Below are 993,381 nucleotides of genomic sequence, written 5' to 3'. Positions count from 1 at the left end.
GGTTATCCTCCAGGTAGTTTTTTTGGTAAATTAAGACATGCCATAGAACAGAAACAGGGGTGAAATGTGCTAAACTCACAGTAATAAAATTGGTCCATTTTCTTCTTCTTAAAAACCTTTACATGCAAGGTCTGGTAGATACCATAAGTACTTTAACAGTGATACAGACCTCTCCCTGTGGGAAATTTTGATCTTCAGGTACAGCCAGACAAAAGTGTTACTGCAGGAGTCATTAAGGAGTTAAGTTGTAACACAGTAAAAATATACATTACCTATATTAAGACCTACTCCATGGGAATTTATCACAAAATTTTCTCCTTCACTACCAGACAGGCGCTCTTCATTGTGTAAACTGGCAATTACTGACATACTGGTCTCATGACGTGTGTCTAAATCAGCTTAGTCTGCAGAGACTCTTCTCTCTGTGCTGGTGCCAGGCACATACCGGATGCTGTTTAAGTGCTAAAGAGAGTCGCACAGATGATATTTGGGACAGTGATCTGCCTGCTATTTATATCTCAAACTGAGTCAAACTAAATGGATTTCTGAAAGCCTCTTAAGGAAGATTTAAAGAAAGAAACAAAATGAATAGAAGAAACAAACCAGAAAGAATGGGAAAAAAACAGTGCAGAAAGATGGGAGGTGTTTCACTTGAATAATAGTTATGTGTCACAGTTTACTGATTTGGTACTACATTGGACAAAAGAAAAAAACTTAAAAAAGGAAACTATCTTCACTTGGGAGATTCTCACTTTCCTGATTCCAGCAAGGATTGCATGTTATTTTGCCTTAGGCCTGTGCCTCAGGGTTTCCAGCAGTACAGACATGAAAGAAAGATGCTAACTAACAGAAACTAGAAGTGAATTTCTAACAAAGCGCTAGCAGCTGAACACTGTAGGAATAGTCTTATGGCCCCACATCACATAGAGGGCCTGAATTGTGCTAAACTTATCAAAACAAGCAAGGAAAGGAGATCTGTGAATTCACATGGCCAAGGACAGCAATAACTTCTGTAGCCACTGCAATTCTTTTGACTGTCACATTTTCCTTCTGACAAAGCTGAACGGTATACTTTTTCTGGCCACCAGGTAAATTGCTTCTGTTTATCTGAAAATAAAGTAATGGGCAGCAGGGCTGAAACCTTAGCACAGCACTAGCTCCATTTGTCAGGAGAAAGGATGCACAGAGAGTCTGCAGGAGAGCAAGATGTAGCAAATTATCTTCCCTTGAGAAGGGCAAACATTAACTGAGAGTTTAAATCTTTAACACAGCCAGCTAATGATAAACTATCTGAGACTTGTTGAAAAGATGCACTGGCTGTCAATTTGAAGAAAAAGCCACTGACATGCATATGTTTTCACAACCTGAGGCTTTGTTTTTAAAATGCTGAAATAAATATCAAAACAGCATCTCTTGAAAAGTGCTTCTTGTAAAGAATACTGAGATGAAAAGTATCTTGATTTACAAGTATGATTGCTTGATATTGTCAAGAATCCTGAATGCTGTACCTGCAGATCTGCTTACACTTCATAGTAAATGAGGTTCATATGCTGCTAAATGCATTCCTATTAAAACTGGGTAATATTTAAAGTATCTGGAATATCATTCTGTTTTAACCTACTTTTTTCTTTGAGTAAATGTATTTAATTATCATTGTGAGTCAATTCCTGTGAGACATAAAAGAGAAAATGATATTGAGGTAATTTACAATAATGTACCTGAGTCATCATGGAAATTCCCTAAAAATAAAGATATCATAGAGCCACAATGCCTTATCAATGAGATATTGCAATGAGGTCCCTTGTTGGTTTAAGACTTATTGATTCCTTGGTGTCAATTGCATTTTTTAAGGAGATTCAAGGTTCCTCAGAAAACTTTGCTTATTTATATGATGCTTAAATCCCATCCACCCACAAGTCACCTTTTTTCCTAAATCCTTAAGCAAGTGTGATTTTGAGGTTTTTTTTTCACTGCTCTTTTTACAGAAGTGGGCAATGTGCATTTAGCATTAGTGCCACTTAGTATAGGTTTTGCTGAAGCACAGCTTTCACCTGCTGATGCGTACACAACCTTTAAAGTTCATCTACCAGCTTCTGGAGACTGTTAAAGACTCACCCTGCTTAGCTAGACTTTTGCTTAACATCTCCCAATGCTGAATTTCATGGGAATAGCTCTGTAGGTCAGTATTTGAAATAGAATTATAACCACAGAACCAGTGTTACAGCTTCAGACAGAAAAGAAATACGTGGAAACTCACTTTACTCTGTCAGGAAAGAACAGAAGTGTTGTGCATGTTGTTCAACTAGTCACTTATAAATACATTGTTGACTTAAAAAATAGTATAAAAATAGTATAAACTAGTATAAAATAGTATAAAATAAAATAAAATAAAATAAACACCTAGCCATTTCAGAACATACTGCAAAAATGCAATATTTCTACAGACAGTTTAGGATTAAATTTTTGAGCAACATCCCCTGTGAACTAAAAAACTAGTTCAGCAACCTCCGAACCAAATGGTCTGTCTTCCTACACATCAGTGCCCTGTGAGTGATTGTTGTGTTAAAAGGTACAAGAAATACCAAAGCATATAGAGGCTGTTTATTAGACGAAGTATTGCTTGGTGAGCTAGCATCCGCCTTTTCTTACTGAATCTACTGCAACAGTGTCACAGCTCCATAAGATTTGAAAAAGTTAAATAATTGTGAGAGTTTCAGTTTTCTGCCAAATTTAGTTGAAATTGGTGGCTGCTACTACAACTACTACTGCTAATACTATTAATATGACTAATAATTGTAGTAAAAAGGTTGAGATTACTTTTTAGTGTGAGAGAAGGCATGAAAGACAAAGCAAAGGACTATATGCAGTCTTCCAAAGAAAATGTAATTTAATTCCCCTTTCCTCCATCTGCCCACCAATCTCTTAAACTCCACCCTGAATAATATTACAGTTAATGTCAGTGATTTTACAACTGTTAACAGGCATGAAGATTACAGCTACTTTCAACTCATACTGTTTGATTTCCATTAGCACATTATCATCACACTGTACCAAACAGAAGGTGCTGAAATCTCTTTCAGTAATTCCTCATAATTTTGGCCCTTATGGAAATAAGAATACATCTCACAGGTGAATCAGTGTATCCATTTTCCCATGCATCCTGCTAAACATGGTATTAATTCTCAGCTGGTCTAAATACTGCTCTACTTCAATGCAATTATTTGCATGTATGTTTGGCAAGTAAGTGTAGCAGACTTTTCTATTCATCCAACTACATGGTATGTACTTTATCTTCACTCACTCATATTAAAGTATTATCTAAAAATATATTTCCAGCTGTCAAACTGACATTTCATTAATTTCCATAGGCACCTGAGCATATATTAAAATCCAACTATGTGCATAGCGAATAGGAATTTTCAGTTTCTCAGAATTTTTTTTTTTTTTTATGGAGCTTTCCTCTATTAGAGCATGTGATACCATGGGGGTCTGCAATGTCTTTAATTGTGAAGCACTTTTCATATGTGGTGACCTCTGCCGGTAGTACACGACATTCAAAAGATGTTCACCCCTTGTCTCAGATCAAAACTTTTATTTCTCCCAACAAGTACAGATCATATGTTTAAATAAGTCAGGAATGAAATTACATGGGTGTAATTATTATTTTTATTTTTATATATATATAAGTAAGGAGGAGGAAAGACTCCTGCAAATATACTTACCCAGACCTCGAGGAAAAGAGCCATAACATTTTTGCGATGTCCTTTGCAGGCATCAGAGTGGAAAACTGATATGTGGACAGAGGGAGATGCAGTGAGCAGCACCAGGGCAGAGGCCAAACAGCCCCACGGAGACAACAGGTCTGAAACCCCTGTGCAGGAGCTCTTTTATTGTGCATGGAGAGCTGCTCTGGCCTGCCACATGCAGGATGGTGTCACACCTTGTCCAAAAGAAGGGTCTGCAGAGGTTACCAGTTGTGGCTGCTGAGCTGGCCCCAGCTGTGGGTCAGGTGACACCTGAACAGCTCAGCTTAGCAGTGTCGCCTTCCCTTGGCCATGTGAAAAGCTTCAGAAGTGCCTTGCTAAGTGGAAACAGTTTTTTGTTAGAAAGAAAAAAATCCCTGACAGGAATAGATATTAGAAAGGATTAGGTGCATCCTTTTACCACTTCTCACTTTACCACCAAACATGTTCCCAGACTGGAGGTGAAGGTTTGTGCAGACATTAAGTGCATTTTGTGTGGAGTTATACTGGCCACACTCTGATGGTGTCCTCCTGGTGGACATGAACAACTGAAGCCGCCCAATAAACATCATGTCCAGTTTGTTGGGTGTTATAGGTGTGAATTGGTGTTAGGAATCTACAGTGGAGCCAGCAAGACTGAAGCCTTTTGTAGAAAATGTGCTTGTGTAAAGGCTTGAAAGTAAGTCAGGTATACTCTGTGTGAGGCCCTAAATGGACGGTCAGATGCAGAAGCTGGGACAGAGTTGAACAGGGACTTTTTTCCTTCTCTGTCTCATTATTCCTCCTATGGGAGTTGCATAATCTAGCCAACACTGTGGGGTTTAGTTTAAAAGCTGGCTCCGCAACAAAAGTGATATTTGAGGATTTTAAGCTATAACAGATACTATATAAATGATTCATCAACAAGCCTTCCTCTGATATATTCCTGACATTCTGTATTTAAAACTCTAAATTAGTGTTTCTAAAATTCAATAGCAATATTTTGGCAAAGAAACAATGTAAGAATGACAATTTTCCAAAGCTGATCTTATGCCATCTGCCCATTAAATCGAGGTGCTGTGCTCTATGAAGGATCACTTTAGTACTTACTATACCCATTAAGCTGAGGGAAGAAAAAACTAAAATGAATTTCACAATTTGATTTCAATATTTCATTGGAATAGAGCGCATTTTTGTGCATATTTATTTTCAGCCTTTAAAAAGAAATTCAAACTCATTTCTGTAACAAACCAAGAATGAAAATACTTCCTGTTGTTATCATCCTTCTATGAAGAACATCAGCATGGATTTCCTAGAAGTAGACAGCCTCAGATAATAGAGGAAAAAGAGATATTTCATCCTGAGACTTTTCAAACTAAGATAGCATGCAGAATAAATAATCAGAATATTCTGACAAATTCACAAAATTCTACTTAATTTTTAAAAAGCAGTCATAACTTGATACATAGTCTATCTTCCCCTATTTTTTCAAAGTAATCTCAAAAGAAAAAAAGAAGTTAGAGATAACTGCAAATCAAATTTCTTTTTTAAAAGGTAAAATAAATATTGCTAAGAGCTTCAGCACCTGTGTGCCACTTGTGTTTGACCACTGTCTTTCATGACACATTCTGTTGTGTTGCACTAAATAGTTATTTAGTTGTTTTGCACTGGGTGATTGGAAATTTGCACAGAGTAGTCTTTATATTGCACTGAATAGCTTATGTTACATTACGTGGTTTGTTATCCCTTTCTCCCACCACATGGTCTGTCCCTCACCTGCCCCTCTGCCCAATACCCCCTGGTGGACTATTCCCTGGTCAGTCCCTCCCCTCGCTCCTCCTCACTGGTATCCCATTGGCTGTGGGCCTCTTCCTCTGCCCCCATTCCCCAGGGTATAAAAGTCCCCTGCTGTCCGGCACCATGCTTTTTTCCATACGGCTTTTCCGTGTGGTGGTTGTCAAGTTGGTAAACAAAAGACGTTCGTCCCAGCGTGGAGAAGAGCGATTCTCAGTCTTTTACTTTCGTCCATGTAAGACCGTGTGGGCTAGGGTCCATAGCTAGCTGGAGTGGACCCTCAACAGCCCAAGAGACTCAGTTTTACAATATTCTACAAAGAACTTTTTAACATCTATATTTTCAAGGACAGGAAAAGTATTTAAGTGATGTAAAGGTCCATAAATAGATAGCCAACATAGTCTGCCACTAAACGCACACATTTCTACTTTGTTCCCCTAAAAAGTAACCTTTCCTCATTCAGCCAAGAAAGTTTGCAGCACTGTTTTTTCCTCTCTTGAGATCAATAAGATATATGAATTAAAACTAGCTTATGCATGGTGAGAGGTTCCCTGTGAAATATGCTGAAATGGGCATGTTTTTCTGTTCCTGTAATTTTGATTTTATTATAAAAATTGTTATAAACCTATCTAACCTTAAACAAACCCTAAATAAAGAATTAACGTTTTCTTCTTGTGTACTCCTTCACTGGATTTACCTAGAGCTCTCCATAAGTGAGTTAAATGATTGGAAATGTTTCCTTCTCACATCACAGAATGATAAAATAATTTACAATGGAAAAGACCTCCAAGATGATCATGTGCAAACTTTGAGGAAAAACCACCATATCAACTAAGCCATAGCACTAAGTGCCATGTCCAGTTATTTTTCAAACACATCTAGGGATGGTGACTCCACTTTTCTGGACAACATAAAGGCATGAGGAGTGCCACCAGCTCAAAGCCACAACTTTTCACAGTCACCCTTTGTGGACAGGCACACTTCCCAAAATGGAAGATCCAAAACTGTGCCCTGACATCCTTACGCTGCAGGTTTCTAAGAGTCAGTTTGGCTCTTGGGTTAGCAAAATGCACATATTTAAAATCCTTCCACAAGTTTAAGGAACTTCTGGATATATGCATGCAATCCTGCCACTGCTTTCCTGGCCTCCTGTTGCACAAAACCAAAATGGGTCAGCACAAAGCTGACAGGAAACAGCTGTGACAAGAGGTGTGCGTGTGTGTCCATCAAACAGACACAGTCCTCCTGGAAAGGAGCATGAACATCTATCTACTAGGATGGATATCTCTCCAGAAGAAGTTCTCTTCTCATTCTGTGCTACATAAATATGATTTTAAAAATTAAAATTCAGTAGGAGCATTAATGTAAGTTGCTGCTCTCATTTCTGTTGGCAGGAAGAGAAAGAGTTACTAAATTATTTTTTTTCCTTTAGAAATCCTGATAGATCACAGATTTGGAGAAGAAGTGGAAACAGGTTTACTATGAAAGTAAAATATCATTGCAGTACTGCTCTGCCATCTACACAATGACAAGATCAGGACAAAGCTGCAAATCTATTCCCAAGGCAGTGTGAATTATAAGCAAGGGCAAGTAGGAATCAACAAAAAAAACTAAAAACCAGTCTTAAAAGGAAGGTGTAGGATATATATGGCTTAAACTACAGCTCTTGATGAAGACACAAAAGCTTTTAATGACGCTGTATTATCTGAAATCCTTGCAATACCTGGCTTTGAATTTAAATCTCAGCAAATAAATTAAGGATGATTGTGTACTAGCCAGAAAAATCAAACTGTTCCTTCTTGGCTCTTGATGAATCATGTGAGTGATGCAGTAGGACAGATAGTGCACTAATGGTCAATACTTTATGGAAGGCTGCCTTGGGATGACAGCAGGACTCCAAAATGTGTATGTTACTGTTCAGATGATTTTTGGGAAATACAAGGGGTCTCCAAAAATAAAAACAGTCCTCAAGCTTTACAGTGGGCCCAAGCAGATATTTTTAACCTCACTCCCAAACAGCTGTGATTCTCAATCAGTGTCTCACAAATGCAGAAATCAAAACAGGAAAAGAAGGAAATAATTGCATACATGGGGGGAAATTCAGGTTAAAATATGAGGAGATGAGGGTGCAAATAATCTCACATAATGAAATCACAAGGGTGTTTTGCTAGTGAATGTCATGAATGATAAAAATGTTAGGGCAGTTATGCCTAAATATAGCTGGTTTATCAAAGTAATGTTTCCACTACAAAAGACAATGTTATAATAGCAATTCTATGTAGTGTAATAGAGAACATAACACTTAATGTTAGGTTATAACAGCTATATGACTGTTAACTTACTGCTGACATTTATTCCTGTCTGCCTGGGGCTATTTGTATATCTGAGCAATCACTTTTTTTAAACACGTATTCTGAAATTTTACATTATCAAATTCTAGCATATTTTATGGAGATTTCTGCTCACCAACTAGGATTAGCCTACCAGGGTGAGAATATTTCAAATCGCATTCATTCCTTCTGTAATTATTTTAAGTGACTTCTAATCAAGATTTGAGGACCCTGCCTATACTCTCATTTCTAATTATCAACTGAGGTTTGAAGGACTTTAAGTTGACTTAAGTAGCCCTGATATATGCAGCTCACGACTCATTCATGCCAGCCCACCAGTTATTCCGTTGTGGTGAGGGAAGAGAAAACAACCTCTCTTTTGCAAAAGAAATCACAAAATACAACACTTTCAAAATGTCAGTATCTTGAAATCTGTGTTATATAATGGGATGTTTTTAGAACAAGCCAAAACAAAAAATAATTTCCACTAGGTCTGTAAGTCAATGCATCCAATAAAGACAAGTTTTCATTAATGAGAGAAATGTTACTAATTAAAGAAAGAGCTCTTTAATCTAACTTCCAAATTAGGCTACCTGGCAGAATTAGTCCTAAATTAAAGCTCTCCAGGAGGATGCATGCTATCAGTACTGAATTTGGAAGCCACGAGACTGGGGAAGTTACATATTTTCCAAGAAAAATCTTAGGCCCTGGTAAATGTAGACAGAAGAGACTGCTTTTAAAGTCAACATATTTCCCTCTAATCTGGGCACAGGGTGCTGGAGCCTCTCAGATGTGCCAGGAGGTTTGGTGCAGGGAGAGCTGGTCTGAGGGAAGGCAGGAGAGCCCAGCCTTGCCTCCAGAGCCCCTCCCTGGCCTCTGCCAGCCCAGAGATCCCAGGCCCTTTGCCCAGACACTGCAGGGCCACTCTCAGTGCTGGCAGGAGTATCTTGCCTTTCTAGGCAGAGCATGAACGCAGCACTTTTCCCACCAATCTGAAAGTCAGAGTAGTCAAGATATTTAAAAGTAGCCCAAATTTCTTTTAAAGCAACCATTTGTAAACAAGTCAGATAATAAATTTCCAAGGTGTTTTTTCTTTTTCCATGCTCCAAATATACTTTTAAATTATGCATTTTCTCAGACAATGATTAATCTAACTAGAAATTCTTGAGTTTGGGGGTAAACCTGATAAAATCTGTGGAACTGATTCAAAGTCATTACAAAAATTGAGTGATCTTGACTTTCCTTTCCCCTCATTATATAAGTAGCTGAATTAGAAAGTCCATATAAAGAAGACAGAATTGTTCCAGGACTTGTCTCCTTGTCTGTGAGTGATTAATATGTAGAGTTAGATTAAAAACATTTTTTCTGGCAGGTGAAAACAGAGATACTGGGACCAAATTCATCTCCAGTGACAATTCATTAGGCTCATTACCATCATACTAGGACAGCTTCTAACACTGTTTCAAAAACAAGACAAAGCAGAAATCTCTCTGCTTTTCAGTGAATAAATATTGAACAGGTACTTCTGTCTTCATTTACCTAGATTCTTTTAAAGTAAGTTTTTTGAAAAGCTAGGAGACATTTTCTGCTTATTCAAACAAAGAAAGCTTTTATCCTCACACACCTGTGTCTTCTAAGCTAGGAAATTAGTCACCTATGTTCTGCTAAAATAGTATATTTTAAACTAATTATACTGAACGATCCAGCAAAGTGTCTCTGAATAGGAGAATAAAGCACTATTCTCATTTAATATGGTAATGAACAGAAAAATAATTTACTGTCACTTGCTGCAGAAAGCCACTAGGATACCTCTACTCTGCAGCACATGACATTGGGGATCAGGACACTGGGCTTATTTTTCGAGTTCTTTGAAGAAACTCCTCTCATATCCTGATAGATAAAAGTGTCTGCTTGAGCTGTTACAAAGCTTAATTAATAAGAACCTTATTTTGATAACCCAGATGCCTTTGAGCAAGCACAAACCATTTAAAAGTGTAGCTTGGGTGCTTGTCACTGCTCTAAAATTAAAAATTCTTGCCTATCAATGTGATTATGAGTTACACATTTCCCCCCTTTTTTGGCTCAGTTTTTGTTTGAGATGTTGGGAAGACGGGAGCTGTAGTAATAGTCTCAGTGAAATTCCCATCCCAGTGTCTCAAATGGACACACCATGCTGAGCCAACAAAACTCCATTATTACCAGCAGCACCCAGAGCAGGGGTTCTTTTCAACCATAACAGAGAAACATCCTCACTTATTCTGTGCTATCATGTAGGGTGAACATGGGGTTTTATCTTTTTCTTTTAAGCAAACAATTCAATAGTGCAAAGAAATTGATAGCACCTGCAATTCTCTCTTGGTATAAGCACCTTTCACCATCTAGACACTCTAATAATGCACTAAGAATTATGCAGTTTAAGTTCATCTACAGTTGGGAATTAGTAATGAAGATCTATAGCATGAAACTGTAAAACTAGACAATTATAGTGAAACTATACCCCCATGGCAGGGCATTTGGAATTAGATGATATTTAAGGTCCCTTCCAAACCAAATAATTCCATAATTCTATAGCATGTTACGATTATACTCTCAGCTGTTCACTTCCACTTTCTGAGGAATTCTCTTAATTGACAGATGGACATTTAGGGGGATTATTTTCACAAAAACCAGTTAACATTCCCATCCATTCTTATCTGTTATGAAGCATAGAGTATTACCTATAAATTCCTCCTACTCCTACCTATGGATGCAATTATTAGGAAAAGTCTCAATAAATTATTAGAGCCTCTTAAATTTAAATTTGGTCTTCTTTGATGTTATGAGTAGTCAGGGAAAGCACAGACCTGAGGACTGGCTGAGTTGGCTGAGAAGGGACTTCTGCTAGTCTCAGGGTCGACACTGGTGTTCCTTTAATTCTTCTTCTCATTTCAAGAGTCATCACTCAGATGACTACACGTACAAGTTACAAAACAAAACAAAAATCTATTGTGCCAAAGGAGAGATAGTAAAGAGAAACTTTTTGCTGCCTTGTCCTTTTAAAGAATATTTTGCACGTTTAGAATATGCCAGAAAAGTTGAAATTTCAGAATTTCCCTAGTGAAAATGATGTGTTCAAGTGTTCATGCCAATATTAGCTCTATGAAGTACAGCAAGAATAGGAAAAAGAACCAGCACATTTCTGCAGTGGTTTTCACAACATGATTAAGAACATATTTATGTTCTCTCAGAATGGTTACCTTGATAAAACTTACCTTGCCTGAAAATTAAAGGGTGTCTAAAACCAAAAGAATTGTTATGTTCATTTTTGTGGTGCTGTCAAGATCCAGTAGGCCAGTTCAAGAGTCCTAAGGGTAAAATAGGGGATCAAAATTCAATAGACAATGTGGTTGTGTTTGTACCAGTCTTTTTGCCATACTAGTTTTTCTTATTGCCTTCACACTAGATTTTAATTTTAAAACCTATTGCTTTGCTAAGTAATGGGTATTCCCCCCTCTTCCTGACAACTGGTCAAAGCTGTGTTTTTATTTATATGCAGGTGCTCCATTGTCCTCCTGGGAAAGAGAGGAAGGCAGCAAGCAAACTTATTTTCCTACTTAACTTCTAAAAATATTGAACATTTTGATGTTCATGTCATTATAAAGCAATAAAAAAGTGCCTCTTAGAACTAAAACCCAGAAATGAAATTTCAAACTGCTCCAAATTATGTTAGTGTAGAATATACCATTTTATAAGCAACTGCATCAGGTGCAGAGAGTAAATTTTGATCCTTTTTGGTTCAGTCTGTAATTAGAAGGAGCAGTTTTCATTGTTGTTCTTGCTGGTGGTGGTTTGTTTGCTCTCTTTCCTATATCTGCTCTCATTCAGCTGAACAATTCCCCTTAGCAGTGAGATGAACCTCTCTGAGGTCATACCATCCACCAACTTACTGAAGCTGAGATACAGCAAGGTGAATTTAACTGCATGATGCTCTGTTTTGTTTCTCCTGTCTTTCAGGGGCACATCCCAGCTCAGAGACACACTTGAATTCAATTAGTATTCTATAGAAGGAAGCTTGTTTAGACCTCTTCCAGCAGTGTTCCCATATGAAAGAAAGCTGCATCCCAAAGATAACTGGTTGCCATGCAGAAATCAAGTTCTTAAGAAAATTTCATATATTTTCAAAATCTTCTGTGTGTGTGTGTGTATGTCTAAGTTACTTATACTGTGGCCAGGAAGTGGAAGAGAAAGACACAAGTTATTCCATTTCTTATTCTGAATATTAATTCCCCTTTCCAGTTATTTGAAAGACAAAAAATGCCCCATGATTTTTATAATAATTTTTTTCCAAAGTTCTGCAAAATTCCAATCTGAATAACATACTCTTTCCTCCAGCACACCAGATTCCATAAATTGTTTTTGAGCACCGCTTTCTTTGATGTAGGAATTTTAATATCTTTGTGTCCACTTACTAATCCTCAGTATTTGTATTTCACCACAGTTCTCCTTATTGTCACAGTCAGATCCCCTTCAAGCACTGCCCACTACTTTCTTATGCTCTTAAAAGATACATCTACAGCATTAGTTAAACCTAAACCTCTCTTAAGAGCTGCCTAATTGGAGTCCTACAACTCCTGTATCATCAACCACTTTGTCTTCATAAGTTATAAACAGGGTCTCTGGGAAAATTCAGATAGTTAACTAGTCCAGAGAAACTTCCCCAGTCACAAGGATGGTCTTATCACATGCAGCTAGAAGGAGTTGCCACCCACTGAAGAATTGACCTAGGGAAAAGGCAGTGCCCATATTTATAGTAACTGTCCTGTAGTGCTGTACATTTCAAAATCCATTCATGAACTTTGCCTTGATCATGTAATTAAACACAAGAATTCATGTGTGTTCTCTATTATGAGTCAATAATATAAACATCAGAAACCCAAAACATGTAAAAACTATGTGAAGATTACAGCTGAAAAATAGGAGAGAAAGGTAAAGTAGATATATTATGGAAAAATAATACAGCTCCAGCTTATTATTACAAGTCTTAGCACAGTTTTCCTTCCAGTGCCAAATCCTCCTGGGTGATCAGCGGCAGAAATGTAGTGAAACTCTTCCCATCTAAGCATTTTCTCTTTTTTACCCTGTTTTATTTTCCCCCACTCCAAATCTTACAGGTCTGCATTAATATTCATCTGTATTTATTGATACAGGCTCTGTTAAATGCTTCCATTTATTTAATTGGTTTGGTGTGTTTCAACACTGATTGACTCAAGTCCCAGCTGCCATTAATCTTCCCTGCTGACCATGACTAAGCTCTCATAGATTTTTCCGACAAACACAAGTGGCAGATCATTTTTCAAATTAATTTCATGTTACCTTGTACAGGAGAAACTTCTTGTTCCCTTGACCAAAGGTGGCACTTGTTAAACAACAAGACAGCATTTAAGGAGTGACTGCTTCAGGTTTTGTTGGATCAGGTAGCCTCCAAAATAACTTGATATAGAGCAGTATGAGCTAGACTGTTAAATAGAACACCGTTTTGGAGCAATTGCAGAAGCGTGTGTCTCTCTTGCACAGATTTCTTTGTTATCAGCTGCAATATTAAAGTAAGTTTGCAGAGGCTTTATAGATGTTTTTCTTCTAGATTGAAAAGAACATGTGAGCTGTTCAAAGCCACACAACAGACAATTTCAAAAGGAATTCTCAGCCAGTCAGTTGAATTCCCTGATAAACATGATGTCGCAATTACAATACTAAAGGGTGTTTTGAGTCCTGCAGAACTGAATGGTATCATCCATGGTAATCTTTGGATGGTCCAGTCAGGACTGTTTCGTGTCCTCCCTTCCAGCTTCAGGAAGCTGAAGAAAAGACAGAGCAGATATACATATTCATCTACATAGCAGAGAGAAGTTTGGAGACAAAGGCTGGACAACTGTGTGCCATGGGATGAAGGAATAATGAAACCCACAAGGCAGCTTTTTTTGAAGACTGTGGAGACTTTCTAGAATAGAAAGTGATATTATTGCTTCATTAGGTTCATCTTTGTGACACTGCTTTTGTATAGACAAGTTTTATGCTGTTGTAAGAAGACAGAGCACAACAATGGAGATGTGGACAATAAGGCTCGTGATCTGTCATTAGCCAAGTAGTAGATACCTAGTCCTAATATACAGGGTATTTCTTCTTTAGTAAAGGAGAAGAATAAATAGTCTGAGTCTATTAAATTAAAGTGATCAAAACTCCTACTTTTCTTCTCAAGTTGTAGAACACTCTTTTCTCCACAATACCACATCCCTCTACATGATTACCAGCAGAAAGTATTGTGTCTTTAGCTGTCATTAGCTAAGCAGGGTTGAAAAATGAAATTTGAATGCTTCCATAAAGCTACGAGCACCTGAAAACAGCATCAGAATGATAAATATTATCCAAAACTTAACTGGAGTAGGCATTACAGACATTTCTGCAGTTAAGAAATACATTATTTCTAGAACAGGTAATCAAAGAAATCATGTCAAATTTCACAATGCTAATAGAAATAATTTTTGCCAAGTGTATCCCTTGCTAGTTATCCTGTTCATACGGTAACACTTTTTTTTTTCCTTCAGGCAGCTCCAGGCACATGAGGAGGACTGAAAACAGTTCATGTATCACCAGTCCTGCCAACTGGACCAAAACCTGAATGTTCTGAGTTTACAGAGGAAAAAAGTGTCCAGACATATGATACGGAGAGACTGCAACTGAAAGGGTATTGCAACTGAAGATGGAGAGAGAGGGAAAGGGAAGGGAAGGGAAGGGAAGGGAAGGGAAGGGAAGGGAAGGGAAGGGAAGGGAAGGGAAGGGAAGGGAAGGGAAGGGAAGGGAAGGGAAGGGAAGGGAAGGGAAGGGAAGGGAAGGGAAGGGAAGGGAAGGGAAGGGAAGGGAAGGGAAGGGAAGGGAAGGGAAGGGGAAAAAATCCCAATCATACAAATTGAGATGCTCTCAATTTCATTGCTTACCTCCAAAGACAATAAGTAGGCAGGGTCTAACTTTGACCCTGATTCTCTCTGACTAACTTGGCACTATTCTGGAGTTAGGCAATGCGTGTTAGCCAAAGGAAGATTTTTCTGTGTGGGATGTTTGGTGCCCTGAGAAGAAAATGCATTTAATTTCAGAAGGTAAACATTTTCCTTTTTTCTTTCTCCACATCACCTAGAGTTTAGAAGTTAATCCTTAAGATTTTTGCTAAGTGTTACCTTGCCTACACTGATCAAATGTTTTTCCACTCCCATTGATACAACCATTTTATTAAAGACTGGGTACTTTTCTTCTCTTTACTTGTGAGATAGTATCTCCATAATCCCTAGTACCATCTGTATTGTACACAATTGTGCTGATGGTAGCAGGGCTGACTGCCTTTCTGCATCACATGCCTTTTGATCACACAACACAGCAGCTTCAAATGCGATGCTGGGAGAAAGGGAGAGAGACACAGTCCAAATGAAAATTAATTTATCTTGTCCAAGTCCAGTCTTTCCCTGAGGCTGAGCAGCAGGATAACACAGAGAAAAGCTAACTCCCTTTTCCAGAACCACACAAAGCACAAATAGAAAAAGCCCTATGAAGTCATACGGTCCTCTGACTTACCACTATAGAATTGTCCTTTGCAGTATATTGTATGCTACATATTTAACTTACACAACCATTGAAATAACCAACATTTCCCTTAGGCATGTATTCCAAAAACTACTAGGTCACATCCCAATGAAATAAAGGGATAATAATTGCAAAAGCTTACCATCTGTCAGATTTTATGTCATATAAAAAAATAAAGGCAGAACTATATTAACAAATCATGACGTCTAACACTCAAAAATTTGGAAATGAGGAATTAATGCTAGAGTACTCAATATCATGCAGATCTCAAGATGATATATGATCCAATTTAACAGTTACTTACTCTTTTTTTCCCCCCACCTCACTTAATGAGCTGACTGTGACTGTTTTCCTTCTCCTCATTTTTAGGTTTTGAATTCAGGCACTACACATAAAACAAACCCTTCTGAAGTTTAATCTCCTTAAAGGTTTTTCTCTGGTACTCTTCAAAATGCAATTTGGATGTTTCACACATGCTATGTGCAGGGCAGCCTTGGGCATTGTCAGGAGTGGTGTTAATTCCCTCTGACAGCCAAAGAGCCCAGGCATGGAGCCCTCACAATGTTTGGGTGCTCAGTCCGAACCCCAGAGCCTAAATGTTCAAAATAGTCAGACTTATGCACCATATCCACCCCAAGTGTAGCTGGTACTGCATCAGTTATAGTGAAGTTCATATGGTTCTCCTGGAAATGAAAGCACATATCCCAGGTCAGGCTCTGGAAGACAAGAGATGAAAGCACTGAGTATCAGTGCAAAGCAAAGTACTGGTTTAAAGCTGGATGCACCAAAACTCCAGACTCCATATACTGGACCCAGTCCATTTTTAGGTTTCCATAACCTCATGTTCCCTGCACAGTATCTAAGAGCAGAATTACAGACTTGCTTATTCACAAACCCGCAGTGGAACCTATTTCCCATTGTGTCAAATAGGCAGGTATTTGTTGAACTAGAGAAGCAGAAAAAGCTTCAGACTTAACAGATGGGCATTCATGGACATACACTTTTGGGTAGTAGGTGCAAAACATAGGGAACAAGTTCTGATGCTACTTCAACTGAACGTTTTAGCTCTTTTAGTCAGAATGGAGAAAAGTCAGCAGGAATCACTCGTTTTTTTATGCCAAAGAGTGCCATTTAAAACACTCATTACAGTACAGCTTCTGGTTTAATAATTTCAGCTGTTTCCCACATATAAGGGGATATTCTAGACACTGGTTAGAACACATCGTAGTGTATTTATATACTGTAGTATGTTGTAACCCATGAGCTTTTATTTAACTGTAATGTAAATCTGGTGTCAGAGGTATTGGTATGAAGTAAGCCCTTCCTGGGTCTCTGAGCAGGTGCAATCACACTTAAAGGAGGTCAAACTGCCATATCCTCACTATTATCGTGTATAAATTGAGAAAACTGACATGGGTGACATCTGCTGCAAATTCATGGGCACCTGGAAACAATATTATTGGTTATTATTGGAAACAATAGCATACTATTGTATGCAAGAGGCCCTGGATCTCAGGTCCAGTGCCAGGCTCTGTAGAAAAGTGTGCTTTACCAGGAACAGACTTCAATGTTTTGTTCCCCACCTTCTCCAAACTCAGTGTGCCCATGCTCCTCAAATGCCTCTGCTCTATTCCTGATTGTTCCTAAGACACATCCTCTCCCTTCATTAGTCCCAGAAAAGTAGTTAATTTCTCATGCTACTCCTGGTTCTTTTGCATAACCAGCCCTCCTCTACTTTTCTGCACTGCTGCCCACTCACTGCTGCATTGCCTTCTCTCTCACCCAGTAGTCTTGTTAACTAGTCTCATATTTTTCTCGTCTCACTAGGTATTCAGTTGTGTTCTAAACTCTGTATCTTTTCCAAGTAACTCCTTTGGCTTTGCTCCCCACTTCTACTGCCTAAGACGTTGCTGCTGTCCTGCTGACACTGAAGCTTTTTTTCAGACTCATTTATCCTTTTTTTTCCCCAAATTTCACCAGTTTCTACATCACTGTGCAAGCTGCTTAAGAGATCAAGACCATTGGCTGCTCATAGAGGTTCCTAGTCTTGCCTGAAAACATTTAAAAGTCTCTGACAGGAGCTCTATGCCAAATTCCCAATTTTGTCCCCCAGTCCAACTCACAGTCTAAGTTTCTCACTTTGTTTGCCATGCATCTTTCCAGAGTCTTTGCCTCAGCTCTGCCTTGTTCCCTGTGCATAATATCTAGTTAGCTTTTTGCAAACTGCTGGATCAAGGGACAGGAGGAGAACTGGAAAAGCACACAACTCATCCAGTGTGGGGGTGTAGACCATGTACAGTCACAGCAGCACAGAGCTGCAATGGCAGGAAGATATCTCCTTCCACTCCACATTCAGAGAAAATGACATTTTCAGGGCATTTATATTCTGGAATTTCAAAATGTGTGATCTGTCTACACTGACTTATCAAGTATGTGTGGGTTTTCATGTATAAAGAAGTTGCTTCTCACTAAATGTAAAATTTGCCTCCAAGCCAAGAACTACTGGAGTTTCTAGGCAAAAAGGTAGTTCTGACAATGTATATTCCCTCCAAACTTTCTCTACCCCGATCTCCCTCCTTAAAAAGGAAGTTAGTGGCTTATAAGAGCCTTAAACATTCTTCTTAGCATGCTTCCAAATTCTTCTACAGTACAAAAAACAAGTTACAGGGGAAAAAAAATCCAGCAATCTGCTGATGCTTTCTACAGAGAATAATCATCTGAGGACTGGATTTGAGGATCAAACTAGAGAACCAGATATAAGAAAAAACTCCCCAGCATGCTTCAGGAGTAACCCATCATCTGTTCAATGGACCAGCTGGTAGCTTGGCAGTACGATGAATGCTCAAAACAATGGAAACCAATCCAAAGCGCAAATGCTGGAAAAGTAAAAAAATCAAGTAGTTAGTGTCTTTGATTTGTTCTACCCCATTCATATAAATTTAGCACTCAATGGAAAATACAAAAGTTCTACTTCAACAGAATGGCCTGTGTGCTGAAGGTGTGTGTGTATCTTCCATTCACAGACAGGTTTATCTAGCATTGCTCCTACCTCTGTAAGGTATATACCAGGCTATTTTAAAACAATAATTTTATTTCCCTTGTAATTGTTTTATTCATAAGTTTTAATTAAATATAACAAGAAAAATGGCAGTTGGAATAAATAACGTGCTGTGAGAGTAAAAATACCCAGTAGTCAAAGATAAATAACAACATAAAACCAAAAATGCTAATGGCATACTATGAGTGCAATGATCAGCTGATTAGCCACTTAATTTCTCATTTGAAATCAAATTTGCATACCTAACTTATCAATTCAGATGTGACAGTGACATTAAAATTAAATATGTGTTTCAGTATTTCAGTAAATGACAGCCATTGGTTAAATAGCAATAATACTAGCCTTTGTGACAAACGTAGGGCAAATTGCCTTATTCATTTCATTTTCAAATAAACAAAGAGTGACTCTGAATGCCTCGTTTCCCTACAAATATGCCTGGAAGGGTTTGTTGCTAACTCTGGAGACTGAAAGATGGCGGCTGCAAAAAATAAGCACCATTTATAATGTCAAAACCCAACTTCTGAAGCAAAAGGGGGCTCTTCAGACATCAGCTCCCCAGACAAGATAAGTGTTTCGGGTGTGGTTTGGACATAGCTGCTCAACAGACACATTAGGTGTCCATGCAACAGTCTTTCTAGCAATTAATTTCAACTCTCAAGAAGGAAATCTGAGATTTCTAAAGCTTTTTTACTGAGAAAAAAACCAAAAATCAACAAACACGCAAGCATCCCTGATAATTAATGGCTTATGTAATGTTTAATTATTCATGTTCAGAAAAATGACCACCATAGATAACACATCCGTGAAATTTTGGTCAATCTCTGCTTTACTGATGTAGGTATTGAGCCACTTCAGGGACATTGAGAACAAAATTTTGCAAAAAACAAAGATATCTCTTCTGATGCATTTTTGAGAACTGCTAATTAATGTGTTGTTGTTTAGGACCATGTATCTGAGATAACTATACCTTATAACAACTTTTGCATTATAAATTCCAATTTATGAATCTGGGAACAGAGAAACATTGAAATCCATTGTGGTTGATTATAATTGCTTTTTAAATATGATTGAAAACAATAAAGAAAGGGAAAGGGGTTTTTTTTATATTTTTGTGGAAAGAATTGAATTGCACCACATTCAGGTTACCTTTTCTTATATTTTCTGTTTGTGACAAAGCTACTTGCCTGGAATGCTAATTGACAGAGGATAGAGAAAAGAAAAAGAAGAACCTGGCAAATTGGAACTCTATCTGCTGCTGCACATTTGGAATGGTGGAAACACAGCCTAAAGAGATGAAAAAACAAACCATAGTGCAAGATGTGTGGCAAAACCTGCATGCAGAAATCACAAAACTATAAAGACTGTAATATAAGACTGTGGATTACCACACAATTATCTTTGTTTACAATATATACACATATATGTAGTACCCAGACACATGCAAGGGCGGACAAAATATTCTTTGCCCTGTAATGTTTTAAGTTTTTAGTCACTTCTGTTGCTACTTATCATGGTTATTTGTTCCATCTGCATAGCAATGTTCTGTGTGTCAGTTTGTGAAAACTATAGGAGATCACCACCTACATAAATAAGTATATAAATGGAAACATTTATGGATTGTAAAAAAGAGGCTGAAATGCTGCATTAGTCTTGTCTTTATTCCTTACTGATTTTCATATACCAGTTTTCCCAGAATTTAGTGTCTTTCAGCACAGAGCACTCTCTGTGTTTTCAGTCTCACAAGCAGCCTGCAGTTTCAGAGACAGTTTGTTATAAGCTTATTTCCTTTCATTTCTTAAGTTCTTAGGAAAACCCAACAGCTTTTCTATCTGTCAAACATTGCCATGCCATAAAAATTAGTCCGGTGGGTGTGGGCATTAAAGCGCTTCAATTTTCTAGCACGTATTTTTCTCAAAATAGTCCATTTTCAGTAAAAAATAAAACCTGGCTTTGCAGAGGTTTGGAGGATTAAAGAAAACATTTAAGAAAAGAAAGTGAGCCTGCCCAAAGCATGCTGAGTACCCTGCCTTTCTGGGCTCTGCACCAGCCTACTCTTAATAGCAGACCTCTGCTTTTGGCATCCATTAGGAGGATAATTTAATGAATAAAAGTGCTGTCAGAAAACTGTAAAACCAATGTTTTTTGAACAGGTGTTGCTCTTGGAGAGCATTACACAGGACACACGTTGATCTTCTTGACTAGCTGTCTGAACAAAATGTCGTGGAAGGAACTCATACTCTGACCATCAGTTCCTCACCTAACAGCCCTGAAGGGCACTAATTAGTAAATCTAAAGATTATAGTGACAGAAATGAGTTGGTGGCACATATTTCATCACAAAAGAGAGTTCAATCTGGCAGCTAGTCTGTAATTTCTTTTAAGGGTAAAGGAAAAAAAAAGTACTTTGTTTTTCAGGAATATTCAAATGGGAAAGTCTGTGGACACTGGAACTTGTGTTAAAACAAAATCCTGTGAGTGCATTCAAACTCTCAGCCAGATGAAAAGCCTCAGTTTCCAGTTTTTACTGGCTTAATATGCAATCAGCTTGTCACCATGTCATAAAAGAGCTATGGTTACTTCTGTGCCATGCCACCTATCCAAAGATAAGCCACCAGAAATTGCTGAAGAGTCACTCCATTCATCTTCTCTCCAGCAGCCCTAATGGCACTTCTGGAGCCGGCAGACAGCATGAGTGACAGCAGCCCTGAAGCTACTTTTATGTGTTTCACAGACACAGGCTGGCATCTGTTACCTGAGGTTCAGGGATATGCTTCAGTGTCTTAATGCCTCTTCCTTCTAGTTCACGTTTGCTTTAAGCATTATTCTGCTATCCCAGAAAAACAAGGCCAAACTGCAAGCTATTAGTTACTGCCTGGAGTAGGAGCTAGCCACAGGCAGTGCAGAACAAAAACCTTGGTCTTTGGATTATTTGTGACAACACTCTACTCAATTGATTTTTGCACCAAAGAGGATTTTTCTCCCCCTCCATTTGTTAACTAAACTTTTGCTGTATATATCTGCCAATGTTAGTTTTTTAATAAATAAAAAAACCCTGATGGATTTGAATAGAAAACCTGAGATAATTCTATCCATGAAAACTTGTATTTCTTGCAATGACAAAATAATTACACCTAAATATTTTTTTAGTAATATCACGTAGCATCACCATTTCCAATCAATGCTATCAGATGATGGTGCAGAGAGATAAACATAGGTGTTGCTTGAATCCTCACAACAAACAGAGATAGAAACCAGCATCTAGAAGGTGATTGATTTCTTTAAGGTACTGTAATGAATCAATATCATTGCTTCTGTTAGGTTTCTGGATCCCTGGTACACAGGCCTAGAACTCAGAAACAGAGCCACACTGTAATCTGTGTAACAATCACACCTTTTGTTCCACAGCAAGATCAGAAGTTTTGAAGGAAACTTGTGTTGAAGCATGATTTCTTTGTGTATTAACTGAGAAACAGAGGACAGCTACATCCTTTTACAATGCTGAGGATCTTCACATGTCCTAGGACAGCCATATTTGTAACATTTAAGCTCATCATCAAAGTCATAGCACTGTCAAACCTCTTGTTCATTTGTTTATTCATTTTATATCTTCATTAAACAACTGGGAGAGTAATATTTTCGGCCACTTATTTTTTACTTATAAATCTCTATGACCACAAGATTCATGTGTTGCTATTTCCTCTTCTAACCCTATTGCCTTTTATTTTGACAGCACACACCTGGCTGCTCATTTTTAAATTTTTCCTGGGGTTTTGGCAATTCTTCTCTGTCTTGTGTTGACACCTCCTGTTGCTGGCACCTCACTGATCATGAGTCAGAAGGGAGGGAGAGGCTCAGAGGAGGGTCTCAGGTGGAGGGTCTTGCACTCAGTGCAAGTGGTCAGCGTAGCATTGCTTAAGTAATCTCATGGTACTGACTGAAATGACTTGGAAAGTGATTTCCATGGGGTTTTTTTTGCAATGTAACTACATCTGCTGCAGGCTCACAGGAGAAGGAAGCAGCTCAGGAGATAACGCTGATGGATTAGTGGAATGAGAAACTTGTTCCAAAGGCAGCTTTGCTGCTGATCCTGTTTGTTTCAGTTGAATGAAAAGGAGGTGGGAAAACATAATCCTTCATCATAGGTGAGCAAATCATGCTTTAGGTTTGGGGGTTATAATAAACTTGTCCCTAATCAAATTTCACTATAATTCTTTTATCATTACTGGTATACCTCTCAATTTCTGTTTCTTCCTTTTGCCTAATCCATATTATTTTTGTATTTTTGCCCAATTTAGTCCCAGCTCCTCTTTCTGTTTTGTAGCCATTCTCTTCACCATTTAAATGACCTGTCAAATGCAACACTGCAGGAAAAAGGAGGAGCCAAAATGGGAGACAACTGCAGCTCTCCCCATGCCTGCAGCACTCTGCCACTTCCAGGGTTGGTGGCAGTGCCTACAGCAACTGCTTTCTTCCACTTGCTTGTGACTCATGATTTCTTTTGCATAACCACAATAAGCAGCACCCACACAGAGCCATCAGTCAGTTCAGCAATGGCAGCAGAAAAGTTTCTTATTTCAGAGGAAATATTACATTTTTGGAAAAAAAAGGAAACTAAAACAACACAAAAACCCCAAACCACTACCTGGCAAAGGCTTAATCATTCTGTTTTCAAGGACTATTTAAATTAATTTTTCAGAGAAATTCTCTTGCATAGCCTATTGAGGAGTTCGCAAAACAATTTGATTATAAGGAATTAATGACATTTTATAGATTCTAGGGGGTCAAGTTCATTGTAATCTGCTAATGGCAGATTTAGAAGGAATAAAGAAGATTGAATGTCACAACAGCTAAATAACTGACATCTCCTCTATGCCAAACCTTCTACTGTCTTCCCTAGCATTCATTACTCTAACTACTTCAAATGAAATCTGAACAAATTAATAAAAATACAATTACTTGAGGAACTCTGAGAAATATAGATATAAATTTCCAAGACAACAGCACATGCCTTGCAGTCCACTTTTAAAAGAGACCAACCATGACTGCTGGTTTGAAGACCTAAGTCTTTTCGTTTTCTGACTTTAGGACATATTTAAAAATGCAACTCTACTGCATAAAGACCATGAACTCTCAGTGATCAAACTATTGTCTTTTGAAATTGGAGGCACATTTTTTTTTTCACTCTTTAATGAAGTCTCATACATGGAAGCTAAGTTTGGATCACAGTTTTGTGAACAATTTGCTGAATGCTTTTGAAATAAGCACAGTGAGTAAAGCAAAACTTTATCTTCAGGAGCAGCTCAGAGACATGGGGCAAAGTTAGCATATTTCATCCTTCAGCCATCACTTCACTTCATTTAAAGAGACAGTTAATGTACAGTCAAAGTGACAAGCTTTTAACACATTGAAATTTCTAATTATTTTTTGCTATTTTTCTTTAGCTTCTAAGCAACTTCATGTAGAGATGGGAAATTGCATGATAAAACACCTAAAATACAGCACAGACAGCATGCATCACTCCACCTGACTATTTTTTGAAAATAAAATCAATTTTCTTTTCTATTTTTTTAAAATAATAATGGAATGCATTTATTATCTGGACTGACTGAGATACCAAAGGTTCCAGTTTAATTTACTTGATAATAAACTTCAGCAGGGCCACAGTATGTATGCTCAAAGAGGAAATTAGCATGTCACTTACTGAACAAGATAATATTCACTAGATGTGTGGGTATCTTTTGTATTCTTCTCATTTCTTGGCTTTTTCACCTCTATTCTCAGCCCTTTATACTGAGAGAGAAACATGAACACTTATCCACAAACACACCTTTGTAGCTCTCTTTTCCCATATAAATCAACAACTTGTTACAAGTGACAAAAGCTGGCAATATTTTCATGATCCATGCCCTCAATTAACACCATTCCAGTGGTATCCATGCTGGGATGGATTTTTTTCCCTGTGTTTCTGTTAATTGGGTCCAGAGTCACAAACCTGGAAAGTAAAAAGCCTCACAATACTTCTCCCAAAGCTTTCATTTTTTGAAAGACCTTTCAGAGGCCTTTCAGTAACCCTCTCCAAAAATCTCTATTAGAATTTCACATTTGATACTACTTGCTGCAATATCATCTACAGGGCAGAAGGAAGCTCTTAAGGCTGAGGTTTAGAAACAACTAAATCCAGGGGGAGAGGATTCCTGAGTTTGTTCTTTCAGTGTTCTCAGTCTTGAAATGTAGCTTTTCCAAAATGCAGACGGCTGCTGCTGCTTGTGCTCTCTGTGTAGACATTCCCCATCCTGCCACTTAAGCCAAAGCATGAGCAGTTCAGTGCCTGCCTGCATTGCAGGAAGCCTCTAGTGGGCTGAAAGTTTTCCACAATATACTAGATGTAAAATTAAAGACCACAACTACTAAGGCAATTCCAAGTGCAACTACCTCTAAAACAATCAATCTTCAAATATTTTCCTAAAGAAGTCTTTTAAAAAGCTATATTAGTTTCAAAACTTTATGATCCTGTGACTGTTTTCAGGTAGAGAGTCGATTACTTTGGATAAAATTTGAATTGTTTTCTTTGCATTAATGCCCAGAAATAATTAGCAAAAGCACCCTTAGGACGTGACCTCACTTAGAGAATGGTTTTCCTGGCTTGGTGATTGCTATTCTGAATAGAAAGAAACCATTTTCCTTAAGACAGTCTTAGCTGCAGAGGTCATGTGCTGATCCATGCAGATGAGGGAACACAATTGTGTTCTTTCTTATTCCCAAGGACCTTTAAAACATTTTCAGGCTAAACTGGCAATTAATTTGTTGAACTGAAATTCATTAAATGCTCAAATTGCAAACATGCAGCTGAGTATTAACAGTATATGAATCATATTTTTCTATTTTATACAACAAAATAAATTTCCAGTTGAACTCAGTAGGACGAGTCACACTGCCTAAGGGAGCAATTTCTTAACTCAGGGGACTGAGTCAGATTCCTTTATTATCATTATACCCCCAAGAGGGAAAAACACAGAATGAATTTGAGCTAAAATGTTGATTAAAATGAGAGTTCTGGATTATTCAGTAGAGAAATTATTGTGTATGTGGTAAGTTGTGCACCTAATTCAGGTGTCTAAGTGAGAAACCAAAAACTGGTATGACCGTGCACAAATTACACAGTCAGGTGAGATAAATACCTCTGCATATATGGGCACGGCCTGGCATGAGATTTACACAGTCTCCTCCAAATTTTCAAGGAGCTGCAAGAGCTCACTGTATGCTGCCATGATCATGGTGTTTTCCCAGGCCCAGCCCCTTCTGTCATGGCAAAACAGTTCCAGGATACCCTGTCCTTCACAGAGAAAACACGCATTTCCCTGGGTGGTTTTCACAGTGGAACTGGGTGCCATTTCTAAAAATGACAAGAGGAGGGGTCTGGGGACTTACAGGTCAGCCAGGCTCACCTCAGACCTTGGAAAAATCACACACCCTGTCTTTTTGGGATGCATTAATAAGCGTCATTGTGAAGAGCAAAAACTTTACAGTTTTCATCAGCAATCCCCATATTTACCAGGGACAAATGATGTTCAGCAAACCCAGGCGCCTCCTACAACAAAGTGAGGGTTGTGGATGTCATGTATCAGCATTAGGAAAGCTTTTGACTCCATACTCTGCCAGCTGGCAGATAGGGAATTGTGGACTGGAAGAAATTATGTTTAGATGGATTAAAAATTAACAGTACCCTGGGCTTAAAATTTATCAATGAGAAGCTCAGCATCTGCTTGGTGGCCAGCAGTGAGCAGAGCAGTCCAGTGGTTGCTCTTTCTCACTGTTGGGTGTCTTAATCAATGACCTCATTGATGACCTAGGATGTAACATCTGCAAATTTATGAATTATGCTAAATTAAAGGGAGTTACTTGAACCCACAGGGATTTTTATAAACTAGAGAACTGGGAAAACAGAAACTTCATGATGTCCAACAAGGAGACAAGCAACCTTCTGCTCTTGGAATAGTATAAGCTTATATGTGATTAAAGAATTTGTAGTAATCCTGCTGAAAAGAACATTATTGTTGGACTCTAGCTTGAATACTCCCTCTCCCTGTGAATAAGGTAAAATGAAGATCACCCTGTTGTTGAAAGAAGTTCCATAAAAGAGATGAGGAAGTTGCTTTTCTCATTTGCCTGGAGCTTGGCAGGCTTCATGTGAAAAAGTGAATCAAGTTTTGGATAATCTACTAGACCACAAGGAAATACTGAGAGATCCTGAAATACTGAGACTGCTGAATAGTCTTAGGCTTGGCCTAAAAGCAGGCAACAACTACTTGAAGAGGAGTTTTAAAAAAAAGGATTTAAGGAAAGACTTTTCACTAGGAGGAAAACCTTTGCAATGTAGCCCTGTCAAGCTGTGCAGGTAAACTCTGAAATTTCCATCCATTTTTTTTTTTAGGTTTTCAAGATGCAGCTACACACAGTCATGGCTGATCTGACTTAGTATTGGCAACAGTCTTGTCTTTTTGGGTGACCGGCCTCAAAGTATTTTTGAAATCCTTCTGTGATGAGCAGCTTTATGTTTACCCTCCACTATTCTATACTGCCTAGGGATTTCTGCATCTACATCAGGAATCCTGGCAGGTCCACAGGATTTGAAGATTAATAGGTTGGAAAATACCTTTTCCATGGTTGCCTGGAAATCCTCAGCTCTGCCTCCTCTGCATGCAGAATGTATTTTTACTAAGACCTGGCTCCTGTAGTGAAAGCTTTATCATGAACTGTAGCTGTCCATACAAATTTGTATGTAAATTAAGATTACACAGACAGGCTAATTACAGAAACATCCTATATTTCAGAAGTTTGCCCTTTCAATTTAAGTATGGTGTAACTTTTCATAGCAAACCCAGGATTTATTATGAGGAGTGTTTGTACTGCAGACCTCCAGAACAGACATCTTACAGCATGTCTGCTCGTAAGCAGCTGATAAAGGAGAAGTCTGTTGTTCCAAGGGACAGTGCAGAAGAATTGAGTCCAACAAATAGTAATTTGTGACTTCTCCTGCACTTAACACCCATACATAGAGAAGTGGGGAATCTGGAAACTCCCCATGATGACTTTCCTCATCATCTCACCACAGGGGTGGGGCTGGAACCAATCCCAGAGAGCTCTGTGTATTTTTCTCCACCCAGCAGATATGAGGGAGTGGGAGGCGTGACCCACACAAAATGAGACAGTGGCAATGGTGATGTATTTTGAGTCCAGAGGTATTTTAGTACACAGTAGGTGATGCAACTGGTGCAAGAGATGCTGATCAAACTAGTGAGCAATCCTCTATGGAACATTTTTAGACATTAGCTTTAACACGCTGAAGAACCTTCCCAATCAAGACACATTACTGAAGGCAATTAATTATTATAAATAACCTTCATGTCAGTCAAAACTGAATGCAATTTCACTGTTCAAGAATAAAATATATCCCTACATAAGGATTTTCTACCTTCAAGTTCCAAAACCCCCTGGGAAGGAAAACATCCTCAAACAAACAAATGCCAAAATTCCTTTCCTTATCCAGGTCGTAAATTAATAGAGGAAAACAATGTGTGATAGAGAAATGCCTTGATGTCTGAAGGCTTTATTTTTAAGACAAGAATGTTCAGATTTTTGAAGCAGATGCAGGTGCTCCCTTTTTGTGTCAATGCCAGAAAAATTGCACAATTTGGCACAAAACTAACAGAAATACAGTCTAAGTGAAAATACGGTGTAATTATTGTCCTACCTTAAAAGCTGTATTTCTAAGCCACCCCAAGAAGCTCTACTTACAGATTTGCTTGCTTTTCTTTCATTTGCTTTCACCCTATTGTGCTTCATTATTCTTGCCCCTTAGACCCACGTCTAAGAAGTAGGAAATTAATTGCCTCCATGTTGGTGGGTGCTCATGAAACTTGTTTCATATAGTGCTTCTCAGTATTGCAGAGACCATCTTAAAAGTACATATTCAGGCTAAAAAATAAGCACAAATAAAACTAGTGGAAAGTAGTGCTGATAATTTAGCTAGAACATCAAGCTATGTGTGCAAGCAGTAAAGGCAAAAGGGAGAGGTGAGGGGTTTGAAAGGCCACAGGTATTTGCCCAGAGCGTATATTTTTAACTCTTTCTTGTCCTAGGCTCCTTCTTCCCATGCCTATCTCTAGATTACTGTTCACATTCCCTGTTCTCTTGCCCAGACCACATTCTCTGTTAATCTCTTTACCTGTGTCATGTAGCAGACAATATTTGACTGATCTATTGATACCTGTAGGTGAAGTTATTTGCAAGTGGCTGTTATCAGCTGTGAGTTTTGGGTTATGGGTCATCTAAAGGCACTTTTTCAGCGTCACTGGGTTGGGCTTACCCTGTGGGTGCAGGGCTGTGGATGGTGGTAGCTGCACTCCAAATCATTCACCAAGGCATGGGTAGAGGAACAGACACCTGTCCATCTCTTCCTCTGTCTGTTTTACCATCTGCCCTTGACACTCAGATCTCAGTGTGTAGCCCCATTTCTCACTTCCCCTATTCCCTCATTTATCTGATGAACAGGTGAAGAGGGGAATTCCCAGTACTCAGTTGAACCTCAGTGCTTCTCTTTACCTACCCTGCTGATCTTGAATGCTCCAGATCATCCTTAGAATCTTCTTGAGCTGGGGAAGGTACAGGACTTGTCTCATACTCTCCATCACCATAACAAAATCCTCAAGGATACATTCCCAACCAAACCCTCAAGGATACATCCTGGAAGATGACAAGCAGAGACATCTCTGCGATAACAGCCTTATGAGGGTAAATATCATGGTGCAACAGTTGCCAATTATTTATACATATTCAATCTATACTATTTGAGAACTAGTCTGAACTTTAAAAAATTACATGCCACAAAGTATTTGCCTTAAATAGATATTTCATTTCCCCAAGTAATGGGCAAGCTGAGGCTTGCTTGTTATATCCTGCTCTCTTCAGTGAATCCTACAGCACAAATTACAAATCTTCACTTTCTTTTCTCCTGAGCAAAGCAGTTGCAATGTCATTTATAGAGTGAGGCTCTGAATAGAACTATGGCTTATAGCTAATATGTTCTCAACACCCCACAAAATTGTGTCAGACTCCTCAGAGAAGAAATTTCCACTTTCTGATGCTTTGTGGAAGATCTGGGGTTTTTCTGCTATAAAAAATCACAAGCCTAATTTCACTATTAGTCACTCTAACCACAAAATTTCTATATACAATCATAGTGTTCTGGAAATTTCAGGTGTATCCTCTCCTAGCTCATTGTCCAAATTGTCATAATACCAGTCAGAATGGTTGAAATCCTAATTTGGTGCTTTCTGAGGAAAATATATACAGTGACATAATACACATATAGTCCTCCCCAAGCATGCATTTTTAAAACTTGTTTACAGCTCACTGGCCGGTGTAGAGCCCAAAAAGTTCTGCTGGGCAAAGTTCTAGCTCTCCTCTATAATTTCCATTAACCGCTGGAGTCTCTGCCCTTTCCTACCTTATGAGTGAAAGAGCTTAGGAAAATCTGGCAGTCTCCTTGACATGCAGAGAGGTTTTTTAATTCTTCATTACAGTCTAAAAATCCCTACCGGGGAATGAATTTTCCGATCATCCAAACTCATGCAAGTCAGGGAGTCTATTATATTAATGGCATATTTCATTGCTTTAAAATTCAAAAGTGACAATGTATGACACCAGTTAGGAATAACAGAGAGGGAATAAGCCCAGCAGCCAGGGCAGTGAATGACACACAGTTCTGCACAGAACCCATTTCAATCCTAAAGGACTGCACCTTCCCATGTCTGAAAGCACTGCCACAATGGAAAATTCATTGTATTGGAAGGAAAGGACTTTTTTTGTCCATAACTGTCATTATCTGCCCAATAAAAGAAATTGCACATTCTAGGGGTATCTACTTATGATTATTTTGTCACTGTTGTGCCACTGCAGACTTTGGGCAAATACTTCAGGAACCAGAAAGAAATGATTTGGAGGAATTCATAAGGAGAACAAAGATGGATGACAGGAGACCTCTTCTCCCTGTAAACAAATGCTCTCAATAGCATGATGTCTTTTGGTAAGGTAAGCAACATCTGAAAGAGTTGAAACTAAGGTAATAATGACTGTAATAAATCCGTGAATAACATCTGAAATGATTCATGGAAACTGCAATAATTTATGCTTTATCTAAATTGTGTAAACATACAGCAGGACAAAAAGCCCCTCAAACCTAAATTCAAAAATATATACAGAAAAATCCATGCACTCTCATGATTTTCACTGCACTAGGAACTATGAGGAATCTGACAATACAATCTTAATTAATTTTGTTTGATTTTATGAACTCTATTTATTACTATGACCTCTGCTTTGCTTCAAAACTTTCTTTTTATGGTAGAAAAAGGCAGTATCTTTGAATGTTAAACAGGAACATCAAAGACTGTCATCAAAGAGACAGGCTCTTCAAGAAGAACAAAAAGAGACGAATCACCAACCACATCAGAGGGCTGAGCTGGGCAAGTGAAGGACTGGAAAGACATGTTCTCCCTAAGGATGCTGAAAGGTATCCCAGCAATGATGATGATACAAGAGGGAGGAATTTGCTGTCAGATATTGTTTTTTTTGTATGCATCTGTAAATATCCTCAGTTGCTACAAGCAAACCTACTGCAAATTTAAGAAGGGCTTTAGCAAAGCAGACTGGTTTATACCTTTAATTTGGTCAAAGAAATTAACCAAGGATCCTACTTCAGCAGCTTCTGAGTACTGCATGCAAGGGGTTTGCAGTTATCCTGCAGTAGTGCCAGATAGTGGTATCAAGAGTCTGGGAAGTCGCCTGTAGCCTTCCAGTAAGGGTCATTGGAAAACAACATCATTTTTCCCTGGAAGGTGTTTCCAGGGTGCCAAAACTTTTTGTGGTGTCTATACTTCTGCTTTCACCATATGGCATTCACAGTGCCCTAGCTGTCAACAACAAAACTCATATTCCACACCCATAGAATTTGTTTTCAGAACTCTTTTTTTTTTTCTGTCAAAACAAGAAAATTATACTTTGCTTTCTATCAAAACTTGAATTAATTCATATGCCAGCAGATGACTATCACTTTCAATCTTTATTGGGCTGGGCTAAATTGTGACCAACAATAAAGCTCAGAAAAGGCTCCAAAACTTTGCACCCATTCCAACTGATCTCCCCCTCCTTTGATCTTTCTATTTCATCTTCTCCCTTTCTTTTTAATAGATATGGATTTACTTCTCTCCCCCTAGATAACTGCCCAGATTTAATATAAGCCATTCATTGCAACATAAGAAAAAAAATGCCCAAATCAGATAAAATCTGACAGAAACAGTCACTCTTGGCTCTGTCATTTCCTAGAATCTGAGTTTATATCTTAGCTGTCTTACCAAGCTTTGAGTAAAGCCTTACTTATGCAAGTTTGAGGGGGAGAAAAAACCCTTAAAATCTAAGGGATGAATTTCTACTGAGCTGTATCAAGAGCTGACATTTCAGGATGTTTTATTAGACTAAAGTTCATCTCCCCAGTTCTTGAATCTTGCCTACCACTTTTCATCCTTTCTCTCCATGCCTACCTCTGTCATCATGCCTAAGATGCTCCCCATTCTTTATTGCCATTGAACACAACCTGGCTTATTTTTCATTCCTTAATCCCTCCTTTTCAAAGTAACTCCCCACTTTCTTGTTTTCTTTCTCTTACGGATTTAGTGTTTCAAATTAATTGTTTCCAGTTCTAGCTCTCACCAGTGTCCTCTGCTCTGTCATCTCTTCTGTACATCTCCTATCTCCAGTTCCTCGCTCATCTGTGTTTTGGTCCAACCTCTTCCCATTGAAGAGGAAAAAAGCCAGCAAAAAAAGCCAGTTTCTAGCAAAACTTAGAAGGGCCAGCAGATTAAAGTTTTTCCTTGGACAAGGAGAAAGGCTGTCCAGGCCATTTGCTAGAACATGTCAGAATTTTTGCTATCAGATTTATGAGTTACCACTTTAAAAATGTGTACTTTTGGCTCTTTACAAAAATAGCAAGATACTCTATCTTTGAAAACAATAGCCCATGATGTGGCAGCAGCAGTGACTGAGATAACCCAGGAGTGTTAGATCCAGCTGTACAGGGGTCTCCCGAGCTCAGGGCCACCTAGGCATCACTCCTGAACCTTGTTCCAGGAGCTGGGACCTGGAAACCCGTCAGATAACCGAGAGTGGTGGGAGTATCCACAGGAGGTTTAAACAGATTTAGGCAGCACAGGTTTATATGTGCAGTAAAAGCCCTGCTAGAGGAGAAGGATACTAAAAAGAATAAAAATATGGACTAATTATTATTAGAAGTGAGAAAACAATAACAAGTAGATAATAGGATACAACAGAGAGTTTCTCAGTCAAACACCTTACCTTTTAATGTGGAAAAAATATCCTTTTGTTAGTGACATCAATCCTGGAAACACTTTAAACTTTCAAAAATAAATAAATTATGCACCTAATCAGAAAAAGCCCACTGTTCTTGACCATTCAAGTTGTGTAATGTTATAAGCAGTTAATAAGAGCATCTCACAATAATGTGTGCAGGGTCTTCTTAGTCCTATAGGTGCACCACTTACCATGGTAATGATTGCCCAGTATAGCACTGAGTTGAATATAGTCCTTGTAAATTTAGTACAATATTTTAAATGTGTTTCCTGAAAGCACAAGTCCTTGGTGGTTGTAGGCTGTACATCTCACCACTGTGTTCTCATCATGTCAAATCCTTCAAGTGAAGTGACATTACACTCAGTCTGCACTAAACAGTGCTGGTGATTCACTAGACTGCAGTCTTCCTTTTAAGTCTGTACTGAGTCAATACTCTGATAGGGATTTATTAAAGAGCACTCTGGTGTTGCAGGTCTAATCCTTTGATGGGGTCTACTGTTGGGATGTGCCCTCTTTTTGATCATGTAACACTCACAGTAATTTTTCTGGAAGTCACAGTTTGCCTCTTAACCTGGATGTCTTGGATAAATTCCAGCTCAGGAACAACATGCTGAAAACTCAAATCCCTTGACAGTTTCAGTGATAGAAATGAAGTTACTGCTTGAACTGTTTGTTATTGATGAAGACTTTAACTAGTGGTGGTTCTCTGCACCAGAGGTACTCACCTCTGGTGATTCCATCCTTAACTGAGCACTCATTGTGCAGCTGTTCTCTGCATCTTAGAGATGTTATGAAAAATAATCATTTCAGTCATTGTGAAGGCACTGCAGACTTTTATGCAAGAGCTGCCGTGTAAGGGTTAAGTACTATTAGGTTGCTTGCAATAATATCATTACATTGAATTTTTTTCAGTAGTGTCCAGCTATCTCCACACACGTTTAGAAATACAGTTCACAGGCACCTAGGAAGCAATTCTTTCCACAGGCTTGGAAGGCAGGGTATTAAAATATTTTAATTTAAAAACCTGGCATATAAATTCCTAATCACTTGACTATCTAGGAAATAGAATTAAAAGAAGCTTGTTACGTTTCTTATTTTTATGAAATAAACACTATCTATAGATCCTATTTAGAAAATGAAGATGTAAAATGTCTTTTGGGGAAAAAAATAAAGAAAGAAAACAGAGCTTTCTGGAATCTTTAAAGGGGACCAGTCTTCCAGAATGGGAATGAGTCATCTATAATCACACATCACATCTAAGCAGTTCTTTGTCAGGTGTATAGGTTTAATTTCCTGCTGGATTATTAATTCTGTCAGATAACATGGGGGGAAGGGGGAGGAAAGGAAAGTTGTTTGAACCCATGAGAATTTTTTTGCTGTCCTTTCTTCCCGCCCCTTTTTCTAAAACTGTCATTTGGATGGCTCATCTTTTGGTCTGTTATAGTGCCAAACATGAGAAGCAGCAATAGTATTTTTTACAGTATTTTTCTTTTCCTCTGCTGAAATTCCAACACAATTAATTTTTTTTTTGAACATTGTCCTAAAAAGCAAAAGAACAAGTAATTTGTCAGGGATCCAAAGCTATATGTCTGCTGGGATCTCTGGCTATTTTGAATCTCTGAACCAGACTGCAGGGAGCAACTGTAAACAACTGTGTGACTGCACAAAGTGTGACACTTTCCCAGCTGTTAGGAAGGCATGGTGGAGACAAAAGTTTGGAGGTACTCTGGTTAAAGTCTCTCCAAATACCAATCAGGGAAAAGTGAGGAAAGATGAGATCTGTCCCATCCTCATGCTGATGTAAAATTTATATGTTAATAAGTGTTATGTGCCTCTTAGAATATTAACATATTTTACTTTAGAATACCAACCTTTCTAAAAAAAGGAATAAAATCAGGTATTGGTGCTGCAAATATAGCTTCCTTTGATCCTGAAAAGATTTAGAATTTTCTAAACAGTCAGAAATAATTGACTGAATGAAGAGTTGATCTTTCAATCATTCAGGCCTGGATCATGACTGGAGTTTTCCATATTCTCTGTCTAAACATCAAGGAGTCAGATTCTAGCTGCTGGGCAGCCCTGAAGAGAGAATATTTTCTGTGTAACAACCTTTTCAATAACTTCAATTATGACCTACAAATAGAGGTATTTCTGAATTGCTCCATGTTTTTTGCCCTTAATTTAAATTTTGTAGCTCCAAAAGTGATGGCTAGAATCTGGATCTGTCTCTCACAATGCACAAATGAGAAAACCCTCAGCAACCTGCACGGATTTAAATAATTTCTAAATGCTCTCAAGGCATCCATCTTCCCTCTAGGTACCTGAAAAGGCACTTCTCAGAACATTAGTGTGTCTAATCCTCTGGTAAGTGCAAAGTAGGCTGTATTTTTCAAGCAAATAGAGCTATTCTTTTCCCTCCCCCACGTTGCCCTCCCAGAAACGTGGTTTTCCTAAGAGCAAAATAGAGACTCTATTTGAAGTCTCTATAAAAGAACACACAGAGAATGAAAAAAAAAAATCAATATGAGGCCCTTTGGTAGCTGAAATTAGATGCTTCATAATGCTGTGCCAATCTCCCTGAGCATCATGTACTTTACCTTCAGTGCCTTTTCACTTCTTTTTGTCCATTACCTGTGGGAATAAAAATACAGTCTTGGGATGTTTTTTTGGTTTTGGCTGTTATTTGTGTCAAGTTTTTCAAATGCTTTAGGATTCGTTTATTAATTATTAGAAAAAAAGTCAAATCCCAGATCAATGATTGGAATCCCTTTGTAATGTAATGCCTCCTACATTAGGTGTTCCAAGTTCAGTTAGGTAGTCAGGGAGCATGTTTTGGTTATATCCTAAACAAATGAAATCAGTAGCTTTTATGAAAGCTCATCGCTAAGGAAGACACATAGAGCAGGCAGAAATAGTATGAGTGATATTCTGCTCTGAGACTGGCTGAGAGAAAGGGATTTTGAAATATTCCTAATTATATCAGCAATGTACTGATGAAATCCTTCCAAAAAGAGTACTGAATTTGAAGTGGGTGCTTCACAGTCCTTTTGGATGGTTAGCTGGAAAGAACAATATCAAGCCCAACTTACATTTCTTTATTGAAAGGGTAGTGACACATTGTAACAGAGATGGTTGATTCCCTGAACCTATCAATATTTAGGAGGCATTTGGACAATGCCTCCTTAAAATCATGCTTTAACTGTTGGTAAGTCTAAGGTGGTCAGGCAGCTGGACTAGCCATACGTCCCTTCCAGCTGAAATAATAGTTCTGTTTGATTCAATTCAATTGGGTTTGATTCAATGTATTTTTAGAATATTCTGTTCAAAACATTCTGTCTAGCAGTTCTTCACTGGTGCAAGTTCTTCACAGGTGCAAGCAAATGACAGCTTTTTTTTCTCTAGTGATACCCATCAAGAGGCAATGTTGTTGAACACTCCTATGGCAGAAGTGTGTTTTGGTGGTTATCCATGCCCTTTATTGACCTTCACAATCTTGATTAAGTCAAGAGGCCGAGTACTCCATATTGTTCAAAATGCTGCCTGACTCAAGCAGCATGAAGCAGCAGGAGAAACACACTGAGGAACACCCCAAGGTTTTTCTGCTGGCAGGGAAATCCAGTTCAACTCTTCATTAACAGAGCATCTTCTGCAGGACAAGGCAGGGGGAAATGGATAAAACTCGGCATTCTCTCCACTCCACTATTAATATGCAAAAAAATATTTTTCGGAGTGAAGAAAAATTTAACAGTTTTATGTACAGAAACACCTGGTCATTGTCTTAACTTCCTTTCTATATTCTCTTTTCTTAAAGATGAGAATATTACCAGGTTGAGTAAAGAAGGATGTAGAGGTTCTGCTTATTCCCTAATAAGGGAATATAATAACAAAGAAAACTTATAAAAAAGTTGATGCTAGTATGTTAGCATTCTTATTAAACTTGGCACATTAAACTGTTTAATAATATCTACATTTATTAACTGGTGGTATCTACAGCAATGCAAGCTAAATTTAAATCCCTGTATTTTAATCAATTAATGGGTGACGGTGTTCTGAACTGCAGGCAGGACAACAGGTGTACTCCCTGCATAGCCTGTACCCCTGCCAAGGGTTACAAAATGTTGAATTCTGCATCTGTGACCTTTATGTAATGAAGAAGGTCATTTTAATGCTAGGACAGCTGCACTAAGCCATATGGTGAGCTAGAAATGGTGTGATCTCCACTCAAAATATGTTGCAAAGATATTATTCTGGTGCTGCATGCCCTCTGGTATCCTCAGGCAGAGTCTTATTTATCACAGAGTAAAAGCATAATCATTCGAAGAAAAATGATCTGGAGTACTTAAAAAAATATTAAGTACTTAAACAGAAATATTCACTGCTGGATCTGAAGATCATCTCATGGACATTGCCGTTACATGCCCTCGCCTTTGGCTCGGGATGCGCACTGCATTTGCTGCAATCCATCATAGGACCAGTGAAGCCGGGAGCTCTCACAAGTAATGAATTAATGAGGCTAATTAGAGAACTCTGGGTTATTTCTGCTTCTGTTTATATGACATCATGATTTAAGCCCACAATGCAGCCCAGATGCCAGTCAACTGGATGAGAAGACCCAAGTGGTGAGCACCCAGAATAGGAATGTTCCTTCAAATGGTTGCTGTCCAGCACACTGATCATTGCTCAGATTTGAAGGAACTGGCCCAAATTTTAGATTTCTCCATTAACGTCCCTCTTTGTACAACTTAGTGATGCAAGAAGACCCCCCCCCTCCCCCATGTGGATGGAGCTAATTTTTAGGTGGATCGAATGTTGGAAAAGGCTTTTGAATCCCAAATGCTTGTGTGAGAATGCAGTACATAATAACTAGGAGAGCCAGTCTGCTTGTTCTCAAAAGCTGCCCTAGTATTGTTAAGAGTATTAAGATTAGAATCAGGATGTGCTGAACACAAGTGAAACACCTGTGATAAATGCTCTGAAAATAACTCAGCAGTACAGAGCTCTCACTCTCACAAATTACTTGATTAAAGCTGTAAAAGCTAAGGTTATTTTTGTTTTCTTTATCAAAGTCGAGACAATTTTTCTTCCAGCAAACAATGCTTTAATGTTGGGTTTTAATTGGATTCGTATAATTCAGATGCAGATTATAACATTTTTGGGATTTTCATTTTATTTTCTAATGTTATTTATTTTTCTAATGTTATTATATGTTACATTTGAAAAGCTTGATGAATGGATAAAAGGAAAAAAATTAGAGTGTTTCACATAAACAAAGAAAGAACATGTCCAAGAGTATTCCTTGATTTTAGGAAAATTGTCCTTTCTTGTTATATAAAAAAAAGAAAGCTTTGGATTGATCTGCAGTTTCTTCAGATTAAGAGATTGATAGCTTTGTCTCAGCAAGGTAATTTAAAATCAACTCTGAAATAGGCCAGCAAAACTACCACATCTTTTTTTTTTTTTTGTAAGAATCAGATGTAATGAAGGAGATTATAAAACAAGGATGTGTGGCTATGATGGGTGTCCTTCCTTCTCCCAAAAACTAATTGCCTGGAAAATAATTAATAATTAAAATAAATTTGTGTGTGATGCACAAAAATACTACTTGCAACATCATAATAAAAGATCACAAATGGAATGTTTTTGAAGGAAAAATTTATAGATGAGGTTAACTGACTACCAAAACTTCTACTCTACTACTAAGATTCCTGCTGAGCTCTCCAAAGCTCTACCTCTCAACTAAGGACAGGGTTTTGTCCTAAGAGATTGCACATAACTGCTTTTGCAATCTTTCTGCTTGTGTTGTCAGCTCTTACAGTGGCAGTACGAGGAAGTCAACCTGTGCACTCCCCGGACAGGCAGGGCTCAAAAATGGGGTTATAACAACTCTGCCTGAGCCTACCAAAAAAAAAAAAAAAAAAAAAAAAAAAAACACAACAAAAAAAAACCCAAAAAACCCCAAAAACCAAACAAACAAAAAACCCCCCAGCCAACTGACTCCCTGTGGTTATTTTTTTCAGATGAAAATTCAATCTAAAATGTCCTGCAGCTTCAGTGTGAGCCCAGCAGCCCTAGAAGGAAACGGGGAAGGTTGTTTCTTCCACCAGCTCCTTCCTTTACAGAGTGCTTTTTCTCAGGAAACACTAATAATCTCCTGGCAACACCTGTAGACTTTTGGACAATAGAAGTGTACTGTGGGGAATTCACACTTTGATATTCTCCCAAACTCTAAGAGAAGCCTCCCCACACACTGGTTTAACTACAGGATTGTATTTTCAGCATCTGTGCAGTTAGTCTCTAGTGAAATACTGTGTTCGAGACACTCACTAATTTATTTCTGCTCTTGCCAACTGATTTACCCTGCATATTAATATTAACAATCATGTTTGTACAAATGGGTCCATTAATTCTAACTTCATTTCCTTTTCAATTGGTAATATATGTAAAGAACAATAACCAATGCAGCATAATTTTACCCATGGCTATTATAAGGGAGTACACAATATCACATTTATTTCCTTCTAAAAGCATTGCTTTTAAATGAGCAAAGGATATTGCAACAGTGTTAGCTTTTTTCCTTCCCTCAACGCATTGCAAAGATGTGGGAAGGTTGGGGAAGGAGAAGCTGTTTAAAACCAAAATGGAGTTTGAGAGCTTGATCCGAAGTCAGATTTCTCCAAAGGGAATGTTTCCTTTTACTTTTTGAGGGCTTGGTACAGGCCCGTAATTAACATGATGCCCCAGCAGACACAGGAAGAAAAAATTTTCTGCAAACTTTGGCATAATAAACAGTATTTAACTGAGTCATTACAGAAAAAGGAAGGAACATATTACAAAGCATGGCTGAAAAACATACTATGAATTTCAACACCAGAAAAACCTGACTTCACAATCCAAATCATGCAAGCCAAGAAAAATGAGTAAACATTCTTTCATAAATTAAATTAGCATTATTTTTCAGATTAGGAGCACAGAAATAGATCAAGTGATGGCTGCTGTCATACTTCAGTGCTAGATTGTACAGCAGGGATGGCAATCAAGAAAGTTAAAACTACCTTTAGAAAATTCAAGCAGTAACAATGAAAAGAACAGAGTTGTACTAGTTTTTGAGTTTGTATCAGGCAAGATCCTGAATAATCAGGAAAGAGAAAATTAGAGCCTTCATTATGGAAAAATACTAAGAAGATCAGGTGATCTTGTTTCTGTGAGAAAAAGGAGTGGTTTACTGAAGAATTCTTGGCGGTATGACTGGAGCTTCAAAGCTCATATAGATTCTCACAAAGAATATTCCAAGAAAAGGAACTTCAGTTCAACATCAATATTATCATCTTGATGGTCAAGACCTGTACACCAAACTCAGCACTTACATCCCACTGCAGCTGCTTCCATGAATCTGATAGAGAAATATACTTTTTCAATTGATTTTTTTAAGACTGTCTATATTTTTAAAACTTTTGTAAGAGGGGCAAAACTCATGAGTTTCTAAAAGGAAGTTTTGCCACTTTCTCTGGGAAGTATTTTTACTATCTCCTACCAACTCTATCCTAAGATCTTACCAGAATGGGCTAAAGCATGACAGAGTGTGCATCAACATAAATTTCCCAGCAGAATAAGCATATTCAAACAACTGAGCTGGCCTTAGTGAGTGGAAATATCCATTGGCACCAAGACATCTCTCCAACATCTTCTCCAGAAGAAAGCATTACAAAGATAACAGAAATGAGCTGACTGATCGCTTTCCACAGCAATCTGTGTATTTTACTTTTCCATGTTGTTTAGTGGTGATTTATTACATAATTTCTGAGACACACCTGTCATGGAGGTCATAGGCCACCACAATATTTGGTAGTCAATATCAAATTGGGATCATCTTTGGAGTTATCCTGGATTTTTTTTCCTTGGAACTTGGAGAAATTGTGATTGAACATTAACTCCTAATGAAGCGTACTGGATGGCAGCTGATTTAGTGTATTTACTTTCATAAAACTTAGGAGTGGATACAAATACCTGACAGGATTGCATGGTACAAAGACCTGGGGGTAGGAGTTTTGCCCTAAGGCACATCCTAAGTCCTAAGTGCTTCATAGGGAGCAGGCTACAAGCTGGCATGTGATTTCATGGCAAAGTTTTCTCCATGTGACGTTTTCAGATGCCCTTAGGTGGTTTGTTCCTCCAACAGGTTCATCTCCCACACTGACATAGGCAAACACAATAAAAATTATTTCAGAAAGGTCTATGGGACTACATTAACCCTGAATTCCCTAAGTGTACTGTTAAACAGTAAAAGCACATTATTACAATGTGTCACAAGTACAGAGCAAAAGAGATCGAAGATCTCTGCAACAGGAAGAAATTTGTGCAGTTAAATTTGAGACTGTCAGTGGTAATGCCCCATGAAATTAGGCAAAAAAATAGAAATAAAACCATCTTTGAATGTCCATTCCTTGGAAACATTCGTTCATTCCCACAAAGGCATCAGTCTCTTTAAACCTGAGCAAGTCAGAGTAATCAAGACCATGAGAAATTTTAGAAGCAGTAGGAGTGCTCCTGTGCTACTTCCAGCAACCTGTCTCCAGCTCCTAGTGGAGCATAAAAAGACAACTTCTCTTTTCATTTTCCCATTTCTGTTTCCCTCAAACCAAATTATGCATCCAGAGAAAAATTTCCCAGGCATATTTTTCTTTCTCATTCTCTTGGCTTCATCTTCCTTTTTTGCATCCCTTTATAATAATTCTTTTTGGAAATACCCTCTGCATTTTGATTTAATTTCCCGAATCAAAAACCCACTCTGCGTAAAAACTCTCTTTAGCATAAAGTTGGCAGGCTTTCTCCCTTGCTGATAACAGGCATTTAGGTTTGTTGCCAACAGTTACTTCAATAATAGTCTCACTGTCTTACTGACAATTAATGTAGGCTTCCTTGTTAGACTGGTAATTAGGGCTTCAAAATGTCAGAATCTGGTCCAGGTTGAATATCCTGGATAGTGATAGTGAGTAAATAAATAAAAATATAAAAGTGAATAGCAATTGACAATATCTGGCTGAAAAGCAATCTGGATTGCAGTGTGATCCTGCTTCCTGGTATGGGGGGCCAGGCTGGCTCAGTCTTGGGAATTCTGAGGGATGGCTCCCTCCGGCTCACTCAGCCAAATTAGTGTGGTTGCTCACCAGCTGAATCGGGTACTTTCATGTGAGTAAAGAAAACAAAATCTGTCAGTTTGCAAGACAGAGAAAGATCTCTTTGAAACACCAAGCGCCACTGCAGTGGGTCATAGTCATCTTAACAAACACTGCAGTTAAAATGTCTGGAATGAAATTCATGCTCCAGCTGCATAGTAGTGATGGCAGAAAGACTAAACCAGAAGCGAGAGGACTCCCATTTATGCCAAGTTATGAAAGAGGATCTGCAACAAATTCCTTACTACTCAAACCAGGAAGATTGGGTAAGGGGCTTTCTATTGCCTTCTACTGCTCTTTGTCCCAATAGTATGCATATTTACAAGACAAGACACAGAATCAAAACAAATATTCCTTATAAGTTCACCTTCCCTGTGAGGATTTGGAGGGTTAAGCTGCTGGCAGTTGAGGTGCACAGCCTTCCTGTTCCATGTCTCTGAGTCACTTCTGTTTTTAAAAACATTGATTTGTCAGAAGACAGACATTTAACCAAGTTCTGCCAGCTAAGCTCTCTAACACAGCTGCCCTTTTTGACCCTTGCAGCTAGACAGAGGATTTTGGTTCAAAGGAAAATCTAAGATTAGACTGACAACTCTCCCATGCAACCTGTGTATTTCTAGCTAGGGTTCCATTGTCAAAATAAGAAAACAATTTGTGTATGAGCAAATTCGCAGCCTGTATTTACTGAGCCCTTTCTCCTAAAACTCATAATATTTCATTTTCTTCTAATCAATTCTAATTGCATTATTTTATAGACTCTTAAATACCTTTTTTTCCTTACATATTTCCCTGCAGAAGCAGGAGAAACCTTTAACCATATCCATTTATTCACATGTGCCCTGCAAGTATGCCAGGAATGTCTGTATCCCAGAAAGTGTTGTACCATCTTGGTCTTAAGGAGAAGATACAAAATGTTCTTACTTTTTTACATTGTTAATAGTGAAAGATATATAATATTAATGTAAGGGTGATTTAATCCAACCATAGCAACAAATTTTGCTACTGTCTTCCAGTTTATTACAATGGAAAAAAAAAAAAGGCAGATTCTATTTCCAGGTTGTGTCAAATGTAATTTTTCAGTGCATATATAAAGGAAATTATAAAAAGCAGTTACAAATTTTCTCTTCTATTTAGAGGGAAGAAGACTGCTCTGGGTTTTTAAATTTCAGATAAAATATCTGTTTTCAGTAAACTTTACATATTTAACATTTAAATGAAAAATATGTTCTAGCCATGGAAAAGTCATCGATTTGGCAGCAACCTTATTCCAGAAAATGGAAATATCTTTATTCTGAAGCAGCAGTAATACTGTTTATATTTTGTGTTGGTTTTCTTTTGAACTGAGAAATCTGGTTATTTAAAAAATAAACCAATATTATATTTCAGTCTGCCATATTCTGCAGGAAAAAGCCATCAGACTTGCAAAGTGCTGTAATCACTGGAAATAAGAAACTGGAGTTGATAAGCTTGGCTTCCCATATAATCATTTCAGGTGAATTGGTGACAGCTGACATAAAATTCTGGGGATGAGCAGATGTGTCTTTAAATGGCTGAGATTACGGAGTTCCTTTTCCCTCTTTTCTGTGTATGCAGACTTAAGGAGAAAAAAATATATTTTAGGAATTTGATAATACGGCTTTTAAAACAAACTGTCTTTTTAATCTTTGCTCATGTTTTTGAGAAGGAGAGGGCTTTTGATTGAGAAAATAGTATGAAATTCAGCCTACATTTTGAAAGATAGCTTCTTCCCCTCTGTTTCAAATGTTATGTCTATTCCATTTTATTTACAGATATGTTTATTTGTTGGACTATGTGTGTGGCATAGTGATAAGGAGGTCCTGCTCTTCTCAATAGGCTAGAAGGCTGAGTGCTTCCCCTAGAAAAAAAAATTTGCTTATGGATTTGAAGTTTTTTGGTTTTAACTTCTAAAATTTTTCTCTATGCTCTCTACAACTGGCAGAGAAGAATTGAGAAATTCCAGTTGTGGTAGAGCTGAGAATACACAATTTAAGTTTAATATATCTTCATTTTAGGTAGGGTGGGTTATTAATTTCTGAGGTCAGTGAAAGAGGTATGCATGGAGGTGATGAGTTGGAAAACATGGCTCTGGACATAACAGGAGTTTGGGGTGAGAAGGGATGCATTAGAGAAACCTAGAAAAGGACAGTAAATATTTCCTTCCTAAAAAAAAAAAAAAGGATTTTTTTTTTCCTATGCAGAAAATCAAAGGGAGCAAAAGAGGATAAAGGAAGGCTTGAGGATGGAAGCTGTGACCCAAGCACCGTTAAAAACACAGTATCTGCTCTGAACTAAATCTGCATTTCTCTTATCCTATTAGCTGGGAAGGCCAGGTTATATTTACTGCTTGCTCCAATTAAAGAGCAGCACAGAGCAGCACCACCTCCAGATGAAGCCTCTGTGGCATGTTGTTCGTGCAGTTACTGCTGTCCTCCCCTTCTTCCTCCCTGCTCAACTATGTCCTGGGGAGCCCCCTTGTCCTCCTCTGCCCTGGGCTTGCCAGGGGAAGGGCAATGCACATCCCAGCTCTGATTGTATTTAATCTTTCCTTACTGGCTCTGTGAGCATGTCATCAGGAAAGGTGGAAAAAAAGCCTCTCCTCACTGAATTGTAAACTGCAAACAGCATAGCTGGGGCAGGGGGTCAGAGGATTACCTCGAAGTGTATTTTAGTGCCATCTGGGATTTTGGATATTCAAGAAGTAGCAGAAATTTTTAGAGTGGGCTTGACACACACAAATGTCTCCAGTGAAGGAAAAGAACAAGTTCTTTTTCAGCTTCCTGCCTGCTACCCACAAAACAGCTGTGGTGGGAGTGAAGATCTTTGAAAAAGATCATACCCTCCCAACCTGGAAGGACCTTGCTCATCAATTCGAAATAGAAGAGAACATGCTGGAGCATTCAGTTGGATTTTCAATTGCTGAAAAGCTTCACTTTCCAAGACAGCAGGTCTGGCTCTCCTGGGTTCTCTAGAGGGGCTAAGAGCTCCTTATCATCTTTTCAATACACCACTGGAGCTGGCAGCCATCCCTATGCACCAGGTTTCTTTATTCTGATACACATTTATTTTATGTTTAGGATAGCGTTACGAGCATTACAGATTGCCTGGCAAAGGTGTGTTGTTGTTACACCTCGTGAGGGTAATCCAGGGTGGAATAACAGCTTGGTTCTTGCTCCAGGTAACTGAAGGAACCATGCAATGGTGCAGAGAAAGGCACGGTGGGACCAAGCCAGTGTCTCAGCCTGCAAGCCAGTGTGAGATTTAACAGCCTGGTGTAGTGCCTACAATGCTGCTCAGTGCCTGCCCCATTGAGGATGCAAGGATTGTGCTGGTAAGGAAAGTGGAAGCAGGATTAGGCCAGATGCCAAAGGCTTGTGAACCAGGATTAGTATGTGCAGTCTTCTTCTACAGCACCTTTAAGACCCAAAATGGCCATCATGCTTATTTCTTCTCTAGTCCATCTAGAAGATATTTGAAACTGCACAGTTAAAGTTCAGCAGAATTTCGGAGTGGCAGTCATAGACGTCATTTCTCATGAATAGACTGTGATCTGGTGAGTGCCTCTAACAGAAGATGGCTGCTGTGTCAAACTTGGATGAGAAAGCCCATCCTGATTACCCCAGTCTTGTTATGTGAGAATTTGTAGCATATTTCCCTTGAAACAAAGAAACATGGCACATAAGACAGCCAGAGACCGGCAGCATTTCTCTCCCAGAGCTAGGGAGTGTTATTATCTTGGAAGGCAGCACTGCCATCTGGGGATGGAAAAACAATATTTCAGTCACAGTTACTGTCTCAGGAGGGGGGTGGTGGTGGAAACATGGAAAAATAAATAGAAGCTTGCAGTAGCTCACAATGATTTTCTTACAGTATACATGAATCAACAATCCCCTCTTGGATTATTGCTCTCAAATAGGTTTACATTATTTTTCCCTTTGATACAAAGGTTCTACCCTTCCACAAGCATAAGTGGGGTCTTGCCTTTTTAATGTTTGCATCATTTAACAACTGTCTACATGGTGCAAATGCTCTGCAATGAATTCCCTGTAATTCCTTGAATTACGGTATTATTCCCTTTTTGCTCACTTATACCAGTAAACAAAGGAAGAAGTGATTTGCTGAGCCCAGTTAATAAACTGTTCTGGAGGTCAGTCTGCAGTCTTTGAAATTCACAGCAAATACTAATGCAGACATTACCGTACCCATATCTTTTGACATCCTACTGAGTCTACTGTCATTTTCTTTACACGCACACATGTGCCTTATTCCTGGGAAAATTGCTGTCCTTTCTTCCGTCTCATCTAGGTCTGTCAGGATTTCCTTGTATTTCACTAAGAGAGAAATTTCTGCTCATACTTACATAGCTAATTATTTCTCTGATCTTGCCTAAAATCCATGTAGAATATAGAGCTGCCAGTCTTAAAGAAAACCTACAACCTCAAAAACACACAACCCCCTCTAGATTCAACAGTCAGCAATGTGATTTATCAAGAATTATTATATGCTGGCATGTAGCCAGCTGCTTCTGAGATCTTGAATTGCCTGTATGTTTTCTGTATATGTGTGTTCATATTGAGTGTGATGATGTTAGAAACATAAGCTGACCTGAGAGTACACAGGGGCCAGAAGGGTGATTCCTGTTCCCTCTCTGCCCTTAACCTTGTGCTTCCATCGTTTCATTGAGTTGGCTCAGCCAAACAAATTGACTTTGCTAAAAAATTTGTGCTTGTTTTTTATTTTTAATTTTCTGAGTTGAAGGTTAATCTTCAGCCAGATAGGATCCCTGTGAACACTGGCACAAGGGAAAATTGAGATTCTGCAGTTAAAATTGCTATTTTGAGAGGTAGTACAAGATACATATCTGCTTACACTGAGCACAGAACCACATCCTCCCACATGCAGCTTACAAATCTAATAACTGAGTCATATCTGAGGTATCATGTTTAAGTCCAAAAAACTATTACATGAAAATTCTGACAGTTCATGAGTTTTATCAAAAATCCATTTTTTTGCTGTAAAACATGCAGAAGCTTTGTTATAAGCCCAAAACAACATAAAACTGAACAAGACTCTTAAGGCTGAGTACAGAGATTTTTATGTAGATTCTAATCTTATAAATAGATTATATAAGCACACCCAAATAGATGACCCCAAACATCATTTGAACTGACTCACTACTTACTTTTTATTTGCCATTTAACAGCAAATAACTGCCCTCTGCTTGAAGCCACTTTCTTTTTATATCATTTGCTATTTTAGTGAGCCCATCTATCTTACCTCTGCTGAAAGGATTCTCCTGAAGTAGATACAGAATACAGATTTAATTCCTTAAAAATTTTTATTTTTACACAGTTTTCATGGAGAAATATTTAATAATAAATGCTGAGGACCTACTTATGTTTATGAAGTACGTCTGCCATCAGACAGGCTTTACTTACTCACAGAATAGAAATAATTTGGTGTCAACCATTTATGCTGTCAGTCTATTTAGCAATTTGTTTAAGAATGAAGTGACCAATTCAATTCAAATGTGACTCCCCAGAACAACTGGGTCCAGATGTTCCAGCTGTGGGAGCCTCCAAGCCCTCAGCTGCCAGAAATGATGAAGCAGGGACAGTTAAGGTCTGCCCTCACAGCTGAAATCCAGTCTTCAAGATGACTAGGAGCAACTGCCTGCCCTCTTTTCTCATTTCTTCTGTAAATATGGAAGGGGTTTTGTTGGCTGGGATCACATGAAGATTTTGGAACCTGTCATTAAAGCTGGCCACCCTTGGTGCATAGCATTTTGAAGCAAATTTTTGCACATTTATCATACCAAAGATAGCGGCTGCTACTCAGGCTTGCCAGGATTTTATGTACTTTTCTAAGTACCTAATTTTGCTCTAATGTAAGACATTAAAAATTTTGCTTTTATATGGACAAAAAAAAAAAAAAAATCTTTCTGGGCTTCAGGTCAATATTTCCAGAAAAAAAAAATTAAATGTACAATGTACTTGATAAGGCCCTCAAGAGATTTGTTAATTCTTAACCAAGCCAACAACACTGCCTCTCAGATACAACGGAGCAAGCTTTGGTCGCTTTACACAGAAAGTAGTATTGGGCATTAATACTGGACAGCATCCTATCATCCTATCATCTCAGATCAGCTTAATGGCTTTTCTGTCTGAAAGTCCCAAAGCACTTTTGAACCTCAAAAGATGCAGGTGATGTATTCAAAACTGCCCAGGGGTTTTGGACACCCAAATCTCATGAATTATAATAGAAAAAATGGTCTTTCAGCCCCTAGAGGCAAGTCTGAAAAGTTCTGCCAGATGGTATTGTTATTAAACCACAGAGCTGGGAGTTAAAAGCTGCTGTGAAGAGCTTCAAAAAAGAAAACAGTGATGTGCACTAGAAAAATTAGCATTACTGGATTTACAAAAAAAAAAACAAAACCAAACAAAACAGGTGTATGGGTACATAATTCAGTATAGTCTGTTCTACACTTGGCAAAACTTAAAAGTGTGGACTTAGAAGTCCTTAGAGCTTTTAGGTTTTTTTGTGGCCTGTAAAATCCCTCTAAGATAATTCCTTCCAGTCGGTTGAACTTATTTTGCTTCTGCAGTAGCACCTATGGAAGTGGTTGATAGATGGCTGAGTTTTATATTTGTACTTTAAAACAATTCTAACCATCATTATTTACTGAGGGCAATCCACATGGAAAGAAATTATACATTTTTCTCCCCACTGGTACTTTAAAGTTATTGTTTCAACTCAGTGAGTGCAACTTATTATGAAAGCTCCTTGCTAGAGTCTCTTTAGAATGGACTACAAACCAATGTGTGGATTACATGGCATGAAGGTTTTTAACATCTGAGAAGGATTAAGAAAAAAACAACAGAAAAACCCCAAATCAAAACAAAAATTCCCAACCACCAACCTACTTGATAACATAAAACAAGCTGGTGTCCTCTGTTTTATGGGAATCTAGGTATCAAAAGGAAAAAAAAAATGAATATTGAAAAAGAAAAATCTGGAGAAGGAGGAAATTAGAACATGCTTTCAAATCTGTATTTTCCTTTAAATTACACAGGCCTTCCACAAAATATGGTGGAGTGACCAGCCAGACACAGATCTAATCAGGACTGAAGAACTGCTTGATTTAAACACAGATATTAAATTTGTTTATCACAGAATCAGCTAAGTTGGAAAAGACCTTTGAAATCATCAAATCCAACCCATGACCTTCACCACCTTGTCAACTCAAGAAGGTCTGTTCCTTGCTGGGCACCAAGGTCAGGCTGACAGGCCTGTAATTTCCTCTTTCCTCCTTCCAGCCCTTCCTATGGATGTGCATCACATTGGGCAGCTTCCAGTCATCTGGGACCTCCCTGGTGAGCCAGGACTGAGGAGAAATGATGGCAAGCACCTTGGTGAGCCCTTCTACCAGCTGTCTTGTCACCCTAGGATGGATCCCCTCTGGTCCCATAGACTTGTGAGCATCTAAGTGGCACAGCAGGTCATGAACTGCTTCCTCCTGGATTGCAGAGGCATTATTCTGCTGCCTGTCCCCATCGAGCAGATCAGGAGGCCAGTTGTCCTGTCTTATTGTTGAAAATTGAGGCAAAGAAGGCGTTAAGCACCTCAGCCTGGCAGAATCACAACATTCATTTTCATTTGACAACATTTTGACCCTTTAACTGGAATGAAACTTGCTGACAGTCAATGGTAGCACAACTCCTGAGCTGCTGGAGTTTTGCAGAGTGGAAGGGCATTTCCTCCTGGAGACCAGAAGCAAACTGTGAGAGCATCAGGGCATGTGTTATTCATGATCCATACAACTGCTGCTCCCCTATAACCCCTATGAAAGAATAATCCACGTTATGTCTCAGGGATTGTATCTCAAGGATTTGTTACATGTCTGCTTTCTTATTGTTTTATAGCAGAGAACTTGTTCTCTTATCGCCTTCGCTCCATAGTACGAGATATTGCTAGACTCTCAAAAATCACAGCAAAAGGAAGATACCTTTTTTTAAAAAAAAGGTATTACATTTTAGAAAATTTCCATTTTGGATTGGAGTCAAAGCATTCATTATCTGTTAGTTCTATTCATCTTCCACACACCTATGCTTTTGCATCTCAGTCCCAGTCTTGGCAACATAGCATCTTGTAAGTCTTGCAAGTGACTTCCAGGGTCTTTGAAGAGACACTTTGTTGCTGGAGTCATGTTTGTTTTGAAAATGAGGGACCAGTAAAGGTGGCAAATCACGGGTGGGGTGCGATGTTTCATCTGAATTACATGAACATTGAACTCTTTATTAGGAAAATATGAAAGGGGTATGTGCAGGGTATTTCTTCAGAGCTAAATGGAGTATCCAGCTCACTGTGTAGCTTTCCTGAGGAAGCTGGCTGGTTGTGGAGTAGGTTCAAAACTCTCTGTGGAATAGTGAAACCAAGTCACAGCTATAAACAGCTGCACCTATAAAGTACACTCATAGGACCTAGGTTTAAAGCACTGTCAATTTTACACAGCTGCAGTAAAGGAGCTGTTAAAGGACTTTGGGAAATGGAAGCAGAAAGTATCACAGAGAAGCAAAAGAGTCTCCAGAGAAGCAGCCATCTGAAGGGAAGGTGAGAGGATGGAAGCTGGACTTTTGTCCCTGTCCCAGGAGTGATGAGGAAATAGGTGGAGAGTGGAAATCAGAAGAGGACAAGTGGACATCATTGAAGACAAGCATCAGCATCTCACAAATGTCAGGGACAGCATTGGGTAGGCCAGACACTCTGCATCTGCTTTTTTGTCATTTGCTGCTGTGTCAAGATCTGCATATTTGTAGTACTGAGGGCAAAGAGGATGATGCATTTCTCTACCAGCATATTGGTGGGTCTTTAAAGAATTCAGAGAAGCCAGTGCTCTGAATAATATGGAACCCATTAAAAATATGAAATGAAGGGTTAGTTCCTAAGAAACAAGGAAACTCAAGTTTTTCTTAGGAAGAAATTATTGAGGGTAACCTTCAGGCCTGTCCCAGTAAGTATGACTGTTTGGTCATGAAAGGAGCCAGCCCTGCAGGCTGTTCAGACCAAGCAAGACTCAGGAGCTGATGAGACCAGGGGTATGGTGACCCAGTAACTGGATCAACAGGGGATGTGCAACAGATATCACTGGGACACCACGCCGAAGGATATGTTAGAGCTTCTCTGTTTTCTTATTTTTTGTGTAGGATACTATTTTTTCTCAACCCAAAAGTTTCTCCCATTTATAAATTATATGTGATTTTCTTTTAAGAAACCATATAACATAGATGGGATGTTTCACACAAACAGGTTTGTGATAGACACAGTAATGCTGGCTGAACGGTAACAGGGGGTATCTATATAGAGGAAAAAAATCCAACTCTCAGAGGAAAAAGTGCCCTTCCACCTTTGCCTTTTCATGAAAGGTAGCAAGAGAGTTTTCCCCCATTCTGGTAAGCAGCCTTGCCTGAGGCCATTGTTCCAGCCACACTGCAGGAGAAAAGCCTGGAGGAGCCATCACATGTCCCAGACTGCCCTTTCTAATACGTACTCTTTTTGTTAAGAAGGCAGCTTTAATTGAAAATATGTCTGCTTGAAAAAGAACAAGGGTCATGATCTTGCTCCACAGTGGGAGCCTGCAGGAAAGAACTGGCTTAGCTTTGTTAAAATGCCTTCCTCCACGAGCTGGATGCTGTCTCTGCAGTGTCCAGTCCTGCTCATAAGCACAACACCCCACCACCTCCTGCTCCCAGTGGCTCAGTTGTTGGTGGCTGTCCCAGCAGAAATAAGTTCAGCCAAGATACCTCTTAAAGACAGCTTTCTGATGAAGGTGAAACAAGGCATGAGGAAAGGCGCAAACCTGCATGCAGGGATGCACATTATCCTCAGTGTGCACACCAGTCCACTGGGTTCAACCACTCTGAATAGCAAAGGAATTTGCAGGTGCTCCTGCTACATCTACTATTTGTAAGACTGTCCGAGCTTATGCTATCCCAGCAATTTTCAGTTGCATGATGGCATTTTGCCCAAACAACAGCAATAAACCGGCAAATCAAGCTAAGGATTAAGCCTTCCTTCAACTGTGAAGTTTACAAAAGCTGTGGAAAAAAAGAATAGAATTCATAGTCTCACTATCAAATCTAGTGTTAATTATATTTTAAGCTGTAACCCAACTAAACAAGGCATTTAGAGACTTTTATCCTGAAACTGAAAGGATGTTTTCTTTTGAAAACCTAACATTTAAAGACCTTGAAGTTGACCACTGCCCTGTTACATGGGTACAATATGGAGCCCCACTGACACTGCAGACAGACTCACCTGCCAGAGAGCTGCCTGCAGGAGGCCTTTTTAAAAGAGATCTGTACTCCTCAAACAGCCAGGGAGAGCAGCAAGAGGATTAGTGACACCTCATTTCTCCTGTCCGCTACAATCAGTATGGACTTGGAAAGGACAGCTTTATTCTTTTGAAGCCTAAGTTGTGTGGGGTAAATTGATTCTTTTACCCTAAACCTTTCTCTGGTGGTAGGAGCTGATTTCCTCCAGGTACCCAGGAGTGTCATAACAGGTTGTCTGTCGTTCCATTACACTGCTCCTGACACCTCTTGCTGATGGCAGAGGCAGCACCATTTTCCTGTTGTTTTTTGCCTGACAGAGAAATCACAACAAATACGAGTCAATCACTTTCCTTTGGAGGGTAGCAGTAGGAAGACAGGAACATTGCCTCTAAATTAAAGCTATTCTGAAGAATTTTATTGTCCCCTTGGGTTAATACTGGAGGGCCAGCCTGTTAAATGGCATAAATCAGCATAGTCACAATATCACCTAAGCTTCTAAACAAAAGGTTTTGTTGCCACTCTGAAGAGACACCTGACCTCTACCATGAGAATACTTCCACATATCACACTAGTAAACCATTGACAATTGAGATCACAGTATAAATTTTGATGATGAAAAGATTCACGTAAACAAACTGACTGACAATATGGCATTGACTTTGCTCTTTCAAAACCAAGTGTGATCTATCCAGCATAACCCAAAGTTACTGTGAAAAGCAAGCACATTTGTAATTCACTTGTTAAAACAGCAGCAGAAGCAAATTAACTGATGCTACCATCTGAGAAATAGGATAGAAGCATTTTAGTTGGAAGCAAAGTTCGTGAGATTTGTCTTATATTCTGCTTATTTAGTTTTATTGTCTGGATCTGAGAGGTGCTACTTCACCAATGAATTTGAGTGCATTTTTAGACTTTGCTAAAGCAAACAGAACTCTTGTAAAGCCTTTGGGCTGTCAATCCATAACCCAGTACTGCAGCCTTTCCATTAAAATTCAGTGGTTATATCTACCCTGACCTTTGAGGGCCTTCCTGCTTGCCTCTAAAATTTTGGCATAGTCTGTCCTGACTGTGAATTTGCCCCATTTGAAGAATCTGACACCACAAGTGCCTGAGAGTGTCTCAGAATTAGGTGTCTTAGGATGCCTAGAATGAATTCAGATGTTGCCAGAGACCCCCCTCCCCCCCCCCCACTCCCGGCTTATGCAGAGATAACTGCATTCACTGAAAGCTGAGAGAAGAAGAGGTGGCAGGCAAAACTGCCCTTAGTGGTACCTATGGAGGACTGTGAAGACAAAACCAGCTTCAGAACAGACCCCTCTCAAAAAGGGCTGGACCATAGTAATTTAAGTGCAAATTAGAGGCGTAGCTATCAAATTAAATAAAGCCATAATTCTAGTAAACCAGATCTTCGGCTGGTTAAAAATTCAAGGCAGCATTTTGGCCCTGTAGTTTTGCAATCTAATTTGAAAGACATTTATTCCCTCCCTGCTCCACTTCACCCAACCGTGACGATCATCAAACAGAAGTTGTTCAGCCTCATTGCGTGAGATGAGCTGTCTGGCTCACAAGCAGTCAAACCTTCTCCTCCCCTCCAAACTATTTTGTAACCCAACTATTGATCAGCATTTTGTTACAATAGTATAAGTGTATAGAAAAGTAAAACATCGGTGTGTAACCTGCAACCTTTTGGTGACTTTGTCACAGGAGTAGGGGGCAGAGGGAGGGAAATGACAGGGGATGGGGGGACGCAGATTTGAAATGCAGATTAATCACAATGGTTATTCTTACAGCAAATTTCCATCTGTGCTTGTGCCTAGTTCTCATTTTATGTCACTGTTATTACCGCTCCCTTCAGCTAGGGAAGGAGGAGCCCTGGGTTTTGATTCAGACTTCTAATGAGAGAAGAAGAGAAAAGAGCTGAAAAGAGCAGAAGGTACCCGTATGGGTGAGATCAGTGCCCAGAGAGACAGTGGTGTAAATTAAATGGCTATAGCTAGTCCTTCAAGCTAACTGGGTCTGGGAGGGCTCCCAGGATACTATTGCAAGGAGCAGCTCTAGCCACTGATTTAGAATATAAAAAGTGGTGCGGCAGAGGTAAATAAAACCTAGTGGAAGAGAAGGAGGTGAGCCAAAGGACACAATCTCTTTTGGAAACAAAGAAATGTAGGTAAAAGTGCATCATGTATCCTGCATTAATGATAATGATGAGGTAAAATGAATAACGGAGATGAAGCAGCTTTTTGTTTGAGTCACAACCATTTCATTAAGAAGCCTCTGTCAAAGCATTTTTTTTCTCCTAGGAGAAAATGTCATAGACTCTAGAGGGAGTGAAATGAAAGCATCAGAAGCAAGGCATCTGAATTAAACAATTTGTCATGATAAGTTGCAAACAAGGCAAGAAAAGACAAACAGGACACAACATATCAACAAAATGGTGTGCTGGTCCTCAAAGAGTCCTCCAGTCTCTTTAAAACTACAGAGATATAAGAAAAATTATGCAAGAAAATTTTAACCTGTAATTTACACCGACACAAAAACCAAGATGTCCTGGTTAAAAAATCAGCAGGAGATAGATACACTATAGTCTTCAGTTTTTCTCTATGCTTCACATACATTTTCCTACCAGGACCTCATCTGCAAGACAGATGTTTCCATTTCCATATGTTCAAAATGCCTGACTCACAGTAGAAATGCTGCAGATCAAGCAGAAGCAGTATGTTTTTCCTGGACTGGCAGAGAATTAAAGACTTGAGTAACAGCTCAAGTTGGAAGAGACTAGCAGAACTTGGCCTGCTAAGCTAGACTACAAGAACGATGAGGGTGGGTAACACTTCTATGTAATAATAGGTAGGGTGGGGGAAGAAAGAGTAAATGCAGAGACATTGGAACTTCATTAACTCAGAGGCAGTACTGGAACAAGAATAAATGATTATAAAGCAGTCATGAATACATTTAGACTTGAAATAAGAAAAGATTTCAGACCATTACAGGAGCGAAGCAGTTTTACAATGGGAAAAAGGAGTGTTAAAGATAGAGCTTAAGAGCTATTGTTTAATAAATGGAACTGAACATGATAATGATAAGAAGAGAATTAAATATGAATGATGCCTTCTAGTTCACTTTTTGCTGTAAAAATCCCTTTGATTTTTGTATAGCGTGCTAGATAAAAACAGAATAAACACATTTTCTTTAAATGTGTTTCTTTAATTATCACCTGTAAGTTATTTTCTAAGTTGCATTAATACGAACACTAAAGAACACTAATTATCTACTAATTAAAATGCAAATGTAATGCTAATAGTCACCTTTCATTTGCCACATCTCACAATTGGAATATCTGAAACCAATCTAATATAATAGGAGTCTACAAAAGAGCCAACAGTTATACTTGCTTAATATTTGCTGGATAGTAACACAGGGTTCCAGGAGGAAATAAATTAATAAATAAACTGCTTGATGAAGAAGGTATAGAACCTAATTTCAAGACATGTGCCTCATTGTAGAGATCACAGTCCATGGATAAGTGATAAATAAGAATTAATGTGCTCCTTTGTTTTCTCCCTCCCCATCTTTCCTTTAATGAATCGCAGCATGGGATCACACAATGACCCTTATTGTAACAAAATTGCTCGGGTGCACTGATGTCCTGCATTACCAGGATAAAACCAGACAGGGATTTGCATTAGGTAATTTGTGCATAACTCTACTAACACATCTACAGCATCTACACACACAAAATCATGTTAACCCATTTCCAGATGCCCTTCTTCATCCCTTGCTCTGTCACTGAGTTCCAAGTATGAAACACCTGTAGTAGGAAAGCACTTATAGACCAAATCTCTTCTTGATAGGCCAGGCTGTTTTCATGCAATCTTCCCTTCACACAAGAGGGATCATAGGGCAATACAGAGGCTTCCCTTAGAGAGGAAACTCTCACACCTGGGCATAACATGCAAACCTCTGAGTCACTGCAAATCAATATATCCTCTGCCCTCTAAAAGAAATGTTTTTTTAACTCTTCTACAACAGTAGAGTCCACTAAGAACTAATGGAACATTGTTGTTTTCAGACAGAAATCAAATACTTAAATAACACTGAAATCAAGTCAGCATCTTTGTCTTTAGAAACCCAATTGTCTTATCTTGTTCTGCACAGTTAAGTAATTGTTTGTTATATAGCACATTACACAGTTGTATGGTTATAATTGCGATAGTCAAACTATTTTAAATTATACTGAGAGTACATTTATGCTGCTTTATGCAAAAAGCTGGTAACTGTATAAAATGAGATTTTGAATAAGCCCTCTGAAATCCTAGGAGGCATATGAAAGTGTTAGGGGTAGAGCTTAAAAAAATAACATAACAAGAAAAACAATCACTTCATCCATAATGTCTATATGACTTTCATAGTGCTTAAGTGCTCAAACAATTTGTGTTATTACCTTCTTAGTGTAATATAACCTCAATGTTTACTAGACTATTTTTGTAACATTTCAGTGAAATCATTAATACAACAGTTGTGTCTGTCACTAATAAATAAAACTGTGAGTCTCAAGCAAATGGAAAATTTTGGAATTAAGAAAATCAGAAAAAATTAATGCAGACTTTCAGTCTTTAGAAAGAAGTATGACAAAGTCATGATCTCCAGGAAAGTAAAGGACTCCTACACAAAGTGTTATGTAAGAACAGAGAAATTCAGAACCTGGTGTTACCAAAGGTGAAAGGTATGAAGAAAAGAGAAAGACTTCAGAAGAGAAGCATTGTAAGACCCAGAGCAATTGATTTAAACAAATCAATGGCTAGCCTTCTTCTTTTCAGTGCTTCCTTCCTGCAGCAGAAAGTGACTGAAGGAAAACCTGAAAGCAAGAATTCCTGAAAGATCAATAAGTAGATGTTGGAGAAAAGTGTTGGTGAACCCAGTAGAGTGGACAACATTACATAATTGATGAATGAAAAAGGGTTTTAAGAAATTGTTGACGCTAATGGCATCTGGAGTAGTCCCTCAGACTCCAAATCATTAGTAAATTTTCCCTTGAGGGTATGGGGGAACTGAGAAGTCAGGGGCCACTTCAGGCAAATGGTTAGAACAAAGAGTGAGTGCTGCTGCACCCACTCCAGGTAGTGCTTTGGGGCAGAGGTTCCACAGAGATGGTTGCTGCAGCTGTGACAAGGATTTAGGATAGGTTATTCTGGGACTAAGAGGTTAACAAGATTGCATCAAGCCGTGCTAAGCTCCCTCTTCTGGAGAGCAGGAAGTTCAGTGCTACAGCTTTATGGAAATACTAACCTTTATTCTCACTGCCAGAGCCTTCACTGCTGCTAAGACAAAGAAGTTGGGCTAATGATATGAGCTTATCTGGTCTGTGGGGAGCACCAATCGATTTTGTCTGTATGTTACACCTTTGATGCCTGTTTCCTCCTCTTTGGTCAATGTCTTCTCAAACAGTACCATTGACTAGCTGCTTGAAGTGCTCAGCTTTTTTCTTCCCCTAGATATTGCCACTTGGGTTTTACCCTCCTGTTCTGCTCCTGATTATTAAAAAACAAGTCATTGTATTCGGCTTAATTTTTAATTTACCTCTTGCATCCACTCCTGCAGAGAAATGTTTTGAACGAGCTGCCCACTATCTGATTCCCGCACTGTACAAAGGGTCACACACAGAGGTGGGTCATCTGGCCCAACCTACCTGCTCAAGCAGCTTCATTCTAGAGCCCATGGCACAGGACTGATTCTCGAACATGATTCTCGAACATCTCCAGTGAGGGAGACTCTACAATCTCTCTGGGCAGTCTGTGCCAGGGCTCAGTTGCCTGCACAGGAAGGGAGTTCTTCATCATATTCAGGAGGATCTCCCTGTGTTTCAGTGTCTGCCAGAGCAGGATCTCCACTTTGATTTGTATACAACAGATTTTGTGTATTTCTCTGATAGAGTGGGCAAAAATCAAGCAACTACTTTGAAGCTGATATGGTAAACAGCCAAAAGAGTTTTCCAGGACATCCACATAAGCACTTTAGTATGATTATAGTTGAAATGACTTTCTTTCTCTGGCTAAACACCTTTTATAATGTGCAAGACCAATAAGAGAGGTTCCTTTTGTACTGAAGAGACAATGTAATTCCAGTTAAACCTGAACAGCAACCATGACAGAAACCTATTGCAGTAGGTTTCTGCAATAAACACTTTCAGAAATACAACTGGAAACTGCACACTGCAAAGGGATAAAGAAACAAAATTAGATAGCAATTTACTGGATTTTACTAAGCCACTTTACTGAAGGGAAAAAAAGAACAATTCACACAACTGAAACCTCAGCAGTTCTTCTTGGGCCAATAAACTTCTCAATGAGAGAAAATACAAATGAAGAAATGCATCAGAATTTTCTGAAAGAAGTAGAAATGATATTTTCATTTGGCCTTCCTTCTAAATGAAATCTATTAGTAATATCACAGTGATGTTTTAAAAATAAGCTTTGCCTTGAGGGAGGAACTACAACCTAAAAATTACTTCACAACTCTTCAAGCATTAAAACCATACAGGCTTTCTAATGAGCAGCTTCTTAGGAAATTAATCCCATTTCTGTGCTAACTCTAAAGTTTTCTTTTGCTACCAGTGCATTCTTCTATACTTTGCTTCTATGTCTGTATTCCAATTCTCTAAAATGTTGCCCTCAAATGCCCCATCCTCACAGCACATTTATCATCACACAAGAGTACTAGCTTGATAAACAGAAAATGTTTCACAAGGCAAGAATTGTTTTTTAACAAGGGTTAAAACCAATGGACTACAATTAAATAAAAAAATCACTAATAAGTAAAATAAGACCCAGAGTCAACAAAACTCCTGGAAAGATGAATGAATAGGCTTTGAAATAAAATTTGTTGTAAGTCAATAATTATTTAGTTGCCTTTATGCTTAATCCATGCACTTTTATGGGGATCCCTCTTCTAAAATCCCTTTTGCATCTGCAGGTAAAAATATTTTACAATGCTTGTTGAATGTTTAGAAAATATTTTCTTTCTAGATAGGAAAACAGATTCTCAATCTAAATAATAATAAAGCAGAATAAAGATATGGCCACTCTTGTGACTCTCTCAGCAAAGCATCCAGTTGAAATTCCATCTCCCAGACTGATGAGTAGGTAACTGTATGTAAAATTTTGGGCATAACACTCTCAGTCTACCCTGATGCAAGGCTTATTTATACCTCTTATCAAAAGAGGCAGAGACCATGAGCTAGTCAGGATTTCTGTCTTCTGTGTAACAAACACAGCCTTTTACTATTAGATAAAGACCAAACTGGAAAGAGCAGAAGCCTAGCCTGTTCCCAGTCTGAATATTCTAATTGTTAGATTGCAGATTAGGCTGGTTTTTAATTGTTTGTATCTTGACTCTTAAAAATTTCAGTTTTGGTTGAAGACCAACATAATCTCAATATGGGGAAGATAATTCCCCTAGCTCAGTGCTCTGCAGCCTCTGCCCACAGGAGAACTCACGCAGCAGTAGCAACAAATTCTCTACATGTGTGCTGCTTGCAGCTTAGGACAAACTGCTGGCTATAATCAGGATTTGAAGAGGGTACAGGTCTTTCAGGTTCCTAGGGAAAAAGGGATACCTTCTAGATCCATGCAGTATAACAGTATTTATTCTTTACTCTAGCTTTGACATTTTAGGACTTATTCTGATGTAGTGGAAATATCTACTTGAAAAAAGCCACAATATTCCTTTTATATTTTGAATGGTGGCTAAATGCTCCGAGAGAAACAGTGTGGGCATACAGGGTGGGTCCAATCCAGTCTGCTCTGAAAGTCTAGGCATGATGCATGAGAAATGGAGAAATAAGCAAATGGGCGGGGAAGGGAAGAAGGAGGAAAGAAAGATAGTAGGCTACAACTGGAATGATCATCTTGAGAGATTTTAATACAAGTATCTCCCACATGCAAAAAGGAGTCATATTAATGTCAAGGAAACCAGCACAGAGCAAAGAGAACCATCTCTGCAGAGCATCTCTGCTTCAATGAGAAATCAGGCCAGCAGAAAGCCTTGTTAATGAAAGGTAGCAGAATGGAGTGCTCCTGAAAAAAGGTTCACCTTCTCCTCCCCCAGGTCTAAATGCTACTTACTAATAATTTTAATGAAGAGGAATGCTTTCAAACAAAAAATATTGTAGGTGAAGCTTTATTTAAGTGGGAAAAATTTTGATGTTCACAACATGACCTTTATGGAGAAGTCACAGCACAGCACTAATATTCAAAGTGCTCTCCCACCTTGGTGAAGTGACAGGATGTCCTTGTGCATGTCAGTTGTTTTTCCACACCTGATAGCTTAGAATTATAGATCTGCAGGAAGATAGTGACTTTTGTCATCCAGTGAAGGCTTTATATTGAGCTTCTTGCTAAAAATAATGTAATGAAACGGTGACAACTGAGGATTCAAACTCAGCACCTCATCACAAGAATTTCAATCAAATCTCTTTTGTCACAGCAACGTGATTTATGTCTTTCAGTTTTCCTTATTTACCTTCCTTTCATTCCTGTATCTTGCTTTTAATTGTGATTATATGTGTCTTGGAAGATTAAATCTGAGAAAAGAGTAGAGTGGTTATATTGTTTGTCCCCGCATCCCTGTTTCTTTTCATGTTTGCAAGTGCCTGGAGCTTTGTCTTTCAAAAGTGCTACACAACACAGAGCTCAGCAAACATTTCCTGATTTATGCTATAAGATGTTAATTATATTATTTATTTAAATTAAACCATTTGTATGCACAAAGGGTACTTTCAACCAATTTTGTTCACAAAATTGCTCCTACTATTTATTAATACATGAATATTAATTGTTTTAATTAAATTGCAGTAATTTCAATGTTACAAGCTATAAGGAATAACACACAATGCATTCATCAGAAAATTTGGGAGGGAGTGGGTGGGGAGCATCAAAACTTTTTTATAGCCAGTGGGAAAGACATTTATTCAATCTGCTAAAGTCTGTGTGTACCCATCAGATACGTGAACATCTCATCTATTCAAGTGACCACGTAAGTTTACGCTCAACTTGACAAATATACACTCAGGATTGTATACTACTGTATTAATATTTTAATAATTTAAAATAAATAAATCAGGATTTCCAAACAAGCAGTGTTATGGAGCATTCAAACCCAGAAAAATGGAAAAAAATGTCCCCATTCTAAGCAGGCCATAGCTCTCTGATGACAAAATGCCTGAAGCAGGACAAGCAGGCAGCTCCTGACTGGGCTCAAAGCTCCCTGAAATTCCTTGGGAGCAGTATTTTAAGCCTTGACATTTCAAACAGATGAATGTTTCCCTCCTCAGCCCATCCTTTTCTCCTTTTCCCCAGTGCTGATATCTTCTTTTTAAATACTCATTAGTTGGATGCCGTGGTCACACAGAATCTATTTCAAAGCTTTGCTTCCACACACAGAACTGAGCAGCCACAGGAGCAGGGCTTTGAAGGAGCAGAAGAGACAAGCAGCTGAGTTCACACAGCTTGAAACACTGAGCTGCAAAAAAGGACAAGCAAAGGGGAAACTGGAGTCTGACATCAGAACCAGTGTTACTGACACTCGTTATACTTTATATGACACTCCTACTTTTCTTCAGGGAGTAAGATACAGAATCCAGGGTCTTGGTCCAGCCCTTGGTCCAGTTGCACTTGAGGTTTGCACAAAGCTTCTCTTCAGAGAGGGGCAAATAACCAGGCACCTCCTGTGAACAGTAGGATACTTAGCCAGAAGCAGATATCTTAAGCTTTGCTGCAATGTACCCACGTGGGATTTTTTCAACAGGTTTCAGTAGTGAGTCACTGATAGACCACTTGTGTCTTAACCAATGTGACAGTGTTGTTCAGTTCACTGAAATCAGTCTATGAAATGAAATCACCCCAGTCCCCTTCATTCGAGCATCAATTTGGTATTCATGCATTTCAGTATTTTTAAATACTATTCAGTAACCAGTTACTCAGCAATCACGATCACATAGACACTCTGTAGTTCTTACAATAAGTCCTTATGCCGAAGTAAAGCCATTTTAATCAATATTTTCATCTGCTTATCAGGCTATGGGGATGGCTGGGGACTGGAGCACTTGCCCTGTCAGGAAGGGGGCATATTCAGCCTGGAGAAAAGACAGCTTCAGGGGGACCTGATAGCTTCCCCTGGTACCTGCGAGGTGGCTACCAGCAAGACAGAAACAAATCCTTTACTGCGGTGTATGATGAAAGAATAACAACAGTGGTCACAAAATGGGAGTTTCTGACTAGAAATATAGAAAAATAAAAACTTCAATAAGGAAAACTAGGCATGGGAATAAGGGGCCCAGGGCTGTGAAAAAAGCCAACACTGAGTTCAGTGTTGACCCCACTTCACCCAGGAAGTTTGTCTAGGGGGCATCCAGCATAATTTTCAGCCCAAATGAATTTGTGGCTCTGTGTGGATCTTATGACTAGAGCGACGCCAAGGGAGCAAAGCCTCAGGAAATGTGCACTAATGCAAACCTCAGTCTAGCTCTGCAAAAGCCCTGGAGTCTCAAGAGTGAATTTATAACTTTTCACAGCACTGTGAAATGAGTAAGATAAACTCAAGCCGTGTCTGTTCTGTATTCTCTATGTGCTGTTCTAGATAAAAACTTAGAAAGATAAAGCCCTATCTGTCCTCTAGTCAGTAACCATCTTATAGCAATATTTATTATTTCAGTTTTACTGTGAGTCCTTGCTAAGACTTTTAGTTTTGCAAACATGGTGTAGTCTTCTAGCTCAGTCTTACCTCTATGAAATACAAAATCATTATTTCCTAACATACACAGATATTTGAGGTGTATATGTGATCCAGTTTGAAGAGAGCTACAAATGAATTTTATTCATGTTTAGAAACACCTGCGTTCCATAAATATTTAGAGGTTTTTCTTCAGACAACCATGTAGAATAGTCCTCCAGTGAACCAAACTTTCATCTTAAGGTCTATACTATGCCATATTGGGATTTCAAGGAAACTGAACATTTCATATTATTAACATCTCATGTGATGCACTGAATAGACTATATAATGTTATTCTCATTAGTACCCATTGATTAAAATGTGGTCACAACTTCTGTTCACATTCATTAGGAGTTTTGTTATTGGTAAGATTTATTTGTTTTCATTTCTACACATAATGACACTTAAATGTAAGAAACAAAATCCTAATATATGATAAAGATATAACCACGTAAGAAGTTAATTCCACTTTGTGATGCATAGAATAAAAAAAATATTTGGGAACAAAGTGGATCTGGGGATTTTATGTAAGTTCTGCCAGTGGACCCAGTGTGGCACTGGTTATCCTGTGAAATGCAGTGGTCTGTCTTCCTTGTTGATCAGGACAGCTGAATTCAAAAGGGAAGAAATGCAGGAAGGAACCACTGGGGCAAAAAAGGAGCTCAGCTCTTAACTTGAAGGTTGAGAGAAGACATGATTTTTCTCTCTAAATGCTTTAGAGGCTGACAGCAGAAGGAGAGAAGGCCTATTAAATCTAAGGAACAACACTAACACAAGAACAAATGGATATGTGGTATGACTCAGTTTAGGCTGGAAGCTAGGAATATTTACAGGAATGGCCTTTCAGTATGAGTAATCAAGAGGCAAACAACTCGCGTAGCATTAGGATAAAGCTTCATTAACTGTGTGACACAATTTTTTATGATGGCACGTATCCAGGAGTTCCCTTCAGTCTTATGAAATGTGCTAACAAGGTACATCTACCCAGATAGGGTTCCTCCTCCATGATTGCTATCTAAGGACAAATTTAGGATGTGGAGACATTCTCTTCCATGTGACTAAGCAGAGCAATCTTGCATCTTAGATCAGGAGAGACATTACATAACTTGTTCATGCCTCCTTTCCTCAGAACAGAATATCCTTTTACTTTAAAATCCTGGCTCCCCAGAAGATTATAGGAATTTTGTAACTGATCACAGTAAAAGACAACAATTTGCAGTCCACATATTATATGACTAATGCTATGGCTACTCAACATTAAAATAAAAGCAAACAGTGGGAGACTCAAGCTGCTGAAATCACAGGGTAACTGTTGCAGAAAAAACCCCCCTAAATCCTTGTTGCTCCTTGTTATTCCTTGCTTACTTCTTACCAATCTTTGGAGGATAAAAAACCCCAAATCAACAGCAACGGCTATGTAGTAATCAGCAGTGCTTGGAGTAAAGGGTATTTCACTAAAGGAAACATTGCCAAGGTACTTATAATTCTGAGATAATACACATTAAATTAAAAAAATACTCCTGACACAAAATAACATGCTACTTAACAGAAGAACTGAATTTGCTATTACAAAATAAATATGTGGCCAAACCCCCAGACTTCTCATAAAAGCAGATTATAAACTAGCATGAAATCAGGTTAATGAAAACTTCACAGTGAAATGAAAGAAAAATAAATCCTTTAAGAAAAGAAAATCACACACACAAATGAGGCTTAAAGAACATGAAAAACAGCACAAATTTAAAAAATAGGTATATACCGCTTGTGAAGTAGCCAGTATATTGTGTCTACTAGGGCTGCAGCTGCAGTATAAAACTCCTTTGCTCTCTCAAAATAATCTTTTCAAATTATGGATTTGCAACCCTAAGATTTCCTGTTGCCATGACAGCATGAAACTGTTGTTGCCCATCATTATGGATCATGTGTTTTAGAAATTTGATAATATTGCTGTAGTATTTAGGTTGCTCGGAAAACACCCTGCTGCTTTTCAGTGTGATTCCTTTTTAGGAAGATGGGGCTTATTAATTCTTTCAAAAGGCATTCTTATAAAGGGTGACATATCAGAAATATAGTGTGTTCTGCTCCAAACAAATAAGTCTTTCTATGAGTACAAATATTTTACTGGATATTTAAGTAACATAAACCATGGTGCTATGCAATTCTGTAAATCTACACCAGAAATAGGACTCTAAATCTGGAAGGATGGTTCTGTGAATAATGGAAATGGACATTTTCAGCTCAAATAACCCTTTCTAGTCCTGCATTCTACAGGGCTATTTACTAAGTGTGCCACATTTGTTATACAGCACTTATTTAAGGTGGCAGTTATGCTTGTAAAAGGATGGGCTGATAGTTGTATCCGGATATCTCCCACTGTGAAAGTTTTGGTTTCACTTTGGTGGGGATTTTCATTCTTCCTAACTTTTATGTATGGCAAAGGGCAAGGATATATGAGCCTTATTGAATACCTTGATGGCTGCATAGATTCAGTCCTCTAGTCCCCAGGTACAGTAAATCAGAAGGGACAACTCTGGCAAATGGATAGACAGACCGAACCTCTTCTGCTCACCTTCTTGGAGCAACCTTACACTTCTGATTAATCTCTTCAAATATATTTGTATATAATTAAAGCAAAGGGGCTTTATTCTTCGATCATACTAGCAGGTACATCCTCTGCTTTGTTGAGAATTACCAGTAGCAGTGCTTCCACAAAGGCTGAAGCACAAGAAAGGTCCCTGCAAGGTTTCTAAGATCAGGAAGCCACTGGGGCACTGCTGGGAGCCAAGGAGCCACATAGCTCTGATATGGACAAGTCTGCTCTCCTGTCTCCTACAAAAAAAAACCCAAAAAAACAAACAAAAAAAAAACCAACAACCTTTTCTTTGTTTTTCCTCTATCCTGTACAGCACATCAAATGACACCACCATTTTGAAAGGTACCATAGTAATATAATATATATCTTATAAAACAAATTTTTGTGATTTGCCATTTGCCAAACAGGGAAATGAATATTAAATTATCCATTAGGGTATCATCAGTGGGATAATTAACTTGGGCAAATACATCATGATCTAGAGAGCATCAGCTAACTGGATTAACTGGCTGATTTTATCCCCTTTGGTCTTTCTTCAAATTTCTACATGTGATGATTGTAAACAGCTCTGTGGTGTTTTAAACAGAGAGAAAAGAAAATATCTGTGTACACATAAGACTCAATCTCTCTATCATAAAAGGGACATACAAGCTCTTTTTCAAGCAACAAAGATGTTTTGGTACTTAAGAGGAGTAGCGAGGAAGAAAAGACAGGAAACATTTATTTTACAATTTTTTTCCTATCATAAAACATGGCATAATTAAAAAGCTACTAAACCAAATAATGGGTTTGGAAAAACCAAGAAATTATCTCTCAATTCAAGGTGAATTGCTGAATTAAAATTAAGAAGTGAAGAGTATATTCACATACTGTATAGCACCCAATAGCCTCTATAAAAGATTATAAAATATGTTTATGATGTGTGAAGAGTAAATTTAGGCCTACCAGTAAAAGCAGCTGAAGGTATACCAGTAAATCAAAGTATTCAGGAAAATGCAGAAAATCTGTTGCTAACACATTAGTAAACCTGTTATAATATTTCCTTGGACTATTTTGGACTGAAAAATTATTACTATTCCCAGCAATTACCAAGCCTGGCTTGGATGGTTCCATGTATCCTCCATGGAACACTCCCACAGGCAGCAGGCTCAGAGAAAATTTCCCAAGTCTGCACCTCCCAGCCCACAGATGTTCCTGGGCACATTTAATTGGCCAGTATATGGAGTCTACAGCATCTGAAACATACTGGGTAAGACAGGGATGATAAATAATGATGCTGTTGTGAGAGCAAACTAGAAGCTAGCCTCAAAAGCATGTTCCAGCTTGCATCAAGTGTTAGGTCCTACTAGTGACTGATATAATTTGGATGATTTAAAGGTTATTATTTTCCTAAATATCTTTGCATATATTTTGTATATGTTACAAAAATATGTATATGTTGATAAATATCTTTTGCATTTTTATTGTAGTTTATTTTATTTACATTTGACAATTCATTATACATTCTCCACTTAGAGGGTCCTTTATTCTGCCTGCTGCATGATTTCATCCTACATTTCTGTGAGCGCGCTCAGTGATGCAATCACAATCAAGTGATTAAAAAAAAACCCCCAAGCAGTCGTAAAAGCTGATTCTTTCAATGGTTTTAAGCAGTATTAGCAACATTAGACTGTTCCACTGGCTCAGTTTCACCTTACAACTGCTGCCAGGAGCTGTATCGACACTGGCATGCAGGCAAAAACACTTCTGCAGATCTGGTATGTTCAGCCACCACAATTCAAATGTCAGCAACTGTCCTGTCAGTTAGTAGACACCACGCCTCAAAGCCAGATGTAATGCCAACTTCATGTGTCTGGGTATTCTGACCTTCCTACTCACTTTCTTGAGAATTTGTGTGTATCTGCAAGTTTACAAGCATGCAAATATGCTTTAAAGCAAGAAGGGTCTTTTGGGGAGAATGGGTATTGGTAAGTGATTTTTATGTGTTGTTTAACTGAACTCTATTATTTTAGCATGTTACTTCCCTTTTCTTAACACAGAGATGCTTTGTGAATTATCCTGTGAAGCTTGTCTGCAGCAGAGTTGCAAGAAGTTATGGAAGGAGGTAAGAAGCCTCTGCAGGTATGGGAAGAACACAAGGCTTGGTCACAAATGATTAGGACAAACTATGAATGCTGTTAACCATAGAATGGGTCAACCTGCTCGTTTAGACTGAGGGAAAATGAGTCAAATCTACTGATGATGGTTTTGCCTGACTTCCCTGAAAACTGGCATCAGACGTTAATCTTTTCTAGAAAACTTGTTTATTTCCTGGTGGTCCACCAAAAGGCATACCAGAAAACTTCTTGTATAGTGCTTGATATTCTAAATATTGCTATATAGTGCTTAATATTCAAACCAGAAAATCACTGTTTTGCCTGATCTGAGCCTGAACAGAACATCTAAGGTTGGATAGCAAGGTACTGACATAGATGAGTATGTAATTGCCTGAGGAATGCAGCCCCCTTCCTAAGAAGCTGACTCTAAGCACTACCTGTGCCTCCTACCTTTCATTAAATGTGCCAATTTGCTAATGTTCATAAGGCGACATTTCCTCTTCCTTAGTCCCCTATTTCTCTAACACAACTGCAATATTGTGGTCCAGTTTTGCATATTGTAGTAGCATTCGATTTTCTTTGCCTTAACAAGTCTCTCTGTATTATACTTATAGAAAATACATTTCTTAGCTTTCCCAGAACACTTAATAGAGTTTACAATAAGCATGATGGGACTTGCTGACAGAAAAAGCTATTCAGAGGGCACGCTCAGAGCAAATGCATGCAGCACAACATCTAGTTCATCCAAAAGAAATTATATCACAGGGGGCACCTCAGCATGCTTATCCTTTCGTGGAGTATTTGTAATTTGTTTTTCCTTACTTCAGTACTCTAACAGCTCTTTGCAAGTGTGCAGGGAGAAGCCAGATTTTTATCATGTGGTATATATAATTAATGAGAAATGTAAAAATAAAAGAAAGTGTGACAGCACAAGCCTGTCTCACCCAAGAGATGGAACTGTCAGGAAAAGGTGTCTATAAGCCACTTTGGGATTATGAAGACCAAGAAGGTCTGTGAACAAGAACGCTTCCCCCCCACCTCCCAAAAACCAAGGTATCATCCCAGAGTGCTTGTCAATCAGAACATCTGAACCGAGGCACAAGGAAAGGTCACAATTTGGCCTACAATCTGGTAGTTATTCTCATAACTCTTACTCTCATAACATCAAAGATGCCTCTAAATTTAACAGTCTTTGTGACACAAAACCAAATAAAAAAAGTCCCATTCACTCAATCAGGAGGTACATTATCCAATGAAATTCAAACTACTGAAGTTTTGTCTCTTCAAATTCATCAATCTCTCTATACAATGTAGGAATTAAGGTTTTTCATTCTTTCAATGTAGTCATATGATTCAGCTTTTTTTTTGCTGTCTAGAGTCTTATAAATTTATCCATGTAATGAACCTACAAAATTATTCCTATTTAGTACAACAGATACATGGATCAGAAAACCACCATAACAACAATTTCTTCTCCTAGGTACCAACCATGTCACTAGTGTCTGCCTGCTAGCAAACAAAGATGCAAAACTTGCAGTGTGCGGTGGAGTCTGGGTGTTGCATGCAGATTTTTAAGGGAATGTTTTCTCACCCCAGAACTGATGCCAGTCTTACACCTAAGGAAATAGGTCAGCAAGAACTGCATTGCCTATAGTACTTTTTATCTGTCCCCTGCAGTGAAACAGAAGCTATCTTTGAAAGACAACAAAGGAAGAAAATTGCCATCAAATAGATCTATGTTTAAAAGTGAACATTTCAGACCTTGGTACAGCACAGACAAGAAGCTGATTCTCAGCCAACCTCTCTCAGTCCCAGGCTTCCCCTTACTCTGAGAATTTTGGTATTGGTTTAAGTACAAACTAACCTGGAAAATCAAAGGCATATGCAAAGAGATTTGAGGAAGCTGTCAAGAAGTTCAAACAATTGGCCTGTTTCCTAGGGAATAACAGCAGTCTGGTGCATACTGATACTATTTTGCATTACTGTACTCTGGGTTTTTTCCACCCTCCATCTGTAACTTTTGAGTCCTGATAGGATTCCACGTATATATATATTTTTTTTTGGCTTGAATAGAACTGGTGTAAATTCAGGAGTGAGCTGCCAGGCAGAAAAGTTGCTAGTTTCAGAAATATGCGACAGTAAGACATGAGGTAAAGTTTCCTTAAAAAGGTTCCAGGCATGACAGAGGTGGATAAGGGGTAATTCTGCAGGAGCACTGTCCTAAGCAGAAGATGGAAGAAGTTTTGTGACCAGTGGGAGTAGAGAGAGAAAGCCAACAACAAACAGTTTGCTGCTTCTCGACTGGTCAAGCAACACACCTGTAAGGTTTTAAACAAAGAGCATGAAATTATGGCATTGAGAGGAACACACTCCAAGGGTTTATAAAGTTGATAAAGCTCCTGGAGCACAAATCTAGACGGGTGCTGTCTGTTCAAATTCTATACTACTGCATAAATTGCAGGGGTATAAAGTCAAGGTTGAGAAAGTAAATGTAAAATCCAAATGGTCCTAGTCTCAAGGTAAAAAAATAAATATATTTTATACTTGGGCATACTTTTGCCCGCTTTGGGCATTAAAGTAATGAATTCTTGTGTTGAACTAGGTGACAGGCCCCTTCTCTCATTTGTATTACTGGCAGGGCTAGAGATTGATGGAGTTTATGAAGACAGATATCTCTTTGCTTGGCTATAAAATTTACAGGCTCTTACTCCTAACTATACCCCAGAAAAGCATGACAGAAAATGACCTATAAAACAAACAAGCAAATGAACAAGCAAACAAGATATAGAACAAGTTATAGACATTCTTGTAAGGCTAGGGAGAAAAAAGAACCAAAACCCAAACCACCACAACAACAAAAAATCCCTGAAAAGGCAAAAAGGTGTTCCCATAGAGATAGCCTTCAGCTGCCTGTGGTGTGGTCCTGCAGTTTCTTGTTTCACCTGGTTGTAAAAAAGGAGCAAGTTTATTTCTCAGCTCTTATGTGAGCTAAACTCTCTACTGGACTTCAAAACTCATGGTACAGACTACAAACAAAAAGAATTCTATGTGTGAATAATTCAGGTAGTTCTCCACTCAGATTCAGTGGTATCCTGTGAGCATTTCCACACTTTTTACTATGCTGTTGAAGAGTCTATCTGGATAGAGAATGCTGAGGCTCTGAGCAATACTCCCCAAACCCCATTTCTACACGGGGTATGGAAACAATGATTTCTTGGAAAGACAGCACTTCTGTCTCTCATATGTCACATCCAGTAGAACAATGCTTCTGTTGATTTATAGCAACCAAGTCATTGCTTTTCCAGAGCATGACATTTACTATTATCTCTTTGCAAAGCATGACAATCTCAGGGCAATGGAAAGAAGACTTGGCTATTGATTAAAGCAAACTTGATTCATTAAAAGTACTGCTGACATTTCCACTGATCTGTGGTATTCTTTTCCTTCACATTAAACAATGTAGTTATTTAAAGCTCTTAAGGTCACTTTTCTATAAATGTGCTGTGTTTAAGGTACATGCCATTTAACCACTCCTTGGCCTAAAGAAAAGAAAAAAAGAAAAAAAAAAAGGATAAAGAGGAAGCAAATAGGGGCTGGTTGCTCACATTGCTTGCCCTGCTCCAGAACAGAGCTTTTCTCAGAGGAAGAGAAAAACATTTACAAATCAAACACATGCAGGTACTTCACATGCACACTCTCTCATTAAGCACAAAAACAGCAAGAATTCTTATTGTAGGACTACTAGTTTATTCATCCCTGATGTCACTTTAAAATTGTCATTACTGAAGAGGGTCCAGCAAAGCTTGGCCAGCACCCACACACTGCAAACAAAATATTAAGGCAGAGCTCCAATGAGTCCATCTCCTTAACCCCATCAGCAGCTTCATCTGCCAGCAGTTCAGCTTCCTAGCAGTCCCTGACTGTACCCTGTTCCCTACTGAAAGTAAGATTGTTATGATTTAACAGTACAGTTCCTACAATTTTGCTACACAGCATGAAACTGTTTAATTCACTGTTTGTTTTACAATTAAAGGGGGAGAACATATTTCTAGAGAATTTCCCATATCCAGTAGGGTTACTGCCTCAGGAAAAGCTAGTAAAAGCCGACATGTGACAACTTGATCCATTAAGATTATTCACAGTCTAAAATGCCAAGCCTGTATCAATTATTTGACTTCACTCCTAATGGAGTGATGGTATTCTCTCCCCAGAGGAAGACAAGTACCTCCATTAGGTAAAGATCCTGGAGAGTGGGAAAAGCCAGTCTCCCACTGAGGAAGTTGCCTTAAAGCGCACCAGCTTTCTCTCACAAAGGGCTAAAAGGCAGGTATATGCTTGTAACTACCTAATGAAAACCTGTAGAAGAATCGTGTCATTTTATCAGCCCAAAATTTTTCTCAACACTTTTTTTTTGCAGGGTTTTCTTTCATACAGGCTTTAATGTTTGTAACCCTGAGACAACAGTGGTTTAATCTCAACACATATCCCTGCTTTTGTGCTGGAATTTGTCCCTGAGCCTTCATTTGACTTTTTGGGGACAACTGGATATTGTAAATCCTTCTTGAAGGTCAGGGAGAAGTTATTAAAATCCTTGGCTTTTTCATTTGTCTGTATATTGACTAAATCTCCTGAACACTGAGACAAAATGCTCTTAAAATGGCTGTAACTAGGTGAGAATGAAGTAAGTCCTGTCTTGATCATTCTCCAAACAAGAGGCCGGGTTCTAATTTCCTCTTAAGCCTTTGCTAAATAATAAAGCTTGAAAGACCAGGATCATTACTTTTATACTGGCTGATAAAAGGCTAAAATGATGAAGAAAAGAGAAAATCTAACCAAGGTGGAATTTGTTCTGACAACACCAAATTATGTTTGTCTTCTGATAAGTGTACATGATCCTAATTTACTTGTTGGTCAAACCCACATGTGCCTAAAGTGTTTTTTGAAAGCAGAACCAGTCACTAGATTTTAACATCCAGCCCAGGATATTTCTGAGTATTTTTTTGGCCTATCTCATAAACATGTGATGAATTGGTACCGTGACAACTCCTGTGAGCTACTCCAGAATTTACAAAACCTAAGTGGAAGGGGGACTGCTGTACAAACAGTTTAGCAGACAAATGGGTGTACCTTTCCACACAGCAAGTGCCCTTTGAAACAGTTGTCCAGGGGTTGATACCTGAGAAGCACAATGACACTGAAGTAGCTCAGCACTTATGAGGGGATGATTTTTTATTGTCATTATAACCGGAACTTTTGAGGGGATAATTTTTTGTTATTATCATTATTAAAATCATCCACTAACTATTCTACTCGTGGATCTTCTGATAATGAATTCTGCCCTAACACCACTTATCAGTGATTTTCTGCTATAATCTCACTGTTGCAGCCAAATAATATGGCATGTTAATGACCATGGTTACCATTCAAGCATGAATTCAAAGCATTTATGTCCACACGGAGTTGATAATACTGATGCTGCATGTTTGAATGATCTGAAAAATAAATAAATGGGATAGTATCTATCTGTGTGAATTAATTCTGAGATAGAGAATTGATTCTCCTAGGGGCATTTTAGACTGTTTGCAAGAACACGAGAAATACAAATGGAGTCCAACTGCATTGTATATTGAAATTGGGAGTGAAATTAGAATGACTTTGGAAATCTGAGAGTATTCAGAGCAATTCTTAATCCAGGGGAACTGCAAGACTTTTCTTAGCATACTTCACAAAATCTGTTCCCAACCAGACTTCTTTCCTCTTCCTGTTTTTGCACATGGATTAGAACCTGCTGCTGTAAGGCACTAGAGCTAGATTAAAAGTGAGGTTAAGGTGTACCACAATTCCAAGAAGTAAGGCAAGGTTTTTTTTCCTTCCTTTAAGATGAAAAATGTATCCAGTCTAGGAAAACTCAAGATTTGGTAATTTGATTTTAGGACTGTAGGGTTTTTTATCTTATATTTATCTCTTTCCTATGGTATGATATTCCGATACACATTCATTTTGTAAGCATTTGCTGATATTTCTAGAAATATTCTCAGAGATTGAAGACTAAAGATACCAGAGAAAAAAGCTGCTGAATGGAAATATAAATATAAATATTGGCCTATTGCTGGAAGAAAAAATGTTACATTTTAAAATGCTCAAACATATACCTGTATTTCTAGAAGTGAAGAATTTGCAGATCTGAAACTACAACAATTAATTTCAGTTCAAAATATGCATGATCAAAAATCACTAAAAATATCTAAGAATGAAACAAATCTTCTTTTGCAGAGGTCAGGAAATAAATCAGTTTAGTTTCTGAAGCTTTTTCAAGCTGGAAAAATGTGACTTCTGGATTCTGCAGCATCAGATAAAAAAAATATTGATCTATAGACAAAGTGAAAACCCAATAAAAATTCAGTTTTGCAGCAAATCCAGTTATAAAGATATCTGTCTGGGTGATTCAGTTAATTATGTACAAAGAGCATCCTTCCTTCACTTTCTTGCTGCCATACATCTCCTGCTGTGTCAAAACCTAAAATGAAGATGCTTGCTTTTCAGCCAAGAAATCTGCCTGTCCTTTGAAGCACTAACACCAGTAGATGTTATACCCCAGTAAATACAAACTCCATAAAGAATTCCCTGCTACTAAAAATCCTGTTGAGAGGCACAGGCATTTATACACAATCCTTCTAAAAACCTCTAATGATAGAAAGGACAAAAAGATTCACCAGAGCCATATTTTACATATACAAGAGCTAATTTTTGTCTAGTATGTTGTCCCCTGAGAAGGGTAATCTTTGTAAGGAAGGCCAGTTGGAAAATGCCACAGACTACAGCAAACTTTGGACAGATCATGTTGATTATGATTGATAGCTGAGATGCAAAATCATGGAGCTGCAGCTCAGTTACTTCACTCATGCTTCTTTGCCACCCTAAAACTATTTTGACCTTAGTGTTCTTGTACCACATTTCCTTTGTGACCTTCTGGTTCATCAAATAGGTAATAGCAAATGTGTTTTGCAATGCTAATTCTTATACTTGCTTGTTATTTTTTTCAGAACACTGCCGGACTAGATACTGACCTCTTAAGCTCTGGACCTCAATAATTTTGCTCTCAGAAACATGCAGAATATAAGTCTGTGAGGTTAATGATGGGGAAAATGGGTAGCAGGAAAGTTGACTATGTGAATTATGTCGGTTATTGAAATAAATAATGGAAATAGCAGGCGGCATCAGTGAAAATGAATCGAGATTCTGGATAAATCTTCTTGATTGTTAAACCAGGGTTAATTATGTACAGTCCAATTTCACCATGTCTTCAAGTAAGATTTAAGGAATTAAACAATCCAGCAAAGGTAGAGTCCTACCCATCTCTCCATTATTATACTGTTTTTAAAGGTGTACTTTTTGCATGGAGCACTGCAGAAGGAGCAACTATATTGCAGTGGCATACCAGTCATGGAAGGTGCCTTTGAGGTATGATGCCTTTACGGCTGCTTTCAATCCATTGGTCTCTGTCAGAAGGGAAAAGGATCAACTTGTGCACCATAATGGTGGGAGGGCCTTGCTCTGCAGGTCATTATCCAAGCAATTGGCCATGGCTTCCTTGATGCTGTGAAAGAGGCTGATATTTTAAGTCACGTTTGTAGAGGCCAAACAATCCTATCTATTGCAAAGCTTTAATTAATACAAGGTCTGTGATAAAGCATTAAAAAAAAAAAAAAGGAAAAAAGGCAAGTGGGTAATACAAACACAATTAGTATGCAGTGCTCTGAAATTTAAATTCTGTTCAGCCTAGCTGTACTGGAAAAGCAAATAACAGAGGTGCTATCATTGCTACTGATTGGCTTAATACACCCAGGACTTGTGCAGATAGAAATTAGAGTCTGTTTTTCATGCCTATCTAGACCTTTTCATGTCCTCCCTGTTCTTTCGTTTCTCTCAGCTGCTGTTTCTTATCTCTACAGTTTAGGTCTTCTGCTTCAGGGACTCTCTTTTATGGCATCCCCATCTAGTACAGTGGGGCCCTGACCTAATTAAGGTTGTAAGAGCTAATGCAGTGGAAATAAGCAATAAGAAATTGTTTTCATCAGTATCAAATAATACAATTATGTTATGCATAAGAAAATTCCCCTTATTTCAATGTCTTCTAGCATAACTTTTACTAATAAGCAAAGTTAATGCCACTGCTCAAAGAGAGAAGAAAAAAACCCTAAACCACAAACTAAGAGACAGGAATAACAGAGAAAGCAAAAGCTGAAAACGATAAAGAGGTTGCTCTCACTACATCAAATTATTTATAGCTCCTTAAAGCCAGTCTCAGGTACATTGGGATCCATTTACAACAAACTCTGAAGATTCAGGGAGACCTCACAGACCTAATTCTCAGATTGTTTGAGTTTGTGAAGCTCAGTGGTTGTCAATGGAATGACAGCAATTTACACTCAGAAGGATCTGTCTCTCTCATGACTATTACCTGTTAGGAGGCAGACCCAATTAAGACTTAATACAACTATCATCCATTTAATCTCTCCAAGGACTTATACAGAATGCTTCTACAAATGTGTAACAAGGAGCATAAGACCTTTTCGCTCTCTCTTTTTTTTTTTTTTTTTTTTTCTGCTGCTCTAAAGGGAAAATCCTGCATTCCAGTTTGTTCTAAGTATGAGGTTCTGGTACGGGTGCAAAAACCTTAGGGTATTAGAAGAGATTGCTTTAAAGAGAGAGGTGACCTTGTGGAAGATGTTCCCAGAATCAGTGCCATGAATGTTCAAAACCCATGATTCACGTGGAATGGGCATGCCAGTAAGTACTGCGACCTTGCAAGTGAAATTCCAAAAAGGTTTCACTACCTAAAGATCTTTCAGAGAAGCTGTTATAGTAAAAGAGAAACATCTATCCCTGAGTGACTTGCTTAAATAGTCTCTGGTCTGAAAACCTCCTGCCTGCAGCAGTCTCTTTGGCCTCCCTGCTGAACAGACTTGGCTTCTCCATGGCTCAGAGTGGGCTCTGCCAATTTCCCAGACAGCTGCTTCCATCTGCAGAAGCAGGAAGCTAGCATAGCTCCCTTTGACAGAAAAATAGGATACAAAAACCAGAGTCAGAAAAGGAATTAAAAAAGCTGGTGTCTCATACAGGAGCACTACCAGTAATGCAAAGGACATTGCCAAGGACAGTCCTCAACCCCCAGATTCTCCTCTGTGCAATTAAAACTCCTAAAAGCCCTTCATCATGGGACGAGCTGTGAGCTCATGCAGTTATCATTAGACACCTAGAGGGTACTTGTCTGCAAGTGGTTGAGAGAAAAAGATTATCAGGAGAAACCTAATGAAGAAAGAGTGAGGGAGAGGGGACAATCAAGAACAGACAGAAAAGGAAGGGATTATCAGAGAATGTAGAGAGAAAAGAGACAGGTACCATAAAGCCAGAGACATAAGAATTTAATATTAAGGAGTCACTAGCAAGTCAAACAATAGCATAAAATAAATGTTAATAGTATACACACTGAGCATTTACACTGGCGAGTTCTGTCTCCTGATGAGGTCCAGCACACTTTCCCCCATGGAGCTTCTTTGTCTGCCTGTTCCAAGTGGGATTCACCTACCCTGGCTTAAATGTCTCACTTTCAGACACCAGTGTTACTCATCTCAAGATCTCTTTGTAGTCAAGGAAGAAAAATAGATGCCTCAAGAGAGCAATTCATTTGACCTACATTAGATGTCTTTCTTTGGATGAGATGAATCGCTCTCTAGAAAAACTATTTCTATAAAAGGAGGCAGTGGTAGCTAGATTAATGTTGGATATCAGAACTTTAATGACCTCTCCTTGGAAGAAAGTTTCTTTGGTTGATTTTCTGCATTAGGATGAAGAAAATGACTTTCATTTTCAGAAAAAAAAAAAAAATATACACCAAAATGAAGGTGAGACCTTTTGCCCTACCAAATCCCTAACTCTCTAGTTTAGAAACCATGTTGAGAAGCCACTGACCATGTTCTACCACACACGTTTTATAAAAAATATTCTCAGAGGACCTTACGTGACCTGATAAGGGAAGATTACAATGACATGCATTATATGAGGACTCAGGATTTGACCTTGAATAAAGAGGGAAAAAATCTCAGCTATACCCTGACCAGCTGAATCCATACTGTGGTGCCAGTGCTTTGCTGCAGTGAAGGAAATGCTGCCCTAATGCACTTTCAGGGATGGATCAGGAGCCTAATCAGATCTGGCAACCTCAGCATCTTGTCAGGGTGCCACACTACTCTACCAAACTTTGTCATAACTGCAAGAAAGTGACAGATCTGCCTCACCCTGGGGTCTTCTAAATTGTTCTGCCGAGCAAACTAAGCACTGCTTGCATTTAAATGAGATTGTTGGGAAATTGGTAGAGATTTACTTTCGTATTTGGGACAGCTGATTAAAATAGTGTTACAAGAGATACCGGACTGCCTCCCTCCACTGCGCTGTGGAGTTATTAGGAGGCTGTTTCAAAAAGCTGCAACTTGTTTTGTGTTTTCATTTTAACTTGGCAAGCACACCGTACGGATTGTCCTCCTCCATACTACATGCTTCCTATAAAACCCCTTGGAGAGCCTGGGGAAAAAGGTAGACTGTGCTCCTCCATCACAATTATAGCAGCAAACCAGTGAGAAGGAGAAGAAACACTTTAGTTCCTTACTTGCCACAGACCCCTAGTCTAGAAGAAAACTATTTCACTGCATCTTCCATTCTTTGCATTCTTAATAGAGAAATTCCATCTTAATAGCAAAGTTAAATTAATGAGCTCTTTGCTTCCAGAGGAAAATAAATACATCTGTAGTGCAACTGCTGGTACTAGATACACTTCTTATCCTCAAAACTGATTTCTAAGTCCCAAAAGTATGCACAGCAGAAGAGACAGAATGTTAGAAGTTTCTTATTATTTTGCCTGCAACTCCTATAAAAAGGACAATATCTCTGCCCTAATAAGCAACAGACAATCTCCAGAAGCTGTTTAGGAGTATCATTTGGTTGGAACAGAGCAATTATCTAACAAAGTGGCTGCCAACACAGGAGAAAAGAAAACCTTCTTGAAAACTTGTTATTTGCTCTGGGAGTAGAGAGCTTCTATCTTAATGTTATCTATCATCTTTCTTTAAAGACTTCCAGCTTATTTTTTTTTCTTACCTTTATGCATATTAAGATTTCCTTTACTACTTTCTGCGCATACATTTATATCTACTGGAGACGGATGGTAGCTGCAACCTTGCAGTGCTGACAATGGCAATTACACACAGCACAAGATCTCATTTAGCCCACAATACACTTCAGAGTCTGGCACTGAAGCTCCAAGGCTCCAGGACTGTAATGACTGCTGAGCTCCAACATCTAAAGATTACACAGGCCATGTGGGACTTGGATATGAGCAGTAGTTTTACACACTGGGAAGAGCAGGGGTGGCACAAACAGTGGCCTCAGCATTCTGCTCTGGCTGACACACACCAGCCTTGCCTCCTACCACAGAAGTATTGAGAACACTTTGACTTCAGCATATAAATACCAATAAGAAACACCAAAGCAAGCTCTGATTCCACAGATGTCCACTGTTTTTTTCCTTTATTCTAGTATATAGAGCCTCTTTTGATCAGCTGCACTTTCTTTAGGCTAAGACTGAAATGCAGAGATATTTGGGCTTAGGAAATAATAACACATTTGGCTGCACCATGTATTCCAGTAGCTCCTCACATGAAGTTAGTTTTAGGCAGTCTGCCTTAGTCAATATCTTTTTGCTTCCCTAACAATAATTTTATAAAAATAAAAATTCTCCCGTCACCTGAGAAACACTATTATTTCAAATTGCAGAAGTATATACTCCTTTAACAAAGGACCAGAAGACTGCTTTTTTAGGCAAAGTGTGGGTTAGAATCTGTCAGAAATATTGCAGTTTGCCAGCAGAAAACAGGTCTTTTGTAAAAACTTTTAATATGGACCTTCATCATGCACAGACTACAGTTGCCAATATTCAACATCCTGCAAGCTGTCTTTTGTCCTACAGCACTGTGAAGCATTGCAGAGTGGGACTTGTAGTCTATAAATGGCACAAAATGAGAGTAATTGTTATTGGATTGATCTTTCAAGATGAATATTGGCACCATTTGTTCCAGAGGCAGTACACAGCCTTCTTGCGCTCCAAATTTTACAGTATACAATATTCTCTCAGCTAGAAACATGTCTGAATCTTTTCCTGCTCATGAAGCTGCTCAGCAGTTTCTAATATTTATTTTTCTAATTGGAGACAAGCCTAGTGGAAGAGAATAATTCTTTGAAGTGTACGCTGTCTGCTGATAAGTCTGTTCTTTAATGCAGCAAGATACCCTCTGTGCAGAAAAGATTGTCAACAGTTTGATTTGAAACTAATGTTTAAAAATATCCCAAATCCAAGTTACTTAGTTTTCATTGGAATCTGACTCTGCATTCTGTAATTCAAGCTAAAATTCATTCCTGTGTTGTGTATGATTCTTTTTCTTCAGATAAGAGCTGAAGTCTTAGTTGGAAGAGACTCCTTCATAAACCTTGATTTCAATGAAATAAGGCATTACTCACTACATGAAAAACAGCCAGGGTGCTGAGCTGTCTTAGATTTATAAGAAGTCAAGAGGAGATGACGTTCAGTGCCAGCCTACTCTGGCAAACAAGAAGTATCTTTTTCTCTGTTAAATGATGAACAGCTGTCATTAGTAGCTGTTCCCTGTCTAAGACTAGAACATTATAAAGGTTCCATATGAGACAGACATTGCTTGAACTTGGCTATTTTATAGGAAGGCAAACACAGCTTTGAAATACATGATTTCTAGAGGCTGTTTTTCAGCTGTGTCTGTTATCATACATGCAATTTTTCATGCCCACCCGCCTTCATCTGTGCAAAAGCCAAGGTAGTCTCAACAGCAGTGCTCCCTCCTGTAACAGAGAGAATCTTCAGTCTATCTTTTCTTTCGCCTTCCTGAAAACTCATGAATAAAATGCTTTAATTACCAGAAGAGCAAAACTTAAGGGCTATAAAACGTAATGAGCCACTCCCCATGCACAGCCAGACCTAATCCCTAGTAGAGTTTTCTATTTGAGGTGTTGGAAAAATTATTCCTCAGCCACTTGCAAAGCCAGCAGTAAGGCCTGAGGTTTGGAATCTAGATGATTTAATGGTGATCCTGATAACTGTGTCTAAAAGCAAGCAAATTCCTTTCTGCTCAAGGAGTGCTGCTGACTCTTTGCCAGTTAAATATGCCTCTCTGAGCCATTGCAAAACATCAAGTAGCCTACCTAATTATTCCAAGAAGCTTCCTAATGGCCTTCTTATTTTGTTGCTTTAGAAAATCTCTTTCTTCTTTTCTGACCCAAAAGTCTTTCTTCTTGCTCGGTCTACAGAAGGACCATGGCCTCATTAAGAGAGGATCCTTGCCGTCACCTGACTTTTCTAAGGATGCTTTTCTACAACACCCTCAAGGTGTGGTCCGCTCATAAGAGAAGTGGCCTCTGATTACAGAAACCAGACATCAGCCTGGGGCAGCACCAAGCCCTGCCACTCACAGCTGAGGATTGCCTTTACAGGCACCTGGGATTCTGGGAAGGGTCCCCCATGTCAGCAGCTCTAGTTACCCACTTTGAACCTTACCTTGGTCTTGTTTCACAAATCAGACCAGCCTGCCATCCTCAAAGTAGCTGTGAGCCAAGGCCTGGTCCCAAGTTCCAAAATTTTATTGGTGACTAAAACCAGGTCCGCAGAGGACAAGAACTAACCAGTGACTGATGGTGCCATCATCTGGAGCTTGGCTGTGAAGTGCTCCCCAGGGCTGGTGGCTTCCCAGTATTTGTGGGAATATTCCTGACAACCTGTGAACTCATGTTGGAGCTTTGTGGCTCACTCTACAGGCAAAGGATCCCAGAAACATCAGCCAGCAGTTTTGTTCCATCAAACACTTCAATATCAGCCATGAATCCTTAGATGGGGACTGAGTGGCACCAGAGTTGATAGCTGGCTTTTTTCTAAATCCTTGAAAAAATATGCTGCTTTCACAAATTTCTCAAAAAAGACCATAACCTTCAACAAATAAAAATGTTCCTAATTTCCAGGTTTTATCTCTTTTAATTGGGAAAAGCCTAGTAGTAATTTCATGGAGATCTCACAGTACTCATTCTTCTGAGGCATTTTTCACCCATTTAAATAGCAGGAATGTTTTCAGTTTTTGTAAGAGAGATTGAACAGATGGGTGGGCAGACGGTGAGTATAAAATAGTGCTGCAGGAAACAGCCAGGGAAGCAGCTTGCTCCCATCCATCCCTGCTTGTTTGTTAGAGGGAAGATGCTATTTGAGGTGTGGACTATAACGGGACAGTGCCTCAAAAGCATAAGGCCTAAACTCGTTGTGGTAGCTTTGCTCAATAGCACCCACTGACTTCAGTGGGAACAGGGCCACACTCTATGAACAGCACTATTTAAATGCTGTCTGATGTAAAAAGGGTATTTTGCGCAACTGTTCTGCCTTCCATGCCACCTGGCATGCTGTAGGAGTCTGAACAGGAAAAAAAAAAACGCTTTTTACATAATGGAGAGCAGCATACATTTTTTCAGGATGCTGAAAGCTGCAGGACAGAAAGGGAAGGGCAGGCCCTCTTAGAAAGGCAGTGAATTGGTACCAAACGCAAGTGATTACATTTGGCTAATCTTTTCTAGTGCTGGTGCAGACTTGATGTCTGCCAACAGACATTCCGTCATGAGCCTCCAGCGAACACTGTCCTCTCAGGCACCAGCTTCATTTCTCCTTTCCCCTACAGTCTCTCTGCTGTCAAACATATTCTTGGCGTAACTAGGCTCTCTCTTAGAATTTGATTGCATCTTCAGTGAAGGTCTGTCCTTTACCATCTTCTTTGTGCATCCCAGTTTCATCACTGGTGTCCCTGCTTCTTTCTGACTTCCATTCTTCTGGTTCTTCTCTGTTTTCTCTTTACTTTTTTTTGCCTCCTGTATGACCTCTACATGGCCAAGGGCCTTCCCTCTTGCGCCAAAATCAGATTTGTCTGATCACTGTCCTCACTGCTGCAACTGTTTTCCTAAATTCTTACTTCTGAAGATATGAAGATGCATGTACCACAAAGAATTGGGCTAAAATATTACTCTGAAGATCTATGAATATATATATATATATATGTATATATATTTTTATATATGTGTGTATATATATATAATGAAGGAAATGGGTTAGAAATTATCCTGAAGAGTGTCTGTTTTCAAGAGCAGAAGTCCTTCCTTCAAGTACAATTCATATGAAATACATATGAATAATTGAAGTAGAAGCTGGTTTAGAGTACTAACATAGGACATTGGCTTTAATGGCAACACCTCTGTACTTTCAAAGGGAGTCGTGGCAGGAATCAGGTTTGTGGAGTGCCATGAACCAAAACCCAACAACCTTCCCTCCCTCAATTAATTTATATTGAAAGTCAAAATTTTTACAGTGTTGCCTGATTAATTCTGATGCAAGCATGTGTATTTTCTTCAAGCTCATCTTAGTCCAGATGCTGTTCTGCAATTTTAGCCTTTACTCCACAAAGACTGTTTGTAATTTTACAGCCAGGCTCTTTATCTCTGAAAAGCTGCATGTAATAAAGGTTATTAAAATTTTATGAGTGGTGGATCTTCAGAGCTTGTAAGCCTGGGCACCCCGTTCCACAGCAGTGCTATAATGCTTTTGCAATACAAAGTACAACAGGGAGTTTGAATCCTGGCTGCTATTTACTTATCTCACCTTACTCTTCCTGTAGTTCTACTGATTTGAATATTTAACTATATTGTGTTATTTTGTGAGTATTTTTACGGTGCTTTTTTTTTCTCATCCTCAAGGATTTATTCTTGTCCCATCAGCAATATACTTATTAAGAAGACTTTTCTCTTTCATCTGATCATTAATTTCAAGTTGTAGTATAATAATAAAATTATGCAAATTGGAAATAACATAAGAGCATTTATGAGGACACAGAAATAGCTGATGATTTCTGTCTAGCTCTCTATATCAAGAAAATGTTTTCCATATTTACCATTACTTGTTACTGCTGTAGACAGGGAGACTGAAAAGGTAGCAGTTATGTTTGCTCTTCATCTCATTTGGAACCCCTTCAAAATATTTTGGCATATAATGACTTGTCAAGGTTAAGGTATTTCACATAGAGCTCAAAAATTTCCTTGCATTACAATTCAGTGATATTATCTAATCCAGTATTTTTTTCCCTCTACAAACAGCCTCTGGCTAATTTTAAATATTACATCAGATGAATTATAAAAACAGAACAAGCAAAAGTGTAGATTCTTCATCACACCCAGCAATGAGGTCTTCAGTTTATAAGTAAACCCATGCTGATGTTATATATCTTTTCAAATATTTACTTTGGAAATATGTTTAGCAGTTAGATTCTCCAAGGAGTTCAGAAGTCATAAACAGCAGTGATTATTTCTGATAATGGATGAGCTGGGGTTTTCCCTACAACAAGCTAGGAGAAACATCCTGTGTATGAAATACAAAATGATGGCTGTTCCAGAAGAGTGATAAATTAGACCAAGAAGTAGAGATGAGTAATTTAAGATAAGACAAAATTTCAAATGAGAAAGAGGAATGGGAAAGAGAGATTTATGACTCATAGCCAATGGAAATTAAAAGCTGAGGACCAGGACAGGGAGGTAGAAAAGAATGGCTGCATTCTTGCCAACATAGAGCAAAATAGGAGAATTTGATGTTAGATCACTAGGTTGTAGACTTGACAACTGCAGCTGCTACTGTAGGTGACAGTTGGCCAAGAAGGAAGAAAAGCTACTGTGAAGAAAGAGGAAAGGAAGACACAGGTGCACAATCCTCAGCTGTAGGAAAACTAAGTAAATCTATAAAAAAGATGCCATATATCAAAAAAAGTTACACAGACTGGTCCAAAACAGTCCAGCCTGTTTTGAATTCAGCTGTGATAGAAGGTTTGTGGTTTGAGTTTGGATGATTTTTTTGTTCACCTTTTTTTTTTCCCCCATAAATTTCAGGTGAAAAAAAATCAATCAAGGTTCAAGAAACAACAGTCAGTTGTCAGTGTTGGGTTAAAAGAAAGATTTCAAATAACAGTTTAGGAAAATCTGGTGTTCAAGGATATAATGTTTGAAAGAAGTTTGCAGATCAGAATGGAGCTTGGTGTGATGCCTTTTCCCCCAAATGGAATTGAGAGAACATCCTGTAAAGGACGAGACAGCAGATGGTGTGCTATCTCCCTGAAGCAGAGACACAAGGTGTCACTCTCTAAGTACAGCTACTGGCAGGTCTGCAGTGAGGTATTTCAGTATGAGAACTGATTTTCAGAATATTAAAAAATGAAAGGTAGAAGAAGAAGAAAGAAAAGGTCAGGCTTGCTTGACTCTTGGCAGCAGGGAAGCAAGCAGTAAAGAAGTCAAAGTCAGTTAATTGTCCCTGCTTCTTCAGTAAATTACAATTTTAGGACTATGGCCATTGCAAACTGTAATGCCAAGTGAGTTCATTTAAGGTTGGCTGGGTACTTCTACATTATTGTAGCCTCTAGTGTACTTGGAGATTCAACAGACTTGTGAAATATGTAATGAGGATACACTGAAGGTGGTGGCCGAAGGATGCTGCCCCATAGCAGCTTCATGGCCCATAGACTGCTCTAGACAAACTCAGAAGTGAGCTGAAGGTAGGACCCAGCCAGGAGGTTTTCCTGGTTTTTTCATCTTTCACTAGTACCCAAAGAATGAGACTAAATTTTTGTGGCTGCTTTGTTCTTGCAAGTTAGTTGTTATAAGACTGATGTTCTCTCTTCTGCTAGAGCATTTTGTCAGCCTTTCACAAGATAAAGGGGTTATATGATTTGGGTGGAATCTATGTCAGTGTAATGAAAGCTTTGAGGGGACAGCCCAGATAAACAAATCAGAAGGCACTGAGAAGAAAGAGAAAAGATAAAAAGAGGAACTGAGTGCCAGAATAAGGTTTGCAATCAAAATTAATCTAGATATGAAAGCACATAGGAAACAAAAAACCTCTAATTGCATATAAAGCAATATAAAGAACCTGATTAATGAACACAAGTAATAAGAATTGCTCATTAAATGGCATACACTTCACCTTAAAACTATTACTGAGATGTCGTGGGAACTTTGACATGAACAGCTATTGGGTAGATTCAACTTCAGGTCAATTAAGTGGGCTGAAGGGCAAGAATTTGACACGCTCAGAAATTACTGGTCTCGTATCTGGGTAACAGAGTATCTTGGATTGTGCAGTATCACCTATTCCAAGAGACTTCAAACATGAATTGGTACAAATTCTGAGCATAAAAAACCCCAGAGCAGATAAGAGAATATTGCAGCATCTTACATATCTACTACTAGCTGAGAGAAATGAGGGAGTACTGCATCATCATGAGCGCTTTTGTTCTGCATGACACTGCCAATACTAACTTACATTTGCATGCTTATGTCTAAAGTCAGATATGCTCACTTAACAGAAAGGAACTTTCTGTTGGGCCGCATCTTGACAGATAAGTAGGGTTCGGATCACAGGGCCAGAATCCAGGATTAACCTATGGCATGCTGACAGCACAGAAGGGCCCTAGCTGTGATCTTTGTGATTGTGAAGATGTTATCGCAGAGCACAGATAAAATCATGACTTTTTACTTTGGCTTTTTGCAAACAGAATGAGGAATAAAAACTTTCTTGATGATGAGATGTTCTTGAAACTGAAAAAAAAAATTGTGGAAACAAACCATTTGTAGAAGTAATTTGACGGAACTATGTGAACACGACTGGAAACTTAAGAACATCAAAAACTGTAATTCCTCTACTCAGATGAAAATAATAATGGGTGGAAAACAAAGATCATTAAAAGTGAAGGTGAAAAAATATGAAAAATAAAGTCCTTATTTATGTGTTTAGGTGCGTGTACACTTATGTCTACATTTATATTTACATTGGAAATATTTGTCTTCTGGTATGTATATTACAGACATACTCACAAGATAAGACCTTTCTGATATTTTGAATTATATGAATCAGAAACAAGGAATTGAGAAACACTGAGAAGTAAGGCAAAAGAAGAAGTAACCTGTTGCAGAAAAATATGACTTGATTTTAAGTCCATAAAGCAGAGTCTGAACAAAGAAAATTCCAAGAATTAACAGATAAGACAGAATTGCCAATAATCATAGATACAAGGCAAAACATAGAATTACATTTATCCACAGTAAAGAAAGACAGCAAATAGTAAAATTATGTCATACACTGATAAAATATTTTCTCTCTCAGAGTGCTTTAGAATTTTGTTAAACAGCAAGGATTCAATAGAAGCGATGTACAAAATGCAGAATACTTATAATGCAAGAACTTCTCAAAAGTGAAAAGTGATCACAGAAATTTTTTTAGCAACCTTAGACTACTTGAGCAATTCTGTTAACTTAAAAAGGAGTAAAGAGGACAAACTGAATAATTCCAGACTCTTCCAGAGTATGATACCAGACATGGTTAAAAACTTTTGAGCAGGAGTAGCACCCACAAGGTCATAATTTACAACAGGGTAAATTCGAAGGATTTAGAAGGTGGTATGAATGACATTGCCTGGAACAGATTGTTCCAGTGCCTAAGCTCAGACTTCAAAATGGAGGCTTGTAAATAAGAACTGGGTCAGGAAGGAACCATGAGATGGTGTAACAGAGGAAAAAGCCCCATTTTTGAAGAAGATTCTCGGAATTTATTTGATGAGCAAGGTTAAAAGATGGCCTAGCCACAGCTTATGAGTACTTGCTTGAGAAAGAGATTTTTGAGAAGTGAAACAGTTCTGCAGAGCAGGAAAAATGCTTAAATAGGTCAAATAAATGAAAAATGTTCCTTAAAATTATTACTTTGTGTCAAGCATATGTAAAGGCTCATCACAATTTTGTTGTTGTTTCTTATTTGTGATTTTTTAACAATCCCGTCAGCACTCTGTCAGTTCTACTTGCAGCACATCTTCATGTCCTCACTAGACAAACTGGTAGACCAAAATCTCAAATACTTAACATAGGCACAAGACTTTTGGCTGCTCTTTCTATCCAGAAGGACAACAGGGATTTCAAAGTTAGTTTCTGTGTCTAATGAAGGTGAACTGCTGTAATATTACAGGCACAAAGTCACAGCAAATCTGATTTTCTATGATAACAGTTAAACAAAGCTGAAGGCTGTGGCTAAAACCACCTGTCATGTCAATGAATGTGCAATTCTGTTGCCAAAGCTAACCAGTCAAACACTACACAAAAGCACCAGGGGAAAACAAGTGGTGTGAGTCCTGGCTGCCTTTGTGTTTTCAATGTTTCTCTTTTCTTCCCCCTTTAAATAAACCATGCCAAAAAAGCAAAAGAACAACATCAGAGCAAGAGGAGACTGGAAGCATGCAGGATTTGCCTTCCTTGTTGTGCCAGACATCATCCCAGGGTTGTGTAAGAGATGTGCTTTGGTATACTCACAGAGCTTTCCAGAGAAACAGCACAACCAATAAAAGGACACAGAGCCCAGTACTCAGCTAAACGTGTACTCTTGGTAGGGATTCTGATCATTATGTTTCAGCAGTTCACAAGAAATGTTTGTAGATCTAATGGGAACCTCCTTTTTTAAGGCACATTGTTGTTTCTTTATCCTGACCCTTGGACTCTGGTGGCAGATCTCCTTTTGCCCAGCTGTGTTTGTCTAATACATCCTGCCTGCCAACAGTGCCAGGTTGTTAACCCATAATTTGGTTCACTGGTTGTCCTTCTCCTTCCTCACTTGTAGCACAGAAACAGGAAATGAAAAGCATTCATTTTTTATTCTGTATTATTGTTCATGGCTTATAATACTTGTACTGATCTTTTATTTTCCAAGAATTCCCTGGCTATTCATCTTCACTCACATACTGATAGTAATTTTTTTCTTCTGTTATCATTTTGAATGGGGATCATCAGCATACCAGCTGAACGTAAAGTATTTTTTCATATAATAACCTCAGTGTTATTTTAAATTCCATTTTTCAGAATTCCCAGCAATCCAAATGCCTTCACCACTGTGAAGTATCCAGAGGTTTTTCATAGATGGTCAAAGTTTACCATTAATTGAGAACCTAGCAAGTATATGAATAATTCCACGTGCTTATTAAAGACTGAAATACTTCTCTTTCCAAAGGCGTGTTTCATTTGCCATTATGTGCCTTATCTTTTTCCCGAAGCCTCTGAAAATCTTATCACCTCCATATTCTGGAGATGACCACCTCCAGACATTACAAACCAAGTAATGCTATTACCTATGACTGCTTTCATCGTTTCCATATCAGGAATAATCACAATAAACAGTGATATAGTTCTAAATGCTGCCTCTCCTAGGTGCAGAGTTACCAGAGCACAAGTCTGTAAGGCTCTCAAGCTCTTGTCTATCACACTCAGTAAATTTAACAGTGAACTCAGTGTTGAACATTTCCTTTAGAATTCACTGTTCCACCTCCCACACCTTAAAATAATCAAGGAGTATCTATAGGTCTCCCAATGCGAAGCAATCAGCAGATCTTATAACAAAGCTGAAAATTTGGTAAAGAAGAAGAGGGTGCCTGAGGCACAGATGATTGATTAAAGAGGATGCAAAACTTTTGTTCAAAAGATAATATAATCTGAGTTCTTCCGTGCTGGAAGGCAGTGAAGAGATATTGAAAAGAAATGTACAAAGGAATTGTTACTTGTCCTACTTGTTGTCTTTAGAGCAGAATTGCAGTTGGCTGCAGCTAGATGCAGTGTTTCATTTTAGTAAGTAAAGTCACTTTTTATGGACATTGTTATTTCCTGATCCTTCTTTATGAGAATCACAGAATAACTAAAACTGGAGTTGACTTCTGTAGGTTACACTGCCTGACTCCTTGCTCAAATCATGTTTAACTTGGAACAGACTGCTTGTGATCATATTCTTTAAGGTTTAGAACACCTGAGCAAGCTCTTCCAGCATTTCACCATCTTTATTTTGATCCCTGGTCAACTTTTTTGTCCTACAATCTACCATTTTAGCTGGGAAGAGGATACATCTTGTCCTCTTGCTCAGTTTTTACTTTCAAAGACAAAAGAGAATGTAAAATATTCTGACAATTGAGAGTAGTTCTTTAGCAGCAAGTATTTAATATTTCTGTAAACTATTCTCTCAAAACCCTACCTCTACCACTGTTTCTCACTGTTAATAACCTCTTTTTTTCAGCTTCAGAGAAACTAGATCCAGACTTCAGAACTAGATCCAGACAAGATCAGCTGGTGCCACCTAGAAACAACAAAACAGAAACCACTCGCCTCATCACACCATTAACCATTTGAAATCAGAGGGGTATGATACATAAACACTCCTAAGTTTTTTGATAAAGACTGCTGCTCCCAAAAAATACCTCTTCTTCTGTGGTCTCTCCTGTTTCTTCTGGTCTACAGATAATTGCTATCACCGTCTTGGCTATGGCCTTCTTAAATGATAATTCTTCAGCTGTCGCACAAACTTCATGTATCAACTCCAGCTCTTGTCATGCCTGCTCTGGACAAGGGTAAGATAAATAATTTTAGAAAACACATTAACTTCATTTTCTCAAAAGTCACCTGCCTTGTCCTTCTTAGGAGCTGTCTCTTTTAAGAGGTTTGGGAAGAAAGGGAGAAACCCTCCCCTGAAGAAACTCAGTTTTTCATTCTTATTCAGTTAGTTGGCACCCAAGGACATGAATAAATAACTGTGATACTTCATTTCTCCACCTTAAAGCAAATGTGACTTATCTGCAACTCCTTTCTCCTTCCCCTGTCTTTTAGTTTTGTTTTGTTGTTTTTTTTTGTTTGTTTGTTTTTGTTTTTTTTTTTTTTTTCTTTTAAGATCACAGGTATACCTTAAATCCACAGGTTTCCTGTTGGAGTCTACACAAAACCTACCCTTTCCACCCTCTATGTGCCACATTTATTGGATGGGTTAGTAAAAATAATGACAACAACTCCTGTTAAATATCTGGCCACAGATGATGCACTCAAGCAGCTTCAAGGGTCACTCAGTATTTAGGCGCTGATCAGACACTCAGGCACTGCTGAGGTTAAGAGCACCCTACAGCCTATTCAAGATGGCAAAAATGGAGGAAGGTTCGACTATGGATGTGAGACAAGTTATCATCTTTGTGAAGAAAAATTTGTTTCCCTACGTGGTATTCCTAGATGAACTAAGTAGAAAAATGCACAGCATTGTGGTCTTGTCTATTATTTTTTTCTTTGTTTATTTTTGGGGGTTTTTTTTGTTTGCTGGTTTTTTCTTTTTCTTTTTCTTTTTTTTTTTTTTTTTTGAGCAGCCATTACATTAATAATTAGAGAACATTTTGATTTTGCTTTCCTAACCAAGAATAATAAGCCTGGACTTATGTGCAACCATGTGAAAAATACATATTACTCATCTTTTGTCACACTATATCATTGCCATCAATACCATCTCATATTTGGATGTGATCAAGGCACTGATGGAAAGTGGCAGGCTGAAATAGAACACAGATTACAACTGGCAAACAGTGGAAAGTAACGGCAGGGCAATGGTTATTCTTGCTTTTGTCACCTGTCAGCTGGACTGAGGCTCTGTGATATATCTGAGTGTGAAGTCCACAGTTCTAGAAAATTCCAGGTAACAAGGAGCGAAACAGCTATGTTTGTCTGCAAGTCAGGATGCTGCATATGTAGCAAACCTCTCTCTGAGCTGCATACAAGCTTTTCACAGTATTTAAAAGAAAACTAAACACATTGATATCATAAAATACTAGTGAAGTTGTGCCCAAGACATATTAATATAATCTCACTCTGCACATCTGAGTGGAAGAGAATCCTCCACCTCTCTGTGAATTAGGTGCAAAGGATCTCTGTGAGCAGGGTGGATCCTGCTCATGCATGCCCCACAGGGAGCATTGCACTGAAAGCAAGTTCCTCACCTACTACTGCTAGAGACCCACCTCTGACCACTCCAGTCTCACAGCAGCATGTGGATTTAAAGAAAAGCAAATGAAAATGTCTTCAGAAAACAAAATGTTCTGCCCCTGCTTCTCCCCCTGGGGGAAGGATTATAGTACAAACCAGACAAGAAAGTTGTTTGTCATGGTATTTAAGTGCCCAGGTGCTCTCAATACAGCATCAGAAAAAAACCCATTTGGATTAAAATATAAAATAGCCTTCTCTGCTTCTTCCCTGTTTTTGTCATGTCATGCCTATCTTCTCTTTTCTCCGTTGCCTCATCTTCATTTCCCATGGTGAAGTCAAATCCTGCTCACCAGCAAGCACAAGCACTGTCAGTCACCCTCCTGCCCTCTGCTGCGTTGACAAAGGGGACCTTTGTAGGCAAGCTGGGAGAAGTGCAATGGTGCTGCCCTGCCACAGCATTGCTTAAAGTGCCTTGTTTGGATGGCTCAAAATATGAAAGACTTGTTTTGGGTTACATATGAAATATTCAGATAAGGCCCAGCTAACTCATATTTCTTTGTCTGTACCCCTTCAGCCATCACTCTCATTGCACAAAACACCCACGGGTCTGTATTTCTAAGCATAATGCTCCACATGGCTGCAGGGAGGATTTTTCAGGGGCAAGATGTTTTTTCCCACCTAACTATTGCTTTACACCTCATGCCACTCAAAGTAAATGGTTGCAGCCAATTCAGGAATGCTACTGCTGCCATCTCCTGAGAAAAGCTAGGTTGAGCATGTTTAATGGAGTTACAGAAGCTGCTGCCAGAATGTCTGCCTAACCATGTCCTAATGAAATGGGGTCTTTTGGCTGGACTAGACTAGTCTGTAAATGAGTTACAGCTAAGATTACAGTTATCAAACTAGAAATATGGGATCCAAACCCACACGTCTAGCAGTTGCTTGGAAATCTCGTTTGCAGATGTAACTTTAGATCACAGTATGGGGTGTGATTAATCTTCTCTGCTTCCCACAGGCACACAGGAAATCCCTGCTCTACTGGGCCATGGAGGCCTCCAAGTCTAGCTAACTGGGAGACCTGAAATTTTGAATTTAGAGACATAAATGCTGCTGTGACTCTAAGCAGAAATGCTTACCTTCTCTTTAACCCTGAGCATAGAAATTTTGAGGAAAACTGTCACAAACTACCATAAATTGAAAAAGCACCAAGGGATAATATGAAATCTTCTCAGGTAATCCTGAGCCACCACTGAAAAGAGAATTCAGTCTCCTTCACCAATTAAGTAACATCAACAACCCTGTGAAATTCCCATTTATAAAATCCCCAAATCCAATGATTAATTTTCCCCTTCTCCTTCTCCTTATGTGCACATGTGATTGAATATGTTCACACAGACAACAAAATGTTTGATGCTAAACATTATTTTAGTTGCTCATAGGAACAACTACGTGGGTCTTAAAGGCTTTCCCAGGATCTTCTTTTTCATATATTGAAAGCACTATCTTACACTACAAAATCCAAAAAATGTTCTAAAGCTGCATCTTATATACAATACCCTCTGAAATAAGGGGTGATAGACAGTAGGAGTGCCAATCAGTTCCAGAGCTTTCTTCATTAGCAGCACCTTGACACACAGTCCTTGCATGAAGCTGTGCTGTGTTGTCATCTGCACCCTGCTGCTGTTGATGAGATTTCTTTCCCATTCAGTCCTTAACAGTAATATTCATCCCAATCTTTGTAAAGTACTTCAACATGAGGCTTCAAAATCACTAAGAAAGTATTAAATAATATTACCCGATCATTATAACTCCTGTGACAACCATGGAAAAATATTTTCTGTTTGCCCGGAGCTAATGACTACTTAACAAATATCACTATAATAACATGACTATTTCTAATTTTCTTTCAAATTACCAACGAGACTTTGCTTCACTTTCAAGATGAGATATTTCTGCTTGTAATTTCTGAAACTGAAAAATTCTACCTTTTTTTACAATAAAAATTCACCTTTCTTGATCACAGAAGTGGTAGTGCTGATATCCTTCTTTTCCTTTAGCCAACCATAAAGAAAGAGAATAAAACTCCTTTGAAAAGACTCAGTTTGAGAGGAGAATAGCAACTTTAGAGCCTCTGCTCCCACTGTCCTGCATCCTAGATAACTGTGTGTCTCCCATCTTACATCCCACAGTGTTCCTCTAGGCTACAAAATATGAGCTATTTAGTTTTGGCAGAGTACTAAAAGCAGTGAAAGGTTGCTTTTTAACTTCATATTCCTCAGTCAGCAGAGACGGGGGTATAGAGAAATGGACGGGAATACTGAGGGGCCACGACCTTGCAAGTCACTCAGCTTTTTCACTGCAAACTTATTACCATGGTAAGGTACAGGGCTTCCCAGAGGCTGCTGACCTCTCCTGCTGCTGCAGTGGGTCTTGCCATGGCACTGGCAGAAGAGTCAGCACTCAGGCAGAGTCCAGGAGGGGATGTTGCTGGCTGGATTGTGATTGCCACACTCTGCTCAGCTGTGACAGCATATGCTCAGCATCCAGAGCCAGAAAAGGACATGATGCTGTCCTTGCACACTCTGAGCAGCCAGCAGCCTTCTGGGGAGTGAGGAGATGGACAAGTGAAATGTGTCAGGCAGAGAAGGGGAGCCAAACTGAGTGTCAACAGGAACAGCAGAGAGAAGAGGAACATGTACAAGAAAGGCAAAAGAAGAAGAAAGGATGTGCTAAATGTCATAAGGGCAGAGAGGGGAATGAACAAAACGCTTAGGGAGGGAAAGAACCTGTGACAGTGACAGGAAATATTTTTTTATCTATGAAAGGATCCAAGGAGAAAAAAAAAAAAAAGCTAAAACCTCAATGCTTGGAGTTCTCTGACAAAATGCCTTCCTTTCTTTGGAAATGGCAGTCCTCAGAACAAGTTGCAAAGTCTGCCTCAACAAAGCTACCACTGCCACTGCAGTCTAAACAGACTGTTAAGTACTCTGTATTAACAAAAAGCTGGATTCATATAGAAATTACCTTTGCGGTAACATCCTCAGTGTATGTGTTGGAAATAATTTCAGTAAAAGCTTATCTAAAAAGTACCACTGGGAAGAAGTTCTCCATTCTTTCATTCTAGAAGGAATAGGTGGTTTTGCTCATACTGTCTGGAACAGATCAGAGCAATGTCTGCTTTGTCCCCTCCTCCTCCTCCCACACATCTTAGCAATTTTTACCCCGTCATCAATTTTAGGACATGTTCCTTCATGGGAGGTGAGGGTAGTGTGGGTATTCATAGTGAGGGATGCCAGGATACCCTATCCACTTGGGCTGTTGGAGCTTCCAGAGGTGTGAGAACCTGAATTCCTGCCACAGGCATCTTCGTCTCTGTAGCAAGAGCCTTCATGCTCTGGATCCAGAACAAAATTTCACCAGAGCTGCAGATCTCTGCATTTCAGTTCTGAAGCATCTGCTTGGGGAGCTGGCAGGAAACAAGGACAAAAATATTCTCTGCTTGTGGTACATCCAGAGTCTATTTACTATGACATTCTTAGGTGCACCACTTTGGCTTCAAAGGACAGCCTTTTTAGTTGGAAACTTCCTGACCAGCTGTGGTCTGAAGTTCATCAGGTCTGCTAATAAAACTGAGGGGAGAGAATTCATAGACATAAATTGGCAAATGAACCACACTTCTTTTTTTCTCTTTATCCTTCTCCCTCAGAGGAAGGACAAGAACAGGATTCAGCATAACTGAGCAAATAGGGAGGATTATATGGATATAGGTGAAATTTCTGTGCATCATAATATGTCCCCAAGAATTAGGCAGAAATTTTCAATATAACAGCCCTCAAAGCCTGGATATTTGTTCTGAAGTTCACACTGAATTACAGTCTTATATTTTACATTTTGAGTACTGCTTAGTTCAGACCCTACTCTTCAATATCTTTGACACCTGGTAAGAAAATACTATGATTAGTTAAAGAAGTTACCTGACTTATCAAGGACTGGTAACAGCTGAATGATAATAATATTTTTTCCATTTGAACCACTTCTTCCACCATACCCTGTAACATTTTGCTATAGCTTGTCTGTCTTTCTCTAGGTGGAGTAACCTCTCTGTTGTCTTGTAGCTAAAAATAGACAGTTAGGCTTTATTGCCAGCAGCTGCTCCACTCCAGAAAAAAGAGGAGGCCTCCCTCCATTCTGATTACCATCATGGTTTGTAGGTTTTATGCAAAACTACAATTGGCAAAATGGCAAACCACTGAATACTGTGCCTAAGCATGCAATTATATTATAATTCTTGATTGTAATACTCTGCACAGTTGCTACAATGTTCAGCTGAATCTTGAAGCAGTTAGCTGACCATCTTATTCTCTGAAGATGATGGTTTATGGAGGAATAAATTGCAGGCACTGAAGTTGAAATTAGGGAAGCACTTCACATGCTTAACCCTATATTCAGGACAGAAATTAAAGAACATGACTTACTCAGAATACATAGCAAGACTAAACATGGTATTTAACCCTAGAGACCCTTAAGCCAGAGGTGAAATTTACTGTGTGTGGATGTAGTTTGTTAAACAGGCTGGTAGATTCGTACAAGGTGATAACCAGCTCTCAAACAAGCAGTCTAATTTTTTACTTGGAAACATAATTTGTTTTTACAAGAAAGCTATTTATAAAGTATTGGAGACACACTGACTCTACAAAACCAGTGATACAAAGACATTAAGTAGTAATGAGTAACTACTAATGAGACAACAAGGTTTTCTTATATAGCTTTTATGTTTCTTATTTCCTCTAGGTGAAAAATACATTTACATTGTTAAGATTGTTAGTAAAGATGAATTTGTTAGTTAAGATGAAAATTCTGCCTCCAGTGTGACTTTGCACAGCCACCATCAAGAGTCAGTACCAGTAGTTCGAAACAGTGCCACTAGCTCGACTCGGAAAAGCGGGGACAGAGTATGCTAAAGATCATGGCAGTTACATGAAGAGTGTGGTAATGATGGAGCTAAATTATTCATTCTGCCAACAAACTATGTCTGGTAGCTCAGGAACTGCTGTACAGAAGCCATATGTCTTTCTGGCATGTGGCCTGCATGAGTGGAACAGCTTACCTGCACTGAAGACTCTGTTTTCAGACTGTGTATGTCTTTTCACTGCACTTGCAGAGTGCAGCACAACGTATCTAAGGTGCATTGAATTATCAGTGCTAAAATACCGTTCACTAATTTAAATTAATTTTTCATTCACTAAGTCCTTGGTCTTTCATCGTACAGGTGACATGTATTTTGTCTGCTTCTTTGTTCTGTCAGAGCCATCCATATAAGGCATGGTAAAATTATTAGTGCTGGTCATGTGTCACCACATACATGCTTTATTTTGATACCAGGTGTCTTTTCTTCCAGGTTTGGCATTTAATTGTCAAGATGCATTTAAGTTTCCTAAATGGTATAATCTAATTTAACAAAAACTGCTGGAAAAGCAAGTAAATGCACTGACAAAGGTGAAGCATTATTTCATTTATGACATTTTTTACTAAAGACATGATTATTCAGTGTGCTCTGTCATTGCTATTTATCAGCATTTGTTTAAGGTTGCAAGTGAACAAGGAATAGTAAATGCAGTTTAGTGTATAAAGGCAAGGTCACATGGCCTTGGCATTAGTTAATTTATCTTTCATGACAGATTCTATTTTCTGCTGCTAGTATTATTACAAGAATTACATTTCTCCCATGACAGTGCATCTGGAGCTCTTGCATTGCCAAACTTAGTGTTAGCATTTAATTTGTGTGACATTATTCAGTTATCAAGAAAAAGCGTGTGCTGAGAAACACTGTAGTTAGTTAATGATAGCATAAAAAATGAGTTCTTGTAAGCAAGAGCAATGTCTCAAGTACTTTGCTAAAAACACTTCTTTCTGAGGCTGCATTATCCCATTCCTGTCATGGGAACCTGGGCATTCACCAAGCAGGTCTCCAGATGAAGGTTAATAGGTAGATATGCTGAGACAGGAGACACAAAATGAGTTTAACAATTAAATTTCACATCTTTTCCCTTAAGTAATGGCAGCTGGACAACGTGCAAAGACTGCAGCACTGAATTATAGGAAAGGCACACAGAGATCACCCTAGTCTAGTCCTTTTTCTGTGGAAGATAATCTCTACATATGTAATTTTCAGCAGAAAGGAATCTAATCCATCCTTGGAGACCTACGCTAATGGAGAAGCCATGTAATTCATCCTGAATTTCCTGTAATATTATATACACGTGACTTTGTAACCTTATATCCATATTAACTGAAATACAAACACACTCATGGCAGGAGTAGCTGTAAACTATGTCGCTGTAAACAGGAAAACTTCATGGAAGGTTCTACCAGGATTGTGCAGGGCTCTGCTCTTGACATAACATAACTTATTACCTTTATGTACAATCTGAAAGACATGGTAAAATGACAATGCAGGTTTTGGAAATTGTGGAAGCTGGTGATGTTGTAAATTAGAAAGATGATAACTGTAGAGAATTGATCATTTAGTGGGGTGGGCTGATTTTAATATCCTGTTTTAATACAGATAAATTTGCACTCATATATCTAAGGAAGATATCTAAGGAAGAAAGAGCATAGTTTATATAGACAGGATTGGACTAAGTATTTCAAAATGATAGAACATGAAAAGAAGTCAGGGTCTTGGTAGATAATTAACTGAACATGAGTTTGCAGTGGGATGATGCAATTAGAGACTGAATGTCAGCCCTGAAGCCTAAGCAGGGAAAATATGAAGTGGGAGTAGGAAGGTGATATTAGCTCTGTTTATAGCAAATGTAAAACCATGACAGGATTGCTGTGTGTGACTCTCACACCCACATTTCAGAATGGACTGTCTGATAAATCACATAGTCATAGAGTCCTGCAATAAACATGGTGAGGCCTGAAAGGCATGGCTTATTGTGAAAAGCTAGGAATAAGCAAGCTGCCTGTCTTATCAAAAAGACAAGCAAAGAAGACTATTGTAAAAGATGTTTTTGATTGTAACTTGCTTTTTAGTGTAAGAAGAAAGGGCGTAACAAAGGACAGTATGGGATATTCTTCTCTTGAAAAAGTGGTATGTAAGATTTAACTGCAAATAAAGCCATTAAAAAACCCAAACCACCCAGTGAATAATTACCCACATCTTTAGAAGGTGATGAATCTTCTACTCTGTACGGATATGTCTAAAGGTCTCTCCTGGGATATTGCACTTCCAGGAGAAATTACAGACCAGCAGCTGAGACATACAGCTGAGGTGCTCCAACTTGCAGGAGCATAATGATCTCTTCCAACCTCAAAGTCTATGATTAGGTGACTAAGACAATTATACTTACTTTGTTTGAATTCTATCAAGTAACATTGATGTATACCTGCTGAGAAAGTAGTTCTAAGTTCGTTGAGTTTCAAAATAAGGCATTATACTTCACCGGCTTTGGACAGATTTTTTGTCACTAAAATAAATAGGCTTGTATTTTAAAATAATCCTGAGAATGGGGAGATTGTGAAGTTGTTTCTGAATGGCATAACCTGTTCCCACCGAGGAAGCAGCCATTCAAAAATCCTTTTGAATCACTGAAAATGGAAACAGTACTTAATTTTGTTTCTGCAGAGATCAGTTGTGCTGAATACAGAAAAATCACATCCTTCAGTATGTCATTTTGTTTTCATATTCATATATTTGAAATAATATCTGTTAAGTAGTCCTGACTGCAAAAACATCAGACTGTGTTTTCAATAAATAATTTCACTTTAATGGCAAAGTAATAATTTAGACAGATACAGTGTGCACACCTGCAAAAAAAATATACGCAAGCTGGTTTACAAGCTAGAGGAACAATAAACCAATAGAAAATACATCATCCAGTTAAGTCCGATGACACCAAATACTTATTATTAGGGTTTTACAAAGACTACAAAAATTTTCAGATGATTTATTTCACTGTTTCTGTCTATTTACAAGATATGTTACATCAAAAATGTACAAAATATAAAATGTATACAGACAAATGTTTCACAAACAATTTCTGAGTTGTAAACTAGGTGGACTCACTGAGATGTATTGCAGGAAGTTTTGTATATGTAATATTGTGTGTTTGTGAGCTAAATATGGCAGGAAAAGATTTGCAGGTTTGCTCAGAGCACAGGTACAAGAAAGAGCAGCTTTGTTTTAGTTCTTTGAGTCAGTCAAGGTGTATGAACTGACATTTTGCATCAGAAATGGATCGAGGTTTGGGGGGCACAATGTTGGTCAGACTGAATCCTACGTGCATAAATTCAGAGTTTTATTAGGGCAATAGCACCGTGTAGGAACCTCTAGATTCAGCGATGCAGCTCAGTGCCATTTGGAAACTGCATTGATTTCTTTAAGTTACAGCAGGTGGCCACGGGGTGGCCACGAGGAGTGAATAGCACCAGATACACATCCCGAAGGTAACATCCATGGAGGTGTACAGTACATGACTACACAATGCCAGAGCCCTTAGGTACCTTCTTGTTCACCTGCACCTATTTTAACCATGGCTCTGGTGGCAAAAGAGTTACTCTGAGCAGTCCGGATGCAGTCTGGTTGTAGCCTGCCATGACATATGAACTTCAAACATTTTCAAACTTTTCCCCCCAAAATGTATTGGTTTCATACAGATATTGAAACGTGCTAACTGTGGCATTGATAGCTCCTGCATAGTCGTAACAACTGTAAGTACAGGACAAACACACCAGGTAATAACAGCTTTTAGGTTTTGCATTCTGTATTTGTTTGCAACATACAGGAAATCTCAGCAAGTGAAACATCTCTTAACACCAACAGAATAAAATACAATATTTTTGTTTGTTTGCTTTTGATTTGATTTGTGCAAGGCTTTTTTTTCTTTTTTTTTTTTTCTTTTTCTCTATATTTACAATACCCACCCAGTAGACTGTGCAAAACCAACCCACTTTTACAGTATAAACTCTTCCTCTTCCACAGTGGACATCACTGCTTCAGTGTTCTTTTATGCTGAATTCTTCATGTACAACTATAGCAATCAAAACAACATGCTGAAACTAGAAAAAGGAAAAAAAAAAACAAACCCATATATTTGTGCTCATGCTGCATCAAGTGCATCCAGCTCTGCTGGATAAGTATTCAAAACATCTATCCTCCCAAAAATTCCATTCCATGGGACCAAATGGATTTGAGCCGATTTTGTCAGCATTTAAGTGGCAGTGAAAGTGGGTTTGGGTTCCTTGTGTACTTCTGAGGGTAGGCAGAGAAATCTATTCACAAGATAAAAATATTATATAGCAACTGTTCTTTCTCGTATCCATTACTTTAAAAAATCATGATATACAGATATGAGGCTACTATGTTAACTGATGTTTTCTTGTTAGTAAATGAAGAAAAAAACAGTGTAAATTACCAATGGTTTAGGAATTAAACCAACTGTAAAACTGTTCTAGAAATCTGTTTTAAGGCAGTGAGACAGCACCATAAGAAATGTTCCTTCTTTCACTGAAAAGGCTCAAACAAATGAAGCCCTAAAAAGCCTTTAATCAGTGTTGGTTAGTAATTGGTAGAAAACTGTTGTTAAGGAGTGGGCAGGCGGTTAAAAAAGACCCTTGTGGTAAAAATAACTTTATAAAATCTGTGACTTGTGTACTAAAAACTTTATGGAGCGCATCACCGTGACCATGGCAGTTAGAATTAAATTGGCACTTATCCAGCATATCACAGTCATGTTTTCTGGTGATTGCACAATACTGTTTGTGCTTTCTGAGTTACTATCATCTTTTACTCATTTTGGAATGGGCAGTAGTGTATAACACAAACACCACTGCCGTCCTGTGACCAGCACCATGTGGCACAACAGAGGTTAGAAGATAACTAGAGGACTGCATTGTTCATGCAGCACCTCAGGATAAACTAAAGGAAAAAAAATCCGAAGAAGTTTCACTGTAAACTTGTACAGAGAAACACAGAGAGACAGAGAGAGAGAGAAAGAGGATAAGGGAAAAAAAATATTCCAGTTTGGCTAACACGTGTGCAATCTGCTCAGATGCCCTTGGTCTAGGGCACTTTCCAGTTGACAAATGGAGTCTCACTTGGCTCCATAGGTATTGAAATGCCTTGAAATTAAACTAATTCAAGCTTTCCACTTCAATTTTTCTTCCTGACTTTGCAGAGTTAGGTCTCCTGCCTCCCTACAACACACCATTCTTACTGAGAGACCTCGGTGTGCTGCTTTAATACTGGCAGTGGTCTAGTGGAAACAGATTTTACCATCATCCTACAGCAAGATTTGTCCCTTTCAGAGAGTTGATTCAAGGGATGAATCCAAAATGTCGTCATGGTGGCTGGTGCTATCACTGTCACAGCTCTGTGCACTCGAATAGTTGGCTGCCTCTTGAAGCCTCATTAGCATATTCATCTGAAAGAAGAAAGCAATATTTACATAATCTCAACTCATTTAAAACTGCAGTGACCATGTTAAAATTTAATTAAGCTCCCCTGCTGTATGAGGTGTGCTGGTACCTAGAGGAGGGACCGTACAAAAGGATTTCACAAAGGGCAGGGTGTTAGCAGCTCCTACTGGCACTCTTTCATTGCCTTCTGGTTTTCAAATAGAAGTTTAAAGGTCCAAAGAGGGATACAGTGGAGCTGCCTGATAACTCTCTTCAATTCAGGGGTGAGACCAGCTGCAGCTGCAACACCAGCAGGGGAAGGAAGCCATATCTCAGCTGGACATCTGGGCCCATATTTGGAGACAGTCAAGCTTCCAGATAATTTTTGGATGGTGTAGATGCATTACACTGGAAAAGCAACTGAAAACATAATCACAGTAACATACCCCCTCCACATGAGAAAGATGGGGAGGGAATGAGAGAGGGGGGGACTGATGCCAGCTGCTTCATAAATGAGTCCCATCTGCTGTTGAGGGGCTGCCCTCAGGAGCGAAACAGCAACAGATCCTCCTACCCAGGAGAGTAGAGCCCACCATAGTTTAGGGATTACTGGTACCTGAAAGCCATCTGAAAATAATCAAATAGCAGCATTAAGATCCAGAAAATTACTTTGATGCTTGATGCCTGACTATACGGTCAGGATGCCTAACGGTCAGGATGCCTAACGGTCAGGATTTTATTTACAAAGCATCCACTTCTGCCAGCATGCTAAGGACTGCAAGCAATGTTCACAGTACTTCAGTGTTTTTCAAGGAACAAATATACTGTCGTTACAAAAAGCAGGCAAAGAAAAACCAAAGCCAAAGATGTATTCCTAGCAGTTTGTGTTTTAAGCCCCTATTTCCAGTTTGTTCAGACATCCTTACACCTCTATGCTTTCAACTTGCATGGTGAAGTTTCTCCAGGCACTGAACACTGCTCAACACTTTTGTAGTTTTGCTGAAGCTTTAACACATATTCATGCTTGTGAACACAGGATACTTGCAGTGGGTGTTTAATACATCCTGCATGAGATGTGTTCTGTTTCCACAAGTGCAGGGTGTGTCCACCCATGAGCTCCACTGGAGGTGGGGACAAACCCTCCAGTCACAACTTTCAAGCTTCTCATATTTACTCAGGTACAGATGCTGACCACAGTGTGCAGGGAGCAGGGGTGAGTGGAAACTGAACTCAGGCTACCCACAGCCTGAGTTTTCACCATAATGGAGATTATGCTGTGCTGGAAGCCTGTCCAACACACTCACTGGAAACTCAAATCACAGGGCCAAAATATCATCTGGAAGCTTATGGAATGGAAGAGAAGTTCAAATAAGATGATTTTCTACACTTATTCAGGATGCAGTCTGTTTTGAACATGAAACACTGAGGCTGAGGAACCATTTTCTTAACACAGTTAAGAGTTAAGCACATTTTTCTCTAAGAAAATCCCTTTTCCAATTGCCTATTCTAGAAATATAGTTCTCAAAAATGGTATTTTGAATTGTGATAAAGGCAGTCCACAGAGAAAGCACTACACAAGAAGAGCAGTTCAACATATGCATTTTAATAGTCCATTATCAGAGGAGGCAATGGTAAACCTGAATGTCTGGGATCATATTTAAATAAAACAATACGTGGCATTGAGGGAAATCAACTTCTTATCATTTAATGCCACCACACTTGCATTCTTTCTACATTAGGGCTATTACACAGTCATCAGTTATCTCAAAATATTATGAGAAATGAGAGGATGGCTAATTTATAATTTCACTAAATTCTCTATGATAGGTAAGTTAGATAATGTGAATATTGCAGTCCTTCATTTGTATAATGTAGATGAAAAAACTGCCTGATGAAGGAAGATGTTTTCATGATAAAATTGATTAATAAGCTGCTGAAGAGTGGTTCCCAAACAATATAATGATGAAAACCTGATACATGGTACCAGATACCAGACACACCTGAGTAGATGGGAAATACAAACAATGTAAGAACATATTAATGTGTTGGCGATACACACCCTCCTGTTTCCTTTAATTTTTAACATTTTCATAAATTATAGGAGGATTCATTTTAAAAGCCTATTCTGGAACAGGTGCACAGTACTTTTTTACTGCACAGTGTACAGTTTAACTTGTGAGAGTAAAGTGCATACTGAAAAGCCTTTTCCCAAAAGTTTGAATCTTACCAAGGGATCCCCCTCTGTATCAGTCTGTGGAACATGCTTAGAGGTTGTTCCTTCTTTTGCTGATGCATAACCTTCATAACCAACGTCTTCGGGCCTTAACTGAAGTAGTGATGGCCACTCATGCTGTAGAGTTGCAGAGCTCCATGGATAGGTATCAGCTACCCACTTGGAGGGATCCTCCCAGGGTGCCCTCTTACCGTACATCTAAATTATGGATATAACACAGGTGAGTATTTTACAGACTTTTTAGTACCAGTTGTAACAGCAGAAAAAAATGTCATCACAAACACCAAAACCATTTTAGAAAGAGATTAGCTTTCAGATGTTCTCAGTACTCAGGTAAAATATGACCTTAAGGAGATTGGATCATCTCCACTAATGATCCTTCAATACACAGAGTGGCTGCAAGCTGGAAAATGCTCCATAACTAGTGACACTTGTAGACAACAGCAAGTGCTTGATACAATGTGAAATATGACCTCCAGGTATTTTGCTTAAGGCATATAAGGGAAATTAACATAGACCTATCAAAAGCAATCAAGTTAATTGGATTTTGTTTGAAGTGAATTAGAAGTACAGATTGTTCACTTCTAGAAAAATGAGATGCTGAAGCAGACATCTGTCCACATCCTAAATGTGATAACTTTCAGAAGGTTAAGAGAAGAACTTCACTAGGGATATATTATTCCTCACTATGAAGCATAAAATGCTTATGAATCTGGGGGGAGGACAGAGGAAAAATGAGAATATTGTAATTTTAGGAGATCTGGTAGCATCCTCACTAAAATGTACCCCACTCTGTATTGCTGTTCACAAGCAGCAGGTTAACTGAGAGCCCCTTGGTAGCTGTTTTAAAGATTTCCTTTAGCTGTGACAATGATACACTGGGATGGGGAACCATCCACCAGGGTTTTTTGTAATTTCTCCCGCCTCAAATAGTTTCACACAATCCAAGGAACACCTTGCTATTGGCAGGGCACACGCTCAGGGAGGATATAGGTGGGCTGCGCTCCTAAAGGGAATATAACAGGGGAGGACTTTAGTGATAAAGGCAGAAGGATGGGTCGTGCTTATCGCTGCAACACCTTCTGCCAGGCACTTGCTGAATGCAGAGCTTCAGGTTAGGAAGCCAAATTCCCTGTATTAGGCAGACAGATACTCAGACTTTTCTTGCCCTGCACTGAGGCTAGGCTGCTACAAAAGGGATTTGCCTAAATAAGCCAAGAGAAATGTTTCTCAGAGGTAGCAGGCTAACTCCAGACTTCCCTTCATCTGAGATTAACAGTGATTAAATCTTTTCTGGAATCTAGAGCAAGCCTTGTAAATCCTATTTTTGACAAGTGAGTTTGCAAAGTACCTGACCAGGAAGGCAGTTTTTGTCCATCTTTGGTTCCAGAAACACTTAATTATATGATATAAAAATTTCTGTTTATTATTATTAACTTTATTCCATGGAAGTGATCCAAAGCAGCTAAAAATTGGTACAGCTCATGAAACAAACATATTCTCTTCTATATGCTGCCATCTTCTGCTGCACAGCTGAAGTTTTCATTTAAGCAGTTACCCTCTATGCTTGGGAAAATATGAGCATGAAGAATATCACTGAATTTTTATAACAGGTCTAAACAAGTGCTGTTAATCTCACTGTGGCTGTTCTATCAAATGTTTGGCAGTATTCTGCACAAGGCATGAACACTGTAATTCCCAGAGAGATAAGCAGTTTTAGGAAAGCATCAGATATTCAACAGGCAAGATTCTAAACCTCTGTTGCATCAGTATGTCACTGTGTCAATACAGGTGATAAAGAGACTGCAGCTGCTTACACAGTTTTTATTGCCTAGTCCATAAAATCCCCCCTGCACTATGCAGTAATATCTTTTGGTGTCATGGAAAAAAATGCCTTTCCACAAAGCCTATTTTTAGAGGACATAGAATTGCAGTCCATAAAAAAAAAAGTAAGAAAAAAAAAAAAGAAAAAAAAAAAAGGGAGAAAGCCAATTAAAGATTGGGGAGAAAAAAAAAACACCCCAAAAATAAGAGAATGGATTAATGTAAAAATTCAGGTTTCCTCCAAAGATGCGGAATTATCCAAAATCCTAACCTACTCTGGTATAACCCACAGACTTTTCCTCCTGGTGAAGACCTCATTGCAACATTCCAGGGGGCTCATGAAAATGAGGGGGAGCAACATTTTAATGTGGGCAGATAGCGTTAGGACAAGGGAGAATGGTTTTAAACTAAGACAGGAGAGATTTAGATTAGACGTTAGGAAGAAATTCTTTACAGTAAGGGTGGTGAGGCACTGCTGCCCAGAAAAGTTGTGGATGCCCCATCACTGGAAGTGTACAAGGCCAGGAATTATGTATTTTTAGGTCCCTTCCAATCCAAGCCTTTCTATGATTCTATGAAAACATCTTTGTTCACAAACTTTTTCCCACAAATTTGTGTGCCTACATGTGTATGTAGGTGGTAGGAGCTATTTTCTGGCACCAGTGCAAAGCTCATTAACTGTTCCATTCAGGGGTAGGCTGAGACTGCCTTGACTCAGGGAGAGAATCTGAGCTGTATTCTACCATGCTGAGAACTCTTTAAACAATGGAAAAACCCACCTTCCTCCAGTCATAGAGAAGAAACCCTCTTCATAAAATACAAGACATGTTAGTGCTGGAGCAGACAAAGCCAAATTATACACCAGAAAAAGAGCAGACCAAAAGGAATTTGAATCTGCCGTATATAATCCTCCAAAGATTTTCCTCTTGCAAATGCAATAGCATTCATACCAGGATGCACGGTTTAGAAACAGCTTGGAGAAAGTCTGTGAAAGCAATTTAAAAATTTCTAGGAAACATTACATACCTGGAGTCCTTCTCTCACAGCTTCCAGAAGATATGGAACCAGGGAATAGTTCCAAAGGTCTGTGAACCACACTCTGGAGCCATCAACATCCATAGGGCAAGGGAGGAAGAGGCGGGGACCTGAGAAGTCGTGTATTAAAAAAGGTATAACTAGGAAACACACTTAAAATAATCTTCTCAAAATTAAAAGAGCAGTACCGGAACAAGCTCAAGTTCAGAGAATACTAAAACAGGACTACATTAAAGGAGCTAACAGTCTCCTGTTATTAAAAATGAACTGGTGCCACTTAGTCCAATTTTAGGGCCTGATGAAGACTTACAAGTTTTATGGCAAAGCTATGTAAAAGCTGACATCTTTGCTAACGTAGTTATTCCATTAAAAGACCTCAGGTCCAAGGGTTTTTATTGCCATAATTATACTGCAGTGTGAAAGCAGGAGAAAATAATTAGGCTTAGGAAAGTTACTGTCAGGGTATTTTTTTTTTAATTTAGGTTTAAAAATAGTGATATTTTACTTGAAAGTATTTAGCAACAAAGAACTACCAGAAAATATATATACTCTCTCATTAAACTTTCAATTTTCTTTTAAATCTTGCTGAAAACTAGACAAATTCCTGACACCTATGTTGTACTTCGCATTGAGACACGGAAACTTAAAAAAATAATAATATATTCTTCACAAATATCTAAAATGCTCAGCCTGCATCCTTATTTCAAACTATTCCAGCAGTGGACTCACCAATGGTTACATCTGAAGAGCTGTGTGTTTCTAGGAAGCTGTTGAGATGATGCCATGTTTTGGGGATCCAGTCAATGATTTTCATAAGCTCATTATTGCGTATGCTCTTTTCTATTTCAGTTTCAATCAGTTTCCTTCTCAGGTATCTTCCTAAGAAACCTTTAACAGGCTCTGTGTGATTAGCACAGAGCACCCACCTGGGCAGAAGAGATAAATGTCAAGCAGCAATTAATAGCAATACATTATTTCCTCTTCAACATACAGATGAAAGTAATGTCATAGAGTCTCATTAGTCAGCAAATATAGCACTGCTCCAATAAAACTCATTTCTGTTCACTGTTTCAATACAGCCACTTCAAGTTCCAGCAGGGATTCAAGACACTGCTGAAGACAAAAGAAATGCAGGAATGCAATCATCTTCAGCAACTTGCTAGAGGTGCCAGACAGTGTCTTATTTCTTTTACCATTCCCCAACATGATTCAGAGACCCATCAATAGAGGAGAGACACTGAAACTGAAATGCTTTACTGTGATGAGACACAAGATCAATATTTGTCAAAGAACTGGGCTCAGAAGCAGGGAGCTGTGCAAACATGGCCACAGTAAATACAGAGTGAATGTACCTGAAATTATGATGCATCTCCAGATTTGGTGAAGAAGAAACTCCTTGGTTCATGGTTCCAATAATATAGGGACTGGAAATATAAAAACAGTAGGATTTTTTTTTGAGGGAGAATTCATTCAAATATTCAGAGTATATTCCTTCTTACTATCCGTAGTAGGCCAATTTCAAAAGAGTCTGGGTGTACTGTAGTCATACATTAAAAATATTTCTGAGGTATCCTTTTTAAAATGTTTATTCCTGTATGATTTCCCTCTTGCATAGTTTTGTTTACTAATGCCCATATGTAATGAAGAAATAAATAAAGCAACCCTGCCTTAATGTAATTCATAATTTGGCAGTACGCTTAGCTTTTTAATTTCAAAAGCCAGTGAATCTCATGAGTAAGACATTGCATGCAATGATTTTAGGAAGGGAATTCCCTATGATATCACTTTTACAGCAGAAATAACCAATGTTATAGGCAAGTAAAAGTTCTAGAAAACAATATTTTTACTCTTGCTTGACAATAAAGGACAGTCAGCCAACTTTATACTTCTGTACTACAGCAGGAAAACTGTGGGAAGGGCAAATCTGCTAGATTCACAGCTGTTTCTGTATGGCATGGTTTATCCCAAATTCCCCTATTAAAAACTGTAAGCTGTTCTTACGGTACTAATGAGCTTGTGTGATCTGACAGGGTGCAAAGGATAACACTATAATTCAGTCAAGTGTTTAAGCACATTCTTAAATTTTGCGGTTCATTTACATCTTGTTCAGAAGCATGGAAGTCATGTAAATGAAGCAAAGGACACAGCCACCTTCTTGGCTGAAAGAGGGTAAAATTATTGAAGCACATAACAGCCTTGCAGATGGCCTATAGGAGCCTAAGTTTTCACTGGGACATTTTATTTTGCAAAATAACAAGCATCTTTTACTGTTTAATTGTAAAATCTGTGTGCAAGGAGAGACAAAAGGTACTACCTACCATTTATTATATTTACAGTTGAGGAAACCATTGAAGATGTCACTTAGTGAACTGACGTGGTGGAGGTTATCAAGAATTATGACGACAGGGAGGTCAGCACCATTGTTGTCAGCACTGCACTGCTCAGCTAAGTTTGCTAGATATTGTCGCAGATCCTTCAGGAAAATTAATAAAATAAAAGCAAAAACAAAATCACAAAAAGCCTCAAGCCCAGAAAAGATGAATCCTATTAGATCATAAATGTAATTTCACTGGAAAAAAAATTCAGAGAGATAAAATGACTGCTAAAGAGTTTTCCTCTTGTGGATCACTCAGCTGGATCTTCACATGCAGGAAAACATGGTGCTTGCCCAGGGCAAATTTAAAGCCTCATGCTAGGAAAAAACAAAGGTGTTAAACACAAGGCAAATGACTGAAGCATTCGGATTTGGGGGATACATTCCTTAGAAATTTTTTGATAAAATACCTTATATCCAGAGGAAAATACATTGCAATAATATATGCCATTTCCAATGGGCTAAAATGCTCATATTAATTTTTGGACCTTTGTTCTTATGAGTGCCACATTTATATATCAAAACCCCACCACCCTGTCACACAATTTTGGTGTATTGAACTACTCCTTTAGATATCTCCTTTCAGCACTCTCACTGAAAATCTGCCTGCCTTCTTGGAGATGCTTTATCACACCTCATAATAAAATTTGGTGTGTAAATTCTTCTTTCCTGTCATCTGTCTGGCTGCTGCTTACTGCAGCAGTAAAAGACAGCTTTCTACAATCCAAACATTTCATATTTTTGTCAACAGTTGCTCTTAAGAATTTGGGCTAGTCAAGTTCTATGGCTGTTTCTCTAGAGATATCTAATTTTGTCAGGGTTGGAAATGCTTAGTATTATGGACAAAGTTCCTACTGCCATTTTCTGGATCAAGGATAGTTGAATCTTTTCTTCTTTAATGGGAACATGCATCTTTTTTATTTCAAGAAAGATTTTTCTTTGCCTTTTTATGATCAGGTGTCTCTCAGGGAACATTATAGGTTTCTTCCATGGACTAGTACCATCTTTTTTATTCAAACACCCTTGGTATTTGACAATGTTGCTTTTTATTTTTTTTTTTTTTTTATTACAAACTCAAAAATTTCTACGTGCATTTTGATAGAAATTCATGTAAAGAAAAAGGAAAAAAAAATGTCCCAACCAATCCAATCCCAAAAACAATAGTGAAACACCAAAACACACAGAGCAAGCAATTTACTAGAAATCCAAAAGGCTCTTTTGTGGGACAATTTTCTTTACAGATGTGTATAGTGTAACAATAGAACACAAACACATTCTCTGCCAAAGCAAATGGCATCACAAATCCTCTGTATAAAGAGTGAAAAGCAGTTGTTTTTGCCAGAATGGTCCTTTTGCTCCTTTGGGATCTGTATGTTCTCCCTTCTTACGTTAGCATTCATTATGTTCGGTGCAAATCAGAAAGCTCTGGGCAAACCCTCTCATTTTTTCCCCCCAGGAACCAAGTTAGGAGTACACTCAATTCAAGACAGCCAGGTGGATAGTATTATCTGTGGCTAGCACAGTAGCCCTGCTAGAAACCTGATAATCTGAGCTATGTAAATCATTGCGAATGTGACATGATATGTGAAGCAATTTCAGTATGGTCAGCTTTCTGACGGATGCAGACCAGAAATCGTGGCAGTTGTGTCTCTCCAGGGCTGATTAGAAACTGAGCCCAAATCAGTAATTTCAAATCACCCCTTTGAAATCTTTACTGACAAAGGCTGAGTTACCATCATAAAAAAGCAAGTTACACTAGTATTACTAAATAGCAAACCTTCTGACAGAGGAATTACAGACACTTCAAAAATTTAATTTACTTAGGGGTTGGACTCTGCATCTATACTAAAAGTGGGCTTCCTCAAGAGGGAAAAAATTGAGACTTCCTTGACAGTGCTTCAATGGTTTGTTTAGAACTGAAAGATCTGGTCTCTGTACATCACTAGGATTGGAGACTGAATTCTTGTAGGAAGAAATGCTAACTGAACAGCAAAAGAGTACACCCATTAATGGAATCTGTTCTACAAACTGGGCAATAGATTATGTTTTCAACTGTAACTTACCTTGCTTGACTTGTGATCTATGTTAAAAGTAGCAATTGCATCTTCAGGTTTTTTTCTGCCTGATTTAGTTATAATATATTCAGCCAGCCTGTTAGCTAAATAGGTCTTTCCTGTGCCACTGGGTCCCGACAGAATAATTCTGCGATGCTCCATCAGTAAATTAAAGTACCGTTGGGTAATTGGCTTAGGAATTAATGTGTCAAACACAAAACTGTCCAAACTGTTTTCTTCTACTCCTGGGGATAAAAGAAAAGAAAAATGGTCTGTCTTATCCTTGCTAAGGTAGTTATTTGGCCCAGCACCTGATGGCATCATGCTATGTCCAAGGCAAGGTAAGATACATCTTAAACTAAATCTTCTAAATCAAATCCCTGTTAAGGACTTCTTTGCTGTAGAAATAGTGGTATCCTTCCACAAAAAATTAAACAGCAGTGGTGAGTTGAGTGGGAGAGATGCAAACAAAGTAAATGTGAAGAGAAGGCTCAGTGAGGCAAAGATATATGTTTCAGACAGTACTAGCAATGATGACAAAAAAAAGGTCAAAGTGACAGCCACAGGGGTTACCAGTTGTCACATCAATGTATGTAAAGTTCTCCTGAAGGCCCCCTCTACCCTCCAATAGCAAATCCCTAGAGCTTTGAATGTACAGAATTTTTCCTGTGGAACTGAATAAAGCATAAGTATTTCTCATTGTAATCTCTGTTTTGGTGTTGGATTTTTGCCATTGTTTAGAAATCTGTACATTGTTGTGACTTGGCAATCAGGCAGAGGAGGACAGATATTCTTCGATTTCTCTCAAAAGGCTGCGATAGATATTATGCAATGTCTTACAGATAGTTTGTGATTAATGTGCCCTCAAACTGGAGATAATACACAAAGGTCAGGTGTAAGAAAATTAAACATAAAAGGATAGGGAACTGCAGTGTAGCACTCTACAGTATCTACAGTATTCTTTGGGTTTTACCTTTCAGGTTCACAGTGATGACGTTATTATCTCCAACCAGATATCCACAAGGCAGCAGTTCAGGCACTTCTAGGCTATGGGCTCTAGTTACATCCCCTATACAATAGCTAGCAATGCAGTCAGAGCTTAAACCCAGGCTAGTAGTTGGATCCACTCGAAAAATATACTCCTGAAATTATATGAAAACATAAGGCATAAAAATATTTATTGAATGAAAGCTATTTGGAAAACTGCCTACAGTCATAAAGAAAAAAAGAACTGTGGCATTAAGAATAAAGCTTAATAGTGGTGTTAGCTATGTATCAGAAAAACCTTAAACCAAAATAAAAACTTGGCAAGACAACTCAAAGAATACAGAAATTTTCTAAAGTGAAAAAGAAAATGGCAATAGTACTTCAGCCAATTTTTCAGTGTCTTACCTTAAAGAGACGTCTGATTACACCATCTAAAACATCCCATTTTGTTTTTCCACTGACTCCAATTGATCCTATCAGGTATGCATGTGGCTTTTGATCCTGCAAAGAGAGATTTTTGGAAACTGGACTAAAACTGGTGCTAATTAGTCTTCTATGAAGATTTTTTTCCTAATGAAGAATAGTTTTCCTGTGAAGATAGTTTTCTTAATGAAGAATAAGAACATTATTTAGAATGAGAGCTTACTACTTTGGTAATAATCTCTGTGCCAGAAGTAGGTATAGATTGTATTACTTTGATACATCTATATAAAGAAGGGAATACAGAATCTTTTTCTGCTCTTTGATTGCATCTGTGTTTTTAAAGAGATGACTAAAAATAAAGGTTGCACTGTATTTGTAATTTTTTATAACACAGAACATGAAAACATGACAATACAATTTTTCAGCAGCAAATTCACAATTGCACCCTAAGGAGACCAATGCATAGATCTAATTTATAATAACTTAAAAACAGAGACAGCAAGTCCCAGGACACCCTACTAATAATTAAACTAAGGATTAGTAATGTCTAAGCCACCACAAAGGCAGAAAGAGGCCATATGGCATTAGTCTAGGGAGTGTGCCTAACTGTATTGAGCATAGATGACAGAAGAGAGCTGCAATCTATGAGATATTTCCCTTCAATTCCTGGCTTAAAATATTGAAAAAAAAGTTTGGATTACTATATTCCAGCATTTGTTTGAGCTATAATTCTGCTATGGGTAATGCACTTACCTTGGCTCGACTATAACCTTTGTTTATAGTGACTAAAATTTTGACACTATGACCTTCTTTGTGGAGTGCTCCATCAGTGACATCATCCAACAAAGTATCTACATTAAAAGAAGGGGAGTGATCAGTCTGAAAAATCACATCAATTATGTTCACATCATCAGTTCAATATTTGTTAAAAGGATTTAAAAGTTAAAAATTTGTTTAAAAAGAAAGGCTGCAATGACAACAACTTGCAATTGTTGCAATCTGTACTTATTCCTGATTCACCATTTCTGTTGGAGGTGAAAAAACAGTTACAAGTTGTCAATTTTTGCAGGAATATTAGGAGTTTTAATCCCGTAGAAATGGATAGAGAATCCACAAATAAATAAAATTTTGCAGTATCGTCTTGCCTTTGCTTTCCCTCTTGGAACTGTCTCAAAATTACAATATGTTCGCACAGTAATGTTTAAAAACCAAATTAAATTTATGTCTTTGGGCACTCATTTGTGCCCTTTAGAATCTTGTACGAAGCGAAAACAAGAAATCCTTGCATTAATATTTTTGCTATTAATTTAAATAGCATTTAATTTCACTTTCCAGATGATTTCTTTGCCTTCTGTACATCTGGCATGGATAGGGTCCTTTTCACCCCCACTAGAAAACCCCTTTGGACTCCTCCAGAATATGGGACTCTATTTTTAGCCATTCCTCTAAGGAAAGGCTTCATTTTTCTTGGAGGTGAAAAGTGATTTTGATCTGCTCTACACCTCTGTTTCTACCACTTCATTAACTCCTAAAATGAGAAAGCAGATGTATTTCTGTTAAAGGCTGGGCCTACAGCTTTATTGCAAGTGATAAAACTGCTGCTTTCTTCTAGAAGTTTTCTCTGAGATTTTATTGTTAGACATTTAAACTAACTATAAAATTAGATGAGAATATGGATTTGCATTTTCTTCAAAGGCCACCACAGTAATCCACTAACCTAAGCCCTGCTTGTTCTTAGTGTGAAAAACATCGACTTCATGACATAGTCTGCACAAGGTCAGATTTCATCCAAATTAAATAAGGTCCCAGTAAGATTCAGTCACTTGTTCAAAGGAAAACCAAAGACAGCTTATGAATATAATTTCAATTAATGTATTAAAAATAAGTTTTCATGTCAAAAGTTTGATAACTTACACCCAGATCTAGAATGCCAATTCTGCTGTTGTTTTGGTTTTTTTTTTTAATTTCTTAATTTTTTTTTAATTAATAGAACAAAGCAGCTTTTATTTTTTGTGAGTTTTAATAAATCTATGCTTGCTTTGTTCCAGGCAGACAGATTTTCTGTGTCACCACTGAATGTTTCACTTCACTTGTCTTGTGTTTTGGCGTGTTTGACAAACCTTTGAGCAAACCTAAGAGCTTTGATAATGTCATCGTTTGTCTGAGGGCAAATTATAATATGATCCCCCTGTAAAATTTTTCAATCTCAAAATGACCGTTATGAAGCCCTTTAAATTCATTCTTCTTTAAGTCTTTAGGAATGAGGAACCACTCTGTAGCAAAAGAACAAATTCCACTTTCTAAGAGCTCTCTGTCACTGATACAAGGGGCTGAGAAGATGCCCAAGAGCCTCTACTTTCATGGTGGTACTAATTTTTTAATCACCCCCTGCCAGGTGTGCTTTTTTAGGCATGCTACAATTACTTCAGTTCAATTCTTGTCAGAGCTCTGGCACTCTGGGCCAGTCTTGTACTGGTCCTTGTTTGCTCCTTTCCCTCCAGTGACTGACAAATAGGAGTGTCTGTGACCACCACACACCTTCCCAGGCTGCCACTCACCCTGATCTGGAGGATATCATCATAGCCTTAGGAAGTGACAGTGGACAGCTTGGTCATTTCCAGATGACCATGGTTGATTGGAGACATTGCTCCCAGAAAGTGCAATGGTATTTTTATAATATGAAGAGCCAATTCTCAATTCTCTCAGCTTAATCCTCATCATGATTAACCTCTCCGTATCTCAGGGACTTTTGTTCAGTAGTACTCCAGCTGTCTCAGAAATCCCACAAGACTTGGTGGGAACTTCCAAGTTCTCTGGCGTGGCAACAAAATGATCATCACAATGATCAAAAAATTCTAGATTCATAATCAAATGAAATTCTCCACTCCTCATTAGGCACTATTATATCTTTAATTTCTCATAATGAAAAGTAATTACTTTGCATGTGAGGAAAACATTTAGAACAGTAATACAGAAAATTATATAAAGTTTATGAAATAATGAAATCATTTAGGCTGGAAACACCCTTACATTCATCAAATCCAAACACTTCTCCCAGTCATCCTGTTCTCCTTCTTTCTTTCCCCTGTTTTCTTCCTCCTCTTCCTCTTTTTTTTCTTCCAGCTTTTATTATTTCTATTCTTTTGCTAAACACTTCCTCCTAATTTTCTTTATTTTCATTCTTTTATCTTATCTTTTACCCTCCCTTTTCTTTCCCCCATTCCTCTTCACCCATTGTATTCTCATCTAGTTCCCATTCCTTTTCTTCAGACCTTTCTTCCCACACGATTATTCCTGTATCTAGACAGAGTTAGTGCCAAGCAACAAAGTGCTAATGGCTGCTACTCATGAGAGACATTCTATAACCACCATATTGCAAAAAAAAAAAAAAAAAGTTACTTTTTTTTGGTTTGTTTTTGTTAATTTTTAATATGTGTGGATCTGTGAGCAGTTAAATTTTTTCTCCCTGCTATTGCAACAGCTCATTGCATGCTGAGGCCTACTTCAGGGTCCTCCATGCTAAAAGTTAAACCCTTCAAAGAGTTATAAGGTAAATAAAAAATATACCAATTTTCATACAAAATCTGATATTAACCAGAAAAAATGTTCAAATATCCATGTAATCAATGACTGGCAAGATAACATGACTAACTGCCAATCCAAATTACAGTCAGTTTGGCATATTCCCTGCTGTACTCTTGCCTAGACTCTTTCCACAATTATTAGCCACATTTTTATTGCTTCCAGAGACTGCATTATAATTTCTGTGGCGTCTATGCTAATGAGTGCTGCTTTGCTGCTGCTTTACTCCTGGTTCTAATGTTAAAGACAGCCCTTCTGTTTCTTGGCTACATTATCAAAAGAAATGTAGAAGGCTTATTTTCATAAACTCCGTGGCATGGAAAATAATCAAATGTTAATGTTCAGGATGTGGACCAAACTTCTGTTTGCTTTCTTTCATTCACAATGAAGACAATGAAAATGCCTAATAGATCAGGAGGGGTTTGGCTCCTGTGATAAATGGTGATTTGGTCCAACATAAGCTAGCTAGCTGTACCAAATTAAAAAAAACATAAGGGATAAAGCTAACTGAGACCACCTTCTGCCTTAGCTGCAAATATGAAGTCAAGTTAAGGGAGCTAACTGAATGATCAAAGACCTGTAAACAAATAGAAGAAAGTGTCACATACTATACTCATATTTATTCCATATAAGGGATAGAGAATCCCATATAAGAGCAAGAGAATATATCGATACAGTTGTCATGTATACAGATATTTCTTTTCAAAGAAATTGTAAACTGGATGACCAGAGCATTGTAAACTACATAGGCAGAGAGTGTCATAGCCAGGAACAAAGGAAACATAATGAACAGTCTGTTCAGGGGCTTCTAAAAGCTACACTTAGACATGACCACCAGCATTCTTCCTCTTCTCTGTTACTGAATGTGTATCTTATGTTAACCTGAATGACAGGAGGTGTTTTAATTTCCAGTCATGCTTCTCCTATGAGGCCCATTAGGGACTGAAAAATTCTTAGTAACTGCTGAGGCATGCATGTGCCCAAAATATGTTTACCTGATGTAACAGATTCTGTGATGTTTAAATTGTTCAGAGAAAGTCCTAGTGACTGCCGTGATGAAGAAGATGATGTGCTGCTTGACGACTCTGATGATGGCCGGGCAGGCTTTCCAGTATTTCCAGTCTCTGCCTTTAAGCGATCATTCTCAGCTTTCAGTATCTCAATTTCATTCTATACACAAAAGAAATCAACATCAAAGCACAGGAAATTATTCTTTTGGAAAATCAACTTCAGTGGCTAGTCTGGTGATGCTGTTCCCCTGGCTCAGTTAACTGGTTTACCACTTTCACAACAGAGATATAACATGTGAAAACTGGATTGCCTTTACTTCTTAAATGAAGGGAAAGCCCCCAGTAACCTTGTTTTAGATTTTGCCTCAAGATAGATCTTAAATAATATCAGCTTCAAGCTTTTGTGCTTATTATACAGTTGACCATAACGTGAGTGTGGTTGGAATCTTCCAGCTATCCCCATTTTTTTTCAGCTACTTTCTTTTGTCAAATAACCGTTAGTTAAAAAAGTTACTGGATATGTCAATGTTTCTTAAGTCACAGAAAATTATTACTGCCATTGAATATAAAATTTAAGCAGTAACTTCACAGAGAAATTAAATTAAAAATGAAAAATTAGAAATTGATAGTTTAACAGTTTCATAACCCTTGCTGTCAAATAAGACTTCTTGATCATGGGATTGTTAACACAGCAGTGAACAAACTCTCTCTGATGAAAACAGACAGTGATAGATGAATCAGAACAACTGGAATTTTTCTAGCTAAATCCTCTGTACTGCCAAGTGATTATTGAATGTACAATAATAAAATGAAAACTTAGCCAGAGAACAGCCTGATACCATCTAAATCTAGCTTCCAGTTGCTTCACAAAGTGCATTACAAAGCAACTGCTTATTCTTGCAGATGGTTCTGCACATCAAATTTATTTCTACATTCACATCACCCTGCTAAAATTCTCACTTCTTTAATGGAGGCTGCACAGCTATATTATACAAGTAAAAGCAGGGATAAGGGTCAGATAGCATCATAAAAACCCCTGACTACAGCTACAAAAAGATTAGATCAGATACACACAGGTGAGAAGACAGTGAAAGGGAAGGGACAAACCAGCATAATAGTAACAGAAGGTAATAGATGGGTGTATCAGTTTAGTCTAGGGTTCAAATCAGGAGCCACTCTGCAATTTATGCTGAGTAATTACATAGCTCTTAACAGTCTTCCATTCACCTGAGCTTTAAGTTTTTTACGTGCTTTGGATCTAAAAATATTCATGTATCACTTTCACCAGTCCTATTTTTCCCCCTTATCAATCCTCATCAATTCTCTAAAATATCACAGTTTGGCAACTGCAAGGCAGCTGCCCGTTCTTTTGGGCGAACTTCAGAAATGGTGATTACCAGTAACAGCATCTCAACTAGCTGCCTCTGCCCAGATTTGAGGATGTTCAGACTTTAGAGAACTGTGCTGACAGCAGACTCTTCCCTCTGGGGAGTTCACTTGACTCAGACACTCATCTCCCAGTATGAGACTGTCATCAGATAATAAACCTTCACATCCTTTTCTCTACCGCTGCAATTAACTGCATTCTATTCCTTACAGTTCCTTAAAACCTTTCAGTGCCTCAAGATCAATGCCTTACTTATGTCTGGACAAATGAAATCATTTTTTATGGACCACTTCTTGGTAAGTCTTCTCTCTAATTGAAGTTCAGCCAAATATCCCACATTAATGTTGGTACCTTGTGGTGTGAGCACCTGGGAGGATGGCAGGTACCATAGATGTCTAAAGATCTGTCTGAGAGTGATACAGGCACTGTGTAAACAAAGAGGTCTAGAAAAGACATCAAACACACCATTTCTGTAGTTATGAAATCAGGTGCCATAGGCATCTACACACAAGAGCCTAAAGGTGCACCTGACCTAAGCACTCAACACAGAGCAATTCAGCCAGCTAGGCACTGGGCTGGATTCAGCTGTGCAAATGTGGGTTTCCAGCGGCATGACAAATATGCTCTTCCATAGAAGAATGCTGAACCTTCACGCCCTGTGCAGATACAAATACTTGGGGCTGGTTCAAATAGTCAGAAGTGCCTATGCTCAAGGAACTCCATTTCACCTTCTGTACCTATCTTGGGGTAATTTTAGGATAGCTCTTTAGCCCTCACTACTACAGGACTAAAACTCGATTGACTACAACAGAAGTTTATCATACAGCTCATTCCTAGACTTTTAAATGTAGCCATCTCTGTCTCAACCTGAATCCCCAGCCCACGGCCTTGACTCTATTCCCCAAATACAGGTTTACAGTGCCTTCAGGGATTACATAGGTATCTTAGCTGCCATTCCAGAAGGGCCCAGTTCCACTGAAAGGTTTATGTCACAATGTGTGGATATTATAGGTACTTTTGGGCACTCACCATGGTATTGGGCATTTGCAGGTAAACAACAGAATTGAGTCCCATAAAGCTCTGTGCTCCACTGAAGAACACTGCCATTCTTTTTGCATCCTTTCAGCCCCATGAAAGGGAAAATCTTACAATGAAAAAATGTGTTCACAAAGGAATTGGGGCAGTGTAACACAACACTGTAGCAAAATTTTATGATGCTACATACAGTAATTAGTTCAATTTTACATTCTTTGCCTTGGCAAGACATAACTGAGTTAGGAATCAGAAACGATGAAAGAGAATGCACATAACATCCTGGCCCTCTCCATGGCTCAAGGATTTAAAACACTGCAGAAATCACTTTTTGATCTGCTTCTCTGTCATGTTGCTAACCCCAGTTATAGGCTTGAGATAATAAATATCCTTTGGGCAGGGATTATGTCTTCTTCTATATCTCTTAAACACATTTTAGCTATTAATATACATGCTAAGAATGTCTTTATAATAAGGTGGACATTATCATACTCATCCTTCAGAAGTACTGTCAATCCAGCAATTTACTTTGTATTGACAGTTTTTTGGTGCCTGAAACAAAGTCCTGGGAAATGAAACATACCAGTCACACCTTTGGTGTGCATCTCTGTCATCACTTAAGCTACTGCACTGACCTGCATGCGGTTCATGGCTTCCCGGATCTGGTCCAGATGGTGTGCAGAGCTGAGGGCTTCCAGACGTATATCTGTTAATTTGAGCTCCTTCTCCCTCAGCTCGCTTTTTAGCTGAAGAATAATTTCAGCCTCTGCCTCTGTGCACTCACAGATCCTAAAGAGGAGCAAGAAACAGGCAGGAGATTAAAGGAATGTTCTCTCCCCAAAGCAGTGTCATTATTAAATATCAAAGAACAGAAAATGCTTGCTGCTGGTGAAACCTATGAGTGAAGAAAGAAACTTATCAAAGAAACATGAAAATGATCAAACTGCAAATTAAAAAAGGGAAAAAAAAAAGCCCTCTCCAAAAGAAGTGATCAGATTGCTTTATAGCTTTTTAGTTTAGCTCACTATGGTGAAAAACAAATTCTTAACTACTTTTCAGGTATCTCTGAGTGTCTATCATCCATTGGTTTTAATTGGATTTTATACTCACATAACTTCTTTGGTGCAAAGTTTATGATTTCTCTATGTAATAGGAGTCAGAACTGATGTGTGCTGATTAAACTGTACTGCTGATACTTATTATTTGTTAGGCATCAATATTTTTCTCTGATATGAATATTACACATAGGGACAGTTCTTGAATTCACAGTCTAGAAGATTTTGATCTGTAATGGTTTTGATTTGTGATGGCCTATGTTTTGCCTATAGCCTGTCATTTTGTAACATATGATATATGAAATCATGTGGGTTGGTTTTTGTTCTTTTCCCTTGAAGACTGGATTACCATGTGGTTACTTTTCATAAGCATTTATTTTAAGGGAAGAAACCATTATAGTGTAAGAAAAGATTGAAACATGACTGGCTCAGGGTCCCACAACTGTCCAGATCTCCTATCAGGCTATTTTGCCTCTTTGTATCATCATCAGAACCACCAGTAAAAAATAAAAACACTGAACACTTTGGCTTCATTGTTACGCTAAGCAGTATTTCCAGTCAATTCAGCAAATGTTATTTGTTCTTTATTACTGTGACTATAAATAGTTAATATTTTCAGAAAAATTTCAATATGAAAAATACTTTATGAAAATAAGTATTATTATTGTGATTATTACTGCTATTATTTAAAAAAAAAACAAACAAAAAAGAAACAAAGGTCAGCATTTAATTGCCAGAATGCATGCAAATGCATTTTGGGAAAGAAGATGCAGCACTCTTCAGGTCAGCAGTTGGATATACAACTCCATGCCCCACACTCAGTTTTACCGGGATCTATGCTTGTAGACCACGCGACCGTTTTGCCTTTTCGTTGATGCCCAGACTAGAGATGACCTGCACACACATGTATTAGACAGATGCAAGTGGAAGAAAGTAAAGGGAATGGTTTAGAACGCGAGACTCCATCACGAAAATACACGAAGAAATCGTAAGCAAAGGGGAGATGAAATTCATGGCAAATAAAATACATGTCAAGTAGAGGAAGAAAAATAATGAATATCATTCAAAACATGAACAAATATTTCAAATGTGATTAAAGATTAAGAAAGACATACACTAGGATTTTTTTCCTGAATATTATGGTACAGCTCTTTCTGTGATGTGTCCATACCTTCCTATGCTAAGCAAATAAGAAATGAAATTTTATTTCCATGCATATTCCATTTATTATCTAATAAAACAGTCATGAGACTAGAATTCCTTGAGTGCCTTAAGAAAAAGTAATAATGACCTGATTATTCTCAATTAAGAGAAGGAAAGTAAAGCTAGCATCAGTAGTAAGACATTTTTTGGTTCCAAGAGGTTGATTTCCCCATATTAGAAAGAGTTATGAGTTTAGCAGAATGAAAAAAAAAAGCAGAGGAATATGAACAAGAAAGAGGAAAGTCCATAAGAACATATCAGATATTCAAAAAATACTGAAGAAATCAGACAGCTGTTGACTGATGACTTGTTCTCAGATCTGAAACCTTCAGGGTGGTGATTTGAATAAAATAAAAAAGTAAAATCCCACAAAAAATTCAAGCTGATAAAAGATGAGAAATAGGTTAAAATTTATATACACCAGTAGCTACAAAGTAGATAAAGTAATAACAGGAGGAATGAGTATACTGTAAATTTAAATTAATTAAATTTAAAAAAAATTAAAAAAATTAGAATATTTTTTATTTTTAGAATGTCACGAAAAAAGATAACAAGGAAATATTAGCATTTGGCCTTTGCAAAGTGAATATGATAAAGTTGCTAATGGTGCAGGGAGAGCACAAAATAAGCTTTTGAAAGTTTGTATAGCTAGGTGATTTTGAGTAAAATCTGTGAGAGGATGAAAGATTATGACTGAATAAAGACCTGCTGCAGAACCAGTGTGTAAACGGTGAAGCTCATGAGAAATCCAGCAAATGGATGGAGCTCGGGATTAGAAGATCACAGCTGTTGACAATGGTTTCTGAACTGCAAACAGCTATGCTGGAGGAGGTCTGCTTCCCAGCCCATCCCATTTGCCAAGAGAGACACTTACGCAGATGCTGATTGCGATGGTTTCATCGATGTTGTTGCACACTCTCCTGAGCTGTGGGGCAGTTTAGGTGAGGAAGGAAGGGAGGAATCTGTCAGCTCTTCTATGTCTGAATGTGAGGAAGGAGGTTTGGTGGACTTTTTCTTTCCAAAGGCCTGTTTGAAAGAGCTTCTTAGCTGGAAAAAAATACAGAGCAAGATTATTTTCCTCATGACAGCATTTTGTGTGCAGCTCATGTTTTGAAGAGTTAGTTTGCAGATGCCATCCTAGCCGCTGCCTGAGGTCAGTATGCAGAAGCAAGGTATTAACATATGCAACACAGTATCTCTAAAAACATGACACAGTGCTTTGTTTTGACTTTATTAATCCAGCGCAGTGCAGAAGTAATGCTATGGAAAAAGTGCAGGACCGAGTGGTATAGCTGTTGGGGAGAGGTGCTCATTTAAAGCCATTAAGCCCCAGTGGAATCCCATTCCCACGGCATTCCCTTCAAGGGGTGGCTTTAAATAACCACTTTACATCTAGGTACAGGCAGAACTAAATGCTGAAATCAAAAGACAAGTCCAATTTACCAGGTTTGCCAATTTATTTTCTCCATCAAAACTTTGAATGGTCAAACTATGCAAACGCTATTATTTGGATCACAATCAAGAGGATCCAAGCGGGAACATGAGGTTTGCTTTGTTGTACTATTGAGAAGAATGTTAGCTGAAAGGTATATACTGTTTGTTGCAGATTCCTTTAGAGTGGTAGGATCTCTGAATGTACAAGCATTGCCTTTTCCCTCTAGAAGCTTGTATCCAGTATTGAAAAGGGACAGAATAGCCAAAGAGCCATTTATTTCAGAAGCCAAGATGACAACAGTTTTGTCTGCAGTTATAATTAACTATCTCATTTGTTCATACCTTTGTCTAAATACAGAACTTACTCATCTTAGGAAAAATACAGGTTTTATTTTTATTTTCAGAGAGTTGTTCTGATCAAAACTGTACAGAACACAATGACCAGCTGGTTTCTCTATGAAAAAATGAGGATTTCAGACACATTATTCTCATGGTAAAATTGCAGAGTGGGGAGTGTGACCACTGATCTTAATGAGAAACAATATTTAAGTCCTTTCCAGCTCATGTCTGAAGAGAAAGAAATGGATTTTGGCTACACTCCCCCTTTCTACAGCCTAAACTTTGAGATTAAAATGAATAAAGACAAACTGAGAAGACATACAGGATAATCTGGTTTTAGAAGGTATAAAAGCCTACTGCCAAAATAAATAGCAATCATGCCAAGATAGGGTTTTTTTTACAGATGCATGCCAACTTTTCCATGGTTTATATTCACCTCACTTCCTCTAGAGTTCACCTTGCAGAAACATGAAAGAGTGTGGAATTACAAATCAAGGGAATGAAGGCTCATCAGTATTTTAAAACAAATGTTTATGCAGATAGTATTTTTAAAACAATAAAAACATATTTTCCTATTCTTTACTGAAAGTATTTAATTAAATCTTTAGCAGTATGTGGTATTTGTATGTTCCAGTTGAGCAACATCTTAATTTCTTTAAACACGGTAGTATTTTTAAGTGAGAATTCTTAACTGATTTCAACTCCCTCCATAGTTGGTAATATGCTTGAGTCAAGTTTTTGAACCAAACTCCAACTGAAGAAAAATCAAACAGGGTTTCAATGTGGCCCAGAGGTGGTTTTTGGTCACAACAGCTATTTTAAATTTATGTTGTTGTTTTCTTCTTGTTGTAATTGTTGCTTCTACTTTGTTTTAATTACTCTGACTTATGCAAAAAACCCTGCTGATATTCAATAATATTTACTTTGCTGGTAGTGTCATAGTATGGATACACATGAATTTCTTGATATCCATCTGGCCCCACAAGAACATTGTAGATGAAATGGACCATTATGTTATTCAGACAGTAGGAAATTACATAATAGCTAAAAGAGAGGCTTAAACCTGCTGAGTACTCACCCAGTTTTTCTTTTTCTTTTTTTTGGAATCAGCATCATTACCACTGCCAATACTGGAATGACTTGTAGCACTGTTGATACTGGAAACACTTTCTGAAGAATGTTGCCGCCTTATACGTAAATCTAAAGAAAAGAAAAAAAAAAACTTGTGAAATCTGTTTCAATCTAATAATAATAATTCTTATATTTATGCAGCCTCTGCCTCCTCAAAGGCAGTCTATATGAACATAAAAAGCATTGATGCTTGCAGTGGCTCAGATTCAAGCTGTTGAAGCCTGTGAGAAACCACATAGGGACCGAGGGGGATGCAATTAGTCCAATACTTAGGGGCTTCTCCAAACTAGGCTGTTCTTGCCCTGAAGGCAATGACCTTTCACAGCAATCTATGCCCATGTATCCTCATAATTGAGCACATGGATTACTCGACATTTCAGTGCCACATGTACTATAGTTCTGAGGAATGTAGGCACTACTCAACTTGTAGCAGCCCTAATCAGGGTTCAGATGCTACCTTCTAATATACCCTGATGGAAAGAAACAGTCAGGAGTTCATTAAAAATTAATGAAAAAAAATAACCAGGAAGTGGAGAATATTAAAAATGGTTGGTGCGGCTTCTGAGTTTCAATTTTTTAAAAGTCTCTGATAACTATATCTTAATCACTGGAAATTATTCTTGCAGAACATGCCCACGAATACCAAGGGAAATTACTTTATAGATTATTTTCTACTTTCTGGAAATTTGCTTTGCTACACTCAAGTCATGCAGTGAAATGACCTTAAGGCAAGCACCTAAATAATGACCTCTCTAATGGAAGATCAATAACACTCTCAAAAACGAATACAGTGATTATTTTTTTCAAGTAATTCCTTTGCTGTTGCCTATCAACAGGCACTTCTGAAGTGCATTTTTATCATGCAATATCGGCCTAACTGCAGTGACAAATTAATTTGACATCTGGAATTTAAAACCTGCTTTCCCACACTGATTTAGCACTTCATGAAGGAGCTGAGCTGTGGTCAGTCTCTCTTACCAACAAGAACACCAATTTACAAAGCTACAACTTTGCCTGGATTCCCAACTATAACCATGTTCTACCATAAGACCTCACTTGTGTCTCAGGCATACTTCATTAATCAATGGCAGGGACACGGTTAACTCTTGATCAATTCTTGGCCACCCAGCTCTAAGAAGATAAAGCTCCAGGAACGTTGGCAGACAGGAAACTTGGGCAAGGTTTCCAGCTCTGGAAATACCACAAATATGCCTATCATTCACTTCAGAATGTGCTTCGCCTTACAAGAGAGTTCCCAAACAACAGAAAAGTAGTGACTTAGCTTTTTTTTCCTGGGGAGAACTTCTGCATTTATTTTGATAATGACAAACCCATACCTTTGTGGGTATGATCGGGGCCATTCAAGGCTCCTTGAATAGCAGCTTGTGCAGCAGAATTCTGGGCTTTCAGCATTTCAATGGTTTCCCTTAGCTCTATAAGCTCAGATTCCTGTGGGAAGAGCAAAGAGAGATCAAAACAATGGCAAAAGAACAATATTTGTCTAAGCTAAAAGAAAAAATTGCAAGAGAAGAGTGTTCAAATTAAAGATCATAGGACTGCTTGGGTGAACATAAGGGCAACAATAAAAAGAATGCATACTTTCTCTCCAAAGATATTGAAGTTAACTAACATATTCTTTTTAATTTACTCTATATAAAGCACTCATGCTATTTCTAAGAAGAAAACATTTTTAATAAGGAGTAATCTAAAAAGGGTCTCAATTGACTGTTCAATAGAAAATTAAGAAAAGCTCAATGACTTTATTGCAACAGACAATGAAACCATTTGAAGTACATTTTTTTTATGTGAGGCTACTGTTTAATGGATGAATTAAAAAGATTTAACTTGTTAAATGCTAATTTAATTTAAAAGCCCCTGTTTAATACAAATTGTCCTGCAAGTTGAAGTAAAATTACTCCACTTGAGTGCAGGAAGTTCTGTATTAGAATGCACAGCTGATTTTTATTAAAAATATATTTTTAATCACTTTTATAAGCAATATTTTATTTATTGCTTCCTGTCCTTCAAGTCTCCTTCCTATATAATTAGGGTTAAAGGAATTTCAACTCAACAATAGAGAAAAGAAGGAAAAGAATAAGTTCTAAATCTTTTGGGAAAGAAACTTGGAGATGATCTGTTTCAATGTCACTGCTTAATTCCTTCTGGAAAGAAAACCTTCAGATGGATTTATACTTTGTAAAATAGTAAAAAGTTTTGGTTTTAAGAAAATTCCATTGTGATTGTGTTCTTTTTCTTCCCCCCCATAAGTTGAAACAAAAGCAAATAATACAAATATTTTCTATCCAGTTCACAATGAGTCTTGACACATTTCATCTGTTGGTGCTCAACCAGACTCTGAAATGTTATTTTTGTAGACAGTTACAGACTCCAGTGGTGACTAGCAGCTTACTGATAAACAGATTCTTTCACAGTTTGGGTCAAAGAGGCCTTTAACAGGACATTGTTCAAAATTCCTAAGGGTAGAAAGTTGCAGAAGTTCAGTCCTGGAAGGTGCTAAGCAGCCTCTTAATCCTGAGCTTGGTAAAAGGACTCACATTAAATTTCTTCGTATCAGGTTTATTTTTCCCCCCATTAGACAAAACAGCATAGTGAAAAATAGAAAGCCCAAACTGTTTACTTACGGATAAGATGCCTAACCTTCATTAACTTTCTCAATGAAGCTATTTTTCTCTACTTAAACTTCTTTGTTTCTTGAAATTCTATTGTTCCGGTGGTGCTGCGAGACTGGAATGAAGCACTGCAGCAGCTTATGATAAGTTTTTGTTACAGGATCTTTCAGTATGGAGTAAACCTAAAGTCATGCATGTTTTCATTGAATTCTGGAAATGAAAGATTTTATTGTCAAACTGTTTTATGACACTATCTGTGTAAACCTGATACTGCATAGATTTTCCCACATGCTGCTGGACATTAATGAAAAATTGATCGCAGCAACCATTAAAGAAAAATCTGTCTCGTTGCCACAGATGTCCCTTTTTCCTTTCAGTGTTTTTTAAACAAAACTCTAACATAATTTTCTGACTATTTTCTACAGTAAAGCATTCGCTTTGATAAACCTACCTTTTGTTCAGCTGTCATTGTTAGACTTTGCAATCGGCCCGTCATATTTCCCAAGCTTTTTTCGAAAGCTGCTACTAGATGAGCCTGTGAAAGAAAGACAACATTGGGCAATTTTCCCAGATCTATTTGATTTTTAAAAGTATGTTTTTCCTTCAAGCACATTTTCTCCAGCTCTTTAATATTAGTTCAAACTCAGACTGAGCTAAGTTGGATAGATGAATCAGCCAAATGAACCCAGTGTTCCTCAGGCTTCTTTAGCTCCCAGTGAGATAAGCTCAGGTATCTCTGCCTGGAAATGAATTATGGATTTAATGCCTGGCTTTCAGTTTACTGATGTATTAGCCAAAAGTAGTCTGCTCCCAAAGAGAAGTCCAGGAGCAATTATTTTCAATTACTGGACACTTCAAAACAGGAATTCAAGCATTTTATCCTGAAAAGTGAATTTTAACTCCAGAAATAAATAAAACACTTCAGAAAAATCCCGACCCTTAAACAAAAATATCACAGTTAGTCTTATAAAATGTAATTGCTTAGTCTATTAATATATTGCCCACATATGTCTGTGTGTGTATAAAATGTATTTTGTAAAATATAAATATAACATTTATAATGTGTGCAAATATATTTATAAAAAAATCCTGAAAAATGGAAGTCTTACTTCTCAATATAAAAAGCAAAAAAGTTGAAACAGACCAAAATATTAAAAAAAAGTTCTTTTTATTTATTTATTTTTTTAACAACAAGCATCCTACACTGTATGCAAGCTAAATTTATACAAATTATACTTCATCAGATCTAACTGGCATTGAGCCTTGTAGAACAAAGAAGAGCAAGTGATCATAAAAATCCCAATAAGCTAAGCCAGCTTGTACAGCCAAGGGAAAGTAAACATTTAATTTTTAAGGAAGTCCATATAATCCCATCCATTTCTCTCCCAACATCAAATACTAAAAGCATAAAGAAATGCTTATTTTCTCATTACCATCTCAAAAGTGGTAATAGACAAAGTCCCCAAATATTGGCATATGGAAATATAACTCAAACCTACCATATTTATATGCACAAATGGATTAACTGAGCTTCTTAAGGGAGGAAATTTAGTTTTTATTATAGCAGTTCAGGCACACACAGTGCCTGGCAAATTTTTCATTTGCAGATCTGCATGCTTTTACAAGCATAGCTGAAATTGTTTGAATGTATGAGGTTGTACTAAATCCGAGGTATAATCAAGAAAAGATATGGTCCAAAAAGGATTTTGTTCTGCATTTTAGGAGAGGCAAAAGAGCTTCTTGCCACCTTGCTCTGTATATTATCCCTCAAATAGAAGAAGATTACCATATTTATAATAGTGGCTACTTCGACATCTCCGCTTCAGAGCTGTTATACTGATGAGTGACTTTTGTGTCTTGTAAATAATTTTGGATTGCTATAAATATTTAGGTATCTTGAAAGCCTCTTATTTTATTTTTATTAAACTTACTAAAAGTTTACTCCTTGTAATCTACACTATTAGTACACTTAGATAGACTTCATTTCTTCCGGGTGCAGTGGTCAATCGACCTGCTTTCTGCATCTGCAGGGATATCTTAGGGATAACTCTTGTGGTAAAGGACACATACCACAATGGCTAACTCCAGATAAACACGAGACTAGACAAATATACAATCTCTTAAAGATTAAGTAGTAATTGTATATATTCCTATTTTAACATTTGTAACTGAGGCTACATTCTTGAAGGTATAATCTTTGATAAAATGAACCTGGAAATTGGTCAATCAATGCTACAGCCTTTGGTTGTTTTTACTACTCTTCTCCTCTGAGAAAAAAAAAAAAGAAAAAACTAGTTTTAAACTTACCTTTAACTTTATTAATTAGCTACATGTTAAAAATATCCAGATTAATCTATGGTGTTTTATTTCCAAATATGATGACCACAGAGACAAAATAGATGCACTACTACAGAATTTTAGCCAAATGTCTCTTCATTACTTTTCTTTAACAGGAAACTAATGGAGCCCACTGTTGTCTGCCTCATAAAAAATCTATGGCTTGGCTGACAGCCCACGGTTCTGTTTTACTCTGAGAATTACAGTGGGGACTGAGGGCTTGAGAGAGGAATAATTTGTTTAATTATGCATTGCTTCTGTCCTTTTCTAGCAATTAGACTGTAATAACCACAGTACTTTGGTACCAAACTATGCATACTTGTGTAAAGTATTTTCCTGTTCCATAGCTACAAATTCATCCTGTATTGTACATGGACAGACAACAAAGAACTTATAGGAAAAATTAAGTACTAAAAAGCAGCATTAAAAATGTCATCAAAGGTCACTGAAACTGTTATTTTCTGACAGCCTTTAGAGAAAGACAGCCATGTCACAAGGGTTCTTACTAAAATTCAGCCAGTGATGGAGAACATTACCTTCTTGGAATATTATACCAAACTTTTTGCATTATAAATGTAATTGGATCAAGATGATACATTTTTCCTAACTCATTTCAAATAAAGACTATTAGATCTTGATTTGCTAATAATAAAGAAATGTAATTCAAAGTCCCACTGACCAAAAACTATTCAAGAAGAAAACATTTTAATTGCATTGTTCATTACTTCAAATGTTTATTACAAGACAGCACTCTTCTACTGAAGTATTGATTTTATATTCAGAGTAATAAACTGTTCTGTCTTTCTCCATGGTAGCTAATATTCATTTATTCAGCTATCTAGGAACTCAGACTTGAAAACTTAAGCAGATTTTCCCTACAGAAATACTATACGACTAAATAAGAAAATTTAGTTTGAAAAAGGCTAAATTATCGGTATACTTATATGTGTGTTGAAGTATACATAAAACATATATATATGTATGTATTTCCATTTGAGATCAGGTTTTGCATTTAAACAGTTAAATGCAGAATAATTCATAAAACAACTAAAGCAAAGAGAAAGAAGTATCTGTGTCTTTAAAAATGTTAATCAGAAATTAAAAAAAATCTAATTAGAAACTTTCACACTTAAAAATTTGGTAATTTATTTTGATTGGATTGCTAATCCTCAGTTTCTGAGGATGATTTAATTTATCTAAAAGTTTCCATTCTTTCATTCTTGTAAAAATATTTAGGAATTGTTTTGTTTGTTTTTTTAAGATACAGCCAGTCTCTCACACCTTAGAAATCTCTGTGTTAGATTCAGAAGTTTCATTCATGGTGTACACACATCACTGCAGTACTTCAAAGAGTAGCCTGAATATTACATGTGCTTTAAATAACATTCATTCTAAAGTAAAAATATGTCTTCAAAACTGAATGCAGTATTTGTACTTGAAAAAAGACATCCTGGAAATAGGGTTAAGTAACTGGGCATTACTTAAACTGCATTACTTTGCCTGCAGCAAAATATATCCATCATTAACATGACATACATATTAGATACTTAGATATACAGCTCTTCATCTGTAGATATCCTTCACATATGAGTTAATTTTGACTTCTGTTAACATGTGAAATGCCCTTTGGAAATAGTCAAAGAAATGTATAATAAGGGAATGACTTCAGTGCTAAGATGACAGATTTGATTTTAAACATTTCCTTTGCAAACTATCCCAGCCAGGCAAACCCCAAATACCTCAGCTCTCAGGTTTACAGCCTATCCTGAACACAACATTCGCATATGAAACATCTGTCTTCCAACACACTCTGGGATTTGACCTGTGGCATTCAGATTTATAAAACAAAGGTAAATAAATAAACTTCCTCCCACCTGACAGGGCTGAATGAAAGGAGGTGTGAAAGGCCAGAAGAGATCGGGCTGACTGCAAGCAGCAACTGTAGATCTGGTGACCTTTTCTGTTTGCTGCCTGCTAGCATCTTGTTGCTTGGCTGTAGGATAGCGGTTCAGAGCTGGCCAAACAAGAGCATTAGCCAGCAAACCCCCTCTGCTTTCTACTGGCATCCTGGCTCTACTACAGTTTGCAAGCATGCACCCTTCAGCTTTATACAGTACAAAGCTCTGATCAAAGTCCCTCTGAACAGGCTTGGTCAGGCTGCTCACAGGAATTTGAGCCCTTGTCAGTCACATACAGAGCCTGCTGGCTGGACATTTTCTGCACTGAAAACCGGCCCTTTCTGAATTAGTGTTGAGATTTACCCTTCAGCCACACTGAGACAGATGCCAGGGGTGAAGCAAGAATCTCAAAGAAAATCTGTAAATTAAGCATCCAAACAACAGCTGGACCCAGCTTGAATTTAATCATATGCAGGCAAAACACTCTGGCCCTTTGGGTTTAATCAAATGAAATAAACTGCTGAAGTCAATCATAGTACTTGAGTCCAGCCAACAGAAACTGAACAACAAATCAAACCAAGTAAGAAAAATTTTAGCAGAGTTTTCAATAATGCCTGAGAAATGCTGCAACTTCCAATTGACAGATTTTGGTATAAAATAATGTATCAAGCAAAGGCTTGATTAAATAGGTCAAATTTCAACCTGCCAGTCTTTTAATGACTTATATACTAATGTCACCAACAGTCTTCTGTGGAGAAGCAAAGAAAGGCACAAATAGTGTTCAAATGAGCTGAATAAGGTGCTCTGTTTTTTCACTCGTGTAGAATACTTTTGCTGAGTTCTACAAAAGGAAATGCTAACAACAAATTCACATTGCGATGGAACTTTGAAGGAACAAGATTTCTGGCTATTAACACTTCCTTCTCCAGACCACAGCAAGACAAAAAGTGCTGTCTATTTTCAGACAGTGAAGGTATGGAAATTAGAAGGGGCTCAGGACGAACTCTGAGGACTAATGCTAAGAGGAATGCATTTGTAGCAAAAGCATCAGAAAGGACTGAGCATTTTTCTGGTTAGCAAAAGCACCACAAAAGACAGCCTGTTCATACAGTTCCCTGTCTGCCAGAGATGAATGTCTTGACAGAGAAGACAGGCAGTGATCAAACTTTCCTGAATTAAACTTAATGTTTGTTCAAGTTTTAGCCTTACTGATGAGCAAACATGACTCAAAATGAGGGTCACAGGAGTATTCATGTAGAGATTTGATTTCTTTTTGGAGAATAAATTCCAGATTTTGTGATTAGGAATACTTCTCTTTTAAAAGGCAGTGACTGGTGAAATATGTGTCTTAGACTACAAAATAAATGATAAATGAATACACAAAAGGAATGCATTGCTAAGGCAGTACAAGTCCATGAAATCTAGAACGTCATCTAGGTTTTCCATAAGTTTGCCAAGTTAAATCAATTGTTTGTTAATAACTCTCAGAATTTTTATGAAAAGTACTTAATATCTGGCTTTTAAACATCAATTATGTAAGTAACTAAATTTCAGTGGTTCTATCACAATTAAATAGTTGAATATACTTTCCACTTTCAACCTGGATTTTATTTCTGATGTTTAAGATATACTTTGTGGAATTTCTTCTCATAAAGTGCCTGAAGGACTGACAGAAGGAGTGCAAAAACATTTAAGCAGTCTCTTTTGATTGTTTGGATTCATGTGGAAGTGTTGTTTTAATACTTTACAAGTTCTGTACCAGAAACAGAAGAAAATGAAATCAGGACCAGGTTTATTGTGAAATACTTCTCAATTTTTTGGTTTATAAAGTATGTATCTCATGAGAACATCCTGCCAAAAATATTTACTCCCAATATCTAGTAATATCTACTTTTCTTTAAAGATGGTATTCATCATGAATATAATTTTGTTCATGTCTAGGGATTTTGAAGCCTCTACATCTCATGCTCCTGAAAAATTTAATTTTGATGGAATTTCCACATGTTGGGTATTTGGCAAGAGGAAATACTTCTCTTGTATCATTTAAAAAATGCATGTGCAAAATGGATCAGCATTAGTGTTGCTTATAGGTTTTGAATTTAAAGAATATCTCCATGGAGATGGATTAGAAGGTGTGTAATAGTCAAAAGAACATGATTAAATTAACTAAATGTGGTACTTCTGGATAGGAAAAAACAGATGTCTATGCATATATTTTTAGCCATCCTATTGAAAATGTTGTCCTTACAGTTAGATCAGTAGAAAAGCATTCTTGCTAGCTGTTCAGAAGCCCAGAGGCAGTATATAGGAATAGATTCCCAATCCAGCCTGATTTATACAGATCAACCCAAATTTATTTCTTACCCATGCAGCTGATTTAGTTTGAGTAAAAAACAAGCCAAAATACACATTTTTAACTTGACTCAGTTTCTTTGAAAAATGGATCAAATCTAATTATAGTGTGGAGCTGGTTTTGACAATTTGTCTAGAATAAGAAATGTTATTAGAAACAATCCTGTATGGAGTTTATTTAATAGAAAGCCATATTGGCCAGAGGTATAATGAAAGACTTCTAAATAAGTCTGAGGAAAGATAGGACATAGTTTGTCCAAACAAACAAAATGGCTTCTTTTCCTCAGCTGCAGAAAATGCTCTGACATTATTGCACTTGTTGCCGTATCATAGACTGCAGCATTTCTGGGTTGACTGAAAAGTGACAGAGACTGAGTAATCTTTCAACTCTCCCTTTCAACACAGCAGTTAGAAAGAATATGCTGGTGTTTTCTGTTCTGAGCCGGTGGAAGGAGGGAAGGGAACTGTTTTTCTACCTGCAGAGTAAAGAGAGGAGTGATACCAGGGGCCTGAATTATCACCTGGAACAGGCACTGAGCACAAGCCCACCAAAGGCAAACTAGTTTGACTGATATGACACCTCTGTTTAGAATCATGAAAAGGTTTGGTTTGGGAGGGACCTTTAATGATCATCTAGTCCAACTTCTGACTGTGGGCAGACACATCTTTCACTAAATCAGGGGCTTGCTGGAATCAAGATAACTCCTCTGGATAAAACCAGGGCGCTCAGAGTACATGTGGGCATGTCTGTGATTGTGCTGTGTCACAAGCCCAGCCAGGGCTTCTTCCTGTGTTCCCCACTTCCAAGCAGAGCTGCTGCACCTCTGCATTTTTTTGTGGAAAGAAAAAGGCCTACATAGAACAACAGACTCACTAGCCAACACACATACCCAAAGCATGCTACTTTAGCTCTTCCCTCCTCTCAGTGTGGGTTTTAGTTTGTTGCTCTCAGGATAGGTGAATGAAGAACTCCCCAAACTGGTAAAGATGAAGGTCAGTGTCTAAAACATGTGAATGAAGGAACCCAATACCCAATATAGATATGCTGGCTATTCTAGCTCTACATTCTCAAATGAAAAACCCAACCCAGAACCCAGATTTTGAATTTACAAACATTGCATTGTCCCACATCATCTGATTCACCAGTTCATTCCCAGTACTCAGAAGAGTCTGGCAACCTACACTGCTACAGATGTACAAATATCCACAGGTGCTCTGCAGCCATTTGAACAGAGAAGAAAGTGCTAAGAACAGCTTTTCCACATTTTCATGTGTGGAAGTCACACATGAACAAGCAGCTTTCACAGAGCTAGAGATTATTTCCTCACAATATGAAATAATTTCTTTAAAATGAGCAGTTATTTATAAATCCAAATATTCAGGACATCTACACTTCAATGAAAGGCACTCCATGTGCTGCCCAAGATATCAGGAAGGTGCTTTTTTGAACCTCAAAATGATACATTCTTCTAACTGCATCTCAGATTTCCCTCACAGCAGTAATGATAATTATAGTCTGAACTGCATTTAAAAATCACAATACTAGATTGTTCAGTAACTTCACCTGAAACCACATCAACCAGGCAGGATTGTAGCTCGCATTCTGTATCTGGCATTATTTTCAGATAACGCATTCCGTAACTCATACAACCAATGTATGTCAATTGGATGGAACACCAGGAAACTCTCTGTGAAATAGCCCAGTTTTAATTAGTTATACGTCAGCACTGCTTTTGTAGCATATAAATCCTATATACACTTGTAGACTGTGCTTCCCTTCACACCTGACTGCATTTTGCAGGGTTTGTCTTTGTGAAATTAAACTCAAATGAATTCTATTACAATATGCAAATCATGCCTTTCTTTGGTTGTGTCTCCTTACTTTTGGCCACTTTTTATAATTGATTCTGAGAAAAGAGTGAAACAGAACAGGATAGGACTGTCACATTCAAACTGTGGAAACTCTCCATTTCCACTGTCTACTTCCCATTTTCACAAGATTACTTTTTCTTGAAGCTGGGACAATATAGAAATTCAATGAAGTCATTAGCTTGGAAAAAAAAAAACCCAAACAATAAATAAATAAATTGTAAATGTCTCCAAGACTATGTGTTAAGAGAAATTATTAATGTATTCGTTGATACTACTTATCATCACAAGCTAAAATACTTACATTTGCTGAAAGCTGGGAAGTAAGGGTAGCAACTTTCTCCTGCGATGCAACCAACTCCCTCCGTAGTTTCTGAATTTGCTAGAGAAACAACAGACTGCTGTCATTATTTCAGCAATGTTTTTGTTGTTATTTTGTATGTTTTCTTGAGACATAACAAATAGGTTTACAATGTCTTAGCTTCAGATTTAAATCAGAACTATCCAGAAATATAAATTATTAAGAGTTGTATCTCAGTGTTGCTCCAACTGTTTTCTAGCACTCAACCAGTGCATGAACCAGGATTCAAGTTAAGGATTCAAGTTAAGGGAGCACATATGGGCAAATACATAATTACTTTCTATGTATTATCCTTTTCTGCAAGGGAAATGTCACGGGTTTTTACCAAATCCCACAAGTCCCAAACATATGCTTAGTGCAATCAAGAAGAGCCACCCTGGATGTGGCCTGAGGTTTTGAAACACGAGTGCATTTGGGTGAGGTTCACTGTGCCTGACTGTAGACATGATGCAACCAGCATACGTTGAATGTCTACATTAGACTAAGATAATGTGAAAAATGTACTCTCATGCTGCCTGGCATGAAGAAGGCTTTGATGGCTACCTCAGACACAAAATTTTTCTTTATGGATGTCTAAAATTAGGTGAAGTAGTATTTTTTTTTTCTCTAACACATGCTTCCTACAGTCCCTGAAATTCAAACATACAACCTCTTTAATTCTTATATAGTATTCAAAAACTTGCTTGCTAATTAAAAAAAAAAATGTAGCTTTTGGACATGAAATAAATGTGCTTGTTGACATGAAAATAAACTCAAGACTCTTTTATCCTTTAATGTAAAACAGAATCCTTAAGAAAAATATCTGTTTCCATTTCAGCTGGGGTATATACCTAACATGAAGCTTGCACATAATTTTAAGCTCATTTAACCCTATTGAGATCTTAAAGGGACTTCCAGGCACTGTATTGAAATCAAGCACAGCATGGAGTTTCACTTTGAAGAGCCTTTCATATTCAGACATAAATTATTCCAGACTGGAGACGTAAAATGGGTAAAACCAGCCTAGGAAAAGGAACATTTACAGTCACTAGTAAAGACCATTGCAGTACTTTAGCTTTATGACTCCCATGAAAACCAACAAGAAATATTGCACAAGCAGCATGAACATGTTCCTGTACTTCTGTAACAGAAAAATAGCTCAGTCATTTACACTAGCTCAGTGCAACAGGGGCAGATTATCGAGCTGTTCCCCATCCTGGACTGACCCTTTTATTTTTCCAAGTAAATGCAATTATTTGACATTTCAGCTTAAGCTACAGTTTCATCATGTTCTTGCAAATTCACAAAGGTAGGTCTCGTGAAGAGGCATCAACATCTCCTGTAAGAACGTCTCAAGCAGACCCAGATACTGAGAAAACATCATGTAGGAACACACAGGAAAGAAATGTTGTTTAATTTCTATATTCAGACATATAAAAGGCAATAAAATGAGAAATTGGAATTTACACTACTGAGCTATAGCATGCCTCTTTAGCTCCTTTGTTTTAACTTAAAGAGATGTGAGCTTAGACAAAATTATATTGAAATATACTGCAGCAAGGAGGGAAGAATATGTTTATTTGTTCAATTTCCTCAAAATATATTTTTGTTCACTTTTTCTTTGTACAGTAAAAATAGGAACAGCCTAAATGCAGGAGTTGGAAGGAACATAGCTCTGTGAAGTGGAAATGCACCCCTTGGTGCTGTATTTTATTGCAGTTACTCTTTGGTGCCCTTTTAATACAACCAGGACTTCATTTTGAGAAAGGCTGTAATTGTATCCAGCTGCTGACCCAGGCTTGTCACCCATTCTTATACATTATGATGAGAAAGAAGCTATTTTCCATGTCAAATTTGATTTATATATGAAATCAATCTGCATTGCTCTGAAATCCATCAAAGTGGTCAGTTTCAGAAATTTAATATAATTCAAAATGTGAGGGAGAGAAGTTCAAAGCGATCATTTGAAGTGTTTTTCCTCCTGAAAGGCAGCACCTTACCTTGAATTGCACAATTCCTTAGATCCTGCACAGAGTGGTATTAAGTCTGAAATCAGACCTATCTCAACTCCTGCACTCAATGCCCAGGTCTCACTGACTCTTTTCAGAATGACAGCCAGGAGGCTTTCTTCAGCACAATGCTAAGAAAAGACCTTCTAGTTAACTAAAAGCTGCACCAGGTTTCCATCAATACTTCTTAAAAGGTGATGCAAAGACACAGGGTGTATTTTCCCCACCAACTACACAGTTTAGGTCAAGGCAGGTAAACAATAAACCATAAAATAATGTAAGGCAATACAGAAGTATAAAAATGAAGAAAATCTCTTACCTCTGAATGTGCCTTTTCTTCTGCCTGGAAGAAAACAAAGAAGAAATGGCTTAGAATCTGTGTGCAACATAATTGCGGTAATAGAACATAAAAGCCAGCCACACTGAAGTGAAATGAATAGCTTCACGCATCCATTACATTTAAGGAAGGTATCCAGTAAAAACAGTAAATGGAACTCTTTTCAACTTGCTTGGCAAAGCTCCAGCTGAAACCCCAAAGAGCTTGCCAGGGTACTGACAAAATGAAATGGTGGAGAAAGGGAGAGCAGGACCAGAATTGCAGAAACTGCAGCTACATTTCTAAGATACAAACAAAAATTTACTGTACTCTCACTGCATGGGCCTTAGTCTGACACAAAAAAAAGTTTATGCTGCAATGATTATTACGGCCCCTGGATTTGTATTTCTTTTACTGCATACCAAGACATGTTTCTAATATGATAATATGTAATTTCTGATAAGAGAAGTTGACAGCATACCTGTAAAACATACATTGGGAAAGGGAAGGGGAACTTGCCTTTTAATGTAATTTTGTCCGTGCAGAGTACTGACAAAAATAGTAAAGGCTATGAAGGCATGTTAAAGTTTTCAATTAAACTCGCTAATATTTAATACTTTAAGTACTTTCCTTCTTGTAATGCATTGTGTCATATATTGAAACTTTTTACTCAGCAGCCTTTTTCAACAAGCTAAGAAACTAAACCACTGTAAGGCAAACCTTTGAAAGTCATTCAGTTTCTAAGCATTGGATCAGTCCTATTCAGGAGATATTTGGTGGACAGATAAACCTTGCTTCAGTGGGATTCTAATGGAAAAGAATGGCATGCCACAAGAAAGGAACCCTTTCATAACATAAGAATCAGTTAATGTACTGGAAATTAATCCACCCCATGGTCTGAAGTGGCCCATGTTCAGAGAAGCAGTCTACATTACCTGGAAGAGAATAGTAAGCAGTAGAAGGAAAATGTAGGTAAGCAATTATCTGTAAATAACATTAGAAACACTAAGAAAATCCAAGGTAAGGGCACTTCAAAATTTTTTGGCACAGGACTGTCTGTCTTTTACTGTGGTATTACAAATCAGTATAGCTGACTTTAAGCCTGTATTAGGCATTAATTTTGTTGTCAGGATTTTAATGATTTATAACAGAAATGTTTTTTTCACTTTCCCTTGCATAAGGGAAGAATACTTCTGGAAAATGCCATGCTTATCTGTTAGTCACTAAACAGACACTGATGCTATGTCATTTACCTTGGCAACACTTAGAAATGCTTTTGGCTGAAACTACTCTAATACCTAACACATCACTATGTGAGGATGATTTAGTATAATGATTCTTTTTAACCCCATCACTGATGTGACACATTAACTTTCTATGTTTACAAAAAGGAGATCTGCCTACAGAAAGAAAATTATATTCTATTCCCATTATTGTTACATCAAATACGTAGTGCATGGAAGGTCACAAAGGGACTGAGGTGTCAATGCCCCCTTATGATTTTTTCTGTGACAACAAGTCAAAAAATTAGGGTTGGTGACTTTTTCCTAAAACTGCCATGTGGGGACATGGTCCTTGTCCTTGGAGCAACAAACCTGCTGATGAAGGCACTACTACACGTCCTTAGCAGACAACTCCCTCAATGTACTCAAGGAAGTGTTGCCTCTCCCCCAGTTCAGAGATGGGGCTCTCACAAGTCAGATTTTGTGGGCAGTGAAGGAAGTAAATGAATTAAAAAGACCAGAGTTTTGGACCAGCTTAAAACAATAGAATCTGACAACCAAATGCATCTCAGTAGTTTTTCCTTAAGTTTATGCTCACACCATTGTAACCCAGGCCTCAGTCATTGTTCCAAAAGGCTGTAAAAGGAAAAAATTCTCTTTCTCACTCTACTTCTGCATTATATGCACTCATCCCATCCTTGCAACGATTATTATTTTTTTTAAGTCTTAGAACATTAAGGTACAAATGACATGTCCTAATAGAACTGCTCTGAGCATGGCTTTGCACAATCAATGAGGCCTAGGGAGTCAAAGTGTAGCTAATGCTGAGAGCCAGTGCGGGAAATTGGCAATTAACTAAAAATGGGAAGATTTAAGTGTTTCACCTACTGAGCAGGAGGAGATTGAAACAGGGGAGACAACCTATCATAACTTTTTCAATTACTCACAGGGCTAAATGAATTCACTGCCAAAACTGAATCAGTTTACTACATGTGCTCACATGGTATATTTTTCTGTGAAACAAAATAGATGTCTCTGTACATGCATATCTCTACAAGCTAGATTTCCAGTCCATGCAAGTTAAGTACTGAAAACCCAAATGCAAGTCAAGAAGAAAGTCAATCTATACAGAAAAGAGTAGTGAATGCAGAACTTCTGTGTCATTGGACTTAATCAGTGGCAGAAAATAATGAAACATCTCTTCTGAATCTCATATTCTAATTCTGAAAGAAACAATCTTCAGAGAAAAACTTGAAGATTTTCAACTATCCTCAGATAATTACACATGAAGGTCTTCATCTTCATTTAGTACTCTGATTGAATTTCTCCAGGGATTAGGTCACAGAAAACACTAGCACAAAGGCTTAAGAAAATGCTTGAGAAATCTAATAAATACATTTAATTGAGATATAACTTTGTGAAGCTATCCCATTGCTCTCTTCACTCAACTCATGTAATACTGAGTGTTAAACCTTTCAGGTTTCTACTTCACTTGCATCATCTTTTGATAAATTACTGAAAAGTTTAAACCATTTTCAAAGAGGGCTCAAGTAGAAGAAACCCAGATCAAAATTCTTCACTAAAAGTCAATCCTAGTAATTATTTTATACCAATTTATTTCTGGCCCTTTGCAGATTTTTTCTGCAGCTTCCATTATCTTGCCAATCCATTACTTAAGGAGTGGGGCTCAGCTGCAATGTGTATTCACAGTTGGAAGATATTTATAGTATGAACCTGGGTAAACAGTTTAAAATTTATTTTGCAGGGAAAATACCACTCTTTAATATTGTGGGGTTTAGTTAATATTTCCAAGATACCCTGTTGAAATATAAAAGGTTATATAAATACTAAGTATTAGTAAATTCTTGCTACATTACACAACATCAAAACACAGATATTTCAGTTACTTACTGGGTGCTGAAAGCATCCAGGGTCACTTTACAGCTTGTTTTTTTTCATCTATCAGTTTCATAACATTCTTCTAAAATTTGACATCAAAGCTTGAATTATAATGTTTGACACACCTTCCCATGCAAACTGATAGTAGTGTCTCATGGACAAGAAAAAAGTTCTAAAGATTTTTTCAACCACCAAAACATAAATGAGAAGCTTAACTCTGACTGTAAGTCATGCCTCACATGTAGCCAGCCTGTATATACATTCTACACCTCCCACCTTCACCTCCCCTCTCCTGCTTCCAAATAATTCAGGACTATTCTGCACTGGAATGACTTGCAACTTGCAGTTTAAGGCCTGTAAAGGTACATGTACTTAATGTTTTAGATATGCCCTTGAAAGAACTTTTTTATGATTAAACAGAGCTGGAGAGGCACTATTGCGCACAGATGCAACACACTTCCCAAGCTGACGTGAGTTTAGCATCGAGACAGAGCTACTGCGTGCTACAAACGCATCGAACTGCAGGAAATTGGTGCTCCTAGGCAAGAACTGCTGCTGGTAGAGGAGTCCATCTCTGGAATGTCAGCTGACACAATTCAACAGCTGGACATATGGAGAGGACACACACTATTGATGAATGCATGGGATGAAAGCAGGTAAGTGGGCTGCTCTCCTGTGAAAAGGAGTTACTGCAGCATGTGGTTGTAGTTAGTGAGGAGGCTGCAAAGCAACTGCTGTGTATCAGCAAGGGAATGTCCAAACACGTTCAGCTGCTCCCTATGAATGATTTCTTGTTAATAGAACAACCAAAGGAATAAATGATACAAAATACATAAAAAATCCCCCGTAAGATTAAACAAAAACCAAAACAAACCCAACCAAACAAACAATAAAATAGAGGAGAAAAATAAATCCCAGAACAAGTTCTGGAGATAGAAACAGATATTACTCAATCTAATTAATCTAACTAATGAAGATTAAGGTTTTAGAAAGTTACTTTCTTCTTTTTGTAAGTAACACCTAAATGCTGCCACTTGCAAGAAAAATCAGTAGACACTTAAACTCCAAATTACATCTCCCTTGCTCTAAGGCAATCTTGTGGTTTTCAAGAAGTTTACCTCAAACAAGGCCAGGATAGAAACAATTTTCTAATTTATGCACTAGCTGAAGGTAAACAAAATGACTCAAAATGGTCAACTACAATAGCATAAGGACCTCCATAAGAGAGACACTCTTAGACTTTCACCTTCTTTTTAGCTTTCAAAATGTACACTGGGTGATTTTAAATATTAATAACAATTCATATAAAAAGGTGAAAACAATGCTTTCTAAAATAGTATGCAGTAGTACAAAGCTGAAAAAAATTCCTACTTTATTGCAGTAAAATTCTAATTCTGCTAGATCTCAAAGTATTGAAATTTTCACAAACAATGAACAAGAACAGAGGCAGGTAGAACTTTTTTCTAAAATATCAATACTCACCGTAGAGTAGAGAGAGGATGTGCTGGAGACAAGTGACAATGAAGATCCATGTACTTTAAGAAAATGAAAATAACATGAAATATTGCTGAAAGCATAAAAATTCCCCTATGTAGCTCAATAAGTAAACAAATTTTTAAAATGAGAACCAATTTTCTACAAAGAGCAATTATGAGCTATCAGTACAGAATAGCTATTGATAGATTTCCCTGCATTTAGAAAGATTGTCCTACACAGAAAAAACATTTTCCTGTATATGGGGCAGGTGAGTGAGCCAATGACATTTTGTGTTATTATCAGCAAACCAAGCATCACTTTTGTTGTTTTGACAAGAAATCACTTGATAAAGACACTCTTCAGAAAAAACAGAAATTGAGCTGTTTATACACCTGTCCTAAGCTGAGCAAATTATTTTGGTAAGAGACTATGCTTTGGAAAACAGTTCACATTCCATGATTCCGTGGGGTGAGCTCCCAAGCTTTCCTCAGAAAGGCTGACCTGTGTAGTTGTAGTCCATGGGAAGGGGTAACTGTGAGGGGTAGTGACATATTTCCCTTAATCCTCAGTGGAGTCAGCCTCAAGTGAATTGAGTGAATGTTGCAGGGCTGCACTTTAAGAAATGGGTTCCTGGCCTACCTGGAAATGGCAAATGAAAACTAAAACTGTAAAAAAATTTCTCCTTCTGCTTCTGGTGACTCTCCTGAGGAAGGCCACATCCACAGATAACTTCAAAGAAGATAATTTATTTCATTATCTTTTTTTATTTTTGTTTTACAACATTTTTTAAATATTTGTCATTTGCCATGGTTTGATAGAAAAAAGTCTTTTGCTTTAAGAGCTACCTAGCTGCAAAAAACAGACACTACAAGAATACTTGGATTAGCCAAGTGGACTTGAAATCTAGTTTTGTATTTCTAGAAATGTGGTACACTGACCATTGAAATGGAGTGGCTTCCAAAGTATGCTTGATTTTCATTCTCGGGTTTAAATGCCTGAGCTAAACTGCTATTCTGCACTCATACACCGTAGCTCTATGCATTACCTCACTTGTTTCACTTTAACCTTCCTCTGAACTCCTATCTTAAAATACATCTGACCTTCTAACAGCATCATTTCATGTTAATCTCTAATGATGGTAAACTGCTGAAAACTGTTTATTACTGCTGCATTGACTTTCATTTACTCAGGTTGATCACAGTTATCCACTCCAGCTGGATATGAAACAGAACTAATGAAAAAGCTTTCATCAAACCCACTGGTGGCCCATTACTGAAATTCTACATTTAACACCTCTTTTTCTATGCATTAATTGCTTTGTTTTCTCTATTATTCTTCCAATGTTTCCTTTGATAATTCTGTTCCTCAGCAAAGGGTCTGTAGTCAGCTCTGTCCTTGAATTATGTGATATTCTTCTGTGCAGTCAGCCATCCTCTCTGTGCTGACAACTCACAGCTTGAGTTGTCCTGCACCCTGCTGCTAGTATTACATACCCAGATGTCTGCCTGATACATCATCTAAAATACAGTAAAAGGAATCAAAAAGTAGAAGCATTATTTGTCTTTTGTTTTATCTAGGACTTTTTTTCTCCCTTTTATCTTGTAACTGTGACCTTTGGAGCTAAGGCAAGACTTTTTTAATTTGCCTATTATAATTTACATTGTCATCACTTAGCAGTAAACAAGATAAGTGTTATAGAATGAATTGCATGGGATTTCAGTTGTATTTTTTGTTTAATTAAAAGGTTTAAGGACTTTGCACTCATGGGAATTCTGCAAATAATCAGATTTACCAGAAATGTTAGTCAGAAGAAAATGTTACAGCGCATTTAATTAGGATTTGTCAGGTTCTCTGTGAATGAAGAAAGAGCAAAACCCAAAACCAAACAAAATATATTCACCAAGTTCCAGATGTTGCAGATAGCATTAAAGAAAGCAGACCGTAATAATCTGCATAAAGTAGTGAGGTCAGTTTAAATTACAGAATTTCAATAAAGAAATTCACATGCCGTTTGCTGCAGGAGGCTGTAGAAAAGTGGGGAGTTTAAATGACTACAAAAGATAGAGATGTTAAGCAACACTGGTGTTTGGGGGAAAAAAGGAAGCACAGAAGTAGGACTAAGAAAGCAGAGAAACACAGTAGTCAAAGTACATTCAGACATTTTTGATTTAGAGGAAAAAAGAATAATTTTCTAAGAATGGCTTCCTTTCCTCCAAAATTTCTGACAGAGGATTTGTACATATATGAGATACATACAGCATTGCATATTACTGGGTAAAAGTAATACCTTCCATGTTTCAGGATAAGAAAGGCTTGTGAGTCCAACTCAACAGGATAAATAAAAGCTTCACAAAATCATTTAAGTTTCTGTGATGCAGGGTGCAGAAGAAACATTTTAAAATTTTACTATGCTTTCGACATCTATATTGCGATGTGTTTGCCAATCTAAGTAGTTACTCAGTCTTACCTTCTTCCATGCTGTCCCTGAATGAACCTGAATGACTGATTGCTCGCGGTCTCTCTTCTAAGGACGTAGCACTGCCACACAGCTGGGAGTCATCGTAGAGATCAAAAGAAGTGTCTTGTGCAGGGATGCTGTTTGAACGCATCATGCTGGGTCCAGGAAGGTTAAACTGTGATAGGTTGGTTGGACTCACTGGAAGAAAAAGCTTTATTAATGAAGCACATTTCCATTAAGTGAATTTTGCTTCTGCACAAAATTGTAATGTAGGACTAGCACTGTTAGGTGGACTTCATGCTGTTGAGATAATGAAAGGCTTTCATTCCTACATTTAAAGCTTCAACAAAAGGTGGAGCAGATGGCCTCAAAGGAGCTGGATGACATTAATCCCATAAAACACATGGTAACACTAACACTGGTTTCTCAACACTCTTTGGCAGTCCACAGAAAATCAATGTGGGAGATTCAAAAGTTAAAAAGGAATAAGAGGTCATAAGTATTTTTATAAGCAGCTCTTGTAATAAATCAGTACCTGTATTTCATAGTTATGTACCTGTATTATTGAATGCTGTTAAGGTGAAAATTTATTTGCATATATAAGAGATTTATCCTTTATTTTCAGGAGCACCTACCACTATATTAGGTTAAATACTCATGCAAAGGCCTCAGCTGAATCTCATCCTAATAAACAGGTGTAGTCAGACATGGTTGAAATCAAGAACAGTGTTGATGAATCTACTTTAAGCTTTAACAAAGCTCTTTTGCCAGTAGGAAGGAAAGCCTGGCTGTGGTTCCCCTGGTCCACACAACCTCAATGCCTAGAAGAAAAAGCTAACTGTCTAGCCAAATTCAGCCTCAGTATTTGGACTTTTATTTTAGATCATCCAAGACATGTCCTAAGTTACAAACTACCAGAAAGCTGTGTTGTGAGAGCAAATAATTCCATAGGGCTATGAAAACTGAAATAAAGCAAAGGACAATGAAAAAATAAATTTTAAACCCCATGATCTTATTTCCCTCTATTGTGAGTTCACAAGAACTATGAAAAAAAGAAAATGAGATAATTGTAAACAGAAAATAACACAGTGAAAAAATACTGCTTAGAACTGTGAGACAGAAAAAACTGTTTCTAAAACTACAGGAGTAAAATTCAAAGCAGTGGCTTGTTTAGCGAGGATACAATTTCATTTTTAAAAGTAGCTTAGCCCAACTTCCTGTATGTAGTAAAGACTAACATGTGTATGTCTGATCAAATTTCTTTTGAGTGATTGTAACCTATAGATGCCATAAGATTTGACAGAGAGATAGAAGTCTTAATTCTTCAAAGAAGGTTAGTAATTCCTTACTAGGGGTCGAAATCATTAAAAGCTCATTGTGAACCTAAGTATGTGACAAGTACAGTGGAGATAAGTGGATTTTATTCAGAATTAAAGAAAGAAGTAATACTAGAAAAAAAATAAGCTTGTGTTGGATTCATTTGAAACAATATTCAGAAGAACCAAATCTAAATCTTGGTTTGTAATCAAATAAAACCGCAATGTCACTCACATCCCAAAATACTATATTGCATTCAAGGTTAGGTTTGGATTGGGCCCAGTGTAGTCACAGCCAGGTTCAGCTACTGAAACACATTGAAAAGGTCTATTTCAAAGCAAACCTCTATGTAGGAAAAATGCAATGTTTAATTTCTGACATTCAGTAAAATCACTGGAGAGAATCATACTGACTGTGAAACCTATAAGATGAATAGCTTTGAAGCTACTTTCCAGCTCTCCCTCAAAATTTATCTCCTTGGTCAAGTCATAAAGAATCCATGCTTCTTTTTTTCCTCTGTGCAAAATAGGTAGCACCTCTACCCACTTCATTAACCACACTGTGAGTTTCCCCTCATTAGTGAGGTACAGCAATATGGTGACGACAATGTTAAAAATAAACTACCTAGTCTGGCAGAGTAAGAAATATGTACAGCTAAATTTTATGGTTCCATTAAAGAGGGGGAGAAACAGTGAAGGGAAACAGCATTTACCCAGGTTGGAAAAGTGGTATTTTCCAGTTGCAGATGAAGACATAGCTGAAGGAGAAACAAGCGGGGACTGACTGCCAGTGTCCTGCAGGCCTCCAGTTGAATGGGAGCGCAGCCATTCCTTGCCTTCCTCCTGACTTGTCTGCCGGGATGATGGTGTATATCTGAAAAACCACAGCTGGCATGCTCAAGACAATGACAAGGTGATGTCTTAGAAAGAAACAGCTGTCACATAAATACCCTTCACCAGTTAGACAGAACAAATCCCTAGGAAAACATCAAGTCCAGTCAAGTGATTATCACCAGAGATTTTAACTAGGTACAATTTACCATTGGGTTACACCAAAAACATACAGGACTTGAACCCCTCCTTATTCTTCATCCCCCTCCCAAAACAGCATTCCCTTCTTTTGAAGAGACAGGATGATAAACCATAGCAGACAGACAACTGAGCTGACAGAAAAGGACTTCAAAGCCATAGGAAGTGTACAGATTGATGCAAAAGCTTGGAAGCTGTATGGTTAGGATGGGGAACGGGCAGAATAGAAGCCAAGGAACGTTAGTAGCCACTTACAAAATGACATCTGTCACACATCATGTGGGCAATTGATTAGACGACAGAGGTGAAACAGATCAACAGCTCTTGAAAAAGGAGTTTGCATTGGTAATGACAGCTACTCATGGTCATATGCACTAGGTCTGCCACTCTGAATGCTACCTGACATTGTGTCCTGCCCCAAACTGAGGGGAGGGAAAGGGACAGGAAAAATAAACAATTAGCAGAAACAAGTTCTCTGGAAGGAAGAAGTTTGGCAATCAAATAATTAATCAACTGCTTCCTATGGTAAACCAATAAAACAAGTGCAATGTGGCATGTGGGCCAAGAGGGAGAACTGGTAACTCACTGGTCCAGCCTTGGCTGAGCTGGAAGAAGGGCAATTCTGTCAGTGATTAAACATTAAAATGTGCAGGCAGTGTGGGTCTTAATCAAGAGATTTATTTTCAGCAATGTCTGAAAATCTGAATGAAATGCTTCATTCAGACAATATCCTGCTGAGAAATGAACACCTTCTTCACTACTGTCATGAGCCATCAGTGTTCCCCAAAACAGCAGAGCAGAAAGGGCTTTTGATATTCTGGCTTCAGGCTTGTGAGGCACAAGTGTTTCTGCTTAGAGAGAAGATTAAATGAACATGAAAGTGCTTGTGTTGTGCTTGGGGTTTTGCACAATATTTTACAGCAGTAAACCATCTTGTCCTTATTAAATATTTATTTAATTTCTCCTTTCAAAAATACAGCTATGATCTTTGCCTATAATTGTGGTAAAGCAAAGAGTTACTGAGTGGTTATCAGATTGGAAAAATGGCAAAACAAGAACTCAGGATCTGAGTTTTGGACTGGGATGTCTGCATATTAAATCAAACTGATTTTTTTTCCTGGGCTAACTGATCATTCTTATATGCCTATAAACACTGTTCCCACTCCAATTCACTTTCAGCTTTCAGCCACCATTACAGCTGTACAGCCACAAACTTTGATTATCCCATAGTATCCTCGCAGAGTCTCCATTATGCCTTTAATGTCTTCCACCTTTTCCATTCTCTCCAAATCCAAAGTGATTGTTCAGTGATGAAAAAAAATTTGACTAAATTCTTATTAAGGAACACCTAGTGCAGAAGGTCAGAAGGTGCATTATAGTGACAATAGTTTAGCACTATCTTAAAATTTCATAAATATTTATTCATAACTCATGAGATTTAATGGTGCAATATCAGGTATTGGGAAGCTGCAGTGTCTGTCTGTGTGCATGCACATATATCCTTGCTTGCCAAATCTTCCTGGATTGGGGAGATGGGCTTCCATGCCTCATGAGACTAGCCAAGTTACCTAATAATCTGCTCTTTTCACCATAGAGGAGAGAAGAGGGTAGATAAATTCTGTTTTCTGTGATGAAGACAGAATTTAGTGAAGAGTTAGTAGCAAAGGTGGACTCTGTATTGCTGTATAAGGACCAAGAAAACCGTATGGAGCAGCGTACATTTTATACTTACAAACCTTGGATAGTAAAATTAGTATTTTCTAGCCCTACCCTTTAACAGCTCTCCAGTTCAAATTGCATGAGTGTTTGCATGAGTCCAAAGTTAGATCCACCTCTAAAACCTGTTTTTTCTCCATAATGTTTTTGATAATTAGTCCTATTGTACTGCATAAATATGTTGTTCTGTCTCTTTTAGCTCTCCAGGATTCAATGCCTTTTAAGATTCATTCCATAAGGAAAGGATCCCTAATAGTGTTTACTTTCCATAGTATATCTTGAAAGATTTATTCCCTAGGCAGACATGGAAAGAAAAAGTCCAATGTTAAAATTTACATTTTCTGGTTTGAATTGAAATTCCAAGAACTCTGTTGTAAACAGGATCAACAAAAGGAGAAAGAAAAATAAAGGCAGCATAGAAAAGATTACAGGAAAATAGAGAAGCAGCAGTCATGCTCAAAAAAATATATATATACCTTAATCCCTTTTTGGGTAGTGTATTTCTGTCAAGCTGCATGCTGTTAAAACAAAAAAAATCCCTAAGGACATACAGTAAACAGGACTGTTCAGAATTACAAATTTTAAAGCTCTAAGTTTGTGTGAATAACAGAAGGTCATTTAATGCCTTTTAATATAACTTTCATGATAAATCTTTCTTGATACTCATTGGAAGTAGGAATAGGACATGGACTGCTGCACATTCATTTTTCATCTAGACATGCTCTGGGCTGGGTCAATAGTAATTTGGAGACTGTCCAAGTCAGAAAGAAGTGCTTCTTTACATTTTCTAACCTTTCTACAGCTTTGCACTGCAATCTGGGTGAAAATCATATGGTCACAGTATGAATCTTTATTTTTCACAGTTGCTTATCATAAGGCAATAGATTTCCAAAAGAAATGAAGCCTGTGGCACCTGCTAAGAGGCAGCATGGCCTTGCCAGAAGCCAAATGACAGCTCTGCATGTAGAAATATGTCCTAAAGATTCAGACACTTGGCTTTCTGTCATTGAGGGGCTCACACAGTAAAGTGATGGTGGGGACAATGAAAAGTGGCACCAGAGCGATGTTGTTCCATTTTCCTGCACACAAAGTGTCAGAGTGACTGATTACCCAAAATACATGGATGGAGTTTTCCTCATTTAAACCTCATCACTAGAAGAGAACCACTAGCCCCCCTTCCAAGTGTCATTTCAGCATTTCATCATAAAGTCTTGGTAAGTTGGTCTCTGGTCAGTGTGGTTTGAACTAGTTATCATCAAGTAAGTATGGCCAAGTTCTCTCCCTTTAGAACATAGCTTGGTGTCACCATATGGATTAAATGGCAAAATGGCTTTTGAAAGCTTCTGTATTACATATCATAATCACACCTCTGAGAGCAGCAGTAACTTAGGACCCTTGCTACCCAAGAAATACCCTTATTAAAGGCGTTTCCTGTTGTGCTGTGGATGGTGGGAGTCCTACTGTTATGTATCCTTGATCCTAGTAGACAAAGGCAGTGAAAACACTGTTGGCATGGTCAATGCATTACTATCAGGGGTTGGGAAAATGGAAGCAAACTACTCTTACCAACAGGAAATTTTACAGAAAATTTTACTAGTTAAATAAAGGGCCTTGTTCTGCATTTGGAGAAAGCAAATGGAAGGAGAAAATCAGCAGTATTTCAGCACAGGCCCAGTTATCATGGTCCATATGAGAGCAGTCCCATGTGAGACAGAGGATGTATTTTCAGCATTTTGCTCACAACATAACTAACAGGACCTAGAATGGCTGGCAAAACGAAAACATAAATTTGAATTATTGATTCACTTTTTTTTTTTTTTCTTCACAGAGAAAAACGGGGCCTTGATGTTCCTTTATTTACCTTTATGCACCTCTATATTTCAAGATGAATAAACATGATCATAACACCAGTTTCTTATGCAAACACTTAGAAGTCCAAATGAACAATGTATTTTCCAATATTACTTTAACTTGGAGATATATGTATTTGAAAGTAATCTATAGCACATTATCTAAAAACAAGGGAGTTAGTTCTCCTTTAAACCAATCCACAAGCCAAAAAGTATGCCAGTCATATAAGCAGGTTAAGAGTGACCATAGGATTTTCCAAAAATCTTTTGAATTCAAATGATCAAATGAAATAGGGATGAATATTCCTCAACATAAACATGGAGTTATTGCAACTACATTAAAGTGAGTGTAGCAAATGCTCATTTTGTGTTTTTAAAATAATAAAGCTTACAAAGATGCTCCTAGATTTTAGATAATTATATGAATCCATTAAGCATAGTTTCAATGTAACTATTACTTCAGACCAACAACTGCCCTTATCTTTTTAATATCTGAAATCATTCATCCACCAAAAGCTGGGTTCATTGCTTCCACAGAAACTGGACTTTTGGTAAAGAGAACTTAATTTACCTCTCATCTCTAGAGTTGATAATGATAATAAAGACAGTCCTTTCCTGGAAGAAGCAATGCATACATGGACAAAGTGCAATATAAAGTGAGGATGAGAATATAATAATATTCCTGAAATTTTCCTTTGTCATGTAAACTGGAAAAAGCAATCTTGCAAAAAGATGAAGGCATAGGCTGAAGTTACCAAGCCCACAGTATCTCTGCTCTTTTGTTTATTTTACACTGCTGAAACTGACTGCATCTTCTATGAGGGAAATAACAGGAAGCCTTACATTCCTCATTTTCCTACCTGCCCTTGGTGATGAGGTTATCTTGGGAAAGGGCCATAATAGAATACCCTTGAGCTACATCTAACTCTTTCAGAGCTGCTAGGAAATAAGACAAATTATTGCAAGCTAAGAAACAACTAGAGAGCTCCATGGCAGGCTGTGCCAAGCTGTTATGGGTCTTACAAATTGGTTTCTACAAAGGCTAGGCATATAAGAAAATCTGATTCATGATGCATTGTTTCATACCTTAAAACCACAACTATCAATTATGATAATTTAAAATAAATGAAAGTCTTGAAGGGCTTAAGTGGATTTTAATGCACTTTCATAGCACTCAAAACTAAACATTCTTTTAAAGCAAACTAGAGAAAGCCAGTCATGTAACTAAAAACCACTTCCACTCTCCTAATCTTAAAATGCAGATATTGCTGCTGATCAGACAGTGTTTATTTCTATATTTCTGCACTTTTATGTCTTCCTTCCTTCTTTTATGTCCTTCAGATTAAGCGGAAGAAAGTTACAAATTTGCAATGCCCAACAGCTATTAAGGGCTTGAAAAAACTACTGGCAATGTGTCCACCTGGAAAATTTTACAACTAAAGCAGTAACATTTTCAATTAATCCCAGAAGATGGTTTTATTTTAGAGTATAAGTATTTACATGATCATTTTAATCCCTCTAAATTGTTGTAAGGTAAAATACAAGTGTCCTCCCATATAAGGAGCTACACTGCTATGACAACAGAATTAGAATTTTCTGAATATTGCTGGCGCAAAACCAGCAAAAGGCCTAAGAGATGCAAGATCAACCTTCCTTCTGAAAAAAAAAATATTTTGCTTGCTTTTACTGAGTCTATTTTCTGGTTGTTACAATGCAACAGAATCTCACTGAATGATGCAGAATTTGGCTAGAGTAAACTTTGACACTGCACTGCAGGAGCTGTCAGGCAGCTCTGCGTTGACGCCGTACCCTCACTCAGTGGGCAGCCTGAAAACTGTGGGCAACATCTGAGCATCCCTGGAGGGACAGGGGGGTAAATATAGCAGAGACCTTCCAGATTTACTGTCTCCATGAAAGGTGACTCTTTTTTTGGAGGCAGTCAAGGACTACTTTCCTTCAAAGAAAAGAGAGCTATACCCTAAGATTTTGTTCTCATTTTCTGTGTTCTTTCCAGCTGTTCCTTCCTAAAACTTGATGTCCCAAAGTCTCAAGTATTATGGGATATCTACTTTCTAAAACTTATATGCAACATTTTCATTTTCAAAATGCTTTGTCCCAGCACAGCACTACAACTCTGTACACACGTTCTGCAAGATAGCCTCACTATTTTCCACTTTGTATCTATGCAAATATATCCTGCCCTGTTATATCCCTTCTGACTAATAAGTCTTCAGTCACTCATCTTCAGTAACTCTTTACCAACTAGCACTTTTATTTTCCCCATTTGCTCATGAGAGTGTTATTAGGAATAGCACTTAAAGCTCTAGTAAACTCAGGATTTTTATTGCATTTACTATTTTTCGGCCATTCAGAGAGCATATTTTCCAGCAAATGAATTAAATTAGCCTTTATTATTTAAAAGGCCGTTAATGACTAATCTCATGTTATTTGCTAATTAACCTATTTTGTTTGATGTCTTCTGTATTTTTCCAGGCAAACTGGCCTTCCCATAATCCCCTGACTCTCCATCCCAGCTCTCCTCCTCACTCTTTCCTCAGCAGAGAGCCTTTGAAAACTTTTCTCCAATTCTAATGACTGCAGGGTTTCAGGCTCTATCTGAAGCAGGGAAATGAAAAGTTCATCAGGACCAGTAAACCAAAGATATCTTCAACCTTTTCATTTCCTTTTAGTATGCATGCCATTACTGATACTTATCCACCAAATTACAGCTAATGCTTCAATGAAAGAAATCCATATTTTTTTATATCATCTACCACTAGTTCTCTCCTCTCTTTCAGTTTTTCCTGCATTTTCTCTGCATAGACTGCATTATGTTGCTTGCTAGTTGTACCTCATTATGCACTTTGGTCTTTCTGATTTTGTCCCTACATTATGTTAGTACATCTGATTATAACGACTGCTGATTCAGTCTTTTGCAAGCTCTAGGGTGACTGAAGAAAAAGAAAAAATTTGCTTGCAGATAATTTTTTATGCCATGCCATGCTATAATTAGTATAATCAAAGGCATTTCAAATATGAGATTACAAAGAAAAATGGACATAATGTGCTGCCAAGCATATCAGTCTCCAATGTTGCAAATCAATGCTTTTGTTGTTAAAAAATACTTTGCTACAAGTAAGTTTTCATGTATAAAAGAGTTTAGAAACTCAGCACTTGTATCAGACCTTTCAGAAAAATTGAACTGCAAAAACCCTGTTGGGGCTATAATTCAAGAAAAGACACCATTTACTCTAGGCACATATATTTGTTTTGAGACCAGATCAACATGAACAATGGCTCTCTCTGGACTCAATCACAATATCCCCATATGGACTAATCTGAAACTTAAAAATATTGCCAACGGCAAAGTATTTGGAACCACTGAAATTAACTCACTGAACAAATCCATAAAGCATTAGCAGTGGGGGTTGCTCAGAAACTTCTGCCAATCCATTAATTTTTGTAATGTGATTTTTAAGATCCTGTGTATCAATATAATTTTTGGCATGAATTCGTACTCGTCCACATCATTCTATTGACCTCACCATCCATATATGTGGCATTGAAGGATTCTGTAAGCTTAACTGACCTTTTAAGAAATATTGTCACATTCAGTTCATAGTATATAAATTCAAATACTTATTTAAAAATTAAAGGTACAGTGCAAACTACAAATTGCTCAGGTATCAGTGTATTTATAACTACTGTATTGTACTGTTAAGTACTGTATTGTTAACAATACTACATATTGTTAGTGTACGTTATATTGGTACATATAAATGTTTTATAATTATTAAAATAATAGAATATATTAATATATAATCATAATATAATTTGTAATTATATTAGTAAGAGGTGTGATTTTTAGCTGATATAGTAATACTTATGAATGCAACATAAGAAAATGAAATCTTTGAAAAGTTTCCATCTACATTTCTCAAGGTTTTGATTATGAGGTTTTTTTAAATGCTGGCTTACTGAAAGTGAATTAGCAGCTTAGTCCTTGCAAAGGACTTCTATGCAAAGGATGGGTATTGAACAATCTCTGAGTTTATATAAAGGGCGAAAAAACTTGATGTTGTATATTATAGGTCTTTTCTCCTTAAAATGTTTGTGATGTTAAAAAACTAATTAAGTTTAAAATATTTTTGATTGATTCAGTAAAATTTTATTTTTGAATTAAAGGCTAATGAAATATTTAATACTAATTTTACAGTCCCCATGTGAGATAAGAGTTTCACTGTCAAATCCTGAAAATTTTCATGGGAAGCGGAAGTTACTTCATTCCTAGCAAAGATTATTTTTTTCTGTCTGGCTAAAGCCAAATAAATGTTTAAAAAAATTAAAGAAAAATTAAAAAAAAATTAAAAAAAAATCTTGGTTCAACTCTGCCGGGCTGGTCGCACCTTTTATAATGTAACTTAAAGGGTAAAATGTCTGCATATCAAAACATTCTTTAATAGAGCAAACAGAAAAACATTCTCTTGCATTTCTTTGTCTGTTCTGGGCACTTGCCAGGACTGACCATAGGGCAAGGATTTAATCTTGTAAACTGTCTCCCTGCCAGTAAGGATCTGTGTAATGATTACCATGTAAGAAGAAACTTGTCAAGACTGAGTATTTTAAGGCAAGACTGGTCAGCTGAAGACCAGAACACACCAGCTCTGCCTGTGCTTTCAGCTAATGAGAAGAGAAAAGTGGGGGTCCCACAGCTGGAGGTTTGCTTGCTTTGGAACTGCCAAATGCTGGGACAGCAGGTGGATCCTGCTGCAGGAATCATTATGTGCCTCTTGGCTGTTTACACTTGCCTTTAGTTAGACAATTTTCCCCCTTTTCTCTCATTGTCTCCAGAACAAGGGAACCCAAAAAAATTCTCAAGATAGAAAAAGTGCTTTTAAAACCTTAAAAGGCAGTTGATTCCATATTACAATGCCTTTCAGCTCTCTTTTCTTCCTTCCTTTTATTACATAAAGGACTAAGCTGCTAATTAAACAGCGTCCCTTTAGCAAAAAAGGTGGAGGGTTTATTTTTTTGGCTCCTGTCCTTTTGCCTCTCACTTATTTCGTGGTCACTGTATCTATAGGCAAGCTCACCTTTCCGAAAGAGTAGATCTGACGCTTCCAGTCCTCATGAGCAGGCTCTGAACCTCCTGAGTGCTTGTTGTCAGTCCAGAGAGAGAGCCATGATGGCTAAGAGGGAGGTCAATAGACTCGGAACTGGTGTGAAGGCTAGTCATGGACTGGTAACTTGGTGTGTCCTTACTGCCCGCTGAAGAGCTGCTCAGGTTTGCAGCCCACACAAGACCACCTGATGTGAAAGAGTGCACTGAGGCAGGACTGGAAGCCAGGGAGTGACTTAAGCTTACAACATCTGCATTTAAGTCCGAAGGTTTACTGAAGAGGGGGCTGCTGCTACCACTTTGCCCACCTGCACTGCCCATGCTGCCTGTGCCCGAGGATGGCGATTCCAGGCTGCCTTGCCGTGCCAATGTGGTACTAGGGCTGGGCATTGCCGATGTGGGTTTCACACCTTCAGTACTGGGTGCAGAGGCAGCTTTACCACTTGCCTTGGCACCAAACAACCTAAATGTAAAACAAATAGCTTTAGAGAAACTGATAGCCACATTAAACATTCATGGCGCAACATCCTAAGAGCCAAACTACACATTTTTAATTACTGCTATGAAAATCACGCCTACCTAGTTGATCAATCGCAGCACCAATTTAAATTCACTTAACCGTATCACAACAATCATGGTTTGTTTCTTTAGCAACCGCTCTTATTCACTCCTGTTTAGATGTGCTCTCTGCACAGACCCTCCCAGAGAGAGGTAAAATAATCACATTTTTGTCTTCTTAGTTCATAAACAGATTACACTTTCACCCAAATTCAGTAATTAAGCATTCCCAAGTCATTAGCTTTCAAACTCCTCAAATCTGCTTAAATGATTGCAACAAACACCTGCAAAATCCTTCATAGTTTAATAAGTATCTAAGTATTTGTGCAAAATTCCCCTCTCGTAGTTTTTTTTTGCACAGATGGTCATGTGGTCATCAGTCATGTAGTAACCACTCAGAGTAAACTGCACGATGGTTAAATGGGCTCAGTTTGTCTCCAAGGGCAGGAATGATAAAAATGTATTTCACATAACATCTTCCAGCAATTCTAGATATGAAAATTCTATAGTGATGATGAAAAAATAAACTGCCAGTCCTCTAAAATTTGAACTAAAAAGTCATGTGATGTTTTAATGTATTTCTGGAAATATTTTAAGCTGCATTTAACGGATAGTCTATAAATTAAGGCAAATAAATGCAAAACTTATCATGATGTAAAGTAAGCATGTCTAATAACGTAAGAATCCGGTTTACATTTCACCAAGCCCACAAAACGAAGCTGCAGCTCCCCAGCTGTCTGGAGATGCTGTTTTGGTAAGTAGGCACAAGAGGGCACTATTGGCCTTTTCTCCAGCAGCGAAAGCGCTCCATCCCAATTCATGGAGCACTCATCCGGATTTATACTTCCAGAAATGTTACAATAGAGCATTTACAATTGAAATTTAGCCTTGCCAATGCTTGTATCGAAAAATGTAACGAAGCAGCTAAGATAATGAAGTGTTTGTAGCTGGAGCTGCCAACAATGTGAAAGCAAATCTAACTCTTTATAATTTAAAGAGCTCTTCAATTCTCCATCCAGAATATGGCAATGCCTGTTCCATTAAGAGAATGGGCCTGAACACAGGGTCCTTCTTCCCTTTGGGGGTTTACCACAGTATTGAGAAGAAACTGCACATGTGGCTGAACTTGGAAACATAGAATATCTTGAGTAGGAAGGGACCCAAAAGGATCAGTGAGTCCACCTTCTAAGCTTCAAACTATGGTTATGGGGATGTACCTAAAATGCTTAAACCGCAGGGAGCAGCCATTTCAGGTCTGGGAAGGTCTGCAAATCTCGAAGAAATCATTGTGTTGTATGAAAAAAATACTGCCCTTTTATTTTCCTGTACTTGATTTGTTGGCGGCAAAATATTCCCTGAAAAGGCTTTTTTGCACAGTACTTCAACATACTGAAAACCCCTGCTTTATATATTGCAACTTCAGGGAATCATAGAAATGCACTAACCTTCGAAATGTGGGGGAGGCAATATCTGGGTATTTGGATCCTGGCTGTCTAAGTCCTGGTGTGCCAGAGGCGCTTGCTGAAGTTGGGCTGGATTTAGGGGAGCTGGACAGAGATACGCTTTCAGAATCTGACACAGCCACTTTCTCTTTTTCCTTGTCCGTCTGGTTGATGGTGACAGGGCTGGACCTCCCGGACCCGATCTTGCTCGGCTCGCGCAGTTTGGTGGCAGCAGCACCCGCAGACTTGCTGCTCACATTGGAGTCGATGCTGCTGGTGCTGGAGCGGTGGCCGCCCCGGCCAGGGATCCCGCTGCCGCTGGATTTTGATGGGCGAGGCAGACTCCGGTACTGCAGAGTTGTCTTTGAGCTCACATGCAGGACGCCGTCGTCCTGGTTTTGGGAACCGTCTAAGCTTGTCTTCCTCCCTGCACTGGATTTCCCACTGATAGCTGAAGATTTTGGCATTTTTCCTAGCGTTGCTGACCCACTTGTGATGGTTGCTCCACTTGTGGTGATTATGGTAGAAGATCCCAACCCAGACTTCTTGAATCCAAATGACCCAGTAGCAGTTGATCTCCCAATGCCAGAGGGAGGCTTTTTCCCTTCATCACCGCTGCTTTTCCCTGCATCTGATGGAGATCGCTGTATGGAGGCTCCTTTCAGCGGAGTTTTCACTTTTTCCGAAGCTTTTGCATCATCTGTTTTTCCTAAGTAGAAGCGTATTTGAAAAGGTCACTTGTGTTTAAGCAGCAATGTCTAAATATCTAATTTCAACACCGTATGATTACACTTTCAAACTGAAAAAATACACAAATAGAAGTCCCCTAAGGGAACAGACCAGTTTGGTCTTTAGTCTCCCATCAGCTATCTGTAGCCAGTATGACACATTACAGGTAAGCTCAAAGTATTAAAAGCTTGACATTCTTGTGAGAACTTCCAGATTCATAGATAGGAGGAAAATATAGTTGTAGAAAATTATCTTTAATGAACTATAAGGAATTTTGACTAATCTTTTTTTCTGTTAACAATATTTCTGTATGAAAGAAATAATACTTGAAAATAAAACATTACATGTAATAAACATATCCTGAAGAATGACATCAATTATGTGTGTAGAAATTAGTGGTACTTATAGAGTTCTTTGGTTTTCACTGATTATATCTTTTTAGCGTATGACTAAGTTTGTCTTGGTTTTAGTTGCACAAAATTATCGGGGAGAGTATGTTATGGAATGAATCGTCTGGATCTGTAACTATATCAATTACACAAGTTAATCAGTCTTTGTTGTATCCTTGATGATTTCTCAAGATTTTTGATTTTTTGAGAGGTTTTCTTCAGTCCTGTCTAGGCGTGTGACTATATAACATATATTTCTGCATTTCTTTCATATTTTCTAAAACTTTATTGCAACACGCAGGAAGGTTGAAGTAAGATGTTCTGTTCTGCTATACCAGAAAGTACCCCCTTCCTGTTTTACAAATAGATAAAAACTGCCATTTCAATTCTAATTTCTCTCTAAGCATCTGTTGTATACCACTAATAACTCCTAGAACATACCAAAGTTTTTAATTTACTCTTGAAGCAATTATGGAAGCTTTGGAGGTGGATGACCTAATTTCTTTTAAGAAGCTAAAATGCAATAAAGAGTGACACCTGCAAAGCAGAACTAACTCCACTCATGTTTTTATCTAGCTCACATTTTATGCTACACAAACAGATGCACATGCCATGATACAGATCAGACTCTGACCCAGCAAACATACAGGCCAGTAAACGCCTCAATTTTGTGTTGCACAGTGGCTGCCTGATTACCTTGAGCAAAACAGATCTGGAAAGCTTAGCTTGGTGTGCAGCAAAGCTTTTAGTATCTCCATTTTTAATTGCTATTAGAAGGGTATAGTCTCTGCATCCATATGATCACCATGGCAGTGCTCCTCAGGGATTTCACAGACCAGAGACTGATCAATCTTTAGCAGTTCCAAATTGAAAAGAAACAAAAGGGGTTCACAAAGGGCAGGAACTTATTCTGAGGAGATCTTTGTTAGCTGCCTTTACCACTAGGGGTTGAAGCATGCACTGTTTTGTCAGGGCATGAAAAAGCACCAGAAAATGTTCTACTGAGGATACACATTTCCTTAGTAAAATGATGGATTAGGGTTAGATGGCTTTAATAATTATCTCTTTCATCAGCTTTGTATTTTTTTGCTTCAAAACTAGATTGCAGAAGCGGTTACTACTTCTGAGAGGCCTTCCAAAATTAGGTAGGAGGGCATTTAGCACTGAAAGCGTGTAAAAAGACTTTTTGTTTTATAATTTTTATCACTTAATAGTGGTCTGTAGAACACTCATAGTATATGGAATGTGATATTCAGCTTTAGCTCAGAAATAACTAAAAATATCATTTGGAGTCCCCTCCCTTGAATATTCAATCTGTTTGACTCAACTTCTAATAATTGGCCATTTCTATCCATATGTTGAATTATCAGAGGTAGGTTTTTCTAGGGAATAAGGATAAGGCACAGATGAGTCCAAAAATACTTCTAAGAATTAATAGATGTTGACATACACAGATGACAGCACAACAAAATGCAATCACAGTTTTTGTTATGGATGCACCCATGTGTACTTAAATTAATATTATGCATTTAGCAAACTAACAGTTATAGAAATGAAAAAGTTATTTTAATATTAAAATCTGAGCTTGCAGCCATTTATGGGAGGAGCAAACAATATGCATATAGTACGCATATATCTATAACATCCATCAATTATTTTAAGACCACTGTAGTCTGAACTACAGAAGTTTCCTACCTGGGGTCTTGAGTGCACTTGTTCCTGCTTTGTGCCTGGACTGAGTTGTTCCGACTTGTGCAGTCATGCCTCTCCTCCAAGATCCGGTCTGTGATACAGAGAGAGATGTTTTCTGCCCCCCCTTCTCTGACTCTTCAGACACCCCCGAGGGAAGGCCTTTCCACTTGCCACTGCTGTCTACGCTGCTGTCAAAGTCTTCCTCTGGCTTCTTCAGCTCTTCAGTGCTGCCCCAAGTTTCACTGTCTGTGACTGAGCGCTTCTCTGAGTCTGTCTTCAGCTACAAGAGATTTGCGTGAGAAATAGTCAGTCCCAGCATCTCTGTTTTTTGCTGATTTCTTAAATCATAGTAGGGGAGGAGAATTTGGTCTATTTGCAGCAAGGGCCACAGAAACTTTCCTTCTAAAACATTAGTATCCTGATTCCAAAAGTTTAAAAGCATACAAAATACAGCCATTTGGGGGATGAAATTTCTCTTTCTTTTATTTTTAAAAGATTTAATCCCTTTTCTTTATAGATAAACTATAGTAAAGTGAAAGGTAATTCACTCCAATCATCAGTGGTGATACCCTATTGTTCTTCAATTCAGTCTGAATTTCAGAAGTGAATCACTGTGCTGAGAGGTTTTACTAAAAGCTTGAGCAAATTCCTGAATATACTACAAAAATCACCTCAGTCTGGCTTCTTGCCTTTTCCTACCCAAGACTTCCAGTGACTGGATTAGGAATATTTCTCCAGCAGAACAGAGTATGTTGTGCCATCAGTGAGCAAGGATAGCATCTTCCCCAAAAATATTTGTGCTACAGCTGATGGCTTTCCTACTGGTCTGTTTCCACAGAAATGAATTCTGTCCAACAAGAAACTCTCTCTAGCTCTATCAGCTAACAGACCAGAAGAGAGGCTTATGCCAGCACTATTCATCCGTGGTGTGAAGGCAACCAGCTGGGCTCATGCTCCCTCTGAAACTCAGACCCATGTGGAGGATACACAAGTGAGGACCTAACCTCCCTGCAGCATCTGCTTTCCCTGAGGCATGCTGATAAGGGAGTGCTGAAGGAGCAGCCCAACAAGAAAATGTAGAAGCTGTGAAAGTGGCTGAAATAGAAACAGAGACTGACCCTACCCTCTGTGTTTGACAAGACTGGTGTTCTTTGTGCTGACAGGCTGTTAGGTGTAACCCTTCCTTCTGTGTTTTTCTGCAGCCTCCTGACCTCAGTCTGAAGCCTTATTTGCACAACACTCTCGCACCACTCCTGCTTGCCTCTCCCCTCTTTAACAGCAAAAATATGGTGCTGCTCTCAGGTATCACGAGCCTAAGAGGGGCTGCAAAATGGATCTCATTGAGGGACATGCTATTTATTATCCTGTGCTGTCTCAGCTCCTTCACCACAGATACCCCTCTGTGGCTGTCTCCTAGGCACTGCTGCCATAAGGAGGATTAATACCGATTAAATGACCAACAGAATAATCAGTTGCTGTTTACATATTGGTCAGCTAAGGTGTACAAAAGGTGAAAGCTCTCTACATTTCCATAATTACGTATGTGCTTTGGACATGCTAGCACAGATTATGGGTAAGGATTAATGAGAAAAAAGTCCAAGCAAATATCTACAAAAATATTGCAGGGTCCTTCAAAAGCAAGTTTGCATTGAAGTTATTGTTATAATATGTGTAACGTGTAACAACATGCTTACAGACATTTTACCATAAATGAATGACTGTAAATGTATAGTCATACACTTTTAAAGCAAACTGCTTAATTTAAAATAAAAAAGAGTAGTACAATAATTTCTAAAAGCCTCTCTTCACCATTATAGTTCTTTTAATACCAAAACAACAGCAAAATATGCAATTTCTGTCTCAGTCTACAGCCAGCCCTTACTGCTCCAATCACTTAAAAAGACTGAGAACAGGATCTCTGTGTTGCAGTATATCTAAGGCCTGAAAAAAAGCTGTCAAAATGAGTATTCTGTTCATCTCAGCTTCTGACTGAGATTGTCAGCTAGCATGGAATATGGCGAGTTCTGCTTAATGTGCCTGGTAAAGGCATACCTGATAAAGGTATTTTCCTACTTTTCATAATATAAACAAACTCTGGAATGAAACTAAAATTTGAACATGCACTGCAGCTCTGTCTATAGCTGAACTATTTGCAAATAAAACAGAGGCTTATTATAGAGCCGCTAGAACATGAGATAATCCAAATGAAAAAAAAAACCAAAACAACAAACCACAGAGTTAAAAAGTCAGCCTAAGATTTCCCGATCCTGATGACTATGCAGTGGAACAAGCAAGCCAGAACTAGCTGACCATCATTGTTGATGTGAAAAGGAAGAGGCTGATCTCCAGTTAAAAACCACGGAAGTCCCTGATGGAGTGGGAAAGGCAATGGTAAGAGCTGAAGGATGTTGGCATTTGAGTGACTACCTTTGCATGAATACAGCATTGGTCTGGAATTTGTCCTGTTGGAGATTTAAGTAATTTTCATTCCAAAAGTAACTATATTTCCCTATTGTCTGGGGGAAATAACAAATATGTGTTTTTCTCCTGTTCACGGAGTCTGCTGAAATCTATACTGACAAAACAGACCTCTGAATTGCAGACACTGGCTGCCTGCAGGAGTCTAAATGGAATCAGAAGTGTCAGTCTTGCGTCCTGCATACTTGACATCAAATCACTGGAGGCAGCCACTCTTCCCCTGTGCTGAGTGTTCAGTCTCAAAGTTCCCTACTAGTGAACAGGAGATGACATGGCAGAGAATACTTTCCTATTGACACAAACTTTTCTGGTTTTATTTCTTTGTTGGAGGGAACCAAGTCCTGCAAGGATTCTGTATTGACTTCTCTATCACTTGCAATTTTGAGGGGAGCTGGGAAGAAATGCTTGGACACCTGCCACAAGAGCTTTACATACACAGACTCACACACACATATGTATGATGTATATAGCTTGCGTCTGTATGGTATTAAGAACTCTATTTTGACACTACCCATTGTCACCTTGCATTGAAACTTTCATCCCTGGATCTAAGCAGGGAGAAGACAATCTCTGCCATTTGAAAGGACAGTACAGTCTGTATATTTCTTCCCTAATGTGTTTCAGCTCATAAAAAGGAAAAAAAATATTATTTAAAAATTGTTTATCTGTTGAAAGAGATACTCCAAATGAGCTGAAGTGAGTAGAAATCCATGATCAATCATATTGTGTTTGCTTTGTGTTAGGGTGGGCAGAGCTGGGTCTCACCAGCCAGCACCTCCAGCAGTGACACATACCCTGGGAGCGGGGAATTTGGAATGTCAGCTCACAGCCCAAGGCTGGGTCAATGGTGTCTATAGCTTCTTGCATTCAGGTGTAATAGAGGATTTTGCAAGATATGAATACTTCATTTGTTTAGAGGCATTGATACTAAACTTTTTCTTTTGTTATCCTGCATGCTTGGGGGGTGTTGCAACAAATGGCAATAAAACTCTCACCTGGGCATGAGTGTTCTTCCTTGAAGAGGCTGTTATGTTGGAATAAGAGCTGACAGATGAGGTGGTATTCAAATCATCTGTGCTGAGGTTGTCAAGAGTGTCACTGAGGCCACTGCTAACCGAGCTGCTGTCATCCCAGCTGCAGAGAAAGGAGCACATCTACTTTACATACTGTGTCTCAAAAGGCAAAAGGCATCTCAAAATCAATAGATGTGATTACTTATTTTCCAAGTGATTTACCAGAAACTTTTCAGTAATATTTCCTAAGCTACAATGAACAGTGTTCTTCAGACTTTTAAATTAATTATTCACTTGCAGTCAAGTGGTTGCTTGTTCAACTAATGAAAGATGCAGGTGTCCTTAAAAAAATTACCATCAGATATAAGTGTAAGCCATTAAAACAGTTTGTTTCATGCTTCATTGCAATCACATTCATTACACTGCCAGGGAAATCCATTAAGCTTACCTGATATTGCTAGCCACAGAAATTATTATTATCTTAGAGAATTGAATGATGAATTGCCAGGCTACATAAAAAAAAAAAAAAAAAAAAAAAAAAAAAAAAAAAAAAAAAAAAAAAAAAGAAGGAGTATTTTTTCTGCAGACTAATCCACTGTCAGCAAGAAGCCAGTATTTTCGAAAGTTTTATTTTCTTGTCTTCAGTATCTGTCTAACTGGTGCAATGTCATCAAAATAGGAATCCCTGAGAATACAGTCACTGAAGCTGACAGAGAATACATTATACATCTCTGAAGAAACACAAGTCTGTCAATTGTTTTGCTTTGGGAGATTGAGGCAAAGGATGCAAATGAGGAGAGGTTGCTCTTACAGAAATGTCATTACCAACCCTCAAAAAGCCTTACAAAAGCCTTGCTTTTGCACGAAAGGGAGGTAGAGCTGTATTTCTCAGACTTTTCTCCACAGAATTGCTTCTTTATGGCATTACATTTTGACTTTTATTTTATTGCCATATACTTCCAGTATTATACTTCTAGTATTTATTTTATTGCCATATACTTCCAGCATTATACTTCCAGTATTTTTGCTACATTTCCATCTGTTAATCTTGTTTTGGATTATTCACAGGCCAAAAGTTTGAAAAAAAAAAAATCACCTTATCACTTCCAATGGGATTCATCTCCCATAATTTTAGGGATATAAAACTTAAGTATTTCATTTAATTTAAGTTATTTAGGTGTCCTTGCCAACCAGTATTAAAAGCAGCCTCCTCCAAGAGGTAATTCGTCCTGGCTTAAAATGTCACAGGCTTGTGGGATAAACTGTCCACTGAAGATGCCTCTTTTTTTTCTTTTCCTCTCTTAGAGAGTAGAGGGTTGATCAAGCCTCTATTAGATATATAACTTCTATCAAGACAAAGCTAGGTGTTTACACCTCTTGATAAAGTCCCAAACACAAGAGCGTGCATTTTATCCTTGTTTTGCTGTAGCCTGTTAAGATGATTTTTAGAAAAAAAAATGTAATTCAATCAACTAGTAAAATTAAAGCTCAATACTATTGACACTAGTCATTCAGAGCAAACAAGAAAAATATCAGTAAATCCTTATTTTACATTAGGAGTTTTGGGAGACTGCAGCAGTGACAGGAAACTGCATGGAACAAAATGTGTGCTGATGCACCAGAAAGTTCAGTGCACTAGTCTTGTATCATAGCAACTGCAGCAAGCATTACCTTTCTTTTGCGAAAGGTAGAAAATCACATTAGTAAGCCAGCTCACTGACAAGATAAACATATTTCAGAGGGCAAGAGTTTATTACAGTGCTGCATTTTCCACCACTGAGTACAATAACTACAAAAAATATGTCTTCTGCTACATTTCCAGGTGATAAACACATGAAGGATTTATTAATGAAATTATAATGTCATACATAATAGGCTGTCCACATTCATCTAGGAACCATCTTTGAAGCACTAGTCATTTAGACCTTCTGTGTTTTTCACTGTCTAATGTGATACATAATTTCACTGATGATAAAAAGCCATTAATAAAACACTGTGTACCACATGGGAATATACCTTTAGAACAGTGTTAAGACTCAGAACCTTAAGGATGAATAAAACATAAATAATATAAATGTGATTGTGTTTCAGAAAAGGTAGTATTACCTCATGAAAAGCTGCTCTTTAAAAAAGAGGAAGAAAGATCATAAACCAAATTCAAAAGGATATATGTAAGGTACTTCCAGAAGGAACATGAGCTTTTAATGGACGACATTCATGTCAAATAATATTTGTCCATCCATTTTCTGAGTCTACCTAAGACCCTGGGGATAAAATTTCATCCTCTTTCCCCATGTGCCTTTGTTATTATACTCTATGTTAATTTTTCACACTTCATTTTGTGCTTCTTTTTCTCTGTAAGAGAATTTACATTTTCTAAATTCTGGAATAGTTCAGCTGATTCACAAAATATAATTACATTCTCTACAGCCGAAGTTTTCAGGCAAATATTACTGTGATCATGTTTTGTTTTATGGCTTCTCTGTAGTGTTTCACACTCATCACACCTCACTCACCAGTGGATTATTACTGGGCTCGGGGAAAACTCATGGCCATCTTGTAAGTTGTATAGAAGATTGTTCTCAAACCTCTACTACTGACCCTTCAGAGTCATCCCTGTATTTGCCTGGATTTTTTTTCCTCTTACGATAGGTGCTTGAGATGTTTCATAAATTTGGGGGCTTTCATACACCAAAATTTCTGACAAAATTCAGCATGCCTACAAAAAGCAGGAATACTGGAATCTGCTTTCTTTCTGGCATATTCTAAGCATTGTTACAGAAACTGCTGCCTACTTGACAAAATGTTTTATACCAGCCTTTTGAAAAGACACGGTAAAACCCAAAAATTCCAGGAGAACAGACCATATCAGCCACCCCTTTGTCAATGAAGACTGTTGCTTTTATATATTTTAATGTATTATCCAGAGTTGTTTTAACTTGCTCATGAGGCTAAATTTTTGTATTTCAGTATTTACTGCTTCTTCTTTAATAGACCTCTTTCCCCAAATCTAGACAGTAGAGCTGCTATCAGACAGAATTGTATGTTTTTGATAATGAAAATGCCTTGTTTATAATTTGGAAATAAAATTCTTGATGATTCATATTAATGTATCCTTTAAACTAGTAAACTCATGAAAAATATATCTGATAAAATTATTGTGCACTTTGAGACTGAAAACCCATTTGTGGGAGTCTGCAACAAACTCTAATTTTAGTTCTTGTATCTTCTACCCTTCATCAAAACAATATTCACTTATATTTTAATATACTGGCTGAGATTCATCTTTCATTTTTTATTGTATTTTTCATAAACTTTTCTCTTTTTCACACATTCTACAGAGTCTATAACAGGTCAGGTTAGCACTGCTGCTCATTAATGCATTACACAACTTTACTCTTAAAAACCACATTTTAACTACTTTTAATGTTGATAGAATTTGCTTCGTTTTTCTTGGTGTCAGACTCAGGCTGATTTCTTTAAAAGAAAATGTCAGCAAATAGTGTTCACCTATCTGGGAGATTGAAGCTAAGAGAACAGCGCATTGTTTTGACAAGTTCTGAAAATTTTTCTTTGATAAACCCCTGGATCCCAAGAGGATCCTGACAAGAACCTTGATATCCAGCAAGACATAGTTTTCTCATTAAGAATATGAATTTTGCTATTTCTAAGAGAAATTAAATCTGGATAATTCTTAAGTGTCTTCAAAATCACTAGTTGCAGGTACCTGACAGATTTTTATTTTCAGCAGATTAGCTCATTCTGCTTTGTCTGGGTTCAAATCAGCAGAGAACAAGCAAATGGCCCAGCAGTCACTGCTCTCATTGTGAATGCATATAACACCACAGTGTTTGATAACACAACCACATATTTTTTTTCTATAGAAATGCTTAATTAATTTAATACTTGTAAGAGGTCTGCTTTAGGGATGAATCTAAATTTTGCATTAAGAAAAGATGCCTTCTGTCTTCATTCAAAGAAGTTGAAAGTTCTTTAACAGAAGGGACTATATGAAGCATGAACAAAAGCCCCTGGTGCACCAGACTCCCTGAAATCTGCAAGGTGACTGCTTTAACCAATATTTTTAAATAAATCAGACACCAATAAAGAGCTTCTAATTTACTTTAGTGGTTCAAAGTCAACTTGCAAAGATGTAATGCATGGAAATATGTGCTTTGGACCTACATTTTGCTGCAGAGATACCTTAAAATTTAGGTTACTATCAATTCAAATTGCATGTCAAAACCCAGCACCTCTTTTTTGGCCTTACAATTGCTGTACCTCAGCTTTACATCTGTAAAATGGAGACAAACACAGGTACAAATGGTTAAAATGATGGCCACTGTGTCACAGCTTTCATCCAAAAACATACCTCATACCCTCTGACTTTGCCCAGACTCTTTGCAGTAACTTTGCCGGTATGCTTTCTGCTTAGATCTGTTTTCCTTTGATGTACTAGTAATGCCAATGAGATAATTTTGCACTAGCTAAAGCTCATCCCCTAATTCTAGCTTGCACCTTTCAAATCTGAACAATTCTTGCCTGTTTTGATGCAAGACAATGTCACTAATTGGCAAAGGTGGCTATAAATATTGCACACATTCCAGTTCTTCACAAATTGCTCCAAATGCTTCAAGCAACATTTCAACTCCTTGACCATATCAAATACTCCACAAAGTTGAGAAATCCACAACTTGTTATCTACACAGTTGGTTAGTCTCCACTATCACTCTTTGTCTCACTTTCATTAATGTGTGCTAGTACTGATAAGATCTCCTCATAATAATCCCCTCATTGACCTCCCTACCACACAATGTTCTGGAAATAGCAAGGCGTCTGAAGGCAAAACAGGGTGCTTAACACCAGTATGTAGAGCTGAACAAAGATTACAAACACATCCCAACAAGTATCTTCAAATGGAAAGATAAATTGCACTCAGTTGTGCACATGAAACTTTTTCATTTGCTTTCCACAAGTATCTGGGATTGTTTTTGAGTTCGCACACTGAAGTATATGAACCAAATGAGGAATATTTTATACAAAATAAGACATTATTTCATACATCAGGCAGGCAAGCAATAGAGTTTTAGGGCAAAGATGCAATTTCACTGTAGCCTACATAATGAGGACCTGCAGGTAATATGCAACACATTTTTCTAGATTTTTGCATAATGCCTGAAAGTAAAAATGCAGAGAGAAAATCAGAAAAAATCTTACTCTTAGAAGAGTAAGATTTATGAAGGTATGTGATGAGAGGAAGTGGTATCAACAACCTGTATTAGTTCCATGGATACCAAAAGTATTCTCCTTTCAAAGTACTTGTTTCAGAAAAGCAAAGCAGTCTAGTTGAAGACAAGACATGACAGAGCATTTAGACATGATCATTGTTTCACCCACCCTTCCTGTTTCTACTTTCAGCATTTTTCTACAAGCCCTTAAACTTGCCAGCTTATTGAATTTCATCATACTGTTAAGCTGGGTAGGTGCCTGAAATTTGTTTGAATATTGGCATACTTCATTACTTTCTGAGACCACTTCCAGCCAAAGTGCCTTGGTATGCTATTTAAAGAAGCATTTCACAAGAAGATCATCAGACACAGCAAGACTCCAATCAATGTGCTATCATGAACGCCAGAAAATTATGGTTCCTTCAATGTATCCAGTCCTTGCACAATTTGACGAGTTGCTTGCATTGTTTTCTTTGGTTCACTACCCATTTCTGTAAGCAGAAGCAGGAGCGACAGCTTTCAAACATACAGCTCTCGAAAACAAAACCAAAATTTTTCCTCTTAAAGAGTTAAATAAATCAGAATAACTGTTCTCTCTGGGGAGGTTTGTAGCTGAATGAAAAGTATCACTGTATTGTCACATGTTTTGTACTGCACATGAAGAGCTTTAGACCACAGTGGTAGACACACATATTTGATTAGGAATGAGAAACCCTTAGTCACATTCTTGCTAATGCCAATGGAACTCACATACCCTCGAGGACTTTTGTATGGGTTTGTGATTCAAGGAATCGGAACACATTTAGCTAAACAACCTTTACTTCCTTTCTACAGTAACTTTGGGCTTTCAAAATGTGAAGCCCTTTTAAATACTTCTAAATGCCTCATTGCCATGGCAGGTACAGGCAGGGTGGTGCCCAGGTGCATTTCTCCTGCTGGGGAAAATGGTCTTAGAGGACAAATAAGACAAATGAGATCATGACACAAGAGGAACATTCAGAGCTAAACAAGAACTTCTGAATGTTTGAGGATTTACAAATCCATCCTATGTCGCTCTCGCGAAATGAAAAACACAGAAACAGACAGAGGCAATCTTGTACAAAAGAACAAGAAGCCTTTATTCAAAGGAACCGCGTGGTTTTTATAGAGTGTTAAGATAGATTCTATTTGATTGGCTAACTAACAAAAATATCTTCCTCACACACTGTCCTTGAGAAGGAGAAAAATAAGAAGTAGAAAAACACCACCTGCTAATCATTTATTTTAACAAATTATCATGTCCTTGCAGCTCCCTCAAAATTCTCACAAGCCACTGTGAGAAACGCTTGCCGTTTCTCTCTCTCTGTCCCATGGCATCCACAATCCTACAAGCAGATCAATGGTGAGCAGTAAGGTGTTACTCCTTTCTTTGCCTGCACACAGCTCATTGTTTTATGTCTATGAGTCCACAGAGGATGCAGGTCTCCCTGTCCCTTTCTTAGAGCCACTGGATGTCACTGCACAATTTTTCAAAGAAATAGTAGATGTATGAGAAACACCAGGAATTTCTTTGATTAATATAGCACACTTCCATGTTTGCCAAATAAGATACTAGTACAGTAGTCTACTGCAGTGGATAGGACTTGGACATCCTCAGTTACACTGGATACTTAATTAAATTATAGTGTTCTAAAAATACAAAATCCCTAGATTTAGGTGCCTGTGAAGTGAACAGCTACCTGGGTTGTAAGACATTTGGTGTCATTCATGTGCAAGGTATCTACATTAAATGTGAGTTAGGAAATAAAAGGTTGGTATTAAACCCCTAGGTAGCCAACAGACAAAGGCAGGTACATCCAAGGGGTAAGCAGGAAAGACTGGAGAGGAAACAGCAAAGTAAAGGACTTAAACTATAGGCCCACAGCAGAAAGTTTGAACTTAGTACACCTTTACTCACACAAGTTAAGCCCTGCAAGTGGAAGACAGTGTTTAAGCTACTTCTACACATATAAAATCTATAAAACAGGGGAAAAAATGCAAAAATCAGCCTCCACAACTCACTCCATGCAGGTGGTCATTACTTCTCTACAGCACACCAAGTGAAGCAAATATTAGCATGCATTCTGGGCTGCTGCCATGAACTCTTCTCTGACACCCATATTTCAGGTCATATTTCAGGAGAGTAAGGCAGGATTCAGCTGAACATAAAGATTTTATAGCTACTTCCATAATTGACTTTTGAGAACAGAAATGTCATCTTAGCTCATTAAGAGGAAGAGATAAGAAAATAATTGGACAGTTTTACTTAAATCAACTCCTCACTAACATGCCAATATATCAGCTGGCAAAATTTCTCCTTCAAAGTTCAATTCAACATAAATTAATCCTTTTTAAATCTTCTACTGTGATCTCAGCTGCTCATTATTCATGAAACAGCTATGCTGACCCTTCAGAGACAGATCCAAGAGGGCACAGAGTTTGTACAATCAATACTTTCCTTCATTCCACAGACTGCAAGAGCCAAAGCCAAAGCCCTGAATCAAACTAGAAACTTGCAGGAGACATAAATTTCCATATAGCTATTCTGTGCTCATAGCTCAATGAAAACATAGCCAGATGGACTCATACTTCACTGCTTTTTCCTCAGCAAGTGTAATGCATCACCTGTCATACCGAAACAAGGTGACTATTGAAGCCTTAATCCTAAATTACTTTGAGGTCTTTAAGGTAGAAAATCATCCCATGTACATTTCAAAATGGATGCACTCAGCCTATTCGAAGGAAAATTTTTAGAGTTAAAAAGAATAGGAATGCATTTATGCATCTGCTTTAATGCAGTATCACTTTGCAAGGAATTTTTTTTCACGTTAGAAATTTATTTTATAGGAGGATCCAATTAGAAAATTATATCCTGCTTCAGGAAATACAGCTACCCCATGAGAACAATTACAGAAAAAATTGCATTTTTTGCAAGGTCAGTTAATTTCCATATTCTTCCAAGCATTTCTTAAGTACCTTAAGAAATAATTTGGTTTAGACCCAGCAGGGAAAAAAAAATGAACTAGTGGAAGATTTATTTTCCTTAAGATAATTATACATACCTTGCAAAACCTGCATATCCACACCACAGGATCTGAATAAGTCTTTATAAGTCTTTGCCAGAATCCCTTCTGGTTTCCACTTATTTCTGAATACAACACTTAATCTGACATGATAGGGACAGCAGAAAGTCATTACCTAGCTCTAAATTCCTAACAGAATGTATAAACAACCAGAAGAAGAAATTTTGTAAAATGAAATTTAGGCAAGTGAATGAAACAATAAATATCCATCTAGGAAGATATTTTACTTCTGGAATGTACAGGGTTGTTTTATTTTTTTGACATGAGGCACATAAACAGCATCCATTTTTAATTATATTTTGAACAATCTTTGGAAAATAATAATATATAGGCTGAAACAAGATGTAAGAAAGTAATTCTATCAAGAGCTGTTGACAATATCATAACAAAGGGAGAAAATCTTTTGATGGAATTATCTTCCTGCTGCTGTTTGTTATGTTTTCTACACACTGGATGCAAGGGATGTTTACATTTTTCAAATGTAGATTCAGACAAGTCAATTAACATTAGTTGAATGAGCATAAACAAAATACAAACTGCCCATGCAGTTCTTCAGAAGCTGAAAAGCAATATAAAGCCCTATTACTTCTTGTTACCTCATCACTTTATGAAGTAAAAATCTCATTCTTCACTTTGTACATGGCCAATTCCCATCCCCAGAATTGAAAAGATAAATGAAATGACCTAACACAAAGTATCTCATGGTATCCGAGATACTTTATAGTATTAGATAGATACTTTATAGGCATGTATAGTCAAAGAAAAATCATACCAAAACCAGCCCCTTAAACACCATGAGATAAGCAGAATTTGCCATTCACCTTTGCAAACTGTCAGTCAACTGCTTGGGATGGGAGAGATGGGAGGAAGGCATTGAAAAATCAAACTTCTTTACTCAACCTTGTCTCTACAGCATATTAAGAAACCAAACAGATCCTCCTGATAATTCAGTTCAGAGGAGAACTATTCCCAGTAATTATCTGCCCAATGTCAAAGTCCTGATTTACTGCTAACCTCCTCTGCTGTGTAGTCTCTCACGCTTAAGCATCTTTGTTCCTAGAACTACCTGTCTTGTTTTTGCTTATGAGCAAAAGCAGGGATTTATTATTCCTGTCTGCACCTGATTAAACTCAATCTGAAATAAACAGTGTACATAACTATGTTAGCAGAATGATAAGTAAATCTGTCTTCATTCTGGTCATGATACTCATCCTATAAATCTCCATGACATAGCAAGTCTTAAATCCAGCAGTTTTATACAGCTTTGCTGCTGCAGTAAAGGAAAATTTGGAGTGGTTTTGGCTTGTGACTAATATTTGTTATCCCACACTGTCTTTTCCTTAGAATAGGAAGATGTGGCAGACAGAGACTAAACCAGAATTCTTATATTCAATTTTTAATTTCACTAGGATTTTAAAAATCATCCTTTACAAGTGCAGGCAGCAACAACACAGAGTTGGACCCCTCCTCTCACAGTTACCTCATTGCAGCACTCCCTAATAACCTTCTTACCATAACATGGTCCCAGAGTTGGCAGCCTTGCACTGCCATCCAAGTAGAGCATTCCAGCTGCTGTATGCATCCCTGAACACACCAGAACTGCTGGAAAAATAGTGCTTCTGAAAGTGTAAAGTGAGCTCAGTCTGGGGGGGGGGCAGTGGGCTTCCTCACACATAGTCTTGTGCAAAGTACTTTCTCCCTGCCGGTCTCAAGAGGAGGTGCTGGTTTGTTGAGCTTATCGGTAAGTTGTGACTATGGGAAAAGGTGCTAGTTCAAGGCCTGAAGAACTTCTTAATGAAAATCTTCCCCCTTGAACCTCTTTGAGAGCTTGATCCACCCAAATATTTTCAGATAACAAGGTAAGCCTGTTTCCTGAAGCCTAATAGGATTACTTGCTTGTAGTCAGCATCATGACAACAACCTGTCTGGCAAAGGGCAAGTTAAGCGGAACAGAAGGGTCCTTCTTTTCTGGGTTTTGTTTGCCAGGATTGTATCTCATATCTCTTGCTTCTTTCCCAAATTTTGCTGAGTAATGACCCAGGTTACAGCTTTAGCAGAAACCTGCATCTGCATGACCTGATTTTCAGCATCAGTAAGGACTAAAGGCTTCAGTGGTCATGCTCCCTGTGCATCTGGCCTTCAGGGTCTTGCTCATCACTGCTGCCTGGACAAAACTACTGGCTGATTTTGACAAAAATTTGCAAAAAACATAAAGGTCAAAAAATTATATTTCTTAACTCTGAAGTGAATACACAGCCACATGAAGACACAGGCAAAGCAGATATAGTTCTGAAAAGAAATGCACGTATGTAGTCATTTAATATGAATTAAATGTATCAGACATTCTTGATTCTATACATAAAATCAGACTGCTAATAATTAGCAAAACCAAAAGCTTAATACAGTTCACATGTATCTTTAGTCTTATCTTAACAAATAGGTTTATGGAACTTTTTTTTTTTTATTCCGGTTTGAGATTTGGAGATTTTCAAGACCCTCTAGCCTTTATGCCCACAAAGGCCAGGGATGCTGAGTTTAGAAAACACAGATTTCAGAACCTGACTTATTTACAGAGGTTTAGCCATCCAAGCACTGATTTGATATTTGATATTTTTTCAGTATCTCAAATGTTAAATTTTTTTTTGCTCTGCATTAAAGGGCTATCTAGGAATTTATATTATTGACACTGCTTCGTGTAAGATAAATTGTGGTTAAAGGGTTTAATGTAATCTTTAATCCTGACTTGTGCAAGGTTTTTACAGCAAATCTAAATGCTATTAATTTGCACCTTATGTTACATGACTGCTTTTCACATGGTCGTTAACAGCAGTCATTGACAGTGATAGTATTTTAATTGCGCTCAGGGATCACAGCTGTCATTTATTCTATCATCAGACATTTTCAAACATCTTTCTTTATTCCATATGCCAGTGGTACCCAATCCTTGGTCTCATAATCTCTCAAAAAAGTCCCTCTGCCACGTGTTTATCATCTTGCCAATGAGGGTAGAAGCTCACTTATGGAACTGTTTCTTGAGGTTTCAACTTAATTCTTATCCATTTTTTAAGAGTCTGGAGAAGGCAGGGATTTGGGAGTATGTTACAGGCCAGATAAACTGTTTAGGTTTCTGGACTATGAAAGAGTAAACCATCATGGAGCTGTGGGGATATAAAAATAGGTGGAAATTTTCAAATAAAATATAGTTGACAGTACACAATTTTTTAAAATGGAAAATTAAAATCTTGCAAAATTAAAAAAATATTTTCTCAAAAACCAGAATACCTTAGGAATTAATTTTTAAATTTCAGTAAATCTATACTTAGTCATACTGCAGTCAGAAATAATTTTCTTGTACTGAGAAAACAGGTGTAATAGGACACTACAAATGTTCTTTTTTATCTTAGCTTTCAGATGGTTCAATTTACTTCATTTGATATTTCAAATCATTGTGGAAAGGATTTAACATTGAATAAAACTACCTTTTAGTAAATTTAAGCATCTTCAATGAAATATTATAACATATACAAGTCATATGAAAAAATGTGTATATAATAAAATAATAAAGGATAACTTAAAATGGAACCCAAAATTTTCAAATATAATTTCTTTTTTCCTAAATTAAACATATTTGAATTTCTCTTGTAACAAACTAAAAAAAAAAAACAAAACAAAACAAAACCAAAAAACCTAAAAATTGAATGCAAAACCAGAGACAAAACATGAAAAAATATTTCAGAAAGAAATTAAAAATTTTGATCAAACCTCTAAAGACACACAACCAGAAAACAATAACCAATTTTTATGTACCCTAAACATTTTGGTAGTCTTCCTAGTACAGTGACAGATACTTCTTGAAGACATTGCTACCTTCTGTTTTGTAAATAATTTTCTTCAAAAAATGAAGAACCCAATCCCTTCAGAAAGTTGCAGTCCTTCTTCTGGATAAGAGAATAATTCCCTTGGCTATTTTTAGTTCGAATTTCAGAGAAACAGCACATTACAAGAACCCCTATCAGCTGAAAAGGTGGCTGCACTAATGTATCTCACCATGAGTTCTCCCTTTCCTGGGGATGAAAGTACTGAAATTGCTATTATTGCCAGATTGACTGAAAGAGAATAATGGCACTCATGGATTCAAGACGCTTTTGACACAGCTTGTAGGTGTGGTGTGAATTGCAGGTTTTAAAAAGGGGCCACATTTCTGCCTGTAAACATTTTCAGCATCAGAAAAATAATGCCTGATCTCCCTGTAGGCATGTAAATAACTGCCCGAGTGGATTTACTCCCCTAACATATCAAAATCTATTAAAAATTTAAGGAATTCAGTTCTGACTATTTTTAATGGAATCTGGAAGATTGGGAAGTGCACTGAAGTCAACACCAAGGGGCGGAAAAAGAATTTTGTGATAGAACCAAAGAAGTGAATAACAGAGACAAAAGTCCTCTGGTTGGTCTTCCCCAGCACTCCACGGCCACACTCATGTGCTTGAGGAATGGTAGCAGCAGACAGAGACCATAGGGGAGGAGATTTTGGCACTTGATAGATCTTTACTGTTTGTCAAGGTATATGTGCTCTGTCAGTCCTACTGCATCCTGCTGGGCACCAGGGGCAGAATCTTTCCAGGCAACTCACTTTGCTGCATTGGACATCTCATCTCAGAGCCAGTCTAAATGTCCTGGAAAATGATGATGACGCCATTGGGCTTGTAAGCAAGACAAACTTTAAGTACAGGCTATCCTTGCAGCTGTGTGAATTTTTAATTAACTTTAGTAATATAAAGAATAAGTTCAGTATTTATTACTACCACCCAAAAGACCCCAGCCCCAGGCAAGCTGTGAAAGTGGGGAAGTGAATCTAAAATCACTGAGAAAAGAAAAAGAAAAAATGCATGTTCACTGTTCCTTCAGTTCAGTTTCTCTATATGAAAAAAAACCCAAACAAACCAAAAACCAAACCATAAAGGATAGGCATGAAGCCTGTAGTCCTGCTGGGAAGAGAACAGAAAGGACTAGAATTCTCTTTACCACCGGCTAGGAGAACTGAGAATTAAAATTCTCATCTGCAATGTTACAGAAAGAATTAGGATGCAAGAAAGGCAACAAAAGACCAGACAGCATGAGATTGTGGAAATATGATGGATTACAGTAGAGAGGGACACCAAGCTCAAATCCTGCATGAAAAAAGGGTGAATGTCACCTACAAAGGTCAGAGCTCTAGACATTAGCAGGGAGTTGAGTTTAGAGAATTGAATTGCTGCATCGTCTCTACCCTAGGCACATACAGCCAGACAAAGGGCACTACAGACAGCAGCACTGTCTGACAGGGCCTGCAGCAAACCCCTCCCATGCAATTCCAGCAGAGAAAGTAAGCTGTCTTTACCTTACTCAAGTACTTTGTTTACTTACTTTTCACCTGAAATTGCCCTGTTCTCTCTCATTTAACCTAAAATTCAGATAATTTTTGCTCTCTGACAGACCACATAAAATTATCAGAAGCAGCGGAAAATAAAGGGCAGAGGGTGTTGCAGTAGTGAGAACAGGTTATGGCAGGCCAAAAACTCTTCTGTAAATTTACCTTTTAAAATCACCAGCACACACAATATGTATGACTACTGATATAACAGCTCTTCTACAAATAATCCGTGCTTACAATATAAGCTTTCTTCCTTATAAGAAGTCCTCATTTCCATATGTAATCCCCCAAAAAGTTCATTTTCAAGAAAAGATACAGAATTACTGGCATAAATACAAAACACAAAACATCCTAAAAGCATTTTGAAGAACGAAAATTTGAGTAATGGGGTACCTATCTTATACTGGGTAATGGTTAAGACTGTTGTGCTAAAATGTGACGGGACCAACTATGACAAAAGCTACATTTATTTAAGTATTAAATTTCTAGAAAAATTAATGATGAGTACCAGTTTCTTTTGCAGTAGAGCAGAAGAAAATCCTGCAAAAAACACAACTCTTCTTTTGACTCTATTGCTTCAGTTGATGCAAAGGCAAAGGGGTTGCAGTATCACAGAGGCCATTCTTCACCTGCCTTGCTATTTTTTGTGGCTTTTTCCAAAGGAGGTGAACACCAGAGAGAACAGAGGACCTCTGACCTTCACTTTTTGCTAAATCACTGCCTTAATAAAGATGGTTGCTCTCTTATCCTTCATTCAAACCTCTGATTTTCAACTGGCACCTCTAACACTGCCACTGCATCTAAGGGAAACCCATGTGAAATTCATGTCTTACTCAAGTAATACCATTCTAATGTTCTGATTGCGAGACGCTTAAATGCAGATGATTGTTTTAAGTTTGATAGTTAAATTGGTTAAAGATTCTCAAAGATTTTTAATAACAATATGAAAACTGGATGTTGAAGACAATATACACACTGTGTTCAAAAGCCCAGTGGCCATAGGGTACTCCGTGTTTGGCAGCGAAGCTCTGCGAGTGGCCTTCCCCTCCCTTGGTATTACTTCTCTTTCCCTGCTGAGGCACCTGATACATGCACTGGCTTAAGCACACACTTGCTTTTGGCCTCAGATTCATTCTACAGGAATCCAGGCACAAAGCCAAAATGTCACTGTAATTAATGCTGGTGATGAGTAAAAACGAGAGTGCCAAATCAAAGTTCAAGCTGGAAGCCAGTTCCACTCATCTGCAGACAGACTTGTCCATGGATGCAGACAACTTGTCCAGCTCTTGGCAGGTGCTCCCACACAAAGCAAAGAGAATCTGGTTGTTACAGATAATAACAGAAAACATCACAGGATTAATTCTTGTGACAAACAAGAAGACTCCACTGGATTTCAATTCACTTATTCAAGTTTTTCTCTGAAAAATTGTGAATTTACTTCTTCCTCCTCTTATTAAAATATGGCTATGTGTCAGGCATTGCCTGTCTGCAACACAGCAAAGCCTAGGAACCTCCCAAGATTAACAAGGCACTCAGCCCCCACTTTTTTTTTTTTACAGTTATTCTGCTATTAAAAGCATTTGGCAGAGCTGAACATGGCGAGCTGCTGGTTCAGGCCTCTGGTCATTCTCAAATCTGTCAAATGTGATGGCTTACACTTGGGAATGCTGGAGTGTGCATTCTTGGAAAATAAACAAGCTATTAAGGGCTTTCCTGTTGATTGTGCAGCATGTGAGTCCATCTCATTATATCTTTATTCTTTTCCACTATCAAAATAGTCTGTCAGTAGAAGTCAAGATATTTATTTGTTAGCAAAAACAATTCTGACATCTACTGTTACTTCATTCTCTGTTTATTTGCCTTTTGTCTTATAAAATTCTTCAGTTTAGGTTTTTCTAACAATTTTTTGGCTTTTTGTTTGCTTGTTTTTTATGTTATAAAAACTTCTACCAGAGTTTTTCTGAAGGAAATTTTCACTATTTTATTTATAGTTCAATTGCTGAAAGTAATTTTTTTAAAATCCCTCACTTGAGACATTCACAAAAGCAGAAGTCTCTTGGGGCAGAAATGAAACAAATTGAGATATAAAGCAATTTGACAAATTTTAAAAACACCTATTGAAAACAATGAAATATATTTAATAAAGCAGAGCACAAATAAAATTTGATCCTATCGAGCTTTTTTGAAAGAATTAGAAATTCATAAGGATAATGCAAATATACATTTTAAATAGTAGAGTAAAAATAAATGCCCTTTATGTTCTAAGGTATAAATGATCCTTAAATATCCTTCCCCTAGAATTGGCATTTTCCTAAGACTTTCCTTACAGAACAGAGATTACCTTTGTTATTATAACTGAAATGTAGAGGATTTTCAGCACTTACTTCTAAATGATTCAAAATACAGGCTTCTTGATATTATGTAACATCATTTTTCTTTATGACACATAGGATTTAGTTAGAGAGCAAAATTCTCAACCACAGATGTCTAAAACTGTGGTACTTAAGCATTTAAGGACACTACCAAATGGCTGATTCCCCAGCTATTGCACACCCTTCAGTCTGTTGGCAGACCATCTGCCTAAAATTATGGTAAATAATGCATCTGAGCAAGGAAAGCAGAAAGATCTCCTATTACTTCTTTGTTTTTATCTATTGCTCCTAAATATGAGACAGATTATTTTACCACTTTAAATTATCTGAATTATTTTCTTAGCCTCTTTTTACTTCTAAAGTTTGAAGGGGGAGGAATTGGTTTACTCCTGAGTACTGAGTCTTCATCTTTTATACACTGATGCTTTTTATTTCTCTGAAATCAATGAACTTCACAAATACTCAAGAAAATTTAATGAAAAATGCTAAAATGCCCTGTTTAATGCTGCTTGAAAAGATCCTTCCATTTGAAAGTTAATAATTTTTGAGTCAGGTTGTGAATGCATGGTACGTCAAACTTGACAGCTTTCCAAAGAAAGGCTGTGTTTGATGATTATTTTAGGGAATAAGGTCTGATGAATATTCATGTTCCAAAACTAAATTTAGTGGCTTAAAGCTCTTCAAACTAGCCATTTGGTTTCCTCTGCCTTTTTAATGCGTCTTAGGTACTTCTTACTGGGTGACAACTGAAAAGTAGAAACACTAAATTGCATTTTCAAGACCATGTCTTTTCTCTGTAATCTCATTAAAACCAGTGGAAATTTGTGACCCATCTTTTAAGAGGTTACTCTCCACACTGAAGTTTACATTTTGAGACTGGGAAGGAACATCTACTGTGACTTGAAATTGCTCTCCTAAAAATAAGAAAGTTAACCTTTACAGTACAACATACTGGAGTATGTATAACTGGAGTATGTATGCATAACATGGGTCAGTAAAAACCCCCAAAATCTGAAAATTCTGAATTACTGATGAGAGAGAATGTCATGGAGCTGGTGTAAGAAAAAAATTCTCCACCTCTCAGATGGAGAAATCCAGTATTGAAAAAAATTAGTCCTCTTAAGTGAGACCAGACCATCAGTTCACCAAATTCAGATAGCAGTCTTCATCTCACTGCAGCTTGGTACCATTAAAGGCAAATCAAAAGCTGGCAATCAGTTCTTATTTCTTATAATTCAGGCATCATTTTGCAAACTGCCACTTTCTCATGCACTCTCGTATATTATAAATGATACATATAATATTCTTACTGGGTATGCAGCTTCAATGTACAGCCTAGTAAGTTCACAACATGCAGCACTGTAAAAGATAAGCATTTGAAATGGTGTGACATTTCAGGGTGAACAGCTGAGCCATCGTTTTCCTAGCAAGCCATATTTCACAGCCAAGATTACCTTGTGCAACTGAGAAATTGTCTCCTAAGGCCACGACATGCTACACAGTCCTATGAATCTGTCCAGAACCTACATCCCGACAACTAATCATGTAAAGTCCTAAGTAATGAGATCTTCAGTTACTCCCCTACTGAAAGTGGGACACAGACATTATTAGGATTGAGCATGAATTCTCAGTGAGACATAGATGAGAGCTGAATACTGTATGCAACTTCAAAAATAAATTATAACCCAGGAGGAACTTTCCATAATCTTAAAAACCCATACCAGTAGAAAAAGGGCTTTTATTTCCCCTTGCTCACCCAGCAGGGCTGTGCTGGCTCAATACGTTCTATTCGGAAACGACACAAACAAATCATATTGAGAGGAGAGACAAGGAAGAACAGCTAACAGTGCCATTGACATGATGGCTGCCTGGCAGTGAAGATTAGAAGCAGTGTTGATAGGCAAAAGCAAAGATAAGCGGGAGAGAACAACCAAATCCTACTTATTCCTGCCAATGACTAATTTACCCAACCCCAAAGCTCTCTTTGTAGTCTAGTTGTGACTTCACCTCCCCCAATGACAACCCTTCTTTGTGAACTGCAGTGGTGACCTTTTCCTGCAGGGCTCAGCAGCACTAATCCACCCTGTCAGCCATCCCAGGAGCCTCTTCTATCTTTAACCTTTGCACAAAAACCTTACGTATGGTGGTAAGCAGAATTAGTAGCTGCTGCCAGAGTCAAATCATTAAAGCCAAATGAGTTCATCGACATTGTTGTCACTACAATGAACAACCTAATCTCAACTGCTGTAAAAAATATTGATTAAAGAAAAGATTTTAAAGAAGTAGCTGCAGTTATGTTCAAGAAATTGCCTGCAGAAAAATGGAATCTGAAAACAGCATTCTGGAAAATTTATCTTCTTTTGATCTAGGTTGCATTATTTTACCTAACTTCATTCTCACTGTTTTCTAATCAGTTTACTGTGAATTGCTCTAATTTAATTTGATATTCAGATATTTGATGGATGAGAACTTCTTTACCATTTTTTCTGCTACTATAGAGATTTTTTTCATTATTCTATTAATATTTCCATTAACTTAGTAATATATTAACAGAGCAATGAATATTAAAAACGTCTCCAGTGAGAACAATCACAGTGAAATACCATAATTCTCCTGTCTCTTTGTGGTTTATGTGCCAAAAAGAGTTTTGAAATTGCTAAATCTCATTTTGGTTTACCATTTTGCCTAACGAACTGTGTATTACAACCTGCTCTGGGGGTTAGCATTTAATAGGCAGACCACCTACAGTGTGCACACACCTACATAACACCACCAAGTGAGTCAGGAGACTCCTCTCCTTGATTAGATAATGAGCTTATTCTGAGTTCTCGTGTACCAAGTCTGGGAGGCCTCCATTATTTCATAGCACAAATCAACCATCAGTGAGAGGTGGTATTGAGAGCTTCATAAAATAGCTTTTTCCCAAAATCTAAAGCAAATACAAGGGAGTAGCACTACAGAAAAGAGAAATATGCTTGGCATTTTCTCTTTCATCACATCGTGACTGTTTGTCAAATACAGCAGGCTTTCTTCTCGTGTGAGGATTATGTAAATAACATACACTCGAATTTATTGCATAGGGCATCAGGATTACTAAACAATGACTTCTTGATTCCCTGTGGATAGTATTCCCATTGTGTGGTTCTGCATTTATTTTCTCAAATAAACTAATACCAACTTCCTGTCTTCCAGAATTCACTGAGTATCATTTTAAAGTGTTTCCCTGCTTTTACTTTCAAAATTATAGGATTCTTTTTGTCCAGATACTTTTTGTCCAGATACATTGGTTTATGAAGTTATCAAGGAGCATTTCTCTCTGTCATGGTTATCAAATGCTAATTGTACCTATACAATCAACCTCTGCCTTGCAGAAAAATCAATAAATACTTTACCAAAATGAAAATAAACATTACTATCTGATAAAAGCCTCTTTTCTAATGCACTATTAGTAAGATTATGAAATCTATTACTTTTTTTATTCCATCGTGATCATTATATTATTGACTCCTGGCTGTAATATTATTTTACTTTGCTTTTTTGCCTTTTATGCAAAACTTCTTTTCTGATAGCACTCTCACAGATATTCCTTACAATTTCTTGCCTTCTAGTATTTATTGCTAATTTTTATTTTAGTATCTTATGCTACTGCATTTGACAAAACCTATACAAATACCAAGCCCAAAGAGAAGAGTCAATTTAACAAGATGCTCTGGGCATGACATAAAATCTTTACTATGGGAAATAGAATATTCAAGTGAGAACAGCCAAATATAATTATTTAGCAACAGTGCTGAATTAGACTACACGGTGAGACAAAGGGGCTTTCCAATCCAAATCTCTAATTTCATAGCCCTACTATCTCCGTGCAAAATACCCTCAATTTATCTTTTCATGAATTTTTCCATCTATTTTAGGCATGCCATTTTAAGGAAGGATTCTACTGAAAAGGAGCAACACCCAGCATGACTGAGTCATTGAGGAATAACATTAGGTGAAGTTTTGTGACTGAATTTGAATTATGGCTGTAATGCTAACTTTGTAGGGGTGGTTTCAGATGACCATTACTAATGGTTACCATAAGATGTATTATTATATCCTCTAGAAATAAAACTAAAATATTTTAGTTGAATATGTTCCCTGCACACTGGAGCAACATGCAACTAAAATCTTTGCCCCAGAATATTTATTACTAATTTCCATAGTGTTTAGGACACGAGAGGATGAGAAAACAGCCAGCCTAAGCATAGAAGCATCAGTGGTGGCCACATGCAAAAACTGAGCAAAGAAGTGGATGAAGGAGCCAGACAGAATTTGTTTGCCTAACCAATAAAATAAAAAGTAAGGGTGTAAAGAGCAGACCTATCACAGTTAATGAAAAGAATACATTCTTACAGTGCAGAAAAAAACCCACAGGTAATGTAGGGATAGTTTTGAAGACAAATGGGTATATGACTTTTTAAAGCTTAACTCTGGAGGATTAAAAGGGTTGATAGCCAGTCTGCAAAACCAGCAGACCTGGAACTTCAATATTAAATACCATATGCTTCCTAAAACTGGTGATGGCAGAGTGATAATAGAATATTTCCTTCCTTTGTAATTGTAACAAAAGGAAAATATCAGCATATGCTGCTTGCTCATTTCTACTTCTGAAATATACAGCAAGAGATAAAGTAAATTAGGTCTAATATACAGCACTATGCTGTCAAGCAGAAATTGGTAAATAATTAGCAGACCTGAATGACACTGTCAGAGTAAATTTTTAATTATCTAGTTCATCAGACTGGAAGAGCCAAAATAGCTTCTGGAACCTAATGGATCTTTGCAAAATTCTTTGATGAATAATTTTCCTGTATCTGTAATCACTTGGAGAACATATCTATAATCACTACAAGAACACTTTTACTGCCTTTTTCTCTCCTTGGCTCATTGTGACATTATTTATCTGTTACCTTCCTCAGACAAGCCTTATAGTTATACTTAGCTCTTTATCAATCAAGAGCTAAAAACTTATCATGCTGAGTCATTGCTAACCACTTAAGGTCACAACCTCTTAGTTATTAACACCTATCCATTTTCAGGGTGACATTCAAAGTCAACCAGCTTTAAGCAAAGAGCCAGCACAGATGATGACAGCATGAAGAGGCAGCCCACCTTGGGAACACCACTTCTTCCTCCATGGAGAACCTGATCCCTCACCGTACACATGCAGAGAGACACTGACTCATGAGTGTGTACCACGGGCACATGCTCACACCACTTGGACAAGCACCTGCAGGCAGGACACACACAGGCATAGGTATGCTGATACAAGTATAATGAGCTGATTGGTGGTTTGCAGTGATGGGTTTTCTGCAGAACAGAAAAGCAGCATTTTGAGTTTGTTCAAATCTTGTGTGACTTAGCGGTGGCCATGGTAAAGAAAAAAGTCACGATTTTGCCTTCTGAAAAGTTGCTTACAACAAAAAGCATACCCATTTCTTCAGTCAGTCTAGGGAAAAAGAAACAGTCAATGTAGATTTATTGTACCATGACAATATAAAAACAGTAAGTGACATAGTATTAACCCAGGAATTTCAGATCTTTGCCCTGCTTGCCTGTTCAATTATAGCTTACTATTTTGTTTGTGATTTTGGTGTTTATTTTCAAGGTAAAACAAATAAATCCAGACAGCTTGAAATAGAGGCCATTTAATAATGATTTAATGATTTCATAAATTCTGTAATGTGTTTACTTTAATTTGGGCTGAAACACACCTATAAGTCTCCAATTTTGTATTAGGTGAAACAGGAAAGATTGATTTTTGTAATGGCAAAGAGAACTCATGATATAGTAATTTTCCTGGCTTATCCTCTGATTCTTTTATTAGATCCTCTAATTATTAAAGTCCCAAAGCACCTGCACATAATACAAAGAGTCTGGCTGAAACCCAGAACACACTCATCCTTTTCCAAAAATTCTATAAAACATATGCTATTTTGTCTGAGAAAGCAAAGCAGACTTTGCATTTAAATTATACAAAAGGCAATATGCATACAAAATGGCTGATGGCTTCCAAAGCTTAGTTGGAACTTATCAATGTTTTATATTTAAAATTAAATAACTCTTAGGCTTAGAACCTGAATGACTAAGTCTATGACACAACAAAAATTTGCTGAGAAGGTAATGGGACCTCTGGCTATCTGCGTTTATAGCAGTAAATGTACCAGGATCACAGTCAGGGAGATAAGTCAAGCTGCTTTAGTAAATCACTGCCAAACAGCAGCCAATCACTCATGATCTCACCCCAGCATCCTGAATCACTCTCATCTCCCATGCATGTCATCTTGAGTTAAAGCCAGAAAAGACCAAAAAAGCAGGACTACTGCTTGGCTGTGCACACACACAAAAATAACAACCCCAAGCCCAAACCAAAACAAATTTTAAAACCCCTTTATCAGCTAGAAATATTGAGGAAGACATACCAGCAATATAGCACATCCCTTTTAGCCTATTAACTACTTCAGTTAGACTACTAAACTTCAGAGGTGAGTCACTAACAAGGATGGAAGGTGGCCATAAATGGCTTCACTATGTTAGGGTGAAAAAGATCCCAACTTATAAGCTCCCCATTACATTGAAATACTTTCCCCACTTCCTACATTAATAGATGTAATATTCAAGGCTAGCAGGTGACAGATGAAATAAAAATATAGCTGCAGACAGCAAAAACATTAAAAGTCTGCTGCAATTAATTAAGTCTCTGCCATTTTTGGAAACTTCATCCTCGTCTCATGCTCCAGACTTCTTGGCTGTCATGTTTGTTACCACCCACTTTGCAAAAGCTGAAATAATTCTTCGAGTGTTCCACATCAGCAGCAGTACGTCAAAGATTTTTTTCCAAACTGAATACTGACGACAGCCTTTTGCAGTTCTTTCTTATTCTCAACTACTGTTCCTCTCTCCCAAAGTCCAGCCAGTGTTTATCACTTAAGTTTACTCTGATATTAGAAGAGATTGAAAGATAAGCTGGAAGAGGACAGAGATAATGAAAATTGGTACACTGGAAAAAAAATGTGAGACAACAAAACCAATCTGGAAAACAAACAGTAATCATCTTCATAAATGTAACTGAACAGCAAAAGCAGGTTCTCATATTTACTGCAGAGACAGAAAAGGACAGAAAAAATAGTGATATTTCAAAATGGAACCATCAGTGACTTAAAATCTCACCATCAAAAACACTGTGGCAATACATTTAAAAGAGAGGATCACTATGGAAAGGCCTATAGCTAATTGCTGAGTAACTAATAGAATCAAATACCTATTAAAATGGATAATCAGAGTCTATTTTAAATTATAGTCTATCCTAGAAAGGTGCAACTAGAGGAAAGAGCTTGGTATATTTTTCTTTGGTCAAACAAACAAGCAAACCAAGAGATGCTGAGTATAAGCATGAAACTAGCTGGAAATGTGAAAAAACCTAAAGAACACAACTACTGGAATACAGGAAAGCTGGTCAAACTTAAAAGACACCCCAGGAGGTGTAATGGAATTCAATACTGCTTCAAAAGGAAAAATGCAAGGAAAAAGAAATGACGAAAGTGAGTTAAAAGTCTGAAGATTAAAAAAGTCCTTTCGTGTAAAAGAAAAATGGGGACGAAACCAATTAGTAATATGGCTTCAGAAAAGTCTTGCAGGCAAGAGATAACACCAGAGAAGAAGCATTGTGAAGTAATGCTACCCAAATGGGAATACAGAAGACTTTTATAAAATATCAGAAGAAAAAAACTAGCGCTAGGAAGAGAAACCCATTAAGGAAGGGGGTCTAACTTTAAATTAGCAGTGATTCAGAAATAACTGAGGTAGCTGTTTATTTTAAAAAATCCATCTCCAACAAGAAAAAATTAAAACTCTGTCAAAAGTTTGTTCTCAAGAAATCCTTGCTTTACCAGTGACATTTTTTAATTTTTTTTTTTTTTTTTAAGATTTCTCTTGGAATTTAAAGAAAAATAGCAGATGGAAAAGCTTCATAGAGAAACATCAACATAATACTAGCTTTCAGGAAATGCATGAATGATTCTATATGTTCTTGTCCAAAAAAAATTTTTTTCTTGCCAAAAAAAAGTCCTTTAACAACACAAAAATGAAAATATACTGGGAACCAGAAAAGTCTTTGCTTTGTTTAACCAATGGAAAATTAAAGCAATCTAAGCATTAAAGGGAATTGATGTATAAAGACTGCAACTTATTACACACTGCACCTACAATTATGTATTTTTTTCTTAAAAACCGTTGCTGCCATACATTTTTATAGAGCATCTGATATTAGCTTCATGAGATCTTACTCTGATTAGAATACGAAGCCGGCCGATTCCTCGGGCTTAGTCCTGATGGAACTGACACACAGCCCTTATTACAAACTGGCAGCTACAAATGTATCAAAGAACTTTGAAACTGTAGCACAAAGAAAAACTATCAGTAAATTTTTTGCCACTATAGGATATTACTCTGAAGTACTATTGTGATAAATGTCTTTCCATTCCTGACACAATAAGCAGTGATTTATCTAGACTTAATACAGTTTTCCTCATGTACTTATATTTGAATTTTACATACTCAACTTACTGCAGGTTAAATCCCCTGTTCCATCCCAACTGCACATAGAATACACTGATGCCTCCAGGCCACGTCTGCATTTCCATAATCTGGGGATAACTGGCAATTAATGAAATGGTTTTTGTAATTAAGAGTATCACAAAGGGTTCTTCCGCAATCATTTGGCTACACGTAGCAACTGGCAAGTGCTGAGGCATGAAGCTCAGGGAGCCACACCACCTCTGCTGGGCTCTTAGGCCCCTCTGAACAGCCAGCAGCACTGCAGGGATGCTTAGGGCTCTCTCTGCACCTGGCCAATATCCTCTGCAACAAAAGACCAATCGTGCTTCTCTAAAAGAAGTCAAAGCATCCATGCTGAAGCCAAACATAAAACCCATACTTACATTTTTCTGTGTTTTTTTAAGTCAACAGCCTATAAAATAATTTAAGAATATCCCAGTTGAGTTGAATTATGATATTGCAGGGTCTAATATTGCTGGCACACTAACTGGAGCAGAAGGGCAGCCACACAGGCACAGACACTGCGCTTGTCATGCTATGAGCACTGCTGAGAACAGCAGTCTCCTCACTACCCTTCTGATATCTTTTATGCATAATTTCATCAGTCTCTTTAGAGGACCTGGAGGTGTTAGGAGATGTACGATAATTCTGCTTTGATACATAATTAGTGACACAGTTTGCATCCTCTTCATCATGATGGCCCTTCTCTGCTGTCTCTCTGGAACCTTCCTGCTCCTTGTTTAGCCCAGCCAGCAGGTCACTTTCTGACTACCCTTGTAACAGACTCATCCTGAAGAGCTGCTAAGGAAAGCACTAAATCATTTTGGTGATATATAAAGAGTATTTAGAGTGTGCTAATAAAATCCTTTTTGGAAATCTCTGAATGACAAATGCAGTATTGCATGTAGACTATGCACTGGAGAGGAAGTGTAGGAGCTGCTTCATCTTTTTCACTCGGACTGAGTAGCAAAATACGTATAGCAAAAGTTAGGCTGTTCAAATACTTTAGAGACCCACAATATTCTCATCAGACTGTTCAACATCTTCTAAAGTCATAGCTGTTCAACATAATGGGGTTTATTTTCCTATCAGAAATAGAAAAAGACAGGGAAGGCGAAAAACATCCATGTCTAACTGAGTTTCCTTAAATAGATATGGCTTTCTATGACATGTACATAAATCCACAAATTTCTCTTGAGGAAATTCTCGAGGGTCAAATGAAAAGAGAATGTAATTTGCTAAATCTACAGCTTAACCATTCAGCTCTTGAATCTAATCATGTGCCATTCAGAAAGACGTGACAACACGTTTGGCATAATTTCTACATTATGGCACACTTCTGCAAACAGTATTTTGGAAAAACATTCAAAGGTGAAATAGAAAACAATTAACTGGGAAAGATTCAGTTGTTTAAAGTGCACTCAGGAGCATTTCTGTTTGCCTAAAAGATGAATAGTAAACATGTAAAGATTTAGCACTGTCCTCTGAAGATTTATTTTTATTTATACCTTTTCAACCTCCATAGTGCAAGCCATCCTGAAATTATTACGTTACTTACAATTCTCCTTTTTTTTTAAATCAAAGGATTCTTATTTATTTTACCTAAATTTTCCTAATTTTCTTTTTAGATGGCACCTATTTCTTGATAACTTGGCTCAGGTTTTCAAATAAAAATCCTATAAAACTAGATGTGAGACACTTAACTTGGGTTAGTCTTTTTAGTATTTATCTCAAGCTTTTATCCCAGCTTCTCCTTGCAAATACCAGGAACAAAACCCATAAAGCTGCTACTCAAATACAAGAAGGTAGTTTTTCAGAAACTGATATCAGAAATAGGAGAATTTCACTGCAGCTTTAAGACAGCAAATATCACATTATTCAGTTCTCCCTTGTAGCAGAGTTGAGGCTAGTTAAAGAAAAGGAGCACTTGTTAAGGAAATAGTTATGGTTACCTCAATAAGCATTAGTCAAACCCACTACAGACAGAGGACCAAAATTACATGTGGCATTGCTGACCAGCTACATTCAGTATTTATTGCCTTTGTGCTGACTTGGACCAAACAGCTGCACTAAGTCCAAGAATCTGACAAAACATCACCAAGGCAGCAATCCAAAATTAATAAACTATCTATCATCAATTTTCTGTGATGCAGGCTGTTCTTACTGCCCCCCACTGGAAAGGTGCAGGTTCATGCTTTGTTTGCATGAATACCAGTGCTCCTTTCTAGGCACTGTTGCCAGCAATTTTATGTATGCCAATATAAACACCAACTTGAGCTTGCATTCTTCTCCAAGCATCTGGAAAAGTGCACTGAGCTGAGACAGCACCAACCTGTCCCATCCCTCATGTAGATGCGGAACTGTATTCTTTTCCTGGTTGTTTTTTAAAGTTTAGATCTGCATCTTGAATTCTTCTGCTCCAAAAGCCTCCAACCTGCAGTGTGCTCTGCAGCATACATCTGGTTAGTAGGTGCTGTCCAGTCATTAGAGGGTGACTTGGAAACCAAGGATTCCAAAATGGGACTTGTGGTGAGGCAAGGGGTGGCACCCCTCACTGCACGTTAGGTGGTCTTTGATACCCCAGGGATGACTATACCAGCTCCTACACTGTTGCTCCTTCTTTGACAGAGGTGTGTAGTATTTGTTGGAGTGCATCTGGACAGACCTGTGCTGGAAAATGGCTGCTTAATTTGCTGAGTTTGCACTAATGGAGTCTTGGAGATGGGTAGGTGGCCAACACCAGCCCATCTGCATGGCCCGAGCACCTGTGTTTGCAACACTTTGTGTTGCAGAGTTATTGGGGCTCACTTACCACTACTCTAAAATTCAATGGCTTGCTGGAATGACACACACAAAAGCCTGGTTGTCTTCAAGTTTCCAACATTTCCAATTCAACAGATACATTTCAAAAGAAAGTAAGTGGATAATTCTATTGAAAATAAGCTGTTTAGGGAAAGATCTTGAAAATCTTGTTAGAATATAAAGTTTCAAAATTTATCTGGAAGGCTCTAAATTATTGCTGTCAACACCTATTATTTTTACTACACAAAATTATTTTTCCGATATGATGTTGCATTGAGTTTATCTACTTGATATCAATCCATTTCTCAAGAGTATGGCTGGTATCATTAATTTTAATGATTAGAAAGAAAGATGTACTAAAGAAGGGATCATAAATTTCTTTTTGTCCTGAACAAAGGAAAAAGATTGGTAAAATAGAGCAATTCAGTTATTTACTATGCATCAGAACGGTTGGGTTATAAGTCGCACACTGAGTCAACTCTTTTCATGAAGGGGAATGATTTTAACTCAAAGAGGGAAAAAGAATAATTCTTCAGCCTTAAAAAAACATGCTGATTTCTCTTTCAATAACTTTGATGTACAGAGAAAGACTCCATTTTAGGAAAATCATATTAAAAACCCTTGAAAGATAACTCCTTCCACTAAGGAACTATCCCTGGGTGACAGGCTGTCACTTCATTGCAATGCTCTACTAGAACTTATTTTATTTAAAATTAGAAGAGGAAATTTAGAGGTTTTTTTTTCTTTTTAATTTTTTCAAAACAGTTACATTTTATCCTAATGAAACCAAAAGCTAGATGTCTAGCAATGTTCCTAGTACAGTCAACAAAGACAAGGGCTTCCACATGGTGGTTCATGAATCATGAAGATTATACACCTTTTCTGATCTCTGGCTTCTCAGAAAGCATTACATGTCCTCCAGTCACCCCAGATGCAGACCGCTTATTAAATTTTGTCTACTTTAGTATTTAAATCAGTAAATAAATATCTTAGAGAAAGATCTAGGCTTGATTTTAAAAAATGAAGTACCTTTATTCTTCATATCTTGTACCTGAAGTTCACAATGCTATTAAAATTGTGTGTGCATTTCCAGTTTGAATCAAAAAAATTTCAGCTTTTATGTCCTGGCTACCAGTATGAATCTATTCACTGATAAACTCTCAGAAGATATGCAATACATAACTTAGTGTTTTCTGACTCTGTAGTTTGTTTTCCAGAAACTGGTTGAAATCCTGTAAATTTGGAATATTCTAATTTCACTTTTAAATCAGTGTACCTAGTGTCTGATCAAAAACTGTTGGGTATTTAAACATAAAAGACACTAACTTATATCAATAAGATTTGCTTCTAGATATAGCACTTTGAGGAACGACAAACACCTGTTTTCACAATTATTGTACTTCCCAGACCAATGCAATTATTTCCAACACTACACATGTATTTAAACTTCAGTAAAGCAATTTTTGATTTTATGAATTTACATTGACAGCAGTTGATATGGTTAGCAATCATTCTATTCTGAAAACACACTAGAGTGCAATGCATTCAAAAGGAATAAAAGGGAAAATTCAGCACATCAGAAATTAAAGCTAATGCACATAGGTAAGAGATTAAAAGTTTATTGTTTATTAAGGTAAATTTAATTAGGTAAATCTGGTTTTAAAATTGTCTTCAAATAATGTATTTTAGATTATCTTAGATTATTCAGTCCACTAAGCAGGTTTGAATTATAAGTATATTGTATCCTTTTGCAAAAAAACTTCTGTAGAATTCATTGAGGGTTCCACTCTAAATTTACACATCTGATCCTGCTTAAATTGTTATGACAATCTTTTGTTTACAAAGGAAATCTTTGAAGACTTAATACTTTAACAATTAGATACAGATGAGATTAGTGCTGTAACATCAAAAGAACACAAACTCCTAGCATATTGCTGCACCAAACGTTTCCCTGCATGGAGCTGAGGTTGTCCCAATGGGCTCAGGAGGGGCAGGAAGCCTCCACAGCAGTACATGGAGAACAGATTGATGAGGGAGGTTTGTCTTTTTCTCTCTCCATCAAAAGAAGACTCAGAGGTGACATCATTAAGATTTATAAGTAAAATGTTGATATAGCAAATGGAGGGATTTTTTTTTTTTCCAAAAGGGAAGGTTAACACATGCTGTGCTCTGCAGCAGGCAGCCTGCAGCACAGGGTATTCTATGCACTGGCTGGCAGGTTGTCAGCCACGTGGTATTCTTCCCAGCTTTCCCTTCATGCTCTCTGCCTTTGAACTCTTTAGCCTACAGTGTTCAAAGTCTATTTCTCTGTCAAGGAAAATAAAAGGCTCCCATGTTTTTTAACCTGCACAGCTTTAGAGACATCCTTCTTTTCATTTTATTTAATCATAGATAACCCATAACCAGTTTCCATCTGGATTCCAGCTAGCTTTAACCACTAATGATAAAGTTATCTTGTGATGCAATTTCAGCTCCAAAATGTATTGAACATCACTGCTTTCCTGGAGGCCCAGGACACAGTAGCCCTGTTTTGCTCCAAGAGCAGCACATTGCAAAGGAAAGAGTCAAAACCTTTCAATTTTCCTCTTGTGCACTGTAAGCAGCCCTACAGCCTGAGCAAAAAAGTGCACTTGCACTTTAGATGTTTAGTTCAACCTAAATTTATTCTTCCTTTCACTTAATTATTTTTTCCACCTGTCAGCTAGGAGAAAGTGCAGATGTACAAAACAACAGTACATTTAACCCCTTTCTCAGGACATCTCATGAGTGTAAAAAGCCCATCCTGATGGGCTCTCCATTTTTACCCATTTCTCATTGTTCTAGAGGTCTGCTGAAGTTGTCGAATTCATATTTTATTTGAAGTAAACTTAATACCTAATAAATCCAAGGGAAAAGGAATTTTACAGTGTTACAAATTAATTGTTTTCCATGAAAGGGTTAATTGGAATGTTATAATTCATATGCTTAGTTTGACAAGCAGGCAATACCTCAGTCTGGAATGCAATATTATAAAAGCACTTCTTTAAAAAATGACTTAACCAAGAAAGAAGTATCTCTTAGGCAATTTGGAACAAAAGACAGCTTAGCAATCATGAGCTGTTTTATCTCCAATAATAAATCATCAAAATCTGTATTTTTTATATCCAGTTTTATGAGGCTTCTGTCTAAAATACCATGTGCTTGTTAATGTTAGAACTGTAATATCAATTGCAGCTATTTTATTACAAATTTCAATATGATTTTTTTTTTAAATAGCCATGCTGGAGAATAAAACGACAATATTTGTTCCCTCCAGCCATCAAATTAATCAAGACATTTTAAAGAAATAATTTTATTTTTGACTCCGGGACTCAAGCAGGTATCACATGGGAGATTCAAGTTCTTGAATTTTATGTTTGAGCCTGGGGTATTTTGGTTAATGATTTAAATCATACTACCCATGCTTTATTTTAACACAAAGAGGCAGTACAGTAGTCTTTGCTGGTAACAATGAAGTACAGTGGTGGACCAAAATGTTGTTGTTTCTGAAACTCTAAGCTGAGTCTTGGAAAGCTTTTACTAAATACATTGATACTCTCTTCAGAAATAGATTGCAATCAAAATAAACCATCTACATTTTGCCTGAAATCAAGTATTAGAAATCTGTTAATAAAAGATAAAGTCCTGCCTCACTTCAAATACCTTTAAAGTATTAAATCAATTTTTGAATAAGCAGAAATGCCAACAGACTGCATGTCATTAATACCCAGCTCCACACCATCCACTTTTCAAAAGTACATTTATGAGAATATTGTATGTGTCATCTGTAAAGAGCCAGCCTTTGGTTCAATAAACCTGCAGCAAACCATATGCTCAGCTCAACTTTCATGGCATGAGAATGTACTTGTCTTGTATTCCTGCAAAAATTTAAATACTTATTTCTAATAATGCCTTTTAATCTAAACTGAAACTATTTGTCACTTTCTTCCACTTACTAAAAATTTCAAAAAGAGAAAACTTAATTTGTCATTTGCAGCCTGGTCTTGTTTTAAGGTAAACATCTGCCATTCACATTTGCCTTTTCTGAGTGTGATTTTCTTATGTAAACTGGGTGCCAAAAAATGTGTCTGCAGACATGATGCTGCAGGATCATGACAGTTTAATATACTAATGACAGCATGCTAACAATGCAGTCTGTTTATGTCACTGATATTAATATAGTATCTGAACCTAAAACCACACATCTGGTAAATGTTTCCATGTTTTGGTTTGTGGTTCTTTGGCCAATTATAATAGATTTTTAAAGCAAGTAAGGAAGGGTGAACTTCACAAAATTAGATCAAAGTCCAGTTGCTTTGCCTATTTTATGTTGCTCAAATCCTGACTTTTGAAAGCATGACCAGAAACAAATCATACTAATTCAAATAACATTCTTTCTAAATTAATAATGCTGCACAAAATTGTATTACTGAAAAAAATATTTCTCAATATGCTTTTGAAAATAAGGAATTCATCCTCAAAGAATTCTGAATACTTAACAACATAATGAGCCAAAACTCCAGGAGTGCTCCTTTTGACACAATTACTCTGCCCTTCATGCATGGATACGCACATATTTATGCTTCAGGTACTTAAATTTAGCACCCATACTTTGCAGAAACAATAAAAGCCAAGATACACACTGAAATAGATACTTCTAACTAGTAACTTTCTTGATAGCCCAGCAGATGCCAAGATAAGGAAAGATTTACACCAGAGACTATGAAAATGCAGGATCATTTGAGAATAATAAAAAAGTAAATGGTGGGAAATGTTAACAGCAGCAGCTGTGAAAAGAAATTAGAGAAGATTAAAAGTATAGAAGAGAACAATAATAGTAAAAACTCTTTAAAATTTAAATTGCTTCACAAGAGAGATTCTATAATTAAGGCTTCTATAGATATTGGAATAGTAACTGCAAAAACAGTGAGGTATAGATACTTTAAGTTTTTCCAACATCCTCAGAACTTACTAATACTATAAAATCACAACCAAGAAAATTATAACAGATCACACAACTATATGAACCATGCTGACTTTAAGACCTACAATGACTTTTTTACATTGTGAACAGAGTAAGTCACAGACATACTGAGTGGTGAAGGCAGATGCAAAGATATTGGAAGCCTCCCTACACAGTGAAGTTTTACAGCAAAACTCAAGTTTTGCCCGAGAAAGCATTAGACAGCAAGAAGAAGGCATATCTGTTTCTGTGTTTTATTATTTATTATTTTATATCAGTGGGATAGATATTTGTGTTTATTGCCATAGACACAGGTACCCAGTGTTAGAGAGACCTGAAATGTTGGCAAAGTAAAGGGTAGACAGCTGAATGTGTGCACACAGTGCATAGCTCAATGCTGTGGCATATACACCTCCTTTATCCATAGTAAATCCAGCTCTGCAACCAGAAGCAGCAAACTGAACAGGTAACAGTTGCAACTCGGCAGAAAAATGGTCACATCAATACCAAACTGCAGAGACACACAGCAGAAAACACAGTACAGTGATGAAACAAACATCACACAGATTCACCTGGATAAAAAGGAAAAAAGTCAAGTATGGCACTCCATTTAGCAATATCCCAATGGTGTAAATTCCAAATGACAGCAGAAATTTCAATGTGCTTCTAGAACTGTATAGTATGAGAACAGGCATTGTATTCTGTTTGGATTTCAAGTTACCGTTCATGATGTCTCAGCCTTTTCTGATACGACCAACCCTGTGAAACAGAGCTCCTAGTTCAATGTGTATTAAACTCTAGAAAAGTTCCTTTTTCAAATGCACAAAATTCCAACTCAAGGCTCATCTACTCAGACAAACACCAGAAGAAGACTTACAGTCATTCATGCAGGAAGTTAGCTAATAAACTACAGGCAAAATCTGGAATTATTTAATCATAATTAATAATGTATTATGGTGATTATGGTTTGGCTGAGAACAACTAGGCCAGTCTGAGCTAGTCTGAGATAAGTGCCAAATCTTCTGCACATGTGGCAGATGGTGGAAGCATTTGGGAGCCTCCTTTTGCATAAGAACTCTATTACGGGGGCTCAGATTCAACGCAACAGCAACGTAGCTGAAGTAGATCATGATAGAAGCACACTAAGCAGTATAAACTTTAAAGCTTTGGGTTTCATCCAAAAAAAAAGGTGAAAGAGAAAGAATACTGCATTCAAGGGATGTGAGGGCAAAGTGGTTGTACAACCTATATTGACTCATGAAGGTGAAGAAAGCTGTGGCTTATGACACACTGCACTAAGTTCTGCATGCATAGGGAGTGGAAGGACAATGTTGGAACCCAGTGGAGCTATATTTCCTTTTAATAGGGCTTACTTTAAACTTCCTTAACAGTTTTCATGAACATCACAGGGTGGTTTGGAAACATTACAACCTACATTGCAACAAACCTTATTCTTCCAAAGAACATAATTCATTCTCTGTGCTTATATGTAATCTCTTTTGGCTCACCTTACTTTGAAAAAGGCTTTGAAATCCAAGAATGTTCCTCAAATACTCCCTCTGCAAGTCCCAAAAGGCATATACTAGAGCGTAGAGGAAGTAGACAGGACAATAAATGAAATGTAATATAATACCACTGTGAACTCTCTTAGCCATATCCCATGTTATACCCGATAAAGAAAATCCATCTTCCTCTCTGATTAATTTCTTATGGTAACTGAAACAAGGTAAATTGGAAGGAATAGGCATTTATTTAAAAAACAAAAAAAGTGTCCAATTTAAAAAGTGACAAATTAAAAAAAAAAGAAAACAAAACCAAAATCAACCAAATGAAAGACCCACAAACAAACAAACAAACAAAAAACCACTTAATGAAACAACTGTTGACATCTGATGCTACCAGTGTCCTTTCAGCCTTTACAATTCCTTCAACAGAACAAGCAAGTCTGCTGTACTACTTTCTGCACCAATGTGCTTTATGAAAGCAACACTTCAGCCTCGGCTTATGTTGACTTTGTGAATTTAAATTTTATGAAGTTCAAATAGCAATTCGATGTCATTATGGGGATGAGGTCTCTCAGGCAAGGTTTCCAACATGGAGAGCCTTCAATCCTTGGCTTTTTGGAAAGATGCGGAGATACAGGCGCACTCTGAAACATTTTAGTGTCATCACACTGGGGACCTTCCTGTCTTTTTACACGATCCAGGAAATGAGAATCAGTCTGAAGGTATAAATTTACCAGAAACAGCACTACCCTTAGAGATATCAGTCCACATCTCAAAAGAATATTGTACTGCCAGCTCACAAGGAGAAAAAGTTTTAAAATATAAGCAGAAGATACAACTTAAGTTGTCAGAAAAAGCCCAGGTTGAGTTTTCATGAACATGGGATTGCTGTCAGCAAAAGTTGCTGTGTCTAGTAATGGGCAAAATACCAAAACTTCTCTCCCGCTTGTTAATGTAAATCAGATACTTGCAGCATATAATTTATTTTCTGCCCAAAAAAAGATGCCATCAGAGTCCTTTACAACAGAAAGGCAAGGGCAGATCATGCCAATTATGAAAAAGGCTTATAGTAATAAAACCACAGAGAAAATGCATGTGTCCTTCACATATCTACAGGGATGACAGTGAGGAAAATAATCCTCTCTCACAGAAGTTCATCATCCCAGTGGCAAGGCATCCCTTGAAGCTGTGACACAAACCCTATTATTTTTTGTTCAGAGTAGACAAAAAAATTTGGCAAAATGCTATGTGAGATCAGATGAAATCTTAGGTACACACACTGTTGTGATAGACTGAAGCTTACCCTGCTGAAGTCTCAGCAATCTCTATTGCTTTTTTTCCCCTGATTTCACATCATAAATGTGGCACACATTCTTGAAGATCATCATGAACAATTTTTTTCTACCCACCACAGTCTTTTTTTTTTTTGCAATCAGTTTTGGTAAGCACGTGTTTTATTACCATCAGAACTCACAAAATTATTTACATTTTACACTTCCTGAACAACTTTTTCAAGGAATAACATGCACCTATATGTAAAGAACCTGCCCCCTGTGTCCACGAAGAATGATTAAGTTTGTAAAAGTAATGTATTGAAAGGTCAGGGGATACCAGAATTTGTCTGAATAGCCATAACTTAAACACCTTATGCCTGTGCATTAGGACAAACCTTTCAATTAAATATTAACATAGTACGTTCCATGAAGCCTCATTTAGAAGGTCTAGAAGAACATAGGAATCCAGCTTGCTTTCTTTGTGTAAGGGAAAGCAGTCATTACTTGCAGTTTTCCTTCACATTTGTAGATTATAGACTCTGTAAAATATGTAAGAACCTGCACACTGTACAGAACAAACCAATACCTACAAGCATCCAGTGTTTGAGTGGCATCTACAACTTGAGGAATTCTAAGCAAAAGTAAAAAATCCCTTATTTTGGCCTTTTTTTTTCCCCCCCAGGGGAAATCTGTGTGGTTTGAAACCTGGGTGTGAATATTGCATGATGGGAAGAGCTCTAATAATTTCACTCCCAAGGGAAAAAAGAAAGACATACAAAAACGTGGGCACTAGTGGCATTCTCTAATTACATGACTGTCAGCCTCTAAATTTTCCACCCTCTCTCACACTTTGAGCATAAGGTTCCTGTTTTCACATACAGAGCTCCACAAAAGTCCCTCCTGCCCACATCTCATTTCTTCCTTCTGTTACTGCCTGAGTTCTATCCAAATTATTTTCTTAAACGCCTACTGTACACTTTCTGGGGTCTTTGCATCATGTCAATGCCTGCATTCCAAAGAACCTATCTGTGTTTGCTTGAATTGCTGTCTAAAACAGGTTTTTCTGCAAGGTCAACAAATGCTTGATGTCAGCTAAAGCAACCTTCTTTTTTAAGTAACTGGTTTCCTAGACGAAAATTCTGTCCTTTATCCTGATGCATTTCTCACACTGTTAGACCAAGGCAGACTATTCCTGACTTACATCACAGGCATATTTTCATCAGAAAAAGTGAAAAGTAAAAATTATATCATACCTAGGTAAATATCCTAGAACTTCGTCAACTAATTTGCCAGGTTTATAATACCAGAACCACTCCATGAACCTTTTCCCCCTTTGTGATTGAATACTTTTTTTTTCCCCTAAAAGAAACTTTATTTTAAAACAAGGGCATTAAAATCGACCCCATAACATTTTAGACTGCCAAATTTCACAGCTGTTCCTTCTCTCTATGATGGTCTGACCAAAACCTCAGAGCTGGCAGCTCCAAGTTCTGCAAAAACTGGGTTATGAATTTTTATTTCTCAGATGTGGATACAAGCCACCAATATGAATCTAAGCTTAAGGAAAAGGAACAGACATACTAGTGGGAGAATTTTTTTTATGCTGAAACCCATATATAAGGGCATGATGGAGTTTGTTTTTTCACGCTGTACAAACAATGGGACAGAACCCCAGTTCTCACTTATCACTACTTGCTGGTACTGCCTTCTTCTGATACTTGCAAAGGGCAAAACAGGTGGACAAGACCATTGTTCTAGCTCCAGCCAAATCCAAATGTATGTTTTGAACCATGTCACACAAGCTGTCTGCTGCCTAGAGACCATATAAATTTTCCCTGTGCTCATCAACTGATAAGGCAACCTGTAAAAATCATGTTCCATTTCAGAAGATCACAAATAAGATATGGGCTTCTTAATATTTTCTCTTACATCTACGACAAAAAATTCTTCCTGAGTCTTGTTCCCATGTGAGAAATTTGCTTTTTTCCCCCAGTCATTGTGGTATTTGCTATTTTGGGTGCTCAGAAAACTTGCAGCCTCAGAAGCTTGCTTCCTATTTCTTATATGATATTTTAGCAAGTATGAAGGATGCAAAATATTTATAGAGCCCAGACAGGTTTTTACTTAGCAAAGCACTATTACCTGTCAGCATCCACAGTCACGTCATGAACCCCTCTCTGGATGATGTCTCGGGAGGCAGTAAGGTCTGGTATTCGGTTCAGACTTCTTGTATATAGGTTGAGTCCTCCATCTGTCATGTACCTGAAAATAAATTTGTGGTCAATCAGTGGGAAATGCAGCCATCTGGCAATGTGTTTTACTTTAAAGTAAATGGTCTGTGAAATTCAAATGTTTAAGGTATAGGTTGTCGTATTCGATGGTCGACTTATACCAAATATTCCCACTGTATGTGCCTGGCACAGGGAGATTTGGTATCTCCCTGTTTTCTGGGATCATTTGCCTTTTTCTGTGATGGCTTACAGGCCAACCACTTTTACTAAAATATTTTTAGACTGAAGCCCCCAAGTATGTCCAAAAGCACATTTTAAATACAGTGGTTTTGCCAAAAAATAGCACCAGGTGCAAGAAAAATCACACCAGCTTAAAAAAAAAAAAAATTATTTGCATTTATCCAAATGGGGACAGAGATTAGGAACCCAAATTCATAGTCCCTGTTGGGATGCAATTACTCGGATATGAAAGAGATATTCACTGAAGACCTTACAATCATATTTAAGAACATTTTTAATGTGTGTTCCTTTTATTTTATTCTCACCACTTCACATTATAAGGCATGTCTAATGAATGAAACAGTGAACATAGCGCTGTTTACTCACTAGAGAACCGTTAAAAGTCTCTGAATTAAAAGCACCAGCAATAATTTCTGAAATTTCTACCTACAGTTTGGTTGTCTCTCTGAGATATCTTGGCCCTTATAATGGAGCAGCATCACCAGCCTGTCTTATCCACAGGACCTCTCCATTATGTTCCTAAAGGACCTTTTGTTAAACTGTCCTCCATCTTAGGCTCTCGTTCTTTCTTTTTCCCTTTTGTATTTTCTAATAACTTTAATTTACTAACAAAGATAGCATATATTTATTTTTAAAGGACATGCACATGTATGGCAATGAACATAGAAGCACACATATTCAGAAAAAAAATTCTGTGCCTCACTGAACCTACTCAAAATAAAGTACAGACTTACTGAAATAGGTGGAGTCCCACTGTTAGGCTGACGGCTAAAATGATCTCCCAGAGTTTACTCACGATTCAGTCTCTAACACAAGCTCTCCTTGAGCCATGAATTGGTGCCACACAAATGCACCTATCAGTCCAAGCATGTGTGCAAGCACACAAACATTTAACTTTAGTAATTACACAGAATCCCAGGCACAAACTAAGGCACACGCGCGCACACACACACACTGCTGCTACTCCAGCTGTTCTGTCAGCCCTCTCCCTGTGGTTCCTTCTGGGAGCAGATTTAATTGAAATCATCTGAGACAGAGACCTGAGGGCCAGTTCATCAGTCTGGGAGCACCTGCCTCTGCCTTCATCCCTGTGGCTGGGGGTGGCAGAACAGGTGCAGGCCTGGAGAGCAGAGCTGCAGTAGGGGAGCCCTGTGTGGTAGTTCCAGTCTGAGAAGGCATCGTGTCCTGGATGGCAGTATGGGTGAAGGCAACCTCAAGTGCATTAAAACACAAAGGGTTCCTTTGATTATTTTCAACAAACCTCTGAGGCATGGTTGGCTGGCAGTTTGGCAAAGTGTTTCTGAAGCCTTGGTATCTGGAGCTTGGAGAAAGTAACTTCACATTTGTTTTCAAAGGTAAATTAACAGTCACATTTACATATTATATTCATTTTTTTATTAAAGACAAAATTCAGATTTTTTGGACAGATCATTTAGCTAGCAGTGAATTATCCAGTAGATTCCACAGCTCTAGAACTGCATATTAAATTTAGCTTTGGCTTGAATACAATTCAGATTATATGCATTTTTTTCCTGCATAAGTAAGGATAGACTTGACAAGTGCAAGAGGCCTTCTTCGCACTAATTTCTAATTACTGCTGCATTCTTTTCCCCAAGTGTTTAAAGTAATTAAACTGATAATGGAAGAGGCATAGAGGAGATAAGACTTTACATGCCTCAGTGAATCCTGAAATTTCAGAGCTTATCAACTTGTTCTTAACATTTACTGCACCTAAAAATGTTAACTGAGCACAGAGCAACTTACTATCTATTGAGTTATCCTTATTACAGATGCAAAGAAAAGTCACATAAGATGACTTTATTCACCCTTTAATGTGATAAGCTAATTAATACAACTCATGAGGCACTGCAAAGGATTCCCTCTTTTAAAATTTTGAATAAAACCATACATCTGTTGAAGACAGCATTAATATTTCCTCTATGATAAGAGGCCCTCAGACATTAAAGTATCATATTTTCCATATGTATTTTCTCTTTTTTAGCACATATAAATATGGCATCCTACTTGACAGTCATTAATGATGTGTTGTGGACAATGTTGTCAGCAGCGCTCTATACACAGATCACCGAAAAAGTAGACCAGGGAGATATAGAAATATGCTTTCTTTAAAATTATGCTTTTTCTAGAGATCTATCTTTGGGTAGTGCTTGAGATGAGACACTACTCTAGATAGAGCTTTGATCACAGACTTAGGTTTCCCTTTAGGAATGTATCATACTCAATTTCATCCCCCACTATTCTCTAATCATAGCTATGCTTCAAACTAAGAGATTAGATTGACAGCAAGAATTCTAAAATTATAGAGTGAAGCAGTGTGGTGTGACATGACCAGGTACTCCATGGAACTTCTGTTTAACATAGTTTTGCACCAGTCAGCAAGCAGCCTTGAGATGCCAACAGCAGCACTGAACAGTAATTTCAGTATGAGTAAATCTGTAATATTACTGTTCTTTTTTAATGATGTTCTAGAAGCGTTAACATACACAGGACTGAAGTGACTTGTGTTCCTAGATTGATGTAAGAATTGTTGAATTTAAAACACAAGGAATGCAGCACCTCAAATTGCAGTACCCCAACTGATTGAGCAAACAAAAATAAAAATTGTGATTCTTCCTCCTGGATACACTAAAAGAGTAACTTATCTAGTCTTTAATGAAAAGATATTGCTGCTGCTCAAATGATATGCACAGCTGAAAAGCTACAATAAAGGCCCAATAGAATGACTATGCTAGACAGTATCTGAAGTGGAAACAGAAAGTCAGTGCTGTCAACAACTGCTTTTTATCAGCTGTATCCAATGCCATACATACCACCTCAAACAAAACATAAAAATACCAAAAGAATACTTATCCCAGGGAAAGCAATGCAAAATGATAGCTCACAGGACAACTAGAATTTTCTAGTAAATAATATTGGAACTCAAAGTTCACAGCAAAGTAATTTTTGATGTTAAAGGAGAACAGAATTTGAAGGCAGCTGAGAGCATCACTGGCAGATTAGAGGTTTATTTTTTATATGCATATTTAAATTTTCCAACTATAATGCAACTTCTGCTTGTGTGCCAAAATTTTTAGAAAAATCCTTCTAATCCTACCAAACGTGCATTAGTTCAAATGGGGAAAAAGTGCTGCTTACCCACTGTTGATGTCATCAGTCCTCAGGCTTTTCCCAAGAATGTCTCCATCACTCATGTAGCCACCAACATCAGCTTCAGAGGATATGTCCAATTCACCAGTTCCCTTCTCACTCATGTCAATCTGTGAGATATTTCCAAGGCGAGAAACAGCTGCTCGGCGGAGCGGGGTGGTGTACATGAACCGAGAAGGGTCTGTGTGTATGAAGCGACTTGCACTGCTGCGAGGATAACCAGCACCCAGGGATGGAGCATCTCCCGCCTGCAGCCGAGGACTGGCCTGCCCCAGCCTCCAAGTCACAGGGGTCGATCGGCTGGATAAGCTTGGTATGCTTCTCCCATTCACCTCAGTTGTCACAGTGCTGTCAAAAGTTGTCTCCAATGTGCTGTCAAACAGAATGGAGAAGTCAGTGAACTGTGCTTTTTATGTTCTTGAGAAATCAAGAAAAGTGAAGGCTGGAGGAAAAGTATATTTGTTTTTAAAAATTCTCTGTGTGTGGATGTGCCTTCACCATATGCTTGTATATGCCCTCAGTAATGAGGCCAGTACTGTTTAGTATCTTTACAAATGACCTGGATGGGGGGATTGACTGCCCCTCAGTCACTTTACTGATGACAGAAAGTTGGGCAAGAGTGTTCATCTGCTGGAGGGCAGGAAGGCTCTGCAGAGGGGTCTGGACAGGCTGGATTAATAGGCTGAGGCCAACTGTGTGAGGTTCAACAAGGTCAAGAACCAGGTCCTACACTTGGGTCCCAAAAACCCCATGCAGTGCTACTGGCTGGGGACAGAGTGGCTGGAAAGCAGCCCAGCCAAAAAAGAGCTTGGGGTGCTGGTGACAGTGGCTGAACATGAGCCAGTGTGTGTGTCCAGGTGGCCAAGAAGGCCAATGGCATCCTGGCCTGGATCAGCAATAGTGTGGCCAGCAGGAGCAGGGAAATTGTTATCCTCCTCTACTCGGCACTGGTGAGGCCACACCTCAAATCCTGTGTCCAGTTCTGGGCTCCTCAGTACACGAAGGACATTGAGTTGATGGAATGTGCCCAGAGAAGGGCAATGAAGGCAGTGAAGAGTCTGGAGCACAAGTCTGAAGAGGAGTGGCTGAGGGAGTGGCCTGGCAGGCTCAGGGGAGACCGTATCACTCTCTACAACTGCCTGAAAGGAGGTTGCAGTCAGATGGGGACTGGCATCTTCCCCTAGATAACAAGTGATAGGACAAGAGGAATGGCCTCAGGTTGTAACAGGGGAGGTTTACAGCAGATATGAGGGAAAGTTTCCTCATGCATAGGGTTGCCAAGCAGTGGAACAGGCTGCCCAGGGAAGAGGTGGAGTCACTATTACTGGAAGTATCTACAAGACTTGTAGATGGTGGCACTTTGGGACAGGCTTTATTGGTGGACTTGGCAGAGCTGGACTAATGGTTGGACTTGGTGATCTTACAGGTCTTTTCCAAACTAAACAATTTTATGGTTCCATGATTCTATAACCTCTACTTGTGGGAATGGTGCCAAACACCCAGTATCTTAACCAAGATTAAAACAAGAGAATATTGACCCTAGAGGTTTTACTAATCTGTACACGTAATTAAAGGTACTGTGGGAAAATTATTTTGGTGGAAAATCCACCATACGACTGTGTGACCGAACATAATCACATGTATGGAATGCTTGAGACGCGTTTCGTGTGTTACAAAATTAGCAGAGACCCCAGGGACTAATCGGAAGGTGGTGGTTTATCTGTAACAAAATTAAAAGGGAAGGAGAGGAGAAAAACACCTGGAGAGCTCAAAACTGTAACACTACACCAGTGTGTCTTTTTCTCATTGCTGACATGGTTTTTTTTTTACATTTAGATTTTTCCTTGCATTTGATCTCATCCCCCGACATCTACTTATAAAATTACCTAAAATAAATTTTATCAGCTTCTAAATAAATGTGTATGAAACAATAACTGTCTTTATAAACGATTGTATAAAACATTTTGACAATATAGTATATTAAAGTCACATGTAAGCTGCTAAGGCAGTTTAGTATCATAGCTAATTTCCCCTTGCAAGTCTCTCATTCATTCAGCAACTAGTAATGCTCTCCCATGGACCATATTTTTAGTAGTCTACACAAAACCAATATACCTGTGGCTTATCTGGGTCCCTCTAAGGCTGGACATGGTTTCTTCCAGATTCTGTCTCAGGTCTGCAATGTTTTTGACGGTTCTCATTCTTCTTGTTTCAGGGTCTTCCCCTGGAAGAAAACAGTGAAACCCGCATACACTTTATCATGTGAGTTTATAAGGCTGAATAAAGTGCACACGTGTATCCAGCTGAGAATGCACACATATGATTGTAAATATCTTTAAATATTTTAAAAAATAAAACCTCATCCTTTCATTAATGAAACACATTTATGCTCATAAATAACATGTGGTGTGTAAAAAAACCCACCAAAGTATTCCTGTTAAGGCAGGCCCAAATCTATTATTGAAACTCTGATTTACAGTGTTGGGATTTTTATCCTCTGTAATCAAGGCATGATGCAGCCCCAGACCACTTGATACATTAAAAAGTCCCTTTTTAGTCCTTGACATTTTACATAACTCAGTAGGAAAAAAAGCCACAGCAAATCTGTGATCTGTCATCCCAGAAAAAACTGGGACGACTCTTAGAACAACTCTTCAGCATTCACTTAACATTAACACAGGCTATTTCAAAGTACTTCTTAAGTAAGGCACTTAATAAAAAATCTTTCCTAGACTGTAATGCTTTTCTGAAGAGGGGCATTATTCTTCATATGGGATAAAATAAAATATGCTTCTTGGGATACAAATCTGAACACTCTAAGCACACACATCACTTTTGCAATTAGAGGTTTCAACAGCCTTCAGGATCCATTGTGAAAAGCTAGTCTCATATCTCAGATAATGAACTTCAGAACTCCACCTGGAACATCCAGAACAATGTTTACTTCATACAATTAAAAATACATTTAAAAAAGGAGAGAAGTTATATATCATATGTTACAAAAGAGAATCATCATAAACCTCAAAGAAGCCTCCAGTGATCATACACCAAAAACCAGAAATGCAGGTTTTCTAGGAAATTCACAGATCAAGGAAGTTTAATTCATTTTACTTTTCAACAACAAGAGAATTTCAAAAGAAATTCTATGACAAAAATCTCTGATTTCTTCAAGGCCAGTGTTCTAATTCTGATCATGTCCTGTATCTGTTGCTTGTAAAAAGGCTGGCAAGAAGCCATTAGAGTTATGTATTAGAGTTAGATGTATTTTACATGTATTAGAGTTACATGTAAAATGCTGAACTTGAAGTGCAAATAATTCCTTTTTGACTCTATCAATGACAAATTTCAAATCATACCTCACAGGCCTTCTGCAGTCAGGTCCTATTACCCAAACACTCTGTAGGCTGCTAAGAAAAATCTCAACTCTGGACATTAAATGGAAATCAATTATTTCATATAAATTCCATATAAACTTTAATTCCTCCTCAACAGGCAAACGATGCATTGAACTAGCCAACATAATCTGCAGTTGTGGCTTAATGTCAAACCAACTTTCACAGCAATGCCATTTTGAGGTTTTCCCGTCTACCCTGCCCTGGCTGTGTCTTCTGTCCTCTTTGCCGCAGCCAAACAGTCCTTTGGGAAATTATGTTTGCCTATTTCATCACTCACAAAAAATTCTTCAGTGCTTTAATGATGCTAATGTCTATAAATGTCTGGTTTGGCACCATGGAACTGACAGTGGGATCAACACTTGGGCAGGATGGAAAAAAATAAGTGGGGATACAGGTCCTGCACTGCTGCCAAACTCTTCTCAAGCCACACCCCAAGGCCATGTCTGTTCACAATATTTAGTTTCATATCATAAACTACCTGTGTACATTTTTACATGTATTGTCTTGCAGGAGACAAATGTTCCCAGTCTCTGAAATTATTTACAGCTGCTCCTGTGTTTCAAGCTAGATGTGTTCGCTAAAGCACTGGCAATCATTGTACTCATGGATCCCAGCAGCTCTTTGCAGAAGTTTCTGTAGCACCCTGGAGATTCCTGTGAGGCAAAAGGACTCATGGCCAGGCTACGCTGAAGACATTTACATCCTATTAGACTGAGACTGCTTTTTAAAGCCCAGACAATTTCCAGGCACACTGTCCATGCCTGCCTCCAGCCAGTTGTCTGTGGTGCACTCAGTTCCTCAGTCCCTGCCCTTTGCCTTCCCTGCTCTGCCAAATGCATTCAAATTGACTTCCAGGAGCATGTTATATTCCTGCCATAATACCTATATAGGGAAGATCCAGGAAATGTTAGCTGCCCTGCCTTGAACCAGAGGTGAAAGAGTAGCTTGTTGGTATAAGAAAATCTTCTATTGACAGAGAAGGACAAATTCTGGGGTCTATGCAGGCAGAATTAAAGGCAAAGCAATAGTTTACCTTTATATTTATTTGAGGAACTGAATACAATTCATATTTTAGAGTGACGTTGCCCTTTTCTTTCCTTGTTTATCCTTGTCAGTTGTCCTTTGCTGTACGTTAACATTGCAAATTCTTGCAGCAAAAATGACAGCAACTGTCTTTTTTAATATGTATTGCACAGTAAATGACATAACAAAGCCTTGAGGTATAATTGCAATACATTAAATAAAAAAGGTACATATATGGCAAGCTGCCAAAATATATTTTGACAGTGAAGAATACTTCCTTTTTAGACAAATTATACCATAAAATTTCTGTTATTCTATCCTGCAGAGGTGAAAAGCTTCAGATCTAATCTCTTTTGATCTCTCAGTGACACAGCAGATAATTTCCACCAGTTTTAACTAAAAAAAAGTTAAGATTGAAGTTTTATTATATTAAAATATTTCATAGTACTATTTAAAAAAAAAAACCTCACACTAACTGCTAGAGTGATTTGAAAGGAATAGTTCTTTTTTCTTTCCATCATTTTCTAAATGTCACTGGAATCCTGTTGTACCATGGATGAACAAGTCAGAAAGTATAAACAGTTGACAGTGAAGAAATTTTCTATACTGAGTACAAGATTCTATGTTTTCAAAACAGCACCAACTCCCCATCCACATCAAGCCTTCCTCTGTAAAGAGGACCACAGGGATGATGAATATGTTAATTTTTCTGAAATCTAGCTACACTGTGCTGCTAGTGGAGACACTGTGGTGCTTACTGCATCAGGATTGGGTGCAAAGGGATCCCAGACTCCTCTGGGCACATTGTTTCTTATAATATGGCACACCATCATCATAGAGTCTGGCCATACTTGCAGGACCTAACATATGAGAAAGGCTCCTGGTCTTGTTATCTCAAATGATTCTGGTTTGTACACTTTTAGAAAAAACCATTCTGTTTCACACATGGGGAGACTGTGATGACACTAAAACTAGGGTAACCTGAAACTTTCTGTCAAAATTCTGTTCCTCACATAAGAAATGCCATTTTCTCCAATCATTTGTAGCTTCATAATTTATATTAAACATGAATATTCCCAAAGATTGTCCCCAAATTTTTGCCTATTAAAAATGAATCATTATTCCCTCAGTAAATTTCTGGAAAATACATTGATTTCTTACACTGTGTGAGATACATTCACAGGAAATCAAAATAGACATTTTACAGAAACAACTAGGTACCCAGGTCAGACTTTTACATTCACATTTCTGAAGCTCCTTCATAATTTCACATTCAATAATACAATTCATAATAATTTCTGTTCTTCTGCACATGTAATCACAGCCCAAAGCAAATGGGAGAGTAACAATTCCATCAATTGTCTGATTTGCATGAAAGGACTTACAAATAATAAATGTTTCCCCAGAGAATTGTCCACTATGAGATTTTAATTCAATTCAAAAAGGAAAGTACCGGTTTTACCCTGCCAGCAGGGAAACTGAGGCTTACAAGAGAGCAGGGATTTGTCAGTGACAAATAGCTGAAGAGGAGCAGAGGCAGGTTAGAGCTCAGTCTTCTGTGCTAGCAAGCTTTTGATCTCTAGCAGAAGCCCTTTCAAACTCCTGATACAGTCTAATAATAAAAGGTATGCATACAAAGGGAATTCTTATTTCTTTCTTGCTTAAGGTAACATCTCTTTACACTACATACACAGCAAAAATTTTGTCCTTAATGTTTAAACACAGGGCTAATATATCTACCAGCAAGAAGCTTCAGGCTAGACACATGGCATATGACCTTCAAAAAGCAAGCAGCTACTTCAACCATTTAACTGACTGAAGAACAAAGCTTTGGAAATGAACACTTTGAGCACTCTTAAAGGGCTGAGAGATGAAAAGTAACACAGCAGCCTTTGAAGCACCTATGGCTGTGGACTTCAAATACTCACTGGTGTGCACAGATATAACAAAAGTGGCTATTTAAGCTACACTGAAACCCTGGCACTCACAATTCCACATGCAGGGGTGCAGTTATCTGCAGGGGGGCTAGAGAAGGAGGAAGAAATACTAGAGGGTCAGTTTGTAGGAAGGCCAAGATGTGTTTTGTCCCAGCCAAAACTTGGATTCAAGATATCAATTTCAAATTAATGAGAAAAAAGGTCAATAAAATAGATTTATTTTACAATAAAATATAGCAGTTGAATATTTCACCTTATTTTTCAAAAAGCTAAGCAAACTATGTTCAGTTATTCACAGACTGCTGCTGCCCCTGCACCCATCACAAGCAATTCAGACATTTGTCTCCATTTCACAGTCTTAAGAGGTCATAGTAAGCAAACAAAGAAGAAATGGCTAGACCCTATTTTTGCATACTACTGCAAATAAACCCAGTTCTGTCTTGGGAAATCACTGTCAAGATCAAAAATCTGCTCCGTGCAGATATGTGCTAACACTTGGGTCTCCTTCTGCCCTTCCTGATGTCAAGCCAAAATTAACTTACCTAAAATATCAGTATAAAGGACCTGTTCTAGGTCACCCAGCATTGTTATTATGACATCTTCATCCAGATGTGCAGTCCCTTCACGCAAGCACCCTTCCTCCTCCTCCTCTGCCCAGGTCCTGCCGGGGAAATGGCCTGTGCAGGATGCATTTTCATCATCGGATTTTTTGCTCTCCTCATTGTCAGGCTGAAAGCCTTCACCTGTACACCGGTCTCCTGACCTCCTGGATGTCGTGCTTCCAGTAGGTGGTATCCCCTGAAATGCTTGGGTTGTGGTGAAGCCGGAGTGGCAGAGAGAGTGCACTGACTGCGAGAATGCCTTGGACAGGGAGCCTCTGCACCCAGCTTCTGCATGCCGCTGTTGGTAACTCTGGCTGGACTTGGAGGCGTTTCCAAACCAGTTCTCCCTGTATGAGTATCGCCTCTTCTCCCCTTCACTGATGAGTGTAAGATTGGTTAGAGACTTCTGCTTCTGAAGACGAACACACCCTCTTCTAACCTCCGTGCCTTTAAACACTGACAATTCAGCAGATCGCTGCATCTTTCTGCCTGGGCTTCACCTCAGTTAGATTTCATATTTCCGAGATGGACAGCAGCTCAATTCCCCTGGAAGGTGCGGGCGGTGCTCCCTGCATCGCCGCACGCTGCACACCCCAGGTAGCACACACTTGCACTCGCAGTGACAGCACAGCTCCCACATGCACTCTACGTACTGTAAGGGACTAGACAGGCACAGTCATCTTCTTTAAAATTACGCTGCTGTCTCTGCTAAGCCACTTCTTGTCCGTCACATTAATCTGCAGTACTTACAGTCATTTTCACTTCGATTTCTCTCAAGCAGAAGAGAGTTGATGAAACACTCTGCTCCAGCACAGAAGTAATCCCAAAAGCCAACTGTGTTTTCCCCTCTCCATCCAATCACCAGTCTCATCAGAGCGGTGGGCCTGCATCTCTTTCTACAGCTGCTGCCTTCTGAAATCCAAAGTAGGCACAAGTACTGTCTCGGGCTTTTCCCTCCCTCTCACCACCTCATGACTGGTCCTAGTGCACAGCTCTTCATTTCAGATGGGCTGACACAGAACTGCAAGTACAGCCTCCACGTCAGAGCTCAATAAAGAGCCAAAATTAACCACTGAAGCACAAGCCTCCTTACATTTTAGTATTCAACCTGCATTCCCAGATATATGACTCTTCTCTGCTACTGCAGTGAATGCTGCTGGCTGCCATGGCAGCAAACATCCTGGTGAATTAAACCGGAGACACAGAAGCCTCTGCCCAGTTTACAGTGCCACAGGTTTCAAGACACAGCTTCATCTGAATGGGATGCTACAGTAACAGATCTAGCTCATGATCAAATCCTATTTTTCTCCCCAAAAGGTAAGGATGAAAAACTATTTCTTCCATATCACTGTTACTCCCTATGCAGAAAGCTAAAAGCAGACTTGCAAAAGGACCTTCAGTCTTGCTTTTCTGCTCTAAAGAAATGTAATTTAATATCATAAGATAAAACATGGAGCACGACAGTATTTGTCTGGTAAAATGATTAATAAAAGGAAATATTTAATTTCTTTCTCCTTAGAAAGCTACCCTGTAATTTCTTTCTCCTTAGAAAGCTACCCTGTTTGCACTCTGTGAGATTCAGAGGCTAGTACAGAATTTTAAAATCTGTAAAAAATCATTGTTTCACAATATTCTGAAGAAAACCTATTAGTGGAGGAGTAATTTTTTTAATAAAGCAAATCAGTATTGTGTCTGAACTGAGTTCAGCAATTTTGAATGCTATTTTAAAATTCATTATCCAGAGAGAAAAAAGACTTATGCTAAAACGTATGTCTTTTCTCACAAAAAAAAAAAAAAAAAAAAAAAAAAAATTAGTCCCAGAAATAATGGACAGATGAACAAAGAAATACCTGAATTTAATTATAATTTTTAAAGATACAAACTTTTTATCTAGGGGAAATTAATTTCACAAAACATTATACAGAAATCTACAAATAATAAAATTGCTGTATAAAAATAAACTGCTTTTGTCAGTGTGAAAATGTGCTCATCTCAAGTCTCTACCTGAGAAACCTTGACAGAAAAATAACCTTTAAAAATGCCACCCTAAGAATTACAAGCTGTTCACAGATTTCCTGTATGAATAAACAGATGTTAGCAGAAGCCTCAGTGTCTATTTCTTGCCTTTCACTGGTTCAGTTTACAGTTTTTGAAGATACACAGGGGAAAATTCTCAGAAATTTCAAAGGAAAGCTACATTTCTTCCTAGATAACGCTAAGAAACATGAATTAACTCAGAAAAAAAAAATCAGTAGTCTAAAGTAGTGGTGGTTTTCCATATTAAAGCACTGGAATTCTGAGAAAGACATGTTCCACATCAAGAGGAGGTACCACTCCCATTCCCACCTAGAACACACAGTTAAAGAGGAGACAAGAGGAATGGTCTGTCTGCTTGAGTACAAAACTGTCCCAAATATTAAACACCTATCACTTTTTCGGCATGGAAACCAAAGATAAGACTGCTGTGTTTACTCCAGGGTCTGCCAGCTGTAGTGACACATGGGCTTTTGGAAGGGTTTTGTGAATGTGCTGGTGCCTGCCTGCAGCAGAGCAGGTGTGGTGTGGATGCCAGTGGTGTCTCAGAGCTGCTGTGGTGCTGGTGTTGTCACAGAGTACCAGCACTGCCTGCACACTCCTGTGTTGGTGCGCACTGACAGGGCCATGTGGCTGTCCCAGCCTGTCCAACATGCCTGATTAAGCTGTGGTTGCTAGAAAGTCCTCACAGGGAGGTACTGACACTAGAGAATTTCAAAAAGGAAGGGCAGTCTCACTCTTCTTGCATTAATTAGTTTTATAGCCTAAAATTATACTCAAATTGGTACAGTATTCTCCATTGCTATATTTTGAATTAACAGGAAGGATAATGATTTTTAGCTCAGTTGGTTAAAACACAGTGTTAATAAGGGCAAGGTCATGGATTCAATGCCTGTGTGGGCCATTCACTTAAAGCTGGACTTGATGATTCTTCTGGGTCATCAAACAAAATCAGATTTTGATTTGGCTCTGTGATACCAAAGTTCTCTTGGTGATTGTCTTGGAATCAAGAGATCAGACTCTTTTCCTACCATGAAGGATCTGATTCTGTCCCTGATATTTCAAATCCATTAATAACTTCCCCACCTGCCCTTTCATGCCCCAACACCTGCAGGCAGTGACTTGTCTCCATGGTAAGCTGTAGGCTGATATGAACTGATATAGCAGATATGATATGCTCTGCCTCTTTCCAGGCTTCCAGTGTGCATGGTCACATGCAGCAGTCTGCACTGCAGAGCTGCAGCTGGCCTCAGGAACCCTTGTGGGCATGGCACACCCCTCGTGCTCAGCACTGCTCTGCCAGGGAAGTAGTGCATGGCACAGCTGCTCAGGTCCAACATGAGAGACCAGAACTGGACAGGTACAGTCAGTGCTCTTTCTAGCTGGGAGCAGAAAAAGTTATGGCAGGGGATGAAAAATGTTCACCCAAAGAGCCACACCAAACCTCACATCCAGTGCTGTCAATAGGTGTCACACCCCTCCAGGCTGGATGGGTCTCTGGTAGTGGCACAGCTGTGTCCTGGGCAAGCCAGGGGGCCTCTGTCTGACTTTTTACTTCTCCCAGCTGAGCTGTTCATTGCAGCCCAGCTCCGGCAGCATACAGGTTACAGACTATCATAGTGAAAAGGGAATGACACCTGGACTGTGTAAGAGCCATGTGAGGGTAGCTGGCAGAGAGTACACAGAGGTACTGAGGCTAATCACACAACCTTCATTCAGCCTTCCTGTGTACAGACATTTTACTACATCTCTTAATTATAAAGTTATATGAACTTTTCTCCTATTAATCCCATTGCCTCACTTGGTTGACAGGCCATTGTGAACATCCCCAGATACAGTGGATACTTATTTATCTTAGACCAAGTACTCAGTAGAAACAACACTGAATTTATCCTTGGACTTCACCACATCTCTCTGCAGGGTGTCATTTGCCAAAACATAAAATTGCAATGTGGAAAATTCTTAGATTTATTTCTTGAAAAAGAACTTTCTAAAGCTCATCTCTCCATTTAAAAATTTTTAGATAAAGCAACCAAAAAAATACATCTTTTTATGGTAAGAAGAAAGTATAGGAGACTATGGGAGAGCAAATGTCATGACAGCATTATTCCTCAACTACCTGGCAATTCAGTGTGTTCTCCACCCACCAAGCAGGAATATGTTTACATCAAGAACATCTTAGGGAACTTCCTCAATCCTTCACAGTCAGTGTAACATACTACTTTATTTCTACAGTCTCTTTCATAAAAGGAATTATAAAAATTATTTTAAGAACTAATAATCTTTGGGCAAATTTTGCTGTCAGATAAGACTTTCTTTGAAGTCTCAGTGGATGGTTTAGAATCCTACAAATGAATTATGCAATAGATCTGTAAATGCATAAGATTATGAATCTCTTCAGCTAAGCTTACTTGAAAAAAATGTAAACTATTCCTGCATGTATTAATTATTTCTTTCAGAGAACAAAAAATTAAGCACAATAAACATAAAATATTTAAATTTGAATATTTTTATGCTAATCCTGCCATAATGATAGGCCTATAACTTTTAATAGTACTGTTTCATTTCCGCTTTATCCCTCAGATTTTAAATAATTAGTCAATATTTATAAATTCATTAATAATTACTTAATCACTTTGCATTAAGCTCTTACAACATGCCAGCACTTGTGAAAGCCAAATGCTATCATTGATTTCATAAAATAATACTTTGCGGTTTACTGACATGAACAGTTTACAATGGATTATTAACTAATTAACTTGCTGAAATTCTTCTCCAATAAAACTGCTGCAGAAGGTGATAAATGTCACAGCTACTTTAAGAAGAAATAGTTTTCTATTTCTGAACAACCTGTTCCCAGCCATACCATGAATAGCAACAACCAGCCTGGGTTACCTTATTAGTCTTTATTGTCATTATCATTTTATAATCCTGTTTATAAAGATATATTCCAGTTTTGTAGAAACTGAGTAGTCTTGTTGAGGCAAATGGTATATAAAGCACATGCAAGAAACTGTGCTCATACTTGAATGCAGAATTGTTCCTTATTTAGGGGACTCAGATTCTGTCCGGGATCTCCCGGACAGAGGTCTGCACACCTGTGCCACATAAGCAACAAACCTACCACACATAGAACACACCAGAACTACTCCTCAGGTGTCTCACACCTACAAACAGGGCTCATTCAGTGGGAGTACATGTATCACTGGAGCTGTGCACACAGAGGGGATACCAGGCATGCAGGAGGACAAAAAAACTGCTCTAGGTGTACTCTAGTGCTGATCTGCATATGCACTGTGAAAACACTTGAGGCTGCTCTGGCTGAGCTGTGGAATATTCAAAGGGGAAAAAAAAAAAAGTAGGCAAAAGTCTGAAGTACTTCAGATCACATCTAGAAGAAATTCCCACCACAGACATGGAAACAGATTTACAATACCTCTACCAAGCTGCAGAACTGGCTTTAGGCCTAAGCCATGTATATCTTCAGCAAGAGCAGTAGATTATTGGTGATAATATAAAAATAAAGAGGGTGTCCAGTTTATCAGGACAACCACAAGCCACACTTCTGAGTCTATGCCTACACCAGCCTCCTCACCTCCCTTGCCTTCCAGCACTATTCTCTTCTCATGATTGTGCCGGCAAAACCAAGTAATCACTTGCAAAGCAGTGGGCAGGAAACATGTGGCTTGAGCCCTGACTTTACCTTTCACCAGCTCTAAGCTGGAAGACAGGAGAGGCTCTAAAGGTAATCAGCTCCCTTGGAGGAGGAAGACAGGGAAGAAGAGAGCTGAAAACTTCCTCTACAGATTCTTGCTTTACTTTCTACTTTCCCATCACCACTGTTTAGACAGTAGCAAAGGGATGTGAACTGCCTTGCTGGACACAGAAAGCAGAGCCATGACTTTTTACCACTACAGCAAGGAAATTAACTTGAGTTTGGTTCTTGAATTACACCAGGAGAATGGTGCCTGGCCAACCACTCCTAAATAATTTAAAGATTATTTTTTCTGCATTCAACTTTTGTCTTTATTGTGGAGTAGTCTTGAACTAGACAGGCTTAAAGCATTACTTTAGGTTCAGTTGGTTGATATTGCTCTGAAGTGAAATAGGTGCTCCGGTATGAACAGCTTGGCTGGTAATGGGAGCAGTAATCTTCAGCCAAGAAGCAATAATAAACAGGAATATAAATATTCTGTAAATATTCAGAAAATAGAGAAACACTTTATACAACAATATTGGCTAAAATATTCTAGTCCTGAGGATGTCAGCCTTAGTTCTAAATATTTGGCACTTTAAAAATAATAATGATCAAAGAAGCAGAAACACAATACAGGTGGGACAGCACTTTATGAACACACTCCTCCAAGCTGTTTAGTGATTTCCACAGATTTCACTCTTCTGCATTATCCTTACTGATCCTTACTGTTTACAAGCATATTCTGCTAGAGTGGTGGCTACTGAGTTTCAAAAGAAGATCAAGATAATATAAAGATGATGCCCACCCACAGCAACAGTTGACAATTTCAGGAAAAAGGTAATATCTAAATGAAAGAAACTAGATTCACTGCTTAATACTACAAAAATAAGTCACCAGACCACGTAAATTAACCCTGCTATCTCTTTGCTACTACTAGTGTAATCCCTTGATCACATCAGTATAAAGATGCTCTTAAGTAAAAGAATTTAACTATCCTTTCTCATACCTAATCCATCATGGAATACTCCTCTGAGCAACTATAACATGAGCTTTTATCCATGCAGATCTAACAACAGAATCACCAATGACTTGGTGATAGTTCATCCACGCAGGAAATTAATTAGTCAGCAAATTTAGTACTTTTATTCCATTTGCTGGAATAAAAGTATTATTACATTTATTCCTTTTGCTGCTAACAGTTAAATAGAGGTGACACACCTCTGTTTCCCTTTGCACACAGCAAATCACTGACCACATTTTCCCAATGGTTCTGCTTTACAGCCTGTTATGCCAATCAACACCTAATGCCAGAGCCTAAATAATCAGACTAGGAACATCTCTGGTGTCTAGTTTTCTTTATGTCATATTCTTCTTTTTAATGGTGTTTAGTTTCTGTTCAGAACAGTAAAAAGGTCATCAGACATTATATTCTGTTTGATCATTTCAGCAGGTTGTTTTGGGTTTTTCTACCTTCTCACTGGATGATTCCTTGAAGCATCTCTTGATTTGTGGTAAGTGTTTAAATTAAACTCTTTATAGATTAGACCAAAGAGTCCAATTTCTGGAGGAATTGAAAATGTTTTTATATTTTAGCAGGTATGCATCAGCATCACCTCCAAAGAGATGATATATTTATCACAGAACCTGGCTGTGCAAATAAGGATGTCAGAAAACTTCCAAAGGGACTGAGACAAACCAGGACAAAACCTATTTCAGTAGGAGTCAGGTAAATGTCAAGACAGTCCCCATAAATCTTGGGCATCTGATTTTCCTTCTGGTGGAGAGATAATTTTAGACTGATGTGTCAAATTAGTTCTTTAAGTAAGTTATATTCTGTGTGAGGAGAACCAAGACTCATTACAAATCCATTTAAATGTTGACAATTTGTGGTAAAAGGGCAAAACTGTAGGTAAAACCAGTGGGATAGGATATTCCCTTTAATTTTTGTAAAATTATAAGATTAAGGATGTTAATGAAAAACAAAACAAAGCAACAACAAAATTAAGCCCTTAAACTCCCAAGTAAAAGCTCTTGCAAAGAGTCCCTTTGGAACAACTTGTACACAACCCTGCAGCACTATTCAGCCCTGATGAGAAAGTCAGATGTGGCACACTTTGCTTTTTGCATGGATAGGCAGAGTCATGGCCAGATCCAGTGCTGATGTAACTCAGCATGGTTCTGTTGACTTCAAAGGAATTACTCCAATATGACTAAAATACCCCATCCATTCAGCTTTGTAACCTAGTAAGGACTTTAATCCATATTTACAAGGAATTCATTGTAAAACAACCTTAAGCAGCTTAGCTCATGCAGTAGCTTACAGGTCAGGTACAATAATAAGGACTTGCTTGTTTTCTGAATACAGATTCATTAATAAAAGGAACATGTATATTATGTAATTTATGTCTCAGTTCTGATGTTATGATTTAATTTGATGTTATTAAATGAGAGTGTTAAACTTTCTGAAGTCAACTTTCCTTTGCTCCTCTTGGAACATTCAGTAGGATTAAATGAAGTAACAATTACCTGAAACCCTAGATTGTCAAAGCCCAGATTTTGCAAAATGATGAGGAGGGTATTTGAACAGAAGGAAAAAGTTCAACTACATAAGAGTGGATTTGAAGCACTAAATATGCATAACCTAAATTTTCTGTGTATTTAATACCCCTCCTGATTGGAGGTCAGAAGTATTACTTCAACCCATCACAAAGCTCCCAGTAAGAAACAGATGTAAATAAAGAAATTCACAGTCTTCTCATTGTTACTCACCAGAAATCTCCTCTAGGCACTGTTTGGCAGTCTTACTAAACGACAAATCCATTTTAGTAGGACTGGTACAGGAGTCAGCAGGTGGTAAAGAGGTACTGTCATTTTCTGAGAGAGTTCTGAAATGAAGCAAGAAGATTGATTATTATTATGTATCATTCATGTATTCATGGAGAAAAGTGCTACTTGCAGCTCCATCTAGAATCATATCACTATAGGGTGAAAATATAATTTTTGTCACATTCTCATTCTGCTAGTTTAAAGTCCAGCTACACAAATATACAAGCAACTAGGCTTTCTCTCTCTCTCTCTCTCTCTCACTCTGCAGAAACAGCTTGTAGTTAATTCTGCAAAATTTGAAGCCTTTTTTTTTTACTCACTTTTTTTCTGCAAGATTTGTCAACCAGATCTAGTCAGAATCCATTTACATTGGTTGAGTCACATCTCTGCACATACATAAAGGAAATAAAAACTTGTAATTGATGAAATATTAAATGAGAAAGGCCATGTGGGAAAAAGCTTATGCAAGGCTGGATGAAAATTTGGCCCAGATATTTAAATCTATGTGCAGCTTCTTTTGATAATGCCCCTTATAAAACTCTGGGGAATGGGATAATACAAGTTTTTCAATTAACTTTCTAACAAATAGTTCATATTTGCTTTGAGGGTATATTTCTGTGAATACCAATGATAAATTATAATGGGAACCCCTCACTGGATACAGTTACTTTCTGTTATATGAAGGTAAATAGCAAGAAATACATGAGCACACTGATTATAATAAAAATATCTCACACACCTATTGCCTCTTCTTACAGAACAGCTGTGGAATCTACCCTGGAATTGCTGAACTATGATGTCATTAAACAGCAACATGTACCACCATGTGTATACAGTAAAAGAACACATCTAAAGATATAATAGCTACTTTTTGAAATAAAATTTTAAATGATCTTCTATTAGAGCTTAAGCTTTTCTGGCTTTCCTAACATGAATAGCAGCCACTCTTCTGATTTATTAAAAGACTAGTGAAATATTTATATTCTAATATTAAGTGCGACATTTATAGTTCAATTTTCAAAATTCACCATAAAGTGTTTCCAATGACCAACTAAACTTAAAAGGGAAACATTTAACTGTGTCATGTATCTGTATTTTATAAATAAAACTCATAAAAACAGTGACTTATCTCTCCAAATAATTTTATAGCAACACATTTTATGAAGTAAATTTCAAGTTAATATTTTCTTAACATTTACTGAATGAATTGTTCATTAATTCATAACAATAGATGAGGAAACAGATACCTGCACAAAGAGCAGCACAAGTACTGACATGGTGGAATCCACTGATTAGAATCATCCAACTCAGAAACAGAAATGTAAATTATGCCTGATCAGATGCAATGTTTTCTTACCAATTTCTGTACTTTTGAGATGCTGGAAACAGACAACTGCTCTGTAAAAAACTAAATTTTGGTTCTTGTCTGTCACAAACTACCGGAAACACAAGCTCAGCACGTGTTGCAAGGTTAGCTATGTCCTGCCAACCTTGAATGCAGTTTTACATTTGATGCTTGAGAGGAGAGTCTATTAAGTAAAAAAAAGAGCTCACTCTATCCCTCTTTAGTGAACACAGTCTGAAACCCCACAGTCCTACTTCCTTTGCCAAAGGGCTTTAAATCATTAAAATTTTAATTGTCTGATGAAACAACAGAAATCTCATGGAGGACTATGGGTTTACGCAGCAACCTAAGTTCTGCTTACTTGAGACAACAGGTTATTTGTTGTGATACAGATGGACTAGAAAGCACCAGCCCTTGGGCAGCTGTGATGGAGATACTTCAGGGAGGGAACAGGGAACTGGTCTCTCACAAACAGCTCTTTTTCTATGAGGTCTCCAGAGGGCTGCTGGCTGCCAGCACTTACACACCAGTCCTGTCTTTTCATGCAGGATGGCCAAGGCCCTGATTTTCTCTGAAGTCAAACTTAGCCCAGATACTGAGAATGGTGAAAGACTAGACTAAGGGTGAAAGATTTCCAAGTAAAATGATGTAGGATTTTGGGGTTCTTGGGGAACAAGGAGGCCCAGGTACACACTGGGTACCTAAAACTTCAAGTTGCATTGCTTTGGACCCATTTTGGGTTGTTATACACTGAAACAAGAATATAAATGCCTCTTCTAATTTTTAAAAAAATGGGAAATGAAATTCTGAGGGTTGTCTTCTATACTTCTGGCTTTAATGTCTTTCAGTGGGAGGTATTAATCCTCTGAACAACTCAAGTGATTGCTGCAGGACTGTGGCACAGATTAAGCTCAAAGCAAGCAAACAGCAAATTAAGTGGTCTTCTCATTAGCCTTGCACATTGGCCTAAATGAATTATCGTCTATCCTCTACCCACTCACAGCCCACTGCCTTAAAAAGAATTAAATTCTTGCATCTCTCTTGATATCAAAAAAAGGGAAAAGAATTTCAGTTCAGTCAAAGCCAGCCCAGTGATATTCCTTCCAGTGCTGTGCATCTACAGTGGAGGTTAATTTACGTAACCTTCATGAAAACAGAACAATCTGTTTCTATTTCAATAATGGCAATTAAAGAATATATTTATCCCCAACCCACTGAGTTACATGCTACCTATTTGTAAGAGTATCAAACTCACTTAACAGTGTTTGGTATAACCAGATATATCCTCCTTTCCATTAACCAAATCCTTCTTTCAGTCAGACCTGCACAAGCTTATTCATTCTGATAAAAATGAGCCTGTACAGGGTAATTAGGAACAGAATTTGAAACACTACTTAATAAGCGGTCTCTAACACAGTCAGTCATTTCCTGTCTCTAACAAAATAGCCAACCTTAGATAAACACAGATAACATCAAAGATTTGTTTGCTTTTTAGTTGAAATTCCAAAAGATATCAGATTAATATGATGGTGTTTTATCACAGCTCCCTGAGATGCAGCTGTCTTGAATGTGTAGCACTGTCAGTGACTGTGCTGGACTGGCAGGACTATGTCTGCAATATGGGCAGTTCCATCACCCATGCTCAAGAACTGTGAGTTAAATTTGGAACAGATGCAACGAAGAGCTACTAGGATGCTCATGGGGAAGAATAAACCCTTCTGGAAAAAAAAAAACCAAAACAATAAAAAACCCAAAAAATCAACCAACCAAACAAAAAAACCAAAAAAAACCCCAGCAAACACAAAATCAGAAAGAGTTGATTTGGTTTAGCCTCACAAAAGAGAAGGGAATGGGATTATTCCCTCACATATTTAAAAAGAGCAATCAGAGAGAAGGAAAACATCTTTTTCACTCAAAGGACTGAATTAATCAAATACGTGTTTATAACGATTTCTTCACTTGTTATGCTTCTTCCCATCTCTTAAACTAACACCTCTACAATGGAAACTTTTTTTGCACAATTACTTGAAAATCTATCATGGAAAAAATGGGAGGATGTGTCTAAAGACCATGTGTTTGTTACAAATAAAACTGGTGAGAGGCAATCTTTGGCACTCCCTATGACTGCAGATCTTTGGTAGTGACTGTTGCTTTATTTTCACAGGAGCAATGCAAATAACAGGAATCAATAAAGTACTGCAGTATGACTTCGAGTCCTCACTTTATTGAAGAAAGTACGTTTAGCAGTATAATCTGTTATTAACAAATACAATTAACTGAAAGAATGTTTTTTTTTTCTATAAACTTAGTTTCAACTCCACAATCAGTGACACAGAAGTAGCTTCTGGTCATTAAAACAGGATATCAATATGGCTTCAAGAAGCCCTGCACATGTTATAGTTGCAGGATCCTTAAAAAGTAGTATGATTTATTCCCTAAGCCTGTACAAAAACATCCTGAATAGGCATCTGGAATTGAACGTCACTGTACTTCCAGAGATACAATCAGCTATATCCTCCCTTCCATCTGTCACTGCTCTGAACCTCCTGCTCACCTTTGAGACTAGGGCCTAGTAAAACAGTTGCGTTAATCACCACGATCACCACGTAGTAAAGGAGTTGGGAAGAAAGTTTCAGTAACCACTAACATGTTAATTTATTACACTAATATGTCCTTTTTCTGCCCTATCTGTTGAATACTTTAGTCCTTACATAATCATAAAGTAATTGAGATCAGAAAGATGTTCTAGGTGCCATCTGGTCCAACGACTTTCTTAAACAGGGCCTGGTCACAATAAGTTGCTCAGAGCCTTGATTTGTTGGAATCCTGGACATAATAAAGGACAGAGATTCCATAACTTTGCTCCACAGCCTGCACCAAGTGTTTCACCGCACTGAAAATAAACCATATTTTTTTAACTTTCAATTAACACCTCTGCTGCTGCAACTTGCAACTCTTACCTCTTTTCCTTTCACCCTGCATTTCAGAGAAGAGTCTGGCAATCTTCTCTACACCAGCAGGGACAAAAGAAGTGCCAAACTGGTATTTGTAGTCCAGCACTGAAAGAACGTCTCTGCAAGACTGCAATTCAGACACTGCTGAAACATCTTCCAGATGTTGCTATCATTAAACTAAAATTTACCTGAAAAATGGAAATTTAAGCAGTGCACAACATAGAAGTGTAGCTCAGGATGATGAGTGGTCAGCTAATTCTCTGCAGCAATTTCTATACTTTCAGCATTTTGGGCAGTAAGCAATTCCTGAGCAACACAGGCCCTGCAATTTGAGAGCTTTAGATTGTGTATCTCAGCCACGGGAAAGAGACTTACTAAGCCCCAGTAACAGTGGTTACTGGAGGAGGTAATAAAATAAAGCTGAAGTGCAGTACATGCATCCAGTTACAACCCAATGTTCCCCTACTGAAATTCAGCAGGATTTGTTTTTTGTCATTAATGTACCTTTTTCCTCCTGTTTGCACTGTAGCCTAAGTACTAAACTTCTGTGTTACTCTTCTCCATTTGAAATTTAAGCACTACTAGGAAGACAGCTAAATTCTAAGGTCAATTTCAATACAAGTTTAAGGGACTTGGAAAATGGTACAATTTCCAGTCTCCTACAACTATGTCTAAGTAGAAGAATGTGTAATTTTAAGTAGCAGCTGGTGTACTTCAAACAATTATACAGTCTCTTAAACCTTCCTACTGTATCTGTCTTATCAAGCTTTCTGGTAAATAAATTACATCTTCTTCAGTCTAACATTAGTGGGACATTGCAGTCAGCTTCAGAGAGGACACACAGGGGACTGTAAATAGTACATTCACAGCCACATGTAAAAATAAAGAATCACTTTCTGGCAGGATGGAAGAACTTAAGTGATACCTGTTTAGATAATCTCAAACACAACTCTGACTGTTACCACTAATCTTTGAAGAGAAGTTTTAATCCCATATGAATTTCGATATCAGGTGTTTAAGAGAAATAAAAATACTTTGTGATATCAGATATCAAAGCACCAATACTGCAAAGCTGAATAGTGCAATATCCCACTTGAAAACCACCCACTAAAACAATCCATTAATAAAAAATATAGACTTCTTGAAAACATGACTATTAATAACTATTATAGGTTTGCATTACTTACTTAGGGAAAATACATGGCAGTGTCAAAAAAACTCCTTGGAATACCTCATTTTCCTCACAGTAATCTCCAGTAATATCCTCGTCGTTAACAAAAAATATTTCAAAATACATGCTATCTGCACGTATCAGCAACGAATCAAGAAAGCACTAGCTTACTTATGTTTCTGCTAATGGTCTAAAAAGATGACACAGGTATATTACAAGATTCTGCAGAACTCTGGATAACTCTGTACTTTTACTAAATTTTATTGCAATTTTTTACAAGGACTGAAGTACAAACTCACAGAGCCTAAATATTCCTTGTAGCTGGGAAAAAAAACCCCGTTAGTCTAAATGGTAATCATAGTTTACTAACTTATATAAAGCTGGTAGAAAGCACACCTGAAAATTCTATGTATTAATGGTGGTGACTGCTTTGAAAACAATTATGTTGAATGACAAAAAATATCAGTATAGTACCCCAGCTCTTGCTCATTTCCACTTACGATATATCCACAGAAATAAATTTGCCGACTTTGAAAATTTGGGTATTTTATCGTTGGTTATATTTATATTTTTTCTATTAAATCATTGTGCAGTATTACAAACCCCTTGAGTTTTTAAAGAAATTTAGTTACTGTGTATTTCTTAGATTCTGCAGTCAGTTTGAGAGATACATATTGAAGCAACCTCATCAAAGTCAGTCTTTGAGTTTATGGCATTTTGAGATCAGACACTGGCTCTGAGATTTTATTTTCATGTGAGATTCAACTTCAAATACTCCCTTGCTGTTTGTTTGAAGCAAAGAGACAATTATAAATAAGAAATATTACTGGAAGATTCATGCTTCTATCATCCTTTAATATTCAAAATATGTACTGCTTCAAGGCAAAGCTTAAAACAAAACTAAGACATCTCCATCATGCAATGAAATGGCATCAATATGTAGTGAAATAGCCATTGAGCAGTACACACATCTGAAGACAAAGCACAGCTCCTTTTTCTCTCTCCTTGTACACATATGTAGGCTGTCCCATGTACCACTCTAGAAATCCTCTGTATCTCTGAGGTTATTCCAGATTGTCACATGCATATTAAGTGCATCCCATGATACATATAATTGAAACTCCAGAGGCTCCATGGCTCCACTGCATATAATAATAATAATAATAATAATAATAATAATAATAATAATAATAACAAATATAACCCATACTGAGCCTTTTCTTCCTCCCATATGATTTTCTGAATTTATCAGTCATCCTGATTGGTTTTGAAGCTATGTTTATATGTGTGTAATGATATATATACTTCCTCAGAGCCTACTTCATCACCTCTTTAGTCTTTAGCCAAGATTATCCAGAGTACTAGACACTAACAAAAACTGTCAATATATTTTGTTTAATAATGCATTTGTCATTTTATCAGATGTTAAATTTACCCACAACTGTAGCTAAAACCCGCCAACAGCTGACAACCGAATATATTATTCAAATCAGCCTGTCAATCTTTCTACACTTTTTCTGTCTTCTGAGTTGTACAACAATGAATCTCCCAGCTTCTCTTCTACTGCTCTTTCATATAGCAAAATAAATTCAGAGAAATGTTGATACATACAACTGTTCGTTCTTCTCTTCCAGAGCCTTGGCCCTCTGAAGAACTACTATTGCCTCTAAAAATTAACTGTCTGCAGCGAGTTAATCTGCACCTATTTCATGTAGAAAACTAAACATGAAAAGAACTGCAAACAGAAGCCTTTTCTGTCTACACAAAATGTTGAAATAGTTTTGAATACTTGTAGAAGTTTGTAGATTTTTTTTTAAATATCCACCAGTACTGTTACATGTTCTGAAAACATCAGGAGTTTATTTTATGATATTTTAAAAGGATGGTGAATTCTTTGCAAATATTATCGAATATCAGCAAATAGATGATGAGGTTCTCAGAATGCAAACAAGAATATTCACACTAGAAACCTGACTCAGCCGTGACCTTTCAAAAGCAGCACAGAGAATGTACCACATGATCTGTATTTCTAATCAAAACACCCTGAATGTTAAATAGCAAATATTTGCAGTGGATTGCTTTTGTGCAAGGTAAAGATTCAGAGTTCTTGTAAGAAATTGTTCATACAGTAACATTAATTAAAAAATAGTATTAGAAAAACATGGGCACGATGGTGTGACAGAAACTGGGGGACAACAGCATGATCCACCATTACTTTATCCATTTTAGCTCTCTTGCCTAACTGGAAGCACAAACCCAAATTTTCTCTATGATCTTACCTATAAATGAAAGGAGCTACCGTGGCAGTGTTGGGGTGGCTGTATTGCTGTTGCTGAGGAAGCTGGACTACACCATTTCCTGTGCCTTGGCCACTGCCCGCAGCCATCGAGGCTGACAGACCGATGGAGGATCCTGGGGTGAGAGCAGCACTTGGTTCTTTCCCTTCAGAAGAAGCAAGACCAGAGGACGGAGAAGCCTTCTCACTAAGCTGAGATTTTGGTGTTGACTGGGACTGGTTTCCTTTTGTAGTCCTCAGTTTTTCAACCTCCTTACTCCCTGTGCATGCGGAGGAAGTGCTCTGCTTTGCTGTTGGCACCTTTGATCCAGGTTTTGGGATCCCACTAGAAGATGATATTAAACTTTCTTTCTTGGCTGCTGTTGTCTTGCTTCCCTTTGGGATTAAGCTTGCAATTTTTGAGCTCTTCTTTGTAGATGATTCAATGACCTGATCCTTCTCTTCCTTGATCGCTTTCTCAGTGCAAACTTTGTTTTTGTCCCTGTTCTTTTCCTCTTTGTCCTTTGGCTGTAGCAAAGACTTTTTATTGCTGAGATTTTTGCTGCCAGCTTTCGGAGGGGTTAACTTGGGTGATACTTTGGGACTGCTACTTGTGGAGCCGCCGCTGTTCACCCCACCACTTAAGACATCCATTTCACCACACTCTGAAAAGTTGTCATCCTCTCTCCCACTGTCACTGGGTCCTGAGCTCAGTGACATAGGAGGTCTCAGAGCAGTCCTAGCATTAACCAGCTTGAATTTTTCCAGCATAGATTTTTGTCCAGATGAAGGGGGCTTCACACCTTCAGAAGGGGGTGGCTTGAGCCTGTCTGAAGTTGGAGTAGGGGAGGTTGCAGGACTGGGCTGCTTCACAGACAGCATGGTAGAGGTCGCACTGTGTTTGACATTCATGGATTTGCTGCGCCAAGGCTTGCTGGCACTTGGAGAGGGTATGGCAGAGACCTGCTGCTGCCCGGTGCTGGTGGGATGCTGCACATTTCCATTCATGCCTGAAGAGGGGTGAGGGCCTTTTGGTGAATCTGCTTAAAAAACAGAAAAAAAGCCATAGTGGTATATTTACTCTCCCATCTCATGCTTGAGGGTGATGTCATATTCTCTGGCATTTAAAACATATTTACATGTGATCTAAAAGAAACATAATTTATATGTGCATGGAACATGAAGGATGCTGATAGAATATGCTTTTCTTCCCTCCATTATCACAGTGTTGAATACTTCCACAAGTCCAAGAAAGCCTCAGAAACCCCTTCGTTATAACAATTTCATTATGCCAATCAAGCCTTCCAAGTTAAGATTTTATTTATTTAATCTTTTAATCTTTTATTTTTCCAATCATTTGTTCATAACAAAACACTGAAGAAGAAAAAAAACCAAATGCTACAATTATGGCAGAAAACCAAAACAGGACAAAGAGGGGTCTGATGTTTGGTGAAAGAAAAACATGTGCTAGAAAACTAGGGTTTTGGGCAAGAGGAGAAAGACTTAGTAATACTGAAATTAAATGCATAAAATCAATAGTCATAAAAGCGAAAAAGGCTGGTGGCAATACTTTTTTTAGTTTTAAGTACTGTTAACAATATTTAGCAGCTCATTTCAGAAACTTATCCCAGTACACTTTCAAAGGTAGGAAAAATTTAAACAACAATTTCACGAGTGTCAGTACTTGGAAGTTACAGCGATACATCATCTGCATGGGTAAAGCAATGATAGTTGGTTTGGCTCTGAGCTCAGTCAAAGGCTCTGCCACATTCACTACATTTGCATCATCCAGGAATTTCAGTGGATCTTCAGAATGAATGAGACCAAGGCTCCTTCTGCAATAATCAAACTATGCCAAATAATAGCTGCAATTTTCATCATCTAGCCTTATTAAGCAAAACAGACCAATGCATGAAAGGGTTAAGCTCCTCTGTACGAAGTTCAGATTCCCAAGACATATCTGAGTACATAAACACCATCACTCTGAAACACCAGAGAAATGAAGTGGTAATAGCAATCAAATCATGTGGTTCACAGCTATTTCAGCAGCTGACATATGCTCTTTTAGTGGATTCATCTTGCCTGCCATTCAGTATTGGGACTGTTGGGGAATTAGACGTAAGCTGGTCTATAGTATATTGAATTCTGTAACACGAAAAGCCCATGAAACATACAATTCATATATAGTTTGTGTAATGACAAAAAGAGTGCTTGATGCTTTGCATATACACATAGTATGTTATATCTTGGGGCCCCCCTGTCTGAATAATATTGTAGATGAGAATGCTGAGGACAGTTACCCCTTCAGCACAGAGTATGAAATTATGCATCACTTTCATTTTTGCAGTCTCAGGCCTAAACCTCAAGTGAAGATTCAAATACCCATCTGGAAGTCTGAAGTCTGCTAATACATTCAGGAAAGGCAGAATTTTGAGAATTCTGAAAGTTAAGCTGTTTTTCCTTTAACAAAGAAAATGAAAACATAGCAAAATTTACTGATCTGAATAGCATTAAAAAGTTCTATTAAAGTTGAAGTTCTATGAAAAAGTTGAAGAATATTAAAAAATAGTCTGAACAAAAGTAATATGACAACAAGTAAAATTTTTATTTGCTTAACTCTATTCGCAACTAGTTCCACTAAGCAAACCACCATCACCTTAAAAGATGATATAATTCCATCTGCCCAGCTATTTTTCTGTGTGCATCTCAGCCTGGTATGCAAATGCCACAGTGCAACATGGGCCCCTGTTCTCATCTAGTGAGCCTCAGATGCTGTAAGGGAGCCTGGGGCCTGCCACAGCTGTTAGAAATTACTGCAGCCCTCAGGCTTTCTTTTTTTTAAAATATAATTTATACCAGGAATCAGCCACAGGACTGATAGCTCAAAAGTGGGTGTGCACTTGCACACATCTTGCCTTGCACTAAGCTAGCCCTAAATACCCAGGAGGACTGGGGTCTTAAGCTATACTAATAGTTTTGCAGAAGAACAATTCACCATAAGAATATGTAAAGCTAATGCAGAATACATGTAACAATCTGTGAACAGTGCAATGGCACTACATTCTGTTGTATTAGTTATGTTACATATTTATGGCTTCAGACTATTAGTTTTACTACCAAAAAAAAAAAAACCAAAAAAAAAGTGTTCTGATTAAAAAGAAGAATGCCTGCCTTGCCATATTTCTAGCTGCATAATACTGAACTCATTGAGGGAAAAATGTAAAAGGAAGACTATTTACTGTTTCAACAGCAGCTTGTTCTGCTATATATATAGCAAAAAAATACAGGCTCCTGAACTCACTGGTATTTATTTGACCCGTTATGTCACAAATTATAAACAGCAACAAAAAATTACAGAGAATTTCAGCTTGTCATTAATCTTTAATTTAAAGGGCATCTTTAATATTTCTGCAAGGAATGTGAACTGCATGCTCTCAAAAAATATTGACAACCTGTCCGTATGTTTAAAGATGTGGAATTAAAAGATCTATTCCCCCCCCCACCCCCAGCACAAATGCATTACTTGAAGCTGCACACAATTAACCGCTTTCTGTGTGCTCAACTGGGCTTGGCTTTAGCTGCTCATTACATGAAACCTGTCCCCACCTTGTGGTGATTTTGAGACAGAGTGAACCCAACGTTTGAAAAGGATTTCTTATTTCTGTAAACTAAATTTTACAGGAAGTCAGTCTTCTGTTTTGGGCTTAAACCCCTTATTCCTGAGATGCACAGTCAGATTCTGGTGTGAACAGTTTTGCATTCTGCTTGAGAACTTGTGCTTCAGAGCTCAACCTGCACTGTAAAAGCGCAGCAGAAATACAACACCTTCAGATGTTTAATGCAAAAAGAGAAACTTCTACCATAACACAGCAAGACCACAATGACCGACTGGACATTTTCAAATCCACTTTTCATAGGCTGTTGAACGAATAAAGGACATGTGAAGAGTTGCACTTGGGCCCTCCTTTGTCTTCTCATCTGTGACCTTAACTGTGTGCTGTTGTGGAGAAGACAACCTCTTAACAACAGCTCCTCCACTGCAGCAAAATTACTCACGATAATCTAAATATTCTGTAGCAGAGAGGTGTCCAGATAATTCACTTTTAGCCAGTCACAATAAAAAAGATTAGTAGAAAATGTAAGAGTTGCAAAGGGTTGCTAGAATAATGTTTGATGGAATGGGAGGTCTACCTAGTGAGATTAAAAGAATTCAGCTTGTTCAATTCTCCCTTTGTAGCTGTCCATGAGAAAGTAGCTACCCCTTATAAGCACGAGAGAACACCACCAGGGATAACTGGAAAAATAGTGGCACCAGAAGAAAGATACACAAACTAGCTACAAATGTACATCCTGGCCAGAGATGAGAAGTTTGCATCAGCATCATCACCCAATAGAGCTCCAGGGCAGAGCTTCTCAGAGTTCATATGGGCAAAAAAACCAAATATTGCTAAAACTGAGTTTGGAGTAAACAGAAACACCTTCTTATATACTGAAAAGCTTGAAATACAACTCCATGACATAGAGACCTTCATCAATATTCCAATACACTGTTTCTAAGATCTAAGGGATAAAGATTTGTTTTAAAATGTGTGAATTAGAACATTATTTCTTTGCTGTACTCAAAATTCACTGTTTTTCTACCTTATTAGCAATATGAATAATTACTTCATTTAAATAATTTAATTTTCCTAATTTTATTTTATTTTTATGTTATTAAATCAGAGGCAGATAAATCTGACACGAGTAAAAAAAAAAAAAAAGCAAAAAAAAAAGCATTGCACTTTGCACTAAAGCTGCACAAAAAAGTTTCAGCTAATGAGCTAATGGGCTTGTTTAATGTTCTGCTGCTTTCTGTGTTTCAGACTTAACCAGATCTACACACAGTTACCTGTGCCCCACAATGGATCAGGTCTGTCAGTGAAAACTGCTCTGCTTAATAAAGAGCAAACCTGCATTTGCTCAGGGGACTCAGGTTTCTTATTGAGTTGAACTACTCCCTAAGAAACATTCAAAGGAGATCATATCAATGAGAGACTAAATAATGGAATACTAAATAGGAGGCTGATATCACTTCTCTTGGATCACCTTTAGGTCTCCTTTAACTCTGTGACTACATATCCACTCTCCACTGTGACTGAGTGAACGTGTTATGCAGGAATGGATTACAAGTACTACCTATAACTGGATTAAAAAAAGAATCTTACGCTGTGTATATTTTCTGAGGTCTCCTTCTTGCACATACAGGAAGGTGTATAGCAGGGAACAGAACAACAGCGGTCTGTCCTTGAAGAGCTTGGATGGTCCCAATATCTATCAGCTATTTAATTAGCACAAGTCATCTCTGTTTTAGAAATTAGGGTACATGGGCTGTGCATCTATTCAAAAAAAGCTGGTTAAGTTATCTTGCTCCAAGCATCTGCATCAGAAGGAAAAATTAAATATAAGGTCTGTTATTCGTGCTGCACTGTAGGGAAACAATCAGTTTCTTACTGTACGGTGGCACTATTTTTAAAAGGATGGGTTTTATATTATTGTATATTATTTATTATTATTTATTATTATTTTATATTATTATATTGTAAAGGTTGAAGTTTGTTTTTAAAGAAATTCTTCAAAAATCTCAGGTTACAGAACATCCCAAAATACTTTCAAAAATACCAAAAAAGTACCTGGAAATCTCACTGTAATATTAAAAAAATTAGTCACTATAATAACTAAGTTTAAAATAAAGCAGGGTATGGTTGTTTTTCTGTTTAGGAAATGTAGAGCACAGTACACTCAAATACAGGTTCTTTTGTTCTGTCAGGATATTATGAAAGAGTCTTACTTTGCTACCCTTGCATTCACAGCAGTCATTTTCTCTAATGAACTTCTGCTTTATACTGAAAACCAACTTGTATTTATCTTTGATTATCATGTAAAAGTAATGTTTTTTCATCCATTCTGCTGTTTTGATAGAAAAAAAAAGCCACATGGAAACATATCAAATACAGTAGTCTGCACATATGCAGCATTACTTCTTTTATTTTCTGTAAAATGAATTGATTTACTTTACAAAAAATGCCACCCCTTATCTTCTTCCAAGTGATAACTTCAAGAAAAACCTCATAAAGGTTCTCATTCTCTGCTGTAAAAAATGGGGAAGTAAAGAAATACATCGTGCTAAAAGTCACATAAATGTACAATGCAATGCAAGCCTTAGCAGTCAAAAGACAGTCTCCAAGTAATGAGCTAAGAATATTATTATCTACATTCATGTCTCACCTTGAATCATTTCATTCTCACATATTTCAGTAGCAAACATATCAAAATTATGAAGCAATTTGAAAGCCTAAACTGCTGTACATACCTTCACTTAAGTAGCCACATCTCCTGCTTCATAACTTCACTATTGTATTTGTGAATTATACAGTGTGTGCTCAGTTTTCACACTGATCTTTTTCTAGTTTTAGACTGGATGTCTTGACACAAACTACTCCTTGATAAAATAAAACCCACTATAGAACTACATGAAACATTCAATCCTGATAGTAAAAATAAAGGAATAACTATTGAAAGGATGGTTTTATATCTTCAGATACAGCTAGGGGCAAAGCATGGTCATCAGAATTTTGTAAAAAAAAATCTGGATTGCTGCCTGCTGCTTGGATGAAGAACATTCATTGCATACTTGTTCCTCCCACAGACCCCAAGGATGCAAACGGCTACTATGTATATTGTATCATTTTCAACTCGGTTCTAACCCAGAGATATGAATAAAATGCTGTTCATTACACAAAGGGAAAAAGAATGGGAGGAAGGGGATGTATTAGTTACACAACTCAGAAAGCTGCATTTCTGCATTATTCTTTTTGAGATAAAGCCTGAAAAGGCACATTTTCCAGGAAAACAGAGTCAGGGTGAGAGAAATGGAAGGAGCCAGGGTACTCAGCTCATTGTTGCAATGGTTGCTCCAAATCCCTGCAAAATTTCATTTTGCTTGCAATGCTTTATTCAGTACTATACACACACTAGGTTAGGTTCTGAAAGAATAGATACATGTAACATTCTGATGCAAATATAATATTCTGATTCTTCTCCATTAGAGGCTAAGATGCCAAGTCCCCTGAAAATGATGGCAGTATTTCTTCGGGTAAGAGAAGACTTTTATATGGAATAAAATTACAGGCATCCAATATGGATTAACTTTTACTTTGTAAAAGTCTTCCTGTGATATTTTCATCAAAGATGGATAAAATATGATTTTCAAAAATTTTGATTTTCAAAAGTTTTCACATCTGAACTTAAATTCCAACCGAAACACAAGTCCTAATTCGGGCCCCAATTCCCATAGGTATTTCTTACATGTCTAATAACTACATTCTCTTCTTTGGCCCTTGTGGAAAGTTTGGGGTTTTTTTCCTTCTTGTGTGTTACGGAGAGTTAACTTAGTAACTTTAATCCCTTACCTTTTTCATTTCCATTTGCATATTGTGGAGGCTTGTTTTTGTCAATGCTGTTAAAGCTCTGACTTCTCCGATTTAAATTGGAAGCTCCCTGGACTTTGGTACTGCTGCCTGCAGCTGGCACCCTTGAAGGTCCTGGAAGCCTGGAATGGTGAGAAAATCAGTGAGAAACCAGTGAGAAATCTGTTAATTTTATGTAATACAACATATAGCAGAGACAGTGTGCAAATATCAGATCACAATTTTAAACCAACTAAACCCAATGAATTCAGGAAGCAACAACAAACAGGAGGATTCAAATTAGTTAGACTGCACAAATGAAAATTTAAACTTATCCTTATGCACACAAAAGGGAAAAAAGATACTTTCTAGAGTCACAAGACATGTAAGAAGATGCTTTGCATTTGCCATTAACATTGCTAAAACAGATTCACCCTAACAAATATTAAAGTGAAATATCAACCTTTACTAATTTGTCACTTTTGAAGAGGAAATATTAAAGAAATATATTAAAAAGCACAGCAATACATAGTTAAGAAATATTTTGTATCTCTTTATTAATTTTTTCACAGTTGTGTTTAGCATAAAAGCTGACTTTTCAGTTATCTTCAGTTATTTTTCAGAAGACTATTGACTAAAATACTTCCTCCTTACTATTTCAAATGAAAAATATTGTAAATACCTATTTAATCTAGATGACATAGATGCATTTATACCTTTTAGAAATATATAATGAAGACTATACAGTTCATTTCTTAGTATTTGCTGCCACCATCTGAACCTTACTGTGTGGCGGTACTAAGGAAAAAAATGTAGATTCTTCTTGTTTCTGGCATGTGTAAGCCTGCATCTTTTAAAATTTGTTTTGTGCTGTAAGATTGCTTCATATGTGCCTACTTCAAACTTTCTGAAGCACCTTTGTGGGCACCCCCACTCCTTTCTAGTTTTGTTATTTCTTAAATAAAATTAATTGCTCAAATCAGTCATAGGCTTTTGCCATAGAAGAGCATCTCTCTTCTGTTTCTTGCTTATTGGAATGATTTTAATAATGGCAGTGCAAATTCTACCAGAGCTATCAAATTCTGTTATTTTCACTTTATTATGAAAGAGCAGCATTAGAAGGAAAGAAAAAAAAAAATCACATTGCAAAAAAGTACAAAACATTTGATTTTTTCCAAACTTTTTTGTTTGTTTAATACAGAAATGCAGAAATGTTCAAATAATTTCATTTTCATTTTCAAACATATATAAACAACTCCATAATCTCTTTCTTTACCAGTTTAAACCTCAGAGAACTAATCCACTGGTTATTTTCATGGCTCGTTCTGGCCACCAGCCTACCCTGCTAGTCTCTGCGCCGAGCCCAGGGCAGACTGTCTCTGCTCTGCAGTGGTACGTGTGCTAACCTCTACAGTGACCCGTGAATTCGAGTGATCTTCTGTTCCCTGAAGAATGCACTAAAACAAACTTAAAAATCCATTTGCTCCTTCTCATTACCCTAATTTGACAGGCAGTAAGAGCCCTGAGACCATTTGTCAAAGGTAATGACAAAAGCAATGAAAAGGCATGTGCAACACTAGAAACTCATCTGTTCTGTTAAAATACAAAATAGTTCTGCATTTATTCTGTATGCCAGAATTCAAGAACTTGCCACAATAAGCACATTATGCATGAGGTCATTTTCTCTACACATTTTCCAGTTTACCTCATCTGCTGATTTTCTTAATTGAATTCAGGTTTTAAATTGCTCTTGCGGAATCATGTTAAGCAGCTAAGGAAATGCAAAGAAGAGTATAACAAATAAGGGACAAGTCACATACCTCTGAACAGGCTTCGGAAACACTGCCACAGATTTAAAGTATTAGACAATAGGACTGTTAACTTTGACAAGTTGAATGTGGACAAGACAGGAGCATCAGCAATAAGGAAAACGCAGATCTATAAATGCAGGTGCAAAGCAACTGGACCGTGGTATAGCTCATTTCAACTTATCACCAGCAACACATATTGTGTTAGTGTTCTATACTGCAAAACCCAATCTTTATTGGAGATTATGCAATTTAGAGTTCATTGGTCTCACCAATGAACTGTAAAGCAAAGGTATAATTAATGAACACATTAATTATTCCCCCTCAAAAAAAACCAAACCAAAAAACAACAACTAGAAAACAGAGTAAGCTTTAGACCTCAGCTTCTTTCTGCTATAATCTGGTATGTAGATTTTAGTGCTCATGGAAATGACAGACTAAAAGTACTGACAAAATCTGAAATAAGTCAGTTCCTACACACAGCTCTGTCAAATTCACTTCACCAAAACAAAGTCTCTCATTCATGGGGACTGTGTGCAGGCTACTCTTGATGGAGCAGAAATCTTGGAAGTCATTCTTTTTTTCTGCTCTATTTTGCTTCTCTGTAAACTTGACGCTGTGAACTCAGACTTTCAAGTGGGTTTGCTATATATGCAAAACATCTAGTGGGAACTGGGGTGGACTCCCAAACTTCTTTTCACTCATGACTAAAGTCAGGAATTGAGCCAGAAAGTACAGAGCACTAAAATCACCAACTAATCCTTCACATCCAATATTTTACATGCAGAATACAAAGATGCAGGATACATAACAACCAGAAATATTGCTAATATATAGTAGAAATCAGCAAATTGGCCAAAAGCCAATGAATACAAGGCTTTTCTGTGGCAAAGCTCATCATTCCAAAGCTTGCTCACATAACAAAAATTGCACATTGTTTAGTGTCTGCTTAAGTCCAAAGGATAAAATATCAATGGGCATATACTTGCTTGAGTATCACTAACAAGCAATAAATTAGAGATATTTAACTGACCTAGAAGCCTTTTTTTGACTGGTTGCAATTCCACTGTGATTAGACTGAGTTGCATATCTGGCTGTGAGACTGTATGAGAAGAAACAGAGAAATTGAATTAAAGAATTTCTTTGAATATGTATAGAAAGAACACACTTACCAGCAAATGATGAGTTAATGAATGCAAATTGAACATGGATAAAAAATGCAAATTAACTGGCAACAATATGAAACAATGTAAACATGCAGATTTTTATGAGATGCAATGAACAGGTTATGAAATAATGGATACTACAAAATGTCTCATTTGCTAGAAATTATCAATAGAAAAAGTGAGCAAATTTCCACAGCGACTGAATTCCTGAAGTATAGCTCATATTAAGAAAGTCCTGGCATGTTCTTAGACTCATTGTGGAATTCATAGGAAAATGCACCTTTGTCTATTAAGGCATCCAAGTAGCATTTCTGCCACAGAAAATTCTATGCTCTAGGGCTAAAAACTGTATGCTCCTTTTGATACCCAACAACCTGGCATGAGTAGATAGCAAGTTCTTTCCTCTACTCTTTTAGACATTTGCATAGGGGATATGTCAAATGTATGGCCAAGGTACAGCTTTCTGTCAGGTAATTCCAGTTTTCATAGACAGGTGCATCCTTTGGCATCCACACAGTCTAAGGCTGTAGAGAGGTGCCTAAGCCAGGTGCAATCACAACATCAAATTCCTTGAATTGTTAGTGAGGAAGCAACTAAAGAAGCAGAAACTCTGATGGTCACAGATTTCTTCTGTTTCTCAGAGTTCTGCATCTTCCAGCAATTCTTCTGAGTAGCAGCAAAAACCACAGTGCTCTAGTCACAGCTTTTTAAAAGACTAGCAGCACTTTTATGAAGCACCTGGTGGTGTTGTCTACCAGAACAGTGTTAAGCAATTTCTGCCAGTCCACTGAAGCAGCCAGACCTGAGTGTAAACCAGATGGGAGAAGCTGTCAGGTAAGAAAGGTGTTCCCTTCCTTAGCACTGCAGCGCTGAAAAGGGGTGAGAAGAAGGCACAAACCAAGGGACAATGGGAGACTGGAATGACATGTGAGATTATTGCTACTTTACTAAGTTAAACCCCAACAAAGGGTTAAGAGCTGCCTCTGTTCCTGCCAATTAAAAATGGCACATTTGCATATGATGAATATAAAAGTAAGAAGAGTACTTCAGTCTTAAAAGGACAAAAAGGAATCATTCAATATGTAAAAGCAGCATTCAATTCTCTCGTGTATATCTTCAGAGTAATGCTGACAAATTGCTTTTTTACATGACCAGAGTTTCTGTGGATATTATGATATAGAATATCACTTATAATAATAAAATATATTGCTTATAATAATACCAAAATAATTTCAGAATAATCACATTTATGTATTTTTATCTATCTAGTTTTTAGTACATTGAATTATATTTCACTTACGGCTATATTTCTTAATAATGTCTGGACTTAGGATGCAAATGTGACATAGGTTGTTTTACTGAATTTGCTACATTTGTGCCTGGCATAATAGTCTATCTTTTGATGAGATCTTTCACTCATGTGGTTTTTTTTTCAATATATTTAAAATGAAGGAATCTAGAAATGAATAGCTGGTTATCTGCGTTGACTAAAATAAGAGATTTGTGAGAAAAATTGTTGTCAAATAAAACCTTTGTGCATTATGCTGTAAAAGGTGGAATGATACACAGTACAATCAACACAGGAAGTAAGATGGGAAAAAAGAGTGAGTAGGTTGCAGAGTCTTAGTGTATCATAGCATTTCTACCTCAAACAATACACTCAAGAGTAAACTGAAAGATCAAACCCCTTAATCTCAGTGTTGATAAACTAGCCCACATACTTTTAATAGCAATAAATACATAAAATGCCTATCTGATAATGCTTGCTAGAATGCCTCCCTTCTGTGACTGTTAGCTGGGACTTTATCCATTAGTAAATTCATGAAACATCAGCCTATAGATTACTTTCAAACGTTCCAGACAGGCTTGACAGGCACTGATGAAAGTGTCAATGTCAGTAAAACATGATTTGTAAAGCATGATTTCCACTGTGACTGATAAAATTTATTTTCCAAAGTAATGTGACAAGAGAAAGGCAAAAAGAGAATTTAACTCAAGAAGCAGGTGCATCAAGTTCTAATGACTTTAGGTTTTCCTTGTCAATTAGCTCTGGATGTGCTGAGCCCATGAAAGTTTTCCATGGATGCATGTCCCAGTTGCTGGCCCACTTTCATGGATGTGAACTGCAATGCTGTTTCAGACTAGACTTTAGCCTAGCCACTCTTCTAAATGTATGAACAAATACTTAGATACTACCCTCTATCCTACCAGGTAATTGTCTGTGGGTAGTATCTGTCAGTCAGGAAAAGAAACCTGTTTTGCTTAAAACAGTTATTTTTAATGCTTAAAAATCCACACCAGATATAGTAAGTGTGTGTCTGCAACAAAGCAGATCATAATGGATCTTAACATATCAGACAGTACCAGTTTAATGCTGCAGCATTAAGGACAAGGAAGGATTTACTTGTCAGAGGGCTGGAAAGGAGGATTTTTAAGGCCTCTTGTTCTCAGCTATCTACTACCCTTTCTCAGGGTCTACAAGACCCTTTCCACTGTTAAATTACTCATATCTGCAGTCAGCTACCCCCTGTACACAGGAGCAGACATCATGCCTAACTCTTGTCTTCCAAATAACACATAAGGGAAGTGAAGTAAATGCTGTCCAAAACAGGTAAAATGGCATATAGGCATCTGAAATCTTACAAATAATCTGGACTCTGCAGAAATAATATGGACTCTGTCTTCCAGGTCAGAGTCATCAATATTTTGTTTTATAAACCAGGGAAACACTAGTCAACGCAGCAGATATGAAATGGCGACAGTTCATGGGAAATGTCTTTTGCTGTGAGAAAATGGCATAAACATCCTGAGACTGCCCAGAAAGGCAGTTCAGCACAGAGGTAGCTGAGAAGAAAGGACAGTGATGTTGCTGAGCCCGAGTTGCTGACAGAGAACCCCACATCTGTATTGTGCTGAGTGTTGCAGGAACCAGGGCTCTGCACGGTGCCACGCGGCTGTGCAGCACTGTCAGCTGCACTGGGGACCTGTGCACCATGTTCCATCAGGATGGGGAGCTGATAGAGGTCATTCATTTGCAGGCATGGCACGGTTACAAAATGGTCCCAGAAGGTGTAGAGGAGACCAGGAAATCAATGTAGGCTACAATATTAAATGACTTTATGTGCCACTTAAGGATCGGTTTCAGTGGTGGACTTGGCAGTGCTGGGTTATCAGTAGGACCTGATGAACTCAGAGGTCTTTTCAAACCTAAATCATTCTATGATTCTATGCAGAAGGAAGGCAACAGATTGTTTGACACTGGAAACTACCAGAAACTCTATCTTGTTGTGATACCATATGTCAGAAAACAAGCAGGCCCTTGAAAGTGGGTTAACACATAAAGTTAAAGGATGAACCTTCTATAAACTTGAAAAGAGCATGAATCAAGCTAAAATATTTTAACCTCCATCTTCAAAAAGTAACTCATGCAGTGACACCCTGAATATCATATACTTTTTATTAAGTCCTCCAAAGGATCAATAGGATCATGTTACATCATGCTGTCATTTTCCTACAATGATAAGAGTCACATGGTGGTTCTAATATGCCAGCTATGCACAATGTTAAAATTAGAAAAAGGGAAAGGGTCTTGTAGAATATAATCAAACTCTTTCTTCCTTACTGACATACTTGAATTTTAATATGCTGTTGGTCTTACAAAGTGCATTTAGTCTCTAGTCTGGATGCACTCCAGAGCTGTTCAAGACTTTTTTTTTTTTTTTGTATTAGAACAATTCTCTGGAAAAGACTAGTTTAAAAAGAATGCTTTTTCAATATAAAAATTTGCCCAGAAGGTCTCAGTTGCCCTGCACCATTTTTGCTTTTAAAGTTTTTGTTTTTTTTTTTTTTTAAATAAGCTATTTGACTGCTCATCATCCTACTGGTTAAAGAGATAACATTCTAAGGTATATATACAAGAGATAACATTCTAAGGTACACCTGACTCCAAATTCAAAGTGTGCCTGGAAAGATGCCACAGAAAACAAAAGTTTCCAAGCTCTCACCCTACCAAAGAGTTTGGGCATGTAGAAGATCCCTGGTTCCCCAAATGTACTTTCAAGGAACACTGAGGAAGAAACCAAAAAAGCCTTGATTTTCTGTACAAACCATATTTTTCAGACATTTATTTTCCCATTTTAGTCCAGCCTTGGTGAATTAATATATGGCCATATCCACATATATGTACCTATATAACTACTTATATCTAAACCTATACCTATTTGTTTATTTCTAAATAAATAAACATTTAACATTTAAATAAATGTTATTTATGAATGTCTACTTTATAGATAGAGGTATTATTATCTACAGATCATGTTAAATATAGATATATAAATATAGATATAAATATAAATATTAGACATAGATAAAGATAGAATAGATATAAATATAGAGATAAATATTATATATTTAACCCATAAATACACTTTTTTTTTTCATTCACAAGAGGAAATGTCTATGGCTCAGGCAGTTCTTGCTCATACCCTGTCATCTGTTCTAAATTATTTGGACATTTCTCCTTTCCGCTCTTTGAACTTCTGGCATCTTATTCAAGCAGTCTGTCTCCAAATGATTCATGCTTGAAGGTACAAGTAAAATTATGTTTTCAATATTTTCCTATTGTTCACAACTCATAAACCAAAATGCAGATAACCCAGTTTTGCATCAATATTTATGTTCCTGCAGAACACAGAGCCTTTTAATAAGAATGAGTAAACAGTGAACATAGCTTTTCTGCTTTGCTCCCAGTATTGTAGTATTGGTATTTTGTGGAATTTAATGAAAGAGTACATGAACCACAACATTGAAGAAACAAAATTGATATCTATCAGTAACTGTGTGCCGTGGTTTAGGACACTTTGCTGTTGTGCTTAACCTAACCTGTAGCACACCTAAAACGCCATCTTTTAAACCTCACTATTTTTCTCTGAACAAATTAGACAAGTGGATTACAGTGTGCTGCCAGAACTAGGATTAGGCCCTTAGGGGGACCAATTGTACCATTTTATGACCTTATCTCCATATCATTTATGATCTTATACTAGAACAGAATTATATCAGAATATTTGCACAGAATCATATGCCACCATTCTACTTCACAGTTTGATAGAATAAAACTGTAATAAAGTTTTTTCCCAGAGGAAATGGAAATGGAGGTGACAGAAATGCTGATGCTTTTGCTTCTTCAAATCTATGCTAATTATCTCTTGAATCTTTGCATAGATTTCCAGAAAGTCCACATTTGTTAACACATCCTAATGTATGGTTGGGATTGCTATAAACGTGCATCAGTCAAAAAATTATCCCACAATTAACTGCTTCTATTGACAGTAGTAAAATACATTTGTAAGTATTTTGTTCAGTTTCCCCACTGACTTTAAAGTGGTAAAGAGCTTTCCAATATAAAGAAAATACAAAAGATTCTGTCAGCAGTTCAGCTATTTTTCCTTAAGTATTTTCAAAACACAAATAAATTCTTGTCTGGTGAATTATAAATATAAAAAATTTTTTTTTTTTTTCACTTCTATTTAATCTATTTTCCACAGGCAATTACTGCCAAACAGTGATGCCTAGGCTTCTCTGGAATTTATATGGATTTTTATTTTGGACCTTTTTTGGCAAATTAAGAGAGAAAGTCATCTCCTTTACAGCAGCTTCCAACAGTAATATTATTTCATTAACTGACACCTGGAAAACCACAATATGTAGAATATCAAATTTGTTGCACAGTCTGTGAAAATAGTAAGATATAACAGATGATAAAAGGACTGGCAGAAGCAAAGAAAGTAAGTACAAATATAAAACTATGACTTAAATGAATGCAAAAATGCAAGGAAAAGACTGGGTCACACATTGGTATGAAGGAATTTATTAAGGAATAAATAGGAACAAAGAAAGAACATTTTGCTTCATAATAGGTTTGCTACGTATCATTTAACAAAAAAAAAAAAAAGAAGACTGTGCTAATTTAATATGGCTACCCTACCCTTGCATTTTACAGTTATTGAAATTTCATTTGCCATATACAAATAAATATAGGCAACCTCCAATTTTCACAAGATGTCAGAATTAAACTGGTGGCAGGTCCTGGAAAGTAATAAATGTATGGACATTTGCATCAGATTTCATCATCAGAGAATGAGAAGATCTAATGAATCTCAGTAGAAAGTGAGGGTAGAGCAACAAATGTCTGAAGGGAAAATAACTTAATTATAAAGCTTCTATTCCTTCAGAAAGAAATATATAAAAGTTTGGATTCAATGCTACAAGGATGAATGGAACACTTCCCATTAAATTCTACATGATCTGGATTAGCAACAGTGAAAATTATGGCCAAAGTGCATCAAAACTGACATATAAAAAGTAACGAGTGGCAAGGGTGACACAGGCCAGACAATGAGAATATCTGAAATGCACAGAATGAATATTTCCACAGAACTGATTTAAAACATTCTTTTGAAAACTGCAAGAACAGATAATGAGAAAAGATGACAGTTGCATTTTGAACTGCAAACAGCCGAAGAGGCAGGGAAAAATTACTGTTCTTGAACAGAGGTAATTTATAAACAGAAGAACCCAGGGTAACTGCATGCCACAGGTTCCTAAAGAAAGTGTTCAGACATCCATCAGGTACCTCGTAAGGAGAAAAAACTGTGTGCAACAAACAAGGGGAGACACCAATCAGTAAAGGACAAGTCTGAAGGATCCAGGCCACAGAAATAGCTAAGAAGGTAGAAGATACAAGCAGTCTATGAAGGACTTAGGGTGAAATGGAGGATGAACAGTTAAAAAAAATCTGAAATGCTCTTTAGAGACTAAAAATGTTTTTTAATTTACTTTTTTATTTTCTCTCTAGCCATGCTAGAGTGGTGTATTATAACTATAGAAAAGACCATTTATTTTAGAACCTGAATGTCACTTTCAAACACCCTTTCCCCCATTATTTTAAGCTGAAGAAATGTTATTAGATATCTTCTCAGAGAGGATGGGTTACATGGAAGAAGTATATGAAAAATACATTCTTACTAATGCTTTGTTCTATATCTTTTGTGTGAAGGTTATTAGACAGATTAGTCATTTGCCACTGAGACACACTAAATGCTTTATTTACTTGGACTACAGGACAAATATGATGAAAGAACTTCCTTTCTGAAGTTGCTGTGATTTGGAACCTTGAGGACTGTAATGATTTTGTCTTTGGGGAGTAGAACAAAATGGAGCCACAGCTGATTTGCAAGGTAAAATAAAAGGTTAAAATAAAATTAAATACCTAAGGGCCATTTAAAGGTCAGCTTCCTGCAGATCCTGGAACAATTACATAAAGCAATTCATTCTGCATTATCTCCCAGACACATAAAAATACATCCAATTAGATTAATAGCACTTAGACCAGTACTAGCAAAAAGAGAACAGAAAGAAGAAATAAATATTTTCCTAATTTTTCTTCTCTTCAGAATCAGTGATTTGGTAATGATTCCACAGTGGGAAAAGCAGGAACTACCTGCCTCTTTCCTTTCAACAAAACCAAGTGACTAGCAATGGCAGGAGCTAAGGACAGCAAAGGCCCTTGTTTCATCCCTTTCCTATGCTTTAACCAAGAAACACACACAACTATGCACAACTTCCATTCTCCAGCCTATGTCAGTGCAATGCACTTGGTGTAGACTGCTGTAACCATATTTTAAACCTCCAGAATATTTAAATTAAGGCTTTTTTCCAAACAGAGTGATGTAATCAAGATTACTATGCAGATTCCCAGTGTTCTGACATGGATCTGTTTCAGCTAATAATCATATAAGCACTAAATTTCATTACTGTTTTTCACACAGCACAAGCTCTGCATCCAACATGCTCAATTTCTTCCCTAGTACTTCTGAGCAGCAGGCAACATGAAACCCTGATCCTTGCAGTAGTTATATATATGCAACTGTCTGCAGAAATCAGCTACCTAACTTTGTTTATATGCACAGGAAAACCAGGGTGCACTTCTAATATAACAAATTTAACAAAATCCATCTGGACCTCAAGCTGTGCTCATCATTTCTGTACATGATAAAATAGTTTGCCCGTCTAGGGGAATTTTTCTGACAGCTTACTGAAACCAGTTACTGTCTAATCTGTAAATGAGACAGAAATTCTTTCATCCACATGTGTTTTCTCTTAGTATCTGGGTGGTTGAAAGATCATCACCACAGATGTATTGCTCTGATAATGGAATCCACTACCAAAGCAAAGCATAAAAATACAATGTAGCCATTGTTGTCATCTATCTGTACTGACAGATTTAAATAAGGCCACCAGCACTGTATTTTTAAAAATAAATCTCAGAGCTGCAATAAAGTCACAAGGAAAGAGTGAAGTGCCAACTTCAGATTTTGAAATATTCAACCCCCACAGTTAGCCATGGAAGGATACAGGAAATTTTAGGGTAAAAAGAAATCAGAAATCACATCTAAAACTATTCTTTGCCTTTGCTTACTATTTATTTACTGCAGATTTTTTCACTAATAACCTAATAATTTCAGAGTTTTTATAATTAATTCTACAAAACTATGATCTTCCATAAAGAATGTATGCTTTTGCAAGGCAATTTCACTTATCATGAATCAACTCCCTTCCCTCCTTTTACATTTAATTTGAAATGTTGCTGTTGGCCGTAGGACTAGATATGCAAATAATACTCTTTCACAAAAAGAATCTTGCTTGCCTTCTGTGTGCGCAGCTTTCACAATTCTGATGTTGGTCACAGACAGTTTACATGGGAATAGGAATGTTAAAGTATTGCCACACTGACCAATTGTGGATAGCTTTGTAAGGAGCCTGTGAAAGGAGATTCATTATCCTCCCATGCAAACTTTGCACTTAGGAAAGAGAGATTCGTCCAGAAATTGGCTTAATTACATTCCTGTCTGTGTTGTCTCCTAGTCACACGAGGACAAGGAGCCTCCTGGATCAGTCTCCTGGATTCCCCATTTCTGCACAAATGTAACCTGTCCAGTGTTGTGATATTCTGATTATACCCTTCCCCCAGGGCTTCTGTTTATTTACCTTAGCAAAACAACCTGTGTATGAAACCTGTAGAGACCTAATATAATTTGGTGCCTGTTTCAGTTTTTGTTGACAAAGGGCTCAAACACTGTACAAAGCAGCTTGTCTTCAGTGGCACATGGGAACGCTCAGACCCAGTAATGATCACAGACATTGATCATTACTGAGGACATCATAACCTGGAAATGGGGATGAGCACCATCACCATCATCACCACCACCATCACCAGCAGGACCAGTCTTTTAAATTAGGAGGGTGAGATGCTAGCCCTGCATGTACAAAGACAAAACTCTCTTGTTCTTCAGCAACCTCTGTAATCTGACCATTTTCAGTGTGACTTCTCAGAGGTATTTCCTTCTCCCATGTATAACCTGTATTTTTCTTGGAAAAAGTGAAGGGCATCACCTTCTCATATTTGTTTAATAAAGAAAATACAATAGCTTTTTGCCTCCTAGGAAATAAAGTTGAAATTACAAAATATGCTTAGTATACATTAGCTGGAAGCAATGAAGAAGATAACTTTTCTCATAGAATACTGTAACCTAAAATAACCTCAGTTATTATTACAAACTAAGACATAGTTTCAAATACTTAAAGTACAACATGAAATGTGACTGACTACTGAAGATTTAAGAAAATGTATAAAGTCTCTAAAAAGCACACACCTTTTTCAGTGCATATATTTTGTTTTTGCTTACATGTAGGCACACATACAAGCACATGGATATCAAATGCACTTAAATGTACAGAGTGTGTCAAAAAGACATCTTTATTTCTCAGGTAAATAAGCAAAGTAAATATGTGTGAGTCTCCCAGTAAAATGAAACATCTGTAGTGTAAGAAGATGATTTTCACATACCCTTGAAAATTTACTCAAATTAGGTTTGAAGCATTTTGCTATTATTGAAAAAAGACAAATGTCCCATTCACGTGTTAGCAGCTACATTCATTATCTGGCTTCTGCCATAATACTAAGATAATTCTTGTTCCTTTCAAAAACCTGAAAGAACTATTTCTAGGTAATAAAAGACCACAGGTCAATTTAATGGAAGCTACTCTCTGTTATGTGCATTTGCCAAATATTTTTTCCAAAATACACACAGTAAGGGATTTTCTGCCTTAGGGCTTCTGCATACCAAACCGTTCCACAGTTTTATTACAAATGTTAGAAAACAGAAAGAATTAAGAATTTTAAAAAACATATTCAGAACTGCAACACGGTAATAGAAAAGGTATACCTGCACAATAATTGTGTAATAATAAATAGCCATAAAGATAAACATTTACTATCAAAGGATAAAACAGCTTGTTTTAGCAACAGCACTTCAGAAAAACATAAAATTACTCCATTTTTGATTGATAGCAGTAGGATTATCTATTCGGTTAATTTCATAAGGACAGTGTGGAGAATGTACATTAATATACACTTCAGAATTTATCACTTTCCAAAATTCTCTATATAGGGAAATGCATAGGTTTCAGTATCTGTATGAAACTACTTTTTGCCAAAAATATCTAAAGATCTCAAGTGTCCGATAGAGCAGTCATGTGAGTTCCTCAGGACCCTCTAAATCATGAGCTTCCCCCACCTCAGTTATGTTGGTTGCATTTCTAAATATTGCTGAGACATACTTGACATGAAAGCAATCATAGAAATCAATTTGAGGAATCATGTAAGCTACATGTCCATATTCCAGACAGCAAAAAGTGAGCAAGAGGCAAGATGGATCTTACCAAAGTAATGTTTTATTCTCTTTTTTTATTCATATTTTGGCTTCTTTCTAAAATGAAGCTTTTATTTACTCATTATCACATTTAAACTAGAAAGGTGCTTGGTAAATATTTAAAATAATATTTCAATTTTTTTAATAGGGAAAAGAATAAATGAAATAAATGGCTGTCATGAAAAGAAGTGTTGGTAAGTCCACCAGAGAGAATCCACATCCATGTATGCCCATCTATTAGTGGAAAACTTGTTTTCACATGTAGTCATTTTTCTTAGGAAGGGAAATATTATTTTATGCTAATTTATTTATATTACTTCAAAAATTGACCAAAAAAAAGAAAATTAGTATTGAAAAAAATTGTATTTTTGTTTGTTTCTGAGTTCCTTGTTTTGCTAGCAGCTCATAATACTAGATGTATTTAAATTTATAGTAGAAGATAGAAAATTTTCATATATGAGAATGTTTTTGGTAGGCACCTTTCTTTATCCTTAAAGACTTAAATGAAAAATATATGGATAGAAGAAACCATAGTCCCTCAGGCAATACAGACTTTATAGTAACAAGTACCAAACTTCTCTGTAGTGAAAGCAAATAGAAAAAAATCTTGCTTTCAGTTTACAGATAAGAAATAAGAAAGATGTCATCAATCTTGGTCCAGTAATTTTTTACATAGAAATATTTTACATCTGAAACCTAGCTATGAACAGAAATTTAATCAAAGTATTCAATTATTTTAAACTCCTAGATTAAAGTGGAAGGTTTAAAGCACCCTGATGAAGTTGAAATTTTTTTCCATCAGCCTTAGATGTCACTCTACAAAATCATAAATTTGGAGAATCTGGGACATGGAATAATTTATTTTCTTCTTAGTGAAGCATATTTTAATATAGCAAAATAGAAGAGGATAAAAAAGTGCAGAAGGACCATGAGATCTCAGGGAATTATAATGGAAAGCTTAATAAAAGATTCAACACCTCTTTGCATAGCATGTGGAATCACTATCATCCAAATAGTAAAAAACCTTCTTTATCCAAGCTTTTTTGGACAAACTCTTGCAATAGTCATGATGTACAGAGAACACTGTATTTTTTTTTTGTTGTTGTTGTTGTTATTAAAACTTCACCACGGATAAATTATTAAATTAGGAAATTTTTCAGTTCTTTCAGTAAATTAAGAACAAAAATCAGTAACCAAAGGTATTTATAGGAAGCTGGCTAAGCTCTTAATTCCCCTGATTAAAGCTGTGAACACCTAATTCCTGAATAACAAGATGTTATTGTCTCTCATTTAGTATTAAATATCCTCCATAAAGCAGAAATTCAGCTTTGGAAAATGCTGAGAATGGTCAGACACTTCTAGGACCCCACCATAATTGCCTAGATTACATGTTAATAGTGTACTTCACAGCGAAAACCTTCAAAGATGTTAATTTTCAGTAGCAGAGAAAATAAAAGCACTTCATAATGCCCCAGCCATGCATACGTATCTTAATTTTTGCATCAAATGAGGTAATTAACATGCTATTAGCAACACTTCCCTCCAAAACATATTTTTAAAACATTTCTAGCTTCAAGATAAAGATTTCTATCAGGCTAAAGTGTTAAAGCTTCGTCCACTGAAGACTAAATATGTTTATTATATACATGAAAGTGTAATTTATATAGCAATGGACTTAAGAACCAGAATGTCAATATATTAGTCTGATACTTTTAATCCAATCTAGATCATTAACTTACCACACTCTCGACATACAGTTGTTCAGTAATCCCACAAAAATGTTTTGAACAAGGATATAAAAAATGGAACAAGTACTGAACCCAACAAAGCAACAGACAAAACTCTTCATGAAGATCTACAGTTGACTTTTTTCAAACTTCCCCAATAAAATATACATTGTTAATATTCTTTCCATTTAAACAGATTCAAACTCATTCTTCTATAGTGGCCTTCAAGCAACTACCTTCTGAAAATATGTTTTCAGATACAGTCTGAAAGCAATGTAATTCAGCAATTACTGGGTTCAAATGAGTGCTTTTTTTTTCATAAAACTAAATAAAAACTGCCCTCTTAAAAGAAACAACCAGATTAAGGCTATTTTTTCTCCCTTTGCAAAACATTCAAATAGAATTAGGCCCTCAAAACCCAGAATGTGTGGGGATAAAAAGAGTTTATAATAAATGAAAGTATTAATTGTGCCTTTTCCCCATCTGTTTTGTTGATTACTGGAAATTTTTCATTTACATGTAGAACTGGGAATGTGAAGAAAACATGAAAATAACCAATATACTAACCACATGGTGTGCTGGCAGCCTCTTATTGTGCAATGTGCAGAAAAATCAATAATAAAGTAAAAGAAAGGCTTACAATTAACTAAAATTGGAACTAAAACTAATTGGTATTGTTCTCTGCTCTTATTCTAACTTTGCTCCCAAGAAATGTGGGCTTTTTATCAAAAAACACATTGAAACCACTGTGTAAACAGCTAAAAAAATTAAATAGACCATTTTTTAAACAAAATTTTGTCTTTTTCAAACAGAAAAATAAAAAGCTTTTACACCTGAGAAAAATAACTTTTTAACCTACCTTGACTGCATATCTTGGTGTGTTTTGGACTGGCTGACTTCAGCTGGAGTTGAAGGGACTTGCTGTTGTAGCTCCACCAAAGACTGGTAGTACTGTTGCTGATGATGTTGCTGCTGTTTGTACCGAGACAAACTGAAAAACAGCCCTAAAATGGCTTTCAAATTTCCATTCCTTATTTCTATTAAAAAAAAAAAAGAGAAAAGGAAGTGAAAACACTTTGGTTTTAGACTTAAGTTTTTTAAAAGTCATACTAAAGTACGTCTGTACATACCTATCTATACATGTTTTTGTCTTATATTTCTTAATTTACCTGTAATATCAGAGACATTTTAGGTGTCACCGAGAGTGTATTTTTCATTATAATTTTTGGGGTTTTATGTGTCAGTGTTGCAATAAACACCTACCTCTACAATGCCTTCATGAGGAGTCATTTGCATGGTCATAAACAAGAATATATCCAACCTTAAATAAGATACATATCTGAAATGTCCTGTCCCAACAAAGTACAAATATTCTAATAAATAAAAAGCTCATTCAGAAAAATCTGAATTCTTTCTAGTCTTAAATATACACCCCCTCAAACCCCATGACTTCAAATTACTCGTTTTGCTTTCGGAGCAAATTCTGTGCACATTGGTAATAAACAGTGAGTTCTGGAAAAATCAAAAAGACTGTATGGTAATGGTTCTTGTCAATGAGCACCTGTCCATTCATACAGATGTGTGCAGGAAACATGAGAGAAGAAAATAAATGGAAGGTTGTTTTTAAAAAAGGTGACTGTAATGCTCATGATTACATCTTTGAACTTTCATATGACAAGATTTTAGAGCTTTCTATTTTATACTGCTATTACTGATAATGAAGACAAAAACTACAGCTTTGGCAAGGCTAAACAGCTACCTGAATACAATTCTTGTGAACCCTTGTAGCATCCGTATAACTCCCATTACTTTTTTAGCTTTTTCCCAGCCTGAGATGAAGATTTTACAAGGATGTTGTCATTCTTTGCTGATAAAGGATCTCAGTGTCAAAAAGAAACCTCAGAAGACTTTAATGAAATTATCTGCAGCATGTAGGTCTGTTCATAGCCTCATTATTAATTTTCTTTGGCAGTGACCACCTTGTGAAAGGTTTTTATTAGACCTGTAGACTTGCAACCTGACATGCGATGCCACAACCTTTCTGCCTTCCCTGCAAATCAAAATACTGAGCTGTGTGCACTGCACAGCTTTCCTAGGCAAATTTTCAAGTTGAATTTATACAAATGTCTCTTAAACCATAATAATTTTCTGTAAGCTTTTATGCTCACAACCTGTTCTTCAAAAGCAAACCTAATCCTGGACACTGGAATATACTTTTCAAAATGTGAATTTGTTCTAAGCAGCCATACTTATTCATTTTCCCTGTGAAGATGCTGCAGGATCTTTGATTAGCAATGAGACCATGAGAGATATGTAGAACTTTCCCAGAACAAGTAAACTTTTTAGGCAATATGACTTTTGCAGTCACGTTGGTTTCAAGGAAGATCATTGTCAAGGAGTACAGAAAATTTGTATTTAAAATGATCCTTAAAAAAACCCCAAAAAACCATGTAACTATTTTAAGTGGCTCTGGTTTGAGAAGACTGTCAGTACATGACACCAACTTATTTATTCTTATCTTTTGCATCACTTCATGCTCAGAAGAAGAATCCTTTGTTAAATCTCACTCAACATTTTTCAATCTTAAAATTTTGCTCTTTTTGTGTTAATATATTTTTTACTATTTTTAGGTACGGATGCTATCAATAATTTTTTCTTTCCTAATTTTAATAGAGTTAAAGTTAGAATATTTCCCACAAGCAAAAAATCCAGAAACTTCTAATGTGTACTATACATATACTTGGAAAAGAAGCAGATTGTTTTTCTTTGCAGCAACTGGATAATTATTTATCAAGTGGGCTCTCAAGCAGATATTTGGCAGCCAAGATTTGAAAATTACTTTTTTTTCTAGACCTCTTTGTTCAATTGTCAAAATGAGGTCATAAACTGGTTGTGAAATCTTCAAAGCTTGTTAAGCTAATGGGGTTTTTTTTCCACAACCTCTCAGGTCAATAATAAATGACTCAGTAAAACCAAGACACATTTAACAAAGCTTATTACAAGAAACTCAATTTCCTCTCCCCTTAAAAATTGTAATATTCAGAATTATAAACAGTAAAAATGGTATATTTAAGGAAATCACACCTCTGCAGTACTTTGAAGAATATCATTATGAACAGAGTAGTGGATTTACTCCAGATTCATGACCAACTGTGTTAACAGCAGAATTAATTTTATTCTTACTTCAGCACTAAGTGTTAAAATTTGGTTTTGAAGAATAAAGACCATTTTAAATCATAGTCCTTGCACTTAGTCCCATGTAGTAGTATTACTTTTAGTAGTATATGAACTTAAAGCTGCACAATTGAACATATATACTATTAAAATTATTTTCCAAAGCAAAACAAAGATAGGAATAAAGGCATTGCAGAATGCAGACAGATTTTGATTTTAAATAGTACAGAAAATGTGTCATGTACCATGTCAACATACTAAAGAATGATGAATATCCTCATAAAATAAATTCATGCTCTGCACACATTTAATTCATACTTTATATCAAAATAAAAATAGGCTCCTCTAGAAATTCTGGTTCTGAATAGCTTTGAGGAGAATGAGAGCATGCAAACTTCCAGTATTCTCTTGCAACAGGATATCTACAAGTAGACGCAAAGGTTCTCCTAAATCACTTAGGGAGCTTTTCACAATTTGACAATCAAGGTGAATAGATAGTACATATCACATCTGTGTTGCATATTTAAAACCCTAGGTTCATAGGTTCATCTGAACCATAGGTTCAGATGGTGAAAGACAGTAATTCTTAGTTAATTTAAAAATCAAATAGTGTTTAGTATTCCGAATTTTTTTTCTCTATGAATCTTCTAGAATTCAACTGAAATTACCATCTCTGGAAAAACAAAAATTCCTTCCAGCTTTTAGTTATGCTACAAGTAAAATAAAAATACAGGGTTGTATCTCTGGACCTGTTACCTTCAGGTGCCAGAGAGGTCAAAGGGATTTTGAAGGTTTGCAACACCTTGCAGAACTGCTTAATTTGTTACAGGACAAAGACATATACATTTTATTAATTCATATGCCTCTTACATGAACAAGGTAATATTATGTAATAATTAAGACAACTTGTATTTTTAATGGTTTTTGTTTATTATATTTATTAATTTAGTTGCAACCACATTAGGCAACATCTAAGGTGACTAATACAGCAGAATAACTGAAGCAGCAAAACCATTCACTCTTTGACTTAATAGGAGACATCAAAAGATGTCATCAAAAGACTATAATTTTCAGACTCATCTGGACAGCATTACTGCTAATAATAAATTTGCTGAAACAAATAGTCTTCCCTGGGTTTATTTAACTGAGGAGGATTCTTAAGTTCTTGTTTGCTGTTTTGAATCAAATATATGAACAATTTAAAAAAAAAGTATGCTCAGGAAGTTCTGTGTCTATCTAATATTGTGGAGGTAACATTATAAGATTATTACCATTGACAAAATATTGTTTTAAAACATTGTCTCAAGATTCATAAACATTGCATTTCTTGGTTCAATATCAAGGGAAAATTAAAAGGAAACTCTCTCACTTGTTATCATTAATCTATATTTGCATGCTGTTCAAGACAGCTGGAGCTTGGTATTTAGGTGCAAGTGATTTGTGTTAAGAAATTCAGCTTTCAGAAGAAAATCTTGTTATTTGTTCTGATGATTTGTTTCTCTTACCTTCTGCAGAAAGACCTTGGACATTTACGCCTCTGGCTGCCAGAAAGCTAAGGCAGACATCAACATTCTCAATCTGCAACATGAATAGAAATAACAAGCAGGATAAGACTATTTTACAAAACACAGAAATGTTGGGAGAGGGGAAAAAAAAAAAACCAACAAAAAAAACTGCTCAGGAATGAATACTTTACATTCATTGCATACTACAGCTCTTTATCAAAGTTTAGCAAGAATGATTACTGCTAATTGGGGAATCGAGATAAAGCTTTCATTGTCCACTTTGGTGCTTAAAAACAATTCACAAATGCCCAATCCAGAATGGCATGTTGGCAACTCAGCAACCCACCTAGTTAACATAAAACTGGATTTTGTATGCTACAAACAAGCAGCAGGGAAAGCACTCCTAGAGAATTGGACACTGAATATATGTCTGGAGAGGTGAGCAGCTGAGTTTACTAAAAAAAGCAAGCAAAAATGGTGAAAGCAAAGGTACTTGCTTGGGACGATGTGGGGTTCTGTGAAAATATCACTCTCTTTAGTGGTTGTTCCTCTAATTTCTTTCCCTCAAATAATACAATAAATAAATTTGATTTATTTAATGCTTATGCTCCTCAGAAGAGTTTTTGCTTAGTAAAGAACATGGTGCTGCCTTCTCTCGGTGATTTAGAAGAAATCTACAGCTACCACAGAAAGCTTTACATACAAAAATGTAGCCTAAATACAGATCAATAAAAGGACAGAACTTCTGCCTCTAAAATGAATAATCACAGAATTAGACAGTTTTCATGTGTCTAATAGATGATGGAGACAGGGTGTTCCAAAATGTTCTCAAGTCACTATCCTCAGCTGAATACCCCAGTCCTTCTAGGACCTTTGAAGGAATGATCAGCTATAAACATAAAAATTACTATCTTTGTATACAAATATGCTGCTATGAAAACAGAAAAAATATGTATAGAGAGGTGTTATGTTTCAAGTGGCTTCAACAGGTTTGATTTTAAAACATTATTTTAGGTTGATGCATTTATTTCAAGGCAATTAGGACCACAAAACTAAAACAAAATTTGAACAATATATTTTAAATGCCTATTTTCATTGGAGACCATTGAAAATAAAGCAAAGAATATTCAACACTAAAAACATACTAAAACACTAGTAAAACACTAAAAACATAAAGCTGCAGTAACTCAAGTCCATGCAGTTATTTTATTTGAATGTTTACACATTTCACAAAGTCTCATGTCAATTGTTTTCAATCATCAAAACATAAGGGGTAAATTCACTCCTTGAAAGAAAGCTACTCAATCCTTGGCAGTATCTTTTCTCACCTAGGAAAGTCTTTGACTACTGTCATCTTTCTACATTGGAGTTCTGGCATTGTTGTCTCGAAATGGTAGTAGCTAAAAGGATATAAATATTCTTTTTACTACTGACCCTAGCAATATGTATTACGAGTTGAGGACTGTCTTGGTCCATGGGTATAAATGTATAAATTTATAAATACCTGAAAAATATTCAGATCTGCTCTTCAAGAACAATAAAGGTCAATACACTACTAAACACATTTTAGAAGTATTTTCAAACCTTGATTTCAAGGGCATACTAACATTTACAGTGAATGATAAACGATTTTTTTACTGAGTTGATTACAGAAGAAAACCAAAACTCAAAGTCTGCCGTTAAACTAATGAAATTTGCTAAAAAATTGGGGTCTACCATAAAGCTTTCATAAATCAGTTTGGTGGGTGTCACCAATTTGCACAGTTTAGAATGTGAAATAATCATCCTAAAATCAATGGGATTACTCCAGCTCTGGTCCAGCACAGTCACTGCAGAAAACCAGGCATTAACTGTCATTTTCTTAAATGTTTACACAGTTTTACACCAGGAAAAAATCCCAAATTACCTAGGTCATTTTGTTAATACAGAGACGTGACACAGCTAAATCAGTTGCAAGTTGGCTGTGGCTAAAATAGGAAGATCTGATTCTTCCTCACCTCCTCTTTCTCCCAGGTGTGAGGGCCCTACTGCAGCTGGGCTTCAGCGCTTCCCTGAGTGCACCAGGAGCTGGCTCTGCGCAGAGAACTCACCCAACAAAAAGGCAAAGGGATTTCAGTCATTCCAGTTTCCCGTGCAGCCAGAGAAGCGCAGGAGCCAGCAGAGGGGAAGGTGTGTCCCAGCCTGAGTAAAGCGTGGCTTGGGAGAGGAAAGGGGAGGTGGGAAGGAGGGACAAGGCGGATGGTGCCACTCCCGGTGGTAGTGGAAAGGCACTGGGCTGGCTCAGCCCTGACATTCAACCAAACCCCTGCATCAGTTGAGAAAATTGTGCACATGAAGAGAATATTTCTACTCAAACTTTAAACAATGTCAACTACATAAGAAAAAACTTTTAATGGAAATTTCTGTGCTCTGAAAAATTGAAACGAAATGAAGATTTGGTGGGCTATTAGCTGCATAACTCATTGTGTCTTTGGACTTTCAAATCAACCACAATGCAGTAGCAATTACTTCAAAGATGAGAAATTCTGCTCTGTAAGTACTAGAAGGCAAAGGGGCGGGGGGGGGGGGAAGAAAAAGAAAGAAAGGAAAATCAGAATCAGTACAGTGCATCAGTAGCAATCATCTTTAACTGGAACAATATTTCCTAACACATATTCTAGTTTAATCAAGTGTTTTTTGATAATGGGCATGTCCCCTCTGCAGTAGTTCAGGAGACCACAGATAGAACAACATTGCAGTTCACTGGAGCATATTTAAGCCCTAATGTGAAAACATCTCAATATCTATCTGCAATACCAAATAATAACCTACTACCTAAACCTTCACATACATTTAGTGAATAATATCCTATAGTAACAGTACCTGGTTAATTTATGTGTTTACTTTTACAACATGTGTCTTTGAAGTCATGTCTCTTAAATTCTCAGAAAAAAACGAATCATTGCCACTAACACCAATGACTCAGTATGCTGCAGAACTACAAAGCAAATTCTGTTTGGCTTCAGAGTTTACCAAGAGAAGAGTTCACAAACAGAAGCCCTGAGTCCAAAGTCACCACTTTGGTAGGGGTGTATGAAGCAATAGCAGCGGCCAGCTTTCAGACAATAGACTGGGGTTGCACTGTTAGCCTTATAATAAAGTCTTGTTTTGACTTGTGAATTGAGCAAGTTTGGTGTGGCAACTCACAGGCCCATAATACCCTGAAAATGTCAGAAAACAACTCTTGCAGTCAGTTCTCTGATAATAACTGCAGTTACTGTACAACTCTCAGAAACTCTTAGGGGATTCAACAAGACATGCATTAATACATTTTTGGATTATTTTCTCTTTCTTTCCACTCCAGTCTAGAAAACGCTTGCCTTAAAATTGTCCCATTTTGAAGCTCTCAGTGTGTCTCTAAATATTGTTTTAATTACCTACTTCTTGCCCTGGCAAACCACAGTTATTCTTTGAACTCAAACCCAAGCAGCCCCAAACACTTTTTCTTCAAACTCACTCACAGATGAGAGTAATTTCGCAATTACAAAAGTTCCAAGAGATTTCAAGCAGCTTCTATTCCTCAGTACTGTTTCAATCAAGAGTGGTATGAATTCCTGAAGTCCGTGTTTATGTAAGTAGTTATTCACTGGGGTAAACTCCCCCTAGAGCTGACACTGTGTGTGTAGAATTGTGCTGCTTATATATCAGTGGCTGAAGATCTTGTGGTGTAATACAACATAGACACCAGACAAATTTTGTACCTTACATATGACCACAATTCTGTAGTGAATTTTGCTTGCAAAAAGAACTAGTTTATAGCAGAGATTATGTTTATCATTACAGTGAGTTGTATCACGAGAACTACAAGGTACTGTAGCAGACGATATCGCTCATTACAGTACAGAATTCAGGATACACAGATTGACTCCAAATCTTACGTATCATGACAGAGAAGAGTCTCAAATTTGCAAATTTGTTTGTACAGGTACACGTTGCCAAGATCAGACTGTTGCTGTTGATAGAGTTCTCCACTGCTGTCAATCTCTGATTTTTATTTTTTTCCAAGGCTCTTATTTTATATTAAAGATTCCAAAGAGTGCTGCAAATAAATGCAGCCCATTGAATAGCAGAACTTCAATACTAAAAACTTGAACAACTATAAGTAGGGTAAATAATTAACAATATAATAAACCTTCATTGCCGTATAGACATTTGCCACTTAGCTATTCAATTAATCATGCTGAAAGTCAATCAACACTACATGAAATTGCTTTTCAGAGGTAACAAAAACCTAATTTGGAAACCTAATCACCTCTTTATTAAACTCAAGGATATTATGTCAAAATCTGAAATGTAGCTCCAGTATTGTGAGTAAAGATACACTTGGCAAAGATTATGATAATTTAGGAATTAATTTGTGGACATCATCAGGTAGATAACCATTTGATCCTTTTTAAGCCTAATAGGTTATGCTTACAATATATTAAGCTTTCTTCATAAATCTGATCCTTTTGATAGCATTCATACACATAGCATCATGAAAGAAGCACCTGGGACACCTAACATCATAAATATTAGTGATCTCCACTATATTTTAAAACTGATATATAAGAGGATACAGTTCATATGATGATGTAGAAATAAACAGAAATGTCACAGCTCTGATAATATTAATAGATTAGGTAGCATGCAAAGAAGATATATTGAAAATATGCTGACACATATGATACTGCATAGTTGGGTAACCTGCTTTTGAGTGAAAGCTATTTGAAATTTATTGTCAGTAATAAATCACTAAATCACACTGGGGGACTTCATAGTGGTAGTACTTAATACCCAGCTGACTTACAGGAAGAGCTCATTTGTGGGATGTACTCACCAGTGACTCAACACATAGAATATGTCTATTTATTCCTATTATTTTTGCTGTTGCCAAGATTAGTTTTCATCTCCTTTGTCTGAAAGACACTTTCTTCACAGACAAAAAAATTTAATTGTGGGATGCTCATAAGACATGTAATTATGGCTAACACAGCATTATGTTTCTCTGTGTGTATAAGAAGCTCAAAAAATATCTTGCTTTGACTAACTCCCTCTTATTAAGTTTATGACACTATAGTTTACAAGAATACATAGACACACAAGTTACTGTTTGCCTACTTGGAGCTGGATTCTTCCTGAAGAATGGGACACCTTTATAAAAACAACAAATGACTATAACCACACAAAGTTTCTACACATACATGCTCTTAAATACTCTTGATTATTTTGGCAGCAAAAGTAAAACAATAATTTCTGTTAGCACTTCATTCAGGGCTATCTTTTACAGTTCTGTGTGTGTGTTTTGACATTCTGATTCGTGACCCAGTTCCCAGATAAAATTTGGCAAAGGATTTTCCCTGTAGAAGTTTCCTAATGTTGCTGACGGTTGATTAAGGACATCCATGGAAATAATATTCCACAGAAATCCAGAGAATCGCATACATACTCATTTTCCAGAGAACAGAAACTCCACAAAACTCTTCAGTATTTGATACTTTTTTTAAAAATTACAAATAATAAATAGTACTCCTTTGAGATTGATATTAGGGTACAAGATAGTATGTGTCACAATAAATGTATTTCAAACAGACTTTACCAGCATGTTTCTTCCTAAATGTCCCCAAAGTATTAACCTGAGTTGAGAGACATACATTTGAATTTTCCTCTTGCATGGATATTCATCACTAATACAATTTGTGGGGGATTTAAATGAACGCAGAATTATAAAATATATTATTGTTGTTACACATCTCCTTCTCTTTCAAGTTCTGGAGCACTAGTAGAATCAAAATCAAATAAAATTCAGGCCTCACAGGGAGCAACCTGGACTCTAAATATTTACAATTCACATGTTGCATAAAATTATTAAAAATTAAAGAATGTAAAAGCAGATACTATTTGTCTGATTTTAATAGAAATCAGTCATGCAAGGAGACACATGAGCTTTTGCGATCTGGTTGCTTACTCAGTAGGCGAAGTGCCAGTGATCTGGTCTCAACTGCAGTTTCTAGAAAGATCAGAGATTCAGGCAAGCAACCAAGACATCTTCATAAGTAAATAAAATAATTTTTGATGCACATGTTGGAGTTGGTATGAGAACTAAACTTTCCATATAGATTTAGCTATACAGAATGCTCTGGAAGACACTGAAAGGTCTTTCAAGGTTGAAATGTCCTAAACTCTGATTTTCCGGTGTCTAATGGCAGTAAGAGAATTGATCATGTACACTCTCACAAATACATGGTTAATCCTCATACACACACTACCTAAACAGACTATTTTTTTGACAAATGTATAAACTTTCACAACCTGCTATGCCCATGGGTGTTCTCAGAGATTTAAAAGGACAGGTTTATTTCACTTTCTGTTCTTAAATGACTCATCCATTGCACACATTGTGACCTGTTGACAACTCACTTGGTGTGTGGAAAACACCCAGATTTTCGGTTTGCTTTGTAATTTTGCTCCTTATGGGTTTTCTTCCCAGCCAGTTTCACTACTTTGTATTTATGTTCTGCCAGTCTTTAAAACAAAGAGCTAAAAAGTTACAAGACAGAGAAATAGAAATAGAAAATAATTGCTGCTCTGTAGTGCCATGGTTTCAACCACAGTTTTATACTCAGATTATTTAACAAAACCAGGCTTGATAAACCAGGCTTCCTAAACTAGGCCAGTGCACATTTAGCTTTTTTAAACTATGTACAAATGGACATGTCAAATACTTCCTTTACCAAAAAATAAACAAGCAAGTCAAGAACTTGCTCCATTTCAGCGATAATGGAATACACTAGTAATGAATATGCTTGCTTCATACATATCTATATGCACTATGATTTTTTAAGGCTGAGTATTGGGTGCAGAAATACATTTATGATAGCTGACTTACTCTGAAGAGGTCCAACTGAAGAGGTCAAAAGCACCATCCAGATTAAAACTGGTATACAAAAATGGATTACCCAGTCTCATGTCCTTATCCACCTGCCTATCCATTCTTAAAATGCTGCACATTCAACACTGTTTGGGAGTCAAGGTGATTCTTAAATGATTGCCTAAACAATATTCAATAGTGAGAGTTCCCTATTTTTCACTATAAGACAGATGTTCAGCATGTCTGAAATTCTGCTCATATCTTTATAAAAATGTGCAACTGGTAATATAATTAAAATATTAAAAAACCCTTATGCTTTCATAACTGTACATGTCCTGTGGGATAAAATGTATCTAATCCATAAAAAGTATGCAATTATGATTTATTTGTAAAACACATGGTAAGATTTATTTCAATTATTTGTGAAAGTACCAATCAGTAACCTCAATCATTACAAGAAACACCTTCTATGCCACATAGTCCATTCCATTTGCCACTGTTGTTGATTTACCTGCTTTCTGTGAAAAACTGTCAAGAAAGTTTACTTGCAAAACTATCATACCATTTTCACTACACTGTAATGTTGTATGTTATCCCCAATAGCTGATTAATAGGTACTCTAAAAGGGAGGATCCTTTTTCAAATTTAGGAGTAGAGTTTCAAAGGGCACAATGTGAAGTAGACTCATATGGGCTCATTCTGCAAGTATTATAATTGAACTATCACAAGCAAGCTGATTATTTATATATATATATATATATATCTATATATCTAGTGCAGTTTAAACCATTTTAATCACAAGTGACAGAAAGAGATTCGCTTTCTTGTCTCTTGCACATTCATAGTTGTATATCGTTATTAACATGTAAATGTGTTCATACTAAATTAATTACAGATTTTTAATTTTAAGCAAGACTGTCTACAAGTTGTATATTTCCACCAAGATTCCTTCTGAAGAAGTGTACAAAGTATTACTATGTAATTTTTAATTTTTTTTTTACTAATACTACATAATAAGGACACTTTGAAGAGTACAGAATACACACAAATTCTTCCAAATCTGAAAGTAAATGCAATGGGAAGAAATGTGGCCCAGAGTAATGCAAAACTTATGACTCTTCTGAGGAAGCTGCTTAGTTTTAAATTTGCAGTTTCTGTTGAAGATGCTTGCATGGCAGGCTGCATGTTATACAGTTCCCTTGGCCACAGACTGCTGAGACTGAGTGAAATTTGCCATGAATTCTCAGTTTCCTATGCAGAAATGGGGAATATCAAAGAAAGGGAAAATTGGCAGATAAACAAGCTCTCAAAAATCATGTTATTTATTTTCTGGTAATTTATTTCTTAAAAGGTCCCACCATGGCAGCTGACTGGAATAACTTCTTGTGACTATACTGGAAGGTAATGTCAAGTTTCCAAGGGTGGTGTAAATTAGAAAACCCACCCAGACAAAACAGGTGTTAACAGTCCTGCTGGGAGATGTTTCGTGCATTCTGCTGACTTGCGGTTGCACGTGGCCTAGATTAAGGCACATTCCATATTTCTATCAAAATTATGACACATATTAGGGGGTTAAGCAGAATACACTGACATGCAGACACATTCAGCTTAACTCTTTTGTAGCAAACTCCTCATTATTTGCAATAAAATAATTTAAGGAGCATTTAATAAAAATCTCTATCAGTGAACCATGTAGCTTGATTCCAGAAAACTGTTCCAAACTAAGCATTGACTTTGCAATAAGAGACCATACATGCAAATTAAAAACTGATTTACTGGAGGCATCTGGGGAGAATTTTACCTTAGAGAATAATAACTACTGGTATGTAGAAGGCCTCCCAGGCAAAAATTTTTAGGAAATGATACTGGAGTTATTTAATTATTAGTTATTTTTTGAGGAAAAAATGAAAATCTTATTTAAAACTGAAATAGCTTGCACTTCCTTTTCCAAGAGATATTAAGGAACACGCACATCAAATTCTTCCAGAATACAGTCCAAACATGAAATATGACCAGTAAAACCAGAAATGTGAAAACAAATTAACTTCTCAAGTACTTGGAGAATTCAACAGACATATGTACTGACCTGCTGACAAAAGAATGTATGAGGTCATTACTGAGGTCAAAGCATAAGCTGGGGTGTGTATTGTTTTTAAGAAAATGGTACAGTGGGAATTAGATCCCTTCTGGCATAAATTACTGTCAGCCCTGTCAGGAACACCAAAGCGATAATTAGTGCTGCAAATTTTTCACCTAGGTCTTCACTTGGTGCTTGGAAACCTTAGAGTGAATGTGAGATAATTTCTGTAATAGCAAATACAGAATACAGTTTGTTTGTTTGTTTGTTTGTTTGTTTGTTTGTTTCTGTCTGTACACATCAGCAAGTTAATTAATAATTTAGTTACTCTAAATAAAAAACAACCCTAATCATAATTTTTAGATGGCCAAACAGATTCTTATAAACATATGCTGGTCATTTTCTTGTAAAACCAAAAAAATGCTCTATCCACAAACACAAAAAACCCTCCACCATGTAAGAGAATGTTGTGATAATGGTGTGAGCTTGCTTCTCAGCAACTTTCTTTCAGTTTCTGGTCTTGTCTGCATTTGCTCTCCCCATTTGTATACAGTAGTCTCTGCAGCAGACATTGTAAAGCACAAAATACAGTAATGGTAATTTCTGAAATGCTTTTGTGCTACTGTAATAGAAATTGTGAGAAGAAAGTTTTGGATTTTTGATCGGAATATAGTGCTGGGTTTGAACTCAGAAAACCATGGATGTATTTCAATACATTGCACAAATTTCTTAGAAAGCTTATGGCTGCACAGCAGAATGAATCAAAAGAAAAGACAGGGCAAAATTCTTTTCCAGTGTCTGCAAATAACTTGCTACTTCATCTCTATAGGCCTGAGGCCACCACCACCATGAAAGAGCCTTATACATGGCCTAAGAACACAAAATTGAAGATAAATACTACCCTGGGAGGATCTTTTTTTAAGGCAACGATAAAAAGAACTGTGTGTTTAAACACAGTGTTTCTTAAAGCAATGCTCTACTCTAGTGAGCCTTTTAACTATTTTTTTTTAAATTATGCAACACTTCTGAGTCAGCAAGGTACCAGTGTCTAAATATTTATGGAACTTGGCAGCTTCTGAAAACTGGAGTGCAGTGTGAAAAAGCACGCTTCTTTAAAACAGAGGAGCTTCTCTCCATTAGGTCAAAAGGGAATCTACAACAGAGTCTTCATTTATTAGATTTAATTAAACCTTTGAAAGAATTCCAGTTCTGTCCTTCACCACTACTTAATGCACAGCAACTTCATTCAGCTCACTCAAAAAAGCAGCTTTTAGAAACAAGGGCAGTACAAGAAGTGACGGAATGAATCCTTTAAAAAATAAGTAAACAAGTAAACTACGAGGCATTTCACTTCATCTCTTGAACTTTGCAACTGGAATTCATCCAGATGCACTGCGTGCTTTCTGAACCCTCCCTCTTGACTGCACCAGAAGTGATAATGCTACATCTTGTGCAGGAGAGACACTAACAGTTTGCTCCTATCCATCTGGCATTTTGATTTTATAAACATTCTAAGCTTTTTTAAATTAGATATATATATTTTTTTTTACCCTGGGAATAGTTATGGAATTTGTAGAACATACAGTATTTGTAGAACACTGAGCTCATCAAATGAAAGGGATAAAAAAATACTTGTTATTAGCACCCTCTAAAAGTACAGCCCAGAGTTTTCTGTAGGGCTAATTTTATGTGGCTGGTCCTCCAGCTGGAAATTAAATTCCTTGGGAAGATATGCATTAGAGAACATAAGTTACTAGTTTTCCTCTATGTTTAGTTTTCATATTACTTACTCAAATTGATCTAAGCCCTAAAGAAAAAGACAAGAAAACCTGATGGTGACTTGACATCACAGGTTATTAAAACCATTCAGGTTAAACCAGATGTATTTAAAACCCACAGGGCTAATACAAGAGACTCACATTCAGGCTGTCACTTTTGCTAGTGTACCTGAGCGTTGCATTTCAAACCACGTTTAGCATACATGGGAATATGAGGCCATGTTTTCATGCCATGCTTCTAAACAGCTTTCATGCTTGCTTATCTCTGCCCTTTCCTCATAACTATGGTAAGAATTTTCCACATTTTTGCAAGATCTCAAGTCTAGATTCTTGGTCAGCGACAATAAAAGCACCTGGAACCAGAGAAGGCAGTGGGATATCTGCTTGTAAGCTCAACAGGGTCAGATTTTTTTTCTTGACTTCTCAGCCAAATGCTATAAGAGAAATATCAGAAGTGCTCAAGCCTATAAAATGAAGCCTTAACAAGCACTTAGGGCTTGTTGTCACATCACTTCCAATTGTAGCCAGTGAAGTGTAAAGTGTAGGAGGAAACAATTTTTTAAATAGTCATCCAAGTGTTTTAAAGCTCCAAAATACTGCCACTATTACTTGAAAAAATTAAAAAAAGCATTTTAGAGGGGCTTTAGAGGGGGCACATATCTTCAAATACATTAATTCACACGACGCAACAATCTAAATATTTCAAAACTGTTTATGCCAAGAAATCTAAATAGAAGCTTTATATATACAAGAACTGTGAAAACACCCTTGCACATGTGTTTACCCTGGAGTGTTACTGCTGTCTGCCCATGCACTAAATAAGAGCTCTTACCAAAAGAAAAACAACAAACACCTAATTTAAAGTTGTTATTGGGAGAAATTACTGAGAAAATCTGTTTGACAGGCAAAATAGCTCACGGGGCTGGGATGCTGGTTAGTTAGTTATGTGCACAGTTAGAATACAGAAGACTATAACTGTCTAACTCCATGAACTACTATTTATGAAAAAAAAAATAACACGAACTATCACATGCAAATAGGTCTCAGTTCTTAAGTAGGGAAACCAAGGGATAAAGAAGATTCTTGTGGTGCTTTTTTCCCCTAGAGGAAAAAGGCATTTGTACAGTCCCATTGTAATTCCAAAGAAACAGTGAAGAATCAAGAGGCATGAATAATCAAACTTCTAATCAGCTGCCAGTACAAGCCTAAATAAAATATAGTCTAAGTGTTGTAGAATTAAAGACTGTCAAAAGCTACAAGCTAAAATACAAATATATTTCACTTTCAGGAAGACTTTCACATCCACCTTTCAGAATTTTGCGGGTTTGGTGTTAGTCCGGGATGCCCCCGAAAGAGTTTCTTGGAACTGCATAGGTAAACAAATGCTTTAAGTTGATATAAACAATCAAAAAGGCAAAAACTATTTGTGAACAATTTGTGAGATTGACTATAACATTGTCCCAGAAAAAAAAAAATTAAAAAAATCTTGGACAGACACTGAAAATGAACCATGAACCCTGCCCAGACTAATACATATCCAGACAGCAGGCCAACTTAAAATAAGTTCAACTCTAAATAAGTATACCTCTGATTTATGTCATGTGGTCATCTGTTGATCATATGGTTAGCAGACTCCTCAGACTAGGAGTGTTTTAAATAATTACTGCACATCACATAGCTGCCAAATAGATTACTATATTTATATTTATATTTATACTATTTATTTCTGCTGAAACAAAAATGGTTGTACTGTATTCTAACTATTTATGTATTAAGTTTCAGGTCATAGTGGATTTAAACAGACAAGTTACATTAAAAAAATAAGGAGATTGTCTTAATATTTTAATTCACTTGATCAAAAGCCTTTACATGAAAAGGGATTAGCTAATGCTGTTGAAATAAGCAGTCTTTGTGATAACTTGCTTGTTCTACAGTTAATTTAAGCTAATTTACCCATCTTTGCCTCAATACCATTGCCTATAATATGGTCACCAGCTGTAATAAGTTTTATATTTTGAGTTAACATCAGTATTTAAGTTCAGTTCAAAAATTGTCTAAATTTTTACTAACACAGAATTTCTGGTGCCTCATGCTATCTGGTGCCACTTCAGAGTGGTCAGATCCATGGCTCTTGACAACAGGAGCAGGCTGCCAGAGCACTTATTTCAATGAGTTAAAAATCCACGACTGCTCTCCATCTGGTCCCATGGCTGTGGACATGACAGTGAAGGACATGAGACATTTTCTGACAAATATAGCCCGTTTCATTTTGACATTTCACGGAAAATATGGTGATTACAACAGCAGTGCATAAATATATACTGAAAGAGCAGGCAAGGAAGTACATTCTAACTCCCTAGCACTGTAACTTTAGATACTGGGGTAAGAGGAGGAGAATGTAGGGAAAAAAATGCCAGGGTCAATTATTCTTTTCAAGTTACCCCTCACATTGTCATTCTCAGAGAGGGAATATTGACCTGATGGACCACGGCTGCATGCTAGTCACGTGTGCCAGCAATAGCACATAGGAGACAGGCTGTAAGTAGAAGGGATTTGCAGCAGGGTTCAAAGAGGAGTTTGTTCTTGGAATAAAATTAAGGGCAAATAAAAGCACAAGGTTAAGCGGGTTAGTGTGCATAAAAGTCAAGGAACTCCAAAATGGTGAGTATGTAAAAGACACTGTAAAATCAAGCAGATTTGGCATTCTTTCCATGAAACCGGCTCACACTAAGCTGCAGCAGATGCAGGCAGCTTCTGTTCCGGCAAAGATCAAGGGCAGAGTGAGAAAATACATCTGGACAGATCACAGGAGTTTCAATAGGCACCTACTTTCATTCCTTCTCTTCCTCTTCTAACACTGTAATTGTATTACATTCTGGAAGTAATGCAATACTGCCAGAAAAACTCAACAAATTTTTGAGGCAACAAATTTTTGATATTTTACTTTCTAAAAGGAGAGCAGGGATAGGGTGTCAAGACTTTCTAATGTACGTCATAACTTTAAATGTAGTAAGACAGGATAAGTTTTGCCACATTAGTCTGTAATTAACGACTAGATTGCTAGGACATTCTGTGTTGCTTTATTAGCCTCATGTCTTGCAGTCTCTTTGCTGTAAGACCAAAGTTTTAAATACTAGCTATTGTGGCTATGTAGAGTGGCTAAAAGATGACTGAGTGACCAGTACTGTCACCTAGGCATAATGTACCACACAATACCTCCAAAAGCTCGATGATTTGTTGGATAGTGTTTATTTTAATTTTAAACATATATAAGTGGTTAAAATTACAAGAAGGGTGTCTTCTTTCTTCCCTTCTGCAGCTAAATGCAAAACACAATACAAACCTTGATCCACCCTAACATTGCTAATTCCTTTAATTACAATGGAAGCCACAACTTGCTGCTTTCTGGCACCCTCTGCTGCTTTACACATTACACCACAGTCAGCATTTCATGGACAGTTGCACAGTTCCTGTGTCTCCATTAAAACATCTTCCCAGTAATTGCATTATCCAGCCTAACCAAGTAAAAGCTGATGATGCTCCTACTTGGTATGTGCCCTCATTTATTATTTGCAGATGTTAATGCTTAATTCTCAAAATCTGTCTAGTAGCTCTTTTCTAAACTTAATCTGGACTCACCCTAAGGAACTGAGATATTAGTTATGGCAAATGTGTGGAAGAGTGGCCATCTCATGCTCTCACAGATGCCCAGATAATACAGAAATTCCAAGAATTTAAAAGCTCCCACAAACTTTAATTCACAAATGAGAGGTAGGGGGGCTTAAATACCTTTGAAAGTGAATAAAATCACTGAGAATGCAATCAGAACTGCACAAGGTACTTTACAGAGATGCACGGCCATTATGTGTGAGCCACACACTAAAACACACTGTCACATTGTTTCTCAAGAGACTTGCACGTTACTGAAGCTTCAGCATTCTCCACTGTCAGGAGAGGCAGTGGCAGATTATTTTAGGAAGAGGAATGAGTGAAAGGCCTGGGTACTTCACCTCAATGTTAAGAAATGTTCTTTTGTGAAAAGTCTACCTCTCTGTGGAAAATCAAAGCTCCACAGATAGAGAAAAATAACCTTCTCAAAATAACATACAGCACTCAAAATTATGAAAGTCTAAGCAGAAGTGGGAGTGGTTAGAAAATATTTAAAGAGAAGTCCTCAACTATAACTATAAGAGAACTGGCATTTTGCCACAGTTCCAAAATAATCAGACATTTGAAAAAATCTAGAAAGCTGACAGAATCTCAACGTTACCAGAAAGCCTTGTTTGGTTATACTGTAAAATAAAACCGCTTCAGATACATTGTTTATTTTCTTGTTCAGCTTAAATATGCATTTTTGCTGTTCAGCTAAATATCACGCACTTTCTTCTCTATTTTTAAATCCAGTAAACATTCTGGACATTCCTGGTATTTATAACATACTCTCCCTATAGAAGATGATAAAAATACACCATCATGTAGCAGACATATTTACTGTAATCCACTGCTGCTATCTGGGAAAAATCTGTTAATGTCTTATAACCACAGGTGCTTTCTAGAATGTATGTCATAGTCAATTTGTGTGTATGTATTTAACTGCATGTTTACGCTAAGACTTTTCAGTGTATTGCTATTAATGGAGGTTTCAAGGCCATTTATTCCTTTTTGTCTAAGCATATGCATTGCTAATATATATTTGTTCTATTGCAAAACTCCAGGGAATGTTCACATGACATTTTTGAGGTGGAAAAAAAACCCCACAAGAAAAACAACTAAAATTGAAGAGCATGGAAAGCTAATTACAGATGGGTGAAATGGAGAGACTGTAAACTGCACCTCTTCAAACAATGAATACTTCAAAGTGTACATCACTCATTAGTTTTTCAAACATACTGTAGCATTTAATCTCTGCATGTCCTCCAAATACAGTTTAAGTCAAGTTTCTGGTGATTTACATTCCTGACAAACACAGCTGAAGGATGGGGAGAAGAGATAGATGGGTGAGATGGTCATATCTCAGGGGCTCGAGTGGCATGTTCCAGATTAAGATAGAGAAGAGGTGGGTTTCAAGGAACTGCAGGGAGGAGAGGGAGGAGGAAGGCAGTGTTTGAGGGAAAATAGGTGACTTTAAGGAACAAAAAGATCTTTTTGTTTTTCTGTAGTCTTGGTCTACAGAAGCAAAGTGTGCAAAACCCTAATTCCAGTCCTCACCAAGCAAACTCAACTATAACCTAGTGACTCAGTAGATTTCCTGGAGACTGTATAAGTATTCATCACAATATATGTACTTTTCATTACATAATTATTTCATTAACATATAAATGAGTTATTCTCTTATGATTCTACACAGTAATAACACAAGGGATTTGTAAGTATAAACAAAAAGGCTAATAACAGTGAACGATTTATTCTTCATGAATAATGCACTCTAACCTAGTAAAATAACACTCGGGATGTGTTCCTACAGCATTTTCTTTTATGGCTTCAGACAGTCAAATGTGAGTGACATAGGGGAATATGAATCTCAGTGCCTGATACCACTGAGTAACTCGGAGGTATTCTATGAAGAGAGATTGTTATAAATCTCATGGTCCTTTTAATGTTCTCAAATGTAATGTTCTAAATGTAAAGAGAACTGCTTGTTTCATTGTAGAATAAAGAGGTCTCACAAGAAGTCAAACTAGAATAAAACCATATCAAAAAAAGATATTATTTTGTTGCCTTTTCCTCTCCTGCCTTTCTAAGACAGTAACATTCTTTAGGCAAGATGAAGCGTTCCATTCTTTATTCTCTACTAATCTCACACTTCCAGCAGTTCTTCCATCCTTTCCTCAGCTTCCTTGTTCTCTCAGAGTAAAAATATGCTTGGTCTACCACAAAAAGGCAACTGTTACTCTGTCTGTCCAGCTGTCATCCCATCTATATTTTCTCTTAAATTTCTTCAGTTCCTGGAAATCTGAGGGTTTGTTTACAAAAGCACTTGGAATTCCTCCTCTTCCAGTTCTATGCTAAACTGGTTTGCCTCTCATCTTACTCAAATTGTCTGTGTTAATAACATTAATAATCTCTTATCAACAAAACTTGAAACAAGAATTCAAACATCTGCATTCTTGAGATTCAACCATAGTTAACACCTTTAACCTTGCCCATAGAGAAATTGTTCTCTTTCCTTTCTTTAGTCTCTCCATTCATATAGTCACAATTCCCAAAATGTACTCTTATATAGACCCTCATTATTCTCTTAATCTTTTTTCTTTTGAGGTGACAAACATCTCTAGTCTTGATACACTCATTTTCATTTTTACTCTAGCCATTATGTCAAGTTAATTTCATCTGCAAACAAAAAAATAAACTTCCAAGGTCTACACTAATGAAGATGTTACTTCCTGTAGCTATCCTTCAGTTTGCATTATCTATTTGCATATTTTCACTGTAGTTGTATCTACATGCATTGCTTTTTGCCAGAGAATTTTTAAATTTCTCTGGCACAGAGGATTACATTAAAAAGGCATGAGCCCCCTACAAGACATACACAAGTTTATAAAGTGGCTTTGCTGATGTCTAAAACAAAGAAGGAAACTCCAATCCTGAAGTTCAGCTTCTAAAATTTTGTCCTGCACTCATCATTCATGATTCAAGAGTTTGGAATATGGGAGACTTCAGTGATAGTTGGCTTCAGCATTCACTGAATACCAAACAAGTTACAAATGCTCTGAAGCCATCTTGAACATTGTACACTGAACAGTGGATTGCAAGTGTCTGGATGTGTCAAACATGTTCCAGAAAGTCTTCCCTCAAACAGCTGAGGACAATCACTGGGGAAGGATGTGGGAATGGGATTAGTTCTCAAAAAGATCACACCCTGAACCTACCTTGAAAATAAGAGGACTTGTCTAAGAAAGCATCTTCAGAAGGCTAGTTAGGACATGCTCCTGGCTATGACAGTATTGGGCCCTTGGGTTCTGGGAATCCCAGAAAGGTTAAAAGTGTAATGTAAATCACCTACCTAGTGAAGAAACTCACAAAGCACAGCTAGTTAAGCAAAAATATATACTTGAAAATGGGAAATCTGAATATGTATCAGGTTGAGTGTCATTTCCCTCACAGAAAAACATCTGCTTACATCCTTTCATAATGGAGCTATAGCAGCCTTGTCTGCTCTTCCACATAGAGCTGTCAGTGTTGCAAGACAGGAGACAACAGATTGTAAAAAAAAGTGTTTGTCACCAGTGTGGCTCTAACATGCATTTAACCCACAGTTGCCCCCATAAAATTTTTATTGCATAAGACTTAATTCTGCCAAACCACAAGAGTTGGATTCAGGAACATGTAATTACCAGGTAAGTAAATCTTTGTGAGGCAGGACACCAAAGAACATATAAGCTGCGCACTTCCATGACTCAATTTTCCCAAGGAATGGGGATCATGATGCTTCTGCCACCGCTTAAAAAGTCCAAGAAGGAAATGCAATTGATGGGAGCTTGATAACTTTTGGGGACAGGCTCATCTACACTGAGGGCAAAATGTCCTCATGAAATTCCCACCTGGACAGCAACCTTGCTTGAGGCTGCACTAATGTATAGACATTATGGTCTGAATTTAAAAAAGGGAGGTCATACAGATGCCAAAAGGGGTCATATAGGTGTCACTGCAGGAAGAAACTGGCCCACACATTAAAGGAGCTGAGGTTAGTTTTCAAAATTCAGATTGAATTCCCAGTTTCCCAAGGGACCATATTTCTTCACCCAGGCAAATTTCTGTATATATTTCAATCTGTCACACTTGTGTGGAAGGCTCACCTAAAGCTGCTCCAAAGCACAGGAAGTATATCTTGAATCCATACAGCCAATCTTACCAACAACTGCACCAGCAAAGCCAGGAAATTCTTATGCAGTTCAAAACTGTGCAGGCAGGAAGAGCTCACATGTGGGCCCCCTTGACAGTGAACATAGGGGTGACATTTTCAGGCTTCCTGTTCCTCAAAGAGCTTCACACAACCATACCACACACATTTTCACATGGAATTCAAGAACTTTAGTAGAATTCTCAATTCTTACTTTATACACAATTATGCTGTTTTTCACAAATAATTTATAGACACAGAATATTGTGCTGATATTCTCATGTGTGGATATTGACATTGCTGGGCACAAATGGGTGCTATTCCACAGTGCTGCCCAGCACATCCACATCAGAGGAAGTCTGAAGGACACATGGCACATTTAGCAGTTGTAGTTTCCACCTATTTATCCTGTCCACAGGCTGACTCTTTGTTAAGAAGAGATCTGCATGCACCCCATCCTCTTGCAACCTAGTTCTCCTCCAGAGAAAAACCCAAGCATATAAGCAGAGATGGAGCCACCATGGGCTTCTGGGGGACTACGAGAACACTATGGAGCACATCTAGCACAATAAATTACAAAGCAATGTCTACCAGTGTATACACAGTATTCTGTGTCTGTCTTTAGGCTTCACACACTTCTTTAACTTCTTTTAACTTCTTTCTCTTTCACTTCTTTAACTTTCTCTTCTTCTCTTTTTCTTCACAGGAAAAGCTCCCTGTTCAGCAGAGACTGATTCACCTACTCTTGTTACCTTCTGTGGAGTTTCACCCCCGGATTGGGATGACCCCAAAAGATGGAAAAGTCCCTCCTCCAACCCGTGCCTTTAAAGAAAGACTCAGTAGTCTTCTGTTGTCTGTTCTCAAGGTAGTTTATTGTTGGTTATCTAAAAGATTCTTCTCCCTGAACTGCTGTGGCCCGTTCAGCAGCTCAGACAAAGGCACTCTGCCCTCCCAGGGGGCTGGTGCCATCTTTTATATCATATATTACGTACTACATGTTTATACTTTTTCTCCAATACCTACTATCTATATTGAATGGTGACTTTCTACTCTAAACCAATCTGTGAGTGCCAACATCACCAAAGACATGGAGGCTAGGAAGGAGAAAGAAAGAGGACAGGGCACACCCAAGTCCCTCCATCTTAGATCTCCCGACCCCCATGTACAAAACTTGGACCCCTGCGTACAAGGCTTAAAACCCCCCTGTACAGCACTCAGAAATCCTACCCTTTACTTCATGACTATCTCTACTATGCTATCTAACTTGTGTGTGTGGCTTGTAATTCTTCATACAGAGTTAGTAACTTGCTCCATGGGCTAAGATCAAAACCCCATGTGTGTCTTTGGCTGCATGCCAGGGTCTCAGAGCCCCCTGCAAGCGGCTCTGGCCATCCAGGACACCCAGAGGAGAGTCCTGGGTTCCGACAACCTTCCTCTTGTTAACATACACAACTTTTCTTCAGTCTCATACAACAAAGTAACATTTTTGGCATTCTTCTGTCTTTTTTACTAAACATTTTAATTTTATTAGCATCTTTTTAATGGCATTATTAATGAAATCAAGAACTATGTTGCAGAAATCATCTTATTAGTTCTAAACATAGTCTCACGAATTCCCACTTTCATCAGATACGCTGCTCGTCACCCAAAATTCGTGCTAGCTCTGATAACTAAAGCTTTTTACTAAAGATTTTTATCAATATGGCAGTGTTCTACAGCTCCAACACCTTTTCAAGATCTGTATTATTAGCGAACTCAACTTTCTCTGTTGGACTGCAGCACATCTGTATTCTAAATCATAAAATTACGTTTGATGCATACCTTTGGTTGTATAAACTGGCAGAAAAGTGTGCCAAAGATCAGACTGACAAAATAAAAAATAGTCTTCATGAAGTACATAAAGCAACAACTAGGAAACTCTTTAATAAGAAAGGTCTCTCCAGCACTATTATAACTATGAGAAAACCCCTGCTACCAACAAAAATTAAGGATGCTTTTGCACCTAGATGGATATCAGCAGAGATACTTCTTGTGGGAAGTAGCAAGAGCTAATTCAAAAAAACACCTATTAAGTCAGCATTGATCTCTGAAGGAAAAATGAACTTGAAGTGCAATAAACTAAAAATTTTTGTCAACTTTGAATTTATTTTATGATTTATGCTGCTGACAGCACTGTAAACTGTGTGGGGAAAGAACAAAAACATGAGTTTTTAAAAAGTCACTAGGGACAAAACTGAAAATCTCACTATTAAAAGATTTTCAGCCCAGCACCTTTTGCTTCTCTTGCATTTTCTCCAACTACCCCAGCATGGATTGAATTGATATGTTTTGTGTAGTTACTGTGTGTTTGATGTGATGTGTTAAAAGCTGAAACACTGGAGATTTTCCATTATATTTATCATTTGTTCAGGAGGAAAAAAAAAACCAAACAAATCCTGAATGCTTTCTCTTTGAACAATTAGATAAAAGCTTTATAATGTATTTTCAACCAAGAAGGCTATCTCACTTTTTCTAATGGTGGGGGAACTTAAAACAGAAATTAAAGATACAAATTGGTTATAAAGAAGCAGAAAGGAATTAGCTTTGGATTTTATCAAAAGAGAAACCCTTGAAATCCCATTCTTTTCTAAATAAAGATGATATGAAATGTGCTTAATTGATAGACTTGTGGAATAATTCATACAAGGAAAAGATAAAAATTAATGTGGCATTATTTTCCATTTAAGGGATTCAAAAAGATGGTGAAAATGTAGAAGTTCTATATTGCTCCTTGGAAGCATAACTGTAAGGAAAGAATAGGCAAGACTCTACATGATACTCCAGACAGACATATGCTGCAAAACACAGAGGTTTAAATCCTTATTATATTTATGAAAACAATTCATAAGTAATAATAAAATCTTTTCACCACAGTAAACTGACCCAGCAAACAAGCAAACCTCTCCAATTTTCTTACTAATTTAATTTATTTAAAGCTTCTGAGATTTGAATATGAAATAATTTATCCCCCAGTACATCTCAGATACTCAGGTTCTGTGTGCAACATCAAATGGGCAAACATAATGAATCCTGGTAAAGCTAACTATGCAGAAGCTGGGAGCTGCTGGGCTTCACAGGTTTTTAGTTGTTAGGAACTTGGACCTGTGGAGCCCATTTAACTTCTCTGCAAGTGTTTATACATCAACGCCAAAATGAGCATAGGGTGCAAGACTTTGCAATAGGACTAACTAAAGAAATACTAAGCATTTTATATACATTTAAAATAAACATTAAAATATGTTTACAATTTGAATTCAGTAACAGCTGAATTGAGACCCCTCAATTGAAAGATGATGCCATTGGCATCATTCACTTGAAAGATGATGCCATGGGCAAGGGAAAAACCAAATTATGAGGGGAACAGACTTTGGGAATATTGGTAGTGATTAATTATGAACTGGTATCAATATCATCCACAGAGAGTATCAAGAATTTCCAACAGCAGACAATCCATGTCAGTGCTCCCTAGCTTTTTTAAAGCTAATAATAAAATATCTTAGACCTCCTGAAAATGGGTATCAAAGGCCTCCTGGAAAGGGTATCAAATGGCAGATGAATAGAAAAAACATTTCCCCTTAATTGCAAGTTATGAGAGCAAGAATTATGAAAACATATGTTCAAGAAGAGAGTAGTGGGATTCTTGAGGCTTATTAACTAATTTTTTTTTTTTTAATTAAAGCAGTGAATGAATGACTAACAAATGTTATTGGAGTATTTTGACTGTGGCTGGTTTGATGGCTGATGTTCTAGCATGTACTGACAGGACATATTGCTACATACTGGTGTATGACAAACACACAACATGCAAACTAGCTTTGACTACTGCTATGTTGTTTTTTTTTTCCCTACGTATCACAAACGCCTCAAGAGTCCACTGCTGTAAAGAGAAGAGACTTGCCCTACAATTAACTGAGCAGGCTAGCAAAATTGAACATTGCCAATGAAATTTACCTGAAAATATGGTAATATTGTGCCTTTTGCTAGGTTAGACCAGTGCAGAGCCCAAACAAAACAAATGGAGAGCCGGTTCAAAACCTGGGGTCTCTGAGAGAAAAACTGACAAGTTTGAATGACTTTAACTTTAGTACATTTTAAATTTCCTAACTCAGTTAAGAAATCAGCAGTATAGAACTGGTACATGAAAAGTCAGGAGAATAATTTGGTCAGTCTGTAGAGATAAAACAATTCAGTAAAGAGATTGTGTCAAAGGACGGATAAATAAATATATTACTATGAAGATAAGTGGCTAAATGTGACACTTTAGTCACTTTTCAAACACTGATGCATGACTATGCACAGCAGCTTTCAAAGCACCTGGTTTGACACCCAGAGCACCCGGGACATACTCTTTGGCCTGTCTGAGCTGTGGCATAGGCTTATGGGAAGAGAAGGATGGACACAAGGAGAGCCACAAGTACTGCTGCGGCATGGGCATGCACTGACCATGTTTCCTCCATAGCTGCATGGAGCTAGAGATGAAGTCAAGAATTACTTTTCCACACAAAAATGCAACAGGGAACATACACCAATGTTATTTTGGAAATGCAAACATTACTAGAGTAGATAGTTCTCTCTGCAGCTCGTTTTTCTGTTATGGAAATGAAGCTCCATAGACAACAGAGTGGTGGGTCCCTAAGCAGCCCTAGATGGCCACTAACTGCTTACATAATCTTGGAAAATCACACCCCTTCCCTGTGCTTTTGTGTCTCCTTGAATGTCTTGCCTGTCTGGAATGGCAAGTTTTAACATGATTGAAGTAGAGAGTGATTATCTCTTGATCTATGTGTGTAATATTAGAGTTCTATGCTGGAGTTCCCAAAATTCTCAGCCAGGGCCACTAGGTGCTGCTGTAATATGAGTAATTAAAATAATAACTATTATTAAGGAAATTGTGTGTATTCTTTCTATGGACTGTTTCAAAAAGTCTGAAAGTCAGAGAAAAAACTTATTCTAAACCTGCACATTTTTTGAACAATAAGAACCAAAAGACCCCATTATTCACTTCACTTGTACTCAAAAATTTTCCCCTTCCCTTTTGATGCTTTGCAGAAAAAAGCTGCCAACACCTTCCACCTTTAAAATGCGCTGAAAAAATCCACTTTTTTTCTGTTTCATTTCCATTTTAAACCAAATTTCAGCAGTTTACTATTATGCAAGTTCAACCAAATCACTATACCCCAAAATCCTTGCCAGCTACACAATTATGAAGCTAATTTATATATTATTTGAATGTGAACAGAAAGGCAAAGACCTCAGCATGGGAGAACATGACTTGGATTGCAAATGATTCAATAGATGCATGGTGATTTTACTGAGGCTCAGATTTTGTGTCTGTCACTTTCACAGTATTTTAAGGAGGTTTCATCTTATTAAATGCAGTTGACTAGCCACAAACACAGTAAAAGATTAATAGGACTCCATATGAATCACAGTCACTAAATGCTTCTTGTCTGAGAGTATTAAAAAGTCTTTAGACAGCTGCCAGCTATAGCTCAGAGAGCTATATGACTAAAGTGCTATTTCTGAAAGCCTTGGAGTCAGTTCATCAAACTGGACTTCACAGTGGACAATCCAAAAGGCTATTCATATTTTAAAAATAATTTGGCAAGTGTTGTTTATCAAACCAGTTTTCCAGACACAAAGACTCCACTTAATAATTTACTCTTGGATTCACTGTCCTTAAAATGAAGCTAAATGAAACTATTTGGATCCACAGAAGAACAGGTCTGGTAAGGCAATTCTGGATTAATTAGAAGTGATGAAGTTTTGCTGCCAGGTTATCTCAAGATCCAAAGTTAGCACAGAAACAAAGTAAAAACATTAAGCATGTGGGGAAAATAAGTATCAGGAACCTGTATGACAATTAGGACTTTATGGTAAAAATGGGACAGATTATTCATATTTTATATAAATCCTTATTAAAAAGCATTTTAGGAAGGTGGAGTGGTGCCAACACAAACTAAAAATATATTTTATTCTTACCATTTGAGACTGGCTCCGTGGACAGCCATTGATATCTTCAACCTTTTCATTTGCTAAACAAAAACAGTGAGGGGGAAAAGCAAAAGTAAACAATGAGATATAAGTTTCCTTTCCAACCCCTGGTCAAAAAATTAAAAAAAAAAGAAAAGAATAAAACTCAAACCCAAAAACCTAAAAATCAAAACAGAAAAAAAAAACCCTGAAGAAAAGCAGAAAAGGCACAGCAATAAAATGCAGAGGGTTTTGTTGACAGAGAGCTCTTTTCTAAGTAAAGCTCAGTCGTACAGTAACAACACTCTTGTTAGCAGCAGTTGCTTCCATATGCCAAATCATGCAAAGGGGGAAGTGCGAAGGAGGTCGCTGCTAATTCTTCAGCCCCTGCAAAATAACTGCTGACATGAAATCTTCCACAATTGTCTTTGCAGGGTCAGGATACAGTTTCAAGGCATCCCAGAAAGTATGAGCCACTCCAGCTAACAAAATGCACACATGGGAGACATATGGTTTAATGGAGCATTCATTTCTGACAATTCAAAGTGTGTAAGATACAGTTCTGGCCATTTAAAGTATGGTTAAACAGCAACTTCCAAACATGCTCACATAAACATATTTTTTAATTAAGACAAGGATGAACCACACAAATATCAGAGACATATGGACCCAGTCAAATTGTATTATTCAGGGTTCATCTTATTGTTAAATACATTCAACTTGAATTATATATTCCCCCACGCGAGGAGTCAGCTCGCAGTGCTTCCCTCAGCCCTGGGCTTACCGATGATCTGGATGATTTCTGCTAGCAGAACTCCATCTGCAATGTCCTGTTGCAAATCCTTGATCAACCGCTTGTGGCCAGATTTTGCTAGGTAGTGGTTAGCCCAGTCAGTGTAAATCTGCAGAGCAGAGAGGGAGGGCAAGGGAAAGAAGGGGAAGAGAGGAAAAAAGACAATAAAAAGTCTTAAAACAAATGTTGGCTTACATAGCAGAACTATTCTGGAACACATTCCCATTTAAGAAGTCAGCACCAAGGGAAACAATTTTAATGTGTTTTTTTGACTTTCCTTTTTTTTTTCCTCCCTAACGGTCATGCCCCTCCCCCTGCCATCCTCTGTTTTATTTTAGCTTCAAATGATTCAGGCTGTTTCATGAGGGTTCAAACTTGCTGTGACCAAGCAAAATTCCCCTTATGACTGTAAAGGAAACTCCTGTCATAAATCAATCACATCTACCGACATTCCACCTCCCACCACGTTTCTACCTCCACACATGCCCCGCCAACAACATTCATACTCTGGGGCTGCCAAAGAGAAAGTGATAGAAGAGACATGTGCCTGTGTTTGAGTAAGGATTAATTGGGTTGTCACTGGTGTTCCTGCGCCTGGTGATGCCTCTGTAACACTTTATGCAGTAATCACTGTGTCCCACTGCCCAGGGACAGGTCATTTACCCCTTGCCTACAGTTCAAAGTGCTCTAATGTGCACAGAGGAGACTGGAACACCAGATGCACAGTAGTCGTATCACTGGAATTAGAGCACATATATTCTGGAGATGTGCTGTGCCCTTTCTTTGGCTAAAGAGGAGGGAAAAACAGAGAGACTGAGCAGCACCGGATACTCAGCAACTGGCAGCAGAAAAAGGGCAGTTGTAAACAAAAGGTTGAAAAGGACCAGCTGAATTACGTCCTGCAAAATAAGGGAGGAGAGGGGCATGAGGAGAGAGGTTGGAGGCATTTCATAAGGTGTGTATGTACACAGAGCATTTGGTGACACCTACAGCACACACACAAGCAGAACCAGGCTGAGTTAGGGTGGGAAGAGAGGGACACCTTCCCCTCTACACTGAAGGAGGAGCGCACCCCAAGAGCTTCTCACACCTTACTGGAGTGTCCCATCATGCAGAGGGAGCTCATAAAAGTGGAGGTTGGCAGGGGGTGTCACACAACAGGAGGGTATCTGTGGCCTTTGGCAGCCAGCCCTGGCTCCCTTTTGCAGGGTGTCTGTGACCTCTTTCCTCACTCCAGAAAACAGGACTTGTACAGAACTTCCCAAGCCTCCCACTGCTGTGGGATGATAACACTAAGAGAAAGCACGTACGTATGATAGCACCACCATATGAGTAAATGTAATAACCAATAGTCTTCCTCTGCTGAGAATATTGTTTGAAAATGTTGAAACTGCACCTTTTTCATAAAAAAAATAAAATATAAGCTTTCTTTATAAACATCCTTTTATTTAACCTCATAGACCCTTGGGAGAAGAAGGGGTCAGAATCCCATTTTGTGAAGAGAAAAACAGAGGCCAAAGCCATTAACAATTTGCTTATTTCATCAAGGAAATCTGTGGCAGAGCCAGGGTGGGAAAACAGATACAATTCCCAGTCCAGAGCCTAACCCAGAGAACCATTATCTGCTTTCCACCCCACAAAAGTACCACCACTTAGTCCATGCTCACATTCTAAGAACTTGTTTGCTACCTGAGTACCTTTGCCACAGATTTTCTCCCTCTTTATTAAAAGAGAGAAAAATAGAATTTGGTTGGTCTACTCTATTTATTCCCATATTCTTGCAGGTAGATCACCCGTTGATTTGTCATAGCCTTCTTGACAGCTTTAGAACTTTAAATATCTCCACAGAATTAAACTGTGGAAGTGCATTCAGCTCTCCTGTAGTCACAGGATGCTGCTGTTGAATGAGACCCTTAATCTCCCTGCTACACCCAGAAGTCCACTTGAATCTCCTGTGCTTTCACTGACTGAAATCAGTGTTTTCACTGATTGATATTTTTTCTCTATTACAGCTGAGTAACATAAAAGACTCCATTAAATGTTTGGGTTTTTTTAAAGCAAATGTAGCTAAGAAAGTGTTTCTTCAGTCATATAATCATATGGAGTGAATGTGGGGTCTCTATAAAGACTGTATGAACATATATTTAAAATAATATGAAACCATGATGATAAAAGACACATACCACACCCATAGCATCATATATTCCCTACTACTAGTATTTCAACTTCAGTCATACTTTTAGAGTAATGTTTTAAAAATACTCTCTATTAATATAAGCAGAACTATTTTCTGTATTCCAATGAAACTGATCCACTGGAACATACAAAATTTAATACCACTAGTATTATTATAGGTTAGTTTCATATTACAAATAAAAATACCAGTCATTTCCTTTTTCATTTGTCACACCCTCACATAATTGGGTGTATCAGTCCTAATTCTGACTACAATTTGAACTATCTTCCCACTAAGCAGACAAGGAAATTTCAATATAGCAGCTGCTTTGCAAGTGTCTAGTATTCAAAGAATGGACTTCACTGATCCATCCACCGACTTCTTAATTTTCTTTTTTCATTAATTTAAAAGTGATAAGCATAAAGAATGCAAACAGCATTTTGTAAGCAAAGGCTGATTATCCACATAATACCAAAATTTTTCTGATAGTCAGCATTTAATAGTCATGCAATGCAATGGTAAAAAACAGTACTGGGAGGAGCCTGTGTTAAAAGAGGAGATTTTTCACTTCAGATGTATTATTAAAAAAATCAAGAAGGCAGAGATTTATTGATGGAGACAATATAGCAAACCAAGACCCAGTTGGCACTGGAATGCCACACTTTATCTCCTCTCTTTCTGTAGGAAATAGCACTTGCTTCTGTTTCCACCCCCTTCCTGTAAGATGCCTTTCTCATTCATCTCATTCTTTTGGGGACCCAGCTGGTCAGGAGGCTTGTAAAAAATGAAAAGCATGAAGAGAGACACATGAAATTATAAGAATGTACACATGCCCCTATAATCTTTTTACACTAAATTCCCTCATGTAAAAGTAATAAGAAATAGAGACTCCCCTTCACAGTTTTCAAGTATCAATGCACCTCATAAGTTTATCTTTAAATCCTTGGAAAAATATAAAGCTCCAGCGTGCTTCATCATTCACACTACTCAGTTCTCACGGGGGAAAACTCAGAACAGAAGATCAAAAATCAGTAACTTCATGAAAGTTTCCTTTTTATGAGTGCTCCCCTTCCACAGGGTGCAGAGCAGCTCTAAGGAGTAGCTGGGCATGCTCTCCCTCTTGTCAGAGCTAGCAACAGGTCACGACATCTTGCATTAATTGTGCAGCAATCCTTCCCCAAAATCCTCTTATCTTAGATTTTTCTATAACGAGGCTGTTTCAGAGAGAAACACAGGCATGAGTGTTTGTTAGCTGTTGCAACACTTCCTCCCCTCTCCGCTGCTCCCGTAACCCGGCTCTACAGCCGCTCACTGGGCCGGGCTGCGGACTTACTCATTTCCTGCCCGGGCTTCCTCTCCTACCGCCCTGCTCTGCCGGCACGGCTGACCGGGGACACTCCAGCACCAGCCGGCAGCAGAGGGGACAGCAGCCGCTGCTACCTGGGACAGCCGACATCACAGGGGACAGTCACTGCTACCTGTGACAGCCGGCAGCAGAGGGGACAGCAGCCGCTGCTACCTGGGACAGCCGGCAACGCCGGGGACAGTCACTGTTACCTGTGACAGCCGGCAGCACAGGGGACAGCCGCTGTTACCTGTGACAGCCGGCAGCACAGGGGACAGCCGCTGTTACTTGTGACAGCCGGCAGCAGAGGGGACAGTCACGGTTACCTGTGACAGCCGGCAGCACAGGGGACAGCCGCTGTTACCTGTGACAGCCGGCAGCACAGGGGACAGCCGCTGTTACTTGTGACAGCCGGCAGCAGAGGGGACAGTCACGGTTACCTGTGACAGCCGGCAGCACAGGGGACAGCCGCTGTTCTGTGCCGGGCGGAGCACCGGTCTCAGGAGCACGCTACCGGAGCAGACCTGATCCTCCTGTGTTTGTGCGGCCCCAGCCCCTCGCCAAAGGCCGGTGATTCAACTGCTCACACCACAAACGGGATCCAGCAGGGCAGCCCGAGCCCTGGCACAGGCTGCTCATGCTAATGACGGTTTCCCCCGGCATTCCTCAGCTGCTCGTCATGCTCCCCTTCAACAGAGCAGAGGAAATAAACCCTGATACCCAAATATAGTTATGAACTTCACCTCGATACTTCACATGTAGCTACAAGGAGCACAGTAGAGCTGCTTGGCAGGATCCGTAATGAAGCAAAACACTTTGTAATGCGGTAGCTTAATGAAGTGAGAAAGGGAGAGGAGCTCACAGGTTACTGCCTTTTTAGAAAATGTTTAATCATGAACCATGTAATTTACATCAGGCAGTGATATAAAGCATCCTCTTTAGTACAGAAATGTTACCGCCCACGATTGAGGCCAAGTGGGAAATGTCAGATGGGTTTCAGAAGTGCAGTCAGCCTAATGCAATAATAATGCATGACACTTCGTCAGTGTCTCTCACTAGATCAGCTCAGCATGCTTTCCAGGCATAAATGAGATCACTCCTTCTATTTATTATTTCTATAGATGTGAGGAAACTGAGGCATAGAGGCTGCTTTTTGATGTGGCTTACTCAAGGGCAAACAGCTGGGACTACATCCCAGATATTCTGAGTTGAAAATAATTTCAGCTGTGAGCTTTTATAACAGGTACTTTTAGGAAAATGCTTGCTGGGAAAATGCATATTCCAAGAATTTGGATGCTTCCTGAATTTTTTGTTTGTTTGCTACAGAATATAGAATCTCAGCTCTTGAAATGGTCCCCTGTTGCTATCAAGAAGATGGCTTTCCATGTGCCTCTGTCACTCCCTTATGTGCCAGTGCTGCTGCTCAGGGAGAACAGCGCTTGCTGCCAATTGAGGTACAGTAAGACCTTGACAGACTTCCATGCCATTTAGGAGCATAGGTTAATTTTCAAAAATATTTAAATATTTTCCCACTAAATGAAAAAGGTATGTGGAATGAACAGGCAGAATCCAGCTCTCATCACTTGTCCTTTAAAATGTTCTGCAGGAGACAATTGTATCCCCATTCATCAGCATGGCAGACTTGAAATGCTGTCCTCCAGTGCTCACTATCATAAGCACCTTTGGGGGTGGGGAGGCTTTTTAACAACTCAATTTCCCAAAAGAAATCTGTAGGCAAGAGCAAGCTGCTCACACATTTTTCTTTAGTGTTTATTTTGTGGCAAATAACAGTTGGACAAATGGAAGGAAAATTTATCTATTAAAAAAAAAAAAAAAAAAGCTGCTAGCAGTATACCTGGGTTGCAATATTTCATAGCAATGCACAATGCTGCTTCTCAGCAGAGCAGAGAGAGTCTGTCCTTTATTCTGTTTGGATCATAACAGTACATTTCATATTTTTTTTTCTTTATGAAAAATAGAGTAAAGGAAAATGAAACTATTAAGTAGCCCCAAGACTAGAATATTAACAGTCAGCCAAAATGAAAATATGGCACTGTTAACTTTATAAAAGGGTTATGTGACTTCTAGTGTAATGCTTTCACTCTACTTAAAATGTTGCCATTTGAAACAACTGATAGTTGATAGCACTTAGAACTTTTCACCCATGGACATTTTTTCAAATTGCTTGAAAAAGAAGAGATTGATGAGTTGTTTCTGTTGTTGCCCAGTATGTTACCAAATGGGCTGTAAATGCCATGTATCTATTTCCTGGGAGGTTGTGCAGTGTGTGGCCTACCCTGGATGCTGAATACCCAACAGCGCCTGAGTAACAGTCCCAGAGTCCCTGTGAAGAGGATTTGCCAGAGGAGAGGGCATGACCACAACTTTATTTCAACTTAGCTATTCTTGGCTAATAAATTGTGGGTAGCAAAGCATGTGCTAGAGTGTCCCTGAAGCAGTTTGTATTTATAAAGAGAAGCCGGGCAACACATTGTTTAGGGTAAGATTAGGGTGAGAGAGATGCCTTTCTCCTTCCCACTGCCTATACATTAAGGAAATCTCAGCTGGAAGGCAGGATCTGACCTTTTAAATATTTTCTTATTGAAGGTTATGCCTCTGAGATGCAGAAGAATAATTTATTTGTTTCAGTCCTCCACTTAGCAAGTAAAAAGACTAACTTTGAAAACAATGGTTCACATTTAGACTGCCATAAGAGACAGATCAACCATTCAATTTATGTCTTGATTTAATTGGCTATAGAAAATACTCCGCAATTCATTTGCTATGAAGTAAATCTAGGGTCTGGGGGTGGCACTTTTTGTAACATTAAGCAAATTACACGAGAAAGAAAAATATTTACACAATTTAAAATATATAGCCAGAAAATGAAACTAGAATGACTTAATTTATAGGCAAGATGGAAGCCAATGCACTTTATTTAACAAAATGAAATGAGTATTAAATGACATTCCACCAACCGTGTTTCTGAATCCTACTGAGCAAATGAGAACAATTATGAGTTAAGGAATAGAAACCACTTAGAGGGATCCATGCCAATTAAACAAAATGTCAGAATCCCTGTAGTACAATTCTATTTTGTAAATAGCAGCATGTATCCATCAACAGTACTCAGCAGTTTACAGATAAAAACACAATTAAACAAAACTCCACTAATCCCAGCTAAGAAAATTAGTAGAAACAATACTCTTCAACAATCGCTGGCAAGCTTTTGATGACTTACCCAACTTTAAGGGGGCTGTTTTCTATTTCCAAGTTCCACTTGCAGTTTGTGATCAAGTCACTGAAGTAACATTAGTACTGGCTTACTGTGCTCCCTTTCTACTCATTTCTTCCCAAATCGCAACTCAGAATTTATTTAACACATATGTATGAGGCCAATATTTACCAATGGCACAGGAGCAATACTTTCTGTGCCAGATGTAAGGTAACAGTATAAGCTTCTTTGAATGTGTATTTGTGTGTGTGTGTGTAAGGTTCACTGAGTAATTTGTATATTTGCCCAGATAAAAATCCAACACTTTATAGAATAAATTCAGTTGTTCATACTTTGAAAAGAATCCTACTGATTTGCTTTACAGTTTAATCATATTGTTTTCTTTACTGGCTTCAGTCTTGTGCAATAGCAATAAAATGCCACTGGAAGGAGCCAGATCTTCGTCCTGAAGCTGCAGGGACCCTGAACAGACAGCTGCTTTCTCTACAGGCTTGTGCTGAGGGGAAGTGGTACTTGTCAAGGGAGCAACAGCACCACAGTTATTAACACTGGCCTCGAGCTTCCTGAATTATCAGGAGACAATATTAAGTGCCACCCATACAAAGCAATCCTCCAAAGCAGTCGACCTTGAGACTTTCTGTTATAAATATGCCAAATATTTATTCATACAACTTTGGAACTATTTCTTAGATATAGATATGGATATAGATATGAATAGACACACACACACACACATATATATATATATATAGTATTTAAAGTGCATTTCAGCAATCATGTAGTGAATGTAAAATAAAATACTAGGCCTATTATTCAATGCAGCTTTTACATAAACATTGATTTAAACTAATATCTGGGATAGTTTTATTACAGTAAGGAAGACCATGATTACCCAGTGAGCATAAGTGGTACACCTAAAGGCACCACTAATAAGATGTCAACGTTTTAGTTCAGATAAGCAGTGTGATTCTAAAGGCAGTCTCCTATCACTTGGACTCTCTCAAAAATCCCCTTCACATAAAAAAAATAAAAATATGTGCTTCAAGAAAGCCATGCTTTAGTTTTCTTGGTATCCAGGATAACAGAAACGCCATTTGCGTGAGTCTCCAGTCTCATATATGTCTTGTCACTGCCAAGGTAAGTTTCAAGACCAGTCCTGCATTCACTTTATTAAAGAAACCCACAGTAAGCACAGTTAAATTTCCTGTAAAGGGAAAATTAACCCAATTTGAACAGGTTTCCTTTATGGCTCACCAGGAAAACACCACAGATGGACGGACAAGACTTCTACGATCTTAGTAGAAAGCATGAAATAATTTTGATTACAAAAACATTATTGCTTTGTTGGTTCTTTTTCTGATCACAAGCAAAAAGCCACTCTTGCTATAATACAGACCATTTCTGGGTTAACACCTACCTTTGCAAATCAGCAACGGGGCTCCTCACATGGAGCTGAGAAGATTCCACTGTGAAACTACTCCAGATTTTCCATCAAAGCTCATTTTAAGGATTTATAACTTGGACAGGGAGATTCTTTCCACACTGCAATTTGGCATTAAAGCACTTGGCCCAGGGATCAAAATAACCCTCTTTGCCAGCACTTCTTTTTATGTGTGGAAAGGCAAATTTCTGATATATAAAAATACAAAAATATTAAGACATACATTTGTTCTCTTATTGTGAGAAAACAGTAGCAAGTAAGGCCATAACCAACTAAATATAGAGTCCTCAGCACTTTTTGAGGCTCAGATAACTAATTTAAATTGTCTAGTTTCCTCTCATGTGGAAGAACAGTTTTACAAATCAATCTAAACAAAATACACTGCCTTCTGAGCTGCATATTTTATAACAAGATATTTTAATTCCTGGGTAATCGTTCTCTTTGCCTTGATGTTTAGAAGTTGTTTTTCACCAACTCTATGATTTTAATATCAATTATGATCTTGTACATATTCAGAACACCATTGAGGTGCAATAGGTAACACAATAATGTTGAGTAAGCTAATGATTGGAAGTGTTGTGATCTGAGACTCCTACTGTCATGAATCTCTGTTAAAACAGGCCTTGGTGGTGAATGTGAGAGTTGTAACGGTCAGGTGCACAACTGCTTTGCCTTTTGCTACCTATCTGAAGCTTAGGAAAATGAAATTGTGCTTACACAGATGACAGCCTATACTTACATCACTTCAGCTCAAGAAATGCAGTGTTTCAAAGACTTGAAAGACTGAAAATGCAGCTTGGTACAATAGGGATACCACTTCAGGACATTTCCTTTTTTTCCTTTGATCACCATTGAAAGCACTGCCCGTAACAAACACCTACTTATTCTGACTATAATAATACTTAAATTTGCAGTCATTCAGGGCAATTAATTTTATGTATGAAGTAAATTCCGTCAGTCAAGATTCTTAAACAATGAAGAGAAGGAAAAAATCTTAGCATAGTAACGACAAAGGAAGACTTTTCATCTCAATGTTCTAATCTTTCTCATTTCTTAATCAAAGATGTGTCTCATGTACACCTTCTGTAACACAACCAGATTTGGAAGGATCCTACTATGGAAAGAAAAAGGTTCTAGATTCCTACTAAAAATGTCCTTAATGCCCTTCCTTTCTATCATAAAAGGTGCCTAAATGCCTCTAGTGAATGCTTTGGCTACACATTGCATGAGGCAGTGTCACACAGAGGGAGGACCTTAGGGCAAGGCATGGGGGTTTTTGTTCACAGTTCAATCTTCAGTCTACTATGCATACATTCTACCAGATTTTTATTCTCCTACAGCCTTCTATAGGACCACAGCACCATCCAAAATAGCCCCAAAGATATATGATCCATGACTCAAAATTTTTCACCTATGATTTACCTCTGAAGACAATGAAACCTCCTTCTTTTGTGAGACAATATGGTGTTTTACTGTTTGAGGCTTGTTCTCTGGGTCCTCATGACTGACCATACACAGAGCCCTCTTTCTCAGGGGACTGCTTTCCACATCTGCAACTCTTCATTCACCGTCCTATATTTTCTTTTTAAATACACATTCTGGTGATACCATGTCTCTTGGATGACAGACTAGAAATGAAGGACTGACTAACTCACTTTAAAGGGCCACTGCCTGTAAATTTAATTAAATCCATATCTTCCACCTCCCACACATTCACCCCTTGGGACTAAAGGCTTCTGTAAAGGATTAGGAAGGGGATACTCTCACTGCAGCCACACCACTAAAGAGAAAATAATTCAAGATTTGGGAAGTCGTGAGCAGGAAGCAGATGAGGAAGAAAGGGACTCACTGAAAACACAAACAAATAACTCTGCTGGCTAGAGATTATAGCATTTATTTTGGACAGAGGCGATTGTGCTCCAGCCATTCCTTCCAAAAGCCTTTTTGTATTTTGTCCTACTAATGTAAGTAAGAAACGGAAATGATTCAGTAAAAGAAGCATCATGTCTCCTCAAATGATACCCTAATGCAGCTGCCTACCACCTTGTGTCCCATCCCACGTCAGGCTCAGCTGTTTTCTTGGGCACAGCACTGCACAGCACTAATGGCACCAGTAGCTCGCTCCTCAGGTAGCTCTGAGAAGGCTGGCATTCCAGGACAGCCCACACAGCTGTTCAATCATTTACAGGGATATAGAGTGTTACTTTGGGAACTTATGTTGACACCCCTCCATTTCATCTACTTTTTTCAACAAGAAAAATGGGGTTTTTTGGACCTTTTCCCATAAACCTCCCAACTCCATGATAATGTAAGAAAAAAGATAAATTACAAGTGTTAGTTTTGGTGGGGTTTTTTTTGTATTGTTTTGTTTTTTGGGGTTTTTTTTGTTAGGGTTTTTTTGGTTTTTTTTTGTTTTGTTTTGTTTTTTTTTTTTTTGTTTTGTTTTGTTTTTTTAAGGAAATACTTATTGCTGCTGAATAATAAATATTTCATTCTGAAATGCTGGGGAAATTATTTTTTCCCCAGCTCTAAATTTTGTTAAAGTAGGCAGGTGCTTATTTCACCTGCCCTTTAAGTAAACCTTGCTGGCAAAGTGCTTGACTTTGTGAAGCCAACGCAGCTTCTGAGCATTCTCAGAGGTACAATTTCATGTCTGCACAGATCCTTAATGTAAAAACCTGCAATGTCTATGGACAGAACATGAGCACTGCCAAAACGGACAGCTGCTGAGTGGGAGTTCTGAGGATGAGAGTGATGGATATAGACACCTAAAATGCAAGTGAGATAGGTCATAGGAACATAAATTCTTTGGGGGAGGAGGGAAGATCATATTTCAGGAATTACTGTACAAAGGATACCCTTTGTTAAAAGTCCAACCATTTTCTACATTATATAGTGCATAAATATGTAACAGAATAGCCCTTAAGTTTTTCCTCAAATTCTTATAATTTCTCTTGAAGGTCCCTGATAACAGAGGATTGCGGTTTTTTTAATAGCACTTGCTGAATATCTCTCATTTTGATGTAAAAGTAAGGACAAATGCTTTGGAGGAACTTACTGAGAACATAAAGAATCCTAATGCATTTTTTTTTACATTTGGGAACTCGGAGTGGAAAGTGAAGTTTGAAATTTTATGAAACTGGTATATCTCTCAAGTTGTTCAGTCCCACAGAGAGGCTTCTCAAACATTGCACCAGATGGCTTTGTTCTCACCTTCCCTGGACAGTTTAATGTTACTTCACTATCAGGAATAAAATCCCATACTTACACCAATGCTTCATTTTATGTTACTGTCATTATCTTGTTACAGGTTATAATGGTATTGGCATTATCTGCCTAATAATTATTGTTGAGTAACAGCAGTAAAACTCTTTTAGGTCTCAAGCTCTGATCTGGAGTCTGCTGAACTACTTAAGTTTCATCTGTGTCCCTTTGACCGAAAAAAGATGTTCCATACATTAAAGAAGAATGAAAGTGGGCAAATGGATTCTGTAGTCTGTGGTTTTAAAGTAAAAACATCCCATCTCAGCTAAATAGATTAAATGTACCTCACCATAATTTATCTTTATATATATATAATTATATAAAAATATTATATTATATACATATATAAATGTATTGTGTAGATAATTTATTATATTTGTTCAGCTTCTAATCCACAAAAGCATTCTCTTCTAAGCAACTGTGAAAAATAGGTGACTTTGTCAAACAAGCTTGCAGGATTTGAATCCCCAAGGAACACTCTATAATGAAAATACTGCAGTAAAAGATGTATTTTACCATAAAAATTATAAACTGTCTTGTATTGTAAGCCATTTAAAATATTGTACCCAAAAAATGGTATTTAAAATGCTCACAATGATATTCAGTGGTACAACACATTTCTGTAAATAATTATCTTAAGAACAATGTATTTCCATTAACTGTGTCAGCACACTCCAAATTCCAACCACACACCAGCCACAGTGATACACAGGGCACAGGACAGTTCTGCATAATCAGCTTTGAAATGATGCTCAACCAACAAACTGCCCAGACAGTGGGGAACCCATCTGAATGTACATGATGGGAAGCAAAGGTTATTTAAAAACAATAGCATCCCCATGTATTTGCATATTGTCCATTCTTTGCAAAACTAAATTTACGAGTTTATTGGGCATTCCAGTTTACATGAGAGGCTCACCCATGTCCTTCAGAGTAACTAGATAATTTTTTTTTTTGAAAAGCACAAACCATGAAATCTACAGTTGCATTTGGGTGGATTTACCCAAAAGACACAGGAAGAAAGCCAAGAATTGAGAAAATGTCTTAAATCCACAGGTAGATGGTATGGTAATTATCTAATTATTTTAGCTATATATATTTCAGTCACTGAATACACACTATGTAAGCAGAATTCATGAAGAATCTAACAACTAAATGAACAGCAAAGCCATGTGAAGAGAGGTAACAAAAATTAGGGAAGGCATAATGTTGAAGAAAAACTTGTAGAATTGTGCAAATCCTTAGCTATGTACAAACCCCTCTTAATGCTCTTCATGGGAACAGGCAGGGCAAACACCTCAAAGTAGCTCTGGCATGCTCAGTTTCTTATGTTGTTTTTTCAACTGACCAGATATCTGACTTTGGCACCTTTCCACAAAAAAAGTGAACCTTTTTTTTGTGGAAAGCTGTCAGAATCAGAATTTACAGGGAAACCCAAACACTTCTAAACAAACTTAATGTATTTATTCACTTGAAGTCAGGAGGCAGAGCAAAAGCTTAAAGCAACAAACAGGGGCTGGTTTTTTTTTTCCCATTGCCTGTTTTCAACGTTCCTTGAAAGCATTTATAAGTCGCTTGAGTCTGTTCTCTGTTCCTGGCCGCAAGGAATGGGTATCTATTCTCCTGTCACTGTGACTGTGGAGTTTTTAGAGAGCCATGACAGACACAACATGGCCTAGTCCATTCCCATTCCAAGCCTGCAATTGGGCTCCTTGAAGTAGAATTCTCTCTTAAACCCCAAAGCAGTTCATGTGGATTGAGGAGATGCAGGACATCTGTATCCACCTCTCCTGTGTAAGCTGATTGAAAGTGCTCCTTCCCTTTAAAACAGCAACCTTTCAAAAGTAGTGTTTATCCTATTTTTGTCTTTCTGTACCTACAAGCTCCTACTGATGCTTTTGATTTCTAGCACCATTATTTTTAAGCTTTAAGATGCCCTTTAATCTTACTCTCTACACTCATCTTTGGAAAGAGTAATTGCTCTCAGCCTGAAGAGGCCAAAGACAGAAAATCTTTCCATATAATTACTTCTCCTGTTTTTGCATGAAAGATCCTTTTTGCCATCACTTCTTGTTATACTCTTGACAAACCTTGTATATTATTCTACCTTGAATCCAGAACCTGAGTGGCTGTCAAAATCTTTGATAGTGTCAAAACATTTTCCTGTAGAACCATTTTATCTTCTGTAAAGCAATATAAACTGACTTACAGAAAGCATTTTTTTTTTCAACTACTTTTCACAGACACCTTAAAAACAGCCCACTGGTTCATGTAGGTCTGCTGTATGTTGTGTTGTAAATCTTAAAAAGAGGGAGGGAATATTTCACACATCAAATATTGAGAACTAAGGAGGGAAACAACTAGGAAAGAAGGTATCCTTTCAGAAAATATTCTTATATCATATTTTTCATTACTGCTTTTTCCCTTAAGAGAACAGGTTGATATGTTTTAAGTTGTCTCCATGAAGTTATATCTAAATTAAGAGATAAGGTATATTTGTAAGAGACAGCTAGGCATGGAGTTTTGCTAGGAGCAAAGGCAATTGGGAAGTTTTCAGGGATTCAGATAAATTTGTCAGAATGACTTTGTGAAAATTGTTTTTGTTGAGATGATGTACAAAAAAAAAAATGAGCTGACTAGAAGAAGCAGAGACAAAACTCAGGGTCAGAAAAAATCACTGCAGAAGAAGAACCTCAAATCACAGAATAACTTGAATGGTATCAATGCGCAGAATAAGTAAACATTTCATGTTAAGATTGTTGCTAAAATAATCTTGGGATGTAGGCAAGGAGATTGGCCTGAATTATTTAGGTATTTTACCTCTTAAAAGAGAAAGTTGTTGTAAGTTCATGTAAAGTAGAAAATGGGATTTTAAAATTCCTCTTTTCTTCCTTCAGCCAGGAATAACCTACTAAAATCTGAAATTTTTTACTAGCTATTCCAGACAAAGGGTTAGGAATGTGCTTCAGTAAATCTGTTTACTAGCAGGACACCCAATGTCATGACATTCAGTACAGGCAAGATCCTCACTTCCCTCAAGAACATCCAACTGCAGCATATACTGATGCAAAAAATAAATAACATTCCTCTCCTCACAAAGGAGTTAAAACACATTCATCTGTTTTCAGCTGAATCTTTTATTACAGTTTCTGGGGTTTGGCCATCCCCTACCTGTACCATAAGAAATTAGAAATATCTCCACTAAATGCAACATATAAACAGAAGAATTGTTGCATTTAGGGTAAGAAGTAGGGCCTGGAGCTAAACAAACAAACCAACCAACCACATCCCCACTTGGCACTGCTGAGCAAATTGAAGCGTTCATCACAGCTTATTGTAAGCTTATGGTACTAATGAGTATCTGATGCTCTGTTTCGTTTGCAGATATTTAGAAAGCTGCCTTGTTTCTATGCTGGATCACTTGCTTCACTAATGCCATTCAAAACTTTGTTCTGCCATAATCCTTTTTCATGTAGAATTAGGTGGAATGAACTGCTTTCTCTAACACTGTATTCTTTGACAGGCATCAAAAATCAGTTCAAGGCAGGCAGGAGAAGCCCAGCACTGCCAGAAGCACAGCAAAGCATGAGAAGGGAGCTCTTGGGACAGGGGGTGGCACTGAGAAAGTGGAATAGGATGGTCTGTAGAAAAAGTTCACAGCAGACACTCTTCCTCACAGTTTTAGTGAAATATTTGCTGATTTATATGGTGATTTCTACCAGAGCAAGACTGACCAGAGTACATTTGTTCTGTACTTGTTCCTGCAAAAGGATAGCAGGAATTTGCAAAGCAGGAGCTTATGGAGATGCAAGTATTCCAGGAGGGCCACACTCCTGGAATATGGATATGGATAAACACCTGTATCTCAGTGTCTCACTGTCCCCTTTTTCTTTTTCCACCTGCAGAATCAAAAAATACCCCAGGCCTGGCACATATAGTGCTACAAACAAGCTGATCACACATTTGAATAAGTGATCACATATTGAGTAGGAGGTGAAGGCCAGAAATAAAAATACAAAAAAATATGTTGAGAACAGGATTTTATAATGTGGCAAAACCTGTATTTGGGGGTTTATCTCACTGAAGGAGGTGATATGGTGAGAGAAGTGAGACTGTATATCTAAGCATCTGCCTAATAACTTGACAGAGCATAGAAATCCAGTCAACTGCTTCTAGCAAATTCAGTTTATTCCATCTATGGAAACAAAAAATCTACATATGAGAAATAAAGTAAAAGCAGTGATTTACTGTAGAGCTATCCATCCTTTCAATGCAAAAATATAAATATGTCGAGCACTATTAATACATTTATATGACATATACAGAGCACATACAGATGAACACAATAAATTGCTTTCATTCTCCTCTGATCCTGAGCCCAGCGCTGTATCAGGCCAATATTCTGGCAATAATTAAAGTAGCCTTAAAAATGCTTCACCTTGTTCCAGCTGACTAAATTGTCCTACAGTTCTCATGAATTAAGGGACTGAAGCTGTCCCAAGTTACAGCTGCTCCACCACACCTACCAGCAGCCATGGTTCTCCCTGGCCTACCAGACTAAGCATCCCCCACCAGGACCTTCATCAAATGACAACAATCTTACCTGGTGAAAGTGCTGCTCTGAATCCTCCCAAGTCTGACCTAAACTGACTTTAACTATTACTCACCTGGCTATACAACAAGGCAATATTAAGAGTCTGGCACTGGGGGAAAATACTGAGGGAAAGGGTCATACTTTGATGTAGTGTTTTGAGTTCCAATTAAAAAGTCCACACATACAGAATAAAGCTGCTGGTAAGCTTTATTTTAATGTAAATCCTTGGTGAGAGAAAGGGAAGGAAATTATCAGTGTGATAAGCTGCCATCAATTCTAATATCCACATCAAGTTTTTGAACAGTTCAATAATTTAGTGAGAGAATTGTTCTCAGCCTGATTTCCTAGACCATTTGTTTCTAGGCACGTATTTAATTTACAAAAGGAAAATCTGCAAAGAACATATAAAAATTACTACCTTTGGAGACAAACAGGAATTGTAGGATTCTCACAGTTTGTTTGTTACACTGTGTAAAAGAAAACCACATACAATTTGTGGTTGTTTCTTGAAAGAGTCACTCAAATGTCTATAATGAAGATGGGAAGGAGTATGATAAAAGCCACTGTTAAGCCACTGTTAAGCAGCAGCCTAGAGTGTTATGGGAGTGGTACGTTTTCTTGACTTGGATTTTTGGCAGAAAGAATTTGGAAAGGTTTTTTGATAAAAACTGGACTCTGTGCATAATTTCAATCGCAGGGTGTTTCACATGGAGTAAGAACTATATTGGATTGCTTACAGCCAAGGAGACGTAGGCTGTGTTGATGTCCACTTACACTGACCACTAAAGCATTTCAGATTGCAGGAAAGAATGGCGCTGCTATCCCAAGACAAACCAACAGGTAACTTCCTCCTGACTTTTGTTGATGTGCAGCTGTAACCCTTTTCCTATCCTGAATTTTCTTTTTAAATCATTGGCATCCCCTCTAACAGCAGCAATTCCAGACTCTCACCTTGTTGCCAAACTCTCATTCTCCTGACTGTTTCCACCTTCTCATTCACTATTGCTTCAAGGGCACTTGTGGTCTCATCATTTGCACTTCAAAGTCTCAGGTGGTTACAAATGTTTATTAACTCTTTCAAGAGAAGCTTTATGTAAACAAAATATATGGCATCCATAAGCAGGCCAGAGCCACAATTTATTCTAAACAGCCAACAGCATGTTTGCTCTTGCAACTTAATCAGTCCAGATATAATTCATGACATCTTGTTAAAAAATCTATTTTATTTTCAATGTGAAACATTTCTTTTTCCATCACATCAAAACAAGTATAAAATGAGATCATTACCTTTTCTGGACAAGGCTAAAAGAATTAGTAAAAGAACATAAATAGCACATGAAGAAATCTATTACAAATATTCCAGGACATACTGCAAGCCAGAATCTTTAAGATGATGTTAAAATTTAGAAGCGCACCTGATTCTCTGAATAGAAAAAGTCTATATGAATATAGAGCAGCCAGAGAGAGAAAAAACTGTCCCAAAGCAGCTCAGACTGTAAAGTAAGAAATCAGAATCACATCATGAAAGGATCACTGTTAAATCACCTGATGTCTTATTCTGAAGTATCGCATAAGAGTGTGTATAACAGGAAATATATTTCATATTTGTATATTGGTGATAGGAATTCAACAGTCTTTCAAGCAAGTAAAAACACTCTGATAGTCAGTATAAGCGATTTAAAGTTTTCTGTTTCAAAAATCTTTCCTGGCTTACATGTGTAGTTGCCATCAACTAACAGGGAAGAATGTTTTGCCATTAGGCAGATTCAGACCCCACTCTACTTTGCCTTTTCTGTGTTCCTTAATACTATTCCATTGGATGCTATTCCATTTGGGATCATGAAAATTTTCCAGGGAAAAATTCTGGAAAAAAAAGTGAGAAAAAGTACAAGCTGGCTGGCTGGTCTACCAACTAAAAATCCTACCTCAGTCTTTGAACTTGTTCACAGGTCTGCCTGTTTATCTTACTACCAAAGTATACAGTGTACGATGCTTGATAGTATCAAATACCATGGCATATTCAAATACAGAAAAAAATATAATTTTATTTTAATTGTTTATGAGGAAATATGTGCTGTACAGGTAATAACAGGTGAATTTGTTATTTCTATTCTCACAAAATATGATGGAAATCCAAAGAACTGCAGCAAAGACTGAGCTGAAAATTCTGCTCTAGAAATACTAGATCCTCTAGATACTTTTTGACCGTCACTTAACTTGGACTCATGGAACTGTAATATCATCAGAACACCTGTCAACTAAGGGGAAAAAACCAAAAGGCACTAACTGGAATTGAACAAAAATAAATTAAAAATAGCATGTGTACATGGGTAAGAAAAGCAGCATCTTGTCCCACCCACACCACCAACTTCACAGTTCAGTAAGAAAACAAATCAGAACAGGGGGAGGAAACTAGGCCACTATGCCAGGAATGTGTTTTTGATGAAAAAAATTAGTCCTGTTTTTTACAAGAGCTGTATTCAAACACCTCGCAAGGCAAGCCAGATGTTGGTTGGAGCAAACTAGTAACATTCTGTATGTGCTTTTAGCCCACTCTGACCCTCATCCTATCAGCCATTTGTCCCAAAAACCCCCACACTGCATCAATCAGCTCCTGACTGTTGGAGATTCCTCACACAGCTGAAAGACACATCTTCTTAAGCAGCTGCTGCTGCTACAAAACTCCTGAGCCTTCCTCATCACTAACAGCACTCTGACTGGCAGCAAAGCAGCTTTAATTTAAGGGCAGGACCCGTATCCTCTGCTTGGAAACCTGTGGAACCATCTGAATGTACTCAGCTTGTCCATGCTGCCCCAGGAACAGCCTGCACCTTTTCAGCATCAAGGTGTATCTTTCATTTTATTTGTGTGGAAGCTGAAGGCAAAGGAAAGCCTGAGTTCCAGTGAGAGCAGCTTGCCAGCTCTACTTAGGCAGACCCTCAGATGCACTGAGCTGACAGAATAAGGAGAGGTGCTGGGGAGGGAGCACAGCAGCAAACAGAGCCTGGGGGAAGCTCACAGCATTCTGGATGTAGTTGCATCCTATTTTCAAAGTAAAACTTCAGGAACATATGCTAGAATCACTGGAAAAATAACTAACACTGGAGAAAACACATTTGGTGCTGATTACATTATTTCTTTTCTGCCAGCTTATACAGTCTTACATGAGCTTCAAATTCTTTCCTCAGTATATTGTAGTGCAAATCAAGATTTTCAAAATGCTGACAAAAAGAAAAATTTGGTATTTTGTCTCCCAAAGAAGAATGAGTGACAGCCCAAAGTATCTCAGCTTAGTAAAGAGAAGGAAAATTGTTAATGAAAATAAGACCATTTCTAACACGTGAAATTTACACCAAAAAATATTACCTCTCTCTCCCTGGAGCCTGCCCAATCTCTGCAATTGCACCAGCAAGTCCTTTCTTTTTGGCACCTGTTACACTCCCCAAATGGCTCTTAGAGCCAGTGCAGCAACACTAATGAAGAGAAACATCTAGAGAGTTTCAACTACTGCACTGCTCCCAAAATGCATTTCAGAAACAACAGCAGCTGTAATGATTTAAACTATAACACTCCCCCATAGCAGAGATTCAAAAATATTCTAGACCAGCTGAATAAAGTTCTGTGTATGTTACTAATTAAAGTACTGCAGCATCAAGAAGTCCTCCTACCCTCCAGGATTTTCAATGCAACTACATAAATAAGGAATAAAAAAGTATTTCTTGCTTTAGATAGTGTAAGATCCATCTACAAGAGAGGACATTGCAGATTGATAGAAAAAGACACCTTTAGGAGAACACCAGACATGCCCACTCTGTAAGTGCAGGTGCACTCTAATAAACTGTATCACCCTGGACATACTCTTGAAGGGTAACTGTCCTGTCCCTCAGGGAGTTTTCATGCTTTGCTGGTGCACAAGTACTAATGCACAGGTCAAAGAGCAACAAAATGTGGAAGTACTGAATCAGCTCACTGGGATGGGGTGTCTAGGACAGGAGCCTTTGGGCATGCATGGGACACTAACATGGGTGACTAGAGTAGACAACATTCACTGCACATCACCAGCACACTGAACATCAGGTTTACTTTAGGCATTACACTCAATGCGTTTTAAGACTCAGGTCATACAAGACTCTATAGCTTACTTGGCCTGCTAAGGAGGCAGCTTTCAGTGTTAATATGATGAATATAAGAAAATGCCAAATGTTTTATATCTTCTTTTCTGCACAGTCCAAAAAGTCCTCCTCTTGGTCTGTGTTGATATTGGAAGGAGGCTGCTTCATACCTATTTTGTTGGAACTTAAGTGTATAACATATTTCTAGCTAAGAGGATTCCAGTTACATTTTTTTTTTTCTATTTCTCACTAGAATAATCACCATGTATTCTTTAGCACATCAATCTTCTCAAATGATCTACCCAATCTAATTCATGTTTTGCCTCACCTCTTTTGGATTAATTTTCAATGCTATTTAAATGATATTTCGCCCTTTTCAGAAAGACTGCCCAGATTTTTTACAACCATGCTACTCATCTTATCAAATTTCACTCCAAGAATTCTCATATCACATGTGGCTTGGCACTGAAAGTAGTTTAATTATTATTTGAAAATATTGACAGTTGAAGCTAGAACAGGATTTTATCCACATCAGTATGTCATCTAATTAAAAGTATATCTTATTTTACAGACTGTCACCAAAAAGTAACATACTGGAATTCTGCTGAACACTCTATTGATCCAATGTCACAAAGGCAAGGAGAAAAAGGCAAAAGAACAACAATTGGACTCCTTTCTAAAAAGTAAGCTTCCTGAAAAAAAAAAAACATTGTGAAGCTGTTGCATTCTGAGAAAATCCTCTTCCGTAGCAGTGGTGCCTGTCCCAGATCTAAGTGACCAGCTGATACGTCATCCGAGAAATCACCCTCACTGAGGCTGTTTATCTACAACAACAACAAAAAAGCTCATCAACTCAAATTATTAGGATGAATTATTTTGTGAATGTGAGAGCTCAAATTGCCTGGAGAATGGCTGCCTGAAAGTAACTGCTTCAGAAAGACCTAAATTCTTTCAAAAAAATTTTAAGCATCTCCCTTCCCTCCAAAGCAGCTGTTCATCCTTGTAGCTCTTCCATAGTTCTGAATTAGGAGACATGCTGTGACTAGTACTTCTGACTTTCTGTCAAAACACAGAAAACTGTGAAAACTGGATCCTTTTTTCCTCCAGCAGGTAGGAGGTGGGAAGTGGAGGGGGGGTCCTGGGCAATGAAGTGAGAGAAATGTGTGTAAAGAGCAGAGGAGCAAGAAAAATGCAAAGCTAGAAGAAAAATGAATCACACTCACTCTTCAGCAAGTGTTAGACACCAGAGAGCAGAAAAGGGCATTTAGAAAATAAAGTAAGAATAGGGCAAAAACTGTGATTTGAATAGCCATAAGGGAGCTTTTATTTCTCTGCAACTCCACCCCTTTCCTTACAAGACAAAATCAGAGTGGTGTTTCATGCAGAGACAGCTCTGTGAGCTACCCTATTTTTACACTCTTCTGAATCACTACTATCTACATGCAGATCCAAATGAATCCCAACAGGGGCCTCAAGATCCTCTTGCAAATACACTATACAAAAGAAAATGTTTGCAATATTCACACAGTGAATGAAGTTAACTGAAAGGCAAATTATCCATGACTTATGCACAAACATAAATGTAGTAGTCAAAATACTCTGCTGTTCAAAATCAACATCTGCCCTTTCTGAGGAGAAAATAAACAGGTTCTGCAGTACAGCGAGGTAGTAAAGAAAGTGTGTACATATTCTGCTGTCAATATTTGGCAATAGAGGTCAGTCTCTACAGCTGGATGTACTGACCATTTAGAAGTGAAGGCAATTACTATGCAAAGGGGAAAAGTTTCATGATGTTTTGAGCTCTATGGATGTGTGGCCAAACCGTGAAGCCCTGGATTATTTAGAGTGTTAGTAGAGAAATAGCTGGGTGAACCAGAACTATATTTAATTAGGAAATAGTGTCAAGACTATGCCCGAAGCCACTGAAAAATTATCTGTACAACGGGTTTTTTTTTAATTGCATTGTTTACCCATTGTTTATATTGTTTATCCATTGTTTGCAAATTTTAAAAGCAACATGACTAAGAAAAATCCTACAAAGCCTAGCTAGGGCTTCAGCCTGTGTGTTCAGAAAAATCTGCTTGTCCTTCTTGTTCAGTTTCAGAATGTTCTTATCACCTTAGCAGAGAAACTCCATTGATGGTATAAATAAGGGTCCTGTGCTTGGCAGGTGAGGAGGGGCAACCCCCAGGAGCAGGGACAGGGGCACTTTCCAGAGCAGCAGTGCTCTGGAAAGCAAACTAGAAGACTTCTAAGTCCTGTGCTGCCCAGGTGACAGTAGCCAGGCACCATGGGGAGCCACAGTTAATGCATTCGCAGTATTTCATGCCTCAGCCAGCCTTCTTGTTTTTTACAGTTCAGTCTTTAGTTCAATAATAAGAATTCTTAGCAATTTCTTAATTTACACAAATATCATGGGCTCTGAGGACATTTATTCTGCCAAATTAGGGTTCCCAAAACTTAGTTTTGACTGCTTCCTTTTCCACTCCTGGTATGACCCTACTATAAACGGCTAAGATCAACATCGTAACTTAATTCTCACTGGTGGCACTCCTTCTGACTTCTCATCCAAGTTTCAATACTCCCTTTTTTTTTTTTTCTTCACTTACCCATTTCTTTAGCCCCAGCTTTCTCATAAACTTGGTTTCTCTTCTCAACAGGTTTGTGCTCTAAACCACAACCTCTTTACTATTTCTTTGATGGTGTTTCCCCAAATGCCAACCAGGCCTGAGGAAGATAAACCCTTTTGCTCAGGGCAGAACCTTAATTTTCTTAGTGCCCATGTCCAGTGTTACAGTGACCTCTGGTTGCTGGGAAAAGTAAGCCCAAGCACTGGAGTGCGTTCAGTACAAGTATAATTATGGGTAGTTTATTTTCTAATCTCCAAGTTTAGAAAGCTTGTGTGAACTGAGACTTTCCAACGCTCACATCCTGCTCAAATAGCAGAGGATTTTTCACAGGGAAGGAGTGAAAAGCATTTTGCTGACCCTCCAGCATTCCCTTGCCAAATCTGAAGACTGCCCCAAAATAGAGTTGTCATAGCTTCACAGTGAAACAGTCATAAGACTCTCCTCACTGTATCCAGCACCATAGTGCCTATCTCTATCCTCATTCTTTTAAGAAAGTGAAATATAATTTGATTGCTATTCTTCTAGAACTTCTGCTTACAGCAAATACTTGCCTTGAAAGTATTAGCCCATCTATTTAAACTTGTCAAAGTTTAACAAAGTTTAACTATAAACTGTTGAAAACAAGGCCTTCTGATGAACAGAGATATTCATCATCCTTACATCTTTTAATATATCTGGTGGAATGGCACTGAATTTCATTGAGCCCTAGATGCTAGGTCCCTAAATCACTCTGAAAATTTTCTCAGGCATTACTTCAGCTTCATTTCTTTTAGGAGGTTTTATGGCATGTATGGGGAAGGTAGACTACCTCTTCTCTGGAAATAAAGAGACAGATTACAGGGCTCTTGTCCCCTTTCTGCAGTCTACTTCAAAGGGTGGGTATCACTAAACTGTAAAGTCAGTTGAGAGAATCTAGTCTTTCAGAAAGTCTCTCAGAAACCCCTCATCCCACGCTAGGACAGTTGTGTGCAGAACCTCAGTGAGCCTGCATGATCAGATGTCTCACCTCCAGGACCTGACTATTTTACTGCAGCATGTGCATCATCTGTTTGCAGTTACAAATCCTCTGCTGGAAAAAGACCTGGAGTCAGAATTAAAATCCACAACATACGAATGGTCCGGTGTGCTAATTAGCTGGCTGCGAGAAGGAACAATAATAAATAAGCCCTTGAGTCAGAAGCCAGATGTGGCAGAAGCACCCTGCAGCTGCTGGGCAGGCTCAGCAGAGGCCCCAGCCCAGCCCTCTGAGCTGGAGATAACTGCACCCCCTTTGCTATGGGGTCTCTGGCAAGGACATTATGGCACGCAGAAATGGAGTAACACAGTCCCCAAGAATGGATTATGGATTATAATCCATAGTTCAGCAAGATTATTTTATTAATTGTTTTAAGCATTTAACATGCAGGGTACACTGTCTTTTTCCCATCCAAAATACAAATTCTGTCAGTCCCAGCAGACCACAACCCATATTCTAAAAATAGCATTTCTTCAAGTTTCTCAACCAACTATAAAATAGGCCTATAAATGAAACTATTGCCTAAGTAAAGTAGCCTTCTCAGAAAGGCTCTTTTGTCAAAATATTTATTGTTTTCATAAAGAAAACACCAGCAATAAAAGGTGTTCCCCAGTTACATAAAAGGCACCACAATTTCTGATTTTTTTCTCTTAATCTAGATTACCTGCAGCATCCTGAAATGAAAAAAATACCTGAAAGTGAAAACACTACCTGAAGTGAAATAGCATATTGTGGGCAAATAAAACGTTGTAAAGGTCTTTGTGGAAACTTCATATGAACACATTGGCCTGAGGGGGTAAAAGTCACCCTTAAGGAGAAGGAATGAAGACTGGAAAAGGAAGCAGAACTGGGAAAGCATACACTTTAAACTCTTGAAAGCACAAGAGGGCAGAAATAACAGTTTGCAAAAGCCCAATAAATATGTTAGAGGAATTTGGCCATTACTGGGGAAGGCACTAAAGCCATTTGTTATCTGATGTGAAGCCTGCTAGGATCTTAATGCACTGTCAGCTGCTCTGTGCCATTAACAGACTGACAAGGGATGGGGAGATTCTAACAACAGTGGGGAGCAATTTTTTTTCAGAGAAAAACATGCTATGATTTCACTTTTGGCATCATTTGTTTTACAATACTCACAGTAACCTCTGAGTTTAAACAAAGCTCAAGCAAAAGCAGGCATGAGACTGTGGCCACAGGAAGGTTTGAGGTTTGTTTTTATTCAAACGGAGCCACCAACACTCAGGCTCAGAGTATTCGGATCTGCTTTCCTGTTATGCTTTTCCTTCGTAATAATTGCTTTTCAGTTTTTAAAAATACAGCAATAAACCCGGAAATTCCACAAAAGCCGTCTTCTTTTATATGAAAGTAAGGGGGGAAGGGGAACCACAAAACCATATGGAAGTCAGTGAAATGCTTTATTTGTTCAGCAGAAAAAGGGGACTGTGTATTTCCTGAATTAAATTTGTTTTCATTGTCCTTTTGTGGTCAACTAGTTTAGGGAGATCATATACAATGTCACTCTTCATTTGTGGTTTTTTTAAAATAAGAGTACCTGCATTCTGCAGGTACATGGTTTTGCAGCTCAAGCTAACTTAAAATCTGGGCTTCATGTTTACAATGATGTAACCGGAAGAAGACTGCGTGCTGTTGCAATTTTAGCAATGCAGCTCCCATGTAATTCTCCACATTTGTATAATAAAAACATTAACAGCTGTATAATTTCTGTTAGTAATTAAAAAGTAATCCTTAAGGAAAGGGGTAAAGCCACACACATTGTCTTCACACACACTTTTTAATATCCACAAATACAATATGTGCAAGGGGATAATTTTGGGCAGCATTAGATATAGGGCTCTGTTGAAGAAAATCTATCAAGAAAATACTAGGTATAGACTTATCGATTATTGCATATTGCAGGTAGTACTGTGATGAAAATTGGAAAAAATCTCAATGCCCTATGTTCTTTCCTTTAATTATTATTCACTGAATACTGGACATGCAGTGTTTCAGGATTCACCATTTTTAATTTTAAGGTGATTTAAGGGCAATGAGTTTAAGGGCAATAAGCACCTGGTGCGTATTGTTTTACCATCCTCTTTTCTAAACCATTACACTTTCTGCTGCTCATTATGATTTTTAAAATGGCAGTTAAGCTCTTAGTCCTTTGAGGCTGAAACAACAAAATTTCACAAGCAGTCACCAAGTACATTGTTAATTGTTATAGGAATAATATGAACAACAACCAATACCTACTAATATTTAGATATTCATTGGAAAGTACTCTCACAAATGAATGTATACCTTAGAAAATGCAGTATACTGTAACTATACCGTGCAATCTGTAAAAAGTACACGGGAGAAAAAGAATGACAAATTTTTATCCCAAGGAAAACACAAAGGGAGAAGAAGAAGAGCTGGCAAGTTTTGACATGCAGTTTTAATTTACCTGTATGGCATTAAATGGGTATTTTGATAACAGCACCTGTAGGTACTATATAAAAACAGGAGAGGAACATAAAACTTAGACTATAATTGATGGAAAGTACAAGGAAGTGATAAAAAATGCTGGTTTGGAACAGAAAGACTCATAGTCAGCATTTTTTACAGCATCTGAAGAGCAAAAGGACATGGCTTTTCATCTGCACAAAAAGTAAAAGAAATCTGTGCTTGATTATTCTCTCTGAACAATACTCTGGCATGGTCTTGAAATACAGAAATAACTGCTTTTTAGTAATTTCCAAAGTTGGATTACTTAGTCATTAAATTATCAGTACATCCAAGTGAGCTCAGAGATAAGACTTGTGCATTGCTCTAGTTTTCATAGACAATGCAGAAAGAAAACGTGAAAGTACAGAATCACCATGTTCTGTTAATATCTCAAGAACATCCCAAACCAAACAAATTAAATAAAAATATTAAAAGCAGATTAAAAAACTGAGAGCAAATGATAAGAAAAAAATTAATCTAGAGACACTGAATTCACTTTACAGATATAGAAATACAAGTATCTCAACTGATAACCTCTTCTCACACATTATCTATCTCTGGATACAATCATATATAAACAAACATATATAATCAAACATATAATAGGCTCCTAAGGAAAAGTTACAAAAGTAGAGCACAAACCTGGGAACCTCAGACAAGGAACACCATTACTTCATAAAATGGAATAATTTGATAATTGAAATGTTTTAAACTCTTCTGAAACCTGGGGTAAGTGGGGAGTTTTGACATAAAAATCCAAACTGAACCATTTGCCAACTTAAAGGGCTTATGTCAAGGCACCACACAGAGATGAATTCTCACAGCTGCCATACATTTGCAATATCTGGGTGCACTAATCACATAATGTGAACTCAAGTATCAGCAAAAGGGCACTAACTCTGTGAGTCACACTTGTTTAAAGAATACTCCATTGCATGGGAAGATCAGCTGGAGCAAGGAGGAGAAAAAGGAAAAGGAAGCACATTTAAAAATTATTTATGGTCACAGTGAAACTTGTCAATTCAGACCTGATTTAGGAGCATTCTGGGCTCCTTGCTGATGTCAAGCTTCCATCAGTATCTTTAGCTCCAGATACAAGTTCCCTTTGTATCACATCCAAGTGGTCAGCAAACCTACACCAGCAGAAACTAGCTTACTCACAAATGTTCTTACCTCTGCTGCTTCTCAGCTGGATCCTAAAAACACTATTTTACTATGCGTGAATTTTTCAACCATCATCAAACTTAACCTTGGAAAAAATACTGCAGCACACTTGGTATTCCAAGCTGCCTATATAAGCTTATGTGGCTTACAGCCCACTAATTTTTCACTTTCACAATCAAGCTGAAAGGTTACTTTAAGTTACTAAAAATACTGATTTTTTTCAAATTCTCTTTGTCTTCTCTTAGAAAGATAATTAGACTTAATACTGCTACAATAAATTAATATTAAATACCTATACTGATGCAGATAAAAACAGAAAATGAAAGTAAGAATTACTAAAGAGATGGGTAGATGGCTAACATCAAAAATGGATATGCGATGTATGGATGGAATTCGTCATGTTCCTTTAGGTTATATAGCAAATAAAGAACATTACACATAGGAAATTAAACTGTAGCTATTAAGCCACAAAGATGCATGAGGAAACATCAAGGCATACGTCGCATGATATGGAACAGATTTATGTCTTGTTCTATTCATCTGTCACCTGCTCCTGTAACCCTATTACCACCATGTGTCTTCTCCAAAACTGGATAGCCATCACCCATCTTGCTGAACAAATGTAATTTAATACAGCAGAAACCAGCTTGACAACCAGAGAGAAATGATTACTGAAAAGGTGGGCAAGCTGAATCAATCCAGCTGTCTGGCAAGCATCAGTGCTGGCCATGGGCAGAAGAAAAGAACATGTGGTCTTGAGCAGGAAAGGAGGCAGCAGATGAGGAGGGAGTAGGAAAATGTCCTCTTCATTAACAAACATGATTTTTGTTTAGCTCTATCATTAAACACTATTTTGGGACAATGTTATTTATTTACTGTTGGTCTTCCTAGATTCAGACTGAACTCTGAATAAAAGCTTATATCTTCAAAGAATTTTCAGAAAAACACCAGCAAAGAATGTATTAGGAAGGAAAACGAGAACACAGTAAACAGCATAAAACATTGTAAGTAGCAAAGAGTCCCATGAATAACATTTAAATAGTTAGCCTTATACATACGCTCAGTCTTCATTCGCACATATTTAAATACTGGCTTTCACAATACAGTGACTATTACTTGTGTGTAAGCTTTAAGCCACACCTTCCTTCCAGTTAAACTGGGTGAAGATATACAATGTCTGCTTTGCTCACCTGTTGTTATTATTATTTTTTAAAAAGAGAGAAAAATCAAATCAAAACCAGATAACAGTAGTAGTTAATGAAACATCTGTAGACAGATTATCAACTGGAAGTGACAAAAATTTTACCTTTCCTGTCCTGATCCTTGCACGGTAACGTGTAGTCAACACACTTGAGTAAATATTTTGAAGTGCTGCATAATGAATTCACATGAGCAAGAGGAAACAGCATCTGTGTGTATCCAAAATGAACACACCAATTAAATGGGGACGCCTCAGGGCCATCTCTAACTATTTTGTTTATATCTTTTCCACCCAATTGTTCTCTCTCTGGCTCCTCAGTTGGAAAGGATGGGATGTAACCCAACAGATGACTAACTATGTACATTCAAACCCATATTGTTGCTTAACCCCTGTAACTGCCATGTGTTATTTCTGAATCTTAAGGACGCTTTAGCTGTCGTGCTGTGGTGACCCATTTAAAAAAAACCAACAAAACAACAAAACAACAAAACTACTCTCTTTTTTAAAGCCAAACAACAATCTGCACTGAAAGGCATAACCACCTCCCATGTATAACTACTTGCAACAATCTAGATGTCTCAGAAACAAAATAGTAGAGTTTTGCTCAATGTTTAGTTAAATGTCACTATTTCCAAGGATGCTGAAGTCAATGACAATTTTTATAAAGACCTTAATGAGCTTTGGGTAAGACACAACTGGTTTAAGCCACTGACTTCTCTTGATCTGTGGGGTTGATTTGATATTTTGAAAGAAATACCAAAAGTTAGTTAATAAACATATGCTAGGTAAACAGTGATGTACCCTAAAACATGATACTCAGCTGGTTTCTGTCTCAAAGCTGAGATTATAATAACACAGAAGCCAGGTGTATGGCACTGACCCAGACTTACAGTTTCAGATCTAACTTCAGTAAAACAGCTCAGCACGTATTTATAACAAAGTTATAAAATCTGATATGAGAAGTAGTAATGGCAATCTAAAAATCCAAAATGTATTTTGCAGGTTTTTGAAAATATTTTTTTCTATTAGATGGCTTTACAGATGGAACTACCATAAAACCAGTATTCTTGAAACCAGTATCCTTGAATCCAGTAATCTTGAATCCTTCCATTATTATCAGTTTTTGGTAAAGCATACCATTGCCATTTGAAATGAGCTATTATTTTTGCACTGTTAAATATGATACAATATTCTGACTATGTTTATTATTACACTGATTTCACCCAAGGTTTATAATTTAACAAGACTCCAGGCTCACAGATCTACTAAAATTGACTTCATCTTTATACACACACTTTAAAAAGGAGCTTTAGGCATCTGTGAAAGCTTTAGGCTTCTGACTTCCTGATGGCTTACAACAGAAATAACAACTGTAAGCACCCACCTGCACTGGATAGCTAAATCCATTTTGTAATTTAGTTGAACCTTTAAACACACAGAAAAGGTAATGTTTTTGTGCATATTAAATCTTAAAATGCTTTTAGTGTCATGATTTACATCAAAGAATGGCATGAGGATTCCTGTGGTTATGGTTCCCTGCTCTTTCTGAAAACTTAAATGGGTAAAGAAAATGGTACTAGGTAAGAAATTTTTGAAGATAAGATTGTCCATTCATGGCTGTCCCAGTTCCTCCTGTTTGGCAATAAAGTATTTCCAGCAATGTTTTAAATGGTCCTGCACAGCAAATGTGGTTCAGGTCTTAACAAAGAAATTCACCACTTGAGAACTTTCTCCTTTTTCACTTAAAGAGCATTAAAAAGATTACCTTTTTTTTGCTGTTTTCTGAAGTACTTTGTGACAGAACCCAAAAGCCACTGCTGATGACCAGCCAGCACTGCAGAAATCATTAGGGCTTCACACAAGGACCTCGGGGTGGATCACCAATGGAAGTGTGCTGGACCGCACTTTAAATCTATTTCATTTCAGTGTTTACATGTATCTTTAGTCACTATCTATGTGAAAGGGCAAAGCATGTTCCCACAGAGGTAAGCAATTTTTCCCCAAATAGTCAGAAGAAAAGAAAGCTAAGAAACACACTTCCAATGGGCAAAAGGAGGACCTTGAGGACCCATTGTGTCATTACTGTCATGACTGAAGAAACATTTCAAAGTAGAAGGAAACAAGTGTCTGCATGTTTACAGATCACATCAAATAATGCTAGAGATAGTAACTTTATAGTTTTTTAACACCATTTACATACAATGACCAACATTTTCCAAATCGGTTTGAAAATCCTGTCCTCGAAACTGAGGTTGTTCAAGAAGATTTCAGAAAGTCACTTTATAGTCCTAACTATTTTTAAAAATCTTCCACAGTTTCTTTATGCCTGCATGCATTTTCTGTCTTACAGAGTTATAATTACATACCTTAATCTGACAGCTCTGAGACAGGCAATTATTAACCACCTTTGCTTAAGACAATCAATGGCCCAAGTGGGGAGAAGCCTGTAACTTCTAACACAGAAACTCAGCTCCTCTTCTATCACACATCTGCTTTCCACTGGCAGACAGCATCTCACAGCACAAACACAAAATTGATGTAGACCTCCTCACCATCTTGAAAATGTCAAAAATTACCTCAGATTCCAATAAGCAAGCTGAAATTTAATACACTGGTGGGACAATGAATCTGTGTGGTACCCTGCACATCCATTGCTTTTTGAAATGGGTCCAAAATTTGGAAGTAACTGTATTGAACTGTACACAAATGATTTAGTCAAGCACCTTAATTTCTCCACAATAAAATCTTCCACAAGACTGTAAGCTATTCCCTAAAAGAGCAGGTATTCCAGCCATGTAATTTCAGCATTTAATATCTCTGGATACAAAGGGATCTCTATTAAGGTGCTGCAGTTTCCACCTCTCTGTACACATAAGCGGTTTGAAAAAGCAACATAAATTTAAATTCAGGTAAAGTATCCATGGGACTTTCATTACCATCATTACAAATAGGGATTTATAATTAATTGGCTTTACAAGATCTGGCAACACTACTTTAACTATGCAAATCATTACCATCAACACTGTTGCATGAAAACAAGACAAGGACACTGGGGTTTAACATTTTTACATATCCTCTTCTATACAAGTTAAACAATTATTAAAGGCCTCTGGAACCTAAAAATGTGTAATTTCTCTGTTTATCCAAAGCACGCATATGATGCAGAGGATAGCAAGTTCCCTAATGACAACTATGTCAGCTGCCACAGGCAAAGTCATCTCTTAGGTCAGAGGACAGTTTAGTCTCTAAGTTATCTCAGTCACTGCCTCCTTGCTGTGTTCTCCAGCATGGTATTAATTAGTTGCAGTTGTAGTGTAGACTTCTGGAATATCAACATTTGTTCACATGCAAGACCACACACTTATCCTACACAGGCCTAACACAGCCAGTTATGACTGATCTGGACTTAAACTGAATCACAGCCTCCTAGAAATAAAAGTCTCCACGATGTTCACATTAGTTTGACTTTTCATTAGTTACTATTTCCCATTAAATCCATTTAAATTCTTAATTTGGGTTTCTGATTTTCCTTTTTTAAGCTTTTTTTCCTCCTTCAGACATGTTTTAGAGAGATCTTTAAAATATTCTCCGAGAATCTCTTCAAACACAGGAAGATAATTTAAAGCATGCAAGAATCTTTAATGGTTTTTTTTAAAAAAAAGGAGATTGCAAGAAAACTCATCAACTAAACATTCTTATTAGAAATACTGTGTTCTTCCTCATTCTTCAGCAAAATTCACCAAAATGGATAGGTGCCAAATGGAATTCCTACCTTATGTGAAAACTCCACCTTGTCTACAAAATTATTAGAGCTCTGTTTTAGTTGGCTTTTGCCATACTTACTAGGGTCTGAGGTCACTATTAGCTTGATTACAGAAGCATGAAGTCATTAATATGCATTAGTTGATTTAACCTAGAACACTAGGCATCAAATTATCCTTTTTCCCCTTCAGTGATCACAGCAACTAAATTCAACCCTGATAAATTGGAGTGAGGAGGAAAGAGAACATGATAGTAAAGACTCACTAGCAAATAAAATGCTCTATAAGAACAGCCTAGGCTGTTTTGCTCACAAGATTTTTGACTCATTAGGGAAGAGGGGTGGCCTCTAGCTGAAACTGATGCAGACTTTCCAGGAATCACCTCAACAGCTACAAAGGGAAAATCTGCTGCACCTATTTTTCCACATCATATCCCACTATAGGCATCTCCTGTACCTCTCTTTCCACACCATATATAACCATAAATATTTTATGTTTCTCAATGACCTAGTTTTCTGGATTAAGCAGGAACATCGTGTCTCCTGGTCTCCTAAGCAGTTTTAATAGAGTCAGCAATATGTACTGATTCATACAAGGAAGTTTAATTATTCTCCATCTCATAATAGAGCCTATTTGAAGTGATCAAGCTGAGATATAGAGCACCCTAACAAAGCAGAGCAGTTCTGTTAAATGGAAAAAGGTACAAGAAATCAGATATTTAATTGCCTAACTTTAAACATTTTGCTACAAAGAAGAATCCATAAATCTTTCTGAGTCACCTAGGCTACTTATACAGTGCTTGTGAAAAAATAGGCATCAACAAAAACCAGTCTAAATAATCCACATACTAGAATTACAAACGCCTAAAGAGATACTTCAGCGCACAGCATGTTCAAAGACTGAGACTGAGATAAAAGGCTCAGAGAAGGCACCATTTTCTTGAGGATTTTTCTCACAGGATTTGTGAACTAAGTAAGGCTTACATTTCTGTGTCACAACTCAGGTGGCAGAGTAGTTAGTATGTTGAAATCACTTATATGTTCATTTTCCCAGTATTTCTTTAATTTGTACATTAAAGCGACACTAAGTAAATAGGCCTTAAAGCAAGACTGGAATTCAGGGCCCACCTTTTCAAAATAAAAACCAAACTCAGTGAGATATTCTTCCCAAGTCTTCCATTATTGGCAGCAAAGTAAGTAAAAAAACAATAGATGAGTAACTGCATGCTACATTTGCCCATAGTCTAGTGATTTCAGCTCGAAACTTCAGACTCTTGCTCTCAAGTATCTGTAATCATCAGACTTACAAGAGGATGAATACCAGATTTCACACCTTTTTATTTAAAACGACTCCTCACCAGAAGTGGTCAATCCACTCACATTAGAAATGCAAAATGTGTGTTCCAGAGCTTTTGCTTGGTGGGAATACCTTCTTGGGGCAGGACACAGGCTCTTTTGTTCAGCTTTTAATCTTTGACTCTTTGCAGGCAGAAGAGCTGGACAGCCTGGGCTTGCTCCAGAGCCAGAAGTCGTGTTCACAGTGGGCTCTAATGTTACACTGAGAGACATCTGGTAAATTTAAGATACTTAGGGCTGAGATATCAAGAGATGTTCGGCTGAAAGATTTCAATCACCCTGCTGAAGACACATTTTTTATTTTTTCTAGCCTGACAAAATCTTCTGTGGAAAGAATTCCTTGCCTGACAAAATCTACTCATCAAGATGTTTTACTAAGAGCAAACTGAAGGTTCTTTCCCCATGTTTACTAAGAATCTGACTTTACTGCTCTTTTCTGTGCACACTTTAAATTTTCTCTCTTAGTTGATTTTTCAAGACAAATCAGCCCATAGATGTACTTATGAATCTTGCTTTTGCCTTCAATTTCAGAAGTGAATTAATGTCTTACTTAAGGGAGAGATTAAGATAAAATTTCAATTAAATATTGAACTTGGATAAGCCACTCTTTCATATAGGATGTATAAAAAATTCTTGGGAACTTTTTCATCCAGTTCAGAGCAGAACTCATCTGTATCCACAGCACACTAAGAATGGCATAGAATAAATGAAAAGAATTTCTTTACTCCAATTCACCTACCCTTTTAATTAAAACAAAACTTTTACTCAAATGGAATAAAAAATTTAAAACCCCAATTCTTGTCCTATTAGTCTTTTTAATGTCTTTTGTAAAATGCTGTGAACTTTTCTCATCACTTACAGAGATGAACTTAAGCATTACTTCCCAATTTTGGCTGCATACTCATAACTGCAATTTGAACAGCAAATATTTTTGGCAGCTGTTAGCACTTACAAATGTTGTCTCATTTGAATGGTTATTTAGGAGGATTCTACAAATAATCAACCTATTTTCAGCGTGAATAAAATCTATAGTTTTGCCAAGGATCAATTTCCCCACTGTGCAAGGGCCCATCCAAAATTTTATGAACTGACCTTCCAATGCATTGCTAGGGGCAACTTCTATTTTCGTGCATTTCCTCTGCATGAGAATGAAGTATGGCTCTAACTGCAAAAAGCCAGCAAATGGTGAATAAGTTTCAAAATTCTTTGCATGTTAATTATTTAAATTACCACAATAAATTCAATTATTATTTGAAGAAAAGAACATAGTGGTACAATACATATCAGGATGACACCAGATATTTTGGCTTGGACCCAGCCTTTTTATTTCCTCAAAGAAAGAGGTTTTGCAATGTTTTTTAATAGTGCAAGCATTCTTCAGAATTTTTGTGTGTAATTTATTGGACAAATTATTTTTACCTATCTTATTTGCAGCATTATGCTGTTGTAATAAATAACAAAAAAAAAGTATGCTTGATCTGAGGCAAGGCCAAACCAATGCATTTTTGCTCTACAAAGCAGTTAAAGAATAAAATTGTCCCCAGCCGTAACTGACATTTCAAACAGCCATGGTGCGTTTCTGCAAGCCTTGGCTTTGGTGAATAGTATGTGAACTAACACATGCGGCTCAGATTCAAAACAGGGAGACAGCAGTGATCTACATTGCTGTTTCTGTTGGGGGTCTGTGTTTCCTGCAGCCATGCCAGCAGAGTTGGCTAGCGTTTATCCCTGGCACTGATAAAGAAAGAGAGTAGGCATGAAGAGCAGAAAAAACATTATTTGAAAAAAAAACCAAAAAACCAAATATTCTTGAAGAATTTTTTTTTTTTTTAGATTGGACATGAATTCACATCAATGTTGTCTATTTCAAGCAAAATATTAACAACAGGTGTGGTCCAAGTACCAAGTAGGGACATTCCATTAGGCATCCTAAGTTCAAACACTTTTTAAAACCAGGGTGTTATTAGCAATGAGAGAGCTCTGTGAAAGGAAGACTGCAGTTAGAGACTTGTGGTTGTTTGCTATCTCTGTTCCAGTATCTTTGAAATAAATATTCAAAGCCTTTTACATTCCAAGCCTCTGATCTTCCTTTCAAGCGTGGCAAGCACTCTTGCAATCCTGAAAGAACAGTATGAATCATGTAGGGGTATTCACTGACCAATCCTTTTTTTTTTAATTCTGAATCATCAGCACAAACCTACTCCCTTCCACAAGTCTATGACTTAGAATGTGGAACAAGATGCATTGACTCAAGTCTCAGAAAATAAATAAAGGTTAGCCTGATGAATGGGACTATAACACTATAACCTATGAAAGGAAATGAAAGAAAGAAATGTAAGGTTTTGCCAGCTCTGTATGCCTGACTTCTAAAATAAAAATATTCAGGTTTCAGTGAATGCAACCAAAATGAGGATTGATGTTGAGATCTGCTGGGCACTGAAATGGACAGAAAATGAACCTCTGGAGAAGCTCTCTCTATAATCTGATCTTTTTTGTTACCTAAAAGTAACAGTGTACTTAGTTACCAAACATTACTCCGAAGTATCCCGCCTTTTTCTAGGAAGACAAACTATGATAATTTCCCCTTAGGACCACAAAAACACATTGCAAGATTTTATTCATCAACAGTCCTCCTGTTCACATGACCCCTTTTTTTTTGAGCTTTTTCATGTTAGCAGAGCTCATGACACCTTCCTTTCCTCCTGTCTCCAATGCTTTGCACTGTCATGGAGATTTCTGGTATAGGATCAACTTATCAAGCAGGGAAAAGAACAGCTATTTATTTAGTTTCAGCTCTTGTGTTCTTCATTTGCAAGTGGTGGAAGGAAGTACAGTTCTGCCAACAGCTCTTACACCAGTTCCAGAGCTTGGTAATTATCAATGCTATGGACACTAGGTTATTTATGGTGTTGTACAGGACAACCAGACACACAGCAGTTCCTTCTTGGTCTGAAATTGCACAGGTGCCACATGAGTAACAAAGATATGGCACTCAAAGGCTTTCACCATTCTTTTGATCCAACCATGACAGTTCATAATGGAAAAATTCACCCTTTCATGCAATTCTAAATTTTGAACATTTAAATAAGAATTTATTGTAAAACTGTTAAGTTACATATAATGATAATGCATAATTTATATTAAAAAACCAAAACAACAAAACCACACCAATACCTCAAAGGCAAATGACACATAACTTGGAAGAATTAAATTCAAAATATATGTCTCATGTAAATTTGCAGATAACCCTGTAATGTGCCTGTTATTGAACAGCAATAGTATTTAGCTGCTGCTTTGTTTTTAGTAATTTCAAATTATTTCTAAAATTCAAATGTGTGTTACTATAATAATGATGATGATGCTTATGTAGAGTTTTTATTTCTCAAGTTGCTTCTTTGTCTCACATCCCATGAGCCAAATTCTATTCTTTGGATGTGCTTGTGCTACCCCTTTTTTGACAAATTGAAAATCATGTATAATCAAGAGCAGATTTTGGTTCTTTTTTTTTTTTTTCCTTGAAAGGATCTAAATTATGGTGCTAAACGTTCAAAGAGTATTTTCTGTTTATCTCAATGGATATTTCTTTTTATTCCTCCTATTAATGTGGAAAAATATTTCCCAGAAAGAAAGGGATTTGTTTTTTTTCAAAAATCAGTAACAAAGTTTACTGATTTACAGTAACCTTCATACTGACCAATTGAAAACTGGTAGCTGTTCCCTCCATACTGTGGCTTGCATTAAAAATTCTTTAATAATTGATTATAACTGAATTTTCTTCTCCCCCCACAGACATTCCATTCTTATATTTTCTTACTAAAACAGAGCACATAGGCAGGTGATATAGACATTGTCTGCACAAAATCCTGCACTCACTTAGCTAAAATATGTGTGTTTCAAGCCAATTTAGTTAAACTTATGCAGTCTGTTCTAGCACACATATTTTCATTTACAGATACATTAGAGGGAACTTTGTGAGAGTGGTCAGTTGGATTATAGATTCTTATTTAGAGAGTGCGGCCGAGACTGAAATTGGATCCAGAGAGAAATATTTCTAATATTAAATCCATTTTGCTCTTTTGGAAAATAAAACAGAAAACTAAGGGTTTGGTGGTGGAAATTCCTGTTCTCACAGAAAAAGTGGTTCTTTTCTATATTTTCTTAGAAAGTTTAGAGTATTATAAAAATTGTCACGTCATCTAATCCCGCAGAAGTAATGTTTGCTATAAATCTACAAATTGCGTTGTTCATTGGTGGTCTGCCTCTTCAATTTTACTGTGCTAAGCCAGCTTTTACAAGGAGCAGTATTTAAGGGCCCTTATCCTGTTACTTCATGTATCTGGCTTTCAGACACCTATTTCTTCATAGACACATTATACTGGGGACCTATTTAATATATTCAGTCCATAGGAACATGTTTCATCCTCTGTAGAAGTAAAGTGATAGGAACCTGAGGATCATATCACACTGAAATTCAAATAAACTCACTTCCCTTCTATGTACTGTAGGGAGCATATATAAAGCCAATAGGTTTTCTTTACCTTTTAATTAATCATCAGCTATACTTTGAATAGTCCCCAGTGGTTAATTATAGTTCCTTCTCAGGTCTGTGTTCTGTAATTTGCAGCAGCCATCTCACTCTCATTGCCCAGGCCATAGATGCAGCCTGGTGGGGAACTTGTCACTTCCTTTTGTCAACCTTCTCATCAAGTAATCTAATAACATTCAATTTACCTCAAATTTGATCCTCCATGCTGATCCTCTCAAAAAGAATTATTCTTATTCACTTACAGAACACAAATATTTTTTTTTCTGTATGCTTGCAGAAGGAAGTGAATAGGGCACTCTTAAAGGAAATGGGCCTGTGAATTCAGTTGAGAAAAGCCTAAAATTCATGTCTTCTGTTTCTTGCTGTGGGTATAAAATTTAGGTACAACATCCAACTCCTTTTTACCTTTTGTGTTTACTTTGTTAAGCGCAAAGTGAACACATCCTCCTCTACAATAGCTTGAAAGAAAAGTAAGCGATGTGTTTGGAATTTAGTCAAAGAACTAAAACCTTCTGGGGACTAGCAAATCCCTGAAAGCCCCATGAATAAAACAGGGACATAAGTTTTCAGTTTGACCATAGGGAGCCTCTCTGAGGCACCCAGACTAAGGGAATTTTTTCACTTAGGCACTTAGGTTCTTTGAGGAAAAACTAAAGTGTGCCTGCCACTGGCTAGAAAGTGAGGCAAAATTGTTTGGCTTGTTTTCCTAAATCCTTGGGGATTGATCCAATTTGTGAATTTGTGATCTCACTGTTAATATAGTATCTTTTAGCTTTAACTACTGTGTTCTTTGTTTTTACTTCTAAACTATTTTCAAGACTGCTCTTAAGATCAAGTCCTTTATTTGTATGATTATAATCTCAAAGATGTTTTAAACACATTCCTTGTTTCCACCTCCCTCATGTCAAGACAGATCAGCTCATATTGGCTTAATGTATCAAGAATCATTGCCCCAGCAGCTAGAAATTTTGCCACTGTTAGTCAGCATTTTTTAATCAAGGCGATTCTTCAAATGCCTTCTACCTGGGGCTCAGAGCATGGATCTTTATCTTACAACCAGAATCTTGTTCAGTTTTCACTTTCACAATCATATGCCTACTTTTGAAAAAGACTATATACTCTTTTCCACTGTTCATCTAGAATAAATTCATTCCTTACTATTTAATTCCACCACAGAATGTTATATTTTTTTCCTAATTTGGCATTGTCTTTCTATATTCAGATCAAAATGCATTACAATCTTCAGTCTGTTTCATTCCAAAATATCATTTAAAATATGTTCCTCTGAGATGTTTAAAAAGTTTTCCTTCAGCCATCTCAATTCATCTCTTGCCAATCTATGTTCTACTTCATCAACAGATGTCTTCTTTTTCCAATGCCTCTCTTTGTCTGGCCACTGAATGGGATTAATTCCCCCTCCATAGTGTATCTTTCACCTCCTGGAAAAAGAGTTTTGCATTTGTCAGACTCTCTAATTTATTCTGCTCTTTTCCAAGGCTTTTCTTCTCTCCCTTCCATAACTTCTAATCACAGCTGTAACAAAATAAAGTAACTGCATTCTATGCCCAAACCCCACATACGTATTTTGCGTTATTTTTACCACAGTGTAAAAACACATATGAATTCAAAAATTATGTTGGTACATAATTTAATGATATTTCCTCTTCACAGTGCAGATTCTTTATATTTTTATGAAGATTACAGACCATAATGATTATTTTGTGGTTCAAAACTCTTTTACGCTCCTAAGAGTTACATGCTTAAGTGAACATTTTTTTGTTGCATAAGGTATTTATCATGCTGTTACTGTCTGTGATGAAGAGTTGAATAGAATGTTTCAATTATTTGGATGAAAAGGTAGCTCGTGCCAACTGACTAGTCCACCTTCCACATTAACTCAAAGAGGAAAAATCTGAACAAGCCAGAAGTTCACAGTACTCTCTCTGTCTCTCTTGTATTTCTAAAATTACTTCCAAGATGGTATAATTCTCCTCCTATGACTGACATGCTAGGCAAATAAAAAAGCTCTTACAGAATCAGAAATACCCTTTTCTCCCCAAGCACCCCATCAACACCCCACTGTTCTTCTTCCACACTCAGGCACACCGTGAAGGTGAAGGAGAAAGGTGTGGCAAGACAAAAGGAATGTAAACAGTGGAGGAGATGTGATAAAGGATTTAGCCAGAGAATATTTCAGAAGCAACAGAGGATCTTAAGGCCAAAAAGAGGTATAGAGTGAAAGACAAACTGAAGGAAGTGAGTTTCTTGAGCAATTCATCATAGGGACAATTCTGCTCTGGGGTAGAGCAGAAGAAAACAGGCTGACCTCTGGTCAGACAATACTAAAATATAATATTAACAATAATAATAATTATACTGTCTTTGGAAATATCTCATCTTGATTTAGCAATAAAATTTCAAAAGGATTACTTGTTTCATAAATCTGCTTAGTAGCGCCCATAAAAAGAATAATAAAAAAGAGAGATAAATTTGATTAGCCAAGGAAATAGCTGACTTGCCCTTAATGATCAGAAATAACTCCCTTCATGTTTCCTAAACATATATACATATATACCTGTTTTTCATTGTTAGGCACTAATTTAAAAGAAATTTTCAGTCAACTGAATGTTTCCTTCCTTCCAATTATGTGTGCTTTTCCTTTGAAGCATCATTATGTTTCTTATTTAAAGCAGAATTTACCATCCCTTCTTTTTTATCTTCCTACAAAACTAAATAAATGTAGAAAATTTCATGAACACTAATTTAAATATGTCAGGTCCACAGGAAAATTTCTTCTTAACCCCTAAGAGGTTCAACTCCACAGGTTCAACTATAGTTTGTTGTAATAGGGAAAAAAAAAAAAAAAAAAAAAAGGTGATTTTGGTCATGTAGTTCTGTTGATATGTAAATTAGCACAGATAAAATTAACTCCAGACATTTTAGAGCTGTAATTTCATCTGGCAGTCATTTTATAAAAAGCTTGCAATACTCAGTATCCTGCATCATCTGTAGAATTCCTTTCTTATTTCTTTCTTACATACAACTTCCCAGTTCCATGGCTTTATTTTGGGTAAATCTAATGCTTAATTTTTAAGCCACAAGTATTCAAGTTCAGATTTTCTGATCAGCAGATGATCTTCCAGTGATTCTAGATAAATTTATGAAATAACACTAGAATGATTTTAAGTCTACCCACAGTACTTTCAAATAAGAGTTTCCTATCCATCAAGACATAAATACAAACTTTAAAAAGCCTCCCCTATTTATCTCAGGTGCTTTTATTTTTAATCTGAGGCTATTGACTCTTATTCTAAGGTATGTTTTAAAATTGATATAAACTGACAACTGCTTTGAAAGTCCTATCCACTTCCTACACCCACTGCTTACTCCTCCCTTCATCTCCTGTTACAGGAGTCTGCGAACAGCGCTAGAAAACAGATCCAGATTTAGTCATGATTTTTATTTAACTTCTGGTCAAAGTCTAAAAATTCTGATCTATTTGTCTACATGACTACTCAAATAATTGTGCTAGCTCAAGACTGAGTGTAAGAGGAGTCAAAAGGAGAATAACAGCCATACCTGAGTGTTTGCAAAGCAGGACTGGAGAGACTGTAATCTTTATCCAGAAAATGCAGATGGAAAAGCACTAATGCCTTATGCATTGCACATGACTTCAGGAAACATTCAAAGTAATGTGTGGATGAGAGGTAGCCTTTGGGAGATGTGTAGCTCATAGGCTGATTATGAAACTATTTGGCCAACATGTACATTCGAAATAAATGTTACTGAAAAAGCACCATTTAAATTTCAGGAATGAAACCATTTTGCTCGTTCTTCATAATTTTGACTACACACTAGACATCCAGCAGGATCTCGTAGTTAAAAGCATAATTAGCAATACTGTTTCTGTAATTTCCAGGGAGTATCCTAAGCTCACATTTATGAAACTGTTTTGCCTAATATTAGGTAACTTTCTCAAGAGGCACTGACCAATCTACAAAAATATGAACGTGTTTTCAAGGGTAGCACTTCAGAAAATTTTTAACCTTCAGTGCTTACCTTTCTGATTTGCATATGTGCTGATGAGAACCTGACATTAAATTCATTTAGACTTGAAAGGTATAAAACACAGGAGGAGATAAAAAAGGGTTAGGTAAATTGCTTAATAAAATTTCTTGGGTATCAGCAGAGCCCTGTTAAAATCAAACAGACCTCTCAGTTTTAAAAATAATATCATACACGAGTGGGTTTCTACATAATCGCCTATAATTAGCAGAAATGTCCTCAAATAAACAGATGAGGCCATTTATAAGCATCCTCTTTCTTGTATCTACAGCAGCATGACAGAAGTGGTACATATTACTCAGAAAATTCCAGTTGATCAAAGTGCTCAAAACCATACATTCCTCAGATGTTATATTTGAACAAATTCTGTAATGATAGACATTAATGGAAGATTTAACAGAACCAGGTGATGCCTATTACATTGTATTTTTTACCTCCCACTTATGAGGAGAATGAAGATAATTCAAGGGTAGGACCATCCATAATTCAGTATAATTTGTAGCAAAAAAGGAAACAGAAATACAGGAACTTCAATCTAAGTATCAATAATCTTTTTTTTAGCATTTAATATCTAACCTGTGTTTCATTTCTGCCACACTTTTAATGGATTATAATTTGGCTGAATGACAACACTGAGTGTTTTCAGTGGGTTTTTGCAACTGTCAAGGTAATATCCTTTCCCATGTAAAGGAAAAGAAAGTAAAATAAAACTGGATGAAAATGAAACACTATTTATCTAGGAGGAAATACTTAACATTAAGAGAGACAGCTAGACTGAACCCAAAGCACACCATCTTTCTTGTTTTAGACTTTAACACCATGCTATTTACAATACATAATGATGCCTCATGCTGCCTTTCAGAAAGTCTGCTTTACAAAGTTTAATTAGGATTAGTGACCCAGAAACTAGCTTCAACTCCAAGATCAATGTCAGCTTCCTCAGAGGGCTTCACCAGGGGACAGACAAAAACAGATAAACAGACAACACCTTTACTGAGGCCTGTTTTATCTGCTGTTGAATAGGGAGCAAATATAAGAGGTCCCAAAGCAACTTTTTCTAGCTCAGAAGACATCATGAAGGGAAGCTCTGAGTTGTCTCTGGAGTTGTGCTGATATATGAAATCATACCAAATTTTTAAACAGATGTGAGTGGGTGGTAGAGAGGAGGGAATCATGTCATAAGCATACAGGAACTCTGGAAGAGCTGATGTCTGCTAAGATCATCCATCTTCCCATCTGCAGTGAGGTGAGGTGAGGTGCACCATCTTTTAACTTAGCATGAAGTAATGAGAATCTCAATTACTACTCCATCCCAAGCCTACTATGGGCATCAAAGACCATCAGACCTTCTAATTTTCTGCAATGGCAATCTCTGTGAAATCTGCAGTTTTCCTTCTGTTCAAGAGGAAGACATGCAGAAATTGTTAGGAATAAAGTTTTATTCTTTGGCTGAGGAATGGGAAAAGACTTAGCTCCAAAGTCTTTTAGGCAGAATTATGAGTTATTATGCTTACAGGATTTGCATCATGTACTTTAATCATGTACACAAAGATCTTATAGAGCTGCTCAGTCCTGATGTACATGCAGAGGTCATGCGTGCAGAGATATGTTTCCTCTCTTTCTCCATAAGATTGAAAGTAGAGAATCATGGAAAGGTACAGATATCTGTGGCTCAGCAGTAAGCTGAATCATATCCTATCCTCAATGTGGATGCCGTATTTTGACAGCAAAGGAAGGGAAAATATCTTTTTGAGAAGTTGAAGTCAGTCTGAGAGGTAAAATCAAAAAAAAGGAAAATTTTAGGAAGAAATGGTATAGTTCAATAGTGTTTACTGAAGAGTAATAGATGTCATAAAGAATACATGTGGCTGATGAAAGTTGTGTGCTGATTACAGGATCCTGCCCATTTTGTTGACAAGAAACACCTTAGGAGCAAAAATTCCAGTATTAGACCTTGCTGAAGTGCAGAAGAACACAGCTTTTACCAAAAGACCCAGTGAAGGAAGCACAGAAGAACAATATGAAGATTTTATGCTAATGTTCATCAGAAAATAATTCTTTGCCCAAAGAAGAGAAGAAAGGTTTCCAAGAAAATTAGGCTGCAAGGAAATTACATCTTATGAGTAGATCTATAATATGTATCCTCATGCTCAAGTCTATTATATTAAGATGTTACCGGTTTTGAAATACAAACAGTAAACTTTTTTAAAAAGATATGATGACTGGAAACAGATCTACACACAACAAATCAGTACAGTCAAATCAGGTCCCAAAAACTTTCCTTGTGCAGTTTTCTCTGCCATTTGAAAATAAAAGTATGTGGCCAACCAGATGGTGACCATGAGTATAATCTTCTCCTGTGCAGAAATTTCAGGAAAAAAACTCAACAGTTTGATGCTTGAGTGAGGCAAGGATACCTGCCAACCACCATAGGACTGCTGTTGTGCACATGTGCAGTCTTCTGAAGAAGAAAGACAACTCCTAATATATGTTACAAATAAATTCTTTAAGTGCTAGGATAGTTTCATTAGAATAAATAACAACCATGAGGCCAGTGGGACTTTCAAATCCTTAACTTCTGGCAAAGAGATAAAGGACTATATTCTGTCCTCAGATACGCATGAATCCCAGATGTACTCGCAGATAAAACACTCAGCCCAAAGTGATGTCAGGTTTGGTGTGGATTTTGCCTCATCTCACATCTGCTTTAATCTGGGCCCCCCTGAAGTTGCTGCAAAAATGCCTTTGATATTGGTGACAGTTACACACAGTAACAGTGGTTCCAGTCCTCCTGTGTGCCCTGGTAAAACCAAAGTAATATTTGTAATTAAGGTTGGGAACAAGAACCAGTTACTGTGAAGTAAGCTGGTGGTTTCTATTCCTTGCATTTAGGTTACAGTGAAAAACATGCAAATGATGTTATCACATGTTAGCAATGAAATATAAATCCCAATCCTTGGATTAGTGGTAATTAGCATTGTGGTCACTTTTCATGTAGATAAAGTGTTTAGAAGTTTTCAGGGCTAATGAATGCTGGCCTTATTTGTAGGGATGCCTTAAGAATCTGCCATAGATTTCACAGAGTAATGACAAAATGTTTTCAGTAAACCATGAAAATGGGGTAAGCTATAGGAAAGCTATTTTCAAACCATGTTTTCAATCTGAAAGCTAAATTTCTTGATTTTAGGTGCCTTTCCCATACTTTCTTTGTATATTATTTTAAGTATAAATGTTTTCAGCTCAATAATTTCATTTCCTTCTGTACATATTCCAACTATCTTTCTGCCATACAGACCTTTAAAAGTGTCCTCAAATGCCACCTGCAGTCAGCCAGCCAGAAGCATCTTATATATTTTGCATCAAGTGAATTTGTATCTTTTCCCTATAAGAAAACCCAAAGCTTTTCAATTAAGTAAAAGAAGGCCAAAAGTAAAGAATATCTAATGCAGTAAGATTTAGCATACTAAAAGAATTAATGTATCAGATAGGCTGAATATTACACTATCCAGTTTACAGTTGTTACAATAATGGATGTGTTAGTAGAGTTTGTAAAGCCATGTGAGCAGTCATAGTTAAATTCAGTTATCAGGTAAAAAGGAAATCTTTAATTACCATTTGATGGCAATCAATCTAACATGAACTGGATTTTTTTTTTTGATGGCAGTAGAACAGTGAGATTAAAACGAACTTCAAAGGCAAATCAACAATCTGTAATTTTTGCAGGGGGAATACTTAAAACTGGCATTAAAACTACCTGAGCATTAATTATGAATAACTCATGTTATTCCCTACACTCTAGAAACATTTTTGAAATGAAATATTTTAAAAGGGACATTTCCTTTGGCATTAACACAGTCTCACCAAGATAGCAAGAATCAATTTGTTTCAAAAGATGGAAAAAAAGTGTTTTAGTTAAAAATAAAGACGTTTCTTGGGATAAGCACTTTACTAACCCATAAATAACACACCTGAGCAACTCATGTGTGTTAGGTAAAAAATAAGGCAGCAGTTAGCAGTCAAATCTGAAAAAAAATTATCTTCCCTAGGAAAATAAAAAAGATATTTCCCCTATCAACTTCTCTAGTACAGTCTATTAAGTTAGTATGTGCCAGTATAAAAAGCAAAGGAAGTAGGATATAGCCTCTATGTTCTTGAATTTACTTCCTTCCATTGTAATGTGTTCTGACTTTATGTGGGATTACCCTGCTCTTAAAATGAATTTTCAAGTTAACTCTTGATCTCTTTTTTCTTCTCCCAATCAAAAATAAGCCAATCTAAACATGCTGAAATTACTCAGAAGACTCAGCAAAGTCTGGTTATGTTTTTGTTTCTAGCTTCTTTAACCAACAGCAGAAAACTCAAATTTGTCAGTGTGTATTTAAAAGCAATTCATCATTGGTGCATCAGCTTCGCACAACAATGATCAAAGGAAGCAAGGAGCATCCTTTACCACAAAAAAAAAAAAAAAAAAAAAAAAACAACAACCAACAAAAAAAACCAACAAAAAACCCCTATAAGTCATTGCAATAGTACATAAACGTCTTCTTTGGCCAAAAACACTGTTGAGAAATGAACTAACAGCTGCACATTTTTACTTGCTGAACTTAAGTCCGTGAAATGACCCAACACTGAGTCTAATATGAGAGAATCAATGGACTGTTGCCTTACTCAGTGCTTCTCCAAAGACTTTTGAACTAGAACAGAACTCATTTTAATGAGCATCCAACATCTGGAAAAGCCCCTTAAGAGTTACAGAAAGCTGAGTTACAGAAAGCCAAGTTTAAAAAACCTCGCAAGAATACCAAATGTCTACTGAGAAAACACCAGAAAGACTGGAAAAAGAAAAAAAAAGAAAAAAATTAAAATCTTCAGTAAATATAAATACATTTTGGAATTAAGAGTGAATTATATTATGATTTGGAGATTTACTTTAAAATTATTTCAGACACAGTTTCTCCTTTGAGTATTTGATAAAAACTGATCTACCTGTAATTAGCAGTAGATTTTTGGATGGAGTCCAGACAGCAAGTTTTTCAAATGGCTTTGAGTAATGCAGTTTTACTCCTTTCTGTAGAGCACAACTATACCTTTGACAGTACCATAAACAACCATGAGGAAAAACACTCTATATCTCTAGAGAGGTTTTTTTTACTGCCTCTTTTCTGTTTCCCACTCAGTTTTCAAAAATTGGCTGCAATGCTTTGCTGTCTTGAAAGTAAAAAGAACAGAATACTTCTGCAACTCTATTTTACTAGTCTTACAGCTTATGCAACAGGTGGCTAATGTCAGAAGAGTTCAGGTCAGAGTGTCTGTGCACTTGCAGACATCCAAAGTCCTTTCTAAATCAAAAATGCATTTATGTATGTGTATATGTATTTGACTTTTGGCCTCTATTCACCAGTAATTTAAATTAGGCCCTAAAAAGCTAGAAAAGCTGGATCAACTAGGTAATATTCAGAGTATCTCCAGATTTTACACATGCAGCAAATACTTTCTGAGTAGGGATTCTGAGGAAGGACAACTGATAGCATTTTACATATTATTAATTTTAATCTTCCAGAACTTGCCTTCATCAATGTGACACAAATGAAAACAGTGTGCTTGAGTGAGCTTTTGATTTTTTTGATGGCTGAAGAGCCTTAAAAAGATTAAACATTTAAGGACACTATATTTTTTTCTCTTTGGATTTAAAATTAAAAAACAGTAGATAGTAATAGATTAATACATATAGGAGAGAGGTTGGAAGGAGAAGAAATAAGAAAATAAGAAAATATTTCTAAAGAGTTTTCCTTTTCTGTTTGCTATGATTTTAACAAACTGTGACCCTATTAAAATCACCACTCCATACACTTTTGTAATCAGTTCCTTTTTTGTAATTGTGCCAGTGTTGTATCCACTGTATAGGAATTAATGCCAGATAAATATGGCTATACTTCAAGAAGCACTATTTTTCATAGCATTACCCTGAACTTTCTGGCTCAAGTACACAAATTTGAGGGACAAATGTCTCTGAAAAGAACAGTCTACAGTGCTTCCAGCCCCTCTCTCCTACATGACTCTTCTGCAGTTGTACAAAGGCCAACAAACATCAAATGAGACATGTAGACTGAAGCCAAATAATTCAGACTAAACTGATCAAGTTTACCCATTCAGTGCAAGATGTTTTCAGTTCATAAGGTCTTTTTTCTTTTGTAGGCTAATTAGAACAGTTTGACTAAGACTTACTGAAATATTATGTTCCCTGCCATTCAAAAACTGTATGAGCCAATGCCAACGATATACCCTGCTCCCTTTCAAAGCCATATGCACTTCTCTTAAAATTTTAAACCTACTTAAGGTATCCACAGCTGCTTCTAATATTTTGACCATAAATTCTTCCTCTTCAACTGAATTGCTATAAAGAATGCCAAACAGTTAATGTTGTTTTGTTTTTTTGTCTTCTTGCATAATGCTGCTGTATTCAAATGCAGGAACTGTACAATTGAACAACTGAAGCTTGTATTTCTAGGTTCAAAATTGAATAGTTGCCCCTAAAAGCTGGACTTTGCCTATTTAGCTCAGCATTGTTCATGTTGGTATTACATACAGTTTTACCATGCATAGGCAGAAAATGAATACTCTAAAATATATCTCTGGGTTTGAAAAGCCAAAAAAAAAAAAAAAAAAGTACATGAAACTATATCAATTTTTGGAAGCAGCATGATGCTGCTACAGCAGTATCCAGCAGAACACCAATAATTGCTTACATACCAGTCAGGTATGACACAGACTTCAAACACTGCAGTCAGCCACTTTCCTGTATGTTGAGGACACCACAGATACAAACTAGACTGCTGGTGAAATTTTCACTGGCTTCAGGAAGGGAAATCTGATATAACTGACAGCATTCATAGTCCTCCAGAATCAGAGCTTCCCAGAGAGAAGCTCATGCTGGCAATGCTTTCCACAGCTCTACTCAGCAGGAATAGCCTAACAAGAATGGAGAGGATTTGGTAAGGGAAATATTCAGTCCATGAAGGCAGGGGTGAAGGATGACTCATCTGGTGCTGTTCCCAAGTTATCCTCTCCAATCAAACCAAGAGCTCACTGAGGTGCTTCAGCAACCACCCCATCTAATTTTTTTCCAGAGCAGTAGAGATGGCACCACAATCTGGTTCCTTTGTGCATGGGCAAATGAGGAATCAGGAAGGGCATCCACGTACAAAGACTACAGCAGCTGGGTCCAGTACTCTTGATAGAAAATTTTCACTACTTTGCATTTTACAGCACTTGTCCTTAACTTGGCAAAATGTACCAAGTTTTCTCCATTTCATATGAACACCATTCAATGTAAAGTCAAAGGAAAAGGCTGGTTTTTGTTTCTTTCAGTGGCAAATTTTGAAAGATGACTCATAGTATATTTCTGAGACAACCTTGGATAAGAGGGTTTTTAGGAAACAGAGGAGGAGCAGAATTAACAAGAGGTATTTACCTCACTGCTCAGTTAAATTGTGACTCTAACTAGGTCAGCTATAGAAGAGTAAAACACTCCAATAAATGGGTGGATTTACTCTTCACAGAGTCACAGAATGGGTCAGGTTTGAAGGGACCACAGTGGGTTATCTGGTCCATCCCCCCTGCTCCAGCAGGGGCATCCTTAGAGCACACGGTTCAGGACTGCATCCACACAATTCTAGAATACCTCCAGTGAGGGAGACTCCACAACCTCTCTGGGCAACCTTTTCCAGTGCTCAGTCACTCACACAGTAAAGAAGTTGTTCCTTATATTCAGGTGGAACTTCCCATGCTTCAGTTTCTGCCCAGTGCCTCTTGTCCTATTGCTGGGCACCACTGAGAAGAGCCTGGAAACCTCCTCTTGACACCCCTGCCTTCAGTTACTTGTATACATTGATGAGATCTCCTCTCAGCCATTCCTTCTGGAGGCTGAACAGGCACAGCTCTCCCAGCCTTTCCTCATAAGAGAGATGCTTCAGTCCCTTCATCATCTTTTGCTGCTTTTTGCTGGACCCACTCCAGGAGCTCCATGTCTCTCCTGCACTGAGGAGCCCAGAACTGGACACAGCACTCCGGACTCACCTCAGTAGGACTGAGTAGAGGAGCAGGATCAACTCCCTTGATCTTCAGGGATCTGCTCTTCCTAATGCACCCCAGGACACCATTTGCCTTCTTGTCCACAAGGATCCCTGCTGGCTCATAGAGAGCTTGTTGTGCACCAGGACCCCCAGGCCTTTCTCTGCAGAGCAGCTTTCCAGCAGGTCAGCCCTCAATCTGTGCTGGTCCCTGGGGCTATTCTTCCCCAGGTGCAGGACGCTGCATTTGCCTTTGTTGAATTTCAGTTCTTGTAAACAATCAGGTAAGAGTCAAGTTGTAATTTCCTTTACAAATATCTACATTTCAAATATCCTGCATTTTCCAGGATTAAGGTCATAAGGTCTCTAAGGAGTAATGTAGAATGTGAGGGAACCTAAATACACGTGGAGTCAGGGCACATAGAAAACTTGCTGGACTGTGTCTATGAACCTTGTCATGGCAGAGGCTGAGTCAGCCTTTTGTGTTGAGCACTGAGATGTATAACCCTCTGGTAATCCCATCCTGTCCCCTCAGGGTCCCCATCTCCCCCCCTGCTCACTCCTCCTTAAAATCCTTTTTGAGAGATGAGTTTGAGCCTTGCAAGCAAAATGAGGGAAGGACATGCTAGTTTTAAGCACAGTGACACTCAGACACAGGACAAATAAGATAGAAGAATGTATTATTAGTTTTCTGCTTTCTTTGCTTCTACCCTCCTGCAGAGTTAGGAAAAAGCTCTCTTTCAATGAGAAAGTAAAGGCTGCCTGAACAAGCAAGTGAATGCAATGACTGTGGCATTTGTGTTGCAGCCATTTTCATACAAACAGTTTCAGATAACTTTGCAGTATCAGCCTCAATGTGTACTTTGTTTAGAAAAGATTCCCCTAATCATCAAAGCACTGCATAAAAAACAATCACAGCAATTAGGACATGCCAAACAAAAGAGACAGCTGTGAAGATTTTTTTGTCCATTTCTCTGAACATCCTTCCTTCGATTCACTTGAATTGAGTTCAATTTTCTAGTCTTTAACTTCAGGCTCTTTCAGACAGACACAGCCCTTACATAGCTATCCAACTGCTAACACTACTCCACTGTCTTCAGACCAATAGCAAGGCTTTGCTCCTCACTCATTCAGTTTTTCACTCAAACATACATGCTGTTTTCACCCCATCCCCAGGGCACTGAAAGTCCCTAGGACTCTGACTGTCACTTCCAAAGAGTAATTTCTGCTGAGGTATTTGACAAGAAATAAGTTAGCATACTACAAGAGGGCCAAAAGAAGATCAACATTTAAACATTTCTGTTCTAACATAAACATAGATAAAAATTTTTACGTACCTGCGAGTTGCTTCCTTCTCTCCCCAATTACTTGAGACATTTTTTACACCACAAATGATGCAAACAGAGTTTAGAACACTATTCCACTCGTATAGCAACTAGTATCACTGATCCTGTCATTTAAGGGCTTGGATTTAATAATTTTTAAGTCATAAGATGGTAGAAGATAAAAGGTGGGGTTTTTTAAATTTAAGTTTTGTCTACAGTATGCCATATTTGTTTTCTGATACACTCTCAAATTTATTATCATGAAGTTAAAGAATATAGCTTCGTCAGCCTTAAAAAGATAGCTTGGAAGATCTGTTAAGAAATACCCTGGAAGCAGGTACAATACAAGAACACAAAGCAAGAACTGGAGCCCTTTAACAATAAACACTGCAGTCCTTTAAGAATAACCTGTGATGTACAATAGTTGTACCACAGCTGCCACAGTGGACAAAAGTGAAAAACATCACCAGTTTCCCACACATAAGCAAACATTTTTGGAGAAATTGTAAAAAGGACTAAGTTCAGCCTACTACAATTTAAAATAAGTTTGTTGTTTAAAACTGATTCCAAAGAACATGAAAATATTAACAACTTGATGAATTACTTTTCTCTGAGTTAATGTTTTATTTTTACTTCTAACATAATGGAAGAGATATAAGAAAACTAACACAGGATTAGGCACTTTAGCATGATCAGCAGTGCTTTAGATGAAGAGGAATGATTTTTAGATGTATCTAGTGAACTGTATAGCCTCAAATATTAGATTGTAAAAATTAAAAACTTTGAAAGGAAATTAGTTTCTGTGATTTGTAAAGACCTTAAACCCTCAGATGTGAAAGTCAGTCACCCCTTTAATATAACCATTTCCCATCCACCTTTAACACACATCAAAATGTTTATACTATTGAAATGGCAGGCATTTAGCTACCTTTTGATGTCCATTTTTCAAGATATCATCATAATTTGACTGATGCCTTCTCTTCCTTACACTGGTATAACGCTCTGCAGCTGTGTTCTTGGGACTGCCAGGTTTGAAATGCAAATGGCAGCAACCAAATTGTCAGGAACAACACCCACCTGCAGGGCACACTCAGACCAATCTGCATATTCCCTCTAGCGAAGACAGCAAGCACAACGTCCAAAATGAAAATAAGCAGACTGGTTAGACAGGTGACAGTTCCAATGCTTTCCAAACATTTCTACTTCATGACAGTTTGCCAAGCAAAGAAGCTTACAGCTCATGAGGGATTTACCAGAAAGATTACAGCAGCTACAGCCAACGAGCAGCACCCTTTGCAGAGCACACATCCAACTTGATTAAGCCTGCATGTAGCCCTGTCACTTGCTATAAGCCTTCCTGCTTATTTCAAGTTGTTAAGCAGAAACCACAATTCCTTAATGATATCCTTTCCCATAAGCAATAGCTGTAGCAGTTACAGCAATGTCATTCAGCTCCTAACAAGAAGAAAAATAATTCACGAGGGAGGCGGTGATCCTCAAGAAAAACTTTCCTAAAATGATGTATGCAATACTCTGTAAGGCTGAGATCACATTCATGAGCACCCCATTTTTATAATGGCTGAATTACTTGTCTTCAGATTCTGTCTCTTTAAATATATGAGTAACTTCTAGATTAATGCCACCCTCCTCCTCAGAAAGACTGTGACAGCAAGTGAAGAAGGAGGGCGTCTAATGCGGGCAGATGAATGCAGGTGCTGTATACATCTGTATGAGATTCTGCAGAGACAGTAGAGAACTTTCAACATTTGTGCAAGTATACCCATGTGTACATTCACATGTGCAAGCTGATTGCCCACCAACTCATTAAATATTTCTCCTTGTGTGTGCACACATCAGACTCGAGTTCATATACACAGTTGGGTTGCCCTACGTTCAGCAAACTGATTCATTACAGTATTTCTGGTTAATGATGCATTTCATTATCTCTACAATCTCTGCAGCATTAAGCAGAAAGCTGTGAGAATATATCAAAATGAAACCTGTCTTCTTCACAGAGATGTCTCCATCTCCCATGCAATGGATCATTTTGAATATTATTTTTGCTTGCCCATTTCTTCTCATCACCTCTTCTCAGGGACTTTCCATATTTTCATATTCCTAATCTGCTTTAAGAATCAAAAAGAGGATGTACCTCTGATAAAAGCATGCCCAGATCTATCACCTTTATGAGGGCTATGTCTCCACTAGCTTGCAAAGTAGCCTCCAAAGATTTAAATAATGTACTTTGAAATGCAATTTCACAATCTGTCATAATAATGGTAACATTAGTAAGTACCTTAAAAGAACTTCACAAATAGAAGTTCTGTACTACTGCTAAGATTTATCTCAGCTAATTTCAGACATGGAAAAGCAAGTGTTTAACTTAAATTAGATGGTTCATCTCCCCTTAATTAAGCAATAGATGCACAAACTGCCAGAGGGTGAGTCACTCTGCATTTACATAAACAACTCAGAAAAAATAAAGGAATTGCCCTCAAGAAATATTTATCTCTGCCATCTGGATAGAGTAGGAGCTTAGACTAGATGCCAACCTTTTAACTGGCTTTAATGAGGTAAGCTTCACTCTGACTGGAGCCTCATAGAATCACAGGATCATTCAGGTTGGAAAAGACCTCCATGATCATTGAGTCCAACCTTTGAGCAAACACCACCATACCAACTAAACCACAGCACTACATGCCATGCTGAGTTGTTTCTTGAACACTTCCAGGGACAGTAAATACACCATCTACACTGTTTAACCATCCTTTCAGTGAAGAAATACTTCCTGATGGCTGTCCTGAACTTTCCCTGGTGCAGCTTGAGAATCTGTCATTTTGTCTTGTTGCTGGTTGCCTGGGAGAAGATGCTGACTCCCACCTGGCTGGCTACAGCCTCCTTTCAAGTAGTTGTAGAGAGTTCTCAGTTTTCAGCAGGACCTCCATCCATTCCTAAACTGACAAATATAAATAATATCTGAATAGATACAAAAATTACAAGACAGAATTAACAATTTTCTTCAAACAATTTTTGTTCTGTGCTCCCCACTCTTTGTTGATTCTGAACTTCAATTATCTATGATGCAGTAAAAAATGCTAGGACTCTTGAACTTTCCTAATATTTTCCATTGGTCCCAAGCTATTTGCAGACAGGAAAAAGCAGTCCTAAAGAGCCTCTTGCCTGTGCTCCACATATTCTATTCATACTGACCATTAATCACACACACTTAGTCCTGACTTAACAGCAACATTTAGCTATCAGGACCTAATATCAGAAATCAGAAAGAAAGATTTCCTTAAACAAATACAGTATTTTAGGACAATGGTCCTATGTAGACTGGACTCTTTTGGTACACAGAATAAGACAGAGAAAGCTGACATGGATTGGCAGTAAAGATTGTAAATGCATTTTTACTGACCACATTTCTACTGCCGGCAGTCATTTATGGGTGGAGCAGAAGGAGCCTCAATTTTAATCTTTAGAGCCATGAATGTGAACAATTCTCTCTGCAGAATTTATGAGCTGTTTTACTTATCAGTATTTCCTCAGAGTTTTCACGCAGTCAGATTGATTACCCTCTCCTTATACTGTTTCTGCATACTCCAGTTTGGCTATACAGTGCATAAAATGGACATGACCTCTATACTGTACCATACAAGGAAATTAAAGGCAGTGACATGCCAATCATTTTTGCTCAAAAATATAACAGGGTATCACTTATAAGAAATATCTAAATGTCCAAATACTTCAGCAACAAGGATAACCTAAATATTTGGGAATTTTTAATTAACCAAATTCCATAGGTCATCTAAACAGATATAATTTTTGAAAATATTAAAAAGACAAGAGTTTTATTTTATTCTGTAAGAAGCCCAGTTTTCATAAAACAATTCGTTCTGAAAGTTTTCAGTGTGCGAAGAAGTAGAAGTTTTTTTTCTCTCTCTCTCTTTAAGTGCATGATTTCCCTGAATAAAAATCTCAGATTAAATGATTATCAGAAAATACCAGTCAGCTGACACAAAACATCACAGGGTTAAAGAATTTATTTACCATTTCTCCATGAGTCTCCTCAGCATTGCAGAGCCAGATTCACACCCCAGAGGAACTGGAGAGGGTAATGCAGCCTGAGAGGAATAGTGGAGGGACAGAGTAGAGCACCACCTGCTAGACCCAGGCCTGTCACTGGGAGTGTGGGCTGCTGAGCTACTGCTGAGTGCTGTGGGTGCACTGACTGACACACATGGTCTAAGCAGCACAAGTGCTTCTGCTGGGTTTGCCTGTTTCAGTATTGAACATATCAGTTAATGCTACAATTAATGACAGGCAAAAAGGTATGCTCTACATCTCACTTTTTCGCACATTACTATAAGCAGTAATTCTCTCCTTTCTTTTAAAATTAAATCCTTTCTTTACCAAAAAGAGAACACATATGACATGTGATGTATATGTAGATATATGCGCACATGTAACATCCATATATGCATCTAAACCACCTTCCACATTATTAAAACAAATGTGTAGACTACACTTTAAACTTTTGTAAATACACAGATAAATGTTAACAGGTATCTGCATATGAGCACAAATACCCATCTTTGTATTTAATAAGAACCATAGACTGAATATGTACAGTGGTTTCGCTCTACTTGGGATTCACTGCTGGTGCCAAAATGGTAAGGCTACGATTATTATTGATGTGCTAAAAAATTAAATCTCATGGTGGCTTTAGAGGAGCTGTACTAATCTATTCCATGAATTTCTGGTTTAACACTTTGAGTCATATCCAAGCTGTATCCTGCTACTCCAAAAATGTTGGGGCAAACCAATGCTTGCCACACTGAAACACATTTGAAAGTATCCTAAAAGCAGCTACAGAATAAAATTAATCATATGAGCACAAAAATTATTAGTTAAATAGCTGTTCTATAGAGCCTAACTGCTACGGGCATAAGAACCAAGCTGCACTCAAAGGAAGACACTGTGTTGATCTCAAAGAGAAGGCACTTAATAGTAATGTTGCCTTACACAGTCCTTAAGTATCCCATTGGAATTGTATCAAATATTAGTTAAAATATCATCATTCCTCAAGTCTAAATAAGAAAATCAAAGGTAGTTGTAGAAGAGTGGTGTTGCACTTGGAATATCCTTTTTTTGTATCTAAGGCTCTTCTTGAATATTTCCGTTAAAATGTTTCAGCATTAAAAAGAAAAATAAGTTATATAATCACACAGCTAGTGATAAATCCACATTAATCTTACCAAGCAGCTCAGGAACTATCAATAAATTACATTTTGCCTCATGATCCAAAATGTTTTGCTACTTTGAAATGGTGACAGTATTCATACATTGTAAAAAGCCTCTACTCAACCTTCAGTCCAGGTTAACTACTGCATCCATGCAGAATTTTATGAGAAATGGAATAAATTACAAATACAGGCTTATGATATGGCAGCAACCAAAATTCATCTATACCTTCCAAAAGACCAGTATTTGGATATGACACTGATTTATGGCTTGATGAATTTATGTAATATTTCTCTCAAATTAGGACAAAATAAGATTTTTATATTGAAATGGTGTTGTGAATCTTGTGTTGCTCTGTGCAAAGGCTGCTGAGATCTTTAAAGACAAATATACATCTGAGTGAAAATTATTTTTGAAAATACTGACTTTATTGTCAAACAAAATAAAATTTTTAATGGGAAGTGAAGTTTTGTCCCTTAGACTGAAATGTGACTACTATCACTCTGTCTTTGCTGGCATTTATATAAGTATGTCAAAATAAAATCTTGCAACTTTACTCAAATAAATTAGACTATTAATTGTCCAGGGAAAAGGGAAAATATTTTCCATAGACACAAATATGTCCATAATCCCCTTGCTTTTAGGAGGTCTGAGTTATCAGGTATCTATCTTGCTGATCTGAATGTCCTGTATATTATTATTTTTCTTTTGCCAAATCACCTTAAAATAATTTTTTTGAGTGACACTATTCAATTCAAGACAGCAGTACTCAGTGTGTTGAGATTTGCATGCTCCCTTTTCTGAAACTTTGCTTAATCAGCTCCCCTCAGAACTCTACATCTCTGTGTCATGTCCACAAATAATGCTGAATAACTCACAAAAAATCCTGCATTGACTTGGTGGGGCCCTGGGAAAAAGCCTTGTTTTCATTTCCACACATTTTTCTTTTATTCCCCACTCCCTTGTGCTAATAGCTTATCTTACAAACCAAAACTCCTTAGGCTGTGACTGACATAGCTGTCACAGATGGGGAGGGCTGCTTTGCTCTCGTTCATGGGTAACACAAACACCAACCCATTCCCAACACCCAGCTGGAGAAAACTTGTTCTTGCATAAGAGAAGTCTGGATGTGAAAGTCCTGCAAATTAGACTGTATTAGCCTCCCACACACATCTGGAGATGGCATCACCTGTGAACAGAGTACTTGACTGTCAATCACTACAATAGTTTCATTGTGGAGCAACCTATTCCTTAGGTTTCAGCTAATAATAGAGAACCATACCAGTTTTCAGAGCAATACTGCAGCAAGGTAAATGAAACAGCAAACATACTGTTATTCTTGCCTTATTTTTGTCAGGATCACAAGGTTACATAGGAAAAAAAATGCATGTTGTATATAAAATGCCTTCTGTCTTGTTATTACAAGCAGGAAAAAAAGAATGGATGCATTATTAGGAAGCTGAAAACATCAGTAGCAGATCAGGCTGAAAAAAAATTCATTTTTCTATGATAATTATAAGTAACTTAAATAACACTTTGAAAAGTAGCTAATTAGATTATTTCTTCAGTATTTAAAAAATTATAATCAATTAATAGTTAGCCAAGGAACAACTTCACTCTAAAAACCCATTCATTATTACCATTTCACGTATGAGTTGATTTCAAGGAGGTACTTGATAGTAACCAGAAATGAAAATAGATTGTGAATTCCCATGTGAGCCACTCAGCCTTACTCCCTCTCAGAAGCATTTCAAAAGAAAATATGAACCTGCAGCTCTCAAGCTTTCAGATTTGTGCTGCTCCTTCATGAGAAACAGATTCCTTCAGTTCTTCCTTCCAGCCCTCTGTCTCTGGCTGGTGAGCTGGCCAGCAATGACGAAAGCAGGCAGACTGCTCAGCTGAGGAAATTTCTAAACTCCTTTTGAACTTTTATTTGTTATTTCACATTCTTATTTAATGCCTATTTATTTCCACTACAGAGACAGCTTACAAAAAGAGTCTGAAAAAGAAAAACCAAACCAAAACAAAAATACTCCCAAAAAAAAGAAACCAACTTGTTTACTGCATAGATGTGTTGCCAGGAAATCTCATTGTTGTAGCGGTGAGTAAAAATCCTGCACCCTGACTTATGTCTTACTCACCCCTAAATCACGTATGAGCCATGCAGCCTTTCCTGATTAATGAAAGTGGTCAAATGTTTTAGAACACTTGCTAGGAAGTCATCTTTCTGTGCGTGGCCCTGCTCATTACTAAGCTGATGGTTTTACTCATGCCCTGTAATTCAAATCCTGATGCACAACAGGAAGTTTTCACTGCCAAATCCTTTGGAGCTTAACACAACATCAACAAGATACAAAGCCAGGTGTTAAAACTGTCACAGAGAGATAATTTGAAATAGAAAACACAAGAGAGAGCTCAACAACTATTTTTGTTCCAATTTGTTTTCAAATTTGCTGTAATTGGACAGTTTCACCTGAACAAAATATTTTGATAAACTGTTGAGAGGTATATTGGAAGGATGAAATGCTTTCTGCTGAATTAAGATCAGAAGGGCAGAGCAGGAAAGGAGGGTTTACAAGGAAAAAATATACCTAAAAAGATAAGTCAGACCAAATGTCATGCTGAAAGTAGGTTAGGACAATACTAATATTATACTTGGTCAAATTCTCTCATGTTTTATGCAGAGTTAGTACATTTAGTGGCTGGCACCTTCTCAGTTTATATATACAGATATATTATGATCCAGCTCTAACCACTTCAAAATTATGCTTCTCTTTGATTTGCTTATTTTCCAAGTTCTTTCAGCTTGGTTTACACAGAACATACACAAGAGCCATCAGAAATCTGCACATCTTACATGAGGGAATTATCCCTTCACATTTACCAGACAAAACACTCTGCATTCTTTTTCTGAATTTTAAAGAAGTTACGCTATCTTTCAGCCAACATGCTCTTGCCAGTAAAAACAAAAAGAAGGTTTGTGACCTTTAAAACATCATGGGCAAATGAGGATTCACACAAAATAGTCCACTACTAGGTTTGAGAATAGATATATGCTTCCTCCTCTTCCAGCTTAATCACCAAACACCCTCACTTGTCAAAAGGCTATTGTTAAGGCATGGGCTTCCTCCAAGACCACATCCTGTGAATCAGGTCAGAGTGAAACACAGAGCTGATTTAAATGAACTGCTCTTTGCGTGCCCTGTATGTAAGTGCAAGAAAAACTGTGTGACTCAAAAAATAGTCCAGTATACTAGACAAAAAGGGACAGTGGACCTAGACCAGAATGAACACAGTCAAAAAAATTAGCAGTTCTCATTTGTAATTCATGCCGTTAGTATTTACTAAATTCAAGTTTCTGCTACAAAGAAGCTAGGCAGTGCACTCAAAGGCAGAAATTAGGACCCAAAAAAGCCATTTTTCTTCAAAACAGGTCTGCTTCACAAATACTTAGATTTTCTACATTATATTTAATGAGTCAGCAGCCTATCATCATCATTACACACAGTGCCTTTAATGAGTGTTATACTGTTTCACAAAGGGCACAAAATATTCTGCATCTTTAACAAATTGTGCTAGTCTATGCTGGTTGGATATATCAAAATCAAGAGAATATGTCTAGTGGAGTAAAATTCCACCTCCAGCTCAGAGCTGGGTCCACACTTATTGACATTAAAATGATGACAAAGCCAAAACTGTCCTTATGAGGCAAGCAGGAAAAAATAACTCATTATTTGAATGTTCCATTCTTAACTGATCCGTTAGAAAAGACAAAGGATAGGCTTGTGGTTATGATGTGGAGATTGGGACTTGAGATATATATGACTTGAAGTTCCTAGTCCTGCCACAAAGTCCCAGCTTGAGTGTGAGAAAATCATCCATTTTCCCTTTAATCTCTCCCTTCCCTCTGCACTATGGGCATTATGTTTTTCCCCTTTCTCCCACAGTCCATGTAATAGAGCCATACGTTCTACAGGGCTGGACTGACTTTTGCACACATGCACACTACCTGTCATAATAGGACATCAATCTAGTAAAAACTTCTAGGATCAAGGTATGGTTGAAATAAACAGAAAAATCCACAGAAAGAACATTATTTTTATTTGAGAGAATAAATGTTTTTCAGTGCAATCCAACTCCCTAATCTTAGTGGCATGCCTCACTCTCATGGGTACTTTGGGATACTTCTTCTAGGAATCCCCTATAAAATGCAGCTGGAAGAAATATTCACTACAGTGCTCCTGAAGGGATTTTTAATTAAGGAATTTTAAGCTCATAAGGCCTCTATGTTCTTTGCTGTAGAGTAAAGAACTGAGTCCCCAATAGTCACTCTACTGTCTCACAGGCTCTTGAGGCATGAGGACACTCCAATACTGATATGCCAGGAAAATGAGTGTTTCCAAGCAAGCCACTAGCTTTCTCGGATCCACCCTAGCAGTGCTTTTGGGAAGCTTAACAGGAACTGCAATATTTCAGTGCAATGCCCCTGGAAACACAAACACCCATACTGCACAATGGCACTTTTTCTAAGGAAGTAAATCTGTCTCCAAAGAGAGTCCTTGCATATCTGTATCACCCTGGGCCGCGGCGCTGTCAGCTCAGGTTCTCAGGGAAGCATGGATTCATTACCATGCACCTGAAGTCAACTGAACCAAGGAATCACAGAAGAGAATGAGAAAACCATCAAGGTTGTCACCAATTTCTTTGCACAACAAAGAATCACTGCTATTAATACTATGACTGGCAAGTGTATACATTTGTTTTCCAGTGATGGAGATACTGTATTTTCCACAGGCAAAAATTCCTCTGTTTAACTATTATTATGGCTGGGAAGTTTTACTAACGCCTAACTAGAACCTCCTGGGGTATAACAGAAGCCCATAATTTTTATCTGAAGATGGAGACCACTTAGCTCCATTTGTGGTTATGAAGAACAGGGGACTGCAAGAGTGCTGCACCAAGCAAATGTTGCTGGGTTGCTTTAATTCTGATGCTGTACTCACAGTGCATCATCCTGCAGACACACTCCCATTTTTGAGGAAAGAATTTTTTTGTTGAACAGTTGTTTGGTCAGAAAATCCCCAAGCAGCTCTCCCAGGCACAAATGCAATACAAAAGGGTAGGTCTGATTGTTTTCTGATGATGTGTAATACCAGCTCACAATGCACCAATTGATATGAAGTTGAATTCTATGTTCTTATTTTGTAAGAGAAGTAACATGAAAGCAGCAGAAATTCATGCAGAGTTCTTAAGCTCAGGTTGATTAATACCCTCCTATCCATGATCCCAATTAAAAATTACAGACGAGAAACATCATTCAATACAATTTGTTCATAAATACAAAAGATTTGAGTTGATATTGTGTTACTTTACATTTATCTCAACTCTATGAAAATTTGCTTGATACAGATGATTAGACAATAAACATGTAACAGTGAAATTTAGTCCAAGCTCATACAGATTGAAGCTCTTAAATCAGTTATAATACAGCGAAGACAGATGGTACTGGATACATAAAGAACATTAAAGACACTGTTATCTGTTTGATAAAGAAATAATTCAGAGCACTAGACAAGAAGCTGAAATTGCTGACAATCTGAACTCCTGCCAACTGTCCTGGCTTCACTGGGGCTGTGTGAATTTTAAACACACATAGTCCCAGGTGTCCACAGTGCTGACTGAAATTTCTGGCAGCTAGCTCAATGCTTTTGAAACACTGCTGGCTTCCCATCACTAGTGGTCACTATGGGGAGAAGATAGGCAGTTTCTGGCTGCTTCTGCTGCTCTTTCTGTTGCCTTGGCTGTAGTGCTGTAAATGAAACACTCGGCACAATGAGCAGCCTCTTTTCTTGCCAACCCACAAGGCAGATAGCTCCAGGGCACTAGTGCTGAGAAAAGGAAGGGTATGACAAAATGGGGAAAGAAACTCATTTATTTATGTTCCCTAGATTCAGTGTGTCAAGAAACTCTGCAGAGCTTGGCCCTCAGAGACCAGACAAAAATGTATCCAAGAAATTGAAAAGTCAAAGAGATGTGTGATTGCAACAAACGCCTTGCTTTGGAGAGATTTGGGGAATGGTGGAAAAGGGTCACACGAAACCTAAGTAAGTGGTGTGGAAGGGTTAGCTCGGGAAAGACAGAGATATGGAAGTCATTTATGGCACACATCTGGTATTCCAATGTGCACAGCACTCCCGTTGATGTGAACAGGAGCTCCACCCATGTATGGAAAACAAAAATGTTTGTCTTGAGATCTGTCTTTATAAAAAGTTCTCCAAGTCTGGTGTCTTGTGACAGGCAGGATTTACCACATCACTGACAAACTACTTAAAATTGATGAGGGAAAAATGAGAGGTTTCCATGCGCATCTTAACAACCCAGTGCAAAAGGGCTGGCTGAATGACACTGGAAGGCCTCAGAGTAAAACTGAGATGCAATGGTAAGATGCCAAATTAAATGGACCTTAAGAGTCACTTCAACAGTTCCAGCACATGCTTTTGCCTAACCAGATCAAAGTATTTAGCTTGGTTTTGTGACACTGACATTCATTTTAGATTACTTTAACAACTTTCACTTGCTACAACTAAGTGTTTTGGACCCCATTCTCTGTTGGACATGGTCCCCAGGTAGCACTGCTCTGTCCTGCTGATTTACTGGGGACTACTTCCATAGCTTAATCGTTCAGATTTCTGTTCTCTAGAGAAGTCAGTTGTGTCTTTTTACTTAGGTGGATACATAGTATTCTTTGTCATTTCTTCCAGAAGGCCTTGCAGAAGATCAATTTCCAGAGCTTCCCTAAGATCTTTCTGTATAAAAATTGAATTGTTTAATGAACTTAGTGGGGCTGGACCCCTGTGAAAGAGATCACAAACAACTGTCTATTCATCCTCTGGATACCAGTATCTCCATACTACTAGGATCTTGCTACAAGCTCTGACAACTGAGGTATCTAGCAAAGTTTTAGGTTTACATATGTGTACTGGATCAGCTGGGGAGGCTGACTAGCACTTTCTGATAATGAACAGTGATATGAAAAATGCTGCAGGCAAGACAGGAAGACTTGATTAGGGGATACAGAGAAAAATAAGTCATATTCAGTAGCCTGTAAAGATGTCTGCCAACAGGAAGGAAGAAGCAGATAAAGCAGACAGCAGCAGACAGATAGCATGAACAAAGAGAAACTGAAAACAAAAAAACCCAAAAGAAATAAGATAATACAACAAGGAATTAATTAACTCAAAAAGAAGGCTAAAATCTTATCATCCAAGTCATACAACCAAAACACTACAATTAATATATCAGATTAATCTCAGAGAAAATTCCCTTTAGAATCATAAATGATAGTGCAGGGCTCTTGAAAGAAGGAAGTCTAATGATGGGAGGAAAACTTTGGGAACATAAAGCAGAGCACTGCAAGGATCAGCCCGAGGAAGCCAAACCAGAAGACCAGTGTGCCTAGCCGGCATTGCCGACTCCCAGCAGCTGCACAGCTTTGTGCTGGAGAGGACTCCTGGCAACACACTTGTGACAACTCCATCAAATGTGTGCGAGTAGCTGAAATCAGTCACGCATTCAGGTGACCTGGAGTAAAAGACTGTTGCATTTTGCCACAGGTCAATATTACAGACTCACTGAAGGGAGACTCTGAAGGGAGACTGAAGTCCCCTACTAAAGCAGATTCACCTAGAACAGGTGGCACAGGATTGCACTTATACAGGTTTTGAACGTCTCCAGAGGAGAAGACTTCACAACTTCTCTGGATAGCCTGTTCCAGTGCTCTGTCGTTCCCAAAGTAAAGAATTTTTTTTTGAAATTCAATGGAAATTCCTGTGCTTCAGTTTGTGCCCTTTGATCCTTGCCCTGTTTCTAGGATCAACTGAACAGCCTGGCCCCAGCCTCTCAACACCCACCCTTAAAATAATATAGTGCAGAGATAGGATTCAGTGACCAAATAAGTTGGTTTTGCAAATAAATTCTTTCTTCATTCCTATAGTTTTAAGTCATTGCTTAATTTATCTTTCTACAATATCAATGAATATTTTTTCACTTTGTTATTGTTTAGTGGCTCAAAAGCAAAAAGCAACCTACCATGATCTGATGAATAATTTTGCAAGCAGTATAAAAGTGGTGGTAAAGAAATACAAATAATACTATCCTCACAGTTAGAAAAATATTAGAAAATAAAGTGGTGTTTTCAGACATGGTTTTGCATAAAAACACTCTATGGTCCAGCTGAACAGCAAAACTCTATCTGCTTCAAAGACAGCCAGCATTTCACCTCATGAATCCAGCAGCTGGATTCTGTTCCTGTGTACATATATAGGAATAAACTTTTGCCTATATGATACTCAGGGAAAAAGAATGTGCTCTGAATACTTGTGTTCAAATATTTTGCATGACTATTCACAGCATAAAGTGTTCATGCAGTCAGCCTAAACATTAGTGGGTTTAGCAAGAAAGCAGATGGACCTGTTGTATGAGACTTAGGTACAAAGCACAAATTATGAAAATCTTGAACAAAAGTGCATCTGAATAAACTACACACAGAATAATTTAAATCATTAGCAACTCATTATTTGCTTTTGTAAGCTTAACTAAGTTCTATACAATCAAGAAAAAAGGTAAACATGATCACCTCAAACTTTTTCTACCACAGTTTTTATGACATTGTCACTTTTATTGAACCTCAAACTTCATCATGTCCACAAACAAGAAAACAACCAAGACTACATGTGCAAGTGCAACAAAACCATGTGAGATGAGAGAAACAGCAAGGGAAAAGAGATCTGATGTTTGAAGCTGTACTCCCAATCAGCCTTGGCCTTGTGAGAATGGCAACACAAGTGACAAAATTCTCAAACAGTCAGGTTTGGTGAGAGTGAAGTTCATAGAGGAAACAGCTGTGTAGCAATGACCTACTGTATTGACATGCATAACCCAAATTTTTTTTAGAATTCTTAGCACTTAATAGATAGCAACAGGATATGTCACAGTGACTACACGTGTCAATCGAAGTGCCTTGCAGACGGGATGGGAAAACTTGTGACCCGCAGTGCAGCAAATGCAGAACACCAGAGCAAGCAACACAAAAGGCACTGCTTTCAGCAGACAAGAGCCAAAGTTAACCAGATGATTAATTCATATGTTCCATTGTCTTTTGCAGATAGAGATCCGTATTTTTTCCCTCAAAAATCAGTGCTGCCTTATATGTAATGATATATATAACATAAGCATAGAAGAAATATGTTAGTCAGATTTTACTCTCAGTTGGAAACTCAGACTAGGTATTCGCTACCATTTTGATTGAAAAACCTTTTATCTTGAAATGAAATGAAAAACATTTTTATAGTTACACAGCCCCAATGTACAGCGTTGCATACAACAGTCACACAGAAATATCACATGGATTAATGTGTTTGCTAAAAAAAGGTCTATTGAAATCAGCACTTACAAATGGTCAAGCTTTGGGACAACACAACCTGTAGTGCAGACTTGCATCTGCTCAGCAAACCTGAAGACACATTAACTCTAACAGCTCCACCAGATCTCTGCTTAGAACTATTGTTTAAATAACCTACACATACTTCTGAGGCTACCCATGTGGCATGGATTTCCATCACTGATGAAGGAAACAGCAATAATACTTTTAGGCTGATCCTTTGAAGCTTACTGGTAAGAAAAGTATTAAAATAATGTAATATTCATAAATACCCATCCACCTTACAGTTCAAACCCCTTTGGCAGAAACATTTCATGAAACTTGCTTAAAAGGTGACTAAAAGAGCATCTTTCAAATAATGTGCCAGGAAGAAAATTAAGTAAAGGGCTGCCACTGAGCTTTACTGGGAATGTCAGACTTATAAGGGGGTAACACAGAAAGGCTTCAGAAATTAGTAACTTTTTGAATGTTCAGCACTTTTATAAATCCAGGTGGCTGGGGGAAGTTTTCAGACCATCATGTGCACAGCCTGGTCTTACTTTTTATGGATCATCTTTTAAAACTGCTCAGCAGCCTCCATTGAGAGCATACATAGAGAAGGATGTCATGGCTGGTAGGTTGATTTTGGGAAGTTGGTTTGCTTTTTTGATCTTTAGAAAAACAGTCTCTGAGATGACAGGTATTGTCAAACCAATGAAATGGCGAATTGCCATCACAGTTTGTGTCCATCCAGGCTGTTATTTTACTCACTAGAAGTCCAGCAGAGTTCAGGACCAGATGCCTTGGAAGGCTGTGACTCCCAGTTGGTCTCACACTAATTACTAATAGCTCCCAAATGGTTTAAATACTGAAGGCAAGATGCTTTATATCTTTCTCCACACTTTTATAAGTAAACAAGAAACACTTCTCAGCAGCCAACATAAACTTTTACTTTTTTCATGGGAAATAGTATTTGCTAATCTAATTTACTTTCCATGGACTATCCATTAAGGAACACCATTAAAAAAACAAGCAAAGTATATTTTTTATAAAAAATAAGTAAACAAGCAGGAATTGCACTCTGATGAAAAATTATTATCTTCAAACTTATATTATCTTCATACTCACATTCTAGAAACAGGCTGTACATCACTTCTGCTTATCAAGAGATGAACAGTTTGCCCCTTTATTTACATTTCTGTAAAGGATGTCTGATATCACCAATGCATCATCTCTGGGAGACAGGGAGATGTGACACAGAAAACTCCAGGGAAAAGTTAAGTGGCATGACCAAAATCTCATGTGTAAATATGTGGCAAGGTTTAAAAAGGAAACCAAATGTTCAGAATCCCTACCCTATGCTTTAACCACAAAACCAACTTTCTTCACTAAAATAGAATTAACCCAGTAACTAAAAACAAAGAAAAAACAAGTACATATCTTGCCACTGTAACAACTCTAATGACATTTAAGTGTTCTCAAACTAACTAAGATACAATTAAAATATATGTTTAATTCCAGGGTGGTAATCAGTTCCACAAACCAAGTACTAGAACAGCAAGAGGAAGTAGCCTCACAGCTTGCTGAAGCTGTGTAAACCACACATGCAGGCGTAATGTACTGACTGAAAGACCTACAGAAATATATGCTGCTGACAAGAAGAGACTCAGTACTCATGTACGAAGCATGAAAAATATTTTCAACTACAACAGAAAGCCTAGTTGAAAAACAAGCAGAAGTGTTTCTAAAAGTTAATTAGGACTCAAAAATAATCCTCTTACAAAAGAAAAAAACCCTAAGCAGTCTAAAAAATATTGTGGCATCCTGCTTCAGATAATCAATTTTTTTTTAAATCACAATGAATTGGGGCTAGATAGGGGCTAGGAAGAAGCTATTTTGCAGAAGAGAAAAGCACAAGTAATGTTCACTGAGAAGCTGTTTTTCTGGTTCAGCAGTTCTGCAGCAAGAATAGCCAGATCATTTGAAAATTGAAAAGAAAATTAATTGCATGTTTTTATTTTAAAAGAGCCTCCCTGTGGGAATAGGTGTGGGCGTGAGATCTCTTTTTTAATTTCATAATATAACATAAAGTTGCCAAGATTTTTTTTAAATACTCTGTTTACTGTGTGCCAGAATGATTTTTCTCTCCTTGTGATTCTACTGATCCTTATCAAAATTCATCTGTGAAGTGAGTAACACTAACATTTAAAAACAGAATATTTATTCAGACAGCAGCACCGAGCAAAACAAATTTTCAAGGCTGCTATGGGAGTTCAGTGATGACAGCAAAAGTCTATTTACTCATTTACCCCCAAGTTCTGCATGCAGAAAGTTTGTATCAAAGCTTTTTTAAAGCAATTTTTTTTTATATAATTGAATTCCACAGGTAAAGTTTACAACTAACCTTGCTATCTTCAATCTCCTGGGTTTTTCCTTGAAGCGTTTTCCTCTCTCCAAAATCACAGGTTGACTTTAACGTAAGCTGACAAGAAAGCATCGAGTTCTCTGCCCCAGTAAGCTCCAAGGACTTTGGTGAGTACTTCTGTGATCCGGTGGGGCCAAGGTTGGGTATCGGGAGGGCAGTGTGGACAGGCTTTGACCCCACGGCTGGCTGCCTCAGCTTGGAGGCAACCCCAAGCACAGGCATGGCTTCTATCAAAGTATCTTCTGTCTGCCAAAGAAAATGCTCCTGACCTCAGTCTGGTAGTCTCCAGCTTCAGCAATTTCAGAGCAAATGCTTTAAACAAAAGTAGCAGTCATCTTTTCAAAAAGTCTTAAAACAATAATATTACGAGTTTCACAAGGAAGCAAAATTTTTCCTTCATCTCTCCCCTTCTCCCTCGCAGCCACTCACACGCACTGCTCAGTGAGTCAGTGGCTCTGTAAGACTAAACGCTCCTTTGGGGCGTGAACTTTTCTTGAAGGTAACTGCCACAGAGCTGCCTGTCTGGGATTAAAGAACTCATAAATTTGCTTTCTCTTCTTCCTACAGCATGCCAGGTCTGTACATTAAGTGAATGAAGGATGGGAGAAAAGGAGAGAGAGAAGAGAGGAAACCTCCCCGTACTCCAACTGTCAAAACAGCTCAGAGACCACAACACTGGAAGCAGAGACCTCTTCCTGACTACATAAATAACCAGCCCACATCTTAAAAAAAAACAAACCTCTTTTTTTTTTTCTTTTTTTTTTTTCTGTTTAAGGGAAAAAAAAGGACCTGAGTAGTGGCCAAAGCAAACAGCTGTTGGACGAGTTTTCATCCCGGAAATAATCTCAGCAATGAAGCTGTTTGTCTGATTCCTGGCTATTTTTCACTGCTGACAACCATGAGCTACGGTGTTTCATTCTCCGTTCCTCCCGTGAAATCAGGTTAAAATTGTGCAAGAGCGTGGCTAGAAACAGACACTGAATCACACTGTGGGTAAGGTCTGTCTGTGCTATGAAAAATCCATACAAAAACAGAGCAGGATATAGGAGAATTGCAAGCATTGTTAGAAGATTTAGTCAATACAGCTTTCAGAGCTCTTTTTATTTTTCTTTCTTGCTGGTGGTGTTAACGTCATCTATTCAGTGTTAACACTTCCCTTTCTAAAAACACTGAAAGCTCCATGAAGTCCATGTCCAACGCATCATTTCTGCTTGTTGCTCACAGAAATATTCTTTCTGGCAACCTCAAATCCTTGCACATAGAAATACAAGTCAGGCAGGCAGAGCAGGCTCCAAAATGAGTCATGATGGACAGTCCAAATTGTTGAGCAGCATAAACACTTACTTAAAAGAACAACTGTAAATTCCTTTGAGATTCTGTAGCAGGGGAAACCCTTTTAAACTGACATGAGGAAAAAACCTGTGCAGAAACATCACACCATTCAACTCCTGTGGGATTTTATCACCCAGCATTATAAACATAGGGTTTTTTGGTATGTCTTCCAAAATAAAACATAAGATGACTTGACTTATTCTGCCCCAATATACTACATGGTATTAACTACACCTTCCTTGAACAGTATGTACTATTACCACCACAGATAAAAGCACAAGAGAAAATAAGAGCCCTCTGGACTTTTGTGTTCTCAAAACAAGGATTGAAAAGAAAGTAAATGAGAAGCAGACTGAAAAGATCTTAAATGATGCTTTAAAATTATTTTGCAGAATAAACGTATGATGCCTGCAGTATTGTCCTCTATCATTCATTTACAAAGTTCACACTGACACAGTAAATACATTCAGCTCTCTGTATTGACTTACAAACTACTCCATTCTTGCTTGTTGTTTGTAGGAGTGAATTTGACCTGTTGTAGTAATCTACTGAGTTTTGAAGTAAGAATACAGAGAATCAGCAAACACATTTCAGCATCCTCTGCTTATCTTCCATTTGGTTTTGCCACCATTCACAACAGATGCAATGGGTTTTGTGCAAGAATGCACAGAGGTAGCTGCTCTGCATTTTAGACAAGTTCAGCCCACAAGATACACCAATTTGCTCCAATGATTGAAATATTCTGGTTCAGTGTGACATTTCAGATCTTCTGCAGAGCAAAGGGGAAGAAAGCTCCTTGCACAGTCTGCATTTGTTTTCCAGCATTATAAAGCACTGAGGCTGTGTAAGGAATTTAGATTTCTTAGGCACAACTGTTAACAGTTAACGCTTCAGAAAATGCACATATGCAAAGACTGAAGTGGACCACAGGAAAAGAGGGATTTATCTCTTGAAAGGTTTGAGAAGATGAAAAATCCTCATGAGAACTGTTACCCAATGATCAAGACAAAGAATAAACTACAGCCATGAGATAGATACTTTCTTAAAAAGACCTTTGCCAAAAAAATGTAATTGAATCTTATTACTTCCCGGGGTTATAATTTTACAAAGTAATGCACTTTGGTAATCTTGCTGATCTTCTTTTGAATATGAATGATGAGGTCATGATACCCACAGTCTCTTTTGCAACCCATTTTCCCAGCACAGAAACCCTGAAAGTAATAAGTAAGCAAACTTACTAGGAGTCATCTGTAATACATAACCAACAGGATTTGGAAACAATGATGTGAGACTGGTGTTACTGCTACTCTTTTGAAATAACTTTTAATTATATGTTGACTTTAAAGCTAGTACCAGGTCAGGGCCATCAACTTCAGAACTCCAAGTACCTAGCATTTGTACAATGATAAGTAACAGAAGTGCTTCTGGTCTATTGAAAATGCAAAGAACAGTATGCAAGATTCTTTGCAGGAATCATGAAAAATAATGGAGAAAGCCAGTTTTACTCTGTAAGTGTAAAATGCAGCTACAAGCCTAGTCTTCCTTTTCTTGTTTTCTCTAATTCTAAGCAAAAGATAAATAAACAAACATCTGCCACTCTTTGAAATCACTTAACTACAATTTTTGCTTGAAAGCCCTCATTGTGAATGTGTGTTTTATGAAGGCTATCTTGGGGGAAAGAATATTTAACAACTAAGCTTCAGTACTGTTTTCCACACAAACAGGAAAGTACAGGATAAAGCATCTGTGGACAACATACACAAACTGTCACCAGATGCAGGTGCTGGTGGGATGACCCTGCAGGCAGAAGGCATCCAAAGATTCTGTAAGGGAAGGAATTGTGGGGAAAAGGCAAAGTTGGAAGCTGCAAAGAAGGGCACATTTGTCAGACATCAAGCTGACCATGTGAGTTTGGTTGTATTTTCCTCAGTATCTCTGTAGTGGAAAGCTAAGGACTGTCAAGCAGGGCAAACAGGGAGAACTTAAAGTCAAAATGAGGATGATTTGGATATGTGTGAATAATGTCCAAACAGAACAAAGGCATATCTGTGAGAAATAGGGGTGAAGAAAGCTATAACCTGGAGTTACATGAAATCAAACACAACACTCTGGCATGAAGGACAAAAGTATTCCAGTCAGGATAGAGAAAGCAGTGAGTAAAAAGATATGACTGGCAGAAATAAGGGACACACATATTCACTCAGATACATTAAACTGACATACCTAGAAAGGGACTGCAAAGAAACAGGTCAGGCTAAGCATTGTTCAGAGAGCAACTGTAGGTTTATAATTTATCCTCTTAGACTTTAGAGTAGACATCCTCCAGCCAGACAGGTAGGGGACATCATTTGGATTCAGGATTCAAGAGGGTGAACACGGATCATGACTGAAGTCCTGACACAAGGGAAATGATGTGCAGGAAAGGTTGGAGAGCTACGAGGAAGTTAGAAGAAAACTGAGGTGTGGGGAAAATAGAGGGAAACATTTCAATTGGGATGCTAGGTAAGAAGATACAAGTGTAAAGAGGAACCAAAAAATAGGAAAACAGAGCAAAGGTCAAAACACAATCTTTAGTAGTTTTGTCAATAGTAGTGGCAGTTCCAGTGATATGTTGAAGGTAGGGCCATTGTTTTAGCTGATAAAATAGTGACAATCTGGCTGTAAAGCATGACTGTGAAAGTGTCACACAATCCATTTTTGGATTGTGTGATTGAGACACCTGAAGTCTCAAACACTTCATAAAAGAAAGTATCAGTCACTTGTAATGTTATGGTGAATTTTTGTTCTTGGGACTGAACAGAAATAACTGTTCCCAGCACAACACCCCAGCATATATTTCCTTTCCTTCATTGAGTCTGATACCAGTTCAAATCCCATGAAGGTTGCTCCCCTTCTGCACCCCCAGCCCTCAGACAAACTGTTCACATGAACTGAACAGACAGCTGGCAGTGTGTCCCAGAGCACAGGAAATATCAAGAGAGGGGACACCTGCCTCAAAAGTGGAGCCAAGATAGTTGTTTGCTCCTTCTGCTCTATGATCTTCAACAAGGAAGTTGTTGCATGCGTAGAGGGTCAAACAGGAAATGTCAGGGGTCCAGAGACTGCAGAGCTCTGTTCTGAGCTGTTTCCCCACTTCATCCCACTGGTGTAACAGCTGTGTAGAGTTTATATGAGCCAGGCCAACTTCAGAATGAGCCGATACAATCTCAAGATTTTGTGCTAACTGATTTCAGGTTGAGCAGAAAGTTTTCCCCAGCTGGGGATGGACAGCTCTTGAAAAAGCAACCAATGGCTCTAAAATACTGAAGGTACTTGAAGCAAGATGATTTATTTATTTACTCCATATAAGACAGGTTTAAGCTTTAAAAATGCAAATAAGACGCACACCATGTCTGGTGTAACAAAATACGTTCAACCTGTCAGATACTGATGAGACAAATCCTTCGGATCCGACTCATGTTCACAGCATAATTCTACAGACAATATTTTTGCAATTACAAAAATCAGGTGAAACCATGATTTTCCTTGTCAAGGCAAGACATTTAACAAGTATTTAATCCTGTCTGCAAGTATGTAATACTACTGAGTAAGCTGCTGTTGTTTTTCTTAACAGTTTTGTATTTCAAAAGATATATAATCCAAAGCCCAGTTACAGTCACAGAAAAAGGTGCATCCGGCTTCCTAAAGGAAATCCTTCTGCTTTGGCTGAATGTTTGGGGAAGTTTTTCAAAGAGGACAACTTTTAAAAAAGGATATAGTTTTATCGTCTGAACAATTTGGCCTTTCTAAACTCAGACAGAGGTTTAAGGGCTTGAAAGCATTAACTGATAAAGTGACCAGTTTTTCTATAATTCATTCATGCTCTATGTTTGCAGCATCTTCCACCAGATAGTTTCAAACCTTTATGTGTAATTTAGTACCACACCACCCTTGAAGTATGTAAGGTATATTAAAATACTGTCAAGTAGAACCATGAGGCTAAATGACCTTCCCAGGTCCATTTGGGGCTTCAGGACTTTCTTTCTTAAGTAGTGGGTTTGGTTTTGTTGGGTTTTTTTAATTCTAAATCTGTGTGGGTTAAAAACTACAGTTTTTTTTCTCTTTGTTGTCCACTCTATTTAATCATGAAGTACTTGGCTTAAAGGAATTGAGCTTAAATACTATAGGATTGGAAAACATAAACTAAAATTTTATGAGGATAAGAAAGAAATGATGGCAACTGAACACACTGTGTAAGTATTTACATACTGATCTACTGGCTAGACCACACAGCCAGCTGGTAAAGCTTAATGAAAGGATCAGCTTTTCTCTTTGGGAGGTGGGAGAGGAAAAGGGAAAGAAAAGGATATTCTGTTTGTTCATTACTAAGCAAATGACCCAAACATCAAATGCTGAAGACTCTCAAAGTTGATATTAACTGCAGCTAACAAGGAAATATGCCCACAATCAGCATAAACTTGTCAGAAATCTTACAGTCATCCTAAGGATTGAAGAGACAGCTGTTCTATCTTCTTTTTTTCCCTTGTCTCCTTGGTTTCTCATTTACAAAGCCTCTCCAGGACACAGTCATAGCAGGCACACTGGTTTCTCTGGTATCCTCCTGGACACTGACAGGTATCTTCACCTTTTCCATTTGTGCTCTCCTCCCAGTTTTTCTTTTTTCCTCTGAAAGGATTTCTGGCTTTGTATCACTTTTGGTGGGCCCGGGTGAATTATTATTTCTGCTGCTTGCCCTACATTTTTCTGTCTAAGAATACATGACTTCAGTGCTGCATTGTCAAAGAGCATTTCTCACACTTACCAGGGTAATTGAGAGCTTCAGCTCTTTGTAGAACTGCTGGAGAAATGTCTAAGGTAGACACAACAAAACCAGACATTTATAGAATGCATGATTAAGCTCTTAAGTGATAACATTACTTTCGGTGGAAGTGGTGAGGAACAGAATTCCTAGCCTGTTTTTAATAATGATATTGATGGAAGAAGTTTTGTTCCATTTGAAATTTTGATCAAAGTTTAAATTATCTGGTGTTGCCCTCGATATATGGTCCTCATGAATTCTCTGCAATCACTACTGCTTTCAATATGAATTCCCCTGAAAAAAAATTTCCCAATTTATACACTCCAAAATTTTGATGGAATATTCCAGTAGATGCTATGGAGGCATTTATAAGTCCTAATTAGATGAGAAGGAAATTGGTGTTATTTATGGTTAATCAAAGCTGTTCTGACTCTTGATACTAACTGTGAACTGTCCAGAACTCTCATTCAAAATTTCATCAGAGAAATAGATTTGCTTTACTTACTATGAAATTTCCTAGCAAACTGTAAAAAATAGCTCATAAAAAGAAACTGAGACTAAGCAGGAAGGAATCTGCTGATTATCTGCCATCAGGTGGCTGGCAGAGTGGCAAACCTATGCTTTCATCTGCAGTAAACTTTCATCTTATGAGCACTGTGGATCTGATAGAGGGTTTCAAAATCTCAGTTATGTTGGCATTCGCTTTAGCATTGCAGTGAAAAACTTCTACATAAGGTTCCCACTGGTCTATTAAAAAAAAAAAAAGTCACTGTAGAAAAATAGCTTAGAAACATCTGCTGCAGTCATGATCAGACTCTTGGCCAAGTGCAGAAACAACAGTAAGAGACTTTGAAGTCAATCAGCTTTGCTATCACCAGCAGATACCCCTGCAGTCAGTGGAAATTACTGCACAGAGAGTTTAGGAGATATGAAGAAAACTTGCTCTGCCAAAAGTGTGTCTATACAGCAAAGAAGAAAAGAACAAAGTTTTTGACAATCATGAAAACTGTTAGGAGTGACAGGTTAGCAATAGGTGTTAAAAAAAAAAAAAGACTACATTAATACTTAGAGAATACTTCATGAAAATGAAGATGGATATATTTTAAGGGATTAGCTTTGATATTTGACCTTAAACAAGTGCAAGCTGCACTGCAGCTGGAGGAGCACTTCTGACTAATGATCTACTGTCTGCTTCCTTCTTGCTCTGAGACTGTAATCATTCAATGCCAACTTGCATCCCCCACAGTTCATACTTACTATAGCTATACCACCTCTACCCATCTGCCACCCCAGACCTTGATCTAAGGAGCAATTATTGCATAATACTTCCTGTTATTCCTCACTGCTTATCAGTATAGAGGAATGATCCCAGCAATGTTTTTGGTTTCCTGTTGGCCTTTGCAGATAGTCATCATAACTAATTTTGTTATCAAGTAACCCTTCCTATAATACCCGTATTATTTTCATCTTCTTTAACCACATAAATATTTGATATTTATCCTACATTTCCTGTGATTTGCAGTAATTCAGGAGACACTGATACACATTTTAAAGGCAAGATTTCCTTTGGCAAACTTAACACCTCAATATAAGAATGAAAAAAATTGTAGTTTTTGGTGAAGCTTTTCAAGATCACCATTTTATCACCTTCCCTAACACAATTCCCATCAGAAAAAATCTGGTATTTACAGTGCTCTCATGCTGGGTGGATGTACTGGTGGAGCATTATGCCCCATGGCAGTGCTAGGTTTGCAGCTTCACATTATGATCTTAAGGGTCTTTTCTAACCTATATAATTGTATGATTCTATAGGCCCCAGTGCAGCTTCCTTGCACACTTCCCTTGCACATCACCTCTTGCTAATGGTCAGAGGCACCATCCTCAGTGTTGGATCTTTTCTGTGACCAGTACTTTCATTTTGGATCTCAAGTTGCTACATGAAAACAGATATTGTACCTTGAAGTCACGCTAAGGTTTTTGTTCTGTTTCGATAAACAGATGTGCTCTTTCAACCATGTGTTTTGTGCCACTTGCTGGCTCTTATTGAGGATTTACGATAACACTGTACAGAATCCACATTTTTCAACAGTGTTTCCTCACCAGGGGATATCACAACACACACTGTGGTTTTCCTGCTCTTGTCTTGTGCTTGGCCAGCTTGGAACTCTGGCAGAGATGATCACTCACCTCTACCTGCAAAATATTAAGCAGACAGGTCTTGTGTGTCAATGAACAAAAAACCTTGACCATGTATAGTAGAGCTGTAAGTGGGTGCTCTTTTCTTTCAAATAAAAATGCACGTACTAAAAATCTCAACCATCTGCCTCTATCTCCTGTTGGCCATATGTGAACATTTCCTACAGTGAGCCTTGAAAGCTTGTGCCTTTCTCCATTCCGCTGTGATCAGAGCGTGCTCCAGGCCAACTCCTGAAATGTGTTCTGTATGTCACTAGACTAAACCTTCCCATTTTTTGATCAATAGGTGTCAAGGACTGCTGTTTGTCATTACCAAACATCTTCCATCTATGCTAAACCATACACCTTGTGTCATCCCAACAAAAATCTAAGAGTAAATTACAACAGCAGCTTTTCCAGTCAGTAAATTGTATTTCTTCACCACTACTCTGTCGATAGATGCATGATTTTATCTTTTGTGTGCATCTTTATGTACACATAAGTACACATGTTTAACATGTCAGACAGACATTAATGCCCTTTGAGCAATTCAGCTAGGTTGCTTTATCTTTCACAAAAAAAAAAAAAAAAAAATAGAAACCATCAAATCCTCAATAGCACACAGCTGTCAAAAATAACTTCAAATCCTGCAGATGTTAGATGCTTCCTTCCTGCTTTTCTGCATACTGGGGAGAAATATATATTACCTTACAGATGTGGCATGTTACTAAAAAAAAAAAAAAAAAAAAAAAAAAAGGATGCTGTGTTTATATATTGGTCTTACCTTCCAGTGCAAGAAAAGTGCTAGATGGCAGACAAATACTACAACTCCTCTCCCAGCTTTAATCCATCACTTGGGCTTTTAGAACTGACATATGTAACAAGCATTTGGCAGCCATAAAAGCAACATCAGCATTCACAAATTAAAAAATAAAACAGAAAGCCAAATTTTTTTCCACCTACAATAACCCTAGGATGAGCTACAAAGAAAGCACGGTTTTATCAAAACCAGAAGGGAGACTAAACGGGTTATTTAGCTGCAGCATCCAGCTAAACAGACACTGTTGGGCATAAATCAGCAAGAACTAAGTTAACAGCCACTAGTAAAAATTGCACTGGTGGCATGTACACCTTCAATGGTCACAAAGGCCCAAGCTATTTTCTTCAGATAAATGTGTCTTTAGAAAGAGAAGTTCTTCATTACATGTTCATGCAGAACCGCAGCCAACAATGCAGTAACTTTCCTGATAGATACAGGGAGATTTTCTATTGGTACAAAACTGTGTGATTCCCACTACGTCTCTAGGCCAAGTACAAGACATACAGTACAGTCTCTCTCTCTCTGTTTAGAAAAGATATAATTAGATTCCATACATTATTCCTTTTTATTCCTTTATTTTTTTTCTTATATTCTCTTTGAAAGTTTTATTTTTCATTCCATTCCCTTTTCTGCACCCAGTGAGGGAATATTCTCCAGAATAAGAACAAGATGTGCAGGCAGTATTTTTATTTTCTTTTCAGAAACCATTGCAGCACAGCATTACAATTTCTGCTGTACAAACCACCTGAGCAACACTGGGAACTGTAACTAGCAGACTATTCAAAAATCTCCTCCAATAACCAGTCAAAAGATCCTGGTCTTCTTGAAAACCTACATCGATTTAGAAAATTTTCCAATATCCCATTATTTTGGTTTTAGCTTTATATTCTACTCACCTTAACTATAATCCAGGCACTTTTGCTTATATTGCACTACTTGTTTTTAGTTTTCTATGGAATTTCTTGACTCTAACATATCTGAGCACTTTTATTCTGCCTTACCTAATAAAGGTGAAGCAGTCCAATGCCTAATGCCATGGGATGTTAGTGCAAGGAGAAGGAGTCTATACTTGCTTGAATACATCAGCTAAAGATGGTGGAGGAGGAGGGGAAGAATAAAACAGGGATACACAATGTGCAGTCTGCTTTCTGACCTGGAAAAGGTTTCCTTTTGTGATTAGAGTTTGCGTTCCAGGCAAGTTACATTCCGGCCAAATTGATTTTCCCACCCTTACATAACTGAACTCTGTTCTTCATTATATGGGTGTAAATCTGCAGCAAAAACTTTGAACTTCCAATGAGTAATTCTAGATTTATGCCAGAGTAATTGAGAGCAGAATGTAGCCTCTTGGTTGCTCACAGATATTATGCCATTTAAGATTTCTATCCTCCAACACACTTGTGACTACTCAACTTCACCCTAGCCCCCTCTTCTTTCCTTTAAGCTATTCTGCAAGTTGACACAATATTTGGAATTTTTAATATAAATCATATTTGGAAATATTTTACTTCCAAATCGAGGGAAAATGTAACTACTGAGAATGTATGTCTCAAGAGAAGCTTTTTTTCCTCAGAGAAAATCTTTAAGAACAATACAGAAGCATTCTTCTGTGCTGACACAGGCTGCATGCATGACTGTCCAGCTCTTTTTCAAGTCTGCAGAACTGTTATTATTTATTATTCTCTAGACTGCTAATATTATTCAAATAGCAAGCAGCTCAAAAAGTTCGCTAAATCTATATCTTTAAACTGTTACACAACTATTTTGTAACCACTGAACTCATTAAAAATAAAATAATTTCAATGAAGTGTACTTTCTAAGTGCTGCATAAACTTTATCCTTTGTATAAGTTTAATTAATTCCAGTGAGTTTTCCTCCAGCAGGAAAGAATTTATTGTTTATATTACATGCCAACAATTTGCTGGAATTAACAAAATATGAATCTTTCTTATGTTATAACTTCTGTTTAAAAATTTATCCCAGTAGGGTTTGGTTTTTTTTAACAGTTTTGCTGATAATGTCCCCCTTTGTTTGCTCTTCACAGAAGCCAGCAGGGTCTCAGAGATATTCTTGTGCATGCTAGTGGCTTCAACCCACCCCGTCTGCTCACATAACACCAAAGTACCTGGAGCTCAGAAATTCTGACATTGTCCTACTGTGACTAGAAAATTGTTTTTCTTTGATCTTTGATTTCAAGAATCCTACACTTTCCTCCTCTTTGAGGAAAGACAGTTGGTTTTAATTAAAAAAAAAATAAAAACATTAAACTGGAGAATTTCCCAACAGGAAACAGAGTTAAAGTGAACCAAACCTTAGTGCCATACCTTTTGGATCATGCCCTCAGCAGGGTGTAAATATCCAGTCATTTTAAGCTTCAGCTTAGGCCACCTTAAGTTCTCACTAATATCTGGATTTGCAGTGTACAAATGAAATCAAAATCTTACAGAACAAATATTTCTCAAACATGGCTTCAAGCTAGGCTGTTGAAAGGCTAGAATTTTAAAGGTCTCTATTTTAAAGGTCTCTGAGTAAGCAATTCTCACTGATTTCAATGAAAGGGAGAGGAAAAATCCATTCCTAATTACAGTGGTCTCAAGGAACCCAAGAACCAAGCCCAATTTCCACAAAAATCTTTCCAAAGACAGAAATCTTTCCATAGACTTTGGTGGCCACATGTGCTAAATAGTTCTCATTCAAGGACTCTGAGGCTGGGATTATATTATTCACTTATGTAAATGAGTTCAAAGAAAATGTAGAAATTAGTGGGAATGATATAAACTTTAGGACCACTATGAGATTTGCTTAAATTGGCAGGCAAAACTATTCAGCATCACTTCTATAAACTTTTTGAAACAAATTTGGCCTAAGCAGCTCTTCTGAACTGATTAAAAAACTTATCAAGGCTGGTTTTAAAGATTTATTTATTCAAATTCTCTTACACTACTGGCAGCCAAGTTGAAGTCAAAGCTCAACTCTGATTGGAAAAAGTCATTTGAATGTCAGTGGGTTACGTAAAAGCTGAGACTTTTTGCCCAGAAGTAAATCTGTGAATGTTATATTGATAGTGCTAGTGTGAGAAGTCAGAAAAGGATTTAGAATCTGGAAGCCTCAGATGCTTTTTAAATTATTTTGAATCCATATAAATATGTTGGTTTCTCCCTTCTGGAGAGAGGTCACTGAGAGAAGCCATTGCTTTTTTGCCATGATAAGAGTAAAATGTCTATTGCCAAATGCCTTCCAAATTCTAAGTCTCATGCCCTGGAGTTTTGACCCTAAAGGCAGGGCTCCCAGAGTCTTTTTGAAGTCTGTTAGAAACCTTCCTATAGCTATTAATTTTATACAGATGAGACTGTATAGCAATGGAAAGCAGTATCAAACCTCAGTAGTCTTTTTCTATTTGTTTCAAGATAAGAATCATAACCACAGGACCCCAAGATCTGTACAGAGAACAAAAAAGTATGTCCACCCTTAGGGAATATAGTGGGTGAAAGACATTATCCAGATTTTGCTGGTAATACCTCAACACATGCCAGTTTGTTTGAAGAGATCTGAACTGTCAAATCAGGAAACCATCATAACTATGATACTAAGAAAAACAGTGTTAGAGATTATGATCTTATAGTCAGTAGAATTCAGATGAACAGAGCAGATACTTAGAAAAAGTATCTACTTGCAGGAAAGGCAAGATGAGAGCCTATCACCATCCATCATCCATCCATGCATCTATCTATGTCAAAAATATTATGGGAGGCTGGCCACTCATTATTCTCATGTTCATTTTATTTGTGTACCTGTCTATTGAAAAAGAAAACAGTACTGCTGTATTCTTATGCTCACAGTAATGGGTGTTTGTGAGTCATGATCTGGATTCTACAGTAATTTCATCATTACCCATTCTACTGTTCTTCAGCTGATCAATGTAGGAAAAAATCCACATTATTATGCATAGCCTATGACTGCATTTTAGTTAAAAATCCTATGATTTAAGCTTCCTTCTAATCCTTCTAGAGCCCTTAATTATATAGATTTGAAAATGTACCCTCTAACTATTCTGGGTCCAGCTTGAAATTAATACTTGGGTTTTCTTCCACTTTTACAAAATTCCTAACTCACCATAATTTTTTTACTTTAAAGATTCCACACTAAATCCAAGTTTTATAAGCTCTTGAAGAGGAGAACTGAGAGTCACCAGACATTTTTTCTGCTTGTAGCTGAACCTGTTTTGAAACAATCTGTGTCTATAGAGTTTATTTGACGCATAAATAGGTGTAGTTAATGAGCAATTTTAAAATTTTCTTTCTCACATTAAGTCAAATATGATGAGTTACAGATTAAAATACATGAGCTCAATTGCAGTGAAAAAAGCTAAGGCATAGTAGAAGCTTTCAGCTGTACACTAGGGTAATGTACTTCCTAAAGGTTTGATCCTGCAGCTCTAGCACATACTCATTTCTCATCACCATCATGAGTTCAGTCATCACATGCAGATTATAAAGCCATATCCATTTCAAGTCATTAAGCACAACTTGCAAGTTGAAGCTGGTGGGAGTTGTGCAGATATAGGACAGTAGCTGGCTTTGAGGTTTTTGCTAATTTGTTCACCATCCTTTGAAGCACAAAAGCAGGAAAGAAAACCACATGAAATATTAAATCATCCCACATTTCCAAGAAAGTTCTGAAACAATTAAAAGCTACTACCCTAATGTATAGATGTTAGTCAGTTCTCTAAGAAAGCCAGAAACATTGTAATAGGAGTAATAAACTTTCTACGTACAAGTACAACAGCAGAGTTTATGTTTGGTTGTTATCCACTGAGCAATAAAATATCTATTGAACACTCAGTAAATAACTGTAAAAACACAGGCTGTTATATTTCAGGCAATAGTGATTTTATTAGGAAATTGATTTAGATATTCCTCCAACTTTGAAGACATACGACCATCAAAGATTCGGATCTGGACTGGAACTTGACAAAGAGAAGTTATAGAAACATGAGGAGACAAATGGCAACAAAAGAAATGTTTCAACAAAAACCAGATAAAATATTTTAAGGAAATCTAAATTCCAGACTGAAAATTACTAACAGCAAATTATTCCTTCTTTACTTTTAAAACTAGTCCTGCTTCTTGTCTGAAAACTACTTTGTTCTCTTTCAAAATTCTTCTTTCAAACTGACCTGTTTAAGTTACATTTTAAATCAGCTACTGATAAATTTCAGTGACTAATTACATTTTAAAAAAGCACTGAAAAGCATATCTTTGCCACATTTCTTCCAGATATTTTACTCTTAATTTTGGAAGTGCTTCATTTCAAAACATTCTAGATGGTTTATTTATAAAAAGCATTTAAAACATACTAGATCAAACAAAATACTTTTCTCTCTCTGACATAATTAAAAAAATTTTAAAATAGAGTTGCACAGCTGTAAGGCACAAGAAGAATAGCTGATGTTGGCAAGCAGCTGTTGTTCAACACGCCTGTTTCGCAAATGAATCATAATTGTGTCTCTTGAAACTTGTGCTCCCCCATCTGTCTGTTGTATCTGTTACAGAGAGGAACATATCTCTATGAAATTATGAACTACATTTTGTATTATGTTAGAACACATGTCTAATCTTGCCCAAAGCAAACCTATCAAATTCCTTGCCAGACAGCTGCCCTTCCTGCAAAAGATGCTTGACATCTTAGTAGGAGAGTAACACTGAAAAACCATTGAAACTGCAATTCGAAGCCTACTTCTTCAACTGTTAAGTCTACTTCATCTGTTTGATTAACAGATGACTAAAGTTATCCCCTTTAATAGCTATTTAATGCTAGAATTGAGAAGGCAACTTAATATGGAAAGGGAGTCTTTAAGAAGACCAATAGAAGTCATAGTTAAGACCTAGTCTGTACTAAAAGAAAGGAGTCAAACAAAAGAGTAAGAGTATTAAAGAGGGAGAAAGGGTTTTGCCTGTTCTAGGACACATGGAAGCAGGAATATATCTCATGCATCTTCATAGATCTATGTCCAAACAAGCCAGCCCCAGCTGTTATTATGTTCAACAGAGAGAAACTAGAGGCTCTTTGAGTATAACAATAACCAACCTCCCGAGATGCCTGTTTCCTTCCACCAAAGACTGTGAGTTTCCTGTAGGTATGACTGGATTGGTATGACAAGGCTACAGTTTCAAGTTACAAAAAATGAGGCAAAATCACTGAATTACTCAATTAGACTACTCAGCGTTGTCCTCCTGACCTCAACATTACTCCCAACTGCATGCCACAGGCTTCTTCTCCTTGGCAGTGCCAATCATGTCTGTTAATTGAATGGATCCATTTTTAAACAAACCTTTTTTCTTTTTTTTTCCCCACGGACTTTTCTTCTTCTTTCTTTCTTTCTTTTTTTTTTTTTTTCTTAGTACTTCCTGAGGGTAGGATAATTTACCTAATCTAACTCCAGAATAACCAACAATTTTTTGTGAAGAAAAGAAAATATGGCTTCAGATCATTCCTGATAGAAGACAGAATTACACCCAGACTAGTCAGAACAAGGAAAAACACCCCATCTCCTGAGCTGACTCTGAAAAAAGTCCCAATGCCACGGATTCTCCTGGGGTTTTTCTTTTTTGTTGTTTGTTTTTGTGCTTTTTTTTTCTTTTTCTTTTTGGGCTTACCTCCATCTTTTGCATTTGCTTGCATTGGCAAAACAAACAAACAAACAAAAAAAAAACAAAAACAAAAAAACCCCACAAGTGTTTAATCAGTCTGAAGTCCATATCATACTCAGTAACATGAGCTTCAGGTTACAATCCAATCATCCAAGACAACCCAAATTTTGGTGCTAAGGACAGAAGCATCCTATACCACCAAGTCATCAAAGATATGTTCTGAGGCTGGGACTGTGCACTGGTCCCATATGTAAGGACAGTGATTGTGCTCCATCTAAAGCTGAGATGGGACAAAATGGTCCCACTTGCCACATACAGGAGATCCCTTACATCCACTTATACTGCAAGTTCCTTAGGTCAATACCTGATATTGCACATCTCTAAACTGATGTTCCCAAAGCTTTCTGGATAATTCTTAGCCTACGGTGCTTCTGCAGAGTTCCATGTATCCTGATTATGAAAACAAGGATCAGAACACAAAACATGTATTGAAGACCAGCACTGAACACAACCATGGCTTTGCTGCAAGCTCCGTGATAATCTGAGAGCTACAGTTCTGAATCAGGTAGCATGACAAGACTGGTTTGCTTAAGCACAAACCTAACCCCAAACAGCAACAAACCCACAGAGTTATTATTTTATTCTTCACCATACATATGGGACTATTCAAGTGTTGAATACTGTTAGATAAAACTGTAGTGAGTTAAGAGACTTGTACCACTGCAAACTTCCTGTGGGGGAAAAATCAGTCTCAGCATAAAATCAATCTCAAGTCTCAACAACTTTTGTATATATCCACAAATTTAAACATAGTTTTTGGCAAGTAAATATTTGGTTCTGATGCTCAAACTGTGAGCTCAAACTCATAGTCTTGCAACAATCTCTTATCTTTCCCCGATGATTAACAATTTCATGTGAAACACAAGAAACCCATAGATGAATTGAATCATCTCTGGTTCTTTTCTTAACTCACAAGGGATATTGTTCCCAAAGTGTTTCCTATCCAGTACTTAATGTCTTTGACCATCTACTGCTGGCCAAATAGCAACAATACATGAAAATACAAGTTTATTTCTCAGTATTTCAATGAGTAATGACAGAGTGAATGGAACGTCTGCACCTGGGCAAACTTAACAACATGAGCTCTTTGCATTTAAACAATCTGTCAAACCTTTAAGGCTTCTTTAGGGTACCTCAGCTCCCGAATATTACAGCAGAATGGCATAAATTTATTTTATAATTTACATGTCTGAAGGACATCAGGTTATAGGCAAACTTCATTAAAGCACTTCAAAAAGTATTCATATATAAAAAACCAGAAACCTTTTTGGGAACAGCTTTCATGTGTTTAGCAGGAAAAAAGCAATTAAAAATAGTCAATCAAATAAGTGTTTTTCCACTTATGTTTGTGCTTTATACATTTAATTCTTTCTGTTCACAACCCAATATTTAAAACGGTCACTTATGCAAGGACATAAGAGTGATTCCATGAAGTGTCTCACCACAAATTTATCCTTCAGTGTTATTGCTTACGGATGGTCCTTACAGTATATTTTAGCTCAAAGGCACAACTCACTCTTAATTTCCTCTCTTTGATAGGTTTTCTGCCCTCAGGGTGAAAGATCTCCAAGGATATCATCTCAGAAGTAGCACAGATGTATATGGAATATTTGTTAGGCTATGACTGCAGCTCATATGACCTCATCTGGCTTGATATGACAGGTGGCAAAACCTGTGTTATCTGCATTTTTATCTAGACAAAAAAAGGACTGAAATTACTTTAACTAGAAGGACAGTTCCACTGAAATTACTTTAACTAGAAGGACAGACTTCCTGTCACCCCTGCGCATAAGGACCACAGGGCTGTGTGTAGCCTTAAATGAAACGTTTATTGATTTACGAGTCAAACTGGGTCTGTGCTGAGGGCTTTGGGGAAATTTTCCATTGTATCCAATACTGGTTCAGTCCTTCTAACACTAATGATATGAGGAATATCAATGCCAATTATCTACTAATTGTTGCCACATCACATGTGTTTGCCATCACAAAAATCCCAGAAATTTGCCTAAGAAGGGCTCTCCAGAGGGTACCCAGTCAACCACCAAGCACAGAGGGGGATTAAATATAGGGGCCACACACATCAGCTCACTGCCTGAGCATTTCTTCACCATCTCCCATGAACAGGATAATACAGTTTTGTTAAGCAACCTGTTCCAGTACTTTATCTTCAAAGCAATTAGAAAGCTTTTCCTGGCACATGGTGTTTTGGTAACAGCATGAGTTCTGGCTCGGGAGAGGTTTGGATGACAAGGGAGCATGTGTATGGGAGTGGCCTTTAGCAGCAGGAAGTATTAGGGTTGTTGCTTTTGTAACTTGGGAAGTTGCCCTAAAATCCTTCTTGTGGGCAACACCTCAGTAAGTTTCTTCCTTTTCTTTCTGTCACTGATCATGTTTTTAAATAGTCTAAATCCTTGGGTACTGTTTTGATCACACCTCGCACTGCAACTTTTCCGCTGTATTTCAGACCAGAGTGGGAAAAAAAATCCATTAACTACTTTTCTTTTCATACAATGTTACTACAGTCTGTCCTTCAATAGAAAATTTACCAATATACACAGAAAGCAAACAAAAATAGTTTTTAATGAAATAAAGCAAAAGATTGTCCAAATAACGGATACTTTAAAAAATGTGTAGATAAAAAAGGTCCTTGATTCTGTAAAAATTATTTGTATATTTAATTATTTTACAATTGAAGTGATAATTTTAGCAAAATAAATTAATTAGTGGGAACTGTGCAACTAAATCTTCTTGAGGAAACTTAAAAATCCCTTTGAATTTCTCCTACCATATCATGTCAAGGGGCAAAAAAAACATTTCATAAGACTACTATGTTGAGATTTGATTGCAACAATTTTATACAGCCATATAGGGTATCTTTAATAAAGGCTGGTCTTTTGGTTGTACTCTGCTGTTCATGGCAGATCTGAGCACAAGTGGAACTGTTAGTTTCTGGTAGTCAGGTCTACTGGTCTTTTGGTTGTGCCTGGGCTCCCATCAATGTCAAATTAAGTGAATTTGGCTTACAGGCGAAAATCAGGTCATATTTCTTTATGTATCATCAAGAGATTGCAAACATATGCATGTGTGCAAATTTGTTTTATTTCTAACTTTAAAAAAGGTTCTCAAACATACTCAGTTTTGGCTTTCCTCTTATTTAATTCTTGGGTAATTTAATCTTGATTTCACCAATGCGAAAGAGTGAAAAATGAAGAAAAGAAGAAAAGTCAGTGGTGGCCTAGAGACAGCTCTGTGGCAGGAAGGAAGAAAAAAACCACTGCTAATACCTCTGCTATCATACAAGGATATTCCATTTAATCATAACCCTCATCACAAAGTGCACCTCAGGAGAGAATTGCAAATCAAAATTTGCATATATAATACAAAGACTCAGTTTTACTAAACTGTATATGTCTCTAATGTTTTGGAAAATTATTATAAATGGGGCCAAGTCCACCACATCTTTAGGAGGTATTCAGGCCCATATGCCACCCAAAATACAAAGATGCCTTGTAATTCTCCAGTTCATTCTCCATTAATTTCAGTTCAAATGGCTCAGATACTCCTGCTCCCTACAATCTTTTTTCCCCTTCTGAAAATGTGACCTAGTGTCTGTCTCCTGGAGCCTTGCTGCCAGACATATGGCATTACCTTCCATGTGACACTGATGATCATCTTGCTCAAAGGGCAGTTCTTCCTACCATGTCCTCCCCTGACATTTCAGAGAGAAAATTTAGCTGAAAATTTTCACAGTTTTCAGACTAATTATCCATTCCCTCATGAAACAGTAAAAGACAGCATTTGTGGCGCCTAAGGAACTCTTAAATTAGGCAGGCTGATTTTGCAAATTACAAAAACTTAAAGAAAAATCAGACATTCACTAAAATTACTCCATACATATTACTGCAAGACATATGATTTTCAGGCATTTTAAAATCTGGTTTTAATAGGTTCTCAATTTAATGCTTTTAAAACAGTAAAGGTGAAAAGCCAATAAAAATATTTGGCAAGTCTTTCTTTTTCTGGAGTCGAATATAATGAACCCAAGTTAAGACAGATGCAATAGTCTAACCAAGTCCATGTCTATCATCCCTGAAAGAAAAACTGATCTGTAATTCACCATGGAAAAAGCTACAAAACTGTGGGTTTGCTATAAAGTAGGACTGAACATCTCAACCCAATTTTGGCGACAGAGTGCAAGAGAAAGAAAAAAAGAGAAAAAGAAAAGAAAAAAATAAAATTAAAGGATTTAGTGCAAAGAAACTGTGTTTGATTTGGATTTAGTTTATTTCACAAGCAAAAGAAAAAACTCTGTCTCAGGAGAGCAAAAATTAAGGCATGAAAGAGGAGGGAAAATAAAATTCACCCCTTCCTTAAAGTGTACATTCCTACACAGCCATTGTATCACATAAAACTCTTGAAATGCTAACTGAACAAAAGAATAACTTGGTTCCTTAAAGCTTTGATAAAGTGTGTGCACAGAAGCCACTGATAGGAGACAAACTTTTTACTACACTAGCAATTTTTCCAGAGAAATGACTTCTCTCTATAAACATGGCAGCATCAGGGTCAAAACTGCATTTCATTTCAAGAGTTTCTAACAGAATACAAAATTACCTTCTTGGCTATTTCATCCAGGATATTTGTATTTTTCCAAAAGTATATGCATGTTCAAATCTCTCTCTCAGTAGAAGTTGCTACTCTAAAATATGCAGAGTTAGAAATAACAGGAAATTCATGTCAAAACAACAGAATCATTATATGCCATGATGAAAGATAAAAAGGGGATGTACATTGTCTTCAGCAAGATTCAGAGAAGCAAAGCAATGAACTGTCTGAAATGTATGGTTTAAAATTTGAGGAATTAGCCCAAAACAAATGCCATGGATTTGATTCTTACGTACGTTCCAGCTAGGTTTAAAAAGGCCAGAATTTTGCCAAATTCCACTCAGTGTCTTCTGTCCTCTTGCAAAAGCCTTAGTCCACTGACAGTGCTTAGAACTGAGTGCCATTTCAGGGAAGAAGAATGAAGACAAGACAGATCTTATTACTTTGAAGGAGATATTTAGAATGGATACTTGGAAAAATTTTATGTAAGGAAAAAAAGTAGTCAAGGATTACATAACAGAAAGCGTAGGGGAAAAAAGAGAAACTTCAGGCTATACAAACACAAGGGAATAGCCTGCTATATGACTTCTACTAAGGTCAAAGAGGCAAAGCAGCCTTCATGACACAGAAGCTGTGGAAAATCCCCAGGAAATAAGAGATCAAAGCAAACCACATCTCAAAAATAGGCCAGCTTTTCCAACATTAAATTCTAGATCACCATAAGTGCTCTTTCCAACATATAATGAACTTAATAAAAGTATTTTTTTCCTAATGTCAGGATTTTTATCACTCCCAAAGTAATAAATACTTTGAGTAGATTTTCCTGCGTTTTTTAATATAAAAATGATGAAGCAGTCTCAACCTATTATATGAATGCTGTGATCAGATTAATAGACATAGAGGAGAAAAATCCTCTTCCTTAGGCCACGCTTAACACAACTGAGATAAGTAGGCTGCTGCAAATGCCACACGAGCTCATCTGTAGACAGTTGACTGCAAAATAGAAAGCATGGCTAGAGCTGCCACAAGGCTGACCTCTATCCCAAGACCCATTAGTAATTTTATTTACTGATGGTGAGACCAATTGCTTGATTTATCAAATCAAACCAAGCAGATATTGCTTGGTTTATCTAAATGTCAAAAATGACCACAGTAAACATGGAATTTACATGCATACAATGTATATGTGCATACATGTATATGCATACAATCTCTCCAATAATCTAAACCACAATGTACATTAATAAAACATTTTCATGTCTTTACCTAGACATTTACTGGGAGACTTGCAGAGGAAGGTGGAAAGGAATTTACTTTCTTTCCTTTTGTGAACACAGCAAGACTACTTGCTAAAAAAGGGGGAGTTGGGGCTAAAGTAACATTTCTGTATTGAACTACTGCAAAACACAGAGCAGCTGCTGTTGCTCAGAGATTTTCCTAGCTTGTACTCATCCACATTCTATTTAATGTGGATCAAGAAGGGAGTAAAAATTTTTTTCACAAGCTTGTCCTTGAGCAGGGCTGTGAGCTCAAAAGCTTGTCTTTTCCTTCAGCTGCATCAGCTTTTATAATAAAAGATAGCACATCTCTCTACACACCATAAGCTTGTCTTTCATCAATGAAAACTGAAATATCTGTAGCTGTAAGCACCCTTTTCCCTCTGACAAAAGAAAATGTTGAATTCAGAAGGCTGAAAAGAAGCAAGTGTTGGGCATTCAGCAACTTGATGAGATCTTGTAGGAAAAAAAAATCTAGAAGGCAGATGTCAGTTATAGTGGAAGACAAAGAAAAAATGAAAGCTGTAACAAATGAGAAAGTGTTAAAAAAGAACCTAGGCAGACACTTGACTGAGTGCTTTGGTTTTCTGATTGTCTGGTCCCAGTTTCTGTGTGATTTGAGCTAGTTTCAATCTGGCCTCAGGTGAGTCAAGGGTAGGTGCATATTGCTGGAGGAATCAAGGCTTCTCAACAATATCTTCTCTACCTCCAAATGCAACAGCATTTGAAGAGCTAAGTACTCTTATTGCAGATGGAGACACCAGGCCACAAAGGCCTGTTAATCCAGCAGCAGCTGGAAATACTGTGTATTAACAGCACTGTTTCAAATGCCTTGCTTGGACCGAAGCCACACACATATTAAAAGGTGTGAAAAATATAATGTGTCATCAGTGTCATCCTGTGGTGGTACTAGAAGGGGCAGGGTTCACATCCCATAATGAGTGTGCCTTGCTTCCCCTTTAGAGTGGTATGAGATTGATTCCTAATAGTGGAGCACCACCCCACTACTTCCAGAGAAGTCTGGGTCACAGCAGATCACTCTGTGCAATCTGAGGAAGAGGACACAGACACCAGGAGCACCCTTATGGCTTCAGAGCTGTCATCATGGTTTTCCTTAAAGTCGGAGAAGAAAACATACTCCTTTCACCCTATGAAGTTTACTAGAAAAACTACTTTAGGCTACTGACAGACTTTTTGGGGACTCCTGTGAAATACTGGGGCTGAGAAGTATTATAGTTATGTCACTGAGCAGGTAACTACCTGAATTAATGTCCTCTGTGATTACTCCTGTTTCTTGCTAATCCCATTAAACCTGGTGGGTTTGACTGTATGTTTTCTGAAAGGAGGAAACAGTCATGCATTTGCAGTCTGATGAGAGATATTTACAGGTTTTTCAAGTGACAGGAGATGGGAGTGGTGGGAGGAGGAAGGAGAGAGAATTACACTCTGTGAATGTTCATGAGTTTGTGTAATTATACAGTTGGAGGTAGACAGGAAAAGACTCCAAGTCCAATCGTGACCTAGCATAAACCCTAGAATTTCAAAAACAAAATAGTATTCTACTCTAGGTATAGCGCATATACTACTCCCCTTTACTTCAGCTGGAACCTATTTGAGAGGATTATTCCCAATACTAACTTGGATGTAAGATCACTAAAGGAAAATTATGTGATGTGTCAACACAAGGAAGAACAGAGTATGATAGGATCACCAATAAGTAATTACCTCCATTTGCAAAACATGTCTCTAACCATGACACAGCTGCCTGATGACATGGAGGCCATTACAGTTAAGGATTTTCCAGTCCTTTTGTTTAAATTCCTACATCCCAAGCTTTATAACTTGTCCATAAACTTCTGCAAACCAATCACTATGGTTGAGCACCTTCTTAAATATTGATCTGGCTGTGTCATTAAATTGGCTATTACATAAGCCTGAACAGAAAGAGCTTTCAAGTAACATTATTTAAGAACTGACCCCCTGATTAAAGAGTAAAGGGTTGCATCACATCCATCACAGACATTGTCTTAGCTGCAAAGTTACCATAAGCCATTGCATACTTTCCTCAAAAAGAACTGCAGAAAGCATCCACTACAAGATTATAGCTGTACCTTCGTATTTATAACCTACAGAAGATAACCTAATGCTCAAAGTCCATGCCTTCTTCATGGCAATTTTGATCTCCATGAAGAAGCCTGAGGACAAGTGTATTTCATCCTCACGTAACAACATTTTATTAATAGTTTGTAAAGCACAGTAGGAAAGCAAAATATTTACACTACTTTTTGCACTGAGGTAACTTGAAAGTAGCCCCAAAGCTAAGTTTCTCAGTGGCACAAAAGGTCTTCCTGAATACTGTCCCCCCCACAAGCAGCTGTATGCACTTTTTCTTTAATGTATGGCATCCTTGTAGGATGAAAATAACTTTCTTTGAAAAAATGCTTGAGGCAAAGTTTACCATTGCTTAGATAAATGTTTACATTAAAATTTCTAACATCCATAAGGTCAAGGTACTTTTTGATATTTGAAAAAAAAAGCAGATGCGTACCTCCACCTCATGTATGAGAGTTCCCTTGAAAAATCAGACCTTATCATCAGAGTTCAGCAGGAAGATTGCTTGCATATGTACAGATTAAGATTGTTTTAGAATAGCCATAAGTTTTTCCCCCTGCAATCTGTATGAACTACACGCATTGAAAAAAAAAGGTGATTTTGGTTTTAAAAATCTACCAAAGAATGAATATGAATTAATATGAAAACATGTCTGACACAAAAGGAAAGCAAGACCTACATAACAAAGTTTTATGCCCACTGGTGTATTGGAGACAGTTCCAACTCTAGGTAACTGGACAAAATAAAATTGCATGTAACAACTATCTTTACAAAAGCGCATCTACTAACAAACTTTATTTTAAAACGAATAGAAATTAAAAATGCATGCATTCATGCACATATATCAAAATGCACACAAAGATAAGTAACTAAAAAGGGCAATTGTTCAGCTGAATGCAAGAAACATCCAAATAGAATAATATGGGAAATATATTGTGATCAAACTCCATTACTGAAGGCCATGATATTTCTCTTCATATTAAAAATTAATACCTTATTTCAAACACAAATGTCCAAAGTTGCCTCCTAGGTCTTTAGTGCAAGCTACTTTGTTTAACATCGGGCATAAAATAATTGTTGATGAAAGGCAAGTTACCCTCAAACCACCCATACGTTTCTCACAGGCTCTAAGTTTTTAAGGATGCATTTAAAAAATCAATATTAAAAGAAAATTTAGCTGTGTTAACAGCTAAATTCTTTTTAATATGACCATTTACAGAAGTCGTATTAAAAAGAAACCAGATTACTCCAATGAACATTCAGAAATCTAATATTTAAAATCTTCAAATGGCTGAATTTACATCTCAGCATGCTGAAATCACACTTCACAAGAAAAGGTTAATGGTGAAACAGAGGCAAAATCTGCAGCCACCTGTTGCACTAAACAGGATACCACACAAAATGCTCTCACAGAACAAATAATGCCAGTAATTATCAGGTGCTGCACCACAAACTACACACCTGATGGGAAAAAAAGTCCAGTTCTGTTCCAATTATTAGTAAATATTTCTTTTTGTCTTTTGGCTTAGTTTGTAAATGTTAAGGACTTGTTCTAAACTATAGCATTTAAAAATTATTGGTGTATTTATTAACATTTGAGTAAGCCATAAAGGCAATATGTTGATTTAGATTAAAGTGATATATTAACTTTCCTACAAACACTGTCTTTGGTATTTGACTTACAGGTGGTGCATTGCTGTCCAAAATACTGTCTAAAAAACACAGTGTTAGGAAGTGGGCAAGAGAGACTGCAAAAAATAAATAAAATAAGTAAAAGACCCTTATTCATTCTAGACTAAATTCACCCCTGTGCAGAGAGCTGGCACAAGACTTGTGTACTTCTTACATCTTATTTAAGTCCCATTTTAGGAATGAGTGCATAAATTCATGCTGTCACAAATATTTCTTAGACTCTATAAACTATGTCTTTCCTCTCTCCATGCATGTGAATTTCCACCTTTCCTGCAGTATGCCAATACCAATTAAAAAACAGTAAATATTGAATTTTCTTCAATCTGAAATATCATAGTTTATGTCCCTGATTTTCCATGAACATATGCACATTTTTCAGCCACTCTTGGAATAATTTATCATTACTGTATTGTTCTTTAATTTTCTCCTAATCAGGGACTATTAATGGAACACTGAACAACTTCCAATATTTTATTTTTTTCTCACTTTAGCCTTCTATTCCTCTAGGACAACAAATTGCAACATGATGAAATTAAAAAAAAATGAAACGTTCTATTTTAGAATTCATGCAGCAGTTTACCCCTGTTAAAAAAATGCTTATTTTTCCAATATTTTTCTATCGAGACCCAGAATTTAGGGACATGTCAAAAATTTTTTCCAGTTGGAAGCACTCTATTCAAACACCTTCCAGAAGGTATGTTCCCCAAAATTTCAACTTGGAAGGGTGCAGCTTTGATAATTTAAAAAAGTATGCAATAATGAAATGAAAAGAAAATATTGCTGGTTTTCTCCTGTTAAGCTCTAGTGTGCTGAAATGAGACCTCAATATCTTGCTTGAAATCCCTTTAAAATCCCGTTAAGATGCACTTCCCAAGGTTGTTAGGCAGTGAGTGAATTAGTTGGAGCTGCTGCTTCTGGACAAGTCACATCCCCTGTGGCAGAGCCATGCACACCAGCGGCACACTCAGGCGTGGGCAGAAGACTCATCTGGTGAGATTTAGTGATTTGGGACCTGGAGGGAAGCAATGAAACAACTGCAATGCCGCCCATGAGCCGTTTGTATATTCCTTGTCAAAACCCCCCCTGGATGCTCTCCCATGTAACCTGCTCTAGCTGACCCTGCCTTAGCAGCAGGGTTGGACTGGATGATTTAAAGAGGTCCCTTCCAACCCTGACTATTCTATAATTCAGGGATTCCTAGCAAGAAAAAGGTGTCTTATCCTATGTGCAAAAGCTTAAGTTTTGCCTACATAGCAAGAAAAGCTAAAACTTACCCATAAGGCTGTAATGTTAGCTATTTAAAAGAGTCAAAAACAACCTCCCACAATAGCTGCATTTAGACCTGACATGTTATGCAGAGCTAGAAGCAGACGTAGCAAAGCTTGATAGCCTGTCGCAATGCACGATATCCTCTAACCCCATTTTTTTAGCCTACTCCCACTGATGGTTGTTACAGACTTCTTGGTACCTATAGAAGATACTTTACTCAAAAATGGACAGGCTAATCTGCAGGCACCTGGAATAGTACTTTTTTTTTATACTGAATCTGATATGAGCAGTTTCTTTGAAGCAGAAATACATCTTGTGATTCCTGGGCACTGGCAGTTGCATCAGGAAAGCCATTCAATTATACAATTTTAAAAACCCCAAACCTTACAGACAAACAAAAAACCCCCAATCCAACAACACCAAAAAAAAAAAAAAAAAAAAAAAGAAAAAAAAAAAAAAAAGAGAGAGAAAGAGAGAGAAGGAATATTATTTCAATTTTCCTGATTAGGAGCATAGGGTTACTGAGAAAAGCAAAGAGTAAAGAAGATTCTCTATTTGGGTTTTTCCTTAGACTGACAGCTGCTAGACATAAGGAGTACAAGTCATACTGAGAGTTTTTCCATTTCATTATATCCTTGTTGAACTATCTGAAGTATTGAACAACTAATACAGAAAAAAAGTATCTATCTTATGATCTGGGAGAAGATAAAAGATGGGTTTATGGAATGTGTAGCAATAGTTGCAGCAAATTTAGGTGACTAAATAGTTTCCATTAAAATGTCTACCCTTCACCCAGAATGCTGCTCAAAACAGTATAGGCAGCCTCAAAACACTGAAGAAATTATCTTCATCCTTTGAACTATGTTTCTATTGATGCATTGCCCAAGTGTACAAAACAGTATTTCATATGACAAGATTTACAGTGAAATAAAAGCATTTCAAAAAGCATTCTCTTTAAATTGTCTCTTCCTTACACGGATGAAATAAATTTTATAACAAGAACACAGTTCTCCCAAGTTTTAGACAGATGACCTACTAAAGGACAATTAAGAGTGCACACTGAGGCACTGCTGTGCATAGCACATAGGGGACAGAGTTCTAAGGATTTGCCTAAACTAACCACTGCAAAGAACTGTTTGTGACATCTGTCCTCAGCATCTCAGAAAACGTGCAGGAAGAAAATGACTGTCATCTGGACTAAAATGTACAATTTGCAATGAAATGTTATTGCTCCCATACACACAAAATGAAGGCGCTAGAAAAGAGATTATCAAGAGCAACAAAAGGGTAAAAAATTAAAACACAGGCCCCAAAATGAGAAAACACAGGTAGAGTGAAAAAATAGGTTTAGAAAAAAAAAATACATATATATAAATATATATACACATACACTTGAACCACTTAGTGTTCTGTGCTTTTTTTGTTCTCTGCTAGAGTGTTTTCATTCTATGCTACCTCCATTTGAGTCATCAAGACACCTTTTGGACAGAAATCCCTGAATTGATGACACCTCTACCTTGCAACTCCCAGGTTTTCCACTCCTAAGAGTTCTCTGCAGAGACAAATCATATAATGACTGACTGGGATGACGAAGTGTCTCTTGTACTTCTATCTGCAAGTGAACTTTTTATTACACCTTCACCTACTAGATACTTCTGATGAACTGATGGGAAGAAGACATTTCTGAAGGGAAGGACTCCATTTTTTTTCCTCAGGTATTCAGTCAAGTCTTCCACGTCTCCCATGCATTTTGCTCATGACACAGCAATTAAACATTCTCCCTTTATGAATTACGTAGTAACAGAAATTACATAGCATTGACTGAACACTTGAACACTCATAGCAACAATGCTTGATTAAAAAGAAACATATCTTTACAGAACAAACCCCAAACTTTCTCAGTCCCCAAAATGCAGGTAAGTGATGCAAAGATGCAGAGCAAAAATCAGACCCAAGCTTTAAATACTGCCATATGGGGGCTTTTTAGCTACTGCTACACTAGCCCTCAAATAAAACCCATGCACACAGTATCCCCACACCACTGTATGTCAAGCCTGACTGTCAGCAGCACTTGAATATAGTTGAAGCCTTTCTGCTTATTATCATGTTTAGCCAGACTACAGAAAAACATTCTCTATTATGACACTAATTAAATTACTTCATGTCTTGATACCCCAAAAATGCCCAGAAGGATCATTGTGATGTTTCTTTAATGAGAGGAGATCCTTAGAGCCAACCTGAAAACAATGAATTGATGATAGTAACAGCTGGTAGGAAAGAGTACTCCAGTGGAATGAGGAGAATCGAGTCAGAGCACTATCATATAACATTGCTTAATCTCAATGTCACAAAAGACCATTTTAGTGATCAGAAGTAATCTTTTCAACCCAGGAAGAATGCATCTTTGTTTCTGGTTGTTTGAACTGACTCAGGCAATTTAACTTTTATCCAGCAACTCAAATGACTTTATCCATCTAACTTTAATCTCATAATAGTAGTCAAAAGGGACATAATATTAAGATAAAAATATAACATTTGAACATAAAATATAGTTCTGTGTTCAAAACCTTCCGGGCAAGATTTCAACCCAACTTTATCCATGTCCAGCTTTTATTCATAATAAGCAGCAACGCAGCCCTGTCAGCAGTTTAAAAACCGTGCTAATTATGGAAAAAGGAACTCTCAACTCTTTTTAGAAAAGAGCTGCTTCTGATTTAACATAGTTATCTCTCCCTTCCACATCCCCTTTCTTCTCCCTAATGTAAAAAATCCTCAAAAAATAAATTGCAGTATGAACCCAACTGAGATGAAACCTTTCTTCAGAACCCAAACCAAACAGAACTGAATGGATTTGGATTCTTTTATCTGGTTTCAGCAAATGAGAAGAAACTCTGTTTTTACTTAAGGAAATAAAGGCTGTTTATTCCAAAAGAGGCCTTTTGGGTGAAATTCACTTTAACACAGAAGGTCAGTGAAGATGTAGTCTGTACTTTGGTTCTGCTCAAACCCTCAAAACATGAAATAAGAGGCACAGAAACCCTTGGGTTAGCCATCCTGTGCTGAGACACAAAAAAAACCTCGTGAAGCAAGAGGGAGAATCCCTTGTTGGTTTTCAAGGGATGGAGCAAACTCATAGCTCTCATGCTCTTACATAGTAGGATCACCTGTGACTGCTAACTGCCTGGGATCTAGCCAAGACTCTGCTCCTTTCCCCATATTTTTACTGAGATTTTTTTTTTCTTCTTTCAACTGTACTCAGTGTCTGGCCAAATATAACCTGGAATACTGCTTTTCAATTCTGGTCACATCGAAGACCATTTTTTAAGAAGGAAATATCTAAAAGTTGTCTATCCAAGAGCCACCCAATTCCAATGCACTTTTTCTTTGGATATATGAATGCTTGATTGTATCAAAATTACTATCAGTATGGTGTGAAGGGAGCTAGATGCAATAGGCTTATATCAGTGGGGGTAACACTAATGAAGTGCTATGACCCATCTTTATTGCTTGTTAACTTTTCATTCCCTGGTTATGGGATTCTACTTTAGCCCTCATATCAACATTTACAGACCCACTATTGCTATGGTTATCAACTCCTGACTTTTCAGAAAAAGCATGACTACAGTTATCTCAATGGCAATAGCCCTAATATTGAAGAATTTGAATGCAGGCTAAGAAATATTCATATTTTAAAATGCAGGGTCCCAAAAATATTTTGGAACTTTAAGTATTATAAATGGAGCCACAAAAGAGTTAGGAATTGATGCTTTGCTAGCAGTGAAGGCCTCTGTATGGACCTCCTGGAAGTACTTCAACCACTGTGTAGTATATTGAAGCCACCTCAAGAAACCACAGATCAGAGAGTGAAAATCCTCATCTCAGACAATGAAACACTGTCACATGAAATGTTCAAAGTATAAAGTTCTCAGAACAACATATATTCTAATTAGTACACAAAGCCTATATCACTCAATTTAAAAAGAAGGTTTTTAAAGCATATTAAGTTTGTTGTCACAAGTCTCCTGAGGTTTATCTGTGAGACAAACCTCAGGTGTAAAACTTGGCCCTGCTGAAGGACTGCTTCTCACTGATTTAACCCATGGAATATTATGTGCCATTCCACAGAGTGGAGAAACAAGAATGGAAGATTCAAACCAGTCAAGAAATGTGCGCTGAAGTAATTCAGTAATTCATTTTCCCCTCTGTTCTATCACCACTGGACTAGACTAACTCTCTTTCCCAACAAACCATCTATGACAACAAATCACTGTCCACTGTTAACAATGAGCCAGAAAAAATATGCAATTAGCCAACTGAATAATTATGGGTTTTATTTTGTATACTTAAAATATTAAGCAAAAAGAAAAGGCAATTACATCTTTCTCTACTTTAACTACTGCCCCTAAAACCAAAATAAATACATTCAAAAACCTATCAAAAACAAAGCAAGAATTTGTGAAGGGCCAAGAAAAACAAAAATCTTCATATTAAAACTGAGTTTACACAGAGATACTGGAGAGCCACATAATTTACTTTTCCATGTCCTTATCCTACAAGTCTTTGTGCACTTACTCACATGCATAGTCCCAGTGACTCTCGAGAGTATTCTTGATATTGCTTTCATTAGCTCTTTTCCAAGAACAGAATTTTTTCTATCCCATAGTGCAAGCAAGTATGATCTAGCAGCCTAAAACTCATTTGCAAATCCATTAAACACAAAAAGAATCTTCACTTGCATAAAATATATGCAGAATCAGGACCTTCCAGAAGACATATTGTCTTAAGCAAGGCAAGATTTTGGGGTTTAGGTCAACTGGTTTTTTGTAATTTTTTCCTTAGTAAAAGTTCTGGATCAAGATCAATTCCTTAGCTTTTAGTATTGATTCCTATTTTAGATCCTTCCTGTGGTGTTATGAACCCTTCTGATTCCTGAAATCTTTTTTCAGAACATCTAATATTTTTTCCCCTAATGGCATAATGATAATTTCCTCTTCACATTTCTAATTTTTCTGGAGGAATCTTAATCATTTTACCTTGTTGATATACCCTCAGTAATGCAGCTACAGATGCTCTATGCCCACCTCTTTTCCTTTTACACAGAATATTGACCCAGCCTATTTTCAGCTACCCCAGGGGTGACAAATGACTATATTTGCATTTACAATGGTGCCAAGATGGAGTCATTCTATTACATGTCTAATACTTCCAGATTTACATTGCACTCATAACAGTGGTGCTTAAGCAAATACAAGAAACAAAGAAAGCATTTGAAAGCACTGAAATATTTTTTTTAAAAGAGACTGCAGCTGCTTTAGGTGATCCTGGGCAGTATGGCTCTTTCTATGGGTTAATATATCTGATAAAGCACTGTTACTTGTGTAGGACCTGGTGTTTGTTAACACCAAGTTACAGTTTGTCCACTCCCGATACTTTAACTACAAGGCTCAGAAACCTGCAGAGCTCATTTATATCTGGAACATGCTGCAGCCCATCTTGAAACTGAAAAACTATTAGATAAAGGTTTCAAATGTATTTTATCATCTAGTTCCCATAAAAAGTACTGGAAGCCTGCAATTTATTGCAGTTTAAAATTGAACCCACAGGAAGCCATTGAATACACATGGGATGAAGCATGTATTCATCCTCAGGGACAGAGATCTAGATGACTGCATAGAGAGACACGGATTCAGAAGTGTAAAGCACTCTTACATCCCAATGAACAAATCTGCAAAGGTGCTTAAGCATCTAACTCCCACTGACAAAAACAGGAGCCATTAATCTTAAACATCTGTGTTTAACCCTAGTCTTGAAGTCACTTGTGTCTGGTTTTCAAAGGCATTTCTTGCCTAACATGCCGGTAAATTCTTGCGGGTATTTCCAAAACTCCACAAATTCCTATTTGCATGATAAGATACCTTGAAAATCTAGCCTTTATTTGTAAACTGGGGCTTCAGATATATCGATTAAATCCAAATTCTCAGCAACATTAAGATGTCTCACTGCCACAGAAAGAGGGAAACAGAAGGCCCTGACAATTTTGAGGATCTTGCCACTAGGGATTGCTGAATGTTCCACACATTTTATTGATCTTTACCAAACAGTTAAGTACAATCTGTGATTTCATATTTGCAAATTTAACTTTTTTTTCAACTTAGTGCCCTCACTGACCTCATCTGCAGTTGTTGAAAACAGCTTAATGCTCCCACTAATGACAGCTGGATTTGGTCTTTACAGAGTGAAAAGAACTAAAGAGGATTTTTACATTACTACATAACTATTTGAAGGAGCGATTGAAGCAGTCAGAATTCACCCACTCAAACATAACCACCAATATGTTTTTACAGAAAATGTTTAAGACATCATTTAATATTCACAGTTCTGGAAGCCATTCTCATCTCTATAAATTGATTGTTCTTGGCAATCAAGCATTCTGTATGTGCCAAGGAGATTAAAAAAACCAAAAAAAACCCCCCAAAAAAACCCCCCAAAAACCCCAAGAAATTCAAGCCAATATACAGCAGCCTTATGTCAAGACTGTTTTTAAAAAGAGAGATAATGAGATATCATTGTAGTGTATATTGGATAGGGCTTTAAAAAAATTTTTTTAATTGCAACCAGTACAGGAACTGTTTTTAAAACCCAACAGATTTATCATCATTGCCTGTCTCTGCAGTGCTATTCCTCCTTTAATGCTATGGAACTTGGGCACAGAGAAAACTGCTTCTCCAAAATCAAACACATCACCTTATAGCAGAACCAGAAATTATAACACCCTGCAGCTTATTTAATGAACTTTACCACAAGATCATAATTGTTTTCTGTACTTCATTTAAGATGAGATATTCAAACTACCTCAATTCAGGGCTTTAATTGGCTTTGTACCTCCAGTCACCCAGGAATTTTTAAATTCCCATGCATAATTTACATTAAGAATGTGCTACTCCTGCTTCTTAAATAATAAAGAAGTTTCTAATAATAGAATAATATTTGATGTCCTACTTCTAGGACTAAAGTTTGCTGAATGCACTACACAATGACTTTTTTTAATAAGGCGAAGAACTGTGAACTCACTGGAGCTTTAAGTAGAAAGTAAGAGTTCAGAAAAATCAGCATCCCTTTCTAGTTCTTACAGTTACTCTAAAAAGACCTTAAGATTAGCACTGCTCAAAAGAGAGAGAAGAATCTATTACCTATAACTATATTAACTATATTACCTGTAAGTATATTTACATTAAACTATTTTAAGAGCCAGTTTTAAAGACTGTACCACTTAATATAACACTGCCTTAATATATCCTGACTTAGTATGTCCTGCCTAAGAAGCAAAACATTTCAGAAAAACAAAATGGCCAATAGCACCACTATTCTTGGAGCAGCAGTATAATGTTTTGAACTGCTTTATATACACACACATTCTTCTACTTCTTGGAGTTCTGAAACATTTTTATCAACAGATGTTATAAGCATGCAGCCAGCACTGGCTGCATCAGCATTGGGCCACCCCAGCTCTACACTGGGGTTCAGTGCTGTTTCTACTAAATAAACTGAACCAATGGACACAACACTAGGACATTTTGCCAATTCTGCCTGGCAAGTGTAGAACTCCTATGTAGATTTTAATAACCAAGAAATAGAAATGCTTCTAAATATTGCTGTAGCTAGTGCTTCTATACAAATCCTCCTGAAAAGCAGCATCACACATCAGTTTGATGCAAAATATTTCAGAATGAATACTGCAATCCTGTAGTGGGAAAACCATCACAGAATTGAAGGATCAGAGCCTTATTTCAGAGGAACAGAGGAACAGCCTTATTTCAGACTGGAAATTAAGAAATGTATCCCAAAACCCAGTTCCTGTCCTGCACACCCACTCACTCTCTTAGCTCTGTTCTTCTGTTCCCAGCAGTCTGCTTTTGGCAAGGAAGTTCTCTCCTCTAAAACTCACATTCAAACTGTAAAGTAAGAATTGTTTTGTGTGTTTTTTAGTATTTTCTAACTACTTATTTCAACCTCAGACAACACCTCAGTGAAAGAGTATTTTATATGAAAGTTCTTTCTTTTATGGGTAACCATGGAAATAACATCCATGAAAGAATCAAAAGACTCTTACTTTTTCAAGACCAAGTGATGGTCCTACCATTCTCAAAAGCAGCAGGATAAGCTTTTGTATGTAGGATCATCGTATTCCTTATTAAATAAATTGTTTCCATTCAAGTGTCTCTTGAACTCTAATTATGAGATAAGAATAATGGAGCACTTTCCAGCATGGACCAGAGATTTTTAAATCTGTTTTTTTATAATTATTAAACTAAAAACTGATACAAATTTAGGGTAGAACTTCAGCAACTCCCTATTAATGAAAAGGTCCCAGCTTAAAATCTAATAATGATTGCCAACAAAGAGAATAGGTAAAATGAAAAAGAAATGTTTTCTTCATCTACATAATCACATCTACATAATCACATCAAAAACAACAATTTTCCTAACACACCCTGCAATGCTTGGGCCTAACTTCATAAAAAACAGGTTTTGAAATGTTAAATGCCTCATATCCTACTTTTACACAGGAGAATCCTTATAGTTTTAGCAGAGTTCAGGAGTCTAGAAAGCTACTCAGTTCCCTATAAAAACGATTGTGCAAATCAATTTCTGACACCTGGTTTGTTTAGCCAGTTCTTATGCTCCACATTTAGGAAAGGAACCCCCAGAGAAATAAGAGTGTCCAAAGCAAAGAAAACCTATAATTACTTCACCCTTCAGCTGTGTGTGAATGCATTTCCTGCAGGTTTAGAATTCATGAGAAGAAGAAAGATCAGAAGAATGATCTGCAGTCTGAAGTCATTTCTCAGCTGGGAATTTCCGGGAAAATTTTGCTACTCCATGCACATAAAAACAATACAGGTGTGTGTATTTGGGTATATATGGGTGCAGAGGGCCCTGAGCACTGTTTATGTCTACAGAGGAATTAGGTAAATTCATGAATATTGCTTAAGTATAAGTCAAGTAACATCTATTACACACTGACCTCTACAGGTAAACTATAATCCCATGGCTGAAGCTTAAGTCTAGAATATAGGAAATTCCTGCTCTTTCCTACCCAGAGTCTGAACCTTCCTGACTCTTCCACTGAGGTTTCACCTTGTGAACACACGCTATGGCTGTCAGGAGGTCCAGCAGTTTTAGTCCAATGGGATGGCCCAGTTTTGTGTCTTCCATCCAATTATCAAGAAAATATCTAAGTGCAATGTTTAAAAGAAATTTGTATTTAATAAGGTAAGGTCCTTATGGCCAGGTGCTCCCCAACAGGTATCCTATGCCTGTTTGTGTCAGTTGGTGACCAGGATAAATTTTCAGGGACTCAAAAATCTGTTTTCAAAAATCTAAATTCAAAATTTATACTTTTCATTTTCTTTCTCTTTTCTTTCCATCTTGCAAACTCCCAAAATGTTGTCAATTTAAAAGTGCTAAAAGTCACCTTAAATAGACGAGTGCATCATGTAGAGATGGAATGGGAAGCGGGAGTCAGTCTTCTTCAGGAAAAGCAGAACTGCTGCCAGAAGAACATGAGACTCCATCCAGTTTGTTAGTGATGCTAACACAGTGACACAGAAGTCACAGTAAAGGACATAGTAAAGGATCAGGAACATTAATGTCTACCATATCAGGCTTTTCACTAAATTATATACTGCTTTGTCTAATTCTCATTCTAAAAATTCTTGTGAGCCCTCCATTCAAATTTCCTGGGTGATGATACACAGATTGGGTTTAGACTAAACACATTATCTCAGCCATGCAGTTGGGTTTGCAGAGACACACCAGCACTCAAAGCAAGTGGATCATCTAGGCAGAGTACACTCTAGGCAGTTTCCAGAAGGGGTTTTACACAATTATATGTGGCTATGTGCTAATTGCACTTTAAAAAAATCTTCTCCTCAGTTTCAAAAAACTCCAAGTGTACACAGTTTGCTTTACACTTTAAAGATGATAGTTTGATACATGTTTCTGGATCTAAAAAGTACCTCAAAGCTTTATTTAAAAACATCAAAAGGAGATATTTGTGTAGAGAAACAGAATTTATAGAAACTTCTAGTGAATACACTTGTCATGATGTGTCACTGGAGTTTCAACATTAGATGCCTTTCCTCCCTTAAATCAAAAAAAAATTAAAGAAAATATTATGAAATCTCATGTGTTCTGTCATTTATCATTAAAAATGGGACTGGAAGAAATCTTTTTCTTTCCTAACTATAAATAAAAAAATAGATAGTTCATTAAGTTTCATTTGGCTGTGTTTATATCTCTGACAGAACACACAGCATATGTAGATAGGACAATGCACTGCTGCGTTTGTGATACTTGATGGAAGATGTGGTGGATAACTAGTTTATGGATAACCCCCACCATGAAATTTTTTCCCTGCTATTTATTGTGGCCAGATCTGCAATATTTTTCATTTAGAGAAAATTTTATGAGCCAAGAGACATGTCAGCCGTGGAAAAGATATTTGCAATATCTAGAGATGGAGCAGTGCATAACAGACAAATAAATCACTGATAAACACTAGATACAAAACTGTAACATAGGGCCTCAGGGAGATCCTCATATATTTTCAGAATATCATTGGCTTTCATGGTAAAATGTGACCTAATACTCTAGAGAGACTTAGATTTTTAATGAAATTTCTATTTGATCAAAAGGAAAGGGAATGGAAAATAAGGAAGGGGATCAGAAACAGAAGGAAAGGATCAAACTCTTAATTCAGTCACTTGTACATTAAATTGCAGGGCTGTGAAAATTATATGCATTTCTCTCAACAACCTTTGGCAGTTTTGTTTTCTCCGGTTTTGCGTAAAGAAAACATGCAGTTGTCACAGTACTGAAAAACTGGACTGCAATAATCATCCAAAAGTGAACCACACAATAAAGAGTAATTTTTTATAAAAATGAGACTATCCTCATTTTCTGCAGCAAGACACATCAACACAAATTTATTAGAATGTTTTACATAATTCTTTCACTGTAAGGGTAAAGTGGCTAAGAATGTTTTCAAAGGCACATGAAAATGGAATTACCTGTCAATTTGTATTCACTACTTTGTTCAGCCAGTAAAAAGCCTTTGCATTAGCAGCTATGTACTTCTGCTGAAAGTAAGAAGCAAATGGTTCAGTCCTAAGAACACTGGACTGAGGGGCTGCAATATCAAAACCAGAAGAGTGGAGAAAGGCACGAAGCAATCCAAGACAAATCTTGGATGACAATCTGGCACTTGAAGCTTTAGATCTTTTAGAAATTGTGACTGACAGAACTTGAACATCCTTAGAAAATCAAGCTGAAGCTAAAATTATGAAGAGTAATAATAATTTTTGCTGATGAAGACTTTTTTTTTTTTCTCGTGGTATCCCTGTAAAAGTTTGTCCATATCTTTTCTAACAAAAAAAATCTTAAATGTGCTCAGCACAAAGTAATGTGACACAGTTCTCACAACTTAATCTGAGGAAAGGGGAATAAAAAAAGCTGCTGTAATGAATGTGACATAGTGTGAGGGCTGAGCAGGACAGGATCCTAAGGAAGGCTAAAGCAAAGGAGGACACAATATAAACACGATGGAGTTGGTTTTGGACAAGAGCCCAGTGATGAAGGCAAGGAGAAAGGAATGTGTCTCAGTGAAAAGGAGTCTATGGCCAAGGCCATCACAGCTGCACTCCTCTTTCTCAACTAAGCCCTAAGAACAGCATAAAAACAAAAGTTCATATTATATGGCTGGAGAATATCTTGGATGGGATTAAGAGAAAAAAAAAGTCAAGGAACTTAAAAGTAACAAAGCAGACTTCTAATACTTTGGGGAGTTCACTTGACTACAGCATCCTCTGACTTGTGCTTAAAGTCTTATCTCTTCATTTTTCTAATTGATCCTTGCTAAACAAAATCCAATTTTCTTATTCTTGTAAGTGGTGATAGAAATGCCTAATGATATAAAGTGGCTCTCACAGATTCTCTACCAGATCATATGTAGAAACCTATCAAAAAAAGAAATGATCTAATAAGCTATGCTACATAACTGTGGTTTGCATGTGATTTTTCCAATGAACTGTACATGGAAATCCTGAAGAAATCAATTTGCCATAGAAACTGTGGGCCTTTCTGTTAGAATAAAAAAAAATCTAAATTACTAGATTATTTCAAATTATTTCAATCATTTCAATGTATTAGTTCTCTTTCACTGCTACATATCATTACAAAAATTAGCCATTTCAGTATTTTGTACTGAAGGCAATAAACTACCACTTTACCGTTGAGAACCCTAAAGCAACAGAAATTTCTTATAGAAATTTCTTTCTCAATTATGAGACTTTGGCCAGAATTATGGCTAACAGAGTTCTGCTTTCCCCAGGCTTTTCGAGCACGCTCCTCTCAGTTGCAGTGCACAGAAATGGGGATTTTGAATTCCATACCTGTATTCTTCATCACTCAGATTCAGATACTGACAAGTCACACCCTGCATGCGAAAAACACTATTTATCTGTGCTCTTACATAAACAGGAGGCTTCTTTCCTTTATTTTCAATGCAGACTATAGCTGGCTGAAAATGCTGATAAAGATATGAAGAAATTAGTACACTACAAAATGAAGTTTTGCTTTTCCAACAGATCCCACCCTGCTGTTGTAGTCATGTGGCAATATTAAATCTGGTACAGCTAGTACTAGGATCCCTCGTGGGTTTTGCCTTGAAAATTTCAGAAAAGCATCAGTTAAAAGTGTCAGTAGGAATGAAGTTGGAATGACTTGCACCGTCAAACATCACAACAGCAAGGATACAGACACCTGGAGATTCATGTTTAAATGTGTAGGCTAAATAGCAGAGTATTTGATCTGCTTCTTAGGAGGAGTTAGGTTATTTTTTTCAATTTGTTTCATTTTCCACCTTTATCTATAAAATACTTGTGAAACATCCTTCTTAAGTTCTGAGCTGACACTACATAACTATCTAAACTTAGCTGCTCTAACAAATAGAAGGTAGACTATTTTCTTTTCCCCACTGTTTGAAGGCATAAACAGAAATATTTTTCACTTCAGAACTAGGCAAGAAAAGAGACTCTGTGACAAAGCAGCACAGCTTGTATAATTCAAGTCTTCTCCCTTCTCCACATCCTAATTCTCTCATCCCTGCTGAGATACAAATGGCACTAAAGAGCTCAAACACAGCAACTTAATTCTGTGTGGCTAAGACAAGGTAAATCAACAGCCTTGTGTTGGCCTCTAACTTGATGCTATTTTCCCCAGAACAAAAATTAATAAATAAAGGGCAGAAAGAGAAAGGTAAATAATTAGGAACTAGCTTGTGATATTGTATACTGCAACAAACATAGACTGAACTTGTACCGATTTCAGTAGAGGTGAAGGGCTGAGAGACGCCATAGGCTGTACTTTCACAGCCTGTTCTCAGAAAAACTTTAGCAAGTGGTGTCCAAGATTGCAGAGACACATCTTTAGAGCCGGCAAATAGATGGGACAACCATGACAAGATAAGAGGTTGCCATAGCCTGCAGGAGGTAAGCAAGCTCACAATTTTATCCACAGAAATTTTGTATATGCTCTTCACAGGTTGCTTTGGGTATCCTTGGCTAACACTGCATAATATAAAATATTATAATGCAATTTCCTTTCTTTCCAGGATGAATAAATAAATTTCATTTACAATACAAGGTGAAATACAGGAAACTCCTGTGCTTTCATGTCTGTTACTTCCCTGTGGTCCACTCTTCCATATTTGCCATGCTTCACACCAATTTGCCATTTCAAGTTTGGTCTTATGAGGAAAGAAAATAAAAGAAATAAAAAGAAATAAAAAAAAAAGAAGTAAAGAGAGTAAGAAAAGAAGAAAGAAAAGGAAATTGAGGAAGGAGATGAAGGGGAGAGGGAAGGAGAAGAGGGGTGGAGGAAGAGGATAAAAAAGCAGGGAAAGAAAAAGAAATTTTCTCAACTGCTGTCATCTTAGTCTAACAAGCATTTTTCATCAGAACTTCTCATTACCATTGCTACTGGACAAACCCACATGTGTTTATGTTTCAGCAACTGGAACCAATTTTTTCCACTTTCACATATTTCCAGTTTGCTCAAAGACACCGAAGTCATTCAGACTAAGAAAAAAAGTAAGAAAGGGTTGGTACAGCTTTCTGATGGAAGAGCCTTGTCAAAATAAACTACCTCTCCCCAACTTTTAACTTCTATATGTCTTATTACAGCCTCCCCCTATATTCCATTAGACAGATTGACCACAGTAAATATTCAACTGTCAGGTAAATATTCTTACCTCATCCTTTATATCCCACTTCCCAATGCAAGGAAATAGAAAAGCTCACTCAATACAACAGAACCCACACTCAATCTCAACTGGAGGAGTTACCTCCTAGATTTTATGTCAGAAAGGATTTTATTTCATGTTTTACACCAGAGGAAGATGCTATGCCAAGTTTAAATTAAGAACAAAAGTCCAAGTAATGGTGCATCACTTGTGGTTTTGGCAATAGTAAAAAAAAAAAAAAAAAAAAAAAAAAAAGATATCCTCAAAAAAAACATACCTTTTATGGAAACCAAATATAGACCACAACTGGCAAAGAGAAAACTGCATGGACAAACAAAACTGCTGGATAAACAAATCAAAATTACACAGGAAGCTGACACCCATTCTTTACAGTGGAAAACCAAAGATAAAAATGACTCATATATCTCATATTTTTGGACAAGGCAAACTCCCATCTGTCTGGCGGTATATGATTTATATTCTTAAAGTTGTCTAATATTTCCAATATTACTCCTAAATAACCAACCAAATAATCAAGCAGAAGGATCATTTAAAATAGTTGATGTCATGGAATAGCTTACTGCTTTGTGAATAGTAGGAAAATGACTGGCCTTGAACTGCAATATGCATTTTAGATCAAATTATAAGAGCATAGATATAAAGAGTGAGCAAGGGAGGGAGGAATGGAGGAAGAGAGGAAGAGTGAGATAAAGAAAGAAATAGGGAAAACTCCTAATATGCTCTAGCTATGTTAGATACTAAGCTTCTTCTTAGGAAGGTAAGAACAATTATAAAGAAAATTACTTTTTTTCTTTCATAGAATTTAGAAAATTTGAGTCTGGTTTAATGTTCTTACTTCTCCTTGAAGATTTTCATCCTCATTTGTTCTGCATAAAGGTGTCATTTATAAACATGTTTACTCTTTTCTCTGGCAGGAATATAATCACATCAAATTCAACAGTAAGAAAAAAGTTGGTACCATAACCTTGGTCAGGAGAAGTGAAAGAGTCAAGCACCAACACATCCTGCCTCATGTCTCTGTCAGTTTCTACAGTTCTGGAACTCCTAGCAGATCTTTTAGCAGTTTATTTTTATATATTCTCAAATACACAACCGCTGTTATCTCATTGTTGTCTTACTCATTCCTTTGCCAGAGGTTATCACACCTCTAGAAGAACTGACAGAAGCAAACGTGCACCTACACCTCAGCTACCCTCATTCACAGGTGGGTGAGAAGCTGAATCGTAGGCAAAAGGGGGCAGTGACTTGTAATGCCTTGGGAGCAGAAACACAACAGTTTTTTCACAGCTCTGATATGAGCACAGTTAATGCCTTTAGGGACACAAGGATACTATATTAATTTGAATGGCAAGAGGATAAGAAACATTAGGTCTTCAAGTGATTTCTCTTGAGTCCAGGTATGCCCCTTTCATAAATTACTTGTCTCTTTTCCTTTCAGATAATAACCACGAATCCTTCCTTCTCTGCATAGAAATAAAACAAAAAGGAAAAAAAAAAAAACATGAACAGGTTACTTTTAAATTTTTTCATTGTAAAATGTGGAACAATACTTTAAAGTGCATGCTGGATGTATCATTCTGATGGAAGAATAAAGACTTGAAGACTTAGCTGATGTTTCTTTTTCAAAGAATGCAAGAATTAGGTGATGTCTGATCCTTACTTAGGATGCCTACACTCTTTTCTACCACACTAAACTTAAGACTACCTATAAAACTCTGCTAATTTGGAAGGATCTTCTCACTAAAATAAATATATAGATGTAGTACAAATTTCTGTGAAATGTATTCCTGTGTATCTGTGTTTGGACTCTCTTAAATTAACTCCTACTCATCTAGTGACATGCTAGTGCTATGTTTCACCAAAATGCTAGGAAGCCATGGTGATTCTGCAAAAGTATAAAGAAAAGGAGGTAGGATTTATTTGTAAATAAAAGATACATTGCCCAAGTCAATTCATCACCATATTTTTTGAGACATCTTCCCATCCACCACCACACACGGAAATAACATTTACGAACAGTACTTTACTTTGAGCAAAGCACAATTAAATAACATACACAGATACAAAAATAATATAGAGACACTTTATAAATCCCTTTAAAACCTGCTTGTGACAGAAACTCTGTCAACTTTTAGTATGGGAACTATGATTCCTATTAGTGGGACTTTAGGCTTCAGGCAAACATAATAATATATTTTGTTATGAAATATGCTGAGTAAGATATTTGTACTCTAGGAAGCAGATAAATGCAATGATTCCTAATTTTTTTGTACAGCACAGTGAATGTTCATATATCACAGCTTTCTCTCATTGCTATAGCAACAAAGCAGGACAGAAAAAAGGAGTAACAACTCCCAAACAGTTCAGAACAGCTTAAGAAAAAAAATAGGGCCAAAATATTTTTGAAATATTGACATGAATCTTGCACTTCCAGTATCTGGGGAGAGGGGGAAGAAAGAGAACAAAATGCATAATTTCCTTTTTCTAGATCTAACATTAAAGTGTTATGTTGATGTCATGGCCCCAGCCTGGGTTGTGGACTGCCCTGCTGGGCAGGGGCACATTTGATGTGCTGAGCTGCTGGATGTGCCACCTGAGAAACCGTCTGGGTGCTGCAAGGTCCCTAAAGACATGCCAGCCACTGGGGTGCTGCTCTCCAGAGCTCCACTCTGCTGCATCCTTTCTACTTTGTTACCTCCCTTCTTATGTCACTTGGTACAGCAGAAACATGTACAGTTGGATTGCAGAGACACCACAAATGCACACACTAGAGAAGAAGAAACACAAGTATAAATACCTCCCAGGGAAATCAACATACAAGCATCTTCCCAATTAGAAGATGTTGGTAAACAAAATTAGCTGAAAAATACAAACTAATAAATACATTTTGATGGTCATACTTCATTAGGTCCATTTTTATTAAAAGCCATAATTATTTCTCGAGACATAAAATTACCCTAATCATCTGTATTAACTCGCTTACAGTTTAAGGTTTCCTCCTTACTCATATTATTTAGAGGTTTTGGTGGGGGTTTTTTTGTTTGGTTTTTTTTTAAGGTTATATTCAAGGATATGATCAAGCATTTAGATGGCATTATATTGATGAGAATTAGTAAATAAAGTATGTTGTAAAATATAGTAAACGTACAAAGAACAAAGTACCACATCCTCGAGGGTCAGGATAGTCAAAGGCAAGTTTCTTGAGCAGAGCCTGATGTAGGACAGATGCAGAACTGAGAGCACAAGCACACTGCACTCTTAAGTTTCAAGTTAAGTATCAACCTGATCATGTGCAGTGACACGATTTGGCTTTAAATAGTCAGCTTTGAAAAACAGAAGTCAGAAGTCTGTTCAAGCCCCAACGGCCCACCAAATGGCTGAGGTTATGGTAATTCATTTTGCAAATTTTTGCCCAAAGTTACTCATTTACTGCTGAGCAAAATGACAGCACAGGCCTGGATCAAAGCTGTAGCACACAGTAGAGACAAGTCAGTTACTGTCTGTCAGAGCTCTAAAGTTATTCCTATTTATAAAAATGGCTCAAGGTTTTACAAGGTAAAGAATCATCCAAGTCCAGTACCTTCTGAGATAGTTAACTTGGTATTTCACTCAAGAATATGTAGAAAATTACTTTATCTCCAACATATTTCCACAAAAATATATATATTAAGAGAGTTATTAGACAAGCCAATCAATATCCAAGAGACGAACCCTCTTTCTCCACCATGACATGGGGTATTGAAACATTATTCTGAGTTACTATGCAGAGTGGAAAAAGGTGCCTACAGATACATCTACTCCAGCAACTGCAGCAGTGGACTGTCATCAAAATCCCTGTTACCATATAAGGCCTCAAATGCCTGTGGACCTTCTTCCAATAAGGTAATCTGGAATACACATCTGGGTACGCATTCAATAATGGAACAAAGGTCTATATTAAAAATACGTGGGGAAGAAGTAATTCTTTCTTTCTGCTCCTATGCAGAATACCAAACCAAGGAGTGATGCTTTTCGGCAATATTCTTCTATCTTTGCATGGATATTCTTGTTTTCAAGATGTGCACTTTGTGCAAGAGAAGGCACTCTGGTCTTCAGAGAGCCTGTTTCTCCGATTCAAAAGTTCACTCAAGTCTTTGATCATTAAAACAGGGGTGGGAGAAGGGAAGAGGAGCAACAGTATAATGGCAGCCTGCCATGCCCAAGTCATCTCAAGTTATTTGGGATGAACATATACCCTTCATCACATTAGGCTTGTAAATTCCTTGCCAATTTTCGCTATTTCTTTCATCAGCTCCTCCTCTGGGATCCACACAGTGCACAGAGAGTTAAAAGATGCAGCTGATTTTAAAATGTTTCGAACCTTCCAGTGACACAAATGCTGGGAGTTTCTTTTTTGAAAAAAAAAAGCCAACAGTATGTTTGGCTATATTGGTGGATAAGATGAAAAGAACATTCTCATCATGTCAGCCTTGTGGCAGATGCTTAAAAAATACAATGACACACAGACATGCAATTGGAATTGCAGGGAGAAGGAGCATGGCTGCATCTTTCATTCTCCTTTGAATTGTCTTTACTCCATTACAGCCTTGACATTTACCAGATGGAATCAGATTTGTCTCATGCACAAGAAGAGGCAGTCTTCAACTAAGCCAATATTTTTCCTTTAAAAATACTGACATTAACACCTTTATTTTAAGTAAATATAAGCATGAACTAAAAAGAGAATTTTAAATCTCTGCATCCACACAACAACTTTTTTATGTGCAATATATGAAGTGATTTGTAATATTTAAAAAAAATAATTTCAAAGTCTGTAATAAACATCAAAAAGCTGTTGCAACAGAGATGAGAGGTGATGGTTTTAGCAGTTGAATGACTAGCTTTGTAATAATCTTCAAACTATTACCATAATTAGCCATTTCTTCTGCTCAAAGCTTGAATCTAAATTCAGTGGTACAAATAAAAAAGGGAAAAAAATAGAACATATGAAGACTTGTAATACTTACTTGTTTTTCTGGCATACTTTTTCATAATACCTGTCCAAAATCAATGGGTACTCAAATATATGAAGCACTTAGCAATCATTCTGCAGGAAAAATAAATTTTTCTTGATGACTTATGAGAGTTTCACTTGCATGTAAATAAAATTTATGCTGCTTGGTACCATGATATTTCTTCCAATTATATTTTAGGTGAGACTATTGAAATTTCATGCCAAAGTTGGTTTGCTTTCCACAGTTACCATTTGAGTCAGGGAAAGCACTAAACTGTGTATTCAGTTCAGTACCTACACACATGTATTCCTATTGGTACACTTCCCAGGAAAGATGCTAGTTAGATGCTCGAGCAGTGAAATTAGATTATGTATCTGTTAAAAGCTACAGAATTAATATCTTACTAAACTGAAATTTGCCTAAAAAATATCAGAATAAATCTGGTTATTGGTCTTATTTTAAGAATAATATTTTTGAAACATGCTGTTCATAACTGGGCATCATCAACCATCTGAAAACCGTTTTTTAGAATAAGGAAAAGGAAATTGAATACAGCTTTTCTGGAAAAATTCATTCTATGCTTCTATTAATGTCAACAGTTATAAAAAGTACTGGTTTTGTCTTCAATTACATTGAATTTCACATGGTAGGAATCCAAATGATTTCCCTTTCTTCTTCCATACTTCTATCAGGATCCAAAAAAAAAAAAGGGGGGGGGGGGGGGGGCGGGGGGGAATAACAGATCCTCTGAGACACTAGAATGTCTTAGTGACCTTTTAAAAGCCAGCTTTGAAAATTCCTTGACTTTAGAGAAGGATGGCTTCCCCCCAAATTTTTTTAGAATAGCTATTATCTGTGGAGTAGAACAGGAAATAATACAAATAATTATAAGTAATCCTACATATTATTATTGCAGAACCATGAATAAAGCTGTGGTTAGAGCTCCCTTTTTCAATCAAATCATACTCTGACTCTCATTGCTGGTACTGTAACTTACTAGAAACCAAAAGGGTGCTTAACATAAAGGTTATACCAAGGCAATCTCTTTGATGTCATTATCGATTTTATTTAAAATTTACTCCTCTGAAATAAAGAAAACAAATGAGAAAAAGAAAAACACAAGTATTTACTTGTGTTGCTTAAAAGCAGAAGGAAAAATAACAAAAAAAAAATCTGTTACTTTGAATGGTAGGTCTACCAAATCAGTCATTCACTAAGGGAGCTCAATTTGTTATTGCTGGGATTTTCCTGAGAAAGCTTCAGGGCGCCTCAAATTTATTTTAATAGAACCATTTCAAAGGGCAGTGGTTGCCTCTGCAAAGTAATGACATTTCAAAGATGCATTGGAAAAGTAAGTATCCAGAAAAAAGACAGCAAAGGCACAAATCTCATATTGGAGAAATGTTGCCAGTTTTCCTAAAAGGCAAAAATACATAGAGACCTGAGAAAGCTCTAAATGGTTAAAGAGACTTAGTAATGTATTATTTTTTTGCTTCATTTTTAGTAATTTGTCCCTGTAAACAGAAAGAATATATTTTGAACCTAGAGTTACCATCTATTAAGCAGACATGAGAAAAAAAAGGGTGTTGCAATTCTAAAAAGAAGACAATATAAATGTATACATGTGCAACGCAAAGGAAGAAAAAGTCATCCTTTGTAACCAAAATTTACTTGGGACATGCATGTATGCAATGCATGGGGGACTGGGGAATAAGAAATTCTGTAAAGGAATATTCTGTTCCTTCAGCCAGACTCTCTTCCCCTTCCTCCAGGCTTGTGTGATCTCCATGGCCCTCACCAGTGGCTGGCTCACAGCTCTCTCCTTCCCACTCAAAACCAGTCCAAATTCTAATAATCTCTTCTGCTGATTTCCAAACCTCTCCACCATAATGCCCCTCACAGTTTGTTTTCTTCCCATTGTCCTATCTTCTGGTTCCAGTCTTCTCATTCCCTATCCAAGCCTTCTAACTAAAACAAACTGCTTCTTTAGCAGAGGGAGGAACAGGACAGTTGTTGAGAATTCAGGAATGATTGGCTGCCTAAACTTGCAGAGTGCTTTATGGCCTCCACAAAACATTAACATTTCAGGAAAATCCTGCTTTACCTGCCTGGGTTGAAAACCACAGAATCACTCTGGCAAGCAGTTCCTGTGAAGTTCATGGACACATAAAAGTCTTCCAGACAAAAACTTGTGACAGCACAGAACAGGCCACAGAAGCCTTTAGTGAACATGTCTGATCGATGACAATCTTCAAAGACTTATGAAATCTCTCAGATCTGGACAGGTTTTCACAACTACAAAAAAGTCCTGTGTTCCACATAGAGGTCACATGACCACCATATTTTAAATTACTTAAATTGAAATATCAGAATTATTTCAATTCTAAACAAAAATGGCTTTTCCAGTTTTTTCTAAACATGAGTGGCTGACTAAAACTTTCAGAACCAGTTTCTGACAGAAGATGAAAAGGTAAAATTTAATTTAAATGAAGCACAGTTTGGCTAAATTCTATCTCAGTGTCCCCAAGCTGTATTGTTCCCAAGTAGACAGATGTCTAGTAACTTGAATATGTGTACTGCTGCTTCCCACATTAATCTAATGAACTGCATTCTGCCTATGATATCTGCCACTTTCCCTCTTTTCTAATTATTAAAATTTCAGAGAATATATGCTGTCATCAGCAGGAAACATGTAGACCCAGCTACTTATGGTCTACATAGGAACATCAAGATGTTATGTTATGCTAGTTTCACACGTTCATTTATTGACCTTGCCTAGCAGCAGTATCTGCAAGAGAAGAACAGCAATATCATCTGCTTAAAAACAGATAACTTTCTATTTACAAAACAAAACTAACAAGAACAAACAAACAAATAAAACCCAAACCACACAAACTCCCACAAACAAATAAACAAAACCCCCAAAACAAGAACAGAAACAAACCTGAAATTTCTTGATTTCACAATTGACTATAGTGATGTATTGAAAGGCTAATAATACAGTATCTATATAGAAACACATCCCTTTTGTCAGATTTTTATGTGAAGAACCACTTTGGGATGGCTATTTAGCCTGGCAAGTATGAGCAAGGGAACAGAAAGATGCTATGTTTTAGCAAAGGATAATAAATCAAGCTATTCAAAATTAAATTGAACTGACTAAACATGCTGAGACAGCCATGAAGAGGAGACAGTGCATGAAATTACTGAGCTTAGAAATGCCTGTCTTTTATTCTGCTGGTTATCAAACCTTATAGCGCTTTCATAATGAAGAATTCTATCAGTGAGTGAAGAGGCAGCGGCCCAAAATTCTAAAACTTCACACAATCACCAAATTATTGAGATGGAAGGGACCTCTGGAGATCATTTAGTCCAACACTATGCCCAAAGCAGGGCCAAACTAGAGGATGTTGTTCAAGTTCCATGTAGAGTCAAGGTTTTAATATCTCCAAGGTTAGTGACTCCATGATCTCTTTGGACAACCTGTGTCACTACTTGACCATCCCTACAATTTAATATGTTATTTTTTATTTTAATGGAATTAAAGCAAGTCTAAATAATGCAACCTGCTTTAATTATTGATCACATTTTGGGCAATGTGTGCTTCATTCTATCTACCATAAAACAAGATTCTTTAGACAACAAAATTACAGATAATTATTGAAAATTTTTTAAAAACTGTCGTAGTCATATCTTAAGGTAGGATAGATGTACACAGACAGTGGTATGGAGTAAATTATCTTTTTTATTTGGAAAATATCCATGAGAATAAATAATTTCTGGTTATATCTAATTGTCTTTAACAGATTAGGATTTGCTTTTAGCAACAATATCCAATAATTCCACATTGGTAAAAGTTCCCTATCTTCTATGAGTAAATCTGCTGTAACAGCTCAGTGTACTTCCCAAGTTCCCAGCAATAAAAAGTTAGGACACTTCATGACAGCATTAAATTCTATGAGACAATGAATTTGAAGAAAAGAGCATCTTGAAATGCTAGTGAAAGAAGTGAATCTTAACTAAATGCTGTACATAAATACAGTAAGAGGCTGATGTTTTGTTAATATCCGAAGAATATACTGTGGCTGAAATCCACCCTTCTGAATCTGAAGACAAAGTAATTGGTCTATAATTAACTAAAAGGCCACGGCCTCAGTTCAATCTCTTGCTGGCTGTGGTCTGAAATAGTAGTTGTTGCCCCTTAACAGGGAATTTGGATCCATGTATGCCTGTTAACAACTTGGCACATCTGTCATCTTCCCCACTGTGCTGGCTACTCCAGTGCTCGCGTGGACTCGCAGGTTGCCATACTCCATATGGGTGCAGATGTTCCTTTCAGGGTAAACCACAGTCTGTTCTTCCAAAATTCCTGTGTGCAGGCAAAGCTGATGAAAACATTTTCTCTACAAAAGCTTTCAAGGCTAAAAATATGGTTTAATTTAAGGCAGAATTCTAAGGAGCATGTGATTGTTTCTGAAAATATTTGATTTTACTATGTGAAATGTAGTTTTAGTTCTGCTTTTCAGTTAATATCCAATATAACTGTATGAAAGGTATAAGAAAAATAACTACTTTTACTGAAAATGTAGCTATTTTTTGAAAAAATAAAACAGAAATTAATTTGAATGGAAAAGATATTTTCAAGCAATTTATCTAGAGAAACTTATCTCCCAATTAAATATCAAGGGTGCACACATTATACACAGCACTGTGTAACGTAGGAGGTGAGAAGAGAATTTAAATGATCCTCTCAGTCTTATCTATATATTAAGGCAATCTCAAAGTTGCTGCCTGGAAGTATGTTTAAACAAGACTGTTTCTTAGACCATGACCCACCAGACTTTCTCAAACTCAATGTCTACCAGACCTGATGTCTGCACGACCAAGTTCTAAGTTCTTCCACTCCTTTCACCATCAAACTTGGGTGTGCACCTGTCAGGCAACATAAAGCAAGCAAACCCTCTAATCCGACAGAAGAGCCAGGGACTTGAGATTGCTTTCATGACCATCTAACTCTGGTCAGGAGCTGGGGGAAATGCAATTGTGGGAAATGAAGAGACAAGGTGACTGAAAAAGCAGTTGGGGTACGAGAACCATGATCAGCTAGCTCAGATACCAACCCCTGCCAGTGCCTGTGGGGCCTCTCTGGAAACATATGCCAGTGTGCTGGATCCAATCTGCAAGTCAGGAGAGTAGAGCCCCTTGCTGATTTTGTGGTTAGGCTGCCATGGGACTCTAGCATTAATGTTTGCCTACTGTTTGTCTGCTGGGTTTTGAGGGGGATTTTTTGAGCTTTTTCTTTCTTTTTCATTCTGATTCTAAAGACCAATTTGGACTTTGTTCTTCTCCCCATTTGACTATATCCTGCAAAATGGACCATGATCAGCTCTAACTTCATGTAACAGCATAATAACAAATAATCACAACAGTAAAAAGTGAGGATCGATGCAGAAAACTCATAAAACTCCTAGGAAAACCCTTGTATCATGGTTTTGAATCCTAAAGCAGGCACTGGAAATACTCATAATAAAAACTAGGCAAACACTTCAGGGCAGCTCACTAAACATAGCATGTTAATTAAAATTCACAGAGAAGAGTGGCTGAAATCTGTGATATCTCACAAACATTTCCAATTTTAAGGGAATGGGATGATATTCTGCCAGTAATGACAATGTATGTGGCTGAATACAAGAACAGTTCTGATAGTTCTTTTATTTAAACCATATCCCTATAAAAATAAGTGTGGAAACAGCTTGGATGTTCTTCAAAGAGCTCAATGGGCTGCATAATAACATAAATTAAGGCTAGTTCAACCAAATTGAAGGAGAGTATTTTCATTTTATTCCATTTCTGTAATTTTGATGTAATTTGAACACTGTTGCAGACATGAAGTAAATCTCATTAAGGCTAATCAAAACCTAATGTAATGCACCATTAATATGAAGAATTTATACGATATTTATTTATTTAGTATAATCAGCAAAAAGTTTCAGACTACAGACCTTCGTATCAGATTCCTGCATGTCCTCACATAAATTTCATTAACTAGAGGTTTCTAATTCTTTACCATCTAGTCACATATCTATAGTACCAACAAAGGTCATTAACTAAAACACAATAGTATTTGCATAGGTGAGGTCAAGAATTAGTTGTAAAACCATCTCCTTATTGAGAGTCCATCTGTTTTGTATCCAAGAAAAATGGAAACTATATGTGCAGGAAAACAAATCTTATTTCTAAGCAATTTACCCTCCAACTCTTTTCTAAACTGTAGTGGCAACCCTGAAACTCTCAAGAGCTACACAGCGTGTGTTTCTGACTCAACCACTTCTGAGCACTTGGCTTGTGCTCCACAAAGGCTTCTCCACAAAGGCTACATTCCATCTGACTGGAGGTTATCCTCCATCATGCTTTGAAATCCTTACTAAAACAAGCAACTTATCACAGTTTTCAAACAATGTGAACAAAATATATTTTCTGATTGGTATTTATTTGTTTTCAGCCAGGTTTTCCCATACTTGCTAGTTTGCTTGTCTGTAGTTAACCCATAACTTGGGTGTGGAATCTCTACAGGCACACACCTTGTGCCACATCTCTTATTGTGTAGGATGAGACTGATCCTTTTTTTAAACATTGTCTCACTTTTGCCAATTATTCTGTATTTGAGAGTTGATGTAGTTATAATAGTGTAGGTCACTCAAAAGTGACTTTCATAAGCTTCAGTATCTTGATGTGACCTTATAATTTGGGACTAAAACTTTCTCTTCCTCTTGAAATTACATAAATACTAATATTACCATTGTTTATAGTATATAATATTACTTCAGTTCTTGGTTCTTGGTAGACATCTTTTTTCTTTCTAAAGTGTTTGTCTTAGTTTCCTAAGCAGCAGCTTTCAACAGCAAGTCCAAGAAACTCAAGGGAACCCTACATTACTTGTAAGGGGCCTTGAAGGGGCAACAAAGAAATGCAAAATAAATATATTTTACAGAGACTCGTACCACCTCTGACAAGCATATAAATGCGAAGACTTTTAAACCAGCACTCTAAAGCTGTATTGTGAAAGACCAAATACTTGCTGCATTTAGGTCTTGCAAATACACGTTAACTTTACTCTCCTTTCCTAAACTTTGCACTATTCTCCTGATGCTCTGCTTTATAGAAGATGAAATAGGCCCTGTAAAGAAAAGTTTTATGGCATAACTGTACATTATCAGGCTGTAAACAAGCTGAGTCCTCCAGGAAAAATAACAGAACTTTATCATAATTCACTTCTTCATTCTCAGCAGAATTCATATATGGCTGTTCACAGAAATACTTGAAATGAATAGAACCATGTCAGCAAATATTCAGACCATATGTTCTGATCTAGTTAGTTAGTTAATGATAAACCCTGAGGTATATGAACAAAAACTAACAGACAAAAATAAATACCATCTCAAAGCTCATCAATAATTTGTACTTTTCAAAAAAAAAAAACCTTTTTCTGGCAACAGCAAGTTTTATTTCACTTATTAAAATTTTTGTATTTTTTCTACACTGTAATAATTCTATATCTTTTACTTTTATTAAGGAAAAGATTTATGGCTCATTATGCTTAGTTATTCAATTTTGATCAAGGTTTGTGATGCTTCCATGACAGCAGGCATCTTTGTTAATGTGCTCATGTGTTTTAATGAAGTAAGCAAAGAAGAAGGGGTTTATTCAAGACCTATAATATGTTCATCCATTTATATGCACATTGGCATAAAATGTGTTGGTTGGGGGACAGGACATTGGAAGTTTGGGGCTTTTTCGTTTATGCCGTTTACCTTCATGATTGTTGGTGCTCATTTTAACATAAATCGAACATCTTAGTTTTCTTAATCTTTGCCTTATTTCTTTATTCATTATGTCATATGTGATTGCTTACATCAAGAGAATTGCTATGGAATGACTGTACCTCTGCTTTAATATCTCTTTGCTCTTTTCCTGATTGATTGACTGATTGATTGTAAAGCACCATGGTAAAAAATTGTTCAAGTTGATAATTACTCTTTTGTGATGCCTAATTGTTTCTATTATCTTTGTTTACTACTAAAGTGATAGCTACTGTCATGAGTTTACATCCTCTCCTGCTCTACTCATACACAGTCAATGTTGAGAGCTGGAAGCAAGTGACAAGTCATGAGACTTGTGGCCACCCTGTGTTGGTCCCAGAGCACACAAACCCACAGGACAGCAACCAAAGCAGCAGTCAACAGGTTACAGAAAAATCACACGAGCTCCCCCCTAGGACAGAAGAGTACCTCTGATTCTATGCCATACTTCCAGCCAAAAGATTATGTTATTTGAGACATCTAAACTAATACCACACTTGGTGAAGCTTTCAGGGCACATTTCCCTTCATTTTCTGCCAGATTTTTTTTTTTCCATTCCCACAGAGAAATATAAGCAACATGAAGGGAAAAAAATATCTGATAAAAGCATAAGTGTCAAGGAACTCAGAACCACCTGCAGCACTGGCATTAAAAAGAACTGTTTTATGAAACCAGCACTTTTTAAAAAACAACAGAGAGGTGAAATGCAAATATACAGAATAATTATGTCATAATTTCCCCATTTTAACTTTTATTGTTATCCTCTGCTGGCACTAATTCCATAGTGCTCTTTAAGACAGTTATATAATCCTATTAAGCAGCTTTCTGTTTCAAAGTACACCTTTTCTAACAAAAAAAATGCTTTTTAAAAAAGATGCACAATGGTATAATAGCTCATTGGGTTTATTTTTCTTTTTTTTTTCTTTTTTTTAATAAGGACAATTTAATTCTGTGTAAAATACATATACCATTACGAACACAGACCTCAGATTGTTAGAAGTTGGCCAGCCTGGATTCATTTTGCACAGTTTTTACTTGGCATTAAAGTGACTAATAGTTTCCCCATCTTCAGAGTATGCTTGAGGAAAAAATGCTGTGTTGCATTAGTTAATAAATTGTGGAAAGAAGAGAAAAAAAAATACGCATTTTGAACATTTCAATTAAACCAGAAGTCTCTGAATTTTATCAATAGGACAACTGGGAGTGTGTCCTGAAAGGACAAAATTCTCTTCCTGCCAAGGTTTACCCAGACAATTCTCTTCCTGCCAAGGTTCACCCAGACAAGCTTGAGTTGCACTCTTCAGAAAGATCCTTGCAAAACAGCAAAGGTCAAGACTCTGCCTAAAGACCAGATTCCTGAGTGAGGGAGGTCTAGGCCTCAGATGTATTCAGTTTGCATAGCAACCAAATTACATCTCCTGTAACACAGAGTACTATCCTACACTTCAGGACACCAGCAGGTACACATCACTCTCTTCTCCAGTCCACCATGCAAGCAAAAATTGTGATCAGCTGAATTGCAGATCAAGTAAACCCTGACCCTGTGATCAGGACACTCAACTGTGAGAAGACAGACCCAGCTCTCTGGAAACTGCATGTATTTTACATGAGACTTCCATCAGATAATAACAGAAAAAAAACCCCAGAGAGCAAAGGCCAGGGCTCTGAGCATTTCCTGTGCCTCTCCTCCAAGTGCTCTATCTGCATGGTTTCATTCAGGCTCTTTCTTGTCTGCTCTGAACTTTCTCCTGCTGGGATTTTGATGAGTTCTAAGATGGAAGTGAACTGCTAGTGTTGGCTGTTCTCAGCTTGGTGCTTAAACTGTTAAGAAGAAAAGGCAGTACTCTGATATTAATAACATGCTTTGGTGGAAAGACCCCTGACTATTTCTAGGATCTTCAGAAATAATGTTAAAGGGGAAGATTGGTGAAATCACGATGCTCCAAACCAGAACAAAACCAAGAAACTGACATTGCTGCCATACAAGTTTCTTTTTGGTAGCTAATACTTAGTTTAAAATGCCCAGCATTTCTCTAATTTTACTTTGCTTTATAAAAATTATAGAGAAAAAAATCCACAACCCACAATTATTCCCGAAACAAAGGAGTATTCAGAAATGGCAATTATGCTCAAATGTCATTGTGCAGTACAAAGTATTTCAGCATTATAAGAGTACTTTACTTCAATTATTTCATAAACTATTTGATTTGGAAATCAACTAGCCAGTATAATAGTATAATATTCATGCCAAGAGAGAAAATCCAAATAAGAACAAAGCCAAGACATTTCAAATAAGATGAAAATAGCTGCCAGAAAAATCCACATCAATACAAAACAAAAATCCACTAAGCTTAGTTTCATCCATTCATTCTGAATTAGTCCAGGAAAGGAAATAAAGCAGAGTGGAAGGACAGGACAGTGTGCAGACAGGAACAAAGTACAATGACATACAGTAGCACTGACAGCAATTGTAATGATTCAGAAAAACAAGTATTGAAGGTTTAGGGGCAAGACAACAAACTGATGACTTCTTATAGGACTGATTTACTCTAAGATTTTAAGGGAAAATAGCTGTTTCATTTGTATCTCGACTAATGATTAAAATATGTAACAGGAGCAACAGGGTGGTCGAACCAGTAAAGCTGCTTGTAGCTTAACTGATGATCTTACAGTGTAATTCCTCTCTTCCTGTCACATTTTGTTATGAGTCAGTTGTGTTTAGTCATCTTAGTGCTTACAGTGTTATGAGCGGTCACCATGTGGAAATGTACACTGTAATAACATAACAATGCACTGGTAAAAAAAGAGAAGAGTAGTAAGGGAAAAGAAAATCAAGATTAGACTGAAAAATCAAGTGGTGCAATTTTTCATTTCCACAGGACTGTATCTTTCTTCTGTACAATTTATATTAGGGATTTTTCCAGTGGAGTTTTATATGTTTCTATGATAGGGATTTGTCAGCTTTATGGTATTCACCTCTCTTGCTTTGCTTAGTTTTATCCTATTACTGTCAGCTTTCTCCTAGGGCAACATGAAGTAACTCCACTCTCTTCTTGGTGTTTACATCCTTATTCATAACAACTAAGTTTACAAGCACTCAAATAACAGAAATGGAACTTCCAGAAACAAACAGGATTATGGACATAAATGTAGGATCAAAGAAACAGAAAGTTGGAATTCTTTGTAAAAACTGCCAAAATTTTAATATTTCAAACAGAAACTCATTTATAGAAGCAGCAGGAAAAAAGACTACATGTGTTGGTATAAATAAGAGTCCTACTGAAATAAATGCATAGTTTTCTTTAAGTTATATAACAGTGACTTAAGCAAATCAACATTTTCTTTTTTTTGTTTGTTTGTTTCTCTGTTCAAAGGATGGAGGTCAAGCACTTCACAACATCCCTTTCATATATTACTACCCTACTCCATTTTGAAATAAGTCTTTCCCCTCCCCCCGCCAAGTATATAAATTTGAAAACTATTCCATAACTTCATTTCTCTTATGGTTCTAATTTCTAACCCTGATTTTTTTTAGGATCATTTTATGTGGAATTTTCTTTCTTGGAAGAGTCATTAAGTTTTTCTTTTTCCCTTGTCTCATTCCTCCCTATCATAAAGAGAAATTATATCCCCTCTCAACCTCTGATTCACTTGGCTAGACAAGCTGTTGTGAAATAGACAAGATAAACTGAGCATTCTCCTGACCATCCCAGCAGCCCTCTAGTTGTATTCCAGTAAGTGCACTATGAAGACTAGAACTGACAGCAACATTCCAATTGATACCTTATCAACACCACAGAAAGGGAAGTTTTCATGCCATTATTTTCACTGAACATTGGATAGAGGATCACATTAGGCTTTTCATCCCTCTTAGAATTCATTTTCATCTCATGATCAACAGGTATCACTTTCTTTTCTTTTCTGATGAAGCAGCTCATAAATTATAAATGCAGAGTCAGTTTGCCCCATTTCATGTTATTTCACAGACCTTAGAGACTCTCTTTCATGATGTTTTGATCCGCCTCTGATGACGCATCTCAACTTTTTCATCTCCAAGTGCCACTGGTAAAAACCTTGTTGCACCATAGTCATTAATGAGAATGTAAAATAAGATCCACCCTCAAACCTACCCTACAGAAAGTCTTCAAGCAAACTGATTCAAACCCTAGTATGAGGTTTCCTCATTAATGTTCCTAACACATCTTTTTAATCATGTACTAATTTTAACTTTCTCTCTTTTAATAAATACTTCCTCAGATGACTATTCACATTTTGTGGTCTATTACATATCTTTCAGTAAGAGTGGCAAATGTCTAGTCAAGACAAGAAGGTATAACCTACCTGGGTAAATCCATGTCACTTTCTTGCTCATCATTCATTTACCTCCACATTCATTCTTCTGAAGGATTTCATAGAGAATTTTATGAAGTTTGATGACTCCTTGAATTAATTTTTTTCTTAAAATATTTGTGAAACACTCATCACTTTTTGTTCATCCAGTGCCATCCTTAGTTTGATAGCCAGTAAAACTCAAAGCAAGCAGTTTCACATATACCAGACTTGCCCCCACCTCCTCCTTACCCCATTCTGTACCTTGTGAACAAAAGGTTCCAGTCCATTTACTGAGAATACAGTCCTTCGTGCCTCTTGGGTATGGTAATTTCCATTTTACACACTCATTCCAGTTATTTAGTCACTTGGCCTTTGGCCTCTTGTTCAACATCAATATCCTTACTGAAAAGTGACTCAAAGTATTCACTGAGTTGTGAGGTCACACCGACTTTGCCTTTAATGAGGATGTTACAGTCACAGTGCAATGATCTCCCATCTTTCTCCTCTCTCTTTTCAAGTGACTAAAGAACCTACTACAATGTCTTTTAAGTTCCTGAAAAATGTTTAATCAGCTTCACTTTAGGAATCTCACTTATTCACAGTACTTCCTGACTTTTAAAATGGACGTTCAGTACTGCTTGCTCAAGTTCTTTGCATATCTAGATATCTCTTTCAAACATTCAGATTATTTTGTTATACACAAACCTTTTTTTTCTTCTTTTGAGGGGAGGGGGGGTGTAGAAAGGGGAGGGAGAATAAAAGTTCTAAATCCTTCAGTTTCGACTAAAAAACTCCAAGCTCTCCAATCCTCAAGCCTAACCAACCTTGTTGGGAAGCTTCCTTAATTCCCCAGAATTTGCTATGTTTCAAATGAAAGCTGTTAGAAGTCTACATTTCATTTGAATAGTATCAATGTAGGACCACATTATCTGAGGATCTTTTTTGCTCACAGTTCTACAATGTCTTCACAATTTAACAGAATCAAAAGTAAAAAATTTCTCTTTGCTGGTTCACTGGCAGTGCGGTGAGAAACGCTGCTCTCATTTCTGAGACCGTTGGGATCCACCTTTGTTAGAAATGTTTGTTCTCAAATTTATAACTAAGGACTGATCTTCCATATTGACCCACATTTCAGAAGTATTTTTCTCTCTAACTCTAAAGATACCACATTCTATATTAAAATCACTATGCCTTCATTATCCCATTTTCATGTAAGTGATGTTGATCCAGGTAAATTTATTTTATCTATCCTCTTAGCCATCCATACTAATACACAGCAAACCCTTCAGTCTTTGTGCCAGTTGTATTAGTTACTCAACCATACTTTAATTAAACGAACAATACCTGGTTTCAAAGTCTAAAGTAATTCCAGATTTTTCACATTTAGGCATAAGCCCTTGAGCTTATGACTCCCTGACTGGTGGAGCACAGTCAGTTCCAGGCCACTCTAACTATGGCCCTTTCATTATCAATGCAGTTTACCTCGAAAGTCACAGAAATATTTGCTTTCCTTACATTTGATACTTCATTCTGTTAAAATGACAGCCCTTTTTCATCTAATTGTCACCTTTCTACTTCATAAAAATGGGTTACAAGACTACATGATTCTTTCCCTCGCTTTATGTTAAAATTATTTATGCCAAAGCCATAACTCTAGTCTATCCACAGTGAAGGCATCCATTTCTGTGAATGCAGTCTAGGCATGTGTAATTGTTAATTTTGAAAGTACCACACTCATTGCATAAACAAATTCTAGCTGACATTACCTAGACATTTTCATATGAGCTACATCAGATAAAATCTATTCCTCTGATGCTGCACCTTTATCAGATGAAGAAAACAAAATAGCAAGTTTTAGCAACTGATGCTCATGCTCTACCAGGAATAGTTTTATATTTTATCAATAATTTATCTCCCAGTGCCTACTGGCACAAACAAAAGCACAACAGTCCGTTCCATCAAGTCATTAAATAAACCTTAGTGCAGAAAAGTTTTTCAAAAAAGGTAATTGTAAATGGTTCATTATATGATGGTGTGACTCAAACCTCTTTTAATCATTGTATTTGTTGTTTGCAACATGGAAAAGGGTTAGTGGAGACAAGTATGGACTCCCTTAACTTTTACAGGGTAAGAGGGAAAATATTCCTTTTAAAGGAAATACCAGTTAAATATAACATGAAAGTGAACCTAATTCCATATGCTTGCTTTAATGTGGTACATCAAAAGTGTTAATGGAGAGCAAGTAGATGTATATAAAATATATATTTATTGGCTACTCCTCTGAGAACAGGTTTTGAGCTGTGGTTTTGGGTTTTTTCTGAAGTTGCTTTTATATTCCCGAGGATTTCAAAATACAACTCTGAGTGACTGTTTCACCCCCCTGAGACAGGAAGACTATGTGGGCTGAGAATTGACAAGTTTCTGGTTTCACCCTCTAACCTTTGAGTTTTAAACTGTTTACATTTCATGGTTGTGCATCTCTTGGCTAACAATGTTTGGGATGAACTCTGTTTTGCATTTGAGTGAAGAAGAATGCAACAAAACCTTCTGGAAAAAGTGTATTCAAACCAACTCTCATTCTAGAAGCTGCCACATAAATGAATCACATGTCATAAAGTAGCGACGTGCTGCACACGTTTCTAAGGAAAGTGCCTTTTGCCTTCTATTTAGCCTAAAGTGTTAGAACTCTACCCAAAGAGGCAAATGTTTGAAGTTGTACTGCAGAAACTTAAAGGAATATTTGGTCTGGGATATACTTTATAATCTGACCTGAATATTGTTTTGCCTTATGATATTTACTTCGATTCCATGTTCATGGAACAGTGCTTATTTTCTTGTAGGCTCAGGTTAGAATCTCTTGAAGAGCAGTAACTCTGACTGTGTGGCCTGAAATGAACTGCTGAGTATTGAATGCCGCTTTTGCATAGGTTACTTGTTCTGCTCCAATTACATACCAATCACTTTAAAGCTATTATTCTTTATATTACATTTTTTCCTAATTCTCCTTGCATCTCATGCTTCATCCAGAATGTATATCTAGAGATTTAAAAGCTTAAACTAACAGAGACACACATAGCTTGGCTTTAAGGCACTTAGTCTTACATTAGCTTCCTATTTTGCATTGAAAAAAAATTAACTGAGTTCACTCAGGCAAATCTCAAGGGCAGAGGTGTTTTTCCCCCTTCTCTTGCTGTTAGCAGGGTGAAAAATTCTTTCAGCTCATCAGCCAACCAATGACACTAGGAAACTGAGGATAAAACCCCTGCATTTTGCCTTTCTGAACTGGAAGCTGAAATTCCCCCAGGAAGACATATTCTGGAAAGATTTAAAAGAATTAATTCCTGGCTGCCATGAAGACTTCAACAGCTTGCACAGTGCAACTCTTTAAGAGAAACAGCAGTTGGAGAAAGAATATCTGAAGGGATAGCCTTGAGAGCCAACATAATTTTCGTGGATTTCTGCTTGAAATTTCTGCTGTATCATGTCAAGATACAAGCTTTGCTATAAAGTCCAGGCTTCCTTTTCACTATCCATCAGACTTGAAAAAGCTCATCTTTCAAATATCTTTGAGCTTGTATGCAATTCATGTATGAAATACAAAATCTTATTTAGAACTTAAATCTTATTAAAGAGAACAGCTTATACTGGAAACAAGACAAAAGACAAAATTAAGCCTGTTAATAGAAACAAATGAAAATAAGCAAAAAACTTAGTAGAAGCAAACAAAGATCTTGCCTACATTGAATTAAATACTGATGGAGTCCAGGAGACTGAGAAAGCTGGAACTTTAATTTTTCCAGAAAGAAAGCTCTAATTAGGGAGCAGCTTATTTTGAAAACTAGGTTCAACTGTTACTGCACATTAGAAATTATTCCTGTTTGTCATTTTAAGCCAAGAAGGCAGCATGTGGTCATTTTGCATGCATGAGACTGGGACATAGAACAAGGGTAGAGACTTTTCCAGTACCAACAGAGGACTGTGAAGGGCAGTGCACAAGACTCAGCATATTTCTACTTGGGAAAGGTTATTGCAAATTAATGCATGTGGAAGAAAGAATGAATTATGGCAGGGATTAAAGGGCATTGCAGTTATAGGGACTTGGCAAGGCACTTTAACTTACTTTTAGACTCAATAAATCAAATCCCACTTTTTATCAGCAGCTACACATAAAATCTGAGAATTTTTTTTCAGAACATTTATACCTAACTTTTAAAAGCTTTCACCCCACATCTCCAATTTTTCTGTAACATGAGCACAGTCCTCCCACCTGAACAACTCTGTGTATGTTTCTCAACTGGGTTGGTTCGGATATTTTTTGATAGCTTACTGCTTTTATTTCGTATGTTGGTTTCCGCTGCCGGGTCAAAATCTGTAACTATTTTAGAGCAACAATCAATTTGTTAGAATGATGCAGGGCGTAGAAACACTGCTTAAAACTTGACCAGATTTCAATCTAAAACCGCTACACACCGCCTAAGTGGCTGGCTGAGAATTGTAGGATACTTCCTTTGATACATTAACCTGTGCAAGGACACCCATTGTCCTCATTCCTGTAACAGATAGGTGGGGGATGAAGGCACTTAAAGTGTTTGTAAACAACTGGCAATTCTGAAAATATCCAGTAGGTGGCAGATACCACATGCAATACAGTAAAATTACAGAAATGCAAAAAGACCCTCTGAAAAACACTGATGACAGTTAAGAAGTTAACCCATCCTCATACATAATTCTCAATTATATAAAGTACCGAAGTAGGAATCTCAATGCAATTAACATGCAAAGCTGATGCACAAACCTAAAAGCTCTTTCAAACAATAGAAACCACTCTTTTTGTTTTATTTTTTTTTAAACACAATGGTTTTCACAGGCACAATTCACCATGTGCTTTCTTAGGATCAAAAAAAAAAAAAAGTAAAAAAAATGATAATATGATGATTTTATAAAACCTGATATTCATTTTCAGGATTTTGTAACATTTGTAAAAGGATAATGAAACACATAAATTGTTAAGAAAATCCCCGGAAATTTCATTCAAGGTACAAATTCACTTACTTTCGAGGGTCTAAAAGCATTAAGGCTATCTCTAATGTTTGTAAAGCCGGTTCTATAAAAAGAGATACGCAATCTTATAGAATGTGCCAAAATGGGATGTCTGTGATAACTTTTTTTCTATTTAAAATGATAACATAACTATTCTTTAATAGCTGGAGATGGAGACTAGGCTAACATGGGCAGTAGTAACTGATGAAATTAAAAGGGGAAGGTCACAGACTGTAACTGTCCATGTCCAACCATGACTCATGACATTAATTGAGTTTTTAAATGTCTGTGTGTAATCAGGCTTCGCAATTCTCAAATCCCACCTGACTCTCCATACCACCTGTCCATATTCCCATCTGGAAAGACAGGATGAAGCTGCTTTTTCTACATTTTTAGAACCTCCCAAATCCACTTTTGAATCCTGAATTTATGTCTGCATACAGAGTACAAGACTCTGTAATAAAGAAGTGTTTTGCCAGTGTTTCTTAGCTTGTATTAATTTAAGCAAAATTATTCTTGAGGAAAAAATATCTTACTAATCAGTATTAGAAAAACAAGGTTTTTACCTTTTTTCAGCTGATTTAGTTTATGGTTTGTATTTACACTAATCAAGTTATTCCAGCTTGAAGTACCCTAATGAGCCACTTGTCCTTCAGCAGAGGAAAACTGCTCTATGAATTTGCATAGATCAGATTATGTGTTAGGCTTCTAATACTGTCTTCATCAAGACCCTTCAAAGATCTGTTTTTATCAGAATACAAAATTCATAACTCCTAACATGACTTGAAATCAGAAATTATGTGCTACTCTGTAGAAGCTCACCTTTTAGTCCATGAAATAAAAACATTTTGCAGGTATAGGTAATGAAAAAGTAAAATACATTAAAATTCCTTGAGCCTAAGGGTTTGTGAGGAGGAGGACAAAAAATAATTGTCTGAATTATTTTTTTTTCTTCCTTCTTTCTGCTTCTAAATATTCTTTCAGGCCTCTCTAAAACTATTTTTAAAGAAACAACTTTCTCAGTTTCAAGAACAGAGCCTTTGATGTTTCTAAGCTGCTAGAGGCTAAAAAAAGTAAAATTTGAATAAAGCATGTGTTTTCCTTGGTGAGAAATACAATGATATGATCTTTTGCTCAGCAAACTGAAGTCAATGATAAATCTCATTTATTTTTAATAAGCAAGATTCCTTATTTTCAACATGACTAAATAATTAGCCCAGCAGCAAAGTAACTTAACATCTTTGAGGTACTGACATTTCACAAACATCTAGTGTTGCAAGCAAAATATTTTTTTTATAAATAAGAGTATGGAAGAAATATAATCAAAATAGTTTAAGAAATGATGAAATTATGAAAACTAAGAAGGTCTTCATTTTTGATCAGTTCAAAGGGATCAAAAGAGAACAATGACTTAATACTCCTCAACATCATCCTGTAGTTTCGGTGATGAACAGAGATGACAAACCCACCATTTTATGCCCAGGTCAGTTCTTTCCCTCTGTTTTCTTCTCTCTGAAAGTCCCAACTATATGGACAAGACAATTTAGACCAACTGGAATCACTATATGTGTCGTGAGGATACCTGACACTGAAAACTGAAGCACAATTGCTGTTATTTTATACACAATAGACAGTTGGCAAGATAATAATTAATTTTCAGTTGCTAACAGCTCAGAGTTCCTCCCAACAAGAAGGGAAGAGGTGACAATCACAATTAAATTTTAAATTACAGTTCTCTGAGCCTTATATCTCCTCTCTCTCTCGTGAGCTGGAAAAGAAATGACATGTAACATTTTTTAAGTAAATGTCTAAAATGAGAGTTATTCCTTTGAAAATGTAGCACACAGCTCATTACCTCTAGGTGATATCAGTCTCAGACACCACATGTGAGAACACACTTTCCCAAGGTCAGACTCTATGTAACATTTTCTGCCAAACTGCATCTCAGGCTGATAGCTGCATATGCTCCTTCTAAAATAAAGGAATTAATTCACATACCACAAGCTTCTGCTCTTGCTACAGTAATCCTCAAGCTATCTGACTGAAAAGGGGAACCATAGGCTACTCAAAATACATGCTTGATGATAGAAATGGAAGATAAAAATGTTAAAGGTGTCTTCTGATTGCCAGCACTACGTGACACAGGCACCCACTACTGAGGCCAAGAAGTGAAGGGCTTGGCACCACAGACCCCATGAGGAGCAGCTACTCCTGCAGCACTGCTCCTCAGGGACATGGGGACATGGGGATATGGCTCAAGGCATCCACGTACAGAAAACTTCCAATATTATGGACAACAAATAATAAAAATGTGCGTATTATGAGTGCACATGCAAGGGAGTGTGAGAGAGAAGACTTAGCAGGTGCATTCAACTCCACATTGCTTGCAATCATTTCAAATAAATGAAACAGAATTTCCATGCTGATAATGTAACATGTAATTTATTACTGTGAAATAGATGCACAGAAAAAAAAAAAAAACCAAAAAAATTAGTCTTAAGACTTTGAAAACAATAAATGCTGAATTATTTAAAAATATTTCTGAAATATCAACAAGAAGTATAGAAATATCACAGGCTAATTACCTTCAAAAATGCCATTTGAAAAAGCAGCTCTTTCATTGTAGATGAAACATCTTCGATAAAAACAAACAACAAAAAAGAAAGCCCCTGCATCTGTTCTGAAAATTAATGTGGTTGTAAAATACCCCAAATTCTCCTATATCTTTCATGCTTTTCATATCTGCTTCAGCATATTTGAAACACTGAAATGGTTTGTGTATGTATAAGCTCTCACTTGGCACTACTTCTGATTAGTTTTATATACAGTAATCAAAACTAATTGCAACTGTTCCTTAAACAACATTATTAAGGTATTTTTGCAGGCTGTGGTGCCCTACATGTTTTAAGGGGCCTAGAAGAATACAGAGAGATGCTTTTCTTGGCTTTAACAGTCTCCATTCTGCTAACAGTAAGGACACAATAACAGAGCTGGAAACAATTTATTGGCTGAGAGTAAGTCTAACTAAAAAGGCTTTTTTTGGACATGGCCAAATTACTCACAATTTCAAGTCAGATTTGGCAAAGAATTCTGGCTGAATGAAAATCCTGGGATAGCTTTTTGAATTTTCAGAAGTAATTTTCAAAACAAAATGTTTCAACTTTTTGTTCTGGAAAGGAATTTTTAGTTCAAGACTGACCTACTCAAAAAAAAAAAAAAAAAAAAAAACAAAAAAAAAACCCAAACAAACCTGCAAGAAGTATTGTTGAAATGAGATCCATTTTATTTCAACTAAAACAAAACTATGCTTTGACAATACAGCCTCCATACTTAAACACTTTTATTTTGTACTCTGCTATACAGAAACTCCCTAGCAATGGCTGACAATATAGGAAGAGAAGGAAAAAGATCTGCTTGCACATTATTTTGTGCCTATATATTGTGAAAAACCTTGCTGATACTATGATTTTATTTTGTTCCTCCAAAAGTACCAAATTTTTGTACACCGGTACAGTTCTCTGTTCCAATCCAATCCTTATTGAAGTCTCTGATTTACAACTATGTCAACAATATGGGTATATTTTGTTATTAAAAAAAAGTGATGACTCCTTATGGTCACAGATAAATGTTGTTGCTGCTTACATTAACCTTTATTATACCTATATAAATCAATGGTTTCCAGCATAAGATTTCCAGAGACAAAGTTAAATATAATCCTGTTTATACAGCTACATAATGAATTTTACTTGAAAAGCACACTATTTTTCCTGTCTGGAATTAGGATAGAAAATAAAAAAGTAAGAAATTCCTGAGAAAAGATGAAATATAGTGCCTGGTTTCAAGCTAAATACAATGGATGTCTTTTAGAAAAGGGCAGACTTTCTTGAGTGTCAGTTGACACATGGTTCATTTAACTCAAATTTCTATTTACATCTCAAAATCAAGGCCAATTTTTACTCCTGTAGTTTAGTTTGAGCTCCTATTCATGAGGAAAATTCACACCTGACATGCACAAATATCTTCTAACAGCTTCCAAACATGTTTAAAATTATTTTTTCCTGGTTTAACCAAAGGCTATACTAATAAAAAATATTGTAGTTGCAAAGTCAAACACTATACATTTTAGGAAATGTCAAAGATATGCCTATTTGTCCCACCTTAATTCACCCTGCTTATATGCCCTTCTAGGAATTAATACATTGTCATGCATTAGAGGCAGATCTTCCAAACCATAAGTCATAGGCACAGTACTCATTACCTGGAGGTACTCTCACTACCAAACCCCAAAACACAGACACTATCACAAGGACAAAACCACTTTTGTACAAGCCTAAGTTAATTGAGAGTTGTGTAACAGGAAACCACAAAACTGTGAAGTCTCTATCCACAGAACAACTTTCCAGAGTGAGAAGTAAGGAATCCCACTGCACAACATACATGCATGTCCTGATTGTTGTTTTGTAGTTTAGGAGAACTGCTTGCCAGAATTTCTTCCCTCTTTCTCTTTGTACAGGCTGATGTATGCCGGAGGTGTTCATGTGTCAGAATCCTTCATCCACCTATTTCTGCATACTTTGAATTGCATTCCGGGATGCTATGAAATCACAAGAACTATAAAATTCAAAACAGGACTTTTATGAATGATGGATATTTATGAGACTGCAAAAATAGCTATATATATTGATGCTCTGTAGAACAGTAGAGAGATTCAATGTGCTCTCTCTCACTCTTCTGATCCGGCTCATTATTGACCTCAGGTAATTCTGTGTGCACAGCAACTCCATAATCAAGCTCTGTCCTCAGGTTTGGGATCTTTGTCCTCCCATCTCACACTTCAAAGAGAAATGTGCTTGGGTTTTTAAGTCAATTTTTATTGCAATTACTCTAATTAAAAAGTGGTCAAAAGATACGTAAGTAGTTTTACTGACACTCCTAGGCTTTAAATTTATGATTATCCATTCTGTGTTCTTGTAGTTTTATGACTCATGTATTTAGTCAATAATAATGTTAAAATCACACTTGAAACAGTTAATTGAAAACATCCAAATAATAGATGACAATAAAACACACAGATTCCTTCATAGTGGCATACATTTTTCTTAAATAAAAACAACTCTTAAAAGTTTCTTGTATTAGGTTCTCTACAAATTCAGAATAAAAGTGAAGACATTAAGTATCATTAATACATGACAACTGTGAGTATGCAGTTTAATGAAGCTTTTGAATGTGAAAATATTTTTTCTTTTTAGGTTTTTTTTATTAATGGGACTGAATCTAAACAAGTATTACCACTGTTCAAGGAACAACAGCATTCTTCAGTCATAATTTAGATATTCAAGGGAACCGTAATTAAGAAAAATCACTCCACTTTCTTATTGCTGAATTAGGAGCTACTTCAAAGTCATTGGGACATAAAGTTTGTGAAACATCCCTTAATACATATTACTTTCACATGTTATTTTTATTCCTCCAATGGCTAACAGCACTCTCCCCAGAAATCAGAAGCAGTGTATGTGGTAAGTACAATGTAAGAAAGGCTCCACATGGAAGACAGAGGTGCACTTATATCACTTTTTGAGTTGGTCCATGGAGTGTGGCACTCTGTGGGAGCTAGCAAGCACAATGTCATGGTGGTTGAGCTGGTGCACTATTCGTTTTAGTTGCAGAGAGCTCAAAAAAAAATTTAAAAATCAAATACTGTTCCTTACGAGCACAATAAATCTAAGGTACAACATGCAATCTATATGAGAAAGCTACACAACAGATATTGGAATCAACAGAACTCGAGAAATACAATTTTATGAAAAATGTACTTAGCACTTACTAGTGATGTTTACTAATGTGATCTCTTCCAATGATTCAGAAGAAATTACTAAGGTAGCTATTAAGATCTACTGAATCATTCATGGAACATGCTAAGCACAATTCCCTGGTAATGCAAGCTGATTTGAACAGATTAAATTTTAAATTCAAAGTGCATGTGAGCTGTAGAAGAAATTACTCAGTGTCAGTGAAGCTTGACTTTCTACAGAAAATACCAGAAGCTCATCCTTTATTTATTTTTACAATCTGGGGGAGGAAGGATGAGGAGGAGGAAAACAAACCAAGACAGCGAGAGAAAATTGAGACACCAGTAAGCTGGTGAACGTGTTTTCATAATTAAATGTTGCTTACAGAATAAAATCCAGCTGCATACAGAAATATATGTAAGAATATATTATCTTTCATTTAAATACAAAGATATCCTTAGTAGAAATTAAGCTTCTCAAACTTCTGTGAGAGGAAACATACATTATAGAGACCATTACACAGCATATGTAAATTTAATATTCTGTCAATTGTTCAGATTTTTAAAAATCCTATTATGTAACAAAGTATTGCATATTATAGGCATATTTATTAATTGTTATTTTTAATTGTTATTTTATGGAGATGGCTCTGAAAGACAAAAAAAAATATCAGCATAGCTTCTGAGCTATTCATACCTACCTGGTTAAGGCCCCTGAAAGGAGAATAAGAAGAAAGGAAATTATGCGCTAGTAAATTTCTTATCCTGAGCATTGTATTCCTCTTTGTACATCTGAGGTTACTCTTGACGTGCTGAACTCATTTGTGGCCTTGCAATGTTCTGCTTCAAATATGTAAGATATTGAATCCACCCATGCAATACCTTCAATATGCAGAATTCCTGCCCTACAATAACATTATTTCATAATTCCAGATAATACTCAGCAGTAAACACAAAGGTTCATACACTGATGAGTTAACATCTCCAGAGTCTAAGAATTCATTTGCAAGAGCCTGTTATCAAAGTCTATCATTAAAGTCTTCCTGTGGGGTGTTCTGTCTCATTAGCAATGTGTCTGACACTTACATTTATAATCTTCAGGTCAAGTATAGCATTTGCACCTATAAATTAAGCAATAAGCTCCCCCAAATCAATCAGCCAATTCTACTGGATAGCAACTGGTCACAGTAAATTACATGTTTCTAGTGCTGCCACACATTTTAGAGTGAAAATTTGTATCACTTTGTATCTTACTGTATTCAAAAAAAAAAAAAAAGGAATGAACATGAAGAATAATAATAGGCCAGAAAAAAAAAAAAAACCAAAAACCAGCAAACAGGAATAACATACATAAAAGAAAAGGTAAAAGCCATTTTTTGTTAGCTCATAGCTTGTTCCTGAAGGATGTACCTTGAAGATATCTACTCACATATTCCATGAAAAAAAAAAAGAAAAAAACAAAAGAAAAAACATCACTGAGCACAATAGGCTAAAATCCTTAATTAGCCTTGCAAATTTTAATCCATATTTTCACTTCTGATGCCCTCCACAGGGGTAGAGAGTTATTCAACAAGATCATGCAGCGAGAATCCAGACACACAAAACAAGAATTGCAAAAGCTGTAACAAGCGTGGGACAGTGATTTGCCAGCTAAATTGGAGGCTGGGAGAAAAGCCTGGTGATTTATGTTCAGTCTTTCTTGCTCAGGGTCAGTCTGTATTGATTGTATGGAAGAAGCAGCTTGGGGGAGCCCATTAGATTTATCTGCTTTTTGGTGCCATGGTTCCCTGAGCCCTCCTGCCGCTTAGCAGCGCTGGACAGTATCCATGGGTAGAATGCCACTCCTGCTCTCAGCTCTGCTTCTCTTGAGCCTTACCACCACTTTCTTTTGATCATGGGTCTTCCAAAGCCACCTGCAATGCTTTCATTTCAGATTCAATTTCTATCTTCTCTCTGGAGTCTGCTGCAAATCTTAATTTGACTCTGATTTGGAATGCAAATTCTGGGATCACTGTACCAAAAGATGTTATCACCACATTGTCTAAGTTAATGTATATGTGCACATAGGTATCAACTTTGATTCAGGACATGACTATGTATTTTTGAGAATTAAAAATAACTCACAGAACCTCGGCATTTATTTAGTCATAGACAAGAAAATCAGTGGGTAGGCCAAGTGATACTTATTCAACAAATGCCTGTTCATTAAAACTATCATTTTCAGTATCATTTAACTTTCTTTTGTTATTTATTTACCATTTTCCAGACCTTGTGTGCTTCTGCACTTATCCAAGCACTGTTCTCCAGATAATACTGAAAGTTGCAGATAACAAAACCTGACTTTAGCTGACTGTATGTGTACATTAAAAATGCATTCTTACAAAATGCTGAGTAATCTCCTTCAGTCCCTACTGAACTGTTAGGATAATGAGAGTCACTAAACTCACCAGGCTTAATTAAGAAAGAAAAAAAGTCGTAGCCTACAAAGTTTCTTTTTTTCATCTCTGCTTTGTCATGATTTGAGTACCTGGCCACCTACTTGTGCTCTAGAATGAGTACCTTTGGAATACATGGAAAGGTCATACAAGCATCTACCCTTGAGACGTCTGCAGTGTTGGAAACGACATCTCTTCCTTTTTTTCTCCTCATTCTTTGCATTCATATTGGTTGACATTGACAAGGTAAGATGTCAAAAATATTTTATGCCAGGTAAACATAAATTATGTGTTAAGAACTGCAGACAGAGGAGCCTGGCTGAGCTCTCACTGCAGGACACAAAAATAGAGACTCTTGCAAAACAAAACAGGGCACCTCTCTGCCCAGAGGTTTGTATTTGAATGCTACATCACGTTGTAAATCAGTTTAATTCAATAAACATGTCTCTTAAAGTATAAATTGTCACCCAATGAGAAAAGAAGTAAAACTAAGGGGACACATACAGCTGATATCCCAAAAATTAAGTTATACATTTATGGATTAATCAGTGCACTCTTCATAAAAGGAAAGACATTACAGCAGCACTGCCTGAGTGAGATTTTTTATGTTATAATAATGGGCTTGGAAGTGGAGAGAATCATAGCCAATTATCCATTTCTTGGAGGGACAGTTTCTCCATGGCCACATCTATAATCAAAAAGCCACAGTTGAAAAGGACTCTCCACTATTTCATTACAACAACAAAAAATGTTTAAGATGACTATTTTTCAATGTTTTCTACTAGTACAACATTCAGCACTGTTCATGGCCTGAAACAAGGCTTCATCACAGTATTGATAAATCTAGCACACAGGTTCTCACATGCGGCACTAGGCAATAGTGAGAGATTGCCCATGTTTTTGCAGTGGGAGAAAGGGAACATAGTGACCACTGACCACTAGTCACTGCCTCAAGAGGAAAAGGACCCATCCTGATGGTAAACTATGGCAGGGATTAGAACAGGACATAAGAAGAAGAAAGGAAAAAGAAAATTCTGCCAAATTAGGAATTCTAATACATATTAATAAATGGAGAAATGAGTTAATAATAAGCCAGCTCCCAGAAGTTCTGTCACATTTTAAGGATTCAAATATGGTGCCTGCAGCTCTGCTCTGATTTGCTGAAATTGTTTTCTTCTTAAATACAAGGGGACAGAATGAGCAGGAAGGGAAAATAAAGGCCAATAAAATATGATTACAAAGTCACCATATACAGCAGAGGTAAAAAAGGGAGCAGCTGTGAAAGTAATATACAGTGTGTACACATTTAAAAAAGCAAATTCTTTCAAGAGAGCAAGCATTTAAAATTAACCATAAGTTGAACAGATCTAATGGATGTAAGTATTTTTTCCATGTCAGTCAAGCATATTCCATCAGTGAAGTTCTTTAAAGACCTAGGCAGATGACATTACAGTGTCACACCATGTATTGTAGTGAAATAAAAACAATTCTCAACTAGATAAAGTAAAACATGGGCTAAGAAATACAAATGTAAAGTATTAGGACACCTCACATGTCACACCCATTCCAACTTGAACAAATGAAACCATTTGTGTTGGGATCCTTGTGTTGAGGGACTGTACCTTGATAAATAAATTGGAGCCAAGAAGAGAAAGACTGACCCAAGGATGGTGTATTTAATGGTCTGAGGACTGGAAGTGGCCCAGGGGCAAAACACCTCCACACATCTATCTTTAAAGAATCTGCTGACAGTCCTTGAAAGAAGGTGAGAAGGCATCTCTCTAGAAGAGGATATGTGCATAAGCACACTGCAGAGGAAAAGTCAGAGGAGACTCCCTGTGCCCATTTTCCACACAAGAGAGATTATTTGCCATAGAGGGGGTCAGAGGAAAATTTATGCAAATCTCCAAGTTTTTAAAATGTGTCACATATAAAGCTGAACAATTTTATCATAAATTCCATACAGTGACTTTTCCAGAGGACATGGCACAAAACTTAAGCTTGGCCATCCTGGTGTTTAGTGGTTTAGGTATAAAACCAGCCATTTCAATTGCCTGCACTGCCAACTAAATCTTCTAATGCTGTAGTTATGATCTCCATTATCAGATGTAAGACTTGTAAATTTCCTTGCTGTTTTTGTGACCTCAGCTTTCCAGTATTCCCTTCTTTTTTAAGTCAAGTCAGCTACAGTAACAATACTGAGAGCTTACTTACAAGCAAAGACTACAGTACTTTTCACATCACTTGCATTTCATTTTTAATTTTGAAGGCCATTAAAACAACACTCATCTTCTGTGTCTCAGGAACGCATTCTAGCTAGGTCAAATGATCTCTTTTATCATACAAAGCAGACACTATAGATAAATCAAGTCCTTCCTGTCTGTTTAAGATGCAGCTCACATTGACAGCTAAGCACTGATCTGTAGATCTAAAGATTCAGAAACCAGGCTTATTTTTTAGCCTCTCCCTCTCTCACAAAGTGAATTAGAAATTAAGGTTTTAATATCAGGTGTTTATTCAGTGCAGCTGGATTGTTTGGCTTAGTGAAATGGAGGGTGCTTCTTCATGTTTGAAAAATTAGAAGAAGGCAAAAAGAAATAAAGTTTTACATATGATTTATGATTTTTGTTTCATATTTCTTGAAGAATGTTACTTTGAATCACTGGATGCTGGTTTTGTACAACTACATATTGCCAAAACAGTTTCCAGTGCTAAAGAATAAACCTTGTTTTGAAGCAGTATAAAATTTCTGTAAAAATTAATGGACTCTGAGCACTACTGGTGGCATAAGTAACTATTAAGAAAGACAAGAAATAATAAATTCAAAGACTCAAGATTTTATTTAAATGGCATTTGACATTAACTGCAATTTGGTGAGCATTCATTGAGTGGATTATCTTGGTCAGATTAAATAATTACAGGAAACCATATTAAACGGGCAGATTTTTTAAGGTTGTTTCTTTTGTTGCTTGAACTATTCATTTAGCCCACTCATCACTGTTAGCATTCTGAAATATTCTTTGCTATTTCATGCATGTCTTTCACCTTATTATAGTTTCAGCTTCCTCTTTCATGCTTTAACTCACTTAACCAGCAAAAACAGGATTGTTCCATGCTCCCTTTGTAGCTCTTCATTGGCTTTTGTTTTTCAGTCATGCCTGCTTTCATGGGCATCTATGCAGTGCTCAAGAGGAAATCTGGTATGTGTACATGTTAGACTAATGCTAAAATGCTTCTGAGAATGTCTGTAAAACAGCTGAAAGCTTATTACTGTGCTCTTTCCTCATTGCATTTTTTCCTTTTTGAATATCTTTTTTGTTCTATCATGAGGTTCAGTATTTAGATTTTTCACTTCCCCATGCTGTTTGATTACCAGCTACTTATTGAATGTGCTTCATATTTTACAAGCTTAAAAAGAAGAGATAAAGGTATGCATTTCTAATATGACAATTGGAGGAGGATAGCTGAATATAATACAAGCAGAGGGGAAATTTTTAAATCAAGAACAAGGATGTGCTGTCTTCATTTTCAATGGCAGTTGTTGTTAAGTGGATTGCAGACAGCCCATTACTTTTCCAAAACTGAGACTTATTATTTTTGCCAAATCTCACACAAGCAAAAATACCTGGGCTAATTATACATTTTCATCAGCCATCATTAACTTGCTACCTTCCTTCAGACCGTATTCTTAAAAAAAGACAAACAAGCAAAGCACATCCTTGATCTTCACTAGGGCTTGTGATCAGCACTATAATATAGTTATTAAAAAGAGGTATCCCTTAGGAAATGGATATGCATGAAAATGAGCTTTAACAAAGGCAGAAATGTGCAAGTTTTTTCCACAGTTCAGAGATATGCAACCCATGCACAATGAAAGCAAAACAAAAAAACATCTGAAAATTTGAAAAAAAAAGTAAAATCCTTAATTTTTAATTTTTTAAGACTCAGTTGAGTAGAGAAAAAACTACTTATATGCTGATTGGGGTTGCAGGGGTATACCCTCCATCACAGACTTCATTTGCAGGTTGGAAGAGCCTAGGCTGAGAGCACAAGTTATCACTGGGGAATCTATAGGATCCTCCATCTATACTCTGTAGGCTCTGTCAAAATCAAACAATGTTCTGTTACTTACTGAGCTTGTGGTTACAGTATGATTTTCAAGATCCTATGTACTTGCACTAATCCATTCCAAAAACCCAACACAAACACTCGATACTTCTGAGGGCTCGGGCACCTAATCAGAGTCAAATCCTGTTATCCTGGAGGTGTTTAATAGCTGCACAAAGCTTTTTCTTTTTTTTTTTTGATCAAGGGTTGCAAGGTTTGAGGGACTCCAGCTTCCAACTTCCAACTGATTGCTTAAAACTCCACTACACTGACTGTCTAGTCGTTCAACATTTGTGAATTATGCAGCAGGCAATCACAGTACACACTGAGTGGCTAATCTACCATGAACTTCACTCCTAGAATCTGTGAGAGGAAAGAAGTGTGAAACAGCAATGGGCATGAGAATACAACGATAAATTAAGTAACATTAAGTTGATTTTACAAAGTAATATAGACAAGGACACTGCCTCCTGCAAATTGTACTGCTTTCTAGCGAGCTGTTTCTGTCGCCATGGAAAGCAGTGGTGTATTCCACAGGGTTTGGCGTTGGTTTTTTGGTTTTTTTGGGAGGGGAGGTGGGGGTGTTGAGGACTAGAAATTGATCTTCTTCATTAGTGATTCTCACCTTTCTCCTGTGAGGATAATTCTGCACTGGCATATTGCTATTTCATCATGTGGATGAATTCTATATAATTAGTTTTTAGTAAGTCTTCATGAGATCTAAATCTTTAATCATCATTGATGGCTTTCTCTGAATTCCTTCCAACTTCTGGTGCCAGCCTGTCCAGGACTCAAACCTACTCTTTGCAGCACTGCAAAACAAAAAGGACAGCTTGCTTCTAAGATCTGTGTGTACTAATACAGGATGATCCAGTAGGAAAGCTGTTAGACTGGGCATAGTTTCGGAATAATTGGCCAACAAAATGCAAACTATAATTTATGTTTGAATTCTGATGCATAAACTCTCTATTTAGAAAATATGAGGCATTCAAATGTTCCACTTACACGAATGATAAATAAATAAAAGAAAATAAGTTAACAGCAATGAATTACAGTATATAGTGTTGCATCACATAAAAATTTCTGTCAGCTAAATGCTGATTCTCTTTCACGGATCTTTGCACATGAACAGCAGAAACTCTTAAAGGAATCAGCTAGAAGCCTCTGTCTATCATAAAAAAAAATGACCATATGCTTCCATCCCAATTATTAACTGTGTGGCATCCCTTACACTTCATCTTCTTTTGAAGCCTGTACCTTGTCAGAAATCTCTGTGGCTATGGTTTTCCATGCTCGGCAGGGAGCTGACTGTAGCAGCAGTTCAGGTGAATCCCAAAGGAAAATGTGGCAGCTGAGCTGGAGCTGCATTAGACTAAGTCAATGCAGGTTGGCTGCTGTTAATTTGAGTTTTTTGTTAATAATTTAAGCAGTAAGCTCTATCCTACAAACGTTAGCTACGGAAATGGACAGGCACTGAGTGAGCATCTGTGAAGTTATGATGTTGAGACTGTACAGTGTTGAGACTTGACATTTTCTGAAAGAATAACAGAAATAATATAATTTGTACAGTGGGTCACTACTGGCAGCATCAAGGGCATGAGACAATATGGAAAAAATAATATCTCAATGCTAGTCACTCTATGGTGGAAACAAGTAGAGGAAGAAAGGCAATTCCGCAGCACCCTCACTTGTCCTGACAAACATGCAGGATGTGGAATGACAAGAGAGGTTTCTAGAGAGAGGCAAGAGCTGTTTTCTTTCCTCTGCTATGTGATCATGGAAAGGAATCCCTGCGGTTTTATCTGAGGGCTTCCGAGCTGAAAAAAGGCCTCTTGGATGTTGGTATAGATGCAGGCATCCATGTATATCTACTTTATCAGGACAATCTGTCTTCCCTTCCAGTAAGCTCAGTTGAGCAACAGCGGTGAGCAAGTGCTGAAGTTAAGTATGTGTACAGGTCTTGCTGAACTAAATGTTAAGCACACAATCAAATGCCTTGCTGGCACTAGATGTAAGCATCCCTGAGGCCACAGCAAGGCGTGCAGAAGCTCCTGGAGCATAATAGCAACTACAGAGCAGATTTCCTTGCTGCAAACAGCTTCGGGGAGTACTCTTTTCCTTTATCTTTAAAGCAAATCCATGCTGTTTATGCAGCTTTTCAAAGAGAGAAGACTAGTTCTTGTATTTGCAATATAGCTAATAATTTTGTTAAGCAGTGGGCACAAGATTATATTTGAGGTAACATGCAGGAGCTAGATTATACTGCCCAGATGCCTGGGCAGGAAAGTAATTCTTTCATTTGGTAAAAAAAAATAGTAACTACAACCATAGATCAATCTCCTCTAAGACAGGCAGAAAAAATTAGAATTCTGCAAAGATCTCCCATAAACAGTTACCTTGCCATTCTACCATGGCCAAGAAGCCAACTTACTATTCTACCCATGAACATAACTCATCTCAAGCTATAGGCTGGATGTCTTGTAGTATTTACCTAATAACACAAATGAGACTGAACATCTCCATCACTGTAAAAAAACTTTTTAATTTTAAATATCACTACCACTCTTGTTGCATATGAGAGTAACCATAATGCCCTTATTCTTTAAGAGAATGAATAAAACATGCTGTTTATTGAAGTGACATAGGGACAGACTGTCTTGGGCACTCAAGTGAAAAGATGACCAGCATAAGAAAAATGAACATCACATTAATGGTTTATTAACTCCCTTGAGAGTGCTTCACAAGCCATCGGTCAAAACTCCTCATTACTAATTCAGAATTTTTCTCGCAGTTGCCTGAAATATACAAGTCTCAAAATACAGAACGCTTACCTTTTTCATATTCCATTGTTAGTACTTATTCTTTCTTTAAAATGTATCTAAGATCTCTTGTTTCAAATAAATATTGTATCACACCACTCCAGCTACAAGGGTGTAGCTCACTTTCTTTATAATTGCATAATTAGGCATAATAATTAGGAATTATAAAGCCATGGAACAGATTATGTAAGATTTGTGCAGAATATTTTTATACTACTCATATTGTATTTTTTATTGCTATATAACACATATATATGAGTATGACGTAGGTAAATACAGAATCCATGCCTATATTCCTTTAAATAAGATGAGGCAATTTCCAAGGATCATTTACATACAGTGTATGAAAAACATACTTATTTTATGAAAGGAAATAATTTATGTTGTCTTACCCAGAGTAATTGGAGAGAATGCTTTACTATGCAGAGGAAAGGTGTGTTTTCCCCAGTTTTTAGAGGCAATTGGTATCTTTAATTAGATATCTGACCTTTAAAATTTTATTTCTTTTCCCCAGCTGCATCAGGTGCACACCCCTCCTATAATTACTTTGCCCTGCAGACAGCTCATTTATTTTGTCCTTGATCATTCATAGCTACAAATAACAACCAGAACAGTGCAAGTAACAAGTGGTGAAAAAATATGTGTGCAAAATTTAGAGGAATTATGCTGGTGTATTTGATTTGATTTTTAAATGTCTTCAACATGGAGTGGAAGTGGTACACCCCTCTATATTCTAGTCATACATGTCAGGGCTGTTTGGCAGGGTAAGAAGGACATGCTAATCCTTACTTTCTCCCATATCTTCTTAATAATTAGGGAGGTATTAGATGCACACTTAGCTACTGAAGTAGTTTGATGAGACATAATTCAGGGTCTAATACAAAAAAAAATTCTTGATGTGTTAGTTTGCTTTTTTTTTTTCCTTCATACTCTGTGGGATTGGCATAGAAATACATCACCCAAAGTAAATATGGAAGAATTCGCTACAAAAAAATCCTGTTTTTTTTTTCTTGTGGAGAAACCTTTTAGAAAGGAGAACCATACAAATTTCTGCCTATTTACATTGCATTTGCTGAAACATCAATTAATACAAACTGAAGGCAAATAAGCTAAGAATGTGTTTAAGGAGAAGAAAGGCAAAAAACGTTTTTTAGTCAGTAAAACATGAAATTATAGAAGATACAGGAAAATAAAACTTCTTAAATTACAGAGCTACTGGAAATGAAACAGCTTTTAGAACTCCTTTGAAAGTATCCACTGAGGAGCAAATTCTTAAAGGCACCACAAAGCATCCTGAAGAAACCAATTACAGTTAGAGCAAGAAAATCTCATTGAAATGACTCATTGCTGAACTGTCTGGGAGAAGGGAGACTGTGCTTTAGAAGGAACATCAGGGTTTTTGTTTCCCTACCCTAAGACAACAAGCAGCTCTCCAGCGTCAGAAAATTCTTCCCTGCTCCTAGTGCTTTTACAGAGCTGGAGCCCAAGGTGGCAGTGTTACCTTCTGGGATTGCCCTCTGCATGCCAGAAGGGAGACAGAAGCAACACCACACTGTACTCGGCAGCCTCCCACCAATTGCTTGAGGTAAGGTGCCTTTTCAGGGAGTTGACTTGTCCCTCCGATAAAGCAAGAGGCATATTTTCTCAGAAGGATTTTGGTCTCACTAATCAATTTTTCAGAAGCCACGCCCATTAGAAAACTCAAGATAATTATTAGGCTGAGTACAGTTTTGAACAAAGAATGGGGTGAGGGAGGATGAGGGGGGGAGAAAGATAAAGCCCATTTTCTTAAAAGTAAGCTTGGTCCCGTATTTAAATACAACCATCATTTATTTTCTTAAAAATATGTCATTATCTTGTCAACATGCTTACACAATGGGTAAAGAAGAATAAAATCACCTTTAAAGTCCACTTTGAGATACAGATGCGAAGCAGAAAGATTACTTTTCATAAACAGGCACTTTGAAGTAAATCTGCCTGGACCTGGCATTGTTTTTCCATCCAAACTTTAGTAAAGAATTCAGGCACTATGTTCTCGCTCCATTCGAGTCCATTAAAAATTATTTTAATAACCTGCAGCATCTTTTTTGTTTGTCTGTTTGCTTGTTTATGGTGTTCACAATGTGGAAAGAGAGGAAAAGTGTGGTCTGTAAACCATCACAGCATATATCATCAGGTCCACTAAACAAGCCAAGACAGAGCAGGCAAAATTCAAAAGATAGCTCAGCATCACAAGAAAGTTTGAAAACAGAACACAGGAGTTACTCTGTTTGACTGCCCTGAAATCATCATGGCAAACAGTCTGTTCTGGAAAGATAAAGCAAGCTGTGTTACTTCTACTCCATGTTAATTCAAGCTAGGTGGAAAATGTAAAAAATATCAATATGAAGAGCCCAGCACTAATGCCAGCACCACTTTAACAAATTTCAACCATCTTTAGCATCTATACTTGAGTTTTTCTTACAGATATTGGAAAGGAGGAGTGAGAATGACTCACCTTCTGAAGGTTCCCATTTTCTGTGTTTGCTATTAAGAGATGCTAGACAGCAAATGCAGACTAGAAACCTAATTTTTATGCAGCTATGCTTAGGCCACCTATGTTTCTACCTAAGTAAAAGAAAAAATAATAAGGTTTAAGTGAACAGTTCTCCTATATGCAATAAAAATCCATTGATGACACCTTATTCATTTATAAAAATTGATTTTATAAAAGAATCAGATATAATAAAGGAGATCAGAACTGCTAGTAGTAGTAATTCTTTCATGACTGGCAGCCAATAGCAATACTGTCAAATTAACAAGATTTTAAATTAAAATCTCAGTTTTTCTTGGAGATATGAGAGGTATTTGTCTCAAAAGCATTTGTTTAAAAACAAATTAACATAGCAGGTAAAAGTATAATTCTGGAACCTCTCTTTTTTAATTTTACTCTTTAGTGCCTGTTTTGAGCTACTAATAAATCTCTACCACATGAGAAAAACCAGAGTAAAATTTAGCACTGCTGCAGTCTGTATCCTATAAGGGAGGAATCTCTGGAACACTTCATTATCAAAACTGGTTCTGCATTACCTTAGAGAAATGAGCTATTGAAAACTAGGAAAACAGACTTCAGAAGAAGAAACTGTGATTTTTGCTACTTGTAGTGAAAATACATATGGCTATTATAATTGCATGAATAATTAATAGAAAATTGCTTTTGGTTTATATATTTCTTATGACACTAATAACATTTTATCTTTTCCCTCTGAAATACTCAAATTTTTGTATTTATTTAATCCACTAAGAATTTAATCCACTATTTTTAATTGAATTAGCTCTGTAAATACCACTTTCTGTCACTTAAGTAAAGAACCAACTAAATAAAAAATAGAAACAAAAGAATTATATCAGTGTGATTTTCACACAGAAAGGAGCTTAGACTAGCTATTAGTAGAAGAGGAATTTGTATCTTTTTTTTTCCATTTTGTAAGTATATATTCTTGCTGTGTCAACAACATTGTGTAATTTTTAAAAATTACAGCTCTGTTAGTACTAGAAAAATGTTAAAAGGTATATAAAACCTATTACTTTCTTCTAGTGATTTTTCTGCATTGTTTTTGTTTGGGATTTTTATAGGTTATTTCTTGTTCTTGTGAGGGGTTTTTCTAAGAAATCAGGTGCTTTTAGTGAATGCCTCCTGTTATTTTTGAAGTCAAAATTGGAAATAAATGTCAAAATACTCAATAAGCCCAGTTGCAGCATGATTCTAAGACTACTTCTGCTTCAAGTATCCAAAAATAAACTGTAGGAATAAGTTCACAACATTTGAATTTGATCCTCAATGCTGCAAAACCTTTGCACACGCCTACACCTATCAACATGGCAGCATTTGTATCCCCAGCACAGACACACTAGATGGTGACAATGAAGCTGTATCAGCCGCACATGAGCCAAAGGATGGCACACTATTTCTTCCAGATGTTTTCAACAGTGACAGACTAAAGAAGAGCTAATATTCCAGAGCCCTAGACACCCATAAAACTGACGGAGAAAAGGATAATTGCGAGGAATATGTTATCAGCAAAATAAGCATTCCAGCTCAAAAAGGCACAGACATTGTCTGCATTCAGCAGGTCACACGCTAATGAGATTGCCTCTACCGTTGCAGTTGATAGGGGAGCAGAGCAGCTCTCTAATTAGGTTCACTGACTAAGGGCCTATACTGTCTTCCCAGCATTAGCAAACTGGGAATGCCACAACCTTCTGCATGGAAAGGAAGTGAGATATCTGTCTTACTCCCCACATAACCAAAACAATTTTAAGTCAGGAGTATCTCCATCACTTCATCCATTCTTTCACAGAGGGTAATCACTTCAGTCTGTCATTTTTACAAGCCTTGAAGTTACTGAAGGCAAGCCTTAGGCAAGTCAGATGTATATCACTGACAACAGTAATCTACTTGATAATATTTACTGAACTTTTCTCTTGCCTTTTTTCCATGTCTTCCTTGCTAGGGGTCATAATGCATTTATGCATTACTTAAGCAAAACTGCTTCCTATTGCAACATACATACTGAAAAAATATATTCAGAGAGCCCATAGTGTCCATGCCTAATTCAGCCTCTTCTCTCCAAGAGCATAAAAAATTAAATGGACAGTGACTAGACTACTTTATCTGCAAACCATGCTTGCAGTTGCAAACCATATCAGCTCTATATCCTGTGACCATATTGACACATACTAATACTTGAACTCAGGTGGAAATTCTGATATTCAGATGCTTCTGTGCATCCACCACAGGACCTGTTTGGGAATCAATCCTTCGGCCTCTATTTCAAAGGGTACAGCTACCCAAACCAGCTCCATTAAATCTTTATTATTAGATAATTGTGCTGACAGGAGCTTGTGGTTTACACTGAACTTCATAATAACCACAGGAATGGCAGCATAGCACATTAACGTTACCTGAGTTTTGTTACAAAACCTGTATTTCAATAGTACGTACTTTTCTTAAAATTCAGCTATTTGGTTTGAAAATTTCCTCACTAGTTTCTGCATTAAGTTCAGAGAGCTGCCAGAGAGCACAGCCTGGTACACAGAAGTCTAAGCAACCAATTTCTGAGGAATCAGAACCTTCAACTTCTGTCTTTGCTAACATGATTATTTGATAATGCTATTTTGACAATGCTATTTTATTATGACTATGTATGTGTAAACACATGACTTTATATTAAAAATATGGCAAATAGAATGGTACTGTTTTTTATAAAATTTATGGTCCTGAAAAAGCAAATTTTGTTGGTCTCTCACCTGCAAGGTACAAAAAGCAGTCATGTAGCACCACATTGGATACTAAATCTATGCATAATGTACAGCAATTAACATGTTTTAAAACATGTCAGGAGAAGAAGAAAGTATTGATGCTCAAGTTTACTAAATAATTACACATCGTTCAACTGCTTCAAGACACCAGTCTCCTTACAGGTTTTTGAGGGATTCTCCTAAGTACCCTACTCTGTCTTATGCTAGAATTCTTAAAAATACCTCTCTAGATATAATTCTAAATATTTATTAGTGGAAAAATTAATTTACAATAAGATTAAAAGAGACTGAGAACTGTGTCAATCAGTTTCAAGAACAGTTTTGCTGGGATAGAAAATAAACAAGGGCAGCCACAGTCTTTGTGAAACTTGTGAATCAAGTAAGGGCATAACAATTAGATCCTGCTTTTATTTTATAGAAGCAATAGTAGTATTCTTTCTTAAATTATCAGGACCATTATGTCATAATAGCTAATGAAAAAAAAAATCCAAACCTGACATTTAAAAAGAAATGGAAAGTATTACTGATTCGTTTTTTTTAATGAAATTGGTCATGTATGACTTCATCACAACGAAGAGATTAATTTCACTCATAGGGATTATCTGAAATGACTTTTTCAATTAACAGTCAGTAGCTGAATAAACCCCTGAGGAGATCTCAGTCTGTGTTACCCTATACTACACAAATAAACTTGGCAAAAGCTGACAAAGCAGAAAGACAGAGGTCTTTCTTGATTTATCAAAGGAAACCTATTGTCTGTGAAAGCCTTTTATTTACTTATTGTAATTTTAAAACTGCTGTACAATATCTCCAGTAAAGATAATTATCTGTAATGTGGCTGCTCCCTAGTATATTGTTGGGTTTTTTTAAAGTATAGGTTCCTCTCAAGTTTCAGTTCAAACCTGAAAATAAAGGACTTCTGTTGCCACACCAATCTCCCATTAGAGCATCATATTATCATCAAAGGCTTACAGAAGGGGCACTGGAAGATGTAAACCCAATCGAACAGCTGTGGTTGCTCTGCAAAACCCTGTAGCATACACTGAATATGGAGATGGCCCAAATATGTATGGCCTTTCAAACACATCTTGCCTAAATGTAACTTCAACCCAGGTTCCTTGGAGAGAAGTCTGCTCTATACTCCCAGTCTCTGCAAGCACTGAGATCCATCTAAGTGTTATAGCGTGATCTCCCAAGCAATCCTCCTACAACTTCTAAATACTTTTATTATCAACTGGATTCAGAAATCAGTTTGTTTTTAAATCAGGTATTCCCCTTAAGTAGGCAGCTCTAAACCCAGATGGAATTGGGAAAAGTAGCCCGGAAAAAGCTGTGACAGCATGTTGCTGGGAAGAGTTCATACATTTTCACAACTTCAGTGTTAATAATTACTTGCTGCTTTCCTTCTTTGCAGCCTCAGGTTCACCAAGCCTTAGAATTCAGATTTAACGTTCCTCAGAATATGCATTGTTTGGGGTGTCATTATGGCTACCTCATTTAGAAACCTTCAAGATTACTCCTTAAACATACTTTTGAGAATGTAATTTACTGTATTGCATGAACAGTGCTTTTTCAATCTTTACTGTGTCTTTAAGTTTTAAAATATTTTTAAATTGAACTAAGCAACTGAAGCTAAAGTATACTTTAATTATATTACTAAGTCTAGGCCCCAAACATGAAGCTTCAAATTCTTAACCATGCAAGTCATGTAGAAAACCTCCTGTCAAGTTTTCATTTTCCAAATATTTGTTAGTCAACTGCAATACCTTTCATGAGCTTTCACATCACATATAGTTACAGCATTTAGTAGAAAATGTACTCTTTAAAACTTATCAATTAATTTGCCAGTCTTTAAACATCAAAACTTTTATTCCCTGATGCCAATTCCAATAATTAAAAATAAATAAAAGCCATGTTAAGCGCATATCCTTAGCAGACATTCTTGTCAACCAGCTCTACAAAATTTCCATTAACTGAAATACAGGAAATTCTCTGACATTGCTTACAAAGCTTACTTCCTTCCCCTCCCAGCTTTTCAACTTCGATATACTTTCAACAACTCCTTGAGATGCTGATTGTGAACTGCCTGCAGTCAAGATTTTAGTTACGAGGTCAATACATCTCAGAAGGCCACCCAGTCAGCAGGAAAGGGTGACATTTTCTTGGTATGAATAGTGAGTTTCCCTTTAACGCCATTAACCATAGTAATAATAAGATAATTAACCATTGAATTCTCTAGAATATCCATCTGTGACCTGGGACTGAACTTTAACAAATTAAATTCCTAAGAGGCCAATAAACTGCAATAAATTCCCTGATTTTTCTTTGTTAAAAATTATGAGCATAGATCATCTATATCAGCCATCATGTACACATGTGAGACTACACATGTAAATGTACATTTACAGCTTAAACATGCCATATATGTTTGCCTTCAGGTAATATCATGGGGTTTGTGCAACAAGTTACCAAAGATATAAGTATCTCTTCTTAATTATCTTCAGGATGACTCTGCTTGAGCAGTGAGGTTGGACCTGATGACCCAAAGGGATCCCTTCCAACCTGACGCATTCTGTGATTCTGGAAACTGATAATCTGAACTGATAAACTGAATGGCTGCCTAAGACTACAAGGCTTTTTTAATCCTTTAAATTTCTTAATCCTTGAAACACTGACACAGTTTTCACTGCATATCCTGACAGCAAGAGGTTTCAAAGCACTTGCTGCAAGTCCTAGTTCGTGCATTAAAGAAAACAAGATCTTTCTTACGTAATTGAATGTCTGTGTTTAAGGATTTGTAAGCAAAATTGGCCTTTCTATCTGGAATACTAGTAATGCTGTGGGGACTGTCCTCACTAAATGGTGCTGCCAGTAATGGTTGGAGGAGATGAGTAGGTGAACACAGGAGCAGAGGTCCCATAATGGTACCACAAAAAACAGCAAGAGGAATGAGGTAAGTCATGTTTGGCCATATGTATTAGAGGTACAACAGCAGAAATAATGACTCCTTTGCTTCCATACAGAACAATCCTGAAAAGCAAATTTATCAACTACACTAAAGCAGAAATCTTTCTCTGGAACTGAATGTTCAGTGTAATGTAATAATACAAAGAAAAGCAAAATATGAAGTCTGTAGTCTGACGCCACTGCTATGCTATTCATAAAAGGTTGAGTGTATAGACCCACAGTATGAATCTAATTCCAAAAGATAGCTATATTGTAAAAGGAAGTACATTTCTTTATCTCAAGTAAACTTAAACACTTATTATCCCAATGATAATAAGTGATAGACTAACATGCTTCTTAGAGAAAGACATACAACACTTCTGTAACTCCAAAGAACCTGCTAAAAACAGTTTATAATAATGTAATAAAGCACTGCAACATCATGAAGATGCTTCACAAATGATATATTTTGCATCACAAATGCAAAATAAAATTGCATAAGCTACCGTAATTCCACCTCTACATGATCAGCTTCATACCCATTATATCATTTCTTTAACACAATTTTACTGCATTTGATATCATCTATTCCATAGCAGCCCTCAGGACTGAACAAAGCAGGTGAATGGCGCAGTACACTGAGACTGAGTAGGCAGACTGTAAGCAGAGACATATTTTCTATTTCAGCTATAAGACTATTCCTATAAATGCTGATGCACTTACCAAAACTTGTCACAAGTGTGAAAATTGCAAAGAGGCACAGGATTGGAGCCTAAATAGCTATGACATGGTTTAGGGACACAGTTCAGTGTGGACTTGGCATGAGTCAAGAGTTGGATTCAATGAACTTCAAGGTCCTTTTCAACCTTAGTGATTCCATGACCCAGAGGAGAGAAAGTAGAGAGATCTTTTTTTTTCATTTTTTTTTCCTATTTCACAGGAGAAAAGCATGCACAGATCTAAACATGCACCACAAAATCAGGGAAGTCTATGGGGCAGGCAGGATTTGAACCCAGATATCTTTTCAGGTCCTTAGTCACAGGTTTGTTTTCTTAGGTGCAAACTGCTAATTAAAGCTTGGGATGAATCCATTACAACTCTGTATCCTAGAGCATATTCAGCATTAACAAGCTAACTTGAAATGGGTACACCTCAAATCTCAAAAATATCATTGTGAAAGAGTCATTATCTTTACCAGTATCATGACATAAAAACAGATTTGGTTTTTTTTAGTGTTGCAATGCAGTATAGAACATTTAAAAAATTAAAAGAGCTATTCAACCATCATTTTACATCTCCCTATATATCAAATTGCTTCATCTTTAACTGGTACCTACACCACCAGCACAGCCTTTTAATACTAAAAACCAAATGAGACAGCCCTGACATAGTCTGCAACTCAGCTGTCTGCACTGCACATGATGAATCACTCCCTATTTTGAGCAGCTTTCCACACATTGAAACTTGCATTCATAAATTCACATTAGGCAGTTAATGGGACAGAATCAGGGTTGCCATGGCAACAGTGTGATGTGCCCTATCACTTAAGTGAGAAAATGAACACTACTAATTATCACCAGGCAAATGGTATTGTTGTCTTTTGTATACGGTATCTTTTCAATGTTTTACTTTAGCTAATGAATGGATTTGTGATTTTCTACAAAGGTAGAATAAAAACCAGCCAATGTACCTGATCTCATACTCAAAGTGAGTCAGACTACATCACCAAGCAAAGCTCCCAGGACTTATGTATTTGCAAACAACGTTGACAAGATTATAGTGACGTTGGGAAACTACAGTTCTGAGTTCAGCAGTAGGATGCATCAGATGAAATTCATAGGGTGAACAAACACTGTCTCAATGATGCTTTCAATCTGAAATCAAGATCACTTTCATGCCATGAAGCCCAAACAGTCATAAAAACATATAACACTGAGTTCTCTCATTTGGGTTGTTACAGATATTCTACATTGCAGAAAAATATAGTCAAGAACTCTTCGTGCACTTGCTTTCCCTTCTGAGAAGGTCAGACTGCCCTATTAACATCTCTTGTACTTAAAAGGACAGATGCAAGCAGAATATATCTGGACTGATATTCAAAAATTAAATATTGCTAGAGTCATAGCTTTATGACCTGTGTTATGTTTCTTTCTATTTATTCCATGCATAATTTAGAATCTACAATACTTTTTAATATGCTAAGAAAAATTATAATTTTTAATATGCTAAGAAAAATTATTTATATATATATATATATATATGTTCACATTTAAAGTCTCTACCTCCCACCATTGATCTGACTCCCCTTTAACCTCCAGGAGTCTGAAGATATGTGCTTTTACCCGCTCATAATTTGAAACTAACCCTATTTTCATGTCTGTTGAGTACAGCAGCTCCCATTTTTATCTTAAATATCCTGAAAGAACAGACTGTAATTTTCTGAAACTGCCAGTGCCCAATATGTCTTGGAGTTTAAATAAGCATAGTGGTGCAACCTGCCTTCTGTCTGGCAGGAAATTCAGGTATAGTTATTCAAAGAATTTTTAAAGGGCGTATCCTCAAAGTACTCAGAACTAAAACATATAGCATATCTTTAAAGTTCTGAATCTACATGATAGTATGATAAACTTCCTTATTCCCATGAGTTTAGGGATGGTAATAGAGGCACAAATTCAAAGACAGACATTTAGATTTGAGACAGTGCTCAGTCTTGACCTGACTTCATAGTCACTGCCACACCAAAAAGCAGCTCTGCCTCTGACAAGTGTGAAAGACAAAGTGTACATGGAATTGCTCTTCTACCTTTACAGACTCCCAGACTCTTAAAAGAGTCACAAAAGACTGAATTAAGAATTCTTGTCCCACAGTGAAACCAGCATTCCATAAAATGTAGATAACGCTTAGGAGAGCCTGAAGAAACAAGGAAAATGCTTGAGTGATACACAATATAAAAAGGAACAAGAGAGCATGATACTACCACAGAATGAGTAACTCTGCTGTATTCAACACTGTAAAACAACTATTAAAAAATCACTCTCCAGAGATTTCAGTGCACTATTATATATTTTTATATTTTCATAAAATAATAAGTTTCTAGATAGCATAAGGTAGGTATGTTGGTAAGTGTGAGGTACGGGAAAATAATTAAATAAATTTATTAAATTAATTTTATTTTTTTTATCTTGAGAGTCTGGCAAAAAACAAAAAAAACAAAACCAAACAAACCAGGCAGTCAGAGATTGACACATTTCCCAACTTTTCACAATATCCAGTTTACTGAACTTTACTATCAAGATGAATTCTGTACATACACATCTCTATACTCAAAGGTGATTTTCCATTCAATCAGGACTTGTTGGGTTTATTAAGTAGAGCTTAGCTGCAGCTGTTCTTTTTTTCTCACCCAAAATTTTTATCTTCATGCTTGCAGGAAATATCTTTATTCGGATTTTTAACCAAAGTAATGTAATTTGCAGTTCTAAAACTGGCTGGGAAGTTTAGGAGATTTAAGGACTACATTTCAGATCAGTAACCTCTACTATGTGACCTTGTGATCAGTGGCATTTTCTAGCCTGGACTGCAATTCCCATGATGTCAGTATAGCCAAAGATTTTGGCTCAAAACACTCTTCATTATGGAATTATTCCTCAGGCAAATTATAGTTGTTGGTCGCTATTCATCTGTGTATTTAATGATAAAACCACAGCCACTCAGAAAGGCAGATGACATGAGCTGAATTCTAATGTAGAACACAAGCAACATTTTGTAGATAAGAAAGAAATAAACTAAAATTAAGCTGTGGAGTTCCCTGTTTCTACCTCAATGTACTCATCCTTCAATGTAGGGCTCTATACTATACTTCATTCTATTCATAAAACTAAAGATAGCTTTATCTCAGTACTTTTATGAAAAATGGCAGAACTATTATATTCTGATCTTTCAGAGAGGCAACATTCCCATTTACTGCTCTGAAACCAATGGTCTTAAATTAGCTACTGATTTATATAGTACTCATGCTTCCCTCACTCCAACACATGACCCGTGGTAAAGCACAGAACTGAAAGGTTTTTTTCCTCTACAAGTATAAGTTTTTCTCACATAAATGGTTTTATTAAATCACAGAACAAGTCCAAATATTTACCAGAGTTTCACCAAAAGCACAGTTACTCGCACATGATTTATAAAATCCCTCTTCATAGTGACCTCCCAAAACTTACTCCCAAACCAAACAGACCAGCTGGGAGATACCTTCTATTACACTTTTGAGAAATAATTGAACAGCTGTTATCTATCAAATCCTGACAACCTGCATAAAATAAATTATCTAACCACTTACTTTAAGAGAAAAGTCACTGATAGCAATCTTAGTGTTAAACACAGAGACATACATTTATTTATACAGGGAAAGTTTTTTTATACTGCATTTTCTCCTGCTCATAAATTGTGAGCAGACAATTTAAGAACTTACTTTGTTCATAAATCTTCACTAAAGATTTTATTTTAAAAAGAAAATCTTCCATTTAAAGAGCACAGTTGGCTAAGAAATGATGGCATAGTAATAAATAAAAATTATTTATCAACTGTCACTTGAGAGTATTCTGACCAAATTTACGGTCAGTGTCATGGATAATTTTTTGTGCATTTTGTTTCTTTGAACAGGAATTGTACCGTGAAAGAAAAACAATCAAGAACAATGGTCAGGACTTCATTTACAGTAGGAAGGGAGAGAAAGAGGGTGTCTGAAAACAGATTAGTGTCTATGTAATCTCAAAATTCCCTTCTTCATATAGCCACTGATACTTGTAAAAATTCTGTGTGAACTTACAGCTTTGTACTAGCAGGGTTTACATCAAACCAGATATGATCTATCCTTCCATAACAAGCATAAATCAAAAGGATTTCACATTGCCTTCTCGTGCTCATTTAAATCAAAAACAATGCATGCCGATGTTTAACGTAAAGTGCCATCTTTAGATGATCTCAGACTTTACAGGTGAATATAGATTCATAAATGATATTTTCTTTAATTTCTTCATACATCTGGATCAAATATTTTAAACTGATTACCTGTTGTGATATTAAAAAAAAAAAACTGTGGTTTTTGCATTTCACCTCAACTGGGCTTGAATCAGGGCTGACTTAACCATCTGTCTGAAAACAAGGCATTTGTAACCAAAACCAAAGAACATTAAGTCCTCACTTTGTTGGCAATTCCTAAAAGTAGAACACACTGACAAGTGTCTGGATCCTCCCCCATAATTTCGTCCAGGCTAACGGAAGCACTCATCTCTGAAGATGATGAAAGTGTCTATTTAAAAGCCAAAAGCAAGGAAGGTTGTAAGAAAGTACCACCATTAAGGGACAACCTGGGTTTTGCTCTTTAGGGTAGTGTAGAGGGAAACATATTTGTGCTAATGAGTTTTTGTTGTACTCAAATGGGCTTAAAAGGTAGCAGAAACATACTCTACCTTCTACAGAATTGTCCTTCCCTGGGAAGAAACTGGTACAGGGAACAAGCATCCATTCTTTTCCAATGCAAATTTTGTTGAATTTACCACTCTGAGATTTTTTTTTTCCTGAAGTTTAAACCACTAAGCAATATTGAGCAACATGGATGATTTTTAAATCCACAGCTAGGATTTGGACAAGAACAAAGTTTACACCAATGCAAACACTTCTGAAAATACCATACAATAGTACGTCTTAAATCTTGAGGAAAGCCAATGCAATCACTAAGTGAGCAACACTAAAAGCACTTACTCTCCTGTTTTATGTAAACATCACGTACAGTTCTGTGCCAAATACATGTTGTCTTGCTACATTGGATGTGTGCAACAGACACAGCTGACACCTTTACACACCCACATGTACTTTCATTTACATAACAAACAAAATCTCAGTGAGTTCAAGTAAGAGTACTTACCATAGCTACAAGTAGAGAAATGTGCATACATCAAGCATATGCCCACAGCACACCTATGTTCAAGCAAGTGCATACGATGAAAATTGAATCTTTTTAAATACTAAGAAAAAGTTAACTACTCTCTCTACTACGTAGAAAGACTGAAGGGCAAAAGGTGCAAAAATAAACTTCTACTGCTGTGTGAGAGTCAATGAAACTACAGAAATGAAAGAACTTGTTAGTCTCTCTCCTTGATATCATTATCATAACATGAAAATCAAGATGTAACAAGAGTTGAAGCTGACACATGCACAAAACTTCAAAAACTTCTACTAAATATCATGTTTCATAGAGCACAAACAATATGATGTACATAACAGAAGCAAAATGACAGCTTTTCTAATGTAGTAGCAAATACCTGCACTAATGCTCTGCATCTCAGAGGCTCCCTAAAAATTTTGAGACTGTCCTACCATACTTGCATTTCACTGTCATAATCAAAGATAAGAAGGTGGAGGAAAAAAGCCTCACGAGATCAAGAGGTCAGCTGCAAAGCTATTTAAGCTCTTACAGTTTCTCAGTTGTACACCACAAATAGAAGAAGATAAATGCAGTAACGTGCTGCAGAGAATTACATTTTCAGCCTTTCCTTGTACTCAGTGAAGGAGGTTATTTGTTTGAGGGATGTGATCCTGCTCTGTAAGAATACATAAAACCCACATGTGCTATGCATTTGGTTCTTGTCAAGGAGACTGTTGTATGAAAACATGGGGTCATTTCAAAATGAGACTAACTGCATTTAAGCAGAAAAGTAAACATTATCTACAAATAGCACAGTACCTCGATTTTCAAAAACAGTAAGATGTTACTTGCCTTAAAATGCTGCCTTTGAAACAGTAAGCCCACTAATATTGTCAAAACATCCAAATAAAGAAGAATGGCAACAGCAAGTGTTCCAAAAAATGCTCCTACAAAAATAAAAGTACATAGCCTTGAAGAATAAGAGGCTTTTAAGAGGGTCAGTTGATTCATCAAGAATGGTACTGCTCATAACACTAACATTTGGAGAGCTTTTGTTAGGTAAAAGAATTCCCCTGTTATTCACCCCCCACACTGGGATTAAACAGTTCCTTGCCTGAGAAAGTTGTCCCTGAATGTATACAGAACAGAGGACCTTTCAGCCCGGTTTCAAGGATGTTTAGGAGCAAAAGGTTGAGCAAGGGACAATAAAGAGGGGGACAGAAAAACAGAACTGACTACACAGACTGGGATCCCTGGAGCCTTGACTCCAAGAGTAGTGCAAGATCAATGCCTTCCTCTGAAACAAACTGCTCCAACAGAAGTGGCAGAAAGAAAGTGCACCTTAGATTTCCTGCCTTCAGCTAGGATAGAGAGGTCCTGTCCTGAAGCTCTGACTCAACACTGTCTGCTTTGCTGCTGGAGCAGATGGCACAGAGGAGCAGCACCACCACATCTTCCTGAAATTGAACCTTTGCACTAAAAATTTTCCCCATCCCTTTCACAGAACCCCCTGATTAATAATTATGGAAATGCTGCATTTCTGCACTCTCCATATCTGATTCAGTGCACAGGATCTGCAGCCCAGTCCAGGAAGCTTTTAAAGGTATTTTTGCAACTGCCTCTACCTTACTGTTGCTTCTGGGATTTGAAAAGATGAGGCACTCAGAGGTGTTACAGCAGCCTGGGGGGAGGGGGAGGTTAAACTAGAGAGAATTGTCAGTCCTAAATTTTTGGGCACAACCTAGAGTGCCCCAGAACTGACACGGGCAAGTGTGCAGGTCACAGTCTTGACCACAAATCAAAAGATATTGCTACTGACTGAGTGGTTATCAAAAGACAGATGCACACTCGAGGCAGTGTCTGACACGAGTGCTTTCGGCTCTCAGCTGTCTACCCCTCCATGGATAACCATCCTGCTGCCTGGGGCAGCAGAGCACAGCCCATGGCTGCACATTGGCACAGCAGTGGCACAGACTCTACAGAGAGCCGACACTGACTGGGAACACAGGAGCTGATGACAGGCCATTCTTGCTGTGAGTTCTCTCGTGCTGCCCCTTAAATGCACAGCCACAAGTGCACCTTTGGCTGTCTGCACAAACAGCCATCCTGTCTGCACACCACACAGCCTCATCCTGCCACTTCCCCTCATCACTGCGTTTCCTTAGGCTGCACCAAACTGAGAGCCTCTCAGCACTAGACAGGGATGTCAATATAAGACTAAGGTACACAAGAAGAAACAAGCTCTGTAAGTATATTCTCAATATTCTCAAACCCATTGCATTGACACAGTCTACTTAGAGGGAGATTTATTTCACAGGTAAGTCACCCAGAAAGTTTTGGAAAGCTAAAACATAAAATATTCATACTATGCAAACATGTGCAAATATCTTTAATGCCCTTTAGTATCCTAAATGAAGTCCATGCTTCTTAACTCTGTAGAAATGAGGACTCTGGAGAACAATAGTGTAATTTCAGAGAATTAGATCTAGCTAAAAATGCAAAGGGGAGTGCTTATATGAAAATATCCCAAAGTTACTGGAACATTATTCAGTTACGAAATCCGATCCCTATGCAGGAACAATGAAAGCTTTCCATAAAATTCAAATGTACTCATACCATTAGAAACAGTAACATCAGTTGTTACAAAACATCACTCTGCAATTCAGGCACTATATAACTCTCCACATGGCAGTAGGATATGACCAGTTGTCTCAGAAGTCTAACAAAATCAATACATTTAAAAAAAAAATTAATATCAGCACATTCCCATATCATTAAAAATATGTTCATAGTCTTTATCTTCAGACTACTTAATGCTAACTATTACTACTACATTAAATAAACTTGTTTCTAAGACCATTTATAGAAGGCTATAATGAAAAAAACCTAGTACCTATGAAACATCTGTTAAAAATTTCTTGAAAAAGCAATTGACAGTTTGGGAATCTCTACACAGTCCTAGTATAACTCTAACAACATTTTTTTCTTTTTTAATCTAATACAAATACTTTAGTATTTTTACACACGCATAATTAATTCATTTAAAACACAGGAACGTCACAAACCACTAGAAGAAATTCTAATATAGCATTCAAATAAAATCACAATTAAACCTTTTCTAACTAAAGGTAATTGCTTTGCAAAAACTGAAATTAAATCCTTTTAAGTTATTTGCATTTAAAAAAATCAATAGAAGCCTTGGGAAATAGAGCACAAAAAGTAGTACAGGAGATAAAATGATCCTTTCATGTTCTGATTAAGGGTTTGTGGATAATGAGGTATTTTTAAGGCAAATACAACACCAAACCAGAGAAACACAAAAATATTCATAATCTTTAAAAAAACCCAAAAAACTGAAAACAGTAAAAAAACCAAACCCTTTTGTTTGTTTTCGCTTGCTGGTGTTTCTTGTTTTGTTTCTTAATAAACCAGAGATTTTTGAGGTTTACATACAGACAGAATGACATATTCGTATGCGAATACTTGAAAATTCTTTCCTCAAGCTATGAACTCCAGACATACATTATAAATGACACATTGGTCTCCCTGAGCCTTGGGGACAGCAATCAGTCTGTCAATGGCAAATAGGAATGACTTGATGAATATAAAATATCTTTCAGTTGAAAGATTTTTTTTCACTGTTTGGAAAATATTTGTCAATAGTAATCCATTTCAGTCTCTCCTGCTGAAGAACACAAAACTAATTTGATTAACCAACAAACTAATTACTTGGACATCAATGCTCAATAAAGATTTTGTTATAGAATTGGGTCATATCTGTGGGCTTTACTCTTAAGAGAGGTAAATTCAGATACAATGCATCTGTTCTCTATACCAGGCCATGATCTAGAGAATTGTTACAATAAGATTTGTATAGCTGTGAATTTCTCATCCAGAAAAAAACCAAAAAACATAGTCTAAATACCCAAAATGTCAGTAATAAGGAACAGAGAGGGTGTCTGCAACAACCAGCACATGTGGATCAGCTTCAGGGGACATAGATAAGGTTTTAATGAATTTGAATGGCTAAAAACCAGAGATCTGAACTTTTCACTTTGATATTGATGCTACTTCTAGAAAGACAACTCATACATAACAAAAAAAAACCTGCATTGAATTTATTTTGGGAAGTGATTTTTGTCTGTGCCAGGATCTACTTCATCAAACTGATGACATAACATTGGAGCTAACCCGAGAAAAATTCCCAGTTCGATAATATCATCTGAGTCAAAATCATGCTGTCACAAAGCAGCACAATGGAATATCAATACCATCCTCACACGTGTCTCTGGAATAAGGCAAGGAGAAAAATAAGACAGGTTTAAAGGTTGTTCTCTGTGATACTGGAAAGCTGGAATTGAGGCACATATTACAGAAATATCTGGCAGATAACACTGTATTTCTTCTTTGATTATTTTACTATTGTACTGTAGAAAACACAACCATTTTGGCCTTCACACCAAAAGCTTTCCCAGGGATAGTCAGAATTGCATCAAGTAAAAAAAAGCAATCTCAGTGGTTAATTTCTTTTAAGATTTTGTGAAACAGTAGTCATTTTCTTATGAATGTGTTCATCAACAGCAGCTCTACCCAGGAATGTGAAAAGCATGATTTATATATTGTCTTCTGTCTACTGTGGATCAGTGGAAAATGTACATAAGCAGAAAAATATATGTGGCAATAGGAGGCAACAGAAAACAACATCACAAGAAAGAATCAATTTGTACTCAGTGCTGATAGCTGGACAAGGCCACAAGGTATTCTATTGTTGTGTGTCAAGAAATTATAAGAATTACTTATGATGAAATGAGAAAAATTTCATGCGCAGATTCTACTGCAATACACTGTGTTCACCAAACAGCTGATGAACAAAGCATTGTAGTAAGGAATTTTGCTCTGTCCAGGTAAGAAGTGTTTGGGTTTGTCTTCTTTTGGTTGCAGTTTAGACAGTCTGATCATACCCCTTCCACATTACTGGTGTTTATGTCTCTTAACTGTCATCAGCAGGACAAACATGTAACTCTTAAAACTGACTGCTCCCACACATTGCTTTCTCTTCAACTGGTGCTCTGCCTCCGCAACAGAAGTTCCCTATCCCCTTATTACCCCAATTCCACAGGTAGCTTGTCACAGACAAATTAGTTTTCCTTAGTGTTAATCAATGGTGCTCCTGGGTTTGCATTACCTGTCCACAAGTGCATTTGATGGGACCCTGACCTTGCCAAGAGAGGCAATGCTTTAAGCTGGACAAGGGGTGGGAGAGAGACCAGAGAGGGCTGCATGGGAACAGTGGTTCTTTAAGCCATGACTGTATATGAGATCAGCATTTCCAAGATGCTTCACAAAGAGCTGGATCTTGTTTTCTGTGGCAGCACTTGTCTTCTCTTATGGTCATCTTCATTTAACATTCTTTTGCGATGAGACTGAGCATGCATCTTGGTGCCTGTGACTGACTGCCTTAGCTCTCTGTGTTCATCTTCTCTGCAATCACTACATCCTGTTCTTTGTCCCCCCACTTGCAGGAAGTACATTCATATATACACATATACAGACATATTAGTTTCTTTCTTCCTTAGGGATGACACTAATACATTGTTATGGAAAGTACTTCTGGAAAAGTCCCTGGGGGAAGCTCTTGTCAGATCAAAATCAAAAGCTATTTTAAAAAGTAAAATAAAACAGGAGTCCCAACCAAAGAGGAAAAACCCCTTCTTCAAGAGGAAACCCATGGAATAGTTAGCTGAGGGAGAAGCCTCCATTCAGAGTCTCATCTTCAGATGTCACATACAGAACCCTTCTGTGTTTGTTTCTCATTTTGCATGTCTGGCAACACGATAGAGAAGGACCCTTGAGGGAGAATGGGCACTTCATTCTGTTCTGAGGAGACATATGTCTATTGATGCCCCTGTCTTTATATAGGAAATATCTGAGGAGGGGATGTGTTGTGGGTTTTTGATGAGGGTGGTTTTGATTAATTTTTTTTGAGATTTGTTTGGGTTTTTTTCCTTTCAGTTGTGAGACCAAGACACAGCTGTTCTAATTGTTTCATAAAGTGCCCCCTCTGGATAATCACAGAATAATACTGGCTGGAAGAGATGTCAAGAGAGCCCTCTATTCCCATCTTTTCCAAGCAGAGTCTGCTCAGGTCATCTTGCTCAGGGCCGTTTCCAGATGGAAAATTGCCAAGGACTGTCTGCACAGCCCATGCAGTTGCCATCTCTTAGAGTACTTGCACTGTCCTCATGGTGAAAAACCTTTCCCTTTCAGTACTGCTCCTCTTTTTTTCATCCTGTTGAACATGGTGGGAGAACAAGAGACAAAGAGCCTGGTACCATGTCCTTGATGACCTCCTGGTTGGAGCTGACAGACTGCTCCTCAAGCCATCCCTTCCTCCAGACATAAGCCAGAGAGCTTATCACAGGTAGCGCTCTGCTGAACTCCCTACACTGCATTTACTTACAGCCCTTCCTGTTCAGAGGGGCCCCAAACTGCAAGGAGTAGTTTAGATGCGTTATAAGAAATGCCAAGTAAAGAGGATTCATCACTTCCCTTGATCTCAAGCTGTACGTTTCTTCACACAGCTGAGGAGGTTCTTGCTGCCTTTGCTGTCAGGCAGGTACTGCTGTCCCATGCTTGCATTTCTACCTACCACAGCCCCAGTACTTTTTCCACAGACTGGTTCACCTCAGACTGTAACTTAGTGAGGCTTTGTTGTTTCCCAGGAGCAAGACTCCCAAGAGCAGCACTTTGTTCCCTCCTCCGAGTCATAGATTAAGATATTGAACACAAGCAGAAGAGAATTCTGCAGTACTTCTCACTACCAGCCTCCAAGAAAAGTATGACACATTAAAATCACTCTCTGAGCTCAATGATCCAAACAATGTAGTTGTTCATCAGACCACAACTCAGACTTCAAACACCTTCACACAAGAATGCTGTGTGAGAGAGCATCAAAAGCCTTGCCAAAAATCTACTCTCATGCTATATTTTTTTTTTGGTTAAGACACAAAATCATTCAGCTATTGCATTCCTACAAATAAATAGTAATTTTCTCCCAAACCAAGAGGCTGGTAAAAATCACAATTCTCACTGTGAACCAGTGATGAAATCACTATACTGAGACAACTGAAGACAGCTGTTGACTTTGCATCCTGGATTTCTTCCAGCTGTCACTTGCAAAATGGCATTTTCTCTTGTGCTATTTCAGCTGGCGTTATGGTCCAGTTTCCATGCTAGAATTCCTCCTTGCAAGTTCCAGGTCTTTGGATGTCTTTGGATAACCTTGGCTTTCTAAAAAACTGTTTCCTGCAGTATTAAGAGAATTAAAATTAATTTCCCACAGCATCTAATCTCAGTAGGCAGGGATCCCCAAATAAAACAAATAAATAAATAGTTCCATTCTCAGCAGTCAGAGCAATTACAGCTAGAAATAAATCAAATTTGGGGTGCTAGTGTCAGTACTGCAAAGAGAGTTGGATGAATCAAAGCACATTTGCCCTGATATTTGCACAGTTGTAATGTCCAAGTTTCCAAATGCTGTGAACTTCACAAACACTGGAGCAGTCAGCTTCAGCTTTATATCTGCCTACCAGAATTTACTGTTAAATGGAAGAAAGCCCCCTGGGGAAAGGAGTGGAAAAAAGCAACTTTTTTTCTGTGAATGCAGGATATATGGCTGGATACACATCCACCGATATGAAAGGACTACTGCTTTTTTCCACCAGAAAGGCCTCCAACATTACCTTTGCAAAAGTTTAATATGGAAATAACTACCAACTATATGGACACATTTGTTCTATAAATAAAAAGGGTTGGTTTTAAATAAAAGTGAAAAACTGATCTCAGATTCCAACAATTAATACTTCTTCACCTCTGGACTTGTGAGTCTATCTTTCAGAAAAGAGATCTGCACGTGGGGAAGATAGTGGCTCCAATAATATAGAAAAATATCTGACAAATCTAGAGGTTGTCCAAATAAAAATATTCTTTTTCATAGTATGATTCTATCTTTCCAATCTAAAACCAGTCAATTATTAAACAAGAGCTTGCTAAATTCAGAGGTATTAAGATGTCTAGAATTTGAAAATAGCATCTCCAGAGCCTTTGCCCAAGATCATCTGGATCAAGCAATATACACAACAATAATTTCTATGGATTTCAAGCTTATATTAAAAAAGACTTTATGTCTGTAAGTGCAATGATAAATGCCAGTGTTGTGGTTTTCTAGTAGCCAGTGAAGAAAATGAATTGCTTTCTATAATACTGTTTATTTGGGACAGAATTAAAACATACTGCAAATATTACTGCTACAAAAAGCAGGGCATCTTCCTATAAGGCTTCACCTAAGCTCTACATGTAACATAACCGAGGCACATTTATAATTCCAGGGAAGTCAGACTGAAATCAAACCCATAACCTGGCATCAAGAGTAAAAATGAAGAATTACAGTTTTGAGAGGCTTTTATATTATTGTTCTGATCCTTGAAGAGCTTTAATGTTAAAGGAATTTTCACACCTGCTGGATGATTGATGATTTCTGGGTTCTGTAAAACTCAAACCATGGCACAGCTATTTATGTCCAAGAGATCCTAATTTTTGACACACACATGCCAAAACCTGTCTCTATCTTCCTCTCTTCTTCACTGTGTACTTTTGAACAAAAGTCTGGGTTATATTGCAAGCACAGACAGACTACTTCAGAGACCATGATGAAGGATGGCAGAGTTTTATCAGGGAGGGGATGAGGCTGAACTGGGACCATACAGGATGAGAGGCAAATGTTTTTGCACCAAAAATGAGAGGGGAACAGATGCATTCCTGTGAGCACAGGACTGCACACTTTGATCATCAACAGAATCTTGACACATTGCAAAGGCAGTGAAGAACAAGGCCTTCAGCTCTCCTCTGTCTTGCCCCACCACAGATTTCAGTCTGTGATAAGCCACACCGTTCAGGTGCCATTCTTTAGGAAGATGCCTCCTCTCCTTCAGGCTTAGGTGCTCATGAGCCCTGCCCAGGATGGTGAAGACTTGGAGATGAAGGAACATGCTCTGGGGCAAGGTGGGTCTGTGCTCCATCTGAGAGCACAAGGAATTAGGAACAAAACAAGTTACCACCTCTTGATTTTCGCTTCTAAACGAAGATTCTGGGTTTTTTCCTGACTTTAAAACAGCAGAAGTCCTCTATTCTTTGAACTAGATTTGGAGTACTTATGCTGATTTTGCACCTTATTTAAAGACATAGTAAAGGCAGTTAGTGTCAGAATCTGCCCCCACCTTCTTCCCCCAGATCTTTTAAGAAACATTTTATCTGTCTGATACAACAGTTCCTAAGAGATGACTAATTTAGACCACTCCCTCACATTTCCCTACAGAGTCAGCTTTAAATTACAGATAGTCACATTTACATGGCCAGGTCCCCTAACAAGCAAAGACTGGAGAGTTTCTAGGAAATGGTGTTCAGTAAGCAAAGAAGCTTCTGCAACTTGCCAGAATACCAGATAAGTATGTCAAAGTTCAGAAAAGCCATGAATACAGTTAAATATTGAAGTAGATTAATACACATAAAAAACAACCACCTCAGCAAGAAACAGCAAAGTAGGGCCATGACAGTTTTAATCGGATTCAGCAGATGGAAACCCATGATGTCATCCCTTAAGCAGTCAAAGATTCCTTCACCTCTTTCACAATCCTTTCTGAGGACAGCACTCACTGCAAAATGTGGCACCACATCCCTCCCCATAGCACAGGAGCAGAACTGAATGTGGGGGTGCTCTTTTTCTGCAAATTCTAAAGCTTCACATAAAGCATAAGTCCCTTTCTAAAATAGAACTGCAATTCACCCTAAAATATTCCCTAAAACAATTTCTTTTAAAAAAAATCTAATGATTACTCCGTATATTTTCTATCTAAAAGAGTAGCTTGAAGAGTATCTAAAGAGCAGCTTGAATTTCATATTACAGAGGGAGTACATCTTGGCTGAATAGCAAACAGTAACACAATTTATTCTAACTGTGATTGAAGCATCTGAAAGCACAAATCAAATCAGATCATGTCAAGAATATAACAAAAAAGTCCTAGTCTAAATCTTTAAGATAATTTACCTTTCAGTCTTTCATTATTTGCAGTATCTAAAGAACAAGAGACAATGAGTGATTTTAAAAGACAGGAGTAAATCAACAAAACAAACTTGTATGGCCCGTCTGGTTATACAAGCTAAGGATGGTCAGATTTCCTTACCAATATTCTCATGATATGTTTGTACTGTAAAGATGGCCTTAATAGGAAAGACAGAATTCCTTTAGTACCTTGTAACAGACATTAGGACTACAGAATTAAAAAAAAAAAAAAAAAAAAAAAAAAAAAAAAAAAAAAAAAAAAAAAAAAACAGAGAGAGATCAGGGAGTGCAGTTAAAACAAGCATTCTGGTTACCCTGTGGGCCTCAACTACAATCTGCAAAATATAATAAGTATGGCACAGGTAAAGGACACCTTTGAACAAGATACAAAGAACTTGTGCTCTGAGTGGAAGTAGTAGTTGACATATTTAAGTTAAGCCAAAACAGATGTGAAGCATAGTCAATTTTCAATTACTCATGGAAAAACTATCCAGATTTCAGACTAACCATAATACATGCAGAAAATATCCTGAACTTTTTCCTTTTCATTTTTAACCTCACTCCATATCTTCATTTTATGTTTAAATATAAATTATGTACAGAATGCTCTTGCAATTATTTTACATATGTTTTAAATTTGTGGGTTTGCTTTATCTTCCCAATCTCACCTCATTTATTACCCAGAAAAGCAGACTCAATTATAAATAAATGCATACCAAGTGTACTTCTCTTTTTTTCCCAGTGTTTTTATTTGTTTTACAACAAATCTCAAAAGACCTGATTTCCCTCTCTTTTACTAAGAAATTCTAAAGGTTGTAAATGAATTATCAGCTATACTATCTACAGAGTACAGATCTATATGACACATGATTAAGTAAGAAAAATGACTTATTTTTAACAGAATTTCTGAATGCCCTTTGGATGTTGCTAAACTCAGGCTAGAACACCATGATCCAATCTGTCTGTGACAAAGACAGGGATAAAAATTGGAAAGGCTGATCTGGAAGAAAAGGTCACCCCAACAGATAAGGATATATTAAAAACATCTATTTTAGAAAAATATATGGGGAATATTCATCAAGATTAATAAACTTCTCAGCTTATTTAAAGTGGCTTTATTAAAAGTGGCTACGAAACATCTTTCAGGAGATTAAAGATAACTCTACTGTCATTTACAAATACTCAGCTCACATGTCAAAAATTATTCTACATGATTTAGACTAAAGCTGAAATAATTTTTATCTCTGCTTTAATTTCATAAAGATAATAGAAAATCCATATTTAATGAAGTCTTCTTTTGGCAAAAGGAAATTTGGACTCAAACAGACTCTCAGCTGTAAGTGAAATCCTTCCAAGAATTGTTTCACAGATACAATTATAGGGTAGAAACATACTTGACCTAGTATTGTCACTAGAAGAGGTGAAAAATTTAATCCTGAATTGGCATAATAGTGCTTGTAGAACAGAAAAGTCATCAAGTTTTAACTTCTTCAAAATAAAATAACAGAAAGACTTAAACACCATTCTGCTACCCCTTTTTAAAACCCAATACCAGAATTAATCAGTAAAAAAAATTTAATAAAAAACCACAAAAGAAGATTCCAAAACACATATGTTCCCTTCATCATTGTGAGAAAACCTGTCTCAGACTTTTCTACAGGGAGCAAGGGTGAATGCCTAAGTTCCAACTTGCAGCTGGCACTTTAATACCATCAGTGAGCTAAATTATCAAACCATCAATAAAAAAAATATAACTGTGCTCAACTCAGTTTGGAATACCATAATGGAAACAGGCAATCTCATCTAAATCATCATCTGCAAATGTTGAAACTTTGCACCCTCATTTGCTTAGAAGCATCAAACCATCTAGATCTTGATATTACAACTCAAGGTGCAATCCATCACACTCAGTGGGACTCATAATTCTGCCTGGAAAATTCTGGAAATGAAGGTGGAAACACGCATTGCATAACTCACATACTCTGACAAACCCTGCTGCACTGGACTCACTGCAATAGAAAATCACTCCATCTATTTGCAATGGCCATTTGTCCAAGGTTTTGAGATTTTTTTTGCCAGGCTGGCAAAGAGACATCCATGAACAGAATTTGCACAGGGTCGGAAAAAAGACTCAGACACATAACATCTTTTTTACTAAGCATACAGTTTATATAGGTTTCCTATATAGTTTATAACACTTAATAATTTTATCTTAAAGAATGAAAATGAAAATGCTCCCTTTTCCCCTTCCCCTTGATTTGCCTCTCATTACAGATATTTTAAGAACCCCCAATAGCAAAGTTGTAAAAAAAAAAAAACTCGACACCTGCCACATAAAAATCACAATAACAACAGAACCAAAAGAATGTGCTTTATAAAATAAAATAGAAACATCTACTCATGTAAAATGTGTATAGCCACAGATTTATGCTTTTCCAATGACACTGATTTTCTTTGTGAGCAGTAACACAGGGATTACACATGATTAGCTGCTGCAGTCATGAGACGAGAGGCAGAAGCCCTCTAGCACAGGCTGTCTGTGAGCAGAGTAGGAAAGTGTTTCCTTTCCCTCTGAAGCAGACAGAACTCAAACTAAAGCTATATTCAGTTCAAAGACTTCAAAAAGCACATGCCACAGCTCAGGTTTTAGATGAATCTTAACACACAAGCTCCAGCAGAGAGACGAAGATTCAGGTCTTCAGGCAGGCAGTACTTAAAAAAATAATTAGGAATTAAATGCATAAAATCATGTAACTGCAACATTAAATTATGAATATCTTTGCAGAATTGAGAAAAGCAAAAGGTTACATTTGCTGGCTAAGCAGCTCACCATGGTCTTATTTGTCCAACATGAATAAGCATTACAATCTATTTGATGTCTGCATACAAGGCACACAAAACCAGGTGAAGCAAGGTTACTATGAAACCTTTTCCATTTCATTGTCTGGATGCTCTAATATAATTTGTCCCCTTAGCACTGCCAAGTGGCATTTAGAAGCTTAGTCACACCTGCCAGATACAATCACACAGGCACCGTGCCATGGCAATCCAGAGCTGTATCTTGCCAGATTAAAGCACAAAAAAACCCCCACAAAAATGTAGCTACGCCTTCAGAAAGGTGGCTGCAGAAAAACAACACAAGGAAGCAGACCTACTGACCACAACAGCACTCATGGTCTAGAAACCAGTGAGCTACCACCATTGATAGATGCCACTGTCCTTATCAGCTGAAGATCTTGAAACTTGAATGCGAAAAGTATTTGGATTTGTTCAGGTGCACACACTGACAGCAAACTGTAATGCCTTGCTACAGCAACTCCTATGAAAAAGGTTTTGGCTCAAAGTTATTTGCTCAGGCCCAAGTGATTATTTAAACATTAAAATACAGTGGCATAGATACAGAAAGAGAAAAGAAGTAAAGAATGTGAGAACTTCTACCCAAAGAGAAACAAATATCAGACAAATCTATCCAAAGAAAAATGCAATCCAAGATAACCTTTTAGGAACAATAGAGAGACCAAAAGTAACTCAAATCTCAGAATCCTGGTGTAGAAAGCCCATTCTTTTCAGTTGATTGTGCTGAAAGTAATGCATTTGAAATAGTACATTTTCCAGATGAGGGATGCATTTTAAAACACTTTATAGGCTTGCATGTATATTTAGCACTTGATAATGAAAAAATTAGTTATTTTTAGTATTTTAATAGTAAACCTAGCATTTAGTTTACTGTCCAGTGTGACCTCTTATTAAGAAAAATTCTCTCTGGTCGAATACCCATTCCAAGACAAATGTCTGACTCACATTGAGAAAAAATTTATATGAAGATTCATTCACTGACGAAAACTATTTGGAAAAAAAAAAGGAAACAAAAAAGTATTAAATAGAGCAACTAATACCAGAGAAATATTTTTTGTCAGCCTAAGAAAAGATTCAGTATCCAATAAGTACTACATCAGCTCTTCTAGAAAGCCCAGCACTTCTGCATTTCTTTGATTATATCCTCCTTGGAAACTGAGTCCTCAGTTAAAGAGATATCTGATTTTTACTTCTTGCTCCCTGATTGCAATCTTTCGTTTGAGAGAAAAGCCACCATGGTTCAGAAAGCACGTTACCCTGACACATTCCCTTTCCCTTTCAAATAATTGTGCTTACAATTATTTGAAAAGCAAGGCTTCACAGCTGGAGTTTAAAGACATAAGGATTAGCTACAAAGCCTCTTTTGTTTTAAAGCTCCCTAGCCCTTTCCAAATTCTCTCCCTCACCTATACTGCCAAACCCAAACAGCTCTCAGTTAAAAACAAAGTAAAGTCTTTGCAGAATCTTCATTTTCCAAACCAAAGAGCTATATATTGCACCCCTTTACTGCATCTAATGTCTCAGACTTGATTTGCTGCATTTCAGGACATATTGGAAGATGCATTTCTAAGTAAGATGGATTTCTTAATAGTAAAGACCTTGTGAAGAGATGGTTCACTGAGACAAGTCACTGAATTTATGTCAGAATGGTGTGCCTGGACATAAGCACCCGCAGCTTAGAAGCTCAAAATCAAAGCATGTCAGCTAAACAGTGGAAATAACTACAAAATTTTTACTTTCTCAGAAACATCTCAGTCAACACTATTTTTTTTGTTCACTGTCAAAGTGATGAAAACCTCAGGGTGTCCTCCACCAGGCCTGTTAGGTGTACTCATAGAAAAGCACTGCTGTAAGTATTTCAAAGAGACACGTCTGCTGGGTGGAAGGCATTGTCCAGTTCTTCTAGTACACAGCAGGATAAATTACAGGTGTTTTAGTGCATGGGATCCCCTGTCTTGATTCCAACACAGGGACCATCAGGGGAGCACCACAGGTAATGCTGTGGTTCATTCCAGTGTGGCCTTTCCCCACCTGACTTGAGGCAGCAGTAGATGGCCTGACAATCTCATAATAGCCAGGGACATTCCTGTTATTTACAGTGGCTCACAGATATTAAACAGCAATGATCCTGAACATCCTATCTGCATACCTCTTAAAATACAGTATACTATCTGAATAGCATAATTCTGGAGTTTTATCATATTTATGAATTTTATGAGTACATTGTAAGTAGGCCTGATATGATACAACTGCATTACTTTCCCACTGTATCTGCTACTTGTTTGAAAGTTATTTTAAAAAACCAAGATCAGAGCAGTAGTAATGCATATGCAAATTGAGTCAGCTCCTTCAGTGCCTTCCAAAGGAAGGTCTTTTCTTGTTAATTCTTGTTCTTTATATGCATTTATTTATTTATCAAGTTTGATGAAAAAAATGTTTCTGAAGTGCATCTTTAAATAAAAGCTGGTGCTGTACAAGCACCCACACTACTCACTGAAGCACAGTTATGCTGAAAGACTGCAACTGACTTCCGTATCTTACTGCAGTGTAAAGAAATATTACATAAATTTACATATATATACACAAATCTAAGAGCATATATTCATAAATTTATATGCACACGGATAACAGAATAAGATGATAAATGGTTATCACAAGACTGCTAATGTTCAATTGATATCCTTATGATAATTAATTGGTTATTTAGCCAGTACTGTAGTAATTACCGCGTTCACAAAGCATTTTAGGAGCTATAAAATAATTTTCCAGAAAGATTAAATTATTATTTATATGGTTAAAATGTCAATCTCTATTTCCATGTTAATAATATTGTTAAGCCAATAGTAGAGTCTGAAATATTAAATCAGAAAGGCTATCAGCAAAAAACTAAAAATAGAAAAATACTCTTTTTACTGAACTCCAACTATGCATTAATAGATTAGGACTATAACAAGGAGATTGTTAACATCATAGTTTTGTTAGAAAGAAATGTTCTAGATTAGTGCTCATCAAAAACACAGATTAGCTTCAAACATAGTGTAAATGATGATAAAAGGAAAATTGAGTGCTAAATTAATTTGACAAAGTACAATTCAGACTTACCTATCAAGACTCAGAGGGGAAAAAATTCCTCATGAGATAATAAAATTCTTCAAAAGACTGAATTTTGTAAAGAAAGATGAAAAAAACATCTCTACCTCAATACTATCTAGTAAACCTTTATTTTGAATGTATGCAGTCCTCTCTTACTGCTGTTTCAAAAATTTAATTACATCAGAAGCAAATCCTGTTAAAATAGCTGAGTGTGTGAACATTCAATACCCCACTCCTTTTGCTCAAAGTCATAAAAATACTATTCTACCTACTAGGGGGCTAGAAGAGTGTTTAAAGCTTATTTCCTTTGTATTGCCTCATGTCCTAGGAAAAGAGTCAGGGAAACAATAAAAAGTACATGTATTTAATTCAGCAGCCATTTAGTTAAATTCTAATAAGCAATCTTTATACATACACATTTATCTTCCTGACTAGGGAGAAGTGATGTAAGACAACATGAAAAATACAGAACTACCCAAAAGGTTCTTCAGAAATTCTCTCCTTTTGAACTTTTATATAGTACACAGACAGGCTGTGTAATTAACAACAATAATGAGTTCACTTACAGCCGCAGTGTAAAGTGGCTGGATGGGTTAGAAACACTAAATACTGCATGTTCCTATTGCTGCATTCAATCACAGCACTTACTGACACTTTTGAAAGCAAAATGTAAAACATTTTGGACTTCTCCCATGATACACAGATCAAATTTACTTGGAGGGGAGAGAGAGAAGCTTTTCACCTCACCTTGAAACTGATAATCAAGCGTTTTTTGTTTTCAGCTGGTGTAATACCAACTGCAGAAAATAGCTCCTGCTGATCAAACTTTACTCTCAGTAGCAGAAGTGTGATTTAAAGGTCTTTACATTTTGACTTCAGCTGTTCTCAGACAACAGGCTCTTATCTTCCAGTGCAACTGCACAGATACAGCTAAAAACAAAGTTTTCTAAAAGCAATACCAAAAATTCCACAGAGTCCATTGACTTTTATTTTCTGAACGTTGGCTGTATAACAATGCCTAAGCCAAAACATTTAAGAGGTTGCATTAGTAATTGTACAACCATAAATAATTACAGAATTTGTACTTAACAAAGATTCAGACAGTTGTAAACACGGGTAATAATGGTGCCTCTGTCTTCTGTTACCAGGACAAATTCTCTTACAAGCAGTAGACCATTGCAACAGTATTGTGGGATAACCCACAGGTGCTTTTTTTATTCTCATCAATGTTGACCTCTTCCAAATATAACTTTATATTAATCGTTATTTGAAATCATGACTTTGTCCCCTGCCTGCAGAACACTGGGAAAAAAAATGTGGTAAGAATGACGTAAGAATCACTTATTGGCAGAATTGGCTATGTGGGTCCCAAGCCACAGAAATGCTTCCTTTTAAGGTAAGTAAATTAAATTAAGGCTTTTGAGACTACACGCTCAGTAAGTGAACCACAAGAGGAATAAGAATCCTTCATTAGAAAAACCTAGAAGACAATAACATAATCCATCTCAAGATGATTCTCTCTTGCTATCCAGAGACTCTCAGACTAAGTGAGAATACATAACAACATATGTTATTTTCCTGATAATTATAAAAATCTTTGCTTCACTTGACTTTCTCAACAAACTTCAGTATGTGCTTCCAGTTTGGGGTCATCTCCCTTCATATACAAGAGCTGCATATTCGTGCAGGAAAAAAATCATCAAACCTGTTCATATTCTGGCAGATGTCACTTTAATTGTGACAAATATCAGGAGAATACAGTATAGCCATTAGACCATATCCTGGATTCTGGTGGATACATTACAAGGCTCCTTTCAGTACATTCAAATATGCTGTCTACTGACAATAGCTGAAAGATTTCCTCCTCTCCTCCTCTTCTCTCCAGCTCAAGCATCCCACGGTTATAGTTTTCAACTCAGGAATGCCTGAAGTCCTCTGCATTTTCATTTCTCAGAAGGCTACAACTACAACTGCACCTTTGCATCATGACTGGGACAATCCATTCCTTGGGAAAAAAAAATAATTAAAAAATAGGCAAAGATACTGTAGAATCATAGACAGTAATTATAAATTCCCAACCTGATCACACAGATTCCAGCCTGGTACTTGGACTTCAAAGCAAAAAAAATGACTCTGTATAATTTTGCGTGGTGACAGGTGACAGGCACCAAGTGGTATGATTTAAGGTCATGTCTGGTTGATACTACTGTAACACAAACATTGCAAGAGTAATGCAAAAATCACAAAAAGGTAGTTAGGACTTTCTGCATATTACCATTTGCTTCTTCCAAAAGTCTATTTCTGTCTAATTGTCATTGCCACCTACTGTCACTTAAATCAGGGTAAAAGGAAGACAAAAATATTTCCATGACATCTTAACATTAATTAACAGCACTACTTAAAAATGAAAGACATCATTCTAATTTATATACCATCTAAGAATATGTATTGTCTTTGTAAAAAACAACAACAACAAAAAATCTGCTCTGTGATTGAAAGCATTCAAGTTGAACCCTGAGATGAAATGCTGAAATTTGTGCAACAGAAAGTAAAGGGGAGGGAAGAAGGGAATACAGAAGGGATACAGTAACTCACACTTTAAGCTACTTGTTTTATTTTATAAAATAAAGTAGAATAAATGCTAAAAATATTGAGGTAAGCTTTTGTGAGTGAAAAGTAGTAAGTTGAACTCTTGAACACAGCACCTTATGTGGTCCCAAAAAAGCTACCTTTTCTATTACATTATTTTTTCATGTCTCTAAATGGAAGTACAGCTACTCATTCATTAACAAGCACCACCTAATCAGGTTATTCGGTAGCACTCTACCTTTCTAATATAATTTTAATTGTGAAATTGTTCTACACTAAAAACATACTAGAACATATCCAGTTTATTGATATATTCATAGCCTTGAAATACTACATTTTATTCAGGACATTTACAGTGGGAGTATGCAAAATTTCAATTTTAAGAAAGGTGTCTGATTTTGGAAACATCTTAAAGTAGACTAGCTACTCAAAACAGACTGCTTACCTTACTTAGGCTGCTTTGGACTGACAATTTTTCAATTCAACCAATGATTTGTATGTATACAAGGAATATCTACTACCATGGGACTTTCTGGCTCTGACTCTTAATTCTAAAATCTTCCTAAATATAAATTACTATGAAATAACAATAACATTAGTAATTATTTGTTCTTCCCTGGGGCATTTGCCGTCAAGGCCAAGCTGGATTCCATGCTGAAGATGGATTCATTCACAAGAGGCACACAAACATCCAGCAGGTGCCTACCTGCAAAATGACAGCACTAACATACATGGATCTCCACCCTGGGCTATGAGTCAGATCATCTTTATTCTCTTATCAGCATGTAAATAAATAAATAAATAAATAAATAAATAAAATTTTCTAAACTTTAGGATATCTAACCTACAAGTGAAAAATTAAGTTGAAAATTCAGCTCAACCGAGCACTGCATAGACATACTGTAAAACCAAAATGTCACTGTCCCAAAGAGCCCTCAGTTTAGGATAAAGTACCCCAGGAGTAGGGGTTAAGAGAAAAAAGAAAATGAATGAAAACACTGGCAAACAAAACAATGCAGTAACAAAAAGAGACTAATACTCAAGCTGAGCAATAATCAGCTAGTTAAGGAGATCAACAAGTTAAATCCCAGTTGTTACCATAATTTCAGCAATTTCAATGGGTTTGGGCGATGGTGGATGCACACAGGCATTGCTGTGTTTCCTCCGTTTGTCAGTGTCCTCCTGCACACAAGATACTGTGCTCTACAAACACAGAGGTTCCACTTTAACCCCTAGTATTCTCATTTTTCATTCGTTCCTTGCTTGATTCTACGAGTAGACAGTCTCACCCTCCCTCCCTATTATATCTTCTCCCATTATCTATGAAGACCAAAACTTTTATTTGTCAAATTATCAGTCAAAATACTGTACAATGGAAAAACTGGATAACACATAAATAATGTAAGATAATATCAACATTACTGATTAAAACTAGTACATTTATAGGCATCCATGATTCTGAAAAATAGTAAACTGTAAGGAAAAACAAGTATACATTGCCTCTTAATATAAAAAATTCTCCTTTTAAAACCCAGTCCTAAAGTTTACTCAAACCAGATAATCAGATAATTTTTTATTTCTGTCAAGAACATAAAATAAATTAAAAAATATATAAAAGCTTATTTGAAAATTCCAGTCTGTAGATAAAAACATGAAATGCATGTTAAATGACAGTTTCTTTAGATTTTCATTTAAGGAACAGAATCTTCTTTTTCCCTGATAATTTACTGCTTGATTTTCTTTTCAGTGGCCTTTAGAGCCACACTATCTGAAAAGTCAGCTTTATGAAACTGTAGTACAGATATTCTCATCTTCTGCATTTATTTCCATATGAATAGAAACCCGGACACTTACAACTTATCAAAAAACCTCAATTCCAAACTCTGTGAAAGTAGAAAAAAATTAACCTGACATTTGCATGTATCTGAAATCGCTAGAAACATTACTATGCCAGTGTATTTTCATGAGGAGAATAATTTATAGCACCAAAGCACTGGGTTTTACTGCAGTTGGGTTTTCAAAGCTATCATGCAATGCTTGAGTATTTGAAAACTAAGGCATCAGCTGATTCTATATTGGTGGCATGAATTTTTTCAAGGTTATGTCAATACCACTCAGAAACTGAGCTTCTACAGTGCTAAAAGCTCACAATTTTAATAAAAGGTAATGAACACAATATAAAACAAGCCCAAAAAATTAAGTAGCAGAGCATAAACCACATAAAAATACTGTACAAAAAGTTTGATTTGATATTGAGACTGTAAGGAATTATTATAGTTGTCTCTAAGGTCATTATTGTTGCCATTAGGTCAACTAGGTCATTACTGTTGTCTCTAAGTCTCGTTATTCTACCCTGAAATTTTTATCAGCACTTTTACAACAATCGTTCCACATAAATTCTAAAAACAAGTAAAAAACCTCATCTGCATCAATTTCTCATCAACCTCCTTCATCCACCATCCAAAGGCTAGACTTCCTTTGACAAAGGTGTTTATAAGAGGTGGTTTTTGTAAGGTGCTTATAAGAGGAGGAATGACTGGAAAAGCTGCTCCTCCTTCTGTCATCTACACTCTATCTTCTAAAAAAGACTTTACTAACCAAGACATAGGACCAGATAGATGTGTTGTGGGGCAGCCACTGATAGGACAGCCCAGAAAACACCGAGCACAGGCACCTTATCAGCAGTCTGCTCCCCCAGCTCACTCCACTGATCACACCCAGACCAATGTCAACCCTTTGAGGTTAACTCACAGGCTGCCCTTTTCTGTCAAGGCAGCTTGGGTGTACTGCACGTGGAAACAGTGAACTCCATAAATGATAAGATGGGAAGCTCTGGAAAGATAGCAGCCAGTAGATCTGGAGAAATCTGATAAATTTTCATCAGCAAAATGACTACATGAGAAATAATGTTTAAGTAAAATCAGAGTATTATCTTGTTTTTAGGTACCAGCTCATGTTCTGCTTTCTGGACATTTTGTTCAACAAATCAAAAAGCAAACTACATTCAATAAAGAATTTTAAGATTCACTAAAATGTTTCCTCTAGAAGAGACACTATGTGTTTGTTCCAAACAGTGTTAGAGGCAATTCAGCCAATTCAATCCTTGTCTGAAGAGTCAGTCTCATTTAAGGGGCACATTCAGACAAAACATGGTTTGGAAGATTTTCAGTTTTTAAAAGCAATCTGCATTGTTGCCTTAAAAACAAAGCTATTGAGGAACCTCCTTTTCTAACTTTTCTATTATATTAATTGTTCCTAATATTGTAATAATAATTGTAATAATAATTGTTATTATTATTTGTTATTAAGACTTCTGTTTTTCAAATCCAGTTTACTAATGCTCTCCAAGAGGTAACACAAAAGACTGTGGACTTCAATGGCTCTGCAATAGCTTTGGCAGATTGATAAGTCTTTATCTGACAAACTGAATTTGGGTTGTTCTCAACAAAGGTAACAGCTACAAATATCTTACTTTAATGTAACCCCAGGGCCCAAATTTTGTCACAAACTGCACACATACACATAAACTAGCAACTGATGGGGATTGTAACTCTCACCTGCTGTGACTAGACACATTTGGGCCTGTTGCTTTTTTAGTTTTGGGTTTTTTGGTGAGTTAAAAACCTCAAACAAACAAACAAGCAAACAAACAAAAAAACAGAAAAAAATTAACCAATATGTTCCATCAAAAATTGAAATGAAAATTTTCTACAGAAAGCCTGCCAACAATCATTGGAAAGATTCCCACTGTTATCTAGAGGTCTGAGTAATTACACCTTTAGAGTATAACTGTGAAGTATTTTAATGTAAATCCAAGCACAGCCTAAACCATAAGACTGCCAACAATACTACACCTCTTGAGAAATTTGTGTGCAGCTATTGATTCAATTTTGAGAAACATGATGTTAGAAACACTCATGGCACATGCCTAGAGCACTTACCAGGATGCATTCATAGATACAGTACCAAAATTTTCACAGTGTGTCTTGCAAATATAACAAATGTTTATATTCAATCACTAGCTATATTATTATTAAATGGTAAAAATCTTAAACAGCATAAAAAAACCACAGAGACAAAATTTTCAAGTCTAAAAATTGGGGGGAGGAGGTTTACCACGAAGAACTAGCAACTCATTATTATTTTTCTTTACTAGAACCCTCATGAGTCAAGTGGTGTACTCTTAGGAATATGGTGTCCACAGCATTCTCAAACACACACTGCAATAAATAAGGAAGAAGAAAAATGGAGTTCAGTCTACCAATAATACATTGACAACCAGTATATATCATAGATTCACAGAATGTGCTGAGTTGGAAGGGACCCACAAGGATCACCGGGTCCAGCTCCTCCAGAAGCACAGGACCATCCCCAAGAATCACACCATGTGCCTGAGAGTATTGTCCAAACATTTCCTGAATTCAGACAGGCTTGGCGCTGTGACCACTTCCCTGGGGAGCCTGTTCCAGTGCCCAGCCACCCTCTGGGTGAAGAAGCCTTTCTTGATATCCAACCTAAACCTCTCCTCACACAACTTCAGGCCATTCCCTTGGGTCCTGTCACTGGTCACCATAGAGACAAGATCAGTGTCCGCCTCTCCTTTTCCTCTCACAAGGATCTCATGGTAGGAAGGAACAAGTACTTTTTGAAAATATTAAACAGCAGCAATGGACTTATTTTCCCCTTAATGAGGCATCAGTTGTTGCTTTATTATGAAAAATCCTCCTAAGAGAATAAAGACACAAAAGAAAAAAAAAAATTAGATAGCATACATGTGCTGGCTACCACACAGGAGAGTTTTTGGTTTCCCTGTGCAGCTGTCAGAGCAATCTTCAGTCCCAGAAAACTCCTTTACAGGGGAGGAAAACAAAAATTAAGACCAGCACCCCTCAAACAATATGTTGCATGGTTTCCCTTTCATCTTCTTTGAAATTCAATTGTTACCCAGGCAAGCAGCACAGCCAGAGCAAAAATTTAACAGTTTAAAATCTGCCATTCAACTTACCTTTGTAATAAATTAATTCCTGCAACACACAACTAGGAGTCTGTTATGCCAGCTGTTCTACATTAGCAGAATGACAACTCCTCCTTTCTTTCCAGCTGTGACATATCAAGATAAGACAAGATTTTTGACAGATCAGATTTGGATTGGCCACAATTATTAGATACACGTTATGGAGGAATGACTTGGTTTGCTTTAATTCTTTGATGGAATATACAGATAAGTAAAGGGCAATAAAAAGACTAACTACTGTAAAGGTATTTTGCATCTATTTTACTGGTTAATAGTTCATTTCTAGCAATGCTAATCAAAAGTAAACAAAAACACTGGGGGAGAGGAGAAGGGAGCAAAGCAGACATGCACTATTTTTGCTTATGATGGATTAAAATGAACTCTGATATCGCCATAATCACTTTTTGGTACTTTTGGATCATAGATCCACTTAGGAATTTGGCTCTTGGGATCATTTTTGTTCATAATATTTACATAGCATTTTAGCTCATTATTGTTGAACATGGGATAGCATGGAATATTGAACTCCTTTTTTTGCAAGAGATGCAAATAAAATCTTGATGTAATATTAACTCCTAACAGACAGCTATAGCTCATGAGTGTTTCTTTAACGGATAATTTTGTCTTTTTGTCTTTTTTTTTTTTTTTTTTATGTGAGTCAGTTCTGAAAATCAGCTTGCATTACTGGTGTATTTTTAAAAACAGAGCTCCTCTGGATTTTGAGCCAGAAGTCTCATTTTACAGCAGGACTGGTGCTACTCCAGAGCAAATTGTAACCAGCTCCATCTGCTTTCAAAAAAGAACACAATTCCAGTTGTCTACACTCACAAAGGAAAACATTAGAAAATCTTGTAATTTTCTTCTATTATTCCTATCTTCCATTCCTCTGACTGATCCATTTGGTAATCTTGAAATTATTTCTTTATGTGACAATTTGGAAATACATAGAGAAGTGGCATTGTAAAAAGCAGCCATGTTGCAGTAGACAATGATAAGAAAATGCCATCTACTTTAGCTATCACTAAATGGAACTAATTAAGAAAGTATTCCCCTATCTAATGCACAGTCAAACAGGTTCATGTATTCCTGAGAGCAGATATAGATTACTACTGGTAAATTAGGACAAAGAAAAGAGATACAATGCAGTAACAGCTAAGGCATGTTAAGTATTTTGGTAAGCATGACAAAGAATAAGCCTCTATATTTCCTCTTTTCTGTGCACAATCTTCTCCTCCTTCCTCACACATATTTCTAAATGACATGTGTTTTTGTATGGGAGATCACATTCTACCAAGAAAGAGACACATTCATTTCTTAGGGATTAAATACAAGGATGGAATCAAGGGATATTACAAGCAAACTGTAAAGTCTTTAAATTAGACAGTCCTTTTTACTGTATTCCTACAGCAGCAGCAGCAGAACTGTATCCTGATTCATTAATGATACTCCACAATGCAAATGAATAGCCATGAGTACAGTATATTTATTTTAAACACTAGGTAAATATATTTGACCTTCAATATGAGGATCTTAATGCTCTGAGAAAACTCAATGATAAATGATTCAGAAGATCTTTCAGTTTTACAGAAGAATAAAATTGAGTTTAAGATACTTCCCTGAGGGTACAAAGAAAATTGACAAAGCTAGAAAAGAAACAGACCTTCAAGTCTTTTGCCTAAACCTTAACATACACAATCCTTCCTAAAAGGAGTCATACAGCAGCTACCACATAGCAATATTTATATCTATATTATTAATAAGTTATTGCATAACACCTACAGATAGAAATGCTGTTTCACAAAGCTGTAACTGCTCCATTCTAGATATAGAGTATGTTCAGGCAAATTAAACTACCACCTTCCAGAACTGTGACTTCATATTGATCTGCAACCTTGTATTGGATTTGTGCGGCCAGATTTTGGTAGAGGGGGGCAGCAGGTCTACAAGGGTGGTTTGTCTTTGTGCATTGTAGTTCCCTTTGTTTCTCATTTGCAATGCCAGCAATAAATCCAAAGTCACTTGACCTCTGCAACCAAGCCAAAAATAGCACCTGCTGAAAATTATCCCTTCCAAATTACACATTAGGGACACAGTGTTTACATCAGGCAATTTCAAACAACAAATAAAGATTTTTGGCAGCTTCCCCCCAGTCCTCTTTTCTTGGTACAATGCCTCTACCATACTTACTAATAACTACTCACTGTCATGGACTTACCATGCAACTTATTAGTGGCATCAATGCAGTAATTCAGACAGAAAAGAAAGTTTAATCCATGTCAGTCAGATGGCACAGGGACCAAGAGTATTTTAAGGCTGCACCTCATATACCAAGAGCTAAGAGCAACAACTATGCTTCTGACTGAGGTAGAGAACACAGAGAGAATCTATCAGAGGAAACAAGTAAACACACAAATTCCTCACCAACACTACCACAAAAAATCTAATTTGAAAAAAATTAATATACTTACTACTACAATTGTTTTAAAAGACTCAAGAGCTCTCAGCTGTGATTCCTGTCCTAACCACTGCACAAATGCGCACACAGGTACACAGTGTGACAAAGACCTTGTACTAAGGATACTATTTTCCAGAAAAACCAACAAATGGACTACAGAGAAAGAAAAACATTTTCAGATTCAATCACACTAGAGATTTTCCTATGCATTGTTGTCCACATTACATGTTTATATATAAGCATTCACTCAAAATACTTGTATGCAAAAATGTACATGCAGGTAAGCATGTTCACACACAGAGTTATCTTCATGTTTGTATATGCACACGTACTGAAAAAAAGGGATAAGCTGGGGTCAGTTGAGCACAGGAGAAGGAAAACAAAAGCAAAGCAGAGGGCAACAAACATGCAACAAGGATAGAGGGAAGATGACAAGTAATGAGAATACTCCTGACAGAGAAAGGAGAAAACAACAGTAACAACAATAGGAAAGGAGAAGCAGGCAAAAGAAGTAATACCAAAAGCCCAAGTAATAAAGACAGCCTGCTGACTTGCATTTCAACTACAGGTTTATTTTTCATCAAAAATAATAAATGTTAAACTGGTACCAAAGCTACTTTGCTACAAACTTTTGATATATCCCAGTATTCTGGAGCTGTCCCTCACCCTGGTAAAATCTACATTTGGTCACTTAGGTAAAAATGCCATTAAGAAACATTTCTGTGCCCAATACCAACAATTCTAGAAGACATCAAGGATTTCTAGTATCAAAAAAGCATAGGGATTTTGCATAAACCAATGTCTACTGAGATAGAATTTTATTACACCTTAACGTGTTACAAAAAGAATATTCCAAGGCTCACTTAACTAACTTTAGAGTATCCTGAAGTAAAAAAAAAAAAAAAAAAAAAAAAAAGAAGAAACCCCAACTAACAAAACCTCAACAAGAAAACCTACAAAACCTTGATGTGAAATAGAGGAAACATTGTTATTAAACTCAGTAGCTCTATGAGTTTTTTATTGTCCTCTAGCAAAGAAGCTTTTCTCATTTACCTGCAGGAAACAGAGCATAACTATGTTACTTTGTACATATCCATATTTATACATATTTAAATCAAAATCAATACATATGTGCTTGCCAGTAACTAGCTGTGAAATGAAGGAAGAAAATTATAACCATTTCCAGAGTACTTCCCTGCCTTTGCATTCTTTTGTACTTGAGCACTGGAGAATCACCAACATCAGTATCTAGCCATTAAAAAGATGAAAATGAAGTATCTTCCCAGCAGTATTCTTTTATTGGCCTACAGCCTACCCAACATGCACCTTGTTACTTCAGGTTAAGCTGTAATAAAGCCTCGTCTTCCATTCTGGTACAATACCCAGGCTCTAGAGAGTCACATTCGAGGGCTGTGTGCATTACGAATGCAACCTTCACAGTATAACTTGTCCCTAATTTTGAGGTTTGGGAGGGTTTTCACATGTATTTCTTTCAGTAAGGATGCAAAAAACCTAGGAAAAAACTCATTTGTAGAAGCTAGGCTTTAAATTTTTTGTGCATCATCTCTGCATTCATACAAGCCTTTCTCATTTTCTCTATTCAGAGTGTGTATTTACGCATCGTATCTAAGAAAACAAGAACTGGTTTAATTTAGGACTACTAATTGTTGTTGGCAATCACTCAATGTTCCACCAGATGATTTCATTCAGAAGCTAAAAGCCACAGTAACAGGCAAGGTTGTCCTGTCATATATTGCTTTAGACTAGGCCTATCTAGAATGAATTTAAAAGGTCATTAACTTTGCTCTACAAGCAGACACACGATGCAGTTTCACAAGACAGTTCTTGTTTTAATGTTTATAAAATGCAATCTTAAAAAGGTCTATATATCCCTCCCACAAAGGCACACTGCAGTACAGCCATTCACTTGTTTACTTCTGATATAGCAGCAGCAGCAGATGCTTCTCCTTCCAATTTCAAAAATTAGGCTTCCAGGGAATTAGAGAAGCAAATAGTAGGACTTCCTCATGTGACACACAGATTCAACAACACTTACAATGCATTACTTGTACAACAGACAGCAGAGTTAATTAGGAAGCTGCAGAGTCCTTGACCTGAATTTAGGATCCACTTAAATCTCAAGGTACCATTACAGTGATTTCAAGAAACTAGCTCAATACAAATATGGTAAAAATACCAACAACAGCAGCAGCAGCAGGTTTTCCCAACGACTTTGTAAACACAGAAGTACTTTTCTCTTAAAGTAGAAAAATTATCAAAGCAAAAAAAGCTTTAGCTGCATCCGAGTCAACCTTGCTCTAGTGATTTATGTGGCTTTCAGAGATTCAAATCTAGTCCAGAGCTGGAATAAGCAGGAGGTTCAGGTGATTTTTACTTACTTCCAACATTTTGGGAGGAATTCTGGATATTCTTTTATTAGTATTTATTATATGAATATAATATAGTTCAATATAGTGAAGAATTCCATAGGAAGCGCAAGTTCAAGGGAAGGGGAACAAGAAAAGAGGCATTTCCTCTAAATGCATGGTTTGATAAAGGATAATCAATAAAATTTAGGAAAATGCTTCCAAAATCAGCAAGCAGGATAGCTGAGTGATACTGGACTCCTTATGGAACCTGTCACAAAGATGAGATTTCAAGCAGCAGAAACCTCAAAGCAACTTTTGAAGGTATGATCTTCATGAAGCTGGGTGATAAATTCCCAAAACAATGTCACAGTGCAAGAGAAGAGATCAGCTAGAAGGACAAGCTCAGATTCTCCACTGTACAGTGTCATATGCAACTGCTTCTCAAACTTAGGATCCTTCTTAGAAGACAAAAGATAGGACAAGGTTGCAGATTAGTTCAGCATTTAATACTTGAAGTTCATAACATTTTCCCAGATGATTTCAGGACAAAACCAGACAAACAAATATTATTGAGAACAGTTTGAAAAATAACAATGCTAAGAGCAGGAAAACACTAAATAACAATTACAGTGATTTCTTTGCTTTTTAGTGTCAGTGTAGAGAAACAACAACAACAAAAAAAGCTTCATTTACTCACTTAGCTATTTATTATCACTTAAAATATTCTTTGTACTGAGGCTAATAAAAACTTTGTTTTAAAAAGGCAGGAGCAATAGCAATCAAAACCAGGATTTATAGTATAAAGTCTTTAATTTTCTTTTCTACTTGACATATTTAAACACTGCAGGTAGTATTTAACCACCAAGGTGTCCTAGGGAATCTTGTACAATCATAAGATACTAATTTCATTAATTTCACTGTTTTCTGCTTCTTAGCCGTTGTATCTTACACTAAATCAGAGAAGACCATTTGAGACCAGACACTTAAATCTACCTTTGCAATGTAACTGGGAGAGATTGGAAACTGTGTCCTTAGCACTAGGTGAAGATCAAGGCCAGTCAGTCAGTTTATTTTTCCAGTGGGGAGAGGGAGGGAAGTAATCAACCCAAGTGAGAAGCCACCTTTCTTCTCACTCAACTCTGTGGTGCATCTCCCTAGCCATGCTGTGTACATACATATGGAATAGTAGTCATTTCAGCTATCTGATTACACGAAAATCTGCCAGCAGTAACAGCTGCAGAGCAGCTGATGGCCTTCCAACCAGGCAGTGATGACACCCTGTACAACTTTTACTTGGTATTCCTGAATAAAACCAAGTTCTGTTCAGTTATCAGGCATACATTAACAGCAACAACTGTAAGACAAAACTGATAGCAATTGAAAAAGAATGCAACCATCTACAAAACCAAGGCACACTAACAAAATATATTAAAAAAATCAGCTAGCCAGTATCATTTTAAGAAAATAATTCATTTAATCAGTATTTAATTTCCTAGCTGTTTTGGTGCAGTACTGGGACAAAATACTCATCTGTAATCAAGTCTTTCTTGCAAATAGTGGCTTGGGGAAGGCAATGAAAAAGTATAAAAGAGAAACATGTACAATCTTATTTACATCATGGTTCTCCAAAAGGAAAAAAGCCCTGTTAATATGCAGCAGAGGACATGAGTTTACTTTATAAATTATTAAATATGGAATAATATTCCATAAAATTATATTTAACTTCATTTATTAAGACTGTAAAGGTTGTGTCGTTTTTGGTTGGTTTTTTTTTTTTTTTTTTTTTTAATTTGAACTTCCCTAGCAGTGTGCACAGAACAATTTCAGAAAGTGAGAAGAGTCAGGTGGTGGGGCCCCAGGGAGGTTTGACAGACAGGGAGATAATTCAAGTCTTTCTAGCAAAACTTTTGAAACAGAAAACACATGGAATATGGAGGGAGGAAGCTTAAGGGAAGGAATGACAGAGGTAATATATGACAAGCTGATATGGAAAAGCAACTGTAGTTTTATCCCTACAGCCCATTTCTTCTTATCAGCTGTGCTGGCTCTTCTTATCTGTGCCTAATTCTAGGGTATCAAAGTAAAAAAGCAAGAAAAAGAACAAATATCTTCCCTCAGCCCTGATGACCCCTCATCATTCCCCTGCTGCACTATTTTTGGTTAAAACACTTATATGTCCTGAAAACCACCCCACAAAACCCCTGCCAGTTGTTGTGCAATATGGGATAACAGTGAACGTTGAGCCTAACGAATCTCTGATGCTTCAGCAGCTCTGCAGACCTCCATTGTTTGTAAAGCATCCCCTGTCAGACAGATGAGCAGACAGACAAGAACCGCACAAAATAAACATGTATATGCACATATGTGTAGGAGGGACTGAGGTGTGTGAGGAGAAAGCTCAGTTAGAGCAGCCTGGGAGAAATAAAACAAAATGGGAGACATCAACCTTTTTGTTCACATAACAAGCAACATCATTCAAATCATAGGTCTTCAAATGAAAATGCACTGTTAAACAGGAATAGCAACAACTATGGCCTGCCCAAGATTTCATGCCATTATTTTTCAAAATAGTTGTTGGATGACTACAGATTTAGCCATAAAAATGAAAACTGAGGTGTGAAAATGGGGAGCACAGACACAGTAGTAGTATAGTGTTCGTGAGAATAAATTATGCTTCTGGCCCAACTGCCTCATGAGGATGACATCTGATTTTCCTGAAATGCTGTCCCATGCACTGAATATTGACTAGGACAAAGGACACGGGATAGAGGAACAGTGTGATGTACATGCTGATTATTCCTTTTACATCTGTCCCTTCTAAACCTTCTCTCTTGATTTTTTGTTTTAAGGAATTGTGTATCAAGACAGCCTGGTGCTTTTGACAGTAAACTATTATTTTACCCTACCAAGCAAAACCTGACTGATTACTGGATTTCTAATTAATCTCCAAATGGCTACTAGGGAGATCAGCAAGGTATCTAACACTAGACAAGGCTTGCTTGCCATTCCTGCTAATCAGTTATATTTAATTATTGTCCAGTAATAGTGCCTTGGTGTCTATTTGAAAGTCCCTCCAGGTACAGTATCTCACCTACCTACCAAAAGAAAGACAAGAAAACAATGTCATTTGTTCTGAGAACAACAGAGATTGTTATACTTTCTCATATTTAGCTTCAAAGCATATATTTGCAGAGGAGGTGGTACAGTGCTAAAAACCTTCCTCTATTTTTATTTGGTTTGGCTCTGTCTCTAAACAGAAAAATCAGGGCCTTTTGTCAAGAGAGTTTAAAGGAAATGTGATGAAAAACTATCCCTGTGACCACTCTGGGTATTTAGAATTCCAAGACATGGACGAGATGTGCAGAGGTACAAAGTCTCCTGTTTTGGAAACAAGAAATTCTGCAAGAATATAATTCCTACTGTATTCTGCATGATGGGTTTCAAATCCAGACACACATCTTTTGTTGTGAGTCAGGATAGGGACTCAGAGGGCTTGTCTGAAACACCCTAGACATTGTGGAACAGAAAGCAGTAAATTAGTTGGCAGACAAAGCAGATATGCCAAACATTTAAGGCACAGAGTATTATTGTTACTGGGAGACATTTTGTACATTCCTGTATTTCTGAAACAATTTTACAGATTTACACGTGTTCATCAAATTATACTTGAGGATACAGCCACCTGTGTTGTTTACTTGTGTGCTGCCTCACAGACACCTGCACACCCACAGTGAACCACAGTCAGGCTCCCACCCCCAGGCTCCAGACTTCAACAGGGCCACAGCAGCAGCATCATTCTAAGGCTTGGCTTTCCCTGCCTGCAGCAAGCAGGTGTTTTTTGAAGATACAATGCAACCTGGATAGTCTGTCAAAGAAATGGCCACAATGGGACTTTTTTTGTAAGGAAAACATTAAAATTAAATGAGTGGAGTAGTCAGGAAATTTTGAATGTGCATTTTGGAGATTGGCTAGCATAAACCATGTATGTGGCAGAAAACTACAAATTGCAACATTGATTTTGAAAACAGAAGAACTCTTCTGAATGATGAAACACAGATAAGACAGCCCCTTTCAAGTTTTAAACTGGTAATTTTAAACAAGTTTCCTAGAGAAATCTGTTGTTCAAAAGGCTAGTTTATGGCTCTCTCTGCCATGTGCTAAAATCATGAACTTGCACAACATACTGTAAACAGCAATATATGGACCTGCTACTCATTGACATTTCTGTCCTAAAGCCTTGAGATTTATCATACTGATTTAATAAGGAGTTACAGTACACTGTGGAAAGGGAAAACAGATGCAGAGGCAGAGCATTTAACCTGAAATATGTAAGTGGATGAAGCAGTATGGCTGGTACATTAAGCCTGGAGGAAGAAAAGGCTTCTTTTGGACCGAGTTACCATGGACACATGGTCCTTAGGCAAACAGAAATGATGGACACCCCAGAACTACTTATTCCAGCTCATTCCCAGTTTCCTGAGGCTTTGCATCCAGGCAGAAGAATTTGTAGAGGAAAGGCCTATTCCTGTTTTCTCGTAGAGGTCAAACGAATTAATTACAATCATCTTTCAAAAACCTTTATTCTCTCTGCACTATTAGCCTGTCTCCCTCCTTTTCCAAACACTTCAGCCACAAAAATCAGACTATTGCTGCCACATGGCTACTAAACTAAAGCTCTAACTTCATGACCAAGGTTCATCTTTTACTGTGAGCATCTGCCCAGTGACACATGCCAGTCCCACAAATATAAGCAAGCCATTGCCAGAAATCAACAGAAATGTCATTGCATCTTGCAGCTACAGGAAGAATAAGGACCTGGACAGTCCTGCAGCCACAAGAGAAGTATGCACCTATTTAATGCAGCTGATAACGTTTGATGGGTTTTGAGATAAAGGGGTATATTTCAGTGTCATACATACTAGCAACATGAAAAAATATTGAAATATAGTTGTTCAGCCTTAAATCCAGACCACAGAAAAATAACCCTATGCTATTAAGTATATAGCATACAATGAAGTTATTAGAAAAGTTAATCCCAAAGCACAGTCTGCCTTTTTAAAGCTACCTGAGAAGTCTTATGTGGAGTTTTTTCCTCAATTTGACTTTTCTCCTAAATTGCACATGCAGAAAACAGTTACAATACATTCTGCAGCAACACAAGAGTTGAGTCTTTTCACAATACAGTATTTTTTTATTTACTGAAAGGACATAAAGTATCCAAGAAATACAGCTTGACTCTTGCTTAGTGTGATCCAAGTAGTAAGCAACTAAAGTACTCATGTCAGCCAGTAAGTCAGCCAATATTTCCTGAAGTGGTAAAACGTAAAATTATGTAAAAATTTGATTTAGAGACAATATAGCAAAAAGAGATAGCCAAATTCCTACTACTTCTAATGTTTCACCACCACCTATAAACCTTCTTTTTTTTTTAAACATTAGCCTTCTACAATGATATTAGCATATCAATGCTATTCAATTGCATCTAAAGATCCCTGAATGAAACTAAAACTAACAAGACTTCTGTTTATTATCATCACATTTACTTTTTCAGCATCAACCACAGCACAAAAGCAGAGCCTTTGGTGGTCACTGCATAGTTCTACAGATGGATAAAATATCTACAGACTGGCTCAAAGAAAAGACTTGACCTTGAGGTACAACAGACCCTCTTTGAAACAAACCTTCCCCTCCTACGCAATCCAAAGAGCTCATGTCGAAGAGTGAATCTGCAGGTATTAGGCATGAAGGGAAAAAAATTCTTTTGAAATAAGAGGGGGGTTGGAGGAAAAGGGGACTCTGGGTTCCAGGTCACATAATAATGGTTCAAAAAACAGTTCACCAGATGGTGAGATTAATGCTAACATTTCTCAGCTTTTCTTCTGTGCCACAGAAGGGTGGGAATTATGAAATAGAGAAAGTACCACGTTTTAAACTAATTATCATTTATCACATACCTCTCTCCTCCATTACACAAAAAAATGCTCAAAGGCTGAATATATTTTCTGTAATAATTTCATCATGTGTGTTATGATAGATTACCTACAATTCTCTGCACTTTAGAGGGTTATTGGCTATGAGTGAATGACTTATATTAACCTAGACAAATCTCAGAGACACTAAAACCAAGTATTTAATTTTATAGGTCTTACAAGTGTTTTATGTTGTACATAAACTACACTAATTTTGACTTTTTTCCCAAATAAGATCAAAGATATTTAAAACATTAGACAGAAACATTCATACCAAAAATTAAAAAAAAAAAAAAAGAAAAAAAGCCCAAGCCAGAGGCATATATTGTAAGTCTGTGTAATAATGAAGCATGTACCTGCACTTCAATACATTATTTGGACAGTCCCACTGAACTTATGCAATAACTCAAAGAGGTCAGTAAATCTCACTTCAAGGCATTGTATGAAGCACACCACAGCCTCAGATGCTACATCAGAACATATTCTCTCTGCTGGCTGCCAGTCAGGGCAGGCCTTACCTTAGAACCCAGGCAAAAAGAAAATTAGAGTGTTTTGAACTTTTAATAAACTAGAGATTGAGAAAACCCATGAAACAAAGCAAGCAAAAAGCTTTCTTCAGGAAAAATCCATCAATGTAATACCAAAAGATCAATAAAGCATAGGTCCTTCTATTACCCCCCAATAGCTTAAGACATCAAATTGAGGTTTATGAAATAAACATTAGAAGTATTTCCAGACCATAATATGAGTAAGTAAAGGACATGAACTTGGAAGGTGAGATTTTTAGGAGAGTCTGTTGCAGAAGTGAGATTTCCGAAAGAACTTCCCATACTACGGAAGCATGAATTTACATGCTTAAACTGCCTTAGATACTGAAGGATAAAAATTGAACAATACATTATCCAGAACCATGTGTAGGACAGAATAAGAAGGGTCTACCCATGCATTCACAGTCAAAAACAAAGGTCTCACCCTGTCTCAGGCTGATGTCAGATTTTTGCTTCAGGTCAGCAAGTCCAGGTTTTGACAGACAGTTTGCTAGACAAATTCAGGGAGTTCTCTGTTTTGCAATATCATGTGAATACAGCAAACTACTTTATCCTCAAAAAACATTCATTTCTAGCTTACTGAAAATCATCAAAGAGTTTGCAAGTCATTCAAATATAATTAGTAATTAAAAATAATCTTACCTTCTTTTGATCTTCCAGTTTATGACTTACTGGATTCCTTCCATGTTTGTTCATCTCTGAAGATAAATCCATCACATTCACTCCTTGCCCTTCAAAATGAAATCGGTTCAGCAATGCAGCAAACTAATCCAAAAAGCAGGGGCTACAAACACAGAAACATGGTGCTTTTTTCCATCACACACCATCTCTGAACATCAATGACGTGGGGAAATGACTAAGAAATGCATCGATTGAGCTGAGGAAAACTTTGCAGTTCACTCTTGAGACTTTCCAAATCACCATAGTGTTTTTAAAAGCTGATGCTTAAGAAGAGAAATATTCTTCTACCACTTTTAACTCCAACTGCTATCTGTATCTTTCTTCACAGGTTTCCATTTTACAGGAGGTTACATCCTGACTGTGAACCTGTTGAGATAAAAAAAAATTATCATCAAGATTGATTTACAATTTTCTGACACTCTTTATATTATCTGTCTTCATTAGTGTGTGCAGATTTTGTATGGTTTGGGGTTGAGGTGGGTTTTTGGTTTTTCAGATTTGTTTGTTTTTGTTAAGTGGTACTGGAGTTTCATTTAGTACCTGGCAGGATGACGAAATATATGATCCCATTCATTCCCCTCAATATCCCACCTGTGAGCATACAGAGTTTTCACTGAGAAGAGCTAGTGAATTCCAACTACCAATGTAAAGGAAAAGTTATAGGAAAGAGAAAAGCAAAGACTATTTGACTAAAATACTGAAAACACTAAATTAAAAATGGACAAAAAAAAAATCCTCCTTAAAATGCCAACTCCCACTCCTAAACTTTCTTAATGTGATCCAGTTAGAAACAGGACAAAGGCACAAGGGTGAGATATACCCAAAAATGAGACAAAATCAAGAGATCAATATTGATACAAAGAAGCACTGATAGCAGAGTACCCTGTGAGATACAATTTCTTGCCCAGACTAAAGAGTGTTCCAACAAGAAACAAAATTATAGTTATTCTCAACACCACATGTGAGGCATCTATTCTTATCCATATTTATCTTCACATCCAATTGAACACGATAGCAATAAAGGACTAATCAAGCAATAACAACAAGTCCTTTACAAAAATAACTAGAAACAAAACAGAAGACGCATTTGCCTTGGGAAATCACAGGAATATAAAGAATCATACACTAAGCTACCACATGAGAGAACACATACCCAGACAGCTTGTTACCTAACACTACTTTAGCCTGGTACATCTTACCTCAGAATCAAATGAATTTTCCTTGCTATTCTAACTTTTGAGAATCACCTCCTTCTGCAGATAATCAGTGTATTACAAACACACTCACCAAAGGAAACTCAAATGCTTAGAGACCATTTTTCTGTTCATTATTTAGAGCATCCTGGGGAAAGTCACTGAAATAAAAACAAGACTAAGGTGTTAACTGCCCATAAAATAGGAAGTAGTCATTAAAACTATGCTGTTAAAATCTTCCATAAATTTATGATTTTATTGGATTAAGAAGCAAATCAGATTCAATAGTATACTATAACCTTCCCAAGCACACATAGTTTTTCTCACCCCATTTTCACAGAATCTGAAGCACAGCAGGACAGAGCCAGATCTCACTCTCAGGTGCAGCCTGTTCCCACCCCCACCTATGATTTCCCCCATTTGACAGCTTCACAGATCCACAGAACATACAAAACCATAATACCAGGATGCAGAAAGATAAAACATGAGATACTGCTGCAGGGATCAACATCTGGATTCATGCTTATAACAGTTGTAAAGCCAAGGTAAGTCAAAACCAAGCTGTTAAAACCCAGCAGTTTCTCTGGTTCATTTCATGGTCAGACATGTGAATTATATTACTTCCCATGCCTGGCAATTATGCTATGCTAGGCAATTAAGCTATTCTGTGGAACTGCACGGTGTTTTCAAGCCAAAGTTGGACAAATGCGAATAATTTTGTTTGGACTGCCCTCATTACTTTTAACATGCAAAGCAGAGGGTGGCAATTCTTGCTTCTTCCATTCAACACATTGTTCTGTGGTCTTCAGCCTTTTCAACATAAACAGCTGTAATTAAATGCTCTTCACTGGCGTTTTGTTTTTCTTTTTTTTACAGTGGAACCGAATTTATTATTCACTATTTTACGCCGATATTTAACATACACACAATCACAGAATAAAGTATCCATAGTCCTAGATAGCGTGATGATCACAGACAAAATAATAGATTGTTAGTAGGTCACCTACAACTATAAAAGTCAAGGTGAGTTAGAGCTTTTTTACAATTTTATTCTCCTTACAGACACAAAAAAAAGTCATTCAATAACAATTTTTAATAATTTTGAGATACTTATAGTAATATAGTCTTCCAGATGCACTTAACACTGCAAACACAGGCCTAAAGGAAGTGGAGCAAGCTATCCAAGCCAGGATCATCCTTGGACTTTCTTGCTAAATAGCACAATGAGGAAAATACTATGTGGAAATATTTGTGATCGGGGTTGAGGGGGATGTTAGTGACTTCCTCCTCTACAGAAACTATGGAAAGTATTCACGGTGATGAAGCTTCTGGTTTAAGTATCTCAAATACTTGCCTAAATTCAAGTGGACTTAAGTCAGGTGAAATGTGTCTGAAATATCTTCTACTTCTCTGTAAGCTACTGGTTACTGGCAGACTAGTGGGAAACAACCCCAGAATATATTCTGAGAATTAACCAGAATTATCCTTTCTATACTGCCCTTACTGTCAACACAGATAGCTCTCGAAAAGTTTACACTGACAGGATTTTCAGAAAGCAACCAGAATCCTCAAGCTCCCTGCAGCCTCTTCCATGTATTAGTAGTAGCAGAAGTGATAATAATGATATTTTCATGTAAGTGGCACATTCACTAAATATTTCATGGAAGTTAACACAAATACCTTTACAGAATCCGGATGTTGCAAATCAACCTGACTGAGGAGAATGTTCAGGGAGGGGAGTTGTAAGCAACCACTGTTTTAGTCAATTCTAATAGCTCCACAAAATCTACAAAGAAAAAGTTGCTGTAGGAAAACTTTGGATAATGAGCTCTTTCCCTGGGTTTCTTCCCATCGTCATTGGCCCTCAGATGTATTAAATCTCCATGACCACATAAGGTGCATTCTGATGGCTACCTGGGAGGCTTCACACCAAAACATTGCTCTGTGGTTGTTATCACTGGCAAGGGTGGGGACAAGGGCTACGTTGGAGACTCAATCTTCTCTTCCAAAATCCTGTTGTGCCCGCATGGACATGCTCAATTTTCACCATACCATTAAAGCAATTTTGAAACAGGCCCAGGTATAGAACTGTGACTGTAATTTGCACTTTTCAAATTCTCTTGTTTGTGTACAGGGTAAGTTGACTGAATTGCATCCTGGGTATTATCAGCTGCACCGATAATGGTTTATGCTTAATAAGAGTTATGTTCTTATTTAAAATTTTCTGGAAATGTAGATAGAGAAAATATTTTCTGGATATGCTGATAGGAAATGCCATGCAAACTTTAGAAGGACATAACAGCAATTTTCAGTACTAATACCTCATTATTAAAATGGAGCTTCTAGTTTATGTGCAGTTGTAACAAATGTGGAATCTTAGGGCTGGGAGGGAGAACAACTGGAGACAATACCCTTTTACCTATTTCAAACATGACAGTGTGTGTGCCAGGACCAAAAGCAAGTGCCACCTGTAAACCTCAGTGTACAGCTAAAGTAAATCCCAGATAAAAACCTGCCTTTTTTCTTGCCCATCAGTGTTCCCAGGGATGGCAGCAGGGCTGAGAGAAATGATGGGAGAATATCAAGACACTCTGACTCCCCTGAGATTGGGAACGGGGCACATCTTGTGCCAAACATGCTCTGCCCCACTGTCCTTGATGCTGATAAGGCTCACCATTCACATTCTGCAAAATTATTCAGCTGCACATTGACGACAGGCAGGTCAGGAATATCAGGGGTATAACTTCCATACTTCACATGATCCAATGAATCTTCTAGATGATGTGGCACCCCAGTATGGCTCTAATAACTTACCCGTAGCAATAGTTTCACAATGGCCTTAAAAAACCTCTAACCATGAAAGCTTCCTATCTTTCTTTGTAGTCTTTTCCCACAGGGAGAAAGCGTTAAGGCTCTCTGTATGGGTCTAACTTCAAACATTATGATCAGGCACACAAAGAGTTATCAGAAAAAGAAAATGATGTTGACTCTTGGAGGATTTGAGAGCAATTCCAGGGAACACTGCTTTTAGCCAGCATTCAGAATAAGAAGCCAGTATCTGTTCTCTGCACACACATATGATAGAAGTGCCATAGAAAGGGTTGTCTGCACCAGATAAAAGCAGTCTGGAAAGGCAGCTGGTGAGCCAAAAACACATCTCTAAGCACTGAGGCTTGCCTACAGAATTATTTATTCTGATACAAAATTAATTCTGTTCCAAACACATGCCTGATTCACAGCAATTCAAAAAGCTGCAGTGTTTACAGCCCTTTCTAAACAATGTAATGGTTTTTACTTAGATGAAAAGTGACCCCATAGAGACAAGTCCAGAGATGGTATTTCCTTTATTAAGTGCATGTATGGCTCAAAATTTTGTATTATTTCTGTAAGTGATGTCACTCTATCCTCTGCATTTCTTCACACCCTCTTCAGCACAGAATGCTATGTGGAGCTACCACATTATCAGTGAGGATAGAATTACAATTGTTTGCATTGTTCCTGGCTCTAGTCAATGCATATTAAAACATTTCTTTTCAGATTTGTATGGATTAAAGGAAAAGATAAAGGGCAATCTGATATTTACATCCTTGCAATGCTTTTCTGCTAAGCAGGATGCCAATTGCCTCAAAAATCATCAAACTGAATGCACAAATTAACAATGGTGCGCATAATGAATTAGAAAAAGGAAATCAAGAAATCATATATATAAACACACACATATATATTTATATGAGACTGTTCTATTCTCAGAAACCTTTGTTATAAATGGTAAAGCAACTCAAATCTATCTGTTTTTTTCAAATCCTTTTTATCTTACATTGCAACCTCCATCAAACAGGCTGAATTCTTTATACAGAATTTATAGAGCTGCTATTACATAACAATTTTATTTCAGGTTTGGAGCCAGTATCAGAAAGGAAGGCCTTCTCTCTTCCATCATCCAATTCTTTTGCCACTGAGTATCAGAGATAAAGAAGCATAAGAAAGGGAATACAAAGTCTATTTTTAAGAGATAGTCCAGTCTAGCCTTTTACTATGATGTCTCCTAAAGATTTGTTGCGAGGGATGACAGTTTTGTTGCACACAGTACTCTGTGCCAAGATCTGAGCATCAGCCCTAAATGATATTTGGTTATCTTACCCAGCACTGTCCTGCTACATATGCAGTCTCTTAAGAGATTCATGAAATGTCTACATTTCACAGTGCCTTACAGCACTTCTGCAGACATGCTGCAAAGGACAAATTCTACCTTATATCCATTCCAACTCCAGTTTCAGTGGAATATTTCTCCATTTCTGCCCAAACTTGTTTTGAATGTTCCTCTGTACTACTGAAATAGATGAAAACAGTATGGTGTAGCTTTCACATTTCTGATGTTTGGAGAATATTTATTTACATGCTAAATATTCTGCAATATTTGTATTATTTTTTATAACTCTTTATGTATAACAAAAGAGCTACCTTAAAAAAGAAGACAGGGAAATATTCTCCAAAACCTACCAAAAACCTGGATGGGATATGAGAGAGAAAGAAAACACTAAGGCGGAAATGAAGGGGACTTTGGAAAGCATATTCTCATATTCTAGGTATACAATAGAAAGAGTAAGCAAGAAAATACAATCAAACAATGCAAGTACGCCTATAAGGATCTAAAATTGCTCTGACCCATTAACCAAAGCAGTCTCTTTATGCAAGAAAACTATTTATGAGGCTCATGAGAAAGGCTAATCAAAAATAGCAGAGAGCTCACATACCTTTGAAATTTTGTTTCCTTGGGGGCTATTAAGCCTTCATTTCTCTTGCTTTTAAGTTTTGATTGGCATGCTGAGAAAAGATACAGCTGACCTGTGTCTGAGCAGTGGCTGATCTTCTGGGAGTTTTAATCATTTACAGCTATTGCTCTAATCAGATAGCCAATACACAAAAAACCCAGAAAAATTGCTTAACACTTTTTTTTTTTGGTGCACTTTACAAAATTTTTAGGGAGAAAAAGGCCCCTGGGCTTTGGGAAATATGTTGATATATGGTAGCCCTATGGAGACTAATATATCTGGTATATTGCAATACCTCATGTATGTTAAAACTTTACTACTATCCATGAATGGAAAGCAGCCCAAGGGGAGGTGTTTCCTCTCTGGTTCATAGGCTGTGAATATGACCAACAGGAGCACATCTAAAGGTTCACATATGCTGCTATTTTGAGCAATTTACATATTCAAACACAAAAACAGCATACTGAAGGGTTACCAGTCACTCTTACATGAAATACTTAAATTCACATCTCCTACTTTACTGGAAATAAGAACTTTTTCTCCCCAACTTGATAAATCTAAGTTCTTGAAACTTAAGAATATCATCAAATTACATGGCCTCTCTTGATCTGTCAAGGCTTGCTAAATAGCTCAACTGGATAAAAAATTCAGTTGCATTTTCAGAACATCTTAAACTCAATGCCTGGTACAAGTGATAAAGCAAAAAATCCTACCTATGCTCACAGATAATTTCACAGCTGCTTCAAAAGCTGACAATTGATTCTTTCAGTATTTGTTTAGTGGCAGGCTTTCCAGGTGAACCCCATGCTCATCACAAGAAATTACATATAGGTGCTGATCAAACATTGCAAACAGTGCTCTGTTACCTCAGTATTCAATTCATGTCCAGACCAGTCACCTGCAATTAAATCAATTGATTCAAGCAAATATGTGGCTGAAACAACAACTCTTAGAGACTGCAGAGCAGAGAGATAACTGACGAAATGAGACTGTCAGTTTGGGGTAGGGGAAGGAGGTAAAGAGAAGGGGGGAAAAGGATGAAAAAGGACTATAAAAAATTTTATAGAAAGATCCAAGTGAAAAAAAAAAAATCAAATATTTGAAGACAAAAAGCATCAGTAGGCGGTGCTGTCTTAATTGTAAAGTAAAAAGATGACCTTTGATGGTAGAAGTTTGTCCTCACAATCAATGCATCACGAACTACTTTAAATCTGGGCTGGGAAAGACCTTCTGGGTAAATTGCTTTCTGGTCTGCCAGTGCAGAATACATTACTACATTGTATTTTTGAATGCTTTATTCTGCTATTACTCTAAATTCCCAAGTGACACAGCTCACAGTGCTTCTCACATGAGAATGTTAAGCAGCCCAATAGAAAAGAATCCTCTAAGAAGTTTTCAAAAGATGGGTATATTGACTTATGATTTAAGATGAATTTTACAGTCTTCAAACAATTTATATCAATATTTACCAACACAGATTATTGCTCACACCATACATTTTTTATATTGATTGTAACCTCACAATTTGGAACACATTAAAAATCTTCTTTTATTAACACAAGTATCTAAGTAAACTTTGATTTTTGACTTATCTTAGGTCTCAGTCCATTCAAGTGAAACTTGAACAGACCTTGAGAGTATCACATAGGCAACTGCATTTTAAGATGTCAAAGCACTTTATCAGTTGTTACCAAAAATCTCAAAGATGGAAGTCTATTCACAGGTTATGTTAAAAGAGTTTTAACTAACAATAACATGGACTGGAAATACAGGAATACCTAGACAGTCCTAAGCTTTATTGAAAATGTAGAATTGAAAAGGGTTTGAGGTAACATCTAGGAAATAATTGTTATGAGAAGTATAAGGTCTTTGTGTCTTCCTAGAGCACATGTTCACTCATGAATGCTTAAACTATGTCTCAAGACAATAACATACTCAAAGAATGTCACACTCTACTTGTAAAGAGATTTGCATCACTAGGTACACCATATTACCCAGTGCCTGTGGGACAATCTTGAGTTGGATTCATCTGAACAAACATTGTTGCATAAGTCTAAAATCATGGCTTGATGGTCTTGCTATAGTTTTAGAAAATAAATAGGCAATTTTAGAATGGAATTCTTCTCATCCAAACTAGCTGAAATGAATCATGACCTGGAGGAATAATGACCTAAGTGGCTTTGGAATGCACAGTCTTTTGCTGTATGTATGAAATCAGGTGAGAGGAATCTTTTCCTTCAAACCACACATCTCTTAAGGGATGGAATACGTGAGGCTCATACATTCAAACAAATGCTAGGAAGCCATTAAAAAAATTAAAAACCAAAACCCAAAAACCAAATTAAGTCTAAACACACCAACACACCTAATCAAGTCCTACTGGAACAATCTCATACAAGTAATCTACCAGCTATCTCCTCATTCAAAGTGGATGTCCAGGAACAACAGATTTTTCTGTTTTGTCACAGGTGTAAATGCTGGCTGCCATAATAACTCAGCTACTCCAGGGGAAATGAATCTTCTCCTTTCACACAAAGTTACCTACAACAATTGCTTCACTGAGAGCTATGCCTCTTTTTTCTTAAAAGTTTAATGTTGACTTGGTAGATAGGTTTTCAATAGTGTCACAAAAACTTACTGATTCCTTTTAAGTAGGAAAGGCATAAATACACCTCAAGTACTTCAAACTTTTTTCCTGTTCTTTATTTGTTTATGTTAAAGAAAGTGTATTCTACCACTACTCAAGTCAATAATAAACCTTCTTGTTGTGATTTAGGAATGATACTCTCCAATTTAGTCCTGCTAAAACCACTCCACATTTGCTTCCCTCTCCCGCTGCCGGGCGTGCACAAAAGGCGTAGATCATGGGTTGAGATAAGAACCATTTACTAGAAAGAGCAATGAAATAAGAAAACAGTAACAGCAACAATATTAATAGGACATGGTGTAAGACAAAGAAAGGATTTCCAAAGAAAGCCTGCAATAGCAGACAGCAATCAAATACCAATCAGCTCTTCCCCACCACATTGTCTCCCACTGGAAGAAACATCCTTCTCAAAAGCAAAAGAGAGACCCTTTTCCCAACCCCAGGCATTGACTGTGAGATAATACAGAAAAACCTCTAGTCATAGCTCCTTAGCTACTACAAAAAATTAACTCTCTCCTGGCCAAAAGTAGGACACTTGAAAGTGGGCCTTTGGCTATTTTCCTTCAAACCTTTAAAACAGTTTTGAGAGGTTTTTTGCCTCTTAACATGCAGAACATTTTTTTGACACAGTCTTTTCTTAGCAGACACAGCTTGACCTATTTCTGTAATATAACACTGACGATCTCCTTATTGCACCATACAAGTTACTCGCCCTGAAAAAATAACAATAATTGGGACAATCTTATGAGTTCTACCTGTGTCAATACCACTCCTTAGATATGAGTAACATGGATCCCTGACCTAGCTACAAGTTCCCTCCTCACCCATATCCTGTGCTTATATTTAGAGATTCTGTGATTCTTTGTCATACAGTAGGAATAGAGACATTTGAATCAAAGGCTCGGTTTGCAACATGTTTTGTAATACCATTTGTAATATCTTCTACTATTTACTGCATGAATTACATTGTCTGTAGTACTTATGATTTTGTTTCTCATATATTATGTTTATAATAAAAGCAATTTTTAATAGCATATATTTAATATCAAACTTTCCTCAGAGCCTAAAAGCTAACAGTGAGTTTCTGGTTATTAATCCACCTTCATCCAAGTTAACTACAGGATCTATGTTGTGATTTTAAGACCAGCTGAAAATGGAGCATCGTACAGCTGTTTGCTCAACCTCCCTTTCTCTGCTCAACCTCCCTTTCTCTCTCCCTCCCACCCTGATGGAATGGGGTGGGAAATCTAAATAAAACATTTATGTTGAGAAAAGAACAGTTTAGTAGTTAAAACTGATGGCAACACTGATCTACAACTCAGCTGAGGTGAGCTACCAGAAGTTCTATTCCTCTTTTTAAACAAACACATGTTCCAGCCCTTCAAGAAGTGCCAAAAAATTAACTCTATTTGAAACGGGCAATAATCAAAGAAAAAAGAAATGCTAATTATCAATGCAAACAATTCTTATTTTCTCTGCTGAGACAGCTGTCTTGTAATTTGCCCTTCCAATTATTAAAATGTGATTCATGTCAGAAACACACTGCTGAATTAGACCACAAATATGCACTGCTTGCACTGCTGTATTTACATCTAAATATTGTCAGCCTCCCAGACACTCTTGGTAATCAACAGACAGAATCTGTATCATTCAAGATAAAGAAATGCGAAGGTCAGAGATCACCCACAATAACAAAATAAGCACAATGCTTCATGTGATAAAACACACCTGGAGCTTGAACAGTATTTAGTTGGATAAAGTCTGCATCTCATATGTGTAACAAGCCAAATTTACCATTAGCCTTACATAATCAGAAATCAGGTATGGAAAAAACTCAAAGAAATTTAGCAGCTGTATTTTTAAGAAAATCTGGTTTCTGAAATTAAAAACTGAAATTTAATTATTTTGTTCACCAGATGCACAGACTGGCAAAAAGATGACTGAAACAGTTCTGGAAAATGTATTATGTACTCTACCACAAAAATAGTATCTACCTGAAGAACTTTCTGCAATTAATTGCATTATATATTTGTGTACAAATTATAAGAGGTTTCACCTGAAAAAAATATCCCTGCCCTATTAATTTTTGACAGCTAATAATATTTCAAAGTAAAAGAGTAATCCTGAACATATTACTGCATCTAAAAATACAGCCAACATACACAGAATATTGGTTTTATGCAGAAAAATACTCCACACTCTTTTTTACACACTCAATGTAAATTTGCATACAAATTCAATGACTGCTATTAAATACCATGCACACAAATTTCAGATAGATTCAAAATCTTGGTACATCTTATAATGTACCTCAATTACTTTCCCAAAACTAAACCCAAATTTTTCTTTTAGTAATTTAGAGGAACCAGCCTAAACAGTCTCAACCAAAATAAAGATTGTTACAGTTATTACTGGATAATATAGCAACCACATTGAAATACTGGCACAATATTGATTTGTTTTTAAAAATAGAGCACAGCTTCCCAAATCCCACAAATTTATACAAAGGAATGTGATATGAACCTTGTCTAGGTGATGCAATAAGAATGTATGATTTTTCATCATGTCACTGTGATATTCTGCATGAAAATGTTTTGGATGTTCATAAATCCATGAGACCAGATGGGATCCATCCCAGGGTGATGAGGGAGCTGGCAGATGAGCTTGCAAAGCTGCTCTCCATCATTTAGCAACAGTCTTGGCTCACTGGTGAGGTTCCAGAGGACTGGAAGGTGGCCAATGTGACGCCCATTCAAAATAAGGGTGGGAAGGAGGATCCTGGCAATTATAGGTCAGTTATCCTGACCTCAGTACCCAGGTAATGGAACAGTTTATACTGAGTGTCATCACACTTTTAGCACTTACAGGATGTCCAGGGTATCAGACCCAGCCAGCATGGGTTTAGGAGGGGTAGGTCGTGTTTGACTGACCTGATCTCCTTTTATGACCAGTGACCGGCCTGGTGGATGCAGGAAAGGCTGTGGATGTTGTGTACCTGGACTTCAGCGAGGCCTTTGACACTGTCTCCCACAGCACACTCCTAGAAAAGCTGGCAGCCCAAGGCTTGGACAGGAGCACTCTTTGCTGGGTGAGGAACTGGCTGGATGGCTGGGTCAAGAGAGTAGTGGTTAATGGTGCTGCATCCAGCTGGTAGCCAGTCACCAGTGGTGTCCCTCAGGGGTCTGTGCTGGAGCCAGTCCTGTTCAATATTTTTATTGATGATATAGATTTAGGGCATTGGGTCTTTAATTACAAATTTGCAGACGACACCAAGCCAGGAACATGTGTCAATATACTGGAAGGGAGAAGGGCTCTGCAGGGAGACCTGGAATGGCTAGATGGATGGGCAGAGGCCAGTAAGATGAAGTTTAATAAATCCAAGTGCAGAGTGCTGCATTTTCACCACAATAACCCCATGCAATGTTATAGGCTAGAGTTGGTGTGGCTGGACAGTGCCCAGGTAGAAAGGGACCTGGGGGTACTGGTTGGCAGCCAGCTGAACATGAGCCAGCAGTGTGCACTGGTGGCCAAGAAGGCCAATGGCATCCTGGTCTGTATCAGGAATAGTGTGGCCAGCAGGACCAGGGAGATCATTCTTCCCCTGTACTCGGCACTGATGAGGCCACACCTGGAGTGCTGTGTCCAGTTCTGGGCCCCTCAGTTTGGGAAGGACACTGAGATGCTTGAGCGCATCCAGAGGAGGGCAACAAGGCTGGTGAGGGGCTTGGAACACAAACCCTGTGAGGAATCACTGCGGGAGCAGGGATTCTTCAGCCTGGAGAAAAGGAGAATCAGGGGTGACCTTATCGCTCCCTACAACTCCATGAAAGGTGGTTGTAGTCAGGTGGGGTTGGTCTCTTTCACCAGGCAGCAGCTGACAGAACCAGAGGACGCAGTCTAAGTTGTGCCAAGGGAAATATAGGTTGGGTACTAGGAAAAGGTTTTTTATAGAAGGAGTGATAAATTTCTAGCATGATCTGCCTGGGGAGATGATTGAGTCACCATCCCTGGATGTGTTTAAAAGAAGACTGGATGTGGCACTCGGTGCTATGGTTTAGTTTAGGTGTTAGGGCATGGGTTGGACTCAATGACCTTCAAGGTCTCTTCCAAAGTAGTGATTCTGTGAAAACACTGAATTATTACTACTTATATATTCCTACATTCTTGCTGTTTGTAGATTTAAAAAAAAAAATAGCATCATACAAGTAGAGGCTAGGATGAAGCCTTCTTCTTTTTCAGAAGAAAAAGCTCAGAAAACAATGTCTTTAACCAAAGATGGGATGATATTGCAGAGATAGAAATTTAATGGCTCTTCACGAAGTATAATGAAGCTTTATCTCAGGAGACCTCTATTCTCCACATATGTCAAATGGTGACAGCTCATCCTTACCAGAAACAGATACACAGAGGAAAGCACTTGCCTGAGAGTGTTAAATCCTCAGCATGTTGGATGCCTGCTGTCATCAGAGACTAGCATTACCATGCAGCCTACCAAGCTAGCTTAGATACTGCAGTTCAGACAAAGAGACTTCTCTGTACTTCTCATAACACAAATTGAGAATACCTCTGTTTAATTTGTGCCTTTTAGCCTTTACAGCCCACTGCCTAGTTCCCCATACCACTACATCAGCAAGCCAAGTCTGGTCTTGGCAGGCAGTGGGGAGCTGCACAGGCAGTAAAGGCAGTCCCCTGGAGTGAAAGGGAACACACAGCTTTATCCTGCCACATTAGGAGCAGTATCGATCGGCTGTAAAACTATTCTGCACAGACATCCTCTGACTGAAAGTGGATCTCTAACATAGAACCCTTGAGTACAGAAATAACGGGGAAAGCTGTGAAACATTAGGGGTTACAGAAGCATTTGACTAAGCTTTCTCCAAAACAGCAGAAAGCAAACCAGTCTAACTCAGCAACAAAGCATTTACACACACAACGTTCCTAGATAATAGGAAGCAGAACACAGTCTTTTGCACAAGAATCATCATGAAAATTCATGACCTGGTCATTCAATGTAACTGAAGCAAGTAAAAAGCTATGGGCTCCATAACAGTTTGAGATAGGGGTGGGCAAGTAAGATTTGTAAGCAATAAAACATATACTCAGCTATATTGTACACAAATAATAACAAAAAAAGCCTCAGCTAGCTGTCTTAGCTAGATATTTCTATGCACAACTTCTCAGTAAGTTCAAATTTACAGTCTAGATGAACTTATTGCTCTTAGATCAGCAAGTTTTATTAGCACTCCATTACAGCGCTGGACACACACACTAAACATCCATACCTTCAACTGGAACAATTACGTTCTGCTTTAAATATATCTGAATTAATACATACAGAAACCATCACTGAGAACAATATCAGGATCTCTTCTGATAAGTCAAAAAAGCAATTTGTTCTTCACAAATATTTTTCTAAAAAGTCATGTTTAAAACAATTTTTAAAATCTGGTTAAGCTTGTAAGGTCTCAGTATTATGAACATACTTGTTTACCTTGAACATGCTACTGATTTCTAGGAGCAAAGGAACAATGTAATACATCCCCCCCACACCCCTTTTTTATACTTACTCCTTAATAAAATGAGTTGAAACAAATAAACATAGCCAGTTTTCATGACTGATTCACAAAAATTGGACTAGTAACAAAGATAGGTTATCTGTGCAGTTTACAACAGATGTTAGTAGCAATAGCACAGTCAAAATGCAGAGACCCATATTATTATTTATGATCTGAAATTGTTTTCAGTCAGTACTTATAGTAACATTTCTGTGCATCATGTTTTCCAAAATAAAACAATCAAAACAATGCTAACATTTTATAAGCAAACCACTTTGTGGTCCAGCTCCTACAATCAGGCTAAGAAGCATCTTAGCAGCCATTCACACTTACAAGAACACAATTTCCTATCTCCACATGAAACAGGGAAAGAATTAATGACAATGACCATGAGATTCACATTTCACCACCTTGTTCAGTGAGCTCTCTTTCCTTTATATAAAAATTGTTGTTGTGCTAGCTAAACCATTTAACACTATGTCCTTCATTAACACAGAATGAAAAATGAAATGGAGAAGAAGAAAGTCTCCATCCTGTTCACAGCAGGCAACTGCCCCTAGTAAAAAAAAGCTATGATCACAAAAGCAGGTACTAAATGTCATCTTTAGCAAAGCCAGGAGGCAACCAGTTTATGACAGGCAGGCACAGAGGTGGAATAATTTGCCCTACTGCTGCCCAGGGTGCATAAGTTCTCTGGGAACAGGATCAGGCAACATTGTCAATCTGGCACATCAGAGGAGCTCTTAGTTCTCTTGCACAGGTATTTAAAGATAGTCTGCTGATTTCATGATAAAAAACTTTTTCTCATATATTCCATCTTTATTGTGCCCTTTTGCCAGACAATTTTCAAGTGCTTAATATTAATTAGCCCTCAAAAGGCATACTTAAAGAATAGACAATCATTTCATCCACACTTCTGTCCTCTGTGGCACAATGGGGTGACAACAACATGACAGCTACTTAAAAGCAAAATATAATAATGGAGAACCTAAAGCTACTGAGGGTAAATTTTCTTAAGCTTGAATTTTCAAAGCCTATTCAAGGCCCCAGCTGAGCTCCTGTGGGCCTCTTTGAAGCTTCTAGCTTTCCTAATCAACCCAAGGGTCTTTTTTCAAAGAGAAATGAAAATCTCAATATTACTAAACCCTATTAAGCACATACCTTTGCCCCGCCCTGGCTTTATTTCGTTATCTGGGTGTCTCTTGAAGTTTCTGGGCAGTACTTATGGGGTTTTTTTGTTCCCTGTGAATATTTTGCACTCTCCTACTTTCTAGAAGGATATCCTATTACTATATCTCAGACTTAAGAGTATGTTTTCTATTGACCTTCATGTAAAATTCAAAATATGAAATTAAGATCATACACAAAACCAGAATGGAGTAAAAATAGTGAAGGAAACAATTACGAGACTATATTTCTAAATGCCTGAAAAATGCATAGCCAGACAACAACTGGCAGGTAAGCTATAAGTAATATCGCACAGTTGGTTTCCATTTTAAAGACTAAATGATAAATGATTTATAGTTATTTGCTATTGAGATATTTTTATTGCTCATCTGCACTATTTATGATACATTTATTCCACTTTTTTTCAATGCAAACACTGCAGGTCCCAGGTCAAGCACTAGGAAGTGCATTAGAGAAGCAAGAAAAAAGGATTTCAGTTTTGTCAGAACAGCAAAATAGTGTTTTAAAATATCTAGTATGGATATGGAGATGGCATAGATAAATTATCTTTAATGAAAGAAGTAGCTGATGCTAATAACCGAGCTAAATTGGTAAAATAACCAATTAAAATGTCATCTTTAATTAAAATGCCAATTAGAGCAAAGGGTTATTAAGATACATGTCAGTCACTAAAACTGATGAATCGTAATTCTTTTACAGGATGTCTTTTCTTTAGCCTCCCCCAAGAGCAAGCGCTCTTACCCAAAATAAAACCAAGCTCTCATTGCCTTTTTTAACACGTATTGCATTCAAACTATTCCAGAAGGCAAAAATTAACAGTGCTACATCACAAAAAGTAATTAACCAGCTTTTAAGACAAAAAGATATCCAACCCAAAAAAAAGGGGGAAAAATGCAGGGGGGGTGGAGGAAGAAGGGCAAATAAGGTAGCCTGAGGGTAGCTTGATATGGCAGCTGATATGAAATGCAGATCCTTCTTCCCAGCCCCCCACCTCTGAAAGGAAATTTTCTCCAGATTTCAAAGCTTGTATAATGAGGAGCCAATAACACATTATAATCTGTTAATGCCTGTTACCACTGATTCACAGGACTTCCTTTCCCTTCAATTAACCCACATCACATAGTGATGTGGTGTACTAGACTGTGCACGAGGATGGGGATTACACTACAATTGACATAAGATAATAACACACACAGTAGAAACAGAGCAATAATACCTCCAACAAGCCCTGTAATTGGAGCCGAGATATTGCAGTGACAGATCTATTAGCCCGAGGTCAGTGGGAAAACATCTGGGTTTCAAGCTTACAAGGGGCAGTTTTCTGGCCTGACCAAGAAGTCATCATTCTGTTTTCTTCCCTGTTTAGCTCAGTGGGTTTGGGATCAAGATAGCATCGTTATTTTGCTATCTCAGTATTGCTGCATTCAATCACATCAAGAAACAATAAATCTATGCATATAAAGTAGTTCACCAACTGGATGTCATGCTACCTTCCTTCTATTTCTTCAACATCAAAATTTAGCAAAAAGGAATACAACCCAATGAAACTTCATTCACAATCTGAAAACAGGCTTCCAAATCTAGAAATCAGCAGCTAAATAAATATGCACACATACACATTTTTTTTACTTCAATGTGCCCACTTCTTTGGTTTCATCTCAGCCTAGCCTTCCCCTGCTTTGCCACCAACACTCCCTTACACTTGCTCCATTTAAAGATCTCTTCAGAAAATGCAATTTATTTCATGAATGTGTGAACCAGCTAATCTGTTCCCAGCCTAATCAACCTTAGCTTCTATGGCTTTACCCTCCAGGGTAAACCTAACCTGTTTCTACCACACTATACTACAATACTAAAATGCAGGATCAGATGACTCCAACTGTCTCCATAATTTTCTCATGAGCCATGAAAACAAAACAAATGAAACAACACACTAAGTGCCTATCCATCACCTTCATTTACAGCTTCTTTCTATTCTATAAATTCCTTTCATTACCATGCCATATTTCTAATACACAGGATTAGAAATTCATAAAACTCACACTCCTATGGTGTTGGAGTTTTTGTTGCTGTTGGTTTTGTAGGGTTTTCTAACTCAACAAATTTTTGAATGCCTATATTTTATCACAATTCTGCTTAAGGAGAATGCAACTTCATTCTATTCTGTTAGGAATTACTGAGAGAGAAATTACCCCCCTCCTCATCAAAATCTCCAGAGTCATCACTGATAGTGCTATAGCACATTTATTATGCCTTCTTCCATAAAGCCTGTTGACTTTCAATCTGCCCTTTGATGATGAAATATGCAAACTGTAGAGCTAGAATTAGGAGGTTCATATTCCACTTCTACCTCCTGAAAGTCAGCCACAAAGACAAAATCTGTGTTATGCACTCCTGCACTCCAACCAGACCATCAAATATCAGACTATTTTTATAACGTAATATTTGCAGGAAAATGAGTAAGAAAAGGGAAATCAAAAAGCTGTTGGAAATGTATTACTAAAACCTCAGAAAATTGCTTTTCTGAAAGGTTCATATATTGGCAACTGGTCACAGAATCAACTAGGTTGGAAGAGACCTTTGAGATCATTTAGTCCAACCTCTGAACTTATACAATATTGTCAACTAGACCATGGTGCTGAGTACCACATCCAGTCTTTCCTTAAACACCTTCAGGGATGGTGATTCCACCACCTCCCTGGGCAGCCCATTCTAATACCACTCTTTGTGCGAAGAACTTCTTTACTGATGTCCAACCTAAACCTCCACTGGTGCAGCTTAAGTCTATGTGCTCTTGTCCTCTTGCTGGTTGCCTGGGAGAAGAGACTGGCCTGCTTACAACCTCCTTACAGGGAGCTGTAGAGAGTGATAGGGTCTCCCCTAAGCATCTTCTTTTCAACTCAATTGTTTTATCTTTACCATATTCCCATCTCTGGAAAGCAGAGTAGAATTGGACTTGCAACTTACTATGGTAAGTGACACTAATGCTCTACATCCATAACATTTATTTCAGGTAGAGGTCTCTTGGTAATTTGATTCTTTAGGAGACAAATTATGATGACTTAGTGATGAGTAAACTGACTATTGGCGGCTGAGAATATTCGATTCAATATTTTCAATTACTAAAACACGAAAAAATGAAGCCTAAAACCCACTAATCTCTGACTTCATAAATAAGGTAGTATAAATGTAAATATACTTCCATTGGATTATTTTGGCATATTCTGTAGTGAAAATACATAAGACAAGCTGTTTAAGATCAGAAAGTTTTCAGTATCTAATAGAATGCTGAAGGAAGTACATCAAAGCAGACTGCTAAATAAAACTTCAGTACATCAGAAACTTCACAAGGAAGGAAGCAAACAAGCATCCATACCAGCAGAAACAGATGCAACTGATCTGATTTGCTGATTTGCTGAGCTATTATACAGATCTTCCTAGCAGAAAACCAATAGTCTGAGTTGTAACTGAAGCAAGAGTTACCAGAATTAGATTTAAAAAACTTAATTAATACATCTACGAGCAGTAGGCTTACTTCAAATATAGATTCTATAGGTCACCTTGAAAAAGACTGTTAATTAACAACACCCTCTCTCTGTATTATTACATTTTCACATGTAACAAAAACAAAGAGAACTGGCAGAAGAGTTGGCATCCTAAATTGGCCAAATGAAACACAATACACTGACAGGAAGATGAGATAATACAGCTTCTGACAGTGAAGTAGTGATTGCACCAAAACATATGAAGAGAATTAAATATATTGCAAAACTGTTATTTTTTGATTAGTATCTTCTATAACAAATTAAGGAACACATGCTACACATAAATTCATTGAATGTATGTATTAAATATAATTTGCTTCATTCTGAAATATTGCTGCTTCAGAAAAGGTGAGAAACACACTATTAGGATGGTTGGACAGTCTTGTTTATTGCTGCATGCAAAACTACTCAACCCTGACTTCATGAGTTGCAGTCCACCCTTGGGAAACAAGTTTTTCCCATTCTGTCCTCTGCTCAATATATCTGCATCATTTCATCACCATGGCCTGTTCACCTGTACAGAATTGATTACTTTTCCAGCAAGAGTAGAGACTTGATCCTCTAAGTCTCTAATGCCATCCAACTCTCTTGTAAGCCATTTTATTTTCATCATGCAGCTATGCTTGCAGAACACCCATACACATGTATTTTTAAAGGCCTAACATAGGTAAAGACTCATCACTCTATTTGCCTTTGCCAATGCACATAGCTGAGGACAGGTTACCTGTCAAGAAAAGCTCAGAAGAAAAACACCAAAATCTTTGCCCATTGGTTTTTTAGTTTGAGTTACTGCTTGAAAGGCTTTATACCAGTGTAGTAACAGGTCATAAGATACATTATCTTAGCACTGGACTGATCATTTTGAAGCACACAAATTTCTTCTCACATCTCTACACTGCTATTGCCACTACACAATGAGATGGGATCTGTACACCACCCAAGCACACAGTGCTACTGCCACAGCACATCTGCAGTTAGTCAGTGATGTTCTATCAGTCTCCTCATGCTTCAGGAAACAGAAAAACGCCACACATCTGGTAGAGCTACTTATGATCCTCATTTGTGTCTGAAAACAGGACTAGAGTCCATCTCAGCAGAAAGATTATTCCAGAAACAAATACCCATAGAAAAAGATGAAACTTTCCTTCAGCACCTGATATATTTTCACATCAGATATTTTTATGTTGATACTGATGAAAACTTTCTTTAGGAAAATATGCAAAATTACTTTGTTTTCAGTTGGTGATAAGCCTTATCAGAAACACCTTCAAAGTTCAGCTTAAGCTCTGCCGCACAAGAGCCTACATATCTATCCTGTACCTCCCAGACTCTATGGGCAGTGAGCTGCTCACACTGATGTGTCTTTCCATACCCTCCCCATAGCTTCTGTCCTTCAGAAGCCCATGTGCCAACCTGGATTACAGCATATTTATATCTTTCCTCCTTGGAGACTCCTAATATTACCAATTACTCTTCTCAAAGCAGTTAGTATTAGACACTTCAACAAATGGTGTTTTCTCAAAGAGCCTGCTGAAGATAAACATCCCGGAGACTCTAACATCTAGATCAATTTAACAAAACCATCCTGGAAAACTTAATTCTATTATAAATGCTAAGGTCACAGGAAGAAGGGAAAACAGCCATTTAGCATGAAGTGACTGAAATATTTACAGAGATGAAAAATTAAGTAGCACAACGCACAACCCAGAGCCTGAAGGACTGGTATTGTTTAGTCCTGACACATGACTCATAGCCTTAAGTGCAGTTATGCGCAAAGCTGAATCAAGTTATTTCAACATTTTTATTCCTGCAATGGTAAAAGTTCCAAAACGAACAGAAAAACAGAAAATCAAACCCTGCCACATGACCACAGGCAGCAAGGCAGCAGTTCAACAGTTTACCTGACACAACCCTACATGTCCAAGACTGTCTTCACTTCATTCTCCCCACGAGGGCATCTAAGGACTGCTCTCTGCTGCCAGCACCAGTCCTATGACTACACTGATAAATCATGGAGTCTCTTCTTGTGATGTGCAAAATATCTATTGCTTGGCTAGTAGCTGCTCTGACTATGGAGTCAATCTGCTCTTTGGATAGAGTATCCAGCCCCAGGCAGGAATCAGAAGGATTTGTCAATTTGGATCTTGATTATAGCTCCCAAAAAGTAGTTCAACCCCAGCAAAAGGCCACCATTTTGTTTGCAGGTTATAAGTTCATCACTATATTCCCCTGTGTCACAAATAGGGCCATTAGCAGCATTTCTCTTCCATCCTTTCTGCAATATCATTCTCTTGGGAAATTAATTAAAAGCCTACACAGAGACTTGCATTTCAGTTTGGACAGTTTCCCTCCCTCCTTCTCCTCCCTCATCTCCACTATGGACATATGATAAAATTAAACAAAATTATTTTGTAGGAAAGTCAGATGTGATGTAGTATCCCAAATATTTATATATTTCAGACTATCATCATAGAACAATTCATTCTTCACTAGTTCCATAGAACAATTCATTCTTCACTAGTTCACTAGTTCCAATGGGAGAAAGTATGAAAAGCTTATTAAATAAAAATTGAGAAAAAGACAGCTCTGTATTGCCAGAAACATTCAGAAAATTACCGGTAACAATGAAGTCATGTTACCAGGATAGAGTTGTGTCTTTTCATAGCATATATTCATTTAACAGGCACAGAGCAGCCTGTGACAGCTTACTCAGGAATCAAGAAGCGTGCAATAAATCACAAACATGTAAACAATAGCATTATCCTACAGGCTAGCAAAAAGGTTACTCATTTACTGCTCATAACACACTGGCTGGATGATGCTCCATAGCTCCAATGAAGAAGAGTATCTGTTTATATTCTTTCAAGATATCAGTACTTAAAAAATCTTATTAATCATGCAGTGAACCATCTGAGAATAATGCTTAGCTCCTTTATTTTCGGCTAAGCACAAAACTGCATTTATGTACTCAGAGCTGTTCTCATTCCAGGGTAAGCCAGCACATTTTCACATGATCTCTACTAAGGAAGAATCCAACAACAAAAGGGAAAACAAAATTCCCAACAGAAAATTATTTGTTTGAAGGAATGTCTTTACAGATCCTCAGATCTATTAATAACACATTTTTAGCTATTACTGTATTTCCCCACCAATTAGACACATCAGCTCCAAGCTACAATTTGAAAAAACCACACTTTTCAATGTTATAGTTCTATATAATTAGGCATATAAAAGGCTTCTTATACTTTTATAAGAAACCATAAGCAGCAATTACTGTCACAAGTGACTGCTGCCATTCAAAAAAAAAAAAAAAAAGTCACTACACTGCATGTTTACACATGTATTTGTAGGAAAGAGAAATGATAATTGGTGCTTTGGGAGGACTCCTTTTAGAGTTCACATGGGATACAGGACATGAAAAGTAACTGGCCCAACAACCAGCTGAAAATAAGGGCACAAAAAAATTTCCACCTTCTTCTGCATTTTGTATATCTTATAATGCCCCACTGCATGACAGGTGCTTTAAAACATTCACTGTTCTCAAATAATCATGAGAAAGAAGTGCTAACAATCTCATTGCTGCAGTCTCAAGGAAGAGATGTCTCTCCCAAGTTCTTTTGTAAAGCCTAGAGCAGCAGTGCAGACTCCCACACCACCTAACAGTTGTGCAACAGTTTTTCCAGCTTTTAATCTGCACCTGCAGAACAAAACAGTGTACTGAGATTCAGTGTGACAATTCACTGAGAAATGTGTGACAATAGAGTACAAGACTGAAGCTGATGAGGAAGACAGTGCTTATGAGGTGCTCCTGCTGTCACCAGCGCAACCTGAGCTAAGACCAGGGTCTTTTCTGGTCTAGAGTTTGCAGGAACTTGAACAGACCATCCAGGAGCTAGGCTAAAGCAAGGAATACAACTCCTCGCCAGATGGATTACAGATCCTACTTGGTTTCTCTACCTTCATATTGCTTTAGGGATATATCTGGCATTAATAATTTTTCTGAGACTTTGTCTTATTTTACACTTAGGCTTTCTTTATTTATATATTTACATTTGAAAAAAAATGTTGCTAAGGAGGCAGACAGAGAAAGGTTTTTGCATAGAAAAGGTGTTGCTGCAAAGAAATGTTTAGTCTGCATGAAATGGAAGAACACTTCTTAGGAACCCTTAAGGCAAAAATAAAGAAAGTGGGCTAAAGAGAAGTCACACATGCATATCTCAGCATGTATTTCTGCTGATTAAAAATATTCTTCTTATTAGGAAATAAGTTAAAAGTTCCTGAATCTTATAATAGCATTTAGCTCTATGCTTACACTAATGCTGCTTTCCCCGAGCTAAACTAGTGCTCTCATTTGAGAGCACAGGAAAAAAAAAATAATTTCATTATCATGAGAATCAGTTACTCTTAACATGGCTCAGCAGTTCTTGATGTGTTACTTCACCTGAAGAATATCTGAATCCAGACAGTTCTAATAAGTGCTGCACTACATGAAAAACCACATAAATGAACAAGAACTTGGACAAAAGCAATTAAAGTAAGCTGAATTTTACAAAAGAGTGAGAATCTTACGTTAACAAATTTGAATCTGAGCAATTTCGTGAGTCTTCCAGCATAGATCTGATAATTGTTTTGGTATGCTTTTGTTTCAAGTTTTGAAAAGTTGTTTCTTTCTTGACTCAATGCTTTCTTGGCCACCTAGATTTGCAATTATTCTTTATCATAGACATTTTTTATTATAGCATATATTTGTAATAGATTGCATATTTACTAGAAGCAGCAAGGATTTGTATAGAACCAAAAATAGCCAGCTTCAAGAAAACTTCATTTGAGCTTGCTTTTATCATGAAAATAAAAATAAACCAATCCCCAACTGTCAAACCATACAGTGAAAATTAAGAAGTTGAAACACATCTTCTTTCCATATAGATAAAAAATACATTATTTGGGATTTTTTTTTAAACTGAAAGATATAAAATATTAAATTTCACTGCAAAATATGTGTTTGCTCTCACAGTTGTTATTACCTTCAGCTTCTGCATCACAGGCGAAAGAAGTGTTAATATGTCAAAAGTAGATCTATAAATTAATGAAAATTTCATTCTAGAAGTGAAAAATTAGACACAGTGGAAGACCAAGAACATAACTTAATCAGGTATTTTAATCAAGATGATAATTTTCTATTACAACAGAATTCCATTATGTGATTTAGAAAACATTTAACTAAATTAGGAAAATATGAAAAATCTGGGGGAAAAGAAGAGACTTGACAAGAAGAAATGAGTAAATGCTACACAGCAAAAAATGGGGAAATCCATAACAGTAATCATTGGCTAAATGCTATACTAATGTGATTTGTGAAGTCAGCTTCATTGTGCTTGTTACATCTAAACATTTGCTAGACTAAAGAAAAAAAATTACAAAGACCAATTCTCAGTGAATGTGACAGGAAAATAACCAACTTCTAAGTACATGGCAGCTACACAACTAACTTTAGAGATGAGTTTACAATCCCAAACAGAATTACATACTTTTGGAATCTGAGATTAAATATTTGCTATTTTATATACTTTTAGGTATAATAAGAAGCTTCTTGGTTTTGAAGGACTTCCCCTTTATCCTTCAGAATAATGCTATTATGGTTGAATCTCCTCCTGCCCTCTTAAGGGATGGAAGTTGTTGGCAGGAGATCAGGCTTTCACCTGAAATCTGATGTGCAAGTTTATTTTCTGCAAAACTCCTAGCAGAGCAAAAAAAAAAAAAAAAAAAAAAAAAAAAATCTGTGGACATAATGTCACTAACCAAAGTGCTCCCTTGTAACAATTCCTTGCAAAAAATGTATGCACCTACTGCAGCAAACGTGGCATTCATAAGCAATTCCATACTTTGTCCAGCTCCAAGATGTTACATCCCACCATCCAAGGAGCAGAACAGATAGCAGTTTCCTGCTGTGTCCTGACACAAGCAGAGAATTCAAAGTCTGTTTCTCTTCTATTATATCAAGAAATTTATTTTTCTGAATGACAAGCAGTTTCTTTCCAAGAAGATAAATCATGACTGAAATTTTAAAAGCTTATTTATGAGAAAGTGTCCACACTGAAAGAAAGGCATAGGGCAACCTTGGAGCTCAGACTGGTGTACCACTGGACACCAGACAAAGCTATCTAACCCTGAAAAGCATAGACGTGTGCAAAAGCAGAGTTTCTCTCTACACTTCTGTAGTCAGAGACTGGATGGGATCACAAAGTTGACAGTACTGATTCAATCAGAGTGGAAACACCCAGGATAAACCTATAGCAGATGGCTGGAACAGTAACATACATGCTGCATTCATGCACCCTCTATTATTCATCCTGAAGTCCCTCTTGACTAAACTGTAATTTTCAGGAAATTACAATGATAATGGTAGGCAAATGAACGAAAATTAAGCCTAATGCAAATGAACTTCATCCCTAAAATATGATTCACGGTGGAGCTATGTATTTTTTATAAATCAGAAAATGCAACTGATCTGTTTCTGTATGGACATGTAAGTAGATACACAAATATACAAGCACTACAATTGCACAAATAAAATTTTGCATGTAATGGTGGCTCTGTACAAAATAGGGCCCATCACTTGCATTCTATTCTTCTCAAAAATAACCCTTTGGTTGATAGAACTATAATTAGAAGCTAAAGGTTTGTTACTCTGTCAGTTTTATGAATTGATCTGCAATGAAGCTTAAAAAAAAGAACGTGAAAAGGGCCTTAAGCAACCAATCGTCAGTGGACTTTGTAGCCAACAAAATACCTTTCACAGGAGTGAAGCTTTGTGACATCTGCAAACAGAAATTTCTCGAAAACTAAGCATGTGTTCAAGTGAACACAAAGCACGGCTATATGTAAAAAACCAGTTTCAATCTAGTTCAAAAGGTTCCATTTTTGGAGGAGGAAAGGAAAACAGCTCCTGTATGAGGATATTACTAAATCACTCAACTTTAATTGCATATGAATTACAACAATAGAATGTATTTTGATAGTAAAAGCATGTATATGTAGGGCAAACCACAGTCTAATAATAACAGCAGAGGCTGATAAATCACCAAGTCAATCACTCTGCCTGTCTGTGGAGTGACTATTCTCTCTGACACATTTTCAAGTGCCCTATTTATTCAACAAAAAGATTATGCAAGAGCCTGACATCTATCAAACAGTGTGACAGACAGACAGGCAGACACACATATTACTAAGCCCTGTTGCAAAGCCACGATTTGTGGCAGAACCCAATGCTAATCTAACCTCTGTCATCTTAGCAGGCACAGAAATTGATCACAATTACTACTGCAGACACATTCAGGTTTGCTTATTCAGCCTTTCCACCAGAATGCCCAATGCCTTTTGTGCTGTGGAACTGCATCTCTGAACAGTTGTTTGAATTAACACAGGGAGACTGACAAAAACACAGCTCTTCCTTCAGCTCAGATTTTAAACTGAAACAGAACCATGAAGCAGCATAGTAAGAAAACAACTGCACTTAAACCGCTACAGAGCTATCTTCCAAATGAAACAATCAACAAAAAAGAAAATATGAGAAAAAAAGATCACAGAAATATTTCTGATTCTCTTTGAGCACATTTTATAGATTTCCCAAAAACAAAATATCATATGGAGCGCCAAAGAAACTCTACTTTCTCAAAAAATTACAGAATTACCATCTGCTTCTAGAAAACATTACTATTGTTATTTAGGTTGGCTGTATGAAAGAGAAGCAAAAAAAAGTCTATAGTCCGTCTAACTAGAAGAAGGCAGGTGCCAACAAAAGCTGTATCACTCCAATACCAGCAAAACCAAACCTAGCCTTCTCTCTCCAATTATCATAATTTATACAGGCTAGATTGTTAATAATAGAAAAGATACAAGAGCATCATAACAGTAAGCACTGAAGACTTACCAGGACATAACCGAGGTCTAGTGACACCACAAAAACATATACCAGCAGTTGTGAATTCATGCCATCAGATACTTCTAAAAGGTTTCCAAAAGCGCTTGAAATATGAACCTACATGGTATACTTTTTCATGGCACAAGCTTTCAGGAATTCCCTTAGGAACAAGTTATATGATATTTGTGAAGAACAACTGTATTCTAGAATTCAGGAGCTGAATTACACAGCATTTCACTTCTAAAGGATAACTCTGGCTGAGAAAACCAAACCCACGGGCAGATCCAGCTAGTATTCAAGTTTGTGAAGGACTTCAGATATGAAGGATGTTTCACAGATATGAATGCTAACTCTTAATTGTTTGGGCCTTTAAAACTTACTCCTACAGCTCACAGGTTCAAGAATGATTAACACTCTGTAAGCATAAGTGGCTATTCATTTTATCTGCTACAGTAAGAACCAAAAAATGATTTGCTGTTCAACAGTCTTACAGGTGCCTGGATGAAAGCATTTCCAATAAATTCTGGTTAAAACTGTATCTACACAGCTTGATTCAAAGAAGCTGTAAGTCTGCAATTATCAATGGCATTGACAAGAAATGGCTTCTACTGAAATCACCAGGATTTCTCTACTTCATTCTGGGATAACATTTTCTCCAGTGGTCTGGAAAGCATCGACTACAATGCTGTTTTGGTTAAGAGTTTTTGTTTTTGTTTTTGGTTTTTTTTTCTGTAGTACTGCCGTGAGATTCTAGTCAAGACCATGATTTCCTGGGCTAAGGGCTGCACAATAAAATGCTAAGTCTACTTTTGGAGAATTTCAGCAGCGTTCAGTAAATCATGGACAAATCCACTCTATGCATGGAAATCTTATCCATGCTCCTATTCATCACCTCAGGCTACTTAAGACATTCATTTACAGGGAGAACGAGATTTGCAGAGACTTACAAATACCTAATCACACAAAACACTTTGTCCACATTTCAGAGCCCTGTTACTTCTCAAGTCTCTGGGGCATTTCAATTCTTCCCTGTCAAAGTTTGCAAGTCCTTCTACACATCAATAATTTCTGGCCTTCACAGGATCCAAAGAACTTAAAACACCTCTCCAAGGTAGCCTCAGTTCTGAGGGAAGTGCCAGAGGACAACCAAGCCCCCACAATTCTCAGACTCTGAAGCTGGTTGTCTTCATCCAGCACTGATATCCAAACGCAGCCAGGGGAAATAAGAAAAGCATATGTCTGCATCCTGCTGAGCCCAACTTTAAGCTTGGATGTAGCAGGCAAAGGTACAATTTCCCTGTTCTGACTGACTTGGAACATATGCACTAGAAATGCTACAGAATTTATGATTCTGCATAGAAATGAGGGTTCTGCTTGTTGCATCTCCCACAGAGCAGGAAGAAATCTAAAAATAGAGCAACCGAGTAAATCACACAGATTGATTTTGGCAAAGACAGACTTAACCCCACCAAGGCTTTTTAAGAAAACTACAAGACAGGAAAAAACTGCTTTCATATTAACCAAAGCAGATAAAGAGACCCATGCAGAAAGGATCAGGCAAGGAGAGAAAGTTAAACTGCCAGCAAAATTTAAATCTGAAAACGGGCTTGTACATAGGAAAGCAGAGTGGAATAAAAAATTCTCACAGATTCTCAGGGTTTTTTTATTCTCCTCCTGTTAAGTAGCCCAATATTGAAGTGCTTAATTATAGTTCTGTGTCTAAAATAACAGGATAACAGTCATTTATCTACACTGCAACCTGACAGTCCTCTGTACAAGCCAGTACACCCCTCAAAACACAAATAAAGGATATTTAGATGTTCCAGTGCCCTTCCACGAGTCATTTCTTGCATGACTGACTGTTACTATGTGACTCTTTCACTACCACCATTTGCTGTTGTCAGACTGGACTCAACAAATAACTTCTAATATACTAACAGAGACAAAGAATAAAGCACATGGGAGAACAATTTACCCACTTCTGATAAGATTCCTCTTTATGGAAGACAAGAACTAAAGCCACAGACTTTTTAATCTCTCAATACCAAAAACCTCTGAATTTTGGAAGTGTCAATACCTGATTACTGGCAGCTGGTATGTCCTTACCAAGCAGTGCTCCAAGGCAGCGGAATGGAAGACGCGCTGATCTTCACAGTCGCTGTGGGTGCCGCTTCTGTGCCAAAATCCACTCCCAACACTGCCTACATGAATGCTACTTCATCCTATGCTTTTTCCATCAATGGCCTATTTCATAAAAGTCTTATGACCTCATAGATTCTTTTTTAAAATATGGCTATAGTCCCCAGAATAAACTCGACACAAACAGATTAATTACTCTGAAATACTGAATTTTACCCAAATCTAAGAAAAGCCCAAATTTGGAACACAAGATCACTTTAAAAAATTACTTCCTACAGCTAGAGGCTAGCAATACAGCTCTCAATTTGGTAATATGGGAGGTATCTAAAAAGGAGGAGAAAAAAATGTTCAATTTTCAAACACCTTTTTATGTAGTCATAAAATTTTAACCAAGCAAGCCAGTAAATATGTTTTCTTTTGACCACAGTGCATTACTAGGAAGAGCTACTTTTCCTCTCTTCATACCTCTGAACAGCAACTCATTTCCTTTCATTATAGTGTTGCTGTTCACACACAAGATGAATAAATTTCACTGGATTATCTCTGTTTCAGATACAGATCCATTGTGAACTGAGCAGAAATAGTTTCCTTAATTAGAACACATTCTGAGCCAGTTGCAACAGTCCAGAAACGGCACAGTGAAAATCTAAACAATAAAAATAAGTTTCACTGGGCAGAAAACTCAAATTTCTCTGCATGTGCAGCCAGGCAAGAACAGATACAAGAGCACTTGGCTGTGACCAACAGCACCTAAGGTAACAACAAAAACAAGGGTTTCTGTATCAACATCAAAAATGATTTTTTAAATACTCAGAAATAAAAAAAAAAGAAAAAAAAACAAAACCCAGTTTGAATAAATAAGGTAAGAATAAGGTTTGAATAAAACCTGGTTTGAATAAATAAGGTAAGATACAAAAGCTAGCTGATTAACAGACCGCAATGTGGATTTGTGACCTGTATTTAAAAAGATTGTAGATAACCTTTTTGGAACCACAGAATCATTAGGGTAGAAAAAGACCTCTGAGATCATGGAGTCCAATGATTAACCTAGCACTACCAAGGCCACCACTAATCCATGTCTCTGACCACCACATCTACATGTCTTTTGAACACTTCCAGGTACGGTGACTCAACCACTCCCCTGGGCACCCTGTTCCAATGTCTGACCAGCCTTTGGGTAAAGAACTCTATCCTAACATCCAGTATAAACCTGCCCTGTTGCGACTTGAGGCTATTTCCTTTTGTTCTATAGCTTGTTAACTGGGAGAAAAGGCTGATCCCTACCTGGCTACAGGCTCTTCAGGTAGGTGTAGAGAGCCCTCCTTTTTGCCTGGTTAAACAACCCCACCTCCCCCAGCCACTCCTAGTAAGACTTGAACTCCAGATCCTTCAATAGCTTTATTGTCCATCTCTGGACAGAATCCAGATTTTTAAGTTCAAATTGCGGCATCTAGTTACAAGATGAGACAAAGAAGAAAGAGAAATAGGAAGGTAGTTCCTGCTGCCATTCCATGTAGCAGGGCCACCTGCACTGACAGCAGACTGGCACCTGCTTCTGAGGATGCTACAGGGCTGAGCAGTGAGACTGTAGCAGCAGCCCAGAAACACTCCATAAGGAAGTGTGCAGACATACACACCAGACACTGGCATTAGGGAGGGCACTGTAAGTGTGTACAAGCTGTCACATTCCTACCAAAGCCTAACAAGACACAGGCCTGTCCAGGCCCCGGGTCCTATCTTGTCCCAAGCCTGCTTCACCTTGTGTTCCACGTCTGCCACGTCAGCTTGTCAAGTCCTAGGCTTTAGTACCACCTTGGGAGACACAGCTTTTGAGGAACAACTGGGTGCTGAAAGTGCATGGGGTGAAGGAGATGACTGACTAACACCAGCTGCTGCACAGTATGGGGAGGATGAGCGATGGGACACTGCACACTGCACACCACTCACATAATTTGTTTCTTCCACTGCATACCAACACCAGTGGGCCTTCTGCAGCAAAATGAAAAAGGGTCATCACTGCTACATCTGACAAGAGGAAAGAGAATAAGAGGTGATGTCTCCCCTGAAAGCAAGAAGTTACATGAACGCCAAGAGCATTACATATATTGTTTCTTCTAGCTTCATGTGAAATAGCATTACAATCTGGAGTAAATCAAGATCTGCTGCTAGTACTTTTACTGCCATAATAGCAGAAACCAAAAATTCAAAATGTTAGCAATTACTGTTAGATCCCCCTAATTAATATAGCCTTTTTGTTAAAAGATGAAAACCACCTTCTTTTACTAATGTACATCCAACTAGAGTCTACCCTTTTTGCTTCTGTTTCACATTGAACAGATATATATTATCCAAGGTCAACTCAAGGATGAGAAAGGCCAGATTGGATCCTCTAGTCTGGTTTAGTGTATAAGAGCCCATAAAATGTGGACCATCACAGTTGATCTAGGACTGAAACCAAGAACTTATGACAGACTTGCACAAACTTTTGAAAAATGCATCCACCCTTGAATCAACGAAGACACATACACATAGATATTAATTTCATTTCCACAGTTTACTTTATTGACAAGATCAAAATTTAAACAAAATGCAGAAGTCATAAGAGTTGAGTCCTCAGACAGTGAAAATAAATGTAAGAAATTGCTCATGCAGCAAACTGGAAGAGAATATTTGCTGCATGAAACTTTGGACTACCTTATCCTTATTCCACACAAAGAAGCAGATTATTGCAGCCAACAGTATCAAATGTGGACATTAAAGTGAAAATGCTATAGAACATTTCTGAAAGGACTCAGTGGTTTCTTTCCCTTGGAAGCGGTCAGATCTGCAGCATAAACAAACATTTTCATTGCAGATCACTATACCTCACTTACTCCTTTTCATATATTAGTTATAGTAGAAAGTAAAAATCATCATGATCAATTGCCTACAATTGTTGAAGTTATTAACTGCAAACCTATTTTAATTTTCCAATAATGCTTCAAATAAAATGTGAATACATTTTGCTTTAATCTGTGTGTGAAAAATAGCTTATGAATAATTCATTCAATGATAACTCCTCTAATCAGAGAATTATTTACATACTTTTACTAGTGTTAGACTAACTCTGAAGCATTATTGCTTCACTAAATTCCATGAAGAAAAAGGACAAAATGTCTCAAAACTCTATTATTAGCAAGCAAAGTTATTCTTCCACCACAATTTCCTACTCAAGGGAAGAAAACAAAATTCACACTGGTTACATAGAAATTTCTTCCCACTCTCCAAATAGACATTTAAATAAATAAATGCATAACTCTAGGGAAAAATGGGAGGTCTCTTGACAAATTTAAAGATTATAACCCAGTGGAAGTGAGATGCATCCCAAATCCATTTCTGTCCAAACAAATCCTGAGCTTTTGTACACACATTTTCCAACTGTAGTTCTGAAAATTTACCCCTTGGAGCATACCTGGGGGCAGCTGAAAATGATAAGTGCTCCAAATCAATTTCCTGTAATCACAACTGTGACTTCCCTGCTTTTGTCCTCCAGGAAAGATTTTGAGGCACACACCATGTGAGAAAAAATGAAACCAAATTGATTATTCATTTGTATTATCATCATCATCCCCTCCTGGATTAAATGAAAGGATTCTATTATATAGTAGACTCCTGTTTCACAAAATCTTGGGTTTTCCACTTTGCTTTTAAGATTCATTTTTATCCTTTTTTCCCCCTCTTGTGCAAGCCTTATTGTCTTCCTTTCCAACTGCAATTATCACTTTTCAATACTAATCCTTTCCCAAGTAGCCTAGATTTTCACCCCTTTGTACTGATCCAGGTTCCTCAACATTTGATCCAGTAACTGGCTTATTTTACTCCCTAATCCCTCATTTGCCACCTCGGCATACAACCTGGATCTTTCCCTACCTAAACAACTAATTTTCTATGCTCATTACTTTTTTCTTTTATACTTTTTATCTCAGCCTCTCTAGTTCATAGGATTACCAATTCCTTTTCTATACAATAAACCATGGTCTTTTCTTATTTTATCTAACCTTATTTTCTCAAAATATGTTTTAAGCTTTTTTCTTCTCCTATTTAATTCATGTTTAATACTCAGAATTAGCTGAATACTTTAAGTTGCTGCTTTGTATGGTATAATAAAGAAAATCAACAATAATCAAAAAGCATACAAAAAACCAAGAAGTATAAAAGATTTGTTCCAGTGGCATGCATGCACATATATAATGTTGTTAAACTATATTATCTCCCTAATGAATTGTGAAGATCCTCTGTCTGTAGTGGTAAACAAAATAGAAACTAAAAAAGGCTTCCTTCATACTGGACTGTACAGGCACAGAGAAGAGTGGAGCATCAAGTTAAAATTATCAACAGTTTGCAAGGGTTGCGAAATAAAAATGTTTCAGTCAACCACAGCATTTGGCCAGATGCTTAAAATCTGTCCAGCATCACCAGACACAGACAGTCTGAGTCCTGCCACAGCCAAGATTTTTAAGTTCCAAAGACAACTTGATGCATTCCTTTAGACTTCACTGATATTCCTCCCTAAATATAGCTTCTGTTTGAATAAAAAGGAAAAAAAAAAAAAAACAGAAAAAAGATGCAAAGTGAGAACACAGAACATTTCAATCAAAGAATCATTTATTTCTTTAATTGTAATAAATATTTTATGCATAGATATCTTCTATAGACACAGAAGAGCTTTGTCCACTTTCCTGGCACCAAAGGATTTAATAAGACAGGAAAGATTCTCCATCTTCAGGCACAGAGGCATGGACTGGTGACGCAGGGACACTCACATACCAGATCCCACATCTGGGCAACAGCTCCCAGGGTATCATTTCTGCCCAGAGGAGCTGGAGGGTGCAGGGACGTGCAGGAAGCTGCGCACTCCCGATATGACCCTGGCCAGGACAGAGCTGGCACATGGAGCCGGGCTCCCACTGCCGGGAGCTGATGTGAGAGTCGGCTGTTCCTCTCCAGCTCCTTCACAGACAGCCCCTTTGTGAGGGACAGAGCCAGCACAGCCTCAGCTCCCTCCAGAATACTGTCCGTGCTTCCCTGCATGTTTATATCCCAAATATTTCCAGTTTACACAAGACATAAATAGGCATTGCTGTAGAAGGACCCTGGTTCAGTTCAACATTTGTGACATCTGGTTCAACTAGAAGTTTATACCACTAAACAGATATTTCTTCAAAGATGAGTCTTTGGAAGTGAACAATCCAATATACCCTGTACTTTGATTACATTCTTTCAGAACATATGCAGTGATACAAACATCCAGAAAGCAGAACAGACTGCAAGGATTTAAACCTACTATACTGTTAGTTTAATGCTTTTATGGTTTCATGCCAAAAGCTCTGAATAGTGAAACCAATGGGGCAAAGGAGGTTAATGGGATTGATTTGTCAAACTATGTAAATTTCTATAATGTTGAAATGATAGATTTTTTTCCCTCAGAAATGTAAGGATTACTATCAGATGTCTAGAGGCTAAGTACCAAGGCATAGAAGGATGTGAACCCTTATCAGACTATCTTTAATGTGCAGTATTGTTAGCAATAATGTAATTAAGGACAGCAATAGGGATTTAAAAAAAATAAATTATGCTAATTATACTATCATTTTAAAATTATAATTAAATATTCAATTATAAGAAATACAAAGGAGATTCAACAATTACATGGCATGTCTGTCATGGTGAATATGTTTTAAATTAACACAGCAGCTCATTAAAACCATCTGATTTTATCCAACTACATATGACAGTTTTACTAGGTACTTCCACGGACATTTAAATCAAACTCAATATACAGTATTATGGAGACTCTTCCATCCACTTGCTTAAGCTAATAATCTTTGTTCAAAGAACTCATGTAACTATGTTTAAATGTATGAAAATGGGGAAATCTTCTTTATTTTGTGCTACTTTTTACTCAGCTTTTTTCCATAGAGCTCATGTATAGTTCAGTGCCCAGTACCATGCCACTGAACAAATGGGAAACTCCTACTCAGGAGGAGCACAAGGGACTTCTTAGAAAGGCTTTGTCACCCAAACTGGATATTGCCCTGTACTACCTAGCCTGCTTACCTCATTGTTCAGGGAAACTCCTAAGATCTGCTCTGGAAAATGTTTATCCAAATATTTTTTGATGTTTCAGAACTACTTGGGACCTAAGTTAAGTGGCTCCAGAATAAACAGGCATTATGCAAAGAGGTCAATTTAGAACTCTGCATTCCCTTTCTTAAATAAAAGGAGCTCAAGCAAGCTGAGAATGGTTGACAGTTTGTCCTGTTAATTTCCTTCCTCCCCCATCCCTAAATACATTATAACTAGGTTATTACATGCTTTTGGAAACATGTTAAGTAGAACAGAAGGAAAATTAGACTTTTTCTAAATTGGAAAGAAAAAAATTTAAATAGTTTATAATAAAAAACCCACCCATCTGCATTATCACTTACTAAAACTCTCTGTTACATGGTACATTTCATATACAAAGTAGGAGCAAGTATAAACTTTTATTTGTTGGCCAGATTCTCAGAAGTTAAACTAACTTTCTGAAAGTCATTTGAAGCACTGTGTGCATGAAATCCCTAAAGACTCAGTTCAAACACTGCTTGAATCACAAGTGAGCTCAGAAAATAAAGAGAAATTGAAACTCATAATGAAATATCTGCTTACTTTGGTTAAGGTAATCTAAAAACTACAGATTTCCCCCAAATATTATCTTTTGTTCATGCAAATTCTAAATGTTTCTATTATTTTTTTTTAACAGAGGTTATATTACACTTAAATACAGATGAATTCTATGTACAAGATAAAGGAAAACATGAGGATAATGTAATTTATATAGCCTAGTTTAATGAAAAAACCTCTAAAACCCATCAATTTAGATGCTTAGTGATTGATAAGACACCAGTCATTTTAAGAAGACTCCTGTATTGCCACTACATGGTCTTACATAAAGATCAAGTCCTCCTCATACCTGTTGTTATCATTCTCAAAAGAAGAACCACAGTTAGTAACATTACAATCAAATCAACATTAAATTGTATGCAAAGATAATATCAGAAACTTATTGGGGAAGAAATGAAGCCCCACACTTGTACCTATGGGAGCAGCAGAAGCCCATCATGACTCTCAGTTTACAGAACTTGCAGTTACATCTGGCTATGCTGTCCAACATCTGTACCCTCTTACAGTAGTTCTTTGAAACAGAAGCTCCCAACTTACGAGATGACAAATGGTACTACCTATAATTTCTGTATGCTTCAAGCTGTTGATTCTCTCACGGTACCTTATTTCATTGGCTGCCAAATATGTCTTTCACCTCATCTTCAGTGACTGAAGCAAATGGTCAAAGTTCTCCTCAAGGCAAACAAATTTCAATACTGCACTAAGCATTTTCACACTGTAGCAATACTGTCCTGTGCCTTTCAGCAACTAGGGTGCCATGTCCTCAAACATCATAACCCGTAGCCAGGCTGCCCTCAGACCGTCACATTTTGAATGTTGTTTTGTTTACCAGGACAGGCATCCTGTAGCATTCACACACATCAGAACCCTGGGTTCCCAACCCACCTGACCCAGTCATATCAGCTACTAGCAGAATTGTCAGATACTCTGAGGTCAATAGGAAATGAAGCATAATGGAGAACAAGTGATTTTACCTGTCTTAATCCTATAAAGTAGGTGCTTTTGCCCTTCCATCTATGGTACAATGTAACTCCAGGCGTCACTCACCAAGCCCTGAAGAACTTTCAAATCTGCTGTGAAATTGCTCAGAAAATCTAGAGAAGACCTTAACAAAACATTTATAAGAAGCAGGCCACCAACCAGAAAACGGGAAATTCAGTTGGTGAAGCTGCCTGGGAAGGTTAAGCAAAAGGGCTCCCCTTTTAAGACTCACAGGAAATGTGTATAATTGATTCCTCCAAAACTGTCTTTTCCATACAGCTTTTGCTGTCCTTTCTTATTTTCTCATTTAAGTGACACACTTTAGGAGAAAGTGAGGGAAATTTCCCTTTTCCCAAGTTCACCACTGTGTTTCATCTATACACATGGAAATTACATGAGATAAACAGAAACAAATCTTTACAGGGAAGGTATTTAACAAATCTGTTGTCTGGCCCTACCAGGTCACTTTGTTCTGTCACTTGATCATTTACCAATATACCCCTGTCTCCAGATGATAGGAACATCTGCTAGTCAACAAATGAAAGTTAATTATGATGATGATGCCAAGACTGACCTTTTCACAGCTGTTCTCTCACTCCCCATCATCCCCAAGATGTTTGGAAGTCAAATATGAAGCGGTGTTACAGTAACTCAGTGAGCTAACAACTGATGAGATTATGTGTTCTGGATTTTACCTTTTCCTTAAAGGCCTTACAAATAAATAAAAATAAATAAGGGAAAGACTCACTAAACATTCTTGTGTAGGAAACAAGAACTTCCATGCCCTGCATTCTTTACAGAGTTGCCCAGCAATTTTTGCTGCAGCATTTAGTGAAATTCGGTGTTAAACCCATCACATTAAATTACAGCACTGGAGCAGAGGGAATGAAGAATTAGGAGAAAAGGTTAGGAAGGGTGGTATCTTCACCTGGCAGAAGTATTCTCCCCTCTTCCAGCTCTTTCAAAGTGTGATATCTGCACATAACACAGTCTTGCAGATAAATGAGATCACACACAAGACCTTTGGATCCATCTAGTTTTACATCTGGCAAGAGAAGTCAGCAGTGTTTCAGGTTCATAGCACCAGCAAGGGTGCTGCCCAGGGGATGGTAAATGCTCTCAGTCTTGGGCCAGTGATGGCTGGCAATCTGATGAACTAGAAGGTCTCACAGAAATATGCCTATTCTCTGCTTAACAAATACACATACTAACAATGCCAGACATTTCTTATTCTAAGGCTGAGACTTTTCGCAGCCACCTCCCTGGTACTAGCCTACTAGTAGTAAGGAAAAAGCACACCTTCCTTTCATCCTCTCTGCTTCCTCCAGGAACATACTAGTCATAGCAGGAGAATGCAAGGCCAAGGAGGACAGCTACACTCTGCTGACTTCTGTATTCCCTTCCTGCCTCTTCAGATAACGATAGGTAGGAACAGTTCAAGAGCTTGTTGACAAACTATATCAGGAGGGATCAGTCCAAGTACATGCAAGCATTCAACCTGCATAACCCTTGAGCCTCATCTCCTCATTTTCACAGACTCAACTAGGTTGGAAAACACCTTTGAGATCAAAAAACAACACAAGCAGCCACACATTTGAAAGAGATAGCCAGCCAGCAGTCCACACTGCTTTCAGGCTGCCTGCCTTGCTCAACTAGGAAGATAATATGGGGTTTTGTATCCACTGTGTGAAGTGCCATATTCTAGGCAATGGTCTTTCATTTGGTTCTGCTTTGCCACACACAATCATAGTTTGCATTTTCAGACAGTAAGTGCCACCTACAGCCACTTAGCTACACCTCTGTTAACCCACAGAAAGAATGGTTAGATGGTTTTTCAACAGTTAGAATTGACAGTTCCCAACCTGGTCTTAAGCAACTGGAATAAGGTAGAGAGAAAAATGCAGTTTATGCTAACATTTTCTCCAGTTTAACAACTTAAATGAGGCCTTTTCATCTGAACAGAACACACAGTCATGCTGCATATAAGGCAGGTATATGCTGTATCATCACACTTCCATTAAAAAAACCCAGTTGAACAAGACACCAGCAAAACCAGATTTTCTGTAGGCAGAAGAGAGAAAGAGGGTGACAAACGTTATTGCTCTCTGAAGAAAACTGGAGCAGAGAAATGCTTAATATGTCTCAGTTAAATTTGAAAAGGGAAATGCAATAGCTTTGCTTCCCATGGACTGTATATTTCATCCACTTTGTATTTCCCAGGGAAGTCAGTTGGACTCTTTCCACAGACTTCACAGAGAGCTGGATCAAAGCTGTTCTGCCAAAACAATAGCTTTCCCATTTGTCCCAGTTCACTAGAACATTTAGGCATTCGATTGCCCAAGGGAAGGAAAAGGACTATTTGACTGAGAGATGAGCGCTTTCCCCCACACAAATACAATTTCTGGAGACTAAGGCAGCCATGCTCCAGCCATTATTGGTACATTTACTGCATCCTTTCTTAAGGGAAAAATCCTCCTGCTTCACTCCTAAAAAGGTGCTAAAAGGCTACGGAGTACCCTAATCAAGTTTCCAGAATGTTGCATTGCAGCTGGCAAGCAAATGAAATAAGAGTGTGATAGCCAGTGACAGAAGATGAAGTATTACATTGCTTCACTTATTATATTATCATAGCTATTCCTCTGAAGATTGCAAGAACATTGGGGAATTACAGCTTCACATCCCTCCTTATCTCCTACCGCCTCTCATAAAGAAATAATCATTTCCTGGATTATAAAAGGGCAACCTAAATAACTTCCACATGTTTCAGGGCAGCTTATTGAAATACAAATCTATATAACACAAAAGAATAGGAAAACAGCATAGCGAAAGAATAAAGTAGTGAATTTTATGTTGTCTCTTTTCCATACTCCTGAAATATGTGGGACAGAAAGTCATCTCAGTTCATATGCCAACAAAAGCCCTGATGGGGCTGTCACTGTCAGCATCAACTAGAACTGCCTTCAGCCACCACATGCTGTGTGAGAGCTAACCAAATCCCTCTTATCCCTGTGTATAAGGGTGAGATACCTCCCCAAACCACTTGCATTTAGTACATTTCACATGTGCCTGAAAAATTGACCCAGATACTTGTATTTCCATTCTATCTCTTAATAAAATTAAAAACTAAAAACTATGAATATTTAAGCCCTGCCACATCTTTATACAGCTGAATAAATTCTTAAGACTGTGGGGATTTCTTCATCAGGTGACTATTACCATACCATACTTTGAAGCAATAGATTACATACACATAGCATGGCTCTTCTTCACAGCTGAATTTGATCCCCATTGTGATATTTTAATAACAAGGTAAAACCAGCATGCACATAATAGCAGGCTGATCAGAGTTTAAAAATAAATCTTCTCTTCAAAAGTAATAGCAGCAGCACATTCTCTCCTCTGCTGCTGCTTTCGGAAATGACTTTATTTGGGTACCAACTGTCAGATTCATGGAAACATTCTGAAGAGTGAGAATGCTGAAATACTTTCTATAACAGTGATTACAGCTGCCATGCAAATGACAGCAAGTGAATTTCAAGAGAAGTAAAAGACAGAAAAAAACATTTAAAAAATGTTTGTCATATATTACCTGCACATCTCAATCCTCCTAAGTAAAATAAAACATAATTGATATGAGGTTTTATAAGTACATTTTCTCCTTTTCTCCAAAGTACAAATAAAATATTAAAGTAGGCTCTGACGCTGAGCTATAGCTGTAAAAAAATCAAAGTGTCATCTATGTACAATGGTAACTATGTTAATCATAGATTTTACAATGCTAAGAAATAGTAAGAAAGCTCAATAGTTTTCTAAAACTGTTCAAAATTATTAGTAAGAAAAATCTAAAGTTTGAGAAATATTATATTAGAAGAGTGCCACTGCCACTACAAAATGCAATTATATTTTAAGAAATTCATCTTTTAAAAGTGTAAGAGAGCGTTTCCATTTTTAAGATACATTCTGTCAGGAAACACACAGGAACAAGTTGATAAAATGATTTCTGGACATATGGCTGGTTTTATTTAGAGAATTCAGAGAAAGATTTTTATCACTTCTTTACAGATATTTACACACTCCTCCTCCTTCTCTCCTTTCCCCAGATCACAGGGATCACTGAAGGAGTTCTTGTTAGAGCTTCCCAGGAAGTCACAGGAAGTCTTTCATGTCTCCTTCAAATTGAAGTTGTTCATTCCTTTAACATGATTCCCACTAATCTCATTGGGCTTCTTATATATGAGGTGGCAACAGACTTTGCCCAGCATCCACTAAAGCCCATCCAAACTAGCATTAAGAACACTTTAATACCTATTGCATATTAAACACACCCATTAGCAACTACTTTGATGCTTTCCATTTATAAACAGTTTCAGAGCTATCTATATTCTGATTCATAGATTTCACTTGCACAGTGAGGCTCACACTCAAGTAGCACAAAAGAAACACAATCTGAACTTGGTGTCACGAGGGACGAACTATGTTTATAACATGATGTAATATTCCCATGATGTACAGCAATATCTAGTCTCTGCCTGTATGCCCAGTGTATGGCACCACCTCAAAAGGGAAAGAAATGCATCAAAGAATCACATCCACAAAACCTTGAAAAAAAAATAATTTTCACATACTCATATCTGGAAATACAGGCACAAGGAAAAAGTGCAATGTCTTGGTAAAAAGCACTTTTCCCTCTAAGAACTCTTACATGACAAAAAAGTCACAGTGAACTACGCAGATAATTTGCTAGGAAAACCAGCTAGAACTGCCTCCTGACTCCAAAAACAAAGCAGTTATGTAAAAGTCCTAGAAGCATTAAAATTGTGCTTCAGCAATATCCAAGTGTAGAAGCTCTGATGGTAACAGAAGAACTCATAAACACTGAATTCTCTCTCCAGAATGACTAATTTACCCCTATGCTTAAGTTTGGCAACAGCAACCTTCCCCTTACACAAACACATATAGAAGTGAGATGTCAAATGACAAAGGCGAGCAAGAAAAACCTAAGGATTGGCACAGTCTGATTAGAAGTTTCCTTATGAAAACAAGGGAAAGCAGCTTTGTCTGATTTTAAAATACCCTTCCACAGGCTCTCACCAGGTTGTTTGGACTCCAGGCCTGGCCTCATCTGCAGCTACTTTAGAGCACTTGTTAAGAGTCCAGACAGCACTTTTGTTACTGTGATCCTGTCCATTTTTCATAAAATTCTCTTAAGACTCCCTATCCCAGCTATGTGTAAATGAATTCATTCTTGAATAATTCAGAGGAAAACTAAAATAATGCTCAACAGAGATGAAGATCTCCATCCCAATTTGTAGGTGATTCGAAACCAAACAATTTCATTGTGAAACTTTAAAATGGAGTTTCACTTACAATTCTTTCCATTCTTTTTCCCTGGATTTATTCAGTTTTTTTATGTTTAAACCCATAAAATTAATTACAATTCCCTCCTTCCCCTACCGCAAAAAATTTTCAGTTTGGAGGTTTGGGTTGGGTTTTGCTGGTTTTTGTTTTTTTTTTTTTTTGCTACTACTTGCTAACTTTTTTCTCTTCCTTTAAAATGTCACCATCAAAAAAGGAACCAGATTTTTATAGACAAAGAAGACAAAGCTTTTCATTTTCTATCAGATGCATCTAGTTTGAATAAGCACATTCCTTTATAGGACATCAACCAGAATGAGTAATTATTCCCCTCTCATTCGACAAAACTAAAATGGTTTGCTGGCTTATATATATGAAATTTTTTAGTGGAGGAACATAAATCTCCCACATTTCCTTTACATCCAAGTGACAAATCTTTTCCTTTTTACTTCACTGTGTCAGGGAGCTCTGGATTCTATTTATACACAGGAATAAAACTGTTCTTCATTTCCTACCCTAAGGCCTTGTCTTGACAGATCTCCATTATAGCTTTTCATCTGAAAAACTGCATGCCTTTTATCATTTATCCTTGCCCATGTTCCCAAGTATCAGTCTTTCTCAAACATCATGTATTTTCATTCAGCTGTATTCCATTAGCCCCTACAAACCTCTCTGTATGTGCGTCCACAATGCTGAGACAGCATTAACAGCAAAGCTAATTGAGACAACAGAGAGGTACACTTCTGTTCCAGTCTGGTGGTTCTGATGTGGATGCTTTCCTCAGCCAAGAAAATAGGATAAGAAATAAATAGGAAGGCAGAACAGAGGGCAGGGAGAAGTGGGGGAAAGCATGCTCTAGGCCAAATCATAGGATTATAAAAGTACTCTGACGGGAAAGGACCACTGGAGGCCATCTCGTCTGACCCCCTGCACAAATCAAAGCAAAATTCAAAGTCAGGCCACACTGCTCAGGTCCTGCCAGGTTGTGTTCTGCAGGCCTCTAAGGGCACCCCAGCCTCCCCTGATCACCCAATTCTCCAAGCTCAGAGACACTAGCACCCTCCAGTTCCAAGAAACTGAACAGTATCTGAAGACACTTAAGAGTTTTCTGACATCATGGCACTCTACGTGTTACATGGCCATTAACCAAAATGGCCATGGAAATTACAGGGAGCAACTACAATATCTACAGAATCGCTAAACATTCAAGTGAAGCAGAAGCAGAGGAGGATTTCTAGACACTCAGAGGCAATTCTCCATGACCTTTGATTAAAACACTGAAATGCAACAGTATTCTGTACTATTCTTATGCTGTAGATATTCCTTGGAGACTGTCAACAATTTAAAAGCAACAACCAACTCAGCCCACCTTTTCTAGTAAGAAAATATCTTAATTTCTAAATGAAGGGTGAGTAAAATCGGACGGAGAGCTGAAAGGACATTACTGATGCAGTCTTAGAAGCTGTAGGAGTTTCTACATATCTGTAGCATTCACTACTCTATCCCATACTGCTAAGAAAAGAAGCAAGAAGTTCACAAAAATGTTCAGCACTGACCTACATGTGTTCATGATAAGGCCTACAGATTCTGCAGTGGCTTTATTGGAGCAACCACCCCCAGAGAGAGCATTTTCAAGGCTCCCTTAAAATTTCTGATTATTAGCAACATTGCTAATAAAACTGCACAGACTTGCCATCACCATGACCTGCAAACACCTAGATTGATAGAACTGACTGTCATCTCATATGATAATAGTTAGGTCCTCAATTTCCCCAGTGTTTATTCATACAAAGAAAATTTATTCCTGTGACCTTTGCTTCCTAAAATTAAGCAGAATAAATGGATAAATTATTCTATAATTGAAACACACAGGATGACTATTGGCAGTTCAGCTCCAGAGATTTTTACCTTTAATCCCCACCTCATAAAACCTGTAAGAAAAATTATAATTAAAAACACCAGGCAATAATAATAATAGTAACAGGGTGCTGCTTAAAAAGGCCAATAATGTTATTCTGTTCTGTCAGTGCCATAAACAGAATGCACAATAATAATGAATTCATGACTACTGTTCATGTTTTTCAACCGCCTTTGAATGAAAATTTTGGTAAAAAAAAAATCCTTATTTGAACATCAGTAGGCAAAAAGGACAAGTGAGACATGTAAAGCATATATAATGCAACTGCCACTATTGTATTAGAAATTTATCTGACAGACTTCTGAGGAAAACATTTTTAAAAAAATATGTTTGTGGAATATTTTTTCAAATTTTTTTCCCTTGTGTATTGTAGACAAGAAAACAGGAGTCTGCAGGTAAATACATGAAGAACCCTCTATAGTCTCTCAACACCATCACCTGAAGTGTAATTAACTGTTGCATTTTTTCAAACATCAGCTTATCTCCCACTACACACGCTTTCTAATATGTACTATCAAGCACCTTTTATTTTTTTCCTGTTTAGCCAAGCCTCAGTTATGAAAGAAGAAAAACAGAAAATCCATTCTAGGGCAAGATTAAGAAAATGTTGCTTCCTGATCTGAATTTTAAGTATGCTTCTAGATAAATAACTGATGCAGCAATAAATATAATTTGAATCAACTGTTCATTAATAATGTATGGTACCCACAGATAATTATGTCACCATTATTTGCAATGTTTTGGAATCATTTGAACTTTGAGACTCTGGTCTGAAAAATAAGGAATCCTTGCTCTCTGGGTTTCTGACTGAGTCATGACCTTTCAGATGACCTAGACTACACCTTTTCTTACACTCAGCATCCCAAAGAAGACCAGAAGGGTTTTGACTCTCCTATGCTGGCTTTTATTAGAATAAAAGGTAGGGCCTTTAAAAACAGAGGGAACTCCTCTCTGGGTATGTAAAACAGAATAACAGTAAGGAAGACTTCCAAATCCCTCTCCTCCTCTGCTCAGCCTACCTCTTTTCAAAAGGACCCTTTTGTTCATGCTTACACTTTCTCTGAGGTTTCTTGCTCCCCTCAACCTCCCCCACCAGGCTCTCGAGACCCAAAGGCCCATAGAAAGTCACCCCAGCAGCTTCCCATGTGTTTCCTCCTTGCTGTTCCCAAGAATTACCATTCTTCTGCACATTTATTTTTCCCCTTGGGAACAAGCCATCATCCTCCTTCCAGAGTCTTCATCAAAGCTGGCACATGGCCCGCATGATAAGACAAATGGGCAGCTGCCTTCTTTCCTGCATCCCCAAAACAGGCAAGAGAGCAAACAAAGGAATTAAACAGCCATATAGCCCACAACATTTTAATTGAGACTTATTCCTGTAGCAGTGAAGGATCTAACTAGAGACTGCATGACTTCAGAGATAGTATATGGTTCTAACACTCATTGCCTGTTTTTAAAAGCACATCCTCACTCCAATCACTCTGCAATTCCACCCCCGTTTCCATGCATCAGCCTCTCAGGCAGCTTACAAAGCCTGAGTGAAGCAGGCATCGAGGCCAATCATTTAAGTAATTAATGAACCACCAAATTTCAAGATATATTTAACATGCCTACTCCAATACTTGGTTTTGCTGGATTATCTTCTCTATCTTTCACTTTTTTCCCTTCTCCTTTTCTTCAAAGAGTTTCTTGCTTTATCTCTGCATAGCAAGGCACATCTGGGTCAGGTACTTGGCAAATTCACAGGGTGGACCTTTGTACTGATTTATTCCTTATAAAAGGAAGGGGGGGATGTATTATAAAGACCGCTACAAAAAGCCACAAGAATCTCAGTAGTCTATTATCTTGCCCATGATCTGCAAAGCTTCCTATCTAAAAATTAAATTTGCAGGAAATAAGGACATGGATAGTAGCCAATTGATGTATACAGTTATGTGCTAAAATGTGGATTCAATTTCCAGATCTGATACCAGTTTCCTCTATGATTTTCCACAAGCCTCCATTTTTTTCTTCAGGTCTGTACATTTAAGATATTGGTATTCCCCTGCATCCTGCAGAGATTCTAGATAAGCTTTCTGAAGGACTATGCTACAGCACAGACAGGAAAAAAATATAAAACAAAAAAACCCATGAAGACAAAAATCCATGAAGAAAACATCCTAAACAAGGGATACTGTAAACAAAGAGTAGGTTTCTCGATGTTATTAGTATGATACAAAAGCTGTAGAAGAAGTCTGCATGAAAAAAAAACAAACAACAAAAACTAGCGTTCAAATCATAGTATCTGAAGTGGTCAGAAAACAGCTGACAACTTCCTCATTTCCAGACCTCAAGTTTCCACTCTTCAGACACAATATTGAACATGATAAAATCTGGACAGGAGCAAACCCTCAAAGAAATTTACTACATCTACTATGCAGCAGTAAACTTTACATTTGAAGATTCATGATTAATTGATTTTAAAATATTTTCTCCATGACCAAATTTTAACAGAAGCACACACACAAGTTAGGAAGTCCAAAGTCACTTTCAAGTGCAAAGTTACCTTCAAGTGCAACTACAAATCAAAATTAGAGACACACAAAATCACAACCACAGATCTCTATAAATGTTTCTTGTTAAAAAACAGAAAAATACTTTTGTGTCAATGACAGCCAAGCTTTATAAATACTCTGTTTTTCTATGAGATGAAGGATATTACCATCTCCCCCTGCTTTTAGAACAACTAGAAGCAGAAAGACTAATAATACATAATGGCAGAGTCCTGCATTTAACTGGCGCTAAATATTCACTGTTTTTCTCAAGCTTTGAAATCTAAATTAGTTCTTTAGAAAATTACTTTCACCATCTGCATAGCATAAAACTAATCTTATTCAACAATTAGTTTTAAATCTTAAAATATGAAACTAAATTTAAAAATAAATTAAAAAGGATAAAACTAGCAAATTGAGCTTTAAACTTACAATAGCAATAAAAAGCATCAGTGTAAAAGTCCAGTGCATGTACTTTGCATTTTTCTTCAGGTTTAATTTTAAGTAACTCCATAACATTTAACTGTTTTTTCCTTCAACACCAGAACTATTAATCTTGCCAATGATTTTGGCACCGTTATCACTGTCAGTTCATTTGAAGTCAGACTTGCACCTGGCTTCTGATTGCTGGCACCCATTTACAAATTTAAATCAATTAAACCTATTAGTATGTTCTCTGCAATGCACTTTAATTTTTATAGTTATGCATTATTAATGTAATCATCTCAGCAAGTCCTATATCATATAAAGAGAAAAAAAGTGGAAATATTCAAGATACAGGAATTTAAGTAGATCAGAAGTTACTGTGCTGTATATTTTAATATTAAAACAAATAATTTGGCAAATATTCACTGTAACATTTATATAATTGACTCACTCTAGGAGAAACATGAGTAAAGCCGACAGAAAATTAGCAGACAAAGCAACTGCAAGAGGGGCAATCTATATAAATAAATTATTCTATGTGAATAAATGATCAGATTTTGTTACTGTATTTCCGTACTGAAACAAAAGTAGCTGTTCCCCAAAATCAAGCATGAACAGTGCATATATAGAGGCTCAAGTTGTAATATCCTGTCTGTGTTTGACAACTGATAAGTACATTGTCCAGAAAAAGGTGAGGTTGATTGCTGCTGCAATCTTCTTAATGGACTCATTCCCTAAACAAAAACCAAAGTAGCTTTTAATTTAAAAGAAATTTTGCAAAATTAAACAAGTACTGAGTGTCTTTCAAACAATAGTGATGGAATCCCAAAAACAGTATTTAAAAGTCTGCTCAGTGCTAAAGATTTTGTCCAATAGTTTGTGTTTTGAATAAAAAGCTCATTGCAATAATTTGTTGACAAAGGACAAAACCTCCTATCTCTCTAAAACATGCTTCTGTTAAAATCAGCCAACTGAAACAAGATTTCTTTCTTTTTTGTCCTTATTTACTTACAGGTGCATCTCCCAACTATTACGGACCCTCAGTTCTTCCCATCATACTGATGAGATGTTATTTTAGCTATATCCCTTATATAATAGCCCTATAAGCTGTCTTCAACTCATGATCACCTGTAAGTAATCCCACTTTAAATAAAGGTCAAAATTTTATATCCAATAGGGTAAGCAGGTCTGCAGAAAATTCATCAAAAGCATGCGATATCTTAATGATCCAGACATCAAATCATTCTTAAGATGGGTTTTCACTATTAGAATTAATTAGCTTTAGAGTTTTATGTGTCATTGCTGGTTAAACTTTGTGTTAATGGGCTTCAGTTCAACAAGCCAGACCTCTTTGGAAATGCCAATTCATGAAATACTGCTGTTTATCATACCTCTTGAGCAATAAGAAGGGCACACCATCTGAGAGCTGCAGCACAGAAAGCAAATGCTATTTCATGCTTCACAGCATCAACTAATCATAGCAGAGGCTGTGACAGATCTGCTTATGGGCTGCATCACCTCCCCAGACTGGTGTGCTCTGGGAGTTGCCTCAGCTGAAGCCTGTGCATAAGAGCCCTGTAACAGGATCCAAATGGGACTGTTGAGGACCCAGGACAGCAATCCTGATGGCTCCCATCCTACACACCAGTTTACAATCCTTGCTCTGCAGCAAGGCTGAAGCGCTACAATTTGGCACATTTGAGCTAACAGGAAGAAATCTACCACCCCAGAGGGGCTGAGGACCCTCACCTTCCTTTAGAGGCACTGGGAAATGAGCATGATCAACATCAGGCAATACAATGGTTACAGAGCACACACCATTTTCTGTCAGCTTGAAAGGCAGGCTGAGGCACATAAGACACTGTCCTGTATGACCTCTAGCTCCTGCAATTCATCGCTGCCACAAAACAGGAGAAATGGTGCTCTTAGAAAACACATGAATGTTCATAATTTTTCAAAGTCAGACTTACCACATCTTACCCAGTGCTGCCAACCCTACATTTTTATCTTAATCCTAGGATCTGTGATGGGTTTTAGAAATCTCATAGACAAACTACAGATATGGCAGTAAGAGCTCCTATATCATCTTGTAGCCTATAAGGACAGGTTTGTCAATATGTTCTAATTAACAGATGTCACGCACAACTATTGAAGAAAACTACATCAAAATTCACAGTAAGAATTGTTTTAGAGGCAAAATCCAATAGCAGATGTTCACAGAATAAAAATCACTGCAGCTATAAGGCAAACCAATGTGCCCTGCCAGCTTCAAACAGCAACATTTTGAGACCTCTGACATTTGAATCAGTGCATCAGCATCTACTGTAGGTTTCTGCTGGTATGTCTAAAGCCCTTTGAAAATATTTTTGCTTGTGATCTGCTTACCACTCGGGGGCAACTAATTGCACAAGTATTAGCTCCTAAAAGTTCATAATAAAAATCAGAGATTTTGGTTCAACAGCTTGACCTTGAGTCCCATATGATTCTCAGATCGTTTCAATAGATAAGGCTAAATAAACAGAGGTTTAGACCACACAAATAGACTAAAATATAATGATAAAAAAGAAAAAAAAATTACGTCTCCTTCAACATTCCCTGAATTTCAAGGTCAATAATTCCATCATTAAGACATGTACATAGCGAAGTACAACCCAAAGTCAAAATTGTGCAAAATGTGTTATATGCACGTGGAATCTCTGAAAGCCTAGCTCACTCACAGTAGTTCACATGGCTAGGAAAAAAAAACTGCTGAAACTAATAAAAGATTGAGTACTGTCTCAGTAGAAAAGGATTTTTTTTTGTTGTTCTTTTGTGCAATATATATTCAACCTCACTCTCCCTGGTAAATGTTTTTCCTTTGTTTTGATTTATTCAAGAACATATTACCAAAGAAGGCCTGAAAGGTTAGATGCTATTTCAAGGCAGGAAGTGGGAAAAAAAGAGCCTAATATTATCCCCCTTCAACCCTCCAATCCTCAATATGTATCTGATTTACTGTTTGAATCAGAATGTGCAGAGGAATATTATGAGCCTGTCTTGTTGCTCAGTGCAACTTTATGTGCACACACAAAGCACCTTCTGCTTTGGAAGGACAGAAAGAACCAGTAAGAAGGTTCATAATTAGCACCGAAAGAACTGAAACTTTTTTCATCTCTTAGGTGCACTTGGAAGCATATTTGAACATTGTAACCACAGGGAAAAAAATGAAAAATTAAAAAGTGCACAGAGAGAGGATAGGGGATACTGGGTCTAGAGAGAAGAGGTGAACATCTTGACCAGGACCAGAAGGCAGGAAGCAGGAGGATGGACATTTTATGAGGTGTGAGAAAAATAAAGAAGCTATTAAGAAGGGTTTGAAAAGAAGGATTAAAAAAAAATCACTGGAGACTGTGAAAGGACAATGCAATGCAGAAAAAATTAAGAAGAAATGGAGGGAAAAATATAAATAATGTGAGAACACCAAGCAGTGAAACACAGACGAAAAGATGAGGCCAGAAAACAATGTATGATGAGCTAAGCAGAAGCCATCACAAAAATTCACAACTAGCCCATGTCGAACAGGGAGAGAGATTAGAATTCCAAGTGTAGAATGACAAGAGTAAATATTAATTCAGGTATATGCGGTGTCAAAGCCAAACTGGAGCACCTCAAATGTGATTCTGCAGAGGCTTATTCTACTCTTCAAATTTTCAGGTGCAATACAATTTGACAAAGTACTAGCACTCACACTACTGATTACTGCTAGAATAAAACTTTGCAAAGCAACTATATTCTTGCAATATTCTTGACACCTCTATTGATCCAGACATCAGTCTTGCTATAGCTACTTACCTATGATGTCAGACAACATTGGGAATGTTTCAAAGACATGTGAGCAAGGACAGGATTCTGGTAATATTTTGGCTGTCTAGGGATATCCTTTATCCTTCACAGGGAGCTCTAAGTTTCTATTAAGAAAAGTCTTTATTTCCAGGGCTAGGCTCTATTTTACATTGTTTTACTTAAGCATGAAACATACCAGAGTCTCTAGTAAAATTCTACTGCCTCATTACATTACAGTGTAATGTAATGTAAACTTGTATATATATATATGTATACACATACACACACACCAAAGCTAGTACACTTTATTATAAAGACCTACTGATACAATAGGAAAGACTTTTCATAAGAAAAATAACATTATCTATAACAATTCTTGTAGAAAACAAAGACTTCTGATTTATGATTAAATGGCCCTAAAGGACAAACATTTTAAGGTTCAAAGAAGGAAACTCCTCCTTTTCTACACCACTGGTCCCTGACTATTCTCTAATCCCATCAACAATTTACCAATCAGTGAATCTGTCAGAAGGTATTTCCCAGGTGAACTGTTACCGTCTGTGTATTCTGGGCACAACACACATTTTCTATTTTTATTATTTCTTAGATTTATAGAAGATGTCAGGCATTCTGGAGGGGCCTTTTCTGTGGTGTAGAATCCTGTGCTACAGACAGAGTCACAATCTAATCAATGTCATCGCAACAAACAGAAAATTGCTCCATGCTCACTAAACAGCCCTATAATGGTCTACAGAGCAAATAAAACACCAGGGGAACATAAACACTCCCATATCCTTTCCAGTGATTTCACAAAAATACCTCAATAACTGCCTGCTCCAGTTGACCATAACAAAAAGTACTGTCGTCTTTGTCAATGCTATCAAAAACAGCCTAGATATTGTCCCTCTTAACTAAATCTAAAAAAATTCAAAGCTCTCAAATTGCAAAACATGGGGATTTTACTGAAACATGCAGGTTGCCAGAATAGCTCCCAAGCCACTGCTTTAAGCAGGCTTTGCTGAAGGCCAGTGGGAAATTGCTGCTCTTACCTAACACGTGAGATCCTTGTGATTGCAAGGTGGCAGACACACATGAAGAACCAGAGTAAGGTCAACCCAAAAAACAGCAGTTTTCAATATTCCACTCTAGGCAATGAAGGATACACAGTCCTTTTTATGGTGGTTATCCAAAAAATCTGCTAAGCCAAACACTAAAATGAAAATGAGGCTTCTAGTAGCAGTTTTGTTGCACCTACAGTACATCCAGGTTGTCAAAATTTCATACCCATTCAGAATCCTCTTTGGAAATTGGTAATACCACCTCCACATTTGCATAGCTCTATCACTTTTATGTCTGGCCCATCACAGGTATGTGCTATGCACTGATTTGTGGATAGCTGAACTCTTTCCTCACTGCGCTGGCATATAGGGATGTGAATTCATATTTTATTATGGCTTTAAGCCATCGACATACCTCTTTTTTTATCTACACATGGAGAAAGTGCTGCACAGGGCTTTTTCGATTTTAAATCACTTGCATATTCACTTATAGCAGCTGTGATATTCAGCTATTTTGTCTTTTGTGTGTTGTACCTCATTAACATAGAATGCAGACGCCCTAGTGAATAATTAGCTATACTTGACTCCCATAGACGCATTCTTAATTTAACATTTAAATTAATATCAGATTACTGTGGCTTCATTCAAAACTCACCCAAAACCAAAACAAAACAAACAACAATAATAAAAAAACTACCAGAAATGGTAACCTACACAAGAATATATTCACTGGAAACAACCAAAAAAAAATCTGTCTGCTAGACATGCTATACAAAAGTGACAAGTTATTTATGGAATTAATTCTTCTGTGCTGCTCAAGAAGAAACAGAACAAGGCTGTGTCCAAAAATAAGTCAAGAGGAGGGAAATCTGTAACAAGGCAGCAAACAATTGTTATTTAAATATTTTTAAACGTGGATGGCATTAGGTGGTCCACTTTGCATGAAGAGCAGCTCTGAAGAAGGTATCCCAGGCTGACTTAAGAAGCGTTAAGGTGATTATGTCACTTGAATGAAGCATCCTTTAGCAAATTCACTTATGTAGCGATAATGAATCACTTCCTACCTTACGAGTACAGCTACAAGGTTTGTAACCTTTCTCAAACTATTGTAATCTGCTTATCATGGTCAAAAAGGCCAACACTGTTTATCAGTTATCTATTTCCAGCAATAAGTTAAAGGACACTTTAGATCTTATGCAGCATCCATGACATCATTAGAGCTTTTTCTGATTTCTCTTCAGGAACCAGAAATCCAGATAAAAAGGTAAAGTTGAAACTGGTTGCATGGCTGGGTGTTTAACTGTAGTTCTCTGCAGAATTGTTTTTCTACAGGTGAAGTCTAAAAAGTAGAGTATATAAATGCCAGTTTATTAGCATGAAACAATAATTTCAATATTTGATAAAACCTATCATCTTTGTGAAGAATATGCCACACTAGATGAAGATTATCTGACTTCTTAGCCCACCAAAAATTGAGTTATAAAGGTGTGAAGAATGCTGGCTCAGCCTGCAAGTTTAAGTTGCCTAGTTTCTTGTGATTGTTCCCACACTTTGAATTGACAGGACAGAAAATCCAACTTTAATGTCTGGACTCAAATCACAATGACTACATGACGTAAATAACCGATCTCATCTAAGCTCAAACAATTCCGACAGTTCAACTTGTGCAGTTGCATTACAACAGATAAGGTATCACCCTATCAGTAATGCTGTTACTTTATCAGGTATTTTATCTGGCACAAAAACCATGAAGCTAGAATAAAATTCTGTCATATTTTCTGACTAATGCAAAAGGAATGCATCTGCTTGAATAAAGCTGCCACTGAAGGACTTGAGATACAAGGAAGCAGGCGTATTAACTTGATTTTCTTCCCATCATCATATCATGTCCTCTCCTAGAGCTATTTATTTGGTCTTGTTTGCCAGGCTCAGCAAGAAAAGAGTTGTTCACTGTACAGGGTTGACTGTTGACTGGGGAAAGCTCAAAAATAGAAGTCTGAAAAAGCAGAGGCTCTCTGGCTATAAAACATGAAGAACTTCCCTCTTGGACAGCGGGACTGTGTTTTTGTACAAAACCTGTTAACTGTTTCGTCGAATGGCACTGACAGTCTTGTATTTGCTCAGCTCAAGCACTGTGTTGGTGCCCCAAGGACCCAAAGGCACAGCGTGCCACGGGGTCACACTCCGTCTTAGCTAAAAGGCCTTTATCCCCTTTGCAGAAGTGTTGGCCAGAGACTTCATAGCTCCTCACAGATTTCCAAAATACTCTTGAAATGCTTGTGAAGGTTGGCACTATCTGAAAGCTCAGATAAGGCAGAAAACAGGAGGGGGAGCTCTCACTTCACCACACAGGAAGAGAAGCTGGTCCGGAATGGTTCTACCAAACAGGGAGAGTTCAGGCAGCACCGTTTCTGCCTCCCAGTGCCATGCTTTGGCAGCCTCGTGCTGGTGGGAAGGGTGCGTCACTCTTCCAGATAGATCCTCTTCTTTAAAGCATTTCCCATTTTCTAAACCAACAGTTTTAAATTTGTTGGTTTTAATCTAATCTTTTAATTTATTTTCATTACCAGGAGCAAGAAAATAATCATATTCTGCCATGGGAAAGGCTGCACTTCTCCTATCCTGTGCTTTTGTCTGACTGCTGACATAGGAGACCTGCACACATTTTTAATCTAAAATCCCCCACAACTTTGGTTCCCTCAGTAACTCAGCTATGCTGTGTGCATGTATTAACACATCAGCACTGAGAAGCTTGCAGCACTACTAAGAGTACAAGCATGGAAGAATCACAGTTGCTTTGGTAACCATCACTTAAAATTTTCCTGACTTTTTTTCCTTCTCGCCTTTAAATACTCAGCCATAATTCCACACGTGTCTTTATGACATGTGCGCCTTACGACACCTTGACAGTCGTAAGATTTAAGTAAAGTATAGTTTACCCAATGTTAAAACCTGACAACTGCAATGGTCTTTTGTTTTAAGCATACTCCTATATATATTTTAAATTATTTTCAACCAGGGATTTTGCAAGACTGAAAAAAACCATGAATGTAAAGACAGCTTCTGATCTGGTGGTGCTCCTGGGGAGGGGAACATAGAAATAAAAATTTAAAATATACAAATATGCAAAAACACAAATACAAAACCAGCCATGACTCCAGAGCTGCTTTGGTACTCTTTTAACACTTCCTCTCACGTGACATAGAGATGGGGCACAGGGAGCACCCACAGTGCTGCCTCCAAGGAGCTCTCCATGTCACTCCAAATACCAGTGCTTATCACACATGCAACAACCATCTACTCCTGATCCTAACAGAGTGTGTTAGAAGTTTTGCCAGTACACTCACTGCTAAATAAAAGCAGTATCTACAACCTTTAAAGGAATGAAGGCTCTTTTTATTTTATAATGATTCATACATCCAATTTTAATAATTACCTATTTTTAAAATTATTTTGAAATTTTGACATTAAATTAATCAAGGATCTATTTCTACCAATGCCTCATTTTTCTGCGGAACATAATTATTCCACTGCTCAAAATTTTATTTCGATATAAAGGGCAATTAAAAAAAAAAAAAACTGATACAAAGAATGAAGATAGCAAAACCAACACAAAGGTTTTTAGAGACTCAACATGAAAGTACTCTTTACAAAAAATAAAGACTAAAGATAGTATCGGAAAATTAAATGTTTCCACAAATTTATGCCTCAAAAAGAGAGATTTCTTAGCAAGGGACAAAATCACACAATAATTTTCAAATACAGTACTTCATTTGTAACAAACATGAAACTGGATCTTCTCTTAAAGAAGTATTAAGAGCCAAGAACTAGTCCCGTTAAAGGGCAGGGTGGGGGGAAGGCAGAGAGGACAACAACTGGGTAGGAGGAACCCTCCAGTCTGCTGCTGGTACTGTAACTGGAAATACAGGGAGATGCCAGACTGCTCCAGAGTGCCTCCCTGCTTAGCCAGCCTTTCCTAGGCACAAACAAGCCACAAGGCAACAAAGCTCCGCATCATCCACTGTAGTTCTAAGGGCCACACTAACCTTTAAAAACCAAGTGGATCTGCAGAAAGTACAACTTGGGTTTGTGAACAGCATGAAAGAAAACTTATCTTGTGATCTTATACGTAGATATGAATCCTCTGCCCCCCTCAAGTATGTGCACCAAATATCACATGGGACACACGTGAATAGAAGGTACACAATTTCCTCTGTACCTACAAGTCAGCTATAAAATAACAGAAACAAAAAGAAATCACCTGAAATCTTAGCTGGGTGACATTCACTTGCATCCCTGTAAAAAGCCTAAGTGGAAATCAGTGTCCTATACTGGGGGCCATTTCCATGCAGAGCAACAGCCTGAGGAGAGAAAACTTGGATCCTCACAGTTCTTCCACAGGGTTAGCCTTGTGGGTGAAAATACAGGATCTGGAAGCAGATCCAAATCACCTACCTGCATTCAACAAAGTGTATCAAACTTTCTTATAAAAGTCTAAGGATTACAATACCTCTAAAGCACTGCAGCTAGTAAACAAACTCAGAACCCAGGTCCTACCCCTAAAGAAGGAATTTTTTTTAAATCCTCCCCATTTTACATATCTCTCCTTCTAAAGTAAAATTTAAAAAGAAGACTCCTGACAAGCAGAACCAAATGCTCATGATTCAAGTCTTGCTTTTACTGCCTTGCTATTACAGTTAAGACATATCAAAACAGATTAAGAAGGCTAATGCTGAATTATGCAGAAATCAGTAATACAGAATTACAGTGGGAAAACCAAGTAGTCTGTCAAACTGCCTGCAGAGAACTTAGAAGTATCTGGGGCATTTGCCAGAGAACTTATTTTCACAGAACTATCTACCATCCTAATTTTTTTAGGATCCCCAATGTCAGTTATATAGAGAGAATGCTTTCACATAAATTTTCATTCACTGAAAAATACCATAAAGAGGGTCAAAACTGTATACAAATTCAGAATAAATGTGGTGAATAATTTTGGATTAACAAAGAACCGAATGCTGAAAGAAATGCCATGATTCATCTGTTACATTTTACTTTTTTTGGTTGATTTCCCAGCAGCCACTCACAGAACTGGAAAAGGAGATGCAGGTCTGCCTTATAATTTAAAGTCTGTAATAACAGGACATACTGTTTCCAATCTAGTGTTTCAACAGCTCTACCTGAAGCACTATGGGACTTCTTCACTTCCTCTTCTTCATACTAAAAATCAAAATGAAAAAAGAGTAAAGGCAAATTACAGGAAGCACGTGGAGGCAAAATTAAGAGGTAGAGCACAACAAATAAAAAGAAACCAGCACAATTTCCATTTATCTGATGCTAAGGTCTGTAGCTGTAGCTCCTGAGACAGCTCCGCACACAAAAGGCCATGGGAAGCAATACCCAAGTGCTCCTGGCAGCCCTTCCCAGACCCTTCCTGTCTCAATCCTGCAGCTCCCACTGCAGGAACCACTGTTCCTGTCACCTTCTGGTTCCAGCCAAACCCCACCTATTTTCCTCTCAGCCCCTTTTCCTTAATTACAAATCAGCTGCCAGAGGTTTCCATTTGAATCACATTTTGCATGCAGGTACATTTTGTGTGACACCCTTGGCCACAGCACTGGCTGCAGCCAGTCAGCTTATCCTTTACAGACTGCATTAGGTTTCTGTAACAAAACAACACATTGGCATTCCCAGGGAGTTTTATCAGAACTACTCCCCAGATGTCCAGATATATCAGGCTTCATGAATAGGAACAATTCCTACAGCTGCATGATACAGAGTAACTCTATATGTAGCTCAAGAGCAGGAATTAATCTGGTCCACCACATTTCCCTTATATAGTCCAAACAAAGCCAGGTTCCTACAGAGTTCCTCTGCTGATTGCTATAGGAGCACAGCTGCTGCATAAATTAGCAAGTTAAGTAAATCAGCTGAAGCCAATCTGAATATCTAATCTTGGCATGGAGTTCAGGGATGTGCATTTACATACATAAGGTAACTATCGTCAAGACTTGGTTTTAATAACTAAGCCACCTAATGTTTTGTATTAAAATAGAAATTATATTGCTATATTACCAAGCTTTCTTCACACTTGTATAGATGCTTTAGATAACAGCTGCTGTTTTACTGGAAATTGAGCATGCTATCACTTAATTCCAGAGGAAAGAAATAGCCTCTCATTTGTTAAAACAAAACAGAGCTGCCAAACCAAGTTTATCAATTACCTGTCACATTATAGTACACTTCAGAAACCCAGCCCTGAATCCTCAATTATGTCTTCCTACCCAATTATCTGCAAGCTGTTGGAAAAATTCAATTAATGAATTTAATTAATCTAGTATTTTTTCTGGTTCCCATGTTAACTGAGATTGTGCACCTGCCTGCAGACACAGGAACCTGCTTGCTGCAGCTGTACCAGGGCCACCTCAGTCTCTGAGCATCAGTAGCTGTCACCTTTCGAGAGCAGAAAAGCCAGCATAGGATTAATGCTGTTTCTGAATATTCATATTGGCAACTACTCTAGAGCCCCAGAAGGTAAACACAGACCTGAAATGCATCTCTGCTAGTTAAAGAGAACATGGAAGAATATTTTGGGCTATAGATTACACCTCTGCAATTCAGTAAAACATATTTCAGCTATTTTGTAGTTAATGGGAAGAACAGAGCAACTTTGTCTCTAATTACTCCCCAATACTTAATCCTGCCATTGACATCTTTTTTCTAACATTCAGCCATTAGGCAATGCTGTAGTGAAGAATCTCCGCACATCAAAGTAGTAACTTCTTGCTTGGATACTTATATCTAGACATTAGTTTTATATCTGAATCAGGCTTTATTATGGCAAAAAAATTATTAATTGACCAACTATTATATTCCGTATAGTTGTATGAATTAAATTATCACATGCACATATTATTTGCAACAAAATAATCTGATTATTCTGGTTAACTACATACACGCTCAGAAATTATGTTACTGAACTCTCCTGTCTCCAGGCCAACAAACAAATGTTACACCAAGCAACAACTTCATTTCTCCAAGTTAGAGGCTCTCCATCCAGCAAAAGAGTACCACAGAAGGAATCAGTAAGATCTTTCTGTAAATTTGTACAGAGATGACCTTTACAAAATAAACGTAGAAGTATCAAGTTCACAGTCTGCCCTTTTTCCATAATCCATACACCAATAAGGAAAGGATAAAACATATCCCAGTTCTCCGTTTGAGAACAGCCTTTGAATGTTTCAAGTTAGACAACAGAAGCAACATCTCTGATCAAAGAAAACATGGGATTCTCTCCACAGCCCTTCACTCTCACTTCTCAGAACCCCTCATACCAGAAGGGAAAAACAATTTGCATTTGGTGAACAGGAAGCTGAAACACTTACTAACTTTTGAATGTTGGCCAACATGAATCTCAGGACACTACTCAGAAACTCCAAGAGACAGAACAACCTTAGGTACAATTTGTGCTCCCACAATAACACACTGCGCTAAGGCAGCAAAATCACAGGCACCTGTAATTTCTACCCACCTCCCCTTCTGCAGACTAAGGAGAAGAACTTTAGTTAAAACTCGGTAGTCCAAATGCAATTCCTCCAACCTACGTGCATGTGTAAGTGTCTCCATAAAAGACATGGCTTGAACCATGTCTGAAGAGCCCTTTGTGGGCATTGTGAACAAACAGAATGGCTTTTTTTTTTTCCCCCCCACAAGACTTTTACATAAACATAAAATAAAAGTAAATTTAGTTGGCAGTCATTTTAATGAACAAACAGGATTGTAAGCATATTAGCAAAATAGGTCACGAGAAGCAGGAAATTGGAAAAAAAAAAAAAGGCAAAGCTTTGAAAGCCTAAATTAAAAATAAATGAAACACACAAGTATACATTTTAATTTATAGTAGTTTCTCATTTGTGGTCAAAACAGCAGTAGACAGTAGAAACTATTTATCTAATCTTAAAAATTAATTAAGGATATGTCAACCCTACCCATATTGCCAGCCTCTAGAAAACCTCATGAAAGCAACAACTACAAGGCAAATTTATTTATGATGTCAACAACTAGTTAAGAATGTTTTCATAAGAATGGTCCAAAGCCCACTAAAGTCCCATGAACTGGTCCCACCTCTTCTTAGCTTTTATTCCTGAGGATGATTGTGGGCATACATCAATTATTTTGACTGAATTGCCTTAATTTAAGGACAATTTCTTGTAGAAGTACAGATCTAGCAGCTGGAAAACACAGCCTAGTGGGTTTTGAAGGACAAGCTAATTTCCTTTCTGCCCACCTAGCGCTATCAAACTTACAATAAGGAAAAAAAAATATCTGCAGCTATTCCAGTGCAGTTCTTTAGCATTTACGAGAATTTATACTATGGAATTGGACTGACCAAACTTGGAATAAAATGGCCCTGCAGCTGAGGATTAGCAATCAACTTCAATGATTAAATATAAAGGAAAATAAAATCTATTTTTCGCTACGTGACAGTTTACTAACCTACTGGGATAAAACCCAGTGAAATGTGACTTTTCAGTCATTAAGATTAATGAATGAAACAGACAAAAAATATAGATATCCAAAAGGTGCAATTTTTGTAGTCATATTTCATATTTTAAAGCACATTTACCCTCTCAGCTAAAGGTACATTTTTATTTTTTTGCTAAGACTCTCCTGACAAATTAAAGAAAAAAGGCCCATAGCATTAGAAAAACTGTGAGGGTGAAAAAAGTAATGACACATAAAATATATTTTAGTTGGCTCACATGACAGTATGTACTACTACTGAACTTTACCTCTGTAATGTGTTTAATAGCAACTGGATATAGTCATGTATATGGGATATATTCACATTTTATTTCTAAATACTCCCTATTATCTTTGGTAAGTGTTTTATTATTTAATTTTTAACTGAAATATGAGCACCTGAATGTCTTGAAAGACTGATGAAACTCTTAGTTAAGCCATTATTAGATATAAAAATATTCTCCAAATGATTAATCCTATAAACACACATCTTTCTCCAGCCAAAAAGCTGCTTGAATTCCACTGTGGTCAAATGATCTTCACCAAACACTGCCACAAGATGCTAACAACTTGTCACTTTCACTTATAACAGCATTACTAATAAAAATATAACTCTACAGTGAAATTTCCAGCCAGATGATGAAGACAGCCCACTTCTATGTGGTATACGTAAAGTAAACTGAATAGTTATCCATCTCACAAAGACTCTGAAGAATCATCCATCCTGGATTACAAAGCTATTTGAGCTTCCAGAATGAAGATTTATACAGTTATGGAGTAGGAGTATACTGTTGTTTTTAAAGAAGCATTCAGAGATATCTGCATATGCACAGAGGTGAGGCTGCACACACCAATTTCAATTAATTGTACAATCTTTTTTAAGACTGGTTTTGATCAATTATATCTTTGAGAACCTGAACTATTTCAACTGAAATAGTCTACCCAGAGTACTTACTTTAGGATGCATTCATTTAACATGGAACATGACTGTACAGAGTTCCAGATAAATCTGACTTAGCCGTTCCACTACTAAATCCTTGCTAAAATCAATCAAATGAGCTGGTAGTGGTTTGGCTGAGGAACTCTAGCATTTTTAATTAAATTTTTAAATTTTATTTAAAGCATGAGAGAGGAGTGCTCCATGCATCTGAGGAAGACTTCCTTTGGTTACAACCCTCTTTGCCAACCAGAGGAATTCCTCTGTCTGCAAAGCCTATCCACACCTATTCCTTTCCCTGCAGTCCCAGATCACCATCACCACCCACTGGATGGGAGAAGAAGGTTAGAAACACCCTGAGAAACAGGAGGGGTGAGAAAATGCTGAGGAGCAGGTAGGATAAGGGATAACCAGAAAAACTGTCAAATCTGTTATATTCAAGCCATTATTACTTGGACACTTCTCAGACACAACAAGACACAGATTCTTGACAAGAAATTCTCATTAATGGGCACACATCCTGCATCCCATGAATGGGGTGGAGATCCCATTCTCACACAGCAGCATCAAGTTGGGAACTGCTGTTTGAGAGAAACAGGTTTCAAATAGCCAGGCAGCATCTCTGCTGACTGGACCACAACTTCTGATCTCTGAAAATCCGCACTGAGAAAAAGGGATCAGTTCACTCATGCTCAAAGACTTTGCAAGAGTTGGCAACTGAATTCCCCAAGCACCTCAAACATGTGTCCTGGCTCCAACCTGGCCTCAATGGTACTTTTTTGCATCAGTCCTGCAGCTGCTCTCAGTAACTCCACAAAAGCACTCTGCAGCCCTGCTGCCCTTAGTCCAGTGACAGAGGTAAGAAGAAAGCCCTTGCTGCTGAGCCCAAACCATCCTCAGACAAATAAATTAAACACTTCCCACAGTTCAAGATTTACACACACAAAGCTTTTCCTCGCATAAACTGAACCAAGTCATTGGACTTTAATAGGGTTGTAAAAACCTGCATCAACTAATATGATACCCCATAAAGAGAGTTCATAAAAATATATTTTTAAATAGGATTCTCCAATGGTTTTGGGGGAGAGGATGGGGATTTTTAAGTGTTAAAAGTCAATAGCAGATTAGATAGAAATATATAAGTTTGTATGCACATCATTCTGATTTTACATGGTCCTGCCTCCCTTCTCTAATTGGCATAACATACTTTCAGCAATAACATCTGAAAAGCTGCTGGATGTCTCAAAAGAGCCAGGTTTTTACAAAAGAAAAGGACCAGGAGAAAAATGTTATCCTAAATGTTTCCTTACAGTGATAAGTGCCCATCATGTCACAAAGGAATCAGACTAAAATATTAAATATAATTTGCCATATGAAGAACAATATCCTGCTCTTAATTTCATGAGTATTAAACCCATCATGTTTTCATTTGTTACCTTTTCAAGCATTGTCTGATATTCCTGAAGCATTGCACATCACTTGTACACATCCACTTAGATAACACCTCCTTTCTTTTTTTGAAATGACATGAAAGCTCTGAACCTCCAAGGTAACTTCTAATTTTATCTAAACCTTTACACAAACTGAATTCTAACTTTCTTCCTAAAGCTCTGGTAAAGCAACAAAACAACCATCAAGAACGTGGAACTTTAAAAAAACAGAAAAGAAAACACCAAAAAGTTAGGTAATAAAGCCTTAGTGTCTGATAGCATTCACAAACAAAAAACTTCATATACAAAGACTTTCCCAAGCAACCAGACGAAATTGTGCCTCTACTAATTGGACCTTTGCCTCCAACTTTGAGCCAAAACCCAAACAAAACCACAGAGTCATGGGCTAAAACAAGGGAAGAGATCTGTGCTCTGCCAGAAGAGAAACAGAGCAGAGGGAATGAACAAACACATAAAAATCAGAGAGAACTTCAAAATCTACTGGTGAAAGCAAACACGAATGCAAGCCCAGCAGGAGCTCACACATTTTCTGGCTCACTCTTCTGAACAGGATGCTTGAAGCTGCCCTGTAACATGCAAGTCCCAGGCAAGCAAAGCTGAGTCAGTGATGTCATTGAAGCTTAGACAGCATTGCTGGGTGCAGAGGGGACACCTCTCCACACATCTAGACGATCTATCCAGGAGGGCCAATTCTTGTGCTCATTTCCATAACAAAAGGAAGAATCAAAGGCAAGTATCTGGATGGGGGAAACAAACAAGTAAACTAACCCCCAAACTAAACAAGAAACCCCTAGAGAAGCACCAAGAAAACCCCAAAGTAATCACCTTCTTTGCCTGTTCAGTAAGACTACAGAAGTCACGAGTAAACAAAACACCCTGTAATTCTGGCAACTTAAATGGAAAATAAGGTGATTTATTAGTAAATGATTTTTAGACAATTTACTAATGATGTAGCAGCAATAGCTGTTTTCCCTAAAATACAATTAAGTGATTGAGAAACCTACAAGAGAACTTGTAAAGCTTGCAAAATGGTTACAAGACTTGTCTGCCCTAGAATTTCACAGCAATTCATTTTTTGTAGAATGTCATCTTAAACTAATGTGTCAGTACAACAGGTGTAGGACAGATTGTTGAAAAATGGTAACAAATTCTAAAGGCCAGATGGTTTTCACCTGAGAGATTTGAAGGACTTCTTATGTGAAATTGCCAAAATTGCCATGGTCATAACCACTGTGCAATATCCCATTTGTACAATCATTTAAATCATCTTCAGGGCTGGAAATTACAGTAAAGAATAGCATCATTAGATTAATGAATATCCATGATATACAGGAGAAGAGCCAACACAGATTTAGCAAGGGAACTGATAACAGACAAAAATATTAAAAACTCTTTGAAGGAATTAGCTAGCATGCAAATAAAAGATGATCTCATGGGTTTACAAAATGCCTTTGATCAGGAAGCAGGACAGCAGTCACAAAACCAGCAAGGTTCCAGATTAAAAACTGAAAAACATGGCCATCTTGAAATTGAGGAAAGATCAACTTAGAGATTAATATGTGCTTAATGATAAAAGGAATATGAATGAAAAGCATCTTTAGTAACTCTGAAAAATTTCCAAAAATCTGAACTATGAAGAACTACAGAAAACTTTCACAGTACTGAGAAACTGGGTAATAAAATGCAAGTGAAATTCAAGTACCAAAATAAGGCACATAACCAAGACTTGCTTTGGCTGTCAAAAGCAATAATAGACTCTAAACTTGCCATGACCATTTCAGGACTGTAGTGTAGATCCACTACCAAATGCAGCAGTTAACAAAAGGAAAAAAAAAAAAAAAAAAAAAAAAACACTTAAACAACTACAAGAAACCTTACACAACCAAAGCCACCCCACAGACATTTCTCAGTCTGATGGCTTTCCAAAAGACAACAGAATATTGGGAAGAACTACAATGACATCTTCAGCAGGTAATTCTATATATATATGCTACATGTTCACAGTTTGAATACTGCACAGAGTTCTGGTGTCCAACTTTCATGACAGAAGTCTGAGACAAGAAACAGAGATGGAGATAACAAATCAATGGAAAAGATTTTTGTATTAGAGTACTATAAAGCAGAACTATTCAGTTTGAGCACGAGAGAGAATACAGAAGTGATACACATTTTTGTATAATCACAAACCACCTAGAAAGGTAAATAGAAAATAATATTCCCTAATTCTAATGAGATATGAGGTGTCAAATAAAATTAAATTAGTAAACAGAAGTTTGATGATAAAAAAAAAGGAAAAGTAATTTCCAGGCAAAAGAAATGCAGTGACACACACTGCAGCATATGTTAAAAGTCTAAAATAGGTCCAAAAATATTTTAAGCAAGGTTACTGCTTAAAATTCAGCATCCAATAGTGCTCACACATGACTTCAATTCAAGAAGCCTGTAAACTGAGGAGAAGCTAGATGAGTATACAATATAAGCATACTTGGGACTGCTGTGGTCATGCATCTCTTCCTTGCACTGGCTTGACTGAACACCATCACTTACAGAGTGCAAATGCATCCTAGGCATCACACTGCTCACTCCCTTCTTTAATATTGGTAGAAACAGGTTACTTATTAAAAGATGAGCCCATTTCACACTGGGAGCTAAGCTAGCCAGCACTTCGAAACACAAAAGACACGCAAGATATGAGCAGTCATGCTCTCTTCAGTGCTCAGGTTTACATAATTCTGCATGTCCATAAAGATGAGAACACTCTAAAACAAACTCAGCCAATGACCACGAGGACATCCACAGGTCAAGAAAATAGGATACAGAAAAGGAGAAATGTGAACAGACGTGGTCCTTGAACATACACAAACTTCAACAAGTTTTTCAAATGCTGGTGAGGAGTGACTTAAACTGATCACGTGTGGGACACAGTGGACATATGGCCAGGTCTCTTGCCATCCCTATGCCTCTAGATTTAAATCAGTGATGACTAAGATTATACACTTTTCAGAAATACAGTTCTCAACGTTTGGCATCCAATACCAAAAGAGCTGAAAGGAGAGACAGTATAGCCTTAGACATAAATATACACTCAAATAAATTATAAAGGAAGAGGAACAGGATTAACATCTTTAATATATATCAACTTTTCCACTCAGTCTACATTTACTATGCTTTCAAGTTATCTTATTATTCTTTAGAAGCAGTAAATGTAGAAGTTAATGCAAAACCCTGTAATTTTCCTTTAACTATCTTTTAATATCAGGCAATAGATCAAATTAAAACTTCAGAATCAATCCACAGATAGGAATTGTACTCTTCATTTTTGAGATTTAGATTATTAATAGGTAAACTAAAATGCTTTCAGGGGAGAAGAACCAAAACAAACACTTTCAAAGTTACATATGCTACAAAAAAAAAAAAAAAAAAAAGAGAGAGAGAGAGAAATGCTTTGCATAATTTTTCTAAAATTTTAGTCCAATTCTAGACCAGGACTGTAGACAAATCAATCCATGACAGTTCTGTGAATAATTAAATGACAATTAGCTTTAATAATGAATGATATTTTGATATAGACTTTTAGATTGGACTTGTTCACTGAAGGTCTGTGATAATTAATGACAGCTGAACTTTGGCCATCTTAGTATAATGGAATTTTAATACTGTTTCCAATTAAAGATACTAAAGTCTATTTTTTCAAAAGGTTTAAGAGGCTTGACATTCTTTTAAGTTATGGAACACTGATTATTTCAGAAGAAGGGTGCGATATTTCTTGTAAAACTCAGTCCATTTCTGAGCTCTTCTCTCTTAGAAACTCTGGGAGGCACAAAAAGTATTCAGCTATGTACATCTAAAGGATCAAGTGGGGAAGAAGAAATTACTGCAACATGAGTCACAACAACTCTGTGCAGAGCTACAGGCTGACAGAAGAGTGGCAGAAGTGTGGCTGAAAAGCAGCCCAGTAGAAAACCTGGGGATGCTGGTTGACAGCCAGATGAACATGATCCAGCATGCGCCCAGATGGCCAGAAAGGCCAATGGCTTCATCAGGAATACTGTGGCCAGCAGGACTAGAACAGCGAATCTCCCCATGTACTCTGCACTGGTGAGGCCACACCTTGAGCACCATGCTCAGTTTGGGGTTCATCACTAAAAGGAGGACATTGAGGTGCTGGAACATGTCCAAAGATGGGCAACAGAGCTGGTGAACGGTCTGGAACACAAATTTTGTGAAGGACAGATGGGGTTTTTTAGTCTGGAGGAAAAGAGGTTTGCAGGAGAGCTTATCCCTCTCTACAGCTACCTGAATGGACTTGGTAGCCAGGTGGGAATTGGTCTCTTCTCCCAGGTAAAAACCCATAGGACCAGAGGACATAGGCTTAAGGGGACATATACATTGGATATTAAGAAAAATTTCTTCATGGACAGGGCTGTCATACATTGGAACAGGCTTGAAACTTACAGTAATACACCAAGAAAATATGATTTCTGGAGACTAATTGCTTAATAATCTTGTTGCATATGTTCTCCATGAACCAGGATGTTCACATCCTGTCACCTTTTCAAGGATACTGCTCATGGTAGAATGATTAAACATTGAAATACACCCAGAGCAGTGGATACTCATAAAAGATATTCTTGCCATAGCAACATATATACAATTCTATAATATGACAGGGAAAACAAGAATCTAAGTATAATAGTATTTAAATTGTGCATCTCAATACCACGGGAGAATTAAAGTTAGGAGCTGCTGCAGACAATGCAAAGCTGTCTGCAAATAGGTGAGTAACTCTGAAGAGATACCTGTTCAAAGACTATCCCCTTGCACCGCATTCACTGGACACAATGGTTTCCTAGACCTGAGAAAGACCACAAACTTGAGGAACCATCAGTGTCTGCCACTAAAGAGTTATGGTTCTAGTTTCAGAAGATATTTCAACACTGTTCAGAGGCCATAACATATTCTAAAATAATTTCCTTAACAGAATCAGCTAGCTTGGGAATAATCCAACAGCACTGCAGACAGCATTTACCCTTCCTGCACAGATCAATAAATAGAATTCTTGCAGAAAAGCCAAAGAGAGGGGGCAAAGAGGGAAATATCATCCTATCTTAATCCACAGCTGAAACATGCTTGATAGTTTCTTCTCTCAACAGAATTCCAATCAAAATCACTTCTCTGTAAAAATGTCAGTATCAAACTATATTTCAGAATAGTATTTCCCCTCACCAATTCATAAAGTTGGATATAAACATTTATACTACACACCATCACTGGTTTTGGATATACTATCAGTTTTCTCTCCTTTGTAGAAACATTAGCACAGCAGCCATCGAGTATTTTACTTCATTTCAGCTACAGGTGTTAAGATAAATCTTCTATTTGATAAGCAGTTCAAGAGTCCCAGTAAGGCTACATCTACTGCCCTTTGAGGAGGAAATTACTGTTTAATATTTTCATTATGGTAATTGACAGAGGTTCCAAAGCAATCAAGATTTTGTGGCGTTAACAAGGGACAAGGCTTGCAGCCCTTAAAGGACAAGATGAAACAAGAGCCAATAAACAAATGAGTGAAAGAATAGGGGGCTTAACAGTGGTGTCAATGAACAGTATGATTTGCAAAAAAATCCATTAGCAGACAGAAAAGCAAAAATAATGCACAGTTATGTAAAAAATAATTTTTCTGTAGTAGAAAAAGGGGTCAGGCTTTGAATTGATCAATGTTGTTTCTACATTAGTAGTAGAAATAGGAATATCAGAGCATCTCAAAAATCCAGGAAGGCTCAAGGGTTTGCCACTGGATTAAGTAAAGATCAGAGCAGTAACAAGGCAAGACGAGGAGCACGCAGCACAAGCAAGCTCCTCTTCCCCTGCTCTGCCTGTCCTGGCAGGCTACATGCATTCATTCATATGGGATTCACACGGGTGAGCACACAAGTCAAGAGCAGCTCCCAGGATTAACACTCAGGGTTCACAGGCATGGTTGGAGGTATGAGCAATGCATGAGCCTGCCAGAAAGTCTTCAGAAGTCATCTGAGCATTTTCACACTTCTGCTCTGATTTGTATGTGAGCAGAGATACTGGGGAATGAAAGACAGACAGGGGTCATTGTGGCAGTGGGGCTGTGAAGCTACAGTGGGGTGGCCAGTCCAAAGGTGTTATCCTCTCCAATACAGGCAAGACCCTCTCAGAGCCAAGACATCCACAGATCCAGAAACTTACAAGTAAAGAGCTGAAAAAGAATAATATTAAAAAGTAAAAAAATTAAGTAATACAGGGTTTCACCACAGTAGTTCTTAATAAGGGTGGCAAGAGGAAAATCCACCTCTGACTTTTTTTTGATGAGTACAAGGAACATACCAGTAGAAAGAAGGCCCTAAAAGTGCAAATTTGCAGCTTCACTGGGGATTACAATTTCCTGTAACTGCATAAAAGTTGCCCTAGATAGGGCTGTTATCGTCACCATTTTCCCTTGAGAAGTATATATTCATTAAAGGACATAAAGAGAGAGAAAAAGTAAGATCAGCAAATGCATATAATGCACATGATCTTGCACTGGTAAATCAGGCATATGCATGGAGAGATGAACTCAGCCGTCACAGGCACTTGTGAAGCAGTCAAAAAACAGCTGTGCAAGCTCAAAACCGAATTATTACCTACCTGAGCATACAATAAAGCTGTGCCAGGCTGTCAAGCTACAGGCTCAAAACAGCCAAATATTTAACACAGAGACAAGAGGATCAGAGGTGCTGCAAGCCACAGGTCCTAGAAGTGCTTCTCTTTTATTATTAACATGGTTAATTTAATTTCACTACTATATAGGTACATATTTGCATAAAGGAGTTTTGGGACTGAAAGATTTCTAAGCTGCCAAAGCACAGTTCTATAAGATGCTGACCTCAGCCGATGGGTTTCACCAATGAGAGTTTGTGTATTGAATGCACATTTTTAGACTCAGTCTGATTATCACTTCATAAAGCCAGCCCTCTGCCTCTAGGAGGAGAGTGATGTTTTGTTATTTTGGACCCCAAAGCAGAACCAGGTTGTATCTCCAGGATGAGACATTCCCCACAACATGGTCCCTGAGTCAGAGAACCTGTCCTTCTTCCAGTCAGCAGAGCTCTAGGGCTGTATCAGGAAGCAGCAAATCCCAATACAGGATTTGCAGTGTGAAGCAGCTGGTGTTGAGTATATGATACCCATGGTCCACATATAGTGTGTGGGAAGGTGACTATTTCTAAGTAACTCCATGGACTGAACACACACTGGTCATTGGAACATGTAGTTTCATCCTGGAGTTAAGTGTTCCAATACTGCTCCGTGCAAAATGGAAATACTGATTTTAAAAGTGTACTCATAATTCAAGCTCAAACACTAATGTAAACAAAAACTAGACATGGAGTCCACTATATTTAGGAAACCAACGCAGGTTATATGATCAAAAGGCCTGTCTCCTGCTCTTTACAACTACCTTACTGTTTGATGTGTGAAGCATTAGGTAATTAATGAGAGAACAGGAGAACTTGTCCACTTATTCAAACCAGTAGGTGCTCAGAGCATGCCTACATTCCAAATCCAGGAAAGGGCCATGAAACAAATATTCCTTTAATATGAGTTCATCTTGTCCAAATACACCAGGTCTGATGGCTTAAATTGCTGCCCTAGCCTAAGGACAAGTGCAGATCTGTTTGGGAAGAGAGAGCAAGAGCATGCAGATCAGAGCTCCACAAGAAGCAATACCATTTCCCAAGCATGTGGTACATGGCACCTCCATCTTGAGTCATCCTGTATTTAAGTTCATGCTAATTTGCATGTGTGGATCTCTATATGGTACAATCTATATGCCACCTGCTCTGTGCCTACATATGCAGCAAAAGACACAGGGACATATTCCCAAGCACGAATCATCTTTTCACACAGAGATAGCAAAAAGAAGCTCTTATCCTGCCAGACTTCACCAGCCAAAACCCTATTCCAGGAGATTTCCTGCTAGCATACACCTGCCAGTGCCAAGCTTTGGTCTCAACTTTTTTTCTGCCCTGCACTGGGAGCAACATGCTTGGAATGAACAAAGAACATACTGGTTCTCGCCTGTATGGCAGAAATTTGCTACTGAAAGATCCTACTTGAGTGACCTAGAGCTATTTGAAGAGTTAATGTTAGAACAAACTCCCACTGTGTTAAACCTGGCTCTTGCCAGAGAAAATCTGTACTTGTAGCAGGATACCCCATTAAAAAGTCACAATTTTAACCATTGCAGATATTGGCTGAAGTGCTGCCTGACTCTGGGAGCAACACTTAAAACCGCAAATGCTTTCTACTAACCAGAGACTTTCAAAGAGAGGCAGGGAAATGTAGATTGGACACAGCTCTGCCAATTAAAATAGAGCAGATAAAGTTTTGAGGGCAAAATAAAATGCTTTGTCCTCTCCCATCCTTGGGCTGCAGTCTGTCTCCTTCAGTAAACAGAATGAAAAAGGATTTGGCTTTCTTATCATGTGTACAATTCCACCAAGCATCTTGAAAATCTGTGAAAAAATACACAATTAAATACTGTTACTTTAATGCCACCAACAAGATGTTATTTTTGAGAGCATGTGTGACATGACGTAATTCTATGCTATGCTGAATTTTAATACTCTAAGTTCTGCACAGACTGAAATTTCTTGCAGTCTAAGTAAGTAAAGACTATCTTTTCAGTGAAATGCCTCAGAGAATTTTCTTTGTGACTCATGTGGGACATCTGGGCTCCAATTTTTATATATAACTAGGGAGCTTTAGCTTAATTCTGCTGTAAAGCTTGGCAGAGAGGGAAGGGTATTGAAAAAGTCCAACTTTTTCTAAGTCCAGCTGTGTTGTAGGATAGCCCAATAATGGCCACATGGCCAGCTCTAGTGTAATCAGGAACAGTGGAAAGTTATGATTTACATTCTCCTAAGGGCAGGGGTGAAGAAGTCATCTGTTTGATGGGATTAACAGACCCATCTGGAGCACCACACAGACAAGAACCTGGGATTCTATATGTTCATGCGCTGTGCATGCAGTCCAGCACACAACAGAGGCAGTCCGCAAAAAAGAGCCTTCGTTCAGAACACTTCTAGAACTGAGATGTATGAGAAGCTGGATCTCATCTTTGCAGACCATGCCTGTCTTTCATCATCAGTGAGCACAGAGATGGAATGATGTTCATTCCATCATGATGCCCAAACTCACAGCTGGCAAGCAGTACTGCTCATAAAAGTCTCAAACATTATTTGCCCCAACAGATTAAAATACGGACAGAGTAAGGTGTGTCAGCTGGACAAGATCTGACCATGAAGCTCTGCTCCACAGTAGAGGACAACATCCTCCTCATTACTGGAGCTCAGCAGGCAGAATAGGTATCCCACATGGTCACTATCACTGCCCCACCACTGGAGAGTGTGACAAGGACTCTGTTGGCACAGAGTCCCCACATGAGTAATTTCTGAGCAATTACAGCCTTTGCAGCATCCCACCTCTCTAAACTCACAATTATGGAGGTACAGCATAAGTTAGTCATATAAAACCTGGAATCCAAATCTGAGAGATGATTCATGAAGGAAACACTGAAACCTGATTATGATTACTGAGCATGGAAAAAAAGAGCACCTGATTTATAAGCAAAGCATGTCTGGCAGTTTTGTCATCTTTGTTTTCTGCACCACCTTTGGAAATTTTCTTCTACTTCCTGGTGCTGTTTTTTGAATTTTTTGAGGGCTTGGGGTTGTTTTGTAATCCAAACACCATATGCTGAGACATCAAATGCAAAACAAAACACAACCTGAGCAGAACTGTGTTGAGGGAGAGGTTTTTATTCATTGGCTGTGCATAAACCTGACTCAAAAAAAATGCTCAGCAACTATTTTCTCTAAGACACTAAAACTTGAAGAGATTAAAAAACTGCAAGTGAAATCTGTATAAAAGCGATGAAAATATTGTTCCATCACTGACATCAGTCATTCATTGTCATCCATAACTGACCATCATTGGCATCAGTCAGGGCATCACACAAAACACTAAATATCTGCTAGGATATGGACACTGTATTCATCTTATACAGTATCATACTGCAGTCAGTTAGTTACTCTAATATCTGTAGTGCAGCTAAACTGTGCTTCCAATTGCAACCTTAGCTATGAAACCTACATTTTAAAAATGATTCCCAGGGCATCCCATTCTTTCAATGTTTAAGGCTTAATACTGAACAGCATGCCTGCTCCAATAAAGCTGCTCTGACCAGCAATCAAGGGAAGAATGGCCATGTTTGTCAGAAGAAAAATTTAACTCAGGACCTACATGAACACAAGCAATTTAAAACCATGCCTTGGTAAAATCTAGGATGGCAAACTTCCTTGTAGGAATAGCAAGTCAGCAAAAATTTGAAGAAATAGATATTTCTCCTAAGCAGACCCACACTTGAATGTACTGAATCATGAACAATTTAAATAATTGTTAGATTAAAAACAAATTAGAAAAATCACACAGTAGAGACTCAGAAGAAAAGACAGACATGAGAAAGATTTCACAAGAAACAGACAAGGTAAGAATAATCAGCTACAGCAAAGAAGAGAGCAATCTGCAGAAACCAGACTTTTAAAAATAAAGTTCTAGAGAGATCTAAAAGGATCCTGGCCCAGTTTCTAAGGAGCCTTTCAGAGAGGTGAGGATGGAATGAAGAACTAGTACTTTCTAAAATGAGAAGTGTGGAACTATTTGCAAGGAACACATCTGTTTGCTTTCCTCACTGAGTCAATCTAAGGAAATGATGCCCTGTCAGCATACTATTTTCTAGATCCTCTTCTCAAGCTAGTTACAATTTTGTAAACGCAAGTAGTGGTCACAAGTTCTCAAGTTCTACAAAGGGCTCAAAACAGGGAAACTTACAAAGCAAGTTACTGCAGGTTACTAGCTTGATGCTCAAAAGATGAACAACTATCTCTACACATGCTAACTGGCATTTGGTGTAGGCTAACGATTTCACTTAGCCCAAAAGGAAACATGTTTGAACCAAGTACAGCTGTCCGGTACTAAGCTCCAGCTAAGCACACATGTTGCACTTCACAGGCTTCTTCAAAACAGCTGCATCACAATAACCTCAGCTACAACATGAACCATCAACTCTTGCTCGGGTATCTGCAACCAGAGACAGCACCATGTGTGTGTTCAGCCAGAGAAAGCCCAGAAATACCTTCTTCAATTCAGTGGGATCCATGTGCAGAAGCTGAATTAATGACCCAGGTTGTTGGAACTGTTACCTTCCTGCTGGCTGTATTTTATCATTGGTGTGATAATGGGGCATGTTCCATAAACGAAATACCTCCTCATTTTGCTGAACAACACACCAGATTAGTTTTCCACTCTCAATCTTTACTTCTCTACCATCCTTTGCCTTGTATCCTTATGCAAAACTGCAACTTCCACACTAAAAGATTAAAAAAAAAAAAATCACCTGGATGTAAACAAATCATTTACTGTGCCAAGCCTAAAAAGATATAACTATATTACATGTGATTATTTCAAACATTAGAAATTTTTTTTTTTTAAAAATTATCTGCAAGCCCAAATTACCATTCCAGTGACTTATGCACCACATCAACTTACACTTTAGTGAAGGAAGGGTCAGCTGAGTAGCAGATAGCTGTACAGTCTAAACCCTCAACTCTAATTTAAAAACCTGGATTCTCCCATTCAGTGCCATGGGGAAGACAGGCCCCAACAGAATCCAGAAATGCCTTCATATTGGACAGTAGCTTCCAAAGGTAAATGACATTAAAACCTGAAAAGGCAAAATCAAGTTTAAATTCATACCATTATTCTGTCAAATGAATTGTCTCTTTCTCATAAGAAATATTTGAAAATACTGAAGTTTTCTACAAATATAATTTGTTTCCCTCTAGGATAGATAGTAACTGAGCAAGCAATCTGAAATTTTAAATTTTCAGTTTAGATAGAATAAATTACATGCTTTCTTGTTGGATCTAGCCCAAAAATATATTGAATGTTTAAAGTTGAGCATATGCTTAAATATCTCACTCAACTTCATCACTGAAGAATTAGTTTTTCCACCCATTTTCCTAATTATTTTGTGTTTCTTTCAAAATCAAGTTTGAAAAACCTCAAAAGGAAACCTTAGTATTGACTCAAGTCTCATTCTTCCCTCTACCTTTGCTAGTTCTTAGCAAAAATGTTTCAGCCTGCATTACTTAATATTTAGGGAAAAAATTCAAGACCCCTTCTTAGGGCTGAAGGTCTAATTGTATCTATATGACATTCTCCTCCTACCCCTCTTCACAAACCTGATTTCAGTTACTTAATGGGGAACATACTTACAACGCCTTGAATTAGAAGATTTACAGAGCCTGTTGTTATAGTTTTAAATGACAATGTTTTTTGCCAGGTTCCATGACTGACAATTTACCTCAGCCTTTCTGTAAAATACAGTCAACAAAGCAATGGTTTGTAGCGGGGTTGTATTGGTTGTAGCAAGGTGGGAGCCTCCTCTGCCAACAACCAGCAACAGGACAACAAGACACGGCCTCAGACTGCACCAGGGAAGGTTCAGGTCAGATATCAGGAAGAATTTCTCCACAGAAAGGGTTGTCAGGTATTGGAGTGGACTGCCCAGAGAGACGTCCATCACTGGACACCATCCCTGGAAGCGCTCAGGAGACAAGCAGACACAGCACTTAGTGCTATGGTTCAGTTGACAAAGCAGTGATTGGACAAAGGTTGGACTCCATGATCTGGGGGTCTTTTTGAATCTAAATGACACTGTGATTAGAATGATACAAAACAAAAAATAAAGTGGCTTACATATTCATGCTGCTATTGGGATTTTTGTTGTTGCTTCTTTGATTTTTTTAAATAACATTACTGTTGAAATAAAATAGGACCTACACTGACAACAACTCAGGCAATGTGTGATATGCAGTCTAGGAAACTACTAGTAAAGAGATATGCCTTGCTGCTCTGAAGTCAGAGTGATTAAGAGGCAGGCTACTCCTGGATGAATTTCTACTGCTGCAGGTACTATTTTAACCAAGACCACATAAAAAGGCATCAATAAATATTTTAGATAACTATTATTTATAGGATACGTTATTCTGTGGAAACAATGTAAAATATTGTTAAGTGCTGTTAGGATAATTTGAAATTAAATCAGATGATACAAGAAACCTGCTCTTAGTGTATACGTGCACAGAGAGACTATGTGCATGCCCATGTACAAACTATTCCCAGCAAGGCACTTTCAGCTCAATTACTGAACTAAGTATTCTCCAGCTAGGTATTCACATCTATATATAGGTTTTCTAGCAACAACATTATGTAGTTAATAATAAAGAAGGCCTGCACTAAAACAGAAAATCTTATTAAAGGTTATTAGCAAAAGCTGATGTTCTACAAAAATTAAGTTCTCATAAAGTGAATTAACAACTAAGGCAGCCAAAATCCTGAGCTGTTATTGGAGGCAAGGTAATTGCTCTGGCTGGGATCTATCCAAGATTAAAACATCCATACTTAAGAGTCTCTGAAAAGCATTCAAGCTCCCAGTATAGTCACTAGTCAAGGCAATGGATTTAAAATATCTGACTTCGGGGAAAGTCAAATCACTCTCTAGGACCCTGTAGCCTGTCCTGACTTGAAGCTCAATGCAGTTTGCCTTGCCATCAGTGTTTTACATCATTTAAAGTGCCCAAGGGATCACAGGTACCAGATGGGGCTGGTGGAAGACTCACATGTCTATGGACTAACAGCCAAATGCCACAAGGGGTGCCCAGTGTTAGGCCTGAGGGGTGGGTGCCTGTTCAGGAAATTCTGAGGTCTTCACCAATATAACAGGAGTCAGACACTATTCATATGTAAGAACTAATGATAAATGTTTAAAATTCAGGTACCAGTCTCAAACTGCAATCAACCCCAAGATATATTAGCACATAAGGAAAAGGGAAAGGAGGGGTGTTTAAAACCAAATATTCTCTCTTTAGAAGCTTGCACCTCTTCTCCCACCTTCCCTTTTGGCCAGCATCCAGAGATGTGCACCAACTGCCAAGTTGGAGAATAATTATAAATTGGATTCAAATCTCATGGAAATGCAATCTTCTTCCCATAGAAACAATAGGAAAATGCAGCCCCTGCCACCATATATTTAAATAACAAAGGATTAGATAGTACATGAAGAAAACTATTTTTCAGCTTGAAGAGTTGGAGTGCTGGAAGAAGGGAGCAGAAAACACTTTGGCAGCATATTTACTGTGCATTGTTCATAAGCATGCCTGGGAGCTTTACACTTTGTAATGCAGTTGAAAAATGCTGATAAATCTTAGTTAAAATATAGCCTGGGGTAAAATGATTATAGGGCTCAGTGTAGTTCAAGGTTTACTTGTGAGAGATTATTCCAGCAACCTACTCTCAAACAAAGTTTTTATATCTTCACTATAGAAAAACACCTTAAAACCTCTAGCTATAAACTTGATTTCAAGTCAAAAAATATATCTGCAATCTACCACTGCCACTGCAATCTTGTATTTATTTCTTATTGCCATGTAAGATTTTATGATAAGCTTCATTTGTAGTTTAATTTAGATAGCTGATTTGTGGCTATATCTTATCTCTCAATGTTAATGAGAAATAGGAATTTGAATTACATTCCTACAAGTTTTATTTCTTCATCTTGTACATAACTTTTTTTACCTCTGCTTCCTCTAATTTTAATTTCACCTTTGTGCAAATGTGAACCAGAAATTTGCCTGTTTTTTGCAGTTCACTAAACACAGGCAGTCACTGACAGTGCTCACACTCCTCCAAGAGTGGCCACTGAATCTCCCCTGTGGCTTTTATCAAGGGATCTGGAAAACAACTGAATATATATTTAAATTGTGACACCTGAAGAGGAAAAGAAAGGCCTGGCTGCAGCTCAGGAAGTCAGTTGCTTCTGTGGATGTCACTTTTCTGCTCTTCAAAGCCTTCAGCTACCCAGGGAGTCTCTTCTCTAAAAGCCCTTCAGACAAGCAGGGCTGTGGGACCACACAGCCCCACGTTCACAAATCTCTCATCGCACACACTGCAGGAAATTTAATCAATCACAGAAATGCTACTGCTTCCCTAGGGCTCTCCTGTGGGTTTCTGCTGAGGAAAGGATGAATTTGGCAAAGAATTTGGCAAAACAAAGCCACATTTATACAACAGCATAAATTTTTCCTTCAACACTTGGAGAAAGAGCAGGTAAATGCAAACATAATTTTGAGAAAAGTAAAAGAGTAGCTTTGCATTGAATACTGCCCATGTTCAAACATTCCTCATGAAAATTCTGAGAGAGAAGTTAAACACTAGCTTTAAAAGCTTTTTGTGAAAACATTCTCTAGAAGAATTCTGGAAAACATAATGAGAATCATTACTAGCAAAATAAAAATGAACCTAAAAGCAGCAAAGCAAAGGAATAAATTATATATTTAAAAAAGCAACAATTCAGTCACAACTACTACAATTTTTAAGAACACAAAGCATAGGGACACTGACTTTTAAAATATATCAGAACAAGAAGTTCTGTCTGGCAAAGATTCTACACCATGTTACATAGAACAGACTTGTTTTTCATTTGCTTGCGATTTTACTGCTGTGTAGATTCTACACATCTCCCCTCACAAATAGTGAATACCTGCTCCTTATTTACTTCCCCCAAGGAAGAACATGAGCAGAGGAAATAGCCAGACCCACAATACCACACTGTACATTGAGTTGGCCAAAACAGCCCTCTTTTGGGAGCTACAAAAGGGAAGCAACACATGCTTCCTCAGGGGCATTTGTAATCCTTGCTGATGACAGGACGGTGGTCAAACCCAGGGTCACTGCTGACATCACAGCATAGCCCCTCATTCCTAACCCATCCAATTGTCTCACCTTTAACCTATAAGTCAGTCTACTGTCACCTCAGACATTCCATTTCCAGCTCCCTAAATGCAACAAAGTACTTCACATCCTCTTAACAATAACTATATTCTCTCCTGCTGCCCAGGAACAAATAACAGGATAGAGATGAAATATTCTTGAGCTCTGTCTCCTGGCCACAGACAGAAGCAGCTAAAAAGAGGTCTCATTCAGTCAATGCTTCCTAGCTTGGAAAATATTGCATGAAGATGAAATTTTAATAATTCCCTGAACATTAATATGATTCAGTTGTGTTCAGAACCAATGATGGAAATGGCCATTCTGATGAAACTGAAATTTCAAGGATTCCTTTTAAGGATTTCCATTAACAAACAGAAGTAGAACAACAAAAAATATTTTGAGTCCAATGGTTTTTTGCTTTTTGAAAAGCCATGCTTCATTCGAAGACATATCATTTAGGATGTTATTTCTTATTATACAGAACAATCAGAGGAGTCAAAAGCCGAATACAATGTTTTGATTTCCTTAAAATAGTGCTTCAATGAAGCTAAAATAACTTGTTAGGAAAAATCAGTTTTATGGACAAATTAATGTTTGTTTTCATTCTCATTCAAAAGAAAACTCAGCGTTGGCATTTCGTTGAAAACAGGCATGCCAAGTTTCAACCAGCTGTAATATTGTAACTGTGAAAACAGATTCCAGAGGTTCATAATCAGCTTTGAGCTATTGTTAAAAATTAAACCCACACACCAAACAAGCCCCCTCAGAAAATGGGAAAAAGATACATGACTTCACAGAAATTAAAAACAAGCAAATAAACAAACAAAACAAAAACCCAAACAAAACAAACAAAAAACCCAAACAAAACACTTCAGGAAGAGAACAGCTTTTCAGCAATATTCCTATGGGAGTCTTAACTTGGGCAAAACAACTCACTTTCCATACACTTGCTCTGAGAAGTGGGAGAGTTGCTTTTGCTGTATTTTCCATAGAAACCTTATTGTCTCAGAGATCCTTTGAGACAAATAGGAGCCAGGGATGATTTTTACCCAAAACTTTAATATTCAGAGAAGTTTCAAGCAACTTAAGACATGACAATGCAATGTAACTCTCTTCTAACAGAAAAGGTTGAAAAATAGTTTTTCCCATTTATGATGCCTAAAATTATTTACATTTAAAGCACATATCAAGCTAACTCATACAAATACGATGTAAACATTTCCAGGAAAGACACACGCATACCTTACTGCACTCTAAACACTGTGAATGCAGTCTTCCAGCATTCATTCTGAGATTTGATTTTACAAGGGCCAAGTCCATTATATCACAGCATAAGTGGCAATTCTAACACTGCACCCACATCCAGCAAAAATCAGTCTATGTTTTTTCTTTAATCAGTTCAGCAGTCACTACCATCTTTCTTCAATGTTGAAATTGAGTGATTTTTGTTCGAACAAGATAAAATCTTCTATTGGATAGAGCCATGAAATTGTCTGTGAAGTACCTGCTTCATCTGCTACTGGTATGCCTAAAGATTATCTGATGAGCTGTGGTGGTTGAATTAAGCAGAAATCACACATACTGTTGTTTATCTTGGACAAAAAACTAAGAAGAGAAATGTATAAAATTTTCATCCAGAGACTGAAGACACTAAACCATCATACCTAAATAAACTGTAAAATCAAAATTATAGAATAATTAAGATTGGAAAATACTTACAAGATCACCGAGTCCAACCTTTGACCAAACATCACCAAGCCAACTGAACTGTAGCAATAAGTGCCATGTCCAGTGTTTCAAACACTCTAGGGATACTGACTCCACCAAGTCCCTGAGCAGCCTGTTCCAGTGCTTGACAACCCTTTCAGGGAAAAAACTCTTCCCCATGTCCAACCTGAACCTCCCCTCATGCAGCTTGAGGCCATTCCCTTTTGTCATGTCCCTGTTGCCTGGGAGAAGAGACCAACCTCCACCTGGCTACAGCCTCCTTTCAGGTCCTTGGAGAGAGCACAGTGACTGGCTGCCACCAGGATGCAGCTCCATCCACCAGCACTCCCTGGGCCCAGCCACCCAGGCAGTTTCACCCAGCACAGAGCACACCTCTCCAAGACATGGGCTGCCAGCTTCTCCAGGAGAATACTGTGGGAGGCAGTACTGAAAGCTTTCCTGAAGTGCAGGTTGACAACATTTACAGCCTTTCCCTCACCCACCAGGTGGGTTACCTGGTCTCAAAAGAAGATCAGGTTGGTTAAAAGGGACCTGCCTTTCCTAATCACATTCTGGCTGGGCCTGATCCCTTGGTTGTCCTGCCCACTCTTCAGACCCTCAGATAGATCCCATCCAGCCCCATAGACTTCTGAGTGTCTGACTTGTGACCTGCACAGCAGGTCACTACTTCCTCCTGGATTGCAGGGACTCTAGTCTGTTCCCCATCCCTGTCTACCAGCTCAGGGGGCTGGTTGCCCAGAGGATAGCTGGGCTTTCTGTTATAGACTAAGGCAAAGAAAGCATTAATTATCTCAGCCTTGTCTTCCTCCTTAGCTATGCTTTTCTCTGCATCCAGTAAAGAATGGAGGCCCTCTTTTTGTTGTTAATTTGTTTATAAAAACACTTCTTGTAGCCATTTACAATGATGGTCAGACTGAGCTCTAGATGAGCTTTTGCCTCTCTAATTTTCTCTCTACATGACCCAGCAACATCCTTATTCTCTTCCAGAGTTGCCTGTCCCTTCTTCCAAAAGTACTAAGCTCTCTTTTTTCCCCCTTTGGTTCCAGCAGAAGTTTCCAGCTCAGACAGGCTCATCTTCTTCCCTTCTGGCTTAGTTTTGGGCTCACAGGGATGGCCTGCTCTGGTGCCTTTAAGATTTCCTTCTGAAATTATGTCCAGCCTTCTTGAACCCCTTGGCTTCTAAGGCCTGTTTCCCAAGGGACTCTCCAAACCAGTGTCCTCAAAGGCCAAAATCCACCCTCTGGATGTCGAAAGTACAGGTTTTGTTGACCCCCTTCCTTACTTCATCAAGAATCAAAACCTCAATCATTTTGTGGTGGCTGTGCCCAAGATGGCCTCTGACTACCACATCTCCCACTAGTCATCCTTTGTTCATCAACAGAAGGTCCAGCTATGTCAGGAGCTCATCTTCCACACACTCCAGAAACCTCCTAGACTGCATCCTCACCACTGTCTTGATGGCTGCCAGCGGGAAACTCAGCACAAAGTCTCCCATGAGCCCAAAACATCATAAAACCATCAGCCAGTCTCTTATATCATACTTTATCCACCTCTTCATCCTGGTTGTGTGATCTGTAACAGACCCTCACCAGGATGTTGGCCTTTTCCCTGATTCTTACACAAGTAAGGCTCTCAACCTTATCATCACTGTCCTTGAGTACTATAAAGTCAAAATACTCCCTAACATACAGAGCCACCCCACTGACTCTTCTTCCTCTTGTACCCCTTCTGGAGAGCCTATAACCATCCAAAATCATACTAAGTCCTGCCTGGAAATTCTCTACCAAGTGAGACCCATCCAGTGCACACAAAATATAATAAAGTATAATAGCCTTAAACCACATACAAAAAGAAAAAAAATTGCGCACAAAGCTTGTGTTAAGCCCAGAAATTACTTCTGCAGCCTAGATAAAACCTGCACCATGTGATCTCCACAAAAAATGAGAGAGGAGAGAACACAAAGAAATACTATTTCTGCCTAACACTTTGGCCCACAACACAGGCATGGAGGAGGGGAAACACATAGGGATCACTGCAGGGCTACTTCCAGCAGAGCCAGGGCATCTCTGACTTGTACTCAAAAACTCAGCAGCCTGACACACCACAGCCAGTACTTTTGGGTGGCTCCTCTGAGTGAGATAGGCCCAGAGAAGAAGCAATAGGGCTGTACTGTGTGGAATTTCCTGCATCAGGACTGTATTATCAGAGAAGCAGCTGAGGTAATTTCACCAACAGACTCTGTTCCCTGATGAGCACCAACACGTGTGAAAAGCAGTCTGAATTCTGCTTACAGATGACTTTCACTTTGTGGCCTCACTAAAGTGCTAAACTGAAAGAGTAAATCAGAAGATCCCCCTGGACCCATTCACCTGAGGGCTCTGGGACCTGCAGAAGCAAACACAGATTGCACTCTGGGACCTTAGATCTGCAATGCTCCAAAGACACATTTATCTCAGATTTTTGCTGCACTCCATGAACAATAGAGGAGAGGAAAAATGACCCTAAGAAATATTTAAACTAGCAATGTAAGTTAGGAGGAAGAAATAAGACCGTCTTTAATTTTTTTGTCTCTTGAGTCTAAGATTTCAGACATTAATTTTTCCACTTTCTTTCTGCCTTCCTACACTAATGTTGTCTACACTCAGAGAAAACAACCAGATATATCCTTAACCACCCATCTAACATTCACTGTTACAGACTTCAAAGAACCTGAAGTTTTTTCCTTCAAATGCAGTACTGGCGAGAAATAGAGAAAAACCCATAGTGCTGTCATGGCTTACCTCATATACATAATGTGTTTAGAATAATAAACTTATATATAAGAGAAAAAGTTTTTAGCAGTGATAAAAAGCATAAAAATAAGCACTTTTCACATTGCCATGTTCACAGGTATTAAGTGATAATGAAAAGCTATTTAGAGTATGGCAGAACTGGCACTCCACCAAAATAGAAGGAAGCTCCCTGTTAAAGACAGGGAGTTTTACAAATGCAGTCTACCTGCTTTTTTTTTCAGTGCTGCTTTATCTTCAGGAAGAATAAAGCTCACTAGAAAGCTTAGTAAATACCCCAATTATCACATGGGAGATACTCTAGAGTGAAATCCAAACAGATGGTCTTATGAAATTTCTGATCACGTCTGCATCATGCTTGGAAATAAGCACATAGCCTGCCACTGGAAACTAGATTAAAAGCACAATCCACAATATGAAGTAGAACGCTTTATGACTAGCTTGACACATTTTAAATTTAATTTGCATCCAGCTATAGTTTTACTTCTGTGCCCACCATCCCACCTGCCCCGGAACCCCAAGACTCTCAATGAAAAGCATGAGCCTACTCTTCCAGATGCTCCTGGCTGGCAGAGTGACACTTCATGCAGTCAGAGCAGCCTTTTGAGAGCCTGGCCCAGCCCAGGGGTTTACAGCTGAAGTTCTCAGACAACAAGTCTTGTTAAAAGTACATGACAAGAGCATTTGGCAAAGCCTCATTTGCTGCCTCCGCAAACTTACTCCTGCATCTGGATCTGCAGGATCGCGTCACCAACTGACTCCATGCTCCCAGCTTACCCGCTGCAGAACAAGAGCTGTCTGGAGGGTTTCAGGACCAAAGCAAAACAGATGCTAGGAAGTCTTGTCAAATAAATGGAGCTGGGAGCAAGCAAGACAACATAATTTAAGTGACACCAAATACTATTTTTTTCATATTATCTGCTACCCATAATTATAAAAGTAAAAAACAGCTTAAGAACACCCCTATACTTCCACTTAAAAAGGAGATTTCTGGATCTCATCGTTTAAGCAGGAAAAAAAATACAAAGGCATAAATTGAATACATCCTGAAGGACCAGACATCTAAAAAACAACGAAAAATAAGCAACAGAAAACCAACAAAATAATAATAATAAAAAAACAGGAACCAAAAAAAAAAAAAAAAAAGAAGCAAAACCAAACAAATAAACCAAAACCCTCACCAACCTTGCTATTCTTTCAAGAGCTTGGAAGTTTTACTCAGCCATGTGATTTCTGCTTTTCTTTTGCCATCGATCACACTTCCCAGACATGGTCAGCCCTCATTGCCTCTGCAAAGGTTTTCTGTGTAGAAAAACAGCTTGTTTTTCCATACCATATACCAACAAAATAAGACCTTCAGTAGACTGCACCCTTGAAAGGCAGCAGTCTAGGTAACAGATAACTCATGTGCTGAAAGCACATGCATCACCACCCCTATAGGCACCCTATCATCTTAAAAGATCACTTTGAATTATCCCTAAGGTTTCCAGGGTGATTAAGTTAGATCAGCAGTTTTAAAAAATCATATCTATTAAGCAACCAATTTCTGCCAGTTCATTTCATCCTTATTTATGGCATTTTAGCCCTATTTACTTTCTTTCTGGTATGTACACTATGCCAACATACACAATTATTATTAACTGGGTACTGTTTTCTGGATTTCTACCTTAAAGGAAGGTATAAAGGGCCAAGGCTGTCACTATTATTCAATTCCAAACTTCAACCTGTCAAATTTCAGAGTGCAACCACTGCACCTTGAAGCTGCATTGGTACAGTGACTGCAGTTGTCTTTGACAATATAAAGAAGAAAAATGCTACCTTAAAGGGGCAGCATTTTCATTTTCAAGTCTAAATGACATTATTTCATCTTAATTGGTATCCAAAAATCTGTACACTGGAGTTTCGAGGTTATATAGTGTCAAATTTTTTTTTCCCTCTATAGTCATTTACTTTGTGATGAAAATTCTTTTACATGCGAAGCTTTAGATTATCCTGCAACCAGAAGAATGTGACAGTGGAAATTGATCCAAAGTGAGCATGATCTGTGTACAGCTACACAGCCACTGATTATAAACATCTTGCCATGAGTTTTATCCCTCTAACTTACATTAATGCTTTTTCTGTAGAATTGAGGCAAAAAATATACTCAAATCCATTAAAAAAATATACTCTATTACAAAACCTCTTTGAAAATATGATGTGTTTTTCAGCTGTTTTGCAATGCACAGTATTCCTGATTTAGGAGTCTCTTACTGCAAATCAGAACATTACTGTCACATAAATTTAGGTAAATATATCTGTAATTACACACACATAAAAAAGCCACCACAGCACTAACAAAGAGCAGCAGACTTAACAGTAACAAACCCCGCAAGCCTTCTCTGCCAGCACTAGCTACAGATTAAAACAAAAAGCTGTTGCAATTGAGCATAAAGGTATTTTCAGCAACTCCTCAGGGGGAAAAAAAAATCAGCGGGGGCAGGGTGGAATAGGGAGGGACGGTAGGGGCTAGCATTAAGCAAACCATGCAGACAGGTTGACTGGCTTTCTCTGCCCACAGCGGCTGGGGCGCGGCGCGCACACAGCCGGGCAGGGCGCTGGAGCTGCGGCCAGAGCAGAGCCCGGCACGCACAGCCCTGCGAGCGCACCCGCGCACAGACCGCATCGCATCACAGCAGCGACAGCAACTTCCAGCTCGTAAACACAGAACACCAGAGCGCAGTAGTTACTAGGTAGCTATAATGACACTGAGAAACCTTTCCACATCCGAGCAGAAAGGCTCGCTCATCTGCGGGGGATGGATCCCAGGCTCCCGCAGCTCCAGCTGCCCACCTTCAAAAAGAAGGGCTGGCGGTCTCCTGTCCCCGCCGAGCACACGGGCCTTTCTGAAGAGGTGCCCTCCTTTTACTGAAAAGCAGGTAGCTCAGACACACCACACGAGCTCCAGACAGAGTAGCCCGTCTGCCAAGCTCCTCCATTCCTGGTACTGAGCGACCACCAAGGCCATCGAGAGCTTACCCATTATGGAAAGCAACAAATGCCACCCGACCGGTCCCTCGGCTCGCCCCGGCTGACCGAGGAGCGGCCAGCTGCTCCCACTCAGACCAACACAAGCAGCGGCAATCAGCGGCCAATTCCTGCACGTGGCACGGAAAACGGCGTTCCTGAGCCGCACCCGGCTCAGGGTGGCCTGGGGAATGGGGAGGAGAAATTACACCCCTAGTTTGGGTTAATGAGGCAACACACGTCCTGCAGACTTAACGGGAGGAGTAACAGGTTTCAGTTGGAGAGAAGTCTGCAGGCTCATTACTATCACCAGTTGTCACTTACCAGATTGGTACAGACAACCTATGCAACAATAGGCAAAGGAAATAATGGCTAAAGAGGAACAGGAAACTTTCTTAAGAGACTTTTCACACTAGTGATCATCATTCTGGCAAGTTTTATGTTTCAAGAAGAAACATAAATACTTACATCACGTTTCTGAAGGGGATGATATGAGAACAAACCCAAAGTCAGAGAGGTTTTCTTCCTGCTTTCTGCCACTCAGGAACCATCTCCTTGCATGCTGATCTAAAAGTGACAGTATTAAACCAGTCTGCAACAGTTAACAAGATTAACAGCTTCTGCCCACAAATGTTAACAAATCAAATGGATGCACTCCTACAGAAGGTCAGACGAGTTTATCTCCCTCGGCAAACTGAAAGGGCCTTCCAGGGCTCCTTGATCAATGTCATCAAAGTTTTCTGATTTAAAACTTTGAGACTAGACACACTCTTCTCCCAACCAAATGACAATTTAGCCCAGTATCATGATTCCAATTAGTTACCTTCATTCTAGTCTCATTTGTCTGGAGAATCATTTGGAGTTTTACTTCACTTAATTAGGGACAGCTTTAAATGCATAGGGTTTTGGGTTTGTTTTTTTTTTTGAGAGGGTCCTCTATACCAGATGCCTGAAGAAAGGGTGAAAAAAAAAAAAAAAAGGGCAAGAAAAAAAAAGGCAAGTAGAGAAATTCTCCTTTAGCAGCTCCTGGCAATAGTTTAATGACCTTTTGAGCTTGAGGCTGCATCGAGGACATGTTTAATAATAATCAATGCACCCTTCTCTCAGAATAAAGAATTTAATCAGTTTCTCTGGCACTAACCAAGCTCTTCTGCCTTCTCTTTGTAAGGCAATTCAATTATTTTTAAAATATATAGTAAAGAAAGATGACCAGAATGACTGGTTAAGATGCAGGACTGAGATTCATAAAATCTGATTTCTTCTCTTTGTTCTCTGAGCAAGTCCACAATAAGGGGAAAGTTGTTGTTAAAAATCAGCTATTTGACTCACTTTTGCAGAAGGAAGATTTCCTCTTTAATTTCACTGAGATTCAATTCACCTTTAATCAGGAAAATAAAACTTCTTTTTCAGTCTTAAATTAACTTTTAATTTTAACTTTTTTAAACTTTTTTAACAGTCTTAAATTAACCTTCAGTCTTACAATTTAAATTGTATGACTCTAAGAGCAGGGTTCATATTTACTGTGATTCAGTATTCTAGAGGCCAATCTTGTTGGCTAAAACCTATTACAGTATTACTGATACTTAAAGTCTTGGAAGAACCAAAATAAGCAGTCTACAGCTCTTCAGCAAATAGTTTATAGCTCCAAGATGGAAATTTTTTATAAAATCCAGGAAGTCAGAGAAACAAATGCCAATAAAAATCCTATGGAGCCTCACTGCCTAAGATAACTGAACTTCCCACATTCAGCAAGTAATGTAAAGCAAAGAATGAGGACTGATACATGCTGTTTGTTGAGTTCAGTCCAAACATGCAGGTTGTCACCATGAGGCTATCACCTTTCCTCTCCACATCTCATACCTTGTTGGTAAAACTACTCCTACCTGCCTTTGGTATAGCAGGAGGAGGTTACAAGTCTGCCTAAAGATCAGATCTAAAGCAGAACTTCTATTTAGGTTGGTTTCCTTTCCACAGATTTGGCCTACAATCAGTAGGGATGGAGAAGAAGTGGGACTATCCCTTGCTGGCAGCCTCTAGTTTCACTGGGTGAGTGCTCAGCAACTACCTTCATGATCACAGCTGCCAAACACAGCAGTCCTCCCCTATCTTCATCCCCCTTGGCCATTACTTTCGCTCCCTACATGGTCTTCCCATTTTTAGCCACTTATTCAACAGGCTTGTGATGAATCAGATCAGAGAATGGGGCTTTTTCCCCCAGCTGGTTCATGAAGCTGACACAAAACCACTGGTGCTGGCAAAGGAAGGCAGCTGGTAGGGACAGAAATAAGGAGGGAAATGTTACAAATTTAATTTTTTTAGTGGATGGTGTGAGGCAAAGCTGTTATCAAGTGTGTTCAGATAGCACCTCAAGTTTATGCAATTCTGGGGTTGTATAAAAATTAAAAAGAAGAAATTGCCAATATCAAGTTATAATTTTTAGATCTACAAGAAGTGCCCAAGTGCTATAAGGAATAGATAATTTAATCTCTGTGCATTTGAGTATGTTGTTTCAACAGTTGTTGTTGTTTCAACAGTTCATCAGCAACAAGAAACACCTATTTATGTAATAGTGAAATATGATACAAAGGATATAAGACCCACCTGATTAATTTGCAGGAGAGCTCGTTCATAACATGTTTTAGAGAGGTTGAAACACCTACTTAAGTTCACATATTACCATTTGATCATATCTTGTACATTTGTGTGGCAGCTGCTAATCACAATCCTTTCCAAGATAAATTATCCATTTCTGCTATTTATGCAATATTTCTGCGTTCTAATTTTTCTTGTACTTTTGATTTCAAGAACCAGGTGTTGCCCTACAAAATAAAAACCCCAGCCCAGATAAGATGAAAGCCTCTCCACCTACCAGAAAAATATAGGGTCTCTGTCAGATTCTGCCTTTGCATCTGGGATTCAGAAGTATTTGAGGAGTGAGAGCAGTTAAATAGGGTTTTTTGCAATGTCCAGCCAGTCAGAAGTCACTAAATTTGAGATGTGCTCAATTGAGGTATTTCAGCAAATATGATGCACAAAGGGCATATTCAAAATAGGTTCATATGACCTTACCTTGCGTTACCTCTTCAACCTTTGCACTCCTTTAAGATGAATATTCAAAAATGGAGAAACACAAAGAACAGATACAAAACTTTGAAAAGCTCCATTACTAGTCAACAAATTAATGGAGTTTTAGACTAAAATGTGTGGTGCCTTCTCACCCTTCTAAGGGCTTCTAACCCTTGCCCAGATAAATTAGCAGTTTCTGCTCTTCACACAGATCTATGTTCTAATTTGCTTCTGAAAGAGGATAAAAGTTTATTGAGAAAAAAAAATTAGAAAGGATAGTCTCCAGGCAGTGATCAAATAAGAAAAATAGTATTCAGGACTGATTGACCGTTTTAGGGAGAAGAGGACATGCAACATTATTTCCCCCCATGTTTTAAACAATTCATTATCTATATCCTCAGTTCAATGAACTCAACATGTCTGAGTCAGGGTATCTTCCATTAGAGATCTCAGTGTTTGTGTCAGAGTGCCAGAAGACTCACTGAGAAAGCTTGCTGGAGAAAGCTGTTGCTAAACTAGTCATCACATACATTTTAGTTTATTAATGAGTAAAGGTATTTATCTTTTTGAATTTTTGATCTTATTTTGATCTTATTGTTTTCTGTAAATAATGTGAAAGCAAATTTCATTTGGCAGGGAAAATGATTTCATGCCTGCCTAATCATAGTTTACTTTCCCATAGAAATTTGGAGCGCCATAAATCCACAATATTTCCAAATTTTTTAAAAAAATTACAATTTTACTGGCAGACATAGGCAGTAAGTATATTGTCTTAAAGCTTCAATGACATTGGAGATCTGGATAAAAGAAATCTTCAGTTATTCCTGGTAAAATTAGAATTAAATAAATTGAAACATTGTCCTATGCCTCTGTCTCTTTCCAGTGGTGTAAGTTTGATTTAAATGGTTTTCATTATTGTTTTATTATGTCATTCTTGCTATCAAAAAATTAGAAACCTCATAAAACCCAGACTGGGTGGACTGAATGGATAACAAGATCTTTTGATCTGGAGACTGATATCACCTCCTTTATGTACAAAAATAAAACCTTATTTCAACATGACAAATCACATAGCTCTAACACTTTGTGGTTTAATTCTAGAGGCTTTTATATAGTCCAAGAAGAAAAACTTTTTTTTTTTTTTTCAAATTGAGGAATTAATTGAAAAATACTACCATGGGAAAAAAAAAACACAAAAGGCAAGGGAGGGTGGTGAAGAGAGAATATGTTTAACATTCATATTCTCAATCTCCTGTCATTTAAATTAGGACCACAGCCATACAAAAATCTAAGTAGTGAATCCCTTTGTCTATGAAAATCCTCTGCCTCTATGAAAATCCACTTCTCTAGCATTTCAATGCATAAGTTTTCCAAATACCATTCTCTGCTACAATCTCTTGCCCTTTGCACCTCTGCCCTCTCAACTTGTTGTAAACCATCCTGTCACCCTCTCAGCTCCATTTGTTCATAAAAAAGCAATTTTCCCTCTGTGTCTAGCCTCTTACACAGCCAAAGCCTTGTCCTTATCTTATGGAAAGCCCAGCTGAGATTCTGCTCTACCAGACTGGGAGCAAACTGTCTCCCTTTGTGAAGAGCTGCACACTGACCTCACAATCTTGTAAAGAGGAGAAAAACTTTCTGACCTGAAAGTATCTGCAGTGAGCAGGCAATTTTCACAGGTGGAATATATAAAAGGACAAGAAGGTGTCTAAAGGTTTGATGTACTACTTCCAAATTTGTCTATGTGAAAATAAGGAGTGAACAGCAAGACTCATTTTTAATTAGTCCCAGTGAGTCATTAAATTGTTGCTTATTCTGCAGGCTGCAAGATGGATAATAGAGTTCCTGCATTACAATCTGGTATAAAAACAGGAAAGTAAACTTATTGAAACACACACAAATCCAGACATATTGCTACTAAAATGTTTATTGATGTTATGCAATATAGTCCAAGCACATCTCAAATAATCGTTAAGAAAAAAAGATGAATGCAGCAAATAAACATTTTTCCAATTAAGTGAAAGCTCTTTAAAAGTTTAGGCTGTATTCATTAAAATTGGATTCCATTCTGACATTAACTAAAAGCAACTTTGTGGGGTTCCACATTTATCTTTTCTTCAGTAATTTGCATATAGAATGCAGCCATTTGCAAATCAAAGTACACTGTTTGTGCTGCCAATACTGCAAATTCAACATGGACTCTCAACACAAATTCTTCTCAGGGCTGTCTCTTGCACAGTGCTCCTCCATGTCCTCCAAATGCATCAGAAGAGTGAGAGCTGCTATTCCCAGGTCGCCCCTGCACACCCCACCTGTACGAAGCAGAATGACGCAGAGTCCCCAGGCAGGTGCAAAGGAGTGCTCTTTATTGGCAAAAACCAGGCCTTTTTAAGCAGCTAGCTGGTTGTTAGTTTGCAGTTTTAAGTTAGTTAACAGTTTTAAGGCACAACAAGCCCAAGTCAACCAACCCCCATACACCATGATGGGGCCTTGATGCGGACATGGCAGCAGTCACACAGCAAGTCTCTGATGTCTCTCCTGTCTCTCACGTCTCTCACTTCTCTCTGCCCCTGTTCCAGCAGAGTCACTCTCCCATAGTTCCCTTCTATTCAGCCTAAGTGGCAGGCCTGAGCCATGATTTTACAAGGGTAACAAGGCCCTTATTTTATAAGGCTTTACCTATACGCAACAACCACCCTCACTCTCCTCAGAATCACACATGGCTCCCTCCTCAGCTGTAGAAATAGGAGCAGTCTGGGGTTCTTCCTTGAGTATATGTACAAAGAATTATTATTTGTATTTGCTGCTGTTTGGAGAAGGAGATGGGAATACTTTCAGGAAGGGGTCCAACCCGTTTCTGTGCAAGCACTGCCAGAGCAATGCAAGGTCTCTCTCTGTGCCCTCCTCTGCAGCCTGCTTGGACACTGCTACAAGGCTCACATGTCAGGTGTACCAAGCTGAGCTCAGCAGAGTCAGCTGAACTCAGGTGACTTGGGTGAGCAACAGATGGGCCCACCAGGTAAGGTGTCCCCAACTCCTCGGGCCACCTCCTCCCTCAGCACTGCCTCCTCAATGAGAGCAAGCACTGTGTGTGAGCATCAAAACGTCTTCATGCAGGAAAACTTGGGAGTCTTCTGCCATTTCTATGGATTAAATAGCTTATAGTGTAAAAAGCAGCACAGCCACTGCAAGAAAGGGGTAGATAATGAAGTCATGGGAATGGGACAGCAGAGCATGGCTCTCACTCCAGACAGCAGCAACACACCAGAGAGGGTCGGAGACTTGAGAAAGAGCATTCTGACCACCACCAATGAACTGGAAGCTTATTATAGGGGCAGTGAAAGGTAACCACTCAGGAAAATCAGAAAAATCACATTGCTTCAGAGAGGCTCTGAAACATGGACATTTCATGTTAAATTTGTGTGAAAAGAGGTGCTGAGATGCCAGTATATGTAAAAAGACTTCAGTAAAACACATGAGGAGGGATGCACTACTCCTGCTACTTCACTGCTGTACTGGCACTTCCTTTTCTCCATGGGCATGAGCAAACCCTGCTCAGCACTCTGGGGGGTTGAACTGCAAGGCAAGGTGATACCCTTCCCTCAGAGCTATTTTCCTGTCTATAATCACATTAATCTAGTTCATCTTCATCAAATATGATTGGTGGGATAATGAAAGTGTGTTTTGTCTCCCCTGCCCCAGTGAAATGGGTATTGCTGGAATTCACATGAGTTGCATCTGCACTACCTACTACTTGCATCAATTTTAATTCATTTTTAAAAGCTCCTTCTTGCACAAACTGCATGAATGATAAGATAGAAATGAATGGCTGCATGCTGCCTTGCAAGGACAGGTTATTTCATCAACTCAGTCCAGTGATTAACAAACAATCAACCAAAGTTCACCAATTTCATCTCAGTATTTTGCCTGAAGATACTGTGAATGAGGTACTATATCTACCTTGAACTTGCTGTAATTTTAAACTGCTCCACTTTATCACAGTTCTTCATCTGAATGACTAGTGCCAGGAACTTGCCACTGTAAAATTAATAACATATTGACACTTCCAGCCCCTCAGTCTATCTTTGAAGTTTGAAAGCAATATCAAGGAATAGGTTATTTTATTTGGAAGTGATGACAGTTTGTCTAAGACCACAATTCTCCAAATGTAAACAAAACTGAAAGTACACATTTTGGCAGTAACAAATAAATCAAATTTGCATTGGAAAGCATTGAAGGCTAGTTATTTCTGGCCTCTCTACAAGGACTCCAGGGCACAGAGGAAGAATGTTAAATGGTCTCTTTCCTTCATGATTAAAATCACTGGGGATAGACTGCTCTCTCTCAAGGCTGGATAGATGGGGTCGTGATTCCAGCTCCCTCTTGGAAAAAAATAGCTGTGATCCAAGCTGTAGCATGACACTTCTCTCTTTGGCCAGGGATGGCTCCTTTCTCCCTCCCATGTGCCCCTGCATCCCTTTAGGGGTCAGCACTACTTTTAGGAAGCAGAGTCCCTGAGTAAGACCACAGGGAAGCACAAGAAGGATTTAGAGGTAGCAGCTGTGAACTTCACAGGGTGCCTCCTGCAACTCTGTGACTGCAAAGTGCCAACCACATGTGCAATTCCTTCCTTGCCACTGCCGTCAGTGGGGCTGCTTCCCCTTGCCAAACGTTTATTCTGACAGTTCTCATTGTAGAAACGAATGTGGGTTTTCACCTGGGTTTAAGCCAGGACATTCTACTGCCCTCACACAGTCTTCTGAGCCACAGTACATGGTGCTGCGTGTCTGAGCGGTCTGCACAGCTTTGGATATCCCTTAAAGATGAGACTTCAATCAGCTGGTCAAGCTTCCCTTTCTTGCATGAAGCTGCAGGGTGAAGCTATCTGAAAACATTCAACTCTCCAGTGTTACAGAACAGAATCACTAAGATTGGAAAAGACGTCCAAGACCATCCAACCCAACTTCCAACTGAGTACCACCATGCCTGCTAAACCATATCACAAAGTGCCCTGTCTGTTCATTGTATGAACATGCCCAAGTAACTCCATTACTTCTTTGGGGAGCCTGCTTCAATGCTTAACCACCCTTTCAGTGAAGAAATCTTTCCCAATATCCACCCTGAACCCCCCTTGGTGCCACATGAGGCCATTTTCCTTTGTCCTTTCTCTAGCTGCTTGAGAGAAGAGGCCAAACCTCAATGGAACTTCTCACAGCCATGAAGCCCCCCAGCCTGGGCTGTCTTGTTGCTTAAAAGCTCCATGGGAGCAGAAGTAGGTACCTCAGAGAATCACAGAACAGTTTGGTTTGGAAACGTTGCTCTCCTAGTCTTCAAAGAACAGAAGGAATTCCTACAACTGGTACAACCAATAGCGATGAGTGGTGGGGAGTTACCCTGGTTCATCCACAAAGCTGTTGGGTCCCTATATCTAATCACACATGGCTGAGCCTGGCTCTCCCAGGGACAGTGACAGGAGCAAACCTTTACTGTCAACACCCTTGCACACAGGTTATGAGTACCAACTTGTGCATATGCTAAGTTTGGGATGCCAGTACTTCAGGAACACACCCGAGCAGAAATATTAAACATGCTTCACATGGAGCTATAAATTTTCCAATGGATTTACACAAAGAACACAGCAGGAACAGTGGAGAACATAAAAAGTCAGAGGGACAGACTCTTGTCTTAGAACAATACACTTCAGAAGTCAGAAACGACCTCTAACATTGCTTGAACATCCTCCTGAATGCACTATCCAATAAGACTCGTTGTTCTTGGACAGCAGTTCACTTTTCTCCTCATAATTTATTCATTGCTAAGTCTAATCCTCATGCTGATAAGGCAATATACAATAAGGAAAAGAACATAATCATGTTTGAGGACAAGAGTAAGAAAGCATGCCCAAGCCATTTCCTGCTTTGTCACAAATGATTTCAACACCGTTTTGTTTTATTTCTTCCTGGAAGCTGAAAAACAGTGTCTAATGTTTCAACCAGAGAACTGTATTAAACATAGTCTTTTCTCTATCAGTATTATTAGTCAAGGATGAATTTCATAGCCTGAAAACATGGATAAGCTGGATTAAAAGGGAAAGAAATGGTGGGAAGAGCTCTGCTCTGCAGGGAATATGATAGAAAAAAATATGTATGATACTATTACAGTTGTCTTAGCTCATGACTGAAGCTTCTATTAACCTAAACCACAATTAGAGCTATATTGACTGATATGAAAATGCCACTTGACTGGTGCTGCTCCTGGAGGACTGTCCTAAAAACCTTCTCTGCCCTTCAATGCACATGCTTCTTGCAAGGCTCAAGCCACTCCTGTTCATACAACTTTTGAAATTCTGTTATCCATCTGGAACCATCCTTTTCAGCCGATAATCTGTTGTTATGATGTCTAGGGCAGGAAGGAGAGAAGTGGCCCCAGTTAAGGAGTGAATGCCTTGTATAGAATGTCAGTGACGCTAGGAAAGAGATCTCCCATTGGCATAGAAATCACAAAGCAAATGTATTTTCCATCCAGCACTGTCCCTATCACACACTATGAGGGAATGATCTTCCATCTTTGCTCAAGTATTTGGGTGATTTGTGTCAATATCTAGAGTCTTTACAAGTAGATGCCTGAACATATTACAAAAATAGCATGAGGCAACTATCTGTGTTTTGGTCCAGGAAGTATCAGGAGTCTTTCATACACTGCAATTGAATGAACTTTCAGATTAAGGGACCATCTTGAGCTCTTTGATCTGGTGTGCATCAGTTAACTACTGAACTCAAGCAGCTTCTCTTTCCTAGAGGGAAAGAGAGGTTTTATAACAACCAGACAGGCAAGAAGAAACAAGTAGAAGATGGAGATCAGTAAAGAGAATGAAATAATACTGGGCAGTGAAACAGATACTATGAAATACAGAGTGTGCAACATCAGGGAATAGTGCGCAACATGTCAGAAAGGTCTTTGGAGGTCCAGCAGAGGATGTTTCACTTTCATTGTATAAAGCAAGAAAGACTGTCTTGAACAAAATAACAGAATCAGCATTGCATGCATCCAAAGTTTATTTTATGCACTTGATTCAAGTGAGATGTGACACAAGGAAAGGAAAAACCAAAGCAAAGGACAACCCAAAGGATTATGAACTGTCCTAAGGGCTTGACAGGATAAAAAAGAGCTAATATATATGCATATAAAAATCTTCAGCAAATACCATCATCATAAAATAAGCAACATTGCCTGGGGAAATCACCTAATGTATCTCACAGATCTTGACTAATTTTGTATTTATCCACTGTCTTTGTTACTTGATCAGCATTTTGGCATCATCTGATAATGTCCAAGATTTGATTCCAAATGCAGCAGTGTTTTTCACATAAAGTTACATTTTTATACTGAGATACTAAGCAGCTAAGCTTTATTACTGAGATTTTCTTACATAAGTGCTTCAGGTTAAATATGGGATTTTTCAGGGTTCAAAGTCTTTTATTCAGCAGCACTTGCTGAATAAAAATTTTGATTTCATACATGTATAAGGCAAGTACAATGATCACAGTGAAACATGGTCCCTTATATAAAAAAAGATTTAAAAAAATATAATATTCTGTTTTATTACTACTTTTATTATTAGAAATAACTTGTTCCTAATTGAAGAATTTAAGACAACTTTTCATCAAGCTGTTTTTAAACAAGTTTCACTAAATAGCAATGAAAACTTTAAAAGTGCAATTGTGACCTTAGAAATTTCTATAGTATAGAACTGTGACAATGCTAAGAGAACAGGAGGAATATTTTGATCTTGTTACTGAGCAGAAGAAGATCATAAAATTGAGAGAATAGAGAAGTCTGGGAGGGTGAGATAAACTTGCCATCCCAAGAATGAGAGAGATAATTCTTTCAGCGGGGTTATTCAAGCACAGCCTGTCAGCCTCAAAATCCTAGTTCTACTTCTATAATATTTTCCATACACGTATAAATATCATTTTCCATATGAGAGAGCTTCCAATCATGACTGTAATTAAGTCACCATTATTAAGATTCTAACAAACTAAGAACACACAAGATACTTGATTTTTAATTTTTTTTTCATTTTGGGTGAAATAATTAGACTTCTTTGAGTTGTGACTGTTTTCCAAAATTTGTATAAATGACAACAGTGGCAATTTTTAGATTGGGGTAAAAAAACTGCTGGAAGGAAAATAAAGTACTAAGGCTGAGGAATAGGTACTGCAGGAAAGGTTTCCTTGGACTGAGGGTATCAGTTAGTAGTACACATCTAAGCAACTAGGTGATCCTTATCATAGACCAAGCCCCTGCTGGGTCTGATTATCTTCAAAAGAAATCAAAATTAACTTTCCTGTCTTAGAGAACTAACATGTGGGAAGAAATGAGAAAGGAGGGGAAAGAGAAATTGAATAAAGAGAGAAAGTATATGTCTGACAACAGCCAACACACCAGCATGCCATTGGTTTTAAAATATTACAACAGGAGGAATCTGATGGAAAACAAACATACTCAACACACACCCCCAAAACATGTTTGCAGATACTTATGGGACTGTCACCAGACAAGGGCTGGAGGAAGCACTCAAGTGGTAACTTGAGTAATGAAAGTTTTGCAAAAGTGTCTTAAAACTGGCATTGTAAAAGCATCAGTCCATACACGACTAGGAGGGCTTTGGAAGTAAAGTGAAACATCTTAACCTCAAATTAAAAAAATGAATACCGACACAAATAAGAAAAGTGGATGGCAAGAATTCTTAAAGTAAGTGATAAAAGCATTAATGGAAGAGAAAAACAAAATTGTTAAAGAGAGAAAGAAAAGTAATAAATTTCCAGAGGAGATAAATGTCATAAGAAAAAGCAAGTTCTTTCCCTCTTCTTAGAGGATAAAAGATCTCTCTCCACCAAAAACCTAAAAAGGAAGTACAAAATGGGAACAAATATTAGAGTAATGCACCCGAAAACTTTGGAGCATCATCCATCGCGCAGGGAATGACCTGGATCTACAGAGTCTACCAATCACCTAAACAGTGATCTCAGGACTTCCCAGGGATCAGAAGTTCCTTTCTGGGCTCAGGAGCTGCCTTGCATGAACAGCTGCTTTATCTCTGTGTTCTGTAAAGTGCTTGCGGTTGCCTGTAATTGCTGCTCTGGAAAGAGCTGCACGAGAGCTTATGCAGGTCTGTACTGAAAGAGCACTTTCCTCTTCTCTCACGCAACACAAAAGGCCACCTGTTTACATTAATTCTCCTTTACTTGTTTGTGGGCAATAACCAAAACAAAAATAAATAGAGGAGATGTCCTTGGGCAAAAGAAAACACTTTCTGAGAAATTAACTTTAGAAAACTGCACAGAGAATCCAGGACAATACAAACTAGCTAACTTTACATCAATACCTTGACAAATACAGGTAGCAATGAATAGGGGAGAAAAAAAGTAACCCTTTAACATTATTCATTGTAGCTTTTAATCACACATAATATAAAAAGACAAAAACCCCTTCATAAAGACAAATGCAATTTCAGAGCTTGTTGGCAGTTACAGTTCAGTGCTTCTGGAGACTGAAAATCAGTCCAGCATGAATTGCATAACAAATGACTTCATCAAATCCACTCACCAGGCCTCAGATTCCAGGCACCAATCCTGAAATTCAGTACAAAGTTACACCCAGGCTGGTGAAACTATGGGCTGCCATGGAAAGAAGCTCTCTCCCACCAGACTCTGCCCCAGCATCAGAAGCATCAGCCATGCGAGTGTGGCACCAGCTGGCGCAGTGACCTGCCTGGCAGAAGATTTATCTGCCAAAAGGTTGTCGATCCAGTCAGTTGGCTGAACTGACTCACTCTGCACTCACAGATTGCTCAACCCAGTACAATGTAAGCCAGAGGAACAGATGAGATGGAGGAAGCGTGGGACTGAGCACACCCTCTACTCAAACCATGTTATGCACAAAGCCAAGCCTCACACTGAGATGTTCACAGGGGCTAGAGGGGCAAATACGTCAGTCTTTGCAACTACTTAATAATCAAGATTTATCTCAAAGAAAGTGTCATTTTCCTACTGGGACCATGACTGAGAGGTCTGCAGTCTAACAGCTGTTAGAAAGCAAACACTTCAGACCAATATGGAGCTTCTGAAATTGGAGCCTAAATGCAGAGCAAATGCATACTTCCACAGAGAAAATTTGTCAGACTATGTCTAAAAAATCGATTTCACTTTAAGAGAATGTTCCAGCACAATATTGCACATGAATCAACAAGCTCAGCAAATTTAGCTCATTGCAACTGAGGAGCTGAAATACCTTCAAAGACAAGGTATTTTCACTAGCTGCACCTTCCTGAATGGAGAGGAAACACCTGCAGCATCCACAAGATACTCTGTACTATGTGTAGTGTCAGATATACCCACCAGCCAATATTAAGCTATAATTAACCTATTTTGGATTTTCCTTATCAGCAGAATCCATCTTTGATTCAGGTACAAATCAAACACTTTCTTATTCCTACCACTAAAAGAGATCCATATGGAAAATGTATAGATGACTGTAATAGATCATTAAAATATCACAGAAAAGGCAATTCAGATACAAATTTAGATTCTACAGTACTGACTAGCAATGTATTAAATTAGTGAAAATTTATATATATGAGTGATAAACATCCCCAAAAGCAAAATACTTGAAAAAACCCATTTGAATCAAACAAAAATACATAGCCTACTATGTTACATTTCTCTGCCCCTTCTTCTTGGGTGTAAAGGGTGTGTTTCTGAAACATGCAGAGCATGCTTCCCAAATGGCAAATGGCTGCCAAACAAATGAAATGTTGCAGCTGACACCATGGAAGTTTGGCTCTTTTCTTTATTCCCTTAGGGGACTTATCACACAAGCATTTGCCTCTGGCAACTCATTCTAATGCACATTGTGATATTGTCTCATTTGGACACCGACTGGCAAAAATTATGCATAGCTTACATAGAGACTATCTCATATTTTCAAGGCCTGATCTTGGACATAGTTAATTGAAAACATGGGTCCCTTTATTCTTCATGCCTTCGTTGTCAGTCACCACCATATATTTCTCTCGTGCACGCCCTGCCTCCCCCTTTTCTAAATCTCATTCCTGTATGTTCTCCAAAGGGAAAGAGCCATGGAACAACGATGTCCTCATACTTGATTTATTCTGCTGTCCACCTTTTCTTAAAACAACATTTTCATTTCATTTTCAGGAGCTTTGGTTTGCATGTCAGGGAAATTGAATGGCATGATTTGCAAATGAATTAATTTATAAAGAAAACTTCAAATTAGCTACAAAACGCGATATTTATCTGCCTGTAATAGAGGGAGATTAATTGTGTGTTCTTAGGAGAAGTAACTATTGGATTTTTTTAAATCTACAGGTGACTGTATGCTCATGCTGGAGTTTATCCCTTCTCAGATACTCTTTGCATTTCTCCCCAAGTACTTCTCCATTATGAGGACAACCCCTGTGCTTCAGGCACAGGTTATCCCCCATGGAGTTCTTCTAAGCATGTCCTTGAAGTAAGGCTCCTCTGGCCTTGCCAATTCTTCCCAGGGAACCAAGGCCAGCATGGATACTTACATGACATCTGCCCACTCTGTGAAGTGTCTGGGCATGAGAAACATTGTCTGTTAGAAGCATCCTTTACCTCAGAGCACCGAGTCCCATTCCCAACCTGAAGAAAGCCAGCTCATGTCTGCATGCACTGTAAAGCACCTGTTCCATTTTTCATCCCCCTAAACCCCCTTCTGTAATGCTTCAGCTATCTATTGATATACCACATGATTTAAGACTCAAATGTCCACCTACCTCCATTTTCCACCCCTTCCAAACCTTTACACTTTGGAAGAAGAACTGTCATAAATTTGTGTTGCAAACAATTACTTCTCTCAGCTCCATCATTGGGAGGAAATAGTCTTTGGAACCAAAAATATCTATTTTAAAACAAAAATGCACATTTCAGTGCATTTGGTTTTATTACAGAATTTTTAAGCCATGTTTTATTTTAAAACTGAGATATTATTGACTGCTTAGTGGCACATATATAAATAGCACTAGTGAATGCATCAGAGTTCTGTAACTGCAAAAACATGGAAAATAATGATGTTGTCTCTCTTTCACCCATGCTTTCCTATATACTCAGTGGTTTCCTTTTACTGCAGTACTGCAGGAATCTAATGGCGTAGAGCCAATAACGCTGTCAAAACAAACAAACAAAAAATTCCTGGCAGCTACACATAGAGATGGATGGGAAGAAGAAAATTCAAAAGCTACCCAAATGATAGTGTGTACAATATGTCAGAAATACCAAGAAAACAAAGACAACTCATGTGATGAAGAGGAAGCAAGGGTCCCTTGCATTTTATAGATTCCTTCTTCCAGCTTCCAATTTAATGCACCAAGATTTCTGGATTATGTAACCTCTTCAGTGGTTGCACTTTGTAATGAATTAAACACAAAAATAAGTGACTGAATCAATATAGCTATTAATGATGATAATACAGGCCAGCAAAGAAGCAGCATCCACTAAAAAGGACAGCATTGTCCTTTGTGAAGTAGTTGAGCAAGCCTTAAAATTATCAAAGCACTAAGTTTCAGAGTTAATAACTTCTCAAATTAGGTTCTCATATTTCACCTTGTCAAGATCATGAAGGAAGGCACACTTCCCTTCACATTTTTTAAGAGTGTTTTTGCAGCATTAAGAGTCAAGTGACCATTTTCTCTTTAAACAAAAGTTCAGATCTCCGAACTGAATGCTATGGCAAAGGATAAACTTTGAAGATTTACAATTCTAGAAAATAGAAGATTTTTGCTAAATTATCTACCATGTTCAAGCTAGGAAACCAGCATTATTTTCAAAGTCTTAGTACCTTTCTAAATAATATTATTTGAACATAGCTCTAATTATAAAATGGTACCACATTTTTATTAGGCACATTCCTAATTTGAGATATACATAAAATATCCAGAGTAAACTACGAGCAGCTTTCCAACAAGAACTGAATCCACCTCCAGAGAGGTACGTATATCTACTAAATCTCAGACCTGATAGAGCTTTAGGACTGTAAAAATATGGATGCTTACTACGTTTCTACTTAATAGCATAGCCAAGAAACAATGTCTCAAACAAAGCTCTAGCTATGGCCTGCCAGAAAAAGCTTTACTGCCTTCAAGCAGCTGTGGTCTGGAAAGCAACACTAGCCAACATCTATCACCATCAAATGTTTAAACAAAAACACATTATTCCTTTCTCAGATTTTCCTTCTTGCTATCCCTTAAAAAGTGCAATGCTCATATTCTTCCAGCATTTCCTCATAAAGCCCATGGTCCTAAATTACAATATGCTACCGATTCTTAAACAAGAGATTAAGTCATCACATGGGATGGAGAGATCTGTCTAATTAAGGTAAGGAAGACATGATATTTTTGAAGACCATCCTTGAAGAAACACACGTTCCTTCATAATTTTACCACATATAACGTGTATATGGTGCCAGCATAAAGTCAAAAGTTGATACCTTCTCATGTCCACCACTTCTCTTATGTCCTAGTCATTGCCCTGTAGGGAAACGTGCCGGTCTTCATTTCTGTGCTGATCACTATAAGCTTTGACTGGTATTACCAAAGCAGTTCGTGAAGAACTGCTGCCCATTAGAAGGACCCACTCTGGAGCAGTTCATGAGGGACTGTATCCTATGGTAGGAACCCCAGGCTGGAGCAGGGGAAGAGTGGGAGGAGGAAGGAGCAGCAGAGATGAAATATTACGAAGTGACCACAATCCACATTCCCCATCTCCCTGCATCAGCTGGGGGGTGGAAGAGGTGGAAAACCTAAGAGTAAACTGAGCCTGAGAAGGAGGAGGTGGAGAAAGCCGTTTTTAATCCTGTGTTTCTTTCTCACTGTCCTACTCCATTTTAACTAGGAAAAAATGAAATTAATCTCCCCCAAGTTAAGCCTGTTTTGCCCATGATGGTAATCCATGAATTACCTCCCTCTCTTTATCTCAATACATGAGTTTATTTTCTTCCCCATCCTGTTGACAAGGAAGAGTGAGACAGCGGCTGGAAGGGCATCTAGCAGCCAGCAAAGGTCAAAATTGTGCTTCCCAATAATAGCAACTAATCTGGACCAGTGGAAATGAAAACCAAAAAACCACCTGTATAGCCAGTTAGAGGTCACTTAGTCCAGCTCTCAGTGAACAGAAACTTGAGCATGTGGGCTGAGCCACTGCCTGTCTGATGAGGAACCCACTCCTGCTTCTGCTCGTACCATTCAGAAGACAATCCAGATTCAGCTGCGAGAAGGAGTACAGGACAGCACATTTCCAATTTCTTGGTTTTCCATGTTATCTTCATCTGGTGTTCACACTGACCAAACTGAATATTACCAGCAGATAAATAGCAGTAGTGTCCCAAGGAGAGCAAACAAATATTTTTCAGCAGGTAGAGTATTTCACAGCAGGAGAAGGGTAACATTTTATGCAGATACGTTGCTTCAAATCACCACTACTATCAGCAGTGCTTTGGTTGGTTTATTTCTTGAATATGAATACACTGTTTTGAGAGTAATCTTAGGGAATATTTTAGGGAAAGGAAGAAATGCATATCTAAAGATCCTTCAAACTGAACATCTTTAAATCCTCCTTACAATCAAAGATGGGGTGAATGACAAGATTAGGCATCAAAAGGTTTGGCTTGAGAGAGTTATTTCAAACTGGGCCACATCTTTTCTAGTCAAGAAGCTCCACTTCAAAGGACACTGGACTAACAGAATATCAATTGCTCTATGCCAAGTTTTCTTCTCCACTTGTTTTTTTCCAAAGATGTTTATAGAGTGGCATATGTGAGGGGGTACAAACTCCCTCCTGTTTCTGCTACCTTTAGCAACAATCAGTCAGTTTCCACTAAATTTGACAAAGAGAGGAAGTAAAAAATCTACTAAGTTTCTACAGTGTTTTTGAAGACAGAAATCAGAGCAGGGACGTTAAATTTGATCAGTACCCTTATGGAGAGAAAAGCTAAATTCTGGCTCTGGTTGTCAATACACAAAGAAGAATCCACTCATATCAAAGATATGATAACAGAGACTAAATTGCTTTTATCCCCATTCAGAAAACCAGATTTCACCTCTAACTACATGAGAAAGGATCCAACTACACTCCATATGACACATGCACATCCACACCCACAAATACTCTTAGTAAACCAGTCTTCACAAGTCTCAGTGTTCCTGAATGTATTTCAGTGTTAAAAACTAACACACGTTTCTCTCCTTTCTTCAGCAACAAAGGCACTTTAGGATCAGTTAAACACCATTCTTATTTGGATTGACCCCGAAAAGCCGGGGGACATCTTCAAAACCAGAAATATCAAGATGTCAGTCAGCAGTCCCTGGGTTCTTTTGCTCACCTGACACAGCCTCAATCTGCCCTAGGGAGAAAGTAAGTGGGTGGGTAAATGCAAAACGTAACATTTCAAGTAATCTGTTTTGAGGCATAACAGCATTTTCCATACTTATTTAAAACCACAGATCATTTCCATGGAGAATACTACAAGACAAAAAAGACAAATCACCCTACTGCATGCCAAAATCCTCTCCATCTCTGTAGTAAGGAACTGAAAAAGGGTTCAAGCACAGGGATACACACCCCTGGATGACCTGCACATATCCCCTCTCATAAATGTTTAAGTAAGCAGGCAATTTTAACCTCATTTCTAAGCTCATACTGCGCACTGCCATGTGAAGACAGTTCCTTCTCCCATACAAAGTTGAAGCAGCTTAAAACAGGATTCGAAATCTGGCAATTTATGCCACTTTATGCATTTGCTGACAGGAATACAATTCTACAATTTTAAATGATTTCCTGTGGCCGCTCCGGTGCATTGCCATATAAAACAGTGTCAGTATTAGTCCCTTGTGCTGCAAGAGGGCATTAACACTACTACATCAAATGTGCGATGTCAACAAGTAAATCATGGAGAGGAGTTGACGAGCTGAAAATTGAACCTACCTTTCAGCAAGGCTGGAAGACCGACAGTCTGCATGGTTACCATAGTAATCCTGAGGCAGCTTCAGATTTATTGCCTTGTACTGCACAGTTACAAAGGTTCTTCAGCTACCTTCTGCACTGTTTCCAGAGTCAAGAGGAATTCTATGATAAATGTCCACTACCCAAAAGATACATTCAAGGGGACGTAATGCAGGAAAGCTGTACTTTAAATGCAAATTACATGCTTTTTGCCCCCTTTAGAATATTAAAGAGTGATTTCAAAGGAATGAAAACAAAGAACTCTGACCTCTGACACCATGATTCTTTGCTCTACAGATCACAATTTTCTGTGGGACTGCCTACTGCATATTTAAGTACCATGAAACAGAAAATGAGGTAATAAATTCCACCAAAGACAGTCTGAGTAATGCATTGATTATGAAAATAAGCATACAACTGAGCAATTACTAGAGCAGGCAGTCACAGGATCTTGTTCGGTATATTTAGATCATTCTGTAACGATTAGAAATTAAATTATTCAATTATATTTAATTTATATTCCTTATATTTTCAATAACACAAAAGGATATTGCTATATGGAATAAAAATGAAAAACCATTAGTATTCCAGTATTCACACTCTATGCCATAAGGAGCGCGCATTAATGTTACCAGATTGCATTAGATTTTAGTTTACCTGCATGATAGGCTTTAAAGGAAAACATTGATAATTTGCCTTTTATTACTACCCTAAATATTGCTTACTGCTCTGTTCAGCCACGACTTGAACAGAGCAACTTCTTCTCTTGTTAGTAAACATTGCAATTCATGAAATATTCCATTATATTTTACTGGATTTTTTATGTCCATAATTCTCTTTGATTGCACAGCAATAAAAGGCTGAGGAAACACAGGCTATCTATTCTACCAAGTACAGAAGCACCATGCACTAATTTGTGTATTAGCAATTCCCATGTGAATACTACATTATTGATTCTGCCATCTAAATTCCACTATATGACAGGAAGGATATTGTATGTAGGATTAATAAAATTATTTCCTCAAGCAATATTTTTTAAAGCATTGATTGTGTATTTTTACTCCAGAAAAGCATCTCACAAATGTACATTACAATGTGAAAACAAAATAGTTCTTTGGTGTAACATTGTAAATACAAATGAAGACATGCTGTGTGACACCAATTCTGCAATACGCCAGTGTATTAAAACATCAGGCTAAAACTGCTTTTAAAACACAAAGGGAGACGCATACTTTATAGATGTTTCATGCAAAAGGATACAGCACTCATCTGATTAGCAGAACACATATTGACATTGTAAGGTATGCTATCCCAAAGACAAAAGCATAAGGTTTACAGTCTGCTGTTTGCAGCCATGCAGCCCAAATTTTGTGACCTTTGTATGCAGAAACAGAGCCCCCATTCAAGTGTTTGCTTTTAGGGACAAATTGAGAAAACAATATCTGAAGTGTCATCTCTTGCTTGTAAGATAAATAAAGGGGAGACTTTGGCTGGCTTATTTTATCCCCGAAACACCAAGGCACACTTAGGTAGGGTTTCTACAAGAGATGGTTACACATGAGCAAATGCCATTTATTTTCATTATATTTGGGCTGCCCATTCTGCCTTAATGGTGACCCCTCCCCCAGGAAACCATCCCACTAGAATAATCTGTTAGCTTTAAATCAAGTATATTTTGAAACAAATACAAATGAAAACAGAAGAATAAAAAAAAAAAAAAAAACCCTAAGAAATGAAAAAAAAAAAGTAGGTGAAAAAGGCATATAACAAAAAACCTCTAAGAACGATATGCACTCCCTCTCTGCCAAGCCTGGCTGCAGCAGAAGCAGCCTAAATGAAATGAGAAGTTCATCAGGTCAGGCCACGGTTCCTGCCTCCATATGTCCTTTTCCTCATAACATGTTTTTTAGTGGTTCTGTATCCAGACACCAGGATAGACCAAATCCAATAGAACCAGAGTTCAACACGTGGTGACAGGGTCTGTGGCAGTGACAGCGGCTCTGGGCTGTGACGAGGCTCTGGGTGTGGGTATAACAGCCCATGCACTGATTGTTCAATGCTCTGCTGTACAGGCAGCAAAACCCATCCCCACATCCACTGAGACCAGGCTACCTGATGGAGCCAGTGCCAAAGCTCCCCTGCTTCCTCTCAGCATCTTCAGATTTCCTCTAGCAGCAAAGGAAGTGCAGGGTGTGAGCAAGTCTTCACCCCTGTCTTGTCTTTACTTTTTATGCTGACCAGAGCTCTGGTCATCATGGTTTACACATAGACCAGAGGCACTGAATCTACAGAGCTGTAATACATTATCACACCTGGTGATTAGTTGTATTTCTGCCCATTAATTGCTGTGCAATGAGCTGGGGGTCCTTGCATCCTCCCTACCTGGCCCCAGGCATGCCCATGCACTATCACAGAGAGATATCCTAGCTGGGGTCCTATTTCTCCTACCAGACTTCAGTGCAGCAAAATATAAAGCAACAATGCTCACAGAATAAGTTTCTTACTGTATGTTATTATGCTTATAAAAAGTCTGCTGCATGGAGGGATCTAAAAGAGTTCTCCCAAGACCAAAGCCTGGTTAATGCTCCTCAGGAATGACAGGTTCAATCCCACATCATTTCTTCCTTAGGAACAAGTCCCAGAAAATTAATTTATCTGTAGCTGACTGAGAAGCACAGAATCAGGCATTATTAGAACTGAAGGATGGCATTAATAAAACATAAGGAATAGAAACAGATCAAATATGTAAGACTCAACAGCTGGTTGTCAATGAATTCATGTTGCTCGTCAGACACGATTACACGTTGTTCTAATCATTCACCAGGGAACATTTCAATGCACTATATTTTGGGTCACAAAAATATTTATTTCTGTTTTATATAAAAATTATTAACAAACACAAATGCAACTGTATGTTTCTTTTTCTCTCCTTATCGCTCCTGGTCCAAAGAACTTCTATTCTGCAAAGGGCAGGAAAGGATCAGTTCTCCTTATTGACTGTACAAACCAGCCAACGCCGGGTCCTTTTCTCTCTGTGCAATGACAGCAATGTGACATTTCCAAGCAGCAATGTTTGCTGACATCATGAGTCACTTTAATGCCATTTTCTGTACCTCATTTATCAGCAGCCATTTAAATAAAAGGCTATGAAGAAAAACAGAACTCTGCAAACCCTAGGCTATGCCCAGAACTTTGCCCACCTTTTACAGACTTGGGACAAACCAGTGCGAGGCTTGATGCAGAGTTTGCTGCAGATCAGCAGTCTCATTGTTTGCCATGCTGCAGATAATAAAAATAATAATTTTTGACTGACATGCAACCACAAGATGCAATGTGAATTGAAATGAAATGACAGCGGGATGCAGCCTTTACCCTGCATCAGAAGCTATACAGAAACCATTAGCTTTTCCCTCTGCAGGAAAAAAAACCACTGAGATAAGTGAAAAACGCCGGCTTGTGGGTACTGTGCTGCTGACTAGTAAAAGCATTTTGGTCAGCTTGGTATATTTCAGTACTGACATCAGATGTGGACAGTGAGAAACTCTCAGTAATAGGAGAGCTGGGCAGTGAAATGACACCAGTGTCCAGTCAGAGAAATCCTTTATAACCTTTCCTGGTGCTACACTCCCTGGCAAGAGGAGAGATTGCTGCTGAAGAAGGTGGCCTGTGAAGCAAAGGGAAAGGCACAGGGATCTACTTATACACACGTCTACCAAGAACCTTATCTTATCCTTTCAAGGGCTGCTCCTGCAGAAAGCTTTGTGGCATGGAAAACAGGCATGGGAGCCATCTCTTCTTCCTCACAAGAACTGAGGAGCAGTTCAAAAGAACAGAACTAAAAACCTCATCCCGCTCAGCAATTTAGGGATAAGTGGAAGGAGTGGAAAAATGGCAATCAATGTATAAACACCAACAAACCCATAAAAGTGTGGGCTAACGGTCATGAGCTGAAGGTGTAGCTTGAGTCACTGACTGATGACCCAGCATTTGATTAAAAAAAAATAATCGAGGTTACCTCCCTAAATTAAAACTGAATGTACAGGTACTTTTAGGGATCAACAGACATAGGAGTTATAAAAAATATAAACATTGTCCAGCTTATTCCAAACTCAATGGAAAAATGTATCTTGATGACAATTTTAAGTTTGTTAACTGAAAACTGTTTACCCAGGTCTGTTTTACCAGTTTACCTTAAACTACTACTATCACTCCGGAGACTATAGAAATATTTCTGTTTCTTTCAAAATATTGAGCATGGGCAGAGTCCTTCCCTGCCAGTCCTTCCTGGCACATGAACTACATGGACCTCATACTAAAAGGAGGCTTTTGATCATACTTACGAGAGCAATGTTTAATGACAAGATGCTTTCCCCTTCCCTCATTTTTCCAATGACATGGGAAGATTAAAAATGCATCAGTGGTTCATAAGGTGTGGTCTTTAGACATGGGACACGTAATTTTTTCTTCCCACATGAGTAGTGATGCAAGTGTACTCAGCAATATTTCTCATAGGGCATTTTAGATAGAAGCATTGGTTAGGACTGGGGAGCTGAGGCAGTAGGATTTGGGAAGCAATCACCATATGAACAGAAAAAACAAAATAATTTAGCACTAGCCAACCTCTTGGATTGAACAAGTAAAATACCATCCAAGTTCCAGAGGAATTTTCATTTTTTATTCTGTTTTAGATGACAGTGATGGAGCAGTAAAGTCTGGAACTAGGATGAGCACAAAAGACAAGGTGCTTTCCTTCTTTTCCACCTCTCTGCAGCCAGTGTGGGATCTTTGATCAGACTTCAAAAGCCCTAACATGCTCAGTTACAAGCTGAATCAGCATGTGGAGGATAAGGAGTGAAGGAATGAATGAGATATGACCAACTGAAAACCTGCTCGGTTCTGTCTGATTCTGAAAAGATTTCCTAGTTACAGGAGAGTTCAACTCATTCACATTCAAGCCCTGAAAGAGTGTTTTTTCACAGCTTCTTAGCTGAAGTGGGAGAGCAGCCCAGAGGAGTGTTAACACTTCCTTTGTTCCCAAGACCTGAACTTAGCTAAATTTTCTCATGCAAACAAGTTGAGAATTCACTTTTTTTCCCTAATTTTTTATCTATCATGACTCTCATTGCCAGTAGTGGCATGGAATAGCTGTCCAAAATCAAAAAATGATGACATAAACACTGAAGAAATTAGGCACTGTATTTTCAAGTGTGTGATCCTTGTCCTGTTCTTATCAGAAAACAAAGACTTGCTATGTATATTTCATTCAACGCTCAAAAAACTAAATACTGAAATACCTCATGATAACATAGTTTTAATTTTTAAAAACCTAGTCTGGTACAATTAATTATGTGGTTGAAAAAAGGTGAAATGAGCATTTCGGAACTTGGAAAATGAGCACCTAACTTTTGGACTGCTTAGGCACCAGAATTACTCTATAAGTCCTCAAAACTCATCTAGTTTATTGTCTGTTGATTTTAGCAGACTGTAATTTGGTCATACAGGAGAAAGAGGTTTCCTGTAAGGGAAAATAAGTACTTTTATGTTGTTGTTGTTTGCCTCAAATTACTTTATGGTGAAGAGATTCCTGCTAATAATAGAGGCAGCATTTGACAAGTCCAACAGGATCTAGAAACATCCCATTGCTAATCCACCAAGGCTGTAAATATGAGAACTATTGTTTCAAAATAAAAAAAAATACTGAATACCTGAAATATATTGCAGGAGTAAAATGCATCCAGTTACTCATGGCAGATTATTCAAAAAAATTTCCTCAAAATATTTAAAGGGAATTATGATTATTTGTGAGGTTTTGAGCCACAGCTAGCTAATAGCACACAAGAAAGCATGCTGAATGAAGAAACCAACTGGAGGGAGCACTGATTCAGCTGAATAGTAAACTAATATGCTGACCATCTGCCCTCAAGGCATTGTGGTTAAAATTCTGACGTTGATGCTTGAGTTAGGAATCATAAGTGGGTGATATATATATATATATATATATATATATATATATATATATATATATATATATATATACACGCAGAGAGAAAATTTGAAGCTGCTGATCTGTGGGTTTGAAAGAGTAGGTGGCAATTATAATGATTTATTGTTATGAAGCAGACTTATTCCTCTGGATTATGGCTTTCATTAGGATTTACAAAGATTGCTGTTGCTATTCCAGCTTCTCATTGCATATAAACTTGCTCTTGAACAAGAATTTTCTTGCTTCCTTCAGAAATGGCAACAGGAAAATATTTTACCCACCTAGCTGAGAAAAGTGTAAAAAAATCATAATATGAATGTCTCATTATTTTAAAAAGAAATATGTTATTATTCTTGCTTTCTAATAACCCTCAGAGCATTTTAGGACAAGGTGTTAAAAGATTATTGGAGTCGCCTTAAAAGGGTTTTGGTCTTTTTGAGAATTAGGGTAAAAGTCAGGTCCCATAGAAATTACTTTAAGTACTACCAAATAGTGAGGTAGTAAATAAAATAACAGAACTTGACTAATGGTAAAGAACTGTGCCTGTATGAAACATTAGGCACACAAAAGTCCTCCTGAATGCTAGGGATGTCACACAACTGAAATTATGTCTTCTTTCACATTTTCCTGTGCCATGACACTTCAGTGTCTGCAGAATAAGAGAGCATAGACCAAGCACACAGAATAAAAGGCATTGTTTGCATGTTATTCCTGACCCTGACCCTTTATGAAAAAATTGGAGGATTTAAAGTTTGCAGTGAAGAATGGTTTGCACTAAAAATTTATGTCACATTACTGATAGAGCAGACCAATTTTCAGTCACTTCATACTATGGGGACACCACACTATCAAAACTCCAGAAATATTTTCTATTACTAACAATGATTAAAACTAAAAAAAAAAAAAAAAAAAAAAAACAAAAAAAAAAAAAAAAAAAAAAAAAAACACAAAACAAAACAAAACAAAAAAACCCCACCAAACTGTGAAATTCAATTCCCAGATATGCTAAATTATTTTTTGTACGTGTTTTTCTGTCCATGGATATACACATGCCATGCACTTATTTTCCAAATCTTCAAAATAGGAATGCAAAACTGTGCCATCTGGACATTCTGTTCCTGTGTACCCGGGAGTTTTAGGACAAGCTGGCAAAAGGCATCAGAAAACCCAATGGCTGTGTTCCTTCTCTATCCCAAACAGTAGATAATACGAGAATAAAATAAAAGTGAATCTTGTTAGAGCAATTGCTGAGCATTGCGCACCAGGCATGGAGTGCCTGGACTGAAGAGGATGTGCCACGTTGTTATGGTAACAAGATAACAACTTTGGTGCACACAGTCGGCACTGTCACCTCTGTGACTGAAATCCAGATTGGCTGGGGATCTGCCCCCTGCCTTGCTCCATCACATCACTCCAAATGAGACCTAGTGCTGCTGTCCCAAAGGGAAGTCCACGCCTTACATGCACAGGCAGGGAACTGACACCCTCCCCTGAGTCTCTCATGGCCTCCCCGTGATCCTCAGAGTTTGCAGAAGAAATCTGCAGCTGCTAGGACATTTCTGGATATCGTAGAAAGGACACAGGCATGACATCTCCAAGTCACTATCTATCTCTAAAGATATCCATGAAACCTACTAGCATTTTGGCTGATCTGGATAGCTAGATTGAATCTTTCATTTTAAACAAAGATGTATAGCACTCCCCTGCTTATGTAAAAGATGCAGAAGCAATTTCCTTCCTGCCAAAAATAGACACCATTTATTCTGTCAGATCTTTTGTCTCATTGCCTTATACAATGAGTAGCTGGCCTAGTATATCCTCTGCCAGCAGAAGACCATTTCCCTTTCTTCCTGTGTCCCAGCTTAACCTCTCTCCCTTTAACCCATGGCTCTCTCCACCTATTCATGAGATCGTTGTTACTTTGGTATCTCTGTGAAAGTTTGGATGGTGGCTTACCTGGGACACAGCACTGCTGTGGGAACCTGATGCAACCTCTGTGCTCCAGGCATTATCACAGATAACGGCTTCCAACATTTAGCTCAGCATTCATTGAGTAAAGAGTATTTTCCTCATAGTGCCTCACTGCTCTGTCCTCTACTTTTGCCACTGCCACACAGGGAGCTACAATAGGAGGGAAAACTGGACCTCGTCTGACCTTGGCCAAGAGTGCTTGCACATCTTTCCAGGCAGGTTTCTAAGAAGATCGCCTTCAAAAACAGTTATATTGCCCACAATCAGTGCAACTGCCCGGAACTGGAAAATCAGATTCCTGTTATATTCATGGAAGTGAGGTGCAGCACACAGGGATATCCCAGGGAGCAGACAGGGAGAGAAGAGAGGGTCAGAGTGATGCCACACAGGCAGCAGCTCTGTGTGACACAGCCCTGAACTGTCACCCACCCAGTGACACTGCAGGAGCCTTGCTGCAGGATGGTACCTGTTCTTCTCTGAAAGGCTCAGGTAGTCAGTCCTGCAGCTGTTCAGAGACAGCATGATCTTCCAGCGGTGTTAATGGCTAACAAGCACCAATTTGGCACCCCAGTGCTGGAGCTAATAGTTCAGTTTAGATCAGAGACTAAAGGTGCAGCATATATCCCCACAACGTGAGATAGCCTTAGCAGAGAAAAGATTACAAGTGATGGTCAGATTGGAGATGAATGAGGATAAAAAGAATTTTGCAAACTTCTTCTTTGAGGTCTATTTTTAAATATGATGTATTGGCCTTGACCTGTTTGTGTGCCTAGAGAAATTCCTTAAAGAAAATGATTAAGAGAAGAGATCATTATAAAGATGAACACCATGTGAGCTTTTTCTCTTAATATTATCTTGGGAAACCTCAAAAAACCACAGTTGATATAACTAAAGACATTTTAAATTCCATGAACCCCTATGTTACAGGAGAAGCACACGCTGCACAAATGGGCAGCAGTATAAATGCCTGCTTCCCACAGCATTAATTCCCTCATAGATTAGCTATAGCTATAGTAAAAATCTGCTGAATTTTAGAGAAAAAAAATCCTGCTTTTCTCTGTAAGCCTGCTTCTTTTGAGTGTGAAAATACATAATATTTAAGAAGTTGAAAGTGACTTCGATGTCCACATCCCACTGACCTGGCACAGGGAGTGAGGCAGTTGCTTCCACTGTCTTTTGCTGAGTTCCTTCAATAGCAACAAATCTACAGAGCGCCAAGATTGATCTACATGGACATTTACCAATTACATGGGCTTACCTGACCTGATCCTTTTTTTGACTATGTGTAAATATAAAGTAGAAGCATAGTACCAAATATTACAGAACCAACTCCTGGTTGTGGCACAATAAGCTAAAAATTCTCTATATTAAAAGTTCAGCTAACCTGCTTAGGACAGCAACAGTTTCTGCCAATGGAATGCTCCAACCTCTGGGTTCAGCTGTTCTTCCCTCTTAAATCTTTCTTTGCTAACGCAGAAACCACACTGGTATTAGCAGACCTAAAGTGATGACACTTCAACTACCCTGTAGTTTACATGCATTTTTGTGAGAGCACAGAAACCTGATATTTGAAATGAGGCAACAGGCAACTCTCATCTTAAAAGAAAAAAAAACAAAATGGATAAAAATCAGAGATGCTTTCTTTTTTTTTCTTTTTTTTTTTTTTTAAGAAAGATAGGAAATATGTCTATTTTAGGGTTTGGATGAAAATTATTTTAATTAATAGCAGAAAGCTTTTTTTTTTTTTTTTTTTTTTTTTTTTTTTTAAATCAGCATGCTTTCCAGAACAGCACATACTTACTACATTCCCCTGGCTTTTTTTACTGCCATGTTTTTTTTTTAACCTACCCCTTCACCCTTTTCCTCTTTTCACTTCTTTCCTGTTATGAGAACTAAACTCATTTGGAACTCTGCGCTGAGAGAAGATGTATAGGGAAAATTCTGGTCTTCACAAGGTGCCATAAGCAGGCCCAGGCTCACTCTCACCTCTGCTGGTCGCTCAAGCTGTGCTTGAAGTACTCTCAGCCTTTGGCTCCCAGCTTCACACCGCGCCGTAATCACAGCAGCATCTTTGTTATACCTGAGCATCCTGGCTGAAAATGCAAAGGTAGTCTCCAAACAGGCCCTAGTCCATTAAAAGCAGCAGGATCAGGACCTCAAAGTGTATTCTGGATTGAACAGGGAGCCACTGGAGTGTGTAGAGCATTAGTGTGATTTGCTCCTGGTACTCCTTCCTCCCCAGAAGACACACCAGTACAAAACTTTTAGCAGTGGCTTTCACCTTCTCTGTAGCTTATGTCTCTGGCATGATGCCCTAAATCTTAAGTTATATGAAACTGGAAGGGATTAGCAGCTTCAGTTTCATCAATTATATTACTTTTAATTGCCTTGAAGGATTCATTTTTCTTCACTCCAGTAACCTTTGGCAGCAATCAGCAGTTCAAACACTACTCCCACACACAGCAGCTCTTTTCAGTCATATTACGTTTACTGAAAGGTCCTTAAGAAACAAAAACAACCTCATTCAGATAGCTTTGCAGATGTATTTATTTAAGTTCCACCTCTGATAAAATAAAAAGATTAAGTATACTTCGGAGAAGCAAGAAAATGCTTCATCATCACCAGGAATGGGCTTTAAATTCTTGTCTATGTTTTACAAACAGCATAATCAAAGTTCAATAGAGAATATGCAAAGATTGCAAATCTATAGCAGACAGAGAAATTTACATAAATAACAGATATGAATATCTGATGTTTACAGAAATAAAACTGCACACCATGCAAACAGATTAAAGTCTACAACTAAAAAACATTTCATTATGCTGATTTTTCAAAGCAAAGCTCATTGTAGGTGCATATGTAGGAGACAGTCATGTAATGCGAGGAGGAACATCTATAGTAAAACAGTATATATATATTGCTATGCTGTATTGCTACAAGAAATTTGGATTAAGGATTGGATGAAAATGGGGATTGTTTCCCCTTCAAGACCTTTGAACTTCACAGCTACAGCAGAGATCTGTACAATTCAATGGGAACGTGGTACCCAAAGACCTTTAACAACCCTAAAATATCTGTTCTTTAATATCTCACGTTGAAAGTGGGAATTTGATTTTTTTTTTTTTTAAGGGGGTCATGTAAAATACCATATCAAGTAAATTGCACTGATCACACTGATTCTGTTCTGGAAATATGACAAGGTCACATACAAAGATGACAATTTACTTATTACTGTGAGTTAAAATGTGAAATATAATAAGACTGTCAGCAGAGCAGTATTTAGCCCAATTCGTCCACCCTAGAGCTAGCCTTTCTCAATGCATGGCTGAAGTTTAATAAGCCAAACTGGATTCTTGCAAGTGGTTTCCTTTGGGAAGCAGGAGGACCCTATAGGTGTGACAGACGCAGAATTTTGTCTAATGCTCATTGTTTGTTTTTTTTAGGATAAAACACTGGTTTACACTTCCAGATAACACTGGTTATCTGGAAGACACTGACATCTTATCGTGTTAAGAGTACTCACACAAAAACAAAAATAAGAAAGGGAATGTGAAGAAGCTAGCCTACAAACTTCAGGAATTAAAAAAAAAAAAGAAAAGGAAAAAAAAAAAGGCTGAACACCAAAATTCCCTAAAAAGCAAGGAGAACCAATACCTCACATCTCCAAACACATTTTGTTCGACAAGGTCACCCTCCTAATTCAGAGAATTCAGTTAATCCTCTGGATGAATGCAGCATGTGTTGCACTCCCAATGAAACCACACAGGCTTCAAATAAGAGGCCATCAACTACTGCTATAAATGCAGTCAAATGGCTGGGAGCCTGAGCAGCGTAATTTGATTTTCCCCTTCCCAATAGAAAAACAAAACAAAGAGAAGTGTATTACTGTTGAAGGTGCGCATCATTTAAATGGCCAAAAGGTGCCTTTCCTTCTAAATTTTAAAAACATTAATCAAGAATAAAATAAACAACATGTGCAGGTCAAAGGTTAATATCCCAGGGTCTTTAATGTGCATTTACCACCCACTTCTTTTCCATTAACACCATCACCTCCTCCTTGTCTTTCAATACCCCTCCAACTATTCTTGCCTTGTGTCTCACTTATTCACACAACTGAAAAGTAGTAATTATTTTGCAGTTAATCTTCAGGAAACTGCTGCATAGAAAACAGGCTTTGCCTTCTGTTCCAAAGTCTGAAGGGAACGACCACTAGAGAGAAGCTACTGTTTCATTTCTCCTCTAAAGAGAGTTTGCCTGGGTTTTTTGGGTTTTTTTTTGTTTTGTTTGTTTATTTGTTTAAAGATTAGAAGATCAGTTTCACTATTACCTTGAAGACACTGACATCATAACACAACAAAAATATCATAAGCAAGACGATAACCAAGGTCTATGGAGGAGATTTTGATTTTAGAGATAATGGCATTAATCCAAGATAGCTTTAAATTATTTAAATAATGTGACTGTAGAAATTCATAAGCACTTTTCAGGATAGAGTATGGCTCTAATTATATCTGAACAATTAACCTTTACAATTGTGCTGTTTAGAATGCTTCTCTGAGTGGGTATATTCTTAATAATTGGGCCATTAATTAAAATTGCTTCTCAAGGGTTGCCAGAAATCTTCAGTAAAAAAAAAATATATTGGGCTGGGATGGAACCAGCCAAAATAATCCCTCTCTGAATGTGTGTTCTATCATATTCACTGGGAAAAATAAAAACCAAACAAAAAAAAAAAAAAACAAAGAAAAGCAAAGAGAGGAAAGCAGACATTGTTCCTATATGTTCTTTACTTATCTAGAAAATATAAAGCAGTATTTGAAAAATTTCAAAAGCATTTTCATATCAATAAGGAAAGGTACCAAAAGGGTAAAAAGATAACTTAATTTTTTTTCTTCTGTTCTTTCCAACAAGGTAGAATGAACCTATTGGTATAATACATCTTTTTCATTTCTAACACTGATGTTTTTTTAATTCTCCCTAAACTGTCTTCATGATACTAAGCAAATCTCAACATCATTACTTGTATTTACAGAACGAAGATTTTTCCCAAGTCGTCCTTTCAGCAGTGAAAACAAAGGCTACTGTATTTACTCAGAAAATATTTCTCAAACTCCATTAAGTGATTATGTTAGAAATTAGAGTAAAAAAACCCACCAGTGAGATTTAAACACCTGTATATCTCAGTCAGGAGACTCTCTGCCCTCTGGCACATCAAGGCTGGTTGGAGAGACCGAGCTTGCAAGTTCCTCATTAGGTTTAATTCCACTCTACTGAACACATGCTTTACTGAATTAAAGAAATAGATAAATTTATAACTGCTCTTCAAGAGTAGCAACTTGCACTGAACATCTTTGATTTTAGCAGGTAGATTAAAAAAAGATCTGACTTCTGATTATATCCAGACAAGCTTCCTGGTGAATACTCTCAGGTGACAGCCCAGATTCAAAACCACAGATAAGTCTGGGATCTGTAAGTCCAAAACAAGTCTCCTTATAACTTCAGGCCTTATTGTATTGTGTCGAGTCCATTAACCTTATTGCTAATTACTCTTCTGTTGTGGAGTTACTCTGTGCTGCTCTGGATGGGAAAGCACTTCACATGTGCAGCAGGATGTACATTTTATGATTACTCTAGCCAACTCCAGAAATCTGTCAGGGAAGGCCATTTTTATGCCATGTAGAAACTTGCAAGTTCCAACTTTGCAGACAGATTTCTTCAGCCTTAAACTCAAGTGCCTCCATATCTGCTATTTGCTCTCCTGCATGCTTCAGGCAAAAGGTTGTAGGGCACTGTCAGGATTTTCACATCAGACACACGGAAAATCTATTTCAGGATCTCAAAGTGGAAAGTGGTAGCATAGGTCACTTAACACTATCGGTCATTTTATCTCGCAGGAGACATGGATGAGAGGGCTGGGTAGAAGGAGGATGATGCCTCAAGCAGCTCAGAACTGGCTCTGTCCTCTACCCCCTGAAATAGCATGGGTCCACACAGGGGCTAATACACACATGCACAGCTAGGAATGGGCATTTGTGGTTTTTTAAACACACACTGTTATTCAGCAAATTGGGCAAGTGGCTTAAAAAAGAAAGAGAAACAAACATCTTGGGCCCTCTTAAACTTTCCATTACTCACAGCTTCTGAAAATGCATATTTTAGTTTTTTCCCTTTTTCTTCTCAAAATGTGCCACACATTTTCAGAAAATTAATGTGAGGATTGATAGTGCTAACTTTATCAGCAGTGCATCTGCATTTTAATAACTGAGTCAACCTTAGGCTAACATTAGCCTATGCAGTATTTGGTGGCACACACTGGAAATCCTGTGTGCCCGTGCAACAATGAAGCAACAGGAAGGAACCTAGCACCAAGCTTCATTTAGTGTTCTGTCATGTGTAACTCTCCTACTGGGGCTACAAAGAAACTGCCAGGTAGTCCAGGTCCTACAAGAGAAAGAAACTGAGCTAAGAGATGATGCTGAGGCCATCCTTACTTCAGTTTAGAACCACTCTATCTGCAAGGGACAGTGTGTTGAACCTCCTGAGGCCACCTCCCTCTCCCTCCTGAGAGAAACCTTACTCACCCCTCTCATTCTTCAACAAAGGACATACCAGTTCGGCAGCTCTGACTGGTGAAGATCACAAAATATGTGTGTTGGAACATCAGAAGCATCTGCTTCTGGCAAATGTAGTGCTTGTAGTTCAAATACCCAAGAATCTCTGCCACCTAATGGCTGGAATAAATCAGGATTTGACTTGCACACATTGACTAATCACCATAAAATGAAAAATATTGGAACTCAGAGCCTAAAAGTCTTTGCATGAAAAACTAATGTGATATTAGTAGAGTGAACAGCAGTATGAAAATGGAAGGAGCATGTGATGGGACTGGCAAAAATCTGCAGGTAAATCTCAGCTATATTCAGGTCACGAACTCAACTCCCTTGTTACTTCCGAGCTTGAAATTTTTTAATAGAAGGAAATAAAATGTGAGAGAGAAGGGAATAAATTATCCTATTTTAACATCATTGAATTATGCGCCATGAAGTTACTGCACTGAAGTTTTCATCAGCATGAGTAGAGGATGAGTAAGCTAGGGCGGAGCAGATTGCCAACAACAGCCTTTAGCTATATCATTCTGTAAGCTTTAAAAAGTGCTTGTAAATTTGTACACTTGGGAATTTCATGGACCCACACCTGATGTTAATCTGGTCTTTAATCATGTCATTGATGCTAGCAAATTCTTGCAATGATCCTTAAGAACTAGGGAAACTGATTTTACTTTACACAGGTTGAAAGCTGTTAACTACTTTGCTGTTCAACATTTAGGCTATCAGTTATTCTGTGCGTGTAACCAGCATGGTTGCCTACTTTTCTAAGGCAGATTACAAATAATAAATTAAAAAACGTAGAAATAAACCAAGGACATACCCCAAATGACCACAGAATATGACAGTGCTTTCAAGATAGTCAGCCAGTTGTCTCCAAAGTGGTTATTTTACATCCAAAAGATAACTTAAGGAGCTTTGGTTTTTACCATAACACAAATTATTTGCAATATACTATGCAAGAAAAGGATACAGTATTTGGTGTAGACCAAAAAAGTTCTTTTACAACTGAGATATTTGTCAATTCCCCCCAAATGAAAATAAAAATCAAGGGTATTTGAGTTTATTTTTCTATCAAGGCATACAAAATGAATAGCAAGGACATGGGCTAGAATGTAGCAAGAATTGATTCTTCTATGGATGATATCACAGAAAATTATCTTACAGCCAACTTATTGTAAATAAGGAAATTTATGTTTTGTTTCTAATGTAGTAGACCTTTAAAAAACAAAGTACAGAGCTTTAGTCAAAACTGACTCAGTGTAAAAGTCAGTGTTCACAAACTGACTCCATGAAAATGAACAGCTAGAGATAACAAAATAATCACAAGGACACAAGCATCATTTAAAAGGCACTACAGAAAATGTGGATTTAAATGTTAGTAGCACACTGTCATCCAAACTAATAGTGTGTCAACATTAGGCTCAAATGCTCACTTGCATCTTTTTTAGTGCCACTATTGCATGCAAGACTCCCATAACATGTTTCCATTAACCAGCCAAACCTAGCTGAGTGATGCAGACTGTCACTTTGTTTTTTATCTGTTTATTAATAACTTGGGGTGAGAAACTGCTTACATGTATGAGCATGTATAGTCCTTGTACTACACTTATAGTAACTTGTTATAGAAGTCCATTCTTTTAACTCCTTTTAGCTACTTATTAAAAACTAACTAAAATGTCTTTCAGTTCAGAATGTGCTGAGCATTTTCCAGCAATGGGAAATCTACCACCCTTGTGAGCAACCTGTTCCAGTGTCTACCACCCTCATGGTAAAAAATGTCATCCTTATGTCCAATATAAATCTACCCTCTTTTAGATTAAAGCCATTACCCTTTGTTCTATCACACAAGCCCTGCTAAAAAGTCTGTTTCCATCTTTCTTGTACGTCACTTAAGGTACTGAAAAACCACAATAAGGTGTCTGTGGAGCCTTCTCCAGGCTGACAGCTCCAGCTCTCTCAGACTGTTTTCATACATGAGGTGCTCCACCCCTGTGATCACCTCATGGCTCTCCTGCAGACCCCTCCAACAAGTCTACGTCCTTCTTATGCTGGGGACTCCAGAGGTGGATGCAGCAATCCATGTGGTACCATGAGGGACTATGGCAGAGTAGAGGGGCAGAAGCTCCTCCCTCAACCTGCTGGCCACACTGCTTTTGTTGCTGCCCAGAATACAACTGGCTTTCTAGTTACATCCAGCTTTTCATCTGCCAGTATCCCTGATTCCTTCTCAGCAGGGCTGCTCTCAATCCCTCCATCCCTCAGCTTTTATTTGGGGCTGCCCAACTCAGGTGCAGCACCTTGGCCTTGTTGAACCTCATGAAGTGCCCATGGGCTGGTTTCTCCAGGTCCAATCCCTCTGGAGAGCATCCAATCCCTCAGTTGTGTCAACTGCACCACTCAGCTCGGTTCTCTGCAAACTTGCTGAGGGTGCACTCAATCCCACAGTCTATGTCACTGATGAAGATATTAACCTGCACTGGTCCCAGTGCGGACCCCTGAGGGACAGCCCTTGTCACTGACCTCCATTTGGACACTGAGTTGCTGACCACCACCCTCTGGATGTGATATCCAACCAATTCTTCATCCACCTAACAGACAATTCATCACATCCATTTCTCTTCAATTTAGGGAGTAGGATGTTTTGGGCAACTGCATCAAAGCCTTTACAGAAGTCCATATAAACACTATCTGTAGCCCTTCCCCTGTCCACAGATGCAGTCACTCCATCACAGAAGGCCCCTCAGCTGGTCAGGCAGGACTTGCCCTTGGTGAAGCCACTGTGGCTGTCTCCAATCACTGCCTTCTCCTCCACGTGCCTTAGCACAGATTGTAGGAGTGTTAGTGTTGGATAGAGGGAGGGAGAAAAAAGCTAAATGGACATTGCTTTTATTTAGAAGTAATTCATGATCTGGGCACTGTATTCTACTAACAATAAAAGTCTCAGCAGGGTGGTTTTGAACTCGTATCGGACCACTTGGGAGTGTTTATTTCTACCCAGCTGTCCAGACTGAAACCTACTTATCAATGCAGAGTTTCTTTGCCTCTGCATTGAAATTATCTCCAATACTCTGCCAAAATAATGACAATGTTGTGACAGTCTCTGAAGGTTTGCTTTGATTACCTCTGCATCATGGTGACACAGAACCACTGGATTGCTTTGATACTCAAGAGAAAGGACAACAGGTTACATAAACAGTGTTTTCTAGCCACAGAAGATAAACAAATTCCTCCCAGACCCTCTAAAGTAACAGCCTAGTTCATTTATTACTGCTTCAGACTAAATCACTGCTAGGTTTTTTCCCCTAAAACTGGTGTGTGCGTGAGTGCAGACATGACATACTTCACTTGCTTTCACTTTTACTGAGTCAATTCCTACATGCAGTTACTCCTTTCTTATATTCTTCAGAATTATACTTCTCAGTTTCCTCACATATCTCTTAAAGAAGTCATGCCCCAAAATACAGCAGCTAAAGCTTCACAATTAAATAATAGTGATTTTGCTGGAGTTTCATATTACCTAATAGTTTATAGTGTAAGTCAGTGCCTTATGCATGCTGAAATGCCTTCAAATAACTGCATCAATTCTCCAGTGTATGTTCCAAGACATACTGACTCTTGCTTTAACTATTTTGGTGTCTTGGATGACTAATCAGCTTTGTTGTGAGTCAAGACTTTCTGTAAGGATATGTGGATTTGCTGCTTCCAGAAGAGCAATACTGCATGAATTCGCAATGGTTTTAAATAGATTGTAACAACCCTTATCATCTTAGGCCCTTCTGCAAATTCATCAGCTGTTCCATCAACAATTTTTAACTGCCAGTTCCTCAACATTATTTTAACTTTTGCCAATTTCATGTACTTCCCCCTGCTTTATTGATTTTTAAAGCTTAATAACAACATATTAGGACATAGTCCAAGGATGAAAGTTTTATAGTCCAGCTGGAGTTTTACCATAAAACCCATTCATCTGCAGTAAACAGCATTGTTCATAATGAACAAATAAACAATTTTGGTTTTGACATGCTCTTCCAAGTTGCCGTGTTACCTAGAATTGGTTTTCTTTTTAACACAAAGACATGGACATCTATATAAAAACAAGGTGGAAGTGAACAAATTGGCCAGAAAAAGTTAGATGTTACACACATTTGAGGAAAAGTAACATTTCACTGTAAGAGTTAATAGACATCACTGTGAAAAAAGACAAATATAAACAAAACAGAACCCTTAATACAATAATGACTCCTGAAAAAGGTAATTGCACCATAATTTCATATCTGTAACTGTAAACTTAATTAATGCTTCATTAACAGATTGTAGCATCTTCCTTATGGAGGATATTTCTTCCCAAACCTAAAACAGTGATTCTGCTAGTCTTCAGCCAAATATTTTGTTTCAAGCAGCATCTATCATCTTCTTAATGAAAATGTCAATAACACAGAGAGAAGCAGCACATTTTCCACAAAGAACAGATGTAAAAGATATATATTTCTATGTAATAAATCTAATGTGAAAAATATCTCAGGTTGTTTTTATGACATGTAAACCTGTTAGATTTATTTTCCCTCTAAATAAAATTATTTAGTACACTGCAGGACATCCCACCTAAAAGTACTCCAGCATCACATTTTATTTCTCTATGAGCAATAAAAAATAACAAAAAAATTTCTTGTTTTCTATTTGACACTGACAGAAGATTGATTAAAATCTGGGGAAACAACAATTGCTACTATTTCTGTCAGCTCTCAGTCAAGCGTTCTCTCTTACAACCCTTACTAGCGCTTAGGCTTTTTTAACTTCATGTAAATATTTTTCTGGTTCGGTATAAATATAAACTCACTTTATTAACACTATTAATTCACCAGCTTTCAGTTACTGCTCAATTATTTGCAGTGTTTCCATCTAAAAGGTATCATCAGTGGGCTACCCTCCAAGAACCAACTGGGACCACCTCTGTTTCAAATTAGAGCTTAGCACCTACTGCTGCAGAACAAGTAAACCAAACAGTCATGACTGTATTGTGGTGCAAGAGAATGCAATTATTATTGTTTAAATTAAGTTCAGAGATGGAAAGTCACCAGAGATCGAAAGTCATCACTAGACACAATGGCATGACCTTATTTTTCTTGCTCACATTTCCTTTCTGTCTGCTGGAATTAGTCTAGAAGGACACTGCTGTCTCATTTGAAATACGTCTCCTGACGTACGTGTCTGGATGTGGAACACATTTGCTCTGTGGAGCCATGAGCCTGACTCATTCTGTAGACTCCATTTAAACACTGTGAACCAGTCAAGGCAGTAAGTGACATTTACCTGCCTCTTCCTGAGAGACCTGACCATCTCCATCCACAAAAATTAACAGCCAAAGCTCAGTGGATCTCAAGATCCACTGGCTCCATTTCAGACAAATCCCTGGAAAAAGCCTTTTTTGCCATCCTGATACAGTTACACAGAAGGGAGCATTAGTGCTTGCACCATCCAACACTGTCCCCAGAGGACACCTGATTTGCATGCAGAAAACCATGTGAACCAGTGCTCCAAGAAGCTAGTGAGGACCAAGAAGCTCTGTCAGAAGAAGGATTGACCTTTTTAAATGCTTCTGTCCTGCACAGGGTTTCTGCAATGCCTCTAGGTAGTCCAAATCCAGAGGACTGAAAGCAGAAACAAGGACTGGTGAGCCTTGGGAATGCTAAGAGATGGGACTCAAAGCTGAATCCTGGTCTGCTAATGTCCAGTTGAGAAGAGAGGACACCTCATTCTCCCGTTATCCTATCTGTCTTTTTTGGGTTAACAGATGAACATGTGTCACTCAATTAAATAGATACAATTCTAAATATAGATGGGGAAGTGGAAAAAAAAAAACAACTACAAGGTGTTATTTGTATGCAGTCATTTTCAAGAGCAGAAGAGAAACACTAGAGCACAAGCAAAACATACAGCAATTACCAATATAAATTACATATTTTACAAAATGTTTCTTCAAGGAAATTTTACCACGTTATTTCTTATAATGGTTGTCACGCAGACAGCGAGAATGTGGGTCTGATTTGACACTGACAAAATCCTAAGTCTTTTCATGGCAAGCATAGTATCAGGTCCTTGCAATGTGTATTATACTGATTGGCATAAGCAGAACGAAATAAAAAACTCAGTAGTGGTTTTGCCCCCATCTTGCTTATTTCTCTGACATGAAACATGAAGTTTATCTTAAAGAGGCCCAGTTTTCAGAAGCCAGCATCCATCTGTGATAACAATTTTCCATGCATGCATTTATTTTGCGGTAATAACTGATCTACATATAAACAAACCAGTTCCTTACATACAAATTCTAACAGTTCTCAGGCAGATTATTTCATCAGCACGTGCAGGCAATACCACAAGGAGGTTAGTACAAAAAAATGCATACGCATCAGTGCAAGTCAGATTCCCTGCTAAAAAACTCAGCTACACATCTCCCAGCCGTACACCTCTGATCCATCTCAATGTGGAGCATAACTGTAAAATTTAGCACAAATTAGATAACACTTCTCCAAGAAAATGAGAAACTCTGCATTATTACATCCCTGTGTTACCAATCAAACATAATGAATTTTTGATCCTCTGCAGTATAAAGCACAGCACTGCCAGCCATCTAAAGCAAACATTCCCAGACTCTGAAACACAGCTGTAAATATTCTTGCCCAGGGTTCTGATCTTGGTGGCAATTTCTGGCATTGACTCATGCCTACTTTTCCTAAGTCCATACCAGTAAAATCTGGATAAAACAACAGCTTTATGAAGGCTTTTGTTAGTTCCTGTGAATTACTGCAGCTAGCTGTCCAGTGATATAAAACTGACATTATTTTTACAATTCTCTCAAACTGAAATTCAAACTAATTTCAGCTATTCGCTCATAGTATTTTTAGTTGAATCAATATAATTCAGCCATTTTGAAAGCTGTTACGACACACATAAACTAATACATACATGAACACATTCCCTATTACAGGAGAATAAAGGTTATGCTGCAACTCTTTTTTATACACATGTAATGTTTAAGTGTTCATTAGAGGACCCCAAGAGGGCCATGTGTTCCCTCAATATACTGTAAGTGCTTTTCTCCCTGCAAGGTAACAGCCTCACATCTCCTGCACTTTAATCCATTCTGTGACTGATGGTGACCCCTCCTCACAATGCATAGCAATATTCACTGGTAAAAAGCCCTTCAACTGTTCTGAATTTGGCCCCCTGAAGTCATATTACCATAGGAGTTTTTTATTTTAACTGTGGTAGTCTAGGCTAGATAGCGTGTGAACTCAGGAAAGTAAGTATATTAAAAGGTTGCTCAATTCTTAGATCTGATTTTTTTTCATATTTAAAGCCCACAGTAGGGGAAAGAGGAAAGAATGATTTTTTTCTCCTTGCAGCACTTCAGAGTCAATACATTTACCAAGATACAATCTGAATTCCATTCTGAGTTGCAGAATGGTTAGCTAATTGGCAAGCACATACAATTTAAGAACTAGATTTCGTAGATTAAACTCATTACTTCAAGCTTTTTATGTTAGGCTCTGAGTCCCCGCATAACCTCTTCCCCTGCCGATTATCTGCCCTGCTCCCTTTTCATATTTCACTCTCCTGCTTCGGTGCTGTAATCCAATGCTTTCTCTGGAAAGGTTGCCTCACCTGCCCCCAGTGTTTCCTCCTGTCCAGGCCCCCTCTCTTGCAGCCCCGGCTCCTCATTCCCCAGGCTTGACCCGAAGGTTATGGCAGTCCTCTCTGAGCCACCAGCACCTCGGCACCAATGCCTCGTCTCTCTGAACTGTTACATTTCCCAGAATGAAGCCAGTTACCAGGCGGCGGCGGCGGAGCTGGTTGTTGATCTGTGATACCCTCCAGCTGACTGCCTTTTTAGCATGCACGATCTTCAGGCCACAGACTACGCCTTTCTTTTGTGTCTGGAAAGCCTGTAGCAGTTGCTGGGCACTAGGAACAAACCAACCTTTGTATCGGGGGCTACAAAAACTCTTCTTACCTAAGAGGACTGCAATTCCCGTCCACCTTCACTAAAGAGAAAGATTAAATGAGGTCCAGGGATGTTTATGAGCATGAGTAGACTACTCCGAAGGAAAGCTTGTTTTCTATGTTGACTGTTTTGCACAGAAAATAAAGCTCATCAAAGGCTAGAAGTTGCCTTTACTTTGAAAGAAATACGTCATTTTCAAATATGCTAAGCAGGTTTACTGTTGATAACCCAAGAGTTATTGACCTTGTATTCCAGCTGTTCTCAGCGTGCACTTTGGCTTTTTCTGTAATAAGATCATCTTACCAGCAGATGATTATTGATCACTTATGACAGAAACAAAAAGCCTTGAGCAGACTAAGCTATTCATTGTGCTCAGTGCAAAATGATGTAAAAATTGACAAACACTCCCCTCTTCCTACCCACCCCAACTCCCCCCCCATCCCCTGAAAAAAAAGAATGTAGTCACAGTCAAAAACACCATTTCAGGATGAAACCCAGAGCACTAGGAAAGATGGCAAGCAACAGTAAGTTTTACGAGAGACTGCCTGGTGAACTACTACCACCTGGCAAGAGCCATAGCACTACCAACCAAGTATGATCACAATTGGACTAAGTCCTCACCAGCTAACCCAAACCTGCCGGGGCCTTCCCCGTGCTGCCCACCCAGGAAGGGGAGAAAATGTAGGGCTGCATGAGAAGGCTGTGGGGCAGGGCTGGGTGGCTCAGGACCCACGGGGCCATCAGTATCCTTGCCAACCCAACGCCGACGCAGTGGCAAGATGTGCTCCCCATCCCCAGGTTCTCTGGACGGGCACAGGCAGGTGGGCATGGAGCAGGTCATGGAGGGAGAAGCTTCTAGACTAACCTGCTCACAGGTTTCCACGATGTGCTTTCTCCCCCTCGAGGGACCCAGACCGTGACACCCGGCTTGGGGGATGCTTTGGGCTGCTGTGCCCCTCTCCTCTCCGACGCGACGGGCGAGGGCGGTCCCCTGCCCGCCCCAGCAGGAAGGCTGCGGAGGGCAGCGGGGCGCTCCGGGCGGGGGCACGGCCGGGGGCAGGGGACGAGCGGGGATGCGGCAGGTACCGGCCGCGGGAGCCGGGAGCGGGCTGCCGCCTGGCTGTGTCCTCGCTCGCCGCAGATTTTAAGGCTAAGTGCGTGCGATTTCTCACCCTCACAAAAGGGAGGAGGAAGGAAAGATGATCAAGGAAGCAAACCAAGCAGGGGAGCGATGAAGGCGGGGGGGTGGGGGGGGAAGAAGAAAAGGAGGGAGAAACAAAGGGAAGAATAAAACCCTCTCCGGGAGCAAGCAAACAAAGAGGGTAAAAAGAGCTCGGCGGTCTCCTCGGGGGGTAACCTCCCGCCGGGCTCCCCGGTACCGCGGCACCCCGCCCCGACGTGCGCCCCCCGGCAGCCGGCCCGGCTGCGGCCCCGGCCCCGGGCTGCTGCCCACGGCCGCGCACAGCGGAGCCCCGCGGGCAGGACCCCGCGCCTGGCCGCTGTCGCCCTGGGAAGTTCGGCGGCGCGGAAACACCCCCGCGGGGTCGGGGCACCTTACCTGTCGGCTGGCACTCCTCGGGGAGCGGTGGGATGAAGCGGGGGAAAAAAATGGGGAGGAAAAAAATGGTAATAAAGCCACCCCAGTTTCCGAAATTGCACCGCTCGATCAGGTTACTATGGAAATCGTCGCGAGGAGGCAAAAAAAAAAGCCAGAAGCCATCCTCATCCTCTCCGCCTCCGCGAGGCACCGCGGCGCCGGAGCCGCTGCCTCCCCGGGCGCAGGGCTGCGCGCTCCCCGCCGCCGGCTGCTCTCCGCCGCCGCGCACCGGCAGCGGCCCCGGCCCCAGCCCCGCGCCGCGCCGCCAGCGGTGCTGCCCCCCGCCGCACAGCTGGAATTTAAAGGGGCCGTGCTCTCCGGGCGCCGCTGTCCCCGCCGCCCAGGGCCGGCTGGGTGTGCCTTTGTAACCAAAAGTTTCCCGCGGGTGCGCTGAGATACGGGCATCCGCGGGGACACGGGGGATGGAGGAGCGGCGCGTTTGCTGCGCGCAGCCCTGGGCGTTATGAATTATTATAGGCGTAACAGCAGGATCCAAAGGCCTCGACAGAGCTCAGTTGCAAAGAGCGCTGTGCACAGACACGGGTAAGAGGCAGCCCCGGCCTCTGAGAGCTTGTAATGTGAGCAATGAGGGCAGACAGAAGGGAAGAAAGTGTATGAAATGCATGAGGAACGGTTGAAAACTTCCTAACCACCCCAGCCTGGAAATCACAATTTTTACAATGCAAATAAAGACTCAAAAAATACAACAAACAGTTCTGACACAGGTCATCCTACCTGTGTATCTTATTCATAAACAGAAGCTCTTGTCAAGCCTGCCTGTTCTGAGAAGTGAGTTTGGCCGCAGGACACCCAGGCCAGCCTGGAGGCTGGATCCATTTGAAGCCCAACTGTGGAGAGAGCTGTGCCAACAGCTGCCACTCACAGGCCCATGCAGACTTTGGCCTGACTGGGTGGCCAGAGCTTAGCAGCCCTTGCCACCCCTTCACTCTGCCCTATCTATTCCCACCTTCACACATCACACGCTGCTCTGCCCCACTCCCGTGTGAGCCATTTCCCACCACAAGCCCTCTCTCTGCTCCAGCAGCATGGTTCAGGAACTACCACCCAAAGCACGGGTTTTCACCCCGAGAGAATATATTCCACAAGTTTCTGCTGATGGGGAATGAGGCTTCCAAGTTATTCCAGCTCTGAAAAAAGGCTGCCTGCAGAACACAGGGAAACCCCATCTTTGCTCTGTTGTTGCAGTCTAGCACTATATGTGCTTCAGCTCCTGAGAAAGGGGAAAGGTGGGGAAAAAATAGTTTTCAGATGATTGCCTCAAACACCTATGAAGAAAAGGAGTCCCTTCTGGAGTAAAAATGTGCATTTATTCATTCCAGAGTAAGAGCACTTTGCAAGTCATGGATTTAGGGAAGACAGCTTGCAGTTAACAGTTCCCATGATACCTGTGGGTCTTCAAAAAACCTTCATTTTTCCAGTCTGTCAGCCAGTCAAGCCTTGCGGCTCTTTATTTTGCACAAATATTCATCAGTGCTGGTCAGCACAGCTGCAGCTGAAACCACCTCATGAGGTGAGGGAATTACCTACCAGAGGCACGTTTGGATGCAGGAGTAAAAAATAAACAAAAGAAACAAAAAACATCTCCTCCTGAGCTGTGTGGTATTTCCCCATTATGAATAATGCCTGACATTTCAGGTAGCCATTTCTATTTAAGAAAGCAAGAGGCATAAAATATACAGCCTAGTGAGAACTTAGTGTTAAGAAATAAGAAAGGGCTGACCAAAAGGCAAGAATTGACAGCCACATTGTCCAGGAATACAGTTTTCCAAATACCATCATAACTTGAAATATTCCTACCAAAATACCACCATCACTTGAAGTATCCCTGAAAATAAATAAGGATAGATTTTGACCATAGTTTACACCATAAAACACTCTGGGACATCTGAGGCTGCCTTTTCTTAAAGCTGTGAGACAAGAGAGTGGCTGACTATTTTAAAATTAGAATTACAAATATATGACTGAAGATCCCAGGTGACCGACATCTTTCAGAAATGACAATCCCTGGAGTGGATAACCTGGAGGTTATTTCTTTCAGTGCATGAAAGGCACAGAGCAGTGAGTTATCTTGACAGTCTCTGTGCTGCAAGACTTCTTCCTGAAAGGTTAATTGGGTTAGAGGTGTAATTTTTACCCAGCAGAGATGTGCCAGCAGAGGCCTCTAATGTAGATGCAGTTCATACTGACAGAACTATGGTTTTGTTAGCATAATATTTTTCACTGTGGTGTGGACTAATTTCATTTCACCAGCCCAAAGATCACACCTGGTTGTCCAGCCACCTCTGCTCAGCCACTCTGTCAGTGCAAGGTGCAGACTGTGGTACCAAAACAGACAGCAGCATGCGCAAGGCTCCCACCTGCTTTTTGCCAATGACTGCTCTGGAACTGCTGGACTTTTTTGTAAAAGGTTTTGCAAATGGATAGGATATTTTTCTGTTTCCTGGGCTCAACCATTTAATCTTATGCCTCAAACAGTTTTAGGAGTCTGTGTCCGACAGCAAAACAGTAACCAGTCCTCTAGTCCTGTAAGAAGTGATATTCCAAAGCAGAGAAATATCTTGAAAGTTTTCATATCACCAAGAATTTTCTGCAATGGTTTTTGTAGTTTTACACAGAAAATATTTAAATAATTGTCTATTTTTCCCTTTGTTGCAAAACATTTTACTAACAAAGCATGGTGAAGAATAAAAAGTGATTCTCACACAGCTTTAGAATCAACTGCATAGTTATACCTTTCATATATGAAACTTCAACACATTAATTACATTGTAGTTTTCTTCTACATGAGCTACAAACAAGTAGGTTGGTATCATTGACATGAGATGAAATTTATTTCAGGACATACAGTAATTTGAAATTGCAGTATCTTGGCTTGTGTATTTAAATACAATCAATCATCTTAGCTAATATACGTTTATGTAAGCGAATGGCCAAACAATGACAAACTTACAAAGACAAACTAATGTATTATCTCTGTGGACTTTCAGTCCTTTTAAAATTACATCACCATATGACATGTGACCTCATTACAAAGACTAAAGGGGTCTCCTATCAACCATAAAGATTAAACGTTGCTAGTCAAATACATTAGCACCTTTTGCGTGCTAAATCCCCATCTCAGACTAAAACCTGTTTATATGACTCTGGTGTCAGGTGGCAGCAGAAGATTGTGCTTCTTCATCCCCAAAGGATGCTGTATTAAAGCAACTGTTTCTTGCTACAATAATATTAAAAAGTTTGGAAACACCAAGTACAAAAGTTTGTTTTAAAATCTTAACTTAGTCATTCTGAATATTCTCAGTATTTCTGCTATAAAATAAAATGTGAAACCTTTTTAACTTGCTATGAAAAGCATGGTAATCTTGAACCACACATTGGCATGTCCGAATGAAAAATTACAACTGAACCTTTAATATATGAAAAAAACTTTTAGATGAGAATAACCTGGTAAAGCTCAGGCATTTCATATCTTGCAGGTGAACCTGTAGGGGAGCTCTGTGGCTTCTTTCTGCAAAGATACTGGGCAGGACAAGTCACTGACTTATGCAGAACTCTTTCCAGATCTACTAATGCCAGAAGTCCATTTTCACCTCTGCATTTTGCATTCCCCAGATACCTGATATGGCTATTTGTAAGACCCTCACCTGCCTGCCTATCTTCCTTCAGGCACTGTGACAGAACTTCCCCCTTCCACTCTCAGCTGTAAGGTGTCCTCACAATTTCCAGCTTGTCACCTTGCTGAGCCTAGTGTGAGTCCATGTTCCTGATGTCCTGGTCCCTCCCTGCCTCAGCAGGAGATGGAAAGCACTGGTGGAAGATGAAGAGGTGGTGGTTGTGTAGAAGACCACTGAACTCCAAAGCCACCAGCCTGAGCTCCAGGCAACATCCTCACTGGATAGTGTGCACAGCAGGAGGAGTAAGCCTAGATGTACTCCACATGTATTCCAAACCCACAGGCACAACATGTTTACGAGAGGTAGCACCCTGAATGCACTTCAGGAGAAATGAAGGAAAGGGAAAGGAAAGGGTCTATCAAGAATAGACAAGTCCAGTCTCCATCAAGAGAATGATTGAAGACATTCCAGATCACCTGGTTGTTGTTAGGATTGCCTTACCCCTTCTTTGTTTAAGTGCAGCCACCTGGTAAGCACCATCCTCCTTCCAGGTTTCGACAGTCTCCTTTCTGCATTGTTGGCCCTTTTAGGTGATTTTTTGCATTTTTTTCTATAAGTGGAGCTTATTATAAAGTTTTCTGAAACACTGTTGATACTAGAATTGTCACTGATTAAGGGCTGTATCTTCCAGCTGAAAATATGTTCCTTTTTAAGGTGTGATACTGGAGTCACCATCCACTGGCATGTCCATTTTTTCTACAAGGACACACATGAACCCAAGACTAAAGCACTACTGCTTTCAGGTGGCTGGGACATCTCATGGGAGGCAATGTGACCTGAAATATTACTTCCATTCTTTTGTTGTAACACCAGGCATGGGCAAATTCACAAGAATGTGTATTGTGGAGGGGAAAGAGGAGAGAGAAAATGTGTTTTGCCTTGGGAAAAAAATAGCTACAGTAGTTTCCAGATTTCTGTTAGCATATTGATATAGCTTCTGTATTCTGGAGAACTCCTGGCTATATTGTGATGTCTTATCACCTTCTCTTCTCCAAGATGTCTGCAAGACCCATAGCTTTTTCCTTAAGGTTCAAGGAATAATCCCCAGAAGGCTGTAATCCTCACTGAAAGCAAATCATGTGTCCTGATCTCCTGTTTACGTGTACACAAACACATGCACACACACATCTATGGGAAAAGAAAAATACAAAGTCAAGCATTTCCCAATTAGGAAAGAACACAATTTAAATTGTCTGCCAAATTTAATTTGGCCGCTTATGCCTAGTGATACTCTTAAATAAACTCATATAAGTCTTGGTGTACCTGTTGGAGGATGTTCAGTTGATGAGCATCTTCTCAATTATATGTTTTATCCTAATTACTCACGATATAGTGTTGTAATGTCTTTATCATGCCCTGTAGGCAAAATCTTTGCATATCTATGTCCCTTAGTAGTGTAGGCAGTGAAATTTCATCATTAATTAGCACATGGGGAGTTACTGAGAACAAAGGAGAAGAAAGTTCCCTCCCCAGTTTCCAACATTGACACCACTTTGGAGCAGAGGAACAAAAAAGCCTGACCTTGCATTTGGAACTCTGTGTAGCTGGGGATCATCATCCCCTCTTCCCTATTGGGGAAGGCAAGGCCTGGCTGCCTGCAAAGGTGTGGGTGCACAGGAGTGCACAGTGATGTGCTCAGAAAACAACTGCTGAAATGCAAGGCATCCCTGAGCATCTGGACAAATGTGATTTTCCAAGATCTAATAGTTTGAGCAAGTTTTGAAATGGGTTTTCTCAGTGAAGATGGATTCTCCAGCGCCTTTACTTTTGGCTGTAGAAGGCGCTGTGCAGAGCAGCTGGGGCTTCCAAAATGGCTCAAAGTGCAGATGTTTCTTTAAAAGGGTGAAGGACATATCTATGATTAATTCCCTAGTAATTTTCAAATACCTGTTCTAAGGCTGGAGTTACTCAAAGAAGAGAGCACAACTTCAATACTTGTAAAGAAGTACCATTTTTTCCAAGTCTCATTTTCACATGTGGCTGAATTTTTCAGCGATTTTGGTCTTTATCACACTATGGCTGCAAAACAATCATTAGAAATATCTAAGAACAAACTATTAACAGGAAAAAGTGCTTCAAACATCTAGTTCCTCTTGTATTAGCAATTGCAGTATGACTGAAGAAGGGATCAACTCTGCAGTCCCCTGAACCAAACTCACGACTTCTTTAACAGCATGCTCAAAGTTTTCTATACTTAGAGCTTTTCTAGAAAATTCACTTTCTTAATTTCTGCTGATTCTATTAGCCCCAGACCCTGTATGGTTTATACCAGCTGTGTTCAACAGAAGGGATACCCAACTAGGGGTACAAATTGCTTGCTGAATGGCCCTCTCTGACTCTGTGCTGTTACTTTTGACCTCAGATGGCTCTGAAAATGACCTCAGAAAATACTCTCCAGTTGACTTGCTTCCAAATGCCAAAAAATCCCAACCTCCAAACTTCTAAACATATAACAGAAGGAAAGCTAAATTATTTGAGTTTAAATAACACTGCAAAACAATTATATCCCAAATATAGCAAAAAAAAAAGTGTTCTAAAAGTTGTGCCACCTGATACATAGAGTAAAGATATCCTGAAGAATGATTTTGTATTGCTTATCGACATTGGAAATTTACATAAAGTTTATATATATTAGAAAAGCTTATATATATTAGAAATCAGTTTCTATAATTTTCTTACTGCAAACAGCATTTTCATAGGCAAACAGATTTTTTTCCTATAACTGGATATCTGCCTGACAGACATTTCTGTCAAATTCACCATTCTGCCATGGATATCAGAGGACATTTTGGGATGACATGGACATTGTTTTGCTTCCTTTATTAATCTTTCAGTTCTTTGGTTCTCACATGACCTGGGTCTCTTCTGATCTTCTGTATTTAAATTCAGAAGCTCTTGCCAGAATACTCTTCCAACTTTGTTTGTAGTTGCAATGCAAGAGGCCTGCAACTCTTGCTTTAATTTGGGACGGGGCTTATTTCTTCCTGTAACTGAAGACAAATGGCAGACATCACCTTCCTCATTTCTCCTGAAGTAATGCCTCAATTCTCTTTCTGGGTTAGCTGGCTAAATTATTTCCTTTCTAAATTGTCAAGTTCTGCTGTGTATGGAGGATTGTGACTTTCAGTGCTTAATATAAGCAAGCACTGAGAGGTGGGATATGCTGAGAAGATTTTTTTTCTGCGAGATACATATAATATCCTTTCGGCTCCCTGTGTTCCTGCTGCAGCCTCAGCTGTAGCTGTAGGTCCAGATTTTGGTAAGGATTTAAAAAAATGTTGGGTACCACTTAGGGTCCATTAGACTAGCAATACCCAGAGGTTTAGAAATTGCATCCTGTAGAAAAGGGGTTTTTTTTGTCAAAATCCTATAAGAGGTACAGGGTCACATAGACCAGAAACCTGATCTTTCCCTTATATCAAAATGGCTCCTAGCTAAATTTCTGGGACCCTCTATGCTAAAATAAGAGAGGCTTGTCAAAGTAATGCTAATAGTCAGTGGCAAAATTCCTTATCCCAACAAAACAATTGAAATGTAAAGTGCAAATGAATGATCAGAAAGGACAGAAATGGAATAAGATGTAAAAAGGTTCTAACAGAGACTCCTGACTTTGTCATATCAACAGTTGAAGTTAAAAGGTTAGCAGAGGTTGAGCTGACTGTTAATGTTTCCTCATCATTTTGTTTATGAGAAAGAAGAAGGGAAGAAGACTTCCATCCCTGTTATCAGGTTAAATTACTGTGCTTGAGTGGAACAACTTAATACTTCAAATATACAAACTTCAAAGAGGATCACACAAGAATGTTTGTTTCAGACTGTGATTGGAGTAGATCCATTTGTTTGTGTAATTGCCACCACAGTGGAAATTCGTGCTTCTGTATTTGCGCAACTGCAATTATTTTCTAGGAATGAACCGTCTGAATTTTAATATCCCATAGATTCACTGCAATACAGCATATTACAATATCTTGACCTTTTCCATAAATTGATTGTCTAGTTGTTCCAGTCCTCCCTCATTTACAGTCCTGGAAACCTTAGAAGAAGAGGTAACATGGCTATCTCTGAGTTGTATATTTATCAGCATTTTCGGAGTCACACTGCTGGTCTCTTGAAGGCTTGACAGAAGTTACATACTGTGTGCCTGAGGTACAGTAGCATATAAAATCATGCCAGAAAAGGCAGGGATGAGTGCCACAGGCAGGCTCACTAGGTACACCACAGGTGGTCCTGTTGAAGGTCACGTTGGTTGACCAGCATTGTTATCAAATTGTGTTCTCTCCAGTGAGTTATTCTGACAGCCAGATAAACCTCCAGCTAAATAAATATCATGTGCAACCTTCAACCAACCAAATGTAACTGTTTAATTAATGTGCTGTTCCTAAGTAAACCAAAAATCAGAGGGAAAAGGCTTCTGGTCTTTTAAGGATGCATAAAGCAGAAAATGAAAGATCTAAACATGAAAGGGAGAGAATCCTCTTAAAGCTGAGGATACAGTGGTAAGAAAAACATTTATTAATTTCCAGACATCACCTCAAACTGATGGACTAGTGAAAAGAAGATACAAATTGTAATAACTGAAAATGTTGGAGGAAGACGCAAAGAAAGAGCAATTGCCACTTTTCCATTGCTTGTCCTCCATCAAAGAAGGGAGAGGGAAAAATCGCATTTGGTAGTGTTTATTACAATTATTATGCCCTCAAAAAACCCCTAAAACCATAGAATAAAACAGAAATGCTCTGATGTGGCTCAAATTCTTCCTCTGAGACTAAATGTAGATTTTTTTTCTGAAGATGCTTTTTCACTTCCAGATGTGCCTTCAGGTCCCACATGTGCTCTGAGGTAAATTCCTCTGCCTAGTGAGTGTGGAGCTGAAGAGGCCATTACTGCTTTAGTAGCTCCCTACAAGCATAGCTCAAACCATCTCATCTGCCCCTTCCAGCAGCAGCAGAAAGAGGTGTTTTGTCTCAAGCACTGAACAGAACAGGATGCACATGAAGTTACCTCTGCTGCTGAAGTGTGGTGAGCAGGTGGGCATGTCCTGCAGCTCAGCCCTGTTGCACTGACCACTATCATGACACTGCTTCTGACAAATCTCTGGATCAGCTGTGGCCAAACTCTTCTGTGTTCAGGTATGCATCACCTTTTGAAGTCTCACATCCAATCTGGGGTGTGGGGAGTGCTGTGAGACTATGAGACAAACCATGTAAGAGAGCCAGAAACACAAAGGAGACTTCCGTTCCTTTCTTCTCTGCATCCCATGGAGAGCAGTGCTGTCTATCCAGCCTCCTGCTGAAAGCAATATCAAAATGAAAAATAATCATATGAAGGCAAATCCAGACAAAACAGAGCAGTTGCTTATTGGAAGAGGAAAGCATGTTTAAGAATTTTCTCCTTATTTCAAAAGCATAAATCTTAAGATTGTTAAAATAAGTCTCACTCTCAAGTTTTTTGACTTATTGGTTTTGGATTCCCATTGACCTATCAAATGTGATAAGTAAAACTCATATGTCTATCTTCAATTAATAAGAACATTTTGGATAAGCTGCAAAGTAATAACTCTGGTCACTGCTATGTTGATGTTACTTCCTGCAGATCTGCTGTTGAAACTGGAGCCCTTTGAACCCTGACCAGTAAAAAATGTACCAGCCTTTTACCTAGCAATAAGGAGCATCATATGCTGATCATTAGTAATAGTAAACTACACTCTTTCCTTCTTCTTTGTTCAATATAGGTAATTCAAGGCCTCTCTTCTGGTAACCAAAGGTTTCACTGTTACTGAATTATCCATTACCTATGGATACGTTACCAGTGCTACCATTTGTGCCTTAACAGAGACTGGACATCATCCCATTATCTTTCCAACATAATAGAAGAAAGCATCACGGTCAGGAGGTAAGAAAGCATTTATTGCCTACATCATCCACAGAAGAAAAAAAACCTGGGACATCTGTGGTGGTACAATTTGACTGACAACCAAAAAGCTTGCAGTAACATCATGCTGTGGCTTATTGTGAGAAAGGCAGGGGAACAGAGGCAGGCGTCTTCCAGCAAAAATAATCACAGTAGGCCAGAAAGAATGAAAACCTATATCAAGATATTAACCCTCTAAATGATGGAGGAGGTAAATGCTTTTATGAGTATATCTCAGCAAATATCTGGAGGCCAAGCTATAAGATTGTTTGGAGTAGGATGAAATAATAGTGCAGTGCATTATTGTGATGTGTTATTTATTTACACCATTCATGTTGTGTACATTAACCTCCAGTTAACATGAGGAATCTGGAGTAGCCACACTGTAAGCAGGAGAGTCTGCCTTGCAAATCTTGCTATCCAAGTGAGTTGTACAGGAGTCAAGGAGAGGTACAAAGTGTAGGGACATACCCATGCCCACATGACAGGTGGGTGCCAGAGCCAGAGAACAGACAACAAATTCACAGTGCCTGCATCTTACACTTGGCAGATAGGCTGGGCAATTTACAGTTCTTAAAAGGGACATAATGAAATATTCCTCTTGATGTCCAAACACTAACACATAAAAACAGGCCAGTATGACTGAAATAAAAAAGCCTGTGTATCTGAAAACTTGTTCAGAGACCTTTCCATAAATACAAAAATGATTTGGTTGTCAGTTTGAGATGTGAGCCATTGTATATGTCCAACTATAGCCTCTGCAAAGTCACATACCAGCTGATTTTAAGCTAGGTCAAAAAGACAGAGAAGGGCAAAGGAGAAGGATATTTCTTTCTCTGGTATCCACTACATCTTAGTTTCCTTCCCTTGTCAAGGCCTTTCATTGATTTCTGAGAGAGATTTGGCCAGAAATAGTTTGAGAGGATGGTGCTTATGAATTTGTGGATATTTTATTGCTAGGATATACTGCCAATACATGACACATTTCCAGATCCTTCAAATAGTATGTGCTCAACACACAGTGAGAAGGGTTTTACTCATAAACTTAGTTAAAAGGAGGTGTACAGGGTTTGTTTTTTTTTTTTTTCTGGAAAATAAGAATGAGTCATCCATGCATGCATTTGATTTCCAGATCCAAGAGTCTGCAGTCTAGACTTACAGTTTTCATTTTTCTGGACACCTAATCAGTCTCTACGTGAGCTGTTACATCCTGCTGTCAATAGGAGATTCATGAGGAAATAAAAAACAGAGCAGGAGGTACCAGGGTTTTCTTCCAGGTGAGAAGGTGCAATAGCTTTCCAGAGTGGCTACTAAAAAAATAAACAAACCTGTGACCTTTAAGTTGAGGGACCCCTTAGTTCTCTCTGTGCCTCATCCACAGAGAAATGATTGCCTATCTCTGTTCAAGTCTGCAGAAATCCATTTCTGCCTCCTCAGGGTAAGCAGGCTTTTAAGACTGTAGTTGTACTCTCAAGTAACAATTCAATTTGGCTCTGAGCTCTGTAAGACCACCAGAGGAATGGGGGATGATTTGCCTAAGAGAAAGGCTGCATGTGCTGACAGGTGGAATAAAGGACTTAGGAAATGAGAAAGTGGTGATGATATGTGGCATTGTGTTATGAAAAGGAGCCTCAGATAAGAGGTTTCTCTTCCTTGACTCCATTTCCTCAGAGTGGGGTCCGTGTTCTCCCTTACTGCAAGGGTGGAGAACCAAAAAAAGCCATCAGAAAATGTATACATCCACACACAGAGAGCAAAGAGCAATCATTCCTTCACTGAGTAAGTCCTGGGTTATGTTTTCGTTTCCAAGTCACTTGACGTCGGTGACTGAATGATTTTAGGAGTGAGTGCAAATCAAGGTGTGCGTTGGACTCTACTGTCCCAGATTGGAAGGGGGAAGAGGAAACCCTTCTGCTTCTTGTGTAGATCTCAGGTGAAACAGCTTCTCCCTGTTTCCCCCTGAAGCAGAAGAGGAAATAAGGCATTTTCCAGAACACAAACAGGAGAGAAGTGTGGATTAAGCAGCAGCTTCCCCAGTTGTCACTGCAGCAGGAAGTGCATCACTTTTCCAGAGATTTGGTGTGAGTTGCTGTCAGAGACAACAGTGCACAAGAGCAGCCTTCGGAAAGTATCCTATGCTGGTCCCCCATCCTGCCACCCTCAGCATTCCCAGTGGTCTCCTGACAATGTCAGATAAGGATCAGAAATTAGGTTTTCAAAGGAGAATGCTCTGTAGCCTTAAAGCTGCAGCCCTGTCTTTTCAAAACCGAGGGAGAAATTCCTCACCAACAGGAATGGTGCTTGGATTCCTGTGTTCCTCCAGCAAGAAGTTATTACAGCAGAAAACAAAACATGTCCTGATGGATGCAGCTAATTAAAAGAAGAAGAAGAAGCTTCAACTTCTGAGTAAAAAACTACACAGGGACACAGTGATAGTTACAGCATGGTCACACTGTCCAGGTATGCTCTAACCCTTGAGCTGTGGTGTAGCAAATTTGAGTAAAGTAGCAATCTACTTTCCCTCCATATCCAAACTAAAGTTGCCAATGCACCTGCCATCAAAGCAGTTAGTCCCTTACATGGGGGCTGCAGGGGCAAAACACTGCTTGATCTGCTTAAGTCCCCCTCCTTTCTTCTGTGGCATTTAAATCCTGAGAAGGTATAAATAACCTATCTTTATCAATTCAGTTGGTATTTAGCTTTGAGCAGCATATTAATTCATAGTAAGGAGCAAAGAGCAACAAAAGACACTACATGTAGTAGAAATGGAAATAATATGCGGGAAAAGACAGGCAAGTCATGAAGCAGGTGAGAGCAGTCATCCCACAGTTTCCCAAAGCCCATGAAGATTTGCTCTAGGTGGGCAATCAAGCACTCTGGTTCTTTGGCACATCTCCACTCTTCCCTGCTTCAGGTGCTCTGTACTTCTCACCTCCTCCTACCAAAGCAGAAATAGGCTGCGGTAAGTACTTAAACCCAAATCCTCTACAAAATAAAAAGGCTGTTTTTAACCCCCAGCTTGCTCACTGACAGTGCCTTCAGTCTAAGGAGCAAGGTGCAGCCGGGAGGGATTCACAGCGGTGACACAAGGTTCAAATGTCGTCACGGGCAGTCAGTCTTCCCTTTGTGCTCTGTAAAGCACGGCCAGCGGCAGCGATTTAATCGCTTGAGTCACCCCTGGTTAAAAGTGCACTTGTTTCCTCTTCCTTTTTGTCTTTCAAGGTCTTCCAAGCCAGAAGCAAGGCAGAGGCTCGCAGAAATCTTGGAGTAAGCAGCAGTGTGCTTCCAGGGATTCTGACCCTGCTGTGGCCCACGTAGGAGGCAAATCAGCCCTGCAAATTAGGACTTCTCTGCATTTTCCATGCAGATCAGAATATTCTAAAATAACTGGAAAGCCTTCTCTTTTAGAGCCATGCAGGGCTTAGGGAACTTTTCCCATGAATGTGTATTGACACTACTTACCATTTCATTATCTGTTTTCCTTGTAAAATAAGTTTTGTAGCTCTGAATTTGATGTCTACTGTTAGTGCTTATTATGGCAGCATGGTTATGTCACAGTGTATCCACAAGAAGAGAGAGTTGTAGAGAAACATTTATGAGAACAATAGAAACTCTTAGGAAAAATGGACAAGCTCTCAGGCTCTGTTTCTTCTGGTCTTATTATGATTACTGCATTAAAAACAGAGAATTTTACAAGCATAGGGAAAAATACCCATTAGTACTTTTGTCACCATCTTTAAAAAGCTGTTTAGAGTCATCACCATTCAACTCAAACTCTTTCAAACGCTGGTTTACATGTTTTATTTGTTACTTGCAAGGAAAGTTAGTACTCATGATCTTTCTGTAAGACTGCATCCTGACCACAGCTCATATAATCAATTTTCAGGCTCCGCATAATGTTTTCCTGAAGTATCCAAAGAAGAGAAATGCACCTCATACAGAAATGATGTCAAGTAAAATCTGACATCAAAATGACCTGCGGTACTGTTGTTCCCTAGAAATGAAACAAAATTAAAAACAACATAAAATACTTAAAGTATAGAAATGTTTCTGTATCTGGCAGGGCAAACTAGCACCACCATCCCAGGAGGTTTGTTCTCATTTTCATTATCAGTACTGTATAGTCCACTCTTCTGAAAAAATACCTTTGTAAATTTTGGTTTTGTAGTTTTTAGCTTTAAACAAAGCTAGAAATTCTAGAAAAATTGGGGGGCAGGGTGGGGAGGGCTTATTTTTTTCAGTCCTTAAGTTATTATCCTACTGTGGCTACATTCTTATGCTCACTTTCCAGATTTGACTATATGCATTTAAAACAACAGCAGAATATTTTTTTTTTATTAAAAGCATTAAAAACAACCTCTTGAGCCATGAGCCATTTTACCCACCTCTGAATTTCTTTCCTTTGTCAACTCTATACATATATCAGAGGTTGAGTATTTTGCTTTTCATGCACAAACTCTGTGCAGTAGTTGCATCTTCTATGGAACATCAAATCTTTTGGCAAAAAGTTCATCATAGTGAAGGAATACTTGGTCATATAATTGGGATATATAATCCAGAATAAGTGCTTGGCCCATGCAATAGTGATTGAGATTTCAGCATGACAGAGTAAATGATGCAATTTAATTGTTAAATTTTTCAACATGGAAAAAAAAAAATCCCACTGACAGTGATTGCTGTTGGTTTGATCTGTATCTTGGCAAACCCCAAATTTTTAGTCAAACAACAACGAGAACAAAAAATTTAGTTTCCAAATATTTAAGCATGTTTGCTGCTCACAGAATACTGGAAAGTGACAACAAAAAGAAGAGAGAAAAAGAAAAAAAAGTGAGAGATACCTACTTCTGCTAGTGTTGTCTGCTTGCAAGTTTGTTCCTCACACCACTGGGGGCAGGAGAGAAGGAACAGCTGTCCCCAGGCTGAGGGATTTGTATGGCACAGCACAGTCCCCATGTGTGCACAGTGAGAAGGATGACTGGGGTGGGAAAAAGCCCCATTCTATCTTTTTGAGGAAGAAAGGAAGGCAGCTGCAATATTTTTAGGAGTGGGTGACAGCTGAAAGTATGTCTTATGAAGTTGCTCTTTGATGAATGTATAGCATACCTGGAGGAAAAATAGGAGTTTGCCAAGTGCAGGCATCTTCTGTTCTCGTGTAGCTGAAGCTGCTTTGATCTAAACTTGACAAGCGATGTGTATATTATACTACTGAAACCACTTTGGTCTTTTTAACTCAAGAAACAAATAGCCCAGGGACCTGAATCTGCTCTTATACACCTTCTCCTGGCACTCCCACTGCTCTTGGTCTGGGAAGCATGAGCAGTAGGTGCAGCACAGGAAGGCTCAGGAAAGGCACCAGTGGTTCAGGTCTTGGAACCCTTGCAGCTTGGCTTGGCGTGCCCAGGTTCAGCTCCTAGCCTGGATTTGGATTGCTTTCCAGGGCAATGGTAGCTGTGCTGGTGGAGGCGTGAGAAGCCAACTCAGCCATGAAGAGTCTCCCTAATCTGCACTGACGCTGACTTATATTTTACATCTTTTTGCTTGCATTTCAGACAGATCAGCACTTCATCTATCTATGGAAATTAATGATAGGTGTCTTTCTTTTTTTTTTTTTTTTTTTTTAAGATAGCCTATGATATCTAGAAAAGATGATTTATAAACCCTTTAGTTTGCTTAATTGTATCTGTCTCAGTGAACTCTGCTTGAAATACTGGTAACTTTGATTCATTTATTGCCAAAATGAAAGCAGCATTTGCTCTATCTGGTATATGCATTGCAATACCTGGCTGAAATTCAATAAAGGAAGAAAGTGAGAAATTTCATGAAGAAAAAGTGCCGTGTGTTGTGACACTGAAGTTTGTCCTCTGCACATAACATTGTTTTTTTCAAATACATCCTAAATAAATACCTACTGTACCTACATCAAAGATAGCAATTACAAATGCAATAATCTACATTTTAAAATCCTTAAATTCGTGTTTGTTTGCTACATTGTATCAGAGAGTGCAATATCCTCTGACAGAAGCTCTCATTCTTACACTTGTACTTTACAGTTTTCACTAGCTTCCATTTAACTTCCAGCTTTGGTTTACTTCTTGGAAGACTGTTTCAAAATTATTAACTTAATTTTTAGGCTAAGTCTAATCCTGACATATAACAAAGGAAAAAATATTTTGATTACAAAGCTGCTTTATTGAAAGCTAATAAAAGTATATTTTTCAGACATTAATTTATCTTTAATAAAAATATTATATTTTAATGGGAAATGTTAGATAAAAATGTGTTGTAAAGGATTAAAATTATTTACAGAATGAAGAAACCTGTGAAAAAAAGCCTTTTCTGCTTGTTCTGCTGAGAAGTGACCAAAGGAAGCTCAGTTATATTGCACATGACATACTGAACTGCATGACAGCACTGAAGTCTTGGGGAAGAATATTTGTTTCACCTCCATCCTTCAGCTAGGGCACCCAGTGTTGTCCAATCTGTTACTGTTGATTGAATTAATCCTTCTTTCTCCAGAGCAATTTACACACCTCTGGTATATACAGGAAATAGAAACAGCTGCCTACACTTTCCTGAAGGGAAGTTAAGTGAGCACTAAAACTAAAGAATCATACAATGGTTTGAGTTGGAAAAGACCCTAAAGATAACTTAGTTCCAATCCCCCCTCCATAGGTAGGAATACTTTCCACTAGACCAGGTTGCTCACAGTCCCAGCCAACCACTGAGCACTTCCAAGGATGGGACATCCACAACTCCTCTTGGCAACCTGTTCAGCGCCTCACCACCCTGCCAGTAAAGAATTTCTTCCTTGCACCTTGTCTAAATCTGCCCTCTTTCAGTTTGGAACCATTCCCTGTTGTCCTATCATGACAGCCCTTGTAAGTAGTCCTTCTTCAGCTCTTTTTGTGTGTTCCCTTAAGGTACAGGTGACATAAGATCTCTTCTCTTCTCTTCTCTTCTCTTCTCTTCTCTTCTCTTCTCTTCTCTTCTCTTCTCTTCTCTTCTCTTCTCTTCTCTTCTCTTCTCTTCTCTTCTCTTCTCTTCTCTTCTCTTCTCTTCTCTTCTCTTCCCAAGCTCTTACAATCTGTCTTCGTTGAGGTGCTACAGCCCTCTGATCATCTTCACAGCCCTCCTCTGGACTTGCTCCAACAGGCCCATGTTCTTCTGTTGGGACTCCCAAAATAATGAAAATCCTTTCACAATACTTACTGATGAGGGCTGCTACCACATCTAGGGTTAAAATGTTATAAGTTATAAAATGTTATATTTCTTTTAGTAAAGACAGATACTTTCCTCACTTCTTTCTCTCCCCTCTTTTTATTGTAAGGATGATTTCCCAGGAAGAGATTTTCAAAATTTACAATCAAACCATCTCCAGATTGGAAGAGAGAAAGGATAGAAGGTACAACACTGAGAATGAGAAGCTGCGCTTCTTGCAAATTTAATTTGTGTTTGGTAAGCGAGGAAGAAAAAGATAGTGTTTAGTTAAATGTTTCAGGAAATTATACAGTAAATGCCCCAAGAAATGTAGTGTACTGAGGCCAGGGCACAGTCCAGCATAACTTCCCACACACAGAGCCATTTGCCAAGCCTGGCTGATGCACAGTTCTTGTACAAGTACTTAATTATGGGGCATGACTTTTTACCAAATTATTTTTACTTTTCTAAAAAATAACATCAATGTTTTTATACCAGAAACATTTTTCTTTTGTCTTCTAGTTATGAGCATACTTAGTAAAACAATAAAATAGCAGAAATTGGAAATAATTTAGGTCATCTATTCCATTTCCCTGCCTGTGAGGAATTATTTCTTAAATTGTGTTTGTTAAAGTTTTTTCAACATATGAACAACACTGAAAAGTCATGTCATGCAACTGGAGGAAATAGGATTACAGGAACATCTGCTGGAAACTTTTTCCTTATGAAGTATGATATTTATACCTTGGCAACGAGCAATATTCACATTAACTGTGGATTATTTGTACAATTGAACTCTTATTCCTTTTAACAACTCTACCCAGCCTGTTTCCATGGCAGTCCAAGAGACTTCACCCCACTCTTTTGGAAGAAAAACATTTGGGCTGCTGGGATTTCAGGGTTTAAGCAGGATGCATGGTACCTGGGTATTGGTTGGCTTCCTTCAAGATATAGACTCACATATACTGTTTGTGCCTTTAAAACATGTATTTTTCTATAAGAAAGTGAGATAATAGTAGAACAGATATGAAAAAAGGCCAAAAGAAATGAAGGCAAGGAGGCTACAGCACTGCCCTGATCTTACTTACAGTAAAATTAGGAAAGTTCTCTGCTTTCAAGACAAAACTCAGTTGAAAGGTTTATTTTTTGTATACACAAACTCCTTTTCCTTGCATTTTTATAAATCAAAAAGCCGTTGTGATGACAGTGCTGCAAAAGGGCAAGAAAAGGTAAATAAAAATTACTTTAGGGGAGTAACAGTCTTAATGAGAGTGACCCTGAACACATAGAAAACCGTGTTTCTAAACAAAAGCCATGGTCCTCCGGAAGAGAGGTGGCCTTAGAGAATGTGAATGCTCCCTCTGAATTTCAAATTGTCATTCCATTTCTTCATTGTATGTGCATGTTCAATGGGCTCCTGTGAGGTCACTGTGGGGCAAGTTCAGAGCCCATCTGGGATGAATCAGGCAATCAGTGAGTGTGTAAATCATCACATTGCCTCAGTCCTGATTTGTGTTTTAACTGAGAATGAGAAGGTGGTAAGGGCTGATGGAATCTTGAAAGGCTTTCTGAGGCAATGGGTAAAAGTGGGAGTGATGTAGCAGACCAGGGCCGGGGCACCTGGCCAGAGTCAACATTGAAGCTGATAAGGAAACTGCTTCAGCTGGCAGAGAGTTACATATATAGCAAAAGTGAGCCTTTATTCATTATTGTCTGTGCAATTCCAGACTCTTTATATCACCACAACAGAATCATGCCTTCCTCCTCCAGTTCCAGAACAGGGGACTCAGGGAGAGCACCCTGTATAGTATTTAAATGGTAGCAGGAATCCTGTCCTCGAATTAACAGCTTTGGCTTTATTTCCTGAGTGTGTTCAGCTCCAGTTAGAGTAAATGAAAGTTTTAGATTATCCTGAGCAGACAGACTCAGACTGACAGGCTAGGGCTCCTCCATTCATCATTTTCTCTTTTCTCACTTGTGTACAGATCGATAAGGGTTAGTACAGGGCTGTGACTGTCCCTGTGCAGGCAGCTCAGGTAGTTCTTGCACCCATTTAGTGGAAACTCTGGCACCAGCCTGTTGGGTATATAGAATTACAGCAGTCAAAATGTTTCTCTAGACATCCAATGAATAATGAAAAGAGTGTAATAGGTACTTCAAACAATCACCCTCCCATTGCTTGGGGTATGGAGTTATCTTTTTGAAGGGCTAAATCCATGCAAGTTTAAAGTTTCCTTAAAATGTATGCCCTTTTGTGATAAAGGAACATGGATACAAAGGTAGGGAGACAGGCCCTTTTTCTTTGGTTTTATTCCTGAACATGTTGACTGTATTTTGCCTATTTGATCCAGATTCATTCCATCATTTAACTCACAAGCCCCCCCTCCTTTGAACATAAACCCCTAGGAAGGGGGCTGGGATGGCAGCATCTGAAACCTTGTCTTAGACATGGCTTTTCTGATACAGAACAGAGGCAGACAAATGGCCACATCCACAGCTGAGGAGGGTACAATGACTTGGCATATCCTTTTAGATCATTTCATGCACAGACTTTATTTAAAGACTTATTATAAATGATAAATGTTAGATAACTTCACAAAACCTCGGAGGAAGCTGACAGCAGACACGTACCAGGGTATAAGGCTGGACAGTTTAGATTTCAGGCTGGCAATACCTCTTTTCTTTCAACCCATGATCCCTGTTGAGGGAATATCTTGTCATGTCAGCAGTAAATAACTAATGTAGTCTTCATATGGTGCCAGTAACCCATTAAAGAAGCCTCCCAGCTGTACTTTTACTGCTCTCTTGCTGACTTTGCACCTCACTCGTACAGGCACAGCACAGGCAGTGTCAAGACTTGCAATGTCTTTGCCTTTGTAATGCACAGAAAGCAGCTATATAATAATATATTTCTAAGATGAGCCTAAGATAGAAATGACAGTAGGTGGGAATAAGCAGAACCGGGTTGTCTGAGTAGTCTGTTTTTAAACCACAACTTTCTCCTGTCTGTTTTTCGCTGTAATGATGATCTGCATGCTTTGTAACATCTTAACACTTCCATAACCCCAATTAAAAAACAATTAAAAGGAAATAAGGAAAGGCGATGCTTTTGAGTAAACTACCAAAGCTCAAAAATCAATATATATGCTCAGTGGTACTGAAGAGACTTGAAGCTGCTTAGTAAATTAAGATGTGAACTATGAACATTAACTCTTTTGAATTCCTTGAAATATGGAGATTAGGAACCAAAATGGATCATGACTAAGAGCTGAGGATTTTTGGTTGATGGAAGAAGTGGAGAGATAATCACAGAGACAAAATTGTGGATCAAAGGTTGTTATTATTTGGTCTTGTGAATAACTTTTCAAAATATCAGTCTTTTGTTCAGCATGCTTTATTTAAAATTAGTGAGGAAGAGCATTTGTATCTCTTTATAACTATTGCTTAATGGGTCATTTAGTTTAACTGAGAGAAATATTTTGACTGCTGACTTGTTCTCCATATCAGGTGGTGGCAAGTGCAGCCTTTCACAGCAAAACAAAATCTACATACACTGCCATTCAGCAAAGACTGTTGGAATCAGTGGGAAATATTTAATGTGTATTTGCAAAAATGACCCTTTTATCCTGTTTCAGGATCTATTTCACAACTTCATGTCAAAGGTCTGGTTCCATGGATCACTGCTAATATAGCATTCAGATATGAGCCATAAGTCTATGTATATTTTGTTCAAAAGAAGAGTTTTTAATTGCTATTGCCATACCTCATACAGGAAAATGAGCTTCAGTCACATGAATTCTTTGTCTCACTGAACAAAAGAAAAATTGAGCAAAAGAGCAAATTTGCAGCATGGGAAAAACAAGCATCAGAAGTTATGCCAGTTACAACCAGAAGAGAAGTGTGGGGGGGATATAAAGAGGTTGATAACTGCTATTTTACAATTACTTGCAATCATATTCAATAAGAATAATTTTTATGTACATATATGTAAATATGAGTGGCAATTTAACTCATGTAAGTAAGGACAGTGCCGATGCAAGCAAGCTATTTATTGTAAGGACAAGGAAACCCCATGTGATTGGCTTTTATACTGTAATCAAAACCTTCAAAATAATGTACAGATTATAATCATAGTAGCTCATGTTGTCATGTATGCTACACGTTTCTTTTTCACACATTTGGAAAGCAAATAAAAGAATTTGAAGGTTATGATCAAATACTGGGTGAAAACACAGGGCTTCTGACTCTACTTGCCTCACTACATCCCTCTACTTGAAAAATGTTTCTATTTTTCATTCTTTCTTTTCTTCGGGCAACTGGTCATTGACGTTTCATCAACTTGCCTCCTCTCAGCCTCCACAAGTAAATGACAGTAAAAAAAATCTTAATTTATGCTATTATTATTTAATTATTGCAGGTACTGAAGCCACTGCTTTTCCTAGGCACGGAACACCAGGATAGGACAGGGAACACAAGAGATACCTGCAGCTAAAGATTAATTGATTAAAAAAAAAAAAAAAAAGACCTTTTCACATGGAGCTTAATTAGTATAAAAAGTTTAGGGAAGAGAAAAAAAATCATGAAAGAGTGGTCCATTGTGGCTACTAACCATGAACACCTAATTTTGACCCATAGTCCAGGGATTCTCCTGTTGCTTTGGGGATATAAAGAGATCTTCTCCCCCTGTACTTCTGTACCATCCCTCCTCCACAGACCCAGGAGCAAACACACACTTCTTTGTTCTTATAGTCCTTTCCCTTAATAATGTGCAGGGAGAGAGGAAGCCGGAGCAGATGAGCCTTTGCACTGACATCATGTGGATGCTCCCTGTTATGCTACACGCTGATGTCACAGCCAGGCAGGCCACGCCCCTGCTACTCGCTCTGCCTTCAGCCAGCCCTGCAAACCCCAGTGAATTCAGTAAAATCTTTTTTCACATCTCCAGAGCAGGCTCCTAAAGGCAAAAGCCTGGTTAATACTCCAGCAGAGAACATCTGATTATTACATGGGGCTGGGCAGGAAGAGTAATCAAGTTACATAAAGGAAAATACTTAGGATGCATTATTCAAACTGCATTAGATGTCTGTATGGTCATTCTCAGGCAGAGTGAATATTTCCTCAATTTGATTTAATTTTATTCCATTTAATTTACACCTTTCATTACTTCGGATGAATATTGCTCTACAACATGTCTTCATGAAACAGGCTCTGCAGCAAATGGTGTGAGCTGCTGACATAATTTCTACTATAATTTCTAGTACTATAAAATATTGTAACAGTAGATAGTTTTCTCCTGAATAAAATATAAACACGAGGTTCTTCTCTGGATTCCATTATGTGTTAAATATAATTGCAACCTAAACATGTAAGTACAGAAATCAGCAGTAGGCAGAAACAGCTTCCTTAGTGTTCAAATTTGCAATTTTTCCCTTACTACATGGAAACAAACTTAGCAGTGCAGTCCCTCCCTCCCTGATGTCTGTCCTGCGCCATCCTTACAGGCTTTTGGATCTGGTGCCCACTGGCTGAAGTCCAGCAAAACCAGAGCGTAGGTGCATTTGAGTCATCTAAGTCTTGGAGAATGATCCCACGCTCAACAGGGACCTTTGCATCTCACAGGACCTAAAATCAAGAAGTGCTTCTGCTTTTTGACCATGGCAAAGAGACCCTTCTAAGGGGCTTTGGAGTTTACTAGCAAGAAAAGCAGGATTTTAAGATGCAAAGGGAACTCAATACTCTGACCACCTCTTCTCCCTACTCTCCAAATGTTCCAATCACTGAGCTATTGTGCCAAAAGCCAGAGCATTAAGCACTGTCTTCCTGCTGCTCACCTCCTCAGGTTCCCCACCACCTGCAAAGTAGTCTCAGCACCCTAAAAATATCCCTCACTCCATCAATTCAGCAATGGTTTTCAGAGATAAGAAATCATAGTTCTTTCTTGCTGCTACTACATGCTGGGTCTGAAGTCACTGGAAGGCTAAAGGATGAATAGTCTCTGGATTTTAAATTTCAAGGAAATCTTGCTCATTGTCCTCTGAAATTAGTGGCAGTACAGAGAGTACTGCGATTACTCAGTATTGATAGTTACCAAAAACCTGCTTGCCATAAATACTGAATTGTGTCATTATCACTTGTATGTGCTAGGCTTTCATAAATATTGGCATTTAGTAATTAAACAGCTGGCTTTAAACTTGAGTAGGTAGTCATTAAAATGGCCATTAAGAAAGTTCAGAGCAGGAAAAAAGGCTGCTTCTTATTCGTTCAGGACACTGGAGCTCTAAAAAAAGTGAAATTTTTCATTTAAATAGGCCACATTCTGTATTTGATGTAATTTGTATTGTATCTCATATCCCTTCAGCCAAAAAATATATTTTGCATTTTTATTTCCAGATTCATCAATACAAAACTGGGGCTTTGTTTCTGCAGGTCCATTCCAGAGTCCTCCAAAAAGAAGAACACATGCAAGGTCTTTGCATGGATTTTAAAACATGCTTGAAAATATCAGATCGTGATGGGAGACCAGTGTGAAATGGCTGATCTATACTATGTTTTCACAGCTTATATATTAATGCTTATTGCTGAACACTATACCTTTCGAGGAAAAATACCCGTACATGACTAAGAAACAGATAAGGGACAATTTTCTAGCTTGGGCTTTCTGTTAGAAAAATTGAAACATGGTGTCATTGGTTAATCTTTCCTCTTGCATTTCATTTAAAAATACTGAAGAATTTTCGGCAGTCTGAAAATAACTGTTCATTTAATTTCTTTTTTTTTTTTTTAATTTAAGGTAAATGAATGAGGCAAGGCCAGCCTTCACCTTTTGGATGGTCAGAATGACTTCTGTTACTTGCATAGTCACAACTGTTTTGGGGAAGACAGGGACTTTTTGGAACAGGAGCAAAGCAGACTGAACAATAATGCTTCCCAGTACTATTAGGGGCCACTGCTGCTCTGCCAAACATTAGGAGGTGAAACAACTGGAAAAACCCTTCAAACACCATGCATTCCAACACATACTAGTGAGCAAACAAGCACAATAGGTAGAAGTGAAAATTATAAAAGTCAGTCTGATTGTGTATTGGTCGTGGCAACAGAGGTTGCCACGCTGCAGAAGACAAGTCCACAGGCTTTTCTCTTTCCGGGAATTCCAGGTGGTGCTGACATTTCTCATCTTCAAAAGTTGCAGTTGCCATTAATTGCTGCTGGCTGACAGACACCTCCATAATGATGATGAAGACACAAGCAGCTTTCAAATTCATGGATTTCAGTCCCACAGCAGGGAGAGAGGAAAAACGCTGAGGTGCTGCCACCCAGCAATCAGGCTCTCTCTGTTACTGCCATTAACTGCAACTCTCTGCCTGCCACTTTGATGAGAGCCAATGCCAGTAAGCTTTACAAGCAGATTATTGGTTTACACTCTGCATGAAAGATGTATCTAATAAGAAGAAATAAGATTAATCTGAAATCAGTTTAAGGGAAAGACTGCAAATTGAAATGATTTGTAACAGTAAGTCTGAAAATGTATGAGGTGGATACATACAGCCACGGAGGTGTTGGAATTTGAGGAGTTGCTGCTGTGGTATGTATCTCTTGAGTCTGCTGTATTTTAGACTTACTAATTACACTTCCACATTTTGTTTCTAGCATTCTGCACCACAGCTGCATGTCTACACAGACTCGTGCATATGTATGTGTGCACCTACAGGGACAAGAAAAACTGATGGATTTTTCCAATTTGAGATAGAGTTATATTTATTCACACATGATCCTGTTTGGAAAGAAATATAATCTGTTGACATTTGGGTTTATGAGTGAGCATGTATATCTGTACAACAGCAGAATGGCATAAGAGAAAGCCAGCAAATTCGTTCTTAGCACAGTGCCCAACAATTCACCTCTTGATCCTGCCCTTTTTACAGCTGTTTCTCAAGGACTTATTACTGCTAGGAAGCCTGAAAGCTGAGAAACATCCCATCTCCGTGCACAAATGATTATTTTTCTCCCATTTGAGAAGGCTTGAGAGCTACACAGATGCAGCTACAGCAGGACTTGACAGGTGGCTTGTACCTCCCCATGTGATGGAGAAGCTGCAGTTGGACTCAGTGGAGGGATCTCCCCCCCTCCTCACGGATCTGAGGAAGCTCGTGGTCTTGCATAAATTACTACTGTGGAAATCTCAGCTCTGAGCTTCAGGTGTCCAGCTGTAAAAACAAGCTAATGTTATCTCCTTAGTGCCTTTTTTCTGTCTCTTTCTTCAAGATTTCATCAGGGCAGAGACTTTTACCTTGTTATATTTGGAAGATGTCTCTTTGCCTTTAGTTGCTTTTCATCCTATGGCCAAATCAGCAACCTGTGATGGGGAGACAGGAGCCACACCAGGGTCTCAGTGGAAGATAAGTGGAGGAAAAGCCCTCAAACTGACCCCATCACAAGAGGATTTGTCCTTACTACTTAGGGCTAGTGGAAGGGAGGGAATATCTGCAGACATCTTGAAATCTGCAGGATTTCCTCAAGACACCCATGTGGGTGAGGTCTTGACCCTTCTTTGCTGCAGTGAAAACAGTGTGGAATGTGCTGCGGGTAGCAGAGATACACCCAGTCAGCTACCACTGGGAGAGGATTTAGACCTGGATCCATCCCTTGGCACGTTGTGAGGGATTCACTGTGTATCTGCTGAGAGAGAAGAGAATTGTAGGAGGGGCTGAGGTTGGAGACGATGACATACAGCTTTGCTCCAGCTGTAGCAATTACCTGCACTGTCAGAAAAACAGCAGGTCTTAAATTTTGAACAGAAGGGACTAAATGCATCCTTGGAGTAACTCCAGAAATTTCTGCATTTTGTAAGAGAAACATTTTGGCCCTCTGTCAGGTTTATGCACAAAACTAAATATTTTTCTATCACTGAGTCAAAGGTCTGAAATTATTTCTAAGATTGGGAAGTTAGGCATTAAAGCCAGAGGAAAGAACATACCTTACTGCCAATGAAATTTGCCTCTCCATATTTCTAGTGCACATCAAATAAAAGAGCATTTTTCAGGTAGATGGTTTTTGCTGTTGCTCATTTCAAAATTTCAATTTCAAGTGCACTAGAGGGTTTCTCTATGAGAGAGGCTTGATTCTTACTGTCATTTTTCAAAGGGCTGCTGTGAGAGCAAAGAATTGGCTTCCTTTAAAAATCCTGCAACATCTTGAGCTCATTTGGTGGTGAAACATGCCCTCTACCAGTTACTGCCTTCCCTGTCTTGGTGACTGCCAGAGTGGAGTTGTCTGAAGAGGTTATCTTAGACTTTAACCCAAAATGTTTGTAGCTGGTTGCATTCAGTTGGACTAACAATATTCTAACAGCTGAAGCATGAGGTAGTGATGTGTTTGGACACATAGCTCAGTGGGATTCCCAGCATTTCTTGCAGGATAACTCTGCCTACTTTTGTTTCCAATGGACATCTCATAGGCATCCATTCCCAGAGGTGGAGGGCTTGGCATCACACTCCCAGAGCATAACATGGGGGCAATGGCAACAGATCCCATGTTGGATGCTCCAGTCCTGCTGCAGCTCCCCAGGATAATGTTCACACAAGTAACTGTCACAGATGTGTTGGGGCTGCAAAGGGGAGGATAGAGAAAGAGGCTGAAGATACTTATCTGAGCAGGAGGTTGCTGAGCTGTATTTCCAGGGAGGCCACTTCTGTTCAGCCTTTTAAAGTCTCATTTTCCCCATCTGCTATGCAACGCTCATTTGCCCATTCTGGTGTCAGGAGACCTCACTGGTGTCTATGAAGTTCTTTGATGCGTGACAGCTCTACATGAAAAATAAAATGATCAGAGCTTGTTTCTATCTGTGCCACTTTTACTTGGACATCCCCAGCTGTCCAGTGTTACTGAACACATTCAGGAAAAAGAATTTAAGAATTTTTTTTTTTCAATGAACTCAGGAATGGTATTTCCCCAGTTCAGAGCTGGTTTCCTAGTCTTGGGTTTTTTTGCCAATAATAAGATTTGCAGTTATTTGTTTTTCTATGATACTCCTTATAATCTCCTTTTCCCTCTTAAAACAATGCACAAATCCCCTACTCCTCTCCTATAATTACCTTTCCCTGGAGTACAGCAATCTGCATTGTTTGTGACTTATATTTGACCAAAAAAACCCAACCAAACAAAAAAAAAACCCAAAACCAAAAAACAAACAAACAAGCAAAAACAGAGAAACAAAACACTATTTCAAAGTGTTACAAGCAATTAAAAAAATTAAAAAAAGCAGACAGCTGATTGTAAACTGCGAGGGATAGTAAAAGGTTTGCTCAGAGGATGGATGCACATGGAGCAGTGAGTGCTCAGTTACTGCTGCTCCTCCAAAGTGCTGGCATGGGAGCAGATCCTGTCACTTCTGTGTGGCACCACAGGTCTGTGGAGGCTGCAACTCCATGGCTGCAAAAGCCAAAGCACTCTTCTCATCCGTCAGATTGACTCGGCAGTGAGTCTCAGAGATGAGGTTACCGAATGCAAAGCCGCTGGCTGACAGGCACTGCCATTTACGTGCTTTAATTAAATAGAGACAAGGAGATAGGAAGGGTCTGAATCAGGACAACAAGAGGCAACTGAGCACCAGAGAGCCTGGATTTTTTCACTCTTTTATCTGTTTGCTTCACCAGCATCATTTTTGCTGGCGAGGCTATAGCATATTACCAGGGGTTTTTATTTCTAGGTTGAATTTAAACCTTTGACTAAATCTGTCTGTTACTAAGCAGACTCTTTTCCGCTTTGTATTCTTCACATAAACTTGGTTTAAATGTCTCATGTTTGGTAGATTCATTTGTTTTTAACTTCCAGTTATCCCAGATTCCCCACTGGTCCTGAACCCTTGTGATTCTCCATCTGCAGAATTATATTAGTAACCATCACAGGCTTAGATATTGTTATGGAGATGCTGCGTGGTGGTTTTGGCTTTTGGATGTCCCTGCTGGCCTGATTATGTATGGATTCTCCACAAATGGATACGTGCTGCAGATACAGCATCAATCTCAGCACATCCCCATTAAAGCGCCCCCAGGGAACTGTTGGTAGGCTGCAGCTCCCACACCATGGCTGTGGGGAGCATTTCTGGGTGTGGGGGGTGCCTGTCTCTGCATGTGGCTTCTTTGTTTTGAACAGAAACATAACAAATTTAATATGAGTATGAAAATGCACCTTAAGTGGAAAATGACACAGAATAGAAATAGACAATGAAAATTTCTCTTCCCCATTTACAGGTAGTCTAAAAAAAAAATCTATAGCTCTATTGGTCCTGCACATTGTGTATCTTTTTCTGCTACGGATTATTCTGGTTTGAATTTGCTGCTTTGGGTTCATTCAAAAATAAGGTCTTTTGGAATTTCTCATGTGTTTCTGAATACACCTCTTTTAGCTGCCCTGCTGGTGAATACAATCTCATAAAAGTGAAATAGAACTGTGCTGCATCTCTGCAGCTTTACCACAGATAATGCTGGAAAGATTCATGCAAACTCCTGCTCCTTTTTCTTAGTTGTGGAGCTTGTTCTCATCTTCCTTTTAGCCCTTTTTTCCCTAATGAGTTCCAAACTCTGTAAATCACAGTGTTTGGGTTAGAAGGCGCATGCTGTAATCTCCAATGTAATTTACAAATTACTGTGAGGTTTTCTGATGACATCATAAATAATAAATAAAATCTCAATAGGAATAGGTTTCAGTGGGGGGTTTGGCTGTGAAGTACTGCTCTTCTTCCATAAGCATGCATTTGTATTTATCCTAATGTGGGTAACATTGGACATGACTCACTCACTTGAGTTTTGACAGCAAGGAGAGATTCCTGAAGGGAACCTCATAAAAGCCACTTGAGTAGCAGGGGTGAGTTAAGGGATGCAGGGATTCAACTTGTAGAAGACTCATGACAGCAAGAAGGCACCAGAATAGTGAGGTATGATTCATCTCTTCTAAACTTAACTCTCCAAAAATGACAAATCTTTCTCAGGTTGTTTGCTACCCAATTAACGGCTACCTGCAGGATGGCTGACACACCAAGAAAGAATGAATTAGGAAGGACCCTAGGTGGCAGAACTTATGGCATCAAATTTGAGTTAGACAAGCCCAGTTAGCAAAATCAATCCAGCCCCAAATGACCTTGGTCCTTACAGGATTTACAAAAATCTGTACTGCAGACCTCACTTCAGAAGTGACAATGACTACCCCATTAAATCTGATGTCATTGTCGCTGCAGCAGCTTTCCCATGGGATTTCATCTTTCACAAAGCCTTGGTTTTTGCTAGAAGGAAAGGAGAAGGTGAGAGAAGATGGATATGGAAGGAAAAAGCTTTAAAGGCACAGTTGTTTTAACGCTTTGATATGCTGCTCCTTGGGAGGTTTAAAAGCTTCTGGCCTATCTTAGAAGGGATGAGTGAGAATTGCAAATAGGACAAGCAATAGGACAAGGGGAAATGGCCTTAAGGGAAGGTTTAGATTGAACATTAGGAAAAATGTCTTCAACACAAGAGCTATCAGACACTGGAACAGGCTTCCCAGGGAAGTGGTTGAATCACCATCCCTATAGGTGTTTAAAATCTGGGAGTATGATTTAGTTGTGGACTTAGCAGTGCTGGGTTAATATCTGAAGTCACTGACCCTGGAGGCATCTTCCAAACCAAATGATTCTATGACACTATGAAATAGAAACTTAATTTCCTGATATTCCTGATATTCCTGAAGGAATTTCCAGTGACTTGGTTAAGAACAGGTATAATGGTTAATGCCATATTATTCTCTTCCTAAAAAGAGAGAATCAAACTCAGATAACATGCTAAAATTGAAGGATGACTATAGAAAAGCCCTTTAAGCTTATTTTTCAGGCTGCTCTCTTATCAGTTCACCACCACAGATGTAAAGGGGTTTACAGGTGCAAAGCCCCTCAAAGAGCATTGAAATTATCAAAACAATGGCACTGGTTGTTTGGGATGACTGAGATCTCCAGGAGCACAGACTGAAGGATTTTACAGTCAAGAGCTGACAGGCAGGGAGAGATTAAATTGTCAGCTCAGTGAATACATAAAGAAAAAACAGAAAAACCTAGCTATAAGGCCAATGACTCAAATGCTCAGTCCAAAACTTTATCTTGCTGCAGGATTCATTTCTGCTGGATGTTTTCAGGGTGGTATAATGCCTAGAGCAAGGAAAAGTAGGAAAATGTAGAACATGTCTACAAAAAATCCTCGAAACATTGATTACCAAACAATATCAGTTTCATTTCAGCTGTAAGTATGTGCTCTGGCTTTACTCAGAGCAGCAAGGAGCAAGCATCTTGCATTGAGCTGCTGGTACAGATGGAGTGTCCTACCAGTGACAAAGGAACCACCAGCAGAGAGGTGTCATTCTGTCTAGGGCTCTGAGCTGAGAAGGGAGAAAGGCTTCATGACAAAAAAAAATGAAAAACTGATGGGAAGCCCTTCTTTCCAGAGACAAGACTGATTGCTAAGTAGAAGGAAAAATGTGCAACTGCAAAAGGATTCCATACTAAAGCACACTATTTCTAATGAGCATTTTGTTGCAGCAGCTGAAATGTGAAATAAATTTAGTATCTCTGACAAGGATGGACTTTAATCAATGTCCAAAACACAGGACTTTTGTCTCCAGTACTCTCTGTCTGGCTTGCAGACAGGAGCACAGACAGCCCATGGGCCAAGTAATGCCCTGAACTTCAATGAGATCTAGGGCCATAGTAATTTTTTTTCTTGCTATAATTGAGCAACATTAAGGTATTTTGCTGTCTGGTCTGGCAAGGCTTTCAGAACACTTTTTTGTCTCCTTCCTAAAAAAAAAGCACTATTTCCTGCATCCTTACTCCTTTCATAATAATTATCTGTACTGTAAAACTGCTTGAAAACAGAAAGGCTGGTAATTAAATAGAAGGATAGGAATCAGGTTGCATTTTGTTGTTCTTTCACATAAGTGAAAATACTCCTTAAAAAAAAAATGAAAGTATAACATCATTCTACTTTATTAAGACATAACGTTGCAGACCTCCAAGGGATGATATAGCCAGACTGAATAGTGTCTACAGTCTGGAAGTCAGGTGTTTATTTTGTTTTCAACTACCAGAATGAAGCCAGAAGGCCCTAGTTGACCTTTTTCCTGGAAATTCCCTGAAGGCATCAATATGGTGTAGCATAACTTTGCCTGGTTTTGCTGGGCTCTGTGCCCGCATAAGGAGCAGGGCGTGAGAAAAAGGCCTGTGGGCAATGTGCTTCTGTACCCAAGCTATCCAGCCCCTGATGGAGGCTTTTCTAGCCATCACATCATATGTAGGTGAAATTCAATGAAAGTTTTCTTTCTTTCTATTTTTTTTCTTTAGAAAATCTAGATACGTGGACATAATCACCAGATAAATATATCAGGTTAGCCTTTCTGAAGGCAAAAGCTGGCCTGCAAAATATGGTTATTTCTCCATTAGATATTTTAAAGTAGTGAGTTTGTTCTCTCCTGCAGTAGGACTTTGCAGCACACATTTTTCCAGGAGAGCTGGGCTCACAGCTGGGAGCTCCTGCCAGCCGTGAGGTGCCTCACACCTAGTGGCCTCACCTCTAGTCTGAGTGCTCAATGCTTCAGCAGCGTTTCCCTCGCTAGAAAACACAGGACTCTCAAAACACAGCCATCTTTGATGATGCCTAATAATAATATGAGACCAAAATAAAGCCTCAGAACTTAAGTAGGCTGAAAAATGTTGCCTCTAGAAGAACTCCATTTTTCTGCATGCTGCTTCCCCATGCAGTGAACACAAGCATCTCCTAACACCTCTTCTAGCACAATAAGCCATAATTTTGGACCACTCCAAACCCAGTAATGTGTATGTAAGCCACTCACAGCCAGACCATTTTAATAAACCATTTATTAGCTAAACACGGGCTGATAACAAAGACATCTATACCGAGAAGGATCCCTCCTTTGAACTGGAATTTGCACAGTTCAAAATCCCATTTCTTCAATCGTCGGATTAATGTCTGCGTTATCTGTCTGTGAATGCAGTTCTACTTTGTCCCCATTGTAACAAGGCCCTGTACACCCAGGATGTACATGTTTGTATTTGTAGGAGGATTGTATTCAAGGCAAGCACGGCTTGGATTGGGGAGGGAAATGCTGCATAATATTTGTATTACCATTAAAAAGCCCCCATGCTGGGTATTAGGCATTACTTCTCTCATACTTGGCATGTTGTAATAGGTTCTGTATGCTGTAATACCCCTTTGAAATATCACTGGAAGTAAAACCATGCAGAGAAATAGAGAAAAAAAAAATCTGTCTTGCACATTAACCTATTCTTGAGCTCAAACTGCTTCTCACTTCTCTTTAATTTAGGCATGTTGCTTATATAAATTTGGAAATATGCCTATGCTTTATCTTGTTTGTAACTTAGCAACCTTTAATCTGGGTTTCTTGCTTCTCCTTATAAATCAGTTGATAAATCTAGTCAAGCACTTACAGTACACTTGGTAGAGAGAATATAAGGGCTTCATCAAATACATAAGGAATACCCAAAGCTCCATTCATTTTGCTGACATTTACCTTTACATATAAAGACAAGCACAAAACCATCCACTGCTCAAAGTCACACATGATCAGATTGAGTGGCTGTACATTGCACAAAACATTTGCCAGAGGGAAGGCTGTGATTTGAAACTGAAGATGTTTCATAGAGCATTATTGGTCTGAAATAGGATGATATTCATGTAATCACTTAGTTAATTTGTTATCTCTGTCTTTGAAGAGGGAGTTAGCTGGAGGAAAAATGGGAAGGAAGCAACAAAATGAAGAAGATTATATTGATGCAGTGTATTTTCTCATGATTATTTGACCCCACTGAAGACCATGAAACACTGTGGGGCTCAATTCTTTTCACAAGGCAAACATATTGCAAAAAATAAGACCTGGGAGCTCTAAATAACATAGTTATCACAAGTATTTGGTGTATTTATTAGAGCATTACACCTTATCAAAACATGTTCTGGCACACTGCTGTGGGATTCCTGGAGGACGCCCTACAAGCTGCTCTCTGTTTTCCTCACACATTAATGCAGCTACATCCTCCCAGAATTGCATCTTGATGCTTTGCATTTCATGAATGGCAGAGAGACATGTCCAAAGGGCAGGGCTTCAGGCTCAGAATTGGAGACTGTCTCACAAGCCATTTTTAGACACTTAATTACACTGCTGCATTTGAATCTTGTTCTGAACAGTGTGGGTACTTTGCAAGATGTCTTGATATTCTTTTTCATCTCCAAAGTAAGCCCTGAGGTAAGGTGGGCTCCAGGAGACCAATGCTTAAAGAACAACAGCAAAAGTATTGCTGTTTTGAAGGCTTCAGGGTTTGTTTTATGGGGAGTGAGAGGGGAATTTTACCAATGCTATAAAACATATCCTTTGATATAAAGACAGTGAAACCTATAGACAAAATGCACCTGTCCAACATCCCAAAATATATAGCAAAGCTCAATTCACGAGAAGGGGATTTTTATGAACATGTCTAAAAGATGTGAGTCATATTCATTCAGGATTTTTATAGTCTTTTCAGTGGACTTTATTTCAGAAAAGGAGACAGATGCCTGATGGTTTGGCTATAGGATGGTACAAAAAGAGGTACTTCTATCTATCACATGAGAACAGGGAAGGGGAAAAGGTCACTGTATGATCCATGTCATTAGCAGACTGCAAGAGTTCAGCCCTGATAATTACTTATACCCCACTTCAGCTTTCACACGAACTGAGAGTCCGTGTGAGCCCAAAACTAGGTTGGATTGGCCAATCTACTTTTTTTATCACACCAGTTTCAGTGACTACTGAAGAAAGTTAACATTTTAGTACTGATCTCCCTGAACCTTGTGAGTATCCATCACAATTGCTTGTGGACCTCATCGCCCTACAGTGAAAGGTAGCATCTTCCTTCTACTTGATTTGTTTTTCATGGCTGGAAGAAGATTTCTTCACATGGTTCCAGTGTTCCCAGTACAGAATATAAAGCCCTGTGTAGATAGAACTTGCATTTCTATTTTAAACATCAAGATCCATCAAATTAACTTCTTCACAAGGCAAAAAGTTGTCTATAGTGCTCTGACATGATTTCCTCTGACAACACTGCCAGTTCATGTAGGAGTAACACCAAGGAGACATGCTGGAATTAGAAAATACAGGCAAGCAACAGCCAAGAACCACATGAGAGCACAGCTTGGTGATATCTGCCAGTTGCATGTTCAAGTTAGCGGATGTCTGTGGGGCTTCTGAGTTTCAACATCTCCATTAGTTTGCTTAGACATATCATGTCTTTCTTGTCAGGCTTTGTGTGTTCTTTTCTCTCTCCCATGGGCTTTTATGCAGTGGTGCCCTTTCAAAATTTGACTATGGTAAGTTAGATAAATACACATTTCCTCTTCATATTTGCAACAGCCATGTGCTTTTTGCATTTATGACATATAATATAAAGTTTTGGATCTTATGCCAAGCAATAATAATTTCCAATCTCATAATTTCAGGCCTGACTTTTATATCAAAATTATGGCTTGTATCAGCAACAGTGTGGCTGGCAGGACAAGATCCCTGATTGTAACCCTGTACTTTGCACTGGTGATGCCACACCTCGAATACTGCATCCAGTTCTGCACCCTTCACCCCAAGAAAGATGCTGAGGTGCTGGAGTGTGTCCAGAGAAGGGCAACAGAGCTGGTAAAGGGTCTGGAGCACAAGTCCTTGGCTGGGGTAGTTTAGCCTGGAGTAAAGGAGGCCCTGGGTGGCTTCATAGCTCTCTACAACTACCTGAAAGGAGGTAGAACGGGTTGGTCTTTTCTCCCAGTTAGCAAGCAAAGGAACCAGAGTAAACTACCTCAGGCTGTGCCAGGGATGTTTAGATTGGATATTAGGAAAAATTTCTTCATGGAAAGGGCAGTCAAGAGTTGGAACAGGCTGCCCAGGGCAGTGATCCCTGGAGGTATTTTAAAGATGTGCAGATGTGGCACTTGGGGACTTGGTTTAGTGGTGGACTTGGCAGTGCTGGGTTAGTGGTTGGACTCAATGATCTTTGAAGTTTTTCCAACCTAAATGATTCCATGATTCATATATGGATAATATAGAGGGAGCTGAAATTCCCCAAAACACAGTCCACTGCCCAAATTATCTAATGTCTAAAAGGAGATACTGTGAATACCCTGCTCCCACTGGAAGAGCAAGTAGAAGGGCTGTAGTCAGACAGCAGAAGAGAGGCTGAGCTGAGCTGAGCTGAGCTGAGCTGAGCTGAGCTTCCAGCCTGGTCTCCAATCATCACTGCTCCAAGCCACTAAGTGCTCCACCACTCCAAGCCCCACTGCTGCTCTGCCTGTGCAGCAGGACTAGGCAGTGCAGAGGGACAGTAAAAGCATCAAGGATCATGCCACTGCAGGCATACATGCAGACATTTTGTAAAGCAATAGGCAACTTTTTAACATGAATGGAGAAATTTTGTGGCTTGCATGCTAACCTAAATAATTTCATTTGGTTTGTTTTTTCTTTATTAAAGATGTCCATTATATGCCATTCATAAACATAAATAAACAAATATATAGCTAAAATTTATCTTAGCTAGATCTGGTTACAGTCACATATATATGTACATATATTTTTCAAATTCCATAATGAATGGATATTGAAAAAAACCTAACATCTTGAAAATCCAGAAATGTTTGCAAGATTTGTTATTTTTTCCTCCTTATTTCCTCAGCTAATTGTAAACATGATGAAGCAAACCTGATAAACTGATTATTTTTCCTGAAAAAATTGTAATAAAATTATTACAGTGTCTTCAAACAATATTTATTTTAATTAATACATTCTAGAAGTTTGAAGAACAGCAAAACAATTGGTTTTGCTTATCTCTGCTTTCTCGATTGTAACTATGAAGCATCCCTGTCTGTCAGGTGCTGTGATTGCAGTGCCAACAGATATGAATGTTCTTCTGCTCCAGCAATGCAGCCTCCTAATATTGCCTCCAAACTAAAAACAGGTGACGTTGTCCATCATCACCATTGCTTGGTATGCCCTTGGGCCATTCCGATGTACTGGTCACTGCAACGTTTCAGTTATTACCCATGTTCATTATTTGTCTGGAAAAACAGCTGAAATTAACCTTGCTATTTTTCTCCTAAAAATTAAACTCCTGCAGCAGCTTACCTTACCATGGTATTTGCCAGGAGTTCAATTAGGGCTAGCATTTGTAAGTTATTTCCCAGGCAGCTGCTTTTTACTCAGACACCAGGAGACTGTGGGAGGGATGCTCAGCCGGCGCACAGTCTGTTCAAGTTCTTGAAAAACCCTCTTCTCACCAAGGGCCCCTTTTGGCCACCAGGGCCCAGAGCCCACAGGCATTTGAGGTCAGTGGGACTGCTGGAAAGCCCGTATTAAAAAGCTTGGGCTTCAGTCAGCTCCAGTTTGTCAGTGCTGCAGGTCGCTGGCTGTGTTCCTCCAGGCACAGCCGTGGCCATGGCTCATGCCAGAGCCAGGCTGATGGTACTGCAGCCGGAGCCAAGCCCTGTTTGAACACGAGCCATAGCACCACCTGCACTCAGTGGTGGCTCCAGCACCTACCCTCACCTGGGCCCATCTGCTCCTGCAGCAACTCAGCTCTCCCATCTCTTTCCTTCTCCAGTATCCAGCAAGTAACTGGGCTCTTTCCCCTCCAGCTTGGTGTAATCCCCAGTGATCTCCAGGCTGGGATGGCTCCTGATACCCACTGGAAAACACAAATGTTGTCTTTTCTCTCTTTTTCTCTGCTCTCCACATCCAACCAAATGCAGTGGCTCAGTTAGCAAGGTGGGGATAGGGATGAGGGAACAGGCTCAGTAAGGATGCTGTGAGGTCCTCAGGTGTTCTGATTTAAACTAAAGGGCTAGGGAAAGAGTGTGGAAAAATACTGCTGACATACATACGTATTTTGTGGGAAGCAGGATCTTTCTCATCGCTAAAGTTACAAGTACCTCTTGTAGAGTCAGTTTTGCTCTGTCCTCACATTACATTCTGCCTCTGGACCAATACACCAAAGTTGCTGCTTTGGTGTAGCTCAGTTGCTGCTCAGGTGAGCCTGAGCAACTGTTGTGTCTTGAAGGACCCTTTTGGCTCAGAGCACTTGGAGCTCAGGGGTGCAGGGTCTCATGAGGGGCTGTGATGGAGCAGCAGAGCAAAGGTTCTGTCTCCATGCACCAGGGGCAGACAGAAGCCTCAAAACACCTGGCCCTGATGCACAGAGTGGCCCTGGAAAGAGAAAAGAGCCAAAGCTAGGTGAAAGCTGAAGAGCAGATGGACTTAGAATGCCCTAGCCCAATTGCCTGACTCTGTGTGTGGTTGTGGCTGTGATGTTTTGGTTGCTTCACTGTACTGGTATGAATGGCATTTGCTTAGACTTGAGGATCTGAGCTCTCTGGGGACAGCAGTCTTCATTACCTGCTCATTAGTGTTTGCACAGCTTGTGGAGTCTTTCTGAGCTCCAATGGGGGCAAATGAACAGCATTTTTGCATTTAGGAGATTTTTCTGAATAGCTTGCTTTGTCATCTTCTTGCTAGTGTGTGGCTACCTTGGCAGGGAGAAGATGTATTTTACCAATAGGTCTGAGCAAATTACTGATATTCTGCATTCTTGGGAACTGTCAGTATTCAGAATCTATGCTGCTCCAGCCCTTGTAAGAGATGTCTAGAGACAGATGGAGGGAAAGAGAGAGCAAGAGCAGAGAGGGAGGAAGATATATAAGGAAAACATGATGGCATAATACAAAGGGTATTTTTATCTACCTGTTAGCATGGTGATCATGTGCACCACCACCCCAAAGGAGAGGCAGTAAAACCTCTATCATGCTGTACCAGATTCCTCCATGCTCCTCTGCAAACTCCAGAGCAGGTGAGGTGGAGGAGCAGTGCCAATCCCTGACAGGGCTAGGCTTTTATTCTCCCTATAAATACAACATCTCTCTATCCAGCTCCTCCAGCAAGCTGTTGAGACAAGATGCTCTGAATAGCTTCCTGGAAATGCCTAATTTCTAAATGCCTGGGAATCCTGATGGGATCTGGGGGCTATGCCTATTCTAGCAAACAAAGCAGGGTGACAGACAGAGCTTTGGCCTGTGATCATCCTGCTATTTAACTGAGTAGATGGAGTAACACATTACCCAGCATGGATTTGACCCATGCCAAGTGGTACTTTCCTGGACAGCCCCCAAGCACAGTTTGTGTGATACACAGGCCAGGATCTGTTTCCAGAAGACAGAATAAATGTAGTCACTGCCCAGGAGGAAGTGGGGAAGCAACTTCTGCTACAGAAGTACAGCCCAGAGCTTGACACTTCCCTCAGGGAATGAAGAACAGACACTCTACCTAATTTATTAACATTTATGTACTCAGGGACACCTCAAGCCAGATTGCAGATTTTTTTTTTTTTTTGGTTAATATACATCAAATTCCAAAATTCTCATCAAAATGTAAAAAACCAACCTCAGCATAAAGACATGAAAATATTCTAAAATACTTTTTGTATATATAACAAGGTCCATCTTTTAAATCCCAGAGTTCAAAGCCCAAGGAGATTCTCCTGGGAAGCTGGACACTCCCAGTGTGAGGACATCAGAAGACAAATTTGTGAGTCACCACACTTCTAGAAAGATAGAACTGAGCTTGGCCAGCACTGAGACAAGGACAGGCAGGGAGGGTTAGAAGCTCATGAAAAGAACAGTCAGAAGAGGAAGATTTCTTTCACAGGAAGAGGAAAAAGCAATCAAAAGGAAACGTTTGCAGATGCTTAAGAGTTGTATCAGGAAGTACATTAGTATGTTGATTGAGATGTCAAGTATCTAATAAACTGCACAGGAATATGCAGTTTTATGCATGGATTTTATTTCCACATATGGTTCAGATGTCCTATGGGGAAATTTAAACAAAATCTAAAGCTGCTAACAAATCCCTTTTGGTCTGGATTCAGTTTACTCTGCTTTGTTGTAAATGCAACTGGCTGATTTTTGCATAAATGTGCATGTTGGTCTCTCGTATGATTTTCATTGGCAATAAAACTGCCATCTTTAAGTTATGGCATTTTAAAGCAAATTTCTTTGAATTACCTCAATTCATGTAATTTTGGTAACTCCTTAGTGGCCCCTGAGGCATCTGAGGAGAAAGCAGAGCTGAAGCATTATGTATTGGTTTAAAGTCTTGTAATTGTGAAAGCTTCTGCCATCCCTAATCTGTGTGTGCTACCTTGTGCTCATGGCTTCTGTAAACTCAGAACTAAATTCAGTTTAGCTAATATTTCCTGGATAATATTTCCAGGTACAAGCATCAATCCTAAGTTGATCCCAACAGTAACTACAAATGAACTTCAGGGAAAAGCTTCTCTCGGTGTTCTATCTTGCATATGAGCTGTACTGCCCCATGCCAAATATGAAGAGTTTGCTATTCCTCTGCATTTGATCCCTTTTCCATAACAGCAGCAATGGTGGGAGAATAGCCTGTGGCTCATCCTGCCCTTTGCTATGTGGCGTTTATCATTCACTGCACCCAACTGTTCATGTGGTTGGGCTCTGTGTCCCCTTGTCCCCCGGGTAAGTTTGCCACCAGCCCTCAAGGTCCAGCTAAGAAACTGAAAAAATTAGACTGTGCTAAGACCTGTGTCACTAAGACTAAACTGCAATGTCTTTTCAGGGCTTTTTTTTTTTTTTTTTTTTTTTTTTTTTTTTTTTTTTTTGAAACTACTAATATTTCTAAACATTCATAATATCTATGGGATTAATTAAAAGATCAACTAGACTGGCATGTAAAGTCAAATGTATTAAATTGCACACTACTTAATAGAAACAATATTTTTGTTTGAGATCTCCTCTGCCAGTCTGTCAGCCACCAATGATTATGCAAGTATACTTTCAAATGTCATTTTCTGGCTTTTCCTATACAAAAAACATCATACACTACAATATACCACAAACTATCAGCAACAACTAGTGTTTGCACAGTACCAAAATCTCTTCCCCTTTACCTATTAGACAAATTCTCTCTTTCCAGACAGTGAAATCAGTAATGTTACTGATTTGTCTATGAAAACATACAAGACTCAGGGATAAAACCACATTACATGTGAAAAAAAACATGTCAGTCAGTGTAGATGCAAGTGGTTATGATTATTCACTTGCTATAGGCTAACAGCTACAGTGTTCACCAGCAGTACATACATTTGCTTCTTTGAGAACATCACTTTCCTAAAACTAAAAAAAAATCAAGCTAAAGCAAGTAGGAGAGAATCTGTTGACACCAGCTTCAGGGTAGTGATAAGCAATGAATGTTTGTGTGGTAGTACTCAAGTAAGTTTGGCTTTTTCTGTTGGCATTTGCCCTTCTTGGATGAGTTTTCACATGAAGCAGAGATCCAAACCAACGTGACTATGCTGCCATTGCCCATGGTAGCCAGCCATCCCAGAGAGAGTGCAGGGTAACACCTGCTGTAGCCCTGGCGAGTCAGGAGAGTGGGCTGCCACAGGTGGAATGGCTGCCCGTGCCACAGTGGTGTTATTTCCAAGGGGAAGGGTCTCCAAACACGGAGGAACTGTCTGCTTTTGGGCTAAGGGGATGAGGAGCCTGTCAGAAGAACAGCTGTTAAGCTGGTCTTAAGAAGAGACCTGGAAGTCTCTTCTCCCCTTTCATTTGGGGCTGGAGGAAGGAGCCAGGTTCTCCAGGAAATTATTCCAGATCTTATCCCATTTCTGCCTCTCCTTCAGCAGCAGCAGCAGCTCCACATCACATTCACTCTGTCTGTTCTGCTACAAAGCCTTAAGGAAACTCAACACTAAAACCACAGGGACAGAACTGACCACAGCCACTGAACCCAAAAAGACACCATCTTAGGGAGGCCAGTTCTGTACTCTGGCGGATATTCTCTCTATTTCAGGTTGAGAGATAGCAAATTCTGCAGAAAGTAGAGCAGCAACTCCTAATCACCCATATCTGTGCAAAGCCTCCTCAGTTCCTCAGAGGAGAAATGCCTCTCTTTATTAAATGATGGAAGGGAGATAGAAATACTACTAAACCCAAAATTATCCTGATAGTAATGGACAGAAGACGTGTGGAAATACAAGTAATTACTGAGGCTAGAAGAGACACCACTGGTCATCCAGGGTAAGGCTAACCAGGAGGTGTTATTAAAATACATAATGAGCAAATGAAATTAAATCCCATTAACAGCTTGGACCTATTATTGGATGAGGTTGGCAGGATTACTGATCACAAAGTACAAAAGGCAGAAGTACTTAAGCAGGGGTTCCCCCACGTGCTGAGAAGCTGAGCTACCAACAACCAGTCAGCCACTGGGGACTGGCATAGCAGAGAGAGCACCTTCCCACACATCCAGTTTAGACAATTCTCACTTTGCAAGACCAGTAAGTTGCATCTATAAGAGATAACAATTGTGGTCAAGCAGCTCTCTGAATTATTAATGCTAATAAATCCTACAAAGATCAAAAAAAATCCAACCTGCAAGGTTACAAAGAAGCTTAAATTGACATTGGTCTCTAATAAAATCCAGGAAAGGCTGGCAGAGAAAACAATCAGCAAGGAGTCAAAAGAACAAGTCATTCAATCAATATTGTTGGGGTTTTTTAAATTTTTATAATCTTCCTCAAAAGTTTTGTGACATTACAAATTTGATTCAGTTGCCCAACTCTTATAAGTCATTAGAGCAAATCCTTCATACCATTCTCAGAAAAATTAGCTGTACAAGAAAATCAATACAGTCTCATTTTAAAGAGATCAAGGATTGCTCAGTTGGTAGATCTGAGTAAGGTATTTGCAATGGCTAGGGGTTTTTTTTGAGCAGAAGCCTCCAGGGAGCTGCTTTCATCCCATTCAACAATCTTGAAGAAAATATCAAATCATTGCTGATAGAATTTGTAGCAAAAAGAAAATAATGAAGAGAGAAGAGATGATGGGCATAGGTCAGGGTCACTCGGAAAGGGGGTTTCATTTGAATGCATGTTTCAACACAACCAAATGTAAGGTCATTTTTCAGGAGAAAATAAATCCCATTTATAAAGAGGAGCAGAGAATGTCAGAGGAAGCAGTGGCTTTTAGAAGGTTTTAGTGGCTGTAAAATATAAGAAAAAATAACATAATGGCTAGAAGAGCAAATGATTTCCATCACAGCCAAGAAGGAGTAAGGACATACCACTGTTTTGTTGTACATAATGCTTGTTACTTAAAAATACAAAATTGACCATGGGCACTCATGGAGCTGCCACTTCTGTTTCTCAGGTGGCCAGTCTGTTTCCAGCTTCTGCTTTTTTCCCCTCCTGCTACTGTGTCCCAGTGGCAGGGGCCAGCCCGGCTCAGCACCTGGAACAAAGAGCAGGATAACTGAGGGCAAGGCACAGGTTATCTCTGTCCCCAAGGGTCCAGGGATGCTGCAGGTGTGGAGATCAGGGTGTTATACTGATATATAAGGGAAATATAAAAGCTGAGGAAGAATGCTCAAATTTGGGAAGCATCTTCAGATGAAAAGGTCTAAAGTTTTAGTCTATTTTGCTTACCCAAGAAAATGATAGCAGGTTATTTTGTTACAGTGTAACAGAATTTAAATGCTTTATCTGATAGGAAAAGATGCACAATTCAGTGGTTGGAAACCAGAGCCAGATGAACTCAGTCTAGAAACTCTTCCTTTTCAACAAAGAGGTTAAATAATAATTGATCCTTCACTTGCAGCTTTTAAAACATGAAAGAATGTATCTCATAAAACAATATCCTATGGTTCAAGCACAAGTTTAGGCTGAAAGGCAAAATCATTGCACAATGAGTTGAGAGACTCAGTATATCACATATGGCCCTTCTATGGTTACTTTATTATTTTGGTGTTTTTCCCAGGCCTTGGAACTCCTCAGGAAATCTGCTATTATCCTCCTTGGCTTTTGTTCTCCTTTTCTGAAACCATGGCATGACATGGAAAAAATGTAAATACAAATGATGCACATTTTGTGCTTAAGTGGGTTTTCAAGCCTGAATTTTCAAACCTATTGCTCAAAGAACTTATATTGATTTTAGGATTTTTTTTCTAAAAATATGGAAATTACTTCTTGTACTAGCATTTTGTACTCTAGCCATGAATTAGCTATAACTATAAAGATTTCTGCATCTTTTAACATGATCATTTTTTAACATCGCAAAACCTTATTTTAAGACTACAATATGCAGTGGTTTCAAGTTACTCCTAAATTGTGGTGATTATTATATTATAACTAGACTTTGCCTGTACATCCCTGAGCACACCAGTTGTACAAGTTGGGGGTTGTGTCTATGACTGGGTGACTTTTTGATCACCTGGTGTATTTTTAGATGCCGGATATACTCAGCTAAGTTTATGCTGTAATAACAGTGTCATGTGCTAACCAGAGTATATCAATCAGTAGTCGTAGGTAACATGGAACTATAATCATTTTAATGTAATTGCTGTGGGATTGTTATGTAATTCTTGTCTGATTACGAAATAAAATATATTTACTTTGCCATTAATGTTTTAGCTATATTTACCTATCTCTAACAGATTTTAGCTGTTAGGTAATGGCTAAAGTAGAACTGAGTTTTTCCAGGAAATAATCCTGATTCCCAAACACTCATTTGAAAGGAAGAGTCCTTTTGCTCCACTATCCAGCGAAGCAGTTAGCACATTTTCTGTGGTCCAGGAGACACATTACATGGTCAGGACAGACTACCAAGAACATGTGCACCACTGCTCTCAGTGTGGTCAGGATTAACCCTAGGCAGGCAAGATCCTTAATAAAACTCCTCTTTGGTGTTAAAAAAAAAAAAAAAAAGACTGCCGAAATACAAGAGTCTCTTTGGAGGTTTTTGTAAGTGATGGCATGGAAGAAAATTGCAGGGGAAATGTGATGTTTTCTATGGTAAGTGTCCAATACTTTTTATTTGACTATTGAGTTGGCATCTCCCCAGTGCTGGCTGAGACAACTGCAAGGCTGAGGGCTGCTCTGATGCCATGTCCATCCAGACGCTCTTGTATTGAGGATAAATGCATGGAACCAAACCAACAGAGCACATTTGTTGCAACATGCACCACAGAGAACTACTGGTGCTTCAGCAATGGATTAACTGCCCTTATGTCATCAGAACATCAATTTGTAGTGACCCAAAACTACAAGTTCTTCTGTAATTAAATAAATAATAATTATTTTAGAAAATTGACATTTGAGTCAGCTTCTCCTCTTCCCCATCTCACATCAGTATCACAATTTATTCCCTTTCACTTTTCCCATTCTTAACATCTTATCTTGCTTGTCAGAAATACAGTTTATATAAAAATCAGTACATTTCAGGCAGAAGTATCATGGAGAATGATTTCTGTAGGCCCTAAACTACAGACTCATGCTGATATTAGTTACCTCTTTTGAGACTTAACATGTTTTCTTTCCTAGAAAAATTCACTTAATAACAACTTGAAGTCCCCTTACAGATTAGATTTTATAAATAGGTCCTTCTCTTTTTTTAAAATTATGTATTTTTTCCATTTACCTCTGTCTTGGCTCCAGGGGTTGTTTTGGAGTAAAATATAATACCTTCTATTTCCTGTGGATGCAGTGTTTCAACAAGGATTTGGAAACCTCTAAACCACTCTCTAACTGAGCACATGACATGGTATGGAAAGGGGCTTCCTTTCAGCCTCTTGGACCACTTGGGAGCCCACGCAAGGAGTCACATGAAAGAAATTATCCTGGCTGAGCAGCAGCAGCCAGGCAGGGACAACACCATGGATGTGGACGGAACAGCAGGCAGTGGTTTTGTGACAGTAGAAAGTATTAATTCCATTCCATGGCTTCTACTAAGAAATAGCATCTGACTTATCCTTTTATAAGGTCACATGCAAGATGGGAAAATTCTTGGAAGGGGAATTCAGTTCCAGTTACAACACTGCACCTCAGGTTTGTAATTTAGGGAACTGTCATGATTCCCATGAGAGCCCATGGAGGTCTCATCAGCAATGTCATTGGAGACTGGGGCTTATCTCAGCTGGCCAGCCAAGATGCATCCACCTAAGGTGAGCAGAGGCATTCCCTGCAGGAAGAAGATATCTGCTGTCTGTGACATGAGACCAGTCTCATAATTAAGATCACAGAGTTGTAGAAAGGTTTGAGTTGGAAGAGCCCTTAAAGATCACCTAATCTCAACCCTCTGTCAATCATGGCAGCACAATTTGCCCTTACTGAAGCCATGTTGGCTGTCACCAATCACTTCTGTATTTTCCATTTGTCTTAGCACAGTTTTCAGGAGGATCTGCACAATGATCTTACTGGGCATAGAGACTGACTGTTATGTAGTTCCACAGGTCTGCCTTTTTTCTCTTTGTAAAAATGGGGACTGTGCTTCCCCTTTTTTCAGTGGGAACTTCACCAGACTGCCAAGAGTTCTCAAATATAATGATTACTGGCTTAGCCAATTCATCTGCCAGTTCCCTTAGGACACACAAAAGTATCTCATCAGGTCCCATGGATTTGTGCATCTTCATGTTCTTTAAATGGTCTCAAACCCGATTAGCCCCTACAGCGGGTGATTCTTTATTCTCCCAGGGTTTTTGCTTTCTATGACTTGGCAGTGTGGCTGAAACACTTACCAGTGAAATCTGAGGCGAAAGTCATTGAGTACCGCAGCCTTCTCCATATCCTTGGTTACCAGGTCTCCCATTTCCATCCAGAGAAACACCATATTTTCTATGGTCATTCTTTATTACTAACGTACCTATAGAAGCTTTTCTTCTTGGCTTTGATATCCCAAGCCATATTTGATTCTACAAGAGCTTTTAGCTTTTCAAACCCAATCATTATCCACATAGACAATGCCTTTGTATTATGCCCAGGTCCCCTGTCCTTGCTTTCACCTCTTAGACTTCCTTTTTGTGCTTGAGTATGTCCAGGATCTCCTTGTCCACCCATGCAGGCCTCCTTATATTTTGGCCTGATTTCCTCTTTGCTATGATGCATTGCTCCTGAGCTTGGAGGAGGTGATCCTTGAATACCCAAAACCTAAATTCTGATTTTCCTATTTGAGGAGCTGGGCACAATCTTAATGCTTTCATCTTCCCAGTTTGTCCACAGAAATCTCTACACAAACATCGTGAAAGGGCACTCTAGTAAATTACTAAATCCAGTTCAAAACTGACACTGAAAGCACTAACTAAAAAGCTGTTCCATAACAGCAACTATCTTTTATCCAAATTATTCAGCAGTAAGCATTATTTATAGTAAATCTCCTGATTTATTTCTAGTGTTTATACAAAATGTCAGAACAAATTACTTACATCCAATACAAACTCTGCTTTACAATTCCATCCATTTTGTCAGGGTTTTAATACTGGTCCTAATTTGCATCTTTATGTTAAAACATGAAAATAGAGCTGCTTTTCTTGAACACCCTCATTTTTCATAAACTTGAATAGAAACGGCTCATGTAAAAGGATCAGAAAGTGGTGGCTACAGTTAAGAGCAAGCTAAAAAATGGCATACCAAAGGGGACAGTGTCCTCCAGTGCTTTACCAGGAATATACCTTTTAAATCAGGAAATACTGTGCATAAAGCTTAGCAAACATTATGAGCTTCACTTTAGATTCCTCAGTACAGTTTTTTGTGGGTCCCATATTAATTTCAATAAACATATTACAGTCCCAGAGTGAGATAAAAGGGATCCCTTTGTTACCTACAAACCTTTAGGCAAAATTCTAGAAGATAGTTTAAAGAAAAGGGCATCCACTTACAGCCATTATCTTTTAAGAGCAAAGCCCTGGGTATCTCTGTTTTGGTTAACATGACAAATCAATGTAAACTTAGTTCATGTGTATAAATTATTCTAACAGCGGTATCTTAAAGATCGAGCACAGCATACATGAACATATCTCTTTAGAATAAATACGTCTAAATTTAAGCTTTAAAACACTTATGGGTATACACAGAACAAGTTTTCTGCTTCTACAAATGATATTCACCATCATTTCCTTTTGATCCATCCTCAATATTTTCCCCTTCAGCCATATGTACAAATAGCAATGGTTTTCCAAAGAACAGTTAGAAAGATTGCAATGACATTGAATATTACCTGGTTTCAGTAATATTGAATAGATTAAAGTAACAAAACAAAAGCCCAAAACAACAGAAAGAAACAGATCACATTGTAATTAGTGTTGTAAACCAAAGGTGTTTCTTTTAGTCCCAGCACAGCATCGTACTAGTCACTTCTGTCTCCTTTTGTTAAAGTTACATTCCTTAGCTAAAAATTTGCATTTTATTCCTGATTACATTATGTATTCTTACTGACAAAGTTCAGAGGACACAAGTATTTAAGTATGCGAATCAGACAAGACTGCAACACTGCCAATTTTTCAGTCTATTTTTTCACCAGTTCACCAGAGGTTCATATTGCTTCCTAACCATTAATATTAATATTTGCCATGTGCATCTCATCCACTCATTGTGGAAAACTGTAAGGTGGTTGGTTGGTTGTATTTAAAGTGTAAGAACATATTTCTGCACCACTGATTTCCATGGATGCATTGTTATTGATGTGAGCAGGAGCTCCCATGATGGAGAATGTGTCCTCCTCTTCTTTAGACAGAGTGGCAAATCCATTTCAGACATTGCCACATGGGAAATGGTATGCTAATTAACCAAGCATCTGATACTGTTTCTAATAAACATTTTAGCGCTCTTCCTATATGTTGCCATGAAGATGCTTTAATTGTGAGTTTGGGGTAATAAGAACATAGAAGTCAGTAATATGTGTAGAACAATACAGACCCACAACTGAGACCCACATCATGCAGTAGCAAACAGGAGATAATTCTGTGCCAGTTAGTCAGCTAAAAATGCAGAACTACATAGATGGATACACAGCTGAACACATAAGAATAGTAAGTGACCTTTTGGGTGACACAAAACCTGAAAATTTTCTGAAGCAAAGACAAATAAAGGCAAAATTTCAGTGTAAAAATATTCATTATGTCAAGTCTGCACAGTAACATCAAAGTCTGGCTCAGAAACGGAGCTCTCACTGTTGTCTTTAGTGGCTTTGAGATAAATCAGTCTAGAAATGCCCCTATGCCCTAGAAATGTCTAGAGATCCAGTTCATTTCCAAGCAGCAGCAAACAGGTGGCCTGACACAGTGGGGTGAGTTCATGGAAATCTCTATTCTCATATTTACAAGAGATTATTCAAAATACAGAAGAGGAAAATTTTGGATATCAAGCGTCCTTGTGTGTCTATCCTGAATAGTCTTTATTCATACAATTTATTGTGTTAATATTTATACCCTTGTGTGAAAATCTGAAAGGTAGCATATGAATGTGTTTTTCACAAGCTGTACTTTTTTACCGGGGAAACTGGAAAATTTTAATCCAAGTGTGTAATAAACTTCCATTTTTTTTACAGCTCATATTCCTCTTAAATAACCATAAAACCTTTTACAGAGGCCATGTTCCAATTTCAGATTTATGCTTTGATTTAAAAACAAGCAAACAGGAATTTATGTTTTCCATTGAATGAGGGAAATATTATATTACTGTTTTAGCTCTCCTTTTGCTGTACTATCTAAAGCAACAGTGATGATGTATAGAGTAATTTGGGAGGAAAAAACTCTTCAAAATATATCTCAAGAAAGCGCAGTGAAATAACACACCATGGGAGGAAGATGAATTCTCAGCCAGACATCCTCTAGTTCTCTCAAAAGGACATCACAGGCCTAACCCACAAGCGCAAGTGCTGCAAGGAGCACTCTATCAGGCAGAGCGTGGCCCTGTTAATACAAAATAATGTGGATGTTTGGTGGGACTAGGCTATTTCGTGAGCGTGCATGGGCATTAGCACGAATCCTGGTGTCTGTGCTCTCTTAGGCATAAAGTCTTGGCCCAGAGCAACCAGCTTGGTGCCTGGGGAAGTGCTCATACAAGGCTCTTCCAGGTGCCATGGGGTTTGCAGTGCCACTTTGTCCTGTGGTGTTCAAGCAAGCAGCTTCAGCATAGCCAGGAAGGAGGGGTCTGGGAACGGCTTTTGAAGGGATGTAATTTCAATTGGCACGTTCATTTGGCTTCTGTTTAAACCAATGAACTTAACGAATATGTCATCATAATGCTTAAATGACTAATGAAATTACACCTAGGCTAGTTCGTAATAGTAATCTAATCAAAAGAACATGTTTGGAAGTCAAATGGTTCTACTGCCATCTTATCTATTGTCAGCATTTAATACAAACAAGCTCCCAATTAAGGCACAGGTGATGGTTAATTTAACACCGAGAGAAACATATTAAAAAACCTACATGTAGTGTAACTTCATAAATAAAGGGAAAAAAATGAAAACAGAAAAAAAGATCAAAAATATTGTTGAATCAGAAGGGGCAAGTAAATAACTTAGGGGTGATGAAACCTGGGGCTGTATAAGGCTGATGTTCAGAGCAAGAAACAAGCTTGGGTAGAGGGTACCGGTTTGGGGCAAGGCACCTCATTCAGCCATTCCCTGTCTGACTTGTGGCAGACAAATGGCTGCACCTCCCCAGGAACACGGGCTCCAACAGAGAGCAGGTGCTCAAACATGAGCCATGAAAATCCTGCTAAGGAGTACTGTCCCAGAGAAACCCTGAAATGTGGAGTTCAGAAGGATTTCCAGTGGCTCAGAGAAAGGATGGTGACTTCACTTCTAGCAAGAGCCAAGTTGCTGTGCCTGTGATTCCCTCCATGGGTACCCCTCCCCTCCTCCTCTAAGGCTTCTGGCAAGTACTACAGGGTGGAGTTTATTAGGATAATTTGAGCCATTAGGAAAAAAAAAAAAAAAAAAAAAAAAGAGGTTTTAATAATCTGTTTCTCTAGCTAGTGATTGGAATTGGTGGCTTTGGGAAAAAAACCTTCTCCTGATAACTCTGTTATACCATGTGACAAGGTACCTACTGGAGTTTCCTTCTTGATCTCTCCTCTCACTTCTCAGATCATTGAGGGTGTCGAGGTGAACAGCTTGTGCAAGAGGCCTGATTTTTAGATGAAAAAGTTTCATGAAACGAATTCTGCTTTCAGCTTTTCCTTTCATTTCTGGAAACTACCACTATGTCAGATTAAGACTGGCGGCTTCCCCTCCTGGAAATGAACAGTGAAGCCTTTACTGAATCATGCTTGATTTGATGTTTCTTGTGTTTCTGTGTTTGAAATAATTTCCTACATGTAATTATACACTTAAAACAGTATTTATGTGCATAAAACAGCTACACAGTTTTCCTGTTTTCCAAAAGAGATTGGCTTGCTCTAGGAACATTTTGCCTTGCCACTGTGTTTTTGGACTAGATATTGCTACTTAGGATACTAGTAAAGGTAAGAGACTGTTAACTGTGCTTTTGAATGAATTGTACAAAATGGTCCCACATGAGCTCACACATTTATGCAGACAAAAAATGTGTACACACTGTACAGAAGCATAATTATATTGAATCCACACGTGTGTAATAAAAAAAAATTGGAAATTGACATCGCTTTAATAATGTGCCAAATATTAAATGATGCTTTTAAAATTCAGATTCACAGTAAATCTTCTGAATTCTAAATAATCTGTCTAGTGCCATGACACTAGAGTCTCATTCATCTGCTTCCTGACAAAAATCTGCCTCTGTCAGATTTTGAGTGAGTGTAACATTTAAAAAGAAGTTCAGTGATAGCCAAATCCTGCAGCACTCATACTGCTAAAACCCGACTGCAAATTGGAAGCAGTTAGAGATGGTGAGAGAATGGTCTCCTGCCTTTGTTAAACCATCCATTTCAGGGTTTAACAGCACAGTTCTGGAGACTGCAAGGAATAGTCCTGCTTTAGTATGACTCATTCTATTTTTGGTAGTGTATGTGTGTTTCCCACTTAATAACTCAGTGTGATAGAATATACAACCCCATGACCTCCAACGAAATTGCGAGGATGTAAAGGAGAATGGAGCTTAGGCTATAACAGTGGTTGTGTAAAAGCCTTTGTGAATTAGGCTGAAAAGAGCCTCTAAGTGATACAAACTTAACAGCTTTTAGGATTTCACTCACTAGAGATCTTCAGCAGCCTTGTTTCCCATGCAGCCAGTGGAGGCTCACGGCACTTCCAGGCTGGATTGCCACAGTGCCTAGAAGATAGGTGGCAGGTCTTAAAATGCTGCCAGATTGTTTAAGAAGTAAAATGTCCTGGATTCTTAATTTTTCTGCACACGGTCATCTGAATTATGGCTCTTGAAGGAGCGCCCAGCAGGAGGTAAACTCTTACAGATGCCAGAAACAGCCTTTTCCTTCTGCAGTGGGATGGTGATGGAGCATTTACACCAGGATTTGCTCAGTTGGCGCAAAGCTCATACAAGGTGAAGTATCCCAAACCCAACAGGCTCCAGCACGTACACGGCAGGGAATGTGACATCTTTAAGGACTCAGAAATAGGACTGGCCTCCATGTGCTCTGGAGGAAAATTAAGTGCAGGTGCTGGGGTTCAGCCCACAAATCTTCATCAGAGCTGGCAGGTCTAAATGTGCTTCCAGTTCCCAAAGTCAGGAAAGATGGTTTCATCCCAGTTCTGTGGGAATGGGTGTGTACCTACTCCTCCGCAGCTAATAAACATCAAGAGGTTGCTTGCAGGAGGAGGCTATTTCCTTAGAGAGATTTGAGGCCAACCCTGTGCAGCTGGGAGAGGGCAACAGATGCTTTTTCCTGTGAATTGAAAGGAAATGTGTCCTTTTTGTGCCAGGCCAGGGATAAGAAGTGCTCTGTACTAAAATGGCACTGCTGAGTGCGTTATCCTGGTGGACTGGAGGCAAAACCTGCTTTTCCAGAATTGGCTCTAAGTCCTGTTCTGTCAGGCTTGGTCCTTTCCTCCTCCCAGCAATTTTATCCAACAATTAATGGAAAAGTGCAATGAAACAGCTGCTGGGTACAACCTATAGCCCAGAGTCCCCACTTTGCTGGGGTAAGAAAGTGGGTTTTGCTTGTGATCTTGTTCTTAGACTGCTAATTTTTCCTTTTACAATTGCACCGTTTCAACTGACAGAGGTAAAGGAACCTATAAATCTGTCTTCCCCTGTCTCCAACTGGTATCATCTTGGCTTTCCCCATCCATCCTGTCCATTCCAAAATGAGTAGCACTTCCTCTTAAAAATCAGGAGCAATATGTTTAAACCTTCAATATACTGAGGTAGGCATCAAACCCCCATTTTCTAGTCTTTGACCAAGATCTTCATGCTACCATGTAAAAGATAATTTGCAGATGGCGCTACCTTTTTGGAGGAAGAAAAGCCACAATTACTACTATGCTTTGTGGTGTCAGTTCTCTTACACTGCCAGTCAGCATTGATATTATAAACTGCTCCATTTATTGAGAATGAAGAATATTTCACATGAGTCTAATACAAAGGGAGATGTATTCTATTCAGGCTGAAATACAGATTTTTCTACAGTGGATCAAGCTGCCAATTTTGACACAGCAAAAACTTCAAAAATACATAAAATTCTACAAAACAGAGTTATAGGACAGCTTTTTCCAGACCCCTAGTGCCTTAACCTGGAAGCATGAGGTTTCAGGCTTCCCTTCACCCACACCAATCTTTTAAGGAGCTTACTGTTCTAAATTTATTTATTCTGCTTCTTGGTATAAATACCTGCTCTCTGTAACCTGAATGTTCCTATGGCATTGGATTTCACAGATCATTATGCAAAAAACCATTTCCTTTGTGCTCAGACTCTTTCACTCAGATTAAAATGCCTACAATAAATCATAATATGTCCCAAGTTGAAAGGGACCCATGTGATCATCAAAGTCCAACTCCTGGCCCTGCACAGGAACAACTTAGAATCCCACCCACAGGAACAACTTAGAACAACTCTAAGAATCCCACGGTGTACCTGAGAGCATTTCATCTCACATAGTATTAGTGTATGTTGCCTGGTATTCACAAAATTTCTCAGTGAAGGTGGAAAGCATGGAAAATCCAGTAACAAATACACTTTGAAAGTCAAGATTGTTTGAAACTGATAGATTTCTTCCTACAAATACTATTATGTTAGCAGCCATACCTTTTGCCAGCCTTAATTTGTCTGTCTATTGATGGTCCCTTGTGGAATGTTCCTGCATGGCTCCTCTATGGTTACAGAAAGAGGAAGGATCCCTTCCACCTATGGCAGCAACCCACACAGCCTTGCTGAAATCAATGGCATGACCTGCCATCTGAAGTCATTAATGTAACATTACAGCCCTAAAGTCTGGGTCAGCTCTGGCTTGCAGGCAGGAGTACATGCCAAAGGATTTAATTAACATCAGTAACACTGGACTGATCCAAAAGGCCTCGGCAGAACCACTCTCCTTGCTCACAGCTGAGACACGAGCTTGCCTTGTGCATGCCCTTTTGTTTGCTTAGGCAGCGTTGGTCTTCAGATGTACTCCAGGTAGAGCAGTCAGAGCTGAAGTCACATAGCTCTCTTATCAGTTTTCTCCCTCTTTTACTAGGCTAATGATCTGGACTGATTTTCCCCTCCTAGGGGGAAGGTCTTTGCTTCTGGCTGATGGTCCATGTGCTATCCATTTCCCTTTCTGCTGGGATATTTCACAAAACCACTCAAAACCCTTCATCCCTGCTTTGGCTTTCTTCTGGGAAGAGGATCTGTGTTGAGTCAGTGGAAGCTATGAGTTACAGTCTGGAGCCCATCCGGGGATGGATGTTAAGAGCTTGCTGCATTTCAAAGCTTTTCTGAAGGAGGCTTCACACACTCCCCTTGTAAAGCAAATGTCCATTTTTTACCTCTCAGCCTGGGATTGCTGAAGTGAGACTGAATAACTTCAGGCAATGTTGGGGATCAAATTCAGGCAAATATTGCAGTAGATACAAGAATTGCATGAGCTTCAGCCATGCAATCTGAAATGGGATAATCCCTTTTGCATTTTATCACAAGGGAGCTCTAAAGATAACTGTGCTGATATTTGTGAAGAAGTCCAGTTTCCCAGCAATTCATGCTTCAGAGGAACACACGAGGAAAAACTGATTACCTCCATTTCATGCATCTCGGTGCTTAGTCAGAGTGACACAGGACCCCTGCATGGAAGAGCTGGAAAAAGAGGACTGCTGAACAGCTGCCCATCACAGAGCATCCTATGCAACAACTGAAGCAGGAGTTGAATGTGGAAAACACCGTATGTGATCATGTAATTAACAAATGTATCATAATGCCTCAGCATAAGGGAGCTAAATTAAGCTATGGATGCATAATCTAGCTTGCATGTAAGATCTTCATAAAGACTGTATCCTTTTTATTGTTATCAGTGGATGCTCCAGGCAATAAACAGTCCTGCAGTTAGATTTCCTTGCTTGGGCACACAGCTGCTAAATTCAGCACTTATTAGTGGCATCTGAGATGGAGGCTGGTGTTATTGATGAGAGACTGTACAAGGAATAGTTGCAGTATTGCAACTGCCTCTCAGTAAAAATGGCTAGGAAAAATGTAGCACTTAAAAATTGCTGTGCTTGGAGAGGAATCCACAGCATTCTACATGGCACCTGAATAATCAGAATATAAGATAGTTTTGACCAGAATAACTCTAAGGGCTGAATAACAGCTGCTTCCACATGTTTACCTACTATGAGGTTTAGCATAGATGGTCATAATTGCTTGTTTGGTAATGGCGTTATGAAGCTGAATTAATGGTGTGTATGATATATCTTAATGCTCAATAAAGGTGCTTCAGTATTTCAGGCTCAGAGAGACTACTGAGTGCAAAAGATATATGTGACAAGGGAAAGACTGATTTGCCCATTTTTCATTTTCATTATGGATGGACCTGATAACAGTCACCCTGCTTCACAGTCTGCCTGGGAAGAAATGATTTACATTTCTGCTTTGCAGCGTGTGCCTTTCCTGGGTGAATGCCATTAGGGGTATTGTCCGGCTCACTGCTCCTTGAAGACCAGATTCCTCACTCTGAGCCGTGACAGGTCTGTGGTCCTCCAAGATAAAGCTTATTAATGTGGAAATTTCACGTGACAGTAAGGGGTGTCAGAAGGAGGGCACCGCCCATGCACTGAAGGATGCTGCAATGCCATCACACAACCTGAGCTGATTCATATTTGCATTTCTCTCAGAAGCATTAAAATGTACACAGTCTTCAGTTACCAAATACAATACCTGCATCTGTGTCTTTGCAGAGAATACATGTTTACCTGTTGTGGAGTGGCTGTCCAAGCAGTAAGGTGGCCTGAGAGCCTGATCTAGATCAATTCTTCCCAGGCAGGTGCTGGGTTCATCACTCTTCCCATCAAGCCTTCTCTTGTTAACCACAGACAAAAACCACTGGCTTAAAGCAGCAACATTTTTCACTACATTCTCAGAGATGAGGCTACAAGGAGCACAGGTGGGTCCCATTTTGCCATCTGTAAGTGTTCGAGGAGGTAACTTGTTGCCTCCCGCTGGTGCTGGGGGGTTCTGTTAGTTGCCATTTTGTGCTTTGTATGCAGAAGGTAATACACAAGTGCATGTTTGATACAGATATTTGCCAGAGGCTTACAAAGCATCCCATATGGCCTCTCCACACAGTGCTCATGAGCTCGGATTTTCTCTGCGTGGAACTGAAGCTAAAATAATGTCTCTGTCAAACTAGAAGCCTCCAGAAACCTAAGTTAATGCCTCAGAAACATTTACGGGGTTCTCTTTATTTGATTTTTTAAAATCATCTAAAAGTTTTCTGGACTTTCAAATTTGTGTTCTAATTCTCATCCTAAATACCCTCTGCTCCAGCCCTTTAGCTTCTTTTTCTCCTCAGAAACCATGAAACAGCTTTAAAAGGTTGAAGTTGAACGGTTGTGCTTTAGAACGTGTACTTTTGAAATAACATTCCCATTTAGAGTTGGAGTTGTTACCATATGCGGAAAGTAATGCTTTCTTTCCCTTTGTGTCTTAACCTTGAACACACTAATGCAGGTTTTTCACCTAAATGTAGACAAGGAAAGTTTCTACCCACTTCCTAGCTTTAGTAATTCCCTCTCTAAAGAGAACAGTGTGCAGGGGGGGTGGAAAGTTCCTAAGGACAGAATTTATCACCTGCCACCCTGCCCCATCCCCTCCGTTGTCCTAATAACAAAAATCACTTGCTGATTTCAAGAGGCATACTAAATTTGAGCTAAGTCATGTTTAATTATGACTGAGAGGGATAGTTTTCAGTCAAGCTTAATGTCATGTTACATAGTGGTACATAAGGTCCTTTTTTCACCAAGGGAGATTATAAGCACTCATGCTTTTAATAGCTCATTCATTAATTAATTTGCTCTGAATAGCAGAATATATGCATGGTACTTCTCAAGGATGCAACATATGGAGATGGAACATAATAGGTCACACTGAGTTGGGTGACTTGCCTCAATTCAAGTCTGGTACCTGTGTCTGACCTGAAGGTTAACTGAAGGTACTTTGATTCACCTTCAGCACCCACCAAAAAAGGCAACTTTAAATATAGTAGAAGAGAAAGCAAACATCATTTAAGAAAAGTGTGCTTAATGCTGTTTCTTGTTTTGCCTGTAGTCCTGAAAATGGGACAAAAGCATCTGGGACAAAACATTATATCCTAAATGAAAGTTGGAAAACCAAACTAGATTTAATTAAAACCTAAATTGTACTTAGAAAAAAACAAACACATATTATCATTAAAGGTCACCCAACGAATCCACAAAATACCTTAGCATCTAAGACTGCTGGCCAGTCTATGCCTTTGTAACTGCCAGATCTCAGTGACCCAAAATTTAAAGAGTATTTTACCCCTCATACACCAACTTTGTGATGTGGAAGAAGCATTTATCCCACTGACAGAAGGAGTATCAAGACAGTGGATTGTTTAAGAGCATGAAGGCAGCTTTAATTTGGAACGAGGACAAGAAGCTGTATTAAAGAAGGGGAATTGAGCCCAGCTATTCCCCTTCCTCCTCCTGAGCAGGTTGCAGCTGGGACCAGCCCCAAGCATGCTGCAGAGCCTGCTAGTAGGTTTCAGGAAGCCTCTCACTGTAGGGCCCCTCCAGGTTGAGGGTTGAGTCCTGTGTCCCCATGCCTGAGGTGCCACGGTGTGGCAATGCCTTCCCCAGTGCCTGACTGTGACAGCCCCACTGCTGCCCCTTTGGGCACCATGGCTTGTGAAATGCCATCCAGGAGGAAATTGTGTACCCAAGGCCACAAGACAGCTCTGCATCTGACCTGGCAGGCGCACCTACGTCTTGCCGTGCCCAGCAAGGCATCCCCCAGCTTCATATGGCTCCAGTTTGAGAAAGGAACTCCATATGGTTAAATGGATGTATAAAATGGTAGAGATTTATGGATTCAGGGTCTTATCCAGCCTGTTATGGTGATTTAGAGTTGGGTCAGAAGCAAAACGTTTGATCGCACACACAGATTTGGGTGGCATTTGAAATCTGGATCCACTTCTAAAATCTGCATCTGACTCATCTCTAGCTACAGACATGGTGTTTTATGGTTTTATTTCTATTCTAGGGGGACATTTTTATGCATGCCTTGCAGCAGACAGAGGAGGTGGGGATCTCTATATGATTTATATTCAAGGTAATGCATACATAACTACATCTCTATTTCTCCAGCACATAGAGAGATGTAAATATAACTTTATTCATTTGCTGCACTAGGAAACAATGCAGCTCCCTTGGCAACACATCAGCCACAGACAGGAGTTCGGTAGAAGAGAGATTCAAAGCCAGTCTCCTAATTGACTTTTTGAAGTCATAAGCCATTTGTAGCTATAGCAGTAAAGGCAGTAAATAGATCAGTTTGGGGACAACAGAGAAGAAAGTCTCCAGCACCAATCTTTATTTAAGTGAATGCTGGAACACTTCAAACGTTTTGTGAGGATTTTCAAGAAGAATCATTTCTTGTTTTGCTTTAGTAAACCACTCTGCTAGTCAGACTGTTGAACAAAAAAAAATTGCAAACTTTTGATATTATAAAAGGTTAAGACTTCTGGTTTTTAAAACCCAGTAATTTAATCTCTGTGTGACAGAAGATTGTATTAACCTGGAAGAAAATTCATTTGTTTAGTTGGGAAGAAGTGACCTCATTGAATATAACTCACTTATCTGTGGGTTTAGGTGAACAGCTTTTTTTAAACTGATCAGGAGAACAAGGTGTTCAGCTGGCTCCAGAAAAAAAATAAAATATTATTTTCAAAAAAAGGTTTCTTTCTGTGGAAAATGGGAAGTCTAACATGTGTAAGGCAGAACAAAATGAACATGAAAGCAAAACACATTTCCATATACTATTCTGAGATCTCTGAGTGAGACTGAATCCATTTCCACATGGAAAAACAGCACACACACACATTTCTGTTCTCCAACCAACACACGTATCTGCCCGAGGGGATACAGAAATACCAGACTATGCTTTGAATTCCTGGGGCAAAACACCACTATCAGGAGGTTGTATCAGGAGCTTGACATCCTCTGCAAGCAGCAGTGCCAGTATGTGCTGTGACAGAGCTCCTTCTTGGCTGCTCCCTCATCTCTGTGACCCAGGGGAGGTCTCTCTCATCAGATTTCTTCTTCTCTAGCTGCCACTTCACCTGTCTGCGGAAGCATCCATGTCCAAGGTCAGATTTAGGGTCCTTTTGTGTTGTATTGACATATTTCTCAGCTGTGCCACAGGATCCTGTCTACTGACTTCCAACTCTGAGACACCTGACAAAGTGATGGATGCAAATTTATGGAAGATGCTCTGTCATGGGTCCTGAGACAACTAAGACAGAAACTGGTGGATGAGTCAAACGCTAAGGATCCCAGTTCCCACAGTTAAAATCACTGCTGCAATGGAGGCACATAGTTTTTTACACCATGCATGAGGAGAGCCAGACATCTACCAGGACAATGATGAGAAGTCCCTATGCTGAGAAGGGAATTGTTATATCTAGCCAGGAGGAAATAACAGGAAAAAAATGGGACTGCAAAGCTGAGTAACTTCTAAAACTGTAATATCAGCAATTCTTAGCTGTACACCTCTTCCTGGAGCTAAATTTTTCAGCCAGGTCAGTCACAGCACAGTCACAGCTGTCCAAGGGAGACATTATCTCATGCATTCAAGATATCTTGGCACACCCAAGAAAGGGATGACAAAGGAAAAATAAATTTAAAAAAACCAAGACTAAAAACCCAGGAGTCTAGATTACTGCAGAGCATTGCATGTAACACCAGGTGTCACCAGGCAATTGAAGCTGACCCCTGTGCAGCACACCCACCAACACTCAGGTGGTCCTTCAGAGCCATCCCTTGAGGGCTGCAAAGCCGTGGCCTCGTGAGCCCACCGTGTCTGTCAGGACCGCCTCGAAGACTGGGGTGTTCCTGCCGAGCCCTGCTCTTCATTGCTGAGTGGAGAGCTGCTGGCCTGAGTTGAGGCTGGATTTAATCCCTCTGGTGAGTGGAGCATGCATTTGGAACTGGCATTACAATAAATGCACCTTACATCAGTTAGATTTAAGCTAATTATTTAGTGGCCAGCACTGACTCAAGGAAAGATCAGAACAAACTACAGTAATTTCCACTGTGCTCTTCTTGCTTCCTGCTCATGAACAACGTGTAAAGCAGCACTGCTAGCTGGGCAGGTGGGAACCTCTTGTCAGAATCAGCATTACTGACCACACAAGCTTCAGTTACTCTGTCCACACAGAGGACCAAGTTCCCTGAGCTAGCTCCACATGATGATGGAAATGTCACCTATGTAAGGCTGGAATCACAGAGCAAAATCTATCTTCCCTGTATTCAGCAATGCCCAGAAGCTCTTGCAGTCCATGCAAACTGCTGGATTTACAGGGGTCAGTGTGTTCTTACAGGCCCCAAGAACACTGTTAATAGTGCAGCTAAGCAAAGATGAGAGCTACTTGTTGCTGAGGTGCTTGATCCCAATTTCCCCTCTCCCTTACACTTGGAGCTTGGCAGGAGCTCTTGATTCAGCAGTCTCTGGGCAGACAGGGGAGCGCCAGCACCAGGAGAGTGATGTGAGTGCAGAAAGAGCCACGAGAGCACCACTTCCAGAGAAAATTAGCTATTAAATCAAGTCACCTGCAGCATCAAATTACACCACCAGAAGTGGCCTCAGACCTTTTCCAGTGCAACTTTCCTTAAACCAAAAGCCCTGGTGAAGTGTCTCGCTTTCTTTCTGTCCCAGTAGCTGGATGGAAGGTCCTGACTGCTGCTGCCACAGGCAGAATAAACAGCAGATTCCAAGTGTGAGGTAGCTGAAGAGCACTTGTTTGTGCAAGAGGATTTTGGTGATGTTATTTATCACGGCCATTTCTCACTCCATGTTTACACATCTTTTTAGCTTCCTCAGCTTACTTGTGAGGACACTTCAGAACAATCAGCAGAGGATATAAAGCTGATAACTTGTCACCCAGGCACCAAGAAGACACATGAATCCTGACATACATCAGGATAGAGGAAGGAAGTGATTTAGTCCCCTGGAGTGTGAATGCTGGTGCTCTACACAGAAGCCAGAACATATGAAAGATTTCCAAAGACTGGTGAGTAATTCAGTGCTGACTTTTTCAGCTGTGTAGAAAACTACAAACACAGCAGCTCTGCCATATTTGTGAAATGTAAAATGAAAAGATATTGATGGCTGGTATCTGCAGCTGGGTTTGTTCTGCTATTTAGGTCTTATTTCAAATGGAAAAAAATTAGAATAATATGTTAATGCTTACACTAACTGTATTCACAGATCAAGACTTGGACTATAGGCATACAGAGCAATTCTGCCTCAATTATTGTGCTTCTGAAAACATCCTACAGGAAAGAGATGGCAAGGCAGCCTGCTCATGTTCCATAGCTTTAGATATACTGGATTTCATCCTGATTTTTTCAATCTAGAAAATAATAAAAAAGCAATATCAAATCAAAAATATGACTGTTCAGATTGTAGGTTTTAAGAGGATATTAGAAAGGTTGCAGTATTTTCTTAATGCCTTCCTGGAGTTCTTAAATAAACACACAGGTATCTAGGTCTTTGTAAATCTGTCTAATGCCTTTTGTCTCTGTTCACTCTCTTTTCCAATCTCTAAATTGTCCAATGCACAAATATTCAAAGTGAGACCAAGTCTGAAAATAATCTAGGCCCACAGAAACCTTGAAACATTAACAAGGAACTGTAGTCCTTCCCCCAGACCATGTAATATACCCAACATGTCAAAATAAAAACATCTTATGCTGTGAAGGCAGAGATGTAAGAGAGGGCCAAGAACCTACATATCCCCAAAAGGAGTAGAATCCTCCATGCAGGAGGCTCCCACAGGTTTCAAATATATTCCTTTGGCTGAAGTGTTTCCTGACTCAGAAATGTGTGTGCTTGTATTAAAAACATCATCTTAAGGTCTTTTTTGAAGGTTGAGATCAGAAATTTGTTATACAGCTCACCTTGACTTTAATTGAATTTTATGTTAGCATCATTTCACATGAAAACTTGACTTTAAATTTCTTTTTCCGTCTGTCTGGAGATTGCACAAATCTGGGAAGCAAAACATTTTATTACACTGCAGACTGAGATTTGCTGTTTTCACAGTAAATGACCATGATGAATTGGTGCCTGAGACACTGGAGCCAGTTCACAGAGACATCACGTCCTCTTGATAAAGGGTCTGCTAATACTGTTTGCAAGGCAAAAGCTTGGTCATTAACCATCAGCTTGATAGCTTACATAGCCTTTTAGTCACATAAGAGTAAAAACACAAAAGGGGTTCAATTTTATCCGCTAGATGGAACATTAAAACTCTCTTCTCTTGTCACTACAGGTAATCTTCAACACAACCATTCTGAAATGCAGTGCAACTATTCATTAAGAAGAACTAAACAAAGCTATACCTTCAAACTATGGGCATAATGCCTTGGAGCACAAGAGCTCCCTCAGGCAAAAGAGCTTTTTGCCAGCTGTGCCTTGGACCCATACTAAAATTCCAGCTACTACAGCTCCCAGTCAGCGAGCAGTATCAGCTCTGTGCCATGTCATTATGAGTGTTGGACATACCAAAAGTTCTCCCATATTTATTTTTCTTTAGTGAATAGGGGATTGATTTGGCCAAACACTAAATCTAGGTCTATAGTATTCCATATGGAATTTGAGCTTCATTTTTAACAAAACTTGCAGCTATTGCTCATTGCTTGAGACAGACTGACACAGTTTAACAACCAACCTCTGTGTAAAACTCACAATTGAAATATTCAGAATGAAAGGGAGCATGCAAGCCCATGAAGCACAACGCTCTTCTTTAAGGCATTTTTTTCCTCTATCTTCTTAAATACATGGAATCTACCTGTGATTTTCTCTTCTTAGAATAGTATATCCCCTTGCCAGAGTTTTGTGAAGCTATCCGACTAAAGAAGGAATGAAAGAAGTGGGATTTGTGAACACTCAAGACTGCCAAGAAAGCAGCTGAATGTAGCACAAAATCTCTTGGGTTCCAAATATTTAATCTTCTTACAATACTATAGAGTTAGAGGCCAGTACTTATTTGCTGCTTTCATACTACCGTAACATACACCCTACCTGAGAACCAACACATTTTGCTTTTCATGGGGACAGCATCCTAAAAAGTGTCTGCAGGCAGATTTAAATCTCAAACCATTGCAAGGGAAGATCATCGCTGACTGCTGCCGCCGCTGCTTTAAAGACTGCTCCTGGAGGGACTGCCTGCTGCCATCTATTGATGCACTGCAGGAAGGCGCTGGACCAGCAAGCCCCCACTCAGGCGTTTCAGTGTGCTTGGGTGAGAAATCCTGTAGGTCTGAGTTCTGGGACTTGGAGAGAAACCCTTACTAAGTGACACAAGAGCAGCAGAATTTAACGTAGCTCGAGCCAAGAGTTCACTACAGACAAGCCTTAGCTATGTGGGCTTAGGATGGCCTGCACTCCTGAACCTTAAACACCATGAATGTCTTTATTGCATCCTCTTTCCCTTCCACTGCAGGGAAAGCATTAAGATCTTGACTTCAAGGGGGCCTACCTTATGGAGAGGTCACAGGATCTGTCCACTACTTCTGCAAATAAGAATTGGATGAATTTGTGATTATCACCTTCAGTCAGCACCCACAGCACTGAGGTCACTTGGCCTGGGTAAAGCTAGGAGCCTCCTAGCCAATGCTGGTAACACACCAAAATGAGAGCAGCATCCCATGGGAGCAGCAAGCTCCATGACATCAGCTTTGTGTGACACCGCTGCAGTCACTGCAGGGGCACACTGCGTCTGAAGAAAGGGGGCGGTGACAAGGCAGCCCTTCCTAAAGGGCAGCTACCTTTGTCTCTGCAGCTCAGAAAAAATTTTCTTCCAAGTAAAGAGAGGAGTAAGGGTCTGTTGAGCCTGGTACTGGATCCCTCAGTCCTAAGCAGCTCAGCACTCTAGAGGTGACCTGCCCAGGCAGCACCCAGAGTGTCAGTCAGCTGTGATACAAGCCAGTCCTCCTGCACACTCACGGTGTACACTGAGAGAGCACAGAAGGATCACACTCACCAGCTACATGCTGCAAAGCTTAGGGTAGAAAAACAAAGAAGCAAAAACAGCCTTAGGGATGGGGTTTATTTATGGTTGGCACCTGGACTGCCAGTAACCTCTGGGATGAGTGTAAATGGTGGGGACTCACTGGCGGTGAGTGACTGCATCTTTGCAAGCACAGAGACACCAAGGAGATTTATTTGAATTTCGTCAATGTTAGGCAGCAAAGGGATGGGAAGGTTTCAGTCTGTGAACAGAGGCTAGAAAAATTATTTTAAAGCATTGTAATGAAAGAAGCAAGTTTTAAAAGGGAATCTTTACTCATTATCTGATCCTAGTTAACCCTGATAAGACGAATGAGAGGAACATCTTTGAGTTAGTCCTTGTAGATAGGAACAGGTTAGAGAGGAAGAAGAGAGGTGAACAAAGAGCTGTGATCTCACTGGAATGGATATTTTAGTTACTATTGGCAGCCTGCTGATTCAATGCTTCCATGATTTTCTTAAATCAAAAGAGCTTTCCTCCTTCCCTCCCCCTTTAGAGTTTGAGACTGCATTTATGTGCAGATTTGGACCCTGAAAATGGAGAAGTACTGACTCCTGAGGTCCTCAGCAGAGATTACAAGACTTGGGTGCAGGTGGAAATTGTGGGCTCCCACCTCTTTTTTTTTATATAGTCTTTTAATAACTTAATTTTTTTCTAAGAAGCGCTTCCTCTGGCTAATGACAGAGGATGGTTTTCATGAGTGTTTTTCTATAGCCTGCACAGAACAGTGAGGCATCAGCAAAAGACCCTCCTCTGCCTGCAGGTTTAATGTTATTTTATGAAATAATCACAATGAAATTTTCAACCTGGGCTCTTTCTATTGAGATACATGTCGTGTATGAGGGGCAGATGAAGCAGGTGCAGTGATAAAAAAACATTCAAACCTCTTGATATTTGAACCTACATATAAGCTGTGAGAAAGGGGCAATAGAAACTCTTCATCAAATAACAGTTAAAAACTTGCACCCTCTTACCTGACAGAAAGGCCTAGACTTTATGTACCCACTGTTTTACTTCATACTTCTGAAATTTCTATTAAATTGCTTTTGGAGTGGGAACACAAAGAAAATAGATTTGCCATCTGTCTGGAGAGACAAATAACCTTGACAGATGATCTCAGGAGAGTCCTGTACATTCTAAGGGTCTGAAAGTTTAGGCTCAGGAAGAGATTTGGTTTATAGACTAATTTCTTGAAGGATGAATTTTGAATTATAGAACCAACCAAGGCTTTTGTCAGTTAAGATTAACCACTCTAATATCTCATCCTATAATTTAGCTTTCCCAGCTGCTATCTGGTGCACTGAGTAACCATTAGCATTTCAGTTTGGATCCTTGTGTTCTGATGATGTATTCCAGGATGTTTAGATTGAATATTAGAATTTCCATCATGGAAAATACTCTCAAGCTTTGGAAAAGGCTTCCCAGGAAAGGGGTTGAGTCCCCATTTCTGGAGGTATTTAAAAAATGAGAAGATGTGGCACTCTGAGACATGGTCTAGTGAGACTTGGCAATACTGTGTTAACAGCTGGACTTGAAGATCTTAAGGGTCTTTTCCACCTTAGATGGTTTTGTGATTCCATGCTCAGTATGCAACCTGCCTCCACGCAGAGTGATACGGATCTGGGGGCTGCTTTGACCAGCATTACATACAATTTGAAGAACCACAAAGAAAATATTGACATAGATTCAATCTCCAACATGTATTACTTAGCAACACTTCCTAAATCCTGACAGTTATAAATCTGGCTTTTTTCTCTCCTTTTTTTTTTTTTTTTTTTTTTTTTTGTGGACATAGGTGGTTTCAATTTGTTGCTTGAACTGCATATGGAAAAGCCTACCATGAATAATATAGTAACAATTTTATTTCAAAGTAAAAAGAATGATCATGTGATCATGTAACTCCTAAGTTGCATGTGTGCATTTAAAAACAAGTACAAGTATGAAGAAAAGTGAGAATTTAAATTTCTATTCAATGTTTCTTTTTTTATTTGCTTCTGGAACTTTATCGATTTCAGTTTCATAATACAATACCTTTCTAGACACTCATTGAGAAATCTGAATGCCTATGGACCACTAAGGCTTGTAAATCAAGTTTTAGGACTCACAAGAAGAAACAACTGTGTGTTCTTCAGCTTATATTTTGTCTTAATGGTGATCGTTTATTATTTTGTTGGCAAATGTTTTCCCTCACAACTTTTGGCCACCACAACAAAAGCGAGATATTAGAAAGTGTACAAAGGAGGTCTACTAGACCTTGTGAAGGATCTAGAAAGGAACCTATCTAAGGAATACCTGAGGTCACTTGGTTTGCTCTGTCTGGAGGAGCCCTCTTAGCAGTCTACAACTTCCTCATCTCTTCCCTGTGGTGTCCTGTGACAGGACCCAAGGGAATGGCCTGAAGTTGTGTCAGGGGAGGTTTAGCCTGGATACTAGAGAAGGGTTCTTCACTCAGAAGGTGTTTGGGCACTGGAACAGGCCCCCCAGAGAAGTGGTCACAGTACCAAACCTGGCAGAGTTCAAGGAGAATTTGAACAACACTCTTGAGCACACTGTGTGATTCTTAGGAACGGTCCTGTGCAGGGCCAGGAGTTGGAATTTGATGATCCTTGTGGGTCCCTTCCAACTCAGAGTATCCTATGATTCAATGATTCTAGGATTCCAGGATTCTGTGATTCACAGGCAGCAACATTTGCTTTTCTGCATATCTGCAACAGCAACAGAGGTGTGGGATAGCTTATAGCACATGATAAGGCTATTCCAAACCCCTGGTAACCTGATCATGGTCCATAGTCTGTACCTTTGTGAGGTACAGCAAGGACACTTACTCATAGATCAGCCTTTACCAGAGCACTAGACCTCTGAATTGCTCTCTACAGCTTCCTGCAAAGATGCTCTGTGTGCATCTATACTACAGAACATAAGTCTGATGCACAAGGTCAAAAGGGAAAAAGAAGCTTATGCCAGCAGATTTTATAAATATACCTTATAAATGAAATTTTAGCGTAAACAGAATAAGAGAGTGATTTAATTCCCAAAGATCCAGCCCAGAGACCTCCCTAATGTGCTAAAGAGATTTGAGCGTGGTTATGTCATGCTCAAAAGCAGAAAAATTAAACAAGCTGTTGGTAAAGTATTGACTGGAAGAAGGAAGTCAGGATAGAAACTCTTAGCATTTCTCCAATCATAATGACTTAGCACTTTCCACTAGCAGCTTGGGCAAAACAGACTGAACTTGGGCAAATTTAATTTTTTTCCAAACAAAAGTCAGAGTAGGCTGATGAGAAATAAAACCAAATCATAAAATACCTCCCCTCACCTCTCCCTCTTCCTGGGCTCAACTTCACTTCTGATTTCATCTACCTCCTCCCATCCAGAAGTGCAGGGGGATGAGAGTGGGTTTTGGAGCCAGTCTATCACACTGTCTCTCCTGCTCCGTCCTCCTCAGGAGAAGGACTCCTCACACTCTTCTCCTGCTCCAGCGTGTTGGTCCCTCCAACAGGAGACATTCTCCACAAAATTTCCAAATGTAAGTCCTCCCCAAGGTTTCAGCTCTTCTGCTCCAGCATGGTCCCTCCCTCAGGGTGCAGTTCTTCAGGAGCACACTGCTCCAGAGTGGCTCCTCCATGGGGTCACCAGTCCTGCCGGCAAACCTGCTCAGTGCGGGCTCCTCTCTCCATGACACCACAGCTCCTGCCAGGACCCTGCTCCAGCACAGGTTTCCCACAGGGTCACAGCCCCCTCCACCTGCTCCAGTGTGGGCTCCTCCACAGGCTGCAGTTGGATCTCTGTTCTTCCATGGACCTCCATGGACTGCAGGGTCACATCCTGCCTTACCATGGGCTGCACCACGGGCTGCAGGGAAATCTCTGCTCCAGTGCCTGGAGCACCTCCTGCCCCTCCTTCTGCCCTGCCCGCAGTGCCAGCACTGCTGCTCCTTTACATGCTCTTACTTCTCTTCCATGGCTGCCATGTCACAGCATTAAATCTGTTGTCCCAGAAGTGCTACCACTGACACTGCTGGGCTCAGCCTTGGCCAGCAGTGGATCCATCTTGGAGCCAGTTGGAACTGGCTCTCTGGGACATGGGGGAAACTTCTGTCAGCTTCTCACAGCAGTCATCCCTGCTTCTGCTACCAAATCCTTGCCACACAAACCCAATACAAGCATACAGAAAAGGGCTTTAAAAACAATGTTTAAAACCATGAGTTAAACTTGTGGATAACCAGGCAAAGTAGAAGAGCATTTTGGTGTTTATGTCTCTCTACCTGAGGCTGAGGCTATGAGTAAATTTAATATAATAAATCCAAAGCACAGGTAACCTCTTCTGTGTATGAAATTTAAAGAAAACTGAGTTATCTCGCCAAAACTAAACCCACCTTTTCAAAGCATTGGAGCACACTTTCTGCACAGAGTAAATAGAATTATAATGGCACTTCTTCCACCTTGCTCATCAGCAGTCTCTACCCTTTCTTTACCTTGAACTGTCAAAAAAAGGCAGAAAAAAAGGATCAACAAATTAAACCACTACATATATATTTTAATTTTATAATATATGTATTTAATTACATTTTAAATTTATAATTAGAGACATTATCTCTGTTATCAACAGAAATGTTTGATTCCTTTAAGCAAATGCTTTTATTATTGCTATGGTCACAGCCTCCTCCCCCTTTCTTTTTAACAACAACCAGAGAACCCCACAACCACCCTTCATTTTCTTTTGACAAATTCTTATTGTTTTGCTACAGACTTCATAGATAATTTCAGCCCATTTCAGGGATCCCACCTGAAATCCCAGATGACAGTATGGAACTTAAGTTCTCCTTCCTCAAACTGTGGTAGGCAGCATGACTTTGAAAAGCCTTGGGCTCCCTATTCTCCCCTTGCATGTCTGAACTCAAAATTGAAAGAGATTAAATAGATAAAACTATATCTTCTATTCCTGCAATAAAGTGATCTACTGAACAGAAAAATAAATTTCAAGAAGTACTTCAGGGGGAAAAAAATACATGGGTGATATTGTGGTTAAGACAGTGTCTGATTAGCATCATGGAGCTATAGCTGTGAGATTAGCAACAAAATATTACTGCTAAGCAATGACTTGTTGGCTAAAACCCTGCCACTGATGACCCCCAGCACCTGACATTGTCATACTGTCTCCACCCCTCTGTCCTTGCCTGTGCCACATATTAGGTTCAAAAAGCACAAGTCCTCTCTTACTCTAGAACTTGCTGGCTGCTCATTCAGAGACCTCGTGGAACCTTGCCTTTTCAATGGTGCTCGTCAATTGCCATCAGCCAGTAGTGGAGCAGTACTCTGCTCACAGTTAACTCTGCTGCTAATCACACAGCATTATTCGTGATGTTCACCTTGGTAAAATAATTAATGTTCAAAATAAAGCACTTGCAAGCATCCCACAGGACTCCTCACTAAATAAACTTCAAATTCTTTGCAGACATCTTTTGTGTCCTTTTTGTTCATATCTCTGTACACACAGACCCAGTTATTTATCTGCTGAGATCATTCTGTCAAGAGTTGCTCATCTTCCTGTCTGTTTTTGATTCCAAACAAACACAAACTTACCTTCCCTCTCCCCCAAAAAATAGAATGAAAAACAACAGAATGAATAAACCACCATGCCCTAACAAAAGTTATAGATGTTGCATTTTTATTTTCACAAGATAAAATGCTGTGACTGGTAATTTGCTATTCTGAAGTAATTACTAAGATGGTAAATTTTTTCAATACTTCAGACAGGATAAAAAATAGGTCATTTAAAACATGGCAAATAGACCTTACAGTAGAATGAAAAATATTAAAGAGGAGGCTTTGAAGAGAATCATCTTTAGATTTAAAGTAGGATTAATAATATGCCGTTGGCTGGCTGAAACTACCTAAATAACTAATGGCAATTAGCAAACAATCTTTCAGTACTATTCATTAATAACAACACAATGTTGTGAGGTCCCTGCGCTCCTTTTGTCTAACACAGAATAGCCTCAATGTTCACAAAAGGATATAAAATTAAAAGTTTGATCAAATTCCAATAAAAGACTATAATAATGATTTCAGTAGGAACTGGATTGGATAACCTTTGTGCAGCAAGCCCTTGAGCAGATGTAGGGCTACTATATTGCTTGTTACAACTATTGCCTGGGAGAGTAATTGGTGCTGAGCACGATTAATAGCTAACAGAGATGACCTATGTATAAAGAAGTATTGAAAAGTGCAATAGAAACACAGTTAGATACAATGTTTGGTGAAGAAAAAAAAAAAAAAAGCAGTAGATGGAAGAAAGGCATTTCATGAGATACAATTTATTGTTTAGTATTCTTCCCATCAGTTTTGGAACAACCTGTCTTGTAAAGTTCTCTAAATATCTCCATTTTCTAAGAGAGGATATCCCTCAGCACCATTTGAATATGCATTCCAAAAATAAAGTCTCTTCTTCATATTTCTCCTCTATTCACAGACTATCTTCAGAAAGAAAGAAGCATTCCCAGATCTTGCTTCTTCCTTCTCCTTGAGCAGAAACTGAAGCCCTGAATATAAGTAGGAACTTCTTTACTGTGCGTGTGACCATGCAGTGGAACAGATTTCTCAGAGAGGTTGTGGAGCTACCCTTGATGGAAGATTCAAGAAGTATCTGGACACAATCCTGTGCCGTGTGCTCTAGAATGACCTTGCTTGAGCAAGGAGGTTGGACCAGATGACCCACTGTGGTACCTTCCAACCTGACCCATTCTGTGCTTCCTGATGGAGGAAGAAGCTGGCAATAAATATTGTCAGAATGACATCATCTGTCCTTTTAAACCCAAAATTTACAGTTCATTAGCTGTTCAAGTGTAGGTATAACTAAAGATAGAGCAGGTGCAAATCCAGTGTAAGAAGAACTTGCTAAGGGGAATGCCAAATTGCCTGTAAATATTTACTCTAGAGTCTTGTAGTTCATCACAACTACATTTAGTTATGGTGAGAATGTAACACTGCTCCCTAGAGCAGATTGGGATCTTCAGTAGCATCCTGGCAGTGATATCCTTCACCCCTCCATGGTGACTGTCATCCAGCCAGCAATTTCAGTGGCTTTACTCAAAAATACTGGGTTTGATGGAAGGTTGAGATCTGTATTGCATGGCCTCTACCTCAAGTCAAGGCAAATGTTGAAGTAAAACATTTTCCTGCCAGCTTGGATCCAAAATTTCCTCTGAAACTCCTTTTCCTGGTCTCTTATCATCTCTGATCCAGACCCTTTGCCTCTGACCCCTTCCCTGACCAGCTGCTTTTCTCTCTGGACAAATCTGGATTGGATATTTTCTGCTCATTCCCAGAGCTAGGAAACTCTCCTCACTGGAAAGTGGAGTGCCTGATGGCACACACCACTAAATACCAGGGGTTCAGTAAGTGCTACAGCTTCTGACATAACTCATATCTCCCACAGAGCCTGCCACTGAAAGAGTCATAATGCCATCACATACTTCTGAAGGCAGCAGAAGTATCTTCTGTTCAATTCACTTCCCTGAATACAGTCATCTAACATCCTAGCCTGTCCCAACCCAATTCCAGATGCCTCTCTGTTAAGGTGCAAGGCTTCCAGAGGCTCTACATCACAACTTGTGGGTTTCATCTTGAGGAGGAGTGGGCTCACCCTCTGGAACCTGCTGTCCATCATGCTCTGAACAACTCTTACCCCTCAGCACACTCTGTGAGAGGTAGAGCATGCAGAAAAAGTTCAACATCAGTATCAGCAATAATGTGGTTTTAAAAAATTGCAGCTCAGTACATATATTTTCCTAACAGAGCCAGTCTGACTTTTATTATGTTAGGAATCCATTAATAAGGATTGTACCCAGCAGAAGTGCGAGTTACATGAAGGAAGCAGATTTAACCCAAAGAGCCTGAATCCTGTAACAGATGGGCTGGCCATGCTTGTGTTCATGGAACAGGCTCTCCTCTCTGAGTCTGCATGACATTCACCAGCACAAGGCATCTGCTGGTGAGCACCATGCAGGCTCTGAGAGAGGAGCCAGCTCCACACACGCAAGCATGCTCTGTGCTCAGTGGGTCACTAATCCTTAATCGTGTTCACAGCTTTGCAGGCTGACGCAGTGCCGATATAAAAATACACCAATCTGCCAGACTGAAATCCTCCCACCTCACTCAAGATTCATGAAAGGACAGGGGAGTGGAAATGGTTGTATGACATGTAGGCTCTGGGGAACATTCTTGGGCCGTGTTACACCCAGGTGTTGTGTGTGTGGTGCCAGGTGCAATATTATTGCTCAGGGAATGAAAAATTAAGATTCTTGGGGTTTTATTGTTTTAGCAAGGGTACAGTCAGACCACAACAGGCCTTAAAGTTAACTGCAAGCAACTGAGTTACATGGTCTGAGAAGCTGATTCATCACTAGAAAGATTTTAACTAACCATCTGCATGCTTCTGACTCATTGCAACTAAGGAATAAATCCTGTATATTTAGCACAGTTTAATATGTTTTGCTTTACCATGACACCAAGTCAAGAGTGCATATACAGGCCAGGTTAAGGCATTTCAGCTTTCCATCCGTAAACTGATCATCTGTTCAGCTGTTAATACTTTTAGACATTCAGCACAGCCTACTAGGAAAAGTTTGCAAAACATTTTGGTCCCTAAGCATTTTGTTTCCATTTTGTGCTCTGAAAATCCCTATTTAAATCAAAGATATCCCCTAAGTCTCATACTCCTAGCTGGAGATCCAAGGAAAGCTGTTCAATTTGCAGGGAGAGGTTTGAGCTTCTACAGTGTGTCCCATTGAATATTTTGCTGGCAAGATGTTGACTGATGTTTGTAAATCCTCAAAAGTTTAATTAGTTTGAGTCAAACCTAGATTTCTTTGGTTCAGTGAGTGTTCTTGAATAAGAAGCAGAATCCTAGTGAACTGTGGAATGATATAGCACAGGTCCCTCTAGAAATAGATTAAATTCCATAACTAGAGTAGGGTTGCATATGTTTTTCAAGTGGCCAGATTCAGGGGCTGTTTTTGTCAAAGCTTTCTGGTAGAAAACACCTCAGCTACACAGAAGCATACTACAGATTTAGATTTTTGCATTTCACATTACTAAGCTTTCAAAGTTTAGACTTTGGTTTTGTTTCCAGAACAGTTCTTTAACTGCGTTCTTCAAAAAAATATGTTCAGCACTAAAATCAAAGCCAAAACACTGAGACATATTTTATTTCGAGGTAAAGGAATGTCTTCCTCCTAAGATAAATATTCATTCAGGCACAAAAAAGAGAAAGTATTGGCTCCTCAGACAAAATGTGCAGCCTTAGGCTATTGTGCCATTTTGTTCCATTATGTCTGCAGCAAAGCTTAAACAGACCAGTGATAAAAACACACACTTTATTTTGTTTATGACCAAGACAAAGTATTTGTCTACAGAAATGAATAAAAATTCTTGCCTAACGCAGTTGAAAGTGTATTTGGTAGCTCTGGATTGCTTGAATATGATTGATTTTCCTGTTTTATCCTTATCTTTCTTAATAAAAAGTAATGTGGACATATATCAGCATAATTCATGCCTAGCCATTGTCAAAGCTCTAAATAGCTTTATAATGTTTCCCCTTAAGTCAGGGTATACTTTACCAGATCAGCCATTTGACGTTTTTTATGTATAGCTTCAGGATTCCTTTGCCCAGTAAATCCCTTGATGCTAATACCTGTTTGATGGACTTATGTCACTTTGGCAGGTGTCTAATTCTACTTACAGACACCAAAACCAAGGATTAATTCCCAAACTTTACAGTGCAGGAAAAATAAAAATACACCATATAAACACATACCATATCTGTAATGAAATGCAAAAATCGGAGTAAGAAGCACTTAAGTAATAAATAATAAAACGACATAAAATGAACGCTCTTTGATGAGTTGTTTAAATGTATAGCTGTTGGTTGGTGATTTTTTCCCTTGTATCAAGGAAAAGCCTAGCTTTTGGAGGTACCCAGGACAAAACATGATATGGGGTACAAGAAATGCATGTTTTGTGGGGAGAAGGACTAGAGACCATGCACTGTATGACATTAGACCCTCATTACCTACAAGTCAGCAGAGGACAGTCACAGTCCTGGGCTCCCATTCTGCAAGGGACCTGGACAACAGTTACAATTGCCTGTCCTGAAAATGCAGGACACCTCATTAGCTGGCTAGGATTCACTCCATACTTGAACTTCATGGGTTTACCAGAAAGAGAGATAAATGGGAGCACCTAAACACATTGGAGTCCACTGTTACAGATCTTAGAGCAGAAGCAGCCCATCTCACCCATGGAAGGCATGCACATTATGTCTCCTGTATGTAAGAGGTATCTCCTGTATTATGTCTCCTGCTACTCTATGTAAAAATCTATGTAAAGCACGTTCATCAAGTGACATGATGAGCAAGCATGAATGTTTCATGGTGATCCATTATGAGGAATACTTCCCTTAATTCAAACATGCACAGCTGGCAGTTCATAACTGCAGAGAGGATTTGTAAAGGTATCTTTTCCTCAGTGGCAACAGGGGAAAAGGCAATTTTGAAACTGCTGAGCTGAAGGTGAAGCTCGCATAAGAAATAGGGTGACAGACAAAGCACTGTCATAAAAAAAATGACCACCAGGTATATAATGAGATCTGTTTTTATTTGGCTTTTTTGCATTTGTAGTTTTAGGATTTCTGGCCTTTGTGATTCTTCTGAAAGGTGGAGGCTATCTTTAGAGATGATGAAGATAAAAGATTTCCTTAAGCACAGGCTGTCACATAAAGTTTTATGACAAAAACCAGATATTATGGGATTTAATATAAAATCTGAAGGAAATGTCAGAAGTGCATGACTTTCTGAAGGGCCCCTCTTGCCTGAGGGAGCCAAATGGACCAGTTGTCTGTGATTTTCCTCCCTGCCACTTCTTTTTCCAACACCTTCCTCCCAAGGACAGTGTCTTTCTGGGCTTAACACGTGCCTGTATGGCTTCAGCTGTGTGCAGTCTATCCTGAGCTGCAGGTGACTGCTCCAGCATGTCAAGCAGGACCTTGAACCACCCTCAGCTCCTGCTGCCTCCACAGACTGTTTAAGGCACCCAGCTGGAACAGTCCTTGGGAATCCGTATCCATATTGCAGTCACTTGATAGAGTTCCTGCTTAAACTTAGGAAGGAGACATTAATATTCTGTCCTTTCTTTTTTCAGAGCTATAACTTCTACTGTGGTGCCTGCAGGGGCTACTTCTCAGCATAAAATAGCAGGAGGCTGCACAGTACCCTTGAAATTTCCTGGTAGTGGCAGAAGGACCCCTGCTGGGACCCAGACAGCTGCCAGGACTAGCAGGCTGCCAGCTACACAGCTCTTCAAGATCCTCCAAGAGAAAAGCTTCCTATCCATGCAAGTCCAACACCTCATTAAAATCTCTTTTGCCAGACATTAACTAATCAGCCCAACCAGATCTGTAAAGAGGTATTTCGAGCTCATTCTCACCCTCCTCAGGTCCTTTCCATCTACTGCAACAATGTCCTTGCAGCAACAGCCAGGAACTCCCAGGCAGTGAGTGTTCTCTTCCCACAGTCATCGGACGGTGCCCTCCCCATGCTGCCTGTGGCTCTGAGCTCATGTCTCTGAGCCCATCTCTCTTCAGGTTAAATGCTTCCTGCTACGCAGCATCCTCCTGTGGAACACCACCTGGTGTCTAGAAAGGGGAATACATTAGTATGGCACGTCGAGAATAAGAGGGAAAAGATGGTCTGGTAGACATACATGCTAGCACTGTGCCTCCAGAGGATGAGATTTACTGTCTCACTTCAACATGCTGCCTTTGTCTCACATCCCCTGCTTCCCCCTGCATGTCCGATGGGTGGCTGCTGTGCCATGTGCGCTCACAGGCATATCCAGGGAATTAAAGATGTTATGATTCCTGGCAAACAAAACCAAATATACATGTTTGCTTCCTGGCTGGACAGTCAGGATCTTTCCTCACTTCCAGACACCCACCTTCCACTACTACAACCCTTTACATGCAGTTAGTAGCTTTTATAATACTATAGTACAACAAAGGTCTGTAAGTGGAAGAGCGCAGGAAATCCACAATCTTTTGTTGTAACACAAATTATTGTGTTTTTTAAGGGATGACAGCTAACTGTAAATATGTTTAGTTTAGGTTGCTTTTTGCAAAATATCTCAAAACAGTCCACTGGAAAAAAAGATGATTACTCTTTACAAAGATGAAGGCACTTTCAGGAGTGTGGGTTATATTTCTTAGAATGGCTATGACTAAATGGACATGAGGCACATTTTAAAAGCTCAGGAGAGAAGTTACATTCAGCTGCCTGCTCTTTCCTAAAGCAGTAATCTGATAGATTTAACCCTACCTCTAGCCAGAGTTTTGACAGCCAGCAACTCACACAATATTTACACATGGTATAAATCAGAAGCCAGCTAAATCATGTTGTTGGGAGCTGAGCTAAAACGTAAGTCTATTTGATGAGCTTGAAGAATAGCCCATACTTGTTCAGAGAAACCTGCTCATCTATCTCCTTAAAGGGCGCTCAGTTGCCTTGGCACTGATCCCTATCCCTGCTCCAGACCAGTCTGGACCACATTTCTCCCCCCCCCCCCGTACAGCACTTAGTAACAGATCAGAGGTGGTGGCACTTCCTGAGCACAGGGAGCTGCTGCTGCCCTGGCAAGTGCAACGCTGCTGCAGTGGCACTGCTCTTTCATTAGCTGTGTGATATTTACAGTGATTCAGCTAGAAGCAGGTCAGCGCTTTTCGGGGGATCATCCTTGGGGATAGACCTCATTGCCTAACTCCAACTGCCACTGTTCCACAAGGTCAAAAAGCACAAGGCCTTGTGAACAGGCATGCTTTGCCTTTTTAAGTGCACAACAGCAATCACTATCCTCCCTCCACTAATCTTACTCTTCTTCTTACACTTCTATTACACTAATCTTACACTAATCTTCTTCACCTGTTTCTCTTTTTATGGAACCCCTTGTTCTCTTCCCCTTTCCTGCTTAATTTTTCTCTGCCTTTAGCCTTTTGCCTTCTTAATTGATTATTCCTTCTTTGTCTCTCTTTCCTTCCCTCCCTGCCTCCTCTTTGACAGAAAGTGACACACTGCTCATGCTGAGAGCATCTAGCAGATGACTGTGAAAACAAGCTCTGGCTTGTAGACTGCTGGAGGAAATGACAGATGCCCCTTCCAAAGTGACTGCCACACAAGTGCCAAAAAATTGAGAGATGAAAATCAAGTTATTTTCAGGCAGAAAGGTATCATCCTACCAAGTCCTGAACAGCTAACAGAACCTGTATGCAGTATATGTATGAGGCTTTCTGCTCAGGCTGTTGTTCTGGTCTGGCAGCTCTTCTGCAGCAGCTTTTGCAGATACATTTCCCCTTGACAGATTGAAGATTTTGTTCCAAGACATCCAAATTTGACCTGAAGCAGATTGCATAACTAGGACACTGCATAAATAAGTATTAATATCTTCCTATTTTCATAAATAGCTTTACCAAGATCAGCAGCCTCCTCCCTGCTTTGGGGACAGAGAGACTGACAAATAGCACAGTGCAGTGACCAGCTCTGTGTCACACAACAAAGCAGTGACAGAGCCCATAGCTCACCGGTCCCCAGACACAGCTCCTCAATAATAGGATGATAGTTGGGGTTTAAATTCCCTTCTACAGAGACACTATACTATGTGATCTAATTAGACATCATTTAATGGTCTTAATAGTCACCCTTCCACAGACTCACATGGCAGCTACATGGCACTCTCTTTCTAAAAAGGGCCAAACCAAAAGATTTTACTGCAGACTGTTATTCTTGAGTGGTTTGAAAACTTCAGGACTTTAGAAATATGAAGGGTCAAAGTCAGGACCTGAAATCCATCTACTGGATACGAATTTCCATGCACCCTCCATTGGTAAGGATTCTTTTGACACATCTGATTAGAACGATGACCTGATCAGTTTGGTTTCAAATGGCTGCCTTTGGAGTCTGAAGAACTTAAGACTGTCTGGAATTTAAGCAAATTTAAATTTTCAAAGCCACTAAATCTTCCAACACCTGAGATATGCTTTTGGCTTTAAAGTTTACATGTATTTTTGATCTGGTATGTGGCATAACATTATCTACTTTGTCCAAAATGTATTTATGTTAATATTGGATGGTTTTAATGCTGCGTTTCATTTACAACTGGAAGTTGTAGAACAACAGATTGTTAACAGGAAAACAAGACCAGTTCTGAGAGCCCTTCCTCTTTTAAAAAGGTTTGCTATGGTACCTAGTTTATGCCTTGTAATTATAAAGGAGAACATGATGAGTAAGAGTGAATGAATCTTTCATATACTCCAGTCCCAGAAAGCACCATTTTGTTCATTTAGTTTGACCTCCTTTGCTTGAAAACAAAACAAAAAAACAAACAAAAAAAAAAAAAAACCAAAAAAAAAACCAAAACAAAACAAAACAAAAAACCAAAAAAAAAAACCAAAAAAAAAAAGCAACAAACTCCCCAGGCCATAAAATTTCTAGGTGTTGCTGAATCAAACCCATAAATTTGACATACTAGAGCCAAGACAAAAAAATCTGCCAAGTCTGCATTTTACAATAGCTAAGATGTGGAGAAGCATTTTTTCCCTGATAGAAATTGTTTATAAAAGGCTTGTAATACCAACACTGCTGCTTCTTCCTACATATTCAGTCTTGTCTTCAGCCCATCATGCAGGAAAGGGTGCTTTGTTACAGCTCTCACTGCCTCAGGACTCGTCTCTAACACAACAACAACTGCAGATCCTTTCAGACAGCTCTGTGCTTGTCTGAGCTGTACAAGAAGCTGCATGAAAAGGCCAAATCTCCTTCACATTTAGAAGAGTTTTGCATATACCAATATCAGCTGTATCAGACTAGTGAAGACACATTAGAGATGTAGTTTGCCACAGAGAAATGTTGGGTTTGTTGTGGTGGCTGTATCTTTGTAGGGGTTGGGCAAGTCACATCTTCCAGATTCAGCAGGTTCCTCATCCCCATGCCCCACAGAAGTCTGCAGCTCGCTCAGAAGAGCCAACTGAAGAGAGAAGCCTCTCTAAGGCAGTTCTTGTAGAAACAAAATGCTCCTGCTTTTTCTGTAGGACATAGTTGGAACATTATAGTTTTTTCCTTCTGCTGCAAGGCCAGTTTAGAAGAGTTTTCCTCTCCTTGCCCTTCCTTTCTGGACTCCAGGAATCATTGCCTTCATTCTTTCCAGTGTTATGCTGAGGCAACTCCTCAGCATATCATGTTCTAAATCATATCAGTCGATTGATCCAGATTAAAAATGGATCCAAATTAAAAACATGCCACAAACAAGCATTAATGGAGATGAGAAGGAGAGGGAAGACTATGGAAAGATCATCAGCCCTTCGGCAGGTGGAAAACACCCCCATGGGATGCCAGGCCTGTCCTTGGGCTGCCTGTGCTCTTCTGTAAGAGGCAATCCTGTCCCAGGAAGGTCCTGTTTCTCTCTTCTGATCTTGAGATATTTCAGATACTTCAGATACTTCGTCCCTCACCACAGTGCCAAGCATTTCAGGGGCTGCTGGCAACTAGGCCAGGCAATTCCTTGGGGTCAGAAGGAATCCTTTTGTACTCAGGCACAGGAACTCCTAAACCAGCATGTCTGCTAAAGAAAGTATGAGAAGTATGAGATTACAATAACCTGGATTTGAGAGAGTGTGTGTGTGTGTGTGTGTGTGTGTGTGTGTGTGTGTGTGTGTTCGTATGTGTGTGTGTGTGTGTGTGTGTATGTATGTGTGTGTTTCAATTCATTAAGCCAAATCATTCCAGATATTTAAAGAGCAGTCAGGCAAACACCTCAGCTGGCAGTGACCTCCAGAAAGGCAAGGGGCAGATAGTCTGGAATGAACAGCAAGAAGAATCACTATACTCAAGCACAGTCACATTAAATATTTAATAAATAATCTAACTTCCTTTCCAACTTTGTTTTATTTTCCTGTCATGTCCTTGTCAATCTGTCAAGAAACAGCAAGAGTATTTCAAGACTAAAGTTCAGGCTGAGTCAAGTTGCTCATATCCCTTTACTTAATTATGCTACTGTCATCTAGTTGATCAAAATCAGGCCATAGAATCGGGACCCAAGGCTAGATGTATTGAATGACATACTGAACAGACAAGTCCAGTTGCTCACAGAAGGTGGCTTCCTGAAAAACACAGTTAACACACTCCTTTCTGAGAACATCTCTTTGAATACTCTGTAGAAACACAGATAGGATTTTCATAAGAAAAGGAAATGTCTTTACTTAAAAGCGGTGTGTCAATATTATTCTTTTCAATAATTATACATAGGTTGAAAATACAGGAATGACATTAAAAGTTCTCAAACACTTGTCTTGTGCTTTGTATCCAATCCCTTGTGTCTTTCAGTCTCACAGAATAAAAACCAAGAGGGTATACTCTGAAATGACAGAAAATCTCATCCACTCCATGAAAGGTAAATGTCTCAAGCATTAAACATCTTAAAATGGGCATGTAATGGGCATGTTATGAGTACAGAACACTGGAATCCACAAGAAGGAGAGAAATTATCGAGCAGGAAAAGTCTGGAAAAATCACTGGGAGAACAAGACCCCATTCTGCACTAGGGGACAAAAACCTCCACATCCTCTCTAAACTCAAATCTGATGACAGTATAAACCAAGTGCATGAGAAAGATGCAGATGTGAGAGTACACTGAAGTCCTTACAGTTCTTGCTGACAGCAAGCTGAATTTATCCTCTGCCTACATGACACATGGTACAAGTCATGGATCTTTCTGCAGGAATAGAATATTTACAATCTGGTTTAAAGCAGTAGCTGAAGCATGTCTTTGTGACCTTCCCCCCAATTTAATAGGGTATTTCACACTCCAATTTGAGTTACCTTGTTCAGTGAACAGATGGTATGTCAATGTTACTTTCATTGAAGTGATTTGGAAAACAGAAGACTGCCCCATGCATTTTTTTTTTTACCACATCCTCTGCATACTGTTGTTTTCACCTCTGAACTATTAACATGCTTTTATTCCTTTCAGATGCCAGTGTCACGCCTATAAAAATGGTCAGGAAGGACAAATGTATAGGGACAGGTATACACTTAGAACTTTTATTCTGTCAAATTCATTCCAGCAACAGTAGATTTCCAGAATCAATATTGACTGACAGCCAGTCCTTCTGAATATCAGCATCCTCATGAATCATATCTACTCTGTATCACACTGCCTCTGCACAGATAACGTAAGAAAAGCAAAACCCTGAGACCTTCAATTAGGCATATCTATGATTGATGTGCCTAAGTTCACTGTATACACAAATGCTGAAAAATTTGTATTTAATATGCTTCCCAATTTTGTGGGGAATGCAGCAACTTTAACAAATCCATCTACATGTTTGTGAGACTGATAATACAAGCCCCTTCAGAAGAAAAGAGGTATTTCTCCATTCTCAGCTAGACAAGTTATCAAGTCTCAATGAGAGCAAGGACATTTCATTCCTGTTAATATTCCTGCTTATCTCTAGTGATGATAACAAGATTCTGACCTTGAATCAATGTCACCAGTCACCAACCAGTGGCAGCAGACCCATTTGTGATTTTGTACAAAAAGCCACATTATTGTATGACCTGAATGCTTGAGAAAGCCTGCTGTTCTTGGACTAAATGCAAGCAAGAACCCTCACTGGAGATGGCAGTGGGATGCAACTTTATCTTCCAAATCACTCAGCATTTCCCTCCAGTGTCCAACATTTCTCTCCAGTGCCCTAGGTACATCAATTTGCCACAGACCTTTCTGTGTGATTCCTCTAAAACATGTAGGAATGTCCTGATCCAACATCACTAGGAACATTCGGCATCTATGCATGAACACCATCTGGATCTCAATTTCACATTTAATTAGGGTATTGCCAAGCTCTATGTGGAATTCCTAAAGCCAGTCTTCTTGAAGAAAGTGCAAAATTAGATATTCAGCACAATGTGCAGAGACTGGGTCAAGCCTAATCCAGCTGACTCCAGGAGGATCTGAAATCCTGGCTCTCCTCTGGGTCTGAAACCAGTGCTTCAAGCATCCTTCCATGTCTGTAACCTGGTTAGAAATGCAAGACTGAAAACACCTCCTGGATTTTTGATACCAAGCTGTTAATTATACTTTCATGGAAGGCAAGAAGTTCAGGCTTCAGGGGCAGATTTGTCTTGTCTTTATTCCAATACAACCCACTCTCCCGGGCAAGAGCATGAGCTTCTAACTGTAGACTCCAGAGTCCATTCAGGTGAGTGCCCCAAGTGGCTCTTTACTGCCTCTGGTAATTTTAGGTTTTTTTAATGTAGCAACAAAAGAATGATCAAGCCTAATCTGGAACAAAGCTCACTGTAAATTTCAAACCTTGTAAAGCTCAAAACCAGAATATACATGCTAACATTTTTTTCATTATTTTCTTACATATTTGTTGAGTACAGACAGGTGGTTCTTTAACATCTCTCCTCCCTCCTAAGCATCTTTAAGTTTCCCATTTGTACTGATCATTTGAAAAAGAAAAGAAAAAAAAATTAAAAGGACTAACTGAAAATAAGAGCAAAATCAGTTCCTCAGACTTTTCTGGAAATTATCTGATTTTCTGGAAAATTCTGATTCCTTAATGAGTGAGAAGGTTTAAGCACTAGATTATTAACAATCTTTACCAAGCAATGAAAGTAAGCCCTGAGCTTTTATTTAGCCATCCTTGGTATTCAGACAAAAAAAAATAGTATGAGTGGCTTCCATTCAATGTTTGGTGCCAATTATCTAGGTTGGATACAGCATTCTTCCTTGATAGAGTAGGCAGCACCTGTAAAATCAGTTCTTGGTATTTCATCTAAAGAGACAAGCCACTACACTGAGCCCAATTATTGGCATTCCCAGCTATGCGTCAAGAGGACACTAGATATGTTGAATAAGCAATTTACTCAATGCTTGTACTGAAAATGAGTAGTGTTTTAAAGACATGTGATAGGCTACCTGGTTTTTGCAGCTTTCCAGACATTTAAGAGGAAAGCGGTGCTGTTCTTTATTTTGAGCACTGTCTCGTTTCAGACAACTGCAAACGATGTCAGCAAGCTGCAGTGCAGGCACATTCAGAGGTTTCACTCAATTACTAGGGGCAACAGAGCCTTGATAATTATTTTCACTTTTCACCTGCTCAACCAGAGTAGCTGAAAGAGATCAATTTCATGCTGCAACTGAATTCCCAAAGGAGCAAGAAGCCTCTGGTTGCACACACTGCAGCTCAAACACAGCATCTCATTCATATGCTCTAGAAGGCTTTTGGGAATAAGAATAGCACTGTCACTTAAACGTGTGATTTACACCTGCAAGTCAACTAGCAGTGTCAACACACTTGGAGATCAATCCTATAGTGGTATATCATAGCAGGCCTTTCATTTGTTCATTTTTACTGTTTTAGCATCCAGCTTAATGTAAAGAAAACCTTTGTACTCAGTCAGACATCATATTTCAAAGCAAAGTACTTTCCACACTGTGTAATTCCACTGCGTAATTACAGTGTGGAACTTGTCACTTCAGAACACTGAGGTGGCCCACAATGCAGCCGAGTTCAAAAGCAACTTTGTGCAGGGGAGCTTCAGAGGTGGCTGCTCAACGTGACTGCCGGCATGCAAGTGCTTTCTCAGTAAGTTCCCTGAAGTACTGGACCTGGGAAGAATGATCAGGGAAAAGATCATTTCCTGTATATTCTGATTTGATGTACTTCTTTCAAATGTTTGCTCCTGCTAGTTGTGAGTCACAGGGCTGCTCAGGGCACACTTCTGGCTTAGTCTGATATGCTTGTGCCTGGGTTTTCCCCTACCCACCAGCCCTAACTGTAATTACTGAGCAACATGGGTGTCGTACACTTTTGCCCAAGGTAACCTCCCTGAACCTGCTATCCTTCCTGTGACTGACAGATTGTATGTACATGGAAGTCCTTAATAAAATTCATATCAAGTGTGTTTACACAAGCTAATTGCAGCCAATAGGCCTGACTAGACCCAATCTAAGTGATTTCCTTCTCTGCCCTTCCTCTGATTTCTTACCATAATCTCCCCCACAGGGCATATGGCAGAATTATGTTTGAAGGAAGGTAATGTTTTCTCTGATTCAAAAAGAGGTATTGTTTGTATTTTCCTAAAAGAATATAAATAACTGAGTTTGATAATCCTTCTAGTAAACCACTGCTCAAAACACACTCCAAAGGCTCCAGCAGAATATCTTGTTTCCCATTTGTTTTGTATGAACTATATCAAGCTTAAGTACATGATGGTTAAATTAAAAAAAAAATAGAGAACATTCCACTTGGAAATTTTACCAGTTGATGAGAGAGGGTATTTTCCTGTGACTTCCTCTACAGTGTACTGAAGCAAGAAATATAAAAAGGGAAACAAAAAGAGCAATTGTCTAGAGGGTAGATGGGTTTTCTGGGCTCTAAACTACTTTCATGTCCAATCCCTTGCACTGCAACTGATAAGCTGTTGTAGTAAGTCAGGTCCTAAAATGCACCAAATTCCTAGCAGTTTCCCAGCTGATTTGTGGGGCTTATAGGGCAAGTCTTGAGCAGCAAATAGCACTTGGTTTTTAGCAGGGACACTTAGCTCCATTTTCTATTGGCATTTTAAACCTTATTAGGCTTGGTTGTCCCCTGCCAAAATAGCCATATTCATACATAAAAGAAAGGGGAAAATATCATTTTGGGCTTACAAACATTAGAGAAATGAAAATGTATTTAGAGAAGTCTCTAGGATACCTTTTGTAATATATCCCACAAAATATATAAGATGGTAAAAAGACATAAGAAGGCAATGCTATCCTCTCCTCCAGCCCTGACAAGATCTTTACAAATAGGTATTTTGATTTATTTCACCTCCAAGAGCTTCCTTTCATATTGGGGAAGAAATTTTGATAAATCACAGCTTTCATGTGCCAACCGTAAGACTTCTATTTTCCTTGAAGTGCATTGTAAGTATAATACTAAATCCTTACAAATACCAAGAGATTTAGGGTCTGCTTCTGGAAGGTGCTAAATATTTTCATTCCTTTGCGGCTCAAATAAGCCCCTGCCATCTATCAAATGTAATACTGGACCATTGCTTTTTTTAAGTCTCATTATTTTTAAAAACACAGTTGTACAAGACTTCAGATATATAGCCAGCTCCGCTCTGTTTCTTATTGGCAATTTATCTGGCTTCCAGACTGACCTCACCACAGCTGGAGACACATCATATGGCTCTGTGCAGAAGCAGCTTAGTGCTGGTTTATTACCCCAGGGACAGCCCTACATGAGTGCATCTGTATTGCTCCACGCTACAGCCTGGAAACAATGCTTCTGTGTGGACGTAGTCCAGCTAGTAAACACGGCTGCTCTGCCAGATTGCAATTAGTCCCCTGAAGAACCATGGAGCTCTCTTTGCTCAGAACTCTAAGAAATAATATATTGAAAAACAGTAGAGATATCACTGCTTATAAAACAACAGACCTAGGGAGGCTCCAAGCGAACTGGTTAATGGCCTTGGGGTAAAAGGGAAGAGTAGGGGCACAGAAAAAAATTAAGTGATATAAGCAACAGCAGTTCTAAATACTACTTTGCCCATGATGGAGGTGAGGAGGGTTTGCTAGCCTGAGGGCTTATTAGCATGAGTGCAGGGTCAGGGGACACCAGCTCGCGTTCAACATCCAGACAATACACTTCTGAAACCAGAATTTCCAGATAATGTGACATGCAGTCACCAGAGTGGGTGTGCAATGTATACTTTGAGTTCAAGACTTCACCCCAAAGTCTGGCTGATCTGAAGACTGCTGCACCAAGTTCTGTCACACAGGACAGACACTTGCACAAAGCTGTACTTCAGGGCTCCGTCTTGTCCTTATCATCTCCTGCTGTCTGGGTGAAAAGGGCTTCCCACTGTGCATGTGGGTTTACATTTCAATGTGGCAGCTACCTCTGCAAATGCTGGATGTGACCAGCACTGAGTTTCAGATTCCACTCAGAGTCAGGGCCCTGTAAGTTGACACTGACAGCCCCCAGTGCCTAAATGGTGTATAATCACTCCCAACCCACCAAGCAAACGCATTGTGCTGTACTGACCATGCAAATGTGTTTATATCAAGTTTAGAGCTAGCTACTGACAGTAACTACAGCTGATGGTGGTGGGGTAAGTGGCCCAGTTTCAGCTCTGGCTGCAGCCTAATATCTTCCCAGGCAGCAGGAACTGCTGAGGTGAAAACCCCATATCTCCCGCAAAAGAGCTGACTTCTGAGGTTTGGTGGCCGCAGTGGATGTTTGGTGATCAAAGATGCTGTCATGGTAACAACTTTCTACTTTAGATGATGAAATCTGCCTAACGTGCACCTTAACTTCAAGTTTGGGTCTTATCAATGTGTAAGAGCTTCTTCAGTCCTACCAGCAGTAGAGATTTCCCCCACCTTTTTTTTTTTTTTTTTCAATTTTTATATTTTAGTGGTTATCTTCATCTGTTTTGGTAGCCCTGCTTTATAGAAGCTGGCACCAGCCAGGCAGTTTTGTTTGAGCATGGCACATATATGACATGAGGGACCAGTGGGAACTGCTCTCCTTTCCATAGCAGGTTGATGGGCAGGAAGTCCAGTGACAGCTTTGCTGATGCTTGCTGAAGCAGCAAGACTTTAAAACATACTGTGAAAAGACAGCTGTGGTGGTATCTTCTCAGCATGTGCAAATTTCAAACAAGGACAAAAAAACTAAAGACTGATAAAATTCACAGGTGAGGAGGGCTGTCACACTGGAGATAAGGACTGCTTTTATGAGAAGAATGATAAAGATCTCCCCTGAGCCTCCTTCCTCCAGGAAAAACAACCCCAGTTCCCTCAGCCACTCCTCACAGGACTTGTGCTCCAGACCCTTCACCAGCTTTATTGCTGCTCTCTGGACATGCTCCAGCACCTCAATGTCTTTCTTGGAGTGGTGGGTCCAGAACTGGACACAGGACTCGAGGTGGGTCCTCACCAGTGCCAAGCACAGGGGGACAATCCCTGCCCTGTCCTGCTGGCCAGGATGCCATTGGCCTTCTTGGCCACCTGGGCACATGCTGGCTCATGTTCAGCTGCTGTCAATCTGCACTCCCATGGTCTTTTCCACCAGGAAAGACTAAGCCACTTTCCAGCCACTCTGCCCCAAGCCTGTAGCACTGCATCCAAGGGCAGGAGCTGGCATCTGGCCTTATTGAACTTCATTAAATTTGCCTCAGCCCATGAATCCAGCCTGTCCAGATCCCTCTGCAGAGCCTCCCTGCCCTCCAGCAGATCAACACCAGCTTGGTGTTGTCTGCCAGCTTACTGATAGTGCACTTGATCCCCTCCTCCAGATCATTAATAAAAATATTAAACAGGACTGATCCCAAAACTGAGCCCTGGGGAATGCCACCAGTGACCGGCTGCCAGCTGGATGTATCTCCATTCACCACCACTCCCTGAGCTTGGCCATCCAGCCAGCTTTTTACCCAGCAAACAGAGCACCTGTCCAAGCTATGGGAAGCCCTATTCTCCAGGAGAATGCTGGGCGAAATGGTGTTGGATGCCAAAGTCCAGGTCCACAACCTTCCCCTCATCCACTATGAGGGTTAACTTGTCGTAGAATAAGATCAGGTTGGTCAAACAGGACCTGCCTTTCATACATCCATTCTGGCTGGGCCTGACCCCCTGGCTGTCCTATTTGTGCTGTATGATGGCACTCAAGAAGATCTGCTCCATAAAAAATAGCTTTTAGTGAGAAGTGAAGTCTGTTAAAATGAGCAAGAGGTGACCTGCTTATTATTGCCATGGGAAAAAGCAATACTTGAAAGGCCTTGAGTTTAAGGTAGGAAAGTATAACAGGAACTAATGGCTTGAAACTTAAGTCAGAAAAAAATCCAATTAGAAATAAGGAAAAAAAATTAATAGGGACAATGGGATAATATTTAAACTAATAATAGTGGAAATGATGGATTCACAGTCTTTTGTTGTCTTCAGATCAATACCACATCCTTCTCTGGAACACAAGCTTTAGCCAAGCAGAAGTCCTTAGAATCAATACAAGGGTAATGAATACAATTTTAATGGCCTGCAACACACATGAGGTCAAACCAGATGATCTAATGGTCCCTCTGGCTTTATAATCTAGGAACAGTCATATCAGATGAAAGAGTACAGGGCAGAGAAATTAAATGAGTTAGGAGTGTTTATGGCAGTCTTTGCCAGGACTACTGTGCTAAAAATTTAACACATATGCAACTTTGTTTTTTGACTTTCTTGTCTGCCCTTCTGTTGATTTTCTTTCTCCATTGGAGGATGTTTCATGAGTAGATTTTATCACTAACTATAAACAGTCTTACAGAATTCCCTGGGTAGCACATCACTAGGGTCATATTGAGACTTCTGTTACAATATTTATGATAGTAATTTCCAGGTAAGAGCCTCTTTTTCAAATTTTTCTTTTCCATGTTTGGTCTCAAGAGAAATTTTTTATTATTAAGGAAAGCAGTTGTCCTGTTTTTAGACAGGAAATCAGGAAGGAAAACCATTAATCTGTAAGAGGATACCTGGCATTCTATTTCACTGCCAGTTCAATAGTTAAACTTTCAGGTGGCAGGTTCAAGGAGAAGTTGAGCACTGCTGAACCATTCTGCACAATGAAATAACAGCAAATAATAACTAGAGAGCAGTTCTCTCTGTTATTAACACAGAATGCATCCCTTTTTGTGTTCAATTACTGACAGTTCTATGGAACAAGAAATATTTTCCTGTGAATTTTAGGCAGGAATAGTTTCTATTGGGGTTTTCTTGATATTCCACAAAAGAAACAAAGAACTCTAGAGTTTAATTTCAATTGATGGAGATTGCAGCTCCATAGATGTGTGGTCTCATGTCTGAATAGCATCCTGTGCTGTGAGGTCCTGATTCATTTTAGGATGAGTCAAAACAAGCCATGCAGAGGTACTTAAACACTTTTCACTAAAGGTAACCTAACAAGACAGAGTTTGCACACAGCTTCTCTCTGCTACAGCAGCCAGCTGAAAGATGTCCATAGATCCTTTGCCTTTGGATCAAGGGCTATCCAAGATGAAGATATTATACAGTGTGCTGGTAGACAGGGCTTCAACCACCAAGGTGGCTTTCTAGAGTCACCATGTATTATTTCAGTAATCCTTTTAATAATTTTTAAATGGTTTTGCAGTTAAGTTTTGATCTTTAATGCAAAGTTATCTACCTGAGCCCTAGCAGAGAAGGTGTGGGGTAGGAGACATTAAGCAAACTGTATCCCACTTAGAGAAGATTAATGAAATTGGGACTTAGAGCTGACCATTAATTTCAGTATTCAAACAGCAATTTAATTCTGAACAAAATAATGGGGGTGCAATGTTACCAGTGCAATCCTTTGTGAAGGATTCAGACTTTTTAACAGCAGCAGCTGGAAGTGATTTTCAGGTGCAAAGCAGATTCAAGGGCCATGTGATTTAGCAAGCTACCTGCTTCCTTATGTGACCTTCGTTAGATTACTTGAGATCAGACCCATAAAAGGACTGAGGCATTGCCATGCCAGTTCCTCAACTCCTAGAAGGGATTTTTCAAACTAAATGGAGCACTTGCCTACGCTACGCACTAGGCAAAAAGTCAGCGGCCTTGCAGGAATCAACAACCCTGAGCAGGGCTGCACCTGAATTGGGCAGTGGGAAATACCAGAGACCTGAGCCCCTTCTATGAACCTGTAGCCTCAGGTTAAACATCCTTGGTGCCTTCCTTGATTTGAGTCCAGGAAAATCACCAACTGTGTTTATAGATAAGACAGAGCCAAGAGACAAAGCAATGATACTGGTAGAACATTAAGCAACTACAGCAGGCAGAAAATGGGAAACTCATCCAATGCCCTCCTCTAGTGGAACGGTTTCCAATGTGCATATCTTCCCTATCACTAAGTGAGCCACTCACCTGTGGTCTATTTGTGATCCCTCTCTGCCCCTCCTGTCAGAGCTGGGGCTCTGTATTACAGTGCTGCAATCTTCAAACGCAAGTGACCCCACAGCACAGAGGGAGAAGGGCTTTACTGGGTCCAGGTCCCACTCCCAGCCCTGCTACTCTTGCCACATGTCCATAGAATCTCTCTTAATGCAATCTCCTCCAGCTGTTCTTGAATGTCAAATGGTCATGGCTACTGCCCCTGCTGGAGCGGAACATGCCTAGATCAAGGCAGCCTGAGGTCCTTGAAGAGTGAGAACTTCCAGGGCACCCCAGGGAAGAGATGAAACCTAAGTCAGCAGCATTTTGGGAAATCGTCTCCAACAGACACTGGGCACTCCACTACCTTCATTGGTGAGAATGCTGCCATACACAGATTCCCTGATGGCTTAGCAATTGGGTGACTCAGTATGGCTTTCATTGGAAATAAAAGCTTGTAATTGGATCTGTCTCTTCCTCTCTCCTAGCTTTTGACCTGAAATTTCAAATATCAGCCAAAACAGATGGAAAAATATAATTTTCCATCACAACTGAGCTCATAGGAAAAGGCAGCCAAGAAAATGAGAGAGAATAGAGAAACTACTGGGTCTTTGGTCCATCATATTTTTTGTATTACAAGAAGTCATACAGGTTTAAAGGTCTTAAAAACTATTTGCTACTCTGAGATGAAAAGTGCTGTTGAACACATTGATATTTGTTTTTATCATCTCCTCTGTCAAAGGTATTGTCTTTCTATCACAAAGAAGTGGCACTTTCAACTCTACCTTGCAGGAAATACTGTACTTACAAGTCCAGAAACAAATGGACATAAATTAATAGAAATGCTTAATTCTTAATAATATTCATTCTAAATAGAAAAAAAAAAAATATATATGTCTCAGTCCATGTACCATTCATACCAAATCATAAATAATAATAAATGGGTTTTGGTCTTGTAAAAAAAAAAAAGTTATACAATAAAATCATTCAAGAGCAGGCGCTTGTGTTTTAACTTTAGTCATCAGTTTGTTAACTTATTCCTACCAGTTGTAGTAGATTACCTGTGCATATCAAAATAGATTTAAAAAGATATAAAAATCATCTTGGAAAATGTTATGAAATATGATGGCTGCAACAATTAATCTTATCTGATAATCAGCCACCTTCTCTCAGCTGCTGTAGCCAAGCAAGGAAATGCAGTGTCATAGTTTTGATCTGATTAGCTCGTATCTTGTTTACCAATTAAAATCCACATTTCACTATTAGAGATTTAGTTTTTGCTTTATTTCACTGAACAAAGAAATTGATTATGAAATGCACTACAACACTGTGCATTCATCTCATGGAAAAGATTAGCAGTGGTTAACAAATATGTTTCTATATAGAAATATATAATAAATAGCAAAGCATATTTTTATGTTCTATATGGTCATCACATTGTATAACAGTTTAATATGTTAATCCTGAACATTCTTTTTTTCCATATTACAGAAGAATCATTGTACAGAGGAATCCAAATCACTGTCAATACCTCCCATGGAATGCACTCCTCCAGTCTAAATAAAAATCATTTCCTCAGACTAAACCTGCACCCTGTGTCCCTTCACACTCACTGTGGCTCCCACAGCTGCCCACCTGGTGCTATGTCTCACTTCTCCCACATCAGTCTATATATGTGACTCACACACACCCCTTACTGTGCTCAGTGCCAAAGTGGGCTCTAGCACCTCCTTTCAGCACAGGCATGACGCCTCTCTCCCTCCAGCTCTGCTTTTCTGCTTCTCATCCACATGCTGAGCTCCACACCTTCTGGGGCTGAATTTAACCCAGTAGATTTCAGCCAGGGCCCTTTGAGCAGTCCCCAGCTCTGCTGACAGGAAGAGAGCGCGTGTAAAATGACAGCAACATTAAATGAAGGTGTCAAACATGATTCAAATTAGTTCTCCCTTGAGGACTAGGAGAGGCCATTAGTATTGACTCATTTATATTCAGAGGCATCCTTAGCCTGTAAGAAGTCACAAGTCTTGAAGGTCAAATGAGGCCCCAGGTCCATCCCAGCAGCAAAACTATAGTATTACGAGTCAGTTACATGCCAAGTAGAAAGTGCCCCATTGCTTATGCAGCCTGTAATGATTTAGACAGGTATTTAGACCTCCTGAGTCTTGTGCCAATCTACAGATATTCCTATTAACGGCTTATAAATGACCAGATTTATAAGGCCAGAAACAATCACTGTAATGATCAAATGAACTTCTACATGCCATGACATTTCAGCAAGTGACCCAAATATTAAGTTCCTAACCACCATTAAGGTCTTATCAAGAAAGTCTCTCTGCTAGAGCTACAAATGCAGTTAGACCTATTAAACTTTTACAGCACATAATACCTTACAATTAGATGTTGTTAATTGGCAGTGAACACACAAATGCCTGTGACAGATCTAAGATAAAGGTCTTACAATGTATATTTCTGTGTCACTTTAGCTGAAGTAGATGACTAAAAGGGACAGATGGCGATTTCCTGTCACTGGGGCTGCAGCACACAAGCAGGTTTTCAGCTGCTACACTCTCTTCTCAACTTCTTTCCTTTGGTCTAGAAATCATGCCTGGGCTTGTCAGTCTGTGACACGAGATTCTGCCGACATTTTCCATGACTCTGCATTTCTTATGATTCTCATGAGTCTCTTTTCAGAGTTCCTATGAGTGAGAGCAGCAGTAATAGTTCATTCCTTAGAAATGTTTCTCTCTATATATATGCAAATATGTACTGAGAGACACACTTTGCAGTTACGGAATTTATGCTCCTCTTAAAAATAGGAAGGTTTTAAAAGCATGAAAAGCTGTTTTGTATAGGGACATTTAAGATTTTTTTTAATACAAGGATGTTCTCTGAGAGTTTATATTTCATTCTCTTCAGCAAATGTGGTGTATTGGAACTTGCTGAAAAGAAAAAATCAGAGTATTTTTTAATTAACAAATAATTAGTGCAAGAGACACTATCTAGCTGTTTTCTACATTCTTATTGAAACAATTTTTTTTCTATTCCTCAAAAATTACTGAGTATTTTTATAAATTATCAGAATTGTGCCTTGGATTTTTTCTTCTGTGACAACTCAAACTCATTACTAGCTCATGGGCTATTTCAGAAGGTAGTCCTCCCACAACAAAACAAGACAGGAATAATGCAGCAGCATGTCTGCTGTCACAACTTTATTAAAAAATCCTAAATACAAAAACAAAATTCTTAAATACACTTCAAAAGACAAATTTAATTACACTGCACTGAGCAAATTTATCCAGAAAGGGTCTCAAGCAAAGAGCAATTCCTTTCATAACAGAAGTATTTTGCATTACAGAAAGCGATGATTTTGACAATTCCCCCCCCCCCCTTTTTTTTGGCAACATTGTGTTTCCATAGTCTCAACAGGTACAACTATAATCTCATCACTGCACCGCTCCACAGGCTGCCGGGATTTGTTTGATTTGTTAACTTTGGACACGGCTCCCTTCCAGTTCTTCCTTTATCTCGGTATGTAATGAGGTACCAAAGGAGGGAAACCCACGGAGCAGTCTCAGGGAATAGCCAAGGCTCCAGACCGCTCCCCATGGCGTCTGCTCGCTCTACCTTCCCGGCAGCAGACTCGCTTCAGGGGATGAGGGGTAGGACCACAGCGCTGTCCGAGCTGCCCGGGGCTCCCGAGCCGCTCGACCCACGCCCCGGGCGGCGCTGCCCCGGCGCGGACACCGCGGCGGCGTTTCCTACGAGCCGGCGGCCGGGCGACCGAGGCGGCACCCGCCCCTCGCCGACTCAATCCTTGCTCCCCGCTCCCAGGTTTCGGGCCGGCGGGGCGGCTCCGGCAGGGCGGCGGGCGGCTCTGGCGGCGCGGGCACGGCGGCGCTTTCCCGCCCGGCGCGGCGGGAAGGGCGCGGGCGCGGGAGGGCGGGAGCGCCGAGAAAAGGAGCGAAACGGCTCCGCGCGGGCGGGAGCCCCGTCCCGCGCGCCCGATGCCGCGCGCCGCCCGCCCGCGCGCTGATTGGCCGGCGGCGCGGCCGGGGCTCCCCGGCGGCAGCGCCTGATTGGCCGGATTGTAAAGCGATGTCTGAGGGCGCCTGGCGGGAGCGGCAGAGCCGCGCGCCCCCCGCGCGCCCCGGCCCCGGCCGAGGTGAGGGCGCGGAGCCCGCCGAGCCGCCCGCCCCCTCCCCTCCCTCCCTGCCCGCGAACGCAGCCCCGAGCGGCCGCGCTCCCCGCGCGTCCCTCCGGGGCAGGCAGCGGCTCCTCTTAAGAGCCGGGCTAAAAACGCCTTCTCGCTTTGCAGATGGAGGTGAGCGTCCTGGCGCTGCGGGACCTGGCGAGCGCCCGGCCGGGGCGGCGGGGCCGCGCCGAGGCGGCCCAGAAGGTGAGCGGGAGGGCCGGCGGGGGGTCCGGTCCGGTTCGGGGCCGCGCGTTCCCTACGGGCGTTGTCCGGAGCCGCGGGCCGGTGCGGGGAGGGAGGGAGGGAGGGAGGGAGGGTGGGCGCCACGGAGCCCCAGCCCCGCGAGTGCAGGGCCGCCAGCCGGGGGGCTTGGAGGGGAGTCGGGCCACGGATCGCGCTTCTGTGGCTTCCGTGGGCAGCGTCTGAGGTGCTGCCCATCCGACGTGCTCTGCCCTCTTACTGTACAGCAGCTTCTTACTGTGAGCACTTGGGGCGCTGGGATGTCCAGCGCCACCCTTAAGGTAAAGAAATAATCCAGTGTAAGAAGCCCGAGTCATGCCACCCTTGTCAGTAAGTGAAGCGATTGCACTCTGGCACTGCACTCGCCGGGAAACGCCATTTAGCTTTCACCTGAGTAGAACTCACTCGGTGATCTCAAATATCTCAATGGCTACCATGTGGTAAAGTGGAGAAGGCTCTTATAAAGACTCGTGGTTCTAAAGGTAAGAACCACCAGGTTCTTAACCTGGCACAGGAATAGTATAGTTCTGTCAATTAACAGTAGTTTGAGCACACTCATGGATACATCCACTTTGCTTGCCTTTTGGCCTCTATTCATAGTGTGGAGTTCTCCAGTCGAGAGGCTAAATAGGGCCACTCAGTAAGGAGCAGGCTCCTTGTTTCCCTACTGCCTCACCAACCAGCAGACAGCATATGTACTCTTGGGCATAAGCTTGCTCCTGAACTAGATGCAATTCATGACCTGTTGTCCATGCTCAATCTGAGTCCTCCAAAATTCACACAGTTCTTGTCAGATTCCACTCCTGTTATATCAGAGATTTGTTTCAACTCCATCTCACATAGTAAGGTCATCAGGCTGGCCTTTTCTGTTCTCTGTCTCATACTTCTACCAACTGCCCTTGAGATTTTTGTGCCATACAGGTAGGACTTCGAAAAAGTCTTGCAGCTACTGAAAAAAAAAAAAAGTGTTTCTTACCTTAGCAGGTAATTATGATAGTAGAAAATAAAGATCTGATGGTAGGAAATCAAGATTTGAAAGTGCTTTTCATGTAGAGCCACTACTTTTTTCATTGTATTTGCACAAACATGAAGATCTGAGCTACTGAAACAGCAGGTTGCTTCAGCTGCCCTCACTGCAGTTCTATTACCACCAGCCATAATGAACTTTAGGGGAAGATAGACTTTCTGCATTACTTAAGGGTTGATTCACTGCCAAACGTGAAATTGCAAGAAAGTATTGAGTGCCAACACTATATGAATATATATTCCAAGAAGTACCATGACCTCTAAATTGACCCCTGTTTATCACCGTGTAGTAAGTTGCAACTGGCTGACTGTTAGTTGTAAAAAAAGAGATGTATTTATTACATCCTTTTTGGTAATTCATAGATGGATGTATGCAGAAGTGTTCATCAGTGCTCAGAGCACAATGCTTTTGATGTGCCAAATTTGTTTCCAGTCTGAATGCTACAAAACTACTAGTAAAAGCCAGTTTCAATTGTTACTAGAACTTTTTTCTACTCTCTAGCTAGACTGTGCCTGTTAGGATGACCTTTAGAATCACCTATTTAAATATATTTCAGCTACAGAATAGTTAAATTATTCCAAGTAAAAGGCAAAACTTAAGACAGTTCTCATAGTAACCTAGTATAAATTAATATTTTGTTTCAGGATTTTATTCAATTTCTGAATTGGATTTCTTACAGCACAAAATAAAATGTATTATAGCAAGGATACTAATAATGCTTCCTTCAGTCCATCCCTTGAAGTGAGTTCATCTGTAGTGGTAATTCTTGCAGTAAGAGAAAGGGATCCATAGCTGGAATATGAAAAAAGTTTGATGGCAGCTAGGGACTGGAAGGAATTGAGCTTCATTCAGGAAATTATAAAAATCAGCTGATGAATCAGACTTTTCCTCCTAGCAGCTCTTAGCTGTAGTCAAGGAACAGATATGGAGATTTTCTTGGTTGCTTTGGGCAGCAGACAGCACAGATGCAAAACTTGCCTTACTTGCACATAAGGTTATGTCCCCTTTAGTTTGATATTTTCTGAGTTTGAGCTGCATCCCCAGCATGGCTTTTAACCTGGGACCTTTCAAACAGAACTCTATTTTCTTGCTAAGTGCAACATGTCCAGGGCATGGTTTCAGTTTCCCTGCAATTTGGTGATTTATGTTTGTGGGCAATGCTTTCTTGTAAGAACAGTCAGAGTTTAAAAGCCTAGTAGGCCACAGGTTGCAGTGGTTGACCTCAGGTTCTGTATTTCAAGGAAGTATCTCAAATACACTTCCTCCAGTATAGCAGCATGTAGAATATTTTAACATTACCAGCAAAGGCAGAAGAATTGTGCTAAATATAGCTATGAGTGCCAAGGCACAAGTCAGTAAAAATAACTTCATAGGAATCATGAAATTGATTGATGGAATGGTTTTTTCCTCTTGTGTCTAAAAAACTTTGTTTTTAATAGGAAAACATATATGATCGATCCAGGATGGCCCCAAAGACTCCCATTAAGAATGAACCTATTGATTTATCGAAGCAAAAAGGCTGCACACCGGAAAGAAATCCAATTACACCTGTTAAGATCATTGACAGACCTCAACCTGATCCCTGGACTCCTACAACTAACCTGAAGATTCTTGTTAGTGCTGCTAGTCCTGACATGAGGGACAGGGAAAAGAAAAAGGAGCTCTTCAGACCCATAGAAAACAGTGAGCAGAGTGACACACCTGATTCGTTACAGGTGAGACTCGGAATACAATTACCTTATATTCAGTTAGGATTCAGACCTTCCTTAAGTTGCTCCTCAGATTCTTTCCAACTGGTTCTTTGCTCCCTACGGAATGGTCCAGAATTGTAAGACATTCCCAGGGACAGCTGCCTACACAGCAATGTCTGAGCAGTAGGACTTCAAAAGTAACAGAGTTACTAGTAATTGACCTGAGATCCCCTCAAGAGCCTGAATATTACTTAAAAGGACAATGAAGGAAGTAGAGCTTAAATCTTTTTAAATCAGTTGGTTTTCCCAACTGAAGTACTTTTGAACCACATTAGAAAGAAAATTGCCAGATCTGTTTTAAACAAGCATCCTTTTCAAAAATAAATTTGACAGTGAGAGAACGTACTTTCCAAATCTTAGAGATCACCTGCAACTGTCCTGCAAAGTGGTCTGCCGAAACCCTTTTTTCCCACTTTACCCCCCAGCCCCCAAACTAGTAGTCAGAAAGCAAGGTCAAGCATTAAAATTTCTACTTCACAAGACTCAGGCAATGCAGGGGTTGATTCCTGTCCTCACTTCATGAAGTCTGTCCCTGGAGAGAATGACATCAGATTGTAGTAAGCATCATTGCAGTTTTCTTCCTTCATGCTTTTTGTTTTTAGTTCCAACTGCTGCTTTTCTTCTCCTGGTTTATTTCTTGTAGGATATCCTTCCCTGTTGATTTCAGCTACAGGACAATAGTTCTGGGTTCTTATACAGAGAAGCATCATTTCATAGCTACAGATCACTCTGGAAGTGTGGTTTTTACAGCAACTGCAGTAGCAACAGTAGTGTAAAAAAATTCTGCAGTTTTCATAGTCAGAGCAAAGCAAACAGTTCTCTAGAGATCTTTGCTAACATAGTGTCCAGTAGGTAAAAAATAGTTGATGTTTAAGGTTAGTTAATTACCACTCCATGCCTGCTAAGATCACACAGCATTTTTGGAGTGGCTACTATAAAGAGTTCAATTATTTTCTAGTTAATGAAACTTTCATTTAATAATCTTCTACACGTAGAAGGGTAACATACAAAAGAAAGAGAAGTTTTAGAGTAAGAAGACTGCTATTTCCATACCACATAAAACTCAATTCTATCAGAGCGCCAGCCGGCCACAAGGTAACTTACTTGCAACTAGCTAAAGACAGTTTAAGATCCCATAAGCTAGGAAACACGGGTTTCAACAGCTACCACCACCTTCAGCTTTTCTTCGCCAGAGGGCAAGACTTCTTTTCCCTTTTATAACACAGAAGATAACCTCAGAGTTACCAGTGCAAAATAATCCTCCATCATTCTTGTTTTGTGATAAACAAACATACCTCTTCCCACATTCTTGCCACCACGGTTTTGCTGGTTTCTATTTTTTCCCAGTGCAGAGTCAGAAAGACCACAGTCAGACCATCCTACAGAATTACTTAAGCTAACATCTTGACTAAGTTTAAGGTTCAAAGACTGAGTAGCACCTTTTATAGTTTCTGAGCAAAGTGTTCCCAGCCCTTCCCCAATCACCAGTTTCTTAAAGTGATAGAGTCACTTTAAAAGTCAGTGAACAGAGATTATGCAGGAACTTCTTGATGGCTTCTGCATCTCATGTTTTATTAGATCCAGAATTATTTGGGAGCATATTCTTCCTTCTTTCCAAAAGAAATACTCTTTCCAAGTATAGTCTTACCATCTACTAGTCTTGGGTGTTGATCTTACTGGTTTTTTTCCTTATGCATGACCACTATTTCGTGATTGCACAGATAAGAATTTTTCTGTAGCTATCTTGTATGATGAAATAAGAAGAGCTTGCAATTGTGTTATCCAAGTGCTGTGTGCTTTCAAGGAGTCCATGTTTTTATTTTTTAATTAGAAAATCTGATCTTAAATATTGATAACATCTGAAATAAGCCTCACTTGACTATGTCTTGCTTTTAAAGGCTCTGCACTAAAGGGTTAACATTTATTTTTTAACAGTATGATATAGTAGATGACAGCACGGTTGATGAATTTGAAAAGCAGAGGCCCAGCAGAAAACAGAAAAGCTTAGGACTCTTGTGCCAAAAGTTTCTAGCTCGCTATCCAAATTATCCATTGTCAACAGAGAAAACTACCATTTCTTTGGATGAAGTGGCTTCAATTCTTGGTATGTATACCTGTGAAACTGGGGTAACTGATCACCTGGGGTAACCTAACACAGGTGGGCCTTCCAAAGATCATATTCTAACAGACTACATTCAAGATCTGCCTTTCCCAGGGTCTGGATGCTCTTCTAATCATACTAATCAACAGTTGGAAATGCCTAATATTCTTCAGTGTCTTTGCTGTTTGGTAGCCCTACCATTTTGAAATCTGCTTTCTGACTTTCTGCAATTTTTACTAGGCAGATCTTGCTTCCAGCTGTTTACCAACTCTGTTGCTTTATTAAATATTCAATTTGTTGAACACTGAAAGAGATAGGATTTACAAACCCCCAGAAGGAGGACTTCTAGACAACAAATTTTGTCCAAATGAAACATTTGGGGAACAGATTGCAGACGGGTACGCGTAGGAGATCAGGTGTGTTTACTCCCTGACTTCTGAACGTGTTTGACATTGTATCTTCCGAGATCACGTGGTTCATCAAGGTTACCTTAGCTTTGAATATCACCTTGGGACGGGAAGGTACTGGGAGAACTGCAAGAGTACCATGAGAAAATGTCTTGTTTTGAATAGCGCATTTGCTGGCTCTGCTGTTAAGTTTGGTTTTAGTTGAAAGATTAATGAAATATCTGCAACAAGTAATAAAACTTGGGAGAGAGGACTCAGACAGGACACATTAATAACAAAAATATCAGAGTCCTTAGAGAGGTTGTTTCTTAGCTAGGAAGAGCTTTACAAAATTTGACATAAACTAAATAGATCTTGTATCTACATTTAAAACTCAGGTATTATCAGAAAATATGTAGAAAAAAATGAAATTTGTCTGGTTTGGGAAGAAAAGGAAAAAAAGAATGATGTCTTCTGTGACTCTGTTAAGAAAGGTCTTGAAATATCCATTTATTTGCCTTGTTAGAGTGAATTGGAAATAGGATAGAACACAGATTAGGTAAATAGATACTTTTTTTTTTAAATAATTGTTCTTTTAGATTCTGCAGTTACTCCTTTATGTGTTTGCATGAGATGCTCATGCTCCAACCTTGTACAGCTGAACATGAATAATCTTTAATCTGTGTTGGGAGTGGCATTACCTTGCTTTCCTAAATGACAGAAACTTTCTTCTAAAACTTACTGTTGGAAATTTTACCTTCCAGAAAGGGGAAGTTTTGGTTGTCCTTCTCCCTTTGGTTTTTCCTTCCTTGCTTGTATCCATTTGCTTCAGTGACCACAAAATTACCCCCTGCTGATGTTGCTGCTCTCGATGTAACAAACGATGCCTGTGATACAGCTCTTGCTACAAATGTATATTGCTTTGTTCACCGAAGAGGTGTGGAAGGCCGCAAAGGGGGCTGTACTGCTGGTGCCTGACACACACCAGGATATGTGTAGCACTCTTGTTTTTCTGAATTATGTTTTGCTCCAAATTCTTCACACACTTGCAAATGCTCATGAATTGTTTCACCCAATATATGTTTGAGGCTGGTAATTATCATGCCTATTCTTCAAATGGGTAAACAGGTACATTACGGCCTTGCCTCCCACAGGGAGATTTTCAAAACCTTTCACCCTAACTAGCATTTGTTCTGCTCAGCTGATGTTAACTGTTAGAAGATTTTTGGTGCAGATGCTGCCACCAGCGTATAGTACATTGTGCTACATATAACAGCCATGCTTCAAACAGCACTGGACACAAGCACTTAGAACAGCGAGCATGGCCACCAACCTTTTCATATTCAGTCCCCAACCTTGCTCACATCAGTCAAGCTGAACTCAAGTTGGACAGATTTCATAAATTTCCTATAGGACTAGACCCAGCCAGCACTGGTAATTTTTTTCTGTTGTGTTTGGGAACAGTAGGTCTCATTCTACAGTGCTCTGCACCTTGAGAAGCTGTTGATGCCCCTTTACTTGGTACTTGCCTAGCAAGTAAAAGTAATTGTGTCACTGTAAATGCAAGTGGAGGACTGCACTCCCCCTGGTTCGTGTATGAGCTGCTTTTATCTCTGTGCTGTGACAGACCCTTTTCTGCCCTGTTACACACAGGCTTGTGTACAGGTATGTGTGTGAGTGTTGAAGCTCTCTGTAAGGAAGTGCCAAAGTGCTCTGAAAACCCTGGGGTAGTTTGGGTAGGTCTGAGTGAATGGGGCTGGCAGACAGCAATCAGTTCTAAACACAGTGTAGGTGCTTTAAGCTGAAGCCATGGCTGGGCTGGAAGTTAAGAAAGCGGACAAAGAGCAACATACCGTGAAGCTGGCCATGCATAAGGCAGATTTTCAGTGTGCAAATATAGATGTAGCTAATAGAATGTGTCCATATGAACAGTGAAAATATCTGTTAGAGAACAACCTGTTCTCTGTCTGCTTCTGCTCAACTAAGATGAGCATCTGTGTCTCTTTTATCTGCTCCCCCCCACTTCCCAAACAGGAGTTGAGCGAAGACGAATTTACGATATTGTGAACGTCCTGGAGTCATTGCAGTTGGTCAGTCGTGTGGCCAAGAACCAATACTGCTGGCATGGCCGGCACAACCTCAGCCAAACTCTGAAAATGCTTCAGGAGGCAGGAGAGCTGCAGTATGGAGAGTTAATGACCTCCCAGCACAAGGAGCAGGACTTAGAGTACAAATTTGGAGAACGGAAAAAGGAAACTATTCCAGATTCTCAAGACAAACCATTACTGGACTTTTCAGAACCGGATTGCTCCTCTGGTAGGATGATTACTAAATGTGTGATGATACACAGACATAAAGTCTCTCTCTTCAGTTTACTATGTCACTTTTTTCCTTTCTTTGCCTTTAAATTAAATAATAAAAAGTTATCCTTTGCAAAAAGGTGCTGAATTCACCATGGAAGGTACAGAATTCTTCCTTCTATTCTGTCCCTAACATAGGTTCTCAAGACAGATTTTTCTCTCTGCCCTACAGACTAGCAGGAAGTTCTGCTGAACAATCCAGTTTCTTCCCCACCTGTATCTGACAGTAAATGCTTTATCCTGTCAGAAAGAACCATCTTCATTTGTCCACTCTTTGCATGCTGCCCTAACACATGATGGTTTTAAGTTACAAAGTCCATTAGAGTCACAAAATTACAGTGGCACAAAACTGTGTAACATAACATAGAATCAGCTTTGGAATTTCACTTTCTAAAAGCTATTTCTGCAAGTTTGAATTTTTATTGTCTTTTGAAGAGAGACTCCTGAGACTCCTGTCTGCATTAATCAATTATTTGCTGCCTTTCAATTAATTTCTGCTTTCTGGCAAGGAAATACATTACTTATTTTGTGTGTGAGAAACCTTCTTACTAGCTTTCTGGCTGTGATGGATGACATATGCTAAGAGCCTTGGGTATTATTTGTAACACAGCATCTGCAAACAGCAGAAAGGACAAGTCATTGCGGATTATGAGCCAAAAGTTTGTCATGCTGTTCCTTGTCTCCAAGACCAAGATAGTCACTCTGGACATCGCAGCAAAGATACTGATAGAAGAAACCCAGGATACAGTGGACCACAGCAAATTTAAAAGTAAGATGGCTAATGAGAGGCAAATCAATCAGTCAGTGAGTAAAGAAAATGGGGCATGTTTGGACTGACAGCAAACAGACACCAGTATGTAACAGCAAAAGCAATTCATGCATCTTTTCCTGGAATATGTTCTGGGTTTTTTTTCATTGCAAATGCATATTTGTGGAAACAGAGCTTGATGTGGAGAAGAGTCACTTTGACTATTACCTTCCAAGTTCAGCTTCAGAGTAAAGAAGAAAATTTGTTGTTGTTGATTTTTTTTAGTACTTAAACCCTGTTTCCTGTACTGCTCTGAATGATGTTTCAGAACTGAAGCGTGTTGTTTAATTTAATGGAATTAATTTTCTCTCTGGAGAAATAAGTTCCTTCTCCTTTTTACCCCAGAAATCTTTTACAGCTGGATGGCAGGGTTTGCTTTCAGTTAGTAAGGATTAGTACTTCAATCCCTTGGATAACATGGGAGAACTTAGCATTAGTAAATAAATCTTATGAGATAAAGACTTTTAAGTCTTTAAAGTACTTTTAAAATAAAGTACTTGCACTTCAGTCTTGCAATTCTACCCCAAGTATAAGAAGAAATGTGAGGAGTTTGCCTGGAAAATATGTGGGTATCCTAGTCAGCTCAAAGATGTTATTTACTAGAGTCACGGAGATTTTTCTGAGTGTGTTACATTTTTAGAAATTATAAATATGTGTCTTTTTGTGATCAGCTGTGCACTCTTGTGCTGCTTTCCGCCAGCTTCTCTTTACCCACATGGAGGTAGCTGCCTTTTCTGGGCAAGTTGCTGTAATCGCTCCCTAACCTATATCCATCAAAATGAGGGAGACGAGTTTAAACCTGAGCAGCTAAGCTATGAAGTAGCAGTGACAATCAGCTGGGAGCTGGCATGGCAGACTTCATGGGAGGTGGCCTAAGTGCATCCCAATTTGATTTTGCCCACCTCATCTATGAAAGCTGTGGTGATAGTCTGGAATGAAATTAACACATGAATATGTCCTATATGCATTGTAAACCTGACTCTCTTATCTACTCCTCTCCTCTCTTGTTAGCAAAGGTACGAAGATTGTATGATATTGCCAATGTTCTCACCAGCCTAGGCTTGATCAAGAAAGTCCACGTCACAGAAGAGCGAGGACGCAAACCAGCTTTCAAGTGGATTGGGCCTGTGGAATTCCCTGATAAAACTGGTAACTTGTGTAGCTTGCATTTATTTTCTTTTTGCTTTGACAGTCTCTTTCCAAGTGGTAAAAGGTAGCTTTCTGTGTAAAGAATGGTTCAGCATTCAATGCCTACTCTGCGATTATTAATTGCTGCCAGCTCAATATTTGCCCTTGTTAGACTTTGCACCCAAGATCTGGGTCTGTGGAGAGGTGTTGAAGGATACTGTGTCTTGTAGGTATTTTTATGCTGACTTAGATAACCGTATGCATAACTGTGTGAATTGTTGAGCAATAGCAGATAGTACTGACATCTTCAGATCTGGGTCCACAGCTGTTCTGGGTTGCAAAATTTTGGTAATTCCCTAATAATTATTCAGTGAATTATTTTCTTTGTAAGGGGGCTGTAACAAGGTAGAGCAGGGCTTTTTCTTGCATATGGCCCCGTCTACAAAAGCTTTGTCTGCTAAGAACAAGGTGGTGGGATAGCTCATCTCTGTAAGATTATGTTCCTTCGCTAGAAGCCAGAGCAAAGCAAAGCCCTTTGGCTTTGATATTTGCATCAGGACAGTGCCAGGAACAAGTAAAATGAAGGATAATGTAAATACTATCTTAGTAAACTTTCTTCTCCTGGCTGGCACACTGGATTGTAGCTGCTGCTGTAACTGCTATGGATTAGATAGGAAGGAAGCCCTTGCCTTGTCTACTGGTGCTTACTGAGTTCTAGGTTTGAGATAATATAGAGGTTGCCTCTTCCCTTAACACCAAGTTTGGTAATAGGGCAGAAGCCTAAATGATGAGCTGTGTTGCCTGAAGGACTGTTGTACAATATTGTGTCCCTACAGATGAGCTGAGAGGGCATAGCCCAACATCAGGTCCTCTGCCAGAGACACAGAGAGGAGCCTGTGCCCAGCACCAGACCAGTGCTACTGGAAAGCAAAAGTTTACACGTCACGCGTCATTTAACAGTGCACAGCCTTGTGAAGCAACCAGAAGGAAAGTCTGTTCTGAGCCTAACAGCCCACGTCAAGAGAGGCAAGGTAACTACTAATGAAGCATGCATGTTCTTTTCTATCCCACTGAGGGCTGAGGGCATGCACTAATTTAAGGCACTTGATTGGGTGAATCAGCATAATGAAATATGTGAACTATTCTTGGGAGGTACCTATATTTATACTGTGCACGTGATAATGAAACTTCTGATTTAGAACCTCCAGTCAAATGCCTAAAGTTACATGAGATGAATTTGGGCCATACTGCAATTGAATCTGCAGTTTATTTTCTGCAGGTAAATGTTTCTGTTCTATACTAACTGCAACTATACTACAATTTCTTCTATGGAAACTTGATTAAGAAAAAATTCTTTAGCCACAAAATGCTTGCTTTATTTTATGGTTCCCAATATAGTGAAATTTACTGTTACAATCTGATGGATAGTTGTTAAAAAAGATAAAGTAATTACAGGGCTTTTCACGGTTCCCTCTTATAGGAAATGATGATGTTGAACACATCTCCAGTGGGACTGAGAGTTCTGAGTGTCTTGCAGGTTCTGCCTCTAGGTGATTAGTGGATGTTATAAAAATGTGTCAGGACTGAAAAATTATAGCCATTATTTTATATGGCGAGTATCAAAATATGCTTGGTAAACCTGTCTGTGATTAATTGAATTCCTCTTTGTTCTTTCAGCCTGTATTGTGAATTCAGATGAAAATTGTTCCAAAATGATAAATCTAGCAGCTGTCTGCAGGCAGAAAATAGAGGAAGATACTGGGTAGGTTGGTCTTAGCTGTTGTCCAGTTGCAGCTTTGTGCTTGTCATGTTTAGTTTAAGGATAGATTCTATTGATGAGACTGAGATAAAAAAGTTGCCATAAAGTCTCGTTATTACAATTTTAATATTGCTGGATGTCATTATGGCTTTTTTTCCCTTGGTCATTTTACACCCGTCTGTACTTGTACCAGTGTTGGTGTTTTGCTTCAGTAGTTCTTTCTGTCATATGTGTTTATATAGGTCATTCCTGCATCCTTGGACCTATTGTCTGGGTAGGCTGAGCAAATTATGATTCCATGGAAGGGCATCTCTGTCATCTGTCTTCTCTACACCTATTCCAATTTGAATTCATTTGTGAATGATTGACTAGTCAAGTGCAGCCAGAAGCATTATTGGTCCATCAGAAACTTGAGAATTCTGCTTCTGTGTTACTGGAAATGATAAAAAGTGGCCCTTCTTGTAAAATGTGTAAAAATTGTTGTTTGGGGGTTGAATTTTTCCACATTTATTTCCAAATATGTATTTCATTGCTTCTAAGGGTGAAATAGGGGCTTGATTTTGGAAGAAATGTTTTTCCTCTTTTCATTACTGTTTGTGGTTTTTTTTGTTTTTCAGGAATAAAGCTTGTGACACTGAAACGATACTAAGTTCAGCAAAGAACTCCAACCTAAGCGTACCTTTCTCCCTTCTTCCGGTTCCTGGGGACTCTGATTTTTGTGTTAACCCTTTGCCTCAGGCAGTTTTCCCTGTGGTACAGGCAGATGTGCCAAACTTCTCACTACCAAATGGTATCAGCAGCCAGCCTTCACACCCTTCCATGCCTGCAGCCTCCAAAACAGAAAATGGCAAATCTCCCCTGGTTCCCAACCAACCCTTCCTGTGCTTCCCATCTTCATCCCTTTTTATGTTGTGTGGCGGTCTTCAGGAAAATAACTTGAGCGAGCCCCTGCCTGCTGCAGGAGACCTGGGAAACAGGAGTGCAGAAGCTCAGGCTCCTGTGCCTCCCACTGTCTGCCAAAAGCGCAGCTCTCACAAGTGCTCATCGCCCTCTGCACCTGTAGATGATGAAGAGCCAGCTGCCAAAAAGCAGACGTTGGAGCACAGTGATCTGCCCCTCTCACTTGTAGTACCCAAGGTAAAGTGAATTTCATTATCACTTAGGCTTTCTCATAGCAAGGAAAGATTTTTGCCTAAGACAGTGTTTTCAGAAGGGAAATTTCAGTACACTGCTCTTGAGAGATAAAAATGCTGCTTCTCACATGTTAATAAACTTGCAAGTGGGCTGTGTCAGGAAGTATAAGCATTAAGTGGGAAATGTTTTCACACCACCAGGGGAAAATGGACTTGGGTTGCTTTGCATAGTGATGTGATGCTCAGCTGTTCTTCAGAATTAGCGTCCTGATAATTTTCTGCAGCAAAACTATTGCTCAGAGGGGAAGAAATCAATGTAATTATTACTTCTCATCTTCCCTCGTTAGCTTGAGTTTTCCCAGACAGCAGCAGCATTGCTTATTCTACTGAGCTATAGCAAATGTGATTTGTTCTTTCCCCATACTCTCCAGCCTGAGTGCCTCTCTCTGAGGCCCACTGTTGCCCACAGCAGGCTGGTGAGAGAAAGATAATGATGATGAAGTTGATGTGCAGCTATCTCAGAATTCTCTTAAATACTGAAAGTAGGGGTCAAGCTCAACACCATGTCATATAAGCCATTTGAATATTGAATATAAACCATTTGAATCAAGTGTTTTTTCCTTATCAATAAAAAAGTAATCCCAGAGGTCAGGTATTTCTTACGTAGTGTATCCAAGTACTGAATGTGAACTGCAGCAAACAGAACAGGGTTTAGGCATCACTAATGTGATTCTTCAAATCCTCAAAGAAAAGTTTTAACTTGGTGATTTGCTAATCAGGTTTGTGCTGCTCCTTTGCACAGATGCATGAGGAAGGTTCATGAGAGGTATTGCACTGTTTTATTTTAGTTTGGACTCTTCATTTCCACTTTTGTTTTTGCTTAGAAGCCTTCTGAGTCACCCAAAGCAGAATCTTCCCCAGGAAGTGGCTGTTCAGCTGCTGTACATCTAGAAACAAATCATCCTGACCTTGCAAGTCCTGCTGCTCCAGAGGTGGCAAACAAGGAGTCTACTAAGCCTTTAGATTGTCAGGAGCAAGAAAAACAATCTCAGAACAAAGATGCTGATGAACCCCCTCCAGGAAATGAGCACATCTCTAAAGAAAATGCCAATCAACCTTTCCAACCACAGTATCTTTATGTTCAGCCTACTGCTGGTAAGGACAGCCATGAGATCTAGAGGCACCTAAGCCTCTGTATCTGTTCACTCAGCAAATTCTGAGTCCTACAAATAGGTGAATATTTGGCATAAAAACCCTGACAGCAGTTCTCTGTAGTAATTTAGTAACCCTGAAATCTCTTGACTCAATGTGAACTATTGCTCCTCTGAAAAGAGACATTTTTCTGAGGTTCCCAAACATTAATAGCATTGAACAATGTGGGGTTTGCATGCCTGAATTATGTGCAAAAGACAGTTATGAATTATGTACAAAAAAAGACAGTTATCCAGCATTCAAAATTCAAAGGAGCTGGAAGTCTAGATTTGGCAGAAAGCTGACCAGTATAGAACAGCAGCATCCCCTGAGTGTATGAATTTCATCACCTTCAAACTTTGTACTGTCTTGTAACATGCATTATCAGTATAACCCCTGAAACCCAAGGCACTGGGAATGTAGCCAGCCCTGCTTGTATGACACTGTGGGGATCTAGAGGAAGCAGCTGAAAATACTGCAATGGGATTTTGTGTCCGCCATGTTTTGTGCCTGTGTTTGTGTGCAGTGGATGACTGCTTTGTAGGAACAAATAGCAGATTTCCATGACTTCTGCTTTAGTCTTTGATTCACTCGTGACATGGAGTGAGGTCTATGGCATTTCACTTAGGTTGGAGATGCTCAGTTTAAAAATGCTGATCCTGGTGTTTTGGAAGGTCAGACAAGCTGGGAGCCAGAGCAGCTTCTGCTTCAACACAGTAGTTCAGCTGTTCTCAGCAAAATTAATGCCTCTGTGATACATCCTTGTGGGTGTCTCCCATTTGTTGGGTTTGGTTTGTCTGGGGTTTTTTTCCTCATTGAAAGTAATGTCTATGTTTTCATATAGCAGAGGATGATTCCAGTTAGTGAAAAAAAAGTTTGTTTAGTCAGGATGTTGCCTCTAATCGAAGTTAGAGGCAGAAAACAGCAAGGGGTGTGGTTGGTACTTCATATTACCAAAGTAAATGGATGCAGGTACAGTGAATAGACAATTAGGGGGGGAAATGGACACAAATAAGGAAAGGGAGCTGGACAGAAGAGTTAGGGGATTGTGACACTTTTCTTCCTTATTTTTTTGTTGTTGTTTTTGTCATAGTTTACTTCCTAAGTAGAGTTTTCTCTGCTTTTCCTATTGTAGATGAAGTTACAATAGTTTAGTTCCCTTTTTCAAGATTATTAATGCTTTGTTTTTTCTCTCTTTGGTTTAGGATTAAGCGGTTTTAATTTCCTGTTCTCTGCAAACCAAGCCCCTGGTGCCATCAGCCTGGCTGCAAACCAGTTGCCTTCTCTAAGTGTACCCTGTGTCATGGTGCCATCAGCAGCTTTGGCTTCCTTCCCTCTCGTCTGTTCTCCCTCATTCACCAGTCCTCTCTCCTCAGTTCCCGATGGCTCCTTCTCAGCTGCTGCCCCCACGAATCTCAGTATGTCCAGCCTGGCATCAACCACCCCTGTGTTCATAAGCACCACGGCCGTTGTCACCCCCAAGGTCTCACCCACCCCTTCGGTGGATCCACAGCAGCCGGCTCACCCCGCTCTGCACCTGAGTCCTGTGCTTACAAGATCTTGCAGTGCTGTCAAGCTGGACTCCCCTGTGTGTATGGGACACCCAGTGACCCTTCTGAAGCTGCAGCAGGTAAGGGGGAAAGGTGGGCAGGAATGGTGATGAAGGAGCTGTGCCGGGTGCCTGATGGTGGCGTGTGCCTCTGTGTCAGTGCTGAGTTGGCACGCTGAGAGCTGCCATCTTCCACTTAGCTTGTGCATGTCCATCTTAGGGGTGGCGCAGGGTGTGGGGCACTGTTGAAGTCATAGCCCAGCATAGCACGTTTAGTCCTGAACAGTGAAGTGGTTTTATAACTTGCAGAAATTCTAAAATCCCCCAGCCATCTAAGGTTTTTTCCCCCATCTGACAGTGTCATTACATGTTATACAGTGGCTACAGAAAAATATTAGGACAGGAGGGTTGTGTCAGAATTCTGGAATCAGCTGGTTGCAACACTTTTCAGGTAGTGGTATCCTGGATTATCCCCTCAGCCCTGTTCTGACCTCTCTTCACTGTGTAATGGAAAAGGGTACAGGGATTAATGTCTTGCAGCTGTCCTCTGTTTGCCTGCTTCAGTGTAGACTTTGAGAGAACTCTGCTGAATCACTTAGGGGTTTTGTTTTTTTCTCAAATAGCCTTCATCAGCTCCTCTCACTCCCAAGAGTATTCGTCCTGCACATCATGAGGCATTTTTCAAAACTCCTGGAAGTCTTGGAGACCCTGTGGCATGGAAGAAAAATGAAGGCAACCAGACCAGAAATGCCAGCTCTGTGCAGAGGAGACTGGAAATCTCTAGTACCAGCCCTGACTAATTCCGCTCTTTGCAAGAGGTGGGCAAATTGTCCTCGGACCCTGTATCAATTACAAGAGAACAAGCTCTTACCTGGCAAAAGGAGCATGTTAGTGTCACCCCTTTTGGCATGCTTCCCCACTATCCATTCACCCACTGGTTCTGTTAGCCATCTTCTTCAAAATGACCCTTGGTTCAGAAATCCTTTTACTGAATTGTTCCTTCAGTACTGATTTGAATCCAGATTCTGTGCTTCACACAGCCTTGTGGGCATCAAATTGTAACTGTGATTTTAATTTGGAAAACTCTCTTTATTTCTGTGAGGAGTTGCAAACAAATTCTTTTGGAGTCCCCCGGGGGTCTTTATTCATGGTTTTAAGTGAGATGTCTAGCACTTATCTGGGGTAAGCATTTCGTTTGCATATACTCTGCTTACCCTGAGTAAATCTGTGGTGAAAATGATAAACTCTTGCAGTTGTGAAAGCAACTGCTTCCTTGGTTCCAAACTATCAAAGCCTGCCTCTGCAGCGCAGCCTCTTGCTTTTTATTTTGTATGTTGGAGTGGGATTAGTGCAAAAAAGGATTTTTGCAGTTTCAGAATAACAGATTTTCTCAGGGTAGGATTACTTGAATGTCAGTTGGTTGTTGTACAATTTGCCCAGCACTTGTGGTTAGAAAAACCTAATAATAACACAGTATGATTGAATGTATACATGTGAAAAATATTAAGACCAAAATAACTGTGAATGTTAACATTTTTATAGTTGTGTTAATGAACCATATTAGTCCTTGGGTTGGTTGTTTTTTGGTTTTTTTTTTACTTTTACTTTGAGCAAAATTTGCAAGTTAGATGTAAAGAGTTCAAAACCTGAATCCTTTATCAGTTTTGACAAAGTGATTTGAGAAAGACAAACCACTGAGAGGACTGTGCTAAGATTTCATCTCCTGTTCAAATATCCAGTCTAGACTTCATGACCAAGGAACACTGATAAGTCATTAACCTCACTCATGATTAGATTCAGTCTAACCTGAGTCTACTAAGTGCCTATTAGCTGTTTACTTGAGTGTACTTAAGGGGTATGTACTTAAGTGCCTAACTCTTCACTTGCAGGAATTTTTTGACTAGTTAATAGTGCTTTTGAGCATGTTGGAAAGACAAGGGAGATCTTGTCTATTTAAACCAGAAAAAGAAGTTGAAAAGAGCAGGAGCCTTGAGTTTTAAAGTCATATAAAAAATTAATAAAAACCTATCAGTACACCCTAGGAGAAGATAATGAGGAAGAAAAGTCTTAACAGTTCACATTCAGAGTTCTCAAATAATAGATGGTGCTATTATCAATATAGGATATAATTTTAAGAGCAAATGCTCTTATTTTTGGGTATGTTTTCACTAATGTAGCAAACTGCAATTAAATTTGTGCAGTCTCCTGTTCAAAAGACAGAAAGTGTTGTTGTTGACATCACATTAGCCTGGACTTTTAGCAAATGGCCAGCATGATCAGCTCTCTCTTTGCTACTGGTATTGATTTTCCAAGGGTAGATGTACTCTTGGATGTGCTATTTTGTTGGTCAAGGGAGGTTAGGACTTTGAGCTGGGGATCTGAAAGGGCATCTTATTTTTATAATGAAAATTAAATTTAAGAAATAATTTTAGTGAAGCTGAGGGTTTGAGTAACATGGCCTTCTCTTAAAATAGATCAATAACAGATTTTTGAGAGGGCTTGGTTAGCCCTGGTTCAAACAAAATCTGTACCAGAATTATCATAGGAAATTTCAGGGGTGGTAAAGAGATATCTTCAGACTGTTTTTAATATATTTTAATGACACTACAGTTATGAAAGTTTACAGTTTTTTCTTCTGAATTATTTCTTCTTATACACCCACTTAGATTAATTTTGCTTTGAAAAGCAGTGTGTAACTAGCACAGTGCTGCCCCTGCACTTCTGCTGGTGTGCATGTGTTGCTGCTGGGGCAGGAACAGGCTGCTGGGGTTCCAGGGAAAACAGTGGGTGCTGATTCTGCAAACCTTGTCTCTTCTCTCTCCCTCTAGTACAATGCAGCCTTTTAGTGAAATGGCAGCTGGGAGCAGGGAGGAGGATTAGAGCTAATATTGGCTCTTTGCTCCAGTTGAAGCATCATCACCAAAATTGCCTCTCTTTGTTGGTGATGATACAGTGTGCCATAACTAACTTAACTATACTTGAAAATGCAGGGACTGAAAATGGATTTTCCATTTCCAATTTTTGCTTACAGTTTTGAGTTTCTGTAAATACAGCAGGTCTGGAAATGAGGATTGACTCCGTCTTCTCAGTGAGTCATGGCTGGGAAAGCAGGCTTTGAGCCTAGGAGAAAAAGGATGTGTGTTCATATGCTGTCTTGATTTTGTCAATGCAAAATTCTCACTAAAATAGAGTGAGACCACTGAAGCAGTCAGGCAGCTACATTCTGTATCTGAGCTGTTGTTGAACTGGACTGGTGAGGGGGAGCAGTTGGTTGTCAAGAAGGGAATGGGTTTACCTTTCCTATCTTTACCTTCACTGAAAGCTAAGAATTTAAATAAACTATGAACAACTCATCAGCAAAGTAGCTTTGGAAAAGCAGAATTTGTATTTGCACTGAGACAAAGTGCATACCCAGGAAGTTCTGCAGGGTTTGTGAAACCTTTCTGTCCCAAGTCAGTTGTTGGGGAGGCTGAGCATGTAACTTATACTTGAATCTATCTGCCACGTTTACATTTCTGATTGTCTTCTGTAAATTGGTGCTATTTCTGTATTTAAAAAGCTGTATTTTTAATGTAAAGCTGCTTCCAGTTTGTTTTTTGTTTTTTTTTTTTTGCACTGCTAGTTTAATATAGACATTAATTTTATTGCTGTTTATAACTGTTCTTCAGTGATTAGATGTCCTGCTTTTCCTGCTCTCTAGCTCTCTGTTTACCTGTCAGCATATAGCTTTACTCCAATCACACTGTTGTGTTGAATATTTTTTTATACTATCTGTTAGCAAAATATTAAACTTTTACAGAATAAAAAATGAACTTGAAACTGAGGCTCTGATTTTAGTATGGAAGATTTTCAAGGACACCCCTGAAAAGAAATATTCCTGCACCACATGTGAAGTGAGGAGTCTTTGTTGGATGTGAGCACTGAAGGACTAGCAGAGGATAACAGCTCACCCCAGTGGCTCCAGCACCCAGCTACCACATGCAGCATGGGCACAATTCCCACCGAGCTGTTGCAGGCACAAGGAGCAGTGCAAATGCTTAAAGTCCCTAAGCAGGCCAGGGCAAGACTGGGTGACCCTGGCCCAAAGCCATGCGAGTTGATCCTCAGCTGGCCACCACGGGAGCCCACCCCAGCCGTGCCAAGGGGCCTGCCCGGACCCACGCTGTGTCCCTGCAGCCGTCCCTCGGTCCTGCTCTCCACAGGAGGGCAGCAGTGCCTGCCCGACTGCGGCCACAGACACCCGAGGAGCTGGTGCTTGCTTTGCGTCCTTAGAACCACCAGCTGCTTGGAAAGAGAAAGGGGACAACGCAGCCACAGACCTGTGGCTTCCCCTTCCCTTTCTCCTGCCCCTCCCTAACCACACACATAAGACACAGCTCGACCAAAACTGAGTTTGCTCCCATTAAAATCAATGGCAGGGTCACTATTGATTTCAGCAAGCCCAGTCTTGCCATCTTACCCTTCCCCGGATTAAAGAGGTGTGAGTTAATGCCCCATGTCACCAACAACAGCTTCAAAATGACTGAGGTGCAAAGGGTTGAGATGCTAAAAAATCATTTCTAAAAGGAAAACGCAGCAGTTCAGTGTTGGTTTTGGACTTTTTCTGACCTGCTACTCCAACAATAATACCTTTCCCTTTCACTTGATACAGAAAAATTAGAAGTTTAATAAGATTAAATACATTATGAGAATCACTGACAAACCCTAAAGCTGCTCCAGCTGCACTGATGGGACTATGGCCCTCGTTTCTTTGAGGAGAGCAGGGCTGTATCCTCCAACCATTCTGTTGTCCTCACTGGTGCACTTGGAACTCCCTTTTTTGAAGTAAAAAAGAGTTAGGGGAGTACACCAAACTCCATCTGATTCAGTTCTTGCTATGAAAAATGGAAGTCAACAAGCAGTACCATTGTGGATGAATGCCTTACTGCTTCCCAGCCTATGGGCAGCCCAGAGCCAGCTGGGAGAGACCCCCTGGTCTGGCAGGTGCTGAGCTCTGCCAGCAAACCCAGCCACAAGGCAAGCAAAAGGGAATCCTCCAACATGCAGTGAAGGAAAGCCTGCTTCCACCATGGCCAGGGAAGCAGGTCTTCTCCAGCTGTCTTCGTCAACAAGGAGGGTTTCCTTACAGGTCCTTGGGTCATGGCAATGCTTTATCCTTCCAGCCCAGAGTTCCTGAGCAAGGCTCCATGGCCTGCTTAAAAATTTAAAATTTAATAGCTTGGGATGTGAAGGAGTGAAAAGAAGGGCTACACACACAGCTGAAGCAAATTCAAGCTATGCTGACCGGGATCATCTGAGAAGATCCATGTGTGCAGGAAGCATTAGTGTCCAGATTCTTTCCAGATTCATTTATTGCATCAGAAATGCAATGAGAATTTAGGATATTTTTTCAAGCACTTTCTCCAAGGATTCCTAGAGCAATGAAATGAATTCTAATCATGTCAGTCAACACCGGCTTAAGTTCTGAGAGCACAAAGCCTTCCCCCATTCCCCTTGCAGGCCATGGTAACTTTGTTTGTGGGTGGCAAAAGTTGCATTGCTTGTTCACAAAATGCTGGGACCTCCAAGTCTGCTATCACCAGACCTCCTAGGAGACAAAACCTTCTGCCTCAGCTGGAGCACCTCCATTTTACTGCATTTTCCAAATAAATAAATTCTCATTATGGCCCCAAATGCCAGATGCCAGGCTTTTATGCCTTTCCCCTGCCTCTGGCTGGATATTTCTCAGTTTGGATGTGACAACAGTGTAATTTCATAGAGGATATAGCAGATCTGGGTGGGAGGGGAGCATGAAACTTGAGTTTTTTCCAACAGCTGCTTTCCTGTTTCAAAACTGACAGCTATGAACCAGCAGTTTACACTCCGATCCCCCAGTGTGGTGTGATTGCAAAGGCAATGTAGTGAGACCAAACAAACCATCAATGTATCTTGGTAAGTGCCTGTAACAGCTGCTGAAATGGACGAAGTTGGACCAGGTGTAATCTTTTGGGAAGAAAAGGGAAATTATTTAAGCCTAGAAAATAAGAAATAAAGACCCCACAATAAATTGTCCAGAAGGAAACATCTCCCTTATTGGGCAGCCAATTCTTCAATGCTAAAGAGAATGCTTTGCCTCTCCGTAGTCTCTGCCTCTCACTGGTAACCAACCAGTATGTAATTTAATCACCCTACACCCCTTCAAAATCTTGATTAACTGGTAACAATTTGTTCTGTGCCTGAAATGCCCCAGTAATTAAATGAACATAAGGTAGAAGATGTTAGGGAGGAGTTGACTGGAGCTCTGCTGAGGCTTGCTCCAAGTACTGACAAAGTCCCCCACTTGGCAGCTCACCTACACGAGGGTTTTCAACCTTATTGCACTGAAACTAGGATGTTTGGAAGATGATAGTTAAAAATGTCTCTACAGACACTCTAGGCCTAAATGGCAAACACTCAAACACTCGTATTCTTCTTTGCCTTTGTAGCAACACAGTGCCAGTAATTTCACTGGACTCGCTCTTGGTCTACCTTGGCCTGAAGGGGAGGAGGGTCAGTCTCCTGGTCTGGAGTTTTTAGTTCTACTGCACGTCACTGAGCAAAGCAGCCTTTGACTTCTCTAAATCCAGAGAAACAGCAACCAGGAATATCACCTGGCCTCACAAGAATTGACAATCTAGCTTGTGGATGTGGAGGAAAATGGAAAGAGTGCAGGGAGCAGCCCTGTTGAGCAGGTCAATATACTCACTGATTTGAAAATAATTTTTAAAATAATTTGGGGATTTTCTGCTCAGCCTTGTTTGGGTCTTCGCATTATTTGGACATGTCAAAGCCTGCTAGCTTGGGACAGCATCAAAACCTGCCTTAGCGCTCCTGCAGTACAAGCCTGAGGGTCTTGGCGTGACCTTCCCTTGCTGTGTTATCATTGATTTTTAGTGTAAGATTCCACTCCATCATTGTGTGGCAGAAATCACATAGTTTGAAGCCCTTATGCAATAAGATGCTTACAAAAACATTTCAAATGCATTAGAAAACAGAGTATTTTAAGAGGCTGAGAAAGCATACACAATGCTTTCCAGCATACACAATTAAAGAGGAAAAGATGTTACAGGGAATATATTTTGGTATAATCAGATAACTATGCAATGCCCTGCCAGAGTAGCTAGGGCTGAGCACCAGGATCCTCTGTAGGGGATAAAAGGATTCACTTAGGCGCCAGCCTCCCTCCTGCCCTGTTAAGAGTCTCCCTGGACATCTCTTCAAGTTAAGGCAAGCTGCAAAGTCCTGCACAACCCTAGCAAATTGTTATCTCTGGGAAAAAACAGCAGACAGGAAGAAAGTACCAGACCACCAGCTTTTTCCTAGCAAAGTCTTTGCCGTTTGTTATTTTTTAAAGATGTTTGTAAACCTCGCCTTGGCTTTCTAAGACATGAGCTTAATTAAAGAAAGCAAAATGAATCTCAAAGGTTCATAAACCTTTTAAGTCTGTTGAAGCTCAGAAAATCTTGGTCTGGATTATGATTTTTTCACAGAAAAATGTTATTTTTGAAATTCTATACAAAATTGGGTCATACTTATTTGCTCTGTTTCATTTTCAAGGAGGGATTCTGCTTGGCCAATATTAAAAGAAAAATTACATGCAAAGACAAGTAGCAAAAATCCCTCCATGAAATATCTCCCCATGCAAGGCTATTAGGCACCAACAAGGTCTGAGGCATCACACCAGCCTGGATCCTTCTCCTTCAGGAAAAACTTGTGGCAGGGCACAGCAGGGAAGGATAGCTGGGAGCCAAGGGTGGTAGCAAGGCTGGTGGAGGCTGCAGCCAAGAGCTGTTATGCCCATGAGGGTCTGGCTTGGGCCCAGAGACAGGGGCCATGGCCAGATGCAGCCCAGCAATCGCCCAGCTCAGCCACCAGGCTGCTCTGAGGCCGAGCCGGAGGCTGAGCCCAGGCACAGCTGCTACCCAGCTGCCATCCAGCCGGGGTGAGGCCAGCCATAAAGCTGAAAAGCAGCTGCTTTTCAAGGGAAAGGAGGGGCAGTGTCTCACCTTTAGCTCTCTTCACCACAGCCCTTATCAGCAAAGGAGCCCACCCCAGACTCGGCCAGCCGAGCTCCTCAACTTAGCCAATGACGTGTCTGGACCAGGGATGTCTCCAAGACAATGACCTTAACATGTCATTCCAGTTCAGGTGAATAATCAAAAGGCTAAAATTAACTTAATTCTGCAGAGCCACGTCCACACAGATGCAAAAGCTTGATCATATTTTCCAAAGGAAATTGGCTTCTGTTGCATGAGAGCAGATTCCAAGATAGGGAGGAAGGTTAAAATGACTCTGTTTAATCCAATAGTGTGCTAATGAGGCAAAGTGATTAATTACACCTCTGTAATGAGAAAGAGATTGTGTAAAGGCTTGAATCAGCTTTAACATATCACCTTGTAAACTGACACCATGTTCACATATACCTACTGGCATCTCTGGGCTCTAATTACTAGTGTTTCTCTGTTAAACCAGTGTAATTAAGAGGGAGAGAGACTGTTGTCCTGGGCTCCTCCTTGGCCAAAGGGAGCCTGGCTGAGAAGATTAATCATAACCAGATGGGAGTAAAAAAAGGTCCCCCTTCAGCAGTACTTCAAACAGAGGACATTTGGATCAAGGACTAGCAGCATGAAGAGACAGATTAAATATCTTTCCAACCAGAGGAACTGTGATCACTCTCTCTATTGTGCTCAGCAGGGCCAGTTGAAGACAGCCATTTGTAGGATGATGGCAGCAGCCACCCGAGCAGTAACCTGCCCTAGGGGCACAAGGCGAATCTTGCCCTACCACATCTGGCTAAAGCTCTCCTCTAGCAAGCAGAGTCAGAGCATTTGCTACAATTGACGGATTTTTGTTCTCAGCTGCTTATCAGAAAGCCATATCATGAGAAGTTTGCATATCCCTCCAGCAGCCCAGCTCTGCAGCATCTAATTGCCACACTCGAGGTGCAAATACCTGCCTAACCACAACTGATAATACTCAAGCTCTTTTCTAAAGGGAATTAATGTTTCTATGTCCTTCTTATCCTTTCAAATTGTTTCCTGTTTGCTCACCAGCCATACAACTTGTTTACAGCAGCTTGAAATTGTTTGCGAGAGGGGTAAAATAACCATTGAAAACACTTTGGAGGACGAGATGCTGAACTGAAACCGATTCTATGGAAGAGGAGAATAAGACAATAAATTCAGAAACCTTTGTGGTAACAGCAGCCAGGCAGTGACCTACAGCTGAACCAGAATAGAAGCTAGGCAATTTCCATTTCAACCTAGGAAAATGTGAAACAACTGTGAGATGATCACAGGTTTAGAAACAATTCTGCAGAGGGAATAATGTCAGCAAATCCAAGCAATCAGTCACTGAGTATTGCACTGGCATATTTTCTCATGCCAGTTTTCTCATCCCCTGAAACTATTTATCTGGTCTTCTGTGGGATTGCAAGCAGCTGGTACAGCTCTGGTGTTCATCCAGCACAGCACAGCAGCTGGAGTCAGCGCTGCCTCTGCCTGTGTGTGTTAACCAAGGGTGAAACCCTTCGAGTCAAACACCCCACATTTCCAAAAGATAGCTCCTCATATGAACGTCTTCTCCCACGGCTTCCTGTTATGTCACTGCATTCTGACATATTCTGATGGGTCCCATCACTCTCCATGCTGCAAACCAGATGCACATCCTAATTAAGTTCTGTAAAATAGGGAAGATGTTACAACTTGAGGTAAATCCATAAATGTGCTGCCTGGAAACTGGCACAATTGTTCGGCCACGACCCCCCTCACCCATCCATCTTACTTCAGGGGGTAATTTTCTCTGGTACTTCTCGCTTTTATGGGAGCGGAGGAGTCAGGGATGGGCATTCACATCCTTTGAGAACTAAGGGAATGTAACTGTATCACTTCTACAGGGACAGTCCTGCTTTTCTTGTCCCAAGTTGTCATTTAGAAATCAGCAGTTCTAATATACAGGAAGTACAGAGAAGCTCCTGGAATTTACCTCACTGCAGCAGTTTTTGAGAAAAGCAATAGAGAATTCATCTAGTCCTGATAACAGAGGACTGTTCCACACCATAAGGTCTCCAAAACTTTTGTATGCCACACCATTACTTTTTAAGGAATCAAATGAATCTGAATCAGTCTCTTCTTAGGAACTTTTCTGCTATATTTTAATTGAGGCCTTGTTGCTTTATGGTTGAACTTCCATAAATAAAGTGTAAAAAATCTTTTCTTTCTTTTCTCTTTTCTTTTCTTTTCTTTTCTTTTCTTTTCTTTTCTTTTCTTTTCTTTTCTTTTCTTTTCTTTTCTTTTCTTTTCTTTTCTTTTCTTTTCTTTTCTTTTCTTTTCTTTCTCTTCTTTGTTTCCTACTTTATCAAGTAATTGATTCTACTGGAATTGCAGAATAAAACTTTTGCTCGTTCGGGTAAGTAATGAATTCTGTCAGCAGAAACCCACAGATCAATTTGAATCCATAAACCACATTTGTGGTTTCTGTTAGAGGAGTCAAATTTTTTGTGTTTTCTCTCAAGATAGTAAAAGTTATACAATGAGTAAAACATCCATATATATTTATATATAAAACACTGAAGGTATTATTTAAACTCTCAGTTTAGTGGATTCAGCATTCAGTCCTACCACAATCACCTCCTATTTTTACCAGTGTGTAATTCAACTGTGCAGTTTTGTTTTGTTTTTTGGGAGTAGATTTTTTCAATTAATATCCTGTTGCATAGTGACCCAGTTCCAGGGGATTTTAGGGATGAACAAGTCACTCCTATGGCACATCGGTCATGCCGTAACATAGATTTAAAAAATCCTGCTTGGGACCTGGATTAAATATCACTGGAAAAACAGCAGAATTCATATTATGGCATACTACAAGGAGAGTGTTTTTTGCACAAACAACAAAACAATAAAACGAGGTTGCTTTGATGTCTGCTTCCATTTTGTGAGGCACGTGGGACTGATTTCTCTGAGTACAGGACAATGGATGTAGCTGGAGACGTGGACAAAATTAATGCCCAAGAAAAATGTCTTGGCAGCATGCTAGTTAAGCCAAGGTGTCTCATTGCAAGACATTTTTAATGCCTGCAGTAAGGTCATAGCACATAAGATTGTTATCTCACTGCATTTATCTCAATTAAATTCTGTCCTATCAACACTTGGTCCCTGGAGCAAAGTGTGCCAAAATGTTCATAGCTTCTAATTTTATGCCATTGAAATGCACATCTGGAATGGGAGCTGTACACACTGAAAATATTTCAATTTATATGAAACCAAGCAACATTTCTACTTAGCAACAAATGTCTGTGAGCCCTTCACCGCCATGTCCAAACCACAATCTGCTGTGGCCAGGAAAATCACATACCAAGCATGACGTATTTGAAGAGCTGAGAAAAGTGCCATATGGGTATTCTAGCTAACATGGATAGATGAAGTGCACTACCCTATAAAAGTACTGTTAGGCTGTGTAGGACTTGATATTTTTTCAGAAAGGTAAGAATGGGGAGATAGAAGTGGAATAGTCTCCAAGAGCTCCTAACAGCCTGGCTAGCAGTGCTCCTCATCATCTATTCAACACCATTTTGTCACAGCTCTTAGTGCACTTGCAGCTGGTTTCTCTTCCAGTCACCTTCTCCAGATAGAGAATTACAAAGGTTTATTTTAGCCCCAAGAAACTTACAATTTCCAGCAAGTCCTAGACACAGATGCATCTCAATGATGGGGATCTCAGAGGACAAGCAAGTGGAAGCATCCTTCACTGCACAAGTGCTGATATGATCAAGTACTGCCAAGCTTTGTCCACATGAACAGCTTGCTAATTTCTAAGCAAATACCAACTGTGAGGTTAAATAAGAAGCTTTCTTAACTCCAGTTTAACCACCCCAAGTCCCCAGCACCAGCAAAACTACAGGCACTCAGTTTTGCACCACTAAAACTCTCACCAAGTGACCTCAAATTAATGACAGCCTTCGATAATGAAATCTATAATGGTGCACTCAAGACCCGAATATGCTCATAACCCAAATATTCTTTAACCAAAATGTTGTTTGGGGGTTTCTTGGAGATTTTTTCTTTTGTTGTTGATTGTTTGTTTGTTTGTTTTTGTTTTTGTTTTTGTTTTTGTTTTGTTGGTTTTGTTTTGGTTTGGTTTTTTTGTTTTGTTTTTGTTTTGCGTGTATGTGTGACATACAGTCCTGCAGAGGGGGGCCTTAGAAGTCACCGCTTTAGTCTGGGGTTCTGAAAAGCACTAGCAATGTCTCCAGCTGGAATGAATGCACAAGCTGCTCCTAGAAATGCAGCATTGCTGACAATAGCTCAACTGCAGGAATAAAACAGGCCTCTGGGTCCAGTCAACTTGCCAGTGCCTGCCCTCATTTTCCCTCTTTGTATCCAGGTACACACATTTCCTCAGGGTCTGTGCAAAGTATAACCTGTGCACTGGGCATTTATTCTGTTGGATGGGAATTTCAAACAACGGTTAAGGTGCATAATTGCTGCCTCTTTTTTGTAAAGATTATAGCTACTAAGCTGACAGTCTTTGGTCTCAGATGATGTCAGACACTGGCTGTGCCAAGGATCAAATGATGCTACTGCCTCCAGGGACCATCTCTATCATGTAAAGCTCCCCACTCTTTTCTCCAGCATTACAAAATGATCATATTGCACTCACATTCCAAAAAGCAGTGAGTGATTTCAGCTTGCCTTAGTAAGCAAGAAATTAAATCTATGCATGATATAAACAGAGTGGGGTTTTGCCAGTTTCTAAACAGTTTAAATAACACAGATGATACTGTCTTGGCATCTTTTTTAGTTTTTCTTATGTTTATTGCTTTTCTACCCAGGTAGGAGTTTTCACAAGCAGCCATAAATTCCCTGAGACTGGAAATGTCTCAACAGCAGAGGAGCACAGACAACAGAAAGATGATATTCCTCACATTTTCTGCAATTTTTTTTTCATTTTCTGAAAAACATTTTTAAAAAGACTTCAGCATATGAGAATTTTCAGAAAGCCTTTTCCTTGATAGCCCTTGGCATTTTTTCCACAAAGTTATCAGCCTTCACATAAGAGAACAAACAGTTTCCATGTGGGTAACATCATGCTTCAAAACATGCTTCAAAACTGGAGCATCATTCCATGACTGTTCCATGGCTAACTGATATCTCCTGAACATGTAAGGCTCTGCTGGAAGCTAGACTGTCCGTTCAATTATCTGCACACAAAGAGCTGTTGGTTTGGGTGAGGAAGTGAAAACATTATAGGGGGGATATTAGAAAAAGATCCACCTTCTTCTCCTCTGGGAAAACCAGTCAATTTATTAAAAGGAATGAATAAAACACACTGAAGAGTGAATTAATATCATCAATGCATGTTAGAAGGCATAAATGCACATTCATAACAGACATGGTGGTGGTTTAGGCAGCTTTGCTCTTTCCTTTTAGTCACTTATCAGTAGCCCATAAATCCATCATTTAATACTGTATTTTTGTAAATTTATTTTAGCTAACTCCATGTTGGTTGGATGAACTGTCCTATTCCAGGCAATACCTTGCATCCTCTATGAAGAGAAAGACAGAACTCTCTGCCTCCTCTAGTTAGCTGCATTTGTTTCTTGCATAAAACACATGCTGGGATCCTGTACTGAACCCATATGCACATCTGAAAACATAATTCCTTCTCTGAAAATTTAACTCCAGTGAAAGTATGCTCAGAGGATCACCAACAACATCCTACAGTTAAGGAGACTGCACTAAAACACCCATGCTCTATTCCCATCACCAGAACAACTGCAAGTAAATTATCACAGAAAGCACTTACAGGGCCATGAGTGATTTAATAAAGCCATCAGCCAGGATAATACAAGGAACATGCACATAACTCCACTTTCTTTGAATCTGATTGGCACTTCACACATCCTTTGCTTTTAGAGGCTGGTTTGGATAGCACATACAACCCTCTTTCAAAAACAACCCACATTCCACCAGTCTGGACATGGTGAACATAAAAAAGGAATGGTCTCTAGAGTTGTTAGGAGTTCTCAGCCCATAAAGGAGTATGAAGGAATATGAAGTCCACTCCATACATTGGGGTGGACTTCAGAAAGACTGAAATGACTGTAAAGGCATCAGGATGTTGATGCAAAAATCAATTTACTTTAACCTGGCTTTAAATGATAATTGTACTGCCACAATAGTGCTGTTTAGATAACTTAAGGTTTAGAAATGTACATTTCTGCAGCAGGAGACACTCTCATTTTGACAAAGCAGTCTATTTGAGTTAACTGAATTTAAAACAATTATTTGGTGACACTGACAATATGCTTTGAAAATTATTTGTTTTAAAGCTAAAGTTACTCTCTCGTTTTCTCTCGGTTAAGGTCCTTATTTTACCTAAGCATACATGAATGTTTTCCCTCTTAATCAGGAGCAGAGGCTAACCATAGAACTCTGCCAGGCTGAGCCCCACAAGGAACACATGCAGCTCACACCACTGCTCTGAGGACACCACACCAGTGGGGTGAGCTCTTCAGGGCTGAGTACTGGGACGTATCTGAACAGAGATACCACTCCCTTCTCACCTACTGGACCTGGGGAAAAGGAATAGTTGAAGAAGACTTGTGGAACCAAATCACTTTAAAATATCCCTGCTGGAAAGTTAAGAGGAGGAGAGCCCCGTGCCTGTAATGCATAGGCTAGGACAGGGTCCCACAGCACCCAGGCTTCTCCTCCAGGCAGCCCATGCATTCTGATGGGCCATGATGGCTCCTTGGCCACCCTCACTCTTCAGCTCCCTCTCCCGAGCCCATCGTCCCAGCTCTCTGAAGCACATGTTCATGGGGTAATGTCTATCCCACACCAGCCACAGGGCCTGGCAAGTGATACCCTGATGCACAGCACTTGGAGAAGGCTTGTGTCTCTGCAGGTGCTGAATGTGTGAAGCAGCCCTCTGCCCTTGAGAGCTTCCCCATACTTGGCTGAAGGGCATTGTCCACCTGACAGCTCCCCTGAGGAAGGTGAGGCATGCCCTGCACCCTTCCAACATGAAAGACTGGCCAACATCCCCTCACCAAGGCACTTCTTAAACTACTAAACATATATTTGCATTCATATGAAATCTAACGTAATTTAGAGACCTAGAATGTAACTTATTGTTGTATTCATAAGCCCTAGGAAAAAGCAGCATCAAAGAAACTCAGCTGAGTGTGGGCCCCATAGTTTCTGATATGCTCCTCAAAGGCAAATGGCCTTTGCTGTATTGAGATGTCCAATAGAAGAAGAATGGGAATTAAACTTCTCACTTCATCTTTAAAAAATTCAGTCTAATCTGATCTGGCAGGAAATTTATTTACTTTCAATCATCTAAAGAACACAGTGACAAGGCAAACTTACCCAGATGATTTGTGTGTATGGTCCTCTATCTTCACTTGTCTCAGTTTCTTTTAAAACTTTTAAAACTTCAGGCTGAGTGACCTGGTTAATCCTCAGTCTGAGCCCAAGCACAGCATTATCATAATGTTTCTCAGCCTCCCAAGAACACCTCAACCCAGGCTTAGCCAATTTATTCCCTCCCAGCAAAAAACATGTGAGTACAGTTGTTCCAGAAAATGAAACATTTCTTTCTGCAAATTTTTAGCCTGTGTTACATTAGCAGTTGAACTTCTCCTCAGCAACAAAACCATAATAGATGTTCCGTTTCCATTGCGCAAAGGGAAAATCAGACTACAGTCTGCTTTGCTTCTTTTGCCTATGAACTAATGAACACAGACCATAAATGACTGTCTGCAAGACATAGTTATCTGTCCCTGCAAAAGGAACACACACTGCAGGAGAAAATGAGATTGCAAGAAAGAGAGAAGCTGGAGGATTAATAATTACAGGAAAGGAAACTCATTTAGGAGCCTAACATGGTCATTACATAACTAAGCTTTGTTCAGGACCATTCAGATGATAAAGCAGCATAAACTCAGAATCAGCTAATGACTTGCTTGAAATGTGTTACAGGCTAAAGGTTTTTTTAGCATAAGCCTCGACCAAACCTTGATCAAGCTGACTGATATTAACTGATTATTTTTAAATGTGGTCTGTACACACAAAGAGTGCTTTCCTTTCCCCAGAAATGAAAATGGCTCTTACCTTGCTCAGAAGGTTTATCTTTAGAGGGCATGCCTGAATTTTCCTAAGTCTTGTTCTTTTGGGTGCACATCTCCTTCAATCCAACAGTGCCAACAGGGAAGACAAGCCTGTTTCACTCCTCCAGCAACAGGAGCGAGTCTCTGCTAGTTCTGCTTCTAAATCTGCTCTTCCAGAAACAAGCCACCTTTTAAGAGTCAACTAGCCAGAATGGCCAGCTCAGACCTGAACCATAATCCACCTTATCCCCCAGCTACCACACCAATCTAATATTCTTCTTTGTCCCAGTGGGTGTGTGGATGTCAGGCTGTCCATCTTCTGCTAGATGGCAGCAAAGCCAAAAAACCTGTGGCTTCTCTGTTTGTTTTGTCATCAGTGAATGATGCTCATGGTTTTCATGGTCTTCTTTCTTTCCTATTAACCCTTCCTGGTAAAAGAAAGTAGCCCCATCCACTTTTTCAGGGTCCATTTCATGTCATTGCAGACACACGGCTGTTCTTCCCAATGGCTCCATGTGTGTGTCCCTTTGTGGTGGAAATGAGCCCATTAGGCCCTAATGTAAAAGAACAGAAGAACATAGGGAAATGGAGGCATGATTATAACTGCATGCTTATCAACATGGAAACAATGTCGAATACTAGTTTTTAGCCCCTCTGTATTTCCATGGCAGTGCTGTTCCTTTGGGCAAAAAAACCCTAAATATAAGTTAATATCTAATTTGGGGCAAAGTCTAGCTCAACTTTAATTGGTGGAAATGTAATATTCAGCAACTTATAATATTTTTAGTCAGATATTACGAAAATGCATATTTTTTTCAATAGTTCTGATCAAGATTTCTATTGCTTCACTGTGCTAGAGAGATCTCCTGTTGCATATTAAACTACAGCATAAGAAGTGTAAGTATATCAGTTTAGTAAATTCATCTGAAAGTTCAGAAAAGACACAACGATGCCAATGTGTCCCAGGGATTTGGCATGAAATAAATTTATGAATTTCAAACTTGTTTCATTTTAATGGCATCCCTGGGTTCAGATATGATTCTGCTGTTTGCCTGGAAAATGAAGTGCTATGGATTGATGAATGAAGGAATGATTGAAACCACCCTGAACTTGCTCGGAGTGACAAATCACGCCAGTGCATGCAAAAGGTTTTCATCTCTAGTGTACAATTTTTGCAAAAATTATTATAATTTGCTCCTTAATTGCTATGAAAGATTGGGCACTCACAGATAGTGGATAGCCAGTGACCATGTAGATTGATAATGACATTCAGCAGATAACAACTGTGGGCAAGCATCAATGTGAAAGGTGCATTTACTTATGGACAGTCACTTCAGCCCCCAGCTGGCACTGGGATGCAGAGGGTATAATGCCCCCTGGATCTCAAAACTTAAGCACTCTTAAAGTAATAACAGTATTTATTTATGTCTTCAAAGCACTTTGTAAGCATTAACTAATGAATCTTCACTACATATGTGTGAGGGAGACATTTTGTAGATGAGCTTATGCACAAAGAGATGCAATGATTTATCCAATGTCACTACACAGTCAACGTTAATGGAGACTAGTACACAGTGTTCACTGGACCACATTCACATTGGGAACAGGGTCTTAAGTATTTCATTGAAATTATATTGCACACCCTTCTCATCCAGAGCAGAACACTACTGCAGCTGTGACATACGTCCCATACAGAGACAAAATGATCTTGCGTAGGGTCATCTCCTCTACCTCAAATATGCTGCTCTGCCTCCTTGGTTTATTCCCACAATGTTGAATATAAAGAGAAATTATAGTACAGTGCAATTACCTACACACTCTTCCACAACTTGAATTATTTTTAATTAGTACTTTAATATAAAATAAGAAGATTGCTTGAGAAAAATTTCTTTTACAGATCCGTCTAGTTTTTCAGTTGCCATAGTTAACTGTCCTAATGCAGTTCTAGCTGAAGGAGTTGGTAAAAACATTATAATTATATGCCTGCTCCTGGAATTCACAGTTGGAACCAGCTCCTTGTTTACAGGGTGATAAATTACTGTGCCAAATTCACAGGGCCTGGCACCAAGGACAAATGCAATGCTGACAGCCAAAGAGACAAGTGCTCTTAGCTTGCTGGAAACCACTCCTCACCACTCTGCCCTGCTCCTCAGGAGCGTCTCTTCAACCCCTTCTTAGTCCAAACAATTCCATTCAGAGGCCTTGGTTACCTCAGCTCACGGGGACTGAATGGAGGAAGGGAGTTTCATGCGTAGCCCTACCAGCACACCTGAGCAAACAGGAGCTTTTGGCAGGCCAGAAGAAACAAAAAGGAGCAGATAACACCCTCTTCCACTGCTGCATCTGTTTGCAGTGCATACTTCCTTGCACACTGGGACAATACATCAATGTCACTTGTATCTTCGGTCACCAGACACAAGCAATGCTTCAGTGCCACTCTTACTTCCATTCTATCATAGCATCACTTCCATTGCTCCTGTAATCCCTCCACAAAAAGACCAGATAATGAGGAAAAAGCCAGAAACATTACATAATGTGCCATGTCAGAGCACCTCAGTCACAGCTGTCATTCACAGCACGAAAACATTTAATCCTAAAGGTAGGTACAGCCCACAGAACATTTTACTACAGCTTCAGCTCCTTGGTGACCAGAGCTGGGGAAGCAGTTGAAGGATGATATATGTGAATTTAACCTGCACCTCTTTTGTGACCTGCATACTTACAGCACAAAACTCAGCTTTTAACTTCCCTTGTTCAGGATCTCCACCTCAGTATTGTCATTGAAACCTATCACTGATATAGGTATCAGTGTCTGATCACTGATATAGACATCTTTGTATTGTTAATTCACTCAGACCTGAAGAACAAGAAGGATATTTGTTCTATTTTATTCATCATTTCACTTTTTGAAAATTTTCCTTTCCTGTCTACAGAGGAAATTGGTTTTGTCTCACTGTTTGTTTTTGTCTTGCTGTATGCTGGACTGTATCCTGCTTTCCTCCAATTGTAGCTAAGGTAGACAAAGCCTTAAAGGGAAAAATGAGTTTGAACACTGACAAAATCCTACAGGGATAACTCTGAAACAAAGGCGATGTCTAAATGCCTACCTGAAACATCTGTAAACCATAAGGTAGTTAGAGTAAGCCTTCCTTCTTTTTCCTTCCCAAACTGTTCCAACCTGTTAACATTTTGGTGTTTTTCAACTGCATCAGAAATAAAACAGGATATTTATGCCAAAAATGCATGGTTTTGTTTCAGACAAGAATAATTTTGTGTCTTTTCATAGTAAAGCAATATTAGCTCACTTCTCACCCGAACAGACATGCTTTCTTTCCCTTAATTTCTGCATGTTCTGCCTCAGGTGAATGGTTAGTAAAGGGTCAAAGTTGGATCAGTTTAGTTATCCAAATAATCCTGTTAAGAACAGCAGGGAGCCCAAAGGCTGGTAAGAAAAATAACCCACTTGTTGAAATACTTGGACCAAGTAAGAGAAAATGAGTTCCATCTGCTTTTTATATATTCTTAAGGCAGAATGAATAACCAATGAAGGAAAATAAATTTCTGGTGTGTTTTAAAATAATCATTTAAAACTAAGAGGCAATTTTCAGGCAGTAGGGGGAAAAGGGGGATTTTGGACATAAATACTGTACCAGATTCTTGGGTTTTAACAGTAGGGCATGGAGATTCAATTGGACAGAAACCATTACGGAGTAGTGGGTTTGCTACACTTGGAAAAATGGACTTCTCTTTTTCCATGCAGCTTTTAAAGCACCTGTTCTTATAGATACCACCAAGGTAGTAGATTGTGTCTCCTAAATGTATTTAATTACATTTAATAGCACTTCATCTCAGACATTATAAGCTGGGAATGAAGAGAATGCCTGGGAAGGAAGACAGCTACCAGCCCTGGAGAAGAGAGAGCAATGGGGAGAAGTTCCTTCAAAACAGGATCAGCCCCTGCTCTAATTGATTTTTTTTTTCCCAGTGTCTGACCAATTCCATAAAATAGAATATTATTTCTTATATATGCATTTCAAGAAAAAATAATGGGAAAATGCCAGGAGAAGAAAACAGTTGCCAAGACACCTATCTGAACAACTACAGCATTACAGATCCTGTTATAGTTTCTAGCAACTGGGATTAGAAATACCAGAGAGTACCCTCCTGCCATTCTTTAACAGACAAATCTGGGCTCTTCCAAAGCCGTGCCTGCCAGATCAGGCCTGTAGCACTGATTTCCAAGGAGACATATGTTAAGTGTTGACAGGCAGGATTCAAAGCCCCCATCACTTTGAATAGGCCTTTGGCATTGTGAACACTTTGGATCAACGTCATCGTCTAGTGGATAAGTAGGGCAGGAAAACCTATTTGTTTTTAAATATTGAATTACCAAAGCTTAAAGCCCCATGAGTCTCCAAAACATTCTCCAGAATCAGCTTGGGCAGCCAGCATTCCAAGAGTAGCTTTGTGTTTCGTCTCTGTGGCCTCTTTCTCTCAGCTGTTCATTTGCTCAGGCTGTGCCAAGTCACCCTGGGGACTGGAGCAGCCAAGAGTGCACCGAGGCCCTGGACCTCTGGCCCCTGCCACTTGTGTCCCATCATGGGTGGTAGTGCCACACAATGCGTGGGCATTGTACAGAGTGAGAGTGCCAAGATGCTGCCTTCCAGGTGCTGCCAGGTGCCCTGGAAGCAGCAGCACCTGATCAGTGTGGGCACACTCTTCGGTCTGACCAGACAGACCTGGGCTCTAGGCAGGCTGGTGGGATCTGGGAATTGCTCAGACGGTGCCAGAGCAGCTTTGGCCCCCTCCAAGTAATTTTCCTTGGCATCTCAAGCACAACAAGCACAAAGTAAAACAAATGGAAAACCTCTGAAATATTCCTGAAGGCCAGGACATTAGCACACTACTCATTTTATGTAAAACCTTCAAGTGGCTTGCAATAAATTCCCACAAACCAGCACAGAGAAAAAAACTCCTCATGACACCTCCACAGGTGTTTCCTTCCTGCCTATGGGCACATGGGTGTCCTTGGGAAGTAAAACATGTTCTGTGTTTCTTTGGGAAAGTGAGGCAGTGAGCTATTTATGAAAAAGACAAAATGCACTTCAAAGTCCTGTGGAAACACTTGGCTACCCATCAGTGGCCATCGATGCTGTTCCCTGTGCTGGCCAGCCATGCTCTGGCCACTGGAGGCTGTGCAGCTGCTCCAGGTTCCTGGTGTTGTACAGCTGAAGGGTTGGATGCTGTAGCTGGCAGCACCACACAGCTGCCCATCACTGCCCAGCCTGGCTGGCTCTCCCCATGGCTGGAGCACGTGCACTGCAGAAGAATCTCTGCACTACTTATTTCTGCCCAGATGAACTAAGAATTTCTATTTCTTTATATAGTAGACATCCTCCAGATGATTTCCAGCGAGGTGGAGTTCACCCTGTCTGCAGCCAGGCTTACACAGCCACCTGAGTCATTCCTGATTAATCCAATACCTTGAGTCTCTAGTTTGGGTCCCTCAGGAATGTGTGGAAAGTTTCAGGAGTGGAACACTAGAAAATGAGATAAATACAATATATTGAAAAGCAAAATATGTGTTAATTCAATTCAGTTTGGGATTTTCCTTCAACTTTTTCAAATTTTCCCTTTTTGTTTACACAAATGGATTACATGTCCAATAGATACACAATGAAAGGAAGAAGGATTTCCTACTCTTAGAGATACTTTTATACAGACATGGAGTGTACACTTTGAAACAAGGGAAGAAGGAAACTAACACTCAGCATGTGCTTGCAACTTCAAACAAGTGGGTATCTGCATGAAACAAAAGCTAAATTTGTTTTTGGACATCTGAACAGGAAGGCCAGCATCATTTATGGGTACCAACACCATTATCCCACAGAATCAACTCTTGAGGCTTGGGATGTGTTCTCTAGGCTGACAGCAGGAAAGAGGATTTCCAGGATGCAGATAATCTCCTTTAGCACTTCAGGAGTCATGGCACAGTCCTGCTCTGTTCTAGGATAGGTGAACAGTAGAGAAAGATGGACACTTTCCAATGGAACCTGAAGAAAGCTAGAAAATATCCACTGCCACCTGGAATTAGCTTGATTTACTGTACTCTTTAGTACAGTTTTTAAAAAATCTTCCCTGATGTCATTGCAAAAGCTTGTCTCTGTGGTGCCCCTTTCCATTTCTGTCCATACACTGGCAATAAATACTTTTCTCAAAGTAGGACACAACTAGCGTGTCCAGAATTCCTGTTGAATGTGATAAATGGTAGGGGAGACATCACTGCATTCCTTGGAATGGCAGAAGAAAGACAGCACCATCTTTCAGAACTGTTTGGAGATGGTGCTGGGAAATAACATGATTGCATTAGCTCAGGTCCAGGAGAAGTCCACATGAGCTGCTGGTAAAGAAAGCATTAGCAGGAGGCAATCCAACCCTAAGGAAAATGTCATTATCCTCAACACACTTAGTGTGCAAAATGATGTACAGGAAGTTACCCCAGCCATCTCACAGCCTTCTGAAAGAGCCCAGCTGAAGGGGGGCACAGGTCAGGGAACTGCCCGTCAGCTCTCGTTTGTGTTGAGGAATACATCTGGTGCAGGCAGCTCGCTGCTGGTGGACATGCAGATGGAAGTGCAGGTTGAGCTCTGGGTGGGAGCCCAGGCAAAGAGGCTGTGAACTGCCAACCCTTTGGATAACAAAGTACACACAAAGACCAGAGGCCTCAGCCAGTTGGATGGACACTGAGGGAGAGAGCAGGAGAAGAGGTCTCAGGAGAAGAGCAAGACTTGTGCACAAGTAGACTGTCAGGGTATAAAAGCCATGGGGTCCTTGGCTGGGGGATCTCTCTTCAGAGACACCAGCTTGGGCTGTTTCTGTGTTACTGCGTTTTGAACAAATGGGTTTATGGAATGAGACATCTGAGATACTGTTGGGGAAAACCTGGGGTTGAACCAGTCAGGAAACCTGGTCTGAGTGTAAATGGAGTTTGCAGGGAGTCAAGCAGGGCACCTGTGGGCTTCCTGGAGCTGCCCCCTGTGAAGGAGCTTCAGTCCCAACAGTGAAAATCTGTTAGGAGTGTGACAGGCAGAGAGCCATGTGAATGGTCAGGCTGAGAAGTTTCCTGAACACTTGCATGTCCAGTGGGATTGGATCATCCAGAGACCGAAAGAAGACAAAAGAAAAAGGTAGAGAGGCAAGAAGTGCTACTAGATCTCTGTGGCAGGTCTTTCTGCACCTATTTATGTCTCTGAGTCTCAAACAGCTAGCAACAGAGTCATTGTATGTACAAAAAAGCTCATGGAAATCTTGCAGGTCTGTTCTCTCAATACCTGAAGACCAATGCAACAAACCATCCTGCTCTCACAGCCTGCCTGATGCCTCCAAGAAGGAAAGAGAGGGAAGAAAATGGAGTGGGGACAGCTGCAGCATGTTGACAGTGCTAGGTTGCTGTGCAGGCTCAGCTGTGGAACTATTTTTCAAGTTCTGATCTTACCCTTAGCTAATTTCTTGCCCATCTGTCCACAGCAGAGTCGCTGAGGTTACTGACTCCTTCGTTTCCTCTGTAGCATCCTCTAGATGGGATTGAGTAAATCAGCAGTGTGTCAGCCCCAGGCTGGCTCATAGCATCAAATCATACAACCAACAGAATTAACAACAACTTGTAATCTTTCCATAGAAAAATATCCAAATCCTGAGTTTCATACCAAAATGAAAGTTTTGGAATGCCTCACTGAGTCACCCAAGGCTTCCTGAGCATGCAGTGAGAGACTCTGAAAGAGTAATTCAGGTTGTAAGAGGAATAAATGGCATTCCAAGTCCCTTGGCTACAGGAATAAGAGAACTTAAAGCATTTAGACACTTAATTTAGGTGCCTCGTTAACTGCCTATGATGTGACGGGATGAATTTGGGCCAAAGGTGTTCATGCCACTGCAACAACAGGACTCTGAGAAGGTTTCTGTTCTGTTTTTATTTGGATAAAGTCCAGCTCATCATTTTCCCATGAGCTTTGATCTCCTCTCAGTGGCTCTGCTCAAGTCACTAATCCCCAAAAGCACAAAGCATTCCATTTTCAATTTAGAAAGAGAGTGGGCGTATAAATGAGTATACCAAAATGGGATTTGGGTAACCAGAGCAAGATGGAGGAAATAATTTCAAAACTCTGTTCTCAGCAAGGGATGTGCTCCATTATCCTCTCCCATGATTCAGAGGAGAACATCAGACTTTATGTTGCTGCTGTAAAGGCTGAGTGTTCAACAAGACATACTGTTCTCTTGTCTGAGGACACCTGGTATACACTAAGTGCATTTTAAGAAATCCTTGCTTTTATTAACTGTAATTATACAGGCCAGTAATGAAAACTAGAAGGAACTATACCCAGTCCCTCCCAGCTACCAAGACTCATAACAACCAACATCAATTAGCTAAGCTATAAAGCAAATAGTTTTAAGACAACCAGAAATATCCAGGGTAGGAGTGTAACTGGCCCAACTCCCAACTTTCACACAACACATTCATATTCTTCTGTCTACCTTATGATTTCATGGCAAGTGTTCTTGCCTAGGGAGGGAGATGACTCTGTGGAAAATTGAAGTACTGTCTAAATTCTACACTAGATGTATACCTACAGAGTGGAGTCTTTCATGCATATTTGCTGGGGAAAAAAACCATTTAAAGACTAAGCTGCTGTTGATATTGAAACTATAGAATCATGGATATGTGGGTTAGAATATATCTTTAAATGCCATCTACCCCAGTCTCATGCTCAAAGCAGGATCGTTGCCATCCCAAGACTCTTCCTGATGGAAAGCTACATTAGGTTTTGTCTTATTTGCAAGTGAGGTGGTGGTTGACTTATCTGCAATGAGAGTGCCCTGTCAGCATTCATCCCCATGAACACCCAGGACATTTTGTCAGTGACTTCCCAGCCTGTGCTGGTACATGGGGTTATTCTGCAACAGGTGCAAAACTCTGCATTTCTCCTTGTTAAACTATTTTTAGGTTGGCCTGGTCCTTTTGTTTAGCAAAGGTATTTTAGATTGAAGCTCTGCCACTCATCTTGTCAAATGCTAATTTTAATTAAATATCCTGTGTAAATTCACTGATGGTTCATTCTGTGAAATCATTCAGGCTCCTGATGAAAATGTTAAGCAACACCTTCAGTACTCCTCTCATAAGTGACAACCAATCAGATGTGAGCCACCCTTTGAGTCCAGAGGTTCAGCTGCTCTTCAGTCCACCAAGCATTTTGTTTCTCTAGCCCATATTTCTTCAGCTTTCAAATGAGAATGCTGTGGGTGATGGATGGCACCAAGATCATTAATAAAGTCACTGTGTATTGCCTACATGGCTCTCTCCTTCTCCACACAGTCACACTGTTGTAGAAGACAATCCATGTCGACTACTTCTGAGTACCTTCTTGCCCATCTCATGTCTGTAAATGGATTCCAAGAAGACATATCCCATAATCTTTTCAGGAACAGAAGTGAAGTTGGCCGGCCAAAATACTTGCTGCTTTTTCTTTTTTTCTCTTTTCTTTTCTTTTCTTTTCTTTTCTTTTCTTTTCTTTTCTTTTCTTTTCTTTTCTTTTTTTCTTTTTCTTTGTATGAGAGAGAGATTCTCAAAGAAGGGTCTGGCAGGACTTACCCTCTGCCCTATCATCCTACTCCTTTGCAAAAGCATGTGCTTTAGACAGAAAAATTACAGAGTATAATAGAAGTAAGGGTCTAAGGGCTTTGGCTCTGCTCCTTTCTACTCAAATAGTTATGTTTTCATTGAGAATAAAATATTTTTTCCCTGCTTGTATCCTGCACCTCAGACTGGGAAAATCAGAATCCCATTATCCTTGCAAGCAGGGTCTCCTACAGCCTTAACAGCTTTTTGGATCTTCTTCCTGTCTCTTAAATCACTCCCAGCACCTTCAACAGTGCTGTGTTTGTTGGCCTCTTTCCTTATCTTATACACACACACAGAGTTTCTTTAACTCCTTTCAAATGGACTTTTGAGGTTTTCTTTAGCACTTTGGATATCGAGTTATCCATTAATACTCTTTGCTGAGGCAAAGCACTCAATGGTTATACTTAGTGTTGTTTCTCCAGCCTCCCTCCCTAACCAGGATGTTTATTTTCCATAAGACTCTTACAAGTTTAATCTCCTCACTGGAATTTGCATTTGTCTAGCGAACACAAATTCCCTCCCCCTGGCACCCGCTAGCCTCAACAAGGTAAGCTGTTCTTACAGGATGTCAGGCTCCCCAGCAGCAAACAAAATCTCTTCTACCCAAGATCCCTTCGGCTTTTGCAATATGCTGGCTCTGGAAACATATTGATGGAGGTGCTTTTTGAAGGGCCTTGCGGGCGCTCAGTTTGAAGAAACAGTCAGCACCAGCTATCTTAGCCTGCTTCAGCCAGCTGGCCGTGTCTCTTGCCAAGTGGAATGGCTGTTTACCAAGATTTACCCTTCTTAGCAGAATTTTTGTAAGGACTTACCAATAATGGGGATTAGTCCTGATTTGAGCTCTCAGTAGACCAGACGTCAGTACAGGCATATCCATGCAATCCCCAGTGCACAGGAAGAACTAGCTCCTTCTGCACCCAAAGGTTGTCCCTGTTTGGAAGTTGCAACCTGCTCCACCAGTGGGAACCACTGCTTTCTGGGGCTGTGCTCAGGACAGCAGCAGTAGCCACCATCCCCTGGAGGGTGTGTTATGCCCAGTTCAGAGACAATAGCTCCTCCTCCAAGGCCTCAGCCCCTCAGCTTGCATAGGAGGCACTAGTTCAATTCCTCAAGGGGATGCCAAGCTCTGGAAAGGGAGTCTGTGGCTCTTATACTTTGTATACACTGTGCTGGCAAGAGCACTTTTGTCAGCATGGCTGCATCTACACTACGGCTGCTGCTGGCACTGATCTTCTGTATTAAAACACATGCCTCTACCCCAGCCAACATTCCTGCTGCAGCCAATATTTCTAGGGTAAACCTAGCTGGAGCTCCCAGCCAGATGCAATTGTACGAAACCGGCAGCGTCTGTCTGCTCTTTGGTGAAAGCTTTGTCCTGAAGCACAATGTTCTAGCAATGGCTCAGCAGTAATGCTTAACCAGGCATGGGAATGCTTCAGAGTTTTTCCATCTTTCAGCCCATATAAATGATCTTGGAGTAATGGTAGATTTACACTCATTACATCACTATGAGGATTCCTGCTTCACTGGAAACCTTTCTTGGACCTCAGAGAGAATGGAAAGTTTGGAGGAGAGTTGTTTTCAAAGCAAAACCATTCCAAAATACCCACCTCCAGCCAAACAATAGAGGTTTGGCACCATCTGTCGCAGTCTAACCAGCTTCCAGCTGCATCTGAGCATGCTTACAAGAAAGAGCTATGATGAGAGACAGCTACTGTCACATACAGCTAAGGAAAATGAAGCACAACTAAAAGCTCTGCTTCTCACCTCCCACTGATTTCCCCCATGATAAATTCTTCCAGAAAATTAATTAAGGTTCTTTGTGTTTTGAATTCTATATTTGGCTGGAATTCTTTGCACTTGACATATTGTCTAAGTGCCACAGGGAAGAAAAGCCTTACAGATTGTTGCATGTTACATTGCAGAAACTGTTTCTTCCCAAGGCAGTAAAACTGCACTTACTCAAGCTTAATCAGGCTATCTCCTAGGGCTTGCCCTAACAGAAAACCTTCCTGAGGCTAAGCAAATGTACTAAAGAGATAAAATATGTGCTGCAGTGATGGTTATAGACAGTGTGAACAAGTCCAGCTCTCTGAAGCTCAAGGACATCCCTCTGAGAGGTGCCCATTTCAGAGGACAAGGACAACAGATCAATCAAACAACAGCAATCCCCAGCACAGTCAGGCAGGGGTAAAAAAGATTGGGAACTACACATCTTAGAAGGTCTCCAGCTGCTCCACTCAAGCTGGGCTCAAGGCAGATCTCCTCCAAGTGAAGATGGTAATTTTTTGGTGTCCAGGCTTTCTCAGTACCAGAGAGCTCAGCCTAAGCTGTGGTTTGTGGCTGCTTTATGTCATTGCCAAAGGGCTGCCACCAAGCTCACAGGTGCCAGGACAAACTGTTGTACAAGTCTTTAGGAAGGAAAACTTTGTGGTGAAAAGGAAACACAGGTGCTGAGTGGCAGGGATGTCCAGGGAAAACGGAAGGGAGCTCATCCATTCATCGCTCAGGATATAAGACAATAAATTCCCTAAGGGAATTTTGCTTTACACTCCCAGGATTTTCTCAGCTTTTTCTTTTTATATAGTCTCTTAGTCCCTGCCCAGTGATAGTGGGCATAACACCATTCACCTAATTCTGCCTGGGATTTAGCTTCCTTTCACAAAACCTGGGCTTGGGGACCACGGAGCAGTAGTGTCTTCTGAACAGGCAAACAGACCTAAAACCACAACAAGCTGCTGCAGTAGTGACCAGCTTTTCAGCTGGCTGCCTTCCAGAGAGGGATTTACAGTCCTTGACTATGCCAGCATTGGAGGTTAAGAGGCAGAAACCTGACCTAGCCAAAAGGAAATGCTTAAAGGAAGGGCGTAATATAACCTAACCCTGTCAACCTCATCCTGGGCTTGCATGTTTTCCTGCAAACTCCTGGAACTGGCATTCCAGCCCAAGCCCCTCCTGGCCTGATGTCTGGCCAGGAGTGTGTACCCCTCTGTCAGCCACACTGCTTGCTGTGCACCGGGGATGTAACCTCCTCTTTCCAAACCATTACCAAGTAAATCATGCATTCAGCTCTGACCTCCTTTGCATTTCTTCTGCACCTACTGCTCACACTTCATACTTTGCTCTCCCCTCCTTGGCAGCACTCTGGTGATGCAGTTTTGGGAGAAGCTGCTCTGTGCTTGGGGCAGTACCTCAGATGACACACGTCAGGGCAGGGACACTCCGGCAGCTGGTGAACAGATGAAAAAAGTAAGAAGGAACTAGCAGTTGAAAGAAACCCTTATGCACAGATCCACCATCCAGCAGTGTCTATCACCTCACCACAGGACCTGGAAGGGGCTGGGTGTGAGGACTGGCAGAAACAAAGGAATCTGAGGCGTGGGAGGTGTCTGGCTGAAGCGGACTTAGGAGAATGGGGAAGAAAGGTGTTTTCCTCTTTAATGATCCTAATTTCCTCAAAATCCAAATTAGTAATAAAAAATATATGTTAATGTGCCTAAAGGTAAACTAATTGCAAAGTCAAGGCTATTTTGCCAGTGTCCCATTGAAAACTGCCCTTGGACTTGGGATAGATTTGAAAAACAGTTACAAGCCCCTCATGTGACTCAATTCCTCCAAAAAGCCTTTTACCCCTTTTACCTACTTCTCTTCTCCTTTCAGTTTCTGAGTCTATATTATTCCTCTTGAAATGTATAGTTCACTTTCTTTGATACTGTTTGCTGCCTGAATTTTAACAGCTTGAGACACATAGCTGGGAGTCAGCTCTGCCTACATAAACACATGCTCAGTGACTCCAGTAGCAGGTCTTTTCCTATTCTTTTTTTTTTTTAAGGAAAAAGCTGTCCAGCTGTTGGACAGATCAAACCCCATCACTTCCAATGGACACCTTTGCAAGTTAAAGCTTGTTCCCTTCTTTATGTTCACTCCTTCCACACCCTCACCTGTAGCAGAGCACTGGAGGTGCAGCCCACCTCCCCATCTGGGGAGGTTTTGCAGCATGTACAAAGAACAGGATCACCACGTGCAGCAATGCTTCATTTCATGCAGAAAACGGGGAAATGGTTGTGCAAACCACTTATGCATATGGAAACTATCATACCCAAACCTTGGCTAGCTTCACTGGAATTCTGAAAGTCTTGTCACCTCTCCAAGGACTATTTTCCTATACTATTTCAGTCTTCACTTGCTCCCACCCATTTTGACACCAAAGCTGTTCAAAACAATCTATCACTTTTTTCCTTTTCCCTGCCTACAAGAATAGCTGCTCTTTGTTAACTACACATCTAAATAAAATTAATCTGGGGTAGAAACCTGGTCTGGAAAGCTTAAGCTCAGAGGCCCAAATTTTCAGTGGGTAACTATCATCTGAAACTACAGCTGTTAAACAGGAGCGAATATACATCACAATTAAGAATGAGGAGACGAAGCACTCTGTTCCAGGAGGAGCACAGATACCTATCTCAGCAACAGCTCTGGCAGTTCTTAGTTGGTAGATCTTAAGGACTTTTATTGCCCTTCATTTCTATTGTTGAACCACTCCTCCCTCTTCAGCATACTTAGCGTATCTGAAGCAGACAGTAATTTTTTCCTCTGTACAGACAGAGCACTCTATGATGGGGATATGGAGATGTGAGCCCTCAAACGTATTTTGGTTCCTAATTTCAAGGAGATTCAACAACTCAAATGCATGCAAAGGTTTGGGATTAACTAACCTTCAAAGGCTGCGTACCCACTGCATGGCCTCAAATCACAATGGGTTTCCTGAGCTCTGGGCTTGTGTTTTAACACCTAGAGATGTTTTGCTCTGTTACAACTGTTCCTGAGTTCAGACTACTTTCTTGCTCAATAAGGGAGTGGGACCAGTGCACACATGACATGGACAGACAGGCACAAGGAACTCCTCCACCGCAGGTTTCGTCTTTGGCACTTTGACTATGACCCTGCATCAACTGCTCATGCAACATCTCTTTGCCTGGGAAACAGGGGCAAGCACATGAACACACACCCTGCCTTTACCCTGCTGGTGGGGTGTTGCTGTTCTTGCCTGATCATAACCTCACATCACAAATAAATTTTGGCATTCACTCCTGAACCCTTCTTCTTTTTCCTCGTGAGTCCCAAGAGCAGAGGAAAGAACTGTACTTCGCAGAGAGCTATTTTATGAGAGTCTCCAGCACCCACAGTCAGACCCGATGGCAGCAGATTTTCAGAGAATTAGCTCAGGTGTTTTGGAGCTGAACCCTTTCTAGATATTGAAATTCCACAGATCTAGTCCTTTAGCTGGTTCCTAAGAACCATACCTTCAACCTCCAAAGCACAAAAATGTCTCTTTTGTTCGAGGATTTAACTACTGCTTAGATACATTAGAAAAGGTAATTTTGGCCTAATTAGTCTTCTAATTTCTATGTTATCCCTTGTAGGAATATGCCCTCAGAAATTAGTAAAATGACTTATAATATATGCTAATCACCATAATCTGATTTGTCTTTAATTATACATGTAATAGGGAAACTAATTGGAAGATAAAGGGTATTTGGAAGGGCCAAAACATGTAAATCAGGAAGAGAATACAATACTATCATTAAGCAACAAAAAAAAAAGGTTTTGAGTTTGTGGAAGAGTATTTGTTTCCTATAGAAGAAATATCAGATTGCTTTAGTTCTTTCAGAGCTCCTTATTGGAGCAAAATTGATTAACAAATCTAATGATAACTGAGGTTTTGGCCTTACAAAATCTGCCTGGCCTCAAATGGACCACCTAATACAAGGACAAAAACATGCCCTCATTTATATGCAGAATAGAGGGCAAAGTATAAGTAAGCTCACCATTTATTTCAGTGGTTTCTAAATGAAATTTTCTTAATTCAAGAATTTCCTGCTTGCAGAAAACATCACTGAAGTTTCCTTTGTGTTTAAAAACCAGATTGAACTGGTGGGTCTTTTATCAACTTTGCAGTGTATTTTTCTCCCTTTCCATGGATTTAATGGACAATAACAGTAAAAACAGCAATTTCCTGGGCATTTATTATTTTTGTTCCTGAAAAGTACATTTGGTATGAAGTACTGTCAAATTCTGTCCATGCTTTAAATGCTGCAGTGTAATGTGACTTCACAAAGCACAGTAAAAGAGGGAGAAAAGAAAATATAGCTGTTCCATAAAGTTATCAGAAGGGTGTAATTTGAAAATATCTTGTTACACAAAAGGACATAAATCAGCAAAAATGAAGATACTAGAGCTATCTATGTCCTTTTCCATAAATATTTGAAAGGATAAGCATTTTGTCACCTTAGTGCTTTCTGGCAATAGGAGAACTGAGGTGCAAATTTGTAATTTGTCTTGATGAAAACCCATTTTTTGGTTTAATAGTGGGTATTATTGTGGTGTATTGTTTGGCTGTTTTTTCCCTGTTGTTAGACTAAAGTTGACAAATTGCATTTTGACTATTCCAGTTCAATTCATAAGTCAGTAACCATTGCCTTTTGTAGCAGAACCTACTCAGGGGCTGAGATATGAATGGGGGAAGCTGATGCACATGCTCTGACCCTCTCAGCCCTTTACCAGGGCTTGTCTCACAGTCCTACGTGTGCATCTTTTCTTTGTGCCTGCCCCAGAATTGCAGCTATAATGGATTTTTCTATTTAAAAAGAACAGCAGCAAACATTTGCAATGGTTTTCAAGCCTTCAATCCTTTTCTTTGCTGATCCCACGGGTAAGATACACATCTTTGATCAAGAATGTGGAAAACATCTGCACCAGATTTTCAGGTATTTTAGGAAATTTGAGTTATCATTTAATTGAATGTTCAAGTGCAGTTAAATCCAGCACGTCCTTTTGGGCAAAAGCTTTCAGAAACCTGAGAGACACCCTGGCTCTTCAGCTCCATCCCACAAACCAGATTGTGTAACTTAATGCAGGGGAAAACTGCTGTCCCCAGGAAAAACACACTCTCCTTTCTTGGTACAGCTTGCTGCTCTACCTGGTCACATTCCCATCCACAAAAAAATTAGACCAACATGTCCCAGCAAAGTGTCTGTGGTTTGCTGGGGTACAATCCATTTTCTTTCATACAAAAGTTCTTGAGGCAGCTTCATTACACGACAAGCTGCATGTTATTTTTCAGGGGAAAAAAAATACATCAGAATCTACAGTTTTTCTACATTTTAAATCAGAGTACATTTAAATTGTAAGAAACTTGTACAAAATTTCTCTTTGGTACCTTCAGACCAACAAATAGCCAAAAAGAGTGGTGGCCACACCTAAGTCATGAGCTGGAGAGGACATCTTAAAGCAGGACACAGACAACAAACCTTACCTACATGCTTAGGAAATACAATGTATCATACAAAGAATCTCATCTGCATTGACCCTTATTATTTAAACACAAAACTATGGTAGCTGGTATTTTTATTTTGAAATTTAAAGTCTTGTGCTAAAGGTCTTTCTAGATCTTCAGAGTCAGTTGTGTTTCTTTCTGTGGCTTTATGTCAACAAAGAATTTGAACTAATGACTATCGTGCATATCTCCCAGTTCAGGCAATATCAGGACCTCTCCTAATTTAGGCAACTTTAAAATATCAACAACTATATTTTTTAATGACTTGTGCATCCCAACCTTCCATCCACTTGCAGCTGGGATCACAGCACAGCTAGAATTGTCTGCTAATCTTCTTAAGAGAACTAACCACACAGCAGGATGTGCCTTAAAGCTTGTTTTTAATTTTTTAATAAGCTTTATTAAATAGGGAATTGGGGAATCAGAACACGTTCATACATTTTTTACTTCCTCTATCAATAGGACAAAACCAGGCCAGCTACACAAAAGAAATAAAACATGAGTCAGTTGAAATATTAATTTAAATAACATTCTGCACAGACATAGATCTTTCGTGATGACAAAATAGTCAAATGTTCTATTTGTCTGAGAACTTGCAATATTCGCTGAATAATTTGAACAATTAACTTTCCCACGAGGTATTACAAATTGTTTCAACCATCCATCGGTCTCTTTGGCTGGTAACTTAAGTCATCTGGTATTGATTAGTGCTATTGGAAGTTTAAATGCCAACAAATCTAAGCAGACCCAACCTTGTATACCTTGTATAATGCTCACAACAACGAAACAGCATTACTAGAGTTGGGAAGCCTTCAGCGCAGCCTCACAAATAGCTGGCAATTTTCTGAATATTTACAGCCATCAAACAATATCAGCAGCACCAGCCAAGCACAAAGAGGTTTGGGGTTTTTCTTAATGAGCACATCCCATTACGTAGCACATGTTGCACACAGTGCCACCAGCCATCCCTGTGGGGTTCACCATGCCATAAAATGCCATCACTGCTCGTGACCTTGTTCCTTTCAAGGAAATATTAACTGCACCTTTATGTGTGAAGAGGTCTGGGCAGATGCAATCTGTCTACAAATGAAGCCACAGGCTAGAAGGTAACTTTGATACTTTTAAAAGAAGACTTAAATGGGAACGATAATCACCGTCCCCGTGGGCTTCATTTGACCTTCATCTAGTGTTTTTCCATGGGTGTAAAACTGAGCGAGCCCAAATGTGGCCACACACCATAAATTATGAAAGCATGCCCAGAAAAAATGCAGTGCAGAGGAGAATGATGTGAACAAATCTGGATGACATTTAACATACAAGTTAATAGTCATATTGTTCTTGGGTTTTACTGAAAATTACCAGGCAGCCTCTGGAAAATATGTGCTGTTGGGAATCTGTTCAGAGTTTTTATCAAAGCTTCTTTGCAATTAGTGGCAAATTATTGTTCATTCCTCTGGAATTCCTTGAAAAAAGATCACCCTGATTCCAGCCTTTTACTTTTCATAGCCTTGCAATCTGTAGCTCTATAGGAAATGTGTTTTCATAATGGATGTAATAGCAAGTATTTGTGCAGCAAGCAACAGTGATAAAGTGTTAGTGCAATTCAATAGCATTTCACTGTAAAGGGACTTGCCAACCTTAGTCTTTGCAGCTCCCAGTGAGGCAAGTGTGTGGTCAGCTTATCTCAGTAACCACAGTGACAGGAGTGGCTAATCTCTCCATCCCAAGGCTGGTGGGTCACACCCGTCCAGCAGCTCACTCTGGCCTCACAGAGGTAGGCTCAGCTGGATTTAGGTGCTACTCAAATATGCTGCTGTTTTCTTGTTCAAGTACTTCACAGCCCTGTGAGCTAATAATTAACATTTCTGGCCAGAGTGCAGGCACATATATGGGAGTTTCTTGCCTAAATCCGGGGTGCTGGAGCTGATCCTGTTGCCAATTTAGGAAGCCCATTGTCCTTGTGCTCCCACTGCTTGCAAAGGTTCCAGTGCTAACCTGACAGCTTCTGGGCTGCCTCAGAAAGGGGAAATATTTGACTCTCCAAGTCCAATTTGTCCCACATGGTTACCCTAAGTTCTATGTGGGCTTGGTGCAGCCTGGCCAAACTACAGAGGGTGAAGGTCCTTGCTGGAGATACGGTGCAGCCCAGCTGCAGCTCTGCTCAGTCTTTACTCCTTTCTTCCCACCACCATGCGAAGAGGCAAATGGGTGGTGGAAGGAAAGCAGAGATACCTGGCCAACCTTTCTCCCTAAAGGAAAGTTTCCATCCCTGTGTCATCCATAGGTTGTACCACTCTATTCTTTCTAAGGAGACTCCGCAAAGTCACTTCAGTGCAAGAGAAAATCAGAATTAAATGTTCCTCCATTGATGAGCTGCACAAAATCTTGAGGTAGCAATATCTACCTCATCTACAAGCATGGCAGTGATGGGCCACAAGGGTACACTAATAGAAAAATAGATTATTATTAGCTACACCACTGAGAAAACGCTGGCATTAAAAGTACTAGAAATTTCTAGGGTTTTTTCTTTTTTTTCAAAAACATGAGGTATGAGACAAAGAAAATTAACCATAAGGGAAATAGTTGGAGTGGTGTCACTACTTTCATGGTTATTCCTAGCAGCATAATTGCCAACAGCATGAACAATGGGAGAGCATTGTTAATTTAAACTGCAAAATATTTTCCAGCAATTTATGCAGAAAAAAAGCAGCCAGAGTGAAGGCATGCAAAGATTTTAAAGGCAAAGGTGCAACTAACAGTTCTGCTAGAAACATACTGTTTCTTTTTCTCAAATAACAGAAAAATATTACTAATTTGATTAATTAGGAACCTTCAGAAATAAAAAATGCAGCATGAAAATCTTGATTAGCAATCATTGCTACCCGAAGTTAATGACTGCTAATGATTAATTAACAATTGCTCAAATGAGTTCCTGCAGCAGTTGGATAAAATTATATAGGAAATTACTGTGCCATGGTACACTAGACAAATGATTCCCCTAGTGTGTATTTATAGAAGTAAATTGCACAAAGCAAGCAGCAGAACAATTATCAAAACTAATCAGTCCTGGAACTTAGGATGTTGTTTATCTTTTATCTGGGGCTATGAAACAGTCAGATAATAGCCATGAAAACCATATCACCTGTGGCAAGGCTTAGCATCTGGTGATGGATGCTCACCCAGAGCGCCAGCAATACAACAACATATGCTTTTCGTGCCCCCTTGCAACCTTACAGCTTTGAAGGAAAGTAAAAAAAATTGTGGAGACTGTTTTCTTCAGGGATCAGAGTTGGGAACTGCAATGATAGCTCTCTCTTAAAGGGCTTTATCCAGCAGAAAAACGCAGTCAGGCAATTTCAAATACAGCTGTGTGACCATTGGTTTCAAGGAACACTACAGTTCTATTTGCACTCATCTCACTGCAGGATCAGCTCTTGGTCACTGATTTTACTGAGCTGTGCTTGCAAAAAAGTGAGGCTGGGGACTGCTTTATATTACATTGAAAAGAAGAGGAGGAAGGGGTAAAGAGGAAAAATTAATGAAATCATCAGAAAATTATTTGAGACAGTAAAAAAACATTGGTCAGCTAATGAAAAGGAGAGACAAACCTACAAAACGTGTCACATGGTTGTATTTTGTTTAATAAGAGAATTTATTTTTAAGTGAATGGATGATTCACATGGAAAAATATGTTCTAAGTATTCATCATCTGTGGGAGAGTACTGTTACAACATGCATAATGCGGTTTCAGAGAGAACAGTTTGGCTTTGTAATAAAGATGTGGGTTTCAGTGGTAAGAAATATCTATGTCGCTTTAAAAACCTGTCAAAGTTCCAGAAATTAAACTTTTGTTAATGGAAAAATGTACCAGAATTATTCCCAAGCTGTTATTACAACTTAGCCTTGTCATGCAGAGAAATCTGCAGTTAGTTATCCATGCTACTGGATCATTAGATAGTCTCCTTGAAAGATACAATCCCATCCATTTTATAACATTATAGGAACACAGCTATGGTTAATCATCCTCCCTTTCACAATATAGGAGAGTCGTAACACTGCAGTGGGGAAAAACCTCCACATCCTAAAACTTACATTGCTCCTCCTGGGCTATTAACTCCTTACCTACATCTGCTGTTGTACTTAGTTCTCCTTACTTCCTGCATTCATTTTCTGCAGCACGGAAATCTACTGGCAAATAAGCTTCTTAGTCAGTTTTCCAAAAGCAGAAGATTGTTTCATGGATACAAAGGGAGGCCCAAGTTCATTGCCTCATCCAAAACCAGTTCTGTCAATGATTGCCTTTGATGGGACCCCTTGGGCCAGTGTTTATTCACCACAGGGTGTTTGTACACAGTACCTGGGTGTACCTCATGTATTCCTCAGAATACATGAGTGATTCTGGGCAGAAATCAACTTATTCATGTGGTGTAACCCCCAGTGCCTCCAGCTGAGGTGACTTGTGCTGAAATGGGTACCAGAGACACAAATAGGATGCAGCTTCTTCATATCTCAGAACAGAATCCAGGTGAATACTGAATTGAAAATATATGTATGAATCATTTTTAATAGGCCTTTCTGAGGAAAAATAAAAACCTATAAAAGCATGACATCTATCACTTTGATTGCTCATTCATTCAAAACATTGCAAATGGAGTGATTTTCTGTAGCAGAAGTACATTTAGTGCTTGTACAGGATAACCTGGGTCAATCTGAATTTTCATTTATAACTATATTACTATCTGGAAACTGATAACTTCTGGATTTTTCAATTAAACCCTGCTACAAGGACTTAGAGGAATTGATGGATATATTTGAAACAAATAGGTGAGCTGGGAAAAGGAAAAAGAGAGAAGGAATCTGCTACTGCAAAACAGCCATTATCAGATCCATGCATTTCAGGCAGCCAGAGCCCAGGACATGAACAAAAAATTGTTTAATTAATTAAGAAAAAAAAGCAAAGATGAAGCATGATTTCTGCTCTTTGATCCTAAGTTCCTGAACAGTGTGCTGGTTTTGGCTGGGGTAGAGCAAATTTTCTTCACAGGGGCTGGTGTGGGGCAGTGTTTTGGATTTTTGCTGAACACAGGATTGGTAATACAGAGATGTTTGTGTTATTGCTGGGCAGGGCTTACACAGACCCTTTGCTGCTTTTCATGCTGCTGCACTGGTGAGGGAGCTGGGGGTGCCTGGGGGGTTGGGAGGAGACACACCCAGAACATGTCACCCAAACTGACCAAAGGGGATTCCACCCCATCTGACATCATGCTCAGTTACATAAAATGGGGGAAAGAGGGAGGAAGGGGGTAACGTGTGGAGTGATGGTGTTTGTCATTCCAAGTCCTGATAGGGCTCTCCTGGAGATGACTGAACACCTGCCTGCCCATGGGAAGTGATGAGTTCATTCCTGGTTGTGCTTTTCTTGTGTGCACAGCTTCTGCTTTCCCTATTAAACAGTCTTTACCTCATCCCATGGGTTTTCTGGCTTTTACCCTTCCAGTTATCTCCCTGATCCCACTGGTGGGGGAATGAATGAGCAACTGTATAGGGCTTGGCTCCTGGCTGGGTAACTGTGATTAAAATGTCCGTATACCTCTCTTCTCATCTAAAAAATCTAATATGTTTAATTTCCTCACATGAGATGTGATGCCAAGAAATCTCCAAGTAGGAGAATGCATCCACTGCCAGGTACTGTAGGATGGTGACTATATTTCTTCAACATTACTTTCCTGTTAAAAGTCATCAGGAATATACAGTGGAAATTTTGCACCACTTTTGACCCAGGCTGTCGCTTTGTTCAATAAATATCACTGACCACACCACAAAATCTCTGTCCAGCCAAAAAGCTAACCCATTAAATGTGTATTTTTAGTAAGTAATAGTCAGGAAAAAATTATGAAACTGAAAACTCCAGAAGCCATGCTAAAGGAGAAAAATGAACCTTTTAGTAATGTTTGTATTAGTGACTTGTATCAATGATCCTGATGCAAACTGAAGTAAAATCTCAGTGGCCAACTCTAATACATGCTGCAGAGAATTTAGAAAGATCAATATTTTGACACCCTTTTTTTTGGCTAAACTCAAATTAAGACTCATATTCTGTGCATTATAAAATGTTCCCATACCCTGTGGCATTCTCTCATTTGTCCCTGTTCCCAGTAATTCAAAGCCCCCTTTATGGCAGATGTTTGTGCAGATCTATTTAAAATAAAAGAAACATGGGTTCCAGTTTCCTCTTGAGTATCATTCTAGCCTGGGGAAATTCAAGTCAGGTAGAAAACTTTTCTTCTGCTGACAGGAGAAATCCCAGTTCCACAAAATGAAGCTGCACATAAGTCCCCAAACGTGGGACAGCTGCACCAGATCTGGCAAGTAACCAGAATGCACAAACTGAGCTCTGTCTCTAATGATGAAGTTCAAGGAAATGGCCTTAATTGGTCCCTTTGAAAATGCCAAAGAATTGAGCAAAGCTGATGAGCCAACGATGACCATGGAAACAAGCCACTACAGCCACTCAGCCAAAAACAAGCAAAGCTATGAGTTGGCCAAAACACTGAACCAAAAAGCAGCTGAATCTCCTTGCACCTACAATGCTCTTCTGTGTTAAAATCCATTCTAGCTATAAGCCAAGAGACCTGCCTTCCTGTCCAACCCCTCACCCCCCTTTTTGCCCTTCAAATTGTTGTTTAAATAATATTCTTTACTTGTAGTTTTACAGTTCCTTCCCTCACGGTAAGACATCAAATACTGATGCTCTTACTCTGTGTATACCTCACCTCATACAGACAAACCATCTGATGTTAACAGCCTGCTTGAGCAAATAGCAGCATGAGGACTTCAGGGTATGGCCAGCAATAGCACACTGGTACCTCTCAAGCCCTCATCAATGCTGCTCACCAGCCTGCCCCCATCAGCTGAGCGCGGCTGTCTTTGGGTGGCTTCCCTTCTCTGCATCCAACACTCCCTGTCCTGTCACTTCACATGAACTACAAACAAACCAAAGGACATCTCTGAGCTTTCAAAGCCTTGATTCTAGAATTAGGGGATTATATACAAGGATGTTGGGGCATGTCCTTCCTCTTAGGACCCCAAAAGGTAGGGGTAGAGCCAGAAGCCCAGGTCTCAGGAAAACAGGGATGTTGGGGTACTGCTTACACCTACGACACAGAACTGTCCACATCAGCTTCTTCAGCTGAGTTTCAGAAGATCCAGATGCCTAAGCCTCAAGCAACCACTAAAAGACTACAAAGTACAGCCCTACATTTTAAGCAGCACTGCAAGTTGACATTTGGCCATCTAACTGTACTGACTGAGCACGTGTTGGATAAAAATTAACCAAGTGTTGAAACATATTTTTTATCCCTCTAAAACCATTTAAACTTTTGTTATCAGTGAACCTGCAGCACAGGGCATCAGTGACACCCACCTGCTGCTTTCATGAGGGCTGGAGTGAGATCCACAGGCTGCTGGAGTGACATTTCCAAATAAATACTGTCAAATAAATATTTCCAATATCAGGTCTCTGCATTCAGGCTCTTCAAACACATAGTAATGCAAGCCAGAATTGTACCCAGCAAAGCTCCCTTGGTACTTAAGGTAAATTTTTGAGTTTACATTTGCTGAATTGGGCCTTTTGCAGTGTAAGTTGGAACTCATGGTGAATGAGGAGCTGTCTCCTGGAAAACTGGATTCCTAAAGATATTGTCCTTGATTGGCATTTTAATAAGTGCCTTGAGAAAATATGGAAGTGCTTCAGTTCAAAGGCTGAGGAGTGAAAGATATTTTACGAGCCTCAAATGAAAAAATGTTTCAAGTCTACCACCTCTGTTGAACTCTCTAGAAAACATGCCATGGCAGGAGAGTACAGAAAGACAGCACAGTGCCATTTCTGTGCCATACATCCAAAGGGGTGGTCATGTCTTCTACTCAGAATCAAAGCCTGAAACCCTCACTCAGCTCCAAGACCTGAGCCATAGCATGGCAATACCAGCCTCCCACCGACTGCACTGTCTGAGCAGGGACAGGGAAATCAGGTCCTGTGGGTCACAGCTCTGCTCTGCAAAGCAGCTACAGGAGCCTACTTAAGATTCACTCAAGCTGATGGGGACTTAAGTATGTCCTTAGGGAGGCAATTTATCATTTTATTACTGACTAAACAATGCTCTGACCAAACAAAAGGCATTGTTGGCAACTTCTGCAATAAAAATAGCATAAATACAAAGCCTGAATCTGGCAAATTGCTCTGGACTGTATATCAGTGGAGCCCACTGACCTCCTGAGCTTCACAAAAGTCTGTCTTAACTGTGTAACAGGATGAAAGCCTCAGCTATGATCAAGCCCCCAGACCTGGGAGCAGTGCAGATGCTCAGACCCCTGTGGATGCTCTTACAGGACGCAGTCCCTGAGTGATACACTAAAGCAGGCCTAGGCAAGAGGAAAAGCAGGGTGGATAAGCCCTTATTCCAACAGCATGGGCCCCTTTGCACCCACAAGTGACATCCTACTCCCACAGGTCAGCTTGAAGGCTGGCAAGGGGACAGCTGGCACTCCTTCTGCCTGGAAAGGGACCTAAATCCAGGTTTCCCAGACTCTTGTTAACTGCTCTAATTGCAAGGTTGTCGCACACAGCAGCACCACAAGCTGCCTTCAGGGAAGCTGGCAATGGCATTTCTGCAAGAACAATCCTGCCTGTGTGCTAAGCACGGCAATGGCTGCGGGGCAGGGACATTTTGCTTGGGATCCCAGCTGGTCTCTGGCATTCTCCACACCCTGAGGTAACATCTGTGCCAGGGCTGGGGCACCTCTGGGTCTCTGTAAACATGCAGGTCCAGCCATCTTAAAAGCAGGAACTGAGGAAGTTTTGCCATCAGGTAAAAATCCCCACACTTCATCTGCCCAAGTCCTCTACCAGATTTGACTCCGAGTTGTAGACAATGAGGTAACACTTAGAAGTGGAAAAAAATATGATTCAGCTTCTCCAGGTACTATTGTACAGTATGAAAATCGTATCTGACATCTAGTGAATGTCAGCAACAGTGACAGCTGCTGGTTTTAGACAAATGCTGGAGTGCTGACGCTGCAATGTACAAGCACAGTATTGCATATTATCTGCTCGTGTCCCCCTCCCACCCACCTGAAACTGAGCCTTCTGGGAAGACATCCAAGAAAGAAAACACCTAATACTCAGGCCTCTTGTCTCCTTTGACAAAACTCCATAGACCGGAGTAGATTTAAGAGGAACAGAAAACCTTAGCAAAACAAAGAAAACCATTTTTAAGAGCTGCACTGAGTGCCAGAAGGCTAAACAAAGACTTTATCTACTCCCAAAATAACAAATTGGTCTAGTGCCATGAGTAGTCTAGCAGTTCTAGAAAGCATATTTCTTAATGCCAAAAACAACAGACACCTTCGGTCAAATATGACCCCTTTAGAGAAATTTACCATATATGACTAATTCAGACAGCCAGTAGTAAATCGAAAGTCTGTTCCTCATCTATACATGAAATTATTTATAGCACAGTGAAATTCTAACATTTGAGTATATTGCATGATATATTCATATATTATTGGTATATTGCACAGTAATTTTATTTCATATATATTTATTTTTTCCAACGTTTCCTCCCTGAAGTACAATTGAACTACAGAAAAAAAGACTCGAACTATAAAATACTATAGAAATTCAACTGCGAACTTGCTATTAAGACAAACTAAAATAGCACTGAACCTTCACATGAGTTATTTGAAAAGGTCAGGACAATAGATGTGAGATGATGTAAACCATGTTGTCCTCCCAGTCCACGTGAAAACAGTAAGTTTGCATATAGATATGTATAGGTGTGCACACGCGTCTGTGCGTGTGTGTGCATTCCATACCAACTTGAGGGGTGCTCTAAGGCAAGGAGGAGTAAAATACATCAGAATAAGGCTTTGGAGTGAAGGTGGCATAGAAGACTGCCAGGCATAGGGGAAAATAAAGGATTAAGCAACATGTTATGTCCTGCATTTTCCATACAGCGAGAGCAGGAGAAGCAAAAAGGCAATGAAAGCAAAATGAGTATCAGGAAATGCTTGTGTAAGTTAGTGAACAGCCCCTAGAAACTACTTCCATACACATTAGTAAGGTGATCAGCATGGAAAACACAAGGATTACATTGACACAGATTTGAATATCTTACGGAGTTACAGTAGGTAAAATAAACAACTCCAAGAATCACTGGCTTTCCTCATTTAAGAAGAACTTTGTCTGGTTGTACAAGTCCAAAGCAACAAGAGCAGTGTCCTGATGGCAGGCAAGCTGTCAACAGTCTCCACTGGCAGGACCTTGCTTCCAGCCCATTGTTTCCTCCTTTATACAAACTCATTTCAAACAAGGCCCCAGTGATGTGCTGACCCCCAAACATCAACAGGCAAGGGAAGGGTCTCCATCCTCAATGGTGAAAGAAAGCCTCACTGAGCTGGCACAGGCTTCAGCACATACAATCAGATCCCAGCACAGTGAACAAAACATGGGCAAACAGGCCAAAAAATGTCTGGCTGAGAGCCATGCCAGCTGGGCTGTGAAACAATGGGCTGGAAGCAAGGAAACAAACTGATAGAAATCTCCAACACCTCCAAGCCTCCAAGGTGTCCTGGTGCTCTGCAGTAAATCTGCATGATCAAAAAATGATGTAGTATCTAACCAGTTTGCCTGCCATCTCTCCAAACAACAGCTGTACTCCTGAAGCCCATTAGCTCTTAGGGAACATTTTCCTGAGATACCAAACTGGTAAGAGCAAACCAGGCGGGCTGAGAGAGGAGACAATATGCACATGAGGGGGCTTCTGCTGTGTGTCCTTAATTTGAGAAGCCCTCTGCTCAAGCAAAACAGCTGATGGAAACCACCAGCATTGGTTACCCAAAATTATCAGTGAGAGTCTCATCCAATGGCTGAATGCTCATCTCTCAGCTGATTTCCATATTAGTTTTGCCTCTAGACTCCAAATTCACCACAGGCAATAGAATTGCCCCATTTCCTTCTCTGAAGACCATCGAAAGCATCACCAAACAGTAAAAATTGTGCTAACCTGCAAAGCAGTTCTATTTTACCTTACATCTTCTGCAAAAATAAAAATCCTCTTCTGTTTGGCATAAAATGGCTGCTTTTTAGGACAGCTAATTACTTTTGATTTCTGTTAACCCTCTTGCTGGGAACATAATGCCTAATTGAAAAGAGTATCTGCTTGCCTGACAACAATTACATGTAAATAAATCAAAACAAATTTTAGCCGTGAATTTCAGGCTCACATAATTACTCTTAGAACATTAAAAGCCAGGTTTGGAAGAATGCATACAATGCCAAGGGGCCTTTACAAGAATGATTCACACCAGATTATCATGGGCTGGAAAGTAATGTCTTTTATTTCTTTTGTAAAGCCAACACAATGGTTAGGTTTTGGATTGAAAAATTCATAAGCTTTTAATGCTGCAATACCTGCCGAAATTTTTCAGTGTTAGTTGCACTTTTGCTCCACTGCTGTTTCTGCAGGGTTTGGCCTGATTTGTGCTGAGGATTTGAACAAAGAGAAGTTGTGGCTCACTGCAGGAACAAGACTGAAACCAGGTCTGGTAGAGGAGAGACAGACAGCAGGCTGCTTGCTCAATGACCAGAGCCATAAGAGTATTGCCTAACATTAAATCTTCAGACTAGACTGCTGACCTTTAATTAGTGACCTTTAATTACAGTTGCAACCAGCTGTGATAGGGATGTGGCTCTCTAAAACTTACTGCCCCTGCTCAGTTATCACAATGTTAGCTGCCATCCTCACTCGACAGGGGTAAGATGGCCAAGGAAAAGGAGTAAAAAAACATCCAAAAATTACTGAAATCCATGGGCTTTTTTTAGCTGCCATGGTGGGGGAAGTGTGGGGAGGGCTGGAACTAGGGGAACTTCTAAGTTCCTTGCCAATCCAAACCATTCTATGATTCTATGATCAGTGGGTTCTTGATTTGCCCTCAGCCTTGGCTAGATGAGGGGATCACCTACTCTTAGGAGGATTTTGCAGCCCAGCAACAGCCAGCATCCAGAGCTTCTCTAGCATGGCCTACACCAGCCCCTGGGAGAGAGAAATGCCAAAAACCTTCTGCTGTTCCTCCCACTCTGAACCGTGTCACCAAGGCTGTCATGTGCACTCAAAGCATAGTATTAAACTGCTGGGTACAGCATGATAACTACGTGTTTTCAGTTGGGAGCAGAAATGTTTGGGTGATTTACATTGGACTGGTGGGTGTGTACTTGTGCTGAGCGAATGATAGAGAATATATAATAGTGTGTATGGCCTAGGATCAAAAAACTACAGACATCCGTATCACAGAATCATAGATTAGTTTCAGCTGGAATGGGTCTTTAAAGGCCATCTAGTCCAACAGCCCTGCAATGAGTAGTGACATCTTTTACTAGACCAGGTTGCTCAAAAAAAGCCCCTGCCAACATGACCTTGAACACTTCCAGGAACAGGATATCCACAGTTCTCTTGCAACCTGTTGCAGTGCCTCACCACCCTTACAGTAAAGAATCTCTTCCTAATACCTAAACTAAACTTACCCTCTCTCAGTTTGAAGCCATTCCCCTTGCCCTGTCACTACATGCCTTTGTAAAAAGTCCCTCTCCAGCTTTCTTGTCAGCTCCCTTTAGGCACTGGAAATGGCTATAAGGTGTCCCTGGGGTCTTCTCTAGGCTGAACCACCACAACTCTCCAGCCTGCCTTCATACAAGAGGTATTCCAGACCTCTGATCATTTTTCTGGCTTTCTCTGGACCCATTCCAACAGGTCTACACCTGTATCCAGACAGATAGATAGATAGATATGGCTATATACATTTCTGACTTAAAATTCAGTCTCTGATGAAATGTGCAAATTATTTTCAGTTAAGAGAAAAGGCCTTTCAGTGGTAAGAAAAAATCACCCTTAAATCCTTAAATTCCAGCTAATGAGTCGTTTATTCAAGCTTTTGAATATCTGGACTGCTGCAGGAAAAAATCTTAAGACAAAAAAATAAAATCAAAGATAAATCTAACTGTACAAGCAGTAACATAACTTGCAAGGAACAGAGAAAATACACATATTCCTGAATCTCATAACCAGTTTGGAGTCAATAAACTTCTGAATTTTAAAATATTTTTTAACTGATTACTAAAACCTCTCTCATGCTGATGACTGTCTCCCTAGGTCAGTCTCCAGTCTCAAACAACATTAAATGCTGGTTCTTTGTTATATTCCAGAATGTTTTCCACTAGGATCTTGCATATTATCTTCCTACTTATCTCTGTTCCAGTTTCCCCTAGTATCACTCATCTTGTTTCCCCTGTTTACGCATTTACCCTGTTTACTCTCTTTGCTTCCTTTGCTCATTCCGAGATTGACACTTTCTCTTCTGTCGGCCACAGTGTCCCCACTTATGCCTACAAAACAAGCTCCAGAACATCCCTTTTTCAAAACCTTTTTAAATCCCTGCCCTTTAGACACTAAATCTCAACCACTTCCCCTTCGATCTCTGTTAGTACATCTCCTCTTGGGGTTGGGTTAAGTAGGCTGTCTTCCCAACCTCTCCACAATCTCTTTTATGATATAATATGTCTTTTAATTAGTGTATGGAAGAACATAGACTTCAAGGAAGACCAGAAATTACTCTGTGGTAGACAATGGCAATTCCCTTATTTTTAAAGTTTGTGCAGATAGCCATCTGATCTGTGCTAGAAAAGAAAACTGTTTACTGTGGCCTAACATCTAGGAAGATAAACTGACTTCAAACACAAAGCAGAATCAATAAGAAACACAACAGCCTCATTTCATTGCCTTGCCTAATGAAGTGCAAAAAACAAACTGACAGCACAACAAAGAGAAAAGAATAATTGATTTCAAAACGTATTCCAAAGGTGGCATTTGTAATCCAATTAAGGAAAATATTGGAAATTGTTTGGCTTTTTCCTGACCATGGAATTTCACTGTTGTGGATGCTGGATCTTCTTTTCAAGTGATAAAATTTCCATAGGAATCCTTTCAGCTCTTTCATTGCTTTTTTATGCCCACATTTCTCAGCAAAAGAGATCTGTTCTTTGCAGGCACTGGTCTACCATAGCAGGATGGTGTGTGGCTGTCACAGACCATGCATTACATGACAGTGGTTGTCATAATTTGAACGCAGCATTAACAATAACGACTGAGCCAAGCACTGAAAGCTGACCATCGGCGCCGTGCAGACGAGGTTCTGACACCCCCAGCCTCCTGGAGCTTCTGTATTTGTGCCAAGAAAAAAGGGATCACTGCCAAGACTGTGTGATGTGCAAGAGCTGGCCAGCGTGCTCTTTCCAAGCGCAGTTGTTTTCACTCGCTGTGTGTGGAAGGGGTCGTAAATTGCTATGCAAAGAAACCACAGAGAAGCAGAGTGCCTTGCAGTGATTTGTTCCTGATGATGCAGCATTGCCGCTAGGTAGGATTTTTGCAGTCGGTTTTAGCTGGGGATTGTTGATCATCCTGATTAATGCTGTGGCCAATAAGAGGGGTAAAGCATGGGCAGGAACGGGAGTAGGAATGAGCACTGGGGCCGACGGACACGGGGAGTTGCAATATCAGTGCTGGGTGATGGATATATCTGCTGATGGGGGAAAACAGCATCCCAAATGAGCAGTTTCTGTTGGGCAGCTCACATCGGGTGCTCCCTGTGCACTGCAATGGCTTTTAGGTTAATAGAATCACAAACACATCTCCAAGCACTTAGCCCTGACACTCTCTCCTTGCTGAAACCTCTGCATACAATCAGCATTTCTGTGGTGCTATTATTACCTGGCTTTACTGGTTCAAATATTATTTAATGATAGAGTAATTAAAATACTCCAACCAGTGATTATAACTAAATTAATTAATAACCAGATTAGCTGATTGAACTGACAAAGTATTCTTTCCTCCTCAGATGGCACTGAAGTGAGCGGTTCAGCTTCAAAATGCAGATGTGAGGTATTACTGTTGTGTCACACAGTCACAGTAATTTGGAGGGAGGGGGTGTCTTTCCATTCCAGGAAGTTTTCCATCTTCCTTGGCAGATCTTTTAAACTAAGATGGCCACACAGCTGCTGCCACAGATCTTGCACACCAGGGATATGTCAGAGACAGAAATGTGTCCATTCAGAGCTTAATGGAAGCTCATTTTCATGGCAGGAACTAATGCAGCTTCACCTGTAGCTGGTATCCACTGGAAAAAGGCATCACACAAATACAGTGCTGCTGCTGCTTCATCACAGGGGCTCAGACTCACAGCTGCTAGGCACTAAACCAGAGCTGTGCAGGTTGGGAATAGCTCTCAGGCACAGGTCTCCCTTGGCAAGCTGCCTGCAGCTAGGATACCCTTGCTTTTTTTAGGCAGAGGCTCCTTCAGGTGCTTAGTTTTCAGGCAAAGGGATCAGAGGGGGGCTGTATCTTATGGCTGGCTCTTGCTGCTGCTGCCACACCAGTCTTAGAAGCACCACTAAGGTGGTGACCAGTGTCACCTATTCCCCTTCAGTGGCTGTTAATGAAGCACAACCATATTTATGGAGAGTCCTGTCTTTCTGCCCCAAGGAGGTTCAATGTGAGACAAGGTTTACCTACCCTTTCCTTTTCTACTGCTGGAGAAAAACAGGCTTCACAGCATGCTCACACACTCCCAAATGACATGTGCTTGTCTCTGGTATTACAGTCAGTAAAAGGGAGTCTGATGCTCATGTTTTGTTCAGATGAGAACAAAACCCCACCAAGCCCCTGTGCAGAGAGTCAGAGTAATTAAAGCACTGCTGGCTGCAAGGAGACTTGCTAGAAACTACCAGCCCCACCACACTCAATAGCTTATTCTCCTGCAAGGGGATAGCTTTTCTGCCAAATTTTTCCCTTCCTTTCTCTACATCTGATGCTCCTAGCCTGGGAAAGGTGAAGCATCATTGCATCTTAGCGTGTTGTGCTGCCAGGGGCAGAGAAGCTTTTGTAGCAATGGTTTGCAGCAAGCATCAGCACGTTGCTGGGTTTACTGCTGACCACCCCCTAGCTGTTTCTGCGGAGTCTGAAGTGCTTTTCCTTTGATGTAAGGACACTGGAAACTTCATGTAATGACAACACAATGCAACCTGGAAACTGTCCGCCCTCTTCTTTCTCACAATGCTCAGCAGGGAGCTCTGGCACAAGACTGCCAGCAGCTCTGAGGAAGGTTGCTCACAGGTGATGTAATGCCCTAGCATAACATGCCTTTGAGCTTCCTCCTCTTATCAGGACAAGAAGCTGCATGCAGAGGTGCTGGCATGGTGCAGAAGGGTTTAGAGTCCTAAGAGTTACTGGGAAAGGGGACAATGGGGGAAGGGTGAGGGGGGAAGATCATATGGGCTCTTTTTTTAGCCCAACCAGAGCTTTTTGACATTATGTATTTGGAGAAACTGCTATCTGCTCTCCAGGTAACTCCCTCAGCAGCCTGATGGAGCTGGGAAGCTTTCTGAAAACAGCAGCGTCAGAGAGTTTCACCTGGCTATCCCCTCTTTGCTTTATATCTAATATTAAATACATTTCCCTGCCCTCCTCAAAATCAGTAACTATTATTGGAACAAGCTGTGTGGGTCCTCAAATTCTGTCCTTTGCTAATGATATCCTGTCAGTGAGCTGCAGAACTTGTACATGGTTGAGATTACTGAAGCTCTTGCCTGCAGGTTTTTCCATAGCACAACACAAGGGATAATCTGGCCTTGTGAGCATACAGTGAAAAAAAAAAAAAAAAGAGCTTTATTAGAGAAATCAATACTTTCAGCCTAGATTCTGCCTCTTGCCAGGGAGGTGACATCATTATTAGTCCAGGTATTCATATTCTGCTGAGCTGGCATCTAAAATAGAGCTCATGTTTCCCCAGACTTTTCAGAAACCTCTGTTCAAACCCTTAGAACTTCAATATAGTAACTTCAGTGTTTTTCTGGGCTTTTATAGGGCTGTGATCTGACAATTTCATGACTGGCAGCCTACACTGTGCTTTACCTCGCTAAATGTATTTAGGATTAGATGCAAACCATGTGTTTCATTTAGATAAGTCTCACATCAGGCTGAAGTGTTGCATGCAAGACCCTCAGAATGAATGATCCATCTCCCTGGGGGACCAGGAACACACTGGGTCCCAAAAACTTCGCTGAATCTGAGAGCCTCTGAGTCAAAACCCACTGCTCAATCTCCTGTAAATCCCACCAGCACTCATTTGTAACAGTGGGCAGCTCTGAAGCTGCCTCCATTTCTGCTTGGAGCATCCAAAGCAAAATAAAATAAGAACATGACCAATAATAAAGAAATCAAAAACCTTAGAAAGCATAATCTTCTCATATTAACAATGTTTTCCATATCTGTATGTTGGACTTGAAGAGACAATTAAAAACCAAAAATCACAGCTCTGGTAAACACTAGAATCATCTGTTGTATTTTCATTAATTTGTACAAACTTCACAAATTTATCATTATCATATTTATAGTAGAATAAATGTATAACATTGCTGAGATGCATGGATGCTTAGACAAGGAAATTAGCTAAACACATAGCTCCCTCTGTGATAGGACAAATCTGGGTAATGCTGGGCACAAATTAATTTTTCACTTGCTGATATTGCACTTGAAAATCCCTTTTACTAGGGGCAAGTTTGGGGGATGGCCAGTGAGAAATTAACCAAAGTACTGTGGGGAGCACTGCACAGTGTCTGACCTCCCAGGATGGTTAACAATAAACTCTATGCCAGCTTCAAAACAGCTTTCCTAATAGGCAAAATTGGGCTTTCCTAATGGCTAAAATTAGGCTTTCATGAGAACATACTTAAGATAGTCAGTCAGTAGTAACAGTATTTGGATAAAACTAGTTCTAACAAAAACCAGTGTCAGAATATGAATATACCCCCTGCAAAGTAAACTCTAGACTAACAAGAATAAACTTTCAGAAAATGATAGCAAAGGTTACCAGCAGAGCAGATTGACTCTGCCACAAGCAGACACGGGGCCATGCTTACCAGATCAAACGAGGATAAAATAATCCCAGGTGAGTGGAAGGTGCTTAGTGGATGCAAAAGACCTGAGTACACTGATGTGTGCCAAGTCTTTTGAGAAGTAACTAGGTCAAACAAGCTGATGATTTACTCAGCTTTTCAAAACACGGAAAACAGCCCTTGCATAAAATTATGGCATGGCTAAAACCCTGAGAAATTTGTTCTGAGGTGACAAACGTGTTTCAGGTGAATTTTACATGCGAAGGGTGAACTAGTTTTGTTTGGAGCCTGTGGGCTTTCCCATGGCTAAGGAAGCAGAACAAAGAGGAAACACACACACCCCCAACCCCCCAGCCCCCCCGAGCTGCCAAATCAGCAGGGGAAAGGAACGGGAGCTGTTAATACACTTGAACACTGCTTTTCAGAAATTAACTGTCCTAATTATAATCTGCTGAGCTCAAAATGGCAAAAGCCAGACAAAAAGCTGGCAGACTGCAGGAGCCACGCTGCCTACAGGGGCCTGCCACAGTGGTTAGGTGGAAATTTCTCCCCAGTTCAGTGAGTAGAGGCATCATCTGAAATTTTGGGTGAGTCAGAAAGAGTAGCTTACAGCAGGTGTTAGTTAGGCAGGAACACAGGGAAGGATAGGATCTGGTCAGGAGGATGCTGAGGAAGGTGGAGGGGGCAGTGGGGCTGCTTGGGCAACGGCAGGCATGTTCAGGATGACAGGTTGAAGGAGTGCAGGACAGCAAGGAGGAATGCAGCAGGGCTGGATCCAGGCTTTATCTTAAAAAAATTCTGAACTATGCTCTCAGGAAAGAAACAGAGAAAACGAGGCCTGCAGAGGAGATAGAATAAGTATGCTTATAAATAAAATAACTATGTATTTATAGATAACAAATATACCCATGCCTACTTAAATTTATAAAATTTATTGATAAAAATAGTCCATATCAATAAAAATAAAATTTTGTATTCTTTCATTTGTTTTTCTTCATTCCAAGGTCTTATTCCCTAGTGTTGCAGTAATGTATCCTTAATATTGTTCCTATAGTAATGGACTTACATGATATACTTATGTCTGACCCTCATGTTTACTCTGTTTCTGACAAACTGACTAAATATTAAACATGAGAAAATGAAATACTGGATGTCAGACTGTCTTCTAGCTCACTCAGCAATGCCTCACCCCTGAAAAGTGTTTTATTTCATACCAGCATGGCCCCTTAATCACAGTGAGAATTTCCTTTCTTTGAGTATGGTCAGACCTTGATAGGTCTGCAAAGCTTCTCTCTCCCCACTGGGATCTCTGCTGTTTATTTTGTGTAGTCTGTAGGAAATGTTATCAAAAGACAAAATCTATTAGCTCTGGAGGCTACCCGAGGAGGCATGGTAAATAACTTAGCATCATCATATGCAGCTCCAGCAGGGCTGAGAGCAGGACAAGTTGGACAAGAGAGCACAGGCATTTCTTGCAGCAGATGGAGTCAGCCTGCTTTGACTCATAGCCTCTCATCGACTTTGAGAGATCCTCTCCCTTCATGCAACCTCCAATTCAAGAAACAGCAGTTGCTAACACTTCTGCTTCTCCTAGTGCTCGCTTCCCTCAAAGCCTAGCATAAAGTTTTTGCTATGATGCTTGAGGTCAGACTCTTGGTCTTGCTCACAATGAACAACAACTTGTTCCACAGGAACAGATACTGGCTTTGCTTAATGAGCAGGGCTCCGAGATGCACATAAATCATGCACAGTCTGGTCATTCAAGATTCTTTACAAATAAAAAAAAGAAAATTAAAAACCGGAAAGCAAAAAAATCTCAGCAAGTTGCAGCTGCCAGCACATTGGCTGCAGTACATGGAAAGAACATTTTAAGGGCAGGGAAGAGGTAACCCTTGTCATTCTCTGACCTGGTGTGGAGGTCATTTTCAGTCATCTCACAGCAGAGGCAGTTTGGGCCCAGGTGGCATGTCACCCAGTGTCTGTGCCAACAGCTCCGCGGGGTCTCTTTCACCCCAGCCAGCACAGAGCCCCCCTCACTGCCCAGCGCTTGTGCAGGGGGCTCGTAGGTGCTGCCTCCACCAGGCTCGCTGGGCTTCATTCCTGGGGCTCCATCTCTGGTGTGTGTGAAAAGGTCGCCCCGTGCTGCCTGGCATTCCTGTGGGCAACGAGTAGGTGATTTGGTACTGGATTAATAACGAGCAGGGGATAAACCCAATCTCCCACTAGACATAGGGAGCCCTGTGCATAACCCTGAAACCAACAGAGCCAGTGTGCGACAGCCCTGGAAAATGGGAGATGGGACACTTACAAAAAGCAGCTGAAGCCTCGGGCAGTTTTCTCCAGCATGTTGTAGACAGCCCTAATTGCCGGCCTTTTGTGAAAATATTAAGGTCCCTCCTAATCAGTCCCCACTGGAGCAGCGGTTCAGCGGGAGCTGCCGTGCCGAGTCCCCGAGGCTCGCACGAGCCGGGCACGGGTTCCTGCCTTCTCCCGCTCCTCACATCCCGGGAAACCTCTTTCCCGACCCCTGCATCCTTTCCCTGTGCTCTGGGGAAACACGGTCACGGAGCCTGCAAGTATGTCAACCAAAACCCTAAAACTGGGTAAAACCACAAGCTGGGGTCCTGCGGTGCGAGGCTGCAGCTGGGACATCTCCGCTGTCTCCCGGGGTGGCCCCGGCCGGGCCGAGCCCTCCGTCCCTGGGCCCGGGCCGGCCCAGCGCGGGCAGCGCCGCGGCAGCAGCGGGGCCGGCCCCTCCTGGCTCCGCCCCGGCTCTTTAAGGCGCCGCGGGGCCGGCCGTGCTGAGGCGCGCCGAGCCGAGCCGAGCCGAGGTGAGTGCCGGGGCAGGGTGGGCCGGACCGGCCCCCGGGCCGGGCAGGGGTCGGGGGTGGCGAGCGGCACAAGGCGAGCCGGAGCCGCGGAGGCGGCGGGCGATGCTGACCCGCTCCCGCTGCTTGGCTGCTCTAAGGATGGAGCTGCCGCGCACCGGGCTTCCCCGACGGGCCGCCGAAAAAGCCGTCTAGGACAACCGGATAGCCTGGAATTCCTGTGTGTCTGTCTTGCGGCTGGCTTAGGTCTCTTGAATCAGAGCCGCTGTTAACAAACGGGTCGGAAGGACCTGGCGGCTGCCGTGGCTTGTCCCGTGGATGACGTGCTGGGTACGAGCAGCTGCCATCAAGCCGCAGCAGACAGCCAGAATTATTGGTGTTGGCAGTGAGATCACCTGGATGTTTAATTGCCGCTTTTGAGCTCCCCAGAGGCTTGCATGAACCTGCCAGAGAGTCCCGAGGGAGCAGAGCAGGCTTGCGGCGGGGCTGGGGGTCTGGAGCTGCTCCCCGCGGCGCTCGGGAAGGAGCGCTGGGCAGGAGGCTCCAGGCGCTGCTGGGCAGCGGGCCGGGCTGGTGCGCTGTCCCGGGACACAGCTGCTGCGGGGCACCAGCCCTCGCCCCCGAGGCGCCTCCTGAGCACCGCTGCCAGGAGGGAGCTCCTGCTGTTGAGTAACTGAGGAAATATTGCCGTTCTTCCCACGCAAGCGTCATAGGAACATCATGGGGAAGATAGATGGAAATACCTTCTCTGGAAGAGAATAAGGTTACCTTGACCCTTGACGGGTATCGACTTCAGTTCATTTTTATTTTCCATTTAATGAATTCCCAAAGCCCTTATCAGAAGTTTTGAGTTAGCTAATGGTTGTCTGGTCGTCTAGTATTCTGTCTCTCTCAGGGAAGAAAGGGTGGAGCTGCACCCTGTGTTGCCCAATATTGCATGTGAAATCTGGGGCAAAGCTGGGGAAACCTGATTCAAGTCCTCAGCTCTAGTGTGCATGAAAACTAAATGATTGTTTGCTGAGAAAACGATTAAAATAATGTAGGCTCATGTAAATGCACAATAGAAGATGAGCATGGTGGTGATGAGAGGAAAATACAGAAGTAGTTCTTGTACCAAATACCATTTACATTTTGGAAAGCATACAGAGTGGAAAGGAATCTCTTCTCCTTTTCTTTTTTTTTTTCCCAGTCCATGCATTCCTTTTCCAAAGCGTGGTGCAGGCTATATTCCCTTTAGCTAAGGACGCTCTTTGCTCTGATTGATGTCAGCTGCTGTGCGGTAGCACAGCCAAGCACTTGGATAAAAGAAATGGAATCTTGATTTTTAGACTGTACAGTTGTGCCAAGAATGACAAAAGCAAAGTGGGAAATGTCATAAAACTAATTTTATGAGCTAGGTCAGGGTATTAGTGCTAAACCATGGAGCAGTAATGATGCTAATCCCATGGAAGTATTAAACAAAGGGCTATCTCAGTAATTGGTGTCAGTGTGCAAATGGCACTGCTCAGCCACTCTGAGCAAGTTTCCTAAGCTCTTGCTTAGGAATGTACCTAAGGTGCCCCAATTTAGGTTAATAAACTAATCTTCTTTTCCCACATGCCATGAATGGCTGTCTGCCTGTCTGGGACAAGGTTCTTGTAGCAGTTACCTGGCAGCATGTCTTACTTGGGAGCCACACATCCTACCTGGCATCCCTAAAGCTGCTGAACTGCTGCTCGTGCTGCTGGGGTGGGAGGCTTGTTTTACCAAGCAAGATGGGTCACGTAACTCCAGTTTAGCCAAAACTGCTGCTCTCAGTTGTGATTTGGGAGTCTCCTCTACCTTGCCTGGGGTGCCAGGCAGCTTGCTCTGCACTGAGGCCTGTCCCACACATTGGGAGAAGAGCCCCTTAGAGAAAGGAGCTCTTGAAGCAAAGTGCTCCTCTCTACCTCCCTGGTGTGGCACTTCCAGTTCCTCTCTGTTGACAAGGGAGGCAACTGGAGATTGGTAGTCGTCTTCTTCTGGCTCAGAGGGATGAGTGCAGAGTTAACTAAAGGCAGCAGCCTGTGGGCTTTGTGTGGGATGCAGTTGTGTGTGTGTTCTCCTTGTCAGGCCTAGGAGAGTTTCTCAGGGCAGCTGAAGAAAGGTCAGAAGAAAGAAAGTTTTTGCAGAGAAAAGTCAGAAGGTCCCAAGAAATTCCTTCCCAGCCTCCCTCCCTGATGGTTGACCTGTGCTGCTGTGGGAACTCTGCAGGGAGGGAATGCTCTTGCTGGTGGGGGAGGGTGGCAGGAGGTGCTTTTTGGGCTTCCAGTGGGCAAACCATGGTCCTTGTCCAAAAACCCTGTGTGAAATGAGGATCAGTAAGGAGCACTGGGATGGTGAGTGCTGAGCAGCTCTGCCTTCAGCAAACACAGCTGTGTTAGCTCATGGTGGTGGTGGTGGCGGGAGGAAAGCCCCAGAAATCTCGAAGGTGATGGGCAGGGCTCAGCTTTGGAACTTTAACCCCCGACAGTTAATGGGAGGATCTGGAGGGGAACCACTGGTGGTGGTGCCAGAGAGTGCAGGGGAGTTTGGGAGGGAGCAAATCAACTTGAGATGGGACAGCTACTGCTTGTGGCTTAATGTAAGAGACTGTTCCCAAGGCTACAGGCTGACACAGTGGGTGAGATGCCTGTCCCCAGAGTTTTCTGAGTGTCCGTTGCAAGTAATGCATGAGAGAGGTTTTCACTTCCTTTTAAATCAGCTGTGGCTACTTGAGCAGTTGGGTTTGGTTGATATACCAGCCTGGTAAAGGTGCAGTTCGTGTAACAGGGGTGGAGTCCCTGGAAAAATAATCTCCCTTAAACTTCTTTGAAGTGCAGGTGTGATCTCAAAGGAGTTCAGAATGTTCCTACAACCCTAATAAGTGGTTTTCCGGTGAAGTGAACTTTGGCTTGTTCCACATCCCAAATGAGAGGCCCTGCAGTAATACAAAATGCCATTGTTGGCACAATTGGTTTGCTTCTATCAGACAAGAGACCCAGCATTAGTGAAGCATAGTTGCTGAAATTATATCCATCTGGGGGGGCATTCATTCCAGGTACAGTAAAGCTCTTGTGCATGAAACTGTAATTTGTGCATATCCAATTTATGTAACTTTCAAAATCCCCGGGCAGGGACAGAGGACATGGCTTGTGAAGACTGTGTCTGTTTTTCTTGCTGTTCAGCAGCAGTGGTCTCTGTTCCCCTTGCCAGTTCGTCTGCTTTTACAAATAGCCATGGAGAGCCTGCCTAAGCCTTTAAGTCTGGTCTGGCATCTGAAGAGCTGGGAAGTTGAACTGGTCCCAAAAACTTCTCACGCAGTGGAGGGTCGTGCTTTTAAACAGTTGATGAAATTACAGGGTTGTGCTCTGAAGCCACACAAACTTCACAGATCTGGTTTAAAGGAGCCTGTAAGCTCAGCTGTCCTGGGGCCAGGGTGACGGAGGACACTGCACTTAACAAACGTCTCCCCTTCTCCCCTCCTGCCTGGGCACACAGGACCACCATGCCGAACTGGGGAGGTGGCAACAAATGCGGTGCCTGTGGCCGCACAGTGTACCATGCTGAGGAGGTGCAGTGTGATGGGAGGAGCTTCCACCGGTGCTGCTTCCTCTGCAGTAAGTATTCTCCTCAAAATCTCTCCTGTCATAGCTGTGGGGGTCACAGCAGCAGGGGGCTGGTCCACAGGAGGTGTCCCAGACACTGGGAATGGCAGTGGCCAGAGGTGACATATCCATCGTGATTCCTGCTTCCCCATGTGCTTCCCGGGCTTGGCAGTCCTGAGGGGAGGGCTCACCTCCTGGAGAGGTTTTGTCATATTGGGAGGGGGATGTATGTCTCAGAGCAGAGCACATCCATTTGCACTCTTGCCAGCCTTTTCATCAGGAGTCTAAGGGATCCTGAGGCTGGAAACCTGGCTTGAGTGTTGCTCATGCAGAGGAGGAAGGCCAGTGGCAGAGCCTTGCTTGCACTGATCTGAGCTCAGCTGGGCTTCTCCCTGTGGTCCTGGGGCTGGCAGAAGCTGAAGGAACAGTTTCAAACTGCTGCCCTGGAGTCCTGTGCAGACCAGGACAGCAGTGCACATGAGCACAGCAGAGTTGTTGATGCTTTAGCACAGCCAAAAGCCTAAACTTTCTTGGCACAGAGGCCTGTGGTTTATTTCAGATGAAAGGAGTCCAAAGCATTATTTTCCAGTCCAACCAACAAGCCCAGTGAGGCATTGAAAATCGCTTTCTGTGCCGAAAATACCTCTGCTTAGATGAAGGGAACAAAGGGTCTCTGTGAATTGGAGGCTCCTGCTTTGCAAGCAGACAGCTTCTCTGTCTGAATCAGAGAATTTTACCTTATTGCAAACACGAGGTACTCTTTTGCCCCCCTTGTTGGTGATTAATACATATGGGCAGAGCTAAGGTTTAGCCTTCTCATACTGGCTGCAGTTACAGCTGGGCCTCTCAAACAAGTTTGCTGTTAAGTCTGCTGCCTAACCTTGGTGTGCTGTGCTGGGATTGAGAGCCTCAGCACACCTACACTCCTTTCCTTGAGCTCTACAGTGGTCACAAAAAACAAAGACTAGATGCCTCAGCTGCCTCATTTTCAGCCTTTTATGGGAGTTACTATTAAAAGAAACCTGGAACTTGCAGTCAAACAATGGCCCTAGTGTGTCTGAATACATGGTTTTCCTTAGTGCATACTTCTGTTGGGGTCAAAGTCCGTAGGCTTAACAAACATGCATTAATTGATTTACTTATTGGATATTGGTGTCTTAAAAAGAACCTTGGAGCTAATGATTGCCTTAAGCAAAAGTCACTCAGTGTTTTGCAGACATTAAAATCTTCTAAAAAAATTCATGAGGGCATTTCTTTTTTTTTCTCCCCACATTCTTTTTCATGGGCATAATGCTGTTGCAGATGGAAAGAACATGCCAGTTGGCATACAAAAGGAGGTATAGGAAGGAAATAGTTCTCCCTTCTACTGTAACCTTGAGTAGAGGGCCTGCATTGTGCTGGAGGACAATGTAGGAATGCCAGAAAAGCACAGCCCCTCCCGTGACAGCTGTGAACCAGCCCCAGCTCTGCCCTGAAGCAGTATTGAGGTGGGGGGTTGGGGGTGAGGGAGGTGGGAAACCTTCAAGATTCGGTTTTTTTCCCAGCCCCACCCTGGCCAAAAGGGCAGGGCAGGGGCTCTTCTGTACTGATAGGCTTTTGCTTCATGCTGTATGGCATCTGTCAAGGGAAACTGCTGACTGCCCTCTCAGGGTTTCTGAGCCTCGTTCATCAAACCACGGCAAGTTTCCAGGCTTTAAATGTCATGGTCATGAAGAGGTGGGAGGGAATAGAGCCCTTTATGAGGCTAAGCATAATTCACAAATTCAAACAGCAACTTGCTCCCTCTAATCTCTGGTGGTCCCACCGCCTAATGGGAAGAATTTTGGACAGGGAAAACCATAACATCACTTCTCACTTGATTTTTGGCTTACTATGTGTGCTGATGGAAATAGTCCCTTAAGGCAGTTTAACTTTTTTTTTTTTTTTTTTTTAACCTCCAGTGGTCTGCCGGAAAAACTTGGACAGCACAACTGTAGCAATTCATGATGCTGAAGTTTACTGCAAATCTTGCTATGGGAAAAAGTATGGCCCAAAAGGTTATGGATATGGCCAAGGGGCAGGCACGCTGAACATGGACAGGGGAGAGAGACTAGGCATCAAGCCTGAGAGGTGAGTGAACTGAGTTGGGGGGTGCATGGCCCTTGTCCTTCAGTACTATTTTCAGAGGAGTCTTTCAGGCTGGATTTTGTTTATGTTCATGTTTGGAATAGAAATACTGCAAAATACCCCAGTCTAGTTGAATGCAGGGCATTGAACCTGCATTGCACAAAGCTCCCACTGGTGACTGTGTGAGTTGGAACAGTAGAAGGAGTACAAGCAAGAACATATCATATGAATGAGCCATAGGGGATTGGATTATGGAGCTGCTGATGGCATTGCATGAGCTCACAGAGGTGAATGTGGGTCTCATATTGCTCTCCTGTTCAACAGGTTCTTGCAGGGATGGATTTGGACAGCTGAGAATCTGGGGCTACAAGCAGAACAAATTTTTAACTGGCAGATGAAAAACCATTTGTGCTTAATTATAGCAAAAACCAAAAGTCACATTAAATAGTAAACATTTCTAATCTGATTAAGTTCTTGCTGTAAAGCAGAGCATGTGGAAAGAAGCTGAGGTATGTTTCACAACTTGCTTCATGCAAGTTCCCAAATTATTGCTTAGTGTTTATATGATGTATGCTCTCCAGCCAGGTTCAGTGATCCATTCAGGCTCCTGATTATAATCAGTGGTCAGGAATTTAACAGAATTATTTGTAGCTTACTGTCTGAAAAATTCATGTTCAGGTGGAGTTCAGCTCTTCTAGTGAAGTGAAAAGGGGAAGGCTCCTCAGGAAATCAGCCTTTACAGTACCTTCTTTTTATCCTTCAAAGCATGGCCTTTCTCTTCTTGTAGTTGTGGCTTTGGTTTTTTCCCTACCAGGTGTAATTGGATAGCCTTGCTGGTAACTCCAGTTTTGCAGCAGTACTGAATTCTCTACCATGTGCTGGGTGCTGGTCTGTTCGTGTTGCTAAGCAGAGCAAGAGATCATTTATTAAAAGAGTAAAGAAAACAAATGTCCTGTTTCTTTCAGCACGCCTTCTCCTCACCGGCCCACCACAAATCCAAACCCTTCCAAGTTTGCTCAGAAGTTTGGAGGGACAGAGAAATGCTCTAGGTGTGGTGATTCTGTTTATGCAGCAGAGAAAGTAATAGGAGCTGGAAAGGTAAGGAACTGCATGTGCTGTTTTGTACCTGCTATGTGGACTTTAAGTTGAGCAAGGTGTGTTATGTCAGTCCCAGCAGGGAACCAACTGCAGGGCAGTTACTTTAAAATTGCATTTCTTTGCACTGGAAATTGTCAATCAACTTAATTGAAAAAAAAAAGCACTTGAAATGCAGGGTGATGAGTGATTGATCACCTTAGATTTCAGAAGTGAAAATTTAACATCGTCTCATGCTAGAGACTTGAAGCAAACGACAGAAGCCCCTCTCACCCAGAAGAGGAAACAATCTTTAGGTGTGCAGCTTGTGAGAGAGGCTGAATATTGACCATCTAAAAGGGGATGGTCTCTGAAAATACCATGTTAAACTGCACGTCAGTCTGCCAGCTGTCTGACTCGCTACGGAGAGCCAAGATGTGCTCTGAATTGATCACAGCAAGCCCAAACCTTTCAGAATGCTGCTCTGAGTAGGATGCTGGGTGGAATGTGGGGCTCTGTGCTGCTCACAGAAATGCAGATGCTCCTGTCTGCTACTGGTGCACTTCAGCTGCTTTTCATTGCACCAGTCTCTAATCAATAGTGATGCAGATATCTCCTGGTAATGTGGTTTTTTACCAACTTGGGCATCCTGTGTATTAATGCTACCTTCTTTATTTTTTCTCTAGCCATGGCACAAGAACTGCTTCCGATGTGCCAAGTGTGGAAAAAGCCTAGAATCTACAACCCTAACTGAAAAAGAGGGAGAAATCTATTGTAAAGGTGAGAAAAGAAGCAAAGAGCATTTGTTTATGGTTCAAGATGCCTTACAAGGACAAATGGTCAATATCTTGTTGATGTAAGAAACTTTCAGGCTCATGTTCACATGGAAGTGCTCTATAAGTCATTGGAATAGAGTAAAAAATGAAATAGATATTACTGAAGCTGCTGATGTAATTGACAACTGCATCAAGTAAAACATCACATACTGAGAAATGCAGCAGCAGCCTTGCCCTGTGCCTGATCAGAGTAAGGAAACAAGTCAGCAAGCATTGTGCTCTGCCTTCTTGAGTGGTTGTGGATATAAACACACGGTGGTTTGATGACAACAAATGCCTTAACAGATACCAAGCCACAGACCCGACCTGTGAATTGCTCTCACAGAGTGCACTAGGAGCTAGAGAGTCGTAACAGTCCTGGCTACTGAGTTCAGTCCTGTTAGTTATGCAGCTTAACAAAATGTTTCTAAGCGTTGCTTCCCAGGGGGATATTCTAATGACCAAGGAGAAGCTGCTGAGAGGCTTAGCCCAGACAGTGCTGTTGTTAATTAATGTGCCACAAGACTCAACTACTGCGTGTTCATCTTTCTCACAGGCTGTTATGCGAAGAACTTTGGCCCCAAGGGATTTGGGTATGGCCAGGGGGCAGGTGCCCTCGTTCATGCCCAGTGAGGGGGCTAAAAATGCCTTCCAGCTCTGCTGAGATCCTGCCAGAAGAAACAAGAGAGTTTCCTAAATGTTACTAACTACTGTGAAACAGATACTAGTTACTGTAGTGTACCTTCAGCCAATGATTTTAAAAACAAACACACACACTGCTTTTTTTCCCTCGCCTTGTTTGTCACACTGTAACACTTTTAATACTGAGTATCAATTCAATAAAGCTTTGCCTGTTGATGTACCCTAAATCTAAGTGTTGCCTACTTTGTCAGCAATAAAAGTGAGGGGAGTGTTGCTGGGTACTTCAGGGGTGGAAGAATGATGCTTTATAGACTTGAGGCCCAGCTCTGCTGAAAGCTGGACATACACAGTCATGGCCTTTGGAGCTGAATAACTCTCCTCCAGTATCACACCATCATATATGTGTGTGCAAGGCAAAGAGCTGCTCGCTGCACAAAAGTAGTAAATCCTAATCTACTGCTCTGAACAGTGACACAGCTCTGACAGTGATAGAGAAGGGGTAACTGTGTGCCTAAATGGCTGCCTGTCTCTGGCAGTCTCCAGTAAATGAAAACCAGACCATAATATTCTGGGGGGCTGAGCATGCTTTGGTATTGAGGTTCTTTTATGCATAGAACTTACTGTGCAGGAATACTCCACCAAAACAGCTGCAGATTAAGAAGTTAGGTTAAAATAAAAAATAACTTTGAAACTCTTGTCTGGTTTGAGAAGCAAGCTGCTACATTTTTGGGATAAAAGAATCCTTCACAACACTGAATTTATGGAAACACATATATATAACTGGGACTGCTGCAATGAAACTTTAAGCAAGTGTGTCAGCATGGTCTAAAGCAGTTTCAAGCAACATCTATGACCATGGTCTGTGGAAGTGAAGCAGTTCAAGCCAAAAGCCTAATTAGAAAAATATGTACTACTCAAAATAATACACAAAGAGCATTTTGTACATTATAAAGGAACCATGTGGATAGGAGGAAAAACAAGCCAGCTCAGTGACCCAAGAGCTTGTCCAGTTCACAGAGCAGGAAAGATTAGAGCTGAAAAAGACAACAGTAACTCTGAAGCAGCACTTTTCAGGGGGGAGTGAGGCAGCAAACAACAGCACAGCCTAGGAAAAACTCTCAGTCCTGCTACTCATACCATCGACACTGCTTTCATAGCAATAAAGTCTCATTTTACTAAAAGGCAGCTAATGGGAGGTGCAAGGCACTCAACTGTAGTTGAGGTATAATGAGGGTGCAGAGGGCTGACTTCTTTCCAAAAAAACCCCAAACCCAGGAACCAGCCTTCAAATCATCAGGACTCCCAAGCACAGCAACTCCTCTGATGGAGCACTGCAAATCTTGGATGGAGATCTTCAGCACAGGTCGAAAATCTTCCCTGTTTTTTTCCTAACAAGCCAAAGGGTGGTCAGCCCGGATACAGCCTCACCAGGAACACTGCTTGGGGAAGGGGAGAACACCACCACCAATTCTCAATGTCAATACCAAAACAAGACTCAGCAGAAAACACTTCTTTCTTCCCTTTAGCTGTGCACCTAAGTACCAGCCTTACACTGTAATACATATTGCTGGTTATAAACATCCTGATAAGATTCCAGCTTCGATTGTTACCTTGTTTCTACTCAAACTCTAACCTTTAGCATGGATCAGAATAGCCAAGGTAGTCTGTCTCCTGCAAGTGCCACCCAGAAGCACACATCTTGGTGACACATCTTAGCCCTATGTAGATGCCTGGCTAACCCTTAGAATACCTCAAATGTCATTATGTAAGTAGATTAGGCCACATGAAACATTCCCTAGATGGAGTTCTCCCTAAAGAAACATTACCTTGCCAGCATGCTTCACTCAAAAGACAGGAATATTTAATTAGTGAAGGCTAACTTTAATTGGTAGTGCAAAGGTGGAATTTACCACAGCGTAGTAACTCATAGGATTTCACATCTGTACAGATTTTGATGCATAGCATCTGTAAGACATCTGTACATTTTTCCAGAATGGTTTCTGAAACTGGACACAAACTACACTGTATGAAATCACACCCCAAGTCAATACAAACACTGCATCTAAGAGTCAATATTTATTTGATTAATAACTTACAAAATTTGACAGATTTAATTTATGTAAGGAGAGCTAGTTTATTAAACATTTTACAGATTTTTTTTTTGTTCACAATGTAATACACATCAAGATCTCGACAGTATTAAAATAATACTTGGCACAGTTATAAATAATATACAAAAAAATCCACAGCTTAAAATGTAGTGATGCTGTTTTACACATTAATTAAAAAAAAATCTGGTGGACATCAAAGAATACAAAAACCTGCAAAGAAACAGCACATGTTTAGGGCCAAGACAAAATTCCTATTTATTCTACCTATGTCAGATTAAGTTGGTCTGATCTGCTGTTGGTCTGGATCAGCTTAAGTTTCAGAAGCAATGCAGTTTTGGTTCAACAAGTGAATTTTAAGTTTGATAACCTGACAGAAAAAAATGCTGCATAGTTGGCTCCCCCCTGCTTGCTTTATGATTTCACATCAACAATTCAGTGTTACTCAAGTTACATTTTGCACTGGAAACTTCATACATCCCAAATCCATATATGCATGTTAATTTTCACCACTACTTACTATCGCTCAGATTCTGCAGGTCTCAACAAACCTGTCACCAGAGAGCTACTGACATGTAAATAGTGCAGAACTTGCTATGTGCTACCAGGAATCACGTCTTCTTTTGCAAACAAGATGCAGAACAAAGAGTGCATGATACAATTCTTGGCTTTTAATTTTACTGGGCAAATATGACCAAAACTTGCATCATGCACTGAACTGCTCTTCTGGTGGCTGGGTGATATTTTATAAAGTGTACTGAAGCTCCTCAGGTCAACCGACCCCCAGCTAAAATGTGAAAAAAGAAGTGAATGAACAAATATGCAGAACATCATTGGTGATTAAAACAAACCACAGTGTAAAGCTTTCACGCTTTTTTCTGATTAGAAAAAAAATATGAATAACTGAAGTCAATTGTTTTCACAGAAATAGAGCATGTTTTTGTTAGGATTACAAATTTTGTCTGACAACAGTAGCCAAAGCTTCTTCACCCCTATACCCAAACCTCTCCGGTTAAAAGTGTCCAAGACAACATTGATTTTTCCAGTATTAAACATTCAAGGACTCTGATGCTGCACTTCTGTAAATCCTGATATCTGGTACTTGCAAACTAAGTGTGTGTCTTGAGATCAATGAACAACTACAGAAAAAATGTTTACTTGCAAATACTGAACATCAACTATTTACAGTTTCACTGCTCCTCCTACTAAGGCAAGGGCCGGGAATACCACTAGATTGCTTTATTACCTGTAATCTGCGTATTACAGAAAACGCTAATTTTGCCAAGCATCAAACATGCAGTGAATTTGCAGGGCATAATGCCTATTAACAGCAATATTTAACATCACTAAAAGCTCATTAGATATCTTCCTATACTTTTTTGGTTGAATAAAATGAAAATGAGCAGCTTTAAATACACTAAACACACACTCACAGAGAGAAAACTATTTGATAAATTATTTATATACAGATACACATTCTTTACACTGGTCTCAGACATCTGCTTTCAGGACCCTTCCCAAACTCCCCTCACAGGTTCCTTGAACCACTGGGTTGCTACAGCACTTAGAAGAGAACTAAACTGATTCTCAGTCTCTCTGTAAACAATAGTTAAGGAAGCAGTGAACAATTCACTATGAGTATATGAAAACACCACAACAAAAATCAGTGCATCACATTCAAGAAAAGCCCCTTTGGAATGCAATTTCAGATCATTCCTTACCTTCCAAACACATCTGTAGCATGAGAACCTAAAAACAGAAATTAAGGGCGATTTCCACGTGCCAATACACCATCTTCCTCAGAACACTGCTCTGCATTTTCTGTGCGCACGTGTCGTTACGGGGATTTGTAATTTTTTGTTTTTGGTAAAGTTTGGGTTCCATTATTTCACATCCAAATGAAATAAGCATTTCAGGCAACTTGGGTTCTTCTTCTCCAATTGCATTCAATTTAAAACTATCTTGTCTTTTTACAACTGAGACTTTTGCTTTTACATCTGTGGTATCCCCCATGTAATTTCTCTTCCAACGTGTCTCCAAATACACTACACTGTACTGTATGAGGACCAAACTTAATACTAAAACATTGCTAGTTTGTAAGTTGCTTATACAATTACTTTAAAGATAATTATTTTTCCCCACTTTTTTCCCTGAACATTATATACTGTAAACTAATTTTACAGGTGTATCATGCATTTAGGCAGGGCTTTAACTTTGACAGAAAAGCTTTCCTTACTGGCGCAGCTGTTTATTTCAGACTACATTATTTCAGAACAGGGTTGTTACAAGTATTTAGTTGTACCACTAACCGGTGGCAAAAACAATCACCAAAAAACGTGGGCAACATATTTTTACTCAACATTACCTGACGTGCCCTACTGCTATAACTTTAAATGTTATATAACAGGGGATCCCCACCACAGGATGTTTATAACAGTACTGGAAAGCATATTTTTCAATGTACACCTTACTACAGAAAATCTGTATTAAAAAAATCACATTACAGGAACTACAACATAGCAATCAGTGAACTCTGTATCATGAAATTTAGTTTTATATTCTAGATTCTTGTTTCAGTGGAATTACTGATATTGGGATACAAATTTTTCTGCTCAGCACAATATAACTACTTATGTCAATACTTCAATAATCTCATGCTCCATTGTGAAAGACCTTAAATAAAAAACCCAATAACAAATACTGTGAATATGTTGTCATGAATAATTCTCATGTTAAGAACTGTTAAAATCCCTTTTTGATCTTCCTCCTCTTCCTTATCAGGTTTGGCAGTTTATTCTGTCCATTTTTACTTTTGTTAATAAAATTCTGATGAAGAGAAGGTACCTTTATGATTCATCATCAGCCCTACACATAGCATGCTACTCTTCAAGGGATGCGGAGTTGAGAGAGAGAGGGAAAATTTTTCAGGCACCACTCAGGATGATATGCTCACAGGATGAAGGTGGTGCTACACTAGCTGGTAGCCTGATCCTGAAGTTTGGTCATATTCTATTGTATACTGCCTTGTCCAGTCCACAATAACAGGCCGAAAAAGACCACAGCATCTGAATTCAAAGAAGTCTATAATGTTCCTTATACATCCATGGCTAAAAACAAAAGAAAAACACACATTAGCAAGCAATATCATAGCTCATCTAACAAAGTACATTATCTTTTGCTTACCTACAAATTTGATTCTTCACCCTTAAAGTTTCTAACTTTAGAAAATGAGCTCTGTTCAGAATTTTTCTCATACTTGATAAGCAAGTTGATGAGTAAGTTCTGAAATAAGAAGTGGTCACCAGACTGGTAAATGTTTGATCCTTGGGCATAATCAAGACACCAACTTTCTTCCACTATCTCCCAAAACATGTTTTTAGCAGTCCATCACCACGTAGCACAACCTGGTAGTTCAGATCCTGTTTTCAGAGGACAGTTGCATTGTACAGATGGATGCAAAATAAAGTGGCATAAAAGGAATGTCTTCCTAGAATAATTTCCATATTTATTGGTATCTGTTTCTGCATACATACTGGTTCACCAGCTGCAGGTCTAGAATCAACCAGGTCCCTTGACAACACAAAATTAAGAAAGCATGATCTGAATTAAATGAACTATTCAAGCCCTTTCTGTGGCTGAATCAATTCACTGTCAAATATTTAAGACACCTACATAAAAACTCCCAACATGCTGGGGATTTCTAACTTAATTAGACATGGGCTGAATAGATCATAGTTTTCTGGAAGAGAAGCTCATGTAATGATATATGAGAAAGCAGGTCTAAGCAAAAAGGAGATTAAACTATTTGATGTCAATGCTTCATTGAGACAGGTGATGTTAAGTCAGTTATTTCAGACATCTGGTGTTATTTTCAGGTGTAATTTTTATAATAGCAGCTATTTCAATTAAAATGGTTTGTGAATGTGACAGCAATATGGGATCAAACCAGCACTTTTTTCTTATTCTGTGCACCACCCTGTGTTTTCCAGGCAAATGATCTGGTTTTGTTACAACTCTAATCTGTAGGAACACTGCAACTACACAGAGATGCTTGTCTGCTTCTCACTACAAGTTTTCTATGAAGAGATATTAAAAAAAAAGACCACACAAATTCCTAGCACAGAAATCCATCTGCTACAGAACAGAATCACGGAATGGACAGGTTGAAAGGGACCACAGTGGGACCCTAGCTCAACCAGGGTCATCCTAGAGCTCATTGCACAGGATTGTGTGAATCCATGCTGACTGCTCCTGATCACAATTCCCATCTCCTATCTCCTTTGCCCTGTGTGGCACCAGAAAGAGCAGCAGCTCCCACAGGAGACACAGCATGTGCAGCAGGATGAGATGTGCTTTTTTCTTTTCCAGCTCCTTTTGTAGCATGCTCTCAACCCACCAATATACCAGCTTCATGCCTTCATTTATGTCCTGCTTTGGCTCCACAAGCTGCACCATGACCCTGTACTCCACCTCAGTGCTGTTTCATCCCCAAGCCCCCACCTTGCATCTTGCACCCTCATCACTACAGAAAACAGAATCCCAGCCTACTCTTTGATATATTGATGCCCAAAACTGTATGCATCAGCTTGCTCTCACCCCGCAACACCCACTTCGGTTCCTTGGACATCCTGCTCCCTTCCCCACAAACAGCTTTGGCCACGCTCTGCCTGATGAATAGGAAGAAAGTGAAGTCTCTTTTCTCACAGTATTGAGAAAGGGGAGCTACTGCACCGAGCAGCTTCACTAGCACAGTAAGCATTACTCAGGAGCAAGTGCCCAGTGTGGAAATGAATGTCCAGGTCAACACAGACATGCTGCAGTAAGCAACTACCTCTGGTTTGAGCATCTGCTTTATAAAGATGATATTTATTTCCCCATCAACTCTACAGTGAAATACAACCACTGCTGGAAAGCATTCTTTTCTGTGTTTGTGCACCCTACACTACAAAACATTAATCCCTTCCTTTAACTGGAGAGAATGTATGACTGAAAACAGCTGACAAGATTCAGCACTCCAAGTAGAGAAAATAGTCTGGAAGTGTTTAGGTGTGTTCTGTTTCAACAAGCAACATGATTCAAATGTATGCAAGGCTACACAAATAAGAAATTTATATATGCTTCAAAACTTACTTGAATGGGCTTTCAATAGATGTGGTTGTAACTTTAAAGTGCTTATATCTTCTTGCATTCATCCTTTCATTTGTTGTGATACCCAAGCAAGATATCTTAAGACAGGAAGAATAAGTAATTTAGCTCACGTAAAAACATGCAACCAAGTACTGCATAAAACTGACTGAAAAATGACCAAATTTACTGGTTTAAGTTTGTTTTTAAATTCATTTTTAAACAAACGAGTTTTTGACTGGGGAAATTATCAGGAGCAAACATAAACCATAAGACTCTGAAATTGATACATATTGTAAGTGACAAATATTGTAAAAATGGAGGACAAAACTTAAACTTCCTGAAAAGTTTTATCTAAGTCTTAGAGAATAATTTGTATTTTCAGGAAATCCTCTGGAAAGATTAAGTCTCATGGTTCATTAATGACAAGTCATACTTCAAGACTTTCAGTATGACTTTTCTTTCCATAGAAAGGATAAAGAAAACTTGGGTTTGGTCTGACTACAGTATAATAATATGGCTTCAACTCACACTGAAGAAGTGTAAGAAATTATTACATCCTCTTCTAAGCTACCACTCCCTTTCTGTTAATAACATACAGCATTATTGTAAGTTGGCCCCATGGCTCTTATCCTCTAATAGTCTTTATTGCCTTTTTCTGGTCTGTTTTACCTTTTTGTCATTTTGAGAATGGAAAGCAGGAGGTAGGTATTTTAACCTCTTGCACAAAAAAAAAAAAAAAAAAAAGGCCATGTGAATTAGAGCTGAATGATGCCTAATACTGAGAGACAGCAAATGCTTGCCTCCTCCAGCAAGGCTGAGAGATTAAACACTTGGTCTAGCACAATGAACATGAAAATTTAAATGACAGAACTATTTGATTTTTTTATGTCACTCCCAAGACACAGCATTATGAGCGAAGTGCCCTTCCATACCTGATACATCTGACACATGAGTAACACAGCCACCCACATGAAGTGAAACACACTGTTTAGGAACATCCAAAACATCCACGGAGAACAGGTAGCGATCTGTGTGACGTAGGTCCAAAATCCATCCTTTGTGTAACTTGTCTCACAGTGGAAACCCCAGTCTAGAGGAAAAAAATAAAGTCAAAAATATACTAAGAGTTAAGGTATGTTTGTTTTACAGCAACATATAATGCCTACATTAGAATGTGTTAAATTAAATAAGAAAATGACAAGTGCCAGAATTCTGAGCTTTACTTGCTCTCTCTTCCTTTCCCAACTCCTTGAACACATGACACATGCACATACTTGTCTGTGATGAAGAAGAAAAGATCTAGAACAAGAAAAATATCTTCTAAATTAAAATACCCAATATAATCAAATATTCATGTACAGTTCAATTCCAGGATAAAAATATGCAAAACTCTGATAAGGCAAAGATCTATAAAAATCCATATGAGGAGATAAAGTATTTAGAAGCAATTAAAAAAAAGCCAAAAATTCACATTTACTCACAAGAGATACATCCATAGATCATCCAGCAGATCATGAAAAGCAGGAAGAACAGGTATCCCATAAAATAGCGATGGTTCCCTGCTCCTAAAGTTGCACAACAGGGACCAAATTACTACACTTCCAGCAGTAGAAAGACAACATTACACCAGAAAGTTTAATTGCTTGCTTAGAAGTACTGCTTATTATTGTATTATTGCATATAGAAACATTATGCTACCATATTAAGCCCCTGTAACTTCAAGACAGTGAAATTAGCTGGTTTACTTATGATTTTTCTTTTATTTCTCAGCAACAAAGCAACTTTTCTTTAATTTTCTGTCATGTTACAACTGCAGTTCACAAATTCATTTGTAACCTCTTTCATGAACTAATAAAATTATTGATAGACAATAATAAAATTGTTGATAGACAACAACAGCTGTCTGGTGACAGCTGTTGCAGAGCCCTTAACAGCCAGGAATTACACATTAATAAGTACTTCTTAAAAGTCACTGAAAAATCATCAAACTACAGAGTTTGCTTTCTTAAAAGTAACAGAACTTTGAACAAATATACAACCTTCCTTGATAATAAGCTAACTTACATCTTATGTTTGGATGCCTGATGAAGCTAGCTAAAGATAAAATATCTAGTAAAACTTGTAAAACAAATACCTGTAACTGAACAGACAAGGCCTAAGGACCTATAACAATGAATGGGATAAAAACAACTCTGCTTTAGACAGAATTCTAATGCAAGAAAACTCAGTTACTCAGATCTATTTTTAACAGCAGTAGAGCTAAAAATATGCCTCTTATGAGAGTACATCATAATTCTAAAGTACTCAGCCTTCCTTCTGTTTGTAAAATATGTCCAATGTTGCAACCTTCCAACAGCTCCAGGCTGTAAACTAAACCCACAGAGATGATAATGGGCTACAAAAGATTTGGCTGTCATCATTTACCAGCACAGCATTTACTTCTTTATTATGTCAAATGTTTTCCCTGCTAAAACAAGAGCATCCTCTGGAGGCAGAAAATAATCAAGTGCTTTTAGCAAGTGAGCTGAAAGACTGTATAAATAAGAGATGAGAAAAAACATACATATAGCACAAGCTAGACTAAACATAAGACACTTCCTTGAAAATCAAACAAGTTCCTGAAAACACAAAATTATGTTGTAATATTGCCTTCGATCACCCATGGGCATATGAGAAAGTGTTGGGAATGTCCCTAAGGTATCACTTTCATTTGCATTCTAAATTTCAGAACTGCAAAGTTTCATAAAAGACATTCTTTAAAGAACAGAGAAGTTAAACAGTGGCCTAGAAGCCCATCTGAGAGGCATCTGAAGGGATGCTTCTTTCAGCAACATCTTTTATGATACTAAACCAAATTCTGCCTAACAGGAAATCCATATGTGTGAGGTAAAAACATGGGTGTAGCATTTAAAACTATAAATTAAATAGTACAATCTTGATTGCAGTTTAAAAAGAAAAAAAAAAAAGTGAAAAAAGAAACTGGAGAAACTGTATTTTGAATAAGATTAGGCAAAACACAGTACTGCGCTCTACAGCTGCCTCCTAGAGTGGCAGGAATAGAGTCATCCTCTGCAGTTAAAATAAAATTTAAAAAAACTGTAGAAAAACATAATGCTATTTCAATACTCCATTTAGAAGATAAATATAATCACTTCCAGAGACTTGCTTGCTCTATTTTACCTAAAATTTTGAGGAAAACAATTTGCCCTAGTTGCCAATTCATTTATTTTTCAAACAGTCTCCACTTTTTGTCAATCTCTTAAAAATGGTAAAAATATTCTCGGTCTCTTTATGTGCCAAGTTTTATCCCCAAAGGATTTATTTTAGAGTGTCTGTAAACACTCTTACAAGATTTCTCAGTCCTATCTTTAGCAACATTCTTATCCTTTTAACACATTCCACACACATCCAAATTCCACCTTTCCAGAAAGGCATGATTCATGTTTCCCTTTTTGGCAAACATAGCACAAATGCTGTTTTAAGAATGGACTCTGTTTTGCAATCCCATGCTTAGAGTGAACACGTACCAATGTGAGACAGAGAAGCCATATAAGGTTGTTCAGACCATCACTCCCTCCAGTTCAGCTCCAGCTCCCATACTGTGATTTCTAATGCTTTTTCCCAGCATACTTTTGAGGGCCCTAACGTTTACTTTCACCTCCAGTTACCCCACTCTGTACACCACCACTAAAAGACAGATTCTACTTTTCCATCATCACTGCAACTTAAAAACCATTTCCTCCACCTACCCTAATCCCATCCCTCATACAGTCTCTCAGTACACACAAACTAAGGGCTTTCCTCCCCTATTTGTTTTTTGTTTTCTTTTTAGTTACAGATTAAAATACTGCATCTTTCTGTCCCATTGACATATACTCCTTGGTACTGTTGCAAAACCTGAGCCCATGCTCCCCTGCCTGACTGAATTAAAAATTTCTCAGTTTTTCATTATAAAACATCTAAAACATAAATCAAAAATATCTCAGATAGTTACATCTTTAGGAAACATAAAACAGAAGGGAGTGATATAAGTTGACCTCAATGAGAATTTAGAGATGTTCTGTTACAATTTAAATGCCAGGACTGACTATTTTACTCTTGATTTTCAGGCCAAACCACTCTGATTATTCATTATTATATCTATTTGAAAGGACTACAATGAAGCATGTAGGAAACTGTCAACTGTCAGTGAACCCAGGTCTTAACTCCTCCCCAAGATTAAAGTTACCTCTGCTTGTGTCTTAAAATATTAAACACGCGAAGCAAGATGCACTCATTTCCTAGCTGAGAGGTCTTCACTGCTCCCTGCATAATAATGGTTTTAAAATAAGTTTCTAAAAAAATATGACTGGAAATAGCAGCATTTAGACACTTTATTTCTGTTCTATATCCATTCATTTCATAATCACTGGGAGAACAAAAGACAACCTGGATGGTCAAAAAGCAGAGAATACCTCAATAGGAAGTTGTTCTGGATCTAATCTGTATAATCACACCAATTTTAAATACGCACACTCTACCAATAAGTTACTGAATATTACTGGTCAAAATGAAAATTTTCATCTTATGTAATGGATAATAATTAGTTGTGGAATTGGGACATGCATTTTTCAGCAGTAAAGCTTTGTATCTTTTCATTACTAAACATCATGTCAATTAAACACACATATGTGGCAAACTGAATTAGATGCAGAACAATTTTGAGGATGAGTATATAACAGACAATACAAATGAGAATAACGCAGAGAATCACATGTAGAAAAAGAATTAGGCTCAATATTGAAAAGCTTTTCTTAAGAAGCCAAGTCACATCCACTGTGAAATGAGAACAGGCAAGACCTTGCAGAGCATTTTAGCAAGTTCCTCACCTACACAGTTCCCCACCCATGGGCAGTGGTGATCAAACTTCGCTATACATCGATTGCAAACACCGCAGTGTTTGGACCTCACTGGCTTCCGTATCTGTAACAGATAATAAGTATTTGTTTAGAAAAGCAAGTTACCCTGATGAGTTTTAAATAGAAGAAAACACAAACCCTCAATTTAAATGTAAATTGATTGTGCTATTGTTAATTCCTCAGAAGCTAATTCTTAAGGCAATCCTAGCTATTTAGCTTAATCTACAAACTATTTAACACAAACATCCTTACAACTGCACTGAAATGATTTTCACTTTTTTTTCTTATACAAAGGATTATTTTTCTCATACAAAGTTCTTCTACCATCTCCAGCTATTGAGCTTTGTATAGCAACCAGATTCATTTCAGCTTTTAACAATAAAAATACAGAATGAGCTTGAGTTCCATGATTCTGTATCATTCATAACCAAGCTCTGACATAAACTTTTCAGGTTATTTTCTAAAGACAGAGATATGACTCAACAAGAAGCAGAATTCAATTGAACTAAAATGCTAAATTACTCCCAAAAATTTTTCTTGAAAGGTTATGCCTTGAAAGAAGTGGTCTGAAACATATATGTATATACACACACACACACCTTTTTAAGGTGCCACATCTGTATATAATTTTCCAGCTTCAAATTTGGAGATACAAGCATCATTCATGTTCCATATACATCAGAGCTTTGCAGTGTTAACACTGATATGCTTGAGCATTTTGTATTTGCTAGTTAATTTCCAAAGAAAAAGCACGTTATATTTGCTTTACAAAGTTAAGATTTTTCCCCCCATTCCTGACTACTGCCAGATAGAGAGACACACTTGATTTTTGAAAAAATATTTTAGTAGAAGCACAACATAATTTTACTGCAAGTTATGGAGGTAGTGGAATGTCACATGTGATTTTTATAACTTGCTCGGTGTATAACCAACCAACCTGGTAGACATAATGGATACTTGAATTTTGACACTGGCAAGTTATTTCCCCAGTGATAATTCTTTTCCTCTCACTGTTGCATTATTTTTGTGTACATATTATGTATTGAAAACACTGCTTAGATTAAATAGTACAAATAAATTCTGCCTTTGAAACTGCAATAAGGTCAAATATGTGTTCATTACAGGAACACTAATTTTGGCTTAGCATTAAAGGAAAATAAAACAAAATGGCAATATTGATCAAAAAATATACTACCAAGCAGGTACTGCAGAATATACTGAGGTCCAGACTTCCTGTCTCTGCAAGTTCTACTATTGTCTGCAGGAAAAATAAAAATTAGAATTTAGCATATAAACAAATGGTGACAAGCATTTTCAGACCTGTGGCTGTGAGCCCTTTATTTTGGGTACTTTCTAAACACAGGAATAAATTCAATTCAGACGAAACTGATTTTGAATCTACTTCATTAAACCAATATGCATATTTACTTCTAAATTAATTCTAGTTTATACTTATTCCTAGTCACCTACTGTGATTTCAGTGCTGCTGGTGTGACTTTTGACATCCTGGACAATTTCATTATGAGTCCCTCTGATTTCAGTGGGAGTATAACACTACACTACAGACTAACAAAAGGATGCAAAAACGAATGTGCGTGGTCTGACACTCAACAGTGGAGCTCAGTACTGTCCACAAGTAAAATCCCAAACCTGAGGAGAACAGAACTGAACAAGAGCAGATGAAGAGCTTTTAAATATAAGTCTTGTGCAGACCCAGGATCACTTCAGTTAGATCCACATCATTGTGCTTTGTAAACCTTTGTCTACCTTCTATGCTTTTGAACTATAGGAATATTTTAGTTATTTATTCCTTCACTTGCTTTAAGAGTGATTTGGATTATTTTGTGACACAGAATGAAGGACGTGACATATTAAAACAACAAACATCTGAAATTGCTGCTTACTACACATTTCTAATCATACTTAACATGGTCATCTGAAATGAAAAGAATTTTCTTACTTCGTTATTTCAAAGCTAAAGGCTAAATACAGCATTAACTACTTGAAGACAAATTATGAAAATGTTAGGAAGTGCTGCACTGCATGAAGGTAACACACATGTTCTACAGTGGTTCATACCCCTGCTAACAAAACATTTCACCATGTGGTTAGCTGCAATGTAAGAAATCCAAAACATTCACAGCCATGTGCATCTGCCTCAAGAAGTTGCATTTTGCAATTCCTATCCAGTTCAATGAGGCTTTTGGAACCACAGTCGCCTACTTAAGTAAGTAGATCAAATAAACTGCTTATTTCTGCAATTTGCTGAATCCAATCCAAAGTGACATAGTTGACTACTCAATCTAGTCCAGTTGAAGGAGGAGAATTTAGTTGAGAATTTACTTTGGCAAACTGGCAATAACAGAAATGGAATTTTCAGAGTAAATCCAAATCTGCATATTGCCTAAGAACTCAGCTACAGCCTATTGCAGAACACAAAAATTATTTCATCTACACCATCCTTTTAACGGCTATTATATTTTCATTCCTACATAAGGACATAACTCCAAGTGGTCTGATCTTCATCCACACAGGTCTTTTCACAAATAAACACGAAGTAGAAGCTCAAAGTTGATTTTAGGTGGAATGTTGGCTTCCAGGAAACATAAACAAAACAAAACAGTTTTGCTGCTTGTATAATTTTGGCATATTCAATGCTCATTTTGGCTGCTGAGAACAATGCACTTAATTTAAAATAAAAATATGAGATGCTAATAATGATAAAATGTCTTATATATCATTAGATCACCCATATTTTCTCTGACATTTATGCCAAAATAAAAGCCCACCCCAAACTGCCTGGGGTTTTGGCTCTTTTAGCTTCAAAACTGTTTGTCAGTCTAATACTTTTAGATACAAAGGTAAAGAAAATTAGAGGTGCTTAGAAGTCTGGAAAGTTTTCATAAAATTAACTAGCACTTTTCCCATAATGGGATATTTCAGTATGGCTAAAGTATGAAACTTCACATTTCCTTTTTCACTTAACTGCTTTTCAAACTTGTAATATTGAAAATTCAAGTTACAATTTTATTTTGCTAACTTAAAATGACTAATATGCAACTTTGCACCAGTTAAGACTTGAAATGCATTCCACATTTTAAAAAATAAATCTGGAAGACTTTTCAACATTTTAAACTCTTTTTTTATACAACTTACTGAAATGTAATGTAAACTAAATACTCTGATCAGCTGGTGGAAGGCTGTTGAAGAACAAGTTTGTATCTCTTGGCTTTACCTTTTTCTTTTGTTCTTCCGTGGCTTTGATGATTCCCGGATCGGATTTCCAGGATTTTCCAAAATTGTAGAAAAGTGCAACACTATTAGCAAGGAACGGAAGATGTATAAAGAAAAAATTGAGATGTGTTTACAGTCAAGGAATCTCAAGTGTAAAGCTGAATTTCCTCTTGAACATTCTCACTGATAATTCTGAAACAAAATTTAACTAAATTTAAATTTTACTAATGCCCTTGAGTCACTGTCTTCAGAATTAACAAAATTCAGCACTGCTGTAAGAACTAGCTTGGTACTCAACATTTGCCATTGCTTGACCTTCAAAACTTACTTTTAAGAATGGTCTGTTCCGTAAGGTATTTCTAAAGCATTTATCATTCCAAAGGACGAATAACAATAGTTCCGGTTTTGTAACTGTTTTTCTTTTTAATTAAATTAAATCCCCTGAAATTTATCTTCTCAATAACTATTTCCTGTTTTTAGAATAAACATTTTGGAACTCTATTTATAAAACAGACATTTGACTGCCTATGTCTTCACTGGCTTGACATTCCTATGATATCACAGGACAGGCTGTTTCTGGCCATAGAAGGAATTTTGCTGCAATGGCCACTGTTGCATGGCAATCATGTCCCAACACCACTTATCTCCAAGAAAGGTAGTGTCTGAAATCTGGTCCTGTAATAAGGCAATACACATATTTTGCATCACTGAAAGTTATTTTTAACATACTAACATGTCTAATACTTAAAAAACCACCGGATTTATTATATCCTAGAAGTGTTTATAAAATCACTTACCATAAAGACAGAAAATAACCATTTGTTTTAAAATACATTTCCTGCATTCAATGTCTTGCCATGTAACATGCTAGTCTTACAGCACTTGACATTTCTTCAGAAAATTAAAACATTTTTAGCAGTGATGTTGAAAAACCAAATACTTCAGATGTTTCTCTTCCACAAAAGGAAAATTACTTATTCTCATAAACCTACAAAAGACCTGACAAAACTGACTGAAGACATCTGCTGTCACTGTGACTTGCAACTGCCAGAAGATGCCCTACTTGACAAACCTGTGGTGGCAGAGGCCTCTACAGCATTATCCAAACAAAAAGGACACCTAGTGCTCAGGCAGAAAACACTATGCACCCAAATTACACTGTATTTTGAGGAACTTAGATACATTCAGATCTAAACAGCTTGCAATGCAAAAGAACCCAGAAATGCAAACACATACAAGTAAGCCTCTTTTTGACTTCTGAAATGCTAAGGAAGTCTCATTGTTCATGTGAAATGTATCGCAAATAATTTTTGTTTTCCTCCTGCTGGGGCAAGGAATTGGCTGTGAATTTCTAGAAAAAATATATTGGCAAGCTAAATTAAAATTTTAATAATGTATCTTGTATAGTAGAATGCTGGTATGAGCTTACTAAAGGCAATTAATCTTTCCAGTAACAAGATGTTTCCTGCAAGTTTATAACAGGGGAAAAAACATCAGCTATACTATAACCTAAACACTCACGGCTCTATTTTATACACTAGAGATGAAAAACTGTGACTTCTAAATTTACACAATCCAACTTCTTCCTATTTTTTTCTAAAACTACCTGCTGCCAAGAGTAAGCTGGTGCAACTGAACTGCTTAGCTAGAGAGAGGTTACATTTTCTTTAGAATATTAAAATAATTGCTGGTTTTTTTACAACAGTGAAAACTGGTTTTCAATTAAATGTACCTTAATCAGACAACCATTACAAACAATAAAGCTACAACTGGAACCAATTTTATGACCCATTTCTAAATACCATACGTCATGTCTAGACTTTTAAAGAAGATGTAAGAAAAGACTAAGAGGGTTTTTATAGCCTTAATGCTTTGGAATTGTTTTTCTGCTAACTTAAATTTGGATGACCTGTAGCAAAGCAGCAGTCCATTGTCTCAATAGACTCCTCCCCCATTTTACTTCCTCAAATACAGAGGGAACATAAGAGACACCCCACAGAACCTGTTTTCCCTGTCCTTTTACCATATGGTGTCAGACAAGTACAATGCTGACAATGTAAATTGTGACAGACAAGGGACTTCTGTGCTGCAGCTGGGAGACTACATGAGAATTTAAAAGTTTCCTCTCCAGGGTATTTCCAGCATGTGATGTAGGTAAACAACTTCAGGTGTAGGATTCATCTCACCCACTTTAAATCACTCAGTCTGCCTTCACAGACATCAGGAAGGAAAAAAGCCGTGTCCAATCTATCCTCAGTACCAAGATATTTAAATTATGTAAGGGAAGCAGAGCCTTATAAGTGGGTATTTTTTGTCACTGGCTATGAAGAGTGTTTAAACTTCAGTACAGATGCCCGCATGTAGAGGTATCTAAAATCATACTGAACTCCCTTCTGAAGTCTGCTTTGAATGAGATCTTAGCAACTTGCATCACAGTCATCTCTCAAAACTCTTCACATGTAAGAAATTCTTGTAGGTTTGCAATAGCTTCAGAGTAGAGTAGGGAATTGGTTCTCTAGAGAGAGTGTCTCATTTTGTGTCAACATCCTCATTTACAGCTACACAAGGAAAAACTACATTACTATAATATTAAAGGCTGCAAAATGCATAATATACCAGGCATTCACACCTCCTGCCTTACCACCAATCTGCTCCTCTTTTATGCAGTTTCCCCAGTTTTCACTGAGAGACAAAGCAGAAACACCCACAAAACACTTCCTACTTTTAGTACTGATCAGTATTCTTTAATTGTTAGAACAAGTACAAGATGCTGAAAATTATTCCAGGAATTGGAATGAAAAAGATAATCTCATTAAAAAGAAAATTAAAACCAAACAAGCACCATACAACCCCTAAGTCAGGTAAACATGGGATAAGTTAATTTTGCATTGTGAACTGTAGTCTATTTAAAAGGTCCCAAATACATGTAGCTTCATCCACCACACAAGTCTGAAATCAAGCCAAAATGCACATTATAGACCCAGATGTGCCCTTTCACTAACCAAAAATCCTTTTCTCCTGCACAGAAAAATCTGCAGCCAGTGTAATGTGTCAGAGATCAAATATATGCTAATAAACCTGCCAATTCACAGAATCACAGCATCACAGAATGGGTCAGAATGGGTCTCTTCCAGGCTGGAAGAGACCACAGTGGGTCATCTGGTCCACCTTCCTGCTCAAGCAGGGTCAGACCAGAGCACACAGCACAGGATTGTGTTCAGACAGTTCTGGAACACTGAGGGGAGACTCTAGGACCTCCCTGGGCAATCTGTTCCAGTGCATGCTCACCTTCACAGTAAAGAAGTGACAGTAAAGAAGCTCCTTTTCATGTTCAGGTGGAACTTCCTGTGCATCGGTTTCTGCCCATTGCCTCTTGTCCTACTGCTTAGCACAATTAGGAAGAGCCTGGAAACACCCTCTGACACTCTCCCTTTAGATTCTTATAGACATTGATGAAGTTCCCCCTCAGTCATCTCTTCTTGAGTCTCAACAGGCCCAGCTCCCTCAGCCTTTCAAGAAAGATGCTCCGAATTCCCAATTCATCACATCTGGATCTAAGAGTCTGGGCAGGTAGCAGCAGCTAGCTACACGAGAAGCCTCACTGGACTAGACATTTATTAGACAAAATCAGTTTGTAATTAACTGAAGCTCTGCAAAAGTCCTCTATCTCTATTTCTATCTGACGTAAAAGAATCCCTTAGCTTACAAATTAATTCAGTTAGCCTATCTCCTCCACACTGGATTTTTTTTAACTTTTTTTTTTTTTTTTTTAACTTTAGGAAAGGTATTTAGACATGGGAACAGAAGCCCTGGACAGCTGGCCCCAGAGTTTGGATTTTTGGGGTCTTTGGTTCCTGTAGAAAAATGGCTGCTGACTTATTTTTTTTCTGCATGAAGACTTTTTGCTCTTTTCCTGAAACTAATTTTGGTAATAAAAAAATTTTAACTGCTTAACTATACCAATTAGCTTGTTACAGTTTTTTAAATCCTATACCGTTGTATCAGCTTTGTGAAAGAATGAAAACCATCATGAATTCTCTTACACTCAGTACCACTAATTGAAAATGTGTGCAATGTTTGTTTCCTTTAACCTAGACCCCAGCAACCGGTGAAGTATATTTGAAATAAAAGAATCAATACAGTATTAGTCAATGATAAATTATTTTAAATAACACAAATTGCCTTATATAATCTCAAAATCTCAGCATTGCAGAAAGGATGCAATAGCCATAAAAGCTTGCTTAATTAAAACTTCACACACCCATTTGCACCAAATATAAGCAGAAGAAAAAAAATACTGTGAATATTTTGGGCTACAGTAAACTCTGACATTTTAGAAAAACAGAGCAGTGTAAGAACTTATCGACATAACAAGCAGTATTTGTTCAGCTGGAACTGAAAAGACTGCATGAACAACTGAGGTATAATCTTGGCAGGACATTTACAGGACACAAGAGAATGTTATACCTATAAATCCTAATGAAAAAGAACAAAATGTGAAATTCTAGTCTCACGTTAGTAAAAGTGTAATTTTAAATAAGTTTTTTTTCTTTTAAAAATAAAACTAAATGAAAACATAGTGACTTAGTGTGAAGAATTTTTGAGGGCATTTTTGTTCCTGCTCTGCAAACACTAGAAAACTAGAAAACACTAATGGGGCAAGATATAAGCATCCTTTGTTACAAGAAAAACATAGTTACGGGGATGCAGCAGAACAGTGGGAGGGAGGCACAGGACAATAAACTCATATACAGACTCAAAAATACACAGATCATATTACTCATTCCCTGCAAGAATAGGATTTCTACTTTATCAAATACACCAGACTCAGAAGCTGCTGAGAAAAATCCAATAGAATTGAAACATTTACAAAAAGTTTAGTACATTTTCAATACTGGCTTTTTGAAAGACGCACGATTAAACCTTAGAATTTAGAGGTCTATTTTTCATGTGAACCACACTGAAATTCAAAAAAAATGCACTGCAAATCCTTGGTTTTATTTTTCTTTATGATACATTGCATCAACTGCCCTTTTCTGTCCCATTAGGATTAAACACAAAAGAGTTGATGATCTTCCAGACACCTTCAACATATCTACAAGAAAAGAAAATTCTTACTAAACACCTAAATGTTAAAGTTGCACTTGCAGCAATTAAGATCTTTATGTTATTTATAATAAAAAGTTCCAGTAAGGCAATTCCTGATAGTTGTTTAATGTTATAATCTCTTGCCCAAGAAAAAGACAGTCATAATTTGTGAAAACTACTAGGACAGGTTTTATCACTTGAACACAACAAAGTGTAAAGTAGTACTCTAGTCTGCTGTAAGCAATCATTTAAAGCTGTAAAAATACAGGAATTCTTTATCCAACCACAATGCTATGCCTCATGTTATAAAAATAGAGGAGGCATGCATTTCTTTTTTGCAATAAAGCTACAGGGCTATTTTCCAGAAGAAGAATGAATTTGGAATCTTATTACAAAGACTTCCAATTAAAGGAAGATGGCCTCAAGCACTTGGTCTCTAAAACTGCTTGTCAGACAATTGTGTCAGCTCTAATGAAAGTAATTAGTAACTGAAGGTCTTAGATCACTACTTCACGGTACAAAAAGACTGTTGCAAAGGTTGTGAGACACCAGCTTGGGATGGAAGTAGGACAGTATTTTATTGACATTCTGAAGTCAGGTTTTATTAAGGTAATTGCCTACATTTCTAGTGAACAATTAAGATTTTTTTTCTATGCCAAAAAAATATGTCAAGCTATTTAATCAGAATGAATATCAGAAATAAAAATCTAAGCAAGTTGATAGATATATGAATGAAATATGAGCTTCAGGATAAAAACCTCACAATTACAACTATAAGAACTATATTAAACATCGAATCTCTTCTTTGTTTTCTTGGCTACTGAAATTACAGTACCCAAGAAAGTTGTTTAAAAGTTTGAATCTATTTCCTTGCCATGGAAAACTAACATTCCCCACTGAACTCTGACTCAATTTCTACCTTCATGAGTAAGGGAAATTCATATCTAGACAGACAATCAAAACCACAAAAATATGGCAATATGCCAAATCTCCATAACCTAGTATTGTTAATACATATATTTTCAAAATAACTGAAAATATAGTTATCAAATGCATCTAAGGTTTGCACAAAATGGAATTTCCAAAATCTTTAGGAAGCTCTAACTGTAAAACCAATTCCACTGGAATTGATACAGACCATGAACCAGCCTACTGTTTTCAGAATAGTGTCTAAAAAATGCAGTCAATCACATTGTGTCCCCTCACAGCCAGAGACTATTTTACAAGGTTGCTAACGTTTCCTCTACATAGGAAGTTGGTAAAGGAAATTCTGCAGAGTACTCTAAGTAAGTCTTGAAGAAAATCTTTTACTTACTAAAGCACAGCAATACCATGCATATTTTTAAAGGAATAACATAATTAACATTAATATAGAAAGCAATGTTTAGTGGCGATTCCCTTTTATAAACTATTATTAGTTTACTTAGTGTTATATGCAGGATATATCTGTGTAATTCCTCATACTATGAACATGAAAAAATAATACTAATGTACACAAAAAAGGATATCATTCCAAAACCAGAAGAACCACGTCACATACATCCAGAATTTTGTTGCCAAATATATTCCAAGAGGCAGTGCACTGTGCATGGAGTGATCAAAGAATGACCTGTAATGTAGGAACAATGTCACACAGTAAGTTTCAATTTTTAAAACGTAAATCCTGAACTACTGCTTCAGGAAAACACTTCCTAAAATATATACTATATGGGATATTGCAAAATATGCCGTACATACATTTTCCTCACTTTTCTGTTCAAAGTTCAAGATAAATTCCCTTCTCAACCTGCCAAAACAGGCAGAATGAGTAAATACTCATGCTAAAACTACACTGATCAAGTTAGGAACCTTTGAGATTTTCAGCAACATGGACAGTAGTTGCAAACTATATTAAGTTTTGAGATTCCAGAGCTAAAGACATTTTGTAAACTCATACAATGAAAACTGCACATTAAAATTATGTCATTAAGAAAAAAAGCTTAAGAGACTTTGGTGTTATCAGCCTATATACCTGAAATGTTTCAGATTATTCAATATTTTGCTTCTGCTACAGTTGCCAATATAAAGTTGAAAAAAAAAATCCAATTAATTTCCCATATATCACTACATTTGCCAAGTTCTAAGATAAAATGCTGCTATATTATTCTAAAAAAAATTAAGCCATCAGGATTATTATCACTTTTTTACACTTTCACATTTTAAAGACTCTTCTGAATAAAGCTGCATACAGTGAGACAAACTAGGTGAATAACTAGGCTACTCCATATTCAAGAAGAAATTGCTACGAAACCCATGGAAAACAACACTCTAAACAACTAACCTCCCTGAAATAAAATTTCTGCATCATCTGCCTAAACATCCTGATATTGATCCATTTTGCTTTTTGTGCTGGTGATTCCCTCAGGGCTGCCACAGACAAATGTGTGCAGGGAGTAGTTTTCTTTTCACTTCTTTACTCCCTTACAGTAACTCTCTCTTCTCTAGTGGAAGTTCCTTAGGTCTTTGGAGAAAACCCTGTAAGGAACATGAGCTCATTCAATGAATAATAAGTGAATATACATTTGGACACACAGTAGTTACTCTGCACTAATCTTTCTTTCAGTGACTTCTGTGCATTTTTGTGTGTGTGAAAGTAGGGAGGAAAACACAGCTAAGCAGATTAGCTAAAATTCTATAGGGAAAGAAAACACTATTAGAACAACAGCACAAGTTTAATTCAAACCTGGGCTTTGTGTAAAACATTTTAAAATTTATTTGTACTAAATATTAAGCAACAGAGAAGAGAAGATAAAGATGTTAATCTTGAACTCATGTCAGGTAGGCCAAAAACATAAAACTTGACAAAACACAGATCTTGAGAGATTGGAAGAAATCTTGTCCTTCCTTTCTGTAGGAGGCAGTTGAGAATTTGACAGATGAGAAATATGTTTTTTTGTGGGAGGAGGCCAGCAAATTACAAAGCCTGAGAGGTGAGAAAAAGACCAAATAGATCATCTCCAGGATCCTGCAAATGCTGGATAGCCTTCCACTTCCCTCCCAGTCTACTAAGTTCACTGAAATCTTCTGAACTTGGTTTAAGAAGCAGATATATTTTCCTCTTTATACAGAAAGGAAAGAGAAGCAAATGGTTCTAAATAAACATGACATCCAACCGCAGAAAAGCAGAAAGCTCCTAAGCATGGGGAATACAACAAGTACCCCTATCTTGGCAGCACATGATAATGAAAAGCAAAGGAGAGATGATGTAGTCTACAGCTCTTGAAAATCCACTGGAGTAGGACTACACGTGTGTGTGTGTATTTGTAGATACATTTACAGACATTTAAAGTAATCATAAATACAACTAAAAGTCTTTATGATCAGGTAACAAGATGTACAAAAACCACTATTAGAAAGCAGCCTTTTTCTTTAGTCACTTATTTCCACAACAACAAATCTGATTCTAACTTAATTTCTCCCTATAAATATCTTTAGATGCTTTTGTTCATTTAAATTATTGAGAGAAAGCAGTTTTAATAGTACACTTGCACATTGCCTTTATTACTTTATAGTAAGTTTTCCATTGCCTGCTTTCTGCAATATTCGTGCTGATAACTCTTTGTAGACAGACATTCAGCACCCTCCTCTGGATAATGACTGAATTTCTGTTCTGCTTTAGCTTCTGTTAGCTCAGCAGTATTCACCCAAGACAATTCCAGGTTTCACAAGACAATAAATAGAGCATTATAGGAGCTATAGTTGCACAAGATCTTTCACAGAAATAAAGACCAATTCCAACAAATGGAAATTTAAGGTTCTCTATCCAATAAAGATGTCAGCAAAATACTTCTTACATGCACACTAAACAGACGGTGTCCCAGTAAAACACTTACTTTGAAAGAAACTGTACCATAGCCCAAACACCACCATACATCAGCCCTTTAATGAGCCAAGAATCAATGTCTAGGTCTGCTATAAACCCAACCAGCCAAATGACTAGGAAAGGAGTTCCCAGCATCACCTTCTGACGGAATTCCTATATAGAAACAAACACCAGTAAGTAACTGTTTTCAGGAACAGATTGTATAATAAATAGGACAGTAATGAAAACTTAAATTTTCAGGGAGCTTGAAAGTGGGGGATAAATCTTCACAAATTTTTCTCATTTCTTGTCTTTACACACCTCCAATGAATTTGCAAGGCAAATAAACCTTCCTAAAATTATATCACAAATGAATAACTGTTTCAGAACTGTCTTCTAGAGACTTTGCTGCTAATCCAGAATCAAGGCAACATTAGCTCTTTTTAACAAATCCGTAAGTGTATGAACTGCCACACAGCATATGACAATTTTTATTACTCATGTACCTGCAGTTTTTAAGTCATACATTATATTTATCTATAAATAAAGATAGGACCTTTTTTTGTCTTACACTGCGTGGATACAACTCCTGATGAGAGCACTGAACTCTTTCCAAATAATTGAAGTACAGTGACAATGAAATGTACAAACTACTTCATGTCAATAATCACAGCATTATTACAGTACCACGGTTCAAGCCCAGACTGTAGCAGTACTTTGAGCATCTTGATGCAATGTATCTTTATTTCAAAAAATTAAATCAGTGGTAGCAACACTCAATATCCAGCACAACACTCTGCCTGAGTGTTGATGGATACTAAGAAGAAAAACATTAACTCTTTTTAAATTATCAAACAATAGGAGGAGGACAGTTCTTCATGCTAGAGCAGTATGTTAACCCTTACAACCTCATTTATGGCCTCTTCCTATCTGCAGTATTAACCAATACTCTGAGAAGCAAAAGGCCTCCACATTAGAGATTCACGTATTACTTTACACTGCTAAGACTGACTGCTTCTTTCATTCAACACAATAACAAGAAACAAAACATAATTAGAGGGGAGATCAGAGTTCAGGATATCCAAAACACTTCTTTCCTCAGCTACCTCAGAGTCAGTTGTGGAACGTCTTGGCTAACCCCAACAATACATGGCCACACAATACTTTCCTAATGCTTTCTTTTAGTTAGCACAAAAACTAAAAGAAAGTGTATGGAAGCTTGGGGTTTTATTTCCTCCTGCCTTTTTTCCCTTTTGCAATCACTTTAGTCATAATAAAAAGACATTCCTTAAAGCTGAAACGTGGGGAAACCACAGTTCTGAACTTCTTTTAAACAAACACACAGGTCCCCAAACCAAAAGCAGCCATAAGATTGATTAACACAAGTGTTATGCTACTACTTACCTTATCTGCTTTTAGTTTTCTCAGAAAGGATGGACTATCATACCCCTTTGCCTGTCTTGCTTCTTGTAGATGATTGATCATCCAAACATTCTTCCTTTGTTTTGCAAGATCAAGTGGTGATTCTCCCTGTCAAGAGTATAAATGTGGGAAACATCCAATTTAAAATAACATGCATTTGGAGCACTTTTGAAACAGAAGATTGGCTGTTAAAACAAATACATTTTAAAACAGTTTAGCTACATTCTGGCATACTTTTTGCTCTGCAGCTTAGTTGAGACCAAACATCATTCATTCCTTTTGGTTTTTCATTCTCTCATAACTATGTAAGTGGCATATTAAATGCATGATGCTGACAAGATGTATGTCCTGATAGTAACAATTGTTGCCTTTGGCAGAGAACAAATCTATGTTTCACTATTCCACACACAGTCTACTAGTCCATAAATGAAGGACAGTGCTTCCCCCTCAGCTATTGACAGGCAGCAGAAATCAAGCAAAGAATAAGAACTAGTGACCCACTGGATCATAGAAACTCTCCCAAGTCTAAAGCCTGACTTCTTAGTTAATTCTCCGCCTCTTGGCAGATTGAAGTTACTAATATTATGGAATGCTTCTAGGATTTTTTTCCCCACAAGCCTAATGTTCTTAGGTTCATTTCGGTTTGGGTGCTAAGCCAGCAATGGCTCACGTTTTTATTTCCATATTTTCAGAGAGGACTGACAGATGAAGCAAAAGAGAAACACAGAGTGAAATATACAGGGACCAAAGGTGCCTGCCAAACTGATTTGATTTTATTGCTTTTTAAACACTTAGGAAGAGAACTAAATGAAAAAGTTATTGACTTGGTCTAAAATTATAGAGGAGGCAAGAGACAACCAATTGCAGGTACCTCCAGCTTCAGTTTTGCATTTGACTCTTCCTCTCTTCTACTGGAGTTAACTCCCCTCCTAAACAAATCATTCATGGAGGCTTGAAAAATGGCTGAATCCTCCATCGCTCGGCCCCCTCCTAAAAAAAAAGTGAGACAGGTACTAGAAACTGAAACTACCCAGAAAGGGCAATAATTACTATAGACAGAAGTGATTTCAAAGATTTAAAACTGCAGTTAGCTACCTATATCCCATAGAAAGACAACGGGAACTGAGTACTTAACTGTCATCTCTGCCTTTGAAGTCTTGCTCCAAATCTTGAAGAGAGTAAATAGCATAGAATATAAATTATGAGGTGAAGCTTTTTGCTACTTAACAGGACCTTTCACATCTTCTGTGTGAGAAGTTTAACTAGAAAAAATCAGTTAAAAAAGAATAACCTTCTGACTTGGCTTCAAAGTCATTTAGCCAGATGTTTAAAAAAACAGATCAAATTAACTCCATTCTCAACAAAAATGCCTGAAATCAAACTACTGGTGCCTGTTTCATCACAGGTTTAATAGCACCTTGAATTGCTAATATCTGGGAAACTCCAGAGATGGTGTTATTTTAATATCACCTTATATATCCAGACTGTAAAGATTACCTGTGGACAAGCAATCCCCTCTGGGAGTTGATCTCCCAAGTAAATCCTGAAGTTGTCTTGGGGTCCAGCTGAGCATCCCTTCCACTAGAGGGCCATGAGACACCTAGGAACTGCCTAGATAAAAAAATTGAGGGAGCTTTAAAGAAGTCTTTGACTATGCCTCTCATCATCTGGCCATTGTAATATTCTCCTTGTCTTTACAGGAGTAGTTGATAGCTGACTTCCTTAAAAATTAAAAAAACATGTACTGGGGAACTTAATCTAGTAACACACTTTAAATTGTCAGCAAGCAATAACGCTTCAGTAATACACATTTAAAGTATTTAGATAGAAAAAATAATCTGAAGAGCCATTATGATAGGGAACTGTACAAGTAGACTTCCATGGACAAGCCTAAGATACACTGCATAATCAAGAAACTACATTTAAAAGTTCAAGAAATGATTCACTTACAGTTAAAAAAAAAAATCTTTCTTAGACCATAAGAGCTCTTTTAGGTCTCTATATCTCTCTACTAAAAAAAGGAGTTTCTGCTCATACTTAAACGAAATTTACAAGTTTTCCCAAGTCCCCAGTGATAACCCAGCTCCCTGGGAAATGCTATCCTCGTCTGCCCAATCTGTCTACTGGTCTGGTAGGAAAAATTTCCTCAAGAAAAAAAATCAACCAAACAAAAAACCCACTCTATTTTGATTACTGAAATACAGCTTCCAACTTTAACATTGATCTAGTTCTCAAAAAAAAAAGTGGTATCTCACTACCAAACAGAAAATATTAACTTCTTGTACAGCATAACAAAAAGAGGGAAAATAACAAAACAGGACTAACTCAACTGCTTGTATTAAGCTTTGCTCTAGGACAGGAGTGCTATTGTTCAAATACTTCACAAACTGTCATGCAAAGTAAAGAACATCTCACCGAGATGACTGGTCCCAATTTGTTCCAAACCCAGGCAGCCAGCAGCACGCGCCTTTCTAACACAGACTGGCTAGAGCTGATAACAATAAAGTCAAAGCTCGCATCTAATATTTCAGTCACTTCATCACTTGAAGAAGATGAACAGCTTTCTGCCAATGCATTTCTTTAATCACAGCTATCTTACCACCATTCCTGGTCAATTCCATGGACTATCTGAGAAAAGGAATTCACTAAATAGTGCTGCAGAAATCTGGAACTGACTGCATCAGAAAGAAATCTTTCACAATTCCTTCCATTTCTGAGGAAACATGAGCCAAACACTTAATTAGTTTTTGGCTCAAAGAAAACTTTTGCTGAACAGTCAAAGGAGGGGCACCAAACTGAGTTTCTACTGGCCTTTAAGAATCAACCAAATGTTTATATTTCCTATATATTTACTACCACCTAAATCAGCATCTCTCATCAAGTCACTGGCTGGATGGCAAAACTGGCATTGCTCAGATGATTTTGACCCTCTGAAGATCCTAAGAACCTGAGAAGGCATGCAAGAAACCTAGACTTCACTGCAGAATATAGGCAGTGGTCAGTGAAACCAGAAACAAATCTTCTGGCATGACTGGAAAGATATCATGATCCAGCAGGTTTGAAAACCTATTTTTCTATTGACTGCTGCTGTCTGTCAATAAAGAAGGCAAGACCATTAACTACTTCAGGCTAGCATATACTTTTTCATATAGTCAAACACCGAAATTTTTGTTACAGATTTCATAAGAGTCCAGAAATGTAGCTTCAGTGATGACTTTCGAACTCTTGCCACACTTATCAGTCTGCCAAGACAAGTAAAGTATGACATACCGATTTTTTTCCCACAAAAATACCTTAATTTTTTACCATAGGTGGCATAGGAAAATAGCTTTTCAACACAAGAAGTGAGACTATAATCATAACTCCTTCACACAACTGACCTTACAGAGCAGGAATAATTAATATATCTTCATCTCAGTCCATACAAGAGGCTAGATCATTTGTTTTAAACATGTATAAAGATGATTCCTTGTAATGAGTTTTCATTAATGATTATGAATATTTCTGATATTCTGAAGTGGATATAGGATCTAAAAAGCTGCCAGCAAAATTTGGCTGCTTCTTTAAAAAGGCTGTTCCATGCTCTCCAAGGTAACTGATGTGCACTTTTTTTAATACATATATTTCTATCACTTGGGGCCAAGCAAAATAGGCACTGGCCATCTAAATCAGTAGGAAAAATGGCAAAAGGATAAATAAATTAAATTAAGTTAAAACTCTGTTTTCAAGCATAACCACTCTGCCTGTACCACTTTTTAAGTGGAAAGTACAAATATTTGAAGAGAAACTAAGTAAAGAATTCTTTTTCTAAAAGTGAATTCTTCTCTGACACCACAGATGAAACAGCTTGGGTAGCAAAATGCATCTAATTTGATATACAGAGTATCTGGAAGTAATGGACAAAATCGCATTCCAAAGGCACATCTTCCAAGGCTAGGGAAATTCCAAGTCTACGGCAGAAATTCTAAGAGCTGTTTTGCTGGTCTAACATATGCTGGAGATGGGCTCTGCTAGTACAGAATCTAGATTCACAGTTAAGAAATTCTGGTAATCAGGCAAGCTAAGTTCACATGCATAAAAAGAGCCCATTTGCTTATTTTACTCCTACTGGCATTTTCAGGCCTCCTTTTGCCTACTGGCATGGGAGACCGACTAGAGCATTTGTCAGCTCCCTGGACAAGACTGAGATATCTCACATCTCACTCCAACAAACAGTCATCCTAGAATTTCACTAGAAGATAATTAGTCAGGTTTCCAATTTTGCATCCAAACACACCAGTCTTCACACATGCAGTCTAATTGCACACCCCACTCCCCTATATTTACGTATAATCATTGTTAAATAATTTACTTGAGTATCTTTTATGGTGCAAATCTAGTGGTCATGCATCACTCTTAGGAAAAAAATTGCCAAATGACACATTAGTGGCATTGCTTTTGCTCCATCTTCATGATCCCACTATACCCACAATAATAACCAATTCTTGAGATTTATCATAATCTCTGTTATTTCTGCCTCAAACCACTTACAATTAAACCAGACCAAACGTTTACCTTAATATTTTGAGCATCAACATTAGCTCCAGCTTCTAAAAGAAGACTAATAACTGTAGTATTTCCTGCTAGCACGGCCCAGTGCAATGCTGTGTTTTTGTGGTACTTGTCTCCCAGATTAACCGACACGTTAAATGTAAGTAGTAATCGTGTTGGATCCACACTAGAAAAGAAAATTCTTGTTAGATCTACAGATGAATTCAAATACATCCAAACTTATTGCTGATGCATTCAGTATCTATGAAGATCATCATACACTACGTAATAGCAAAGTGACATTTTTTGCTGTCAATTGTGAATGACAAAATCTCTTTCCACCAAAACCAATCACTATTCTGTTGACTTTAAAGGATCTCCTAAGACAGCTCATTCTGGGGTATCAAGAAACATTTGTTCTACAGCTCTAGCTTTGTGTTTACCAAAATGTAACACTACTAACAGATTTGTAAAAATGTGCACACGATTATATACTTAAACAATGAAAGTTCAAAACATGCTATGTTTCCACTTCACAATCTAGAAGATGAAACTAAAATAGGATGTGAATGTTGGCAAGAGCAAGTATTGCTAAGAGCTAGTTTGTGTCCCTCCCAACAGTGGACAGAGACAGGGCCTTCCAAAGAGGAATCTAATTCAAACATTTGTTCTTTGGAGAAGTGTTATTTTTTATCCATTTTTTCCAGTCATCGCCACAGGAAGGATTAGTGAGCACTTCTTCATAGTACCTTCTCTCCTGAAAAAAGTCATTGCACTGGACGTGGCTGAAATCAAGTTAATCTTCTCCACAGTAGCTCCTATGGTGCTGTGTTTTGGATTTGTGACCAAAGCAGTACTGATGACACAGGGATGTTTTAGCTATTGCTGAGCAGTGCTTACACAGGGTCAAGACCTTTGCTGTTCCTCATGTGCCCCACCAGTGAGCAGGCTGGGGGATGCACAAGAAGTTGGATGGGGACACAGCAGGGACAGCTGGTGCCAACTGACCAAAGAGATATCCAATATTGCACGGCAGTGTGCTCAGCAATAAAAGCTGGGGAAGAGAAGTAGGAAGGAGAGGACATTTTAGAGTTAGAGCATCTGCTTGCCAAGTAACTATTACAGGTAAAAGAGCCCTGCTGACCTGGAAATGGGTGAACTTCTGCCTACTGATGGGAAGTAACAAATGAATTCCTCATTTTGCTTTATCTATTCAATTGTCTTTATTGCAACACATGAGTTTTCTCATTTTTACACTCCTGATCCTCCTTCTCATCCCACTTGGCAGGAGTGAAGAAGTGGCTGTGTGGGACTGAGCTACTAACTGGGATAAATTCATAATAACCATAAATGAAGAAAGATAAAATGGCAACTGTGGAAAGAACAGAAAAAAACTTCCAAAAACTCCCCAAACCAGTCACTACTACATGCCACTTGGTTAACACTAAGATAAAGTCTAAACTGCATGCATTACCTATGTGTTCGGTAAGCTGCCCACATTAAAGGTGTCATTCCATTTTGATCCATCATATCTACATCCTAAAAAAAAGAAAAAAAAAAAGTTGGTGAGGTAAGTAAGCATACTCAAGATCTAGCAGATGCAATGTTTGCAATGAGAAGCAGTGTTCCAAGACTAATCATCTGAACTGGAAGGAAAGCTGGCAAGCTTTTAGCACTCAAATAGTATTTAAAAAATGAAAACAAACATTAACACCACCATTGCAAAAAAATAACTATTCCAATCTATTTTGCAAACTATGAAACAATCATGCTGTGTGAGACCGGTAATTTCTAACTTACTATTAATCTTCAACAATAAAGATATATATATATATATATATATACAGGTGTTGTATTATGGCATTAAAAAGCAGAAGAAAACTAAAATAATGCACCAATATTTCAAAAAATGCACCAATACTTGATAAATTACTATAAATACCACTGTCTGAATCCTACATCCTCCTAAATGGTAGGTGCACCTATTTTTCCACTTGCAAAGCAATTTCCCTTAGTTCACTGAGTTCCAATGGTATCTGGATATCCAGTTAATGGACACCAGAGAATTTTAAGATTGAAAAAAAGCCATTACTAAAAACAACCTCCTCAGAAATAAAACTGATCTATAATCTCTTTCCCCTCCTGCCTAGAGAAACTGGTAATTCCTAAATATTTTGAGGCAGATTAGACCCTCAAGCACATTTGGGCAGATTTCACAGACCAGCACTAACAAAATCACTGCATGGATCACAGCACCAAAGTAACCACGGCTGCTGGTACTACACTGGCATCTCTCAACCAAGATGCCACCTACTTCTAAGCCATAGCTAAGGTGACCCTACATAGCTCGAGACATTAGTTGACATACAAAAAATTGCAACTCTGAGAATAAAAAAAAAAAGTACTTGATGAGTAAGTGCTAGTTAAACTATGAAAGTGATAGTTGAACTATGAGTATGAAATAGTTAAATGATCATTTTAGAAGTAGAATATTTTTTACATAATTTTACCCTACAAGCAACCTTACTTGTCACTCATTATCTGTGAATAAGTTACCTGACACATGCACAGGATAAGAACACATTATTCACCCATTTGTATACCACATCTGTATCTTAACTTATTCCAGGTGAATGTTTGTGTATGCAAGCTCCTGATATGCCTCTGGCATTTTAGGTAGCCTAAGCACAATTGCAAGCAGTCAAATTGTACACTGCACATTATTAAGTGCCTTCAAGCTCTTTTTCAGTTTTTCTTTCCCACATTTTTTAATAAAGGTCTTACCTAAACTTGAACTGTGCTACAGATTCTGTTACTTGATTTCTCATTATATTTATATCATGTACCTGTAGCAGGCTTGATTTTGACCCAGGCAACCTACTGACACAAACAACATGTTCAAATTCTGATACAGCAAGGTACCAGTCTTTCAGAATTCAGAAAGAGGCATGACTAAACAAAAAGCAACATCTATCAGCCACTGCTGCCTCTTGGCTGAGTAGTACTTGCTGCCATGAAAATGGGTTCACTTCCAATCAAAGCCAGAGTGCACCTGATCAAGAGTTCTTCCCCTTCACCACACTCCAGAAGCTGGAGAGCTGTACTCAAGCCTCAGATTGCAGATTTTACCATTGGCTGCTACAGCCCAGAAGAAAGTGAAACAGCAACACTGAAGCTGGGTTCCAGTTCTGTCTGAAAAATGGACAAGGTAGCAATTGGGAGCAATTTCTTAATCCATCTGTCAGTCCTCTATTCCATTGTGAAAGTTGGCTTTTCTTTGACCACACTTATCCACAAAGGCATCAGGATCTGAACTAACACAGCGCAACAGCCTACACTGACCCTCATTTTGACATTTATTTAGCTGTCATTGCCACACTAGAATTAAGTTCAGAACAAGGGCTAGCCTACTCTTTGGGTATAAGGGAAGCTGGTCTCTGCAAAGACAAAAGGAAAATAAGTAGCAATATATAGGGTAAGCCCACAGAAGCAAAAGCAGTTCCAGTTTCCAAATCTGAATTTCAGCACCACCAAGAAATAAAGAGAAGAAATTAATGACCTGAGTACTAATTAAAGGAAAATTTAAAAATAGAATGATGTATCTCACATAGCTTCTAGATAAACTAAAGTTTCTGTAATTGTATGTAATATAGCTAGAGAACAATTATTTCAGGAATTATAATGCTATTGATATTACTAGATTTTAAACATACAAATCAATACATAATTTTTCAAGTTGAACTTTTTGAAGCACTGTGAAAAATTACTGTTAAAATTGATTAAAATTTACATCATGGAAAGAATACCAAAATCATACTTGAAAATATTTGAGGGATTTAACAAAAATCAGTGTTTTAAAAACTATTGATAAGAAGAGCCATTTTCAAATTAACAGTTTTAAATTTTAAGGCAATTTTTTTGTCTTTATGTATGTACTCATGTAAAGACATGCAGCTTCTTTTCAATGGAAGCATTATATGTTCAAATAAACAGGACAAATCTGTATACAAACATGAAGACAAACACAGGGAGACTTCATAACCACAGTAGAATACTTTAAAGGCTATTAGTAATCTATTAATGCTATGCTTTAAACAAATTCACACTTATATAACACCAGCAAGATTTTTCTGGTAACATAAAACCCACCTACAATTATACATAATTTGAGAAGAAATTACAAAACTTGCTCTTCATAAAAATATCCTCCTCTCCAATCATTATTTCTTACAGAACAGCAGTTATACAGAATAGGATCAGACTCTTCTTTTGCCTAGCTTACTCTTTATCATACACTAAGTACTGTTTCATCAAACAGATACTAACTGAATACTGCCTGGAGCAATAGCTTGGGGTTTTTCACATGTAGAGGTGTAAGTAATTTTCTGCAGCAAATCAAGTATTTGTTTTACACAGACCAAACTCACTGATTTCATATTCTACATGACTCACTGGATCATATCTGATCATATCCCACTTGGCATTTGAAAGAATACGCAGAACACAGAAGTGTGAACAGCATTAGTAAGACTGTCATACAAGAGGAGGGCTTTGACTTTTCTATGTGGTTTACACAGTAAATCAAATCTGTGCTTTAGGCACATGCCTAAGGGTGAGGAAATCTACAAATTACAGTGCAGAGTGCGTAGCAAAACCACGATCAAGTTTTTGAACGAAAGATGAGACATAGCAAGAACAGCAATGAATACACATTATATACACCCTTTACAGATCTAGCAGTAATATAAGGGGCTAGCAAGAAGGTTTGGGGTTGTTTCATTCTCATTGAAGAATTCTACAACACTTGCTACCATTGTCATTGCTACATTTAGAGATTAAACTCATTAGAAATAAAGAATCAGAATTTCCATGTACTACATTAGGCAGGTGTGAATTGAAGCCAAAGTACTCAGATGACTGTTGCAGAAAATTAGTTTAATAGGTGGCACATCAACACTGTAGTCTACAAAAAAGGACATGGAATTATTTTTATATTTATTCAAGCAAATATTTTGCATCTCCTTAATGACAGGTATAAGTTTCAACTGTGTTCTTACTCTAAAATTTAGCAGAATCTATTTAAATATGGTATTACTTAAAATTTACCTGTCCCTTTGCTATCAGGTAAGCAACAATCGAAGTATGTCCAAACTGGGCAGCCAAATGAATACAGCTACATCCTTCTCCATCAATTAGCGACGGATCTGCCCCATATTTCATCAGCTGTACAACCATGGATAAGTGACCCTGTCTAAATGTAACAAAACACAAAAAAACAAACAACTGAATAACTATATGCAGGAAAACTATTAAAATTTGAATAATGAAATACAACAAGTATGTTTGGCAGTTAATTACACTATCAGAATTCCCACACTTTAACTCATACTTTAAAAACAGCAACTGCCATGATCTGATTCTCCAAGTGAGTAAGCAAACTCATTCATATGAAAAATTCTATGTATAAAGTGCACTCATCACATGCAATTTGCTTAACTGTACTGCACAGCAAAAAAAGACAGTCAATCAAAAATTCAAATTATGATTGAGAAATCGAGTCTACTATGACTTCTTACAAACTACATTTGAAACCTGCTATTTTAAGAGATGTCAAACTGGCTAGATACTCTCACTTTTTGTGGGGATTAAAAACTGTAGTAAAACAAAAGTAGGGGGGAAAAAGGAAAACTGAAGGTCTACATTTCCATCACACTATCTTAAAACCTTATGTATCTTTTTAGCTTAATGAGCATAGGCATATCCTTCTTTTAGACACAATGCCTAAGTGTCAGTACACCGTTTCTGACGTTAACAAAAGACCTTTTCAGTTTTGGAGAAGCCACTTCAGACAATGCTTCACAGAACTGATTACAGGTGTGAATGAACACCAGGAAATTTAGTTAAGATTTTGTGCTGTTAACACAGAATCACAGACTGTGTTCTGTAACAAAAAGAAATATGGAAGCTAAAATCTTTAACAGAGGCTAACAAGCAAGTCGTCACATTTAGCAAACAGATTATTTTGATACATTAAATCTTCTAAAAGCTAATTTTCCAAGTCTCCTTTTGCCATCTACAGTTAAAAATATTAATATGGACACTGTTTCTTTCCCACCTATTTCTAGGTGGTTGTCTGAAGGAGCAGGTACTGCTTGAAGGCTGTCTTTAATTTTTCCAGCCATTTATCATGGCCATCTTTTACGTAAGAATCCTGATTTTAAGTACATCTTTTAAAAAAATCCACATATGCAATAGAACACTGCAAGGACAATGTCACACCAAACCATCCTACGACCCATCTGCAAAAGTGCCACTGAACTTCAGATGACTTGACAAAAATAAGATCTCAGAAGTACGAGTAAGGTAAGTTGCATAGCCTTCACTTGTTTTCCTACTGTAGCAACCATCTTCCTCTATATCAGAAAAAAACATATGCTGAAAGCTCTTTTAGTTCAAATATACTACATTCACAGTGAGCCCAGTTATCAAAGAGTGAATTAATTCTAGTATAAAGTATTTCCATAAAACACAACAATTCCATAAAACCACCACTACTCCATGCTAGGCAAAAAAAAAGAGAGAAGAAAATTCAGAAGATTTTTCTCCTACCTTGTTGCCCAGTGAAGTGGGGTAGAATTTAAATCTCCTCCAAGCTGATCAACAATAGCACCTTTTGATATATAGTACCTGGAATAACAGAAATAGTAAACATTACTGCTTGTTTTGGTTAAATAGAAAGGACACAGGTGAGCATGTTTGATTGTAGGCAAAATAGGCAGCCAGAGATCAGAGGACTAGAACCTTTTCTTGACTTCATATAACATCTTCCTTTTTAGAGGTCATGAATACACTTTCAATTTTCTTGCATTTCTGACATGGGTTGGGAAACTAGAGATGCCTCCTACAGTGTTTTAAACAGGAAATTATGCTATTTCCTAATTTTATTCTAAGGTAAAACAGAACAATTGCAATAGACAATGTACAGTATGTACAGTAGTACAAACTGTGCTACCACAGAAGTATTTAATAAACTATTCTTAAATATTATGGGGCTGTTACAGTAAATAGAATTCTGAATTACTGGTAAAAGATTGTGGTGCTAGAAGATTATAATTTTTAGAGAATTTTGGCTAAATAGTAAAATTACATGCCATTAGACTTGCAGCTTATATCATTACTGGAATAACCTTGCTGAAGTCATTGGTCCCAGAGATCACACTTAAGTTACACATTTAGTGAAGGACTGAGATTTTTACATACTTTTCAATTGTTACTAATCAAAGGACAAAAATCATCTGAGTATTTAAAAAATATTTCTAAATGATGGGATAGACATTATTTTTCCCTCAAGAACATTTATAAAAAGATGAGCTACCTGTAAGAACAAAAGAAGTTACCTATTTTTAACTGCAACAATTCATATTCATAGTCATTTGTAATCTTTCTGTGAATTGTTGTCATTGCTGTTTTATCTGGGACACTAAACTAGCAATATTACTTTTTCTTTGTAAAAGAAAATGCATGCTTTATAAAGAAATTATTGTTTCCAAATACAGACCATCCTGGAAGGCTCCTAGTTTTTCATTTACCACTGTCTACTCTTTGTCTATACCTAGCTACAGATTTGTAAGTGTTTGCACATTTCAAACAGTAGTCTGTAGTCTGTGCCTGCAGACTTTTCACTTTGAAAATACCTGTCAGGTATATATGAACACTGCTCTCCCACCCACACAAGCTGTCCTTCAAATCATCAGCATTGAATTTCTGCCATCTCAAACTCTGCTAGTGTTTCAAGACATGGCAAGCAACAAACAGAACAACTTGAAAAACATTACTCTTAAGTAACTACCTTCATTTTCTGGAGTGCTTATTGATTCAGAGAATGAAATTTCAAAAACAGCCCTTTTAGGAACCTTTAGGAACAGAAACTGAAAAATGCATGTCAGACTAAACACATCTAAAGAAAAAGCTTTTATACAGTTGCATTAGAGCCATCAGAAACAATCAAGTACTTCAACAGATTTGCCAAAGTAAAAAAAAAAAAAAAAACAAAACAACAACAGTGCGAAAGGACAGTCCACTCCAGTGGTCTCCAGCACTAAAAGAACAAAACTTCGACATCTTTCTGCAGAAGTTTTTTTTATATTTTCAGGAGAAAAACCTAGGATTTTGTGAAAGTCTTTGTTCCACCTAGGTGAAAACACAAAGCACATTATATGGTAAAGAAATAAAAAGTAATTTTCTTACAGTGAAGTATCAGCTACAAACTGAAGAGCTATTTATTCCCCCTTGGGAAGGAGCTCCAAAGGAAATCTTGTCTAGATAAAAAGCACATAGAAATTCACAGTCAAAGCTTGGATTCATCTCTCTGATGTGACAGCCACTCATGGGGAGGTGAACACTAAACAGATTGTCTTCATTCAAACACTGGTCCTTGCAGAAATGCAGAATACGTTCAGATTCTACTGACAGCAGAACTGCTTACTGGTTAGTAGGTTTTATTTAGAAGGAAGAACTTGCAGTTTGACAACTGGGAAAAGACAAGGCGACAATCTCCTGCCAGATGGTGCATTGAAATAACATTTTATGTTTCTTCAAGAGTGTTTTGAGACTTGGTTAAGATTTATCACTGCATTTCAGATTCAGTATACAAAAATGGTAAGATTTTTCTGCAAAACCAGACTGAGAATTTAGTCTATTTGTCTAAGCAGATCTTGCAGAAGGAAATTTGTGCTAGGTGAGAAGGTCCCTGAAGAAAGAAAGAACTGGGCAATCCCACTCTCAGTGAGTCATCTAAGCTTCCAATAGAAGATGCCAGGCATGCAATTCTATTTAAGCAAACTACTTATACTCAAGCAAGCAGATCTCTTAAGAGGTCGCCTTAAGAAGAAAATACTTCCACTGATCTCCACATTAGGATCACTAAGTCTTTGGCAGGCATTTGAAAACTACCTCAACTTGCATTCAGTGATTGAGGAATCAAAGTGCATGCAGCCACTGTTCTTTGAAGAAGGAAAAGTAGAAGAAAAATCCTTGTCTGGAGAAAGCTCTGCACAGGGGATGGAGAACTACTATAGGAAGTAAGTAACTGTAAAGACATAAGGCCATTTTTTGCATTTTTACAAAGCTGAGTTGAAGAGCTACCAATAGATCAGTGTAATTATGAAAACAGAATGGTGTTCTAGACACTCATCCCTGATTCTACGGAAATATGCAAAGGTTCTGTAGTTTTCCTTATCAATGAGTTTCACTGTTTTGTACACTGAATCTCAAGTCTCTAAATAGATGGGATGAAGAAATACTAAAAATAAGAGAAGTCTAATTCCAAGCCTGCACTCCTGACAGACAAGCTGCTAAGCTTTCCAGCTGCTAAGCTGGAAAGAACTTACATAGTCAACACTCACTAAACAAGACACTGAGATCTAGTACCACAAGAGTAAACAACTTTATCTCTGCAGTACCAAGCTTAATAGCCAACATACTTAATGAAATTATCCACTGCACATAATGGAGAAATTGAGAACACCTGGGGAAAGACGTGATCGGCTTGAACAAATAGAAAAAACACTAAATAGTTTAATCGTGAGGAAATAAAATAAACTAGTGCCTTGCAAAAAAGAGAGTGGGAGAGCATACAATAAGGTGAGTGATACAAAAAAAACCCAAACAAGATCGTCTAAAGACAGAGGAATCTGAAGTGCAAGAACTGCATCAAGAGAGGGGAATTTTAGATACAGTTAGACACACCCGTAGTTACATGCACGCTAGTAAACAGTGGGAAGAAAATGCAACGCTGTACGGCACAGTGGTAGAGATGCATTAATGGACAAGAGCTTTGACATACTGTCAAGGAAAAAAGGACAAATTAGACACATTAAAGACATTCAGTTGTCTTAAAAAGAGAAATCAACATTTTAAAGGACATAATTAATTTTAAATTTAAAGTGTAACTTAAAGTGTAATACATACTTCACCAGATCTATCCTGTTGTTGATGGCAGCCCAGTGGAGAAGTGTTACATTTTCTTTGTCTGGCTGTCGAACATCATAACCAGCTTCCACCAACTCTCTACATCGTTCATATATTCCATACCTTGAAAATCAAATAAGATTTGTCAAAATGCTACCTTAGATTAAAATGCATTCAGCAAACACCATACTTTGGTCACAATACAAAACCTTCAACAGAAGAGAAGTGAAGAAGAAACTTTACTTTCTTTTCCTAAATGATTACAAATGTCTTGCAACGAGAAGCTTCCAATAGGAAAAATGACATTAATCAAATCAAGGTATTACACAAAACTTTTGTCTACAGAAAACTGTACTGCAGAGCAAGGCAAAATATCTACCAGTAGAATACTAAATTTAAGTAACTGTTCACTTCCCAGGGACTCCATAACATTTCCTTCTCCCACTTTGGTTCCACTTCCTTTCCAGCTCTTGAAGAGCAAATAAAACTTAGTCAGCTGATTTGACAGTATCTTCCTAAAATTCAGAGGATAAGATCATCAAGCCAATTACAAACACAAGCAGCTCAAGTACCTCCCATTTTTCTTCTCAAGACAACAAACAGCAATCTTTCTGACGCAAGTTAGTATAGTTTTCTTTTTTAGCGCACTTTAAATTCTGTACATTAATAGAAGAATAAATTTTGTATTAAAGAGAACTATTAAATGTGATTACTGCCTTTTAAAAAAAATATTGTGCACATATCTGAAAGTTGAAACAAATCAGAAAGCATAAAAATCACTTAAGCATTCAATGTAGGAGTAATTCCAACATTAAATAATTTTTGCCTTGATGTTTAAGGTGTTTTACCACCTATTTTTAGTGTCAAAAATATAATTCAGAAAAGCAAGTAAAGATTACATTTCAAAAATCTGTACATCCTATAGCGATTGCTCATGTCTCAATGAGGACAATGTGGGAATGCCTTGAAATCAAGGTCAATGCCTTGTGATATCTGACCTTCTGCTAAAACAGAATTTTAACAGCCTCTCAAAGTTGGGACTTAAGTTTTTCATATGCTGCTTCTATGTTCTACTTTCTGCAAAAGAGACAGCCTTAGAAAAGGGTCTTCTGTTGCACTTGATCAGCTCGCATAACTGACGCAGAGACCTTCTTCCTAGGGTGGTTACCATTCTTACTTTTTCTTTCATGTATTTGAAAGGAACCTCAATCTGGATGGTGCTCCCATAATGAATGATCAAATGACTCAAGCCAACAAAACTCAGGAATGCTTTCTAAGCCTATTACAGATTTGAAGCACAGAAATTAGTTGGACACTATTAAAAAACTACTAGACATAACAGCCCACTTACATTGTGTTGTTTTCAATTTTTTTGGAAATCTGCATGAGCTGGAAATTGCTGTCATACTTATTATCTTTTCAAACATTACAAGAGATCAGAACAAAGACTATTGCCTGCAGTATATACCAACTGGCAACACACTGATAAAATGTGGTCCTCCAGACTAAGTAAAAAAGCAGCAGCCGTGAACAATTTTGACAGGAAAGCTTTTTTTTAATACACTGAGGCAGGTGGAAAGAAGATATTTGGGTTATGATAACTTAAAAATACACAACCAGCTAGACAAAATACACATACTCAGGCAAACATAACTGCTAGGAAAACTGGTAAGGTTCTAAGTCAATCCAGCCTTGAAGCACACCATCTACCAAATCCTAGTTTAGATCAGTAGTGCAGCCTGATGAGTACCTGTACAAATGGCTTAACACATACATACAATTCCTGACTTCTCACGTCAGCTGGAAGGGTCACTGAAACAGGTTAGGACTACAAAAGGCAAGAACAAGGAGTCAAGAGAAAGGAGGAGAAATGGGGGAAAGAAGAACTTCCAAAACCAGACAGCAAATTCTGATCTTCCTACAGTACAGTATCACACTGCCATATTACAGTGTCTGAAGGCAGCCTGGAAAGTGATTCATACAGAATGGCAAAGCAACCATTTGTTGACAAGCTGTTCTACTCCAGTCAGCTCTTATGACACTCCTTCCTGCTGGAGATAGCCTGCTGCCTTCACTTAAACTACAAATTGAAACCATTATGTAAGAAATAATTCACCAAAGCTCTGTTATCAGTCTTAACAGTCACCAATTTAAAAAAATGTATTGCCCAAGGCTGAGTTTAGCTCACTCTTATCCTGCTTAAGTAAGCAGTACAAAACAATAAGTAGGAATTTTTAAAATAAGATATTCAAAGTTATTGGAAAGATACAAAGAACACAAGGATTCAATAATTTTAACTTCCTATAAAATGCAAGAGGCAATCATATAAAGCTTTCATGTAAATGGATTAGGATTTTCCTTACATGTATTTGTGTTGGGTGGGATTAAGTTACTCTTCTTCAGAGTAGTTCCTATGAGGCTGTGTTTAGTCTTTGTGAGCAAAACAGTGTTAATTAACACACTAATATTCAAGCTATTGCTGAGCAGTGCTTACACAGGGTCAAGACCTTTGCTGTTCCTCATGTGCCCCACCAGTGAGCAGGCTGGGGGTGCACAAGAAGTTGGATGGGGACACAGCAGGGACAGCTGATGCCAACTGACCAAAGAGATATCCAATATTGCATGGCAGTGTGCTCAGCAATAAAAGTTGAGGGACAAAGGAGGGACATTTGGAGTGAAGGTGCTTGCCCTCCGAAGGAACCATTACATGGATATGGCTGAACACTCACTGGCTCATGGGAAGCAGCAAATTAATTCCTTTTTTTGCTTTGCTTGTGTGTGCAGCTTTTACTTTATGTATTAAACTTTGTTTATCTTTACCCTTTTGGTCAATTTCTCCATCCCAGCAGAAGGAAGCAAGAAAGCAGCTGTGCAGGGCTCATCTGCACAGCAGTTAAACCACTACATCACTGTTGGCCAGCTATGGCAGACTGCACATATGCTTTACGATGAGTATCCTATCCAGTTGACTACACAATGTGAACCTACTTGAAAGTAACCTTTGATTGCCACCCAAGTTTTTGTTAGGCCATGTTGCCAAGATAGGAATAACCAAGACACCCCCTGACAGTCTTAGGGGAAGGGGGAAGAGAAGCGATTATTCTTTGGCAGTTTTTGTGGGGAGGACGTTGGAGGGGTTATTTGTCAGGTTATTTAATTAAAAGCAAAACTCCAGTCTTACAGAAAATGTGATGCTACTTTCTGAAGGACTTGGCTTAAGATGTATGAAAACCAAGGAAATTTGTTACAAGTGACCCTGCAGCCTGTTGATGCAGAATGCTGTTGCCAGTTCCCATAGAATGCTCCAATTATGCTCCACAGATGTTTACAAGTACCTCCTTCTAGAATTCACCCGTACACTGTGGTGAGGCCCTGGGCAAAGACTGCTGACATGGCCTCAGACACAAGGAGGAATAGTAGGAATGGATTCACTTTTTTGGGGTTAGCATTATAGACTTCTCATTCTTGCCACTAGAAGGCAATCTACAACTCAAAGTACATGGTACTACTTTGCCAGAGCAGCCTTTACAGGAAAATAAACCTCTTTCCAAAAGTGATACTGAGAATGAAGTATACAGAAATTTTTAAATTTAAGTCACTTTCAGTTTGTCTGTTTCTAGCAATTTACATTCAGTATTTTGAACACAATCATAATTGTTTACTAAAGAAGCAGCACACAAGGTATAATTTTATGACTCTTCAATTTATTGTCAGAAGAGGACTTAAGGACAGACAAAATCTGCCTGCAAAAAATGTTAGGAATTCACAACAATTGCTTCTCTTCCTGGAAACAGCAGGCTCTCTACAATTAAATAAAACACTGAATCTGCTGCAGTTATGGTTTCTCCAGATCTGTCCCAGAAGTGCAGCCTTCTTCTCTCACAAACAACCTACAGTCTTCCATCAATTTGCTGCAGCTGACTTCACCTTGCCTTCTCCAAAGGTTCACGATGCACTGTTAGGTTAGAAAATGACAGTCACCTATTTCAGACACTCAGCATAATCACGCTTGTGATGTTGTTATAAAGGGCTCTATGCCCTTCAAGGGTAATGGAGAGTAGGATTGAAATCCACACAGGACACCGATATATTAATCTAACAAATATTCAGCATCTGAGTGAATTCTAGAGGGTCATGCTATAAACATCTATATGGAGCATAATTAAAGCATATTATTGAGTTTGTCTTGTTCTGAAAGAAACGGGATTAGTCCAGGACAAAAATACCATTGTGCAAGCTCCTTTTGCTACTGCAATCTCTAAGCCGTTTCAGTAACTAACCTGTAACATTTTATTTGTCATCACAGGTTAAAGATATTCTGACCTTAATACTTTGAAAAACAGTACCCTACTGCCTTTTGCATTTTAAATATGTAATCCATTTTCTATCCTTTTGTCTACAAATACATAGACTCTTGAAAATAGACACTGCCAGCTTTGCAGCACGATTAACATTAGATTTGGCCACAATAATAGCAAGGAATCTCTCTACAGTGAGCACATCACCATGCCAACAAAGAGCAGGTAAACCAGGAGCTCACTCCCTCATCTTGCTAGATTGTAACTCAAATCAAAGCTGTTTGAATTGGAAACGCAATTAACAGAAAAACGATCTTTTTTCCTCTTTGGAAATCTCATTCCCCTGAATAATGGTGGTAAATACTAACAAAGCCTTTAATACATTCTCAGGGGTTTTGCGTTAACAGTAAGACAGTTTTGTTTTCAACAGAAAAGGTTTGACTCAAGAGCTACTTAATAGACCATTAACAGTAGTGTTGAAAGACATAAGAAATTCAGCTCTTAAATACTGTTCCAAAGCCCTAAATTGTCTAGACAGTTGTGGTGATATTACTAATGTGGTTAAAAAAGTCCCACCCTTCCACATGAAAGTCAGGTACATTTCAACCCCATGGGCACAAACAACCAGGAATAATGGATGTATACCTGTGTCACAGTCTGTCCACTCTCTCCTATGACTAGCTGAAAAGAGCCAGGAGTAACTGTTCCTTTGGCCAGCCCTTACCAATTTTAATTATTCCATATATACTTTTTTTTAAATCAGTTACCCTATGACTGATGAGAAACAGTCATGAAAAAAGCATGTATTTAACAATTTTTCCCTTGGCAAAATTCAACATAATTCATATTTCATGCTGCACTATTTCACAATGCACACAACTTCATTTTGAATGGAATAAAACTTAACAGAAAAGTTCATCTTGAGATAATGAAATCATAACACTTGAGCACAAGGAATCAATCTTCCAGATGTCACAAAAGCACTTATTAATACCATTAATTTTTAATACCCACGTTCATAATGGTCATTTAACTTACTTTCAACAAAGCTGGAATTTGATCAAACTCACTACAAGCAGAAAGTGTCTATTCACTCTCAAGAGAACAGAAGAATACAATGTGAGGATTAATGTCTCTCAGATTTTGTTCTCCTAGTGACAGCCCATCACATGCTTTTCTACATGAGAACTTAGGCTACTTCTCAGTTTCTCATCCTAAAAGACATCATATCAAAAGTTATGACTGCTGCCCTGGATGACAGATGGCTACTGCTGCCAGACCATAGAAATAAATGTACCCAACATATCACCATTAAATTTCACTTTTAAAACACTTGGTTTTTTTAAACAAGATTCTATTCCCTCCCTGGAGCTTCAGTGAGAACTCTGAATATAACAGTGGAACAAAACCAAAGGCAACCATGGATGATTTTTTTTACCATTCCTCTAAAAATAATTTTTCAAATACAGATGAGTGGCCTGCTTCTCCTTTCAGAAACACAGTGGAGACTTTCTATGAACCAAACAATTTTGCTGAAACCAATTATAAGATGGCAAAAAATTACACACACATTCTAACATCTACAACATGAAGGGCCTAGACAGTACAACTTTTAAAGCTCTCTAGATGCTCTTGGACACATTTACAACAAAGCCAGTGAAAAGTGTTCTTTGTATGAATAGGTACTAAAACTAAACACTACCATTTCTACTCCAGCAAAAGTTTCTGCAAAATAAAAAACAGAGACTGACTATTTTTGATACAAAATATGCCTAGGGCCCCAGGTCTTTGTGAGAACTTATGAGGAGCATAATGGATAAAAAATACAAATGCCAATAAACTCTTTTCAATGAGCCTAACCACTGTTTCCTATATGAAATCTCATTGTGATTATAAGAAGTTATTGTATTTGTAGGTGGTACTGTATGAGCATGTTAATTTGTGTCCAATGTACAGAATAAGCACTGAAACAGTTCAGTAAGATATGAGGCAACATACAAATACTTATGGAAGAATGTGAGGAGTTTGCGAGCTCTTGTTTTTCCTTGCTGAGAAACAAAACCGAGCACAGTATTTTACTAACATTGTTTTATTTCTGTGTAATCTAGTGTCAATAAAAACATGTCAAAATAGAATTCTAAACTCAAACAGCATATATTAAATATAGATGAATTTTACATGTTTTCATCCCATTTTTCTCACCATAATCTTTAAGGAACAATGCTCTCAATTTTCATGTATGTTGGAACAATAACATAACTAATTATTTTTTCCAGGAGAAACTGGACTTGGGGAAAAAACCCGTCCAAACCAAGAGACTGAAAATAATTCTTATTATATTTTGCTACCTCTTGCTTGAATTCACTGACCGGCTTGGAGGAAGAATTCTAGGAGACTGATGAGTGGCCCCTATTAAAAAAAATGTTGTGGCATCTTTCTTACATTAGCACTGAACTAAAAAGTAAGGAAAAATCAGCAGATACTTCAATCTCAGTGAATATTAGTAATTGAGGACAAAGGGTAGACAATAAGATCACCTGTTTTTCTACATGGATGTGATAAGTTGCTTCTATAAATGCAAACAGCTATGTCATTTTAGTAGGACAAGTTTATCTTTTCAAGAACACTGAATTAATATAGCAGCAGCATTATTTATTTTACTCTAAGTCTTATGATATTTGGTGGGTTTATTTTCTGCCTGAAATTTCAGAGGTATTTCCCTTTATGACAGACACCTTTTATAACATGGCCCTCAAAACTCAGTAAATGCTTAAATAAAGTAACCAAGAGGACACAGCCTCAAGCTGCACCAGGGAAAGTTTAGGCTACAGACTGGAAAAAAATTCTTCACAGAAAGAGTGCTTCAGCGTTGGAATGGGCTGCACAGCGAGGTGGTTGAGTCACCTGAAGTGTTTAAAAAACACTTGAAGCACTCAGTGCCACGGTTTAGCTGATAAGGTAATGTTGGGTCACAGGTTGGACTTGATGATTTCAAAGGTCTTTTCCAACCTAGTTTATTCTGTGATTTGTCCCTCAAGTCACAGAAGTGCTGCTTGGATACCACAACCTGATCATGTTGACAGTCCCCCTTCCCTGCAATAATAGCCATTAGGGCTACAATATGAAACTGCAGTCCTTGTGGTGAGATGTCAACTCAGAGCTGTTGGTCCCCGTATGAGGAGAGCAAGGAAAAGGAGTGTAACAACTCAGATGAAAGCACAGATCAGCCTGAATCTGAGAGTTAAGAGGGACAAAGATATTTTAGGTTTTCAAACACGCAATGAGCATACCAGAATAGAAGTAGGTAACTTGTGAAACCACTTGGGCTGTCAAACACACTTCCATACTTTTACAAGAAACAGCTAGTTTGATATTGTGCCAATACTTAAATTTCTAAAAATACCCTAATGGGAGTATTATAGGTTGCAGTGCTACTATTAAGTATTTAGAGCAACAATAGCAGAGTCAGACATCTGTTTCAGGAAGCTAAACTCCTTACAGCTCAAAACAAGAAGTGAAGGAAAGTACATGCTTCCTATGCCTAAACTGGACCTGTGTCACATCCAGAGCTGCAAAGCTGCTTTCAGTTCAGACAGGGTTTTTTTAAAGAAAAAAATGCAAGAAAAATCTTCTCTTAGGAAGAAAAAGGCAAATAGCTCTGCAAGATACATAATGATTTAAGCATTCAAATGAACAATACAATAATAAAAATCTTACAGAACTATCTCAGCTCATTGAAGAAGAGGTGGTAATGGTTTCTGAATGGCAAACGGTAGCAAACTGAAAAATAGTGTTGTAACAAATTTCTGGAAAGTCTTGTAAATTAGTGTCTGCTAAAGGACTGTGAAACAAAAAATTAGTGTAATACATCTGCATAAAGAGAGTGATTAAATCTGCACTCAGTTTACTCCTCCAGTCCTCTTTCAGTACTAAACTCCGTTTTATAGTAGGACTGACTGTAGAATCAGAGATAATGGAAGTTAGAGACACATTCTTTCTAATCCATAAATTGATCAAACCTTTATGTTTGCATATAAATGTTGTCTGCTTACTTATCATCACCTATGGAAAATAAACATCAGTACCATTCTCTCTTCCACCAGTCTGTCCAGCAACCACCTATATATACAACTTACCACAATTCCTCCCGTATTTTTTATCCAGTGATCCCAAATGTGTCATAACAGTCATTTTGTAGAGCTTACTTCTGAAATCTTCCACTACTGGATTGAAAAATACAGTTTATCTTCTACTTTACACAAATAAAACAACCTGTTTTACCGTTTCTAACTGATACAGACACAGACAAATCTAACATTCAAAAATAAACTTACTGTGTGGCTTTGACAATGTCCCAAGTGCTGTAATCATCAATGTGGCTTTTCCGTCCAAGAGATTCACTGTATCCATGGTTGTAATGGCTTTGAGGTTTTATTTCCTAAAAAAGACAAACGTGCTTTTAGAACACCCAAATCAGCAAGTTTCAGAGAAAAAAAATTCATAAGCAAAACTAAAACCAGTACTCAATTCAATGTATTACAAAGCTGTAAGAGAGGTGCATGTCTACATTTTGGAAAGCAGTCCACCATACGCCCCAGTACACTTTTCAAACACTTAACAGAAAATACAACTTGCAATCACAGGGTTCTGTCAAATCCTACACTTTTTTCCTACTTGTATTTTTACAGAAGGCAAACAAAAACTAAGAACAAATTTCTTTAGGTATTATTGGCTCTGGGTTTTTATTTTTTGGCTGGCTTTACTTTGCTTTTATAAAGGCAACATAACATATGTCGAAAAGCTATTCGCCACAAACTGATGTCTCACTCTGTTACTACAAATAAATGTTGCATTTCAAACAGCAGAGGTTATCTGTGGATGTTTAAGCTGCGGGTCTCAAAAATAAATGGCACAACCATGACTTGTTCTTTGACAGATACAGCTTTCTGACTTAATTCTGTTGATGAAGGGCAACACTTCCAGGCTCAGTGCTTCCCTTGGTGGAATCTATATTCAAGCACTATTAACATATCACTAGGACAGAAACATACGGTTTTTCTTTAGACATATGAAAGCTCAGCAAGCTGAAATTGAACAATTAATTTTATACATCTTCTGGACAATTTTGTCTCTGTTGCAGATGCTACAGCTGATCGCCTCTGTGCATCAGCCATGCAATGCAGCATAGCTACATTAAAAAGCATGAAAACTGCAACATGGGTGAAAAAGCAAAAAAAAAAAAGGAGCAAGTCATCTAGAAGTTCTAAAAATGCATTTCAGATCAAAATGCATTTGATTTCATTAAAATGTATTGCTTACTTTCGGTTTTCCAACATATACTTCCATTAGAAGAATTTTCATCTTTCATCTATACCTGAAAAAAACTTTTAAACACCTTATGAAAGGTGTTTAATTAAAACAGTTCCAACTTACACTTAGTCACTGAAACGAGCAATCAACTTGTTCATTATTATACTACAGAGATTTAATTTTTTTTAAAATAAAGATAATTGAGTCAAGACAATGATCATGTAGTGCGCCCAACCTTAACAAGGATTCATAGTCACAAATCTCCACTACTACCTCTCCCTAGAGGTGTATGTTGCCCTGTTAGCTCAACTGACTAAGAGCCGTGTTACAGCTAGGGAGAGTTCCAATTGCCAGTAGGAACAGGCCTTCCTATTTCTCATGTTCTCTCAGCTGGGCAGTAATTTCTGCAAAAGGAGATGTTGGGCACAATGAGAAATGACTTCATACTGTGCCCAGTTGTGGCTAGTGAACCAAAGTGTTTTCTTGCTTCCTGGGGCATTACCCAGCTCTCCACTGAATGCATGGGAGTTTAAGTGAACTGCCCTCTAACCCTCAGATGTTACTCATCTTGGCTGCTACTTTAAAATAACTATTTCTACTCTAAAATTATTATACACATTATCTCTTTTAATGGGGCTAGAAAAAAATTAAGTCTGAAACCCACATTTTAAGTATTTTTAGATTTCAACATGCTGAAGCACCACTTAGGCAGAAGTCTAAAAGCTTTGGATATCAGTTATAGCTTCAGAGTAATCTGTCAAGAAATTAGTCTAGTTGCAAATATGAAAACTCTCAATATTTATGTAAAAACTGAGTAACCTCAGTTCAGCATGTTTGTATTCATTACATACACTATGCCTATTCCAGACAGGAGGAAAACAAATCCAAGTAAGAATTTCTAATGCACTGAATACATTTTGTTACATTAAATGAATACAGTAACTTATAGTTAGAAAAATTGTGAAAATTTATACACTAAAGAAATCTTTCAAGAATTTGAAGCATTTAGAACTTCAAAACCAGAGCACAGTTAACACTGATTACTAGTGCAGCAAGTCTTCATTTTCAAAATGGACTTATTCTTATGTATGACTTTTCTTCGAAAAACCAAATTTTTCCATTTCACACAGTACCTAAATGATCAGCAGATTATATCTTTTTTGATCACAATGCTATTCTGCAGCATTTAATTTTTCTTTCCTAGTGTGAAAAATTACCTAGATGAACCAAATAAGCACTGCCAGCTCAGCAGGAAGGCTGCTTTGTTGCCATCTCTACAGGAGAGACAACCTAAAAATGTAACAGGGCATCTGCTGTCATCCAAATCTCATGTTACAACCAATCCTCTTACAATTCAGAAACATAGCTTTGCTTTGTAGCTGAAAAAGGCAACAGCTTAACCAAGCCTTTCTTTCCCCCAGCTACTAGATAAGCCAGAGATAAGATAATTCATTGAGAGAGCTGAGTTCAAATTTTACATTTAGGAATAGTTGAAACAATTCCTAAAATCCCCAAAGTTTTATGAACATCATTTCCTCCAAAATCATACCACTGAGTTTGCTATATCACAGCATAAACTGTGGAAAAAAGGATTATTTTAGAGAAGAATATGCAAACACTGACCACTTTGGAAGTACATCTTTAACAGTAAATTACAGCAAAACATATAAAATCTGAATACTCAGCAATATAGTCAATTCTCTGCAGCCTGGACACAGATTCCCAATCTTAGACTTGAAATTTATTACTCATTATTATCTATGCAACTTGACAGCAGCATGCTGGCTACTTCAAGTGCCATTCTAAGGGGGTAACTCTTACCAGTCATTACGAGTGCCTAGTTTATGACTGTAACCTGCACAGTAATCTCTAGGTTCCTAAGTCAAAAAGCTATCAGGAATCAGGAGGAAGAAAACCTGGATTTTGTGTATTACAGTAATCCTTGATTCACCTGGTGGTAGGTGACCTGGACCAAGGCAATGCAAATAACGCTGTCACACACTACGCTTGGCTGACAAGGCAAAAATGAAAGAAGCAAGGTAGCAGCTAGAACTGAAAATAATTGTTTCAGGGTTCTGAAATTTCTGGGCAGCACTAGGACACCAGAATATAAATGCAGAAGAGTAGTTTTTCCTAATTATTCTAGAAAGAAATAACCAAAGACTATGAGAATGCAACATAGGCTTATGCCACTAACTGGGCAAGTTACCAACAGCAGGAAAACAACTGACAGGCTGAAGTAGGAGACCTTTGGAAGACCTGCAGTGAGTGAATGCAAACCAGCTATCTGCTCAAGGGGGCACATTCCTCATTTCTAAACGCTTAGCACAGCAATTTAAAAGACTGCCATTTAAAAAATGGTCAATATTAAACACAATCTCTTTTTATATGCATTGCTACTACAGACAGTGTTTTCAGCAGATCCTGCCGTAACACAGCCAGCACCTCTCCAACTGGACAGCAGGCTGCCTGAACAAAGCTCCCTGTGCCCAGGCATCACACAGCCTGCACAGCCCCAGCAGGACCAACTGCAGTGGCGCTGCATTGGGGGGAATTAGCCCAGCATGATTCATTTTGTATCGGCAGCTAAACTAGCAAGAAATCATACCTAAGACATTTACCCAGTATCTCTGCTCAGAGTTAACAAAAAATAGTAACACACAAAATAGAGATTACTTCCTCCAACTTGCTGGACAGAAGAGAAAGCTCAACTTTTAAATTCTACAATGATCTAGATTACCTGCCTCCTGCTATCAGAGGAACAGAAATAAGCATAAAAAACTGAAAAATGATGAGTATAGGCTTTTAAGTTCCCACTGAAAAGAATGAACCTCCCCTAAATTTATACACCCTCACACAAATTTTAGGAATATACTTTAAATTCCTGAAACTACTATGACTTTTTTAAACATATGATATGACAGATTGATAATAAAGTAGCAACATAACATTTTGAGCCTAGAGTACAAACTGCATTCACAAATGGCTTCAACAACATTTCCTAAGTGTTAAAATATTTTCCCTTTTTTGATGAAAATATTTATTCCAGGAAAATTTAATTTTTCAATGATGATCCACTGTTAAGAAAACTTCAACAGCTAGTTAAAAGATGGAAAGCTAATTGAAACCCAAATGCACTTGGTTTTTGCTATTTTGATCTTCTGTGACAATGGCTCTTTCCCAGCTGAGTCATGAAAACCAGTAAGAAGGTAGCAGAGCAGAGACCTGATGTCACTGATTTAAAATAGGCAAGTTGCAAACACTAGATTTCTGGTTGTTCCATCCTGTTTCAAGGAGCCATTTTCAAGCAGGACTTGAGCCAAAATTGTTACCTTTGCTAAAAGAGAAAGGAAATTCCTCTGCCCACCCTTTGCTCTTGGTTCCATGCTCCTGCTGCCTAACTCAAGCCAACTCTGGTACTTGAAGCTGTGGTCACACCACACCCACTCATCTCATGACAGGAAAGGGACAGGGGGGGATCAACAAGAAACAGAAAATACTCAATCTTTTAGTAGGACAGTGAGCTGAATCTGTTTGTCTTGTGAAAACACAGGCTCCAGAGCCACTGATAGAGGGAAAGCAAGCCAACAGAAGTTGGTTGAACTTTTCAGTTGGTTGAACTGCAGAACATTTCTGCACCTGCTAATTGCTTATTTGACTAACTAATCATGGACAACTCACTTCAGCTTTTAAATAACCAAAAAGTTGGGCTGACAGGTTGAAAAAATTATTCTGCTTCGAAATCCCTAGATTTCTGGCTGATATGGAAGATTGCAAGACAGACAAATTTTGCTCATCTGTAAGAATGATATTTGGTTCCCCCATTCCTACCAAGGATCACTTCTTTTAGATGAGCTTCCCACTTCAGTGACTATCCTTTGACAAGGCCCTAATCACTCATGTGCCTCTGTGACAATTTTGTCATTATTCATAAGTCACAAAATGTGCAGACTGCTTGCACAGATGCACAAGTAATGCAATGTAGAAAAACAAAACCTCAAACCAGAATAATGCTTTAACAACAAGAGGAAAAAAGCAAACCTCCTCTGGAAAACAGGACCAGTAAAATGGAGAAAGAGAAGATAATGCAAAATATGAAATATAGCTCCCAAGGAAAAAGTATGAAGCGCAAGGGAGAGAAGGGGGGGAAAGTGTTTATTCTTGGAAGCTCTGCTAATATCAGCATTCCCAATCGGTCCTCCTCATAACCAAATGTGTAAGTAAAGTTATGCTCATTTCCCCTCAATACTCAAAGTTTTTAAGTTTCCAATAAAAAGTCTAAACGAAACAAGCTTAAGAAGGATTTTGAGAATAGTATTTACAGGGAAAAAAAAAAAAAAGACATTATGCATGAAAGAATAAGATGACCAAGACTGAATTACTCTGGGATAGCAATTTCATAATTCACAATTATACAGAGCAGGAGGATATGAATAGGTCAATATGCCTGCTTGGACATAAGGAAGGGAGGAAAGAACTGCTGCTTACAGCTGCCACACATGGCTCTGGGAGGCACTAACAGATGGCTAGGACTGCTTTTCCTTTAACATTATGCAATGTTGCTGCAAGGAAGAGATACCATGATCAAAATCAGACACTCAAATTCTGAATGGTGACCAAGATCATTGAGACTTAAAGAGAAAATACTAACAGTTGTCAAAATAAAAATTTAGAAATAGGAGTATTACCTTCCATAAAATATTGCATACTATTGCATCTGTTTCTTAATAGAAACAAAATAATTTCTTCTTTAATTGATGACTACACTGTTTTCATATCTGGCTGTAGTCAGAGAATCATAATCAAATTGGAAGTGACTGCAACTGTTTCAGGGAAGCTAAGTAATAATCCTCATGTATGCCTGTTACATTTAGCAGGGACTACTGGAGATTAGTATTAAAGAATTCCTTCCCCCATATTTGTGTGTTCATTTTCCCTGTACTTCATTTACTACAATATAGTGGTTTATAGTTTTCTCTCCCAGTTTTCCTCCTACTTTTAAAAAGGTGCAAGAATCTATACAGACACATTTATAAATAGTTATTTGCATATTAAAAACACCCACATTCATTTATATACACAAAGACTAGTCACTCATGAACTAACATTAATAGAAAAATGCTTCCAAAATAAACAAGCAAATTGATCAAACACAAACAACAAAAAAGAGATACGAGATATCTGGTATTTTAGTATTTTCAATCAAAGATCCTCTTCTAAAGATCCTCTTCCTTCCCCTACCCCTTTAGCTAACTCTGTAACTCACAAAGTTGCAGAAACAGAGGCTAAATTTTTTTTAGTATTAGAAAGAATCACAATTAATTCTTTACAGGCATAAGAAGAGTAGGTTTTTCTTCTCTAGAAACCAGTTTCTCCCAACATTTACTGCTGCAATCTAACTGCTGACTGTCATCAAGTGACAACAGTCTGATCCTTCTCATATTCACACAAACACCTAGCCCAGAAAGTTAAGAATTCTCTAGGGCTATGTAGGTTCCTAACTTTGAGGAGCCAGAATTATGAGCTGTTAGATTGTCTGGACCAGGATGATTCATATACACCTTCAGTTTAGCTAATCCATGCTAGAAAATTTCCACCTAAACCAGACTATGTTCTCCATGGGGAAAAAAAAAAGCCATACCACTTGTTTTATTAACTGATCAAATTATACATTAAAAGAAAAAAAAGTTCAGTGTTTGTCTTGCAAATATATGCCATCAAACTTGCCTTCCTTTGACCCTTAACCATTAACACTAGGATTCTCCCGGCCCCTATTATAGCACTGAATAACACAAAATGAGTATGACATGATAAAATAAGCTTCCATTCAATGGTATTTTTGTTACTGTTTTCCATTACTTTTTACATTTTACTTCTTTTTGTGAAGTCTGTTCAGTTTACCTCCCACAATTTTGGACTAATTGCATAGTTTATTGACTAAAAGATGCATTTATGAAAATCCCTAGAGAAGTTAATTATAGAATACATAAACAGTGGAAATAAATCTTTGCCTAATACTCAATCTTTTTTTAATCAATATATACTTTAAGTAGACAATGCTTTCTTTAAAAAGTGGTGAAATAGACTGAGAAAAGTCTCACCGCAAACACCATAAAGCAGTCCTTTTGCTGCTACAGATTTCCACCCACATGCAAGTCAGGCATCACACAGAGACCATAATCCTGCATACTCTCCAACATAGATCTGATTTTTTACATAACGAGTTAGAGATGCTCAACCAGAGCCCTTAATCCAACCACTCTATGCAGAGGTCAGAGCTCATGTGATTTAAAGCACAGCTGATAATGATAAGTTTTGTTTCTTCAAAACAAGCACCCACAACCAGTCAACTGTTTTCTAATATTTTCCTTGAAGATGCTCCTAAATTGAACAGTGTTATACTATAGGAAGCCATAGCTGCACAAGTAAGCTTTTCAAGAAGCTTTGTATTTGCACACAAAGCAAGCACTATTTAAAAGAGTTACCTTTATTAGCATTTGTAATGGTTAAAACACTTAAAAGCTTAAAATGCTATGGTGTAAAGCTCACTATAAAGCTTTTGTTTAGTCAGCAGCTTTCATTAACACGTACATTTATCTTTTTGGCTTTCTTTTCAAGGAGTGTTGCATTATGTTCTTAGCCAAAAATCTCAGGATTTTGGCAAAAATGAAACTATTCTTTTTCCAAGTGATTCACACAGGTCTAGGTCTCACAATACACAAGCTTACAGAGCCATCAACCTAAAAAAAATCTCTGGAAGACCAAGCATTAAGAGTCAGTCATGAAATTAGTGTAAAACCATCTACATACTTCACTCTTTTAAAGTGCTAAACTTCAAAATACACCCAAGTATGTGTCTAGCCCAACACTGATACTCAGTTACCTGGAGAAAAACCAACCCTCTTTTTCAAATTCACAGAAAAGGATATCCTTAAAAGTCTTTTTCAAAGGTAATTTTTTTTCCATTCATCAAGAATTAGATCACCAGCAAGCGCACACGACAGAACAAGCAGTCAGCCTAGCTACAGATGCCCTTTTCTTCTTGGCAGATAGAGAGAAAAAAGTCAGTACAAGTTGTGCTCAACCCTTACAAAAAATTTAAATTCATCATTCACATCTCAACTTTTTAGCAGCCCATGGAGCCTCTCATCAACAGCCAGTGGAGCAAACTCCCAATCCCTCCTGTAATAAATACAGGCTGGTTAATCCACCACAACTAGGAAGTGCATGAAAGGTGTTTCTAGTCATGCTAACAGACAATCTTCTGCAGCAAACGAGACAGCTCAGTGAATCCATGGTCTAACAATGCAGAAGGGTCCCATTCTCTCCAACTCCTCACTTTCCAAACCAGGACTGCCAGCTCACCATCTACCTTCTGTCAGTGCTTTTGTGCACTTGACTCTTCCGTGAGTAGGCTTAGTGAACTGGAAGAAAGTTATTCACAGCAGTTTTTTACTGGATGCATTTTCTAGTGATTTACTTCCCTGAACTGGCTCATCCTGGGACCAGAGAAGAATCACTGGCATATGAGTGCAGCTGGAAGCACCTAAATCACAATCAACTTAAGACAAGTTATAAGTGATCTGCAATCAGGCAGGTGATCACACCCCTGATCCTGACTGCACCTTCCCCATTTCCTCTTACCCATTCTCACAACAGCACAGCAAAGGTGTCAGATCAGGTCACAGACTCACCAACCAAGTACCACCCCAAGTCACCTACTGGCCACACAATTGCAAGAGCTCACCCCAAGAGGGGTGAGGAGCTGTGCCTGGCTCCACCATGGCTGGAGACCAGTTTCAACTCAATCATAAAAATCAATCCTTCAGAGCCAGCAATGCAAGTGCTCTCAGAGAATGCTCCCTCTCTTGCTACTGCACTCCCTCCTTATTGAGCAATCTTCTGATCTTGAGCAGCTTTCCAAGCTCTGACCACGGCATTCCCACTACCCTCCACTTTTGGTATCTCCTCCCTTATAGAGAGAATCAAGGAAACACTTCTACATATCTCAGGGCATCCTGCAAGTGTAGGAAGAAATTACTAGATCTCCAGATTGCACAACCGTAGTCTAATGATACACCACGTATGGGATGTGACAGGCCCAAGGCTTCTATTCAGCCAGACTCCCTTTGACTTCAGAAAAAGCTTTCTACTTTGCTCCACAGTCTCATTTGTAATATACCCCAGTGTTTATCTCAACTACAAGGATACCATGAAAGTCCAATCTTTATCTCATACTGTCTTTGAAAAGCCACAGTGTGCATACTTAGCAAGGCTGCTCCTATCTAAACATGTCAGTACCAATGGCAACATTGTTCAGTTTTCAAGCAAACAGCAAACAAACATTTTCCTCCATAATTCTGTAAATGTTTTTCCACATTCATAGTCTTATTACTTTCCTAAGCAAACAGGCAAACACAGTGAAACAAGCAGCGTTGAAAGACTAATCTTCTGTGAAATCTGAGAGAAATAAGGCCTGTGTTTAATGAGTAAAAGCAAACTGAATCAACACAAATTTGGATCAAACCAGACATTTATCTCTTATGCATTAAGAGGGCCTGTCTCAAAACAAGCTCTTAACTTTAAAATCAATTACTCCCCAATTCAAAAGATACATAGAACAAAAATTTTAAATAGTTGAAAACTAGTTTAAATGTTTTACCAGATGCCAAAGAAGCCACAATTTTACCATTGAGGAAAAGATCAGAGTGGTGAAAAACTGCACCGTTTACAAAGGCCACTGTAACAAAACAACTGTAAAACAAATCTTGTAAGAATTGCAAGTGAAGCATTGGCAATGACTGTGACAAATTAGAAAAATATGAAAAAACAAAATGCTAACAAAAGGATACAATACCTCCCAATCCCTAGAAGGGCAAGCACCATCCAAGCAGTAAAAGAAATTAACAAAAGCTGTCAAGATTACAAAGTAAGAACGATAGAACTACCAATAAAAACACAACCTCAAAAAATCTGAAGATGTTCTATAAGTGCAGAACAAAAAGAAAATTTTAATTGCCTCAATAAAATGCTTTCTACAGAACAACAAGGATTACGCTTCTGTAAATTACAGGTTGTTTGAGTCAACTATATAGTCCAAAAGATGTGAATATTGCTATTAATTATGCCAGAAGAAACTCATGCAGTCTGGATACAAGATGACATGGGTTACAAACAGTTACCATTTTAAGTTGTTGCTGGCTTTTCTAGGTTTTGATATAAAACGGACAAAAAAGCAAATACTAAAAATATAGCAGACTACAAAGACTACTACCATGGCTTAACAGGTAATTAAACCTGTCACTTTCTTTTGATAAATTAGTAGCAATGGTCAAACACAGTTAATGTCTAAAGTGTTTGGGTTAGTAGTGTCTGATATTTTGATTAAGAAATCAGAATACAATTAAAGTTAATGTGGTCTATCTTGCATACATTAAAAAATACAGGTGAGCAAGCTTTATTCTTATTATTTGCTTTGTGACTATTATACCTACTCTTCCAGTTAAAGAATATGCTCAAAAAAACCCCCTCATTTTTGTTTTTTCAGTAGCTCCCATTTTTAAACCCTCAGAGAAGTGTCAATGTGAAAACACTAAGTATCCTTCAGAGGCTGTTCCTTGACCCACCCCATTTCATCACTGTGACCCAGAAGTAAACAACAGTTAGAGATAATTCTTACTGGGAGGGGAGGGTGGGGAGTGTGTGGGGAGAGAAAAAGGGGAACAACTAATACTCTCTTTCTGATACACTTTAGAGAATGTTGGGACAGGACAAAATTAGGTTTTAAATATCAACAAAAGCCAAGTCCTATCTAAAATAAAGACCTATCGTAGAAACTACCTCGAAGGGTTGGTCATTATCTGAGTACAAGTTTCCAGTGTGACGCAGTTCCCAGCAAAACCAGTACAAATATATCTGTGGGGAATGATGAGCAGGAATCATGGGATGGCCTTGGTTGGAAGGGACCTTGAAGCCCATCTAGCTCAACCCCTCTGCCATGGCAAGGACACCTGTCTCAAGAGCTCAGAGCCCCATCCAGCCTGGCCTTGAAGACTTCCAGGCACGGGTCATCCAGAGGGTGTTTACTGCCACAGCCAGAATAGTGCACGGCTCCCAAGTTCCTGCAACAGCTACTGCACTGAGAGCAAAGCCATCAAAACACTGAAAGAACACATGAACATGAGAGACTCAAAAGGGTCAGGAGGACTGCAGACCACAACAGTACTGCAGGGATCTAATAATGATCAGCATATCAAATAGATACAGACAGACCTATATTTGGATAGGTATCTTGCAAGATGTAATGAATAGAAAAAAATTAAATTCAGACTAGAAACATGTTTAAGTCTTAAACAGACTAATTAAATTTGAGGGCAACTTTCCCTGTTACGCAATATGACCTATTAACATAGGATTTTATTTTCTATTTTACTTTATAATTAGCACTCTGGCAAAAAAAAGAATTAGTCAAAAAACCTTCAGCCTGTGATATAAGGTTAGATTAAATCTGCAGTCCTCTCCATACTCAGCCTCTGAAGTTACCCAAGATACACCAAGCAAGGCTCAACCTTCAATATCAAGCATGCTAATTTGTCTGAGACTTCACAGTTCTGTTGTCCTTGCTAAGCAGTATAATAAGTGATACCTGATCTCTGAATGAGCTCACAAATGCAAGACTAGTCTCTGGAGTGACCCTGACTACACAACACAGTAAGTTCTGGATCTGTAGGGGACAATTAAGAACAATCTGCACTCCAGGACAACCCCAACAATATCTACAGAACTCCACAGAGAATAGAGCTGGATGGTAAAGTCAGGCCTTTCACTGAAATTTTGAACAGAAAAAAATTACAGCAAAGCTCACAGTAGGTTTACTTGTTTTCTTCAAATCACCAAGAAGGAATGTAAGCATATATGTTTCTAACTTCCTTGGTAGTTACAAATTGAACCACAAGGAGAGAAACAAAGATACAAATGATGGCTTCCATCTGGAAAAATTCCTGTCAAACAGAGGCTATAACTGTTAAAATTGCTTTTCAACTTTGCAGGAAGATTGTTCTTGGACAAGATTTTTAATGCCAAGAGGTATTTGTAATAAACAATAACTTCCATTTTTCTCAAATATATCCCACACCACCTGATAGTGGTAAATACACTACACTGAAGTAATAACCAGATCTTCCTTCCCAGTAACAGTTCTTACCATTTAGGAAGAGATGCAGCTCTCAAAAGCTGCAATACCTTTGGCAGTCAGGGCCATACTAGACACATATCTAGAATATTTTTCAAATACAAAGGAGCATTACAAGCAAAATCCATTTTATAAGATTCTTCTCCCGCCCCTTGAATTTCAGAATAAAACATTTCAGAATAAAACATCCAAACCTATCATCACCTACCACAGAAGAGTCAGGAATTCACTCTTATTTAGAAGATCCAAGGAATTTAAAGTCAGGTCTGTTGGCCTATTAAAATAATTTAATCAGAAGATAACAAACTTAATCAGCATGAGCAGCATTCCCATAGCAGGGCTACACTGTATAAAAGGAAGCAGAGCTTGCTATTCTGTCACCAGAAACCTAAAGATGGGAGAAGGAAACAAACCAGCAGGGAGGGACTGCTTAGCCCAGTGTTAGCCTGCCACAGCAAGGTGCTCTGCTTCCCTCCTAACGGAGCTACCATATCACACTGCAGGTCAACCACTGCCATGTTCACTGCGAGACCCATGGGGCTCTTTGGTCAACCATGCACTTCCCAATCCTGCTGAGAATTCCTAAGAATTCATGTATATGAATCAATCACTCCAACACAGTCTAGACTCTTCTATAGTCACATATTTGACACACCGCTCAGTTATCCATTTGTGGAATTAAAAAACTTGCATTTGGTCTATAGAAAGATCCCTGAACTCCAGCTGAAAGCATCAACAGCTGGATAATCCACTACTGCCCTCCTTCCTTCACTACAATGATTACTCACCCTCCACGTTTACCACTTGTGCTTTTCAATTTGATCCAATTCAGCTTCACTTCCCAGTCACTGGATCTTGTTAAGCATAAACTGAATAAAGCACTGGATTTCAGTAAGAAAATATTCACACAGGGGAAAAAAGATACCTCTCACTTTTACAGATAATGTGAACAGGGCTTTTGCAAGCCTTTTACCTACTGTAAGGCATTATTAAAATAATTTTTAATTCTTTTCCATACTCTTCATTATTTAATATTTTTTAAAGACAAAACTTCATCATGAGCATTGCCACATGTTCAGCCAAAAATCATCTCCTTGTTCTTATACATTTTTAAACAAAGCATTATACTGAGAACTTCTGCTGAACTGCTTGTTCATATTTGTATCCTATCAGTCAATAACTTCTGGGATACAATCCCATGCATATGCTTCTTACCTTCAGATATAGCTGCTCTAACGTGTGCCTTGCTTTACCAGCATAATTTCACAAGAATTCCAGATGGTTTTCTACAGTTCCATCCTCCCTGCTTAGCACCCATCCATCTTGTTTGTCTGCAAATTTTATTATTGACAATTTTGATATTGCGTCCAAATCATTAAAGAAAAAAATCCGGGTCTAGTAGACTAACTCCTGCAAGACTTTTAGGGACAATGAAAGTCAGGAATAATCCTAACAGCTATTTCCAAGATGGATCAGTTAGCCAGCAGTTCTCCAAGCATTTATCACATACTATAAGATTCTCCTACAAGTATTATTTGTTGTATTTCACCACTAAAATTAACTTCAGAAGTTTTGTTGTTCCACTGGCAATCTTACAGCTAGAAAGATGGGATCTACCCTGTCACACTAAACTGAACTTGTCATAAGGCAGAATAAGTATCATTGGAAAGAAGAGTCATTACTTAAGTTCAGCTTGCGTTCATGAGGGAGCAAGGGAGGCCCAAGAACTCAGCACAGTACCACACAAACCCCCTCAAAAGCACTCCCACCGTAAATTTCCCAAAGCATTCACATTTCCATTCATTTCTACATCTTCTTACCAGAATTACCAAATCACTTTAAACTGAGTCTTTCACAAATAAATAAATAAATAGATCTTTCAGCATGACAGTATTTAAGTAATTTTCACTATTCCTTCAAACCTCTTTCCTACAATATTAATATTGTATTTCATAGTAATTCATGGCAAAATGCAAAGCCTTAGAGCCAAGATAAAAACAAACACACCCCTTCACAAAAAACCCACCAAAATCAATAAAACAAAAAACCTGCAAAAACTTCAAACAATTTGAAAGTAATCCGAATTAGTCAATACGAAAAGACAATAAGAAGCAAAAGCTTCATAAAAAAGGCACACAAAAATACCTGGAAAAGATACCAGAAATAAACAACAGCACCATGAAGCAAAAAAAAAAGGGGTTAAGATTTTGACAGTCCTATAAAAAGCATCGGTTTTAAATGTACACAAATGTTGAAACTGATTATATGCTTTAACGTCACTACTTACATAAGGACATGGTGCTATTTTCTTAAAAAGTGGAAATCACCATGTATTAGGGCCCCTGACCTTCAAAAATGACTGAACACAGATGCCCTGCATTGTTCAGTGGGCAGGTCTGTGACAGTACAGCTCTGCTACAGCACACGATCGTTTCTGGAGTGTCTGCTAACAGCCAGCCTGTCTCACCACCAACATGAAAAACATCCTAAAGTTTATCTGTACAAAGACTTTAGGGATAAGGAAACACTCACTGAAATCCATGTAGACACTATCTTGTAAGATCTAGTCAGACACTCAGCATTTCTGGAAAAATCAAATAAAACTCCCTCTAAACTAGTGATGTTAACTGCATATTAAAAGATTCCAGTTGATGTTACAGCACACAATATGGATTAACTTCCATTCCCATCTTTTGTGCAGACATTCAACTTTATGCATCAAAGGAACAGTATAAAATTCTACCAGATAAACTCGCTAGACTACAAATTTAAATTGAGATAGTTTCATTTGCTATACAGTAATTAATCAAAATTAACAAACACTAGTCTTCAATCTTTAAAACAATACAATGAATTTCTGACAAGCTGTAAATGCTTTTTATTCCACTCTCCAGTCTTAGATTGCCTATCTAAAGTTTCCACAAGTTAAGAACACTTTCTTTCAAAGAACATCAACATCCTACAGTCTGGATCACTACTGAAAACTTGTGTCACTTCTGAAAATCATCAGACACCGCTACCAAGGGTACTACATTTAGTCTGACTCCAGTTAGGCTGAAAAAACGTGTAGCAACAGTCTACACACATCCCTTAAAATAAATCCCCCAAAACAAACAAAGAAACCAAAACCACAAAAAAACCCCACCAACCAACAACAACAAAAAAATCGAGACTCAGGGTTTATTGATAGCTAATTACCTTTCAGAACAGAGTGGTCTGTTCTAAAGTCATGAACATAGTTCAGAGAAGTAGAGCAGGTAAGGTACACGACCATACACAGAGGCCTATACAATCTCTTCAGTCATCAAATAAACTAACCGCCTTTTAATATACCTTTTAAGGAAAAGATACCATCTGTTTAGCAAAAACTGGAGCCTGACATATGCACTTATCTGTTTTGTAGGCTGAAAAAAATCAATTCTTACAGTCCTTAACATATCAGGTAACAAGTCCACATGTAAAAGCTTTTCTAAACTATTTAAAATACCTTTCAAAACAATCAGGATAGTCCTCAGGAATACACACATGCTGATGACAAAGGTGGGCGGCACAAAAGAAGGGTAAAAAAAATGGCAGGAAACGACCTCTACATGTTACCTGTAAACATTCCTCCCACCGTCAACACACTGGGAAAAAACAGACCGCTTGCCCTCCAGATAAGCCCACGCCACACAGGGAGCGCTGGGACGGATGGGGCCAGCCCCGACCTGCGGGTGAGCTGCAGACCAGTGCCATCAAACCCAAGGGGAATCACTTATTCCTCCGGTAAGCTTTCCCCCGGTAAGCCGGGCCGGGGCGGGCTCCGAGCCCCAAGCGCTGCCGCTCGGGGACCGGTGCGGCGGCACCTCCCGGGGCACCTCTGCCCCCGCCGCTGCTTCACCCCCCGGCTCGGGGGCGGGCGGCACTGCCGGCGAGGGGCACGGAGGGCCGGCGGCGGACCTTACACCGCTCCTCGCCACCCACACCCGCTCGGCCCGGCCCGGCCCTGCCCACCCCGGCCCGCCACCGCCACTGCCGCTGCCGCCGCCGCGCACACCCAGGCCGGCGGCGGGGGGCGGCGGCGCCGCACCTCCCGCCCTCCCTGCACCCCGCCCGCCCGCCGAGCCCCGCTCCCCCCGCCCCACGGCGGGACGCCGTCCCGGCCGCGCCCCGAGCCCCGCTCCCAGGCCCCATTTCCTCCGGGCGGGCCGCTCGCACCTCCGGGTGCAGGATGGGGACACAGCCCGCCTCCTTCTCGTACTCCTCTAGCGGCGCCGCCATCTTCCTGCGAGCCCCGCGCCCGCTGCATGCCGGGTAGTGCGCGTGCCCGCCGCGCCCCCGCGCGCCGCCGCTTCCTCTGGCGGCCCGGGCGGGAGAGACGGAGCGGAGTGCGGCGGGCTGAGGGAACGGGTTAGCTGCGGGGTGCGAGTACGCACACACACTGCCTGCGTCGTGTATGGTGTGCTTATACACTCACACACACTGCCTGTGTCGTGTATGGTGTGCTTATACACACACACACACTGCCTGTGTCGTGTATGGTGTGCTTATACACTCACACACACTGCCTGTGTCGTGTATGGTGTGCTTATACGCACAGTGTGTGTCGTGTATGGTGTGCTTATACGCACAGTGTGTGTCGTGTATGGTGTGCGTATACACACACAGCGCATATGATGTATGGTGTGCATATATACACACACAGTGCCTGTGTTGTGTATGGTGTGCATATACACAAACACAGAATCCCTGTGTCATGTATGGTGTGCATATACACACACACAGCGTGTGTCAGGTATGGTGTGCATACACACACATTGCCTGTGTCATGTATGGTATGCATATACACGCACACAGTGCCTGTGTCATGGATGGTGTGCATATACACAAACAGTGCCTGTGTCATGTATGGTGTGTATATACCCACACACACTGCCTGTGTCATGTATAGTGTGCATACACACACACACTGCCTGTGTCATGTATGGTGTGCATACACACACACACACAGCGTGTCATGTATGATACCTGCGGGGGTGTGTGTGTGTACCCCCCATGTCTGCGGAGATAGCGGTACCAGTTCTCCTGGAATCGATACTCAGTATAGCACAGGTTTGCGGAGATACCCCTAATAAGGAGTGAGGTTCAAGTTGGAATGTGAGTGAAAAGAGAGCCCTGCTGCCTTTAATGGAGATTTGGTTCCATACTAAGCAGTGTCTGTCCACTTTTCATTGGGAATTACCTTCATGCCTGCTGGAGTAGCAAAGGGAGCATGGGAAGAAAGCAAGAAGGTTTTAATTAGGTTTTTGCTTCCAGCTGCAGGAATGTTTGAAACCCCCCCAGCAATCCTGAGGACTCCCTGAGGAAGCAATGCCTTCCAACCATTTGTGCCCTACTGGGCGGGTGGTTCCTCTCATCCCGACCAGTTGCCTGCAGATTTGGGAACAAGTGACAAAATAGCTTTGTTTAGCTGGTCATTTCTATTATCACAAGCTGAGTAATGTGCGTACAGCTAAGATCGGGAATCCTGAAGTGCTTTATTTCTTTTTTTTTAATAAATTACATTTTAATCAAAAATGGTTTTGCAATTACAGAATGTTATTGCTGGTTTAACCACTGCTCTATATTGCTATATCTATGGTGCTCTCATTTGCCTTTGTGAGAAAGGGACCTTTGGATAATACATTTTGTTGTACCATAATACATTAAGCTCATAAGCCGAAAACCCTACAATGATATTCTCTTCATTACTCTTTCCTATCTCATGCAAAATGTAACAGAGAAGCACTAATAAAATCTGACTGCAGCATTATTAAAACGTTAAACCATAAATGTCTTTTTTAAAAATGTATTTAAATTCAAAATTGTGAAGAAGAATGACATAAGATTTAGAAAGCGGGGATGTGAAACAGGTCTCAAAGCACATATTTGAAACCATAAGGGCTGAAGTGCTAAAAGAGCAGAACAAGACACTGAGTATACAGGAGAGGATCTTTTTTTAACTGTCTATATTATTAAATGTATGAGGGCTTAGATATAATTTGCAATTTGATTTGCATGAGGAAGAGGGTTTTCAACCCCCTACAACCTCCAGAAATAGAAATCCTATTAATCATGACAGTTCATCACTTCTATTTATAATAAAAGCAAGGATGATAAAATAACTAAAAATCTTTATAGTATTTTTTACTATTCAGATTATGTTTCCTTGGAACTCTGAAAAAGTTATGCTTTGTCCCATAGCTCTGTACTGGATTGTAAACAAATACTCTGACATCTCTCAAGGTATTTTTAGCCTGTTCTTCACAAATCTACACATTTGCAAACCAGTTCTGTTCGCAGATATTTCTGTACAGAGAATTTTTGCTGTTTCAACTGGGGCCTCACCTGTAAGTATAGTTCATGTGCAGCCTCTTGTATCCTTCTTCAGAATGAGTGTCTCTTTTACTGCCAAGTAACAGCAGAACTAGAATATAGGATTGTGCTACTGTGCCTCTGCATTGGAGCTCCTCATTCAAAAGCTAGCAGTGGTTCAGAAGTTTAAAAGGTTTTCCACACTTCAAGCATTCCCCGTCCTTTCCTAATCTACATGCAATCTAACATAATTACATGGAAATGTTATTCTTCCTTGTTTTGCATTGTCATTACAGAGAGGTTATGGTCTATGCAGAGTAAGCAAATGTCAGCTACAAACCCAACAATCTACTAAAATAACAAAATTTACTCCTATTTCCTACAAATCTAAAAGGCCATAAGGTTAGATGTTTTTCTGGACTCTGCAGAAAAAAATTACTATCTGACCTTAAGCAAGTATTTCACTTCTCTATGATTTACTTTGCTCACTTGTAAATAAAAAAACTTTGTCATCTCATACAGGGGGGTACTTTGGGAATTCATTACCGTTGCAGAGCAATTTTATCTCTCTGATTAAAGATGCCTTGTAAATGCCAGGAATTGTTGTTGATCAATGGCAGGAAATGCTCTTCCGTGCAATTGCATTGAATGCTCCATAGCTGATGTGTGAAGTGCTCTCCCTATTGACCCAAGAGGTTTCATCCAGTTCTACTTAACTAGGCATGCAATATTGGTTAAACACCACACACTCTAGTAAATTATTTGAGGTCATATCTCACAAAACAGTTCACCAGTACCACAGACACACAGACTTTCTTGCCTTTGTTTTGCTTTATGTTAATCACTGTGAAAAGGGGCATAAGGTCTGAAGACCTTTTAATTTTCAGGTAAGCCAAGCAACAGCCAAACTGGGAAGTAAGTAGCACAAAGTCTTATGAGTCTCTATTCTGTGACATGAATTTTATCTTCTTTAACAAGTTATTAGGAAGAAAACCCTTTGGCAGGGACAAAACATATTTATGGAACACACATCTGTACACATGATTCAGTGCTAGACCTGTCTGTGTAGCTTTTTTTGCTTCTCTATTCTACTAGACTGTGAAGTGTGACGGTGAAATAAAAGACTTTTAAGACACATTTCTTAGTAGTAGCTTTGTATTATGCCATCAACACTAAAAGTGTGTGTAAACAATGTTTAACTTTGCAACGAAATATTGCAATTAAAGCTAAATGTTTATTCTTGTGGCAGGTCAAAACTTAAAGTAAAAATATTGGAATGTCTTAGTACAAAAATAGGTAGAAAGTCAAAAGTACCTTACCTAACCCTACAAAAATGTGTATCTTTAAAACAGTTGTGCATGTCCTTCACTTTTCATACATAGTTTTGATTAATCCTATTCTAATTAAAAAATCATGAGATGGATTTGCCACCATACTGAGGTGCCTCTGAAATTTTCCCTTGCATAATTGTCACTTGCATAGTGACCCAAAAAAGTAGCTCCACTATCAAGGGCTAAAATATCTGGAAAAGCCATGTCATGGTCCTGTTATCTGAGTATGTTTGCAGAGGGGCTATGAGTAATTATCTTTATTATTCTCTATCTGTGCTTAATTTTCTAATCCCATTACTGTTTACAGTACATTACAAAGCCTTGTGCTTTATGTATTGGAAATGACACCCACCCATCTAAATGTGTATACCAAAATGGATGTATAAAATGTGTCATTCTGCATGGGTTTATCCAAGTCTATGATTTCTCTCTGCATTCACTCCTACATGGAGAACATCCACTTCTCACAGTTTGGACCAGTTTGGGTGACTGAAAGCCTGTGAGTTTGCATGACAGCTCCACAGAATTTGTCTTTAAAAATATAATCCGGCTGAAAATGTTCTCAAAGCAAGTGCATTAAGAGAATATTAAATATGCATGATTGAAAACAGAAGTCAGACAGTGAAATTCTTCAATACAGTGCCTCCTGCGGCTGCAGGCACTGCTTCTGTTACAGTATCTCAGGGCTCTGATAGCTGTGGATATGAATGAAACCTGTGCGACTGAACCTGGTTTTGGTCCCAACTGGCTGCCCCGCCCTCTTGAGAGGGGTGACTGTCCTGGAAGGCAGATCCATCCGATCTCACCGTCGGTCCAATCCTGAACCACTGCAGGCTTCAGCCCTCTCTTCTAGGGTAATGTGAGATTTCAGCATCCTGGGCTGAAAGCCATGGCAGCTCAGGAGAGGACTCACGAGGGGATCAAGTGTCCTTAGTAGTGGCAGCATCTGTCAGCCAGGATGGCTGGGGACAGCAGCCGTGTGGCCATGTAATGTGCTGCCACATGTCAGCCAGTGCTGCTGAGCAAGGCAGCAGGGGGGGATGTGATTTCCCTCACTATGGAGTGTGGTCAGGTTCCTCTCTGCACAGCCAGTGCAAAGCATCAGTCACAGTGGCTGCATTGGACAGTTTGTTCCCGAGCCTCACCAAAGGGAGCCTGGCAATGCTCTTACACCAGTTTATATCAGTGTGTTTCTGAATTCCAGTGGTGGTCATCTTGATTTACATTGTTGTGAAGAGAAGAAGGTCAGATGCTGTGTTTATACTATCCTTCACTATTCACCAAATAGCACTGTATATCATGCCAGGCAATTTTAGATACCTGATGAAGAAATCCTCCTAAAACAGGAGGAAAAATGTTGGAAAAATCCCAGCTGAACTATCATCTGATGTCGGGGTCCTCCCTGTAGCCTGTAGCGTACACAGCATGGACAGGGGTCCTAAAAGGGAAAGTCACCTTCTTCTCTACTCCTCCTGAGTGTGTCTGTTGGGGTCAAGCTTCTTTTGATAGCATAGGAAGCCATAATATTGTACCTGCTGGTCTGCAAATGATGGGTGCTTTTATGGAACAGGTTGACTCTGCATAAGGAAGCCTTCTCTTTTGCTACATAGCCTCTTGCTCCCTTGGAAACAGTACAGGAGATTGCTAGTCTTAAAAAAAAAGGCCTAATGGAAATGTTTGATATAAAACATTAGAAAAATAATCTATTTGTACTATTTCCCCCTCACTTTCCTTAAGGGAAGAAACTTTCCATTTGACTACTGGAAACTGAAAATGACCTTCCAGTGGTGAAATTGTCACCCGTTTCACTTAAAAGGAGACTTTTCTGCATGTAGTTTCCCACTGTATAATTGGACACCAAACCCTGTATTGAATTATATTCAGGGAGATTTCCCCATAAAGTTATTGAAATATAATGCTGATGACATAAGCACATAGAGAAAACAGGGACAATCTGAAAGATGCTAGACATCTATTAAAAAAAACAAACCTGAATAAACTGTATTTGTTGAATCCTAAATGTCTAAATTAATCTTGTTCTTTCAAACCAGTAAGCACATGTGAATCCAGTATCTACTTCTGGAGAGATTCTTTCTGTCACTTTCTGTTGCTTTCAAGTAAGTTTTTTGTAGAATCGTTACTTAGTATTTGAACACAGAGGGGTAAGCACTAAACATAAGCTGCTGCTAAGCATGGCACCCTTGCTCTCCATTTTTGGTGGTTTTGCATTTTATTGTATATTTCTTTTCTGCCAAAATAATCTTATTAGCATGAAATATGTATAGCCCTTGAGTGACATTAAGCAATCATATTATTTCCCTAGGTGATTATCTTTGCTGATGCAATTCCACTGCTGACAAATTCTGCATTGATTTAAAAGTGCAGAAAATGAGTGGGGTTATCTAACTTGACTTTTATTCCCACTTTTTTTCCTTTTCAGATGATGTGCTTCTATTTCCCACTCACTGTGTTTTAAATATCTGGTCTTGATACCGTATCATACTCATGGATGACTTTGCTGCTCTCTTTTATGTCAAAGGACCAGCTCTCCTTTCTTTGTTCGTTACAGTCAAAGGGGCTATTACTTTGTGTTCTCACTACTTAGACTAGGTAGATCTAATAGGGGCACTAAAATAATTTTTCACTAACCTGAGTCTGTTAGTCTCCTGTGAGTTTTCCCCCAGAGCTTATTCTTGGCACATTCAGCAGCATGCCACACGTACCAGTTTGTTGTGCTGACGCATCTGCCTGTGCTCATTTTTTGGGGAAACCCAGGACTACTGTGATGCGGCCCTGTACAACAGTTGACACTGAATTATACTCCATATTTGTAAAGGAAAATGAACAGACTTAAACTGAAGACTGAATTATACTTTCTGAACTTTTTTCCTTTTCTATTTTCATTTTCATTATCCTTTGTTCTCTCTTAGACCTCTCTTTATATCTTTTGCATTGGGCTGATTATTCTAGCTGCCTTTGGAGAAGGTGCAGAATATATCCAAAGAATGAATTTTTGAAACACAGGCAGTTGCTGAGGCAGAAACTCACTGCCAAAATGAAAACCAGTGACAAACCAATAAAATAAAATTAATAGTAATTCCACTGCTTAAAAAAGATACCATTGAGAATGAAGCAATAAATATTCAACAATGGTTTTATGGAAGTACTGCATCCTCAGGAATTTAGGTTGAAGTGGGCTGAATGATAAAATAAGACAAAAATAACAGTTAGTGGTTTCATTTACAATTTTTGGTTGAAAGCCAATAAATGAATTATTTTGGGAAATTTATATCAAATGAAGCTAATATTTTCCCTGCTTAGATATAAAGCAAACTCTGAGGAACATGGTTGACTAACACCCTTCCCCTTTACAAATGGGAATTTTCTAGCTGAATTAAAATAATATTCAGTAACCAAGATGATGTCCAAACATAAATTAATAAGACACTTCTATGACATAGCATGGTCCTGGAATACTACTGTTTTATAATCCCCTTGAGGAACTCTTGTCATCATGGTCATGGTGGTGAATATGTAGGGCCCATGGTCAAGGGAGGTGTATTGCTAGAGATGGATCTGCTCATTCATTGGCCATGAAAGGTTCTTTGCCTTCATGTAAGAGGAGAAAAAAGGAATAGTACAGGAAAACAATATAAAAGAGGGAAACTTTATCAAAAGTAGTGAAAAAGAAAATTAAATATTAAATCCAGAAAGTTTCTGATAATAGAGAAGAGTAAGAGACAAGAAGTGCTTGGTTGAAGAGACCTACAATAATCATCTAGGCCAACTGCCTGATCACTTCAGGGGTGACTATTTGCTTCTCATGAGAGATGTTTAAATTCTCTGTGGTTGGCTTTGTTTGAGTTTTTTTTTTGTAGACAACAATTAATTGGCTTATTGAAATCCTTAAAGCATGCCATGCATGTATTTTAGATTTATTATATTATTGGAATTAAGGACAGACAAAATAAGCCAACTGCACTTATGAAAAACTTCCAAAATTGTGATGGAAAATGTTGCATGAATGACCATCTTATTTAGGTTTTTGCTGAATTTAAGGTGAATTAATAACAGTTGCACACAGGCAAGTACTCTAAGCATAGGGACCAATATAAATTCAACTGTGTTTTAATGGGGAAGGGTGGTAGCAGTTTTCTGCCCTTGACTAAGCAAGGATACATAGCAGCAACCTCTTCCACTGACTCATTGGTACAGTAGGGGAAAATTCCTTTATTAGATTCATATAAGGACTGCCAGAATACTGAAGGTATGACCAAATGAAGAAATAATCCCCACAGCCAGTCTTTAAAAGAATAAAGTAAGTAAAATACATCAAACATTCATAAGGTTCGGATGCAAATGGCTAATCTGAAATGCAAACTCAAACATCCCTGATATTCAATACACCATGTTAAACATCATGCTGTGTGATTATAAAAACAAGCCTGGAGTTCAGAAAGTTGTATGTTTAGACGGTATGCTTGGAAATCATAAAAGACATCAAAATGTATGGAAGGTGCATATTTGATATAATCAAATCTTGAAGATGTGGGGAATGAACCAGTGGCACTGTTTTTGGAATAAGTGCAGGCGAACTGAGCTGTCACATTAAAGCTGACAGCCGTGCTACGCAGCTCTAATCTGCTGTGCAAAGATCTGGGTTAGGAGAGGATGGAAATCTACAGATGCACTATTCCAAGTCTGCCTTTCCGAGCTTGCAGATCAAAGTAAAAAACCATGCCTGATCAGAAACATCAAAAACCGTGGGCAATGTAGATAATTCCAGAAAGAGGCAGATGATTTAACCCTCTTTCATGATTCTTCTCTGGAAAAAAGTCTCTAGATGCCAAGACATCCTCAATGCAATGACTGCATTATCTCCCTTCAGATGCTGAGGTAACACAGTCAAAATAGCATCGGTGATTCTTGCAGCTTGATGAGACAGACTTCCCTTGAATTGCTGCAAAGTTTAAGACTCTCATCCCCTGTTCTTGAGAGAATCATCACTTAAGAGATTTCCCAGCACTCTAACTGCACATCTTGATGGCAATGGGAAGTGGCAACACTTCTGAACTTGCAGGACCTTGGTCATCTCGGGTTTCATTTACTGCTGGTGCTTTTAGTGGTCCTTAAAAAAAAAAAAAAAAAAAAAAAAAAGAAGAAGAAAAAGAAAAAGGCTCACTCATGCTTTAATACAGTAGAAGTAAAAGGTTTGGCACACAGAATGGTATTTAATAGTTGAGTATATATCTGGGCTGTAAAACTGCTACAAATGGTCATATATTGTAGCAAAAGAAGTAAGGAGTTTATTATACTGAAGCATGCTTCTGCTAATTTATAAGCTCTTTCTCTTAGGTTTCAGCAGTTGCTAGAAGCACATGAATGTTTCTGTCATGTCTTGGAAACAAATAACAAAACATGTCCATAGGGAAAGTCATACCATAAAACTGAATTTTAATAGAGCAGGAGGGGGTTGGCAACAAAAATAATCATTTCATCTGCAAAGTTGCAGGTCAGTGTATTGCAGCTGAGAATACTCTGGCAGTTGTGTACATGTGAGCTCCCCTGTGTAACACTTACCCAGTCCCTGCCTGTCTCACAGGGAGAAGGGGTAATTCTGTGAAGGTGAAATGACATGTAATACAGACCGAGTAGCCATATGCTTAGTTTCTTATGAATATCTTCATTTTGCTTGATAGCTTGTCTCTGGCATTCCCAGTTTTAAATTCAGTAATTTTTCCCAGTGCCGTGTCCTACAGCTTCAGGCAAAGGAGCAGAGCTGCTGCTGCTGCCTGGGTACCCAGTGGGCTGGTAGAGGGACAGCAGGGGGGCACCAGCATCAGTCACTGTCCTGGACATGGGAACAGGATGGACAGAGTTGTAGGAAGCTGCAGGCTTGTGCTGCTGTGGCATCTCTGGAGCAGGGGCTGATGGCCCTGGGGGGCTGATGTGGGGTGGGCAGTGTGGGAGCCCCAGGAGTGTGGGCAGGGACAGTCAGGGCTGGTGGTACCTTTAGGGTCCTCACGTACTGAGTATATCTATAAAATCCTTTCTCTGACTTTATTTTCCCGCACAATTGTATGGCAAATATTTTCCTACCATTTCTGCCCAAGGTAGTGTACTGAAGCAGATAAGAACATAGAAATACACAATCTAAACCTGCGCTTTCTACAGACAATCGTCTATCATCACAAGGTTGGTTCTGCCACTTGAACAATATAAAAACCAAATACAGAGACTCAAACCCAGCTAAACTGCCTAAAAACCTTTCTGTGTATTACTGTGTCAAGGAGGGACGGGCAGAACTCTGCTGGATGGGGCAGGGCAAAGGGAGCCCTGGTGTGGGCTGACCTGAGCTGGAGCATCCCTCTGCTGCAGCATGGAGCCCTGTGCTGATGGAGCAGCACAAGGAGTAACGCAGCAGCACTTCTGCAGATGCCAGCTGGGTAACACCCTAAGGCTCCCAGCTCCAGAATTAGCAGAGCCAGTTCATGTGAACCCAGCTCGGGGTCAGGATCATGCAGAGCCAGCTGTGCAAGTGGCCAAAGATGCACATCAGAACCAAGTTCCAAACATTTCTACATTAGTTTTACAAGACGGACAACAAATCAAAAGAGATCTTGAATTTAAAGGAGAAAATGAAGAGACTTGAGACACTGTAATGCAGTTGCCCCACAGAAGCGCGACTCATGGCAAGCCAAGTTGTGTGAGGTGCTGTGCTGTTAGGCTGGAAACTCAATCAGCTCTCAGAGTTTGCCCTTCACAGATGTTCAGTTCCTATCCTAAGACGGGGTAGATTCAAATAGAAGGCAGTTCGGAAATGCAAAATATACCAAAAGGAGCCACATGTAACTGTATTATTCTTTTAAAGGAGCAATATGGGAAGACCCACAACATTGGGATTGTGGTCATTCTAAACCTGAAAGCTATCTTTTATCAGGCTTGAGCACTTCAAATCTATGGTTATGAGCTCCTTTCTTACCAAGACATGGGTTTTCCTACACATAAGCAGCAGCCAAAATTGGGAAGGAAGCAGTAGGTAACCTTTGCAAGAAATTGGGTGGGAAAAAACCCAAGAATTAATTTGAAACACTAAATATTTTAATATTAACCATGAGTATTTATCTCCTCAAATTTGCTGCGTGGTAAGAATGAAGCATCTCAGAGGTTTCCTGGTGAGATAGGTGGTTAATGAGGGACCTGGTCCAACTTCTCTCATGCACCCAAAGCAGATAAAAGCCAGTTTCTATGGTAGTGAGAGAGACCCTGCCTGTGAAAGCTATAACACTGTTGAGACATCAACCTACCAGACTCTTTGTTAGGATGGGAGAATTCATGAGTGACCCCCGACAGAGGCTACTGCCTTTGGCAGTTCACTGGAGAGTGATATAATTTCACCCTATCGCTTCCCTGAGTGATATTTTTAAAAATTGCTTTGGCTCCAAAGTAATGTCAGTGTTTCTGAAGATAATACATTTATGCAAAAGGATGACGGCTTGAATCTGTGTGCATTTGTTTTGTAGTGGTATGTCAAGTGCTTGTCAAATGCATGGCAAAGAAGGTGTTCAGAATGAAGGAAGAATAAATGAAAAAACTTGGCAACAGTAGCCTCAAATTGTGAGACTTTTTCAGACATAAACCTGATATTTTTTTAGCAAAATCGGTAAAATCATTGTAGTGATTGGCCTTTTAGTGAAAAATCAAATGCTACACTCTTACTTGCTTCCGTAAGGACGCACTGGAAATATGTTAAGTCTATTGTGATTGTCTTGCTCTTTCATTTCTCAAAGTGTTGTTGACTTCTGGGTTCGCCATCTTCTCCTTTGATCCAAAAGAATGTCAGCAGTCTGTAGTCTTGGCAACTTCATAGCAGCCAGCTGGCAGGAAATCTCCCAAACACTGATACTGAGAAGTCTAGCCTGATTCCTTCACATGCTGTCCTTTCAATTCTTTAAGATATATATTCCTTAAAATATCTATTTGGAAGTGCCCATATGTGAATGAAACAGGTCATGTGCAATGCTTCTAAGAAGTCTTATTTATCTATGACATTGCTACTGTGATGACTAGAGGAAAGACAATGGAGGTTTAGACTTAATAATAATGAGAATTAGTCTAATTAATTAGACTTAATATTAATTAATGAATTTGGCACCTTTAGCTGAAAGACAGGAATATATTTCTGTGTAGTTTTGCTGTGGAAAGTGCAAGCAAAACAGACATCTGAAATATCATGTTCTGGGGATAGGACAGCACTAACATGCTTTATCAGTGGTGATTTCTGTGGAGTTAAGACTACCTATGGTGGGTGAAGTTTTTCAGGATATGAAGAGGATGAAATAAAAGGCATGACAGAATGAACAGCAGAAAATATAAAAGTTTGCAAAATTATCTGCCATCCTGTAGCCTGTTATTCTGCAGTAAAGAGGCTGGCTAAGAGAGGAGCCTGGACTCTCTGATGCATTATGACAGAGGAAAAAAGAGATATGTGTTCTGTTTATCTGCCATGAATCAACAAGAAAGAGGTCAGCAGGAACATGAACTGAATTTTTATGAGAATGTTGGACATCAAAAATTGCTCGCTCTCTCTTGCCTGAATTATCACTCCAGCTCTTCTTTCTGTGTTTATGCTTTTGACTTCTAGTGGGAACAATTAAGAAGAAACAACGAGTCTCTGCTGTCCTGACATAAAATGTGCAATAATATCTAGCCTCTGGAAGAAAAGCTTATAATCCATCAGGGAGAAAATACATCCCCCTGATAATTGTTTAGCAATGGCAGAGCACTGAGGACCCTCTGAGGATATGAGGCATGAGATTATAGATCTAATAAAAATGTCTGTAAAATAGAGAGTAATTGAGATGTTTTAGAATATATTCAGCAACTCTGAATGGACACAATAGGACAAAAAGCTATCAGTCTGCTTGAAATAACAGAATCAGCAGCCTTGCAGTGTTTCCTTCAAGGACAATAGCGTGAGTTTGGGGTTTTTTCAGTACCATACCTTGGAGGAGTTTTCAGTTTTTAAAAGCACAATAGTGCCAAAGCAGGTTCTGTCAAACATGAATAATTGAATTTGAACAGAAATGCAGAGACTCTGAAAACACAACTGAAGACTTTGGAAAACACTCAGAAAATGTACAGGCTAGGTTTGGTACTCCTGGTCTCGCATCACTAAACTTGCCCTACCTCCACTGAGAGCACTGAAGTTCTGCTGGTGCAAAATTTCTGCACACAGCTCTGAATCAGGCCCAGTATTTGCAGGGGTCTCCTCTAAAGTGAAAGGATCAGTGGGTATCTGTGCAAACACTGGTAGACAATATGATAACATTAATATAAATTGAATTACTTAAGAGTCCCATTAATCAATGCTCTGAGATCATCAGCATCTGCTCTTCCCTTTTGCTGCAGTGACAAGTTGCCACTCTGTGATTGTGCGTATTGCATTAGGCCCTAATGAGCCTCAATGCTTTCTCCAAGGGCACAGTGCAGGTTACTGAAGCCTAATGACATCCTAAGTTGTTTGTTCCTTAAAGAGCACACCTGTGTGGTCCTGCCCTCTGCCAGTAGCCTTGCCTTAACCTAGCAGCAATCTCAATAAATAGGTGGAGAAATAAAAAGAGGAGCAGGCAAGGTACAAATTAATGAGTGGGGGAGCACATGAGAAACCAGGAAAAGACCCTTGAGTAGAAAGGAAATGATATGAGTCTGTAAAGCTTTGGAGGAAATAGAGAGAATTGCAGACAAACCACTACAACAGGCAGCAAATGGTAGAGAAAAAAGGGTACTAAGGAGGAAAAGAAGGGTGGCTAGGGAGAGAATAGGGGACTTCTTACCCATATTCTCTTGAAATGAAGTTTTCTTTTTCATGTAGTGTTTGTTAATCATAAAGGCACTGCTTTGTAATTTTTCACTTGTACTAAATCTTCTGCTACAGAACGTATACAGCCTGCAGGCTGGAGCAAGGGAACAAGGCCAGGGGGTCTCATGGATCTGAAGTGCAATTCTAGCCATAATTTTTTTTTCTCTGTGATTAAGCAGTGTTTGACTTTTAGTTTAGCTGACTTCAAAATGTCAAGAGTAGCATCAAAGCTTCAGCCTATTTCTAGTGTCTCAAATCCCACACACTCAAAAATGGAAAAGAATGTACTTTCTTCCCCAGGGCTTTGCAGATAAAGAATATTTCCAAAAACAATGCATACAGAATTAGAAAATCAGGCAACAGAACATCCTTTTTAACCGAGCAGCTGTTGTTACACTGAAGACTGTATTCACGGTGTGCCATTAGTGCCATTGTCTCAGAGATGCATATTTAAGAGCAGCTTTACACTCCACATGTACCCCCTTGAAAAGAAAGCCCCAGGCAGACAATTCCTTAGATATATGTATACCGAAGTCTGCATTTCTTACTCTCCCACACTATAGGAACAAAACCTATTTATTTAAAGATCAATTTACTCCTGCTGGGTAGTTCTTATTTCACCAGGGCTGGATGATATCTGGTAAGTGGTTCAAGACACTTGAGATGCAGAAAACATCCTGTTGTGTCCAGAAAAAGGTCTGTGTGTTTGCCTGATTTGAAGATTCACTGACTATTGACGACTCAGGATATCTTTAAGAACAAAAATCAATGCAGTATGCCACTAGAAGGCTAATCATCCAGTCCAGCCTTCCAAAGATGTACAGCAGTTTGTTTTCTAGGCTCGGTGGTTCATGAGAGTTTGAAGATAAAAATCACATTACTTTCACTAACATCCTCTCTGCTTGCATTGATTCACTAGTTCTGACCCAATTTAAGTGGCTGCTGCCTCCAAGTGATTTACATTCGAAACAATGCCATGTTTCATCTGAAAACATATAGTCGTGGCTTCCAAGATATATGAAGCATTTGCCTCCAACTCCAGCACTTTGTGGAAATACTGGCACCAAAGCTAATTCAGGAATTTGAAGATATGGGTAAGAATTGTTGCAACAGTACAATTTCCAAGGTCGCTATTATTAACCATATTCAGTTGTTCCAGAAAGGTTCTCTTGAGACTGTTAGGTAGCCTTCTAACCAGACAGAGAAGCATATATGTAAAGAAGAGAGAATTGAAGAGCAGCAGATAAATAGGAAAATTAAACAGAAAGGAGGACAAAATATCTGTGAGCTTGCTGTGGGTGAGGCAGCAGTGGGACTGGGAAAGAGCCTCTGCGTCACTGAGTTGAACTCCCTGCAATCACACTGTCATGGCATCAACATCAGGATCAGACAGATCCTCAGTGTATCTTCTGCCTCACCTAAACCTCATACCACAAATCTCTGAGACCATGCAAGACCAGTAGTGCAAAAGCCAAAAAGCCTCAAAAATAACACCATGGCATCACTTTAAAGAAAACATAAGAGAGGCACAGCACTGCCATTAGTGAAACATCCCTGGAGAATTTCTAGCAGATGGACCCAGCACTATGCCCCATAGGAAACGAAAAGCTGCTGAGCCTCTGCCAATCTGACATGAAGGAAAAATTTAACCCTCAATAAACACCAAAACTGACAATTAGTTTGGCCCTGGGAATGTGAGCAAGATGTTGCAGCCAGCAACCTGAGAGATTTGTCAGACGGTGCTCCTGACCTAGCTCTTGTGGCCAATCCTATTACGTCAGAGAAAGTGGATCACAGACCTTTCTCTGTGCCAATACCTGGTGGTAGCATTGCCAAATATCCCCCACAACAGAGGATATCAGGAATAAGAAGCTCAAATTTTGTGGCATATGTGAGATAGGACTTTCCTTCATTTGTCCTGTGCTTACCTGCTCAAGGTCAGACCTGAGAGTTGCTTCTCCCAGAAGCCTAGCACATGACTGGGAGATGTGTTCATCAGCCCCAAAAACCTGACTCAGTCACACAATCAATGCACTGATTACCGTGCTGTCCCCACAGCTGACCCAGTCCAGAAGGAGCTTACCATCTCCTCTGCAGATCCTCCACTGTGAGGCCTTCAATGTGCAAAACTGAAATAATTAACTTAATCTCTGTGTTCACTTTCACTTTTATACCCAGACAGTTGAGGATTCATAGTCATCCAAGCAGCCCATCCTCACAGTCACCCAAAAGCCAGTCTGAAGACCATCCATCTCAAAGGCTTCTCTCTTCTCCTACTGGCAATATCCCTCCTCCAACAGATCTAGCTCCACCTCCAGTCAAATTCTAGCCAGATAACCTTCAACAGTAGCCAAAAGGGCCACAGTCCCTTTCCATTTCCCTAAATTTGAAAATACAAAAGTTTAAGACTCAAACACTCCAGCCCAGCCTAGGCTACTTTCTGCTTCTCTAACTGGTGGTGTTCAAACAAGGCCAAGAGAGATGAGGTCATTGGTCATAATTATAGATAAAGAGAAATAAAATTAGTGCACAAACAATCCATTTTCCAACTGCACCTGCGGTGAAATGCCAGTCCTCTTCAATAGAGCCAATATTTTCACTTGTAAGGAATGGCTCAAGCAAGTCTATCTTAGAATTAATTTGCAGACAGTAGTATTTCTCAAGTAACTCAACCACAGGAAAGGATAATGCTGTAGAAGAGAGTGGTTTAATTATAAGGACTCTAAGCATTTATATTTTATCTCAAAAATGTCAGTAATGTAAAGATACAATATAATTTAATTTTGCTTGTTCAGTTCTGAATAATTTCACCATCCTATCTCCAACTAACTTGCTTGTCATTAAATAAATGTACCTGGTCTCATTAGTTTGTTTCCTTTACCAAATGCACTGAGTAAATTCACTGAGTAGTGTTAATGTAGCCGTAGGGGAGTCAGTACCATGGTATCCCGTTGGGGAGCAGCATATAGCACCAGCAGGAACTTAGTACCATTTGCAAGTCTAATACATCCCATAGCCCCACTTGTAGGTAGCCCAGTTCCACCATTTCTGAGTTTCAAAGAGACATGTGTGTTTGGTTTGGGGAAGAGGGAGAAAGGGGCAATCAGTCTTGGATGGACAGAAAGAGCTGGTGCCACACTTCCTCAAGGACTTTTGTCACTGACTCTCCCTGGACAATGACTTGTACTCAGCAGGACCACAGAAAGGAATCTACATTGAAAAGTCTGCTAGATATACTGCCTTGTCACTGAATGGAGATGAGAATCTTAGCAATACAACAGGAAAATAGGATTGAATAAGAAAGGAGTAAATTGTAGACTGAGAGTGAAACTTTCCATCCTTATACACTCTGGAGAACTCAAATAATTGGTTTCTAATTAGCTTGCATTTCACTTGACATATTTATGGCTGTCACAGCACAAGCAGACCAATATACAGAGCTTTTTATTAAAAGGTCTCCAGAGAAAAGCATCCAAACCTGCCAGCAACCATGTTTCAAAGGTTTAACCTCTCTAATTTTTATGGTTCAGTTAAAGTTCTTCCTTCACGCGTGCCAAATATATCATTCTGCCAAGTGAACTGTAAGATTGACTTAGGCAATTACCTTCTCTCTCTTACATGCAATTGCATTCCTTCTTATTTGTGGTAAATTTTATATGATTTGCTCATAAAATTTGCCTAATTATACAAAGATATGGTAACAGAAATGCTAAACTTAACTGTTGATTTATGGAAAGCAGATGTAGCAAGCAGACACTGTCCATGACCAGAAGATCACTAAACATTGAGGCATGAGTGATCCACACAGCATCTAACCTGAGCAGCTGTGCCCTGCCGCAGCTTGGTTTTCTGCCCTGTGCTGTGCTGCACAGGTCCCTTTGCTGCAGGGGTGCATGCTGGTAATGGAGGAGCCTGCAAGCAGCTTGGTACCGGCAATCACCCCACCTGGGTGTCCTCGCCTTAATCTGAAACTGCAGCAACAAGTTCTTCTGGAAACATCCTTTCTATCTGACAGCACAAACAATGAATACAGTTTTGCTTTAAGAAAATCCTGAAAGAGCAGGAAATAACAAAAAATAAAAGGTGGTGTAAACTTCTACACAGATATGGAGGATATGTCTGAAGATATATGGGATCTGGAGGCCTGTCTGAAGCTGAGCAACACAGCATCGGCAGCATCTGGAAGGACAGAAGATTATCTATGCTACCTGTCTTTCTCTATAGCACTGATGCTAATAAATAGCAGTGCTTGTCAGAATCTGAATGCCTTTCTTATTGGGATTTTAAAAATCTCGCACCTCCTGCTGCAAAGTAGCAGCTAAGTGTCTAAGCAGCAGTGTCTAAGTCTGTACTCTTCTTTATCTACAGAACTGGTGTCACCACTCTCATAATTTTTCTCTAATTAATAAGGCACTTAAGTAGACTGGAAAAGCTGTATCTTGTTTGAATTTCTTTTTCCTCATCCAGTTTGACTTTCATGCTTCTAATTTTGGTGGCTTTTGTTTGCCCAGTACTGGTGGTTTAGACTTCCTAAAAAGCTTTTTCTTTATTTTCCCCTTTTCTTAAGGTTTAGTGTAACTTGATTCTAGCAAAGAATTTTCAGGTCATCAGCCTACATGTCACCAACCTCCTGGCCACTCAGCCTATCATTTTCCTCACAGACCCTTGTCTAACTATCCATGTTGCTCTTGGTTGCTCAAAAACCTTTTTAGCATTGACTAGCTACTAAGAAAAGGAGTCAGCTGCATGTTTTACCCTCAGAGTGAACATTTTTCAGTCTATTTCTTTTCCTATTCTTCACTGAACTGGGATACAGTGATTTTAGATGTTTGTGTCTGGCACTAATTAACAAGTACCACCCATCAGAGCTGCTACAAGTACTGTTGGTTTTATCCTACAGAGGGATTCAGTGATTTTGTTTCATGTAGGCGCTGTGCCTTCCTTCACAATTGTTCCTCCATTTTTCCCTTTGGAAGAGCATCATCTTTTTTATCATTTGCTTTCAGCCAGAGATTCCCTAAGGGAATCCCTCAGCTATTTCCTCAGATGTCTCTCTTGTGTCTATAAAACACAATGGAGCATGATGTAGCAGTGCTGACTTGGAATCGGCTGAACAGAGCTCAGCTCCCTTCCTGAAGGTGCTTACTCACTTGGCTCTGCTGAGAAACAACAGATATTCAATCCCAGGCAAAAGACACAGGGATGCCACTTGTTTTTCCCAACACCTAAAGCATGCATTGAGTATTATTTTTCCTGTATATTATTATTATTATTATTTTGTACCCTTTTTTTGCTTGTACATCCATTTTGAGCAACTATGTAAGAAAACATGCTTTGAGTATTGTCACTATGCTAACTCTTCCGAAACCTGCTCGTATATATTGGGCACCTTATTCTCCAAACTGAAATCCTACTTTTTTCTTGATTTGTGTGCTGTGATTTTTTATCTCTATCTCTTCATGGACTGTCAACATTAAATCTTACCCAGAGTGAATATGCCTTTCTTCTTTTGCATGTGTCTCAATGAGTATCCTGAGTCATCTGTGGTTTGACCTGGCTAAAAGGACTGGTATCCATCAGAGCCACTCTATCACTCCCCTCCTCAGTTGCACAGGGGATAGATAATACGAGTAGAGGCTCATGAGTTGACATAAGGATGGCAAGAGATCACTTACTGATTACAGGGAAAACATACTCAATTTAGGGAAATTAGCTGAATTTATTACCCATCAAAATCAGAGTAACATAATAAGAAGTAAAATAAATCTTAAAAACAACTTTTCTCCACCTGTCCCTCCTTTGCAGGCTGAATTTCATTCCTGATTCTCTACCTCCTCCTGCTCAGTGGTGCAAGGACACAGAAATTGAGGTTACAGTCAGCTCATCACATGTTGTTTCTTCCACTGCTTCCTCCTCAGGGAAAGGAGTCCTTCTCCAGCTCCAGAATCCTCAAAAAGCTTCGCCAACATGAGTCCTTCCCACAGGCTACAGTTCTTCATTCATTGATCCAGCATGGCTCCCTTTCATGGTGCAGTCCTTCAGGAACAGGCTACTCCAGTGTGGGTCTCCCACAGGGTCACAAGTCCTTCCAGCAAACCTGCTCCAGTGTGGGCTCCTCTTCCTATAGCTCTGTCCCTGCCAGGAGCCTGTTCCAGCACGGGTTTCCCACAGGGTCACAACATTCTTTTGGGCATCCACTGCCCCAGTATGGGTCTCCTCCATGGGCTGCAGGTGGGTCTCTGCTTTCCCATGGACCCCCATCAGCTGCAGAAGGACAGCTTGCCTCCACCACAGGCTGCAGGGAATCCCAGCTCTGGTGCTTGGAACACCTCCTCCCTCTCCTTCCTCACTGACGTTGGCATCTGCGGAGACTTTTTCCCACTCCTTTCTTCTCTGGTTGCATTTACTTCTGTGCAATAACTTTTCTTTACTTCTTAAATACGTTATCACAGAGGCATGACTTCCATCACTGATTGGTTTGGCCATGGGCAGCAGCGGGCTCATCTTGCAGCCAGCTGGCATTGGCTCCGTTGGATATGGGGGAAGCTTCTGGCAGCTTCTCTCTGATGTCACCCCTGTAGCTCCTCTGGTCACAGTGTGGCCTGAGGGGAGGGGGGATGTAACTGAAGTCAGCTTCTCTGAGCCTCTGCACTCCCCTGCTACCAGAGCACTTGCCGTGCAAATGCAATACAATAACCAAACAAAACACACACAAATAAAAAAATCAAAAGGTAACTTTGTTCAGTGGTGACTCAATAAAAAAGAAATTATAGTAATGTATGATATCTAGATAAGATAAAAAATAATCCTTGGGCTGTGGAAGAAAATCAATGAAATCAAAATGAGTATGCTCAGAATCCATATGGAATTAATTTATGTAATGCATTATTTGTAGGGTAAATATTTTTCGCTTAAACAAAAAGCTTCAGCCTTTCATTGCAAGAACTGGGCAAAATCCAAATTGCTTATTGACAAGCTACACTAACTGTGTACAAACAAGAGATGAAAGATTTTTAGCTTGTCATTCATAATATACCCTGAAAACATATAAATGAATCATTCTCAAGTAAGCTCTATGCTGACTAAAGCAAAAAGGAGAATCTAGCCCCTATTTCCATAAAATAATTCTTAAGAGGTGCCTAGAACTTTCATATTTGGCAGTGGTTTAGTGCTTAATACTAGTACAGGAGGTCTCAGAGATTAAGGGTTGCTTCCTTGCAACAAGAATAATTGGGGAAGCATGAATGTAGATCTGTGTCTCAGTGCAACACAACACATGAATATTAACTTTTTTAGGAGAGGGAAAGGAAGAGAAATGGATTTCAGGAAAGATCATCTGTTTTGCAAATTGAAACAAGGACTGAAAAATTTTAATAAACTTAGGATCTTGGGAGCTAAAACTAAACATGTTGGTATACAGTTTGGGAAATAACCTAGCAATTGAGGTTAAAACCCATTAATAGTTCTGGAAAAATTGGATGGGTAAAACTGACAAGAGACACAAAAGCAGAGAGAGAAGCTGTGTGGGCACAGGACAGCTGCAGTGTCCAGCTGCAGGTGGTGACATCTCCATATGCAAGGGAGTTGCTGGCTGAGGAGATTATGCTGCTGCTGCCATCCTTTGGCTGTACAACATGACCAAGGAAAGGAAGTGCTCTTCGTATTGATGAGTTTACACCATTTTAGACCATGAAACTGAATGCAATAGCCAGTAATTTCCCTTTAGTTTCCCCTTTCCTGTTAAAAAACCAGGCTGCATCTAACAAATGCCCCCTGGGCTGATATAGAAGGACCTCTAGTAATAGCTTGACCAAGTAGTTTACTTTTTTTCTACCTTGAAGTAGAGAACACAGGAATTTGGTCATGCTGTTGCATGTATAAGTCTGGGTAATTGTGTACATACATGCACACTTACATACAGAGACTTCTCTATATGCTGATAATGCTTTTACTGCTCTAGTAAGGATGAACCAGAGACATGTGAGTGCATTAAAGGTAGCATCCTGATAAATTGTAGCCCTCCAGTCCTCCACTTTGCTGATTATGGCCTTCTAAATTGCACATTTGAGGTGAATTGCCTTAAAAGTACTGGAGTTTGGAGAAAAAAAAAGGAGGGGGCAGGAAAAATAAAATAGTAATGTTCTATTAAAGCTGTTCTCCCAAGTCTTTTTTTTCTTCTTTTTTTTTTTTTTTTGTAAAATGCTTCATTATAACTCAGAAGCAATTTTCTACCCAGGTTACAGTAATTATGTTGATTGTCATTAACCACGCAACACAGAATTGTGTTTATTATGAAGTGCAATCCTGTAAATAACACAGGCAAAGCTCATGAATAGTGTATACTTAATTGGGGGCTCAGCTTGAAATATCCCCCAATTGACAGTGAAAGATAGACAACATTATCCTAGATGTAACCCCACAAATATCTGACTCTTCCATGCATTAAAGGGAATTGGAAATAGTATCCTGAAAATGATTTAAACAATATGCAAGTCTTTCATGCTTTCAAACCTGTGTCATTGATTCTCATAATGGCTTTGGACTCCAAATAACTTTCACTGTATGCACTAAAACATTTCCAGCCTGAGTACTGTTATTAAAATGCCTAGAATTTCTTAAAGAAACTAATTTGCTATTTTCCTTATTATGTTATATAGCTTAGGACATAAACACTTACATGCCTTGGTAAAGGAGAAAATTGGAAAAGCTAGCACCATCCTGCAGCACAGGGTTGAAATTAAACAATATATATGGATAGTGTACCTCAGAGACTTCTATTACCTCCTCAGTGGGGTCAAACAAGTACAGACACTGTTGAGAGTTACAGGAACAAGAAACCAAATGTATTTCCAATAAGTAAGGCAATAAAAGCATCTTTTATTAGCTATCTACAAATAATGTAAATTCCTATATATGACCCAGTAGAGAGGGATTTTCTGCCAAGATCATAGAGTCATAGAATAATTCAAGCTAGAAGGGCCCTCTGGAGGTCACCTTGTCCATTTGCCTGCTCAAAGAAGGCATGGCTAGAACAGATAGTTCAGAATCCATCAAGAGTTAGTTAAACATCTCCAAGGAAGGAGAGTCTTTAATCTCTGAGGATCCCTTTTCCAGTGCCTGACCACCTTGACCCCCAGCCTCAAAATCAAGCTCTACAAAGCCTTGAGTGACTGTGGCCTTTCTGAATGGCTATTTAATCTCTTTGCAGACAAAAAACCCCAAACCAAACCAACACCCCCCCCCCCAAAAAAAAAAAAAAAAAAAAAAAAAAAAAAGAAAAGGAAAAAAGGAAAAAAATTGGAGAAACTACAACAACCACAGAATAAGGCCATTTCACTGAAATACTGAAATCCACCCTGGCAGAACCCCTCTCCACTGTGTATGCCCCATAGTCACTTCTCTGCCCAGGTGGCTTTTATCCTGGGATGTCCCACTGCAGCTGCTCCCTTTGGTACCTTCCTTTCCTGCCACTGGAAGCTTATGGGGCCCCAGTAAGGAGCAGGTTATGTAGGCTTCCACTTAGAAGCACTGGGGGGCTGTTTTCATCCCACTGTTCCCACGGGATAATGTTCCTCCCTTATCCTCTGTTTTTTTGGCATAAGTGAACCTCTGGTCCTTTTCTGTAAGGAACATTTTCCTGAAAATTAGAGCAACTTCTCTTGAACTGATCTAGTGGCCAAAGGGGACAGCTAAAATGTGACATGGCAACATCTCCTGGTGAAAAGAAGTGCCTACAGGCATAAATTTAAAGCAGCATTTTAGTTGACTGAATTATCAGATTGTGTTTAACAGCAACAGTGATGCTTGTGGCTGACAGGAGGTTTTGGAGCAGATACTGTTGAAGCAGAACAATTTGCATGTGATACTGTGTGAATTAATAAAAAGTCTAAATTCAGTTCTCCACCAATTAAAAGAGTGGATCAAGACTAAAAGCCATTACTATTGGAACTACTATCTCCCTGTCTGTCTTTGGAATTGTTCCAGTAAGAGGCTGGATTCACCCCATGCAGTTATGACTTCTCTGCTATGTTAGCCACCCATTATCTCATTAATGACTTTTCCTTCTCCAGTGTCTTCCTCTTTCATGGAATTGTAGAATAGTTAGGCTTGGGAGGACCTTTAATGGTCATCTAGTCAAAGCTCCCTGCAATGAGCAGGGACAGCTTCAACTAGATCAGGCTGCTGATATTTGGTAAGTATAAATTAAATACTGCCACTCTTACTATGTTTATCACAGCTTTGCTCCTCTATAAAGAGGAGGTCACCACGGGGTTCTCAAATACAACAGTCTGGCATTTTGTTGAAGATTAGTATAGTTATTTCTGTGAACTGTTGTCTGTGGGACTTCCGTGGTGCTAAGGAGGTCCTGTATGTCAAATGTAGCACAGCCCATATGCATCACATGCAGAACCAAACCCATCCAACCTCATTAAGATCTAACCAATAATTAAACATTTAGTAGCACCAAGTTAAATCTGCCTAAATAGTATTTTGTAACTTTCCAGAAATATAAAGTAAAATTGAGACCTTCAGAAAATCAGGAAATCAAGAAGTAAATGTGAAACCCTATAACTCATCTAGACTCCTCTTTCACAGGTGGAACATAAGAGGAACACTAGAAAAATACAGAGGCCCCAGTTCTGTATTTAGTTACATCAATAAATTATATTAGCTTCCTTCAAACAGCACAATGCTGTCATAAAACCAGTATCGTATTGGTTGATTTAACAAAAATCATCAGTTCCAAGTAAACCTTCAATGAAAACATTTTTTGTATTAGCTGGGTAAATATTACTAAGGTTTGCTCTCTGTTAACCACAAACTTGATTTTACTCCTTGAATTACAAATTTGCCCAGTCGAGCCCCAGCTTGTAATGACCAGCAAACGGGCTATGGAGCTTTTTTCCCTCAAAGCCATAGGCTGCCATAGGAGATCCTGCCAAGCTCTATTATCTCCCTGTGTAATTACAGCTTTTTAGTTCAGTGGGGTGTGATTAGCTCAAGCTGTAACTCATTAAGTGCACTATAATTACAGAGCACTCAGCTTCACAGTTGCTTTTGACCTAGAAAGGGTGTGTTCCTGGGGTTATTTTAACAATCTGTTGGCAGTGCTCATCGGCACTACCCAGCCTCGCAAAGAAAACATCTGAAATTCGACAGGCACTTGACAGTCCCGTTAGTGGCTGCCAGTGTTACACTGTCTGGATATTGCTGAGCTTTCTGCAGGTTGGTCTCATTCATGTGTCTTTACCTAATGTATCAAGATCAGCTCTTCTATTAGCAAGAGATGCCCAGTGGGGGAAAAAAAAAAGGTTTGTTTATTAATGATGAGATTGTTAATTTCTGAATTGAATAATCAAAAATATAAATGCTCAGTAAGTGCTGGAGTTATAAAAGGCACTAAAAATTACAAGCTGTGCCAGGAGAAATCTCATTTTATGATGAGGAACTATATTTTAGTGCAATTAGGGCAGCAGATGCTTAATGCCTGCTCTGAAAAAAAAGAACAGTTTCCACAAAAATCTTTTATGACAATTTACCATTATAGATGTGCATAAAAGAACAATATTATAGCAACCTTCAAAAATTGTCCTCCATTTTTTGCATTTCTTTTTAACATTTTATTTGAATTAAGGTTCCTAGGTACCATTGTATCAATTCAACCACACTCATGAGGAAAAGCTGCCAATTCATTTCCATTATGGTAGTGGCCTGGTGACACAAAACCTTATCTGCCAGTCACATCAAATAGTCTCTCTTTTTTTTTTTTTTCTGTGTTAAAAAGAGTCTTCCTGGAAATCTCTCTTCTCTGTCTTTCTTTCAGCAGCTGTTGCTTTTACCAGGTATTTCTGGACATATGAATGCTGATAAACTGCTTCTGCAAGACCAGAATTGCTTTTCATCTAATTAGAAGCAAGAATTGATTATATGAACTAAAGAGTAAAGACAAAATTAAACTGGACTTTTCTTTGACCAGTAGGGAAGGAGAATTTTACATTCAAAAAAAGTGTGGAGGAAAGGCCAATGTTTTTAAATCACACATAATTAAGGACAATGGCCTGCAATATTGTGACAGTTTGTATGACCTTCTCTTGGGATTTTATACCTTCAGGTGACAGAAAGGAGTGCAGAAAAGCAGCACTGGTACAAATGTGACTGAGACTAGCCTGTAGCATAATATATAGACACCACTATTGTTGCAGAAAACAAACTTTTCGGCTTTGATTCTAGGAAAAACACCCTTGCTCTGCAGGAAATCTGTTGCCATCAGGGAAGCATAGTGGAAGGGCTCAGAAAAGTCTTTCGTGCTGCCAAAGATGTAATAGGTGGATTTTTCTCAATAGTGGGTAACTTCACTGTTTTGTGTGCAAGACTGAGCTCTCTGGATCCCTCTGAAGTTCCACTATCACTTATCTCTCACTGTTCTGCTCTTTTAACCCAAAGGCCTGCAAGGCATCCCCAGCCAAGCATGAAGAAATATTTCTTCCCTCTGAATGATGAAGTGTCCCGGCAGATTAGCAGAGCACTGCTTGTAGCAGGTGATGTCTGTGTGAACAATGGATCACAAAGTCAAGACACTGTGCTTTCTTACACAGAGAAATTGAAAGAAAACTATCTGTCAGGCCTGCTGAGGGAATCTGAAAGAGATGAAACCCAAGGACCTTCAAGAACACCTTTTCTTTAGGCTCTGCATGCAAGTGCCTGTTGTATGGCCTCCATGGCTAAACGATGCTGGCCAAAGGCAAGGGGAAGATCGTGTCATCCTCCTAAAGTGATGTTATTACACATGGCCACTGTGGGAAAGGGATTCATTTACCATCCCTCATAAACACAGGGGCTGCTCTTTACACATCACAAGGCTTTTCTTACACATCCCAAAGGGTTATGTAATTCTAACAAAAGCTTCTGCTGCTCTAGCCCAGGATAGTTGGGATTTGGGGAAGTTTTCCCAAGGTCTCATCTGGTTAAATCTGCATTTTATTAAAAACCCAAGTCTGCTACTGTTTGCCATGCTGAGAGATGTGGGCAGTCAGGGTAAGTTCTTGTGTCCTAAAAGATTAGGCAATGGAAGTTTTATAGGTTGACAGAATTGATTCAAAGTAAAAATATATTAGGCCTTTCTTTTTGTCCTCTCTTCATTTTTCCCCTGTCACTTTTCTAAGACATTATTTCAGAAATTCTGTTTCTAACTGGTTATAAAAGCAGTTACTTATCATGAAACATTGCCCAGCTGATTTTATTACTAGAGGTCCTGCAAAAATAAATAAATGATTGTGCAGAAAAGGAGTGTTTCCTTCCAAGCATAGGGTAGAACATATGTCATGAGCTAGTTACTAAAATAACAGTGTGCACTAATACAGATGGATTCACCAATCAGATGGTATTTCTGTGATTTTATTAACACTTAATTTTATTATTATTATTTTCTAGTGGTATTTTAACTGTTCCAGATATCGAATTTAAAAAAAGAAAATCAATCTTGTGTATTAGACTTCCATAGATGTACTCTGCAAAGCAAACTTATTTAAATATGAGTTTTATCTTTGTACAGGGTGCACTGGAATCAGCAGAAGTTTTGCAGGAGTGAAATCAGTTTCTCAAATGTTTAGGACATGCCTAGTGAAGTGGTTTCTGCAATTCAGTTGCTGGGGCAGCAGAGTTAGATGTATGCAACTTTATTCAAGTCTCTGTCTTGGTGCTCCCATGTGGATATTCTCAGTTTGGTTAAAGAAAGAACAGAGATGATTTCTCCTAGGCTGAGCCTGGGAATCTTAGACAAAAGAATTCAAGCAATTATTATTTCTCTTTCTGTAACCATTGTTTATAGATATGGTTCTCCAGAGTGTGCTATTCATTCTCAATGGTGTGAGAGGTTTTCGCGTTGAGACCAATCAGGTAACAGCTTAACGAGTCAGACTATAAAGGTCAACTTCTACCTAATAAAGGAATTCCTGTTTACCTTCTGATGACTGGAGTCATTCATTCCATCCCTGACTCAACAGTGTCACTCCCACACAAAATCATCAAGGTTGGAAAATACCTTTAATATCATTAAGTCAAACACTCCACCCAGCACTGCCACTGTAACCACTGAACCACATCACCCAGTACCAGATCCTGGTGCCTCTTGAACACCTCCAGGGTTTGTAATTCCAGCACCTCCCTGGCTTAATCTATTATAATGCCTGACCACCCAACAGTAATTTTTTTCTATTATCTATCATGATACTGACAGCAAAGAAATTAAGAAAAAAGAAAAGATAATACAGTCTGTTTGTTAAAGCTGGGCCAGCACACAGCAAAGAAGATTTCCAAGGCAGGGAAATGAGAGAGCAAGAGGCAACATGAACCTGCAGCCCAGTGAAAAGAGAGCTTGATTTGATTTGCCTTTCTCTCTTCACTAAGCTATGTGCAAGCTCTTCCTTGCCCCAAAAATATTAAATTTCCCTCTCTGCTGTGCCCCTCTAAAAGGCAGAGTGGGGAGGGATGGCACCCAAAAATCAGACTAGGTTCCTAAGAGAAAAAGGGAGTTTATCCTGGCATTAGGAGAGAGCTGAATTCAGGAACATCCCCTGCAGTATGCTGCCTTCATGGCTGTGTTTCCTCAGCCCATCTTTTCAGCACACAGGCTTGTTTTCACCCCATTTCTGACTCACCACACAGAGAGAAGAAGTTGTTAACTTCTGTGTATGGATTTTAGGATCTGGCTCCAGCACTGAAGTTTTGTGCATCCAAATCAGTAAGGAGTAGCACATCAAAGAGGACATACAGTTTAGTTACTGGGGTATCAGGGGCCATTTTCATGCCCTTTCGTCATCTGCCAAAACTAACGCTATATCAAGGCCCTCTTAATTGTACAGCAGCCACTGACAGCCACTCTTGCCTGCCTGAGAGCAGAGAGTCATCTCAGACCTTCCTGGTCTGTTCTGTTTCCCTCACATTTCTTCTCCTTTTTATGAATATATCCATATTGCACTTATAAGGGAGGCAACAGCTTAGCATATTTGCTCTCATGCTTCTTCCTTTTTCTTTGTCTCCTCTGAAATCCATTCCAGCTCCTTACCCTTCTTGAACTGACTGGAATAATGAGGAGTCTTATTCAGCATCTTGCCTGTTCTCTGCCTTATGTTTCACTTCATAATGAGTGGAAAGGGTCAAATTACCAGTATAAATTCACTCCACTAGCTGGTCTAACTATCCATACTTTCAGCCAGTGCTACTTTACTTGGACCAATTACATTCTTGTAATTTGCTTTTCCTTGCCAGAGTCAGTGTCTCGGTGCCTGACAGCTTCTTACAGTTTCCACTAATACATCCCTGTGCAACAGCTCTGACTCAAAGGTACCCTCCCCTTCAGGAGAATTCAAATGTCTTCATTACATTACTGGGATCATTCTATGGCTTCCTTCACTGTGAAATGTAGTCAGCCTCCTTCCCCATCACACAGAGGAGAGAGTATGCCCAAGGGAAACACTTCTCCTGGTCTGCTTTGGGAAGTGCAGCTTCCTGTGGCACACTGCAGACACACTTTTGCTGACTGTAGGGCTCAAAAAATTAACTCAGAATTACAATGAGAGCATTGGAGGTGATAATTCCTCCCAACCCCCAACTGAGAATCACAAATCTAAGGCAAAGAATGAAAAGTACAGGTCTTTCTGCTAGAGTACAGTTTGAAGTGTCTTCTAATTTGGCCTTTGCTCTCTAAATCCTTGATCCACCTGGAAACACAAAAAAAATCAGAAAGGGTTAAAAGTTACCGAGACTCTCTTGTAGGTCATAATTAATTTTTTCATTGATTTCTGTACATTACACTTTCTTGTGTATGTCAGTTTTACTCATGTCTCTGTAAGTCGAAATGAGCGCACATTGCCCCTTATCTCTGCCACGAAGGTAGCAGCTATCCATCAGTGTCACATTAGGTTATTGGTCTGGTTATTTCCCCCCCAAACTTGCGCCCTGTGGAGATATCCTTTTGAAAGATGTGGCCTTTCATTACTGACTATTTCTTGCAGACAATTGCTAGTTTAGAAATAATTGTTCTTTTCAGGGATGCATGCCTCTTGCTTACTTTTCTAAGGTATTACCTTTTTGGTACTCCTTGGAAACCTATGGAGATTCATCAGGAAATTTGCATAAGCAGATTTGAAAAGAGACCAAGGGGCTCCCTCTGTTTAGAGAGCAGTATAACAACATCATCCAGTGGATTATGTTGATTTAAACTGGTTTCTGTGATGTTAGGTTCATGGTAGATGCCTTAATTTGTGCAAGACTTTTAGTGCCAAGTGGAAATATACAGTCATAACAACAACCAAATGAATAAGCACTTTTTAAAATAAAAACTTTTAAAAATAAAACCAAAAACAATAACAATGACAACTGAAAAGAAAAGCATTTTCACATAGTTCTACAATTGGAAATGAGATTTTGATTACAGGGTGATGGGCTAGACAGGGATGACTAGCATTATTAAACACATGCAGCTTCTTTTACTTGAGTAATTTAGTATTGGTTTCCAGTCAAGGAGAAAATATGAGTAGAAGATGATGCTGCAAAAGCATAACCTGGATGTGTAATTTTTTAAAGTCTAGGAAGGTCATTCAGAGATCTGCTGAGAACACTGCATTGCCCTTTATTGAACTGGATAACACACACAAAATCTAGTCCCATCTGTAGCAGACATCCAGAGATTAATATAGGATTGCAATATTATAGTTGTCATTGTAAAGCCTTTCCTCCAAAGATGAAAGAGGTTCAGAGTCGTTAGTGAATGAAAGCATGCAGTATTCCACTGAAACAAGCTTTGCAAAGATGAAACACAGGAGCAGCAGCAGTGAAAAGGACTCACAGAGTTTCCCCTTGCTTTGAGAAGTGTGGTGGAGCTGTGTATCCATTTGTGGTTTCTTGCAGAGGCTTTTATCAACAGGAAGCAAAACATAATGGCTGCAGAAGGAGGTGCTGTACACAACAGGACTGGGAAACCTCACTCTGTTATGGAGAGCTCTGTCCATCCATTTTTCTCAATCCTGGGCAATGTGCTCCTTAACTCCTGAAGGACACGTGTGGCCTGAGAGCTGGGCCTGGCACAAGGAACAAAGTCTCCCTCCTGATGACCAGAAGCAGAGCAGAAAAATAATCCTACACAGAAGTTAACCTATAAAGAGTATCTTTTTGGCAAGTGAGTAGCAAAACTAAAAACAGAATCTCATTTTTCTTCCACTTTTCTTCTACATAGGCACAATTAATTTACATGTTTACTACAAAGGAAACATATATTTGAGAATGCCAAGGCTTTCTTCAGTACTGCTCTGTCTCTGGTGGAGTCAGTGGATGGGCAGCAGGGATGAAATTTCTCTTGATCTAATTCACAGTGCAAGACGGTGCTTAATTAGACAGCTATTTGCTAAGGAGTCAATTTTCACTTTTCTCTTTGTTCTTCTTCTTTTATTCTCCTCTTCCATTTTTGCAGTTAATCCTGTTCATTCTTTGTGTAGGAGCTGTACAGAGGAAAATAATGAAGTTATGCTGAAGTTATGAACCAGTATGCTGTTAATTAAACTTCCTCCCTTTATTAATTGTGCCAGGAACACTCAGAAGTGAAGGTAGAATTTTTATGATTTTGTTGATGACCAAACATTACCAGTTCCTCTAAATTGTCAACAGTATAAAATAAATCACAGGCATAACAGTGTAGCAACAATTAGTGAAGGAAGCTAACACTTCTAGAAAGAATGTTGGATGAGCTGTGTATGTGGTGAAGCCCTGCAGATGTGTAGGAAGTTGCTGTTTCTGGTTTTAAAGCTGTTCTGTAAAGCTTCACAACAGCTCTTGTCATCTTTGTTTTGTTTATCCACCATAAAACATGATGGATAAATTTTAAATTACTTTTCTTTTCTCTTCCCTCTGCCCCCTCAGTATACAAATGTTTCAAGCAATATTTTGCAGGTCTATTTTATTGCTAGCTCCTCTTCTCTCTTGTCTCGTGTACTTCCTAATTTCCATTACTAGTTAATTATTGTGAATCTCGTTTCCATCGTATTTAGAAATAGATTGTTGGTCTTTCATGGTTTCACAATGTGGTTTCTTTTGCTTAGGAGAAACTCATTTTTCTTGCATCCCAGACTCCTTTTCAAAGTACATGAAACAGTCAAATCCCTTATCCAGTTTTATACAGGTTCTAGCATTTGTCCTCTTCCAAAAACTCCCTTCTCCAGTTTTCTCTCCGGGGACATTGCCCCTTTTCACCACTGTACTCCACCTCCCCATCACTCCCTGCTGTACTCCAGTTCTTGTCCTGCTGCTGCCAGGATTGATGCAGTAGAAAGAGACCTGAAAATCCCAAATGGACCAGCTCTTGGCTCACAGCTGTTTTATCAAGGACCACAAAGTCTTCATCAGCCAGAAGCAGCATCTGCAAGGCTCTTACTCTCTCTGTCTTAGCTTGGGCAAGAACTGTGCTTACTGCACGCCAGATTTCTTGGAATGGGTACCAAACTGCAATGAGTCTTTCTGGAGCTCACAATAACTGAGCTACCAGAGTGCTTTATGACCTTTTCAAAAATGGCCTGTTGTCAGGAGACAAGAAAATAGCAAATATCTGACATGAGGCCATTCCCCTGCCAAATATCAACTTCCATCTCTAAAGCGAGAAGGCAGCAGAGAACTTGTTTAATATGGAGAAGCACTGACTCATGCCAGGGAGTCAAGTGAAGCTGCCAGGATGGGGAAGCTTCTGTGTGGCCAGCAAGGTGGCAGCAGAAGAGCCTGCATGCCTTGCTGGTGCTGGTAGCTGCTCTTAAGTTCAGCTGAATGAAAAGGTTCCTCCCAGTGAAGTACCTCCTGTGAGAGACTGGAATGTTAGTGGTTAGTGACTCCAAGCAATCAGCCATTTGCAGAGGCTGCAGGGTGCTTTGCTGGGGCTGGGTTTGCACACTCCTGGCCGAGGAGAAGCAGGATCTATCAACAAGAACCTGAGTTACCCTCACCTTCAGGGGCTGGTCATAGCCCCTCCTAACCTGGATGTTCACGTAACCCAAAAGAGGCTCTGAAGATCACAGTGAAGGGTCAGATGACAGTGGATCAAATTATGTTGGCAACATTCAGTGCTGGATTGCTACAGCACAAGATTCACAGTACCTCCCTACCAAACCACTTTCAGTTCTGCTCTACTCTATTCTTGCTTTCTCACCTTTTTGGCTTCTGGAACTGTGGATGGGTGCCTCCCTATCCATTTATCTATCTTTCCTTCCTATCATTAGACTCAGCCTCTGACTCGCCCATAAAGAATCTTTCTGCTTCATAGCTATGGTTCCTGATGCCATCCCATCATTTCAACACAATCATGTAATATCCCAATTCCTGCAGTCATTTACAGATAAAAGTAGCATTAGGAAATAACAGTTTGGCTGTTTATTGATGCACCATAGTACCTAGGAAAAATAAGAATGAGTACCACAATACTGCTTTCTGTGAATAACCAGTAATTTCTCCATGAAGCATGGATATGTGAATGTTCTTGTGGCAGGGAGGCTGCTGTGAGAAGGAAGTATGGAGACATTCTCCAGTCTTCCTCCCATGTGGCTGATTTAGAACTTACAAGGTGAAGCACCAAGGAAAGGAGAGCCTATATGGAAACCATGAACTACCAAAGTGCATGCAGAGCTGAAAGATTGATCAATTCTAGCGCTCTGTCCCAGGCCTGAGGTAAGATCACTAAATCAATAGATATTATTTCTATTTTTGCATATTATTCCCGAGTCACTCCCTCTACGAGCTCTGAGAGCTTCTTTCCATCTCCAGTATTATCCCGTCCTCCAAAGCACAAGAAACTATCTGCCTCCACTCTCCACTCCCTCTGCACCGTGCAGGGAGGTCAGCTGTGCTTGTGGCTTTAGGTCTGAGGGGGATAACTGAGGGGATAACTGGCCATCTTGCAGGTAGTTATGCCCAGAAGACACAGCAAATCTGCCTTCACCCTTCCTCCTTCTCCTTATTTCCAGATCTCAGGGCAGTAAATTGCTTTTGATTTGCTACCTCAGCTGGTCTGATCAGCAAGTACAGCAAAATGGAATCAAGGCTGTGCCCTCTGCCTGGCTACCCATGGTGAGGGGAATCATGTTAAAAGCTCTGAACATTCAGGTGTCAGGTCTCAGTAGCACTCTTAAGGTTATAGGCGAGCTTCTCAATTCCCAGGACCGCTACATGGCTTTGGCCACAGTCTAATTCTGAGTCTAACCCTAATCTGCAGGGCTCTGAAGCTGTTAATTCCTGATGCTTGCCTGCCAGCTCCCAGCAGCACCAGCACACAACAGAAGGCTCCAAATGTTGCTTTCACTGTCAGTGAGAGCAGCAAAATCTTCTGGGGCATGTTAGTACTGTTGATAGGTGGGAAGGCAACAGATGGAAAATAGGTTTAAAAGCTCTGGGGACATCCATGATGCTCCAGGGACTGCAGATGGCTGGGAATGAACACAGTAAAAGCTGCAGCAAAATTATTCAGGGTCTCTTACTGTCCTAGAGCTGAAGGAGTGATTTGGCCACCTTGTAAACAATGCCTGTGACAGATGGTTGAATATCTATCCATTCAGAGCTTGCTAATAGAAGTATTATGGCAAACCTTGAATTCTGCTAATCCACATTCTAAACCTGCACAAAAGGTACATGGTAAGGTTAACTCAGAAGCCAAACAGCATAAATAAAACCTACACATCTGGAGACATGACTTAGTACTCCCATACTTTTATTTAATGTTGCTCATTAGAAGAACAAGAAATATATGATAGCTGATTTTTTAAGTGACATTCTGTCTGCTCCACTGACCTTGATTTTGAATAGAATGTATGAATTAATACAGAGCCACACTACATTCAATCCTCTCCTTCCACCTTCTCTAAGAGAGGGGGAAAAGTTCTTGAATCCTCATCTATTTAAAATTCTTCTTGTATTAAGAGAGCACAGGCAGAAGAATTAACTTTCATTATAGGGTTTCACAGCTGGGCTACAATCTGAGGAAAACAGAAACTGGTAGCAGAGCAGGGAACAGCACTCTGCCCATCAATTCTAATGGTTTGACTTGAAGAATAAGACATCAGATGAGAAATGGGCCAGAACTGGACTCTGAAAAAAATATTTGACCATATATTTCTGCAGCTGAAAAACATTCTATTTATTTATCATAAAAAAGTCAAGCAACACAATAAAGAATAATTTTGGCACAAACTGAATGAGTACCTGATAACTAGTTGTTGTTCCCAGTGGAAGTAAACCCTTCCTACTCAGGCTGTTAAAAGAAGTTTCTTAACCCTGAAACAACAATTTCAACTGCAAAACAAGAATAAATTGTTATCATTAAAAACCATAAAATGCAGCATTTGCTAGAAGATGAGATCTCAGGAACTATTTCAAAGTTTAGCTAAAAGGATGTATTTAGATCAAGGGTTCATGCTTACAGTCCATCTTCCTAGTCATCATTCTAACTCTTCTCTTTTGTATCTGAGCACCTAATAAAGACAAGTTCATCCAAAGAATATAACCTTATTTCTTGAGGGCATTGCACCAAATTTTCAAGTAGAAAGTTGTAAAACTCACTGATGAGTGACTTGCCAAAAGATGTGTAGAGAATAAGGTATTGATGCCTGGAGTTAAAACCCAGCTGCCTTCCGCAGCAGCTCTTTACCACATCGTGGTGAATAAGGACTTTAAAAGATCTGTAGCAAAATATTATTTTCTTACATTATTTAAACAATTTGTTAGAGGAAGTAGCATAGCAAAGCATCCCAGGAGTAGCCACATGATGTCATATGAAAGGTCTATCTAGCCCATTATCCTACCTTCAGAGGCTGAAAATAGATGTTAAGAGCTATCACAAAAGCCGGAATATCCTTCTACTACCCTTCTACTCAGCACATTTGCTTGTCTGAACTTCCCCAGCTGCATGTCAAAGCTATGTGGAAAAGCTCTGTGGGCTTTCCAGTGTATTGTGGATAAGGTATGATAATTCAGCTCTAGAGTGAATCTAGAGCTACATGGACTATTGCTGGCTGTGCTGCCAGGTGACTTCCTCATCTCTTCCATCAGAAGAGATTACTTATTTTGTTGTCTACTGAGCTCCTAACTCCACCAGATTTTTCAGGGATCTGCAAGTCAAAAAAGGCTGGATATTTCTTCCTGAGCGATCAGGTTTCAGATGATTCAACTTTGCTGCTGTTGCCTGTAGCTGAGAAAATTCTGCCATCTGCTGGAAAGAAGGAAATCCGCTCTGGGTCCTGCAGCCGCAACTACTCCTCTTCCTGCCTCTCATGTTCTCGTCTCGTTGTTTTTTCAGTACTTTTTTTTTAATTTTTAATTTTAAAGTTTAAGACGATTTAATTGTCCTGTGTGCACAAAAATATGTCTAAGTCATTTGTGTGCGTGTTAACATTAAATGCGATACGAACACATGCTAATATCCTGGGCATTTACTTTGTTTTTTAATTCCCTCTTCTGCTTCACAGTGAGGCAATTACAATCTAATGTAATTTGTACTAATAAGAAGCTGCATGCAGGGAGAAAAGCTTACTTCAGCATAGTTTATTACTTCTCGAGATATAAGGAGATTTGATCTAGTACATTTCTGAAAAGCAGCATTTTCATGCTGACTGGAACAGAATAGAACCAAGTTACCTCAATAGTAGCACTCCAATCCAGTGCAGCTCCTTACTTATCACTTTGCAATTTCCCACTAGCTTACTCCTAGGAAGCAAGACCAGCAGTTCTACCTGTGCCTTTTTCTGGGAACAGAAATGGCTTTAGTCAGCTCTTCAAATCCTGGTCAGTATGGCAGGTGAACCGAGCCACTTGAAGAAAGCACTTGTCACAGCAGATGCTCTTCACACTTTAAAGGCCATTTGAGACTGAAAACAAGGAGAAGCCTCTCAACGCCATAACCTGCTGTGAGGTTTGATACTGTTTTTTCTTAAAGTACACAATAAATGCAATGCACCTAAGGTACACAATGCATGCAGTGACCCATGCACTGCCTGTCCCTTGCAGCGAAAGGAACACTGTGTAGTACTAACATGGGCTGGCTGTGTTGGGGGACAATATATGTCACCAAGAATCCATTTCTTTGGATCCTCTTCACAGCCAGCCTTCTTCAAGACCCCAAACCAGTACAGAAGATGTGCCCATTACATATTTAAAGCATGGTAACAGTTTCTCTTTGTCCATCCTGCCAGCCTGGTATCTGTTTCAACACAGTTCAAGTTGTCTGAAGGATGAACACATTGTGGTGACATTCCTGTTTATGTGAGTGCATTCAAAGGCAGACCCTGATTAAAGAAGACAGAAGGTTGGCATATTTGCCATCCCTGCCACATGGTGTTTGTGCCCTGTGTTAAACACAGGACATCAGCTCTCAAATGCAAGCACACATATATGCCCTCAAGCTCAATTTTTTCCTCTGTTCTTCCTCAGGTTTACTATTTAAGCCCCAAATGTAACCCCAATGTCCAACATATACCTATCTAGACTGCCAGTTTTTAAACAGTATTTATAATGCTGTACAATCTAAGAGTCAAACTCTTCCACAACTCTGCAAGATGCAGGTTTTAAAATACTATTTTATTCTTTCTACCATGTGCAAAGGAAGAAAACCAAAAGCAATGTGACTCCTATTTTGGACACAGTTATTCTGCTTTAGTCATCTGCAGTAACATCAACAAAAGAAGCAGAATGATTTATAGCCTTATATATAGCTGTCTGCATTATGAAACAGTAAAACAAAAACAAGCACATGAAAACCCAGGAAGGTTGCTGAACTATCTTTGAACTCATACATTACTTCTCTCCTCAAGTACATAAATGAAAACAGTAGGTTTCACTCTGCATTGTGTGCATCTTATACCCAGAATAATAAAACAGAATCATGTAAAAGGACATTTATCTAAAAATCCAAAATAGTTTCTTTGAAAAAGTGAAAATCCATCCAGCCCACTGCTTGTACCTTCCTGAACATCTGAAAAAAAAATATTCTGCAGTGTATCCAGAGATGGAATAATCTAATTCTGGCAGATCATTGAGTTCTAGTGAATTTTCTGCAAAATGGAAGTCAAGCACGTGCTGGCAGGGAATGAGGGCTCTGGGAGACTTTATTGCAAAGTTACAGCCTGCAGCGGTAGTTGCAAGATGTGCCTCCACTGATTTCTATTCTGTGCACTTGCAGCAATCCAGCAGTTACCATAAAACTTCTGCCTGACTAAAATGCATTGGACATTAGGCAGGATATTTTCCTTTTTATAAGATACTGCTGCAGATTAGAATTTCTTTTCATTGTACAACTCAATAAGTAAGAATATAATGCTGGAGTCTCTTGATGCTTTACATTTCAAGTAGAATAGGTCCCTCTGATCAAAAGCCACATATAGAACTGGAAAAAAAAAAGCTAGTAAAATAACTTGCACCTAAATTAGTCCCTTGGTGTGCCTAAGGGACTAAACAACAACACAGTAGATTTTCTCAGAGAATATCAGAAAGAAACATTGCGAATAATTTAAAATGCATATATGCAAGAAAAAGCGAGAAAGATGTAAAAAGAAAAACTGGAAGAAGCAGAACAACTAATTCTTATGATATTTAAGTGAGGACAGAAAATCCACACTAGAATCTTGCTTGCAGACACATCTGTATTACTCCAGGTAAATTATGACTTAAATTGGTTTATCTGATGTAACATCTCTATACAGACACCCACACAGATATTTGTTTGGATCATCAACTTGATAAAAATCAACACAAAACAACCTAGGGCAATATACATATTGACCTGCACTGGTATAATGAAATAATCTCTAAAAATTTTGAATTCTGTATATGGACAAGACTTGAAATATCTCACTGGGTAGTGCTCCAAACAGCAAAAATCTCTTCTGAGGAATTCATTGCTAATGTTTCCATCATTCTGGAAACCAAGGTTAGAGAAAAATGCATGCTCTCTCTCATAGGCCTGTGAGTGAAATGACTAAGCACATCCTTGTTTTGTAACTCTTTGATCACTCTTGCTCCTTAAACACCTGTGAACCTCAGCACCACTCAGGTTTACAGATGCAGGGCCACACATCCCCAAAAAGTGGGTTTGGAAGAATACTGATGTTTGAGAAATGCAGTCAGAGCCAGGAAGTGAATAAGAGAAGAGTGCCTTCGCTGGCTTGTTTTGCACACATTCAAAACACGTTGACACCCTCACCCAGTACAATTTCTCAACTGATTCAGGACTGCTGCCTGAACACACCCCAGGGAAGGTACCTGCACTGGGGATAAGTAGTAAGTAAACAAAAGGTGCCTTCAGAGATCAAAACTGGGATAATTTAAAAGGTAACAGATGCTAGTAAAACATTCAGACATTGAGAATGTTCATTACATTTCCAAATCATGTTAAGAAGGTCACCATCATGAAAAATTTGTAAATATTTTTGATTAGAAGAAACCCCCTGTGCCCACCAGTAGAAATGGGAATTCTCACCTGAGCCCTCCCTTACCAAACTGGCTGTTTGGAGTCCCTGTCTCCCACAGCCACTCAGTTTAGTCATGCTGCAGCTACTGATGTCATCCTGTCACCTACAAGTTCTTTTCCTCACAAAATCCAAGGGTCTCTGTTCACCATATTTTTTCCTATAGCCTTTTCTCTCTCAGACTGTATCCTCCCACACTGCTTGCCTTTCTATAGCTGAGACAATTTTAAATACTCTCCTCATCTGGTGTCTTGCTCCCTCATTCACCCTCTCAAGTAAAAACTTCCTTGAACAAAACTCAACGTATAGCACAACTGATCTGCTTTTAATGTGATTTATTGTCACCACGACATTTTTATGAAAATCCTTTTGTCAGGATTTTCTTCTCCTGAGAAGCTGAGAGGGCCTCAGGAACAAATGTAAACAAATGACTATCCGCTGCTGTGGAATGCAACAGGTGGATCTGTGATTGGTCCATGTTGGATGTTTCTACTTAATAACCAATCAAGGAGGCAGCTGGGTCAGACTCTGGGAAACACAAGCCTTTCTTATACATTCCTTTCTATTCTATTTCTGTCTTGCCTCCTGATGCATCTTTCTCTCTGTTCTTTTAGTATAGTTTTAGTGTGGCACTTTTAATATAATATATATCATAATATAATAAACCAGCCTTCTGAAACATGGAGTCAAGATTTCTTCATCTCTCACCCTTGTCCTGGCTGCCCTGAAGACCACAATTTATTACAGATTTGGTTGTAGAAATCAAAGCCAAAGCCCAAAATACTTAGCAAGCATCGTGAAAATAGCTTCCTATTGCCAGCAACAGAGTAAGAAGCTGTGAATTCTTTTTTTCTGACTGTTTGTTATTTATAGTAAGCAGGCAAGCACAGAGGTGACTGCAAGTGACTGCAGGCCAAAGAGAATGATGGTGAGATTTGCCAGGATATGAACCTTTCATCACTCCCTCTCACTGTAAAGCACGGAAAAATAGAGAATGAGGATTTCCTGCCTGATAGCCCAGGCTTTTGAATAGCCCCTTCTCTACCTCAATAAAAGTACAAAATGAAGCAGGCATTTCTCCCTGCAACAGGGTGCTAGCAAAATGATGAGGCATTGGTCTTCCTGCGAGGTGAAAGTCTTTTTGGCAAACTCCTCGTTGTTTGAGATGAATTTCCCTGCCATCTCCTAACGAGTTAAAGTGCCCAAGGCGCTGATAGAAATAGCAGGCAGATGGTGCTAGTGATTTATGCATTGCCGGGCACAGAGGATAAGTGAGAGCGCTTCTGGGAGCCGTCTGCATCTTCAGGCACTGATCCTACAGTCCCTGCGTTCCCTTTGGGCTTGACACAGCCAGAAGAGCCTGCAGCGCACAGGCGGCTGGGAACTACAGGGGAGGTGGACCGGGATCAGCCGTAATGAAGATTTTGAGCTCCCTGAGAAGAGCAGTTTACCTCAGCCTTGCTGAGGCAGGAAGCTCCTGCTGGAGGCACCCCAAGGCATCACTCACAGACATAACAGCCTTTTCAGGGTAAAGTTTTCCTCTCTTTGAGAAGCAGCCATAAATCCTGACACGCTTATTCTTTGGAACTTGGGTCAAATCCTTTGACTTTCTACTTCAATATTTCAATCTATGAAAAAAAAAAGAGGGTAATTTACATAGCTCTTGGAGATATTGTGAAGATATTTCTATATTACTATATTGCTATTAACATGCAAATGCACTCTACAGTGAAATACAATGCATATTGCTTCTGAAAAGCCACCAGCCCATGTTTTGGGACATACAAAGCATGTGTTTCAAAACTGTTCTTCCTATGCACAGTAGAGATGAGTCCAAATTGTAGTAATTCAGACAAGACTCACATTGTACCAAAACATTTAACTTAGTTGTTTAGACTTGGAGTTCAGGCTCAGGTCTATCTACTTAACCACACGCTGACATGAAGGAGAAATACCACAGCTTTCAGACAAGGGTAAAATACTGGCCCCATGGAATTTAATCAGAAGTTGACAGGGCTCCTATTTTAGCACTTCAGGATGGAAAGTTTGACAACATCTTTTTGTTATCCCTCAGCTTGTGGATCTGGGTAAGCACTGCCATGTTTGGGACTTAAACCAGCAAGAGAACTATTGCAGTGTATCCCTACAGCCCTTGAAAACTACAGGCTGGAAAACACTGAAACAAACGTGGAAATTTTTCAGAAAGACAATTTGTCCCATAATTCAAACACAAAGGGAGGGCCCAGAGATAAAGCACATCTTCATTAATGCAGACAAATATTCTTATTCTGAGCAAGCTGGGACAATCCTGACACTGAGGAACAGAGAAAATATAAACACTGTGGCACTAAGATACCAACTTAGCATGGGGAAAAAATATCCCACACCAAACCCTGAATAACACCCTAAGGATATACTTTTGGGAAAAATGTTTCTGAGACTGCCCTTCACCTAAGGCCTCTGCAAATACAGGAATAAAAGGAAAAAGCTTTGTGCCTCTGAAGCCTTAGATCAAGATTGCTTAAGAAGGCAAGGCATTTTCACAACCCATCGTCATCCTCACAGGCTGGTATCACAACAAATGTTTGCAGCAGTACAAGATTTGCAGAGATAGAAAAACCACGTATGTGAGAACTTTTTTTCAAGAAAAAAACAAGACTTCTGGGGACAAAAATAACTTAGCTAGATCACATTATTGTTCACAAGTGTTTGCACAGCAGGGATGGAGTACCTGGAATTATTTTGCCTTGTTTTTGGTTGTCACCACATAGAGCCCCCATTGCAGATAGGTTTAGTAAGAGGCAGTCTGTCCCTATCACCAAGAGGCTGATGGCTGCTTTTAGTAAACACAAAAATTGTATCTGATGGAAGACAGGGGAGGGTATTTAGGGGCAAAAACATGCAATTGCATCTAGATTTGGTTTGGATTTAGTCGGTAGCATTTAAGATTTTTTCAGTTTAAAATTGTTTCAAAGCAACATTTTCTTTCTAGAATTTTTTGCATGTATATGAATAGTGGTACTAACAATTCTATGGCCTGCCTAGCCATTTTTGCAGTATCAGAGAAAACCAAGGATTTACCAGGCAGAAAAGGTGTTTAAGACCTGTGTTACAGCTTGGGATGCCATATAAAATGTTGGGGATATGCAGCCCCAGAGAGGCCTGAAGGGAAAGAGTGAGAAGGGAATCACACATTCAAACACTACCTTCCCCCAGGGTGACCATGCATGACCTGCAGTGAAACAGGAGACTAGGATGGAAGAGGTGTTTGGCCAAAGCAGAGCCTGAGGAAGGAAAGGTGTTTCTTAAGGTGTTTAATTATGTTCTCTTTTTTCCACCCAATACCTGAATCAGTGATCAGTTGCTGGTGCTACCTGGGAGTAAATAAAGTAAAAATTCTCTGAGTTGAGAGTGTTTTACCTGAAACAGGATGAAGAGCAAAAAAACCCTAAACCTAGTTATCCCACCTCCTTGGAATTCCAGGAAATTCAAATTTGCCTCCCCCTACCTTTTTCTTAATCCTAGCAATGGGCTGGTTTCTCAGGGGCTAACAGGCTGGGTACCTACCAGCAGTTACCCTCCCATCTCCCACTTGCACAGCTGTCCCACTGTCCCACTGCACCTCAAGCTCTCTCTTTTCATCTCATTTGCTTTGAGGTCTCAAGTCCACAGTTTTTCTCCTGTTTCTATTCATATGCCTCCCTCTGCTGGTTTGTTTTTTTATTCTAGACTTCACAGTTGTATCATTTGTATGAAGTACAGCAGCTCAGAACACATTCTCCCAACAAGCAGTGCTTTTCTGATGGAAAAAGGGGAAGGAGCAGGTGGTTCTAGTCATATTCACAGTTATGATCACTCCATTGACTTGACAGAATCCTACCCATGGAGGCAGGATTGAATTCAGAATCACTACAGTTTATTAGAAGTAATTATCTAGGCTTAGACTCAGCCATTTTTTAGTTATGAGAAGAATTATTTAATGGAGCTATTTGCTGAGTTAAAACTTTCATGAAAAAAATCAGACCTTGAAATGATGTTTTTCAGTTTTCAGGATGCAATGGGCTTGAATCCACACCAGTTCCCTCTGGTGAAGCTCATTAGGAAGAGGTAGATTCATTTCTGTAGTATAAAAGTATCACAGTGCAGAATCAGGCCAGAAATGCCCGCTGGAGAATAATGCAATAAAGTGCCCAGTTGCAGTAGGTTTTTTTCACTCATATGTGTTCATGGTTATTAAAGAAAACTTACACCGTGTGAATGCTTTCCTTCAGCAAATAAAAGCCGTAGACTGGCTGGACTTCATGAACTTTCACATTTATTTCAGAAAGTACATGGAATTAAGGATACTATTCTATTTCCTTTAACCATTTTCTAAAACCCACAGGAGCCACTGTCAACTTTTCTGTTTATCAAACCAAAAAATCAAAATTCAATATATATTATAATCCCACTTTACAGACGCTGTATGTAGACTGTATCCTTGTACTTACTAAGGTATTACCAGATTTAAAATATATCACATTGACTTCATCTCATTCAGAAAATTCTTTGAGTAGCAAAAAGGAGGGCAATTCCACATGATTTGTTCTGATTTTTTAATGCCAGCTATTGCTCATTAACTTGTAATCTTCTAGGGGTTACACATAGATTAATTATGCTGGGCTATTTCTAGGAAGGGAAAAGGGGCTAAGTGTATTTTCCTTGGTTGTTTTCTTCTCCCTTTCCATCCTTTCAAAGGTGGCCACTGTGATTTCCATTTCACAGGCCTCTAGAATTTCCCTCATCCTTGAAAATATATATTCTCTTCTGCAAATAAATAAAGGGCTCAGGACTCAGGCTGTTGCTCATGGACAAGTTTCATGACAACTGTACACACACAAGTAAAACGTAAGAGGAAAAGACAGCTCAGATGCTCCATAAGACAGAAATGCAGAGCCATCTAGGCAACTTCCAACCAGATTTGCAGACAGCAAGGCTACAAGCAGAGAGGAATGACAAGAAGTGTCCTGTAGCTGGGGCAATGGTGAGCATACACATCATATTTCATTTGTGATGTTTACATCTATAAACATAGCTCTCAGCACATCAGGATCAGCCTGTCAAGGACCAGATGTGAGACACTGGCCTTTTATATTAAGAAGATAAGAAAAACATGATGAAGGATGCAAAATAGAATTGCATGACATGGAAGGGGCCTGAAAACACATGAGGTGTTGTTACTTTTACATAGTTTTCTCTGTATCAGGCTTTCTTATGATATAAACAAAGGGTTAGATAACACAGGAGCTGTGTGGTACAAGAGCTGAAAGAGAGAAAATTGCTTGAGTTGCCTTTCCCTGATTAGAAAATGCTCCATAAGCTTCTGACAGGCTAGAGACCATGTAATCACAACACACATTTGCAGAGGTGGATGGAGTCTTGATTCAATTGCCCTACTGCTAAATAAAATCCACACAAGACTCTGAGAGATGTCTGTGCTTTACACTGAATTAATGAATGTTCGTCTGTGAGAGGAAATCAAATGTGACAGTACACTTTCTTTGACAAAACCCCCCAAGCACTGACTATTTAACTACTCTGAATGGTGAATATATGTTTTGTTTTCAGTAATGATGTGCTGGAGAGCAAGTGTTTACAAGCTAAGTGAACACAGCTATCTGCCAAAAAATGAAGGAACTGAGACATGACCAACACTGCTTAAGGTTGAGGTCTGGAAATAGAATGAGTTTTGAGGACTATGCATTAAAGACATACAATAGAAAGACATAAAACCTACACACAATTTTTTGTATTGATTTGTATTAATTGATTTGTATTGATCACACTGATTGGTATAAGTCAAGCTGGCAGTCAAGGGTCAGGGGGGAGGCTTACAGAGCATCTGCTAAGGACCAATTGCAGTTGTTCCTTCAACTGAGGCATCAATCTCAACAGCTAGCCACAGGAGGACCATATTTGTACATGTTGTGGGCCAGCTGAATGGGCTTGCATAGCCAGCAATCCAAAATATGTCTGAGAAAAGGGAGGACCTGGACTCACTCTGAATTAACTGAACTTTCTTTTTCCAAATTTAGGCTATAGAATGGTATTGAATCTGGTATAGAAGAGAGTTATTAAAAAAAATAAAATAAAGGTGCAAGAATCATCCCAGGGAGCAATAAGACTCACAAAAGGAAACAGAAGAGAGCCTTGATAAAAACCTGTAATGGAAGGACCAGCAGATGTTGCCCACTGACTTGACAAGGGAACAGAAAGAAGCCTCACAGCTATGGAGGTCCCTTCCTCCCACCACGAATAGGCTCTGTCCTTTTGAAAGACAGGTTTATGACTTTAAGTATATTTATTCCATTCTGTAACTGAGGAAAACACAACACATCATCAAGAAACTCTGGTAAAGAGGGTTCAACCTGGAGTATACTGATCTTAATGTGTGAATTTCTTCCTTCCTTCTGAAAAAAAATTTGCATGTGGTAAAGGAATTGTGCCAAAAGTTATCCCCAGCTAGCCTCTTGGCCCCATGCAACTGCTCACTCCACACCCCACACCCCCCGTGTGGGATGGGGAGAGAATCCAAAAGGTGAAAATGAGAAAACTTGTGGGTTGAGATAAAGAGATTTTAACAGGGAAAACAAAACCATGCATATAAGCAAAGCAAAATAAGGAATTCATTCACTGCTTCCCAGCAGCAGGCAGAAAAAACTGACATTCTGTACAATGTGAGTGTTTTATGTCCTTCCTGTTTAGCATTTAGTGCAAGAGTTGATGCATTGCTGTTTTCTATTTCTTCACAATACCAAAACTAATACAAAGGGTTCTGAGAAAACTGACTGCAAAGGTGTGTAAGCCAAGTGGCAGGTGAAACAGGTGCATTAGGTCTCCTTGCTGGAAGAACTCCTTCTCAACAGGATTATTGGATTAAAATCCTACTGATACAGCTAAATATAATCCTATCAAGCTCAGTTCTCTGTACAGGAGAAATGTGAAGTTCTCTACATGAAAGTTGGAGGCTAAAAACAGACACGTTGGGGGAAGGAGCTTCTCCAAGACAGAAGAGGAGCTGATACAGCAGATATTTAAAGAGGACTTGTCAGACAAGAGCATACTGAAAACTGCAGAAATGACAAACCAGATCAGGGCTAAGAATACTTGAACTGGTGATGCAAAAGAATAAAAATATGCAGGTACTTGAAAAATGCCTGAGTTGAATTAAAAATCCTGTAACATCATGTCCTAAATAACTAAATATAATGCAGAAAATCAGGACTGACATATCTCATATGTCTAAGCTCTGACAAGCTTAGATCTAAAGGAGGGAGGAACATTCTGCAGTGCCAAGGTCTGTGACAGAATTAGTAGCTCTGCATCTAATAAAATAAAAATGTGATCTAACAGTGGAAAACTAAGTTTGACTTCTTTTATGTTAGCCCCATGACTGGGGGTTAGGATGGACTAACTGGGGCAAAGGATGGATTACTGCAGCAAAAGTGATTTCCCAAGGATGGCATTTGTGACTGTGAAGAAATTGAAGACAGTGAGGATTGCTGCACTGTAAATAAGAAATAATTCAGAAACCTGCCATACACCTTTTAGAATCAAAGTGGAAATATTTTAATCTCATGTTTAATTAGCATAAACATGCTGACTTTAAATTAAAGACTCAAATCTTTAGCAATGTCAGTGGTTTTAAAGCTTCAAAACATTTGTTCTAAACCAACTGTGGCATTACCAAATTCAATGATAAAAGGCTACTGCTAAACATTGTTTCCTAACATGGTTTTTTTTCCTACTACTGACCACCCAGTAATAATCCCTTCTAATTTTAATTCAAATTCTAATTTCACTAATGTCACAATGCAGATAATTGCTCCAAAACACGAAGCTACGCAGTGAGGCCACAGGAGCTCAGAGGCCACAGAGCTGATGGCCCTATCAGCAGCACTAAGGCTCTCCCACAAAGGAGGGACCCAAAACTGAGCTTCTTTCCAACAGAGCAGGCTAAAACCACCCTAAGTGAGCATTTACCTATGAAGCTTTTTGCTTCTCTGCCAAACCTCTGCTGCTTTTTAATTAAAACCAAGTTTTGTTAATTAGAACAAAAGTCCTAATTTTAACTTTAACTAAAAAGGATTTTTTAAAACCAAGAACTAAAGACTCCTTTGTCTTTGACAGATGCTGGAAGCTGAAACTTCCAGGAAGAGCAAGGAAGACAGCTTCCCTGAAAACACAAAACTGCTGTATTTTTCCTCTTAACATTTTAATACAATACTTCTAGGTTTTTTTTTTTCTGGTTTTGCTAATTTTCCCCATATTGTCAGAGCTCTCTACACCTCTAGATATAGCAAGAAACTACTATCCACTTCAGAAAAACAAAAAAAATAAAGTGAGTGTGTGCAGAAGTCTCCCTTGCCAGGACTGCAGAATTCTCACTTTACTTCAGACTCTGCTGTTGCTTTTAGTCTTTGTTTTCTTTTACCAGTAAGCCCCATGTGGTGTGTGTTAACACTAGATAATAAGACAACACCCAGCAGGATTACAATGAATATCCTCTAGCGACTCTGCAAGCAGGTTATCTAAGAATAATGCAAATTTTCTTATCTTCCTTTTGAACAGAGCTTGTTTGTGTTCCATAGCATCTACCAGCTCCAATCATGTGCATATCATAATCAAAGATATGCACAACCACAAAACAAAACATTCTGCCTTTTTGTTGTTCACCTTCAACTCTGAAGTATTTTATCTTGTTTTCTGAGAACAGATGCTCTTGGGAAGGAACCTTGAGATGGCAGCGCTGCCAGAAGCTCCCACACTCCAGGTGGAAGTTGTTCTTCCTGTGGCTCAGCTTCATGTCTAGCACCCAGCTCTTCTGTCACCATTTCACCCCTCCTTTCACAAGAGCTGAGTCAGAAAGGAGCAGCTGTGGGTAGCTGAGGTGAAAAGCTTGCTTCCATATATCATTGCAAATTTTATCCTGTAAGGAAAAAAGGGACCAGATGAACTCTTTGTGGTCTTGAGTGCACTAATAAGCTTTAATGGCTCTAAGCAGCCTCATCTGCAGCTTCTACTTATACCCATAGGCCCAGGAGCTCTATTTAAGCACAGCCCTGGGCCCTTGCTCCTTACTTGAGCTATGTTAGAAGAGTATTCAGTCTGTGAGATAAGTTTTGATTGATGCTTCAGCCTCTGGCCTCACTTCCTAGCTTGAATTCAGCCTGGTCTTGTTGCCTTGCTGGTTGCTGGACCTCATCCTAAACACAACTAAGGGGTTTTGCTGCTGGCTTCACCTTGCGTTTGTCTTTTCATTGTGGTGTTGCCTTATGATCTGGGCTTCTGGCTGACTGTGCCTGTCTCTAGGTCTGCCTGGCTCAACTGAATGTGAGAGCAGGTCCTGGATGGTGAGGTACCTGCTCTGATAGGTATGTTACCAGTTCTGGCTCCCCACTCACCTTTCCCTTAGGCAACAGTCCTGTCTTGGCCATTCCCCCACAACCTCAAACATCAGATCCTCCTTTAAGTTACTTAAATCCCCGCTACTTTAAATGGAGTGGAAAGATGCCCTAATTAAAAGGGTTACCCTATATCAAAGATAGAAAGGAGCTTCTTCCCTTTCAAGGAGCAGTTTTCATCCTTTTCCTGACCCTTGTTTTAACAAGATTGGTAGTTCTGGTGTTTCTACAGGAAAAAAAAATAGATCATTCTTTTATTCTGCTAGCTATGGACTTGCTGTTTGTTTACTCCTGGTCATAGATGTATAAAGTGCAGGCAAATGCTTTCCCTAGTCCAGAGCATCCAGCTCTGGGTTCTGCAGCATAAGAAGGATCTGGATCTGTTGAAAAAAATCCAGAGGAAGGCCATGAAGAGGCTCAGAGGCATGGAGCACATCTCCTGCAAGGCTGTGAGAGCTGGGGCTGTTCAGCTCAGGAGACCTTATGGCACCTTCCAGGACCTAAAGGGGACTAACAAGAATGTGGGGAAAAGACTTTTTACAAGAGTGTGTAGTGATAGGATAAAGGGGAATGGATTTAAACTGAATGAGGGCAGAATCAGACTAGATATAAGGAAGAAATCCCCTATAATGAGGGGTGATAAAAGACTGGAACAGGTTGTCCAAGGAGGTGGCTGATGTCTCATCCCTATAAGCATTCAAGAACTGCATTGGATGGGGCTGTGAGCAACCTGGTCTAGGTGGAAGTATCCCTGCACTTGGCAGGGAGTTTGGACTAGACGACATTTAAAGATCCCTTCCAACCCAAACCATCTATGATCCTCTGTATTTGTGGTGATAATTATTTTCTCCACCTGACAATCCTAAGGGGTGAGGTGCGAACTCCCACTGCTCATCAGTTCTCTGTGTCCTCAGATGTCAAGCTGTGATACTTGAAGGGCATTTCACCCCCATTTTCCCTGTAAGAGATCCTTTAATGCAAAATACCTGAAGCATAACTCAGCATTGTGCAACCCATGAAAGCATCAGCATGCCTATGATTCAGTGTAAGCCCTGTGAGGAGAGGCCTGAGGTCTCTATAAACTCTTGCCACTCTGGTGTGCTGCCACGCTCCTGTTTCTGTCTCAGACAAGAATACAAGAACTCTATAAAGCTAGGAAAGCACTCTGAGGAATAAGTAATGAGAGTTTACCAGTGCCCTCCAAGAGAAGCAAAAAGCATAGTGTGGATTCACCAGGCATACTCACTCAGCTGCACACAACAGCCTGATATCACATACTTTGGATATCTGAAACTCTGACCCTTCCACGGGTGTTCAGTCTGACTTGAAGAACTCCATGTTTTTGTAGAGCTCTTGAAGTGCTGAAGTGTGAAATATGGTGTCCTTGAAAATAGCTTTGAAAGCATTGCTCTGTCACAAGGCAAGACATGAATGAGTCATGAATTGCACACAGGCACAGGACTGCTTCCCAAAGCTAGGCTCAGTCTGCTCTGTAGACTGTGACCACCCTTGTGAATTAAAGCTCCACAGTAAGAAAAGCTGGGTGAGTGGCTCTTGCCAGAGTGAATTATTTCATTCCAGAGCCCTCCTTTGGGAAGAAGTATTGTTTCATTAGAAAAAGCTTTGTACAAAGAAACTTCAATTTTGTTTTCATCATTAGATATGTTCTCTGTATTATTCAACATTTTATAACTCATTGCTGAGAAGACAAAGCAATCTTCCACAGCCAGGAATATATACACATCTTTCTGCAGAAGCATTAAAAAGTACTGAGGAAAGAATAGTCAGCCTTTTAATTAATTCTGGTTCCAAGGAACAGAATGAAAAGATTGTGAGTGGAACATTAGCCAAGATAATGGACTCCTAGTCACACTGCTGCATAATTGAGATACAGCAGATGATTTTATGAAACTTGGATGGAGCAAAAAGATTTATTTCTAGAGTTGGGAACATTAATCCAAAGTGTCAACTTTTCTGCGTCATTCGTTGGGGGTCAGTGCTGAAGGTGCCAGATATCTTCTGAATGCACTGACAGTACTTTCCCTTGAAGTGAAGATGCTCTGCATTTAGCAACTGTTCTCAGCACTGTCAACTGGTAGGTGATAACAACGTGAGGTACATGCTGATGTTGCGTGAAATACAGTAATATATGTAAGCTGCTCATGGTGGTTCTTCTAAGTGAGGATGTGTTTAAAAGTGCTAGAAGAGGAGGCTCGGGGTAACATTATTGCCGTCTCCAACTCCCTGTAGCCAGGTCAGTCTCTCCTCCCAGGCAGCCAGCAACAAGACAAAAGGACACAGTCTTAAGCTGCAGCAGGAAAGGTTTAAGTTGGACATTAGGAAGGATTTCTTCATAGAAAGGGTGATTAGACATGGGCGTGGGCTGGCCAGGGAGGTTGTGGAGCCACCGTCTGCCCATGGAAGTGTTTAAGAAAAGACTGGATGTGGCACTTAGTGCCATGGTCTAATTGTCACGGTGGTGTTGGGTCATAGGTTGGGTTCGATGATCTCAGAGATCTTTCCCAATCTAATTGATTCTGTGATTCTGAGACGTCACATTTTGAGGTGAAAAAAAAAAAAAGTGTTAGAAGAGTACAGAGTCACAAGAGTACAGTGCAGGGCTCCTGTTGCGATGTTAATCTGAGACCACGTCTTGCATGCTTCAGACCGCATTTTATTTCCACTGCTACTACTTGTCCGCTGCCTAATTCATCCCGTGACACCGGGCTGGGTGATGTTACAGCGCCGGGGTGCCACCCGAGCCCGTGCTTTTCCCGCACCGTGCGCGGCTCGCGGTTCCCAGCCGCGGGCCAGCCAGGCAGAGAGGGGCTCATCCCGGGCTCATCCCGGGGCCGCGGCGGCTCCCGCTCCCGCCCACGCGCACCCCGGGGGCGGGGCCGCCGCCGCCTCCCGCGCCTGCGCGCGCGCCTGCCGCCGCGGCGGATGAGCGGATCAGGCGGCGACCGGGCGGGGCGCGGCGGCAGCAGCGGGAGCGGAGCCGCGGAGCAGCGCAGCCCGCGCCTGCAGGGGACGGCACGGGAGGGGTCCCGGCCGCCGCCCGCCCACCTGCGCCGGCCGGGCGCCCCTCCGCGCCTCCCGCCGGACCTGCTGCGGGCAGAGGTGAGGGCAGCGGCGGCTCCGGGGCAGCGCCGCGGCGACCGCGGCTGCGGACGGGAGGAGGGGGGCGTGTGACACGGTGCCGCCCGAGTCCCCGCGGGGCCGCGCTGCCGTGCGTGCCGCCTCCCCCGGCTGCCGGGCTGGGGGGGTTGCTGGGAGCCGCCGGGGGTCTCCGGTAGCGCCGGGCCCGGTGGGTGTTGCCGGGCGCCGGGAGGGCTCGGCGGGGTCCCGGGCGAGGCTGAGCGGGCTGCGGCGGCTCGGTGCGGTGTCCGGCCGCCGGCACGGCTCCGCGGAGCCGGGCACCGCGGCCGGGGGCTCCGCAGCCACGGGCCGGCTGTTGGCAATGCCGTGCGCGCACCCCGGGCCCGCCCGCCCGCCGCCGTTGAAGCCGGTCGCGTTAAATGCGGTTAAAATGTAGCTGCTGGGGCTGCCGGTAACCTCCTTCCCCTCGCACTGGGAAAATAAGCTTGCGCCGCAGCCGTGCCCTGGGGAGCGAAAGCTGGTTACTGTCCCCAGTCCCGCGGCGCTGCCCGCCGCGCTTCTGCATCTCTATTAGCAGGCCTTGCCGATGGCTGGCTTCCCAAAGAGCCCGGGCTCCAAGGGCGTTCTGCTCAACGAACGCGGTGATCGTCCATGAGCTTCACACAGTTGCTTGAAACAGTGGCGTTCGCCAATTGTGTGTTATAGCAGTGCGCTGTGGAATTCGTCTCCTGAAAGGAGGAAAGCCATCAATTCAGCGTGTCACTGTTTCTAACGTGTTTTGTGCTGCCACTGTTCGAAACAGAGTTCTTGGGACTGAGATCAGGATGCCTTTTTAAAAGAGTTTATTTTCATCTAAAAGCTTTCATAACTTCAATCATTTAAACTTAATCATAGGAAATATAAATCTATTATATTCTGTTAAGTGTTAGCGCAATCGGGACCCTGCTAATGCCCGTTAATTATCAAGCTCAGTTTTGAAGTTCGGAAAAGGCAGGAGTTAGTACCGCGTTGTTAGTCTGCATTGGGAATAATGGGCAGCAACAGGACTGTGTAAAGAGCGGGGCTTCCCGCTTGTCTTCGTCAGGTCTGTTGAGTGAGAGTTTAGAGTTGATACAGTTCTGGTTTTCAATGATGCGGAAAATATGAGAAGAGAAGAACATAGTTGCATTGTTGGCTATCAAGTAACTGTAGAAGGGACTGGGGAAATTTTCTGTGTGCTGTTTTTTTTCGAGTTCTCTGCAAACTTCTGAGCTAATTTGTTGTTTTAGCTAAGTACTAGTTTTCAGTCAAAACTCCTGAGCTTTGAAATAATTTGTTTTGTGATTCTACAACTTTGCAAAGCCTGGCCGTAGAGCCCTCCTCTCCAGATGCTGATTTGATGTGTCTACTTCAGAATTGAAACTAGTTGGGGAAAAGAGAGATGTGTGATTGTGGTCACTTGTGGACCCTTTGGCTCCTCTTTGTTTTCTTTTTTTTTTTATTCTAGAGTTATGAAGATCTTAGAATCATTTAGTTTGGAAAAGACTCTCAAAATCATGTTGTAAGTAAAACAAATATTTTGAGGCTGATGTAGCTTAGGCCTAGCAAAACATAATCCTTTTTCTACTTTAATCGTGGGTCAGGGAAAGAACTCCTTTTAAACACGCTGCTTTGTCAAATTAGTTAAAAAATGACTTTTTAGTAAAGGTCTATCCAACTCATATCTCCGTTGCATGTGTAAACCCCCAGAGAACCCCAAACTCTGTTCTATAAATGCTTGTTGAAGTTTGTTAACTTTTACAATAGAAGGAGGAATTTTCTGATGTTGCAGGAAACAATGTTTCCTTGTACACTTTTTATGGGGAACTGAACTGGGACAGAAAGTCAGACTTCAGTGGTCCTGTTCTTTTAATAGAGCTTGCTACATTATCTCAGGTTTTGCTCCAAAGAGAAATAAGATGCAGAAATGAAAGGAAAATAATTTGGGGGGAAGGGAAGTTTATTGAAGATGGCTCATTTTTAGATTGCCTTTTCTTAAGTTCTGTTGACGTGATTGAAAAGAGTCTGAGGTGATGCAGCACGTACCCATTTTCTTTTGTCTGTCTGCTGTTACACTTTCAAATAAATGGTTGTGCAAGTACCTAGTAAAGAAACTATGCGTACTTTGTATTCTGTGAAGTTGTGTTCCAGCCTCCTCTCCGTCCAGTGAATCTTTGCATAGGACACTCAGCCAAGTTTTAATGAACTGTGTTGAGTCAATTATTAGGCTTTCATCTCTTCACTGATTACTGCTTTACCACCTCCCTCCCCCTGCATTTCCCACAGATTCTGTTTCCTGAAGCATGCAGCAGAGTTTTCTAAGGGCCTTTTCTCCCTTCCTGTGCTGTGTAATTCCTCTTGCTTTAGGCTATCTGTCAGATAACTTATCTCTTAGTCTCTTGGTCTTCTGCTTCAGAACAGAAAGTAAATTTGTTGGAGCATTTACTTAAAGTTAAATTGGTTGGTGCATATACTTAATACTTGCTAACATGCCAAGCAATGTGCTTTATTTTAGTTCTGTTAGTTTCTTTTTAATGAACATGCATCAAATTCTACCTTACTCAAATTTATGATTAAACACAGAAAACCAGTTTTTATTGTTCAACAAAATGTAGAATTATGAGGGTAAACAAAAAAAAAAAACCAAGACCTTACGTGAAGAAGTAGTGACAGCTGTAGAAAACACAACAGTCTTACTCACAACATGTGTGGGTTTTTCTCCAGTCTATGCAATGTAATTAAAGTAGTATAAACACAGACGTTGCTGATCCTATTCTCTGAACTGTGATGTGAACATCTTGGTCAGGTGAATTGTGCTTCATAATAGACTGTGCTGTTAATGAAGATCTTGCTTCTATGGCAGATGTAGGGTTGGGAAGCGGAGGAGCAGTGGCAGAAAGCTTTTTGGGGGAGGTGTTTGTATAGTCACTGTTTTCACAGGAAGGGTGAAGCAGTGTGGTTTGTTGCCTAGGCTGTTTTGGTGAATTGGTGTGGAAGTTAAAAATACTGCTTCTAAGAGTGAAATCATTCTTTAGATGATTTCCTGAGTGAACTGTGCGTTTACTGTGTAGTTTTCTTTTCCCCCCTCTCAGTATTCTGATGTGGTCATAATGATGTTGACTTAGTTAATCTTTTCTGGTTTGTTAGACAGCAGCTATAATCATCTTCTATTAGAACAGGTGGTTGACGGTAATATAGCTCAGAAGTAAATCTTGTTTAAGACAGAAGAAATGATGGGCACAGTCTTGGTCATTTGTTTTGTTGCAAAAGAACCAGCTCAACAGAAAACCCGACAGCGACCAAAAAATGTTTTTCCCAATGCCTTGATTCATTTTAGAGGACTGTCTCTGAATTTTGCTTGAGTGATTATTTTGCTGTTCTCCTGTCTTTTGGGTAAAGTTGATATCCTCTGTGTTTAGCTTCAGCTGGTAAACAGTTCCTTTCCTTCCATCTGCTGCCTACACCTCTCCCACTAATACAAAGTAGAGAATCATGCTTTGAGTTTAAAGCTGGAGCAATGTGAAGGGCTTTGCAAGGCTCTTGCTTCTCTTGAGAATGTGTGAACAAATATTGAGACAAGTGTGACTTGCACAAGTTTTCTAAGTGCTAGAAGGCCTAGTAATCAAAAACTAGAAAAAATTAGTTATTGACTTTGAAAAATACTTCATGGTATTGATAACTAGTAGAGGAGATCTATTATTGCTTCCTTGTGGACTAATTTGGACCTTGGACTTAAAGAATCTGCATTGATTTGGATATGTTTTTATAAATTAGCTTCTGATGAAAGAGCTGCCTAAGAAACTCTTCTTCTCTGCCCAAGAAACTCCCATCAGTTTAGATGCAGTAGAAACAGCTCTGTGTAGCTTTGTCTTAAAACATATGCTTGTCCAGCTTGTGGGAACAGCAAATTGCATGCTTTTCTGGTGATTTGTCTAATTTTGGTAATTTCAGACCGTGGTGGAGCTTGATGTTGTGATGGCTGACATTGGCTTTTAAAAGGAAGGCCTGCATAGTGTGTTGAACTCTAAATGCAGCAAGTCAAGTTTGGGAAACAGCGCTCATAATAGGCCACTGATTAGTATCAGATATGTTGAAAGTGTTTCATTCAGAGTAACTGGTTCTGGATTGCACACAGTTGAAATCTGGAGCAGTATTTTGCTATATTTGTTATAAAACAGTGTTTAATCCCATCTGTACTCTACAAGAAGGAAATCTGTTGCAGATGTAACGTGTATAGTAGCATAAGAAGCTTCTTGAGAACAGCTAAAACTGTTTGACAGATGGTAGGAGGCATTTGGAAAGTAAGATTTTCACTTTGAGGGAATAGCTTGGACTTCTGGTGCTAGGAGAGGAATAAATAAACCTAATTTTCTTCATACTCTTAATTGTGGATGTGAGGTTTTATCTCAGCTTGTTCCCTCAGCACAGGGTACAGCACTTATCATTCATTCACTAAAAATGCTACATCTGTCTCTCAAGAAGTTCTTAAGGTTACAGTGACTTTGACACCATATGGGAATGTGTGTATCTGATCTTCCTTTTTTTTTTTTCCATTTAACCATTCATTCATCCATTTGAAAGAGTTCTCACTGCATCTAAGCTTGAGCTAGTTCATATGCTGTCTGTATGTTCAGCCATTTGCCAGTGCATTAATCCTGTCACCCAGTGTTTGTGTTGCAGTACTGCAGAAGCTGTTAATATGACTATTGAGTAGAGATAAGGAAAATCAGCATGTTTCCTTCCAGAGTTATCTTTTTCTTGCTTGCAAACGGAAGCCATGGTATTTTGAAGGTTATTTCAAAAGACCAGTGAGTTTCTTTTGGATAGGCTTGGACTTGGAAGTGCAGGTACAATACTGTCATTTAAACATGTAAAAAAAATATTTTATTGAGTGTTCTTGCTTAACTTAGGGAAATGTGTATTGTAAAGAGACTTTTTTTGGTTGACAGTTCTAGCTATTTAAGGAATTACACATGAGAAAATAAGTGGGTTTTTTTAGCATTCACATGTTTAAAGCTGATAGTCTTTAGGCAGGTGGTCTAGTAAACAGAGTTGGGTCCTTGACTGTGGCTTGGGTATTATTTATCTATTCCTAAGCATTCCCAAGGCTTAATGAATTAAAGGGTACTTTTCACCTCTCATTCCACCTCAGAGTAATTAATAACACCCATGAATGGTTTACTTGACTCTTCAAGTAGCAGAAGCATCATTCCAAACCTGGCTTTGTCTCATGTACAGTAGGTCTTTTCCTAACTACCTAAGAGGGCCACATCTCAGTGATTGGCATATTTTTCATCAAAAATGCTTTTTAGATGTTGTATTTCTTACAGATGATTTGGAGAGTTAAGACAATTTATTACTTATAACTGGATGGTGATACTTAAAAAGAGAGCCATATTGTTGATACAAGATTCGTGAAAATAAATTATAGATTTAGTTGGTGTCGAATTCATGAATTTTAAAAGATTCCTGCCTTTATTCTAAAGGTGAAATGTGATGTATTAAGATTCATGAAACACTTGGCCAGGTACACAGCAAGTTCATTTGCTTGAAATTTCATGTGGATTTTTTTCTAATTACTTATAAGACATGTAGTAAAAAGCATCCTTTATGGGCAAAGTGAATACTTTTTTTAGGTAAAAGATGGGTAACATTTGCTTCAATTGCATTGACCTAATTTTTTAGTTAATATATTCACATTTTATATTCTTGCAATCTTGGCAGGTTTTAAAAATTATTGTGTTCATGCTGTATATAGATACTTCTTAAATGGCACTGAATTGAGAAACTTGAAACAGTAGTTTTCCCTGGTCTGGTTGCAGTGTAGTAGAAAAGATCACTTGGTATGGGGATACATGGCGATGGATGTTAACTCTTTCCAGTACTAAATAGCTTATTTTTTTCTTTATTCTTGCATATTTAGTTCTGATGTAAATAGCTGCTTGTGGGTCGCTGTTTTTTCTTTAAAGCAGGCCATATCATGGTTGTTTCTGCAGGGCATGAGAATGCTGCAGAGCGTATGACTGGAGTTAGGGAAAAATGCTGTTCACAGGCGCATGAAGCTTTCAGAATAAATCCCAAGTTTGCCACTCCATGTGTAAGCTGTTGCTTCCATTCTGGTCTCAGAGGTGGCTGTCTGAGAGCCCTGCCATGTGTGTCGGGATGGGTGGTGGAGAGGAGCAGGGTGGGGGGTTTGTTCTTTGTGTGGTGGGATGCTGGTGCTGCCAGGAGAAGAGGAGGCACTTTATTTGCAGTGGAGGTTTTGGCACAGCTTGTGAACCTTTGTGCTGCGTTAGTCAAATATTGTTCTTTAGCACAGAAAAGATAGCTAGGATATTGTTTAGGCATTAAAGCAGAGGGTCTGCAGAAGCTGCAGTTCGTTGTTTCTCAGCTCTGGGACTCACAGCAGCACCATACTGTGCCAGGAGAGTGGGTTTCCTATTGTTCCTCACTGGAGAACTAGTCTAAGAGAAGGACTGAAACATGCTAGAGTTTCAGTCTGAAACTCACAATACATAACAAATACGAAAACAAATATTTAACATGGCTGTAGAAGGTCACCGGTCTCTTTCCTTGCATGACTTTACCTTTGTCTCATAAGAGCTCTGTTAGAAGGCTTTAGATGTAATCAGAGCTCTTGTGATATTTCTTTCGGTACTTCTTCCAGTGGAAGGCAATCACAAGAACAAGTTTATTTGTGTCTCAGAACGGAACTGAGCCAGTTTAGATCTCCATTTAGAGTAGTGCAATTGATTACATAATGCAAGGAAAATGTTTTGGTCTAAACAGAGATACTATGGAAATGCATATAATGCAGTCTGTGTTACTTGGGCCTGACTTTTAAGAGTGAAGCACTTAGCTTTTTCTTCTCCCCCATCCCCACCCTCACACGTGGCAGGGTTCAATATGGAATTTTCCATTTCATATGGAAATGAGGCAGCTCATCTTCATGATGGAGGCATGTGTTTGTTCTTAAGCAGTTTACCATTGGTGCGTCTCCTGCTTTGTAGACAGGCACAGATAATCTCTGTGCTTCCTGTGTAGAACATGTCAGTCCTGCCGACTCCTTGCCACCTACATCATGGCTGCTGAACATGAAACTGCAGTTCTGTGCTCTACTGAACACTGGCTTCACAGAGTTACAACTGGGAGCTAAATTAGATGTAAGTTGTACGAGTGGTGCTGGGTGGAGATGGTGGAATCCCCAGAACTGCTTTGTTTCAGGCCTTGGTCATTTTCAGGTGAACAGTACCTGTGAAGTCAACCAAGTGCTCTTTTTCCACTAATAGGTGGATGTATAATTAAATTTTTTTGGTAGAAGTTGAAAACTCTAATGTGACTAATGCTAGTGTTGTCATTTTTTCACATCTTGGAAGCTGCTGTACTGTACTTTTTGAGGGACTATTGGACACTCAAGATTACTGGATTTTTTTATAAAGAAGATGGAGTAACTTTAAAAAAAGGAAAAATATATGAAGTTCTTGAAACATGATGATTTTATTAGTACATAGTCCATGCATAAATATAGAATAAGGTACAAAGACATCAGGTTGGCACCTAAAGGAAGTGTTAGCTGTTCTAATATACCAGTTCCAGAAATAGAGGAGTGAGTCTGAGTTGAAACATTAACAAGATGAAAATGACAAGACTTGGAAGGGACACTTATATTGCCCTGAAAGATCATTCTAAGGAGCTATTGCTCCTTTGAGCAAGGAGTGTTTGAGTAATTATGAATGTGTTTAATTCAAGTCAAAATAGATGTCAAATAACAGCTAGTGTGATTGGGAGGAAAAACTGCAAAGGGAAAGTTCTGTAGACTTTGGCCACAAATTGGCATCAGCTCAGTGTCAATTCTTTGTTTATGGTAGCTTGTTCTCCTTCTGAACGAAATTGGCACAGGGAGATGTTGTACACCAGCTAAACCTGGTTAATAGTCTGCACTGTAAGCCTGGGCCAAATGGAGGGAAAATTTGGCTTCAACTCATCTCAGTGGATTTGTTATGTGTACTATACAGCCACCACACATTTATTCTGGTATAGTATGCCGGACAATATAATTTTGCAAAACACGTTAAATAGTGCTAGTATGACTGGACAGCTGAGTAACTGACTATGCTGCAGCAGAAGATAATGCAAACGTTCTCTCTTCTCTTAATGCTCCTTATTCTTAATGCCCTCTTTCCACTTTGGGAGATAAAGAGAGGTCTCTGCAACGGGAGAAGTCATTTAGGTCTTGTATGGGACAGCTAAAGGACAAGAGAATCTTCCATATCAATATTAGGTTTTAGACTTGCATATTTTCCGGCTCTCTAGATGGCTGATCATGATTGATTGTCTGAATAAGAAATCTGCTGCTCTCCTCTTTCCATTTCTTATGGTGGAACCTTACAATGCTGAATTGGCTTCTGATTTTTGTCCCTGATAATAGACTTTTCAAATTCAGGCAATGTCACTAAAGTTATGGTATGCTGTAGAGGGAAAGGAGGATTGAGGAATACTGTTACCTGAAGTAGCAGATAGGATTAATTTAGTGTGACTGAACATCTGGCCATGCTTTTGTAGCTGATGTCTAACATACTTAGAGTGGATGTCATGTGCACATTACTAGTGGAGGAGTATCTTTTGTGGATGAAGACCACTTGCATCACTTTCCTAACCTAATAGCAGCTGCTCTGCCAGTGTTGAGGTGGCCTTTTTGCTTCTCTTCTGTCTATTTTTGTCTGTGTTAGTAGGATGGCGAGGGCTTCCTTCTGTTAGTTTTATTGAGGAAAAGACATCTGGGATTGCTGCTTTTTCGTGTGAGATATGGCCTGTCTACTTCATCTGCAGTTCCAGCTACATTATCTGTTCCAATTTCACTGGATATTTACCATCTGTCTTCTGCCTTGGTCTTCAACAAAAATCACTATTAAAGGGCTGAAGGGAATTTTCTGTCTGATTTCTTGTGGCTCTAGGCACCATCTGAATGACTGTGGCTTTAGCTGTTTTTCAGGAGATCATAGTTTAGAAGAAGGCATGACAATACTCTTATATTCTCCAGATAGATCAGACACTGTGGAGAACTACTATCTGCAGGAGGGTTTATTTTTTCTTTTCCTTAAGTGATACGCTTGCCCGTGTTAGACAGTGGTGTGTGCTGTCTGGTTGTGATACAGGGCCTCTGTAGAATCTGCTTTGCTGCAAGGACTTGCTGAACCTGTAGAATATTATTTGCATGTGTGCATGTAATATATTTGCATAGGTAAGAGTGTCCTAGCAATATATTGGAAGGAGATAACCTCCTGTAAACTGTGAGCTGGCAGTTCTCAATGCAGGGCTCCCAGCTAGGTCTTCAACCTAACACAACAGCTGTGACCTGCAGTCCTTCATTTTAGTTGCAAATTCCTTTAGAAAAAAAAAAAAAAAGTTTTTGGTGTAGGTAAGTCAAGCAAGTTTGCTTATCTGTATGATGGAAATTGCAGACTTTGAAGGTATCTCTGCTTCAATTAGTGCCTTAAAAAATCTAAATTGAATCTGCACAACACATGAAAAGTTACAATTCTAACACTAAGGGTCCTGCTGGGCTGTCTGTTATGATGTCTTGGAGGCTGGAAGATTTATGTTACAATACAGGTTTCCTGTGCTGAAATCACAGTTCTGTAATTTCTCATCAGTAATTAAAATGCACTCTTTGATTGTGCAGAGAAGCCAATAACCTAACGTTTGGATCTTGTTTTGTACACAGAATTAAGGACCCCACACTAAGCTACCTATAAAGATTTACTGCTTGCTGGTTTTAGAAACAGTACCTTGATTCTAGCTCGGAAACAAGATTGTAGTTCACTGTTACAGACCTGTGCTGCCTTGAAAATGGTCAGGATAATCCTTAATGCAAACGTTAAAGTACGTTAAAGTACCTGGGAAAGAAACTCATCGAGGAAAGCATGGATTTGAGACCTGTGAGACTGGCAAGCAGAAAGCACTTTCCCTACCGAAACGACAATTCCATCTATTTAAACAGCACACAGAATTACTGAGCATAAGCAGAATTTTTAAGATACAATTATGAAATAATCAACAAGAATAAATGTTCTTCCTTCATGAGAATTGTTCTCCTTTGGTTAAAAAAAAAAAGTCTGCAAAGGCAAAGGAGCACTGAGCAGAAGGCTTATAGGTTCTAATCAAGGTAGATCGCAGTGAGCAATGAGCTGCTCTGTGAAGTGAAGGAGAAACTGGTGAGAAATCAGCCTGAGTATACAGATGGATCTGTACCATGGCAGCTGCTTTAATTAAATATTAACTATACCCACTTACTGTCAGTGCTTCAAAGAAAACCGCTCAATATTTCTCTCTGTGCACTAACAAGAATATTTTTCTTTGAAGCTCAATAATCATTTTTTTTCAGTGTCATCAGCTCTGTTTGGCTGTCAGCTTGGAGCAGGGAAACACACTTTCTTCTTAACTAAACTAAGAACTGGTGTAAGGAAATGAGGCCTGTGGTCTGAGAGGGCATGGGTTTTGGTGGTTTTGCTTTGCTTTCTTTTCAAATTTTTTGAAGAATCTCTGCTCTGGTCACTGTCAGATCACCTGACAAGTTGTGCTACTTGGTGTTCAGAGACCTTGTTGAATTAAAACAAGCTTTTGGACTTTCCCCCTGTTTTTGGCTCATAAACAGCCATATATATGTATATAGATATATAGATATATATCTATATATATATATATATGTATATCTGTCTTCAGTAGACTAAATAGTTTCCTTGTATATCTTATTGTTGATTTCTACCTTCTTCTTAAACAGAGCTTGATTTGTGTCAAAGAGAAGATTAAATATCTGGTAGGTGGTGGTGATTTTTCAAGCATAACAAATTGATGACTGCATGTTGTGCCATTTATTGAGTATAAATATTTATTTTTTGTTACTAATTGAGCAGAAAAGAACTTCAATACACATTTTAGCTGTTTATTCTACCAATTATTGAATTGTATTTCATCCTTCTTTATGAAATAAAGAAAACTGGGGTTTTTTTGCTTAAGTCATTTTTCTCTGTGATTGATTGTTTTTGTAAGTATAACCTACTTATGAACAGGACTTGTGTTATCTCTTAGTGTAAATATACTGAAGTAACCTCCATCTTATTAATTGCCATATTAGCAGCATAGATGGAATTGAGGCATGAACAGAATAAGGCAAAAGTCAACATTGAGCTGTACTGTTTTAGTTGCTATATTCTGTGAATGCTTCAAAGTATGACCTGTAGTCTTTCATTCAAAAAGAGAAGAAATTATTTCTCTTTATATCCTATATGGATTAAATATTTGCCAGTAGAAATCTCTGACAAATATATTGTAGATGTAGCTTTGCCTGTCTTCTTGCATTTTCATTCTTTGTTTCCATACATGGATTTATTTCTGAGCTCTGTTCCTTAATTATTCTCGATAATAATTTGTGGACTACTTCTTCCTCTTATTGCAGGTACAGGAATTCATTATGCATCTGAAATACTTAGCAGCATGACATTTCTCATGCTGAGAACAATTAAAAATCATATCTTCCTGTCTTCTTCATCGGAATTTGCAACAGTATATTATGCATCAGGCTGATGAAGATCCAGCAGAAAAATTAGTCTGCTTTTGGAAGAAGAAACCAGTAATTTTTCTGTAACAAGGTGGACGCTTGGTATTGCTGTGTAGCAACAGGAGGCTCAGGCTTCTCAAACTGCTGGCTCTTTTGGGTTTAGTTTTAAACTTCAGGAAGCTAAGGCTTGTTGAATTTTAAGAAAACAGTGTTAAGTGTAACTTCACTGTTCATTGTTCTTAAGAACCAAAGATGAGTTTTAATTTGTTTTTCCTTATAATTCTGTATGCGGAATATTGTCTGGCAGTTGACCTTTTGTGAATTTAATATGTAAAAAAGCATTTGTGCTGGCTGCCCGGGAAGAGGAAAGGGAAATTAGAGCAAGAGAGACCTGATGTTGATTTCAATGTATAGTGTTCAAAAGTGATGGCTGAAACTTGTCTGTGGTATTGCATGTAAATTTCAACTCTGATTCATTGTAGGCATTTTGTAGACATTTCTGTGGGTTTGAAAAAATGCATTAGTTTCCAGTGTTAGCTAACAATTTCATTTAAAGAGTTTGGTGTTTTTATGGTGGTATGGTTTGGTTGGGTTTTTTTGACTGTTAATTTCTTGTAAGTGATTAAAACATAAACTGCTTACTTAGCAGATATTTCTGTCTTACAAATGCAGATTTTAAGAAGCTTGGGTTGTCTCTCTTGCCAAATGAGTAGCATCTGTTGTGATTCATTTGGCTTTAAGGTGTTGGGGGAAATGTTGTGGAAGCAAGCTCTTGGCTCATAGAATAATTTTCTGAATATAGTTTAGCACCTTCATAGAGATGATGTTTGATTTTGCACCTCTGCCTGAAACCTTTTGGATGGAGGGAAGGAAGAAAGGGATGTGGGGTTTTTTGGTGTTTTTTCATTTCTTGTTGTTCTTCTCAGGGAGCAGATGGTGTTTTAATGACTTGTAACTTGCTATAGCTGACCACCTGCAAATCTGCACAGCGTGTTCTGCAGCAGGGCAGCCCAGACAGGGGAAATTGTGAAGGAGCAAAAAGTAATTGCTAAACAAGTTTCATGGGAAGTCTTAGAAAAGGACCTGAGTGAAGGAAGGTGTGCATATGTTATCAGGGTTTTACCTTTCAGTCTGAAAGCTCTCACTGAATCCTCACTCCCTTCTCCACTGTCAAGGGTCCTAAGAGTTGAGTAGTGAGGGCAAGGAAATTATGAGGCTTTTTTATTACCACTCACAGGTATGATAGGTACAGTCTTCCAACTCTGCTTAGCATTTGTCCTCTTCTTGTGACACAATGCTGCTGTTGCCATCAGTACTGAACAAAAGCCCACTTGAGCTCTGGCAGCCTTTGTTGCCATCCTGTTGCAGGGTCATGTTTGCTAGAAATTTGTTCTGTGATTTAAAAAAAAAATCATTTATCTCCATATTCGTCTTGCTGTAGTCCCCTTTTAGGTGATGGCCCTGTGTCATTAACTGTTTTGGTTATAATTGTCTCACTCTTCTCAACACCTTTTCTCCATCCCAGCTTTATTCTATGTCCATAAAAGTTTTATCTTTAGCCTCACACACCTCTCTCCTTTCATTTAAACATATAGCAGCGTATTTGTTTTTCTTCTTTGCTGCTGTGCTGCCTGTCTTAGCAATTCAGAAACCTAGCAGCGTTCTTCTGTGTTCTTGTGCTTTGCTTCACTTTCTCTGGAGAAAAATACAGGTGTTCACTGATGGAAGCTTGCGTGATGCATGAATATTTTGCAGTTGTGAAATTTTAAATGTCTGTACTTGAATCCCATGCATGACAGACTTTGCTGCTTACCTTGCAAAGATCATGCTATTGTAACAGTGTGGGAGAAGCTGCAGTTCAGGTGCCTATGTCAATGTCTCCTCCCTCCTCAAACAAATTACTGCAAGCGTAAGCTATAAACCAAAATTAGTAACACTCCACTCCTCCCAGTACTGAGTCCAGGGAGGTTGTTATCAGCATAAGTTTATTTGCTCTGACCAGCACTTGTAGGAGCCCTACTGCTGATACTCTGGTGGAATGCAGTGGTGTCAGGCTGCTCTCCATGACAGCCTTGGACTTTGTTTCCTGAGTTAATGAGAATGACATAGGTGTCTTGGCTTCTGCTCCTCCTCCATCATCACTGTTACTAGTGTCTCATGCATCTTCTAGTTCCCAGCCAATGTTTTGCTGAGTAGCAAAGACAGTAATTTTGATCTTCAGCAGGCTGTCGTTCCTTATAAGAAATAGAAATGCTAGACTCCTATGGATTCTGGTGTGTGAGCATTACAAAGACAAGCTGGCATGCTCGGTGTCCTGGGAGCTGGTGTAATGTACTTTGCTTGAGGTGCATAATGAGGCTGACAGCTAGGAGATGGATTTTATCTGGGGGAGCACTGAAATTGCTGTTGAGGTGGTTCCTAAAGCTACTGACCTGCTAGTGATGGAGTCATTTTTCTACCCATAATGAAATGGGTAGAAATCATGATGGTGGGATGGGATTTGCACAGTTTGCCCTTCAGTCTGCTTCTGGCATGTGAGGCAGAAGACATAAGTTTTGTAGCAGTAGGATATGGCATATTTTGCTTTTTTCAACTCCTGCTAAAATTGTAGGAAGAGAGAGAACTGGAAGTCAAAGCAATATATATAATTGGATTCATGTTACTTATGTTTTCCAGGAGTGAGTGGTAGTTCATTCCTGCAAAGCTCGTGCCATGCATGCTGTGATGTGAACAGTCAGCTTCCACACAAAAGTGACTGCTTTTGGGGGGTTCTGCATGGAAAGTGTGTTGCTGACAGACTAGACCTATATTTTAGCGTGAAATTTAGATGTTTTCTGTGCAGGCAATTATTTTCTGGAAGTGCCTCAATTTCAAGAGAAGTGAAAGTCCAGGCTATCCAGATGTACACCTGCACTAGATCAGTGCTTTGTAGTCAGAAATATGAGGTTACTATGGAAAACTTGATTTTTCTTCTGGTAATCTGAAACAAAATGTCTGAGTGTGCTCAAATCCCATCCGTGGGAGCAGTTTATTGTGGATCTCTGTTTTAAGGCTGATCTCACCTCCAGTAACTTAACATTTTTGTGTGACTGGCATTATGGTAAATTTCTTTAGGTATCTGAGAAGGTTGCTTTTCAAATTAAAGCAGTTTGTATATTCTTACCGTGTGTGGTCTGTTGGGAAATGCTGAAGATTCTTGAAGCACCCTTAGAGTGTGTTCCCTGTATGGCAGTCCTTAGCCGCAGGTTGGGCAGGGCGGTGAGCCCTGGGAAACACTGCCATCTACAGCACTGCCAAGGGCAGCTGAACAGCATCGAGAGAGCTCCTTGGAAGTTATAAGGCATGAAATGTGGCATGGAGATGATTCTGACTTTCTGCCACTTCATAAAGGACCTGTTTTCAAAATGAAGAGCTAATTTAAGCTTGTTGAAATACTGGAAAAGATGCCTGTTCAGCAGATATATTGTGTATATTTAAAAATAAATTCTAAAAATGGGGAAAAATGTAATTAATGCCACTCTGAACTCCTATAGTGAATGAAGTTATACTAAAATATAACACTGGAATATATAACTGAAAGCAAAATTCTGATGTTAAAACTGAATAGTAACTATAAAATGTTACTCATTAGCTGAGATTCACTAGAAAATCAGAAATCACTTTACCTGCTTTTCCTTCTGTTGAAGTTATGAGAAGAAACATGATCATCACAGAGTCACATGCATCTAAATTTCATAGCAAGTAGGCATGATTTTTTTTTTGTAAGAGGAAATATCTATGATATAGGAAAGAAGAAGTTAGAAAGAAAAAAGAGAATTCTAGCTCCTTCTGCCTGTCTAGTTGTTCTGCTAATTTCAAAATGGCAGACATAAAAAAAGCAGGTTGGGTGACATAAATTATAAGTAGATTTCCTTGTCAGTAGGAAATCTAAAAGGCAAAATGAATGAGAGAGAGAAGTTAAGCTCTTTGAATGGGAGCTGTACTGTACAATTAATATTTGTTGTTAAATATAGCATGAAAAGGCAAAATCAAACTCCATAGCCCACCTAGATCATCGTTATCTTTTTTTCTCTGTGGCTATTTTTTCTGTTAAACCTTCAATTTTGCCTTCATAAACCTTAAATGTTTCAGGATCTTTATGAAGAACTAAAGAATTTTTCAATTCTTGTTAAAATGTGATTTATTTATTTATTTACTAGAACAGCTAACAGATCCTTGAAGGTGTCTAAGAAGACAATTGTGCTATGCTTTTTTTTTTTTTTTTGATTGAATGCTATTCTCCAGTCCCAAAGTAGACAGACTGCTTAGCATTTTAATTGGTTTTCAAGATGAATTCAGGTTTAATGTTCAAGGCCAAAGACAGGGTTAGAAGGTTAATTATACTTATCAACATTGTGGAACAGTCAATTCTCATTGTATGTGAAGTGTTGGCATAGTGCTTTTCTCTTGGGGGGAAATTGCTTATTACTTCATGCTGTAACTGGAATGTTTGTGTGCTTATCTTGGTTAGGTGGTTTTGGTGGGTGTCTCAGTTTACAGTTTGGTGGTTATAAATGGCTTTGAAATATCTGGCTGGCTATTCACTTTTAAAATGGATTTTATTAAGGTAATAGCACTCCTAGAGTTACAAGCCCTAATTTCATATTGCATGTCTGTTGCAGACAATTTAGATACAAAAAAAGTTGAAGTTGTGAATTTCACAGACTTTTTAGAAGCCATCATGGGGGTGTAAAATGTGCCACTGTATTAAGAACTACTGGCATTATGGTATGCTTTCTCAGGTTGTGATCATCAAAAAGAGATGCTGATACTTCTCTGAATTCTGTTGAGGGCTACAAAATGAAGGAATGAAATCCTTTCTCATGCGAAATATTATGTATGCCAAGCTGGTTTTTAGATTAGGGGCTCTGCATGCTTGTTGCTGCCATTAAAATCAGTATTACTTGGGCTTTAGCTTTACAATTTTGAAAAAAACAACCCCAAACCAATAAATTTTCACTCTCCTATGTGTTCATGATAAGATTTCTTTGGACAAATCATAGTTTCTAGAAGTTAAAGACTCCAGTTGTAACTACACTGTACCTGCTGAAGTTGACTGGTTTGTACCTGTGGCAGCTGTTTTTGGATACTTAATTAGTAATGGATTGAAAGTGTGGGGCACGAGGTTCCTCCAGTCGCCCCTTTTAGCATTGCACATGGTTGGAAGCATGTGCTGGCAGTTTCTCTTACAGCTGCTCCTGCAGGGAGTCTAAATGGGTACCTGCACTCATCTTCCTTCTGACTTCGCAGTGCCGTGTGTGAAAGTGAGTGTCAGAGAGGGAAGGTGCCCCAGGAGCACACTCTTACACTCTGGCTAGGTTGGGACCTGCATTTTGGTTCAGTTATGGCTTCTGAGTTATTGCTGCCTGGCTCCATTTACTTTGTGAAGCATAGAAATTAGTGCTTTGTTCTTTTTCCTACGCATTAGACTTGGAAATACACGTGTAAGCTGCCTTCAAGGGAATAAAATGTGTAACATTATACATAGAGGTGTAGTTAACTGCTTTGGCAGAGATACAGGGTATTGAATTGCTTTATGCTAATATTATCTCGGTAGTTAAGCTTGTGTTATCTTGGTGTTGTGTGTGATTTTAAATATGAAAGTAAATTATAAAATGCTGTTAACTGATAATTCTTGTCAGTTTGAGGGACAATACTGGAATGTTGTAATGCTGTGAAAGGCAAGGATGTAGGTTTTTTACTTAGAAAAAATAAATACGTTCCCTCTTGGATCTATTTCCCCTATTTATCATCAAAATAGCAATTGAGTTTGTTTGAGGTTACAAGTATTGCATCCTTCCTTCCCAGCATTTGTGCCTGTCTTTTGCATTCCTGAACTATGCGATGGCTCTTGCCCTTTAACTACCTCCTTTAACTAGCTGATTATTGAGGGGCTGGATAGAGGATGGTGGGGAAGCAGGATTCAAATTTCCTATCACACAGTCTTGTGGGATTGCACAGCTGAGAGGATTGTATTCACTTTAAATCAGGTGCTTAAGCTATCTGATGGCCCCATTGAACCATTTTAGGGGAAAGAGAATTCCCAGTCTTTGAGTAGACTGGGTGGAAGAGCAGGAGGAGGTTCCTTGTCCATTAAATATTTGTTTAGCCTTGAACAGAATAATGCTTTCCTTAGGATGTAATTTTTTTCTGTCTTTGTTTTCTTCTCCGAAGCATTTCAAAGAACTTCCAAGGAAGTGTCAAGACTTTGTTTTCCTGTCCGTGCTTACCACCACTCCCTGGTTGTCAAGGAGCAGAACCCTTTGTCCCAGCTGTGACATGTTCTCAATTGATGGAAGCAGAAAAAATACTCTTCTATATTGATCCCTGAAGCAGAACATTAAAAGTACCCTTATAATATGTGGTTATTGCTATAAAAACTCTTGGTGTCTCCTTGCAGTACTGGGAGCAAAAAGCATTCTGCTCTTCAGAACGGGATAGTTTTGTGAACAAATATGTTTGATTTCTGTTCTTGAGGGCTGGCTGTAATGTTTGAAAGGCTTGACTTCTGTTTTCATCTCTGTCAAAAATAATTTTTATAGAAGTTGCTTGTTTGTTGCAATTAGTGTGAGCAGTGGCCTGACACATTAGGCAGGGATATTGACCTGAGTTCTGAGGCTGTGAATTGCAGGTAAGTTGTCACTTGATGATGCTTGTGGTTGTCCACAGCTGTTTGTTGTGGCAGGCCAGGTGCTTCTCATTGCCCAAAGACATGCCACACAGGAGCTTGTAAGTTGTTAAATAGAAATGGGTAGGTAAACAAGAGGTTTTATTGTTAGGTCGCTGGCCAAGTCTGCCATGCAATAATATTGCACAGTTCCTGTGGATACATTGTTTAAGTATCATTGGTTCATCCTATTAAACGAAAAACTATGCAAGATTGTTGCAGCAGTTCCAAATCAAAGTTGATCAGCAGTTACTCAGTAGCTTCAGAAGACAAGCTCGGATGTTTGTGCTAAAAGCGCTAGTTCTTGTTAAGCCTGGATGAAGTCTATTTGTAATATTTTTCTCCTGTATTTAAAAAAACCCCACAGAACAACAGTGGAAAACCTCCCAAAAAACCTCCAAGTTTCGTCCCTAGAATCCCCCCCCAAAACTTCACAAACTGTAAACAAACACAAATAAAAAACCAACCCTGCCAAAAAACCTACAAAAGATCCTGAATTGTGTTCAGGTAGAACAGCACTGACATCTGAAAAGCAAAGCTGGGTTCATCAGCTCATTTTAATTTAGTGTTTGAGTGAAAAAAAACCAAACTTGACATAACCAATGGAAATCTAAATTGGACTTTCTAAAGCTTTTTAATAAACCATGATATGTAAACCAGATACTACTGCTGCCTGTTTGAACCTGCTGCTGCTTTAAGTTAGTATTTCTAGGGTTTTTCCTATTGCAGTAGGCTACTCTGACCTTTTGTTCTTAAATTCTTGCACAGATATCCTGTGTCTTGAACTTGTATAAACTACCTTTTAGCACTTGCCAAAAGAAATTGAAAGAAAGGCCATTTATTATGTCATCAACTCTGTTTTATTATGAAGAAGAGACACTGCTGCTAAAATAAGAAAATTAAATTGTACATGAGAATAAAGATAAGGTTCCTGTTTGAAATGTCTGCATTTAAGTTGCAAAAAGCCCATTTTTTAGAAACCTCCCACACAACATGAGTGCATTACAGCCAACACAGCTAAACTGATACTTGTTTCTCTGGGTTAAGACTTCTTTCATATTTTTATTCTTGTAACTTGAATTGATTTTTCTATTCTATTTATTTCAGGTTAGAGCAGAAATTAGGATTGTAGTTACTCTCTTAACTGAGTTCCTGTGAAGTGGATTCATGATTCTCATTTTAGAGGTAATCTCAGTTCTTACTTTGCTGAAACAGCCATTGGCATACAGAAAAATGGTTCTGTACTAGTAGGTCTTTGGGAGATCTGACAGGGTGTCCTATCAATAACTATAAGAATTTAAAAGAGGCCCTAAGGTCTCTTTCACCCTTGAAAATAGGTTGGGCATTTCTTTCAGTTCTAAGTGGTGGCAAAATACATAGTGCAAAGGAAGGACTAAAAACCTAGTAGAATTGCCATTAGTGGTCTTTGCACTGGCTCAGTTTTGGAGGTATGTTATTCCTTTAATGGAAAATCTTATGGATTCATTTAGGAAATTGTCAGTGGCAGTGAACTGTCTGTGTATTGATGCCTGTTTGTCCAAGCAAAATCACTGCGGCTTCTGAGATACAGAAATTTTATGGTAGTTTAAGCTGATGTTTTTACTTTCTTTGCAGTAGGTAAGAAACATTCACCTAGTCACATACAGTTTATCTAGCAGTTGATAATTCATTGATCTGTAATAGTATGATTACTTGCAGTCATTTATAAATACTCTCAGAATAGCTTTCTGAATCTTCATTCCTTATGGAGTAGATCGTATTCTAGACCTGCAGGTGAGACTTAAAATATTTCTGTATCAATGATCTCATTATAACTAAAATGTTTAGATGCATCATTTGGTATACTAAAGTAGACTTTTAAGATCCTCTTATTGAGGCTTTTTCAGCACAATGAATTAATTCATTTCTCAAACTGCTTTTCATAGCCTTGTGTTTTGTTTTGGAAAGTTCCATGCAGAAGAAATCCAGGTCTATTTGCTCTTGCAGGAGGACAACTGATTCTATTTTGGCATCAGCATCAGAAGGATTTGTTCTGCCACCTATCCATCTTGTCTGTGGAAACATCTCTGCTGACTCATCTTACTTTTTCATTTCAGAAAAACCTTTAACAACAACATTGCTTTTCCTTTTGCCTTGGCATGATTCCCTTCATTTGCTGAAGCAGTTTGCAGTTAGTGTTGGGGGAGTCTGTAGCTGTAACACAGTGCATGCTTACCCAGGCTGTTTTGGTTGGAGTGGAGGTGAGTGGTGTCCCTCAGCAGTTCCTCACCCCTGTGGTGCCAGGCCTGCAGATGTCCCATGACCTAGCTCAGTTTAAATGGTTAACATTTTGTGGGTGTCTGTTTAAAATAATTTGTGATAGTGGGGATTCCTCTTGACAGAAGAGGGTTAGGGAGCACCTGCACAGACAGGTCTGTAGGCAGTTCAGATAAACCTCAGCCACAGTAGGAAGGAGGTGGTAAGGACCAGGTGTGGAGGACTGGTAATCTCCTAATCCCTTCCAGCTGTCTCTAGCACAGTGTGCCACACTGCCTCTTCATACAGCTGCCAAAATGGGAGATGAGAAAGAGTACCATGTGAGAGACTATTATTAGTAACTTTACAGATGTGGGAGAAAATCAGAGGGTGGAGTTCTGAAAGGAATATGGTTTGTCATGTCTCTAACCCCTTAGTTTTAGTCCATCTTTTTTTCCTTCAAAATCAAGACTGTCATTGGCCAATTTAACCTTGTATAGTTGTGTATGATGCCCATTTAGTTATTTTGCTGGTTAGTACTGTAGCAAAGTAACAAAAAGAAAGTATGTAAAAATACAATGCTAGATTTGGTGTTGTAAGGTTTGAATAAATCTACTTTGCGTGCTTCACAATGAAACAAACAAAAAATATCATCTGAACATTTTATGAATCTTCATACATTCTCTCTTAAACAAATAAAATCAGTGGTTTAATGCCTCTATTTTCATGCTCCAAAGTTAGACTGAGCCCTAGGTAAAAAAGGCTCATGGAGGTGAAGTGTATAATGCTGCAGGTAACTAAAACACCTTTAAGTGAAGAAATAGACATTTTTACCATTAAGACCAACAACTAATTTGAGTCATGGTAACAGTCTTGCAGATTCCTTATCATGAAGACCTGGATAAGTTTGGGAGCTTTGAAGTGTATTTCAATGGCATAGGGCTCCAGAAGCCTAGGAACTCGAGCTTTTAGAGAGAATGTTGGGCTTTAGTACCTGGATGTGACTCTTACCATATTTTCTGTACTCCTTCATTTTTTTTTCAGGACAAGTTTGTTTGTGGAGCCCAGTTTAAAGGTAGTAATTATTGAAGTTGCAGTGGGTATTCAGAGGTTTGTTTTGCTTTCCTTGGCCTTCATTGCCATCTAACACTCTCAAAAGATAGCTGAGGTATCTGGACTGTGCCAGGTTTTTTCCACATAGGAGATGTTTTTAAGTCCTGTTCTTAAACATTTCAGCTTTCCTGTTTTTCCTTTTTTTTTTTTTTTTTTGGTGGTTTGGTATTTGATTTTTTTTCCCTTCTGAAGACAGCAATACAGAAACAGAGGAAACAGCTTGCTCTGCATGTGGACTGTTTATTCAGGAAATGAGAAGGCAGGTGATGAAACTCAGGGTGGAAGGAAGTGTTTCATAAGGGTAGATTTGGTGGGTGATAGCATTAAGTGGTCACAGTGTACTTGGGGAACTTGAGGCAGTTGTTGATTCTGCTGTGTTTATATTTGTAGCAGACTTTGGAGAATTCAAACATTGCAATTCAGAGTTAATGTAACGATGTTGTTTGTCATCTATGACTTCTATATAATTACTAGTTTTGTCAAGCTCTCCTGTTTGGACTGACTTCACAGTAGTAGGAATTGAACCTAGAGATTTTCTCAGCTCTCAGATTTCTCTCCTAGAATTGCAGAATGCAACCAGTTCCTAGTTCTTCTGCGTTCTTGTTAGTTAAGAATGTTAGTTTGAGAATTGAGAAAAACTTGTGAGTTTTTTGTTTACCAGATCTTTTACTGGTTTTTTTTGACCCTGTTGCCTCTCCTCCATTTTTACTAGTAACTTTGCTTCAGTTCCTGCTTTCTTGGAACTGATCTCAACAAACACAGGGTACTTGGCATGCAGTGGCACTGTGTCATGTGCAAGAAGCTGGCCTGATCTGTAGCTTGATAATGAAGTGTACTTGGTGTGCAGACTTGTTAGCTGAGAAAGATGATCTGTGGCCTTGTGCTACAACCAGAAGGCTTCTCTTCCTCTGGTGCACTGTACTCAAAGAGCCTTGAGATAAAGACATGCTACCTCTGTTGCCTTTTATTGCTATTGCTGCTCCCCCGCTGCATGGAGCAATGAAAGTGCCTTCAGCAGTCATAGGACAGCCTGAAAGACACTTAGATTTTTTGAGAGCCTTGGTTTGATCACCCTAGTTAGATTTAGGGTACAGATTTCCTTTAATCCCTTGAAACTGATCCTATACCTCTTAGGAATCATATAACTATATAACTGTTATAGTTAGATCTCAATATCTAGGAAACTTGTTCTTTTTGGTTTGTTTTAGCACTTAGATGCCTTTGTCAAGAGTGTTACCTTAAACTTCCTTGTGGGCCTCATAGAACTGCTTACCTGGAGTTCACCTGGTTATCCTGACAGATAGCTGAACATGAGTCAGTAACGTGTCCTTGCCATGAAGAAGATGCATGGTGCTCCTGAATGCTTTAGAGAAAGCATTGCCAGCAGGTTGGGAATAGTGATCCTTCCTCTCTACTCAGCACTGCTGAATTCACATCTGGGCTGTTGGGTACAGTTCAGGGCTCCTGAGTACAGGGAGGATGTGGATGTACTGGAGAGAGTCCAGTGTTGGCCCCTGAAAGATGATCAAAGTCCTGGATCATGTCTTATTTGAGGAAAGGCTGAAAGAGCTGGGTCTGTTTAGCCTGGAGAAGAGAAGGCTCAAGGTGAAGTCATCAATGTGTACAAATACCTGAAGGGAGGGTATAAAAGTGACAGATACAGGTCTTTCCAGTGGTGCTCAGTGATGATACAAGAGGCAGTGGGCACAAACAGAAACACAGGGAGTTCCATCCTAGCATCAGGAACACTTTTTAACTTTGAAGGGTGACCAAGCACTGGCACAGGCTGGCTAGGGTGTTTGTGTAGTCCTCATCCTTGGAGATATTCAAAAGCTGTCTAGACATCCTTCTGCAAAGGGGGGCTTGGACAAGATGACCTTCAGAGGTCTTTTCCTACCTGGACCATTCTCTGATTCCCTGTGAAATAACATTTCTGTGGTGCTGTTGTGAGTCTGCTTTCCAGCAAGGACCTAGGTAAATTTTTATCCTTGTTGACACCAATGTAAACAACTAGTTTTCTCTTAGTGTGCCTTGCCTTTGCTTGCTGCCACATTGATCCTTAAAGTCAATATATTGTTATGCTTGTGTCATCCAAAAAAAAAATTACAGTACATTCTTATCTAATACTCATATTGGGTAATTTAAATGCTTCTACTTCTTTTAGGCTTTGGGGAAAGAAGGCAGGCATCGTTTCCTAAGCAGAGCTTAGGCCAGTTTGGAGGTCAGAGCCCAGAGGGCACTTCACCCAGCCTTTCCAGGGGGGAAGAGGCAGCAGCCATTTTACAGGCAGCCAGTGGCAGGGCACGGCGAGGCTGGGCTTGCCTTGAGGTTTGGTGCTGGAGTGCAGGAGAGCACTGGGATAGTGTAACGGGTCACAAAACAGTACTGCAGTGCACCTGCCCGCTCTAAGGACCCTAGCTGATGGTCCTTAGAAAGATAGCTAGAACTGCCTATATAATATAGTATGCAGGTGTTCAAGTAACCTGGTCATTGACCAAAAAGAAAATGTGTTAGATTCAGGGGTCATCTCTACCACTTGCACTTTGCGGCTGCACCTTGGCTGAAATTCAGGAATTTGTGTGGGGACAGTGGGAACTCTTGATGAAACTCTCCAAATTTAGTGAAGTGTTTGAACTGAAGCTAATCTTGTGTGGGAGAAGGGGAGGAAGAGTCCTTTTGTGAATGGGATTATAATTTAATGTTATAAATATACCACCAATAGGGTATTACTGCCATGCTGTCAGGGCTAAACTCTCTTCTGCCTAGAACAAATATCATGTTTGGTGATGAGCTCTTGTTATGCTGGCAGAAAAAGGGCCTTGCATTGCCTAATAACCCCTTTATCTAGTTAAACGTACCCTGCAATAAAAGCTTATGTAATCTGGTTAACACAGAGACTGTAAATCACTGCCATATCCACTTCACTGATCTCTATAGGACTGAACAAAAGCTTGCTACCACAGTTTCTCTCATGGCCAAGGCACCTAAATTGTGCTGCTTTTGATCTGTGGTTCGTGTAACTATATCTAAGAGAATATTGGGTAACAGCATAGTACTGAGACATCCATTTTATGGCTTTGGAAATTTTTTTTTCCTAATGACGGGAGTTGTCTTCTTACCTCTTCCCTTAGGACTTTTCAGCATGCATGTGTGTAGATTGTTAGAAAAGATCCTGCATGCGGAGTAGTAGCTTTCATTAATGCATATTTTTCTTTCCTTCTGTGGCAGACCTAAGAAGGATTTTCCTATTCTCAAGGTCCAATGAACTGAAAACCAAATTGTTACAAAAACTACCAATGGTTGAAGCAATCTGTTAAAACCATGGAACCCCGCAATGGTTTGGGCCCCAGAAAGGCCCTTAAAAATGATCTAGCTCCAATCTCCCTGCCATGGGCAGGGATATCTTCCACTGGACCAGGCTGTGCAAAGCCCCACACAACCTGGCCTTGAACACTTCCAGGGATGGGGCATCCACAGCTGCTCTGGGCAGCCTGTTGCAGTGCCTCACCACCCTCACAGTAAAAAATTTCTTTCTAATATCAAATATAAACACTGTGAAAGTGAAGTAGATCTGTGAATGACCTGGTGGACTCACCTGATGACCACGCTTCTTTTGATGCAGCCCAGGATACATTGTCTTTCTGGGCTGCAAGCAGGTGTTGCTGGGTCATGTGTAGTTTTCATCCATCAGTATCCTCAATTCCTTTTCCTCAGGACTGTTCTCAACCCGTTCTCCACCCAGCCTTGGGTATTTGTGCTTGCGAGTATTTGTCCTGGGGTAGCCCCAGTTCGGGTGCAGGACCTTGCACCTGGCCTTGTTGGACAGATGTCCTGAGGTTTGCCCCGACCCAACTCTGAAGTGTGCCAAGGTCCTCTGGATGGCACCCCTTCCCTCCAGCTTGTCAGCTGCACCACACAGTTTGGTGTCATCAGCAAAAATAAGATGGGCTACAAGTGTTAACAGGACAGGTTATGGATTGTGTGATGAGAGGAAAACATTTTTCTTCTGCTTTGAACATATGTTTTTGACTTGTTCAACCTTCCTCACAGTTGGAGAGAAAGAGCTTATTTTGTGGCAGGATTTGTCTGGTTGGTACAGTGCTTTAAAGGAAGTAATACCTTTGTGTGTGCCTGATTGTATCCAATGTCTATAAAGGAAAAGTAGCTGACTAGCTGGCTGTCATTATAGAGTTATTTTTAAATAATTTCATTTTGTGTGTATCCTCCTGAACACTTAAACTTTTAAGAGGTAAGATTGTGAAGGAGCATTTGTTAATTAAAATCTCAAGCTGACCAAAACTGCAAACACTTGTGAATGTAACAGAGAGCATCAAAAGCATGTCATGAACACTCCCCAAAAGCTAGAAAAACCCCTAGATCAATAAAATGATACATTTGGGGTTGTATCTTCAAATCTAATGGTTGGATTAGCTAAAGTAGAAAAGAGCTTGCTTGCTTGTGGAAGCACCCTTCATAATAACCTGGCTGCATTTACAAATAAGAAAATTCCCCTTCCCTACATTGGTTGGAAAATTGTTTCAAAGTCTTGGGGCTCAGATGGTTAGAAGCATTCTGTAATTTTCAAAATAAATCTGTTCTCCAATTTCATACTTGTTGGACTCTTTGGCAGTATCCTTTTGCTGAGAGAGCCCTTTTCCTTCCTTTGTATTTATTTTGGCATATAACAGAAGCAATATTGTTCACTTTCAGCCTTCATTTTGCCAAGAAAAATAAGGCAAGCTGGCTGTCTACTCATAAGCTAAACAGCTTGGGGGAAGGTAGTCCTTAACCATTTCTGCACCTGCTTTACTGTGTAAACATGAGCAGGTAGAATTTTTTCCTTCCTTTTCCCAGAAAACTTCTCTGCAGCCTTTAGGAGCATGCTGGATTGAGTCTTTGGGACCACAAGTGATCATGAATGCTAAGAATTAGACCACAGGGTACCTGTCTGATGGTGCTGGTCTGGAGACTAAGATAAGGAAGGTTGTGATCATGTGAGCAAATGGAGGAGCAGAATACACCAGGAGCATTGACGATAAAAATGAAGAGTTAAAAAATGTTAAATATAAAAATGGGTTGAAAGTGTTTTAGGCTGAATGTTCCTGTCAGCAAAGATCTGTTCGTTCAGATAACTTGAGTATGTTTACAAGCTTTTGTAACTAAAAAAAGCTGAAAAACTGCTTTAAATAGCAGTGCTTGCATCTGTTGATAATGCCACTCATTTTTCATCCTATTTAAAAGAGTTTGGTGTTTCTGCAAATTGAATATGCATGCAGTCTGATGTTGCTGAATTTCCTGCTAGGAAGATAACCTAAAATGGGTGTGTGTGGGAGGGATGACAAGCAACAGACATCAAAAATCATCACCCAGGTCTGCATCTCATGTTTGGGTGTGGAAGGTAAGGGTCACAGTGCCTGCTGCTCTGGGAAACAGAGCTCCTGGGTGAATTCCTCTTTCTGTGATAATGTCATCTTTCCTTTTATTAATGCAAATTAATAACCTGTAGTCATCTCCTTTCAGATGTCTACTGTTTCTCATTTACATGAGAGCATCTAGCCATGCTTCCCAATTATGTGCCACTTCAGTTAATCACTCAGGTGCTTGAGCAAGGTCCTCATCAGTTCATTGGACTAAGTCATAGAAAACTTTTAACTTTGCAATTTTCTTAGCCCACAGTTGTTTCGTTAAACTATTTTTAATGGTTCCTTTTGTGGTTTACTGGCATATGTTATAGTAATTATCTAGAGTGTATTAATACTGTATGTTTTTTCCTGAGGGAAAATTCTAACTTGCTTTACATAATACAAACCCAGAAACCAATTATAATAAAACATGAAAAGCAGTAGAATAAATGGTTATTCTTTTTAGTGAGATTTGTTTTCCTGAGACAGACCTTGAACCAGAAGATCCTGTGTATTCTGGTTATCTGTTTGCCTTTCTTCCATCCTTCTGCATTCAGGATGTTTTTCAGGTTCCCTGGAGGGACTGTGATGTGTCTTCCCACCTCGCCCTTGTGTCTTCTTCATCTGTTTTTACTAATATTTGCCATTAGCTTGATGCATAGATTAAGCACAATATGCAAACATTATAGAGTAAAAAAAAATTACCATCTCCATGCTACCCCTGCTCTTGCAGAAGTGTTGGTTTAGCAATTGAGTTTGTAATTTAGCTGCTTCCTGCCCCCTCACCCCACCCAAGACAAAAGGAAAGAAGAAAATTATCCTCGGGCTAATCCTCTGCTGAAGCACTTGCTGTGGCTGGCGGGAAGGGCAGAGTGAGCGTGGCTGTGCGGAGGGTGGGAGCACAGGGATTTGTCCCTGCGCGATACCGACTGCGCTGTTTCCAAGAGGTAAGCACAGCCTCCTCATCCCCTGCTGTCCTCTTGGATGGAGGTCTTGGACAGAGACAGAGCGATGGACATCTCATTAGGCATCCCAGTTTGATCCGCACCTCTCCTGAAGCTTGCTCAACAAATCAGTGGTTAAAGGATTTCTTTTCCACTAAGTTTTGCTTGACTCCGGGGTGTGTGCTTGTCTCACTAATGACTGTAAATATGCTGTGAATACTAGGATTCACTGTAGGTTTCATTCTCTTGCAAAAAAAAGTAAATAGGAAATGCCTAGAGAATGAGGCATTGCTTCCTCGCTGTGTGTGGTGACCCCCAGAGGAGTGCCTGATGTGCCACAGAAGGTGCTGGCTTGCACATATTACTTAATTTTTGTGTTTTGGTTCCACAGAGCAGTACATGGCTGTTTCTGGAGTTATGCTGGGAAGCCCTCGACTTGGGCTGCTCCAGAATAGCTTTGTTTCATACCCAAACAGTTGGTGTGCACATGCCTGTGGGGGGGGAGCGCTGTGCTACTGGGAACTCTGGAACAACGGGAAATACAGGGCAAAACCTGTGGGTTTCTTTTTTTTATTTCTGCATAACTCTTCCGTTTTTGTAGAAGTGCTTGTCTCTGTGAGTAGTTTTTGTTTTGACCATTTCATCTGAAACTATTCTCGCCATTCCTAAGCTGATTTCTCTGGGTAAATGTTCATGTTTTGCAAGGTACTGTAAAATGCAGAGGTTGTTACCATATGAAACTGTTTAGCCTCTTAAAACAGGTGGAAGAGAAAGTGTAGCTCTCTACTGGATTTCAACCCTTGGAATTAAATTATTACATTTTTCTTTTCCTTTCTAGGATCTTGAGTAGCAGGATGGAAGAACTCTAACTGATAGAGACAAAGAGGCCCTTTCAACATGGAGAACGTTCTGGTTGATGGGGAGCTGGATAGAAATTCAGTGAGTAACTTAAGTGTGCCTTTGTGTAATGAGATGAATGTGAAGATGCTTTTGCAGGGAGAGGGTTAAATGACTTGAATCTATTCACTTTGCTTTGAATTGATACTTTTCTGGTGAATGCATTTGGAATATTATGTAGTATCATGTATAATTTACTAGATTCTCATGGCAGGAGGGCTGAATGTCAAAAAACTTTTAGATTTTGGATTTGATTTTTTTATTTTGTCTCAGAGTCCCAAAGGAAAAAGGTATTCCTCTCAGTCTAACAGGCACTTTGCTAGTTAGTTTCTAGCAAATACTATAGTTCTTGGTGGAATGAGGAGCAGAAAGACAGAAGTAGTGATAATTATATGTTATCAGAGTAATCTGAGGTGTAAGAGTTGATAATCTGTACTGATTATAAAATTTCTGAGGCAATGATGCTCTTTCTAAGCACATTTTATAAACAGGAAAGGCTAGTGAAGTACTACCATGCTTCATCATCATCATCATAAACGTTGAAATTATTTAAGAGTTTAGTTTTTCCACAAGCTGTGTCCTGTAGAAGCACTTTAATAGCTGAAGCAGGAAATGTTTTATATTTTCCAACGCACTGCCTCCCAAAGGCAAATATGTTTTTCTGTAACTGAGGTGAAGGTCAAATTTAACACCTCATTACTGACAAACTTTATATGTGATACTGAACTACTACATGGAGCTATTAACTTGATCAAGTGTTTTATTACTGTTTTTATCTTAAGTGGTGAGTTTTGAAGTGCATTAAGAAAATTCTTGGCTTTTTTTCTGTAATGAACAAATTAATTGGTTTGCTGCATGGCCCATGCATTTATATCCCAGATGCAGCATACTTACGAGTATCAACTGCTAACTGTGCAGTAGGGTATTTTAATTTTTTTTAAAAATGCTCTCAGTTCAGTTGCCGTGCTCCTTCTTTCCTCAAAATATATAAAAAAGTACCAGTTTACAAAACACTTCAAAGTATTGTAAGATGTGCTACTTTTCTTTTTTGTGACATGCCTTCAGAGCATCATCTTAAGAAGTTACCTCAAAATAAGTCTCTGTTTTACCAAGACTGCTTTAAAAGAATGCCAAGTGTAAGGATAGGTTGCCTTTCATCCTATGTGCTTCTGAAGTGTCATCTCAGAATATTTTTTTTTTAACTGATGGTGTATTGTAATAGGCTAGTCTAAGCATTTCTTATCAAAATATCAGCCAGTGGGGTAATTGTCTGTCTAAATTGCAGTTACAATGTCAAGTTTTGTGCGTTGCACTACAGGTGTTAAAAACATTTTTGAAAGCTTATTTGGTAGTCTAATATACCGCCTAGTGTATATCATAGTAAAAGAAGTGAAAATTAAATATTAAAAGGACCATATGTATTTTAAGAGAGATTGTACCAGTAGTTTTGAAGACCTTTAGTCAATGCAAATCCTGACACTTCCCAGAATTTTTTTTTTTTTTAATCATGTTTAAAATTTTTCAGTATTCCAGACTTTTAGGTGCAATCTGTTTGTTTGGGATTTTTTTTAAAGTTCCATTGTCATGATAAAATTAATGAAATATATGTGTTGCAATGTGCATAAGGCATACTGATCAGAATTTTTCTCCACTTTTAAGTCCTTTGGAATGTTTCTAGGAGGTATCTGAAAAAACCTTTTTTAGAGGTGTCAGCTTTCTAATTTGCTTTTTTGGCTGGCTTATTAAAGAACAAAAGATGAGGAGATCACAGGCCTTAATGCTGTGCTTTTTCCTTTCCAGAATCAGTATACAAAGAAAAGTCTTATATTAAGTGCTGTTCTTGTCTAACAATTAGGTTGATATGTACTGTATATAAATTTGAAGACAAAGGCTGTGACAGCTCAGCAAACTATTTTTGTAGTCTGACACCATTAAAACAGTGCAAAATAAGATGCTCTGAGTTCTTGTTTGAGAACAGTTTTTGTCTACTTTTCTATAAAATAATAATTTAATCAAGTCTCACTTCCCCAGAACTTGGAACATTACATGGAAATGTATAATATAAACCATTCTTTTCTGAAATATTTTTTAGTAATTTTTAGTCACTTCTAATTTTTGCTAAGGCATACATTTAATAAATAATTTGCCTGTGATAGAACTTGTACAGTCAGTGTCAGTCCTTGTTACTTAATATATCAACAGACATCAAAGTACCTTTTTTCCTTGAAGCATTGAATCATTTTTATTGATCAGATTTGTAGGTTAGATCAGTTGGTCCTGAATTTAATCTAACTGGATTGATTTCAATGGTTTACATGTGTCAGAGACTGCCTTCAGGGAAAGTCTGTCTTCAGCAAGGTGAAAACTCAAACTTGGCTTTAGAATGTTCATTTAAACTATTAAAAAATTAGCTTTATGTTTTGATTGTAAAAACAGTGTTGTAAAAAAAAATTTGTGATAAGAGATTCACACATGCTAGTGTGACATATGCTTTTGCTTTTACCCTAATATTCAACAGGAAAAGGATTTTGTTTTTTAGAAGAACTTGGCAGATATAACTTAAAGTTTAGCAGCAGTTGTTATAAGCTTTATTTCTGAGACATGAACAACTAAAAATAGTGCTCTTTTGAAGCACATAAGCTGCCTTTGTATAAAAACAATTACAGCTGCTGTCTCATGTGATACTTTATATTGCTGGATTTATATTGCTGGTTTTACTTCTAAGTCTTAGTCAAAAACTTTACTGGGAGGAGTACTAGACTTCATGTATTTTGGTAGAAAAATTTTAAATTGTGCCTCTGTAGAATGTTGAGAACCTGCCAGAGGACTTGTTTTGTAATCTGTAATCAAAGTCATCAATTATACAATGTGAAAATAAGGCTAGGCTGTGCCTCTGGGAATATCTGTATGTTTCTCTTCATTTTGTAGATTTAGAATAAGAGTTGTGGATGGTGATGGACAGGACTGTCCTGAGAGCATTCTTTTCAGAGAAAACCCTGAAGTAGTAAAATGGTCATGTTTTGTTCCCTCAGTTGTTTGGAACCCCATTCTGCAGTGATATGAATTGCAGATGATAGAGGTGCAATAGGCTATTGGAAAATGAAAAGGTCTTTTGGCCAAAACAGTCTCATTTCAGTGCCTTAACATCTGGCATCAATGATTAGAAATATATGTTCTGCAGACAGACAGACCCAAATACCTCTGATGAAGAGAGGGGGTTGACCAGCAACAGAGAGAGTTTGGTGTGTAAACAGAATGTCAACTGGAGAAGATAGAGGACAGAATTAGACAGGCTTGTGTTTCAGCCTCTGGCATAGGAGCTGTTTGTACCAGTTCATGGGATTAACCATGCAATGCTAAAATATTTACATGAAAAGCCCCTGCATTGCCATCTCGGGTGACAGGCTGCCCTGCTCTCTGGTGTCATGTTGTCTCTTGGCCAGGGCTGCTTGCAGGGCAGGCAGTGAGACAGGACCTGCTGCGCTGCCTTTTCCCTCTTGTTTCTTGCGCACGTAAGTAATGCACTGCGAGTGAGATCTGGCTGAGCCTCAGGTGCTTCTGAGCCTGTGTGTCTGTTCACCGTGTGTTTTTCCAGTTCCATTCTCTTGCTGCCCAACTCCCAGTGACCACTAAAGCAGCCCAGTGCTGAATAGCTGTGCTCCCAGTCCTTCAGTCACTTGCTGGGTCTCTGTATAGTTTCGGCAGGCTTCTTGTTCTCTTGTCAGCCACTGTTCTCTTGAATCTAAAATCAGCATAGGGTAGGAGAGTTCCAGTCTGAACATAAACTGTTTCCTAGTCTGCAGTATGTTATCTGTACATTAAGAATAAACACTTTGCCATGAAAGTCATTGAATTCTTGCATACATTTCATGTACTACTACTCCAACCTGTCTGGTAAGTTAATGGGTTTCACTCTCTGACCGGAATTTAGTCTCTGGCAGGAATAGAAAGTCATTTGCCAAGTGTGCTTATATTTTATTTCAGTTTTTCCTGATCAGTCAAGTCCTGTTCCAGAAAGTGCAGAATTGTGAAAGAAGGGTTCCCTCACCTTTCCAATGATGTGTACTGCAATTGCTGTATATTCATTGCAGTACTTTGCATTTACACATTGCACTGTCAATTTACAATTTAACACCCTTAGGCAGATGTGAGGGATAAAAAAAAAAAAAATCAATGTTTTGAGGTCAGAAGTGCAAGACAAGATTGCTGCTTGCAAAGATTTTTATTATGATTTTTTTTTTTTACATTTCCTGCTGTTAAGTCCTGATAAGAGAGGCAAGGTTGGATCCTCTTTAAAGCAGAGCAAAGATTTCACTGCTTTATGGAGTACAAATTTTTTAGTTTGGGATATAGAAGATATGTCATGTTTGGATTTTTTTTATTTTCAAGTAAGAAATGTTCATGCTGATCAGTATTCTTGTTTTCTCCTTTTCTATTATTCACAGATTTCAAATGCAGTAAATCATTAAAGACATAAGTGGAATTTGCCTTTTATCTGTACATGGCTGAGCACAGTGGGATCTTAGCCTTGATTGTGGTCTTTGTGAGCAAGGATTTAAAAAATATTCCAGATCAAATATCAGAAAGGCTTACAGGATATTACTGGGTAGTTACCCTCCTTTAGTGCCTGTATTTGATGCATTCAGTGGGAGAGAAATTCTATGCAACTTGGTTCTATGGAAATACTGAGATATAAAATATCCTCTTAAATTTAAAACTCCACTGTTTGCCTTGATCGTAAGCAATTTCAAATGTTACCTGTATTTGTAGATGAAGTGAATCTGTGGCTTCTAAGTTTGTGTTTGTATGCAAAAGCAGTTAGGCTTGGATCTAGCATTAGTAGGTGCTTGCACATTACTTATGCCTTTAAAGGTTTTTTTCTTCCAAAACACTTTTCTGAAAGTGGAGTGGTTTTGGAAACATTTTGTGTTATTTCAGCTTTCTTCAGTGCTTCAGTCTTTTGAAACCACTCCAGCTTAAAATGTCTTTAAAAATGCTGTGTATCAAGTCATACGAGCACTAAATTGCTGCTGGAGAGATTCCACTCAGAAGAAGTGGTTGAGGCACCTGCTGTTTACTAATAATGGCTTCTAATAATGGCTTTTCTATAGGCATATTTGTCAGATTTGTTGCTTCAACTTTTCTGAACTGTGGAGTCTCTTGAGATCTTGCCTTTGGCATTGAGGTGCATGTTGTATTTTAGTTATGAACTAACACTGTTTTCATTGTCCTTCTTTCCCGCTGCTGCTGCTGCTTTTTGTGCACTTGCTTCTCCCTGGCCTGGATTTTTATGTTTGCTGTTCTTCATTCCTCAATTGTATGTGTACACAGCATCATGGTGAGAACAGAGACTCTCCTGGACTATCAAGTAAGTGACTCCTCTCTCCTACATTATGTTTGCACATATGTTCCTATAGTTAGCATATATCTTTGCATATAGTTGCTGGGATAAATACTAGGTTTTCTTCTGTATCATAATTGAGAAGTTGAAGTGGGATGAAAATTTGCTGTTGGAAAAGTATTTTGCCTGGCATACCACTCATCCAAAAGTTTCCCTATTTAGCCTTTTTTTTTTTTAGTGGAAAAAGTTTATTCTTCACCTCTCCCAGTCATGGCCAGGAAAAAAAAAATTATCTGGAAGAGAAAAAGCTATTTTTATCAGTTTGAAATGAAACTTTCAAATGCTTTTGTAGTACAGATAGTAAAAAATATGGAAATAATGGTTCAGAAAAAGGTTTTATTTTTGATCTTGTCGATTTCTAGTGCTGAGTGTGGTTCCCTTAATTTCAATAATTTTATATATTCAGAATTTAACAGGCATATATATACTGTAATTCTTCAGGATTGGATCTGGTGAGGTGCTAGGGGAAACTTCAGATGTGTGTATGTGCTTACATGCAGCCAAAGACTTATTGGTGCCATTGGTTTGTGGGCATTAGTATGATAGTATGATTGGCAGAGTAATTTTGCCTGGGATTAATAGTTTATATATGTGGGAAAAAGAACAGTGCAAGTGCTAATTGTTTCTTTTTTTTCTGTGAGAAATCTGTGCAGAAGCTGTGGTCTTAGCTGATATACCTTATTATAGACATTAAAAAACAATACTGAATTGAATTGTAATAAACAATTTCCTGTATATGATGTCCTTGTGCTATTTTCAGTGGTGTAGGCACATTCATAGGCTCATTATAGAAACAGAAGTGGTAATCTGACTCTCAGATAGCTTTATCTGAAATAAATTTGCTGTAAAGACCCCAGTTTATATTTCTTCTAAGGTATGACTTCTGCTGACAAACTTTTATATTAGTAATTTGATGACCAGAATGATGAACATGAACAACGTATGTATTCTCAACTCTCAAAAGTTCTGTTGGTATTGAAATGTCTAAAGAGTCTAAGAGTCCTCTAAAGAGTCACAAGGAGACTTTGATATTTACTATTTGTTGTTTCTTCTCTAAAATAATGCCTTGTCTTCTCCCTCACCTCAGAGCAAACGTCTGAGCATTAGGATGAGGCATTTTGCAGGAGGGGGCTCCTAGTGTGAATAAATAGTTGTGTTCTTAACTGATTTATTTCCATTTGTTTAGTACTTTTACGCTGCTTTATATAAAAAGGAGATTAAAAAACTCTCCTGCCAATCATTGTTCAGTTTTATATATGGAATTTCTCAAAAACCCACTTGGTGTAAGAAGTTCACCTTGTGTGCCCAGGCATGTGAAGTGCTTGCCATATGGTATTCTATATTAGGTGATACATAAACTCTGTTTGGTAGGAAAAGAGCCTTTCTGACAGTTCTAGGAGTTGTTGCAGGACCTGATTGACTCCTCATGAAGGAATATGAATTTTACAGTGAGCTTGAAGCTTGTAGTCCTGTAAGTGTGACTGAGTCCCCACTGCTGAATGTAGCTCATGCTGTAGTAACACTCGTGTGCAGAGCTTGCTTACGCTGTGGGTTACTGGCAGCTACTGCCTGAGAAATGACTGCATTGTGACAGCTTTAAGAAACCTTTGGAATTCCCAAGGCTTAAAAAAGAGTTAGGAGTGCTGCATGGTGCCTGTTCACAAACAAGCCTTCTGCACAGGTTACTCAGGAGAGGGTTGCTAGCGCAGTTCCTGCTGTGGAACCCACGATGTCGCCTGCTGCAGTGGCATAGGGGCTGGTGGGGGCACCTGCAGAGCACAATAGGCTGAGAAATCCCATCCCTGCAGAAGCTGAGCGGCCAGTGGCTTGTCAAAAGGAGTTTTCAGCTAGTTGGGTGGAAGCTGGTCTTCCTTCAGTGCACTGTACACCTTAAATCTTTAATACCAGTATAGCTCGCTCTCCTTGCAGTGACCCATTTTGTGCAAACCTGTGAAGCAGCTGTTTTCTTACCCCCTTTTATTTTCACATACAAGACCTTCTCTCATATGGTCTCTTCCCAAGACTTCAGCAACTGCCTTGCTGCCCCCTTTGCCTTACTTGTAGTTGCAGAACAATAAACAGCTAGTTTGGTACAACAAGAAGAGCAAAATCAGACACTACTTCGAAATACCAGCTTCTGGCACTGATGGACTTGAATTCTGAACTGGTAAAATGAGCTGGTTGCCTCCCTTGTCCATTTCCTCGCATATTTTTCCTCAGCAGCAGTTTGTCTGGAGCAGAGCTTTAGATAGCTTATCTGATGTAGAAAAATAATACAGGTGGGTGTACTGCAATCCTTGCATTCTTCACAGAATCATTTAGGATGGAAAACATATTTAAGGATCATCAAGTCAAACTGTTAAACCAGCATTGCCAAGTCCACCACTAAACCATGTCCCCAAGTGCCACGTCTACACATCTTTTAAATACCTCCAGGATTGGTGACACTTCCCTGGGCAGCCTCTTCCAATGCTTGAGAAGCCTTGTGGTGAAGAAATTTTTTCTAATATCCAATCTAAACCTCTCATGCCACAACTTGAGGCTGTCTCCTCTCGTCCTGTCACTTGTTACATGGGAGAAGCTTCCTTTCAAGTAGTTGTAGAGAACAGTAAAGTCTACCCTGAATCCCCTTTTCTCCAGGCTAAACAACCCCAGCTCCCTCAGCCATCCTCACCAGACTTGTGCTCTGGACCCTTCACTATCTTCCTTGCCCTTCTCTGGACACTCAAGCACCTTTTTATTTTTTCATACTGCTTTGTGTTCATTCCAGGTTTTGCTGCAAAATGTTTCCACTACTGTAATAAGAGTAGTGATAAAGCTAAGAAAGCCTTTGTACTTTGCAGAGTCCATCCAGAGAATAGAACTTGTTTGGTTTGACTCAAATCTTCTGCTGAACTTTTAAGGAAAGCTTGGGAACTCTTAAAATCATCTGTGTTGTAAGTTCCAGTCTTTTCTATAGTAAATATTGCTTGTTTCCCTCTTTGAACACGTTGTCAGTATATCTGCTTTCACCCGACAGGTGTTACACAGACAGTCATTCTTTGATTATGAAAAAAGATACAGTTTTGTTATCTGCAGCTTAACAAAATGTACAGAAACTATAAAATAGGATGGCTGGCCAGGTGATCCTAGAAATAGGTAGGAAGACACCAGACATGTCTTTCAGACTGATGAGGTTCAAAGACAGTAACTCTTCTGCTTTAAGCCTTTGCCTTGACAGAATGTGTACATGATTTGTATTGTTAAGACTTGTTTCTTGTGATGTATATACAGACATTCATCTTAGCTTTCTGGGATGTTGGTGCAGCTTGATCTGGCAAGCTGTTTCATGGGTTGGTTGAGCTCAGGCTAGTTAAACCAAAAGCTGTCTCAAAGTGGCAAAAAAAAGAAGTATTTCGGAAGATAAGGAGCAGCTCAATGCTGTATCTCTGAGTATCAGCCTTTCCAATCTCATGCTAATTTTTGTTTTCATCTTTTGTCTTGTGTCTTAGACCAGTCCTACTGGCTTCTTTCTGCCATCCTCTCCAAAGCAAATATCTGGTTTGAAAACCTCAGTTTTTAGAATGAAATGTTTTGCAACAGAGCAGCTAAATACCAGTTTCATAAACAGCAGTGAAGTTCTTAATAAAATCTATGCACAAGCATGTAACATCTTTGAATGAGCATCCAATTTGTATTTCAGCAGTGGTAACAAACAGTGATGACCAGCCTATAACTCCAGGAAAAATGAACCAGCACCAGGGGAAAGAAGCCTATTTTACTCCAACCAAAGAGTTACTTCAGCCATGTCTCAGCCCAGGAACTGCCCATAGTCATGGTAAGACAAAGTTATTTTCTACAGAGGTTTTTAAGAACTTAAATTCTGACATTGATCCTATGTTACAAATATTGGTTCAAAATCACTGCCTTTTACAATAAAGACGTAAAGAAGAAAGCATATTGAAGTTTTCTATGTAATTATTTGTATCTTTTTGTGTTAATCTGAAACAGGAAAAAATGCATTACGGGATGCACTAGTTTATTAAGGCATGCCATGATTTGTTTGATGGGAGAACAGTCCACATGATTGTAAATGATTATTTGTGTAGTCCTGTAAAACCCACAGTAACCCACAGTTCTTTTCTCAGTATTCAAGTTGTATCTTTATGCAGTATCATAAGTGGAACTTTTGTGGAAAGATACTTCAAATTACTCCAATAATAAAGAACTAATTAAATTACTTCTACTGAAAGATCCTTCTCTTTAGAAAAAGAAAAAAAAAGAAAAAAAAAAGTCTCAACGCTATTTTTGCCAGCTTTTAAGAGGTCCCTGCCCTGCTAAACCTGTTGAAAACAAACTCTGTGCATCCATGAGAACTGACTGGGTGGAAAGTGAAACTCAGTAGACCTGACATGCTGATAGACTGTTCAAGAAACAAAAAAACCCCAAACAAGCAATACTTGGTCTCCTTGTGCTTATTTGCATTTGAAACTACTTGAATTCCTTGCTTAGGAAATCACTGGACATCTTTCTTGAGGTGTGTGAAGTTCTTAGTGAAAACTTCAGGCTTTTAAAATTAATATTCTCTTCCCTTTTACTGTTGGCAGCCATGATAGTCATCCATGTTTCCTCAAGTTTTTTCATGAGTAGTGTTCCTGACATGGTTTTATATTTTTAACTGCTTTTGCTGTGAGTCTCCCTAACTGCCATAGCTTGCTTTGTCAAAGTAATGATACTAGTGTTTCAGAGTAATAAAGGCAGTGTCTTGGGTAACTTTGAATCATATTCCTGTTGTCCCATTCAGTTCTATTAGACAAAAAAAAAACAAAAACAAACCTTTGAAACAAAGACAATTGTTACTGTGTTGAATCTGGTAGTATTTTAGTGTATTTTGAAGTTATTATGGTAGTATTGTTGGTACCACACACAGGTAGCTCGGCTATATTTTCTAATTCCTGGTGTTAGCACGCTGGAACAGCACTTGATGTTCTCTGGCTTATGTCAAGCTTAGTCTGGAAATATTTTCTGTATAATATAAATAAAACTTGTTTGTCATTTTTATTATGTTGAAAGAACTTTTGGGTATTTTCTCTCTGTACTGTGTTGTATCCTTTATTAGAGAAATGCTGGTGTTATGTAAGTGTATTTGAATATTCTACTAAGTTCTTCCTTTTAATATTGATGTTCCCACTAAGTTATAAAGTTAAACTGTAGTGTTTTTTCAGGACTTTTGCTCATAGGAAAATTATTAAAATGGGCTCGAAAAGCACTTGATTGTTCTACATCAAGCTCCTTGCAGATATTAAGTTTTCTCTCCAGATCTTTTTTTTCTTCTGAATATTTCAGGGCTTATATTAGTGAATTTAAGCCAGTTAAATGTATTAGTGCCTTTTTTAGCATCAATCATTACTGACTTAGTTTTCCAGGAGCACTACTAGATACAAGGCTGTACTTTCATGAGACAAGAAATTTGGCTTGCATTCAGTTTTAGTAGAGAAATGGTACAATGTGGGCTAGGCTTCAGCAACCCACAGTTACTGTCTTGCAGCCTATCCTACAGCTTGGGAGCTGATTTTTTTTGAGGGGGTTGACCAACATTTAAAAATCAGGTGAATATTTGATAGCAGTTATTCCTATGGCAAAATTACAGTGCTGGCAAAAACCTGAGCTTATTACATTGGAGAAAAAGGGATATAGTAGAAGCCTGAAAAATATGAAGTAGAACAGAGCTTAATATGATGGAGTGAGGCTGTTGTAACTGAAATCCAGTTAACCAGGGTTTTTACAATGTGCCTGTGTTATGGTGTAATGAGATAGGAAATGTTTAGATATGGAATTTGAAGGCATTTGCAAGGAACTGAATGGAAATACTTTTAGTCACTGACAACTGAAGTCATCCTTAGGAGATGAGTAATGTAAATAAACAATTCTGTATAATGCTAGGCACAGAAAAACAGAATCAAAACAGAAAAATTTATGATGTCATCTACAAAGAACTGATTAAATATGTATAAGGGAGAACTGTGACACAGGTACTTAGCTTTTGCTGCTGGGCATTTGGATGTTGTTCAGTGCTATTTGGCCACTTTTACCTAGGTTGTTTCCCGCTGCCTGAATAAAAAGCACCTGTGTTGCAAGGCCACTTAGGCATACAACTTGCAGCTCAAAGCCAGGTGAGTTGGAATGAAGCAAAGCCTGTGATGAGGCAGCCTCTGGAGCAACCAGCACTGACTTTGGTGTTAGTGGGGAAACCACCTTGGCTGTCCAGCAGCTGTCATGGGATAGACATACTCAGTGACTATTTTTTGGAAAATCTACTGTAACAAGCTTAATTTGTGTCATCTGCTTGTGTTTTAAGTAATATCCTAATGACAAGAACTACAAATATGGTTAAAACTACATGAGTCTTAATGCAAGGGAAGGGAGGTGAACGTTTAATAGCAGTTTGAGCTGCTCACCTCTTATTTGGAGCAAAGACAATCATGTAATATGTCAATGTAAAGTTGTAATATGAACCATGTAATATGTCAATGTAAAGTTTATAATTCTAGGCACTGCTGTGTATAAATACTTTGTTTTCATTTCTGACCACAGCTCTGGATTTCAGAAAGCTTCTATTTCCCTGTACTTGGTTTCCTAGTTTAAGACGCGTCTTCCTCCTCCCTTACTCCTGTTGCTCTTGTGAGATGGAGCTTAGTATGTTGTCTTAAACAGAGATGGGGGTCTTCTTGGAGTCCAATACAGATTTATTTTATAAATGTAGACTACAGTTTGATCTGGCAGCATTGTCTAGTGGTTGTTCAGCAAAAGTCTATTTAAAATGTCACTGTTCTGTGTAATCTTTGCACTGTTTTACAAAATATTTTCAAGATCCTTGAAGTTACACTGTCCTTTATTCTGAGGCTGAAGTAGCTTTCCTGTGAGGCTACAGAATGGCATGTGTGGGTGTGGAGGTCACACTCACTTCCATAGGAAGTTTTAGCAAGGTTGTTTGATGGAAATATATTAAAATAAGGGATGGTTGAGATTTTTCTGGTATGATTTTAACTTGTTTATGTAGAAAGTTTAGAGTTCTAGTGACCAAACCCTAACTCAGCCATATATAGCATTGATCCTGAGATGGGCTTTTAATTTTAATTTTTGTTGATTTAATTCATTCCTGCCTTGTCCATCAAGTAGTTAACTAGAGTACCAGAATAGCCTAATCCTGATTATAATGCTATGACTAATGTGTCTTAAACAGACTAAATGATTATACTAGGGTTTTTTTTCAATATTTTATTTAGACTTGTCAGACTTTGAGTAGGACCTAAATAATTCAGTAGCCTTTTGATGGAAACTTTAATGATCTTGGGGAGTTATTTTATCTGTGAAGCTTTGCTTATGTTTGTGGGATGGTGTGTCTTTAGGCCCCAGTGGGCAGCATGGCATTTCCAACTCAACAAGACTTATTTTTTTAAGTGTCGTGCATATAGATGTTAGTACTGCCAAGTCATCTCTCAGTTTTAGCAGCTGACACACACCATAGTATGGTATGGTGCTGATTTAGTTCATATTCCATGTTTGCTTTCAGTGGTTAAAAATGTTATTAACTATTAATGAACAAACAATTAAACTTTTATCAAACTTGCTTTTGGAATGTTTCCTTTTTTAACCTAGTGTGTGGCCAAAAGGAATAATTGACAAAATTATTTTGTTGCAGTTGAAAAATTAACGTTAAAAATACCAAGTACAAGACTGCATTTTCAAAAGTTGTAGAGCAGAACTCTGCTTGCTGATGTCATCTGTTTATGTCAAATTATCCCTGGTAAATTGAATTCTTGTAAATCTTATTAATTCAATCATACTGATTTATTTCTTTGATAAAATGAATTAATGCAGAAATAGCAATCACATAAAATTTATTTTAAAAGTCAGCAGTCTCCTTATAAATGATTAATAATGTTTTTAACTTACCAATATTTTCTGAAAACATATTTCAAACTTTTTATGAAGACATCACAGATGCTTAAATAGCAATATTTGTGGTAAATAGTGAAATTTAGTTAAGGTAGTATTATTAAAAATTCTGTAATAGAATGCTTGAAAATGTCAGACTTTTCTGTATTTTTCCTGTCTTTATTTAAAACATCAGTGAGATGCAGATGAGGTGAAAATGTGTCCTTGTGGGATGTGTGGGTCCAGAAGGAGCCTGAAGGAGATAGGAAAGAGGATCTGCCTTTCTTTTCCAGCAGAGCAGTAGTAGTTGTTAATTCAATTTGCAATGTGATTAAAGATATATTGTGTTACGTGACTGAGAAACAGAAGTGGTTTAGGTGCAGGGAGGAGGGTTGACAGTGGAAACAAAATGACATCTGCTAGTGATGATGATGATGATGACACCTGCTAGTTCCTTCCACCATGAACTGGAAGGAAGTGAAGGTGATGTTGGGGAAGAGTGAGGGCATTTTTGGCTGTGCTGAACTTGTACTTTAAACAACTCCGGAGGAAACATTTAAAGGATGTTAAAGGATAAAGGATATGCTAGTGCTAGGAATTAAATCCACAGGGTGTTTCATTTTTGGAGAAAATAGGAATTTAACTATTTTTGTATGTGATAGAAGGAAAGCAAAGAACAGGCATTTTCAAGAAGTAGGTCCTAGAGAATAGTTATTAGCTATTGAAATGCCTTTGGAGCCTTAATGACCCAGAAAATATCAAACTCAGATGTTACTGACTGTGTACCCAAGGCAACTAACAAGTTAAAGCTGATTTGTTGTTGAACTGTGCAACTTGCAGCTTTAAAAAAACCATTTGTTTCAGTTGTTTGGCTCAGCTGACAGCAGAAGCACAGTTTGTTTCACTGGGCTGTAACAAAGGTCTTGGAGCTCCTGACTGGTCATCCCTGTTCAGGGTTCCTGGTGGTCAGTGTGCAAGAAGCCCTGGAGATACAGCAATGCATCTCCTCTTAACCAGCTGTCAGTGGAAGACAAATCACTGTGGACCAGTAGAAGGAAAGATGCAGCCCTGTGACAGTGGACTCGAAGCCTTTTTGAAGTATTAGGAACTCTACCTGAGACAGTCACTTGGCTGTGGGACCTCTTGGCACATTTCTGCCAAGGGTTCTTTCATACGGATGCATGAGACTGAAGCCACAGCAGTGGGGAACTGCCTTGGAGCTGGGGAGAGAAATCCCAGTGCCCATAATTACAGCAGATGGATGCATTGAGCACAGGTGAGGCTGGAACTCCACTGGGAGTTGATCACTGCTGAAATGCCAGTTTGGGTTTTTTTTTTTTTTTTTTTTCAACTAGTGCTTTTAGTGTGTTAGTAATTCTTTTTTATAAGAGTATTTGGCTTACAGATGGCAAAATCTTGCCAATCTATCTGGTTCCAAACCAAGCTATTTCCTGGACAGTTGGATTATATTTTATCTTTAATAGGGATTTCTGTCTTTCTTTTTACCTTTCCTATGTGCTTACTCATTACATGTAGGCAGACTTAGTTGTGGAGTAACTTCATGCAGTCTCCTCTTTCCCTTCACTGTGTCTATTTTTTTGAATAGAGAAGCTGAAGAATGGCTAAATAACTTACTAAGAACAATTTATTACTAAGCATGTAATGCTTTGTTTCTTCACTTCATCGTCCCATAAGTCTGTCTCATTGTCTCACTGCTAAAGAACTGTTAAAGGTCTACTTGAGGCTCTCCAAAAAGCTTTTTTCTTAATACTTCAATATCAACACTAAGTGTTGCTTCTGAAGTAAGGCACCTTCTCTGCAGAGTAACTGCATTTAATGTCTTAGAAAAATGTTAAGACTTTTGCTTTCTCCTGCCACATAAGAATTCTTTCTAAAATCTTGCAATCCCTTGTGCTTGGAGACGCTTAGTCTTTCTTGTTGTTTTATTAGGAGGTATTGTAATTTGTCTTGCCTTGCTTTTGATGATGAGGAAGTATTTTCTAATCAGCAGGGTGTGGGAGCCATGGGCACTACTTGTTCTTTAGATGGTACTGGATTAATGCCTGTTCATCCTGCTGTGGGGTCTTGAGCCTAGGGACACAGGTTGTCACTTTTCAGTTTTTTGACAGAGTGTGGAAGTGAAGCCCCAGTTCTACAAAACTGTGTAACCTATTTGGAGTAGTTTTAGTGATGCTTGTCTTAAATGGGATGTGAGTGAGGCTCTGGTCACAGTAGGGGAAAGAGTTTGAGTTGAAATAATCTGATCTTAGTCTGTGTTATAAAACTGAATTTCTTGTAAAAGGTTTTAAGTTCTGCTGTGTGTGGTTACATGATCTTGACCTCCTGCTTTCTTACTGCCATGCGTACTCGGGCACATTCCTCTCTGCAAGTCATTGTGTTTATTAGAACTTGCCATTTCTGAAATGCTTCTCCACCCAGTATTTGTGGCTTGGGTAAATTGCATATTCTGCTTTCTGTGTGGGTTATAGCTTTATGAAAGTGTGGTACTGGGTTTAAAAGGCACAGCAGTGATTGATGTGAAACGTCTCAAGCAAGTTCTCTCTCTACAAGACAGTCTCTGCAGGACTGGCCTACTTGAACCTGAGCCGTGACTTTGAGAATTTCGTAAGGGCTGAGATGACAATGTTGAAACCTGAGCAGTGAACAAAGCTATTTACTCCATGTGGGAGGAGCTGAGCAGGCTGTTAGCAAGTGAGGAGGTGCAGCCAAGTGCAGATGCCAGCAGCGCATGGGGAGTCTTGGTGGTCATTGGTCACCACTCTCAGGCCTGCTTCTGGAATTACTCCTCAGCTAAACTGCACTGGACTTGGAAATAGCATAGAACAGAAGAATATTTGGTGAAAGAAATTTGCCTCTCTCAACTACTCTCCAACTTGCAGCCTCATGGTTTAGGTATAATTTTTTTTTCTGAATCAAATATCAGTGCTGAAGGCAAGTATATCTTTAATACTCTTTTTATTGAATAGGGAAAAAAAAAACCCTTTTACTTCAAATCTACATATCTACATGTGAAAATCAGTTGTTAGATAAAACCTTCATAGGTATGATTGTCTACCTATTTTTCTGTTTTCTGCATGCTGCAAAATAATTCTCTACTGCATGTATTATGACCTTTTCATGGACTGAGGGGGGAATTCTATTGGAAAAGGTAGTAATGTTAAAATGTCAGGGCAAATTACTGTCAAAATTGCAGGGCAAGTCTGAAAAGCTTCTGCCTTTCTCTACTACACCAAGTTTTCCTTCCCTTCTTTTCTCTTAGCTTTCACAGAGTTTGGCTTTAAGAAGATTTTAGCTTTTCCTTGGGTACCCAGAGGGGAAAAGGATTTTTTTTTTTTACTTTGCATCGCTATCCATAGTCTTACTACATACCATACTGTATTACTGCATCAGTATCATTTTTAGAATCTGTTAGTTATTCTAAGCATCTAAAATCTCTATAAAAAGGATTATTATTGTGAAAATTCCTTATTTGGGTAGTCCAGATAGATTTCATTTGAGTTCAATTTCATTGAATTTATGCCTTTACAATTTAGAAAGGTCTTTTTTGTTAAAGCTGTGGTTTTTTTCAGCTGTAAATATTTTTCCATTGGAGAAATGTTTTAAAACTAAAACCAGACTTTGTCAAAAGTGTTCACAAATTGTCAGAACTCCACATAGCTTCTATTTTTACTATTTACTGTTGAAGAAGCCCTAATTCAATATCTGATGGGAGAAATACATTCTGTCCTTTAGAAAAATATATACATTAAATAAGTTTTGCTCCTCTAAAGAGATTGACTGAGAATGGATTCTTGTGCTCTCCCCTGCCCCAAGATACATGAACTAAATATTTCAGTCATGGAGGGAGTTTTGTGTTCTTACTGATATAGGTGTTTTATAAAACAGAGAAACCAGGAAACTTTTTTTTCTGTTTCAGTGCCATACTTAGTCTAGTGTCTCCTATGGTGAATTAAACATTTGTTATGAAAAATCTCTAATAGTCATGTATAGATACACTGTGTTATGCACCTGATGCCTTTAAGCTCAAGTGCAGATACCTCCCTGTTTATGCAGGCTTTTCTGCCACGTCTGACTTACGCAGTTGGACTTGGCTGTAGTTCTATTTGTGAGTACCTGAAACTGTTTTAATTTCTAAGCTGTGTATGAGAGTGTATTTTCTAAGTATATAAATTCTTAACGCACTCAAAACTAATATCAAAAGGATAGAAAGCTGCCTGGGATGTTAGTCTAAGATCACGAAGTCTGATTTCATCAGCAGATGGATCTCTTCTGTCTGAATGTATTTTCAGGAAGGAGGGAAGAAGAAAAAGCATTTATGGGATTTTTTTGGTCTTTGTGGGGGTGAGGAGGTGAAGGAGGAAGCTTAGATTTTTTTCTTTTCCTCCTCTGTTGTAGTGGTGAGACAGAGTCATATTTTGATAAAAGACTCAAAGCCTGCCTCTCTTGTGTTGCTGTTGATTTAAAGCAGAAGGTGCTTAGAATACCCGGATAACAGCTTCCTTGACTGGAGAGAGCCTCAGAGAGGGCAAATGTAATATTATATGTATTGAAATTCTTAATTTTATCTACACACAGTTCAGTTTCAGTTCTAAATGGAGAAAAGGGCATAGGAAGGAGAAAGATGTATTTTAATCTGTTCCTGTTTACAGTTTGACTACATGAGCAGTGTCAAGGGACCTGAGAGGTCATGGAGAGTAGTAAGGGAAAGGCCTTCAGGATTATGTTGTTTCCTGAAACCCCTGGAAATACATCTGCTCCTTAGGTGGCAGAACAGAAGGTGGCAGAGAAGACCCAGCTGTGAAACAAGCTGCTGGGCTGGCAGGTGGGGCCCAGCAGCTGCAGGCAGATGCAGAGCTAGTGCTGTGCAGGTGTCTGATGGAGGAGCCTGCCCTGCCTTCAGTGTGTGTGACCCAGCCCTTCCAGAGAGAGAGACATGGACACGGCTGGATACCGGTGTCCGCAGAGTGCTCTCGGCAGGGTCACAGCCCTGCCTCTGAAAGAGGAGATAACAGCCCCATTAACTGGGCAAGGTAGGTCTGTAATGAGAGGATACAGTTCCTTCTGCGTGTAAGAGGAGTTCTACCGCAGCTTTCTCTTGATTTTTAATTGGAAAAAAAAAGAAAATGCATATTATGAATAGATTGGGACCAAGGTATTTGCTCTGTTTTGTAGTTAGGACAGATTTAGAGAGGACAGATATGGAGCTGTGTTTATTAAATCAAAACCAAAACAAAACCAAACAGAAAAAAAAGCTAGTGTTCTCCCTCCTTGCATTTCCTCATTGCACCTCCACTCCTTTAGTTTTTTAGCTGCTTTTTCTGTTCCTTCTGGGACATCTGGACAAGGACTGTTTCAGCTGAAGGAAGTGTGAGACACAGGATTGGATGAATGGAGACAGGCCTGAGTACATGATGCTTATCCAGTTTTTCCTATTCCCTGTGCTTAGGTGAATCATGTTTTTCATATAGCATGTAATGGTTTCTATTGATGGCTGTCTGTGCCTCATCTTTGCTTTTTCTGATACATCTTTTTACCTTGTCATATATTGGGAAGTTAACTACACTTCTTTGTATAAGGCCATAGAATAAATAGTATTATTTGAGGGTTAATCATGTTCATGCTGCTATTGATTTAATTTATGGCATGTGATTCACTTTGTAAGAAAAGGAGAGTATGGAGTAAGGTAAGAATTCAAATTCTTATTTTCAAGGCAGTTCTTGGTATCCTATTGTCCTGTTTTTTAGTAGAGAAGGTTTCAAAACCTGTTTTGTCAGAAGTAAGATTTGATGGGGAAAATGGGACCAGCAGAGAAACACCAAATGGGAAGTTCCACGTTTGCAAGAGGGTGGCTGTGCACACTAGTCCTTGCAGCAAAGAGGCTGCTGACGTAACGAGCAGTGGATAAAGATGGTTAGGGAGAGATGACTTGACTTCATTATGGTAGCTGCCAGCAGGAAGAGTTTGGATCAGCAGATTTCTAGTCCTGAATCACAGTTTACTGGAATCCTTTTTGTGTTTAAAATTTAAGCTGACCCATTTAAGTGTTTTATTCATTGAATAAAATATTTGGGGCATCAATAATAAAAAGCCTTTTTTGTGAAGATTATTTAGGGCAGCTCTTCCATGAATCAGGCTGGCTTGTTTATAAAAATATGGGAGGGTTTTAAGAAGAAAAAGCAACTGCCTCACCTTTTGAAGAAAAATAAGAAAAGAAGATGTAGAGTCCATGGCAGTCAGTTGACAAAAACCAGTTAGGTGTGTGCCTGAACAGGAAAGTTCAACTTGGCTGTGTAATGCAAACGGTTGACTCCCTGTTCTGATTCCCATAGCGTACCACATTATCAAACAGGGAAGCCACAAAGCTCATGAGTTGTCCTTTGTGCAATATAAATTTGGAACTTGAAAGACTAACAGGAACCCAATTTAAGGAATCCTTAAAACATAAATACCAGTTTTGTGTACTTAAAAATGAGTAGGACTGAAACTTAGAGGTAAAAAATGAGATGTGGTGTGTTCCCCAGAAAAAAGGAGCCGAAGCAAAGCCATTCCACTTTAAGCATCCTAAGAGCTTTGATGAGAGGAGTATAGTGTTGCTTGGCTTGCTGCTGATTTGGCAGCCTCTGTCTCTTCACTGCATTTTTCATGTGCGCCCTTCGTTTGTTTCCTTTTTTTTCCTCTTTTGTATCTTACTCATCAGAATGTGAGGTAAAAGGCTGCTACTGCAACACTCTTGCTCCAAGCAGCTTATGCTAACCAGCTTTCACAGAGAGCATAATCCTTGCACAAACACCTTAACTCATGAAGGAAGAAGGTCCAGTGCGACGTAGGTTTTCTTCATGTGCTGGGATTTCATCTGTGTTTTCTCCAAGAGCTGATGGCCGAAAGCTCGTCCGGAACGCTTCATTTGGCGGATATAACGAGCTCTCTCCTGCTTTACCAGGTTTGTTTCGGTCTTGCATTTCTTAAAACGTACAGAACCGAGTATAATTTCTACCTCAAATTTTCATGCTTGAATGAAAGTACTGTACTGAGATGTGGGTAGAAATCAGAAGGAGTATTGCTTGTATGCGTTTCGATAACAGTTCTTTGTAGTTAGATTTGCAGACAGGGAAAGGAGTAAGTTAGCTTTCACACTGCCGCAAATCTCACTTCAAAATGCGTTGGTGTATTTGAGACTGACTGGAATGTTTGTTTTGGTTGTTTGGGCTTTTAGGACTGAGCTTCTGTGATGTGGTTTATAAATGCCTTCCTCTCTTGTACTTTCCACTGCCTCCCCCTCTACCCCCCCCCCCCCCCCCCCCCCGCCCCCCCCGCCCCCCAACCACACAGACATAAATGGTTCTGCTGTAAAATTGTAAGGTACAGCAGAAGGTTTTCATTTAGCTGTAACTACTGGAAAATCCGCAGGCTGGTCAGCAACGGTTTGACATAAAATTACAAGATAGGAAATGGGGGCTAAAAACATAGCTTTGCTAACTCTGTAGTGCAAGATTTTGAAGACTTAAAACCTCTGAAAGGGCTTTAATCTCCTTTTGCGCAGATTTGTTGTTTCCTGAAAATCAGTGCTGGAATATTGAAATGAATTTGGTGATCATTGCATGTCATTGTTCATAATGTGTGCTTCTGATATAGGTACCTGAATTTCAGCAGTTTATTTCAGAAGGCCTCAGTGCTTGAAAATGTGTTACAAGGTCACCCATTCCTGAAGGGGGACATAGTACAAACTGTGCGTTCTTTCCAGAATTGCTCTGGATGTGTGAGTTTTCCTGTGCATGCGCAGAGATGCACTTTATTGTGTAGTCCCGTGGGGCCAGGATGCTGGGGGGGAAGGAAAGGGGGGAATAAAATAGTTTTCACTTTCTATTGCGGGCCTCCAGCAGCATTGCTCACTGAATTTGTAAGCTCTGGTTCTAAAGCCCCGGAGCAGAGTTGGGTGCAGACCATGGGGGAGGTTGCAGACACTGTGTTTTATTGAACATTTTTATCCTGGAATGTTTTCTTTCACTCTGTTTCAGGAAATTATTAGCCTTCTACAAAGAATCTAACACTAAGTTTTATTCAAGCTGCTTACAAAATAAAAGATCTCAAAGCTTGAAAGCATGGGGTTGGCAACTAGACAGGTGCTTTCTACCTTTAAAATAAGTATGTGTAGTCTGATAATTAGTGGAAAAAAAAGGGGTCTCATAAGGAGCTGCTGATTGAGTCCTTTCTGTACAGAATTCTGCAGCTAAAGCTGATCACTGTTCATAAGGAGACAATGAATGAGTACTTAAAATGCAGAACAAATGGAAAGCGGTTTTTAATGAAAAAATTCAAGTGTGTACATAGAATTTTAAAAAATGCTTGCTCTTTTGGAATTTTGCATATATCTCTGAAGAGTTTCAATATTCCTAACATGCTTAATGAACATTCTTTGTATTACTCTTTCAGATTGGTTTAGGCAAAGAGTAATTGTCTGTTTTAAATATACTCATGTATAGTTACAGTGATGATAGTCTTTTTTTTTTTATTATTTTATTCGGTGCTTACAAAAGAAAACGCTACTGTTAGAAAATACATAAAAGGCCTTTGCTTACTTTTCTGATTACTTTGCTTTCACAGCCCATGGAGGAATCTGAATTAGTTAATATGGGATTGTTCTCTTAAATCTGGTTGTCAATAAGCCTTTGGAAGTCAGTCAGTTAAAAAGACTACGGTTCCCTGTGTTCAATTCTTTAAAAAGATTTTTCCTTTTTTTCGGATGTGTTTATTATATAGCACCAGTATTGATAATTCCCACTAAGCACAGCTCATAGTTCTTCCAGAAGCGTTTTCCAGCTGAAGTATTTGTTCCTCAAAACTGCACATGCACACCAGTAATCAAATCAGGCTGTTCCTTTCTTTTAACTTGGAAGTCAGTAATATTGTTGCTTGGATTGCTATTTGTGATCTTTTCATGCATTGCATTGCTTTTCTGCTGTTTTTTCTGTAAGTTTGAAAAAGAGCCCAGTGGATAGTAATTATTTCTTTTATGAATAAAATAGATCTGACATTAAAAAGTAACATGCTTATTTTCTGACGTATTTTTCTCATGTATTATAATTGCAGATGGCATTTATTGAGAGGCACAAAGCCAGTATTTGAGATGTAAGAGTTATGTGGTTGGTTTTGGTTTTTCCCTTCCTTCAAAATTGACTGAAGGGACAGATTGTGGGTGCAACTTCAAAAAGTGTATGTTATGCTTGAAAATTGAAATCTATTATCTAGACAGGGTTGTTTTTTATTTTTTTTTCAAACGGTACCCTGCCACAGTCTTTATCCTAAATAGTCTTTAATTTTGCAGTGTATATAGCCTCATTTTTGGTCAACAACAGTGTTTTGAAGATGTATATTTGTTTGTTTTGTGAAGTTAGGGGGATTTTTTTGTTGTTGTTGTTCTTTTGTTTTTTGTTATGGACTACATAATCTGTCTCAATCTCTAAAGAAGCACTGTTTTATTTTGTTTCATTGATCTCTTGTATGCAAGGGTTCTGGTTCCTCTGTCAGGCTCTCAAATCTCTCTGAAAGCTCCTAATGAGTTTTAAGGTAGATTTTCACCTGCAAATTTTGGAAGAACATGCTGAATGGTCACAGCAGGAATGCACTAATGGACAGTTTCCCTTGGCTTCGGAGGTCATACCATGAACTGTGGCTGACTGCACTGGCATTGGGATCAGCTTTCAGAGCCCATGGCACCTGAGCTATTCAGATAAGGAAGGTCACACTGGGAGAAAGCCTGTTAAGGTGTAGTGTTGCTTTGAACACATTTGCTGATGCTCAGAACTGCTGAGAGTACAGTAGTGGTGCTCCTAACTCTAAAGATTGCTTTCAGGATTGTAGGTAGAAAATGATACATAAATTCAAAGGATTCAATAAAGAGGAAATTACAGAAAGGGACTGTCTTCAACAGCTGAATTTCTGCGTGGTGAAATGTGGGCTCAGGTTATTTTGTTAAGGAGCTGCTGATTGAGTTACGAGGTGGGAAAGAACAAGTAAGCTAAAATTTTAAGCCCAAAACTACTGCTGATAAATATTGAAAAACTTGAAACACTTTCTTTTTATTATACCCTGCTTCTAGCCTCTTGTGCTCTGGCAGTCTCTGCTCCAGACAGCTGTCTGTATTGTGAGCTTATCTCTCTACAGAGGGAGGTCACCAGTAGGATGGTGGGGGATGCAAAGCTGGATGACTGGGTTTCCTCACAGACCGAGATGGGGCAGTGCAAGGTGTCCCAGGAGGTGCAGCACCCTGACTTGGCTTTGCTAATGAACCCCTGAGAGAGCCCTTTTCTGTGCCATGGGTGAGGAGGGGAGCAGTCCGTGTGGTGGGTAAGTTCATGAATCAGCTGGCACACACATCTCTCCAGCTCGAGACACTGAAAGCAAGGAGGTGAAATTCATGGAAATGCAACTGGACTTTGGTCTTTGTGTCCAGTTCTCTGGGACAGAATAGTTATTTCTGGTTTCATTTCTTCTTGGTGGTACTGATGCAAAGCTTGTTTGTGAAAATAAAAAATGTATGTCGGTTGGATAAGGGTGTGTAAAGTAACTTTGTTGTGCTTCAGAAAGCAAGCTTGGAATTATAGCTTCTCTTCTGTAAGAACAATCCTGACTTAGCACTTCTTTGCTGATTCCCTCTTACTAAGGCTTCTTGTATGTGCCATTAAATAAACAAAAATGGGCAAGTCATTAGAAAATGCCTGCATTGCATTTTCAGTGGGATTTGATTCCTTTTCTTTTGGGCACTGGATGAGGAGAAGGCCTCTGCTATGGTTCTGGTGTGTGTCTGACTGCCTAACACTGGCGTCGAATCCAGTAACTTCTCAGTAAACCAAGGCAAGCATAGCCTCTGAGGCTTTAGACAACCTTCGTTTTGTTTCATGCCTGATAACTAGTGCTGTAGAAAATGTGCTTGTGCATTTGGTATTATACAGGAAATGTGGTTTCTAGTGTCTGGATTTTTGTGAATTCCGGAGTACAACAAATCTTCTGCCTGTCAAGGTACTCCTTTCCTGTTGTCAAATGGTCTTCTATGTTACAGGTTTTCATTAGCTGAACAGGTCTATTGCAGGTGTGTTGGAAGAATTTAAAAATGAAGGAAATTAAGGAACTATGCCCAGGTGGGGCTTCTATAAGGATGTGTAAAAGTTGTTTGTAAAGGCATGTAGGGCTTCCTTTCTGTGAACGTAAAATGAGATATTGATATTGTACTACAGTGTATAAGTTTTAAAAATCTGTTCTTACAAAGGACTATCTGCACAAGGTAATAAATATAAAGGGAGAAAAATCCCCAAAAGACTGATTACCAGACCAAAATCAAGAGGAATCTTAAGATGTAACCTGGAGATCAACCTGATGCACCTTTAACTCCATGAATCTTCCCGGGATGTGTAATTGTGACAAATGAATCAGTTCTGTCTTAGAGTTTCTAGGTATTGTACGTTGTAGAAGGCTGAAGATGATAATAATAATAATAACAAAAAAAAGAATTCCTACCATGGACAAACTACCCAACTGGTGGTGTCCATGGGTGCACCGTGCCTGCTGGTGCCAGGTCTGGTGCAGTGTCCGAGGGTGCCCTGTCCTGCTGGTGCCGTGTCCATGGGTGCAGGGTGTCCCTGCTGGTGCAGTGCCCTCTCATAGGCACAGCTCTTGGACACCCCTGTGCCAGGCTTCTCAGCTGCCTGGGCTGTTCTGAAATCCATGCCTGAATTCATGGTCTCATCTCCCTCCACCTTCAGAGGGTGGCATGCTGACTTACTCAGATAAATGCGTTGTGCAATTTGTTTTATCCCTGCTTATAAAAGCTTTATGCTGCCACCACTCTCTTCAAATTAAATTGATCAATGAGTGAGATGTTGTCTTGTAAGCACAGGAGGCAGTTTTTCTGTGAGAGGGTGCCACGTTCTCAGTAGATGTTCTCTGGCACAGAGCAGCTGTGTGGCAGCACCCATACCGGTTGTGTCCCTGTTTTCCATTGTTGCACAGACGCTAACTTCCTTTGCTTTCTGGATACTGGGGAAGTGTGGGGTTTGTCACAGAAGAGAAACGTGGGATTTTGACAACTGTTTTAATAAAAGGCCTTGTAGTTATGCTTCTTGAGTGTCAAGGTGCAAGTATAAATTCAAAAGTAAGGAACTTTTTCCATTTTCTTGCAAAAAAGTCCTGAGTGGTGATTTTAATGAGATTTGCTTTCACGTTGGTGGTATTTAGCAATTATCTAGCTACAGAAAGATTCAGAAATGGACACAGAAATGAGCAAACAAAAAAAGGCTTTATTTAGTACTCTTCTCTGTGTCTGCATGTATGCAGGTAGGGTAGAATGAGAAAATAAAAGGACAAAAGTTGGCATGTTATATTTATATTTCATTGGGTTATTGGATCAGGTACAGCATTATCCAAATACAGTGAACTGTTCTTGCCTCTTAGTGGCAAGTATTAAATTAGTATATATGGTAGTAGCTGGTATGTTGTCAATTAATGAGGTAGATTGGTATGTATATGCTATTTGAAAATCTGATTTACTTGTACTTTTATGCTGAACACAGTGGCAAATTTATTTCAAAAGCTAGTTCATATAAATTTTATTAATGAATTTAAATAATTTGCAACAATGCTGTTTTTTCTTTAAGGTTTTGACAAAGGGAAGGACGATGCGTCACAAAAAGACGATGCGGCATATTCTATGTCAAAGAGCAAGGTAAGGAACACAACCTCCTAACCTGTCTTAAAAATGTTGGTGTGTAAAGAAGTTACACATTTTTAATTAAAGACAAATGTCTAAAGAGACACATTTAAATTTTAAATTTGTCTCTAAAGTAAAGACAAATTATCTACAACAAAAGTTGTAGATAATTTTGAAGATTACTCTTCAGATTCAGCAATAGATCAAGATTAAAGGGAATCTCTTAATATAGTTCCCAGGATGACATCACATCCAAATCTGTGGTTCAAAGTAGTGGAAATTAAAGATCAAGTCTTCTTGCCGTTGTCTTGGAGTGGGATATTGCCTTGCCGTAGAGTTTAATGGCTCTAACTTACCCAGCCATGTAGTTTTCTGTTTTCTGCTAGGATACCCACTGTCTTTTTTAAGAGGCAAATGTGGTAACAGACACTTAAAGAGATTGTTGGGTTGCACCAGGTGCGGGTTACTCTGGAAGGTGACAGCTAGCTCCTGGGGGAAGGGGGAAATTCTTGCTTTTTGCTGCTTTTGCACACAGCTGTTCCCTCAGCACTCTGTCCTGGGCACAGGCAGCCACACCCCTTGGAGACAGGGTTTGCACTCAAGGTCTTGACACACATTTTTCTGTGGTGTTTGATATATCAGAGTCATAAAGACAAACATTACAAAGATACTGAAGGAAAATGAAGAGGCTTAAAGATGTTAGTAGCATTTCCAGGCTTAAATGGTGTCATTGAAATTGCAATGGGATAAGCAGTTTAGTGTCTGCAGCTGATGCTGCAGTTTCGTGGTGTGTGGCTAAGCATTTCAAACTGGTGTCTTACATGTGACTTGGAATCACAAAACTTTGTATCTTTTTGCTTTACTGCATCCTAGAACCTCACTTGTCAGGAATATCAAGGAACTATACCATCCAGCTTTCTTGTGATCAAAATATTTATGTTGGTCCAGAAACCTCCAAATCAGTTTGACTTGGAAATCAAGTTAATACAATCTCTTTTGACTTGGATTTATTCCAGACTCTCAAGAATCATATATCTTTGACTATCCAATTCCTTTTTCCTCTCCCTTGTACTTATTTTTTCTTACCTGTTGTCTTAACAGGATATTAAGTCTTTGGGTTCTTTGCTATTACATTTTTTTGTGTCTTTCTGTCAAAGATGATACCAATATTCCTACTTCTGCTAATACATGCTTTTCTTCACCCTTTTTTTTTAAATTGCTGCATGTGGGGCTTGATTTTACTAATGGAAGTGAAATAGCAGCCCTTCTTCCTGAGGGGGAAGGGGAAAGCAGCGATGGGACTTGCCTGGAATCTGGTACTGAATGTACCTTGCTGGGACTTACAGCAGGTTCTCTTAAAGAGAACATTTCTCTTATAGAAAACACTTCTCTTAAAGTGTTTTCTTCTAAATTTTTTATCCCGTCTGCTTTGTGTGAATGTAACAGTGAGAAGGTTACTGACTTAAAAAGACACAGATCACTGACCTGTCTCATAACACCAAACAGCTAAATGTAAACCTTTACGCAGTGTCATATTAATGAGACATATGTCATATGACATATCATTTAAAGCTGAGACATTGAGAAAATTAGTTTTTTAAGTAGGGAAACTTATTAGTTTGGAGCTTTTCTATGCATGACCTTTAGATTGCCTTAGCTTTCTGTTGGTGAGCAACTAGAATATTTATGAATGTTTTGCTTAAGTTGTTCCATTATAGCTTGCATAATGAGTTCATTACCCCTTCTTATGTGACAGTGATAATCATTTTTCCCCTCTTCTGTTACTACATTTAAAGTACTGTATTTCCTTTAAATTCTAGAGAGAGGAATTTAATTTCAAGTTGCGCAGTCATCTTAAAGCTAAATTTTAAGTGTCAAGAACATACCTTTATTACAAGATGTTTCCTGTATTTTTCCAAGATAGAAGTTAAAGAACATTTACTTATCATTAAAAAAAATTTTGAGCTAAAACTACTTTTTGCCAATTATTGCACATATCTTTTTATAGTACCTAAGTAGACTCCTGTAAAGTCTTAGTTCTGAATTAAAGATGTAAAGTAGAATCCAGGTTAAATTGTTCTGAACAGATTGTGACTCTTTAGGCTTTGTTTCTTTTGTTTGAGCAGCCTGTGAGAATGCTGAAGTGCACTCTTTTTATTATAGCTGTAAGTTTTACTCAAAGCTTGCATATTTTTGGACTGTCATTTTATAGTATTCCAAAATACACATTCAGTGAATAGACTTTGCACTGTCATTTGAGATTTAAAATGTGGAACATCTTAAGGGTCAGTTTTGATAAAATGTCCTTGAATTTGAATTGAATACTCAGTTTAGAATGTTAAATTGTTTGGTTTGTTGTTTTTTTTTTTTTGACAATGCAGAAGTTTTGGATCCACTAGGCTTATGTTTCAGTACACAAAGAAATACAACTCTCTAATTTATCTGAAGTCTGTATTTAATGAATACCTACTTAATTTCTCTGACTCTGATAGGAATGGTATGAAAACTCTATCACAGACTCCTTTTAGACTCTTCTTTTTCCTTTTTTTTTTTCCTTTCCCTAAAGAGTGCTGTTCCCAAAGTGAATATTTGGTGGCTTGAGTTCCCTTTTAACTAGTAGGCAATGAACCTCCAGGTGCAAACTTTGAACCTTACAAGACATGGGGGAGAGGCAGGGGGGGAAATCATGTGGTGCTGAGGCAGCTCATTGTCCTGCATGAACGAGACTTGGGTGTCACGAACAAACCTGGTCTTGTTCCTGCCTGATGCCACCGTGAGCTCCTTGAAGATGACTTGCAAAGTAATCAGAGCATGGAATTAGGGTTCAAGGAGCAGAACAAGTGCCTCTAGTGGGCAGTTGTACTCTGATGATTTACAGAGCACTGAATCCTAGACTGAAGAGGCTGTATTTTCCTTCATGAGTCACAGGGTAAGTGCCTCTATAGCAGTCTGTTTGGAGAAGCTGTCAAGTTGTGGATGAAGACAGCTGATTCTATATTCTGATTCATAAATCCTGGGAATGACTCCTGTGTTAAACCACCTGGATTCTCCTAAAACATTTTCTCTTTGCTAAAATAATGCCTAGCTATTCAAGCATGCTCTGTCTAGTGACAGTCTACGTGAGTTAAATACTTGCTTGTGTATGGGTCAGCTGCTTTCAAAGGAACCTCAGACTTCTTTCCCATAAAAACCTTACAAAAACACTCTCCACGAATAGGTGGTGAGCAGCTCATGTTACCAGTAGTGGTTTATTGGTTTGTTTGGGTTTATTTAAGGGGGGAAGCAGTAGAGAAGTGAGAGGGAATGGGAACCTTACAAACAAAATTGCACTTCAAACACTTGTCAAGTGCCAGCATCAGTAATACATTCTTGTATCTGCCATTGTCATGTATTTATTATGTGTGTTGTGAATTTCAGTCTGAATCCAAGCTTTTCAATGGCTCTGAGAAGGACATCTCTCAATCTTCAAGCAAACTTACAAAAAAAGAATCTCTCAAGGTGAATTAATTTCCTAGTAACTCCTCGACTATAAATGCATTCACATAGTTTTTCCTTATTCTCTAATGAGAATACAAAAATGCCAAATAATGATGACACTTTGGGAAAATTTAGGTATTGAGAGAAGTTGTGCTTTTGAGTCTCTTCAAATTTTACTGTATTTTTATCTTGAATAATAGCTTATATAATGCAGTCTTTAAGATGGCACAATATTGTAGAATTACTCAGATTATAGATTATTTCAGATTGGCAGGGTCCTCAGGACATCTACATGCAATGAAATGACAAATGGAATTATCAAAATAGCAATTTGAATGCATTTCTATTATCTTCTTCCCTCTGTACTGAAGCAAGACCAAACTCCACTGTTTGGTAGATACCATTTCAAGAGAAATATAAATTATTTGGCTTTAAATGAGGGAGGTACATTCCTTCAAATTTCTCCTAAGGGGGAACATAACTTGTGGGTAAAGACCACAGATCAGATAATGTACCTGTATATTGGAACTTTGTTTGGTTGTTTTTTCTTCCCCTTTGATTCTAAGAGGAGCTTCAAAGTTCTCAGTTTTTAAAGAAAATTGCAGAAGAATCTGAAATTAGCTATGTCATAGCTACTCTTGAAGTAATTGTTTGCACTTTGAAGTCAAATCTCTGTTTTAAAGCTATTTTTCCATATTTGTATTGCAAATTGAATTTATCAGGTTTTTCCTCAGCTTGTATTGGCTGATACCTTTTTGTGCTGATAACTGGCTTGTGGCCATGACATTGTAAACATTTTCATTATTTTTTACAGGTTCAAAAGAAAAACTACAGAGAAGAAAAGAAGAGAGCCACAAAAGAATTACTTAGCACGCTCACAGACCCCTCAGTTATTGTTATGGCTGACTGGTTGAAGGTCAGAATCTAAGTGTGAAGCCTGAGTTGAAGATGGAGCAGTGTAGTTTGCTTGCTGCTTTCTGGCCAGAATAGAAAAGGCTCAATCTTTTACTTGCTGTTAATGTTTTTCTACAGACACAGCAGCCAGTAATTGCAGCCCAAGGTCCCTGTGCTCAAATCCCAGGGAACTAATAGAGGAACTTAGCTCCCACTTACTGCAGTCACCTAGTCACATTATTCTTGCGTGCACAGCCACCAATTTGGGATGAGTTGGCTTTGCAGTTCTCATTTTGTCCTTCTCATTTTACACTTTGAAGTGGCTCTGTTACATACATAACAATTGCAAAAATAATTCAGTCAGATATTTGAATGCAGGTTTCTTTGTGTATTTCTGGTAATTTTCCTTTCCTCTCTTAAGAACTAGCTGGTACTGCTATCTTAAAGACAGCAGTTCATATTATCATCAGTAGTGCAGTTGAATTGTCATGCTTCCCATATCAGGATGTGTGCATACCCGTTTGTAGAACTGAGTATTCATCAAGACGGAAGAACAAGCATACCTTGACATTCTTTAATAAACCTGGGTAAACTTTTGAAAGACCTGATAACCTTTGCTTTGAAAAACAAGCTAATAATTTTCAATTTTAATTTTGTTAAGGGGGATGGTTTTGATATTGGCTTCACTGGGATATAAGTGTAATTATTTATCTTCTAGATTCGTGGTACCTTGAAGAGCTGGACCAAACTGTGGTGTGTTCTGAAACCAGGAGTGTTGCTTCTTTACAAAACTCCCAAAAATGACCAGTGGGTAGGAACAGTGCTGTTGAATGTTTGTGAACTCATCGAGAGGCCTTCTAAAAAAGATGGCTTTTGTTTCAAACTTTTTCATCCTTTGGAGCAGACCATATGGGCTACAAAGGTTAGTGGTAGCATGCATGGTTCTTAAGGGATGACTAGCATTAATCAGCTATGAGTAAAGACAATCTCACTGAAAAGTGGAACTGTGTTTTCTGTTTCAACTTCACTGGTTTATGTTGATTCTGAATATAGGGCCTCAACATCTAGTCCTGTTTATCAGAAGAAGTATTTGATTTATGCTGCTTTTTGTACTTAAAGAGCTTCAAAAGTGTGTTGTGCAAAGGGCTGCCATTAAAAAGATTAATGCCATCACTGGCAATCACATAATTTAAAGGAATGCATGTTTAACATTATATTTTACATCAGTCAAATCTCAGAAATTAAGGTGAGATTTGCCAAAATGAAAGAGTTTTTTTGTAAACATTTTTTGATGTTCAACTCTATATTCATGTAGTAAAATGTCATCTTAGTTCAATTTGCTTGTAAAAGTCAAAAAGCAGATTACTTGCTTGTGCAATAATAGCTCATATTGCAACTTGTTGCTCATATTGCAACTTGTTAGCCAAGTCTGTTCCTTTTTGTTATGATGTTAGGATGATAAATGTTTTCATTCAGTTCTGATGTCTGTTCACCTTGTCATACACGGCATAATATTGTGAGCAGCTCTTACCTGTGTTGAAAGGCACAGGTGTGTTCTGCAGAGCAAAGGTTTGTTTCAGTATCTTATAAGGATCTTTAATGCTTGCTCTTACTCATTGTTTATAATCTGATAAACTATTTTAGTCCTTGTTTGGTGTTTACATGTGGAGAGGGGATGTGGAAGCACAGCACAAGTGAGCATATTTTCCTTCTAAAGTAACGTCTTGCTTTGGATGAAATTACTGTGCAATAATAGGACCCTTGTTATAATTAATTAATTATACCCTCTAAAATATTAATCTTACAATCTCATAATTAGTAGCTATCTTCTAAATCTTAAATTGATATAGATGTATTGTCACATCTGTAGAATATGCTGTGTTAAATTTGTCATCCTTTTCTTAAGGAAGTCAGTATAACTCCTGATGCTTGTGGTCATTCTGGATTTATCAGTGTTATCTAAACTTACCAAACTTGGATCAAATAATTTGTAGTTTCTTTTGAATAATTTCATTTTATTGTTGCTTAGGCAAACTTCTTAGTAATTAGTGGTGATCTCACATTTGCAGAACACAAACTCCATATCCTTTTCCAAAGCTATAGCATTTGGTGTTAATGTGCTTTATCTATGATATGTATACATACATTGCAAAGTGGTGGCCTGTCTGCAGAAGATCACAAATCAGTCTTATATTTCTTTATTGCTTGGCAATGAGAAATGGATTTGTTTGTTTTTTTAACTAGATATTTAGAATTTAGAGGACATGCCCTACCAGATTTTTACTTTTTTAAGGTAGGTCAAATTTTGAACCTGAACAAGTTGATATTGTCCATTCTAAATGTGCTGAGAGCTGGAGTGGCGTTTGTTCATTTTGGTATGGCTATTTGCAGTTGAGAATTCCTGGATTCCATTAGATGAAAGGCCTTTAAGTTTGAAACCCTCTTCTACCTTGTTTACCTAGTCAGTCACAATGTCCTACTTAGATTTATTTTCATGAGGCAAACTTGCATAAGTGTAATAGCAATTGACTGATCCAGATTTTCCACAAAGAGCCTCAAGTCCAAGGCAAAGTGAGCCTTGTTTGCAGTTAGTGCAGAAAGACAGCATTGCAAAAAACATCTATAGAGCTATAAGTACTGCAGGAGATTTTCTCACTTGAACACACTACCCATGGTGCGTTCTCCTGGCAGACTGCAAACTCTCTTCTGCAGTAGCTTGTGGCCAGTCACTTCACATGCTCCCTTAAGCCTGTTGCTGTGGTCTTTGATGTTCCTCCTGCACTCTGAGGTAGCCGATTCACTGTACCTTCACTGTCTTCCTTGTGTGCCTGGTCCTGATGCCATTTCAGTTTTCTGAAATTATTAATTAGAAAAGTTAATGCAAATAATTTTTTCTGAGTAAATTTAGTCAGGGGTGACTGCGTATCAGTTTGCATTGTTGTCTTTGAAACAATGTTCATGGCATTTGAGTTTCATAGGCATGAATATTCTGTAAGAAGTAAACTTCAACATTTTTTAATCTAATGGAATTTTTAACTTGACTATTGGCTTGGAGTAGTAGCAGCATCATTCCACCAGAAACAGAGACAATCCAAATAAAGTCATCTAGCAAACAGAAATTAAAGTGCCTCTTGTACAGATCACTAACTACTGGAAATTGGATTTGAAACCATAATGGGTGATACCAAAGGAAATTATCCTGTGCTGTTGGAACCATAACCAGATAGAGGAAATCAAGATCCATGAGCAGTTATATAAAATAAGTCAACTTACTTAAATACTCCTTTGCTAAAAATTACTCACTTGGTTTTAATCAGTATATTGTTAAAACACTTAGGGAGTGTAACTTTCTTGCATTTAAAAAAAAAGGCAAAACCAGACACCGAGACCACACTTCATCTCTAAATTGTAGTTGTTTGGTACACAGTAAGTAGCATACCCTGAAGTGTCCACTGTGTAAACCCAAAGGGCAGATCTCATGAGCAGAAGTCTGCCCTTAGTGTGCCCCAGTGTCCTGTGACCCAAGAGTTCCAGGCCCTTCTGGTGGCTGAGCCTTTGCACAGTGCTGGCAGCACCCCAGCATCTCTCCCACCCCGGCCTGGTGCCATGGTGCTCTCCCCTCCTCAGGTGACACTGGGCTTCTTCCCTGCCTTCCCACCTTGGGGTGAGGAGTGGTCATGCATGGGGTTGTCCCTCTTGGTTCTTGGTACCCACTAACTCCTAAGCCCAGAGTTGCTGCCTCACCAAAGGTTTTTTCTAGGCACACCTTTCCTCTCTCTCAGAGGGAGACAGGTTTGGAATCTTGTTTCTAGCACCCAATTGCTGTTACTCTGTACTGACTCCTCAGGAGTTTCTGACCATCATTTACACCAGTACTAGTGTGTCTGTATTGGTATTTAAGTGCCACCAAGACTACTCCTTAACCTGCTTCTTGCCCCCTGAAACGTTCTGGCTGTTTCATTTGCTTGCTTCTGAAATTACCTGCCTTTATCTGCTTTTGCTCAAAACTTCTGCTGGCTTTCCAGTTCCTCTTCTAAGCCTTATATTGGCTTTCCATTAGGCTTCTGTGGGGGAAATCGGTAAGACCAAAATATGTTAAGTCATCAGTTAGGCAGGCTTAACCCAGCTTTCAGCAATAGCTTCAAGTATGTTTAATACAGCCCTCTTTGCCTATCAGTTGTCTTAAAGTTATCTTAAACTTTTTTTTGGAAGGGATTTCAAAATGATTATTTAACATTTTATTCCAAAATGAAGGTTGCCAGAAATGGAAAAGTCTTTAGATTTTTTTTTTTAATGTGAAGTGTGAAAAACTTTATAGTAAATAGAAAATAAAACTTTGGCCAAGTCTGATTTATACAACAAAAAAACAACCCCTCCCTCTCTTCCCTCAAAAGAAAAAAACCCTAAAAAATGCACCCAAACCAAAACAAAAAAAACCCAACCAAAATAAAATTTTTTTTGAATCACAAAATTCTTTTGAAAAGTGGGTTGAATTGGGTCCCATACTTAGAATGAAGTCTTTGAAGAAGAAATCCAGTGAAAGAGGGCTGTCCATCTTTCCATTCATGTCTTCATTAGATGTTGCTGAGTGACAGTAAATAGCCCTGCAGTGTGTCAGCTTCTTACTGCATTGAATGATAAACTGTAAAACTGAATTAAAATATCTGATGCTGTTTCTTGTTTTGTGTATTTCAAGGGTCCTAAAGGTGAAGCAGTTGGTGCTATAACTCTGCCATTGCCCAGCAGTTACTTGATCATCCGAGCTGCTTCAGAATCAGATGGTAAATAGACACTTCATTGATTTTCAGCTGTGAGAAAGATGGTTTCAATTGTCTTATCATGTCTGTTACAGCACTTTGATTGCAGCTTAATTGTTGTTAAGGTTCTCCTTTCATTTAGAGCATTCAGTTATGTTGGTATTAGTACTTTTTCACAGTTATTAAAGAGAATATTGATCTAAAGGAAAAGTTATTAAACTCCTTGCAGTTGCCTTTTGTTGACAGGATAGAGGACGGGGAAAGGGTTAGCTGCGATTTAGCTATATTAAAGTATGTCTAAATATCAAGTTCTAAATATCGAAGGCCTTTGTAAAGTGCTGATATGGATGTATTTTTATTAAAGCATTTCTGTGTTAAGTACAGCAGTTGCACAGAGTTCTAGTAGTAAAAAATTCTTCAAAAAGTAGTTTTGTAAACACCCTTTACTGGGAAGGTAGTGATCAGTGCAACTACCTTCTAAAGTTACAATGTGAAAAAAAAATTAAGACTGTTCTGTAGCTGTTTCTAGCAGGTGCCTTTCATCTACTGGTTAGTTAGGCATACCCCTGCAGACTTTAAAGATAGGACTCCCTCTGCCTTCTGTATTGAGAAATGGATTAGATACATGGAAAATAAATAAGAAGGGGAAAAATACACAAATTTGTTCAGCTACTTTTTATCAAAAAAAAGGGAATATCTGCTTTTTATCTTTTGAAATGTTATTTATATGCTATCATTACAGCTCTTTTTCCTCACTGTTATCATATTACTTGGGCAAATTTTGCCAAATTCTGCAATTACTCAGTCTTCAAAACTAGAGCAGGGCTGAAGGCAATTTTGGGGGCATTCCACAGTGGTGGCCTGGGTGGAACCAGACTTGCATTAAGGAAGAAATGCTGGAATATGCTCTAACAAAATCATTATTTACTTTGCATTCCTTCCCTCAAGCATCCCTTGTGCTAAAGCTGGGTGGTTGTGATTTTTTTTTATGTCCCCACCAGACCATAAAATCCAATGCATGTAACATGGAACAACTCTGATGTGTGTCTTCAAAGACAGTACAAGCAGGCCCAAAGGGCTGGTTTTCCTAGTTAGCAACCAAAAGTGGGATAATTCTGCTAAATCCTTAAGTTTTGGTCTAATACTAAATTTATCTTTAGGCAGGTGTTGGATGGATGCTTTGGAGCTGGCACTGAAGTGTTCAAGTCTGCTTAAGCGTACAATGATTAGGGAAGGTAAAGAACACGATTTGAACTCCTCAGCCGACAGTACTCACGTCTCTTTCTATGGTCTGCTCCGTGCTAACAACTTGCACAGTGGAGAAAACATACCGTAAGTGAATTCATTACTAAACCTGATTGCTTTCGGGCAGAACCTTGTAGTGATAATTTCACCACAGGGAGGCTAAGGCTGCTTCTTTTTTTTTGCTCCTGAGTTCTCTTTATATGCCTTATTTGCAGTGTGTTTTACACCCTGCACATAAAATGAAAAAAAATCTTTTTTTTTAAGCAAAGTGGATCCAGGGAAAATTTGGCCCAAGGAACTTTTGAGTATTGCATCAGTAAATTTAATTACTCAGTTAAACTGTTCAACATAAAAAAAATGAAAATTTTATGTTGGCGGAAAATCAGAAGCTTAGTACACGTGACAAAAGTCAGTAGATTTAAGTTGCTGTTCTTTAGTTGAAGAAGTGATTAATCCTTTATTTAAATGGTTTCAGCATGAATCATCAGATGGATGAATAATAATTCAGTTACCTTACGATTAAATGCGTTAAAATTGTCTTATATCACCTGATATTTAATGTCTGAGAGCCCTTGAGTTACTCCCTGATTATTTCAATAAATGCTTTCTGCAAGGTTTTTGTGAGCACAAGCTTCTGTGGAAATGAATTACTAAGTGTAGCGAATGAATGGCTGTAGTGGGTTGACTGTGGCTGGATGCCAGGCACCCACCAAAGCCTTTCTCTCTCGCTACCCTGGACAGGGAGAGAAAATTTAACAAAGGGTTCATGAGTCGAGATAAGGACCAGAAGAAGTCACTCACTAAATGCCATCATGGGCAAAACAGGCTTAAGTTAGAGATATTAATAGAATTTATTACTAACAAAATAAAAGCTGAATAATGACAAGTAAAATAAGACCTTTAGAAACACCGCTGCCCTGCCCCTCCCTCCTTCCCCAGAGGCACAGACAGACAGGGAGTGGGGGTTTCCAGCTGCTGCTCAGGGAGAGCAGTCCACCCTGGGGTCCCTCCCACAGGAGACAGTTCTCTGAACTTCTCCAGCGTGAGTTCCTCCCACAGGCAACAGTTCTCCACAACTGCTGCCACCTGGGTCCCTCTTCCACAGGGGCAGCTTTTCAGGCACAGCCTGCTGCAGTGTGGGTCTCCTACAGGGTCACAGGTCCTACCAGGACACTGCTCCAGCATTGGCTTCTCTCCCAACAGGTCTGCAGGTCCCTGCCAGGAGCCAGCTCCAGCACAGGCCTCCCATGGGTTCACAGCCTCCTCTCAGGCATTCACCTCAGTCGTTTTCCACCAGTTCAATATACTTTGTGAAGATTTAGCTGTCCATTTGTCTTTTCTGGGTGGGCAGGAATTTTGTACTTCTGTTACGAGTATGCTGTTCCAGAGAGAGACTTGAATTGGGAGAAATGCAATTCTTTTTATGCAATGCATAGATGGTTTGAGAAAAGCACAAAAAAGGCAAATGCTTGCCCCCTGCAACAATTAAAGGCCCTATGCAGGTGACCAAGGTGCAGTTTAGCACCTTCTTTTCTCTCACAGAAACAATATGACTGTTGTGAACAATTCAGCTGGAGATCTGTACTCTGGAATAGTAGTTTAATATCAACTGCTGGCCAAGATTACAATCACAGCAATTAGCTACAGCTGTAAAGTCTAATTAAGACTAATGCTTTAATTAAGTACATCTTCTGGTATAGCATATTCTTATAGTATTCAGTGTGCTTAACTGTCTAAGGAGCAAAACTGGCAGGTCTAGTTTTAATTGAGTGGCAGAAAAGGTGAAAGCAATTATACCTTCAGCTGAGAGACAGCTTTTTTAAGTAGGTTAATAGCAAGAGAAGGTCTAAGGAAAACCTTGGACTGATACTTGTTGAAGATGGTCACCTGAAAAATAGGGATGAAGAAAAAGCAGGCATTTTCACTGCTTTCTTTTTTTTTTTTTTTTTTTTTTTTTGCCTCAGCCCATTTGCCTGGGCTGCCTGATCTCCTTGACTTGGAGGCCTGTGAGTGCAGGATCAGTGATTTTCCGTTTGTGGGCACTGAAATTGTAAGAGACCAGTTGTATCAGCTGAATGTTTGTAAGTCCATGTGGCCTGATGTGATTCATCACAGAGTAGTTGGAGGAGCTAGCGGATGTTACAACAGGATACCTCTCAATTGTCTTCCAAGGGTCTGGGGAGTCTGGGAAGGTCCCCATTGACTGGAAACTAACCAACAGTATTCAGATTTAAAAGAAAGGCCTGAGGAAAGACCCAGGAACCTATAGACGTGTGAGACTAACCTCAGTACATGGAAAAATTGTGGAGAAGATGATACTGTGTTCTGTTGAAAGATATTTAAAGAACAATGAATCACCAGGCACGGTCAGCATAGGGAAAATCACGTTTAGCTATTAAGATACCCTTCATAAGATAAGGTCAGTTGCCTACTGGACAAAGGTGGATGTAGTTTTTCTGGATTTTATAAGGCTTTTGATATTGTCCCTCACAGGATCATTTTGGATAAATGATTCAGCTGTGAGATGAGCAGGGTCGCAATGTGCTGGTTGAAGAACTGGGGGAATGGCAGGACTCAAAGGCGTGTGGGGTGAATGGGGCTACATCTGGCTGGTGACACCAGCAACGTCCCTCAGGGCTCAATCATGGGCCTGTTCTGTTCAGTGTTTTGATCAGTGATCTGTGCATGTAGGAGTTGAATGCACTCTTAGCAAGTTTGCTGACAGTACCAAACAGGGAGGTGCTGCTGACTCTCTCAAGGGATGAGGGATCTGCATAGATTGGAGAGTTGGGCAATCACCAATGGCATGGAATTAAAGAAGTCCCAGTGCCTGATTCTGCACCCAGGGCAGGGTAATGCCAGGCACAAGAATAAATTGGCAGAGGAGTGGGCTGGGAGCAGCCCTGCCCTCGCAGTGGCCTGAGGTGACTGCTGGGCGTGAGGCGGGCGCAGGGCCAGACGAGGGGCAGTGGAAAGGGACCAGGGGTCTGTCTGACAGTGGGATCAACACGGCTCAGCAGTGAGCCTTGGCAGCTGAGGGCAAACACCATCCTGGGGTGCATCAAACAGACATTAACCAGCTGCTCAAGAGAGGTGATTGTGCTGCTGTATTCAACATTTGTGTGGCCTCACCTTGAGGGATATGTGCAGTTCTGGGCCCCAAAATTTAGAAAAGTTTTGAAGGTTCTCAACTATATTCTGAGGAGGAGGAACAAATCTTGTCAAAGAGCTGGAAGGCATGGCCTGTGAGGAGGGACTGAGACCTTTTCAGTTTGTCTGTTTTTGAGAAAAGGAGGCTGAGATGCAAACTTAGAGCTCTCTTACAGCTTTTTGAGGAGGGGAACTGGAAAGGGAGGTGCTGAATTCTTCTCCCTGGTATAGAAGCATGGGAATGGTTTAAAGTATCATTAGAAGAGGTTAGACTGGACATTAGGGAGCATTTTTTTACCAAGTGTATGGTCAGACACTGGAACAGGCTTCCTATAGAGGTGGTTGATGTCCCAGGCTCATCAGTATCATTTGACATTTCAGTGAGAAGAGTATACATCCTATATGTTTCCAGCAAGGCTAGTTTGACACTACTGCCACCTCAGGCTTCATACTGGCAATTTTGGTGTGTATTTTATTAAGATCCTGGTTTGGAAACAATGAAATTTTGTGAAGTTGAAGATTCATTTAGCCTTTGTTTTTAATAGGTTAAATGACAGTGAAATTGAGAGGCACCACTTCAAAGATCAAGATACATACTCTGACAAATCTGATAAGGAAAATGACCATGACCACGAGGAATCTGATAACGATGGGCTGGGGAAAAGTGAAGAAAGTGACAGTGACACATCGGAGCGACAGGATGATTCTTATGTCGATCCAGAACCAATTGATATCAGGGAAACTACCTACTTAGAACAGAGCCATGAAGAACTTGGGGAGGTAAAAGTGATGTTGATGTACTGAGCAAGCAGCTTCTCCAAATAGTAAGCTGATATTTTAAGGGTCAGGCTACACTTGAAAGATGACTTGCAAGATTGGCTTTCATATTTTCAGCAATAATATGTAGATAAGGTTCTGTTCACCCATATTCTGCTCTGCTTTGCCATTCTTGTGCTAATGTACGAGGCTTTAACAGACATAATGCAATTACCTGGCATATTGCTCAGACAGAAGGTACAGAAAGGGCCTCCTGCAGCAGAGGTTTGTCATGACTACTTGTTCTTTTGTTGTTACTTCTCTTTGGGTTTTGTAACCACTGATGCTACTGACTGATTCAAGGCAGTGAAAAGCATACATATGTCAGCTTTTAGTGTTGGGAAAAGCTGGTAGAATGAACAGCCCTTTTGTGTTTAAGTCCTGTATTTGAGAAGAGAGAGTAATGCCGGTGATGCCTAGGAAAGGACTAAGGAAGGATTTCTGAACAACATCCTACCTCAAAATTTTCTAGTCTAGAGATGATGAAAACAAATGTGTTTTTTAATGCTGAATAGTAAATCTGTCATACTTCATTAAAGATGTATCATAAGTGTATTTATAGAAACTGGAGCTAACTTCCATAGTTGCTTCAGCATCTCAGAATGGTTTATTTTAAGAATCCATTTCCCATTCTTACTGCAACCTTGGAATGTGTTGACCTGTCTTCTGGAGGGTTGTTTGCTTTCTCCTTTCTGTAAGCAGTTTTTTGGTTCATCCTAGGCAGGTGAGGCTGCTCAGACAGAAGAAGTGTCAGAAGAAAACAAAAGTTTGATCTGGACGTTACTGAAGCAAGTCCGGCCAGGAATGGACTTGTCCAAGGTTGTACTGCCTACATTTATTTTGGAGCCTCGCTCTTTCCTGGACAAGCTCTCTGATTACTACTACCATGCAGACTTCCTGTCTGAGTAAGTCTCTGGTTTTCATTCTTACAATTTTTAAAAGTAAAATAGGGGAACAGTGTCGGATATTGCCATTTTCCAAAAGCTAACTGCCTTGAGAGCTCATATGGTACATCTTGAAGTCTGGTCCTTCTTATAATTTAATAGCAGTCATGCTGCTGGCATTTCTGGTTTAGCTTCTGAAGACTGGTTGAAAGACTTCTGAAAATGAGTTTAATTATTTTTCTCCAAGAATCATATTTAAAATGAGAAAACAATACTAGTAATTTTTAATACAGTGTTGTGTTCTGTCCAGATTTACAGTTGCCAGCTCAAATGTAGCTAATAAATTACAGACTGTAAATTGAAATGTTATTCAGCTCAGAGCTCTGCATGTAAGTAGGTTGGTAGTAAAAAGATACTAAAGGAGTAACCTATAAATAGAAGAACTTGAGTGGGGGTGGGACAGAATTTAATGTTACGAAGAACAGACTCAAATATGGAAATATAATTTCTGGCATTTTAGTTTGACTTCAATTTTCAAACAATTATTTGAAAACTTTAAACTTGGTGAGCTCAGGCTTGAAGTTTTACAGTAGTGCAAATCACAGACCTGTTTTAGTCAGCTCATAGATTCAAGATATGTCACAACAATTGATAGCATGTTATAAATGACGCAATACTGGTACTTGATTCTGTGTGTTCTGTTTCACAGAGCTGCTCTTGAAGAGAATGCTTACAACCGCATGAAAAAAGTAGTGAAGTGGTATTTGTCAGGATTCTACAAAAAGCCAAAGGTATACTTTCATGTATTATTTTGTCTTCAGTCACTGTGTCTAGTTTGAGGACTTAGGGATATGCTGGAGTAAGTTTTTATTTTTGAATTTATATTTTAATGCATTTTTTTAAAAAGCAAAGTTACATTTTCCTTGCTTACACAAACACAATATGGAAATTTTGGTCCCTAGCCATGCTTAAAATGGACTATATTCAATTGCATTTGTCCCTTGGAGTAGAAATTGAACTAAATATTTTTTGATAATGTTGAGCCAGTTCTGTATTTACCATACTTCAGTGATAACAGTCTGAAATTGGACGACTAATGTTTCTACCACTTCATTTAGCTTTGCACTAAATACTCTTCATAGTCATGTTGTAACTTCAGACAAAAGCTCTGTAATAATTCCACAAAAAAAACCCCCAGCAAAACAAACCTTACATTCTGTGTGTTCTTACGTGTAGAATAGTTTAGTGGATATACTGAATGTATGATAATTTCCTTAGAGTGAAGAGCAGACTAATTGAGCATAATATTCAAATGATGAAATCAAGTACCATGTACTACAGCATATATATTATGATAACTTTTTTTCCTGTGTGTCTTATCTTCAGTGATAGACTGATGAAATGTTTTGTGACTTGTGTACCTGCACAGTATCGTTACTCTCTATTCAATTTCTGTTTAGGGACTAAAAAAGCCGTACAATCCTATACTTGGAGAGTTTTTCCGCTGCATGTGGATTCATCCAAGGACAAACAGCAAGACTTTTTATATTGCAGAACAGGTAGGTGCAATAACTGGAAAAAATAATTCTAAGAAAAATAAATATATTGTACATTTGCGCTAGTGAAATGGTAGTTTCAGAAAATGTACTGAAGTGTACGAATAGTATCCTAAAACCTCTCCTGGTGAGCATAGTTTTCTTACAGTTGTCTCTTTTAAGTCTGCCTTCCTAAAGAGAGACAGGGAAGAAGTGTTTCCAATATTTCTGTTCCTCTTCCCCTGGAACAAGTCAGCTGCTGATTTTCTTAATTCTTGAAGTTCAGTAGGTGATTGCTTGATCTTTATCTCTAAAGATTTTAGTCAAACTTCACATACATTACCTGCATTGTACTATGTGCAGCCTGAATTTTGCATTGTCATTATTAGCTCAAAGTTTATACTGTATTTACTATATTGCTTGTTTTTGTTTGTCTCAAATATAGGGGTTTTTTTTTTCAACAGGTGTCACATCATCCTCCAATATCTGCCTTCTATGTTAGCAACCGCAAGGACGGGTTTTGCCTTAGTGGTAGCATTCTGGCCAAATCAAAATTCTATGGTAAATAATGGGGTTTTTTTGGTGGTACATGTATTGAGGGATGCAAAATTGGTGCATGTGAGCTGTGTTTTGTGGATGAAAGAAGGCTATTAGAAGGGTCAGTGTTTTGGTTGTTGCATTGCCCTTTCCTTACAAAGTTTTTGCTACTGATCCTCAGAATTTTAATTTCTATTTTGGGAGTGTTTTAATATTTAATTGGAGACACTGTATATTATAGTGGCTTCACTAGACAGGTTAGGAGGCAGTGTTAAATATACTGATGTTCTTAATTGTATTGCTTAGTTATTAGGGAGTGTTGGCTGTTGTCTTGCAGGGGGAGAAATGTGACTGTCTGTCTTTGAATTTTAGGGAATTCATTATCTGCCATACTAGACGGAGAAGGACGGCTAACGTTTCTAAATAGGGGAGAAGATTATGTAATGACAATGCCATATGCCCATTGTAAAGGTAGTGGTTCTTTTCATTCTCTAGATGGCAAAGTTATGAGAAAAGAAGTTTGTTACTCTAAATAGTTCATTATTCTAAATAATGTGCTGTGTTGGATTCAAGCCTGTCGTCTGGAGGAGAGTGCTCTGAACACTGGTAACATTGGTGGCTCTAGGCTTCCACATATTTTATCAGGAGAAAATTACATCTGTTGTTTAAGCCATGTTTTCATTTTTGACACAGGAAAAGATGTTTTTTTTTCCTCATAACTAGTAAGAAATAGTAAGATCATATCTATAGTTATCATCAGTATTTGATATTGATTTACTGTTTGAGTTGTCTTTTATTACAGTAGCTTTGAGCTTTTCCACTATTTTCCTCTTTTGAACATAGAAGACAATGTAGTATCTACACCACAGTGTGATTTGATTATAAATTATGAACATTTGTCCTTAGTTTCACTATGGGAAATGGGTCAGTGCTTTGCCAAGTTTTCTGGAAGGTCAGTAATAGCACAAAATAGCTTGCAGAATTGCTCAATTTTAAGCTGTAACTTACTCAGTATTGTCTACCCATATACTCCTGAATTCCCTCTCAGGATGCACAGAATCACACAGGAAAGGTCATCTGAAAATACAATTTTTCCTCTGGCTCATGCATGTTTACTCTAGGAATCGTACCCAAGTAACTTAGGGGTTTTGTTTTATTCAATTAAAAACATTTGTTTTAGCTAGGGGTTTTTGGGGTTTTTTTGTTTTTTTTTTTTTTCCTCTTGCAGGAATTCTTTATGGCACAATGACCTTAGAGCTTGGAGGAGTAGTCAACATCACCTGTGAGAAAACTGGCTACAGCGCAACAATTGAATTCAAACTCAAGGTTTGTGAACACTGTGAGTGAGCACAAGGAGAATGAACATAATGTCCACTCACATAAGCTAAACAAAAGTGTCTGAACTACTTCTAGATGGCTTCTGAGAAATGCATTTGCCATCCTTGAGGTGGAAACTGATAAAAATCCGTTTTCAAGAAGTGTGCACGTGGAGAGGGAAACTGTATTCAGCTGAAATTATAGGGGAAACATTAAAGTTGGGAGGCTGTGTTAACTGACAATTTGCCATGTCAGTCCACAGAATCCATGTGCAGCCTGTCAAAAGGCCAAAGAAAATCCCTGGCAATCGCTGTTGTTTCTACAAAAGATAATCTCTAGTAACAAATGGTCCTTGGCAAAGCCGTGAAATTAGTGTAGCAAATGACTGTGTCCTTCAGGATATCGTGTCACTGTTTTATGCCTTATTTTCTGTTTTCTTTCCACATCTGTTAGACAATACTTTTACTCAGAAAATCTTTTAAGAAGAAGGAAAGAAGAAACTACTTACTCTGGTTTTAGACTTCTTTAAGATTAATGAGTAGAAGATACAATATTAAAGATATCAGGGCTGTTTACAGCACATTTCATAAATTCACATTTTTCCTTAAGACTAAACATATAAACAAAAATAATATGTTAATAAAATAAACATGAAACAATTTGTTTTTGTTTTGCAGCCTTTTTTGGGTAACAATGACAGTGTTAACCAAATATCAGGGAGAATTAAGCTTGGCAAAGAAGTTCTGGCTTTTTTAGAGGGTCACTGGGTAAGTAGTGAGTGATGCTCTTTTATAAATTCTGGCTGACGGTCGAGACAGGTGAAAATAACACTTAAATACAAAAAAAGGACTAATTTTTTTAAAAAGTGAAGTACTGCTTTTGCAGAAAATATTCCAGGAAGTATAGAATCAATATTGTTCTATTTCCAGCTCTTAAAAGGTGGAAAAGTTGAGTAGTTTATGAAGAAAAAATATTCCTTCACAATCAATCTTGTGAAATGTTTTGGTATATGCATTAGTACTATGAAGAATTTTTATGTCACCAGTATGAAATATTTAAGGTTGTTTCGGTTCTGGTGAGGTGACATGGCATCACTCATTTTTGAATGTGGTAATGATTCCATTGCATCTCTGTTGCAAGCTAGAACCTAGCACAGAGGGCGGAAAATGAATTTTCAAGTTAGCACATCTAATTATTCTTAACTGTATGCATTCTAAAGAAAATAAATTTTTATTATCAAAAAAATAAAATGGCTTATTCCTTGCTTTTTTGTTATTTTGACACTCTTTGAAATAATTACAATTAAGAAACAAATCCTATCTGTTACAGGACAGTGAAGTTATTATTAGTGACAAGAAGACAGGTGTTTCAGAGACATTCTGGAACCCAACATCTGAGATAAAGCAGCGTAGATTACACAGATACACTGTGAAGCTTGAAGAGCAAGATGACTTTGAGTCAGAGAAGTAAGTTCACTATAGAACCATGTATTTATTTTTCCAAAATAAAACTCACAATCTTCTCCAAAATAGAAGCAAATATCATTACTTTCCCATATTTGATGATACTAGCCTTTGATGATAAAAGAAAGTAACACTGTTAAATAGAAGATCATTATTTATATAGCTTACAATCAGGGAAATCTTGATAGAAATGCAGAAAAAAACTTCTATTAAAATGGTAATATGCTCTTTTGAGGTTGGTTTATTTACTTAGCCTATAATTGAGGAAATTGTTTGCAGTTATTTCTGTCAGCCGGATTGTGACTCTGGTGATTCTGTATATTGTTCATTTGTCAGGCTTTGGCAACAAGTGACAAAAGCAATAAATAATAAAGACCAAACAGAAGCTACTCAGGAGAAATATATTCTGGAAGAAGCTCAGAGAAAGAGTGCCAAAGAGAGGAAACTTAAGGATGAAGAGTGGACATGCAAGCTGTTCGATCAGGATCCAGTCACAGGAGAATGGCACTATAAATATGCTGAGTGAGTCCTGGAATGTTTGGCAATACTGCTGTGCCTCTTCCTGTGGTTTCAGCAGCAAAAGAACTGATACATATAACTTATTTATGTATAACAACATAGCTGTGCTACGTTCTACATTTTTTGAGACATGGCAGTTTGGGGTGCATTGTCCTCCCTTTCCCTCCCCTAGACTGACATCTACACAGATTTTCCCAAACTGGAAAATATGGTACATATGGGCATACCAGCTGGAAATCAGAAAATCTAGTGTCTGAAAGTCAGAGAAGCCTGTGCATAGTTGGATTGAGCCATTTAATTTGTTATACTCTGAGAATAGCAGCTTTATAGCAATAGTTAATGCTGGGACCAGGTGGCTGTGCCTGGCTGTCAAATCTGTCCTGCACATGAGTGTCTGTGAATCTCTTTGTGTGATGCTCTGGGTCAGAAGCTGAAGATGCAGCTGTCTCCCTGACTGCTGGGAGAATGCATCCTGTGTCCTCACCAATCTTGCAAAAGTCACCTTGAAGCTGAGCCCTTCACTAGTGATGGTTTTCACAGAGCACCCATGTTCTGCTGATTTTTTTTCAGTACCCAGCATGCTTCTGTATTGTAGGGATTGTAAAAGTAAAATAGCCAACAATGATACACACAAAGTTAAGTAACTTTGAATCCATGGATGCTGGAAGCATATTCCCATGGCTAAACGTTGGAGGCCTTTACCTTTCTGTACAAGAATGCTGATATTGAGGTCATAGCCTAAGTGTATGTACAAGGAAGAGTACAAGAATCCTGAGTACTCTACACATCTCCAGCAAATTTGGAACTTGGAGGTTTCCTGGAACCAAACAAGGAATCTGTGTATTTAAGAACTCTTAATAAATTCCTTTTCCATTAATTTCATTGGCTTCTTATTAAGTTTGTGCAGACTTTCACAACTGCAGCAGGGAAATTCCCCAACTAGACTAAATGCTCAGTGAAGCACCCTCTCTTGGTTTGAATCCTGTAGTGCTGTTGATGCCTCTTCCTGTTGGGAGAGTTGTGAACAGTCCAGCTGAATGGAATGCCCGTACTCTTGAACCCTGTGCAAAACCATTAGGAAGAGAACTGTACTTGAAATCTGTTACACTTTAAGACCTATCTTGTAATCTGTGTTATTCCCAATGTCCTTGAGGCCTTGTGGTTCAAGGATGTGTCACAGAAATTTTGCTATGTACCAGAAAGCAGTCCGCACTGGCAGCATTCCCTGGAAGAAGCCTCTCTGCTTTCAAGCATATAATGCTGGCTCACCACCTGGTCCATGTAGAAAGCAGTCTTCTGTACTTACTGTGAAAGATGTGTTCAGTGAGCTGGAGCATTTGTTAAGGTATCTGGATTATGGATTTAAGCATCTGGATTACAAATATAGAAGAGAGCAATGCCTAGTTCTTAACCCAGTTACCTCAGATGGCATTTAATTCAAGTCAGGTTAAGCTAAGATGTAAATGCAGGTCTGTGTTCACAACATCTGAAACAGCTACAGCTATTTAAAAGGCATGCAGAAGGACACGAAAGGAAATCCATGCTTAATGTACTCTTGCTAAAGCTCTGCATCAGAACATCCTTCCTGCAGCTCACTTGCAGTTTCTGTCCTGAAAACTCTGTAATCAGTGGTGACGTTGGTGTTTTCCTTTGGCTGCCTGTTCTCCAGTGAGTTATGTGTCTTATGCTGTTGTGTTTTTTTTTTTTTAATTCTCTATCCGACTGTAATTGGAAAAGCACTCTTAAAAAATCAGAACAAGAAAACTGCATAGCTTGTTAGTGTCTCATGAAACCAGTCTTGATTACCATGAGCCACTTCGGGATGAAAGCAGGTTTGAGGTAACTGATTCTTAAACTCTCCTTCATAGGCATCTTTTAAAAGGAAAAAAGAAAACTCAACAAAAAGCAGTCTAGATATTTTTAAATTCCCCTAATTTCCCTGTAGTTGTAAAATAATAACTGTATCTGAAGCAGGAAATCTTCCATGATTCAATCACATATGACTGGCAAAAAAAATTCATTATGGTATTGTTGGTTAAGGTAATAGTTTGTGCTCCTGTCAGCTGGCTGGAGGTTTGATCTGGACATGAAGTTTGTTTTTGAGCTCTCTTGGCCCTGCAGGTTAACACTGGACCATAAGTAGAAGATAAGATCATGATGCCATATCTGATTTCTATACAGGGAGAGTTTTAGCCTCTTCATACTGAGTAGTTTCTGAGCAAGGAAATATTTCTTATTTAAATTGCTGTAGTGTTAATAATATTTACTTTGTCTAGTACCAGACCATGGGACCCTTTGAATGATATGATCCAGTTTGAAAAAGATGGCACAATCCAGACAAAAGTTCGACATCGGACACCAATGGTATGTTCCAGTTCTGACAGCACATGCAAGATCCAGGAACTTGTATATATTATACATTATGTATATAAAGATCATTAGAGCATTGGGATTAATGGGAAATGCTACAATCCTACAAAAATATTGTTTGCACATAACATACAAAGTCTTTCACTTCTCTGCTGCAACCTAAGCGGTAGAAATTACTTCATTGGGTAGGAATATAAAATATGCAAACTTGAGCTCAGCAGTTTAATGTGTATTTTCCCTTAAATGGGAAGATGCACAAAATTCAGACTGCTAATACATCAAAAATTTTAACTTGGACTTCTTTTAGATATTGTGCTTTTAACTGTTATTGTTGGAATGTGCTGCTTTGCCGCAGTTCTGGTTCTCTGGAAATAACACATAAATTTATCAATTTTAGGTTACTGTTCCAAAAATCAAACGAAAGGCATCCAGTCTCAAGAAAGGAGAGTGTGGTTTCTCATCCCCAGAGCCTGATAACCAGGATTCCTCTGGGAGTGAAGGTACAAAAAGATACATTTACTTACAGAAATAATAAATTTATTTGACAACTGAAGAGCTCAGTGTCGTGCATACTCTTCTTATCACAATGCTTTTACAATGCTTTACTTCTATCCAGTGTGAAGCACGTTCTGGAAAACAAAGGAGGAGAATGGCTCATGGTTTTGCTTGCAAATTTTCCTATCTTTTTAAATGCAGTGTAGGTAGGCTTAAGTGCTGCACATATTTAAAATCTAGGGAAAAAGAATGGTGTTCATAAACTGTTTTCTTTCTTAAGAGGTTAATTACTTTAATTTGTAGATTAGTATGTGGCTAGAGGGCAGATTTTTGTTGTTGATAATGTTTGCAGAAGCTAAACAATATGATGAGTGTTTAAAAGATATTTCAAGCACTTAAGTTGCTGTCCTGTGGTGTAGGTGACTCTGAAATAAAGTTTTCTCCTCATTTTTACTATAGGTTTAGTTTGTCATTTGTACTTTGTTCCTTTTTATGGCAGCAGTCACTTCAATCAATTACATCTGGCTTTTGTATCCTTCTAGCACAACTTATGAAGCATAATACAAGAATAAGGAAAAAAGGGGCAGACCTTGGTGAACTGCATAGTGCCATTGAGTCTATAAAGGAAACACAGGAAGACATTAAGAGGTAGTACTAATTAAAATGCTTTAAAATGGTTTAGAAAATAGTAATCTCGTAGGATTTTTTTCCCTTAGAGGCTGGTATGTATCTTTACTCTTCTCAAATATTGATTGCTCATTGATGTTTCAAAGTTTTCCTCTAAAGCTGCCTTCTGTAGGGAACCCTAACATAGTAGAAAAAGTCAAATTGTCTAGTCTGTAATTTACAGGATACTGTTTTCTATCTTACAGGGAGATCATGGCGCTACGAAATAGAGTCACTTCTATTTCATCACCCTGGGACTACCATTCCTTGCAGTTTAAGCACTATGTCTTCATTGTACTTATGGTTCTGCTACAGCTTATCATTAATGTCTTGTTCAAATAAGAAGTGTGAACAAGGGCCTTCTTGAACTGGAATGATCAAACTGTTACTGGGGACCATATTTTAAGCTGGACTTTAAATGATGCAATATTATGTAAAAGAACTGTGTAGCAACAACTTACAGAACTTTGCCTCAGCATTCATGGTTCAGAATCATACTTATGTCTACCCAGTTGCAGTAAGAACTGTGTAAGTGCCAGTACACTCATGCTCCTGGTGTGTGCCTCTGTCTCGCAGTCACACGACATCAGCCTTGTGTTTATATTGCGTCACACTGATGAATCTTCACCACAGAATAGATCAAGTTAAACATTGAGGTCAGACCCCATAGGTAGGATGTGATTCCTATTATGGTAGAATGATAAACAGGCATACTTCATTACATATAAACCTATCATTTTTGTAACAAAAACTTTTGAAGTAGCCAACAGCTTTTGTAAATGGCATTGGGTGTTTGGAAGTAAACTTTTGTTTAAGGTCAAACAAATACATTATTATACGAAAAACTGTGTTAGGAAATGGCAAGTAAAAAGCTAAAGTCTTTGGGAAATATGCAACATAATGTCCTTGGTTAGTTTTGGAAGTATAATGTTTTTATCCTGAATTACTGTAGGCTTCTAAGCCAGCTGTTTTATAGTTTTAAAACTTAAATTTCATCTTAAAAACATTCCCACATCTACTGTACAGAGCACATTTTTAACAGTACAGCAGCCAGGGAGGTACTGTTTTGGTCTACTCTCTCATGAATTGCAAATCTCAAGGATTTCTGGTATGTTTGTAAGTCTTGAAAAATCTACAGCTTTGGATTTACATTTGTTTATGGCCGTGTCCTGGTAAGCAGACAGACTGCTGATGCCAGGACTCATGGGGTATGCTTAGTGTGTAGCTTGAGCTGAATCTCCAAAAGGCAGTGTAGAATAGGATTTCAGGCACTGTCATGAGTAGAGTTGCAAATGAAAATGTGTGTGTTTACAAAGGGAAAGCTCAGAAGTTGTGTGATGGCTAACACCATAAATCTCAAAACAAATAAGAGGAAAATCCAAGTGTTTGAAATCCCTCTGTACTGCAAGTATATACTACCTACCAGAATACATGGATGCACCTTCTTAGAATCCTGTAGCCATACAAATTCATGCAAAGCTTAAGTTTAAATTCAAACCAGGGTTTCTAACATTTTTTATTTGAAGAAATATATGCATGTATAGAATTTGTAAATTTCCAGCAAAAAATGTAGTGCTGGTATTTATCTGGTGAGTTCCCTGTGCCAGTCAAGCATACCAAGGCAAAAAGGGGCTGTAGAAATGAAAAAGTATTTTCAGTACCCCAGGTGAGACAACAGGAGGATGAGTGGCACAATGTGAAGGACAGCCAAGTTTGTTTTCAGAGGATCCGCCCAGGAATCAAATCCATCCTGGGTTGTGGAACAGTTTGAAAGTCATGTCTGGCTTTTTGCCATGGCCAGGTTATGCCTCTGCCTTGTGCAGCCTGCCTGACTCTCCAGGTGATCTGCCTTTCTGTTCTGCATCAATCTCACTAGTATTTAGTAAAAATACTGTTTACTTGTTTATCTGTCCAGCTTATCTATTTCCATGGCTGACACTTCCACGCATCTCCCCTTCTCTTTTACCTTTCCCCTTCCGTGGGCCTCAGCTGTGTAAAAGTCTATTGTGTAAGCAGTGAACTTCAGCATATTTCGTAGAGCTTCACGTTAGCATGGCTTGGTCTTGAGTAATTTTTCTGGAATGTGTTACGTTACCAGATCTTGTAGCCATGGGCAAGACCAAACCTGGTTGGACTTCTATTAAAACTACAGCTGATGGGGCAAAATTTGTGAACATAGAAAGTCCCTTCATAAGCTAACAAAATAATTACAAATCCTCAGTCTCTAAATGGAAACTGAAGTTGTTACCCACGTATGAAATGGCATTAAGAAAGCAGAGTATTACGGCATTCACTTTAACATTCTTAGCCTGGAATGTGTCTGTTCATTATTGCATTCAAATGTCAAAGCTTCACCTGTCTTAAGATCCATTACAAGCCTTTAAACATACTCTGAATGTGAGAGTAATCCAGTAATCCAGTGAGATTTGGTCAATAACTTCAATCCCCTAAAATAATACTCTGCTAAATTTGTGGTGCTGAAACTCTTGACTGATAGTTTCAAGCTTTTATCTTACTTGTAAATAGAAATGTCCTTCTGCCTTTTCATGCTGATTTTTTCAATCACTTTTATTCAAGAGCAGTGAATAACACAGTCTGCATGCGTTTTTACATGGACCACATGGTAGTGACTGGATTTGACCCAGCCAGCTGGCTGGCTGGCAGTGTTGGACAATGTCAGACTAAAAAGATAATCCATAGCTGAAGTTCATGCTTAGCTCAAGATGAGTGACAGACTTGAACAGAGCAAAACAAAATCCTTAGGCTTATTTTCCTTTCCAACTTATTTTTTAGAGTTGAATTCTGTTGAAAAAGTGGTTTTAGTGATGATCTGGGAAGTTAAAGGATATGTGATGAGACTTCTTGAAAAGTAAAACTGCAGACTTCTGCGAGACTTTATGATCAGATAAATTCTGAAAAGTACAGTGAAAACCTAGTAATTCTTATTTTGCTGGATTTTGTATGTTCCCTCATTTGAATAGAACAAAAAACTTCTTCCCTGTTTTTTACTGTACAGTTGGTCACAGACATGTATGGATCCCCTTCTTTAGTGCGTCACCATTGTCCTCTTTAGCCATGATGTACAGCAGATCTTGACTACTACCTGCTTAAGACTGAGCTCTGCACATATATAAAAATTGATTGTACAGTTTGCAGACGCTTGATGCTTGAGGGCTGTGGCCTTCTAGTTTTTAAAGTTTATAACAGCACTTGTTTCCACATTTGATTTCCAATTCCTGTTTTGTTTGGGTTTTTTTTCCTTGTACAGGAAATATCTGCAGAATTTGCCATGTGGTTTTGTTGGGTTGGTTTGTTTGTTTTCAGATGCACTCTATGCCTTTAATTTGCCATTTAGGTACAGGTTGCCTAATTTGGTACAGATAACCTAAGCTAAGAAAAAGTAAATATGCCATGTGAAATACAACAAGGATCATTTTCAGTAGATGATGTTTCTTGAATTTCATGTGTTGATTCCTTTTAAATATCTGATATCACTTGATGAGGTTGTATAGGCCAGTTTTTGTGTCCTTCCTCCCACTTGTGAAATCTCACAAATTATTTGCAAGGTTGTCTTGTAAAATGTAATGGCTGTGGTTTCTTCTTTTTTGTTTGTTGTTTGCTGCCCTTCTGTGCCTTTGGCAATTTTCTTTTTCTTCCTAGATTCATGTTTATGAAACAGACTTGTAATTCAGTGTTTCTTAAAGCTGTTATTTTTAGCTATTACCATTGTTTGTGTAAATAATGTGTAACAAAAATTCTGTACATCTCTAAGTTTTAATTATTTTTATTTCAGGAGTACCCGCAAATCACAGAAAATTTAGCAGATATTCAAGTATTGTAAACAGTGCCTTCTTGATGGATTTCTATGCTGTTCGGAGACATGTAAAGATTTGTCAAATTTGTGCCATATGTAATATCAGATCTTTTGTTGTGAGGGCTGTTGTGTTTGAGCACTGATGTTCCTGCTTAGTCAGTCTCTGGGGGGGAAAAAAATCAGCTGTTAAAACGTTACACTATTTCTTCTTTCCGGCTAATGAGCCGAAAGTGGAGGATTTGGGATGTTTACAGTGAAGCTGCACTACTTTGTGGTAATACAGAAATAGCTCGAACAATGTAACTTCGGGGTGAGATTATTTGGGCTTTTTCTCCGTAACTTTTTTCTCTTTTATGCCCTACCCCGGTCTTTCGCTCTGCCAAGCGGGAAGATTAGCCCTCAGGACACAGCGCTCGCTTCCCCGTCCCGCGTGTCCCGCCCTGTCCGACACCCGGGATCACCGCTTTGTGTGAGGGATCTGAACTGTTACGGCCCGCCTCCAATAAAGATGTGTCGCACCTCCGCGTCTGTGGGCTCTGTGCGCCGCTCCCTCTCCCGCTCCTCCGTCCCTCCCGCGCGGCTCCCGCTCCCCGCGTCCCCCCTGTCCCGCCCCTCCGTGCTGCCCGGCCGGGCCGTGACGCGCGGCGGGCGGGCGGAAGGGGCGGCCCGGGCGCGGCGGCGATGGCGGCGGCCGGGCCGGAGCGGCCGCGGCTGTGGCAGGAGGCGGCGGCGCTGGCGGGCGCGGTGCGCGGCGCGCTGGGGCCGCGGGGCGGGCGGGCGCTGCTGCTGCGGCCCACGGGCGAGGCGATGCCGACGCGGGACGGGCGGCGGCTGCTGGAGGCGCTGAGCGTGGAGCCGCCCGCGGCCAGGTACCGCGGCGGGGGGGCCGGGCGAGGCCGGCGGGGGCGGCTCCCTAACGCTGGCCGTGTCCCCGCAGGGTGATGGCGGCCCGCGCCTGCAGCCACCGCGCCGCGACGGGGGACGGCGCCAAGAGCTTCGTGGTGCTGCTGGCGGCCGTGCTGGGCGGGCTGCGGGCGGTGGGCGGCGGCGCCGGGCTGCGGCGGGCGCTGCGCGACTTCGAGACGCAAGTGCTGGAGCGGGCGGCGGCGCGGGAGCTGCGGCGGCACCTGAGGCCGGCGCCGCCCGGGTCGCTGGAGCCGCTGCTGGAGCCGTACCTGGCCGGCCGGCTGGGCCCCGGCGAGCGGCGGCGCCTGGCGCGGCTCTGCGCTGAGATGTGCCGGCGCTGCGCCCCGGCCAACGCCGCACGCCCGCAGGTGCTGCGGCTCCTCGGCCGCTGGTTCGCGGAGCTGCACGCCGCCGTGCCCGGCCTGCCCCTAGCGAGCTCCAGGGTCCTGCCCGGCATCGTCCTCCGCAGGGACTTCGCTGCCTACTGCCCGACGGACGGGGAGCTGCGGGCCCTGCTCGTCACCGAGCCCCTGCGGCCCGCCCTGACGGCCCCCGGTGTGGAGTTTGTTGTAGACTCCGAAGGTCAGTATCAGGCTTCCCTGCGCTGGATCACTAAGAGGACAGAAGCCTTAATGAAACACTTGCAGAGTAACAACGTTAAGCTGTTACTGTCGAGTGTGAAGCAAGAAGACATAGTTATCTACTATGCCAAATTATATGGTGTGTCTGTGGTAGAGTGCTTATCGTCAGAAGAAACGGCCCTTATCAGTGAAATCACTGGTGTTTCCCCTTACGTGCCTTTTGGTGATAACATGGACAGAGAAATAACCGAAACTGCTGTGGTAACGTTTTGCCAGCCCTTACTGCTCGTCTCCAAGAGATGCGTCCACATTGGTTTCGCCAGTGTGTGTGCCTTCCAGCCCCACTGCCTGATCCTGTGTGGGCCGGTCGATGGCGTTAATGAGCAACATGCTGCTGCTTTACAAGAGGCGTTTACAATGCTGCAGCAGCTGTTTAAAACAGTTGATCACAGGGAGGAATGGAAAGCAGAAGGTGAAAGCCAGAGTAAAGCCTCAGATGTTTACACTTGGCATTCTTCAGCTACTCAGAAACAACTGGTAATAGAAAATACTTGTAGTACTAACCAGGTTTCTGAGTGTCAGCTGAAAGCACTTAGTGACAAAACAGAGAGGAAAAGTTTCGACCCTGATAAAAGTGATCTGCTGGTCCACAGTCAAAAGAACCACAGCACTCCTGTGTTAGAGGCACATAACACTGATAGAGTCACTGTGTGTGAGTGCCTGGATGTTGGCAAAGGTCTAGAGAAAACATGTTGCCATATAGTTCCATTTAAACAGGAGGAGAGTTGTGCAGGTATTGCACAGGATTACTCCAACTGCCTCATAGAAGCTGGATCAGTTTTGCCAGTAGGAGGTTACTTTGAAATTCTGTTACATTATTATATTCAGCATTATGCAAAGCAGTGTCAGCAGTCAGAAGTAGCCATTGTATCTAATGTGGTTGCTGATGCTTTGCTAAGTATTCCCAAGGCCTTGTACCAGACAGCAGAGCGAGATGGCTTTACCAAATTCTATCTTGAAGCCATTGATTTACTCCGAAAAAATCAGCCACTGCCTGTGAACGGTGAAGGCTTAGAGTCAGTGTATTGCAAATACCAGCTGGTCATTTCAGTTCTTCATTGTGTTGCAGAGCTTCTCTCCATAGACTTAGTAATTGGTATTAGGCAGCCGCTCCAAAAAATTGAGGATTGTGACTCAGAAGATGACACTTGAAATCATTAATAAAGAATGATTTTTATCTGTGTTGTGTCCTTGTGTCTTATTGTCAAATGGACACCCTCAAAAGTCTGTGCTAGAGACTAAAAGATGCTTCTTCTCTTAGATGATAAAGGCTAACCAGCTGAGACTGTGGAAAACTGGGTTGTGAATATGAGTTTGACATTTTGAGTGTGGGGAAGTGTAGCTGATTTCCACTGCAGAAGATGTGCAGTGCAGTCTCCATCCACATGCTGAGGATCCTGTGTACATTCAAACCATGGGTCAGTTTTGCCTCTTTTTTCACAAGCTAGATGTAATTTGTTTTCTTGGCATATTAAAGGTTGCCAGTATGACACAAGCTACTGAATTTTCAAGTTACAAACCGAGAGGTGGATTTTGTAGCCTTCATAATTAACCAGATTAAATGTTTTTGGTTTTTTTTTTTTAATAAAATACTTTGTATACATCATGATTTTGACTATAAAGGGGAAAATAAAACTTGTTAGCCTGTTCAGCACTAGGGCAGGCAGCAGTAAACCCCTGTAGTGTATCCCAATGAAGAATTTTCTGATAGGAGATGCAGCATTTTTATCTTCCATTGCGTTCATTTCAGTTGAACTAGAAGAGTTAAGAATTATTTCATACCATGACTTTATGGCAGTTTCTCTGGAAAATTAGTTTATATGACATTGCTTAGTACAACTCTGAATTTTAACTACAGTGGGTGGAGTTGTGGTCCTAGTATAAAAGGCTGTGTACTTACGGGAAAAGTTTACTCAGGCACTAAAGCAGTTCTGTTTTTCAAACAGAAAAGAAACAGTTCAGTCTGATCGTTAGGGATTTTATTCTGGGTTTGTTTTTTAGTTGGTTCTGTTTTTTCCTAGTTCTTTTTTCCCCAGAATTTTCACCGTAATAATATTTTCTTTAAGTGCAGTAGTACCTGCATGTGTACCTCCCTTTCTGCTGGGTCCTAAAAACTACAGGTTTGATGGAGGAGGTTTTTGAGTAACTTGACCAGCTGCAGCTGATAATGGTATCAAATTGGTTCTCTCTGCATTTCCCAGTGTTGCATAATACTGAGAGTAATGGCTTTTTTTTTAATCTACCATCAAATAAAATTTAGTGGGGCTGTTCAAAACCATAGGCATAAATCATATTTACCTGCTATACCCGAGATGATTACAACTAGAAAAGAGATTTTTCCCCTCCATTAATTTAGGCTTTTCCTTTTTCAGTTTTTTCAGAAGACTCAAACCACCAAAGCTCTTTCAGGTGTTTTGTCAGCAGTGTTTCATTTGACTGCAATTTTCTGTTGACATTTTACATATATTCCTGGTAATATAAAACATGGTAATAATTTTTTTCCTGACGAATACACTCTTACAGAGATCTACAGATGAATAATAGTGAAATTCAGGGCTCACTAGAGTGACTTTTTTACTAAAGAACTAAGGGCAGTAATTGGTTTTGTTAGAATCTTTTGGCAGGTGTGAGGGCAGGAGAGAATTAAACAGGAAAGAGAATCCCATTGTTGCTGCCATGTGCTCTTGGAAGCTGCTTAATATGACAGGTTTAGTATGAGCCTAGAGAAATCTCTGTTGTGGAAGGTTCCAGAGCTGTGTGCCCTGTTCTGCCTGGACGGCATTGGGAGCTCCCACCAGCCCTGGCACTTCAGCAGCCACTTGGGTCTGCATTTTACTGCTGTAATGAGCTGATGAGACAGTTTTGCTCTTGCACAAATTTCTGCAATACTTTCTTAAAACCACTGACCAACTTGCTGGCCAGAGAGGAGTGATTTGCTCTGTGGTAGTCTAACAACTGTGCTATAGAACATGTGAAGCCTGGCAGCAGCGGGGGTTCTCTGCAGAAGCAGCTTTTGTATTCCAAATCAAGGTGCTGTCTAAATAAAGAGAGTACTGTGTCATTTCACATTACTTTATACCATTTGCACATCTGATTACTTTCAGATTTACTGCAGTTTCTTTGAAAGGTTAAAAATATTTTGTTACATGAACAGCCTTCTGGTCATTTGATTTAAATTGTGTCATTCTTACTGGGAAAAAGAAATTGCAGAAACTTTATCATATATAGAACTTTTACTTTTGCATGCCAGAGATATAAAGGAGAATTAAAAAATGACAATTATATAAAACTTTTTTCTGACCTGTTTTTGGTGAAACCTCGAGTCTGAAGATTCATTGAGGCAGGAACTATATTTCTATGACTTCTCTGCCCTTTTACATTTTAAGAATTATCTGTTATCTTGAACCACCGTTTCCCTGTTCTGTCTGCAGAACTGGGATCATGGCAGGCTTTTCCCTTGGGGAGGAATGTCCCTTCATTCTTTGTCCTGGTTTGCAGAAGTGCATGCTTGCTCAGGATTTGGCTGTTTGGTTCCAGTCCTGGAGTCTAAGCTCATTAAAGATGTTCACCAGCTCAAGGGGGGAAAAAAGGCATTAACTTAGTCTTTGGAGAGAAGAACAGATTTACTGCTGGATTCAGCCCTTCCTTATCCTTAGGAGTCTTCTTCAGTAATTAGCCTGGATGTAAACATGATCTATCTTAGAAAATATTTTGGGTTCACAGCTATCCCATCTACCCTTTAAGAGAAAGGCTGCTTGTAGCCCTGAGAAGCAGCTCAGTCTGTCTTCTGGGCTCTGGCTTGAGTACTGTCACTGCCATTTCTGCTCTTCTGGTGTTTCTGACCTGCTTCAGCAGCAGCCCCACATTGCAGAGACTGCTTGGGCTGTTAATGTTCCTTGGTGCCTAAGTTTTAGGTATGCAATAGCTCATGACATCTCACAGCTATCCCGATTTTTCAAGCTGTCCCTAGCTGTGGCTTGCCCTTTGGCAGGGGGACAAGTGATCTCTTGACACAGTGACAGGGACCAAAGAGGTTACCTGGGACAGCTTAGGACAACATGTTTACTCACCCAGTGTGTTGGGGCATTCACTGGGGTTGTAAGAGCCTATGGCTTTTTCTTCATGCACTGTTTCACAGAGATTATTTCTATTTTTCACCATTATTCTATTATTTTTATATTTCTAAATATGGGTTGGCCTCCATGCAAACTGGAAGCTAGGTGCACATGGACATGTGTTTCAACTCCGATCCAGTCTTGAAATACGACATAAAGTTCCGGGATACTGATGCTAATAGTGATGCCTTAAGTTCTAGCTTTCATATTTTTCAGATTCTGTACTGCCTTAGTGTGTAACTGTGAACTTCATATAAAGTGTTACCAAGTTCTCTTCACAGTTTAGTTAGACAAAACAATCCTTTTTTAGCCTGAGACCCAAGGACACCGTTGCAGCTTCAGGCCCAAAAGTTATAAACAACAGTGAATTGAGAAGAGCAGTCTGGGAGGATGGGACTTCCTAACCTGTAGCTGTAATTGGACATTTAACCCCAATATGCTAATGGACCAAAACTTATAAAAGTGTAAAATTCGTGACTGGATGTCCATCTTGCATCCATCTTGGGGAGAGACACAGCTGGGCTCTTGTACCAGCCAAGGTTCATCCTTTGAAGGCCTTTTAATAAATACCTACTTTATTCCTTTAACTCGGTCTAGCCTCTCTTCCAGGTAGCCTCTCTAGGCATCAACAGCCTAAGATTAAAAGAATGGCTTTTAGAACATCTTGATGTTTAACTCTCCTTTCTGCAGCACTTAGCAAACTTAGAGTCTGCCCCACATGAAATTCATCAGAATATTTTGAAGGCATTCACCTCACCCACAAGGACTTGTAGGTATATTTGAAGTGAAGTAATCCTATTTGTTAGGCAGCAGATTCATATATACAGGCAGATAGTTTCTCTTTTTTCTTACATTTTAAAAACCCTGGTTTAAATATATGTGTCTAGTAACATGCAGTGAGACTAGGTTGAAACTGCCTCCTGCATGCAGTTCTTGAGAATAGGAATAATCTATTTACATGACAGGAACACACTGGTTTTTATTTGTTGGTTTGAGTGAGGGTCAAGTCTGAACAGAGGTTTGCAGGGGCTGGGACCACACTGAGGCAGGCACTGTTCCTGAGCTCTCCTGGAGCTGCTGTCCCCACTGCCGACCCCGCCAGCTCCTTACTGCTCAGCACCTTCCCTGGCCGTGCTCGCTGCTCTCCCTGGTTACCAAACAGGTATGGCTCAACCTCTGTAGTGGAAGTTATGCAACCTGAGAGTGGCCTTACATTTTCATCCATGCTTAGCTGACCTTCAGCATTTTTGGCAGCTATACAGAGAGCATCATTAAATAGGAACCAGACACAACAAAGAACATTGTTATGTTGTGCCACAAATCTCACGCTGCTGAATCACATTTGTAAGAGGGGATAGGAGAATGCAACATTTTGTTTAGGAACATAGTGGCATATTTTATATTTTTCTGTATATTTTTTATGCATAAAAATTATATTGTTTCTGTTGCTATCTCTAGAAGTCATCTTCCAGAGCCCAAAGGTAGGGGATTAATAACGCCGTGTGAGAAGATTAAGGAAGATTAAATTCTTCACTTGCATATGTCTCCTGGACTTCACTAGAATTGTATTCATCTGTTCTAAATGTCCTTTTTGTTACATGACATATCTGCTATCAGTGGTAGAAACTTTTGATTTCATTGCTGAATTATTTCTTTACTTGTTTAGGTTAATCTATCCTCTTGCATTATTTTTTTAGTCAGGTTCTTTTAAATCTTATGTTAAGAGAGAGAAACTTTCAATGTTCAGTTGCAAAATTCTGTTCAGTTAAATTTTGATCTTGAAATCTAATAAACTATGTGGTTTTGTCACTTGTAAACCCAAATATTAAATAGTTGTTCAATTTACTACAGTACTTATCCCATTATTGCTATTAAAACTAAACAAAACAAAAGAGTAATGAGTTTAACACCAGTCACTTTGGAAATGCATTGACTGTAATTAACACGATTATAGTTTTGCAGTATCATTTTGTGTAAGTTGTTGTTTGTATTCTGTTAATGAGACTAGAAAGAGATGTTTAGATCTAGGATTATTCAAATTAATTCTCCCTTAATAGAATAGAATATTAAGCTAATAATTACATCCAGGAATAAGAATTTTGATTTTTGCATTCCAAAACTAAAAACAATAGCAAAAATGTAATAGATGTAATACATAGTAGCTCCTTCTTTATTATATGGTTCAATAAAGGACCAGGCTTTGTAAGCGATGCTTATTCCTGTAATAGATCAAGCAGCGTACCCTTTTTAAAAACAGTCCTGACAAAAAGAAAACAAAACAGTTTTCCATAGGGACGCCATTCGTGCTGGTTCAGCAAACAGCTTGTTTCTCACAGTCACCAGCAGATAAAAGAGCTGTTACACTGAGGCTTTGGTCCAGTGCGGGATTAAGGGCACAACAGTAATGCTCTGTCGTGCATGGCTGTGTCCTAAGCCATCGACAGCAGAAATCACTATAAAATATAAAATTTCCATTAAAGGTATTTAAAAAAGGTAAAAAAAAATGTTTTACTGAACAGATTTTTTAATCTGTTCTTATTTTGAGATTCCTGGTAAAACAATCCAGCATGATGATCTTGCTTTTGATAAGAATCATGACCTACTTTCAGTGGATGTCTTCATTTTGCAGGCTAGGCATCTGATTAAATATTACCTTAAAATGGGGATGCAGAGAGGAAATACATAGCAGGGCTTTCTTTGTGTACCTGGGGGAACAGGCAGCTCCAGATTAAAGTAACATCCACTGAGATATTAACTTTAGATTTGGTACATGTCTGGTATAATGTATAAGGATTATATTTATATAATCCTGCTTTTGGAATACTGAAAGTGATTGTAGAAACTGCTAGATTATATTCATGGAGCAAATAAACTGCTTGGGAACTTTTTCCTAAAATCAGAAATACTCTGAGACTTTTAATTACTGATGCAGTTCGGGAAAAGTACAAAATAGTCACAAAGTGCTGAAACAATTTAAATTTTTTACCAGTGTTGATTGTATTGGAGATGTTATTGTCATGAGGGTTGTTTAATGTCCTAGTGTTAGGAGTATAATCCTAAGGAGCAGTGCCCCATCACAGGGCTGCTGCTGCCATTCCTGTTGGCACTGGAGGTAGCTCTGCCCTTGCACTCCAGCAGTCACACAAAGACAGGGCCTATGGTGCCAAGATTAGATGTGGTACAGTTCACCTTACCAGAGTGTTTAGAATTGAATTTCAGCAGCTCAGTAAATCTTGCAAGCTGTGGTGTAGGTAAGACGAGGGGTTTTTTGGCATTTCCAAACAACCAGTACTTATAATGCAGCAAGTATCGGAAATTACATTCCCCGTAATCTGAGACATTTTTGTCACCTTGCAGAATTTTTCAGTGAGACACATTTTAAGCCTTGGCAGTAATTAGCAAGTAGTATCAGGATCATTTTGTTCTAGGACTCCCCTGTGTTAAAAAGTTTGCCACCTGGTCTATAATCCTAAGTGCTGCAGAAGTTACAAGAGTAGCCAATGTATAATCACTCAGAAAGCAGAAATTTTTCCCCTCCTGTGTCATTGCTTTTTCTTTCTGCTTGACTATAAGAGCTCATGAGGCAGTGAAATGTGGTAATAACTCCATGGGTGTGTGGGTGGAGAGAAGGAGAAGACAGGCGATAAGAAGGCCCAGTTCAAAAAGAAGAGGGAGGAAAGATGAAGGCCGATTGATGAATAGAACATCGAAAAGGACTGTTGTGTAGAAGGAAGAATATAGACTCTCAGATTCGTGAATGGGGAGAACCAGCCCCAGCTTTCACACCTCTCTCCCTGGAGAAGCAGTAGCAAAGGGAAGACATTAAGTTCTCCTCTCCCCTTGGAAGACTGGTAGATTGTAGTTGCCAAGTGGAAAAAGATAAAATCCGTAAAACTGACTTTCTCCTGTCCTGGAGTAGGGGAGTAGCTACCTTGGAAAGCGTTAGGAACTGTGGAGACAGCCTGTCTACATATCTCAAGGTGTCCTGGGCTTTAAACTTGCAACAGCCTGAGATAAAGATTCACATTTCTGTTCCTGAAGTTCCTGGAGCGGGTAAGAAATGACTGGGTGTGGATTACATTTATTTAGATAGCACATCTTGTCCTCACTGTCCTGAGCCTCTGGAATGTGCTTTGATCCTTAGATCTTTCAAAGGTACAGGCTGGTATCAGCAGTGCAGAGTTTGGCTCCCTAGCCTCAGCCATGAGGGGCTCAGGGCTTGGGCTTTAGTGGTGTCCTGTGCCTGGGGAACCCACACAGGTTTGTGTTTCAGGGCACACAGAGAATAACAGGGCTGTAGGGGGAAGTTGCTGGGTTTACTGCTTTGAAAATAATTGTATGAACTCTTATTTAGGCCATAAATCATCAGCTGATAAATATGCCATCTGCTAGGCCTTAGATAATGAATCTAAATTTATTTGTGTTAGAGCATAGAAGGCCTGTCTAGGACCTCCAAGCTTACTTTTCATAGTGAAATATAGCAGGAGTTCAGTGGTTTTAGCCCCCTCATTGAATTGTAGAGAAAAGATAATTTTCTTGTGTAGTTCTGACTTCTCATAAGACTGAAACATTTTAAGAGAAACAATTCTTGTAAAAGTCATAGGTTTCCAGCACCTCCAATACCAATCCAGTATTGGTAGCATCTTGTTTGTTTAATAGCTAGCACTTTTGAAAAATGTCTGGCCTGCTGAAAACAGCAAGTTTCAGCATCTGCATATTCAGACCCCAAACCTCTAATCCAAATGTATCCAAGTGATTATAAACAGAAGATAGTGAATTGACAGAGTACCAGACCAGTAAAATCAATTGCCTAGCACTTTAGAGCAGAAGATAATTGATACCAGATTTTTTTTAATAATAGTTCACATTGCTTTTCCTGCTTAAAACAAAACAAAACAAAACATGGTTGAATTAAAATGCATGAACAAGATCATCAATCATTTTCTTGCTATTGTATTTAACTTATTTGAATTTTAACCATTTATTCTGTGGTGTCTCTAGGGCTTTGTAAATATGATTAATATATGATTTCAAAAGCTTTTTATTGATTCAGTAACTGACTAACTTTGGCTGTAGCATTTTAACAGCAAAGATCAAATTATAATAAAAATGTAGGAAACATCTCTGAATATCTTGGAAATCTGACCCTATGAACCATTGGGGGAAACAAGTGGATTTTTTCTTCTGGAGTTTTACAACAACTTGTGCCTAAGGTTAGGATTGTATCCTGAACCAGCAGCATCTGCAAACAGCATTTAGGATCCCATGAACTGTGCAGCTTTTTAACATATGTACCTTTACATTTTGACATTGCTCGGGTTTATAACGAAGTCTGAATTTATATCGAAATGCAGAGAAATAAATTTCTCATCATTATTCCCTCTGGATTCCTGTTGTCAGAATGAGTGGGTGTTCACGTCAGAAGGTAGAATAAATGCTAGTGCCTTGAAATGCTGCCTCTACAGCTCCTAATGGTGTTGCACTTGTCATTGTGAGCTTTCCAAATGCTCCGGTTTTGAACTTGGAATAAATTTGCTCCACTCGTAATAACACCCACGTCTGTAGGAAGAAATGTGTGCATGTACCTTTCTTTAGTTTCCATAATGTGACATGTGTTTTCCCCCCGTAATTTCCCTCCCTGGCACTGTTTTTATGTGCCATGAGACACTGGCTATTCCTTATCCATATTCTTTCCTCAAGGCTGACAGTTGTCATGTTTTGTTAAAATCTTAGATGCCAGAATTTGTCTTGACTTACTATTTATCTGTTCACATTTTTCTAATCACACTATTAAAAAATGATGTTTAAGAGTCATTGAATGATTCAATAGAGAACAGCAGATATGAATATTCAATTTAAAGAAAGCAAATGCTGAGGACTTTTCAAACTTTTCACAATAACAGGCATTTATTGTAAAAATAGCAAACCAACAGTTGGTCTTCTGCTGGAAAAGCTATTAAATACCATGGAGTGACAATAATCAGCTAGAGGAGGAGGCAGAGTTTAAGACCCCAGGGTTTTATCATTGCTGGCACTGACTTACTGCATAGCCTGGAGTAAGTCAGTTAATGCCCATGTGATTAATTTTTCATCATGAGAAACTAGTGGGCTTCATATTCATAAAGGTTTCAGACTGCACTTTAAATCGTGGGGAATTCAAGGAGAGATGCAAGTGCAATCACTGTCTGAAAAAAAAGAAAAAAGTTAAAAAAAAAATGTATTAGATATCCTCTCCGTTTCTCAATTATCTTTTTGTGGATATTGCATATTGTATTCCTTTACCCATGACTGCTGTAGGAAAACTGAGTTGCTAATGAGGAAGCAGGCACCATTTCCTACTTTCTTTTCCCTTCCAATAAAAAACTAGCTCCCTCACATGTAAAGGATTTCTGCATACAGTACCAAGAAATGCTTAAAATACAATGGTTTTAATGAGCCCTTCCCTTTCACATACTGCAGCTCCATATTTTTTCTGTTTTTCTCTGAGCCATTGCTTGTGATTTGAACTCCAAGCATCTTGGAACAAGTGAAAATGTGATTCTGTGATTCTGTGAAAATCAGGAAATGTGCTGTGTATCTGAGCCAGGATAGGTTGCAGTGACTTCCAAAAGGTGCAAAGGAAGCCCTGGTATCCCTGGCTGAGCCAACCTTCAAGGGCAAGCTGCCTCCCTTCTGGAGTTGGCGTGGCCTGTGTGTGGTATAATGATGTCCAGGTCAATGATATGACCTTCTCCATAGCCAGCCAACCAGGGGTATTGCCATATTGCCTGGCACCAGCTCTGTCTCCTAAAAGTGGAGGAAAAGTGTATGGAAAATCACTGCCTGGGAAATTCTTTCTTCTCCTCTTCCAGACAGATCTTTAATTTATTTGTTCCTTAATCCAAGTCCAGGTCTAACTTTTTACGGAACAACAAATTGTTACATAGTGTGTCACTTGCTTTGTTAGGAGCCTGTGTTAAGCGTGCAGTAGACTACCCGTGTAACACTGGGTAGATTACGATGGGATGAAACATGTGAAGATGGAGACTATTTACTGGGTTATTCTCATCACATCATTCCAATATTTGCTTCTCTTAGTCACCAGCACAATAAAAATATCTTGCCATTCTCTTTTGACCACTAAACTTTACCAGTCTTCATGAAATAGCCTACACTTTGGAAGACTTACTACTGCCATTAAAATAGTGAGTCCAATGCCTACATATTTATCATTTACCTATGGAAACTTACCTTTTCTTCTTTCTCCATAGATACTGGAGATCACATTTAAAAAAATAATATTAGAAACTTATAACTAATAAGTTACAACTTATAAATTATAACTTTATACTGATAACAGCTCCAACACAAACCTCTAGGTCAAAATCAGGTCAAAACCTGGGATCCTAATCCCCATTTCAATCCTTCAGACCCAATCTACAAAAGAGAAAAAAGTAATTTTGCTCAGATTTGTTCCAATGGACCAAAAGCAATATTTTTTGGGTGTTACGAGAGATGATTTGGGTTGCTTGGGAGTCCACTGTATAATACTTAATTCACAGAATGCCATTTCTATAGCAATTCATGTACTCTGAATGTGTAGAGTATTAGATATTTATTCATAGAATTACATATGTTAATTGTAGCCAGGTTGTTATGATGCTCTGACTTTGAACTTCAACTTCCACAGGTACCTTGACAGAACATCCTAACAGCAAAGACAAGGACAGAGAGGCATGACTGTGTTAAAAAGCTGATTAATTATCCTCAAGGGTATATGGGAAAATCAGAGAGAACTGATTCATATGCCATTAGCAACTGAAACCCCAATTTTATGTAAAAAAAAAGAAGGTTGATGTCT

General features: G+C 38.7%; 6 protein-coding genes and 2 long non-coding RNA genes across 32 annotated transcripts; 5 read left to right on the top strand and 3 right to left on the bottom strand.

The window, feature by feature from the left end:
• The first annotated feature begins 14,454 nt into the window (after nt 1-14,454).
• On the top strand, nt 14,455-20,759 carry LOC119707769. Its single transcript, XR_005258859.1, has 3 exons — nt 14,455-14,567; nt 14,896-14,976; nt 19,689-20,759. It is a non-coding gene; the product is annotated as an uncharacterized LOC119707769 (long non-coding RNA).
• Nucleotides 20,760-99,620: 78,861 nt separating this feature from the next.
• NAV3 (neuron navigator 3) lies at nt 99,621-609,326 on the bottom strand. 14 transcript variants are annotated; one of them, XM_038153422.1, is made up of 39 exons: nt 609,207-609,326; nt 479,850-480,254; nt 282,660-282,777; nt 281,885-281,937; nt 257,280-257,352; nt 253,460-253,637; nt 239,969-240,037; nt 237,131-237,270; nt 229,687-230,725; nt 221,881-221,996; nt 208,539-208,647; nt 206,412-206,795; nt 202,927-203,046; nt 165,496-165,634; nt 162,026-162,302; nt 159,216-159,921; nt 157,187-157,675; nt 150,720-150,761; nt 148,212-148,372; nt 146,192-146,380; nt 143,731-143,783; nt 139,130-139,153; nt 136,766-136,843; nt 128,457-128,540; nt 126,713-126,824; nt 125,323-125,444; nt 123,346-123,518; nt 120,849-121,002; nt 117,780-117,954; nt 113,956-114,053; nt 113,185-113,280; nt 112,766-112,934; nt 111,802-112,037; nt 109,683-109,837; nt 108,717-108,788; nt 108,094-108,290; nt 107,356-107,474; nt 104,500-104,703; nt 99,621-102,298 (listed from the first exon to the last, which is right to left on the bottom strand). In XM_038153422.1, the coding sequence occupies exons 2-39, from the start codon at nt 479,919-479,921 to the stop codon at nt 102,179-102,181; spliced, it is 6,915 nt and encodes a 2,304-aa protein (XP_038009350.1). In that variant the 5' UTR covers nt 479,922-480,254; nt 609,207-609,326; the 3' UTR covers nt 99,621-102,178. The 14 variants fall into 14 exon arrangements, with proteins under 14 accessions (XP_038009350.1, XP_038009351.1, XP_038009352.1 ...); XM_038153423.1 differs by lacking the exon at nt 609,207-609,326 and adding an exon at nt 608,514-608,623; XM_038153424.1 differs by lacking the exon at nt 609,207-609,326 and adding an exon at nt 607,309-608,026.
• A 19,233-nt stretch (nt 609,327-628,559) lies between these two features.
• On the bottom strand, nt 628,560-734,911 carry LOC119707752. Of its 2 annotated transcripts, none has more exons than XR_005258839.1 (3): nt 734,386-734,911; nt 676,997-677,101; nt 628,560-635,849 (listed from the first exon to the last, which is right to left on the bottom strand). It is a non-coding gene; the product is annotated as an uncharacterized LOC119707752 (long non-coding RNA). The 2 variants fall into 2 exon arrangements; XR_005258840.1 differs by lacking the exon at nt 676,997-677,101 and having other exon boundaries at nt 628,560-634,251; nt 634,335-635,849.
• On the top strand, nt 702,734-723,180 carry E2F7 (E2F transcription factor 7). The gene is made up of 13 exons (XM_038153122.1): nt 702,734-702,786; nt 702,940-703,020; nt 705,523-705,798; nt 707,770-707,938; nt 710,356-710,637; nt 711,292-711,450; nt 712,501-712,638; nt 713,454-713,648; nt 714,295-714,379; nt 714,994-715,513; nt 716,394-716,664; nt 717,906-718,330; nt 718,873-723,180. Exons 2-13 carry the CDS (start codon nt 702,940-702,942, stop codon nt 719,047-719,049), a joined length of 2,778 nt encoding a protein of 925 aa, XP_038009050.1. The 5' UTR covers nt 702,734-702,786; the 3' UTR covers nt 719,050-723,180.
• A 37,183-nt stretch (nt 734,912-772,094) lies between the features above and the next one.
• CSRP2 (cysteine and glycine rich protein 2) lies at nt 772,095-780,688 on the top strand. 2 transcript variants are annotated; one of them, XM_038153124.1, is made up of 6 exons: nt 772,095-772,222; nt 775,718-775,836; nt 777,765-777,933; nt 778,896-779,028; nt 779,691-779,784; nt 780,376-780,688. In XM_038153124.1, exons 2-6 carry the CDS (start codon nt 775,725-775,727, stop codon nt 780,450-780,452), a joined length of 585 nt encoding a protein of 194 aa, XP_038009052.1. In that variant the 5' UTR covers nt 772,095-772,222; nt 775,718-775,724; the 3' UTR covers nt 780,453-780,688. The 2 variants fall into 2 exon arrangements, with proteins under 2 accessions (XP_038009052.1, XP_038009053.1); XM_038153125.1 differs by lacking the exon at nt 772,095-772,222 and adding an exon at nt 772,588-772,604.
• Nucleotides 780,689-782,522: 1,834 nt separating this feature from the next.
• Nucleotides 782,523-845,813, bottom strand: ZDHHC17 (zinc finger DHHC-type palmitoyltransferase 17). Its single transcript, XM_038153123.1, has 17 exons — nt 845,675-845,813; nt 829,311-829,414; nt 820,679-820,801; nt 817,319-817,396; nt 815,816-815,960; nt 812,184-812,248; nt 810,734-810,896; nt 806,162-806,287; nt 804,789-804,931; nt 802,425-802,525; nt 795,830-795,954; nt 793,790-793,852; nt 792,565-792,658; nt 789,178-789,261; nt 788,629-788,786; nt 787,700-787,794; nt 782,523-785,676 (listed from the first exon to the last, which is right to left on the bottom strand). The coding sequence occupies exons 1-17, from the start codon at nt 845,735-845,737 to the stop codon at nt 785,538-785,540; spliced, it is 1,869 nt and encodes a 622-aa protein (XP_038009051.1). The 5' UTR covers nt 845,738-845,813; the 3' UTR covers nt 782,523-785,537.
• A 51,047-nt stretch (nt 845,814-896,860) lies between these two features.
• On the top strand, nt 896,861-980,399 carry OSBPL8 (oxysterol binding protein like 8). Of its 10 annotated transcripts, none has more exons than XM_038153063.1 (24): nt 896,861-897,050; nt 925,843-925,943; nt 931,233-931,269; nt 934,985-935,119; nt 951,888-951,955; nt 955,358-955,438; nt 956,232-956,333; nt 957,030-957,233; nt 961,008-961,092; nt 962,229-962,400; nt 966,009-966,243; nt 967,000-967,184; nt 967,873-967,954; nt 968,624-968,722; nt 969,163-969,259; nt 969,608-969,706; nt 970,464-970,561; nt 971,230-971,319; nt 971,882-972,018; nt 972,352-972,537; nt 974,811-974,898; nt 975,302-975,404; nt 975,942-976,047; nt 976,272-980,399. In XM_038153063.1, exons 2-24 carry the CDS (start codon nt 925,902-925,904, stop codon nt 976,405-976,407), a joined length of 2,667 nt encoding a protein of 888 aa, XP_038008991.1. In that variant the 5' UTR covers nt 896,861-897,050; nt 925,843-925,901; the 3' UTR covers nt 976,408-980,399. The 10 variants fall into 10 exon arrangements, with proteins under 10 accessions (XP_038008991.1, XP_038008993.1, XP_038008998.1 ...); XM_038153065.1 differs by having other exon boundaries at nt 934,988-935,119; nt 976,272-976,413; XM_038153070.1 differs by lacking the exon at nt 896,861-897,050 and adding an exon at nt 934,146-934,238 and having other exon boundaries at nt 925,841-925,943; nt 934,988-935,119; nt 976,272-976,413.
• Nucleotides 980,400-980,515: 116 nt separating this feature from the next.
• On the top strand, nt 980,516-987,308 carry BBS10 (Bardet-Biedl syndrome 10). The gene is made up of 2 exons (XM_038153075.1): nt 980,516-980,748; nt 980,817-987,308. Exons 1-2 carry the CDS (start codon nt 980,561-980,563, stop codon nt 982,576-982,578), a joined length of 1,950 nt encoding a protein of 649 aa, XP_038009003.1. The 5' UTR covers nt 980,516-980,560; the 3' UTR covers nt 982,579-987,308.
• Nucleotides 987,309-993,381: the final 6,073 nt, after the last annotated feature.

Source organism: Motacilla alba, chromosome 1A (genome assembly GCF_015832195.1).
Source record: "Motacilla alba alba isolate MOTALB_02 chromosome 1A, Motacilla_alba_V1.0_pri, whole genome shotgun sequence".
Lineage (NCBI taxonomy): Eukaryota > Metazoa > Chordata > Aves > Passeriformes > Motacillidae > Motacilla > Motacilla alba.
The sequence above is the reverse complement of the archived record's forward strand: the minus strand, read 5'-3'. Positions and strand labels throughout refer to the sequence as shown.

Excerpts from the sequence above, each read along its gene's own strand:
- BBS10 (XM_038153075.1), top strand. The coding sequence starts at position 980,561 with ATGGCGGCGGCCGGGCCGGAGCGGCCGCGGCTGTGGCAGGAGGCGGCG. Across the intron at positions 980,749-980,816 it reads GTGGAGCCGCCCGCGGCCAG|GGTGATGGCGGCCCGCGCCT; the intron begins GTACCGCGGCGG and ends GTGTCCCCGCAG.
- ZDHHC17 (XM_038153123.1), bottom strand. The coding sequence starts at position 845,737 with ATGGCGGCGCCGCTAGAGGAGTACGAGAAGGAGGCGGGCTGTGTCCCC. Across the intron at positions 820,802-829,310 it reads GACATTGTCAAAGCCACACA|GTATGGAATATATGAACGAT; the intron begins GTAAGTTTATTT and ends TTGATTTTCAAG. Across the intron at positions 789,262-792,564 it reads ATGGGTGGGGAACTGTGTAG|GAGCAGGGAACCATCGCTAT; the intron begins GTGAGGAACTTG and ends GTGCAACTTTAG.
- NAV3 (XM_038153418.1), bottom strand. The coding sequence starts at position 351,762 with ATGCCTGTGCTTGGGGTTGCCTCCAAGCTGAGGCAGCCAGCCGTGGGG. Across the intron at positions 128,541-136,765 it reads CTTCCCAGCTTTCAGCAAAT|GCTCATCTAGTAGCAGCTTT; the intron begins GTAAGTATTTTA and ends TTTCTTTCACAG. Across the intron at positions 114,054-117,779 it reads CACAGAATCTGTTACATCAG|ATACTTTGTTGGATGATGTC; the intron begins GTAAACATATTT and ends CTTTTAATGTAG.
- OSBPL8 (XM_038153063.1), top strand. The coding sequence starts at position 925,902 with ATGGAGAACGTTCTGGTTGATGGGGAGCTGGATAGAAATTCA. Across the intron at positions 956,334-957,029 it reads TTATGGCTGACTGGTTGAAG|ATTCGTGGTACCTTGAAGAG; the intron begins GTCAGAATCTAA and ends TTTATCTTCTAG. Across the intron at positions 957,234-961,007 it reads AGACCATATGGGCTACAAAG|GGTCCTAAAGGTGAAGCAGT; the intron begins GTTAGTGGTAGC and ends GTGTATTTCAAG.
- CSRP2 (XM_038153124.1), top strand. The coding sequence starts at position 775,725 with ATGCCGAACTGGGGAGGTGGCAACAAATGCGGTGCCTGTGGCCGCACA. Across the intron at positions 775,837-777,764 it reads CCGGTGCTGCTTCCTCTGCA|TGGTCTGCCGGAAAAACTTG; the intron begins GTAAGTATTCTC and ends TTTAACCTCCAG. Across the intron at positions 779,785-780,375 it reads GGGAGAAATCTATTGTAAAG|GCTGTTATGCGAAGAACTTT; the intron begins GTGAGAAAAGAA and ends TCTTTCTCACAG.
- E2F7 (XM_038153122.1), top strand. The coding sequence starts at position 702,940 with ATGGAGGTGAGCGTCCTGGCGCTGCGGGACCTGGCGAGCGCCCGGCCG. Across the intron at positions 703,021-705,522 it reads GCGCCGAGGCGGCCCAGAAG|GAAAACATATATGATCGATC; the intron begins GTGAGCGGGAGG and ends TGTTTTTAATAG. Across the intron at positions 710,638-711,291 it reads AGAACCGGATTGCTCCTCTG|CATCTGCAAACAGCAGAAAG; the intron begins GTAGGATGATTA and ends TTTGTAACACAG.